The sequence below is a fragment of the Falco punctatus genome (assembly GCF_963210335.1).
Source record: "Falco punctatus genome assembly, chromosome: 3".
In the NCBI taxonomy this organism is placed as follows: Eukaryota; Metazoa; Chordata; class Aves; order Falconiformes; family Falconidae; genus Falco; species Falco punctatus.
Window position 1 is genome coordinate 118,198,117 of NC_137582.1, and position 1,123,073 is coordinate 119,321,189.

The window sequence follows — 1,123,073 nt, forward strand, 5'->3', positions numbered from 1 at the left end:
ACACTCCAGTAAACACAGGGGGGTTGCTTTTGTTGTATTCCAATATTATTGCAGCTGTTCCTAGTGAAGGGCTTCGCTGTGGCTACAGAAGAAAAGCAGCAATAAGGGGAGGGGAAAAAGAAAACCAAAAAAAAGATAAGTAAACATTTTGGAAAAACCCCACATACACACAACTGAGTGAAATCCTGCAAATTAATTCCAAGTGCCTCCAAAATTAAAAACACATTTTATTGTAAAGTTGCACTCCAATTAGAACCATAGTTCTTTATAAACATAATATACAGTAAAATATTTTACATGTAGCACACCAGGCTTACGCTTATGATGTTACAAAATTTACAGTTCAGGATCCTTCACTGACAGCAACTTACGTGACATCAAGTTCCCTGAAAGACGTTTAAGTCTTACAGAGCAGGCCACTGTGGTACCATTATCTGGCCTCTACTTTAACACATTCAGCATGTGATCAGAAATGTCAGAAGTGCTGTATATCCTGTCTCAAGCTGCTTTCACACTATTTAGAATAGTTGTGAATTATGGTTGCTTATTATCTAATTTCCTCGTTCTAGGGAAGCCCTGCGTTACTAGCTGTTCCGAGATGGACGATTTCCCTTGGATGAGCGTAACTTGCATGAAAACAACAGAACAAATGATTTAAGAATCTTCTGTTGGGCCAAACTAACCCAACTTGGGCTAACTCCCCCCTTCACAAGGCAAATAAACCACTCCAACACACCTCCTTTTCCTCTCCTGCTTCTGTTAATCCCATTCTTCCCCCTCCACACATACACACATTCATACACATGTCTAAGAATATAAACAACAATAAAAACTTGGAAAGAAATCATTATCGTACTGTCTCATAAGACGGGGATCTGTTTTAAAAGTATACGCTTCAAGCATAAATTAGAGTTTCTTGAAATGTCAAGCTAATAAAGGCTTAACGTTAGAGAAGATAAGACATTGGAGGTAGTCATGGCTACCTTTGTACTGCAAGTATAAGCAACATACGTCCTGCCATAGTCAACACTGCTTTCTTCTTACACAACTGCAGAAATACTTTCTTCACCTGTGCTTTAAGCTAACTGCAGCATTTCTGCATCATACCTGTCACACAAATGGCATTTTCAGATGGCACTGATACCACTGAAATACATGAGATTCTGTGACAACAGTATACAGTAGCCTAAGTTTCCTTAACGCTTGGGAAAGACGAAGTTAGCATTTCATTCCAAGCCAGGCATGGATTTTGTGCTCTCATCTGCCATGGAGCACTGAGAAAAAACAAAGGGGAATAAACAAGACCATACCCTGGAAATTACTGGAACTTGTGAATTAAGTGGCAGCACAGGAACGTACAGCGATTTGTTTACCTTCCTGGCAATTGCTAGCAGATTTGCAGAACAAACCACAACTGGCAAGGAGACAACATGCAAAGAGACAAGATACAACCTCTGGCCCTACACAGAAATATTCAGCTCTCCAAGTACTGGAATATGCTTCGGCTTTGACTTGTTTCCTCGGTGTTCTCTACCTTGGGCCGTTTGGCCAGAGACGTTATTACTGCAGTAGGACCCCTTTTCTTCACCTACAGGGGACAAAGATATATTGGAATATACAAAATCTCCAGAAAGTTTAAATTCAGAATTATGAGGGAAGTATTTGGTGTGAGAGCACATACTAGGAAATCACAGAGAATATTTATAACAGCAACGCTCTTAACTACTTGCCAGTGCTTAGCGCTTGTACATTCAAATAATCTGCACAACTGGCAGCACATTCCAAACAAACCTTTACCTGAAGTTTTGATTTCTCCTTTGCCTCTTCACTCTTGTCTGGGGAAAGCGTATGAAAGACAAAATTCCTTGAATTTCGAGGTGCGTTTGGATTAAGATCTGACATTGCTGCTAGTTTCTGAAGGACGGCTTTAGGTCTGTTCAAGAGAGACCCATTTTTTATCTGAAAAACAAAGAAATCCGTGTTAAACCATCGCATGAACAAAACACTGCCAAGTAGGTTACTCTAAACAGAAAAACTACTCCCTCCTAAAACATTACTCACTGCCACACAAACCAGAGATGGGCAGAATCTGCTGTGTTCTACAGGTGCAGTTTGGAAATACTATTTTTCACAACCATTACCCACCTGCATGTCACTGGCAGGTCTGAATGTTTCAAATGGGTTCCTGGGCAGTAGCACCGTGTCTTGTACCGCTGCTGCTGGGCTTGCTAGCAGAGACCAAGAGGAAAATGTCAGTTTCCAAACTTCACTTGAAATAAAATTATGTTATGTCAAACTGAAGAACTTAGAATTGACAACAGACAATAAATACTGGGGGGGAGGAACCTGCACCAGATTATACTATGAGCCATACAACTGATAGATGACTGGCAATTAGTTCTATCAGTCAGAAGGGAAAAATCTGGTTTTGAAGCAGCTTTGCCCACTTGAAGGCATGTTTTTGTCACAACCAAGGAAAACTTAAATTTATTTTCGCTACATTACATAGTTTTTCCTGAAGTTACAAACATCTGGAGAAAATGCTGAATGTCACTTACAGTCCACTTCTCTGTGACTCAAAGGCAAGCAAAGGAAGAATGAAAGACTAAACAAAGATGCAGAAGAATTTATTTCCACTCTACAACATTGTTTTCAAGAAGTAATATACTACTTTATTAAAAAATGCACCAACTATCATCAACCTTGCAGTTGCATACTTTCAACACTTTTAGAACTTTTTCAAGTTCTGGAAGACAAGAGCTCAGACTGGTGTAAGAAAATGAGACGTGAGTTTTCTGATCCATGGGCTGCTTCACTGAAGACCACAAGTGACAACTGGAAGTTAAACCTTGTTTGTCACTTCAATAATAAGTAAGCTTACCTTTCTTCTGTAGAGATTTAGCAGTTACTTTTTTTGCTAGTTTCATGAATTGGCTGTCTTCACCAATTTCTTCCTCCTCATCTTCATTTTTTTCCTTCTGTAGCACAGAGAAGACACTTCGAAAAAGTTCGTATTAAGAACGAACACTTAATTCGGTATTTTAAGTAGACCAAGTCTTTTCATTATGTAAGTTAATATATTCAGTTTTATTTACTTTCAACTGTAAGAGTTTATTGCAATTTTAGATACTTATAATCCTCATTCTATTGATGAGCAGCAAACCTGTAGCATCACATTCAGCTGACAGCTGACCTAATACTGAAACTTCTAAAACTCGTAGTTATGCTCCCAGCACAACAGACTTATTCCACCTTTGAAGCTGACTTGTTTCAGAACATAGTTGTTTTGCCTCTCCCTTTCTGAATTAGCTTCTCTCACTGTACAATACTTGTAGAAGAGAAAGAACAGAATTCGTGACGAAAAACAAAGATACATTTACGAACAGTATTTTTTCCAGATGAGGAACTAACACTCTCACACCTAGCAATGGTATAGAGTGAGCAAGATACCTTTCTTGAATCTAACTAATACCTGCTCACGAAGCCACTGTTCTCGTTCAAATCGCTCTTTCCTCCACTTCACTTCCGTCTCATCAAGCTGTTCATTTTCATCATCATTATCTGAATCTCTCTGAAACAAGTCAATCTGTGAAGCATAATCTGGACAAAGAAAAAAATTATTTAGCTGCGATTTTGAGAGGCATAAATATGTAGGCTAGTAAAAAAAAAAAATCACAAAAAAAACCCAACCAAAAAACACACACCCTAAACCAATTTATGTCTGAAAAGACTTTAATCCTGAAGGAGTACCGAGTGCTATTTCATGCACACACACTCTCTTTCCAACCTTTCATCCCTATTTACTAACTACAGATCAGAAAGGCACCTATGTTTTTCCATCTGAACCTCCTCATTCTGCCAGGGCCATCACTATGCAGGTCACCATCAATGAGGTATTTCTCCTGGTACAAGCGTAACTGGCGCTTGTCATCGTCAAGCATTGCCTTCCTATCAACACAGAAGAAAGGGAGCAGGTTAGTCCAGACGAGATCCAAGAGCCATGACTTCACATGCAAAAATATACCCTAATACTGTCACTGACAGGTGTAGTTTCTGTACTTGATTTCCTAATTCCACTTCATTAGGGAGTTCCTCGTCAATAATCTCTTCTTCATATTCATCCAGGTCTTCACCATCATATTCATCTTCACTGCCCACATCACTCCCTGATAGCTCTGCCTCATCTTCCATGAAATCCTGCAGTTTTCTACAAAAGAACATTAAAAGAGTTCGGTTTGGTAGACCAATAATCATCACACACATCTTCTGAAATCCAGGTTTATCTTTTGACATAAAATTAACACTATCATCATTTCTCATTTAGGATATGTCTTTTCAAAAATTAAAGATGTAAGGCTTTAGTTCTCACACGTTTACATACACAGCCTGCCAACATACATCAACTAAAATTATTGTCATCCAACAGATTCCTTGCCAGTTACCTACCAAATGTGATGGCAATGATAACTGCCAACTAGACATTTTACTTACTAGAACAAATATATATCTTAAGACATGAGGAATGACAGCAATACTCTTGCACCCTTTATTTTGGTGTTAAATAAAATTTGCATTCCTTTCATCATGGCCTTTTCATTTCTATGAAAAGAAAAGAAATTCATCTATAATGAAAATTATACTGGAAATCCTCTATAACCCATCAGCAACATAGTTAGACTCACACAACATGCCATCACCAAAGCAAAAAAAACCAGCCAGCGTCAACACCGAATAAACATTAGCTACTAATGCTGTATGGTGAATAATTGCAGACTAAAATTCTAGTGCTATTTATATTCTGACTGGCAATTAAGATACAAAAAAGATGTACTTACAGCTTTTTCTTCAAGCCCTGTCTATGTCTCAGCAATTCTTCTTCTTCGTCACTTATTTCTGCTTCTTCAGCATCACTATCTTCACTTTTTTTATCCTGTCAAAGAGAAAGTTTTCAGAAATTAAGGAATTTCTGAAAGTGGATTGCTTTGTAACAGCTTCTTCGGTTCTTCAATCAATAAACACAGACCAAAACACCAGAGATTTTCCAAAGCTTTTGCTATGCCAAGATGCATTATAAGATATCATAATATTAAGTTATCATAACACTAAGGAGATGAATGATTCAAACATTGCTTTTAAAAACGTTTCAGTAGTTTGTTATGGAAGTTGCGACACTTTGCCTTATAGTTGTATTAAAAAGAAAAAAAGCCCTATGTAGACAAATGGAATTCTTAGTCAGAATGCTGTAGCAGTTTCCTTGCTCCATCAGTTCATACCTCTTCACTATCAAAGGCATCATCATCTGTCAAAAGCTGAAAATCATCAAGTTCTTGCTCCTCCTCACCTTCCTCTTCCCTAGGGGAAAAGTAAATGAAAGAAATACACGTTTTCATTTCACCTCCAATGACGGCTTCACAGTAATTCAAGGCAAAATTTCAACCACCACATCATCTGGTCTCAGACAATTACAGTCTCCCAACAGCATTTAGCTTTACGTGCCCAAAATCCCCATTAGCACCGATTTTTAAGACTTCAGGTCTTCACTTGCAGAAACTGTGGGACAAGTACTAATGTCTGAGTTCATTTTCCTCTAAAATTCCTCTTGGATCTTCCTAACATTCCCATTTGAGAAGCCTCATTATCCTTTTGTCAGGCACCCATACAACTTTCCAGTTTAATCAGTGGAAAAAACACAAGTACCCAACTTACATCGAGCTACGGTTCCCGTAGTTTGGCAACGGCCCAGAAGAGAACCCCAAAGTCCTACATTCTAACAACCTTCTCTCAGTTTGATGAAAGCTCCTCAACACTTCTTTCACTATCAGCGACAAAGAAGGATTTCTCTTTACAGTAGCTGTGGGCAACAGTATATGCTGCCAATTTAGAGAATGACTGCTGAGCAATTTGCAATATTCCTCCCCTTCACCTCCCAAAAAAAAAACCAGGCCACATTTTTGCTTACAGCATTTTGATTTTGAACAAGAAAACACATCAAGAGTGAAATGAGACAACTACCACTGTATGCTTTTGTAAGTTTTAGGAAGAACAATGCTAACCTGTCTGTGGGAAAGGAGCCTGAACAAAGCGCTAGAGCTTCTGCCATTGGATCTTCTATGTCACTGTCTTTTTCTGCCTTGGAAGATACTGAAGATGCCCATGTTGGAGAAGCTGCTACGAAAAGTAATAAGACGGCAACTTATTAGACAGATACATTTCTACTCTTAAAATGTCAGAAAGCATCCTAGTTAGCACACTCCCAACAAAGGCAAGAAATTGTTAGAGTGCTCAGAAGTCTTGGAAGTTCCACATTCTGCATCAGTGCCCAGAACTACCCAGAAAAACGGGTACCTCAGCATAAAGCTTATAAATCCAGTAACCCACAAAGCCGAAAACTGAATTCAGGACATACTCTGAGACACAAATTTTCCTGAACAAAGATTGAGCAATTCTTCCATGTTCTGCTTTTTGTTGCTGCTGGTATTTGGCACGTGTTCAGATTGACTGCTAAACTGTCCCGAACACAAGTCCAGTAATTCATCCATATTGGCATCCATCGCATTCTCATCCATACTAGCCAGAGTCAGCTGATGCTTTGAGGACTGGTATTTGCTCCTATGTGGTCCAACATTCAAGAACCTAAAAGACAGACTGCAATTAGAAAAATCTTGCCGGTCTGTAGGTCCTATTTCTGTTAAAGGGCACAAAATGCCATCCTTTACATCTAGTACTTACCCATCTGCATCAAGCAGCTGGCTCTGAGTGTCATCTTCCAGAGAAAACTGAAACTCTCCAGTGCCTGGAAATAAACTCTTAGGCTCAGGAGAGGCATTATACAGGTCCTGGGAATCTTCTATGGGAAGAGAAGGCTCAGACATCTTTCCTGAGCTCTAGTCAAAGGCATACAAAAATATTCAAGTTACTTGTTTTGCAAGCCTAGAATTCAAAAGCAAGAATGGGATAAACCAGTTAAAGGATTAGCATCGTGCAGGAGTCAAGTATGTCCACACTGTTCTGATAAATCATAGGAGGTCATTCACATCAGCTGTTGTATGACCCACGTAAGTATGCTTAAAAATATTTGCAATGTACATATTTTACATATAAAAACCAGATTATGGCATCCTTTATTTGATGTTTTAGAATGGAAGTTTTTAGAATGTCGTTTTTAACCATTCCAATGTGGAGACATTTTAAACTCCCTGGACAGTTTGCTTTTCTGAAATCTTATTTGCATAAAAGCATTTGCCTAGATGCCGCCTTCTGGTATTATTTTTTTTTTAAACAGATCTGACAGTCAGGATAAAATACATTTATTCACTACTCACTGGGAATAGGACTGAGAACCTTACCTTAGAAGCAGAGCTGATAAAGCTTGTTTTGAAAAAGCCCGGAGAAGGTGACCTGAAACCTCCTGCTGCAGGTAAGAAGTTCCCACCACGTGATGTCTGTTTGTTACAGGGCTGATACGATGGAATCATGGAGCCAATAAACTCAAAGCTGCTGTTATGGCTGTTCTCTTTTGCTAGTGTTGGTAGAGAAAACGAGTCATCATCCTCTGAAAAAAATAAAATTAAATACAGCACTTAAAAGAAGTTAAGTGATCAGTAGAACCTCAAGATCCTGTTTTGCAACACTGACACCTTGCTAAAAATTCATTTTTTGGTGCTCATGTTGGATTTCTTTCTTCATAGAGGATGCACATTACACTATTTTACTGAATTTCATCTTATTGATTTCTGACCATTTCTGTATTTTTTTGCAGTATCATTTTGAACTTTATTTTTCTCTAGCTTTTTCAAGCTCTCTCATTTTTTTCATCAGTCTTATAAACTTTTATAATCATACTGTATACAGGTGATGAAATAAGAAAAATATTGAATACCAGTCTCAAATCGAAACTTCTACATAGGCCACGTGACAAAAATGCTAAGCTATAATAATTCTACTTTACCTAACTTGGTAGGTCCTTTGTCTGCAGATTCTTCCATTTCAAGTTTCTCATCAGGAAGAGAATATCTGCAATTCATTAAATAAAATTTATTTACCAATATATACAAGATGAATTGCTATTGTCTGTCAAACCTAACCTAATTGCAAAAAACAAGGTAGCACACAAAAATACATTTAATACACTTTGATTAGGAAACAGATTATTCCACTAAATAGTCATTAAGTTTTTTTTAAAGAAAGCGTTTATGAACGCACATATAACTACTGAAACAAGACGGAAAATATACTTTATAGAACTACTTTAAATCAAAACATCTATGTGTACTCATCAAATTTAAAATTGCTCAGGCACCATTTTTAAAGCTTGGCTTATTTTGGCTTATTTACCCCATTTTTGAGGAGCTGTCCTTAAAGAGCATCAATGTGGACTCTGTTGAAGGTGGTTTGGGGACAGAATCACAGTGCACAGATTTCTCTAGCTTTTCTCCATCGATCGATTCTTTGTCAGTTTCTTTATCACCATCTTCAACATGTTTCTCTTCTATATCTTCATTATCTTCCTCTGCTTCATGAAGCAGAAATTCCACATTCTAAAAAAACAGCCCCAAACATAGCACAGATACGGTGATTATTGTTTTGATCTGTCAAGTGACTCGCATACTTTTCAAGAAAATGTTTTAGCATATATAGGATGAAGCTGAGTGACATTCACAGTTCTTAAATGCACCTATTCCACTCTCAGACGCTTGAGAGGCACTTGAAACAGCCAAGATATTCTGATCCTTTTTTAAAAAGGAAAGGCCATGGCAAACCCTACCCCAGATTGGGCAGGTGACCTCAGTTTTTCCCCTGCTAGCAACGAGCCAGGATTTATAAAAAAAGAAAGTAGCACCAGAATCTTTTATACACTTATATTTGGTTTTAACACTGCTTAGGCAAATAAGGAAAATACTAGTATTTTTATGGCAGTTTTAGACAATCCAAATGCTGAACACGCTCACCATAGCAACTTTTTAGCTTCTAGAAAGAATTTTTGGCAGTTTCCCTCATATTAATAGTGTACTAACATCTCATTTCATTGGGGAGAGGTAGCAGACATGAGAAGCTGACTAGGTTATGTAAAAATGCTGCATACAGACCTCATGATTGCCTTCTTCCTCTTCCTCAGACTCATCTGTCATCTCTTCCTCCTCCTCCTCTTCTTCCTCTAACATGTCCTCGTTATCCAGTTTAAACAATGCTTGCCGCTTCTGGCGTTCCTCAGTCCTGCGCAGTTTCATGGCCTCCTGGAGTTTAGCCTTCAGCACTTGCAGCTTTTCACCTGGACAGAAACGAATACATTAGATGTATTAGATGCAGTGAAACTTCAACTTCACCGCCTTCAAGCATCCAATCTAATGTAACTACACACATAAAAAGGGAATTTAAAAATTACTTGGGTTTAAAATGCTTTTATGAATTGATCTGTAAGAGCTAGAGCAGTTAGTTTCAATGAGCTCAATTTAGAGAGACAACATGACCTCATGAATTATCAAGATTCCTCATTATCCATAAATGCTACCAGTGCAATGCTCTGAATGAGAATCAGGCCTGTCTCTCCACTGTGTCTTTCGGGAACAAGAGCGTCCAATTGCCATGGGCAGATGTGCTATATAGCCCATGAATTAATGAAGAGCAGCTAAAAATAATGCATGCCCATAGAACTCACCAAATAATCTATTTTCTTCAATAGATACTACAGGATAGTCACTTTCCACACGTATTTTTGCTTGCAAATACATACAGTTCTATTAGAAGCTGCAGTATAGAAATAAGTAAGCATGAGCGAGATCTAACAAATGGTAGTAGTTCACAAGGAGTCTAGGAAGTTACATTCAGAGGGGTGATGGGAAACAACATTGCGGATGTTTCTAAAATGTTCTGGTACAGATGGGGAGAAATCCAGAGAACCAGTCACAAAGATCTGACTGAGGCTGTTCTGCACTGGCCAGTGCTATTTCAGAGGTCTACTGATTTCACAGACGAAGATCCCTTCATCTGTATTTCATAGGGCAGTACTGGGAAAGGGGAAATGAGAGAGGGAAAAAAAAAAAAAAAAAAAAAAGGCACAGCATTTTCCAATTCAATCATCATCACTTCTCCCAAACCAACCTGGCTTTGTGTGGACCGTTTCATCCAGGCTCTCTGCAGCTAGCACTGCTGGTACCACATCTGCTTTCAATTCCTCTTTCCCTTCAGATGTAGTCTCCTTACAAATAATGTTTATGCTTATGGTCTGTTCAACTTTGGATTTTGACGTTTGAAGAGTGTGCTTCAAGAAACGTGCTTTCAAGGCTTCTAATTCTTAAAACACATATTAATTAAATTTCAAAATGCAAATGAAATTCATTTGATAGCATTTAAAAGCATTGAGTGTTGAAATTGTACCAAGAGTAGGTCTTCAGAATTTTTTTTCCAAAGGAAGTCAGTTAAAAACTCTAAATGTCCAATATTAAAACATTTGCAAAACCATTCTATGTGACTAATAAAACAATAAAATACTACAGAATATTTTTGTTGTAACTTGTACTTAATGGATATTAGCTATTATTAAATTACCTCACTATTGACTATGATTTATCCACAAGACTTCAATCCACTTCCAGTCTAGCCTTCCAGCCACCAGGCAAGTCTAAGTTTCTGTTAACACATATATCTAAAGCCAGACTGATGGCTGACAAAAAACACTGTTTCTTGGCAGGGGTCAGTTTCCTCCAGGCACAGAAGTAGCATCCAATCCAGACACTCTCTTAACACCTTCTAATCCATCATAGATTTAATGGAATTATAAAATTGCCTAGTCATTTGCAATCTTTCCCTGAAACATGGTCAATTATTTAATACTGACGAATAGATGTTCACATTCCAGTACCTAAAAGACATTCAAAACGTTCTTGCTACAAAAGTAAATTTTTCCTTGCTATCCAGCCTTGCCTTTTAACAAAATCTGTAGTAAACACTCTGGAATGCAGGCCAGTTTTGTTTCCAGATAATTACTGCATGTCTCATTTTTGAATCAATTTGAAAAAGTGCTCCCATGTGCTTTAAGTACCAACATAATCCACTACAGCAAAATGGAAATAAATCATTCATCATTAAATAGTTATTACTGAGCACTCCTTCAAGCTTTCAGATATCAAGGACTCGGAGCTTCCTTTTTAAACATTGGCTGAAAGAAAAGAGATACCAACATTAAGCAAAGAATCTGTACCAGTGAGTGAACACACCTGACTGTTCTGTCACCTAAACACTTCTCAGAGATTTTCCAGTTAAAGTCAGATCAACTCTGCTTACTTGCACAGATATGACAGGATTACAACAATAAAAGCAATACCTTTATTGGAATCAGGTTCCTCAAGGTTTATGAAGGATTCATTGCCAGAGCAGATTCTTGGCTTGATGGACAGGTCTATTCCCAGTTCACGAAGTTTATCCAACTTGGACCTCCTCGCTTTTTCAGGTTGTGCCACCAACCCAGGCCCCACTTGTTGATTACTTTTTTCACTTCCTAAGTCTGGTGCTGTTTTGTCTCTTTGCTCAAGGGCATCTCCTTCAACTGCTGGAGGAATTTCTTTCTCTTTTCGTTCACTACAATCAGCACTTAGGAAGTTAGAGCACTGTTGTTCTTCTGTATTATTATCAGTCCTTACAGTCCTAACGGTATGAGAATCATCACTGTCCTGTCTGGGCTCTTCAGCACAGTCTTCTGTTAAGTTCTTCCCTACATCAGCAAGAGGCTGGCTCACAGTAGCATCAACATCTCTGCTAAGGCTTGTTCCTGGTTCATTAGCTGTTGATTGATTGCCTGCTATTCCCCCATCTTTGCAATCCGTGCTCAAGTTCTTAGTGCCTGCAGATTCTTCATTTAGGGATAGCTGGTATTTAGCGGACCTAACGAAAGAAATGTATCACGCATGGCTATTGTGAAAGGGGAGAAGAGGCTGAGAACAAACTCAAAGAGAAAGAAATCACTTTCTAATTATTGTCATTAATGTGTAGGAAGAGACAAAGGACAGGAGTCTGAAAAACTTCATTTGGAGGAAATAAGGAATTGTAGAATAGTAAGCGGTTTGTACCAGTTGGTTATATTATCACAGTATAAAATTCTGAGAGATTTTGTGACCACGGTAGCTGAAGTATTTTGCTACACATTACTCGAAATAATTAATATACCAAGTAAAATGTTGGGGTCCAATGTAAACCACATTAAAGTAACTTTGCATGAGCATGTTACTTCACCTGGAGTTACTACTAGACCCTGATTGCTTCAATAGCACAACTGTGTCAGACATGCAGCACTGCCTTATGTTAACAGTGACATATTCCTGGTTTCCAGGTGTTCACAGAATTAAAGGAGCCTAAGGAAGTTTCTTAATAAAACTTTCCAGTCAAAGCAACAGCCACAATCACACCAGAAAAAAGCTGTAACTGTATACAGAACAGGTGCATGGGTCATACAACCCCTATAGCATGCAAAAGTCTGGTTATCCTCAAAAGCAAAGCTGGGATTTTCATCAAAATATATGAAAAAATATGACAAAGTACTTACTTCAGTAATGCCATGGCATTTCCTTGACATACTGGTCGAGGTCTACGCTTGAAGAAGTCATGAACGCTTTTGGTCTCAGGCACGTGATACGGGAGAGACACAGATGATTCTACCAGAGAAAGGAGGTGAAAAAATTTGAAACGTCACCAGAGGCATTTATTTGACATCTCTGAAATTCAGAGCTTGACACAAGTATTTTGCAGCAAAGACATCTGACTGGGCACAAACAGCACAATTCAAACTCGAATACAGCAAACATTGCTGTCTGGGAAAGAGCTCCAACAGCAACAGTCTTGGAGGCCAAATTTACAATATGTCTATGGATTAATTAGGAAATGAACTGTGATGTTAATATATCAGAATGGCAGGAATGGTTTCAATTTTATTACATGCCTATCAAACTCTTCAAACGTTGCACTAACTTTACACAACAAGTTTACAGGTGCAAGTGTTTGCACAATTTTTTTTCCCCATTAGTTACAAAGGTATCTTTTAACAGGTCCTTGAATAAGTCACGCTAGGTGAAAGAAGGTTCTAACCTTTCAGGTAAATTCTTTACATTTCTCTCCTGAATTTCTTAATAGTTTATACCCCTCTACATACAAAGAATTTAAGTTTTACCTCTTATAAGTCGTTGGGTCTCACTGTGTAGTTGTTTAATGGCTTCTTTACTTAACCTTGCTGCTTTCCGCTCCTTAAGGAAAGAAAAGAAAGTCTTCTCAAGTCAGGAAAAAAAAAATAGGACTATGTCTGTACTTTCTAAACAGCTTATTTTTCTATTTCAAACAGAAAAAACTCAGAATAAAGCAGCCAGTTAAAAAAATGGAAAGATTAAAAACAAGAAAGCAGCAAAAAACATTGGACAGCATGCATACAAAAAGCATTTAAGACACTACAACAAACAATTAAGAGCTTTAAAAAGATGAATATTTCACCTTCCTTTTCGGTTCTTTTAATACAGGTTCCTCGCTTTCATCATCAGATACATGCTTGTAGCCTTCACCCTCAGAAAATCGTTTTTTGTTCTACAGTGCATAAAGAGATTCATTTATTTGGCTAGAAACACGGGCACTACCAAGGGCAAACAAGTTAAAGTAAAAAACAATAGTACAGAATCGTCACTGGTCAGCAAACCCAAAAAGTATTCCCATAAACCAACAAAAATCCCACATAATACTTATGGTAGATTTCCGAAGCTCCTACTACAGCTTTGTAACTTGCCAGGACAGTGTCCCTCCATCTTTAAGAACAAAAGCAGAGGACTAGTCTCTCCTCTCACAGCAGAAGTTCACCATTGTTAAGAAGTTTTAATACGTGTTCAGGTACAACACATCCCACTAACGACCAATAATCTTGTATCACTATCAAATGTTACCTTGTATTTTTTTAGTTTGTTTTTCACTGCTGCTCGTATTGATTCTATCGACTCTTCATCCTCTGGAGGGTAATCCTTTTCCTCTTCTAAGCCATTATCAAAAAGTTCTTTGTCATCAAGAAGACACCCACTGTCATTAAAAGGATACCTCTCACCACCAACTACCTGTGAATAAAGTATTTATGTAATTCATTTCAGCAGGTCCCCTTCAGTTTGTTGACATTAATTTAAGTTTACTGTCAAAAGGTCTTGGTGAAAGAAGTTAGAAAAAGTACATGCCATCTTTAATCTAGCACCCTGTGTGTCCTGTAAGCCAGTCACATTCACTTTATAGCACTGCAAAGCTGACAAGGTAATTCATGGAGCAGTGCTCCCTACGTCTACAATTAGCAGGGAATTTCAATAATTACTGAAGACCAAAATGGCTCAGAGAGAATAAATTAACACTTAAAATACACACTTTATAAATAGCAACAATACGAAATCTCCCAAGCAGCCTTTTATTTAGACCAGAATTCCAATGTGAAAGTAGACCAAGGCTTCTTCCAGAAACTAGTACAGCAACGTAGAGAAAAGCTGAAATAACCATCAAAGCAGTTTCTGCAGGTAACAAACCCCCAACAAACCCAAAGAACGTACAGAATTTCTGCCTGGCTAACAAGCACTGACATTAAATCAGCAAGCGTTAGGGTTTTTGCTTTCTTTGCAGATGAAACCGAGAGACTTATATGGTGTTTCGTGGATTCCTGTGGATACCATGCCTGCTGTAGGAATGTGGACACTAGCAATGCTGAAGCACTGAAACATAACAACCAAACGCAGCAACAAAATTGGCTTAGTTGAGAAAACAGATGAGATTTTCTGCCAAAATATATACCTCTGTTCTAGGCTTCTTTTCTTTCTTCAGTTGTTTAATGGGCTCTGTTCTTCTCTTCTCCTTTCTTCTTGATTCTCCTACAGCTTTTTTTGCTGTCTCTTCTTCAAAATCATGTTTACATTTTCTGAACTTTTCCCCAGATTTTAGGGGTCTCTGCTCTTCCAATTCCTCCTCAAGCAAGCCAGACTTTCTGCTTATTTCAAGGTTTTCAGTCTGCAATTTGTCACCAGTGTCACTGTCATCACTGTCTTGCAGGCCTTGGTGAACCTGATGAGATTTCTTGTTCCTCTTGGCAGTAATACTCTCTTTTTCCTCTCCATTTTCCTTTTCTTCACCCAGAGTATCGTTCCACACAGAAAAGCCACCTTCCTCTCCATCTTCACTCTCACTGTCCTGAAGCACCTTCCTGTTTTTTGCTTTTTTACGCACTAAAACCTCTTCTTCTGAATCTGACAGAAGAAAGAGAAGAAACGATGCATGCTATGGAGAGGAAACCTCCACAAGTCAATTAACAAAAAATCAGTTAAACATGAAGTTATATATCTTAAATCTCACAGGTGTCAACAGCTATAGCGAATTAGTTTGAACTCAAGTTTTCAAAATCCACTTCTCCCTGTGGTGCAGTATATAGCTGACCCAAAAGATGTTACAGATTTTTAACCTTTTAAAAAAAAAAAAAAAAAGGCAAAACTGAAAAACCTTCACTGATAAGATTGTGACTTGCCTTGAAATAGCAGTAAAACCCATAGTAACTAAACACGTGCATAGATTAAGCAAATCATAAAAAGGAAGGAAATAATCAATTAAGACCCTCACATCCCATTTACTATTTCTCTTTCCACAACTCAAAAATTGCTTTTCAGAGATTTAAAGACATCTGCCCACATTCTGAGCAACAAAAATAAGGCAGTTTGGATTCCTACAAGCCAAGCAATGATAACTTCCTAAAAAGATATTTATAAACCGAAAAATGCACCGTTGAAGGCAACCACCACCAGGCACAATTCACAGAAATATTACAGACCTCTGTCATCAAGAGACGCTATCTCCTTGCTGAAGTGACCTGGAGAGGCTGTTTCACAGCTGCCCTGTCCGCTGTCAGAGTCACTATCAAGGGTTTTCTGTAAGTCTGAATTCAAATCTTCTAATGAAAACTACAAAGCAAAATGAAATTTTCCTTATTGTAAGTGTTGTCTATGTAGTAATGACTCTTGGTGTCTAACTTTGTTCCAAAAATGGGGCTAACCCCTTACACACAGTGATACTGGAGGAATTTTAACAGTGTGCTTAACTGTAAATGTTGCCACTGTGTATCCCAAGACGTGGCCCAGCTGTAAAGTGCTGTATAATGTAGTTTAGCTACTAGTAGAATGCGGCATTGTATAGTTTAGCTACCAAGTAGATAAGAACTGGTCCAAAACCAAGACATGAGCCAAGAGTGCTGAAACATGGCCAGAAGGTTATGAAAGGATGAGAAAAAGAAGAGGAAGATTATGAAGAAGAGGATGAAGATGTCCCAAACAACCACCAGAGGACCCATCAGGCCACACATGCATAGTAAGAATGTAGGTATAAGTAGTTGATGAACTGTAATGAATATGTTAATAGTTTCTCAGAAATGTCATTAATATGTATAGATCAGCCGTATAAAAATAAAAGAGTGAATAAAGTCAGGATGCATGTTGGGTGGCACTTATCCCCTGTGCATCCAGTGCCGGATATAAAGAATTTCTGCCTTTTAATGCTTGAAACCAGGTATTAAGGATGTTTTGTCTCCGATTTTTCAGTATCAATAGTAACATACACATATCCTTACATTTTGACAGTTTATTGGCATTTAGATGAAGGAAGATTACATCAACTTTTACTAAAAGGTGTGCTTGCACACAGAAAAAAAAAATCCACACACTGGCAGATCTCCATTATATTATTCAAAACCATTAGAATGAAAACTTTATTCTCCTACAGCTGCATTTCACCTAAATTAATTAAATAGAGACCAGAAGGCACTTCCGGCGGTTCTTTAGGAAGGCTCCCCCGTGAGGGTGCCCAAGGCCGGTGTGCGATGGAGGGCCCCCCCCGCGTCCCAGGATCCCCCTCCCATCTGAGGCCCGCGGGGCCGTCACAGGCCTGGCGCCACTGCCGCGCCGCAGGGGCGGCGGGCCAGCAACGCGGCCGGGGCGCTCACAGCCCTGCCCGGGGATGCAGGCGCGGCCCGTGGGCGATCGGCTCGGGCGGGGACGGGACGCGGATCCCCTCCCCGCTGGGCCCGGAGGTACGACCCCGGTAAGCGCATCCCGTCCAGCATGCACCGCGCCCGCCCGGGCCCCGCACCGCCTTCCCGGCATGCACCGCGCCCACGGCCAGTCCCCGCACCCCCAGCATGCACCGCGCCTATGGGGATAGGCCGAGCACAGTCTTCCCAGCACACACCGCGAGCGTCAAGGCGGAAGGGAGAGCCGCCCGGCATGCTGGGAACCGTAGTCTGTGGCGGGAGGAGCCAGCCCTGTGGCGGCACCGTACCGCCCAAAGAGGCGCCGCCGCCACTTCCCTCGCGACCCCTCCCAGCCCTCCGCCGCGCCACAGCCAAAGCAGCCCCGAGGCCGCAGGCAAGCCACAAGCTGCCCCCCCACTGGCGACAGCCAGCCGGTTGCGTGGGGCAAGGCGAAGCGGCAGGACTCACCTCAGCGGGGGCCGCCGCCATAGCCCCAGACCACCGCCGCCAACCGAACACTTGGCTGCCCAACCGCCTAGGACACGGCTTCAATTCTTCGCGCGCTGTTCTGGCCCCGCCCAGCCCAGCAGATAGCCAATAGATGTCCAGTGCTTCCCCAGGAGCCCCGCCCCTCGCCTCTTTATTGGGAAATGTATAATTGTGGTCCCGCCCTCTTCACCTGGCCCAATCATTGCTCGCGCCTCGAGGCCACAGCACGCCTTATAAGGTCGCCCCGCGGCAAAACCGTTTCCCACTCCCAGTTAGGGTAAGGCGACGGCGCGTACGGCCCCGTGGGCCCGGCTGGGGGTGGCCTGGGGCCCTAGGCCTGGGCCCGGGGGGTGTAAGCAGGCGTGCACAGCCCTCCCGGTGGGGGGTCTGCGGGCCCCTCGTAGCTCGGGCTGGGCCACAGCTATGGGGGTAGTCTGGCATGAGCTAGCAGTGGGTGCTGGTTTAGCTGTGGAGGTCACAGACCTGCTCCTGGGCATCTTGCAGGCAAAAGCCTTCCCCCTAGCCATCTGGAGCGGTGAGTACAGGAGAGTGAGTAGAGATGCATCTCACACCTCGACTCATTTCTCTAAGTAGGTCTGCTCCACACAGAGTGCTGTGGCCACGTAACACCACCAAGCCTGCAGTGCGCAGGGCCCCAGTGCTGCCAAAGGGGAACAGACGGCAGGTCAGACCTCAACCCGGATGCTCAAGTTTCTCCAGAACCATAAAAAGTCACAGGAAAGCACAGAACTCTTTGGGTTAAGTGGCTGTGGGGTGTGTCACCTCTTCACTCCCCAGAACTTGGAACTTCCAGGGGTGTTTGTGACCCACTGGCAGCTTGAGGGAAAGCAGTGAGCTGGGGTGAGCATTGGGGACCTTGGTCTGAACTAGTTACGGACGTTTGCCACTTTTTCATTGTTATGTTTGCTTTGTAGAACTTGAACTGCTACAGTAATGCTATTTCTTCCAAGTCAAACAGCAGTAATTTGCTGTTACTGAAGGCAAGCCCAGGAAAAAAAAAAAAAAGGCAACATATTCTGGAGTGTTTGGTACCAGTCGCGGTTCTGCGGGGGATGAGGAGCAGATGGACTAACCTACTACAATAGTTCCCATATAGCCAACAAGTCTGGAGTGGAGGAAGTGAGAAAAGCAAATGGCAGTGAAATCCACTGCAAGCATCACAATACAATTCTGGTTTCCTGTAGCTGCTACAGGAGCTATAGTAATCTAATAATTACTATTTAGTAATGAGGGGGGCAGATTTTGGCTCTACAAAACCACTATTAGGCCATATAATTAGGATACTGTCTCTAACCTATCAAACGGAGTCAGAGAAAAGAAGAGAAAAAGCAATCCTCAACCTTAGTAACAAACAAATGACATTGCCTGCTTTTAAAAAAGGTGCTCACTTTTGTGAACAAATAAAACCGTAGAGTTTTTAGAGTGTTGTGCAAATGTAAACAAGACATTCAGCTAATATTTAAGGCCATCTGTCCTTTTCCTGCAGACCACTGTTCTTTGCTGAAGAAGCAGTAACCGTGCAGACCTTTGCTTCCTGATGCTGTTCTCTCACTGGTAACCAACAGTGTAAAAAACGTGGTGTCATTACACTAGAAGTTCCTGGAATTTGGTGGTCTTTCTAGGTAGTCTGTCAGTAAAAAAAAAAAAAAAAACCAAACCAAAAACCCCAGACAAACCTAGCAGTTTATTATCTGTAACTATAATCTCATTGCTGTGTTAGGAATAGTTCTGAGAGTCAGCTGGCAAGAAAAAGGTGGCAAAACAATTAGCTACCTGCCATATTAGGGTATTTCTGACCTGAAGTTGTGTTACTCATACCAAGCATGCAAAGGCATATGCCTCATGGAATAGGTGACTCAGTATAAATTGCAATTAAGGAGATTCTAAACTAAATCAAAACTTATTTTTAGCACTGGATAAAGTACTATATTAAAACATTCATTCTTTTTAAAGCTAGTTTATGAATCCATTTTTCACTCAATACCATACTCCTACAACTTCTAGCAAGTGAGAAGTTTAGAAGCAAACCTTCAGAACTGAGCCCGTCATAAGCAAATTAGGTCTTACCACTGGGAAACACATAGCTGTCCTCAACATAAGGGTGGGTTTACACACAGAAATAAGGTTCTGACCGCTTTGGCAGTCAGGATGCCTCAATGTGTATGTAATATTTATCAAGCTAATTGCTGACTTTTTTGAATTTATAATGCATGAAGTATAGGCCTGAGTTGGCATACTCAGCATCTTAGAGGACCAAGCCTTTGTATTGCAGGTTTCTTGAGGCTGAGATTGCATCTGTGGTTTTTTTAAAGTACTGTCTGTGTAGCCCTACATATATGAGTTTTTATACCTAGATATGCTGAATGATTGCATGGAAATGTGGCCAGACGTCATGGGATTTTGTTACCAGTCTTGTAAAACCGGTGTTTCCCTCTAAGTAGTCATCCACCAGTGTCAGGCAATTACATGAGAATCTTGGATTGCATTTCATTTTAAAATAGGGTTTTGATGCTTCGACTTGGAAAATACCAACCCTGCAGGTTGAAAAAGGCAAATAAAATGGACTCGGCATTTATTATTCATAAAATGTTTTGACTTCTGACCTTCTTGTGAGTCAGCTGAGAATTGTTGGCTAAACAGAACCCGCAGGCTGCGTGAGGGAGCAGGTCGCCAAGATGGCGTAAGCCACTTAAAACAGCAAAAAATCAGTGACCCCCTTATTTAAGGGCACTTTTTCATTTTTTAAAAAGTCAACACTTTAGGCCAAGTTGTTGCCTGTGAGCCCAGCCCCTTGCCAGTGCTGGCCGACCCTGGGGCTCCTCTCTGACGAGGGGCGAGGGGTGGCCCAGGAGCCAAACACCCAACCGGTGGGTGCCAACCGGGGTCCTGCCACCGGGGCCTCGCAGGCAGCTCCCGGGTGACCTCCCCGGTGGCTACCAGCTGCTGGGCGGCCATCGGTCACCAGCCCCCTGGGCCCCACCTTGTGCCTGAGGGGCCTGGTGGCTCCCCTGACTCCTACAAACCCAGGTTTTTCAGGCGGTTTAAATCGTTGTTTGCGTTGCGCGGCTGCCGCGGGGAGCTACCGAGGGGGTAGTTCATGGCGGCGGGGGCGCGCTGCCGCTGTCGGGGGCCGGTGGGAGCGGAGCAGGCCGGGCCCGGGCTGGGGAGCACCCGCGGGGCCGCTGTCACGGAGCGTGCCCGGGTGCTCGGGACATTAGCAATTACCGGGCGGCCCCTCCGGCGGGTCCCCTCAGGCGCGGGGCGGGGCCGGGCGCGGGAAGCCGCCGCCGTCACCGTCACCTGTTGCCGCCGCGGGGCCGCGCCGGCGTCGAAAGGGTGCGGGCGGCGTGCGCGCCCCCGCCGGCCAGGGGGCGGCGCGCGTGCGCGAGCCGGCGGCGCCGGGCAGCGTGGAGGGGCTGCAGCCTCTTCCTTCCTCCTCCTCTTCCTCCTCCTCGCCCGGGCGGCGGGGGGCGCGCGCAGGGGGAGGCGGCGCGTGCTGGCGGCGGCGGGGGCGCGCGCGGGCTCGGGCTCGGGCTCGGCGGCGGCGGCGGCGGCGGCGGCGGCGCAGCGGGGGGATTGTTTGCGCCGCCGCTCGGGGAAGCGGAGCGCGGGGGCCGCTCCCCGCCGCGCCCCGCCGCCCTCCTCCCCGCGCCCCGCCGCCGCCGCCCCCGTTCCCCCGCCGAGCCCCCACCCCGGAGCCAATATTCCCGAGATCAAGCGCTACGCGGCGGCGGCGGCGGGGCCGGCGGCGGGGCCCGGGGCGGTCGTCGGGGCCGGCGGGGACCGCAGCGAGGCCGCCGCCGCCGCCATGGAGGCGCTGGGACCCGGTGAGAGGCGCGGAGGGGGCGGTGCGGGGGCTCGGTCGCGGCCTGGCGGGTGGTGGGCAGCGCCGGCCCTGTCAGGCGGCGGGGCCGTGCCGGCGCGGGGGGGGGAGGCCGCGGGCCCGGCCGGCGGCGGGTGCTGCCCCCGCCATCCTCGGGCGTTCGCGGCCGGGCCGGCCGGCAGTCGCCGCGGCCTGTGGCGGGCCGGGCCCGGCGCCGCGCTGACCCCACCGCAGGCCGCCGGCGGGCGGCACGGCGGGCGCTGCCCTGCCCGCAGGAGCTGTCGCGGGTCGCGCAACTTTCCGAGGGGGTTTGCGTGTGCCCGGGCTGCCGCCGCCGGTGGGAGCTCCCGCGGGGGGGCTACCGGGTGACACCCCCCGAGAGCCGGCGGGACGGCGCGGGGGCAGCGCTCAGGGGGCTCTGGGAGTCCGCAGCCACGTGCTCCCTGCCCCTCAGCCCTGTCAGCTCTGCCGTCCTAAGTTTTATTTTAGATGTTGAGCCATTGTTTTGCCTGATACCTTCTTGAAAATAGGGTGGGTTTTTTATTTTTTTAAACAAACTTTTTTTCTCTTTATCGGTGGTATTCTGCACGTAGCAGTTTCCTACTTGTGTCCGTGATTATCCATCTGTCAAGTGGCTGCAAGAGGTGTCTCTTGACTTAAATGGTCTGCGCATCTTATCCATCAAGTTCCCATTCGAACTACTAGTATAATTAAAATAGCGTTAATTTTGGCATGATAGGAAAATGTGCGTGGACAGAGAGGTTCGATTCCAGAAGAATCCAGATTTTAAGGCAGTGGAGGGCTGAACTGGAAAGTCTGATGCATGTATGTATGTATGATGTAGCGTGGTGTCCCCACGACTTACCGCTGTAGAGGCAGATCCTCTTTTAGTGTTGTAAAACTGCTGCCTGCCTGAAGCAGCTTGGTGGAGGCTGCTCAGTACGTAATCGACACTGAAGAAACTAGAAGACCTAATAGCATATATAACCCTAGTCAGGCTGGTCAGGCAAAAATCATGGTAAAAAAAGCATGACTGGCAGCCTGGCTTCAAATGGGAAAACAGTTTTTAACTTATTCTCTGGAATCCTTTGAGAAATAACTTTAGAAAGGAAAAGGTGTATGCTTTATCTCCTTTGATCAAAATTGACTGAGGTCAGCATTGCCATGCCTGTTTACAGAACTTGTCGATACCAAGGGAGGAAAATGGGTAAATATAGTTGTCATTTAATCTCTTGCAGGAGGTCACTGCCTGCACTTACTTCAGACTAATTAGCATGGGATTAATGGATCATCTCTCTAGTATCCAAATAAGCACAGCAAACTTTGATTGCCCTTGATGATTCACACTTGTCAAGACAGCTGTAGTTTTTTTAAAGTACTAACTGTACCTCGCAGCCGGTTTAACTACTGTGTTGTGGGTTCCTCCTGGACAGATCGCAATTAGTCAGGCCAGCGATGTGCTGTGTGGGATGTCAGTGGCCCCAGCAGCCACCCTGCTACTGCAGCATTGGGGAGCTGACGTATCAAGTGGGCTGCAGCTGCTTATGTGCTCTAAGTATTACTTCTGCTTAAAAATATTCTAGGGTTAGATCGGTAATTTTAACTGGTAGTGCACTAGCCATTGGATAGCTTACGAGCCCAGTGTAGAAGGCGCCTTGGATTTGGTCCTGGGTTTAGTTTATGTTTGTGTTTGTTGCTTCACCCTGAAGCGCACCCAAATATGAGTTTCATCCTCCGACAGCTTATCTGCCCCTCTTAGATCCTGGTGTAAACTGTGAGCCTTTGACTTAAATAGATACTGTCAGGTTGACACACTCCTGCAGTACTAAATTTGCTCGAAGTTTTATGATCAGTTTATTACTGCGTTCTTGTAATACTTCTCCCCCCCCACCCCCACCCCACCCCCACCCCCGCAGCAGAGGGAACAAACTTGGATCATACTAAGCACTGGTAGATATAGACAAAACCATGAAAATATCCCAATTAAATTTGCTTTATGTGCAGTGTCAACTGAGGCTGTGATAGATTTAATAAAAAAAAAAAGGTTGTTTAATCTGGTTAACATGGTATCGCAGATCTTAACACTTTGAGGAAGTTAAGACTTAACTAGTGACTAGCTTGCATGTGAGTACTTTTTCAAGCCTTTCATAATTTCCTCTTGGAACTGTTCCTGAAGCTCTTACTTTTGTCCAAATAAATTATTTTCTCCAGATCTGTTAGGAGTCTAGACCTGTCTTTATGCTTTCTCCCTCACTCTTCTTTTAGGAGAAAGCCTAAACCTTTCCTCACTCCTTACTTCGTGTTTTAAATTGGATGAAATTGCTCTAGGGGAGAAGAATTTTGCTATTAACAAAAGTGATATGTTCATGATGTAAAGGAAATGACGAAACCGTTTTAGCTTAGATCCAGGATAGAAATATGTTTTTAATTTAGTTGAGAATAAAAATATCTCTTACCCATTTCCAGATAATACAATTTTCAGATAAATATTGGGGGTGTATGTCCTAAGTATGCCAAGAGCGACAATCCTTAACATCCGAACTTTAAGCCTGTAGGGAAAATAATGAAAAAAGGTGGCTTGTGTGGCTATTGGCTGGTTTAGAAGTGGTGGTAGGAATATATTTATCTTTACATTACATAAAAATACATAATATGTAAATGGTTGTATTCCATCTCAGGATTCTGTGAAGTTCATAACCACAGTAATGAATAAATGTAACAAAAATTTTACGAATTAATTATGGCACTAGCCTATAGGTGCTGTAGGGAACGCGCTTTTTTTTTTTTTTTTTTTTTTTTAACCTGGAAGTTCCAAACAGCTGGAAGGTTGAGCCACTTGGAACACCTCCATTTGCGACCTCAGAAAGCTACTTAAGATTTCTTTCTACCCTGTCAGAAAGTCAGTTAAAGTACACCTGAAAGGATACTGCACTGAGTGATCAATTACATCTCAATACATATTTACTTGATTTCCCTAGGGCCCCCGGCAAGCCTTTTCCAGCCACCTCGTCGCCCAGGCCTGGGAACTGTTGGGAAACCCATCCGCCTCCTAGCCAATCATTTCCAGGTTCAGATCCCCAAGATTGACGTTTATCACTATGATGTAGATATCAAACCAGAAAAACGCCCCCGAAGAGTGAACAGGTATGAGTTGCTTAATAAAGAAAATGAAAAAGTGTATATGCTTCAATTTTAGGACGCTGTACATCCTATAAATTCTTCAGCTGCTCAAGGCCAGTTTATGTTTGTACTGTGGTTAGCAGTTGCTTTTCAGTGAACTATAATACAATATTCTCCCTATTTTTATTAAGATGTTTTGCAATTGGCCTGTTATCTGGAAAGCTCTAGGAAATGTATGAAGGGTTGAACTACAGCTGTTTTAATTTTACAGTCTACAAGTGAATGTCCCTGATAATTGTTCCACAGTCTGTTATACAAATGTGTGTTGGCAGCTGAGGGGAGGGAATTTGACTTGCAGATCGATGCCAACGTTTTAGGGTTCACAGGTGGGTGCTTTGTCAGTAGAATCAATCCACAGAGCACCCCCCTCACCTCAAGGCAGAGGTTTGTATTGGCTCCTGTGCTTGAACAGCTCTTCAAATTCCACTGCCTGTTCTGGCCGTATCTCTGCTGACAGTATGCATACCTGCCTTGTGTATAGACACCTGTATGGTGAAACTTGGGTGCCTTCATCTGGAGGTGACTTTTACAACTCCTGGTATTGACTTGTGCATGCTGCAGTGCATTGTTTCCATACCTTCCTCATTTAAGAAAATGTGAAAAAGGAATTAGAAACTGTTTAAGACCATTGCTGGATTTTCTGTTCTTCAACCTAACTCGATAAATCCTTCTGTAGGGAGGTGGTGGATACTATGGTGAGACATTTCAAGATGCAGATATTTGGGGATCGGCAGCCTGGATATGATGGGAAACGGAACATGTATACTGCACACCCATTACCTATTGGCCGGGATAGAGTAAGTGTTACTGTAAGCAGTTTAAAGTTTCGGTGGGAAAACTGTTGCAGTGTCATTTGGAAAGTGTTCTTTTATTGACATAAGTGCAAAATGCTGTCACACATGTTAGTACAGTCTTAGAAATGACAGGCAGTGCCAGTCAGGGATCTCTAGGGACTTACGGTGTTTTACTGAAGTTTGTTGTCTTCAGGTTTCTAGTTCCCAGCTCTTTAGTTGGAGAATTTGTCAGTGATAGTGTGAATAAATGTGTTGTGTTCTTTTGTCTGCAAGCAGATACTTTTTTTCTTTTTTCCACCCAGATAGAAACTTCCCTTTTCTCTGTTCTAACCCGTGTTCTGTTGCTAAATGATAAAGTAGTTGTAGATGACAAATAACGCTGGTTTGGTTTGGCTGCACTGTTGAGATACATCCTCCCGTTCTGTAACAACTACTAGATCAGCTGCTGGCCCTTCACGTCCTGGGCCGTGCTCGCCAGCACCCTGGCTCTAACAGTTTGCCATCTATAGTAACCAGTCCTGATGCACAACTTAACTCCCATCTACTCTTCTCCCCACAGATCTGGTTATTGCTGGTACAGTGCCATGAGGAGTACGTAGAATGAGTTGACATTTACCCTTTGGGCTGAGGGTGTGCGAGAATAATCTCAAGCGCTGTGCTAGAACTCTTGACATCTGTGTTTCCCAATGAGTTCTTTTTGACCAAAAGTTTTTCTTGCCTTCCCATTTGGTTAGCAAGACATCTTGCTATTAATTGGCTGGCTTAAAAAGAAAAAAAAGGTGACTCACAGTTTTCCAGAGCTTTGATATCACCATACGAATTACTGCTTCAAATTTACATTTAGAGATACCTCAGTGCAGTTTCTCAGATGAATAAATTATAAGCTTTCAAAATCCTAAGGAAAACAATTCTAACATTTAAAGAGAACTGCACAAACTAATGGTCAAAAATATAGATTCAAAGGATACCTAGGAGAAAAACATAACATTGGTTAGTGTTGCGATAGTCTGCAGTCCGTAACAAAAGCTTGTGCTTAATTCTGTTCTGACCGTGTCAGGTGGATATGGAGGTGACGCTTCCAGGAGAGGGGAAGGACCAGACTTTTAAAGTATCCATTCAGTGGGTGTCAGTCGTCAGCCTTCAGTTGCTGCTGGAAGCTCTGGCAGGGCACTTGAATGAAGTTCCTGAAGATTCTGTACAGGCACTTGATGTAATCACACGGCACCTTCCTTCCATGAGGTGGGTGCTTTGGTGCCTTTGTGACTGGCTTTGTCTTGTATCTGTCTTAATGTTTGTATTAGTTATTACTTGCTGCTATTCTACTGCTATTACACTTCGCTAATGTAGAAGGGATGAGGGATGCAGTTGTGTAATTCAACGCCCGCCTTACGAATTTGCACTAGAATAGGGAAATCTGATCCGAACTGAGGACTTGTATGTGCCGGTCATGTTTCTAATGGGAATTTGCTGTAGCCTTTCCAACTGCGCTGTCGGTGAAGGCTTTGTATGCTTGCCATAAGGGAGCTCTAACTGTTCTAACGTGCTGTAGAAATGTGTTTTAAACACCATAGCCGTGAATGTAAAAAAGGCGTATTGGAAAGGAATGATCGAAGTATTAATTTTCTTTTTTTTTTTCAGGTACACTCCTGTGGGTCGCTCCTTTTTCTCCCCGCCTGAAGGTTATTACCACCCCCTGGGAGGCGGCAGGGAGGTCTGGTTTGGATTCCACCAGTCTGTCAGGCCTGCCATGTGGAACATGATGCTCAACATCGATGGTATGTAGGAAATTGTGTCTTGCTAATGTAATAGAGTTCGTTCTGCTTCTAAATTGAACGTCCTCTTTTCTTTTTTTTTTTTATCTTAGTGTCAGCAACTGCTTTCTATCGTGCCCAGCCTATCATTGAGTTCATGTGTGAGGTCTTGGACATTCAGAACATCAATGAACAAACAAAGCCTCTGACAGACTCCCAGCGTGTCAAGTTTACCAAAGAAATCAGAGGTAAAGGCTTGCTCTGAAGCTGCTGCAACAGAATACTGGAAACGCGCTCATATTACGTTGTAATGAAAATTTGCAAGGCACTCAGGAAGCTGGCCTATTCCTTTTTGCCTTCATCTTTCCCAAAGGCGACTCCTGTGCCTGAATTTATTTAGATGACTTTTGTGTTGGGTTTTCAGGTCTAAAAGTAGAGGTTACCCATTGTGGTCAGATGAAGAGAAAATACCGGGTTTGCAATGTTACTCGGCGACCAGCCAGTCATCAGACGTATGTATACAAGCATTTTCAGACAGTTTAAAAAATCTTGAACCTATTAGGTATACTAATAGGTATCTTGTTTATGCAAGAACAGTTGATTCTGGCAGTGAAGCTTTACAGGAATGTCTGCTCTTAGTGGAGTAGAGGGATAGTGTGGGTTTAGACCACTGCTTTATTTCCTTTAACACAGGAAAGCTGAAGCTGTATCCTGGCTTTTAAATATAGTTACGAAAGGCTGTAATTTTTAAAATAGCTGTGAAAAATTCAGTATATAGTCTATAAAATCCTTTTCATAAAGGAGAGATCCAGTAGCTAAGGAAAATAAATGTTTCCAGCATTTCTAGTCTGCAATAGATTTTCCATGCAATTTTTTCCTTTGAATAAAAACAATCTTAAAGTCTAACCAGAACAAATGTCCTTTATAGGTTTCCTCTGCAGCTGGAAAATGGGCAAGCTATGGAGTGTACGGTAGCTCAGTATTTTAAGCAGAAGTACAGTCTGCAGTTAAAATATCCTCACCTTCCCTGTCTCCAAGTGGGACAGGAACAGAAACACACATACTTACCGCTTGAGGTAAGAATCTAACTTTGCCTTGCATTGTGGTATATCCTCTGTTAGGCGGTATTACACCATCTCTCACTGTTCCCATGTAGGTGTGTAACATAGTGGCAGGCCAGAGATGTATAAAGAAGCTAACGGACAATCAGACGTCGACTATGATAAAAGCAACTGCAAGATCTGCACCGGACCGACAGGAAGAAATCAGCAGACTAGTAAGTGTTTTGTCCAGCTAAACAACTTTTGTCACTTCTTGCTGTTCTTCCAGAAGCGCTGTAGTGCACGTAATGATAAACAGAATGACCAAGAACTGCAGAAGTTAAAAAACTGGACTTCTTTAAGACCAGTCCTTTTAAATAGAAAGCCTGTTCATGGCAAAGAGGGCAGAGCCACCTGAAGCATTAGGTGTAGTTACATAAATACTTTTCTTGTCACCAGGTGAAAAGTAACAGTATGGTTGGTGGACCTGATCCATACCTGAAGGAGTTTGGTATTGTTGTCCATAATGAAATGACAGAGCTGACAGGCCGAGTTCTGCCAGCACCAATGCTGCAGTATGGAGGCAGGGTGAGTTTTCCATGCCTTGTAAAATACCTTGTCCTGAGGTTATTTAAATTCATTAAGTGTTTTGTATATCTTCTCCTGAGGTGTCCTTTGTATGAGCGTTGTTCGACTATATTCAAAACAAAGCAGCATTTTATTTTTAGTTTGCCTTTGGTTTTTACCTAGAACAAGACTGTGGCCACACCAAACCAAGGTGTGTGGGACATGAGAGGGAAACAGTTCTATGCTGGCATTGAGATTAAAGTTTGGGCTGTTGCCTGTTTTGCTCCTCAAAAACAATGCAGGGAAGACTTACTAAAGTAAGTATTTTCTTCTTTATTCACGATACCTCTTTCAAGGTTTATTTTCCTCATAATTCTGAAAGGTGATATGCAGTATGAGTTGCTTTTCATGCATCTAATAGTAAAAAGAGGAAACGACTTCTGCGGTGTCTTAAATATTTACAGCTTGGGAGGAGACTACGACAGAGTTCATAAACTAATTGGCCAGCTAGGAAAAGCATTAATTCCCTTACAGCTGAGGCTGTGTTTCCTGCTCCGGAGGCTGCATTCCACTCGTGTTCTGTTGTTTTTACAAATAACTGATGATGGGTCTTTCATTCTAAAACCTGAACTAATTTTTTCTTAACTTTCACTGCCTCCCAGGCAACATACACCATGTTTTTTCCCTTGTCCTTCAAATTACGCTGCAGAATCCTAAAGATACAGGTTGGGTGAACTACTCAAATGTTTGGCAAGAGTCATGGTTGCAGTAATGCTCAGAGAAGTTTGGTGAATGAGTGAAAAATCTACCAGAGCATCAATATTAATTTGGGAATCTGCCTCAGAATGTTCTACTCGGATGTGTGTTTGTTTCTGCAAGACTTCTAAAATTACAGAAACAGAGGCTTATGAAACTTCCTCTGACAGAATTAGAGTTATATTAGTGAGTTCCTTATAGTGATAGACTTGCTAAAAAATAATTACTTTAGCGTTAGATTGGAAGTGCTGTGAAGTAGCTGGAATAGCTTAGATCTTATTGATAAAATGAATGGTGAAGTGAAACACAGTGAAAATCCAGGACAAATCAGTTTGTATTTCATCTACAGGAGTTTTACTGACCAGCTGCGCAAGATCTCCAAGGATGCGGGGATGCCGATCCAAGGCCAGCCCTGCTTCTGTAAATACGCCCAGGGTGCAGACAGTGTGGAGCCCATGTTTAAACACTTAAAACTGACTTACGTTGGTCTGCAGCTGATCGTGGTGATTCTGCCTGGAAAGACGCCTGTGTACGGTATGGAGAAGAGGCTGTAAAGTGTTAATTAGTTGTACAGCAAGCGGGGGCATCATATTATGTGCTTCAGCAGTAGGAAGGAGGCAGAGCAGGCTATACGTTCCGTTTAAAAGTGGGTTTTGGTGATGGTTTGTCAGGCCTGATTGGAGTACTTCTGTATTACCAAAGAGCAAACTGAACCTTTGTCAGTGAACTTCTAAGGATCTAAATTACAGTAACGTTTGGGGGGAGGGGGGAGAAAGCAGATGGAACTACTTACTGACTGTTCAGGTATTGGAACCACTAACTTCTTTTTCTGTCACAGCTGAAGTAAAGCGGGTTGGTGACACTCTTCTAGGAATGGCCACTCAGTGTGTTCAGGTAAAGAATGTGGTAAAAACCTCACCACAAACGCTGTCCAACCTGTGTCTGAAGATAAATGCAAAGCTTGGAGGAATCAACAATGTACTTGTACCTCATCAAAGGTGAGATGAAAGCTCTCCTTGTAGTCTGGATTGTCAGGCAAAACAGCCTTGTTTTGTTTTGTTCACTAAAATGATACCTTTCAAAATACTACGTGCTTTAGAAATGCCCACAGTCTGAGGTGAACAGAAGGAGGCTCCTGCATTCAGAGTCTGCCTAGGAAGCCCTGTGCTGAGGATCATCTCTAGTGTTAGAGCCATCCAGCAGTGTGTGTGGAAACAAGCTCTCAAAGGCTTTTTTTTCCCATGTCTCTTTTTCCTGCCTTTGTGTTCGTTTAGTCTTAACCTTTTCCTCTTGCTACCTCCTTAAGCATACTGTATTTCCTTCCAAATTGAAAGAAAAGGAGTGACTTATGATAAATGCTTGTGACTTTGCCTTTGGTCCTTTTCATTTTCTGTTCCCTCTGGACTGTGAGAGGCAGATAACTTTATCCTTAAAGATTCTGACAAGGTCTTGGTTCTGTTGAATGGTTTGGATATACCTTAGCTGTAATTATTTTTTTCTCTTGCTCACCCCCCTCCTTTGTATTATTATTGTTGTTATTTATTATTTAATAAACCTCAATCGTATTATACAGGCCATCGGTGTTCCAGCAGCCAGTGATCTTTTTGGGAGCAGATGTCACTCACCCTCCTGCTGGGGATGGAAAGAAGCCTTCCATCGCTGCTGTGGTAGGCAGCATGGATGGCCATCCTAGCCGTTACTGTGCCACGGTGCGCGTGCAGACCTCGCGCCAGGAGACCTCCCAGGAGCTGCTGTACAGTCAGGAGGTGATACAGGACCTGACTAATATGGTGCGAGAACTATTGATCCAGTTTTACAAATCCACTCGTTTCAAGCCCACAAGGATCATTTACTACAGAGGGGGAGTATCAGAAGGACAGATGAAGCAGGTATTGTCTAATGACATGTTGTTGCTTATAAAAAGGGTTTGGCCCTTGAAAATATATATATGTATACATGGACTGCATTTGTCAAGGGGATAATTAATGGTTTCATTGAGTTTTCTTGAGCAGGCACAGTGTATGGTTATCATGTCTATCGTGTTCCTTACAAAGTGGTATTTGTAAAGCATAGAAATGAAAATAATATTTTATCTATTCAATTCAGCACCTGATAGTTCAATCTTCTACTTCTAGGTAGCTTGGCCAGAACTGATAGCAATCCGGAAGGCCTGTATTAGTTTGGAAGAAGATTATAGACCTGGAATAACCTACATTGTTGTGCAGAAAAGGCATCACACCAGGCTATTCTGTGCTGACAAAACTGAAAGGGCAAGTAATGTTGACTACATAAGAAGGAGGTGATGGCAACAGGAAAGTAAGACTGTTTGGTTAAGTGGGGTGGTATCCATCTTGCCCACTAAAATTGAATTAATCTGTAGAAGCAGTAGCAGTTCTGTGCAGTAACACGCTTTCTCTACCAAAATAACCAGTTCCTCCCCCTTTTTTGTAATTGCTCTAGATCAAGCGGTCAAATGGAACAGCTTGTTCCCAGCCCGTTTTGGAGTAGGCGTACTCTATATCCCTGTATTTGTGTACTTGCAGCAGTAGCCTGGGTTTTTATAGTCTGGGATTCCTGACTATAAACTGAACTGGTTGTTCAGTTTGTTGCCTGTTCTGTCCCCAGATGCATCTGTAAGATTTGCCTACGGCACAAATCCACAAGTCAACTAAGGAACCTTCTTTAGGAAAGTTCTTGATCTCAGGTTTGCTTAAAAAGTACAGATCTCTCTGGTGGGAGTGCGAACAAGGGTATGACATAAATTTATTTCGGAAAACCTGCATTTTCAGATCCTGAATTACTTGTGTAGGCTTTATCCCACTCTGCAATTTTAATGGTACTGGCAAGTATTTTATTTTTCTCTGATGACACACCAGTTGGATGTGGTGAAGTTTCTAAAAATGAACTCACAGAGAACATTTTCATTCCTCCTATGTAAATGACCTTAATATTTTTCCACCTTTTTGAGCAGGAAGTTCTCAAACAGCTTGTAAGTAGAGCCTGCCTTAGGAGGCATTTTTGGGTCACTTCCAAAAAGACCATAGGCTAATAATAAACTTTCCTCAATAGGTGGGTAAGAGCGGCAACGTACCAGCAGGCACTACTGTGGACAGCACGATCACGCATCCTTCTGAATTTGACTTTTACCTCTGTAGCCATGCAGGAATTCAGGTAATGTTTCAACTCTGCTGCGCTCAGGCCATAGGACTAAATCCTTACACTTGTCCCGATGAGTAGTGTTGCTTCTATTTATAGCTTGGCAGACTTGACAGTCGCATCAGTTTAGTGCCCGTTTGGCACTTGCTCCTCAGCGCACTGGTAGAAGGTACAGCCTTTGGGTACCGCCTCTGGTTTTGGTGGTGCTCTCCAACCGACTGTTCGTCTGTTCTCCGCAGGGAACCAGCCGGCCCTCCCATTACCAGGTCTTGTGGGACGACAACTGTTTTACTGCAGATGAACTACAGCTGTTGACGTATCAGCTGTGTCACACGTATGTCCGGTGTACGCGATCAGTCTCTATTCCAGCTCCCGCGTACTATGCCAGGCTGGTAGCGTTTAGGGCGAGATACCATCTTGTGGACAAGGATCATGACAGGTAAGGAACTGTGTGCCTCGTCGTCTTGGTAGCCAGCTTCTGGGCCCGAGTTACGTACGGCTTGCCCCAACTGTTCATGGTTCTCTGTATGTGTCTGCGTTTTTACAGTGCCGAAGGCAGCCACGTGTCAGGACAGAGCAATGGCCGTGATCCTCAGGCTCTGGCAAAGGCAGTGCAGATCCACCACGATACTCAGCATACGATGTATTTTGCTTGAGAGCATCTGGGAAGATGAGGCAAAACCAACAACCCATGCAGTCCTGAAATGTTTTGAATGCCTACTGCTATAGTTAGGGCCCAGCTGATTTCAGGCTGCCCACTACCAGCAGCTCTGAACAGTCGCACTGAATCTGTACTTCACAGCAATGTCTGATGCACCAACACAATTGAGCCATTTGTTTCATTGTTTTATGTAATAGAAATTCATAGACTGTCTTTTCTGATGCATTGGACTGAATTTTTACCTCAAAGCGCAAAAGGCCGATCATCCTGAAATTTTTAAAGGACTTGGCACGAAAGGTTTCTATTGAATATTTTGCTAGCTATCGTTTTTAAGTTATCTTCCCATCCCATTAGCTTATCATGACGACTTGATTCCCTGTCTTCATGCACTGCTTAGTGAGTACGCGTATTATGGCAAAATGTTTTACTCCGGTTAAATGTAATCGTTCTATTGTGTGGGGCCATAGATTTTTTAATGGAGATTTTAGACTTCACTACTGTAAATGCCTTTTAACAAACATAACTTTCACAGGTATTGCAGTTTTTTGTCAGTTTTACTAACTATCTTTTTAATCTCTGCAGACTTCGGCTGCAAAGCAATTGCACTATACTGCGAGTTCAAATAGGTGGTTCTTGTTCTGTGAATGTGTAATATAACCAGATAGTGATGCCTGTCAGTAGATTTTAATTATAATGGTTACAAATAATACTGCCATGGTATCGTAACAAGTACTGAACCATCATTTCCCCCTCTAAAAATTATAAAAACAAAACAAAAAAAAATTAGCTTTTAGGTATTTTGCAAACTTTTACAAAAGTGCCCACTTTATGCTGCTGTGTGGTTTGATAAATCTAAGTGATTTTAAAACTTTTTTCTCATAGAGGGTTTAACTTTGGCAATAAATATTTGTTTTTTAAGCCCCCCCTAACAGTGTAATTTTCTAGCTGAGGATTGTGCATGAGTTTAACCGACATTCTCGTGTCGTTTTCTGAACACACAATTTGGCAGTTTCTGAAACTAATTAGAAAAGACGCACTTCCATGCTTTTTTTAAGAATTATTTTTAACTGTTTTATATTCACTGTTGGTGTCCTGTCTACATTTTTTATAAGCTTGGAAACTGGGTGTTACATGTAGGAAAGGCTTGCCAATCTGTACAGTCTAAATGTATTGTGTGACAGGCAACCTAAGGACTTGTACCAGCATTTTAAACTTTTTTTTTTTTTTCCTCCCCCCCCGGGAATCTAGGTTGCACACACAACTGCATTCAACAGCATGTTTAACAAATGTAAGTCTCATATACTGATTCTGTCCCAGCCTAGAAATTAGGGGTTTTTAATCTGCTTGGCTTTTTTCAGTGTAATAAAGAACAGGGGCTTGGTTTCAATGAATAGTCTTGGAATCTGTAGTACATTAAGACTAGATTCCTCTTAGTGTTAACTTGAGTTAGCACAGATTAAAAGCTTATTCCTAAACTGAGGAGAGCCAACACCACTACTTTGATAACAGAAGTTTGAGAAGTCCAACGATTGCACTGTGGTCTCTGATACTCGTGTGGGGTTTGCTGCTAAGTTGTCTGCTGTTCCAAAGCTTAGGAACCAGCCCCCTCAAAATTTCAGCAATATGAAATGCTGTTTCCTTCGGTCTTTAAGCTTGTAAATAAATTGAAGTTTACATTTCTAAATGCTGGGGTTTTTTCAGTTGTACCAGAGTACACTGAACTCAGTCTTCAAACAGTTTTATAATATTCTTTCAAGTAGTACGTCTCATTAAATTAAGTTTAAATTTTTTTCATTTTTGTTGAAAATGGGACTGAAGTGAACTCTGCTCCTGGCACATACCGTGGACAGGTTTAGATTGAGGGAAAAAAAAGATTATTTTTAGTTGGTTTTTTTTATTTTGATTTTTTTTAAAGAATACCTCACTTGTGTAATAAAATCAGGACATGTGGGTGGGAGACTGACCGCTGCTTCAGCTAGATGGCTGCTTTTCTCAGTACTCGTTCAGGGAGAATACAAAAAAACCCTTTTTAGAATGAACTCTGACTGACCCAACACACACGGAGAACTTCGGCACCTTGAAAAGAAACTGAGCACCCTTTTTAGGTTTATAGGATCAAAGATCGCTATTTTGAGTTTGTGCACTAGGCAAGAATGTGACTGGTTTAATCAAGGGTGCATAAGAAATATTTAATTTTATCACCAGTTGGTTGTCCAGTGCCAAGCACTCCTAGTTCAGATTGAGTGAAGTGAGAGCCTCTCCTTTGTTTGCCTGTGACTGGACTGAATATTTAACCTCAGACTAGGCGGATTGTTAGACCTCGGCTGGCCCTGGGACACAGGGCGAGGACGTGAACCCAATCTTGTGTTAAAACGCCGCTAAGGGCGCGGTGCTGTGGCTCTGGGAGAAGGGCGCTGAAGTTCAGGACTGTTGCGTGGTGGTAACAGTAAGATCAGAGTTTCGACAGTGCTGTCCTACATAGGTCTGAGTCCAAGTCTTGGAGGTTGGGCTTGACGATCTGGATTAACCCCTTGGGCCTGACTGAATCGTTATGCATGTGTCAATCAATGGGAAGATGTGCATTCTGTAGATGTAGTTCTTAGGGTGTTTTGGTTTTGGTTTGGGTTTTTTGTTTGTTTTTTTCTTTTTTGTTGTTTTTTTTTTTAAATAAATAAAGCCTGTTGGCCACTGTTTAGCTATGTGGTGTGAAAGATTTTAAATGTAGCAAAGTTTAAAGAGTTGGGGAAGGGGGTGGTTGACATTTAAAAAAAAATTTAAAAAAAGGGGGGGGGGGGCAGAAATCCCATTTTCAAACCAGTTCTGCTTGCTTTGTGAACAGCTGAATTCTGAACAAGCTCTGGCAATCACTAGTTAGCCTGTCTCAAACATTTGAACAGCCTGGCTTATTTATTCTTGTTGTAAGTATCACGGTTTAGTGTAGTGCCTGTAGCTGCGTCCAAAGGGCGTAAGAGGCGGCGATGTACAGGCAAACGTGCTTCATGCAGTATGTCTCTCGTCCCGGACACACGCGTCAGAGTTGTTTAATCTCTATCAACAGCTTTGCTCTTCGGATGGGAAAGGGCACCTTTGTTCAGATCCAGCGTTCAACAAAACCTACCCCCCCCTACCCCCCCCCCCCAAACTACCTTTGTGGATGTGCTGTAGGATTTTTTCTTGCTCAATAGCAAGGGAGTAACTCTGCTTTCATTTTAGGAAGGCAGGGTTTGGAGGGCATTGTATCAATACTGTTTCAACTACAAGGTTTTTTCCTTGTGCACTGGAGGAAAGATCTTGTAATATCACTTAGAGATTTTCTTATACCTTGCTATTGACATTTTCATATTTCTATGTCTAGAGGCTGAAACTTTAATGTAAAATGTTTGCATTTGTTCATTTTGACTTATGATGTAATTTTTGTTTCTATATTGTTAGACTTGTAATGTTAAAAATTGTATTTTATTAAATTTGGACTGGATGTATGTCTATAGCAATACGAGGTACTCTTTCTAAACTGTTATGGATGGGTTAGCAGCCCCATGTTGCGGTAAGATGCTGGTCGTGTACAACTTGCAATGTATTCTTTTCTTTTTTTTTTAGCCTGCAGGGATATTTTGTGTTCATGTGTCCAAAAATAATAATAATAATAAAAAAATGGCATTCTTGTGCCAAATGTTCTGTTTTTCCTTGTTGATGTCTAATAAATGCAATGTACAGAGTGAGCAACCGATACTGTTGCCTGTAAACAAATGTCTTAAATTATTTAACTTTTAATTAAAACTTGTACACAATGTGTAACCTGTGGAACTCATTGCCACAACCTATTTATTTCTGATGTGTGAGGATTTAGAAAGGGATAGAAATATGCATGGATAACATCTCTAGCGATCCTGAGAGGAGGGCTTAAATTATCTGTTTTCGGAGGCTGTGCTAACTGCAGGGGGAGATGTTCATAACGGGCGTATTTTTTTAATGTTCTCAGAAATTATATAGCGATGTCTAGAGAAAACAAGGTGTTCACAGACTCTGTATCTGCCTGGAGAAGTGATTCTATATTAGAGAGCCCCAAACTAATAAATGAAAGAGCTGTTTGCTTATTCATCTTTTCTATTTCAGGTGAGGGTTTGTTGTGTCCTCAGACAACCGTACTCCACTAAAAATACGAGGGTAAGGACAGAAAAAGGCTGAAACATGACAGCTATAAATGAACTTGGGACACATGATTGCTTAAAATAACCTGCCTTTTCAGCAAACCCCCTGCTTCCAGGTTTTAATTTTTTTTTGCAGCGGAGATCCTGTGGGTTTGGGAACGGAGACTGTGGCGCCTCAGGTGAGCCCAAGCAGCTTAAAGGTGGACGATGGCTTTATCCTCGAGTCTTCTGGAAGTGGTGTAAAGGTGGTTGGAGGGCCGTGGCTGTTACGGGTGCCCTGTGCACAGCCCCGGGCCCAGGCCAGTGCCTGCCCCTGACGGGGGTGTGGGATGGGTCCGGTTCCCACCGGTTTGTGCTGCTGCCTCATGCGTGGCTGCCCGGGGCACGGACCTGAGGGGACGTGGCCGGCCCGAGGGGATGCCCCAGGCCTTTGGTCTTTTTATGAGCACTGTCAGGCCGCAGCGTGGCTTTTTGTTCATGTTTTTGCTGTGGGCCTCGCCTGGGAGGGAAGGACTTCACAAAATGAGCTGAAAAGCCAGGGTTTCTGCCCAGTTTCGCCGGGTGCAGGTGGCGCGGCCCACAGCGCCTCAGGAGCCGCAGAGAAGCTGCCCCCGCCCGCCCATCGCTGCCCCCCGGCCTGGCAGCGAGAAGGACTCAAAAACAGGTGAAAACACCCCAAAACCGCCTGTGTGGCGGTGGAGTGCGGGGCAGGCCCGAGCGCGGGCAGCGGGCGCCGCGCCGCTCCCGACCCCCGGCCCCACCCGGTGGCGCCCCCCTCGCGCCGGTGCCCGGCTGCCGGTGCCCTGTTCCCGCTGCCCGCCGGTGCCCTCCAGGTGCGGCCCCGGCGCGGCCGCGCCGCCTCGCACGGGCCCAAGATGGCGGCGGGGCCGTCGGGCGCCGCCTTTGTTGGGCGCGGGGCCGGGCGGCGGCGGCGGCGCGTGCGCGCTGGGGCGCGGGCAGAGGCGGCTGCGGCGGGCGGCGGTGCAGCACCGGCCCCCGCCCCGCCCGGCCCCGGCCCCGGCCCCGGCCCCTGCGCGCGGCCCCCGGCTCGGAGCGGCGCCCGCGTGGATGGGATGGAAGCGGGACCCTCGGGAGCAGGTAGCGGCGGCGGGGGAGGGGCCGGGGCGCTGCGCACCGGGGGGGTGAGGAGCGTGTAACGGCGGAGCGTGCAGCGGAGGGTGAGGAGTGTGCAGCGGGAGGGGGGTGTGTGCGGGTGTGTGTGTGCAGCGCGGGGGGTCTGCGCTGAGGGGAGTTGCAGTGCCGGGGGGCTGCACAATGCGGGCCGGGGGGGCTGTAACGTGGGGGTGCGGGGGGCAGCGGCGGGATGCGTGGCGGGGGCTGCGGCGGGGGGAGCCCCGCTGCGGGGTGAGGGGGGCGCGGGGGGGGGGGGACACGCCTGTGCAATGGGGCGCTGCGGGGAACGCTGCTGCGGGGGCCTGGGGGCGCGGGGGGGCTGCAGGGCCGCCCCTGTCTGCCTGACTTGTGCCCCTGGGGGCCGGCAGCCGAGCGAGGGCAGGGAGCAGGAGAGGGGGCGATGGTGGGAGGGGACACAGCACCCGTGGGAGTGGGGTACGGGGCTGGGGGGGCAGGGGGTGCCCCCAGAGCGGTGCTGAGCCCTGCGCAAGGGGCCTGCTTCACACGGAGCAGCAGCTGCAGCAGCTCCCCGTACGTCCCCCCCAGCTCCTCATCCGTCCCCCCCAGCTCCTCATCCGTCCCCCCAGCTCTCTGTCCCCCCCCCCATGTCCCCATCCGTTTCCCCACAGGTCCCTGATCCCCCCCAGCTCCCTGTCAGTCCCCCCACATACCCCACAGGCCCCTGATCCCCCCAGCGCCCTGTCCCCTCCATGTCCCCATCCACCCCGCCCGGGGCCCTGTCCCCCGGTGTGGTGTTTCGGGGTGCGGGCTGGGAGCTGGCACAGAGCCGGTGATGCTGTGCGCCGTGACAGCACGAAGCGGCTCTTCTCCCTGCGCCGGGGCATGCGCGGAGCCGGGGCAGCGCACAGCCGGCTGCCGGCGAGGGGCCGCGGGGGCTGAGCCCCAGGGTCACCCCGTGCCCCCCCAGCCCTGCCTTCGCACCCCTGGCTGCAGGCAGAAGCAGCTGACGGAGCTTTCGGTCCTGGCCCCTTGGTGTCAGGCAGCTCTGCGGGGGTTTGGAGAGCCCTTCCGCGAAACTGGCCGGGCTGTCGCCTCGGCAGCCGCTCGCTGCCATGCCCGGCGTGAGCATCGCTAACCTGTGCTGCTCTAAGCCGCAGAAGGATTTTGGTGCCTAAAATAAGGCAGGAGGAGGGCAGGGGGTGGTGGGGACTGGGAACTGCTGCCTTTCTACGGCTCTCAGGCTGGCAAGTTTGCTGCCCACCGTAATGTAGCGGCGTGGTGAGATTTTAACGTGGAGCTGGTGCGTATTTACAATCAAACTTTGGTCCTTTCTTACAGTATTTAATTTTAAGTGTGGCAGGGAGATCTCTTGATGTCTGTGTTACCTTCTGGCTGCTGGCGTTTTGTGTTTGGGGCTGATTTATTGGCCTCTGGAAGCCGTGATTTGGCGCAGCTTGGGCTTTGCCGGCGCCTCGGGGCGATAGCAGTGCTGCCGCCTTGGGCGATGCAGATAACGCTGCCGGCGCTCCTACACCCTGCTGCCACCAGTCGTACCTGATTCTGTTCAGGTGCTTTATAAAACGATCTCTTGGATGGGATGGGGCCACACTTAGGTGTGCTGGGTTTGCGTTTCGGTCCCACTGATGGCACAGGGGTCCCTGGGGGGGGGCGGGGGGGGCTGTACTTTTGGGAGTTTCTCCTTTCCTCCTCAAATCTGGCTGGGGGGATGTATGCTCCCACCTGCGTCACCCTGCGTGCAGGGGAGATGTTTACCCTGTGTTGCAGAAACCACTGCGGATTCTGCCCTGCCTTGGCACCCCTTTGCCTGCTGACGGTCCCCAGGTATAGGGCTGAGCCTCACATATGAGCCTTGACGGTGCCAGGCTGCGACCCGTTGGGGTAATAAAGCAGAAACTTCATGTGTGCCTGGAAGTGCACAACATGAAGGTGCCTGGAAAGGCAGTGGGAGAACCCGGGACATCCTCTGACCTGCAGGCACTGCTTGGGGAGGCATGCTTGTGCAGTGGGTTTAAAAATTAAACTCGGTTTCCCCCCAACTTTTAGTTTTCTTTATCCCTCGCAAACTTCCTAAACGTTGTTGACCTTAACCGTTGTCTTCCTGTGCTAAACCCTGCAAAAACCCCAAAGCTGTTCCGTCTGTTGGATCTCTTTATCTTCAGGAAACATGAAATTGCATGTGCCTGTTTCTGGGACAGGATTATACCAAGAAACAAAGCCGGGAGAAGCACCTTGCCTGGAGACACGGCATGTATGATTTATCTCTAAATGCTTTCTGCAGCCTCTCTCTAAACCCTGAGAACAAAACAGAGACAAGTTATTAAGATGGCAGACATTAAAAGGAAGCCAAATCAGGCAGAAAAGCGCTGCTCTTTGGGCAGGGTGATCTATGGCAGAGCTGCGCGTGGGTTTTAATCTCCTCACTCGGAGCCCCTGGCTGGCAGCTCTACGGGGCTGACTGTGGTGAAACGGGGCTGACTGTGGTGGGACATGGAGAGGAGCCGGTGTCGCCTTTGTACTGTGCCCTCAGGCACTGGGGGCTGCCTTTGTCTGTGGCTCCCAGTTCTGTGCATCCCTGGCTGCTGCTTGGACAGTCTGCGGGAACAGTGTGAGACCCTGTGGGGCTGGCAGGAGCGGGAGCAGCCTTTACCCAGTCCAGGCACCGCTTGCGGGGACCCCAGGCTTGTGATGTGGTGTCACACAGAGTCTGGATGAGCCACCTGGTGCGTTTGGCAAAGTGGTGGCACTCATAATGCCAGGTGCTTCTCACTGAAAAGGGGGATGTGGAACCACTGGGCATCTGGGGCCAGCTCAGTAAGAGCCTTGCAGGTTGCCTCATGCCACCTCTGTGCCACTGGCATTGCCGCGCTGCTCTCCCTGGAGCCAAAGCAGCTGGTTGGCGACTCCTGTGAGTGGGTGTGGTGGAGGCGGCGATGCTCTTGCTGCTGTTTGTTCTGCTCTGTCGCCGCATCTGCAGGTTCACCTCTGGCCCAACGCGGACAGTGGGACTGTGTGTGCTGGGGTGTGGGGGCGCTGGCCTCGGTGGCAGCAGGGCAAATTTTTACCTTGACGCTTTAGAGTTCACTGCCCATGATTTCCAGGTGGAAAGCTGAGGTTTGACATGGCACAACGATGCCCTTTGCAGCACTTGGCACTCGGTCTCAAGGATACAAAGAACTGAACTGCTTTCAGAAGTAAATACCGTAGTAAACCAGATTAGAGCCTGTTTTGGCTCATTTCTTGGATGCAGCCGCCACAGCATGGGGCAGGAGCAGGGCTGGGGCAGCTCAGACATTCCCTCAGAAGACGGGCTCTGGTGCACAGGACGGGCTTAGTGCTGCGTATCGATGGCTGCGGCTGGAGCCCTCTGCCCCCTGTGGGCACGATACACTTAAACTCGGTTTAGTGTTGAACCAAAAAGCGCCTGCAGCTGTGTGAACCTGGTTGTGCTCATGGCAGCTTGGGAAGGAGCAGGCGGCGGGGGGGGATGTCTGGGCTGGCAGAAACGAGATGGTGCTTTTTGAAGTCTGGGCTCTGTGGGACAGCGTCGGTCGCTGCTCAGAGCTGGCGGTTTTGAAGATGTTGAGCCTGGAGACTGGGAAAGCCAATCGCTCGCCCTGCCAGCAGTTGCCTTTCCTGCTGGTGCTGCTGCTTCCTTTGCCTGCTGACGAGGGGTTTTCACTTCCCTGGGGGTTTCTGGGACCCAGGTGGATCAGGATGGACCATGCCGTGTGTCCAGCAGCATTTGGCATGCCACAGCCCCGCTTGCTCCTCTCCGATTGCCGGCTGTGTTTTGGCGGGGCTGGGTGTGCGGGGAGGGGGCCATCGCAGACCCGCCGCCGCCGCAATAAAACTCCCTTTTGTCTCGGCCTGGTTCCCGCGGCCCCTCGGCTGAATGTGGCGCTGGAGAGGATTTAAATGACATGGTAATTTCATGCCGTCCCACCGGCGGCTTTGCTGGGACACAGGCAGCTGTTGGACAGTGGGTCGTGTTCCCCAGCTGTTACAATAAATAACAGAAACAAAGCGTATTCCAGTGCTTCTTACCCCAAACGGACTTCTCCCTTGGCAGCGCTGCCCTCGCTGCCATCTCTGCCCACCGGTGCTCCGCGCGCACCTGGCGAAGGGATGGTGGTGATGGCGGCAATGCTCCCACCACCAGCGCGTCCCCAGGGCACGGCTTTTGTGTGCGAAAGTCTGTGATTTCTCCCGGGCCGCTGAATTTATAATGGCAGGCGGATTTCATCCTGCTCACTGGCCGCATTGTGCTGCAGGAACAACACTCGGCCTCCAGCCCCCGGCCCGGGCGCCTGCATTTACATGACAAAGTGGGAGCTTGTGCAGCTTCGCCATGGAGAGTTGAGGTATGCAGAAGCCCCCCTGTCTCTGGGTGGTTTGGGTCGCTTTTTAACGAGGCTTCTTCTACCGAAGGGGAACTGGCACGTTTCGCCACTGGCCCCTTCTCTGCTGCTCCGAGCTGCAGCTGGGGGCTGCAGGCACCAGGTGCTGGCAGATACCACGTCGCACTGCCCGAGTTCCTTGGCACGGTGTCCTCCAAGCCAGGCAGAGGGTGGCTTTCAGCAAGATTTGCACCTAGGCAAATTGGGGGGAGACCGTGAGCGCCCTGGGGTAGGGACATGGCATGGGAAGGGGTGAGCCCAGCCTGCATGTTCACCAAAGTGCTTTGGGGTCTCTCCCACCTGGGCCAAAGCAGCCAAGGCCAGGCAAGAGCCCGTTTCGCACGCCAGAGGTGCTGGATGCTGCAGCTTCCATCGGGCGCTGAGCATCACCCCTGGTCCCCCCTCCCTGCAATAGCTGTGTCTTGGGTAGGCACCACTGTGCCAGGCTGTGCACTTGCACTGGAAGATAATGGCTTTTTAAAAATCTTTGGATCTCAAGGTAGTTTAGAAAGGAAAAGTAATTATCACTCCTCACTTTGCTGGGCGAGCTCCGGGTGAGCAGCACGAGCTTGGGGCTGGGCTGCTGGGGTGGCTGCTCCGGCTCGTCGCATTCAAGGATGGTGTGTCTGCAGTTGCCAAAGTAAAACCCTCGGAGTCAGCCCAGGGCTGAACATCCCCGTGCTTGACGCTGGTCTTGTGTCCTGCTTGGTCTTTGTGGAGCATCTCCCTGCCATCACGGTGCTGCTCCCTCCAGCCAGGCTGCCCATTTATATTACCTTGCGTTTGCAATATCTCGTGGCTCACATGAAACTCCTGAGCCAACTTTAGTGTTGCTGGAGGCAGGCTCCTTCAGCTGAGATTTATGATCCTAATTGCGAGGCTTTTTGTTCATAAAGCATCTGGTGATCCTCTGGTGAGAGGGTTTGTACAGCAAAGTGTTATTTTCGGGCTGGCCTGGCCAGTGCAGTTGCACAACGGCTGTGGGACTGTTCGGTCACTCCTCCTGCCAGCCCCAAACTGGCTTCAGCTCCTCTCTGGCACTGAGCGCTGCCGGGCGACTGATGACCTGTGGCTGCTGCCCTGCATCCCTGGCATCCGTGGGGACACCATGGGCATGTGGAGATTCTGTCACGCTCACTGCTGCCAGGATTGTCTCGGGGTTGAGAAGGTCCAGAAGAGGAGAAACTGCAGGTGCTGGCCTTGATGTGGTTGCAGGAAGGGCAGCGGGGAGCTGCTGTCCTCCGGCAGGTCTTGTGAGTGGGCTGCGCAGTTTCTTGCTCGAAAGGCAGAGCAGGGACCGGAGGCTCCAGCAGCGCTGGCAAATGCCTCTTTGATTGCGAACCATGATTTAAAAATGCATCAGCTTGCAGCCAGGGAGCTGGCGATTGCCAAGATATGTTTGTCATGTGGAGACATGAATTACACCATGAGTAGCTCATCTGAAAATCAGTTTCTTAAAACAAGCTGCCCCTGGAGCACAACGCAGCCGTTTGTCACGGGGGTGCTCGCAGTCACCCTGTCCCAGAGCAGCTGTGAGTGCCTGCAGGGCTCCGAGCCCCATGTTGGCCTCAGAGATCCCAGTCTTGCTCGTCAGACTGCTCTGAGTCCTATGCTGCCTTGTCCACAGAGGTGCTGGGGCTGGCTTAGCCCCACGCTTGGGGCTCTCAGCAGGTTGTGGAGCTCCCGGGCTCCTGCCACAGGCCAGGAGCAAGAGCAGAGGTTGGCTTTGCGAAGTCAATGCTGCAGTTCAGCCCCTGGACACTCACAAGGGTCATTCCGTCCCCCCGGTGTCCTGTGGCTAGGTGGCCGTCCATCGGCAGGAAAAGTGTTGCATTGATGGGGTGCAAAAGTAAAAAGCAAATCTGAAGCTTAGTTTGCTGCGCTTCTCTCTTTTTGCTTCTGATATTTTTAGCTTGGAATTGAAATTTAGATTTAAAAAGAAAGTAGATGGGAGCAAAGGGTGCTAAGAGCACCATGTGTTCAGGAGCCTAAATTGGAGCCGGGTCGCTGTCTGGGGGCTGACTTGGACAGTTGGCTACCCAGATGGAACGCTCTGAATATCCACATGCTGCGCTCCCTGCACCCGGCCCAGCTGGCCGAGATCTTGTGGGGTTTGAGAAACAAATAGGAGATACAAACTGGGATAGGTGCCGGCAGGCAAAGTGGGAATGGGGCAGGAAAGGCAGATCTCACATCGGAGAGCAGCAAATATTTGCTGCAATATTTTAAGATAACTTTGTGTCCAAGGGTGCTGTCATTTTAGGAGCGCAGCTCAGTCCTGTGGCCCTGCGCTGGTTCCCATCCCTGCACCTCCGGAACTTCATTAGTAAGTCTGTATAATGGGCTTTGTGGAAAAACTCGTACTTCCCTCTTCACAGGTTTGGGGCCCGTGCTGCTTGAAGTGGGGTTTGGAATTGTTTTTTTTCGCTACCTCCCATAATTCATAGGAGGTTTCATCAAACTGTTTTTAATTTTCTCTGGGTTTTATCGGCAACTTCCCTGGAGTTAGCCTTCCTCTCCGACTTTTTTTTTTTTTTGGCTGAACAGCTGTTGAGAATTACGTTGGGGAGGGGTAAAAGGTAAGTTCAAATACCGGGACTTGAGTTATCTTGTGACCTGGAGTTTAAAACACAATCATTAATAAACAGTATAAAACCAAAGCGAGCTGTTATCCTGGGAAATCTAGCAGTTAAATAATCGTGTAGTGCAGATGCAATAACGTGTTTCCTGTTTCTTGTGGCCTCCCTCCGGCAGTGAGTCAAAATTTGCTGCAGGATGGAGGGGAAAATGCACGTGTCTGCAGGTCCTTGCTGATGGAGTATCCAGGGAATTGCATCCCCATGGAGAGGGACAGACCCGCAGCTCTGTGCCAGTGGAGCCGGTGCTGCTCTCCCGTTGGAGGTGGCAGATGCTGTCACCACGCGAGCTGGCAGGGAGGCGGGTGGGGGGGGCCACTGCTGGCTCCTTGGCCCCTCGCTTCGCCTCTGGCAGAAGTCCCGGGTGTCTCGGTGGGGCCATATTTCTCTCCTCAGAGCAGACGTGGTCCCTCGCCTCCTCCCACCAGGCAGATCCTCCCCATTGTGCTGGCGCTGGCTTGTAAATCAGTGGGGCAGGGCTGGTCGGTGGGACAAAGGCTGCCTGTGCTTCTGGGGTGTCCTGGCTGAGCTCCCTCTGGCAGGACCCCCCAGCCCTGGCACAGGGGTGGAGGGTGCTTGCAAACCCCTTCCCTGCTAAAACCCACCCTGGGGATCCACAAACTACAGTGTGACGTATTTGTAGGAAAAATACATGGAGGCAAGGGTACTGTGTCCACCAGCCACAACCAACAGATGGAACTGGGTGAGACCGCCCTGTTCATGGCAGAGCCCCCTGGCAGCGTTGGATGGGTGCTTTCTTCTTCAGGGTTTGCAACAGCATCCAGTTTCTCCTCACACTGCGACCCAGCAAGTCCAGTGCTGCCTCCTGCTCAGCGCTGTCAGACCCGGGCTATTTTTGGAGCTGCCCTTACAACAAAGTGCTCTGCGCGCTGGAGCACAGCGTGGGTCGGCTTTGATGTCGCCGTCACTGCCGTGCAGCAGGGCAGGCGATGCTTGGCCCTCTCTGTGCTTGCTGGTCGGCAAACACCATCCTGCAGGATGGGATGCTGGGGGTGCCCAGAGAGACACTGCCGGAGGGTTTTCTCCTGCAGGAGCTGGGGAAGGAATGGGCAATAAAACCACTCCACAGCCCTGGGAGGGCTGGCCTTGGTCTTAAGTGTATCTTCACTAATTCAGTGTGCTGACGTCTCCCACATGCTGTAGGTGAAGGTTGCTGCTGCAGACCCGTGGCGAGCTCTTGGCATGGATACGGGGCTCTACTTGCTTTTTAAAACCAGGGCTGGAAAGTTTCTTGCCGCTGTTCTCGTTGTTTGCTTATTGCGACATTGCTTGTGTGAAACAGAACTTGAAGTGCAGCTTTGCGCCGGTGTAGCAGGCACTTTCAAAACGCTTTTAATGTGGACATGAGGTACAACCTGTCCTTTGGTGTCAGGAGAACTGAATGTAGCCTTCTGTCCCTGCATCTGGTCAGGGAATTGAGTTACGGATATTGTGTATGCCAGGACACAGGTGCGCCCATGGCTGGGATGGGTAGTGGGAGTCCCTTGTTCTCCCAGATCCATACTGCTGCCACACATGGCTCGGGGTAAGTTCCTTTCCCTGAGGCAAAGCAGAGGTTATTTATCTGCTGGTGGATGGTTTGACATCTGCACAGCTGGTGGTGGCACAGCAGAGCAGAGGGCTTGGCACTGCCCTTTGACAGCATGGCTGGTGGCGGTGCTTGCCGGATGGTGGCCAGGGAAGCTGCTCTCAGCTGTGCTGGTCTGAATTCTGCCACCAACATCTACTGCCAGGAGCGTGAGTAGTGGGAGACCACCCAGTTTGGGATGCAGTGGTGGAGAGTGCTGCGTTGTCTGTCTGGGCGCAGGGTTTCTCCTGGCCCTCCTGACCCATTTTCTCTCCCCGCAGCTGCAGGCGCATACCTGCCACCCTTGCAGCAGGTATTTCAAGCGCCGCGTCGGCCCGGGATAGGAACCGTTGGGAAGCCCATCAAGCTCTTGGCCAACTACTTTGAAGTGGACATTCCCAAGATTGATGTGTATCATTATGAAGTGGATATCAAGCCTGACAAATGTCCACGCAGAGTCAACAGGTAAGGCAAGTATTAGAGGTTTTGGCGCTCGTTCCCCGCTTCCAGTTTCCTTGTGGAGGCTCCCTAAGTGCCTGGCTCTGTCTTCACCAGTGGAAGCAATCAGGGTGACGCGGTGGCAGGGGTCACAGCCTTGTCCAGGGCCTGTGGGTGGCTGGAGCCCACAGCTTGTGCAGCAGTGCTGGTTCCTGGCCCTGACAGCCTTGGAGGTCCTGAACCTCAGCACAGTCCCCTGCTTCTTCAAAGCAGCTGTGCTATTTTGGCAGCAATCCTGTATTTAAAAATAGCAAGCCCAGACCTTGGGCCATGGCGTACTTTTCTTTTCTTTGTTTTTCTTTTTGATGTCCTGCTCACTGCCTGTCCCCTCCTGCCTTGGCAGCCTGGGTAGCTCTGCCATCTGAAGGTCACCAAGCAGATGCTGCACATGCTTTTGGTGGCCGCAGGCAGTGGGTCGCTCCCTCTCACCCTCCCGGCATGCGCGGCGGGTTCGCAGCCAGCTCTGGCGGGTGTGCGTTCCTGCATGCCCTGTAAACGCATTCTGCCAAAGCCGATGTGCCGAGCTGTGGGGCAAGGCATGTGGCTGCTTGTCTGGGGGCACTCCTGCCCGCGGAGCGCTCTGCTCTGCTCACTCAGAAGTGCCCCAGATAGGGAGCCTGGGGACCAGGCAGGTCATAGGAGGTGTCAGGCTGTAAAGAAACTGGCAAAACGCACCTTACCCTTCTCTCCCCCTGCCTCTCTTTCTTGCCGCGCTCACCTGCATAGGGAAGTTGTGGAGTACATGGTGCAGCACTTCAAACCGCAGATCTTTGGCGAACGAAAGCCTGTCTATGATGGGAAGAAGAACATCTACACTGTCACGGCCTTACCCATTGGAAATGAGCGGGTAAGAGGGGGTGGCAAGCCCAGTGCAGGCAGCGTGACCTGCCTGCTGCCTGGGAAGGACCAGCTGAAAATTACCTCCTCCCCCTTGCGTCAGCAGGGATGCCATGATTGCTTCCCCTTCCCTTCTGCACCCAGGTTGACTTCGAGGTGACGATCCCAGGGGAAGGCAAGGACAGGATATTTAAGGTCTCTATCAAATGGATGGCCATTGTGAGCTGGCGCATGCTGCACGAGGCCTTGGTCAGCGGGCAGATCCCTGTTCCCCTGGAGTCTGTCCAGGCGCTGGATGTTGCCATGAGGCACCTGGCTTCCATGAGGTACCTGCACCGAGGGGTAGCCTGATGGGTGGGTGGCCCGATGGGTGGGTGGCAGGGGCTGTGCCATGAGCACTGAGTGTGCCAGGGAAGGAACCGGCTGCCCTTGGCAGGCAGATGTGACTGGGACTGGCCTTGGTGGTCTTTGGGAGGAGGCAGCCACGCCTGCCATGCCGCTCAGTGCCATTGCTGTGGATGCAAAATAAATGGGGAGATGCAGTGGTGGGGGCAAGTGATGGCTCAGAGGGGCTGGGGGTGCTTCTCGGTCACTGCTGGTGGGGCTGGTGTGTGCTGTTTGACGTGGTTTGCCCTGGTTCGCAGGTACACGCCTGTCGGTCGCTCCTTCTTCTCCCCTCCTGAAGGCTACTACCACCCCCTGGGAGGCGGCAGGGAGGTCTGGTTCGGTTTCCACCAGTCCGTCAGGCCTGCCATGTGGAAGATGATGCTCAACATTGATGGTGATGTATTTTTCGTGCTGGGGAAGTGCACCAGTAGGGCTGGGTGCCGTTTGGGGAGGCTGGATCCAGCTGGCTCTTGGCCAGGTCTGTCTGCTGGGAGAGAGCAGAGACACATTGTCATATCTGTCCCGCAGTGTCGGCTACTGCCTTCTACAAAGCCCAGCCTGTAATTGAGTTCATGTGTGAGGTGCTAGACATCCGGAACATCGACGAGCAGCCGAAGCCCCTGACAGACTCGCAGAGAGTGCGTTTCACCAAGGAGATCAAAGGTAGAGCTCCCGGCGAGTGCCGGGGACCCATCCCCAGCCGGGCACTGCCTCAGGCACTGGCTGTGGCTTCTCTCCCACCCAGCCCCTGCAGCAAGGTGGGGGTACAGAGCTTGCACACTTAAAATGTCTCCTGGGGCAGCGTTGTCTCCTTCGTGCACTTCGCAAGGCATTACCTGCTCTGCAAACAGTTAATTACTTAAGGGAAGGTGTTGGTGGTGTCCCGGGGAAGTTTTGCAAAGGGGAATTGCTCCCACCTTTACCAGTGACTCTGCTGTGTCTCCCTGTCTTGCATCAGGTCTGAAAGTCGAGGTTACCCACTGCGGGCAGATGAAGAGGAAATACCGTGTGTGTAACGTTACCAGGCGGCCAGCCAGCCACCAGACGTAAGGCGGGTGGGAAGATGCCCTTGGAAAAATCTGAGCTGTTCTCCTTTTTAACAGCTGCTGGTGTCGTTAGGGAGAGCTGGGTGGGAAACTCCAGCCTGTGATGGCAAAAAGAGATGTGTTTGGGGCTCTGCAGTGGTTTTGGGCACAGCAGTTCACGCAGCTCTGTGCCTTGCATGAAGGCAGCTCTGTGCCATGCATGAAGGCGAGTGGGATGCAGGGTTGGGTGGGAGTGCAGGGGATGCATTGTCTGGCAGGCGGTGCGCTGCAGCGGGCGGGAGCTAACATGCCAGGAATTGTCCTAGTTTTTACCTCTGAGCTTGGTTTTCTTCTTTCTTAAAATAGACACTGCCAAAGCAGAAGCTTTGTCAGGGGATAAAGCGATTCCCTGCCTTGAAATTATTCGCATGTGCCTGGGAGCAGGCTGGGCCTGGGCCCCTCTCTGTGTCGGGGTGCTGCCCTGCTCCCCACAGCCCCCCACAGACTGGGGCTGCAGCACCAGGAAGAGGGAGGGGACAGCAGAGGTAGCCTCAGCACCAAGCTGTCAGATGCCACAGCCCATGGGTGTTCCAGGGTTCATCAGCGGGGTTTGCTGCGGGAATTGCCCCCAAGGAGGCTTGGAAGCAAAACTTTGAGGCAGAGGGGGGAGAGCAAGCAAACCCCCCAGACCTCCCCATGTGTGTTGGGGCAGTGCTGGGGCAGGAGGGGCTGTGCTTGTATTCTCTGCTGGGTGCCCGCTGAGTGGAGCTGGAGGGGAGGCGGGGGGATGTTTTTCAGGCTGTTTGCCCCCCAAGTTACTGCAATGTTTCTAGAAATTTTGCCGACAGTTAAAAAAAAAAAGGAAAAGAAAAAAAATGAACACAACAAGAAGTTTTGGCTCATGCTGTACAAACCCAAATGCTGGCAGAAAAGCTCTCCTCCCTGTTCTTGCCCGGTAGCAAACCAGCAGTGCCTGCTCAGGCCGGTGTTGTCAGGCTTCAGAGCCCGCGCCAAAGTGGAGACACCTCCGTTGCCACAGCTGTTTCCTTGTTGTACAACCCCATCCCCGAGTGTATCTCTGTTTGTGTGCCTGTCACCTTGTGCACCCTGCTTCTCTGGTGCTCCAGCATCCTTGTGTCCCAGTCCTGGGGCTTGGCAGGTGCAGGAGGAATGTGACGCCTCACCAGGGTGCTCAGGCTGGCTCTCCTGTCTAATTTTGGCTCCATAAAGGATATCAGGTCAATGCTTTGTTTTCATGGAGTTCTTTATGGTGCCAGAAACAGCTGGTGCTGGGTGAGGCTGGGTATCGTGCGCTGTGGATGGCGTGGCACCCCTGAGCCTCACCACCGGGAAGTTTGATTTTCTTTTTCCCCCTGTGGTTTTGAAGGTAGACCCCTCCTGTCCCCCACGCCCGCTCTGCCTGTCCCAGAGCCACCACCCTGTACAAGGAGAGGCCACCTAACCTTTCCCTGGAGCTCAGCTCAGCTCCCAGGGAGGGCACCAAGCACAGAAGTCCTGAGTAGCAGTGTGCTGTATTTATGTACCTGATGGTGGCATGCGTGGCATGTCCTGCAATAAACATTTGCCCTGATTAGCTGGATTAGCGAGGGAGAGCTTTATTTAGGGACCTCAGTCCCACGCTGGGGTCAGAGTATTGCTGAGTCGATTTCTGAAAATACCACTGTTGTGCTTTTATTTTCTTTTATGGTAGCTGGGAGTGGGAGCCTGCCAGTTCCCTCTCTTCCCAGCCAGAGTAAGTAGTGCTTGAGGTCTGGAAGTGTCTGTTTTGAGTAGGTGCATCCTTCGTGTCCTGCCTCTGCCAGGTTTCCCCTGCAGCTGGAGAGTGGTCAGACAGTGGAATGCACAGTGGCTCAGTACTTTAAGCAGAAATACAACCTGCAGCTGAAATATCCTCACCTACCCTGTCTCCAGGTTGGCCAGGAGCAGAAGCACACGTACCTGCCCTTGGAGGTGAGTGTCGGCTCTGCACTGCTGGGCACTCCAGCTTTTGGGCACCTTGCAAAGCAAAGGCAAATGGTCTTTGCTGGCAGATGCATCACAATATTCTGCAGCTAATGTGTCATGGGCACTAGTTGCCTCAATGTTGACCTGGCAAGGGCCGCTTCTAGTAAGTGAGGGAGGAGACCATGCTGTAAAAATGCCATTTTCCTCCAGCTGCAGGCTAGGCATCTCTCGTCTGGGGCTAGCTGCAGGGCTTGAGTGCCATGCCTGTGGGGCAGCTCAGCTGTGATTCCTCATGTCTCACCTCTCCCTGACGCTTGGCTGCTGTCTCTCCCGTCCTGTGCAGGTGTGTAACATCGTGGCAGGCCAGCGGTGCATCAAGAAGCTCACAGACAATCAAACGTCAACCATGATAAAAGCAACAGCCAGGTCTGCGCCAGACAGGCAGGAGGAAATTAGTCGCCTGGTATGTGGCACGAGTCCCTGGGAGGGGCAGTGTCGGGGCTGCGGCTCTGATGGTGGGTTATGGCAGTGTGTCTGTGATGAACCTTGCTGGGGTCCCACTCCTCAGCTGCTCTACACTGGAGAGCTGTGACCTCCAAAGATGCTGATGAGGTTAACAGCTTGGTTTTATTCCCCGTCTTCTTACTGAGTCCCTGGTCAGAGTTGTCTGCATTTGTGTAACGGACATTTGCATAGAGCAGCCCAGCTCAAAGTGACTGAAAACTCGTGTGCAGCATCAGGTCCTCGTGCTGATGGAACCTGACCCAAAGGGAGCTGGAACTAAAAATAGGAAAACAAATTAGAGAATTGACTCCGGCTCTGGGTGTTCGTGAGGACTGTGTATCGTGGGGCTGTGGTGTAGGAACTCTGTCTACGGGTCAGCCTGGGTTGAGCCAGCGGAACAGCAAACCCAGCTCCACCAGTGGCTGGGCAGGAGCTGGTTAATGGTGCTCTTGTTACCCAAATGCATGTCTCGGGGCTTTTGTAGCCAGGGACATCTGATATTCCTTCTGAGACTTGATAACAGTCTCCTGCCAGTCTGAACCTTCCTGTTGAAGGCTTAAATCTCAGGAGCAGGTGCTGCTTTCGGTTGCTTTGGTCAGTGCGTTCAAAAATCAGGTCCCCCGTGGGTCACCTTGGAGGACAGGGTTTGGCCCTTTGTGTTAAACCACTTGCCCTTGCCTTATGGAGAGGGCTGCAGCTCTGTAGAGGACAAGACTTCATGTGCCTGTGTTTCCCGGTCACCTGAAGCTGTGTGAGATGCAACAGTTGGTCTCACTCCCTCCCATGGCCCTTCCTTCCTTCTGCAGATGAAAAATGCCAGCTACAACCTGGATCCATACATTCAGGAGTTTGGGATCAAGGTGAAAGATGACATGACGGAGGTGACGGGGAGGGTCCTGCCGGCACCTATCCTGCAGTACGGAGGCAGGGTAAGCAGGGCTGCACTGCGCAGGTGCGCAGCTACGTTGTGCAGAGAGATGCTTTCACACCCAAAAACACTGTTTCTGCACAGAACTTGTGCTGCCTTCATGTTTGTAGGTTAAAAGGTGGAAATTTTTCATCAGAGTGCCTTGGGTTTGGGTTTTTTGGTTTTTTTGGCAGTATAACTGTTCCAAAACTTGTAGCCAAGAGTCATTCAGTGACAAAAAAGTTTGCTGAAGGGGAGAGGGATGCTCAGGGTGAGGCAGCTCAGGTGAATTTTCCATCACTGTTGAGGAGCTGAGATTGCGAATTGTCCGTCGCTGAGTACCGCAGCAGACCCTGGCAGTGCAGAGAGTTGGCTCTGGCGAGGCTGTGCAGCTTTGTGATGGGGGGCACAACCACAGCCGTGTGGGTGCTCCCCAGGGGCTGCCAGCGTGGGGCCGGGCAGGATGCGGCAGCGCTCTGACCGTCTGTTTGCCTTGCAGAACCGGGCCATTGCAACTCCCAACCAAGGCGTGTGGGACATGCGAGGGAAGCAGTTCTACAACGGCATTGAGATCAAAGTCTGGGCGATTGCTTGCTTTGCCCCGCAGAAGCAGTGTCGAGAGGAGGTGCTGAAGTAAGGAAGGGGGCAGCCCGCGCGAGTGGGGTGAGCCAGGGGAGCTGTGGCTCGTGGTGCGGCCACCCTGCTGCTCCCAGCCTGGGGCTGCATGTCTTTCATGCTAACACTGGATCTGCACGCAGCTGAATTCCTCGTGGTACAAATTTGATCTGAGTTCAGACTGGGTGTTCAGTCTTGTTTCTGTTAGTTTACCCAGAATGCCTGACTGTTTATCCTGGCTGCAAACAGCCCCTGAGCCATCGCAAAGCCTGGCAGGTTGGAGTGAGCACATCAACACTCCAGCACATGTGAGCTGACAGTCAGACTCTCCTTCATCTGCTCTTTGCACCAGGTAGCTGCAGTATCACAGTCTGATACTCCAGCCCTAAAGCTATATTGAACTCTTCGGAGTTGAATCTCCTCGGAGAGATATTTAATTAAAATTTTCCCCAATACTCTCCCTGAAATAATGTAATTCATGTAGGAAGCAGCCTGACTCGCCACAGGTTTTTGTTACAGAGAAGTCTTAGGCTTTCTGAAAAGCTTTGGTAGCTTAGAGATTCTCTGCTTCAGTAGCAAAGTGACATAGAATGGGGACAGTTTTATTTGATTAAGGGAAATGGTCACCTTGGTTTTGGATTCTGCTGGGGACTTGGGTGTCTCGTGACTGAGAGTGGATGTAATGAGCCAAGCATTTTGTGTGCCTCTTCTGGTTGTTTGGCATGGTTAATGTTTGGGATGGTTTGGAGCGGCTCAGTGTCTCTACATCCACAGTAGCTGGGTGCAGGTGAGAGTGACACCGCACTCCTGTGACCCCTTTGGGGCAGAGCTGGGAGCCCCTTGCTCCCTCTGGTTGTCACTGCGTCAAATTTATCCTTGGTAATACAAAAATCCAGAGTGTGGCTGAGCACTTTGTCCGGTTTGGTAAGTGAAGGCTTACGTTAGCTTTGCAAATCACCTGGAAATCAACTGTCCCAGGCAGCTGGTCTGCTCCCTCCTTCTCCAGCTTTCTAATGGAGAACGGCTCACAGCTCCGTCACTTCAGGAAGAGTCAGTACTTGGGTAAGAGGGCGCAAATTGGGGACAGTTCAGCTCTAACACGTGTTGGCCTTGTGGTTCCTGTGCTGTGTGCTTGCTGGTTGCTGTAAAGCTGCAGGCGTGATGATGTGTTGTCCCCATCTCTGTCCTGTGGTGTAGCCCTCCAGCCGTGGGTCTTTTCTCGCTCGGTGGCCGGGGTGCGTGGCAGAGCTGCCGTGCAGAAGGGCTCAGGGCTCACTGCTTCTCCTCCCGGGCACAGGAACTTTACAGATCAGCTGCGCAAGATCTCCAAGGATGCAGGGATGCCGATCCAAGGCCAGCCCTGCTTCTGTAAATACGCCCAGGGTGCAGACAGTGTGGAGCCCATGTTTCGACACCTCAAGAACACCTATTCGGGGCTTCAGCTCATCATTGTCATCCTGCCAGGGAAAACACCGGTGTATGGTGCGTCTGGGGCAGGGGCAAGTGGGGAGAGGAGAAGGGCTTTGCTCTGGCTCAGCAGGGCTGGCTCTGCTCCTCTGTGGTGCTTTCTCTCCCTGTTCCCGAGGACGCTGCTGGAAGCAGCACGTTGCTGATTGTCTTTGTGTTCATCTGCTTCCTCTGCCCGCAGCTGAGGTGAAGCGTGTTGGGGACACCCTCCTGGGAATGGCCACGCAGTGTGTCCAGGTCAAGAACGTGGTGAAAACCTCCCCGCAGACCCTTTCCAACCTCTGCCTCAAGATCAACGTCAAGCTTGGCGGGATCAACAACATCCTTGTGCCTCACCAGCGGTTCGTACAGCCACTGCCTCTCACGTTTTTGGGGCCTGTTTCCCCGGTCCCTGGTGGTGCTGCCTGTTTAGCTTTACCTGGGGAAGAGGGGCCTTGCGTAGCTCTTAGAAATGGGGGGTTGCAGCCTGTCTTGCCTCATAATGAGCAGTTGATGAGCCCAGGCCAGAGCCTGGAGGTTGAGACATGTTGTGTGTGATCTGCTCATCTCTGTTGGGCTGTGCATCACCCTTAGGTGGCCCCAAGATGCTGACTGCTGCTTTCTCTTTTCTTTCCCACCAGCTCTGCCGTCTTTCAGCAGCCGGTGATCTTCCTCGGGGCCGATGTCACTCACCCCCCGGCAGGCGATGGGAAGAAACCTTCCATAACAGCTGTAAGTTCCCTGTTCAGGGCCAGGCTTGGTGGCCAAGAGCCCTGTAGGAGCTGGAACAGGACTCGTGTGTCCATAAAGGGCTTGTGTCACTACTGTCCCCATGGTGACACTTTCCAGGGTGGCCCCGTGCCCTGTTGGATATTTCGATGCCATTCTTGGGGAGGTGGCTCCCCAATTCCCTCCTGCTTCTCCGTAGAGGAGCTGCAGTTTTGGGGAGTCACTGGGAGAGCTGGTGGCTGTCAGCAGATGGGGCTCGTGATGTGCTGGACCCCGTGAGCACTGTCAGGGCATGTGGGGAGCTCCATGCGGCCACTGTGCTCCCTGGAGTCACCCCTGGGCATACCAGTCCTTCAGCACAGCCCTGGTTGGGGCCTTCCCCAGGCTAGAAAGCTGGGGTTTGGAGAAGGGGGGGAGCTGGGCTGACTGGGCTGCTTGTGAGCCTTTTGGGGAGGATTTGCCTTCACCTCAAGTGCATAATGAGCATCCATCAAGTGAACTGCCTCTTGTGTGCCAGTGAGGCTGGGTGGCAGCTCGCGCCCTTCATCAGGCTGTAAGATGTTGTCTTGTGCTCGTTGCAGCAAAGGAGAGTGTCAGGTTCTCTTAGCGTCTGTTTTAATTAAGCACGTCAGCATTTTCCTATTAAGTTCTTCACTTTCCAGGACTCATAGCTCAGGTTTTCCTTGGCATGCAAATGCATCTTTGGAGGAGTGGTTTTTTTTCTTAATTAGAAGGGGTTGGGAAATGCTTTTGGCTGTTTGCTGTAGGTGTGGGTGGGACAGAACAGTCTGTTTCCTGGCGGCAGCACTTCCCCTCTGAAAACATCTCTGGTTTTTTTGTGCAGGACCACTGTGGGCGTTTTTTCTTAATTTTTCTGAAAGCTTTTTTGAAGCTGTGGCAGAGGAGGAGGGTAGATGGCCTTGATCTTGTCCTTGATGTGTTGTTAATTAGACAATAGAAGGGGGCCCGTGAATGAAGCTAAAGGAAACATTTCTGTTGCACACATCAGCTCCGGTGATGCACCCCAGACCCTAGAGCTCCATTTGCAAAACAAAAGTGAAACCGATGCTGAGGGCTGGGGCAGCAGGCTTGATGCTGCTGAGGATGTAGGGTCTGCAGTGCTTGCCCTCTGCTCGGGGGTATGTGGACAGCACAGCAAAGTCCTTGCTAGCCGTGGTGCAGCGAAGCAGCCAGGCATTTGTCTCGCAGCGTGGGCCAGCACCCACTTTGGCAGCTGTGACTCATGCCGTACCCCTAGCCCTGCGTCACGGCTGAGCCCAGCTGCCCTCGGCCTCCTTGCCCTGATGTCTTTGAGGTCTCCCCTCCAGAGTGCTCGGCTGTGATGAGAACTCCCTGCTCGACGGCTGTCACACAGTGACTCGGCTTTGCCGGGTGCGCAGGAGGCGACCACACTGGTGGCACAGACCGCAGCCATCTGGGGCAGCTCCACTGCCTGCGGCTGAGCGAGGGCAGGCGCAGGGCGGGACGTGATGCTGGCAGATGCTCTGTGTGAACTTTGACCTGGTTCAGTCACCTTTTGGGCAGAGGGTCTCTGGGCAGCCCGGGGCAGGCAGGGCAGTCGTGCCGCAGTCGGAGGGGTAATGACTGGCTGATTGCAGGGCTCCCTGGGTGTTGGCTGTGATGTAGAGCTCAGTAGCAGCTGTTACAGCAGTGGCATTGCAACTGCAGGTGGGGTTTTGTACCCCGGGGGGCTGTCATTGCCATGGCAAAACCAGCAGAGCAGGGTTTGGGGTCCCACAGTCCTTTGCGGAAGCCAAAAAACTCTCGTTGAGGGATGGAGGGAGAAGGACTTAGGCAAGTGGAAAGGGCAGCCCCGCTCTCTGCTTGCCCCTCTACTGTTGGGCAGGATGAGCAAAGCAGAGACAGAGGAGCAGCTGCAGCCCCCACAGCCACATCACTCAGTGTCTCACTGGGAATTCCCATAGATGCTGCAAAGGTCATGGCAGTGTGAAACCAGGGTGTGACCACAACCAGGGATGTCCCTTTTGGGCGCTAGTTGCCTGTATGGTATTTGCTGTCCCATCTGACCTGTGAGCTCAGGTGCTCTGTTGGCTGCCAGCTGTGGGTGTTGGAAGCAGGCAGAGGCCAGGAATGTCCCACATCCTCTCAGTCCTTCCCGTTGTAACACATGGGTCTGGCCTGGCTCTGTCGCTGCAGGTTGTGGGCAGCATGGATGCCCACCCCAGCCGGTACTGTGCCACGGTGCGCGTGCAGCGTCCTCGCCAGGAAATCATTGAGGACTTGTCCTACATGGTGAGGGAGCTCCTCATCCAGTTCTACAAATCCACCCGCTTCAAACCCACCAGGATCATCTTCTACCGTGACGGCGTTCCTGAGGGGCAGCTCCCGCAGGTGAGGACCCGTCAGCCAGCGGAGCTGTGCTGGCTCCCATGGAGTTCCCTAAGGGTGCACGGGGGTGGCCAGAGTGCCAGTGTCCCCCCTCACTCTGTGTGCCCTTCTCTCTCCAGATCCTTCACTATGAGCTCCTAGCGATCCGAGACGCCTGCATCAAACTGGAAAAGGATTACCAGCCTGGCATCACCTACATTGTTGTCCAGAAAAGACATCACACCCGTCTCTTCTGTGCAGACAAGAATGAGAGGGTGAGCACCGCGGGGTGCCAGGGCTGGAGGTGGCTGATTCATCCCTCGTCCTTAGGAAGAGCCAGCCCTGACTCTGCTGAGGGGAAAGCTCATCACTAGCAAGCAGAAGGCTCTTTCTTGAATGAAACATGCTTCTTGGTTGACTCCCGCGTCCATGCAGATTAGGCTTCTAGAAACCCAGACAGCTGTTTGCTGTTATTTTGAGTTACCGGGTGCTGATGATCCTGGTGACTTTTGAAATAGCCTCTGTCAGCTTGAAAACATCTGTTGTTTTGGTGATAGCTGTAGCCGCTGACGTGACAGGATGAATAAGCCCTTGCTTGCTCACAGCTGTGTGCTGTGCAGTAACATTGATTGCTGTAGCTTTTCGTGGATTTGATCTAAATTCAGTGGTTAGATCTAGTCTAACTGGACTCTAGGTCTACCAGAGCATGAAGATTTAATCTTGGGAACTGAGGACAGTTTTTGGTCAGGGTGCAAAAGCCCCAGTCTGTCATGGCAGAGACTCTAGTTTACACTCTGCAGGGATCCCTGGAATTCTGCTCACAATCCTTATTTCTGCAGTAGGATGCGCCAGTGCCCAGCCCTTGCCCTGCCTACTTTCCTCTTGGTGCTGTTTGCTCTATCTCCATGTCATGCCTGGTGTGGGTGCTTGCAGAAAATGCCAGTGAGCCTGTTGGGGCAAGGAGCAGAGCAGAATGAGCTGCTTCTGTTCCCCGCTAACGGGCACTCGGGGAGTGGCTTTGCATGTTGCTCTCAAACCAAGATGCTGAGATGGGCATCCTGCGCCACAGCCCTGGTGCAGGGCCAGGTGTGTTACGGGCGGTGCTCTGGGCAGCTGGAACTAACCAAACTCTACAGTGCTTGGATCTCTTTTTCTATTCCCTGTAGATTGGGAAGAGCGGGAACATCCCAGCAGGAACAACAGTGGATACAAATATCACCCATCCCTTTGAGTTCGACTTCTACCTGTGCAGTCATGCAGGCATTCAGGTACCGTGCTGCAGAGCTGGCTGTTGTAATGCTGCTGGTTTTCTTTGGCTGTTGTTGCAGATTGTGCTCTTGTGCATCTGACCTGGCCCTGGCATAGTCCCCCTCCAGCACCGGAGACGTGGGCAGTTCGATCCAAGCTGCCGTTGCGGTGGTTTGGCAAGCAGGTGCCAGGACTGCACTGCTGCTGCATTATGTGGCACGTACTCGATTTCTCTGCTGGAGCCAAGGATCTCTCCTATGAGATTTTCCTCCTTCAGACTGGCCAATTCAGCAGCTTGTCAGCTGGTGTCTGAGTGGGCCGGGCTCGCTGGGGCGCCTGGTAGTCAGCAAAGACCTGTTGTCTGGCTGTGGGCGGGAGAGCTGGGGCCAGCCATCCCTGGAGCAGGCGGCTTGCTTTGCAGCTGGCTTTCTTCAGGCAGCCAGGATTAGTCAGAAACAGTACTGAAAAAATTGCACTCATGTAATCTACAGCTGCTTCCACAAGGGAGGCTTTTTGGCTTCCTCTCCCCCTGCGAGGACAGCAGGGAGCTGGCCCGGTTCGGTGGGGAGCCAGTGCGATACGTGATGCAGTGTTGGGAGCCGGGGTGGCAGCGCAGAAGCACCAGCAGCTCCTGGGCACAGGGCAGCAGCGTTAATGCTGGTTTGCACCTCGGTGCTAAGGGCTTTCCTGCCTTTCAGTGCCTGTGCACGTGTGGGGTTCTCAGATTAGGGAAGGATGGGCATCTCTCCTGCCCAGGCTGTCTTTTGGGTCGTTTTGATCAGGGCACAGGTGATGCAGATGCGAGGCACCACCTCTCACGCTGCCCCCTCTCCTTCCCAGGGTACGAGCCGGCCATCCCATTACTACGTGCTCTGGGATGACAACCGGTTCACCGCGGATGAGCTGCAGATCCTCACATACCAGCTGTGCCATACTTACGTGCGCTGCACCCGCTCGGTCTCCATCCCGGCCCCAGCGTACTATGCCCGACTGGTAGCATTCAGAGCGCGGTACCATCTTGTGGACAAGGAGCACGACAGGTGAGGGGGCTTTGCCCATGGCCCCAGGAGGGAAGACCCCAGGGATGGGCAGGAGCATGAGCACCCTGCCTTGATGTTTGAAAGTGCCCATGTCCCAGCAGTGCTTGGGGGGAGACAGGCACGTAGCTGCATCCTCTTAGGTCCCAGCCTAGGGAGAACTGCGGGTAAAGGAGGGTTACATCCCATCCTGAGCTTGTCCTGGGCCTGGAGGAGCACCCCGGGGGTGTCCGAGTGTTACCAGCCGCTTCAAGGTGCTGGAATCTCTGCAGTGCCAGGCACGTGCAGCATCCCCGTACGCTGTGGTGAGATGCCGGAGCTCGGTGGACTCTGATCTCCGAGGGGGTTTCTCAGTGTTCCTGTGGGGAGAAATACAAAATAATTATGCAGCAATTTCCTTGATTTTCAGCGGCGAGGGCAGCCATATATCTGGACAGAGCAACGGCAGAGACCCCCAGGCCTTGGCGAAGGCTGTGCAGGTTCATCAGGACACTTTACGTACCATGTACTTTGCTTGAAAGCCTAACTTTTGTTACCTCACTCAAGAAAGCTTTCAGATTTGTAGGAGCCATACAAAAAAGGAAGCATTGGGACACCTTGTTTTTTTTCCAATGAGAAATCACTGCAGGGCAGGCAGCGTCAATTCGAGGCAGGAGACCAGCACCACGGGACAGAAAGATCCAACACCTTTGTAGGATTGGAAGAGACTGATGATTATTTTTTTAATTTTTCTGGCTTTGCAAAATTTTGACCTGACCAAACACATGAAGGCATTCAAGGAAGGGATAAAACTCCCAGGAGGCGGAAGCAGGTTTTCATTTTAAGATGCAATACTATAGACTCCTGACTGTGAAATGGCCGATTTGGTCCTCCGTTGCCCACCAGGCGCTGGTAGGTATTTTTTGTGGGGGTTGGGGGGAGGGGATTTTTAGAGCCTTAAAACAGAAGACTAGATTTATAAAACTAATATTTTAGAGTATGAGATGCTTTAATGGGTTAAGGGGAAAAACAACTAGTTTATAGGAGAATTCTAACACTAACAGTTCCCCACCCCCGAATAATTCCCCCCATATAATGTAAGGCACCCTAGCACTTAGCTCAGAACTGAAAACTGTCTTCCTTGTGTTAAAAGCTAGTTAGCTGCTGCCATTTGAAGCAACAGTCACAGACTTTTCCATGGGTGAGTGCCTTACTATGATGCTGCAAAATTTCAATGTTTTTAATCTTGTAAGGAAAATAGTAATCTTGTCTTGATGGTGGTCCGTATTTCCATCGGAAGGAGTTAATTTCTATGGTCCTCAGTTGCAGTTTGTGTTAGATCACGACCTCATGGTGGTTAAACTCCATTGAAAGATGTGCACTTTCATATAGGACACGTTTAATGGCTGCTGACCCATTTTTGTTTCCAGTGTACTACTTGTTATTTAAAACTTTCTGACAAATGGGGGCATCTTCATCCCATGAGGACAGAAATCGCTATAGATTTCTTTCTTCTCTCCCCTTCCCCCCCCCCCCTCGAATTTTTATGATGGACACCGGGATTTTTTTACTAAACATTATTTTTATATGATACTGAGTCTGTTGCCAAAATACACAAGTCATTAACATTCTCAGAGTTTACATCACCACACTTCCTGAGGCTGTGGGCTCACGCCAGAAATTTCTAACGTTTCCTGTCCGATGAGTGTTACCAACTGCAGTCCATGCAGCGCTGGGTGCTCCTCAGCACCCGTCTCCCATGTGCATTCGGCACATATCTGCCCGGGTCAGCTGCTTTCCGAAGTACCGCGTACCCCAACTCCAGCACCTCCAAACTGCCACCCTCTCTGCTGCTAGGTTTTGCTGCTCTTCGTGTCATGGTATCACTGATCTCATGCACAGGGTTTTTTTTATTCTGAAAGCACACCAGATTTGTTCCTTAGTCAGAATGATGAAATCCTTTTATTGTCATGGGGGAAACTCCTGCTGATTTGGGTTTGTAACGGGAAAAAAAGCCTTTTTCCCAACAGTAACGTAACGACTGCTTTCACACTCATTTTGTTGCACAGAATGACCGTCATGCACAGTGGGGCAGTAGTAGCAACTCATTACCAGTATCATGTGGGCAGATTATCTGGGCTTTTTTTTATATGAAAGTGTGCACCGTACTTCCTTCAAGAGAAAAAACAACGCGCACACTCCTACCAAGCTCTTAAAGGGAAGAGCTCTGTTATCATTTTACTGCCAAACGTGAACACATTTCCAAGGCAGATGCACCACAAGCACTGCCCCTTGTCAGTACGCGTGGATAGAAGCACACCTTTTTTGTTTTGTACTTTCTGATGTTTAAACTTGCCTTGCCTTCATGAAAACCACATCGGTCACGTTGGAATTCGCACTACCCATTTTCTTTTGGGGCAATGTGTTTGTGAAAGATGAAGACATCAATATGCTATGCAAACTAAGCGCTGAGCCCACTGATGTCATGTTTTGTGAAGATCCTACATTTAGCACAGTCCTATTTTTCCTCAAGACTACAGTATTTGGTTCATATTCTCCTTTGCACCTTGTGTCAACCTCCACTGCTGTATATTTACAAGGTGACGGGGAGGAGACCAGGAACTATTCATGGTCAGTAGGGTAGTGAACTCTTAGGAAGGCTTTTAGAGCGTAGGGGATGCATCAACACTAAGTGTCAACATGAGAAGCCTACATTCCTATACACAAGTGCCTGCATAGTGACACAAATTCAGCACCTCTCCATCTCATCCTCAGAACTCTGGCTTGTGTTCATCGAAAGCAAAATGATCTCAGAGGGGCTGTACCCGCTCAACTTGTGTTAGAAAGCCCCTCGTTAGAAATAAAATTGGGGTTGAGGTCAAGGTTCTCTCTGCAAATCAGTTTGTTCACCAGCATTACAACAGAAAGCACCTGGCTGCTGTTCTGCAGCGAGGGGCAAAGGTATTTTAGTTTCTAGTTTTTAGTTTAGTGTTTTAGTTGGGTCTAGAATTCTGAAATGTCTTTTAGTAGCTATGGCATAGCACGTGCCATTTTTAACCATTTGAAAAGAGATAGTGTGGGCATTTACAGAAACAGCTTGTTGCTCTGTAACAGTTTTTTTTTAACCTTGAGACTTGAAATGTAAAATGGACCTTTTAAGATTTGCACTCATTTGTAAGGTGGCTGTTCATAGAAAACTATGAATGAAGACTTGCTGATGTAGCACCTACTTTTAACAGCAATTTTAACTACACAAAAGCTTCACAGCTTCTGAAACTCTCAGCTGTTGACTTGCAGATCATGTTCTGCCCTTATTTCACCCTCTGCGTTGGGTTTTCATGGTTTTGAATAAATGAAAAAGCCAAACTCAGTAGCTGCTGTGCCCTTTAAACCCTGTTTCCATTTTGAAGAAATTTAGAAGGGGTTTGAGTTACCCGCATGTTTTGTATAACGGACTATGCACTGTACCTTCTACGCGGCTCCAGCATTCAGCGTTTCTACCCTTTTCTTGTCCAAGATGCAAACGAATAACTGCATGTTGAGGTGCTGTGCATTTTGCTACCCATAGCGGATAGGTGTTAACCCAGATACATATTGGGATTTGTAGTTAGCCACAAACCCCCACAGGGACATCCCAAATGGCTCCCAAGTCTCTGCCTTCTCCATGCGCACGTGTTCCTTCTGCAACTGGAAACATCACCAGGTGCATGCAGTTTTGTGGGAAGAGGAGTAACTTTTCATTTACCTGTCAGTTGTTGAATGCTGTTTGTTTCCCTTTTTCTCATATCTTGAACATAACGGGGGTGAGAGGGCAGAGCAGCCCTCTCCCCAGAGCTTCCAGGGGCGGCTGGGGTGTTCTGGTATTAGCAAGCGTACGTACGACCAGATGGCTTAGCGTCAAGAAGCCCAAGCATTCAACGTTGCCTCGCGGAAGGTTTTCTTCTTGGAAAATTAGTGTGAAGTAAAAGAATGCGATTCTTTCAGGAAGGGAAGCCAGACAGCAGGACAGCAATAAACAAGTGAAATTCATATCTTGCCTGAGTGATTTGCACTTCAATAGTTGTGAAAAAAAATTTACAGGACTCCAGTGCTTTTGTGTTCAGTTTCTAGCCCCTTTCGTACCTCCTTTATACGAGCAAGTGTTGAACTGTACATAGGGTGTTTACAAGACGCTCTGTTTGGTTGTTATTTTTCTTGTGTTTTTGGGGTTTTTTTTTTGCTTTAGCTTGAACTCTGTATGGTCCATTTGTTAAATAGACGTGAACAGTTGATGTACAGTACTTACTAAACAAGCAGCAGCACAAAACTTATTTTATTAAGAAAATATGGCTTATATTTTAAAGGTTGAATATCAATTTTTTTTTTGTATGCGTGGAATTAAGACTGGGAAAGAGTAACAAAATCCTTGGATTAGGCCAAAAGGAAATACTGTAAGATCATAACCACCTCTTTATTAAAGAAAACAGTATGATTAAAGAGCTACAGAACATTGTATTTATATTTGATTTGATTGCTTTTGTGGAATTTTTTTTTCTTTTTTGCCTTGGTCCTGACTTTTGCTTGCAACTTTGACTTTGCAGTCCCAAGTGTCTGTTACCCTGTAACTGTTGGCAGAAGACCTAAATAAAAGCAATGTGAATATGCTGGGGTGACACTCCTGAGTCAGATTGCGTGGGGAAGGTACGTGCGCAGTCCTGGCCCTTCACTTGAGAAAGGCTTGGGGACAAACAGTGAAATGCTGACTGTAGCTGAATTGCATCAGATAACTGTGGAGGATCCAAAAGCTTCACCTTCCAGATTTCAATTTGATGAGAGAAACACTTAAGTGAACAAATATGTGCTTAAAACTTCTTGGAATGTGGTAGCCAATTCCACTTTTTATTCAAATTCCATCCATCTGAGAACTGATTTAATTTGAGCTCCTTGAGTTACCAGATACCAGAAGCATAACATTAAAATACGCTGCTTCTCCAGCCACTTTGGGTGTTTTGGGGGATGTAAAAGGCTGTTGGCTGCAAGGTGCTTTAAGGACAGATTTCAGATTCCTTTTGGGTTGGGGTTAAACTTGATCCAATGGGTTTCTGTAATGCATCATGTTTAACGTTCGTTCCCCAGCTTTGGAATTGCTTGCATACGTCCTAGTCCTCTCCAGTGCCAACAGCTTATGGTCCTGTCTTAGGGTTGCCATCCTGTGGATTCTTTGGATCTGCTTGTGCTTTACCTTGCAAACGTGTGTTGACATACCTTTAAACGATGAATTATTTAGCAGTTGAGCTGCAACTGGGTTTTTGAATAATGCTAAGCAATTTTAAGGAAGTGCTTGCTAATGGCATGCACGTACTCGCTACCTAATTTACTTAAACTGTAGCATGCAGAATGTATTGTACTGAATGAGCACCTGTATGGGTTCAGCACACCTCCTCCTGCTGCTCTTAAGATTGTATCACCTTTCTTAAAAGGAGTCCTACTATATAACAGAAATCTTCTTTTAGAGTTTCAAGGGGGCTGTTTTTGTGAGAGGTGTAAGAGAAAATTGTGCCTTGTGCAGCTGGGTCTGAACTCCTGGAAAACAAGTCGGACTCCTCGGTTTCAAATGTTAGATTGGCATTTGAGCCCTGGCCCTTGGTTCCCATTACAGTGGCCTAAGCTGCAGAACCAGAAGTGCTTGCATGCCTCTAAGGTATGTGCATTTTGCAGAGACATCTCCCTCCGCCATATCTGCTTGATCTATGGGATTGAATTTCCCCTTCCCTCTCAGGATTTCAGCTAAGGAAATACTCTAGTAGCTTTCTTTTCATTTGCATGGTTTTAAAATCATCCTTACTGCGTAGCTTACCTGTTAACTACATTTACACTTCTAAAGACTAATTTAGCTGGCACCCTCTTGGATGGTCATTTTAAATAATGTTTCTGAAATTTGGTTAAGGAATCTCAAAACACCTCTTCTGCTGGGCCAAAGTTTTGGTTCTTCCGTACCTCCCTGGCTGTTTATCTGGGGGAGTGCCCCTCTCACTACCAGGAAGGGAGACATCTTATCTTCATAAGGACTAGTAGGTTCAAACCTGCTTGGACAAGTCCTGGTATACCTTTCTTACCAAAAAATGACCACCTGGGGAGCAGAGGAAACAGAGATAAGGGTGCCGCTGCCTGACCCACCACTGAGCCTGGTACCTCTGAATCGCTTCCCCACGTGCACACAATTGCTTTGCTTATTTCACCCTCTGCTTGTTTGGTGACAGTTTGTGTACCAAATCTGTAACAACGGGGTACTAAATTTTGTTCAGAACACTGCCAAAAACTGAGAAAAGGCAGACATATGCTCTGAATTTATGCTGATGTAGTGAATCAGTGTTTATTCTTCTCATCAGCCCTAGTTACTTAAGAGTCTCATAGCTTCTCTGCAAATTGGAAAAATAAACAGAAGCCTGATGTCAATCCATTGGTTGTTATGGGAATGTTGAAGGATAATGTGCATTTTCAGGTTTTTTTAGTCAGTTGAGTGCATGCTTGTCAGATGTCTTTACATCTTAGTCCCCAAGAAGGCTGCTTTAAAGCCTTGTGGGAGGAAGGCTGCATAGTCACACGTGCACCCTCATTATCTGCAGCAGCGTTTAATGTTTTAGCCTTGCCTACAGTTGCCTGGCTTTGTGCTTCACCCTCCAAGCCCTCCCGTCAGCAGCTCTCTCCCCTGTGTTCTTGCAGTGCTGTTTCCCAGGCACTGCAGCCATACACCATACGTGCATTACCAGCTTTCTCAGCGCAGAGGAAAAAGCTGGCGTACCCAGTTGGCGCTCGTGGCAGCATGTGCGGAACGTGTCAGTGCCATCAGTACTCCCGCCCAGTGTGCTGCTGCATCCTGAGAACGGGAATGCTCGCAGGGTGCTATGTTCTTGCGTGTGACTAAGGCCGAGGCGTGGGTTTTCTTCTGGGAGATGTAGTGAGGATTAAAAACTCGGCAACGTAAATCATTTGGAGCTGGGCTAGAAGTCCTAGAAGCTGTCGTACGCCACAACCACCGCGGTGTGTGTTCGGCAGGCTGGAAGGGAAAGAAAGAAGGCCGCGGTTACGCTTTCTACTTGAAAATCTGCCTCTCTGAGGCGATGGGGGAGGAACCCAGCCCCGGGCTCCCAGGTATGGCTGCTGAGGCCCCCGCGGGGCCGGCCCGGCGTGCTGCTGCGGGGCTGGGGCACGGCCAGAGCCCGCCCTCCGCACACAGCTCCGCGGCACCGGCCGTGACCAAGGGACTCGCCCCGCGCCTCAGCCCCGGCCCCGGGGTTGTCCCGGCCCTGAGGTGGCTCCAGCCGCTCCCGCCGCCTTTCCCGCCCGCGCTCCGTCGCCCAGCAACCGCGCACCCGCGGCTACTTCCGGCCCCGCCTCCTTCCCGCGCGTCCCCGGCGCCCGGAAGCACCGCCCCCGGAAAGAGCGCGCGGCCCGGCGTGCGGAGGCGGGACTTCCGGCGGTTTAGGGAAGGGGGGGTGGCGCGCGCGCGCGCGCGGCGGGGCAGAGTGGCAGCGCTAGCCGGGGCTGCGGGCGGCCACGCAACTTCCGCCCGGGGGGCTCCGCTCGCCGCGCGCCGCCGCCGCCGCCTGAGGGGACGGGAGCTCCGGGCGGCCGAGGCGCCGCGCCGGGGCCTGCGGGGAGCGGGGCGGGCCGCCGCCCAGCCGCAGCCGAGGGGAGCCCCGAGCCGGCCACCGGGCCCGGCTCCGCGGCGGAGCCCGCAGCCCCCAGCGGCTGCGCCCAGCTCCATGAATGGAAATCGGCAGCGCAGGTGGGTGCGCGGCGGGGCGGGCTGGCGTGGCTCGGCTGCGGACCGGGCCGCAGGGGGGGGGCGGGGGACACCGGGCCGGGGGGGTGAGGCGGCCGGCCCTGCCCCGCGCTGCCGCCCGCCGACGCCTGGCCGAGCGGGGGCTCCCCACCGCCCCGGGCCGTGCGCCGCAGGGCAGCGCCGGGCCGGGCCGCAGCCGTGGGGCCGCGGGGGGTGGCGGGCGGGGAGCTCAGCCCCGCCGGCGAGGGGGGAGCCGCGGGATCTCTTCTGTTAGCGCTTCTGTAAAGGGGGGGCGCCCAGCACCGCGTCCCGCTCTGCCGCCCGGTGCCCGACGTAGCCGAGGAGGAATTTTTTTGGTTGCATTTCATAACTGGTGTTTCCCCGGCAGCGGCTGCAGGCCGGCTTGCATAATGCTGTAACGGCGGTGCTGCCTCCGAGGCACCGCCTGGCGAACGTGGCTGCACCCACCGGGCTCCCTGCGGCACCTTCTGCCAGGCCAGCGCGGGGGGGTTCCCCCTTGTGCCGCTGGACGCTGGAATTTAAGGCTCATCCCCCCGCCTTGGGGAGACCTGCGCCGCTACAGCCTCCCCCCGGAGCCTTACGGTTTTGCTTTCGGTCGTTTGATCCTTTTCTGTGCGAAGCACATGCTTAGTTGTGATGAACTTTGTGTTTAAAATGTTGTTGGGGAGTTGGAGAAATAAGTTCAGCTTCAAGGCTCGTGGAGAAGTGGTAGGAGAGTTCAGATTTGGGCAGCGCTTCATCAGCAGTTCGTGATGGAGCTGGATGTCAAAGAGAACGTCAAAAGCCACTTGGATTTCCATTTCTGTTGTTTCCAGAGGTGCCACAGCTAGTGGAAATCTGAGTGGGAGGCTGAAGGGTCAATGCAAAACATGCATTTTCATCTCTTCATGCATAGATACCTTTGTAACTTCTGTGGAGATTCAAGAGAATGATGGATTCGGCTGGAAAAACTTGCCACCTAAGCTATTGTCCTTGCTTAATGAGGTGTGTGATGGAGTTGGAAGTATTTTAGCGATCTGGTGGAATTCAGATGGTCGTAAACTGGATGTGTAAAATAAACTTTGCTTGCAACCTGGTACAAGTCTAGTTGTCTTATGATAAGAAATAGATTTGCGAGAGTAGCCTGTAAGCCTTTTGGTTTTTCTTTGGTGCGAGTTTACCTGTTGTGAGGCTACAATATGTTAGATTTGAGCAGAGCATGCTCTCAGACAGTGCCCCTGATGGGCTCAGCCCACTCAGCACAGTGTTCAGCGTGGCGGATGTTTCTTTCTGTCTGCTGTGTATTGAGGATAGCATGAAGCGCGTTGTTAACATCCCGTGTTTCAGGGAACCTTCTGGCCATCAGACATCAGTATTGGTACAGGAGGACACAAACCATCCTCGACTGAGCAAAGAAGGGTTAAAGTTCTGTCATAAAAGGGAGAAGGACATCAAGGTGTGCTTCCTTTTGTGTGTGTGAGGGGAAAATATGGATGAGATAGACTAAGAGAGAGGGGGGAACAAAGATAGTTGTGAGTATAGCTGGAGTAAAGAATGGAAGCACGTGCCAGCACATCTCAGTGAAGCAGTGCTGTAGGTATGTTCCCATTTGTGTGATAGGGTCAGCCTAGGGAATCTAGAAAGTATGCCTTTTCTAGCTCATCTAATTTGAACAGAGTTTAAAGTAGGATGTAGTTTAAAGGACGTGAAGCTGGCTATTCAGTGTCCAGGCTATGGGGAAATGAAGTAAACTGAGGAATAGAAAGAAAATGCTCACTGTGTAAAGGTGAAGCAAAATAAAAGCAGCTCTTGGGAACAGATGGAATTCAGTGTCATGCATCATGCTTCCCACCTGGAGAGTGGTAAGTAAACTTCCAAAAGGCAGGTGTATTAAACCAGTGCTACCGTGGAACCAGGGATCCTCTGTGGTATGATTGAGTCAAATCAGAGTGCTATGTATGTCTTCATTTGCATTTCATAAATTGTTCCTTCAAAGTTCAAAGCTTTTTGTTTTTAAAAAAAGTGTGAAATTGTTGTGGGTTTTTTCGCTCTAGTGTGGTATATTTTTAATGAAGCACTATGGACATCTTTAATCTTCTGTTTGCTTTTCTACACAAACTTTGGGCAGTTTAAATGCTGAGAATTCACTTTTTTTCTTTCTGTGTTAAGAGAAGTAATTTGGGAGGACCATTAAAAGCTACAGTTTTGTGGGTGGGTAGAGGAGGGAAGAGGAATGAATCATAGGTACCTTCAAAAGTTATTCTACTCCAGAGTGCGTGTAATGTGAGGTACAATGGAAGTTTTTTTATGGAGTTGCAGTGGAAGGTGTTTGACTCATAATATGAGCTTTACAAATTGTTTCATCCTGGTAGCTTTACTTCCTTAGTGTTGGGATATTCCTTGAGCTAATTTCCTGTAGGAATTAAAAGAAGTGACAGGAATATACAGCTTATCTGCCTTTCGACACATCTGGTATGTGTTTAAACAATACTCTAATTGAACCACAGTTTCCTACTGTATCTAACTCCAGCCGACTGCTACAGCAAAGAGCTGAAGCCAGCCTGCAATTGATGTTTTGCAATTTTACTGGATAATGTGAAAATTCAGCTGATGGTCCTCAGACTTGTGTTGAATTTAGAGCAAGAAGTAGCAGCAAGCAGGGTGACTTGCCAAGTAGTCAGAGATATCTTGATAACTCAAGGAATTTTTCTCTCTCATTAGGCTAGACTCTGTAACCAGACTGTCATGCAAAGCATTTACCTCTTAATTAAAGTTTATAGTTGGATACCAATCAGTTTTGTTCATGTTCTTCAGTCACAGTATTTAATTTTTTTGTGCTCTAATGCATTGTTCTGAAAACAGTGAGATCTGTTGTGAATTTATTGCTACTTTTTATTTTGCTTACATGCAAAACTTGTTAGGATGTAACGTAAATCTTAGTATTACGTTTAAAGTAACTGTTAAAATTGTCTTTTATCCTGCAAGGAACTTTCTGGTCATGTGGTTCTAAATTCAGTAATATGACTGTGTGTCTCAGATCTTGGTGTTCTGCTCTTAGATGTTTTCCAGGCAGTAAATTGGAAAAAAGGGAGCTGCTTGTGTCTTGAATTTGAAACCTAAAGAGCAGGTAGATGGGCAGTGTGTTTCATGCTCCATTGCAGCAGTTCAAAGTTAGTGAGTATGGAGAAGGAATTAACCTAATTTTCAAAATAGTAACTGTGAAAGCAGGGTAATAAAGATGTGTGTTAAAAATCATGTACTTTCTTGGAAAGTGTTTTTTTTTTTTTTTAGTGTAAGTGCAAGTACATGCTGGTAAAGGTTTCTTTTGGTGGCAAAACATGGTATATCTACACACAGCACTAAGTCAGTTTACCTTCCTAATTTTGGTCTGTGGAAATACCTTCGAGGGAAATGTCTTGCTGCGTGGGGGCTGTCAAGTTCTCTTCTCCTGGAGTTGTTATAGGTATTAACCTTACAACGTGCATATAAGCTGCTTTTTGGGGAGTGAAGTTCTTTATGATTAGGTATTGGGTTTAATGGTTTAGAGGCGTTTATTATCTTGTAAATGCTTCCAGAACACTTCACTGTCTTTTTTTGTAACTTTGTTAGGATAGAACAAGTTAGCGCACTAGTATTTACTTGCACAGTTGGCTATCGCTGAGTGTGGCATCAAAATGTTGGCTTTTGATGAGTTTTAACATGAGCTATTATCTGAAACCTTGGGGTGTGTGGGGGGGGGAAGCCTAAATTGTGAGCAGGAATGTTAAGAAAACGTGGATTGCATTACTCATAAATAATGTAATGCCACCCAGCGAGGCTGCAGCTACAGAAATAAGACAATCCATGATTTCTAGCATAAGAGCAGAGCTCAGTTATTGGAACCAACGTGTAATTATAATCTTCCCTATCTTTATTTTTTATATACGTAGAATTAACTTAATTTTTGATAGTGATAGGATTTTCTTTGAGTTCCACAGGCTGGGCCTCTGAGTCCAGGCAGAGGCCAGGGGCCCTCTGAAAGGGAATCTTCCCCCCATGGAAAGCACCATGGAGAGCTTTCTCCCAGGTGCAGACTCCAGCCTGAGGATAGGATCTGTTAGCCAAATCTGCCTTGTGTTACTGAGCCACGGTTTAAGTAATATTTTACCTGCTAAGTCCTCTATCATCTGTTTAAGGCTGTTCAGTCACCCATTTAATTAGAGATTTAGAACCATTTTCTAAACAAAACTATTAAGTAATCGTCTGTGATTTATTTTTTTTTTTGTTCTATAATGCTGAAGCAACAGTAGGAAAAAGGATATTTTTTTGCTGGAAGCATGGTACTATGTAAGGAAAGGATTGTGTAAGGAAATCTGTATTTTCAATTAGCATCTTGCTACAAATCAGTATTTTGCTTCATGCTGTAAAACACTTCTGCATGCCAAAAGCTTCAATGTTCTTTAAATGGTTTGCTGAAAGTATTTCAAGGTTTCTGTGCTTCTGCTCTTTCTGTTCAGGCATTATTCCGATTAGGGCTTCGTTTTGTTGCTAGGTAGATTCAAGCCTGTGTTTTGGATGCACGCCAGATGTGTTCTATACTGCTGGCTGTATTGCCATAGAAATTGCAGTCATTTTTTGTTGTGCTTAATCTTTATTATAACATCTATAATTCCATGGAAGAAAAGTTTCTGATTCAGAGCTCATTTAAACCGTTAGAGCGACTAACATATTGGTTTGGAATATGATCTGACTGAAATGGGAATTTTTGAATTGTGGATCTGAATAGTGACAACTGCAAATCTTCACTGCTTTCAAGTTCTGTTGGAGTAAATGGTTCTGTTGGCAGAGGTGCCATGGAATCACACTTGAAATTAATTTCCTTGTCCACGTATTTTTAATGATACTCCAAACATTAGCTCTTTGAACAAGCAGTATGGTTATGAGCTTTTTCTTCAGAGTGTATTTCATAAACAATACACTTACTCTATGTTAGCGATTTTTCAAAAACATTTGGAAATACTATTTTCTCCATTAAGCCCTCTAAAAGTGGCAGTTCTCTTTTCCATCTCTTTCTGGATTTTGTTGAGATACTAGAGTACATATGAACAAAGCTCTTCAAAATATCTTCCGTCTCATCAGCAATCTACATCATTATGGGACGGAGGTTATTGGGCACGTTACCCAGCACAGCGCGGCAGGCACAGGTCGCACAGTGATGTCCTGTATGTGCCCGTGGGAAACACCAGTGTAAATCCCCTGGGAAATGCAATGGGGATTCAAGATACTTCCTTCTAGACTGTTAGGGAGCCAGCCATGGTCTTTGTGTGCTGCTGTACAAAAATGTGGTAGATAGAACTTTCTGGGTGTAGTATTTGGCTGTTTTGCAGACAAGATTATAAGAGCTTTTGCTCCTACTTGTTTATTGAGCATTCACTCGTGAGAAAAACCTTCCAACGTTGCTGAAGGATGTTCATAAATGACTTCAGCAAATGCAACGAATGGTAATCTATAAATTGATATACCTTTGGGTCCTGAAGAGATTATTTTTTCCTACCTAGTGTTATTACTGATTTAAATACTTAATTAAATAGTTTCTCTGCTGGTTTTTCCTGTAGGTTTTCTAATGAGTACGTTGGAAGGTTCAAGTTATTTAGTGATGGATCTTGTATCTTCTTGAAACATACTCTCATGCTGCATAAAAGCCGTCCAACAACCTGTCTGAAGTGCCAGCTTTAGTTCTGTTTGTGTATTTGTTGTTCTGCGCCGTGGACCAGATGCCTGTCAGCGCTGGAGACTTTCCTTAACTAGTTTTATGACTTGGGTACTCTTCTGGCATGCTAAACAGACTTGGTTTGTTGGGGGGGGGGGGGGGGTTCTTGGATTTTTAAGAACTTTTTTTAAGGCATGTGTACATATCAGATGCTCTGATGGCAGAGTAATAATAAATTCTTAAAACCAAAAAAGTTTCTCCTTTAAAACTTGAGGGCAACTGTTCAGTGCAGAGCTGCTCTCCTGGGACACTGGGAGCTGGCACGTCCCCCCCTGCTGCGGTAGTGCTTCGGCAAAGGTTTTCTTTGAAACTTTAACACTTTGGTTTTGCAATGGTTAAATAACACAGAGGAATCAGCCTGCTGCCAACTATAGGCACTTTGTGCTGTTCAGAAGAATACTACTTTGAGTACTTTGGGTTTGTATGTTTATTTCCATTAGCTTGACACAGGACTTAGGCATGAGGTTGGGTGAGTCACTGATACGATACGGGAGCAGTAGCTGTCCTCAGAGAGCGTCGCTTGTTATTTATGTTTTATTGGGGTTTGAGTCACAGGTTTGAAGTCGGTGACACAGACTTTAACAACGTGCAATCTGGCTGTTTAGTGTATTTTGAAAGCAGGATACTCCGAGTGGGTGCTAGTGTATTTGGACAGTGGTAGCAGGATTGAGTTACGACATACTCATGTTTTCAGGTTAACTTGTCCAAGAGAGCATGTGTATCGCACAAAATGGTAACAAAATCAGCTGCATTTTTAAATATCATTCCTGAATAGTGTGTAGACCTGCACTTCTCATTCATTTATTGGTCGCTTAATTCCCATTTGCCAAAATCTGTGTTCTAACTGCTGCCAGAGCAAGCTGTTTCCTGCGGAGCCGTGTGTGGTACGGCTGAACGAGTGAGGCTAAAGAAAGCCTTTGTCTTAACAACTGGTATTTTCTTGTTTTGTTCAGCACTTTTCCAAGGAGCAGAGGTTGGAGGCCTGCTTGCATACTTGGCTTTGAGCAGAGCATTTATTTTACGCCCCAGGATTTTGAAGTGCACCCTGCCTCGTATTAGTAACCAAACATAATTTCTCAGTTTCAAGTTTTTGCCCCTGTGCGGTTCATCTCTAGGATTCCGCTAATCTAAGCGAAGGGGTAAACAACAGGATAGCATTCCTGCGAAGGGGTTTATTTCTTCTCCAGCAGCTGATTGCTTAGTTAAAAAGTTCAACTTGGTGGAGTTTTCTAGAGGAGATGGAGGCAAAGGTTTCAGCCATGCCGTATGTCCCTGTTCATGGACTTCAACTTCTTCATGTAAGGTTCATGAAGGTTGGCTTCACACTGACTGTTGCTTCTGTGCTGGCAGATTTTAGCAACCGTTTTCACATTTTACGTGATTTTTAACAAATGGGGTGGGGGGAGACAGGGCAGCCCAGACTATAGCAATCTTTTTAATGTTATCTTTATTTCAGCAGGGTTTTTTAGCATTTCCTACAGATATGAACTAAATACAAGCTATGGCATGTATGTCTTTGTAATATTAAAATAAGCTGTTGAGTCATTTGTGTCACTCAGATGTTTAGTAGTAATTTTTTGCATATGCTTATATTTGAAAATATATCTGGAGTAAATTGTAGAGTTGCTTTTACTCGTGTGACAGTATTAAAATGAAGAAAAAGTTGAAGAGAACAGATGCTTGGAACAAGTTTTGCATGAGCTGAGTCTGTGAGGGTGTTTTAAATGATGGTTCTTGGTTTATGTGTTTGTTTCATGGCTCTAAGCCAAGCCCACTCAGAATTTTTTGGTAGGTTTCTGTGTAGAGCCAGACAAATGTTACAGTGAAACTTAGCTTTGATGTTCACCTGTTCTTACTCGGTACAGGGTTTCCTTCAAGGTAATGTGATTTTTTCCAGGAATGGTAGAGATTAATCAAAAGGCAAATAAGACGTTTTTACCAGCACTTGACATTTTAACTCTTCTATGAAAATGAGTGGGCTGGAATTGCTATCTGCGTCACTGAGTAGGAGTGTGGGGGGGGACTTTTAACTTAATCAAATGCTCTGTAAATCATGACATTTGTACGATGAGTAATTTTTAAAAACTTGGTCTACAAAGCATTTTGGGTTTGTTTTTGTTTCTTGACGGGGAAGAGATGTTTAGTGGAAATGCCAGTAGAAATTCTTGAAAGTGGACTGTGTTTACTACTGTGTTTGGTTTTGTAAGGCATGAATAACCCAGATCTTGAGCTGAGGATTCTCATCTAAGTGATGCAAAATAAATAGAGAAGTGAAAATGTAACGTAGACGGAAAACAGCTGACTTTCAGAATACCCATCTCTTATTGTGGATTTTGATGGTTTCTTTGAGCAGCTATGCATATTCCTCTCTAATGTATAAGTAAATAAGAGTTTTACAATCTTGTGTCCTAACTTGAGTTTTTCCTCTTCTGGCCACTTGGCTTTACCGGTGCGGTTACACAGGAGGTAGTAGTTTTACTCTTCATCCATTTTCAGCCAGCAAAATTAAAGAGTAATCTGTCTTCTAGTAATGGCAATGAAATTAAGAGTTTGTCGCAAACAACATGCGTCAATCCAGAACTGCTTCGGTATTTTTGGTTTTGCAGCAACTTTGTTATTACTGGGGTGTTCAGAAAAGACTTGTGAAGCTTGTGCTTTAACAGCAGACAGACTTTGCACGATAGTGAATTCTTACAAGGAAGAGCACCCGTGCCGATCGCAGAAGCTGAAACTCATCTGTGAGAGAACAGTTCGGATGTGGGTGGAGGCTCAAGGAGGGAAAATGGGCAAGTGTTAGTTGGGAATTTAACAGGTTAGCGCGCTGTTTGATGTGTGCTGTTCGGTACAGCTAGCTTTCCCTTCCTCCAGCCTGCTGGCTCTGCTGCCTGCCTGCTCGTCCTCTAGTTGATTCAGGGAATAGCCTGAGTCTGAAAAAAAGGGGGTGCATTAGTAAGTCTCAATTGGAGGCAAGTACATGTACCTGCAAATGCAAGGAGCCTTATGTATTTTTAAACTGCTGAAATAGAAGCAAGTAGTGCCTTTGCAACACAGCTTGTCTGTTGTGCTTATCTTCTAATCTGTGACATTTTTTTCTTTCACAGGACCCGTCGGGGCACAGCCCCTACTCATGGTGCCCAGACGTCCTGGCTATGGCACCATGGGCAAACCCATTAAACTGCTGGCCAACTGCTTCCAAGTTGAAATCCCAAAGATTGATGTCTACCTCTATGAGGTGGATATCAAACCAGATAAGTGTCCTCGGAGGGTGAACAGGTAAGAAGGTGAAAGTTGTGTTGTAAATTATACTGATACTGAAATTTTTAAGGAAGTGGGACCTACTGAAGTAAATCTAGTCTCTATGTATCTTAAAAATCTGAGTTTTATGCTATGGATACCTGTGTGCAAATTCTCACAAACATCTGAGAGATGGATGCAGAGCCTTTTCCAGGTTCTCTTCAGTTTGGTTGTGACCAGATGCTGTGAAGTGGGGCAACCGTTGGTGGTCACAGTAGTTTGTGAGCTGTTTGGCATCAACCCCCATTCTTCAGGGCAACATAAATATGGTATAGCTATAGGCAGTTACTGGTTTTGGTTGCGGTGTGGAATCATGTGAGGTAGCAGGAATCTGCTCCCATGGGTGCTCTTACCCTGAGTTGATATTGAGGTACACTTCAGCATTGATTAATCTGAAGGTTCCCCAGTTTAATTCACTGGGGTACTGTGGTCAGAAGCTACTGACTAAAAGCCATTGCTGTAGGTGTAGGAGGAGACGGCCTTCAGCTGGGAAGCTTCCATTAGGGGTAGTGGTATGAAAGCACTGCACACAAACTGTTTTCCCCCTTGTTAATAGACATTTCATGCAATCAGCTTAGTATCTTTGAAATGGTTAGACTTCTCTTGAGCTCCACCTGTGTCCTTTCTCTATTGCTATATAGCACATTGTATCCCATCTTATTTTCATGTCTGCTATGTATTAGGGTCAGTTAAATCCCTTGCTAGACTACTTTTGCTAAATTTCTGGTTAAATGCAGGGAATATGTTCATGTTCTGTATCTCTGTTCATTTAGTGATCCAGCAAACGGTACATATTGAGAGCTGTCCTCTTCAGCCTTAACAGATTGCTAGTACAGCTTTTTAGATATGTATTTTGTCCGAAACCTCATACATTTTGGGAGCCAGAGGAGCCTCCAAAGAAAGAGCGGTTAACTGAAAACGTGATAGTAAAGCTGTAATTTTTGCTTTTTAAAGATTACAACATTTTGTATTTCCTGTATTTCTTCTCTGCGTTGAATAATTTTTTTGAGAGGAGTTACGTGTTAGTTTCTTGTGAAATTGTTTCATCAGTTAAAGTTCAGGGTAGCTGAAAAGCAATTATTTCCTCTTTCATCTGCAATTCTGTTTTTTTACATTTTAACAATAACATATTGCTAAGGCCTGATTCTGACTGATTTTTTTCCCTCCCTGCTAGTTGCATACTGCTGTTACAAAGGCTTTATAAATACCCCTGTTAAGTATTAATTAAAAGGAAATTAATAAATTGCTAAAATTGGGATATAACAGTTCTGTGTGAATATTTAATATAATCTTACTGTTATGAAAGGTTAATTTACTACCATATTGTTAAATGAGGAATGCTTGTGAAGCTGTGCTCATAGGCACATAAGGAGAAATAAGCTGCTCTAAACTGACTTGGTTTGTATGTCTGATTCTTTTCTAGTGTGATCTTGTAATGAAGATAAATGTAATTTCACTTCAAATGTGTTGACTAAAACCACTTTTTTGTTGCTGTTGTTGTATGGCAATGCTTGGTTAAAATAGACTAAGGGAGACAAAGCTGTAAGAACTCTGGTTTGTCCAGCAGTGACAGTCTGTGATTCTGTGTTGTGAGTTGTTTCCACAACGGTGGGAAAAACTACAGATGTTTGGAAATAGTGCATTTGAAATAAGCTGTTTTAAAAATAGCAACTAAATTTTGGCTAAAATTTACAAGAAAAAAAAAATAATCCCTTTTGTGGTCCTGTTGGTAGGGTAATTTCCAGCTTCCTTTGAAAACCAAAATTGGTGTGTCTCACAGCTTGTTTTAGTTGGTTATGCTCTAGATAAATGCTGTATCTTTGCAGTTTTCAGTTCACGTGGAGAGAGGCAAAAACATTTGGTTTGAGTTTATAAAGTTAACTTTGTGTGACATGGTCAATATTTTTGTTTACCTAAGTAATGATTTCCTGAAGAGCATGTTTGCAGCTGATACAACTTTTCATACACTTTGCAGGTCTCATATTATCTAACTGTTGCTTTTGACTTTTGTTAGTTTGTGTGAGTGTTGGTTGTTTCCCAGAAGTGCTTTTTATAGACTGGAGTTAATTTGAAGTGCTTTTGGAGGTTACTCATTCATAAATGTAGTTGTTGTAGTATAGGTGTAGTTCAGATGCATATGTAACTTCGTCCAGAAGCTCATCAGCTTTCTACTCTACCAGTAAAAACATTGTCTGGCTTTTCTTTATCGTGTTACCAACTGCTAGAAGCAGTTGTCTGGGTTTTGTCAAGGTAAGCTGAGAAGACCAGTTGAACGCAGGCAGCAAACCTAAACAAGTTGCTTTAGTAGTCAAATATTTTCAAATGAAAGACCAAAGTTTGTATTGATATTTGACAGCAAATTTGAAAAAATGTAAATTATGAATTCTAATATAAGCTGTAGTTTAAAATCTGAAAGCTGAGGGTAAGTCTAGCATGCTTACTATTTTTTTCAAAGTAGGAAACTGAAATTGGTTATTTAAAATTACTAACTACCAACTTTCATGTGTGTAAAAATGTGGCAGATGTTAGTTAAAAACTGCAAGAGCTTGTATAAATGAGCCCAATTAAAAGAAAATGACCTAGTATCTGCTGACTAAATTACTTTAGATAGTGTGCTCTGGATTATGCAGAGAAGAATGGCTTTCATAAGTCTAAATCAAAATTAGTATACTGAAATACCTGCTTTGAAGAATTTCCCTTAGAAATATATTTTTTCCCTCTCGCATGCTCTAAGTTATTTCTAAGTTGCCAGTGGATTTACATAGACTCAGCTCTGCTGAAATAGTTTCTGACTAACATCCTGTCTGCATGCTTTTATTTGGAATAAATAGGGGGTTTAGTTCCTGAATAGTTGCTGCTTTTTTAAAATTCACCTGCACCTTTGTTAGCTGGAGGGAGGCTTTAAAACCTAGAGTGTCTTCTGTTTCCTTTTCACTTTCCTTTATCACGATGTCCTTTACCCGTGTTTCCGCTGTGTTGTGAACTGGAAAGCAGAAGGTAAATGGTGCTTTGCTTTGAAGCAGAGCTACAGCTGAGAGCTCTAGTGTGGAAGTTCGGCGTTACACAGCCTCTTGCTTTCTCCCTCTTGCTCCTACTCTTCATCACTAACTTTTATCCCTCTGCCTTTGTCACAGGTTATGTGACAAGAAGCTGGCACTTACGGAAACAGGTTTTGTGCGCTGATCCCTGTGCGTAGTGTTGTGAGGGAGCAGCGCATCAGTGCAGAATGGGGCAGTCAGATAAAGTGGACTTGTGCAGGAGCGCAGTTGAGTACTAAGTAGATATTTTGAAGTTGCTTGAGTATATTAGTGTGCTTTTAGCCAGTGAGAGAACTTGGATTCTGAGAGTTTAGTGACACAGAGAACTGTGAAATGGAGAATTTCTTTTCCCTTTCCCCTAGTCCCAGCTGAGAAGTGAAAGTACTGCTGCTAATTTTACTTGAAGAGGTAGACATTATTTATTGTCTTCCAGCAAAAATGGCTTTAGGTTAATATTGCCTGGTTAGAAAACAGTATACTAGTAAGCTTTTGCTTTGAGAGGATGCTAGCTTGCATATGCTTAAGAAGAGTGTTTCGTTCCTGTAGAGTAAGGGAATTAATGATGTATCAAGTAAGGTACGGTTGTTGTGCCTCTGAAACACAAATAATCCCCAAAGAATTTAAATGCGAGGTATTGCAAAAGCTTCTTTGGATCTGATCTATCTACTACTTGTATCAAGAAGCCTTATTTATATAAGATGAAAATTTCATGGTGTTTTTTTAAAGTGTAATTTCAGCGCTTGTATGAGGTTACTATTTTCTTTGTTGCCATCAAGTTATAACAAAGGAGAATGTGTGCAAATTTCATCAGGCTGTTGGGAAAAACCCAGATTATTAAGGACTTAGAGAAGACTTTTTTTGTTAGGGTATATACTCTTCTATATACAGTGTAGGCAAAATTCAAAACTCTTGTTAATTGAAGAGCAGATGAACGTTACTTGGTACTGGCATAGCTTTCAGTTGGGCATTTGTACTCATTTTTCATAATACTAGCTTGTGGGTGTCTTCCAAGGTAAGTGTGTACTTGTTTTCTATGGAAAAGGTTATCCAAAGGTCTTGGTCATCTCTAGGGCTTTCTGAAATCATTATAGTAACAATATTTTCCAGTATTCAAGCATTTGTGTTGGTAGTGATTTTATTCTTCAGTATTTATCTATTATTTTAGTTGAATTATGTGGAGCACCTTTTTGGAATATCACTTGGGTGTTCTATAGTTCAGTAATATGTTTGTTGAAACTATTTCAGCAAAACACAGGGGGTATGGGAGCCAGTTCCAGTCTGATACTTCTTTGAAAACATCTTCAATGTAAATATCAACTTTTCTAGGGAGGTGGTGGACTCAATGGTGCAGCATTTTAAAGTGACAATATTTGGGGACCGTAGACCGGTTTATGATGGGAAAAGAAGCCTCTATACAGCCAATCCGCTTCCTGTGGCCACTACTGGGGTAAGATAACTGGGAAAAAATAAAAAAATTATAGTTGCAATGGCTTCATAGGGAAGAAAAAGAAACAAGCCCTACTTCTGATACTACTGAGTTGAGAAAAAGCATCCATATTGAAGTAGGGTCCCTCCAATGTATTTTCACAAGTTCCAGTGTATGTAAATGTGCATGTAATAGTTGCATTTGGAACCTCCCCTAGAATTTGGTAGCCTGTTTCTACAGCAGAATCTATTAAATACTCAATTCTACATATGGTAATACATCATCTTACAGTGAAGTACTATTAAAATATCAAACCAGAGTTTCTCTGGTTTGAAGAGTTTTCTGGTTCAAGATGGCAAAAAGTTACGTGATCCTCTTCTGCTTGGTGAGGACCCAGTTCTCTTTATTTTGTGCATTTGATAATGTACTTTTAGCAAATGTGTTGTGAGGCTCTGGCCCAGCTATGGGAAGGAGTGGGAATTCAAGGCTACCAGACTTGAGATTAAACAGCTGCTGTTTTGTTTTTTGTTTTGTTTTTTTCTCTCCTTCCTCCACCCAGGTGGATTTGGATGTGACATTGCCGGGAGAAGGTGGAAAAGATCGTCCCTTCAAAGTGTCAATAAAGTTTGTTTCTCGGGTGAGCTGGCACTTGCTGCATGAAGTTTTGACGGGAAGAACCTTGCCTGAGCCGCTGGAACTAGACAAACCTATCAGCACTAACCCTGTTCACGCTGTCGATGTGGTGCTACGACACCTACCCTCCATGAAGTAGGTTCACTGTCTTCCTGCAGTCTGTCTTTACCTGAAGTATCCCCACTGGGAGACCTTCATCCCTGTTTCTTCACAGGTGAAAAGAAAAAAATGATCATTCCCCTTAGGCAGCACAGCTGGTTAGCTGAACTGGGGAGACTGAAGCTAATTACGTACAAGTGTGTATTTCTGTAGCCATTTAAACTTCAGAGCAGGTGATGGATTTCTTTGAAAAGATCAAGAAACAGCAGACATGTATAATAGGCCTTAATTGAAATACTGAGAGATTGTAGTATGCTGTAGCACTGCTTTCATGGTTTCGGCTTAAGTTGAGCCAAGTCTCATGCACTTGGCAGCAGTGACAGTCTAAAAGCACGGGCCTTTTTCACTCATTGATGGGTGCTAGATACCTGTCCTAATAAAGTCTATTCTTTATCTCAGAACCCTGAAGCAGAAGAAACCAAATTATTTTTTCTTTATTTGGTCAATGAAAGTTGCTTTTAAAGTTTGAGTGCTGGCTTTAGACAGTAGAATGGTTTTGCACTACAGTTTTTCATTGGGTGTAACGGACTTAAAACCACAAGCTTTATTTTTTTTATGGAAGTCCGTGTTCCTCAGCTACCCTGGATCCTAAGGAAGCATGAAAGATGTTAACTACTGTACTAATGCCTGTCCATTACAAATGTGAGGAGGTGTGGATGTTCATGAGCAGTTGTTTTCTGCCTGAGAAATGTGAATTCCTCTAGTTCTTTGTTTCCACCATAGTTATTACTTCTCTCAGTGTACGTTGTGTTCAAACGTTCCCTAGTAAAACATGCAAAATGATATTTGAAGGTCAGTCCAGTATATACAATGCTGTTGTACCAAATCTGCTGTGATGGAGATTATACTTGCTTGATGTGGAAGATCAGAAAGGGTTCTTGATTTGTTGTAGAAACTGAAAGTGGTTGCTAAAATGTGAAATTTGTGTAAATGTTTTGTCTAAATTTGAAAACACTGCAATGGGGACAGAAGCATTCAGAGTGTACTGTTTAAACTTGGTTCTAGGCACAGATTCCAGGTGCACAACATTCCAAAAAATAATAACGCTCTGTTACTGTCTTTATTATAGAATTTTTTGTGTGGAAAGCAATAGCATAAATATGTGGTCATCTTTTCCACTAGGTATACCCCTGTGGGCCGCTCCTTTTTCTCAGCTCCAGAAGGGTATGATCACCCCTTGGGTGGGGGTAGGGAGGTCTGGTTTGGATTCCATCAGTCTGTTCGGCCTGCCATGTGGAAGATGATGCTCAATATCGATGGTAAGTTGGGATTCAGGGTTAACAATAAAGATAATACCAAACATTCCTCTAAGAATAAAAGTGACCTTGCCATTCGGTCATTTTGTTTGAGTTTGTGGTACCATGTTTCTGTGTGGTGATAACTTTTGGTGTCATCTGTACAGAGGGATTTAGTAACCAGAAGCAGTCTTTTGCACTGATTTCTTAATTCATATTGTAAATAATAAAGAGTCAAAGTAGCTTGAGGGTATTTTGCTGGCATTTATATCAGAATAAGACTACTTTCTTTTGGGTTTTTGTGTTTGTGTTGACTTTGTGTTGCATGCAAGGGGTTTTCAGCTGAAAAATACTTGTGTCTCATTTCTCAGTTTGAAGATTTAGTAGTTGTCTCTTGTAATATCCTTATGAAAAACAACATTAACTGTGAAGTCAACCTACTGCAAAAGTTGTGATGATAATAGGAGAGTGTGATTGTAATAACGAAGTGTATGTATGCATACATTGGCTTCCTGTTCAGCCAGTTCAGACCAGACCTATATGGCAAAGGTTACCTAGAAGTCCTAGGTTTTTCTGGATTTGTCATCATGTCAGTGTTTGGGCAGAAATTTACCTGCCATATTAAAAAAAAAATCCTATATAGGAAGGAAAATCCTAGCATAGCTTGTTACATCCATAGTGATAGAGGCAAATTGCTTAAGGTGTGTCTCCATGCAGCTGTCCACAGCGGATGTTATTCAGTACTTCCAAGAAAACTCTGTAAAAATATGTCACAAACACTTTTGTGAATAGGGCTAATTGAGATGGGCTTTCTTATGCAAAATCAGATCTGCTTTGTACCACTTTTTATTAAGTCCCAGATGAATGCAACTGAGATCAGCTGGTGCATGTGTTGGACTCCCTGGTTCTATAAGCACTCTGTTTTAGTTGTTAAACCCCTATTGAAAAATTGTCAGTGTTTGAGATGCAGGTGCTGCCTGAAGTTTTCTCTTAGTTCACATTCTGTTCTCACTGTTTGAAATGCTTTATAAAACCAAGGTGGTAAATAGTCTTGTCTTTTTTTGCACTAGGTTAAGCACTCTTAAGTCAGGTTGTGATTAGCATCTGTCTTGGAAATAATAAAATGTTGCAGACGATACTAAGCTTTCATGCTGAAAATTTGCAAGTCCATGTGTTCTTGTCTACCTAAATAGTGAATGATACTTATGTGACTTCAGACGAGTTTGTTCTTGTAAAATTGCCTTTCAGGCAGCAGTTATGGTGTAGCTGTTGTTTGAAAATGTAAATATCTTACCTGTCTGAGAGATAACCAGTACTAGTATCTATATGCTAGGTGCTGAGATAATACTCTTGTGCTACCTGAACTGTAGTTAATTTACATCAGTTTATGACTTACTGCACCATTGCTTTCTATGAAACAAGTTTTTCTAATCAGCATTAGAAAGCGTGCTAGTAACTCTGGCAGTAGAAATTTTTCAGTCCTTCCTGTGAATGTGAATCTTACTTTGTAAGCTGTGGTTTATGGAGCAATCGCTTTGTCATGGTTTGAGGCTGTGAAGATTATGTTCCAATCTTATTGCTTGATTTTTTGGTTTAGTTGTTGAACTTGTACCAGGTTCTCTGCAAAAATCTGTGGTTTTCTGTCGCTTGTGTTGCTGTGGGAGATAAACTGCATGCTGCCAGTCACTGGGGGTGTCAGCTATTTGTGTTCATTCAGTAATCGACATCCGGAGGCGTTGGCCGGACTGCATCATGTGAAGTTGGCAGCTTGCTGAAGTGACACATGTCTGAAGAATGTTTCGTTGTATTAGCACAGAGATGTGGTGGTTTTGGTACACAAGATCCGGAAAACTAATAAAATGCTCATCAATTATTACTTTTCTATTGCCATTTAAAGTTTTAAATGTATGGAGTAGTTTGCTTGCGTCTGAGCTATATCTACGGCACTTCACCTTTGTTACTAAAAGATATTGTTTCGGTTGCTTATAACTTCATCAAGCAGATTGTTTATGGCCATCCTTCTGTGGAGTGAGCCAACTGTCCTGGTTAATAAGAGTATATTGTCACTTAATGTAATTGTGTCATTAGTATGCTGGGAGGGTACGAGATTTTGGTAGATCAAGGGTTGTACTCGCCACTACACCAACAGAATTTGCGTAGAGTCAAAATAGCGCTCATGTTTCTACCAAATATCATTTCAGTAATTGAGCAGATCCCATGACTGACAAAACCATATTGCATATTGAATAATCCTAGGTTTTCATGTTAAAACGTCTGCAGTAGAGATTGATTAATACTGTCTCTGTAGCTCCATACAGAGTCTAAAGAGGATGTCTCCCTGGAACGTTACAGCTCTCTAGAAATAAACATTATCTGGGGAAACCCCCTTTCAAAACACCGAAATGCAAAGTAGTTGCAGGGTGCCTGTGCTGAGGGCTGATGTGTCACTGGGCCCTACGCTGGCTTTTGTATACTTAGTTATTGCAAGGCTTGCTAATCTGTTTTTTTAAAAAGTGTGCTGCACAGCATTTGCTTGAGGGTTACATGAAATTGTAAAATACATTCATTTATATACTGCTCCACAACATTTTTTATTGGGTTTTTTTACACTTAATGTTTTGCTCTTTTTAGTTTCTGCCACTGCCTTCTACAAAGCACAACCTGTAATTCAGTTTATGTGTGAAGTTCTTGACATTCATAATATTGATGAACAACCAAGACCTCTGACTGATTCTCATCGGGTAAAATTCACCAAAGAGATAAAGGGTGAGTAGAAATGTATCTGTTCTGTCCCAGGTAATGCAACCAAGCGAATTCTAAGGGACTGGTTTTTAACTGGAGTCCTCCTTGTTAGCATGCATCAGCAGGGCCCTGGAATTGCCAAGAGAATTGCAGTATGCCCTGTTTGTAGTTCTAGTCCTGAATGAAACAATGCAGCTCTACAGAAATGAAAGATAAAAAATGAAGTGTGTTCCCAGTGGCTTAAAGAGGGAAAGAGAAAGTATGTTGTTTATTGCCTGGACAGAGGTAAGATGCCTCGCTGGATGACTAACCTTTTGTAAGCAAGGGTCACTGAGGCCATCGTGGTGTCGTGCTGTAGGTCTCCCGCTGTTTTAACACTGAGGCAAAGTGAAAATTGATTTCAAAGCTAACATCATTGATTCTTTGAAAGTATGCTGTTGCAGTGACTTGTAATAACTGAGTGCCTTATGGAAAAACAAATACCACTTGCTAACTTGCAGCTGAAGGCCAAATTCCATTCCAAAGGAATTGCATAAGCTGCTGGTTTGAGTAGTTTCACTCCATATATGCTACATTGCTTTGTGTTTTCCCATATTCTTTCTTTCCAGTCTTAATTTGCAGAGAGAGAAGCCTTGAAAGAGCTCAGCTTTGCTCTTAAATGCTTGCATTAATTGATGCAAGATTAGACGTTCTTGAAATACAGGATAGCAAAAATAAATTTGAACTGTAGTCGTGGACAGATGTGTTCATAGAATAGTCATTAGGGGAAAAAAGCTTAAAGGAGTTATTTTGTAGTAGTCCTAACATGCCTTCTTTTCACATCTATCTATCAGTCTTCATTCTGGAAGACGGGTAACTGGAGAGTGGAAAGCTGTCTCTGCTTGATCTTGGATGCCTCAGACACTTTGTTACCATAGTCAGAAGATACTGAAAGGTTACCTTGGCTGTCAGTATTTGGGTTTACTACTGTAGTATCTGGGAACTCCAGCCAAGATATGATCACGTATAGTGAAACAAACCCTGCACTGAAGAATTGGCAGTCTGTGAGCAGCTCTGTGGGAGGGTAGTGCCTTCTGTAGTGTTGTTGCAGATTAATGACAAAGCGGTGAATGGGTTCCAGATATTTCTGTATTCACAACCCTTTTCTGCCTGGCCACAGTGATTCATAGTTATTTCTTTGTGTTTTCTCTTAATGGTCTATTTGGGCACTGGTAGTTTATTTTTTGATTATACCATCCTCTAAGTAATACTGATGTTAAGGTTGCAATTAGTGTTGTTGGGAATCAATGAAGTACAGTTGACACTTCTTTGGGATGTCTGTCCCTATTAAACTAAACACAGTATCTGCTGCCTGGTGCTTAGGGACCTGATCGGGTGTGGGGGATTCAGTCTGTGGTCTACCATCCACAGGATTCAACAGGACAAGTCATCCAACTCCTTTCTCAAAAGCCTTTGCTAGTAGGCTGTGGGTTGAATCTTTTTGGGTACCAAGGCTCTGTTTTCAACTGCCTTCTGTGGGGGTGGGGAAAGACAGAACAGCATGTCGATGCTACGCAGCACTTGTGTGATAAGCTCAGTACTTCCAGCAGATGTTGAGTTTGCTCTGTACATACAGTACTGCCAGTGCCTGCGCAGTTAAGAGCCACTGAAAGCCTCTTGAAGCTGCCATTGTTGCTATCGTTGTTGTGGATAGAGAGTCAGGTCTGGTGAGCCTCTGGTGTACAGGCTGGGTGCTTTTAGACAAGATCTTCAGCTGCTCGAAATCTAATGTTAAACTGGGTCAGGGAAATTAAAATTACAGGCTGAATGCGGGCACAAAGCTGGGGGGGGGAAATGAACAATGAGGTAGAGATCTGGGTTTACCCTTTTAAATTATATTGGAACTGCTGGTTTTCAGAGGTATACAGCATTGAGAATGAGAAAAAAAATATGGTGAAAACAGCCATCTGTGTCTGAGGTTAGTCACATGCCTGTTAAATGAAACTGCTACAAGAAATTAAGATCACATTGAACATTAAATATTACACATTATTACACATGAGGGTAATAACCTGATTAGTCAGAAATCAAGTTATAATGAAAGAAAATCTTCGGAGGAGAATAATTTCTTACGTGGTGCTGTTTGACACTGACGATCAAAGCTGTTCGATTCGAACATGTTCTGTTATAGGAAACCTTGTGTCTCCTGTGCAAATCTTTGTGTAGTTATGACATTGCGGGGTTTTGGTACTTTTATGCAGGTCTAAAGGTAGAAGTCACTCACTGTGGAACGATGAGAAGGAAATACCGTGTTTGTAATGTAACAAGAAGACCTGCAAGTCATCAAACGTAAGATGCTTTTTGTCCGAGCATAAACTGTGTGATAACTTAACACTGAATGTGTAACAGGACCTAATATTTTATTAATTTGGGGGGGGGGTATAGTTGCCAACGAAGATTTCTGTACATATTAATAAAATGTATGTCTTTTCAGCTTTCCTTTACAGTTAGAAAATGGCCAGACTGTGGAGAGAACAGTAGCACAGTATTTCAGAGAGAAATACAACCTCCAGCTGAAATACCCTCATCTTCCTTGCCTACAAGTGGGACAAGAACAGAAACACACCTACCTGCCTTTAGAAGTAAGGAACTTAATCTGATAAATCAGCTCGCTATTGGTAGGCTGTATCATTTTGCAAAAGGTTATGCAGTGGACTTTGCAGTACAGCCACGTTTACATATTTACATGTTCATTATCCTTTTATCTCACTATCTAGTGCTTTAAAGTTTAGAGCTCTGAGAAAGAATATCTGGTTACTTAAACACACCGGGGGTGTGTTTTATAGTGATAGCATAGTATTGTGTGTGCACGGTATGTTGGGATGTTTCTCATTACTCCTATGGTGTATTGACGCTTCTGATTTTCCTTTAAGGTATGTAATATTGTAGCTGGCCAGCGGTGTATCAAGAAGCTAACGGACAATCAGACATCAACTATGATAAAGGCCACAGCGAGATCTGCTCCAGATAGGCAGGAGGAAATAAGCAGATTGGTTAGTTCTTTAATTTCACTTGGGTGTGATACTGCTCACTAAATAACACTGGACTAGATTACATTAACACACAAACGTCTTGTGACCAATCTAATCTTTCAATTCTTTCTTTCTAGCCCTTTAACTTGATAGATTTTAATTCAAAAAAATACTTTTTTTAACAGTATTTATTTAAAATAGCTTGCAACAATAGCATGAGTCCAGCAGTATGGGCTCTTGTGTGTTACAATCTTTACAATTAATTCCAAGTAGGTATCAGAACTACTCTGGACTAATAGTTCACTGTTTTACTGTAGTGGACCCTCAGGGTTTTAAAAAAAAAATTTGAGAAATGGACTTGGATTTTAATACCCAAACTCATGAAAGTAAGATTTTGTTCTAGGTACTTTTCTGATTCCTATTGATGTTTGAAAGCCATACTTCTTTTTTATTGTTGTTATTGTTATAGGACATATTTGTAGTGGTACTGAATACTTTGAAAATCATGAGCTAGACTGAAGACTTGGGTCTTGAAAATTTCCCATTGTTTTTTGGTAATAGTTTGAAGATGGTAGCGTTGCTATTTTCAGTGCCTGTTTAAAATGAAGTAGAAACTGGAGCAACTTGCATCGAGAATCATACAAGGAATCTATAACAGGGTAGAAGAAGGAGTCTAGGTGCCCTGAACCTCCGTCTTCTACTTGAGACGTTTTGACTGCTTGCTTTAGTACACACAAAATGTTTTCATCTGATAATTCCAGTATCTTCTTGGCACTGAATCCAGACACTCTAAACATCAGTGTTTTTTCTGACTTGAAGTATTTTTAGTTGAATACTCTTACACAGATAACTCTTATTGAAACAGTCTGGGTTTTGAGCCGACAAGTTAGCCAAAATTTTGTGATTAAAATAAGGCTGTTTGGAAAATCCAGAAGACATGAATGTGCAGTAATAAAATGAACTGATTTGTTTAATCTTGGGTTTGCTTGTCTCTGAAGGACAATACTCACAGGATAGATCAAAAAGCAAATAAAATGTTATTGAATGAGCATACTACAAATAAGCACTTGAGTAACTAAGGGAACAAAAAATATCTAATATATCATGTGGTATTAATTGTTTTCACTGGGGATAGGTTGGTAGTGTTGAGCAGTTAAATCTGAACTTTTTTCAATTACAAGGGGAATTGTTGTAGAACACTTCTGCAACATTCCTGTTAGTCTTCTGTTATATGAATTATAACGAAATACTTCTGTAACATGGAAAAAAAAAACTTATTCTTATAGGTGAGAAGTGCAAATTATGATGCAGATCCATTTGTTCAAGAGTTCCAGTTCAAAGTCCGGGATGAGATGGCCCATGTGACGGGGCGTGTGCTTCCAGCTCCCATGTTGCAGTATGGAGGACGGGTCAGGTTTTTGCATTGTCTTTTGTTTCTGTTTTGAAGAGTGATTTTCCATGCACATTGACTATTTTAGTCAGTTCAGTTGCATTGTGCAATGCAGGGATCATGGAGTTTGAATGGTAAATTTCTTTTTGTTATCTTGAAACTGAAAATAGCATAGACTTTTTTTCAATCACTTGAACATCTGTTGCTTTTATTTCTGCAGAATCGAACAGTGGCAACCCCGAGCCATGGAGTATGGGACATGCGAGGGAAGCAGTTTCACACTGGTGTTGAGATCAAAATGTGGGCTATAGCTTGCTTTGCAACACAGAGACAATGCAGAGAAGAAATATTGAAGTAAGGCATGTTGTGGTTCAGGCTTCAGACTGTTCTCTTAATGAAGCCATCTTAGTGAAAACATGAAAGTAGGGCTTCTAATGAGTGTGTTACCTGGTTTTAATCATCTTAAGATGTTAGGGAGAGAATCCAAGCTGGTTTGCTTCCTTGCTGGAAGCTACAGTCAAGACACTGTGTCTGAGTACACTGTGGGTTTTGATCCTGTGACATTGCTGCTTTGTGAATAGTTCCTTCTAGCATCTTGAATGAACTACTAAAGGTGTCTAAATGTGAGATTTTTTCCCCCTGCTTGTTCTGTCATGTTCCAAAGTTGTACAGCCTCCATATAATGAACATTTTTAAAATGCTGCTTTGAAAAGCTATTTGGAATAGTTTGAGTAACACAGTTCTTCTATTCTGTCTTGGTGGTTGTGTGCTGTTGCTGCTGTGAAAATTCAAAAAACTTCTCATCTTTAGGGGTTTCACAGACCAGCTGCGCAAGATCTCCAAGGATGCGGGGATGCCGATCCAAGGCCAGCCCTGCTTCTGTAAATACGCCCAGGGTGCAGACAGTGTGGAGCCCATGTTTCGACACCTCAAGAACACCTATTCGGGGCTTCAGCTCATCATTGTCATCCTGCCAGGGAAAACACCCGTGTATGGTAAGGGAATACCTCTGTCTTTACCCATGTGGTCAAGTATCGTTCTGAGAAATTTGCCACCCAACATATGTTACTAAATTCTTTAGGCCTATCCTTTAGGCATTAGAAACCAATGTTTTGTGTCTGAAGCTAAAATGAATTGTAAATAGGGCTGAGCATGGAGATAATTTGGAAGTTATTTTGCAGGGTATGTACATACTTAGATTATCGTGACTTAAGCTAAGATCAAAATACAGCAAAATACTTTCAAATGGATTGAAGTTGTATCCTAATATTTGCTTCTTAGCGGAGGTGAAGCGTGTGGGAGATACGCTGTTGGGAATGGCCACACAGTGCGTTCAAGTCAAGAATGTCATTAAAACATCTCCGCAGACCCTATCAAATCTGTGCCTGAAGATTAATGTTAAACTAGGAGGAATCAACAACATCCTTGTACCTCATCAACGGTAAGATGCTTTGTGGAGACTGATTTGGGTTTTAGCAGATGCGGTTACATTTCCTACTTAGCATCCAAAATTTAATGGTGGCAAATTTTTAATTTGAAATATTCTTCTGGTAATAGTACGTGATGTTTGAGGTAGAATTAAATTTCTTCTAGCATGGACTCAGAGTGATTGTTGGCTTATGAGTCTTAAGCCAAGATTCTTTTCAAATGTTTGTTCAGTATTAAACATTTAAAGAGAAACTGCAGATCTAGAGGTGTTGAAATATGAATGTAATCAGCAGTTTTTGCAGGTTTAAGAGCATACAACACATCACAGAATGTAACTGTTGGGCATACCAATGTGCTGTTGTGAATAAGGGTAAAAGAATACTAGAGGCATCTTCTCTTGCTATAACAGGCTGAGTAATTCAGCTCATGCTTGTTCCTTGTGTGACTGTTCTCTGTGTTCTTATTTGAATGTGTGCTCCAACTGCTGTGGTGCCTTCAGTGGGAAGGTTTGAGAAGTCCAGCCCACGTGTGCTCCCTTCTTTCTGACATGGGTCATTGTAGAGAAGCACAAGTCTTTTGGTCCTGAAGACTAGAAATTAGCATTGACTCTGACCTTTACTAAAGCGTATCTATTTTTTGAGTGGAAATATGTATAATGCAAGGTAGAAGCCAGAAAAACTTTTGGAGTATAAGTCTTAAGAATTCTTTCCTGAGAGCTTGGAACCAAAGTTTAAATGCGAAACAGTACTGTGTGGAAGAACATTTTCAAGGCATTGGGTGACCATCCTGCTGCTTAAATTGTGTAAGCCAGAATGTGTGCGCTGCTGCACCCAGTCATTTGTTGCATGGCTGATGCAGTACCAAAGTCATGCTTAGCTGACCTCCGAGCGTTAGTGTAATCATCCTGTAGAATGATGGTTTCCGTAAGAAGCAGTCTGTACCATTCAGGTGTAGCTCTGTGGCTTTTCTCCACTAGAATCACACCACAGTTAAATGGCAGTGTATTTTGGAACAACTGCTGGGGTGGTTTCAAAATTCACATCTTGTGCACAAAGATTTCATTGTTTAGGCTTGGCTGAGTACCTGATAAGAAGGCATCTCTGTGCAGCTTAGCTGAAATTGAAACAAAACCTCATATTGAGCAATAACCTTGCGCCAACTGTTCATCTACAAGTGTGACTTAGCACTTTTTTCTTTTTGAAGACCTTCTGTGTTCCAGCAGCCAGTGATCTTTTTGGGAGCTGATGTCACTCACCCTCCTGCTGGAGATGGAAAGAAGCCTTCCATCGCTGCTGTAAGTTTTATGAAATTAGGATTGTTTTTTTATCTTTGGTAAATGTTAGAATAATAATGCAACTCATGGACTATGTCTGTGTCTCAAATATGTTTCAGGGCTTGTCCCAGTTCTTTGTACACATGTCCGGTATTATTAATGATAAATTTAAAAGAACTGAAGTAATCTAATCTGAAGTAGCAGGCAGTGGGTTTTTCTTAGCTTCTGAATGTTTAAATCAAAGTAAAATGGCAGTCCTGGTAAATAACATTTCTGAAAAAAAATACTGTAAAGGAAGTAACGCAGCTTTGTTGTGTTAGTTAATAACATATTTGTATTTTTAAAGGCAAAAAGTAGTTAAAGGCCTGGTTTGGCAGGAGTGTTTTTGATACTACTTGCCTCTTGTGTTGGTACAGTCCGGGAGATCAAGGTTGGATGCTTGATCAATCCCTTCCTATGTTGTCCCCTTAGTATTTTACTTAGCATTGATTGTAGTTACAGAAACTGTCCTTGTTTAAAGTAACTATATGCAAACTGAAGTGAAAGTGAGAAAGCTTCAAAGAAAAGTCTGTGTCTGGATTATAAGAATATGCATTAGCGTGCTGTCAACAGAGGGGAAGACTCCAATTCTGCAGATGCATTTCGGCGTGCTTGGAGGGCAAGTTCTGTACCCTTTTCAAAAGGTGTTAAACCTGTACCTACTAGAAGTTCCAGTTAAAAATGTTACTGTGATTGTTGGTTTAACATAAGCATCTTTTATTTGAAAATGGCTCCTCTTGCCTTTTTTGCTGTTTTATTTTTTTATTATTATTATTTGTTCTTGAAGCCTTTACTCATGTACTCTTCCGCTGAAGGTTGTAGGTAGTATGGATGCTCATCCAAGCCGATACTGTGCCACAGTGAGAGTTCAGCGACCCCGGCAGGAGATCATCCAAGATCTAGCCTCCATGGTGAGAGAACTTCTCATCCAGTTCTACAAGTCAACACGGTTCAAGCCCACACGTATCATCTTCTACAGGGACGGGGTCTCTGAAGGACAGTTTCGACAGGTTGGTTCACATGTGGGTTTTTTGAAGGACTGTGTAATTCCAGTTCTCATATGGGAGTAGCTGTACTGTTGGAGTTGCTTACATTTTACACCAAGATGCCACAAAATCATTGAGACATAAGGACAGAATTTCTTAAGCATGTTGGTTGGGTAAGAAAAGCTGTAACTTGTTTCCTGTCTGGGAAGGACAGGTCTTAGAATTGGGAAATAATATCTTTCTAAGTACTTCCAAAGACGACTAGTTGTGTAGCAAAGTTGCACTTGATTTTAACTACAAACCATTTATTATGTGTCGTGTGTAGGATACAGTGGAAGGAAAACCTAAACTATTCTGTTCTTGTGCTTGTAGGTTTTGTATTATGAACTGCTAGCTATTAGAGAAGCCTGCATCAGTTTGGAGAAGGATTACCAGCCTGGAATAACCTATATTGTGGTGCAGAAGCGACATCATACACGTTTGTTCTGTGCTGACAGAACAGAAAGGGTAATCGTTGCCCTCTCTTATAGAAGCCTTGTGTGGAAAGCTTGATGTCAAGCACTTGCGCTCCGTGAGAAAGTACTAGCATGGGCTTCTCTGTCATTAAGGGAAGATGTTGAATTGATAAGCACAAAATGTGGCCCCAAATTGGAAATCATTGACCTTAAGTATGTTTAGAAACAAAAATGGTCCCCATCAGGCTTTGTCTTGTTGCACATTGGTTCTAGTCTTTGTCAGTGAACTATAGCAAACATCCATGTAACTAACTAGGACCAAGTCTACAACTGTTGTAATGGAAGAAAACACAAAATTATGGAAGCTTTAACTTGTCTTTTCTGAGTCGATCCAAACTCAAGCTGAAAATTCTAAATACCAATGTATGTGCAGCTCTTCTGTCTTTCTGAGATTCAAAGTTCTTAAAAGTGCTGTAGGTGCACTGTGCCGTGTTGAGATGGTAGAGCGATACAGTATCCTTGTCAAAGATCCTAGGCTGCTGTATTGACACATTCCAAGCAGGACTGAGGCAGTTCATTCGGTGAAACCTTGCATGTGTTGAATTAGAATCTTGTATTTGTAATTACAGTTGAAATGTATAGACAGTTGTTAGCTGCACTTCTTAACAAAACCTTTTTTCTAGGTTGGACGAAGTGGCAATATTCCAGCTGGAACAACTGTAGATACAGACATTACACATCCATATGAGTTTGATTTTTACCTCTGTAGCCATGCTGGAATACAGGTACAATTTCTTTTTTGTAGGCAAGTGTGAATTTAGAGCACGGTTTTTCTCTCCGTTTTGTAACACTTGTGTTCAAATTACTTTATACGGAAATGTCATTTTGTCTGAGATCCCACGTTACTGTGGGACCAATAGTATTTTAGCTTAAGAGGTGGTCTCTGCTACATCTTTAAACTTGCATTGGTGGTAAGTGATGCTTTTTAAAGTTTATTGTAGAGGTCACTTTATTTTGTGCCTTTGTTATTTCTGAAGGTAAAACTTGCTACTTCTCTGATTTATAGCCACAATGAAACTTGCATTGAATCAAATCTTCAAATGTAAACAGTTTATAAGACTGAAGGCAATGTTTGATTTTTTTTTTTTGTTTGTTTGTTTTTTTTTTTGTTGTTGACTGTATGCAAACTAATAAGTTACAGGCTGTGGAAATTAAATCCAACAAGGTGGTGGTATTGCCAACAATACAGTGGAGAGTCAACTTAATGACAAAAAGTGTATCAGAATGTTTAAAAAATGGAGGGAAATGAACTCTTTACATTTTTATCATTTGAGTCTGACCATATTGTCACATGTTAGAGATTTAAGTGTGGAAAAGTAATTTTGAACACCTGAATAAAAAACACTGCGATGATTCAAAACTGGAAAAGAAAACATGCCCACCCAACCTAAACAAAATGTTACGACTGGTTTCCAGTTCTCTTAAGAGTTCCCAAGAACCATACTCAGTGGTCAGTACTTGTTCATGATCTGTAAAGGAAGCGTTAAAGTACTGGTGGTGAAAGTGTGTGTCTGGGGGGAATCTTGACACGAGTGACATGTAAAAATCTGATTCAGCATAATGCCAAAGAGCAGTGCAACCATTGAACCTGTAGGAAAGATGACATTGTGTGGGAGTAAGGAAGCTCTATAGGTAACCTCCGAAATACTGGAACTGTTTCTGGTGTTTGTACTTCAAGTTAGGGTGCCGAGGAATGCGAAAGAGTTAAAAGCAGCAGTTATTTCTCTGAGAAATGCTTCTCAGTGAGAAACAGTTTTAATTGAAGGTAGTTAAGAGGTAATATAATCATGGTTTAGTCATGTTGAGAGCAGATTTTGATTGTTGAGGGTTATCTAGAAGGCATGTGGGTTTTTTCCAAGCAGGAATAATTAAAGTAACATAATCATGTAAATTTTAGTAGTCTTATGTCAGCCCCAAGTGTGTTTAGAGATGAATAAGACTGAATTTTCTTTGGCTGCTGTTATGTAGGTGTTCAGACGAGATAGTCTGGCCCTTTCTGAACTGAAAAATCTGACTTGATTGTGGAAAAGCCAGATAAGTGAATTGATGTTCCCTTCTTCTTAGGGTACCAGCCGTCCCTCACACTATCATGTTTTGTGGGATGATAACTGTTTTACTGCAGATGAACTTCAGCTGCTGACTTACCAGCTCTGCCACACATATGTGCGCTGTACACGATCAGTTTCTATACCCGCACCAGCGTATTATGCTCACCTGGTAGCATTCAGAGCACGATACCATCTTGTGGACAAAGAACATGACAGGTAAATGAAAATTTGTGCTTAAATTTCGGTCCCCATTGGTCTTTGCTCCATTGGCAGGCATAAAGCCATCTGACTATAGATAATTACTGCTCGTTTTGCAGTTGATTTTTGCTAACTCTGGGACTAGTCTCAAGAGAATCATTCCTGACAGCTGCTGCTCAGTTTCAGACAAGAGTGAGTTGGTGGATTCTGCTGAGTAACACTCAAATTAAAAGAATTAGGTTTAATAAAGTATTCTGTTATAAATTTGACGTGGTCTGAGGGAATCGAGCCACACTTTTACTTTCTTGCTTTAGAATTAGTCATGAATGAAGCAAATGTTAAGTTCCTTCTGCTTACCTACCTCTGTTTTGTATGTCAGAAGTATTTCATAACCTTCAGGCCATCAGTATATTTGTAACAGGCTTATTTTTAGATGAACAAACTAAGCGAAGGTAAAGGGATTTGTCAAAAGCCTTGAGGTTGCTGGGTGAATAGACAAGTAGATTTTTCTCAGTATACAGTTCTATTACTATTGCCCTGTTGCTTTCCTAAACATTGAAGAGATGTGAAGGTGGCTTTTGTGATCCCAATTAATATGATTTAAAGCCCTGCTTGTCTTTTTCTCATTTTTCTTGCAGTGCTGAAGGAAGCCATGTTTCAGGACAAAGCAATGGGAGAGATCCACAGGCCCTCGCGAAGGCTGTACAGATTCACCAAGACACCTTACGCACGATGTACTTCGCTTAAGTCAATAAAATGGGAGCATACTCACTGAAAGGAAGAACTGAAAAATAAGCCACATACAATGTATGTTTCCAGTGGGGTTGGTTTATGGGGTGTGCCTCCGATCATGCTGAAGTTGACGCTGTGCAGGGGCGAGAGGCTAACCCTTAAATTGACACAAGGAAGATTGTTTACTTCATCGAGGAACACAGCACTATTATGCAATATGAAACCAGCCAACTGCTTTTTTGGCGCGGTCTCCTGTAGGAAGCACCGCCATCATTATTATTTTTTTTTTTATTTCTCGTAGTTTAACCCTCTTATGCCTTTACCTCAAGTTGCTCGGCAGCACAACTATCTTTGCAAAAAAAAAATTAATAATAAAAAAAATCAATGGTGTAATTAAAAAAATAGCAAACCACCTTTATACAAACAATCACAATGATTGTTTGGGGGAGGGAAGTGTGCAAAAAAAAAAAAAAAGTAATTGTTTTACCCCAGTGCGTTGAGGAATCTTTCTCAGTATTGCCATCAAGCATTCGAATGTGAACATATCCAAGTACATTTGAATGTATAGCACTAGCTAGAAAAAATTGGGGGGGGGGGGGAGATGTTTTGCACACTAATCCAATAATTTGAACATAATTTAGCCAACTGCTGTCTTTGTGTCTTTCTTCAAAGCTTTGGAGTTCTCTGCTCCAATAGTTCCCTTTTAAAAAGCAAACAAAGAAGCTAGTGGTATTATGTGCAGGCAGTAGTGATCCAAACTCTTCTTGCTCCCTGGTGAATTTACTAAAGCTGCTGTTTTACCTAGTCCAAAAGTTTCAATTATTTTCTATCTGGCAAGACAAATATGTTGAAGCTTCATATGAGATCAGATGTCCCAAGTTTTATGGGATTACATACAGTAAACACCAGAACTGAAACTTTAGAGCTAAGGTCTTTTTGGGAAAAAAGAAAAATGCTAGTTTACTTGCTGCCTCTCACACCTTAATGTGATTTCATATGTATGTGTTTTTGAAGTTTAGCTTCCTTTTTTTTTCTTTTATATTTATTAGAGTAATAATAATGCTTTAATTTAATTATTACAGAACATATGGTCAACATCAACTTTTATTTTTTAGAAATGTAACCATGTTTATTTTTAAAAAAACTGACAACTTGTTTTGCTATCTTTTAGTGCAATAAGCGTTCTAAAGGAAAACTGTGTCCATTGAGCTGTATTAAAGCAGTGTTTGTACCACTAACTGTGGAAGAATGGACACCTCCATGATTTTAAAAGGACAAAGTAAAAGCCTTAATTTTGAAAGGAAAGTTTTATAGTCAGAAGGAATCTTGAATTTTCCTTTTTTAAATCAAAAAATAGCAAAAATGCTTCTAGAATTCTGCAAGCTTTACTTGTCACTGCAGTGTTTTGATTTAACAAAGGAATTGGCCATATTTTTGGCTTTGAAATGTGGAGGATATTTGAATTAAATGGAAAGAGTTTTTTATTAAGATCTAAGTTTTTACATGCTTAGTTAAATCTATTTGACATCAGTAAAGTGTCTGGAATTAATAAAAGTTTTTAGGCTTTTTTCCTCTTTGATAATGACTTTCCTTTTAAAATTAAGTTATTGGTAACTTCATTTCACTCTGCAAATAAAGAGGGCTGGGATAGTTCTAATATGTTAAATCACTGAAATGTGAAAACAAATCAATGGGACTCTTTCATTCCACTTTAAAGGTAAAACAATATTTAAGATGTCAGAGACGAGCATTTATTCAACGAGAGGACTGAGGAGTTTTGCACTTTGTAAACTCGTGAACTGCATTTTTGACTGTTTTTATTTGCACTGGTTCATAGTATATATACTGCAGATCGTTTGTATGGGCATTGCTGTTATCCCAGCCCTTCTGAACTCCACCTGCTCTCCACATGAAAACCAGTGGGTCGGTATAAGTAGCTTATCTCCTGTCATTCTCATGAAATCCGCTGTTTGCCAATATACTGTATTTTGAGCCTAAAATCTGAGCCCGTATTGCTTCAACAGGCATGAATCTCCCCCATTTTTTCTGCCAGAAAACAAAGTACTGTATTTTGTGCATTTGTACATTGTATTGAAATGTATGTAGTGCTGTTCGCAACACTGTCTCCAAGAGCTTTACTAAACAGTGTATATACATATTTTATCTCCCAACGTCAAGGAAGATAATTTAAAAAGACTAACTTTGCAAAGTCAACATTGCACTGGAAATAGTCGTGACAGTGGGCAGTTGGCTGGTGGCTTGGGGGTCCTCAGAGAGGAGGTTTGGGGGGTGACCAAGGGGGACTCGGCAGAGTCTCGGGGGTCCTGGGAGCCGTGTGCCTTCGTCAGCTGCACCCGCGGACCCAGGGCGGCCCAGCCACGCTCTTTGACTTCTTAATGCACTTACCTTTCAGCGCCTTCAGATAAACCTGCTGCAGGGAGGTCGGTGTAACGAAATAATTTGAGCACGATGGTCTCGGAGTAAGTCTCTCAAATGTTTTTCTTAGTCGGTGACATGACGATTTTCTCCTAGAAGCGCTCTAGCTAGTAGTTCTGTTTATAAAAGGTTCAGGTTAGGCTTTTTACAGAAGAGTGTTTTAAAAGAGATTTTTTTGTTGTTGTTGTTAAGAAAACTATTTTACAAAGACTTCTTGGGGATTTATGGCGTTTAGATGAAAATTCCTTTTTAAAAAGTCTTTTAACACTCCTTTCAAAGACACTGTATGCTTCTCGTCCTGCCCACGCTCAGTGACTGATTTGAGAAGCTTTTTTGCTCGCTCCTTTCACCGAAACATAAATTAAAGAAACTTCATTGGGAAAATGACTTCGATTACTTGTCAAGCTAGCATTTTACCTGGTTTTCATGTGAAGAGTATTTGGAAGTTTTAATCTCTATTCTTGGTTTTGCAAATATCTACGTAAAGTGCCGATACTTATTTGTATTACGATATCAAGTTACTGACGTTGTGAGGGCCACACATTTATGATGCTGTAGCTGCTATATTTATTTAAATGGAGATGGACAATTACTGCACTAAGGAATGAGGAGATAAGCAAGGAATCAAGGTTAGTTAGGTATCTTGGTTTTTTTTTTTAAAAAGAGAATTAATGGTGTGAAATATCAAGTGTAACAAAGGGTGCTGTCATTTTAACTGAGATTAAATAGCCAGATGTTCTTCCTTTGTTTAAGAACATATATATTTTGATGTTTGCAGTTTGGGGGTGGGGGGTCGGGATAAATGGTACCTCATCTGTGGTGGCAGTTTCCAGTATATTTTCAGAGTATATGGATTTCTTTTATTTTTGTACCTGCTCTCCTTTAAAAAAAAAATAATAATCTCAAATTTTATGTGCTGTTTGGGGAAATCTTGAGTGGCGTACCAGATCCCCCTCTCTTGCTGGGAGCTGTCTGTGTATAGTCCAAAGAGGAATGTGGGCAAAGGCTGATAGTTCTACTTACTTCGCAGGCAGACTGGCCTTGTTTTTATGCCTATCGAGAAAAAAACGGTTCCTGTCTCCTAAGACACTGTACCAGTTGACTGCACCGAGACCTCACTTGTTAAGTACAAGTGCCACTAATTGCTTCTGTGATGGGAGCACGCACAAGGGCCCCAGCGCCGGGCTGGGGCAGGAGCAGCCGTAGGGCATCGGCCACACCAGCCTGCGGCCGCGGTGCTGGTACCTTGCTGAGAGCGGGAGCCACGGCCGGTGGCAACGCTTCTCCTAACCTGGCAGAAAGCCTTGCCAAAACCTGCCATCTGGCGACTAGTAGATCCGGATTTGGGGAGAAGTAGAGTGTTTTATAGTTTGAGACGTTAAAACTTGCAACATCTGCTAACGGAATGACTTAACTTCGCTGTAAGTAGGTTGGTTTCTTTTTCCTTTGTAGGGCACTTCAGCTGTGGCCATTTTACTCAGGATCGCTGTATTACTGTTCAATGTGTAATCCGGTTAAACGCATCCAAGAGTTATTTTTCTAGGGTTCATTTTGGCATCCTTTTGGAAGTTTGGCCACAAAAATGGTTTTCGGGAGTAAAATGGGTTTCTGGAAGTTGTCAGTCAAGTTATTTCAAGATGCTATTGGTCCTAAGCTATTTCCACTTCTTCATCTGTGAATTTTTGTCCTGTAAAATGCTCACACATAAGATACCAGACAGTCATCTTCATACAAATTCCAGATAAGAATACTGGTTTTCTACTAGTCTTGAAGTCTACTCTGGTGAAATTCCAAGCTCAGCCTACACTTAAAGCTTGAGGCCTTTTTTTTGTTGTTGTTGTTGTTTATACTTTCTTCATATCTTGTCCTCTTTTGATATTTTCCCCATTTTGTGAACTGAGGGTTTAGAACCTTACTCAAAGCACTTTTTTAACCAAGGAATCAAAAGCTCAGATTATGTATGTTGAAACTATAAATTCCGTTTTCAGAGATCGTTGTTTCTAAATGGCCATCTTCGTCTCCGGTGACGCCAAGCAGATACTCTGTCCCTTTCAGTGCTGTGGAGTTTTGTGGCTGCTACTGGCAGGTTGATTGGATCTAATGAAGAAAAATCCATAGGGATATCAAAAGGAAGGATTCTTTTCTTTTTTACCCAAAGATGGTACTTTAGATTGATACTAGGTGTTAGGATATCACTTTTGTTTGGGCACATGTTTAAATAAAACTTCATGTAGCCGATTCACTTACCATTGGTGGGTTTTTGTTTTTTGGTTTTTTTTTTGTAAACCTGAATAGAGTGGTTAGAGCTTGAGCTAATTGATGCTTTCCGCTAGTAGAAGATTTTGTACTTTCAGTAGTGGAGGTATGAACAAGATGGGTACAGGATCCTACGTTTTACCTCCCTAGCAGAGTCTCAAGAATCCTGATCTCTGTGACACTAAAACAAAACCAAATTGTTGTCCCTGAGTAGGCGAAGGTGCATATGGAGGGGAAGGAATCATAAGGGAGAGGCCTGCGAGGGAAAATACTGAAGCATCAGTTTTACAGAAATAAGGGTGTTGATGGAGACTCCATCCACTTTCCATCCTGTGTGCCCTGGCCTTTTCAGATCTTGTCAGAGGTACCCCCTCACCTGACACGGGTAGTTACACTAGGGTCCTTTTGAAACAAAGCAGTTCCGCTGTTTAAAGTTTGGAGTGATTTTTATTTTTTTTTTTAAGCAAGACAGTCCTCAGAAAGTGCCTTTTTAGAAGATGGTGCTGTAGATTTTTATTTTCCAGTTGTACGTGGCTGAAAATTTAAGATAAATTATTGAAAAATGCCAAGTGTTTGATGGTATCTTTCGGGTACTTTCAAGCATCAGCTTCTCTGAGTCAGGACCAAGAATAACCAGGAAGGTGTTTTCATTGGGAGGGAGAGGCATTGAGGAGCGATCACCAAATTCAGCTGGTAGGCTAGAATCGGTTTCGATTTAGTCAATGCAATTTACCTCTTCACATTGAGGGGGTGTGGGGGTGTGGGGGGTGGGTATAGGAGGAGCAACAACATGGGACTTGGGGGGGATGTGGTTAGTGCCGAAAGGGAATCCGTAGCTCCTGAAGGATGTTGTCTCTTAGATGTAGCAAGCTCCCAAAGATGAAGTAGACAAACCGAAAGCTGTCTGAAGACTTAGGGGAGATGGTTAGTGCTGCTGTGAGCAGACCTCGCGTGGCTTGTGTTGTTTGAAGGAGTGATGTGCGTGTATTGACGGGACTTCTGATTCCTAGCTCTGGGAGTTTTGGTACTCTGAGTGGGAGCGGCTTGGTGGGGTGGGTGATGCTGCCCTACTCGGGGGGGTGGGGGGGTGGAAGAGGGTGTGGGTCCATAGTGAGTTTGGTGAGCATTCCTCCGGTCAGGAAAAGCTGTAGACTAGACTATTAAAACACTGCACCTCAGTAACCTTGTAATGCTGCATAAAGTAATAATAATAGCAAAGTTCTGCTTTGATTACACTGTAACGTGCTTGCACATGCCTGCAAAAAATACACACTTTTCATTTTTGTAATGGTCTTAATAGCAGTTATCGGACTTTTCTTTTATGATGAACCTTGTCCTTTATTGTGGTGTTTCTGTATATTTATTGGTAAACTGTGTGCAGCTCATAGGTCTGTGTGTGGTCTGTATGTTGCTTTTAACACTTCTTTTTAGGTGGGAGAAGTTTCTGAATGATTTGTTTCTCTTCTCCAAAGTCAGCTTAACCAGTCATGTTTGAGAGGAGACTGAATAAAACAGCTTGATAGACAGACTACTTTTAATTGGTACCTTGTTTCTTTAAAACTAACATGATTTTGTGTTCATTTTATTACTGTTCATACAGTATTGGGCATTTAAGATGTAGAATAACTCAATGTCAGGACATTTTAGAATGTCAGGACATTTTTGAATATCAGGAGCTTAAGCGCAAAACTCCCACTTCAATTGCGAGTGGTATCTTTGCAGGAATATGTTCATGTCTGGACTTTTTCTAGGAGTAAAGCAGAGCTTTTTGACTTTTTGATTTGATTAATTTGGACGTGATCAGAATATTTAGGGTACGCAGTCCCAGAGCGGGGCAGTGACCCTCTTTGGAGTTGCCCACACCTCTTTGTTGAAAGGGACGCTGTCAGATTAACGCGCAATAGAGCACTCCTGCTTACGCTACCCACAGACTCTGAATCAAGTATCTTTTTGCTGTGTAGATTTCTTCTGATTCCAGTTAGAGAAAGGAACTGGTCTTTCTTGTAGTCTGTTACCGACTTTGTCTTACTACAGTGCCCAATGCCACTTTGTTGGTATTTAAGCTTGCAATGATGTTAACTTATTTTATATTCCCGGTTTCTTAATGTTACTAGGCTAGGATTTAGAAAGCGTTTTTTCACTCTAAATTCTGAGCCAAAACTGTGTCTTTCTCTCCCTTTTAGTAGTAGGCATTTTCATCTTAGACTAAAAAGGGCCAAAAATCTTGCGCCATCAGCTTGTTTGCAGCAATACTCTCCATCTCTTCCCTTGCCTGTCAACTGGTTTATTTTCTGTCTACATTTAGTTAATACTGAAGCTGTTGAGATTTAGAAGGAATTTGCTGTCTCTTCTTTTTGTCAAAAAAAATGAAATGGAGTTGCATCTGATGGTGCTGGTTTCTGCTGGGCACAGATTTCTTCCTAGAAGTCTTGCCTTGGTGATGATCAACTATAGCACACATGGGTTTAGTTGCAGTAGAGATGTTCTGTATGTTTCTGTTGCTTTCATTGGAGGGTGCATGATCTTTTAAAGTATCCAGTTCAAATACACAAGCTAATAAACCACTGAAAATGTAGACACTATTAAAATACTTTAAAAAAAAAATTAAAAAAAAACACAAAACAAAAAACCAAACAAAAAAAAAAAAAAAACAAAAACAAAACAAAACAAAGAAACCAACAAACCAAACCAAAAAAAACCCAACCCAACAGTCTAGTGCACATGGATAGTTTTAATTCATCCTTCTTCCTGGCAAAATTTGAGACTGAGGGTTTGCTGTAATTGATGCTACTCATAGTGAACCGTGCTGGGATTAATCCTAAAACTGAACTGACCTGGCTATATGTTTTATGAAGAGGAGAAGTGATAGTGGTGACTGTGCTATTAAACCAATAGTAGAAAGCTCTAAAAAATGCAAGGAGGAAACTTGTCCTCATATTGAAAAAGCTGAGTATACTGAAAAAAATCTCAAGCTGCTAGAGAAACCTGTATGTTTGCATCCACAGTTGACCCAAAAAGGCCCCATGTGACTACTTCAAAAACTACTACATGAGGGGAAAAGCATTTTCCTGTATTTTAAGAGTGCCTGTTCACCTCCTAAAAGGACCGTGCTGAGAAGCAGGTGGTAGTGCCTGTAACAGCTGTATAGTTAAATCAAACTGTGTGTTTTGTATCTAAACCTTGAAGCTACCTTACTTGGTTTGAAATAGATACAAGTTCCAGTAGATCGGTGCTATTTGAAACAACGGAGCCAAGGGGTTTTGTGAGCAATATCTGACCCCTCCATAAAACATAGATGCTCTGGTAGATGTCTGGTTGCAATTTTCACGCGGTTCGCACTGAAGTGTGCCTGGCTACCAAGGAAAACAGCAGCAGGCAGTTGTAGAGTTAATTTTGCTGTAGCACTACAGTTGCTCTGCTCTTCCTCAGCTCTTACCTACCTCCCTGTTTCCTCCACAGGATCGCTCACCCTCCGCTGCCTATATAGAATTAGCCATGTTGAGGACGCTGTAGCTGTGTGGAAGGTGAATCAGCTCTGGACGCGAAGGGCAGTGGTAGTGTGATGGTGGTGAAAGCAACTGCCTGTAGAAATAAAGGACTGGGTAGGAGTTGGGTGGATGGCAGGTAAGCTGTGGTCAGCTTGAGTCCTTCAGGGAAGTTGATGGGAATGTCAAACGTTAGCTTAGGTGTCTTGAACTGTTTGTGTCGGACTTGAACTCATTGAGAGCAAGCATGTGCCTTTTTCTGATCAAGAACAGAGCTGGAAAAACTTGTGTTTGCATTGGTAGTATGGATAGTATTTTTCTTGACCTGCTTTAAAGCTTGTAGTCCTTGGTCAGACTGGAGTTGGTTTTGTGTTGAACTACTTTAAAGTGAGCCCTGAATTACTTGTGAATGGGAACTACCCAGAGAGGAGAAGCTTTTAAAATAAGTCGTTTCTGGAGAGTGATGTCATCAAACATACTTCCTGGTAGACTTGCAATTTTTTAAATAAGATTTAACCTTGATATGTTTCTCTGTGTAAGGAGAATCATTAATTCTGCCCTTATTTGGATGTTGCCTGTCCAGTGATGTCTTCACTGTGCTCCTGCAGGTTTCCATACATTCCATTGCTTCTTCCCCCTACCCCGTTTGGTGGCTGTAAGGACACGAGGAACGTTGTTCAGGAGCAGTGCAGAGGTCTGATTAGGTAGGAATGTGGAGGTGAGGATTAAACATCACAGGATTCTTCAAGAACCAGTTCGCCAGCAGCTGAGGGTCGTGATGTCTGCCAACAAAAACGTATGGTCTCTTGGGTATGGAGAGTTAGCCAAGTGGTACAAGGGGAGAGAAGATCCCCCATCCTCTGATATCGAGGTACTAGTAGAGGGAAGGCTGTTGTAGACTGTGTGCTGCACAAAAGTTAGGCACCTGTGTCCTTAGATGCTAGTTTGTACTTAAAGCTGCTAAAAAAGTGGATTTTCAGTCTGAAACGGAAGAGCTTCTTCAAATAAATTATATTTGATGCAGTTTTGAGATATTGATGAGCTATCCAGCCAGAAACTGTGGTATCAACGCTGGCTCTGAAATGGATGCCCTCTCTGACCTTGGGTAAACGATTCTGCCTCATTTTTCACCCTGTCTAGAAAATGTTTATGATGATTCACATCGCCTTACAAGAGCTGGCTGTTAGGTGTTCTGAGGATGAACCACATTGTGGAAGTGCTAACTTCTTGATACAGACCTCTGTGCACCTTCTTGCAAATTTTCATCTTTGATTGACAGTTCTGTTTGGAGTCAGTCTCTGACATGAGCCCGTGCTCTTTACTTGCATCTCGTCGCAGCTCTGCCCGAGGAAGGCTGTTGGGATTGATCCCATGTTGTTTACCTGTTGCTTTCTTTTAAGATAATCTGTTTGTTGCAAAACAGACTGTCAGAGGGCAAGTTCATTTAAATGGAAGTTGTTTGGGTTTTTTTTATTGCTGAGAATGATACAGGTCTTTCAAACACATTTGGCAGTTGGAAACTTAATACTTACTGTAATACTATCTAGCAACACAGAAAAATATGACTGTATGTTTTGTTTAGGGCTGCACTAGCCTATAAATCACAGGTCCACAACCATTTAAGTACAGGTGTGCAAAACTTAGCTGTTAAAATACTTACTAATAAACTTTCATTATGCTTACACTTGCAAATCTCTTAAATATATTCAAAACCAGTTTCTTTGATAGAAAACCCATGCCTTGCCAGTTAGTGTTCACTCAGGCATAATAGCAAAGTAATACCTACTGGAGCAATGCTAGATTTAAAGAATCTCTTGGAAGTTTTTGAACCTGATGGTGTGCCAGCAAAGTGGAAACTTGACTAGGGCTCTTTCAGTGGTTCGGGAAATTGAATGCCAAAAAACCTCGGTGAGAGGAAGACTGCTGGAAATGACGTTTGTCTTCTGATTTCTGGCAACTTTGCAGTGAAGAATGGCTTCTTTTGGGTACTTGGGTTTTGTACATCGCTTTCCTCCAGTGGTTATAGTTTTTAGTTTTCTTTGGACTTGATTTCTGTTTTTCAGCGAGATGTTCTCATTTCTGCATCTTCAGTGTTGAATCTAGCCTTGAGACAGCTTAGCCTTGTTTTCCTGTAGAAAAACCTGCTTCTAGAAAGTTGCATTTTGTGTCTGTTTTTGCAGGCAGTTTTGAAAAGCTAGCCTCAGCACAGCAATAGAGTTGGCAGAACAAGGTTTTGGTCTGAAATACTGATTTTTTTTTTTTTTTTTACAGGCTTGTTGCCCAGCCCCTACTGCCGCCACCAGCAACACTGGTGTACAGATCCTGCGTTTCGCAGGTTGGGTGACACACTTTGGGCTCACAGGGTACAGATCCTCCTGTCTGTTATATTCTTGTTTCTTCCCTTGGTGTAAGCAGTTAAGCTTCCCCAGGTAGCCAGTTGGTGGATGAATAGTGTTGTTGCTTGTGGTGGGGAAAAACTAGGCTGTTTACGTGGCCTTGGAGGTGTCTGATCATAAATAAGACCATTGTTTATCAGCAGGTATTACTTTAAAGCTTTTATGGTAATTGGTAGCATTTGGTTGTGAGCCAATATGGGTATTAAAGTATCTTCAGGAGAAGGTGGCTCAGGTGGCATGGTGTGTGCCATAAACCTTGCTAGTGATCAAGCTGTATTTGTTTAAGAGACTGCTGGAAGCAATGTCGTGCATATAAATTTTGCATATTTAATACCATATGTTTAAAATTGATACAATAAAATATTGTGCTGTTTCAGGATTCCTTTTCAGAATAAAATTCTACTAAACCAGTCCAGTGGATTGAGATTCCCTTCGATGTGTATGTCTTGCTCTTTCTCAGACGCTGGTAACTGCTCCCCTCTTGTTTGGGTGTTACCCTTCCCATTGTGAAGGTAACTGGGGGGCGTGGGGGGGTGGTTAAAGCAAAAGGGATTTGTAGAGCAGTGACTTGAGACATTGCACAAATAGATTGTAGACAGATGGCAAATGAACTGGTAAAAAGCCTTTATTTTTACTTAACCATCTTGACCATGTGTGCCTATTTGTATTGCGGATGTGGGCTGCAACCATGCGGGGTGGGAGGGAAACCATGTGTCGGTGTGTTTTGAGATGTACTTGCTAAGCAGAAGCGATGTCCTCTGCCCCTTTTTCCCCTTTCCAGAAAAAAAATTGTTCTTGCCAAAATTTTCTACCTGTTGCAAGAGTTGCTTTCTTTCCAGCACAGTAAAATGTCAACTTCTCACTGTTCATTCCCTCTCGTAGGCATCTGTAACCTCTGTACGATGTATAGTACACACAGCAGTCACCAGATCTCTGCTGGCTTTAGATACCATCAAGTTGGGTGTATTGTAAACGAACCATATTCATTTGAAAAAATAAATCTTTTTTTTTTTTGAAATGCATACGTGATACTTTATTTTTTTTTATAGATATACGTCTGTGTATACACTTGCATCATCTTAATTTAGTCCCAAAGCCTTGCGGGCAGGAGTGGATGGAGATGGAGGTGCTGATTTGGCGGTGTCTGGAGGAGAGGCCACACTTTTGCTGTTTATTACTATTTTTAAGGACTTGGTGCTCACGGGGGTTTGAACCCTCCTGGCCTGGGAGCGTGGGTCTTGGCGGGTGCCGGTGCAGTGCTGCACGGGCTGACTCCCTGCCCGCTTGTGCGTGGCCTTCTCAGTTTTTTTTTTTTTTTAATAATTAATAATAGTAACTGGTTTTGTTCGCGGTGTGCCGGCGGCTGTAACGGCGACGGCCGGGCCGGGCCAGGGGAGGCCGCAGCCGCCACCGCTGCCTAGCAACGGGCCGCGTGCCGCGCAACGCCCCGCGGCGCCACCGGCCCTGAGGCGGTGAGGGGGGGACCGGGACCGGACCGGCCCCGAGGCGCGGTGAGGGGGGGACCGGGACCGGACCGGCCCCGAGGCGCGGTGAGGGGGGGACCGGGACCGGACCGGCCCCGAGGCGCGGTGAGGGGGGGACCGGGACCGGACCGGCCCCGAGGCGCGGTGAGGGGGGGACCGGGACCGGACCGGCCCCGAGGCGCGGTGAGGGGGGGACCGGGACCGGACCGGCCCCGAGGCGCGGTGAGGGGGGGACCGGGACCGGACCGGCCCCGAGGCGCGGTGAGGGGGGGACCGGGACCGGACCGGCCCCGAGGCGCGGTGAGGGGGGGACCGGGACCGGACCGGCCCCGAGGCGCGGTGAGGGGGGGACCGGGACCGGACCGGCCCCGAGGCGCGGTGAGGGGGGGACCGGGACCGGACCGGCCCCGAGGCGCGGTGAGGGGGGGACCGGGACCGGACCGGACCGGCCCCGAGGCGCGGTGAGGGGGGGACCGGGACCGGACCGGCCCCGAGGCGCGGTGAGGGGGGGACCGGGACCGGCCCGGCCCCGAGGCGCGGTGAGGGGGGGACCGGGACCGGACCGGCCCCGAGGCGCGGTGAGGGGGGGACCGGGACCGGACCGGCCCCGAGGCGCGGTGAGGGGGGGACCGGGACCGGCCCGGCCCCGAGGCGCGGTGAGGGGGGGACCGGGACCGGACCGGCCCCGAGGCGCGGTGAGGGGGGGACCGGGACCGGACCGGCCCCGAGGCGCGGTGAGGGGGGGACCGGGACCGGACCGGCCCTGAGGCGGTGAGGGGGGGACCGGGACCGGACCAGCCCTGAGGCGGTGAGGGGGACCGGGACCGGACCGGCCCTGAGGCGGTGAGGGGGACCGGGACCGGACCGGCCCCGAGGCGCGGTGAGGGGGACCGGGACCGGACCAGCCCTGAGGCGGTGAGGGGGGGACCGGGACCGGGGCCGGCCCGGCCCCGAGGCGCGGTGAGGGGAGGGAGCTGGGAGCAGGGTTGGCCCCAAGCAAGTGGGAAGCGGGGCTGGGAGCAGGGTTGGCCCCGAGGGAGCAGCAGGGCCCCGGCACAAAGGAGCTGAGGCATGCTGCTCAGGGCTGCCCGTGCCCGGCCAGGGTGAGGGCCCCTTCCCTGGTCCCCCCTTCTCCCTGTGTGTTGGGCCCCTGTGCCCTGCGGCCCTTTGTGCCTTCTGTCTGGCTCTGCAGCCCCGAGTCCTGCCTGCAGCGCTTCCTTTAGGTGTGCCCTGGCTTCTCTTCCCCCTTGGGCTTCAGTACAGATGGCTGTGCTCGAGGAGGAGGACTGGGAGACAGGCATGGGGTATACTGGAGCCAGGGAGTTTGTCTGCCCCAGAACTCCACCTGCCTGTGGGTGTTTGGGGACCTGCAGTCTCCTCAGGAGCTGCTCTGATCCTGTTGAGTCATCTCTGCAATTCCTGCCAGTTCTGCAGGGATGTGCTGGGTAGCAAGGAAGATGGCTGCAAACTGTACTGGTCCTGCAAAGCCTTCAAGTCCCCTGGGACTGCAACCCTGGGCTGAGCTTACATAGCTGTAACAAAAGCAGAATCAGTAACGTGATCAGCCGTTTTGTCTAAGTTCAATAAATACTATGTGGGAGATGGTGCTGTGAGCAGCTCCTTGTCTCTCTGCAAATAGCATTGTTCTCCAGCTAGAGACAGGTGGACAGGGCTTTCCTCCTGGCCTGGGGGCAGAGGGTGGCTCTGATCGCCTGCTCATGTGCTTCCCCTGTTGTGTGGACATGTCTGCGTTAGGTGAGATGCCAGGTTACAGCTTGCTGCTGCTTTTCTCTTGAAGAGCTTTCCGGTTTGTGGATGCATCTGCATTTTTGGTCTATTTCTATGAATAAACACAAAAATCTTCTGTTCCCTTTTAGTCACCTGTTAGCAAAATGGCCACGCTGAGTGTAAAGCCAGGACAGCGGTTCACTTTGCTAGACTGGCACACCAACTCCCATCTCATCTCAGCTGATGCTGAACGCCAGCGTTCTGCTTCCCACCAAGTCCGGCAGGAAGCCCGAGCTCTCCGCAATGAAATTAACAACCAGGTGGGTCTTCTGTGGTGGGTTGGCTGCTCCCAGGTTTGTATGGGAGAGTGTCTAGACTTCGGTGTATGGATGAGGGAATAGGAGAAGGCTTTACCCCTACAGAACCTGCTAAATATGTAAATTTACTTCTTGTAAACCCATGAGCAATGATGCATGGGTACTGTTGTGAAATCCCTGGGCGTAATTCTCACACCCGTTGCAACTTGTGGTGTTTTCTGTGCTCTCCATTGGTATAGATGACCATTAGACCAAATGGCAGTCCTGTGAGGGGTCAGTCAGTCCTGAAAATGGTGAAGAGCTTCAGCAAGATTCACAATGGCAATTTAAAAAAGAGTAATGGTGTTTTTCCTCTAATTCCAGGCTAAATGGGATGAGCATGACAACCAAACCCGCCTGGCTGAACGTATCAGCAGCGTGAACAGATGGAAAGAGACCCTGGACAAAAGCCTTGCAGATATAGATGCAGAAATCGATGCCTTAGCCAAAGTACGTTGGGAGGACAGATGGCTGGAAATCAACTTACACTCTCAACATAGGATGTTAAATAATTGAGGCTTGTCTTCTGCAATGGGCAAGCCCATATGGAATTCAAGGGGGGCTTATCACAGATATACTGAGATCTGTACCTGATGAAATGACTTCCTGGAAAACAAACCACTGTGTTCTCGCTGAGCCAAGCCATTTTATGGAGCTCTGCATTGCATGCTTATGTTTGGGTTTTAGGATGTTTTTTGTTGTTTCGGGGGGTGTGTGTGTGTTTTTTTGAAGCTCTGAAGGATAATGAGAAATATGTGAACACCATAATCCAAAATGGTTTGATTTTAAATAGAGAATAGCAGTGGGATCTCTGATTCTTTTAGTTCTAGATGCAAAGGCTGCTGCTCCTGGAGTCACTAGGCCCCAGCAAGGTGTGATTCCCAATGCAAATAGCAGATGTAGGGGACTAATGTGTTTAGCTCTCATAATTTTCATTCCAAACTTGCTAAAAGGTTTCAGAACTGCAAAGACAGCCATTGCGAAGCCCTCCTAATGAGGGTGTCGGTAGTTTCCCCTTCCTTTCTTCCTCTCATCCCTGAAAGAGACTCCCCACACACCCAGCTGGCTGCTTCTTCCAGGTGAAGGAAGCAGCAGAACGTGCCCTCCAGGCAAAGAACTTGCCTTTGGATGTTTCCATTGAGTGCCTGACACTCCGTGAGAGCCGTCGTGCCATCGATGTGGTGAGGGACCCTGTGGAGGAGGAGCTGCAAAAGGAGGTGAAGGTGATAGACAAAGCCAAGAGAGAACTGCAGCAGAGAGTGACTGAAGCCTTCCAGCAGCTCTGGTGAGGCAAATGACAAAGCTGTTGACTGGCCTCTGCCCTCCTTGCTTGGCCCCAGCAGTTTAATGTGCCTCTGATGCCACACTGAGATGGGCAAGGAGGCCAGGAACCAGTGACCCACTCAGAGGAGCCTTTGCTGATTATTGCCAAGGTCTGGGGGTTTGTAGGGGAGAGCATGTCAAGGGAGACTTCATAAGCATCCTCGGAAAATTTTGGCCCAGATAGGTATCTTGTGCCACATGCCTTGGTTCATGAATCGGTGACCTGGAGGTGTTAAAGCTTCTGGGCCCTCATCTTTTGTGGGTCACTACCCTGCTGCGGGAGGGTGGGCGGCTCAGTTCACCAGTGCAATGCCAGAGCAGAGCACAGGGGAGCCAGGCAGGCGGTAAAGCAGGCGTGCTCCTTTATGACGTTGGGCCTGGCTCACTGGGAGTGCAGGACCTCATAACTCATTTTGAAAAGATGACTGATGTGGTGTTGAAAGCTTTGGAAATTGTGAGCTGCCTCTCTCCTCTGCGTCCTTGCTGCTGACTCCAACCCTGCTTTCTGCAGCCTCTTACAGGAAGCTCGCCAGCAGCTGAGTTCTGACCACCGGCGCAAGATGGAAGCACTGGAAATAGATCGCATGTGCTTATCGCTTAGTGTAAACTCTCCCAACATCTCCTTCAAGGTCAACCCAACACGGGTCCCGGATGGGTAAGGAAAGAGCCTGCCTTTATGTGGCCAAATCCATGCTGGTGCTTGTAAGAGCCCTGGGATGCTTTTTTCCTTCCATGCTGTATGGGTGCAGCTTTGGAGAGAGCTCAGAACAGGAGCTGGCTTCTGGGATTTGTTGTGGCTCTTTGAATTATGAAGCCACAGACTTTTGGCAGTTATCTAAATTATCACCACAAAAATAGAGAAGCTAACTGCCCTGCCTCCCCTGTGCTTGGCTGTAGGTGACACTCAGTAAGTAGTGTGGTATCGGCCTTTGGCACAGCTTACGGGAGAGTTGCTGCGCATTTTCACATGCTTGGCATTTCATAGCACGGTTTGGATGTGTCCCCAGCTTGAGCAGATGTGGGCTTGGTGCAGGAGCCATGGGGTAGCAATCTCCAGCTGGTGCAGCAAGATCAGACAGGGTGTGACCTCCAGAATTCCTGAATTGTTTTGTACTGCACAAAGCCTTCTTGGCCTGCAGCAGGTGGTTCCTTTTGAACTGCCTTGCAAACACTTATTTTCATAACTGCTGATTTGTTCATAGATCAACTGCACTTGATGAGTGGGAACAGAATAGCCGATGCAACAAGGAGCGTGCTGAGGCAGAAATGAAAGCCTCGACTGAGCTCCGGGAAGCCACAGTGCTTGCCATTGCGCAGGTAAAGGAGTCCCTTGGCTGTGAATCACTGGCACAGAAATTCTGGATCCAGTGTGGGAGAATGGGCTGGCATGTGGTGTGTGCAGGGGAAGGGAGCCTTTGGAAAGACAGCATTGGCCCACGGGCCGCTCTGAGAGCAGCTGCCCTCCTGGTTTAAAAGAGGAGCCTGATCGTGCTGCAAGAGTCTGCAGCCATCTCAGCAACCAGGAAGACACATAACTGGCTACTGTTCCCTGCCTTTTGGCTACAGGGGGCTGCGTGACCTGCACACGCGTGGCAGCTGCCAGAACCCAGCTGGTTTTGTTCATAGGCTTGTCCCAACCTCAGAGGCAGCGGCTGGGAGGGAGATACCTTCTAGATGTATGTGACTGGAGCCTGTTCTCTCTTCAGACAAACAACGAGCTGGAGGCTCAGCGTGTAGCTACGGAGTTTGCCTTGCGCAAGAGGATTAGAGACCTGGAAAGCGCCTGTGATGAACTGAAATGGCAGGAGCAGAATGTAATGTTGCTTCTTTGGTTATTGATCACAACCTTGGGTGGGAATTGAATCCAAAAGGCTGTTTGCTGTCTGGAAAGCTACTTGGCCTGAGCCTGGTTTCCACATGAGAGCTGTGAAGTGGCACATGTATGATCCCTGCAACATCCTACCTCCTTCTGCTATCACAGTTGCTGCTCTGGCATTTCTCAGCAGCAGGACCAGGTTTTGGCCTTTTTTTTTCAGCCCTGGTCTCAACCGCTGTGGCCATAAAACACCAGCAGCACCAAACCTGATCTGTGTGAAAAGCCTGATCTGTGAGCAAAGGGGTTCAGTACTCGGAAGCCCACCAGCCCTTGTTTAAAATCCTTTCCCAGCACACTAAAACCCCAAGATGCATGGGGGGGGCTGTTTTCTAGTCTGTATCCCTGGATGTTCCTTGTAATATGTGTCTTTATCCTTAGACCTTGGAGGAAATTGCTGAGATGGAGGAGGACATCCGACATTTGGAGGAAGATCTTCGGAGGAAAATGCAAGATCTGAAAGTGGCACACACCCGCCTGGAGACCCGCACGTGTCGGCCCACTATGGAGCTCTGTTGGGATCAGGTACCCACCCCGCCTGGCACGCTTCCTGCTGGGAGGAACTGGGGAGAATTGACCAGTGGGTCTGAAAAACGTGGATCATTTTGGAGAAAACTACAGAGGGGCTGAGCAATGGATCCTACAGTCACCTAGCGAAGCAAGGAATTAATGTTGTAGCTGGGCTAGAAAGGTGCCCTGGTTTTGGCTGGGATAGAGTTAATTTTCTTCTCAGTAGCTGGTACAGTGCTGTGTGTTGGATTTAGTATGAAAATAATGTTGATAATACACTGATGTTTTAGTTGTTGCTAAGTCGTGCTTACTCTAAATCAAGGAGTTTTCAGTTCTCTGTGCTCTGCCAGCGAGCAGGTGCACAAGAAGCCAGGAGGGAGCCGAGCCAGAACAGCTGACCCAAATAGCCAAAGGGATATTCCATACCATAGAGCATCACACCCAGTATAGGAACTGGGTGAGGGGGTGTTGGCGGGGGGCTGCTGGTGGCTGTGTGGGAACTGGCTGGGCATCGGTTAGCAAGGGGTGACCAATTGTGCTCAAACATCGCTTGAATTTTTCCCTTGGGTTTTATTCCTCTCGCTTTGTTACAATTGTTGTTATTATTATATTCTATTTCAATTATTAAATTGTTCTTATCTCAACCCGTGAGTTTTACCTTTTTTCCAGTTCTCCTCCCCATCCTGCTGGGGCCAGGGGGGGAGTGAGCAAGCAGCTGCGTGGGACTTAGTTGCCAGCTGGGCTTAAACCATGACAAAGGGGACCCGTGGTGTTTGTGCACCGCCACTTCAGCCCTGTTAACTGCTGTTGCCTTCTCCCTCCCCACCTCGCAGGCACAGAACGGGCTGACAGCCGCAGTCCACCAGCTGGAGGGAACGATCCGTGCGCTCAGGCAGAAGCTAGCAGAGGCATGGTAAGTCTCCTGTGTTCTGGGGCAGAGCAGCAGCCCCACATTGCCCGTGTGAGGGACGTGGCGGTGTGCAGTCCTGGAGCTGGCACACTTCCAGAAGCTGCATTTTGGAGTTCGAGTCTGTTCAGATCAGGAGTGGAAACAAGTCTCTGGGCTTGGTGGGCAGCTGGACCAGGCAGCAGGGTCCAGCGAGGCACGAGAGGGCTGTGTGGTGGGAGGGTGAATGGGGTTCCCGCAGTCCCTTCTTGATTCCGACTTCAGCTGGGCACAGAGAGTTTTGAAAAAGGGGGGGTGGGGAAAGGGGTGAAAAGTAAAGGAAGAAATAAAGTGCTGCTCTGGGCTGGCGTGGGCGCACATCCCAAGGCACACATCTCTGCGCTGCACTCCAGGAGCAGCATGCGGGCTCGCTATTCACAGACCCAAACAATGCTGCTGCTGGGCACCAAGAAATACCCGATGCATTCGTTCTTTGTACAAAGGCAAATGCTGCACAGATATTTCTGCTGCCAGAAAGTGGGAAGTTGGGGGGTTCCTGTCCAACTTGGGAAGTGAATGCCGTGTTGAACCCAACTCCTCTCGCTTCTGCTTGTTCCCAGGGATGCCTTGGACGCTCTTTACAGACAACTTCACCGCATTCAGACAGATAGCGGCTACAAAGCCAGTTCCCTGGTGCTGGACAACAAGTGCATGGACAGCCGGAGAAAGCTCGTGGTCCCTGCTGAGAAATTAGTGCCAGAGGTCAACACATTTAACCGGACTGCAAACCACGCGCTCTCCCCGCCGAACACCGGGCAGCTGGACTTGGCTTAGCGCGCCGGGGAGTGTTGTGCAACCAGCCAGGCTGAAGAGAAAGCTGCCAGTGACTCAGATCTGTAGCAAGGAAAGCGGACATCTGTGTCCTGTTAGGCTAATGTAATTCTCCTCCCTCCTCCTCGTTTGTTATGTAACTGTCTGTCCCCTTGTATGATGTTTATAGCCTCTTTGCACTCCACAGAGCGTTATAAACAATAAAGAGTCTGTCCCCAAGAGCAGTTGTCATCTGACAACGTTGGAAGTGTTTTCCTGGTGATTGAAGCCATCTGGGTTCTTTTAGCGTTTTTAAAGTCTTTTTAAAGCGTAAGGCAGCGCTCTGAAAAGGGACTGTGTAACGGTGGCAGCGGGCCAGGTCTGCTCGGTGAGGGTACCGACTCCGATCCCCTCGCCTTAACGATTCCGGTTTGGCTTGGGATTTCCCCTGGCCTGCTAGCCCTGCGGAGCTAATGCCGCTACAAAAGCAAGGGCTGGAGTCCGTTCTCTGGCTCTTGGAGCCCTGGATTTATTCAAATCGAATTGCAGTGCTTGCATTCTGCCGGTTTTATTGTTTCTATTCCAGGCACGCTCCCAAAGCCCTGCGCGCTCTTCCCTGTGGCCATGCCAACCTGCCCTGTGCCGCCAGGACCTGCTCTTCATCCCTCAGGTGGGAGGTGATGCTCAGTAACTGCGCGCGGTGTAAAGCAGCCTGGATGTGCCTCTAGGCTCTCGGATTAAATTTCGATAATGAGGAATGTTAATTGGGAAATAAGGCGGCTGGCTCCCAATTGCATCTCCCGGGCAGCCGCCGCCGCTCTCCTCCGGGCCGCCAGGGGGCGCTGGCCGCGGATGCGGCCGCGGCCAGCGCCCCCTGGCGGCCCGGAGGAGAGCGGCGGCGGCTGCCCGGGAGAAGATGGCGGCGGCGGCGGCGGGTTCGGGCTCAGGCCCGGGGCGGCCGGTGGCGCGGCCTCGGCCAGGACCCTCCCGGTTCCGCGGTTGTTTAGCCGGGGCATTGTTGGGTGACTGCCTAGGCGCCGTCTTCGAAGGCAGAAGCGTCGTGAAGCTGGCCGACCTCCTCCGCTTCCTCCGAGGCCTGGAACCGGCGCCCGGGCCGCCCGAGGAACCGGCCGGCAGCGCCCGCAGAGGTGGGCGGGAAACCCCAGGAGCGGGACGGCGGGGGTCGGGCCTCCCGGAGCACATCCCCCTTCCCCGTACCCACCGCCCCGGGCCCGGCTCCCAGCACCCCACAGATTAGAGCCCAGCCCCCCCCTGACCCCCCCAGGATCAGGCTTTGCACTGCTACCCCTCACCTCAGCGCAGGGCACCCCCCTGGGACACCCCTAGCAGCCCCCAGCCCTGCTCTGAGCCCCCCACCCGGGTGAGGGTGACCTTGCTGAAGCGGTGTCCAGCTTCTGGCTCCCCCAGGGCCGTTCCTGGGGTGCTGTGCCAGTGGCTGCTGTGGAGGGACCTGTGGTTCGCTGTGCTCAGCCTGTGCCGCTCATGCTGGAGCGAAGCCAGGGTGTTGCAGTGCAGGGGTGTCGGCAAGGAGCAGCTGTACCAAAAAGGGATACGGAATAGAGGAAGAGAAGCCCAAGAATGATTATTTAACTCTTAGCAATTGATGATGGATTCGCTTTGGGGTTCCAAGCTGTGCAGCAAGCCCTGTAAACCCTTCCAGCAGAACCCTAAAGGCACACGATTCACTTGCAGTCGTGTCCAGAAACATGACTGCTTTCTCTTCTCTGCTCGTCAGCGTATGCTGTAAACTCCTTCAGAAAGAGATTTGTCTTGCTTGTCTGTATGTGCCTCTGGTTATCAAACTCTTTTGCTTGGCTCTTCTTAATCTTGAAATGCATTCTGCCTCATGCGTGCTGTGGATGCATCTCTCTTGCTCAATGTCTTACTCTGATGACTGTGGCTAGTGACAAGTGCTGGGGAACTTCGTTCATGTTTTAACTCCAGCTTTACAGATAATTAGGCCTTGGAGAGCGGGGAAGTGCTGACGGTGGAGAAGGACAGGAGGAGAGTTTGTTCATGAATGGTCACATTATGTTTTGACTTTCTGTTTTAGAAACACTTTCGTACACAGACGACACAGCCATGAGCAGGTCAGTGGTGCAGTCCCTGCTAGCCAAGCAAGAGTTTGATGAAGTTGATATGGCAAAGAGGTAAGGACAGCAGCCAGCTTCAGAGGCCAGAGTGTTGACCTTTACTAGTGAAAGCAAAACTTCCTTAAGATTAAGCAATCACTGTAATTTTCAGTGAAAAGGGGACACGGGCAAGGGAAAATCGTTGTTAATTTGTGGAGGCAAAAAATTAGAAAAGTGAGGGTCAATCCTGTAATTTATTGTGTGTTTTGCACTGTTCTGGAACATGCAGCAGTGCTAGTTTTAGCGTGAGTTCAGAGTTTGCTTAGAAATGAAGCAGGATGGGACATGCTGTATCACAGCCATGTAGGTATATTCACCTCTGTGGAAGAGGGTGCTTAGAAATTTTGGAAGCATTTCCTTTCATGTTTATTTGTTGCTATTTATGTTTGTACTTAATTTAGTTAGTGAATATTAGTGAAGTCAGCTTCAGTTTGTTTATGATCCGTTTCCCTTTTGAATCCACAGCCCTGGTAGCATTTGGTTCCACTTAAGGGAGGACATTTATTTGTTTATAAAACTCTTCCATTGAACTCGAACAAAAGACTTTCCTTGTGGTTATGACCCACGGAAATGTTTCCAGTTTGCTTCTATTTCAAGGCAAAGTTGAGAGGGAAACAAGTGGGTTGTGAAAGGTGATGTTTATACACCCTTTCCTCCTTTTGCACCAATTTTTGGGACTCGGATTTTTTTCCCTGCAGAACTGAATCACTTGAACCCTGACTGTCACTGAATTACCTGTATGTTATTAATTCATTTTATCAAGTGGCTTTATACAACCTTTTTACAAACTTGAGTAACAGACCAAATATCCCCTCTATTTTTTCTCACCTGTGTAACTGCTGCTCTCTTGTCCGTGCCAGGTTTGCTGAGGAGTACAAGAAGGAACCCAACAGGGGCTATGGGATGGCTGTTGTCAATGTCTTCAAGAAGCTCCTGAGCCCCAAGTGCAATGATGTGTTTGAACCAGCAAGAACCCAGTTTAACGGGAAAGGCTCCTATGGCAATGGTGGTGCCATGAGGGTGGCAGGCATCTCGCTCGTGTATTCTGATGTCCAGGATGTTAAGAAGGTACCGTTCTTGGCTCCTCTGGGGAGTCCCTGCCGTCAGGCCAGTCTCACTGTGATCTCTCAGGTAGGTTTGCTAATGGTGTGTTTTTCATTCGCAGTTTGCGAAGCTGAGTGCTGAGTTAACCCATTCCAACTCCCTGGGCTACAACGGGGCCATCCTGCAGGCCCTGGCCGTGCATCTCGCCCTGCAGGGAGAGCTCAGCAAGGAGACCTTCCTGGAGCAGCTCATTAGCCACATGGAAGATGTAGAGGCAGATGATAAGTCTCTTACTGACGCTCGAGCGTAAGTAGCCATGAGGAGCGCTACCTGCCTTGTACAGTTTAGTCTGGCTCTTCGCATTCTCTTTCCTTCATTGTGCTTTTTGTTTCCAGGCTGGGATTTGAGGATTTACCATTTTCAAGGCGTCTAAAGAAAATAAAGGAATTTTTGGAGCTCAGCAGTGTTCCTAAAGCAGATGTATTGTTTGAATTAGGTAGGTACCTTTCTTAGTACAAGTATTAGGAAAGAGCTGGACACGGGACTAGCTCAGCAAGTCTGGTTGATGTGTCCTCCTCCAGGCTGCCACTTTGGCTTCTGCTGCCTGTCAGGCACAGAATGTGCTGGAAAGGCTGCCTGTGCTCACCAGTCAGCAGTTCTCTGAGTCTTGACTCAGTTACTCCCTCTCTGTATTGGTGGGGAAAAAAATGTCTTGCTAAGAAAAACTTACCATGCATATTCTGAGATCTCTTAATGGCTCTCAGATCTTCATGTTGGATGGGAATGGGTAGATGTGTGTTGCCAGACTGTAGTGGTGTAGCTGGGTGTTGGTCTCTATGATGTGAGTAGTGCTGGGGGAACTGTGGGGAGACTTCTGAGATGCAAACCTTTGCACCTTGTCACGCTAAAATCAGCAATACCGGTATTGAGAGTATCTGGCAATAGGAAGTTGCAGTTAGAAGGGAGAAGGTACCTCTGCAGGAAGGAAGACGCAGGTGTTCTGCACTGAAGGTGATTGGTTTCGTTAACAGGCAATGGCATTGCTGCTTTGCGGTCTGTCCCTACTGCAATTTACTCTTTCTTGCGCTGTATGGAAGCCGACCCAGACATTCCTGATCACTACAGCAACCTGCAGAGAACCATCATCTACTGTATCTCTCTGGGTGGAGACACAGACACCATTGCTACCATGGCAGGAGCCATTGCAGGGGCTTATTATGGGGAGGAACAGATTCCCGCAAGCTGGGAGCAGAGCTGTGAAGCTTTTCAAGAGACACAGAAGCTGGCAAATAGCTTGTATGAACTCTACTGCCAGCGGCTCTGAGCTCCAAGGGGAGTGTCTTTTCTGAAGGCGAAGCAGGTGGACACCTCTGCTTTTCTGGTCAGAAATCTGGTGGTGGATCCGCGCCACTGCAGACACCGGTGAGCCTCCGCCTGGGTAGGACGCCTGCTGCTGTGAGTTGAGAGCTGGAAGTACAAGCTGGTTTGGAAGAGAGGGGACATACCCTTCAGTTACAGTTCACCTGGGAAGTGGCTGCATGTGGCACCTTGGACAGTGGGTGCATCTCCTCTGAAGTGTACAGGAGCATCTAGTTTTCCATAAGATTTCTGCTTTTTGCTTTGTCTGCCGTTACGCCATTCTGTCATTACAGTTACTAGGTGGGTGTGTTAATCCACTGACTTTCTTGCTGTTGTCCTCTACTACTGTGTGCCGCAGCTTTTGTTTTGGTTGTTAGTGCCTGTCCCGCAGTGGCTTTGTTAGGCTGCACACCCCTCGTAAACACCAGTTCACACTCGGCTGACCAGCTAAGGGATGTAAATGGGCATCATCAGAGAGGCACATCCCTGGAGAGCCTGCAGGATGTCCAGCATGGTGGTATGGGTCACCACCTGCGCGGTGGAGGGTGGACCTCCCAGCGGGGTTTGCTTCCTTACAGGCAGAACAGGAGGTGCCAGAGACGGGAGAAGGGGTTTCTTTGCATTGCTAGTAACTGCATTTTTTTTCAGTTTTTTTGCAATTGTGAGAAATACCTGTGGTGCACGCAGACAGAATTCCGGTTGGCTCACTGTAACTGCTGGAAGAAGGTGTGACTACTGCTCCTTTGGTGTGCCTTGCTCTGCCATCCACCTGGCACCGTCCTGATCTATTGCATCTTGTGTTCTCTTACACAGCTGGCTTTCACGCTGCTGCCACTACTCTAAGCTATTCCTTTGTTCCTAGTCTGTGCATCCTGCGTTTTTAATGCTGCCCTATGTATGCCCAGAGCGCTGAGCGAGACTGCTGTTTAAATCTGGGTGGACATAGCTGTGAAACCAAGGATTGAATTCCTGATTCTGCTGCAGTCAGTGACAAAAATGACTCCACCAGGAAGTAGGAGTTACGTTACTTCTCACAGTTTTAAAACTGTACTTGGTAAGAATCATCAGAAAATAAAGGGATAGGTAGGTTAATTGGGGGAGAATTTATCAAACTTTAAAAGAATTTGTGCATTTGAAGCTGGTACTTGTGGCCAAGGACATTCTAGCAAAGCTGTGTTGTTCCAGAGTTTCACATCTAAAACCTTTGCCCAGTGGAGCTGGTGAAAAAAAGCGTGTAATAGCTTGGGTATGGCATGCCTAAAAAGGATTGGAAGCTTGAAATAATTGAAACAAAAAGAAAAAGGCAAGCAGTCATCATATGGAAACGCTTATAAATTTGAATGTGACAATGTAATTCTCTATTATTTCTCCAGTATTTCTTGTGACACCGGGAAGTGACTGTTCTGCTGAAGTGGAGCTCACTCCCGGTTGGTATCAGCACATGGTTGTTGTGTGTGTCAGGCTGCGTGCATGTGTGGAAAATCTGGCTGCCATAGGTCCTTCCAGTTTTCCTGTAGTCTACTTCCTTCGAGTGCCGGTCTTCTGTGTGATGTTTTAATGGGTTTTCCTTGTATAAATGAATTCTGTCCTGAGAACATGTGGAATTTTGGTCTATTGTGTATTTATGTCTTGTGCTGCCGATCTGAGATGTAAAGTGTCAGGTTTTTCACATCATTCTGCCAGAGGTGTGAACATATTCATGGAACTATTTAAAAGGAAGATATTTTTCCTTTTAAAGCATCTTTATAATTTTAAATCTTTGAAACTTGTGAAGAGCAGAAGAGCTCCCGTTTGAAAAATACAGCTCATTTTAGGCCAGAATTTAAATGTGTACTAAAACATTTAGCTCTGACTTCCGTGGAAAGCAATAAAATGACTTAGTTATCTTTGTTAATTAGCTACTGCTCCTGTGTTTTCATTCAAGCCATGAAGTTGTGCTTCCATACTCAATGACAAGGGGAGCTGTACGAAAACCTCTGGGCTATTTCTCCCCACCCCAATGCTTCACGTCTAAGACTCAACCTGAAACTACTTTGTTACGGCTTCTTAAAATCATTCTGTAGGAAGCAGAACAAAAGTAGTTTGGTGCTGGTTGGAGACATCTTGCATGTGGCCGAGGCTCCTGCTTCATTTGGGGTGAGTTTTAGTACTGGACATCTGCTGTAAAAACTACTTTCAGATGGCTGCTCTTGCCCATGAGCCGTAAGGGGAGCTGAGTTCGTAACCCCCTGGGAGTGAGCGAGTGTGAACAGCAGGGCGAGTGGGAAGCGTCGACACTGTGCGTCGCAGGGAGGTTTGCTGGAGAGGCCCTTTTCCTCTGCAGGCTGTGTCCGCCGCAAGGAGCGGCGTGTGCAGGGAGTTCAGCTGCTGGAATCCGACGTGTGATGATCACGCAGAGACCAGGGAGCATGCTGGGTGCCCCCACAACTCGCAGCAGGAGGACTGCTTGTTCTTCATGGTCAGCTTTTGAAGCAATTTGTGCACGTGGCAGTCAGGCTTCTCTGGACGTATTTCACCTGTAACAAGTAATGTCTCCTCTTCCAGGTAAGATATCAGGTGTGAAAATGTATGTTCTTCTCTTTATTCTTTGTACTTTTAGCTTTGGAAAGCGATTTGCTTACAAGTCATTCATGATTTCTTCTGCGTGTTACTGCATTGACTACTTTTGCTGCCCGGGATGTGGAGGTTGGCTGTAGACAAGGTTGTGTAGGTAGCAAAAATCCTAAAACAGTGTCATGGAAAAACCAGAAGGGAAAGGGAATCCTCAACACTTTGACTGAACTTCCTCAAATTAATAATTGCCAGTCTGGAAGGGTCTGGATTTCATCCCTTTTTCAGAATGGACTTCTGGAGACGGGAATCTTTTCCTTAATCGCAACAAACATGCAGTGCCTTCTTACACATAAAAATATTAATTGGGAAACAAATCCGCTGGGAACAAGTCAGCTGGATTTGGGAAAGAAATACAGTGCAAGAGGTCTGTATGACTGGTCTCACCAGCAAGGCTGGGCAAGCCCGTTAATAACAGGACAAAGGCACAGCTGAGCCCACCTTTTATACAATAAGTTTTATTGATGTTTTGTCAATACAATCAAGTACTGTAGTTTTAGTTCTGAAGAGAAGGCCAGTTTCTGATCACAAAAAGAGTGCATTTTAAACCAACTTTTACTATGACAGACAGTGCATGTAATAAGTATTTACAAAACTAAAAACTTCTATATTCTAGGTTAGAAATGAAGATACTAGAGGCAAATTTAAAAAAAATAGTAAGAATTTGTATATAAAAATGCACATTGTAATGCAGTTTTCATAATTAAAAATAGACATACTTCATCCAACCCAACCTTTTTTACTATTGTGATTGAAACCAAAATCCCATGCGCTCACACACACGACAGAAAATAACCCTTTCTGCTGGCGAATATCACGTACTCAGTACTCCAGAAAAAAAATTCTTCCTGACAGTGTCCAGTTTAGTGAACAGCCTCCCTCATCCTGTGCATCGTTTTTCTAGCCTAGCTCTATGTGCGTGTAATATCTTTGCCTTTCAATTATTGTGTAAATGTAACAGGTTATATAGCTGCGGAAGGTTGATTATGGTTTATGCTCTGCACATGAAGGGAAAGTGAGATTGCGAAACAGTATCTACAGCACTGAACGAGTTAACGTCTCGGTGTGGTTATAGTGAGTATTTTTGTCATTGCTTTTTGCCAGCTAGAACAAGAAGTTTTGAGTAAAACAAAACAGAACAAAAAAAAAAAAAAAGATGGAATGTAGGTTAGAACACAGTATAAATAAGTTGCTTTGCTGAGTAACAGGAGGGAGCTTCCACCCCAGCGCGTGGCTGGGGGACGAGAAGCTCCTGGCCCTGCTGCAGGTAGTGTGCACGCCCGCGCGGTGGGAGCCAGACCCCGCTGCTGGCACCAGCTCGAGTTCCTTGCCGTTCTCCACAGGAAAGACGCTTCAATAAAGGAGACGCAGGCCCTATCCTAGCACCCTCCTCTCCCAAACCTGGGCTTGAAGAAAACATCTGAGCTTCCACTTTTAATTTTAGGGACTTTTTTCGTATGGCTCCTATTCCCGTTGGGAAGTAACCTGTTACAATCAAAACCCAGGTGGTCCTGACACCTCCCTGCCTTTAGGAGTTACAAACGTCCAGTGGGATCAGACGCTGGGGCAGCCTTTCAGCTTGAGAAGGTTTAATCTTTCTATGAAACTTCCAGCTTTCTGGGGAGAAAATCCCGGGGAGGGGGACATGCCAGCCCCAGCAGGGCAGCAGCTGAAGCGCTGGCCTTTCAACTGTAAGTTTCCTTTTTGTGTATCTTAATTTCAGGGATAGGTGTGTTTTTAAAAGGAAGCCCTGGATGGCAAGAGGCAGAAACACAGGACAGACTTAAGGAGAAAAACAGAGAAAAAGAAAAGTTGTTTTAAGTATCTTGTACAGTCCGTCTGGAGAACAATCCCAAGTCCCATTCTTGCTACATTTCTTTGGCCATTGAACAGGCTTTAGGAAAATTCAAGGGTAATAGTTGCTCAGCTGGTGACCAAATTGTTGCTGTTTTCTCAGGGATGTGCCTTTGCAGAGGGACACGCAGTGTAACGCATGCGGATTAACTTCAGCAGCGTGCTACTTGCCTGGGATGAGGAGAATCGTTTTACTGTAAGTGCAAGTGACAATGACTATTCTACCATGAGAAAATCTGCAAAGCAACAGGGTTCAGTTGCTCCCTTTACCAAAGGACAGAGCAGCCAAGTGGTCAGTATCCGTGCATCCCTTTCCCAGAACCTTGTAGCTCATATTCAGGTTGGTAACATTTCAAGCATTAGTGAGACAAAGTGGTAACAACAGACAAACATGATTGGTTGGCTTTTTTTTTTTTTTTTTAACCTAAGTCACAGATCGGCACCTGGAATGATGCACTGTTACAGGTACATATTGCACTAGACTTGTAAATTAACATTGTTAAGTAGATAATAGCACCGTTGTAAAATGACTGAATGGAATGTTAGAACAAACACTATTTTTTCTTAATTAAAAGATCCCCAGAGAAAGGGGGGATACCAATGCAAAAGTTTACACATCCCGAAATAGTGAGACAGTAAAAGCAAGTTGTCTATAAGTGGCACTTCAGAGAAAGCACCCCTAAACCTTCTGTCAAGCCAGGCTAGAAGCACCGTAAGCCAGGCTTGCAGTGCCATCCTTGGGTTGTCAACAAATAAGATGCTCACAAGGCCAAGCAAGTCTTTGGGCTGCAGGGAAATGGACAGGACAGAAGTAGCCCTTGGACTTGCTGGTAGCTGAATTCACTCGAGAGAGGATCGTTGTTCATCCCAGGGGTCCCAGCTTCCCGCAGCAGCTTTGGAACAGGTTGTCTGTCATCCTCCCAGATACTGATGGCTGGATGTTTTTATTCCTAAAGGTGCTGGGTGAGGGAGGGTTAAAAATAATATTTACTTCTTGTAAGAAGGTGCTTATGCAAAGTGTTCCACTTTGTAGGATTGTAAATCCAACCATACTGAATCCATAGTGAATCGGAGAGACTCCGCCTCAAAGTACAGTCTGAAAAAGTAGGCATCCGTGAGACTGGAACTTGGGCGTCTGATGGTTTGGGAAGGGAATTTCTCAATCCATCATGGATCCCCGCTGCTGTACAGGCTTGTGATAAGTGCCTGGGACCCCTGCGTTGGTTAGCAAATACACCATCCACTACAACAGCTGTATTTATTTAACTAGTACTCAAAACGGGAAACAAGGGCACTTGATTACAGACCAGAAGGGGTCTGGCCTTCCAGAGGGGACCCTCCCTGGATCACAGAGCGGTTTACTGCAGAGCCAGATCCTTGCCATCCCAACTGCGTTCCTGTGTTTGATGTAACAGTCAGTAGGGTAAAATTTATTCCAAATATGCTTTGCTGAGGAAGTCACTCCCCTCCCTCCCTTCTCCCTCCCCCAAAAAAGATTGATACGTGTCTCCTTTCCAATTACCCTCTTGACTCATGGATCAAACAGCTTGAAGCAAGGTCCCACGACAACGGCTTGCGCGTTCTTCCCAGTGATTTTTCTTTTTTGTATTAATTTTAAAAAACTTTTTTATCAAAAAAAAAAAAAAAAGACAGTTTATGGCTAAAGTGGGTGAAAAGGAAACATGCCCAGCAGCCGTTATGTGGGGCAAAGCAGGAACCCAGAGAAGGAGGAGTGGATGTATTCCGTGGAGTACAACCCGTTGGCCTGGTCCGAGGGCATTTGTACCCAGACTTGGTCATTCTCCTTGAGTTCAAGCACGGCACTGCCCGAGGCCTGGTCCAGGTAGCCCTTTTTGTACTCGTCGTAGGTGTAGGTGGCAGGCACGTTGTTCTTATAAAGCGCCACCCAAACGTTAGTCCCTTTGACGTGCACGTGGTAGGCAAAGTAGTAGATGCCGGATACGGGGCAGGTGAATATCCCGGTGACTGGGTTGTAGCCGTTGTGCCCATTATACAAAGTCCGGTCAAACTTGACCGGCATGCCCGAGGCTGGGAAGGGGGAGGTGAGGATGGCGGTGAAGGCTGGCGCGATCCGGGCAGAGAGCTCTCCTCGGCCGTACTGCGGCTTCCCTGCCTTGCCGTTCCCCAGCACGGCCCCCTCCACGCCTCCGTCCGGCAGGTGCAGCCCCGCGATGCCCGTCTCGTCGAACACCCCGGGCGCTCCCGGCGGACCGGGTGGCCCTGGCGGCCCTGGTGGCCCATTCATCCCCGGCGTTCCTGGCATTCCTGGTGGGCCGATGGGTCCGGCCATGCCAGGCTCGCCAGCCTTCCCCTCACCAGGAACCCCTGGGAGCCCAGGCTCTCCTTTCAGCCCTGGTAACCCCTGAGGCCCCATGGGACCCGCGGGTCCTTGCAAGCCCGGGATGCCCGAGGGGCCCCTCAGCCCCGGCTGCCCTGGGATCCCACCGTCCCCTTTCGGCCCAGGCCCCCCCGTTAACCCTGGCACCCCCGGGAGGCCAATGAACCCTGGTTCTCCTTTGGGGCCTGTTGGGCCGGGGGGTCCCAGTGACCCAGGCAGGCCCCTTTCTCCCGGCACCCCCGGCTTCCCTGCGAAGCCATTGGGGCCCTGGTCGCCACGCATCCCTGGCATCCCGGGGGGGCCACTCGGCCCCACGTCCCCTTTGGAGCCGGGCAGCCCGTGCTTGCCCGGCAGGCCCATGGACCCCGGCGGGCCTGGCGGCCCGATGATGCCAGCAGGGCCCGGCTCGCCCGGCTCACCATCAATGCCAGGCTCCCCCTTGTCGCCGATGGCTCCCGGCACTCCCGGCTGCCCGCGGTCCCCTTTAAGGCCAGGCAAGCCCGGCTTCCCGTAGCCCGTCGGGCCTGGCAGGCCAGGGAGGCCGCGGATCCCGGGCTCCCCTTTCGGTCCCATGGGGCCCTGTATCCCTGGCACCCCCGCAGCGCCTGGCACCCCGATCCCGTCGAGGCCGGGGGGCCCGCGGGGCCCCATGGGGCCAGGCTCCCCGTTGACACCAGGCCCACCCGGAGGGCCCATGTCACCCTTCTCCCCCGGCGCACCCGGCAGGCCATCGAGGCCGGGTTTTCCAACGCCGACGGGCCCTGGGGGCCCTGCGGGGCCGGGAGGGCCCCCGTTCCCTCGGGGCCCCGGTAACCCTGGCTTCCCCACGCCATTTTCACCCTTCATCCCTCGCTCCCCGCGGGGACCTGGCTCTCCCTTTGGGCCAGGCTCGCCACGAAAGCCGGGCAGGCCAGGACCACCCTGGGGGCCCGGCTTCCCGTTGACGGAGATGCCGGCTGGCCCCGGCAGCCCCGGGGGGCCAGGCAGTCCTCTCGGCCCTTGCTCTCCTCGCATGCCGGGCTCACCCTTGGCACCGGGCATCCCTTTCATACCCGCCTTGCCGGGGAGTCCTGGGATGCCGGGTTTCCCAATGCCAGAGAAGCCGGGGGGCCCAGCAGGCCCAGGCTGGCCGTGCATTCCTGGCTTCCCCGTGCCCGGCTTGCCCGGGTAGCCGGGGGGCCCTGGGGGTCCGCGTGGGCCAGGCTTCCCCGGTGGTCCTGGCTCCCCTTTGAGGTCCATCGGCAGTAGCGGCGGCATGTCTGTGGAGAGAGGAGACATGGAGCTTTACTGGGGCCGGTGGACGGAGGAGCGTGCCTGGTGTGTGATGCCCTCAGGGCGTTAAAGCCAGGGGCTTCGGCGCTGCTGGGGTCTCTGCTTGCAGGAGCGCCCTTCTCTAGACATGGTTTGATTTAAACATGGCCACGGTGGCTTTCTGGGCCACCGCATCAGCAGGAGTGTCTTGAGGCAAGACCTTGGCTGGAATCCAGGGTACTAATCCAAGCCTTACTCCATCCATCCCTCCAGAGAGGGTGTCAACAAGACGAGCAATTGCCATCGGCTCTGGCAGTGGTGTTTTGTGATGACCTGCTGTGAGGTTTTTTTAGGAGCTGGATTCAAACCTCCCACTGCCTTACTTCCCAGCGGCCTTGAAAGCACCGTGGGATTCAGTCGCTCCTGCCTGGTCTCAGCCGAGAGGATGGTGATGGAGCAAGCCAAGGCTGAGGATAATCCCTCCACCCCATCCTGCGAGTCCAGGGCCTCAGGAGACCTTTAATCCTTTTGGATTAAAAAGAAAACTCTTGGACATGTACTTGAGAGACTGAAGAGGTGATTCATGTATGGGTTAAGACATGCCCCCAGTGCTCGCTGGCTCAGCTCCCGTGTCCAGCAAGGCAGGGAAAAAACTCAGCAAAAAGAAAAAAAGCGCTGAGGATGGAGGAAAAGCCAATAGCTGCAAGGGAAACGCAACCTCGGTTATGTCCAAATGAGTCAGCCCAGCTGGGAATAGGCCGTAAACCACTTGACATTTAAAGAATTTATAGAGGTCTTTTGCAAACGGATATAAGAAAGAAACTAATGGGCTGAGAGACTACAAAGCCGAGGAGAGCCAGATTACATGCCCACCGCAGCTCAGTACTTAAAGCACAGGCGTGAGCATAAATAACTCCTTGAGGCCGGCCCAGGCAGGGTGTTGCTTCCCACGTGACACCGGGAACGGGCGAGAAAGAATAAATCTGACAAACTCTTTTTTGGGAAGCTTGAAATGAAGGAAACACTTGGCAGTCGCACGTACATGGGACTGTGATGAAAAATGCAAAAGGCAGAGCAAAGGGCCTTGACATCCTGGGCAAATTTTAACTAAATCTGCCTGAGGTAGATCCTTCCAATTGGGAACAGATCTGCACAGGCAAGTTCCCGGCATGGGAATGAGTCCCGTCTGGGATGGGGGCAGAACAGAGGGCTGCGTGCCCCAGCATGGCACTGAGGAGGAGGTGGGGGGTCCGACCCCGAGGTCTGCCAGAGTGGCCCCCAGCCGGGGCATTCAGCGAGCTGAGCCGGGCCTTGGGAGCACGGACACCCAGAGCACCAGGATCCGCCAACACGGAGATTTTCTCAGTCAACGGGAAAAGATTAGCGGAGATTTGAGACACGTGAAAAGAATAACTGTGGCGGCAGCAGGCACCGTTCCCGGTGCATCGGAGGTGGCTCTACCTTTCCTAAGCACAGCAATTAGCCCAGGCCATTTCCAAACCTGGTGCCTGCTTGTTTTTCTTTTGGTAATGGAAACATTTTCAGAGCTTATCTATATATCAAAGCCTGGCCCGCAGCCTAGGCTGTAATAGAGGTCACTTGGCTGTCTTGATTACGGAAATACTTGTCTGTCATGACACTGCCACTAGATTTCTGCAAATCTGCTCCTCACCCCAGAAAATGGTGTGGGAAAGAAGGCAAGGGAGATGTGAAGTGTTGCACTGAAGTGGATTTCTGGGGTTTGAATTCTGGAAAAAATTTTCTCCAGAAAATTATTTCAATGTGTTTTCTGTCATCCCACCCCCCCTTTTTTTTTTCTTCTTGCAATGGTTTGTAAAGAATTAGTTTTCTAGGTCATTTTGCATGGAATCAGAACAAGGATCTACAGCTGAGCCCAAGAAGGAAGGAAAAAGAAACACACTCTCACACAACGCAGTGAAGAGAAACGCCAGGCGAGAGCTGCCAACTTGCAGGCAGCCAAAAAAGCAGACGGGAAAACCAAACCGGGGACGTTAGCGGAGAGAAACTGGGACATGGCAGCCGCAGCGGTATCCGATTTCAAAAGCCCATGTCTTACCACAGACGCATGTCTCAGAGCTCTGCATTTCACAGCAGCAGCATGGGGTTATGTGTTCCCCTCGAAGCATGAACAAAAGCTGCCATGAATGCTAATGCAGAGAGCCAGCTGGGGCAGCGGGAAGGGGAAGGAGCAGGCACAGCCCCTGCGAGCTCCTGCTTGGGCACCACAGAGCTTTTCACCTCCTGAGAAGCATGGACGCGTCCAGACAGATCCTGCAGCCACTCCGGAGCTGCCTTCGTCCCGGTAAGAACCCCTGCACGCCTGGAGGAGGGACCTGGCAGCGTGGACTGGCCAGCAAAGGAATAATGCAGCAGGATGGGAAGTGGTTCCCAGCCACGAGCAGTCAGCAGCGGGTCTGGCCAGCGCGGCCGGATGACACCACAGGAAGGAGAGGTTGGCTGCTCCATGGCAGGGCCACGCCGAGCTCCTCCTTCAGTGCTGCTGCCAAGCCCTGTCTCGTGAGAGTGAGTTTCACAGGCTCATAGGGACATTGCCTGGGACCAGTGTTCCTGCATCTGTCATCTCATCCCTCTGTTACTGCAGCTCTTGTTGCAGCGGGTGCCCTGAGCTGTGTGGGGAGGCTCAGCACAGCACAGCACCAAACCCAGCCACAGCCCTGACAGGTGGAGCTGCCGTGCAAGGGGATGGCGGTGAGATGGGAGCAGACTGCAGAGAGGAGCATGGAAGTGGCAAGGTTTCCGCGTTGGCAGGAGCTAAGGGAAAGGACCTCTTGGCCACATGCATCAAGCAACAGCCCCACGGGGACTGCAGGATTGGGTCCCTTTAACAGCAGCAGGACCTGTGGGCCACTGGCTCTGGGGACACCGCGTAGCAGCAGCCCAGGCGCTGCCCAGCACCTGCCTGCTCCCACCTCCTGGGCAGCTCAGCCCTGAAGTCCTTGACTCTCCATGGAGCTTGCCATTGCCTGGGGAGGTGAAAAGCGCTCCTTTACCTTTGCAGCTGAGGCCACTGCCCCGAGGTGAACCCTCTGCGCGGTGGCTAGAGGGGGATATTCTGCTTGCCTGGCGTAAGCCCCTGCCCCGGGCATCACCTGTGCTGTATCGCTGCCCCAAGGTGGGGTACCACTGCCTTGGCTCCCCACGTGCATGGGGAAATGCCGAGCTCCCTGAGCCCTGGCCAGCACCCAGCAGCGGGTTTACCTGTCTGCGAGCTGCACAGACACGGTTTTAACCAAGCCAGAATAAAACCCAACTGTGCAAATACCTGCTGAAATGCTTTTAGTGTTTTAGCATTTCGCAGCATCTCCTGCCCAGAGCTGCCTCCGTGCTCCTGGGGAGTCTATTTTTGGGTCAGAAAAGGTGTCTGGTACCCTGAGGAAACCAGCCCTGCCTCTCACTGGATGGCACCCGCAAGCCTGCATTGCCCCCCGGGTCTGGCCTGGGCCCCCAGGTGGGGGTCACAGCTCAGGGGGGCCCACAGAGCTCCCCATCGGCTTGGGGGTAACCTGCTGGGGCACGGCACGGCCCTGCGCCATCGCGGCAAGTCAGCTGAGCTCCCTGAGCAGGGCAGAAGGCCAGCAGGGATTTTCCTTGCCAAATGAGAGGTTAAGCAGAGATGGGAGCTCGGTGGGATCCAGGAGGCACCAGCTTCCCCAGCAGCCTCCGTGCAGCCCCCTTGCCTGCATCTCCCTGCCCGTTTTCTCTTTCCCAGGGGTTTTAGGAGAGTAATGTCCAGGGGACTCCCGTGCTCTGTCCTGCCTCATTGTCCCCTCTAACCTGTGCCTGGTGTCACCTGCCAAAGCTCGCACCCAAATCACACCTTGCAAGCAGCCCGGGGTGCTCACTCCTCTCTCCGCTGCAGTTAGCAGGCAGCGCAAGCCGCTCCAGTGCATAGGAAGAAGAGGAAAAAAGAAGGAAAAGCAGCGGGGAGATATTTGAATCCAGTCCCACCAGCAGCTGAAACGTTCCTGCGCTACGCTAGAAGGTTTTGTCTCTGGCTGGGATTCAGGGAGCAGCTTTACAACAGCTGGGAAGGGGGCAGGGAGGTGAGGGGGCTCAGAGCATGCTTCAGCTCCAGGTTTTGCTGTGTGTTTTCTGACATATGTGCTGAGCTGAACTCCTGATAAGCCATTCAGCCCAGCAGTAAATCAGCCACCGGCAGCCAAGCCTTCTCCAGTTTCTCCTCGCAGAGCCAAGACTTCAGCTCCCCGGAGGGTCTGGGTCTGTGTGAACCCAAGGGGGGGGGCTCTGGCAGCTCTTCCCAAGGGCCAAGCACTGACCTGGTGGGTGCGGGCACCGGAGCCCCAGCACTGCCCCATCCCGCCGGCTGGCCCCGGAGAGCGCGTGGGGAACTGCTGTGTTTGGCATGCAGGAAAAGGCTCGGACCTTCCCCTCCATCTCGTCTTGAGCCGAAGGTACCGTGCTGCTGCCCGGGGTGCAGCAGGGGTTGTGGGCACCTCGGGCAGGTGCTGGGGGCTCGCTGTGCAGAGGGATGCCCCGATGAGCCGAGACGTGCCAGAGAAACTCAATCCCACTCAACCCGTGTGGTGTTTGCAAAGACCCCAAGTTCCTGAGCAGTTCCCCAGGGGGTGTGCAATTAACACATGCTAATGATCCTCCTGCTGTGGGGCACAGTGGACCCACCTGTGCCTTCTAACCTCTGGCACTTCTGGCCAGGGCTGGGTATAAAATGAGCCCTGGGCTGGCCCACGGGACTCCAGCGAGGGCAGGGGGCTCCGGGCTGGAAGATGCGCGGGAGGCTCGGCTGCGCGGCACGGTGACCTCGGTGCCTCTGCCCCTCTCTGCTGGCACACGTGCCTCGGTGGGGAGCGATTTAACACGTGTGGAGTTCCTGGTCGCTGCTGTCTGAGGAGGAAATGTCTCTGCCCTGCTCTTCCCTCGCTAGGCTGGCTCTCGGCTCCGGCCCTGGCTCTCTTTTCTTTCCCAGCTGGTGCAAAACACAGCCAGGGAAAACGGAATAGGTGGAGGAGTGGAAAAAGCCTTGCTGGGATGGCTCATGTTTAACAGCAGTGAGAGGGAGAGATGGCGAGTGCCAGGACTCCCGTCCCTGAGCTGTGCCCCAAAGCTACCGGCAAGGACGCGGGACGGGGGCAGAAGGCGTGTGGGTCCCCTCTGAGCGCCGGCTCCCAGACGGAGGGACCCCGGGGTGCTCACCCAGCCCGAGAGGCTCTGCTGAGCCTCTGTGCCCATCCTTGTCCTTCTGCACGGGGTTAAGGAGACCTGAATGGCCCCTCTGTGCTTGGCCAAAGATGCCTTGGACAGCAGCACCCTCAGCCATGCCATGCTGCTCCCTGGGAGCACCGGCCCCAGGGGTGAGGGGACGATGAGTGCCTGGTGGCTGCTGGATGCTACGGCCCCATCCTGCTGTGCCAGCAGGTGTCCCAGGCAGCTGTGGCCCCATGTCCTCCCCGCTGTCCCGCAGAGCGCATCCCTTACCCAGGTACTGCCCTTTGCCTTCACGGAAGGGGGGTCCCAGGGGTCCCTTCACCATGGGCTGCATGTACTTCACTTGGGCATAGCCCGCCACGCCGCCTCCCGCTGCCGAGCGAAGGCCGACCACCATCACCACGACCAGCAGCAGCGTCACAGCGTCCGACAGCATCCTGCTCCCCACTGCTCCTGCAGACAAAGCAACAGTGAGAGCGGGCACCTGCAAGCCCTGTTCGCACCCTCTGTCACCCAAGGATCAGCTGGGAACCTGGGAAGGATCCTGGCAGGAGCAGGACTGCCTTGAAATTGCCTTTTTCTGGACCACACGTGCCCTGAACGCGTTACCCTTCCCAACATGTGCCGGCTGGGAGATGCACAATAAACACACGGTTTATGAGCAATGACTAACGACGAGCACCCAGCAGAGCCTTGCAGAGCCTGCCCCGGTACCTGTTTGCCTGGGGTTATTTCCGTATCAGGCTTGTCTTACATCTTTTTAACGTATAGAAGAGGAGGGGAAAAAAAGGCAGGGTGAAACCCACAGCCCACGGAGCCCTGCATTGCTGTCACATCTCCCAAGCGAGCAGGGTCTCCTCTAACAAAAGCCACGTCTGCTGTGGCTGTGGCTCCCGTGGGCTGCCGCTGCCTGTCCCGGGAGCAGCTGGGTGGGTGCCGCATCTCCCAAACGGGTGCTGCGTCTCCCAGTGGGTGCTGGACCAAACCCACAGTGTTGCAGCCTGAGACTCGCTGCATTTGTGGCTCAACTGCAGCACTTCGGGGGCTCGCTTGGAGGGTGAGGGTTCGAGCCCTCAACTGGGAAAGCCCAGGGGAGGGCTGCAGCACTTGGGAGCAGCAGCTTCTGCCTCAAGTGCCTGTTTATTTAAAATAAACATTCTCTATAAATACACCTTTCCTCTAGCAACTTTTTTCTCTGCCAGCTCCATGCGCGGAGCTGCAAACAGATTGATTTGCAAAGAACATTTATTTTCGCAAGCTTAAACAACACGTGATGCCAAAGAGCTTTGCTGGTTTTCCTCCTTCTTGCAATAATTGACCCGTGGTGGTTATTAATGAGAATTAAGCTCTCTGCCTCTCCTGCCGGGGAGCAGGGGCAGGGCTGCTACGCGCTGGGATTTGATTGGAATTTCCTGAATCACTTTTGCTGAAGCAGCATTGAAAAAAAAAAAAAAAAAGCTGCAGCCTGGAGAAAAAAACACACCCCCAAACCCCCCTAAATTAAAACAAAATTAAAGCAAAGGGTGGGGGGAGCCCTGGCGGGGGATTGTTCCTGATGCTACAAGTGCTTGGCAGGTCTCCAGTGATGAGGCAGCCTTGACCGCTGCTCTCCTGCCCGGTAAAAGCCCATGGAACCGGGTCCCTTGTGCTCCCTGCGCAGTGCCGGGGGCTGGAGGGGACAGGGACAGCTCTGCCACTGCTGGCACAGTGGAGCCCGGCCCCTGCGGGGATGCAGGTGGCCATGGCAGATGCTGGGAGAGGAGCTCTGCTCTGCCCATCCTGCCGGAGCCAGCGGGACTGGTGCTGTGCCATACCCACCGCAGCACCCGCGGGGTGGGGGTCACGGCCAGGCTCCAGCCCTGCTGTGGCTTGGGTGGGCACAGCCAGGGACACGCGTGACAGCCACCACCAGCCTCCTTGGCGGCACGGAGAGGGCCTTGCCGGCGTTATTGTTTTTCTGTCTTCGGGGTCGAGAAGAGGAACGCTTATTTTTATGAAGCATTATTTTACAAGGATTTGTTTAAGGGAAAAAGAATCCCATTTTAAGGGATTGCAGCTGTAAAAATACAGTTTCTGCTAAATAAAAGAGGAGAACAAACCCCTGAATCAGCTATTTATTTGTTTTCCTTACCTGGTATGACCCCTGTGCCTCCACCTCTAACACCCTCCCCTCCCTGCTCTCTCTTCTCCCACCTGGGCTTTATTCACCCCTGCTCCTCCCCTCCACGGGGGTCCTCCCAGGATGCTGAAATGAGCCCCCGCTAGGGAAGCAGCACCCTGGGGTGGCCCAGCCCCTCGCTGCTGGGTGCCACGGCGCGCTCGCCGATGTCCCCCTGTCCTTCTGTGAGACCTCAGCCCTTGGAGACACACAGGACTGGGGGAAACCGGAGCCGGGGGGAAGGGAAAGGGAGGACAAGGTGATCCAGCTGCTTTGGCTCCGACCGTGGGTTTGCAGCGCGCCAGACGCGAAACCAAGTCCCGCTGCTCCGCGCCGAGGTGGCCGTCTGCAACCCGGCGTCTCCAGACACGGGCTTAGCTCCTGCACGTTCTCCCTTGGTCCAGACGGATCATTCCACCTGCCCCCGCTCTCCCAAGGGGCTGTGGGAGCAACGAGGGGGCGGCCTGGCCTGACACCTCCAGGCACGTGTCTCTGTCCCTCAAGGAAAAGGGGTCTCTGGTGCGTTGCCATCCCCCACGGCAGTGCCCGGCACCGGGGCAGGAGGCCTCCCATTACCCGGGCTCTCCAGGCGGTGATTTAATAAGAATAAAATGGAAACATCTGGAGTCTCACATGATGGATAAAGTGTGCACGACGTGTCTGTGAAGAGGCTCTTTCATGCCTGAAATCTCCTGCGTTATGAAATGATAATTAATCACCACGAGCAGCCGTGCAACATTCTCGTCTCCCAGGGCAGGTTGCAAACGTCGGCTGGTTCATGGTGCAGATGGGGTCACTGTGCCCCTGATGGCTTCGCCCAGGTTTCGGTGCCACTCCAGTACAGCCAGCAGAAATCCCAGGAGGAGCCACTTTTTTCCCTCCTGGAGCAGGGGAGATGCTTTGGGGGCTCTGGAGCGCAGCCCCTCGCAGCCCCAGCGCTGCAGGACAGGGCTCACCATGCTCTGCTGCCGGGGCACCATGGCCAACCACGCTGCCACCCTTTGGAGATGGCACCAGCCCCCTGGTACGGTCCAGTAGTTCAACCACAACTGCTCCTGGCGGAAAAGCCAAGCCCAGCAGGAGCAGCTAAGCCAGGAGAGTTCACGCAGGGGGAGCGCACCAGGGGTCCAGCAACGCAGTGCTGCTCCCCCAGGGATGCTGGAACAGGGATGGGGCTCGGCTGCTTGGCTCCAGGGGGAGTGGGGGCCCGACCCAGCTACAGCTGGTGCGGCGGCGCGGCACGGAGACCCCTGGCATGGCTTCAGAGCACGCCGCCGCCGTGCTAACTGTGCAAGTGTCTGCTCCCCTGGCAGTCGGTGAGTAGACGTGTTAAAAACGCCTGGCACGCAATGAAAGCTCCAGGAAAAGGAAAAAAAAATCTCACGCTTAAAGCATGAGAAAGGAGACAAGAAATGTCACCTTGTTCTCGCAGGAGCGCGGGGGCTCAGGCAGCTGGAGCTTGTGCCACCCCCAGCACTCCAGAAACACTCTGTGGCTTGTGCTACTCAGCCCGGCGCGCTCCCGGCACGCTGCCCCTGGCCCTTCCCAGTGGAAGGGGGCTGCTGCCGCCCCCCCGTCCCCCTCTCCCTGCAGCATCCATGTCAACGCTCCCAGACACCCACAGACCCAGGGGACTTTCCTGCGAGCAACACGGCCACGCGCTTCCCCGTGCACACAACCAGGGGCTTGTTCGCTGCAGTTGATTTATGGCTCCTGTTATTTAAATATTAATTATGGGCCTGGCAGGCAGGCACCGCGCCTGCGCCCTTCAAGGCTAATTATTTTTTAAGTCAATATATGTGATCCACAGGGGATCTGCGATTGCAATTGAAGGTCAGTAAAATGGAGAACTTGTTTAAACCTGGCAGTAAAAGCATGATCTGCGCGGGGCACGGCGCGCCGCTCGCTGGCCCTGGCCCTGCATCAAACCCAGCGCCACGCCAGCCCCCATGGAGGGTTGCTGGGGCACAGGGATGAGCCAGGATGGGACCTTTGGTGCGTTTCAACCATGCGCCCAGGCTCACTGGTGTGGCCCCGTCCCTGTCCTGATCCCCATGCCGAGCACAGGGGCACGGGCACCACTTCTGCAAATTGTGGCAGGAGCTCACCCTGGGCTGCTGGTGAGTGGTGGGGAGCACCTCACGCACTCCCCCGGCGTGGGTGGACACTGCAAAGAGAAAGCACCGAGAAAGCAGCCGGCGTGTGTGGGTGGGCTGGAGCAGCGCGGGTTTGGACGCCGCCATGTCCCATTGAGCCACTCCATCCTCCGGTCATTTACAATAAAAAATAAAGCAGGGAGGTTTTCCAAACCCAACACGGGGCTGGACTGACTCCAGCGGGAGGTGGATGATTTGGTTTGCACTACACATGCTTTAAAAATAATAATAAAATGAGTCAAAAACAAAAAGTGAGCTATTGAAACAGAGAGCGAGCACGTTGTTTCCATAGGCCGGGCTGCGAAAGCCAAAGGCATCAGGCAGCAGCTCGGCAGAGCAGCGCCGGGGCGCGGGGAGAGGCTTGGCACAAGCTGGTCCTTAAATGCATGAACCTGATCCAATCCAAAAGCTGCTGTACGCGCCGCACAGACCCGGAGCCTCGCCCACCCGTCAGCCCAGGGAACAAGAAAACATTTTCCTTGACGCAAAAAAAAAACACCCACCCCACCCCATCTGCAGCAGCCTCCTGCCACCCCTGCAGCACCCGCGCCTGGCCCCGGCGCAGAGCAGGCTGGGCATGGCACAGAATAGCACGGCATGGCATGGCACGGCACAGCATCCCATGGCATGGCACGGCACAGCATGGCACAGCACGGCACGGCACGGCATGGCACAGCACCACACAGCATGGCATGGCACAGCACGGCACAGAACGGCACAGCACTGCCCTGCAGCACAGCCCCGTGGTGCCTCCAGCACAGCTTGCAGTGGGTGGTGGCTGTGTCCATCCATACTGCTCTGGTCCAGGCAGGGGTTGCAGCCAAATTATCTCCAATGCGGGGGGGGGGGGGGGGGGGGGGGCTCCGTGCTAATTAACTCCTGCGGCGTTTGCAACTACTGCGGAGGTGGTCAGGGCGGAGGGCTGAAGGAGAGGCCACGGGCTGAGCTGCTCTGGGTAGCCACCAGCCCGCTGGCATGTGTCAAACTCGGGGCACCCGTGGCCGTGCCAGGGCGCAGGAGAGGAGCTGGCCCTGGGGGGCTGCAGCGGGGGAGCTGCTGCGGCAGGAGGAGCCCGGAGATGGGTGTAGGACACAAGGCAGACACGCGCAACCTGGCTGGCAGGCAGCTGCTGGAAGAGCTCGCTGCAAAACCCAGCGGGGTGTTTCTCCCTGTCCTGACTCACCTCCTGACACGCCTGAGCCATCTGCCATATGCAGGATGTGCACCCTGCCCCACCGCGCTGGCCGGGCGATGCCCCGCGCTGCTGGCACTTGGGCCATAGCAGGGGCCTGTGTGGTGCACGCTGCCCACGCTGCACACTGCCCATGGTGCACGCTGCCCGGTGCACGCTGCCCACAGTGCACGCTGCCCGGTGCACACTGCCGGGTGCATGCTGCCCATGGTGCACATTACCCGGAGCCAAGGAGCACGGGGTCCGGCGGTGGTGCTGACAACAGGGTCGGTGCTGCCACTTGATCCTGAAGCCGCTGGGTCAGGGATCAGCTAAGGCGGATTAATGACCCTCCACGTGTGTGTGCCGGGAGCACAGCAAGGCGTGAGCCTGCCGCAGGTCACAGCTCAGGGCTTAATCCCTCACCTCCAGCTGTCAAAACTCCTCCGCTGAGCGTGGGAGACCCGGCTGATCACTGCCGACGTGCCTGGCCACGGCTGGAGCCGAGAGTGCCTGTGGGGATGAAGCCATCCCTCGGGAATGGGGAATGGTGGGCACCATGGCATTTGGAGACCTAGACAGAGACCTCTGGGTCCGTGCTGGCTTGGACCTGGCTCCGGGTGGAAAATCCTGGCTCGAAGCCACAGAAATGCAGGGTTCTGCCTGGGGCATGAGGCTCGGCCCAGCTCACCGCATCCCTGGGGTCCCGTGGTCCCTTTGCCAAAATACAGCGGGGATATTCCCCCAGACACACATGGAGGCGAGTGAGACCCAAGGGACGTGTCCCCCCACTCGCCCCGGCCCTGACGGAGGGTTTCTGCGCCCCAAACTCCCCAGTGCTGTCCTCCCCCCCACCCCACCCCGCCAGCCCCAGCTCCACCGAAATACCAGACTGTGCACAGCATTAATAGCAGGGTTGCCTGCCAGGTGCATAGTTTGACCAGTCGGATCACACATGCCAAACCACAGGTATTTTATGAGACGTTTCCTGTTATGAAGACATTTTTGTGGGGATTCATTTTTTTCTTCCCTTCTTCTTCCCCTCTCCTCCTCCTCCCAGCGGGATGGTGGCCTGCCCAGGGGGCAGCAGTGATGCCATCCCTGATGGCCAAAAGACGAGCAGAGCAAGAGCCAAGTGCCGTAGCTGGGGCATGCAGCAAGGATGGTGGTGCCGGAGGGTCCCATCCCCTTTGCTGCCCCGGCTGCCGCTGGGCAGGGTCTGGAGCCCCTCTCCTGGGGCTGCGCAGGGTCTGTGCAGGCCAGCAGTGGGGGCCACACCGCGCGGGGTCCCAATGGCTGCGTGAGCCCCGGCTCATGCCGGTACCTGAGCACAGCTTCTTGTGCCTGGATCCTGGTGCGGGATGTGGACCATCTGCACAGATGCCCCGGGGAGGGACACGGGCTGTGAGCCCCAGCGAGCTGCAGCAGCTTGGGGGCATCGCTCCGAGGGACGCACACCGGCACAGCCAGCCAAAGCCCCCCTGCTCCGGGGACACATCGCTCTGGTGGGAAGCAGTCGGTGTCTACCCCGGGTCTGTGGGTCAGACGCCACTTTGCCCTCACCGCTCCTGCGCACGGGTTCTCGTGTTTTCTAATGCAACGGGTATTTTGCAAAGAAATCTGCTAAGCCTGGAGGGACCCGCAGAGAGCGATTCCCATTGCAGGGAATTTGCAGGCAAGTGGCCATCAACCGCAGACATTTAAACTTCCAGCCTCGTGCTGGGGTCATTGGCTTTATTATAACGAGCTGCAGTCCGGCCCTAAGCCTTTTGGGGCAGGGGTGCTCGGAGTGGCCAGGGCAGCTTGCTCGGGGGGCTGCTGCCCCCACCGTGGGCTGGGATGTGTGGGGGAGGGATGCCCCAGAGGCCTCCCGTGTCCCCATCCACACAGTCCCTGCCGAGAGCCGGGGTGGTGCTGCCGGAGCCCACTGCGCCTGCATGAGCGTTGCGAGGGATGCAGCTCCTGCGCCTGAGCGAATGCAGCAACGCTGCCGCTGCCCAGCCCCGCAGCACCTGCGTGGGGGGATGCGGGCGATGGAGGAGCAGCGGGAGCCCGTAACAGCACTAGGGGAGCCAGTGCCATGCGGAGCCGCTGGTGAGGGCAGGAGCCCTACGGTGCCTTCAGAGCTCACTTGGGAGGACCTTGCCCTAAGCTGGACATCTCTGCCTGGCTCTCCAAGGCCTCACCACAAGCACAGCAGCATTTTCAGCCACTTCCTCAGCACCTAATGATCCATCACTGGGATGAAATTTAGGGCAGGCGATGAAGGTGACAAGAAATGCCCAAGCTGCTGAGAGCAAAGAGGAGAGGCCAGGTCTGAACGGACCTTCATTCCTCAGTGGATTAGGTTTTAAGCAGCGAGCAGCTGCTCTGCTCGACCATGTCCAGGAGCTTCTCCTGCCCCAGACCCCATCGCCGCCATCCCAGCCCCTCCGTTCATCAGCCCCGACACCCGGCTCTCCTCTTGCCACCTTCAAGGATCCCCATGGTGGCTCCAGTTGCAACAAGGACCCTCAACGGCGGCAGCTGCCCTCCCGCAGGACAGACACGCTCCATCCATCGCGGCCTCGCACCACGCTGGAAACAGGCTCTGGAGCAGCGGGAGCACACAGGGACAGCAGCTCCCGAGCTGCTCTCAGGAGAACTGGTGCCACTGGTCGGCACCTCGCTCCCCGGCACAGCGTTACCACCATGGCGTCCCCCACGCTGGTGTTTTCCTGGGCTGAGCACCTCACCAGCACCGCCCTCCGCTGCTCTCCCAGCTGCCCAGACATGACGGCAAATTTGTGAGCTGCCGAGAGAACTTCTTCTGCGTGAAACACCAAGGAACATAACCCCAGCCTCTGCCCGCCGGCGAGCCCGGCTGCCCGCGATGGGAAGCTGCCTTGCAATGTTTATCCTAACAGTCATTTTATTTTAATGTCAGGGGTTGAAATCCTGTCTCTGGGTTTTGCTGAGGCCTTTGATCTCCGTTTCTTCTCCTCTTCCAGTTTTTTAGCAACACCCCCAGGTGAGCCTGCGTGCTCCTGGCTGATCCCGCGCTGCCTGCATCCCGCCTGGCTGGGCAGCCCCTGCTCCGGCAGCTGCGTGCGCTGCTGTGCACCATCGCCCTGCACGTCCTGCAAACCCCTCTGCTGTAACACGCCGGGGAAAACAGCTTCACCCCCAAAGCAGCATTTCCTTCGGTGTGAGCATTTAGGGGGTGACCCCAGAGCCTGGCTCTCAGCCCCCAACAGTGCAAGACCCCAATGGGGGCACCCCCAGCTGCACCAGCCTCCCCCATCCACTGCGAATTCTCCTGGCATGACCATTCCTCGGCTGTCACCACTCCCCGTCCCGGCGGGTTGGTCACAGCCCTTGGGACCACATTAGCCACGTGCCTCTGCCCAGTGGTGTTGGCTGCAGGTGATGGGGACCTGCCCCAGAGTGGTGCTGGGGGCCAGGCAGGTGCTGTGCTGCCGGTGGGGTCCGGGCACGGGGTCCCCCCACCGCCGTGTCACTGAGCCGGCCGCTGCACCGCTTCTGGGGTTAGCAGGGGGAAAATATTGTTTATGCTTCTCTAATATCTGCCTTCTGTTTTGCATTTGCCATTGCTTCAAAGATAGGGAGCCGCCTCTGCCAAGATTCCTGAGGAGATATCCTCAGCAATGCCGACCACGCTCCCCACCGCACTCAAAGAAAACAAATGTCAGGCCAAGGATTGATATGAAATAGTTTAAAAATGAGAAAAAGCTGCCTTAGAGCTAGGTTTACATTAAAATAAATTTCAGGAGCGGGAGCCTGGGCTGCGTCCCTCGCCGGCAGGCGGGCGGCGGGGGCGCGGGGGGATAGGGTTACCTGCCGGGGCTGTGCCGCAGCCCTGCCCGCACCACCGCTGCCCTCGCCTCGGTGGCACGTGGCCCAGCACCGGCTGCTCCCTGCCCGCGCCCTGGGGGCTGCCCGGGGTGAGAAGCTGCCCCCCAGGGACAGTGGGGCAGCAGGGGGTCCCAGGCCCCAGTTCTGCCCCCTGGTACCCCTCCGGGCAGCACGGGCACAGTGACCCTCCCTCCCCCATTTGCTCAGCAAACCCCCCCGGGGTGGTCACTCCCCTCCGAGCCACCCCCACCCCTGGCTGGGACGCACAGAGCATCCCGCCGGGGACCGGTACCTGCGGGGTGTTGGGGTGGGCAGCAGCAGAGCCCAGCGAGCTGCGGGGCGGCGGGGAGGAGGAGTGGGGGCTGCACCCCTCCAGCTGCGGGGCCCCTCGCCGTGCCCGGGGGGGTGACTGACAAGCCCAGCCTTGGGTCGGGGCAGTCAGGGGGTTAAAGCACGTGGCTTTGCTGTGCTCACAATTAGCTCAGTGAAGAAAATGAATGGCGGCTTCTCTCTGGATGGTGGGGGCTCCTGGCAGGACCCTCGTCCCCCACTGCCCCACAGCCAGAACCCTCCCATCCTGCTGCCCTGAGCACCCCATCCTTGTCCCCATCCCTGTTCCTGCCCTCACCCCCATTCCCTGCTGTCCCCGGGGCTGTGCACCGGAGCTTTTCTGGCACAGCAGCAGCACCAGAGCTGCTCACACATATTCACACCCCAGCGACGGGATGGAGCACACGCTTTTCAGGCAGCATTTTAGTTTATTTAATTTAATTTAATTTATGTGAGCTGATGCGAGATCCCAGCAAGCCTGAGGTGTTCACTGGAAACTCTGACAAGACGCTACCACAAACCACGCTCCTGCCGCCCGGCCGGCGCTGGCCCCGCTGCCGGCTTGGATTTCAGGTTTTCCTCCGCACGCTGTAATGCCCTGGATTTCAGGTTTTCCTCCTCACTCTGAACACCCGTTCCAGTTTGACCAGCACCACGGTGGGTGCCCAGCGAGGCTGCTCTCCCAGGGCTCCGCAGCACCGCGGGGCTCCGTGCACTGATCCCACTGTGGGCAGCCCCCGCGCTGCTCCCCAGCACGTGCCTTTCCGTTGGGACGGACGCGGGTTGTGTAAAACCAGGCTGATTTTTTCCCAGAATATTGTTTGGAAAAAATTTGTCTGACACTGTCACAAGATGTTTCAACATCACTGAATCAGCTGCTTTGATTTTTTCAATTTGTTTTGTTGTTTTTTTTTTTTTAAGTTTCCACATTTCCTTTGTCTTGGAGCCGAAAGCCTCACAGGGAATTCCAGCAGCCCTGCTTTCCTGAGGATTACACCAAAACTCCCATTCCCCCAAACCCTGTGGCAAAGCGAGTCCCACGGGGCAGCTCTGCTCCCCTCCTCTCCCGGAGTTCCCGGGTCTTGCCCAGCTGGGTGCTGCATCCCAGGGGACACGAGGAGCTGTTCACCATCCCCACGTGCACCATCTCGATTTGTCATAAACAAAGAGCTGTCAGCCTCAACTAACACCAGTGTGCCGCTACCTGAAGCCACAATCTTATTGCCAGGCGCCTAATTTCCAGTGCAATCGAGTATCTCATTTAATTTGCATTAACAGGTTCCAGATCCCCCTCACCTGCACCTGGCTGGACCCCTGCGCCCACAAACCAGGTTCATCTCCCACTGCTTCTGCTTCTCCTGACGCGGCACCATCCGGCACCACCGCCCTGCCCGAAGGCACACGGTGCCCTGCGGAGCAGCCGGACCCAGACCGCGCCAGGGCAGCCCAGAAGAAAATGGGATGGATTCCCTGTGCCCCAGACCATCCCAGGGGAAAACCAGCTTCTGGAGCCAGGTGGGTAGGACAGCTGGGACAGCGCTGGGAGCGAGGTGGCTGGGAAAGGCATGGAGGAGCCAGTGACCTTCCCGGGCTGGGGAGCACCATGGCCAGCCCTGCCTCGCCACCGGGTGCAGAGCATTTTGCCTTGGCATCGACCCTTAGCCGAGCAAAACTGGGGACCCGGAGGTCAAGCACCAGTGGAAATCAGTGCAAAATATACAGAATATTACCTTAGTGGAACAATTATTTCTCTTAAAGACACCAGCCCTCGGACAGGCAGGCAGCTGGCAGCGCTCAGGGCTGTCCCTGTGTCCCTGCAGTCTCCCAGGGACATGTTTTGCTGGAGGATGGGACGGAGCCTGACGTGGTGACGGTGCAGGACCATGCTCCATCCCAGGAACACCGGGGTGCAAAACTGGAGACCAGCCCGGGGGGGCTGGGGAGGGCTGTGCTGTGGCCAGCCGAGCCGGGTGCTGAGCCGAGGCCAGGGGATGCACTTATTACAAAACCTTTTGTTTAGGCTTCAAGCTGGAAAAACATTCAGCTCCTCTTTTCCAGGCAGAGTTTTCCTCCGGGCTGTGTCATGTGGGAACCTCCCTCCATCCCTGCTCAGGACCCGCTCCCCAAAGAGGGGCTCATCCTGCCCAAGACCATGCGGGCCAACAGCTGCATGGCACTGAGGCCACTGAGGACCCCCCACTTCTACACAGGGGTACCCCCTTGTCTGGGCACAGGTGCTGCAAGGCTGCTGTGGCACTCAGGAGGGGACTGGCACCCGTTCCTGCACCCAAGGGACCCCAATGCTGATCTTCATTTTCCCCCCATGCTGAGGAGCAGACCTGATATGGGGCACAGACCCAGACCTGGGGCGCAGACCAAGACCCAGACCCAGGAATCAGACCCAGACCCCAGGTGCAGACCCAGACCCAGGGAGCAGACCCAGACCCAGGGAGCAGACCCAGACCCCAGGTGCAGACCCCCACCCCAGGCGCAGACCCAGACCCAGGGAGCAGACCCAGACCCCAGGTGCAGACCCCCACCCCAGGCGCAGACCCAGACCCAGGGAGCAGACCCAGACCCCAGGTGCAGACCCCCGCCCCAGGCACAGATCCAGACGCCAGGTGCAGACCCAGACCTGGGGAGCAGACCCAGACCCCTGGTGCGGACCCCTTACCCCAAGCACAGACTCAGACTCAGAGAGCAGACCCAGACCCGGGGAGCAGACCCCAACCCCAGGCACAGACCCAGACCCGGGGAGCAGATCCAGACCCCAGGCGCAGATCCAGACCCAGGGCTGGTGCTGGCACGTTGCTGCCTTCTAGGAAATGGCAGGCGCGTAGCAGCCCCGGCTGAGGCGAGTGCTGGGCATCTGCTGCGGGCACTGCGCTGCCGTACTCGCCTGGAATTTATGAGCCTTCACATGTGGCAATGAAACATGGCGAAAAAATTAAATCGACCTATTCATCCCATTTTTCTAGAGGATAATTATTAAAAAAATTCATGAAACAAAACCAGAAAAGAAATGCAAGAAACCCTTCAGCCTTCAACCTGGGAGCTATTGTGTGGGAACGGAGCGGAAAAAGACTCTGTGGGCACCGGCCAGGCTGGGGCGGCACAGGGGGGGCAGCGGGCGATACCCCCCGATCCCTGCCCAGGGAGGGGTGACAGCCCCCTGGCAGGCTCACCGCAGGAAGGACAGCGTGTGCCCCAAAGCTCCCCAGCCTCACCGCTGCTATGGGAATAACAGGAATAAGCAGAGCCAGCCTGCAACGGCAGGGAAGTCCCGGAGAGACGGGGGGATCCGGAGGATCCCACCCCATCCCCAGCCGCCTGGCCAGGGCTCAGCCAGTCCCCGGCACGCCTACGGCGGCTGGGCTGCCAGGAGCCTTCCTGCACAAGCCCACGGACATTTTCCACCTCATTTACAGCAAGAGCATTAAAACGCTGTTTTCCGAAGGCACAGCACATTGAAATGCCAGGCCCTGGGTGGAATTTGGCGGGGGCCTGGTGGGAGGATGGCTCTGGCCACGGCTGGGTGCCGGGAACCCCGCTGTCTGCACTGGCCCTTGGCACGCAGCTGCTGGCCCCCAAGGGAGGCACCGGGGTCTGTGAGGCCACCGCTGCCTCCGTCCCTCCCAGCACGCTGCAGGCAGCGCTGAGCGGAGGCGGCCGGCGCGAGGAGCCCTGGATGGGGTCCTGCCCCTGCACTTGGCTCCCGGCACCGTCTCCTGCCCACTGCCGGGCTCCTTTTGTCGGGATGTTACAGCTGCCCCTTCCCACGGCCCCCACCGGGCTCTGCCAGGGTCAGACCATGGCCCCGGTGAGCCAGGCTTCCTCCGACGGCAAAAAGCAAATGCCACGCAAGGCCAACATCCCACAGCCTCTGCCCATCTCTGCCCGCAGCAGGCCAGCACTGCAGCAAAAACACAGCGAAGCCGTAAGGCCAGAGCTCTCTTCCCAGCTCTCCTCCATCAACCAGCGCTGGCCAAGGGGCCGCTTCACGGCACCCCCTCCGTGTGGTGCGCCACACACACCGTGCCCCAGGGATGCTCTGCTCCCCTTGCAAGAACGCAGCATCCTGAACCCAGCCTCTGCAGCAAACCCATCCCCAAGCATGGCTAGCACCTGCTGCCCACCCCTGGGGCATCCCTCCTCGCTGGGGGACAGCCAGCTCTGGGGGACACGTCCCACTGGAGGCTGGTGGGAGCTGGGACACATCCTGGCCAGCCGGGGCAGCCTGTCCCGGTGCTGCAGGGGTGGCTGTTGTGAGCCTGGCTGGGGAGGGAGATGCAGGGGCTGTGGCGTGAGGACAGCCAGGATGGGAGCTGGGGAGTGGGGGGAGCCCTGCTCCCACACCCAGCCCCGGGGCTGCCTCTGCCAACATCCCGGCCACGCGCGCCTTGGCGGGGCAGCAGGGCTATTTCAGGAGCTTTCAGCACCACCCAGAGAGGTGTCCGATGCCTTTATTTATAAACCCACTGGCTCCTGCCCAGCTCCAGCCGGCTTGCATGCAGGAAGAAGCCCAATGGAGCCAAGACAAACAGAGCCAGCAGCATCCCCGCACGGCAGGAGGTAACGCCAAGCAGGCCAAGGATGCTCCGACTGCACCGCCCAGCCCTGGGCTGCCCGGCAGGATGGACATCCCTTGGCACCGTGGAGCCAGGGCCAGGCTTCCACAGCACAAGGCTGCCATGCCATCTGCCCGGACCCGCGGCAGCCTGGGCACGCGCGGTGGGGGGCTGCCGGCGGGACCCTGTGTGCTGCCCCCAGCGCCAGGGCTGCCGCTCGGTGCCAGGGATGTGCGGCTGTGGCACAGAAGTGCCCATGTCCTGCTTGGGGTCTGCAGAGCCGCTGCGGGCACCTGCTGTTGCTGTGAGACCCTGATGCTGCGGCTGCCCCTCTGCTTCCCACCCTGCTCCCAACGCACTCACTGGGACGGTCGGCCCCGCTCATGGACAGTGTGCTCCCCAGGGGTGCTGCAGGGGAAAAACCTTAAATACCAGCTGGGGCTGGGGCCAGAGCCCTTGTGGCAAGGGCAGAGAGGGATGCAAACTCCCACAGCTCCTGCCGAGTGTGAGGGTCCAGCCCCATCCGAGGGGGCAAAAGGGCTGCCCCATGGATGGGCTCCAGCACTGGCTCTGGTTCCCGGCAGTGCGGCAACAATTGGGTTATTGTCAACATGCCACCAGGGACATGAGTGTGCCGAAGAATTCAACAAACCCGGTACTTTCCGCTTGTCCCACTCAACTTCCCAGCCCAGGCTAATCCCGTAAGATGCTCCGTCAGCACAGCTGCGGCTCCACAGCCTGCAGGGAGGGACGGCAGCTCCCGGCCCCCCATCTCCCCCAGGCACTGTCTGCGGGCAAAGGTGCTGCTGTAACGCAGCCCCATCAGCTCCCATCGGGACCGAGGTGGGTGCAGACAAAGGCACCATGAGCGCCGGCTCCAGCCACCTCGGGAACTCAGCTAATGGGGTCCATTTGCTGGGTAGTTCTTGGAATAACAAATTGTATCATCCAAAAAAGCAAAACCACAAAAGGGGATCGGCTTGCAGCCTGGCTCACAAAAGCCCCTTGTCTGGAGGCCCCCCGCGCCCCCCAATCTCCCGGAGAAAACTCAATTTAACCAAAATAAACAGCGCGCCCAGCCCTGCGCTCTCACGCTCTCCCCAGCAAACCGCGGAGCGACGTGGCTCAACCCGATACCGCGGCTGGCAAACTCCATCGCCCGGCTCGCCGCACCCGGGGCATCCCCGCCGGCCTTGGCTGTTTGGCTGTGCCATGCCACGCCGTGCCGGAACGCTGCTGACCTCTCATTCTCAAGAGCTTCATCTAGCCAGTAAAAACCAGCAAAAACACACTGCTCAAAGCTGGCCGGTGCCCGGAGGGCTCTGCGCACAGTGCAGACCCCTTGCTGCAGCCCGGGGGGCTGCCGGCTCACCCTGCACTATTGCAAACCCCATCTCCCGCTCCCTCCGGGACAGCAGCGAGCACGAAGGGAAAGGGCAGCCCCGGCTCCAGCGGGGCTTGCACGGGAGCGGGGAAGAGCGAGCCACGGACTTCCCTGCAAGCAGGATGAAAGATGAGGCTTGACACCTGCTAAACCTTCTAATCCTCCTCTCGTTCACCGCTATCAGCTCTCCAGCAGGCTCAGAGCCCACCCGCCAGGTGGGAGGCTGGGATTTATAGCAAGGGAGCCTCTCTGGAAGCACCGGTGAGCGCGGCAGGGAGCGATCCAGCCAGCAGCAGGGCCAGCCAGATGGACACATCGGCTGCCTCTGGGATGTAACTCCCGTGGGCAGGTCCCACGCCTGCACTCGCAGCCGGACCCCCGCGGGGACCCCCGAGGTCACCGGGGAAGCACACCCAAGGTTGCAAGTGCCCATCTGCACCCTGAGAGGGCACATTACATGAGACACCCACCCGGGTCCTGTCCGGGGAGGCTGCAGCAGGGGGAAATGGCTGAAGGGAGCAGTTACACCCCTCTCCAGTCAGGCTGCACTCCAGAATAATGGGATCTGGGGGCTGTTCCTCCAGCTGGGACTGGACTGCAGGGAGCAAACCCCACCCCGTGCCGAGGGCCTGCCAGCAGCCAGCCGCGCAGGGGTCTTGCCGTGGGGCAGGTGCCCTCTGCCATGCCTCCAGCAGCCCCGCAGTGAGATGGACAGAGGTTCGCTCCTCTCCCAGCCCCAGCCTTCACACCTTCATGTGCAGGGCAGGAGCCCCCATCCCGGAGCACCGCTGAAGCCCCTAGCACTGGTCAGGCACCCCCAGCCCCAAAACTCACTTGAATTATTTGCACTCTGTCACCTGAGCAAGTCTGCTTGTGTTTCAGGCCAGGTTTCATCCCTGGACCAGCCGCCACCAGCCAGGGGACTCAAACAGACGATTTGGGATGCCCCATCCCACCCATGCAGGATGCCACGGCCCCGCGACACGCAGGCACTGGGCTGGGAAACGGCCACGCTGGCATCCGCCTGACCTCCCACATCCCCTGGGAGTGCAGGACCGGGGGGAGCTGCCGGAGCCCCCAGCACCGCTGCCTCCAAGACAGTCACCCCGGCATCTCCCTGCTTCCCAGCTGGATGCCCAGGGTGAGCCGGACCACAGGCGACCCTGCCGTCACGGCTCATCTGCCGTGGGTAATTCGCTGCCTGCCCGGCAGCGCTCTCACTGCATTCCTGCTGTAAGTACCGTGGATTTGCTGTGCTTTATGAAAAACGAAAAGAATGTTCTAAATGAAATTAATTCTTACAAACCCAAGATTTCATAAAAGCGCTGCCTGGGCACGGTTTGGCACGGGTCTGCTCTTGTTCGCTCTATTGGCCTTGCCCTGGGGGGAGGAAAATATCGGGCTTGGTGTAAAATAATTACAAACTCATTGTATAGCTCTGCTTATAACTGCTCGGAAGGAGCTCTGGGGTCTCGTCCTAGCTCATAGTTTATGTTCAGCAATAACATCACACGTGGTCTTTAACAAACAGCTATGGGAGAACACGTAATGGAAAAAAGCATCGGTGGACGTGCCGAGCAGCATCAAATGCAGCCTGGCCGGAGGAGCGGTGCCGGACACCTGAGCATCTCACGCTGGGGCTGTGACACATGAGCTGGCACTTCCCAGCCGGCGCGGCGCGGCACGGTGCAGTGTTTGGCATGGACAAGGTCCACTTGTGGCATTGACTTTTCTGTGCTGGCGGTGGGAAGGAGCGAGAGGAGGTTTGGGAAGCGGGCACGGAGCCGCTGGTGCTCGGCGCAGCCCCACCAGCTTCCTCTGGAAGCAGACAGGGGAACTCATGCAACGCTGCCTGGCTCTCCCTTTCATCTTTACTTTAAAAAGCCACTAAATTAAAACCACAAAGCCACCCGAGCCCTGAAGCGACTCTGCTGTCCCGCTGGCCCCCGCGCCAGGGGATGCTCGGCGGGACACGGTGCTCGCTGCAGGCAGAGCAGCTCACAGCCGCACTGACCTTGTTCTTTACGTAACACAAAGCGCTATTTTCATCTGTTCAGACACTGCCCAAGAGCTAGCAGCTGAGACTCCCCCAGCGGGACCCTCAGAGGTCCACGGGCAAACAGCAGATAGCGGGCCCCCCGTGCCACCATGGCCAGGGGGATGCCCCAGCCCCAGCTGTGCCCAAGATGCCAGGCCGTGGCTGGTTTGGGGTCTGCTCTCCGTGCCTGCACTGCTCACCCTGGGGGACTGTGGTCTCTGCCCACCCAGCTGCAGTGGGCAGGTATCTGCCTGACCTCTTCGGGGCCCAAAGCATCTGAAATTAAAGGCAAAGAAAAGACAAAAGTATCGCCGCTGTAATCCAAACCCAGGACCTCTGGGAACTGCCCGTGGGTTGTGAGTGCCAGACTGGCAATATCAGGAAATATGAAGAAATAGCAATAAAAGTAGGCTTGTTTCTCTCCGCTGGCTGGCTGGCTTACAGGACACTGGAGCAGCTGAGAAATACCTTTCTGCAGTCACTGACAATACATGTTTGAGGCTGAAAATATGCTTCTCTGGCAAAAGCCCACATATTTAACCCTGGTGGGCACCAGCAGCTCGCCCTGCGGGTCCGGGAGCAGGGCTCTGAGGGGAGCAGCGGGTCCTGACCGCCTCGCTGGGCACGCAGGCGCGGTGGGGATGCTGCTCCCAGCTGCTGACACCGAGCTGCTAAACCGTGAGCAGGATGCGAGGGCGATAAGTGGCAAGTGTTGAAATTAAAGCTACACTGAAAGTAAAGGAACTGTTGCAGCTCCCCTCCGCGCCAAGCCTTCCGTCGCCTTATCGGTGCTTCCCTGAAAAAGATGGCTCTGTTGTCCTGACATTAAATATTCTCTTTGCAACGATCTAGATCTCCTCCATTTCACTGGCAGCACCAGAATGCTCCAGCCCTGATGCACACCCTGGATTCACACTCTCACCCCTCAGAGCCGAACCTGGAGCAAAGCCAAAATCTCCAAAGAAAAAATGCAGCCAGAGCTTCCAAGTTTCGTGGTAAAACCACATGATTTTGATGGGAAGCCATAAATCAGTCCCAGGCTCTCTCAGCCTCTGGTAACTTCTTAAAACAAACCTGGGCTGAATTTTAGGACTTGTAATGAAATCTGAAAGCAGGTGAATTGGCCGCAGGGTGTAAGCATCACTGCAAGCCTTGTGCACGGAGCGGACTCGGCTGCTCCGGACCGCCCCGATCCTTGGCTGAACAGGCTCAGCTTTCCCTTAAGAACAGGGCACATCCAAAGCAACTTTCACCTTCTGCACGCGTCAGGTTTGCACCTCTGCCCTTGGAGCCCCGAGTGCTGCTCCATCCCTGCAGCAGCGCGGAGACCTGCCTGGCCCGGGGCGGGGGGGCATGGAGAGAGCCCCGACAGCGGGTGCAGGGAGGGTTACAGCCTGGCAATGCAACGGGCAGGACCCATCTGCCCTGCCCTGTCCGCAGCTTGGGCACAGGGGACTGAGCAGGGAAAGGGGTAAATCCTCGTGTGGCTGCAGGGATGGCAGCTACACGAGGTGGTCTGGCCGCAGGGTCTTGGGTTTCGGTACAAAACAAAGAGAAGGCTCTTATTTGGTTAATGTGCCTCTGAAGAAAGGCTGTATCCTTGTTTGCTCCCACTGCTGCATTGTCAGTAGATAAAGACAGGGGATAGATCTCATCTGATACAGGCAATATCGTCTCATCCATCTGGACGGGGCTCTTTACAAGACCCTCCTTTAGAATTTAGATCCCTGGGAACTTGGAAGGCAGCAGTGAAACAAAACCCTCTGCAAGAACAATAAAGAGGCTCTCGGCGACAGCCAGAGAGATCTGTGGGGCAGGCACAGGCAGTGCTGTGAGGTCCCAGCAGTCCAGCCTTGCTGGGCTGTTCAGGTTTGCCGAAGTTTCCTGATTTGGGGGAATTCCTGGGGCCGCATCCTGCCAGGTGAAGGTAGAGCTTGTGTTGGGAGCACTGCACTTCAATGTATGAAATAGGGACTTAGGGGGTTTGGTGCAAAATACTGAAGCTGGGAAAGCCCTCGCCACAGCCTCTCTGCATCCACAGCAGGTGGACATCAAGGTCATTGTCTCCTTCCCTGGCTGCTCCTTGCCAAGCCCTGTCCTGGACAGAGGTGCCTGGAAGAGCCTCTGAGGACAAACATCTCCAGATGGGCCAGCGGGACGGGCTTGGCCCCAGGGAAGGTCGTGGAGACGAGACCCGGCTGCTCTGCAGATTTTGGCTGCAGTTTCTGCCTGTGATCTGCCGCTTTGCTCCGTGAACTCGGCTGACACCGGGGCCAGGGGCCATTCTGCAGCTAACGGGCTGAGGCTACGGCAGAAACACTCACGTAGCCACCTGCGGCTATTTTTTCTCCCACCTCATTTTTGTTAGCACCTATCTCCCACCTGCAGCACCCCAGCCAAGCTCAGGAGCTCTGCAAGGAGGCAGCAGCCAGCAGGAACCATGGGGTCCCTGGTGGGATGCTCCTGCAAGGAAGCGGGGCTACGGGGCAGAAGGTGGCTCTGGTGAAGGGTCTGGCTCCTGCAGCTCCTTGGGAGCAGTGGAGTGATGCCCGTGGGTGAGCCAGGCTCTGCAGAGCAGAGCGGAGCATCCCGCTGGCCACGGCAGCCCCTGTGCCCCCCTGCCCCCCGCACAGATGCTTCCCCGGTGCGCTGCCAGCCAGCCTGGAGAGCCCTGCGCGTTCGCAGCCCATGCCCAGGGTTCTGCAGCCAGAGCAGCCAGATATGTGACTCAGGGACGGCTCCGGTGACAAGGGGAAAAGAAAAAGCAGTTTATTATGTCTGTGCTGGTGTCCAAATCGCCATGCACAGGAAGCAACATGCAGCTGAGCCCTGACCAGGAGGGGAGAGCCCAGGAGAGCCAGCGGCGGCGTGGGGCATCGCTGCCAGCTTCACCCGCTCCCGTGGGATTGCTGCAGGACACAGCCTGGTCTCCAGCAGCACCCAGCCCCTCTCCCCACAACATCCAGCACAGGGAAGCCCCTGCGTGTGGAGGGAGTGGGCAGGAGTCCATGCGCCTCTCCACCTTTGTTAAGGCAGTTAACTAGCCTCTCTAATTAGCCAGTGACTGAGCGCATGGGAGAGCGGGGAGGCTCGGAACCCAGTGCGTGCCCAATGGAGCTGATGGGAAAGGGCTGAGAGGGAGAAACAGGGGGAAGACAAATGCAGTTCGGTGTCTTTTTATCCCTCCGCCTCCCTATTAGCTTTTATTGTCACAAACATTTTCTTCAGCGCAGGGCAATGGAAACTCTGCTCCTTCCCATGCTGCAGACAAGCCGAAATAGGAGAGAATGACAGAGGGAGTGTGTGAGGACGGGAAGGGACTGGCCCCGCACGCCCTCGCCACCGGGGTTAATGCCTTTTGCAGGTGCCATTACCCAAATCCCCTCGATCCACCATTCCCCCCGCTCACGAGGAGCCCGGCTGCTGCACGGGTGTGGGGCCCAGGGCCCACGGAGGCGGTTTTGACACTCACATCACAGATCCCAAGAGCAGATCCCAAGAGCCTCCCTGCAGAACATTAAAACCAGGCGTTTTTATCTCAGCCTTCACAGGGAAGGCTGCACCGCCCGCCAGCAGCCAAGCGCTCGGATGCACCACGCAGCGCCTGCATCCCGTGATGGATCAGCTCTGAAAACAACACCCTGCTAATCTTCCTCCCCAGCAGCCATAAAACTGTCTTCCCAGTTCCTTCGGAGAGGATTTACAGTGGCTCAAAGTACCCTGGAGTGGCTGGCGGAGGCGAGAGCCCCCACCAGTGCTGGCCCCACACCTGGGGCGCACCCTGGCAGCGGGGCAATGCCCCCGCACCTCTCGGTCCCCAACCACTCCGCTTGCTTTCCCTGCTCAAAATAACGCTCCCCAACGGGGACCTGGCCGCCCCCCCAGAGCAGGTCAGTGCCCCCAGGGCCATGCCTGACCCTGGAGCCTCTCACCACGGTCCCAGCCCAGCTGCCCCAGGGTAGCACCCCACGAAAGGCCAGGAGGGGAAGGGGTTTCTTGACACAAAAAGGGGTACAACAGTGGCGGAGCAGCCGCCTGAGTGGCACCCGCTCCCGCTGGGTGCCTGAAGCCTGCCTGCAGCTCCTGCAAGGCTGGAATGCTGGCACAGCCTGTCCCCTCGCTCGGCGGGCTCATGTACCCCATGACAGGGGGCAGATGGAGCAGGGCTCTGCCCCGAGCAGGACAGCCTGCCTGTAGCTTTGGTCACAGCCTTGGCGACCACCCCACGCGTGGTGAAACGCAAGGGGCAGCATCCCACCCAGCCACCGCTCAGCAGGACGCGGCTGCTTTCCAGCCCTGGGAGCTTGCTGGGGACATGATCCACCAGGGTCCAAACCCCTGTGGGGCTGAGTGCTGGGGGCTGCCCCGCGATCCCCGGCCAGGGCCTGTGCCAGGCCCCCCCGGGGGTGAGAGAGCACCGAGAAGGGCTTCCAGCCGGGGCAGTGGGAGCAAGAGGGCTGCCCCCGTGCTCCCCCCGCGCCGTATCCAAGTGGGAAACTGAAAACCCAACACAAGGAGAACTGTGCTGAGCCCCTGCCAAGAGCCACGGACAGAAATATCCTTGATTTCACCAAGGTGTGAATAACTTTTGACACTTCTAGGGCTTACTGCCTTAAAAAAATCCCCCAGCAGTCCCCATTCACACTCCGCAGGACTGTGTTTCATATGAATGGAATATATGAATCACTGTAAAGAATTTAAATGCTTCCCTGTACAAAGAAACGCTCCCTCCCCGCCTCTGCTGTTGCGGCTGGGCTCCGCACAGCCTAAAACAAAGGCATGGCAGGAGATGGGGGCAAACCCCATCAACGACGTGCTGCCTCGGCTGGGTGACTCAGTGGCCAAGGGCACACCGAGCTGCTCATTCGTGCCAGCACAGCTTGGGCAAGAGCTGGGCACCCTCCACCACTCGCTTCACCCCATAACCACCTCCGCTGGCTACAGCACCCCTGTTTTCCCAAATCCCGAGGAGCTCCTGACAGCTCCCTGGTTCACGTCTCCATGTGCCTCTCACATCCAGGCTCAGCTCCCACCCCAAACCCCATTTTTCATCTTGGAAGAAGCAAACACAGAAAAAGGCTGGATTTCCATTCCTCTGCCCAAACACACCAGGGCAGCCCCCTGCCCCGTTGCCAGGGGGGATTGGGTCAGCTGGGCTGATGGGAACCAGGCAATTCCTGCAAGGATCTGCCCCGGTTTTTAGCAGTTTGGGGGTTTGCTGCTTCTTTTCCCCTTGGGCAACAGGGCGAGGAGGAAAAATGTAACTGGAAGTGCAGGGCAGCCCTGCTGGGCTGCCGGCTGTGATGCCTCCCTGGGCATCGCCACCCCAGCTCCAGCGGGGCTCCCGGCTCCCGGTCAGTGCCTGGTGCCTCAGGTGGCAGAGGCAGAATCCCCGAGCCAGGCCCGGCACAGCCCCGGGAGCCCCCAACTCCCACTGCCCACTGCCCCTGCCCGGGGGGGCTCCCCTCGCCAGCCTCACCACCAGCTCAGTGCCCTAAATTCGTAGGATCCGGCTCTGAAAGGAGCAGCTTTGCTTCCCAGTGTCCCTCACAGACGGATCAAAACTGCATTTTTACAGAAGCAATAAAAATCCCAGGAATTCACTGGCCTTATGATTTATTAAACATGTTCCTTATAGCAAAGCTGCCCATAGATGAGAAAATATCTCCAGTAGGTTATTGCCTCGCCTGGGGCTACCGTACAGGGGAAATCGTTCCTGGCTGATTGGGGATGTGCAAAGCCAGGGAACCTGGTAGATCAGGAGCCAATTAACAGCAACGCTCTTAAAAAATCCCAAATAAAATAAGCACCTTGTACTTCCCAAGGTGTTTGTAGAAGGAGCCACCGTGACCTGCCCCGGTACCCGCTGGGTGCAGATGTTTGCAGCTGCGGGAAGGGACGGCATCCCGGTGGGGCAGCGGGATGCGCCAGCCGCGGCCATCCCAAAGGTCACGGGCGCTTCCCCCAGACCACTTCTGTTCTCCCAAACATTTCCTAACAGCGGGATGCACGGGCTGGACGGTAGGACACGGCTGGACACGGCAAAGCCTGGGGGGAGGGTTGGCTGGGAGAGGGACGCGATGGGGAAGGAGGGATGGCAGAAGGGAAAAGCGAGGAAGGGGAGCATGCAGGCTGGGACGAGGCGCTTGGAAGCGTCCTTGCGGTATTCCCCCCGCATGGGGAAAAGCAATTAGTCCCGGGGACTCGTGACCGAGAGATCCGAGAGTTCCCGCGGCCGAGCGGGGAGCCCAGGTGAGCACGGGGGTGCGGGGGGAGCCGGGGGAGAGCCGGAGCCGGAGCCGGAGCCGCAGCCTTACCTCGGCGGAGCGCGGCGCGGGCGGGCACGGGCTGGCGCCGGCGGCAGCGGCCGAGACGGGCCGGGCCGGGCCGGGCCGGGCCCCCCCGCGGGGGCGGAGCCGGCTCGGCGGGGCGGTGCGGGGCGGTGCGGAGCTCTGCGGGCCGGGCCGGTGCGGTGCGGAGCTCTGCGGGCCGGGGCGGGGCGGTGCGGAGCTCTGCGGGCCGGGGCGGAGCGGGGCTGCGCCGGGCGCCGCGGGGGGATGCGGCGCGGGGCTGGAGGTGCGGAGCGCAGCGCGGGGCCGGGCCGGGCTGGGCTGGCTGATGCGATTCCTTCCTTTTCCCTCTTTTTTTTTTTTTTGCCCCCCCTTTTTTCTCCCCCACCCCCGCCGGCGGTCCCAGCCCCGCAGCGCTTCCCCGCCGCTCCGTCGCAGGGGCAGGCTGCGCGCAAAATAACTGACTAAAAGCGCGGCCCCCCCGACCCGCCGGTGGGGTGGGGTCAGGGGGCCCTGGGCACCCTCCCCACAGGGGCACGGCACACCCCAGCACCCACCTGCCCTCGGTGGGTACCCAGTGCCCTGGGGATGCTGATGACAGTAATCCCAGCCACGGTGGTGGGAAAAGAGCCCCGCTTGGCTTGCAAAGTGCCCAGAGCCGGGTGCTGCCAGCCTCCACCACTGCTCTGCCACCCGGTGGGCTGGGGTTCAATCCTCTTCCCCCTTCTCAGCCCAGGGCTGGAGCAGCTCGCTCCCACGCTCCCCCAAACCCACCCCCCGTTCCCATTGTGAGCATGGGGCCCCGGAGCTGCTCCTGCTTTGCTATGGCGGGGAGGCTTCATCACCTCCAAAATCCTGCTGCCCTGAGTGGAAAAGTAGGGAAGTGTGGTGCCAGTGCAGCCAGCCCCTGTGCCCCTTGGTTCGGCACAGCTGCAAATCCTGCAGCGGGACAGAGCTGCACCGATCCCGTGGGAGCGGGGTGCCTGCAGCCCCCCATCCCGCCTTTCCCCACCACCATGTGCTGCCCGTGCCCGTGGCGAGGGGTCCTGGTGTCCCGCTGGCAGCCGCGTGCCAGGCACAGCCGGGACACTGCCAGCACTGCCCAAGATGCTGGGGTGCACGGGCCGGGGGGTGCAGGGCCCCGGGGTGCCCCAGGAGGCAGATTAGGGTTGCTCAGGCAACGAGCAAGGAGAAAGCCCGTCTGGATGGAGGCCGCTGGGGCGCACAAGGGTGTTTGTTTTCTGTATTAAGCGCCTGAGCAAGGGAGGGGGGGGGCGGGCATCAGACGGCTAATCCCCCCTCAATGCCTTCCCTCTGCGAGCGGCCGCCGTGGCGCTGGACCCTGCTCCCAGGAATGCTGATGTGCTCTGGCCCGTGTGGGTGGACAAGGCTGGGGTCCCCTCGAGAAGGCAGGGCAGGGCTGGGGTCCCCTCTGGGCCCCGAGCAGGCTGGGCTGGGGTCCCCTCTGTGCCCCAAGCAGTCAGGCCTGGGGTCCCCTCCGCGCCCCAAGCAGGCAGGGCTGGGGTTGGGGTCCCCTCCGTGCCCCAAGCAGGCAGGGCTGGGGGTGCCCCGCAGCTGGGCCCTGCCGCCCGCCATGGTGAGCAGCTCAGAGCAGCCTCAAGGCTGCTCCTGGCCACAGCTGAGCCCGGCTGACCCGTGCACCTCATCACCTGCTGTTCAGGGACCGCGGCCCCAGCAGGATGGCACGTGGCAGAAACTGCTCTGCTGCCACTTCAGCCCCATGGCTGCCATGCCCTGGCAGTGCCAGCTCTCCTGCCCTCGCCTTTGTCCCGCCAGTGCTGGAGCATGGACGGGGCTCCACCAGCACGGCACGGCACGGCACAGCACGGCACGGCACGCTCCTGCAGAAACGGACCAGCCTTGTTTCAGCGGAGCTCTCAGTGGCAAAGCATTTCCTCCGCACGCAGACTCATCAGCCAGCACAGACATTCCTCTGTCCCACAGAGCGAACCATCGGCTGCAGCCTCGCTCCGTGCTGGCCTCTCCCGCCTGTCATCACCCCCACGCCGCTCGCTCCTCCGAGGCCCCCGCGCCTGCCTCTTCGCCAGGATGGAGCCTGGGCTGCGGCCGTGCCGCCCTGGCTGTGCCAGCGCAGCTGCCCGGCTGTGCCCGGCCACGCACCCGCTCCTTCCCTCTGCCCAGCTGTGCCGGAGCACCGGGAGTGCTCGCTTCGTGCTCGGCGGTGTCCCCATGGTGCCATGCCAAACAATGCACGTGGAGCACCAGGGCCGAGCATGCCTGCGAAGGCACACGCGTCTGCAGCTGCTGCCCTGGCCACAGCTCGTCCCTGGGCACGGGTCACCGGGTCACCCCGGCACAGGGCTCAGCCCAGGCGCAGCAGCACGGGGCCGGGTGCTGGCTGTGCCGAGCTGCTGCTGAAGGCTCTCCTCCCAGCGGGAGAGGGAAGCCGGGCTTAGCGCGGGATTTAGCAGCTCTGCTGCCTCTAACCTCTGGCAGCTCCACGCTCGCCTGCTGTGCCAGGGCTCTGTGGTGGCCCCGGCCTCCCAGGGGGGTGAGAGACGATGCCTTGAAAACCAGCATGGAGCTGGCCCTGCCAGTGGCCGTGAGCGAGCCCACGAGTGCACTGAGGCCGGTGTGCATGGGCACTGCTGCACCCAGGGGCTGCCCATGGGGTCCCATGTTCACTGTCCCCCCAAAGCCCTGTCCCAGCCATCCTGTTGCTCCACACAGGAGGAACGAAAAAGAGGGGAAGAAATAATTCAATCTAGGGCTGAAAAATGCCTTAACTTAATTTCAGTGGGTCACGGACATAATCAAATCAGCCCCGTGCATTGGAATATCATTTCCATGTTTCCACAAGATGGATAATTGTGCTCTGAAAACCAGCCTTGGTGCTCAGCAGGAAAATTTGCCATGGGGGTGGGAGGGGGCCAGGGGCTGGGCTGGCAGCCGGGGGCCTGCAACGCTTCTGCTGAGCAGAGCCCTGGCGTGCCAGTGGCTGCGCACTGCTGTGTCCCCATGGCAGGAGAGCTTGAGCCCTGCCGGCTGCACGTGCCGGGTGTGCTGCCGTGCTGGCTCGGCTTGCTGGCACTGCTGCGCCAGGCTGCGCCGCGGGCAGGGCTGGGGGGCCAGGGTGCATCGCCTCGGCTTTGCAGGCAGTGGGTGACAAGCAGGTGAGAGGTGCCCCAAGCGGGAGGATGCTGGGCAGTGAGTAGCGGTGCCGATGCAGTGCAGGGTGAGTTGCGGCTCCGTGTGGAGCATGGTGCCAGATCCCAGCCTTCGGGAACATTCAGTGATGGATTAAATGCAATCTGACTACCACTGTGGGAGGTTGGAGAGAATTACTTCATACAAATGCACTTCGGAAAGTATTTAGAGTCAAATTTTCAAAAGCCCCTGAACGATTTAAGAGCCAAAATCCCATTTTCCAAAGTCACTTAAATGAGCAAGGAAAGATCAGTAAAGAAAACATGCTGGCCAGCCGGGGCCTGGGGGTAGCGGCTGCGGCGGCCGCGGGCACAGCACCCCGGAGCGGCTCTGTCGGCACATCACGAGGTGCCGGTTCAAGCAGCAGCTGCGATCGGCCAATGCAGCCTTTGCACTGGGGGACACCAGGACGCGTTGGCCTCTGAATGCATCCCCTGCATTTCTGCCCCGGCGGTTCAGCCTGGGCTGGGGACGTGTCCCAGCGGGTTGGCTTGCAGGGAACAGTCCCACGGGGTGTGGGGACAGCACTTGGCTCTGCATCCACAGCAGCCATGGGGACACCGTGGCCATCGCTGCCATCACCAGCTCCTAGCACGGACCCCGCTGTGGCGGGAAGGGTCCTCGGCTGTAACGGGAGAAGGCAGGGCTGCAGCTGGGAACCGCATGGCTCCTTCCCTTACCCCACAACCGCTGCAGCCTCCTAAAAGCATCTCTAGTTCCCTGTTCAGCATCCTAATGAACCGCAAGGGCAGCTGGGACCCTCTGAGGCAGCAACCATGGAGACTTGACCCCCCCAAAGAGTAAATCCCAAAGCAATTAGCTTTGCAAGCTTCGGCCGGGCTGGTGGAGGTTCCACATTCCTCGGTGGCTATAAAGCTCTTTACTGGGATTGTTTTTCTGCGTAAGCCCTGCCCGGGGTACACATGGCCATGGCTCCAGCTCCCAGCGCCTTTGGTACATGTCGTAAAAAAACCACTCTCAGCACTTTGACTTTGCTAGAGCTAAAAAGAAGTGGCTTTATACACTTCCCCGATAGAAAGCATAAAGGATCTGAGACAGAATTCTTGCTCCAGGATCCTTTACAATTCCTGGAGGACATTTTTGGAAAGGGAAGGGTTGTATTTACTTTGGCAGCTGACTCCGCTCCTATATACACATGCATGGAAAAACTGCACTCACCTAACATTTCCACGGCTCCCTTTTCTGCCGAGAACCAGCCCAGGTGGGAGCTGGTGGCCTTGAGACCTCTGTTTGGAAATGGCACATTGAGCTGAAAGTTGCGGAGGAGCTGAAGGTTAAACCTGTCCCTATGGCAGCCCTGGAGGCTGCTGGCCCTTCCCAGGCAAGTGCTTGCCCTGAGCCAGTGGGCAGAGGTAGCACAGCCTGGAGCGGAGCTCAGGGGAAACGCTGCTGCAGTTTAGGGGGGCAGGAGGAGGAAGAGTAGGAAGAGGAAGGCTACTGGCCACTGTTAGTGAGTGGAAGCAGGAGCTGGAGCAAGAGTAGGAGCAAGAGATGTCTAGCCCTGTGCTGCCATGGGGCTGGCAGGGAGAGGAGGGACGTGGCCCCAGTGCCGGCAGCGAGGTGTGCCTGAGGGCTCGGCCGTATCCCGACCCATACAGGCAACCGGCGCGGGGCAGTGCCTCCCTTGCCGAGGCGTCGGGATGGGAGCGAGGGGTGAAGTGACCCACGTCACCATTAAACACAGCAAATGCAAAACAGATGCCCAAACGCTGCCACGGGGTCTTGCTTGAAATAGCTCAGCATGGGCCCAGCGATGCAGTGTTCACACAGACAGCGGCAGCATCTGCTGCACGGGCTGGACCCGGTGCTCTTGTCCCTTGCCCACTGTGATGGCAACTGGTGGTGACAGGGAAACCTACCTGTGGCCCCTGCAGCAGTGCTGGGGGAGCAAGCCAGGGAGATTCCCGGTGAATGACCCCCTGGGCTGTGTTTTTCCTGAACACAATAATTCTCAGCTGCCTTCTGGGAGAGGCATCCCAGCACTGCACTCCTCGCCCGTGGCCACGGTCCCCAGGCAGCAACCGTGAGCTGCAGCGAGGACAGCCCTGCTGGTGGGTGCCCTGGCACATCAGGCTCCGTGTCCTTATCGGGGCAGGTGGGGAGGTGGCATAATGTGGCTCCCTGGGGAATGGCAGCGTTTGCAAGTGTGAAATCAGCTGGAAGATGTGCTCCTCTCCTGGCTTCCCCCAACCCAAACCAGTGCCCCGAGACAGCAGCTTGGCAAGAGTGCTGGAGGGCAGCCGTGGAACTCGCCACGGCTCAAGGCAATGGGGCTGGTAGGCACCGTTCCTGTGATGCCTCGTGCCCAATGTGCCCCCCTGCCACGGTCCTCTCCAGGCACCTCTCCCTGCCCTGCGCCTCAGCCTTCCGGTGGCTGCTGTGATTAAGTCACTGACAGTGGGGCAGGAATAAATCCACTCATTGGCACGTTGTAAATTCATCACGTGCTGGGGGAGCGCATTCCAGCCCACCATAAACACCCCTGGCTATGAGCTAGTAAATCTGCCTCCTGAGCCAGCAGGTGAACAGTGCCTGGGTCCCAGGGGTTGCTCCATCCCGGGGCCAGAGTGACCCTGCAGCACCCAGCTGTCCCTGGAAGAGGGTGGCTCGGAATGGAGCCATCAGCAGCAAAGGCCCAGCTGCCATCACCCTCCCAGTCTGGATCCCTCTTCCCCATGGCATTCCTGTACCAGTGACCAGGCTGCGTGCTGCCGTCTGCACGCTGCTACCATGGTGCTGGGGGCCCATCCCATGGGGTGAGGACAGGGTCCTGCAGCCTGACTGGGAGTTGCCCCGGGGGTCCGCTGACCTGCCTGGAGCATGCAGCAGCACAAGAGGTTTGCTGCTCCCAGTGCTCTGCTGTGCTGCTGAAACGTTTACGCAGTAAACTAGTTGTAAAAGAGAAAAAAAAAAAATGTTTTACTATCCACCAAACAGCTGCTGCTTCATTTTATGGGGGTCATTCTCCAAGGAGGTCCGGCTGGTGGAGCAGAAGCACAAAGCCCAGGTCCTGGTGGGCTCCAGGCTCCTGGCACCCCCTGGCTTCGCTCCCCCTGGTCCCCACCCTCCCGCAGCACCAGGTTGGGCACTCGGGAACACGGCCTGGGGAAGTGCACTTGTCGCTTTATGATTTTTATCAGCCGCCTTATTGTTGGGGCTGTCAGCAGGTTGCCCTGGGGAGGTGGCGCAGGGGCTCTGCTCAATGGGCACCAGCACGACGCTGTGTCCTGTGGCACCCGGAGAGCCGGCTGTGAGGCCAGACAGTGCGTGAGCAGCTCCGGAAGGCAGGGCAGGGGAGCGGGGGCCCACGCTGGTTCCCATCGCATTCCCTGGGAGAGGAAGCCGGGGCACAGCACAGCCACCCTTTCCCAAAGGAAACAGAGTGCTCGGGATGTGGCATCGCTGATGCCCAGAGCCACAGGGCAGGGCTGCAGGGTGCAGACGCCAGCCGGGTGTGCTGGGGCCAAGGCTGCCGCAGCCCCCAGCCCTGCACAGAGCCTGCCCCACACACCCCCACCGGAGGGTCACTGAGGGGCTGGGGGGTCCCAGGCATCACCACGGGTTGGGGTCCCCATGGCAGGGTGAGCGTCAACAAGGACAGGCAACCGTGGGGACGTGTCAGCCCTTGCCCTCGTGCTCTCCCTCCTCCATCACCAGTGCCCCCTTTGCCCATGCCAGTGGGAACCGTGTGCTCCACGTGGGCACCGCTCTGGTGTCCCGGGACCTCGGCTTGTGCCAGCGCTGGGGAAGGGGCGCAGGAGGCTGTGCCCCAGCACCGCACCGCGGCCAGCCCGAGCGCTCCCAGCAGCTCCAGCCCTCTATGAAATAATTTGTTATTTTAGTTGTAAAACAGTAAGTGGCCCCTTTCCAGGCGGCGCGAGGGAAAAGCCAAACGAGCCCCACTCCTGTTAATGACTGAACCATTCAGTCAGCGCGGGCAGGGACTGGCAGCGGAGCGGCAGACTGCCTCCCCCTTGTCCCCACCGCCACCCCAGCCATGGAGACCGAGTTAATGGCTAATTACTGGGGCTGCCACCTCTCTGAGCAGCTTTTGTGCAGGGTGAGCATGCCAGGGCCTTGAGGATGTGTGGAGGTCAGTGCCAGCATCTCCGGGTGCTGGGGCTGGCAGCTTTGGCGTGCCTGGCACCTTTGCCATGCCTGGTGTGCCGAGGAGTCCCATGTGGCTCAGCACACGCCAGCACGGCTGCTCCGGCTGCCCAGAGCATGTCTGGCTCGCCCAGCATGGGAGCAGCCAGACCCACAGCTCAGCGCCATGGCGCTGCGGTGCCCCAGTCCCCCAGTGCTGGACTGGCTGCTGCTGGGAGGTCAGACTGGGAATGTAACCCCAGGAGGTTTAAACCTTTCCATGCCCAGGGAGAACATCTCCCTCTCCTATGTCCAGTGCATGAAGACGGTGTCGGTGCGGGGCAGTGTGCCCGGTGAGGGGGGACCAGGGCAGGGTGCAGGCAGGGCCAGCCCCAGCCAGGTGACAGGATGATCACAGCTGGGGCTGAGAGCCCCCCCGGTGAGGGCTGTCTGCACATGTCATATATGAGGGGCCAAAAGCCCAGCCCAGAGTTGGGTTTTGTTTGTTCTCTCTGGGTAAGGAGAGAAATGTAGTTGCTGCTGGGGTGTCAGGGGTGTCTCCCTGGGGGGGGGGGGAAATCTCTTGGGGCTGCTGGGAGCTTCTTTGCTTCTTTCTGCGCAGGGTTTTCATGATGCTGCCTTCTAGCCCAGCTCAGTGCTGGTGGCCAGGGTGGGAGCAGCCCCCAGGCTTTACTGGGCAGGCAGGGCTGGGTGGCTACTGTGGCTGGCTCTGCCAGTGGCAAGGGTGCCAACCTGCTGGAAAACCATCGGGGGCCCATCTCCTTGCAGGGGTATGAGGCCACAACTTGTGCGTCAGCAGGAGCGGTCCTGTGGCTGCCTGCCCTGCTGCAGCCTTGGCTCTGTGTGCCTGGTGGCGTGTGGGGAGGTGGCCGGAGCGCAGCCTGCCAGCGCCGGGGTGGGGAGTGACGTGTGGGCTGGTAAGGCCCAGCTGCCTGGGGAGCAGCCCTGACGGAGCTGGGATGGGGGCTGTCCTGGGAAGCATTCAGGTGGAGACCACAGCTGGGTACCAGGCTGCTGACAAGGACTAACTGGGGTCCCAGGTGTGGGTGTCCAACTGGTTCGCCCACAGCACAGTGTGGCGCAGGAGCTGAGGACCCTCCCTTGCAGGGAGCTGTGCCCAAGGAGGGGTAAAGCCCAGTGCTGCCTGACCTCAGATGCCCCAGTTGTGGCCGTGTAGCACCCCCCGCCCAGTTCACGCACATGGGTGACCCTCCCAGCGCCAGCCTGGCGTGGGGCAGCTCGGCAGCCAGCACAGCTCAACTTTTATCCCAGCCCAAAATCAACACGGAGACTTTGGGGCAGACACTTAGGGCCAGGTGGGGGAAATTGTGGGGTGAAGAGTCTCCTTCCTTGATCCGCTCTTAAAATAACAAAGCCGAGAGCCTGCCGGCTTGTTTGGGCATAGGCTGCCCCAAGCAGTGTGCCCGTGCCAGCTGGGGCTCGGCTACCCGCTCAGGATGTGCCTGGCTCAATTAATGGAGTAGCTAATGACTTTCTGCTGATATGGGTGCAATGTCCTTTGGAAACCAGCACCCTGACTTGTGTCCTTCCTCTTCCCAGGGTGAATACAGGGATGTGGCAGCTGCAGCCCTCAGCCTTAGCGCTGGATGCACCCCATGGACACAGGCAGGTGCTGATGGTGGCTCCTGGGCATGTTCACCGTGACCTCCCTTTGCTGAGAGGGGCTGGGAGGGACTGGGGCAACTGGAAACTTTGGGCCGGGGTGAGTCAGACCCACCTGGGACACAGGGTGTGTGTGTGTGTGTGTGTGAACAAGTGGCTCGTGGGGCTGGGGCTGGGCACAGCCCGGGCAGGTTCCAGCTGTGCTGTGGGGCACCTGGAGACCTGGTGTCCAAACCTTGGCCCTCACCAGTGCAGAGGGAGGTGGCCTGTGGCCGGTAAATCAGCATCACTTCACCTCCATCTGGGATAACCTCCTCCCAGCCGGGCTGCGATGCGTTTCCCCCAGCTGAGCTTCAAAGGGGATGAGAAGCCCTGGGAGGGGAGGTGCGGCTGGACAGAAGCAGGGGCATGCCTGGGAGCAGGCGTGGGTGTTGATTGCTTCTTGGCATCTTCCCTGGCCCCAGGGATGGGGAGACCTGGAATGCCCCCTCCTGTTGCTGCGAGCGGGAGCCCCAGGGGTGCGGAGGGTCTCAGCCAGCAGAAGCAGGGCTGGCTCCGTGTGCTGGGTACAGACAAAGGGCCCAACAGAGCATTTCCTCAGGGTTGCTCCCCCCGACCCTGTGGGGTCTTGCAACAGTGCCAGGGGAGCCCAGCCATCACTCCTGGAGTCTGGCAGTACCATGCCAAGCACTTCTGGGCTGTGCAGGCAACACCCCTCCCCGCTGTCAGGTTTTAGACTTGAGTCCTCAAAAATGCAAAAAATGCAATGGGAATCAAGGTTGGCCTGAAGATTTTTGATCTTTTAGCAATTGCTGCAGTATTGCTGTAAGTACATCCAGATGGCTGCAGACCACACAGAGGCAGCGCGCCCTGCTGCTGCCGGCATGGCCACCTTCGGGCCACCCCAGCCCATGTCCCACCTTGCCTGAGATGCTGAAGGACCTTGGGGGCCTTTGGGGAATGCCAAGGGGATGTGGCAGGTAGAGCTGTGTGTCACTAGGGTTAACCCCAATGGGTGGCTGCAGGGTGACCGTGGTGGCCCTGAGGGATGCTGTGGCAGAGCCATCACCTTGCTTTGTACCAGGTGCAAGGATGTGACCTCCAGTAAAGCTTTGCTAAGCATAACAGGGAGCTGAGCATCATATAGCCAAAACTGTAGATCGGCTGCTGAGAAGTGATGCTAAACTGTCTTGGAAACCACTGGCTCCGTCCCCTCCACTCCCACCCAGCATGATCCTTGTCATGGCTGTGATGGGCTCCTCGGTATGGCAAGTTGCTGCCTGGCTCCATGAGCTAGTTTGCTGTTTATCTGGCCTGAGCATTGCTCTTGCTGAAACTTCAAATGGGAGGGAAAATTGTCGGTGTAATTTATTACCAGTTAGCTGCTGTGTCTGCAGAAAGCTGGGACAGGGCAGACCTGGGCTTGTTCTGGTGCTTTTACTGTGGCTCCGAGCTGAGGAGGGAGGGATGGACGGGGCGATGTCTGCCCCCAGCAGTGTGTGCCCAGGAGGCTGGCGGGTGGCCTGGCCTCGGGGTGCTCCCAAGGGATGCCCAGTCCCTGAACATGGCGCTTTGCTTCCCTCCCGGTGCAGCAGTTGGGTTTTGCGCATGTGTTCTGGCCCTACCGCGGGCGCTGCTGCCCATCCTCCCTTCCCTGCTCCCCGAGAATGCAGGGGCAAGTGATGCTAAATTAGCTGGGAGGCGTGTTTTAACCTGCTGCTCTGCGTGGTGCTCAGCGCCATGGTGGGGTGGGGCTGGTGGGAGGGTGCAGGCGCCTGGATCTGGCCAGGGGTGCTGGAGCAGGCAGAAGGGCAAGGGCAGAGCTGGGGCCTGGGGTCCCTCCCACATGTGTGGGCACCTCCAGAGCACCTGGGTGCTGCCAGCTCCACTCCTGGTCTCATTCCTCGTAGGAGTGGGAACATGTTTACCCAAAGCTTGCTCCTCGGGGAACAAACCCACAGTGGCTTTTGTCAGAAAGCAAGAGCATTTCTCGGGAGATCAGAATTTCCTTCTCTGAAAGCCAATTCCCATTAAGGAAAAGCATGTTTTGAGCAAACACTGATGCCCAGTTCTCTTCTCTGTGGTCTAATGTGCTGGTGGGGCAGGGTGGGTGTCTTGCCTGGCTCTGGTCCTCCACAGCAGCAGCCACGCCAATGGGGGTCCCTCAGTGCAGGGGGTGAGGGGCTGCCCCCACCCACCAGCCAGCATCACCCCAAAGCCAGCCTGGCTGCCAGCATCAGACTCATGTGGTACCTGGCCAGGATGCTCCCAGCGCCTGGCATGTTCCTCCTGCTCCTCTCCCATCACCCAGAGGAAGGTCCTGGTCCTGTCCCTGCTCACCTCTGGTCTCAACCGAGCACCCGTGGGCCAGTGGCCGTGCTCTCCCTCCCCTCCGCTGCCCACCAAACCAAGGAAGTTGCAACCGCAGAGCTCTTGAAAGCATTTTTTTGGTGGAGACCACCGGTACTGAGAGATTAAAATTGCTGTTGTTTCTTCCATTACTCAGCTTTCCTGAATTATGGGGTGTAATACTCAGGGAGTGGGAATAATTAGGGGAGAACAATGGCAGGCTTGAAGGCTTAAATACGCCTGTGTGGTACTCCCAGCCAGTCCAGCCTGCTGTCACATTTCTCTAGGCCTCCATTTTCCACAGCCTGTGCCAAACCCTTTCCACTACTGGTACCCGCTCCTCAGCTTCCTCATTCCTCGGGCTCCACTCCCTGGCCCGGCTGCCCTGGTTAACGCTCTGCTCCCCGGCTCCCGGCCAGCCAGCACCCACAGCAGGGCTCCCCGCGCCCACTCAGCTGGGATGCTGGAGCCTGGGGGATGCGGGAGGGCAGGGCGAGGGATTTGCTGGAGCCTCAGGGGATGCAGGAGCCAGGGCAGCCCCATCACCTCTTTGCTCCCGGCTCACTTCTCTGCACCTGGCAAGTAGAGGTCCCACCAGGTTGTTCTGGTGCTCCGTGCTCAAGGAAGCCGCTGGGTTTCTCCCCTCTGTGGGGGCTGCCCCTCCAGCTCCTTGCTGGCATCTTGCTCAAGCGCCTTCCCAGCAACGGCTCGCTGCCGTGGGACCTGGGGGAGTAATAACGGCCCCGGCTGGGGAGCTTGGGCAAGAGCCACGATGCCGACACTGGCCCCAGGGCAGGTGCTGGCTCCAGCCGGGGCATGTGGGGGGCTCCATGCCCGGCAGTGGGATGGGGCTGTGGAGCCGCAGCCTAGGGCAGGGTAGCCACAGCCAGCACAGGCCCCGTGCCCGGCAACTTCTCTCCAAGCTCTTGGATGTCACTGCTAGCACTAATTAAAATAATATCAATATTTTTTTGCTGGGAAAAGCCGTTGTTCTGGTGAGCACTTTCCTCAAGTGAGCTCTCAGTCTCGGCTGCCCGCGTGCGATGGGCACGGAGAAGCCAACGGGATCCCAGGGCTAAGATGAAAGTCTGGGGCTTTGCTTCGTTCAGGGAGTGGATTGGGTTTAAATTTTCAAATAATTTTGCTCCTTTCTCTGTTAACCACTGGAAGCCTTGCCTGCAGCCCATTCCCAGCCATCCAGGCATCTGGTTTGGTCCTGCTCCTGGTGGGATGGGATCAGGGACAGGCTGCCCTGGGGGGCTCCTGAGTGCCCCCCAGTTGGTACCATCTGTGCTGCTGCAGTACCGGTGGTGGCAGGGCTGGCACCAAGTGCTTTAAAAACAAACCCAGCGGGGCTGGGGACAGGTCACCCACAGGCAGCAGGACTCGAGGAGGGGCGATAAGCTGAGCATGTGCCTGTGTGATGCGCTGACCCGGCGCCAGCAGCTGAGCGGTCTCCAGCATCCCAAACCTTGCAAGGGGAGATGGCACCCATGCGGGGCAGCACCCATGCAGGGGGGCTGGGGAGGCAGGAGGGAGGCGGGTCCCCAGGGCTGCCCCTCACAGCCCATCCCTAGGAGCAGCCCAGGCGATACCCCGAGGGCTGCACCGTGCCACTGCCCATGCCCACCCCCAGCTGCTGCCCAGATGTGCAGGGCAAGGAGGTGGCTCCTGCAGCTGGCCGACACCCTGGCGAGGCTGGGGCTGGCTGGTCGCTGGATGAACAGACTCAAGACAAGCAGGAGAGGAGGAACCAGCAGCTGAGCCGCTCTCCCCGGGCAGTGCTGCAGGACGGGACGTTGCAGGTTTGAACGCTGCAGGAAAGACTTAATTTAGAAAGTAGCAGCTTTTGGGGGGCAGCTGAGCAGGGGCTGGGCTGCCTGGAGCTCCAGCATTGGGTCTGTAAGCCCAGGTCAGCCCAAGCGCAGTGGGGTGAGCTGGGTCCTGCCCCAGGACCACAGGCAGGTTAGATGCCCTTCAAAAACCCGGTTTGCTGAAGCTCAGGGAAGCGCGGAGTGTTTCAGCAGCTCCCTCCCTTGGAAGCCACAATTAAAACTATTTTAAAAGAAAACAAACATTTTTCAGCAGAATGCCTGTCCGTTCCTGGCCTGCAGCTTGTCACAGGCCAAAGCTGCTCAACACCAGCAGCTTCCCGAGCCGCCTCCGGGCACATCCACCCGAGCCGGACTCTCGGAGTTCTGGCTGCGTTTGGTAATCACCCCTTGGAAATTTTGCACCTTTTGTAGACAGAAAGGCCGGCGGGGTTCTGCCCCGCTCTCCCCAGTGCCTCCGTTTCTAGGATGGCAGCAAGCTTATGGCTCGGGCCATCCCCATCCCATGGGTGCTACTCCACCGTTTTGGCTGGAGCCCGGCACCGTGTCCCCGTGCCACCGGACAGCTTCCGGAGGGGAACGGTGCTGCTGCTGGCAGGACAATAGCGGTTGTGGTTTTAATTATTGGGGTTTAGTTGTGTGGAGCGGAACGGGAAACTGAGAGCAGTGAAACCGCAGGGAGAAAGGCAGAAAGGATGGTCTTTGGCTGGCTGCCTGGTGGGAGGTGTGGTGGGGCAGCCAGACCATCCCGCGGCCGGCAGAGCATTGGTGTCCTCGCTGGGTCACGGCACCGGGAGCGGTGGTGCGGTTCAGCTGGTGTCAATCTGTTTCTGTCGCGCCGTTGCTCAGCACGTCCCTTCCCATGGCAGCTTGGCATGAGCTGCTGCTGCCAAAACAGCCGCATGCGGAGACTCGGGTCGCACGGTGGCTCGGGCACATGGACCCGACCGGGTGCAGGGGGACACGGAGGCGAATCAGGATCCACACAAGGTCCCTACCCTGGATGCCCCTCGTCCCCGCATGTGCTGCCGGTGCCAGTCTGTGCCTGGGAGCAGGGATGTTTCTCACCACGGTTCCGTTCACCCAGCACTTTAACAGATGCCTTTGCTGCAGTGTTGACTTTCAAAGGGCTGGATCAGCTCCGCAGCCGGGCAGAGCGTGGGAGGAGGGTGCCTGTCCCGCTTAGGGAACGCAGAACAATAAAAAAGGAACAATGGAGCCTCTTTCCCTTCACCCAAAATACCAAACGCCACCAAAATGTGGCAGAGCTCCGAGCAGTGCTGCTGGGGCAGCTTTTGTGTCCTCTGGCCTGAGGAGGGGAACTCCAGATACGTCCTCCTCTTCCTCGGCCCTGGCGAGGGATGCTGCAGGAGGGTGTGTGCCAAGGAGCATCGCCGAAGTGCTGCTCTGCCCCAACACTGCTGCCAGCGGGCATTCCCAGATTTGGAAACCATGTTTGGGCCAGGGCAGGGGGTTTTGCAGCCTGGCTGTGCCTTGGGGAAGGATTTTGCAAGTTGCCTGGGCTTCCCAGGTCAGCTGGATGAGCTTCACAGCCAGCCTGGGGGCCCGGGAGGGTTTATAAAAGCATCCATGTACCCAGACTGCTATCAGGCAGAGAACACAATCATTTGGTACCCAAGCGGTGCCAAGCGCTGGGAGGTGCTTGGCCAGAGCTGGGAGCCCTGGGGCAGGGATGGATCCATGCCTGGCTGGAGCTGACACCCCGAGCATCCTCTCACCTGGCCCCTGTGCTGCCAGCAGCCAACAGTTTTTTAACACACCACCGCAGCGGGTGCTTGGGGCTGCAGGGTTGGAGCACCCTGAGGGGCTGGGACTCAGCATCCCACATGTGTGGGGCTCAAGGGAGCCATTTGTTGAGCTGTGAGCAGATGGTACCAGCCCATCCCTGCCAGCACTGCCTGCACCTTGGCTGCTCGGGGCCACCAGCACCATGCCAGCCTTGTCGAGGAGCTGCCATCCCTGGTGCACAAGCCCTCATGGGTGAAACATCCTTCACACGGCCCCAGCGAGCGCCCGGCACCCTGGCCAAGCACATCTGGCTGAAAGCTGTAGGAGATGCCCTGGCAATGAGGACACCAGTCCGGAAACACTTCCCTCCCGGAGAGATTCCCCAGTCCCATCCAGGCTCCTCTCCTGGCACCATCCCTGCCCCTTCGGCCGGCGCCAGGCTGTGGGCCTGCAAATGGATGGTGCCCAGGGCTGTTGCCCACCCTGGTTTATGTGGCAGGAGCGGGGCTGGGAGCTCCCCTTCCCACCGGCGAGGGGTGAAGGGACTGCCTGGCTCCAGGCTGGCGTGAGGGTGGGATGAGGATGCTGTTAGTACGATGCAGTGTGGAGTGTGGCTGGGGTTGTCACCAGCTCCACCACCCTGTACTGTGTGGTCAGAGCAGGGCAGCACCAAACAGCCCGCGCCGGCTGCCTGCAGCAAAGCAGGCAACAAATCCCAGGTGAGCTGGGGGTGGCAGCCAGGTTGTCCCCACGCTGCAGGGGTGAACTGGTCTAAATCCTCGAGTTAGACCCTAGTAAGTCATGCGCGGGACTTCAGCTCCCACCAAGTGCGCACCATCGGGACACCAACCAAACTCTTGCTTTGCCTGTGGATGGAAACTGTGCTGGAGGCGGGCAAGGGCTGGAAAAGCTCCTTCCACCCTTCCGTAGGCACTGTCACCACTAAAGCCCCTGCAAGTGGTGCTCTGGGAGCCTGGGATGTGGTGCTGGGACTGGGACCTGGGGGCTGGGCGACGCAGAGCCCACCTGCTGCCACCACAGGGTGGCCGGTCAGGCTGGCCGGGTCCCCAGCATGGGCTGGCAGGGGCCGGGCACGGCGGGGGACTTGCCCTGTGCACCAGCCTCATGCAGCAGCACCCTCCAGCAGCTCTCCTGCCCTGTGTCCTGCACCCCCCCGCCTTGACTTGTTGCTATTGTCATCTCTAATATCACACAGAGATGGGAAAGGCTGAAAGTTGCCTCTTTTCCTGCCAGGTTAAATCGTTCACCAGGAATGTCTATTATTCCCACAAGTCAACTTTCCCCTTCGTGGTATGTGTCCAGGGGTCAGGCCTGGCACTACATGAAAGCGAAGGGTATTCAATAACCTAGAGCCGTGGAAAGGCTTTAGTCCAACTCCAACCATGTTCAGGCTTTTATTGATGCAGCATGCCTTTCCCCATTTGTTTCCTATAAACAGCACATGGTAATATTTAGTAGGTTTCAAACAGCGCTTTTTGCATATTCTCCCTTGTCTACAATGAGCTACTTGGTAGTAGACAGTTTTAATTTACTTAATGCAATTTTTGCTTTTTGTTCTTCCAGAGGGTCTGGGCTGGTTTTGACCCAGTCGCCCCAGCAAATTACTGCACAACTCTAATTCCCGGGGGGCTGGCAGTGGGAGCTGGGGACCCCCTCCCCGCAAGGGTAAGCGCGTTCTCTTGCTTGCTGAAGGAGTGAAAAGGACCCAGCGTGAGCTTGCTGTTGCAAAATAACCCCCTTTTAGCTGCGATGTCAGCAAGGACACGGGGCTTCCCTCCCACCAGAGCCTCCGGGACACTGTCCCGGGGGGCAGCCGCTGCCTCTGGAGCTGGGTGCATGTCGGGGCTGTTTGGGGCCATCCTGGCTGGCCAGGCTTGGCTCCCGCTGCTGCCCAGGCAGGCGACACGTGATGTTCGCCAGCTCCAGCCAAAGAGAAAAAGCCACTTTACTGCAAAAGCTGCCACTTCCCCATCCCCGGGGCTGGCAGCAGCCAGGGCACAGCTCTGGGTGCTCACTGGCCGGGGCTGAGCAAGGCTGCAGGGTGCCCCCCCGGAGCAGGGGGTGCCTGCTGGCACGCTGCCGGGCAGCTCCCTCGCACCACAGGCTCCTGGGGAGCATTTGCACCATTTATACAAGCAAGGGAGCCATGAATTCCTGCTCCTGGAGAGCCAGCAGTTGCCACTCCTCGCCTGCACGCTACCAACGGCAGCCGTGGAGCAGCCCCCATGGGGAGGGGGCACGGATTCCTCCCAAGGTGATTTTTTTTGCCGCTATGAATGGCCACAAAAAACATGTATCAGCTCCCTCCGCAGCGGTAGCAAGTCACTGCTAATGTACACGCACGGGGTATTCACGGAGCAGAAAAAAAGCCAGTCCTCAAACAAACATTGACTGTCTGGTTTCCCAGCGCTGCCCATCAGCCCCCGAATCCCACCCCCAGCCATGGTCCCTCCGTGGGCTGAATATTGGGCAGGTTTCCTTCTGGCAGCAGCTTTCACGTGCCAGCAGCCAGACATTCTTGGTGTGGTGCTGCCGTCACCCTGCCAGCCCCGGGCAGGGCGGTGAGCTCATGCCGCTCAGCCGCTGTGCCGCACCAGCACCCAGGTCACCGAAAAATAAAGCCAGAGCAAACAGTCGACACTGGGATTCTTTTAATGCAATTGCTTTTAAAATGCAGCCTGAAAATGACTTCAAATGGTTGACAATGAGAAACAACGGATCTTTCTGATCTCTGCCATGTGACCGTGCGGCACCTCTGCCTCCAAAACCCACTGGCCACTGCTGTTCCGTGATGTCATTCTCCAACTGCTTTGACAGCGACTCGCTGCCACTTCACAGGACACACGTCACACGGGGCATCCAGTGCCTCCCACTAAAGTGGCTCATTTGGGCAAAAGAAGGGATGACGTGACTCACCCAGCATCCAGATGACCCAACATTCATCTGGAGAACCTGAACGGCCAGCAGCACAAGCAGCAGTGTTCTCTTCCTCACCTTACACTCAGGCATAAACCTGCAAAGGTATCTGAGCCACCAGCTCCTGTGGAAGTGAGTAAGGGCTACCAACTTTAAGCTCCTAATTACCTCTGTGGATCTGTGCCTTCATGCTATGTAAAGTGGTTTGAGAACTGCATGTCTGCCTGCCTTTTCTGGCTGAATGGGATGGCAGAGGAAGTTGATTTTCCAATTATCTGGCTTTTTGAGATATAATGCTACTTTGTGTATTTATTTTACAGAGCCTGCCAATTCAAGGAACAGGGGAAATTCTGTTGTAGCCTAAACATCTGTGAGAATATACCCCAGCACCACCTCCACGCTGTGCAGTGTTTATACGCCGTAACAGGAGAACAGACTCGACTTGCTGAAGTGCGTTTAATCCCTCCCAATCAGTCCGAGTTTTAGTTTTTGTTCTGTGGACCTGCCACGTGGCCCCTGCACTGTACACACTGTCAAACATCAATGGTACTGCAGGCACTCCTTCTTTTTCTCCATTTAACATGTCTACTGCTGCTCCATGGCAATTTAATGGCCCTCCCAAGAGGGGAGTCATGAAGCTGCTGAGGGGGAAGAGAAACTACAGAAGAGCCCAGGCCACAAGGACCTCGTGAATCTGCCAGTGCTGGGTGACGCCACCGCTCTCTGACAAGAGGAGCCTCCCCAACCTGGTGCCAGCACTCACACGGCTCTCCCAAATCACCTCCTTGTATCAAGCTTGCATTTTACTAGTAACTTCAGAATCAAACGCAGGAAGCCAGTTTGGTCTACAGAAATACTATGTGCTCATCTCTGAATGAATTTTAAACACCTCTTTTTAAGGACAGCATTCAACAGTAAATGAGTGGACTCTCACAGCTTGGTCTTCAATCCTGGTAATAAAACATAGATTCGGGTTTGAACAGACTGGAGCTCTTCTAGGGTTTGAGCAGTAGTTCTCACACAACAAAACATCACAATTAGAAACTGAGCATAGAAAGAGTCCCCAGGGGAATACGAAAAAGACGTCACCTTATGAAAAAGCTTCAGAATGAACCTGTGAAATAAACAGCAACCAGATAATCGTCTTCTACAGAAGATGAAGTAGCAGTAGAAGAATATAATAATATCTTAAACAGTCAGTGAGTCTGTCTGAATGTACAGGGGCACTAGATCCCTACAGATCTGTGATGAAAGCGCTATATCCCTACAGATCTGTGACGAAAGCTAATAGCCAAAACCAGCTGGTCCCCTCCAGTCCCAAAGGGAAACTGGTTTGCAATTCACTCTTCACCAGCTGGAAGATTGTCTTCAATCCGCCTGATGAACTTCATTCTTATTTCTGTGACGCTGTCACCCTTCAGTGTGTCCTGGATGAATTTTACATCTACGGCCATCTGAACCTAGGTGGTGGAAGAGGAAAAAGAGCTGTTATCTCCCTTACAGCAGCAGCTTCTCTAGGAACCGTCTGACCGTGAAGCACCAGCTTAAGGACTCTAAGGGCATGACATGCAATGCAGAGCTCTACGGAAGCACTCATTATTTTTCAAGATCACATCCTCCTTGTACACTGCAGCCTACACGGTGGACTGTGGGCACCTTACCTCGGCAAACATACCTCCTACAGCACAACTGGGACTCCCTGCAGAGATCAGAGCCTGATGAACCCCATCACTCAGGGCTACACAACCTGCTGCTCCATGTATGCTCCTCAAAAATTTCAGCTAAGCAAAATAATCAAGCCTCAATACAGACTCCTAAATTTGAGACATAGCTGTTTGCTTGTTCCAGCCAATTCCCAACTAGGGCTCAAAGCAGATACAAAGACAGGATTTTGAAGCTTCATGAAAATTCAAGGAGATACTAGTGCCCACACTTGGGTCATAAGATGAAGGGGCTTGGGCAGCACCTCTGGGACTCACAGCTGCCATAGGCAACGGCAGCCGAGCGCTCCTGTAGCTCTGCTCTTCTCCCGGGAATGAATTTCAGATTCAAAGCAATCAAAGAAGTCATGAACACAGATTAAACATTAAAGTATCTGCTGATACCTCGGATATATCGCTCTCTCTAGAACAGAGATGTTGGCTCACCATTTCCAGAGCTCCTCGCAGCACTCCACACAACAAGTTGGAATAGATGAGAGATGAGTGGTTGTCGGGGAGCTCAACAAAGTCCACCAAGGGATTATTTTCCAAGATCAGGGAGAACTCGTCACCTCCAGGACTCCAGTTGGTGATGCTTGGAGTGATGCCCAGGTACATTTTAAATGCTATCTGTTATGTCAAAGAGATTGTGAACAAGAACGTATCCCATGAAGCAACAGCACAGCTCTGATCTTTGTAAAATTACTAAAGGGTTTTGAAAACACTCCTTTCTCCCAGTTCCCACCAGTCAGCAGTACCCAGGGATCTAATTCTCTCTTTTTCCTCCCCAAAATCTCAGTCAAACTCTCAAAACAGTCCTGCAAGCTGCAAATACTCTATCCTCATAGGCAAAACCATGACAAAACCTGACAAAGCTGTGCTTTCACAATTACCTTTGCAATAACATCCGCGGTTTCACGGAAATCATGGCATCTTCCAACATTGGACCGGGCCAGAAAGTCCTCTATTAGCCGAACACCTATGTTGTAACCCCTGTGAATAGACCAAAGAGGAGCAGCTACAGAGTGGGAAGAGGATAGCTTTAGAAAGACAACCAACATTTATAAAAGGACCAGTGGAGGGAAAAAAAATATCTGAGAAATAACAGTAAAACAAAATACATAAAATATAAAATTCAGTCTGCCAGGCTTTTATTCACAAAGCAACACATAGAGGTGCCTCCTGTGAACCTGAACTCCTACAAGGCTCTGCTGCAGCAGATTCACTTACATTTTGTCAAGCTGCTTGTTGACATCCTCATCATTCTCATAGTCCTTGCACAGCTGGGTGACCAGAGCACCATACGTCAGTGTGAAGAGCTCCGAGTTCTAGACAGAGGCAAAAGGGATTTAAACACAAGTCAAAAAGAAAACTGACATAGCACTGCTGCATCTGTGTCCAGCGCTGCTTCCGTTGGCCCAGAGAGGGGGAAGAGAAACCTGCTGTCTCCAAAGAATTTGCTGCTTAATAAGGAGAGATCCCAGTTCATATTTTGGCAAGACAACTTCAGTCTCCTTGGAAAGAGAAATCCTCTTTGACTAAGAATGACTGAGCACTTTCTTTCTCTCCCTCTCTCCACACACACACAGAGCATTTCCCACTAAGGTGTCCTGAATCTGACCTGAAGAGGCAAGCCAGGAGGCTGATGACATTCTTAGTAAGTTTTGTCAGCTGCCACTTAGCATCCTTCTGCTTTAACAAGCACATCCCCGGATAACTGGAACGACACCTCCAGGTCGTCTGATGTGCTACCAACCACCTCCTGAGTGGCTAAAAGCACAGTTACCAGGGACCTTAATCTGTTTCAACCACTGACTTAGAGGTGAAAACTTATTTGTGTTTCATAAAGGCGCTGCAAACGGGCGACACTCGTTAGGCTCCATTTCTGGTCCTTTCAACAGGACAAAAAGTGCTCATCCATTCACAGACTTATATTCTGCTACCAAGAAAAAACAAGACTCATCTGGTCCCTGGAAAGTTATCCAGGCACATAATTCGCTTCATACATTAAAATCAGTTCCTCAGACCCAGAGGAGGAACAGCGAGGACGACTTCAGGTCAGCTCAGCAGATCTGTGTTCCGCACATCCGCTTGCTGTGCCTGGTTAGGATCAAAGTTACGTGGGCTTTCTTTGCACAGCTGTGGGATTTGCAGGAAACGCCAAGGGAAGAGATCTCGTCTCCCAGCCACCATCCTCAACCTGAAGCCACTATGGCAAAGCGCATTTTCTTGGCACCCATTAAGCCAGATCAGTGATTAACAAGGTCCTTAAAGGCTGCATAAGAAAAAGGTACAATAGGCTTTAGCTTTTCACAGAACCTGAAGGAAGTGTTTTCAGGAACAAATAAAGCATGATAATTAATTTCTGCTTTCAGTTTTAGCATTCAGAAACATTACAGTCTAATCTCAGATTAAAAGCCTATCACCTACCATGAGATGCATAGATGCAGAAGGTGAAATGAATGGCAAATACCAATACTACAGAATGAAAGCAGCAGGCAGGCAGAAAGGAAGGGAAAAGAGACAACATCAGAGTTAAGTGACAACACTGAACACACTTCATTCTGAACAAGTTTACAGAAAGACAAACACAAGAAGGAATCGATCCAATATTCAACAAAGAGAAACTGGGTTGGTTAGAAGACACAGGGAATTCCACCTTGTCATTGTAATTCACAGGTCAACAGCAATTAGCTACCAAAAGGCTTTAAAGCACCTGAAAAGAACCAGTCAGGCTCCTTGGTACTTTTGCTTCATTTTCGATCGAAAGAACTGACACATTTTTGGGGTTTTTTACTTACAATTCTGCTTTCATCCTGGAAAGCTAAAGGTTGCACAAGTTCACATCACTCAAGAGTGAACAACAAGGCGGAAGTCTCCTTTAGCTCAACTGGCAGTCAGACACTTGGCAGAGAATTTAACAAACATGCAGAAAAGGTTATGCTATTTTTAAGGATTTCAGTAATTTTAGTAAAGACAGGGCTTGGCAGCTGGAGAGAGTAGGGGGTGAATGGATGGAGGGAATCCAGCTGTTACCAGTCCAAGATGCTGTCATTTACTGTGTAAAGCCATGAAGTCATCACCTACTGTTATCAGCCCCAAAGTGAGCAAATCCAGTGTTGGCCATAGTCATTGCCTGCGACGCTGCTATTCAGGTAACTTTTAAACTGTTACAAAAAGGCAAACTTTCACATTTGTAAACAAACTTTTCATTTTCGGTCCATCTAATGGAATTAAGAGTGCCCAAGACTTTTTCCATTATTTATATTGTTTTGTATTGCAGACTAGCGTATAGTCTCAGCATTACAGAACCATTCTGCGGCTGCAAAAATCAGGCTTCTAATGACATAACACTAATTCCTTAAATAAAAAGCACTGTGTTTAAGGAGTTGAATCCCTAGAAAAGAATCCCTCGTGGTGCGGACAGGATGGGAGCAGAAAGGAGCAGGCAGCTGCCTGGCCTCCGCTGAGCCTAAACCAGCCTGTCAAGGTGGCCAAAGAGGGAAAAAAAACGTATTTTATTTTTTGTTACTTGCTTTCAAATACTGACATTGCACCAAAATGATTTCGTTTGGTCTAGTTTGACCCAGCATCAGACTTCAGCTCCGCAGCTTTGCTCTCCACCTCTCCCCTCTCAGCTCAGCTGGACTGGTGACACGGAAGGGAATGATAGGAGAAAAGAAACGGAGAAAAGGGTGTGCGTTTCGCCTGTAGCATTTCCACAAGGAGAAGTGTCCCGCTGCTGCCTGATCCCTGATCCCGACACCCGGCAGCCCGGCCCCGCCGCACCGGGCACTCGGCGCCCTGCGGAGCGGGTGACGGGAGCTCCCGTTGGGAACCGCTGCCGCTCCCGGACGCTTCGTGCAGAGCCCGCTTGGGGGCTGTGGCGGCTCCGAGCTCCCGCGGAGCGGCTGGCGCAGCCCCTCCGCCCCGCTCGGCACCGCGGGCGGCCGCCTGGGGGCTGGGGTCGGGCGGGAGGGGGCAGCCGGTGCCGCCCCGCCGGTACGGCCCGGGGAGGGGCGGGTCCCGCCGAGCACACCCCGGCAGCCCGGGCGCGCAGCGCGGCCCAGCGGCGGGCGGGAGGGCTGGGCCCTGCCGCGGGCCTCCCCCTGACAGCCAGGCCGGCTCCCCGCCTCCTCCGGCACCCCCCGCCCCGGGCCCACACCCCGCCGCCAGGCCTATCCCCGCGGGCGGGCGGCGCAGGGGCCCACCGGGGCCCGCCCGGCCCCTCAGGCACCGCCTCCCCGCCGTTACCATTTTCTTGCTCTCGGTGCTGCGGCCGGCCTGGCGCGACATCCTGCCCGGCCCGCTGCGTCCCCGGCCCGGCCCGGCCTGGCCCGGCCGCCTCCCGTCCCGCCCCGCGCCGTGTCGCGGGGCACGCCGGGACTCGCAGGCCCCGCCGCGCCCGCCCCCGCGAACTACGATCCCCAGAGTGCAACGCGGGCGAGCTACGCGCATGCGCCTGCCGTGGCGGCCGAGGCGGTCGGCCTTCCTGTCACGTGACGGGGCGCCTACAAATCCCGGCGGGCCCTGCGAGGGGGGTGGGGTTTTGCCGTGCCGCTGGGGGGCGCCTGCGCCCGGGTTTGGGCCTTGTCCGGGCCGGGAGCCCTGCCTGGCCGGTGAGGGCCGGGGGGGTGGTGTTGGCGGCGCTCCTGCTTCCTGTGACCAGTCCCAAGTGAAGGCAATACAGCAGCCTGGCCTCCAGCTGGGCCCACCGGTGCCTGGTGGCTTCTGTTTAGGCCCCTGCAGCTCTGGTGAACGTTTTTACTGGAGGAATAACTCTTCACAGAACGGTGCATTGCCAGGGCAAGGGCCTGTCCATGGGAGTGGTTCCCTTCCCTGGCACGCCTGGGCCGGCAGGTCCTGCTTTTGCTTTGGTCCCACATTGCTCCTGGCCCTGCCCAGCTGCTGGCCCCAATGTCTTGGCAGAAGCTGGTTCCTGCGGCAAGGGCAGCCAGCATGCCCCAGGGTGGACGCAGTGAGCCCTGGGCCAGCATGGAGCCTCAGGCTGCAGGTCCGTGTGGGAGTGCTCAGCACAGGGCTTCCGTGCCTAATGCGGCAAGAAATACACCCAACTGTGCAGAAATGTGGCAGGGGACAGGGGTGTTGCAGAAATCTGCCTGGCTTGGGGCTCTGAGCAATTGCAGTAAATAGTTACGGGAACAGCTGAGTTCCCCTGAGCCTCCTTGGCCAATGCGACTGCCCAAGCACTGGCCTCTGCTCCCAGACAGACACTGCCTGGTGGTTATTTGTTTATTTGGGTATGTGTCTATTCTAGCCACGTCCCTGAGCAAGTGCTGGTTGCTGACTCTTGCTTAAGGGTGGCTCCAGCTGGGGCAGTGCAATGGTGGCTGTGGGCTGGGTGGGAGGATGTCCTCTGGAAGTGGAGGAAGCTGGTAGCAGGACCCCCCCACCCCCCGCCCTGGCTGCTTAGGAATCCAGCAGCTGGGTGATTGCTTGCTGTCAGCGCCAAGCAGCAGTGCTGGGAGCGTGGGGGCTGGCCGGGCTCTCACCAGCTGCGGCCAACCTGCTGGCATTGCCTTACATGGCTACGTCCCTGCAACAGCGCAGCCTGTACTCACTCGGCTGCTGGCGGGCTGCAAGCCCCTAGGCCTGATACCAGCTCCTGGCATGGTCAATCCAAGCTGGCGAACTGCCAGCATCGCCTCCATCCCTGGCAGGAGCAGGACATGGTGCCGGCAAGATAATGAGGTGGCCTGCAAGCACCAGCTCCCCTCCTGCTCCCAGTCCCATCCCAGCACTGGCAGGCAAATGGCCATCTCCATGCACATGTTGCCCCCTGTGCATCTCCCAGCCCGAGAGCTATGGCCAGGGGAGGGCAAAGGTGGGGACAGTGGAGACGCCACAGCACACAGTGCACAACGCCACGTTTGCCACACTGGAGGTGGGTGTGAGCTCCCCGATCCCGGTGGCCACCAGGGTCATCCACGTGGAGGTGCAGGTCTCCGTTTGGGCTGCCTGGTGCTAAGCCCGTCCCTGGCTGTCACTGTGCCACTTGTCTCATGGGAGCGGCCGTGTGAGAAAGCCATGGAGCGCATGTTGTGGTGTGCCCAGGGGCTGCACGTGCTGCTTCAGGTCATGCCGTGCTGGCCTTTGCCGGCTGGGGAGTCACCTGGCCAGGCCTCAGGACACGCGCCAGGTCTGGTCCCAGCCTTGCCAGCATGCTCATGCCGCACCCACCACCCAGCCTCACATTGTGTCCCCAGGCTGCAAGCGTGGGACTTGGGCAGCACAGCCAGGAGGACCAGCAGCCTCGGCCGCCAGCACTGGGAGCGTGACCATGGCTTCCATGGCTGTCCCCGTGAGCTGGTGGCCACTGCAGGTACCGTGTCCCTGGCCACCAGGTGGGTCCCTGGCAGCGTCCCACGGTGCCAAGCTGGCCAGGCAGCAGGGAGCATGCATGGGACCCATGCTGGCGCCAGGCTCCGTGGCCCTTGTTAAAACACAAAACGAAGGCCTTCCTCTCGTCACCCCGGGCCCCAGCTCCAGGACAGGAGCAGTGACTGGGACCCCTCTACGCCCCAGCCCCAAGCAGAGGCTTGAGCCCCGCCGCAGGCAGCCCCACTGCAGCCGCGGCCACCGCGGGAGCTGGTTTGGCGGCACGGGGCAGCTCTGCCGGTTCCCTCGCAGCTGTTCCCGTGCCCAGAGGTGTCGGGGCTGGTGGGAACCGCCACACCGCGACCGGCCGCCGCTGCGGAGCCAGGGCCCGGCCAGGACCCGCCGCCCTCGATGCAGACCCCGGCGCACGGCCCCCCGCGCCGGCTCTGGCTGCTCGTTCTCCCGGTGCCTCCCGGGGCAGGGGGAAGCGCGGCCCCGGCCCGCCCCGCCCCGCCGCGCCCATCGCCCGTGGCCTCGGAGTGCCGGGCCGCGCTCGCCGAGGGAAGTGGGTCCCTGCCGTGCCGTGCCGTGCAGCTCGGGGCCGTGCCGTGCCGTGCCGTGCTGCTCGGTCCCGAGCCGTGCCGTGCCCTGCCGTGCCGCGCGGTGCCGTGCTGTGCCGTGCAGCTCGGTGCCGCGCCGTGCCGCGCCGTGCCATGCCGCGCCGACCCGCGCCCCCGGCCCGAGGAGCGGCCGTGCCGGGGCTCCGGGCCGCCGCCGTGCTGCTGTGCGCGGCGCTGAGCACCGGGCCGGGCCGGGCCGAGCCCTCCCCCTTCCTCTCCCCCACCCCGTTCCCCTTCCAGGACCCAGCGCTGCCCTGGCACCGCCGCCTCGACGACCTGCTGGGCCGGCTGAGCCCCGCCGAGCTGGTGCTGCAGGTGAGAACAAGGCGGGGCCAGCCCCGGAACCCCCCCGGACACCCCCTGGGACACCCTCGGGATCCCCCCAGGACCTCCTGACATCCCCCCGTGCTCAGCACCGCCTGCCTGCAGGTGGCAAGGGGGGGTGCGATGGGGAATGGCCCCGCGCCCCCCATCCCACGGCTGGGCATCGCACCCTACAACTGGAACACGGAGTGTCTGCGGGGCGACGCCGAGGCACCCGGCTGGGCCACAGCTTTCCCCCAGGCGCTGGGGCTCGCCGCCGCCTTCAGGTACCAGCACCAGGGTACCCAGCAATCCAGCCGGGATGGGGCGCCCGGGGATGTGGGACATGACCTGCCACCCCCCAACACCCCCGTGCTCTCCCCACAGCCCTGAGCTCATCTACCGCGTGGCCAACGCCACTGCCACCGAGGTGAGAGCCAAGCACAATGTCTTTGCTGCCACTGGCCGCTACGGTGACCACACAGGGCTCAGCTGCTTCAGCCCCGTCCTGAACATCATGAGGCACCCGCTGTGGGGCAGGAACCAGGTGCCAGCACGGAGGGGTGACCCCAGGCTGGGATCAGGCCACACAGGATTGTGGCTGACTGGTCCGCAGGGTCGCTGCGGGTCCCAGCAGTGACCCACTTGTCCCTTGGCCAGGAGACCTATGGGGAGGACCCATTCCTGAGCGGGGAGCTGGCCCGCAGCTTTGTGCAGGGTCTGCAGGGCCAGCACCCCCGCTACATCAAGGCCAGTGCCGGCTGCAAGCACTTCAGCGTGCACGGTGGCCCTGAGAACATCCCCGTCTCCAGGCTCAGCTTCGATGCCAAGGTGAGCGCAGTGGGGCCAGGGGCCAGCTGGCAGCCCCTCAGGCACTGACCCCTCTCTCCCATGGCGCTTGCAGGTGCTGGAGCGGGACTGGCGCACCACCTTCCTGCCCCAGTTCCAGGCGTGCGTGCGTGCTGGCTCCTACAGCTTCATGTGCAGCTACAACAGGTACCGAGCGCGGTGGGGGCTGCACGGCCTGGGCTGCCTGCAGGGTGGCCGGTGCCCAGCTGTCCAGGCTGCCCCATCCCCTCTCCGGCAGGATCAATGGCATTCCCGCCTGTGCCAACAAGAAGCTGCTGACAGATATCCTACGTGGCGAGTGGGGGTTCGAGGGCTACGTGGTGAGCGACGAGGGGGCCCTGGAGCTCATCATGCTGGGGCACCACTACACGCGCACCTTCCTGGAGACGGCAGTCGGTGAGCTTGTGGGAGGGGTGTGGGGTCCCTGGGCATCACGCAGCCATGATGGGCCACTCTCACCGGTATGGCAGCCTCAATGAACGCCGGCTGCAACCTGGAGCTCTCTTACGGCATGAGGAACAACGTCTTCATGCACATCCCCCAGGCTCTGGCCATGGGCAACATCACGCTGCAGGTCAGCCGGAGTGAGCGGGGCTGGGGGCGTGGGCAGGGAGCCGGGGCTGCCCCTGCCAAGCACAGCCAAGGTTTTGGTACTGGGGTCTTTGCAGATGCTGCGTGACCGGGTCCGGCCCCTCTTCTACACACGTATGCGGCTGGGGGAGTTCGACCCCCCAGCCATGAACCCCTACAGCACCCTGGACCTGAGCGTTGTGCAGAGCCCTGAGCATCGCAACCTCTCTCTGGAAGCTGCCGTCAAGAGCTTTGTGCTGCTGAAGAACGTGCGGGGGACGCTGCCCCTCCGGGCCCGGGATCTGCCCGGCAAGCGCCTCGCGGTGAGCACCGTGCACGGGGGTGAGCAGGGGGACATGGTGACCCAGAGGCTGCTGGCTCTGTACCCTGGGCACACAGGTGTCCCCTCCTTTGGAGATGCACAGGCTGCGTGGCACAGGGCTGCCGGAGCCCACCCTCACCCCTCTGCCCTCTGCAGGTGGTGGGTCCCTTCGCCGACAACACCCGGGTGCTGTTCGGGGACTACGCACCGGTGCCGGAGCCACGGTACATCTACACTCCCCGGTGAGACAGCGCGGTGCCGCCGTACATCCCCTGTCCTGGGCACTGCCTGGGGCTGCTGCTGGAGCTGCTCAGCCCTTTGCTTGGGGGCTGGGGCAAGGGGGGAATTCCCAAGGTGCCCCAACCCTGGGGCACAGCAGCCCCCCTGCCCTCTGCTCTTCCCTGGCGCAGGAGGGGGTTAGAGATGCTGCCGGCCAACGTCAGCTTTGCAGCGGGCTGCCGTGAGCCGCAGTGCCAGCAGTACTCGCAGGCAGAGGTGGTGGAGGTGGCAAGGGCAGCCGATGTGGTGGTGGTCTGCTTGGGGACAGGTAAGTGGGAGCGAGGAGGGTGCCGGGTGGGCACTGCCTGGGGAAGAGGAGTGCCCCAGTGCTGGGGTGGCACTGGGAGAGGATTGGGTCCCCATCGGCCCCCAGGGTGGTTGGTGCCCCATCCGCAGTGCCCCAGGCAGGGTCTTAGGGGCTGTCCCTTGGTGTCCCCATGCAGGGATAGATCTGGAGACAGAGGCAAAGGACCGGAGGGACCTGTCCCTGCCGGGCCACCAGCTGGAGCTGCTGCAGGACATCGTGCAGGCAGGTAGGGGCTCTGCAGGGCTTGGTTCCCACGGGGGCAGCATGCTGGTGCCTGGGGACTGACCCGTGTCCTGGGGGTCAGGGCCAGCCCATGGGAGCTGGGGTACAGGGAGGGGGTGCACAACCCCCCCAGGGTGTTCCACATCCACAGGGCACCCCAGAGCCATCCAAGCGGCACCAACGCAGGGCTCTTGGTGACGGCTGTCTCGTTGCAGCCGCCGGGCGCCCCGTCATCCTGCTGCTGTTCAACGCGGGGCCCCTGGACGTGAGCTGGGCGCAGGCGCATGAGGGCGTGGGGGCCATCCTGGCGTGCTTCTTCCCCGCCCAGGCCACCGGCCTAGCCATTGCCAGGGTCCTGCTGGGTGAGGCAGGGGCCACCCCGGCCGGCAGGCTGCCAGCCACGTGGCCCGCAGGCATGCACCAGGTAAGGCAAGGGCAGGCAGCAGCACCCATAGCCCTGCCCTGCCTCCATGGCTGGGGGAGCCGTGGGATGCAGGGCTGATGCTTGGCTGTGCTGCCCAGCCCTGCCCTGCATCCCACAGGTGCCACCCATGGAGAACTACACCATGGAGGGGCGGACGTACCGGTACTACGGGCAGGAGGCCCCACTCTACCCCTTCGGGTACGGGCTGTCCTACACCACCTTCCGCTACCAGGACCTGGTGCTGAGTCCCCCAGTGCTGCCCATCTGTGCCAATCTCACTGTGTCTGTGGTGCTGGGGAATGTGGGGCAGCAGGACGGCGAGGAGGTGAGCGCAGCTGCTCCATGGGTATGGATGTGGCTGGGGTCCCCCCTGCCAGGGGTGCAGCCGCAGGGTCTCGTTGGCACTGACTCCTGTCCCTCCTGGCAGGTGGTGCAGCTGTACCTGCGGTGGGAGCAGTCATCCGTGCCGGTGCCCCGCTGGCAGCTGGTGGCTTTCCGCCGTGTGCCTGTGCTGGCTGGCCGGGAGACCAAGCTGTCCTTCCAAGTGGCGGCCGAGCAGCGTGCCGTCTGGGCACAGGACTGGCGCCTCGAGCCTGGCACCTTCACCCTCTTTGCTGGTGGGCAGCAGCCGGGCCAGCAGACACGGGTGCCTTCGGAGGTGCTGAGCGCACAGTTCACTGTCACCGGCGCAGCCCGGCCCCTGCGCGGGTGCTAACGATGGGGGCGGTTGTGGAGCCATGGGGTGCTGGTGGAGGGGAGGGGCACGTGGCGTCCCACGTGCCGTGGGGAGCACAGTTGTCTGCCTTGCAATAAAGTGCTGGATGCTGCTTTGTGGTGGCTGCATGGGGCCCCCGTCCTGTCACCCCAGGCGCAGGGCTGGCTGCCTCCCCACAGCAGGACGGCAGTGCCCTCGCCCTGCCTTGTACTTTCACCCTCCTCCCCGTTCCTGTCCCACCCCGGGGTGCTGCTGCAGCCCCACACCCTGCCCATGCCCCACGCCGGCCGAGGGGCAGCAACCACCTGGGCCCTGGTGTGCCCCAGCCGGTGCATGCCTGTGCCTCCCGCTCTATTTATAGCCACCGGGGCTGCTCCAGCGCATTCCCTGTGCTGGGCGGGCAGGGAACCGGCAGCGCTGCCTTCATCCCCAGCCTGGGGGGCTCAGTGGGCCAGGGGCTGGCCCCTCTCCTGCCCAGGCAGGATCTGTCCCCAGGAGGGTGGCAGCCGTGTGGCCAGCTGGCAGGGCCAGCGCGGCGAGGAACAGGCAGGATGCCGGCAGCGGTATGGGCAGAGATGCAGCCAAGCCCCGCGCTGGCCAGGGGGATGGATCCAGCCCTGCAGCCGCTTGGGTGCTGCGGGGCCGGGGTGGGACGGGGGTCCAGCAACAATGCTGGTGGGGAGCGCAGGTAGCCAGAGCCAGGCAGGAGCTCCTCGGGACAGCGTTGGAGCGCTGGGATCTCCTTCAGCCCTGTGGCTGGAGGCCAAGGTGGGGCCGTCCGGGAGCACATGGGGCTGCCCAGATCTGACATCATGACATCAGGACACTAATTACAGATGCGGCCTGGGGTAATTACAGAGCGGGTAAGAGCTGCAGCAGGGCAGGGCAGGGCAGGGCTCAGCCCATCGCTGGCCCATTTATCACCTGCACCCACGGGGGATTGTCCTGCAGCAGTGGGGCTTTGTGGCTGGCTGTGATGCTGGCCCCATGGCAAGATGCTCAGGGCCGGCAGCTGCCGCAGCACACTGCCAGCAACAAGCTGGTGCCCCACGCCCCCACTCTGGGGACAGACCCTCGCCCCTATGTTCCCGCTGGGTCACTGCCCCATGCCTAGTGGGGGTCAGCAGGAGTATTTTGAGGGCAGGTGTTCAGATCAGCCCTTGTGGCCCCGAAACTGCCCTGTGCAGAGCAGCAGGGTGGGAGCAGCTTGGGGTGGGGACAATGTCCTGGGGCTGGAGGAGGGAGGTGTGGGGCAGAGGGGTGAGGAGCAGGTGGGATGGGGTGTCCCGTGCGGTACTTTGCCCGGAGATGCTGGCACGGTTTGTTTGCTGTCCTCATTCCTGTTTGCACCCAGTCTCCCGCAGCGTCAGCTCCCGCTGGCAGGGCAGTGGCCAAGCCATGGCTGTAAACGCCCTTTGATTTTGGGGTGCTTGGCACCCCAACAGCTCCCCGCAGGCAGCGTCAGGGCAAAGTGCTGGGCACACTGTAGGTGCTAGAGGCATGGCCAGGCCCTAGCCCACCGGGTGCAGCCCCCTCCCCAGGCCGGTCCCAGGCTGAGGAGCACAGGGAGCTCTGGGGCATGCAGCTGCTGGGCGGCATGCTTGTCATGAGCTCATTGAATTTTCCATCTGCACAGGGAGGGCGGCTGTTCCCGGCACTGCGGGAACAGGGTGGCTGGACCCAGGAGCCCCGCTGCGGCGGAGCAATCGATTGATGCTCTGCTTGTTGTATAAACCCATCGACTCAGGCTGGCATGGCAGCAAGGAGCCCTGTGCATCACTACCCGCACTGGGAGCACTGGCAGAGCACAGCTGCACGCCCTGTACACCTGCAGTTGCCCCTTCCTCACTGTGCCCCTGCTCCAGGCTGGCCCCACAGTTGGAAGTACCATGGACGTGCCTGGACCCGCTGCCAGGCTCTCCTGGAGCCCTGGGATGCTCATCTGCTCTGCACAATGGCCCTGTGAGGCAAAGGGGCTTTGGAAGCTGCCTGCCAGCACCCTCACAGCAGGTCACAGGGCAGCCCCGGCCCCGCACTGCTGGGTCCCTCGAAACAAGGGGCTGTGGGGCTGCCATAGCCCCATGGGACGCTTGGCCACGCCGGCTGTGAGTAGGGCTGTTCCCTTTCCTGGGGTGTCCCCTCTGTTTGTAGGTTCACTGGGACACGCTCCTGTGCCACGTGTGCTCCTGTCCCCCACCATACCCCAAGGGCCTCACAGCTCCCGGGGCTGTGGCTCGGCCACGCAGCATTCCCCGGCAGGGAGTCAGCCGGTTGTGGCTGCTGAGAGGTTTGGGGAAGCCTCTGCTCCGGCTGAGCCGGGCCAGCAGCCGGCGGGTGGCAGGGCTGGGGGCCACGGGGAGGTGATGGCTCAGCCACAGCTTGGAGCTCTGGGGCGTTTGGGCTGGTTTGGGGTGTATGGCCACCCCTGCAGCGCACTGAGTGGGGCCGCCCTGTCTGCTGAGGAGCCCTCCTGCCTGCTCCCTGTCCCCTGAGTCAGAGGAAAGAGCTTCCGGAGGAGAGGGCTGGGATTTTGGGAAACCTGTTTGCCTGGTAGGTGAGGGAGGATGGGTGGCAGGGGATCTCCTGGCCCTGCGGTGACATCATCTTCCAAAGAGGCATCTCTGATGGGCGCTGCCTGCAGAAAAACGAATCTGTTCATCAACACATCCCTGTGAACCCAGAGATGGGTGCTTTGCTGGATGCCTGGACCAGGCCAGCTGTGCGGTGAATGGGGACGTGTCCCTGACTCCTGCTGTCCCTGCAAAGCCCTAAGCAGCATTTCTCCCCCCACCGCCTCGGTTGCTGCTGCTGCTGCCCACATGCCCCCTGCCCCTGGAGGTGCTGCTGCAGCAGGCGGGCACCTGTGCCCGGGCTGCGTTTGCTGGGGATGCTGTGCGGGGCAGGGATGGGGGGCATGCTCCTGGCCCACCCCTGCTTCTTGCAAGGCCGAGAGGAGTGTCACCCGCGGGTGACTGAGCCGCGGCCTCCGCACCCGTCCGCAGTGCAGGGCAGGCCTCATTATCTGCCTGTTATCGAGGCAGGAGGGGCTGTGTGGGGGCGAAGCCCTCACCCCCAGGAGCAGGGGGGTGGCTGCTGGCAGTGACTAAGGCTCACGTGTGACGGGTGGGTGGGTGGGTGGGGGAAGCAGCTTTGAGGGTTCATCAGCAGCCGAGGTGGGGCTCCTGGATGGGAGATCCATGTTTCTTTGGGGTGCCTGGAAATCGGGCAGCTGCTCCGAGCAGCGCTGGCGGTGGCACCGGGCCCGGCGAGGGCAGGGCGGGCCGGGGGTGTCTGCTGCAGGGCCAGCGCTTCGCAGGTGACCAGAGCGTGGTGAAACGTGGGGAGTGGGTGGGTGCAAGCCCCAAAACGTGGGAGAGCAGGGGCTGAAGCAACGCTGGGGGGTGCTGGGCGCTGCGGGGGGGGGGGCAGGCCTGAGGCCGCGGTGAGGGGCGCGGGGTCCCAGCCGCGGCGGCGGGAGGGCAGTCGAGCCTCCCCGGGGATGGGAGCCCCGGGGCCGGGCCAGGGGCAGGGGAGAAGCGAGTCGGGCCAGAGCAGCCCCCGCCCGCCGGCTGCCCCCAGCCCGCGGGGCTGCGCGGCCGGGGCCGGGGCGGGGAGCGCCGTGCGTCCTCCCCCGCCGGGCCGGGGGGAGCGGGGCGGCGCGGCGCGGCTCGGCACGGCTCGGCCAGCCCTCTGCGCCTCCCCGCCACGCCATGGAGAGGAGCCGCGCCGGGCGGGAGCCGCAGCCCCAGCCCCAGCCGGCCCAGGGTAAGGCTCGGCGGCGGGGACCGGCTCCGGTAGCGGCGGGCGCCCGGGGCCCCCTCCCGCACTGCGGGGCCGCGCCGGGGACGGGGAGCGGGATGCGGCCGCGGGAGCCGGCGGGGGGGTGCGGGGCTCGGCGCGGGGGTGCGGGTCCGGCCGGTGATGCTGCGGAGAGCGGGGCGCTGCGCCGGGCCCGGGGGCTGCGGCGGGGCCGCTCGGGCGGCAGAGCGGGGCGGGGGCCCGGGGAGGCTGCGGAGGAGCCGGGGCGGGTTGGGGGTGGGGGGGGACCCGCGGCCAGAGCGTCTTCCCGGGAGGGACAAAGCCCGGGCACGGCCCCTCCATCTTGGGGTGGGACGGAGCGGCGCAGCCCCGGGCCCCGCCGCCGCCGGGGGTGCAGGGGGAACTGCCCCGGGGGCGCTCTCCCGGGGACGGCCCCGCCATGGCGGGGGGGGCCGGGGCGGCGGCCTCTGCCCTTGCCCGGGCTCTTCCCCTCCAGCCGGTGGGCGATGCCGGGCAGGGCCCCGCTGCCGCGTGCGGTCCCGGGGCTCGGTGGGGGGTGCCGGGCGGCCCTGCCGCGGGGGGGTCCGTGCCTTGGGAGCGCTGGGGTCACCGCCGCGGTCCGAGCGGAGGAGGCTGCCGGGGGGGCGCAGGCGCTGCCCCCCCGCGGGTAGCGGCAACGCGTCCCGGCCGGGCCCGGCCCCGGCGCTGCCCCGGGATGAACCGCTGGCTCCCGGCTCGGCCCGGCCCGGCCAGGCGGGGCGGGGGCTGCGGCTCGGGGCCGGGGCTTGTTTGGGCTCCTTCCCGCGGGGCTCCGGCCCGGCGCTGCCCGGGCCCGCCCGCCCCGGGCGCGGGGCTGTGACTAAGCACGGTCCGTGCCGGAGCCGCTTCCCACCGATGGAGGAAGAGGAGCCGCGGCTCCCCTCCCCCCACCCCCGGCCCCGGTGCCCGCAGCCGCGCCGGAATTCCCCGCCCGGGCCGCGGCAGGCGGGATGGACGGGTGGGTGGATGGATGGATGGATGGGTGGATGGATGGGTGGGTGGATGGGTGGATGGCTGCCGGCCCCCGGCCTTGCCACAATGCCCTTTACCGCCGGCTCTCCGACAAACCGGCGGCGGGTCCCCAGCGGCGCTGCCCGAACGGCTGCAGACATATTGTCTGTGTCCCGCTCAGCGCCCCCGCAGCCCGCCCGCCCGCCTCGGCCTTCCCCTTCCCTCCGCTTGGCTCCCTGGGCAGGGTGGCCAGCAGCCCCCAGCCTGTTGCCCCCCGGGTGGCTCTGTTCCCCCCTGCCCGGAGGTGCTGGCAGCTCCACCGCCAGCGAGGATGGTGCTGGGGCAGCGTGTCCTGCTCCGAGTCCGTCCCTGATCCCTCTCATCTGGGTGATCCACGCGGCAGGGCGGCCCAGGCTGCTCCCTGTCTCGCTACCCAGTGTGGGTCAGAGCCCCCTGGCCGCCCTGGTGCCCTGGTGTGCTGTGTCCTGGCCACCAGTGGGGATGCGATTTCACTCCAGGGATCAGGACCCACCGCGGTGTGGGGCAGCTGGTGGTGTTGGAGGGGGCAGGGGAGGGGTCGCAGAGGGCACATGGGACAGGGTGTGGAGGCGCCAGGTGGGATGCTGCCCCACGGGGGTGAGGACCAAGACAGGGAGCAGGCAGGGCTTGGTTCTTATCTGGGTTTTCCCTGGCTTCTCCGGCCCTTCTCCCTCCAGCACAGCGGAGAGGGAGGGTGCAGGGTGAGCTGGTTGCCAGCCAGCACCTGTGTTTGGGAGCAGGCGGCTCGGGAGCTCTCCCAGCGCGGGGACGCCAGCAGAGCCACTGCTGCGAAACCGTCAGAGCAACGTGATGCAACGTGCGGAGTGGTGATGTGACAGTCCCGTGGTGCCATGTCCAAAATAGTTAGCACAGCTTTTGCTTGTTGGAGGGCTCCGCGCAGGGACAGGCAGCAGCACAGGCAGCCTGCTGGGAGCAGAGCTGGATCCTGCACGGCCCCAGCCCTGGTAGGTGTCTACATCCACGTTGCGAGGCTCAGGACCAGTTTTTTGGAGGTGCTGAGCTCCTGGCTTCCAAGAGGCCGGATCCCAGTGAGCACAGAGCCCCATGTCGTGCCTTTGAGCCAGGTTCTGTTTTTCCCAGCGTGATGCTAGCAGACAGGTTTTTGGGAGCACGGCTGGGCTGGCTGCCCTCGGTGCTGGCGGCTCCGCACGGGTCGCCCCAAGGACGCGGGCACCTCCTGTCGCCACTGCTGGCGCTGCCCAGATGGATGTCAGGCAGGTGCTGTCTGCCCCTGCCCTTGCTCTGTTTGGGGCTGTGCTGTGACTGCAGCCAAATGGAAAGTTTGCCGTGGGGGTGCCAGGGCGCAGCAGCAGATCAGGCTCTTTCCTTCGCATGTATTTTAAATGCTGGAAACCCCCCCGGCTCTGGCGCTGATCTGGCCACAAGATCCCATCTTCCAAGTTCCTCTTGTTGCTCTTTGGCTTGGCACGCCACTGCTGACTCGGTGCTTGCTGCAGGAGCTTGGTGGACTCTGCCACAGCCCAGAGGCTGGCACAGTGCCCCCATGGCTGCCCCCACATGCCCCCGTCCCAGAGCCATGGCAGGGCACAGACCCTGGGAAGGGAGGCTGGATCCTCCATGCTGTTGGGGCTGGGCAGCAGGTGCAGCCCCCTGCCAAACCAGCGCTGCCAGGAGCAGTGGCAAAGGCAGTGTGGCCCCAGCCAGGTGGGCAATGCCCTGCTGTGCCCCTTACTCCTGCCTGGCACCCACCGTGGCCATCTGCTTGTGCCATCCTGGCTGCCCTGCTGCCTGTGCCCCTCCTGCCCGGCTCCTGCCTGGCCCTCGAGGCCTGTCCCCGAAGCGGGGCTGTGGGCAGCGCGTGGAACACCGTGGGACGATGCCTGACCTGCCCCAGCGCTGCCGGCTGTGCTTTGCTGGCTCTGAGCCGGTAGGGAGAGGAGCCAGCCTCAAGCTACAGCACCCATACTGCCTGGGGCCAGGGTGTGGGCAGCAATGCCATGGGACCCCCACCACCGGGGACAGGGTGCCATTGCTGTTGGTGGCTGCCAGGGTGGCACTGGCCAGCCCCATGGTGCGGGGCTGCTGGCGCTTGCTCTGTGCATTGCCCACAGCTCCCTGTCCCTGCATGTGAGCTGGGGCCGAGGGTGTGCGTCAGCACTGCGCGCGCGGCTGGGACATGCCAGGGACGTGCCAGGGATGTGCCGGGGACGCTTGCTCACTGTCCCTATCATCCAGGTGCCGGGGGTGTGGGGGGGAATTCCGGGGTCTGAGTGGGACAGGGCAGGGCTTGGCTCTGACGCATGTCTGAGATGTGGTGGGATCGGGGTCAGCGCTGGGGCTCCGAGCATCCCCTGGGCTTTGAGCACCCCTGTGCACCCCACAGCACTCTGGTGGCCTCAGGCAGCTGCTCTCCTTGCCCGACACGAGCACCCGCAGAGCAATCGCAGCCCCAGGGCCACAGCTGCCTCCCTGCTCAGCACCAAGACCTGTTGGCAATGAGGAGAGGCCCCGGGGGACTCATCCTTCCCTCCTCCTGCACGGCCGTGGGGCTGCCATCAAGGTCAGGGGAGGCAGCTGGAAAGCAGTGGCACCGGGAAGGGCCCGAGGGTGCGTGGGTGTCCCCACGGGCTGTGGGGAGCAGCCCTGCAGAGCCAGCGGTGGCTCTTGGCGCTGGGCTTTCCCTCGGGATCTTGTCCTTGGGCATCGCAGGGACTTGTGCAGTGGCCAGGGTGGTCGGGGTCTGCCAGCTGGGCGCTGACACCAGCCTCTCTGGGTGGCTTTGCAGTGGTCACCAACGGGCCCCCGCTGCACCCGCCAGCCCTGCTCTGGTCCCCTCCCAGGGCAGGGGTGGGCTGTGCCGGATGCCCCCCGGCTGGGGCAGGCACAGCACGCGGAGCAGCGCATGGTGGGCTGTGGCCGTGCCACAGAGCAGGAACATGAGGATACGGTGGATGGGGGGAGCTGAGGTTAAAGCAGGCGGGTGCTCCCCGCTGCGTCCTGGTGGGAAGCACCCTGCGGGGATGCGGACGGACAGTTAACGAGGGCTGCTCGCCTTCCGACCGGAGCACCCTGCGGGGCCTCGATGTGCTCTCGCTTCACGGCACCAGGAAATTTGCCTCTGCCTGGCTGAGCATCCCAGGCCATGTGCGGGCCACGGAGCAGCACCACACTGGGCAGTGCTGGGCTGTGGGTGCTTGGTGGCATGGGTGCTGGTGCCACATGGACCCGTGGGAGGAGCTGGGATGGGATGCGCGATGCGGCATCCAGAGCAGCACCTCACCCCAGGGCCATGGCCCATGGCTGGGCGCATCACCGTCCTGGTGCTGGCAGCGGGGCCAGTGCCGTGCAGGCTTGATTGGGCGGGGGGCTGTAGGGGAGCCGTGCCTGCATGTCTGGGGGGCTGGGGAGCTAATCCCTGCGGAATGCCCCAGCCAGGGGAGAGGGGACGCCCGCACTGCCTGGGCGCAGGCAGCGTTGGGTTTCAGGGCAGCTGCTGCGCTGGAGCAACGACAGGGACAGATGGCGGCAGGGCTGGCCCCAGCCGCGCATGGGGGTTTTGGCTGTGCCCGGCAGCCCTGCCCTGGCCATGGGTGCTGCTGTCCCTCTGGCTGGTGGGGCGGGATGGATCCTGCCCAGGGCTGCGCCTGCGGCTCGGTGCCCAGTGGCGCAGGGTGGCAGGAGGCACCTGCCATCCCCTGGCACTGCTCCCTGCGCATGGGGGGCTCCAGGAGGTATTTCTATCTGCTCGGAGGCATCAGCCTGGCTTTGAAACTTTCCCTTGGCTGGTGGCCTCGTGGGTAGCGCCCGGCTGTGCCACCGCAGTCCTCCCGGGGGTCACCTCTCCCAGCTGGGACACACGTGGTGCCACTGCGGGTATTGTCCTTAGAGCAGGTGCCTGTAGGTGCCGATCTGGGGCAGCCCTTGGGGGCACAGGGTGGGGGAGCCCCCAGCTGCGGCGCCGGCACCTTCCCAGCCATGCGTCAGCCTCACAGCCATCTTGCCAGGCGCAGCCATGGGAATGTGGGATGTGCAGGATCGGGGCCAGGGGATGGGCCGGCTTCCTGCGGCAGAAAATACCCGGAAGGCTGCCGGGGTCTGCGGGGGGGCCGGGGCTGGCTGTGTCCCCCGTGGAGCCTGGGGTGGGTGAGTCCTGCTGGCATGACCCCCAGCCTGGGTGGGGGGCTGCAGCAGGACCCCCAGCCTTTCCCTGGGCAGGCAGATGCTGCTATGGGTGCTGGGGGCCCATGGGACCTGGGGTGCCCCCGTGCCTGCAGCACAGCGGGCGCTGGCGGTGCCTGCCCTGGCAGCCTGGGCCTGCCCGGCTCGGCGGGCTGCAGCGTGGGATGGAGGAGCGGCGCCGGCCCGTGTTTGCAGAGCCCACACTTTGCCCCTCGCCGAAGATTGTGGAGAGCTCTGCAAACACGGCCGAGCCTGGTGCATGACATCACCCCGTGGCGAGAGCTGCTCGCCGGGTCCTGTGGGTGCCGGTCACTGGTGTGTCCCCCACCCCACGCTGCCGGACCTGGGGCCGTGCACTGCAGCGGTGCCCGTGGGGCTGGAGCTGGGTGCCCACAGCCCCACCATGGATTGGGCATCATTCCCGGGCAGGAGTGACGGCACTGCCTGCTGCCGGGGGTCGGGACGGTGTGTTTGCAAAGGGCTGGTTGGTGGGAGCTGGGGGGGATCACTGCTGCTGGGCACCGCCGGCGATCCCAGCACATCCATTGTTGCAGAGGACATGCGCTGCGGCTTCGCAGGGTGGCTGGTGCCCTGTCCCCAGCGCTGGCGCATACGGTGGTGGGTGTCCCTTGGGGTCCGCTGGGGGCTGGCTGGGATGGGGAGGGGATGCGCAGGCACCGTGCCCCTGCCTGCCCCACGGCGGGATGGTGAGCAGCCGGCCCCACACGAGGAGGGGGTTGTTTGCTGGTGTTGCCGCAGCCTCGTGTGCATTCCTGGGCCATGAGTTCATGGCTGCATGCGCGGCCGCGGCATGGCGCGCGCTGGGGGACATGGGCTGGGGCGGTGATGTCAGGGCCCGCGCCCATCCTGCCCCCGGCTGCGCCGCCAGCACCCGCGGAAGCGGCCCTGCATCCTCCGGGGAGAGCAGCGCGGAAGCTCGCAGGTCCCCGTCCCCATGTGGGGTCTCTGCCCCATGTCCCCCCCATGTCAGGGCCAGGGCGGCAGCTGCCGGGGAAGAAGGGTGGCTTTGTGGCGGCGGTGCCTGGCAGAGCCCCGGCCGGTCCCTCTGTGCATTGTGCACCCAGCGCCTGGCACCTGCCATAGGGTGGCCTGGGTGCCCCCCAGGATGGGGGCAGCAGCAGGGCTTGGGCGAGGGTCCCACTGCCTTCCCCAGGGGGACCCCGCGGCCATCCCCAGGGCCTGTCCCCGGCCCCTGCAGCCAGGGACAGCCTTGCTCCCGAGGGCTGCGTCTGGGGGACAGGGCTGCACCCCCCGAGCACTGTGTTTGGGGGGGACAGGACTTCACCCCCTAAGTGCTGTGTTTGTGGGGGATGGGGCTGCCCCAGACTCCCCCAGTGAGTGACCGTCTGTTCTGTTCTGCCTGTCTTTCAGGGAAGCCACCGTCCCTGATGGGAGACAGCGTGCCCCCCCCGACCTCGCCACCCCCCTCACCTGGGGATGCCCTGCAGGGAGAGCGCACCCCCCCGCAGTGTGATCAACCTGTCCCTCCAGCCGTCATCCCCTCTAGACAGCCTGTCTCGCCCATCCCTCCAGCCGTCACCCCCTCCGAAAAGACCGTCTCGCCCACCCCCGCAGCCGCCACCCCCTCCAGGCAGCCCACCTGCCCCCCAGCTGCGATGCCCCCCTCCGAGAGCAGCACCCCGCAGCCTGACCGACCCACCCCTCCAGCTGCGACACCGGCCGGACAGCCCGTCTCCCCCATCCCTGCGGCTGTGGCCCCCTCAGCAGAGAGCGTCCCCCCATGGCGTGACCGGTCACCCCCTGGGCCCCCCCAGCCCCCTGTGGTGGAGCACCTCAAAGAAGAGGCATCGCCCCACGCTGCCGGGCAGCCGGTCCCCGTCCACGCTGCTGCTGCCCCCTGCCCGGCAGAGACGCCGCCCTGCGGGAGTGAACCCCCGGCTGCTGGTGAAGGGGCACCCTCTGATGCCAAGAGACCCCCAGGCAGTACATCTGGGCCCTCAAAGGACGTGCCCCCCCGGAGCGACCGGCCCCCACCAACTGCAGCCTTGCCAGCTCCTGCTGCCAGCCCCAGGCCCAAGCAAGGTGGGTGCCCGGGGGGGCCAGGGGTGCTCCGGTGATGCTGGCACGCTGCGGGTGCTGCTCGATGCCTCTGCCCAGCTGGTGCCAGCGCAGCACTGGGGCTGGGGGGGCCGGGCGCTGCTCTGATGGTGTCTCCCCGCTGCAGATGCCCAGAAAGCCCAGGCAAGGCACAAGCAGGCGAAGGAGCGGCGTGAGGAGCGGGCCAAGTACCTGGGTACGGAGCTGGTGGAGTAGGGGGGGGCCATGGGGCCATGGAGCCCTCCGGCGTGCACTGGGAGGGAAAGTGGTTGGTGGAGGGGGGGGGTGGGGAGGCAGGAGCTAAGGAGCTTTGCAGGGTCATGGGCAATCCCATTAGTTGCCATGAGCTGAGCCCGGGCAGGATCTGCTGTGCTGGTGGCTCTGCTCCCCCAGCACGCTGCTGTCTCTCCCAACACACCAGCACCCTTGCTGCCGCACCTCCCCGGCTGCTCCCCGTGGTCTGGGTGCCCCCCGGGTGCATGGGTGCCCCCCGGTCTGTGCGGGTGCCACCAGCCCAGCGCCCAGCTCTCCGGGGTGCAGGCAGCAGCAGCAGCTGCGGGCGGCCCCGCAGCAGCTCGGGGCGGCGAGTGAGTGGAGCCCCTGTGCCGCGCATGGGGCCTCCTCGTCCCCGCGCTCTTTCCACCCTCATTCCCCCATTGTTCGCCAGCGCGGCTCGGCGGGCTCCTGGCCTCCCTTTTGTCCTTGCCCAAACCCCTCCCTCGTCGGCCGGCCGCGATGCCGCCTGCCCCAGGGAGCCCAGCCGTGTGCCCTGGCCGGAGCCAGCCCTCAACCGTGCACCACCGCTATGGGCACGCATCCTGACCGTGGGGCTTGCCGGGGCTGTGCCTCGGCTGTGACGCCGCTGCTCTGGCTCCCTCCTGCAGCCGCCAAGCGGGTGCTGTGGCTGGAGAAGGAGGAGAAGGCCAGGCTGCTGCGGGAGAAGCAGCTGGAGGAGCGCCGCAAGCGCCTGGAGGAGCAGCGGCTGAAGGCAGAGAAACGCCGCGCTGTCCTGGAGGAGCGGCAGAGGCAGAAGCTGGAGAAGAACAAGGTGGGCATGGGGGGTCATAGGTGCAGTGGGCAGGGGGCTGGGGCAACGCACAGGGGACATGCTTCCTGGGGAGACCTTGTGGCTCCAGCAGCCCTTCGGGAGCTGCCCACTGTGCCCATCCTCACGGTGCAGAGCATCTGCGGTGCCTAGCTCCTTGGGCACACATGCCCTGGCCAGGGTGGGCATCTCTGCCCCATCTCCCTCCAAGCATCCCCATCACTGTGATAGCCTCCTGCCAGGAGGCTCTGCCTGGTCCTGGCCCCGTTCCCCCAGCTGCTGGCCTCACCTTGTCCCTCTCCCTTGGGTAGGAGCGCTACGAGGCGGCGATCCAGCGGTCGGCCAAGAAGACATGGGCAGAGATCCGGCAGCAGCGGTGGTCCTGGGCAGGGGCCCTGCACCACGGTTCCCCTGCGCACAAGGACGGTGAGTGCCAGGTTGGGTGAGGGTGCCCAGGACCCCGCGGCTCTGCCGGCGGCGGGGGCGGCTGGGCATGGCTCTGCAGTGCTCAGTGCAAGTAGAGTGAGACCCTACAAAGGCAGTTCAGCCCCACTGCTGCGGGTCATGCTGCTGTCACCCTGGGCTGTGCTGGGCTGTGCCAGGACCTTATGGGGTCCTTGGCTTGTCCTTGCTCTCGTGGGGCTGGGTGTAAGCTGGAGGCTGTGCGTCACGGTCACTGTTCTGTGCAGGGACGTGCTTGGGGACAGCTCTGGCTGCCTGTGGGGATGCCGTGGCCATGCTGCCCGGGTCTAAGGTGGCCGGGAGGAGTCAGGCATGGGTTGTGGAGCTGTGCAAGGCCGTTGCCATCTCTTGTTGGGGTCTGTGCTGTGGCATGTCTCCTTGTCCCCCAGCTGGGTGGAGGCAGCGCTTGGCCCCTCCAGCTTTGGCGTAGGGGTGACCATGGCTGTGCATGTTCCTGGGTGCACGTGGCTGTGCTGTGTCGTGCCATGTCCTTGCAGTGGCTGCTGGAGGCTCAGCTGTGCCCACTGCCCCACCGCTGGGGTGCTGAGCCCAGCTGGCCCCTCTCCTTGGGGACACCCTGTGGGGTTTGGTGCTGGGGTTGGGCTTGTAGAGGTCTCCCCTGTCCCCTGACCGCCGAGGGGACAGGGCTGCGCCGGCGGGCACTGGCAGTGCCTGGTGTGTCTGATGATGGGCTGATGACACAGAGGGCAGTGCTGTGCCCTGGGGTCTGTCTGCCCCACTTGTGCCATGGGGCAGCTGCGGCAGCCACGGCTGTGCCTGGCCGGGCTGTGCGTACCGGTGTGGTGAGCCAGGTGGTGTGTGCCGGCGCCATGTGGCTGGCACCGTGTGTGTACAGACGTCGTGTGCCCGGTGGTGCCTGGCTGGGCTGTGTGTGCAGGAGCCATGTTCTGGTTATGCCTGCCTGGGCTGTGTGTCTGGGTGCCGTGCGTCCAGCTGTGGCTCGTGGCACGCTCCGGGACACTGCAGGACAGACCTGTCCATGGTGCAGCGCCTGGCAGGGTCTGGCATGGGGACACCTTCCCCTGCCACCTCCCGTGGGGATGTGCTACCAGAGCTGCCACCGGTGCTCTCAGTCGCCAATCTCCTGGCTGCCAACTCCCCTGGCAGCAGCTCCCCCGGCCGTTTTCTCCAGAGGAACCTGGCCGGGACGGAGGGATCCCCGCTCCCTGCGGGGGTGCTGCCAGCCACCGGCACCCTCCTGGCCACTGCCGTGGTGACCCGGCACCGGTGTGAGCGTTTTCCCCTGTCTGTCTGGACCTGCTGCCCTCAGTCTGCTCCCCCAGGCTGTCCGCTCGCCCGGTGCTGCCATGGTCCCTGGCCACCCAGTCCCCAGTTCCCAGGACTGCTTCTGGGGAGACTGGCGTGGCGGGGCGTGGGAGCCACCCTGGCTCCCCAAGGATGAGATCGCTGCATGATCCCAGCATGACCCCCTGGGGCTCGGGCACCGTGCTGTGCCAGGTGCCAGTGCCGTGTTGTGGCCCTGGACACCAGAACTCCTGACCCCACTCTCTGTGCCGCGTCCTCCCGCTCCTGCCCCAGCACCCCGGCACAGCTGTGCATGCTGCATGTGGGGGGCCCGGCCCTGGCCCCAGGACCTTAATGCCCTTGTGTCTTTTCCCTTCTCCAGGTGCGAGCCGGTGCTCAGTGTCCGCTGTAAACCTCCCCAAACACGTCGACTCTATAATCAACAAGCGGCTCTCCAAATCCTCCGCCACCCTCTGGAACTCTCCCAGTAGAAGTAAGAGCCCTTTGTGTTTGCCCCAGCGCAGGGGGCGCAGCCTGCCCCCCCCCCCCCCAGCGCTGGGGACCCCCGAGGCCAGGGTCCCCCATCCCCAGGCCCTGCCTTGCAGCACGGTGCCCGCGGAGAGAGGAGAAGCCGTTTGCTGTTTGCAGGAGGAGGCTGGAGCCGGGCATTGGCTACTTGAGGCTGTGTGCAGGCTGGGAGGAGGAGGAGGAGGAGGAGGAGGAGAAGCGGCTGGGTGGTGGCAGCCCTGTGGGGTGCCAAGATGGGGACAGGGAGCCCTGGCTCCCTACCCCGGGGCAGCTCAGGTGGGTGCAGATGCAGCCACAGAGTGGGGTTGCCACCAGACCTCCTTGGGACTGGGCACCGTGCCGGTGCCTGCCACCGTGCCGCCTGTCCCCACAGGCACTGGGAGCTGGGTGCCATGGAGTGCCGTGGGTGCGATGCTGTGTCGGGTGTTGCGAGGTCGTCGTGGCCCTGGGCGAGCTGCCCAAGGCTGCCGGCCGCGCCGGAGGGATGCGTCCAGCGCTGGGTCCGCTGTTGTGTTTCGGGGTTGCCTGGTGATGGGCGAGCGCCTTCCCGGCTGGGTATAAATAGCTGGAGCAGCTGACGCGGGCGGCTGCAGGCGGTGGTGACGCAGGCAGCTCTCGCTGGCCCCGTGCTGGGGGCTCAGCCCAGGGAGAGGCACCCAGGGGCTGTCAGCACTGCCTGGGCTGGAGCAGCATCTCCCTGGGCTGGTGCCAGACCCGGTGCCCTGTCCCCTGCTCTGCACCTGTGACTCTGTTTTCTCCCCTCCTGGCAGCAGGTGCTGCTTCCAACCTGATGGGGGACCCCGGTGGAGAGGGGCCGAAGGGCCCTGTCTCTGTGGGTGCTTCCTGCGTGTCTGTGGGGTGTCAGGTGCCAGCGCCATGCACAGTGGGGCAGCCAGTGGCAGCCCTGTGCCCAGCTGAGCTGACAGCGTGGCCGGGGGCCACCGTTCCTTGGGGGCCATGAGCCTGGCCTGGCTCCCATGGCAAGCTCAACGACTTTGGCACAGCTCCCTCGGGGGAGGGCACGCTGCAGTGTTGCTGCAGCAGCTGCCGTGTGCTGGGGACTCGCTTCTGGCAGCACAGGGGCACAGGGAGGCTGCGCGCCAGCGCTGGGCGCAAGGAGAGGGCCAGAGAGGAAGGGGCTGCTCTCAGCAGGGTTGCACCCTGGCACTGTGGGTGCTGCCCACTGTGGATGCACGACGGCTGAGGTGGCTGCAGGGTATGGGGACACTGTCGTCATCGTGCCGCAGCACCGTCCCGCGGGCACCCTGCCCACCTATGCCTGCGCCCGCACAGCCCCTCATCCTGCTCAGCCAGCCATGCAGGGCAGTGGGACCCCCCTCCCCAGCACGGCCGAGCTTTGGGCATTCCCAGGGCTGCGCACGTGCCCCGGCCTTGCTGCAACCGCATGGCTGCTCCCTCCCGGTGGGTGGCCGTGGGGCTGGGGGCTTGGGGGTGCGCTAATGGCCCCTCTCCCTCCCCAGACCGGAGCTTGCAGTTGAGTCCGTGGGAGAGCAGCATTGTGGACCGCCTGATGACGCCCACCCTGTCCTTCCTCGCACGCAGCCGGAGCGCCGTGACTCTGGCTGGGAACGGCAAGGAGCAGGGTGAGCACTCGGGGCAGGGGGACGGGGCCACACAGGTCCTGTCACAGGCAGGGGACTGGGATGAGGGAGCCTGGAGCCAGTGAAGAGCTGGTGCCGGTGCCGTGCTGGCTTTGTCCTGACAGTGTGGTTGCTCCCTCCGCCAGTGCCTGTGTGCCCCCGCTCGGCCTCCGCCAGCCCCCTCAGCCCCTGCCACAACCACCGCCTGCAGCACCGCTGCTGGGAGAGGCGGAAGGGGACAGCTGGCAGCCCTGACGTGACGCCACACCGCAGGACCGAGTCCTCACCCGTGAGTGCCACCTCCTGCAGGCACCCCTTGGTGCCAGGGTGGCCGTGGGGCACAGTGTGGCTCCCGGCTGAGCCGAGCACCTGGCACTGACGCTGTCTTTGTCTCTCCCTGGCCGGAGCAGAAGAAGAAGGAGAAGAAGGAGAAGGAGAGGGAGAATGCCAAGGAGCGCAGCGCCCTGTCTCGTGAGCGCAGCCTCAAGAAGCGGCAGTCGCTGCCAGCAGCACAGCCCCGGCTCCTGCCCACGGCGGACAGCAGGTAGGGACACGCCACCATGGAGGCCGCCTGGCCCCAGCCCCACCACCACGGGGGCTGCCCCAGCCCCACTAATGCCGCCTCTCTCCATTTGCAGCCCTGGCCCCAAGAACCGTCCCTCATCCCCTGCCACCCCCAAAGCCCGTCCGGCGTCCCCCAGCCCAGCCCTCAGCTCTCCCCACAAGCCACCCTTGCCCCGCAGCGCCCACTCCTCTCCCAAGGTGCGGGCCAGGGCTCGGGAGGAGCGGCGGGAGCAGGAGGGCCAGGCAAAGGCACGCGAAAGGAAGGAGGAGGAGCGGGGCCCGGCTCCCCCAGCCCTCCCCGAGCCCCCCAAGGTGCCTGCAGAGCCAACAGCAGGTGGGTATGGGGTGCCTGGGGGATGGCGGGGCTGGGGGGACCGGGAGCAGCACTGACGCTACATGAACCATGCAGCCCCCCCAGCCCCTGCAACCCCCAGCCCTGTGCCAGCCACCCCTCCAGGCAGACCCCCAGCCGGCACCACAGACCGGGAGGAGGCTGCCCGGCTGCTGGCAGAGAAGCGGCGCCAGGCCCGCGAGCAGCGGGAGCGTGAGGAGCGGGAACGCCGGGAGCAGGAGGAGCAGGAGAGGTGGGTGCTGCCCCCCTGGCCCCCGGCCCCAGCCCCCCACCTTGCTGAGGGCCCCCTCCCCACAGGCGGCTGCAGGAGGAGCGGGCGCAGCAAGCAGCAGAGGAGCAGAGCCGCAGGGAGGCCCTGGCACGCCAGCGGGAGGAGGAACGGCGGCTGCAGGAGGAGCGTGAGGCCCAGGAGAGAGCACGGGCAGAGCGGGAGGAGACAGAGCGGCTGCAGAGACAGGTCTGGGGTGGCGGGGTGCGGGGGCAAGGGGTTGCAGGGCAGGCAGGGTGGAGGATGGATCCTCCCCAGGATGGAGGGGGAAGGCAGGAACGCTCTCCTGTGCTTCCCACTCCAGCGGGATGTAGGTGCGAGGACCAGTCCTGCCCCTCGATGCCCAGGGTGGTGGGAGGAGATGTGGCGCAGGGCTGTGCTGAGCTGCCTGGGCAGCATGTCCCTACTGTCCCTGCTCTGTCCCATCCATCCCTGCCCTGTCTCACCCGTCCCTGCCACCCCACTGTGCTGCAGAGAGAAGAGGCTGAGGCAAGGGCACGGGAAGAGGCTGAGCGGCAGCGCCTGGAGCGGGAGAAACACTTCCAGCGTGAAGAGCAGGAGCGGCTGGAGAGGAAGAAGGTGAGGGCTGCGGGCACCCCATGGTGCGTGGCACAGCAGGGGCTTCCCTTGCGAGGGGTCCTGCCCAGCACCCAGGGCAGGTCCTGTTGGCGAGGTCTGTGCACGAGCCCCCTCTCTCTGCCCTGCAGCGCCTGGAGGAGATCATGAAGAGGACGCGCAAGTCGGACGTAGCAGACGCCAAGGTGGGTGCTTGTCCCCTGTCCTGAGGCTCCTGGGGACATGGGAGACTCCGCAGAGCCCTCCTGCCCATGCCTGGAGCTGCCACTGCCCCTCATGGCTCTCCTCTCCCTGCAGAAGAAAGAGGACAAGAAGGTGGTGAATGGGAAAGCAGCTGAGCAGGAGGACATCTCAGGTGCGTGGCCCCTTCCCATGGCCCGCTGCACCTTTGAGGTCCACGGAGCAACGACCGCGTCCTGCTCCCCCCACCCAGCCATGCTCTGGCCCAGGGCCATAGCTGAGCGGGGGCTCTGCCGATGTCCCCAGGCCACGAGAAGCATGCAGGGCCCGTGCCAAAGGAGGAAGAACTCCCTGAGACACAGACACTGAGCGTAGGGACCCTGGGGGGGCCAAAGGGCCTGGCAGGCGATGGGTTGCAGCCAAGGTGAGCATCGGCGCAGCTGGGGTGGCCCAGGGGTGGCATGGCCCTGGCTGACCTCAGCCCTCCCATCCCGCAGCTCCCTGGCCAAGGAAGTGGCGACCCCGGCATCCTTGGTGAACGGTGTGCAGCCCAGCAAGCATGAGAACGGCTTCTCAGGCACAGAGGGGTCGCAGGAGCTGGTGCTCTCCCACCATGGCAGCAGCCCCAGCAGCATCATCCCCTTCGGTGACAAGGAGCCTTTCCTCAAGCAGGCTGTGGTCAAGCCCCCCCAAGTGACAGGTGAGAGGTGGGAGCTGTGCAGGGAGGCCAGGAGCTGGGGCAGTGCTGTGGCCACCCTGGTCTCACCACTGCACCCTCCCTCTGCCCAGAGGTGCTGTGAGGGCCAGGCCCTGGCAGATGTCCCCGCGGGGCCACCGCACATGTCCCAACTCCGGACACCCGCGCAGAACTGTAGCTGTTGTCAGAAGAAAAACCTCGCTGCTCCCCCCTGCCCGCCGTGCGTGCCCAGCCCTGCCACGGGGGGCCCGGGTGGCGTGGGACCCCGGTGAGGCAGCCACCGGCCCCCTGCCTGTTGCAGGGATGCCTGGTTTCTCTCTTTGTTCTTGTTTTTATTTCATTGATTGTTTTTTTTTTTTTTTTTAAATATGCACCTTATCAGACTGACACCCCCACCCTAGCAGCCTGCCAGAGTCGCCCCAGACGTGTGGTGTAATAATGTAGTTATTTAACTTGCTGGGTACAATGTATGTGAATACTGTAAATAGAGCTCGGCCAGACGCTGGGGATGCTCACCCGGCCTGGCTGGCGTGGGGCAGGAGGGCTGGGGGCTGCCCAGGGCTCGCAGCCAGGAGGGCCACAGCCTGGCCAGGGGGAGGCCGCTCCCCATCCCCACATCCCCGCACACACCTGCGTGTGCACTGGGTGCCCCTGTGCCGCTGGAGCGCATGCCCGGGGCCTGGCTGGCGCCACGCTGCTCTCCGTGCCGTTGTGACAGTGTTACGCATCCGGACAACCTTTGTCAACAATAAAAATGGACAACTGCCCTCGCCTCGCCTCCTTGTGTCCCTGGGGGCAGGAACCCTGCTGTCTGTGGGCAGGTGGCCGTGCCACGGTGTGGGGCTGGGCTGGCAACACTCCTGATGCCCCGGCAGCAGCAGGGCAGGTTTACCCCACCTCGGGGCTTGCCCATCCCGCACTGGTTGTGCTGTCAGCTCCCTGCTCCCTCCCGGGGACGCGGCAGGCTGATCCTGGCTGCCTCCCCACACCTCGGCGGGCCGCTGCCCGAGAGCTGCGCCCTCCCTGGCCCGGCCTCTGAGCCGGGGGCCAAGCGCTCGGGGCCTTGCGGCTACTGCGGGCCGCGGCCTGCGCCGCCGCTCCCCGGCTGGGATGGGGCAGGAAGGGGCGGGCGGGCGCGCGCCCGCACGACCCCTCCAGCGACCGGCTGCTCTGCGTGGTCGCCCCCCTCCCGCGGCGGGGGAGGCACCGTGAGCTCAGACGGGGCGGGAGAAGGCTCAGCCTACAGGCGGCCGGCAGCCCACAACCCTGCCAGCGCTCGCCGCCATTTCCCTGCCACCACCCTGCCCCTCCCGCCGGAAGCCCCGCCCTCTCCGTGGCGCGAGGGGCGGGCAGGGGAGAGGGCAGAAGTGACGTAGCGCTCCGCGCAGAGGCCGCTGGGAGCTGTAGTCCGCCCTGCGCGGCCGGCCAATGAGCGCGGCTGGGGGCCGGACTGCGGCTCCCGGCAGCCCCCGCGGGCGGGGAGCGGGCGGGCGCGAAGCGGAAGTGCGTGAGGAGGAGGTGGAGGCGCCTGGCTGCTGAGGAGGCCGCGGGCGGAGCGGGGTTCGGTGAGTGCGGGTAGGCCCGGTGCGGTGGGGCTCGGCCCTGCTCTCCGTTACTGGCCGCTTCTCTTCTTCTTCCCTCCTCCTGCCTCGCACCGAGGGTCCTCCGCGGCCGCGCCGCCCGCCTTGGCTGGGTTTTGTCCCCCTCCATCCTGGGCCTGTGTGGTGCCCCCCCCCGCCCCCCGGCGGCCGCCACGTGCTGGGCGCGGCCCCCCTGCCCCCCTGGGTGAGGCTGGAGCGCGGCGCTGCCGGGCCTCGAGTGGGGCCTCGTGGCTGGGCCGGGCCGGGCCGTGCCAGGCCTCGCGTCGCCTCCTCGCGTCGTTGGGGCGGCCCGGGCCTGTCCCCGGAGGCTGCCCTTGTCCCGCTCCGGCCCGGCCTGGCCCCGCGGAGGCATCCCCCGTTTCTCGGCCTAGCCTATTCCCGGAGATTCCCGTCCTTCGCCTGGGCCTCTGGGCCCCGTGCCCAGAGGTTCCGCCCCTATTCGGGCCCTTGGCCTGTCCGCGGAGGTTTCCTCCCTTTGCCAGGGTCACGGGCGGTGTCCGGGGTACCGCATGCCCGCTGTGGCTCGGGAGAGCCGCCTCTGTTCCGGGGGAGGCGGTGGGGGCGCTGGGCCCCCGGGGCTGGGGGGAGCGGCAGCTTGCAGAGGTAGCGACACGTCCCGGCCGCAGCCGTGACCCCGTGAGCTGGGGTTGAACCCCCGGTAACGTTTAGCTGTCACAGGGCTCACGCACCGGCGCTTAGCACGGTGTGCTTTGCCGTCCTTCGCTTTCTTTGCTCGCATCTTATTGTGTAAGAGTGAAGTTTAGTAGAGCCTCAAATGATGCGGTGGAATGGGCTTTGCAGTGGCACGGAGGCGCGTCCGAGCTCTGCATCTTAGTTTTCACCAGGCTGATAGGGGTTTGTTGTTCTGGAGATATTGTGTTTGAGGTTTCTATAAATATATTTCAAAGTCTCCACTCCACGAGGTAATTGTCACCGTAGTTTCCTCTTGAATGTCTTTCTGATTGTGTTTATGTGCCAGAAGGTGACACGGTAAGTTTGGAATAAGCAGTACTGTGCGTAGAAGCCTTGGGAGGTGCAGGTTAACTTCTGTGTGCTCGTGTGTGTTGAGGACTCTATAGAGGTGGAGTGGGTGGTGGAGTGTGTGCAACAGTGTTTCCTGGGGGCTTGTCAGGTGGGGAACTCGTGTGGGTATGCTGTATAGGTGTGTCTATACAGTGATGCACTGATGCTGTGGCATAAGAACAAATTTGTTCATTGAAATAAACAATACATAAAAGTGCTTGGAAAACGTTATGGGTTGTCTTATAGCTGATAGGTGGAAGGAGAGGAGCCTTTATCTGCTGCTTCTGCAGCAGCATCAGCACAGAGCACATGTGTCAGAGGCTGCAGGGTCACATCAGCAAATGGACAATTTCAGGATGCTCTTTCCAAGGAGCACAGACAATTAAATCATCCAGTTATTCTCTGCAAAGGACTCTTGCAGTATGGCTTCCCACTCGTAGCAAAGGCAGGTAGTTACATCAGTGTTTACAGTAAGGCCAATGTGATGTTTTAGGTGTGTTTTTGATGTGCCTTTTGTGTGGACGCTGCCCTCAAGTGCTGTGGCTGAAGAGGATATCTGTTCTTTGGGTTTGTATTGCATAACCCAATTTCCATTAATTTCAAAATGTGTTTTGAAGTGTAGCCTCTCAGATTGCCTTTAAGGGAGCATATAGTGGAGGCAGAAAAAAGGAATATTTAGACATAACAGTGCCTTCTCCTGGAGCGTGTACTAGTTCTGTATACTTGTTCTGACACCTTGCAGATGTCCAGCACAGAGTAAGGAAATAGCTGACTTTATGAACTGCATTGGTAGTTGCACAATCTAACAGCAGGTAAGAGGATAAAATAAAGCAGTTATTGTAGAGAGCTATCTACAATGTATTTTTTTGTGACATAGGATCCTATGTAGAGTCTAGGGCCTTGTGATTACATCTGATTTTTCTCTGTATCCTGCTATATGTTTTTGTTTTGCATCCTCCCTACTGTGAAATACTTGTTCCTACTTCAGGAGGAACAAGGAGGGACATGTAGAAGTCAATGTTAAGAGTTCTCTCTTAAGTCCTTAAGAAGCTGACATTGCTGGTTATAAATGTTGCTCCCAAGTCGGTACTCCAGCAGATAGGCCTTGGTGTCCTGAGATGTCTTTTCAAAATCAGTGTTGACTACATGTGAGACGGTGTGGTCTGCAAATTGTACGATCTCAGCACGGGGAGCCTGTAGAGTTCTGGAGTCTGAACAGTTGGCTGCAGCGTTGCACTGTTCCCCTTCAGCTGGGGCTCCTGCCGGTGGGAGGGAGGAAGGCGCAGGGGCAGCATGCTGTCATCGGCAAGGGTACAGAAGGCCTTACTGCCTGCTGACTCAAATGCCCGCGTCTTTACATCCTTCTTTGTCCAGGGATCAAAAGGGGAAACCTTCTACCTGCCAGTTTACTGTAAAGGAACAACCTGCCCATGGTAAGGAGGCATCTGTAGCACAGTCCGTCCGGTATCTTTTTGAGGTGCCTTGCTAATTCCACATCTCTCTGTAAGCTCTGTATCTGAAAAGTATAGTTCTGTTCTTACTGTTTCAGTAGGTGCTGTCTGGAAAGAGGTTTCCCTGTCTGCTGTGATTTCAGAGCTGCAGTGTGCCCCCGGCCTTAACTTACAGTTTTGTTTTCATGAAAGCAAAGTTCTATTATGTATATTGTAAATTAAATGAGTATTCTGTTATTAGAGTTATAATATAATTTAGCTGTCTGCTGGTTTCTCCACCTTTTTAAGCCAGGAATTTTTTAAAGAAAATGTTGTGTTAAAGCCAGGCCTGGGTTCATAGCTGAAGCTTTTGAGATTAAATGCTACAGAAAAGCTGGTGAACACCTTCTGACATGGTTATTACTGTTAGAAAACAAAAACATTACATGTATAAAATAGGTGACAATCCATGCAAGTCAGCAGATGTAATAGGGTTTTTGTATTATTATTATTTGCTCCCACTTTCTCGTAGTTTTTTTTATTATTATTATTATTTGCTCCCACTTTCTCTTCTGTAAGACAAATATTGCTTTGGGAGACCTAGGAAGTGCTGTGCACATCCTGAGGATGCTTTTCATTGTAAAACTGTTCCCTTTGTGGTTGTATCACTAGCTCCCTAAAAGGATAGTACAGTTTTGCCAGAATCTTGACTTTCTCTTTGCAAAATGACAGTTTGCCATGTCGGAACTTCTTAATTGTTTAAGCAGCTATATAGCCCATGAACTTTTTTCCATATGTGGAAAAGTTCACAATATACTGAGCTGTGTTTGGTGGCTGCATGTGCCAGTACAGTAACGTGGTTTTTGGGTCATATGGTTTCCTCTGAATTACGCTAGTACAGAGAGTTCCTCTGCGTGGCAGGATTTTTGCTATTTAGCCATATAGTTTAGGCCACAGGCATTGAAAGAGAGAGGAACGGTGGTGTTAATTGCAAAAGCTCTTCTGGATCCCTGGGGGAGCTTGTGTAAGGTAATCCTGCAAGGCTGTGTCAACAGCTAATGGTAGGAGATGGGGTTGTGCTGGTTTGCCTTGTGTGTCCTGTGCCTTGTATTTGTGCTTTGAGCTGACCCCTGTTCCTGTACTGGTAGGCTCTTCAGCAGATGCTTGCTGCTGGGCAAGCCTGGGAGCATGGCTTAAAACTGCTTTGTGGGTTTCTGTAATCGGTCCCAAGATAAGGAGAAGTTGTTAGATGTAGCACAAGAGCTCATCTTGTCTTCTCTGTTCATGCTGGAGTCATGCCAAAGTGGTGTCTGGGAACAAGTAGGTGCCATTTTGTTTCTGGGTGGCAGGCTGGGTTTGTAGGTCTGGAGTCTTTCTTACCATAAAGGAAAATATCCTTCCCCTCTTCACAGTAAAACAGAGGCTAAATGATTGAGGTAGTCACTGCTATTAGGCTGGAGAAGAGTTTCTGCTTAATTTAGCATTGTCATGTCAGAGCTATGAATAGTAAAATCATGGGATTACATTTCGTGCCAGCTGAGAATTGTGTTTGCACTGTTTCACTCCATGGTAACCCGGAAGCTGTCGTGTCCATTAAAAAAAATAATAAATTAATGGCACACAGAGATGACACTCAGCCTCGTTGCAGGAGCACTGGATCCTTGCAGGGGGTGGGGGTGTTGTTTCCTATCCCAGGCAGAGTTTTCTGTCAGCGTTCTTTTTTCCTGTCACATATGAAAATACTTTATATGTTTCTCCCCTGTTGCATGAGAAGGAGGCCTCTGCAAAGTCCTGCTTGTGGCTACTGCTCCTTTGAAACAAGAGCGAATGGACTGCTCATAGTTTCATCTCCAAATTTGTCATCTGGCCATTTTTAGCCTGTCATGATTTACGGTGTAAGGTAGCTGTACAAGACCCAAAAAAGACCCTGCTGTAACGTGAGGGGTGCTGCAGCTTGCACAGCTAGCCTGTGTATGTCCTTCCCACTGCTGCCTGCAGTTCACTTTTACCTTTGGTTGAGTGAAAGGAAGAAAGGAAAGCTTGGCAAGTAACCCCATAGGTGCCTCTGAGAGCACAAAAGGTGATGGCTTGGAGGGTGTGGGGCATGATAAGCGGAAATTCTGTTCTCAAGGGAATTAGGCTCAGTATTAATGATGTTAACTTGTACTTTAACAGAGGGCTGTACACATGATACCTTGTGGGTATTGTGTACCTTATTATTTCAGGCCCTGTGTATCTGTGTAAATTATTACAGTTAATTGGTCCTGTAGGGCTGTGGATGCGATTGGTTTCTTGAGTTAAAGATCTGTGTATGCACTATCTGATTAGGTTAAGTAAATTTGTCAGCCTCTTTTTTTTTTTTTTTTTTTTTTACTGGGAAATGGTGCTGGGATGAATGGCTAAAATCAGAATCCTTTCCTATGCTTGTAAAATGTGAGGATTTGTCAGTATCGTGATTGGTTTAAATTTTGTTTTCCCTTTTTTACTTAGGTGAGACCTCAATCGCTTCTAACAAAGCAGTATTCAGAAACATAATTGATGGGAGACTTATACAAGGTATGTAAATACAGCGCTGAAAACTGAATAACCTTATTCCATACGTACAAAATTTCCGTGGACAGGCATTTACTTACCTCTGTTCCATAACCTAGCAGAGTGTAGGGGTAGCCTGTTCCTGATGGCTTGTGCTTACAATAGCTCCATGTTCGTTTATATTTTTTAAAGAACCTTTAATGTTACACCAAGTCATGGAAATCTTTTTCCTTGTTTTCCCCTGAGGTAACGAGATTCAGGTTAAAGGTAGAGATAAATTAGGTGCTGGCTTGAGAATAAATATGTGAATGGTTTGATTTTTGCAGATTACAAATTAAAGTTGCTGGAGCTTGTATTTTCATAGGTTAAATGTGTGAAGAGAGTAAGCCTTTAGGACAGACTCAATTTTGGCTGTAACTATATTGTGTATTTCAGAAGATATTCCAAAGAGCCCCAGATTCAGTTGTTTTTTACATGACTTGCTATTTCTTTGGAAGCGTAACTTTCACATTTTTATAAATGCATTGTGGTCACTAATGAAGGAAATGCTGGTGTGCAGAATCTGCTGGTTTCCAGACTGCAGTGACCCGAAAGGGTTGAAAACTTCACTGGAGGTCACAGTTTGTTCTTCCATTGCTGTGTGGGGAGTAGCACAATAACTTCAATTACGCACAAGTTTAAATTCTTTGGTTAACTGATTTTTGAATAGTTTTCTTACATAAATTGGATAATTTCTTGCTTCTCTTGGGGGTCCTGAAACTACAGGCACAAGGATCCAAGGGTTCACTTTCGAAAACTGCTCAAAATAGTAGGGTTGCACTGTGAGGAAGCCATTAGTTTTGAGAAATACCTGAAATTTCTGCGTTTCTGTTCCCAGGCTGTATAAGTTTGGAAGCAAAAAGCTGATGAAATAGGTTTTCCTCTTTTTTTCTTCTATATTATGGATGGTTCTATTCTGTGTTTAACAGAAGATCCAACTGCCTGACTTCTGTAACAAAAACATCCAGATTTCTAATCAGCTTTTTCTTGAATTTGTTTTCTTTGAGGGTCCCTGTTCACTAAACTGTCTGAGTGACAACATAAGACTTTTTCAGCTCAAAGATATATAGTGTATTTTTTGTCAAGTAACTAGTTTCATAATTGAAGTCAGTTATTGGTGTTTATAGCTGGTCAAATTATTTTGAAAGAGACTGTTCAGCACTGCAATCTGTAGAATCAATTATTTTTAGAAGAACCTGTAAATAGTCTGCCAACCATTCTGTAGAACCTGCTTCTAATTATTTATTTAGGGATTGGTTTAATTGTGTGAAAACACAAACACGCTTGAAAGAAAATCTTAATTTTGAAAGCATATAGACTAGAGAGAAATTGGAACTGTTGTTGAGAAACCAGTACTTCTCTTGCTATGACAGAATAATCTGAACTTTTTTTTCCCCTCAAACCGTGTTTGGCATGTAGTAAAATAGAACACAGTGTTTTGGTTTGGGTTTTTTCTTGTTTTTGTTTTTAGCAGTGCTGTCCAGGAAAAAAATTTGTTGAGGAGGTTGGTAGGTGTAGTTGTAGGCTTTGCTTTAATTTGTGTCATTAATCTCCTGAAAACATACGCGGGATACTTGATCTAGAAAGAGGAATTGTTCTGCATTTTGTTACGCTAATGAAACTGGAACTGCGTGATTAGAAAGAGAATTTTAATTTGCAGGCCACCAGGCTGGCAGTGGGACCTATGCAGGTGGCTCTTTTTTCTTCCTCTTAAGTGCCCTGTTGACATCAAGAGCATACTTAATTTTTGGTGCAAGACCAAACCTTAGCTTGAAAAGGAAGAATCAAGTAAAAGTGAGATTATTAGACTTTGATTTCTGAGCTAGCTAAGCCAGCGTCTGCTTTCTGTACTTTGTACGTTACTGCTGGCACTTCCAGTGTGCTCAGACATGTGGATAGCTGCAACTTTTTTTCCACTTGATAGCAAAATCCTGTGCAGCTGCAGTAAAAGGCTTGCTGGGTGTGGTGGTTTGACCCTGGCTGAATGCCAGGTGGCCCACCAAAGCCACTGTTACCACTCCCCTCCTCAACCGGACAGGGGAGAGAAAACACAAAAGCCTTGTGGGTCGAGGTAAGGACAGGGAGATCACTCAGCAGTTACCATCATGGGCAAAACAGACTTGACTGGGGGAAATTAATTTCGTTTATTACCATTAAAATCAGAAAAAAACACCTTCCCTCCACACCTCCCTTCTTCCCGGGTTTAATTTAATTCCTGATTTCTCTACCTCCCCACAAGTGGCACAGGGGAATGGGGGTTATGGTCAGTTTATCACATATTGTTTCTGCCACTCCTTCCTCCTCATGCTTTTCCCCAGCTCCAGTGTGGGGTCCCTCCCATGGGAAACAGTCCTCCATGAACTTCTCCAACATGAGTCCTTCCCATGGGCTGCAGTTCTTCACACACTGCTCCAAGTGTGGGTCCTCCTTGGGGTCACAAGTCCTGCCGGCAAACCAGCTTCAGCACGGGCTTCCCACAGGGTCACAGCCTCCTTCAGGCATCCCCCTGCGCTGGCATGGGGTGTTCCTTGGGCTGCAGGTTCCACCATGAACCTCCACGGGCTTAGGGACACAGCATGTCACCATGGGCTGCTGGGGAATCTCTGCTCCAGTGCCTGGAGCACCTCCTCCTGCCCTCCATCTGCACTGACCTTGGTGTCTGCAGTGTTGTTGCTCTCTCTGTCTCGTTCCTCTCTTCTGGCACAGATATTTTTTTTTTTTTCCCTTCTTAATACGCTATCACAAAGGCGCTGCCAGTGTTGCTGATGGGCTCAGCCTTGGCCAGTGGCTGGTCTGTCTTGGAGCTGGCTGGTATTGGCTCCATTGGGCATGGGGGAAGCTTCTGGCATCTTCTCACAGAAGCCACCCCTGTAGCCACCCCTGCTACCAAAATCTTGCCATGCAACCCCACCATACTGGGAAATAGATTTTACGTAGCTGTCGTGCACAGCAAGGTTAATTTGCCGTGCTTCTGGACTGCTCTTTTAGAAGAGGAGCTTTAGTTCTTTGGTATATTGATGGTTGTCAGACTTAACTGATTTAGGAATGTTATTTTCATGTTTTAATCTAATGTAGGGATTCATGATTGTCCAACTGCTATTGTCATTATTTTGATTTGCTCTTTGATAGAACTGATAGGTCTGGGAGCCGTAAGGAAAGAGCAGGTATCGTGTGTCTTTGTGCTAATTGCGGTTGGGTTGAAGGGAGGTGGGTTCCAGGGCGTTCTCTGGCTGTGTCCCTCTGCATGAGCTGCCAGCGTGCTGCCATCCCTGCAGCAGTCTCAGCAAGTGCAAGGTGCTGCTTGGACTGCACGTCCTTCCAGGGAATTAATGCGCAGTATGAAAAATAGCTTTTGGGGGCACTTGCTGCAGAAAATAATAAAAAAAATGAATAGCTCTTCTATTTTTTGCCAGGTATATGTCTAGTAAACAAAGATTGCTCTGATTTGACACTGGTGTCGGGCTGCTTTTCCTAAGTATATTGAGCCCGAGTGCAAGAGAAAATACTGAGGACCATACTTAGTATAATTTTATGTGTTTTTACATGAGTCCAGTAGTTCATGTTTGGCTTATTTAACCAACTTGTTCATATCAGTGTTACTCGATGTTCACCAAGTAATTTGGTGTTGGACATAGTGAAACTTATTCTGTAGGTAGATAGTTAAGTTAAAACAATATTGTTCTGAAATTAATTTAAAAGATGCTGAAGGTTGTTAGTTACTGTTGCATTTTATTTGACACTTTTTATTTCCTGTAGTTTGTCATTGTATCTTCACTAATATTTGGCAGTTCTTAACAGTGCTATTACCCAAGTCTTGGGACATATCTGCAGGTGCCACTTGCCTCCTCTGCTTCTCTGGGAGGCAGATGAATTAAAATGCACAGAAGTTGTGATTTTTACAGGGTTGTAAATTACAAGATCATGTATAGGACTGGATTTTTAATTGCTTGATCAGATTTTCTGCCTCTGCTAGGCCTGTTTATAACAGGTTATAAAGGTTAAGTTTATAAATAGCTAATTTCTTATTTTCAGCGCTTTCAAAAGGAACACAGTGCTGACACTTCTGTCAGCGCTTTCCAGTATCTTTGATATCTCCGTAGCATATGAATTGGGATTTAGGGTCAGTCAGCAACAAATAATTTTTATCTTCTGGGGTTTTAAGTTGTAAAGAAGCAGTTTGTTGGCTAGGACAAAGGTTGCCACAGTTTAAATCGATGTAAGCCTTTCAGGTATCTTATCCAGATGTTAAAAAGCTTGTTGTGTGGAAAATGAAACTGTTTTTCTACTATGTAGTTCTGTGACTTTCTTTTTAAAAATGTGTTTTTGTAGTGATTGCTGTTGCTTTATTATACAGAGTACACTGTAAGACATTTTGTAGTTCTGGGTTTTTTTTTTGTAGAATTAACTAATCTTGTTTGGGTTTTGGAGCTCAGGATTATAAATTACAGAGCTGGCTGAAGGAGAATTTTTTTTTTTTTTTGTTCCCTGATAATGAAGGCTGTTGTGAGCAAATAGCAGTTCAGCTGTTTCTCCCAAACTGAATGTTTGTGCTAGCGAACACTAAATGAATGACAAGATGCTCAGACAGAAATGTTTTCTCTAATGAGGTGCTATCTTGTTTGCTCTGGATCTTGGAGCAAAATAAGCTGGCCAGAAAGGAACAAGTAAATTTTTGTTTTCCTATGGCAGTTTATATAGTGTTTTCTACAAATGCTTTTACAAAATATGTAATATTTGCAAGTTAATGTTTTGTAAATGCTGTGTAATAAAATGAAACTAATGAGTTTTACAGCCCTGTGCACACTTGTAAGGTATGTACATAAACAATTTCACTTGTTTCCAAATGTTCTTAGTGTTTATGCTCAGTCTATTATAGACAGATATGAAGACAAAGAAACTGTTTCTTTTGGTAGGGACATACCTGCTGTGTTTTTCTCTCTAAGCTGGCAAATTGTGGTGCTATGTGCAGGGTACAGCAATCCTTGATGACATGCTTGAGATGGAGTGATACCAGCTTAACATTTTGTCAGGTGGCTTTTCTGTACAGGGCCGTGGTGGTTCTGTTCTGCTTTAACATCTGTGAAAGGTCTGAAATAATGATGAGTACTGCTTGAAAGACTTCAGAAAAAAAAGAGTGGAAGATGGAAAGAGACAGTCATAAAGTAATACGGGCCAGTTGGAAATAGGAGAAAAATTCCTGGAAAAAGGCATTGTGAAAACTAGAAATGTTCTTCGTTTGACCCGTGTCTTGGCATATAGAAATGTTCTTTACAGTGTTCTGGAATAAGAAACTCCTGGAATATGATTTCTGCTTCAGCAGAGAGCGTTGAGCACGTTTCCTACTTTCCTTTCCATATCTGGAAGAAAGGTTAGCTGTTACTGCTTGTTGTGTGTTGTCTTGGTTCATTTTTTTGTAGTAGTGCTCTAAATATGAGAACAGTGTCCTACAAATGAGAATTCAGCCAACTTTTGATCTGGATGACACCTGTGTGCAGCAGATCGTATCAAAATTTTGTGGTAATGTTGGGGGCATAGGTAAAAACCAAAACAAACCCCATTATCACAAAACAAGAAAAAAAATGGTTATGGCAATATTTTTTTTCTGGTAGCTACTCTGAAAGGTGGAATGTCAAAGGTCTTTGTAAGGTGAAAGTCAAGATTTCACTCTTTCATGGATGTTTAGGTGGATACGTGACAATAGTAAAAATAAAAAGTCTGTGGTGTTCTTAATTGTCTTTGTTTTCAAACATTGGTAAGCATGATTTAGAAAACAGTAAACCTTGCAATATCACCTTCCCTCTTGGGTGAGAATAGGACTTAATCGCTGTTTCAGAGAAAGTATAATCTTCGAGTAGCCTTGAAACCTTTTTTCAGTGAGGTAAACAGAAGAAATTAATAGCTTTAAACAAGTTTATTTTATGGTTGAACAGAAAGTAAATTACATTCTTGCTGTTAGATCAGAGATTTAATAACATGGAGTAATTTATGAGGTTATGTTTACTGTTGTTTTCTTTTTTAAAACTTATACCCCTCTAACAGTGCATGGAAGGATACTGAAATGTAATTGTAGACCTGTCAAAACAGCTCACAGTGGACTGGTGGCACCCTTTGAAGACGGCGATATGCTGATGGATGAATTTGTCAGGAAAACAATTGTTTCTCTTGGCTTGTGGATTCTCTTTAACAATATGGGAAAATCCTTAGTCCCGAATCCAGTAAGACCGTACAAATGAGCTGAGAGAACTTACTTCAGTACGGCTGTACAGATGTAATGACAGCAATTAGTATGTATATAACAGGAGATGGGATGGGAGGCATGGGAGGTGGAAGAAGAAAGGAAGGAATAAGCAGACTTAAAATTCTGAAAGCTTGAAAAAACGCTTTAAAAACTATGTTCTTCATAAAAGTACATGAAAGTATTCATGGTGAAGTGGGCAAAGAACTTTTGCAATGTATGTGCTCTGTTGAAATACTTAAGATACAAAGAACAGTGTGGGTACAGCACTGGATGATAGCTTAAGGAAGCTAGGCTTCTGTTGGTCGTTGCCGGCAGTAAGTACAGCAATGTACATACAAAGATGCTTCAATGCGTATTCTTCTCATTTCAGGTTTGCCTCCTGATTTCCTAATTGACAAAGCTGTGACAGTGAAACCTGACTGTTGAAGGGTGCAAGGTGTGAACCTGCTCAAGCAGGTAGGCACACAATAGAAAACCTTCAAAAGTGGTAAAACTGCCTGTTGTGGGGTTTGGAATATGCCTTCTAGCCTGGGCATACTGAAGTTAGGCTGTATCAGTTGAATTCTTTCTTCATTGTTAATACTGCTGTGCATAAGGGACTGTACAGGCTTTGAAGAAACAACTCAGCCTCATGTCTTGGAATGTTTTGGCTTGTCTTTCCAAATAGCTGGTAAATACAAGGGTAAAATAGAATAATTTTGTGAAATCTTGGATGTTCTGGAAGAAGTAGTACCTACATTTTTAATGCTATGTTGAGTGACTTTTGGATTTACACCCTGGTAACTTTTGAGAGAAAATGACTCCTTCCTCCTATATACCTTAATTGGCTGGGTTATTAAATGTTATACTGATCTAAAGTGTTAAACCCCCATATTCTGTCCGTGTTGTCCCCCATTCCCCCCTCCCCCAAACATTTGTTCTTTTGCTGTGATTTTTGCTGCTGTGTTGCAGCAATTTGAGTTAGTAGCCATAAAAGTTCTCGTTAACTCTTCTGAATAATTTAGTTTTGAAGCTGTGGTAGCTTGTGGAAGTGTACAGTGGTAAGAGACTCTTGACAGTGACTTTTTTTCACTGCTGTGGAGCGGAGTTGAACTGTTATTTTGAGTTCTGTCTGGAGACCTAAAACAGGTAAAATATTAACTTTCCTGCCACTGTTTCATGACAAAAGTTTGTCTTCTGAGCAAAGTCCGTTTGGTGGCATAATAAGAGCATTTGCTCTTCCATCGTTTTCACCTCTTTGAGTAGTCTAATGGATTGCTCTGAGGATTTAGGAATGGAGAAGGCAAACTTTCCTTCTGTAGCCTGCAAATTTTAGGAAAAAATTTAGGAATTCAGCAAATTTGAGAGTGAGAGGCTTCCAGGCTGTACTTCTCCATCTCAACCTCCCCCTTATTTGTCAGTAGGGCTCGTATGAATGGGGTCACTAATTGGTCTGGATTAAAAATGTTCTTGTAAAACAGAACATTTGTAATCTCTGTCATGGCATGGATTAAGTTTAGAGTGTAGATTAATAATTCATTGTATTGGCAGAATGGGAGCTTTCTGCATGGGCCTTGTTGCTAAGGCAGTAATTAGTCAAACTGCACATCAACAGAAATACTGAGACATCTATGTTAATTTTTGTTTTAGTTCTTTAAGAAGTAGAGGTGGATCTCTGAAGAAAACTGTCCACAAAGGTTTACTGTTAAACACTGAAGAGGGTTGACTCTCACTTTTGTCTTTGCTTGGTAGATGACTTGAGTTGCCTACAATTTGCAATATGGGTTCTATTTGGATAAGGTGCTTAGAAACCAGGCTTTTATCGCTTTTCCTCTGTAGATGTTAAAGATTCACAACATTTTTATAGAAGACAAAAGTCTTGTAGTTCTTGACCAGAATTCATTCTCTACTGCATTTTTGTAAGGGTCTTCCCTTTCTGAATGGCACCATTTGTAGTGTGGCAAAAAAAAAAAAAAGTTATCTTAAAGCAGCTCAAGAACTGCCAGAATGAAGAAGCTTCTATAAGTATTACTAAAACTACATGCAGAACTGATCAGCTTGTGTTGCTCACTTTCCTTCACAAGAAACAGGTTTAAGAGTTCCAGGTGTATGCCTTTGGGGTCAGGGTGGGAAATCCTTGATGCCAAGAAAGGAATGTAAGTAATGTGGCAGTGTTCTCCTGTGAATTAAATTCACTTAAGTTACTAATTGCTGTCAAAGACTCTTGCAGCTCAAGTAAACACTCTGACTTTCCATAAATTAGGAAGTAGGATTCAAAACAGTTTAGCCCCAGTAAGAGATGGTGTTTGCCAGTTTGAATCTTCCTGTTCAATGAAGCTTTGGCTGTACTTGTTTTCAGACAAGGCTGAACTTCACACCTTTGTGTTAGTCATACAGCATGTGGGAAGCTGCAGATTTTCATGATTTCTGCAGAAATGTCCACATTTCTTACAATAAGAATCTAAAAAATAATAAAAATAATGTTGAATAATTTGCACTGGTGATGTACTTTCAGCCAACTAAACAGCTAGCGGTTAGATTGACTATTTTCTTTGCTGACCAATTTCAGTGATGTCAGATCTGTCTTGCAGTAAATGTAATTAATTTTAAATCTGCGTGATACGAGTAAATTTAGCAAACTAATTTGGAATACAGATTGTTTCTTCAGACTTGGTGTGTGTTGAATTATGAGGTATGTTACACAGTGTAGTTTTATAGCAGATAAACAAGCTGTCAAATGTCTGTTTTCCAGTAGGGTAATATCTTACCAGAACTTTTAAACTCTGCACACTCGGGATCAGTGCTGGTATTTTTGGATGCAGGACTACGCTACTCGGGAAGAAGCTAGCTGTCCAGCAAGCTTATAACTGGGTCTTCACAAAAGACAAACCAAAGAACAATTTTGAAAATTTCTGGCTAAGTTTCCAGGAGCACATACCTTCCAGATGTGTGCAGTCACGCTTGTGTCTGCTGGGAGATGAGACCTGATGAGGCAGCAGGAGTCAACTGTGCCCCTTTCAAGGTAGAAGTGGAGCTGGTGTCATGGGAAGGCAGTTCTGTAGCTGTAACCAGGAAGGGAATGTGACGTCTGGCAGAGCAGATTGCTAATGACAAGTCTCCATAGCATTGTGTAAATGCTTCTACTGCAGGGCCCACTCAGGACCAGGCACGTTTTACCTTCCAGTGTTTCAAAAAGCAGCATCCCCCTGTGAGCTCTGAGGCTGTATGCCTGTGCACGCTTTGGGGCCACAGCATCCTGTGCAGTGGAAAAATCTGAGTGGTAAGGTAAGTGAGCAGCCACCACTGCTTTCACAGTTGGCCTTTGCTTCATTTACAGGCATCTCTTTCTTTAAAATCAGAGTAATGCTTAGGATGTTTTGTAAGAAAAGATTCTTTCAGAGCAGATCTTTTTTTGCTTACCAGCTGAACACGTTTTATCTGACTCAGCCTTTAATTCTTAGAACAACTAAATGCATATCACAGTAAGTTTGCAACTGCAGTGTTGACACAGGGGAGCCAAAAAGACTCCAATATTTAGCTTGTTTAACCTTTTGAGTGCTGATAGAGCAGAGCAACTCAGTTTCTATTCTAGTAGGCATTACCTCACTTGTTAGGAATGAATCAACTTTAAAAATATTGACAAAGATTAAAAAAACCGCCTAAGACAAGACCTTTTGGCACACATCGCACATACCAAACTAATGTTTGGCTAGTAAGTGCTGTGGATCAAAGTAAAATACAAAGTCTCTTAAACAACTCGAAGCAAGTGATACCTTTAAAATCTATTTTGGGGGCCCTCTTGGGACTTACTGGGAGTTACTGCCACTTTTACTGTACTTGGTCAGTTGGCTCTAACCACATGCTTTTTCTTGGAAAATTATTTATTTCAGAAGAGACACAACAGAAGAGCTGTGGTGAAAGCTGTTTTAATTGTATTAAGTCTATTAAAATATTTCAAGCAGTACAGAGTTCAGTGTAACTAAAAGTAACTAATAGATGATAATATGTTGAAGTGTAGTTGTTGAACTACAGGGTTGTCGTTTAGTAGAGAGCTATTCTGAAATTACACAGTTCATGGGATATATTTGTAATCTTCTTACAGAATGTAGGGTTTTTTTCTGGTTTTATCATGTCAGAGCCCCTCAGGATTCAGCTAGGAGCAGTGCTCTGATTTGGAGAGGCAATTTAGATAAGCTTCCTATATCTTCTAGTAGTTTCTATTACTATTTGTTTCTTCTGCTTCTCTGTCATGTTTTGGTTTACTGTGTTAAACCTTTGATTTTGTCCAACAGACTAGGAAATGTTGCTGTTTCAACAGATGTACTTAGTAAATTAGAAGGAGATACTTACAAATGGTCTTTTCACACATTCTTTCCCTGAAAAATAACCAAATAACCATGCATAAGAATGAACTTTGCTTCTTCAGTGGTAGTGCTTTTTGATATTCATCCCTGGTGTGATTTATTTTTTTTTTCCTAACAGAACAGGAAACATTCAATCGCGTCCTGTCCCTGTGTCGTCCCGTCCCCCGCCCCCCCCTTGCATACTTTCTAGTGTGGAATATATTAAAATACTTCAGTTGAATTGATATAGCATCTTTAGTATAACGAAAGGGAACATGTAACGTGATTTTTAAAATAAAAGCCAACTTCCCATTTCTAGAAAGTACCAGCTCTCATGATGAGGAGCAGCCCACTTTCCCAGCAGCTGCTCCGACGGGCGTTCTGCTCTTCCTGAAAGTGCCCTGGCAGTAGTTGGACTATTCGGTAACTATATATGTAATTTGGCTTTGGAGTGAAGTGAAGACATTTAAAGTCAGTCCACTGGAATTTGCTTAAAATGGATTAAGCAGCAGAAGTACTTGATCATTTGCATTCATATACCTAAATGTGTCTATTTGTCATCAGTAGTTGAAAAAAAGGATAAAGTTGTACTAATATAGTTCCTTTTTTCTTCCTGGCTCTTACTTGTGCAGAAAAGTTTGTTGATAACTTTTATGCAATATTCAGTTAATGCAAATTTTGTCTTTACAATCCTTTTCCTAATTCCCAGAACAATCATAGGTTTTTTCCTCTTCTATAATGTGGGTGATGAATATTGCAGAGTGTTTGTTGTCAAAATGCCTCTTTGTTCATTTCATGATTTGAGATGCTTTTTAGCCATTGAAATAAATAATTAACTTGCAGGATGTCATCTCTGGACCATCACAACAGTTATTAATGCTCAGTTTTCTTGGGGGCTCTGTGATCTCATGTACTTGCACAATGTTTATTTTATTCTCTCCCAGGGTATCAGAGGCCAAGGACTTGTGGTCGCTTAAAATAGAGCGGATTGTTAAGGGGTCTGTCTCAAAGGCACTGGCAGTTGTGGACTGCTGTATATGATAAAAACATTGATTAGATTTTTACTATATGATCCTTTATAACTCATGTATTTTGAGCTTCCTTAAGTAACATGAGAGAGGATATTTGATGATTTAAAGCTGAAGTGCTGATTGCATATTAGAAATAGACACTAATAAAAATCTGGCTCTTAGTTAAAACATGTTTGTGTTTATCCAGTAATAAGTTTTTATTAACAGCATTGCAGTTGAAGTGTCTGCTTGATTGGAAGCACCTAAACTTCTGCTTCTGGATTTATTACACTGCACAGACCTTAGACATATCCTGGAAATGCAAAGACAGATTTTAAATCTTTATAGGCATGCCACCTCTACCTGGAGCTGGGATAACTTAGTGATGGATGATTTTGGAACAGGTTTTGGGAAATACAAGTTGAGGCAAAATAGCAATAATTCATATTCTGGGAAGTCTTAGTGACCTGCCAATGATGTTTTTGAAAGGACAAGGATAGCTCAGCAATCCTAAATAAAAGGATAGAAGAGTATAAAAGCAAGTTGTCTTTTCAGTGCACTGATTAAAACTAAGGTCAGATTTCCTTGCAGTATCATGGTGGCATTAATTTTGTGAATGTGGGTGTTGCAACCTAAAGCTTCGAATGAGAGTGAGTTCTGTTTTCCTGACTTGGAGTGCAGATGGACAGATCTGCAGAGAAATCAATCAAATGTGATCAAATATACATGCAAATCTGTCCCAACTCCAAAACAAACTCTTGTTTGCTAACATGGGGGATATTTCCTGACAAAAAATACATTCAGTTGTAATCTGGAAACTGTGTGTCTGTACTTTTCTGTGCTCATAGTATCATTTTTCATGCATTCTCTATAAAATTCCAAAATATCAGTAACACTGTGTACAGATCCACTTTGAGTGGTAATTCAGTAAAGTAAGAAACTTTTCCATAACTATAATTTTGTTGTTGAACATGTACAGATAAAAGCAGTACTGTAAATCTACTGGTAGGCTGATTTTTTCCTTTTTTTGTTTTTGTTTTTGTTTTCTTTTCCCCTCTGCCCAAATTACTTATAGCTATGCAATATTTTACTGACTTTGAGAGGAAGAAAATGTAGATTTTTTGTAGAAATTCTTAAGGAATTCTGTTAAATGCTAACTAAATTCCTTCTGATATTGTGAATGAAACTTACGTATTGTTTAAAGGGTACAGATTTTCTTCTCAGCTTCATTAGCTACTTCTGGAATTGCAGAGTTCAAATTTTGATACCAACCGCTCATGTGGAATACTCAACAATCCTAACACTTAATTCAGACTAGCACTTAGTCCCTTTCCCAGCCCACTATGGAAACCTCCAGTTTCTAGGAATGAAAATAGAAAGGCGATTGAGAACTTGATCTGCTGAGTGAAGGAGTGGAGTTCCCTTCTTCCTCGCCAAGTCAGGGGCTAAAGCATTTTCCATTTAAGCCTAAGAACTATACTGGAACCAACAGGGATTCAAAAGCTGGAGCATTTTTTGCAGCATGATTGAATTTGAAATTGTAAGGAATTTTGTTTATGGCTGGATACAGTGATTAAGTAGGTCAGCTATTACTACAGTTGAGAAGCACTGCAGTGGCTGGACAGAAAAGGCATCAGAGCTCTCCCAGCCTGTCTCTGGTATGCTGGGTTTGCTTCCACAGCCGTTTGTGGGAGGGAGGTCACAAAAGGAGGTTGTTGGTAGCATGAAGTGGAAGGTTTGTGAAGGTCCCTGTCAGAAGCCGCAAATCTACATATTCGGTGTTTTGACTCTTTGGACACTGACAGGAAAATTGACCAGCTGAAAGAAATCTAGTGTCTTGAATTTTATCAAAGTTTGTACCAACCATCAAATGTGAACAACATGACGCTTCCCACTCTTGAGTTAATAGTCCTGAATATTTTTCTCGCCCTGGAAGCAAAGAGATAATGAAAACCCTCTAGAAAAATCCTGCTTATTGTTACAAGTTGATGTTTACAATAGAACAGATCAGGCAGGGTGTAACTGAAACAATTATGGGTTAAGTTGTATTCACTGAAACATCTTTTAAGGGACTCTTTAACCTTTACCTGGATACATGCCTGAAAATAGCCGAGGTAATTCATAATTATAGCTATTTTGAGTCATTTAATGCTGCAGCATAATCTCTTCTGTCTCTGAATAGTTGGAAGGACGTCTGAATTATTTTGGCTGCAACAGAACTCCTCACTGGATGATACGCACTTGTAACTGATCGTAACAACTGCATAAACTGAAGCAGACAGGACAAGTATGTCCAGGATTTAACCTAAGTGTTCATAGTGAGGCAGATCTGTGCAAATAGCGTCATATTCATGCATCTTAGATTATCATTTTTGTTTGTGGTTCCTTCTAAAGATTTAGAGAAGAGTTTACGGGGGGTGGGCTTTTTGGTTTTTTGATGGTAAGCCCTTTTTATTTCTTCATTGTTGTTTAAACCAGCTGCAGCTGGCTGTATTGATAGTGATGTGACTGAAATGAAATGGTTTGTGTCTCTTTAAAGGTATTCTAGCAGCACAGCCTCTGCCTGCTCCTGAGGTTTGCGTTAACTTGCGGCTTTCAACTGTAGCATTTATACTTGTAATTACTCTGGGTTGAAAGCCTTTTATTCTTTTTGCAGATTTCCTCCTTCAACCAAAATAAACCTTCTATTCTCAGCCCAATACCATTCATCTGTTATTAGGCAGCCACTTCAAACATTCATATTTCCAGTCTTATCAAGCTTCATGTCACTCTGTAGTTTGTCAGGCTGCCAGATGTTGCCTGTTCTTTCAAATTTCCTGTGTTACTTTGGGTTTTTCCAAATACTTCTATTTCCCTGTTTCTTTCAGGTACAACTGACAGGTGCTTGCAAAGATGTCTAAAACTAATAAATCAAAATCTGGATCCCGTTCTTCCCGTTCAAGGTCCGGATCACGTTCACGCTCACGTTCCTTCTCCAAATCTCGCTCCCGTTCTCGTTCTGTCTCACGGTCAAGAAAACGCAGACTTAGGTAAGTGCCTGCAGCTCTGAAGCCAAAGGGTGTAACTGTGTTTTTCCTCTCTGTCCTGTTCAGATGGTTTGTTACTTAAGTCTTTTCTAGGGAAAGACTTTGATTGTCAGATTCTAGGACAGATAGTGTCCTGCGTCTTAGGCTGTTTCCTGCCAGCCTGTACTGTTTTGAAGTGTTTTCAATGAGCTAAAATAATAAATCATGACGTGTTTATCAGCATTGTCAGGATACTTCTTTTGAGCCCTTAATCTGGTCTCTATAGCATGGTTTTGGTGAGCAGTAGTTTTACTTTTCTGTGCAGGTTTTTTCTCCCGAATATGAATGCTGACAGAGACTCTAATGTACAGTTAAATCGGTGGTTTTGTTACTGTAGCTCATCTTGTCAGGAATCCAGTCCACAGTGAGTTGCTACAGCCTTTTCCGACTGGGCCCTTAGAGAAGACTTCTGTACTTGGTTTTTCCTCAAAGGTATTAATAGAAGCCTGTGTCAAAATGCATGAGTTTGGGTTATTTCCCCCCTCCATGTTCTTCTGCAGTTATTGATTGCTGCTGTGTGTAAGGGTTAGGCCTGTTGTGCTTTTCCTAATGCATCATTTCTGAGATCCAGTTTCCTATATTAAAAGTACTCATGATTAATGATGATGATTGAAATCACCAAAGCAGGACAAAGGGGAAAATACAGATTTTTATCATCACCTGAGATTATTTTGAAATTTTGATTTTTATGAGACGTTTGCTTTATTGCTGGAAGTGAGCAAGTTTAAGTGTGTGTTCCATAGAGTGGGGAAGGTCCATAGCAAAACATGTTCCTTTTTGTTAAACATCTTTGGCTTTTTTTAAGCTTTTAATGTAATCCCAGACTTGAGAGGCCTTTGCGGACGTTGCATGCTTTTCCACTCTTTCTAAAAATGAATTCAGACAAGTTTTAATGTCAGTTTAAGATACTGCTGTGAAAGGTAGGGGCAATTTTTGTTGTTTCCCTGCCCCTCCTTCAACATACAGGAGTTGTTTAACAGAAATGATTGTTCTGGATGGATAAATTGGATCAAGATAATTTCACTGCAGTTAATTTTGAGAAATCATTAATGTGCATAATAGTTATTCTTACCTCCCTGAATTGCTTCTGATCAGGCCAGTTACAGGCTTACATCTTCCCTGAATATCAGGATATCTGTTTTTTGCTTTTCTTTTGGCTAAACATCTTTGTATCTGGCAAAGGCATTCCAGTTAGATTGGCTATAATGATGTTCAGCTGCTTTTTCACTAATCTTAAATTAATTATACATTCTGAAAATTATTAGACTGCAAGCATGTGCAACTGTTAACAATTAGAGCCCCTGCATTTAAAAAAACCAACTCTTTAATAAATGTACAGTTCGAGAGAGAGGGACATGACAAAACTAAATTAGAGGCGGAGACTTTAGTCAAGCCCAGTTCTTTGCAGAAGGAAGCTGGAATGCTGCAAGATACATGGCCATTTGGGAATATCTGCCTAGCTATGAAGGAACTTTGACAGTTGAAAACAAAGGCACCCTGTGCAAACATGATTGTTTCCTCTGTGCTGCTGCTGAAGCTACTTGTGCTTTGTAAATAACTCCTCTTTTTTAAAAAAGAGTCAAAATGGAGGGGGGTAGTACAGGCAAGTCGTCTTGTATGGCGTTAGGATATTCTCTCAGGTACGTCTTGTGGTATCTTGGCATAAAAAGTCCATTATTTTGTACTTCAGCATACACCACAAATTGTTTCAGTCTTTGGTAGGTTTACTGTTTGTTCTAAGTTGTATTGCCATGTTGGAATCTGCCTAATATTTCTTGCTTGCTTTGTTTTTCATTTTTACCTGTTGTGAAGTAGTTGGTGCTTCAGAACTGGAGGAGCATGTATTAGCTGGCTAGCTACAGGGACTGGCAGAGCTGGGAGAATTACTGCTCTTGGTGTTTCTTTTGCATGATATTTACTGTATTTTTCTAAAAAGATCTCTTGTAAATAGTCTCTGCAACTGTTGGAGTGAAATCTTGCTGCTGCAAGCCTCTAAAATGATGGAACAGATTATGAAAGTGGCGTATAACAGGTCCCTTGCTGGTAATTGATCACAAACACAGCAGTTGTCTGAAAATGGGAGTGTACGTGTTCTTAGTGATTTTGGGGCTCGTTATAATTGGTTCTTGCTGTTTTTGCTTTTCGTTCTCGTTGTTTGAATCAAATGTCTCAGGGAAGTTGCTTAGGTTTTTTTGGTTGGTTGAAGTAAAGGATGAAGCGTACGTTAAAATCATCGTTAAACTGTTGGCTAGCAATGACTGTAGTATGAATAAACAGTTTCCTGCTAAATACTGTCAAGTATTTGATAGGTGGAAGGAATAAAAACAGAAGTGAATTTTGTCTATGACTGCATGTATGTTAATCCTGTAGGAATTCTGAGGGCAGGCAGCATTGTATAGGGGGACTTGGGGCGTGAGCGGCGAGGGGCCAGCAGTGAGTTGTGTGTTACCAGTCTCTAAAAGTAGTCCATGTCTCTTGGACTATGGCCAATGATCGTTTTAGAGCCAGGTCTCTCTTAATGTAAGAAGGGACTGTGGTAGTTGTTTCGATGAATGTTATTTGCTAGAATTCTGTTATCAAAAACTCTCTTTTTCTGTTTAAACTAACCAGTTTGGACGTTTGCTCTGTTTTACTAATGCAAATTTGCTAAAATCTCAGACTTCCTGCAGAAGTTTGTTTTTCCAACAGCTGTGAAATACTTAGTGTAAAGCTGGCTTTTAATCCTGAGCTACAGTGGGGCTTTTAAATAGTTACACAACTGCAGCTCCAAAAATTTAATGGAAGAGGCTATTGGAACAGTTAGCCCTTAATGTTTTACCACTTAAATCTATATTCTTACAGGCTTTGTGATGGTCTGGGATTCAGTTCTGTTCTGCATGGCGTGGAGGCGAGCAGAGGGACTCAGAGCAGTGCCACCTTGTGTCATCAGGCTGGGGAGCCAGTGCAACCCCTCTGCTGTACAAATTGTTTGGAGCTCCAGCTTCTGAATTGTGGCAAGAGGGGCACCTTTTAAAACTTAGAACTATAGAGCAGCGTGCCATTTGCTCCAGTACTGCTTTTCTCATGTTGAGGTGTAGCAATTTATTTAACTTGCCTGGCAAAGAAGTGATGTTTCATCTTGGTATCAGAATTTCAAAAGCGTGTGAGAACTTTGGGCACAAGAGGAAGATTTTTGGATCTGTTCCAATCACGGTAGCAGAACAGGCATAAAGAAATACTTCTTTGTGGAGGAGATCTAAGATGACCTTGACTTTGAGCTGTAGAGAGCTGAAAGTTTGAGATGTCGCTTTTTCTGAAGCTGGATAGCAGCCATGTTCGTCCTAGAAAAATGAAGAGCCACGTGTACTTATCATGGTCTCTGCAGTGATCCTGAAGTCAAATATTTGTTTGGCAGTATCACAGACACAAGTTATTCTGACTGCAATTTATTGAGGGCAAAGTGTAATGCCTCAGTTTGATAAGGGCAAACCAAATAATTACTTTTAAAAGCTTAGAAATTAATTTCTCAAACACTGGGGTTTTTTATAAGGCTTCAAATAAAAAGTTGTGACAGAAAAAAAAGCTTTAAAACATTTGTGTAATCTTTTTTTTTCTTTTATTAGTTCTAGGTCCCGTTCAAGATCATATTCTCCATCTCATAACAGAGAAAGGAACCATCCAAGAGTCTATCAGAACCGGGATTTCAGAGGTCATAATAGAGGATACAGGAGACCATATTATTTTCGTGGCCGTAATAGAGGGTTTTATCCGTGGGGCCAGTATAACCGAGGAGGATACGGCAATTACAGGTCAAACTGGCAAAATTATCGCCAAGCGTATAGCCCTCGTAGAGGGAGGTCACGTTCTCGTTCACCCAAGAGAAGGTCTCCTTCACCAAGGTCTAGAAGTCATTCTAGAAATTCTGATAAGTCATCTTCTGATCGGTCAAGGAGGTCTTCCTCTTCCCGGTCTTCCTCAAATCATAGCCGAGTTGAGTCTTCCAAGCGTAAATCTGGAAAGGAGAAAAAGTCATCTTCCAAGGATGCCCGGGCATCTCAGTCTGCAGGAGATAACCAAGGTGATGAGTCGAAGGAGCAGCCATTTTCAGGAACAGTGGCTCAAGACGCCAAGGCATCTGAGGGTTCAAAACCGTGGCAAGATATGACCACCTATGGTACAAGTTCAGCATCAAGAGCTTCTGTGTCCGAACTTAGCCCAAGGGAACGCAGTCCTGCATTAAAAAGCCCTCTCCAATCAGTTGTGGTGAGGCGTCGTTCTCCTCGGCCAAGTCCATTGCAGAAGTCAAGCCCGCCACTGTCCAACCCGTCACAGATGAGCTCCGCTTTACAAAGCGGTGGCACCTCCTTTCAGGCAGGCTCTCATCAGAGCCCATTTGACCATGGCTCGTCAGGTTTGAGCCCAACAAGGAAGAGCCCTGTGTGCAAAAGTCCAACGCCAATCAGTTCCATTTACAGTACATCTCAGAAGGAGGAAAGCACAGCTCCTGGAGGAGGAGCCTTCTCAAAAAGGCAAGCGATGCGTTTCGGTGTGCTGTGGTATTTTTTGACGAGCCATTTTGCATGTGTAGGCGCTCTCTGAGCGCTGTGAGGGTCCTGGGTGTGTGTGCAGGCTCCAGCTGGAAGGAGGCCCTGGGGCGTGCAGGGTGCTATACGAGCAAACTGCCAGCTCTTTGGGCCTGGCATTGTCTGAATGACACAAAAAAATACAGAATTAGCCCTGTGTCGTAGGAAGTTGGAGTTAGTTTGTTGACTTGGGTAGTTCTAAAGATCACATAGGTTCCCTGCAAAATATTTGTAGCTTATGAACACTTGAGGTGAAGATTTTCTAGCAGCCTGACAGTGCACACTGGAAGCTTGCATTTACTTTTCAGCTAAAAGACTTTTTCTAGTTTATAGTACCTAATGCAATTCAAGAATGCAATACCAAAAAAAAAACCAAAAAAACTTTAATGACATCTTACTGCATGTCCTGCTGCAAGCAGCCTAAGGCAGATGTAGTTGCAGTGCTTGTGCCTGTGGATGTGGTTAGTATGAGAAACTAAAGCACCGAGCTAATCACTAAAATTAAGACATCCTTCCATACAGAAGGCATCAACTTACCACGTTTCTGTTTGCTTGGTTAGTCCACTGCAGATTTGTGCCTCAAGGTGACACTTCATTTTAAAAGATACAGTGGCATTCACAAGTGCTTTTAAGTTTTTTCTTTATTATTTTAAAAATTATTTAGAACTGATTCTATATCAAGCATATCTGAAATTAAAGAGGGGGGCGGGAAAAAGTTCTAATGCTTGTTTGTGCTTTCCAAAGCACTGAAGTGATGTCCTTGGGCTTTACTGTTGGTTTCCTTGAAGCTAGAGTTTTGCTTAATGAATGCTTTAAAACATAGTTCTGATGCTTTAAAGTAGCTAAATTGTTGTTCTTATTAAAAGTGTTTTGTCTTCTCCCAGCAGAATAAGTATTTTCCTCTGTTAACCTTTTTGCTTTTATTTGTATTTACAGTCTGTCATGAAATATTTAGCTTACCTATGAAACTTGCATCCAAAATTTGAAGTAGCTTTTGAGGCTTTTATTTCCAGTGTGTTGTTTAAAGCAGAACAGCCCAGTTTGAAAGTTTTGATGTGTTATTCTCCTGAACCAGGTTTGTAAGTAAATAAACCAATTGGGTAAGATGTTACTATTTTCCTTAAAGTGAATCTGTGGGTAAGCTGTGTTTTATTTGTTCTTAAGCCTCATTTCATCAGTTCTGCATATCCATTTTCTTCTACATTTGCTGAATTTATTGAGAACTAGAAGTCTAAATCCAGGCTGAGTAATCTGCTTTACATGTTAACTGTTTGAGGGCCTAGAGACAGCTTTCTGTACATGCATAGCTTGGTGTTCTCTAAAATTTGACTGCTTTGAACTGAAGTATTAACCTCTTCGATTTTTAATAAGAGAACTACTGTAATGTCTGTTTTATGAACAGATACCTGGAAGAGCAGAAGACTGAGAATGGGAAAGACAAAGAACAGAAAGTAGCAAATATTGAAAAAGAAAAAAATAAAGAAAAAGGGAATTTCTCTGAGTTGGGATCAACAGATGGAAAGGCAAAATCTGACTCCTATGCATCCAAAGCTGACTCTGAGAAGGGATACCGTGGCAGCCAGTCACCCAAGCGTTACAAGTTCCGGGATGAATTTGACAAGCTAAAGGTCCCAGAGTTCCACAAGGAAAGTCATTATGGCAAAGAGGAAACAGATGAGCAGGAAAAGAAAGACAAGGCAAAGGGCCGAAAAGATTCAGAATTTGATGATGAGCCCAAATTTATGTCTAAAGTTGTAGCAACTTCAAGTAAAAGTCAAGAAGAGGATAGGCCAGGAAAATGGGAAGGCGTGGTGTTCTTGCCACCTGGAAAAGAGAAGCAAAGGAAGCCTGATGAAATGGAGGAGGAAAGCTATTCTGAAAGATCTAAAAAAGAAGAGAGACCAGCATCCAAGAGAGCTGAACCAGGTCACAGGGGCTTTGTTCCTGAAAAGAATTTTAGAGTGACCACTTATAAATCAAGCCAGGAAAAAAGTTCATCCCCACCGCCAAGGAAGGCTTCCGAGGTGAAGGAGAAACCAGGCACCAAAGTAGAGGGGCTAACTCCTGGCAAATCCTCCTTTTCCATTACTCGTGAGGCCCAGGTCAATATTCGAATGGATTCCTTTGATGAAGATCTTGCACGGTAAGTATTTGCTATTTTTTGAGAAGTCTAAATAGTCATTTATTTTTTTCCCCCCATCTCAGAGATCCTCATTTGCTTGCCAAGTGTGCAGAAGGCTAAATAGTATTGCATCACAATTTGCATTTTTGTGAAATAGAGTTTATTTTTTTTTCTGGCATTATAATACTTGTGTGACTCTTTTTTTTTTTTTTTTTTTTTTTTGGTGGTGTGAGGTTAGAGGAGTTACCAGTTTGCAGATGGTGGAATTGTAGCATGAAGATTAAACAACTTTTCCCGATGATTTCTTTGACTAGATGTAAGATTAGTTCAGAATGTAAATGCTTCTGCGTCAGGTTCCACATTACACCGGGCTCTGGCAAAAGTTTGGTACTCGGTGGCTCCTTGCTGCTGGAAGCTTAGTGGTGTGGTAAAGTTACAGTGCTGCTTAAAGGACATTTGATTCTCTGGAGTGTGTTTAACTACTCTTATTCTCAACATAGCATTACTGAAACTCTAGGAAGCTCTGAGAGCTGCTTCAGCATTGCTTCAAGAACTCTTAAGCCAGTGAAAAGTGATTCCAGAAAATACATTTGTACAGCGGTAGCCAGTAAGTGTTAATATGCACTGTGGGATGTTAGAGGTTAATCTAGAATTCAGGACCAGTAGCAGATCAAAGCCAGCTAGTGGTGTAAGGATAGGCTTGTTTCGCAGGATGTCAGGGCCTAATACCTGCACAGCCCTCCAAATATAGAATAGCAAGTGACCTGAATTATAACAGTAACCTAGATCAGTGTGTATTAGCGATGCTTAAATAAGTATCCTGCTCATGTTATTGAATGTTCTTAGGTGACTTCGTAATACTACGTAAAAAATGCAGTCAGCTTCCAACTTCTGAAACATGAATCATCTGTAACAGCTTCCCTTCACCCTGTTCTCCTATTTCATGTGGCCTGTTCTTTTTCTAGTCCAAGTGGCATATTGGCTCAGGAGCGCAAGCTGTGTCGTGATCTTGTCCACAGCAACAAAAAAGAGCAAGAATTTCGTTCGATTTTCCATCATATTCAGTCTGCTCAGTCTCAGCGGAGTCCTTCTGAACTGTTTGCTCAACATATAGTGACTATAGTCCACCACGTAAGAGGTAGGTCACAAGTCCATGTACCCTCAGATGGAGATTCACCCCTCTCTTGCCCAAATAAGTGGGTTTCATGCACTCTAGTTAATGCTCAAAGAGTTGTTTTTCAGCAGATGTGGCACGGATGAGAAAAACAGCCTGATTATGAATCATCTTTGTTTACATAAATAACTCTTCTGGAAAGGCAGAAGGGGCGTTCTTGTTCTCACCTGAGCACTATTTAGAGAGACTGTGACTTAGAATTTGTGTATTCTAGTGAATTTGTGACTCACATGAATAAACTGTTAATGTCAAGATTGAAATTGAAATTGTTCAGCAGCATTAGTTAGAGCTCATCACCAACATGCTGCATGTGTCCTGCATCTGGATTTGACCAAGCTTTAGTACTGACGCGCTTTGTCTTTTTACAAAAATGGTATTAATATTTTGGCATTGTTTACTCAAACCCCAAACAGAGCATCACTTTGGGTCTTCAGGAATGACATTGAATGAACGCTTTACCAAATATCTAAAGAAAGGAATGGAACAAGATGCAGCTAAAAACAAAAAGAGCCCTGAAATCCACAGGTTGGTGCCATCAGACACTGTCTTAACATTTCAGGGGTAGTTTCTTAAACTCTGAAATGATTCCAGGATAATTCAAGTAAATAACTAGCTAAAGGAAAAATAGAGGGTGTTTTAAGTAAATTTGGAAATACTGGTCTGCTTCAAATGACATCTGATGTAAAAACTTCAGATTCTTCTTACGAGCAAGATCATAGGTGTGTGCTTTCTTTGCTTTTAGGAGGATAGATATATCTCCCAGTACTTTTAGAAAACATGGATTCTCTCAAGAGGAAACGAAAAGTTCCAGAGATCCTGGCTTCAAGGTGAACTGTTACTCTGATTAGTTTAATTCATCAAAATGAGTGCATTGGGCATGAACTTAACAGTGATGTTTTTGTTTAAATTACTCTCTACTTAAGTTTGTGTTTTTCTTTTAAGGATGGGCATAATTCTAAAAATGAACTACAAAGGGTTAATTTTTATTAAAAATGTATCAACAACCTTTGTGAAGTGGTTAGACTATGGTAAATGACCCCAAAGTCAATTGAGGTGAGCTTGAGAAAAAAGAGAGGATTTTTGGAACAAGTGCCCATGATGAGAGAAGAGACTTTTTGTGATATTTTTCTGCTTGTAAGTATTATTAAATCAATTGTATACATGCGATATTTCCAACCATGTTTTCAAAAAGACATGCATGTCAAAAAGAGGAAAGTAAAACTAAATACTTATCTAAACCAAATACACTATTAAGCAGATTATAGATTTTGTTCTAACAACTTACTGTACCATTTCTGTTGATTGCTGTTACTTTAACATTCAGCACTTGTTTTGGTAGATCCAGACCATTTGGAATTTAGTGTATTAGCTTTTCTGAGTAGATGAAAGTTAAGCCATTGCACTCACTGTAAACAATCATAAAAATGGCTTAACATAAAATGTTTGGGATTTTAACCTTTGTTTATTCACCTTCATACATATTTACGTTGAACGTTGAAGAGATTTTAAACAGTCCTGCTGAAACCTTACTTGTTTCATATTTGTTTTCGATTTTTTCCAAACACACTTGTGGCTTGACATGGACGATGGTGAGATGGATTTGATGGGCCTGAACTCTTGAGCATCAGCTTGGCAGAGTATATTATAAACGTGGTTTCCAAACAGCTCGCCAGCCTTCCGTGAAACAGACGTGCCCTCACAAACCCAAATAGGTGTTTGCTGTACCTCATAAGGGAGCTGCTGCTGATTTTGTCACTTATCTGTCATCCATCGTGTTGGGAGCAGTTTTATTCTCAGAGTAGAAATTAAAGCTCTTTGCCTGGGGAAAGTAGAAGAGCAAAATACCAAAACAAAACGCCTGCTCTTACTCCTGCGTTATTTGACATATTTATTTAAACAAAAAAGTATTTAGAAACTCATGTAAGTAAAAAATTTAATAGCTAGAGAATTACTAATCCTTTTGTATTTAATTCAAGACGATTAATTTGATGTATGTTGCATATCAAGTCATACAGTTCCCAAGATGAGTATTGTGTAAATAAAGTAGCAATTGCTGAGCACAGCCGTGGAGGCTGTATGTTATTGCTAGCAACTTCGCGCACAGGCTTCCCACAGACGTACTGCTACTCAGTTAAGTGTTTGTCACAACCACAGCCAGTCGATTTAGTGCTCCTGTACATGCAGTCAGCAAAATCTCATCCAGGTACCACTGGTCTTAAAGTGTGCACAGGTAACGCAACATCTCATTTTCCAAAGAAACTATCTTAAATCTGTTATTTAAGTAGTAATTTAAATAGAACTCAAAGTAAGCATTACCAGTGGGTTTTTTTAATTAGCAGTGTAAAAGAATAATAATAAAAGCTAGTTGTTGAGTGGTTTTCATACAGCTGGTGGAGTGTTGCTTTGTGAAACACCAGGATCGGCATTAGCAGAGTTGCTAGGATTGTGTGGAAAAACGCATACTTCCATCTGTGGTGACTCCTTGGCATCTTTCACGTGGTGCCTTCCGGTCAAGGGGGAAGAAGTGCTATAGGTGACGTCTGCCGCAGAGTAAATCTTCTTGGCAGACGTATTAAAGGCTACGTATCAGTGGGACGTTGGCATTCCTCCAGGCGCGCTTGGTTGCTGCATTTTAGTGGCCTCCACCTCTTACCGCTTTGATCAGTAATCACGATCTTAGGTATCTCCAAGCAGCAAGCAAGCAAAAGCTTCTCCTCAAGTACTGCTTCCAGACCTGGTGATTAAAATTCCTTCCACTCTGCTAGATGATACCTGTCAGCAGGAACAGCGAGCATGCTGCTGTTCAGTAACAAACGTCCCACGGGCTGTTAGGAGTTTTTGACACGCTGTAGTTCTGATACATAATCAGTTGGATTGAATTTCCAAGTTGTTCTCATCTCTCACTGGCTGTGGTGTACAATAAGTGTCAGCTTCCATGTTTCTCCCTCCCCTATTACCAGGCTATTTATGCTAATGCTGTTTAAAAGAGGAGGACAAAAAGTTAATAAGCAGTGATCTTAAAAAGCAGTAGGCAAATGGAATTCTGACAAATGACAACTTACTTTAATAGTGTGTTATTTTACATCTTAAACTGGATTATTGATTAGTATTCAGATAAACTCCTGTTGTCCAGAAGTCTGTGCAGTCAGTAGCAAAGTAATGGTGCTGAACTAGGGCGCTGTAAACCTTTGTGTTAAGCTCTCCCCTCTTCCCTGCATTTGTAGGCTGAAGGGAAATATAAGGACGACCCTGTTGACCTGCGCCTTGATATTGAACGCCGTAAAAAACATAAGGAAAGAGATCTTAAACGCGATAAATCCAGAGAATCGGTGGACTCGAGAGATTCAAGTCACTCAAGGGAAAGATCAACTGAGAAAACGGAGAAAAGTCACAAAGGCTCAAAGAAAAAGTATGTAGGAAACCTAATAGCCATTTCCTTCTACCTTTCATGTTTCTGCTGTTAAGGTTGGAGATGACATCGTGTACATACAGTTGTACACCTTTTGACATAACTGCTCCGGTGGCGTGAATTATTCCTCTACGTGTCTTCTTGATATCGTTATATCTGTCTGAAACGCTAAATAATTGTTAAAGGTAAATGAGAAGGCTCCATGTGTCAGAATGGGTGAGTCACTTTTCCTTCTTGTTCCTGTTGTGTTGTAGAAACAGCTGTGTTTAAATAACTTTGCTTTGATGTTAATTTAATCCTTTTCTATAAGCTTAATTTTCTGTTTGGCTAAAATTCTGTAGATGCATGCTTATCTCATAATAGATGGTGTAAATGCCTTAGAAAGAAGCAACAAGTTCTTTCTGGAGAAGGCTCGGGACCTGTGTTAGATCTGTGTCTTGGTCCCGAGCTCTCACTATGGCTTCTCCTTTTCATAGTAGGAAAAGAAGAGCATTGCACTCATTAGCGAGTGGTAGATGGTTCTGTAGCAAACAAGTCACAACTGAGTTATTAACCCTGTTAGTGTCCCCTCACCTCCATTTCCTATCACCGAAACAGGAAACACCGAAGGGTACGTGAGAGATCCAGATCCAGTTCATCGTCGTCGTGGTCTTCTCATTCAGTCAAAGCAGAGGAATATCCCGAGGAGACTGAGGAGAGGGAGGAGAGCACCACAGGCTTTGACAAGTCCCGACTTGGGACCAAAGAATTCCCTGGTCCAAATGAGAGAGGAAGAGCTAGAGGGACCTTTGTAAGTGTTCTCTACCCTCCTGCCCCAAGGATCAATTCCCAAAACGGTCAAAAAGTGGCTGTTGTGTATTGCTCTTTCACAGTTAAAGCATACCGTAAAGGAGAAACCCCAGAGTGTCTGGTTGTGGATGATGAGCCAGGATATGATTGCTCCGGGCCTGGAGCACAAACCAGGGTGCTGAGGATATAGTCTGGGCAGTTGAACTCAAGATGTATGGAGCAGAATGAAGCCCGGGAGCTTTTGTGCATTAGTAATTGCTGAGCAACCCCGATGTGCAGCATGACGTGCATCAGTCCGTTTGGGTTAGGCTACTGAAGTGACTCATCCAGTCATAACCACACTGGTTGCAATTCTTACGCCTCAGTTACACAGATGTCTTGTGTGCATGTTGTGTTGGTCAGAGTTTCTCTTGGGTGCTCTGGAAATGCCTCTACATGGCCTTAAACAGCTTCATAGAAACTGTGATGCACTGTGTGATCAGATGAGCTAGAAAGCCCTAAAAAGTACTGACCTCTTATTTTAACGATAGGTTAAAGGTGTCCTTGGATGGTTAGGGAAGTGATGTATCTCTTGATAGCCCTGGAAGCTGTCTGGGGGTGGGAGCGTACTGCCACTGCAACCATTTTACTTTTCTTCCATGCTTTGCCGTTGCAGCAGTTCAGAGCAAGAGGGAGAGGATGGGGCAGAGGCAACTTTTCAGGCAACAATAACAGCAACAGCGGTGGCAACAATGATTTCCAGAAGCGCAACAGAGATGAGGAGTGGGATCCAGAGTACACACCTAAGAGCAAGAAGTACTACCTGGTACGTGTCTTAAGTACCGAAACACATACGTACACTCCAGGTGTATCTGGTCTTAAGTGCTTTAGAGGCGAAAGCACCAGCTGTCATTAAACTATCTAATCCACCAGGTTATGGCTTCATGTGACACTTCTTCACATGAAGCTTCTGGCTCGTGGCTGAAGTGAGCTTGTTTCTGTTCATTGTAGAGTGGTTTGCCCTGAAATAAAATCCTAAAGGCCAGTTAAAGAGCATGTGTTCCACAGTATCGTGGAAAATGCAGCTTAAATCTGTTAGTCTGTGTCGCAGATGGCCTACGTTTCTTGGTGGTCTTAGCCCCAGAAAGTGTCCAGCTTCCTGGATGCATTACTGCTGTTCTTTTTTATTTCTGGTGATAGTGGTCTGCCATACTAACGGGCATTAATCTAGGAGAATCCTCTGTGACTGCTCTTTGAAAGAGGGCTAGTTTTAAACAGACTAATTTTTTCTTCTTCCTGATTTAGGGGACTTAAGATCCCTAATCTCATTGAATAATGCAGTACTTCAGTCTTGCACCTCAACTAAGGAAGCCTTTATTTTATTTTATTTTTGCTGCATTTTTTTTTAATGTTATTGAAGGCAGAATTGTAATGTTTGGAGTATCCAGTCTCTGTACTGCACTTAACGTACAGAAATAGATCCATCTGGGCCCAGTGACACAGTCTATGTCAGGCTCCTGAAAGCAGCGTGTGTTATTAAACTCCCCGAGTACACAGCAATAAGGACTGAAGCTGCTAAAGTGCTTGATTGGTGAGAAAATAAAGGGGAAACGTGTAGAATCTTTAAATCATGGAGTTGCTGAACCAGTAATGGTACTCCAGGCCTGGACACCTGTCCCCTGCCCACCCCGAATATTTTATAAAGCGCTTCGTGTCAGCAAGGACAGGTTGCCACGCACGAAGAGCCTGTGCAGCGACTGTGCATTCCTGCCTTCACCTGCTGCTTTTCTTCCCCAGAACAAGCCAGTGTTTCTCTTTAGATGGCAGTATTCACTGCGGCGTAAACGTGGCGGCCTGGTTCGTGCTGCTGGGTGCTGTATCACAAGCTAGTTTTCCTCCTCTTACACAGTGAGTAGTCATTCTGTTTCAACTCATGTCCTTGGCTTCCTCCTGTGCAGCATGATGACCGGGAGGGCGAAGGTGCGGACAAGTGGGTGAACAGAGGCCGTGGTCGGGGTGCTTTCCCCCGAGGAAGAGGTCGCTTCATGTTCCGAAAGTCAAGCACCAGCCCCAAGTGGGCTCATGACAAATTCAGCGGAGAAGAAGGAGAAATCGAAGATGATGAAAGCGGAACAGAAAACAGAGAGGAAAAGGACAACTTGCAGACGACAGCCGAGTAGCTGCGCTGTCTGCGTGTTTCCAAGAGCCCTGGCAGGAGGGAAGGAGTTCAGCACCATGCTAGTGCTGGGGATTGTCAGGGTGATCCTGAAGCACTGAGCAGAGCCCTGGAGAGGAGCTCAGAAACAACCCCGACGTTAACCGCAATTCCAGAGTTCAGCCTCCCTAAGTGTGGACTAGAACTGATAAATCATTTCTGCTTGGATCCACTCACGGAGTGTATCTTCCCAAAGACTTACCTTCTAGACTGAATAAGGTCAAGTACTGGGTGAGATCCTAGATTTTCTCTCGTCTGTGACCTTATTGAATGGTCGGTTATTTTTTTGGGTAACAGGCTTTGAAGACAATGTGGATTTTGGTTTGTGCCCATCTTAACCCAGTAGTCTTGACATTTTTGTTTCTCTTTTATAATTTGAAATAGTAAAGGTCAGGATTAACTCGCCAGTTCAAATTTTTCTCCCCTATTGTGTATTCAATTTTTTAAATTCATACTCTACTTATTTTAGGCCTTTACGTATGTAGTAACATCAATTAAATGATAATTTTGGAAACTATTTTTGGTTCTTATAAATAAGAAAACAATGAAGCATGTGAATAAACATCTAAATGTTAACTTGTCGGGACCAAACTGCTATTTTTTTTTTAAACTTTTTTTTATGTAACAGTTGAGTTTAGGGCCTTTAAAAAATGATTGTTTTCCTTTTATGTTGAAAGTTAACAAAATTAGCATGGTTTTAAAAAAAAAAAAAAAATGAATTACACCCTACTTCTCACCATTGTTTGTGTACACTGTTAGGCCTGGTGTGTGCTGGAGTCCCAAACTGCTTGTAGGCATTTTGTGTATCCTCTTTGCAGCTGGTTGTGAACTTGAGTGCTCTTTCCAAGGTAACATAGTTTTCTAAGAAACTTCAGAATTCTACTAGGTTAAAAATATAAAAGGAGATGAGAATTTTTCAATATTTTTTATTAATCTTTTTATAAAAAAACAAAAGTCAAATCCCTCTGTGCTGGTTAAGGACGGCCGTTACGATGTGTTTCTTTTTATCTTCTACTTAAAAGTATTCTGAAGAAGTTTGCAGATAGTTCTCTGGCTGAGTCAGTGAGCCTTCTCAGCAGGAGAGGCATGTCCACGCACCAACGCTGAGTGTGCATGTGCTGTAAAGACACCGCTCTCCCTCTCCTCTCCATCTCTGCCTTTCCTTCCCCAGGATTGCTGTGCTGTTTCCCCACACACACCAGCTAGAGTTTGGTTTGTTTTGACTTGAACAGTTCCTGTTTAGCAAAGCCCTGAAGTTTGTTTATGCAAATAAAATACAATAAAATAAATAGTAGGTGTAACTCTGCTTTGTTTTGTGTTCTGAGTCGGGGGCTCCTGTTGCCAGATGCCACCTGCCTTCTGATTTGGTGAGGCCAGAAGAACCAAACGCCGGTGGAGAAGCCCCGCTGTGGCAGGGTGGCTGGGAAGGGCAGCTGTAAACCACGGTGGTCCTGGAAGACCATGGTGGTGGTGAAAGGAAGCCCTGCGGAGCTGCCCCCACTGTTAAAAAGCAGCAGTTGCTAGCGGTTACTCCGGGCACAGCGCACAAGAGGATCGCATTTTCCACAAGAGGATCGCATTTTCCACAAGAGGATCGCATTTTCCACGGCGCTCCAGGTGGGGAACAGAACGCAGCACATGGAAGCGAGCAGAAACCCAGCCATCGCCGTGCACCAGCGATGCGCTTCCCCCGGAGCTGTGCGGGGGCAGGCGCTGCAGGGCTGGCCTCGAGCTAACCATGCTGCAGCTGCAGCGGCCGGGCAGCACGGCGCTCCTTGTTTTGCCTTTAGCCCGCTCTGCTCTCGAGTGCCACTAACCGCTGGGTTTGGAGCCGTTAACGTGCCTTTTAGCCCCGTTGTGCTGGCAGTAATTGCGTGGGGGACGACACAGCCGCCATCCGTGCTGCGAAGCTGCTCCTCGCCAAGGATCGCGGCGGCGGCGGCGCAGTTTTATGCCAGCACTAAACCCCAGTGCTGGTCACTGCAGCCGGGCGAGCTGGCCTTGCCTTTGCTGCTGCGGGGCGGTAAATGCTTTTCCATTGCCGCTGCCTCAGAGGAGGAGCGCTCCTCGCCGCAGGGGCTGCCAGGCGTGCAGCCTTCGTGGCGCGTCGAGGGGATGCGGGGTGGTGGCTCATCCGCCGCGTACGGACACTGTGTTCGGGGTTTCTTCTTTACAGGATGTTTTAACTGAAAGGTGCCGGAGCGGTGTTCCTGGCTGCTGTTGGTTAACGGTGTTGGCTAACAGCGGTTGAGACAGTAACGCGGGTTAACGGTTCACGTTTCCCTTCACACTTGAATTTGAGCCCTTGAGCCAACTTGAGACAAAGGGCGCCCAGTGTTCCCGGCTCCAGGTGCAGGGGAGAGCCCCCCCTCCAGCTCCACAGAGCCCCCCACCCTGAGTTCCACAGAGCCCCCGCCAGCAGCCGCCTCTGCCCGGTGCAGGTCCGCGGGCCCCCTCCCTGCTCCGCGGTTCAGGGTCGCCACATCAAACACGTTTGGTCTAAAGCCCATATTGGTGCCCTTGGCCTCGCCTGGCCCTGCCGGGGTCCCCTGGGGCTGGTCCCGACCCTCCTGGCTGCTGCGCTGTGCGGAGGGGCCGCAGCGCGCGGCTGCAGGAGCCCTGGGCGCTCGCGGTTTGTGGGTTTCGGCCCCTCTGCGGTTTAGGTTTCACTTCCCCCTCCACACCGAAGGTGACAGACATGCAGCGAGGCTGGGGCGGCTTTGAGCTGCCACCCAGGGCCGGGTGGCTCTGCTGCCTTCGTGCTTGGCTCCCTGCCCTGGCTGCCCACGCCGCCTGCCCCTCTTGGCTGCCGCCTGCGCCTGTAGCTCAGGTAGGGACACACCGCGCAAGCTGTGCCGAGAGCTTGGCGCTGGGCATGGCCCTGCTGCACCGTGGGCTGCCTCTGGGTGCTGGGCAGGGGGGCCTGCGGCTGCTGCCGGCCTTGGGGGGCTTGGCTGCCCTCTCCTCTCCCCTCGCCTTGCGGTGCGGCACCTCCCCGGTGGCTGAGCGCGGTGGGGGTGGCTGCAGAGCCGTGAATCCCCCCGCGCTCTGCCCTGGCAGCTGGAGTTGGCCGCTTCGGCCGGATCCACTGTGTAACCGTGACGGCCCAAGCCATGCACCAGCGTTTCTGAGCTGCCGAGAGCACACGCGGCTGCCGAGAGTTGGGACCAATTCCCTCCAGCTCCCGTCAGCAGCACCCAGGGAAGCGGTGAGTCGCCTGCAGTGCCAGGGCGAGCGCTGGGAGGGTGTGAGCCAGCGTTTGGGCAGGAGAGGGGCCACGACGGTGTCTGTGCATCGGCTGGTGTCACCCTCGAGGGGACCGAGCCCACACAAGGTGAGCGGTGCCCCTTTCTTCCCTGTGACGCTGCGGCTGGGGTCCCCGCAGGTGGCAGTGCCCGGTGGCAGCAGCCCCAGCAGCCTGGGCTGCCACATGTTGCCGCTGCCGCCCTCGGCACAAGTGCCCACCCGGGTGCTGGCTCTGCCAGGGGGCTTGTCCCACCATGTCCAAGCCCACCCTGCTGTGATCCCAGACAGCCCAGCCCAGGCAATTCCTGCAGGGATTTGGTTGTGCCAAAGCCGGCTGGTGGCCTCTGGCACGGGTGGGGGTGCCGGAGAGGAGGAGACCCCCTGTGGCATTGCCCCGGCTCCTCATCCCTTCCTCTCCCCAGCCCTTTCCTTCCATGCTGTGGTTTCGTGACTTCCTCTACTCTGGCCACCATGCAGCAGCCCCAGTCCCTGTCACCAAAGCCACCCCACTGCTGTGGGGGGTCCCCAGGCCACCGCCTGCCCTAGGGGGTGCCAGGTCTGGGCGCAGGCACCGGGCAGCCCGTGGGGCAGCTGGCCCGACCACGGTGGCATGGGGGTCCCCGCACGCTCCTGCCACAAGCAGGGCCACTGTGTGTGCCCCCACGGTGAAGCTGCGGGGCAGTGATGCTGCAGTGGGGCTGGGCTGTGCCCCACAGCTCCCAGGGGGCACCCACAGCCGAGCCCCTGCCGGCCTGGGGGGCTCAGCCGCAGCAGGGACCCCTGTCCCCACTCTCACAGGCACCTGCCCCGGCGGCGAGGCGGAGGCGCCGCGCTGAAGCAGATGCCCAAGCCCTTCCCAGTGCTGGAGGAGAAGGTGGGTGGGGGCTCCGCGCTGGGCGGCCTGGGGGGGCACAGGGCTCTGCAAGCCGGCGGGTGCCGCCTGGGCTGGTCCCCACCCCAGCAGGTCTCTCCCGCAGGCAGAGCCGTGGCCGGCGGCACAGCACCCAGCACCCATCCTGCCGCCAGAGCTGGGTGAGTCACCTGTTCCCCACACCCTGGGCTGGAGCTGTGCCCTGGGGGGGCTCCCCTGGACTGGGGGTACTGGGGGCTCCTGGGAAGCAGCCAGACCTTGTGAGCCAGGTCCTGCCCTCCCTGCACAGCCCAGGAGCAGCAGCTCTGCCGGGCCCTGTTTAACTACGTGCCGGAGCTGCCGGACGAGCTGCCGCTGCGGCGGGGAGATGTCATCCAGGTCCTCAGCACGGTGAGGGGGCGCGGGGACAGAGGCCACCCCGAGGCTGCCCCCCGGTGCTGACGCCTGCCCCGCCTGCAGACAGGGGCCGAGGGCTGGTGGGACGGGCAGTGCCAGCACCGCAGAGGGCTCTTCCCCAGCAACTTCGTGGAACTGCTGCCGGTGCCCACGGTAAGTGGGGGCTGCGCCAGAGCCACCCTGCCCACGCTGCCCCGGGGCTCGTGTGGCCGGACCCTGCACCCCGGTGGGCTCCACAGGGCCGAGCTGCGGTGTCTGCGGGGCTGCGCCGTGCCAGCGGTCCCTACCTGCGGTCCCAGCGCTGGCTGCGCTCGGGTGCCCCATCCTCACCCAGCCCCGGTCTCCCACAGTTGAAGCTGGCGACGTCACCCCAGGACACAGAGTCCGGTGAGTCTGGCCACGATGGCCATCCAGTCCGGGGTGCTTCGGTGTCCCGCCAGGATGGCCAGGCAGCCCCACGGCCAGGTGCGAGGTGGGTTGGGGCAGCTGGGGGGCCGGCCATGCCATGGGGCAGGAGGAGCCCTGTGGGGCACAGGGATGCAGCGTGGACCAGCACCGAGGTGCTCTCTGCTTTGACTTCCTTCCCAGCGCGGAGCCGATTTCCTCCGGCGTCACGTGCGCAGTGTGGGGCCGTGGCAGCCGGGCGAGCCTGGCACGGCACCGCACGGCACGGCCTGGTGGGCAGCCCCACGCCAGCAGGTAGGATGGAGTGGCCATGGCACCAGGGGTCCCATGCCCTGGGGCCATCCCGGCGGCAGCCCCTGCATGCGGCCGCGCTGCTCCTGCGCTGCGCTGGTGCCCTGGGGGCTGGGGGAGCCGCCAAGGAGGGGCAGGGGCTGGTGGGGTGCTGGGCAGCTCTGGGCACCATCTACTCTGTGACACCGGGAATGATGGAGCACAGGGCAGCTCCCCGTGCCCTTGGGGCCAGGTGCCTTCATCCCCATCCTCATCCCCCCATCCCTCATGGCTGCAGCCATCTCTTCGAGTAGACGAAACCCGCAGGCACGTTTGATGTCTGTGAGGCCGCCATGGCGAGGGCTGTGCTGGTGGCAGCAGGGACGAGGCGGCATCAGGGCTGCCAGCTCGCCGGGGGGACAGGGTGGTGCATGGGCACATGCCCGTAGCCTGACGCCCTGTATCCCACGCTGCTGGGGGGCCCGTCCTGGTGGGACCCCGGGGCTCGGTGGCAGAGGGATGCTGCTGCGCCATAGGCAGTGGCAGGACAGCATCCTGCCCGCGCCGCAGTGCTGGTGCTCCGGGGGAGGTTTGCAGCCACCTGCTTTGCCGCATGCAGAGGAAGCGCCGACTGCAGCGGGGCCGGGTGCGGGGATGGGTGCAGGGATGGGTGCAAGGCTGGCTGTGGGGCTGGCAGGAGGGGTGGCAGCCCCCAAACCAGCAGACAGGGCCCATGGCACATGGTGCTGGGGGGCAGTGTGGCAGAGCTGCCATGGGGCTGGTTGGTCCTGCTGAGCATCACCGCTGGCCCTGGCAGGTGTGTGAGACGGTGCTGGCAGGAGCCATGGGCCCAGGAGCGCTGTGGAACCCTGTGTCCCACCGGTCCTACCTATGGGCAGCTCCTCCCCAGCACCCCCAGTCCCTGGGGACCCCGGCAGGAGCAGGGTGCAGGGGTGTGGGGAGTTAGGGATGGAGTGGGCCCTGGAGACGGTGTCCTGGTGGTGGTGGTGGGGCTGTCCCCCCCCAGCCGAAGGGCCCCTGGGAGAGGGGCCATAGCGAGGGTCCTTCCCGCAGCGCCTGGCCAGCTCCTGTGCCCCCCAGCAGCCCGTAACCCGGCCAAGGAGGAGGCGGGCGAGGAGCGGGAGCAGCCAGGTGAGTCCTGGGCCTGGGGAAGAGGGAGGGACAGGGATGGGGGGCACCCGGGATGGGACCCCCATGCCTGGCGCAGGTCCCTGGTGCCACCGGGCCACAGCTGGGGCTCCCGGCAGAACGCGCTTCCTGGGTCCTGGGTGCCAGCCCCAGCCCGGTGCTGCCTCCCCTCCCCAGAGCTCCCGGCACTGGCGAGGATGGAGCCGGCCAAGCTGCCCCCCAGCAAGAGGATGGCTCCCGCCCCCCCTGTCCCTGCCAAGGCCAAGCTGGCCCCCGTGCCTGTGGGCAAGTAAGACGCACAGAGCTGTGCCGGGCGCCAGGGGCCACCGCGATGCCCTCAGTGCCCATGTCCACGCTTGGTGCCTGGAGCGGGGCTGGCGGCTGCCCCACCGGGGGGCTGGGCACGGTCCGGCTGTGCCGCTTCACCCCCTCTGCCGTCCCCAGGCCCAGCAGCCCCCAGCCCGGAGCCTCGGCTGATGCAGAGCGGGGCAGAGCCGGTGACACAGGTAGGGCTGGGTGCCAGCACCAGGCGCTGCTGCCAGTGCCGCGGCCTGTGCCAGCGCCAGGTGCCAGCGCTCTCTCTTTGGCAGATGCTGATGGCTTCAACGTGGTGCCGGTCACCACGGCCAAGCTGAGCCACCCCACCGCCACACGCCCCCGGGTACCCGGCCAGCGGCCACCCAGGCTCTCCCTGGGGAGCGGGGGGGGTCCCTGTGGGGGGGAGCAGCCCCGGGGGCCACCCCACACCCGGCTCTGGGCCCCTCTCCCCAAGGTGGGGCAGGTGCCCGGCCCACCATGGAATGTGGAGGTGCCGGCAGCACCGTGGCCGGAGGAGAGGCTGGCCCTGGAGGACCTGAAGGCTGAAGTCCGCTCCCTGCACATCCTCGTGGACCTGATGCGAGTCCAGCACCTGTGAGTGGGGCTGGGGGTGTGGGGGTGCTGGTGGGGGTCCCCAGCAGCTCCTGGCTGCTCACTGTCGGGTCTGGCCCCGGCTGAGCCACCTCACGCGTTGCAGGCGGGACCTGGAGGACATGCGGCTGGAGATGTGCCAGGAGCGGGCCAAGCGCCAGGCGCTGCAGGTGAGTCCCCTGCTGGGGGGTGCCCCGGTGCCGGGGTCCCCAGAGCCCCCCCCCGCCTCACAGCCTCTCCCCACAGGCAGAGATTGAGCGGGTGAGGAAGGTGCTGCCCTGCTAGCACGGCCGGGGGCTGCAGTGCCCACCCCCTGTGCTCCCGGGGACGCAGGGCACGCGGGGGTACATGGCGCTGCGGGCGCTGTGCCATGTGGCCCCCAGCCCCACTGCCCCCAGCCCCATTCTGCACTGATCAGGCACGAGAGCCCCCCCGCACCCAGACGCTGCTGTGCAACAGCCCCCGGGGGTACAGAGATGGTTTAAATAAACTGGTTTGGATACAGAGTGCTGCGGGGGTGCTGCAGAGGGCAGAGCCCTGGGGGTCTGCTGTGGGCTGCCACGGCCCTGGGGGTCCTGCCTGGGCGCAGGGGGTCCTACCATGGCACAGGGGTCCCACCATGGCACAGGGGGTCTTACCATGGCACAGGGGGGTCCTGCCCTGGCACTGGGGGTCCATCATAGCACAGGAGGTCCCACCACGGCACAGGGGATCCTGCCCAGACACAGGGGGTCCTGCCCCAGTACAGGGGGTCCTGCCATGTCACAAGGGTTCCTGCCTGAGCACAGGAGGTCCCACCACGGCACAGGGGGTCTCATCATGGCACAGAGGGTCCTTGGCACAGGGTGTCTCACTATGGCACAGGGGTTCCAGCCTGAGCACAGGGGGTCCCACCATGGCATAAGTGGTTCTGCCTGGGCACCAGGGGTCCCACCATGGCACAGGGGGTCCTGCCTGGGTACAGGGGGGCCCTACAAGGGCTGGCTCACCGCAGAGCGAAGGGCAGGAGCGGGCAGTGCCCGGCCCCCGGCGCTGGGTGTGGATGTGCCAGCAGTCACAGGGGCTGCAGACTCTGCCAGACAGTGCTGGGGGCTGAGTGCCGCCCCCCCCCCTTATCCCGGGCTGGGATGCAGAGCGAGATCCCGCAGCAGGGCTGGGGCAGCACCTCCTCCTCATCCTCCAGCCCCCGCACCATTTCCCAGCCCCAGCACATCCTGGCCTCCAGCCACCGGCGTGGGGCTGGGAGAACATCTGGAAAACATCTGGATCCTGCTGGCGCTGGAGGCACGGAGGACCGGCCTGGGAAGCAGCTATTTTTATAAAGCTGCAGTGGAGGGGGCTGGAGAGGGGGTGGTGGGGCCCTGCACCCCGCGGGGCTGGGACGGTGCCGGGAGCTGGGCAGGATGCGGCCCAGCCCTGTGGGGAGCAGCCCGCATCCCTGGGGAGCACCGGCCGCCTCCAGAACCCAGTGGGAAGCATCCGCCCCGGCCCCCCGGGAGGGCGCTGGGTCACGGCTGGGCGGTGCCGGAAAGGCCATGGATAATTTTAGTGGGATCATGGGGAGGGAACCGGCCTGGGGAGGCAGCCATGGCCGGACCCCCCAGCACCGTGTGTGCTGTGCAGGGCCCCCAGCACGCTGGGCTCCAGGTAGGGTGTAACAGCACCATGTTTCTGGGGCAGGACCCCACAGCTTACACAGATGTACAGCCCGGCCGCGACCCATGGGGATGGGCATCGCTCCGGTGCTGAGCCAGCGGGGCCAGCACCCGCAGCTGAGCCTGGCAAGGTCTGCCCTGTCCTTGTCCTCGTCCCTGCAGCGTCCCGGGGCTGCTGGGCTGGTGCCAACAATCGTACCAATGGCTCAAAGTGCATCGTGTCCCGCCGCGGCGGGGGCAAGTCTGGCCCTGGGGGTGCCCGTGGCACCGGGGTCTGGGTGGCTCCTCCAGCCCAGGGGCAGTGAGCAGCCCCCTCCCCCCCGTCCTCCCTGTCTCCTGGCCCCAGAGCGGGTCCTAGGCAGCTCCCGGGGGCGGCACGGCGCTGGGGGGGAGCCAGGCACAGCGCTGGGGCAGCTGCCCCACGCTGGGGCTCAGTAATAGTGGACACGGCCCAGGGTGCCGGTGCCCAGGATGTCGGGCTGCCCGTTGCGCCAGATCTCGCGGATGATGCGCTCACGCTCCTCCAGCCGCTGCGCCCGCTCCAGCTCCTCCGCCGAGGCGAAGACATTGACGGCCAGCGCCCCGTCCCCGGGGCCGTGACTCTCCAACGGGATCTCGGTCACCGGCAGCAGTGACTCGGATGCCGCTCGGTCGACGGTGTCCTCCTCTTCCTCATCCTCATCCTCGTCATCATCCTCCTCGTCCTCGCTGAGGTCCCTTGGGCGCGGCGGGGGGCGCGGGTAGGGCTGGCAGGAGAGACGCAGCACCAGCAGGCACAGGGTCAGCACCAGCCCGAAGCAGACGCCCAGCACGAAGTAGAGCCCGAAGCTCTCGGGGTGGGCTGTGGGGAGAGCAGAGGGGGTGAGGGACAGGCCCGTGCCTGCCACGGGGCCCACGGTGGCCCTGGGGTCCCCGCCGCATCCCTCACCTCGGATGTGCGCGTATGCGGCCATGCTGTTGCTCAGCAGCTCCATGTCCCGCCTGCGGCTCTCCATCCCGTGCCCGCTGCGCTCAGTGTCTCCGGGGGTGGCACGCGCTCGGCATCTGCAGGGGACGGGGGCTGAGCGAGGCGCTACTGGGGGCTGGAGCCCCCCCGGTGTCCACTAGCCCTTTTGGGGCCACGCCTGGTGGCCACCGTGGCCCAGAGGCTCCCCACCGAGCTCCGGCAGGGCTGGTGCTGGGGCTGCTGTGCCCAAGGCCGAGCCCTGCAGGTGCCCGGGCGGAGCCGCCGTGCTCCCGCCGCCCCTCCGTCCTTCCTGTGGGACCGGGGCGGATGCGGCTCCTCCAGGACAACGCGGTGTCAAGCGCATCTGCGGCAGCGGGCCAGGCCCTCCGTCCCCTGCCCCGGGCGTGGGCGCCGGGCACGGGCTGTGGGGCTGAGCTCAGTGCCAGGGTCCCAGCACAGCTCTGCGAGGCTGCCCGTGCCCGTGCACACACACACATGTGTGCCCCCAGCAGCCCCTCCACACACAGACAGACAGACACATGCACACACACGCACACAGAGACAGACGTGTGTGCACACACACACACACAGACACATGCACACACATGCACACAGACAGACACGTGCACACACACACAGACACACACACACACACGCACACACAGACAGACAGACACACACACGCACACACACGTGCCCCCCAGCAGCCCCTCCGTGGCAGTGCCCCCCACCCCCCACCCCCCCGTGCTGCTCCCAGCCCAGCTCCAGCCTCGGCTGTCTGTGGCGCGGGGGCAAGGACCAGGCACGGTGCAAGGGCCGGGGGGGGTGGGCAGCAGCAAACGCGGCCGAGCCGGGGTTGACCCTGCGCCCCCCCCAGCTCCTGCCACAGCCTGGAGCAGGACCGAGGGGCACTGCTGGCCCCCCTGTGTGCTGGAAAACCCTCTCGGCGGGGCTGGCCACGGCACAGCCAGACCCTGGGAGCTGGGGGGGGATGGGGGCGCCCTGGGCTGCCTCCTCCCTGACACCCTGTGGGGATGGGGGTACCTGGGCCCTACACTGGGGTGCAGGGGTGAGCACCCACCTCCCCCTACCCAAAGGCCCACCTGGCCCCCCACAGCTGAGCACCCATCCCTGCAGCCCCTCGCTACCCTCATGACGCTGGTGTGGGGTAAGGTCCCCCTCAGCCGCGGGGTGCTGTGGCCCCCCAAGGTGTGGGGCTGGGCAGCGGGCAGGGTGGGAGGCGACGCAGCACCTGGCCCTGGCAGGGCCCGAGCTCATTTCCCAGAAACAGCTCGGCGGAGGGAGGAATGAGGAAAGAAATGCAGAAAATGTGACACATCAGCAGAACCGTCCCCGGACAGTCCAGTGCTGTGGGGCCACTGCACGTCCCGCTGCTGGGCAGCCCCTCGCAGCGGGACACCCCAAAACATCAAAACACGGCCAGCTGTGTCCCCAGGAGGGTCCTGCTGTCCCCCCACGGGGCTGCCACACCGCCAGCCCCTGTCCCGGCGAGGGGGCCGGCTGGGAGCAGGACAGCCCCGCTGTGGGGCTGGAAGGGCAGAGCCCCACCATGGGGCTCCCGGGACCCCCAAGTCCCGCTGGTGGCAGAGCTGCTGGCGGGGGCACCGCAGGGCTGGCTCCAGGGCCACGGGGGTGCTCAGCACCCGCAGCTGGGCGCCCGCGGCCACGGGCCATGGCAGGCTGGGGGTCCGTGGCTGCAGCTGGGTGTGAGGGAGCCCGGGGACAGGCGGGTGCTGAGTGCTGGGTGGAAAAGTGCTGAGCCCCCACCGGCAGAGCGGGAGCTGGATCACGGCGGGCCAGGGCTGCGCTGCAGGAACAGCCCCGGAGCGCTCAGCCCTGCGTCCCCAAGGGCCAGGCCCTGCGTCCCTGAGCCCTGCAACCCCGAATCCCGCGTCCCCAAGGACTAAGCTTTGTGCCCCCACGCCCCCAGCCCCACATCCTCAACCGCTGCATCCCCAGGTCACTGCATCCCGAGCCCTGCGCCTTCCAGCCCCACGTCCCCACGTCCCGGTTCCCCGACACCATGCCGGGGCACCTCGAGCCAGGGCCGGGGCGCAGCCGCGATCCCACCGGGGCTGTCAGGGCTGAAGGGACGGGGGGTGCTGGGGTCCCTCGGGGTGCCCCGTCCACCCCACGGTCCCCTGCATCCCCCAGCCCCACGCCGTGCTGGGGGCCGGTACTCACCAGGATGCGGGGTGGGAAGGCAGGAGCCGCCGCACTTTGGCTGGAGGCAGGGAAGAGGGAAAGGTCTGTTCAGCATTAACGCTGCAGCAACAGGAAATAGTTCGGAGGCGGCCGGCGGTCAGCGCTCCCCGCCGGAGCCAATGGCAGCCCCGGCCCGACGCCGAGCGGGGCGCGAGGCCGCGGTTCCCCCGGGACCCCCGGCTCAGGCCCTGCTGCGGAGCCGCCCCGGAGCCGGGAGCTCGGGCTGCGGGCAGCCCCCAGCCCCATCCCGCCCGCGCCAGCGCCCACCCGGCAGGGCCAGGCCTGGGGCTGGCAGCGTGGGACCCCAGCCCCAGCCCCGGGGGACCACTCCAGGCTGTACCGGGATGCCCCGGCTCTGCCAGGGCAGCTGGGGCCCACAGGGCAACAGGGGGCTGCAGCCCCCTTTGCTGCATCCTCTTGTGTGCCCCCCCCTCCAAGCACAGCAGCCCCCGAAACCCTTTTCAGACCCACCCCCCCATCCCCGCAGGGTCGCTGCGCGCCGGGCTCTCGGTATGAAGTTTTATTGCCGACATGCAGGAGTAGTTTCGATGTAGTACAAAAATAATGTCTTTATACAAATTTTTTTCCTCTTTTTTTTTCTTTTTTTTTTTTTTCTCCTTACAATAGGCTCCTTCCCACAGCACGGCCCCTCTGTCCACACCCCCAGCCCCTTCTGCCCTCCCCATGCCACCCCCTCTTCCAGTTTAATACAAGTATGATTTACTGGCGATGACTGGTGCACAGGAATACTGGGTATGATATAGCCTTGCAGAGTCCCCAGACTATTGCTTCAACTTTGGGGGGGGAGGGTGTGTGTGTGTAAAAAAAAAATAATCAGGAGAACAAGACCGGAGAAAACCAGATGGAGAGAGCAGAGCCCAGGTGGAAGGTCCAAACCCCAGGGGTGCTCAGGGGCTGGGGGTCCCTACTCTGTTGCTGGTGGCACAGGGGGGTGATGGGGTGTACTGGGACAGACCCACCATCTTTAAAATAAATAAGGCTAAGACTTCAGGCTACTGGCTCAGCTGGCTGGGGTTGGTGCAACTGTTCTAGTCTGTATTAGTGTTCACAATTCCCTGCCTGCCCGCTGCCAAGCCGCACGGCTTCGGCGAGTTCGCAGGCAGGATGTAATGCCCGACGCTGCCAAGGAGTTTCAGGTCAATCCCTATGTCCCCACAAAGATGCCCGTAGGTTGGCCCAGGCTAGACTCAGTCTGCTTCCCCAGCCCAAGGCAAGAGAAGGCAACAACATGCTACAAATAGATCAGCTACTTGCTCCCTGCCCACAATCACTGCCGGGGGGGGGGTGGGTGGGGGTGTAGAGCTGGCCCCAAAAAGCAGGGCCAGCCCCCACAGCCGAAGCCACAGCAGCTTTTCCCATCCCTGCTCACACCTTTCCTTGTGTCCAGCCCAAGGCTGGCAGGAGAGGGTGATGCTGGAGCTGCCACGGGGCTGGGAGCAGCCAGGAGCAGGCAAAGGTGGCAGCCGGAGTGCTGGTGCCTGGAGCAAGAGCCCTGGCTGGGGTCCTGTGAGCCCTGGGACCTCTGTGTGAGAACAGTTCATCTGGCAAGACAGGCATCCAGTTCACAAAATGAGGCTCAGAAACAATCGTTCCTGTTCTCAGCACAGGCAAACACTCTTCCAGTGGCATTAGGTGACAAACCGGGACATCCTTCTCCCACCTCAGCACCACGCAGGGGTGGCAGAGGCAGCCCCAGGTTTGCATGGCGAGGCTGGGATGGCAAGATAAGCTAGGAACAAATACAGTAGAGACTTCAGCCAGCCCCTTCCTAAATCTAGGCAGATTATTTTGGGAAGCTTTTTCACATTATAACTCATATATTATATCTGTACCACAACTGAAGTGTGAAAATGCTAAATCAGAATTAATGCAATTTTAACTGCACCTTAGATAAGCTACTGAAAAAATAAGATTAAATCATATATCCTTATGAAACTAAAAGAATCAGTGAAAGGTGGGTAAGAGGTCAGAGGCCACACCGGGCCGAGTCCTGCAAAATCTTTGACAAGATCCAACCTTTGCAGCGATCGCCTGCAAGGACAACTCTTGCCTGAGGCAGTGGCCGGGCTCTCCAGGCAGCCCCCAGTCACACCAGGTAACTGGGCGGCTGTTTGTGCCGCTCACAAAGGCCTTGGCACACTGCAGCCCACACACGGCCACTGAGGGTTAGCCAACACAGCCAAACCAGGTGGCACGTTAAGGACAAAAAAAAAAAAAAAAAAAAAATTGATGCAGATGAAGGGAAGTGGGAGGTTTCAAGAAATTCTTCCTTTCGAGAAACCCTGATAAATCTAAGCTTATTCAAACCATATGGAGCGAATGCAATCAGCCGACTCTCCGTACTGCACAGCCGCAACTCTTGTGCCAGCAAAACCAGCTTCACCCTTGGTAGTCTTCTCCTTTCCCACAGGCTTTGCTCGATCCGGAGAACAGCATGGTTAAAAAGACAAGAGAGGTAGATTACAGTCATGATTAAAAGCAGATTAGTCATCTAGGCTTCAATTTAAAAAAAACAGATTCCAGAAGATGCCAAGAGGTTGCTGCTTCCAAAACTAGCTTTTTCAAAAGTCTCCCTCCAGAGCGAGTGTGAGTGCGTGTCCCCGAACAGAGCTCAGAAGAATTGCTACATTATTCTCCATCACGGGACACCGGTATTGCTGTTGAGCTGTAGTAGGCGACGTGAAAGGCAGACTGCAGGATGGTGCTTGTGCTCTCGGATGTGTGGGAAGCTACTTCCGAAGGTACCTCTGGGCCAGGATAGCTGCGTCCAAAGGGTTCATGGGCTGGGCGTCATGGCCCAGGCGTCGCACTGGGGGGATGTTCCCAAACTGCCGCTTCTGTAGGAAGCTCTTGGCCTCATGCAAAGTGTTCTTCTCCTCAGCCAAGAGCAGCTGCTGCCTCATGTAGTTCTCGAACTCGTACTGCGAGCACTCCTCCGTCACCTTCACCTGCCACAGAACCACCCCGTCAGAGCCACAGCAACACGCAACAGGCCCACAGCTCCTCTCCCGGTTCTCCGGAGCTACCACGGGATAACTGCAGTCTCGATGCAAGACTCCTGCTGCCAGACGTACAGGCAGGACCCCCCGCAAGCCATTAGCGCCACCAGGAACAGAGGTGGAAACCTCAGTGGCTCTGTCCTGCTGCAACTCATCCCAACCCTGCCAGACAGTCAGAGGCTGCAGCTGTCTGACCCCGGCTCTCACATCCCACCCCCCCCCACCCCCCCCCAAGCCCAGCGGAGGGATTTCTGATAGCAACACCAACTGTGGCATCGCAGGCAAAGTGCCTACAAGGCCATCCCTGGGCAGTGAGGTCACCAACCGGCCCTTCCAACGTGAAATACATTGGCAAGAAAACAGGATGTTTGCTCTCACTGCAGAGCTCACCGGAGAGCCCGAGCCAACGCTGCTGCCTCTTCCTGCCTCTCCCAGCACATGCAAACTCTCGGCTGCATGCGAGGGAGTGAGCGCTGCTCCGAGAGGAGCGAGCTAGGGGCGGCTCCAGGGCCGGCGAGCTCACTTCCAGGCAGCGTGGCCAGCTGGATGTGACTCCCAGTCCCAGCAGCGCGAGCCTTTCCTTCCGCTGCACACAAGACAGCGATGCACTCTGTCACCTTGCAGAGCAGCAGCCACAGCGGGGTCCTCACCGCCCTCCCCTCGCCAGCTCGGGGGCCACGAGGAGCTGCCACCTCCTTGCATTACCGACTTGGCACAGCAGCACGGGAAAGCGGTTCCATGGAAAGCAAAGTAGGAAAACCTACCTCTTGGGGGTTTTCAGGGTTAGCCACTTGGTCATCGATGTCTGGCACCACTTGCAAAGGGCCACTCAGCGAGGACATAGACTGCCTGGAGGGAGAGCAGAGTGCCAGGGATTCGGAGCGCAGCACTGGCTTGCCCACCCTCACCCCACACCCCGGGCACAGTAACCCTGCCTGGCTGGCCACCCGTGCGGCACAGCGCTGCCAGGATGCCACACCAGCCACTCCTCCTAAAGGACACTATGCAAAATTCAATTTCCCTGGTATGAAATCACATTATAATCCTCAGAGCCGCCTTTTTTTTTTTTTTTTTTTTAAACAGGATGTGGAACTCAACTCTTGCATAGGTAGGAGAGAAAACAGCCACAGCTCCAAAAATCACAGCCTTCACTGCTGACTCAACAGGCAACAACAACTTTGCCTGGGCATGCTGTGCAGCACAGACAGAAGGTCGCAGGGCTGACAAGAGGGCTGCACCAAACAAACACTGCCAGGATCAGTTTCTGCTCGAGTGTGCTACTGGAATCTCATCCCAGTTGGTTCATGCCAGTCCTGGAGTCAGATTTACCCTCAAAAGGCAACTCCCCACCTCGCCTGTGTGGTGTTCCCACCTGTGACGGCATCTCCTGCTCTTCTCCTCTAGAAGTCTCGTGACTGCTTTCACTTAAAGGACAATGCAGTGCTAGTTACAAGCTTGCAGGAAGTCTCTCTGCATTTGGCTGCATCTGTTTGCATGTGTAAGATATTCCTGACCATCAGACTTTATTTAAAAATCTAATCTGGGGAGCACAAGGGGGACACGGCAGAGGCCCTCCCGTACCCCAGTACTGTTTTGTAATGTTACTGCTCTACAGACTCCAGCCTTGGTCAGTGACATGCATTTGTACAAGCCGCTCTGGCTGTATCTATCAGCAGACACCAGTGGCTGAGACACAGGATTTAAAGCCTTTCTTGCAGTTCCCACAGATCCTCCCCTGGTGTCCTGTTTGGCAGCAGTCTGCTGGCCACAGCTGGAATAACACAGCCTGTGGCCGGAGACACCATGTTCCTGCCTCTCTGCTCTTGCACATACCACGATGCTATGATGGAGCTGAGAGAATCCAGCACTTCAGAAGCTGTCAGACGCTGCTGCGGATCCAAGACCAGCAGTTTTCGGATCAAGCACACAGTGTTTTCTGAGACCCGTCCATCCCTGGGAGAGAGAACACACAGTGACCCCGAGCGTCCGAGGTGGGCAGAGGCAGCAGCAGGATGGATGTGCTGGGGGCACAGGTCAGGAACCAGAGGAGCCACTGCTGCCCTGACAGAGACCCCAGAATTAACCAGGAGGCTGATTCCCTGTCCCTGCAGCATGGAGGCCTTCACACAAGACGTCCCAGCTTTGTTACTGCTTCCTTGATGTCTACTGCATACGGTCTTTGTTCTCGTTACTGCTGCAACCCTCAGGGGCTTTGAGGGAAGCCCCTCCAGCGCCAGCTGTCCCAGTAAGGCCCAGAGCACCACCCGCACAGGCACCAAGAGAAGGGCCTCCGCGGGACGGGCTGTACTCACTCAGGGATGGTGTACTCGGCAGCCTTGATTTTGCGGAAAAGCTCCTGAGGTATGCTGTCGTAGAAGGGGAACTGGCCATAGAGCATGGTGAAGAGCACCACACCCAACGCCCACATGTCACTGGGTTTTCCACGGTACGGCCGTCCTGCAGGGAGCAAGGAGACACAAAACCACCACGCTTTACAACACTGCTTGCCTCTGCTGCCCACCACCAGCAGCAAAGGTACTGAAGTAACCTCTGCACGTGATCCTATTTTCTAAGCATGGATCAAAATGCTCAAGACTTCCTATCACAAGACACTAAAACTCTTTCAAAGGTGCATCCTTCATGAATAAGCAAGTCGTTCACCTCCACACAGATGTCTTCCCTTCCCCTACAGAGCGGGGCCGTCCCTGCTGAACAGCCTTGATCGGAGCCAAGAGCATCCAGGAATCGGAACCCCTCTGTACTGTGCTGGAGTTCTCACTTCACTCCCCTTCCCCATCCCAGCAGACTGTCACCACTGGGAGCTCCTGAGCCTCACAGGCTCTGCAGATGCACCCTGCTGCAAGCCTGGGCCAAAGGAGAGGCCGAAGGAGAAGTGAATTTAAGAGCCAGCGAGCAAAAGGCAGGGGGAGGCAGGGAAGAAAGCCCAAGAAGGATAAGTGCTCTTCTGGTGGAGTAGCCAAAGATCAACACCAACCTCACCACCCCAGCTGCACATGAGATCTGCGTGGAAGCACAGACTAAGACTCTCCACACCCAGCTCAGACTGAGCTCATTGAGATGGGACTCTGCCTCTGGGACAGATCCAGCACACAGCCACCAGAGCCTGCTGTGAAACCACCGAGGGCGCGCGAAGGTGCCTCTCCTGCACGGAGGCATCCCCAAAAGCTGCTGCAGCCCTGGGATTCGCTCGATGGAAATGCTGCTTTGAAGCCCCTTCAATCACACCATAAATCAGCAAACAGCAGCACGCACGAGGGTCAAAAAATTAAACGCCAGTGCCGTACCACAGCACAGGACTGAGGGAATGACTTCCTCTGACTCACGCAGTGAGTCACTGCTGCAGCATTTGTTATTTGTACTAATTATTCTTTGCTTTATACGCTCAAAAAAAGGCACCTCTCCCTCCTCCTCCAGCTTTTCCTGCTGTGACATTTCACCAGCCATAAAATACGAGCCATCTCTTAGCAGAAGACAGCTCCTCTTGGAGACCTAAAACAATGATTAATTCTTCAGGCGTTTTAGCTTCCCCTTGCAAAGGAACATTAGCAATACAGACAGAGGGATGCTCAGTCTGAAGCTGGTGGTGAAGCCTGGATGTCCTCAAGTAACTTTTCCCTCAGTACTCGGAGGGGAACTGCAGACTGAGCCATTTTGCTCTGGAAAACGCTCTTCCAGAGGGTTGGGCTGCAGACACCCAGCAGGTAAGGGCTGCCGGCAGGGCGGTCAGAGCCCGAGCGCAGTGCGATCACACCCGGCATCAGGCCAGGCGGTGCTCCAGCGGGAAGCAGTCCTGCAAGGATGGCTGCGCCTTGCAGCGTCTCCAACGGCCTCAGCTGTCAGAGAAGTCAGCAAAACCAGCCTGTCCAGTGCCTTGTGCCGTGACCCACGGACAGGCCAGCCAAGCCACCACCAAGAGAGCCATTAGAGGAAACGTGGGTGCTTGCAGCTGAGCTGTGCTAGCAGGGAGGGTAACACGGCTGAAGTCCAGGACAGAACAGTACCCTGGACGAGCAGGAAGGAGCAGCTCCATGCAGCCTTTACTAGACACTTGAGCTGCAACCGCTCCAAGCTCCTGCAGAGCAGTTGGCTCGTATCATCCATCTGGTTAGAGGGGCCTCAGGATATCCTGCAGAACAGGAAAGGCCTGCAAAAAACACATGTTCCACCTCCCTGCCTGCCTCTGCGCCCTTCCTGGCTTCGTCCTGCCCAGGAGGGAAGCAGCCTCAAACCTGCCTGGCAGATCACAACGGAAGAGCTCAGCTACATTTATTGCTGCTGCCTGTAAACCTGACAACAAACTTACTAAAGCGAGTCCACTGGGTCTGGAGGTATCAGGACTAGCTCCCTCTGAGGGCATTACTGAAATACAATATAGCTCAGGATACCATCAACAACTCAATTCTTCAGCAGAGGTGTTTTCAGTATTCCAGGTGTTATCCTCACATAAACAAATGTGACAGACTGGCAAGGATTCTGGCTTTCACACCAGTGCACAGTGCTGCCCAACATACTGCTGACTTTTCCAAAAAACAGCTGGTGCTGATGACCTGCTGTCCAGTTTTAGGCAGCTTCCCATCATCCAAACGCTACCTCAGCCCTGTGGATGGATAACCCTTAGGCAGGTGGGATGTACCAGGGGTGATCTTGGACCACAGCGTGCAGTTCAGCTTCATCCAAAGGGAATTTTATCTGTGCTCACCAGTACTCCACAACATGAGCTAACGCACAATAACTGAAGTCTCCACAGAAAGATGTAGATATGCACAGTCCCAGCTGCAAATGTACCTTTCAACACTGTCCAGCTCATGTGGATGAAGTAAAAAAAAAAAAAGCAAAAAAGCCCCCAAACAATGCCTCTGTCACTACGCTGACAAACAGGACCACCACCACCTGTTCAGCAGAAAAGCTAGTACAGTAGCAGACCTTAAGAGCTCATGGAAGAGAAACCTCCTGAAGCAATTAAATAGACAGAAACCACATCTGTTCCTGAAAGTTCCATGCACTGGAAACAGTTAAAAGGCAGAAGGACATGAGGGAAAGCTGCTTGGTGCCAGACCTCTGCTTAAGGGCTCCGCTGGAGACACAGCATCGGCCAGACTGCTGGAGACAAGATACAGCCCAAACAGACAGCTGGTCTGGCCCGGTGTCATCATTCCTTTATTTTTAAGTAACTCCTCCCAGTGGGCCCATAAGCTGCCCCGAGGGTCAGTAGTTCCCTTCTGGAAGCAAGCAGCAGTTGCAGCAACTGCTCCTCTTAGTGTACGGCCTGGAACAAACAGACGTGATGGTGGGATTTGGGCTGACTGCCTCTTCGGCCTGGGGATTTACCTGCAGCTTAAGTGAAGCCTCAGGAACAGGATTCAGACATGGGAAAGAGAACATCTTGTGTGCAGCCAGCCTTATTTAGGAGCAGGCAGGAAGCTTTTAATTAGCTTTGAAGTTCAGACTAGCCTTAAGAAAAAAGTTACACACTCTCCTTCCATCCATACTTTCCCAGCTGGAAAGAAACAGACCAAGTCTCATAACTGGACCCTAATTAAGAGGCTCTCACAGAAGGCCGGTTACACATGGGAACAAAACTAAGTGGTTTTCATTTATTGCCAAGAGCCACAAACAAATAAAAGTAGTGTAGGGGCTGTGAATGCCCACCGAGGGCTGAAGGGGATTGCCTACCACTGAGCACATCTGGGCTGATGTAGGCAGGGCTCCCTCGCTGGTCCTTCAGCAGGTCATCTTCACTCACCAGGTGCTTTCCGAGACAGAAGTTTGTTATGGTTATTCGATGGGTTCTGGGGAGAATCAGAAGGCATCAGTGAGCAAGGACCGTGCTGCACGAGTCGAACAGCACAAGCAGAGATGTTAACACTAAAACAGAAGGGTGCATCCATGGGGCTTTCTGGGAAGCTTGACCTGCTGGGGAAAGACAAGTGGAGCTGTAAGATCAGCTCCAATCCAAAGGGAAGGGATTCCACACCTGTCGGCACAGCTTCCAAGACTCTTACGGGGGGGTAAGAAAATTTCTTTTACAGCTACGGACGTTGTCTACATCCAACCTGAGTGGCACACACAAGCGTGGCTGTAAGCACAGGGCGCTCAGGTAACTTGCCCACGTTGTGGCCACACAGCTGCCTTTTGGCCAGCCTGCCAGCAGCACAGCACCATGCAGGTATCAGCAGCACCAGGATCTGCACCTGTAGGCTTGCTGACCAAAGGCTGTTAAAGTGGAAGTTTATTTTAATTGCTGGTTCTACCATATGCTTCCCAAGCACCATCTCTAAAAGCAAACATTGCCTGGAAGCTGAGGGGAAAATAACCCGCAGAAGGCCTGGCCTCCACGCGCTGTTTGCTGACGTACCGCCAGCAGATGAGCTACAGAACCTTTGATCAGATTCAGTACAACCCCTTCTGCATTCCCCAGCAGTGGCACAGCACGAGCCTGGTGGCAGTTTTATCTGATCCGATCTGCAGGGCTGTCCTTCACAGGCAAGTACACAGAACAGCGAGAACTGCAGGTACATGCGATTTCTCTATTAAGATACCCCTAATTCCCTATGGTATTGCCAGCTCCAGTTAATGAATTTTTCCAGGGAAAGTGAGCTCATTACAAAACAATTATCACGTTACATCTTCCATGTCACTCAGATAATTTGGATTTTAACGTACAACTTAAAGGACTGAGTAGAAAAACACTGTCTACAAGTTTGCTATATTCTTGAAAAGTACTACACAACTAGAGCCCAACAGAATTAAGTCAGTCACAATAATCAAGAAATATTTCCAGCAAGTCTAACAGACAAGTTAAATAAAACTAAGTGTGTGTTGGCAACGGACAGTTGATTATTAAGAAAGACAGACTTGTGTTTAAGAAGTGTCAGCTTCAACTGTCAAGAGATTTCCCTGCAGGTTGTTATTCAGCCAGGATTTGTTAAGGATTTAAAAGACTAAGCGTTCTAAAGGACACAAAAATGTTCAGGGTTGCTTGGTTTTATTTAGTCACTGAAATTTGATCTAATCTGTAATCATCCAACCACTGTGCTGGCTAATTAGAAAACCTGCAAGGCTTTAACGTCCGCATCTCATGAGGGACAACGCTGGAGGGACCTTCGCTGGCCCAGGGTGTACCATGCCTGGTTAGGGCTTTGCAGTGATAGGGAGCTTCCTTCACTCCCCTGCTAACAGAAAGACCTGGCTTTTTTGTGAGCACGGCTGGAACAGAACAAACATTTCTGATCAGCCCAAACGGCTGGTCCTCTCCATGGTGATCTATTCTTATGCCTCACCCACCCTTTCACATGACTCACTGCTGTAGAGGCTACAGTTTCTCCTCACCAAAGCTGATGGTCTTGCTAGGAAAAAGCAAAAACATAGTACGTAATACAAAGAATGACTTTAGCAAGTGTGTTCACAAAGCTTCAAACACCTTCCCCCTTCCTGCTAGGGGGGGCCCTGTGTGCAGCTCTATGAGTGGGATGCTCCACTGCACGCTTTGCCCAGAAAAGCGGCTCTGAGTGGATCCTTTAAAGCAGCAACCTTTGTCTGCCTCTTCCTAGCAAGAAAAAGAATCAAAGCAGCAAGCAGATAAGAGATTTACCTTAAAGCACCTCTAGATAAACGACTTAAAACAATTCAGAGGTGGCCTTGAAAAGCACTAGCTGCTGTGTGTCGGAGGGGCAGAACCGAGAAGTTCGGCCTCAGTAGGTAAAATCTGTTTTGTTTCCAACAGTATTAGGGAGGAGAAAAAAGCTGTGACAGCAGTGAACCTGCATGCTTTGTACAGACTCTGGAAGCCTGCAGATCTACAGCCTTCCTTTTTTATTCATTCCACAGAAAACCAGACAGTGTGAAAAGACAATAAAATTCCACTCATTCTTAAAGTTAGTGCAAAATATTTAGCCAGTAATGTAATACTGAAGGACACAGCAGAGTATCTGAACTAGAACTAGCTTGCCAACTAAATAACTGCATAACCCAAGACAGCTAAAAAACTCCAAGAAGCCACCAAACAACGCACACGCTGCCACCAGCTGCCTCTCACTTGTGCGGAACTTTTGCCTCACGGATGCTGTTTGCTCTGCTCCGGGAGGGCTGGTCCCTCTTGTGTCTGCACAGCATCCAAGGCATGTTGGACATTGGTGCATTATAAACTGAGGCTTGCACCAAACCAGCTAATGGGAACAGGGAAGCTATTTCAAGCACAAATACAGACCAGACAGAAGAACTTTTGTTTAGTTAAGTAAATATTTTACTGCTAGGAAAAATACAGCAGTGCAACAGTCAAAGGCTTAACACTGCTGTGATTACATACAGACTGCAGTGTTGGGAATTCCTTTAGCACGACGGAATGTGAATTATTGTGAACAGAACCACTTATCACATTTTATATATATATATTAACAAAAAAAATATTAACGAGTATTTCCCTTGCAAATTTCTTTGCGCAGCTGGCTTCCGTCTCCCTCACCGTTCTCACATGACGGCACTCTCAAGTGCTGCCCTCAATTACGTTTCTAGTAGAAATCTGCTTCAGGGAAGAAATATAAGACAACTGCCACCACAGCAGCTCTCCAGCAGACTTACCTTTTGTTTAGCACCATGTTTCCTAGTTTCAAGTCTCTGTGCACAATATTTTTCTGTAAAATATAGAATAGTACAACGTGAGCAAAAGCATATTTGTTACAGAGGTATAAATTCGATACTAGGACAAAAGCACTAAGTATCTTCTGAAATCATGTCATCTTCATTCTCAGAAATAACCTAGATCAAGGTTTCAAGTCAGGCTGCATCCTGGGTACTTTGTGCACTTAATTTTCCATTCTGGTTAGAAGGACAGAAAAGTGAATTTGCTACTTTGAAAACAAAGATAGACTTGACTGAAATTATGAGACCTGAAACTTAACAGTCCAGGCTCAGTAAGACGAATATGATGAACATTCCCTTAAAAGATACAGGCTTCACCGCTTTGCCAAGGAAGGATGAGTGTCCCCTGTCACAGGGTAAGCAGTCAAACACTGGCAGAATCTATTTTTGTTACAGTGATTTCTAGTTCATTGATCTGAAACTTGTAGCTTGAGGTTCTGAGCTTAGAAATCAATTCTTACATTGTGATTTATTTTGCTTCAAATGGAAATAGCTTAAAGTGTTTCCTGCATTTGATTAGCCTCTGCTCTCCTCTTCAGCTGCCCCTTTCTGTGGTTAGTAACACTGTTGTTCACCTGAACCGCATTTAATCCAGCTGGCCCCTTTCCACAGTCAACAAATTCTACATTATCATAGAGAAACTTGAGGGGAGGGGAAGGGAAGGGAAGGGAATGCTCTTTTACAGCTTGGGGCATGAGGTCTTGCACAGAACACTGTTACAAGGAAACATCCATCCCTGTCATCTCGTCACTGCCTGCACAAGGAAGTTTTAAAACATCTATTATACTAACGTGGGAAAGCCAAGGCTTCCAGCACTGACAGGGGTAACAAAGATCTTACCTTATGTAATGCTTCCACCACTCGTACCACATCATAAAATATCACTACCGTCTCCCGCTCGCTGAGTCTCTTCTCTTTAATGACATAATGCTGCAGATTGATCAGATCTGCTGTTTTGTCACTGAAGTCATGAGCACAGAGACAGTCTAATACAAGACAAATACGCTTCTTCATTTTTCTGACCATTCTGTTGGCTTCTAGATCTTCTATAATTTCACAAGCTCGGTCCTACAGGGAGACAAACAAATGAGCAATAGTTCAGGGAATTTATCTGGGCCTATGTACCTGCATACAGAGCACTAGAGAATAAATAACTACGTGGTGATCTCAAAATAAGCAAATGCAGTCATAGTGCTTGATCTTTGCCCCAAGTTGGGATTAAAAAAAAAACAAACCACCAAACAAACGATACATGACCTCTACTTAAAGAAGCCAGAGAAAGTCTATGCTCTTTGGTTATATGTGTATGCCAGCACTGATACTGTTTTTACAGACACCTTTAGATAAAGCCTCTACAGTGGTACAGGCTCTCCAAATACTAGCAATCCAACACATTATTAATGAGAGGAACAGAAATCTTAAGACACAATTAGCAGTTCTTCCATAACATTAAACAGGACGCAGCAGAGTTGGACATTTGGCTTATTTAAAGTATAGTACAGATGGCCTCAAGTGAAAAGTCTGCTGACAAAATTTAACCAGCCAGCAAGGCAACACCAACATCCAAACCAGTAATTCCTATCAGCCCATTCCATCCATAAACAGCTCTGAAGGCTTTAACAGCAACACAAGTCACTCACACAAGACACTGGTCAGCACACCGACTAGTTTAACTTGCTGAAACAGTTCCCTGGCAATTTGTCCCCTCTTACAAGTCATCATAAAACAGCACAGAGTCCGGAAAGAACAAATTCAGTTATAAAAGGTGCTCTGTGGGCACAAATTAATTTGCCAGTGAAACAGCTATTCTTCTATTTGAAGAAGATGCTACTAAGCGCCTGTCCCGTGTCTGAATGTTGTCACATTTCCCAAATCCCGTTACGTGCCACTTAACTCTCAAGAGCCCCTGCCACAAAGCTGCTTGTTTGAAGCAGCAGCGGTTAATGTCAGCAGTGTGCTGCTAAGTCTTCACACAAAAGAATGGGGTCAGCACAACTGTAAATTATCCAAAAGCAGCTCAAGCCAATAGCAGTTACTGGCATTCCCCCAACCTGGACAGTGACCAGCTGTACCTGAAAGAGCCCATGATGATGAACCACTCCTTCCTGGTTGTGGAGCAGGGAAAGGAGAGAATATTCTGTGTGCAGCAGCATCTTGCCCTGTCGCTCCTCCTGGGTTTCTATTCCTTTATCACCCCTTTCTTCTAAGGTGAGAATCTTCAGGAAAAGGGAAAAGACCTCTACAGTTCCCAGAAAAAACAGAATGTCCCCAAACCTCTCTCATTTTAGGTATTCACATGTGTTTTAGCAGCTGATGTAATAGCTCTGATGTTTGCACACTTGCCACAAACCTGTCTGAACTAACATCTGCGCAGAATGCACAGCATAAGCTTGACTAACACACAAAAGCAGCTTAGGTGGCTTTCTGCAAATATTCCAGGTGATTTTTCCCCCACTGGAGCTGCTCCCATTTCAGGTGCAGCTGAGCAGATCAGAGGGCTCCAGGAGAGCAGCAGAGCAGCCACAGAGGCCTCATCTCAGGGCTAATCTCAACACCAGACCTATGCCTGGTAGAACTGCCCCACCGAAGGGAAGTTCCAGCAGCCGTTTCCGACAGTGTGCTGCTTCAGCCTACACCACACACGGCTGGGAGTGCTTCTGTCACAAGAGTGAATGAGCCCCAAAGTTCTGGAAGCCCTGCAGTTTGCTTACCTTTAGCTGATAGAAGTCATCTGTCCCATCCTTTCTTGCCAAACACTGAACAATACTTGGCACGGGAGAGTTACCTAAACGTGGACCTAGCAGCACAAAGCAAAAACAGACTTGTTTTCCTTTAAGCACCAATGACTAATTCAGGGTTACATCAGTATGCAAGTGTCACGCAGTTTACATTAGTTTAAACTAAGTTCCTTTTTTTTAGTAGGCTAAGTGCATTTCCACAAATTACACTCTAAAGAAAAAAAATGGTATTGAACTCTGAAACCTTTGTGGACAATGTTTCATTTGTTCACGGGAGAAACACTTAACAAAAGCCCACACATGGCACAGCTGTTTTCAGAAATTCAAATTTCTGCATGCCTGAACCATACGGCTTTTACATTTACTAGCAACACCCATGGCAACTGCTATTACCACACCTCTGAGCCCAACTGCCACCTCTGCAGACACGGCTCAGGTACACAGATCAGTCCAAATTTCAAGCTAACATACAGCTTCCACTGCAGTTTAAGTCAATCAGCTTCCAGTTGATTATCCATTGATTTCCACTGTGAAGTCCACTACGGTTTTGACAGTTTATATAACAAGTTCTGAACTAATAACTATTCCAGTAACTATCCAGAGCTAGCAGAGTGGTCTTGCCTTTGCACATACCACTCATAACAACCACTAGTGCATAAATAAGCTGCCTACACGCTGATTTGACAGCATATTCGAGGCAAGCAGGGTTGAGCATCTCCCTGGAGCTCTAACCAAAAAGGCTCCAGAATGAATTTGCTCTTTAACCAAATTTAAGCATGTAGTTAGAAAAAACCAAAGCACCAAAAAATAAAAAAGCAAGAGCAAGGGCTGATATTGATCTTAAAGGCCATGCCTGCCTTGCTAGATTAGTATTACGAAACTCCTTAGCTTGACCAGCTGCAGAAGTTCCAAGGGCTGTAGCAGAGCAGCATCAAGTGAATTGCACTGAGCTAAGACGCTGAATTACACATCTGCTTTGCCTCATTTTATAGTGTCTTTTATTTTCAGTTTTGCAATCAGTAGCTACCCTGAAAACTGAAGAAGAAACCCCTCCCTGCTTACCTAGTATAAAAGGGCCCGCTCTCTTGGCATTATTTCCAGAAATCCCTGTACAAAGAGCTTTTGCTTTAGTGGATGTTTCCCCAGCTCCTCTGTCTGATGCTCGCCGCTTCATCCTTGGCTCTTGAAAGAGAAAGAAGAGCACATTTGATGAGCAAGTGAGTTAGTTTCTTATAGTATCCCTTATTTTGTACTGGAAGGCTTTCACCTACTGATGCACTCGTGTCTCTGCCTACTTGTGTTTCTACAAAAAAAGCTATGGCTCATTACTGATAGACCAGTTGTGGGCTGGAGACTTAATGCATTTTTGAAGGTATAAATCAGCCTTATTATTCAAAGCAACATTTCCTAGAACACTTGTTTGAGACATACAGTGGGAACAAGTCAACATAATGAAAGCTTGCTTTACAGCAAAACCAAATTTGCAAATTAACATATTCCAAAACTAAGTTATTCTTCTGTATGGATGTTTACTTCTGATTCCGCCTGTGGACTTTTATGGGTTCCTCCACAGAGGAATTCCCACCAGGCATCGCAGCTAGCTCACCAAGTAACTCAGAAGGCTCAAGTCTGTTCCTCAAACTGCCAAGAACCTACAAACTAACGGACCATAAAAAATAAACAATATCTTTCACCTTTTCCAGCAAGGGCACAGAAGACTGAAACATGCTAGTTATCAAGAGGTTCAGTCAATTTAACAATGATATTTCAAAAATGTAGTTTCAGTCTTAAAAAAAAGTCCCCCCCTCTCTCTTTGTACCTCTTTAGGCTTTAACCTTTTTATTACATCTCCATCTATCTACATCCCATGCAGCTGAACTCTGGATTCCAATACATAAAGGTCTACCACTTCAGTCTCTACGTGCAGGAGTCGATGCTTTATTTTGAATGAACACACTATTACCTGCCTTTGATGGATATTCTAATGACAGGAAACACTGTGGTGCCAGTACGTGTGCTCTCTTGTACTACCCACTTCACGCAAAGGACAACTGAATCTATTAAAGGTGCATCTCATGCTTCTGCATCCAAGTATTTATTCAAGGTCCACACATCACAACAATTCAGCACAAATAACCGAAAGCTTGGCTAAATCCTACTTATTCAGGTACTGCAGAAAATCTGATTTCCAACATACATTTTCTGCTGCTCAGAAATCTAAAGAGAATTTGTAGCAGAACTTGCAGGAGAATTTGTATTGCAGAACCAACACCTAAAGGGCCAAATAAATTCTAGCCTTTGTGAATAAAACACTTCTTCCCCAAACAAAGGTCTTGTTTCAGTTTAGCAGGAAAAGAACGTCTCATGTTTGCTGCCAGCCCAGCCTTCACATGCTGCATGCTCACTACAAGAATAAATCAGCTCCAAAGCGATGTTTTGTTTCCAATGCACCTCCTCCTCTTCACCTTCATCTCTTGGAAAACAGTTTCAAAGACTTTCACAAATACCTAAATGCTAAATGCTCATTCTCTAACCTTTCAAAGATTTTTTTTTTTTTTGGGTGGTGGAGGGGTGGGGGAAGAGGAGGAACTAAGCAGAGATTCATTTTCTTACTCTGAGCAAGTCAAACACAAGCCCCGATAGTCTTCCCTAAGAGATTACTATAGCAGACTGGGAAAGTATTTTTGGCTTGTACTTATTTGTTTTAAAAAAAGTCCCAGTGTTTCACCACGTAAGAGATGGATAAATCACCATGCTTTGAATGAAGTTTACCCTCTGGCAGTCCCACCCTTTCTGTGGACACAAGCATGATCTCATTGCATTAATTCATCGAGCAGTACCTGTCACCAAGATCAGAGACAGCAAGAGAGATAAGGTGAGAACTGCAGCAGTCTTTGCATCCTGCACTACCGACTTTCACCAGCTGTTCAGTCTCCGACAGAAGCGTTACCAGGCCCAGCTAGCTGAAGAGAACAAAGTCTTGAGCCCCACATGCAACTTGTTCTGTTCATTCCGCATCCCTGACCTAATATTTGATTGTTCCTAATAAAATTCTCCACTCCTTGCAACATCATCATGCCCGCTGGAAACCTATGAGTAACATTTCCACTGGAGAAACCCCACTGCACAGAAACTCTGAGATAATGACCGTTGTGCAATCCAAGCTGGATAGCAATCGCTGGTGCAAATGGCGTTATCGTAAACAAAATAATCTGAGGACTCACGTAGTTCAGCATCAACTGTATCTTTACTCTTCTTCCAAACTAGGTTTTCCAACGTCTCAGGAGACAGGAGTCATCACCTTGGAGAAGGCTGGATGGTCGAAAGGTCGAGGACTCTGTAATGTGAAATGAGATACACTTGATGCTGTGGTTCTGGATTATTCTTGATTACGATAACATGGTATGCACCAAAACTTCTGCAGCTTGAAACATCTGTGTTTGTTTTGGCTTAGAAAAGGCCTGAAGCTCCTGATACCATGTGACAAGAAAAAAAAAAAAAGGCTCTTGAAGTTCAGTCCCCAAAGAGTCACAGGCATATGGCCCTGCACAGCAAGACAAATACAAGCGTCAACGATCTCGAAAGACATTCTGTGATGTGAGACAGACCTTCAGCGCAGAAAAAAATACATTCTTCATTTTAACCTACATCACACGGTACTAGTTTGCCTGTTCTTAACAGTATCTTAAATACACCCAAGTTAGCAACAGTGCCACAAGAGAACCTTCACCTCTAGAAGTAATTTTTAGTCACAGTAGAGTTAATGCTTAAAGTTTGGACTTGAATTGAACAATTTCTGCAACAAAGAATAATACATTGAATTTTATTCTTTTCAAATCCCCGCAAGTTAATTCCTCTTTACAATTTATATTTGGCCTCAAAAAAAGTAACCAAACTCAGCTTAAATTCAGTGCTGCTTAATAGTTCCTCTGGTCCCATTAAAAAGGAGAAATTTAGGATTTAAACCAGACAATCTAGAATTGAATCTATACCGCCTCTACCAAATGCTTAGTTTAATCCTCAGATATTGCACGTGTTAAATGTTTGTTAATCCAGGCTGGTTTAATTTACCAGTATCCACATAGATCAACTGAAAAATGCACAAGGAACACCTGGGACATGTGAACCAAACTCCCAGCACCTCCCAAACCACATCACAGTACCATCACCTGGTCCTGGGGGAGCTGCAAAGATTTTTTTGCTAAAGATCTTTCTGAATTAAAGCACCAAACCTATTTATATTTTGATGAACAAAGTTCAGAGCCACTGCTCTGGGTAGCGGGATGCCCTGGCCAGGCAGACCATGTCGAACCGCTCACCCACGTACCAGGTAGCCAGTGCTCTCAATATGAGTCGTCTCGGCACTGAGAGCGAGTGAAGGTGCCCCAGCCCTACCACTGCTTAAAGGACATACACCAACTTACATCTCACAGCTCTGTCACACAATATTTGTAAAAGCAAGGGAGAAAACCACCAATATAAATGAGTCCTGTGCTATTAAAGACAATCCTGTGCCACTCACAGCACTGTCTACCCAATCTCCCTGCTCCTTACCCTGTTCGAGCTGCATCAGGAGGCAGCAAGGACAGCACAGCCCCACAAAAATCTCGGGAGCCCTCAGCAGCACCCTGAGGGAGCTCACACCTCAGCTCAGCAGAGGGTGAGCACTTTAGGTTCCTCCAAGACCGGAACGAAGGACGATCGGATGGAAGGAAGGTCCCAGAGCAAGGGGAAGAAAGCCAGGGGCAGCTGTTGTGAAAAAGCAGGAAGATTTTCTGCACATTGTGTAAACCCAGTTAGAGCAAGGAAATTGGTCAAAAGGGCACAGGCTTCCTTGTGTTAAGCCTCCTGTGGAACGAGTGGCCATCCACTAGGCATAGGGTAAGAACAGTATTTTGAGCCTGTCTTTAAGGAAAATCTTAAACCAAGAACAGTAATGTGAGAGGTTCCTCTCCCTGCCGAGCCAGCGGGAGCTTTCTACCTGCAAATTCACTGAATCTTGGCTTGAGCTGGGCTGATACAAAGCTCTGATTTCAAGGCGTTCCACTGCTAGAAGTACTCTAACACGAAGCTGGTATTGCTCAGATACCCACAGCTGAAATATATCCTGGAAGAACAAGCTTTAAATAAGATTTAGACAAGAGCCATAATAAGCTGGATGGCTTAAAATGACTCTGCAGTGGAAACACAAGGCCGCAAGCGCCGAGTGGCAGAGTGGGATGGGGGTCCCACCCCCGGAGCAGCCATCTGCCATCCCACCTGCGGGCCACGGCACACCCCTGGCCCCACCGCGGGCACCACCAGCCCCTGGAGAGGCACTGGCTGCAGGACCCCTGCACAGCTCAGCTGGAAGGACACTGGCAGTGTCACTACTCCTCTGCCCAACGTGTTCAAACAGCAAAGGAGCTGCTGCTTCGTGTCCTGCAGCTAGTGTTGCCAGAGCAGCGGAGCCCTCCCCGGACAGGCTTGCTCAGAGCACACAAGAGGGGATTACTGCATGGCACAAGGATTTCCTCCTCACACACAATGAGCAGAGGACAAATAAGCACTAAGTGGAGTCCCATGCACAAACTGGTTACGCTGCAGCGCAGCTGAGAGTTAAAATAGCCTAAAATTGAGAATGTAGAACATTTCAATGAGAGGCAGCAAGCCTCGCAAGGTCGAAGAGCACCCCCCAGCCCCTGCAGCAACGTCTCTGTCTACAGGCAGCCCACAGACAGCCGGGACTTTCCAATTCTTAACACTAAAAAAAAAAATAAATATCATAATTCATTTTAACAGCAGCAGGGTAAGTCTCAAGAGAGAGAATCCAACATCTATGCAAAGAACCAGAACAAAACCACTTAATCCCTTAAAACGCTCCATCCTAGGGACAGGACAGATACTGATGTAGTGGGTTCACCGCCCCCTCCCAAAACCCAAACTGAACAGACTGAATCAAACCACCCCCGCTCCCTGTCCCACCATCTGTAACAAAAACGGTCTTCTCAGACAGACAATGAAATTACAAGTCTAGCACAAAAATTCGTTACTTAACCATTTTAATGTGATGCATGCAATGTATCAAACGTCTTACTGGAGAAGCTTCTAAAGCTTCTTACTGTGTTAGCTATGACTTTAATAGAATTATTAATCAAATAATTTGGAGACCTAGATGCAACATCTTTTAATTACGTAGCTTAAGGAAATTGTCTAATTCCTGAATTACTGCATGATGTTCCAGTGCCCAGCAAAACAACAAAGAAAAACAAGAGAGGAGGAAACTGACCTTTTCATCTGGGATTAAAGAACAAGCAAGTCCTACAGTCCAGCAGCCACAGCTAATAGCTGGAGCAGGAAAAAACCAGTACCTTTGGGGCGTTAACAGGATTACTCAGCAGCACAGAAACTAGTTAAACACTGGAGCAGCTGATACAGCCTCCACAACTCTTTCTGTTGTTTTATCTTGCAACAAGGGGACAAAACAAGTTAGCTGGTATTTATACTTCCCAGTGTGATGACTGGCAACCCCAAAGGTGTCCTACCCCACTGCTACAAGGGAGCAGAACTCTGCAAGTAAGGCAGCGGGATGAGCTGGCAGCTGGGAACCAGCAGCAGATGACAGAGCCCACCAGCATCTACTGGAAGTTCAGGGCTATCAAGGACAAGCTCCTTCAGCAAGAAGCTCATGCCATTATAAAAGAAACTCCCTGAGAGCCCAGGTGCTGCAGAAGCAGCTCCCACGCAGCCAAAGGAGCTGAGCTGCGTCTGCTCCCACTCACCCCACTGCCAGCACCCTGGCACCTGAAACCTGCCTGTCGCTCCTGACCTGGAAACGCTGCAGGTGGAAGCACGGCTGGGACTCGTGGGACTCGCAGGCAGGGCTGCCGACTCAGGCGCACGCACAGGACAAATGAATCACCTCTCTCCCCATGGGCTTCGTCACCAGGCTTGAAACCTCCACAGCGGAGAGGCAGCACCGCTGGGTGCTCAGCCATCCAGGGAAGCACGGCATTGCTCTGTACTTGTGAATTATCCATATCCCACCCCAGAGGGAGAAGATCTGCCACCCAACAGAGCAGCATTTCTACCCAGCTTTCTCTTCTGGCAGGCAGATAGTGCAGCATTTGGGATGAACCTGGAGACCCGGTCCAAAGGTTTTTGTCCCACTTGCCCTGTCAACTCTCCTCTCAGCCAGTGCCTCAGCTTTTGCAAAAATTAAGCTACAAAAATTGGGCAGTATTTATCAATGACAATTAACTGAAGTTCACATTTAAGCCTGGCTCATGGCAAATTCCAGCTCACAATAAGCCGCGTTGTACATGACCTAAAAACCTACACGAACGCTAACATTAAATGAGTAAAACCTCGAGAATGGCCTGACTTCCCTGCACAGGAACAAGCAGGTCGGTATCGCTGCGAGAAGCGGTAATCCCAGAGCATTGCCACACACCTTCCCTGGGCAAACCCGGCCAGGGACAGCTCAGAGCAGAGTCATCAGCGCTCCCAGGGACAGAGGCTCCATACCCATTGGAAAAGCTTCCCTGAGAACAGGCGGAGTTCGGATCAGCCAGGCCTGAGGAGGAGCCACTGGCTGGGGGATTACAGGGAATGTTTGCCAGGCAGATCCCAAGCAAAGCAGGCATGTGGGAAGGAGGAGCTGCTGCAGCCAGGCTCAACGCAGCTGGGGTGGGCTCCCCTCTTTCTACAAAGCACTGTAGTAGATTCACTACATAGGAACATTAACTTTATCAAAGGCTTTGGAAGTTGAACCACTCTGTAAGAGAAGTAATAATATTAAAAAAAAAAAAAAAAAAAAAAAAGCAGCCCATCAGATGACTCAGAGCCACTGGTGCAACCCATGTACCACTGTGTGAGCCCTTCCGGGAAGGGAAGCCTTCTCCAGAAACAGAAGAGCCCTGACTCAGAGATTTCTTGGAAACGTGCGGAGACTCATTCAGTCTTCTTCCCTAAGTGAGAATTTCCCTCAAAACCAGACACAGAGTTTCTCTGACCAAAGGAGAAGGAAGAATCCCGAGGCGCCAGCACAGCACGAGGGGCTGAGGTACCTGGTGAAGTATGAACTTGCCAAGCAAGCCACACTTTGGGAGACCTGAACACCTCTGGCAGCCCCTGCCGAACCAACCCACTAGAAAAACACCTTCCTCAGACCAACCTGCCGATTAGTTTAATCCCAGGTATGTGAGCAAGGCATGGCAAGCACTTGGGAGGCCACAGTGCAAAAAGGGACCCCAGTACACCTTGCCTACATCCCACATCTACTGTCGCCAATCTCCAACTTCTCAGGGACAAAAAAGGCTTCCACAGGCCAAGTCACACATCAGGGAAAGCAAATTCCTTCCTGGCCCCCCGCCCCCAGCAGCTGGGGAAACTCTGAAGCACAGAATTCCAGCAACGTAATTACAGTGCAAGCAACAAGCTGGGCTTTCTTTAAACCCTTCTGATGCATCAACACATGAGATAGCCAAAGACTCATCTCTGGGAGTTCCCTGTTTGGTTACATAAACACTAACTTCGGTTTAACCCTTTCACACTTAAGCACATGCCACATCCACCAGGAAAAATCCACGCTCCAGCCCAACATCATCATGGCAGGGGCACCTACAGCCCAGTACAGCAGAGAAGAGCCTGGAAATCCAACTGTAGCACCCTGACAGCACCCGAGACTCCATTGCTCTCCCAGCACACAAGTTCCTGACCTTGGGCTGCTCCTGTGAAGTCTGGCAGTTATTACCTTTCAAGTCACCATCAGGTGAGATGTGTATTGTATTACAAGGTTTTATTTTTTGTTTATAGCTTATGTTACTATGTACACTTAACATTCCGTAAATCCACTACAGCAGGACTTTCCTCACGCGCACAAAGATTATCACATGACTTGCACACATGCTGACACTTTCTTTACAGTGAGGTGTGGCTGCTCTTTTTAATGATAACCTACTTATCTAGCCTTAACTAGACAGAAAGAAATAAATTTTCTACATATACTGCCATGGTAACGTTACTATTGTGTGTGGCATGAAAGCACATTGACAGACACTGTAAGTTCACAACTATGTACCCAACTAACAAACAAACAAAAAAAAGGAAAAAAAAAAAAGAGCATTTCACATAGAAAATTACAATGGACATAGTCTCTCCTGTGGTCTAGCAAGAGCTCCCAGGCACGAGCAAGGCGCACACCGTACAAGTCCAGAACACAGATATCTGCAGACAGATAACACATCTCTTATTTAGGCTAAGCTCAGTGGGCAGTTCAGGCAAAATAAAATCAATAGGGTTGTCCTTAATCAAACAGCAGCTAAGTGCCTACAAGGCTTCCCTCTGTGCGGTTTCAAAAGGAGATCATTCTGTAATATCCTGAGGATAAAAAGCAGCTGAACATGAGTATGCTTTTAAGTAATGCGATTATGTGACCAAACCATCAGCACGGATGCCACAGAGAAACAATAAAAGGATGTAGCACAAACACTCCAGCAGCAGGGAAACACATCCTGCATCCCAACCACTGCCAGCCCGGGGCCGCTCACCAGCAGGTAAGCCTTACTGTGCTCTGCCCCTCAAGTTACACCTTACCCAGGCTGCAGGCACCCTGAGAACCCAACCACCCCCCACCTGCACCCAACTCGTGTCCCTTCTGCCTCAAAGGGAGCCTTGCTGTCCCGCAGCAGGCAGGTGGCCGAGGTGCAGTAGCTCAGCCTCGTCATGCTGGGCACTGGCCTCACTCCGACTTCTCTACCTCGCTCCAGACACAGGCTTGCAACCTGAGGAGACCAGAGCCCAAGATGCCTAGCACACCCATATGTAAAAGCATACATTAAGCCTACACATCAAGGCTCTAAACTAGTAAAGAACCGTATCATCATCACTGCAGCACATCTGCAGCCACAGCAGGAGGAGGGAGCAGCTGGCCAGGAAGAAGACAAGCCCCAAAGCCCTTTTATCAGGGAGAGGAGCAGCGGTGCAAAGACACCGTGCCACAGGCTGCCTCCAACAGCAGCATGCGGGACCTTTAACACTCTCACTTATCACAGTGGTGAAGCTCCCAAAGGCCACAGCCAAAGCCAACAGGTAACAGAGACAGGCTCTGAATGCAGGAAATCCCGAAGCATACCTCCTTACGTCCTCCCGACAAGCTCACGCAGGGAGCACAGGACAGGTTTCTGTAGTTAGCTCCAGCTGTAATACTTCACGGTCTTACTCATTCTCACTTAGAGGTATGACCTTCAACTACTCACTGCTGAGACACACGAGACTCCTCCTCAACACAGAGGTCTGAAACAACTAAATTAAGAAACTCCTGCCCAGACTGAAAGCGAAATCAGCACCAAACACAAGCTGTTTGCTCCCTCGGCAAGCCCTGAACCTGTCAGTGCATCGCAAAATACCTGTGCTGTCAACAAAGCCCAAACCCCCGCCAGCGCTGCCACAGGGCAGAGAGCGACAAGGGAGCTTTACTAAGCGGTATTTAAATCCAGCCGCGGCCGCGGAATCCCACCCTCGCTGGCGAGCGGCCCGCGGCCGGTGCACCGGCAGCACACAGGCCGGCCGGGCCGGGCCGCCCACCGGGGGAGGCTCCGCAGTGCCAGGAGCTCCCGCTGAAGAGCCCGGAGGCCTCACGGCGGCCCGAGGCCGGGAGAGCGACAGGCAGCGCCCGCAGGCCACGGCACACGCGTGGGGACGGGCTCGGCCTCCCCCGGGCCGCTCCCGAGCCGCCGGCAGCGGGGGGACTCCGCCGGCAACGGCCGCCCTGGCACAGGCCTCTGCCGGGCGGGTACCGCCTCGGGAGGCCCCGCGGACTGCCGGCACGGGACCGGGCGGCGAAGCCTCCGGAGCGGATAGGGTCCCCGCAGCGCCCGGCCCGGCCCCACACGGCCACGGCTGCCGGCGGCGCCTCCCAGCCGCGGTGCCTAGGCCGCCCACCCCCCCTCTCACAGCGGGCCCAGCCCCGGCACGAGGCTGCCCGCTCCCGCCCGCCGCCGCTCACCCATGGCCCCGGGGCCAGTGCGGCCGCCGGCGCCTCCCGCAGCCCCACGCCCGGCCGCGGCCTCCGCTCCGCTCCGCGGCGGCGGCCACCTGACAACGGAAGTGACGCACGCACCGCCGCCCCCCGCCGCCATCCCGCCTCCTGGCGGCCGCCGCAGAGATGGCGGCGAGGCCCCGGGGAAGGAGCGGCGCTGATTGGCCGGCTGAGCTATCTCCGGCTCTGATTGGATGAAAATCCAACTCCTGGGAGGGGATATTTGCGGCAGATTTTGATTGGTTGAGACGCGGCGGCGAGAAGCGAAGGCTCATTGGTCGGGGGGGGATGACTCCCTCCGCCGATTGGCTCCCGCTGGAAGCCAAGGGGGTTGGTGGGTAGGCGGGAGATTCGAACGCGCCGTGATTGGAGGAGAGGCGGGGGCTTTCCCGGCGAGGCCCGGCCCCACGGGCCGCTGGGCCCCGGCGCCGCCTCCAGCCCGGCCCCGCTCCCCCGGCCCAGCCGCGGGGCTCCGGGGGCAGCCCGGCGGGTCAGGGCCTGGGCTGGACACTGAGCTCTCAGCTACCCGCGCCAGGCTGCACCGAGCCTCAGCAGCCCCGCACCAGGCCGCACCAGCCCCAGGCTCATCTCCTGGAGCTGGACGTGAGCCCAAGGCATCTCTGCAGAGCCTCCCACCCCCACACCAACGGCCACACGAGCTGGGTCCCTCGTCACACGCAGTTTCTCACGTGAACTCTTCAAGATGACCCACCGCCACCTGAGCGACTATTTGGGGACAGGACGGCAGCACCTTTGCTCTCGGGGTGCTCGAGCTGCTGACCACTCCAGCGAGGTGCCCAGGCCCAGAGCCAGGCCAATGGCACACACCGGGGACAGACACCAAGCTCCATCTTGGAGGCCAGAGAGCACCATGTAATAAAGGGATCCCTGCAGAAGTAGGACTAAGTCACCTGCTGACTGCACAGCCCTTTCAGCAGGCACACAGCGGCCGAGGAAGCGCTGTGGAGCTGTGGGGAAGGGTGATGGAGGAGCAGGGAAGCAGAGGGGCCAGCCGCAGCAGCATTCCCCATGGCCTCGGCAAAGCACCTTCATGCTCTTCCAGGCAGACAGGGCTGCTCCCTCCCCTCTGAGCTCAGCCCTGCTCTGCTCTAGATGGGCATTCATCTCACCCTCGTCCCGTTAAACTCTTTCAGAACAGCGGTCTGGCAGGAAGCTGAGAAGACAGGCTGTGACCAGCCCCCTCCTCAGCTCAGGACCAGCAACTCTAGCTCCTGCGGGCAGTGATGCCAGCAGCACCACGGCCCTGGACTCTGTGAGCAGGGGAAGGCAAAGCTGTGGGCAGCAGGACAGCTGTGGCTGAGCAACCCCTGGCTGCAGCTTTGGCGAAAAGGGCTTTGCCTGGCCATCAAGAGGGACATGAGCAGGGAAGAGGAAATGAGCTGAGAGATCACAGACCCTTTCAGGCAGGGTTATTCATTAGAAAAAATAACCCTGCTCCCCTGCAGGCACTGGCCAGGGGAGCAGCGGAGCCCCGAGTCCCTGGGGGGGATGTCTGGGGCGAGGTGCGGAGGCGGCTGGCAGTCCAGTCAAAGGGGCAGGTCCATCCTGGCCTTGCGGCAGGCAGGGCTGCAGGCAGGCTGCAGGCAGCACCGGGGCTCACTTGTGCTTGGCGCGAGGGAACTCCTTCCTGCCCTTGTCACGGCCCCCGAAGTAGCGGACCCTGTGGATGGCCTGCAGCTGCCGCTCGATGGTGGCCCTGATGTCCACCTCGTCTGGGATGTGGACGTAGCGGACGTTCCTGCCAGTCACAAAGAGCTCATCCAGGTGGGACACCGTGCCCTGCCTGTCCGTGAAGGTCACCTCAGCCAGCCGCACATTCATGAAAGCGTCCACATTGGTGACGCGCCCCATGGCCGTGCTCTCATCACGCAGGTCCACGGTGGTGACGTGGCCGTGCAAGCCCTGCAGCAGGATGACCAGGCTGTTCTCGGCGATGGTGCGCTCCTTGACGGAGTGGCTCACCTCCATCGCCGCGGCTGCCGTGGGGAAGAGGGAGACGCCATGCTGCGCCCTGGCTGGGCGCCCACCGCTGGGGAAACCCACCCTCCTCCCCTTGCACGCTCCTGTGCACACATAGCACCCCTTGCACGCTCCTATGAGCACATACCACCCCTTGCACATTCATATGCACACACACCACCCCTTGCACGCTCCTATGCACACATACCGTCCCCTTGCACGCTCCTATGCACACACACCACCCCTTGCACTTGTATGCGCACACACCACCCCCTGCACGCTCCTATGTGTGCATACCACCCCTTGCACGCTTGTATGCACACATACCATACCTTGCACTCTCCTATGCACGCATACCACCCCTTGCACGCTCCTATGCACACATACCATCCCTTGCACGCTCCTATGCGCACATACCCCCCCTTGCACACTCCTATGCGCACACACCACCCCTTGCACGCTCCTACGTGCACATACCATCCCTTGCACGCTCACCTGCACGCTGCCCCCTCCCAACTCGCTCACGTTCTCCCCCCCGCCCCCCCCCCGCACACTGGGGCGCTCCCCGCCTGCTCCCAGCACCCCGCCCCTCTCCCCCCCGCCCCGCGTCACTCTCGCTCTCCACGCCCCCCCTTGCACGCCCCCGTCCCCCCCTCCCTTGCACGCTCACCAGCACGCCGCCTCCTCCCCTTGCACACTCGCGGGGCCGCCCCTCCCGCCCCGCCCCGCGGCCCCGGCGGCAGGAAGGGGCGGCCCCGCCTGCGCACTGCGCCCGCCCGGCCCGGGATCCCGCGGCGCCCGCAGCGCCTCGCCCTTGCCGGCGCTGCCCGGCCCGCGGTCCCTCAGAGCCCGTCCATCAGCGCCAGCAGCTCCTCGCCCTTCCCGGCGCTGCCCGGGCGCGGCTCCGCCACCTCCAGCTCCCCCATGATGCGGGAGAGCTCCGCCCGCCGGCCCGGCTCCTGCGGGGACAGACACCGCGCCTCAGCCCGCCGCACGCACCCACTGGGAGGCACTGGGACGTGCCCAGCTGCCTCGCAGCCCACGCAAAACGGCGGCAGGCTGGCCCCGCAAGCGGGCAGCGCTCCGCCGGGCGCTCGCCATTCCGTTTGCCAGGTTTCAAGTTACTAAATAGCCACCAAATCCACAGGCTCGGCAGAGAATACTGCCGGGGCTTATTTATGAGCTTCACGGAAATGGGAAAAAACACGTATTTTTTAAGTCACTACTCGGGGTGAAACTCTGTTCTTAGCAAGGCAGAATGATGAGGATCAAAATGGGAAACATGCTACGTACCTGTGTGGCTTCTATGTTGATAACCTTGTAAGATAACTCCTCTGGTCTAGTCAATGCAGCGTTTCTTGATCAAAGACATGAAAAGAGTGCTTAATCTCATGAAGACATGCAAATAAATTATAAAAAGCAGATTTCATGAGGCTCCTCTAGGCATGAAGTTTGGACAACGTCCCCATTCCTACCAGGCAAATTAGTGTATGGACCCCAAGTTTGGAGACTTTTCCCGTCTTAGAAATTTTTTATGCCAAGTGTTCCCTGTCCTAATTTTTTTTTATGCCAAGTGTGGAACAGCAGGAATATCTCTGTAGTTGAGATTAAAAGTAGGTAAAGACTTTCTGCAGAAATAATGTCTCACTCCCCTTGTGCTCCCTGCCAGGAGGGGCTAAGGTGTTCAAACCTGTCAGGCTCATCACCCCCATAAGTTCTATTCTTATCTCCAAAATACATAGATGTATTTGGGGGAGAAGCAGAAGGGCTGATGAGATGTCTCCGTTCCATGGGACAGAGCCTTCTGCTGACTGCCAGTGTCACATGGAGAGAACACAAGGCCATGCATCACAGGAGACACCAGTAAGGGCAATGGCTCTCCTTCCTGACAGCTTTAATAAAAAGGTCAAGCCAGGGAAACCGCTCCTCTCCTGCTCCTGTAGGGACCATCTGGACCCCAACAACAAAATGCTAAAAACCTGCTATCCTTTCCCCAAAGCTGTTAAGGGCCAGATTTAGTCTCCTGGGCTGTCCACATGGCACTGCACCACAAACCCCAAACCAAGAAGGACTTGAGCATACTCTTCCTCCTCGTCGGTTGTGAACAAATTCAGTCGAAATCCTGTCTCACTTCCACCAGGTTTCTGGATCTCCAGACCTCCCAGCAGCCTGGCCAAAAAGTTCAGCTCTTCTTTAGCAAGAGGGTTAGGGACTATATTCTCCTGCAGAAAACAGTGATGGGGTCATTGGTCAGGTTACCAGGGAGATGAGGACTGTAACAGCTTTTGTGTTTTCTGATATTACATAAATGTTCTTCAGAGTGATAAAAATACATTTCTGTATTGTTAGTGGTACAGATTGTGCAGATAACTAGCAATTATCAATTATACATTTAAAATGGTTGCTTGAATTTATAGACCCAGGACAAGATAATTTTCCAGCTAAATTGAACAGCTGAGAAATCTGTAAAACCAACTTTCTGTTTTCTGATGAGATTAAAATAGGAAGGGAGTACACCATTGCATAAGCCTGCATGTAAGATTCTTTAGGAAAATGTGCCCTTCCCCTAGCTCAAAGGGGACCATGGAGGACTGGATGAGGCTCTGCGAAGAACAGAACAGGTTCCCCCAAAGTTAACTTGTAACTGTAGACTACAAATATAATTAGTTTCCCTGAGACAGGAGATGAACAAAGGGGAAGACAGTGCAACTGTATAGTAAATGATTTGGAGATGACAGATGTGGGCGTTCCATTCAGTGACCCCATCTATTAAAAGACAAGGGAAGCAGAATGTAAAATCTGGTGGATGTGGTGCAGCTGCTCAAAGGGAACGCTCCCACCATGTGTGACTGGTGGCAAGACTCATTGGCACAGAGTAGTCAGCCAGTTAGCCAGTGACAGGAACAGAACAACACTGACCTTTGCATGGGATGCCAAGTTTTTGGATGATCCTGACATGTGTGTCTCTACAGGCCGACTAACGCTGTACCTAGAAGGACAGACACATGAGGAAGAGCAACCTGTTACTTGTATGAGATACAGGAACTGGAGGAAGCAGCACAGTATCAATGATTTTAGGATATTTTTCTGAAGACTGTAAATAACTGAAATAAGAAGTTACAGTTCAGTTTTATGGGGTATTGATGCATTAAAATGTGTGAGCGACAAAGCTGTGAGAAAGAACACTGCTCTATCTTATTCTTTCAATGGAAAAATTAAGACAAGCATGGAGAAAAGAAAGGATTTCTTCAATGCAGTTAAAATTAAATTATATCTCACATAATACGCAGCACAAGATGAGAACACTCTTTACTCAACTCTACTGTAGACATAAATCAAACTTTTGCTCTTCTCCACAGCTTTTTGTACACATCTGTCCACATGTGTTCTGTTTCAGGACATCACTTTGTAAAAAAGTCAAGCTGATAATGGCGAAAGAAGCAAAAATACAGAAGGCTGAAGACATGCTTCTAAACAAATCCATAACCATCAACTTTTACTTCATGTTTCTATGTAGAACAAAGCTTACTTACATATTTGTTCCAAGTTTGAGGACTCTGTCTCCATAAAGATCAAAAGATCCTTCCCTTTGTGGAAGAACATAATTTCCACCAGTAGTGAATTCAGTTCTTTTAACTTCATCTCCATTGTGATTAAACATCCTTAAAAACAAATAATTATCGAAACATACTGAGTAGTTTTATTATTGATGTTCAGTACTGACTTCCTCTGCTTACTGCACAAGAAAAAGGGAAATAAAACCCTATCCTGTATGTTGGTAAATGCCTATTTTATTGGATAAGTTACTAATAGCTAATTTACTGGAATAGAGAATGCCAGAAACAGCTTAGTATTTCGTTGCTGGGTGACTTAAGTCTCAAATCCTACCCTTTAAATAGTATTTACTGGAGGTTCAGCTATCCATGCAACATGAATGACAGTCTCAGCTCGATTCCTATTAGACCTCTAGGACTGACTGCTCCTCCGTGAGCAGCCGTACATGCGAGGCGCTGCAAACGGTGTAAGCAGCGGTCTGGAACTCACCTGATGAGCCCTGGAACTTCTGTACCCCAAGGAACAGGGCCCGATATCGGCAGCACAAAGCGACCATTAGAGTTTTGCACTTTATCCTTCAGAAAGATGGAGACCTGCAAAAGAATATTCCACCTCTGAGAAAATCACTTAAATATTTTCTGATCCAAATTCTTTTGAAGTCCAACCTTGCAGCCTTCCTGTCTGGATTGGGGTAGGTTTCCTAGGGATCTTGATGTATATAGACTATGGTACAGGTCAAAGCCAGTAATGTAGAACTGTGGTCCAGAGGATGGGCACATTGATACAACATTTAAAAAATATGTACTGCTTATGCACTTGAATATGATAAATTTATTTAGAGAATATTAAGCCCCATGACTTCAAGCTCAGGTTCTGAGTTTGATATCGGGTTTCTACTAAAAGGAAAAACATATTTATCAACTAGCAAATCTGTAGCAGTAGAGATTCCTTTTTTCGTTACGTTTTAGAATTACTGAGTATTATTATAGTAGATGTGCTCAATTTGTGAAATTCTGAAGACTGAAATTACAAGCACAAGACTGAAAACCGTAAGTAACAAAACCAAACCTACAGTGTAATTAAAAAAAGACACCTTTGCCCCCTAGCCACAAGCTCCCTTATATTCTTACTGACTAGCTGTATTGGGCTCTTACCCTTATGTGCATGTCCTGAAAAAAAATGAGGAGCGTTTGCCTGATGAGCTGAAATTCACCAGCAGAGAGACAGCTGTATGTCTGGAAAAGAAAAACCATAACATAACGCTTCGCACATGTACCATGTCCAACCCTGGTAAAGGTGGAAACAAGTGTATCAGAATAGTGCTGGCCAAAAATAGTATGTGTGGCAGGGGAAGCAGAAATTATATAAGGGGGGGCAACTAATCATTAATTATTATCCGTGACTAAGAGTCTGATTTAATTTCTGCTGAAGTCAGTGGAGACTTTGATCAGGCTGAATAAGCAATGTATTGATTTAAACAGGCCAGTAAGATAATAACACTTGACTTGTAGACATCTCCCTCTCCAGAAGCCCTTTAGAAACATTTCATGACTTCCCAGAACTTTTAACATTTTATGAAACAGTTCCCTTTCACAGGAACACTCATATTATTTGTCCAAAAAATTACAGCAGTTACACAAGCAAAAGTTGTTAACCAGGAGGCCAATTTGTTTCCCTCAGGTAAAAAAGAAGGGAAGGTTATTTGGACAGTTCTCTGAGGTTGAGAACATGCCACCCTCCACACTTGATGTGGCACTTGCTGATGTAGTATTTAGTCTCTAAGATTAGCTTGAAAGAGACAAAATAAATAAATAAATATCAAACCACAGTGTGTCCCACCATTTTTCCATTTTTCTAAGGATTCTTACTTCAGTCAGCTGTCGGAAAGTTTCATCCACCTGGTTCAGAATGCCAGGGGCATCACGTATGAAATCCTTGATGGCGTCCAGGTGGTTGAATGTGACCAGCAGAATGTCTTTGGGCCGAGGGCACAGCAGCACTTGGTATTTGAAAGCCATAGTCATAAGATCATACAGCTGCAAAATAACATGGGGAAGTTTTGGTTCCATCACAACAGAGTGTACACATCGCTTAGGTAACTTCACGTTGATGTAGAAAGGGATTTAGACACCTAGTCTAGCACCTGCCTACGGTAAGAACCATTTTAGCTTTGTTTACTAAGCAAATAAAACCTCTGCAATCATATTATCAGCCCTCTGCTGGTCTCTCCAACTGCTGCTAAAACTACGGCCCATGAAGCAACACCAACACCCAGGTAGAGGTCTCTTAAGTAATCCACTTCCTACAATTTTTTTCAAAATTGTCTGCTGGATATGCTGTTTGCAAGCAAAAATTCTAACACCTGCAACTGCAAAACAGTGAGTGTCAATACAGAAATACATACATTTATATACACCCACATATGTATGTTTTTAATATATATTTAAAAATCCAGTAAAGAATGCTTACTAAACCTCTTAAAAATCAAACATTTATTAAAGCAGAAATAATCAGTTCTGAAGTATCCGATCCTACCATGGATTTCCCCAAAGCTTCCTTGGCTGAGATCCATTTTTACAAAGAAAGCAAATGGAAAGAGGGCCCTTATAAAATGCTTCAAAATTACAGTGACGTAAAGCCATGTACTAATTATGGCAATCAGAAACTTGTGAAGGGTAGCACAGAAGACCAGCATGGTCAGGACTGGGCAGGTGGTCTTTTTTACCTTGTCCATGCTTGCCTGGTTCAGTCTCATGATTGAAGCATGAGCTAGCCGGTCATACACTGTTCGCAGAGCTTTCTTGGAATAAAGTTCCTGTGGTTTAAACAGCTCTTCCATAAATTTTTTATTGAACATGGTTGTGATGATGTCATTCATAACTGCAAAGACAAAGAGTCTCTGTTTTTGCTGCAGAAACAGCACATTCATCTGGATTCATTCCACACTGAGAACCTGGACACTGACAGCTGCGAGGATTGACATGAACGCTTACCTGTGAAAACCAGGTACAGAGCCTCAAAAGAAAAAAGGCGGAGGAACATCACTTCCTAATGTCAACGTTTTGCTCCATCCCACACTGGCCTGAGCAAGCAGCATGATTCCTGCTGACTGTCCCCAGGGGCAGAAATGCTACATGAGCTGCAGACAACAAACCTTGTTTTCCAGTGGGAATAGGACTGGTTTTGTCGCCTCGTTTTTACAGCTACAGCTAGCACTTCTCACTTTTTAAATAATTTGTTTATAGGCTACTCTGACATGTATTACCTATAAAAGCTGCAGTTCTTCCTAAAAAGCTGTTTTGCATCACTCTAGATTTTTGCAGGCTATAGCTAGCTGACTCTGCCTGTTCTCTCTTTAGCCTTTTACACTATTAGTCTATTTTTCCTTCTCAACACACTCCTGAATGATTCAAGGCTCCTTCTAGTATTTGTTTCAAACGGTTTAACACTGACAAGTATTTAAGGAAGCACTTACAACACTGGGATCTACGTCAGGCCACTCAGGGCTCTTACACAGCAACATCTGCAGATAGTAAAGCAGTTCAAAAGCACAGAACTCTAAACTTCCTGACATGTGCTTCATTTTTTTATGTGTAAATTTAGACATGGAATTGTTTTGCAACTTACTCAAGAGTATGCAGAGAATATGAGTGCTGAGTATAAGGGCTGTGCTCTGTTTATTGAGCTTTTAATGCAAAGAAGATAGAAAACATTTTGCAGTGATTCAAGCAGATGCAGTTATCTTAGCTTTTGTATGGGACCTGATACTTTTATTATTTACCTGATACATTCTATGGAGTTATCATAAATAAGCATTTATTTCTCCATAAAAAAATGTTAAATAAAATTTTTAATTCACACAGATTACTGTACAAGCATGAATTTTCCTAAGCAGATGACTCTTGCCGAAGCTCATAATGCCAGCTGATTCTTATGGCTTAGTAAAATCTGAGAGGAAGTAAGGAAAGAGAAAAAGGAAAAAAAAAAAAAGAAAAAGTGAACATATACAAAGTGGTAGTGATTAGCTATTTGAAATACTGCTATAATTATTCACTGGTGGGTTAGACACCTGGCTTTTCGTAACTGTGGTACTGAAGCTACACAAACAGCCAAAGAAAGTTAATGTCCCCGTCACTTCATCTTTTCTTAAGATGATTAACTGTCTGGGGAGCACTGCCAGATATGCTGTGGGTCCTGAGAACCTAGACACGGAGAGCTGTTTTCCTGTGCCTCCTGATGCGATTCTCTGTACATGCTTAAACCTGATGTTTACAGTTTTTTTCCTACACTGGTGTACGCTACTGGTAACACACACATTTCAGCAAACACACTGTATCAAACAGGGCTGGCTAGTTTTCCTGCTTTACGGACCCAAACAATACAGAGAGATCTCAGCTCAGCTTCTGAGCAGCATAGATGACAAATGAGGAAAAAAATCTCTCCTCTTCCTCCCTTCTTTTCAAACAGACTGTCCATAAAACAATCCCTATTTGCAGTCTGAGGCAAAAATTCTCACTTTTTTTAGTGGAGAAAACAAAATACATTAATATGTATTAGTACATATTTATTTTTGCAAGTAATTGGTTATGACAAAAATAAGAACTGTTGCCTTATACTGCTATCAAGAAAAATATTTTTTAAGTTGCTTGGATATGTTGCCCGCACAAAGGCTTCTCCTCCATCTTTGGAGAGTCACCAATAACCAAAACTGTCAGGAGACAGACAACGTCCCAGTAAGCTGTACGCTGGCTGTGGCTGGTAGATATTCACAATGAAATCGGAAGATCTGTGTTAACCACACACCCAGCCTTACATAAATTATCTTCTGAAATTAAGACCTCTTGTATTGGCTATAAAAAGAACCGAGAAAGACATAAAAAAAATCATGGTAAAGGGCAAATCTGACACAGTACGTTTGATAATGACACAGCAAAGAGATCTGAAAGCGCATGTAGTCCCTAGGGAGATATTTACACCGTTCTAACAATGGAAAATAATAAAGAAAGGAGTGTTAGCTCAGGGAAAATGGCACGCCAAGCAACACAGCATAAAAGCAATTTAGCAGAGAGGGGTTTCATCAACTGGGATGGGGAGAGGGAAACCAAGTATAGACAATGCAATGGACAGAAGAGAAGCTGAGGATTTATGGTGGTTTTCACCTACACGTGCCATGTGTCACTGGTGACACACGTTCCAACTTCTACCATGCTGTCATGTAACACGGCTCAGATGCATGACATGAGACGGGGGGTCTTTACACCTGGATTATGCTCGTGCTTCTTGGAGGACATTCAAGGCAGCAGCAGGGATGCTATGAGTTCAAAACAGTCACGCGTTCTACTTGCAGTGCCTTTTTAGTTCATAACAAGGTCAAAGGCAGGCAAAGCCGCCTTGTCATGGCTTCATCAGCAACAGCCTCGGCTGGTCACTCTGTGTGACTCTTCAGAGATCATCGCCCCAAGAGCAGTGTTCGTAGGCAAACTTGTTCTCTGACAAGACAAGCTGACTGTTCAACACAGGATCTGCATCTCTGCCACTACTACCTAAATATGACAAAGTGGGCTTTTATACAACTTGTCATTTTGGATGTGATAAAAGAAGATACGGAATCTTTTAGACCTCTGAGATATTAAATGCGGGGAAAAAAAGTGTTCTTGGAAACGGCATGTAATGGTAGCAAACAAAAGCTGGGGCAAACTCATAGGATATTGGTATTTGCCTTTAGTAAATATTCAAAACATAAAAACGATGCTTATTTTGTAAAACATGAATTGTAACCCTGATCTCTCTTAAAAAAGGGCTGCTCAAAAAGGCAGCGAAAGTTCTATGCATGTTCACCTCGCAAAAAACTTGAGATAGTTTAAGGGATTTATTTCCTCATTCAGCTCCTTACCACACCCCTTTGCTGGAGGCTACCGTTCCAAGGCAGAGTCCAGAAGGAAACCCATGCTCACAGCTCAGCGCTGCAAAATCCCGATGTCTCAGCCCAAACTCACCCTCAGGGATAATTTCAGTCAAGATGAGCTTGGCTGAAGGGTGAGCACCTGCTTCTTTGTGATCACTCTGCAAGGGTGATGACTACTAGCAGAGGTGGATAAGCAGTTAGGATGGAAATGCCTTAAACTTTCCTGGAATTCACCTGTCAAAACCCTAAGCAATGAATTAGAAAACAAATTTAGAAACATGCAGTATACATAATAATGCCTGCATTTAAGCAGAAAAAACAACCTTCACAATGCTCACATAATTATATGCTTGCATTAATACAAAGCCAGAAAAAATACAAGTATCTTTTTGGCTAGAAAGACCGCTACGATAAAAAGTTTTGATCTATTTCTAGTCTTGGTTAAATAAGCAACGTATTTTTGAAGCCATATGATTTTGAGATACTGTCTGTTTTTTCTAAGATCTATAGCTAAAGTGCATTTTAATGAACAGGTGCATATTATTATTCATCTTTGACGCTATGACTAGAAGGCTGCAGGAACAGCATACAGTGTGTTCACGTACAATGAGCCTCATGTGTGCATGTAGTGGTGTTCGTCTACTGCATGCAGCTAGCAGATTACAGTACCTCGTTTCCTGTCCACATCTGTCCATTCATCTACACGAAGCATATAAAACAAAAACATCAGTTCAAGAAGTAAGAACAATAGTTTCAAGGAGAATAAAAGAAAGAAACTAAAAAAAAAAAAAAAGAAATCTAACTAATGGACTTTGTTTTTTCTCATCAGCATTCAGCACTTAACAGGAAGGAACTCTTCAGGTACTTGACATCTTTCACCTTCGATGAGCGCACAGATGATGAAACCTTGCCCTCCCCTTGGAAAGGATCTCGTTGCTTCACCAGAGATAGAATTTTACCCTTGACTGAATCTCAGCACATTTTGCATTGAGCTTGGAAAGTTTTCAGCTGTTTTTTTTCACTTATGAGCCAACAACATTTGAGTGAACAGTTTTAAGCATTAACAAACACCTCAGCGGGGACGAAACCACATCTCAGTACAATGTGCACCCAGTTTTTTGGGAGGTAAAATACACGCGTGGATAAACTAGCACAGATCTAATTCTCCTGCTGAGATATGCCACCAAGTACGGCTGATTTAGTTGAGGCTCTAACGTTAGACCTCCACCCAGAGCAGCAAAGTTTTGCGGGATCGTTCTCTGAAGACACACGCGAATAATTAAGACCGCATTGCCGTTGCACCGTGGCGAGGAAGCTGCTTGCCCAGGCCTGCTCCTACCGGCAGAACCTGCGGTGCCCGGCACCCCCGCACCCCCGCACCCGGGGCGGGGTGCTCGCCTCACGTTACGAGGCCGTGCGGGGGAGCGGCCGGTCGCTGCGGGGGAGGGCGGGGAGAGCCCTGCCCGGCCACCGGCAGCTGCCCCTGCCCTCGGGGCACCGCGCTTCCCGCCACCGGGGGAGGTGGGGCGCCGCCACGGCCCCGCACCCGGCGCAGGCCGCAGGCCCCGCACGGCCCGGCCAGGCCGCGGGAGAGCCCCGAGGCCCGCGGGCAGCCCGCACCCGGCGCAGGCCCCCCCGGCCTCCCGCCGCTCACCTTTGCGGGCCTTGTCGCCGGGGATGCTCTGGGCGCGGAGGCGCTGGTCCAGGATGTACAGCATCTCCCCGCCCAGGTTGAGGAACAGCAGCGGCAGCGTCCGCGCCGACATGGCGACCGCCGGCCCCGCCGCCGTTGCCGGGCCACCGCGGGGCCAATCGGGAGGCGCCGCCTTGGCCGCCCGGGGTGTGCGTGCTAGCCCTGCCCAGCGCGCGTGTAAGCCCCGCCCACACGTGCGCGCGCCCCGGCGCGTGTACAAAGCTTGCCCCGTGTGGGTGCACACCGCGGCGCGTGTGCAAGGCCCTGTGCGTGTGCGTGTGTGCACCCCTGTGCATGTGCAAAGCTCTGTGATGTGCGCGCACCCCAGCGTATGTGCACAGCCCATGTGGGTGCACACCACAGCGCGTGTGCAAGGCCCTGTATGTGTGCATGCGTGCACCCCAGCATGTGCGCAAGGCCCCCAAGCGCCTGTGTAAGGCCCCAGCCACATGCACCCCAGTGTGTGTGCAAGGCCCTGTATACACACGCTCACCCCAGTACTTGTGCAAGGTGCCACCCACGTGTGTGCACACACCCCAGAGGATGTGCAAGGCCTGGTACATGTGTGTGATCACACTCTGGCACATGTGCAAGCCCTGCCCACGCATGCATGCACCCAACACGTGTGCAAGGCCCCACACGTATGTGCGCACCCCGGCACACATGCAAGGCCCTGCACACACATGCATGCACCCGTAGGCCCCAAGTAAATTTTAAAATACCAGTTTCATCAGTACTGGTGCATGAGAACAACTAAAAAGTTTATAAGGAAATGATTAAAATAATTTTAATACAACTAAGAAAAAAAAGGGGGGGCTGAGCGCTGCCTGGGGCGGGCCAGCCACACATGCCACTGCTCAGAGGAACATGGGGAACGTTGGTGAAAGCCAGCGGGCGCCACCATAACCGTGTCAGTAACTCCCTCGGTCACCACCACCAGCACCTTTGGTACGAGCAGCCCCATCACACTCGGGGACGGCAGAGGCACAGGGCAAATACAGACGTGTCAGTCCGCTGGGAAGTTACAGACTTGGGCACTAACGCCATTTCTACAGCTGCCGAGCTCCGAACCAACCCGCGTTTCCCTGCCAGAAGGAACAGCACTTGGAGCCACTGTCAGGGCTGCTTTGTTTCCGAACAAGCAGTGTTTCACCTCATTCTGTCTCCTCATTTGCCATCCCACAGCCCAAATCCCTGAAAAACGGCGCTGAGCGGCTGGGTCAGTACTACCTGACAGCGCAATCCCGCAGGCAGCAGCAGCCGCCACGCTCGGAGGGGTTCTCATGTAAAGATGCCCCTGCCACGGGGCGGTGAAGTCCCCCAGGCCCTCCTGACAGATCGAACTGCTCACACCAGCCCATCAGCCTTAAGTTAAACTTCTAAAACGCTTAAACCGCTCACCGCGCTTTCCCAGGTGCTCGTCGCGCCACAGACCCCGCAGCACGCACGTAAGCAAAGAGGCTTTAGGTCTTTAGGCAGTTATTTATTGTTAGGGAGACCGGCTGCGTCAGCCTCCACGTGCCGCTACACGGGCGTCCCCTCGCACTGCGCCTGCTTCTCCTCCTTTGCCGCTCTCGCTCTTGCTCGCTGCTCTCTCCTCTGCTTTAGTTTCTCAGGTGCTTTCAGCTTCTGCACCTCCTGAAAAACCTGCCGGAGGAGCACAAGGAGGTGAGAGGAAGAGAAAGACAGAGCTGCCTGCTGCTGAGCAGAGCTGCTCCACCACTGCTGCTACGGACCCCAGGTGCAGTAACTCCTTCCTGCGTGCTCCCTCTGGGCCGCCGGCCAGCCCTGCTTGCAGGGTACCATTCCGAGTATCCCGCGACAGCCACCCACACTTTGGGTTACAATTTCATTGGACTGAAATTTAGGATTTACAGACTGAAGGCACATCCAGCTTCTTGATCATACCCGGATACACTGCACACAGCTGCTACACCAGCGTATTTAGAGAAATGACAGCAGGCAGTGGGTGTAGCCACATTTAGCCCAAAGCTGCCATCCTGTTTGTCTCACATATTAGTTCCCACATCAGACTTTGAATAAAAGCTGGTTTGAATCATACATTTCTGAGCAAACCAGCAGCACAACCCGACGTTCTCAAGCACAGTAATGCTGCAGCACGTGCATCGTAGCCCACTATGTAACTGCCTTTTGTGGAGCTCTTTGCCTTTCAGGGTGAGGTTATGCATTTCTCTATAAACATCATCATCTCTTAAAATTCAAACCCTTAATTAAAAGCGCCCACCCATCAGTCTTTTCTCTCTTAACTGCACCCTTCTCTAAAAAGGTTTTTTTCTACTCCAGCTACGTGGTGCTCTCTCCAGACCGCTCCGTACCTTGAGACAGAAAGCCTTCTTCACAAGCCAGCGCTTGGTGATCCTTCTGCGGTAGGGAGCGGGCAGGGTGTACTTGATATTCAGCTGCTTGCAGGTGTTTTCAAAGGTATCATAGCGGACACGGCGAAGATACGTAAGTAGTTTCTTCCGGCGATCTATATCCATCAGCATGCGACGACGGTTACTTTTATCCTGCAAAGGACTTAACGTTCACTAGATTGCAGACAGATTATTCTTCCATTCCAATAAATTACTTAGAATAGACCAGATTATGGCTGGAAGGAAACAATCAGGTTAAGGACGGTATCTTAGAGCAATTTTTCTTGGCAGACACTGCAAGTGCATTAGGTCACTACAAGATCTGAGAAGGCTTAATTTGCTTTTCACTGAAATTGCTTTCTTGATTTTGTGCCTCCACCTTCACCTTCATCCCCCAACGCTGAAGGCTGCTTTCAACTTGTACACAGGTTCAGGCGGTGACAAAAGCTGCAGCGGCTTGGAGGCAAAGGCTGTAGGGAAGGCCTGCTGGCTAAAAACTTCACTTCCCCTGAAATGTATTGTTCCAGAAATAACACAGAAGCACCTACCTTTGTTTTTCCAGAAATTAAGTGTGAAAATAAAGTGTGACTTGGCTCTGTCTGACTGTTTGAGTCATATCTGCGATGCTTCAAATTTCAGCTCTGAATCCAGGCAGCTTTAGGTAGGAAAGCGGTCATTATGACATTAACACAGCCCTGTCTGCTAAACATTTTCATAGGCAGAACAAAGAATACAGCTGTGAAGTGATAACATTAATTATATTGAAAACTAAGCAGTGAAGCCACATCTGCAGCATGGATAAATTCAGCTAAACTCTGTTCAAAGGTATCTGCTCAGCCATTTCCACCAATCCAGTAACAAAAAAAGAACACGCTCCACATTTCAGCTAGTCAGAATGTAGCTGTGACTGAGCCAGCAGTTTCCCACACTGGCACAGGGAACCGTTATAACTATTTCATAAACCTTCTTAGGAAAGCCATAATCCCCAGAATTAAAATCCTTTTGCTCTAAACTGAGAAAACAACCTGAACAGCTGCTCTCTCAGACGTGTGGGCTCAGATTACTGATAGTTACCTTGGGATGCTGCTGAAGATGTTCCTCGTAGGTGCGTATCTTGGCAGTCAACATAGCAACTATAAAGAACAGGCGTAAGAAGCCAAGTGAGAGCAGCAGGTTTCCAGGGTGAGACAGTATCATTTGCACTCCCTTCAAATTGCCAGCTGAGGACTGCTGCTATAATGGGTACCCACTGCGCCACAGCGAGTATTACCACACAGCCCTCCGCGTAAGCGCAAAACAAACCACAAAACATAACCTACATAATGAGAGTCAGAACTATTACTATTATGAAGCTGCTTAATTAAGAGGCTAAAATTTTAACAACAGATCATATGAATTTATCTGTAAAATGCCTCTTGTGCTCACTTAATTGCTGGTGACTTTATATTCATTTCACTTCACTTGGTTTAAGCTTTGGAGGAACAAACACAGATTAAGAAGTTCTTTCTAAAAGCAGCAGCCAGCTCTTTGATTTCAGGCTTTGGAGAAAGGTGCTGGCGGCATCCCGAGAAACTGAAGCCCTTTATTAATGACAAAGGAGTGCATCGTGGTCAATGGCAGTGTGGCCTTCATCCCTGCACTGTCCCTACGCTGTGCTTCAGCCAGAGCGCTCTAATGCACAGGGAAATCTGAGTTCTACGGCTACATCTAGTAGTTCATGGTAATGAATGCAGTGCAGTGCTACATGTCATACAAGCGCTTCAAGCGGAATAATGCACACTCTGCCTTTGAGGAGTGGATATGGACTAGGAACTTGGAAAGCACCCTAGATGGCATCTGCCAGTAAGTGCATACACTGCCTCTGCAATGCTCCCAAACCTCAAACAGGTCCTCCAGGGCATGCTGCAGGCTACCTGCTTCTCAGGTGCGCTCCTGAAGGAGATTCTCCTAACTGATACAGAAAACTTGAAGTGCTGGGGTGGGAATAGCTGAATAAAAGCAGAGATGTATCATCTGCCAACAATATCCTTCTACTTTTTTAACTTGCCTTGCACCTCAAAGGAGCCATTGTCGTTGGGAGACCTCCTGACCTTCTCCACCAGCTGCTGTGTCTTTATTTTCATCTTCTCCTTCTGTGGATAACAGAAAAGAGCTTGTCACTTTCTCAGGAATGCCAGAGGTCTGAGACACCCCAGCTCTCTTCCCCAATGCCCAGATAAAGGCTTTCTAATTAATAGCTTTACTCGGTGCCCATCACAGAATACGTAAGAAGTGCTGCACAGAAGGACCTGCTGCTTGCAGGACAGTGCTCAGAGTACAGCAGTGAAGCAGCACAAAAAGATCTTGGCTGAACACAGAATCGCCACTGTTGAAAGCAAGAGTCAAGGCATACCCTTCATCCCAAGATTACAGAAAAAGGGTGTTGAAGAAGCCCCACTGCTCTCACGAATGGAGGAGAGAACTGAAGCTGATCTCACATGGCAGTAGCCTTTACTTTTTGCATGTTTTTAAGCTCACATGGTAAGCAGCAAGAAATGGTAAGATCTTTGTGCTACCTTATGATTTGCTTACTTTGTTTTCTGGGCATACAAAAAGTAAAAGTAATTTGAAGAACATCTGCCATCCAATGTACTGTTTTCTAGAACACAGGCCAACCATCAGCAGTAACATAACACAGCTCATCTCCCCTGTGATTGCCTAGTATTTTTCTTCTCTCATTTTAGTATGCAGTTATTACCATAAAGAAGACTGCATGATGAATTTTAAGACCATAACAGGACTTATCACTCATATATTTCATAGCTCCGGATTTGCAGTCACCAAGCAACACTTAAAAATAAAGTAAGTGAAGGGCATTTAACAATGTAGGCATGTCTTACACAAATGTGCTCACTAAATCTTCCAGGTTTTTTTATGCTAGTAGAATGAAACTAACCTGGCTTGCCATTTCCAGTGACAACAGTCTTCTCACTACATCATCAACACTGCAAGGAGATTGCAGATTAGTTTATAGGCTAGAAAAAAAGTATATTTAACAACAGAAATGAGGTTAGGTTTTCAGAGCGTACCAACTTTTCTCAGCTTTAATTTAGTCTGCAAATTTACAGCCACTATCCTCCCCTCCCAAACCTGTCAGCCATGAACTGCTCCTTGCATTCCTAAGAAAAATCATGGCTGAGATTACAGAAGCATCAAGTAGTTTTGCTGCTGTGGAAAGCACAGTTATTTCAAATGATGATGGAAGTCTTATCAATTCCAAAAACACTATGTGTAAACTGGGTGCTGAAGATTAACCCCCAAGTAAGTGCTCAAGGACAAAGTAATTAATTTAAACACCAGCTCCTTCAAAGATCCGTGAAAGTCTCAATTATGCCACTGGGGGCTCTCCATGCACCACACATGAGCTGCTCTGGAATCAAAGCATAAAAATGCTAAACTCCAGGTCCAAATTTCAGAAGCAGCCATGCATTTTGAGTTGTTTAACTACACACTCTCTACCACCTGAGTCCAAGAGAGGCATATATTATTTCTAAGAAGATTATTTCTAATATTTCAAGATTATTTCTTTTTTTCTAGGGACTACAAAGTTCATCGAAGACGCAGGCAATCAGCACTTAATCTTACATTAAGTAAACAAAACCCTTACATGACGCTAATCAGTGACCGCTTTTGCACATTTGACTTTCAAAATGACTTTGCAGTTTTTGTGCTAAACTGCACACCAGTGACCACAGAGCACTAATTAGTTACTGAGCAGGTGGCAGCTTCCACATATTGTGGTTGCGTGTGTGTGTAAGATGCAAATCTCTGAAGAGAACAGTCATTCCCTTTCCCTGTATCATACCTATCTATTATTGGGACATTGGCATAATCTTTCTTCAGCATGGTGGGAGGAAGATCATCCAAATGGCTGGGGATGTCTACAAAGAGAAGATTAACATTTGAGGAAGAGCAGTACAAAGTCAGCGCTCTGATCATGCTTGCAAACTAGACCAAAGGAAACGAGTTGCAAAGAAAATAAGATTGTATGCTCCAAACAAGAAGATAGAACTTGAGAGATCAAGCTGAGGTGGCAGGAATTGCGTGACTAATATTGGGTCCAGTCTCTTGCCTTTAGCACTCTGGATTTACAACATGGTGTATAGTCCACCAAGATCAGTAATCTCTTGCTAACAACAACTGCTACTTTCCCACACATTCACAACCTGCTGAACTTTCTGAGTAACTTTCGAGCTTGCAAGGAATTATTTCTAGAAGCACTGAAACACAAAAAGGTTAAAGGGACCTTGTGAAGTTTCTAGTCCAATCTTCCCTTTAAAGTGGACTGTCATCATTTCTTTGTCTAGCAAAGCCTTGAAAACCTCTGGGGATGGATATTCCACAGCTCCGCTGTGAAGCATGTTCCCATGCTGCACTGCCTTCCCAGTGAGAGTCCTTTTTCCTTTTGTGCCCAGCTGGAACATGTCCAAGCTGCTTTTTGGGACCATCCCTCATTATATTGTTTGGCACTACCAAGAAGCATCTGGTTCCCTCACCCTTGTAATTACCCATCAAGAAGCCGCAGGACTGCAGAATCCTGCAACAGGGATTGTATTTCCTCTCTTCTTATGATGAGCTCTGCTGCTTTAAAGTGAAACCCACCGATTTCTCCAAATACCCTCTCTTCCTGCAGCATTGGGGTACGACTCTGATAACGTCAACCGTAAAACATTTTGCCACATGGTCCCATTAATCCTGACATACCTTTCTTCCTTTTTCTCACAGGTCTGGCGTAACATCTGGCTGTCTGAATAAAGGGACTGCAAGCTTGACGGAAGAAAACAAAGATTTATCAGACTTGTGCACACTTTTTTTAGCTACATACAAATGAACCACTGCTCAGTCTGTACTAGAAAACTGGTCAGAGTACTTAACACTCCAAGGTGATCAGCAGCCAGCCAGGTCTCTTGTCCCAAAGAAGCGTGTAACAGTTCAGTATGGTTCTCACATGGGTGCTAAAACAAATGGCGAAGCTGTGCTGCTTCAGGGTGATCTGAACCCAAATGATGGGAAGGACAGAGCAGCAGGAAGAGATTACAGACGCTGAGCGGACAGTGCGAGGGCTCCCAGGCTGAACTGTGTTTGTTTAGAGGGTTTAACTTGATGAACTAATTCAAGTAATTTCATGGGCGAGTTAGTAGGGCTGCTTTGCACTACCCCAGCGGCTGAGCACAGAGGCAGCAGGACCTAGAGACAACCTTCAACCGGCACAGCTCGATACAGATGAGAATATTCATCGGTGGCCTGACTTGAACTGTTCTTTGACTTTTCAAGAGCAAGCCCTTCCAACCGCTCTTTCAAGGCCGCTGCTACTGGAACCAACACCTGCTTCAGATGCTTCACCCGCGCCTCAAACATGTTTTCAAGTACAGACGTTGCCAGTCACAGACCTGGCAGGGAGCTGTGTGCAGGGGTCCCCGCGCTGTCCCGGGCCGCGGGGTCCCCCCCTGCTGCCCCGAGCACATGGGCCGGTAACGGCCTGGCCAGCAGCCCGGCGCCCCCAGCCCGCACCCTGGCCCAGCTCACGCCAGCTTCGCTGACAGACCCCAGGCCCCGGAGCCACTCCCGGGCGTCCCCGCCGTGCGCGGGGCAGGGTCAGCGGGCAGCCCCCAGCCTCACCACCCTCCCCAGGGCTTCGAGGGACGCTCCGGGGCCCTGCCCGCGCCCTGCCCCGCGAGCAGCACCCCAGCCCCCCCTGTCCCCTCTCAGGGCCGCCTCAGGCTCCTTCCCCCCCACCCCAGGCCACCCCCGACCCCGGGACCTCCCCTTCCCCCCCTGGCCTCGGCTCCCGCCCGGCCCCGGCCCGCCGCCCTCCCTCCCTCCTCTTCCTCCGCCGGGCCCCGCTCCCCCATCCGCGCTTCCTCCCAGTGGCCTCTCCAGCGCGGCCGAGCTCCCCGCCCGCCTCACCGGCCCCGCCGCCGCCGCTGCCCAGGCCGGCGGCCACGCCGCGGGCCGGCCCCGCCAGGCAGCGGCCCAGCGCCGTCCGCAGCGCCAGCATGGCCGGTCCCTCACGGCCCCGCCGCCACGGGCGCCGCCATCTTGCCCTAGGCGCGACAGCCGAGCGCCGAGGCCGAGCGCAGGGGCCGAGCGCGGGGGCCGAGCACCGAGCACGTCGCTGGGCAGGTTGCGGGTGGGTGCTCCCCGAGCCCCTGGCGCGGCGGAGGGTCAGCGCCCCGCCGGCCACCCCGGGCCCGTCCCGCCGCACAGCCTCCGGGCCGTTCTCAGAGGGTCCCCGTTTATTGCGGGAGGGGAGAGGAGGGGCGGGAGGGGACGCACACAGCACCGGCCGGGGGAGCCGGGCTCCCGGCGGGTGGCCCCGGCCCCTCGCAGGCCCCGGAGTAGGCCCGGCCCCGGCCCTAGAACGCCCGGCAGTCGTGGAGCTCCTCGGCCCCGCCGATGCGGAGGCCCTGCAGCAGGGGGAAGGTGGCGGACAGCTCCTCGGGGCACCCCCGGTCCCCCGGGCAGCCCTGAGGCGCGGCCCCGTGGAACCACAGGTTCTCGTAGGGCTTGGGGCTGGGGCTGGGGTCGAGGAGCAGGGGCTGGGTGGAGCTGGAGCGCAGGTAGAGGCGGGGGGGTGGCTGCTGCTGGCCCTTGTACCCCTCGCCCACCACCCGCGCGTACTGCACGGTCTGCCTGCTCCCGGGCCCTGGCGTGCGGGGACCCTCCTGCTGCACGTAGGGCAGGGGCGGCGCGGGGAAGGTGCCGATGGGCTCGGTGGTGGGCTCCTTGCCCCAGGTGGTGGGCTCCTTGCCCCAGGTGGAGGGCTCCTTGCCCCAGGTGGTGGGCTGCTTCCCCCCTGCCCTTTCGAGCACCGTGACAGTGGAAATGGTGGCCAAGCCGGGCTCCCTCACGCCGGGGATGTGCAGAGGCTCCTGGGGAACGGTGTGTGGTCACAGCCGGTTTGCAGGGTGCAGCCCCTCCTGTGCCACCCCCTTGCTGGCACCACATGAGGGAAGCTCCCTGCGCCCCTGTTCCCCATCCCAGCTTGGCCTCGTGCCCTGGGTGCCATGCCTTCCACACCAAGCAGTGCCTAAGTGGTGAGCAGGGGGCCAGGGGGAGCTGCCAGCTGGGTCCTACCTGCTGGAGCTCTGCTGGCACCCACTTGCCCAGGCTGCTGTTGGCAGGGTCGGGGATGCTGGGCCAGAACTGCTGCTTCACCCTGGTGGCCACAGGACAAGGGGACTCAGCGAGGGGGCCTGAAACAGGCAGCCCTGGGGCTGGTCTTGCTCCTGCCGAGCTCACAGTGGGACACCATCACTCCCTGCATCCACCCTGTCCCCCCAGCAGCCAGGCTACAGCCAGGGCCACCGCAGCCACCGGGGATGGGGACTCCCAGGGTGCTCTCGGTACTCACCGCCCGTTCTTCTGGAAGCAGATGAGCAAAAGGATGAACAGGACAAAGATCAGCCCCAGGGTCAGGAAGAGGAACTGGATTTCAGTGTCATCTGGAAGGTGGGCAGGGGAGAGGTTCACAGGGGGAACTGTGGTGGGGCACCTCTGGCTGTGCTGCGCCATGAGGCCAGGGTCTGGCAGGTCCCCTCCTGTCCCTATACCCCACGGGTGGCTGCACCCCCTCACCTAGCACCATAGTCACCAGGGTCAGGCTGGTGCTGTTGGTGCTGCCAGCAACTGTGGATGCCATGATGTGCACTTTGTACAGGGTCGACGGCTTCAGCTCATGGATGATGAAGGAGCTGAGAGAGGGATTCACGGTGGCGCCTGGGGAAATGTGGGGGCTCTTGGCACAGCAGGGGCTGCTCAGTGGGTGCCCCTCACCTGCACGACCCCTTGGGTCTCTGCTGGTGAGGGGTCCTGTACGGGACCCACATACACCCCCTGACCCTCTCTGAGGAAGGCATGGAGTCTGCTGACATCCCCACCCAACACGTCGAGGCGTGGTGGCAGGCAGGGCCACGGTGACACAGACAGGACTCACTGGACACTTCTGCATCACTGTTGGCCCAGAAAATGGTGTAGCTGGTGATGAAACCATTCTGCATCTCAACCGGCACTGGGTCCCAGCACAGCTCGGCACTGGACTTGCTGATGCTTTTCAGGTGGAGCTTTGGGGCATAGGACGGTGCTGAAATGGAGCAGGACAAGCGACCAGGTGCTGTGCAGAACCGCTGCCTCAGGCTGCGGAACTGGCTGGGGGGATGCACCGAGTGGTGAGTCCCACTCCGGAGGTGTGGGCGTCAGGCCCTGCCGCACACTGTGCCCCTGTGGGCCTTGGTGCAGCTGAGAGCACCTTCAGAGGCGAGCCAAGGTCCAGCCCAGTAGGCTGAGCTCTGCCATGTAGCCCCTGATTTAGGGACATGGGGGGGAAAGGCTGCCTCTCCTTGTTGAAAGGCAAAGGCTGGGTGGTGGGGAGCGAGCCCCCGGGGCCCCGAGGGTGGCTGCTAGGAGCACACGTACCCTTCTGCTTGGAGTAGGCTGCGGTGTGGATGGACACCCCTATGGCATCCTTGTAGAGGGGGTACACCGAGATGTTGTACCGCTGGAAAGGCTCGATGCCATCTGCAACCCAGAGCCGGGGGGGGGGGGGGGCAGAGTCTGGGGGTCTGGCTGCCCAGACCTTCCCCATGGCACCAGCCTGCCTGCCCTGTGCCGTACCCCGGGAGTGGATCCAGAGGAAGGAGGGAGGGTGTGGGGTGGGCTCAGGGCAGTCGGGAGGGGTGCCAGCCCCCAGGTACAACCCCCCCACACTGATGACCAGGAGGGCAGGGACCCCCCCAGCAGGTCCTGGCTTACCCTGGATGAGGGCTGCAGTGGCAGCCCCGTCACGCTCCATCTGCCAGCAGGCGCTGCAGCGTCCGGGCTCCGAGGACACCCGCTGCCACTCCAGGACGTAGGCGTGTGGTGGGGCCGGCGGGGCCTCCCACTGCACCCAGAGGCTGTGCTCCCCCTTGGGCACAGCCCGGAGCCCGGCTAGGGGCTGACCTGCATGGGGGCATCCAGCCAGAATGATGGGAGAGGGGAGCATCCCTGCTGCATCGCCCCCGTGTGCCCCCCAACCCAGAGCCCACCCTGCTCCTCGCTGTGGCTGTGCACCCAGTGGGCAGCTCGGGAGCCCCTGGTCACACACCCAGGGAGGTGTCTCTCCTGCGGCGGGGTGAGGCAGCAGCACCCAGTTTGAGATCTTGTGGAGCTGCTGTGGGGTGCAGAGCCCCAGGGGGGCACGCAGAGGTTTTGAGGCACACGAGGTTTGCACTGCCCTCACCTTTCCTCTCCAGGAGGACGACCTCGGTTGCTGTCGACTCGCCGGCGGCGTTGTAGGCTGAGAGATAGACCCTCCTGGTCCCCATGGGTGCGGAGAAGTTGCACTGGGTGTGGGTGGTGTTGCAGATGGTGGGGGGGTCCCTGCCCCTCCTCCTGGGGCTCAGTGTGATGCGGTACCCTAGCACTTGCCCGTTTGCGTCCCGGCGCCGTGGGGCCTGGGTGCAGGCAGGGTGTGCGGGGATGCTCGGTCCCCAGGGCGATGCCCTGGCAGCCCCCACGCGCCCACCACCCACCCGTGCTCACCTTCCAGCGCAGCTGCACCTCCAGCCACCCACCTGCCCCGGCCGGCCGAGTGCTCCACCAGGCATCCAGCTTCCCTGTGGGGGCTGCAACAGGAGCAGGGTGGGCGGGGAGCTGAGAGGGGTGAGTGTGACCATGCTGCTGTGGCTGTGCCACCTCTCTGGGCAGAGGGGACCCCTGGGTGACTCGGCACCCACCTTTCTCATGGGTGGTGTAGTTCCTGCCTGGGCTCCACTCGCTCCAGTAGCCCCGTGCCGTGCTTCGCCGGCACCGCATCTGGAAGTGGTACTGCGTGCCGAAGAGGAAGCCGCAGCACTGCGTGGTGCCAGACTGGCCGACGATGCCGGTGACCTGGTGGCAGCCAGAGCGAGTGCCGTTGGGGCACAGCCAGCACAGGGGCCAGCCCAGGTGTGGGTGCTGCTCGGGGTGTGCAAGGGGACACCTTGCTGCCCCCCTCCCATGTGGGCAAGCCGCTGCTCCCATTGCAGAGCTCGGAGTGGAGGGGAGGGTCCTGGCTCCTGCTCGCTCCCGGTCCCTGGTCCCGCTGCCCCAGCAGCACTCACCAGAGCCCAGGCAGGCTCCTCGGCTGCCCTGTAGCGCAGCTCACACTGCAGGTCCATGTGTGCGTTGGTCCTCGCCACCTCCCAGGCCAGGGCCACACAGTCGGTCTGAAAGGGGATGGACTGGATGCTCTGCAGGGCCGGGGGGTCCAGCTTGGCTGGAGGAACAGCACGGGAGAGAGCTGGAAAGGTGCCATGGCAGGTGGTGTGTGGGGCAGTGGCCTCTTATGTGGCCATTGTTAATGCCATCAGCCACAGCTGGGGTGCTTGCCTGTCCGAGGCGAGGGGTGAGAGATGGGGGAAACCACCCCGAAACATTTAGAATGACTTGTTGCAGGGGATGTGAGCTGGTGTGTGCCCCTGCCCGGGACACAGGGCGATGCTCAGGAGCACAGCATGGGCGCTTCTCTGCTGACTGGGCTCCTCTTATGCAGGAAAAACAGATCCCACAGGACCCAGCGTCTGGTGCATGGCCAGGAAAGCTGTACATTTGGGACTTCCCAGGGGTGAGAGCCCAGCACAGCTGTGGTGAGCTCAGCTGGTTCATGGGGCAGCCCTTCCCCAGGTCCAGAGCAGGGAGGACGAGTCGCACCATCTGGGAAGGTTCCTTTTATAAATAGTCTCTAGGAACTGGATATATTATTAATAGACTTCCTGAATAAATGGGTAATCAATTGCTGGAGAGAGTTGTAGAGTGCAGCAGGTCAACTGATGGCTCATAACCCACCAGCACACGCCGCTCACTGTAATGCAGCTTTGGCACCTATTCATCCTGGCAAGCCATTTATCACAGGAACCTGCCCGTAAAAGATGACCTAGAAGTCTGACGTGCTTTAATGGCACTCTAATATGCCTCCCTTGCTGCTGCTGATCTTCCCTGGGCCCTGACCTCTGCACAAGGTGGGTGGCTCTGGCCGTCACTCACCGACATCCATGGGGTCAATGCAGAGATGCTCTGACTCGGCTGTGCCCAGGGCGTTGGTGGCGGACACCCAGATCTCCATTTGCCGGTAGAGCTGGAGCAGCTGGCGCGGCACCGTGCAGTGGCTGTGGCCACCTTGCGGGGTGCAGCCTGTCACCGCCTGGGTTCTGCTCCTGTGGCGGTGAGAAGAGTGGGCTTGCGAGTCCCTCCGGCGGAGGACAAGGCTTGCTGTGTGGTTTGGCGGGGGATGAGGGCCAGGAGAGGTGACCGGGGGCCAGACACCAGGGACCATGTCACCCCCTGAGGCTTACCCGGCACACTTCAGGGCGATGCTGGTGGGGAGGTGGCTGTTAGCTCCCTGCTCCCACTGGCACGTCAGCCCATAGTCACTGAGGTTCAGGACACAGCTGAGGTTGAAGGGCTTGGCAGGTGGGTCTGGGAGAGAGTGGCCGGGGAAGAGCCTGAGCAAAGTTGCTGCAGCCCCTTCCATGCCTGGCCGTGCAGAGCCCGGCTGCCACGCTACTGCTCCCCAAACCTCCCCTGCCTGCCGGGCAGCGGCGCTCCGGGACGAGCCCCAGAACAGCCTCCATCAGCTCTGGCTGCTGCTCCCACCCCAGCAGCTCTGCCCGGCTCGCCTGGGGCAGACACGTCCCAGGGAGAAGACGTGCAAACCCTGGTGCCAGGTTGCACCTCTGAAATGCATGCATGCATGCGTGAGCGACCCGTGATGGCAGCAGACTTACAGCCTGCCCTGATCTCGGCCATGCCGACACGCTGCTTGGTCCCATTCCACTCCACCCAGCACCACAGCTTGGCCTCCGTGTGGTTGAACTGGGGCAGGGTGAGATTGGACACCTCTGTGCCCCCCGGGGCCCGGTGCTGGGTCCCGGCCACAGGCTCGTTATCCAGCATCCAGGTGATCCGGACCTTCCCCGGCTCCAAGCCGCGGCAGAGCTCGCTCTGGATGGTGCAGGACGCCGTGACGGCCGAGCCCAGGGGCACAACAGGTGAGCCCGCGGCCACCGAGGCACAGCCCAGGGTCCCTGTGGGCAGGAAAAATGTGTCACATCCAAGGCATGGCTGTGACGAAGCCACCTCAGCTGCTCAGTGCCAGGCGGGACAGAGGGACGAGTGCCTCTTCCCTTAGACGGGCCCCCCAGCAGCCGGAGAGGAAGAGCCGGGCGTTGGGCAAGGCTGCTGGCCCCATCCTGCCAGCGCCCGCCATGGCGCCGGCGCTCCTGCCCACCCGCAGCCCCTGTGTGCCACAGCCCTGGCACTTCGGGTGCTGGCTGCGCGGGGCCGGCGTGGGGACGCAGCTGCAGGATGGGATGGGCCCCACTCACCGCCCGGGGAGAGGAGCAGGAGCAGGGAGAGCTGCAGCAGGAAGGGTGTCCCAGCACCGCGCCTGGCCATGGTCTCCTCTGTGGCTTTGGCATCACCTGGAACGGACACAGCGGCTTGTCCTGGCGGGCCGGGAAGGGGCTGGAGGAGCCGTGCTGCCACCGTCACCGATGCTTCCTGCAGCAAAACGTCCTTTTGCCGTCAGCGGCAGCCTCTCCCCTGCAGCCCTTCTGCAGCGCTGACACCTCCGCCCCCGGGCTCGGCATCCCGCAGGCACCGGTGGGGAAAAGCGCAGCGGTGGGGCGTTCGGCGGGGGCCCCTCCGGCACTGCCTGCCGCCGCCGCTCGGCCCCGTGCACCCCGATCCCGGGATCCCGGGGCACAACGCCCCATGCCTGGCCGCAGCCTCGTGCTGATTTTATCTCAGGTATCTTCAGCCGCTGCCGGGCAGAGATTTGCGGTTTCAGGGAGGGTTAGCGCTGGGGCTTGGGGTGGCAGAGGGCTGGTAAGCTGAAAGAGGGAAACGAATGAACGATGGCAGCACAGTGGGGCTGGCCAGAGCTGTGGGGGCCTGCCTGTGTCCCCTCCAGCTGCACCCCCTGCCTGTGTCCCCTCCGGCTGCACCCTCTGCCTGCTGCTGGCAATGGCCCTGGGTGCGGCGGCTGCCCCTGCTCGGCCACCGGCTCATCCTGTGCCCCGCACTGGTCCCGACTGTGCCCTTGGTGGTGCCAGGCACTTGCTCCAGGAGGGGCTGCCCATGCTGTGCCCAGCTCTGGGTGCCCACAGCTCCTCTCCCTCCTGAGCCGACATCCAGAGTGTGGGAAATGGGGTGAGCAGCCACCCCCACGCACCCAGCACATGCGGCTGTCGCAGGCAGGGGACAGGGCAGAGCAGCCCGCGGTGTCATAGACAAGGTGCTCAGCTGGACCCAAGCAACGTGCAACCCATCCCTGCCTCACCGCCATCCCTACCTTGCCTCCATCTCTACCTCTCCTCCGTGCTTGATGCGTCTGGTGGCTGCTCACCGCCCGCTCCGAGCACCGGCCTCCGGCTCCCGGCAGCTTGCGGCGCTCAGCCCGTTTGCTAACATGCTGCTTTCACCGTTAGTTCCTCAAAACAAGTGCCGTTAATTGCTGTGACTCTCTGAAGAAGGTGATTGCAAAACACTTCCCTGAAGGCTGCGACCGCTTTGCTCACCGCAGGAAGGAAAGCCCAGCGGCACGCACACATCCAGCAGTGGGGAGCAGCACCCGGCCTGCCACGCCGCCCCCTCCAGCAGCTGGGACATGGCACAGTCGGGATGTGGCACAGCTGGCTCCTTGCTGCGACTGCCCTGGGGCCACGTGGCTGGGCTGGGGGACAGGGCAGGGGGACGTGGGCTGGGGGATGTGGGACCCAGAGGGCAGGAGGCAAACCAGGCCATAGCTGCCAGCACAGCTCGCACCCCCCAGCCCGCTCCGGTGTCCTCACCAGGCTCTCACTGTGGGAGACTTGGCACATCCCTGCATCCTTGTCCCCCCGAGCTTCAGCCCTCTCCTGGGATGTGCCTGCAAGCCTCACCACCCTGGTCCCTGGGGACAGCACTGCTGCACCTTGCAGCCAAGCCTGGGCTGCCTCCTAAAGCTCCCTGCAGAGCCCTGTTTGACCCAAGCTGTCCTTGTTCACAGTCCATCATGCCCCAGAGTGAGGGGACCCATGAGATGCCCCAAGGGCACCCCAAGACTTGACTTTCCCACTCATACCTCCCTGTGCCAGCTGTTGACCTGGGGTTTTCCCGCAGCTCCTTGCCCAGGGCCCTGCCCAGCTGCTGGGGGGGGCTCACTGCTGGGATGGTGGGCAGCTCTGCCCACCCGTGCCAGGCTGGCATCGCAGCCCTGGCTGGGGAACCCCGCATCCACGCAGACCGGAGCATGGGAGTAAACAGGGGATTGCCCAACCCACGACACACTTGCAGCCTTCGCAACGAGGTGGCTGTTGTGCAAACAGCTGTTTACTACGGGATTTGTAGCACGCGTTTCACCTCCAGCGGCGCATCACTCAACGCTCATGCAACCCCACGCTGCAAACAACGGTGGGGCTAGTGCATCCCCACACACCACCGTACCCCGAGGCAGGGCGGCCAGGGCCATGGGAGACCAGCCTGGAGGGGACCCTCTCCCAGCATCACCTCCCGCAGAGCCTGGGGCTGCCACCAGCCACCTTGCAGCCCCGACAGTCCAAGCAAAGCGTTTTGTCCCCCAAATCTCCCCTGCGCCCTGCTCGTGGGGATGGCGTGGGGGCACGGCTCCCTAGGCTGGGGCACGGGGCTGATTCCCACAGCCGCTGTCCCAGGGCGGGCGAGCTGCCCTTGCAACATTTCCCTGGGGTGTAGCAACCCCCAGTATTTTGGGACGGAAGCGTGCAGCTTGCAGGCTGTTTACCAGCCGGAGCTGGAATATCTGCGGGTAGCCATGGCGACGTGGGCATCTCCGTGGGAACCGGAGGGCAGGCGGAGCTGCAAACGCCCAGCTGGACACTGCTGCCCTGCCCTCGCCTGCTGCCCATCAGCCCCTGCCATGGTGGGACCCCCTGTCCTGGTGTGTGGAGGGGACCGGGCAGCCCACCCCAGTGCACGCCTGCCCCTGGCATGCTTTGCCCATGCTCCACAGGGAAAGGGTTTGTCCCCAAGGAGGCTCTGAGCACGCCAATCTGTCAGGACATGGCTCTTGGTGTGGCTTCTGGTCCTGTGCCTGGGGCAGTGGCCCCTTCCCGAGATCGGGGATGGAGCAGACATGCCCCATGACAGTGCTCTCGGTTCCCCTTTGGCTCTGAGTCACTCTCACAAGCCCACAGATCCCGTCTGTGGGATGGGACAGGGGGACAAGAGACAGGGTGCCATCCATGCAGGAGACCCTCAGCCAGAGCCATGGGTCTCGGCCAGCCCGGCAGAGGGGCTGGGGCAGGAGGGTGTGCGGGGAGGAGGCTGCTGGGGTCCGAGAGCTGGCTGGGTGATGGAGGGTCTGGTGGGATGAGGCGGTGGCAGGGCAGAGGCAGGTGGTGACAGGGGGCCATGGTGTGGGACAGACCGGGGAGGGAGGATGGGTGCTCGCAGCCCAGACGAGGCACATTTCGGGGTGGGTGGCAGGGCAGTGGGCTCCCAGCCTGCAGTGCAAGAGCCCCCCCAACCCAGGGCCAGCTGGTGAGGGGGAAGGTGGAAAGGGGAAGCAGCTGTGGGGCTTTTCCCGGGTTGCAGCATGTGGGACAGGGACCAATGGCACTGGGAGGCAGCCCACCAGCATGGCCAGACCCCTTGGGCAGCTCTACTTGCAATCCACCGGTAGCACAGGAGGTGACAGGGATGGATCCGGACCCTTCCTGGCACCGCAGCATGGAGCATCCCGCACCCAGAGGCACCACTGGCTCTGCCACCACTCCCCTGGGGCAGAGCGGATCCCATCACAGGGCAGGAGTGAAGCTGTTCCATTCCCTGCCCTGGCTGCTGAAGCTCCCACCATGCTCCTAGTGTGATGTGGGTTGGGGGGGGACAGCAGGACCCCCACGTGCCCTGCTGCTGCCAGGCCATCTGCTGGTGCCATGGCATCCCGGGGCCAGGGCAGCAACACCAGCAGAGTCCCACCGACCAGCACCGCTCTCCCACCGCTCCCCACGTTAAGTGCCAGGGGGTTGTCAGCTGCCTCCATTTCTCAGGCGTGTTATCAGCGCCTCTGATTTAATCCCTGCTGGGCAGATCATTGCTATTAAGCAAAATAAAATACATTACCGACTTGTATCAGCTCAGCTGTCAGCAAGAACCAGCCTCCCTAAAGAGATTTTCCCTTTCTTCTTTTCATTCCCTAAAAAAATAAAATATTACTAGTCATGTAAGATACAAGATCTAAGTGCAAAATCTGCTGCAGCCTCTAATGGATGAGGAGAGCTGTTTAATTGCTGCCCAACATGATTAATTCAAACAAACCACCTTGTTCAGCCATCAGCAATGGGGAGGGAGCAGAGGGATCCCGGTCAAGCTGCCCTGCACGTAGGCAGAGGTGGTAGGGAGGAGACCCTTGGGACTGCAGCACAGGGGGACACGGGGAGCCCAGGCTGCCAGCACAGAGCCACCCCGGGGAGGGGAGCCTGGCCAGGACCCTCTGGTGCCTGCAGGCTCTGGAGAGCAGATCCCTGAGTACCGGGGATGCCCATGGTGCTCGTCCCCACCGCCTGCCGCCAGCACCCGGCTCTTCCTGGCGAGGCAGCTGCAAACTGGAGAGAATTGATTACAGGGGTCTGAAAGGCTGACCTTGAACAAGGCTCCTGACACATTACTGTAATTAATGAGCCAGAAGGATTAATTTTCTGTGTTGCAGGGATCTGGGGAGTCCCTGGTGGGCATGGGGAGTGGGAGGACAGGGCAAGCAGGGCAGAGAGCCTGTGCTGCTGGCGCTGCCTGCCATTATTCATCTCTAATCTGCAAGATGACAAAAGGATCAAGGGGCTGCAGCTCCAGCATGGGATAACGGTCGGTCCTTCAGGTGGATGGGCAAGAGGGAGAGAGATCTTCCGTGGGACCACATAAAACTTGCATGTCCTGAAATTCCTGGCTCTATGGCTGCAGCAGGGGAACCTCCCCGTGCCTGACATTTGAGCCCCATGCCAGCCTCTCATCCCCCAACACTCCTGGAAATTCCCATTCCTTTTTGCTGAGATGCTCCAAACATGCAGAGCATCTCCTCCCTCTGCCATTGCTGAAATTTCCCTTTGATGCCACCCCTCATCATACCAGCCAGGCAGGGGGATTTTCATGCCCCCCATCCCCACCCCTGCATCCTCACCCACCTGTGACCACCATGCCAAGCAACACCTTTGATCCCAGCTGCCAGCGCTGCACGGCCAGCTTCTGACACTTCCCGGCAATCAGGCTGCAAGCACAGCACTATTATTTTTCTGCTCTAATAAACACCCCTGACAATAATAGAAAAAAAATATCAGCTTTTATCGGGAGAAAAAAAATATATCTGGAAATTATTTACTCAGAGTCAATAGTTGCAAACGGAGGCTGTTAGCCCAGGCAGGCGCTGACAGCTGCTCGCTGCTGGAGGGGCTGGACCATTGCATGGAAACAGGGCAAAACCCTCCCAGCAACCCCCCCGTTTTACATACACAAGCGCAGCTGTGCCCTGCAGGAGGACCCTCAGCACCCCCCATCCATGTCCCCTGCGACAAGCTGCAAGGGCTGGGCCCCTGAAAGGTGCAGGGGGGCTTTGGGTGCTCGAGCAATGGGGGTGGGAGCAGCTGTGTGGCTGGAGCAGGGCTCAAAGCTGGCCACCTCCTGGCTGCCAAAGGCTCAGGTCTGCAAAAGCAAGAAATTCATGGCCAATTGAGTTGCAGCTAATCACAAAGGGCAATTAAATGACTGCTTCTTGAGGGCTATAAACATCACCGATTTAAATCCAGTGACACACGGAAATAGGAATCCAACTAAGCAGCCTCCAAAAGTGCTTTATTCCCCATTATTTTCATTAGCTGGCTTGTAATTTGATTTGTCCCTCTCCTGCTGCTGTTTTTTTCCATGGCCAAAAGGAGCGACAAATGAAAGACCCACAAACTTGCCAGCTCTGACGGTGTCCACGTGGGTCAGGAGTGACGCGGCTCCTCTGGCTGCGATGTGCCCTGCGAGGGGGGACTGAGGGGTCGGGGTGCCCGGACCATCCCTGCCGGCGAGCCCCTGGCACCGCGGCATCCCGTGCAGCCTGCCGGGAGGGCTCTGCAGGGCCGAGCCCCGCGCTGCCGGAGTCACCGTGGCCAAGCGCTCCGGGCACGGGGGCAGATCCCAAAGCTACGAACTAGGCAGGGGACACCCCATCCCGGCCACAGGGCAGGCCTTATCCCAGGAGCAGTGTGCTGGGGATGTCACCTGCGCTGCTGCCACCGCACACCCAGGCTGGCTTGTTTTCTGCAAATTCCAATTAATTTCACTAGGCTTTCCTGACAAGACAGATTAAGGTCTTTCCCTTTCCCCTTCAATCCGCTCTGCTGTGAGTCTGCAGCGGGGGGAGTTGGAGGTGATGCCGGGCTGGTCTCCCTACAGATCTGTTTTCTCTCCCCTTGCTTTGTTTTCCCAGTGGGACTCAGCTGAGGGTGTTGATCTCAAGAAGTCAGTGAGCCGGGGGCTCTGCTACCGATCCCCACTCCAGGCTGGTGGATGGAGCTGCCTCCCCGGGCTCAGGAAGGGCAGCTCTCTGGGGACGCCTCTGTGGTGCTGGGGGGATCCCATGGGTCATCGTGCTGCCCTGCGTAGCTGAGGCAGCTCCGGGGATGCTACAGGCACCTGCAATTCTCCTGCTGCAAACTGGAGCCTGCTCAGCCCTCCGCCCAGCCTGGGAAAAATCTCCAAGGCTCATGGTGTGCTTTCCAGCAGCCACCAGCGCTGTGCCCAAGGGCACGCTGCTACAGCTGGGATGGTGCTGCTGCTGCTGCTGCTGTGTTTCTTTGCTTCGCGGTGAGTGCCCCAGGGCCAGCACCACCATCAGCATCATCCGCCTCCAGGTGCCCCTGTGCACCCTGCACCACGCTCATGTCCTCCCCCCATTATCTGCAATTTCCTTGAAAGCTGTCAGGCTTCGCTGGGCCACCTTTGCAAATGAAGAGAAAAGAAAACAATCAGGTCTGCATTTATTTCACTAGAAATTAATCCCCCCTTCTTATTTAAAGGTATCAGTGAATGAGGCCAAGTTGTTAAGTGACAAAAGAAAAATGATTCTTGCCTTCCAGGGTTATTAAAATCATGTTCTACAATTTTAGCAGCCACAAGGAAGCCCAGATAATGACAGATGATGATAATACATCTCCAGCACAGCCTGGTCTATAATGATACTGCCCATATCTCTTGTATTACCACCAATTACTCAGTGTATAAGTATAATGAAAATGTACATCCATTCTGAGGAACTGCATTTGCTGCCTCTGAATCCAATTTCTCCCTCTCCCAGCCGGTCAAGAAGGCGGCTGCAGCTCGCTGCTGGCCAGAGCCACGACCGACCGTGCCTGGCTCTGCCCTGGGGCTGGGAATGGTGCCTAGGGTGGGTGCGAGGTGCCCCTTGCCCTGGCCACATGCTGCAGCGGGGACAGCAGCACTGGCACCACCGCCTGTCTGCTGGGGACACGCTCGGCACAGCTAGGACAGGCAGGAGATGCCTTGATATGCAAACTGCAGGAGGACCCAGAGAAGATACAAAGCAACGTGAATCCTCCCTCCTGCGCTGAGAAGGCGATTAACATCTAATCCAGCGGGGCTGGCCACAGGGCAGCCCTCGCTGAGCTTTCCCTGCTGCCAAAACCCTCTCTGAAAGTCCCCATCCAAGTGCTGAGACAGCATCATCCTGCTCAGCGCATCACCCCGCTCAGCTGGCAGCAGCCACGGGGCCCCAGCCTGGAGGCAGAGCTGCCATCAAACCTCCAGTGTCACATTGGGTGGGCTCACTACCCACCCACCCACTCACCCCCGTGGCCATGTGTTGGGGAAAATGCACCCTCGAGCCTCTACACTGTCATACCTGGGTGGGCAGGTGTGTTCGGGCTGTACACTGGGGGTGCATCCCATAGCAGCACCTAATCCTGTTAAAGCAGAGTGGAAATTGCTCAGATCAAGGTGGCCATCTGATTACACGCTGGATCCACTCCTGCTGCAGCACCTGGATGCTCGGAGAAGGCTCTGTGTAAGATTAGTACAGATATATATTTCATCTGGGTTCTATTATCTTTCACTTTATTCAGGTCAAAAAGCAAGAGACAACATCTTTTAAGGTGAAAACATAATCTTTTGGAAAATTGAAAATATAGATCATTGTTTGGCTAGAAGTACATGTATGTGCTCACCACCAGTGCCTCCAGCCCTGCACGCCACAGCTCCCGAGACCCTCAGCCCATGTGTGGGGGCAGCCGCATGTGGGTCCCTGGAGTAAAGGAGCATCCCCTGGTGACAGAGGAGCTGGTGCTGGGAAAGCTCCCGAAAAGCTTCGTGTGTGTGCACACCCCGTGTGTACTGGGCGGCCTTGGCAGAGACCATCCAGGGAGGATGTTTCCAGCTGGGGAGCCCTGCCTGCCCTTCCTGACACCCACCTTGGTGGGTGCTGAATACACCCACAAGAACAGATGCTCCACAATGGGGCCAGCTGCCCCCTGCACATGTTTTTCCTTGGAGCAGAGAAGTCAGTGCTTAAAAACAGGTCTCCCAGTAGCAGAACTTGCTCGTTATTTCTTAAATTAAATGCCTTTATTTTTTTCATAACTTTGTGTAATATATCTGTGTATGTTTAATACATAATTAACGGCCCCTCCATGCTCTAAGCTACTCCATTGTAGAATGCCTGTTACCTCCTCCAAACCAATTGCATTTCGTAGCACAATTTTAAATGAGTTATTAAAGAACATAGGTGCATCTATTAATTAGTTCATAAATATTAACAAGCCCTTAATGGTTGGAATCCTGGAATAACATGTTCCCAGGGAATTAATTTTTAAAAAGGTTGTTAACTACACTGACCGCTGGGCTGGTGGGAGCCGACACGACGGCATGCTGCGGCGGGGGGCTGATGGCAATTAGGAGCGATGCCGGTGCTTGCCAGGGAGCACGTGCCAGGTCAGGCCAGTGCTCGCTGCTGTGCTTGGATCCCTTGGCAAAATCCCTGCCTGCACGGAAACCCTGTGATGCCTGCCAGCTGCGCTGCGACGTGGATGGGGCAGGATGGGGCTGAGGGTGCCTGCAGCAGCTGCCGGTACCGCGCCATTACCGGGCGAGTTGCTCTCAAACGGAACAGCCGCCTCTTGGCATTGCCGCGGCGAGTCCTGCTGCCGGCCCCCGTGTTACGCTGAGGAGAGCTGGCTGTGGGGCACACGGAGCACGATCAATACCCACACCCGAGCTCGTGGGGAGCTTGGTGAAACTCCCCGCTGGGAGCTGCACGTGCCTGTGTCTGGAAATCTGTGCGCTACATCACGCACCTGTTAGCAGCCAAAATAAATCACCAGAGCAGGGCACTGACCTGGAGGGAGGCTGGCATGGAGGGAAGGATGCACAGGGAAAAACCTGAAATAAATGTTACTTTGTCCTCTTGCAAGTCAGACAGACCTAAACCGAGGATGGTGCTGGGATCACCTGGGACACGGGTGATGCTTCGGCTGAGTTGTGCCTCCCACGAGCACACAGCAAGGTCCAGGCTCCCTCGCCCAAGCAGGTCAGCACCTTTCAAACAGCCCAGCAGAAGGGCAGCCCCTTCACAGCTCCTTAAGTTGTCCCTGGCCCGTTCTCACTCGTTAACTAAGCTGGCTGCAGCAGCAAGCAGAGTTATGGAATAATTATCTCGCATTAGCAGCACTCCCAGCAGCTGGTAATGCCGGCAGTATATCTGCCGTCTCCCTGGGGCATATTTAGTCTGTGCTTTCCTTTCATGAAGATATACAGGGACGCTATTAAGTCCAGGAGAAGTTATGGCCTTGAACTGTGCACAGCTGAATATCGTGCAATGGGGGCAAGCAGCTGAGGCAGGGCTGGGGCTTGGCGAGGGACCTGGGGGCTGCACTTACGGGGTGGGGGGAGGTCCACAGTGGTGGGGGCAGAAGTGCAAAGCCCAGCCAGTGCTGCCTGTGAGCAGCAGCAAGGGCAGGTGGCACACAGGTGTCCTGCACCCAGGGGTGCAAAGCAGCGTCCCACTGCCGGGGTGCTGGGTGGGGGGCTCGGTGCTGGGTGCGACCCCTCGGGCAGCAAGGGCTGACCCCAGGCTGGGCTGCCACAGGGGCTGGCGTTCAGGGCGTGGAGAAGTGGTGATGTCTTTGGAAACCTGGGGTGACACTAATTCATTGGGGCAATTAAAGCTCTTTCTGGCCTTTCCTTAGCGACAGTTTGGCATTTGATTCTTTATGAGTTACAGCACCTTCTTCCCTGGGAGACATTTATAGCTATGAATTTTGCAAATCCCAGTAGAGCATTATTATCTTCTTACACAAAGCAGGAGAGCTGAATAGCAGCAGCTCCCACCTGCAGGGGAGGTGCGTTGTGTCTTCAGCTCCAGCGAGGGTGTTTCCAGCCGGGAGCACCGGTGAATTCCCGGAGCCTGTAGCTGTTGGAGGTGAGAAGCGCAGAGTCAAACCTATGGGGTTTGGTCCATTCTCATTCTACCCTGCAAGTTGTCTTTCTCTGTGAGAAGACCTCATGGACAGAGCAGGAATCCCCTGCGGAGCATCACCCTGGGATGCAGGTCTGGGAGCATCCCTGCCCTGCTGTGCACCCTGAGGCTGGAGCCAGGGATGCTCTTGCACCTTCTGGAGTCCAGCCGCTCCTGGATCTGCTCCGGTATCCACAGCCGAGGCTGTTTCATCTCCTACTAGAGTTTTATCACCGTGATCAGGCAGTAACAGCCTTGGCCTGGCAGCACACCCCAAGAGCAGCTCCGGCATGAATATTGATGGGGCAGCTGGATGCGGGGGAAGACACGCTAATTTAATCAGGGTGACAGGAGCGGGGCTCCCTGGAGGCACCGCACTGCCGTTTCCTGACATTAATGTTACTTTGTGTCACAAGGCATTTTTTAATGTAGCTTGCCAGTAAAATAATCGGCCTTCTCTGGGGGTAAAGAGGAATTTGTTTCTCATCTATTATGATACAGACGTCACTCCTCAGCTGTCATTAGTGCACAAGAGGAAGGCTGGGGCAACACGTCTGGTATTTTTAGAAGTATGACATGGATAAGAAACATATTCTTGCTTTTCAAAGGCAATAAACAACTTCTGTTGTGCAACATCCCTCAGGGGACGACACGCAGCACGACAGGACACGCAGTGACGGGTGTTGCGGAGCCTGCCCAGCCCCACAGGGAACGCCAGGCTCAGCCCCCAGCTCTTCCCTGGATGAGCTGGGGCTGATCCCTGGCCTGACAGCTCGGTGCTGGGAGAGGCGCAGCATTTGTGGGGGCTGGGGGGTCCTGGGGCCAGGGCTGAGGCAGGAGCATCGCTGCCCCAGGGATGCCCACGGCCCCAGAGATGTTGCTGAAAGCCCTGTGTGTCCCTGGCACTGCTGAGCTGAGGGATGCAGGGGAGCCCGAGCCTGGGCGAGAGGCAGCTTTAATTACGATGCCCCTCCTCAACAAGTGCAGTAATTAGAGTTAATGTGTTGGTTGGTGTTAATAAGACTAAGATACCTCAACAGCCTGGTGGGAGGCAGTTTGCAGCAGTGGAGTCAGGTCCTTGGCCAAGCCCAGGAGAAGGTGGCGGGTGGGCACAATGACACCTTGAGCCCCTCACCCTGAGGACTGCCACAGTCCTGCATGTGGTGTGGGGACAAGGGTCAGCGCTGGGGGTGGGGAGGGGCTGGCAGGCAGCGGAGCCTGCCGGTGGGATGAGGACAAGCAGCTCAGGAGCAGCGTGCTCTCCAGGCACCCAAGGAACGATGTGCTAAAGGACAAGATGCCACTTTTAGCCCTGTCCCCTGCCCTGAGTGCCAAGAGCGGGTTCCTGGGATCATCCCCTGGGAAAGGTGTGCTGCTGGTGTCGGGGCATGCCAGGGGTGTGACGGTGGGAAAAACAGCTCCTTGCTCAGCACCGCTGAGTGACACACCAGTAGATAAATGTGAAACACAGCCTGAGCTGCCGTGGCTGCTCCAGCAGCAGCCAGCGACACTGGGAAGTGCTCTGGGGACACCCAGCCATGCAGGGCTCACCCCCACCACCAGGACATGGGGACAGCCCTGGCAGGGATGTCTTGGACCAGAGCAGACCTGGCTCTCAGCAGCATCTCAAGCTACCAGGACCCCCCCACCAGCCGCAGGGGCTTAGAACTGCCAGAGGCGCTGAGCTGAGGCCAGGGGCAGTTCAAAGCACCCCCAGATTTAGTGAGGTTTGAAGCTGTCTGCCTGTTCTGCTCCTGACCGGAGATCTGAGACAGTTTATCAATTCATTTAGTGAGCTTCACAGCTCACCTTCAAAGCCTCTTGACTCCACAGTGAGCAGCCCTGCTCCATTCTGTTCATGCAACTTTAATCTCAAGTGAAAAATGTGGAGGGGTGTGTGTGTATGTTCGGTGTCAGAAACCAAAGAAACAAATTTAAACCTCCTCCTCAAGCAGACGCAGAGGGGCAGCTGCAGCTCTTTTCCCCCAAAAGCAGCTGAATCGCCCAGCGGGCTCACGGTGCTGTGCCCAGAGGGGCACGAGGGGCGAGCAAAGCTGGGGGAGCAGGAGCCAGCCTGTACCCTGTGCAGGGGCGATGATGATCTCCCCCATCACAGCCATTTGGGCATCAAGGTCCGAGAGGAGCCGGACAAGCACTCGAAGAGTATTAAATCCACTGACCAGTCAAAGTTCAACTTCACCTTCTGCCCTAACTCAGTCTGAAAGAGGAACCGGGGGCAGCAGGGAAAGCACCAGCGCTGCTTGGGTGGGAGCAGAAGGATGTGCTGTTTTGTTTTGGTTTTTATTTTATTATCATATTTTCTAAGGGGAAAAAATTGCTATGGCAACTTCTACAACAGCGGAGCTCCTGGGAGACTGGCTGCAAGTGAGACTTGCCACTCATCATCTGACAATGTTAATCTGCTGGATTTACATAGTAATTAATGTCAAGAGGCAATCTACAATTTGAGCAATCAGGGTTTCTGTGCATAAAGTCAGACGCCACAGACAGCAGTCTATGACTGTGTGTAAGAAAGGCGTTTAACCCCTTGCGGGTTTTCCCCAGGGAGCAAAGGGCCTGGCACCCAGCCCTCCCACACCCTGGCACCAACGTGGTGCACAGAAAAACCTCGAACCTACCCGAGCGCTGGCACTGCTGCTGCCCGGCACCAGCTTCGGCATCATTATCATCATCAACATCACTTCAGCAACACCAACAACAGCGGCACCAAGAGCGGTGGCAGCACCAACAGCAGCTCCCCCCACCCACACGGCGTTATGCTCCCTAATTCCTCCCAATTCCTCTTTGCTCCCGAACTTCATCAGCTTTTTCCTGAGCAGAAAACTCCTGCTCAGGTCTGGCCTTTGCTGCCTCAGAGACATTTTTTCCCCCAATGTCATCATTAACTCAGCAAATTGCAGTATCCATTTCTAACAAGGCTGCCATTAGCCCCCCGCTGCCGCGGTGGGATTCGCCCTGCCTCCCCCCCCAGAAGCACTGGGAACACCCCCCAGCTTCTGAGTGGAGAAGGAGCTGCTGCAGCCCCCGGGCAGCCCCTGCTGCTCCCCCCTTGCCCCCCACCACACTCCAGCCATTCCCATCCCCACTTCCAGGCTTGCTGGGAGGGCTGCGGTCAGAGCCAGGCAGCTCAGGGGAGGTAGCTTTGGGAAGGGGCAGCAGGAGAGCTGGAATCTGGCCCTGGACGAGAGAATGGGGCATCTTTCCACCCCACGACCAGCCCAGTGTCAAGGGGCTGCTCCCATCCTCCGCTGCACCCCGGGACAGTGTCTGCCTCCCAGGAAACACTGCAGATCCCTGCATTAAGAAGTTCCTGCAACCTCCTCTCTAAAGAGCAAAGCTCAGCTGAACCCCAGTGTCCTTTCTTCCTCCATCCTTTCAGCTGGAGCCAAAAACTTCAGAGAAGGGGGGAAAAAAAAATATCTAATTGATTTCTTCCGTATTAACAAGTCAATCACTAGGGTGGTTTTTTTTTAATGACTCATAAGCAAGCTTGACATGTCTGTTAATTAAATAGCCATCCTAGCTCTAATCTGCTGAAAGTTAATCATTTGGGGAATTAAAAGGTGTCAGTGCTGAATACCTCATTATTGTAAGTGCTTGCCTGCCCTTGCTAGCAGAGGAGCCGGGGCGCTGCTGGAGCTGGGCTCAGACGAGCAAGGGCCAAGGGGAGGAATGAGCTCTCAGCAGCCGTCAGCCCCCCGAGCCCCCCACCACTCGCACAGGCTTTCCTCCCCCTGAGCAAGCCCAGCTCTGCCCCACAGCCAGGTTGCTGCACCCCCCCCGGGGTGAACAGCACAACCCTACTGCTGGAGTGGGTGGAATGGGACAAATTCAGGAGTAACCAGCCAGTTGTTTCCTTTTTTTTTTTGAAAAGCAAGCTTGGTGCCTCTGCTCTGCTTTTGCACATCAAACTTAATATTGAAGAAGCCTCTACAATTTAATTTATTGGCTCAGCGCACACACCCCATGGCACAGAGCCGATGGCCGAGCAATGGTGACCACCTCAGCCGTGCTCCAGCGCTGCTGTGTGGAGAGCACTCATCCCATTTTATCACCCACACAACACAGTTAGTGCAGCATTAGCAGGGCACTAATGGTGTCAGGGCACACGTGTGCTTACCGAGCGGCTGCTGGCACATGGTGGGACCCACCCAGGTCCTGCAGTGCCACCAGCAAGGGACAGCAGCGCTCTGCCAAGCCGTGGGGGTGACAGGTCTCACCAGCGTCTGGGCTCAGCAGCCTCCCTGCTCCCTCTGATCCTCTTTTTGGGGATGGTGGGGACCTACCCCAGGAAGACGCCTTCTCCCCCGGGTCCGAGTGCTGCAGGGTGCCCCTGGGGGGGCTGGCTGCTCCCAGGGCCAGGCACAGGGCTGGCACAGCTGCTCCGCCACCGCCTGCAGCCTGGTGGCACGGGGTGCAGCCTGAGCCCCTGCAGCCAGGTCCTCCCCAGCTGCATTGACAAACCTATCGGAAAAAACTGTGGAAAGCAGATAAAGAAAAATCCCTCTGTCTTCTGGAAATTGTCTTGTCTTGGGTCAAGACCTTTAGGTTTAAAAAAAACACTTCTGCAGGATGTCAGCAGGCCACAGGCTGCGCTGGCCACGCAGAAAGGGGCTTAGAGGAACTTACACGCCAATTAGAGGCTCCCGTGTATTAAATCTCTATTATATATTCCCCATAGAAAATTCACTCCCAAAAGATCCTGGCCCAGCCCTGTTGCTCCCTTGCCTTCCCAGCTGCTCACCAGATACTGATCTTTTGCATTTCCTGCTTTTCTCTCCATTTTATTAAGCAAGAAGGCAGCAGATAGGATAATTCTAGTGGTGAATGAAGGATGCGGTTTTGTGTTGCCGTGTGCATTGTATTAATCATTTAGTAACATGCTGGCTACTGGCCTGATGTGAGATAATGGAGGTAATTAGTTATAAAAAATTAGGAGATGGGCAGATTGCCAATTGTTTACAGGCACCATGGCAATGGGAGCAGCCAGGAGAATTTCCTTGTCTGAGGGATCAAAGCTTGTTTTAAAACATCTGATTCAATTATGGACCAAAGGCCGAGCACTGAGCAGCAGTGTGAGACAGACGGAATGTCCCCAGGGTCCCTGCCCCAGCTGCAGCAGGAACACTGGTGCACAGACAGGACCTGTCCCCTTCAGGAGGTCTGTGGTCCAGCTTAGCCAGCCTAGACAGAGCATCTCCAGACACAACAGCGAGGGTCACCCCCACACAACATTCCCACTCCTAGCCAAGTTTCCAGTTGGACATTTCTGGCTGGGCTGCCCACGGCTCCTCCTCCAGCTCAGAGATGCTCTGGGACACCAGCTGCCAGGGGCTTCTCCTTCCAAACCCACTCCCACCTCTATAACACACCAATCAGGTCCCAGCTGCTGGATCTGGGGTGTGCAGGAAGGAAGGGGCTCAGGGCAAAGCAGGAGTCTCCTGCAGCACCACAGGCACAGCCTGCCCTCATCCTAGCCAAGGGCCACTAGCCTTGGGGCAACCCTGCTGCCTCTGCCCCTGTGGAGCACCGTCAGTCCCTGTGGGAAGCATTTCCCAGCGCACACACTCACCAGTGCTGCAGCCACCCCACATCCAGGGCAGGAGGAGGAGGAGGCAGCAAGAAGCAGCTTAGGGGAAACCTACTGATTAGTGGCAGAATTTAAAGGCTTTTCCTCCCACCCATTTGGGCTTCATGGGTGACAGCTGCAGCACCATGCACATGTGAAAAAAGTTGATGAGTGAGTGGCTACCAGAAGTGAGCATCCTGCTGTGAGGTGTGCCCTGCCCAGCTCCCCAGTAAAGTCTTGTTTCTTGTCACACTGATGTTTATGTGGCAGGCTGCGCTAGGCATCGGTTTGGAAACTGGTGAGCAAAGGGCAAGGAAAGCTCCAAACCACATGGAGCTTGGTTTTGCTCCTCCGAGGTGCAGTCGTGGGAGCGCAGGGGCCGCCTGGGCTGCAGGCAACAGAGCAAAGCCCGTTCCCCTGCGGCAGTGCGGGGTGGCCGCAATGCCCTGTGGTGATGCTGTGCGGCTGCAGCGGGAACACGGTGTTTTGGCTGAACCAGTAACCCATGTGCACGCAGGCGTGTGGCACGCGGGCATCCCCCACCGGCAGCACGGTCAGGAAAACCTCCCCTCCCCTTAACGCGCTCTGGAGCAGCAGCCGCAGGGAACACTCGCTATTTTTCCCTCGTAAATACAGCTGATGTGGGCAGAAAATATCAGCTGCCACTTGGAGAGGGGTGCAGAGGCCAACTCCATTAAAGCTGCTGGAATTGGTACATTTGACACAACACTGGCTATAACTTAAATCCAGAGTCTGAATAATAGAGCTCTGCACTCAGGCCCAGAAGTGAAATATATCTGATTGTTATATTGCCTTCCACACAGAAACACAATCCGAAATCCATCCCCCACGTGTCTGGCGAGGGGGCAGATGCCAGGCCAGGCTGCAGCCTTTGCTCCCCTCCTCTGCTCAAACAGCCTGGCCAGACAGCTCTTACCCGGGGCTAAACAGCCACCAGGTCCCATCACTGAGGCTCTGACCCTCTGATCGATCGCCATGTCCTAAGCCAATTTGCACATCATTAAAAATAATAGCTGTGCTGGGCCTGCGAGGCTGGAGGCAGAGCTGAGGTCTGCAGTAAGATGCTGTCCTGCTGTGGAGGGGATGGCCAGGGCTGCACAGCCCCAGGGGATAGAGATGCTGAAGGCAGCAGGACCATTTTGGGGTGCCCTGTGGGAGCCCCTGGGCACCGGCTGGGGTCGTGTCCCCTGGGACATCCTGCTGGGGACCAGGAGCTTTGCAGAGGGGTGACAGCTCAAAGCAGGAAGGGTTAGTTTGGGGATATTCCATGGATTTGGGTTTCTGAGAGCCTTCGTGTTTGCAGACCTCCTGCAGAAACACTGAGCAATGGTGCTGTGCCCATAGATGCTCCCAGGTGCCCCTGTGTCCCCCCACCCCAGGGCTCAGCAAGAGACTGGCAGGTGGGGGGTTGCTGGCTACCAGAGGCTCAGGCTTGGCCCATCCTGGGGCTGGAGCTCCGCAGGGGCCGGAGGAGCATCCTTGTACGGAAAGGAACATGAGCAAAGCCCCTCGGTGGGGAGGAGCGGGCAGGGGGATGCAGGAGGACACCAGAACTCATGCTGGCAGCACAGGATTTTTCAAGCTTAGCCACAATGCCTGGCGAGCGGAGGAGCTCCAGCTAATCCTCCCATTACCGCGGTGTTTAAGGAGGGATTACAGTGCTGGACAGGGTGGCAGCGGCCGGGGAGACACGCGCTCGTGGTGAGGGGTTCCCCGCACCGCCGGCCCCGTGTGCCGCCCTCCATCATTTTCCCTGCAGTGCCGGTTTTTACAGCAGGAGACAGGACTTATCCATCTTGTAAAACGTCTTTGTCAGAGGAGCGGGGGAATGTGTTAGGAGGTGTAAGGGGTGGAATCAGAAAGGACCAGGCAAAGGTGAAAAGCACACGACATCTATTAACTACAGCGAGAAGTTAAAGCTTGACACCCGTCCCCTCCACTTAGGCTGGGACTTGGGGGGTCCTGGGGGGAGCAGGCAGCAAAACACGGGGAGCAAAACGCTTCCATCGCCTCCCAGCCGGCTCCTGCTCGTGGCGCTCCTGAAGGCAGAGGAGTATGCACAGGTTGATCTGAAATTAATATTGCATGAAAAATGGATTTCAAACCACCCCCAAACACCAGGTTTTTCAGGTTGGCAGCTGAAATGCCAAAATCCATGGCACCTTGTGCAGCGCTTCCAGGGGCTGGGAGCCTGGGAGGGATTCCCGGCTTGGGCTGCCTCTTCCCTAGCAGGCAGCAGGGCTAGAAACATGCTTTAAACTGAAATTTACAGTGTATTCGATTGTTTAATTGTTTGTTTACATTGTTCCATTTGTTTGTTTACATTATCTAATTTCTTTGTTTACATTTAGCTGTTTATTTGATCTTATCTGTTTATTTATTTAGCTTGCTTTGCCTAAACCCCTTGTTACTGCCTGCTGCCCTCTAGTAGCCTGAGAAATCACATCCCAGTATGGCAGGATCTGTTGGCAAAGCTGCTCTGGCCGGCCAGGAGCCCCAGGGGTGGGTGGCTGGTGGTCCAGTGTCCCCCTCCCCACCCCCAGCAGCCCCCTGTCCCTGGGGACCCCAGGGCACCGCCTCACAGCAAAGCTTCGCCTCCCTCCTGGGCACGGCTTTGGCAAACACCATTCTCGGTCCCAGTCACCCTGTTTCCTGGCCTGGTTTGGGGAGGGGACAGGTTTGTGGGTCTGGCCCACGGGCACGGCATGGGCTGGTGAAGGTGCTGGTGCAGCCTGGCCCACTGGAGCAGCCGCAGCCTGATACTGGAAATAGAGGAGGCAACTTCAGGATCTCCAGCAGTGCCGTGGCGTTTGGTGCCATGGCAGCGTGTGACAGAGGGCTGGGGCAGCCAGATGGTGACAGCCAAGCCTCGAGCATCACCTCCAGACTAAGGGATCTGCACCTCTGCCCACACACTGCCTTCAGCTCCCGCTGCCCTGCGCTGCCCGGGTCCCAGACCCACCCAAGGTGTGTGGGACCCCTGTGACCGCCTCCGCTGTGATGCACAGCTCCCCCAGCCTTGGGTGATCAGACCTTGGCTCCTGCCCGAGGGTTCTGGGCACGAGCCTTCCCTCCAACCCTCCAGCCTGGGGATGCTCACTGGGAGCTCTCCCTCAGCTGCTCAGAGCTCCAGCTCCGGACCCGGCAGGCGGTGCTGCCCCTGGGTTGCTCCATTCTTTGCAAAGCCAAAATCAGGCTCCGGCATCAAACCCAGCCCCTTGCAGCCCACCCACCGGCTGCTGAGGGTCTGTACAAAACTTCCTGGTGGTCTCACAGCTGCAGGGCTCAGTGGTGCAGCCAGGGAGCATGATTGCTACGAGCTCTTGCTCATTAGAGCGTACAAGCTCTATTAGTGATGGAGCAAATGAGATCAGCCCAAAGCAGCTCATCCATATTTAAGTCAGCCACAGAGCCCACCCATCACAGGGGCTGCATGTGCTGGTCCTCCGTAGTGTCCCAAAAGGAGGGAGCCAGGGCCAGGGTGACATTAAACTGCATGAAGCACCTCACCTCCCAACGCGCCCCCGGCTCCTCTGCCCCTCCCCAGCCCCTTCCAGGGAAATTCTTCATGAGTAATTGCAAAATCCTTTGGTGCATCAAACTCAGGATGCAATGTTATTAACTTGCTAGCCAAGAGCTGGCAGCAAAGCAATTGTGGCTGTTTCCCCAAGACTGAGTCAGGGATAATTGAGTTGAATGGGAAGGAATTGCTGCTCTTTGTTGTCGGTTAGGAAATGATCTTCCAGTCCTTCCATACTGATCTCATTTTGGGTTATTCAAACAGACTTTTGAATTAAGAGATAAAGTTGTTTAAAAAGACTCCAAAGCTCTTAGAAAAACTTTGAAAATCTGTTTAAACATAATTCTTCTGGTGGCAGTGCTTAAGCTCTGCGATGAATGTATGAACGCCTCGAGCGGAGAGATGGCTGAAGAGTCAGATCTGAGCTCAGCCCAGACACCCCTGACACCCCAGCGGCTGCCCTCGCTGGAGCACGAGCCCTCTGGCCAGCTCCAGGGGGTGCGGAGGGCGCAGGGTGCCCAGCCGGAGCGGCATGGGGCAGGGGGTGCAGACCCGCTCTGCCCTCCTGTCCCCCCTCGGGCAAGGGCAGCCCTGTCCCGGCAAGGTGGGGGTCACCGAGGGACCGGTGAAGTTCACGTTGTACAGTGTGCTGACAGAAAATCAATGCTGAAATATAGCCAGCTTTACTCCCTCCTTTACCTCTTTTAAGACTGCTTTAAGGTGGAATTATTTAAGATCAGGGAGGTTAAGTACACAGCATCATACTGCTGAAAATTTCCCTCTGTTTGAGCTGTTGTGCCCCAATAATGGAACCTCCTCCCCGGCATTTGTCTCGATCTGTGAACTAGCTCATCCTAAACGCAGGAGAACCCGGGGTTCTCCTTCCACCCAAGCTCTGAGATGTGAAATAAACCACAAAAACTGCAACACTTGCAGTAAACCCACGAGAGATGGCAGTGCTGGCAGCAGGATTTTGGCCCATGCTTCACAGAAGCAAATACATCAGCCGGGTAGAAACAATAATCTTATCAAAACACAGGCTCTGCTTCATAAATACATCCAGGCTGGAGTGAAATACGCCGCTGCAGGAGGAGGGAGAGCAGTCAGCAGAATATTTCAATTGATTAAGATGCCAATCACAGCAGGGCTGCCGTCATCTCACAAAGCACAAACAGCAACAGGTCCCGGCTCCTGCCGGTGCAAATGAAAACCCTTCAGCAGCAATGTCTGTGGAAGCTGAACCTCTCCGACTGCTCGCGCCGTTTCCCCTTCGTTAGCTGCCAATGCCCCTCAAAACACCCACAGCCGTGTCAGACCGTGTCCCTCAGACTGGCCGGGGGCTCGGGGGCCCTGGGCATCACTGGTGACCATCGGGTCCCAGCACCAGGGCCACAGGCTGGGGACGCTGCTCTCAGAGAGCACAGGCCAGGGCACAGCCAGGCCCGGGATGCTCCTAACAGCAGGTGAACACATCTAGCTTGGAGAGAAAATGAAACACTGGAAAACACCTGGAACAACCAAGTTATCAGAAGAAAATTGATACCAAGCTCACACAGGGCACTAAAGTGATGAAATGCAGAAAGTGAAGCTGGTTCATTCACATAAACCAGCCATCAGCAATGAATCTCTGGCTGGCTACACTGACAGCAAATAGCTTATTTATTTTGAGTCTATTAATTTTATTTTTTTTTTATAAAGGGACTCTGCCAAGATAACAGGTTCTTCCACTAAAATAATCAAATGCATATTCAGAAAGTTTGGAATTCATTTCTGTGGATTCATACCTTAAGCTGCCAGCAGATTTTTTCACAAAAGTGGTTTTTAGTGGGAAAGCTGGCTGTGCCAGGTGCGTACAGGCTGCCGGCGCTCCCCGGGGCACTTTGTGCCAGCACACACTGGGGACCCCCACATGCCGCTCCTCTCCAGCCCACGGGGCAGGCATGAGGGCACTGCTCCTGAGAACTCTGGCTGTGCAAATGATGCGTTGCCCTGCTCTGGCCCATTTGAGCCAGTCTGATGGCCCCATGCGCTGCCCCCGCTGCAGCGCTGGGCTGGGGTCCCCAGTGCCATGGCTGCTGCAGCCCCTGGCTTGGCCCAGGTTTGGTGCTGGGCAAAGCCCCCTCGGTGCCTGCCCCATCCCACCCTGTGGCACCTCAGCCTGGCCGTTGGGATCACTGGGAGGCCATGCCATACTGGGAAGGTGCTGCTGCAGCTGGGCCAGAGGCGCTAGGAGATGAGGAAGAGCTGGGCACCACGCTGCCAGCACCCTCAATCCTGTCTGCTCCATTTTATTTCCACGTAAGGCAAACAGTTTGTTTAAAAACATTTTGCTTTGCTGACTGAGCTGTTGAGCCCTCAGCCAATCCTTCGCACAGACCTTTTTCCTTTTTCCCTGTTTGTTTCCGTGCCAGGAGTCGATGGCTGCTCTGCGAGGGAGGAGCTGTGGGCTTATCCCATCAGCTGCAGCAGGCAGTGCCTATCGTGCTAGTCATCCCCGAAAACAAGCTCGTTATCTGATCAGGCTGTCTCTCCCCACGCATATGTTCCCTTTATCTCTGTGGATCCTATACATGTGCGTGTGCAGCAGGACCTGCAGCTCCCCTACAGACTCCCCTGGGGAGGGAACTACTCTTCTTCCCAGGGGAAGAGGTTCTTCCTCTCCCTCGTTTGCAAAATTACATCCTTGGGTTTGTCACTTGCCTGTTTACGGGCCGAACTGGTGCTCTCCTCATCCTCATTTGCTGCAGGTTAATGTTTACACGTTTTTCATCTGGAATTAAAGATAACCAAAACTTTTGCAATTACACAAAAAATTAAAAATCTCATCAGAAACAAGGATCAGTCCTTGGAGACGTGAGATCCCAACAAACCACCTGCCCAGCCTGCTCCCCTGAAACCCCTTCTCCTTCCAGACACACAGCACCAGTTCTCCCACCCTGCAGCTCACGACGTTGACGTTGCTGGTGTTTACAGCCGCTCCTCCCAGTGCAGCGCTCACTCATGAGGCCGACACGTCCCCATCCTGTCCCCCATCCCTGTCCCCATCCCAGGGAACTGGGGGGCTCTGGGAGCAGCCGCGGTGATGCTGCGGGGCTGGGCTGCGGCGTGGGAGCCAGGCACCCTCCGGTTCCGCCTCGTGGGGGATTTACACTCTGCTGCTGAATGCGCTTCGTGCTGTAACAAAAGACAAGCACAATTTCTCTTCCTAATCTAGTCCACCTCCAGTTAGTCTGCGTGCCTGCCTGGATATCACACATGTATTTTCCTGCTTAATTTTCAATTAATGGCCTCAAAGTCTTTCTGCCTGAGCAGTGGTGGAAAATCTTTTGTGTATGTATCAGCATGAAAAATAGGACTGAATTAGCATCTGCTTAAGCCCTGGTATGTAATTAGACTGGGATCCACCACCCAGGGGCTCGGGGTGGGCAGGAAAATCCTTCATGTTGAAATAACCCAGCAGCAGAAGGAGATGGACCCTCCACGGGCACCGAGCCAGTGGGACACCCCCCCCCCCCGAGCCCCCATGGCCCCGCGCAGAGATGCTGCCCCACTCCCCTGGTTCCTCCACTCAGAGGATGAAGTTCTTTATCCCCAAACCTGCCTCATCCTGTGGCCCCTGCAGGACTCTCGGCTGGTCCGGGACCTCCGCAGTCTCCTTGCAAAGTCAACGACAACAAAGCCAGGGCCTTGGCTGAATTAATTTTGCTTCGAACCCAACTAAAACTTGGAAGAAAAAGAATTAATTATTCACTAAGCTCTAAAGATAATAAAGATAAAAATTAGGCTTGGATTTTGAGACAGAAAATAGTTCCTCTCCTGTTCAAATATAAATTAGGAGCACATATAAACGCTACACGACTCAAAACTCATTTTAATTTCTAAGCAGCCATACAATATTCATAGTCACATAAGTGATTTCATGTCTCGCCCCCAAGATGACTGTGTTGGCACAGGAGGTAAATAGCTCCAGCATAAGACACCTGGAAGAGGGAAGAGCAGCCGCTTCAGGAACGGCAGGCTTTGTCTAAAAGGATAAATCATCCCTTCAAAGCTCTTTTGGGTTCAAGGTTTATTCCCAAAGTCAGCCTGTTCAAGACAAGGTTAAGAAGGAAAAGCTGCGTGGGTTCAGCGCAGGGTGCTCGGGCCACCCTAGGGCTGCTGGAGGGTCCCTGCCCCCTTCCTGAGCCCCCCGAGCTGGGGGTCCAGCATGAGCCAGAGGGATGAGCTCCAGGGATGGGCTGGGTGAGCCCTGCCAGGTTGGCAGAGGATGGGGCACATGGGGTCCCCGGGGACCGGAGCCCCCCTCCAAATCAGTGCTCGGACCATCCCAGCACATAGACCAGCACACGCAGTACTGATAATGCTAATGATGTTAATAAAGCTGATGGGATGGTCTAGGGGAGAGTTCGCTGATTGCAGCAGTTAATTAAAAAGTACAGAGGAAAATCCATGAGGATGAATCAACCCTGGCGGCAACGATGGATCCCGCCTCCGGCCGCGCCGCCACTCCAGTCTGTCACAGCCACAGTCCACTCACAGCCCTGTCACTGCTGCTGGCACCCAGTGTTATGTCTTTGGAAAACCAGAAAGAATTATTACCATACTAGTGTTTTATATTACTTGACAGCTGTTGCCTCTGTTGGTATTTGCAGTGCTTGACCTCACGCTGTCCCTCTCTCTGACCAGGATCTTGTCCTGCCTGCAGAGACTCCTGCATCTGCCCCCCGGTACCGGGGGCTCCAGTCATGACGGCCCCAATGGGAGCAGTGCCTGCAAGTGGCAGCTGCCAGCCAGGGACTATTTAATCTTCCATCACACCAGCAAAATTTTATCTAGTTACCTCAGCAGTTGCCCTCTGAAATGCGACAGACTCGATTTTTGTCTCGCTTCCAGCCCAGGGGTTTTCCATTGCAGCCTGAGCAGAATGGGAGAGAAGCAGGGCTGGGCAGCACTGGGGACACACGGGGCTGGGGGCACTGGGCAGGCTGGGGGCACTGGGAGCACTTCCCTTCTTGCTCATCCTCCTGGGTCTTGGGTGCACCCGGTGCCCTCTGCCGTGGGTGCTGGCTGTGCCCTGGGAAGGCTGCACTGGGGCATTTGCAGGGACAGTTTTGGATCCAGCTGGTCTGGCTGTTGGTGGGAGCGATGCGAGGGCAGCGCCTTGGGATGCTCCTTTGTGGGAGGGTGCCACTGAGCGCTGAAGCAATTTGTCTCTGGAGCGGCATGAAAACAAGAGGGAAAAAATTATCTGCATTTTTGCCACGTATTTTTGTAAGTGTTGCGCAGGGAGAAAATAAATGTGTGTAGAACAAATTAGTTTGTCGTGAAGAAGCTTGCCGCTAAAATGTTAAGATGCAGATAATGCAGGGAAAGCTTTTGAAACCAAATGCCCAGCTGCACTGACAAGGCGATTTTCGTAAATGCTGTTCAGAACAATTTAAACAATTAATTTTAGCATTTAATGGGCACTTGCACTATCTGCTGAAGCAGAAATGAGTACGTGTCTTTCATTACCTGCCACACTTCCCCTATTCCTCATCTTCTCGCCACCATTCCCTGGGGCCAAAACAAGGCATATGTTAATTGAAATTGCAGCACAGCTGCAAAAAAAGGAAAAAAAAAAAAGGGTTTCAGTTTTTTGTCGACCCTGTTTTCCACAGAGGGAATGTGATACTCGACTATTTACAAGCAGAAAATTGTCAAGGGATACAAAGGCTATTCGAGAATGAAAACAAACAAACTGCAGCCGCATGTTAAGCAAACGGAGGTGGAAAGTGAACCTGGCTTATTTTTGCCTGTTAATCAGTGTAAATTGGTCCCTTGTCCGTGGAGAGAGGGGGAAGGTGGCTCAGAAAGCTCCAGCCCCTGAGAGCAGGAAAACCTTCACTGGGCATTTCTCCCATTTGCTGCCCCTTTGCAAGGGGTTGGGGTCGTGCCCCATCCCACCGTGCCCTTCACTGTGGTGCCGGGGTACCCCAGTGCCGCCAGACCCGGCCACCACTGGCCAAGCAACTGCTTGTCCAGCGCTGTGTTTCCCACCACCGCGGCCTCAGGTGTACCGACAGCAGAGCTCAAACATCGAAGCCACACGCGACTTCCCTGCTTGCAAGGGGCACCACAGCCATCATGTTACCAGCCATCGTCTCCTCATGCCAGCCACTGCAAGCCGCCGTTATGGCACTTGCTGGTACCTGAGATACCTGCCACCAGCTCCTCGAGGAGGAAGATGCTGTCGGGGAGCTGAGAGCTGCGGTGGCTGCAGTGCTGGTGTGTTCCATGCAGATGATGAAGCACCGTCCTGTGCTCAGTGTGCCACATCGCACCTGCAGCCTCAGGCGGGTGATGCCCAGAGGCTCCAGGATGCTCCAGCTGGGATTCGGGGCTGGAAGGTGTTAGCTTGGGGCTGCATCACCACTCCTGCTCAGCCCGTCCGCCGCTCCCAGCAACGGCGCACAATTAATTCTGTTGCTCATTCCTGCAGCACATTAACTCCCGCACAGATGGATGTTCCCTCCAGTCGTGCTGGTCCTCACTGTCCCTACCCAATTTCCCCTGTCCCTGCCCGGTCCTCACCATCCCTGCCCGGTGCCCAGTGTCCCTGCCGGGTCCCCACCATCCCTGCCCAGTCCCCACCGTCCCTGCCCGGTGCCCAGTGTCCCTGCCGGGTCCCCACCGTCCCTGCCCGTCCCCACCGTCCCTGCCCGGTCCCCACTGTCCCTGTCAGCCGCCAGACCGGCTCTCCGTAGGTGGCAGCAGCAGCCCGCAGTGTGCGCGGTGCGGTGCCTCAGCGCTGCTCGATGAAACTCTGAGCAAACGCTGCCCATTGCCCTGGGGATGCCAAACGTGGGCTTCAAAGTGGCTCCTGGCACTGGGCAAGGGGGCTGAGAGGGTCCCGGGGAGCAAGAGGGCGTCTGACGGAGGGAAAAAGCCGAATGTTAGTTTTGTGTTCAACTGCAATTGCCTTAATTTGCTTCTTTCGGTAATGAGGGGCAGGCTCAGGAGTCCTTTCGCTCCTGCCATTTGCTCACTATCAAGATAGCATGCCTCCTTGATCTGAAAATGATTATTTTTCTTGACAAATCCTCCTGCTTCTGCTTTTTCTATTAATCTCCCTCTGTCTCTTCAGAGAAAAGAGAATTATAGAGGCTGTTTGGAGGCCTACTTGCTCATCTGTCCTTGAACCTGGCTGGCAACCCGTTGTTAGCAGAATTGAGCAAATAGCAGAGAAAGGAATTTCTACAAATATTCTCTCCAATTTGAAAGCAAATTTTTATCTGGCAGTGCTTGTGGCTCTTTTGTGCTCCCATCCTGGGAATGCTGCAGCGTCTGCCCTGAGCAAGCAGAAATACAGGAAGCATAACTTACGCTTCTGTCGTCTCAAAAAGAAAGCATTATTCCTACTAAAAATATTTCATTTGAACAACGATTGACTGGTAATTAATTTCAGAGCTGGAGGAAGGGGGGTGGGGGTGGCTGAGTCCTCTGGAACCAAGGCTTTGTGCTTCCAGTGCCATCCCGGTGCTGGCCTCTGATGCTCGGAGCAGCGCGAGGTCCTTGGCACTGGGTCGGCTGGCAGGACAGACCTTGGGCATCCTTGTCACCACGCCGCTGGCTCCAGCACTCCGCAGGAGCCTGGAAAAATGGAGCTGTTTGGCAATTCAGACAAGACAAGCATCCAGAACTTGGGATACAGGTTTAAAACCCCTATTACTTTCTGCTGAACACTTAGGAGAGCCTAATCCAATTGTCCATATGGTCCTGGGCTCCCTCCAATCTAATTCACTCATCCCTTGGGCATATTGAAGGGAAAAGGGGGGGGGGGGGGATTGAAAAAATGTAAATCACATTTTAATAGACTCATAAAAATACACAAAGTGATGACCGAGAAAACTTATCAGATTTTATGGGCATGTGGGTTGCTCAACAGAATATGGAAATGCCACTCAAACAGCAAAGCTGCCCTCATAGAAAACTTCACAACATAATCCAATTTGTGCCGTTCGCTAGACAGAGCAGCCGGAGTAATTCAAGCCGTCTGCATCACTGTCACCTCTGCTTCCCTCGTGTGCCACTCAGGGCGAGCGTGAGCTGGCGTGGCTCGCTTGGCATGGCACAGCCCTTCCGTCACGCTGGGTGGCTGCGTGCTGGCCAGCAAACCCCAGGGCGGGGGGGCTGGCTGCCCCCCACATCCCAGCACCCCCGGGGTCAGCCCAGCCGCGGTGCCAGGCAGGAGGGGTGACGGGAATGGCTTCAGGGCAGTGGCTTCCCCAGCCACCGTGATGGCACCTTGGTTAGCACCGTCCAAAGGCTGTTCACGTGAGAGCCAAAAGGAGGGAAGGAAGGTGTTGGAATAAATGTGGAGAAAGTTATCTCAGGTCTGTAGGGCCACTGATCAGCGCAGGGCGATGGAGGGGAAAGAACAGTCACCGTTCCCATTGACACACACTAACACACCCGCAGCCATGGTCTTGCTGGCGAGGAGTGGGGCTGGGGTCTGCTCCTGGCAGATGACACCTAGCCCTGCTCCTTGGCCAGACACAGCCCCAGTCTGGATGCTCTCCCTGGTGGTGTACGGATGCTGCAGATCTGAACAGAGACACGAGTATGGCCTGGGTATCACCCTGGTCCTGCACCCAGGGACAGCCTGCGTGGGGAATGACTGCCCCGGAGAGCAAAGAGTGCAGGACTCAGCCAGAAATGAGTATGCAGGAGTATTTGGCAAATGCTTTGAGACACCATTCTCCAGATTGCTGCTGGCTCTCCAGCTGCAGTGTTCTCACCGTTGAGAATTTAGCCAGTGACTGTTGTTGGGAACAAAGGAAATGTTTGAAGCTTTGACAGGAATGATTGTAGAGGAGAAAATAGGTGTTGTGCAGGTGAGTTGTTGTGCAAGTTCACCCCCCTAATTGCTCTGTAATTGTTCTGCTTTGTGGTGGAGTTCTCTCTTGAGCCTGTTTTTGCTTGAACATGCTTGCAAAGAGCTATTTTGTTGGAAGAATTTAATTTTTGCCATTATGTTGTCCAGCACAGTCCAGCTCTGGGTACTTACCACCAATTATCCGTCTGCTATAAAGCTAATGTTGACACAGAGGTCCTCAATGCATCGACTCTGGGAATCTGCCAGGAAGGCTGGTTTCAAGCAGAATAATTAGTGGGCATGGATATATGTGTAAGATGCCCTTGAACTGATGGACTGTCTTTATTCACTGGGATGTGATCAATTCTGAGGTTTTTCTTTTAGACAAGCCCTTGAATTTAATTCCATTCTGTACAGTAAGGATTTTTTGTCTGAAATTCACTTTGCATCAAGAGAGCCCTGTCTGAGCTCCCCCATTAGCTATTCTTTCCCCTCATCCGAGAGTCTTAAAGCACTTTACATGGATTAACTAATTAGCTCTCTTCATAACCCAGGCTTTAAGTTAATTTCCCCATGTGCACTATAAGTACAATGTCAATGAACAAATCACGCTTCCCCCAGCATTTTTCACCTATTGCTGCTGCAGGTAACACTGAAGTGGTTGAGATCAGAGAGAAAGCAGCCCCAAATCTCATGGAAGGGTGCCATGAAAACCGAGCAGACGTAAACCCCACTGGCATACCCGTGCTTGCTGCGGTGCCTTTCCTACCCGCTGCATTTCCCCTGCCCGGAGCTGCAGCAGCACTCCACACCGGCCGGAGAACCGGCACAACTGCGGATTGGTGGTGGGCGAGCTGGGGAGGGGGAGAGAAGCCCCTTTAACAGTTCAGGGGGCAAACACGTTGTGCCGAGCATCTGGCAAAAGAGCAGTAGGAAAAAGCCACGAGCAGTATGAGAAATGAGGGGAGGGGAGGGAGGAAGATCCAGCGAAAGGGCTGCCCTGCTGCAAAGGAATCGATTTGGAAGTGAAGGTGATGCAGGCTGCGATGGAAGGGCTCGCTGGAGCAAGGGTTATTTAAACTGCAGCTGGAGCTGGGGCAAGCTGCCTGGGAGGAGTTTTAGAGGCTTTTATATCCTCCTTGGTCTTGCCGCAGCCTCGGGGCTTGCCCTGGGCACAGGGTAACACAGCTGCTGCCCTGGACACAGAGTAACACAGCTCCTGCATCCCTGCGCTGCTCCGTGCGGTTCCTCCCAGCACCTGGCATAACAGTGTGCGGAGGTTTCCAGCTGGGCTCTAAATGCAAAACTTACCCTGGAGCTGAGCTGTGGAGCTGGAGGCTGAGTGGAAAGAAACCTCCTTTTCCTACTGTCTTACGGAGCTGATGAGAGAACAGCAATTCTGAGAATTCAATTGAGTGATAAAAATAAACCCCCTTACAGAAGGGACGTCAGCCTCTCCTGAATCCTCCAGTCTTGAGATTACTACAGGCTTTTATATTTCTATTCAGGCCCACTGATTTCATCATTGTTCCTATGTCTGCAGGACTTTTCCAGAAGGATGTGAATGGAGTTGCTCAGTTAGAGTCAAGCTGTGCTGCTTGATTGGGGGTTTTTGCTCTGGACGGGGGCATTTGGGCAGGTCCGGTGCTCAGGACCCTGCCCCAGCCGGCACAGCCCTTGCCCTCTGCCCCCACCCTGCCCTGCTCCCCCCAAAGCTGTTGAATCCGCAGCCCCCTGAGCCTCCCTGTGACCCGGCGGGGAGGGCATGGTCCTGTCAGCAGCACTGAACTGGAAATGACAAAACCTGCTTCCTTCTGAATTACCTCGTTTAGAAATAACAGCTGCCGTCCCGCAAGAGCGCTGAGATCTATGGCTCAGGATCGCCTTGGGAAAGGAGCGTTATTTATTATTCACATGTTCTGGGAGCTGGACAGCAAGTACAGCACCAGCCCGCGGAGCGCCGTGGCTGGCGGGGTCACGGTTTCCCTGCCAAAACCTGGGCTGAGCTGCATGTCCGACCCGCCGTGCACTCGGTGCCTGACTCCTTCGGCCCTCTCCGGCATCTCCCAGCCCTGTCCCCCATCTCCTGTCGGGGTGCTGCACTCTGCTCCGATCCTGCTCTGCTCCCTCCGGGCTCTTTGCACTGTTCCCTGTGCTGCTCTGGCAGGATGGGTGGGTGGCCGGTGGTGTTGGATGCCAGCAGCCAGTCCCCCTCTGCCACCCTGTGCCACCGTTATCCTCAGCACATCCCTGCCCGCCTTGCTGGTGGCAGCCAAGGTGTTTTGCTTGCCCAGGGGACTGGCAGCGAGCAGCTCCCTTCAGTGCCGTGCAGCCCACTGCTGTGCAGCCCACCACCGCACAGCCCACCGCCGTGCTGACCACCACACAGCCCACTGCTGTACAGCCCACCACCACACAGCCCACCACCACACAGCCCACCACTGCACAGCCCACCACCTCGCAGCCCACCACCACACAGCCCACCACTGCGCATCCCACCACTGTGCAGGCGTTTGCTGTGAGTGGATTTTCAGGCTGGGCATGCCCTGTAGACAAGGGGCGCATTTCCTTGCCCTCCCACCACCGAGGGCTGAGGAGGGTGAGGTGGCTCTCTGAGGAACCCAGGCAGCCAGAGGCGATGGCTCCTCCTCCTCTTGCTGAATGGGAGAGCTGGAAGCAAAGGAGATGGGGGGAAATATGACCCCTTGGAGCGGGATAGAGAGTTGCCAGCCTGGTACAAAACCTGTCTGTCCTTCAGCGACAGGGGCATGGGCATGCAGGCTGGTGCGTGTGACATGAGTGGCGCTTCAGTTCAGGCTCACCAAAGGGACCTTGGAAGTTCAGCAGATCTGTCCTTTTCCCAAGAAATGAGCAAGGCCATGTCCTTCCTGCTGCCACCCACCTTGGTCATTTTTTGAGGTCTTTCAGTTTCCAAGAGGAATGCCATGAGGATGCTGGTGCTTGGTAGAGCCTGATCCAAACAGGCTGACACCAAAGGTTCACCGAACCCCACCTCGATGGCAAAGCTAGAAGCCAGATGGTGACTCACCCACGTCCAGAAACACACAGATCTGGGGCTGAAGCTTTCTGCAGCCACTGGGTTGGGGCACTGCGCTGACATCTGTGGTGTGCGGTTTCAAGAAGAAGGTTGAAGATGAAAGTTGAAAGTATAATCTGTCAAAGAGTAAAGCCATGCCATGGGGCGGTGGTGAGCCAGGCCAGGAGCTGCCAGCCTCCTGGTGAGGTTCCTCATGACCTGGGAGGTTCCTTAAAATCGGTGTCTCCGTTTGTGTGACCACACGGCTCTTGCAGAAGCCCTGCTGGGAGCGCGCAGGCTGCTTGCAGAGCCAGAGGCTCCCAAGGTGCGTGCAGGGATTTTTCTCCGGAGCTGCGGCGATCCGGCAGAGATCCTGGGCCAGAAGGACCGTTCTGCTGCAGAGCTGCTTCCAGCCGCAGAGAGCATCAGTCCCAGCTACCTCCTCTCCCCCATCCCTGGCTTCATGCACCTGGGAATTACTGTAACACAAAGGCTACATGCTAACAGCTGCCCACACGCAGAGATGAATATACGCATTTAATATCTGACTGTGCAGCTTCCGCGCTTTCTTTTGAAAACATGCCTTAAATATATGTCGGAATAAGGGCAAGGCAGCACGCTGTGATGGGCAATTTCCTTCTGCAGGCAGAAATAGGGGTGACCATGTCCACGCCTGTGCACCGTGAGTGCGGATATCCCAGCCTATGTTTTTCTGGGGGGAAGCTGCCGGAGGCAGCCGTGCTCCAGCAGTCTCATCACAGGGCTGCACTTTTATGTCCAAATTACTTTTGCTGCTGTTCACCTGGAGCAACTCCGTTTGGAGCAAGCAGAGGGAAAAAGCTTCGACGTCTGTACTTGTCTTGCTTGTCTCACTTCTTTCCTGCTATTCCCAAGGGCTGTGATTTTATGTTTGTTTAGAGATAATTTCACTGGCCCCTGAGTTTACAAGCCACTCCAGCTCCCTTGTACAGAAAGTTCGGTACACTATGTACATGGAAGGGTTGTTTACTACTGCTTATATACTCTGGAGGCAATAAGAATAAGCACTGCCATATATTAAATGCCACAGCATAAAATAGAAGGAGGAAATTCATCTTTTATTTCTTTCCTTTTATAAACTCCTACTCATGTTCAATTGCTGTTCTTGTAAGTTATGAAAAGGTTTATTTTTTGGTAAGTATGTTCCACTTTAGCATCCAAAAAAGAGCAGTGTGTAAAGGGAGGATACAATACCTCCTGGCAGATCGTGGAAAGGAGTGGGCACAAAGAGGGGAAGAGATGTATCTGAAGGAGGAAGGGAGTGAAATTAAGAGATGAGATTTACACTACACAGCAGGGAAACGTGCTAACAGGGAGAGGCATTAGGCACAGAGGAGTTTCTGAAGACAAGGACAGTTATGCTGGGGTCATAATATTCGGGAAAATTTGAGAAATTGTAGACTGTGGGAAGTTGGCAGGGATTCTGGACCCCGCATCACAGGTTTCACTTGCTAGCCGAGGGCTTGCTGTGCCAGGGCCACGTCCCCACGGGACAGGCTGGGGACAACCTGCAGCTCCAGAGGGACAGGCACAGATCCCCAACCCAGCACCCACGGGCCATCCTGCTGGGCGCTGTGTGACAGCACCCAGGGCGCCGAGGCAGCTGCGTACATCTGTGTTGAGAGGCCTTGCTCTGGTTGTGACCGGCAGCACCGGGGGAGGGAATTATCCCCATTCAGACGGTGCTTCTGTGCCTGCTCACAGTGGCAGGTGGGCTCGCTCCTCCCTGGGAGGTAAGCAGAACCCCGGCTCAACACCACTTGTCCTCTTGGCTGCAAACCTCTTTGGTTTTAGGGAGCCCGTGGAAGGTGTGAGCAGCGACACAACCCCCCTGAGTTTCTGAGGGTCTCCCACATGTTGTAGGGAAGTTAATCCTCCCCTCTGATGAAGCCTTTGGTGGTGGCTGCTCCTCCAGGGACAGAGGCTAAATGCAGGACTGGTGGCCAAGAGTCCAGCTGGGCTGCGAGCAGGTGGTTTGGTCACAGCCTTATCATTTCTGTTTCTAAAAAGTGACCTTTCCACACCTGGTCGGAAGGGACTGACTGACAGCACGGGGCTGATAGCAGCTGTAAATCTTGGTCCAAGAATGAGTTAGAGATGGAAATTTATTGCTACACCTCCAGCAGGTGGTAAAACCCATTGTAAATCTCTGAAAAGCTTGTCAGGATGCTAATGGATTGAGCTCCTGATACTTAAATTTCACAGCTTCCAGTTCTCCTGAAATGTCACTTGGAGGACTCTCTGCAGAAGGACACAGGGATAGAAACAAGCCCCCTCGGCCCTGGGTGAGCTCTGACAGCAGGGATGGTCCCGACCTCTAGCACCAGGGGGAAGAAACATGGTCTTGTAGCCAAACGCCAGCCTGGGGCTCTCACAAGGTGCTCAGTTCATGCTCCACCACCAGCCAGCCTGTGGTGCCAGGTGCTCCAGGTGATGCCTCGGGGCACAGGTCTCCATCTTCACAGTCTGGGGGATGTTGCTGCCTGGATGGACACATACCTGCTGGTACTGCTCTGCTGTTACCTCCCCTCCCGTGCTGCCTCTGGACACTCAAGACCAAGGTGTTCCCCCAGCTCCAGCCACATCTGGGGGTGCAGGTCAGACCCCACCGTGCCTCTCCCAGCATTCACCCCCCACTGGGTTCAGCAGCACAGACTGGGAAGGAGTGAAGAACGAAAATTCACACTGGTGAGGCTGCCTGCGGCACAGGGAAGGTGTCAGGTCTGAGCCTGGAGCCTGGGCAGCAGGAGACAAATGGGACGGGGAATGAGTGGCATTAATGTGCTTGCAACCAGCATTAATTTTACCTCTGCCTTCATCAGGTGAACAGCGCTGCGGCAGCACCCTCCCTTAGAGAAGAAATGATGATCCCTATTTATCTTGTCTGGCGTCTCAGCTCTGGAAGCATTTTTAATTCAGTTTTGCCATTTCCCCCCTCTTTTTGTCTTCTAGTTTTAAGTCCCATTAAAATCTGTCTTGTTGGCTGCTTCATAAGAACCCAGCAATGGCAGGCAGGGAAGAAGTATTTCAGGTATTTCTCTTCTGAAGGTCTGTCCTGACTCAAAGCAAGTTAACCTGTGGCTATTTCTAAACTACTTCCATTATATTTTCTTTCATTTCTTTGAGTAAACAGAAGGAAAAGGAAGATTGTTGTGCTTGCTATGGTTCTGAGGTTAGAGATTTGCAAAATTAAAGGACCGTTACTTTATTTAGCCTTCATGTCCCTTCTGTAAAATAAGATGTGGATTTCATGAAAAGATAAAAAGGGGTGTTGAGAATGCACGTGTGACTCGGGGATCCATCCTGCTCCTACCACGCTGTGCCCAGATGTCCCTGAAAGTCCTCCCTGCCACTGTTGGGGAGGCAAGTGATGCTCCCCACGCCCCCAGGACAGCCAGGGCTCGGAGAAAGACATACGAACGGTGGCAGGTCCCTATCTGGGGTGGCTGTGCTCGCTCTTCACATAAATGCACAGGTAGGTTCACCCCAAGGTAATCCATCACCCAGCTCAGCCAACCTCATTTGACACAACATTTCATAACTCATCTGTCACAAACAATTACTCATTACATGCATTAACATCCCCAAACTGTGTGTGTGTTCTGCAATCCAGGCAAAGCACAGCCTGTAAATATAAAGGAAACAGGTGAAAGAGTGCAGGGGGTGTCACAGCTCTTCCAGCCACTGCTCAGTGGAGTACAAACCCAAACAGACCTGGGAAACTTCTAACTTTTATCTCTGTAGGAGTAAATTATTTTCCAAAAGGAAATACCTGGTGTTCTTCCAGGAAAAAAAAGAAAACACTTTTGCAGCAATGCTACCTCCAGTGAAGCTGGAGGGGATCCGTCCATTGACACCTGAACTGTTTGAAACCACCAGAGCGGAGAGCCCGGACGCTGAAGAAAGCCCGGGTGGCCCCAGGCAGGCTTCCCGCAGCCTCTCAGCGCTGCTCCCCACTGCCCCACTGCCTCCCACCTCCTCCCCAGCCAGAGCCTGCCGGGCACCACACGCACAGCTGGGGACCACCGCAGAGCCCCTGGGCTGGGGAGCATGGGCCCACCGCACTGCCCTCTGCTCATGCCCGGCAAAACGCAGAACCCACCTAAAATGCAACTCCTCACCCCCTCGGCACGGTCTGTCTATCTTTAGGGTATCGATTATAGCTTTCCTGAGAGGGGGAACAAAGCAGTGAGGTTCCCCCATGCCCTGGCCACCTCCCTAACCAGATGTGATGCTCCCAACACCCCACAGCCTCTCTAAAGCTGCTGCCAGCACCAGCTGCTGTGGGGCTGGAGCTCCCACCTCTGGGATGGAGCTTTGCTCTGCTTCGTTAAGGGAACCCGCTGGTTTCGCAGTCCCTGCTAGCAGGAGACGGCAATGAACCCTGCAGCTCAGCCGAGCACAGGCACCCGTCAGCAAGGGCAGTGGGAGCACGCAGGGCGCAGGAATATCGGCTTGGGTGATTTCTCATCCAGTATTGTCTTTTTGGTTGAGCCTGTCTGAATTCATTTTCTCCAGAGCTCCTGCCACAACCTTTCAGAGCAAGCAAACCCCAGTGTGTCCCTGTCTGGGGATCGATACCGGCTTGCGGGAGGGGGGGTCTGCAGTGGGGGGCAGGCTGCCCAGCAGACGTGCCAGGGTCACAGGAGGGATGAGGGGCAGCAGCTCAGGTGGGGCAGCAGCAGCAGGACGTGGAGGAGCAAATAAAATGCAGCCATTTAAAAGAAGGAATTTTTTTTCCTAAATCTGGTTCTAATAAGCAGCCTGACTTTCTGCCTTTCTGCTCACCTCCCCGATGGCTTGTAATGCTGACAGACACTGACCTAATGATGCATTTTACAGTGTTAATGCTATTATCAAACTGCTGTCGGCTGGGAGCTTTTAATTCATTAACTTGCTTTTGCTCTGGTGGGACTGTCTGGATTTTCAGTGAGCAAACAATAAGGAACAAAATATTTAACAAAGTCTTCCAGAATTCCAATATCATGCCATTGATTTTCAGTCACTTGGGCTTCAATAGCTTAAACATTATTGGTTTCTGTCATTAAGGATTGGGGCAGTGGAGCTGTGAAAATCTGCAAGGCAGATGAATGAGTATTAGGGCTGTTTTTCTCTTTTTGTGTCTGGAACTGCCTTCCTTTCCAATAAGCTGTAACACCACAGGAGAGTCCAATCAATTAAAATAAAGTAAATTAAGAGTGGAAAAATATTAGGAAGAAAGGCTCAAACTGAAGAGATTTGCTAGTGCCAAGGATCACAGCAGGAATCTCCAGAGCAGCGCTGGTGCTCCTCTGTTTCCACAGATTTTGTTGCTAATGGATCAGCCACACCAGGCAGCTGATCCCCTGCAGCGTGGGTCAGGATGGACCCAGCTCCGTGCCGGGCATCCCCAGTGCAGGAGGCACTGCAGCATGAAACCAGGCCCAGGAGCGCACCCGCTCCCTGCCGCGGTGGCCCTGGCATGGGGCCACTGTGCCACATTCCCCCTCAAAAGTGTCCCTAACCCCCTGCAACCTTCCCCAAGCATGGAAGGGGCCACAGCGCTCAGCCGCTTTACCCAAGAAACCTGGGGGGCAGTGGGCGACCAGGGCCCCCGCTGGGTTTGTGAGTGACCATCTGCGCTGCTGCTGGTTATTACCTGGGCTGGGAAATGGTTTTCAGATGGAGGGAAAACAAGCTGTGGGGATGAATAGATGTTAGTGTGCAGATCATCTTCTGCACAAAAGGAATATCATAGCTCGCAAATGTCATTTGTATTGTGATCATTAGCTTGAGCTGTGGGAGGTGCCTTATATCAGTTAAATTCTTCCAGGGTCTCCCACAGAGAAGAAGAGAACTTCTTAAGTGCACAGTGGCATTTAAGAGATTGCTGCCTGCTCCGAGCAGATGTTCCAAGGATTAGATCGCTCAGTTTGCAAGACAGCTTCAAATTAAAATAAAAAAAGCTACAATATTTATGGCCTGCTCTGCATGTGCTGGAAATCTGAGAGGAACACATGATGTCTGGTAGCTAAAGTTACAATTAGAAACATACCTGCAAACACACAGTTTAACTTCAAAGGGGAAGCAGCTAGAGGCTGAGCTGGTGTGAGGGTGGTTGAATTAGCAGATGGGGAATATTCACAATTGTTTCATTTAGATCTGGATGTGGATAAGCAGCTCTGACTGCACGCGCATCAGTGCTGGGCTGGCCCTGCTGGGAGGCAGAGCATGGGGCTTCTCAGACACATCGGTGAAGGACAAAGAGGTTCACAGGGTCTCTCTGCCTGCTGTTCAGATTTTCAGACATTTGTTTCTGCCTTTCGCCTTGGCAGTATGGATTCCAGACAGAGAAGGCTGTGCTCCTGCCTCCGCCGCACTGCCAGCACATCCCCAGCCCGGCCATTTCCCAGCCCCGCTCCTGCCAAGCTGTGCCCAGACACAGCTCCTGCCAGCCCCGTGCTGTCACCTGGCCTGCTCACACAGCACCCAGCACCACAGGGGCTCAGCACCCCTGCACGGCACTCACCTCCAGCTGGCCCCGTCTCCGCTGGGGCTTGGCCCACGTTCCCAGCAGAGAAGGTCAGCGCCCTTGGAGACCCGATGGGTGCTGGTCCCTACCCTGCCTTGCCGTGTGAAGAAGCAGCAGCACAGACACCCCTCACCTCGCTTCCCCTCTGTCACTGAATTAACCCCCAGCTGCTGCTGGCCCTTTTCTGCCCCAGACACTCTCCTTGCCCCCACCTGCTCCTTCTCTTGCCTTGCTTTAAATCTGCTGTCCTCAGAGCTGTCCGCTTCTTTCTCAGGATGAATTTTCCTGTTCCACCCTCGAGCCTTTCTGCAGGGTCTGAGCTCGTGTCTCTAAGGGGTCTGGCGTGCCCCCGGGTGCTTGCAGGAGCTGGCACGGGGCAGGCTGGGCAAGGGTGAGCTCTGCATCCAGCGCTATGGGGGAGGCTGGGGAGGAGATGGAGCAAAGCCTCAGGGTCTCTCCTTCCCTGTGCTCCCTGGGAGATCCTCTCCAGGCTCTGCAATGTCTCTGCCCTTTGGTGGAACCACGTCGGCTTTGCCCCTGCGTGCGGGCGCTGCTGCGTGGCTGGTTTGTATTGCTGCGGAGCCCGCTATAGATGGCAGCATTGACGAGCCAGAGGCTCCAGCTCCTCGGCTGGGCTCATTGAGGTAATTACTACAACCCCCACAACAGAACACACGAGTAATGCCAAGCTCTTCCCTCGCAGTAGCTGTACCGCAAGCTGCCCTGCAAGGCTGGGCTCTCCATCGGGAGCGGCCGAGAGCCGTTGCACCAAGCCCGGCTCCCGGCACCGTCCATCTCCTCCACCCCGAGGTCTGGGGGACCATTTCCTTCCACGCAGGCTCTGCTCCTCGGGGAGGTTTTACCACCCAAACTCCTGCCAAGAGGCAGCACTGGACGAGGTGCTGCTCCCACAGGCGGGAGCGCTGTGCAGAGGGAGGGACGAGAGAGGGACGGAGCGCTCTCGACGACAGGTTTTCCCAAGCCCTCACATCTCCAGTATTTATAGTGACTCGTGGTAACTTAGACACGGTTTGTGATTCAACCTGATGAACCTGAAGCCCTAAATCACACAAGTCTGCCAAGTGAAGTACTTTAGCCTTCTGCCCTTGCTGCCATAAACAGAGTGTGTCTCCAGGCTCCTGGGAGCAGTTTAATGAACTGCCTGATGCTGCCAACAGACTTTCTAATGTTTTGTGTCCCTCCTGTGAAAGTCCCTTTCCCCATGCTTTCTGCAATGTTTTCTTGTAATTGCTGCCCTTCTGCTGGGGAAAACTAGAGAGAAGAGCAGCTGGACAGGCAACGGACTTGTTAAGTGCTACTTTTCTGCAGTCACAGTGTTGGCTGGGATGTGCCCCAGCGGTGGCTGTGCCAGAGCAGACCCTGCCCTGCTGCGGGGTCTCTGCTGCAGGCAGGCCAGGGGACAGGAGGCTCCCTGGCTCCATGTGCTTGATGGGAGGGAAAAGAGGGCAGAGGGGATACTCTTTGGGGACCAGGGTCTCTAATTCCTGCCCCACAGGGGAAAGTTCTTGAGCAGCAACAGGCAGGGGCAGCTTCCCATATTGAGTAAGGGAAGAAAATGCCCACTTAGGACACCAGCTAAGAATAAAGGTGCGTAAGATCCCATCCAAAGCCTCCATTATGTCAACAAGTTTCCTATTTATTTTCCAGAAACAATACACTGCGTAGCCTCTTGTTTTACTGAGAAGGGGGAAAAAAAGCCCTTTATTTATTTATTTATTTTAATTGAGAACCCTGGTGGAAAACAAGCTTTGCTTCCAGAAGCAATTACATTCCATCTCTTAACTGGATTAGGTAACTTGATAAAACTCCAGTGGAGAAATATTTGCTCATATTTAATCATTTGTTGACTTGGCACCTCGCAAAATAAAGCAAAATTAAATAAAAATGTGTAAAGGGCAACCCACTTGCTGATAAATCCTACCCACTCTGAGCAGTTTATTACAGGAGCAACGATCCATTAGCTCTATACATAAATTAGAATCATGCATTCAGTTTATGGAGTTGCAAATTGTCGGCTGCTGCCATTATGTCAAAAATACGCTGTGCCAAGAATGAGACATGATTATTGTCTGTATTGTCTGCCCTCAGCAGATGATGTCCAGACAGGTTAGGGTTAGGCAGTATGAAAAGCAAAAGGAATTCAAGCCCTTTCTCTATTTTTTTTCCCCTGCTTGTAAAAGCAAAGCAATCAGCATGCTTGCATGTTAACATAGTCTGAAGGCATGTAATGAATACTCTATTAGTGCCCTGAAAACTAACCCCGTAGCATCTATCGATCATAGCCTTTTTGTTATCTGTGTCCAAGTGTGGGAATACAGCCCTTGAAATGAGATCAAGCCATCAATATTCTCCCTGGGTGTACATGCTGCTGGAGCTCCTTATTGCAGGTTGGATCACCACCCTAGGAGCTTTCCATTATTTCTTAGTCAAAAAAGAGAGAGCGCTGCCGTTTCTGCCTGATGCTGCCACTGCTACATATATGCTTTTAACAGGGAAATAAAAGGCTGCAGTGTTACTTGTGGTTCACAGGTAATCATTATACAGCTGTAATGATAGAAAAACAATAGGTCTTGGGGGGATTACAGCAGGAATCAGTTCAGCTAAGTGTTGACATCATTAGCCCCGATAAGGCTTGCTTTCTTGCAGCCTGAGCTGAGGCTTTAGCCTGCATGGGATTTCCAGGTGCATGGAAATCGACAGCGGATCCCAGGCAGACCCCAGGTGGACCCCAGGCAGACCCAAGGCAGACGCAAGGCGGACCCCAGGCCAGTAAGATGAGCTGGGCCAGCCTACACCCTGCAGTGCGACTTTCTCCTCCTCCAACAAAAAACCTGTCCTGGGCATCTAATGCACAAAGCCCGGTGAAATCCTGGTGGGAACCCCCTCTCAGCTGTACTCTGTGCTGAGGGGTGCTGCCTAGGTTTGAGGGGCCCGCTGGGTTTGGTTGGGGGTGTGGGGTCCTGCCCAGCAGAGCGCAGGGCGAGGGTTGGGGTGGAGTGGAGCATGAGTGGAGCAATGTCTCATCAAACTGTCCAGGGAGATGGGGAGGCTGCCAGAGTGCACTGTTCGGAGGCTTTGACAGGGATCTGGAAGGTGTTACTGCGCTTTCATTTAGCAATTAATAAAGCCCAAAGAGCGAATCTAATCCTTGGGAGATGATTTCTGCTGGCTGGGAGGGAGAAGGCATCTGGAGACGTCCTGGGTTGGAGCTGGGTTTCCCCAGCACCCAGGCTGCGCATTGCTCTCTGCAGTGGGCATGAGGTGCTGCTCAGACACAGACTGATGAGTCCACAGGGTTGGATCCTACCCTTGGCCACCACCCTGGGCTCCCTCCGGACCCCAGGGCCCAGGAAGCTTTCCTGCTGAACAGCTGGGCACTGCCCTGGTGCGGGGACCCTGGTGCTGGCTGGCAAACAGCTTCATGCCGTGGCAGCTTGGGTACAGTGCAAGGGAGGGGTACGGCTGGAGCAGAAACAAGTCATTTCTGCTGTCACAGGGATGCAGGACTGTTGGGTGGAAGGTGTCTGGAGAGGGCACAGGGGGATGGCAGCAGGGCTCAGGATGGAGGCTGCAGGGATGCTGCAGGGATGCAGCTGGGAGCGCTGGGTCTGCCAGTGGGCAGCCTGTGGGGGGTGAGCGCTGCTGAGGGGTTTGCCCTCTGAGCAGTGGCATGGAGTCATCTTCATAGTCAAAAAGAATTATAAACACAAGTGTAATCCCATAAAAGTTATGTGCCCTAATAAAAAAAACCACACCCACCCACCCACTTTAGTACCTGCTAGGAAGCTGCACACTTTAGCTGGGATAAATCTGTTTACGCAGGAAAGGTCCCTGTCACAACAAGTATAGTACCTTGCTCATTAAAGGCTTCAATTCTAATTTAGTTCAGCCTGCACTGAATATACTTAGTCATGAAGGGGCCGAGTAACACAACAGGGCCATGTTTAGTATGTTAAATCATTCACTGAGAGGCAGCTTTGAGCAATTCATTTATTCTATGGAGGTTTATTTTCTGTTTGTATTATACATCTCACACGGTGCAGTTGCACCACGGGAGATGTGTGCCCAGGTGCCCGTGTGTGCACACACGCACACAGACCTGTGCAGGTTATTTGGCTACAGACTTTCAGATGCAGCTTCAGTAAAACAGCAGTTGCACGGGGTGTTTCCAATGTGCTTGTATGATACTTAGCCTGACAAGTATCACAAAGAAAACTGCAGTGTCTCAGGAAAAGGTCTGGAGTGGGCTTTGAATTTTTTGGTTTTAATTTAGTAAATTTTTGCAGTTGCCAAGGTGAGAAGGACTGTTTGACATCTACCTTTCTTGGGGTCTTAGCTCAGCTGATGCAAGTGGAGTCACTGCCTCGGATTCCCCAGAAAAGCTGGAAATTTCTTCTTTAAAGTGATGATCGTGAAGAGCAGCTTTTGGAAAACTACACATTTCATATTACCTGAAGATCTGCCGTGGGTTCTGAGGAGAAGTTTGCGCTGGATCCTCTGCACATTCGACGGTGTGTTGGGAACCCTTTGTGTCTGTGTGGTGGCCAGTGCAGTGCAGAAGAGAAATTCGGATTCAAACACTCGGTGCAATCTGGTGTGGGCTCACTTGGCTGATGCCAAGCTCAAGCCAGTGCTCTTCAAAGATATAAAGATCTGGAAAGGGCACTGCCAAAAGGCAGGATTATACAAATTATTTTCTCTTCTTTGGACCCACAGTGCAATGCACATTTTAAGCTCCCCTCCAAGGCCAAACACACTCGATTCTGGGGGCTTAGCTGTCCTGTTTGCTGGAGGCTGCAACAGCTCAGGGTGTGTGAAGAGACAGGGCTGGGCGACCCTCTCCTTCCAAATCTGCTAATTTAAGACGATGCTTAATAACCCCATCTCACCTGCATGGGCAGGAAGAATAAAATAAAACAGGTTCTGCTTTATTTATTCTCCTTAATGTGAAATTCATGCCCTGATTGCCTTTGCTCTCTCCAGCCAGGCTTCTGGGACGTAAGAGATTCAGTTCATGAATCTGAATTTGGGGAAGCTTCATCTTTTGAGCTTTCTGTTCAGGGAAAGTTAGTTGATAGCCAGGGAGCCAAGGGGAAAATACATTATTGAAAGAAAAGCTTCCTTTTTAATCTAAAATTCAGCAGGATCTTTGAGATGAAAAAGGTTATTTCCAAGAGTCTGTCCAGCATATCTTGAGGGCTTCTCCTTCCCAAACAATAGCGAGTGGGAGAGGGGGGAGGGAGGGAGGAAGGAGCCTCGGCCAGAAACAGAGGCTGCTGCTTCTCTCTCAATTACACCAGCATCCCATCTCCTGACAAGGGAATAGCAATTCCCCTCGCAAAGAAGTGCTTGGAGGCTGACTGTAGAAAGAGGAGAAAGTAATTACGGCTTAACTGTGCAAACAGTGACTCTTGAGAGCAGCCTGACAGAGTGCAGGGGGCTACTCATGAGTAACGTGTGAGTTAGCACACTTCCACCCAGGAAAGCACTTAAATAGGAGCCTTGGTCCCTTTGAACTCAATTTGTGAATGCTGTTTAAAAGTATCAAAGCCCAGAAAAGAGAATGCCAGGATTTCTGGGGACTGGTGGATGCTGGAATGTTTGCACTTGAGGGGATTGCAGCTGGCTGCCAAGGGATCCCTGAAGCCCTGCAAAGGGCACACATTTTCTGGGGTTTGGTTTCTTCTGTTGCCTCACCACCAGAGACCTTTGGGGCAGGAGCAGGACAAGATGCCTTTTTCTGGTGAGATGGTAAAAGAGGTAGTACCGCACTCGGTGCTGCTGGAGCCATACCCCATGCCTTGGTGTCAGCCGAGCCCGCATTTGTGCCCTACGCTGCTTTGTTCTGCTTTGCTCCTGCGGGAAGGAGCAATCCAGCTCCTGGGGGGTCTGGGACCGCTCGGGGCTGTCCCGCACTGTGGGAGCATCAAGCTGCCCCGCGCTGTGCTTCACCCTCTGCTAAATCAGGAGCTGAGCAGTCCCCAGATAACCAGGACTGTGTCAGACAACCACTGGCAAATTACCCACGTTCTGCAGGGCAGAAAACAACCCACAGTGGCTGGAGACAGTCTGTACCGGCATTTTGTACGGACAATTCCCCAGGCCTTTCAGAATTTCAGCCTTTCAGGCTTCCAGGTCATGCTGCGTTCCCAGGCTCCGCAGGCTGGTGATGGCCGGTGGGAGCTGCTTTAAATCTGCTGTGGGAGAACAGTGAGCACCAGCCACAGAGGGATGCATCCTCCCTGAGTCTGGGCTCTGCTTCACCGGGGGCATCGCTTTCCCCATGGGTGCCTGTGGGCTGGAAGGAGATGCCAAGCCTGTTCCCATCGCCTCGCCTGGCCGAGGACAGGGTGGTGGAGCTGGTCCCCTTGCAAGGCAGCAGGAGAAAATAATGCAAAAGAGTCAGATCCATGCTTGGGAGAAACCTGTTTTTTTCTCTCTGACCTGGAAACAATCCAGATTTGCTTCTGCTCCCAGTTTAAAAACATTCTCTTGCCACGGTCAATTATTTTAAATCATCTCCATGGACTGTGCTGTGCTCAAGGAGCTGGCAAGAGGAGGAGCCGCACGCCTGTATCTGCACAGGGAAACAGGGAGCGACAGGCGCCTGCTCCTCTCTGGGGGTGCCATTAGGTGCGATCTATGTGCAGGGATGGAAATGCAGTAATTCTGCTGCCGGCAGTTTGCTCCACAACCATTCACACAGCCGACACTCCCCTCCACTTTTGTAGACAAATTTTGGGGCTCACTGTATTAAAGGAGGCTTGTGTTCCTGCCACTTAGATGATAAACACTAAATGAGGCATTCTTGTTCCAAAAGCTGCATTTTTTTCTGTTTGCTTCTGTGTTTGCCATGGGCTGTCAGCTGCACAGCATCCCACGTGCCCTCCCGGCCCTCCTCTGCTGTCTGGATTATATCCGGGTACTGATGTGCCCCGTGCCCAGCGCTGCGCGGTGACATCCTGACTTGGGGGAGTTTTGATGCTTGTTGCAATGCAGATTCGATGCCTTCCATTTATTTTGAATCACTGAAATGTCATTAAGCTGAGAGGAAATGTAAAAGCCTCTGCTTGCATTCAGAGAAACAGAATTACACTAACATGGTATTCAAAGCAAATTATCTCTTCTACCTGGTTTGATGAGGAACAAAACCTCAAGCCCTGGGATTCAAGCTCCCCGGAAAACCCAATTATAAGATATTCATAAATCTAAAATATTAGTTATGCAAAGAAGTATTCTAAACAATATTAATGTTGTTCTTTCCTCATTGAGCAGAAAGTATTTAAATTCATTCCTTTTTAGCTTTTCAGGTATTTGAATGTTTGTGTAAATGGAAAGCGGCAGGCTGGCAGCCTGGAGAACAGGGAGGATTTGTGGATGGGTAGGTGGAAACGGAGAGCAGCAGTGGTGGAACTCCCCGCTGCCAGGCACCCTGCAGCCCCAGCGGTGAGGCATAGGGACACATAGCATTCCCATGGGCACGGAGAACCCCAGCACTGCTGTAGCAAAAGAGGGAAAGATAAATGATGATGAGTTTTGTTAAAGCACAGTGGTTTAGCCCTCTGCTTCCTTCTGCCACGGGAAAACAACAGAACTCCACTTCCAAGTGATCATTTTTCATTTGCTTTTAAAAAGGCAGAACAAGGGTAGATCTCAAGGAACACCTTTGCGCATCTTCCAGAACGTTTTCTTCCTCTTGCAGGTTTCAGCAGATAGTAGGAAAATCCGTTTCCCATTATCCAATGGAAATAAAAGGGCTCCATAAGGAGGATGAGGTGGGTCCAGGGCAGAGCTCACACGTACACTTTCTGCAGTTGGTTCAATTATTATTTCAGTAGTGTTTCCGACGTGTCTCACTGCACGGGAGCTAAGGGAGTTGCAGGTGGTTTCCCACACCATCCATCCTGCTTTCTGCACCTTCTCCTTGCTCTGCCGCGTGAAGCCATTGTGTGCAGAGCCATATGGTCTTGAGCAATCAAGGCTACTTTCTGCCTCATTTCTTTTGCAACCCGCATAGTGATTCCGGCATTAAGTTTAGAGCTGCCAATTATTATCCATTGCAATATGGCAAACAGCATATTATTTTGTAATAATTCAGAACAGTTCCTCCACGTTTATTCAGACAGCAGGCCATGCAACTCATGCAGCTGTAGTCACTGCAGAAATATGGATGTGCCTGGGAGTCGGTGCATTTCTCTGCTTTCCCCTCTGTCAGGATGCTGACACATGTTCTGTAGCGCTTCTCCCATGAAGTGTACAAGCTCATGCGTATGACCGAGTGCTTTGCATCAGTGTAGCTATTACTTCCAGAGCACGACCATACGCATTCGCTCTAATGAAGATCATCATCTTGTCTAGGCACCTGACACTTTGGACAAATAACCAAATCATAGTTCCTGCCTTCCTTTTCTTCAAATCAGTTTGCTAGCACGGCGCTGCCTGTGTGGGAAAGGCAGAGCAGGAGACCCTCAGCCACCAGGTTTGCCCAAAGTCCAGGGCTGAGAGATGGGACCCCTGCCTGCAGAGATCGTTTCCCCCACTTCCTCCGTGTCTCCTTATCCCAGTTCTTGCCCTGCCCCCTGCATTGTAATTTTCCGGTACACTTTTATTCAAAAAAAGGAATCACCTGCCAAAACCGCAAAAGCCTTTATCTGAGGAGAGGTATCAGTTAATATTGGTTAAAATGGATTTTTCTTAGCACAGAGTATTGCTTTTTTTTTACACCTAAACTGCAAAGTGATGCCTTGAAGATGAGATTAGTTCATTATTTATAAAAGTAAAATCCCTCAGAATGTATTAAATATGAAAACATTGTATCGGGGTGTAAGATTTGTGAGGATTAGGCTCTGAAGTCTAGACATTTATCTCTGAACGCATTACATTTGCATGCATTACATATCCTGCTGTACCTCTAAACATGAAAACTGATCTGCAGAACAGATGATCAAAGCACGGAAATGCAGATCAGAAAACATGCTGTGTTCACTTAGGGACGAAAAAGTGTTGTAAAAAAAAATAATTGTCTGATATCCCAGTACATGAATCTATAACGTAAACCCCCGCAGCAGTGATGGGGGAACCTGAGAAGCAGCTGACATTTGGTTTGGAGATGCTGCCAAAGGTTCTGATGTTTTCACAAAGCTACTCTGAGCCTTTCGGCAGAGGATGGGTGCACGGATGGCAAGGATGTCCCATGCTTCTCCAGCCAACAGTGCACAGCACCCTGGGTACGATCCTGCCTCTGCCACTGCCTGCACAGCCACCCCTGGGCACACCTCCCTGCGGGCACTCAGCCCCAGAAGCACCGTCTGCCCACACACCTGCCCGTGATGTTGTTCCATGGTTGGCGCCACAGATGACTGCGAGCAGAGGCTGCTCAGCCCACCCCTGGGTTCCACAAAGTCATGTCAATCCCTTCTTAATTTTTCAATATTCAAGGCCTTCCCGTTCTTTGCATTCGTTGGATGTTGCATTAACAGATGCACCGCTGCTCTGTCACCGCACCTTTCCTTTTCACAGCACTCCCCTTATTCCAAGCCTCTGCACTTCATCCAGTGTTTTAAAGATTTGCGGAAAAAAAAATCAATATTAACGATCTAGAGACCACTTTGTCCAGCTCTTCAGCAGCTCTTGGATGGTAAGCTCTCCAAATCTGTAGAATTTATCATTATTTTTAGCATTAATAATTGCTGTTTAACAATCCCCTGAGTTCCTGTTGGAATGGAGGTCTTTCAGCATCCTGATATGAAATGCTTGCACTGCTACATCTTCTAAACAGGAGCCTGAAATCTATATTGAGTATTTCTGCCTTTTCTACCTGAACGCCGTGTCACATTCAGAAGTGCCCCACAAGTTTGTAGGTAAAACCTTGAAAGCAGGTGAAATTTATCTAATTTTAAGGAACTTTTATTCTACGTTGGGGCTAATGCCAGGTCTGCTGGAAACATTCCCAAGTTTCATGAAGCATTCCAGTGAGTTTGGAATCACTTTAGGATGATTTATATGTTTGGAAAGAAACCAGGCTGCCAGGCTCCCTCTGGCTTTGACCTAGACAGAGCTACATCGGTTGATTTATACCATGATTTATACCATGCATTTTTGCATAACTTCAAATCAGAATAAAATTTCAGTCCACAAAACCAGGCAAAGTGAGAGGGACAGAATGGTCTGGAGAAATCCCTGCTGTATTATTAATCTGCCTTATCTCTTCAGTGTGCTCATTTCCTAGCCCAAACGCATCCAAATCCCAGATCAGAGGGTACTATTGTTTCCAGTCTCTAGTCTTACAAAGGAAAGCTAATTACATTGAAAGTCTCAGTAACTGTTTCGTATGACAACAGAACCGATGAAGCACTGTCAAAGCTTGCGCTAGCTGGTCCAAAACTCTTATGTTTCTAACATAAAACTCCCTTTCTTAATAGAAATTTTAAGTGACAAATCCACGGAATGAATCTGGTATTCATTATTTGCCAGGGAGAAGAGAGGGGATTTAAATGAAGCATATATTCTGTGAGGAGCCTCAGGAAATCATTTAACAGCTCAAGAGAGAGGAGAGCTGCGTTATCATTAGAATTTACATGATACATTAGCCAGGAGTAGAAATGTTAATCTTTCTATCCAAAATCTGTTTGCAAAATTAGTGGCATACTGTTGCTTTAATACCCTTTTCTTGTCATCAGAAGTATAAATCCTTTCACCTCTGTTGGGAACTGGAGAAATTAATTTTGTGAACTATTGTCTGTCTCCCAAAACATCACTGCAACAAGAGTAGGGAGAGACTTCAAGGTCAAAAAGGCTAAAAGTTGCAAAAAAAATGAGGCATTTTTAGCCTTAAAGAACTTAAAGAATCAGATAAACAACTGATTATTTTATCCTGCTGCCTACTCCATCTGGATCTGGTACCTGAGCGCAGAGAAACCTGAGGTTTGACTACCTCTGACTCTGCTTCTACGTGAAAAAAAAGTCAGATCCAGTAATGGGCAAACTCAGATTGTTTTGGTGCATTAGAGTACAACACCTCGTTAGCACCCACAGATCACCTTTTTCTGAAACCAAATTTCAAACTAAAATAGTAATGAGTGGAAATATTTCCTCCTGTCTCACACACTATATTGTTGCTTTTAACTCCCTTGGCCCAAAAGCGAACTGCCAGGATCCATGTGTAAACTTGAGCATGTGAGCGTCATTATGAAATTCAGCAGAGTTAAATATGTGGCTGTGTTTAGGACGCACTTAAATACCTTACTGGATTGCAGCCCGGTTGCTAAGATGTCTCATACTCAAAAATCTCACTGTAAATTTCCGCTTAATGGAAAAAATGGGAAATAACCCCCTGCTTCTCTTTGCTTGGACCGTTCCTCCTCAACAGCAAATCTCTGCTTAGCAAACCAGGACCAGGCAGTGTTGGTGTGAAAGGCTGGCTGTCCGTGCTAGCGCAGCCGAAAACAGATTTTTTCTCGAAAGAAGCTAGGAATTTCTCCTGTGTGACTCAGCCCAAAATGGTGTTGATCCTTAAACAACAAAATGTCCGGAGGTAAGACAACCAGGAGTCAGACCGCAGCGGGGGGAACACTGCAGCTCCCAGTGTGGCTGGGGGGTTGTGGGACACTGTCCCCAGCAGGTCTGTGTGACAGTAACATCAAGGGTAGCATAATGTGATTTGGAAGAGCTTTATGCTTAGATTAAAAAGGCTGAATTGAGTGCCCCGGTAGGGTAAGACATGGTTCCTGGTACTCTGGAAGAGAGGCAAATGTATGCAATGGGCGGTCAATGAAATATGCTCAAACCTGATTTTCCTCTGTAGCAGACCATTGCCCTGAAACCTCTTTATTTATTTTCACAAAGGCTGAAAGCTATTTTCTGGCACCAGATCCCCCAAATTTCCAGTTAATAAGCAGGCTTTGTGCTGTTGACCTTACACATGCTGGCACAGCCAGATTTTCCAGCAGAAATGAGAGGCCAGCAGCCAACTCGTATTACATTTTAAAGCACTGCATCTTGGAGAGGAAAGGGAAATTATACAGCAGCACCGCAGTCACAGCACGGTGACTGGCACCCTCGGCAGAGAGCTGTGGCACTGGTACACAGTGTTGAAATTACTTTTGGATGCTCTGTCAAGCACAGGATATAAATTGCACAATGTTTTTAAATGTTTTGGAGAGATTGCCTTTTGAGTGGCACCCTCCATTTCTGTATGTCCAGTAAGGTGTGGAGAATTCATTTGCATTTTTCATTTTTATCGGCATCTTTTAGCCAGGCTGGACCAGCAGAGTGAATCCAGCTGTGTGGATGATGCCAGGAACCACTCAGCCTCCATCTGCTCTAAGATACAGATTTGATTTCCCCTCATCTTTATTTTCACGTCAAAAATTTTCTCCTCTTTTTCAATATCCTTTTTTCTTCCTCTTTTATCCCTGGTGTAAATCGGATACTATCAAATGAAATGAAATGGAAGGGAATGGACTGCCTGAAGCTATTCACTGCATGGGAACTAAATACACCTCCTAATAAGACGTTCCCTATTTATTTTTAGCAGTGTACCGTTCATATCTTTCCTGTTACTGTTGAATACTCAAGTGATGCTGCTGCTAAACGTTATGACTTTCTTTGCTTAATTATGTGCCAATCAGTGTAGAGCAAAGCATGCTATCAGCTGGTTGCTGGATAAATATTGAGTACAATGAAATTGCAGACATTACTAAGTAAATGGGCATTTCCAAACTTCAAGTTATTTAACTCTTGGTGGAAGTGCATGCCAGCTGTGTTTCTGCAGAGCAATAGGAGCAGCTTATGGCCTCCCATGGCCAATTAGGACATTTCCAGCTTAGATAACCCCCCACAGGGCTTAGAAGAGAGAGGGATGGTTTTTGGGCATAATGAGAAAACCCACTTTTTGGTACCCAGTTGTCACGTTTTCAGCTTGTCCATGTGTTTTTACACTGTGCAGGCAGGAAGGTGAATGTACCCTGAATAACCTGAACTGCCCCTGGCTACTTGCTGTAAATAAATTGCAGGTTCTATGAGGCATCCAGTTTGTAAAGGTTGGCCTCCACCCCCCCCATGCAGCTCAGCTGCCAAGGGATCCATGGAGGGCCAACAAATCTTAGCCTTTTTCTTGCATGTGGATTATTATTTTTTTTTCTTCTGGTGTCTTTACTCTGCTCTTTGTTGTTGTTTTTACATAGCTGAAAATATACTGCCTGCTACTAATGAATAGCATGAAAAACATACGCTTCCAAGACTCTTGGGTCTTGCCGAGTAGTCTGTTGCTCCCCATATACTGCTGGGATAGATTTGCCAGCATTTCAATTAGATCATCAATAACCTAGTGCAGCTGCTGAGAGAAGAACTCAGATGTTCATAAATGTTATAGTCCATTAAGTTCAGATACTTCAAAGGCAGTTTGGAAAGAAAGTCATTTGTTAGGCTGAGTGTCAGTATAGCGGAATGCAAATCATACTGGATGCCAAAGCAAGGGATTAAAAAATGGAGTTTAAAGGTCAAATTAACTTAATTTGACCACTTCTGACACATAATGCGGCTTCCTGACTTTTAAAATATTGCAGTCATTTGCCAGGGTAAGGATTCCTCCAGAAGGCTGCAAGACCTGCTGCGCTGGATGCTCAGAGCACTGCCAGCATCCGTGCGGGGACATTTCGGCACTGGGCTGGGGGGTGGCTGTATACGTACTTTCCTCAGTCAAAATCCTTGTGATATTTTCTGTGCTCTAGAATTTGAAAAGCAACTTAGTGCTTTGAGTACAGCTAATATTTAAATAACCGATTAACATCATGAGAGGTTTTTCCCATTTAAAAATGATTTCCTTTTGAAGCAGGCAGAGACCTAGAACTCCTTTCCCAGGATGTTTTTTTGCAGCCGTTCCTCTCCCCTTGGGAGACCAATATTTGCATGAGGGGGAAGCAGCATGATTTGTGGTGCTTTGGAAGGAGATAGCAATGCAAACATCAGGGTGAATTAACAGCTGATGGAAAATGTGGCCAGCTCACCTTAGAGGAGGGATGGCATGACAGAGAGAGAGAGAAAAACACTAAATCAATGTGGAACTGCCAAACTACAGCTGAGATTCAACAGCAGAAGAAATCTGGGCATGGCATCTGCTTTCAGCAAGTGGAGCTGCATCCAAGGAGCTGAGCAGATTGGCACCGACCGGGAGTAGCAGCATGACAGATCCTGCCCCAGAAATAGAGACAGGACTTTCACCTTCTGCCCAACATGCTCGTGGATTGTAAAGACTTTTCTGAAAAGGTGGGAGCTTTAAGAGACATAACAAATGCTTTCCCCACCTGGCAAGGTCAGCACCATGTGGCTAACCGGGCAAACCTGTCCTTTTCTGCATGTCCTTCATGACTGGGCACATATGGCTGGGAACGGTCACCCCAGCCTGTCCCCTGCTGACTTCCATCCTGCTGTTCTTTCTCAGAGGCTCAGGGTTTGGGCTAGCTAGAACAGTTCTGTGACTACTTCACTGGAAAATTAGGTTTCCTGTTTAACAGAGAGTTTTTTCAGCAAATACTTGCTGCTATAAAGCAGATTTCAGAGCTCTGAATATTTATGGCTGGTGAACCAGTTATGGGAAATGCCTTGGCCACGTTTTGACCACAAAAGCGATGGTTTAAAAAATTCCCTTAAAGAACAGGGCAATGTTTCTCAGAACTCTGCCCCAGCTTTGCCCAAAGCTTGCTGAACCTCGGCATCCACAGCTGTAGGGACAGGGACCAGTGGGGCTGGCAGGCGGGTGATCTGGGTTCAGGATGTTTTTGGGCTCAGCTGGCAGTGTCAGGGCTGTCCCGAGTGGTAGGGAGGGGAGGAAGGGCAGGTTCATGGGCACTGTGGGGAGAAAACTTGCAGAGCTGATGATAAGTGTCTGCAACGGAACACAAAAGTTAACCTCACACCTGCAGAATATCTAAGGAAGGCGAATAAAAAGGAGGTGGGGAAAATTCAGGAGAGGAGGAATGCAACGATTCTTCTCTTGGGAACAATTTAAGTCTTCCCCTCAGATCAGCTTCTTCCAGCCAGCACGGAATGAAGGTCCAAGTCATGTTTTCACTGGGAGAGCCTTGCTCCTGCCTTCCTTCTTCCTTTGCCATGGTACAAGCCCCTGGACAACCCCACGGATGCCTCTAGTCAAGGTAGACGACAAGCAGCCTCTGGCTCACCCTGCTTTCAGGGGCCTCCTACGACAGCAGTGGAGAACCTGGATGTGCAGCTCACTCAGGGAATGAATGTTTCTCTCCCTGGGGAGGCTGGTAAGATCGGAGTCAAGGCAAAACACCATGTAGCTGTGCTCCCAGTCTGCCTGCAGAGCTGCCTGCTCAGAGCCTGCAGGAGCGTGTAGGTGGGGTTTGGAGCTGAGCTGCCAGGAGGGCTGTGAGGGTCTCCCCCTCACTCCTCCTCCCCTTATGCTCACTCATGTTTTGAAGTCAGGCAGGGTGGCAGGGAAAGTCCCTCCTGGAAAGTGATTATCTAAATATCTGGTTCATCATTGTCACTGGTGATACATCTGTGAGTAATTAGGAGAAGGGAGGAGGGAGGCAAGGTGGAAGCTTTGGAAGTGACTCATTAGCAGAATGTTAATGAAGCTCTCAGCCATGTTAAGCAGGGAGCAGAGGCAGGCCATGGCTGATTCCCCTTGTCACCACTGCACCCTGTCCTGAGGACCTGTGACAGTTCAGAGAAAGGCAGTGGGTTCAGCTTTGCATTGCCTGCAGATTGTGGGCATCTGGGAAAATCCCAGATGGAATAGGATAGGATCAGAGCAGGTACAGGAGGCAAATAAAGCAAAGGCAGAAACTTTCGAGCACTGAACCAGCTGAAGCATCCAAACTTTACATGGCTCTTGCAATGACTTGACTTTCTTTGAGGATGTCTGGCAGCTGGAGCTATTGCCCTTGCTTTCTAGATGCAGCTTATGGCTTGAGGGGAAACAGGGTGATGCACAGTTCAAATGAATCTCACTGCCTTCCTTCTCATCATCTCTCCTTTTGCAAAACTGGTGGGAGTGAAGCGTGAACTTTCTGGAGTGCCTTGTACCTTTCCCACCTTGTCATAGCTCAGTCACATGCTGGTTTTGTGATGTGCTTTATTTTTAATTTAAAGGTTTCATTAATTCATGTGGTTTTTTTTTTTTTTTTTTTTTTTTTTTTTTTTTAAGGTGGTTTCATTTTAGATGCTGGGAGAGATGCTGTGTTTGGGGTGGAAATCGAGCTGTGAATGGAATGTCAAAGCCGTGACTTTCAGCCTTCTGGAATGAAGGACTTCCCTGAGCAAGGAGGCATCAGCAGCATTTCTTGCAGAGGGATGGATTGTGAATGCACCTTTCATCCTCTGGAAGTTAAGCCATAGCAACGCTGTGGACCCGCAGTCAGGACATCTCCCCTTGCTTCAATGGGCTTCATGCTCTAGCTCCAAAATCTTCCTTCTCTCTGGTGCCAAGCTCCTTGTGTTCACAGCCTCCTCCTCCATTTTCATCACTGTTTTCCTGTTCCCATTTCGTCTACTCCTCTTGCTTTTCCTGTTCCTCTTAGCCCTGTGGCTTTCTCTGTCCCATGGTATAAGCCACCTCTGCTCTCCCTTCAAAGACAGACCATCCTGGACCCCCAGGGCTCTGCGACAGGAGAAGAAGCGGCAAAGCTGAGCTGTTCTCAGGTGGGAAGGGAGGGAGGGAGGCACGGAGAGCCTTAGAGGAACAGGAAAGCAGAGCTGTTCTCAGAACAGAAAGGAATTGCAGCTCAGCCCTGAGTGCTCTGCCAGGCAGGGTCAGAGGCAGCTGGGGAGCTGCTGGCATGGTGCGTACCTGCCCTCCCACACATCTCTCCTGCCTGGCATAGCCCTGCTCTGTCTCATGTTGATCTTCCATCAGTGAAGCTCTGGGAGAATTCTGATCAGGTTATCAATTTCATCAGAGTCGGGAGACAGGAGTGGAATCTGATAAGTGTGTGCAATGGCTGATTAAGATGGAGGGAAGAGGAGCCTCCAGTTTAACTCCCATCTGACCTTTTGGGAGGGAGGCAGCATATTGAAAAATGCCGTTTGGAGCTCTTAAAGGTTTTATGCCCCTGAACATCTCAGAGCTGTTTAAGGAGAATGATATTCAGCTTGCTCATGTCCTGCCAACTCTTGCTTTCACTCCCAACAGCAGCAGCCTCAGTGGGAGGCTGAGAAGGATTTATGAAAGGTCAATATTTGAATGTGCAAAACTTACTAAGTCTATCAGAGGATGGGGAGAGATTCTGCATCAGCTCGCTGAAGTCAGCCTAAATTTCCACTCAAGTAGGAAAGCAGCTGGAAAATCTCTACATGGCTCTGATGTTGGCCCTGGTCAGCTGCACATACACAGCTCCAGAAATACCCATCCTCAGCTGGCACGCAGAGGTTTCGTCAAGCTGCGTAAAGGAATGGGCTAAAGCAGAGTCCTGCCTCAATGTACCGAAGACTCCTGCAATCCCTCTTTCTTTTGTCAGGGTCTGTAGCTTAAAAGGGCAAGTTCCTATCAGGGGCTGATGTGAGCTGCTGCAGCCTCCTGAAGAGCCAGGACATCCCCAGTGGAAAGGGAGAAGCATTCCCACTCTGGCCAGGCTTGGAAGCCCTTTCCTAGTGCTGACCATTTGTATTGGCCAGGTGACATCTCAGAACTACCTCTACCGAACTTCAGACACCTAAAATAAAGACAGAAAGCAAACTTAGCTCTGAATTGAAATGCCAGGGAATGTTATTGCTTGTTTCCAGGATCACAGCATCTGCAGCTTTCATGGATTTTGTGGAAAGAGAAAGAAATTTCACTGGAGCAGAGGAATGAACCTGGAGCAGAGGAACTGGTGCAGCCATTGACATCTGCTGCAAAGCTAGTATGAATATTTCATATTATACAATATGAAAAGTTTGCACATGTCTCACAGACTTGGTAGCACAGTGATGTGTAACTGAGGGGTAGTAGTGTTTCAGCAGTAACATATGACATGAATTTGTTCCAGGATTTCAGAATTCTTAGCTGTAATTTTATTCTCATTCAGCAATTTGACAGGCAGCCAGTTAAATTTCAACATAAGCGATAAAGTGAGAAAAAGCTCCTATTTCTTGGAATCGGCCAGATGCCAAGATGCTTCCCATTTTGGTTGCACTTCTGGTCCTATGTCGGGACCATGAGCCAGGACAAGTAGGGTTATGAACCAGACAGGCTGGAGGGTTTACAAACAGGGTTGGGCGAGGGGCTTCTGACCCCGTCACAGGCAGCTGTTTGCTTGCTCCTGTCCTAGAGCCTCAGAGCTTTTGTAGTCACCAAAATAAAGAGCAAATGTTTTTGCATCTGTTTTCCAGCAGGGACTGAGTCCATGTGTGAGGCAATCAGGCATGTGCGTAGGAGCATGGTGAGGCTCGCGGGAGACCAGCAAGCCCACCTGCATGAATGCCGGGGCTTCCCCGCTACTTCCCAACACCTAGAAATATTAGCAAATTCCTCGGTATTTAAATTCCTTTCAAGAGCTGAAGTGTCATTAAGTTTCCCATTTTGCCACAATTTACAATTAGTTTACCTCATTAAGCATTGTAAAAGCTGCCAGTGAAGCACCTTGGAGGTTATCCATCACCGGTTATTGCTTCGTGCTGCTGGATTACTGCAGAGGCGAAGCAGGAGGCTGCCTGGGGACCAGGGGGCTCTGCACTGGTGCTGCGGAGCCCTGAACATGAGGGGTGACAGCACTGGGGTTCCCACTCGTGAGCAGAAAGGTCGCAAGGTGCGGAGCGGAGGGGTGGCAGTACCTGCCAGCTCGCTTTTCCCACCAGGACATGTGCTGGAGCCCGCGCAGCCCCTCTGCTTACACTGCTGTGCCTGCCCAGGCTGCTGAGAGCCACCAAACCTCCTGCGACCGGTGGGCAAACAGCCTCTGCAAAACCCCGCTGCGGTCCTGAAGCATCCAGCCCAAAGGCCAGAATGGTTATTTCTACTTGGCTATTTTTTTATTTAAAAGCATGACAGTTTGATAATTAAAGGCAGCAGAATGAAGCAATGCACTCTACGCAGCACAAATGAAAGCAGCTAACGTAAAAAAGTTGCTTTTTACCAAATCCTAATAATCAGCAAGAGACCATAGCTGCATTTTAAGGGAATTATCTTTGTTCTGTGCCTAAGAAGCTCTTAGCCCTTCAAGCAATCCTGGATCTGTTCTGGTACTCAGCCTCTTTGTCTTTCCCCGGTGCCCACAATTTATGGCGAGTAGTTGAGTTGGGCCAAGAGGGTGGCTCACATTTTGCAGCCCCTGTGCCTGAGGACAGTGTTTAAATCCAAATCCGGAGCCAGGCTCCTCGTGTAACCGCCTGGTGTAACTTAAACAACTGCAGTTCTCATTGAATCTGATGCGATCCTCAGCTCTGGAAACCAAGATGCTTTTATTCAGTCACTTAAATTGGCAGAAGGAAGTTTTATTTTAAATGACTGAACTAAAATAATTTGAATAGTACTAACCAAAGAAAAAATTTGTATGTTGCTTACGGCAACAAGAATGCTTAAACCAAACAGAACACCCATGTCTTTGTCCCTTAAAGATCACTGTATATTAGCATGTTTTTTGGGGTTGTTTTTTTTTAATTTCCAATAGTGATGCTAAATATTGGTCTATAAGTTATCTTATATTCCTATTTCAGTCTTCACCCACTGGGGAAGTAGGGGGAATGTTCAGAGAAAGCCACCAGAGCTGCCTGGTGACATTTTTGCCCCAATTCATGTAACAAATCTACATACCAACAGAGGGTATTTGGGCTTTTAATTGTTTTGATAAGCACAGGGCATTCTGCCAAAGAGTCAATTGAACAAAACTGTGGCAATTAGCTAAGAAGTTCTCTCTGCAGAATTGTGCTCCTTAAGCTCTGTTCAGATTTACAAATGAGATTGCTTAAGTGAGGATGTACATACTAATCCCTGTGTACATACACACACCTGCACACATGGCCCGGTGCTTTGCTAAGTACTCTGTACTCTGGAGCCTTCCTGCATTCCTCTCTGGAATAATGAAATACTGCTAGGGATGGGTGGCATAACGGCAAACTGGCGGCAGGTATGGAGCTCTGAGGAGCAGGGCATGGCCCTGAGCATTAATTACATCTGCTCCTGGAATCTGCAGCTAATGAAAGGCTTGACTTTGCCACCACATCAGGACACCAAGGACCTAACTCAAAGGCCACTGAAGTCCTCGGAGACCACCCCTTCCTTGTCCTCAGGCTGCTGTCTCAGTTAGCTTCCTGGGATCTGGAGTTGAGATAAAGGAGATCCTTTGAAGTAGAGGAGACCTCTGGCTTGACGGAGGGGATTTTCTCTTTCTGCACCTTCTTGTGGAGAGAAATCCTTGTGTGATATCTGTCACTCCTACCGGAGATGATGTGGGAACAGTCACGGTCACTGCTACCCACCACGCTGGCTGGCTGTGTGCATCCATGCCATGCAAAGCTCTGCACCTGAAATTGGGATTCAAGCCACACTGGAAGCTTTTACGTCAAGTTTAATCACTGTTTAATTACTCATATGCTCCTCATGCCACTTCCTGAGACACAGGTGCTTTGGAAACAGATACCTGCCCTCCTCCCTTGTGTTCTCCTCTCCCTCCCTCACAGTCTTGCTGTGAATTTGGGCATTTCTCTTTGTAAAGTGGAAGATAAATCCTCTCAACCTCAGAGGTCTGGGCCTCAGGCTCCAGCCTTCCCAAGCTTCTCGTTCAGCAGTTCTGCGGTAGAAGCATTTGGCTTCATGGGGATTTTCTGAGCATCGCAGTGGCTGACTCATGGGTACCAGTGCCCCGCGCCTCAGGCTGGCGGCAACACAAAGCCAGGGCTTCTTCACAGCACTCCTCAGGCTGGATATCTGCAGCTCTGCTCTGTAGTCTTTGGTTTTAGGTGTAGTCTCTTTGACCATTAAAGTTTATGACTTATGTGTCGATAAAGCACAAACGAGCAAACAATCTTGGAAGATAAAATGCAATCTGTAAAGTATGGGAGGCTGCTTATACCTAACACAAGGGGACAGTTAGTCAATGAACAGGGAGATATACTGAAGCAAGCTGCCAGAGGGGGAAAAAGAAATGAGCCTGCTCCATTTTTTGAAACCATTTTCTTGGCTGTAGTGACGTACTCTGGGATGTGACCCCATGCAGGGCACAAGACTGGGCTGAACACTGCCAGGGTGAGCCACAGCATCTGAACAAACTGGGACACCTTGGGGTATGGGGTCTGCTCTGACATCCCATCTGCACATTTTTGGTGATTCTTACACCTAGTCAAGTAAGGATTATATCTTGCAGAGAAGTTCCTATCGCATGTATATCTCAGATTGTCTCCAGTGTGGAATTTCAACCTCATCTTTTCATTATGAGAAATGTCTTCATAGAGTCGTCTCACCCCCTGACAGCCCACCTCTAGGTCATAGAAAAGGGCTCAGGTCACTTACCCAGAATCTACCTGTCCTGTACGTCTGCATGGGAAGCTTTTCTCACAATCAAAACATATCTATAGGAAAACTGAAATCAAGAAACTGATTGTTCTAGTTTATTGTCTCTGCACTTGGAAAGAAAGATGCTTTGTTTCTTCAAAGAGTAGCTGTGATTATTAAAGATCTATCTGTGTTAATTTTAATGGTCTTTTTACATGGGCTTTGGTGTGACCAGGTTATTGATGAACGGTCTGATAGCAAATCGATGTGAGGCTGCTGTGTCAGAGTGCTGAGATTAATGAATGGAAATCGCAGGCAGGGCCCCTCCACCTGTGTAATTACTGCAGATTCTCCATCGAATCATTTCACTAACATGAGACTAGAGAGCCATGCTGGCTTGCCCATGAGTCTGAATCTTGGTAAGATGCTAGAGAGTGAAAGTCTTTGTATGCAAGCACTTGCTGGTAGCCTACAAGTCAGCATGAGCCTTACTTACTGGTCATGCCATGACTCATGGTGCTGTCTGTAAAAATGCACGGGGACAGTCCCCTTTGCCAGGTAACTTCCCTGAACTGGTTTAAAACTGGCTTTGTGTGGCTGAGCTGGAGATGGGTAACATCTTGGACATGAATTTTTGCCGCAGGAATCTGGGTCAGTGTGGAGCACGGATGGATGAGGAGCTAGGAGAGAGAGCAACAAGGCTGCTCTAATTCATCTATGGTTTTAATATAAGTTCAGGATGCGACCAGAGCCCAGTATTTACTAATTCACTTGACTGGCAGGCATGTGTTAGCAGGAAAATCAGTTTCAATAACCTGTCTGCTTCTGTCTTGCAGAATCTTGAAATGGAAACAATTGTGCCTGTCACATCACCTGTGATAACCTCCAGCAGGAAGCGTGTCCCTTTTTGTTGGGCAGATAAAGCCATTGTTGACATGTAATATACTGGGTCAGACAAACCAGCTTGAGGATTGTCTCTTGCTTTGCTAATTAATTTTATCTTCTACTCAAACCTAGGCAATCCTAAGACTTGTAGAATTGATTTCAGGGCAAAGAAGGGTTATATGCTTCTTACAAGCCAACTCCAGTTACCAGTCTGAAGCACTTACTCTCTGCTTACTTGCATCAGTGTGTTCTAAAGTAGGACACACCACTTGGATGATTTCTATTTTGGTATCTTACAATGTATTTTTATAATATTTTTTTCCTCCCCCTCCCCTCTTTTTTTTCTTTTATTGGAGACAACAACAGCTGTGTTATTGGCACAGTGCTGAGAAAGGGAAGCTAGAGGTTAGCAATGGCATAAAGATAAGCAGTTCTGGTGTAAATCAGATCCTTCACAAAGCTGAGACTGGAAATTGTCGCTTTTCTACAAATAAATGATCATTTCTTGCTCTCTCCGTATGTGCAAGGCACTTTAATTTTTCATTGAAATGGTTTCTTAACACTTCACTTTGGAGTGGAAAAGGCAAGGATCAAGTCTCCATTCATACTGGGGAAGGACTGAAGCTGACTGCTCTCAGAGCATGCACACCGCATGGAAACCCCCGCTGTGACGTTAAGAAAGCAAAGAGCAGATCTAAGCAGCGGATCTGTCACCCTGGCTCTACATTGGTCACAGACAGGGTGGGTGCTGGGCCAAGCCTAGGCATGGGAAACCCAGCCGGACAGGGAGCCTAGTATCACTGCCATTAATTAAGTGCACTCCTACTTGCTGCAGAGAGCTCTGCACAGGCTGCCAGAGCCACCTGAAAGGCCAAGCAAAAATCTGGTCAAATAAACCAGGCTTAAGCCAGGCACAGCTCCAGCCCACGGGGCAGCTGGGACCAGGCTATGCTATTTCAGAGTTGCATCTTTGGTCCGTATGGCACTCCAGCCTTCTGCGAGAGGCTGGGCAGGACGTTCAATCTCTATGCCCAGAGGTTTTTGATGGAGAGAGTTCAGCACACAGTGATCACATGCTTGGCTTCTCGGAAAGCTGAAGTATGATCAATAGTTGATTAATCTAGTGAAGAAATGAATGTATTAAAAGCAGTGACTGATGTCAAATACATTCTCTCTTGCTCATCGATTTCCTTATTTTTAACCTGCATGTGCCAAAGTTATGAAGCCCAGTTCCAGTGTGCAGCTAGTACATTCATCTATTTAATTTCATATGGATATAATTTACTAAGCAATGTATTTGATTGAGTAAATGTGGTGCCATTGATTTTGTGGCTGAATTATCTGATTTGATTGGCACTGTGTCCCATTTAATAGAGAAAGCAACCAATCCAATAAGTAATGTTAGTAATTGGGTGGTTGTTTTCTAAAGAAAGATTACTTGAGTTTAAAGAACTAATGTTTCTCAGTTGCAGTGTAAGCTGGATAAATTTCTACAATAGATGAACATGATAACATTTATCTGATGTAATAACAAAATGCTGGGCTGCCTAATGTAGCATCAAGGGTTCTCAGGCAGCATTCACAGAGTAACTTATATGCAGTTTATACACTAATACAAAGCTCAGGCATCAGGTCCCTTAATTAATTAGCCCTCGAAAGACATAGAGAAATACCACATACACTGATGAATTCACCCAGGCGTAGCGAAGACAGCTGTCCTGCCAGCCCCACAAGCGATTGCCTTGCCCCACAGCCCTGCTGAGCTCTCCTGCTCTCTACACGGCCCTGGGCTCCAGCCCTGCTCCCAGGAGAGTGGCACCACAGCACACCGTTCTTCTCCTCTGTATGCCCAAAGTATTGATGCCAGCCCCTGTGAGGGACCAGAGAGTGTGCTAGGTGGCAGCTGACAGTCTGACTTGGTGCGGCCACCCCTGTCCTGGTGTGCTGTCCCCAGTCTGTGGCTGGAGGGCTGAGCGGATGATTGCCACAAGTGCTCTGGAGTCAGACTGGCGCTGATGAGTCTTCTGGGCATTTGGCTCCAGGATGGGAGATAAGTTTTCTCCATCTACGTGTGTTCTAACAAACATGACAGTTAATATTCTGGACTACATAGCAGTGAGACTAAGCCTGGGCTTGGAGCAGCCGTCTCTGGCTGCAAATCGATAGTGCTCAGGTAAGGGAGCAGGAGCAGCCTTCACACCAATGTGACTCTACACAATTAAGGATCTATTCCTTTCTGATAATACCTTCCCAAGCCTGAATCTGAGGCAAGGAATTTTATTCAAGGTGATGTTTAATACTGCTAAGAGGAAGGATATTTAATTAAATGCTATACTCGACAAATTTGATACCAACAATCATCTGTCAAGTTCATGTAAAACTGATAGTAATAAAAGCAGAACAACTCATATACTGATTTTTTTTTCTTGCCTATGCTACGTTATTTTGCAACAAGATAAACCAGCATACATCGTTTGATTTCCATGCTTATATATTACAAAATACAATCTAGTCATAATGCTGATGTGACAGCCAAAAGGAGCTCAGATATTAGCAGAAGAAAGTGATTTTTTTATTATACTATTTTATCACTGGATGGAAAAATTTACCATCACATCCACATCTGAACCTGAATATCTGGGAGGTCATTTACTCCACTGCACAATAAAAGGGAGTCAGACAAGGTAATGCATAATGGAAATCAAAGCAGAACTTCCATTTGCAACTATGCCATACATAAAACTATCAGCTGCACTATCTAAATTATGAGAAGATGCGACTCTCTGATGATGAATACAGAACATAATGAGCAGGGAAGGACAGATCCCAAGGGAGGGGGAATGTGCCACTTGTAGAGGTGTTTATCAAAAAACAGATATGCTTCTGTATCTTAAAATGTTATTTTTCTCAAAATTTATTGCAGATACTGATAAGCAAGATCTGTTTATTTACTTCATGGCAATTACAGGGTTGCTCAGAACTGTCTATTCAGACAGATTCTTCCCCACAGAAAAGGCTTGTCACTGAACATTTCAGGGTTTTACTTCTAAAAATTCAGAACTTCAAAAACATTTTAAAATGTAGAAATATTCAGCTTTTTCTGTTCCCGAGGCCTGCATCTTTCAAATTGCTAACTTCTTAAGAAAGGAAAGATGTTTCAGGCTCCAGAACAACAAAGAATATTGTGTTTTTCTCGGAGTGATGCAGGGAGGGCACCCTGGGGCGTCGCAGGGTGGCGGGGGACGGGGCGCTGGCCCCAAGCTTCCTGAGCAGGGCAGGACCCCACCACCCAGGAGTGCTGGGTGGGCGCCAGTCCCAGCTCCTCCTGCTGCCACCAGCACACGGCTGATGGTGCTTTGTTTGAGAGCTGTTGCCAGCCCTGATGTGTGGGCATCTTCATCTGACGTGCTGGATTTACCAAGGAAATACAGTTCTTGCCATATAAATTAGGGGGGGGGGGGGGGGGCGGGGAAAGAAGAAACAAAAGAGAATAGCTTTGTGTCAGGTCTTCTTAGCTTTTCAGAGGTAATATTCAGCATACACTCTCCTGCCTCTCCTAAGCCGGCTTTGTGTGAGAACTGGAATGGAAAATGGCAAAGATACCAGTTTTATCTACCCTTAATTAAATGCTGAAGTTCTCATCTGTAGCGGCGGAGATCGTGTTGTGGTGCACTGTGAAACACAAACCATACGAATGGTGGTAATTATAAGTCAAGGGATTTTGCTAATACCAGACTTTCAGTCATTTCTCCCTCAGTAATTAGAGCACAGCAAATAAATCAGTATGCAGTTGATTTAAATAAACTGCCACTAGAAGAATTATTTGGTGATGACTTTCCTTGCAAATCACATATCTACTGTTGCCACATATCAGAGAAATTATTTTTGTTTCTTCAAATTAAATGCGTTTCATACAGATGGCAGATTCCCATTCCTGCTTGCTTTTGGATAGGAACAGGAACATTGTTAGAGTGATGTGTAAGACATAAGTTGCTTGGAGTCCTGGTGCTCAAATCAAAGCATGCTGCTGAGAATAATAAACACACGTATGTGAGTGAAATTCAGATTGGAGGCATCTGTTTGAAAACAAGAAGGTGTCGTTGTCTAAGTGACTGGCAGAGATAGATGTCTCCGTACTAAAACCCCAGAAAGTGAAGTCTCTGTCTTGTTTCTGGCCAGGAGGACCAGATAATTTTCAGGTGCCTGTGGCTTGTCAAGCTTTCCCACTCCAGATTTTATGGAATCTACATAAGCCTATCCTCCCTATGAACCAAATAATCTAGATTGGTGGAATTTATGGAGCTAAGAAAGCTGGAGAGATCTTAAAACATATAATCTGGAAGCATAAATATCACTAACCAGGATACCTGCCATATGGTTGCAAGAGATACAGCACATCTAAGACATCCCGATGCCGTCTCCTGTCGAGTTTGACCTCTCTGAACGTCAGAGGGCCAAGTCACCCGAGCAGCCAGTGAAAAGGCAGTGTGTCTTTATTACTGTTAGGCATGCTTTGACCATTTTGTGGACAAATCTTCAGCTCCTTATTAAAGTGGCAGTTTTCCCAAGCACTGCGCGTATGTTGAGGCTATAAAAGCACCAGCAATGTGTATCAGAAGCAGAATCTTTGTTTACCAGATGTCAGCTAATAATAAGAGGTATTATACCAGCACTGAGACCCATTGTGAAAGCCATGTACAAGCTTACGAGCTAAGCTAGCTGATTTACTGACTGCTTCATACCCGTGTTGCATGAGTTGGTTTGAATGTAATCTACTAAAAACACCCCGATGGGACCCATAAACTTTATATAAGGAGCCTTAACTCAAACAGTAAGAGACTCCAAGGACCCATGGAGAATGGCTCAAATGCTGCAGCGAATGGATTTTTTTATGCATTTTGGTTTTTCTTTTGTAGTCATAAGGGCTGTTTTCTGTTTATTTTGCAAAACAAAAGCAGTCCCCCCAAAACTGTCCCCAAGTCTCCTCTGCCACAAGCACAGGCAAGGCAGGAACATTGTGCCAGCACATCGTAATCCATCCAGACTCGGACAGGCTGCACACTGCATGGGAAAACAGCTGGGCAACCTTTCCAGGTATTTGTCCTCAGTGCAGACTTGTAAAAAGAATGGTCAACATTATTTGATGGGATATTTGCCCTCTTGCTACAGTGGAAAAGTTTAGCAGGAATGTAAAAGTGTAATTCCACTGTGGAAAAAATTATTTGATGCTAAGATGAAAGCCTTTCCTTTAGGAAAGGAAAACAGAGCTGCTCTGCTTAGATTGCAGATAGGCTGGCCTGAAGATGTGTGTGGACTGATGATGAACTTGATGTGCACTGGTGCGGCTGAGATCAGAATTAGACCCTTATGACTTTAGAAGCGATAGGGATGGCTTCCTCAGCTGCTGCATGGTGCTGGTACTGCTGGAGGGACAGAATATGGACGCTGTGGTGCACAGAGGCTGAGTGACAGAGGGAGACAGAGGGGATGAGACTTGCCAAGGGCCACGCTGGCCGGTGCTGTGGCAGGGAGCAGACGCTCTCTCTAGGCTACGTTTCCAGCCAGCTTGTGCTTTTCATGTGGACGCTGTTTGCCGATGGCTGCCAGGCAGATGGCAACTTGTATTACAGGTTATCGAGCTAAGCAGTAGGAGTCAAAACAAAATTATTGCTTTACTCCTCCACACTAATGAGAAGTGCGTCACCCAGTTGTTTCGGCACAGGAGGAGTTTGGTTCCTGCTTGCTTTGGGTCTGGTCAGTACTGCAAGAAAAAGAAAATAAAAGTCAGAAAACTTGGGCCAGTGGTCTCTACTGGTTTGATAAATTCCTCCCACCCACATCTGCCACTCCTTGCCTATTCCTGTCTGTAGGGGAGGCTTGACCATAATTAGAAAATTATCAAGTTAATGTCAATGTCATGGACAAACTCCCCTCACCCCACTCCCCAGCCTCTTCCCATGGGTGCAGGAGGGACAGGGCTCGCAATGCGCCACCTCCTCCTCTCCATCACTTTGTTTGGAGGTCTGTGCACATCAGGTCTGCCTCCGTGCCCCCGGTATCAAAGAACAGTCCTACAGAAATAGGGTTTCTGGCCTCACCTTTTTTCCTGTTTTTTTTTTTTTTTTTTCTTGTGAAAACAGTAATAAGGTATTGATCTACTTTGTTGAGACAATGAAGTCTCTTTAATTAGCTCATTAGTCCTTAGCTCATCAACAATTGGATGAATGCTCCATTGAATCCTGGTTAATCACAGAAGAAGATGATTTCAAGAGACTTAGAGGATGTGCATGGAACTGAGGGCTGGAGGTGGAAGGGGTCCTGGGCCAGGGATATATACAGGGTTTAGTTGAAGATTATGATTTTTTTTCCATGGAGTAAAAATTCGTGCTTGATGAACCAGGCCTCAAAAGTTTGCATTAAGGAGAAGGAAACTGAACAGTGTAAATCTGAAGAGCTGAAAGGGTCTTTTGCTGACGAGTTAAACTCTGTGATGCAGCAATGTATTCGCAAGGCTGCTGGCAAGTTTAGTCCAGCAAGAAGGTTTTTCTGGTGTTAAATCAGTTTTTAAAAGTAAATATGAGAATGGGATGGCTATAAAATTACAATATAATTAAATTGTGTTGTTTTGGTTTTTTTTTTGGTTAAAGGGAAAGTGAGCACGTAAATTCCAGAGAACCAGTGGAAAATTGTCACTACAAAATATGTAAGACCTGCACTGAAACGTCAGTGCAAGTTCTGAGCAATAGCACAGGTCAAATCAGAGAAATGGCTGCAACAGCACATGGGCTACATAGCCCCCGTTCGGAAGGGTCCGGGCTATTTCTGCTGCCTGCCGGTAGCTCCTTTCCAGTTCCATCATGACACTGCCATTTGAACTCCATTCCTTTCAGTTTGATAGCTCGTGGCTGCGAGGCTTGTCCTACCACTGCTGTACCGTACTATAAAAATTATTTTCAAACCCCGTGATGTATTTTCTATTCACAGCTCCAGCTAATCACTGGGGAGCAGAAGCTAGTAAATTGCAGGTAGCATCACACTGGTTAAAGTTTAATGGTGACTTAGTGCTCTCCTGCCTTGACCTCGTTTAAATTAAAGCAATAATCCAGCAGGTGTATGCTAATCAAAGGGTGATGGGGAGAATTTTGATCAAGAATGCTCCTCCTTGAGTGTGAACCAAAAGCAGCATTTTCCCTTCTGTTTCAGCGCAGATCATTCAGCGGGGAGCCCAGCTGGGAGGGCGCAGCACGCATTGCTGCTGCATGGGGACCAGGGCTGCCGTCTATCTCCTCATCCCAATGCAGCAGACGTGCTGCATGGCCCAGGGCCCTCCCGGCTCTAACCGGGATGCACAAGTCAACAACACAACAGCACAAACCTACTGCCCTTCTGATCCCATCTTTACTCCCATTTCTCCTCAGAGGAAGAAATCACTATTTAAAAAGTGTCATTCGAACGTCCACAAACTGTGGAGAGAAACTGGAAATTCGTTATCTCCCTGAACCTGATACAAATAAGGATTTGGCTGCTTGGTGCCACTTTGAGATAGTTGTTGCAAAGGATCTGAATGTAGACAATACTTTAAAATAACTTTAGAATCAACAGCTATTTTAATTTGCAACTTGCAGCTCACTTTGACAAATACCCCCAAAAAGGAGAATAATACAGCTTCAATTATATTTCTGTACAATATTTATCTTATTTTGTGTGGTGTGCTGATGAGCTAATTCAATTTGCTGCTGCCAGCCCATGCTTGTTCCCCTTTCACTTGTAATATATAACTTTATGAAGAAGGACTAAATCTTTCTGCGTGAATGGCACTTTATCCCTGAATGCAAATGTTTCTGGAAAATAAAATAAAACAACAACAATACTCTTTGTAAAATCAAGAACAAAAGCCACGCAGCTGAGCTATTTTTCAGTAGGGACAAACGATACACAGTAGAGGGAAAGCAGGTGGCAGCTGGAAAGCATCCAAAACCCCCCAGAGGCTTCTGGCTTCACAGTTGGAAACCAGGACCTGATACCCTTGGCTTGAACACAGCACTCCTTTGAATACCCAAGCCAGAGGAGATGGTGGAAGATTGTCCCCTGTGACCTCCTGCTAACTCTCTGAAGGACATGGAGACCTGCTGGGTCATGCTGAACGATACGGTGTAGCACAGGCAGAAAAGGTGGTGGTCCCTGGCCCCTACAAGATAAAAACTTAAATTGATTTTGGAGCCTGTAGATGGAAATTTCAAATTATATTTACCGAAAGATGAAGATGGGACATTCCTCCAGTAGGCCCAATGAGGTTAGCTGAGCACTGAGTGCCCACTCACATCAGAAGCACTCGCCCTGTGCTGAGCCAAACAAGCAATGCCCTTGGGAGCTGGTGGTATGGCAGCTGCAGCAGCACTGGTGCCTGGCACAGCGCTCAGGTGGGGATTCCTCCCCTGACAGGCACTGCAACTCCCTCTGAAACACTGAAAAGGACACGTGCGGTGGTAATTCATGCAATAACCTCTGTGCTGGAGCAGGGCACAGCAAGCAGACGCACTCAAACTTTTACTCTAATGCTCACTTACTGACATTTCCGTAACTTTCGTATTCTGTAATTCACTCTCATGAGTTGCTGTTGGAGCTATTTCTGCTCCTATCCTAATGCCTTTTAATTTCTTTTTCTCCAAATTGCTTCCTCTGGAGGTAGAAAACAAGCCATGAGCACTTGTTTCATGTATCAAGGCAAAATGTCAGTCAGCTTCTGCCTGTGGGCACCTGTGCTGGTGCCAGTCATCTTAAAATATACCCACTGCAACCAGGAAGGCTGCTGGGAAAAAATAAAGAAATAGAAAGGAGGCCATTCAGCTAAAGGTTGGGAATTGTTTGCAGCAAACTGACAGATGTTCATGGATCATAAGTACATTCCCAAAAGGACAATGCTAGTAGCTTGAAAAACTGGAAGGGAGAAAAGATGGAAGAATTGCTTTAACATCTGTGTTTTTCTTGAAAACATTTTCTCTCAGGAATATCAGGGAAGCTGACATTTTCACAAGGCAGAAGTGGGATTCACGGCTAATTGTGGTCCTGACGGTGAAACAAAGCAGGGGATCCAAAGGAAAGCTTTGCAGGCTCCAGCATCTCCTTCATAGCTTCTCCACCGCCTGGAATACTTACAATGAGAAAAATATGGGCCACTGCAACTTTGGCCCCTTGGCTTGTTTCACATATTGCTTGAAAATTGGTGGCTTCACAGCCTGTCCTTTGTCTCAACCCCATACATGGCCTGGAGAGACCACTGCTTCAGAAACACCATGTCAGGAGAGAAATCCGCCATCAAATCCTGACTTTTCCCTCTGCCTCCCTCCTCTCTGGTCTGTTGGCAGCCAGCCCTGCTGGGTTGCAGGTTCTCCCATGCAAACGGATCAGGTTACAAGTGTTTGATTATTTTTTAATTTTCCACTAAACCAGCACTGCTGGGGTGCAAATGTCACATAACAGGCAATTGCAGGAGCTGCACAAGAGGAAAGCAAATCAGCAGTGAAGCAGCCTGCTTTCCATTCTCTCACACTTCAGAGTTACAAGATCCACATCACACTTGCCTTCATTTCAGCCTGCTTTGTGTTAATTTTAGCATCTAAACCTTCTATTTTAGAGTTGAAAACACAGCTGATAATATGGTTAACGGTTGCTGTGGGGTCCCTTGGCAGCGAGGCATTAACACCCTCACTAGCATATTGCATTCAGCCGCACTTCCAGGTTCCAGTCTCACAGCTCCTCCACCAAAATGTGGTTGGTGCCGCAGAAGCAGTGGTCACCACCATCCTGCTCTCAGTTCTGATCTGACTGGCTCATTAGATACAGGCTAGGGCATTTTTCCACCGGTATCAGCTCTTGGGTGATGAATGAGCCCACAAGTTATTCCCACGTCTCCATTATTCATCTCCACTGTATGCTGTCAAAGAGCACAAGGTGCTCAGTCCACTGTGCTGGCAGGTCACATTTTCAGGAACAGGGAGCCACAACATAAAGCATATACTGAGTACACACAAGATGCCTTGGCTCACTTAGCTGGTGCTCAGTGCCCCCTCCTCTCAAATTCTTCTTTATCCAACAGATCAGGCTCCCCTGAAGCCTCCCCTGAGCCTCTGGCCAGAGGTGATGCCCCTGCTTTGGTACTCAGTGAGGCCTTATGACTGCAACACCTTCTAAGGTAGGTAGGCTGCTGAAGTTTTGGTGGATTTCCAGCTCTGGGCCTGAATAAAACACCGTCAGCTACAAGGTCACAAGCGTGTCTTCTCAACCAGTCCACAGAGGTGTAAAGCTGCACAGCCCAAAACTGGGTTTCAGTGAAGAACAGAGTGCAAAAGAACAGCATACAGATGCCTGGTACACAGGAATGCCAGAAATTTCAGAGTAGCAGAGAGCAGAATCAGCTGAAGATGTGGAGTTTTTCTTTAATTTTATTTTCAAAGTAATAAACTCTGTAATTAACCATAGCTTAGTAAGTCATCAATCTTGTGCAAAAAAAGGATTAATGAACTAATTAACTAGGATGCATTCTCCCAGTGTAGACAATCAATGCCTTATCTTAATGTAGGGGTATCTCTGAAGGGGAAGGAGGGAGGTTGGAAACAATTAAAGAAACTAAATATTGAGAGAGATAATGCTGGCTTGTTTTTCCTAAAAAAAGGAAATGGATGAAGAGACAAACTCCAGTATCTGAAACCCAGTATGCTTATTTCCAATGCTTTAATTCTTAGAGAAAATACAGACTAGGAACTACCCTTAGTATTCTCTGAGTAACTGGTTTCTATTTAACTAAAGAGGACAAGAACCACAAAGCTAGCAAAACCCCTTTTAACCATCCTTCTTCCCCTCACTCCAAGTTTAAAGAAATGTAAATCTGCCATTACAGAGTCAGTGCCTTGAAACAGAATGTTTGCATTTGCATGAGATTTCAGAACCTGTCCTCCTAATCTTCCTGTTTCACACATATTTATTCCAACGATTCCTTTTGCTTCCTCTTGTCAGCCTAAAGTTAATTCAAGTAATTTTGTACTCTAAAAGCAAGCCTTTTCTTGTATGTTTAAAATACAGCTTGAGCCTCTCCCAGTTCAATAGTCATTTGGGTTGGAAGCAACTGCTCAAGCAATTGCTTCTTCTTCCCTCAAGAATATTACACTCTCTGTTGCTCACAACAGATATCAAGAGTGTTAATATTGTTGTCGTGGTGACTGACAGCTGCTGCAAATATGGCTGATATAAAGTTAAATTACTGCACTTTAGAAGCAGTGCAAAGCTTTGCATGTAGCTGGGGTGATCTGTTACATCCTCCCAGGGAAAAAGGACTTGAGAGGCATCCACCAATTTCATCACAAGAGCACTCAGGAAGCCTTTATACCCCTCATCTCCAGTGAGGCTATTAAAAGGGACTGGCTTTCTACCTCATCTTCTGGGCTAAGAAGCTCAAAGTCACAAGGCAGAGAAGGAAGAGCCTCCTCCATCCCTTCTGCGGGGACTGTGGCAGACAATGACCAGAGGAGGGGAAGATATCCCTCTCTTAGCAACATTTGGTCCACGAAGGAACAATAACAACAAAAAAGACTCCCACATTTTGCCCTGGTGTGCACAATACAGCTCCACCGTGAGCTTGCAGATGTGTTTAGTCAGGCTAGCACATCAGCCCCCTCCCAGAGAGTGAGCTGAGCTGCAGGATCTTCAGTGAGTGCATACCTCTGAGGGCACACCAGAAGCCAGGATGCCTCTGGAGAACAGCCCTGTGATTATTCCCTTTTAGTCCATGGTAACATTTTCTTCTTGCTTCTAATCTGCAGTTATGAGATGGGCTCAACACATGGTGTGACACAGCACACACATGACACTCACTATAATGGAAATCAGACCAGCTCTGCAGGATGAGTTTCCATGAGTATCATCACTTCTAGGAGCCTGGGCAGGTTGTTTAATCTATCACATTCAAGTGCTGTTCCTCTACCAAATCACCCAGTGAGGCTCACTGAATCATCTGGAGCAAGAAGGTCTGTGTAAATGCACATGCCAACAGGTGGGCATAATCTTGGCGGAGTGATGGTCTCTCACCATATCTCTAAAGGGCTCACAAGCTGTACCAAGGAGCGAAAACCATGGTGAAACTAGTGGAAGAATTAAATCAAACAGATGGAAGTGTGGAAGTGGAGTTTGGGTCAAGAAAGGCCAATTTCAAACCATATTTAATTAAATCGGGGAAGTTTTTTAACTGATAAAAACATCTTTAGTTGGATTTAATGGCATTTAGCTGCTTTAATTGGGATGTCTATATTTGGAGTTTGCAGACAGAAACAGATAATAAGGCGACAAAAACAGATCACAGGGGCTTAAAATCCTGGCATTTGCATAACCCAATTGTTCACATTATGAAATAGAAACCCTGTTATCAGCTTGCATAAAACAGCTTGTTTTGGTAGATTGCAAATACTGTGTTTAATTAACCAAGCTTCAGGGACAGTGAATCTTATTGTTACAAGATACAACTCTGTGGAAATAAAGGCATTTTCATTTAAATAAAACAAAAGGGGATGTTTATCAGGATGTTACTTAATTGTCAGCATTGCTAAAGAGTTTTGTTTCTGCTATAATTTATGAACTGGAATAGATCAGTGAAGCAGTGAACAGGCGCCTTTGTCCTGTACAATTAAAGCTCTGTCATCTTAAATCCAGGCATTAATGATGCCAGCAGCTAGGAGGAAAGGAGAAAAAAATCTGCAAGTGCATTGGAAATCCTGGGTTATGAATGAAATCCAGTTTTACCCAATTAGCTCTCTCAAAGCATCTCTGTCTTGGCAATATCTACCTCTGGCACTTCCAGGAAGTACACTACAATATCACTCAGGTCCTAGCGTGTTCCCCAGCAAAGAGCAGAGGTGGGTAAACCTAGGTAAGTATGAGGGTATATAACATTGATGAATTTTTTGTCACTCTTTCCCTCAGCATTCAAGCAGGAGATTTGTGTCTGAAAAGCCAGGAATCGTCCACAGAGTAAGATGGAAAATAACTGAACTGCTGGAAAGGAAATGATCAGGTTTTCCTTGCAGAAAACACCGCTGGGAATGGAAAACATTCTTGTTTTGAGTTTGAGACACAATAAAACCTAAACATTTCTGTATCTAAGTGTATTTTTGCTAACATTTCCAGTATGTCAGAAACCATTTTTCACTAGGGGGAAAAAAATAAATCACCAAGCGTCTCCAGAAATACTATTTGCCATTGTGCAGCCTCCCTGGGAGCCTGCCGCAGGAACAGTGCCAGAGGCCACACCTGGAAGCAGCTGTGCTGCACAGGCACGGCAGGAGCATCCTCTGTCCTGGGAGCATGCAGAGCTTTGAGAAATGCAAAAGGGGGGGAAAAAGGATGCTGTGCACACAGAGGACAGGCCCTGTCCACATTACCACTAATGCAAAATACAAGTCACAGGATGTCTCTGAAATAATTGTATTTGAAAGGATACAAAAATTGCAGTTGCTGAGCTGCTTTCAGGAACAAAATATATCCCATGGCCTGAAACAAAGTCTTATTTATACGCTGTGTTTTTCTATGATTGCTTAAATATGCTTATCACACTGCTGGCCTTGCAGTGCAGTACCACTGAACTCCTCCTGTTCAGAAATGACAGTGTGCAACGTAAGATGTCTGACTACGGTGAAACCCCTCACCAAAATACCTGGAGGCAGCAGGGCCAGGTCTGCACAGGAGTGTAGCAAGAGGCAGAAGCTGCTGGTGAACCCAGGAAGGCATATTATCAAAGAAATGTGCTGGAGTAATCGGAGAGGAGAGCAGATGCTGCTGGCAATAAAAGCCTATGTGAAATCCAGCTGAGAAGCCTACTGTGAGACCTAAAGGGGCAAATTTCCCTGTGGTAGGACAAAAGAGACCCAGCAAGTGAATAGCGGAAAAATCTATTGCAAGGTACCCATTATCAAGCAGCAGTGAAGCTGCAAAAAATGGAGAATTGAATTCGAGGAGGGAAGGGAAGCAGGCACCCTGTGGACACAGTTACAGAGACATTTCAGAAATTGCTGGGTGTGTAAATGCAGGAACAGCAGATGGGAGAGGTCTGAGGATGAAAGGGTAGAAGTGGTCTCCCCACATATGCCAAGGAAACACCCAGCTGCCTGCCTCTGCCCCTGCCTGCCAAGGCCACCTCCCTCGCACACACTGCCCGGTCCCATCGGTCTCCTGCATCCACCATGGCCCACATGCTGGAAGCTCTGTCCCCCCCGCACCCCGACTGCTGCCAAAGGCTGTTCCCTCCCCGCCAGCAGCACACAGAGGACCCAGTTTCCCACTGCCCTGGGTCCCACAGGTGCTGTTCCCCCTCTGCACAGCCTCTCCTTTGCCTATGCCCCTGGGCCACCTCTGGCTTCCAGTCCTGAAGGTGAAGCTGCTCCTTTGCTCCCACAGCCCTCACCCTGTGCCATAAATGCTGGGAGGTGAGGGATAGGACAAACTGTAACAAAGCCCAATGTCCCTTGCATGTCCTGGGTGTGACTTTTCAGAGAGGCTGATCTTCCACTGTAGGCACCAGGCTCTGTTCTCTCCGCCGCGTTAGCTCATGCCAGGCTAAGCCTTACACAGAAAGCTGGGCTTTCCCGCAGCTGCACACATGCAGCACCTTGTGCACTGTTCCTAGATCACCTGGGGCCCAGGATTGCAACCCACATGGCCCCCAGCTTCTCATTACAAGCAAGCTGCAGTCTGGGGCTGTGCCTGGAGTGATGGCAAGGCCCAGCAGCAGAGCATGCTGAGGGGTACCCCAGCAGGAGCCCACCATCCCCTCGGGAACTTGCTCCCAGTCCCAGCACTGCTCAGCCTTGTGCTACACAGCCCTGGAGCCTTGCAGGGAAACTTTCCAGCAGCCAGGCTGCTTTTGGAAAAGGTGAATGTGGTGCTTGAAAGGCACCAAATCCTTTAATCCCTCCAGCCACTTTAACCCTTGGCCTCCTGAGCCTCACTGAAGGATCTGAAAGCTTGCTGAAATCCCAGAGTATCACAAGGATCATTGTACATCCTTAAATAAACCTCCTTTCTTTAGCTCTCTCCCTTTGTGAGGATTTATGCTCTGTGAGAGGCACAGCTGCTCCTAAGGAAATGGCTTGAGGTTTGAAAACTGCTTCCTGGTTTTTACTTCTTGCCTCTCAAGGGTTAACAATCCTCTGGAGAGCGTACAGCAGCCTGTCTATCCACTTTGGTAATTGAAATCAATTTCTCTGCCTTATCTTTAGGAAACCTATATAGTCAAGGCACTAATCTGCTGGCTCTGCCATCTTTTAAATGAAAACCTATTTAAAAAAAAAAGAAAAAGGTCCTTTCCCTGCCTGCTGATGCTCAGCTTCCAAGGGGGGAGACAGACAAACTCCAGGCCCTAGATTTTTTCTGAAAGCAAGCCTATGCACCGCTGGTCATCCCCTGGGCCTCCTAGGCTGGGGGTATGGCTGAGATTCATTCCTCTCTCCCTGATCCAAGCACTTCTGACTTCCCCAGGCAAGGCAGGGGCTCTGCCTTGACAGGTCCTGCTATGCCCAGCACCATGATGGGAAGGGAAACCCACTGCCTGCTCACGTACCAGGGGAGCTCATGCGCTGGGTGAGGGGACGACCAGTGAGGAGGATGGATGCCAGAGATCCCAGATTGAGAATGGAGTCAGGAGAGGGTCTTTCAGCCACGTATCTCCTTGGTGCAGCTCCTTGGCAGTAGACACCATGCTACGGTAGAGGGGTCACAAAAGCAGGATGCCAGTCGTGCACACTGATAACAGGCACAGCTGTGGTCAGCGATGAAGGAGCTAACCCCCCACAAGCAGCCTGCTCTGAGGAGCAGATGAGTGCCTTTCTTTGCAAACCTTTCCTCTTGAATCTTCAGTTACCCAAAGTGAAACCTGCAGAGAAAAAGCAGACCCAAGCCATGTTCTCTCCTAAATCGAGTCATTAGGAGTCCAACCAAACCAATAGATTTCTAATTTGCGGTCAATCAAGCTTGAAATCCCTGTAGTTTTGATTGTAATTACATAGATCAAGTAATCAATAGGGAATCATATCACCCTGACCTGAAAAAAAAGAAGGAAATAAAACCCCACAAGTACCCCTCTGGTTCCTTGGGCGCCAGGCAGGAGGGCAGGGTGAGCGGGGCAGCACCAGCGCTCTGCAGCAGTGCATGCACCATGCAAGGCCGCCAGCTTGGGTTTCCTCGGAGCAGGATGTTACGTATTTTCAGTGGGTGTCTGTGGTGGTAAGGAGAAGCCACAGAACAGGGAATGAGAATGCAAGCACAAACTGATGGCCAGGAGAACTGAAGCTGGGACTCTTGACACAAAGCAGAGATTGAAAGGAGCTGAGTTGTCGCTTACCCAACAGTAATACGTGATCCTTCCCAGATGTCTATCCTATTGCTGTCTGCAGAAGGAACCATCACAGCTCGCTAGCAAGAAGCGTGTGCATTTACCAGAAGTTAACAATTTGTAGTTTCCTTCAAACTAAGTGCACTTCTTGAGCAAGACAATATAATTAAATGATGCACATTAATATCATGAGATAAGCATCACTGACCACGTTTATGACAACATAAAAGGAATTTGCCAAGGAAAAGAACTTATATCCTATAAATCAAAGCATTTTGGTGCATAAAACACAAACCTATGAATTGTAATAGAGCATGACCAAGTCTCATCTACAGAAGTAAATATTAAGCCCCCAATGACAAACAGATATCAAGCATCCTATCTGAATGTCTTTTCAAGACATCAGATTTAAAGCAGTTCCCTGATTCTTATTCTGTTAATCGAGGTAATTTGCTTTAAGTGTTCCTTGCAGCTGCAAAATTACAATTGCCCCTTTAATATTCTGATAATATAAACAGTATTTTTTTCTCATCCAATGCTAATTATTGTGTACTCCTCTGAGGAGGAATCCTCTTTGGGTAAACTGCTTGATAAGAGACTAACACACACAGCAGAAAATTAAATGTATGACAGTGATTTGACTGGGTAAGGGTAGAGGAGGGAACGGCCATTTCACTGGCCTGGCTTCCTCATCCAGTTATTCATTATGTTAAATTGCCATTATATTCCTTTCAGCTCCCCAAGAAGTCAATATAACATAATGAAGTTATCACAAGATGAAGCTTGCTGAGCTAATTTGGTGATGGTAATACAAAGCAGTTCTAGGTAAAGGTTGGAAGCTTTGTTTGCAGAAGTGAACATGAGGATAGTTGAAGTTATTCAAGAAACAGGTAGTAGTTTCTTTTACCATCCTTGCCCCTTCAGACAAGATTTTTTTATCCTTTGGTGGCTAAAAGTGTAAAAAAAATTTCAATACTCACTGTCACAGCAATAGGAATCTGAAAGTTTAATATAAATATAGGCTGCTCTTGCCTCTGACCACTCAATGCTGCTGAACAGAAAAGCTTGCTTCATTTCTCCAGTAGGACAGCACTTCAAAAAAATTTCTTACGAAAGCCTGATACACACGTGTTCTTTTTGTCAGCAAAAGGAAAAAGAATGCCGTGCTTATCATCAAATAAACCTTCTTGAGTACATCTCAGTTTGTTTTCCTCAAACACCGCTGACAAATGGTGCATAAGAAGGTACCAGGAAGGAAGCAGATACAGTGCCTGTCACGTAGCAATTGCTCAGTACTTACAGTCTACAATAATTTGGAAAGCCATCTGCACACATCTAACTAACTATTTGACATTGCAAACACCTCCCATTTTTGATGGCAAACTCCATTTTGAATACAGGACGTATTTTCTGGCTTCCTGATGAACTGCAATGGCAAGCATATTTTGGCTGCAGATCTCCTCCCTCCTGCTCACCAGGACACTGCTGCACTGGGGCCAGACAGCCTCCAAACAAAACAACATGGTTCCTCGCTCCGTGCAGCTGGGGCTACCACTTGAAAGCTACCATTTGTAGCCACACAGTTTTGGCAGCCATTTATCAACACACTATAGAAACAAGAGGTAGCTCGGAGCTGCATTAATTAATTTATTCTGCTCCTTGTAAGAGTATGTATCCTGTCAGCCAGTTCTTTGGTTTACAATTGTTCCTGCATTAATCTTAAGTGTATCAAACTGAGCACAGGCTCATTGTTAGTGGGAACAATGGGGAACACTGTGTACCGCATGCAGGAGGAATGCCCCCACAGCTATTAGTCACTTTGCATTTATGTGCACTGCATTAATTGCTCACTAAAAAGTGGCTACAAAACACAAAGGGAGTAACATTGCCTGCTGATGTTCGAGGCTGACAGAAAGTAAAATGGTATTAGAGGAAACTAAACATATTTCACTGCAGCTTGGGTAGTGAGTGGCTTCAGGGCTGCACCGTGATGGGATGTTTTTGCGTTACCCACTGTTGAGGAGCAGAGTACAAGGCTGCTCCAGCAGGCACAGTGGCGGGTCCCTGGGGGATGCCACTCATGCTCCCCAGGGGCTGGGAGTAATGGGGATACTACAGAGTCCAGGAAGAATAAGCAGTTGAACAAGTGAACTAGAACAAAAATTTCCAGGCTGGAAATTCAGACAAGTCCTTCCAGCTGAGGATCCCCACTCCATGCAACATGTAGTATGTAAGTTATTACTAAGATCTACACACCACTAGCACAATTTTGTCATCCCATTGCCCACTGTTTACCAACTCATTGAGGGTGGATGGTGGATTTTACTTTAGTTTTTGCTAGAAAAATTAACAGAACCAAGGTCAAGGAGCAAAGTGGGCTGATCTGTAAACATCTTGCATTTTTACTCCTGTCTCAGAGCATCACGATAAACCACTTCCAGTGCAAACCTGACTCGAAATGAATCACTGGGTACTTCACAGTACAGGTTATTGAAAGAGGACACTAAGGGATCTGGATACAAAGAAAACAGTTGATCTTTCAACATCTCTACCCCTTTTCCTTGCCCCTCAAATTTCAATAGGCCATGTCTAATTACTGACTGGCACATATTCCCCCTCACACCAGGTTATTAGACCATAGCGCGTGTGTCAGTCCACAGAATTAGCAGCTATAATGGGACCCTTTTAACAAGGTACACAACACATTTTAAATTAAATTGCATTCCATAAATCAGGTTAACCTTTTCAACATTGCTCTAAGAAAATTAATTACTCATATCGAAGCACATGACCTTTTCACAGTACTTGGGATTAGCTTCCACTCTTCTTTTATTCTCCTTTCTTTCTGCTCCTCCTTCCCCTCTCCCCCAGCCCAGCCTTCTTTCTTCATTTAAAAAGATCAGAGCCCAAACAGTGTCAAGGCTGAACACCTTGCTTCAGCTCTCACTGACAGCTTCAACCAAGTGCAACTTAATTGCTGCTCTCTTTTCCAATTCTCCTCAGAAAGCTGCCCCTCTTCTCTGGCAGGTGAAACCAGGGCTGCCCAGGTGCCAACAATCAACTTTATCATCTGACTCTTGACTTTGGTTTGATGTTTGCTTGAAACACCTGGGACCCTTGTGACTATGTGAGGGCCTCCATTTCCATCACCAGCAGCTGGCAATATTTCTACTTTATTAGCCTTAGAATCACAAATAAAGTGTGGCTGAGTGCCCTAAAAGTGCAGAAGGAAGAAAAAGGAAAAATGCCATGTGTTAAAATTTGCCAGAAGCTTCTACAACAGTTCTGCAGCGTTCACGGAACTAAACGTCAGCAGCAGAGTCCCAGTACTAGTTTAGGTACATCAGGAGAAAAGCACTATTGAAGCCAGCACCAAAGCAAGCAGGGCAGCCTGAAACAAAATCAGGTGGGAAAAACTCAAACAGATACAGTGTCATCTCTCCCCACTTGATCCTGCTTGTAACGTCCATGTAATTTGTGTTTTATGAGCTTCCTTATGCCTATGCCTTCTACAGTGAGTTCAAAAACTGGATTAGCAATATCTACAAATAATAAATCTCAGTTCTAATTGAGAAGTAGAACAGAAAAGGCTTTGTTGTGCCTTTCTAAGGGAGCAGAATAAGCTTGGGTGAAGTCGTTGGCTGCAGCAGTTTTCCATCACTGATAACATCACAAGCAGCTGCTTCTGCCCCATTAACCCACCTGTACTGGCCTCCTTTGTCATAGCTCCCAGGGACCACAGCAGAGCTGTGTCAGCTCCAGGACCTTTAGTAACAGAGAGCGAAACCAAATCATCGCTCTACAGCATAAGCAAGCATTACAAAGTCTTCCCAAAGTCCCTTCTGAAGCAGATTCTCAAATTTTTGTCACATTTCCTGGTGTTGTATGACTTTGTAATTTGCTATTAATTTCAGCTACTTTGCAGACATTTTCCAGCACCCTCTTCGGGGTGGGGGCCATTTGAGTTGGAAGCTGCTGATCTCCTACTACCACAATTACTTTACCCTAGTTTGTTTTCTTTTAGCAGTTGGCAGGTCCTGGTCAGAAGGCTCCTTATTTATATTCTTGTTGAGCTCATCTACATCCGTACTAACTGCTCCTTCTCCAAGTGCCCGGTGCTGAGCTCCTGCCCTTTGCTCTTTCTCAGGTGTTAATGTTTCTGTTATCTATGCAGTTTCTGTCTGCAGCAGAGTTTTAGGTTTTATCACTCTATCAAAGCGTAGCCTAGTTCCAGCAAGGCAACAGAAGGGGTCCTGCCCTACTCCCCCAGCCCTGAGGGGCTGCTGTCTGCACCCAGGAGAGCACCCTGCAGCCGGTAGCACTTCCCTGCACAGCTGGAGCCTATTTGGAAGCACTTATGAGCAGAGCACAACAGGTGGGCTGCCCTGGAGGTGCTGATGGTTGTAATTAGTCATTACCCAGACCTCTCTGCCTGTGGCTGGAGCTCAGCTCAGCTCGGCAGGACCCTGGGTCCAGCTCTGCCTTGACCGCCGCCATGTCAGCTGCCCTGGGGTTTTGACGGAGGCTGTTTGCCTTCTCTGGGATGGATCTGGCACTGGCTTGTGCTCTAGGTTTGAAATGGCTCAGGACTCGCTGATGCAGCCTTGCTCTGGGATGACCACGGAGCTGGCGCTGAGCCATGCTGCCGCACCTCAGAGTGATGTGGGACAGGCCCTGGCACTGAAGCACGAGCCTGCTGGCACTGCGGTCCCCTCAGCACCCTTCTGCGGGGGAGCCGCCATCCCTGCTGCACCCTGCTGGCGCAGCTGATGGCGGGGTGGGGCGGCCCTTCCCTGAAAGCTTGAGGCCTGGAGCCAAGCTCCCTGTGGCAGCCACTGCCGGACTGACCAGGCCTGGGCTGCCCGCCCTGGGGAGACGGCGCCCTGAGGAGCCCCTGCTGTCCAGTGGACCCCACTGCTGTGTGCTGGCCCCTGCCACCAGAGGAGCACACCAGGAGATGTCACCTGTCTCCAAAAGGTAGGACGTTACGTGGTGACGAGCCGAGGGTGTGAATTTAGCTAGTGATATGTGATGGTCTGGTGGCTTGGAGCCAAGGGTGGCAAAGCTTGTGCTCAAAGGTGCTGGTTTTTAACAGGGAGAGCTGCAGAGCCTCAGAGCAGCTTCGCTGCGGGTGTGTTAAACTTCTTGTGGGCTGGAGACTTTGAAATCTGGATTTGAATTAGGACTAGGAGCTAAACGCTGCACCCAAATGATGGAGTGCGTGGTTTGGTTTGTGTTGCGGAATGTGCTGGCAGGAGCAGAGAACCACAGTGCGTTGATGGCATGTCCCTGGCAGTAGCCAGAGACTTTATAAAAGAAGCTCGGCAAACTGCTGTTTGATGGAATGCTTATTGGTAGATATGGTTTGGCTTTTAGCATGGTCTCTGTGCGTATAAAATGCACAAAATAAGTGGTGTTTTTTACGAATGACCTGAGTGCCAAAACATGCAAGGAATAGGCTGTGATTTTTAGGTTGGCAAAGCTGGCCTAAGAACATACTGTCTTCTTGCTGAGTAGTACAAGGTCTGTCTCTGGTTTGAAGGAGAGCTGCATTAAGTCTAACAGTTCTTGCAGTCAGTTAGTGACAAAAATCCTACCATAACTGATGATATGTATGTGCGCTATATGTAAACAGGTCTGAATAACCTGTGCTTGACCTTTCTGAAGATAGGGATTTAAGTGGTGGTCCTGAGTTCTGCTGATTAAAAGATTAAGCTTTGATGGGGGGGAAGCAATGGTTGTTCAGCCTGGAAATTTGTGAGAAAAGTGGATAGGAAGTGACTAAGTTCATGGGAAGAGACATGGATTTATGGCTTGAGTTCATGTGGGTTTGGTACTTCCAATGCTATCAGGAGACTGACACGCAGATCCTAAGAACCTACAGTCCTCATAAGCATGTATTTCAAGTTATTTAGAACTGTGACAGGCTAAGGACATCCCTTTCTCAGCCCTGGATGCATGGGTGCACAAGCTGAGGGATCAGTAAGATGCTGAAGGGTGCAATTAAGTGGGTCAGAGAGACCCTTTGGGGTTCTGCTATTTACAGAAGCTGCAGCTTTTCAGTATGAGCTGTGCCTGTGTCAGGTGTGTTTGGTGCAGTGAGAGATGTTCCCTCTGGATGCATTCCCCCCAACACAGTGAAAATCTTCCCTTGTTCCCATGGGCGGCTGAGTCCCAACTGTCAGCGTTTCCTTACTGTGTGCTGAGTGCCCATGGCAGTGGGCATTGGTGGTGTCAGGCCCCATACAAACGTGTGGTTTATGGAAGTCTCTGTGGAAGTCAAGAACATCTGTTCTGCTGTTTCTTCCCTCAAATGGGATAATCTATGTAGTTTTACCATAGACTGTACTTCCCAGCTCTCTTAATTTCTTTAAATTGCTCTGTAAGTTGCTGAAGTCATCAGCAGAAATGCTGGAGTCAGCTAGATTTTAAACATTTAAAATGATATAAGACCATTTTCCTTCAGAAAGAACCTTTAAAAATTTAATTATTCTTTTTCTTTTTCCTATTTCTTTTTCTTTTTCTTTTAATGATGGGGTTGTTGAAACCTCCCATTAAAAGTCCCATAAAATAAAACAGATAAAGAAATAAAAAAGCTTAGAGCAGAATGTAACAAAGATTTTCTTGAAAAAATCAGGCATCTTGCTGCTGATCTATTGCCTTTTCTTACATTGGAGAAGAAATGAATGAGGAGGAATAGGTTGCTTGGGGGTGGCTCCTGTGTTTTATGCTCAAGTTAGTGCCTCATAACTCGCATTGCAGCGTGATATCTACTCCTTGGAAACCAGATTCCCAGTGTTTTTGTGGTGGAATATCAAAATATTAATAACCTAAGCACTATTAAAACAACTGTTCTAGGATGTGTCAGGCCTAAATACGGTAAGGGTGGTGAGTATTCTGAGCATGTATAGACCAGAGGGTAGTGATCTGGCCTCCTTAGACTTCCTAGGAGAGATGTCAGGACTTGTCTTCTATAATTTAGTCATTAACCAGCCTGTTTGAGATGAGTTGATTTGGGAGCACTGTGTTTGAGACATCAAAGGCAAAACTTAGTAGCTAAGACTTCCTTTTAAATGAGGAAACAATTGTAACCTTTTCCCCCCTTGTAATGTGTTTAAGCTGTGTGTTTGTGTATTTATTTCTGTGTACCCAGACACACATTAAAGAGATTGAACATAATAAGTTAATTGTTTACCTAATCCTTAATGAAGATTGCTATTTCCTCTTCAGAATTGCTGCTTAAAGTAAAATGCATTAAAGCTCCCTCTGAATTGTTGGTGTTAGGAGTAGGTGTTGTTCGGAGGTGTGGATCGTGTTACTGCTCTGTTCTTCAAAGGCAGCTTCCCCAAACCAAAATGCAAGTAAAATTAGTATGTAAATCACATTCAGCTGCAGTGTCCTGCATCAGTCATCTAAGAGGATCACCTGGATGCTTTGGCTAAGCACTGCAGGGCTCAAGGATGTTTTTCTTGGGTATCTCTTGTTTTTTCCTTGCCTTATATTTTGCTGTATTTGGTCTTGCCAGGAGACTACTGTGGCACGCTGTATGTGTAGTTGTATGGAAGAAATTTTCTGGGCAAATGCCTGTAAATGCCTGCTGGTTGGTTGTAACTGTTAGGAGCTGGTGTGCGTTTCTGGTGGCTCTTTTCTGTCTCTTCTTTCTATGAAAGCACTTAAGTTTTTACAGCTGTTCTGAAGGCCTTGTGCTGCTGTTGATAATCTTCTTGGCAAAGCTGCAGTGTAGGTTTGGCTACCCTGAGCTTCCTGTCATTTATAATTATCTCAGTTTTTGTTCAAGTGATTTTGCATCAGTCCATTCGTCCTTGCCCTCCAGTTGCAATTATAGTTTTTGATGCCATTGAATTGCAAAGATCTGGGGAAAATGCTTTGAACATCTTTAATAGCAAAATGCAATACATCGTTCAGTTCATTTGGGGCAGTGACTCCTCTGGCTTGCTCCAAGGATTTAATCAGATGTGAGTGATGGAACCATGACATTGTCTACTTTACTATAGAGTCTGGTTAATACATAAAATCAGAATCCCTTTCTGTCTATACATGACAAAGTGGTGCAGATGACTGAGCAAAGAGTGTTAACTCAAAAACCAAACTAGTATCAAAAGTAATAGTGCAGATTTGCTTCTAACAGACTTATTTTGCCCTAAAGTTTCATTGTCTCATATCACTTCTTTCAGATGTTGCTCTGGTAACTCATTCATTACAGCAAATCAAATAAACAAATGAAAAATTAAAGCCATTGTTATCCAGCTATTTCATCAGGGTGTCTTTGTAGTTCTTTGCATATTTATAATGTTTCCTTGGGCTGCATGTCCAATGAGAACAGATGGCTGATAGGTTACATTGACTTACCTACTCGAGCAAACTGGGCAAGTGTCCATATCTTCAGCAAACGAAATACTGCATAGCAGATTTTGGAAGAAAAATACATTGTAGTAATTGAAAGCTATTTTCAATTGCTTATCATAGTTTTTTTTTTTTTTCCCTCTTGTGGTCTTTTCTCCTGTGCTGTTCATTATCCCTTCTGGAATTTAAATGGCACATTTTATGTATGAGAGTTAACTCCATTTGCCAGATAGAATTGATGTGTTCCCATCCCCTATATGCATGAATATGGAGATGTAGACATAGATATGAATGCAAGTCACTCTTGAAATATTCTGAATGCTGGAAGATTTCTTTTCCTTCTTTATTTAATTTTGCTGTTTAGAGTGAAAGGAACACATTTAAATAATAAAATATGAGCCACAATGTACATTCTGCTCTATTCATGAAGTTTTTCTAATTTCAGTTCTTTCTGCAGAACTGCTATAAATACTTTTACATGAGAATGCCTGAGAAATAGGTCATAGCAAGAATTGTTAATATGTACATTTGATAGAAGCCCTTCCAAAGTTCTGATTTCTTTCAGATTGTTTCATAAAGCAAATAATGTGAAGATTAGACTGGAATTTTCAAGAATACCTGTTTAAGAGTCAGAACCAGATGAAAATCCCTCTGTTCCTTTTCACCCCCAGACATTTTCTGATCAGAGTCCAGATCTCTTAAGAGACAGTAAAAGATCCTGCAGGCTTGAGCCCTGTCAGAGCAGGAACATTAGTAAAATGATTATATTTTCTTAGGATAGTTTGGTTTCAGAAACTACCCTGATTTTGCAGATGCTGCTCTTCCAAGAAGAGCTGGTTACTTGGGCTTCTGTGGAGCACACTGAGGACAGCTGGAGTTTTTGCATGCAGCAGAGGCAGAGACCTTTTCAATTCTAGAAAATCCACTTGCTTCTTTACTTAATACTTTTTTTATGCATAAATCTGTTTAATCGTCAGTGTAAGAAACGGTGTGTGGGGGGGAGCTCTGTGTGCCATTGAGTTGGCAGCCTTAACCAGGAAAGGTAGGAGCAGTAATTTACTGTACTGTGCACACAGGCATTCAAGGAGCTTTTTTCAGATAGCAAACCTGGCAGTTGCATGGTGTGATATATTTGTTTCATCATATTGTGAGCTGGCCAGCATGCTTGGGCTGGACTATCTGGCTGCTGTAGGCAGCCTTATCTTTTGTTACAGAGGTCTTAAAATTTTACACATTTTATGAAGTTGTCCAAATTAGATTGTACGTATAACGTGCTCTGTAGCACATGGTACCTGACCGAAGGGCTTCTCATCAGCTGTCTGAAATACCCTGCAGGTCCTAACCACTTGAGAAGCTCTCTAAAGAAATGAGTGTTCTGGAAACAACAGATTTTTTGTAAGCAGGGGAGAAAAGCATTTAAGTTCTCTCTACTGAATATGTGACAAAATAAAATTCTAAACTGGCTTTGGCATCAAACTAAGAATTTTTGGCTGGGACTTTGTGTAGAGATTTTGGATTGCTGTGAACAGTCACGCTGAAACTCCAGAGGAGGGTAGTGTGCACTAATGTGGATTAAAGTACAATTTGTTGGCCAGATTTTGGCAAAAGAATTTGAATTTTGCAAAGCTCTAGGCTTTTAAGCTCTTCTCCCAGGGCCTGGGAGCTGGATCTCTTGAGAGACATGATGCATAGTCCAACAGTGATTTCTGCACACACACACCCAGCAGTTTACAGGAACTTCAGATAAATGTCAGACTGTGGATGCCTACTTAAACTGGACAGAACTCTAAGCTGTGATAAGTTGCTTACAAAGCTCTTTCAGGGAGTGGGGGGAAGAGTAATCTTAGAAGACAGAATAAAAATATGCACTTTCTTTTTTCAAAAGTTTTTGTGGACTTCTAAAGTATTTTTCATAAAGGAATGCATGTACATAATTGAACCTGAGCAGGAAATATGGGCTGTGAAAACTTAAGTGTTTCCAGATGATCCGTTTTACAAAGAGTCAAGTGAAGTATTAATTTCTAATTAAGATAATCTGTATTTTATTCACATTAATATATTTATTAACCATCTTAGATCAAAGCAGTTTATGTCTTGAGGTCTTCCAAAAGGATAATAAGGCTGGCACGTATTAGGGCACTTGTATTTAATAAAACTGGAAGCATTGGATAAGGGAGGAAAGGGAAAACATAATGCAAAGAGAATACTCTTAAAATTTTTTGTGACAGCATAAATAATCTGTTTGGGATGTGGGTGTTTTAAGCTGGTGCAAAAACCAGTAAAAGAAACCAGCAGGAAAACCTTGCAGTAATAGAAGAATAGAAAAATTAAAATAAAGTTTAATTCCAGCACTAGTAACAGTTATACAATAGTAAGCAATTTTTCTGTCTGTGAGGCTGATCCCCTGGGATGCTGGTGACCTTCCCATGGGGATCAGGGATGAAGTACCTGCTGCTGCAGAGTGTCAGAGCCTTCTGCAGGGTTCCCAGCTTGTCTGTCTGGCATCTTCCTGATACCTGTGCTCTGCCATGCCTTTAGCAGGAGGTCTTGTTGATTTGCACTAAGATTCCTCTTTGGTACATACTTCTGGTCAACTTAGTTGTACAGTGAAGTGCTCTGGCGACAGAGTAGGTAAAGACATTTGGTGTTTAATTACTGCTCTGCCTGCTGTTAATACTCATAGCAGTAAATGCAAGATGATCTATTCCTGCCAGGCTTCCAATGTTTATCGTTAATAAAGAACGAACTGACATAAAAGCTTAAGTATCTCTTTCTCCTCCTATAGTGAGTAAAAACTTGATTTCCTTAACTAATAGATTACTGTCACTGCAATAGGAATGAAGTTTCCAGTCTGTAGTTAAAGAAAAAAATAAATCACTTGTTCCATTTGCTCCATGTAGGAAAAAAACCTACCAACCCCCAAAACCCACAACCACCCAACAAAATACCCTGCCCTGAACAGCTAGTGCTTTGTGTGTAAAGAAATGCTGCATTTTGGAGGCAGAGGTGAAATTAGCATTCTAAAGGTAGCTGTTTAAGTGCAATCAATATATTGCAGGTGTTAAACAAATTCAGTGGATGGAGTGTTCCTTGTCTGAAGGTGAAATCGGCAGCCTTCTGCTCTTTGGAGGCTGCGTCTATTTGTCTGTTTGCTCATATTTTACACTGAGACCTGTGACCATTATGTTAATATTTAGAATAAAAGCCATTGAATACTTTAATCTTTAGAGTAAATTATACTGACTCAGACTAGAGAAATTCTGAATTTTCCTGATGAAATAGTGTCAACAGTATAAGTTCTTTCTGCTGCTTTCTAGATATCAAAGTCAGAGATCCAGCACTAGGTTGGAACTCAGGAGATAGTTGGTTGTGGATAAAGCACTGATAGCTTTTCTGTTGCATCTGTTTGGAGTTAATTTTTTTTTTTATATTGTGTTGGTACAGCATCAGCTGCAACAATGATCTTGGCTGGGCTTTCATGAGCTGCTCTTATACCAGTATGTAACTCACAAGCAACCAGAACCTTCTGAGATGCAAACTCTCGATCAGCTGGACAAAGCCAGGAAAATACTGCTCTTCTGCTGCTCAGTCAAACCTTCCAGGGCTGCATTTGCAAAGCAGTGAGAGTCCCAGCTGGAGTCTGCACAAGTGCAGTGACCAGTGCAATAATGTGCTGGAGTTGATGCAGCTGGATCGGTGGTTTACCATTGACTTTTGGTCATCTTTGTAATTTGAAGCTGGCTCACTTGGGCATTTGTGGCCTTTTTTTCAAGGATGTTAGCCCATTTATACCATTCTGTTAATGCAAGTGGGTTTCAAAGAGAAAATGAAAACCAGACTTTCTCTGTAGATTTTAAAGATGGTCATGCAGATTTTGGGGTCTGGTCCAGAGCATGGTGCAGTCAAGGGAATCAGCTGGATAGTGAGTAGAGCCACAGAAGAAAGTAATAGAAATTAGTACAGCAGCAGAGAAACGCCAAATATCTGGGTTCGCTGTGGGCACTTCATTGAGGACAAAGCTTCTGGCAAACTGGCAGAGCTGGTGGTGATAACTGGGCAGCTGCACCCTACAGAGAAAGGAGAACAGGCATTTTAGACCGTGAATGCGTTCTTCCCAACCTGATAGTCTCTGTGGACCTGGAGAACAGAGAGCAATTTCATTGTAAAATATTCATAGACAGCTGCTCTATAACATTTATCCCAGTGTTACTTAAATCTTGAGCTAGTCTATAATTAAAGCATTTATGTTTCAGATGCTTAACAGGGTGTTCTAAATGTTTAGGTCTTGTAAATGATGTTTATTTATGGTTAGCTAATTAAGCCAGCAGAGTTCAGCTTGGTCTCCAATCTAGTCCAAAAGATGAGCAATGACATTCCCTGTTACTTCGAAAGCAGCTGATGCAAAAATGATCCCCACTTGGCTGGGCAGCTCTGGGCTTGTAACTGCCATGTGTTGGCCACCCATGTGGGATGCCTGTGTTCCCAGCCCTCCTGCCTGGGAAATGGGCTGCATGGAAATCAAACAACAATTAAATGTAGCTGCCTGTCCTGCTGTTAAGTTACTGCCCTGGGCTCTTGGGAGTCTTTGGTGTAACCCAGTCCTCCAGCCCTCTTACTCATTTGGTGCTAAATGCTTACCCTGCCCTTTGCTTGTGGATGTGGCCGTTTTTGGTAGCAGCGTTGCTGTGTGGTCAGGGTCTTGGTTCTGCCTCGTTCCCGGGAGGGAAGAGGAAAAGCATCGGGTGAATGCTGGCTGCTCACCAGGCAGCAAGGTGAGATTTGTGACAGCCCCTGTGTGTGAGCCCTGGGATGGAAGGGGGGCAGCTTCCTGCTGCTGCTTGGATTGGACTTGGCTTGCGCTATGGGATCCAGCGAGGCTGCAAATGAAACTGAATTTGAGTTCTTGCTTTTAAGTCTCTACAGAATCAAAGCAAAAGCTTGCAACAACACTGCCAACAGCGGGTGTTTGCGGGTGCTCCTGCCTTCCACGGGGCTGCAAAAAACCAAACCTGTGCTCCCAGCTTCAGGAGGATAGGGGAAAACACACAGCCTCGCAGACTGGAGGGGAAGCCAACACCGAACCGGCAGTTAGTTGATTTGAACTCAGTCTCCAAACACAGCTAAAGTGTTTCTCCAGTAAAAAGTTAATTATCTTTCTTCTTATTGTAAGTGTGAACTCCAGGGCTTTCAAGGCAGGAATTACCTGTTTCTGCTATTTGTAAAATGTTAAGCACAATGACTTCTGTTGTGGTCTGTCAGTACGATTGTGATGCAAATACTAAGGAAGACCAAAGTAAGGAGCTGTTGGCTCCATCTAGCAAGTTTGGATGCATTTTGTTTTCACAAGGTAATCTTGCAAGGCTGTGATACAATTTCACTATTTCTTAATTTCTTTTTGTACTTCACTAAAAGTATTTGCATGAGGGGTTGGTCTTTAGCATCCTTAAGTTTCAGTTCTTGCTTTTAATATTTGACTTAACAACGTATTCATGTAATTATTCTCATCCTCTTTCTCCCCACTGTGAAGCAGTAGCATCTACTTTCAGAATAATTCTGCCTTAAAAGCAGCAACTAAATGAGGTCCCAGAAAGTGCATATAGGAAATTGTCTGTTGTCTGGAACTGTCTTTTATGTCTCTGTCCTCAAGTGCCATGTTAATTCTTTGCTTGTGACAGGCACAGGACCAGCAGGATGCTTGGGTTTCTGTGGGGAAGGCAGAGCAAAGGCAGTCACTGCTGGACCAGCCATGGCCACTCAGGGTGGGATGACTGAGCAGAGGTGGAATATGAAGGAGAGGATCTGGCAAGGGGGTTACTGAGCCAAATTTATCATTGCATCTTCCTCTGTCTGGAGAGAGGTTGGGGATGTCTTTGTCAGAGGTGAAAATTTCCTGATCACTCTTGATGTTGGCTGATGGTCTATTTTGGTTACCAGGAGCAAAGCTGAAGGAAGAGTAGGATCTTTTTACACTTGCAAATCTTTGTCACAGGTTGGTAGTTGCAGGGGTAAAATATATTTTGCACTGTATGATTGAGGGTTCAGGTTACTGCTAGGGGGAAGAATTTGGTCTCCAGTGTGAAGATTTCATGGCTGTATGGCACTAGTTCAGGAAAAACAGGGTGCTGGAGTTAGCAAGAGCTAAACGTGCTCAGTGGTACAAGTTCTTCAATCAATTTCAGTTCATTTTTCTCCTCCTGCTTTATTGCCTTTAATTAAAAATAACATATGTTCAGCAGAATTCTGCTTCCTGGAATGAGTCTGGGCAGCTCCTTACTGGGGCAAAGTCCCTGTTTTCTCAAATGCTGCCTTTCAGTGCATCCATTGCCTTGAACTTGCTGAAGAGTTGAGGCCTTTGGAAGCACTTTGACCTGTTGAATAGAAAGAACTAGATGTTGGGGATTGCATCATTGTTAGTGACCTGCTCTGAGATCTTGGGAGGCTTCTCTGATAAAGCTGCTAGCCTCTGCTTCTCTGTCTCGTCTACTTCAATGGGAAAGGACTGTCTCACTATGTTTGCTTTGGTAATGCAGCCTGGACATTGTAGCTGGATTCTGGCTTTATTCCCTGAAGGCAAAGTGTTAAAAGTTCATTGTGTAAGTGATGGTTCATCAGCCCCTTGGTTGTGTTCAAAAGGATATTAGAAATAGCATGTGTAACTTCCCATTGTTTTACTATCTATTTTTTTCTATGTTTTACTACCCTGTAAAAATGTAAAAGCCTCTAGTCAATGAGATTTGGTGACCGACTGGTCCTATAAAAAAATTACTGATAGTGATCAAAGTGTAGTTCAGTAAACATTTCCCCCTTGAGGCTGTGATGCCCTGTATACTTTACAGGGGCCAGATGGTTAGTACATTTGCCAAATGTCACATATAAATTCATGACATCTCTGTTGCTAACAGTACATTTTAGTTAGTGTAAATCAAAACGCAACCCCAAATTACTTTTAAAAAAAATTCTAACACTTTAATGTAACTGTTCCCAGTCCAGCTCAAGTATGGTTTGTTTTTGTTCATTTCAGGAACCATCTGTGCTTTTAAAGTATGGCTTCGGAGCAATAAAAATAACTCCAGAAAGGAGTATGAATGAACAAAATGGGTTAAATTAGCTTCACAGTGTGAAAATTGGTAGAATCCCTCTTTTCAGTTCTGCTTTGATGTGGAATATGTTGCTACCTTGAATAATGCTGGTCATCACCCAAACCCCGTGTTTCCTTCGATTAAGTGTACAGAGAGATAAGCCCAGGGAGCGTTATGATTACAGGGAAGGCAGCCTGGACCCCTTTGCAGGGCCCGTGGGCTGGGACGGGGAACCACATGGCACAGCCTCACCTCTGCAGTGTGCAGATGGAAGAATTGCACTAATGTAGGGCATGGTTACAGGAAAACACGTGTGCAGCTTAGCAGGACAGTGAAGTACCACCATCAGGGTTATTAACTGGGGATATATTCTGCAGTGCTTTACAGGAGAGGGAATTCTGGGAGAAATGCAATTCAGATTTGAGATATGATTCAGCTCCTGAAATTCATTGAAGCAGAATGTCTAAATCTGAACAACTTTACCTGGATCTGTGTAAATTTATGGCATAATATGACATGGAAATATATGTAAATGTTGTCAATTATTGTAAAGCAAAGGAGCACATAGATGGAATATTCCATAAAATGTTTTATACAGCATATTTTGAATTCCTGATAAAGAAAACCTGAGAAATATCAAATGAACTGGAATTGAGTTTGGATGCTCCAAGCCCATTATATTGGGACATTTTCTTTAAACTGCTTATTAATCTAACCCTGCCATACATATTTTCAAGAGCATATTTTTCTTCACTGTAACATTATACCTTTACAAATCAGGGAAATGTCAACTCTTGATTTACTGACAAAGCAGACAACTGACATAATTTATCTCACTTGAGATCAGTTCATCAAACTTAGGAACATCTTGGCTGCTGTAAAATCCAGGCTTTTGATACAATCGTGTCTGCTTAAAATGCAAAGGATAACCTACATTTTTAAAATGCTGTAAAAAGAACAAGAAGTGATGCCAGGATGAAAATTTATGAGGCATGGAGCTGGGATCTGAATTTAGCATTTGCTGCGTAGTGGAGTGTTGTTACTATCTTGTTTGCACAGTTGAAAACTAGTGTTAATGGAAAGATAGAGCAAGAGGGCTAAGCCATTAGCATTCAAGTCCAGTACCTGCTCTGACCTGATGCTATATGGGAATCTTTAATGTTCATCCTTGATTTAATATCACATTGCTTGATACCAGTGGTTCCTTGTTAGTGAACCTCTGATTAGAGCAGCACGTGATTTTGCAGTTTAAGTGTGAGTACTTGTTACATTCAAATGCAGAATTAAACCCATGAAAACACAGATGAAAGGGTAAGAATATTGTTTAATGTCAACTACTCTGATAATATTAGAATGGAATTAGCTTTTTCACCATCTATCAAAAGATGTTTTATTTAACATACTGGGATTGTAAGGTGTTTCGGGGGGTGGGGTGGGTTGGTGTAAGGTTTGTTTTGTGTGTTTGCATAGTGCTTGGCACAGTGTGTAGGATGTGGCTGAGTGCTCTCACAAACAATACCTTCTGCAGTTCTCATCACCAGTCTGTCAGTGACACAGATAAGAAATTTCCTGGAATATTAAAATACAAAGCTTTAGTTTAAAAACTTCTAGCCTTTTCCTGGTTTCTTTACCAATTTGTAGAAGTGTTGTACAGGCTGAGAGCAAAATAACTGCCATGTAAGATGAGTGTTCTTGGATCATAAAACAACTTTGGTGAACACTGCTCTTAAATATTCATGGCGAAGCTATCAACTGATGTGTCAGAAGTCATGTTGACACAAAACCTGATCCAAGGGTAAACCAAGCCTCAGTCTCAATGTGTAGCTCAAATCTTCCTCAGGATGTTGAACACTAAATGTGTTAGATGCTTCTGATCTTTCGCAGCCAGTGCTGAACCTGAAAAGAGCAGAGGATGGGAGTATCTTGAGGTTTTTTGCAGCTCTGTCTAGTGATGTGTGCAGTGGTGACATAAAGCACTTTTGAAAAAAGGCTCTGCAGGTTATGAGGAAAAGCATAACTTAGGTTAACATTTATCTTAACTGTCATCGTTGTTTGTAACACTAAATCTTTCTCATAAATAAGTGGAGAAATCTTTGCTTCAAAGTGAAAAATTCATGCTCCAGTTAAACCTCAATTATATTTCCAAACAATATTTATCAGATTTTCTAATGTGTGCTTAGTGCAGTTCAATTTTGTGCTATCAGTCAAAAGTGGCAGAGCTCAGGAAGTGGGGCTGAAAGGTGTTTTTCATGTGGGAAATGAAGTGTGCAGTACCGAGGCAGTGCTGCCATTGCCAGGGCAGTGTCAGAGGGGGACCATAGCTTGGGTCCATTTTTAATGAAATACAGTGCATTAAAGAAAATAATCACTGCATTGTTTCTCCCTGCAGAACGAGGGAAGCTGATATGAATTCTTAAAGGCTATATTCCAGGTGCCTGAAATGTGAAGCTATAGTTTCATTCTGTAATTCTGGATAGAAAAAAAAAAAAGAGTGCCTTTGTAATTTCATGAGTCTCTGAATTTATTTCACCTAATATTTTTTCTACAGCTATTTACCGCATTAATTTAGTAAAAAACCTGACAAGTGTGCATATGTGGAATTTAAGCGATGTCCTTAGGTACACATTAAGTAAAGATTTAAGGTTTGAAATATAAGATTAATTCAACTCTTGCTTACAGTTGCATTGCAAAACTGTTGGTTATCTAGAAATTAATGTTTCATGTTCATATAAATTTGATAATGTATAATACTATCTATGTATAATGCTAACACTTATGATTAGAAAAGTAAAATCCTGGAGGTGAATGAGAATTTAGTGTGTGTGTAAGGCTACAACAGGTAAGTATTGGCCAGATTCTTCACAAAGTTTTCAAAGGAAACTTGTAGACTGAGACCAGGTGTGACAGCCTGTGTAAGTGATTTGCTTGCTCTTGGCTGGTATTTTAAGCATAGTCCTTGGGTCTGGTGCCTCTCTGAGAAGTTGAGTGGTTCTGCTCCCATCCAACCAGCCATTTAGACCTAGAGTTACTGCTTTGAAGTAATTTGTGCTTCTTCCACTGATGCAATAAAATTGGCCTGTTCCTTTTGTTCTCTAAGGTGAGCATATTCTTCAGTCCTTTTATCAAGGAAGGAATTAAGTACACATTTCAGTCCTAGGCATAGGGAACTTAGTTTCAACAGGAATTCGCTCTGGGCCGGGTAAATCTTACTTTTGATGTCAGTTTTACTTTAGGTTTATGTGAACACAAATTACAGCTCACTGAAAGGATAAATGATAGGACATTTCTGGAAGTCTCCGAACATGCAAGGCACAGTATTGTTATCTCAGATGTGTTTCAGAAAGGTGCATTTTTATAGAAAAGGAGGGACTAAGACAAGCATTGGAAAAAAATAACTGTACCCAGAGAACAGATTCCAAGATTCCCATTTCAGATACATATAAAGAGGGAAGCTATAGCAGTATCATTCAAATGTGACAGCAGTCACTCCAACCTTTGCTATTACGGCACAAAATTACATGTTCTAGCCAGAGAAATAGGAAGGGCTGATAGGGAAGACAGCTGGGATTTGCTTTCTTATCTATATTTTACACACATGCTCTTTCGTTTCCCTCCCACTCTCCTGTTTCCAGGATCCAGGCTGGCTTTTCAGAGCTTCTGTTTAGTTTGCATACAATGGGGCAGCTTTGTACCATGTAGTTTCTAAGCTCCATAGATACAGGTTGAAAATGAAAGTATTTAATTCTTGTGCTTTGTAATTGGCAACATTAAGGATGAAGTTCTGCCTGCAGAGGACTGTTGGTTCTAGAAATGTCACCAGAGGTCCTTTCCTGAGCTGTAGATGGAGGATCCAGCTCAGGGGTAATCAATGTGTAATGATTTTGACTTTACTGCATGTAAATCTAAGTGCTCCGTTCTGTGTTTGAGGATTAGAAACTAACAGGTTTTAAGCATGGAGGTGGGGAAATCTATCGAACAGTTGTGGTATGGCCTTAAAGCCATGAAACCTCCATCTATCTCACCCTCCAGGAGGAGTTATGTACAGTTATGCATGCTCTCAAATGATCGATGAATAATTCATGTTATTAAAATAAGGTAGCAGAAGTGCTGTCTGTACCCTGCTCCATTTCAGCTTATTAGAAGGTAATTGGAAGCTGGGACAGTAAGGGTGAGAAGCAACTGAAATATTTTGCCTTGCAGTGTCTGGTTTAAGAAACATTTTTGGTGTTAAGCAGTGCCAAAGTGTAGATATTTCCATTCCCTTTGCATTGTGTTGGGAATGCAATCTCAGACTGCACTGCTTCATAAGATCTGGAGAAAAGTGCTGAGCTGAATATATTGAGTAGAACAGATTCTTGGAGTTTACGTGACCTTGCTGTTCTGGAGTTAATGGCAGCTATTACTTGCTACTTAATAGCCAATCAAAAGTGCTTTAAATTATACACCTGTTGAGTGCATATTATAGATTTTATAAGTTGTAAGATTTGTAGTACCCTGTTGTCTTTGCCTTTCTGCTTTTTGTTTTCTTGATTTCTGCAATACTTGCTACTAGGCTCACCCACCAATCCAGTTGCTTAGGGCAGTACATTTTATTTTTCTCTAGATTTTATAGAGGCTATCTGAGAGCTTTCCATTACAGATTGAGGAGGGACTTCTGCAATGGCAGACCTGCTTATCAGGGTTGTGCTAACTGAAGACTGGATGCTCAGGCTCTGGAGGAATGTAGAAAAGGTGATCTATCTAGTAGCAATCGGCTCCTTCATGGGCTGTAATTGCAGCGGTCACACTAGAAAAGAGTGGTTCTGGGCTGTACTGGATTTAAAACTAAAGCAATGTGTGGGACTGATTTGATGGTTTCATAGAAAAGTTAATTTGCCTTCCCAAAAATGATTAACAAAATACAGCTGCTAACATGTCAGAACCAGTCTGTGAAGGCAGTGTTTGGGGCTTTTTGTTTGGCTGTTTTTTTTATTCTGGTCATGGCTGCTTAGGAAGAAAGATACTTTTTTCAGTCTTTATGGTCTCCTCTGATGTAGCTTGGTGTAGGCTTTTTTACTGGTGACTCTGCAGCTCAGATTGTGGAAATTGGTGAACTCCAGTTTAGAGGATGGTCGTGCAAGTCAAATATGCCCATGGTTAAGGAAACTTGAACTGACAAGCATTGTGGGCTGGCTGTGCAAACGAAGGGAAGTTTTCTGTGCCAAGTCAGTTCCATTAATCTTGGGGCTGTGACATGTCTCTGCTCTTATTGATTTCCCAGCAGGCTATTCATCACCAGTCTCATCACGTTATGAGCCAATATGGAGAAGGCACAGGGGGGAAATGGGACTGGTGGTTTTTATCTCTAGGGCACAGGATGCTCATAATCAATGCAACTTGGAGAAGAAGCCAGATGGGTTGAGATAATTGATGAAAAGTGCCTCAAAGTAGAGAGGTTCTACATATCTTACAGGGAGAGAGGGGGAAATATTTGGGTTTTTTTAAGGTCAGAAGATACCTTAGCTGGTCCTGATGCTCTGAGTTGGTGCGGGGAGGCACAGACCACAGCTGCACAGCCCGATATGCCTGGCAGTGTACAGTGGGCTGGGTCAACACTGAATTTGGCTTGTCACAGGCTGTGTCTGTGCAGGAGCCAGCAGCCAGGTCTGTGCTGCTGAAAGGGGCAGATCTGCACATGTGCTTTGTGGTGGCTCTGCTAGACCTGCATGGACCTGAGGCTGGTTCTGCGGTGGCTTGCGACACTGGGCTGGACTGCCGGAGTTAGACCTATGTTCACCCTCAAGGTGATGTCTATAGACCAGGATGACAGGCTTGCTGCTTTCATCTGTTATTTAACCTTTGCAGGTTTTTTTTTGTACTGATGTCAAGCTCTCAATCACCCTGAAGAGGAAGATCTTGACTTCCTTAAAGTACTGACTCCTAGGGCAGGTGCTGTGCAATTCTCTTGCTGTGCTGAGATGCACAAACTCTCCCCAGAATCCCTTGTCTAGTCTCTGAAACTTTGCACAAAGTATTCACAAAATGTATTTTTCAACAACTTAATTATTTCTTGTCTTCTCAATCAATAATGAGCCATCACAGTAAAGCCCTACATATTGTTTTCTTGTTGTTCTTTAAGACAGCTGCTTAGAATTAAAATAGCTCTTAGGCAAAACTTATAAAAACAATTAAAAGCGTGGTGCTTGGGAGATTTTTGCAATTATAAACTGATCATGTTTTGGTCCTGTAAAGACTCATGCCTCTGGCATCAGTGGATGAGAGCTGTGTGTAGAGATAAGGACAGGAATATTTGCTTGATTGTGGTCCCAATTCAAACTTTGAGTTGCTGTTTGTTTACTATCACTTAATTTATCTCATTGTGTGCTTTGCACTTCATGGAGTAGCTTTTGGCCAGGGGAGTGAAGACTAGGACAAGTCAAATCCTGACAGAGCTACCTGTCTGGCCAACCACAATGTGGGAGAGAATAGGCTGTTGGTTAATCTCTCTTTTTCTCTGCAGAGATGTTCCAAATCTGAGAACTCTTTCCCTTAAGAGTTTAGGCAAGGCACAGTGTTGTGTTTGGGGCTGCTGCAAAAAAACCTTGGAAAAGCACATGGTAGAAGAGCCTGGGATCTGAGACCTTGAGCTGCTCTCTCCCATGCTGTAGGTGACAGTTTGCCTACATCTCCCATTGTGAACTTCTCTGTGTAAGCAGCAAAATTCCTGTAGGGAATTGGCTTCCCATGGCCTACAGGAGCATGCTGAGCGCAGGGAGATGTGTGCAGTCACTGTGCTGCCCTGCTCCCTTGGCTCTCAGCATCGTTCTGCCCTGTCTCCCACATGCACGCTTTCCTTAACGGATACCCTGCCCCTGTGAGTTCCTCTCTCCTGGGATTTTCTCCCTATATCTTGCGAGCACATAGTGCTAATCCCCTTCCCAAGTCTTCAGTGGGGATGTTAGCTCTTCTGTTGCCCAGGAGCCTGCACACTTGCACAGCCTGGCTCAGGCTGTTGAAGGAGAGCGAGCTGCTGGTTTCAGCTGCAGGGCACCTGCAGGCACACTGCCTTGCACTTTGCTGTGTGAGCAGCACCCCAGCCCACATGCTGCACTTCTGGTCTGTTTGCTACCCCAAAACCTTGAAGTAAAGGAGAGGAGAGCCAGGCTGTGAGTGTGCCGAGCTGTGTACTTTGAAATTTTGTCTCTTTCCAAGTACTGTTTAAAAGAAGCGAAGCCTAACCACCAACAAAAAAGCCATCCCCAAAAGTATGTGTGCATACACACATATATACATTTATATGTATACACAAATCCAGCATTTTAACTTGCATTGCTGATGAAAGCCAGAAATGTGAAATAGCAACCTAGGTTCCAATTTTTAATTAAATTGCTTGTCTGTTTTTATGGCAATTTATTGTTCCATGTTTCTGGATATCAAAGAGCTTTTTCTACCTACAAAGAGCAGAGGAAAAAAATCTAATTTATTTTCTGTAGCTCATAAAAGGAAGCCCTTTTTCCCCATGGCAGGACTTCTTAAGTCAGTTAATAAGCTGCTACAGCCAAACCTATTAGGAACACTTTTAAGCAGTTGCCAGCATGGCTTAATTTGCAGATTCCCTGTGTCTTATTCTAGCCTTTGACAAGTTCAGGTTGAAGCAATTGTTATGCCTTTAACTTGCAAATAATTACAATTAGTATCCCGAGTTGTGTCTGATCAGGGCCATGTTTATACATCAACAATCTCAAAACACACAGAGAAATACTTACACTGAGGCCAGGCATATGCTTTATGTGTAGGGTTGCCTTTGGTCGGCTGATTTCCAGCATCAAGGGACTTAAAGTGTTCTCAGATGGGACTGAAGCTGTGTGCCCATGAGGCAGAGAAACCTGGGCAGTCTGGGAGGTGGCAGGGAGTGTGGGCATGAGGCATGGGCAGACAAATAATGCCTCTCCATATTATGTAGCAGAGGGACTCTGTGACAGGGCTTTTCTGCAGGCAGGGGCTCAGCAAGATGCAGCAAGGAAAGGGGTAGGGAGCTGCTGACACCGCAGTGATCTGCAAGCAGAAGCTGTGAAGATCGTCAGCCTCTCCTGGTCTCAAACACAAGTTTGTTAGCGACTGTACAACATGAGCTATTGAAATACTGGCAGAGGGAGTGTTCCCAGCCCTTGCCTACTAAGGCTCAGACCTGCTTACTGGGAGCTGCTTGGGCTTAGCAGAGCTGCTTGAGGCAGCTGCCTGAAAGCAAGCGAAGTGCCCTGGGCTAGCAAGTGATGGGAGCCCAGAGTACAACCCAAGGGGGATGAGCCATATCCTCCTAGGGCTTGGTCACCAATGTGTTGCTGCTTTCTAAGCCTCACCAGGAGGTGGTCAATGGCCCCTTTCTGAGGCAGGATAACTAGAAGGGCAGACGGATGGTGCTTGACAGTGTGCAGGATATTGAACCAGATGGGCTGCTCTTCTGAATTAGTATCACAAATCCTGCAAGCCTGAAGGCAGTTCAATACTCTGACAACAAGTTGACCTTCTGCCCCTATTTTTCTGAGCCCAGCAGGTATCAGTTATTTGTGGCTTTAGTGGGCTGCCTCTATACAATTTGTTTTGCATGTTTTTGTATTGGAATATATGAAGTTGGGAAGTTCATGACTTGTTCTTGTCCTGTTGTATGGCAATGTTGTGCTTTGGAGTTTGAGGCGGTCTTCATTCCAGACCTATCACTTCCAAGGCATGCTTGTGTATGTCTAGGCATCTGCATGTGCACTCACACAGTTTGTTAGGAATTCAAAACCATTTTCTGCACATTGGAGAGAAATAACTCTGTAAAGTCTGTTATCCCCATCCAGTGTCAGAACTACAATAAACAGTGGTATAATTGATATTTATTTTCCAGATGTATTTCTTTCCTTTCACTTTTTATAACAGAATGTCATTCACAAGGTGGGCACAGCAAAAGTGAGCTTCTAATATGTCATTAGAAGGCTTTTGACCTTGTCCCTTACAGGGTATTATTACTGTTCAGTGTGATAGAACAGATGCTATTTTACTGAAAAAGCAAAACTGCATTAAATTGACAGCACTTTAATTTTTCTTGATAGTGGCAAGAATTCTTACTTCCTATTTTATTTGCATTTTTATTACTGAGAACATGGGAACTGAGTTACCTGGTGTTTTTATGTCACTGCTGCTCATCTATTCAGACTCTGATGGTCCAAATAGCAGCTGGACTATGAATATGTATCACTTTATTCATATGACAAACTTTTGGCATAGGATGCTGACTAAATGGAGGCTTCCTGCAGTTAGTGACCTGGATAGTAGCTTGTGAAATGAAGTGTCCTGAAGTGGAACGCTCCATCAACACACACACATTATCACCTAGAAGTCATTCTTCTATTGTCCAAATTTTTGCCTGGACCATAATATTTTCTGATTCAAAGCATACACTTTAGGCTAGGTTAGAAGAGTTTACAGACTTGTAGTGATATGGGTTATTCAAATCAAAGATGCTGTATCTTTGAGAAATAGTGAGATACAGCATTCTACAGCTAAGTGGACCTGGTGGGCTTCAGAAAACTCACGGATTTTATTTTTACTCTTTAGAGTTAGCTTACATTAAAAAAATTACTAAGATACCTGATGCCTTCTGTCCTAATTCTTAACTAGGGACATAATGCTGATTGTCATGTAAAGGAGGGTGGGGTGGGGGGAATCCTCTCAATCCCAGGTTTGAGCTGTTTGTTAGTGCCCCAGGAAAGCAGAGACCCTTGTGCCTGACCAGTTTGTCAGCGTCCCATTACAGGGACCCTTCACTGAATGGTCCCACTGGGATCAGAGGGCAGTTTGACTGCCTTGTTCAGGGAAACACACCCAACAGCATTAGAGGGACCCCTTGGTGGGTCTTCCTGCTTTGTTTAAATGTTACCTGCTGCTGGCAACTGCTAGCGCCCACAAAGGACTCACACTAACAGTTTATGGAATAACAGTCTATAATAAACTTGTGACAAGTTAAGATTCATGATTGCTGGTGATAGGGTCTGTTTGCAAAAACAAACTTGAAGTGATATACAACTGAACTACATACAACCAAAACTTTAATTACTAATGGCAGCTAGAATGAATTAGTTACTTAGCTTGCATAAGTCAAAGTTCTTACCCAGTAGGCTTCCCTATGGGGGAGAAGGCAGGTTCAGCCTGTCAACTGATCCCAGAAGTTACGATGGAGTCTTCCCCATCTTCTTCCCTCATTCATTCCCTTTTTACACCTTTTTTTACTCTCAAGTGGAGCTTGAGTGACTCCAGTCATACATTCTTTCATTATTGATTGATTCATGTAAACTTCTCTTGCTTTCATTTAAAGACAAATTTGATAAGAAAGAGAAAGCGCATGCTCGGTGAGGGGTGGTCATGTCTTGAGGTGGGTAACTTTGGGATGGAAGTGTATGTTAGTATTATAATGAGCAAGGTTCATCTAAGGAAAATAGTTTTGCCGTAGTTGTTGGCCCAGCAACAGACATCTTGTCATATTTTCCATTTGACAACCGCTGTGCAGCTTGTCAGCTGTATGGTACCATCAAGTTCCCAGTCCTGTGGGAGTACAGCAGAGTCTGGCCACGGGGTCTCCACTCCACCCTCCACTGCTCCTCTAGGATAGCAGGTTGTGTTCCCTAGGGAACCATGATGGAGTAGATTCCATACACACCAACCGTCTGAAAGTGGCAACTGTATTTTTCCCTATAAAGGTTGTTATAATACTACAACTTCTATTAGATCTATAATTTCCCCCCTCCAAGCAGTTTTTCCACACTGATCCATATGGAAAGGTCAAGGAAATTGGAATTGCTCAGTCTAGAAAAGACTGAGCAGAATGTTGTTCTTCAAATGTGTAAAAAAAAAAACAAAAAAACAAAACAAAACAAAACCCAAAAAGACCCACCACCAAACCCCAAACAAACCCAAACCAAGCCAGACCCCCCCGCCCCCCCCCCCCCCCGCAGAGGAAGAAATTATCTCTTGTCCATTCTAGACAGGTCTAGAAGAAATGGAGATAAAACCAGCAAAAAATGTAGGTTTAATTGAATATTATGGAAAAACTTCCCACTGATGAAACTAGTGAAGCATGGGACCCTCATGCCTGGGATGTCTGCTGCTGGAAGCTTTTTAAGAAGTTTAGACAAGGATCTGCTTGAGTGGGATGAACTGATCCAGCCTTGGGTGCCAGCTGCCTGCTTGCTCCTGGGGTCCCCTCTGGCGTTGGGCTGCCCTGTCTCTGGTCTGTTTTGCAAGGCTGTTTCAGCTAAATGGAATTCCTGACTGGGGGGCAGTGCCATCGAGTGCCCCCACACTGCAGTGTTTTAAGTGTGCAGTGACTGATCATACCCTCTGCACTGTCTGGACACCTTTTAAAGGTGTCTTCTCATTTATCTTGAATGCTTTCCTAAATGAATATATATAGCTGTGTAGTTATTTATAGTCATAACGTCTGTCCTACTGTGAAATTCTGACAGTAGTCAGTAAAAATAGAAATACTTGTGATGCTTCAGGGCTGTGTCAAGAAAAAAAATCTGAGCAGCAGCGAGGATGGTCCCTTGCTTGGATGAGCACCTTCTGGAAGGAGTGAATTCCACTTCTCCCAATAGCATTTGAATCCAGACAGGATGTTCTTCAGGAAGACCTGCTTCAGCTACACGCCAGCTATGTTGTAGTCAAATGCACTAGCTATTGGTTTCGGTAAAGGGGCAAGCGGGTGAAATGCAGCAGCCTGTGATGCAGAGGAGTTTAGACTAAATGATTGTACTGTCTCCTATGGCCTTAAACTCTGTGAACCTGTGAATGATTCAATTTACTGCTAATGGGAACAATAGTGTTCTGAAGATGATGTTCATCCTTGTGTCTGGAGGATGCCTAGACAGTTCCAGCCCCTTGGTCTCTTTGCTGCAATTATTTATAAAAAAAGTGCCTGCAGCATTTTGCCTAAAATGGTAATAACCCTCCTCAACAATGCAAAATACTTCCTTTTGATAAGATCATTTTAAAAGGTAACTGCTTATGATAATACAATTTATTCTTTATGGCTTGGGGGCAAGCTAAGATCTAAATGAAGCATGTCTTCCATTAGAACCCTAGAGAAACAAACTAATAGGCTGCAAAGAGAACCATTTGTAATGTTACTATAATTCACATGATTCATTAAACAGAAATGGAAAATGATAGCATTTTCCCCCTGAAAAAAAATCCTTATGGAATTACATGCTGAGATCACTTAGTTGAACTATTTTATTGACTAAGCATCTCGTTGTGCTGATGTGTAGATTACACAGGCCTGCAGCCATTTATTTTTTTTTTGTTTTCTAAAATTAGAATTCCTTTTTATTATGGGAATGCTTTCATGTATTTTCGCCTCCAGCTGTAGCTGCTAGCCATGGCAGGGGCTTTTTCTAGCAGTGGGCATTACTGGAGCACTTGGAAATGTATTGCCAGTGTTCACTCTCCCAGGTCTTTGTGGGGGAAAAGTGGAGAAGGATTGAAGGGCTATGAATCAGTAAAAGGCAAGTGATGGCTTCTAGCAGCTAAAAATAAATAGATAACTTGGTTTTCTGGTTGAGGAGGAGAGAAAAGGAAAAACAAAACCGATGTATTTTGTCCCTGTAGAGGCCAGAACTGAAAAAAACGTTGTAGAGGTAGAGTCTTGTCTACACAAGTCAAGGTACCTTTCAGCAACACAGGGTTAGAGGAAAAAAACAATGATGCTGTTTTCTGTGTTGCAAACTTACAGGTTCCTGCTTTGTGTTTGGACCTTGCTGTGTGGGTAATGAGTTCTGGTTCAAATGTGGGAAGAGGTGATGAGTGGGAGTGGGTGGAGGCTAGTGGAGCTTCACTGATTTTGAAGTCAGTAACTTCATCTTGTGTCCTGTTTTTTTCTTTTCTTTTTTTTTTATCAAAACCATAATTAAATTTGGTTTAAAAATGATCATGAAGCAGTTGGTAGTCATTGTGGTCCAAAAAGATGCTTATGCAATATTGGCTTCTCATGCACAGATTAATGGCAAAAAGTAAATAAATGCAGCATGTTACAAGGCAAATGGTAATCAGAACATAAATCATGTCTTTGCAGAAACCAGAACTTCAGGTGTGTCATTTTAAGGTTTTGGTTCTTTGTTCTACCCATCTGCTTGAGAGATTAATTACAGCAAAGAAAAAAACCCACCCACAACCCAAATGTGTTGACTGCCATAGGAGGGCAAGAGTGCAGGTACAGCATTCTCAGCAACCAATGCTTAATGTGGAGAGGGGGCATTTTTTATTTCAAGAGCATTTGAAATGCCAGCAGGATCAGAATCCCATCTGCTAGAGATTGCTTAACAACCCAGGGAGAGACAGCTGCTTGCAGAAGAGCTGCTGTTCCAGCTGCGCAGGACACCCTGCAGGAACAGGGACTCAGAAGTGGGGAGGCTTGTCCAGCTCCCCAGCAGAAGGGCAGCCAGGCTTTCTCCCCAGTACCCAGACTGATGAGCGCTGTCTCGCTGCGCTGCTCTCAGGCTAGATGCCGTGCAGTAATCGACTGGAAAAGAACCTTACCCGTCAGAGCAATGTGCCTGTGTTGCTTTCCAGGTGATATGTGTCTTTGGGATCTGGAGAAGTTTCTTTTGACATGCACACTCAGCCCTCCAAAGAATGTCACCCTTGATTAATGTCAGAATGCAGAATGTGCCATTTAAAGGATTTCAGGAAAATCAGGCATATGGAGCAAGCTTTAATGCTGATTTTCTGACAGCCTTCGTGTTTGGCCTGACATGCTGCAAGGTAGACTCTGTCTTCCACTGGCCATTTATCAGAGGTATCACAGGACAGAAAAAGACATTAAAAGCTATTTTAAATGAGTCCAGGATGACCTCAGACTGGATTAATGTATTTGGGAGGATTGAGCAATCTGGCAATCTCACGTTCATCAGTATGAAAGCAATCTGAAAGGTACAATAGGCTGCATCTACTTTAATGTTGATCGAGGATGCCAGAATTGACAGAATAACCTGGCACTTGCTATTTATTGCCTAGGGAAACAGAATATTTGTGTATATAAACATCTCTTTCCTCTTTTGCAACATGTTGTATGGCAAGAAAAAATAATGTCAGACTAGGATAACTGGGCATTTTTTGACAGTCTCATACATCTATTTAGTCATCTGGTAATTCCAATGAAGTGTGTATTTCCATGCCATGCAGCAGAGGAAAGCTAAAGCTATAGAAATACAATGTACCTCTTTTGCCAGTGTCATTTATATTTTGCTTTATTAGACAAAAGTCAAGTAATTAATCAGTTGATTGCTTAATTCAAGTTTCAGTCAATTGCAATTTAGGTTTTATCACTATGCTTTCCACATGATGAAATCTGTTTGATGAATTTGATTCTTTTTTGCTTGCCTGGCTATGAATAAATAAAGCAAGTTTGTGGTAAAGACAAGCCAGAAGCTTCACCTTTTGCATGTGAGTAGAAATGGAAACATTGGGCTGCAAGCAAATTTCCATGGGCAGATTTTTAGACAACCCAGTTGGATTTTAGAAAGTGCATCTAATGTTGCATTATCAGAAATACCATGCCTTTATTTTCCACTTACTTCAGCTGAGTTTGGGTGGATTTAACTTTGAAAGGTCAGATTCTGTATTTCCAAATAGGTAAACCTTCCCTGGCCTAGGTAACATTCACCATCTACGAAATACAAGAGAAACAACTTCAGTCCTGCAATAAGAGAGCAGTGCCCTCACCCAGCGCTATGAGAGCTCCTGCGTGGGAGTCTCACTGCTGCCTCAACACCCCTAAGTACAGGACTCCACATCTCATGTTCAGCACAGAAAACACTCTGCTCAAGCCTCATGCAGTGAAGAAGACTGAAAGCAAATGGGATGCCAGACACATGTGGTGAGTGAGGGAAGGTGCTGCAGAGTCCGTTGATGAGGGTGTGCTGGGTCCTTCACCCAGAGGGGTGTTTCTGGCCATACACAGCAGGTAACTCAAGCTGCAAGTGCACCTCTGAGCAGCCCTGAAGTAAGAGTGATGCAGGAGAGAATTAAACTCCTGCTTTAAGTGAATTGAAGTAGGAGTGCATACAAAGAGTAACCAAATATATGGCTTTAGAGGTGCTTGCTTCCCCATAAGGAATATTCATTTGGTGGGCTCCTACATGCAAAATAATAAATCTGTACTCCATCCTGGATTTCCCACTGTAAGCTATAAAAGAAGCTGTCATTTCCTATTGTCTAAACAATTTACAGCTGCCTTAAAGAGGGTGTCTCTCAGCAATCTTGACATCTCGACTTGATCATAAATTCACAGCTATTGTTCAAGGAAATGCTTTTCCTTTTAGATAAACACACGAATGAAAAGTTCCCCGCGTCAGAGTACCAAGGGAAGGTGGCTGTATTCTGCATGGGTGCCTGAATAGCAGAGCTCTGCAGTATTGGCAAGGCAGGGTCATGGTTGTCTTCACCTTGTGTTGCCCACTGCAGGGGCAGTTGAAAGAATGCTGCTTTTACCAGCAAGTATTTTATTATTAGCTTGTATTACTTTAAGAAACTCTCTGCAGTAGAATTGTAATCTGGTAAACCTGGAGCCCATGAAATGAGATTTTCAGTTCTGTGAGTTAGCAATAGGTATGATACATTAAAGCAGATTTACTCCCCACATGAGGGAGATTTTTATGAGAAATCTGATAAATTAACCACAAAGATTTCTGGTACAGAGCACAGCTTGCCTGCTGACCCACTATCCTCACTTCACTTTTTCATCCGCTTGCTGTGTTTGAGTGCTCCACAAATAAAATTATCCACAACATTATGTATACTTTTATGCAGTGGAAAGACCAGGGAATTTCTTCTTGAAGAAGACATGGGAGGTCGTAAGAAGGTTAAACTGCAAGGATTTGTTCATGGTACTCTTTCCAGAGACAGAGATTGGGTCTGTTCGTTACTCTGACACCAGGAACATCTGATGAGACTGGGATTCTTGGCACTGGTTGTGCAATTCATTCTGGGTCCTCAGTGCTTCTGCAAACCTGCACCCACCTTCCCAGGAATCCAGGCTGTGCAGAGAGGCAGTGAAGTGCCAGATGTGCCACCAAACTTAAGTTCTGGTGCAAGGAGCAAGTGCGCCCTTGCTCTGAAGCTGCAGCAAGTACCTTGGTGCAGTGTTGGCTGATGTGCTGTCAGGCATGGAGGTGTACACTCTGCTGCCAGACCCCGCTCCATGCTGCTTGGTGCCGCAGCTGCATCTGGAATTGCCCCTTCCCTGCTGTGACTGCTGGGCATCAGGACTGGCACACAATGGGCTAGCCACAAACCCAGATGAGATGAGTGCATACACTTTGGGCAGTATAAAGGGTTAGTGACATCAGTGAATTTCTGCTCATCTTTCTAAAAAACTTTGTGCTTTTCAGATTCTACCATTTTGGCTTTCCTCTTTCCCTCACCTTTATTACAAATTTTCTCCTTTGTAACAGAAACTTTTCTTTGTCTTCTGGGGGTCTTGTTCTCTTCCCCAGGTTCACCTCCCCTGGTGTGTTAACAGATGAGTTCTTTGGCAGCACTGCTGCGGAGAGCTGGTCTCAACCCTGGGGATGAGGAGGTTCATGGAAAGGGTCAGTGTCTGACAGTCCGGTGTCAGGCCAAGTCCATTACTGCTGTATCTGCTGCCTGTGCAGCATGCCCCTGATCTTTGGTGTGATATTATCAAGACATTGCTAGTGTTTACCTGTCAGACTGCTCAGCCCTGCAATCACCCTAAATAATAGGACAGGAAGAAAAAAGTGTCTGTTTTCTGTTATCTGTGCTGACACACGTGCCTGCAGGAAGGCTGCTATCCCCGCTGTGCTGACCGGAGCGATGGCAGGGCAGATCTTTGTGGAAATGCTCTGTGTGGGCATATAGCTTGTACAGAGGAAACCCATGGAGCATTTCTGGCTGCACTGGGCCTCACGCAGTTCAAACCCATGTTTCTTATATACTTATATATAGAAAATATACTTAGAAATTCTATTTTTAAGAGAATTTCTCACAGCCTTGTGGGTGAGATTCACAGGTAGCGCAACAACAAATGCAGAAGGAAAGAAAATGGTGTAATATCAGCCACGCTGACAAATGTCACTGGAGATAGCTGGCATGTGACAGTTGAAAAGTTATGGAGGCAACTAGGCAGCAGGTCATGGAGAATCCTTGCAACCACTTCTATGTGAGACCGGAGGGGAGGAACAAGCCTTGCGTGTTCGTGAGCTGGGTATGTAAGTACATGTAATTACTCCAGTTAGGTAGGTGTGTGTATGGCACTGACTAATAGCTAACTGGTGTAAGTCTTTGTATTTATATTCATCGGACATAACTGACTCCAGTTACATTTATTTATTCAAAGTTTTTAATGAGATATAATTGGAAAGGACATACAAAATCTGCATATTGATTTGACATTTAAGTATATGATTAAGTAAAAGCTGCTGAGGTCATCACTCGACTAAATTGGCTTAATGAATGTTGATTACACTGTACATGTTAATTTAATTTAGTGAGATCTTTGTCTTCTGAATTGGTTATCACCTTCTGTTCAATTATTGATTAGGATATGGGAAGATGCCAGTACTAGTTCTGTGTCTGAGTTGATAGGTCAGTGCATCCTGTATGCTGCATCACTAGCTTATCAGCATGCCTGTGAGCACTTAGCATGTGCTGTTTTCTGTGTCTGTCTTCCAGGACAGTCCTTTTGCTCTCTGCTGATGGCAAAACCCACTCCAGGACAAGGAGAGCCTAATGCAGTGTTCAGAACCCCAGATTCTCGCAGGAGCTATCCATGTGTGTGCTTGTATGCTGCGGTAAATGAGTGTATTACTGATGGGCATTTGTACAATTGTGAGACTAGTGTATAAGGAGATGCTTCTCTGATATTTTACTAAGTTTTCTGGCTTGCAGACTGGAAATCTGCCTATAGAAGTGAGTGAAGAGAATGAAGTTGCCTTCACCACTAAAACACTGTAGAAAACTTAAGTCATGAAGAGAATGGTTGGTCTCAGCGTGTCCTCAGCTAGGCTTTATGGGCTGCTCTGCTCAGTGTTTTGGGATGATGAGGCTAGAGCTCTGCTGCTACTGGCTGACATGTGGCTCTGGTGTTTTGGGCAAGGTGGGTAGGAGAGCTCTTTATCCTTCCACCCCTCTCCATTCCTGTCCTATTATATAGGACATTCTGTCCCATTATAGTCCCTACCCTGTCACTCCATCCTGGGATGGATGGCAGAGGACCCCAGAAAGCCCACAGCCTCTCAGCTGTCATGCTGAAGAGAAGCCCCTGCCCACAGCACGAGCTTAGTGGATGGGGAGATGTGCTGTTGCTTTTGGAGGGAGCTGGTCCTGAGGGAGCCAGGTTCCATATGGAATGTTTCAGTGGCATATGCCATTAATCCTGTATGTTGAATTATTCAGCAGTTCAGAATAATGAATCATTGAACAAAACCTGGCATTATGCAGCTCTCTAGTCCTTGGCTGCCTGGTGCAGCAAACACAGCCGATGTTCCCTGGGTAGGAGCACTGCAGCTTAGTGTGCGACTTTGCCAGGGCTGTGATCCTGGGGAACTGTCTTTCGGGCCATTTCTTGTGGTTGTATGAGCAGCACCTTCCATCTTGCTGCAAATAAGAACTTGGAGCTCAGTCAGCTGAGCTGCTCTGGCTCAATCTGCTCTTTTTCACAAAATATAAGCTGCAACATAGAATCATAGATTCATTTGGGTTGGAAAAGACCTTTAAGATCAAGTCCAACCATTAACCTAGCACTGCCAAGTCCACCAATAAACCATGTCTCTAAGCATTCCTTTAAATACCCCCAGGGATGGTGACTGAACCACTTCCCCGGGCAGGGAAGAGCAAAGCGCTGGTGTAAGAGCAGGACACAGCTCGCAGCCTGGCATCTGGGTGTTAGCACGTTCCTGCTGGAGCTCTCTCTGGACAACTGCATGGGTTGTGGTGGGTGCAGAGCTTAGAGAGGTTGTGGCTTTCTGCCAGGGGGATACCATTGCTCCCTGGTTGAGCTGGCAGGGCTTCGGTGCCCTTCCTGCATGCCCTGGCCTGTGAACTGCTGTGCCATGCCCTTGTTCCCTGTTGCTAGTGCTCCCTAAGGGCTGCTTTAATAGCTGGGGGGACTTGGCTGCCATTGCTCCTGGCCCTGCCCAGGACTCTTAAGTTGCTGTCACTCCAGAAGAGCAGCAAAAGGGATCATATCCCTGAAAAAGCCCTTTCTTTACTGCTAGGCTTGTAGCAGTAAGAAATACAAGCTGTTTTGTTACCTGGTGTAAGTCACTTTTGATAGGGCTGTTCTGATTTCAGTCTGTCATGGATCTGGCCCTCTATGCCCATTGTTGTTCTGTGGAGTGAAAACAATTGTGCCCATCCTCGAAAGTCTAAGAAGAAATCTGCAGAAGAAAAGGTGGCTTATGATGCTGGGTTTTAAGAGTGTATTCTATGCTAACAGGATCATATCTTAATTATAGTGATCATTTAAAATTTCTGTAGCTGTACTGTTCCTGAACTCAGAGAATTAGTGCCTGAACCCAAGCTCTGGTGTGACAGGCATGACCCTGTACAGAATATTACAGGAATCTTTATTGGAGGCGTAGAGGTAAATGACAAGATGGACAGGGAGGGAGGGAAGCCCTTGCTGCAGGGTCCCTGCAGCCCCTCCTGTGTCCCCAGGAATCAAACTGCCTCCCCAGGCTCCTTAACGGCTGTAAAGTATGAATGTCCTCCTGGGAGGAAGGCAGCAGGGATGCCTGAGGAGCAGTTGTTTGACAAATAAGAGGGAGACCAGAACTGTGTGCTGGGCTTTGTGTACCACAGCGATAGTTCAGTGTAAAAACCCAGATACATTAACATGCAAATAGAGGGTTTCTCTGGCAGCCCACTGACCAGGCTGTGTGCAGCTGGGTAATATCCTAGATGTGTAAAAACTGTAATCTGGATACCTCAGAGGAAAATTACCATCCACTTGTCCTCAAATCACAGTCTCAGTAGGTCTGCTGACAACTGTACCTTATGAAGTTAAACACTACTTGGCCCCTGTTGGTCTGTCCCTCTTTCTTTCTTGTTCCTGCTCCCAACACTCCTACAAGTGGTTAACCTTCATCTTAAGAACTCCCTTCCTCACTTCCAGCTAGCTGAGGGCTTGACCTGTGGCTCCAGGTTAGGCTGGTAGGCACTGGGATGACGTGTGAGGCCGTGGCTGGCTGGGCAGCCACAGGGTGCCAGTCCTGCACGTTCGCAGGGCTTACACACAGCCTGCACACAGGAGCTGTGCATGCCGGGGGCTTGTTGCTGTTTGTGTTTCATGCATGACCAAAAGAGACAAAGTGCAATGGTGGGGACAATGATTAAATTTAGGTTTTTACGCAAGTGAAAACTTTAAATCATCTCAGAAGACCATTATAGGGTCAAAAGCAGTAAACATCTCTGCTTATTCATAGGAGAATAGATGAAAATGAATCTTCTAAACTCTGTTTAGAGCTGAGCAATATATTTTGTTTTCAGTTAGTATTAGATGGGCTAACTTTCAAGGAAAAAACAAAATCAAGCTGGATTCGGCGAGAAGCTGACCTCAAACGTGTGGAATTTCTTAAATGTCAAACTATTCTGCTTTGTTTGAAATTACTGGTTAAACATTAATTTTTAACTTTAGCATTTTTTATAACAAGATTTTCTGTTTCAGAAATCGATATATTTTAATATTTCTGTATTTTTTCTTTTAATTTCAGTGGCATTTAAAAATTGTTTCAAATTCTGCTTAATGTCAGTCTAGGTGATTTCCAAATTCTTCAGCCCAACTCTCCAAAACATCCATCATTTACCTGTTACCAATTTCTCAACATCAGTTTTTGTCAGTGTGAGAAATGTTGGAGCTCTCTGAGGTGCTTGAATCAGAATGAGAATAACACCAACCCTTGAACTTCTTGGGATGGATACTTTGACGTAATGTTAACTAATAGTCTCAGCAGCCACCAAAATCCTTGACCTTGGAGTCAAGGAACATGTACAAAATGAAGAGGGGGGAAAAAAACCCAGCAAATGTAGGGCTACAATTCATAATAACTAACAAAATAAGTTTAAGTCCCAGTGCAACCCATTTAATGAGCAAGTGAGCTAAAATACATTGCAGCTGAATTGCTGACTTTGTCTGTTCCCACAGAACTCATTAAACCTTTTTACGTAACGTTGCTGCAGCCATGCTTTCCAAAAGCTTTCCTCATTGTGCATTTCAGTTGATGTTTTAATGTATTTTAATAATTATTTTTTTCCTTTCAATCTAAACAAGAAAAATTATGGTTCAGCAACGTAAATAGCTTAATAATGTGCAACTGAAATACCTCATTTCTTTTGAAGACTAGCTCTGGTTTTTCATGTTTTAGCAGCGCAATTTCATCCTGGAAAGAAAAAATACTGTTTGCCCCCAGCACTGAGAACCTGAGCAATAAGGAGCACTGTCAAAATGAAAACATTTAGCACAAAATTCCCTGGCAAGTCAATAAAAGCAGCCTCAGCCCGTATGAAAACTAATAGGTTTTTCTTTGGACCCGTGGGAAAACCATGCATGGGAAACTCGTGGCTGTAGCTCTTTAGGAAGGATTTTGAAAGTGGCAGTTATACCTACTTAGTATTATTGCCTGATGCCCCCCAAAAGCTGGAGTTGAGGCAGTGGGTGCAGTGACGGGTGCTGGGTCACTCTGCTGCTCTTGAACACCTCTGACAGCACTTCTGTGCTACTGGCGGTGGCTGGGACTAGTACACAGTTTCTTAATCACTTTCTGGCAAACACTGTTAAGCCTCATTAATGTAAATTAACAGATGATCTATTTTTCCAGAGTCTCAGTCCCATCACATGAACTTACATTATACAGCAACTTTAGAAAAATCAATTTTTAGTCCTTACTACAAATTGATTTATGGCTTTTGCTGCTTGGAGCTGACAAGGCCCGCTCAGCCCTGAAGAGCCGGGTTGCACATTCCTCCTCGCTGCCTTGTCCACTGCTGGGGTGGGAGGTGAAACTGACACTAGGAACATGTCTCTAAAAAATAAAATAAAATCAGTCTTGATGCTACTTTTTGAAAAGCTGTGCAAAGTCTTTAGTACAGAAGGAAGATAAATATTTGTAGTGACCATTTTTGAGTGCTTTGCACTCCCTTCTTTGAAGTGTTACAGTAAAACTGTACACATTGGTGAGTCGCTTGGTGATGTCCCAGCATCGCCTGTCGATTGCTGCCGAGGGGCTGCCCTGGTGGGTGTGGGGCACACGCCGAGCCGAGGGGCTCAGTTAAAGGTTTCTGCCCCTGGGGAGTGTTGGAGCTAAAGGATCCCAGGGGAGAGGGCAGGGACAGAGATCTGGCAGTCAAATACAGACCAGTGCCTCTATCTGAGTTGATAAGGAGAGGTGTCATGGGCATATAAGAAGAAACTTTCTGATTCGACCCTTCCCCCCGCATTGGGGCAGACACCGAGAGACCCCAGAGCCCTCAGCATCTGCTCAGTTCAGCCAACCTGCTGCTGACAACAGGCGTGTCTCCGCAGCTCTCTGAATGTGCAGGCAGATGAGGTGTATGTGAGCACTGATTGCAGGGCGGTATGAAAGCTGCTAGCTTGGGTGGGCTCCAGTTGGGCTGTAGCTTGGGTTGAGCTGGGTGTTAGCAAGGGTTTCTGCTCTTAAAATCTAAAGATTGTTGAATACCACAATGAGTTTTTGCTCAATTTGTCTCCCTTTGGAGGGGTAGCCACAGAATCATGCTGAAGCTGGTGATGTGAGAGCAGAAGGGATGAACTTCACATGGAAAGCCTCAGCAGAGTGATGGCTTCTGAATTCATCCCTTGATGCCTCATGGTTATCTCAGGGACAAGAACGTTAAAGGGTGGGGCTGGAAATTGTAATAATTTTACTTTAAAATGGCATAGTCTCCTGGGTCCTGACCAAGTAATTACGTTTCAAACTTGAAATGAAATGTCTTTCTTGAAATGAGAATTTAAATGAATTAGCTGCATCTATCAGCAGGTGCTGAAGGGGATATTTTAATTTAAAAGCTACGTATAATCCTGGCTTGGCACATAGAGCTTAATTACAGTCAGTTTTAACAATAAACAAAAACATAAGGGGAGAGCAGAGCCTGGCCTAGGCAGCTCTGGGATTTAAATTTTTTTACAAGTATTGAAATTGCTTTCTAATTAATTTACTCTGACTTAATGGTATGCCCGTTGAAGGAAGTTAGTTAGCCTGATCCCTTAGCAGAATTGTCATTTAACATTTAAATTTGAGACCTGCAGTTAAGAGCTCAGCCTGTGAGGATGCAGAGCTCGCTGCTCTTGAGGTGGCTGTCCCGGTGCTGTTTTGGGGGTGTGCTGCTTGGCTTTTCTGTGGTGAGGGGTGGCAGGCTGCCTGGGAAGAGGGTCCTCGGACTGGGTGCTGGGCAAGGATGGCTGGATGGGGTCTGGGTCTGAAGGTGCCCAGAGAAACTGGAAATGGCTCCTTCTGCGATGGTGCTGCCCTGCTGGGTGGAGTGGCAGGGCTGGTGGGAGTCTGCGTAAAAGTAAGTGTATTGGAATATTGTCAATGCTTTTAAATGTACTGTAGCTCTAAACAAAAGGGGTGAAGATTATACCTCCAGTGAAAAACTGGTAAGAACAATTTCATTTTTCTACAACTAATATGAAATCATTGGAGAAATACAATGGAACTTCCCAGAGAGAAAAAGAGCTCTCTTAGCTGATCATGAGGTTGTATGTTAAGCCTGCTAATTTTGCATCCAATATTTACTTAGCAGCCTAAAATGTTTTTGTCATGTTTTGAAAACAACATCATTAGCTGTGTTGTGTGTCTCATTAACATAGTTCATGCACTGGAGTTTACCAGTCATTGCAGAGTTAGCATGTAGCTTAGAGCATGGACTATGATGTGAAGACAGATGTGTATCTCGGGCCTGATTATAAGCTGTAGCTGGCAAGACAGGGTGTGATTTAATGAAGTTTTGATACAGCTCATCAGATACTGAAATGGGAAGATGCAATATTAATTTAGAAATGCATTATCATTTCAATTGTAGTAATTCTGAAGAGAATTAATAACAGGGGAGCTTGTGGCAGTTTGGAAAGATGATGTATTATTCTAAAGGCAAAAATATTCTTCAGAATTGTTTCATTTGACACCTAAACATCTAGTATATTCCTATTATCACTGTGTAATCAATTTTTTTGCTGTATCTTCCATGCTTACAAAACATCACTTGAGGCATTTCATGTGCTATACTGGAGGCTTCTGAAGTGGGTAGGCAGGACAAGCTTTAAAACAGTAGGTTGACAACTTTCATCTTTTAATCCTCAATTCTTCTGTGGATTTAAATGACTTGAAATTCTCTTTGACAGCAGGACCTCCTTTTGCTGTCAGAAGCAAAAGGTGCAAATGCAGTCTAAAACTTGTTCCATCTGTGTCAGATTATGACATTTAATACAGATAGTACTGACCACCATTACTCTGAAAACTTTGATCCTTTTTACGCTAAAGTTAGAGCACCTCTGGAAAAACGAATGGCATCCCATTCTCTTAGGCAGCAGTGTAATTCTTGTCTACATCAGGGTAGCATCTCTGAAAGAAGATGTAGAAAGCAGATACTGTGCTTTTTCTGACTCCGGGTGCAATTTAATAGAGAACCCTGCGCTGGGTTCATGAATTGAACAAACAAATTGTTATTTGGTGATGGTATGAAGCCACAGTCATTTTTACCATGACATTTGTTCAGGTTATAGCCCCACTGTAAGTGCAGAGCCTGAATTCTTCATGTTGTGCAAGTGGTAAGTTTAGCCTCTAAAGTCAGTACTAGCTGGCAGGAAGGGATGGATGTGCTTTTCCTTAAGAAGTGTATTTGGGGATGTCCTTGCTGCTGTGTCTGCCCTGTAGGATCTCCCTGTTTCTCAGCTTTCTGAGGTGAGATGAAAATGAATGTTCTGGAAAATAGACTTACATGCCCTGAACTTTGTATTGTATGGTTGAAGCGTGAAAACAAATGTTAAAATGGATTCCCAGTCTATCACAAGTAGAAATCCTGTAATCCTGCATTTGAATTATATCCCACTGCAATGTGGGTATGTGACCAAGTCTATTGGTGTCATCTGTTCCTTCTCCCTCTCCCACCCATCCCAGAGGAGCAGGTCCTGAGCCTGTGAAAGACCTGGGGGGTTTGCTGTATGCCTTGGGGCTTTAAGCAAGGCATATTTGCATCCTTTTAATGCTTTGCTAAAATAGGCAGGCTCCCTCTGAAACCACTGCTCATAACTTGAGCAAGCTCCAGCCTGAATAACCACTTAATTAACATAGTCTCCTGGCAATGGTGCGCAAGCAGATTTCCTATCTAAAAGCAGAATCAAGGCAATATTTTGTGTCTATTCTTAGTCGCATCCATTTAATCTGTAGATACTTGAAATCCTCAAACGAGTTGACTGCAGGGCAGCTCCTTTCTAATGCTTTACAGTGAATTCCAGCCTGCTGCATTCCCTTGCCATGTCACCAAGATGCGTGGCTGGATCCTGGACTGTTCCTGAGCTGACCTGGTGAGGGAAGGGATCAGGGAAATGGTCCTAGCAGCTGCAGTAGCTCTACCAGTCAGGTCCTGCATTCCTGAAGCAGATGGGATTCTCAAATGGCTACAGTGAGTATCAAACCCAGATGTCGTCTTCTATCTCCAGCCCAGTCCTTAAGATATCTTTCTGGCAGTGTCCCAGGAAGTTTTTGTAGGCTTTTGCCTAGTCTCTGGACTTCAGCTGTTCTGCATGACTTTAAACCTGTTACTACTACCTAGCTGGATGCTTGGCAGATCTGCTGGGCTCCAGCTGTTCAGACTGCAGTGCTTTCCATAACTTTCCTGACACAGGCAGCAAAACAACTTTGGCTAGTTTCTCCCAGCCTGTGGGGCCTGTCCTTTCCCCAGGAAGTTTTATAGAGCTGGCTGGATTTTTTGGTAAAATGCAGAGCTGGTGAGGACAGGCAGGTGATCGATGAACAGTGATCTTCAGATGTGCAAGCAGAAGTGAATCATCTCAGCAGCGAGTGGCCAGCTGTATGTGATGCAGGTCCGTTTGTTTAGCAGCATACTCAGTTTTAGAAGTGTGTTCTCTGATGCCTGCTGGAATAGAACTGAGCTTTTCTTGGGGAAGTGTGAGCCCGCTTTTGCAAACAAGATTAGTCCTTGCTGACAAGTGCAGTTTTTAGTGGCCTTATGGAAATACCATCTAGTGATTTGTTGGTACTTCTGAGCCACTGTTGCGGCTCAGCTTCACTACTTTCCCCAATGACTGGCATAGTGGGCACTGGTGATGACAGTTTTTTGGGCTCCAAAATACAGGCATTTAAAATATCTGTGAGTCTGTCCTCAGTTCAAAGTGATCGTGAAGGAATAAGTAACCTCTGGTGGTTGGAATGCTTCAGGTTTTAGGTAGGAAGCAAGTTGAAAAGTGAATATGGCTGGTAGATCTGACACTGCCTGTTCTAGTTCTAACTAAGAAACTTTTGATGGTTTTGTGCAAAAGTTCACAGAGGAAACAGCTAGTGATATATATCCTTGCCTCTACCATCTCATTGAATGAGAAGAGTACCAGTTGATTACAAGTGGCCAGATGCTCTGCCAGCAGACACCTCTTCCTTTCATCCTTCCTCAAGGATGAAAATACACCATAAGCAAGGATTTGTGTATATAAATGAAAAAAATAGCCAAGAATGAGTAAAGACAAATCTGCCACTTCAAATAAAAGAAAATAACAACTCTAATTTAAGGAAATATTTCTGTAATGGAGATATTTGGAAAAATAATTTCCTCAGTACTTCCCTTGCTTGGTCCCAAACTAGGGCACAAAAGTGTGCTCAAATCTCAGCTTTTACAGCAATTTTCTCTGCTGGGGAATGTGTTATAGCTGTCATCTGAGTTATGCTTTGACCCTTACTTGTATTTCAAATCTTTTGTATATTTGGCTGACCAGAGTAGAAATACTGGAGCTTGACTGTGCTATAATGGCCAATTACGCAGTGCTGTGCCCTAAGAGGCACTGTAGGACACGATGGCCTCAGGGACAGGCTGCATCTTAGCTTTTGGCATGTTCTTATTGAATAAAATCTATAAAAATAAATCCTTGCATTAGACTGCTAGTTTCACAAGAATTTAAATCAACAAAGGCCTTAGCTACCTCTCCAGTGCTCACTGCTCTTGCCATGTGATGGGGAAAGATAAATAATGAGGCAATATTTTACTCTTCAGGCTCTGCCATTGGCAAATGCTTCTAAATGTGTTCTGTGAATTTATGATGCTGGTGGCAGACTTCCATGGCAATCCTTGTAATTAATCACTCAGTTTAACAACGAGGAATGTTTCATTGGTCTGATTAGAACCAGGTGAAGTGATTAGCACAATTAATCAGGTGCAGGGAAGGTCTGGGGTGGAATTCAGGCAGAGAAACTTTTGTTTGAAGCCCAGCTGTTTCCTGTTCTTAGGTGTAAAAACACCCTCTGCATGATGTGCTTGGTACGTGCTGCCACAAGGCTGTTTGGCTGGACTGCTGGGGGCTGTCCTCTGGGCCAGCTGTTGAGGGGGAGTCCCAGTGATGGGGACCAGGTTACAACAAAGTGGACCTGTCAAAAAAAAGTTCCCAAATATGAAGCCAGGTCCATCAATTTTGGTATATGACATGGCTAAGCAACTCATGTGAGCTACTCACAAATATCTGTGTGCGTTTCCACATACCCATGGGGAAGCCACAGAAAGTTCCACAAGTCCCAAAATGCTTCCTAAAAGTGTATTCACTAAAGATACTTTTTCTATTTTGCTGTTCATATTGGCTTTCGACTGCCTACTGTTTGACTAGGAAGACTTAATGCTGCTAGTGAATATTTTCTGTGGATCAATTCCCAGTAGTAGTTCTGAACAACCGTAAAGAAGCTGGTTGTACCAGTCCCTTCAGTGCCAGCGGGGTGTGACAGTCCCTGTCATGCAGCTGTGCAGTCAGTACCTGAGCTTTCTGTTCTCTCCTCACCTTAGGAATTTATCCTGTAGCTACACAATGCATGTGTAGGTTTTTAAATTGCAGCTTAAGGCCTATTTCTGTATCACACATACACTCACGTTCAGGTTTTTAGTGGTTGTAGTCATTGTGTTATAATTGGATAGCCTTGGGGAAATCACTGTCAGAATTGATAGGCTCCTAGCAATTTTTTTTGTATCTATTGGTGAATTACCATGTACATTCTTTAGATGTTCGTGTATTTATACATTCCCATGGTGCTGCATTTCCTTTGGAGAAATGTACTGATAAATTAGCATCGCAAGCAATGGAAAAGGACAGATTTCCTTTAAACAAGGTGAAGTGTTCAGCCTTCAGAATTGCAGAAAAGTATGATAGAACAACTTGGAAACAACGAGAAATACCTTGAACCGTACTTATTCTCTTACCCTGTGTCATCACGCAGACTTTTTACATGTTCCCAAGTGTGTGTTGGTAGCAGTGGTGCTAGTTGGTGAACATCTGGAGACCTCTTCCCATCTTATGTGTTCAGTGTTTCCCAAAGGCAGCGGGCGAGCACGTGCCTGTGCGGAGTGTAATAGCACAAACATCAGTTTCTCAGGCTGCAGTTTCATTACTAATGCTTTCACTTCATACTAGCAGCTACTGGTTGTTACTGGTCACCCTTGGTTAAGAGAGAGGCTCTCCCGCAGAGTTGCAGTGGCTTTGTCACCAAATTACAAAGGAGACTTCAGACATGGATGGGGTGATTCATCCAGATTAAGGCAGGGAACATGCTTTCCTGGTACGCCAGATCACTTTCTGAATCCCAAGGCAGCATGTGTTCTCCAGCAAAGTTCAGTGTCTCCTTTGCTTAAATGGTCCAGTGTCAGCAGGGATGTAGGAGAGAGCTCCCTCTCCCTTTAAGTTGACTGCTCAGATTCCTTGTTTACTCAGTGTATTTGCCTTTTCCAAAGGTAAGGCCAACCATTAATTTAGTAATTTGTGGGCCCAGCAGACTCAGAAGCTTTCAAAGGTTATTGCTTACACAGCCTCGTCTCCCAATCCTCTGGGACGTGCTATGTGAAATGGTGGAAATGGTGCGTGATGAGGGAATGCCCTTTGGAAAAGGTTAAGCCTGCTGCCAGTTTATCACACGGCCCTGCAAGCAGTGAAGAGGGCCTGTGGGAAATCAGACGGAAGCAGGCGTGCTCTGCTGATCAGTGCGAGCCTTGCTGGCCTGCATTCGCCTGCGACGCGGGGAGATGTGCGTGCAGAATCAGGATGAGCCCTGTCTGCACTGGTGGGCTGGCTGTCCTGCTCTGCCAGAGCAGCCTGGGCAGCCACCGCAGCTGGGCCACTTTGGCTCCTTCTTAGTCTCTTGGCATGGTGATGCAGAATCCCCTCCTGCAATGTTGTTGTGGTAGAAACTTCTCTAGCTCTGCTAACACAAAATGCATTTGTACGTACTTTAGTTCTGGCCTATTAGTAAATAACAAGCTAAACATTTTTTTACGTTGCCAGGGCCTATGCTTAATTTCATGGGGTTTGTTTTCTGCAATAGGTATAATTCTGCATTTGGAAGGGAAAGCAGGGCACAACCATGGTCTGGATGACTGGAAGGAACGAGAACAGAAGCCAGTTTTTAACTATTAATGGTTTATACCATACCGTTTTAAACCCAAACTTCTGTGTGTGCTGTGCTGTGCTGGGAGGTGTTAACTGGGGTTTGTTAGCCCTTTTGTTTGTGCAAGCTCCTTTGGCTTTGGATGGGGAAGCAGCCTCATGGGATTGCTTGGTTCTTTGAGTCCATCTGTGAGTTGGCAAGATGTTGCAGACGGCTCCATGAGTTTTCTAGCTCATTCTTCATTACAGCACAAGGTGGTAAAATGTTTTTTGCTACTACCAGCCCAGTGCAGGGGAAGCCCCTAGTGAGTCAGCCCCGCCGGCAGGGCAGCGTGAAGCCCGTGGGCTCTCCTTCCTCCCCCCAGCACCGGGCTGCTCAGTGAGGAGGTTCGCTTTAAAGGGCAGAACTCACAAACTGCTACTTTATGGTTAGACAAAGGTTTACTTTGCAGATTGTTTATCATGTTCGGCCTTTTTAATATTTTCATTATTGCTAGCCCCAAGTGCCTCAATTATGCCAGAATTGTGATTCCGTTTTTATGAGGTATTCTGGATTACTTCTACTTGTTACTGTTTTTGTGCAGTGAAGTTGCAATTTGTTTTCCTTCTAACGAAGAGAACTGAGACACTCACAGTCAGCTGTCACAAGAAGCAGGAATCTAAGCCGGAGAGCCAAGAATTTGCAGCCTCGTAAATGGAAGATAAGCTGAGTTGTGTTGCTTGTATTCCTGCCCTTGGGTGAGCTGCTTCTGTAATAGGATATTCTGCAGGTTCCTTCTCTACAGCTTGCATTGGAAGGGAGCATTCATGCAGTTTTTTCAGCTCCATTAAATAGCACAGCTGCCCAAGCAGCTAAATGGATGAGGCTAATGAACATGTGCACAAGCTTGATGGTTCAGGAACTAAATTGCCTGGGAGCAAGCAAAACAGAATTAGGCAAGTAAAGAACCTGATTGTTTTTCAAGTGATAAGATTGGCATGAATTACAGGAGGCATTAGAAATTTGGAAGATATGTAGATTTAAATGGATACATTTGTTTCAATTAAATAAAGAGGAGGGAATAAAATGCCTGTTCAGAAGTATCATAGACTGAGGCTTCCATCTTACTTACTCTGATTCCTCAGCTAAAGAATTAACGTGTCTGCATTTGGGGATTAAGAATTTTCTTTTTGTTGTGGGGGACCTCACCCAAAACAGAGTGAGGGCAGAACAGCTCACTGGGAGCCAGAATAAGGCTGATCAGTCAGTATTTTGCAGATGTGGGCTTCAGAGTGCCAGCAGCAGAGCTAGCTCACTTCTTGGTGATGCATTTTAATGTAGATCTCTGGTTAGCTGCCTCTTCCAGATGAGCTGGTGCCAAGGTCCAGCTTTGAAGTGGCCTTTGGTTCAGCTCAGATGTAGAGTTTTTTTGGAGGACCTGAGTACCCAGCACCTCTGTGAGGTGAATGCAGGTGCTGCAGGGAATGGTCCTGTGGCTGCAGACCCCAGCGTGCTGGTTATAGCTGCCCTCCCGTCCTCGGTGTGTCCAGAAGGGAAGGGATGGCAAATGTGACACAGAAAACCTTACCCTTCCGATACAGTTGTTTTTCAGTAAATCTAAACCTTCTTTTCCTGTGAGGTCTGGCTTCTTCTCTGTGAAGTTTTGTTTGGTTTTTAAACCAAAATTTTAATTGGAAGTTTTATCAGGTTTGTTTCTAAAGCTGGTATTGCTTTTTTCAATTACAAGCGTTCTTCTTGCAGCCTTTGGAAAACACAATATTTCTGTGAAGATTTTGGAAAGTATCTCAAAGCAAATTTTTATTAAAGCTGTAAGAACTGAAACATGTGAAAAGTGTGCTGTTACAGGCAGTGTCCCAAAGTAATCTATTTTGATGAAAAATGTGAACGTGTTCATTTACACCCATTGCCCTCTGGGGCACAGACCACGCTTGGAGGGAAGGATGTTACCACTGGTTTTGACAGACAGACAAGAGACTCTAACCCCAAATTTCCCTTCCTTATATTCCATCTTAAAGCTCCTGACGTTTCCCGTCAGCCACCGTCCCGTGACGATTGCCTTGCAGAATGTAAATGCAGTGCTTTCACAGCCCCAGAGCCCTTTAGAAAAATCTACTGTCAGATTCATACAGCCGCTGCTTGGTAGCTTCCTTCCCATTCAGGTCTCAAGATTACTGTGGCATTGATTGAACAGGAGATTCATGGAGGGAAATTAAGCCTCCAGAAGATACAATAATTTAAATAATTGGCTATTTTTTTTTGTGTATGTGAGAACATGAGAAATACAGAGTGTTCATTCACCGTAAATTCCTCCAGGACTGCGTTACAGAAGCAGAGGAATTCTTATGAAACAAAGATTCTATTTTCATGCAAATATCCCTCAGTAATAAAATACCCAGGGAATAAAAATGACAGGAAAATGTATGATGTACAAGCAGAATTGTTTCCAAAGCAGTGTATTTGCCACGAAGCCTCAATAGCTTTTTATACTGTAGGCCATGTTAGCAACAATGCGTGGCGCAAGATTTGGCTTTGTGTGAGCAGCGGTGATGGAGAAAGTGACTGATTTTGCTGCTCACGCTGCTTTTTAACTGCAGTTTCTGTGCAAAGTGCTCTTCTCCAGCCATGTATTGAGACTAGGAGAAGTCTTCCCCTTGTGCAGGGCAGGAGGAGAGAATGGCTCTTGGGGAGCACCTGGAAGGAGGCCGAAAGCCCCAGTCCCAGTTTTGAGTGTTGTCCAAACCCAAAGTATTGGAGATTCACTCACAGTTGCCCTTTGGGGCCGTGGTACAAGTGCGAATGTAGGCTGTACTTCAAACAGCTTTACCCTGTTACTTGGGTCTGTGAAGAGGAAAATCGCTCCTGTGTGTTGCATGTGTTTAGCACTGACTTGGACTACCCTTTGTCAGCGGTAATTAGTCAGAAGGATTACTGACTCCGTCTCACCATCACAGCCCCAGATACGTGCCAGCACGATTTTGAGGCCAGGACATTACCCTCTCCCTTATTTTTTCTATTTTATACGTATTAATATATGCAGCTGCAAATAACAGGAATGCAATCCATGTTCAGCAATCTCCCTTGACTTTTATACTGTGTTTCAAGATGATCTGTTGAAGGCCATTCCCTTCTCTCTAGGCAGCTGATAAATGGCTGGAGTATGAAGCATTCCCTGCTGCCTAAGCTAATGATTGCTTTCCAAATGGCATATGTACCGGGGGGGGGGGGCGTGGGAGGCGGCACGCTGTGGGAGAAGGGGAATAATCACAGTAAACTCCCATCTTACCAAGTGCTGTGGGTATGTATCATTTTTATTGTAGATAAGATGAATAGATTCTGTGGTGGTTTTTGTTCTGTTTCAGTGGAAGAAGGTTGAAGTTGCGGGTGTATTTCAAACTGTTTGGGTAATCTGGGGCTAATAAACCTTGTTGGAGTTGAGGAAAGCTTCAAAAGGCCACTCCTCCAGCTAGCTGATGAGGCAGGGATTTCTGAAGCCCGAAGCATGGCTGCATTAGCCGGGACATGAACGGAACAAGGATTGCTGCTTCTTGGTTTCTTTCCTTTGTTCATTGCCGTGCAAGGAAAGCCTTTGATTAGAGTTCCTGTGCTATAACAGACGTGCAATAACTGTGCTCACCTCTTCGCTGCCTTCATCAGGAATGAGCCTACCCGAAACTGGGCCAGTTCACAGTCATCTCCGGCCTGTATGTGTGATGTTTTTGCTGCTATCTCGTGCTCAGTGTCAAGCACAATTCAATAGACTTTAAATCCTTTTCTAATAGGGATGCATTCCAAATGAATATTTCTTTTGTCCACATTTTTATTTCTAGGGGGGGAAAAAAAGTAGGTTTTTTGGTGTTGATTTTCCTGCTTTGCTTGCTTGAATAAACAGAACCACTTCATACAGAATATTATAAGAAACAGTTTGCCCTAACTTTTGCCAAGCGGAAAGTTTTTGATGGTTAAATTTGAAGTTTTCTTTCTATTGAAAATAATTTTAAATTATTATGTCAAAGCAAAAATCTTTTGTTCAGAAATACTTTCTGATTTTCAAAGCTGTTAATGAATTCCTGATTTCTTCATTCGTCGAGATCGAGGTGTAAGGACTTGGGAAGGCAGCCAGCTGGAGGAGTGCAGGGCAGGACCAGTCTGTCCTGCCTGTAGAGCTGTCAGACCCAGTGGTTTCCCAGCCACTCACTCCTGCACGCTGCAGGTGGAGTCTCTCCATCCGTTCCCTGTGGTTATTGCAGGTCTGTTGCCTGGCCTGCTGGGTATAATGCCAGGCTGTTGCAACATTAACCAGGGTTTTTTCAGCTGTATCTTGGGCCTTATGAGCATGGTTTTAAACATTAGATGAAACCAAATTAATCAATGTATAAATTAATTACCAAAAATGACTTAGCCTCAGAGGCTGAAGCAGAGATGTGTGAGAGAGAAACCTAAATGCCAAAATTAAAATCTCGATTAAATTTTACAAATAATGGATAATTACAGAGCTTTTTTCTTTTTTTATGTTCATATTAAATTGTAAGAAATTATTAGATATTTAACTGACATTTATCCAGATAGCCCACAGCAAGTTAGGTAGCAGTTACATGCTGTAATAAATGTCAGCATTTAAAAATTAATTGCTATGCTATCTAACTTGCTGTGGGCTGTCTCGTTAAATATTAATGGAATGTCTAAAAATATGTTATGAGCTGAAAGGATTATTTGGATATGGGATGGCGGAGTTATAAGGCCTAGAGGGGGAAAGCTGTGTTTGAGCTTCATCAGTTCATCGGGATCGCATCCTGGGGAGGCAGCTCCCAGTGCATGTGCAATCTCCAACAGGAATGGGTTTCTTGGAGAGATCGCATGTGTGCAGAGGGCTGAGCCTTGCTGCTCTCGGAAGCAGGGGGCCTGGCAGTGTCTGCTAGAAGTGCATCCTTCAGCTCCTTTGATAAGGCATTAAAAGAAACCACTCCTTGCAGAGATTGATCAGCTTTTCAGCAAGGAAGTGGATTCCCCCTCCATTCCTGAGGAGGAACAGGAGCTGTGGAGTGCCACAAGCTGTACAGACTGCAGAGCAGTTAGCACCGACAGCAGCCCTGCCCCCCTTTCTAAAGCTACAGTGGTTTTGGTGAATGCAAGCAATGGGATTCTGAGGAAGGAAATGCCCAAAAATTAGAAGTTAAGACCTGGTTCTGCCTGTTGTGTACCCACTTCAAGAACTTAAGAAGAAAACCAAATATTACACGTCTCCCCAAATGCCATTTCACATCCCTTGTGCATGCCTGTCTTCAGGGTGGGACCTGCCCTGGTGCTCAGGCTGGGGAGGGGGTTGGGGGAAGGTGGTCTGAGTGTGGCCCTTGCTGTTCCCTTCCATGTGGCGATAATACACGGTGAGGAAGGGTAGATGAGCTAGGGAAGTCCTGCCCAACAAGAGTACTTGTATTTATTATTCATTTTGAGCAACGTGTGCCAAGTGCTTTGCAGAGAATACACATCTAAGCATGGTAGGTGTTTAAAAAGCAGTGCAAGCGTTGGGAGGGAAAAGTATTTTGCAGCTCAGTGACAGAAACTGAAACCGAAAGGATATTTTTGTTCTAACTGAATCTCCCCCTATGAATAATGCATGCTAGTCTCCCAGAAACACAGGGCAATCAGAAATATACTGTGTCCATGACAAACACAGTGCACATTACTGTAATAGAGCTTAAAGACCATTCCCATTGACTCTTACTATTTAAAGCTAAGAAATGTACAGTGTGTTTTCCCAGTCAGTCACCACTTTAGCTCTAATGCTTTGCTATTCCCCGTACGCTAATAAACTGTTTAGAGTGAGCGAGAGCTTTTGCACATAGTGGAAAGGATGCATGCTCTGACTGTGGGATGGGTTATTCCTGTGGCTGAAATGTTTGGAGCAAGTACAGATGCCTTGTGGGGTTTCCCTGGTGAACTCCTCTGCAGCAGGGTTATTGAGGTAGCTAATTAACTCGGCAGCCAAAGAAAACCCTGTCCCCGAGTCCCACCCACTCAGCCAGGCCGACAATGTGAGGGTCTCTCCCCAGAAGAGGACCCCGTGTGTTCAGGTGTTGTTTGCTGCAGGGCAAGTGCCACAATCCAGGCAGGGGTGAGCCACGGGCTACATGGGTCTTCTCTGCCTCCAGTTTGCATCTCTTGTTTTTTTTCAGTCTCTGACACAAAATACACCATGATGTGGATTTTGTCAGCTAAAGTGTGTGAATCAGGTCTGCATGGATTTTTGAGAGGTGCCATCTCTGAAACAGAAATGGTGAGATTGCTGCAGGAATACTTGCATGGATCCTCTGCCTGCCTTGTGCTGGAGAAGACGGTGTGTATCCTCCTGCACAACTTCTGTCCTTCCCAGCCTCGATCTGTTCCCGGTATGCTCTGAAATACCCATATGAAGCAGAATATCCTCTGTAAATGCTGAATCTGGCATGATGCTTGTCCAGCAGGCTGACTTTTTGATTCAACGGAAGATGACAGAGAATTGAATTTAAGATGCTTTGGAGGGATTCCCACTTCCTTTCCCCTAAGCAGGCCAAGGAATGAGATTTCATTCATCATGTACTCAGTTCAAAGCACCATTTACTGCTGAAGGATTGAGCAAATATAATTTAAGGTTCTACTGTGCATGTGACAGATTTAATTAGTGTACATGGGAGCTCAAGGTTGTTCAAAAAGTATTTGTTTGCATAAAAATGGGCTATGTCTGCAATTTAAACTAGAATAAACTACTGCAGTTATGAAGAATTTAATGAGTTGTTGCGTAATGTTCTTCATAAACACCATCCTAGATGGGAAATTGTATTAGGAAATAAAAAGTAGGTTAGTAAATGCAACCAAATCCAGCCTTCCATATCCTCTTGCTTACAGTGGCTATAATTTGTTGTAAATGCCATTCAGTTAATCTGAATGGGAATCATGTGTCTGCAGTGGTTGTCAGAAGAGCTGGAGTGAAAATCCCTCATGCTTATTATCTCACTTCTGCATTAGCTGGAGCATCGCTCCTGTAGCCGGCTGTGATACGGCAGTGCGGGACTGGGATGGGTGGCCAAGGTACCAGCTCAGATGCCCACTGCAGGGTCATGGCTGGTTCCTTCAGCTCTGCATTCGTGTGGCTTTCAGAAAATCCTTGCAGACAACCTGTTGTGTCATGGGTCTAGAGAGAGCTTGTCCTAAAGCTCCACAACTTCTGTGTGGAATTGTCAGAAAATTATTGATCTGTCAGCTGAGATGCTGATGCAAAGATAGGAGCTAGAGTTTTGTGGTTGTCTTGTAGAAGTCTGTTTACTACAATCAAACATTGTATGTTAATTGGAAAAACTGCTGGCAGCCTGATTATTACATGACAGTGAAGCTGGTGAGGATTCAGATTGGAGTGAAATGTGATGACACAGCAGTTTTATCTGAGGAAAAAAGAAAATGGCTCGAAAAGCAGTGATCCGGCTGCTAACCACGTGGGGAGACCAGGGGATTTGGAAGCAAATCTAAGCACGGATGTTCATAGGAAGGTGTGTATGGAAAGAATGAGCAACACTCCACATCTCCTCAAGTACAGGGACCTTTGGGTGTTGATTAAAGCTGATATGATTTAGCAGGCAGATGACTTTCTTCCCTTTCTCTTTGGGTTTCTGCTCAGTTATATAGCCCATCAGAGCTCAGCCTGTGTGCAGTGTACTTTGGCAGCGAGCATTTCTGAGGGACACTGTTCTGCGTGAGGCTCCGCAGCATCCCTGAGCTGTGGCAGGTCACTTTATATTTAAAGGGCACCTAAGCAATCCAGTGCTGGAAGCCGAGCATCCATGCTCAGAGAAAGTCTTTCACAGTCTGAAGCAGGAAAACAAAGTTGAGGCAAAGGAAGGATTCTGTCCCTTTCCTATTTAGTGCTGTGCAGAGAGCACCCAGCCTGGCTCCCCTCAGCAGGGTGCTGCATGCTGGGCTGGTAACACAGAGCTCCCTAAAGACTCTGCATAGTGTCACTGTAAACTTGTGCCTGGTGCAACTTGAATCGTAAGAATTATGTTCCTTATTCAATTCCTTCACCAAACATACCAGTTACTTATTAGGAGGGAGACTAGAGCACTGCGTATTTGGCTTTTTTTCACCTGCTGTCCAGCAGCCTGGGATCATTAGGACGCTGTTTCAGAGCTGTTAGTGCTACTGGCAGGCATGGGAGGAAGCACCATTCAAACAAATAGCGTATGTAATTAGCTTTCTTATTTTTAGGCAGGCTGCATGGATGGGGATGTGGGTTTTATTCCAGTTCTTTTTTCAATGGAATTTCCATCTTAGTGGGTTTTATATGAGAAGCGTAACTTGTACAGCACTGAGCTGCAGTTACAGTCTTGGAGTGAACTCTTGTAATTTCCTACTTGGGAACTTCAGTTGTTACCTAGTACCTCTGGAGGTCACTATAACAAAGACAAAAATACAGATATGGGAAATTGTTACCAGGTTTTTGGTTGTTTGCTCTCCAAGTTATTTTCTGTATTACAGCACATGCATGTGTGAAATCTGATTATTTCGTGCAGACGTTATAATTAATTTCTGCATAGAAAGTTTTTGATCCTGCAAGATCTTGATCCTTTAGTTCATCCTTCTCATTAACTACAGCAGTCATCACCTACTGCGCCTGCCTAGTTTGAAGAATTCCCCACTGGTCAGAAATGGAAGATCTAACCTAGCATTTTGCATCCTGCCCTGAATGGTTTAATATATGTTAATCCATGTGAAACCCCTAAAAGCTCTGATCTTTCCCTGGGGAGTGAAGAGGCTTTGATATAATTGTATTTAGTGCTTTTTTACACTGATACCAGAACTGCAACAGTGGTTTCTTAAGAGACATAGTTTTAAATGGGAAAAGTCTTAAGGCACATTAACTTAAGATAGCACCTAATCGCATCTCCAATACGTAGTGTTAGCCACTGAAGTATCAATTAGTCCTTAATAAAGCAAAGAGGTGCTGACAAATTGCAGTGTAATTTAACAGCTGCTAATTGTCTTTTTTTTTTTTTTTTTGAAGGGGCCTGATTCTCACAGCATTTAGTCTCCTTAGGCCACTCTGCAGTATAAGGAAGCGTTAAAAGAACTTTAATAACAGAGGAGCAAGAGCCATCCACTGTGCATCAGCCAGATGTCAATGCTGTTACTCAAACCTTCATTTTATTGACAGTCTTCCTTGAGCCTTGACTTTGGCTTTGGCATAATTTTACTTTGAAAGCTCCTCTTTTACTCTCAGTGGGTTGCTGTATAAGAGAAGGAAATCCTAATTCATGACTGTAATGAAAATGTGTTGTTCCATGAACAGCTGAACGAACAAGGCCTGCATATTGATTCTTGTTTATAGGTGTACCTCTTGTATTTGGATTCTCTGTGTCTAATGAGGCATAAACTCTGACTTGCAGCCTGGAGCTTTCAAAGCATCCCTCCTTACTCTGTCCTTTGCCCCTAAAGCTTCTCTGGTGTTTGATAAAAGCTTGGAGCACAAGCTAAAGGCTTTCTTTCCGTGGTACTGCTGTTACATCTCTCCTTTACAGAAACATTTCTCATTAAGTCAGTTGCAACAAGTTTGATATCTCTGCTCTGTGCTGGATGTGGCTGAAACAGACTAGTGAAGTAAAGTCTTACTGAGGGAGAAGGGAATGAATCCAGACTCCCATAAAGCAGAGTCATATTGCTTTAATTCCCTAGCAGAAAAAAGTAGCACAGAAGACCCGAGTGTGCCCCTGGGTACAGGTGTAAGGAGCCACTGTTCCCATGCTGCCTGACAATCTTGCAAGTCTCTGCTGCTGACACTGCAAATGCACAAGGCTGGGATGTTTGCATTGTGCCTTTCCCATGTGATGGAGTAAATTCTTGGTGGGATTAGACACATGAAAGGCTCCTGTGTTTGTGAGGATGCTTGGTTTCGGGGCTGTGATGCTTTAGCATCCTCTAGAGAAGATGGCACATACAGGACATCTGTACTTATTAGTACTTACTATACACCACGCCTTCTGTGGTGCAAGTGCAGAGGATGGATCTGGTCTCGTATTTAAAATCATAATATGAATAATGATGTGTGACTGTTGTGGCATGAACTTGTGCGTGAATGTGTACAACATCACTGTGGTGCAGGAGATCCTGGGTGAAAGGAGCATCTGTGCAGTCATCTCGGACACATCTCCACCCCCTCTCCTTTCCATGGAATCTTTCCTCCATGCTGGCAGGAACTCAGGTTAGTCCAGGAGATGTTCTCAGAGTAGCATAATACTGCCACCCCCTTTGCATAATGAGACAGAGGACAACAATGACAAGACCAAGGGTATGATGAGGAGATTGTGGGAAAGCTCGGAGTGCTGAATTTGGAAGAGAAACAGGAATATCTCTACAAATAGCATTACCGTTAATGCTGCTATTTAAAACATCTTTTGTTTGAAAGAAAGATGCTGATGGAGTGATTTCCACGGGTCACTATTCAACAAGTTCTTAGTCCTTACCAGAAGAGGTGGGTACCCGAAAAAGCTCATCAGCCATTTCACACTGTAAGTTGTATCTTTTAATCCAGTGTAGACAATTGCTGCATCAGTCAAAAGGTATTATTCTAAGACTTTCTGTGAGAAATAAGAATTTTTCATGCTGGTGATATGCAACATGACCTTCAACTCTTAACCTGCTAAAATAAAGTTTGTTTGAACTTTCCAATTGACATAACCAGACTGCAGAATAAAGCATGAAGGTTTCTCCTGATCTGAAGCTTGTGCTCTCTAGCTATTTATCACCTGAAAAGTACAATGTCTATTCCCTGATATGTCAGGATATAGACACTATTTTTTTGTTTGATGGCTCAGCTTGACTTTTCAATGACTAAAATTTACATTATGGGTTTTCAATCATATAAGTTAGTTCTCAGCTAAACTTCAGATGCCTTTGATCTCTGCCCATGGGTTAACTGCTTTGAGGAGTCTCAAAATTGTTGGTATTGTTAAACAGACAACATATTTTTCTTTTGATTAGACATTGAGGCTAGCACAACTGTCTGCCTTTCAGAGTTATCTGTGCAGCTTTCTCAAGTGCTGGAAGTTTACCCTTGAATATGACAGGTATAAAACATGTTTTCTGTGTCTGTGTATCTTTCAGTCAAGTGATTGATCTGCTATATTAGTGCAAGCTTCAGCTTTGTCACCCTGGCACTTGCAGGCTGAGCTATATGCTCTGCAAGGGGAGATGACAGAGTATGAGATTACTAAGGAGACACTCCTAGGATGGAGTAATCAACAATAGAAACCTTTGCATCATTTGCAAATATATGAATTTTGTTGGTATGCTAACAAGCACAGAATGTCCATAACAGAAATTGTTTTCAAGGACAGCAACCAAGCACTGAGGAAATACTTGAACAGTTTGCAACCTGAGTCATGTTACTTGATATCTTCTCTTCCGTGTGTGTTAACTTTTGAGAGCTCGTTAAAAATCTCTGCTAATAATATTTCAACAGACCTGTAAGGAAATACATAAGGAATGTGGTATGAGCTGTGTTTTGTAGTTTTTCCTTAAATTAATTTTTGAAAAAGAATGCAAAAATGATGAAGATACCTTGAAGAAGTAGACGGAGCATGGCATGTTCATTCATTTTATTCAGGGTGATAATTTCTAAAGAAATCAGGCAGGAGAGCAAGACCCTATCAATTAGTCCTAATACAGCGTTAAGTATTGCTTCTCCCATGTTGCTGTTCCTTCTGGAATATATGTGGGTGGCTGACACCCTGATGCTGCTGCTTGCTTAGGTGCTTTCTGGAAGAGCCGCTGAAGGAGCTGCATGTTCTCAGTGCTCAGGGAAAGCGCTCTCTTCTGCAAAAGTAAAGTAGGGGTAACACCATTGCATAACCCCCTCCGTGTTTCCCCTCTTGGGCAGTGGCGAGGTGAGGGTGCTGAGCACAGGGCTTGCTGTGGCTGCCTGGGCTGTGTTCCTGGCTGGTGGCGGTGGCTGAACTGGGAGCACCGAGTCCACAGCTGTGTGAGACTGCATTTTTGCCTAAAGAGGGAATCAGCAAAATATGAAGTGGCTTTGCAAATCAAGCAATTGATGTGGAATTTCCCATGCCAGGGTTGTGCCATATGGCAGGTTCGGGGCAGCGAGCTTAGTGTCGTGCACTAGGCTGGGTACCAACCAAAGCAGATTCATCTGCAGGTTGTGTGGCTTTTTTTGGTTTGTTTTTTTTTTTTTTTTCTTTTCTTTAATGAATCAGTTCTGTCTCTCTCAAGCTTTATGTTATTGCTTATTTCCCCAAGTGCAGAAAGCAACTACTGTTAGCTCCAGTATCTGGTTAGTAATCTAATATACTGAATTTCAAGGCTTTAATCAGCCCTAAGTATAGAGTAACCTCCTTTAGCAAGAATAGTCACAGTACAGAGTAAACAGCATAATCTCCCCACGCTGAGTGTATCTCCCTTGTTTTGCCTTGCAGTCATTACATGCAAAAAGAAAGGGAAAAAACCTCAATAAATTAAACAATAGCCTTAACACCTGCAAAGTTAAGAAATGGTAAATAGCAATTATAACTTTAAAAGGATGATTTTTACTGTGGCATTTGAAAATGAACATTTAAAAGGAAACAAAACTTACTGTGTGGTAATGGAAACAGAATTTAGTAAGACAGCACTGCAGTACCTGTAACCTTGATGAACTAGGCAGAAGCAGACGCAGTGCATCCTTCCCTCACCATCTTGCTTAATGCAGTGCCTGGTGTCAGTGTGACTGTAAAATTAATTCAGAATTTGGGACCTTTTTTCTCCAAATCTATTGGTGCCACAGCAGCAGGTGGCATCGACCTACTGGGGACTCAGCAGAGTATGGAATAGCCAGACGAAGGTGGGGAGAAAAGATATCATAGAATTTTGAATGGCAGCTGTCAAATGTGCAACCGAGACCAATCTCTGTTTAATATGCCTCAAGAGATGAGAAATTCCTTGGTGACATTTAGTTATGTCTCCAAAGGTGGTAGAGGTTAGGTTTTTTGGAGACCACTTCTCTGAAGTGCCACAGCATAAGTATTCAAGTCTCTTTCCTCCCAAGAGACTCTGGGCATCTTGTTGAAATACCAAGGAAGGAAAAGTAGAAAGACATAAAAAGGTCGTTAGAAAAATTTGAGAAAGTGGCATTTAGCAACTGTAACGGACTTGCGTCAGATGCAGTGCTAGCCTTTACACTAATTGTTGCTCGTAAAGATCACCGGGAATGTTTATTAGAGGACATGTCAGTGAAATGTTGCAATTCTCATTTGTCAATAGACTTTACTAAGGGGCTATTCATTGAGTAAAACACAGGATGCAATACATCCCTCTTATGTTGCAAGATTGCTAGAGAAAATGAATTCCTTGAAATTGTAACAGGAATAGGTAGCATCTCTGACTTAATTGCCAGAAGTGCCCATGGGGAGAAACCTCTGAAGAAAGAAGAATTTTCTTCATTAGTGCTTGTGTGGTGTTTCTAGAAATGCGGGAGCTGAGGGATTTCCCTGACAAGCCTCTGCTGCTTGGTGCTGTTGCCGAGTGCCTTCTCACAGAACTGGTGAAATTTGCTGACTTGCAGATCTGTGCATTATGAAGGGGCATCTTAATTAGCAGCTCCTGGGGAACAGCAGCTCACCCCAGCTGATGCTGAAGGTGTGCTGAGAGCAGCTGTGGGCTGTGTGGAGTCAGGACTCCATCTCCAGGAGGGGGCACGGGTCCTCCCATTCTGCTCCTGACCTTCTGAAATGGCAAAAAGCCGCAAGCTGCCTATACTGGAGATTTCTTGTTCCTGGGTTTGGTTGGTTTGCTAGCAGAATAACCTTACTGTTGAACTTTGGGGATGGGTGTCTTTTTGGAAACAAAACAAACGGATATTAAAAGAAATTTAGGGCTTTTGAAAATTAGTGGTTTAGTGTAACCACCTCCCCGCCCCCCAACACACACAGAGTCAAGGCTGTGTATTGAGGGAGGAATATTCCCGTATGGGATTATTCCCTGGTGTTAATGTGCTGACTGGCTGCAAGGAAAGCTTGTTAAGAGGATTTTTCCCGAGTTCCTCCAGGTCTCCTCATTACCCTATTTGATGCGGGCAGATCTTGTATGAAGGCAAATGTACCTTCAGTGCTTAGGAAGTGCTGGTATCTGTTGAACTAATGAATTAAATTACTGCCATGAAGCTTGTTTCACCTTGTGATGTGCATGTTTAATTTTTTGACAGGTTTTGATAGGAAGTACAACATTTAAGTGTCTGTATATTCATAGCATATGGTTCAATGAACTGATCTTCATGTATTCATGCCTTATAAATGGCTTTGAATGCATATCTAACAAGGGACTGTATTAGGCATAATAGGATAGGTACAGCAAAAAGGAGAATGTTTCAATTGGCATCTAAAAGGCATCAGTTTCTGTGTGGGATGACAGTGTGAAAGTGCCTCTTAGAATAACCCATGGAAAATGCAAGAGATGAGTTAAATGTGAACCCAGGAGGAAGGTCTTGAAGATTGTGCTTGCAGCAAAAATCTTATCAATTGAGAACAGAAAGCGAAACAATGGTAAAGCCTACCAGCTAAGTAGGTCACCAGTTAACAAGACAGTGACTCACGCAGAGAGGGAGAATTTAATTTTTAAACACAAGTCCTGAATTTGCTTGAAATAAAATGTATATATAAATTTAGCAGCTGGTCAAATAAGATAAAAATATTTTTTTATATTTCGTTCTACTGTTTGCAATTTTTATTATATTTACTTATACAATGCTTTAATAACTTCTAAGATTTAAGTCTTGATTATATATAAATTCTTTGTGTTACTGCTGTTCTTACATACCCAGCTCAGGGCTCACATGAACCAGTAGCTACTGGAACAGAGGGAGCTGTTCCAGGTGGTGCGGTGATACACACACAGCCTTCCAATTTAAATCACTTAGTAAGTGAGCAAGTGTTTGGCCCTGAGAAGAGATGCATTGTTTTTCTGTTAGTATTGGTCTGTATCATTCTTTGGACTAAAATTTCTGGGAAAGTGGACTGGTCTGTGTCTGCACCACTGCCCTTACCAGGTGTCATGCAAGTGTGAAAAAGCAGGTCCAGCTGGCCTCTGCCCTGCAGCTTGGCGCTGCGCCCACCAGCTGGATGAATGCCAAAATGCTCACTTCTCTGTTTCGTATAGTTATGTGAAGTTGATACGTTCAAGCTCTTTGTGTCCTATCTTTTCATAGAAGTAATATAAAAATATATGTGTGTATGAAAAACATGATATATAAAACCATTGATGGATTGCCAGAAAATGTTGCTGCCGTATCAGTTTAATTGGTATATCCTTTACATAGCTTAAAGGATGCATAAAGTGTAACTAAGGTGACATAATTCAGATCAATGGTTTCCTAACATCTGTTATATATGAACAGTCCGTATTTTAATGCATTGCTTTTTCTCCAAGAACAGCTGTGTTCACTGGAACCCCAGTTAAAATCTTTCTGTGGTTATAATTAGTATTTTATCTTATTGATTAATGGAGAGGGATCTATAAGGCATATCTTAAAATCATTTAGCAATAAAACATTGGGTAATAATAGTGCCTTTGTAATATTTTTAATAATGACACAAAGAACTTACTCTTTCTTCTCAGATGTTAACACCAGATTTATGTGAGAGGGAAATTCATTGCGGATCTATCTAGCTGCAGCCCGCACTTGTGGTAGTCCCTTAGCTGAGCTCGTTGCAGCTAAGGCTTCAGTTCTGGGAGGCAGCGCTTCATAATGATGATAAACCATTAAGATATGGTATCTAACCCTACCATTTTCTTTCATCTCCTGCATGATTTTCTGTTAGTGGAAAAATACCATCCAATTTTCATGCCTGTAACTTTTTTCATAGAGCAGCTTTTTTTCTATAATATTATTTTTAACTGTTGGTTATATCTGCTAGTTAGCAGAGGGTCTGAAACAGTCCTTCAGTCTGAAGACATGGGCAACAAATGGGCTAGAAACAGGCAGAGAAGGGAAGTTGTTGCCCAGAGGACAGCACCCTGGTGCCCGTTTGTCAGGTGTACTGTTTTAAAATTAAGTGCACTAAATGGAGGATGCTCTTCTTTGGGTCTACAGAATTATGTATCTTGTTATTTTTTTGGTGCCAAGCTGAGCTGAATTAAGCCTACATCATCCCCTCTTAAACAGAATATAAAATGTCCACGTGAAACTGTGCATCGATTTAATTGGAACAGCTCTTCCGCGCTGTTGAATTCTAAATTGCAGCCAGTGACTAAAGGTGAAATTCTTGCTGTTGTACTTAGTCTGCTGCGCCATCCAGACCAACTCATTCTCACGAGGTTTTTAAAAGCATCCTTGAGAGATGAGCAGAGATTCTATACAGTGAAAGGAATTCAACTGGCAGTAAAATGTTTTATGTCTGGAAAATGTTTGAAAAGAGAGATTTGAACCCTCACCACACTTTGTTAGTGGTTGGCAAAAGAGATATCTGAAAAATTCCTTCAGCAGAGAAGAAATGGAACAGGAAGCAGGAGAATGTTTTAAACAAAAGCAGAGTAATTTTTGTAAAAATTCACACAATTTTGCATACAAGCAGCTTCTCATTTGCACCTTTCCAATCAAAACCATCTGTCCTGTATTAGCCAGTCCATGGGCAGATGCTCCATTTGTCTTCCTAGCACATGGCAATGCCAGGCTTTCTGAAATGACAGGCTTCTTTTAGTACTCATCTCTCGATTGCTTTTTCTCCATTGCACCTACGCTGTCTGATCGTGGTTAGTGCCTGCCACCACCATAGCGGTTTTTCAGTTTAGTCTGTCTTGCAGGGAGGGCCAGGCACTGTCTCTTCTCATGTACATGTGACAGGCAGTGGGGAGTGCCCTGTTCTAACCCGAGAATCCCTGCTCCATGGAGCCGCTCCTGCCTGTCTCCACTGTGAGAGATGATGCTTCTTCGGACCAGTGCAAAGCTTTAAGACAGGGACACGCGCGTGCACACGCACACGACTGACTGCATTCATACCTGGTAGATATTTTTGTAGTACATGCTTTTAGGCATTGGGCAAAAATAATGAAAATGCTTATGCTTTTTTAGAGATTATATGATTTTTGCATTAATTAAGAATGTAAGTTTCAGACAGGCTCCTTCTTTAGATGTGAGTGTTTATTAATATTTATAAAAATTATTACATATTAATACATTCATAATACATAGATATGGTGCACTATCAGTTGTAATACTTTTTTTTAGAACATCATTGTAACTGTGAGGTTGTTCTTCTCTGTCCTTCTTAGTTGAAAGAGTAATCATATGGATTTATTCTCCCAAAGTTTACACAAGATTTTTTTGAAAAGCCTCCTTTTTAATTACCTTGCTAGTCTATCAATAAAAGGCTGTAGGCAATATACAACTACTTGCAGCTGAAATTACGAACTGCAATCGGAACGCTCAAGGAGCGAAACGGCTGTTGGTAGGAATCTGACTGAATCTAATACACAACACTGGTGCTGAAAAATGTGAATGTGAGGTGTGGGCTGCTCTGGAGATGACCAGTGAAGGCTTGGAAGCCTCCTCAGAAGCACAGCAGTGTTCTGAGAGCAGTGCGGGTGCCTGAGCCACATGGCACACCGTGCCAGGAGAGCTCAGCTGTGCCCCCCCCCCCCCCCATCCTGCTGATGGACCTGCTCTGGTTCAGCTGTATCACTGGGCAGGGGCTACTACAGCATCAGGGCCAGGCGAGGGGGTGTCTAGCATGCATAGTAGAGCTCAGAGCAGAGCATGTGGTGCAGGAGAGGGGTGTCCAGCTTATAACTTTCCTGCATACCAGAAATTACTTTAAACTTGTTAGCTGGAAGTGAGTCACTTTTTCATGGAGGACAAAGAAACATATTTTTTCAGTTCCTCAGGAAAGCATCTGTTTTTAAAAATAAAGCAGCTAAGGTCTGGGCTTCATGTGTCACTGTTTCCATGCGTGTTTGTACTGGTGTTGGGCTAAATTTTGCCAAGCTCCTTCCTCTGCAGTAATTAGGATTCCATATTTTTTTTTTGAAATCTTTTTAACATTCCTCATTTCAAAGTTAATTTGCTTTCAGAACAATCCAATTAGAGGTGAATCACTCTATATATGTGCAATTCTGCACTAATTGCTTTATTTGATCATTTTATATTTATAAGGTAAATGTCTTATTTTCTTTAGAAGGGAGCTATCATTGCCTCCCACCTATTGCATCTCAAGGTCTTTTCCATTTTGTGGTTGGCTATTAGCAATAAAGAATAATGTTATTACATGGTTGTTCAGAGAATTATGTAATTTGCAAAAGAATCACACTAAGAAGCCATTATGTACTGTTTCAAGGGAGGCTGTGTGGAGGGCTTGGGAGACCAGTGTGGGGGAGCCATGCTTGTCCTGTTTGACATCAGGGGTGTGGGAGCTCAGATCCTGCTGCGGTACCTGCTGGATCAAAGCCCTGGTCCAGGAGATGAGAAAAATAATTCAGTCATTTGAGGCTGGTGTCTGTGGCACTGCTGAGAGATCTGATACCTCTTCCTGTCCCCAAGTACTCCGTGTTCCTGCTAAACTTTAAATGCATACATGATCCCATGTCCTAGACTGAATTATTTTTCTGGATTTAAATACGTATCTCCTAGTTTTGCAGAAAAGGTACATAAATTGTGAAGGGTAAGCCCCTTTTTTCTGTTACATGGGTTTAGGATTAATTCTGAATTGGTCCACAGTGGTCTTAATATTTTGAAGTTATTTTTATTTTTTGCTATTAGCATATGTTGGCAAGAATAAGCTTGCAACCAGGCCTGGTTTTCAGTCAGCCGCACAGTGTGACAGTTCCAGCTCTAAATGTTCACAGCATGTTCTTTAGGCTGTGTTAATATACATCAATTCTCACAGACAAATTAACACAGAACATTTGCAGTCAGAATGTTTATTAGCTGGGTCAGCTGCACTAATCTTACTGTAACTGTGATTTTATGTAAACCTTTCCTCTGACTCCTACTTTTTTGTTTGGAGGGGGTAATTCTGACCATAAGCCCACACCTTTCTCCCAAATCTATCATATCAGAAAAAGAGCAAGCATGCTTTAAGTCCAGACATAGGAATAGAGAAAATCTAGAGTTTTGAGCAGTGGGGATAAAAGTTGAGCAGAGAGTGCGTAAAATGCCACATTGACTAGTGAAAGCAGCAAATGAACCAGCCCTGGCAAGAGTCAGATGAATATGCCAAGCCACATTCATGTGGCATTAGAAATACCTATTCCTTAAAAGATAACACAACAGAAGAGGATACCATGTTTTGAAGCCCGCAGCAGATTTTCATGGGAGATAAAGTTCTGGCTTTGTAAAATTAAATGAATAAATAAATATTTAGGTAAATTTTCTGGTGGTATTTGCAACATTGACACTTGAACTTCTGGTTTATTTATAATTTCAAGGATACTGTAGCCAAATTAGTAATATAAAAATTGCCATCTTCTAACATTTCAAAGTTACAGACAGCACTATCCATCTCCAGCAGAATCCCATCTAACAAACCAGCAGCAAGAAAAGAAATTGGCACAAATTCAATTCATTCAGGCTGAAAATAAGATTGAGAAATACCATCACCTTAATTCATTATTATTTTCACTATGTGAATTGTAATCTTGTTATTATCCTTTATGCCATCCTTAAGATAATTCTATTCTCTGGGGAGTTTAAGATATCTCTTGCCAGGTAGCAATGCTAGAAATATGTTATATATCAGCACACTGAGCACTGTGCGATAATTACAGGGGACATACAATCTCATTAAAAAACCCAGAGAGCACCTGTATAACCAGGAAGGTGCTGTGCTCGTTATGCCACATGGCAACTACTAATGTTGTTGTTATACAGGTGTGTATTAGATTAAACTGTTTGCTCATTTCATTATGCATTTCCCTGGTAATCATAACTACAGGCACAGAAAGCTCCTGGGATACAACCAGGCTGTAAGAAAGTACTGAAAAGCACTTCCTTACCACCAGCTGCGTTTGAAATAAGATGCTTTTGTGAGTAATTTCCAAACGCACTGGACCAAACAGCCAAATGGTGAGACCCCTGAGCCCACAGAACAGGCAAAGCCTGAGAAATGTGTTGCAAACTTTTGTTCTTTTGTGCTTGCTCCAGCAAAGCAGCATATATCTAACTGGAGAGGCTGGTTCTGAGTCCCTGCTGCGGAGACTAAAAGCTGGGCCCATTCCCTTTGGTGTTCAGAGGTGGGGAATGGCAGGCCCTATGTAAGGAGCAGTTTCGGTTAAGCAGAGTGGGTTCCTGTGTTAGAGATGATGAAAAAAGGAGATGCTTTGTAAAATGACCTTCCTGGAGCTGAAAAACTCCTCGCAGGCAGGAGCAGGGGTGTGGGGACCAGGCGGGCAGGGAGACAGGCTAGGAAGAGCTGACCAAACCCCAGTCCTAGGTCCCAGCCTGCAAGTACAAATTAAACCTTCCTTCTTCACCGCCAGAACAATGTCAAAGGCAAAGTGCTTCTGTCAGCCTGGGGCGAACGTTTCAGCTGTGGGGTGGAAGGGTAGCTGCTGCCCAGCACGGGCTCTGTGCTCTGCTTGTGCCACGGCCCATTGCCAGGCCTGGTCCTCTCCCTCTGCCCTCCCTCACGGCCACCAAAAAGCAAAGTCTGGGGGAGCAGGAGCATGGGTGGGCAGAGCTGTTTGCTCCTCTGGAGTGGTGGAAGCCATGTGCCCGGCAGGAGCTGGGCTGGCAGCGGAGGTGCCTGCCTGCCTGCCTCTGCCTTCATCATAACCGACAGCTTTGTCCTGGCTTAGTAATCAGAGGTACTGGGGTGAGGCAAGGCTTGACAGTGTGATGAAGAACACATGCTGATGTGTAGGACAAATTGCTGTAGCAAAGCGGTGGTAATGGCTTGTAATGCAGAGGGAAAATAAAACAAACACCACCTAGAAGGTGCAGGCAGGGCGGGTGTTCCTGCAGCCACAGGCTGAGACCCTGTGGGTGCTGCTCCTGTGGCTGCCCTGGGTCCCCACCAACTGCCGGACCCCTGGCAACCAAGAAACTCCTACATCATCTAGAAGGCTATAAAAATACATGATGGGGAATATTTGTAAGAGCATCAATCTTCATGAGTGAGGAGAGGATGGAGTAGGGGAGCCACAAGTGAGTTATCCTGTCACTCCTGACAAATGAAGATAAATTGTGTGACACTGGCTATTTATTTATACACTTTGCTGGGTATGCATATCGGTATGAGCAGGAGAAACAGCATTATGTCACATACGTAATTCTGTGCTACCAAGGGCTTTTGTAAGGGTGAGTTTTGGGTGGCTATTACTGCATATGGTCAAGAGTCAATGATTTTGTCTCCACAGAAAGCTTCAGATAGCAAATTTCTCATTAGCAGGTGAGGGAGGGCAGTGGCTGGAAACAGGCTCTGTAGCTACAGTGGTGTTTTCCATCCCCTGGGGGAACCTTGTGCTGGTCAGGGGGGAAGCTCTGTGCCCTCCTGTGAGGCTGGAGCACAAAACTGTTAGGCAGAAGTTTAAAACTTTTCTACAAGAAAATCTAAAAACAGGGGGTGAGCCAGTATTCCCATCTTTGAAAAACAAGCAGTGGGTGAGAAAGGGGTTGGCATATTGTAGAGATACTGCTTTTTCTTTATTAACCGGCTTGCATGCACGTTTCTTTGTATTGGTTTGCACTTTACTGGGCCCTGGGCAGGGGAAGGATAGTATTTGCAAACACTGCACTGATGTATAGAATTCAACACCTTCCAGTTCAGATACTCTGCCTGGTGACAATACATCACTTGTACATGAAAATGAGTAGGTGGGAGAAGCTCTTTTTGAATCGATACTGTACTTGCTTGTGTAAGGAGGAGTTCTGAACACAGAACAAGCACGGGTTTCTGCTGGGGACAGGCTCAGGGCAGAGCAGTGTGACTCTGTTAGAGGAGCTGAGCAGCCCCAGAAATGCAGTAGAGAGCTGATGGCCGAGCTGTTTGGGTGTGCTTTGGCTGGGATTACATTTTCAGTCTCATGCTGTGCTGCGGTATGTGACACAGTTGAGGCTTTCTTCTGAGACTTACTGAGATGCTTTATAAAAATATTTCAAAGCAGGAGGAGTTGATTAGGGGAAAAATCCTCATAGTTGTACTGGAGCTGTGCTCTCATCAGAAATAAATTGAGAGTTAAACTCCTGTTGTCTTGCATCTGAGCAGATTGCTCTCTCAAAATTGTAGATGCAAGTAACACTTGTGTCTCAAATCCTGATTGTTTTCAGCAGCTGACTAGCTGAAGTATGAGCACCCCCGAAAATGGTCTGCATTAGATGCTGGCAGGTTTTGAAAACTGGGCCTATAGCATTATGAAATGTTTTAATCTGCTACAGTGGCCTAGAGCTTTGTCAGTCCTGTGGTGGTGTCAAGGGGACTGATGAACCCGATGTGCTTGTGTCCGCTCTGCAGCATCAGCTCTGCTAGGCTGGGGTTAGCCATGCTCCTCAGCTGCAGGGTCTCCTTGTTATCCATGAGCATGGCTGGACTCCGTGCTATTCCCACGTTGGAATGGTGCAGCCAGCTTTGGAGAGCAGCACCCGCAACAAACAAGCTGTGGCTGGGCCATGTCAGATGGGATGTGCCCTGCAGAGCTGATGCTCACAGGATGTGGTCCTTGTCTTGTCTGGAGCATCTGGCACTTGAACTGTATCCTCCCCTAATCAGCATTTTTGAAAGCCAGCCAGCCCCATGCATGCCGAGCTGTCTGCCCTGCCCAGGTTTCAGTTTCTGTCATGCCAGGTCATTCCTGGAGCTACCCTGCAGGTATCACGAGGGACTCCTGTCCTTGCAGATAGAAGGAGCCATCAGTCACTCCAGAGCGCTGGACCCTTCCATGGCTCTGACAGAGTCTATCGATCATGCCTGCCCTGTGCACAACTGTCCTGTGAGCGCTGAGGTGCTCCGGTGCTCGCTGGGTTCAGCCACCACCTCGAAGAGCTGGCAGCATGCGCTGCCTGTAGTGCGTGAAGCATTTTAACTATTGGTGGTCCTCTGTTTTCACTTGTAAGTCACTGCTCTTTCAGTGGCAGCTGCTGTTGATAACCTTCTCTGGCTGCCGTGAGACCATGTGTCACCTGCTGCCCGCTGAGCCTGTGGTACAGTGGCATCGCAGCTCTGCTGTCACCGCCAGCATATCTGGAGGAGCATGGTGCTCCTGGCTGAGCCCCCTTCTGCAAGCACTGCTTTGGGGATTGTTTTTAGCTGCTGTTTGAGGGAGTCCCAGACAAGTCCCACAGGCTGAGACCGGGTCTGGGTCTGGCATTTCAGGATAGGCAGCCTGAATGCATCAACATGGACTGTGAGCAGGAGAGCACTGAGAGTTTGGAGATGAACTTAAAAACTGGTGTAAAATGCCGGTGCTGCCACAGCCTGCCTGTGGGATGCTAGGTAGGTCTTTAATTATTCCAACAAAAAATCACCTATCCATCAAATGAAATGAGAGCAAACAATAATAATCCTGATTTTCTTGAATTTGCTATTTGAAAATTTTTCTTAAGTCATATTTGCTTGGATGGAAAACGTAGTATAATGCTTTCCCATTAAAATTTGTATTTTTTCTAAAATATAACATTTCCTCTCTGACTTTCCTTAGTCTTTGTTGCTCACGTGTATATATGGTCCCATGCAGTGTCTGAAAATTTTCAGCTTCCTTGGTCAAGCAAAATACGAAACTTAGAGCTAATATCATTGCTGTCAATGAAGAAATAGAAAAAAAAAAAAAAAAAAAGAAATAAAGCTGTTTGAACTCCCAGATAATATTAATGCAAATGGGTGTAAACAGGCCAAGAGTAATTCTACATGAAAAATGAGTAAGAAAAATCAGCCTGTCAGAGGACACAACCTGAAACATCCTTCCCAAAGATATACAAGGGAATTAAAAAAAAAAAAGCATCAGCAATTACCAAGTGTATCTTCACTTTCTATATTACATGCCAGGATTATATGGCAGGTCTGAAAGAGATCATAGGAGACTTTTTCTAGCTGATGCTTTCTGGGATGGATCTCTTTGTTGAGATTGCAAAGATAGAAATCTGTAATTTTGAGAGATCTGTATTATTGGAACAAAGCGCTGATAGTGTAATCCCTGATGTTTTTGTAGTGTTTGCAGCACATGTCTAATCAAGGGAGTCATGAAGATGCAAGATGTATGGGCCTTGGAGAACATCATGCACTTTGCATTATGCATCTTTATAGATGCAAATTTATTTTCAAATTAACCCTCAGCTCAGCAGAGTCCCACTAATCCTTTTACAAAGGCATGAACTACTAATCCAAGTGCTGCACTGGGCTTGCAGCTGTTTGAGCAGTTACCTAGATTAGATTTCATATTTAAAAATGAGATTTGTGTTATTTGTATCAAGAGCACAGTTTGAATAGGGGGTGACTTTTTTGCTATTCTGAAGAGGCTTCCTGGGAGAGAGCTAGTTTGAAATCTTACTTGCAAGTTCCTTCCTGAAATGGAAAGCTGTAGCAGGTGAGGTATTGTGTCCTTTGGTTTCCTGGGATGTGGATTACAGATGACTTCTTTTTATGGAACAGTGGAAAGGTGTTATGCTAATAAAGGATCCCGAGTTTCGTCTGTGACAGACTGTGAATGGGGATCAAATAAGGCAGAGAGACTGGCGTGGTATGGGCCTGAAACAGCTAACAAGTGACACACTGGAGGAGGCGTGCACATAGCCTGGGCTGTGTCTGATGGTTCCCCATTATCTTCCATCAGTGTGTTGATAAACTGTTATCACTAAATTATACTCGGTCTAATACAAGCTTCACATCAGTCGGGTATGAAATCCATTACTGTCTGTCATACTGCTTGGCTAATGGAAGGAAACCCTGTTTTCTCCATTAGATTTTGGTTGGATCCCTTTATCTGCCCATTACTTCTCCTGTAACTCTTCCTAATGGAATCAGACTAATACAAAATGACAAAGAATCAGGAAAAATGACACCGAAATTGGGGGAGCTGTAAAAGCTTGTATTGACCCTACTTAGCCTTGTTAAGGAATGTGAAGTCTGAATTAGTTTAAAGATTTGTTTATTCAGTGACTGATCCTATGAGCTCGTTTCTTTTGCTTAAAGAAAGTAATTTTTGTTTTGCAGTAAATTCAGTATGCAGAAAACTATTTACTGTGATTAATGCAATAGCTTTCCTGACCCCTTTGTCTTTATAAAAGCACATGGCATGGCTGCCTTATAATTTACTGTTGTTTTATTAATTTAATCTTGCTGTTCTTCCAGCAATCATTCCTATCAAAAATGTGATTTGTGATCCAAACCAGCCAGCCAAAAACTCAAACCAGTTTGCAAACAACCTAACAGCAACACTAATAAGCAAAACTGTAATGCACGTAAGCACAGTCTCAGGGTGTCTGCCCTCATACCAGCCCTGCAGTCGGGGGGTGCGGTGCTGTCAGGGGTCCTGCAGCCACCATATACACGCTGAGTCACCCTATAGCGAGAGCATCATCCGTGCGCGGAGCTGAGCTCAGCAGTGCAGAGGTGAAGCGAGCCGGACCTGGGGGCTGTTTGGGCAGCAGGACACTCAGCTATGCCTTGACCTTTTGCAGGCCAGCCGCCTGCCTGCGCAGGCAGCGTGGAGCGAAGCGGCTGCAGGCCACTGCCACTTGCTAACAGGTTTGAAATCCTGTCTTGCTGCAGGAGTTTCATGCGGAATGCCGTGCCAGGCAGTGCTGATTACAGATGTTCACAGGCGCTTAACGTTAGCTGCAGGAGCTGAGGCTGCTGCCTGAAGGAGGCTCTGATCTCTGAGCATTAAGGAAGGAGGCTCATCTTGGAGGGCTTGCTACGTGGCCCAGCCTTTGCTGACTGCTAGCTAATAGCACTGAAGAAGAAATGCACTGCAGGCAGTGTACGCCCTGCCGGCTTATATCTCAGCCACAGCAAAGCCTCTGATTTACTGTGAGTAATACATAAAGGGTCTCATGAAGAAACGGTTAGGGAATACTGCCTTCGGGGGAAGAGCAGGGGAAGGAACCCTGCTGCCTACTTAAAAAAAGTACTGCCTTTTCTGGCAATCCTTGCCTTTGAATTGTGTATTTTTGTAATGTTTCTGGCTGGAGATTTTAAAGATTTAGCACTCCTTTTAAAAATATTCTATGGACACACGAGATGAGATTAGGCTGTATAATTTTCTTCCCACTCCCTATGTGCAGTCACTGAATTTGTCTTAATTTCCTGCACCAGTGCCCATGGATTGGGAGCTAGTTTCTATCACCCGTGAAGTCAGTGGCACTGTTCACAAGCTCAGGTGATTAAAATGGTCAGACTCCAGCCAGGCACAGAAAAGTGCATTTTCTTACATATATTCTTCGTATAATGCAGCAGAAAGATGTAGGATTGTGAACTGATGCAGAGGGCCAGAGAATGCCTTCAGATGCCATCACCATTTTGGTCTGCAACCACATGGAAGCACGGCGAAGCAGAGCCCCGCAGAGCAGGTATCAGAAAATGGAACGGCCGGTTAATGCCTGTCCATGCTGGAGCTGGCTGCAGGGTGGTTCTGTGTGCCAGTAATGTGGTCCCCAAACTGCCCTGGGGTCTGCTCTGCTCAACCGTGTAAACGAAGACTTTTGAGTCCCACTTTTCTGCTGTTGTCACTGTTCTGTTGCAGCAGATGAATGCTTTGAAGCCCAAGAGTACTCGATTCCTTCCCAACCCAGGCCATTAGTTGAGGCTTCCTTGTACCCGTCCTCCCCTACTCCAGATCCAGCACTCCTTTCTTTCTCAAGTGCCCAACTGCTGTCCTTGGACACTCTTTGTCCTCCAGCAATTCTTGCAGGTGCAGGTTTCTTGACAATGGTAGTTTCATTCTGTCTCCAGTTTTTATTCTCCGTCTGTTTAGTGTTTGCAGAAAAAAAGAGACAAAAGGACTTGGCCAAATCCCAAGCAAAATCAGACGTGAGAAGAGGGCTTCATTTCCAAGCTGCACTGCTAGCTCTGAGAGTTGTTCTTGTGCTCTCACTGATACACACTTCTGACTTTAATCTCTAAGATTTGTCTATGTGCTGGCTCTGAACTGATTGCTTTTTCTCTTGTGACTCTCTAACAATCTCTTGCTTCCTTAGCAAAAATGTAATCCTGATCAGAGTTCCCTTCTTTCTCACTTGATTAGAATTTAAAAAAGCCCCCCCTGACATAATGACACCCACCACACCCACCCTACCCCCCAATATGTGTACTTAAGGTCTTCGTTTTATAAACCCTTTTCTCATACTCCAGTTGCATTTTTGTGGGGGCCTCCAGGGTGGTTTGCATAGGGAGTCAGAACAAGGCTCATGCAACACTTGCATACTGCTTAAATGGGTGTTTGGCATATTCATATTGTGGCTAACAGCAGGCCAGGGCTGGAGGGAGGTGGAATGTTTCCCATTGATGGAGGTTCTCCGCCATCCCTCTTCATCCTTGGGCTCCTCTTGCACTGAGCAGAGTCCCTTGGTCTGCCTGGGCCCTCGGAGACTGAGCCACTGTCTCCTGAGGAGCATTAGAATTTAATAGAAATAAATAAGGTAAATGAAGAGTGTTTCATGGGCAATTGAAATGTCAGCAAGGGTCACATCCTATCATTTGCTGTGCCTCAAACATCCTTTTCTGGCTGCTTCTTAATCCCCAGACAGACAAGCCACAAGTGCATCAGCTTTCTCTCCCTTTCTCCCCCCCCACTCCCAGCAGCACCCACAAGGCCCTGGATTGTCACTGCTGTAACCAGTTGTACACTTTCTCCTGCTGCAGATATTAATTTTTTGTTTATAGAAAAATCCATAAAGTTTGAGTTATCAAAAGCTCTGTGCACTAGTGGGAAAGACACAAAATCAATGCTGAAATATTGCCTTATTTAATGGCTGCTGTAAATAGCTCTGTTATGATTCTTTAGTAGAGGTAAATTATGAAAGCACAAGAGAGGTCAGTTGAACGTACTTGTTTGCAGCTCACACCCCAGCAAGCTGATCCAGCTTACGTTGCCCTGTTAGGCGTTAGCTGACAGAAGTTTGAGGTATCTTAGTTCATGGGTTTGCCATCACTCATGTGAGAAAACAAAGAGGAGTATGGGCTGATTCTGATGGGCTCTCACAGCGGTTCACTCTGTGTTTAGTGGTACTTCCTTGCTGCTGGAGGAGCTAAGTCTGTTCCCTCCTGCTAGGATGCTGCTAGTGCCAGCCGTGTCTTCTCTCTGGGCCCTGCAGGAGCAGAGGGCACGGCTGGCACAGCCCGCTCCTGCTCTGCGGGACCTGCTCCCAGCTGCGTCGCAGGGTTTTCTCTTTTCTGGGGGGGGAGCACAGCCCTGGGAAGGAATTACATCTCATGTTTCTTCTTTCTCCTTTTCTTAAGGCATGGTTTTAGAAACAGGCTTGTAAACGAGGTTTATAAATGAGGCTTTTAAAGGATTTTAAATACCTATAATTTTTAATGGTTTATTTCTATGCCATTGAATGTAATTATCTCCAGTAGAAGTTCTCTCTAGGATATATTTAGGCACTTTGGGAAACCCTGGCATATCCCCCAGATTCCTGGAAAGCCAAGTCCTGGATCGGGGTTACTGTGGTAACCCAGCTGCGTTTCCACCAGCAACAATAATCACTATGGATGAGAAAAAAATAGTATTCTAGGATGCCTTGTTTGAAAGTCACAAGGAATTAGGAAATCCTGCTTTGCATAGCTCCTTGAAGGTCAGACAGGCGCTCTCTGCGAGTGGCATTAGTCAGTCCAATCACATGTGCAAACTCTGGTGTCTGAAGGGCTCATGAAAGCTGATAAGAGTTTTCCCTGAAGTACTGCTGCAGCCAGTCGGATAGCGCCTGCATCACCTCCGTCAATATTTAACTCTAGGTCAATACAGCTTGATGTTTGGCTTAACAGAACTTAATATCTGCCTAATGTCAGCAAAGTTCTAGCAACTGTACGACTGCACTGCCTGATTTCTGTGGGGAAGGGGTTCCTTGGCTGAGAAACCAGAGTGGTGGAGCCTCCTTGCTTCTTAGATGGTGGGAATGAGCCACAGCTCTTGTTGCTCACAGTTGAGGGCTGTGCTAGTGACCCCATCTCTGATTCACCTCGACTCGGATGCAAAACCCAGATTAGCTTACTGGGGATGTGCTGGTAAGAGCAAGCTGAGTATTGGGGGATGTGCCTGTCACTGGCACATGGGACTGGTTCCCTCAGGAGGGCTGCGCCATGCATTAGCAGCAGCTTCTGGAGCCAGCCTCATCTGTTGCCTTTCTGTACAAGCTCCTGGGACTCCTGCAGCAGTAAGGGGCACTGAAGAAGTACAGAGTAGAGGCCTGCTGGTTCCCAGCATCTATGGAGGGGCAGTGCTGCTGGTTTTTCACCTCTGGTGTTTTGTTCTCATGAGGATTGTCCTTATCTCTGACCTACAGCGATGCACTGAGGCTGATGCAAGCTCCTGGCAGCTGCAGCAAGGGCATGCATTGCTGCTGCTGGCCCCATCCTCCCCTTGAGGTCAACGTCTTTCCTTCCTCCCTGCTGGCTGTTTCTTTGGGCAGTAGCTAGCCAGTGAAAGTGTTTTCTTTTTATTATCGTTTTAATATTCATGACACATGCAAATTAGGAAAAAAGGTAATTGTCCCAATTAACACTAAATAGGTTTTTCTCACACATCTTGAGTAATTTGATGCTTCTGCTTATCTCATAAAAAGTTTCCTAGTGGAACTGCCTCAGACTCAGGGTTCATACAAGTGCCTGCTGAGCTGCTGTAATTAAGTTGTGATTAGCCAGCTATAAATACATGGTTTCGAATACAACATTGCACTCTTAGGGCAACCAGAGATAATAAAGTGATCAGATCAGTGAACACTGAAGGTACCTCAGTAGTAGTAAGATAAAGCTTTTGTCATTAATGGCAGGTCAGTTGCAGTGGTTCAGCTCCTACGGACCCTCTCTAAGCCATGGCCGAGTGCTGGACCAAGGCCGTTACTGCTAGAAACCATTGGCATGCCTGCAGTCCTGGCACCCATGGCTCTCCAGGCAGTTGTCGAGGGAACCTGCCTCTGTGTGGTGTGTGGAATCACCTCTCTGCTCTGCTTTTCTGATGGAGTGGTTAACCTAAAAATGGCTTTCCAGTAGGATGACTGGTTCTTTTAGCAGCTGGGTGTCCCTGGCTGTGAGCTCTGGTGAGCTGTCAGGGGAAGCAGGGCTCAGATGGAGCTCTTGCAGAGGGGTGGCAGCAGCAGGCAGTGCAGGAACTCCTGGTCCCTGGCAGCTCTGTGGGTACACACCAGTGCTGGGAACCCAAGGGCTCAGTCTAGATGCTGACAGCTGGTTTCCATCGCCAGATGTCTGGGAAGATGGTTTCCACTGAGAGCTTGGCCCCCTGTCCCACCAGCATCCCTTTGTATTTGAGAGCAGTGGGAGAGTGGCGGTAAATTTGCTTTGAAGCGGGGGTGGCTCAGGGGGCTCCTCTGCTCCCCTTGCCCTTTGTAATTGGGGCTCTGGAGGTGTGTGATGAGGGGTCCAACAAGCCAGATCCTCCTTTCCACCCAGAACGGACCATGTCTCCTGGGCTTGAAACCGAGGGCCACAAGGCTGTGTTCATTCAGCCAGAGACTTGATGTATCTTGTGGCCTCTGGGCCCACCTGCAGCTGTTTGTAATGTCAAGGAACTGCTCTCAAATGAATTACAGCTGATATTTCATCATGCATGGTATTCAGCTAAAGAATAAACTGGAGGAAGCCAGGACAATTCAGTGAGGAAAGTATGCTGACAGTTCTTGAATAAATGATTCATTATTCACTCAGCTCTGGCTGTTTAGTGCACTTGCCCCGACTCCTGAACAGAAGTTAGCTCGTTTCAAACACTGCTGCATTTCTATTTCTCTGCTGTGACCTGACCTGACAGATGAAATGTTCATGAACATGCTTATCTTTCAAATTAGAAATTCTGTCAAATCTGATTCTGTGAACCACTTGCAGAAAATTCGTATCAGCTGCTAATTTTCATCCCCTTACATCTCAAATATTATTTGTGAGCTTTCTAACTCAATGTTATTTCAGATTTAAAAGCACTTCAGGAAAAACAACGTGGGATTATTTGGCAAGAGGCAGTTGTGTAAAGCACTGTCAGAACAAGCACTTTGTTTTAAGCAGCCTCTTTTCTCCTGCTTACAGCTCCTGCTGGGCTTGTTACTAACTTGGCCCCTTTGGGCCAGGCACTATTGAAACAACATGCATAAATTCCTGATATTCCCAAGCTAAATGGGACCTTGGCATTTGCCTTTTGGTGTAGCTAGGTGACTCTACTCAGGCCAGTTGAATGCAGATGCCCCTTAGTGTGTCAGATGTTGAAATCCATGGACAGAAGCAGGGACTGATTCCCATGTGCAAGCCCCAAAGGGGAGCTGCAGCTCAGTTAGGCTGCCGTGCTGGAACGTGTTTGCTTCATACTGGGAGAAAAGTCTTCCTGCCTTTCTATGGCACATATGTACCAAGCCAAGTCCCTGCTGTTGAGCTGAAAGCAGTTTTTAAAGGGTTGGGAAGTGTCGTGGAGTTTGTAGAGTTTGACATACTGTCGTGGAAGTGTTCTAGTAGGTGTGAATGGGGAAACAAATGGGGAGATTTGAAACTTCAGAAGATTGTGCAAAAGCAAAGAGTTGCGTGAGAAGTGCAGCACCAGAAAGCGAATGGCAGAGCCTGTGCCTAGGTGGATGGAGATGATTAGAGGTGCAAGAGAAAACAATGAAAATATCTATGTAAAGTCAGAACTGAACAAAATATTCAAGCGAAAATGATCCCAAACAAAATTCAGAGAAAGGAAAAGAAAGATTCAGAAAGGAGTCTGCAGTCTGGACTCTGTGTTGTGCAGGCAAATGTGGCATGTTCAATGCCAGGCCCTAAAAATTAGTGAAAATACCTGTGAACAATTAGATCTAAGCTGCCAGGAGGAAACTTCATGCAGAGGGTTGTGATGAATGCATCACCCATCATTACAACAACGCTCGCTTGCTGTTGTAGCCTCAGGCAGTGTTAGAATAACCACAGAGAGCACTGGGAAGTGTTAGCTTCGGTTTGGGTTGTTTTGCACAAAGAACTGTGTCCACGTACATGCTTACTGACACTGGGAGGAAACATACAGTATAGATGTAAAACTTCCCTTTCATTGCTAATTTCTCCATCTGTTTTCTCTCTTTACTTTGTTCGCTTGCAGTACTGCGTGGGTGCTTGTCGGAAGAAGGGCGTTCCAGATCTCTGTTGCACAGCTTTCCTTGGTAAACATGATTTGATAGTCACTTCAAGTGGGGCTTTTGCAGTAATTCTCACATTTCATTCCTTTATGCTCTGCCAATCCAGCTGAGTTGTGCTGCTCCTCTTTGTCCCTCTACTATTCCAGTCCAACCCTGCCCCCCACATGAATGTACAGAGCAGTATTTTTTCCAATTTAAAGCTGAGCAATTTTTATTTCTAGCTGTAAGTGGGTCCATTAGTGCCGGTCAGAAGAAAGCTGAAGAACATTTGGCAGATAATTGGGCCTGGGTCCATCAGAAGGTCTTGATGTGGAGCCTGCTGCACTATGTGCTGGTAAAACATCTGTGTAAATAGCTCTGCAGCTGAGGTTTCATTAGAACTGCCCGTCATGACAGTCCTCTTAAAGCTCTACATACACCAGGGACTCCTCTGTGTCTACCCAAAATAGCAAGCTCTCCACTTAGCAAGCCCTATACTAAAACTGGGGTTGTCTCATTTAAATGTTCCTGGCTGTAGGCATGACCTGAGATTCTTTGTTGTAACGTGCTGAGCTATCAAAGCCTCACTCTTCATAGCATCTCATTAGTCTTGGAAGAGGTGATGCTGAGCATGGCATCCTGCTGTGTTCCTGAGCTGAGTGTGTAATTTTCCAGCCACATCTGGAAAGGGGGAGGCATGTAATTGGATGCAAATGGTCATCTGTCACAGTGAAAAATGTCTTTTGCAGTAGGATTTTCTTTGAAAAAAGAGTGTACCTTTGGGTGAGAAGAGATGATTCTAGTGTTTGTGGAACTGAGTGACACAGGTATAATTTCAGATTCTTTCCCCAAGTCTGTTCAATCAACTACTGCTCATTTTTAGCCTAGCATACCCACGCAGTTTTTCTGGGGCACATCACTACTGTCTCATGCCTGACCCTGGTGTCCCCACATGTTTGCCAGCTGTGCCTGTGCCCAGCTCAGCTGCTCACCCGGCTACTCTGAGCCTGCTGCTGGCTTGGGATGCTTCTGCGTCTTGACACTTGTTCATGGCCTAGTGCTCACTGCAGCTCAGAACAGGCTTCTAGAAGCTATGTACTCTTTATTTGACTGTCAGAGGATCACAGCCTTTGAGCCAAGGAATGAATCTACCCATGTAATCTCTTAAAAACATTTAACATTGAGAGAAGATGCAAAACAGATCACAGCTGATTGAAACCCTTCTGCCTGATGCCTCTTTACATCTCTCACGCGAGGCACAGTGAAGCTCCTCCTGGGTCTCCATCACCAGTTTGTCACAGTCTGAGCATACCAGACTGCCCTTTGACCTATCAAAGGCATCAGATCTTTGACAGTCACCCATCAGTCTGGGTTTTTCTGCCCTTGTTATCATCTGTGCTCCTGCCTCTCCATAAAGCATAGGAGTGTGTGCTGTGCAGACAGGATCCCACTTCACTGTCCAGCACCAAATACTGTGTGTGATCGTGGTGTAATGCTGGGCCATAGAGAAGAGGTGTGGGGCTCCACCCCTGCTGGTTAACGAGTAGGGGACGTTATTTAAGATTATTGTTGCATCACTAAGATCAAACTTGCTGTTTGCTTGCTGAGATGTGGGTTGGTGCTGAACAGGATGAATACCAACAGAGCAGGGAGTTTTCAGACATGCAGACTTGTTTTGCGGATCATCATCTGTTCCTTCTGTGTGCCACTTAAACTGCCTGTTGTTATGCAAATCCCGTAATGTATTTATGAGTGCTCTCCAGAGATTTCAAATGGCATCTAATCTGGTTAGTAGATCCATTTTGCAAGAGACCTGTTTAATGTATTCAGCTAAAGATGAAATACTGGTATTTTATGCATTTGACTAGAGACAGAAGCTGTTTTATCCCATTCACCAAGCATTACAACGCTCTTACTGACCTGATACCCATGTAACTGCCAGAAAGAAGAATAAACACACAAATAAATGTGAATAAGCATGTACAACATTTTTACAGCTCCTGACAGTGTCTGCATCAGAGCCACCGCAAACTCTGAACTCGCCTGTTCTTGTGAATTAGGTAAGGAGGGATTGACTCTGTACTTGGATGAGAAATTCTGTAGCGCCTTTCCCATCCTCAAAAAATCATGTCTGGAAACCTCTGGAGCCTAGCACAACCCACTCACTTCTGACCCCGATACTAGTTTCCAAACTTTGGACTGGAGTTTCTCACCAGGGAGTCATATCCAGGCTGTGCTGAAGTGCTGTATGCTTCTGCTTAGCATCTTAAAGCTATTGCTCTCCATCTGCATAGCTGAATTTGTTCAGGTTTTCAGTGCCTGAAACTGCTTATCCACAATTACTGGTCAAGGCAATCTTGTCCTGCTATAGCCATTATTTTATGGCCCACTGGCCTTTCTTCAGCTCCCCATTTCCCCTTGCACAGAGTTCAGTGTATTGGCTTCACGTACCTGCTCTTGTCCCCTCTCCACCTGCAGCTTTTCCTTCACGGTTAGGTCAGCCCCCACTTCCATTTGGATTTAGTTGCTTGTTTGATTCGCAAACAGACAGAGTTTTCCTGGTACTGTACCTCACAATTGAAGAGAGCTCCATGTAAACAGCGATAAAGTAATTTCATTGCCTTCCTCTGCATTCTCTGTTCAGACCTGCCCTGGACAGAACGATGCCCGTGATGCCTGCAGGAGCGCTGGGGCCGCCAGTGTCGTGCCCACATGCCATGGCCAGGTTTCTGCCCAACATCTGTCTGTCTGTCTGCCGCTGCCTTAGGTTGCAGGACATTCATAGGAAATGGATGCATTTTTATTCTGTGTGATTAACATAATAATTTTCTTGCAAAGAAGTGTGTCTGCTTTACAGGCTGAACTTAAAAACTACATGTATCCTCTTGGAATGTTCTACTGCAAAAAATTATTTCTAGCCAAAATGAAAAATTATAACACAGACTTTTTGATCAAATGGCACATTTAGTTTCTGTTAGTTGATAAATACATTTCTGATTTTTTAATGCTGTGTTAGAATTAGATTGAGGGAAATTAACTCAAAAGTATCTTATTGAAATAAAAAATGTTAATTTAAAAAGTGTCTGTATTGACTCTAAAAATAAATTTAAAAGGCAAATGTCTTCTACAAAGCAGCACAAGTGTTTGAATAATTTTGATATACATGAAACACTTTATCAAATTAATCTTCCATTTGAAGACTCTAAACATTGTAAAATTCGTAATTGTAATTTCCCCCCAGTCATCATGTATTCTAGAAATGCAGAGTTCGATGTAGTTCTTGTCTCCTGCTTCCACCTGGCTCCGGGCTGGGCAGCACTCGGTCGTGCAGGCATGCTCTGGGAAGGCACGGAGGGGGCAGAAAGCCCCCCACGTTCCCACAGCGCCCTCGTTCCCTTCCCTGCAGGCCAATCCATGTCCCTCCTACCCCTGAATTGGCCCACTTGCCACTTTAATGTTCCTTGTCAGATGACAGATTTCAGGGGAGCGTTAGTAATTGGGAACTCCACTCTCATCAAGGAAAATAATCAGAGAGAATGCATGCAGTTCACAAAAGCAGTTCAATTAAAGAGAATAACAAGCTTTTTACAGCAACAAAGGAAGGACTAAGTAGACCTTAGTGAGTAAATAAAGCTGTAATCAGTGTGATTAATTTAAAATCTCAGGAAGGCATGAATTGGATTGATATTCCAAAAGTCTAATGTGCCTCATGGGATCTCAAAAGAAATCATTGCACATTTTAGGGAGAATATGAGGCCTCATTAATTGTGAACAACAAGAAAAAGCAAAAAACTGACAAATGTTATTTTGCTATAAATTTCTTCAGAAACACAGATTTTGACTAGTGTTTTCATAAGGCTCATACAAAAATCTGTGTATGTTGCCTAGCTAAAATTAAATTAAAGAAAGGTTTAAAAATAGATGAGCTGGCATTGTAACAAAGATCCTTAAAAACCTCCTTCATCTGAGGACAGCTGGGAAGCAACTTTAATGGGAGGGATTTGTGTCGCAGGTGAGGCTGAGCAATAGTGTGTTATGGCAGAAAAGGGGCTGTACAGGACGGTCAGGCATTGTATTGCCGCATGTAAGAACAGGCAGGAATTCGTGGGCAGAAAGGAGTTTGCAGCCGTGGGAACCGTCCTGGTTCCGAACTTTGTCCCGGCAGCACTGTGGGGACTTACTAGTGCTATTTTTGTTGCTCAGGAAATCAGTGCTACTGGTATTGCTGCCACCAGCAGCACTTCTCCTCCTCCTCTGTAGTTAATTTTGGGATACAACAAACCCTAAACAGCTGGACAGGAGCTTGGACTGTAAATTTGAACCAGCTTTAATTTAGTTCATTTCCCACAGGTGACTGATGGCTTTATGGTGCTTTACTACACTTCATAGATACTTAGTACATCTATAAAATCTCTTTTGCAGTGTACTGGGGAAGGAAAGCAGTATAAATATTCTTCTGGCTTTTGGTTGAGTTACAAACTGTTGACAGGTCAATCTAAAAAGTAAGTCGTTCTTGGGGGTAAAGGACAGGCTGCTGTGTTCTGGGTGCTGGGGTGTGTATGTGCTGCTTCTGGGCAGCACAGGGCAGCGGAGGGGATGCAACCCTTTGCATACCCGGGCTGAGTGTACTTCCTCTAGTCCTGATTGACATCTGTGTGTGGGATGTCCTGGTCTGCATCATACAGAGGCAGATTTCAATTTAACTGTGTGGTGTGTGTTAAAATGGCACCTTGAGATGTGCGTTAGGAGTTTATGCTGTGGGACTGCACTTTTGTGTTAAAATTGCCAAACGTGCATGCAGTGCTGACAAGTATAAAGCATCGTGGAGGGAGAACAGGCTGTTAGACAATGGTTGCTGTGTCCTGTTTCACACTGCCGGGCAAGCACAAGTCTTCCTCTTGGAGACCTTCCACAGAACTGGGTATTTCTGTAACGGTGGCTTTACATGACAGAGGCCCAACTGCCTGTAAAGATAAGGCCATAAGAAATTACTGCGCTTGAAACAGCCGTTCAGTTCTCAGGGATGCTTTTCTTTCTAAGTTAACCCTAACCCCCACTTCAGTCCTTATCACCTCATCTTTAAATTCTCTGCCTATTCCATTCCCTCTATTTCTTGCCATAAACCTGCCACATTTCCTTCTAAACCCAGGTGTATTTGCTGCTTTGGGATCTTGAGAGGGGCCTTGCCCTGCAGGCTTCTTGTGTTTTAGTGAAAAGAGAAAGAATGACCAAATCTGGCACCGTATCTGTACAGGAGCATTTCCAGATCTCCACATTCAAGGGGCTCCACTGTGCTCCTTGCTACTAAGCCCCTTTGCTTACAAGGAACCTTTCTTTTTGGGGAATTCTCAATTTTTTTTCAGATTAGATCCAGACAGGCTTAATGCTGAAATCTTGTCTTTGAAGCTAGAAAACATCTTGATAATGTTTCAGTCTAAAAATGTCATACCTATCTTAAGACAGACAATTCTTGGGTCTGCTTCAAGGATTTAATAATTTGCTTTAATTAGTATTTTTCATTCTTTCTCATTTTTCTAGTATTTCCAGTATGCTCATATTTTCTACTCAAGTGTTTTTCAGTGGAAAAAGAAAAATCATTTGAGTGTCTTAAAATTGATGACTTACATGACAGCTATCGCTGAATAAGCATCTCTGATTACTGGATCTTTCACTTCAGGCAAGGCAATGAATGCATCACAGAGAGGTTCTGAGCAGTTCAGTGTGCAAACACAACAACCCACTCCGCTCTCCTTATCTTGGAAAGCATTGAAACCTTGGCATGCATCTAGCAGGTTAACTAGGCGAAACCTCTTTCTTGGAAATACAAGTTGGTTTCCTCTCTTTCAGTTATGTTTCTTGAGGTTTCCTCTTGCTAAATGTGATAAAATTGTCTCAGCTGAAGAAAAGAAATACTCCAGAGCTGTATGCTGTGTATTAGTCTCCTGTGGCACCCCAGAGAGATGTGGTATTTAGAGCAGACATCTGAACAGGTAGAAGTAAAACATACCCTAATTAAAAATACGGCTGGATAAAGAGAATTCTGATGTGGTCCTGGCAGCCACCAGAGACATGGCAAACTGAAATCTGGTGGGTAGGCAGTGGCATGAGCAGAGTGTAGACAGATGCAGAAGTGATGGTATGTGACAGGGCTTATGTCAGTGCCAGCTGGAGAGACACTGCTACTCTGGTCAGACAAAGGTCAGTCTCCATTTAGGAAACCTGATAAAAAACTTGCAGGAAAAGCATAATTCTAAATTCTAATTCTAAAATGTTGTCACTTTGTTAGTGGATTACCTGGAGTGGACATGGCTCTTGAAAATAGCCTGCCCATGCAATCCCAGATCATCCTCTGTTGGATAAGAGTACATGGTGTTTATAACAAAAATGTGCTAGGCTTTATAGACATCCAGCAAGACTTGTTCTGAGGACACCTCCAATGGCCCTGAGCTCCTCAGGGAGCTGGTGTTAATGCAAACTGACCTGCGCTGCTGGTGCTCGCACTCATCCGGTGCTCCTGAGCACACACCAAACCCTCACAGCTCGCCACGGCTAGCAAAGGGCTGCTGCTGCTCTTCCACTGGTGGGATGGCCAGAGATTAACAGTTGTAACTGACTCCTATCAAATACTAATGCATCTTGAGAGGGAATTCCGGTTTGTACTACCTCAAAGTTTGGATTATTCACCACCCATAGTATTACGAATGATTTTTCAAATTTAAGCTTACTGTGTATGTGAACCTTGTCTGTGAACTCTGCAGTAGCTTGTATCATAATGTGAAGGGTAGCATGAAAATAACCGTTCCATAAATAAATGCTGAATGCCAGGGAGCACCTGCAGCATGAATGAAAAATCGGAGGTGATAGGCCTATTTCAGCAAGTTCAAATTCCAACCAACCTCTTTGCAGCAGAGGAAAATGCTATATCAATACCTTCCCATACTTTTCATTTGTACTGGAGAAAGATCAGCGTTTGCATTAAGTTCTCCAGAGTTTTGATAACCTTATTTCCCCTGAGGGAGTTTTCAGGCAGGATAATGTATAGCCCCTTGTTGTATGTTCCGAATTCCATTTGCGAGAGATCAGTATTTTATTGCCAGACCAGCAATTAAAAATTGCTCTCTATTTTCTTAGCTTGGTGGGAATTTATGGCCCCCAGAGTGGAAAGAAAAGGATTTCTTTATAAGATGTAGGCTTGATTTTTGTTTATTAGTTTTGATGGGAATCTGTACCCCATGGATTAATCTTGCTAGTTACAAAAAGTAGCTACTGAAAAGGCCTGACTCTCCTGCAGAGGTGATGTAGCTGAAGCTCGCGGCGTGTGGCCCGGTTGCCCAGGCACAGAAAGGCTTTTCTCGAGTTGCAGGCACATGTCTTCAGAAACGCCTGGTGATTTGAGTGCCCAGCCACCAGCATCGCAAGGCAGGCAGTTCCAAAGGCAAGTGCTCAGCTTTTCCTAAAAATAGGACCTCTTTGAGGTGTTTCAAGTTTCTTCCTTTATTCCTATCTCTGTGCCATCCTTTAGCAGTCACTGGGGCCAGCCGTGTATTATACTCTAATACCTCCCTATAGGCTGCCTTTTGATTGACGATACAGCGCCTTCAGATCCCTGCTGCACCTTTCTGCTCATTCATGCCATCCAGTCAGTCCCTGCAGAGCTGGCCGTTCACAGAGAAGCAGCTGGATCATGTGCCCCAGAAGCCGGAATTACCTCCTCCTCCTCCTCATGTCCCTGCCTGCTGCCTTTTCACTGGCCGTGCTCCTTGCCCCTGATGTGCTCTCGTGACTTAACTGCAAGATGCTGTCTGTAACCTGTGATTTCAAAAGGCTGGCAGTCCCCAGGAGTCTGCATCTGTGCCTTGGCGAGGTCAGGGAGCCCGAATGTGCAAGCAGACACGGTCCAGCTGGGCTGGTCTCGCACACGCTGGGTGCCTGCACTGGGGAGTCGTCTGCGCTCCCTGCCGCCACTGGCCAGGTTCCTGCTGGGCTTTTCCAGCTTGAGGAGGTGCATTAACTTGCCCGTTGAGTTTTCCACTTGTTCTTTATTTACCAAAGTATCTGTCAAAATGTCTCCTGTTTACTGGCCTCCTGAAGGATTGAGGCTTTGGTGCAGATCATAGAAATTATTCTTGGGGTAGCGGTTTGGGCTGTGTGCCACTCCAACACAGCTGTGGTCTGAGATCCTTTAAACGCATGGGTTCCTTTTCTGAAGCATTAACAGAGAAACTCACTAATTACTAATTGCTGCTAATTAATCCTGTGTATGGTTTATCATATTTATGACCAGATGAAGTGTAACTTTCTTCCTTTCCTCAACAACTTGACAACATTTAAGCCTTTTGTGTGGCTTGTTATATTGCCACCTATCAAACCCCTCAGTTACTGAAACACTTAGTAATTAGTTTATATGCCTGTGATACTTGACAACTAATTTTTTTTTTCTAGTCTTGTATTACTTTCTCTATTTTCATGTCATATGGAAAATTAAATCCATTTCAATTTCCAGATTTTTCTCTGAAAGTTTTCAGAGCCACGGTCCCCGTGTGGCTGGTCTCTGCCCACCTGGGGTGACGTTTCCTGGCCTGCACACACGTGCACACTTGTGCGTGCTCCCGAAGGGCTTCCTGGTGAGCACAAAGCTGCCACCATGACTTGCTCCACCATATGGCATGCAAGGAGGACCGGCAGGTGGTGGCCACTGCACCTCATTGCACTGCAGCAGTTCCCAGGCTTTTAAGGTCCCTGAGACTACCCTGGCTTTTTCCATGGTGAGAACCATGTCAGTGCCCTTGCGGACAGGCTGCAGCTGTATCACCTTAGCCAGCAGCTGTAGCCTGTACCATTAGTTACTCTTAACTGTATGTCTTTGCCTGGAGACATCAGGTGTCTGCTCATCTTTGTCACTAATTTGAAGCAGAATCTCTTTTACACTCTGGAAAGTTTGAATAAAATAAAGCTAACCAGAGTTTGGTACCTGCTTATGCGCATCTGTGCTGTGGCTGGGAAAGAGCTGCTGGTGCCGGCAATCCGGTGAGTAACAGGTCTCTTCTGAGCCCAGACGTCAGTGTCGGTGGTACAAGGTAGATTTTTGGAGCTACTGAAACAAAGCTGAATTCTGAGGTTGCCTTACTGTTGGTAAATAGAGGGTATACATATTATTTTTTTAGCATTTTAGGACCTTAACTTGCTGTCGTCTTGCAAGGAAAAAAGCCTTTTGAGAAGTCTTTTAGTCCAGCCCTTCTCCCCTGAAAGCTCCCTCTTCTAAACCAGCCATGGAGTAGCAGCACTGGCTCTGCAAAATCATCATACTTGTTGCTTCTTGATAGCAACACTAGATAAATGGATCTTCTCTTCCCTCTGGGGGTAATGACAGTTTAAAAATGCCCTGTCCTGCCTCCACTTCCTTCATTTGGCAGATTTTTGGTAGTTTATATAATTTGGCAGTGATCCTCTGTCTAAACCATGTCCAACATTTCATGCAATAAACTTAATGGACTTTTCCATCTTTGAACAGCTGAATTCTTTCTGAGCAGCTGCTCTGGGTTATTGATGGCCTAATTAGAGTGTTGCCTTAGGCCTGCCACCAGCCTAGGAAAGACTTTTCTATATATTCTGGTGTATAACAGAAACAGAGCATTTCCAAGTGATCTTGCTTAAAGGCAGGGAGCACCTATGGTCTGGGTTGCAGCAGCGGAGACGAGGAGTCTGGGGAGAACAACATGGGGAGTGCAGAGAAAGCCACGGCAACAGCTGAGAGGCGAGGTCCTGACTTTTGGAAGGGGAGCGTGCTGAGGCATGGGCTAGCCTAGCAGAAGTATTTCTGAACAGCTTCATGCAAAATTTTTGTCTTTTGGGGGAGGGGGACTGTGCGGAGAGGCCAAGCTGTCAGTCTGTGGGTCACTGCAGCTCTGTCAGCGAAAGTGGCATTTCTCTCACCATTACATATGGAAAAAATCTAAACAATTTTAGATTGTTTTAAAATTTTCTTTGGAGGCTTTGTAATGAAAATGATCCCCCCCCCCCAAAAAAAAAAAAAAAAAAAAAAAAAAATTAACATTGCCTTTCCACCCAGCTTTGTTGTTTGCTTCATCAATCATCCTTGCTTGGTAGCTCATTTCAAAGGGGTACCAAGACAGCTTTCTTGGTTGTGAAAATTGAAATTTCTGTTCTTGTGCTTGCATACAGAAGTCACCTGGCATGTGTCTACTGGCAAGTTAGTCCAGACTCCCCCATCAGACCTTGACTCTGGGAGAAATAAAAATTCCAGCTTTCTGGAATTCTACAGCGTCCACCTCGATCACACTGCACTAGAAGACATTCGTGATTGCAAATTTATTTACCAGACCTCTCCAGCTATCAGCACCTACTGGAAAAAAGCCTATGGAGATTAAGAACAAATTCAAAAAGTTTGCAAATCTCCTGTTTAACATTCATGGTCGTTTCAATAGTTCTTCAGGTCCAAGTTGGAGCGCTGGCACCTCACCGAACAGGCCTGCCTTTTGCAGATGAGGTTGAAAGAGACAAGAGGGAGAGAAAAAGCCTGACTCAGTCTGGAAGGGCCAGGTCCTCTGAAAAACCATTAGGAGTGCAGTCTTCAAGGTAATTGTGGGTTTGTGTTTGCATAAGCAGATGCCAGAGGGCTGTTCTTTAAAAACTGCATTTAAGCCCAACATGCCCATGTGCGCTGAACATCCTGTTAGAAATAAATAAATAAAACCACCAACGAGTGATTCAGCCCTCAGAATCTCAGACGGTTTTGTTTGTGTTACTTTCATTTGCCTGGGTAATCGAATTTGTTGGAATTAGGGGTTTGTCTGGATAATAACATTTTCTAACCCTCTGGAACAGAAGAGGGCTGTGGTGAATACCGATGTACAGAGTGCTGTATTGATTGGAGTAAACTGGCCCTAGATAGCATCAATTACCCACTTCTGATGGATGTTTGCTTGCTGGCTGCCAGGTTGGGATTGCACAGTATTAGCTGCCATTTCTGTCTGCTAGAAATGCTCTAAAGAAAATGTACCTCCGTCTTTGCTGGGGATCTCTGGCACGTGGAGGAGACCCGCAGCACTAGGTGGGGAACAGGGCACCCTGGCATCCCCGTGAAAGCAAGTGGTAAGCCTGTGCCTTGGCAGCCTGTCAAACTGTGTATTGACTGCAGCGAATGTCTGTGGCCAGTCTACTTAGCTAATTGCCTCTTTTCTAATGTTCTTTGGTGATTACTAAAGTCAGAAGCTGCCGGATGTTTGGTGACAGAAACAAGGGCATCTGTAATGGCTTGCAAAGCACCTTAAAGGCTCTTACCTCACCTGGCTCTTCAGGGTTGAGGCTGGGGAGACAGATGACAAGTAGTGGCCAAATCCTGCCCTGTTATTGATTAAGGACCTATTACATAGATAACTTGTGTTCTTTTTTAGCTTTATGTGGAGGAAAAAATGCAGCAGCTACATTAAATTTTTCCAGTTTCCTCAGGGCTGTTTAGCCCAGAAACAATTTGGGTGATGATCTCTCACGCTTGGGTGTCTGATGAGTCTGGGCCAGAGCTGTTTGGCCCCACCAGCCCACACATGCAGGTGACCCTGCTGATGCTCGTGCCAGATTTCCAGCCAGGAGAGAAGCAGAGCCTCTCAGGTGGCTATGTCCCCTCGCCCCAGCAGTCCAACCATGGGAGCTCCCCATGGCCTCGCTCCGTGGGCTTGGGAGCCTCTCCCCATCCAGAAGCAGCCACAGAGAGCTGATCCTGACAGGCTCAGAGCCTTCAGGGAGGTTTGGAGTTAAAGGCAAAGTGTGGTTTGTGCCATGAAAACACTAAGGCAGCAAGGTAAACTGGAGATCTAGACGTGTGTATGAACCAGCTGTAAAGCTAGAAATGTGAGCTGGGCTGTGGGGTGTGATTATGTTGCAGTGCATCAAGAGGACCAGAATTCATGCTAAAAGACAAACTATTCCAATTCTATTACCTATTGTAGCTGCATGATCATCTGCAGGGTAGATTGGGATTAGCATCGTAGAAACAATCTGCTGCTTAACACCCAGCTACTCAAGCCTCGCTAATGCTTCTGTGAACTAAAGGAGTCCTCCCCACCATGCTCTGTTCCCGGCTGAGGAGACAAGAGTGGAAAAGCCATTAGCTTGGAGCATATTCGTTAATGTGGTATAAGCAGCTAAAGAAGATGTATTTATGCTCCTTCATTTACAATTGATAATCTTAAGAGTGAGAGGCTGGTAATAAATTTTCTCACTGGGGCTTCTATCCCTCTGCAGCCCACACTGCAGAAGGGAATAGTCAGCTCATTTGCATAAGATAATGAAACTGCAGCGAAATAGTAAAATTGCAAAGCAACTTTGTTTTAATAATGACAGATGCTTCTTAACACTTTAATTATGTCTCTCAGAGCAGTTTTAGCTAGGCCACAAAACCAGGAGAGCAATATTGCTGAAATACTTGGAATAAAACTCATGCCTTTTCCACATCTTGAAGTCTCCTCTGAACCAAAACTTTTCTCCTTTGCTCAAATGCTTTTCTGACTCGGGGAATGCCTGTTTTGGTCCTGAGGGAAGACAGATGGGTACTCACAGGCAGATAACCCCCAGAGATGGGATGGTGTGGGTAGCAGGCAGTGAGAACCCAGGCACTGACCTGGCCATCACTGGGTGGGGGTCTGCATTTGTTCCAGCTCCGCACCAGAGCAGGAGGGACAGCAGCCTGGGCAGGTCTGCGTTTGCAGGCACTGGCGCACTGGGGGACTGCTGATTTCTTGTGCTGTCCCACTTGAATTTTTGGAGGCAGCTGGGAGCAGCAGGGTGCTCTGTGGGCTTGCAGCTTGCTGCAGTCCCAGAGGGGTGAGTGCCCTGATCTTGCTCCCCTGCCTGCACTCCCGCTGCAGGAGAGCAAACCATGATGATACCCCTGCGGGCTGCTTCCCCATGGCACCCAAAGCCCTTCTGCTCCTCAGCACTGAGGAGCGCAGGGGGCTGCCACCGACTCTGGGAAAAATGGTGCAAATCTCCACAGTTAATGATACTCGCAATAACAACAGTGTTAGCAGCAGCCTAAACTTCCCTGAGCAAAATTCACTGTCAAAGTGTTGCAGACACTTTGCTATAAAGAAGCAGTGAATGGTGTGTCCAACAAAGCATAGGGAGAAAGATAAACACATTAATGGAAAAAAAAAGCCATAATGAGTAAACAGCATGCATGTAGAAAACAGAAAGAAATTCTGGGCAGCAGGGGAGGAAGAAAATAAGCTAACTAGTGCTGAAGGGTAAAAAGCTCTAAAAGGCTGGGATGGTCTATGCCTGAAATATTTCTGCAGTACACTTCTGGTCTTTTCTGCAATGATTTATCTAACACTGTACTCTGCCATGTGCCCCCCTTTCCTCCTGTAATGATGCCCCTTTGCCTTCTGATGGAGATCGTGTTCTGGTTCCACCTGCTTCCCTTTAATGCCCCCAAAAAGAAGCCACTCCAGACCTGGTCCTCTTTTCAGCCAATGCAGAGTGTCTTTGGGGTTGTGAAGTATTAGCTGTATCACAGTCACTTTGCTAATCTACAAAAACCATTTCAAGGCACATTATAGACAGAGCCCATATGTTACTTCAGTGCTGCCAAAAGAGTTCTTGTTTACTAAGATCATGCTTTCAGTCGGTGTTCAGAGTATACTAAATAGCACCATTGATACTACTTAAAATAAAAGGTGTCAGCACCCTGTCTGCCCCAGCAAACTGCTCAGCACTTTCAGCTCTGAAAACGTCCCTGTGCACTAATGCCTCCGGCTGAGCTGCTCCTGCTCACTCAGTCTGGCAGCGGGGCCTGATTCTGCTCTAGTCCTGATTCCATCCTCGGTGCTCTCTCACATTGTAGAGACCGCCCTTGTGTGCTCCCCTATCTCCCTGTGGACATGCGTTCCTGGGCACCACAGTGGGCACGCCAGGCAAGAGCAGTGTTAGGAAAATTTTTCATAGGTTGGGGTAGGATGCTGCACTTTTAAATTTTTTAAAATATCTGGAAATGCAGGGGAAAGCCAAAGCCATATGTCTGTAGCTGTGACGCTACAAACATCCAGCAGAAGCACAGCTTTGGCTGGGGTGTGAAGAGCAGGCACTGGCTGGGAGTGCAGTGGCATCCCCTGGGCATCCGTGTGCTGTCCTGGTCTGCTGCCCTGGGGCTGACGTGACCCTCAGCCCACCCTTTTGCTGATGGAGCTGGATTCTTGCTCTTCTGCCCTTCCTTGCCCCTCTGGGTAGGGCATGTCTTTCATTTTTCTGCTGTTTTGTGTTTTGTTCCTTTTTCTCTGTTTACATGAGCTTCTGCGAGATGTACAGGTTTCCAGGCCACAATCCTAGATTTTTCTAGTTAAAAGCAGAACGTTAATGTACAACACTGGCTCTATGGCTGGTTTGATATTTCAATTCCTGGCTGAAATGCAGAAATTGCACAGAAATTGTTGAAGGAAAATATCACCAAATTCTTCCAAATGTCACAAGCAAGTTTGGATTCAGGCTGGGCATCCAACAAAGGCTCAGCATGGGTTTTGTTTTGTGCCAGCTGCTTTGCCACGAGCTGGTGAGCTCGCTTTTCTGCTGGGTTTCGCTTCTTGTTGATACTACCCTGTGGTTCTGCAGGGCCCAGCCTGCCCCGTTCCCACTTTGTTCCTCCTGGGAAGGGAGGGATAATGGAGGGCTTTCTGGAGGAGGCTCCACAACTCCCTGCTGCTGACTTCCCCTGGGGTGCAAATCGCTTCAGTTTCTCATCTGTGGAGCAAGAGGTGGTGGTGGCATGAGCCATGCTCACCCCTGGCATGCTCAGCGAGCGAGCTCGGGATGACAATAATGCCACTTCTGAGAATCTCATCAAGATCCTGAAAGGTTCTCGATGCCTGAAAGGCAACAGCTTTTTCAAGTGGAAATTTATTTTATTATATGTAGTTACAGCTCCCGGTTTCCATGGTTGTTATGGGCCTGTACGTTAACGATGCATACCCAATTCTTCTGCCATGTAATGACTGTCTCTGTCCGTTAAACCCCCCACATAGTGCACTAGAGGCAAAGCTGGATTTCCTGCTGCCCTCATTCTCTCTGTTCCATCCCAAAATGTTCATAAAGGAAATGGGGTGTATTTTGCTTATGAAAACCTTCAGGTCCAAACTTGCCTGAGTCCTTCCTGAGTGGCAAAGTTTTTGTTTGGTTTGATTAGAAGGAGGAGGAAAGAGTTCATAGCTGCCTGGTAGGGAGCAGGAGTGCAAGGGAGGAGTCATGGTGGTTCGTGTCAGCTGTCCTTCCCTGCGACCAGGCACAGGGATGCATCAGAGCTCTGACATCCAGGGTCAGGAAAACACCTGCTCACAGATGTACAATTACTGCTTTAAAATGGAATTTTGCTGAGAATTGCTCTCTCTGCTGAGCTGAAAATCTGAAATATCTAAAGGTGTCTGGATGCAACAGGGAGGTAGGAGAATGGGCAGAGATGTCTCTCTCACTGTTTCCCAGTTTTTTCCCTCTTTTGCCCAGAGGGACTAATTGGTGCTCAAAGGGAACTGATCTCCTTTTTTGTGAGTGAAATCTGTTGTCTGATTAATTATTCATTTGTAGCATGATTGGCAGCTTTGAGGTGGTGGGTTCACAGTCGGTAAAGGGTGATCTGTTGACTGACAAGGTTAATTGCTGCCTCACGTTATTGATGATAACGATTTATGTTGACAATTCCTCATATTTCCAACACAGCCGCAGGTTTGCTGGGCAGGGTCAGCCAGTGCTGCCCTGTCCTGCCCCGTGCTTTCCTTGGCAGACAGGAGCAGCCATTCCCTTACTGCAACCCTTGGCACATGGGAAGGGATTTCGTTCCCAGAAGCAGGTCTCACATGCTAAGCAATGTAGAAGAAGCTTTGCACAGGCATCAGCTGCTTTTACCTTTTTTCCCCTTCTTTTTGAACATGTTCTCTGCATATTGATCAGGATTCAGAATGTAAAAGTGAGACTCGGCTGTGCTCTGAAAGTCCCTCCTCGGCAAGAGTGTCAAAGCTGCAGTTTTTCAGGGGGCCCGAGTGAATAGAGATGAGAAAGATTTATGAGGGTGACCCTTAAAATTAATTAAAATGGGAAGGAATTGCCTTTTTAAATCTCGGTGCACAGGAAATGGCAACTTCTGGGCATTGTTTAATACAGACACAAGCACACAGTGCCTGCCAGTGCTGCCCCGCCACCCCAGGCACGTTTCCAGGGCAATGCCCCTCTGCAGCGGGGGGGCTCCGGAGTGCAGGGCTTGCTGTGCCGCAGGAGCCCGGAGCCGGGCGAGCTGTCCCCAGGGCTGTGCCTCTGCTTTTAGAGTTTGTTTTATTGTAGCCTTGCATGGCACAGCTCCGATCGCTCTCATCAGTCCTATCCTGGAAACCGCAGATATTTTCTCCCTGCCTCAATATAATAAAGCACAGTCATAAAGATTTCAGGCTAATAAACATTGGCCTTTAGGGTGCTTTCAGCTTTTATCAGGCTAATAAGATTTTTGACTTACATCGAAAGGGAAAGCAGGTAAACAGAGCTTTTATGAACCTTGAAGCCCACTGGGGACCTGCGGTCTTGTCGAGGGGTCTCGGGCTCAGGCACTTTTCCTTAACGAAATGCACACGCAGCCTCCAGGCAAACCATGCTGGGAGAGTGTTGCTGCAGATGGCTCTTTGTGGAGTGTTTGGACTTAATTGTTTGTCTGATACCAAACTTTCTGTAGGTATACAAGGACAGGGAGAGCTATGCTGTTCTCATTGTCTGTTTTACCTCCCCCTGACCGAAGGTGAAGCAAATGGGGATCTTCCTCTCCATGGGTTGTGGTCAAGCTCATCATCACAGCTTCTAAACATGCCCAGATCCCCTCTGGCGAGCAGCTCTCTTCTGAGATGTTTGGGTTAACTTGGGAATTGTTTTTTTTTAATCACTGCCTTTTTATGGCTGACTATCAGGAGAGACAGGGGATGTCATTTAACAGCTTGGTTTTAGGTATAAAACTTCAACAAGAAGGAAGGGAGTTGTTGAGTATAAACAGGCATAAACTTAATTATTTTCTAGAAATTATTTTTTATTTAAAATTTAAAACCATATTACTTCATACAGCAAACTGTGCACTTTGATATATCACAGTGTCTTAAAAAGGAAAATAATCAGAATTTTTTCTTTTTGTGGTTTTTTTTTTTTTTTTTGGAAAGTTTATTTACATCAGCCTAGAATGATCAGCAAGTAACACAGTTACTATGAAACAAAAATTGTTACAAAATGTTTACAAAAAACTATATTCATAGAAATTCTGCATGTCCACAAAGGAAAATCCCCTGAATGTCACGGAGACCTTTTTTTCCTTTTCCCCTACTCTTTTCTGTTTATTTTTTTTCTTTTTCTTTTTTTAATATTTTTTTTGAGAAACATGTCAAAGTAAGGTATGGACAGCAGAGGGCTTGCAACACGGATGCCAGGAATGCTCCTGCCAGGCCAGCACCGAGCACCCCCAGTGATGCCCACGCAGGGAAGTGCCATCGCACCCCACAGTCCACAGTCACTGGGTGGGGGGCTCAGGGTCTCCGCACAGTTTGGCTGTGTGGGGCTCACATTAGTGAGCACTGGGTGACAGCTGCCAGCATCTATGGGGTCCATTTGCAGCGACCCTCCCAGAGACCACCCGTGCTGGTGTCCAGCCAAATCCTGCTCCACAGAAGCACCCGCCAAGGGGGGTACAGTGGTTGCCCAGAGCCGGAGCTGGTTCCCCTTTGCATATTCTGTCTCTTTGTGGATCTGTCATCTTGACATTGTATACCCAACACACACTGTTGGTTAAGTCCAAACAGAAAAGCAACCCCAAACAAAGCTACCTGCTGTGCCCCTGCTCTGTCTCAAAGGAGAGCTGGAAGGAAAAAGCAAGTGATAAAAGACAGTGAACTGAGGTGACAACAGTTTAGATACAGTTTAATAGACCAAACCTGTTTTTAGTTTATTTCCTCCTCACTTTTTCAGTCTCTCTGCCCACCAAGTGAAGAAAGGAACTGATTTTAACAAAGTTGGAAGTCAGATGAATTCTAATACATGAGTCGTCGATAGTCACAAACAGGTCACAAAATAGCTTGTAGAAGGCTTGGAGACTTTGTCATCACGTCTGCCCCTTCTGAAGTCTTCCAGCACATCGCTGCTCGTTGCTCCCCCTCTGTGATTAAACACCGCATGGCTTATGGGCTCCCACGCTCCCCAGGATGAAGGAAAGGAGCACACAGGGTAAATGGCAGTAACAGGAGAAACACCAGTCTCTGCTTAGCAGTGTAACAACAGGCTGAATTAATGCTTATTCTGGTGGAGCTGCCCCTGCTTTGCAGCAGGAAGGCTGGGGTCTGAAACCCCCTTGGCTCACAGTGGGCAGGAGCTAGCGGGCAAGGGGCCGCCTGTGGTCCTGCCGGGCAGGGGTCCCAGGCAGCTCCCGCCGCTCCTTCCTTGTTTTGAGTGGTGCAGAACATTTTCTTGTTGTTAAATGTTAAACGTTTTAATGGTCAAGATTTAAACATAAAACCATAATGTAGATGCATGAAGCTAGCTGCTGTTTCCTGGCTGATTTATGGGCAGTGCAGAGAGGGAAGGGAAAAGGTCGATCTGTGGGGTTTGGTCTTGCTGGCAGATAACACCGGTAATTCCAGGTGCTCACCTGTCACTCTGGGATGCTTGTGAGTAAAATCAAATCAAACTGGTGTCAAAGATGAATAAATGGGGTTTATGGTATTAGTAATATTTATTTATTAAAAAAAAAAATCTCATGAAGCAAAATGAATGCTATTTTCTGTGGTATTTTGCTCTTTGGACATTTAAAGACAGTTTCAGGCTTTGTTTTTATCTCTGCCTTAATTATAAATATCTCTAAGAGCTTAGAAATCTGCAAAGAAAACAAAATCTACTACTCTGACAAGCCTAAGGATTTGTGAAGAATTGCATTAAGAACGTCATTAGCTTTGGGAAGTAGACCCATACTTCCCATCTGTCCTCTGCTGTAGGTATTTGGTCAGAAAACTATTAAGAATATGATGCCCATTGAGTTGGCAGTTTTCATCCCTAATTTTTCATGATTTCTATGAAAAGGTGAAAATTAACATAAATTCTTTGCATATCTTTACTTTAGTCAAAATATGACAAATTACCTTTTTTAAAAATTGTGGGTCACTGTTGCTTCTTTACATCACAGAAGAAACAAAATCAGGACAAATTATGTTCTGTGATGGGGTGGGAGGGAACAGCTATCTCCCCTTGAGCTAATTTGCTAATTCTAGTCAGCTCCAAAGGTAACCTTCCTAACTGAGCCTCAAACAGAAACAGGTGGGAAAAAAATTATCTGAAATCAGTTATAGACAGGTTTGTTCCTTTGGGCGAGGATAAACTTTCCAGAAAGGCCTTGCAGCCGGGGGAGGGCAAACTGGGTCAGTTCAGCTGCAGGTTCCTGCGGTGGCCGTGCCACCTCCTATGCCTGTGACACAGAAGGTGAAATTTTGGGATGCAGAGCTCAGGCGCTGCCTGCTCCATCGCTGTGCTGCCCTGCCTGCCCTCTAAACCAGGATTTAGGTGGTGGGTGCAGGAGGGGTCTCTAGCAGCAGTGCAGTCTGTGGCAGGTTACTGTCACCCTTTCATGTGCGAGGGAAGGAGGTTGCTCACTTCTTCAGCACCAGTGTTTAACTCGGAGCTTTTAAGCACATTTGCAATACTCCATGTGATGTTCTGGATTACAGTGGGCAGAGCGATTTCCATTTGTTTCATTTTGCAAATTAATCCATGGAGTGTCCCACCGGCCACCTATGTGGTTCCCTGTGGAGGGGTGGAGCCGAGTGACGTTACTCAAGCATTACTTTAGGTCAGCAGAGGGGTCTTTGGTAATTCTGACTAAATTCATCTGCAGGACCAGACTTCTGGGTTAAGCAACCTGAAAGTAAGAACACAGTTCATGGAAGATTTCTTAAAAACATTGTAGTGTGTGATGCTTAAATCACATGAAGATGCTGCCTGAGGGACTGCGGTTCATGGGGCAGAGTAGGAGGGGTGTCAGGTTTGGCTCACACAGTGCTGCTTGTCCCAGGCCAGTCCTGGTTTTACTTCGTCTTTCAAGTCTCTGATGCCATGGAGAGCATGTAGTCCTAAACCAGACATACAGTTCTCTCCTGGTCTGAGTGCGAGTGCAGCAGAGCTGCAGTTCAGTGCTGCTGAATTTAATGGAAACTGGTACCATTTGGCTCCCCAAAACAGCTCTGCTCCCACTGCTGCTGAAACCTGTGGACTCAGCCGCTTTCCGTGCTTCTTTGCAAAGAGACCGAGCTTTGCAGAAAGAGTGAAGGAGCTGAGGACCTGGAGATCACGGTGTCACCCTGGGCTGGGCTTTGGCACGGGGTGTGTGGGTGGTGTCACTCGGAGATGGCAATAGCTCCCATGCGCGCTGCACTGTCCCATCCCTGGCCAGGAGTTCAGCTCCATTCAGGCTTACTTGCCCCCTCGTAGTCAGCTGTCTTGGATCTACTTGGCCTTCTGCCACCACACCCCCACGTGGACTTCCAGCCGCGGATGGCCACAGCCAGCACAGCCGTGAGGTAAAGGGCCACTGTCAGCTGCTTTGAGAGAAGGCACAGCCTTGACCATCACGGGGCGTCACAGATACCTTTCCCAGACAATGTATCCTAAATGTACTGTGTATGTCAGTGTGGAATAGATGCTCACGCTGCACCTGACAAAGTGTTTCTTTTTATTGCCATGCTAAAGAAGCCTTGCTCAGGGGCTCCTCCTTACCCACCGAGGGTCAGTTTGGCTCAATTCTGTTTTGCCTCCTTGTGTTTTCAGTATGTAAACATCAGACTCCTGGATGGTAGTGTGTTTGGACTCCATGAGGCCTGTAGGATCTAAGTGTTAAAAAAAAGGAATGAAAAATAACAAAAACAAAACAGAAAAGCCCCAAGACCCATGTTACAGTCCGTGCTTTGAAGTTCTTGCTTCTATGCCGATGATTGATGACGCTGTGTTGTAAAGGCCTTGTTCTTGAAATGAACCAAACCAGGCTTTTTTTTTTTCCTCTTTTTTTTCTTGTTTTTTTAATCCTTTCCTCCTAGTTAAGAGTGCATTCAGCCTTGTCTGCTGCAATTCCTTCCCTCCCGCCCCCCCCATTCCCATTCCCTAGGGAAACACAGGTGTCAATCCAGTGTTGCAGGTCATGTTGTCCTTCCCTGGCAGCCGTCGGTCGTTGAATGTGTGCATGTTGATCACGGCGTCCGTCTTCACCATGACAGGTGGCTGCGGCTTGTGTTTCACCCGTCGCTGGCAGGTGAGCGACAACCGGATCTCATCAGCCATGGCGCTGCAGAAGGAGCGCTGGGGAAAGCAGGGACAAAAAGCACCATTACTTCTGGCAAAATGTTCTGCTAACCTCGCCGTGAACAGGAGGGTGCTGAAACTAGGCTCTGCAGAGGGCAAGCACGAGGTTTAGGCTGTGTTTAAGGCATCAGCTGTGCTTAGTGGGACTTCAGTGAAGCACAGGCATCTGGTTGACCCCTCTCTCCTTTGGCAAGAAGTGTACCTTTGACGCACTAAATCCTGCAAAAAAAGGCAGAGCTACAGGCGGCTGTTGGAGTGCTGGTACTTTGTGTGATCCCTGCTGGGGGGCTGGCAGATTTATGTGCTGGGAGTCAGAGGGCTATCGAATCCTGCTGGGCTTGCTAGTGGGCAGTTTTCCTTCATCTATCTAGTCCACCACGTGGGCAGCTTGCTTTGATTTCTGGTCATGCACACAAACGCACTTTCCACTTAGAGTACCAGGACACACAAGGAAGAGGGAAAAACATAAAAGCAGTCATCTCATTTCATGAGCACTAATCAGCCACTGCGGGTGGGATGGGCTGTTTATATAAGTGTTGTAAAAAGTTGATAAGGTAATATGAGGCTCCCTGGTGGACCCTGATCAGTTCCTTGAGGCTTTTTGAATGGGAGTGGGGAGAAGAGAAGGAGACTTCATGCATGTATGCATTGCGCCTAGTGTATGAGACACGATTGCGTATGATAGTGGCGAGTGGATATAACAGCTCAGAAAGGCCCCTCCCAGGGACCTCCATCCATATTTTCATTACTTATGTGCCTGCTTGCTCAAAATTACCCTACAGATGTTTACTAGTCTGGTTACTGCAGCAGCAGATGACCCTGACCAGAGCAGACATGATTTGCCCCCCTGACTTGAGGCTGTCAGAGGGGGACAGAGCAATGAGCCTTGGGGGATGGCATTTTGAGGGTGCTGCATTTCAGCCCTTGGGCTGCAGGCGCTTGGATCTCCAGGCAGCAGAGGCAGGGCTGAATCCCTCTGCCTGTCTCCCTGCCTGCCTCTGGGGTCAGTGTGCGAAATCCTCAACGGCTGGGCTAATGGTGGTGTAGGGAAACGGAGGAAATCAGTACCTGCTCACGCTCCGCTGTTTTGCGCAATTTGTAGATGAACTCCACCATGGCCACGAAGACGGACAGCACCAAGCCTGCTGCCAAAACGATGAAAATCCCACCAATGTTTTGGATGCCCAGAGCACTGGCCTCCTTGTTCTCATCCTCAGGACAGCCATTCCCTCGCCACCACTTCTCCTTCATTACGTGGAGCTTGTCCTCCTCCTGGAGCTGGAGGATGGCAATGGTGATCTTGTCCCTGTACGGTGACCCTGGGGAGGGGGAACACCATTACACACAGAGGGAAAGTAGGACAAAAATCACACAAAGTAGGGAACGTGTCTGCATTAAGCAGGGTTGTTGAGACCTCTTTTCAACAGGCAGGCAGTGTAAGCCTTGTTATCTGGAAATTTGCTGTTGGGAGCAGATTATCTTAATCACATCTGTTGTTTGTGGTAACTAGCCCCCCTCCGGGGTACCTACAGAAACCCCACCGCTGTTGCTTACCCATGGGAGTCCCAATCCCGTAGCCTTTGGAGTCGATAAGTCCCCCAATCTGAGTCAGGTTGCAGTTCCTCTGGGTGATGTATTCGATGGTGGTTGACTCCATCAGCAGAGCGTAATCAGCTGTGAGGGTTCGCTGGATTCCTTCCTCGTTGTTTTTAACAAGTGCTGTGGGTTTGCTGCTCATGAAGGCCCACATTTTTTCAAATGTGGAAATTTTGGATTTCTGGAAGAATGATACACACCACCCCCCCACCCCCCAAAAAATAAGAATTAATCTATTTGCTGAAACCTAGTATCTTTTCAGTAAATAATAATACCAGTTTGAGAACAGATCACACAATGGAACTATTACCAATTTGTCCTTGTCTTAAATATCTCTCTGTTTTCACTGTCCAACATTGTTTGCCTTCATGTTGCCATAAAAGAGACAAAGGTTCCAGCACACTTCACGTTGTGCAGATGCTCAGCAAAAAGAGGCACTGCTCCAGAGACCTTATCCTGTAGGTGGAATCAAACCATCCTTTTCCTTCCGTGAGGTCCAGCAAGACCCTGCCTTGATGCCCTGCAGAACTTGCTAGTGTGACAGGCTATTGGCATATCTGTTTAACTGTATTAGTTTCCTAACCAGAATTTTGGTTATCTTGTAATGTTTCTGCACAATGAGAGAAGACAGAGAACATTTCAGAGGGCATGTTTTTCTCTATTGCATACGCTCTATTATATTTTTGTCTTTCCTCAAGCATTGCAAGGAACATGTTTCCTCTGAGATATGTGCAACTGCCAAACAAATTTAACGTATCCACATAAACAGAGGCATAGAAATATTCAAGAAGATTGTCTTACGGCAAAAAATAAACATGGATATTCTTTCTCTATCAGCAGGCGTTCTGTCAAAAAAGGAAGAATATGTTTTCTAGCTTACTATTCATGTGAATGATTTTTCCTTCTAAAAAATGTGTTGGGTGAGAAGAAATATGGTTATTTTATGTCTTTCTGTAATATTTGAAATATAGCTTTTATCTACAACCACCTTCTGAATTGTCTCTGTGTAGGTTGTCACAAAAGACATAACTGGCTTTAGTCTAAAAGACTCCCCAGGAAAGGTACATCCACTTTCTCTTGAAGTGTCCCCTTCGCTGGACACTGTTCCCGTGGGTGAACATAGCTCTTGTCAAACCAGCTCTATACATCCACTCAAGCTCTGGAAAAGCACCTGGATATTGAGGCTTGCATTCGTGCTGCTGCCTGCTCCTTTATGTGCCATTCTTCTGCCTAATTTCTTGTTTTTCCTCGATGTCTTTTTGCCACTTTATTTTATAAGAGGCAGTTTAGTCAGCCAAAACCTCCCTCCTCCACAGCACTACTTAGCAAGAGCCTGAAGCTGGCTGATAAGTTGGAGGGGCTGATAAGTCTTTGTGCTTTGCCTTGAATAAGGCTGACTGCTCACCTGCAGCTGCATGAGGAGTTGCTGCAGCAGAAGGTCGCTTTCTGGTTTAGCTGTCGTTTATCTCAGTTTCAGGGCTCTGTCCTTCCGTAAGAAAGCAGGAGATGGAGCCCCATCCCATCCCAACTACTGCTATCTCATCTTCCCCTCATTTTTTCAGTATCACTCAAAATGCAGCAGCATAGGTTCTTCTGATAAAAAAACCACTATAAATAAGGGTAAATTAGCGAAGAAAAAAAAGTCCCCCATAACGCTTTATATTTCAAATGTTTTGCCTGTCCACCTCCTTTTTTTTCAGCATGTTTAACAAAGGTTAAGCAAAGCGTGGACACCCCAAAGTTGGTTAGTGTAGTGCAATGCCAAAGGCTGTTCCGCTGTCTTTGACCCCGTGGGCTCATTCTCCTGACTGAAAATTCCATGGACTCATTTCTTCTCAGTTAAAGCTCATGCTTGTTATAATCCACTTGATGAACGTTCGGTAGTGGATGTGCCAGAGCAAACTTCATTCAAGAGGCAGGATAATCTCCCTCACTTGAATATCTGGACCAGTGCCTGTAAGGTAGATTTGTGGCATCTATCAAACCTCAAAGAGCAGCAAGAATGTAGCCTCCAAAAGGATTATTAAATATCTGTGCATTACAATGGATAATTGAAATGAATAGCATACTTGGCTTGCTGATAAGGACTTGTTTAACATTTATATAGTTCACATCAGAGGCCTCTGGGTTCACTGGCTCTCCCTTTCTCTCCTCTTCCTGCATTTAATGCTCCTTGGGTGTTGACACAGAGCTCTTAAACAACATCAGTGTTCTCCCAGTTTAAAGCATAGAGCAAAATAAACTGGCAAAAAAATCAATAGACTGCATTTAGTGAAGCTAATAGGACTTGCATGAGGCATTGTAGCTCTTCAGGCAACTTAAATTACATGAGACAGGGCTCCCTGGAAGAGAAAAAACACTTTTCTCTTCTTAAATCACTGCTTCTGACCAGCTGAAAGGACTTGATTGTGTTTTGAAATGCCAGGAGGGGCCCAGCTTTCTCGGCTCTGGCTGCACTGCTCCCAGCCCCACTCCGGGCATCGCTGGCAGGGGCGGGGGGCACCCATGGCAGGGCGAGCACCCTCTCTGGCTGGAGCATGCCTGGGCGAGGGCTCACCGTGAGGCCAGAGCTCCCTGTCACTGCTTGCTTGTGCCTAATAAACAGCTGAACGAGAGACCCAGCAGCACAGGGCTCCTTCGGCAGAGCAGGGCTGTCTCCCCGCAGCCACACGCCGCTGTTGCAATGGCCTCCTCTCCCCCAAAGGGAAGGCTGGGGTAGCTCCTTCGGGGAGGGCAGCTCAGGCCCTCCGTGTGGACAGGGTGGCTCGACATGTGGCTCTGGTCAAGGCATTCTCAGGCTCTTCCCATAGTCCACAAACCTGCCACCTCCTCACTGGGAATTTATTTCCTATTAGTTTCTTTAACTTTGTTAACATGAGATAAGGATGCTCCTTTTCCAAGTGAAAATTCACCAACTGTAATTCTCAGCACAGCACTAGCGGTTCGATAGACCGGACTACTTGTTAGAAGTCCAATTTAGAAGCTATTGTCAGTCATTGTGAGAGCAGTCATCAATCAGAAATTGCAGGAGTAACCGTGGTGAGGAATGTACAGTGCTCCAGCGCACACCTAATTCAGCCACTATACATTTTTTCCTATTAGAGGAAAAGTCATTCCTTTCTCCGCTTGCTCCTCCCAGAACACTTCAGCTGTACTGCAAAGGTGGTTGCTTATTTATGGAAATTTGGATGATGTCACCTGAGAACACAGCATTCAAATAAGCGAAAACACATTAGTAGCAATTTATAGTCAGTAAAGAATGCACATAAATTGTGTTTGTTTTGCTGGACAGTTTTTTTGTGTGAGAGTGCACGTCCTGTTTATTTTGGAAGACCTCTGATTTTACAGCTTAAGTAATTTACCTTTAAAAATTCTTACTGGGGTTAGTTACTGGTTTGATCTGATATTTGTCGTGCTGTGGCTAGGTGCAAATTTCCTCTCTGTTTACTTTTATGGGCTGCATAAAAAAAAAAATCTGAGTTGGTGGCAGGCAGAGAGACCCTCCTTGCCCCTGCATCCTCTGTAGGGTCCCCAGCTCCCCCTCAATGATAACTTTGCTTTGCTGCCAAAGGTAGATGGAGAGGAACTTCTTGGTTGCTCTGAAGCATTAAGATGAATGGCCTGACACTGACTTCTTCCTGGCAGGGAAGTTCTAGAGTTGGGTTGGGAGCTCCAGAATGTTAGGAATGATGGAGATCATTACTAATAAACAAAGGCGATAGTTTAATGCTGCTGAACACCGCAGCTGTCTCTCCTGCTTACACCACCGACTCATGTGAGTGGAGCTTCTCATTTTGGTCGGGATAAAAGACATCAGAATCTCGTCCACTGTCCTTTGCATCTTAATAAACCCCTGCATTAGTGCTAAATGAGATGCATATATGAAAATCTGAGTACCAGCCCCTCTGAATGCAGCAATTGCAATGACACTGAAAATGCCTCTGAATTCATTCTTCAGAGTCACAGCTCAGAAGCTACCTTTAATAACCAATGCTTCAAGACCAGTCACCCAAATAAATTAATGGAATAGTTTAGAGAAGCCGCTACAAGGCATCTTGCCAAGACATATATGCTTTTTATCAGTGAAATTGGCAAGAAAGTAACTTTAAGGCTTAAGATTTTCAATTCCAGCCTGTACGAAAAAATAAATTGATTTTCACCAACTGAAGATACTTACTCTTTAGGATTTAACATTTCTGTACAAGTGAATATATATATGTACACACATACACACACTCTCACACCCATACGCCAAACTGCACGTTAAACCTGGCATTTGTTCAGAGAGACAACACCCTTTGCAAGACGTGAAGGATTTCTGGCGTGATTTATAATGTACACTAGATGCTGTTCCTAAATTAATTGATCTGTGTTTATTCCTGTAACTCGATCTGCATTACCAGGGAATAAATAGCTTCTTAAAAGTTCTTTTCATGAAGTCAAAATCTGGCAATACGGTTGGTAAAGCTCTCTTCTGCTTCCTGTTGCTGTACTGGTTAGCTCAGCGGCACAGGCAAAAACCTTTGTGGGAAAAAGGTCGCTGGCTGTGGGTCTGCCCCAGAGGTGCCTGTTGGCTTGGATCAGTTGGAAACTCGTGCAGCGTCTTCGTTGAGCTCTGCATAAAGCCTTGGTCAGCCTGACCACAGGCAGGAAACTGGTTAGTGCCTGGGGGCCATGCCAGGGAACAGCTGCGAGGCTCTTGCCTTCCTCTTCCTCCTGTTTCCCGTTGTTCCCTAAGATTAGTTCTTGGGATGGTGCTCTCCTCCTGCAGCCCTCTATTCCGCTTTGTCAGACCTCCCAGGTGCTGGGAGGGCCACAGACCCAGATGAGATCCAGCTAAGGACAGTGATGGCCACAGTGGATTTGAGGGGTTGGTGTGTGTGGTTTGAAGCTTCTTTAACATGGAGGAGTGAGTTCCTAACGTGAGGAGAACTACTCTGTGGGACACTCACACCAGAGCAAGGCAGCAATGTGGGTTAAGTCCTAGTGGATAACCCCCCAGGTGAGTGAGATCCTAGTTGGGATGCTGCTGTCAGTGTTTTGTTCCAGCAGTGCCGCTCTGTTCAGCCAACAGCAGGAGGACTTGACCTCCATATCTCCAGGAGCTTTCCAAGAGCCGTGGCCGTACAGCCTGCGTGGGGCTGTCTCTGCTGATAACCCTGCTTGAGCAGAGGAAGGTGATGTGAAGACTTGTGCACTTCGCCGTTCCTTCAGTCCCCCCCATGCAGAGGGAGTGCGGACCCTCAGCAGAGGCTGGAGGTGCCCATGGCTCTGTCCCCCAGGCCTTTGTGCTGTTTGACAGGCGTCCCCGTGAAGGTGGTGCTGGCGGAGCAGTCGTTCTGAAACCACTGTGGGGTTTGCCCAGATGTTTGGCAAAGACCTCGTTGAGGGCTGGGAAAAATTCTGGCTCTCCTGTACTTCTCTGTACACAAAGGACGAGTGAACATGGCACCCTGCATGAGTGCTCTCACTGCTCCAGTAATCAAAACATTTGTCAGAGGGGACATGCCTGAGAATTCATCTCCAAACAACAATAGTAACAAAGAAAAAGGAAAATACTTGGCATTAATACACCCTACTAAATGCCTGTTAGAAGCCTGCAGAATGATTCTGATGGGTAACAATACGAAACAACAAATGTACCGTGTCCTTGATTTTTTTTTTTAAAAAACAATTTTCTTTTATACCCATATAAAACTCTTATTGGAAAGAGTAGTTAAAATACAACAGAAAAAACCTGTCTTTTCCTGATCGCTTTTCTAGGTTTATATTACTTTCAGAACGTAACACAATGCATCTGACCATGCCAAAGACAAAACTGCATGCGTTGGCGCCACTGCAGAAAGCAAACTAACCAGCAGCAACCTCCTATTCTAGGCAACATTTTCATTTCCCAGAATTAATTAAAGATCAAACTAAATCCTTCATATTTCTTTACCAATCAGTGTTGCTGTCTGTCAAAGTAAGCATGGAGATTTGGAAAGTGTAGTGGCTCCATAACCAACTCATAGCCAAGAAAAGTTGCAGAAGAATGCTGCTGTTCCTTGTTGTTAAAATTCAGCACATTGGCTTCCTTTAATGAGTCTTGGCAATTAAACTGCTGACAGCCCAGTCTAGCTGCCTTTATACTCTGCCTATTCAAATTATTGCAGTATTCTAGGCACAGCCTGCTTTTTGAAGCATGAACTATGTCACACTTCGGCCCATATATTTCCTTCTGAATTCGGATGACCGGAGGGGGAAGGAACGTGTCCCAGCGCTGCTCTCAGTGGAGGTGCAGGGGGAAGGCAGCCCCATTCCTGCAGCCAAAGGCTCTGATCTGCCTGTGCTCCTGTGGCCTTGTGACAAAGCACCCAGGGAGAGCATCGGCATTGATCGGGTGCTGCGGCGCTGAGCTCTGGCCGATGCTCCCAGTGTGGCTGGGGCCCTGCACCACCTGCATAGTTAATACCAAAACTTTACTTGAAAGATGGTTTTCTGTTCATTGTTGCATTTAAATTCTTCTCCAACCAGGGTGATCATTCCTTAGATTAATCACCCCTAATTTCTATTAATTTATTCTCTCACTCTTTTTTTTTTTTTATTATTTAAAAAGTGTGTTTTTATAGGCCAGCTGTGGTTTTAAAGGTCTTTTTAGGCCTCTCAGTTTTTCTCCATTTTCGAGCAACAGTGAAATACGAATGCTCTTAGTACCCTCCTCTGCCGTGTTGGCTAACTTCTGAAATTAATTAAAGAGAATAAATTAATATCATTTAATTCTGATGCATTGGTGGTGTTACCTTGCACTGAGTTTCAGAGGTTAATAGAACTTGACTACATTAATATGAATACCTGAAGGACAAGAAAGGTATTTCAGCTGGAAAAAATACTGGTCAGAGAGGGCACTTTGTAACATCTGTCCAGCTTTATGTTTCATTTGTTCTCTTGCCTGTCCCTTGAAGGCTGGCTGGGTCAGCCTCGAGGGCTCTGTGAGCTGTCCTTGCAGAGACAAGGGAGGAGCTGCAATGGGTGAGATGTGGAATTAGGGAAGGTACTTTAAGGAATATAAGATTTTTCTGTAGAGCTTTAATATAAGGTACGCCTGTCCTGTTGTGTCTACCATGTGCTTCAATTTAGGGTGTCTGAGCCACCATTGGGTAGTCTCTGAAGCTGTAAAATCAACATGATTTTGTAATTGCCACTTCAGTTAGCGACAGGGCGTGGGGGATTTAGCCATGATGTGAATCTAGGTAAACCAAACCACCAAAGTCTTGACAAGGATGTCAGACAGAAACAACCTGCTTATAAGGAGTGGTGGCTTAAGAGGCTTTTTGTCTTTGGTTCTTTGTTCTTGCTCCCACTGGCCTGAGAGCGTTGTGTCTCTGCCAGGAAGGTAGAAAGCCTCTACCTGGTCTCACCTTGAAGAAGGTCATAGTAGCTCCATCCTTCACCGCTCCGTACTCTATTTTTGTCTGCTTTGCCAAATCATCTGCTGAGTCGATGGGGGATTCCATCCTCTCCACCGTCAGGAAGGCGGCAAGGTTGGCCGTGTAGGATGAGATGATAATTAGGGTGAAGAACCACCATATGCCACCAATGATCCGTGTAGACAGTGCTTTGGGCATCAGCTCAGAGCCTGGGGTAGGAGAGGGGGAAGGAGAAAGAGGTAAGAAGAAACAGAGAGGAAGGACCTATTTCGTATGCACGTATGTATGTACATTACGTACATACATAGATATATATAAAGGATTAGGTTTCACTGTCAAAACTGTAACAGCTATGTAATTAAAGCCAACGGGTTTTGAGGCAAATTATCCAGACATCTTGCATGCAAGGAAATCAGTGGGATTTTTGTAGCATTTGCAGAAAAACCCTCTCCCTTTATTGCTGACCTTGGGTACAGTGCACAATTTACAGGAAACATTCAAACTGAAGTAATTAACTAGGCTGCTTTTATGAGATTTAAATAGCAAGCTATTTATGAACTTTTATGAGTGTTTTGTTCTGCCATTTAAAAAGTGCTTTGCTTTTATATGGATTACTTTTCAAAGGACTCACTCTAGGGAGTGTGTTCAAATACACAAGGTTTTTTAAAAAATCAAACAACGGGAGAAAGGAACTATCAGGGTCCAGCACTTTGAATATCAGTTAGAAGTAGGGAAGCAGGAGATGTTACAGCATAAAAGGTGTAACAGGTCTGGAATGCCTTTTTTTGAGCAGACATGAAGGACTAAATGGGTTATGCTATTTTTGTAAATGCCCGAGACACCTTTTAAAGCCAGAAAGAGTTTTGGGTTTGAAACAACGGCGTTCAGAAGATATAGCCAACCTGGAATTTGCAATAAGGATTGGGCTTTGCAAAGCAATTTTAAGCTGAGTGGTATCAAAGCATAGCATGGAGCGTAGCTTTTCTCCTATCGGAGTGCAACGAGGAGGCACCGGGAAGCAGAGGAGCCTTGGATATTGATGGCTGCTTCAGTTCTTCTCAAGATGCCGCTTCTTTCCCATTCCATCTCTTGCCCTTTGATGCACAGGATGGTGTGACATCAGTCTGGCTTTGAAATATTTTTCTTCTTAGATGTAGAATAGAATTTAAAAGAATACAGCTTTTTTCATTTATCAGCATCTGATAAAAGGATGATTCATCCTGCTAAACCGTCTTGCTGGGAACTGTCACTGTCCATCAGGGCAGCTGAGATCTGGGAAGAATCTCTATTATACACTGCAGCAGTGGCAGCAGGAGGAGCACGGAGCAGTAGCACCATGCATGCCACCAAGGCGATGCTGTGGTTCTTTTGCTCTCTGGGTATAACTACTGATACATGGTAAATTAAAGTGTGACAAATGTTTGACATTTTCCACTTATTTCTATTCCTGGATTTTCTGCAATTAGATCACAGCTGAATTTTGTTCCTTATTCGGAGCTGCTCAGAAGCTCCCTCTCTGCTGTCTTCCTAACAGATTTACTCCATTCTATCTATATATATTCCATTTTCTCTATTTCATCCACATATATGAATGTAATTCCATCCATACCCCATATCTAAGGTCCCTGTCATTGTGGTATCTTACACCAGTAACGCTGAAAACGTTCAGTCTCGCATGCAGTGGTTGCCAGGCAGAGGTGCCTGGAGAGGAGCATCTCGCCATCCTCTTTGCCCTATGCCAGAGGGAGTTTCAGGCCATTTCACAATGTGCAGAATGACCAGATGAGGATAAAAATGGAGACACACCAGAGGGCAAGATGCCCTTTCTTCTGTAAAAGTTAATTTAAAAGAGTGAGCCAGGATAGACATCCTGAAATTAAACCAATTGTTTGAAGTAACAGAAGTAGGAATTTGCAGCATCTGTGGGATGCTGCTGAGTTTGGTGAATTAAACAGCTGAGGGAGATGAACGCAGCATCCCTCCTTGGGGCACGGTGGGTGGGTGCTCCTCTGCGCACACCAGCAGCAGCACACGTGCGAACACACCACCACTCCATCATCTAGCTGCATGCTTCCAGATGGCAGGCTCAGGAGCTGCTCCTTCTGACACCTGCCAGAGTGTGCATGCTTCATTAATAGTAATTATTGTTCTGCAGCCGCACGTGTGTGCTGGCAGCCAGCTCCAGCTCGTGGGGTGAGCGATGACTCTATCCCCACAGCTGTGGGGTGAGCTGGTGGGATGGGGGCTTTGACCCACAGAAGGCTGAAAGTACAAATAGAGGTAGGTGCCAAACCCCCTCCCCCCACCCCCAACAAACAAACCCAGAAAGAGTGAAAAGCTGTGGCCTGCTTTGACGCATAAGAAGTCAGAAGGCTTTCTTGGTGTAAGAACCCTGGACCTTTCTCTGGGGTGCCCAGAAAGGCCTCAGCCCTGGCACACGTCCCCCACCAGGTATCCATCCCTGCCAGGCAGGCACGGCTCAGAGGGCGTCCACATGGAGATGAAGTTCGAAGTGAGTGAAAAAACACAGTCACCAAGAGCTCACAGCTGGCTCCCCCGATGAGATCAGTATCTCATCAGCCCTTTGCTGGCCTGGGTCCCAGCCAGCTGCCATGCACGTGGCTCCCCAGGGAGCAGCTCCCTTGGGTGCTGTGCTGCCATACGCGTGTCTCCCTTGGGAGCGAGATGCGCCGGCAGTGAGTGCTTCCGCACAGCAGGTCCCGGGGGTGCCAGAGGAGAGCTGCCTCCCCTCTCCTGCACCTCACCGCCTTTCAGCGGCCAGCCAGGAGCCAGTGCTGATGTTTGGATGTTTTATCTTTTTCCTGTCACAAACAACATGAATTTTAGATCTAAAAAGCCATGACAAGAGGCCAGTGCTGGAGAACCGGCAGGAGGGTGTGAGGGTGGGGAGCTGCTGTACCTTGCTGCATCAGTGCTCCCATCCCAAACCAGAAGCTGTTCAATAAGGTGAAGTTATTCTCCACGATGTCTGATCCCGGGTTGCAGGGATGAGCGTCGTACCACTCATACGGGCTGAACCTACAGCGGCACATGGAAAGCGAGAGCTTGTTAGTCGGGATGTGGCATGACAAGACCCTAAAGGAACAGGAAAAAAAGAGCCTCAATACCTCTCGTGCTGCTGCGTGGGCCTGCTGACCCCTTCAGTTGTGTAGCTTATTAAAGAAAAAGACAAATTCAGCCAAGATTTTCCGAAGCAATCAGTGTGGCTGTAAGCCCCGTGTCCTGCATTGCAGAGAGCAAGGAAACCTGGGAAGCCGGGTCCTTCGGAGGTATCTCAGCTTGTGTCCCCAGTGCCTTCGGTCACTTTGCATCATCTATGCAATACTACATCACATGACAGCAACTGGAACACGTAACTATGGGATGGGAGGAGGTGCAGGCACACAAACTCTAGTATGTAACAGTTCAAAATGTGAGGAAAAATGGCATTTCTAGATCATCTGAGGAGAGACGCCACAGGGATTCTGCAGCAGTAGCTGGGACAAGCCACAGTATCTCAGGGGACTCTCCTGCTAGCACACATGGGAACTGGGGCAGGATTTAGCTAAGTGAGAAGCACTGTCCTAACAAGCAGGAATGCTGCATGGTCAGGGCACAAGCACAGCAGTGGAAATTGGTGTAGGTTCACTGTGGACTGCTGCAGTGCTTGGCCCTGTTGCAAGTGGTGGGAGAACACTTACGCCCATGGGTAAGTCGTTTATGGGCAAAACCGAGGGAATTTTCTGCAATCATCTCTGCAAATTCTGCCTGGGATTGGTAGGCAAGAGCCGCTATGAATGTAGCTCTTTTAGCCAGGATCTGGGGAGGATGCTTGACAGGAGAGACATTAATATTTTTAGAGCTTTTTATTTGCATTTTTCAAGAGTCCCAAATTTTGCAGAGATTAAATTAAAAACATAATTGGAATAATTGCTTTTGAACCAGGCATTAATTATCATCTTGGCTTCTTTCTGAAATCCCTGTAGCTTCACAACAGCCCTTTCTCAAAGCCCAGCCCACAGTTTGTATTAGGAGGTACTTCTCTCTGTAATTCTCTTGCCAGATGCGCTGCTACCCGAGGAGATGTCTTGTTGCCTAATTTTATGGGTGCCCTGAGTCAGACAGTTGGATATATTTGGAAAGAAGAGCCACGGCTCTCTCCCAGGTCCCCCTCCTGGCACAAAAACCTCCCCCAGGCAAACACCTACCCCAGCCTCTGCTCTGCACAGTCGCGCTGTGGGGCTCCCCTCGCAGCCTGACACTCGGGGACATTCCGTGAACACGGAGCTGTGGTCCCCGGGCATGTGATCTCAGTGGGGCAAAGCGCTGTGTCTGTGGGGCAGACCCCATCATGGGGGATGGACTGGGTGCAATGCACACGAATTCTTGTGGTTTTAGGAAAGCTCATCCTGGGTATATCCATCTCACTGTTTGTTTCTATTTTCCACATGCAAGATACAGTTTGACTTCTCTTTTCTTCTGCTTTTATCTTGCCTCTCTGCAGCAGGGACCATTGCCTGCTCAAGATTTTGCGGTGTGTAGAACCAGAGGCCTCACTCAGGCTGCACCCTGACAATCCGGCTCATTTGTCCGGGTAATGGCTGGGCTGTTCTTACTGCCCACCTCCCTCTCCTTTTTTTAAATAAGAGAAAACCAGAAAGGAAAAGAATCAGGCTGAATTCAGACCTGGCTTTACATGGTGCCTGTTCCTTGAAACTTGCTGTAAATTTATGCCAGAGGTGTATAAAGGATGGCACCTGAGCTCTTTCTGTTGAATAAAGCCAGAGTTCAAGAATTAGATGAAAACTTTCTTGGGCTGCCAATGAAAGAATATGAAACAGAAAGGGAATTGGTAAGATCAAATGAGCCTGACAAGATGACATGCTGAAGAACTTCAAGGTTTCTGAGTGAAAACCTACTAGTGCTGCTCAAATTACAGAGAAATATTCAGAAAACTGCAAAGCAGTGACAGAGTCTTCAGTGCTTGAAAAGCAAGTGGGACCATTAGTGGAAACAGAGGGGTAATGAAGGAAGGAGCGAGTGGAGCTCATTGACCCCATGCAGCTGAAGCTGTAACAAATGGGGGCTGCTCCAGCTTCATCATGGGCTTGGCTTCCCTCTTCCTCAGGTGCAGGGTCTGAGAAATATTTCTTCAAAATCTGTGATTATTTTCTTGTCTGTTCTTGGCCTTTTTGGCAGGGAAACGGAAGCATTTCAAAGAAGTTTTAAAGATCTAATGCAAAATACTTTTGGGTCTCAATTATGGATGACCCAGTCCTTGTTGCAATTAAGATGAATATTAAACCCACCTGCCCTGTTGTGCACCCAAAGGTGATTAGCTGTAATTTGAAGGCTGTGTGAGTCTGAGGAAGGGTGACAATTCAAATCAGGCAGCTGCACAGCCCACTTGCAACCTTGCACCAGAGTAACCAGACAAATTACCCTCATGAAGCCTTCTAAATTGCTGGTGTTTATGGCTCTTTGGGGGCTGGGGTGGGTCCAGGAGCAGCAGCTCCATCAATAACTGGGAAAGACTGATTAAAAGGGTAGATGGATCAAATACATCCTTTGCCTGCCTCTAAATAGTCCCGAAGTTGGTTTTAAGTGGCATTGACCTATGATTATAGCATCGGCAGAGGATGTCTAGTGTCTAGTTCAGGAGACTCATGTCTCTGAATTAAGGCTTTTCTATTTTGACTGTGGTTTTCTCCCAAGAATTGAGTTTTAGAGGCCTTGCTGGGGTCAAAAGCAGATATTGTTTCTGTTGCTTCTGAATGCAGTAAATATTTCCCCATAAAATCTCTTGTTTTCCATCTCAATGTGTTAAAAGGTCATTCCTGTAGAACTTTAATTAAACCAGATACTTGGTTTTCTTTGAAAGAATAGGAAGACTGAAGAAATGTCAGGAGAAAAACATGTGAAAAAGAAATTGTAGCTGCAACATTTTATAGGTTCAATTTCAGCCAAAAAATAGCCTGATAGGGAAAAACTGTTGTATTACATTGTAACTGCTGTGATGTAGAGAGATTATGAAGCTTGTTTCAGGTAATTTCAGAACAAAACCAGAGACTAAACTACAGTTCTTCAGGTTTTCATCCCTCAACGTCAGCCACAAAGCCTGGCCAGTGATCCTTGTGCTCATTGTGCCAGGGCAGTCAGCAGAGGGGTGTTGGAACAGACCCTGGGGTCCTGAGTGCAGATGCCACATGTCTGGGCACAGGCAGGGTTGGGGCTTGCCCAGCCCCCACCTCTCCGGGCAGAGAGTGCCCTCCAGCACTGGGCAGGGCAGGGGGTTAGCAGGTCCCTGGCTGGGGTGCCTGGGTGCCCGACTTGGTGGGTCAGGGCAAGCGCTGCCTGCACATCACTGCCGATGGCAGGACATGCCGGAGGCTGGGCAGCCCTGCTGCTCTCTGAACACAGCATCTGTATTTCCTGCTTGTACAAAGTGGCATCTAAGGTGTTCTCACATCGGGGCCCATCCTAGTATTTCCTTCAACCTTCCTCAGTGTTTACTGCAATGAATTTCATGTGCAAATATAATTTGCACGTTTAACATGCTTTGAAAGTGGGATCTGGACAATGTGGGTTGGATCTGGCCATCATATGAGTTAGGAAAAATAAGCTCATAAACACAAAATTGTATTTGAATTGTCATTCCAAGCCACACAAGCAGTCTAATACTTTATGGCATTAAAGCCAAAGACGTTATGGCAGCAGAGCTCATCTAGCTATGTTCTGCATGGCTAACAGAGACATAAAGTGAATGCCTATCACTCATCGCAATATTTTTCCTTTTCGTAATTACCATGGGTTCATTTTCCAAGATGGATATCTTTTCCTGCTGAGAGTGTCTGGTTCTTCTGTCTCTGACACAAAGCAAAACTGCAGAGGACCTCATCCTGACCCCTGGAGTCCCAGACAGACTTCCCAGCGCGTTCAGCTGGGGCAGGACAAAGCTGGCAGCAGGGTTTTGCCAAAATATGTTGCATTTTGCCTGGCCCAGGGTAGAGCTGGCAGGAAGGTCTAGCGATGCGCTAAAGGCAACACAACTCCCGTCCTCTTATAAAATAGTATACAGTAATAACAAGCGCTGCCATTTCCATGCGTTCTACCACCTTCTTGCTGAAAGGAACCGTTAGGTTGTTTCTGTGAGTCGCTGTTTGTACTGCAGTGCTACAAGAGCCCTGGCCTGTGCTCCCAGCAGGCGCTGTGCAAACACAGCGTGCAAAGCCACCCGCGCTCAGGCGGCTGCTGGGGGACCTCAGGAAAGTGCCTGGAAACCTGGTGCATGGCCGTTTGATAGAGATGCGTTGCAAAGACCAGGGAGGGGGACAACTGCAGTTAAAATCTTGAGCAGGGTGGGCCTTCTGTGTCTTTGAAGAGTGAAGTGCAACCTCTCCGGCTCTGCACCTCTGCAGAGGAGGGATCGGATGATGTAGCTGCTTTGCCATCCCAGATGGTTTGGAGTGCTAATGCTGTCTGCTAAGCCGAGTTTGCTTTGACAACTGCTGTTATGTGTAATTAGGATATTACACAGTAAACTCAGGAAATCATCTCTAAATGCCTCCACGGACCTGAGGGATGTTGGAAATTGCAGATTTGTTGTAACACGAGGGTTAATGGATTCTGGTTGCTACAGTTTGTATTTAATCTTTACTTTGACTATCTGGTGTCGGTGGATTAGATAGAGGCTGGTTTCTGAAGGATGCTCTGAGGAAAGTACCGCACAGCAGCCCTTGGGTTAGCGGGGTCTGCACAGAGCCCCAGTCCCAGGCGTGTGGTTAGCAGGGAGGTTTCTAAAGGCACCACTGGCATAACTTGAACTGGAAAAAATGAGAAATGAGTGTCTAATTGCAGACTGTGCTTAGGAAACTTCCCCGGGGAAGGCTTTTACCTTAAGTATTTAGACATCCAGCAGGGGCTGTGTGTGGCCAGGAAGAGCGACTGCCTGGCAGGAGGGAGGCAAGTGCTTTGTTTTGGTTTGAAAAGGTGGAATCATGTATTGAGAGCAGCCCTGGACTGTGTGCCTCATCAAAGACTCTGTGAAATTAATAACACATGCAATTATGCAAATGATGCTTTTAAATATAAAGGTTTTAAACATGCTAATTAGATGCATATTAATTTTGTTAACAGACACATTGTCTGATCCTTAGCGATGGGTTCTCCATTCTTTTGATACAGAGAAGGGTTTGTGGGAGCTTTGCTGGTGGAAGGTTCAGAAACAGGAGCTGAAAATGGTCTGGGACATGGGAGCTTTGTGTCCAGGACACAGCGGAGAGGCTGGGCTTCTTGCTGGAGAAAGTGGGTAAGAACTGACCTAACAGGAACTGGAATGGTGAATGATATAGAGCAGGAAAATTACCCTTCATTATACCAGGGAGGTGCTAATGAAATGGAAAGGCAACAACATTTCTAAAATCATAAAAGAAAGTGTGGTTTAAAATTCTTTTGTACTGGAAGTCTATAAAATGTGTGGAACTGCCTGCCTTGATACAACAAAAAGGCTTACATGTTTATGTTAATAAAGCAAACAAACACAAGCACATTTAGTATGGTAAAACAGTACAAAGGCTATAATGCAGGCTTTAGCTAGCAAAGAAGGAAACAGATTTCCCCTGTGAATAGCTTATCTTTGATTCTCACCACGGGGTTTGCATCACCTCTACGAACACTCTGAGATACAGGTCCGAAAGAGAGCACAGCACAGGAGTCTGGCAGTTAGGAGCAACCCGACACCAAGAGACCAGCCTGCCTTTGGTAATGGACCAAAAGTAATTTCATTAATGACGTGGGTTTAATGCTGCGGTTCCCACTGGGTGGCTGGATCCTTGAACACACCAGGCAGCAAAACAGATCTGGGCAGGGGGAGGGTGTCTTATCGCATGGCAGCAGATGTGGCGTGATAGCAGTTGGATGGGGTGGCACCAGTGTCCCCTTACCTGGCTATGACAAAGAGCACACAGCTGACTCCCAGGTAGGCAAGGAGGATGTACATCCAAATGTCAGGAGACAAGGGGTTGAGGAAGGAGAACACGCTGGGGTTGGTCCCGTTGGGCTTCCTGTACAAGATGCTGACCCCCAGCGTCATGAAGGGCTTGGAGAAGTCTATCGCTTTCTCCCGAACATGGGTGATGGTGAGAGGAGCAACGGCCAGATCAGCTTTCTGTGTGCAACGCAGAGGGAGGGAGACACAGAGGGAGAGAGAAAGAAGGCATTAGGAACCAAGACGTTTCCATCCCCGCAGCAGTCACGCTGCAGTAATGGGCTAAAGAGCCCCAAAGCGCAGCCCTGGGGTTCCCCCTTCCCATTGCACAGGGGGTACATCTGCTCTGTGCGTCTGCCAGAGCCAGGCTGCACCTCCTGCCCCCCGTCCTGGCTCAGGCAGAGCCCTCTGTGCCTGGCACCAACTGTTCCCCTTCGGACCTGCAATCTTGCTGTACCGGCAAGCACAAAGCTGTCACCAGAGCTGCGCTGCGTTGGTCACGGACGGTGTTTGGGCAGCTTTCTTGTGAGCTCCCCGCACAGCCCTCCAGGTGAGGGGCCAGGGACCGTTCTGTGTGCGTTAGGCACAAGAACACCTGAGACAGGACAGGTGGAACTTTGGACTGATATAATATGGTCCAGTTATTATAAATGCTTCTTATCAACTTAACAAAACCCCAACATAGACACAGGGTCTCCAAAACGCACTGGGTGGGATTCTGGAGGTGGTGGTGTAGATGTGTTAGCCATCTTTAAAAGAGTTGTTCCAGATTTAAACCAGTGGGCCGGGGAGCAAAACGTGGTCTTTTGTTTGCTAATTATACTCCGTGACTTTCATTTTACAGATTTTTGGCTGATGTTAGCTCGTGAAATACAGTGCAGACAACAGAGAGTTGTTACAGTCTCTGCAGCTTTTGCCCAGATGCGATGAGCTCATTCTGATAGGCTTTTCAAAGTGGTCAGAAGAATTACATTTTACAGTGGTTAAAACTTCTGTGATCCTCACTGCGCTTGCTTCTTGCCACAGAACTCTTTACAACCGAGAGTTTGCTGTGTGCAAATCCCACCGCTGGCAGAGATGATTTGTTTCTGTTGGCCTTCCTTTTGGTATTGCTGCAAGAGGAGAAAGTCGTGGAGGGAAGCCACTCCAGAATGAAGTTGCAGAAAGTAATGTTGTAGCAGCATGATGTAAAAGGTTCAATTTTTTTTTCCCTTAGTCAACTCCTTGATACAGCTTGAAAGACTCATTTTAAGGAAGCTGTGACGGAGGGTAGGAGTGCTGCTGTTTGGGAATGCTCGCAGCCTGCCTGGCTGGCGGGAGCGAGAAAACCTCACACGGTTCCCCTTACATCTTTCTTCCGTGCGTATGGTTGCAAGCCCCACCTAGGAAATGCTTTTGCTAATTAATGTGGACTTCACAGTTTGTCATGTTGGAACTATCTGAGCTGCACAGGGAATTTCAGCTGAGCATATTCTTTGTCCTGACTTCTTGTATGAATTGTTTCTTTCTCTTATTTCTGTTATTTAGTAATTTCTGTGCTAGATTCAGCGAGCAACCACACACAACCTTTCTGTTGGTTAAGAGCTGTGTTCATTCCTCTCACTAAACATTCATTCAGGTTCCTAGGAAAACCTTAAGTAAATACATCCAAGGCTACCTCAATGTCAGCTGCCTTGCTTGGGGCTTGCAAATCACTCTTTCGGTATCATTGACTTCAGAGGAAATGCAGGCACATAAATTACGTTTCTGAAGTTGAGAGGTACCTCCCCCCGTGCCAGGTGCCTAGTGTACCCGTGCAAGATTTATTTAACATCTGCTTCTGAAAATTAAAATTCTAAATTAACCATGGGTGATAATTACCTAGAGATATAGTGGATTTGTCATTACCTGCAAACTTTAAATCAGTATTAGCTGTCTTGCTAGAACATGCTTTACTCCAACAGAAACAGCTGAAGAAACTGGTGAAGATCTCTGGTGTGAGTTGTGGACGAAAGCCAGACTAATGGTCTCATTTGACCTTGCAAATCTATGATGAAAGTCAGTGGAATATTTTTAATTACTTTTTTCTATATGAAGAGTTTCTACATGAGCTTTTACCCGTTACATATGTCTGTGTGTGTATGAAAGGGATCTCCTCTCCAAGGACGTAGCTTATAGGTCCTGAATAGAAGTGTTTCGGGAGTTCTGTAACAAAAATAAAAATGATGTAATATTTTTTAAACACGGTTCTTCAGCTGAGCCCTGGTTGGTTCCCTTTCCTTCTTTTTCCAAATGGAAATAGATTTTTAAATCCACTTGGTATAGAAAGTGCCCATTTCAATCACTGGCATTTGTCAAAACTTAGAGAAAATAGAAACAGTATTTTCCCGGTGAGCCGTTTTGTGCCAGCTGTGGGTATGGCGACATTGATGCAAACTGAAGGACAGAGGTTTTTAGAAGCAGACAGGCCATGCTGGCTGTCCAGCTTGAGATGGCGAAGTTCTGCATCTTGGGAGTGGGACCTGCGTCCTTGGTACTGTCCTGGCAGAGGGTGCCTGGCAGGTTCACGGCTCAGCTGCTCTCCCCACGTTACAGCACACTTGAGAATTTTGGCTTATCAGTCTCTAAAGTCATGAGGCAGAAGAAGCAAAAGAAATGCAGCATTTTAGTTCCTCCGTCACTTCTGTGTGGGTGTCCTGACTCAACAGGGAAAACTGAAGGTGATACTGAAGGATTTGGCTACAGATTTTTCTGAAGGAGGAAACAAATGAACGGTTCTGTGGTCAGTGCTCGCTAGCAACTGCCTGTCTGAAAGATCTTGAGCCAAATTTGTCAAAATGATATACCCAGCTAAGTAACAGCTAGGAGTTTATGCTTTACCACAGAAAATGGAGAGAGAAATCTGCATGGATGCCCAAGGATCAAAACGCTTTTAGTGCAGAAATAAAATTTTACTGTGTCATTTCAGCAGCTCCTGTGATTTGATCACAGCCCCGTGTCCTTGGCAGTAAATGTCACACGCAGGCAGAACGGAGCATGTATTAGGGAGCCCAGTCTGGTGTGGTATCCTGCACTGTTAAAGGCAGTACAGGGCTGCGCTTCGATATCCTTTTTATCAATGCAGATTTTTTCTGAAGGTGGCCTCTAATTAAGGTCTTGCTGACAGAGAGGATCTAAATCAAAACCCACCAAGGGTGAAGCTTTCATTTGTCGTGCTTTGACATTACAAACTGGGAAGTCAATTATCAGGCCCTGACTGCTTCCTTCACTCAGCCCCAACTTTTATGCTGTTGCACAGTAAGATGGATTTTTTTTTTAAATGACAAATTATAGCAAGTGCCAGTGGCTTAAAGGCTGTTGTCCAGCAAAACCACTTAAGCACACGCTTCTGTTTTACTGGAGCTTGCACGCCTTCCAAGTCTTATGTATGTTCTTAAGTGTTCTGCTGAATTGAGGCCAAAAAGATGAATTTTGCCAAGGCAGCTACAAACCAAATGCAGACGCTTCTCTAACGCACCTTGGAGGGTTTGGATCTCCTTATTCACTCAGTGCTACAGCATTTTCACTTGGGTGGAACTGATGCGAGTTCACCGGGCGTTCAGTGGATGGAGGATCGTATTCTCTGCAGAGCCATTGGCTTTTATCAGAAAATGCTAATTCTTATCTTTGAGTTGTCAGTTATCAGGGGAGTGTGGCCTGTGGGTCAGAACAGCTCCTGCACAGCCACGGTGACTGTGGAAATCCTGCAGCACCCAACCTCTGCCAGAGGAAAGCTGCCTGTGACGGCCAGTCGCAGCAGAGCCCGCAAACAGCATAAGCACCAAGATAAATATTTATTCAAGAAAATAAGCTGCCTCTGTGCTTATTTTTTCCAATCTCAGTTAGGTATTTACATAAACTCATTATGTGTGTGTTGTCTGAGAGACAGATAAATAGTGCATATTTTACTAATTTAATTGTTATTCAGGTGTCTGTCTGGCAGCATCGACACTTTCATCCCTCGGTCTTTTTTGCCACCACCACTGCCAGTGCTGGGGCCGCGGTGCTTTTCTGCTCTTCTGCTCCCACCACCTCGCTTCAACTCCCCTCTCTGCCCTCCTCCCTGCTTTGATTACTCAGCTGCTGTGCCATGCTCCTGCACCTCATACCCCTCCCTGGGTCTGCTGCATGCTGGCCTCACTCCTGCATCTTTCTCTGTAGCAGAGCCAGCACCTGGGTGTCCTTGGGCACAGAGACCCCAGAGCGCTGGAGGATGACAAAGGACAGCCAGTTTCTCTTGCAGCCCATGGCTTGGAGACAGAGGGGCTGCTGCTTTACAAGGCACTGGAGAGCTCTGCCGAGAGCCCTGTGCCCGCAGCCCTCCTCTCTGGCTGGCCAGGGATAGGAAAACACTCAGCGTGAGAGGTGACGCTTGAGGAGAGTGAGGTTGTGCCCAGCAGCCTCCCAGATGCACCTTGGCCTGCCACCACACGCACCGTGCGGCTGGGGGTCAGCGTTAATTGTCTGACTCCAGCTCTTAATGGCTGCTCTTACCATTTCAGGCCTAATTTAGAGATAATTTTTGTCAATGCATTTATTTAATATCAGTTGGGAATTAAGAACAGATATCAGCAGGGAAAACCTAGCTGTAAGCCAAAGAGGAGAAATGAGGACTGTAAAGTCCTGTTGGGACTCTTGTAATCTTTTCTTTAAGGAAGTTCTTCAGAGAGGGAACTGCCATTAATTGTACCTGAGGGATGTCACAGGCTGTAGGATCCAAGTGAGAAGGGCCATGTTTTTAGAGACAAGCCCTATCCTATGAATTACTGGCAGGTGAGCAAGCCAGGGGAGGGAAAGGCAGGTCCAGAGACACCTGCAGAAAACGCAGGGCTCCCAACGTACACTTCAGTATGCTTCCATCACCTGGATCACTGAACGTGATAAAAATGAATCCACCCAATTAACGATGCTGGGCACAAAAGGAGAAAGTGCAGCCAGCTCTTTTGGCTTTTTTGCTTCTGCCCCCTAATTATGAGTTCCTGCAGTGTCTAAACATGAGATGGAGGACCTTCATTTAACGAAACTGTTTTTTCCCTATTCCTGGCCCAGTGGCTTCCAAATGAATCCCCAGTTCGTGGCACTTCAAATAAACATCCACCAGTGCAGGAACATGAAAGGGAATGTGGCAGTGTGGTGCAATATGTATTTCTGCCAGAATTTACTGTCAATAAATGCCCACTTATTGTGAAAGTGTTAAATCAACTGTCATAAATCATCCCTAAGGATAGATATTACATCTTTTCTATAGTTACCATTGGCAGGGATTTCCATTAGAAACCCTGTTATTTTCCATACCTTTTTTATTCCCACATGAAGTTTCAGATTGAAAGGAAATTTGATATGCACTGTCTCAGCAGAAGACAAGTTTTATTTGTGAACAAGTTTGTGCAAAATGTCCAGAACGACTCATTCTGCTGGTTTTATGTGATTCTGCCCACAAACTATAGGGAAGATTTGCAGGCAGTATTTTGACAGACAACTTAGAATTTATAAATCAGAATGGATGGCCCACAAATGCACAGTGTAGTTTTGCTTGTATCAATAATAATTTCTATGAATAAATATCAGTAACAGTTCACTACTGATGAAAGGAGGGGATCTGACAGTTGCCACATTCCCTGTTTATAATGAGTGCTGGGCACAGGAGCTTCTCCATGCCACCTGGGTGCCCCAGACCTCCCCAAATGCCAGTACTGTGAGCAAATTCAGCTCTCATGGCCTGTCTGATTGAGGACTCTGCAGGAGTGTCCAGGGAAAGTGACAATAAAAATCAAACTGCAGTGAGGAAAGAGTCTAGTTCTCCAGGGAACGGACTGAATTCTGTCAAAACAGGGATTTTTTTTTTGGTGATGAAAGATGAGCTGCAGATGAAAGGCAGCGGGGCAGGGCTTTTTGCATCTAACTGCATGAGGCTGTCTTCTCCAGACCTGCTACTGGGGACCTGGAAGACAGGGTCATGCTGTGAGCTGCTCCGACTGCTGTTGCTTTTCCTGTTTACGCTTAAGGCCAGACTAGAAACAAAGCAATTTTACAAAGGATTGTAGCCCAAGGCATTACTGCCTATGGCCAGGCATGTCTGGATCAGAGAGGAGAGGAGAAGAAGGATGATGTGTGATTCCAAAACAAGCCGTGAGAGCTCGCTTGTGTAAACAGCCTGGCCTCAGTCATGTGCACTGTGATTTGCACCTTTGTGTGGTAGGCACCAATCATCCCTGAGACACTACAGTCCCACATCTGCTTGGGCTACCCTGCCTGCCACCTACGCCCAGCTCCCAGCTGTACCCCCAGCCCAGCAGAAGGCCATCCTGAGTGACGGGCTGCCCCTTGCTTCGCCCTTCTCCTTTCCACCCAATTTCTGCCTCGGATTGGGCTATGCCTGGTACGTAGTGTCTGCTACTCCCAGGGCTCTCAGACCTTCCAAGGGATAGCAAGCATCATTTTAGCCCCTTGTTTCACCTCAGGAGCACTTTTTCTTATGCACAGGGTATTCAACCAAGCCTGCACGTCAGTTCAGCCCACCAGAGCTGGTGTACCGCAGCAGTCCCAGGATCTCAGTCTCAGATGCACAGGCGTTAAGTGGGTCTTCAGCAACGCGCAGACTTCCTGCATAGAGTTAATCCTGGCCTGGGTGTTGGGACCTCGCAAAATCCTGCCTGCTTTAACCTCCCACATGAACGATCCCAATTCTTTATGAGAAGGAGACACTGAATATGGAGGAAAGCCAGCCCAGATATCAAACTCAAAGTGTGGGCAGCCCTGTTTTCATCACTACAACTCTGAAAGCTGTCTCCAATGCTCTTCCTGCTAGGTGTGAAATAAATTTGAACTTTCCCTTTGCAAAGTGCCCGTCAGTTGTTCCTTTTCCCACAAGATTTGAAGATGCTTTGATGCTGAGGAAGGGCCCCATCTGCTCGCTGTTTCACTTTTTAATGCTTTATATAAACACTGCTATAAAAAGCAATGAAATGCAGATAAAGAAAATAATGGCTTCATGTGGGGTTTGGCCAATGGTTATCAATCACTCCAAGGTGTGCACCCAACCACACCTATTAGAAAGCAGAGTTCAAACTTGATGCTACAGTAAAACACGCAAGAAGAGGGAATTTGGTCTTTTCCTGTTGCTGCATGTTAATTTGCTTTTAAATAGTCAGCCAAGAAATACTTTAATGCAGGTTGACCATGAATTTTATGTTACTTGAAGAGGTTGTTCCCCATACCTTCTCGGTCTGTCTCTTTTAGCTGACCACAGCTTTGAGAATGGCTGAAAGCCTCCCGAGGGCCCCATAACATCTTGCAGGACATTGGAAGTGACACGGTTCAGACTAAATGATGGTCTGGCTTCTATTCCCTATATCGTATTTCCTGCTTTGGAGCAATTTACTTCTTCAGAGCCCTGCACTACAGTGAGAGCCCCAGACTCTGCTCCCAGCAGCGGCTGTGGGGCCACAGGAGCCATGTCCCAGAGCGCACTGCCAAGGATTGCAGCCTGTGCTCTGCGTCTGCTTGTATCTATGTCACACACATCATTCGGAGCAGCAAAACACCAGTCTCTTCCACTGGGATGCTGTCACTTGCCTAACTTAACCAGGCTGTTGCATAAGAGACTATAAAATCTGTATTTTGAGCTGTATAGAATTTTCTGGAAGCAAAACTACAAAGGCAGGTTTGCACAGCCTGTGGCATATTCCCCACACAGCATCACGCTCCCCCGAGGGCTGTCCTTGCATGCCCTTGCTGCGCTTCCCGCTTCTCCGGGGTGAGCCATCTAAGGACTACAGCACTCTTCTTAAACTGATTAAGCATCGCTTTGTCCCTATAAGGGACATAATCATTATCATCTGCCTTTTACAGATGGAGGAAGTATTGCACAGAAGGAACTTGTCCAATGTCATTTAGGGCAGACAGGCCAAACCCAGAAACACAACCTCGATCCCTGAGCCCCAGCTCCGCAGTCTCACCGCCAGACAGGGCTGTTATCTATTCACAGCGAAGCCCATTTACTGAAGTGACTCACCCAGCAAATATATTCTTCTCACATGAACTGTAGAGGCATCGCAGCTGCTATGTATGTAGGATTATTTTTGTCTCTTTTCTGCTTAGGCGATGTTTTCAAAACGTAACCAGGAACTTGAGAGGTGGTCTGAGGGCTGCACCACTTGACCAGGATATTCAGGAGAAGAGACCTGTGTTACAGCTCTAGGACTGCTTATATCGCTGCCCGTGGTGAGGCAATCATAGATTAGTTTTGTCCTGATCTTTTATTTTAGAGACCTTGTCTGGGAATCAGAGCTTGATAAAAATGCCAGCTTTCCTCACCTCCCTAACTGGGCTTCTGGGATCACAGGGTGTCCTGGAGGCAAAGTATCTAATTAGGAAACTGAGCAAGCTCTGCCTGTGTGTTGAAGTTTCAGACTAGGTGACTTCTTGGTGGCTGCGAGAGTAAAGCTGCCACAACAGTTTTGCTGGTGTTTAATGGGCTTTTAGAAGTGGCTGCAGAAGGGAAAGCACAGCTGCTCTGTTGCAGGGGGAGCTCCATGTCCCAGGAGATTTTAGAAAATAAGCTGTGTTTATTAAAAAAAAAAAAAAAGTATTAAACTGTCCCCTGCACACCTGCTCTTGCAGTCTGGATACATCATCTGGATTCAGCTGAGCTGTGTCTTGGACATGTCTGGGGTCCCAAAGCCAGCTCGGTGTTGTGCTCTGGACCGTGTTTGTCAGGGGCAGAGCAGCAGCATCCTCGGGGGGATGCGAGCAGGCACAAAGTGCCCAGGCGGCCACACTGCTGGCTCAGGAGAGCCAGTGTGCAACCTGACCTCGGAGAACGCTCTTCCCTTCCCTCTGCGTGCCCAGCCTGCAACCCACTGTGGGGCAGCAGCCTGGTGGCGAGGCTCTGCAGCTTCAGCCATTTCTGTACTGTGAGAATGTCCATTTTCAGAAACTCCAAATGAATGTTTAGAAGAGTCAGGCAAAGAGATACTCTTCTGACCAATGGTGCAACACAGAGCCCAGGCAGGGTTGGGCACTTGCTGTGGCTATCCTGAGCCAGCAAGCAGTGGCCACCTGTCCCACCCCAGGCAGAAAGCCTTGGGGACAGCCTGGCCACCCCTTGGCAGCCACCGGCTGCCCATGCCGCAGATGGGCCTCACTCACGTGGTCAATGAGCTCCTTGATCATGCCGTTCCACTGCCCCTTCTCGTCTTGTGCCCCGTATTTCCCGTCCTCCACCAGCCGGATCTCATAGGTGAAGCCCAGGATGATGGCCAGCTCCTTCAGGAGGTCAATGCAGTAACCCTCAAAGCGGTCGTTCCCGAACAGGGCCGTGTCAGACTTACGGAACATGACAAAGGGCTCTTCCTGCACATGGGAAGGCAAAAAGTCCCCGTTAAGGGTCAGCCGGGGTCCCAGCTCCCACTGGAGGCAGGGCTGCCACTGCGGGCCAGCCTGAGCCATGAGACCCAGGCTCTTCAGACAGGGTTGGCACTGTGACATGTTGGGAATAAATTAACTTTGCACAGCACATCAGCTAATTAGCAACCTTGTTTACCCCACAAAATTTAATTTTGTCTCTTCTGAGCAGCCAACTGTTTCCCATTTGGTAGGATTTCAGAGAGAAAAATAACCATTTCATGCTCTAAAAATGTAGAATGTTGAGAAACAACAAAAGGGGGGGAGGGCAAAATCAACCCCAAGTCCCCCACAGCAGAAATGCAGCCGACCCGCACTGCAGTACCTGTTATTCTCTACAGCAGTGGCGAGCAAGAGGCTGGTGGGTTAAGGGCGAGGGAGCTGTGCGTGGCTGGTGGCCAGCCCCAAATGTTCCCCAGTTCAGCTTGCCTTCCTCTTTGCTGGCACTGCCTGGTGGGATACCCTGTCCCCATGCAGCACTACTGCTGCCCGGAGAAAGTTTCTGCCATCTGCTCCAGTTATGGCTGCCGTGGAAAGGTTGGGGGGTGTCTTTAATCACCGTGGTGCCAAGCACCGGTGCAAGTGAAAAATAACTAATGAAGTGCTTTATAGCGGGCTTTGCCCTAAGGATCCCTGCCCCTTTAGTGGAGGCTGGCAGGTGAGGTCCGCAAACACAGCAAACTGCACAGCCCTTGGGTGTGTATCAGGCTTGGGCAGTCACCAAGGACGAGGGACACGGGGGAGCCCGAGGGAGAAAACGTGTAGAGGACAGATGGAAATGGCAAAAGATGGTAGGCAGCAGGCAAAAGCTAGAAGGCAAAGGGAGGCTGAGATATTAACAGCAGTTAACACGTGGCTCAAATTGAAGGTATCTGCAAGGCTACTGTCCTTGCCTGCGGGGTGGCCAGTGAGGGGAGGGCTCATGTTTTGCTCCGCCAAGGCAGCCACGTTGCTGGAGTCCCTGTGATATTGCACGGGGACAGGGGGACTTGAAGTTGCAGGAGGGAAGTTCTGAGTCCCAGTTAGAGTACTACCAAGACGCCTGGTCTGGTGGAACGCAGGTGCCCAGTCTCTGGTGGGTATGCCGAGGAGGGGGGTCAGGACCCAGAGCTGGGCTGTGCCAGCCTGGGGGTTGGTGGTTTTTGGCTTCCAGCGCAATCTGCCAGCCTGCACCTCTGCTGTGGGGGACCTCTGCCACCCACCGGGTGGGCAGGCAAGCAGGTAGGAGGTGCCTGCTCGGCCTCAAAGCAGGGTGGGGACGAGAGAGAGCACACGAAGCTCGATTTGCAGCATTATAAAGCAAAACCGATAACATCACGCCTATAGAGTTTAGCTTGGCAGCACAGCTTGGTTAAATCCTGCTCTCCCTCGCCGCCTCCTCAGCTTTTTTCTCTGGAATTAGTGCTTTGTTTGTGAATCAGCTGAATCTATGGATCTTGATATAAATACACCAGCTTCAGAGCAGCCATAAAGCACTATTAATTTTGGGAAGCGCTGTAGGGATTACATACATATTTAACAGCCGAAGCACTGAACATTAGGACGCCACTCGCTTCAGTAATATATCTTCAGGTCTCAAACATTTCCTAGGGGGTAATTCTGAACTCTGTGAACCACTTATTCACGGACTATTTCACAATTTATTACTGAAAATGGCCAGACATCCAATTCACAAGCTCTCTCGGTTTGCTAATCGATTTCTCAGTGAAGGTGCCCTCAATTTCATAACTTCACAGTTCCCATATTGCTTGGGGAGAGTGGCACTGGCTGCTGGGGTAATATTTCTCTTCCAACAAGTCACTGCAATATGAGCAAAAGGGGAAAAAATAACCTTTCATGCTTTCCCTTTTAAAGGTTCCTCCTATGGCTTTCCTACAATCATTTACAGCAGTGCAAGAGTACAAAGGGGTGTTGCAAATGCAAATAAAGTTTAGGGTTGTATTTTATTTTTTAGAGTCCAGTATATAAAACCACAATTATTGCACAACTCAGGTCTAAGCACATTTCCTCCTCCTGCAGGCAAGGGAATTGCAGGACAGCTGTGGTTTCAAGGTAGATACCCCATGGCACGTGTGCAGGCCCAAGGAGTGGCACAATTAATAGGAACTGATATCACCCTTGTACATTATGTAATTTGTACATGCTCGTAGAGTACAAGATGAAAATGCTGCCTGAAAAAAGCATGTCAAAGGCAGATGGCTAACAGGTCTCCTCCTGGCTCCATCGTTTTGCATTATGCCGTAGCCTTTGAGGTACAGTGATTATCGCACTCTAGACCCAGGCATTTCCACAGCTCTGGCCATGCATCTCACCCCTGACAAGATACATCTTTTCTGGTTTCCCTCAGTCCTGTCTGTACAGCTGTCACCGATAGCCCAGTCCTGAATTTATCTGCTGTCCCTCAGCTTCACCCTGCAGTCGGGTGCTCCTCCAGGTCTCAGTGCAGGCAGCTCTGCTGCCATCCCTCCAGCCTTCTCCCCAGGGCTACCAGGCTGTCCCACCCCAGGAATTTTCCCTGATGTGCTGCACACAGTTCTAATTACAGAGGGTTGGGGGAAGAGGAGTCATTATATAACTTCTAGTGAGTTTTCTCCAGCTGCATGGGTTGAACAATTCCCTTAGAGCCGACACTGAGCCTCCGAGTGACTTGGTGTGATGTGTTATTCATGTTGCCCTAAAAATTTGCATCTCCCATGTACAGGTACTGGCAGCACTTTAGGTTACCTTGCTACAATTAATTAAACCTGGCATGGCAGGTCTTTCCATTCAGCCTGTTAGAAAAACCGAACTTCTGCTTTCTGAACACACCAAGAATGCTTAAATGTATAAGAAAAAAACCCCACCCAAACCAAGTCAAAACTGTTTGTGTATCATGCCTGAGTGCAGTCACACTGCTGCAAGGGTCTCAACACAAGCAGTTTTACATTCTGATGCATGTTCAATTGTTAAAGTGCCTTTTGATCCATCATTCTGCTACTGCTTCTCCAGTAGCTCCTGATGTGATGATTCATTTCAGTAACTACGGCCAGTGGGGAACCTTTGCTGCTGCCGCCGGTTCTGCTACTGCACATGGCACAGGAACAGCGCCCCGTGCAGACTGCCCGGTATCCACGACCCACTGCACTCTCTCGGGACTGGTATGGTAGAAAACTTTTGGACTGGAAAGGAACTTTTCAAGTCTGCCCTGCATGTTGGGACATGAAAGTGGTGTGTTACGGAGCATAGCCAATGAGCTAAGCTTGTAGCTGACTCTTGGAGAGAGGGACCTTAAAGAAAACTTTTCCTTGGAACAAATATTATGTGGTGAATGGGAAATTTGTTAGAAGGAGTGGATAATTTGCAATGAAAGCTGCAGCAGCGTCTGTATTTGGCTCACATTCTGCCTGCTTCCATTCTGCTAACCTCTTGCTGATGGATACAAGCCCTTTGGTTTCAGCCTTTCTTCTGCCCTGGACCAAGTGGTTCTTTTTTCTGTTCTCCCCTGAGCATTTTCTTGGTCCTATTCCTTCTATGATACAGAACCCTACTCTTAGCCGGTCATGTCCTTTTCAGAAGGCAAGGGCATCATGAGGGATCACACTGCTCTGAACTGGGGAATGCATCCCCAGCTGGCTCTTTACCATCTGTAACTTTATGGTCCCTGAAAATACGGAACATAAAAGGGCCAGAAAATTTCTATAGGCAGAACCATAATCAGGCCCAATTTTGAACAGGCTGTCCAAGGGCTCACATTTTTTTTGCTTCCTGGTGACATGCCATGAGCCTGTGTTGTGTAATACAGCTATATAGAAACCAATGCCACTAGTCATCATCCATTAGATAGTAAATAAAAATTCATTCTGATCTCATGCCTGCTGTCAAATCCAATAGCGAATGTGATAACAAAATGCAGCACGACAGTTGGAAGCGGAGGAGACCTGTTAAGCAGCCATGGTTTGCTGGATAACGGCATTACTCTTAGCTAGTTTATCAAATACGTACTTAAGAGCGGGAAAGAAACACAATTGTCACAGCTAAGCCAGGGTCTCTGGTTGTTGTTAGTATTTTCTTCTGTAACAAGAACGCTCCTATCTGAGGTGGGCAGTGCTGGCCATCTGACAGTGCCCGCCGCCGCGCTGCTGCCTGCCCAGGCGCTGGTGATAAATGGGTGACTTGGAGCTTCCCTGTAGCTCAGCACGTGCAAACCTGCACTCTTCAGCATGCAGGGAGCGAGGGGGACCGGGGACCCAGCCAGGCAGCTGAAGCAGAGGAGCTCAGCCAGGATGAGTAGCAGCCTCCTGGGCATGGGGATCACCGGCGGTTCCAGCTGGCCTGTGCCAGCCTCACTGCCTGCCACGTGCTGGCTGGCAGCCTGCTCGGGAGTGGTGGCATCGGAGGATGCTGCGGGTCACCTTGGTGCAGGTGCGTGGGCATTGCGGTGCCCTGCTGAGCCCAGCCTGCACGCGGGGGCTCTCTGTGCCCTTGCTCGGCTTTCCAGAGGGACTAACTGATCTGTACTGGCATACTGTAAATTTTCAGCAATATCATATATCTCTGAGATTTGTGCATGGAGGAAAAAGACAGGCTTGCAATCTCCTACCAGGACCGTCGTGACAATTAGAGATCTGTTGCTCAGCGAGTCTGTGACATTAGGCCCTCGTCCTTTGGAAATTTCTGTGATGTTCAAACCATCAGAAGGGCTCCACGCTCCAACCTAAAATGAAGGAAGCAAACGAACGCATGAACACGTAGTTTACATTCCTTTCCTGCTCTCAGCATCCTACTGGCCTGGGAGATGGAGCTTGCTGCTTTTGTCTGCATTAAAGAGAAGCAGAGCTGAAATTATCATCTTGTATCACCTAAACGGAAGATTTGCATTAACTCTTCAGCTGCAGGTCACTGTGGCTGCACATGTATAATAAATAACCCGTACGCTGCCCTCTGACACAGGTGCATGAAAGGCGACCACGATGACTGGAATTTAGGGGCTGGATGAACAATTTGCAAAGGTGCTGTGTAGCATAAACAGTCAAACTGCACTGAAGAATCAAATGTGAGCAACTATAAAGCAGAAAAAAAAGAAAAAAAATGACCAATATGAGGTCATTTTTCTTCTCTTTTATTTCCCCACAAATTTGCCTTGCTGGGGAGAATTAAAAATGACTTGACCAGCTCTGCAAATCCCTGGTAGGGACCATTCCTATTCTCTGTGCTGTGGCAAACTAGACAGACATTTCTAACACATCCCCTTGGAAGGGCCCTGGGCATCCCTCCAGGGAAGTCCATTGCAATGGTGGTTGCAGTCCTGGCAGCAAACCTGGAGGAGGGAATGGCAGCAGACTTGCTCAGGCACGGACACAGGTATGCATGGCTACGTTCCTCATCAATTTGAGGTGCTGTTTTTCTCAAGCTGTCAATTTTAATAAATTATTAGGTGTTAAAGAAGTCTATTGATCCAGAAATAGCAAAACATATCTCTATTTAAGAGAAGTCATCTGGGCAACTCTAAGCCTGTTAACCTGATCTCTGCGGTGCAGGGGAGGCTTTAGAACAAACTTTGAAGGCAGGACTGGCTAAAGGACTGTGACAGTGAGATAAAACGCCAGGAAAACTGGAGGAACATGGAGTGCTGCCAGCAAACAGAGCAGGGTGGCCATATAGCCAGCCTGACAGTGAGAAAAAACTAAATTCCACATGGAAATGGGAACAGAATGATCCATCTGTAGGGTCAAACTGCGAGATGGGACTCAGAGAGAAACCAAAGGCAGACAGCTCAAACCCACTGGGGAGCCAGGAACTTTCAATGTTTTATTTATTGCTATTTTTAAGAAGCTTCAACCTCCTCAGCAGTCTAAGGGGAGAACTTGGTTTTACCGCATCCCCAAAAAGAGACTTTGTAATGAGCAAAGCTGCCTGGCAAAAAAATGTCATAAATTCTAGAAGAGTTTCCATGAACTTTGCGAAAGGCTCTAAATATTTCAGGTAAAACCTAAGCAATCCCCCATATCTTCCTTCGATCACACAACCGCTGCAATGTCAAAAGATTATTGTTGTGCATGGGAAAAGAGAAGCAAGTCTATAAAGCCCATGCTAGCAGCACTGCAGACTCAGTGAACTATGACTTGCTGAGTTTTCTTTAAGAAAATTAAATACATGGCACTTAAGACTGAATTAATCAGTTTAAAATATTAAAAAAGGAAAAAAAGTACATTAAGAGAACTGTGCAAGTCAGATAGTCAAACTACATGTAATTAGGTCTGGTTAATACTCCTGTAATCCCTGGAACATCCAGGAGGTATAAGGATCAGGAGTTCAATCCTAAAGCTCAACAAACATAAGCTATTATACATAATGCACAATCCCATACGGGATTTGTTTGTAGTTTGGCATTTTGTTATTTCAGATTAACTATTGACATAAACCTAGCTTCAACAGAGATTTGACATCGATACTTTAAAACCCCTCTGGAGCTGACAAGAAGCTTTCAAAAAAATAATAGTGGGAACTGTGAAATCTCTGAATTGTTGGAGACAAAAGTTGAACGGCTGTACAGCGTATGCATCAAGGTTTGGCGGCTTCCTATGGGCTTTATGTGACACACCACAGCAATAAATACAGCTGGTGCCAGCTATTCTCCAGTACACCTGAGGAGTATTAGTTTGACAGATAGATATTGCGGTTGTAGTTAAACATTTAGATTCATGTGGTATCCAAATACTCACACATTTTTCTATTATTCTACCAACACAGCTCTCTGGCAGTCCGTCAGTGCCACTGTATTCCAAAAAAGACGTTTTGGGTTTTTTATTTTAGACTCTGTAAACAAAATATTTTGTTAAAAAAGAAGTCAGGTCACAAAATTGTCTCCTGCTCAGTTCTTGTGAGAGGGCAGCATCTTCCCCTGGTCCTCTCCTGCCTCCTTCCTGCACAAGCTTGGTTGATCACAGCTGAGACTGAAGGTCATTTGGTTTATTTGAAATGTTTTCTTTATTCCATATTTGACACCAAAAAATACCCACTAGGAGAGTGCTGTGGTGACCTTGAGATTTTTTATGTGAAGCAAGGAACTACTGCTGTGGTGTGAAAGTGTGGCAACAGTTTATTTCAAAGAAAAGGAAAAACAAACTGTAAAAAAAGGGGGATGGGGAAGTCAAGCTGTTTGGTCCCAGGGAGCTTAACTGCACAGGATCCGTCCCCTCCGAACCACAGGGTTGATCAAACTGCTGCCTCCAGCCTCCGGGGACTGCCTACCTGCACGGTGTGATTAATTCCTGGAAAAGTCATCTGTGCATGTTGGGCTGCTTGCTGCATGGTTAATTGAAAACTCCCTCTCTCTGCTCCCGGCTGGATTTCCTGCAGTAGCATAACCTGTCCCCATGTCCAAAGGTTACAGGACTCAGCACTCAGCCCTGGCTGCCAGTCAGCACCTTGTGTGTGTTGGAAAGCAGACTCTGCTCCAGAAAGGGATTTGCTGCCCGGTAGCCAACTGTCTCCTGTAAATCTGCAAGACACCTTTAGCAGAAGGGGGACTCAGACGCGCTCACAAAAGGGGTCAGGCTCCGGCAGCCCTCGGTGGCCTCACATGTGTTATTTGGAGCCTGATGAGAGCACAGCCCCTGGGCACTGCTCACTGCTGGGCTCAGCTGGCCGCTGTGCTGGGCTTTCTTCACTTCGCTGCTCTCTTTTGTCTAAAATGATCTCACCTTGAAACCCGTGTTCTAGGAGCTTTAATGCTTTGCATGTTGCCTTTTTGCTTTTTTTTTTTTTTTTTTTAAAGTAATTGAAGAAAAGGAAATGAAATCCCCGCGAACACCTGAGAATCAGATTTGCACATCAGCATCATATTTCTGTGCCCAGAGGAGATTTGCACTAATTAAGAGGCTCTGAGGCTACAGCCTTTGTGCCCTGTTGCCTCTGGGTGGCCGGGCAAACACGGCCACCAAACAAGACCCCTCCAGCCAGCCAGGCAAAAACGTGATTCACTTTTTTTCATATTGTCCCTTCGATAACACAAAAATGCACACCACATCCCGCAAAATCTAGGCTGTAATAAGCAGGTGCCATTGCCAAGCCTTAGGCGGTTTCCATTGTGGGAAATCACACCCAAATGATGCTTCCAAGAGCTGTTGCCTCCTCAGGGAAAAATCAGGGTTTTGTAAGCAAGCCCAGCAAGATGGGTGGGGTGGGACAGGCTTTATTCCTTCCACCTTTGGCCTGGACAAGGAGGGGTTAATGGCTGCTCAGAAAGTTTCTTCTGCTTCCACTATCCCAGGAAAGTGCCACAAGCACTTCAGCTAGTAGCCATAATCCTACGCAAGTTGCTTCAGGGCTAGTGAGTCATGGTTGAAGCATGGAAAAGGATCTGAGAAATCCCACAAAATAAATATCCTTCTATATAAAAACCAGAAAACCTGGAAACAGTACAACCAGCAACCATTTTCTCTGTTGCCTGAGTATCAGAGTTAGACTATATGTGGATAAGACAAACCCTGCCTACCTTTTCGAGACCATCTTCTTTGAGGCTGATGATATCCAAATCAAAATCTGTCCGTAAACCACTGGTTTTATTAAAGACAATCCGTCCTGTTAATCCTTCCCATTGGGCCTGTGGAAGGGAGAAAAAGTAGCAGAGCTGTTACTTGGTATCATAAATAATCCTTTGCCCTCCACTGCATATTCTTTTTATTAGTCCTTATACTGGTTCTTTCTCCCCAAAGAGTATGATTAATTAATAATCACCTCTGTTGCTGTTCGGACTGCAGACAGAGCTGGAGTTTCTCTTAACTCTCTTGCAGTCCTTGCTACAGTTTTTGTTTGCACCTTTTGCGTTCACCAGCTGTTGCAGGATGTGATGACTCAGTAGAAATCTGCTTGCATTTATCATGGCATCCTTGTGTGCTGCGTTTATCCTTGTAGTACTGATAAATGCTGGGCTGCAGGGAGCTTGGGCTTGGGACAGCTCCAGTCAAGTTCATAAATAATCCCTTTTTGCACAAACCTGCTGATGCTTCCAAGGTGTGTGGAAGCTAAAATGTTCTGAACTCTTCTCTCTCTCCTTTCAGATGGAAAGTGGAGCAGAAGAGGCCAAGAGCCTGTCCATGCTAGCAGGCTCTGTTGTTTTGAAACGGGCCTGGGAATCTGGTGGGCCCACGCTGCGTCTGCAACCCTCGTCCCGTTTTTGGCAGTACAAGCATGGGGTAGGTGCCCACTGTGGGGAAGCCCCACTCCTGGGGATTTTCCGTGCTTGTCTGGATGAGGCCCAGCCTGGTCTGACTTGGGAGCTACGCCTGCTCCCAGCAGGGGCCTGGGGTAAAGATGTCTAGATTCAGGTCAACCAAAATTATTCTGTGATTGTGTTTCTTTTCCCCTGTGCACTTTGCAGCACCACCAGAACTAATCTCTCTGATTTAGGAGGCGAGAGCACCTCAAAGATCAGGCGTTAGCTGTGTTAGCAGAGCAGGAGCTAAGGGACAGCATGGTACACGGTGCCTGCTGTGCCTGGGGACAGTGCTAGGATGTGCTGTAAGTACCTGTCCCAAGGAGGATGCTCCCGTAGGAGTGCCAGGCTGCTGGCATGGTTTACTGCTTTGCAATCACAGCTCCGCAGCGCAGAGCTGAGGCTCGGGCTCCTTCCCCTGAGCGCTTCAGTGCGCGCTCCTCGCTGACAAATGTGTTTCCTTTATGGGTGGGGGAGCTTGAAATACCCCAGTGTGATGAAGGTGGCATAACGTATTCTCAGGGGGGAATGACTGGCGTGTTTCCCAGTAAATACACTCGTCTGGCTCTTCCTCATTAATTCCTGAGGAGTAATGACAGCCTTCTCCCAGCCTCAGCACCCTTGTGTTTTGGGGAAGGCTGTGCTCAGTTTGCTCACTTTGGCAGGCAGGTGGTTTGCCCGTGGGACGCACAGCCTGCGGAGCCCCCTGGGAGCCAGGGAAGACACGGAGCGTTTAACGTACCCAGCTGGAGCAAACACAGCTGTGTGCTGAGCCCTGCACCTCCTGCACCCACGGGCTGCACAGCTCCCGCGGCTGGGCTGGGGGGGCACGGCGGCGGCGTGGCCCCCATGAGCTCTGATCCCACTGGCATCAGCCCTGTCTCTGCAGGCAAATGCCAAGTGCCCATTGTCCTGGCCCCTGGGCAGGCGGTGGCTGCTGAGGAGCGTGTCCCCTCGCCTCCTGCCCTTGGCCCAGTCCCCCTGCTTCTTGGGGAGCCCTGACAGCACATGGGGTGAGGGTGGCCTCCCTGGGGCTGGCAGGGCCACTGTCCTGGCCCTTTTGCACCTCGGCTAGTGGGAACTAGCAGGGCTTCACCCCGGGAGTGGCACCTGTGGCAGTCCAGTACCGTGGGGGCCATGGCCTGTGCATGCACAAAGCGAGTGGTACTGGTGTCTGTGGGGAGCCCAGGGCCAGGGGAGCAGGTGCCTGCGGTGAGGCATCCCTCTGTGTGCTGCTTTGTCCTTACAGGAGTTTAGAGAGAGCAATTACTGTGTGTTCTGATTGCAACGGGGAGGAAGCTTATCCCTGCAACAAGCTGACACGGTGCCAGAAAGGGAAACAACAGGCAGGCACTGGAGTGTGAGGCTCAGGGTAATTTGCAAAAGGAGCCAACCAAACAAATTATTTACACTCTCTTTTGGCAGCCAGCTGGAGCGGCTTTCTGCAGAAGGGAACAAAACATGAGAAAGGAGAGAGAGGAGAGATACCATCTTCAGTGCCTATTAAGAAAAAAGTTCATTCTCTCTCTGCAGTGGGAATCGTTCTTGCTTTCTCCTGCCTTACGTCTGCGTGCTCCGTGCAGCTTGGCAGCACCTGGGGTGGGCACGCTCTCACTGCACTAGCCTGTGTTCGGGGGCTGTGGGGGTCTGCAGGCAATACTGCAGCACGAATCATAGTAACGACTAACAACACACTTCTAGTCTTCTGTTTAAAAACTTTAGGGGATTTTATACCCAACCTTTTAAATGTGGCCCAATCACGTACCCGATATTGCAGTCAGTTTCATAACTTGCCATGTGGAAAGCCACAGGCATAGAAGTTTTAAAAGGCTTTAGGGTAAATAAGGGGTTTTCATCACAAAGACACATTTGGTAGGGTTTGCAGTATCTCCCTGCAGCTTTGTCTTAATTGTTTTTTTTTTTTTTTAATGTGAGGGCTCCTTTTCACAGACAGAGCAAAACCTGGGGCGCGAGTAAGTGCAGGGGTGCGTGCTCGGGGGCTGTTTTGGGAGGGCTGCCCACCTCTCGCTGCACCTTCCCCGTGCTGCACTCCCTTGGTGAGCTCACTGCTCACAAACACCCGTGCTTTGACTGCTTCCCTACTTAAGCCAGATGCAAACAAACAATTACGTGGGCTGAACAGAGAGAAATCATAATGACTGAAAACAGAGAGGGAGCGAAGCTGCCTCCTCACTCCCCTGGCTCCCTACTTGCTAAATCCACCGCTCTGCCAAAACTGTTCATCAGCGCGCAGGCAGAGACGCACAGCGCTGCCAGCTTTGCCACTGGGATTTAGTGGCACTGAATGCCCTTTGTGCACCCCAAGCAAATGTTCCTGTAAAAGGCAAATGGCTATTGCTCTGCTAAGAAATGGCCTCAGAGCGTGGTCCAGCTGCTCTTGACGCAAGAAGAGGCCAGGGCAAGTCTCAGTGACAGCATGGGAGATTTCAGCTTGTTTTGGCATGGCTGCATGGATGTTATTTTGAAGGCAAAGACAAGATTTTTCCTTTCTGGGTGCATTCAGCAGCCTGGTGTATATCTGTGCTTCCATCCAGTTGTACCTGCCCAGGCGGGGGGATTTTTTATAACTTCATACCTGCCAAGCCTCTCTGCTACATGTGGACGTACTTGCATGTTGGGGAAGTTTCGTGTTAGTGGGAAGTGATTATGGTTGCAAATCATGCTTTTACCTCTTTTATAAAATTCATGAAGCGGCCACCGAACCTCCAGGCTTTGTGCCGGTGGCACTGCAGGGAGTTCACGGTCATCTGAGGGGCGCGCTGGTAGCAGACGGAGACCACGTGCACCGCATCGTACAACAGGGCAGCGTCTGTCTAAAGGGGAACAGCATTTGTGTCGATAGCGGTTCCAGAGCAAGGAAGCACTGGGACAGCAAAGCAGCGAGGGATCTGTAAAGTGTCACAGGAGAAGCTGCAAGAACCCCCTTTGAGTTCCCCCCTGCCCAACACCCGCTGGACCCAAGCGTTTCTCTGTCCTGGTCCACTGCCAACCATCCCACCTCCTGGGTGTCTAACCCTGCAAACAGCACTCCGAGGGCAGGGCTGGGTTCTCCAGAGAATCACTGCTTCTCAAGAGACTGCCCTAAACGTGTATGCTTCGATACAAGGCTCGTATAAACCTCTAAGCTGACCTCTCATGCAAAGAACATCCTCAAAACACGTAGCTCTGCACATGACAAAGCCTCACAGTTTTTCTGTTACGTGTCTCTTAAGACTAAAAGATCATAGTTCTGCCTTAAAATCAGAGATTGTGAAAATGCCATTTGTGTACATCTATTCTGGTTATTTCTAGATTATTTACTACTGTATTGTCAAACAAGGGGGCTAGTACCGATTTCTGGATGTAGAAGACAGTAACAGAATTTTCTTACTTAGTCTGTTTTCTCTGAGTGTAAAAAACCCTGTATGAGAACATATTATCCACACTATTTTATACATGGGAAAATAAGAAACAGAGAAGTTAAATGGCTTGTCTGTAGGCATGGAATTTTCCAAAATGACCTGAACTGTCACCAAAATCAGGACCTCAGAGATTTGTAGCATCTTCCTGCATTTCAGTGATTTGAACTTTTTTTTTTTTCCTTCCATGTAATGTGATGGTTTTAGATTCAATTTGAGATGCCCTATCTCACCTCCAAACACTGATCAAGAGAACTGGATTTATTTTTCACTCTGATATGGTAAGACCTCCTAGTGAAAATACATTATTTGCTGGCTTCACAAAGCTACAAAACAGATAGGAGTGTAGCAGCAGCGTAATGAAACACAGTAAAACAAAATAATACAGCAGATAACTGGGCAAATATCTAACAGGATGTGGCTATGGAAAAAATCCTCCGATGTTGGCAGCCATCCCTGTGACCTTCCCTTCCCTCAGCACACAAGCATGAAGAGCAGGCACCTGACTTGCATCCCACAGGCTCGTATTTACAGCAGCAGGGACAGGTTCTGTAAATTTGGGGCTGGGGGAGAAGGGGTGTAAGAATATGTCCAAGCAATTTCAAAGTGAGTTACTGTAATGCCCAGCTGAGATCAGGGCCCCACTGGGACAGGCAGCAGACAAACACAAATAAAAGGCAGGATCCCTTCTGAGGCAGCAAACAGGGAACGGGAGAGGGGCCAGCGGTGGTGGAGGGAACCCAGCACCCTTGCGGGCAATATGATGCTGCCCTTGTGGCCAATGCTGCAGAAAAGTAGAAGGCTGGAGGAGAATGGTGGGGCTCTCCTTTAAGGAAAAAAAAAAAAAAAAGAACAGGAGGGATACAAGAGACCATTTCAAGGTGAAAGTCTGGGAGGCTTTGCCACTTGTGGGGTTGGTTCTGGCAGATCTGAAGGGAGAGGGAAGGACGGAGCCAGTCAGCAATTACGGGGGTCGGAGACAGCCTCGCAGGGAAGACAGATGGGCGAGCAGGTGCTGTACCTTCCGAGCAGTAACTCAGCAGAGCAGAGCTGCCATCAGACCCTAAAAGGAGTCATCAAAGCTGCAGTGAAGCCCATCTCTGGGCATAGCTCTGGCTCTTTCTCCCTGCATCAATCTCAGCGAACTGCCTGGTGCGGTCCAGCTGTGTGCTGCACCCCCAGCCCCTGGCAGCTGGACGTTTGGCTGCTCTCGGGGTCTGTGTGGAGAGACGATGGCAGCAGAACCCTGCAAGCCCCTGTGGGACAGGACCTGGTGACCTGGCTGGTCCAGTGGGACAGGAGCGTTTCTGGTCCCCAGTGCTGCTCCCAGGGCTGGGCAGAGGCACTTGCAGGGCGATTGTCCTGCCCTGAGCTGAAACAGGACTTGTGGAGAGCTACTGAAGAGAGATGATGCCCTTTCCTGGGTGCTCTGGGGTTTGGGGCACACACAGCCCATCCCTTTCCAGGTTAGCGAGCGCTCGCTGTGTCTGCACATCAGGCGAGCGTGGAGAAATCCTGCTGTGTCTGAACAAGGGGTACAATACCCAGCTGATTGCAGCTCCCTCTCTTCTTGTTCCCAGCAGGGTGCTTCCCCACCGTGCTCAGCCCCTTCTGGAACTGAAATTTTGAATTTTGCTGGTCCTGGGGGCAGCTTTTTACTGGCAAGAAGGGAGGGGGAAGAGCACAGTGTCTGAAAATTAGCAAGTCCGTTGGCAGCTGGGCCTGCAAAAGGAGTGTTAGCACAGCAGTGGGCTGCACGGGATTCACCAGCCAAACTCACTGCATTTGAGGGACAGTTATTAAAGGATGGAAGTAAGTGCCCTGGGGAAGATACCTGGGGTGAGTTGTTACTAGTATAAGCACCAACAAGAATAACATAAAGGCCTTAATCGACATTCCTGCCTTCCCTGCCACTCTGGGCTGCTTCCCAGACTTCACCCGTGGTTTGTTTAAATTTCTCATACCATCATCACGCCATCGAGCAGTCCCAGCTCTGCCTTGGGCGCTGACTGCAGCCGCTCCATGGACCACTTGTCAATGATGGAGGACACATGCGGGTTCTCCACGTTGAGGATCCGGAAGCCGGTCAGGTTCACTCCAGAGTAGCGGTATGGTTCTAGGTCTAATGCATAAAGATCCTTAAAAGAGAGAAACCAGTTTAAACATTTTGTTTAGCTTTGTTTTGTTTGTCTTTTCTGTATCGGTTGGTGTCTGTGAAGTGAGAAGGCAGAGCCCACAGAAGGTGGGAGGTAGGACAATGCCCTCACAAATTCGGTGGGTTGTACTGTCTGTTGCCATCAGTCGCTGCTCGCAGGGCCTGGTAGGTGTGAGTGGAATTTGGGTGTCGTATGTGCAGGTTCACCCACACGCAGCAGAGGGAAACTCCTGCCAAAGAGCCCACGCTCTGCATACAAGAGGCAAGTGAATTATGGGGAGAAACCCAGAATCGCTATCTGTAACCACCCAAAAAGAGGCTTGTGAGCAAGGGGGAGGGGACGAGGCAGAGTTCCTCTACCCGAAGCTCCCTGGGGCCTTTCCATGGAGGATTTGCTGTAAGTGCTGAAGCCCACAGGGTGCTGCAGATGACAGAACAACTCTGAATGCAGAATGCCAATTTGCAGACGGCTATCAAAGAGGAACTAAGACGCATTTCTTGACATTACGACCAGCCTACACAGTCTGCAAATGAATGAGAGTGCCTTTTATAAGATTTGAAAAAACCACAGCCAGGCAGTCCTCAGCTCTGCTGGCAGCCAGCCCACAAGCATTGCCTGGCAGACAGTGAGAGAGGGGTATTTGGAGGCTTCTGCGAGTGCACTTCTTTAATGCATCTCTTGGCTCTGCTGCATGTCTAAATATTAACTTCAGTTCAGGGATTAACTTCAGTGCTCAGTAACCAGTCTGAGTAGTTTGGGGTTAGACAGCATGGCAAGAGCATACCACAGCTGATCTACTCTGCCAAAACCCAGGGCTGCTGACACGAGGGGGATCGTGGATGAATGTGGTGGAGAATGGCAGTCGGGAGGGTGCTTCATTAATGAGAATCATTTGTTGGATGGGACATATTTGATCAGAGTTTATCCTGAACAATTTCTGCAAGTGTTCAATGGTAATAAAAATGTGGGGAGGCAGAAAGGCAGCACCACTGTCTTCTTCGATAGGGTGTGTGTGTGTGTGTGAATATGGGAATGGTGTTAATTGCTCTCACAAGGGATTATAAAGACGAGTTTAAATACAGCATGAGATTATGTGTCCATTGCTTTTTTGTATAATGTGGCTACACCGGCAGGACCCAGCCACGCTGTGGGTTCACCCAGACACAGCGTCTGTCAGCAGTGAGCTATGTTCTGCCCACGGGGGAGCTGGAAAAGCACTGGTCCTAAACCACTGCCCTAAGCAAAGCATAACAAAATCAGCACTTGCCAGCAACTGAGACTTCATTCTCAGTGGGAGAGCAAGGAATTCTTATAGCTATTTTGCTTTAATAAGCTTTGGGGGTTTGATATTTTCCTTAAGCACTGGCCTCTGACTTTACACCCCCAAGGCATGTTGCTGATGGATGCCATGTTTTAATCTGCAGGTGCAGCCAGGGACGGAGTCATTAATCACACCCACAACAGAGTTCAGGGTCTTTGTTGTCTGGGGTTTTTTTCCCCTGAAAAATTGCAAGCACAAACCTCTACGTTTTACTAAAGGGCATTGTGGAAACCAGGCCATGATGCTGACTTTTAAATGACTTACAGTAAGTAAGGGCAAATACAGTTGTTTAACCTCAGACAGATGCTTCTATTATCTGGTTGTGAGGGTGTACAGTGGTCTGTGCCTGACCCACTGGAATAGATTTTTTTTTTTTTCAGAATTCATGACTTTTCGTCAGACACTTCAGATTGTATTCTGGAAATTGTTGTAGGGCAATAATTTTCTGTTGTAAATGCAGATCATTTTCCCCTTAGAATGTGACTCTATGTGACAAAACTGATCCACCAAGCTCCGGATCTCACGGTCCATCGCAGAGCTGCCAGCCCACCAGCCCCAGCCACCTTTCCAATCCTCTGGGTATTTTGGGTGCCCTCCCTGTCCTCCTGCTCTCCACTGACCCTTCATTTCACCAGGTTCCTATAGAAGCCAACCTCCCATCAGCTCCCTTCTTGGTTCCTGTTTAAATCTCAGCTGCACCTGATTTATCATCTCCTGGAATTAAGAGGATAATTAAGAATATAAGCCGAGTATCAGAACAGGGGGAGGTGTAGGGGGGATTGCCGTATCAGTTTATTCTGGATTTTCTGCTGCTGCCCAGCCACAAATTGAAACATCTGGTTCTATTTTCCACCTCATCTACACTCCCTTTCACTCATTATTTTCTGTACTTAAGATTAATTATCCCCTCCATCCTACTACCATTAACCAAATTTTGTTCTTGGTATTTCTGTGTGGCTCTTCCCCTTTCTCAGATATGCTCTCCCACCTCCCCAGTTGGAATTCCCAGCTTTGGTTCATCAGTCGTAGGTGACAATGCTGAGGTCTGATCCGCGCTGCATCCAGCATGCGCAGTAGGGAGCTGTAAAAGCAGGTGTCCGGGAAGGGCATCCTCCATCTGCTCTTGTGCAAAACAGCTCGTGGATAATGTGCCTTCCATGGATTGCTGAGGAACCCTGGCTGGGCACGGATTGCTTGGGCAGCTGTTGCTGGGAGGAGTGGCCGTGGCCCTAATGGGAGACGTGCATGTGCAGTGCCACCGGGCTAACAAACTGTCATGTGTTCAGTCGTGAGTGCACTTGTGTTGTGCCATGACCCTCAGGTAAACAAGTTAAACAAGTACCTGATTATCAACACCAGTGGAAAACGGCGGGTTTGGCCTAGCACCTCATCGAGAGCAGGCAGGCTGGGTGTCTAAGTTTTGTTTATGTCAACTCAAAGCCCAGGAAGAGATTCCTGCTTCTGCCCGTCTGTAACTTGCAGCAGCTGTGACAGTATGCAGCGGGGAAACTTTGGTATTTGCAAGGACTCATTGCTACAAGCTGCCCAGAAATTCCTAGAAGTGTTGAGTTTAAGGGGGTTGTCACTGCTTGGATGTCACACTTTGCAGGATGTAAAAGCTGTGCATGCATTAGACAGAGGCTCGCAAGTGTTCCTCCTCCTCTGGTAGGAAAGGCTGATGGGCCTCCTCATGCTGAAGTCAGTGAACTGTAGTCTTGCAGCCTAGCAAAATGTTGAAGCATTTCATGCCAAGTGTTGATACACTGTGCTCAGTATTGACTAGGGACCTTTTAGAAACATTCAGTATAACATAATAGACTAATTCATTAGCACCCCATGGGTCCTGTACTGTAGAAGCTGAAGCACATGCATTGCAAGCTAGGAAAACATTGCCTTAAGGAATGACAGATTAAAATATCTTTCCCATGATATAACTGTTATTTCAGGAAAGTGGCATTAATTGTGATTGCTTATCTATTAATTTATTATAATTCTTCTTTTCCCACCTCCAGGCTGTACCTACACATGAAATGTACTCTAGGCTCAGCTGGGGCTGATTAATAGGAGGTTATCTGGGAAATGCTTAAAGCTGCCTGGAATAGATAATGGCAGCAGGGGTAATTAAAATGTCTTTTGCATTTGAAAAATAAATTTTGCAGTTTTTAAGGGTTGGTTTAGTCTGTTTGTTTCCTAAAGGCAAAAAGATAAATTGGTTTTTCAAAATCACACAAAATTCAACAGTATACTAGACAGTAGTATCCTAAATGGAAACAGAAGTGGCATGCCAAGAAACCCAAACCAAAATGCCTCCTGGAGTCAAAGAACCGGCCTGTGTTTAACCAGAGCAGACTTAATTTCAAGCTGAGTTCTTCTCATGCAAAATAAACCTGTGGTGCTGAGCTCTCGACCACAGCAGGGCTGCTCCTGGCTCTAAGGGAGCCCTAGATGAACACAGAGGAGCACATCCCCGGTTCTTACTGATACTCAGCCCCATCACATCCTGTCTGTGGGACTACAGCCTCACCAGTTCACACATGGGCTCATCCTTCAGTGCGTGGGTAGCTGCACTGAAATCGAAATGACTGGGAAGGGAAATAAACCTAGAACCTACATCTGTGCAAAGCCGGAGCAGCTCCAAAGGAGCGAGCCAGTCCAAAAGCAGTGAAAGAAAAGACTGACATCTCAGAATGAGCACCGGGCAATACTGCAGTTGTGGAGATGTTACAGCCAAATCATTGTGGTCTGATTTTAACCTGAAGATAAATCTAGCCCTGCTCTCACCTCCTGTTAGGTTACCAGACCTCTCTTTCCCTGTCTTTTCCCACCCCACTGCTTTAGTGTCCCGCAGCTGTGCAATGCATGCCCTGGACAGGACACCAGCCCGCTTCCCTGCCTCCTGAACTGCCTCCTCACTCCCCACTGCAGCTCAGCAGTGAGTGTAAAAGGTGTTTGCACAGATTAGATACTTTACCAGAGTGGTGAAGATGAAGTGGTAGTATTCTGTCATCATTCCCATTGCCATGGCCTTGAGGAGAGTAGGGAAAGGAGGTTAGTAAGAGTGGATACAAGAATATAACAGTCAAGCAACATAAACCTCTACAGAGCTGATCTGGTAAATGCGGCAGGAGACAGGCCCAGGAACCCAGAAGCTGGGTCCTGATCAGTCCTGTGAAGCAGTTACACATGTGCTTAGCCAGCAAGGGGCCTGTGCTTAAGTGCTGAACTGAACTGTGGTCCTCGAACCTTTCTGAAACAGCAGCAAAGCCCCAGTGTCCAGCTCCTGCAGAGGCTGGTGGCATTTCTGGGTGTTGCTGTGCCACAGAAGGCTGGGACACTGTGGCACACCACTGTGCTCACAGATCACTCATGGTGCAAAATCTCCAGGGCTACAGGCTTGCTTCTGTCGGCATGGCTGGGAGAAAGGGGTTTGCCTTTCCTTCTCAGATACCAACAACGAGCAACCTTCCATAAACCCACGCTGAATGACCACAAGCAGCCTGTTCTTATGGTTACAAGTCCGTGTGCTGGCTCGGAAGCTAAGTAAAAGGCTTTTTATTTCTTACGTGTATTTCTGGTGCTCTGCATCCCTTCCCCTTCAGTGTCCATTCGTATAATGAATATGTACAGCTCTTGCCTGTGTGTCTCTACTTCCTGCATCCAATAACCAGATTCTAACGTAGTGCCTGGTTTACAAATGGGCCAGTGAAAGTATAGGCACAGGGGTGGGGAGTGGGAACATCTCCCGTCTCTCAGCCCTTGGAGATTGTGGTCCAGACCTGCAGGCTCTTGGCCAGCCCAAGCTCTGGTTGTGCCAGCTCCGACATGAAGGATGGTTTGTGCAGATTGCTGAGATTTGCATAACTGAGCACTAGAGAGAACATGTTGTTCTGTGAGGTTTGTTGGAGGATGACTGTGGGCTGAAGGGACCTCGGCTGGATGAGCTTGTTCAGGCCCTACACAACAGGAGGGGAACGTGTTTCTGTCTGTGAGAAAGATCACCTTGAAGTTGGTGGCTGGCAAAAGGAAAGAGATACCCATGGCTTTGACTGTGATGCTGACTCTCTGAGCATGTTTTCTAGAGAAAACACATGCAAGAGCACTTCAAAATCTCCACTGATGGGAAAGTGACTTCGAGTCCCCCCAGGAAAGATTTTTGCTAAAATTACTAGGGCAGAATTTAGCTCTGAGGAAGGAAGTGGCAGTTTGAAAAGAAGTGAGATGTCAAAAAACAAGGGAAAAGGAAAGGATCTAGATCACAAGCCTAGATATAAGTCTATTGTGTGATTTTTACCACCACGTTTCCTGGCCTGGAAATACCTTTTGGAAAGCCTGGCAGCACCTTCTGGAAAGCCTGGCAGCTGTCTCTGCAGCAGCGTGCTGTCCCGTCCCCCTCCTCCCTGCCTGGTCGGTGGGTCTGTGGGGCGGCCTCATAGCCCTATGCTGAGCTGCACCCTTGGGTGCAAAAAGCAGGAGCAGGGACTGACACCGCAGTATGTGAGGCATCACTTGGAGGATGGGAAACCAATTGAGAGTAAATCATGAGATTCCAGTTCAGATTCTACAGCTGGATCATTTCAGTGGTAGACGAAGAGTCCAGACCCGCTGTAAGAAGCAAGCTCCAGCTCCCCAGTACTGGCAGCCTGTGTGCGGGATACATCTGGGTTTGTGGGGAAATGAATAAATGATAAACCTGGTGGATAAGCTACAGGCGATCGCCAGGATGAGAAGGGGAGCTCCATTAAAGTTAAGACAGGCACATCTGTGCACTGCAGAGTGCAGCAACTGTTCAGAGACAGCTGCCAAGGAGAACAGAGAAGCTGGGAAGCCAGAGAACAGACGTAAAACATTAACAAGTGACCAAAAATGAGCAAGGCCAGAGAAGTTGAAGTAGGACAGGAAGGTCTTGTGAGCAGGCCTAGCTCTGTAATAGGTTTCTACAATGATTTCTTTGTCCAAAAGGGTAAAATAACAAATTGTTTGGTGCCTCAGTCACTCCAAGGAACCCAGACTGGAGCAGTATGTGGCAATGTCATCTGTATGTCTTTGTGTCAGCTCTTGTGTGGTTATTCACGGATTACTAATCCATGGGGGATTTTTTTACTACTCCAGTTTAAAAATACCGCCCAGACTATCAGTGAAGTCTGCTACTCGTGTGCTGTGGGAGCGTGTTACCTTAAATAACTTGGGAGCAAGATCTGGACTGGCAGGATGGTGTGTGCTTAGTCAGAGCTACCTTAGTGTATCTAGGCTGTAGTTTCTCAAACCTTCTGTTACCTAAAGACTCACAGTTAAAATCAGTAACAAGCAGTAGAAATTTTAGCACAAGTCTTGAGCGAACTTTTTTGCCACCCTGTGTGGTGCTGGGTGGGCAGCGCAGCCGAGGGGCTCCAAGGACCTTGCCTGAAGCAAACACCAGAGCCCAAACATCTGCAAAACTAACTGGGTTTTTTTTTTGTTTTGTTTTAAAGTGGTTACCAAAATGTTACAAAGGGTAAACACTAGCAATAATATATGAACATTATTGTTTCCAGGCCAGACAAGGCTGGGCCACTCTTCCCTGACTTTTTTTGCAGTCCAGTTTTGTTTCCGTGTGGTGTTCTAACACTGCAAAGCGAAAGCAGGCTGCCCTCTTCCAGGAGGTGCTTTTGGCTTTACCCAGTTGGTACCTGCAGTGCCTGTGTGACGCAGGGCGTGAGGCGGGCAGCGTGGAGTGCGGGTGGGAAGCCTGGTTTTCTATCCTGTCCTATAGAAAGGAAAAAGCTGTTTCACGAGCAAAGGTGGCACCACTGGATGTGCATTTCTTGATATGAGTAAAAAATTTAGGAACAGATGAGGTTTCTGAGCTTCCCAATTCTCCAGCAGGTGTGAGTGCCAACGGTGGGAGAGACACAAGGGTCACGGTGTGCACCGTTCAGAGCCTCCCTGGTGTTCAACCGGCACGTGCAACTGCTCAGAGGCCAGCCAGGATGTGGGCTGGGTTTATGCACCTTCCCAAACTCTGTAAATATTGAACAGTTTTTTTCCCCTGATAATACTGCTAAGCTGAAAACCATGGCTTTGGGTCCTGAGAAAAAGCAACACACGCACAAAACCAGGCAGAAGGACTTAGAAAGACTTCTTTCCCCCTAGTCCCTGCTCTCCTCCATCTTCCTCACTCTGCGCTCACAGTGATGAGCAGAGCAGATGGTACAATAAACTATAATAAACTGCATAATAAGTGAACAGCACCAAACACAGCCAGCATGTTAAAATAATAGGCAGGAGACAATGAGTCCCTTATATTGCTTTCTTTAATAATCCCTCCCAGGCTTTCTGATTTCTCTGAGCACTTCCCTTCATTTTGCATCAGGCAGGCTGCAAGGGAAGTCTCTTTCCATGTGCTTGCTGTCTCAGCCCTTCAGGGGATTTATTTAATCTATGTGGTAGTGTCTTGCTGGGCTGATACGAGCAACACTTCCAGTGGCTGGTTCTTAGCATTCTTGGTGAAAGCGTTTCCTCTGCTTGCAACCTAAAGGCACTTGGAAATGAGGAGGAGCCGGGGTGAGCAGCAAACCTTCTGGTCTGCAAAAGAAAAATGCCAGGGGAGGAACTCGGGGAAAAAGGAGAGAGACCAAATGAATGGAAAATCACTGACATCTGGCTTAGAGTCCAAGAATTGCACACAGTGCTCATGAAGGGACAGAGGATGCTGTCCCTCCCCGGCTGGCCCGGTCCTGGCTGCTTGCAGCAAGACGCAGGATGCGTGCACAGCTTGGGAAATAGCTAAGCAAAACGAAGTGGTTTGTACCCTGCCCCTCTGTATGGACACGTATTCACAAACCTGGGGGCATGAAGCAGCACAGACGGGAAAGAAGATATTTAAAATCGGCAAGCATGAAAAGCTCGTACAGGGCTAAATGAACAGTGACAGAAGTGGCCCAGAGCAGAGCCCTGCCTGATGCCCTGCCTGGAAGAGAAAAGCAAACGTGGCTCCAGACGGCGGCGGGTGGAGGGCAGGGGCTGGGGCTGCGCGGCCGCGGAGGGGAGCGGGACAGCAGCCTGGTCTCGGCGCTGCGTTCCACACAGCCGCTTGGCACCTTCTCCTCCCGCAACATTGGTTCCTTCTTACCGCTTTTTGATACTTCCAGGTTTTCCGTGAAAACTACATTTTCCGTAGGAATCCTATAGTATCCTTGAAGAGTGTGTATGTTGTAGCTCTCAGTGTGGCTGTGGGTTGTGGGCAGAGGGAAAGCTGCAGGTCTGCACCCCTGCCTGCGGGGCCCTCCCTGCGGGACGGCCGCCCTGTACTCGGGGGTCCCTCGGTGGGGCCAATTCTGCTTCGCCCCCATCACCCCCCGCTCACCTGCTTGAGGATCTGAGCTGCCATCAGGTGGCTGCAGTCGAAGATGATGCGGAATTCCCTGCCCCGCTTCATCTCCTTCAGCAGCGGCCGGGCATCGTCGGTGTCCAGCGGGAGCTGGCGGATTTTCAGTCGGATGTTGTACCTTGATGGGGCCATGATGAGCTCTTGCAGCCGTATAAGGCCTTCAAGCATCGCACAAAGACAAACCCACACTGTTACAGACAAATCTGCCTTTGCCCTGCAGGCTGGCTATCACAGCAAGTTATTTCCTCCTATATCGTTTTATGGAATGCAGTCAAGACTTTCCTCCCTCCCTCAAATGGCCATTGCTAAAGGTATCAAAACCAAGGCATCACGTATCAATTGTTAAAGACCCAAGAAGCTTCCAGAGCGGTTGTTGTAAGGCAGGATGGCTTTTCCTGGTGTTTCCCTGCTGCCCCTACGTCCAGCCATGGTAGAGCTGTAGTCCCTGCACTAGATCGGAAGAGGAGAACAGCAGATTGGTCCTAACCTTCGACATCTCTGGGATCATGACATATTTTCTTAAGCAAATGTGTCCTTGAGAAAGGACAGAATGTGATAATCAGCTACACAACAAATTAAAATCCATAGTATTTACCATGCAGAACAGCAAAGGGAAAAAAATGAGTATGCACTTAGATTTATGAACAGCATAGCTCCTAACAGTCACTTAATCACAACTTGTAACTTTCTTACTACCCTTAGAATTCATTTCTTTTTTATGCAGAAGATACAAAGCGGTGCTGGATGCAGCTGAGCAGGAATTATTGGTATCTAATGTTGCAAGAAGAAATTCAGCAGATGCCTATTGCAAGGAGTAAAAGAGAAGTACTTTCCTCTGCATAGTAGAAAAAATACATTAGAATATGCCGTGAAGGGAACATACTGTGACCCACATTTGCAAAACAGGAATGTCAAACTGTGTTCTCATCAGCCCTCCCCTAAAGAAACCATTTGGTTTAGTGGAATTAGGTTGGACAGGCTATCCAATGTGTCTTTTGTTTGGGTTTGTTTTTTTTTAATCTATAGTGCTGTGCAGTGCTTTGCTTTGTTTAACCATCAACAGCTTTCTTTATGTGAAAAACTTTGTCAGCTATGTTTTATAGAATTAGCCAGAAAACAAAAAACTTTCCAGAACTGCTTTTGCTTTTAGCTGGGAAACTGCACCCTCAATGGCAGCCACAGACCAAGGTCTTTGCTTGTGTAAATGGGCACTGCGGTGCCAGACACAGCCATGCTGAGCCAGATCACACCAGCGGACAATTAATCCTCCCCTTGACCCTTTGTCAGCTGGGGTGGTGCTGGGGGTTACCCACTTCCTAAGCGCTTTGTGAATGAAATGCTCCAGAAGGGATGCCAGGGCCTTCCGCAACACTCGCCTGAAGGCCTGGGAACCAGTGTGTCCCCGTGCACCGATCACTGCACGGGCCGTCATTTTGCTCCTAAAAGGCTTCATTAGAAAAATTCCTAAATGACACGCACAACAAACACGTCTCCTGGATTCCTCCGTTAAAACCCCTCCTTCACCTACCTGTACTGTCATCGTAAACCACAGTGGCTGACCTCCATTTCAGGTACTGCACGAGGTCCAGAATGGCATGGCTAAGGGAGGCGTAGTCGGGATACAGGTTGACATAGAAAGTGTCCTTGTTATCCAAAGGGTGATGCTTCCATCGAAGCTGTATGTGGGGGACTTCCAGGGCGTTGCAAATAGACTGGACAGCATTGGTACAGGAGCCTTGGGAAGGTCCGAATATTGCCACGACCCCCAGAGCGAGCTGGTCACAGGCTGGAAAAGGAAGGGAGCGATGCTGTCAGTGTCGTACAGGGCACCTCTGTGCGAGCGGGGAGCGCCCGGGCAGCCGGGGGGGCACAAACCATGGAGCAGTGGACAGACAGACAAGCTTCTGGGCACTAACAGCAGCTAATCACAACAGTGACGGGGCAGAAGAGAGAGGGGGAATTATGGCAGGTGGGGTCTGGAGCGGTGGGAGGCACAGACGTGTTTCCAGAGGAGGCAATGACGGTTATGGTGTGTTAAAAAATGGCTGAGCCTCCAGAGTTGTGAAAGAAATATCCTGAGATGATCAGAATTGCCCAGACAAAGGCATTTTTTCATCAATTTTAATATATTTCTTTTTCTGCAAAATAATGGTTCTCATAGATTTCTTCAGGTTTTCACTGGGAAATCAAAAGAGAACAATTGCATTTGGGGCTGCATTTTTAGGGGGGGGAGGGGAAGTAAAAGTTTTTTTGAGGAATAGAAACAGGTGATTTCTCACCTGCCTCTGCAGGTCCTTCCGAACTGAATGCTTAGCACTGTCAGCAGGAGCTTTGCGATGGCCACGTTTCATTAAAAGATTTTAGGAAGGCAACTGCTGCCAGCCCAAGAGAGGCACGAACGCAGAGAGCAGCTGAGGCACGCGGGTCCCCCCAGGATGCACGTGCCCCTGGTGCGGGTCCTGCGCGTTCTGCTCCTGTCCCAACACTTGGTGCAGCCAGCTTGGGTGCTGCCAGCCGCCCGGCACAGCAGTGCCAGGCAGAGCCCTGGGGAAACCTCCAAAACAAAACAATCTCCAAAAGGGACAGCGCAGCCAGTGAGCTCGCCTGCGAGAAGATACGCCCTCTCCGGTGACGCCCCTCTTTTAATTGTGAGCAGGCTGCAGGTTTCATCTCTCCCAAAAAAGAAGCAAACTCAGCAAGCCCTCAGGTCACCAGCCCCACAGCCTTTGCTGTGTAGTCCCATTTCTTCCCTCCCCTTCAGTAATTCAAGCGGGCGGCTGTTATCTGATAATAAAAAAATGACTGTTGGGAAGAGAACAGAATACCTGCGCTATGGATGTTGAAACTGCTGGGGAAACCGTAAAATAAACAAAGGCATGGCCTACGGACCTTCGCTCAGGATTAGAAGCAAACACTGAAAGGAGTTTCGTGAGGTTTGCAGAGGGAAAAAAGAATAGTTGTTCCCCTTATATTAAAATGCCTCTGGAAGGTCAGCTCCTGGAGGAGTTCTCATCTAGATCGCTGACTAGTCTCAAGTGAAACCGTGCCTTTTTTTTTTTTTTTCCCCATGAATAAATGGCCACAAAGCTGCTAAGAAGTGTGCTGTGCTTCTTACCTTTCTTAGTTGCTTCAAAGCTGTCGTGGAAGTGTATCCTCTGAATGTCGTAGGTTAGGGTCGTGTTAGGCAACAAAGTTCTGTTTCTGTTAATAATATTGGCAGAAAACCTGAAGGCTTGCTCCTCAGCGCTCATAACCTGGGTATTGGGGCCATCTGCGTACTCAAAGATTCCTCCTGCAAGACGAGACAAACCCAGCATTAAGCCACGTAAATTTGATTCACAATCTTACGTAGCAAGGACGAGATGACTGTTGGACAGAGCTGTGGCATTTGCAGGCTGAACAAGGCTTGCTCCAGGATATTTTCTGGACTGAAGTAAAGACATGCAAACTTTTTTTGGTTTTTTTTGTCATATACTGGTTCATGAAAATGTTCTGAATACCAGCTTTGCAGGGCAATAGGGGACAAATTTAAAGCCTTGGAATATTTTTATGAGACAGATGAGTGCCTTCCCATAAAACTTTAGGACCAGACCTTGGGAAGTGTGGACAGGCCCATTGCTCAGCTGCAGAGATGCTCCAGGTTTGCTATGAGGAGTTACTGTGGTCCAAAGCTGGCACTGCCCTTCCCTCTGGGCCACACTGGCCCCCTCCCCGCCTTGTCCACCCATCACCAAGCCCTCACGCAGGGGGCAGGCAATGCAGCACTGCTGCTTGCTATTTTTAGTGCCATGTTTAGTGCCCTTCTCATCTTCTGTTGTTCCTCATGTTTAGTTATCCAAGTTCTTAATTCAGACCAGCAGAGACTTCTGAATTTGTCTACCCTACAGCTTATCTGCTCAATAATGCACATCTTGAATGCATGCTTTCCCGTGTTCAAAAGTTGTTAATGCCATTACACCTCCCCAAGGGCGACAAGCTCATGTCACAGTATCGCTGGGTTTCTTGGCTCTGTATCTGTGAGTCTTGTCCTCAGTTCCCCACTGACAGCCACTCTAATTGAAGTGACTCAGTGCAGGTGTAAATTATGTAATTGTGTGTCCTTGTCTGAGTTGTAGGCACCGTCTTGTGCCCCTTACAGAACCATGGAAAGACACATAAACCTTGCTCTATCTTATTAAAAAATAAACCAAAATAATTAATGGATGAGCGAGATAAGCACATGCAATTGGTAACAGATGGTCTCCGGGTTCATTAGCAGAAGGAAAATCTTCCTCTTCAATTTAAGGTAGTCCTAAAATATTTTGTTATAGACAACAGATGTCTACCCAGCCCTCCTAGCTTTCAAGTAACTGCATGAATCCTCCTCCAGGAGCCAGAACACGTTACCTCTAGTTTTTGTGGCAATTTGGTGTTAGCCGAGATGCCAGTTTGGCAAGAGCCAAGTTGACATTTCTGTGGACAACCGTGCTCTGGGCATCCTCCCAGGAACCCGACCAAAGCGCCGTGGGCTGTGCAAACCACAGTAGCAATGCTTGGAGATGTTCACAGTGGGGGTGCAAAGGAAGTTTCATAAAGCCTCTGACTTTTCTGCTCCTCATGATTGTGGCAAGTCACTTCCCTCCTCTTCCCCTGCAGACTTTGTGCATCTATGTCCCCAGATATAAAGTGAGTGTGGTAATTAATTTACATTTATAAACATCCAGAAATGTTTGAGCTGTTCACTGCATGTATGTGGTAGAAAAAAATATTCCTGATCTCAGTACTAACCTTGGTGGTAGGGGGAAGAGTAAAGAAAAACAGGCTGAATGCTCGTTCTGGAGACCCATTTCAGTCCCATGCGAGCTTCAGCAAGTCATTTATGACCAACTTTTCGATCTAGAATGCCTAGCAGTTTAGGCAGGAGCCTAGCAAATTTTCCAAGTGCCTCATTCTCGCTGGATCATGCCAATACACGAGGTTATTGTCCAGTGCAAGGAAAATTATTCATCCATATCAAAGTTGGCACATGCTGGTAGCTCAGTCTAAGCTCCTTAGGGCAGAGGAAGTTCATACACATTATTACAGCAGAAACAATAAACAAAACTAAAGTGAGCGTGAGATTCATCCCTGTCTTTCTGCTCAAAGCTTTACTGTCCAGAACGTTTTAGCAAGGGATTTTTTGTTTTCTAGCATCATTCTGAAGTGATAACTGGGTTCATGTTACATTGATTATCAACTAGCTGACATGAGGCTTTCTCCTAGCCCAGAGCTTTCAGGGTTGCTTTGGAGCATGTCTTATTATGATAGAATATAGGACAGGGGATGTGGATTATTGGTGTTTGATCCCAAATAAATTCACGTTCCAGACATCCAACTGGATATAATAGGCTTTTTGACAGAAAAGAATTTTCTGTGCAGCCACCCAATACCTTGAATTTAGTGCCGAGCAATGAGAAAGCAGACAGGCAGAAGTAACGTATTTCTGGTGATATTGCAGGATGCTGAATATATCGGTACAATGCGAAATCTACTGCAGTTGTGAAGGTGTTGAAGAGTGGCCACCACATGCAACAGTCTGCCCTTTTTCTCAGAAACTCAGGGGGCAGAGAGTGCCTGACGGCAGATCTGCACAGCAGCAGCTCCCCGCGCCTGGGGATCGCACGCGGCCGTCCCACTTGGCTTGTGCGCCTCTCCTTCAGAGATGTTCATTCCGATCATTATTTAAAGAGCCTAATAACCAGCTTGAAACAGCTGATTAATGCGTAATCTTCGTCATGATTACATAGCATAACTGGCATTAATTTGAAAAGCCAGCTAATTATCAAAATAATTGTTGCAGCTTTTTCATTTGAGCAAAATGGAGAATATCAGCTTGTGCTATTGAGAGAATGAGGGGTGTGACATCAGCTGGCAGATCACCGGGTTGGAGGGACCCCATGCGTCCCCCGCCACCCTCAACAGGAAAGATGAAGCAATGCGAGGCTGGATAATCTGCTGCAAAGTGTTTGGGCAAACAAACTGGGTCAGCTCTCCCTGTGCTTCCTGGAGAGAATGATGGTATGTGGGTATTGCAACAGTAACCTCACTGTGGCTTTACACTTAGAAAAATATAGAAAGTCAACGGGCTATAAAAAGTCAGCAACAAAACAGTTTCTGCTTTTATATACTACATATAAACAAGTTTAATCTGAGAGAGTAAAAGTGAAGCTCCTTTGGTGTTGCTGTCTCTCTCTAAACCATTTTTGCCTCCGCCCTATTTTTGAAGTTATTTCAAATGTCCTGAAGGTTGATGGATGCTGCTCACTTGACCTGGTGCTAACGACCATTTCCCAGTGTTGCCTCTGTCTGTTCAGGTCCCCGCTTCCCCTTCCTTCTTTCTTTACCTCCCGTGGCTTTACAGACAGATAAAGACAGCTGTGCTGAGGTCTGTCACGCTTTGGAATGTCCTCCTGAGGTTCATGAGAGTATTTTCTGCCTAATTTGTCCTGGAAGGGACCATGCTGTTTCCTTGACCAGTCAATACAGCCCACAGACTACTGCAACGCCACGTGTCGTTTAACACACACTGAGGTTTATCAACTTCATGTGGAGTTTGTTTGCCTATGTGTTTTTCCCTGAAAACCTCCTTTTATGCCACATTTTTTACAGCCTTTAGTGCAGTGGGGTCCAGGTCTGGGAGTCAGCCTTGCAGGAGATACCTCAGCACAAACTGTCGATACCTTCTGAGGCAGGACAGGCTCAAACGCTCCCAACTGTTACCACTTCTACAGTTTTTTTGATGCAGTCATCCATGATTACGCCTGACTTCTTGGATTTTAAATATCAATCACCAGGCAGGTTAAATAATTATTCAGTTGTCTTTTACCTTTAAAGCAGGCTAATTGCTCTCCAGAGAATGTCAATTAGTGTACAGCAAAACACGCTAATTAGAATCAACTTTGCATCTTGTTATTTTACTTGATGACCACTGACATTGCTGCTGAGGTGGGAATTTTAAAAATTCAAAATGAGAATCCAAAACAAACACCTGGAACTCTCCCTTCGATGTAAACCAGAAGTGCAATAGCTGGACCGGGATGCAGGAATGAGGTTGGTGCTGCACGTGAAGGGAGGTTTAGCCCCGAAACACAGGGGATCTCTCTCTGAGTCGCAGAAAATTAGCCTCTCTGCTCAGGGTAAAATCCAGATCCCATGAAACACCTGAAATCCCACTGGTGCTAATTAGAACATGTCCAAGTCTGTCTGCATCAAGCAAAGCCACACTGCCCTACTTCCACCCCCATCCAGGGGGTGATGCTGGAAGACCTTTGGAAGGGCCCCAGGAGCAAGCCAGAAAGAAGCCTGGCCAATGGGATGGGAATCCTTTCCCAGCATTCCGGCTTATCCTGAGCTATGGCTGTGCAAGCTGAATGCAATTGGAGTTATTTTTAGCTTTGTTGAAAGCTAAGTCAAGAAAGTCAAAGTATTTTAGGTTTTCACTTTCTCCCCTCTTCCCCTTTTTAACAAAACAAACAGCTTCATTCTCGGAAAGAAAATTCCAACAGCCCTCAGCGTGTGGTGTGATCTCTTATCTTTTACTCCTTATAAAATCACTGAGTTACTTAGCTTTGAAGAACAACTATTTCTGATAACACTTTTCTCTCCCCCGCTGACAGTGTTGTTAACACATTTAGACAGCTTTCTGACAGTCTCTTTCCATGTGACATCCTGGAAGGAATACTTCTTTTGAAATGGCTCTTAGTGAGGATGGAGCCAGCCCGAGCTCCTCCAGGGACACCAGAGCTCCTGCCTGTATCGCAGACCTCTCGTGCCCAGAGATCTGTGTTTTATGTATTATTTTCGCTGAGGTTACACAATGTCTTTCCTGTTGAGCAGCAGGGCTGGCAGTGGCATGGCAACCTGTCCTCTTCTGATAGGCTGTGTTTTGGGGACAATGTTAGCAAACGGGCTGATCAGGACCGGTACATGCAATTTAGTGCCTGTTCCTGCAGGATGCCACTGGCAGGTGCCCGAGGCAGGAAGGTGGAGAGCCTTTCCTCACCAGATGTGCCTCCCCCAGGAAGGCTTCGAGAACTGATGCTTCTGTTTATCTGACCAGTCCAGTGGAGAGAATTTCACTGTCATGGTCCAAGTCCCTCCAGGGCTGGTGGTTATACCAATGGAGAGAAATGAGATAACGCTGGTGGGAAGTAAATGAAAGCTCTCAGGAGCATGAGGTTGTGCACTGGGAATGGAGCTAAAACTCCCAGACACTGCCCATCAGCGTAGGACTGTTAAAATCTCAGATGCAATAATATGAGTGCAGTGAAAGCAGCAAAATCCGGAAGGCAATAAACAAATAAGTAAATAAACAAATAAATATCTATCTATATATAAAAGCAGTGACAGATTTGTTCATGAGAAATATCTCCTTGCTCCCCAATGAGCTGCTACTATAAAATGTTCCACAAGTGACTGCAGCTAAAGCTGGAGTTGGTCCCTCATTCATCCAGGAGTTGAGTGGAGCCCCTATATCTGATGTTGATGCCAGCTGGTGTTCTCCAAACAGAAACAAAATCATCCTAGCACTGTCGAGGAACATTGGGGACTCCCTCCCTGCAGCCAAGAGCCCTTTTTTACTGCCTGGAAAGTGCTTGCACCCCCGGGAGGTGCAGCGCAGCCCTCTGCCCTGGCCCTCCGCGGGGTCCCATTGGGCTGTGCGTGTCAGACTGCAGCAGCCCGGGATGTGCTCCCTGAGGCAGGACCATGGACGGGCTCAATGCCAAGGCAGTAAACAGAACTTGCAAACTTACCACAACAAACCTTCTGGGAAAGAGCTGAAAATAATTTCTTAGGTCCGTCAATGGGTTACTGATTTTGACAGAACAACAGCGTGGCAGGAACTGAGTTCCTGTCCCCTTAAACTGCTGCTGCTGATGCATCAGCCCTGTCACTTCAGTGTGGCACCGCTTAATGTGATGCAGCACAGCCACGAATCCAAAGCAATTTCAGGCTTCATAAACATGCATCACGCAAGAGAGACTCTGTGCAGGAATCTGCTGCTGCTGCTCACAGGCCCAAGCTGTCCCCTGCCCATGGACATTGCTCTCTCTCTGGATGCTAATTGCTAGAAACCCAGGAGGAGGATCTGACTCGGAACACAGGAAAAGGATTAACCTCAGAGCCGGTGTGTCTGGATTGCTTACACTCACATGCTGCCTGTATTCATTACGCATCTCTTTTATACGAATTAAAAAGGAATCAGGCCTGTCCGCGAGCAGACGTTTCTCTCCCGGCAGTTTCTCTGGCTCTCAGGTCCAGGGTATTTCCAGCTGTATTTTCTGAGGGTCCCAGGTTCGCTCTGCCTCCACAGGCTGACAAAGCCCATGATGTACCTGCCCAGCTCAAAGCCTCCCCCGTGTCCACGATACCCTACAGCAAGGTGGAGCCAAGGGGAGGCTCAGCGCAGCCCCGCCGCGGGCTGTCTGCCTGCTGGAATGGCCTGGCTGGGGGGTCATGAGCACCCCGGATAATATTGCTGGATTTTTCCAAGGGCATGTAGTGACAGGGCAAGGGGGAATGGCTTTAAGCTGAAAGAGGATAGATTTAGATGAGATATTATGAAGAAACTCTTCACTATGAGGGCGGTGAGGCACTGGCACAGGTTCCCAGAGCAGCTGTGGGTGCCCCATCCCTGGCAGTGTCCGAGGCCAGGCTGGATGGGGCTTGGAGCAGCCTGGGCTAGTGGAAGGCGCCCCTGCCCGGGGCAGGGGGTTGGAACTAGATGATCTTTAAGGTCCCTTCCAACCCAAACCGCTCTATGATACTATGATTTGCTCCCTAATGCCCTTGAGAAAAGGCAAGACGGTGCAGCGAAGACAGGTCTCGCTCTGCTTGGAACCCCCCATGAGCTCAGAGGAGGGACAGACACAGCGGTACCCCTGGTCCCCGAGGTGGCTGGGAGCTCCCCATCCCCCCCCCCACCATCAAAAGCAACCATGAAAATTCAGATTTCTGACCCTAATGACAGCCCCAAGGCACTGGCAGCCTCCACTGGCACTGCCACACAGCCGCTGCTGGGAGACTTCAGCGCGGGGCTGAATTTTAGAGGGGGACAGTCCCACTCCCAGCTGCCTGCCCGCAGCCTGGCTCCCCCAGCACTGCTCGCCTTTCTGGGGGTGTCCTGGGGACCCCACAGCAGCTGATGGGAAGAGTCGATGGACCAAGCAACATTCCCAGGACCTCAGATTCCACCACTTTTGGCAGCATAATGAAATGCCAGGTACTTGCTGAGTAACGCCAAGAAAATGAATTCAGCCAGAAAATCAGATATGCAAAATGTGTGTGTCCCGTAAGGAGGGATTTTCCTGCCTGCCAGGACAGAAAGCCCGTCTCAGCAGGTCGATCCATTCCCAAGAGACGACGTCTCCCTCTTTTCTCGTTTTGTTATTGAATATGCAAAATCCTATTTCATTTGCACTGTATTAGGTACTTCATGTCACAGGGGGTGACATTCTTCTATGTGTAAGCTGTTTAACAGATGAGCAGTCAAGTGGCAAAGAAATACATTATTAATGCTTCTGGTTAAATTAACAGATTAAAACCACTGTAGCTAAAATGCATGTATCAGCAATTTACTCGCACTAAATGAGAAATTAATGGAATATGGTGGCTTGGTTTTTTTAATGACAAGTAGATAGGGATGGTCTGGAAAGGTATGCCACCTCTGATAGGAATTAGCCACTCGGTCCATGGGCCAGGCGGATTCGGCTTGCACAGCACAGCCACCCGCATCCCCAGCAGTGCTCAGCCCCTGGGGCTGGGGCACCCACCCGCATGGGCTGCAGCTTCTAGAAACAAACTTCTCGTTTGCAGCTCCTACTCACTTGGCCTAATTGGCAATGTTTCCTCTGCCATGCCTTTGAACAAGCTGTTCTGGCGTTGCATGTTTTACATCTGAGAAAGAGCATTTACCACAGCAGCAGTGTGTAACCCTGACCAAGGGAGCGGATCAAAGCACTAATCTGAGATCAAAGGCCTTCAGCAGTGGTACAGCAGAAATAAATTAAGTTAGCAACAGATTTTTTAATGATATTTAAGTTTTTAATTTGCATAATACATGATTAAAATGAAATGGACATTTTTATTTTTTAAGCAGGCTCAATTAATTAAAAAAAAAAAAAAGCAGCATCATAATCTCCTAAGAATAGAATCCTATAAAGATAAGGGCAATGAAAATGCCAAGAAACTTTTAATTTACCCAGTGTACAGCTCACAGCATAACACAGATCTCCACAAATGACCAGTGAGCTGCAGGCGGAAAATGCCGCAAGAGGCAGAGCCTCCAGGAGCCCAGTGATGCCCACAGCGGTGGCTGGGAAAGGCTCCCGCCGGCTCTACAGTTTTACTTTAAGCAGGCTTATTTCTCTGCAGTAGATCTTGCAGGCTTTGGGCTACTCCCCTTGTAATCGTCCTCACTATGAGATACCTCACCAAATACTCGGGCTCACTTTTGATTAATTAGCAATTCAGATGTTTTGTGTGTGGGTTGCCACAAGTATGGAATTGACCCACGGTATTTGTTCGTGCCTCCGCCTTATGACACCCCGCTGCTCGGACCGTGCCCACCCCTGCAGGCTCAGCCCGATGCCCGAGCTTTCGCCTGCTCTGAGCGACGGGCAGCTCCCGCCCCGAAACCTTCCTGAGGCTGTGTAGACTCAGCAAACATGTCCTGGAAATCACCAATGACCGAATAAATCAAGCATGCTCAGATGTCATGTTTATAGTTGTGCTTTGGGCTATAAGCGTGGTTTAAACTGTAATATATGGGAGGAAAAAAATGTTTAAAAGCTTAGAATTATTAAGGATCTATAATACAGGGTTTAGGCAACACAGCTGTAAGTATATTTTTCTATCGTGTTTTATTGGCCTGCGATATAATCTAGTGTTAGATGTGATGTCCATCTGGCGCACAGCTCGAGCGAAATATGAAGCAGAGAAGCAAGGCCACCACTGAAATAAATTCAGGCTCATGCCTGTTATTGACTGGGCTTGTAACAAAACCTGCAGGATGATAAAATAATTCAGATTTGTCTTTATTATGTGCCGTGGAGCTCAGCACTGGCACCGTGTCTCCCTGTACATGCTCTCTGGTTTCGGACTCCCCCAGCCCTGCCGCGCTGTGCCCGTGCAGGCGATTAATTACAGGTGCTGCTGTGCCCGTGCAGGCGATTAATTACGGGTGCTACAGCACAGCCTCTGCCCCAGCAGGCAAATGCTTTTCTCACTTACCCCAGTGCAAGCTGGGTCCAACTGGTCAATTTGTGAAAATTATCTGTAAACTGCATACAGGGTGTTGAAAACTAAAACCACTTATTTTTTTGGGGGAAAAAAATTGCCTTCTCAGTTGAACTGGTATTTGCAAATCTCTGGGCTCTGCTAAGGGAGCCCCAGCTCCGGAACTCGTCAGACATGCACAAAACCACTGAAACCAGGGGTGGTCCCTGCAGCAGGTACTGCCTCGGGGCCACCTTCACCCCCCCCCCGAACTGGTGACCAGCCAGCAGACCGTGCCCAGTCTGAAACGTCATGTGTAAGAATGAGTACAAGAATTCATTCATAAGAATAAAACTTGTATGTAGGAGTGAACCTTGCAGAGGAGGAGTGGCAACACTGCCTGGGCTCACTCTCTTCCCAACAAGTCCTCAACCTTGAGGCCACACGGTTTGCCTGGCTGTGTTTTTTAAAGTTCTCTGTCCGTTTTCCTTCCCTAGCAGTTATTAGCTCCTGTTTTATCTGGAAATAGAAATACACCTGGTATAAATGTGATATAAGTGTCCTGCGATGAAGCCTCACATAAAAATTCAACCCAAGTAAAATTACAATTATTGCATGTTAATTAAAATCTTTTAAAATATTCATTGCTAAGCCCCAGCTAATAAATGTTAATACCCACCTGGCATGTAACATATAATACTAGACTCAAGAAATCTAAATTAAATCCTATACTTCATTTACAGTATAACCAAACCAGTCAACTGGTTGTTTCTCATTCTTGTGTTGATGCATTCAAAAATCAGGGCTTTAAGATGATGCATTGAATAGCAAATGCAGTTCTGCAAATATTATGACATATTGTTTGTCATCTGCCCTAAATATTTAACAGTTCGTTTTCACAACATTTTTATGCCACATGCTGAGAATTTGCTCCTGATAGATGCTGAATTTGATTGATGAGATGGATTCCATTCAGAAGCTGCCAATCCCAAACCCTCGTCAGGGTCTTTGCTGTTAGCATCTTCTGGTTTCCCCCACCCCCTTCTTTTTCAAAGAAAGCAGAGAGGGAAAAAAACCGCAGTTATCTGGAAAAATTGTTTCTGCTTAATCCCATCTACTCTCCACAGAAAAACCTTTGCCTAGGAAGAGATCAAAGGTCTGTAATAGATTTCAACAGGTTTCCAAGAGGTGTGTGATGCAGAAGGGAGTGCAAGGCTCTGAGTGATTGAGCAGCCCTGTGCTGCTGCTGCTCAGAGGCAGCCAAAGATGTAATTGGGAGATTTAGACACCCATTTTAGCCTTTTTATCTTCCTATCTTAATGCCATTAAACAGGGAGAAAAGCCAGACTTTGCCAGGATGCAGCGCTTGTTGTGTGTGCTGGGAGCACGAGGTAGTGGGGGGCACGGGGGCTGCTTTGCTCACAATCTACCTCGACTAATGTCTTTTACAGTGGGAAAGATCTGCCTGGGGTAGGCACTTTGTAAATGTACAATGTTCAAATTTTTTTATGAATGGTTCTTTTTCCTTCCCTTCTACACCCCCCCCCCCCCCCCCCCCCCCTATTTCTTAATTGTCAATTCTGAATGCCCAGGGTAATTACAGCTGAAAGATTTGCTGACTTAAAAGCAGCACTTTATTCCAGGGAATGAAAGAAAAAAAAGGGAATGACAAAAGGATCTGCTCTGAAAAATGCTTTCATTATTTTCCTGTCATCTGTACTCTCAATTTACAAACAGCTACACGCAGAGCAGGGGATGCAAAGGGGTGCGCTGGAACTGCCCGGCAGTGTGACTGCAAAGGAATTTTACATTCCCTTTAAATGATCAAAATCAGCTATTAAAAATCTTCTCCATCTCATAAAAGAAAACGATGCACATGAAAGAGCAGCTTGTGCGGAGCTGTGGTCGGTGCCTATGGCTGAGCAGCTCAGTGAGCGCGGCTGCAGCGTGGGGTCCCCGGCACGGGTGGGCACCCTGCCTGCACCCAGCCAGGCTGCCCAGGGCACGGCTTAACATCGCTTCTGGCCCCTCTGCCCAAGGTCAGGGCTTGGTGTGGGGGGTGCGGAGCTGGGTGGTCACAGCAGGGCTGGGTCCTGATCCCACCCTGCTGAACTCGGCTCCTGTGGGAAAAGGGGTTTGGGTTCTGCGGTGAGAGGGGACCAGACCCACGCACTGTCCTGGGGCTCATGATGCTCCACGCCGAGCTCTGGGAAGGGCAGCACCCTGCTGCGGGCACCCCGCGGGGCTGCTCGTCTGTCCCCCCTCCTGCTCCTGCAGAGGTGACAAGCAGCAAGTGCCAGTTGCACCATGTCGCTGCTCAGGGCTGGGAGCGGCTGCTCTGCAGTGATCCAACTGTCACATTGACAGAGCTGAACGCATTTCAGCATGAATTGAGCCAAATATGTGCTAATGAAGCTGAATATTCATTATTATGACTAAACAAACTAAGTGAATCACAGATTAAAGTGGGTAAATTATTAGTTTGGGAGCTCAGGAAAGGGGAAATCTGAAGACCAGTCCAATTATAGAGGAGGTGGAATAAGAAAACTTTATTAATAGACTCAAATCCAATTAAAAATGCTTGTTAGTCATTGTATAGTGCTTCACACCTTTGTCATCAACAACAATGGATGTAACTGTACCACTTGTCTGCTCAGCAGTGACCTAACCGCTTAATTGTTCACACCCAACCCCAAAGCTTTGATGTTTTGTAATAATTCTAAGATTTATCATAGCAATCACTGTTTATTTAACGCTAAGGACACTGTTTCCTCAACCACAGCGTTATGAATTACCAAGGATTATGTGTTCAGTGGCTCCTATTGATTCATGCAGAGCTAATTAATGAGATATATCACCCAATCATAAACATGAGCAATAACACATGCCTCGTTAGCACCAACGAGCAAACTGTTACAGGGGGCATGGGGAGGTGGGAGCAGATCTCTGGAAGGGTTAATGGGGTGATACCTCCTGAGTGAAGTAAAACTTCTTTTATAAACTCTGAAGTAGAGAGTGAAAAGCAGCGCGTGCCCGTGGGCTGTGCTCTGCGGCCGGGTTCCTGCTTTCTCCTGGCTGCCCTGGCCTTGGCGTGGGTGGTTCTGCCTCCCTGGGGCTTCCCTCAGTGGAGTGGGAGAGCCTGAGGAGCTGGAAGAGGACTGGAGCATGAAGGAGACCTGTAGATCTAAGGTGTGTTTGTTGAACTTTCTTTAAATAAAAATTTCTTTTTTTGTTACCTGGAGCCTTTCCTGTAGGTGACGCAGGATGTGGCACCTTCTGCCAGCTCTGGGGCATGGTGTAGCTGAGAGATTCCTTCAAAGGAATCAGGTTTTGGCCAAGCACTTGGTAAAGACTGGGAAGGTAGATCAAGTCTGGAAGCTTCCTTTATGTCTGGGATAGAGCTTCGTCACAGTCAGAGCACAGCAGGGGCTGCTCAGACCGCAATCTCCGTGCCCTTCTCTTAGCTCTAGGTCTGTTGGGACAGCACACAGGGTAAGAAGTAGTAGATGAGGCTGTGAAAGGTCCACAGACTGGCTTCCCATGGGATGTTAAATAACTCCTTACTGTCTTGCCTTTTTTTTTTTTCCCTTCTTTTCCCCCTGGAATTGTTGGGGTTTTTTCCTGCCATTACTTTCATTTCAGGTAAGTCGGTATCTCCTGTGCAATGGTTGTATGGTATAAAGTAAACGGGGAGCTATAAACTGAGAGCAGCATGAATTCAATGGAAAAAATGATTTGATACAAGTTAAACAAGCTTGGCAGGAAGGGATGCTTGTGAGTGGGAGATGCAAAAGGAGCTCAAAATGTAGCTGAGCTGAATCTGACTTTAATTAAAAAGCATATTCAAGGAGATTTCTGACAGAATAGCTGAAGAGTGAAAGTTTCCCATTTCCTACCCTATTTATAAACCAGTGAACGTGAGCTGGCGTCCCCCCTCTCCACAGTGAGTCTACAGTAAGCAGATTGTCTGTGGGGAAACCACATGGACTTGGGCAAAACAAACCTCTCCCACTCGTGGGACGAAGAGCTGTGGAGCAGCCCCACGGTTGGTACTGCTGCCGTGCCTGGGCCAGAGATCTGAATCAGGGACCATCCCTGACTTATCCTCTAATTCACAGATGACTCAATATCTTGAGTGCAGAACTCAATATCTTCAGTTTCAAAGAGCTAAGTGAGAAAAAACAAAATTAATAAGTAGAACGGTCCATCTGAAAGCAAATTTGGAGGGGATGCTGCAGACACATCCCCTACTATAGTGCCAAGCATCTGGTTTATGTATTGTTTTCTTCGTGATGCATGTAATATATTTAAAGGCTATTTGGTAAAGATGTTTCTAGCACCTTCTAGCCCAGCAGCAAGCAGGACTCTGCTGCGTAGCAGCACATGAATCTGATGAACCAGTGTTGGGTCACTGCCACGCACCCTCTGCAAAATCCGGAATTAAGCTACTGCAAATATATCGCTCCCAGTAACGTCCCAAGGGTGGGTGGGGGAACCTGCAGGGTTAGAAATTATATGTTGCTCTAGAAATTATATATTGCTTGCAAATGTACCCTCTGCCCTGCGCAGCCTGATGTGGTTTTGTGTGTGCAGCTGCTGAGTGTGGCTGTGCTGAGCATGAGGGGATCTGTGCCGCTGCAGGGCTGGCGATGGCTTGTGAGCGTGCTGTCACCGCAGAGCTGCCGTCAGCACCAGTGCTGCCGTACCAGCCAAGCCGATGCCCAGCAAGCTGGCTGGGCTGGGGGGCGTGGGGGTTCAGTTTTGCACGCATCCTGCTCTGTGCTGTGCTCGTTTTAAAGTGGTATTGTAACTCAGCTGCTCTGCCAGGGTGAGCATCTACAGTCTGTGGGCTTCATGGGGTTCCCTTAATTAAAATCAATTAGTAACATCTTGGGGCTGTAATAATGAAAATACATGAGTTAGCATTGGAAATCAATAGCATTATTACTGGTCATGCTGTGGACCTTGCTGTGGAAATGTAGCAACAGTGCAGAGAAGATCTGAAATTAAAACATGGAGATACAAGGCTCCTTCATGCTGGTGTGCTCTGCCCTTCCTTTCCCCCATGACCGTGTGAGTGAAGGGGTGGGTGCAGTCCTCGTCCCCTCACTGGTGTCCAAGCAGAGCCTTCATCTTTCACGAGAGGGGCAGCTGCTAGGATGTCCCCAGGCATGGAGATGACCTTGCCTGGTCATCTCCGGATAAGTGGGGAGCAGAGTAGAGCTCCAGACTTTGCTCGAGTCCCTCTTGGGCAACTACTTGCAATAAACGCAGTGTGATTTATTTTACTTCTTAAATACTGTTTATGGAAATACTTCAAGGCCTGACCTAAGTCACATCTCACCAGACAACGAGTTGGAATAACCCTACTGCTTAGTGTCTCACTCAGCTTTGTAGTATAAAGAGAGTACTATAGCTTTATAGTGTAAAAAGAAAAAACCAGACACCAGCTAGAATTCAAGGGGAAAAAAGATGTGACTTTTAAAACTTGCAGGTGGTAGGATTAAGTCCCAGGAAGATGATTCTTTGTCTAAGATGAGCAGCGAGTTTGGCACCAAGTCCCGGGTACCCTACCTGCAGTGTGAACGCTCTCCCTCCCCCCATGCCAGCAGGCTTTGGTGACTTGCTGGCTGGGGCTCTGGGCCATGCAACACCTGCCTGTCCCCTCCTGCTAGACAAGAGCCGTTTCAGTGGCCACAACGTGGGGTGAGACACGTGCCGTAAGCACAGGGAGCAAACCTGCTGCCTCTAAGGGTGTGTGGCAGCTGCTTTGAGCTTTACCCCACAGCCCCTCCCAGCTCCTCCAGGACAGGACCAAGCCCAGCTAGGTGAGGGCTATGGAGACATGTGACAACTGTCCGTACGTGTTTAGAAGGCATCAGCTCTTATTTGCACAGGTCCTGGGAGGATCAGTGGAAATATTGAAGACCAGATGGAAATTTTAGGCTGGGCTTCAGAAAGAGCTTCCTTGCTGCAAAGCCAACAGCCTGAAGGAACAGTCTCTTTAGGGTGGAAATCTTCCTGGTGCCGCAAATAAACTCCCCCCGCTGTCCCCCCACTTCTGCTTTCTCCTGGCTTGTGTCCTCAGGAATGTCCTGCCAGTGACCTTGCAGGATAAATCAGGCTCCTGGGAGCCATCACAGCCAGGAAAAACCATTTTCAGTGACAGACAACCCTGAATCACAGTGGGTGTGCTGCAATACTTGCGACACAATCAGGAGCAATGCTTTAATTTAGGCACTCACTTCGGCAGAGCTGCGTAGGGAGGGTGACAGAACAAGGAACCTGCAGGGCAGCGGAGTCCTGCTTCTTCCCTGCAGATCAGGCAGCGTCCTGGGCTTCTGGGGAAATCATTTCACATGTACCAGGTGCTTCACAACTATTAAATAAACCGGCTTTCCCAGTTGCTGTTCTTTGAACGGACTGTGAGAGGATTAACCGAACAGCCAAGCTGGCCACGCTCACAACTCAGTCACAAAGTAAGGGGCTGACTGTGAGCTCTAAGAATTGCTTCCTCTTCCTCAGCATCCTGTCCTCCTGCAGAGATCCAGCTCAGATCTTTCCTTTTTCTCCCCCCATGCTTTTGAGCCACCTGTGGCAAGCGTCACCTTCCCATTTGATGGTCTGCACTTGCAGGCAGGAGGGGCAGCTCCTGCCAGTGCCAGCTACACAGCGTTTCCCCGACTCCTGCTCTGACACGCCATCAGCTCCGCTCGCGCTTCATCTCCTGTATCACCCCCGGCTGAAAACTCCCTGGCAATTACAGAGCCTGCAGACAGCTCCTGCCAGACGGATGGCACAGGCAGACCAGCACCTCGTCCTGCTGACCTGCATCCACAGCTTGTCTTTGGTGCCCCCCCAGCCCCGCCCCCAAAACTCACTCTCCTTCCTACCCCTGCAGCTTCTCAGCCCTTTGTGGGGCATCAGGACCAAGAAGGCTTTTTGGGGAGGGGTACCTATTTTTTTTTTTTTAAAAAATAATCTGTCACTTCACAATGAAAGAAACCCTCACTTTTACATTTTAAAGGAAGGGAAACTGCTGTTAAATGCCTTCCTGATATGTTGTAGAACAAATGGAAGAAAGTCTCTAGAAGCTGTGCTGTAATGACTTGTGATGCTTTGCCACACAGGAAAGCACTTGGAAAACCACTGGGAGGAAAAATCTTAGTTTACTCTGCAGGTATCCTGGGTTTTATGCCTCTTTTGAATTAGCTTGAGGAGCTTTAGGACACTGAAAGCTCCACTTGGCTGAAGAAAGGACAAACGTTCCCAGGGTGGAAATTTGCTCCATTTAACAATACTGGTAAATTTATAGCTCTCTTCCTTGCATTCTCTGTGACCTGCTAGCAGTGACTAAAAATTCAAGCTAATGTACATGTCCCTATCATCCGAGTCAGGTCCTGCGTGCTGGAGGTGGGCTCCCTGGAGGGGGTTTTGCTCTGCTTTGGCTGGAGACGAAGGACCTGCATTAGCAGGTTGCACCAGTGCAGCTGGGGGACAGAGGCAGCGAATGCTTTCCCCAGGATGACAGGCACAACGCAGCGATGTGGAGATTTTTCTGAGCTGTAATTGCTTTCCTCAGATGAAAGAGTGACGGGAACTGGGAATAAAATCGGTGCCATGTTAGCACATTTGCAGCTGGGGGAGAACCCTTCGTGCTCACGAAATGCAGCGGGAGGCACTGCAAGGGCTCTTCCCCGGCTGCGTGGGAGAAGCCTTCAGAGGGAAGGTCTCCCCATGGAGAGTGGTTGCCAAGGGAGGCTCTGCCTGGACTCATGTTCGCTTGCAAATGCTTTTATATTTAGACAAGAGCTTTTCCCAGTGTACTGGTGATCTGTGGGTGTTTGTCACCCTTGAGGAGAGGCAAATGTGGAAGGAGAAGTTGTGCTTGACATTATATGTCCCCACTTCAGGGGTATTTCCTGAGGAGAAATGACTAAAGGCTTTGAGCAAATGATATAAGGGGAAACTATCAACTGAACTAGCAAAACAGTGCTCTTGCTCAGTACTGCAAGGCTCTGATACCGAGCTGGTTTGCAGCTTTTCTCCTTCTCAAACAGTGCTTTCAGGTGCTGGTGTGATCCTTTCAGATGTGCATGCTTTGTGACATGATCTGGTAACAACAGAGGCTTTTGTATGTGCAGGCAGGTAACTGATGGCAGCACAACAAGCAGTTTTTGTAACTAAAAAGCATTAGAAAATGCATCAGAACTTCTGGAACTTAATCCAACCTGAAGTGCTGAAATCTGGGGGAAATGCGCAGACTAGTAGAAATCAGATTTTCTTGTCCTTTCTTGTCCACTTCTTAGCAGAGGTGACCTCTCTTTTGAAGACACAGACAACCAAGAGCGAGGGTTTGCAGTCTGATGCTGTGTATGCCCATCTCTGCTTAGCTCAGGTGAGCCTTGCCTAACCCGAGCCTGGCAGAGCAGGTGTCTGTCCCTGTCTGTCCCCAGGTGTCCTGGTCCAGAGGAGCAGCCTGCGGGTGCTGAGCCTCCGGCAGAGCTGCTGCCCCTGTGCCTCACCCGGGCTTCAGCACAAGAAGTAACTTGCAAATCCTCCTCTGCAAAACCCGTGGCATATCCCTGATGGCGCCCTACTGGGCTCACTTCAGAAACTTTAATTGCCATAATCCTTTTCCGTGTTGTAGTAATAAAGTGCTTGCTTCCCCAATAAACAGGAGTTAATTTCAGTGCATTCACGCTCTGTGTTCAGGTTTTTTTGGATTTGGGAGGCTCTTCCAGAAGTGTTCATGTTGAACTAACTGATTTTTATTAATGCTTTCAAATGGAGATGAACATGATGTGTTATCTCAGAGATGTCAGGCTTGATGAAACCAAAAATCCCACCGGTTCAACCTCTGCTCCTTCTGCTTTGTGTAGCTGAGCCTTAATGCAGTAATGATATTGCAATACCCTCTGAGATGAACACAGAAACCCTGACTGGATTAGCATGCTGAACTGTTTATTCCAGCAGGGCTTTTTTTGCTCGCAAAAGCTTGCCTGAACTTCATTCATTAATGTGCAGCTAAAACAAGTGAATGGGCTTGAAATGTAAGTTTGGTCTTTCTATTTTCCCTCACCTAAGCAATTGTACAAGTGTTTATTTCCTCCTGTAGAGTAATCCAAACACAAATCCTAGGAGCAGCCAGGTTAATCTCTTTGGCAATTGAAGCTGGTCAATAGAATCCAATGGAAGGGTGAACATATTGGATTGGGCAGCAGAGATAACCCAGTCCTTATTTTCTTTATCCCTTAATGAAGGGATGGCTCACCAGCACTCTCATTTTGAGGATCACCTTGCTAGCGCAGTCAGCAGGACAGTTCGGGGGAGCTTTGGCCGCTGGGGATGCAGCAGCTCCCATTTCATGCTGTGACTGGGCAGCCGTTCTGCTGGGGATGGTGAGGACATGTCCCCATCGGCTGGTGGCCTGGCTCTGCTGCTGAGTGGTGGGGCAGGTACAGTGATGGGGCGTGAGCTGAGAAAGTGCTACGGAGATGTGTGTGCTTAGGTCTTGCTTTTTCCTTCTATGCAGATTTTACTGTTAGTAATGCTATTTTTAGCTTCCCCTTCCAGAACTCATAAAAACGTGTATTTTTGATCTCTCTCAAATATATCTTGCTAGCAAATCTGAAACATGTTCTTACAGAGTATCTGCATGAAAACAAGAAACTTATTTTTTCCTTAAGAGTTCTTCAAATAATCTTTGCTTGTTAAGTGCTGAAACAAAGATACATAAAGGTCTGCTTCTGCGGGGGGGGACAAGTTAAAGGTCACAGGGAGAACATATGAGGGCTGTCTATGGAGCTAAAGGGATAAACGCAAATGCCTTTCTTAACTTTCCTCATCCTCGTGATGCCTACCCACCACCAGTGGAACTAAGGCAGCCTTTTCCACAGGAGAAAAGGGGGAAAAAGGGGGGAAAATTCTTAGCTGTGCTGAAGAGCTGCATGTGCTGAATCTCTTTCTGCGAATTTTCATTTTTTAAAGCAGTATCAGATACTAATAACTGAGCTTTTCCCTGGTTTAATAACAAGGAATCTTCCCAGTGTCAGAGGCAGCGTTGGAAACAATGGGGCTAATTAACTCCCAGAGTTTTCCTGTGACCTTTGAAGTCTGCATGGAGATACACTTTGTATAAATAGGCTAAAATAATATCAAAGGCTGATGGTTGTTTCTTTAGTTTAGAAGCAAAAAAGGCTTTCCTTAAATAAATATGGCAAGCGTGTGCAGAAAGGTCAGCAAACTGATTCCCATAGCCAATGCAGAGGCTGGTATTTAAAACCCAACCTGTTTCAAGCAGAACATCATCGTGATGGGCACAATCCCTCCTGTAGTGTCCCCAGGCGCATCCGCGTGGAGTTTGCCCACGTTTCTGTCTCTGCAAAGCACCTGGTTGTCTCTGGGTTATCGGGGAAGTTGGGTGGCAGGAGGGAAAGCAGCAGCTGTGGGCTTTGCAGCTTCTGTCAGGGTAAGTGCTTTGCTCCGGTGTTGCCTGTGGATCTCCAGCCTGGCCTCGGTGATGCTGGTTCCACCTCTGAATCCACCCACGTTGATTGGTTTGTTTGGCACCTTACAGACCAGCTGCCACACGTCCCCTGCTGCCCAGGTGCTCTGCCAGGCATGGCGCAGGGGGGTGAAGGCCACGGGAAGCCTGAAGACACCCTGTTCTTGCTCTGGCTGTTGCTGTCTGTCTGTGTGCTCCTCTGAAAGTCTCAGCCCTGCTCTCTGGGACCAGTCCTCCCAGAAGGATGAGAGATTTCTGCAGAGAGAAGGTCTGTGCTGAAATAGCACTGGGAGCTGTGCTGAATTCTGTGTGACCCTGGCTATCTCAACTGGAGCCCTTTTTCCTCAGCCACACAGAAAGGACACAGGTATTCACAGTCGGGGTCTCCATCCCTGGAAGTTACCCCACCGAACAGGGGCCAGCCCCGGTCTGTGTTTCAGCTGTGACCTGGCCGACACGCAGCATCTCCTGGGCTTTGCCCTTTGGGGAGAAGCTGCCGCAGGCTGTGTTTGCCCAGCTCTTTTGGACCACAGCAAAGCTCCACTCGCGGCACTTGGACCGTTCAGCTCACCAGATGTATGGAGAAATTACTCGAGGTCTCCACAAACATCTGCTGGATGCCCGCTCTGCAGCTTGGGGTGGGACTGACCAAGGCAGGACAGCCCTCCGCCACAGCACGGCTTTGTCCTGCCCGTGTCACCACTGCCCGTGCGCTGCCTGCACTGATTAATGAGGAGGACATTAGGGCAGAGCACTTGGGAGTTCCCAGGTTATGAGGTATTTGTGCTTAAATTAACTGTGGCTCTGTTTTCCTCCCATTACACAAACTTTGTTAAAGCACCTCTTAATAGCGCAGACTTCTGGCAGGTTCTCTAGTAAGTGGCTGTGGCTTTATCTACTGATTAATAACCACAAGCTGGATTGAAGGTCATGGTGTTATGTTCTCCATGGGTGTATAAAAATAAACACGTAAGATGTCCTTTCAGTATTTCTGTGCAGGCATTGTGCAGGGGGGCCAGGGCATAAACATGGCCATAAAATCATCGTAACATCACACAGCCCAATGACAATATATTGTCTAATTACGGAAGGCTCAAAGACATCCTTGGGAAGATATAAAGTGGAAATGTAGGTCTACGGATGGATCCAGGATGAATCCTGAGGAGACCGAGTAAAAGAAGTGGGTATTAATGAGTAGCACAGAAATAAGGATTTGAGGAAATTCAACTATAAAAAGACGGGGGAAAGGGGCTGTCTGTATAACTAGGAAACAGCTAAAACAACAGTCCAAAAGGGAAACATAAAGCTGGAAATTGGGTAATAAATCTCTGCACTCATCAAAGAAGAGACAGTTCTATTGGAAAATAAAAATAACATTCTAGAACACAACAGAGCGGAATTTATAGTCCAATTAAAAATGCACGACAAAGAAGCCCCCTCAAATACTTTTTTCCTACTTTAGGTAGAATACAGCGAGAGCACAGCATATCTGGGGGAAAGAAGACTATTGGAAACTGCAAGAAAATAATAGCTTGAACATATGGTTGATTAAAGGCACTTCTGCCTCTGAGATGGTCTGCAAAGTCACAGCCTGCTCCGGAGCTGCTGCTTCCCCTGCACTTTGGTTCGTGTGCTCTACACCGGTTGAACGCCTGGCTCTGGTGCTCCAACCCAAGGCTGAGAGACCAGGAAAAGTGGAGCCCATGGAAGAGATGGTCTCACCTGTACCATGCCATTACGCGGGGTTTACAGGGGTGGCTGTACTGTATGTGACAGGGCTACGAGGCGGCCTTGTAGACATGATTTAAACCTGACCCTTGTGAACTACTGAGAGATGCAGCTGGAGGCTGGGGACAGGATGGAGGCTTGTGCCTGTGGTGGCATCAGGGGGAGCTGTGACAGGAGTCAGGAGCAGCCCAGCTCTCATCCCCGGAGGGAATGCTATGTCATAGCACTAACTACAAACCTAATGAAACAGCCCCCAGCTCAGTGACAACAGATTGCCTAATTATAGCGGCCCCAAAGACATTTTTAAGCATCATATAAAACAGAAGTGCAGAACTGAGGATGTCTCTAACTCCCAAAGAGCACGGAAAAGGGGGAGAAACACTGATGTGCTTCCCCCTTAGCTGACAGCAGTGCTGGCACCAGGGAGGAGAGAGGGGCCCCTGGTACTGCTTCAGTGGGGAAAGGGAACGGCTGTGGAGGGAGGGAGAGGAAAAAGCAAACACTATTATTCTCACAAATGCTCCTGAAAACTCAAGGAAGCTTTCGCATGAGCAACAAAAGCCACGCTAGCCACACAAACCATCTGGAGCTCCCTGTGGGGATTCAATAAACTTCCTCAAATTGCTTTAGACATTTCCCACTCTCTCCACTCATTTTATGTGCAGAGTTCAGCAAGACACTGCTTCTTACTCAAACGCCACTTGTCACTTGTATTTGGGTCGTTTTTCTTCTCTTTGCCAGTACTTTTTTCTTCTGGCTCTCGAGTCTCTCGCGTCCTCCCTGATACCAGCTCTCTGCGCGCCTCGGCACAGGTTGCACAGCTCAGAGCTAGGCACAGCCAGCCCTGTCGCACCGTGCGGGCTCCCCACCGCCCTTGGAGTGTCACAGTGACGAGGTGATCGCTAGTGCATTTGCGCACCAGGGACATGACTCAGCTGCCTGCCCTTCCTTCCTTTCAAATAGAATTGCTGTCTTTTTTCTCTGCTCTCTTCAGCAGCTCCTGTCCTGCTCTGTCCTGCCTGAGCTCCAGCCCTGCTGCAATGCAGGCAGCGGTGCCAGCAGCACCAGCTGGTGACCACATTTCTGTCTGTCTGCTGCTTATCAGGAGTCAAGCCACAGACACTCACACTCCAGCAGTGAATTATGATATAAAAATAAGTGTAGGCCTGATTATTGGCTTTGTCTGCTTTTTGCAAACAGATGCTCTATTGTTTATCGAGCCTGTTCTCTAAATCCACTGACATGTACATGGTATTTTATATTTGCAGGCACTCTTATATCTTAATTTTTAAAGTGCACCCTTTAAAATGCCCAGAAGCTGTATTTTGCATGTTGTCTGTTAGCGTGACCTTCCCCCACAGGACAGTGTACTTGGCAGTGACTCAAGGCCAGAAGAGCTTTGCTTCCCAGCCCTACCAGAAAAGTAGATCCCACCACGACCTTGATCTAGAGAAAGCAAATCTGTACATCACAGGCTGCCCTCTCTGATGCACAATGGTTCATCTCAAGGAAGGAAAAACTGTTGTGATGGTGCTGACCCCTGGCTTGCAGTCTGATAGTTTTCTTCTAGACACAATGAAAATACACCAAAGTAATGGTCATTAATTGCTAATCATGCCATCTCACAAGGTATGGAAGGCTGAACTCCTAGGAGGTTGCCCAGTGCATGTTCTCTGCTCTATAGGATGAAAAAATAGGTACTTCTGGCACCTAGATAGACTTAATTTGCTCAAATAATGGTCTTCTGTGAATATATGAGCTCACATGATGAAAAAAATAGCTTGCGTCAAACATACTACCCCTCATCTATTTGCAGACACGGTGTATACATGGCCAACAGATTCATTAAAAAAATCAAGGGAACATCTTGAAATATTATGCTTACCACAGTTGTTATGCACATGTTGGATAGAAAAGAACCCTTGCCTGTTCATTGTGCTGTTCGTGACATTTTCAAATCTCAGTCCTGTCCTGTCTACCAGTTTTGCAAGAGTGTGTCCTGAATAAGGGGATTTGATGAAGCTCCGCAATACTCAGCAATTTCAGCTCCCAAAGATACATAGGAGCAATTTTCCTCGTGTTCCTTGTCATTTCAGGTTTCATTTCTGAAGGAACTTAAAGGAAAATTCAGCCCAAATTACTCAGCCTCCCATCAGAGCAAAATTATACGATATCTTTAACTTGATTTCTGCATGAAGCCCCGTGTCTCAGTCAAGTACTTTTTGTATGTAGCCCACTAAATAAGAAGGAAATGCAGGTGCTCGAAAGGGTAAAACCCATCCTCGAATCACTAACTTCCAGCAAGCTTGGCTTGCTTCAGCTCTCCAGCCCGAGGAGGTTCAGGAGGACATCTCCTTTCTGAAGTCCTTTCAGCTCCAGCTGGAGCTTATCCTGAACCAAGGCAGCTGTGCGGTGCCTCTCCCAAACACTCGGAGCCCCTCACCAGGCGGTGCTGGCTCTTCCTCCGATGGTGCACGCAGCCAGCAAGGCTGCAAATAGCCAAGACCTTTCTGAGCACCTGCACGTCCAGCAAGGTTTAATGGAGAGACAATAATAACTGTTGTCTAAAAGTTTTAATGCTGTGTAGTAATGACAAATGATTTTGCTGTAGTGCACAGGGCCAGGAGATGCATGTGCAGGAGAGCCTGTCTGAATGGAAAAAGCCCACGCAAGAAATACTGACCTAGCCAGATGCTCTCTGCTGCTGATGCCAAATCTAGGTTTGTTCTGTTTCTAAAGTAATAATAGAGCAAAATTTCTAAGCATCTTGGTGACAGACATCTCTTCCCCGAGTTCTTCAAAGGAAACAGCTCCTTTTTTCAGACCTCACTGAGGTTACTTAGGCTACAGCACAACACCACTACATGGCTTTCAACAGCATTTTCAATTAACACCAAAATCTGATGAGAGTACGTAATCACAGGTATTCAACTGCCATGGGACTGATAGGAGATGCAGACTTCAAACAGTGTCTTCAGAAACTCGGCTGAAAAAGGCTTTTTATGCGTGCCTGATACGTGCTTTTTCACTTGTGTGTTTAGCCAAGGGGCTGATATTTAGTTAATCCTGACAGAAGGAGAAACCGCTTTGTCCCATAAGGACTAGAACTGGTCCCAACAAGCAAAAGTCAAATGGGCAGCGTGGTGAGAAGCAGAAGGTACGGCTCAGCTCTGCCCAGCCTTGAGCGTAATGCACATTCAGATAAAGAACCAGCGCAGAAGCCGTTCTGCCATCAGGAACCCGATAAGCAGACAGCAAAAGAGGATGATGTCCCCTGGCAGCTGAGACTTTCTATTATTATTATTAATTTTTAATGTCTTGCTTTGTTCATGCATCATATATGCACAGCCTGAATCCAGCCTTCAATCAATAACCTGTCAATCATCCTCCCGTCTTTCATCTTGCAAATCTCTAAGCCTGTGTTACAGGCTGGTTTTATCGGTGCCGAGAGAAAGGCCGGTGACCACAGGGAAGCAGATCGCTCACATCTCGGGTCAGCCTGGCCCTTACTTCTCAGCTGGGTAGTGTATACTTGCTATTTTTTTCTGCATTAGTGCATCTTTATGATTGCATTTATATTCATCGTTTTAAAGTGTGCTTTAGTCGCTCAGCAGGGCACCTTGTTAGACAAGGTCATGCCCTGAGATGCTTTGAATCCATTATGCAGGTAGGATGCAGCGAGGAAGGGGGAGGGAAGGGCAAGTGAGGTGAGGGCTGCATTGATAAAATGCTGAGGTGCTTTGGAAACCTTGCTTGTGTCTCAATGTGTTCCAGGCATTCCCACTGCCTGTGCAGGGGACTTGCTCTCGGTATTGCAGTCAGAGCGCTTGTACTGGCGGCCGTGGCCACGCAAGCATGCCGTCGCGTACTTTGCAGAGCCTTCTCAAGCCATCAGTCGCTGTGCGATCATTCCTACATCCCAGCTGTGACCCTCATCCTTTGGGAGGTCTTGTAGCAATCATCCCCTTTGTTTCTTGCCCTTGGTCTGAAAAAGCTTGACTTGTATAAACCAAATTGAAGTACTTGAAGCACTGTGCAGATCTGCAGTTATCTCACAATTGGTGGCTTCTTAGTGTCTGGGAACATAGAGGGGGAAATCTTTGGCTCCTCCAAATAGCCACGAATCATCTGAGTCTGGGGCCACTTTTGTGCTTTTGATAGCCAGGAAAAAAGTCAGTGCAAATTTAATAGGGACCAGAGTTTGGAAGTCATATATTAGATTTGTGCCCTAGAAAAGCAAGTAAAGAAGAGGAGCCTTTATTTTTAAGTGTCCCTGTAGCACAGACTACCTAAGAGTGAATTTGCCTGGCTGATTTAATTGGAAATAATGTTTTCAAAACCAAGATGCATCTGTTTTCCCCTCACCTAATGAAATTATTTAGCACCCTGCTATTATACTGTTGCAAGAAATAAGGTTCACTGGATGATAAAAATGACACAAAAAAATTGACCCAGGCAGAGGAAGTATGTACGGAGCAACAGCAGGAACCTGAGCGGCTGTGCCACCCTTGTATACTTCATACTAAGTTCTGTTTCCAGCAGGAGCACCAACTGCCTTAGCAATGTGTTAGCTAAAGACAGTGTATTGTTTAGAGTTCTTGGTTCAGGAATGTGTAGGATGTGTAATTTTGCAGGGATGGGGAAGGATTGGGGTGGGAGTGGGGGCAAGAACGATTACATATTTTTCCTTTATGCTTTTTGTGTTTTGTTTCTGGCTTTTAATTTTATTGCTGGCTTCAGGTCAGCAATAAACCGGGGTGGGCTCCTAGCCAAAGCTATCTTCTCTGATTTGCCAAAGAAAATGCATCTCCATGTTCTGGTAAATTCTCCGAAGCTGCCTGGTAGCAGCATCCCCCTTGCACCGGTGCGAGGGTTGGTGAGGGCTTCCCAGGAGCTGCCGGCCGGGACTTTGGTGCCAGCGCTGTGTAAGCAAGTGCCCGGAACCAGAAAGTTACTTAGAAAGATTCAACGACTTGATGTGTCGCATCTCAAACCTCTCGGAGAGTCAGCTGTGACACAGCTATATTTTAAATTGACAGAATCCCGAGTGCTGCAGTGCAATGAAGGGGGTTTTGACTCCTTCTGGGCAAGACCTTTTCCTGCTGTGCCTCTCCTTAGCTTTAGAGCCCAAACACAGCTCAGAGGAGTAGAAAGATGCTCCTTGGTTGACACAAAGAAGTAGCTGCTTCTGTGTCTCTGAAGCACCTTATCCTGACACTTCTGAACAGGTTTTTCCTTTAGTCTGTTAGGAGTTGAGCCAAGCCAGCCAAGTCCACCCTCGCAGGTGTCTGACCAGCTTGTCTCCAAGTTCTTGCTGTGCCTGGCATGAAGTCTGCGGAGCGCGTTTGCCCTGTCCCCACGGAGCAGGCAGCTCTGCGGTGCGAGCTCTGCGGGTGGTGAGGAGGCGGCTGGCAGAGCTGCCGGCAGATCCTGACTTACAGTAACAAGGATGGTGCACGGAGCGTCGGCCGGCAACCACAGCACTCCCACCCCGGCATATGTCCTCTTGCCACTTAATGTAAGCTGCTTTTTGCTAATGGGAATTATCGGTGCTTTCATCTGCACTGCGTTTGAACTGCTGCATGATTCCCACTGCTCTGCCACCCAGGAGGGATGCGCACACGGTAAGGAGCTGCTGGCACAGCCCGCAGCAAGATGCTTCCCCATCCTGGCTCCAGTGGGCTCCTGTTTCCCAGGTCCCCTTCAGATCCAGATATGCGTTAGTGGAGGGCTGCAAAGCACCCTCAGAGATCCTGCAAAAGCATCTGTTGGGGTCCAATTTCTCCTCTTTCAAGCCTCCTCCAGGGTGCCTGCAGCGTTTCCTGCTGTTTAGTGGGAGCTGCAGAAAGCTTTTGAACAACCATGGTAAATTCAAAGTGTTGGGCTTTAAAACCAGTGGTCATGGGGGTCCTGGCTAGGAGAAGGGTCCATTTTCCTTGCTCTCTGCAAGCCCACTCCAGCAGTGCTGTTCTGAATAACACACCAGCTCCTAGAATCTCAGGCCCAGGCTGAGATTGCAGTATTTTTAAGACATAATGAAAAAGGTAATTTTCCCAGCCTCCCTGCAATCTTCATCATTGGGGAGGTATTTTGTGCAATTTTCAGTACTAGCTATAATCATGCTCCCAGAGATGATAGCGTGCTGCTGTATTGCCAGGGGTTCTTTGAACCCTGTGGTGCTTTGGGTCCCTCCCAGTAAAGGAAAGAAGAGAGTGCAGCCATATAGGTGCCATCTCTGCTGGAGCTGCTCGTGTATAAAGGTCCTGCACTGAGAGCACAGCATGTCGCCTAGGCAAAGGCTGGCCTAACACCCAGATTTTAATATCTGCTCATGAGATGAGAAGCTTGATAAACCGGAGATCAAAGGTGAATGAATCCCTTGAATGTGTTAGCACACAGAACATATGTCCTGTGAAGGGGACACTGACGTGTTCCTGGCAACATACTACAGTCTGTTCACTCTCCTGCCATGCTGTCGCTTCAGGGGAGGAACCCACAGCACTGAAATTACCACAATCGTCATAATAATTTTGGCAGGATTAGTTGCTATGCAATGAAAGGGACACAAGGTTCATATGATGTCCAGTGCATTAGCCTTTGAAAATATGATGGGGCTTGGAAAAGCTTCTAGATTTCCGCAGACTTTGTAGCCCTTGCTTTGTTTGTGATGGATTTGCTGAAACCAAGGGTGCAGGGGGAAGCGGAACAAACTTTATGGAGGAGATAAGGGCTGGAGTTAGGTGTGCAGCTCTGCAGGCAGCAAAGCTATGTGGGTGCTGTTTCTTCCCCTGCTTCTGTGGTTCCCTTTGGAGGGGGGTGTTGAACTGGGTCGGCGCAGGTCGGGGAGGCACGGGAGCAGCGCTGCGGCCGGCGGCTGCAGCCTGGATCTCCAGCTGAACCAGCTGCAGCAGCACGAAGCAGCCCTGCTCTCGGCCTGCCACCTTCCCTTACCCCGCAGAGAGGGTCTGGTGCATCGAGAGACTCGGGCTTGTGGAAGACGATGTTTCAGAGCTGTGAGACAAGAACTGAGAGGAGTTGTGAGGTGCACATTGCTAATGGTTGAATATGTGGATATATGGGGTATTAATAACAGGACAGTGCTCCCAACAGCAGCTCTTAGTTAGAGAGCTCCCAGAGTGGCGCTGGTTGGAATGAGCTCCACCTACTGACACAGCAGCACTGTCATACAGTCAAGGGCAATGCTGACTTGGAGGAGGCTGCGTTTTGCTCCCCAACTGTTTGTACCAGATAAGTGGGATGCTGAGCGGTGACGCTAAATAGCATAGGATCTGTAATGCACTTGCAGCAGCAGCTGATGGAAGGAAAGTGCAAAGTTGTGTTACTGGCAAAATGGAGCACAGGAGTCTGGGCAGCAGCCTCCGCGGTGCTCATGAAATAAAAACATGCCTCTTGCGCTACATGCCAGAAGCCATTACCCAGAGAGCAAATCATCTACAGAAAGGGCCGTGAGGAAGGCGCCACTCAGATACGGGGGGCTCTGCAGCAGCTAATCTGCAATCATTCACTTAATCAGGACGTCTCTGTCACAGCCTCTCTGCCTTGTGTTTCTAGTGTTAGGGCTTGTGATATATATTCACAGGCAATCGGACGCAAACAAGCTGTAATGCTCAATCAGATCACGTTAGGGATTTCAAAGAAAACAGAAATGAAAACGTCAAACCTGTTAAGCTTTGGAGTGCTTTCACCAGAACGTGGGCAGGAGGGACTCCAGGGGGTTGTTTAAAAATAGGAGCCAGAGGGAAATTGCTCTCACAACAGTGACATTCTGGTGTTGATGCCCTGCTGCAGCACTGTTCATTCTGCTTTTTATAGTTCAAAAAAGAAAAAAAAATAAAAATCATGTGATGCTGAATTTATGAACCCACTCAAAAAGCAGGGGCTCAAAACTCAGCTCAGTCATCTTAAGTTCAGCCTTGATAGTGTCTGTCGTAGCACTGAGTGCCTGAACAAAGAGGCAGAAGAGGGTAGGCAAAACACAGTCACTTCTCCAAGGCCTGGGGCCTCTTAATGTTGTTTTTACCTGCGCAAGGGCAGCACAGGACACTTACACCTCGGAACGGTGGTATTTTATACCTTTTTTGCATCTCTTCAGTACAGGTCTCTACTCCAGCGGGCAGCACAACAGCAGGTCAGCTGCCTGTGCTGCCTCTGTGTGCTGCTCAGCTCTGCTAGTGCTTCTCCTCTGCTAAAGCACAGCACAAGCTGGAAAGCTGCTGAAAGCTGAATTGCCTGGAAGTACAGAAGAAGTAATGAATACTAGGAGGTGCCTCAGGAACTTTAAATATTAAGGTAGCATAGTTGTTTCCCCTCTGAGGGCACTGTGCACTTAAGAAGTCAGGAAAAGGTTACTGATCAGGATTTTAGCCCACTTGTAGTAGTTAAAGGCCATTTCATGCTGCATGTAACTCAGGTTTTTGCTCAACTAAAACATCCATAAAGTGATAGTGTAAGTCTTCTCTTGTGTTTATTTACATGTAAGGCTTTGGTTTATATGACTTTGAATAGGAGACTACGTTACTAGAAAGTTTTTTGTTAGACTGAAACACTAGGAAAGGAAGTGTATGACGCACAGAGACTGATTTTCCTCCCTCTGTGGTCCCTCTGACAGCCCCCACCCCTGCATGGCTTCTCACCAGGAGAAGGGAGTGAAGGATCGGTCCCAGGGCATCTAGCGCCGGAGTCCTGTCCCTCCTTCCTCCCTCCCCTTCCCTGTGCAGGGATGTCTTCGCTTGCCACCACAATGTGATTACTCCCATGTGCCAGGGAGAAGTTTGGCAGGGCTGTGCCTGCTGGCTCTGCCAAGAGCTGTTTGGCAAACACGGTATTGATAGACTGGGAGAGCAGATATCAGATCTGCAATATGGCCCAGCTCAGATGGTAAGCAAACAAACTATGGTGCCGCCCCAGTTCTTGCTTGGCTTATTGAATGTCCCCTTCACCTCCTGTACCAGGAGTGCTGGTGCCTGGCAGTTGCTTTGGCAGTACACCCATGGCTGTGCAGGATGGCTGCGGGGTCTGCAGCTGCCCCAGCCAGCACGCCTGCTCTGGACAGCCTGCCATCAAACCCAGCATCTCCACTGAGGTTTCACAGGAGCTCGGGGAAAGTTTCTTTTTTGCAGCTCTTTAGAGCTGCCAGGATTCCCTAACGGTTACAACTGCTCTGTTAACATAAGTGATTTGTTCTAAACCTACAAATATAGAAACATTTTGCCTCTCCCATTTTTCTTCTTGTCTGAGAGGAGGCCAGGCTAATACATCACTGGGTCTGCAAAGCAACATCACAACCATCAACTGATGTACAAAACCGCTACAAATCCTTCTGTCCGTATCTCCCACCACAGGCTGGGGATGTCTGTCATCACTGCCCTGCCTGTCCCTGTAACCCACCATCCCAGGCTTATGCCATGCAGGACGGAGCAGAGGAACAAACCGATGCCTTCTCAGTCCCTGGGTCGGTAAGGAGCGGATCCGCCAGGATCCCCCTGTGCTGAACTGACAGCTGAAATACTGTGTTTCAGGAAGTCTGAAAGAAGGGGTAACTTTGTAATGTGCCATATGCTGTCCCGCTGTAACCATGCTCCAGCCGCTTTGCTCCATCTGCATCGCCAGGTTCCCACCCTCCCTTTCCTTCCCCTTCCTTTATCTTTCTCAGCTGTTTACAACATCAGTAGCTTTTCGCAGCTGTCACTGCCTTTTGCCCTGTGGTTGTGAAGCCCCGCTTGCGACAGGGCCCTTTTGATGGCGGAGCCTCCTCGCTGTCCCTGCTCCTGCGCTGGCAGGAGCACTGTGCTGCAAGTTGGGAGCGTCTGTGTTGCAGTGAGACGAGCTGAGCTCGGCTGTGCCACAGGTGGTCCCTGCTCTTTCATCCCGGCTGCTCTCCGAGCCGTCTCTCCCTCCGCTCCGTGCTCCTGGCTCAGGTGGCAGCGGGAGCGAGCTGCGCGCGTGGTGTAATCAAAACAGCAAACAGACAGGGAGACTGCAAATACACCGAGCAGTACAAAGGCCAGGCAAAAATAAAAGTCTGATCCAGACATTCAGGTATAAGATGACAAAAACATAAACAGCACGCTAGTGCCTGTAAATGAATCGCAATTCAGCAGCCAGGCGAGCAGAGCTGACAGGGGGAATGACAGCTCCTCTCATCATCTTTTCAATTACCTGCTGAACAGTGGACCTCACAGACAGCAGAGAAAGTCACTGGCCTCTTATAGAAAGTGGCTGACAGATCAGCAGCTGTCCCTTCCCTTGGAAGAGGTAGGGAATAAAGATCAGCTTTGAAGGTTTCTAAGCCCTCATTCAGTCCCCTGGCAGCGTCAACGGCTCTCCTGCTGCACGAGGGCAGGGGGGGATATGGTGCCCGTGGCCCCTCGCCCATCAGGTGCTCCTGCAGGGCTGTGTGCCCCTGTGCCGTGGGGCTGGGTCCATCCCCAAGCACCTAGAGCCCAGGATTTCCATCCTGCTAGTGGGGAAGGGGCTTTCCCAGTGGTGCAGGCAATGTCTGGTTTATGCCAAATTATTATTCAAATACATGCATGCAAAGGTTCCTTCCCTGCGTGCAGGAAGGGAGCCGCAGTCAACATCCGACTCGGGCTACCTAAGTAGCTGTGTGGCTTTGAGTCAGATAAAAAGCGTCTCCTTTATGCAGAAATCCCAGAGGAGCAGAACTCCTCAGCCCCTCTCGCCACACAGGAAAATGGAGCCGGTTGCAGGGCTGCTGCAGCTGCAAAACCACCGGGGACAGGGGGAGGGAGCGGAGGTGGACGCCGTGGGCTGGAAAAAGCGAAGCAGGGAAACAAAAACTTTGGTCACATAAAAAGTCGTAATGTTCACCTTATAAAACACACAAAGTCAGTGATTTAAAGGGGGGAAAACTACTATTTGTTTCCAAATTTACAGGCAATAACACTTGATTTAGATCCCTGTCTGCCTCCTGTATAGACTGCAGTATAATTTAAAGGACAATAAAGTCTGGGACCATAATACCATCACCACAATAAATCAGGCTAGCTACCACTACTCAGAACAGAAATTATTAATCTGTGTTCCAAATGATATGCCTGCATATTGCTTATTTTAGCTGTTTATGCAGCAAGCTGAGATAGCACTTTCCCCATTATTATTTTTTACTTTTGCAATGAAATACTGTCTGCTCCTACCAAAGGGGCATTTATTACCCAATATATATGGGGGCAGCCTAGTGTGTTGCGCAAAGCATCTAATATCAGGATACAACTTTACAGCGTACCACCACGCTGTTCATTTCTAGGATGTTCTCAATGCTGAGGGTACTAACTCATCCCCAGCCGGCAGTGGCAGGAGCGCGGTGGTGGTGTGCCCCGGGCAGGCTCGCCAGCGTTGCTGCACGGTGGGAATGGGATGGTGCCGACCAGAGACCCCGTGTGCAGCCGGGGACTGGGGAATGCCGTTAGTGCTGCTCCCAGCGCTGGCTGCTTCCCGTGGAAATACCTGGACCCGTTCTCCTCTCCCAGCCGCAGCACCTCCTGGGAGGGCTCAGGGCGCACAGGCAGCATTCGTGCCCTTTGCAATTACAGACCATCCCTGGTTTTGGCAAAGTATATTTACAACACTAAGATAGACTTCAATTTTTAAACTTTCAAATTTGGCGGGGATTTTTTAATAATACAAGGGAGGGAGAAAAGTCTGTTAAATTTTAAGTGGGGAAAGCACATGTTTTCATGAAAAGTACACTAGAGACCTGGTCAAACGTTGCCTGGTTTTGCAGTGGGTGTTCAGGGCCCGGGGTCGGTGAGCTGGGCTGGCTGTGCCGGCCGGTGCCCTGCGCTCTCCAGGGACAAAGGGACCCCTGTCAGGACGGGGGCGAAAAGTCGTTGGTGTCTGTCCCACGCACAGCTCTGCAGAGCTGCTGCCAGGCAGGTGCATCATTATTTTCTGATTACAATCTGACAGTTGACAATTTGAGCAAGGGAGTGATTCACCCAAAGCAACAAAAGCAAGAATGAGACTTTTCAATGTTCTTCCCTTGGGACAGAAACTAATTAAGTGCAGTGATCAGCGGTCCTGTCTAAAGCCAGGCACAGCTCGCACACCCCGCTGGCCTTGAAAAGGTGGCAGGACAAGCATCGCTGCACTCATCTCCCTTTCTTTTTTGTAAAATCATAGTTATCATTGGGAATCTCCTCATCACTCGACTCAGTTAAAGACAAAAATCAAAAACACTTGGGAAGCTGAGCTGCCTTTTCGTACCCTTTCCCAGTAACTCTGAAGCAATGGACTGAAAATCAGAACGTTTTATAAGTTTGGGGACCATTCCAGCATCTTTACCAAGATTTGATCGTGGTCTACCTTCCTCTCCAAAATTGCTAGAATTGTGTTTTCTGTTAAGGAATGATGAGATTAGCCCGTGAGTAGAGAACACCCCTACCTGGAGTCTTCATCTGAATGTAAAATATAATGAGCTTTGTGTTTAAAATTAGCTGAATTGCCGACTCTTCTGAAATCCCTGGGATTTCATGAGAGGAGAAAGTACTGCTGTCATGGGCAAACCCACTCGCAGCTATACTCAGGATTTTCTCTGCGTTATCAAGGGTTTAGCTCATTTTCATTTGCAGGAGTGTTCTGGTTTCATCTGCAGCAAAACATGAAGATGTTAACACGTGTTTTAACATACTCCTCAGGACTACTTAAAAACTTGTGTTTTTAATAAAGTACAATTTATTTGTTAAACAAATAGCATATTTTTTTAAATTAACTGCAGCCTCCCACATTGTCTGCAAACCACATTCTCTCTCATGCAAAGGGCTGAAAGTTACATTTGTACATAATGAAATATTCAGCACTGAAATTTTCCCCAGGAATGTCCCCATCTGCCGCTTGATTTCTCTTTCATGCTAATTATTAAATGTATCTGAACAGAAATAAATAATAGATTTCCTTTAAAGAAGTGGAAGTAAAATTTAATGAGTGTTTGGTGTTGGAGTGTGGTTTTCCCTTTGAAGTTGCAGTAACCTTAATGCGTCCTGAGCCACAGGCATCACCCTTCCCGTCAGCGATAGAGCAAACCCCTGCTCCCAGACCAGCTCCGCACCGCTCGCCCTGCCTCTGCCCAGCTTTGGCAGCCATGTGCTTTTGTCCCCTCTCATTAGCAGTCAAACTCTTCCCCAGACACCGTCCTCAGCTAACAAATACAATTTTTTACAGCTATTCTCAAGCAAACCACAAGACCTCCGGCTGCGCTGAGCCAGCCTGTCCCTTGAGAAAACGCCAGTCTCCCCCAGAGCCTCAGCAAAGCCAGACTGGAAGAGCTCCAGTTACCCTGTGCTTCCCTGTGAGCCGATTTCACGCCTTCACTGGAAGGTATATTCAGGAATAACAGCAGATTTTGGTTCACAAACCATCTCACAATATGATGCCCTTTCTTGGTGAGGACTACGCTCTGAAAATACAGTGTGTAGCATTAAGTATATTTTTTTATATTGCGTAGCCTTATGCACCAGCTAGAGCCGGTGCTGAGGCAGTAATGCAGAAAAGCTGTGTCGAGGTCCTGGCGCGGTTCCCACTGATGTTGTCTGAACAGCTCTGAACTCCTTGGAAATCTTCATTTAGCACAAGGAGCCTGAGGTTTCTCTGAAGCTGCTTTGGTAGAGCACAACGGAGTCAGGGCTTGTGAGCTGTGTGGTGAGACAGGACACGGGACAATCTCCAGAGGTGTGTGGGGGAAGGGGTTCCCTCTTCTGCCCTCTCGTTAAAAAACGTAACGAAATTACTAAGAAATACAAAGGAATGACGTTGTTATACCGCAGACACAGAAAATGGTCTGTGGAAGAAAGAACGAGAAAAACTGTATTTCCTTCTCAGTGTAATTATTGGTGCGTTTCTAGAAGCGTTACCCATTTTCCAAAATAAAGCTGTGCTGAGACCTTTGCCTGTGGGACCCGCCGTCACCCCTCCCATTACACACCATTTCTGGGTGCATCACGCCTGCTCCCTTGTTCAGCGGGGTTCTTGCCCTTTTTAGTGACTCCTAGCAACTACAAATAATACAAATAAAAAGTACCAGTAAGAACATTTCCCGCAAGAGGCCTCGCCTCACACCAGCTAATCAGCTTTCTGCTGGAAGCTCTTGTGTTGCAGCGCTGCTGCACCACAGCACGGTGACCCCGTTATTATACTCCATATTGGTACATTTTCTCTCTTCTTGCTGCAAGCAAATGTGTCCTTAATAGTGCAAATTGCTGCAGAAGCATTAATGAAACACGTTGCAACTGTAAGTAGGCAGGAATCTGTTACTATAAATTGCATTTCGATTTCCTTATTGCCAATTAGACTAAGAGAGTCAAATAGGTCATATTTGTATACAGCTCGTCGGGAACAAGCTTTCACACTTAAACCAACAAGAGCAAGAGCTGTTTAATTGTTTACTCTGCCTTTCTCGAGGGAAGGGGTCAGTGCTCAGGCACGGTGAGCGGGAAAGGTCTGGCCAGGGATGGAGATCGCCAGGGGGTCTGTCCGTCTGGCTGTGGGCTCCTCATCAGTGGATTTCTTTCCCCAAAGTCCTAAATGTCCTTGGTCTTAAACAGGGAACCTCTTCCAGCAATTAAATATTCTTACCTCTAGGAAGATTTTCTTAATCCATAATTTATATGCCATGTGTTTCATGTTATAGGATGGTTTGAAAAATCTACAGAAAAGTGTCTTGTTGATGTCAGATTTTGAAGTTAAGTACAAATCCTGTTTGCACTTACCCTCTTTATGCCATCGAAACTTTCTGAGAAGGAAAAGCGAGAGCCACAAATGTCAAGATTAAAAGATCCCTGTAAATGAAGTTTGATTCATCCTTCCATCATTCCTGGAAGGAATGCATTGAACTATACTGCAGAGTTTTCTGTGCGTGAGGCCTTCAGATGAAATCTTGAAACACTTAAAATCGGTACGTTTCTGGTAGAAACTGCAGGTCAAATGATTGTGCTGAAAGAAGGTATTTTTGGTTTGTCACCTGGGCAAAAAGCACCTTTGATTATTTCCTTTTTAAAAAACATATTCCTGATGTGGAGATGAACGGTAACCGTGCGATAAAATGGTTTGGGATCCCTCAGCAGGGAAAGTCTGTGCGTGTGTTTGCTCTCCTTCCATTTGGTGACAGTGGAGATGAAAGTTTTGTCTTCTCATATGCTGCAATACTTCATTCCTACTCACACCTGTTTTCCCCAATTTATTCCAAATGACAATGGAATTTACATATATAATAACAAGCAAAAATCGACTTAATGCTTTCCAAAAACTTTCTGTCCAAAAGATTCAGCTCTGTCCCTTTCAATTAGCTTTTCGGTTTTCTCTGAGTTAATGGCATAGTTGTCATTCTGACGGTCTGCTGTAAAAGGAGGGAAAGAAAAGACTGAGGCAGAAGCCAAAGGGTGTAAATTATTCAGAGATGTCATGCATTCCTCAAGGGAGCCCAGGTGATGTCTGCTCATGCCCAAGAACTCAGAAGACCCAGAGAAAACTTGGGAGTAAATCCAAGCCTTGCCAAGATATCCCAATCTGAGATGACATTTTGTCCATTAGCAGATTTCTGTACCCGTGCCCTAACTGGGGCAGCACAGACAGGCCTGGCACTTCGTGTATAATCAAAAGCTGCTTCCCTGCACCACTCGTCTTCCCCTGAGCCCAAACCCTCTCGGGTGCCATCCACCATCACCCTCCCGGCTCAGCCCTGCACCTTCCCCGCTGCAGGGCTCTGCGGCTGGCGGTGCCGAGCCGAGCGTCGGTGGCTGCGGGGACACGGGCCAGGGAGAGCTGCTGCCGGGCTGGGGAGGGAGCAAAGCTGCGGGAGCAGGAGGGAGCTCGCCCACCCCAGGGACCCCGAACTGGGGCTGTCCCTGGCTTACAGGAGGGGCTGGAGTTCCCCGAGGGTCACTCGTGAGGAAAACGCACGGCAGGAAACCGTGTCTGCACCCTGACGGATTTAAAATGGAAGTGGGGAGAGGAGAAGGGGCCGGAGAGGAGAGCTGCAGGGGCCGCACCAGGAGAGCCTGCGGGGCTGGGGGCCGCTGGCTGAGCCGTGTCCCCGCAGCCACCGACGCTCGGCTCGGCACCGCCAGCCGCGGAGCCCTGCAGCGGGGAAGGCGCAGGGCTGAGCCGGGAGGGTGATGGTGGATGGCACCCGAGAGGGTCTGGGCTCAGGGGAAGACGAGTGGTGCAGGGAAGCAGCTTTTGATTACACACGAATTATATTAACCGGTATGGACCAAAAGGATCCAAACTCGGTCGTCCAGCAAGGCAAAGCAGGCGGGAGGCGAGCTGGCCGGTGCCGGCAGGGGAGGGGAGGCGTGCGGGGCCGGAGGGAGCCGCGGCTGCAGCTCCAGACGAGCCTCCGCACGTTTCGGTAGCCAGGTACGGGAAGACTCCAACCCCCATCTTTTCTGGGTCACCTGGTGAAGCCAATGCAGGGCAGTGTTCCCTATTACGGCACAAACTAATGTATTATGTCTTTGTTATGCTAATGTCCCAGCACTGCACAATTTAAATAGCACTTCCAGAAAAATTAAGTATGTTCATTGACACAGTGAAATGTTTTCACCCTCCATGTAACCTTCACAGTTTCTGTACAAAATCTATCAGTCAGTAAACTATTCATCTGCGAATGCTTACCAATTATTATGCTAATGTATTACAATACATTACAGTGAATTCTTTTTAAATGCCAGGAAATGCAGCTGTCTGGCAACCTACCTCGCCTGTATTATGGAGCTATCAATAAGCAGCGCAGCATTTGCAACTGGATTTTGACTGCTTTGTCAGAACTATGCAAAAAATTTCTTATCATTATCATTATGAAGAAATTCGGGAATTAAAGTGGTGCAATGTATTCTCCATGCAGCGGACTCAAGAATGGCACATAAATACAAAGTAGATAGCTGTGGCATGGGTTTGCACTGAGCCAACTTGTGCATGGACATGACGGCGTGCAGCACAGAAAAAGTACTGGATGTCCATAGGAGCCAATACATATGTATGCAAGCTGTGATGTGTAACTGCTCAGTATGTCCTATCTCTTTTTTGGAACTGAGTGATACTAAAACTTAGACTAGCATATGTAGCCTGCAAATTGAGAGACTGGACTATATACGGAGTATAGCATATGAATAGTTCACGCTGAGACTATTCGTTCCACAGATCATAGGAACTGCTTCCAGGTACCAAAAGGAACTCTCTCTTTTGTTGCCTGATAGAGGAAATATTCCATATTTATATACATTTGGCTGTACTCTAAATCACTGAGGAATGGTATGATAAAAATCCTAATCTATTATAAAGAATTAGTACCTATTGTTGAAAAGATGCATTAATCTCTGTGGATTTCAAATTTCATTGCATGTTTAATGCACGGCCCGTCCCAAGAGGTGTGTGCAGCATAGCGATCGGTGCTGGAGTTTGCGTTCCCAGCAGGGCTTTGCATTCCCTTGCCCGAGAACTTGTGCAGATCCACGTAGCAGCAGCTCGCAGTGCTTCACTGTACGCTGTTATGCAGGCTTACGTAAATGTACATACTTGGTATTTTTAAACATTTGCAATTGCATAATACTTTAATGAATTCATTTATTCCTCTGTAGCATGGCACCGAATATTGGAGAGCAACTGTGCATACATTAGTGGTGCAAAAAACTTCTTGGCTCCAAGGAGGCCCCGATGCTCGGGCTGGTGAGCCCCGGCCCTTCGCTGCCCGTCCCTGGAGGACACTGGCTGTCCCGCAGGATGGGCCCAGCCTGGCTGCACAGGGACTCTGTCAGATAAGATAATCACATCCTCCGAGGCAGTGGAAATTGCTGTTTTCTTGGAGGAGGTAGCGCTCGGGGCCATGAGATGCTGCCAGAGCCTGACATCCCGTGGAGCTGAGCTGGCTGAGCTTGAATCTGGCCTCCAGCAGGACTGGCCAAACGTTTCTTAGCTGGCAGGGACACAGTGTACAGGGAGAGCAGAGCAGGAGCACGGTGTTAGCCACACAAGTAAACCCCCTCCATATGTACCAGCTCCACCATTACGGCCAGCCCTGCCTCCCAGCCCCAAGGCACCCAGGCCTGGGGGTATCGGGCTTCAGAGCATCCCCTCCCTGAAACCTCCCCAGCAGGACGGTGGAGGCAGCTTTTTGGTCCAGGCACAATCTTGGTGTAGCATGGTCTTCATCACTGACCAATTCCTAGATGCATGGCTTACTGCAGCTGTGAGTGGTTGTGGAGTGCTGCTGCAGCAGCCTGTTCTGCTATCCGCCCCGTGGCTCATAAGCCAGCCAAATTAAGGTGAGTTGTCTCAGTGTGGCACATGTTTGGGAATTTTTAATCGAAAATGCAAAGAAAAATAAATGCAGCTAGAGGCATCTATCAAAACTTCTCTGGTTCCCATATTTATCTTTTCTCAGAAGCTAATATCCATGAATTTGGTTATTAGAGTCATAATGTTATAATTATTTAATTTAATACTCTAATTATCCCTTGTGATTAATCCTGACCATAACAGAAATGTCTGTGAGTCTGGAAGGCATGTTCCAATAGATTTTGCATTAAGAATGTTAATTTGAGTGAACAAGTATGATAGCTAGAGGAAAAGAAACCAAAGAGCATGAGGACTTTTAGCTTCTGAGCAAGCGCAGTCTTTTCCTGCCCGTCTTAGTCAGCAGCTGGGCCAGCGAGCCCGAGTTTCTGCCGGGATGGATTCTGTGACTTCGGTGCAGCGTTGGAAAATCTGTGTCTGTATGTGGAGGCTGTGCAGCAGGCACGGTGGTGATGGGTGAGAGGTGGCACAGGCCTTGGACAGACCCATGTCCCAGCATCATATTAGCAAGTCCTGCACTGCTGATCACTTGTGCTTGTGCTGTAAATGTTCATGGGTATGGCAGGAGCTGCTGGTGGTGCAAATGTTCTCCTGCACTTCCCCGTTCCCATTGTCCAGCTTTAGATGGATGCAGCGTAGGGCTTACGTGTTGGCCAGGTGGTATTTTGATACGTATTTGAGAGCTGCCTGATCCCATCATAATGCCCCATTTCCCATTGTTGCCAGCTGCAAAGTCACATTCAAAGAAGGTATTAGTATCTTAGATTCTTAAGTATCTTCAAACTCATCAGCAGACCCAGTGTAGCCACAGTGCACTGCCATGAATAGAAGAGCAAAAAGCTTTTTTTGTAACAGCTGATCTTCGGGTCCAAGGACCTTGGTGAATGAGCTTTGCAACTGTCAGACATGTATTGGCTGTCATACACACGAATATCTATTTACACATCTTTACACTAAAGTCGTACTGAGCTGAAAAAATGCTGTCTAGGTCAACAACAAAACCAGCACGAAGCCTAGTGGGATTGTTACTTCTTGCTTCAGAGGCAGCAGCGAGTGCAGCGCTCAGAGCTCTGTGCACACTTGGGCTCTTTCTCAAACAAGTGTGCATTCACAGGCACACCCCGACACACGTGCCCTCGCAAAGTTTGCGTGCCTGCCTCCAGGGATTGGCCATCTGTGCCTTTATGTATGGAGAAAAGAAACGTATGGACAAAGGGAGCCTATGCTGCTGGCAGGGGCCTATGGGGACATGCTTCTGTGATCTTCAGAGAAAGGCTTTTCCTATAAGACAGATCTTTAAACAGCATCGTGTCAAAAAGAGCCAATGGTGTCTTCACAGGCTGAGGCAGCAGCTGTAAACAAATGTCAATTCAGAATGCAAAAATGAGGGAGTAGGGAAATTTCTGACCTTGTCGTCTGCGCACAGGAACCGGGCAGAGTAAGCTTGGCCCGTTTCACCGCGTTCTTTACCCAACGCCTACATTAATCACCAGGCCCTCTTGCTCCGCCTCCACATGGCCAAAACAAACACTATATAGATTTTTTCTTTATATACACAAACTATGAGGTTGCAGAAAATAGCCTTTCACATGGAGGAGCTATTGCTGGCTCCTGGCTTCTGCGTCTATCTGTCAAAATAACTGCTGACAAAGGGTGAAGTCTTTTGGCCTTGCAGGCACTGGAAGATGCCAAGCAAGTAAATACGTATGTGATGAGTACATTTCACTGCATAGAGGTACCTCTGTGGCCTTTACATTCCCATCACGAAAACAGTCTTTGAGAAATCAGGAATCCTAAAGATGATGCTTCTGCTGTCATTGTCTGAGGCAGCCTCAGAGCTCCAGCAGTTTGCTGTCCCCACCGAGGCTTTTCTGCTCCTACACCACGGTCAGTTCTGGAGGCTGGTGGGCATTGGGCACTGCAGGACCAGGATTTTCCCTTCATCTGGGGCTGAGCTGTACCTGGGATTCTCATTCTCTTATATGCTACTGCTTAGAAACCATCAGTGCTCAGAAAAAAAAAAAAAAAGAAAAAGAGTTGCTAGTGGTGACAGCCGTTTTGTCCGCAAGTGCTGCCCCTATTTTATCAGCTGCATTCTATTCTCTTGAATCCATTTGCTTCAGTTGTTCCCAAAAAAAGCTAAGCAGCTGGCTGCCTTGGCTTTTCCCGGGTGCTGTCAAAACTGTCCGGGAGCTGCAGGGTCTCCAGCAGAGAAGGCACCTGGCACGGTGGTGGCTGGAGGAGCAGAGAGGGGAGAGGGGAGAGGACCACCCTGACGCTGCATGTCATGCACAGAGCAGGCTGCCTCCTCCCACCCTGCATGGCAGTGCAGGTGACTGAGGAAGAAATAAAAGACGGGGATGTGAGTGGCTAGCTGGCCTGCCTCTGGGAGAGTTCTTGTTTGCCTGCTTGTTTACCTGCTGCTGCCAAGGGAGGAGCGGCTGGCCGAGATCCGTGTTGTTTTGCAATGCAAGTTACTGGTGATAGACACATTACCAAAATTAACTAAATAGTATAAAACACCTGCGTACACAAACTCACTTTTCCTTTAAACAAAGGAACATCTGGCAGGTCCAGCTTCCAGGGGTTTGCAAATGCTGTTCTTTAGGTATTTCTTTGGGTGCTCCCAAATGTTTGCAAGTTGGCCTCCCTAAAGCTAGCTACTCAAATTGTACAGGGTTGGAGCTAGCTGTCTAATTTTAGGTACTGAAATGTGAAAGATTGAGTCAAATGTGGGGAAGCCTCCTTTACAGCCTGGAGTGGAAAGCGAGGCGCAGGCAGATCATCGCAAGGCTTCCTTGTGTCACCTTGATGGCTGAGGGCAAACATGGAATCGCCTCGGGGCTGTATTATAGATAGGAAAATTAATGTTACCTGGTTTCTTCCTTACTAGTCCTTAGCCCACACATTTGTTCCCAATTTAGTTCACCTTGTAGTAAGTCCGCAGCTACTGGATTGGCCACCTCTGCCACGTCAGCTGCACTAAACCCAAGTTTCTGGCACGCTTGCTGCAACACGTCTGAATGCTGCGTGCTCCTGACCTTTCCCTGCCCACCTCCAGCAGTATTCAGGTTCTCTCAGATGGTTTCCAGGTCCACCCACCTCTCATCTCTGGTAGACAACCGTTTATCTGCAGGGCAGTGCTCTGAGCTAGAGCAGCTGTGCCCCTTCCCCGGCTCCCTGCCCAGGCCAGTGGGCAGCGCAGAAGGTGGTGCCTCCCCAGGTGGCCAGGCTGCGGTGTGGTCCTCGTTAGCATGGATAGAGCCTGGGAGCAAGCCAGAGAGTTCCAGATGTTGAGCAGCTGCAGAGGGCACGCACAGCCGCAGGGTGCGGAGGGCAGGCTGTGGGTAAGAGGGTTCCTCGTCCCTTCCTGTTCCCATTTTGCATGCTCCAAAGGTGGCTGCCAAGGACCGCAGCCACGCAGCCGAGCTGCGGCCTTCAGCTGTCAGAAAGATGATCTTGAGTCCGCTGAAAAGTTCACATCCGACAAAATACTTCTGCTGGGCTGTCTTGGGTATCCTTGGGCTGGGGAAATGCTGGAGGGGCAGGGAAGGGTGGGTGCAGCACTGGCTGTGCTCTACGGTGAGGTTAAGGACGTGCTGTGCAGCCCCACCAAGGGAGATGCTGTCAGAGGCTTTGCAGGTGGTGACACGTTATGTTTCCCAGAAGGAGCAAACCTCCTTTCTGCAGGCAGAGCCACCTCCAGCCTGCCCATTGAAAGCCGTTGGGGTGTTTTTCAGTAAGGAGCTACAGCGAGGAACGGAGGCAGGGGGCTACAAGGACACAAGTGCCATACCTGGGGTGACCCTCACCCCCACCTCAGTCTCCTGGAAACAACCTCCATAAAGCAAGGTGCTCAACCATCACCAGAGCCGCCTGAAGGAACCGCAGCCCGGAGCTGTCAGGAGGGAAATGCTCGCACGGCATCTGCTGCCCCAGCTTGATAGCAGGGCAGGACAGGCAGACGACGGTGGGCACACACCCAGCAGCAGCAGCAGGAGACAGAGGAGCCCCGGGACATGGCAGTGCCCAGCACCCCTGCAGGAGCCCGTCCCACAGGCTGCTCGCGCCCTAATTTGATTAATAAGCGCAGTCGACTTCGCTCCAGCGCAAGCCCCATTCACGAAGCAGCAAATATCAGCAAAGCCAAGTCCCCTATTTCTGTGTCTCTGGCAGCCAATTACTCATTTCCAGCGCGACAGTCTGTTCTTAATTTGGCAGTTAGGGGGTTGTTGAAGGAAATAATGCGGCAATGTCCTCTTAGTGGGAGTCTCAAAAACAATATTCTAAGAGACAGGAGAAAATTAATGCGAAAATGTGGTGTTTACAAGCCCCTGTCACTGCCCATGCTTGAAGGACTGACTATTAACACCTGGTCAATAACAAGATCTTTCTCTAAAGATTTTTTTAAAAGGCATCAAGGATGATACTGAAGAGCATGAAAATAATCTGATTGATATGATGTCTCCTTGAAACATTTCTGAAATGTGTGAAGTGTTACTTTTACTGCAGTGTACTTTTCCGTCGCAAAGTGAAAATCAAAGTGCAGAACAACACAAAATGCAGAGATCCTTACTACACGGAATAATGAGGCCATAAAACCAAACAATAAAGTTAAATAATTTACCATAAATATCTAAAGCTCTGAAATTATTCTCTACATTAACTGCCTATGTTTAAAATGATCTTTGCATTCACCATGTCACAGATGGCAACATCAGACAAGAGAGTCCTTGACAAAATCTCGCTGTAATTATTCTTTCCACAGCTGCAGTTATTTTAATGCCTTTTCAGTTAAGCTGAAAGAGACGCACACATTTTATAAATAAGGGCTTTTAACCAGTTTGACAATGAAGCATTTGAAACGTACAGTGAAAAAAAAACAAAAACAAAAAAAAAAAAAGAAAAAAAAAAACAACCCAAAAACTTTCACTGCATCTTGAAACCTGGGAGAGCAACTGTGCAGACTCAGAGCAGGAAGACAACTGTTTCTTCTACAGTAATATTTAGCAATTAAAACTAAATTTATATTGATCGTAATGGCCCGAGATAGCTGTTACTAGCAACTTCTGGAGTTGCTCAGACACAATATAACAATTAGTTTTATTTTGGCTAGCAGCTCAGAAGAGTCCTTTCTCCATCGAGAAACTTCCCCTCGAGGATGGAGAGGGAGCTCCGAGACCGACTTCCAGGAGAAAAACACAACTTGAACGAGGTCAAGGTTACACACTGCTCAAGACCCAAGTGTCAGCTGCACTCCAGGTTTGGTTGGCTTTCCTTGCCTGCTTTGGTTGCTTCCAAAGTGCTTTAAATCACTGTGACAAGTCCTTCTCCCTAAGGAGCACCATGAAACGTTAGCCTCTCCCACCCCTAGACAACGTTGGCACACTAGCTGGCCAGCAATGGCTCCGCCGCGTGCTGCACCCGCAAAGCCTCCTGCTGCACACATTGCCCTGCTCCAGTTGCCCAGAACCAAGGACGAGTTGCCCCGCCAGAGGCTGTGTCCCTGGGGGCACAGTCCGGCTCTCCTCAAACCCAGGTTCTCAGCCCTCCCTGCGCAGGGGCGATTCCGCTTGGGAAGCGGCTCTGGAAGCCTCGACATTCAATCACCTAACTAAAAGCAGGCTCATTCTTGAGCGATCCTGTGTCTTGCAATTTTCACCTGCTCAGAGGAGTCAAGGAGTTTGGGATATATTTAAAACACAGCCAGGGACTCCAGACAGCCATAAAACCTTGAGCTGAAGCACCAACATTTTGGTTCCTGCAGGAGTTTGTGAAAGCTCGCCAGCTAGCAGAGCTCTGCGTGACCTTCACTCATGCTTCTAAATCTCTTGCAAGCCCTCAAAACACCTCTCCCCTAAATCTATGTTTCAGGAGTCTGAATAAGTGGCCGTATTTTTTAAAGCTCTGAACACTCAACAGCTCTTGTAAAAAACAAAAGAAGCTGAATCCTCTTTAAGCGAAGTTCGCTCCGCTCCCAGCAAGTTGCAGCTGCTTTTCCCTGCCCCCCTTTAAGCTGTCTATTAGTTTAAAAGGGAAGTGTGAAGATGCAACTAAAGTGATGGTAGCTGTACGGGGAGGATATTTTCCCATTTAAAGCAAATAAAGAAAAATGAAAGAATGGCAGATCGGTGGGAGGCTTTTCAACGTGTAATCCTAGCAAGCTTTGACGTACAAAGAAGACATCGTGGCCTCCAGTGCTTGCAGGCTAGGGAAGCCTGATTAATGAAGGTTATTGTCGGGGAGGCCTGGCTTTTATGCTCAACACTGAAAGGCACCAACCCTCAAAGTATTCAGCATTATACAATAACAGATTATGTGCAGTTAGCCTTAGAAAACAAATGTGCTCTCTCTCATATAAGATTATAGAGTATCCATCACTGCCTGGCATTAAATACCACACAACACTAGTGTATGTAATTAGCAATACACGAAATCTAAACATGATTTTAAAGGAGTTGGAACAACAACAACAACAAAAAAGGAGGTTCACGTTTCCCTTTCACTTGGAAGCCTCTTTTCTCTCCTAACCGAGATCCTCAGAAAACACATTCCTGCAGCCCCGTGGAGGTGGGTTGCCCTGGGAGGGAAGGGCAGTGATCCTGCATTTCCCTCCTGCATCCCCCCAGCCTCGCCCCCGACCTGCCGGGACGCGGCTGCATCAGCTACCGCTCCCAGGACTGGGACGGTTCTCTGCCAAAACCTCCGCTGATCCTTTTGTTAGATTTAGACTGCAAATGAAATACAGCTGTAGAGCTGAAATGGCGAAAACGGGATTTTTTATGAGACACAGTGTGCACTGTTAATGGGCTGCTCATAAACCATGGCTTGCCTCAAAATCCTCTGCAAAATCCAAAGAGCTGCCACATCACAGATCTCTGTACTTATTTTATCTGTCTACAAAAGGAAACAAGGGCATCAGTTCTCTCTAGGAGAAATGACACCGCAGCTGTAAATCCATTTGGTTTGCTTTGTGGTTCGCTGGCCCTGAGCCGCTGCACCGAGTGGCGTCACAAGGGCCTGGACAGTGACCCGGAGAGCAGAGGTGTCCTGGTGCTACTGGCGGAGCTGCCTTAGGAACCCATTAGTCCCCACGTCCCCTCTCTTACTGCAGCATAACTTCGTCGCAGCAGTCAGCGGTGGTGCAGGACAGGGCGAGGACCCCCCTGACGCAGCACATGCTATATGAACCCACGAAGCTCCCCGCCTCTGGAAGCGTTTGGATTCAGGGGCAGAGGGAGAGGGTAGTTACACACCGAAGGGCAGCTCTTCACACAAAATTACAGATTAATTTTTTCTCAGTCTTTTTTCCTGTGCCGCTCGTTGCTCTCACAGCATTGCCCAGGTCTCCTTCAGGCACCGTGTGAGGGCAGGCACGGGCAGCCCTTGCCCTGGGGGCTGTAGAGAGGGGACAGGTGGAGGAAGAAACAGGGACCATCAGTGACCCAAGGTCCACCCAAGTCACAGTATGCTTTCCACCAAGTTCAGCGGCATTTATTCTCTCTCACATCCTGCCCACCATATGCAAAATGGGAACAGTATTTTCCTTAAGTCTTTTGCCTAAGGCTACCCAATGTCTCTGTCAGAGCTGGGATCTGACCTGAGGCTCCTGGATGACGATTTCATAGCCTGCTTTTTTTTTTTTTTTTTTGCAATGTACTGTTAGTATCAACCACACAATTGCGAGCTATATTTAAGCACTTGAATAAACAAATAAACTCCCTCCTTGAAACAGTCAAGCACACCTCGTGGGGTCCTCGTATCCCTCAGTTTTAAATCTCAGGCTGATAATTAAAAACAAAAAAATTCACTTATACAAATTAACATCACATCATGCTGTGGAGCTAGCACAAAGCTATTGTCACTTCCTATTTCAAACACGCTTGAATTAAAGGGGGATTGGATTTTTTTTTTTTTTTTTTTTAAAGGAGAGGCAGAGAGAAGTCACTTGGCTGGATGGCAAGCAGCTGTCTTCAGACGGATGTCCTGAGGGCTCTTTCTAATGCAGCCTGCCCGTGAAAGCCTGGCACAGGACAGGATAACGATACAGGCACGTCACTGTTTGCCAGTTCTATGATCCCCAACGGCAGAAGAGACCAGGGCCGAGTGCTGTGCAGGCACCCTGCAGGGAGGCAACACCACAGGATTTCCAAGGTCCCATAGACATCACGCAATATTTTGGCCTCAGGTGCCCCTTCCAAGGTTGCTCCTTCAGACCAGGACTTCTGGCCAAATGGGGCGGTGAAACTGGGGATGTCCCCTACAGGGAAACAGCCTGACACTGATTCCCAAGCCAGTGATAAAGCCAAAGCCACTGTTACCGGCTGCTGCCTCTGGAGAGCATCCTTGACCTGAGTGGTCCCCAGGGGGTATTCTGGAGACCTCTGGCATCCAGAAGCATAAAGTATCCATGGCCCGACCTCTCTCCTGCAGCACCTCGGCTCTGCCACACCCCAGGATCAAAGCCAGCCTGTATGGAGCAGGAGCTACTCCCAAGAGCAGTGCACGGCCACCGGCTTGCCAGGCTGCATCCCCGCATCCCTGCTCCTCCCGGCGCACGCCCAGCTGAAGCACAGCCTGGCGCGACAGGCACGTCTGCTCCGGCATGCGCCTGGCACCGACTAACGCGCAGAATCCTTGATCATATGGATCTGGCTGGGGAGCCAAATGATCGGGAGCTTATTATAGCCTCTTTTTTAATTAAGTGTCTCAAATAGGGATTTAATTGGGATGTAATAGCACACACTATTGTACATTAGTTAAATACCAAGGGATTATTAAGAGTATGTTTTAAAGGCTTTACAGTCCCATATTGAGTAAACAGTTGTTAAATTTCAATAAATAAGTTTTTAAATCTACATTAAATAAGCATTTAAGCGTATTTAGGAAATTCTTTTTTTTCTTTTTTTTTCCCCAGAATTACCCCAGTCATATAGTCCCAGGTTGTAATCTCAGTATTTCACTAGTTTAATAGTGTTGTGCCTGCTCATGTCTATTTGCTCTGCCTCAGAGGCACTGCCTTGGTGCAGCAATCTCAGCTATTTACATCCACGTGTCACAGTCTTTAAAACCCTCACGGCTACAACAGCCCAAAGATGCAGGGAGCGCGCTTAGCCCTATTTTACAAGTACAGAATTAAGGTACAGAAGAGCAAAGTCATTTGTTCAAAGCCACGCGGGGAGTCTGTAACAGAGCAGAACAGGAACTAACGGAAGATCAAAAAATACTTTTCTAAAAATAAGGCTTTGAAAATCTGTAAAGGAAATGTGGTTCTAACAAATTGCTGTATTACGATCAAAAATGCAATTAGTTGTGTGCTGGTTTTGTCACTGACATTGGTAGCGAACACACAAATGTCCCACAATTCCCAAACTACAGAACGTTTCCATCTGTTTGGTCCTTGTGTCCAGGGAATAGCAGGTCAGGGTAGGGGGCTCCAGGGAGGACCACAGTAGGTGGCCTGCCACCAAGCTTTGACCCCTGGCAGGCAGCTCCCACCTATGCTGCACCAGGAGGGTCTTTCCAAGATGGCACATCAGAAACAAGAGGTGTAATCACCCCGGTAACCATGGCACTGAATAATTTAGGACTCGCTTAACCTTCGTATTAAGGTTGATCTCGAGCTTCCTGCTGCTGTCTGCAGCCGTGGTGTTCTTACAATGAATGATCAGCATCTCCTGAGGAGTAATTGGGTAAAATGCTGCTGTTCTGTAAACCAGCACCTGCGGCACAGAGCGAGTGCCTGGGTGTTTGGAGGAGGGGACATAAAGAGGGGACACCTCTGTGCACAGCCTGGCTGCGGCGGGGGGGGGAGCGGGAGCAGGAGCAGCGATGGCTGCACCAGAGGCTCTGAGCACAGGGACCCTTTGGTAACCTCGGGTTGGAAAAGCCAGCAGGCGTTATGGGCAGGGGAGTGGTGGTACTCTCCGGGTCGCACCCAGGATGCAGTAGCACCAGCAGCCACAGCACAGGAGCAGGTGGGACATGCAGAGCTGACCACTCGATGCACGGGGCATGGAGCCCCTGCAGACCGGTGCTGGCTGGCCCCAGTGGGAGACTGAAAAGTCTCCAAAATCTTGACCCTGCTCCCACCTTCTCCAGGGAGCTGCCCAGAGCATCATACTCCTACTCCTGTCCTGTAAAGCAATCTGAATTCGAATGCTCCTTTCTGAAGTAAGTCACTTCCATTACTCTGCACTGTTGAACGGGTAACACCAAGGAAGAAGCCAAGAAATTGGGAATCTTCAACCAAGTGCACTAAAATTAATGAGAAGCTACTGAGGAACATAAATAATGTGTGTTCCCCATTAGAGGTAGTTAGCACCATTAAAGCAATCCAACCTGCCCAGGCACCACCAGCCCTTCTCCCTTTGAAATCCATCACTGTCACGTAGTTTTTGTCAGCTGAAACCAAAGGAGCGTTAACCCTTTAACATCCAAGCTATTTAGAAATAATTATTGTTGCTATAAATCAGAAGCGATGGCTGAAGTGGTAGCAAAAATGTATATATAAAAATACAAAATGAAGTAGTATGGCCACAGAGGAAAAAACATTAGCTCCCTAGTGGGTTTACAAGTAATTTGCTAGCAATAAAAATGCAAAAACACATTTTGGTGTGTAATGATCATAAATAATCCTTGGACAAGAATTCTTTCCAGGACGCACAAGTCCACTCCCTTAATGGCAAGTTTTATTACCCTGGTTTCTCCGTGTTTTCTTTCAAAATGTTGCTGTCATAACAATTTACGAATTACAGTCCTGTTGGCATAAACTTTCATAATTCATATGGAAATAGGTTCCCCACACACGCTCACAAAGCACAAAGAATCATGTAACCATAGAATGACCTTAATAATGCAGTCAAAAAACATAGATCAGACTCCCGAGCCAGTGCTAAATATAGATGGTCACCAGGTTGGGGGAAAAACTCGCACGTAAACTCCTCCGAGTGGAGTCGGACACGCGGAGGTGCAGGCAGCGTGGCGTACTCAGCGCTGTCACCCAGCCCGGTGGCACCTTGCAGGATCTTTAGGAAATAAGGAACATACAGCAGCGTGGCGTACTCAGCGCTGTCACCCAGCCCGGTGGCACCTTGCAGGATCTTTAGGAAATAAGGAACATACCGAGCGTCTTGTTTCCAAGCACTGGCAAGAAGCGAAAATCCTAACCAGCTGCTGAGGAAGCCTGTGAATGCAGTTTTTTTTCTTAAAATAGGAGAAAGTACAGCTTGTTCAAGATTTGAACTGTACTAATTTCTTCCCTCGACTTTTGAGGCCAGAGGGTGAGGACTGGAGTTCAGCATCCAAAATGAGGATAGCATGGGGGGAGCTGCAACGCGGGGGGGCTGAGGCTGTTATTTAGTCAAGACTCGGTGGCAGGTCGCAGCTGCCAAGGGTAAATCCCGAGGAAGGATCCATGGGGTTTTCCTGCGACTCATCTGTGTGGTTGAGTTGTTGTTTCACTCAAAGTGTGTGTGTGGGATCCTCGGAGTAAGAGAGCGAGGGAAAGAGTGAAAGTTAATTAGGTTAGAATTGCCTCCGAAAAGTGCTAAAGCTAAATGTGAATTCCTCGTGTCAAGATAAGGGTACGCAAACCAGGAGGGGTTGCAGATTTCGGTGTGCCATTGCTCTCCCTCTGCGTGGGGGAAATGGATGCAGCAACTGAAATTGCTGCACTTCACTATAAAGTTACACTGCAGACAAGAAAATATTTCATGTTTTTTTTCTCAAATAACCACCGCTGCGTTAATGTATAGGAAAATTAAGTAAACATGGCTATAACTGTCTTTTTATAAATAGACACATGCACCAGGTTAGTCTTGTCTTTTGAAACCCACCACTGGGACCGAAGGGAGCTGCTAGAAGAACTGAAGATTGTTTATTTTTGACACTTATTTATAACTTTAATCTTAAGTGAAGTTGATAATCGGTGCAAAGAAAAGCTCTACGCTTTAAAAAATGATATCAGCAACACGCTTTCTGGATAACCCTTTCCCTGTGATATAGATGAATATAAAAAGAAACTAAAGATCCTATTTCCATTCAAATATTATGAGCCAAGCCTAGATATCACCCTGAAGCTAAACGTCCAAGGACTCATTTTGAATTTCTTTACCTAGAGTAAAGATGACAAAACCTGATTTTGCAGAAATAAAAATTGGTAAGAAGAGAAGTGCATAAAATGAGGAAGAAAATGGTTTTCTTTCCCTATAAAGGAAGAACAGGTCTTTAAGATTTTATAGACCAGAAATTTAAACCAAGAACCTCCTTTTTACAGGTCCCTGTTTCAGCTTAAAATGGGAATAGCATTACTGCAAAAAAAAAAAAAAAAAAGGAGCTGTGATGGCAGTGGGAGGCGCGGGTCCCCGCAGCGAGCTCCAGGGCAGTTGCTGGTTCTGCAGAATGCGTGGCTGGAGGAGACAGACAGGGATTCAGTGGATTTTCCTGACCCTTTTCCTCTCCCCTCTGCTCATCCCAGGCACATTCTGCCACCAGAGCGGCCTGGCCCTAGGTTTGCAAACTGTGGTTTGGGCTGCCGAGTGCAGGTTTTATCAGTGCCTGGTGGGAGAAGGTGCCAGAGAGCTGAGGGCCACCCTGCTCCTGCACCCTGGGGACCCACGGGGCTCCGCTGCCTTTCAGCGTTTCCAGTCTCCCGTGAAGCATTCAGCTTCTGCTGAGATGGTTCAAATCAGGAAAGCCGTCTCCCTGCCAGACGGTTAAAACTGAAAGTAATTAAGGCAAAATCTTTTCCTGCAACAGAAAGTACTGAACATGTGGAGATAGCATAATAATCAGTGTTTCTGCCATCGTAAGCCCACAAAACAAATTGGTTTTTGAATGAAGCACATGGAACCGTGACCTATGTATAAAACTTATCTTGACCTCAGAAAGTAATGACATCTTTTCTCCGATTCTACTGCTAATTACAAATGCTGAATTCTGAATGTTCACGTTTGAGAAGGATTCATTGCCTTATTGTTTAAGAAATCTAACAACAGCAAGATGCCATGAAGTTCCTCTCTTTGTATGGCCAACGTTTGCCACAACTCCCAGGCTTGTTCTCGGAGGCATTTTTCTGCCCAGCTCAAAGCGAGGTAAACTCCAGCACCAAACACACGAACCATGGGGAGGCTGAACCCAGGCTCCTCTTCCTCATCCAAACTGCCATAAGCCTCAGGCTTGGTAGTTTTGATTACTCTTATTTCTTCCCATGGTTAATTCCCTAGACCAACAGGGACAGTCAAAGGATCTTCCATTTACTCAAGTCCTTGAACCGCACAAGGCCAACACACCACGCAAGCGATGGGGAATTGCAATCGTCCTTCACCAGGGGCGAGCCCACTCTGCAGGGCGCAGGACGCGGCACAGCACAGGCGGTGCACAGGGGCAGAGATCCCAAATTAGATTAAGAACAATTTAAGCAGCCTGTAATGCAAAGTGGAGCCAGAGACTAGGGCAAAAGTGACCTGAAGCATGATTTGCAGTGGATGTCTTTTCTTCTCATAAATAGGAGAGACACTGTGGGATGATTATCCACCCAGATTTATCTCTGCAGCTCCGTGTGTATCCTTCTGCACTTAAAAATGTCTCACTGCCCTTTGCATTATTGCATTGCCCTTTACATTCATACCGCATAAACCTCTCAAGTACCGTAAAACTTACAAGGTGTAATATAATGTCGTGGTTTTCTTCTACACACCATAAACAAAAGTCACTGAAAAAAGAGCACAAAAAGGGAGATGTTATTTTGCCTGACAACGATACAGAAGGAAAATATATATACAAGTACACATACATACACTCTTACACACTTAAAATCCCAAGCTGGATTGATTATCTGGCGTTGATGGATCACTTTACTGTATTACGTAGATAAGGAAATTGATTATTCAATAAATCACTGTCTGCACTAAGAATCCAGTGTTAAAAAAGAAAGAGAAAATATTATAAATCTGTCTTGCACAGGCAAAGACAAAGCTTATACTTTTAAGGTAATCCTGATGTACCTTTTGCTGCACATCCAATGAAAGAGCAACATCTCGGAGCTGAGTGCTAAATGACCACTTTTCCTTCCCCAAGCCTCTTGGCAGGAGCCTTCCTCGCATCCCCGCTCCGGCAGCGTGTGCCTGCGGGCAGGGTGACCCGTCAGAGCCCCATGGGCCAGTGGTTGCCCCAGGGCCATGATGCTGCCGCACGGTGCTGGTGGCAGCCAGGCAGGGGGCTGGGGAAGGGGCTGGAGCACAAGTCTGATGGGGGGCAGCTGGGGGAGCTGGGGTTTCTTAGCCTGGAGAAAAGGAGGCTCAGGGGGGACCTTCTCACTCTCTACAACTGCCTGACAGGGGGCTGTAGGTACGGGGGTCGGTCTCTTCTCCCAAGTAACAAGCGACAGGATGAGAGGAAATGGCCTCAAGTTGCACCAGGGGAGGGTTAGATTGGGTATTAGGGAAAACTTCACCAAAAGGGTTGTCAAGCGCTGGAACAGGCTGCCCAGGGAAGTGGTGGCGCCACCATCCCTGGAGGGATTTAAAAGCCATGCAGATGTGGTGCTCAGGGACAGGGCTTAGTGGTGGGCTTGGCAGTGCTGGGTTAACGGCTGGACTCGATGATCTTAAAGGTCCTTTCCAACCTAAACGATCCAATGATCGGTGTAAGGAGGGGAGGAACCTGCCTGTGCACCTGAGCTATGGCTGTGCTGTGAGAGCAGAGCAGGGGGAGCAGGAACACCACAAGAATCAGGGGAAAAAAGGAGAACAAAGGAAAACTGAAATGGAAAATGGAATATCTAGGACTCAGAGAAACCATCCACCTCAGTGTCCCTCTGGAGATCTGGCCAGCAGGGTTTCTGGCCCTGCTTTTGGCAGGTTTGTCTTGTGTTTCTTTCTTGGGAGCAAGTTACTTCTGCTTTTAAAGGAAAAGAGCAGGAACTAGGTGAAGTCAGAGGCTTTTAAAAAACTCAGGCAAAGAATGTCATTGAAATGCCTTATAGCAGTATTAATAAATAACAGCAAAAGCCAAGCTAACAGGCATGCTTTACAAAGGAAATACCTAATGGTGGATGCTTAATCTGGAGAAAAGTGCTTGAAATTGTCTGTGATAAACTTCCTGCAACAGGATTCTGGAGGAAAAAATACAAATATTCCTGCAAGTTATGACTACGATATTGCCAAGCTGAGTTATTTCTAAAAATCTCCAGGTCACATCCTGGTGCTTTAACGTTCCCGTGACTCTCAACACAGAAAGCAGAGCGACTGCTCCAAGTCATGCGTTGGCAGTGATTGAAAACTGCTGCAAGTTGCTATTTGCCAAGTGTCCTACGGGTGCGACACAGCCCCAGAAGGCTAATACATGAGTCCTCTGGAAACCATCTTCTCGCTCAAGAAACTCTGCTGCCTGCACTGTAAAGTAGAAGGCAAAGACAGCAATGAGAGAGTAGCCGACACTGTGCTCTTCAAGAATAGTTTGTCTTTCCTCCTTCAACATGGAGGATCCAGACCCTCTCGCTGCCCGTGCTGTGGTTGGTCACCCAAACAGCAGCAGTCCTGTGACACTGTCAGAAATATTTCCAGGTATATAACAATGCCAATGGAATTAGGAAACGGTCTTGATCTGGTCTAATTTTTACTACAAGATATACACCAGCCACCTTTGCTCAGAATATGAGAGATTAATAATTGCCCTTCAGCGAGGCATGAATCAGAGAAATTCAGGCTGAGCAGCACCTGTTTTAATTTAAAGAAAAACTTTATGCATATGGCAATGAGAACAGCCATCTTTTTTCCAAATTCCCAGGCACCACAGCAATACAGACACACACATTATTCTTCACTGACGACTTAAAGGCCAACTTTGCAGCAGAGCGGTTCATTTTTGGCAGACACCGTCCCAGTTTGCAGTGCAGCCCGAGGAGCCCGGTGCAGGCGCTGTGCCCGAGGAGCAGAGCTCTCGGTGCAGGTGTGGGGTGTGCAGCTCCCAGAGCAAAGGCCGGGTCTGTCCTTCTTGGGAAAATCCCTTCTCAGATCCTCTGCTAAGCATGTGCTGTAGCCGTTTGCTCCATTTGTAACAAAATCAGCCCTGTTTGTGACACAGAGCGTCTGCGGCAGCCAGGGCAGAACTCCCTCAGCCCATGCACCCAGTCTTGCAGGGGGTGGAATTTAAAATTCCTGCTGTGACTGCCTCCTGAGCGCTTTGCATGCACTGCAAAACTAACCAACGAGTCTAACACCTCAGTCCCAATAGACAGCCGTAACTCAGCTAAATTTGTGGGTTATACCAGACTTTATTTACTGTTTCATCCTGGGAGATAAGTAAGAGATGACAGCCATCTATTCATTAAAGTGGGGGAAAGCCGCCCACAGCTAACGCTGGTTCTCTCACCATACACTTCCACGTCTTTAATCGAATTTGGATTTTGCAGCACCAGCTCTGTTGTTTTAAGAAGGGCTTATGTTCCTATTCACCTGGGTACCGGTGAGTTCCAAGAGCTGGTCTGTTCACCTCTTAAGCCCCCAGTTTGAACAAAGGACATGCTGTAGCAATCGAATATCATTACCAGCTAATGAGTATCCAGTGGCCTGTGTAAGAGCAGTCAATGGCCTCTTCCCACTCCTTATTGGACATAGGAACCACCATTCTAACCCAAACTGCTGCAGTGGCACTAATGAGTGCTCCTGAAGCCACTGTTTGCAGATATCAGGGATGGAAGGCTGATTTAAATCAATCACTCTCAAAAGCCTTTGGAATGCACTTAGTGCCATGGCACCCAGGAACCTATACACCCCTTCTGGGGATCCCTGGGTGCCCCGTTCCCAGAGCGATGAGCGAAGTGCAAGGCCCAAATTCAAGATTTAATTTGAGCAGTTGGGTAATTTTCAGCCTTTGTTTTATTCCTTTGATATTAGCTGGTTTATTTGCTTGCTTAAAAACCTTCCTGAACAGGGATGTTTTTCTGACTCAGTAACTGCACAGACTAAACTCCTTATCCAAGGTGCAAATACTCTTTATTTTGGTGTACTCTTTAGACTTAGTGTGATGAGCAAAAGGCCAGGCTGTACTTCAAAGACAAAAATGCAACCAGGGGAGCTTTTTCTCCAGGTGGGTGAATCTGGTGCATCAGTTCCTGGCAGGGCTGGGCCAAGCACCAAGTGGTGTCTCTCCAGACCATCACGAGCAGTGCTGGTGTCTGGTACAAGGTGGAGGAGCACCTTGGCCTGGGCAGGCTGGCAGGGAGGCTGGCAGGATGGCTCCACTTGCCCCTGCTGTGCCATACTGAAATGAGCCATCTCATAGCAGAGTCATGCTTTTGCCCAGGCAGCTGACATAATGTCTTACAGCATCTTTCAGGCTGCTTGGGAGGGCCTTTGCCTACAAATCCAAGAGGCACAGACAGGAGCAAATGGCAGCTGAAAACCAGAGGCCCATCCCCAAAATCTCCTGCTCCCAGATCTTTAGTTTATCACCGTCATGCAGCACCCTGTGCCTCACCAAAGTGACTTCAAGGGCGTAGCTGCTGTGCAGTCTCTCCCCTCCTGATGCCAGGCTGCGTGGTCTCCCACTTTAGGGGAGTTCTAATCAAGAAACCAGAAATCTTGTATTTCCTTTTTCCTTCCCTTTTCCTTTTGTGCTATTAAGCATTGTGGTAGATTTATTCCACCACACTTACAGCATCCTCTTCATCTCATTATTTTAAATTCTGTGAACACCGAGGGAACTCTCTCTTCCACCTGAGGCTCCACAGCACGCTCCTCTGCCCTGCTCAGGCTGCCCAGCTTCCAGAGATCCCTCTGCCTTCCTCCTTTCCTGCATCCCCAGCAAGACACGTTCCGTGCTGGTGGAGTATTTACCGCAGTGCAAAGTGACAGAGAACAGCCTCATAAAGTGAAATAACTGATGGGTCCACTGCATCAGATGTGGTGGAGAAAAAACTTTCCTTGGTGAATTAGCACAGCCCAGCTTGCGATTTAAAACCTGAAAGTACCGAGGGGTTTGCAATCCCCCCAGACCGTGTGCTGCAGATAGTCTGTATTGTGGCAGCCGGCGAAGGGTGACCTGCAGTGACGCTGCACACCACAGCACCGCTCTCAGATGTCCTGCAGCGGTGGCAGGACCACTGACTGCGTTCTAGAGCCCCAGAGCTCGGGTGATGGAGAAGCACAAGCCTAGCCAACATCACCCGGGGGCCGTACCCACACAATCCATGCCTTTGGAAGCCCAGTCCTTCCTGCTGTTTTCCAGGTCACAATGCTTTCCTGAATGTCCCAGGCCCCAGGAGACAAACCCAAATATGCCAGTTGCTCCCCCAGTGCTTCACAATTCTGATTTTATTCTGTGAATTTGAGCCCGCACTGAGGGGTGCTGGCTGTTGGCTGGGGCACAGCAACAAAACCCAAAGTCTGACCAGGTCCCTGGGCTAAAATATTGAATAATACAGATACAGCAATGGCCAGTATTTGCTTCCCTCTTATTCACACTGCTGCATAGGTTGAGCAATTTGGTGTGTGCAGGGGGAAGTTCAGAGCAGCACTGGGGATTGCCTCTGACGCACGGGTACCGCACGGCTCTCCTCAGCGGTGGCTGCAACCGAATGGCATTTTCCTGATTATCTTCCCTCCCAGAAATAACAGAGCAGCTGTGTCCATATTTGTGTGTTTGTGCACAATGTCTTGCTACAGATTTAAAGCACCAGGGCTGGTGCTGCCAGGTAGCACTTGACATGGCGAGTGTCTCGTAGTGCAAACCTGAGAAACGAAGCTGTAATGTCAGAGGAAGGTTCCCTGCGGGACAGCACAGCAAAGGGGGGTCAGCAGGAGTCAGAAGCAAAAGGGGTTAAGAGAGGCAGTCGCAGAGAAAAGCTGGTGCTGGAGCAAAGAGAAGGCAGTGAACTGAGCCTTCCACCTGCTTTAAAAGCTCTTGCTTGTGGTAAGGACCTGCATCTATTTTAGGCTTTATTGTAAGTGATAAATACCAGCACATTATCTCTGTTTTTACTGTTAATGAACAACAGTAGTAAGGCAGGAAGCCCCAGCACAGCTGAATCCCCTCTACATCAGCCCAAGCGGAGTCGATCCCTGCCTGACAAAGCAAGCTGGAGGCTCTCAGGGGCACAGAAGCCACAGTATTCGCTGGTGGAGTGTCAGGATCCCCCATGCAGTCACGGCAAACAGCAACATCTGCAGTCGCAGCAACTTCTATTCTCATGGCTTTAAGACAACCAGCACTCCTCATTTCACATCTATTCCCTTTGGCAACATCACCATAGCGCAGTTTTTATCCTTGTGTTCAGCCCTCAGCTCCTCTCCAACATTTGCCTCTCTCCCCCCCTTGCCCATTGAGTTCTGGTGCTTTCAACTCGTTATCTGCCTTACCCAGAGACTTCCACCAGCCTGCCTTCTAAGTGTGCGAAGGAAAAAAAAAAAAGTCTAGACAGCATCACATTAAACCTCTAGCCAAAATGAGGGAAAGGAGATTGCACAGCACAACTGGTGGAGAAACGCAATACGTTGGATTACGAGGCTTAATGCTTGCTACAAACAGGCTGTGCAGTGTCGGGTTTTATTTGATATTGTGTCTCCGTGAGAGACTCCTGCATCATAGCTATTCTGGCAGAGCTGCTCCATGCAAATGCTTGGAAATTAGGGATGATAGCGAATACAAGAAAGCAGCGGTGAGGAGCGGGAAGGAGGAAGGTGGCCAGGAACACCCAGGCAGGGTGGGAGCTGGCGAGGCAGTGCCCTCTGCTGATGCTGGGCCCGCAGGCTGAGCTGCCAGCCCTGCAGGGACTTGGGGCATCACACTGACAAGAGATGAGAGAAGGAAAAGCTAGATTTCATTTAGGATTGCTAATTTAGTGAAACCACTGATCTGTACCAAAGGAGCACTTTATTTACCAGAACAAGAGAGACCCAGCTTTGCTGGAGATTGAATTACATTTAGTATTGTTCTGTGTCAAGAAGGCTATACAGAAATCTTTTCATAATATCAACCTCTGTTTAGTTTCATCAATAAAAACATGCAGAGATGGAGAAATGAAGGTTGAAGCGGTGGCGGTGGATTTGCACCTGCTGGTGATAAAAGCAGAAGGGGCAAGGCAGCAGGAGCAGGCAGCAGGAGCAGGCAGCGCTCGTGGCGAAGGCCGGTGTCCCCCGGCGCAGGGGCAGGTGCCAGGTACAGGGCAGAGCAGCCTCCGGCTGCGCACACAAGGTGCACGCAGGCTCCTTCCCCACTCGAGTCCTGCATGAATCTGCCCACGGGGGATGCCAGCGTGCTGGTGCAGCCGGGGGAATGTGCCCGCCCCGAGGAAGCAGCCCAGCACTAAGTAGGTCTGTTTATTTTGGCGGTACTCCTGCCCTATGATGAATGAAGGTCTATTTTTTCCTGGTTTGTGGTTTGATCTTAATTTCCTGTATGAAGTTCTCAAGAGGATGCCAAGATCAAATAATTAGACTATTCTGCGATAAAGAGGTAACATTGTTATTCAAATGTATTCAGAATTAATTTACCACCAAACAATTTACACTGCCACCGTTGTATCCTCCTGAAATTACTGGAATACGTTATCTGACATGCAAAGCATCTCATGACCTGAAATAACTTTATCAACCATTAAATGCTTGCGCAATAGGTGCGTGGTCACAGAAATACGCATTGAAATGCAGCAGAAGCCACAAAGGCAATAGCGTGGTTTAAAAACGGGTAGAACAAAACAAACAAAAGCACTTTATTTGCAACAGTAAACACACAGAGAGCAGAATCCCGGAGCAGCCCCCCAGCGTGCTGGGCCCTGGCAGGGCTGGGGGCCAGACCCTCACCGCAGGCACCCCTGCGAGATGCCGTCGGTGCCGCTGCAGATGCACACCCGCAGCGCGCAGGGCTGGGCTGAGCCTGCTCCTGGGTCTCGCCTACGTGCCCCTTGGCCAGGGGAAACCCAGCGGCTTTCTGCGGGCTCGTACGCCGAAGTGGGGGGCAGACGGCGGGGCTGGGGGCAGCCAGGCTGCCGCAGGGATGATTCCCCCGATTAATGATCTCTGAGCCTGCGGGCTGGTCTCAGGTGCTGTGAAGCTGCTTCTCTGAAGCTGTTTGCTTCGGGGAGGGGGAAGCGTATCGATCTTAGTGCAATTCCTGCCCGCTCCTACCCCGCCATGTTTCATCACCTCAGCAGCCAGGGCCGAAACCCCTCCTTGCTTCGCCCAGGCCGCGGGCGGGGGCTCGGGCACGGCCAAGGCAGCGCCTGCCGCGGGGCTCAGCCCGGGGGGCTCGGCCAGCCCGCAAACCCGCGGGGCAGGCGTCTTGGAGAGGGTGAAAAGGCCAGTCTCGGCCAGCATGTCCCCCGCTTGGGTGAGCAGCCCCCCCAGCCCGGCGTGCCCGGGCTCAGCCCCGCTCTCACCCGGTGCCGTCCAGCGCTGGCGCCCCGGCTGCGGCCGCTGGGCTCTCCGGCCACCCTGGCCCAGGGGACCCGGCCAGCCCGGCCAGCCAGCGTGAGCTGGGCAGAAAAACGGGCACGCTGCCTTTCTGAGGGCTCCCCCTCCAGCATCCACACACCCCACCGCCGTGCAGCTCCCAGCCCGGCGGACACTGCTTTTTTCAGCTTGGAAAAGCCTGCTTTTGCCTTTATTTTTAAAAAATGAAACTTCGCTTGCAGAGTGTGGGAAGGTGATTCCAAAATAAAATTCCAGACAGGCATAATAAGCCTCAGAAAAGCCAATCACACCGAGGAGGATCATTATCCACAGAATTTGTTTTCTACGTATTTATATAAAATAATCAATGATATTTTTTTCCACGCAGACTCCAGTTTGATTGTCTTTTCTGTGTTACTTGCAAATCATACAAACAATCGATGTCCTGACCCCTTCTCTATGCAAACACAGCTTAGAAAGAGACTACAAGAAATAAAATCCAATAAATTCCTCCATGCAGGACTGTTTGTTTAAAAGCTTAGCTGGAGCCCAATCCTGTTCACAACAACTTCAGTGGTACAAGAGTGGGACTGTCAAACATGCTTGAGGTGTTGTTATTCCCACAAATATCAGCGGGAATATAACATCAGTAAAAAAAACCCAGAACAAAAGGAATAACCCAGAGGTGAAGGTGATCTCTTTTAAAATGCAGAAAGCAAAATGAAGCCCCTCCCAGGTACAGTGCACTTCTCTTGCAGAGGAAGGGCAAGGTGAGCATGCAAGCCGGGGTTTGGGGTGACCCTAGTGTTGGGTAGGCTGGGGACCCTGCCTGTCACCACCCACCCACAGGGGGGGTGGCCAAGGGGGTGGCGGAGGGGGTGGCAGGCTCTCCTTGCAGGAGCAGGGGTGGCCAAAGGAAACAATGGCATGGGGGCTGCACAGTTTTGGTGCCACCTCCTCAGCAGCACTTGAATAGAAACTAACCCCTAATCAACAAATGCAATACTAAAATTGGATTGACAACTCCTGTGGTCTATTTTTGACTATTACTTATTAATTCCAAACTGCTGGCATCCATCTGATCTGCCACGTATATGTTGCTAACACATCATCCATCAAAATAATCACTCTGAGTAATTTCTGATGATGCTTCAGCAAAACATGGCAATTGAAATCGGTCTGCTATGAAACGCCACTTCAGGCTCCACGTGTGACACCGTTTCCAGTCATCCCGCGTTGCTTTGTTAGGGCCGGTGCCATCAGGCTCTACAAAATGGCATCAAGCTCTCATCTGTCACTTTGAAGGGGTGCTACTACTGCTTTTTAATCTAAGAGAAAGGTTAGATAAATAGGCTATCTACAGTAGCTTAATCATCTTGCACTCACTGCTTTTACTATATGAGGGGCATGATATTGCAAATACTCAGCTGCTCAGTGCAGCACTTAATAACAGGTATAATCTCACTGATCTCATCCGCAGTCAGGGCTGGCAGCATCACAGACTACCTCTCAGTCACAGTGGTGTAAACACGGAGCAACTCCACTCACACCGTCACGGTTATCTGTCTTATTCCGGTATAAACTTGGAGCTGAATCGAGCACTTTGAGTGTGCAGCAGATCTAGATGGTGTTTTCTGATACAGTATTTTCAAATATTTTACAGACTGCTTAATAAACAAACTGTTGTTGAATAATATTGTAATTAAAGCAAGGCCGTTCCTGTGGAAGGCACGGCAGTGCTGGCAGAGGCGGTGCACAGCAGTGCTCCCGTGGCGGGCAGCCCTGCCTGCCTGCCTGCCTGCACGCCACCTCACTGCGTTTGCACCAGCCCAACGTTTGCACCAGCCCAGCACAAGCATCCCCTCACCCTGCTCCTGGGGCATCCTCTGAGCCGAGCCAGGGAGCTCCAGGGAAAGGGGAGCAGAGCTCCAGCAAAATGCAGTGATTTCGGTGAAGGGCTGGCAGCACTTTCTGGGTTGAAAGCTCCTCTATCCTTTTGTGCAATTGCTTTGAGCCATCTAGAAAATCCATTTTCAGGACAACTGAAGCACCTGGACTTGAGACTAAACATCTCCACAGAACCACAGAGATACTCCTGGGCCTGAACAGCTCCCACGAGCGACACTGGTATTCCCAGGGGTCTCAGCACCCACCCACCCAAGCAACTTCAGCCCATTCTCCTGCCAGCACCAGCTCGCTCAGCAGCAGCCCCTTGCACGCCTCCTCCGGAGCGTCAGCCCGGCACCACGCTGGCTCTGCCCACCCAGCATCAGGCCGCTGCTGCCAAGCTGAAAGCAAGACGAGCCACAAGCCCAGCACCCCAGCTGTGACAGGACCCCCTGGGCACACAGCTTAGGGTCCTGACAGGTATCTGTACCCTGGGACCCCTTGGAAAGAGAGATGCTCCCGCGGTGCTGTGGTGCTCTCAGGGTGCAGGGGACAGGCTGGTGATAAACGAGGGGGCTCTGCCACAGCTCGGTGGGATGCCTCGCCCCTGCTCATGCTCCATCAGCAGCAACGGGAGCTTTCCTGGGAAGGGGTTTCTTGTGGCACAAAACATTTCCAGCTGTTCCGGGCTGTGGCTGAGCATACCAAGCACCTCAGCTCCAGTAAAAGTTCCGTGGCCACCGGGGCCCAGGGGCAGGTCCAGGAACCTTTTCCAGCAACATTTCTGGTACTACAAACATGCACAGGACCACATCTGCCTGCAGTGTCTTTTTCATAGAAGTCCAGGGGAAAGCAGATGTTGACCCTGCAGGAATCCAGCCCTTGCCTGCGAGACGATCTGGGACATACAGTTGCTCAAAACCGTGCTGGAGGTGACAGTGTCTCACTTCAGAGAGCAGCTGTCCCTCAGGAGTGGCATTTTTCTCTCCCTGGCTTTAACATTGCTGCTGTGCAGTTGCACTGGGATGAATAAGAACCATTTTCCCACTTCAAATATTCACAAATTATTCAGTTTTCACTAGTTTCTCTTGATTAGAATTTGATCACTGAAAAGACAGGTAAACCTGTCCTTATAATTTTTAGTGAGCAGACAGCAAATCCCTGGGAGTGTGTACCGATGGCAAAGTACATGGGGTGTAACAGAAAATCAGTGCTGTTCTTTACATGACATGCTTAAAACAAGTATCTCGTTTAATTAGAAAAAGAAAGATTGTAGACTCTTTCCCAAGCTTTTATCTGTGCAATTACTTTATGTAACATGATTAAAAATTAATTTTCCCTAGAACCTCAGCAATTTAATGAAACACGCCTGGCCCTCAGCAGCAGCTGCGGTGGAGCCAGCCCACTGGCATCCTCCCGGCAGCAGGGCTGGGTGATGTGGGGCCCCCCAGGCTCTGTCCCTTGAGCTGGGCGCTTCTGGCCCTGGGTCAAAGCACCCCTGCACAGCACCTCTATTGTAGCAGGCTCAACACCTCTCCTCACAGTGGCACAGCACCCCTCCTTGCACTGGCACAGCACCTCTCGTTGCACCGGGCACCGCAGCCCTCCTTGTAGCAGGCTCAACATTCCGCTTCTCTGGGCACTCAGCATCCCCCCTCTCTGGGGGCTCGACATCCCCCCCCTCCAAGCACTGAGCATCTCCCCTCTCCAGGGTCTCAGCATCTCCCCTCTCTGGGCACTCAGCATCTCCCCTCTCCAGAGGCTCAGCATCCCCCACTCTCTGGGGGCTCAGCATCCCCTTGTTCCAGGGGCTCAGCATCCTCTCTCTCTCTGAAGGCTCAGCATCCCCTTGCTCCAGGGGCTCAGCACCTCCCTTCTCCAGGCGCTCAGCGTCCCCTTGTTCCAGGGGCTCAGCATCCCACCTCTCTGAAGGCTCAGCATCTCCCCTCTCCGGGCGCTCAGCATCCCCCCTCTCCGGGGGCTGAGCACCCCCGCTCTCCTCTTTGCACGGTGCCCAGCACCCCTCCGCACCGTGCCCAGGCGGCTGTGGCACCGGGCGCTGCCCCCGCGGCAGCGGCACAGCCCCGCTCCGTGCCGGGACGCGGCCCCGGGCAGCGCGTCCCCCGCCCCGGCCCCGCTCCGCGAACTTGGCCGCGCCGCTGCCGGCCCGTCCCCGCGGGGAGAGGCGGCCTTACCGATCCGGATGACATGCGGCATCCCGTGCGAGCACTGCCCCCAGAAGCCGCCGACCAGGAGCGCTGCCCAGTATTCCCAGAGCACGCCGCGGAGCGCCGGCCAGAGATGGGGCATCGTTGGGGCGGGCGCGGGCCGGCGCGGCCCTACGGCCCCAGGGGCAGCGGGGGGGCGGGCGGCAGCTGCCCGGGGCTCAGGCGGAGCGGCCGGTGGGCGCCGAGGCCGGACCGCTCATGGCACATCTTAGTGCGGCCCCGCCGGCCCGTCCCGCGGCAGCCGCTCCGTGCAGAGCCGAGCCGAGCCGAGCCGAGCCGAGCCGAGCCGAGCCGAGCCGAGCCGAGCCGTGCGGTGCCGGTGCCGGTGCCGGTCGGGCGGCACCTGCGGAGCCGGGGCTGCCGGTGCGCCCGCAGGAGCGGCTCTGTCCCCTCCTACCACTGATGCGCGCGGCTCGCGCAAAGCCCCGGAGTGGAGCGTGAACACACACACACACACACACACACACTGACACACTCACACCGACACCCCCCACCCCCCCGACACGCACCGGCACCGACACGCTGCACCCGCCCGCTCCCCCGCGGCGAGGCCAGCGCCGTCGGGAGCGCGGAGCGGGGTCCACCGGGGGTCCCGGCAGTCCCTCTGCCCCCTCCGCCCCGACGCCCCCCCCTCGTTCCCGAGCCCCCGGGGGTGCCGCTGGCCCTTATGTCCCCGCTGGCCCCCGTGTCCCGGCCGCCGGGCGCGGCGGGGCAGCATCGCTCGGGCCGGGCCGGGCCGGGCCGGGCCGGGCGGGGGTCGGGCGGTGTGTCCCCCCGACGGGCGCCCAGCCCGGGCTCCGCAGCCGGGAGTTTAATGACCTCGGTGACAGAGACAAAGGGCTGCCCGTGAAGCCGAGAAGTAGGCTGCTTTGTCAACTTGCTGGGCTAGGCTAGGGCGAATTTATTTTTTCTCATTTAAATAATTTGATCTATTCCATCATTTCCAACCGCTCCCATTTGCCAGCTGTCTGCTAACTACATCGCCTGGAACATCTGAAGAGCAAATCTTTAATTTTCTTACAAACATGCTATTACTCTCTATCTGTTCATCTTTTTAATTTTCCTTGCCCTGCGCTTTCCCCAGCAGCGAGCCCGGAGCTGGCTGCTGTCCTGTGCCCAGCCCGTGCCAGCCTCCCTTTGCCTCAGCGTGTGAGCTGGAGGGGAGGTCGTGGGCAAATCATTATTGGTCTAAAACTCAAAAAAGTTCTGGGGTGTCACATCTGACAGCAGACAGCTTGCCCACTGCCCACTGCAGGGTGGGGGGACCCCCTTTGTGCCCATCGCAGTGGTGCCTGGTCTCCTGTACTGCAGGAGCATTGGGGTTTGGCCAGGGTCTCTGATACCATCAGCATCACGGAATGGTAAGGAAAAGCTGGAAGAGTCTCTGGGGGTCTGCACGCCCGTGGCAGGCCCAGCCCCTCCTGGAGATGCTGGCGTGACCCTTCCTATGGGCACCCGCTGCCGTGGCCTGATGCGTGCTGCCTTGGGGGTGGTGGGCAGGTGCCCCTGAGCGTCACCTGGATCCTCAGTGTTGCAGCACCACGCAGGAGGCTTTTTCTTACTCCCACCTAAGAGCCAGGCCAGAGCGGCAAAGGCGCTGCTCAGCATCTTCAAAGCGCCGAGCAGAAGTTCGGTCTCGGAGGAGATCTGCTGTTGCTGTTTGCTGTGGGCAGGGCTGAGGCTCCAGCTTCCACCAGGAAATCTTACCAGCTGTCAAAGGCAGGTACAGAAAAAGGAGTCTCATATTAAGGATATTTTTATCCCTCACGACACCAAAAAGGAAAAGATTTAGCAAAAGAGCATGGAAGAAATGTTCTTTACTTACTGCTCAAATGAAGGACAGCGGTTTCTGTGAACTTGTTACAAAATTAAATGTCACAACCTGGTGAATTTTTGCACCTGGAGATAAAAAAAGCCCCATAAACCTACTGGGAGGGAGAGGGCAGAGAGGGCTGTTTCATTTGTGGCTGCTCTTTACTTTTTGCAGACTCTAGTACATAGCAAAGAGATTTGATTTTCAGTAACTTGGGACAAGAGGTTCAGATTTTGCAGACTGTTAAAATTAAAATGTAGCTAGGGTGATATATTTTGTTAGTTTATTAGTGCTGAGATGCTGCTTCTTGCTTTTCTGCTGGCGCTGGGCACTAATAAGGCTCTAACCTTTGCTTCAGCCTCCGGATCCTAATGCAGTACCGGCACAAATAGTTTGTTTCTTATGATCTTATTTGAGTAGTGTCTGATGGGTGTATGGAGGTCATGAATAGTCCTCGTCATGTATGTAGGTCAGAGAAGGAAGTCTGTGCTGCTCAAAGGGCAGGCCAGGAGCAATCGTTTATTGGGAGTCAGGCAGCAAACGGAGCCATGCGTGCCTGGGCAGCAGGCAGAGGTGGGCTCTGCAGCTGCAGGTCTCTTTCTTAGGTGTTTCTGTGGCCTTTCTTTGCCAAAGATCCCAAGTGTGTGGGTTGTGTTTTCCTTCCTTACTATTCCTGAGTTCCTGTGCTGTCCCCCAGCCCTGTCCCTCGCATATGGCTTGGCCATGCTCCTGGCAGTGTCCTGCTGCCCTCCAAGGGGATCCCTGTCATGATTAAAAAGAGGGTAAACTACTCTTGGATGTTGCACCATACTTGCCTTGCATTTCCCTCCCCACCCCCACAAAGACTATTTGACCTTGTATATTCCCTGTGGATGTGCTGCACTGGGGTCCACACCTGCAAGCAACGGCCGTTACCCATTAGGCCAGGCTCTCCATCAGCTGTGGTGGAGCTAGGTCGTTAGCATATAATTATAGCAAAGACAAAATGGCTGAAAAAGAAGAGAACGTATCTTAAGACTAACAGAGCGTTTGGCGGGGCCAGAGCTCCATCCTGGGGCAACCACACAGGTAAGCACTGCCCAGTGCTGCTCGGGGTGGGATGCTGGGCTGGCCCACGTGGCCAGCGGGTCCTTGGGATGCTCGGCTGGGGGGAAGTTGGTCCTTACTTGAGAACCTGCAGCTGTTCCTTCCTGAAGGACAATCAAATGTAGCAGAAGGGTTTTGGTGGTGTTCCTTGATTTGTTACAGCGATGCTAAAAATGTATTTGCCCAGTTCACAACCCCTGTGAAAATAGCTTTAATGTGGCAATCCATCATTTTATAGTATATCAATTAGTGCTAATTCTCTGCTGTATTTATAACTCGTGGGCATGGTGTACCATTTAGAAGTTGTTTGGTTATTCCTGATTTGTTATGAAGCTGTTAGGAAGGGTTAGGGTTTCGTGCTGCCTTCTTCACAGTGAATGCATGTGGTATTTAGAGCTCCATTTATTACACAAGTAGGACTGATAATTGTGTACAGTTTATGGTTTTTTTTATATACATAAAGATCTCGGTTCTCTCATACAAATAAAGCTGTAGATTTATGGATTTTCTAAAGACTACGGAGGTAAGACTTTTTATTTTCAAGTATGAAAAGGAACTGCTTACAAAAGTGGAAAAAAATGTTGGAATTATTAATGTCTAGGGAAAAATGCTGATTGACGAAGGACCTTTTCAAATTAGATTCATGCTTCGGAGCAGCAGCAGAAGTATGAACCTTGCAGAAAGAGACGTAAGCATTTCTATAGCTATGGCGTTTTCCCATGCTAATGAAGAAAAAGAGGCTTCTCTTTATTTTTTTAATGGTATCTAAACTGGTTCATTTGAATTAGCTGCATCCACATGCATTTTGTTTAGATTTATATGCATCAGGTGTAATATAACCACAATCAATGTGAGTTATGAGGCCCAGTGCTCACATTAACGAGATTCATGTGCCAAAATACGGCAGAGTAAATGCACGGGCACTGGCAAATGCAGATTTCTGGGACTTGAGTGCCCTCTGCTGAAACAGTCCCAGCTAGCCCTTGGCTTTGACACCCAGCAGCTTGATTGATGGGTTGCTAAATTAAATTTAAGCCTGCGGTTCACAAGTTCACCCATGATGAAGAATCCCTCCTTTCTTCCCTCCCCTGTCTGATCATGCACTCATTTCTTCTCCCTGCTCTTCTTTTAACACTCTGGTTTTAATTCTGACTCCTCCTGCAGCTCTACATATGTCACGGTAGATTTTCTTTTTTTTTTTTTTTTTTTTTTTTTAATGGCAAGTTTAGATACAGTAAGGATTCCTTCTGAAATAATCATCTGGGGAGCTGCAATCGTGCCAAGGGCTGCCGGAGGCTGGGTACGGCAGCACCCACAGGGAGGAGCCCCCTTTGCCCCAAGGGTCTGGGGGCTGCTCAGGGCTTTGTTACTGCAAAGGACATTAACTCCCTGCAAGTGGACGGGATGAGGCAGTGATGCCACCCGCCTGCTAGGAGCTCTTTGCAAAGCAAACAGCAAGAAACCACATTTACCCCCCCAAGCTTATTGTAATTTTGTGGTAGGTTTTGCTTGTTGGGGAGGAGCGGAAAAATTTCCCCTTCCTACTCAGCGTTCCACCCACAATTGGAGAAGCATTGTGTTTTGCCCGCAGCCCGAGCAGGGGTTTCTCTTGCTGCAGCGATGCTCTGCTCTCAGCAAGGCTCGGGGTGACGACAGAGGCACCAGGCACCCCTGCATCCCCCACTGCAGGGTGAGAGATGAAGAAAACACCAGAAACTGTTTGTTTCTTGTACAACATGATGCTGGACATATGATTTGGAAGTCTGGAGACTTCCCACTTGTTAAATTTTTATCAGGTTTATTCCCTCTAAATCGTGACCAAATCACAGGCTGCTTGGGGTTGGAAGGGACCTCTGGAGACCATCTGGTCCAGCCCCGTGCTAGAGCAGGATCACCTCGAGCAGGTTTCACGGGGGGGTTTGAGTGTTTTGCGGCATGGGCTGCTCCGTATGGCTTCGGCCAGCGAGGCAGGTGGGGCAGGCGTCGGAGCAGGTAGGGAAATGTGGTTTTTTTTCTGCAATCTGTGTTAGAGTAATGCTCCTAGAAGAATTGTTGCTCCTCTACACTGCATATATTTGTGTTGGAACATACTGTGGTGTAATAGCTGGTTTGAAATGTATCCAGTTCTGCTGAATATATTATTGTGAAAGTCAGGCAAACGCACTGGGAGAATGTGAGCTCCTGTCAAACCAGAGAGCAGGAACGCTCTGCAGAAACTGTGAAAATGAGAAGGGAGTTGGTACCAACTGCTTAGCTCCTGCTCTCATACAGGGATGTTTACAGGGGGCTGTTGCTACAGGCAAACTCGGATCAGAACCATGTGTGGGGCCCGTGAGTCTGAACAGATCACAAGGCTTCTTCCCTCCTGGCCGGGAAGCAGTTGGCATCGCCCGCCCTTGTGCCTGCCCCGTCCTCGCAGCGAGCGCCTGGTGCGGGCACAGGAGCCCAGCACCGGGCTGGGTCCCAGTGGGTCCCGGCTGTTGGCTGGTTTCTGCCAGAGCTGGCGGCAGCAGGTAGGAGGTTTTGTCCCTGATGTCCCCAGGCTGGCAGGAGGTGGGAAGTGGCTTTTCCTTCACCCTAGTGGTATTTGCATCACCAGTTTCTTTCACTGTCCCCTTTCCATCTGGGGCAGAGCTGAGGGGCTAGACAAGAACCGCACAGCCCTTAATAAAGCAATGACGACTAGAGCAGTTTGCCAGGCTTTCCTGCCTGGAGCTGGGTTTAACTAGGGCTAATGGAGGCTCTTTGAATGAGAAAATAACAAGGAGGGGCAGCGGGGAGGGGGAACCTTGGGGTTTTGGTTTTTTTTTTTTACTTGGTTATGCTGCAATTTGCCCTATCTGAGGGTCCCATCCTGTCTCACAGCGGTGGCACGCATGCAGTGGGAGCCCAGCTGGGTCTTTGCACTGGCAGCAGCAGCAACTCTGCCATACGGGGGGTACATGCTCTTGGAGGTCTGGCTGCTTCCACCTGGGAGGCGACAGCAGAAATGTAGGACCCTTGGCTGGTGGGAGGCTGTGGGAGGGGGTTCAGCAACATGTCGATGCTGGGGCAGCCACGTCTGCGCGAGCTCTCACAGCGGGACCCTCGCTGGGCACCTCGCCGGCAGGGCCGCCTTTGATCAGCTGCTTCTTTTGATGTGGTCTTGATTTTGAACCTGGAGATGGGCTGGTACTCTCTCCGAGAGACCAGGCTGTGCGCTTCCCAGCATCCGCACCCACAGTCACCCGAGGCAGCAGAAACTTGGGAGAAGGCAAAGAGCTGCCCAGCCATTTTGGACGTGATGTAGTGGTGGTGAGCAGGGATGGAGCCGCCTCGGTGCCCAGAGGGGGAAAGCATCCCGCTGGGCATGCGAGCGGAGCCGCGCGTGCCCCCGGCTGCTTGTCAGCCTTCTACGGCAGCCGGCAGATTTGTACAATTGTAGCATGTTGTATAGGCTGAAAAGGGCAACAGGGAACAAATGAATAAGTAAGACCAGTTTAAATTATTATCTTTATCACGCCACATGTTCGTCTCCTGACAGCAGAAGCTGTTTTGGCCAGTCAGTTCCATCAAGTGCTCCTTTTTCTGTGCTGCAATATAATCTTTTGAACTAGGCTGAGTGGAAATACATATTTGTGGCAGGCAGTCTTTGCATGTATTTTTTCATCTTTCTGCAAAGGTAGAAAATGATCTTTCTTTCTTAAAAAAAGAAAAGCCCTCTATCTTTAGGATTGGTGGGAGAAGCCATTTGCAACTGATGGGTGTAAATTATGCCTGCTTATTCAGAAAAGAAAATTAGAGACTGCAGAATTAGACTCTGCTTGCAATTATCTTTATATGGAACCAGTTTACAAAAAAATTTGGTATGATCCTTGGCTTTCTGATAAATTCTCACATGATTTGTTTTCAACGTGTTGGCTTTGAAGTGTGGTCCGTTGTATGAATCCCAGGAAGGGTATCTCTGCTTTTCTCCTGTACAAGTATACCAACTGGCTGAGCAGAAGGTTGGTCACCTGCCAGCCTGTGAGTGCACAGGGCACTTTACTACCCACATGTCTAATTACCCATGCAAAGATTTGGAATGAGTTGTTAATACCTTTTTTTTTCTCTATGCATGCAAAGGGCAAGAAAAGAGCATGTTATTTCGAATGCCTGTTAAAATCGGACTTCAGTGGAATTATGCTGGGAATTAATTTGGCCAGCTGCAGTCAGGCTTGCTTCCCCCCCCCCCAATTCCCTTGCAAGTTCAGGCCTGTTTCCAATTCACAATTTCTTGGTTGTTCCAGCACATTCAGAGGAAGTTTAAATGTTGGGCGGGGAAGCTGTGGCTGGATCTGACCATACCTAGTCCGAAAAAACAAGGCACGACGAGGCACCTTCCTAGGGGCGTCTAGGGGATGAGGAGGTTCCTGCCTAGGGAAGGGCACGGGATGGCCGGGAGAAAACTGCTTCCCCACAGCAGCGGGCTTGGCCATGGGCAAGATGCTGGGAAAGACTGAGGTGTGTGAAACGTGTGGAGGCAAAAATTGGGGGTGGGGTGGGAATGTCCTGGCCCTGAGCTACTGTGTGAGCTCACCTTTGGGATGGGGGGTAGGAAAGAGGGAGGAGGGGGTGGGAGGGGGAGGAGGAGGTACCATGTTGTGCTCTGAGGAGACCTGGGGGGCTGTGATGTCCAGGTGCCAGGTAAATACCAGGATCATCTGAACTCTGCATTCACTTGGCGCCCCCCAAACATTGCCATACAATTTCAGCTTAAAACCCCAGGCTTCATAACATTTGCAAAACATGCTTTTCCCACCCTGCTGCCTGGATAACGTGTTGGCAATTCATGAGGCCACGCGTGGCCCTGACTGTATCCTGCCTGTTGCCACCACGGGCTGTGGTGAGCTCAGTGCCCACCCTCCACACAGGGCTGGGGGTGCTCGGCAGAGCTGGGGGTGGGCAGCAGCGCTGGGGCCGGTGCAGGGGGTGAGAAACTGCTCACAAATCTTCCTACTTGGTTTTTCAAAGCTGCTGCATGTGACTAAACTGTGTGCCAGTGAAAACGGTGCTGCCTGTCTCCAAACGCGTCTGCACGGATGCAGGCAGTCAGAGAGGGATGACCTCTCCATGGCTGCCGTCACCAGCATGTGCCTCCCGACTGGGTCAGGAGATGCGAGGAGACCTGCCCGCAGCCAGCCCCTGCGGCGTGGGCTTCCAGGGGCCGCCTTTTAAGCTGATGCAAGACTTCTTTTAAAACTGATGCTAAACTGGACCATTGCACTAGTTAAATACTCGTTATTCATGGCTGTCGGTGCCTGGGCACAAGGTTAATTTTGGCACTTTCCAGCTTAGCAAGCAATGAAAGCTCTGTGTTTTCCCCTGCTGAAGGGGTTTGTGCAGCACATCGTATTTGTGGATTGAAAGGGGAGTGTGGGAGGCTTCCCGCGTACGTTGCAGTCCTTTTTGCAGGAAGAGAGAAATGCTGCTTTTTATTATCTTTTTTTAAGTCTGATGTTTATTTGATATTTTAAAGGTGTTAAGAAAACAGAGAAAATGAATTTCAAAAGATAGAAAACAAACTGGTTTTTGAAATGTGCCTTGTAAGCTGTTTGCTGGCTTTCCCAGTTTGTCCAAGCTGCCCCAGTAACTCTGGTGATGGATGCACTGGCTGGACTGGCCGTGCTGGTGTCCGGCTGATGCCAATGGAGACTGGCACCAGCTGCCCCTGGAAGGTTTGTGCCAACGAGCAACTTCAGCAACTGCTGACTTCATAGAAGAGCTGAAAGTTGACATGCCTCAGGCCATGCTGAGTGTGGGTTTTTTTATTTTTTTACTTTTTTTTAATTGTAAACCATTTTCAGAAGCTTCCTTTGGCTGTGCAGCAGATGCAGGGCTCAAAATTCACCCAGGGTTTCCAGATTAACACGATGGTTCATGCTGTGAGAGCTGGAGGGATGAGAAAGATCCAACTGGAAACAAAAGCAGTGAGAGACCTGAAACTGGGTGGCCTTCGAGCTGGAAAGGGCTGCTCTGCCTTTAGCCCTTCAGCACGAACCAAGCACAAGGCATGTGGCTCTGAATTTGTTCATGTTTTATTTCCAAGTCTGGCTTGCACCTGGAAAGACTATCAAATTGATCTCCTTTATGAGCCGGTAATTGCTGGAAGCATCCTGTTCAGCGCAGCAGAGGGGGACCAGGCTGTGGCATCTTGAAGTGGTGGGGTCCCCATCCCCAGAGGTATTTAAAAGACATGCAGATGTGGCGCTCAGGGACAGGGTTTAGTGGTGGGCTTGGCAGTGACAGGTTAACATCGGACTCGATGATCTTAAAGGCCTTTTTCGGCCTAAACATTTCTATGGGTTTGTGGGTGAGCACTTGCTGGTTGGGTTTTTACCCCCAGTTCAGCCAATGGGGCCCCCAAATGCAGGTGGGGCAGGAGGAAGCTACAAACCCATCTGTGAATTTTCGGTCGACTTTACTCTGGGGACACCTTGTCCCTTGCTCCGACGCCCAGCAGCAGCTGAGGAGGTGCCTTGTACGGGACTTAGTTATTTTCTTGTCATGACTCTAAATCTGAATCTGGAATACCTTATTTAAATTTCATTGCTGCTATTTCTATGCATCTCTTCTGTTTGGTGATGAGACAGAAAAATAATATTTTAAAGCCCCATCAGCTCTGTTTTACTTGGTACTAAGACCTGCTTAATTTTAGACAGTGTACGCAAAAAATCTTCACTAGACTTTATCTGTGCTCTGCGTGGCCTTCCACTTCATGGTGGGAACATGACTTGCATATTGAAACCTGGTGTGAAAAAACCCTAGGAAAAATAACGAACCTCTTGTTATAGTTTATTTCCATAACTTTCTATGGGAGATGCCTGCTTTTTTCAAATGTAAAAGAAAACCCAGAACTGCGTCCAGTAAACATGCGATATTTAAAGGGCTTGTATATAGAGGAGTACTTTGTGTGGGCTTTTTTAAAATATAAAAGCAAAAAGTGAATAATTTTGCATAACTATTTTTGTTTTATAAGCACTCCCTGGGGGAAGAGAGAGCAAGGTCTTGCTAAAATTATGCATTCTGCACAATTTTTTTATTTGGTCAAAATCCTACTTTTTTTTTTTTTAATCCCTGAGGCACTTCAGTGCATGTAAGGCTCTGCTGGCTGTGGCGATGCCTGCTCTGTCCCGAGCCGGGTGCGGAGTGGGGGGGGCTGGCTGTATGCTGGACTGTGACTTTTTAATAAATGAAGGCCAAAGTCCCATGAAATCAATCAATCGGCACTTGTCTGCACGTCACACCTAAGGGAACGGGGAAGTCAGGTGCCTTTATGTTTCGATTGGAGGTGAATATATATCTTTCCCAGAAAGCAGTCACAATTCTCATATCCTACTCTCACATATTTCAGTGAGATACAGACTGAAAGTGGGCGGGAGAGAAATGTTCCAGCTCTGCCCTCCTGGCGCCCGCTGGGCTCCAATGCTGGCCGCGGGAGGATGTGGCCCCGGAGAGATGCAATTACACACCCTCATGTTAACAGTTTAAAGATCAAGTAAGGAGTAGTTTGACTAGAGATTAAATATAAAGATACCCATTTATGAATTGGGGAGAGAAAAAAAAAAAAAAGAAAAAAAGAACAACCCTCCAAGTAGATTAAAGTCTTGCAGAACTGACTAATAAATCAACTGCTGGTGAAGCGTGGCAGCCTTGTCTGCCACTCTGAAGTGGCTAAGGACAGGTTTAATAACGCTTTACAATTCAGAGGCTGAATGAAGAGCAAGCAAAGAGAGGGCAGCACAGCCACTGCCTCCCTGAAGGCAACAAAAAGGGACTCGGGAACGAGCACAAGCCTTGGCTGGGGGTGGACGAGGTGACCCCCGGGACCCCCTCCGCACCCGCTCCCCCTTGGTCCGTCCAGCTGGAGGCAGAGCAGTGAGGGGAGCACCCTGCCGAGTAGGTACCGAGTTTGGGCTGAGACCTTCTGGGTGAAGGTGAGAAATGCTGAAGGCATCTAGGATTAAGGGGAAAATCTTGGAGCTTTGCTTGTATGTGCTCGCTCGTTATTTGTGTTGCAGTAATGAGCAGCACCGCTACGGCACAGTCACAGACCGGTGCTCGAGCAGCCCGGGCACTGTCGGAAGAGCTTAGGGCCACGCACAAGGGAATAAGATGATGGATATGTAATTTTGCTTTATAATTTTAGCTTGTTAGCTAAGACTTAGGACTCTTCTATGGCACAGGCTGCCTCTTAGTGCTGGGCTTTCAAAACAGGGGTGAAGGGACTTCCCCTCTCTAGGCAAAAGCATGGTGCAATGTCAAATCGACTGTGGTCTGCAGTGGGGACCAGTTGGGAAGCAAACGTTCCCAGAGTTTGTTGAGAAAGGCTCACCCGTATTGCAACCAGTAAAGTATATATTTTAGGATTTTGGCTTTTTCCAGAAGAGCACAAATGCACCTTGTCCTATTTACTGCAATTTACTAGTTAGCTGAAAGTAACTAATAAGCTGTCAAAGCCTTTGGGAAGTATTCCTTGGAGAGAAAGCTGCTGCTGTGCTGCTGCTAAGACTGGAGGTTCTCATCTGCCTTCAGTGAAGTGTCTGTAGATGCTCCTTAACTTGCATCAAAGCATAACCCACCCCTTGTATCGCTTTCATAGTGAAAAGAAAATATCACAATATGATCCTCGCAGGGGCTTATGATCTGTCCATCATGCGCAGGATAACAGCAGGAGCACATTTACTTTTCTGAAAGAAAAGGCTTTGGTGAACCTGGCTTGTGTTCACGTGCTACAGCTGCACAGCTGGAAGGTGCTCAATAGAACAGGCTGGAATTTTGATCTGGTCCTTCCTGGGCGAGGAATTTATATATGGCAGGGAGTCCTTGCAAATACCCAGCAGAAGTGGGTTCTGTGATTACTGAAACATCAGATCCTTGGGTTGTTTCACCAGTTTGTTGCATTACTCTCCATTACACGGCTGGGAAAATGAACCTTATGGAAGCAGGTGCAGCTACTGCTAGATAAGAGATGTCATTCACCTCAGCAGCAGCCTATTGCTTTTATTGGGTGCATGCTTTTAGCAACCGAGTCTTAGGGGTGGGGAGGCAGTGGCATTAATTGCTGGCTCAGGGAGCAAACAGCTCTAGGTGAAGTCAAGGGTGATCAACCTCAGCTAGACAGCCATTTCCCAGGAGATGCTCTATGCCAAGGGTACCTCTTGCTATAAATTGCTTTGGATGTTTGAATATAGACCTCTTATAAACTCGAGCACTGCACAGGACACTTGTGTCCTCACACTGCCATCATGCCCTCAATCACTGAATTTTTCAAGGTCATAGCAAGAGCCTGTAGTAATCCAGAATTAAATGCAGTTTGTTCCACGACCATAATTTTACCTTGTCTTTGCACCCAGTTTTCGGAATGCTTTTTCTGTTCTGTCCTGCGGGGCACTCCCAGGTCCAGCACAGCACGGATGCATTGGAAGCATCCTGAGCAATATGCAGGCACAAACTGGTTGTTTCTGCAGTGTGCTCTCAGGACCTGCTAAAAGACAAAGAGCCTGGTGCTGAGAGCCCACTGGCAAGCAATGCACTCGGGCCCCCATTAAAAACAGCAGAACAAGTTTAATCTCTGGATGGCAGGGAAGCTTGCATTGTCAGCATTGTTTGATCCAAGTTTTAAAGGCAAAATTGAAATCATTCTTCACCAGGATCAACACATTGATCTCTAGAAAAGAACACTTGTAAATAACCTCCTTGAGAATGTGTCACCCTCTTTCTCCTCCAAACCCTACTCCTCTGTGAGAAGGGCAATCCCCAAGGATGCTCCAAAAGCAAGAAGGAGAATAAGCAGAAATGGCCTCGGGGAATTTCTCTCTCTCATTCCTCCTCCTCCAGTCCACCACTGAACGCACACATCACATGCTCCAGATCACAAACCATTAAAAAGGAAAATTACTAACGCTCTCCTTTCTCCTTTCCCAAGAAGGGCTGCCTCGCTTTCCTAACCGGTTCACCTCTGCCTTTGAAGGAGGTGCTGGGCAGGCCAGTGGCAGAGCCCGGGACGATGGGCCCGCAGGCTGTGTGCCCAGGCTGGCTCCTGAGCAAGGGCTGGCTGGGTTCAGGTGCCGGGGCTGTCCCCGGACCGCTGGCAGGACGCCTTGTAATGCAGCACCCCTGCTTTCCCTCTTCTCAGAGTCATGATTCAATGCTTCAGTGAGGCATCTTTCATGCTTCCTGTAACGTGAAGCAATCTCCTTGTTTATGCTGTGTTTCTTGTTGACTCTCTCGCAGTGCGAGGTGTGCCTGCAGCCAGCCTCGGGGGCTCGGGGCTTCATCCCTTAGCCACATCAAGAATTTTTATTTTTTCCACCTGGTAAAGCAAGAAGGGCAAGGCACAGCCTCTGCACTCTTTGCCAATTATTTGAAATTACAGACCACAGAGTTTCATTTCCCCTCAATCAGGCAGCAGTTCAAACCACCACCACCTCCTATTTTCCAAATCCTTGTGTCTCTCTGTGCTCTGAGGAAACCCAGCCTCGTGGGTGGCTCATCCCTCCTTGTGCTGTGGCACACGTGTCGTGGTTTAACCCTGGCTGGCACCCCAGCCCCACGCAGCCGCTCGCTCACTCCCCCCAGCCAGGGGCATGGGAAGGAGGATCGGAGAGGAATGTAAAACGCGAGGGTTGAGATAAGAACAATTTAATAGGTAAAGCAGAAGCCGTGCACACAAGCCAAGCCAAGCAAGGAATTCATTCTCCACTCCCCATGGGCAGGTGTTGGGCCATCCCCAGGGCAGCAGGGCTCCATCACGTGTGACAGTTACTCAGGAAAACAAACGCCATAATGCCAAATGTCCCCCCCTTCCTCCTCCTTCCCCCAGTTTATATACTCACCATGATGTCATATGGTACGGAACAGCCCTTTGGCTGGCTTGGGTCACCTGTCCTGGCTGTGTCCCCTCCCAATTTCCCGTGTCCCCCCCCAGCCTTCTGGCTGGCAGGGCCCAAGGAACCAAAAAGTCCTTGATTTAGCATAAACATCACCCAGCAACAAATAAAAACTCAGCACATTATCAACATTGTTCTCACATCAGAGCCAAAACACAGCGCTGTACGAACTGCTAAGAAGAAAATTAACTCTATCCCAGCTGAAACCAGGACAGCACATCAGCAGGAATAAGGGCACCATCACCCATGGCTTTTGGTGTGGTGCTGTGGAGACAACGCGGTGCTGGGGCACCAAGGTCTGGGTGCAGGTTTGCCTTCCCCTCGGTGCTGGGCGCACGCCGTGTGCTCCCCAATAACATTGGCAAGGTCGCAGCGCAGCCTTCGGGGGAGAACGAATGATCCTCTGCTGGGATCAATAGGATGTTTTTAGGAGTAGCTAATTGGAAGGAAAAGCAGCTGATGTTAGATGTGCTCTAAGCATAAGATTTCCCTGGCAGGGTTAGATATATCTAGGGCATCTAACTGTCGGGGAGTTATGATTTCATTTCTTCCTCACCAAATGAGACATAATAACCACTCTCAGCATTTGGAAATTGCACTGAAAATGGCAAAGTTTGTAACCTGGAGAATTAAAAATTGGTTTGGTTTTTTTTTTTTATTAGTAAAAACTAATGTTTTTTTTAAAAATCTCCATGGTAAACTTTGTTGGAATGGGTTGTGGGGGCGCGTGTCCCACCTGTGTGGCTTGTTGGCATAAGCTCTGTGAACATCTCTTGGAGCTTTGACCTTAAAGTCAAAATTTGACAATCCTTAAGGACAAATTTGACCTTGCAAGGTGCTGAGCCCTTCAGGTTTGATCTTCAAGTATCTTTTGACTCCAATTCATTAGCTTTAAGTTAAGAACATGTTTAAATGATTTGTGGAATTGAACCCAGCCCATGTGATTCACAAATGAGATATATTTCCATGGGGCATCTTTTCCCCTCAGGTTTGTTGGATTGTAAACAGGTCTGAGGGGATGCTGTGGCAGTTGCTACGACCTACTTCAGAGCAGGGACTGGGTGAGTCTCCAGCGGCTCTGCACTGATTAACAGTGCCTTTCTAAATATGTACACTTCCACTTGAATGTAATTTTCCTGTAAGGAGGGGGAAAAAAAAATCAGTGTTGTGTAATGGGGACAAATGTACAGGAAGAGCATCTTTAACAGTGATCTGCATCTAATTCATGCTCTCCTCTGAACAAGGAGGAGGAGGTTTCCTCTCTCGCCCTCCTCATCTGATACAAATCTGTCTGACCAGAACCAGGACTGAACTCACTGAGGATTCTCCCTGGCAACATGTAGCATTTGGTTACGTGTTGTTCCAAAATTAATGTATTCTAGCTTTCCTATTGATCTGGAAGGGTTGTCTGAGATGGATTGGGGGGATGGAGGATGTTGGTATTGGGGTGGGGGGGTGGGGGGGCGGGGAAACTAGTCTAATTTTATTTTTTTTTTAAGAAAGCTGTATCTATATTTGAAATGATCACGATGCATTTCCAGAATAAAATCTCAGTAGGAAGCGTGGAGCTGCTGGCAGGGACAACTGGCAGGGACAAGGGCAGAGCGGCTGCTGCGGTGGCTGGGCTGGCTGCAGGGCGGCCGGGCTCCCCGCAGAAGGGGCTTGCTGCCAGCCCTCTCTCCCCAGGCTGCCGCCCGGGGGCTGGGGGACATGGCCCAAAGCAGAGCCTGGCAAAGCCTGGCTTGCCTTCCCACAGCACGCTGTGCCGCTCGGCCAGCGCCAGCCTCACCGGGGCAAGCGAACCGCTTGCCTTTCTGGAAGCCTTGCAGAGAACAGCTGAGAGATCCCCATGTTTGTGTACCTGTGGATCCCAGCACCTACAGATTGGGGTGAATAGATATAGGAAAACACAAGCGGGAAATGAAGAAGAATGCACGATTTGGAAATAAAATGAAGTTCTCTTTAATATGAAGCACTTCAAAAATAGCTTTGTCACTTTTACTCACAAAGGAAGTTATTGTGGTGAAATTACGTTATCATCTCGTGCTGGTTTTAAAAACCACACTGTGCCTCCTGGGGAAAAGTGACTGCAAAAAGCTCTTTGTTTTTTCCTTGGAAAAATGATGCTGTGAGGATGTGTGTTTTCAGTCAATGGGGGCTCATAACTAATGGATCAGAAAAGTTTAGAAGCCAGCAACAAACTGGAGGCATTAATAACTGTTGCTTTCAAGTCAATGGAATTGATCAGCAAATTCAGTTTATTTCTGAATGATCATTGTAGAAAAGTGGAAAGCAAACCAATACTTAAAGATGTACCTGTGAGCAATAATACATGATTGCAGGCTTTGGCAAGCTGGGTAGCAGAAAAAGGGCTGGATGACATAACAGATCATTCATAATTGTCAACCAAATTGCATAGCTGGTATTGAGCTTCATAAAATGAACCTTAAGAGGCATTTCTTATTGATTCTTGTTTCGTTAGAAACAATATAAGGCTGCCTTAAAGAACTGAGAACAGGCTGCAATTGATTCTCTTTCCTTTTGAGCAAATTCCAGTAGAATTCGATACTTGATTTTAATTTAGGATTTATTAATGCATTTTCTTTCTCTTCCAATTCCCTGTTACTATAGGAGGTTGCTGGAAGCTGAAGTAAAACTTGGGAAAAGTTTACGCCAAAGGGCACAAGCTCCATTGAAACTGGCTATTCCACAGATTCTTTAGAGAGGGGGAAAAAATAGGATAAATTCAGAGTCCGATATGAATCTTACAGGTCAGAGGCTACTGATTTTTTGGCAGGTATGCAGGGTGTGCTACCACCACCTTCCCAATTCATTTCTGATCCTCTGCCCAAACACTGAGATTATTGCCAGTTTCTCCTCGCTGTCCTTCCTCTGTGGTGAAGTTATTACCGTTAAACCTTTTATTTGTGACATACCAGGCCCGTATTTGCAAGCAGAGTGCTGCCTAGCTCAGATGTCTCGTTCCTAGACAACTGTTAGGCTTTTATGGGAAAATACCCTTGTTTTAAGCAGAACGGTGTTTCTGTAGGTGTTGGCTTCAAGGGAGTTGGTTAGTCATCCCAGCCTAACCGGGACACCTTCCCTAGAGCCCGAGGGAAGGCTGCGGCGCGCAGCTCCCTGGCCCCATGCCCCCCGTGCCGGCACACTCCGTCTCTGCCAGCATCTCCGTGTTTTTGCTGGTTTCACACAAAGGGGAGAGTTATGAGGGGGCAGCTCCTTCCCCAGCCGCCTGACGAAATCCCCAGTAACCTGCCATTAGTTGCTGTTGGGGACCAGCAGTGCCTGCAGGGAGGCTGGGAAGAGGCTGGGAAGAGGAAGAGGCTGACTTGTGCTGCCGCGTTGCTGTGGCTCTGCGGGAGCAGAGCAGCACCTGGGGCTCCGCAGGGCTTGGACTGCAGCCCATCTGGATCCCAACACCCTTCCCAGAGCTGGGGGTGCTTGGGGTGCTAGGGCTGTCACTGGACAGCTTCAGGATCAGCTCCTTAGCAAGACAACAAGCTCTCAGGTTTGCTTTCAAGTCCTGGAAAAAGTGGGGATGCCCTGTCTCTACAAGGGGATGACAAGTTTGATGAGACGGGTGTTTAGGCTTGGCTTTACCAGCATCCTAAAGCTCTGCAGCCTGGCAGGGTAACGGATAGCGCCGTGTCTGAAAAGGCCGGCCTGTTTTACAGCAAACTCACAAGATGCCTGAACCGCTGGGACTGAAATGGAGGTGCCTGGAGCCGCGGGGCGCTGAGGGGTGCAATGTGCTGTCGGCAGGGCCTTGTTCCCAACGGCCCGTGTGGGTGAATAACGCTGTGAGGTGGCTTTTCTGTGTCGCTTCAGCACTGTCCCGGAACGTAAATGTGGTGGGGCTTTGTGACCTGTGGTCCTTGCTCTGCCCCCCTGCGGGGGGGGGCAGAGGGGGGATGCTCCTGCAAAGACTCAGACTTTACACAGGTTCATGAGAAGCGTTTGAGCCGGGGGGTTTCCCCTGTGCACTTGGCTTTCCCTCCCCAGTGCCAAATAATGATGTTACTGCTTCCACTTGTGTGATTCATTTTCCATGCTTGCTTCTAAACAGATCTATTTGCTCTTCCATTTCTCCATTGCTAGATAATAAATATACAGTCCCTCATCCATGAAGGTTACACATCTATTCTTCCTCCTCAAAACCAGAGGCGAAGCCTGTAAGACCTAATATTATTTAAAGTCCTCCTTACATGAAAGAGATGTAATCACCCTTCACAGGTGAGGTATTCTGAGGGATTCATTTCACATTATTCTACATTAAACTGGTTCACTGTAAATTTTTAGTGCCTGCTGTTAGGAGAAGGCAGGTGGGACGAGGCAAGGCTTGCTGCCCGCTGCGCTCTGCGGTGGGGCTGCTCCAGGTACCCACAGATGTGCTCGTCACGGGGTGCTGATTCCCCAGACCGTGGAAGTGATTCCTCACTTTTATCTGTACTGAAATTATTTCTTTGAGAAAATAAGAGAGAACTCTACAGAAATGAATAGTATTTTTCCCAAATTGATCTGGCCAGTCATTTGTATAATCTCTTTGCAAGAGAAATGGCTCAAGCGGAGGTTAGCAAGGGAGAGTAAAGACACGGGGCTTTGCAGAGACTCTTCAAAGCCGCCTTTGGTTCACGGGGAGGCTCTGCTGATTTAGTAGGTTTTAGCTGATGTTCCTTCTCCAAACGTGGTGAGGCTGTGGCAGCGTGAGCTGCGGGTCCCAGGGATGCCAGCCCTGCCTCTGCTCTGCCTGCACGTGCTGCTGCACCCGGGCTGGGGCTTGGCAGCGTCTGCTTAGCGCAGGACGTGAGTTCTTCCCTGCTCCTCCTTTTTTAGCCTCCTGCAAATGCTCAATAATGCTGCAGAGAAGTGCACAGCAACAGTTTGGGGTAAGCTAAACCAAACAAACCTCAGCTCCGAAAATGCGGAAGAAGAGGCAGCTATTTTAGGCTACCTTTGGAAGTGTTTATGTCTTTCCTTGTAAAATACTTATCTGCTGCCAATAGAAATACGATGTGAAACCAGATCTTTTTTATTTGTTGTTTCCTGGCATCACCTGCAGGGCAATGTGGCCCTACATAAGGGGTGCTAATTACACCTGCCATCGTGCTGGTTATCAAAGATTTTACATAGAGGCCAGGATGGCCGTCACCTGGAGCCATGTCCAGGGCTGGTCCTTGGGGAGGAGATCTGGCTGTGGGTATCAAGTACCAAGTAATACGGCAAATCTAGAATAATGTCTACATATTTCTGATTTCTCAAAATACCAGGTGTGCTGCAGCTGAGCGCTCAGAGGAGCAGGCTTCTCTTAAAGCTCTGGTTTGTAGGGGTTTGTTATTCAGATCCTTCTGTTAACAGTAAAGATTCAAAGCTGCAAAATAATCACGGGATTAAAGTTACTTACAAACAAGTCAAGGCCTGAAGCTGCTGCAAGTTGGTCAGATTTACATGTATCATATGGGTAAATAATTTGAGCTAAACAGATTAGCATGTTATGCCTCTGATGAAATGATCCTTGAATAAGCCACGGCCTTGTGCCAGGGCCATTATGAGCAGGGGAAAATCGTCATTTGCTGCCAGTGACATTCAAGTGACAATGAAAGTGGAAAAATACCTGGAGGTGTTGCTTTTGTAGATATTTCAAAAATAAAATAAAATTCAATGTGTTAGTCTTATCATAAGCCAAGGAAGGAAAAATAGAGAGAGGTTCTTGTGGGTTTGATTTAACTTCTGACCCAAGGAGCCCGCCGAGGACAACGGAGCAGCTCTTACTGCAGCTGCCCTTTGCCTGGTGTCAGCAGATGGCTGGGGTCTGCTGGCACAGGCTCTGCGCCTTTTGGGGAGGGAGGGATGTACGAGAGCCGTTACCAGACGAAGTTCACCTATCACGATCTCTGCAAACAAAACCAAATCAGCTTTTGGTCCCTATGTGCCAATATCAAATGTAAAGAGCTACTCATTTACAGGCTTTAAGGTCAAGCATGTACTTCTGTGCTTGACTAATACAAATGATGATGCATGTGATTTGGGCTTGAAGCCTGCTCATTTGCCCTTTAAAAATACATAAATAACATTTTTGTGGATTTTTCGTGAATGTCACTTCATTGGCGTTGCCCGTCACAGATGTTACAGTTAAATATTTCTATATGCATAGCTATTGGGTTCGGATGGATTTGATTTGGGTGAGATAGTGATTCAGGTAAAGGGATGATGCAGGCCTCCCAACACCAGCAAAGGTGCTGGAATTATTTTCTCCTCCCAGTAAGTGGAGGTGACTGGGAAACCAGGGCCACTGGAACAGAGAAGGAGAGGGCTAAATCTGCAGTAAAGCTGGGAGCAAAGTGACTTTGCTGGTCACCGTCCTCGATACGGACACTGAGTGCAGCTCTTTGATGCACTCTGCTCCTGGCAGCTTTTATGGCTGCCTGGAAGCTGGAGGAGATATGGTCGATAACAGAAAACTCGTTCTCCAGCATGTCCGCCACACTCTGAAGAGAGGCGGGTATGCCAGTGGGATTTACCCCAAAAGTAACGTTCATAGCACAGCATCTGTGGGTGATTGGAAGAAACTCTATTTCATCTTAAGGAATGACTCCGAGTGATTGTTGTCACCTGGATGGGACATACCCTGACCCACCGTGTGCTATTACCTGCCTGTGCAGGTGTCTGAATGCTACCGAGACTGAGAACAGGTACCTTGGCCTCAGATGGCCTTTCTTTTAGAGAAGACAAAATGCACAGATTTAAGTTGTGTCTTTTAATTGCATGGTCTGGCGTGGGGGTGCATTTTGCCCCCTGGGAGCGCCGACGCTGTGTGCGTGCAGCACGGTGGCTCGCTCTTTCAAATGGCTTTATTTTGCACAGAGGTTTTTGCTGAAACGTTCTCCTTTCAACACCATAACTCTAATACGTTTTATAGGGAGCTCTTTTATATGTCAATAAGAAAGAAGCAGTGCTGGTGTTACAGAGGGCAGTAAGCGTGATGGAGAGCACTCACGCGGCCCGAGAGCAGACTTGGCTCAGTGAGGAACGGTCCCTCGGCTGGCGTGGGGCATGGTCCTGCAGACCTGTCAGGATGAAAAATCTCCAGGTTTTCCAAGCACTTTATACGATGTTTTTTTGGCTCTGGGAAGAACATGGTGAACATGAGCCAGCACGTGTGGGTGAAGGATGGGTACGTGCTGCTGGTGTGTCATGGCCCCGCTCAGCCGTGATGCAGCACCAGTGCTCCGCTCGCCGGCGCAGGGGCTGACAGTAAATGTGCTGATATTCCTGTGGTTATCGTGGTACTGGCATCTAGACAGATACGGAGATACGCATACAGCATTAGCACAGAAATCTATTAGCATAAATTACTGATTAATTCACCTAAAAAAGCCGAGCCCCAGCTCTGCGATTAAAAATAGTGACAGAACTTCAAAGGGGCAATAGGCATGATTTATTTTTAAGATAATGTGGATAATTTCAAGTACCAAAGGATCTTGCTTATGCTGCTTTCCTTGGTTTTCTGCATAATCCACTGTGTCCAGCTAAGATTAGATAAAAGCAAAGGCAGGATCCTTTTTCCTTTCCAATGTTAACTATTTTGCTTCTCTTTATCCAGAGATGAGGTCATGGAGCTTAACATGCAGAATGCTCCTCTTGGCTCCAGACTTTGCTTCCAGATAAAACTTTGGATCTTTGGGGATTGTTTTTTTTCGCTGCATTGTGCTGCTGCGGGCATGGCCTTCTGGTGTGGCCCAGCTGTTGGCAGCTGGGAGGGGAGCAGCGGGGCAGAACCGTGTACGTGGCAAACGATGCCGGTGCTCAGTCCTGCTGCCTGTGCCAACCTGCCCCCGGGCCCCGAAGCAGAGCTGCTGACCAAGGGCAGTCCACCTTCATCATTCTTGCTTGGTTTTAGCTGAATTTTTTTATTTACTCACATTTAATACGAATGTGCCTTCCATGCAAACATTACCAAAGCTTATTTGCATATGCTGGGCATCTTTAAAAGCCCATTTGTTTCATCAGGCTTCTAATTGGTTTCAATTATTAATACTCAGCCTCAAAAAGGAGTATCCGCTTTCTGTAAAACTGATGTGATCTTGCTGTTTGGTTTTCCTATACTCCCATACTGAATTTATTTCTATTACTAATGTCATAGCAAACTTTCTTACTTCAGGAGCCCCTGGGAAGTGCTGGTGGTGCTGGTGAGTCTCATCCCACACCAGTAACCTTCTCCAGCTGTAAACTGCAGTAACTGCACATTTTCTGGCAGCATGTTAGGGGCGGTGGTAATTCATTGACAGGTTTCTGCAGGATGGTCTCAGTGACGATTTGCTGGCCTTTACTTGCACTCAGGTGTTATGCAATTTTTGTGGTTTAGTGTTGTTTTATTTTTACTCCCTTTTGTATGATAAAGTAGCCTGGCTGATGAGTCTGTACCTTCTGCACTCGCTGCTGATGACTCCGTGGGGCTTGACATGGCGGGCAGCTCCTGCAGCAGGGCTCGGCGAGGGGAGCTGCCTCCCGCTCGTGAGTGTGCAAGTGCAACGCTGGCACCTGGCAGAACCAGCGCGAGGTGCGGCTGTTGGTTTGGGTTTTTTCCCCTGCAAAGAAATGGCTGATCCCCTCAAAGTTCAAAACCTAAGCAAAACCAACTTTCAGGGATGATCAAACCACAGCTGAGAGCATCCTCTTGCCACCTCGCCCGTGCACATAAGCCAGGCTCTCCCAGCATGAGCCGGCTGCTCCGGGCAGCTTCACCCTCCCGGTTCGTTTTCTTCTGCGTCATTTTAGTGGCATCGGAGGGAGGATCAATGCTTTCAGTGTCACGGCAAGACAATGTCTGTGCGTTATTGCCATGATATTGACAGCTTGGCTGCTTTTCTTGTATAGTCTATACTTCATTTGTGAGAAGTACTGTAATTATCCCCTAGCAGTCATTTCGGGAATGGCGCACAACCTGAAAAGAAATCCAAATGGGTACACCTGATTGCAAAGAAAACACTTTAAATATTGAACAATTTCTCTAATGGTCTAAATTTTCTGTTTGCTTTAGCACCTAGCGTTTGTGCAGCCATTTCACACAAACCTTAACAATGGACATTTTACATTGAGGGCACTTACAGTAATAAAAATGAAGAAGGGTTCATCCCCCACACTCTTTCTTGCTGTTTTGCATCTCTCCTTCTTACTCCCAGGCAATTAACAGACCCTTAAATCTGTCTTTTTCTCTCCACAATCCATGCAGACTTTCCCAACCTAATTGTCAGTCTATCTTTCATTAAGTCACTGCAGACTTTTGATCTGCTTCTTTGGAAGAGCTTTTGTGTTCAGCATTTGAACACGCTAGTCCCCTGTTTACAAGATTTACATCAAAATAAGGTTTCTGGAAAAGAAAATGCAGCATAGCAAAATAAAAAGTTGCGCAAAGCCCCCAGAGAACTAATTCATATGCATTTCAGCAATAATAATAATAATAATAAAAAATAGCATGAGACAGGCTGGCTTAGCAGTGCAGAGATACAGTCAGAATGTGTTCTCCGCCTCTTGGGTGCCTGTTTACTTATGCACCTGGCTGGTAACAACCCCAAATCTGCAGCATCAGAGCGCTGCGCTTCTGTGCACCTTTCTCGGAGTAACTCCGTATGAAATCTTTTGGAAAATTTCTCAACCCGAAACCAGCTCCTTAGGCTTTGTATTCAAATAACTTGATAAGACCTGATGCTGAACACCGAGACGAGGATGGAGCTTGGCACAACAACCCCGTGGGCAGGTGATTCCCAGCACAGTTTTGTGATGAACACGAGACTATAGCGATGCTTTTGGCTCCGGGGCAAGGAAGTGCTACCTGTTTTCCCCAGCTGCCTTCTCATGTTATATCTGCAACATGTTGCGTAGAGGAAAAGTCAATTTAGGAGCTGACAAAAGCCGGAGAAAACGGCAGCGGTTAATTAATAGCCTTGTGTCTTGTGCAGTTGGCTCCAACAGCAGACTCCAATATCAGAGCTAATTGGGAGGTCAGTCCAGATTGCATCCTACACGACAAGTTCATGTTAATAAGTGATTTCTGTATCCAAGGGTAGCTTTTATTCAATTTCTAGTACTTTATTTTTGACTAGGGAGTCAAATATTCTTGAAGTATCAAAACAATCTTTGTAGCTGTGTAAGGGGAGCATAAGGATGTCATTAAAAACGAACCCAGCTCAGTCTGGATGCTGGCAAAACAACTTCAAAAGTATCCCGGTTATTCTGGGGGAAAGGAGCTGTGTTCTCTCAGGATGAAAGGATCGACTTGAGAATGGTTTAAAGGCAGGATTGGTCCCAGGCGAAGGGAAGGCTGCTTGGGGATCCTCCCTGAAATGAATCAGTAAATCTGACTGTAGATTTTGGAGAGCCTGTAAATAAGGGCTGGGTGTAACCCCTGAACTCACACAGACATGAGTGTCATCTCTGGGAAGGCGAGAGCAGGAGCAGCGATGTCCTGTGCAACGCTTCCCTGGCACCGGGAATTTGGATTTTGTAGTCCTCCCGCAAAGAGGCACCCACAGATGTTACTGGGCAGCTGGCGTAAAATGAAGGGAAATAGGGGTTTGCAGAGTGGAGATCTTTGCTGCTGGATGCTGTAGAGCTACAAGTATAAACAGGTATGGAAAGAGATGAAACGAAGGGGGAGAGCTCCATGGGTGGTGGATAACATTGACAACCCAGTCGACCAGGAAATTCCTCAATCTCTGGCAAAGCTGGAAGGGTAGAGAGTAGAGAGTGGGAAATGTCACTGTACATGAGCTCTTATTCTCTCTCCATACATCCATTTCAGCTGCTATTGCCCACAGGAGTGCTAGGATTCTGATTTAGCACCTCTTTTTTTTTTTTTTTTTTTTTTTTTTTAAGTAAGATTGTGGAAATGACACATGATTAGAGATAGGGAAATCCTGGTGGTACCTAGGGAGAGTCCACATCACTCAAATGTGGATGTCTCTTTGGGTTTGAAAGAGCAGTGAGTGGAACAAAAAATGTAACTTTTGTATTAGGTTATCGATACTGTGATTCTCTGCATTCCTTTGGTATTTTGGAGTTTGTGTTTGTTTAGTTTTCTTCCTGGCATGTCCCTTGGATTTAAGCAAGAGCAGGGCTGTTATTTAGCGGCTTTTCTTGCCCCAGCGCTACCTTAGTCAAAGAGAAGGGAATGTCAGGCAGGGTAATTCAACAGTCTTGTGGGATGAGACAACTTCCACCAGAAAACAGTTAAGGAATTTTCTTGTTTCTGAAATGCTTGTCTAGCAACATCCCTGTATCCTTACGAACCTGTGCAGGTACCCCTGGGATCCCCCTGCCCCACCAGCTGCAGACATACCTGGTTTTAGGGTTAAGGCAGTGAAAGCAGGTCAGGATGGAGTACGTTACAAGTTAACACTTCCTTCATTTAGAAGTAGCAGAGCAAAAACCCCAGGGGTCTGAGAAGTTGGTAAAGAACCTTCATTTCCTCCAATACTTTTCTTGCCCCTGTAAAACCTAGTTTGCATCAATCATAAACAGTTGTGCAGTTTTCCCAGAAGGTCACTGTGCAATGAACATGCAACACAAACTGTTTCTGCATATTTAAAAAAAAAAAAAAAAAAAAAAAAAAAAAAAAAAGGAGGAGAAGGAAAAGGAGATATTTCTTTGCATGCAGTTTTTAAGAAGCGGAGAGAAAAGAGCCATAAAGTTTCCTTTTATAGATTTAGAAGACAGCAGCAGAGTGTGCTAAAGTGAGCGAGGAAAACCCAAGGTGACATTTAATTTTAGCGATAATAAGCTATGGCAAAACTCCCCTTACTAAAGTCCTAAGGCAAAAATGTTTGGCTGGTATATTCTGGGGCAGAGACACTGCAAGGAGCAAAGGGAGATGGGGTAAGACACCTTGAGCAAGATTCAAAGAGCCTGGCATTAATTTTAGGGATGAAGAATTTGAGCGCCTGTGTTAAGCAAGAAATGAATAATGCCTGTTACAGCCAGGCAGAGCCGTTCTACTTCTCGGGTTCACACAACAAAAATTCTCTCCTGGGTAAGGCAAGGCTGCTGCTGGGCTTGGCTGCAGTTTGTGGGCTGGGGTAGGGCTGCAGCCCCTGGAAGAATGTTCTTCAGCTGACGTACCCTAGGCATCCCTGCCTCTTACAGCGTGCTGGAGCCATCAGAGGCGATTTCTACCTTCAGAAAGGCAGGGGGCTGCAGGCTGGGCAACTGCAGCAGGGAAGGACCCGAGTCCTGCCTGGATGCTGCTGCCCCAGGTCCAAGCCACAGATGAGTCTTGAGGAGCCAGTCTGGCCAAATTATCTTCCATGCTTCTGGATACAGAACCTGTTACTTCTCATCTGAAAATATCGCAGTCTCTGCATTAAGGGGAAAGCTGAGTCAGAATTTGAGCAGACAGGTAGAAAGCATCCAGGATGAAGTATTTTCCTTCAGCAGATGACTGGCCAGCAGGCCCTCAGCCTTGTTTTGCAGAGATGCTGGTTGAACCCCCAAATATAGAGGATGAAGAGATGGGATTTGTTTGCTTTTATGGGTTTAGGGGTGAAGCGCTGTGATTCTCACCTGGCACTCTGCTCCAGTGCACAGGGGTGCGATGGCTAGAGAAGGGGGTCTGCTGATGGAGAAGGCTTCATGCAGCACCCTCCCTACTCTAACTGTTGCAGAATGGCTGTGTGATCACGGCCATGACTCCCTTAAAGATCTTTGTGAAACAAAGTTAGCGTAAGTTAGCTGAAGCAGGCCTTGCAGCTGTGCTGAGGCATGCTGATAAGGAAGCTGAGAAAAACACTGACCTTGTGCCTAATGTTGTAAATAACTTTGAGGAATTCGCGTAGACAAGAGAGAAAAAAATATATGTAGCTAGCTATCCGCAGAAACCGCAAGTAGGAGGACGTATGAAAATGTAACCCTTTAGAGCTTAGCCAATTAGCAGATGACTTGTAGGCATAATTAACTGGAACTGTATATAAGACATAATCGCGCCGTAATAAATCGAAGCTTGCTTTATCACTCACATTGAGTCGGCTGCTTGCTTCCCCTCGCTCGTCGCATCTAACTAATACCAGTTTGTTCCCAGTGCGGAGCCCTGGTTCTGCCCCTATTGCTGTGGTCCCCTCATCTTAGTTTCCTTTCATTTGCTGTAAATTCTCATGACTGAACATTTTCAAAGGGAGGAGGGTGCTTTCAATAGGTCTCTTTGCAGATGTTTATTCCTGGTGGCAGTGATGTCTGCAGATAATTGCCCAACGCCTATTTTGGCAGCACTTTTTCTAGAAAAGAATTAATAAAATCTAATAAGGTGCTTAGAAAGTCATGCAGCTTCGCTAGCTGGCTGCGCACCTGCGTGGGTAATACAGCAGGCTATTGAGTTTCTGCTACTTAAAGGATTCCCAGCTCTCAGCAGCGGAGCACAGTGATGAGTCTGAGCTGCTCAGTCTTGTGATGGCACTTCTAGAACTGTGCTGTGAACAGGCGTGTTGCAGAGAAGGTCCACCGCAGTGGTTTGCTAGCAAGCTCCAGGTGTATTTGTTAATATAGATGCCTCCAATTACATGTAAAATAGATCTAAAAGGCCTGTTATGGCTGCAGCATGGAAAGAAATTTGCTGTTTCTGCCATCTCTCAGTGCATATTCTCCTGTCAAGTGATCCTGCGACAGTGCCAAAAGCTGTGCCAAGGCTTTAGGTTGTGATTTCAAATCTGGTTCCTTTCTGCTTTCTCTCTGTAGTATGTTAGTGCTGTAGTGTCTCTCTGCGCCCTTCAGTACAGGCGGGAAGACATTGCTGGCACCCATAATAAGCTACCTGTACAGTAATTGCATTCACTAATGGGTGAGACGGGTGCTTGAATACGGAACAGCTGCTCCCAGTCATTGCCTGCGGAGTGGTTTCCCCTCCGGAGGTCTGTGCCGCGGCTGTGAGGATGCTCGGGGAGCACGAGGAGTGGGGAGGGCTGTGTACAACACTCGGTCCCATCAGAGCAATCCTTATCTGGCTCCACGGCTGTAGAGAAACCAGTGACACACGTCGGTACTCGTAGCAGAAGTCTCCAGCTGTGTCAGGTGTAATTCTCATATTGGTCTTGGCTAATGTGCCTCGGCGCCTCGGAGCGTGTTCCTGACCCACTAACGCAGCCCAGCGAGGCTGCAGCTGCTGCTGGGGCCAGGAACAGGCTCCCTTCGCCTGGGGGCTGGCAGAAATGGATGGGTCAGCAGGGCACAACCTGGAGTCTCCCAGCAGCTTCCCTCTCCGGCTGGCAGGACCTGTCCGGCTGCCCTTGGAGCTGCTCTGCAGGAGGGGAACAGGAGAGCGAGATCAAGTGCTCCCGAATCCATTTCTAAATCTGTCTCATCCAGCTGGATCAAAGCAAGGGTGCCTAGCCCAGACTGTGCCTCTGGTTTTCTAAAATTAAGCTGCTTTTGTAGCAAGTCTGTGACTTTACAGCAGGCAGGGATGGGCAGCCTGCTGACCAGCAGCTTCTTAGTTCTTGGCTGCCTGTAGAACCAGAGCTTTCTCTGCCTGCATGGATGTGGATATAAATAGATGCACAGAGTCAAGGGGATGAGTAGGTTACACAATAAACCTCAGCACTCACAAGAGCCAAAAATACCTACAGAAATGATGGGCAGTTTGAATGACATTTGCAGAATGCTGTTAATGGCCAAAAATTGCTGCCACGTTTGAGAGTCCCTGTCACTGAATGAATCCTCCCGTCCTGCCAACGCAGAACCTTGCACCTGTGAGTTCAGCTAATGGTGGCCCCTCCATCGCACGGTGCATTTGCTGCGCTCTCCCCGGTGCTCCTCTGCCCCAGGACGGACGGGGACCAGCAGACAAAGGGGTTCCAGCATTTCATGGCACCCTTGGCCTTGTGGCTGAGGTTTCAGGTCAACATTATTTTCCTCTTCCATTTTGTAAAATGACAAGAGAACCGATCGTGCTCACCTTAGCGAGGAAGTGAATGCTTCCATTGTTGCAGTGTAATAAAGGACAATAATTCTTGGAGAGAGAGTGAGAGACGGAGTTTTTGTGAAATGCTCCCACTTTGTATATAAACCTATCTCAATTTTTCAGTCCTAAATGGCCCTTGTATTGAAAGCTCAGTGTATGAGCTGTCTCCATTCAGTGTGAAAGCTGCAAAGAAATAGAAACTGTCCAGAATTGCTGGGCCTCTTGGGAGAGAGGACGTTTTTCTTTACAGATGTTTTTAGCTATGACTCGCTGCAAAGCTGCAATGATTTTATGGTTATGAGATTGAGACTAAGGGTACTGAGCTTCGTACCAGGCTCGATCACAGACCCGGTGTGGCCTTGAACAATTTGTCTTGCAGTGTGTTGGGCCCCAACCTGTAACGTGTGTGGGGTCGGTGTCTGCTCGCGGGGTCCTGGTGCTGGAGGGACCTGCTGAGCACGGATCTGTGCACGCCTGGGTGGGTGGGCAAGGCGCAGCCGGGTCATGTTAGGCAGAAAACATGTTGTTCCTTCTCTCTCTTCCACTGGATCACAGATCCTCTTGGCCATTTCTTAGATAGGGGAGCAGACTGAAGCATCGCTTAAGGAATGAGTTGTTAAATCATCGCTGTCTTGAGGTGTGCACGTGGCATGTCCCCCTTGTTCTGGCTGCGACCACGGGGGGGGGGTCACGGTGGGTGATCTGGCAGGCGCTGCCGCAGGGCTGAGCTGAGGACGGGCACAGCTGGTACGCTGGTGGTGAAGGGCAGGATCAAAACCCCATGGAGACAAGCTGTTGCCCTCTGAGCAACGCTCTGAGCCTGATCCTGCCACGGTCCAGTGAGAGGCCTCAGTACATTAAAGATTGTGCTGGAGGCAGGGGTGAGGCAGGGCTGAGGAGGTGTGATGCTGCCCTTTGGGAACTGGCAGGGTGGTAGTCACAGCTGAAAACTCATCACTAGTGTTTGAATAATTCATTCCTCTAAAAAAACAAATGGAGAAGAAAAAACTCTGGATGCTTCCCCTGGGTCCGGCCCTGTGTGGGGATTGTTTGCAAACTGCTGCTCTCATTGCTCCCATTGCTGACCCCACGCAGGCGCTGCTGGTGAGCCCCGGCATGCTGGGCATGGTGGCATCTTGCAGGTGTCTCGTACAGGGTTTGCCTCAAGCCATATTTGCTAACAGTAAGTGGCAAACGTTTCTGCGAATCTCATATCCCAATGCCCTTAACTGTTCCAAATAAACCGTGTTACTAACATTGGCAGAGCAGGGTGAGTAAAGCAAGCCCTTATGGCACGTTTAGATGCTCTAGTTGTCCTTCCAGGGGCTGTTGGAGAGGTCCGCAGGTAGTTGGAGGCTGCAGACAGCTCCGTAACGTTGCACTGTGAATTATTCAGTAACTGATATTGCTTGGGATTAACCAGCAAGAATATATATCGATACTTGGTGCGGCCGACATACAGAACAGCTCTGGGCATGTACCGCAGCTTTCAGAAGGGTGTCCCTCCATCAGGCTGGTTTCCCCACACTGTCAATTCTGTCACTGAGAAGCTGTCAGGGTGCCAGGCAGCCCAGTTCTGATTCCTGACTGGGGCAAGGCTCACCCTATTTTCTGCTTTCTCAGACGCTGTTTTTCGTGGCAGATGCTCTGCTACAGGCAGCCCCATGCTTGGGCCCTGTCGTATTAAAATCAAACGGCAAAGACCACTGCTCCTTTCCAAAACAACCAAGCTCACATGCTGGCTCCAAGCACCCTGTAGACAGAGGTACCTGGATTGCTTGTGCTCACAGGCAGAGCCACGTGATAACCCTGAAGTGCTCAGCGCTAAAAGCTGGGAATCACCGGTGTGTTGGAGCAGAGCGAGCAGCAGCCGGGACTCAGGCGAGACATGCCGGGTTGCAGTTCTGGGTTGAATTCCCGTTGTTTGCAGTTTCTGGAGGGTGTGGGCTCTGCCACCGTGGGTTTGCTCAGGGTGAGGGGGAACAAATTACTTTGCACTCATCCCCTCAAGATGACATAAGTCTTCTGCAAGGGGATGCGTGGTCTGTTGGAAGGAGTGTGTGCTGCACAGGGAGAAGGATGAACAAGATTCTATCAGTTGGCATTGAGCTATAAGGAATCTCCAGACATACCTGCTGTTCGGTTGACTCTGTGGACTTTCTCCAAAAATCCTAAAGTAAAAGTGAGCATGGAAATTTCCACCCACCTTGCAAGGAGGGAGTGCCTGATAAGAGCTGCCTCCTTGAAACACAGCTCTGTAGAACTCAAATATCTTATTTTCCTCTAATTTGTAGTGCTGAAATGACAATGGGCTCCCTTGTTTGTGCCTGTACCTTTGCCTGAGCTCCTTTACAGTGCAAAAGCAGTGATGTGTCCCTGCCTGATTCCAACCCTAGGCTCTGCTAGACATATATTAGTAGTTGCATGACTCAATTTTATTAATTGTTGCATGAAATTATATGGTACTACTCAAAAAGAATGTTAATTTAGTTTTCCTACAGCTGTGTTCAACTTAATTTTTAATCAGATCTGACAGCAAAAATTTAAATCAAGTGCTGCGTCTTGGCTGTAAGAGGACCGAGTACATAATGAATGTACTAAAGCGATCAGGACAGTTTGCAACACTAATACATGTTAAACGTAGGCAGGCTGCTGAGCTGTAGACAGTAATTATTTCTTCTCTTCCACCAAGCTGAGCTTCGTGGAGGAAGAGCTGAAGCAAACTCTTGGGTCAGGGCGTGGAAGTTGGTACCGGGAACGCTGACACGCTGCAAGCCTGACCTGGACGGATACAAACAGCTTTAATGGGGCTGGTAACGAAGCCTCAGCAAACTGATGGTCCTGGTAGCAAACATAAAGCAAGAGTAGATTAGAAAGCAGGCTTCAATCTTTGTAATTTAGACAGTAATGCAGGATGGCTAGGGAGGGAACCAAAAGCAATTTGCAGCGGCAGAGTGAGCATGTAACTGCATCTTAAGTTGGGAGCGACAGTAAGTGTTTTCCAGGCAATTGCAACGTTACTGAACTTCACCAAATGAAAGAGCATCTTCCAAACTAGGCCAGGTAGCAGCATGGGTTCTACTCAGCATTTCCTAGAACTGATCTGCATTCAGGAGATGGGGTCCTGGAGATAAAGGACTACTAATTAGGAGAGCTTGGCTAATTAAAGAAAAAATAAAACGCTAAACCCCTAGCAAGCCGCTGGTCTGTTAATCACAGTAATATACTGGGGGGAGTTCAGGGAGCCGTGCAAGTTCTTAAAAATCCTGATAGAAACACTACACTTTTCCTCCTCTCTTGCTTTATTGAGAGCATGGCGTTTCGAGTGCATTAATCTGCTGAAAGTACCAATGGCCGCTCATTCCACCACGTGGGAAGGCGCCAATGTGGCGTGTTTTTCCTTTCCAACTTCTGCTCCTATGTTTCCTCGGCGCTCATGCCATCAGCAGGCAGGAAAAGGCTTTTTCCTCTTTTGAAAGCGGTGTGCATTGCTGCATGTCTTCTAATAGGGAAAGCAAGATCTGTATGAATTCATAATGGCTGCAGTAATCTTTCTTTCCTGTGAGAAGCTGGTATTAATAAGGAGTGTCACAAACTATGAATTTTATTGTGGTGATATTCATTATATGTGATAGAGAGAGAAAACGTGATGCAGCAGGTGCAACGAATTGTATTTGTTGCAAAGACTAGAGCTAAGTGGAAATAAATTAAGCGTGATGTGGTTTAGGAGGATCTATTTTCTGTAGCAGGTACAAAAAACTGTCCTAAAATGTTGATATAGAAAAGATTTCTGAGGTGCAAAGGGAGATACAAACAGAAAAAGAAAAACAAATTCATTTTGATGCACAGAAACACGTCCTTTGCTGTGCATTTAGAAGAGGGCTGCAGAAGGCAAATACTCCTTCTGTTCTGGAAATTTGCAGAACCAGGATAATTGCTACCTGTGGTTGCTGTGGGAACCAGAACTTTTCAATTCCAGATTTTAAGAGCATAAAGTCTCAGCCAAATGTGCCATATTAATGTGACTGCTGTCATATTACAGGAAATCAGCCAATTTGTGGCTGATATAAACACGTTAAGAAGGGAGAATTTTGTAAGAGTCGAGAATCGGTGGGTTTTTCCTCGAAGCAAGGCTGGGGTTTGGCACTTGGGCTGGAGCCGCGGGGTTTGTTCAAAGGCAGAGCTGCCTGAACCCAGCGTTGCCTTTTCATGCCCCAGGAGCAGGGGGTGGGCTTGGCTCTGGCTGTGGGTCCCCTCTCCCCCCCAGTGGCCACCCTGCCTGGCTGGCAGGGTGCTGGTGGGAACCACCTGTGCCTCTGGTGTCTGATGAGGCTCCCCAGTACTTCCACATGTCAAATATAACTAAACTTGGCTCTGTGACAACTTGCACGACTTCTCTTCAGGAAAATAAAACCACTCCGGCTCAGGGGAGCCATCCTGCCAGCAGCCTCCCAGGCAGGGTGCTCGTCTGTCAGGATTTGTCCTCCCCCAGGTAACACGGGGTGTCTCCACACCATAGACCTCCGGCCCTTCCATCCCAGTGCCTATCTCATCCCAGTGAGCTGCTCCCGCATCCCAGCCGAGGGCTGGCTCGGTGCCTCCCTTGGGCTGCAGCCCACAGCCAGGTGGCCACCGACACTGGTGCCGCTCCAGAACCATGGTAGGAACCGCAACCCTCCTGCTGGGTACCACTCTTCCTCTCACCTCTAGGGCAATTGCACGCCTGTTTCATTTTTCTCTCAATTAACAACAGGAAAAGCAGCAGGGAGGTGGATTAGGGGCTGGGCTGTTGCCAGCCTTACAAAAGGAGCAATGACTGGTAATGACTCCTCAGCAGGGAGGACGGGGAGGTTTTTGGGAGGGAGAGGAGCCAGTGGTGGTGTAGCAGAGGAGCAGATTGATGCTGCCAAGCTCCACGACCCCACTCTGGCATGTTCATGGAGACCCCTGGGGGTGGCTCGGACCTCTGGGTCCAAGGCAGAAGCAATGCTCCCAGGCTTCTAAAGTGCATGTGGGACCAAGGCCCAGAAACCATTTTATTTATTATTTGACTGGAAGAAAGTAATCAGGATAAAAGGGTTCCCTGGTTAATAATTCAGTCTTGGCGCCTGGTGTTTTTTTTCGTGTGTGCGTTGATTGTTCATGCTCGTTGGGGCTTGTCAGCCTCCTCACACCTGCAGCGAGCAGAGGGCTGCTCTGGGCTCCAGGTGCCCGGTGCCAAGCCAGGCAGCGTGATGCGGAGCCACGTGTGTTGCCAAATTTGCAGTTGTTCCTGACCCCTCTTAGGACACAGCCTGGAACCATCATAAATATATCTACATCTCTAGAGTCACTGTCCTGGTAGCATTTTATTTTTAAGGGACACTGAAAAGAGCCTGTGTTGGCACAGGCAAAAAAACCCAAAAAAAACCACCGAAGCAGAGCAAGAGCAGGAAGGATTACAGCAGCGGGATGCCGAGCACCAGCCATAAAGCCGCAGTGGCAGTGCACTGGCTAGAGCCAGTGGGAAATATCAGGAAATGTTACCTGAAATGCAAAGCAAAGGCAATGAAGGCTCCAGCTTAGGTACATCTGCAGTGATATTTTATTGATATGGTAGGACCCTTAAGGCAATTTCGTTAGAGCCTGTGAAGCAGGATTTTGTTTGTGTTCCCCTGGATGCCATTGTTTCCCGGCTGCCACGCTGCCTAGAAAAGTCCTTCTGATTTCTTTTGTGCAGTTCTACAAGCTGCTGGAATAATCACTTTAAAGTTTGGGTTTCTAGAAGAAGCTAGAAGGAACAGAGCAGTTTAGCTAAAAACAGTGTTCCTTGCATCAACGTTGCATTTATGATGCTTACAAGCAACGCTTCGGATTTGCTGTGCTGGCACATTTAAGCTGTGTTTTAGCAGCTCTTAACTGGCACTTCAGGAGACCCAAATATTCCTGTGTAAAAACTTACTGTGGCAAGTATAAATGATTTATGCTTCCTAATTCTCTAAGTGCGGTGGGAATAGGGATTATTGTGCGTAAACAGGACAGATTAGATGGAACACTTAACTACGCCTGAATCTCTGACAGAGAAAATAAGGGAAATAAGCCACATTTAAAATATAGAAGCAGAGAGGATCCCAACAGAATCTGCAGCGCTGAGGCTGCACTGGTGGGGAGGGCGAACAGCCCGGCAGGCTGCAGCGGCTGCAGCATCAGGGCTGGGGCTCTGCCCAAGGAGCCCTGCCGGAGTGGGAAGCTGTAGCAGCACGGAGGAGTTGTTGATGCTCAGGAGTAAATTTGGAAAGTACTATGTATTATTTTATGTTCTTTATACAAGCAGGGGTTAAGAAGTGCAGTGCATTTATTAAATTTTTTGTTGTTGCTTGCAGAGCTTTGCTAGGGGTATTTTATAGAGAGGATAAAACTAAAACTGATGGCCTATTTGATACTGTTTTCTATACTTTTCGAGTCTCTCAAGCGTACACACTGGCAAAAGTGCTCCGCTCGAGCCAGACATTTTGAAGTGAACTTGGTGTTGCTGGAACGTCTGCCCGTGGTGCGTCCATGCCTGCGGCGCTGAAGGCTGGGCTGTGTCTTGGGGGAAGCCCCCGTTGCTGTTTGAGCTATGCAGTAACATTTACTGTCCGTTGAAGACTCTTAATTAGTTCTCAGAGCTGTTGTTTAAGTGATTAAGAATCCAGTACACACTCATATGGCAATACTACTTACTAGACTGAATGGGAAAGATTTTAGGCTTGTGTTCATAAACAGACAATGAAAATTACCAGCATATCAGTAATACGTCAGTGCTTGCATATATAGCAGGAGTTATTCTAGTAAAAAACCAATATTCTTTCCTTAGCAACATGCTAGGCAAGGAGGATGCTTTTACCTACTTTGAATAAATGTTCTCATTTTAAAAGGAAACAAGTCTAAATTTTTGATCGCTTGCGAAAGACCTTATAGTACAATTAAAATATTGACTTTTACTTAACCTTCCTGAGAAACGATGGATAGTTTATTGAGAAAGGGAAATCACAATGAAGCTGGATGTTACTGTCATTTGGGTATTCTCATCATCTGGGGAAGGAGATCTGGTGATGTAGGGGCTGGGAACACCCTCGGACCTGATGATTGCCACTGGTGACGGTCGGGCTGCCGGTGCGGGGCCGTCAGTGGCACTGCTGGCACCGCTGGTGCCGAGGGGTACCCCGCAGGTGAGCCTGGTGTGGGCATTGACCCCTCACTGGAAACCTGCCACCTTCTACCAAAACCATCAGCAGAAAAGTTTCCCCAGGCTGTCTGCTGGACAGGAACCGTTCCTCAGAGCAGGAAGGGGGTTGTGCTTTGTCCTCGCAGCTGCCGGGCGAGGTGCGACAAACCTGCCCGTGCACTGACAATGGAAAATAAAAAGTAAAGATTTATCCCGAGATCACTTAGGCTGGAAGTTAGACGTGTTGAGTCAAATGGCTTTTTCCATTTCGAACATCTTTACTGCAGAATTTTAAGAAACTCAGACTTGATGTTTCCTTTAACACTTTCATTAAACACTTTTCTTAAAAACAGGTTTTGCGCCAAAGCAAATCTAACCAGCTTGGGTTTGGAAATCTGGTTTGGATTTTAAACCTGTGATAGTACAACTCTTTCCAAATTCCAATTAAATAAATTTTTTTCTTAGCTTTTTTTTTTCTACATAAGCCTCTATTCTCTATGCATTTTTAATAAGCTTTATCCTGAGAAAACATGGGAGAGCTAACTGCAAGTGAAAAGAATAAAGGCAGTTGCTGTGTAGCTCTAAAAATCTGTTAAGTACTGAAAAGCTCATAGTATAAAGCAAAGCAATGAAAAAAAAAAACCCCACAGCTTCTCTCTGTTCTTATTAGAAACTGAATGAAGATAAAACCTTTTCACAAACCTTGTCTGGCTGAAAAAAATGCAGAATAATAGCACTAGATAAACCTGTGACAGTGCTCATACGTGTTGCTGATAGTGGAATAAACAGCAGAAGACCTCTGTGTGCTTTTTCTCTTCCTAAATTGCAGAGCTTTGAGGTTCAGGACTGAGTGATCCCTCCTTCCCAGGGGAGGAGGGGAGAGTGCACTGGATGGGTGTGAAATGTTGAAAGCACAGAGGAAGCAAAAACCAGACATAAACCCAGATTGTTAAGGAGAAAGTAGTTATACAGATGATCTCTCCAGAATGTATAAATTTTTAATTTTTTTTTTTTTAAAGAGAACAGATGGGCCCAGGGTACCCAGCAGACAGTTTCTGTCTCCAGCCCATGTTACCCAGGCTGGTGGAAGCGTGGCACTGAGTCACTCAGAGCAGAGTTGGCTGCCCTGAGGGCTGAGCCCGTTGGTCCCAGTACATCCACAGCCCTCACCAGTACATCGACAGCCCTCACCACCAGTCTGGACATCCCTGGGGGCTGGCTGGGCAGGAGGCCAGGGGCCACAGTGAGGGGTGAGCCCCCACTGGAGATGCTTGCCAGGCCCTGGCACTCGCTGCCTTTGCTCGCCGGCTGCTGCCATGGGCAGGGGCCACTGTCCGGACCTGCCGCAGCCAGGGCCAGCTCTGCGGCACGCAGCGCTCCGGCTGCCCAGGCCACAGCTCAGCCCCCCGAGCCTTGTCCTGGCTTGAGCAGGATAGATGCCTCAGGGCTATAAAACAGGCCCCGTTCTTGTCCTTCATCCCCACCTGGCAGCCGTCCAGCAGGACCCTCCCCAGGGACCCGATCCTGCAGCTGCCACCACGGTGATGCCTGCCCTGGGGACCGTGCTGGGGGTGTCCCTGTGGATGGCAATGAAGAGCGGAACTTCCCATGAGGGCCACAGGGACACGTTGGGTCTAAGCTGGCAGGCACAGGCCGAGGCTGCCCAGCCGCCTGCTGCCGTGTTTTCCTTCCCACCTGTTTGTGTTTTGGAAATAACGAAGAAATAATATTTAGGTGTTTTATTTAAACATACTCCTGATTTGAGACCAAGCATTTGTAATACGTGGCTTGAGCCTCCAGAGCCGGCGTGCAGGGTGTTTGCTGTTTGCATGCATTAGCACTGGGTTCGTTTATTTGCAATTAGACAATTTCAGAAGTTTCCCTCAAGTAGTGTCTGCTGTTTGCTGCCGTTACCTTTCAGTGCCTGCTAATCTGAGGGCACCGCTGCCTCCACGCTGGGCCCTTCTTGCTAAATGTGGGGTGACAGACCTGGGCTCCCCAGGTTTCCCCAAGTCACCTGGGGGATGCAGGGGCAGCTGGGGCAGGAGGGTGCCCATGCTGCAGGGGTGCCCACAGACCGGGGCAGCCTTCGCCCATGCAGAGGGAGTGGGATGCTGCAGCAGGGAGCACTTGGGTCCCACTCAGCTCCTTTGCCACCCTGGCGAGTGGCCGATCCCACAGGCATCCCCAGCACCAGGCACGGGAGCAGCCTCACCAGGAAAAGCTGCTGACCAGCCCTTTCCGCGTCAGAACTAATCAGCATCAGACAAGCTAATGGGGAACACAAAACCTATTTAAAAGCTACATTTACCACTTGACTGATTCCATTACATCGTGTAATATCCAGGTGTCACATTTCCCCTCCAAATGCCGGTTTTAATGCTTTCCCAGTCTGATAGGCTTAGCTGTGTGACAGGGGGGTCCTGCTGCTGTCCATCCTCCGCCCTGCGGGACCCAGGTGCTGCCAGGAGGAGATTAGGGTGGCAATGGGTGCGGGGACCAGAGGGGGAAAGCGGGTGCTTGACCGGGTGTCCCAGAGACGGGGGTGGAAATGCGGTAGCTGAGCTGGGTGTGATACTGCCAGACCTGAGTCCCTGCAGTCCTGGGGACACCGAGCTGCTGGGGGATGTGCTGAAGTGCCTCAGGTTTCCAAGGTTTTCCCTGGATGGGGTCCATATGTGCCGGCCACAGCAAAGACTTTCCAGCTGACAGCTCCTGGCTGGGAAGCAGCCACTTGATTATTTCTGAGATTTAAAGGCTGACTTCATTGGGTTTTTAACGTCTCCATTATCACTGAATTATGCATGATGACTTTCATTGCAGGAATGGGTTTAAAACTATTTGCATTTGTTTTTTGTTTTATTTTTGGTTTTTTTAAGGGAGATTCCTATCCCTGCCTGCTCTGCGCTGTAAATAGACAACCTGTTGCTTTCTGCCACCCTTGTAACTCCGGCATGGACGGGGATGTGGCAGCCCAGGCTACACAAAGGGATGCATTTGGTTGACTTATGCCTCACCATGCAATGCTGCTCTTCACATCTGAAAAAGAGAGTGCTTTGCCTGGAGCCATACCACTCTCTTGTACCAATGCAATTTCCCCCCAAGCCAGCATCTCCTGGGCTGAGCTTCCCACCTGCTGTAGGCAAAGTCTCCTCCTTGGTACTGGCTGTTCCTGTTCCAGGGGCGCTGGGTGTTTGGGGTCATCTGGAACAATAAATTTCTATTTTGCAGTAATTCTTGTTTTAGAGCAGATGTTCTTGCAAGGATTTGGGTGCTCAGTGAAAAGTAAATATCATCTGTGCTGCTTGCCCAGTTTCCCACACTGGGGCTCTATCATGAGTGACTTCGCGTAAGCATAAAGAGCCAACACAGGGTATATATGCCATACAAGTTCTGTTGTGGGACCAGATTAGGCATCGTGGTGATAAAAGATTATTTTTTTTTAAGTCATAGCTAGTGCTTCCACTGTGCGGATTTCACCCAAAGTTAAAAAAAATATTTTCTCAGCAAAAGAAACACTATGCATTTAGCTCCTTGAGTTTCATCTCTTCCCTGTACCTATAAAGCTGAAATTCCTTTCTTAGCTTTTTCTTTTCTTCTGTTTTGCTTCCCCTTTGGGCCCTTGAAATCTCACAGATCTGCAGTCATATCAGTAAATGTATCTAGAATTAGAAGAAAACCTTATCTTTAGGTCTTGCTGATATTTTCTGTTCTTGGTACACAAGTGCCAGAAAAAAAGCCTGTGACTTTGCAACTTGCGTTCAAGCTGTCTTAGAGGGATCTGAAATTTTAGGGAGTTCTGAAGCTCCTTTCTACGTGTCTTAAGTCAGGCATCAAAGATCACACGTCATTTTTGCTCCTTTTGTTTTGTGTTTGTGCTATAGTATATGTTACCCATGGTGGTTTTATCTGTAGTTACAGTTTTATAGAACAAGATTAAGGATGTAATTGCTTTCTTTGATTCTTAACAAGATCAAACAGAATGACAGAAATACCAGTAAAAGGTTCTGTAAAATGCTCACTTGTTTGAACAGACGCATGTACCTACCTCTCACAGTTAAAAGGAGTGCTGGCTGCAGGGTGATGCTCTGTGAAGAGGCAATAGGCTGCATCCCCAGAAATTGATGCTGATAAACAAATTTGGCCAGTGTAGGGTTTTGTCCAAGTGCTTTTGCATGGGTTAGAGACTGCACGTGCACAAAAACATTGGGACAACTGATAGATGACCCCCCCGGGGGTTGCAGCAGCCTGGCCCAGCCCAGCCCAGCTCGGGGACCCTCAGCTGGGGCGAGGTGGCCGCCAGCACCAAGTGGGTCCCACAGCTCTGTGTGCCCGTGCTCTGCGTGGTGCCCCTGGCTGAGGGCAGCCGCTCCGGCCGGTGAGGTTCGTCTGGCAGAGGCAGAGCTGCACGCTCCTCTCCGTGCCTTTCCCCAGGTCGTGTTTTAGCTCGGCGAGCCAGTGTAAGATTAAACAGGTCAAGTAAATGAGCAGACACAAGTCTGCTCAGAGTAAATGCAAGGATAACAGAGTAATGATGTTTAAGCACGACACAACTCATCAGCAGCATAACAGGGGTGAGCATCTGATCTCAGACTGTACAATTACTCAAGTGCTGCATGCACAAGTAGGAAGCTATCATGCTGCTGTATAATTTAGCCTTGCGTTTTTTGTGATTCCCTGGCTCTAATGCTAAGTACATGAATGATTAAATACATGGAGCACTCTGTTAGTCTGTCAGGCAAGAAGAGCTTGCAGGGGAATTCAGCTGCTGTGCAGGCAGAGGAGCCTGGACCCAGAAGCAGAGCTGTGAAAGTGTATTTTGTGCCATAGCTATGTCAGAACATGAGGCTGCTGGACACAGATCCTGCTGGAGGGGGACATCAGGCAGGAGGATTTCAAGGTGCTATTAAGGACAAAGAATTAAGCTAAGCATCTGGGGGTTTCGGAAAACTCTGTTAGAATGCTTTTCAGATTGCTGTGTGGTACATTCCCCAGTTCTGTCAGAGGAATAAAGACGGCGTCCCCGTTGCACAGAGGAGGTTGTTATGGCAAGGTTCCCAGCACAGGGGTTTGGTGGCTGGGGGGGGGGGCTTGCCAGGAGGGAGCACCCTCAGGCTGGTCTTTGCTGAGCTGTTGTGGAGTGGGCGCAGGCAGTCAGACTCCTCCAGCCCCCTCCTGGAGCCACATCCCAGTAAAAATCCCCTTCATTAAAGCCGGAGTTTGTTAACTGGGGTCTGGTGGACTTGCCCCACACAGATGCTGCTACCATGGCCACCCAGGAGCTGCCAGGGCGGGACACGAAGTGCCCCAGAGGCAGCTGCTTGGGACGTGTCCTGCACTCACAGCCAAGGGCTGACTTCTGAAAAGGGTCCTGAAAAGGCTGCAGTGAGAAAGGGTGTAGGAGGACGAGCTGAAGTGCGCCTGGCGCTGCAGAGGGATCGCATGGCCTTGCCTTGGCTGTGCTGGAGAAAAGCCCTGGCAGAAGCAGTGCCCAGGTCCTGCTCGCCTTGGGCTCACACGCTTCCCATGTGCTATTTCTGATGTCCCCAGCTGAGGTGGGGTGACCCATGGCTGCCTCAAAGGTCCCAAAGGTCTGTTCTTGTTCCAAAAAGGGAGGAATGATGAGGCTTTGAAATTTTTCTGAAATTTCCTGAGGGGTAAATCCTCTTTCTCGAGTGATGCAGTGCTGCGTCCCCCACAGCGCGGGACGCAATGTGACGTTTTGTTAAGAAAGATGAAGTTCTCGAGCTCAGCTAGAACAGCTTCTGCAAGGCTGAACCACAGGGTCACTGAAACAGCAGTTCTTGTGAACCTAACATATATAAAGGTACTGAAAAATAGTGTTAAAATATTGGAGGAATACCACACAGGTATCTTATTCGGCACACGTTAAATGCAAATATCCAAAACCAGAAGAGGAGGAGCACGACAAACGGGTATAGCAGGAGGTAGTTCAGGGTGCAGGTGCAGAAATGAACAGGAGGAAAGGTGTGGGATTTTGTTTTCCTCTTCTCTGAATTATCCTCTGTTCCTCTGAGATATGGGAATCATAAGGCTCTGAGAAAGGAGAACATTCCTCTTAGTGACCTTATGGATTTAAGATCTATTTCTAAACCAAATTTTCATAAAAAACCTGCCACACACAATCTCCAGATTAAACCTCATTTTATTTTCAGACAGACGTGACCTTTCCTAGCTTTGGATATTAAATATCACAAAACCTGCTGCAATTTAAGCTGAGGATTTTCCATTTAAATAAATGTAACTGAAAAGCAAAACTAACTTCGTAGAACACAGGGGAACATGGGGCTGGGTGGGAGGAAGCAGTTCCCTTTCCTCCTGAGGATGCCCCTGCACAGTCCGTGCCCCTGTGAGCAGAGATGCTCGTGTTGGTCTGACCGGGCTGGCGTGCTGGAGGTGGCTGCTGGGGCACGGGCACCCTCCTTAGTTCTTAACTTGAAAGAAGCAGCTTTGCCTGTTAGCTCAGTGACTGACAGTAGATAAAACTATGTATGCTGTTGGAAAGGGGAGGGTGCATTCAGAGGAATTGTTCCCAGGGGACCATCGTTGCTGCTGGGATGGCCAGTGCCATCAAAGTCGCCGCAGGACAGGACCTGGATGGGCAGGCAGCCGCTAGTGATGATTTTTGCAAAGAGACAAGAGAAAATAGCAACACCTGGTGTGAGAATGCTGGGTTTTATATGCTTATGTTCACTGAAAGATGCATCGTTATAGGGGGGAGAAATGCACCGACATCAGCAGATTTCTTCTCTGGCTTTCTCTCGTTGGAAAGCGTACTTGGTTGTAAAACAAAGTTTCTCTAATTAGCAAGAGCTTTAAACTTCAGCAGGGTTTTTCCATCCTTCCCTTTTCAGCTGGAAATGCCTTTTGGTTAACAAATGCTTTGCGACAACAAATCAATGTTCTTCTGTGTAACAGAATTAACTTGACTTGCACAGCTACAGGTTTGCTCTTTGATTATTGTCAATAACAAATCTTTTCACGGGTGAAATGAAGGATCTTAGCTTATTAGCATGTGCTTTACTAAATGTCATTTATCAGCAAAAGGAAGTTAAAACCTACAGAAAGGGGTGATAAGGGCAATATAGACAAAGGTAAATGTTAAACAAAGAAAAGTAGTACTGGACAAGGCTGGGACAAAGTGCATAATCTTGGTTTGAACTGGGAGGGCAGTTTTGGATGTTTTCCCAAGGCTTTGCCCCGTTACCTCCTTTCTGTCTTGCACCTGAAATTTCATGAGAATTAAATGGCTCATCTGATTTCTAGTATCCCTGCTTCAATAGAATATCTCTCGAAAGAGGAGTTGTTGCACTCGTGCTGTAAGTATATAGCTACAGAATTGTCAGAAAAATGTGGTCAAGAGAAATCACTGCTGTGGTCAAAGTCAGGGACCGTGGGTTCAGCAGCAGGGACTTCACCTTGCTTGTGCGTGTGACGCCACGACTGTTTTCTGGTGTGAGCTAAGACAGCTCAAAAGTGAGGGTTGCTCATGGCCAAAGGTCAAGTGAAGCAACCGGTGAGAGGGGAGCAGTGGTGAAGGCGGGGGGCCGGGGGCTGCTGCAGCTGCGGGGGGCGGCAGAAGGGAGGGAGATGAAAACTTTAAAAGGGAATGTGGAGCATCAGTTGGGATATTGCCACCCAGACGGGTCCATGCAAGTGTGAATAGCAGCCAGCTATTGGGATGTGTTGGAAGGTGAAGGGGGTGGGGGTGGGGGGGTTGTCTGCTCTCCTGTGAGCCCTGCCACCTCAGGAGGCTGGACGGGTGCTGCAGCAGAGCCCAAAGGGACTCCGTGGCTCCTTCACCCTGCCCTGCCCTGTTTATCCAGCCCGGAATTGAAGTCTCCATCTCAGATGATGCCACTCAGTCCTGCCCCATCCTACCCACAACGCTGGTCTTCGTCCCCAAGACACGTCCTTGCTTCAGAGCCTGCAATTCTGATTCACTCAGGTAATTTCAGCAAAAATGAAGGTGTTTTGAAAGCAGCCGGCCCCACCACTGCTCCCTGAGGCCACACAGCCAGATCCCCTGCCCACTCCTGTGCTGCCACGGTCGTGGGTGTGAAGTCTGACAGGGCTGAAACAGCCCAGGAGTCCAGGCGAACCCCGAATTTCCCGACATGTCTATTCAGGCCACATAAGCAAGTTGCCATGGAGATGTGCTGGTGATGCTCAAGTGATGGAGTCTCACAGCCAGAGGCATCTGTTAATCTTATTTTTATCAATTTTTAGAGAGGGTATGATGGTGGTATCTCCCCCACCTTCCCCTCAGCTCTTGCAAAAGCTTGGCATTTGCACTTCAGCGAGAGCACGGGCTTTGGCGTCTTTGAAACTGAACCTTAACGAACACAAAGTGCTGGCTTGGAGAACATGTGCTATGAGGGATGGAATTTAGTAGCAGGGAGCTGCCACCTTTGACATATTGCTCTGGCTTTAATGAGGGTGAGACTGACAGCCCAAGACAGAGGTAAAAGGAAGATGTGCCTTTGCCTTAACCATGGGGGGTCACAGCTATGCTGGGGCCTGCAGCCAGGTCAGGAGGAGGAGACGGAGCTTTTATTTATGGAACTCTGACTCAGTGGCCATCTGCAAATGGATCTTTCAATTTGGATTTTCTTTCCCCTTGTTCTGGGTGTGTTGGCTCCAGCTGCCTGCCCGCGCTTCGGTAAGGCGTTCCCGGGGGAGCCGGCTGGGTGGGTCCCAGGTTATTAGCGGAGCATCTCGGGATGTGTCCATGCAAAAAGGGGGACACGAGCATCCACGCAGCTCCTCTCCTGCTCTGAAGCCATGGAGGCAAAGGGCAGGCTGGAGCCTGGCCGTGCTCCACACCGTGGTGCTGAGCCCTGCCGTGCCCCCAGGCAGGGTGGGACCCCCGCAGCGGGCAGCCGGGGCTGGCAGTGAGGAGCAGGAGTGGCGAGGGCTGGCTGTGGGTTGGGACCACTGCTGCAGTCACCGGTATTGCTGTGGATGCATAAGGGGATGGCCAGCCAGCAGCACGTCTGTCATTTAACGTGGGTAACGTACACCTGGGCAGAGAGGTGCTGGACGTGCTTCAGCACTCTGAAGTCCTTCCGCAATAGCTGCTGTAGGAGTGTGTAAGTACAGAGTGGTAGCAGTGTTCTGAGGAAGAAATAATTATTTAATACGAAGTGAATGTCTGTGTTTTCCTCATTTTTTACTTGATTTTATTTAGCTAAGTGCCATACAAGTCTCAACAATGGGAAATTTTCCACTCCAGCTCCAAGCAGACAAAAGCGAGCCTGTCTCTCTCACAAGTAAATCACGGCTAGCTCCACTGAGGCTATTATAAGTCACTATAAAAACAACACAAAGAACCACGTAGGGTGTAAGCCAAAAACAGCACGGGGGGAAAAATAAAGCAAAGTTATGGCCCTTATCACGCACAAAGTACACTTTCCACAGAGATTCCCAAGAAGAATAGCCCTGAACGCCTTGCTGTGAATCAGAGAGCGATGATATGGTGATGTTACTGCTCACATATTATCATGATTTTCAGCATCATGGTGGTGCTTGAAGACATTGATTGGGCTCTGGCCTCATTAAACTGTGCAGATGTGTAATGAAAAGCTGGCCTTCCTGAAGTCTCGTCCCTTGAGCTTCAAACATAGCAGGTGGCAGAAGGCTTTAGGAGTGAAGACAGCAATAAAGCAGATGTGTGTTGCAGGGAATCGGTTTCTGCCCAAGCAGGGCTTGGCTGGGCAGTGTCTTTATTTAATGGACATAACCATGATTGTGGCGAAGAATTATTCTTCACTTTAAAGAGTAAGGGTCTGCAGCACCCAGGACTACCCTGTGAAGGGGTGTCGAGACCAGTACCCAGGCAGGGAGAGATCATAACCAGCTGAAACCTGTGGCTGTGTTCAGCAGCTCTGCTGGGGAGGGATGCTGCCAAAGTGGCTGCTGGCTGCAGCCGACTGCTCCCAGCCCAGGACGTGCCCGGTGAGGCAGCAGCGGGCAGTGCTGGGACAGCCGAGCCTTGCCACTGATGCCGTAGGAGATGGAGACAATGTTACCAAACCATAAAGTAATGCTTCAGTAATTAGCATGTGCTGAGCCCTAGTGAGTGGTTTACAGGACTAAGGTAACCTGGGCTGAGAGCATGGGTCTGTGCTGGGGGGCTCTGCCACGGTGCCCAGACCCCGTCCTGTGCCTGCTCCTGCCCACCCGGGGCACCCCCCAGCCCCCCAGCCACCTGCAGGGACACACGTATTTCTGTGTCTTCAGTCCCAGCTGCATGCAAGAGTGTTTCTGGAACCCGACAGGATTCACTCTGGAACACATAATGCAGAATTATGAGAGTCGTTTGCCTGAGTATTATCTAATCATGGAGCGAAACTGAGCTGTGTGATGATACGGGTACCTTTTTCTACATGAGTAATCTGCAAAGAAGATGCTCTGCATAAATGTCACCTGATTTTGTTCTGATTTAATCCCCTTTATTTATTGCACTGTTGTACCTGTTTATTATTTTCAATTTCTCTTGCTGACATTTTACCTTGCTGCACCTGCCAGTTCTTATCCTGCATCAGGACCTCCAGGTGAGGACAACAAAGCACCTCCATGTCATTCTCTGCTTTGATATGAAAGTAAGAGAGGGTTTAGAGAGAAAATAGATGCCAAAAAACCAGCACATGTGTTCTAAATGCAGTGCTACAGCTCTTAGCAGCGCTGGCAGCAAAGCGGTCTGGAGGCAGTGGCCATGCCCTGGCTCAGAGCCTCCAGTAGATGTAGAGGAGTTGGTGGTCAGGTCGGTGCAAGCCTGGGGTCTTCTCTCCCCCACCTGCTTGTGCAGGTGGCCTGGGGGCTGCGGGGCAGGTGAGCTGCTCCCCAGGCCGGGACGGTGCCTGCAGCATCCCTCGCACGTCGCTGGCTGGGGGGGAAGGCGAGCTGCTCCCCAGGTTGCGCAGCTCCGGTCCAGCCCCAGTGTCACGGTGCAGTGAGGGGGCAAATTGCTTGGGTGGTGGGTGCGTGGCTTGCCAAGGCTGTCTGGGATGGGCCATCTGCTTGGACTCGATGCTCTTAAAGTTTTTTTCCAACCTGAACAATTCTATCGCTGCTCCTGCCTGGGAGATGGGGGCTGATCCTGCTGCAGCCACGGGGCCTGGCTGCCTCTTCACCCTGGGACGAGGATGTTCCCCGGGACTGCGGAGGCGGCTCCGCTCTGAGCAATGGATGCTGTTGGCAATTTATCAGACATAATTATGCCAATTAGCCCACGCATGCAGGCCTGGCTCCAGGAAGGCTTTACGACCTGACAATGTATCTTTGCTGGGCAGAGAAGCCCAAACCTTTTCCTCAGTTTATTGCAAATTAATCAGCCTGGGCGATAAGTTTACAATTTAGCACACAGCTCGGTAGTTTGGTTATAAATGCTTCATTTTGTTGCTGTTTTAGTTGCCCTGCTTTGCAGGACTGATATCAATCCTCATTCAAATCAAAGTCCTTTTCACACATGCTTCAGTGAAGTGGAATTTTCTGTGGAATAAGGTGTTATTAACCTAGCTCCGCTCTTCCCAGCAAGGAACAAGCCCTGCCAGTGAAACCATTCCTCACCAACGAACCCTGCTTAAACAGCGATTAGCAGACCTTCTAGCAGCAAGAATAATGCAAAACCTGTGACCTTTCGAGCTCTTAGCTGCAGTGACTTTTAAGATGTAAGAGTATTTTCTGTTTCTCTTCCCAGAATTTCAGCAAACAGTGATTTTTATAGCACTTCTCGTCAGCACATCACTTTTCGACTTCCCCGTTTCTGTTTACTTCTCTTCTCCCTCTTGCTCAAAGCTATTCTGGGAGCAGGCTGGAGACCAATCCAACAGCCCAAATTCCCACCCCATGGAGCTGGTGCCAGGCATTCTCCCCTGCAGCCCCCATCACCATCCTGTTGGCTGCGGATCAGCCAGCGCCAGTGCCACGTCTTGATATTTCAAAGGCAATAATATTTTTGCGTCAAACCTGAGTTTAAATGAGGACAGGGGAGGATGGACACTCAGCAGCCCAGAGACAATGTGTAATTTGGAGACGGTGGTGGTGGCTTGGCGGTGACAGGACCCGCCTGCAGACCAGCACCTCCGGACTTGTCGCCAGCCCTGGGAGAGACGCACCATCGCGTCCAGATGCGTGGAAGGGCAGGAGAAGCGTAGATGGGCAGCGCCGCAGCGCTTGGTGTCTCCTGCCAGGTTTACCCCAAAATAGCAGGAGTCACTGGGCGTTTGAACCGACTGACATTTTGGGGGTTGATCTGCACAAGCAGCCTGCTGCGGCTCCGTAGCACCAGCTGAAAAATAGAAACATTAGTGCATCGAAAAACATTTGTAATTTAAAAATTGTTCCCATTTCAGAAAGTTAAAAAAGAAACAGCATTTTTATTTTAAGATTTGTCAGGATTTTATTGATGATGGTTTCTCTCTCTTGCCACAGTCTAATGTAAAATGAATAAATGCCTTTTTTATCCTACTCAGTAACTTCTAAGTTTATAGAATTTCCTGTAAACAGGACAATGTGATGGGAACCCTCCTTTTTCTCTCTCTAACCTTATTCATTGTGGTGTATTCTTTTGGTAATAAACAGAGGGGAAAACCGGGGAGAGTAATAATCAAATTACAGATTAATTTAATTTTTTCCAAAAATCTAAAAGCAAAAGAAAACACTACTTTCTGTCAAAGCTCTCAGACTTTAATCCAAAGCAGTGTTCTTTTTGTGTAGAAGAGGCTGCTTTCAGCCAGGTTTTCTCAGGGAAAAATGTTAATTAGCTCTCTGGTTTAACCACCAAGGAGGTGGGGAAGGAATCATTCTGCATGGGTGACACTGAGGCTGGGGGAGCGCAGGAGCAGCAGATACTTCTCTGAGCTCTTCTGTGCAGCATCACCTCCACCTGGTCCTCTGCCCGCTCCTCCTCCAGCCGCCAGAGCTGGCTGCAGCAGCAACCCCCATCAGCCGTAGAGCCTAATGCCGTTGCTGATACGTGCAGGAATAACGCTTTGCAGGACTTATCGCAGAGGCAAACTCTGCTTTTGTTCGTGTGCGACCACTAAAGTGAAGGATGCAAAGCAGAACATGTGCTGCCTGCAGAGTCGGGCGCAGCATCTTTATCCGCTGGTGCATCCAAGAGCATCCTCCAGCGTCGTTCTGCCCCCTCGCTTCTGGCAGCGCAGCGCTGCCCTACGCGGTGCTGGGCACCCCGGCAGCCCTCAGGAGCCAGCAGGGATGCCCTGGGAGCTGCGGGATCCCGCTCCCCTGGGCCGAGCTGCTTTGTCTCCCTCATCTGCCAAAGGGAGGTGTTAATTACGGGCAGCATCGTGGTTTCTGCAGGGCATGGAGCTGTGGGGAGCGGGACAGGCAGGCAGATGTGCGACACCGAGCAGCACACAGAAGCCTTTTGGGGGCCGTTGAGTCTGTGATGGGAACAGCCAAACACATGTGTCTGTGCAGGCAGGTACTGGTACAGGCATATGGAAGAACACCCCCCAAAGCCCACCCGAGCCTCCCAGCACAGGCTGTTTCACAGGGTTTTGATAATTCTGAGCTGATCTGAGCTTGTGCTTTTCAGGTGGGTAAGTTACCAGCAGATCTGGCTGAGGAAAGCTATGTCAGCTCAGGTGTCTGAGCTGTTCTTGTGAAGAAGAGCTTACATCACAGCAAAGAACTAACAGCTGTAATTATTAGCTTTAAAAATTCTAAAACTTTGAAATGAAAAGCAAGTTTCAGCATAAACCAGAAATCTGTGTTGTAGGTATTGACACAGTCCTCACCCTCATGCATTGTCATAAACAAGAACATGATAATTAGATATTTTTTAATGGACAAAATTATTTTATTTGCTTCCCTGCCAGTTTTCATGAGACCATCAGTCATCCCCTGTACAGACAAGAATTCTTATGTTCACTGACAGGATAAATTATACGGTTCTCATCCAGCAAATCAGCATTACTGTGCAACATTATCTCTTGCAAAGTGATGTCTGAAGAAATCATAAATTCTGTCCAGGTTTATTAGACCTGTCTTGTATTCAGATATTTATTTTATCCTAAGCTGAGGTGCATTTTTTCCCTAATTATTAATCATATTAATAAAGAAGGGGGGGGGGGGGGGGGGGAATGTGTCTTTCTGTAAAAAAAAACCTGCTGCAGCGATGCTTGTTTGCTCGTGGATGTTTCATTAGAGGGTGCTGTGAAGTCTGACCGTGGCGATGCTGTGACTCTCAGTGCAGGAATACCAGGGGGACAGATAGAGTGTGAACGCTCATCACTGGAGATGATGAGGAGCCGTTCTGCCTTGCTGAGCAGGGTTTGGGTGGAGAGGCGATGTGACCTCAGCTGGCGTGGGGGGCTGGCCGATGGCCATGGGCTGCATGGGGCAGGGACTGTTACCCACCCTCCTCACCTGAGCAGCTGCTAAGCATCCTCGGCATCGCTGTGCCTTCGACGTGGCCTGGGAGCTTTTTGAGACCCTCTAGAATCAGAGCTTGCTGGTTTAGAATATCTCAATTATTAGATTGACTTATTAATTATTGGCTTCCATGTTTCCTTTGTGATCTCCTTGACAGGTCTCCAAAGATGAGCTTTGCAGGGGGGAAAGAGCGAAGTTTCTCCCCGCCATCCCCTATGGGCCCTTTGTTATCAGGGTGAAAGCTGGTGAATCCTAGAGCTGATTATCTGAGCCCACCAAAATAACCGTACGTGTAACAGAGACACGATGCTGCAGAGAGCTGTGAATGTCACTGCAAGCCAAGAGCCTGCTGTAAAGCGAAAGGCTTGAAAATGAGATTGAGCAGCAAAGCGGGAGCGACTTTGGCATTTAGCAGTGATGATTCTTGTCACCAGCCCGGCCGTGCCGAGGCTGTGCTCTTCTGACTCCCCCATGGAGCCGGTCTAAAGCCAGGTGACAGAGGCAGAAGTCACCATCTCACCAGGCTGAGGGCTCCTGGCGAGGAAAACGCTGCTTGGGCTGAGCCCAGGGGCCATGATGGCACCGAACGCAGCCGTCACCTGGATGCACAGAAATACGGCTGCGTGGTGCGTGGAGGGATGCTGCCCGCAGCCCCCTGGGCTGCTTCTCGTAACGGAGGAGCCGTTGCCTCCTATTAGACATCTGCTCCGACAAAAGGAACCCGCTTTGCCAGGTGTGAGCTGGCACTCGCGTAAAGTGGAAACCGCCGCTGAATTTATTGACTGACTGAGCAGCTGGGTGCATGGGGGTTTGCAGCGTTTTTCACATAACTTGCATATAAGACGGTTCGTGTAATTCAACATCCTTTTATTTTCCCAGACTCATCAAAAGCTCTGAGAAATGAGACTGGATATGTGGGCTGGGGTGAGCGAGGCTGAATTATTGTTGAAGTTATTGATTGAAGAGTGGGAGAAATAGCATTAGAGCCTGGAGCTCCTTTTATTCTGTTAGAGAGAGGAAACAACATTTTCTTAAACTATGAGTCGATAAATAATTGTTTGTGACTTTTTTTTTACCTTTTCTGGTGATGGTATTATGTAGCTCTGAGGCATGTTTGGAAGGAGTGCAGCTTCCTTGGCTTGTGGAGGGGTAAAAGCTTTCAGCTCATCAGCTTGGTTAATAAGAAAAGGAGGAGCCTGGATGCCTTTAAAGAAAAGAAAATCTTTTCAGTGGGACACAGAGGACAGAAGTGATGGGAGCCACTTGTCAAACAGGGGCACAGGTTAGATCCCACAGCCAAGAGAGCTGCTAATCCTGGTGTGCTCAACCAGCGTCTGCCAGGGCTCCACCTCAGGGTGCGCTTGCTGTCCTCAGAAATGCTGGAAGGGCTGCAGCACCCCCAGATGTCTGGCACCCAGGTACCGAGGGGCTCCAGCTCCCCGGGGTGACAGACCCCTCAGAAGGGGCAGCCTGCTGCCCAGAGGGCCAAGGCTTCGGCGTGTCCGTCCCCTCTGCTCTGGGATCCAGCTGCCCAGGGCTCCAGCAACCCTCTCCCAGTCCAGGCTTGAAAAAATATGTCCATCATGAAAAAATACAATTAATTCTAATTATACGGTGCTGTGATCTCTTCATAAGCTGGGAATGAAAAATAGTGTATTTCAAAGAAATGGCACAGGACTACAATATGTAAGGTGTAGTTTGTAGAGTAAATTAAAGATTTCCTCTACAGAGATTTCTATGAAGGAATGGATTATTTACTCCATTGTTCAGTCGTATTAAACTGATGAGTAAGTAGCAGGAACAGACTTCAGCTTTAGCGAATGCTCACAGATTCTCATTTTATTTGATGCTTACTGTTCTAGGCTTGGGTTCTGGCTCTGGCAGCCCAGGTACCATGAGGCTGTTTCTTTTCCACGGCTGGTCTCCTGACATTTTTAAAGAGGCCCTGCTTCTTCCAGTACCAGTGAGTTTAATTTTGTAATTAAATTAAAGTTTCACTTTGTGCCAAAAATCTGCTTTTCAAGAATGTAACACAGAAAAGAACTGAATTTTCTTATTTCATCAACTCCCACAAAGCGAACAGTGGAACCATTTACTGTGATTAAATTAATCACCGAGCAGAAATTCGCATGTAATAGTCTGCCACCAAAGCAGGCACTAATGATTTTAAGCATTTTACTCTAGGGGTCAGCAATTTCTCAACCCCTTTGGGCTGGAATGAAGGGGCTGTCAGGCTGCTTGTAGCAAAGTCTCTCTCATTAAATGAGAGAGGGGTATTTTAAGGATGCCAGGGTTAGAGCAGGTCAGAACATTTTAAGAGCAAAAAGCTGGGGGATGCTCAGGAGATCAATGACACTCCCAGCTTGGAGCGTGCCCTGCCTGGCACCGCAGCCTCGCCGGCTCCCCGCACCCCGGCGTGGACACAACACACCGGCTGGGGCTGGACCGTGTTTGGTCTGTCTGTGCCGGCGCTGCCGCCCTGCCAGCTGCCCATTGCTGCTCTTTTTGTTCTGCTCTGGGTTAGGGATCGGGGGCATGGAGGTGTGTGGCCAGGTGTGATGGAGAGGGGATGGGGTGTTGTCCAGCTGTGCCGCAGACAGCAGGCTGCTTCGCAGCTCCCTACCTGGGGACCGGGACAGATTCTCCCACGCAATTTATTACAACCTCATCTGTGGTTAGAGCAAGTGCTGTTAACATGAGCCACAGAAAGACCTGTCAACTCGTTTTCAAGGAATAATGTTCTTCTGCTTCTTCTAACTGGCATAGTTGGAGATAAAATTGTTTCTCAGAAACAAGCACGAGATCTGAACTGACATTCCCTGAGAAAATGAATTCTGCAGCTAATTTCCCAGTGTGCAGGTTGAGCTGAATAGTAAACGAATGGTACTAAGAGGAGCACCTGGGTTTTCATTAAGTTCCAGCTTCAGTTGCTTTATTCTTGTCGTGTGCCGACTGCAGAAAGCACCGGCCTCAGTGCCACAGCGCGGGGTGCCCGAGGGGCCGGAGCGGGTGTTCAGGAGCGCATCGGACTGCAGACTGGTTTGGGTTTGTCAGCACTTTGTATTGTCTGTTCATTTACCAGGGTAATGAACATTTTTAAAAGAAACCGCAAACGTTGCACATGGAGAAGAGGCAGCAGACCTGGGGCTCTGCTCTCGGCTCTCCTCGGAGATGCCCGGCTCCGGCACCTCGGCACAGCTGCACAGCGCAGAGGTGTTGGAGAAACGATCGCTTCACACGCAGCCTTTTGAGGTACAAAAATGCTGTCATTGCGTCTCTCATTATCCACTTCATCAATCTCAAACTGTCGCCTAATGACACTCACCCACTCTTCCTCCTCCCTGGCAAAGTTAAATAACAAACAGCTGCTGTCACCCCGAGGGTACCAGTTCTGCTAAGCTGCGTACCTTGGGGAGGTGCACGTGAGCAGGAGCAGTCTCTGGAGCAGGCACGACGTGATTCCCAGTCCCACAGAAGGTCCTGGCTTGACTTCTGGGGGTTTGGGCACTTTGAGGTGGGGGGCTCTGCTCCCAGAGCTGGGGAGGGGACGAGGCTGGTGCGGGGTGTGGGTGGATGGGCTGTGTCAGTGGCAGTAGGGGAAGGTGTGGAGCTGGTGCAGCCCCAGGCGCTAAGGCAGAAAATCGCATCTTCTCATTCTCATGCAAGGCCGACCTGGGAGTCAGGGTTTGAAGGTCAAAGTGGTGCCTGGCCTGGATCTGAGCCACCAGCATGAGTTTTAGCAGCACAAACCCAATGTGCAGTAGGCTTTTAGGCTCAGGAAAGACTCAGAACCAGGCAGTGACCCAGACAGGAGGAGGGACAGGATTTATGCTCTGACAGCATCTTCTGTCTGCCCCAAAGGCTCTGCGTGCTGATGGACCTGCTCGTCCGTCACAGGGAAAGCCACAGCAGCTTGCATCCATCTAGGCGACAGTTTTTCTTACTGGTACTTTGTCTGTCTTGTCCGTGGGGACCATGAGCTCTCCAGGGTGACAGTCCCTGGTGGGGGTTTATATAACACTTGGCATGAAGGGGTGTTGTCTCCATTGGTGTCTCCGAGTTGGAAAAGGTTTGCCCCACACCCTGGTGAATCATTCACAAACACGTGTACCCCAACTGTCGCTTGCACAGCTCAGTGTGGGATCAGGAACCGCTGGTGCTGGAAGAGACGGGCATTGCCCTGTAGTTGCTGCTTTCCTGTGCAGTATCTGGTACCCACAAGAGATTGAACTCAATGGACTGGTGGTGTGGTACAGACCAGAGCATCACACGCGCTCCTCCTGACAGCAGTCCTGCCTGCGGCTCCAGGACAGGCAGAGCGATGCCAAGCGGAGGTGGTGCTTTTGTGAGAAGCAGCAGGAATCACCCTCATATTCCACTGGGAGGAATGTGTAGGCAGGTGGGACATGACCATCCGTACCAGGCCTTGTTAGTGACTGTCGATGGGAAGGACCATTCCACTTGTAGCAGCCAGCAGTCATAGTATAAGCGTCTCTGTGTCTCAGCTGCACGCTCAGGTGTATGAGAGCATCGTATCTCAATGGGAAGGGAAAGCGAGGGATTAAAAGAACAGAAACCATCCCACAATACAATGCATTTACTCAGTTGAAGGAAATAAGTCATTCTCTAACTCAGGAGAGAGTCATGAAGGTCATTGCATTAAGCATAGAAATAAATTCTCACATATTTTATTATTTCCCATACCTTGTTTATATTATTATTACCTGTGTGGTATGTTTTATTAGTACCAAGTGCCTAATCTCTTGATGCTTCATTATTTCGCTAGATTTACATGACTGACAATAAAAATAATTATTTTAAAGTAAGTAGCCAATCATTAAATCTCTGGATACTAATAATGAAGAATTAACACAGCACTAAAGTGAATGCAATATGCCATTAGTGCGGGTAGAAGTACACCGTAAGTCACTAAATAAAGAACAGGGGATCGGTGTAGAGGCTATACATAGAGGAAACAGCTGGAAAATGGAAATACTTCAGAAGCAACTGAGAGATGTTCAGCGCAAAGGATAGCAGGTGTTTCCCAGAGCCCCCAAAGCCAACGTTCTGTGATTTCCGACACGGTCCTGTGTAGGTCCTCTTTGTCCTGGCTGAACCCAGGACCTGGCATGAAAGGGAACTGTCTGGAGGAGAAATTGCTTCTGTGAATTGCCTGGACCTGTGTATTTGCACCCTGGAAACCGCTTGTGGAGCGGGAGCAGCTCTCTGCCTGCTTTTTGCAGGCAAATAATCCTGTATTTTCATCATAATGAAATACTCACCTCTTGATTCTGTCCCTAATGTCATCCCCCATCATCACGTACTCATCATTGTACTGGAGCATAATCACAATTTCAAAGGGCTTGGATGAAGCTGATCGAAGATGGATGGGGAATGTTTTTCTCCCCTGACAATAGGCATTGTTAAGGCTTTTGTGTGCAGCTCCTTGGCTTCTGAGAAATGAGCATGTAATCTCCATCCTTACATGCAAAGGAAATAGAAAATCCATACAGGCCATTTTAAACCCTATAGATTTCAAAAGCTTTATTCCCCTAGGGGTGCTGAGTAAAATGCGAGTCTGCTATTGAAAGCCAGGCACGCTGCTCCCCCTGTATTTAGGGGCACGACGAGGGGTCCTGTGCAGCGCCCGCGGCGGGGGGGGAGGATGCTCGCTGATGGGGCTGTTCAGTGCTTGCAAGGGCAGAAGCGAGTGGGGAAGTTGTTTAAAGGGTCTGCTCTTCCTCAGCAGCAACCGGGGACCCCAGAGCTGGTCTTGGAGAATCTAATGGGATCTCCTGCCCTTAAGCATTTTTCAGGCTCCAGAGATATCAGGGAATAATCAAAAATCCTTTGAAATGGTCCTTTGATTTCAATGGCCTTTCTTGGGGCACAACATGAAGTCCTAAAGGGTGAATACTCTGAGCTGATAGCTGCTGCTGCTCGCAGGCTGTGGGTGGGATGGGAGCTTCTGTCCCAGAGTCTCCAACATGCATGTTCTTGGGAAGATTTAATTTTTAAAAGAAACTACTAAGTGGCATCATTTCACTGGCCCATTTAGGTAACGGGTAAATTGTTCTGGGCAAGAATAAAAGTCTCTACTTAAATAAAATACTTATAGCAAATTAATAACAACTGAGGAAGAGAAGGAAATTTTCTTCAACTTGGTTGTTAAGATAGAACTATCGAATAAAAATTAGAAAATGAAGTGCAAGGATCAATTCTTAAGACTTTCTCTAATGCTTTAGATAAGCAGCATAGAGTTTTCTTTCCTTTCTGTTTATATTTAGATCAACCTCGTGCAACAGAAGTACAATCGTTTGGCTTAATTTTAGAAGCCCCTTAATTTCTTCATTACTTTACTAGCATTCCTCACCAGCTCCATGGCCTTCAAGCCCAAGACAGTTGACTAAAGACAAATTAGAGCCCATGCCTCCTTTGTCTGCTTTAATGAGTGGCTGCCATTACCCTTGAGATGATTCCAGGACTGTGAGCTCTTAAATGCCTGTTTTCAATAAGGAAGATATAATTTTAGTTTTTAATGTTTAAAGATTAATTACATAGTAGCCCCTCTGCAGATCCTCAGCTTCCTTCCCCTTGTTTGCATTTTGATGCTTTAAATAGTTAAGACAGGGGGTGAGGCTGGCTCTTGTCCCCCACAAAACATCCCTGGGGTCCCTCCTTGCCGCCGCGGTCCAGCCTGTGTGACCTGTGAAAGGCACGGGAGAAGGTTTATGGCCAGGTTCATCTTTGTGCAGCGGGATCCCAGCCCGGCGGCTCTCAGGGCTGGATCTTGTGATCTCCAAATCGTGCGAATGTGCAAGATTTTCCCTCCCCACCTCTTCTCCGATCCCAGCTGCGTGACCAAACCCTGGCAGTTTGAGCTCCAGGCTCGTGCGGCTTTCACAAGGGAAATAAACCATGTTAAAACATGTCAACGAGGACCGTGTTAATAGAAGCAATTTTAATGCTAAAGATGGTGCATTTTTTAAGAGTTATTTTAAAAATAATAATGCTTTGCATTTGGTAACCTTCAGATCACTCGTGGATACACATATTTGCCGCTGGTTGATTGATTTCGGCAATTTCACTTATTATAGCAAACACATTCCTTGCATGTTTGTGGCATGAAAAAAGCAACTCCAATTTGAAAAATAATTTGAAGCGCTCCTTCACAACCAACCGGCTGCAAAGAAGTACTTTAAATCAAAATAATGAGGTTTCTACGAGTGGGTTCTCTTTCCTGTGCCTTCAGTGAGAAACAAGGGAGACCTTTTGGCCGGCCGTGCCGCTCTTCCCCGGCAGCACCCAGGGTCCCTCTCGCTGTATTTGCCACCTGACTTTTGGTTGAACATCATCCATGAAGCAAGTCACCGGCTGCTCCACCGTCAGTGGGGGCCTGGCTGGTGCAGGGAGGGGAGTGGGGTTTTCTGGAGCAAACCGAGGGTCCTCCCACCTATGGTAATGAGTTGTTAGAAGGAACAGATCCTGGAAACAGTGCTGTGACCTTCCTCCTCCAGCTGCCACAGCAATTAAATGTCTGTTAGAAGTAGCAGATCCTTCACAAGGACCATTTCGCTGGTCATAATAACAGTCATTGGGAAAGGAGAGAGAGAGAGAGAGAGAGAGAGGCACCACCGGGCGCCGGTGAGTCACACCAGATAATTGCTTTCAGTTCTGAACTAACTGAAGAGGACTCCGAATTTTCCACTGAGTTTCGAGAGATCAAACTCGTGAGCCCCAGGCTCAGGGAAGCTGTGGTTGCCACCACCCAAGGACCTCACTGACCTCCCCATTGCACGTGGGTGACACGTTGTCACTGGGCCAAAGCCTGGAGGATCCCTGGTCCCTCAGTGCTGCCAGGCTGCAGAGGATGAGGAGGGTGGGCAGCCCGCTCCTCCCCGGGCTGCTGACGGGGTTTTGTACCTGCAGCGGGCTGAGCAGGCAGGCGGTGATGTAGCACGGTGCGCTGATGGAAGCATCAGTGGGGCCGCAGCAGAGATGCTGTAGGATAGTGGTTGGATGCAGGCGCAGTCCCGGTGAGCTCTCAGGGAGCTACAGCTCACGGCTGAGCTCGGACTTGATGAAAACAGCATTCTCTTAATTTTGTTCAGGGGAAACATGTTACTGTTCCTTCTGGGGAAACACAGGCAACTGGAAGGAAGGATTGTGGGTTTCTGCAGAAAGACTAGTCAGTCTTCAGAGGTTTCACATGTTGCCTTCTGCCTTTTATTTCCCTACAGAAATAGCTCTTACCCAGCAAGTGGGAATGCCATCACAAAAAACAAGCTGTCTGCAACCGACATTAACTGGCCACTTTGCTGGCAGATTAATTTATTGTTGCAGTTGGAGCTCCCCGGCAGAGCTGTCCCAGTAAAGCTCTGCGTGCTGCTGGATGCCCCTGGTGTGACCACAGCCCTGGCTGCCCAGCCTGGCCCAGGGAGCAGTAGGTGTTGTGACAGCCTCATCCAAGGGAAAATACTACGTACGGTGTGAGAGGCTAAAAATAGGTAACATTTCTCCATCTGTTCTGCTCGCGTTAAGAGCACAGAAAGCAAACGAGGCAGAAACCACTCTGGCTGTGGGCAACGGGGCAGAAGGGGGGAAGGGTAAGGGTCCGTGTCTCCTCCCAGGACGGCTGGGGCTGCTCCTCGTGCCCGGGCTGAGGTGCTCAGCAGGATGCGCCCACCAGCCCAAGCCAGCCCATCCAAACCACGTCAGGGGCATCATTTCAACACATTGGCCCTGCGGTCTCATAAATGAAAGGGGCCAGTGGCCGAGCCCCTGGGCCAGCTGCACTGACAGCCCCTGTGGTGGCTGTGCCCTCTGGGCTTTTAAAGTTGGCTCTGGAAGGGGTGGACAGGGTTAGACATACAAATGCCAGGAGCTGTGGGAGAAGCAGGGTAATAGATGTGATTATTTTTATGAATGATAGGCAGGAGCCTTGATTTCCATGGGTGAAACTATATAATATGCCAATTCCTCGCAAACTCACCAAATAAATCTACATTCTGTATACAACTTAATTTCAATTTCATAGCTCAAATGTATGTGTTTATTCCTAGGAGTAAGCACTATTTGTAGTTTCCAGTACAATGCAGCTCATAATTTTTTCACACCTCTCAGAGCAGGTGACAGCTTGCTTGCAAAGTCTAATTCATTCTCACCCTGCACACAAAGCTGTGTTTTTAATGCCTGCCCAAATAACACATCAAAATAAGACTACGGACAGAAGGATCTGTCCCCATCCCAAAAAACACCCTCTTCTGTGTCCAGGAATAAGAAAGGACGCGGTGCAGCAGCAAGCCCTTCAGCCAGCCTGACGCTCGCAGGCGACAATGCCAGAAGACCTCACTCTATAATTTCCTCTTGCACGGAGCTCCTTTTTACTTAATTGCAGGAAGCATTGTTATGCTAATTGCTATTTTGCACTGAGTTAATTCTGCAGTGTTGGACGTCTAAATTAAGCTCGCTGTGCTGAGGGGCCGCTGCCTGTGCTGGGCGGCACTGCCGGATGCAGTGGGATGGTTCTTTGGCTGGTAGCGGCCCTGTCCACCCCCCTGCCCCCCCCAGTGCTGCCACTGAGCATCACCGAACGTCTGCTCACTGGTCCCGCTGCCCCGGTTCGCCACGGTGACAAAGCCGGTCTCTCCCTCCATCCAGGTGCAAGGAGCTGAGGCCTGGGATTCAGGATCCTCACTGAGAAGTCTTTGAAACCCCTTAAGCTGTAATATTCTTTGATGTGCTTTAATTGCATTTAGTCAAGTTTTAGGCGTATTTTAATGGTATTGATTGCTAATAACAAAGCTGTGGCTGCTTAATGCCGAATGATGATTCATTGTCAGTGGGAGCAGAAAGTCCGGGGGCAAAGTATTATTTTTGACATGCGGTAATTTCTTCTAGAGGGATTTTTTTTTTCTTTTTTTTTTTTTTTTACCAGCTCCGTGTTTTGGAGGCCGATGAGCGGGCGGGTTCCTGGGAGCTCGGGCTACTTGTGCCTGCAGCAGCAGGAGCAATGAGCCTGGACTCTGGGGCTGGAACAGGAAAACACAGAGCAAAACGTGGATGGACTGCCTTGGACCTGGGAGCCTGGGAGCCGTGGGATGGGGGGAAGGAGAGTGGGGCGCATTGCTCAGACCTGGGAAGAGCCTTTGCAATTGTAGTGGAAAACCTGGTGAAGTGGAGGGGGGGCAGCTGTAAAGGCAGGCTGTGACATCGGGCGCTGGGGAAGCTGCTGGGCAGCTCTGGTGCGAGCGTGGGACTGCACTGGTACCATTGATGTACCTTTCCAGGGCTGCAGTGAGGTGCAATGAGTGAGGCTCCGTGGGGGCTCGTCACATAAATAATGGTGATGAAAAACTGGTAGTTGCCTCGTTCTGCATTTCCCTGTATATGTTCCCTCTATTGGTTAATCCTCACGGTTAACAAAATAGATGTTTCTGATCAGGTTTTAGCTTGCAGATTACTTATGTGCAATACAAAGTGTATTAAAACGTAGTATACTTTTTAAAATCAGATATATTTTTTTTGTGATAAACCATTCAGCTGTAAATGCATTTCAGTCACACTGGGAAGATGAAAGAGACTGAGCCACTGTATTACTTTAAGTAATCAGGCTGGAGGCTAAAGGTAGCTTTCCTTTTAGCTGACAAATAGAAGGAATAAATAACCTGGACGCTAAAAGTTGCATTAGGCAAATAAACATTTCCACAAGAATTATGTGTGACATTCAAGGCAAGGCAAATAAACCTTGACTTATGGAAAGCTATCAAACCTCTTGGAGAATTAAATAACGGAAAATCATTATGTAGCATTTGCAGCAGCTATTAAAGACTGTCTGTTCTTTTAGGCACTACTGTAAATAAGGTGTTTGTAAGCCAGCATATACCGTGTTCACCCGATATCTGGTTCTGAGCATCATGAGCAATTTGGTTCCATTCAAAATGCCTTTTAATTATGAGAAAGGCAGTTTCCCATCCCTTCGCCTCCCCTGCTGACGCCTGTGCGCTGTGGGAGACCTGTCCCTGTGGGACTGTTCAACCAAGCCACCCTCCAGGCCAGGTGTTGGCTGGGTGCCCCCGCGCCGTGTTCCAGCATCTTTCAGTGCTGCCGCGGAGCATCGAGGCTCTACCACGACAGCCCTGCCAGCATCCCCGCAGGGCTGCTCGCCCATGCGCCCCTGCCACCACCCATGCCCAGTCCCTGGGAGACCCTCAAAACTGGGGTGTCAGGGGTAAAACCGAGAAGCTCACGTCAGCTGTCAGAGGGGAGGAGGCGATGGTATTAAGCTCCATGTGACAGCAGCAGCCCCTCTGGTTTCAGTTGAACTCTTGAAGGACAAGGTGCAGCACCAGCTCCATGCCATCGAGGTGGGGTCTGCGGCCACATGCTGGGGGTGCCGATATGCAGCTTTCACAGGAGAGGGGCTGGTATTTCATTTATAGCTCTGGGATACCTGGAGGTATTGGGTGCAATGGAGATTTCACTCCAGGACTTGGCATGCAGGCATGGCTGACGGTAATAATAACTGCCAATTGTGCAGCCCTGCTCTGGAGCAGAAATAACCACGCTCAGAGCCTGTCGCTCTCTGTGCGGCAGCAGATTGCATGGACAAAGCGAGGTACATGGAGAAAATGATTTCAGCTTGAAACTAAACCACAGTTTCCAAGATCAGCACATGTAGCTCTGCAAAAAATGCAACAGTCAACATGGCATAAATAGCATCCAGCGCTGTAGTCAGGCAGCTACTGTGCGACTCTGAAGACTAAAACCCTCTTTTCAACTCTGCTCAAACTTTTCTGCAAGTGATTTATGTGCTGGAAGAGACTTGGCAAAGGCAGCAGCCGCAGCGGTAGGTTTGCCATGCTGCGGGCTCATGGGTGTTTGGGGAAGGCACCTGCCAGAATTGTTCATACCTGCCCCCAGAGCCCGGGCAGAGGGCCATCAGTGCTTGTAGCCAGTCCCTTTCGGTGCTGTTTTGCAATACCTGAGTCCTTCCTAAGCAGAAAATCCCCAGCTCTTTGTGATTTTAATGCACTTGCTTTATCCTATTAGAAGAGCAGAGAGGAAATGTGGTTGAGGTGGGGGTGGGGTGGTGTTACACACCGGCTGCTGTGCTCCTCCAGCCCCGGCTTCTGCCAGGGGATCTCCCCAGGATCCAGCTGGAACACCTTGCCAGGATCTCCCAAGCAGCAAAGACTTTTCTGGGGGTCTGAGTTTGTTGCTTTCGTCTTTCCTGTGGCTTCATTTTTTTAGTAAAATGACTCCTTTCTTTTTTATAATCTAACTCCGATTATAAGAAGTTAATCAAAAAACTTAAAAATGGTAGCAACATCCAGCTAAGTGGGCATCCCCAGGGGAGCAGCTGTGGCAGAATGCCACGTTATTGTTCGTTTTGAGCAGCAAACATTACGGTTTTCAATTTAGCAGATGATACTTGTGGTTAGTTATGTATCATATGTGCTATACCATGCTCTCTGGGTGGTTTCTCTCATCAGCAGCAATAGGACTTTGCCAGTTATAAAAAAAGCGATTTTTTCTCTGAAAGCACTTTCTATTTACTGATCAGTGAAGCAGTGTTGGGATCAAGAACATGTTCTGAAAAGTAATTGATATAATCAGCTACACAGAGCTCTCTGTTCACAATAAAAGTTTTCACCAGCAAGCCTTGGGAGGCACAGCAAGGTGGCATTCAATTAACGGGAGTTTAGCCCGTTAGTAGAGGAGCATTGGGAGGAATTCCCTCTTTGCTGCCTTCTCCTGCCGGTGACGCTTCATCTGGCACCTCCAGGTAACATCAGTGCCCTCCTGCCTGTGCTCCTCCTGCTAGTCAGGGTGGTGAAAGACGTCATCCTCTCCCACAAAGGAGACAGCCCTTTGGGTTTCTGACATCGTCCCGCAGAGCCTGGGCTCCAGCCCATGATGGAACCAGGGCAGCAGCCCAACACGCAGCCCCTTTCCCCACCTCCCTGACCCGGCAGTAGCCCCAGCCCCACCGGTTTGGGCATGAAGCCCCCACGCCCCAGCGGGGCAGCAGCTCTTGTGTCAGCCCTGTGTGCACTGTGAATGCAGGGGAGCGCCGGGAGCCACGGGTAGAGGCATCCTGCAGAGCAACCGGTGGTGCTGCCTCAGGGTCACTCATCCCTCTCTGCGGGTATCCCGCTGTGGTAGGGTACCCGGGAAAACCAGCTGCCTGATGGGCCTCGCTCATCACACCACTGGCAAATGCTCAGATCAAGGCAGCGCTGAGTTCACTGATATGAAACCCAAGCAGAAAAATGAGAGCAACCGCTGGCCGCGTGGCAGAAATCCCTGCAGCATCCCTGCAGCGTGCAGCACCCCTGCGGTACCCAGGCCCCCAGGGAAATGGGTCTCCCAGGGAAGCTGCAGGCTGTCAAGCGTGCTAGCACCGGCTGTGACTTGGCAGTGGGGCAAGAACAAGGCACTCGGTGAAAATGTCACGAAGGGAGACACAAAGGAGCAAACACCACAGGAAAGTGCTGCAGGGAGTCAAGGCAGGCTAAAGCTGTCACCTTCTCCTTCTCTTTGCGACAGCCCGGGCTCAGCATCTGGCTTCGACACATCTGCAAGCACAGAGCCATTACTCTCCAAAACATGCTTGAGGAAGTGCAAGGGTCAGCAGCAAGGGCATTTCAAATGTGCTTTCTGCTTTGAAACGCTGCAGGAGAACGCCAGGGAATGGAGCAGAGCGGCAGAATGAAAGGAGGTGGGTGCTGCTCTAAATTGTCCCTGTGCGCCACCGGCTCAGGGCTCCTGAAAGCCTTTTCTTGGCTCGTGTTGAGCACCCTGGGCTCGTGCTCTGCTTTGCCAGGACTCGAGGAATGTGGTGGAGTTGCTGGCTGATAGCTTCTATTTTTTTCCCTGCGTGTGGGGTGAAAAGATTCTGTGCCGCAAAACTCAGCTCTAGAGGTTGCTTTAAGTTAATCAATTAGGAAAAATGAGCTGTGTGATGTAAAATGTCCTTGTGCCGTACAAGTCTTTTGAACTATTAGTTCTCTTGAGGAGATTAATTATGAGCGTACAGAGCTAATGCCCTTTTAATGGAATCAGTTATTCAGTTTTAAGGAGTCCTGGGTACTGAGCATGCTGGCATTAGATATTCATCGTGGAAGTTGCAGATCAAACAAGAGGGGATAAAGCTGATCAGGGAAGGGCCCTGTATTCTCGGAGAGCTGCGCTACACGTGCTGATCTGGTGCGAGTCACAGGCTGGGAGCTGCTTTAATTGTCTCCTCTGTATGTGATTCCAGAAACTGACTTTTAACCTGCAGTAAAAAGGGTTGTTTACAAATTGCATACATTTGCATCTCAACTAACTCTCCTTGGCTTAATGAAACTTGGAGATGAGCACTTGGCTTCTCCTGGCTGCTGGGTTGCAGAGAAATTCCTTCCCGGATCCTGCTCAGCTTTCTCTTTCCCTGCCTTCTTATTCTGACTCGGAGTCATCCATTTTTAGCGTTCCCATTTTTAGGTGCCCATTTTAAGGTAGCAAAGGTTTGAAATCACGCAGGTCCCACCAGCCTCATTAGCAATTGGGACAATTAAGGATGTGATGTGCAGATGCTCCAAAATTGAAGCACCAAAAGCAAATCCACTTATTCAGGCAGCAAATTGCAAATGGCAAGTTGAAAGAAACAGTCTCTGCAATAATTCTGATAGGGAAGAAGATCTTTCCAGAATATCTGAAGTCCGTCTAGGATGCTTTTGGAAAGGCATCCTTTGGACAAAAAGACTTTATTAGCTGGGATGGTGATGTGAGAGGGGAAGAAGGGCCATTAGCTTGGGAATCTGATTAAAGTACCACCTTTCTTGAATGAGTTTGACCCAGAAAGCTAGTTTGCAGTCTGGCCCAAAACACAGGCTTCCTCGCAAGTCAGTATTTTTTTGCAGGCCAGTCTACTCAGTTATCAATTACAGATCTAACTGGTAGCACAGCTTTCTCTATATGGCAGCCAGATCTATCTCCAATGTTATTCTTTTTCCATGGGAGAAACAAAACATTTGCTAAACTGAAGAACATTCATTAGCACACGATGGAAATGACCCAGTATTTTGGTTTCCCACTTGCCTAATTAGTTTTTGCAGATTAGCAAGTAGAACAGCTGAACAATCAATTGGACATATTAATCAGGCCTATTTTGGAAGCTTTAAATAGAGAATATGTTTCGTCTCTTCTTTCATTTAGGATATAATGGCTCATAAATGGACACACACAACATAAATTACATCCTTTAACAAGATGAGAGGAGAAAATGGTGAAGCCTATATAAGGAAAGCTGGAGCGTTTATTGGCAATCACTGGGCTCCAGCCTCCCAGGCTCATGAGCGAGGGATGCGGAGCCCCAGCCCCACTGCATGACTGGGCATGAGCATCACCCTGACTCCATCCTCTCTCTTTCCCCCTTGGACCCACCAGCGAGGGTTGTACAGACGGAGCCACCAGTGAGGGGCTGCACAGACAGACCCACCAGTGAGGGGCTGCACAGGCAGACTCACTAGTGAGGGATGTACTGGTGAACCCACCGGTAAGGGGCTGCACAGATGGACCCACCAGTGAGGGGCTGCACAGACAGACCCACTGGCGAGGGGCTGCACAGACAGACCCACCAGTGAGGGGCTGTACAGGCAGACTCACCAGTGAGGGGCTGCACAGACGGGCCACCCAAGAGCTTCATCTCTTGATAGGAAAAAAAAGACCCAGCAGGGAACAAGTGACACCCGGAGGGATGGGAGGGGAGGGGGTGGGAGGTTTGGATAACCATTCCGTGAACAGTTCCTGGCAGAAACATCCAGGTCTGTGCCTCTAGCATGAAATACCTCAAGCTCTGTACAGGAATAAATTTCCGTGGAGGGATCCCAGCTATATCTGCTCCCACCTCCTTCCAGGGAAGCTGGGGAATAGGCAGGCATGGCTTATATTTCTCTGACGCATTTCTTAGGAAAACCAATAGTATCCTGTCCAGGTCTGTTGACAGCTGCCAGCAGGGAGAAGGTTTGGGATGCTTGGTTCTGCGTGTGAACATGATAGCAGAGGAGTCATCTTTAAATGACAGAATGGATGGGCAGGGTGGCCTGATGTGCAACTCAAAGCTAAACTTAAGAGTGAGGGCCATGACTTAGGCGGGAGGGAGGAGAAGCAAACCGTGACTGTGTCCACAGCCACCGGGAGAGCTCTGGCAATCAAAGCGGCAAGGTCGGATGAGAGAGAGAGAACCTTTGTAGCTGAAAACCCCTTATATCTGATCCTGAATGCTGCAGCTTACTAATATCTGAGCAGTGATGTAGTATGTAGGTGTGCGGCAGACGTATAGGTACATTTGATACATTATTCCTATTTGCAAAGGTTCAATAAAAAATGTGTGGGTTGTTGCAAATTATTTCTACCATCCTTCTTGCAATGAAGTTAACAGCTGACTGCGTTCAAATGCATCAGTTGTATAAATTCATAGGGCATTTTCATGTTTCAATCTAGTTATGTATTTCTAGTTGACCAAACATGTTCAAATTACCATTAACTGCAATTCTATCACTTGGTTCACTGAGCAGAAAGGCAATATCTGCGTTTTAACCGTTGCAGAACCGAAGCTGGAGGCAGAGGGAGAGGCAGCGCAGGGGAGGTGGCGGGAGGGGGAGCAGGGAGGGGGAGCGCAGGTCTGAGCTCTCTCCCTGCACAGGGAACGTGCCGTCTTATGTTGAGACCCGGGCTCACCAGGGCCACACCGCCTTGTCTTGTGCCAGTGGTGACCTGCATCCCTGCGACACGGCCCACGGCTCGTCTCCTCTCCTGGCTCCACAAGGACTTTGCTCCCACCCCATCCAGCTTGCAGCAGGTTTTATCCCTCTGTCCCTGGTCAGGCAGGGGAGATGGTGGGCATCCAGTACCGCACGGGCTGCACCCCTTCCCCATCACCTGCCCATCCCAGTCCCGGCCATCCCACCCCTCTGCACCCACAGGAGCTGCTGCACCGAGCGGGGTGGCAGCAGCCTCTTGGATCCACCTGCTTTGTTGCAAAGACTGAGACTGCTCAGGTACCTTCTAGCCTTCCATGCTGGAAACAGCCACCTCCTTCCAGGAGCTGAAGCCCCAGGCTCTCGGGCCGCGCAGCAGCACCCAGCCCTGCTGCTCTCCCTCTCCCCTTGCTCAGCCAGAAATCTCCACTGGAGCCATCTGCAAGGACACACCACATTCTCCCCTGGCCGCTGTGATGCTCTTAGCAGATCTTGCTTTGCCAAGTGCTGCTTGGGTGTAAATGTACAAACGGGCTAGAAAACAGCTTTTTCTGAAGAGATTAACATAATCAGGAATAAGCCTCAAAATCCAATTAAGAAGAGATTGAGGGCCTGTAAACCAAGACCTATTAGATGGGAGGCAGCACAAAAGGTGTCCAAGGCAGCCACCCCATGACGTGGTTCCAGCGGTGGCAGGGGCAGGGGAGGTCCCAGGCAGGGCAGACCTCCAGCAGGTCCTGTGCCATGTCCAGCCCCAAGCGATGCGAGGACATGTCTCCCTGTATCCCATTCCTGGCTGTAGCTGCTGTGTTGATCCCTGCCTGGCTGGTGAAGGGCTGTAAATGCTTTTATGAACTGCCGCTTTTCCCAGTGTCCTTCCAAGGGGTCCCACCATGCTGCTGGGTGCTTGGTGAATTATTTAATGTGCCACTTAGGTTTTTAAAGCTGCTGCATCTAGTGCCAGCAGAGCTTAAACGAGCCTCTCCTGTGGATAAATGCTTCTGCAAAGCCAGGTTTGATGGTCAGATCTGCCTGTGCTGCCCAGAAAGTTGTTCCTTTTCTTTAAAATTGTTCCTTTTCTTTAAAGTTGTTCCTTTTCTTTACACTCGCTGGAGCTCGTTCAGCCCTCACCCTCTGCCATCCTGCCAGCCCCACGCTCCTCCTCAGGCCATTCTGATTCTGAGATTCTGATGAATTTCAGACTGACACAAATGCTTCATCTACTTGTACATACGTACCCTCACATCAGTAGTGCAAGTCAGGCTCCTCGCCTGGAATATCCTTCGCTGGGGTGACCCAGGAGCAACGCCACACACGCAGGGCCAACATCTGGGGGCAGATTGTGGTGGGACAGCAGCAGCACTAGCCCTGACCCATGTGCACAAGTCACAGGTTTGCTGCTGCTCTTGTGCAGAGGTGGAAATCAGGGTGTTTACGCAGGGGGAGCAGCCCCAGCAAAGCACAGCCCTTGCTGCAGCAAGCCCAGCCTGTAACATAGAAGAGACATTCCTGGTTCTTTCTAAACGCCACAAGGCAAAAGGAAGGAGAAATAGATGGAAATGAATGTTAAAAACCTCAGCGTGTGGCACATATGAGATATATCTGAATACTGTTTCAAGGAAAATAAGACGTGGTCTGAAGTCAATAAAAATAACATAGAAATTACCTGTAAAATTCACCTTATCTTAATGAACGTGCTGCAGGAGATACTTTTTTTGCCTGCGGTTTTGCATTTTTACTAGCTCTGCAGGAGCAGCTCACCTCTGCTGCTGGTAGTCCCTAGCGCATTCTTCATTCCAGAGAGCAATTTTTCGCCAATTTATTGTTCACAATTCTCTTTTTATTGATAACGCAACTTGGTGCTAACCAGAAGTGTTCCGCTCCAGCTCAGCTGAGACTCCCGCGGTGTAAAATAAAACCCCGTTCCTGCAGCATGAGCATGTAGGAGGTGTTTCCAACCGCTGGCAGTGTCTCGGGGCAGAGGAAGGCAGAGGCAGAGAAGCGCATCCCGGGACGCGGGTCTGGCACCTGCAGAAGAGGCAGCAAGGAGATGGCCAGGTTGCGGGGGGACTGCAGGGAGACGTGTGGATGTGGATGTTGATGACAGTGAAGACAATAGCGGAGGTGAGCCAAGGTGGATCAGGCTGACTTGTGTGTTTCTGATTCCCACATAAAAGCTTGTGGTGTAGAAAACATAAGCAGCCGGGAAACAGGCAGCAGTTACCAGCCCTGGTAACAGCCCTGACTATCGTGCATGTCAGCTAGGACTTTCGAAGAGCTGGAGTAATAAAAAATAAATAAAGACAACATTCCAGACTGCTGCAAACTCCCCAAATTGCACTTCTGACTTTTAACACCCCATCTGCCAGCTGGTGCTAAAAAATCAATTTAGTGCAGCTGATGACAAAACATGTATCTGGAGTGCAGCGTCAGCTGGATGCGCCCAGAAGCCCAGGGCTCAGCCCCGTCTGCAGCCCGACCCCAGCGGCAGTGGCGGTGCGGGGCAGGCAGGGCACTGCCAGCACCAGGAGGGCACGGCAGGGCTGTTCAGCCTTCCGAGCCAAGCCAGCCCCACGGCTTCTTCCACCTCATTTGGAAGAGCGGGAGCAAGCTGATGAGCTCTGCGAGAAAAGCCTGCTGTTTGCTGCAAGATTTAACTTCAGGTCAGCTGGAAGGCTTTCGAGCACCTGGCTGAGGCTTCGCAGCATAAAAGATGTTCATCCAAAAGTACTTCACCTTGATTCTATTCCCTTGTATCTTTTCTGACAACTGGCTAAGATGCACCATTATAGTTATTTCGGAAAGTTAGTTTAATACAGGCTTTTCTCTCATTTGGTATACTCCCCTCAAGAGGCTGCTGCCTCTCATTGCAGGCACCATAATCAGTTTCTTTATGTATTAGTAATTACCTAGGAAGAAGCTATAAATATAATGAACACGTTGATGCATCCTAAAGGTACGAGTAGTAGTTACTTTCTGAGAAATTAATTATCTGTGAAAATTGGATCAAATAAATAATGTTCTCTTGGAATATCTGATATCATTCATAATTTCAGAGAGTTTAAGACTAAGGAGGACCACTAGATCATCTACTCCCACTTCATTTATAACGTGGGCCATCAAACTTCACCCAGCTGCATGTCCGCGGAACTGCGTCTCTTGACTAAAGTGGAACTGGTGTTTGGGCTGGGCTCTTCCAGCCATGGAAAGCGCTCCCCTTCCCTGGGCAGAACATTCATCTGGCGTAAGGACATCCATCCACCTCTTTTCTGCCTTACCAACATTTCCTCTAATCCTCCTTCCATCCATCACCTGGTTTTGCAGACGCTTCCCAGGAGCGGAGCAGAACCGCCGGCTGCATCTGCAGGTGAGCCCAGAGAACCGACGGGAAAAGCCGCTCGGCGGTCAGTGTTCGCTGGGGTTCTTGCTCCTCAGTCTCCCCTTTCAAGAAAGGGGGAAAAGGACCTAGCTGCTTTCATTTTAATTAGTGTCTAGTCTCTGTTGCAACTTGACATCTTCATTTAATTTTGTTTGCAATATACACGTAGAGGAGAATGATAATGTAATATAGTAATGATCATTCCTGAGACAGTCATTTATTCAAAATATTACTCCTGTTTAATCAGTGCAGTTCAGTGATTTATTGACTTGCATAACCAATCTTGCCTGGCGTTTCACTGTAATTAAAACAACTACATTCCCAGAGTCCATCTGCATATAATAAATTGTAAAAAAAAATGTCAAGGCAACATTAATGCTGATGATTCGCATGTGTGACAGCCGAGTTCCTCCAAGCTGGGGCTCATCCTCTTCCCGCTGGTGAGGATGGACGGTCAGGTGGAAGCTGGAACTTGGGGACCAGGGAGTCCCAGGAAGCTGCAGGAACAAACCTGGACACTTTGGTCACGTGCAGCTGAACCAGAGAAGCTGCATTTAGGGCTTTTTCTGCAAGTGTGCTGGAGGATAAGGCTGCATTTTTATCAAATGGGGCTGACTGATGCCTTCTCGGTCTATGGAGGGAGGCCAGTGCAAGGAGGAACTCTGCGATGCTCAGTCTGGGCCAGAGGAGACCTCAAAACCAGGGCAGCAGCTGGGAAACCCGCGTCAGCTGCTCACTTCGATCCAGGCCTTGGCAGGAGTCAGTGAATTCTCAGCCTCAGAGGCAGAAGGTGACAGTGACAGAAGTGTTTGAAATCTGATGAGTAAATCTGATTCTCCTGGCTGAGCTGTAAGGAATGCGAAGGCGAAGATCACGCTCTGTCCACCAGTCCCCTTCCCCACTGGCGCCTGCCCAAGCTCTCCTGATGGCTCCCCGTGACCCATCGTGTGGGATCACCCTGGAGCCACTGATCATTTCACTTTTATTATCGGAGGGCTGGTGAAAATTGGTTTCTTTTTCTTGAGTCAAATTCCAACAACCAAACCTCAGAAGTATTCTAAAAAAAAATGTAGTAGAAGATGTCAGCTTGTCGTTGAGAAAAGAACAACTGTCAAAACCCAAAGATTTTCTGCCAAAACCCACTGAAAAATGTTGGCTGAGAACTGCAGAGAGAGAGAAGCCGGTCCAAAAGAGTCAGTTTGGGTGTTGTCAGCCTTTTTTTTTGTCAAAAATTCTAAATATTTTGAAGAAAGAGGACAGCTTCCAGGAATTTCTGTTTTCAGCAGCTCCGTTTTCTGTGAGTTCTGACCCAGAACTCCCCTCAGGGAGCTGTGCCGGTGCCCCTGACCTGCTGCAGCACCAGTGCCTGGACCCATGACAGCCATGAAGAAGTTCCTTCATGGTTTCAGTGAAGCTCAGCTGCTCACCATTGCTGGGGTGCTGCCCTAGGGCACTCCCCCAGGAAAGGGCAGGTTAGCTGGGTGATTAGAGAGGAGGATCTTCAGTTCTGCTTCTACTTCTGGGTTTTTTATTGGTATGACATTTTTTCTTCTAATTTACCCAGTGCTGATTTTCAAGCGTTGTGGATAAATGAAGACTTCAGTCTGGTTTTGGCCTGAGTCACTCTCAGCTTAGCACTGTCAGTGCCAAGCACTGTGCAAAGCCCGCGTGCATTGATTAGCATAAAATTAAACAGATGACCATGGCACGGTGTCAGCGCGAAGGCAGCAGTCCGGGCAGCTCACGGCTTGGGCTCAGCCCGCGGGTCGGCACTGCCACCTCCAGCTGCTGAGCCCTGCCAGGTGCTGCGGCTGCCCCAGAAGGATGCTCGGAGCTGCTACCCAGCCACGGCCACAGCCGGCACCTTGGTCCCGGCCAGGGGAGAGGGGTGCAGGGGAGGTAAATGGTTCCTGCTGTGGAAATGGAAAGCAAAAAGCAGCTGCCTGCAGTGAAACCAGTAGCCTGAGGCAGTCAGCTTGGAGAAGTCTGAGAGCAAGGCATGGCAAGGGCAAGAGGGGCTGCAGGGCAGAGAAAATCAGCTGGATAACACTCGACTCTCACACGAGGCTCTTATCCATGTATGCAAGTGTTGTGATGCTATTAAAATACTAGGTAAGGACTTAACACTCTCCCCTGCCTTTGCTGCTTCATGCTGAGCTTGTTGAGCTGTAGTGGTGCGAGACCAGCATGTTGCATGGTAAGATCTTCACATCCAGCATAAACCAATGCCATGCGATTGCACAGCCCTGATGGTGGGGTGTCCCATGGCCTGAACGGCGATGCTGCCCTTGGGGAGGCAACTCACTGACTAGCAGGTATCCCTGCAGCCTGCTTCCAGCTCTTTGCTCTTCACCAGTAAATGAAAAAGCTGCCCCAGAACACATATTTTTAGTGTCCAAACACTTTGGCAATTTCAGGCTGCTCCAGCCGAGATGCTCCTGGGGCTGCTGTCAGCCCTGTGCTCTGCTCTGCTGACAGCATTTGTCTCTCTTGCACGTGAGCACTGTGCTGCTGTTGCTCGTGAAGATTTTCCCTCGGCACTTGTTCAAGCCAGTGTTTTCCTTAGCAGCTTCCTCCAGCTCAGAGATAGAGGGGTTTAGGTGCTTGCTTTTCCCTTCAAGATTCAGCGTCAGTCGTTCTTCATGATAAGGGAAGGGGAATGAAGAAAGCAGGGGGGTTTGCCCACCCCCTCCAAATAATTTCTGAGGAAATTGTTTTATTTCTCACCATAGACATGGGAACCAGATCAGAACCAAATATTTGGCTGCTCACCCACAGGCTAACTCGACGGAGCTGATGGCAGAGCTGCCATCCCCGTGGGAAGGGGTGGCCCCGGCACGGCGGTGGGTATCCTGGCCAGGCGATCCGTAGCAGAGCCAGGTCTGGCTGGAGGTCAGCTGCCCACGCAGGCAGAGCTGTGTCCCGCTGCGGGGGGTCTGGCAGCCCTGGAAGCCACTGCGAGGCTATTTCATGCTTGGGGAGCTTGGCAAACAGGACTGCTCTGTAGCTCCTGGGTCTGACTTTCATCTCTGCTGAGGGCTGTGCATACCGCTCCAGCGGTGGGATAACCCAGTGTTAGCCACACTCAGAAACAACTGGGGTTTCCGCTTTTAAATTGAAGCCTTAGCTGACAAACTGTGCTGTGAGGAGCTTGAAGGGGATTAAATGTGGCCAAGCCCCCCGGCTGCCCTGCAGTGTCTGTCTGTGACAGCAGCAGCACACGTCTGGCTGTGCCAGAGTGGAGACGCAGCACAAACGCCACGTGTGCATGTGAGAGAAAGCACAAAGGTGTGAGAGCAGGAAGAAATCATAACCAGTTGTTTGCTGTAATTGCCTTGCTGTACCCCGGTGAGCCAGCCAAGCGTGCCACTGCCGGGCTGCTGGTAGGTGGGATCCATCCCGGGAAGGAGGTGTTGGGGGCACATGGAGCCGTCGCAGCCCCCCGGGCATGTGGGGCCAGAGGAAAGTGTCACTAAAAGCCTGTCACCAGCCTGCCTGCTCTTATGGTTGCTCTCATCGCTCCCGAAGCTGTCACACCAAGGGCACTGTGTTGAGACTGCATGTCACATTGCAGCTGCAGGTCACGGCCACAGGAGCACTTGCATGGGGAGCTGGCATGGGGTGGGCCCGGGCACATACCCCCGGGCTGGGGGGCAGAGCCGGTGCGGCTGCAGCTGTGCTGGACCCTGTGCCACACACTGCTCCGGCTCAGGCACTGCCCCACATGTCGTGCAGAGGCATCCTGGCCCTCCCAGCCCCTCTCCAGGCAGGGCACTGAGGTGTCAGTTGCTGGAAGGTGGCAGCAAGAGGTGGCTTCCAGCAGCACTCGGTAACATAACTGCTAAACAACCGGTCATGTCTTTTATTTTCTACCCCTTCCTCCCCAGCTTTCATGTTTTATGTGTGTTGAACATGCATGATCGCCTCAGCAGACCCCATCCAAGTGCCTCCAGCAGAGATGCCGTGGTCCAGCTGCAGGCTGCTCCAGGACAGTGACATCCCTGCTGGGGGCTGCTGGCCAGCTCCAGTGCCAGCTCCAGCCCCACACCTGGGAATGCCCCAGCTCTTGGCAGTTTTGTGTGCCTGGTGATCAGCTGCAGAGCAGGAGTCAACAGGCAAAGTTCAGCTCCTTCCAAGCGTGTGCCTGCCTTGCACACGTGGCTTTGGCACGCCGCCTGTGCGCAAGGATGGAGCAGGAGATACTCCAAGCCAGCTGCTCTGTGGCTAAAGCACCTCTTGCTTTTTGGAAGCACTGAATAAGGTTGTATGATTTAGCACTCAAGTGGGTGAATAATATTTATTTCTCTGCCATGCAGCACTGACTGCATTGGTGCTGTGAACATCAGCACAGGCTGCTGTGACCGCAGATGCACAGTGGTGCAGCAGCTCAGCCTGCACAAGTGCACTGACCCGGTTTGTACAGCAGTGCCTGAGCTGGGCAGGGGGCTCTTGCTCAGGACCTGGCCTGCAGCTGGAAAAGGGTTTGCAAGAGCTCAGCATCAGGAGGGGAAGTTATTCCTATCTAGAAAGTATTCCCTGCTGAGGAAATGGCATTGGCCCTTCGTTAGAGCGCAGCACGCATGTAACAGCCGGCCCGAGGAGAGCTGCTCTGCCAGCAAGCGGGTGGGCTCAGGGGGTTCCCCAGCGTGGAGCCCTTTCCCCAGCTCGCTGCCCTCGGGCAGAGCCGGCAGCTGGAGCACCGGGCTCCCTCCGGCTCGCAAGATGTGATTGCCACCTACAGTCCCCGCTCCCGCATTTCTGCTGGGCAGCGGAGGCTCCCGCACCTGGCCACGGGCACGGCCACCGGCACGGCCACCGGCACGGCCACCGGCACGGCTCGCTCGCAGCCACACCTGGGCTGGGCTGGGGTGAAGCCCAGCATTGCAGCAATTCTGGCAGTACCGCGTGTCCCCTTGGAGGAACGCTCTGCTGCTGCCCGGGGATGGGGTGAGCTGGTAAATCCAGCAAGAGCAAGCAAAGCCTGGTGAGTTTGTTCAGCCCAGCCTGGGCAGAGAGCCAGGGCCGGTGGGAGAGAGGAGCCAGGGGCACATGTCCCCACGCTGCGTCCCCATCTGCCTGCGGGACCCTGGGATCCCTCAGCATCCTACCCCTGCCCCTGCCCGGGGTGCGAGCCTCATCCAGCAGCCACAGACCTGCTGGGACCAGGGGGTGCCTCTGCTTCGTTATTAGTTATTATTTGCATTGACTTTGATTGCAACGTATCACTTCTCTGATGCTCGTGATTAAAGTGGGACTCATCTGACACGTCAGCTTGAGCACATTTTCTCTGGGTGCTGCAGATACAGACACTGAGCCCCTCACCATCTGATGTGGCCGAGCGGCCGCTCTGCTCTCGCTGCAGTGGTCCCAGTGGGCCACAAAGCCCCGGCTGGGACCCTGCACCGGACCCCATAGCTGCGGTGAGATAAACCAGCCACCAGCCTGGGACCGCTGGTGCCTGGACAGGCATAAACCGGGAGAGTTCAAGACCATTTGCTTAATCGGTCCTGACCCTGACCAATTCAAAAATATTCCAGAGTATTTGAGGCACAAATCAGCAGAAAAAAATCTGATTCAGGTCATAAAAAAAACAAATTAAGACTGAAGTGGAAATTACCTTCACATAGGGGAAGAGAAATTACGTGGATCTCTGCTGCTCCCACGTATTTACATTGCCCCAGCCCCGCAGCCAGGCCCTCAGCACACTGTAGTTTTGTTTAATTAGTAGTTAATCTTTTATTCTAGGTTGTAAAAGAAGCTAAGATTCACGTGCTGGGTTTTATTGTTGTAGCAACTGTCTGCTGTGGTGTGAGGGGGTAATTTGCTCCATCCCAGTATGTGTGTGGTGGGGGGACTGCTCAGGTCCCCGGGCAGCTCTGAGCCCTGGGGCGACCCCGGCCCCTTGCACAGTCTCTGTGGACATGGGTATTTTCCTTCTGGCACATTCCCCCACTCCTGCCTCCTGCCTGCAACGTCTGCAGTGCCTGGTGCTCCTCCTACAGCCTATTTACACTGCCTAGACAACACAACCCCATCCCCATCTGTGATTACAAATTAGCAGCCTAATCCTAAGTATCTTTTTTGCCTGAAGATGCTTGTCTAAATCAGATTTTTAATCTGTCTTTACCAGCTGCTCCTGCTGCTGCCCCTTGCAATTTACTTTGCATGTGACTTACAATTGAGTAAAAAAATATATCTGTCTAATTTTCTCCAGTGTCAAATATCCTTTTAGCTGGAGATGGTGTTTTATGTGTTCTACAATATGAGGGGAGCTCTGCCAGCATAGCGTTCTCTTCTTTTCCTGGGATTTATTGACTACAGTGAGGTCCTGCTCTAATCTTCTCCTCTCACACCCTGTTTCTTTCCCTAAGAGCCACTAAGCTCCTTGAGTCCCCTGTATCATCTCCGTTATGGGCAGAGCTCTTCACCGGCTTATACTCTGTTCAATCCTATTGAAGTACAGGGCAGTGCTGTGCATCTGAATCAGCACAGATTTTTTGCCTTGAATAGCCCGTTTTATGCATGCTCTGGGGAAGAAAACCAGCCTCACTAAAGACTAAAATCCTTCTAAAAGGAATTTTAAGTATTTCAGATAAATCTTACTAATGGTAAATCTAGCTATTCACTCCCAGCTCTTCGTACACAGGATTTGACACTTTATTATGTTAATGCCAGCCTTCAGTGGATGCTGTTCACCATCCCATTTGGCCTTTCCATTTCCCCGTCGTCTGCCACGAGCAAGCCCCAGCCCCTGAGCCCCCAGCCCCATCTGTGGTCCTGCCCATGGCCAGAGGCTCACCCTTATATCGGGGAGGGGCGGCTGGGGGGGCCTTGGCCTCCGGGAGCTCCTGGCCATGGTGAGTGCCTGGGGGGAGCCAGGTTGCGATGGCCAGGCAGTTCCAGGGCACCTGCTTGCTGGGGGGCAGGTTTTTGTTTGAAACCACCATGGGTCTGTTCTAGCTGAAGGGGAGAGGAGGGAGGAAGCAGCTCGATTGTTCAGGGCACTATAATGGTCACTGGTTTACTTATTCTGCAGTTTTCTCTTCCAGCTGCCGGTGGGTTTCTGGGCTCACCAGTTGCCCCCGGGCAGGTGACACTGTGCAGTTCCTTGGGGGGTTTCTGGGCTCACCAGTTGCCCCCGGGCAGGTGACACCGTGCAGTTCCTTGGTGGGTTTCTGGGCTCACTGGTTGCCCCCAGGCAGGTGACACAGTGTGGTTTCTCGTGCCCCTCCACAGCTGTTTGCACACCCACGGCTGTACCCGGGGCGTGTGTGCAGACAAAAGCCTCAGCCTCGACAGCAAAAGCAAATCGCTCTGGGTCCGCACGTTTCGGCTCTGCATTTCAAGTCAGTGCTGTTGTGCAGTGATATCCCTGGGATTCAAGCTAGGAGATGAGCAAAAAATTACATCATGGACTTACTAAAGAAAGAAAAACAAGAGTATAAGAAGCCTCAGAAAATGTTCTGGAGAAATTTATGTTTTGGCATTCCTACCTCCTGCCTGTCTGGGGCTTGTCAGCAGCTGACAAGCAGTAAATGAAATGGGCAGACGCTGTCAGCTGCTAGTGGGAGCGCCGGTCTAGTTCTTCCTCTGTCACTTAGCTCCACCAGCCTGAATGGAAGGTGCAAAGCAAAATATCTCCAAGCTGCTCCCTTCCCTCCCCACTACTGGGGTGGGAAGCCCAGGGGAGCACCCAGCCAGCAATTATCTCATCAGCAACCTCTGTGTCTTAGTTCCTCTGGAGGCAGCTATTAGCAGTGTGTGCTCTCGCCCTGGGGGATGGCCTGAGAGCCCTGCATCCTCACCTGGCTTTATCCTCCAGCTTAGCAAAGCCCACGGGGCTTTACATTGCTCACGGGTTTCTTGGGGGGACTGTGGGGTACCAAAACTTTGAGGTTTCTGAGGATGGTTCTGCCTCTCTCCGCAGGAAGCGCGTTCCCACTCGTGCTGGAGCTGTGCGTGGGTGCTGCCCTGGGAGCAGGGATGCGGGCACTGGTGGGAGCAGATCTGAACCCCAAATGAGCTCCTGCGAAACACAGCCGTGTGAGGCTCAGCAGTGAGCAGTGTTTGCAGGCAAGCCCTCAGAGCAGGGGTGAGACCTTGCAATCCCAGCCCCAGCCATCCACCTGGGCTGTTAGCAGCTCGCTCTGGAGCAGGGTTGCCTTCCCTGATTGCTAATTTAGATTTTCCTGCCATCCCACACAGTGGAATCAGGGGAAATAAAATTACAGACTTATTCACTCTTTTTGTACAACTGATGTGCTGATTACCTGTCAATCATGAAATTGCATTAACATCTGACAGTGTGTGCATAACAATTACCCCCATCAAATTAAGGAAACCTTTCACACTCAGAGACAGAGAGAGGGAGGAAATTCAATCAGCATAATTAGTTCAATCAGAAAAGAACTTCTTTTCATCAAGAAGGGCGAAATGTACAGCAAAAGTGGGGTGGGAGACAGGTATCTCTCAGGGCCGAGGTCAGCTCATGCACACACATGCATGGCCAAGGACTGGATTTCCACCGAGGGTGCTGAGGGCTCGCCAGGCTCTGTGCTTCCTCCCCATCCGCGTTCCTCCTCTCCTGGCTCCTGAAATCTTCTTCTGTTGTTTCTGGGTGAGCCCCTCGCCGGAGGCTCTGCTGCCCTGGCTGTCCCTGCCCACTGCCAGGGAGGCGAGGTGGGGGGTGGGGGGTTCCCCTCCAGCGGTTCCTCCCCTCCGCACCCCGAAACAGCAGCTGGGAAGGCGGGTGTGTGGGGATGTGGGGATGCGGAGGCTGACTTGGCTTTGTGGGACGCGAGCGGGGCCGAGCAGTATGGAGGTGGTACGCTCACGGGAGGATTTATTTCATATTCCCCATGGAAGGGAGGGGAATTATTAATGCTAATTACTGACAGCAAAAACAGAGGAAGAAAAGCTCACTTAGCAACAACGCAAACGAGGTTGGACTAGCGCGTCTGAGCGATGGCAAGCATGCTCCCAGCCTTTTGCTGCTGCACCAGCTGAGGTGGGGATGTACATGGTGCCAGGGCTGGGCAGGGCATCACCACCTTCCTCCTGGATGTTCAAAGCAAAACCCACCGGCATCATCGTGCTGTTCTGGGAAGGACAGGGCAGAGGGGCCGGGGAAGCCTGGGGTGCTGGATCTACTCCTTCTGCCATGTTCCGCCGTTAAACCTAGCGACTAAAGGCATCAGGTAGATGGTCGCTGAGGCTGGAGATGGCTGAACACAAGATCAGACCTGAGGTGGTTTTATTCAGCGATCTGAGAAACGTAACACAGCTGGAATGAGAAAGGGTGTGGAGCTGTGCGACTTCTCAGCATGGGTAGCAAAAGCCAGTGGAGCAACAAAAGGAAGCTCTTGCAGTAGACAGGCATATGCGTTAAATGACTCCTGAATTGTTGTTAATTGTTTTGTAATTAAATACAAGTTGGAAGGCAAAAGTGTTGCTGCCACTGAGACAGCAGCTCTGGGGGAATGAGCTGTAGCAAGGTCAGGTATTCATGGTGGTTTTGCTCCAGCTTCAGCTCTGTGTGCTGTGAAGATTTTTACCCCCAAAAAGGCCCTTCTTGTGGGCAGATCCCTCTGGCCATCAGCTGTGAGCCCTCTGGGACCCTGCTGCCCAGGGCTAATTGCTCTGAGACCACCTGGGTCACCCTGGGGTCGGTATGGGATTTGTCGTGCATCGGCTCTCCTGCTGTTTCAGGAATGTTCCGGTGTCGTGTCGGAGGTGAGCTTTAAAGCAGTTGGGGGTGGGACAGGGCTTCCCACATTGGGGACGTTTTTGAGGCACAGAGGAGTTACTGCAGAATGAGGTTGAAGGGTCTCGCAGGCAGGCACAAGCAGAGTGGGGCTCAAAGCCAGGAAAGAGCAGCATCCTAAAGTCCTTGCTGTGAATGCTTGTAACAAAAGAGATTTTCAACTTCAAGGACAGTCAGTGTCAGAACAGGTTGCTGCACAGAGTGTGGGATTCTTGATTTCTAAGAACAGGGTGAATAAGCATCTCTAGGGATGGCGTGGTGGAGCTGCTCCTGCCTGGGGTAAGCAAGCGGTCCCTTGCAGCCTGGTTTTCTGTAGTTCTGATGGGCTCGGTATTAGTTTTCACATCCCAGCTCCGCTCTAGGATCAGGCCCAGCTTTGCAGAACTGCAGAGGACTGGCCGGGCCCGATCCCTGTCCACCAGCCTTCATAACCAGCAGATAAATGCCCGAGAGCACGAGCCCACCACAGGAGGGGTGGGGAGAGGCGCAGGTAGCTGTGCCTGTGCTGGTTCTCTCTGAGTGCAGGTTCGTTTTCTTTTCCCAAAATATGGTCTATAAATGAATAAGCAAGTAAATAAACCAGTCCTCTCTCAGCAGTCTTCCTGCCATCTGCTTACCATTACCAGCTGGCATCCACCCATTAGTTTATATCTTCCTTTCGTTCTAGAGAATCCAAAGCATCCTGCAAACTTTGGGCAACATTTGGCTCTGGCTTGCACCTGCATGTGTCCAGAATAACTCAAAGTTGACTTTGTCCTTTAAAAAGCTGATGTTAAGGGTTATTTAGCTGCCCACTGAAATGCAGACATCCCTGTCGAACCGTGCAGCGGTGCCCGGTGGGCCAGGGTGGGTGGTGGGTGTCAGGCTGCCGTGGGGCCCCAATTGCACCCCACCCCACCCCACCGCCCGGGGCTGGGCTGCACAGATCCACCTTCCGAGAGAAATTACTTCTGCGCCTGGTGCAAGGTGTGTGCAGCAGAAGTTTTCTCCCACCAAGCTGCACGTGCCTGAGGTCTGGGCAAGAAGTTTGTCTTGGCTCTACGGCCAGAGTCAGACAGGGAGGAGCAGGGTGAGGAACTAGAAACAAACCGCGAACAGATGTCAGGCAGAATAACAAGGAATGTATGGAAGGCCCGCCAGGATAGATTGATGAAGTAAAAAAAGCTCTGGGCTTGCTCAAGCAACAGCTGCTGTCCTGGAGGGAAAGGCGCGGGGAGGAGGAACAAGCCTGCGCGGGATCGGTGCTGTCAATAGAGAAACTTCAGTTATGCAAGTGCTGCTCCGCCGGGACGCCCGCTCGCAGGCACGCCTGCTGCTCTGCTGTGGTTGCGCAGCAACATCGCATTAGGATGCATGATTTAAACATCTTGGCTCTGGTGCTTCCACTCACTTATTCTGAAAATTGGGGAGATGGAGACAGGTTTCCTTCTCCTTCCACTTCGTCTGTAGCTGCAGACGGAGAGGGAGGAGGACGAAGTCTCGGAACAGGACAGCTCATAAAAGGGGCAAAAATTATTTGTGTAGTGATAAAATCAGTAATTTGATTCTCCTGCTTTGGCATGCTTCCCTAACCTTGGCTGGAGTGAAAACTTTATTGCGTGAATAGATTGAGTGTTGGTTGTCGCCGTGTCAAAATTTAAACCCTTTTGCAGAGTAGAGCTGTGTCAGTCCCACCCTGCTGCCTCCCCTGCCAGGAAACGTGATGCATTAAACCAGCCACTTCTGCAGGGGGACGGTGCCTCCTGGCTCTGCCCGCCTGCCTGGGGGCTGCCCTGAAGCTTTACCCTCCCACGTTTTGTGGGATGAGGGGCTGCAGGAGGTGGGAGCTGTGCATCCCTGGCAGTGCCCTTGGCCTGGCGCAGCTGCTCGCTCGGCCTCCAGCACAGCCGCCAAGGAGAAGCAGCCAGGTCCCCTGCACGGATGGAGCCCCTGCGCCCTGGGCCCTCACCAGGGCATTGTGGCCTGGCTCACAGCGTGAGGCCCACAGAGAAAAAAACGCTTTAAATACCCCAAAGGGGAGTTTCTTTATTTACTCTTAAGAGTAAAGTATTTTTTGTCATTAGCACATTTTAAAATAGCTTCTACTGAGTGAATCAGAGAGGAAGTGCTGGGGGAGGGAGCTGAGCCTGTCATTCAGCACATGAAAGGCTGACAAACCTCTTTGTCTGTCTTTCAAATTAAAGTATAAAGATTGATGATTACTACGGCCGCAGATAACGATGGTGCAGATACAGACCTGGAGCAGTGGTGGGACATGCTCTTCACTGCTTCCCTCTGGGCTTGAAAGAATAAAGCTCATCCCCTTCCCAGGGCTTTTGCAGTGCACTGCAGGCAGAATGTGCCCCAGAAGGCAGGTCCCTTTTGTCAGGGTGGCTGGTGGAGCAGAAAACTGGTCCCTGTGCTGTAAGGGGGGATCTGCCCCCAGCAGCAGGTCAGTGCTTCCCCAGGGGCTTGTTCTGGAACCCCAGGGACACCAGCATGCCGCCACTCTTGCTGCTGGTGCTGGGCCGTGGGTGCCTGCTGCAGCCAGCGAAGGGGCCATCTCCTTCCCTCTCCCCTCCTGGCTGGGACCCTGGGGCCAGGTGGCCGGTGCGGGTGTCACAGTGGAGGGTGGAGGGCTGCCCTGGCTGCGGTGACCGACTCGTGCTTCTCACGGGACGTGTCTGCAAAAGTTGTTTGGCCAGAAGTGCCGCGGCCGCCTGGCAGAGCTGGAGCCCCAGAGCCGTCTGATTTCACTGAGATCAGTTGTTGCACATGCAGATTATGACATGTGGGAGTAGACAAGTATGTGTGAAGGCAGAGATGCACGCTCCATATTGCACATGCAGGTCAGGGGCTGGTTTTCAAAACTTGGCATTCACAGGAAAACAACTACTCTAAGAAAAGCCGTGCCAACAAGGCAAAATGATCCCCGCCTGAGCAATCCTCCAAGAGCTGTCACAGGAGGTAAGTATCACCCAACCTTGATCATTGTCCTCAGGCTTGAACTCGTTATTTTTCTGGCTTTTAAATGAACAAGTTGCTGATATTTTTGCCAGTGATATTAAAGCCTGTATAGCTCTGCAGCGTAACAGGTCATGACAATGGCTGGGGTTCCTTTGCTGGGGGAAAGGAGAGGGAAGACAAACTTTCCTGTCAGTGGTGGAAGCAAGCAGGGCAAGTGTGTGCATGAGCAGAGCTGGCTGGCGGTGCAAAACTGTCAGGAGAGAGACAGGATTGGGTTTGACTGACTGTTCGAGAGCCGGTTAAAAGGCTAATCTGCCTACAAAGAGCTGGTGTCTCTCCTGATTAAGAAAAACGCTCCTTCCCTTGTTCTGCTCTGATTTCTGCTCCACAGGCTGAGCTGTTGTAAGACTTTTCTCTAATTCCTCCTCCTGTCTTCCTCTTAAGTCGAACGCAGCCCTGGCGAAGAGCTGGCCAGCAGCTGTGGGCATGGATCCATCCCACAGGGACGTGAGCACCGAGGGGTCCTCCAGCCCCATGGGGCAGCTGCTGGGTGCCACCTGGGCACATGGGGACATCCCTGAGAGATGCTGTCTGGTTGCAGATTGCTTAACCGTAGCCACGTTCCTTAACATGTCACGCTGGTATTTGCTTGGCACAAAGAGGCAGTAAGATCCCAGAGGCGAAGTTTCTGGTGTCCTGGCATGGCACGGCCGGGGTCACTCAGCTCTGTCCCGATGCTGCCCTGGGGGCAGGGACCCTCCCGTGGTGGGTGAGGAGCAGGCTTTGTGCACATCGGGTTTGTCCTGTGGGCAGTGCGGTGTAATGGGAATCGGGCGGTCCCTCAGGCAGCTTTGGGGCAGCAAGCGGTGCTGCGCGAGCCCGGTGCTGTGCCCCAGGAGCGGCGCAGAGCAGTGTGGCACTGCTCAGTGCGTCACCACGGCCGAGCGCAGCATCCCGGAGTGAGAGCGGGGGGTGACGCATAAACTACCTGAGCTTGGGCCAGCCACCCCACCCTTGTCACCACCGCTTCCTTGAGAGCCTGCGTGCCACCGGCAGGAAGGGCACCGCTTCCCCAGAGCATTCCTCCCCGCGGCGGCAACACTGAGAGGAGATGTGGCTGCCAATTCCAGAGCAAACATCCCGTGCCACTCACGTAAGGGACACCAGTGGCCGAGGGCTCGGCAGGACAACGAGCCTGGGTGTAGCTCAGCAGACCACAGATCTCTGCATTCCTGCTGTTGCCGCTCAGCAAGCAAATGGGCCTGAAAATCTCCCTAGAAATTATTCTGCTTTATGTAAGAAAATCACCTCCGAGAGTCAGAATCAGGTCCCTGGTCAGAAAGGGGGGGGGGGGGGGGGGGCAGGTGCGGGCTTAGGGGCCTCAGCCCAGGGCAGGGTCCCCACGGCCACATCTGTGACCGGAGCGGGAGCCCTGGCCCCCGCCTGTCTGTCCTGTCCTGGTGTGCCAGCCCTGCTTTAAAAAAAAAAAAAAAAAATTTCTAGGAAATTCTTCTTGTAAGTGATAATGTTGATATTTAAGAGTGTTTCTTTTTAAAGGTATCTTTAAGCAAAATCAAGTTTTAGCTGTGATTCATTCCCACTTGACAATCAAGCAGACACATAGGCGCAGATATTTCTGCATATATCTATATATGCACACATAGACACATACATATCTGTTCAAAATTGGAAAGCAATCAATTCTGAGATTTATTTAATGCTGCATTGCACAAGTTTGATAGCCGGGTTCATTAATTGACGCACTAATAACACCCTTCGTCAAAGAGACTTGCAGGCAAAAATAAAAAAAGCTTAAAAAATTAAAATGGCAATAAATACAAAATCCTGCTGTACATCACCTAACATTTTTAAAAACCAGCATCTAACTAGCAGATTAGCTGACACTGAGAGGAACCATATTTCTAATTCTGTTCCCTATTCTAGCAGTTCTAAAAACTCAATTTTTTGTTGTTAAGAAACTTTCCCAGCGACAAACACCTCACGCACATGCTACTGTGCTCACATCCTCGGACCCTCAGCAGCTCGGGGGCCCTTTTTTAGTGGAAAATGGGACTTAATTTTCACTGCTGGGGGTCATGGGTGGGAAGGGATCAGGAAGAGAGCTGCCCAGGGACCTTGCCCCAGGTGGTGGCCAGACAGGGGACACTGGGGACCACAAGGCCTTGGAGATGCTGGGTAGGACCCCTCACTTTCAAGCCGATGACCATGGATCCCATGGGCAAGCGTTGTTCAGCTTAGTTAAAAATATTTGTGCTTGCTGAGAAGTGATGGGAAGCAGGGGGGACAGCTGCAGCAGTGCCGAGCTCAGCTCGAGTGGCACGAAGGGATGTGAGCGGCGAGGGCAGGTCTGAGCCAGCAGAAAGGGTTGCGGTCCCAGCATGGTTTACAGGTGGGGCTGCACGGTTTTGCAGCTGAGTGTTGGCAGCAGGTGAGAGGAGGGGGGGCCTCCTCTGCCCCCTCATTACCACTAAAGGGTTAATTAATGCATCCTCGCCAAGTGGAGCAGGAGGAGGCATCGCTCCCATCTGCCACCGGCAAGGTCATGGGCTGCAGACCTGGGACTGCAACTCAGGGCACTGCTGAGAGCACTGGCGAAACCTATAAGAATATAGGTAATTTGATTAGAAATGAGTTGGCCTACATCAGAGCCTTGAAAATCTAACAGATTTGCTGCTGATAAAATTAAAATTAGAAGCTGAATTGATTAGCCTGTGCCAGCAAAGGAACCAAAATGTCAGAGGCACCAGCTGCACATTTGCATTTGGTACTTAACAAAGTTCTTACCAAAGCGAGTGAGAGATGTTTGACATTTCCGTGATTTCTGCAATTCTAATGTATCTTTTATTGATATTAATTTAAAAATGCAGTGGAATAATGAAGTGAGAAATGACAGAAGGGTGTTTGGCCATTCCAACTTGGCAGCTAGCACAGAGCGTGGCGAGGGGTTCCTGCTCCACTGTCATTAGGAGCAATTAGCACTGGGCTGTTCCTCCGTTGTCTTCCTCTGGGATGGGGTCGGTGCGAGTGCTGGATGCTGCCCTGTTTGGTGGGAGAGGTGCTGTGCAGGCATCCTCCCTGCTTCAGCCACTGGCTGGGCTATGGATTGGGCAGGCTGTCCCACTTCCCGGAGAGCCCCTGTGCCAGGCAGGGAGCGATGCTGCGGGGCAGGGGGCACAGGGAGCGATGCTGCAGGGCAGGGGGCAGAGGGAGCGATGCTGCAGGACTGTGGGCAGAGGGAGCGATGCTGCGGGGCAGGGGGCAGCAGCCTGGGCAGGTTGTACCACGTCCTTCTTGACTCAGAGCTGTAATCGGGATCAGAGCATCCACCCTCGCCTTTCTCCTGGGCAGCCTGCCTGTGTTATGCCATGGCACAGGGAGGGGTGACAACCTTAAGGTGACATTCCCTGACCTCGCCATGTGGGTGCTGAGCGGGGTGGCCACTGGAAGCGGCTCTTGCCACCCTGGCTACCGTAGCCCTTTGTGTGCCCTGCAAGGGAGGCATGCCCGGCTGCTCCGTGTAAAGCAAGCTGGTGAAGGCTGGGCTTTGTGAGCGCTCAGAGAAGGAAAAACATTGCGTTATCCATCCTTAAATCCAGATGGCACAGAAAAGATGATTAAACATCACTCCTCCCGTTCTCTTCCTTCCCTGGTGCTTTCCCCACGCAGGACCCCCATGTTATCCTGCCTGGCTCCTGCCTCGGGGAGGACTTTGCAGATAGAGCCTCATCCTGTAACGGCAGCTGGTGTGCACGGTGTCCGCACGTCCCCTTGTGTGCCCAGCGGGTGTGTGTCGGTGTCACTGCACGCATGTCTCTGCGTGCCCTGTGCACCTATGTACATAGGAGCCCCCTTGGCCATAGGCGACTTTGGAAGAGCACGTATGTATGTGCGTTAGTGCGAGTCCTGTGGGCACGGGGCGCAGCAGCCCATGTCCCTAGTGCCTGTGTTTTAAATAGCCAGAATAAATAAATCACTTGATTTACTGGCTCATTTTCATTGGCTGGGCATGTGTCATTTTTATGCTTACCATGTTGAAAAGAAAAGAGTACTTGTGGAGTGTAAACCCTGGGTGAAGTTTTAATTGGGAACAGTTACTTTGAAAAATTTTCTTCTGTAATTTACTTTACCTTAGGGACTTATTACTGTGGGAAAATCCTATCAGGTTTATGCAAGGGTTTCTGCCACAGTCTATTGGGATATTTTAATTTTAGTTTCACAATGAGATATTCAGGAATCTTGTGAATAAATAATTGTAAAGATTCCACATAGAGCAATGAGAAATTATTAAAACTTTCACCAAAGGGTGAAAGTTTGGGATTTTTTTTTAATTTTTTTTTTAAACAAGAGCTCCAAAAGTTATCTTCCCATCCTCAATTCCAGGCGCATTTCCAGTGCCCACTGTGAAACCAAGCCCACGATCAGGTGCCGGTGGCATGTTGCACAGCAGAGCCGCAGTGAGTGCTGCCGTGCCCATCGCTGTCGGTGCCCATCGCTTTGCTGCCCATCGCTGCTGGTGTCTGTCGCTGTCAGTGCCCATTGCTGCTGGTGCCCATCACTGTTGGTGCCCATCATTTCGGTCCTCATCACTGTTGGTGCCCATCGTTTCGGTGCCTGTTGCTGCCAGTGCCCATCACTTCAGTGCCCATCACTGTCAGTGCCCATCACAGCCGGTGCCCATGGCCATTGGTGGCCATCACTTTAGTGCCTGTTGCTGTCAGTGCCCATTGCTTTGGTGCCCATCACTGTTGATGACTGTCATTTTGGTGCCCATTACTGTTGATGCCTGTCACTTTGGTGCCCATCACTGTTGATGCCCGTCACTTTGGTGCCCATCATTGTTGATGCCCATCACTGCCAGTGCCCATCACTGTTGATGCCCATTGCTTTGGTGCCCATCACTGTTGATGCTCGTCGCTTCAGTGCCCATCACTGTTGATGCCCGTCACTTTGGTGCCCATCACTGTTGATGCCCGTCACTTTGGTGACCATCGTTGTTGATGCCCATCACTGCCAGTGCCCATCACTGTTGATGCCCATTGCTTTGGTGCCCATCACTGTTGATGCCCGTCACTTTGGTGCCCATCATTGTTGATGCCCATCACTGCCAGTGCCCATCACTGCTGGTACAGCTCCCAGCCACATGGCCAGATCCTGGGGCGGCAGCACCTTGATTCAGGTGTTCCATGGCCTTCCAGGGAGGCTCTGCCTGCTCACGGGCGAGGTGCCCTCCAACCTGGGGCCAGGGCTGCAGCTTCTCCCCTCCCCAGCCCTCCACCATCACTAGCCAGGATTTGCTTCAGACTTACCCCTATAGGCTAAAATTATAAATACGTCAGATGAAGAGCTTAGTTCTCTTAGAGTGTAGGTGAAGGAGAGCCTATAAATTTTGCAGCCTGTGTCTGAAAATACGAAGGACAACTTAAAATTCCCTTTTAAAAAAATCCCTCGTGCTTTATAAATATTAATTGCAAGTGTGTGGTAACAAGAGAGATGAGGAGCCTGTGGTTCTTATCTGTGATTGACTAGTATTAGCAACAGTTTAAACACGACAGTTATTATTTGATATGACACTAAATTAGAAGGTTCACACTTCATATTAAAGTTTGGCTTATTGAGGGTAGGGGAAATTTGATTCTGCAGGTCAGAATTATTCTCAACAGATCTGTTGATTAAATTACACACTGCCACGCGGTTCATTAAGATGCTGCCTGGGTGATGTCCCTGGGCTGTCCCTGGGAACAGTGCGGGAAGAGCCTCTGCTCCCCAGTGAGGCTGCAGCCGGGGCACCCACCTGCTCCAGGAACTGAATCACCCCTAATTCATGAAACTAAGCGCTGAAAGTGTGAAAAAAATGGACTATTCCCCATACTAGGTTTGTTTCACCAGGGAGCAGGGGGCTGCATGGTGGAGCATCTGGCAGCATCGTGGGAGGGGGCGGATGCGCTGCAGCCCCCACACACCCCAGGGAAGGAGGGGGGCCCTGGTCCTGTGCTCCCCACCAAAAATCCCTGACCTGGAGAAGGGCTTCAGCAGCAGCAACAGCTGAAAAGCCAGGTCAGGTGTCTGCGTAGGTGCCCAGTCAGCAGCTTACGTGGGAGCCAACATGCGGCGCTGGGGGAGCCGGGAGCAGAGCTCAGAAATCAATAGGCGTTTTTATGATCCAGGCAGAGCTGGATTTCATCCCACAGTACATTAATTGGATATCACTTTTACACAGTTGTATTACAGGCTTTGGGAAATATGAGGCATTATTTCTTTCTAATGCTAATAAGTAAATCAGCTGCTGGTTGCAAGGCTTGTTTGGGTGACAAGCCAGCTGACGGCTTCCTGCAGGGTTACACTGACCACCACAAAAGGCACAGGTCCCGAAACGTGCCAGAGGCTGAGCAAAGTCCTGTGGAGCACTTGTGGGGCTCTAACCCTTGGGAACAGACTTACTGGGAATGAGCTAACGATAACGAGAAAAACCTCAGCCCGGCATCCTCCCCTGGACCCCGAGGACCTGCCTGCATCCACCTGCAATTAAAAGCCTGAGCCAGAACGACCCTGTGCAACACCGACCGTTTGAAGTCTGTGCTATAATGCTTCTAAAATTACCAAACCTCACTGTACTTAGGAAATAGCCATTATCAGAAGCTACTTTTATTACCATAGAAACAGAAAGATAACAGACAAAAGTCCAGTCGCATCTCTCTGCTGAAGGAGGCAAATATCTGTGATGTTTACGTATGAAGTGGGTACGATCACCACTGGCCCTGGGTAAGACTGAAAGGAGCCAGGAGGCTGAGGGGTTCATGTATACATACAATGTATGCACATGTATGTGTGCAAATACATGTATACAGATGTACATGGGAGCCTCAGAAAAAATACAATTTTATATAAAACAGCTAGAACTATTTGTCTGTGGCCAAACACCAAATTCCATTTTTCCAGACTTGTAGATGGTGTAAGACTGAATCATGTAAAAAAAAAAAAAAAAAAAAACAAAACAGGGCAGAAAAGCCAGCAGAGCACAAAGGAAAGCCAGGCTTTCCTAAGAGGAGAAAGGGATGCTTTCCTGAAGGAATGTGGGAAATCTGTGGGTCTGGCTCTGGCAAGGCCAGGGCTCTGTCCGGCACTGCTGCGGGGTGCAGGTGGCCTCAGGACGCGGAGGGGGGAGGGATGGGGGAGGTTTAATGCCCCCATAGCACTGAGGTCTGTGCTCGGCAGGGCAGCAGCCAGGGGGTCGCCCATCAGCTTTGGGCAGAGGGAAGCAACTGGCACCTGAGTATCAAATGTGACTCATTTTCTCCTGCGTGTTCCCTGTAAATCTTGTGCTCTGATGAATGTTTTTATTCCAGACGGTTGTTCCTTCTTGCTCGACATTAAATCTTCATCTCATCAGCACTTGACTGAATTTGTAGAAACAAAATAGAAGAGGGGAACTTGGGCATAAATTAGCAGTTTAGAGTCAGAAAAGAGTTCATATAAATGCCTGATCTGCCTATCCATCAAAATGTAATAATGCAAAGATACCGACAGGACCCGTTGCTCGCTGGCTGTGCCGGCCATCTGTCCCCGGGGCCGCTCCTGCAGGCACATCCCCCCTGGAGCTTTCCACCGCCCCTGGCCCACGGAGTGTGCTCGGGACATGAAGGACAAAGAAAATGATATTTTCATTCTGGCTTCAGAGCTGGGGATTCAGAGAATTAAATTGTGTCAGCGGTTCTCCCCTTTTTTCTTCTTTTTTTTATTTTTTCCCAAACAGCACAATTTATAGCCATGGCCATGAGAGAGCAATTGCCTCTTGTTCAGGCAGAGACTGAACATACATTTTTTCTGTCGTGATCCAGATCTGGGTCCCGGGTGGAGCAAGGCTTGGTGACCCTGAGCCGTGACGGGGTTGCAGGGTCTGCAGCCATGAAGGATGTTTCAGCCCTGCCACCACCCGCTCTCCCGCTGATGGAGGAGCACCTTTTGCAGCCCTCGCCACCAGGACAGCCAGGCAGTTTGTTGCGTTAACCACACAGAAGTACGCATTCCTTCTCCCTGATAGCAGTGGGAAAAGCTTTGTCAGAAATAGTTGCTTCCCAGTGAAGCCTTTGCAGGAGTCCCAGGCTCTGAAAACCCTTTATCCTGGTTTCAGCTGGGATAGAGGTAAGTTTCTTCTTAGCGGTTAGTACAGCGCTGTGTTTTGGCTCTGATGTGAGAACAATGTTGATAATGTGCTGAGTTTTTATTTGTTGCTGGGTGATGTTTATGCTAAATCAAGGACTTTTTGGTTCCTTGGGCCCTGCCAGCCAGAAGGCTGGGGGGGCACGGGAAATTGGGAGGGGACACAGCCAGGACAGGTGACCCAAGCCAGCCAAAGGGCTGTTCCGTACCATATGACATCATGGTGAGTATATAAACTGGGGGAAGGAGGAGGAAGGGGGGGACATTTGGCATTATGGCGTTTGTTTTCCTGAGTAACTGTCACACGTGATGGAGCCCTGCTGCCCTGGGGATGGCCCAACACCTGCCCATGGGGAGTGGGGAATGAATTCCTTGCTTGGCTTGGCTTGTGTGCACGGCTTTTGCTTTACCTGTTAAATTGTTCTTATCTCAACCTTTGAGTTTTACATTCCTTTCTGATTCTCCTCCCCATCCCTCTGGGTGAGGGGGGGTGAGCAGGCAGCTGTGTGGTACTTCGTTGCTGCCCAGGGTTAGACCATGACACCCCTGCAGCTCCCCAGCACATGCGTCAGAACGCAACTTCTGCATCTCAGGTTGGGGTTCAGGGAACCTGTCACCAAAGCAAAGGAGCATCAGTTCTTTCTGCTGTGCGTGCTGCCGCCCTTTCCCCGGGTGGGACGGAAAGCATCACATCCAGGGGCTTCCCCACCCTGTCAGGGACTGAACCCATGGCCGCAGCCACGCAGAGGGTCACTGCCCCATGCTCGGGCCATGCAGCACCTGGCACGGCAGGCTGAAAGGCTGCTCCAGCAGGTTTCAGTCAAAGGAGTCTGATTTATGAATTTCCTATGATGTCCATCAATATTTACATGTGATGTAAAAAAAACCAAACACAAGGGCAGCCATGCGTCAGCTTGCGTTTGTAGGTCTGAGCAGTACCAGCCTTAAAGTATCCATTAAGCTTTCACAATGTTGAAATAGGAGCAATAAATAATGACACAGCTTTTAAAAAGTAAGAAATATAGCAGAAGTAAAGAAATATGCCAATGATGGATTCGCACCCCTCAGAATAGGCAAGATTTTATCGTGCAGAATTATTTCCACACAGTTTGACGCACACTGGTAACAGTAAGTACTGTGCAGATGAGAGGCCCTTGTAGGTGTTACATATGAGGTCCTTTATGTGTGAATTCATGTCTGCAAGTACATTAACAATTTAATCAATGCAATTATTGCTGGTGAGGCACCCCTAACCCAGGTCTTTCTAGTGATCCCAGTAGACCGCTGCTGACATTTTCCTTCCTAGCACAACTGGAGCACCAGCAGCCGTGAGCTGTAGGTTAGGGGGTACCTGGGGGGTGCAGAGCTGACCCCAGAGATCCCCATCATCCCAGGGGAGCGGTGAGAGCTGTGCGTGTCCCCCCAGCACTGGTGCACTCCACTTTGGGGTGACGCTGTCATTGGGACTGGGGTGCGGGTGGGAAGCATGCTGCAGAGCTCGGGAAAGAACAAAGGGGGAGAACAAAGCTGTGTGAATGAATCCCTGCTATTTCCCTACAGCGGCGAACTAGAGAAATAATTAAAAAATAATTTAGAGTTAATGTGAAATGAAACCTTTTTACGCTCTTGGCATTCAAGGTTTCCTTTCTTCAGTAAATATAGGAAATAAAGTCCCTAATCATTTCATTTCAAAATGAAAAATTGCACAGCTCCCTTTAGAAAATGTTGATATCTTTACCACTTAACAAAATCACATTCTTTTTTGTCTGAATTTTTTTTCTAAATTCATCACCAAATTCTGAATAATCTCAATCAACCTAAAGCTGCCTTTTCTTGAGTGCTTCCTTCATCAGACAAATATCACTCAGCCCTGTGCAGGCATTTTGGCTTTTCTAGTAGCTATTAGAAAACCTCCTGTTATTGCAGGCAGCAACAAACTGCATCCCCTCCTGTCCCACCCCAGAGCCAATGCCAGGTTCTGAAATTCTTTCATTAAATTAACAGAGTGCCGTGGCAATCAAAAGAACTTTACAGGGTTTATAACGGACAAACGCGGACCGTGGATTTCAGGCCTGTTCCCTGCCGAAAGCAAACTCTTCATGTCAAAAAGGCGCCTACGTGGTCCAGAGCTGTTGGAACATCGCCAACACCATCCAAGAGGAAAGACCAGATCATCAAAATAATGGGAAAACTAAGTCACCCTGCAGCACTCTGAACGATAGTAGATGGGGATGGCCACATTGGTCTCCCTCCGTGCAAGGCCACCCTCGTGTGCCCCGTTTAATTAACTAAAAAGCTGTTGAAAGAGATTCTGACGTTTAGGCTCTGCTACATGAAAAGAGCTCCCACACCGTCGTTTTCCAGATCGAACAAAACTCCCCGTACTTCTGACAATGAAAGCGAAATAGAGATCTGTCTGGTCAGCAGAGCACCGGAGACCTGCAGCTCCTCACGAGCTGTGAAGAGCAGGCTGCTGGCGTATTCTAAATAATTTGTTCGTCTTGGAAGATGGGAAGGGTGATCAGGTTAAAGGTGCAGAAAGCACATCCGTATGCCAAAGGCACTGACTGTGGAGCAGCTGTGTTACGAAGCTCGATGATCTTAAGGGTCTTTTCCAACCTAAATCATTCTATGATTCTAAGCCATCCAGTCTTAAGTGTGCCATTTTTTTTTCCGCTGAGAAAGCAGGACGAGATGCTATGAGAGAAGCAAGGGTCTCCAGAGATGATCAGGCTAACTCATCCCCTGTGTTGCCGTTTGAAATGAATTACATTTTGCTGATGAAGTGAAATTAAAGCAAGAAGATTTCCAATGTGGTTAAAGCAACAAATCCCCTATAGGATGCTGAAACCACATTAGAATAAACCTTTATTCCAGGTTAATCCCTGCAGCCTGCCTCCAACACGTACTGCTGCAGGACATCTGCACCACTGTTGCCCCATTAGCCCCTGCCTGCACCCTGAGTTGCTCCTTGTCCCTCTGATTCAGGCTGCAAAATTCAAAGGCAAGGACATGGAGCAGAGCTTGGAGGGTATGTGAAGCCTGGGGATGCGGAGGCAGCTGCTCCTGAAAGGCTCTGGAGGCAGAGAGCTGTGCCATCCGGCAGAGCATCCTGCAGAGCCCTTCTTCTCTGCAAAAGAAAGAGGTAATGAAATTTTAATCATAACTTCCACAAAGTGTACAGAGCTGTAAATAAGGGCCTTGGCGTGCTGCTCCACCTACACCCTGATCCTCTTCTCATCTCACGCGCAATCATCTGCAGACCCATCTTGGAGCGTTTCATGGTCTGACTTTCCCCAGGATTTTGAGCCACCCAATTTACAGCCCTTTGAAGCAAGAAACCTGCTCACTCTCTAATTTATATATTTTAATCAGGGCACCAAAGTGTGAGAGAGCTCAAGGGAAACATGTCCCTTTTAAAAACAAAGTTATTGCTTTAATAAACATGGGAAGAAGGCAGTAATGGACTAGGGAGCTTCCCCTAGTTAAAAATTTAGTAATCAAGCCCGGCTCTTAATGAAACGGAAGATTAGTCCTACAGAACAAAACCTTGTTTCTTGGCAAGGCAATAATGGCTGGTGAGGTGAACATGGGGAAATGCAAAAGGCACGGCGAGGTCCCACGGGCGTGGAGGTTCCTCGCCCCTCGGCAGCCGCTTGGCTCCCTCCGTAAGGCAAGTCCCGGCTGCAGGAGCCCTGGTGGGAGCCGGGAGCCCAGGGAGCACCCGAACACTCCTGTCCCAGCTGGCTCACATCCTGGTGACTGATCTGCAGTGATGGAGCTTTGTCGTCATTAGCTAATTAATTAGCTGTTATGCAAAGTGGAACTGCAAGCTCCGTGATGAAGGCGGGCTCTCTAAGCTATGGTGCAGCGCGGGATCTCAGAGGCACTGCGTTCTTCCTGCCTTTGGGCATGGGCTAACACTGCTCTCCAGGCTTAGTGACAGTGGTATTTTGGTAAAAGTTTGCGAGAAGCTGGAGTGGCGCCCCTTGCTGAAAGGCAGTGGAAAAAAATGTCACTGAAGGGACTCGGCACACCAGCACCCTGCCACGTTCCAGCTACTGCTCCGGGGAATGGCTGATGGAGGGGGTTTGCCATCCAGAGCATGACCCAGCCAAGGAGATCTGCCCATTACCATGGCCCTGGGAATGCTCCTGGTGTCCTTCATGGACTCAAAGCTGCCTCACATCAATCTGGCCATCCCCACCCCAAAACTAGGGTGCTCTCTTACAGCAGCAGCTAGTAGTCTTCCCTCCTTCCTGCTTTCTCTCTTTCAAACAGAAGCCTGCTTATTAAAAATTAAGGAGTGAGCCAACCATAGTGAGCAGTAAGAGTACAAGCTAGCAGCTTTGCCTGAAAGGAAGACCAGGCTTTTGTGTTTAACTCGGGCATGCAGTAAAGCTTTCCTCACTGAGCGGTTTAACATATTGTCCCTTGATTGCTTTCATTATTTACGAAAGGTAAAATGTATCATCATCTTCTGCCTCCTGCTCCTGTCCCTGCTTGCTGGAGCTTGCTGTATCAGCTGGCCAGCGACCCATCTCAGGTCCTGGACAAACGCAAAAGCTCTGGGGTTCCCGTCAGACCCCGCTCCGCCAGCTCCCGGCCAGCAAAGCGATGCTCTGGTAGGAGAAACACGTCCAGGTTGGGTCAAGCAAAACCAGGACTAACTTTCTCCTCCAGCCCCATGAGTGCTCGCTCTGCAGGGCTGTGTCTGTGCTGGTAACTGGGCTGACCGACCCACCACATGGGCATGTGCAACCCCACGAGCGTTGCTGCATGGGTCAGGGGCTTACAGAGGGTCAGGAGCAGGTGAAGCAAAGCCCCGTCTTGAACTGTTTCCAATATTTAGGCTGAGCCTGAATGTGGCTCCCCTGCAGCTCCCCATCAAGAGGGAGAATTGCTCCCTGCACCGCTGGGTTTTGAGGTGGGACCGGCATTAAATTATTCATTATGTTCTCTCGCTGGGTTTCTAGCTTTGCGGCAATGTGATAATTTCATTTTGGCTTTGGGTGGATGGCTGGAGCGCTGGCTGTGCTGGGGGCAGGGGGCAAGCTGGAGACGTTTGGGTTATCAGAGGTTGGCAGGGACATATTTCAGACCCACCAAACACCCACGTGGGAAGGAGGACTGATGGAGAAAGCCCTGCCAGCCCTGCAGTCAGAGCCTTGTACAAAGGAAGGTTTGACAAAGCTCACCCATTTCCTTAAGAACAATGTAAATTTATAGCGCAAATCTGAGTCTGGAAAGTAATAGAGACATTTGCTTAATCCTGTTCCCTGCAATTTAATGTGAGAATAACTTTAAAGCTTCATTTACTCCATGTTTTCCTTTGGTCCTTGGTTGGAGCAAGGTCGCTCACATGGAGGCAGCTGCTGCTGTGACACGGATGTTGCTCTGGCTGGGATGCTCCGGCCCTTTTCCCATTGCGAGCGGCTCTGCCCGACCTGCCGGGGGGGGGGAGCCCAGCGGTACCCACAGGCTGCCCGGCTGCTTCTCCGCCACCCCGGCACAGCACACCCGGCGGGTGGGTGCTGCAGCGAGTGCCATGGCAGGGGACATGGTGCCTTTTGCAGGTGCTGCCTGGGCACCGGCCAGGATCCTGCCCAGGGCATAGCCCTTGTCTCCTCCAGCGTGGCTGCATCCTCACCAAGGAAGAATTCTCCTCCTTCTCAGCACAGTAATGATTGTAAGAGCTGTAGGAGTGGGATTAGCGTGGTGCATCCACAGCCGGTGCCACCAAGGTCACGGCCACCCCACCAGCCTGTGTCCCCTGGGCCAGGCTGCTCGCGGGAGAGGGCAGCAAGGCTCCTGCCTCCCTTGGAGCCGTGTTTCTGACCTGCCGGCTGTTTCACAAGGGCATTATGGTGATGGGGGCCGCATGGCTCCTGGCAATGCTGGAGGTCTTGCCCCCAGGCTGCCGGCAGCTGTGGTGCTGTTCGGGCCCCTGCCCACTGCAGCACCGTCTGTTGGCAGCCGGAGATGCCGGAGCAGCCGTGTCGGTGCGCGGTGGTGGGCAGCGGGTGACTGGCTGCGGGCCAGCTGGGCCTGGAGACGGGCAGGCTCACAGAGAGGACTTTAATTGCTGCCATTTGCCTTTTGGGCATGATTTATTGCTCCCTGTCTTTTCCCAGTTGGAACAGGAACCGGGACTTTGGAAACGGTTTTCAGCAGAGTCTTGAGCATAACCTTGAGTTGTGTTTTTATTTTCCTTTCTGTTGCTATTGGAATAAGTTCCAGAGACAAATATAAAACATGGTGGGAGGCTTTTCATAGCTTGGCTTTCTTGAATGATGCCCTGTAACTTGGAAAAACAATCAGGACTTGCAAAATGCAGCAATTTCAATCATGAATGTGAAGGGCGAGGTGCACCGAGATCTTGGTTTCTGGGGTTTAAATTGATTTACAGCATATTCATGGCAGCTGTCCTGCTCCTTCACTGCCCTTCTTTCTCCTTTGTGTTCACAGAAGTATGTGTTGGAGATCCCTGCTGTTATTTCTTGATTTTTAATTGTAGTGTAATTTGCTCCCAGAACATACGGACGTGCCTTTTCACACCCTGGCCACGCAGCACAGCTTCTCCCGTCTCTCCAAGCCACTTGTGTGTCCTGTGAAAGTCCTCGGGGCCAGGGCACGGGGCCAGGCTGGGGCAGGGGGAAAGAAGGGGCTCCTCAATTGCCCTCCCTTCCCCTCTTTTCCCTGCTATGGCCAGGACCATATGGGACCTGGACTTTGGTGGCTCTGGCCACGTGGCGATGCCAGGCTTGGTGCCAGGTCAAACATGATGTGGCCTTTCTGTTTGCACCTTTCCCTGCAGCCACGTGCCCTCACTCCTGCAGCCTTCGCTGGATCAGTTCAGCCACCCTGAACTTTTCAGAGCAGCTCCCCAGCCCCTGCACCTATCTCCGACCCTCGCTCTCCGAGCTGCACGTGAGTGCCCGGGGCTGGTCCCTCCACTGCCACCGTGTCCCCAGCCCCCAGCCTGGCTGCCACACAGGCAGGCCAGCCACAGTTAGTGGGGACCCAGCATCCCCAGCCAGCAGAGCCATGGTGGGTGCCAGGGTGGGTGCCACGCAGCACCACTCGCCCTCACCGGTGGGCACGGGGGCACGGGTGAGCTCTGCTCTTTGCTCTCAGCTCTTACAGCCAGTTTCTGAATATGCTTGTGTCCTGTCTAACTTTGATCTAGGTAATGACTCTGAACTCTTGTTAAATCTCATTTCATGTGGTGCCTTTCATGGTTCCTTGTCATCTTGTTTATTCTGCTGCACACTTTGAAGTACCTAAGCTGTGCGTGCTGCACATTGTGCCTCGCTGCATAATGGGCTGCATGTGCATTAGCGTCATTATTTTTTAAGAGCACATTTGCAGAACCACAGTAACTCTGTCCTAGAACAAAGGAGCCCTGAAACACCCTGAGAAGTGCAAGGGCAGCAGTGGGAGCTGGGGGGTGGCAGTGGGAGCCTTGGTGTTGGCCCCGTGCAGCCCCACTGCTCAGGGACACTCACAGCCTGCGATGCTTGATGCCACCCCTGTGACTCAGCTATGGGAAAGCCAGTGCCTGGCATTTGGCCTTTTAAAACCCCGTAATTATAGCTTTTTGGAAACAGAACCAGTGATACCAGCATCCTTCATTTCTCCTGTTTCACTTTGTGCTCTGGTTAGCTAATTAAGCCATCGGTTTGCTAGGATCAGCCTCGTTTCAAGCAACAGCAGTGTGACTGCCCCTTTATTCTGTTTTTCAGCTTCTCACTCCTCTGTTCACATTTAAAGGCATAATTCTCTGTCATATCTTGCTTGGCAGCATGTCAGGAGCCTGTGCCAGGCAAAGTGGGAAGTGAGACTAAAGGATTTCCTTTACACATTCACTTCTATTTAAAATATTCTCCATATTCACCAGATTGTTTTGCATTTGCCCTTGAAAATGCTCCTTGTGCAGAAATCTCTCCCCCACCTCTGCCCACCTGGCTTCAGTGTCCCTGGTCTGGCTGTTCTCTGAGCGGCTCCAGCTCTGTGTTCAAGTAACAGGTAAAAACCCGAGGGCAGCATCTCATGGAGTGCACATAACAATGAGAAAAATGAAGTAGGAATGGGGGGTTTGTGAGACAAGTTAGTATGAAAGGCGTTTATTCACTCTTTATAGTTCATTACAGGTGAAACAAGAATTTTCTTTCTGCTCAGAGCTTATATGCTTGGGATTCTTTCTAAAAATGCTGTGAGCTCTTCCATCTAATTTTGGAAAGGAGATATATTCATGTTGCTCCTGCTGTGCTTTGTTGTGTCCCAAAAGGCTGACAATCTGCTTTCAGAAATTACAGGCAAAGTGCTAGTAAGCCCAAATAAAACGGGAGCTACTGTAAGGCAGCAGCACTGGCCGTGGCCCCAAGCTGTTCCGCGGTACGGAATGATGCCGGCACACGCTGGGAGCCGGATCAGGCTCAGGGATGGAGGAGGTTGTGGGACTGAAGTAGCTGCACTGAGCTCTGCTCACCACCTGCTCACACTGCCTGTGGGGCTGGCCAGGGGCATCGCTGCCGGACTGGGGGCATCGCAGGGTGCGCAGAGCCTGTGCACGCTGCATCCCACTGCGCATCCCAGTCCCTGCAAGGCTGGCGCACCCTCTCCCACTGCAATTTCTCCTCCTTGTTCAAGGGTGTTTTCTGCCAGGTCCTGTCCCCTGAGTGCAGCACTGCCAGTTCGTGATACGACGCTGCCCTGCCAGGAAACTGGAGTTACCTGATGCCATCATTTGGGTCAGCTCTGCTGGGCAACTGCGTGCCCATTTGGCATCTGTGCTGTAAAACGTCTCACTGATATCTTGTGCTTACTGCTCTGGCGTTCTGCTTTAATGCCTCTGCACAATACATATATATATATATATTAGTCCTGCTTTAAGCAGTGTAATGAATCCGGGCCTTTAGGGAGAATTAACAGTGTATTAACATTGCATCTGAAAAATTAAAGGAATAGTCAAGCAAATTTCTTTTTATTGACTTTTAGTGAGCCATTTAATCCAAACATCTCGTTAACTGCAATATAACTATACTATATAATGGGTTTTGCAATAAGAACAATTAGCTTTGCAATTAGCGTAAGAGTGAGCGCTCTGCAACTGCCTGCAATTGGCAATGGGCCTATTAAAAACGTGTCCTGTGGAGAAAAAATAATGGTGTTTCAGATGGGTAGATTGAAGCCGTTTGACTTTAAGCACCAATAGTATTTCTTCTATTGATCCGACGTCCCAGATGATCTAGCGGTGGGGAGGGAAGGTTAGCTGCTCAGGGTGAACTTGTTTCTCCTCTGTCATTGGCATGGCATCGATCAACTTGATTTGCAGGGTAAACCATGGAGTCCTGCAGTAATTAGCCCATCGCGTTAACACCCAGCCTGTCTGGCCTCCCACGGTGGGTAGGAGGTGGACTTGCAGGGTGCCTGGGCTGGCAAGCAGCGGCAGCTCCACCACGGGGATGGAGCACTGTGCTCGCCCCGGGGGGATGCTCCTGGGGGGCTCCAGCCGGTGTAGCCCCCAGCTGGCGTGTGGCTGGGTGGGCTGCGCGTCTCAGGGCATGGCCTTTCTGCTATGGGGATTTTCTGTGTCAAAAGGGACAGTGTCCCTGTAGCTGCCCTCAGACCTGTTTTGGGGGGAATATTTGCGTAGGATTGTGCTGAAGCACAGGATGAAATGGCTATCCATCACCTGTGTAAGGTTCCCCTGCCTCTGCCTGGAGCTTCTCCTGCTTAGAAAACTGAAGACAACAAGTTTTGACACCTCAGGCTATTGAATAAATAATAACCATCAGAAATGTCAGCATTTAGGTTTTATTTAAATCTCCTAGCCAACAACACTAACTTAAACATTATGATGCACCATTACAGCCTCTGAGAGCATTCTGCCTGCCAAACAATATGTTCCATGAAAACTGATATAATCTGCTTGTTATCTGCAGCACCGCCTTGTAGTGGTGCTTTATTGATTTTCTGCACAATCACAGTAAAAAGTCTTTTTTTTTCCCCCTCTGGTATCTTTTTATGATTCTGGAGGATTTGTTTCCGCTCATCTGTCATTTTTCACCTACTCATATCTCAGCTGTTTTAAAATGGTAAAAAAAACCAGCCCACCAACCCATCATGTATTTGTTCAACCGTATTAACAAATGTAAAGCTGACGGTGATCACCACCAGGAGCTACGTGGACAGACAGACAGACAGACAGGGAGGGGGGGAGCCTCGCAGCGGGGTGTCCAGAGCAGGAGATGGGCACCGCAGCCCCTTGCTGCCAGCGGGAGGAAGCCCAAACAACTTCTCAGTTCCCACAAAAAGCAGAGTTTCCTGACTGTTCTTTGAAAGATACTGTCCAAGCAAACATTTCCTACAGGTTCATCCAAAAGCACTCTTTTCCTTCTGCTATCTGCCTCCATAGCCCATCCTAAAACAATTTACCGACACGTAAGGTCAGTGTTGAGAAGGTGTGTGTTAATTACTGTGTCCTCCGACTGCAGCGAGGACGTGCCTCGCCGAGGGGAACGGGCACAGCGAGGGGCGAGCTGCTGGCCCTGTCCGGACTGAGCGCCCGGGGGTCTCTGCAGTTGGAAGCTGAAGGACCATCCTGGTCCTGCCCGGAGGATGCAAAAGGGCCCACCCCAGGGACCGGAGCACTTCACTTGGGTGAGCAAAGGGACTTTTTTTTAATATATATCTGTGTGTGTGTATATTGGTTTATATGCTGAGAAGCAGGGCTGGGGCTGCAATGTGCCTCCTGAACAGCCGTTAATAGCTTCAATGGTGAAAATGGAAGAGCAGAAACCAGTTTGGACATTTTTACTGTCTGTGTAATTAAAAACTAAGTGTTCTAGTTGGCAATATCAATAATTCCTCCCTGGCAATCGATTTAAATTGCAGTAATGCAGTGGTGACTAAGGGCCAGAGCGGGGTTGGAGAGCAAGGGGGCACAGCTGGCCTGTCCACGCCGTGCTCCAGCCCAAATCAGCCGCCCAGACCAGGCAATGCCAGGGACCTGTTTGGCTCTGCAGAGCCCATCCTCACACCTGGGGAACAGCAACAGCCCCAGAAAAGACGTAGCTGAGTCAGAGCAGAGATCAAAGCAAAGTGGCAACGCTGATGCCCTCCAAGGAGCCCAGAACTTCCCCCGCTTCTCTTGCACGCTGGCAGCTTGGTGGTCCCTCGGTCCCTTTCCAGTGTCACCACAGCAATCCGTTGGTGCCTCTCCCAGGGACCAGGGAAGGGTTGCAGTTCTCCCAGGGAGAAAATGGGGGTGCGAGGGGAGCTGGTGAGCACTGCAGGGGTGTCACAGTGGTGTAACCGGGTGTCTTAGCCCATCCCTCCTGCGCGGGTGAGTGTCCTCCCTGCTCACACACTTGCTCTGCTTGGGCAGCCAGAGCCCAGGGCCCCCCACCTTATGACACACTCAATCTCTAGCAATAATCTAAAGTCAATTTGCTATAACAATTGAGAATATTCCCTTTTGATGAATGCCTGTTTGCCTTTAATTTGTTACAAGATGATGAGACTTAAAGGAAATGTTCTGCTGTCAGGAGAGCGCGCTCTTCAGACACTTAAATTTGTGAACTTTAGTATCATTTACTAATTCATTTTTCCAGAGGCTCTCTTCTAACTCCCAGCATTGTCAGTGCTGGATTTTCTGTCTCCCTCACATTTTCTAATGCAGCAGGCTGAATATTTTACATTTAGAAGGCCTACCTGTGCCTTGGTGAGATTTAGATGCTTTGAAATGTCACTTGCCATATGTTGCCATTATTATTATGAAATACATTCAAATGAAGAGCTTTTTCTCCCAGATCTGTAGTGCCAGACCTTTGTACTTCACTGGATGCCAAAAAAACCCAAACAAACACCCTCATTTAAATGCCAGTAATAATCTCATCTCTGCCCAGCCAGGCAGCTGCTTCGTTTTAAGCATCTGAGTTGGTCCCCTTTGCGATCAGGTCGTGGCCTCAGCCAGTGCTGGTAGCACATCTCCAGCAGCACCCACTGTGTCAGGGACCCAGTGTGGCCATTTGTCCCCAGCAGCATCAGGGGCTCCCAAGCTGGGGCAGGGGGCAGATAATGTCAGCAGTCATTAATTTCATCTTAAGACCCTCCTTGTATTCGGGCAAACCTGTCCGGTTCCCAGCATTCTCATTCGTAGCAGAGAGGCTCTCTCAGTGAGAATTCAGACTTCATAACCCAGAAAATGGGTATTTTTCTCTGCGATATCATGTGTTTGTAGATCGGATTTATTGTCTTGCCTGCCCTGTCCGCCGGGATCTGCACTGCGCCTGGCCAAGAAATGGCATCGGCTGATGAAACCTGGTGATGCCCGGCTGAAAGGGGGCTGGGCTGGGACTTGCCCCAGCTCAAGTCTCTTCCATCCACCTCTGGCTACCAGAAACTTTGAACCATCAGAGTAAAACAGCATCACGGGAGGAGGAGGAGGCTGAGAGAAGGCAGAGAAGCAGGTGAAGAAAATTGCCTGGGCGAAGGGAGGGGAGAGCTACAGGCACCCTGCCGGCACGGAGCTGAGTGGGGGTCCCCTCCCCTGGCTGAAGCCTCTACATTTTTGAGAAGAACATAAATTCAGACGGGATGTTCCTTCACAGGAGAGGACAGTAAAGATCACAGCCCTCCCACAGGCAGCAAGACCCTCAGCATGGTCATCACCTGGCGCAAGGGTGTCCCAGCACTGGGCAGCGAGGCAGGACCAACGTGCAGCTCAACAATTGCACGGCAGCATGGGAGCATCAGCAAGTGCAACACTGGCTGCCTTGGCAGGGGAAGCTGGAGCAGAATGCAAGGTCCCAAAACTGGGATGTTTTTTTTTTGTTCTTCCCCCACAACTTTGCTTCGGCTTTCCTTTAAGAAGGCAGGATACAGAGGGGAAAAAGATCTCTTTGCACTTCTGAGAGTTACAAAACCATGTGGTGTTTCCCTTCATCACTGCTAATCACAAGTTTTTACAAAGAATTAGTTTGCCCTAAACCTTTTGTAAACCTCTGAAGCCACAGATGAGAGATCGCAGAACTGGAGATTATGATTTTTAAGCTCAATTCATTACCTCAAATTAGCATGAAACTACAGAGCCTTGTAAGCAGAGCTCTCACACGCAAAACAGCCCCTGACCTGAGCCGTTAGCTGTTCAAAGCGAGCGGCTTGGGTTGGATTAGTCAGAGCAGGTTTGGACGAGAGCAAGGCTAGAGAGGAACAGTTTGGATTGGGTCACATTCACAATAGTGTCTTCTCTCCTGCTAGAACCTATCATTGCGTTATTAGGCAAAATAGATTTTAGCACTGATTTATCATCCCCTTTGGAAAGATGTTTTGCTGTGCTTTTCCATTTAAACTGAGCTTAACAGCCTGTGGATGGGAGCTGTGTCACTCCGGCACGGCCCCGCGTTGCGAGCTGGGTGGCGATGCAGGAAGGAAACCCGCTGTGAAAGCCACAGTGGTACATGTCCTTGTGCCCCTGATGGGAGCAGAAAAGGGGTGGGCAGGCTCTGGATAATGTTATTGTTACTTGCACCTATCAAGAAAAAAGTCAGTTCCAACCCAAAGACATCAGAGGAAGGAGCTGCTGACAGGGATGGTGGCTCCCACTCCCCTGCTCCTGGGGGAAAATGTAGGAATAAACTATTATGACTCCAAGAGCAGTGGAAAGTTCAGAAATAATTTCTGAAACTGACAACTGTGAAATGTCAATAATATCACCAAGGGGTGCTGGAAGGAATGTGGGCAGTGGGAAACCCAAGGCTGGGCCACCACGTTTCCTGCAGGAGGACTGCCAGGGGACACACTTGTGAGAGCTCGGGGGGAAGAGGGAGATCTAAGCCCTGGCATGAGTGAAGAAGCACGTGGCCCTGAACTGGTCCAGACAAAGCAGGGAAATGGAGCGTTCCAGGTACCCAGAGGGTCTGTGTCTGGTTTGGGAAAACTCAGGGCAGAATTTACATAAGGATCCCAAGGTCAGATTGTTTCCATGTTGCTTGTTCACTTGGCTCCGCGGTATTGAATCCTGGAGAAATTCTCTTTGCGATGCTCCCCAGTGGAAGAACACCCACAGTGGAAGAACATCCCCAGTGCAGCACCTTTACCCACTGCCATGGAGCAGCTGGAATAAGAGTGCTTTGGAGAGCTCAGAGCACCAGGGAGAGTGTCTCTAATTACCTTTACTCATTTGTTCATGAATCAGACATGAACTATCAGGCCTCTTTTCCAAAGCCCTTTCTTAACCTTCAGGAGCCCTGAAGCCGCCTCCGCACAGCCCACACCTGTCGGGGGCTGAGGCTTTGCAGGGGGGTCACTGTGCATCATCAGCCAGGGCAGCACTGGCGGTCCTCCGTGCCCGGTCCAACACAGCAGATTGCAAAATGGACCAGAGAGAGACCGAGGCTGGCACCCACAGGTGCAACACCAGGCACCACAGTCCTGCCAGGAGCACTGCGGTCCTGCCAGGAGCACCATGGTCCTGCTAGGGGCACCACGGTCCTGCCAGGAGCATCACGGTCCTGCCAAGAGCATCACGGTCCTGCCAGGGGCACCACGGTCCTGCCAGGGGCACCACGGTCCTGACAAGAGCATCACAGTCCTGACAAGAGCATCACGGTCCTGCCAGGGGCACCACGGTCCCTCCAACCCTTCTCAAGGGCTGAGGGAGGAGGATGCTGAGGACGCAGCCGACTCCCGCAGCACAGGGACACACTGCAGGGCGCACGCCGCTCCCCTCCCTGTGCCGAGAGCCCGTCTGCGGAGGCAGCTCATCGCTCAACACACAATCCAGATTTATTTATATGTGCACAACAGAGGGAAATGGCTTTGCTGCCAGGATCAATCCTTCACTCTAATGCCTCTCACTCCATTGTAGCTGTATTTCATGACCTTCTCAGGAATTTTCAGGTTTTTCACTTGAAGGAACAAGACCGGTGGAGAGAAGGACGTAAGAATAAAGGAGAGAGCTCTCTGGTTTCCGTTCAATGCAGAATGACCCAGGCAGGAAAGGAAAACTCATGAGTTATGATGATATGCAGTTTAGATCTTTGCTGCACCCACTGTGCAATGGCTTTGTGCTTTTTTAATGCAGAGTTCACCGACTTGAGCATCTGCTGCTGCTCAAGAAAAACTGCCACCGACGTTCCGCTGTCACTTCAGCCACTGCGCAATGGGAGCCAGGCACAGCCACAGCGCTTTAGCCACATTTTCAAGAGGATTTGCTAATGGCAAGGGAGACCATTGGGTGTGGGAGGGCTGGGTGAGGGGTCCCAGCTCCTCCAGACCACGTTCCCTGCAAGGCCTTGCCGACACAGCCTGCCCAGGCAGCTGCTGCAGGCAGGGAGGCTGCCACAGCTCCGCGCCGCTCGGCTCGGGTGTGCTCGCTCAGCCTGAACTGAAGGCCAAGACAGTTTGGGGATTGCCCAGCCCTTCCTCCATGCATTCAATCAAGTGACGCTCCAGTGAGCCAGAAACGGAACCACAAAAGCCATTAGATCTCAGCAATAACACGACCAGGCTCATTGTTCTCAGCCCACAGGCAGTGTTGCCTCCCTGGATAGATCCGCAGCTTCCTCTCCCAGTCTGGTTTTCATCCATGTTTCATCGCCCGGCAGTGCTGGGATGCAGCCCGGTCGCAGCCATCCCAGGAGCATGGCTAGGGCTGGGTTTTCCATCTCGGTTTTTGAGCAGACTGATGCGGGAAGGGTGCACATGGCCTCCTGCCCTGGGCACAAGCCTCTAAGAAGGGAGTATTTCCAAGCAGGGTCCTGGTCCGTGTGCTGGGCAGGGGTTCCCAGGGCCGGGCTAGACCCCGGGCTGGTCCCCAGGCATCACCTCCTCCCCCAGAGCTCTCACCCACTGCAGCAGGGCCAAGCCCAGGGGTGTCCAGCAGTGCTGACCCTGTGCCAAGCGGCCGGGAGGGCAGTGGGATGTTGGGAGCTGAATACCCCGCTCCCCCCTGCCTGCCTGCACCAGGGTACATGTCCCCACAGCAGCGGTACAGTAACAGTCCATTAATTATGCCATTTAATTAGATAACAAATATTCATATTTCAGTAATGACTCTGCTGCTCATTCTGCATTTAGCTCCTCGTGCTGCAGTGACGCAGCCTTTACCCGTTCGCTCACTCCTAATGAACAACCACTTAGAATTTTAAAAAGTGGAGGATATCTTTCTGAGTTAATTAGCTTGAAATTAGCTTAATCACAGCTCATTTAAACTTATCTAAACAACGGCACGAGGAACTCTAAGAAAACTTGGGCTCAGCCTTACTCAGCTTTCCACCCAGAGATCCCGGCTGGCCAGAGGGATGCCAAGGGCTGTGCCAGGGTCCAGCCCTGCTCCGGCTCCGCTGCTGCTGCCCTGACCCGGCCACGTGCAGCCCCATGCCTCGGTCATCCCATCTGGACATTGTGCTCCTGCTGGGAGGCAGCTCGGCATCGTAACAGCCAGGACTGGGGACTGCAGCATTTTCAGCAGCTCCTCTCATCACCCTTGCAACGTGGGGAAGGGGCGTCCCTGTGCTGGCACCACTCACCCCGGCCAACCCGCTGCTGTGGGCTGCAGAAACAGCAACACCCTGAGCGCTGCCAAGAGCTGCAGCTGCCCGGAGCCGGGACATGGAAACCATCAGTGCTGCCCCGGCGAGCCCGTCCTCAGCACTTAGCAAACGGCAAATGGAGCAGCCCTGTACCTCCACCTGCCCCTTCGCGTGAGCCAGGGAACGGGTACTTCGGAGGTCAGCCCTGTCTTCTGCCTGTCTCGGCACCTCACCAGTGCTCCCCAGTAATTAGAAAAGCCGCGTAACCAATAATAATACGTGATGTAATTTAGACTGTCACAGCTGCCATAATTGTGTGCTATTCCTCATCCTGCTATCTCCAGATGCGGGCATAAGGAGCCATAAACCCCCCTGCGCAGTCACTCCTGCAGACTGCTGCCCGTGTCCTGCAGAGCCACGGAGCTGCCCTGTGCTGCCAGCCGGGATATTTCAGCTCTCTAATCACCATAATCACTGGGATGGCACAAGGGGCAGTGCCTTGCACGATACAGGGCCACAAGCTAAGGAAAGCGCAGAGAAGGTCCCTGCTGCCAACAGCTGAAGTCAAATGAAGATACTTCCTTGGTCTTCAAAAGTGTCAGAGCAGCGACGAGCAGCTGCTTTCCCATGCCCACAGCACGTGTGAGCTGGGGAAAGGTCCCTCCATCTCCTGTATCCTCAGCAATACATCCTGCACTTGGGCACTGGGACTCTGGCATCATGACAGGGCTGCAACACCCAAATCCTGGCCCTGGGCAGGTTATTTGAAGACTTAAATAAAAGACAGGAAGGCTCCTGCCAGAGCACACACAGACCTGCTGCTGGTGTCGATGCCAGCGCAGAGCAGAAAAGGCAGGGGAAAGCTGGGGCTGCAGCAGGGTGGGAGGTTATTATACACAGAACTGAGCAGTGGGGGGAGCCTGGGGAAGGGCAGGGACCCCAGAGGGCACGGGGGAGGATGCAGGCTAGGAAGAGCCCCGGGGAAAGAGCTGCAGGGTCAGGAGCAGGCAGCTGCCTGCACTGGGTCGCCTGCATCAAGGGAGAGACACCGCTCGAACGTAAACCAGAGATGACTTTCATTAATATGTTGTTTTCTTTGTAACTTGGTTCCCAATTCTGTAACACTCGTGACCTGCCACAGATCATTTACTGCACCTGCTACAGCTGTGGACAAGTAATTTCACTGCCTGTCTGGCTGTGATGAGCCTGCAGGCAGGCGTCCCTGGCTGGGCTTTAAAAAAATGACTGTAACTTTTAACACCTAATTTTTTCCACTTTCCTTTGTCTTAGAATGCCTCCCTCATCATAAGGGTTAACCCTACTGGGACTCCATCCTCACCACTCTCCATCCAGGTAAGAGACAGCTTTTGCTGCTGTCAGTTAATGAGCATTTCAGGTGTTGATGATCAATTGTCTCTTCCAGAGCTAAAAACAAAGCTGGAATTCCTGCTTTTGAAACATAATCGGGGCTTATGCATAAGGATACTTCAAGCAAGCTCTGTCTGTCTCAGCTGGCAGAAGTGGTGGGGTCCAACAGAACATCTTGCTGGCTGTGAAGGGATGCACGTGAAGGGCAGCTGCAATTTTAGATGCCATCTCAGCTTCCCTGCTTCGGTCCTCAAGTCCTCCCGGTTTCTCCTGTGAGATGTTTCAATCCTTCTCACAGGCTGCACACAGTCCACAGATACGAGAAGCATATTGCGCCTTTCTGTGTCAGATTGATTTGAATATTAATTGTCTGTGACCTGTTGACTTCAGCTCATGCAGAATCCACCCAACAATTAGTTTACTTAACTGCTCTGTCTCCTGCAATAGCTGTCAAGAATAATGAATTAACCCGGAATTTGATCCTGAACAGAGAAACATCACACTGGAACAAGTTTATTATTTCATGTGCTTTTCAGAGTTCTTGAACTCGATGTTAAAATCTAATCAATTGAACATCTGGGTTTCCTGGAGGCTGAGGCAGGATCATACAATATTTACATCAATATTCTGAGATCAAAGACGGCTACGAGTCTCGGGGAAAAAAACTCCATGCAGAGGGATAAAACGGAGCAGAGGAGATCGGAGCTGAAATCCAAGCCCTGCCCTGTCCTGTCGAGGCAGAGCCTGGCCAGGGGAGGACACAAAGGGGTCCCTCCATGCTGCAGGGGAGGGCTGGGGTGGGCACAGGGGAGGCAGCAGTGCATTCTTACTTCAAAAAGAGCAGACAGCTCTGCCAGCACAGCTCCTAAAGAAAACAGCTTCTGTGGGTGCACGTGGCTGCTGTGGGCTGCTGTGTTGCTAAAAGCTTGCTTTACACAAGCCCAGGATGTCCCAGCCTGGACATGCTGGGGAGCGGCTGGGAGAGTGCAGGGCCAGGGCGGTGTGGGAAGGGATCCACTTGATGCTGGGATCCACTTGGCCCAGTGCAGAGAGCAACGATGCACTTTGGGAGTTTGTTCATTCCCATGCTCCCTCCCCAGACCCTCATGTTTCTAATCTGCTCTTAACTTCAACTTCAAAGTGGAAGAAAGACCCTTTAACGCCAAATTTCAGCTTGTGGAGCAAGTTCCACAGCAAAACCCCCTTGCGAGCGCCAAGAGCGGCGTGGTAGCAGGAGATGCTGATGGCAGTGCCAGCCCAGCTGCCGTTACAAATACAGAGGAGAGCGGAGGGAGGTAAAGGCAGAAACCCTCAGAGATCTCGTTAGTGGGAAGCATCCTCCAACTGATGCCTTATGGTTGCCAAACCCCCGGTCTGCTCAAGCATTCAACCTGAAGCTGGAGAAAGGTGATTCCTGCACACAAGGGGAGCGCCGGGCCGGGCTGGGGAGGTGCCGTTACCTCCCATGAGAGAGGTCCCGGCTGCAGCTCTGACCTGAGCACAGGCTGAGCTGTGTCAGCAGCTGCTGCCTGTCTCCTCACTGCAGAGATGGAAAACTACCTGTCCCTGCCCACCACAGAGCAGGGGCTGGGACCCTCCTGCCTTTCATCCCAAAAGCATTTCCCCCTCCTTCCTGCTGCCCTCCCTAACGGCACCCAAGGGGAACAGGGGTTCGGACGCAGCCATCTTGGCACATGGGTCACAGCCCTGCGTGCACACGGGTTTTTTGTGTTCACGGGTCAGAAAATAGCTCTCCCAGCCCCTCGCACGACCCTCTGGCGTGGTGCTGCTGCACGGTGCTGGGGGAGCAGGTGGCAGCTTGGGACCAGACCTGGTGGCGGGGGGTGCCCGCTCCTCGGATGGGGCATGCGCTCCCCCCGTGGCAGAGGCTGAACAGGGACCCCCAGCTCAATGGGGAGCTCCGGCTCCCAGGGAAGGGGCTGTGCCCAAAGACCGAGGCTGGACGTGTTTTATTCTGCCATGCACATTTGCTGCTGATGGAATCGGAGGTGGGGTCTGGGAGACCCCTGTTTGCAGCCTGGTTACACTGGGGCCACGGCATGTTCTGCTGGAGGATGACGGGCAGCTCACCCAGGTAGTATCTAATTGCGGGTTTGCTACATGAACGGATTATTTCCACCATGCCGGTACTTAACAGAAGCAGCTCCCTTTGGTGGCACTCTTATTTCCCACATCATGAAAGATGTAAGTGCTATTTAGAGCCTGTTTTACCACTCTCGTATTTGTGCCACTCTCATTAGCAACAGGAGCAAGCGTTGTGCTGCGCTTGGAGTGGAAGTGACTCCTATGTTTTTAAATCAGACACAATACAGAAATATTTCAGGGCTCTTTCAGAAGAGAAATAAACACAGCTCTAAGTACTGCAATGAGATACCTGGTCCCTCCAGCTTAGTCATTTAGTCTGCAGTTAGCAACAAGGTGAATTTTAATTCCAGACCCTTTTTTTTTTTTTTTCAGTCCTGCTGCTCTTTGCGTGTGTGCTGCTTTTCTAATAACAATGCAAGCCATATGGTGCCTCCAGCGCTGGGATGGAGCCATGGGGTAACAGATGCAAAATGGCCCAAGATAATAGATTTAAAAGTTTGCCTTCACAGTTTTGAGGAGTTAGAAGAGCTACCAAACACAACAACATGAAATATTCAGCAAATTAAACATGGCTGGAGTACATAAAAGGCCAGCCCTTCTGGAAATTATTTCTTCTGGGGACCCTTTCTAGGACACTTTGGAGGCACAGCTCCAGAAACCGTGTCTGCAGGATGCTAAATGATAGGGGCTGCCCAAGAGCAGCTAAAAAATCTCCTTTGTGGATCCTTTTAGGAACTGTTCTAAAAACATCTGTCACTGCTGGGGTGGACAGGGCCTGGAGCAGGGAAAGGGGTGAGACGGTGCCCTGGGTCCTTCCCTTCTCTGGTTTTGAAATTCCCTGACTCTTTCTTGCATTTTCCCACCCAGAAGCTGGCCTCGCCCATGACACACGGCTGGGCTCTACAGAGTCCAACGTTTTCCAGGCAGGCAAGTCCCATTTTCCAAGAATTTTTAAATCCTTTGGCTCAAAATAATAGAAGCAAAATGAAAATAAGGCTTTAAAGGATAGCTCTTCCAGCTCCTGCAAAGAGCAGAGCTGGTACAGAGCAAGTCAAAACGATTCCCAACCTGTGTCAACACTCAGCTGAGACCTCACTGGAGCTTGGCTTCGCCTCCTGCCCTGGCTGGCAGGCTGCTTCCCAACCCTCTTGGCTTGCTCCTGCCGAAGGGAAAGGAGGGAACTGGGAAAGTAAAAGTGGACGCACTCCCTGGGCTGCCACACCGAGGGGAGCTCTTGAGGATGGTCTGCTGGGGTTCACTGCTTTCAGTTCGCAGCCTGAGCTGTGTAGAGCTAATATTGCCCGTTAGAAAAAACATTAAAACATGAGTTACAAATGGCTGCGGAGCTGCACAAATGTCACTTCCATCAAACTTATTCATTTATTGATTTGTATTAAACAAGTAGATAAATACTTCATCTGAATAGCAACGGTGCTCTCATCAAAAAGTGAATTGGTGTCTAAAGTGTGCCTGGCTCATTAGCAGACTTACTGCACTTTGTCACTGTTTCCAGGACTGCCAGCCAAAGCTTTTAATTACAGCATCCCCAGCAAAGCCGGTCAGCTCAGCTCCCCCGGGCTGCGGAGCTGGGCAGAGCTGCAGCGGAGCCGCAACTCACTTGGCCCAGCACCTCTGGTGGGGGGTTCTGTGGGGAGCCCAAAGAGCTGGGGGGGCACACAGCCCCGCTGCCCCCCCACTGCCTCGGCCCCCTGAGCCTGCTCTGCGGGCAGCAGAGTGCTGCCAAGCCATGGCCCGTGGCTTTGGGCACTGGAGCTCTTGTGGCTGGGGGGCTTCGGGGGGCCAAGGGCAAGCTCTACCCCCTGCACTGGGGCTGCAGTCAGGCTGGTCGCTCGGGGAGGGCTGGTCACCCTCAGCCCCACGCAGGTTTTTCCCAGCCCTGCTGCCACAGGTGCTCTCCATCGGCAGCTGCTGGTGGCTTCCAACCTGCGCTCCCCGCAGGGTCGTGGCCGATTGCCGCTTACACCCAAACCTGTGCAGCCGCCATCACTCCCAATAACCAGAAAATGCGATTGGGAGCAGCCCGACTGGTCCCGGCAGCGATGGCGCTTCATGCCACTGGGAACAGTTGGACCTACAACTCTATTTAAACCACTCAAAAGGGGAAGGCGAGTTCCATGGATGAAGCTGAAACTCCCTTGTTCCCCGCAAACCCTCTTCTGTTGCTCGGCTTTCCTGCAGCAAAACAGCAAAAGCTCCTTGTCACCCACCACAAATTTGGGAAATTCTGGGTGGTGCCCATGACCCTTGTGGGTGTCTCTGCCCCCCCATTTTACATTTGGCATACTGCAAAATTACCAATGTTACAGTCAGCTCCTATTTAGCCAAAATTGCCACTTTATATATAAACAAACTTAGTTTTAAAAGCCCTGAGGCCAAGGCACATATTCTTGAAACATTTTTCTTTAAAGAGAGAAAATCTTTTCCCAGTGTTTTTCAAACGCCATGAAATTGATATCAATAACTTGAAAGTTAAATTTGCCCTCAAACTGATTATCAACAGAAATTAACCTGGCCAGACTGCTTCCACTGAAGGTGGGATCGGGGCACCTCATAGCTTGCCTTCAAAATATTGCCCAGACCCTTTGCCAGTAATTAGCTGTAACGACGTGTGAGAGGCCAATACAAGGCAAGGGCTGGGGAGCAGCCTTCTCGCTTTGTTTTGTTTTGCAGCTTCTTTCCAGAAGCTCCTGGATGGAGTTATGGCATTTATGGTCTCACCAAAGCAGCGCATCTCCACCCAGGACTGTACAGGGATGGGACACAAGGACAGTGGCACCAGCTTCCCCTGTGTCACCTCTCTGCTCATGCCCTCCCACCCCAACATTGTATAAAGGAATTATAGAGGAATGAAGGCAGGTTAATTAACATGGATAATGTACAGCTGTGGGCTGGCTTCAGGGGCGGTGGGTTGGTTGAGGATGAGGTGCAGCTGTGGCTGGTTCCTGCTAAGTAGTTAAATAGCTCTGAGGGGGGATAGAAAGGGAGCACTGGGTAGGGAGAGGGATGAGATGAAGAGAGACCTGGAAGAAGTGGAGGGAATAGAGAAAGCACCCTGAATGTAGGAGAGACAAGGAGAAGCAGAGAGAAGGGGGCCTGGGTGAGGAGAGGCCGGCTGGAAGAGGAGCCTGGAGAAGGAAGAATCAGGACGCAGCAGAGGCAAGAGGCAGGGTGGGCTGGCCTGGAGAGGGTGAAGAAACAGCACAGGCAGTAGATGAACTGTTGAAACCTCGTGGGGGATTGGTGGCCGTGCTGGGACAAGGTGTGGGAACTGCTGTTGGAGTTAACCTGGCGTGGGATGGTAAAAGCCTTGTTGCAGCTGGTGAGTTTTGCTGGTGCTGCAACAACCACAGTGTGTCCTGCACCCTGTGTCACGCTGGGGCCCGCCAGCACCCACCCTCCTATCTCCCAGGGCAAATGTGGGAGCAGGGCTGGGGCTGTGCCAGGGCCCTTCTGTGCTGGGCAGGGCTGCCGAGGGCTGGGAGAGCATCACCTCAGCAGCAGTCCATGTAGGAAGGAGGCCCCAGATCCTCCTTTCCGTGGCTCTTTGGAACTGCAGAAGAGGCTCCCTGGGGAGGTGAGAGCAAGGGGAGCTGCTGGGACAGGGCTCCTGGCTCTCCACCCGAGTGATCCTGCTCCTGTGGCATCGTGGGCACAGAGCCCCCCAGCTGGGGCTGGGCAGGGTGTCAGTCCCCCACAGGCACGAGGAGCCGCGGTGGGAGCCATCTCTCCTAGGAAGGCTGTGCTGGGATGTGGGTGCTATCCAGCTCCCCACCAGCAGCTCCACAGAGGGATACCCAAGCGCACTGAGCTGCTCCCGTGCTCCCTTCCACCCCCACGGATCAAATCCCTCTGGCACCGGGGGCTGGTGGAGGCACTGTGGGCATGGCTTAGGCCAGTAGAAAGGCCATGGGAAGGAGCCAGAAGAACTGTAAGTAGTTTAAAAAGGTAATTAAGACTTTAGACAACTTTCCTATTACAGATGGGAACTAATATTGATAATGTTCTTCCTGGGCTATTCTCACGTGAAAGGAATTGCTACAGAAAAACATATTAAAAAAAAAATCCATTCTCATCATCCCCTTTCATATCCCATCTTCCTTCCCAGGGCGCTCGTCTCCTCCCTTCACCTATCAACAAGCAAACAGCTTGGCTCTAATGACGTAGGACTAGCACTAAAGTCAGGAGCTGTGGGACCAGGGAGATGGATGGATGGGTGGGATGTTCCTCTGCAACTCGGCACAGTGTCCTGCTGCACAGGGTGGGGAACACTCCGGGCTGATTTACTTTAGATTTGAGCTGGGAGTAAATTGGAAGACATGAATCATCTTGACGCAGATGCTCCAGAGATGGATTACCTGGCTTGGCAGCTTGTTCCTCTCTTTCCACAGGCTTGCTTTCTTCTCTTCTTTCGGGGAGAAGTTTCATTTTCCAGACACAGGAGGGTTTCTGCTCTGTGCCCAGGCATGTTCTGGGAGCCCCATGCTGTTCCTGCAGCCAGGCTGGACTGGTGGCTACCAGAACCCTTGGGTGCCCAGCTGTGGGCAGCTCTGCAAGGGGCTTGCCCTGCCAGACTGGTGAGCAGGCTGGCTGGGAGCTGGTGTCCCCCTCAAATCCCAGGCCTGGGGCTCCCTCCTTCCATCTGGCACTGCCAGACTGTCAGTCATAAATAGCTTTGGGCTGAAATAGTGCTACATTAGCTCTGTCACACACATAAGTGGCTGTGAAGTGCTCCTGACCTCCTTCTGCCCAGGCTGCTGTGAGTTCACCAAACAGCTGCTCAGCACATCCCTTCCCAGCTTCTTCCTTCCAGGAATCTCCTCTTCTCTCCAGACAAGGAGCTGAGACCTGCTACGTGAAAGGAGCAAGCTCCTGCCTGGGGCTGGACTGCTGCTGTCCCTCCTTACAAGTGACTTTTGCCTCCCGCATCGGTTGCTCTGTGGGAACCAGCACTGGAAGCACAGTAAATAATGATGCTCTGTATTTTATTCACCAGGCTGAGGATCTCTGCTCCTCCAGCAAAGGGCAGTGCTGCACCTTGAATGCTGGGTTCAGTTTTGGGCCACTCACTGCAAGAAAGACACTGAGGTGCTGCAGCAGAGCCGGGCAGGGGGCTGGGGAGGGGGCTGGAGCACAAGTCTGATGGGGGGGAGCTGGGGTTTCTTAGCCTGGAGAAAGGGAAACGGAGGCTCGGGGGAGGAGGGGGAGGTGACATGCAACTTCATTGCTCTCTACAACTGCCTGACAGGGGGCTGTAGGTACGGGGGGTCGGTCTCTTCTCCCAAGTAACAAGCGACAGGATGAGAGGAAACGGCCTCAAGTTGCGCCAGGGGAGGGTTAGATTGGGTATTAGGGAAAAATTCTTCACCAAAAGGGTTGTCAAGCGCTGGAACAGGCTGCCCAGGGAAGTGGTGGCGTCGCCATCCCTGGAGGGATTTAAAAGACTTGCAGATGTGGTGCTCGAGGACAGGGCTTAGTGGTGGGCTTGGCAGTGCTGGGTTAACGGCTGGACTCGATGATCTTAAAGGTCTTTTGCAACCTGAATGATTGGCTGATTCTGTGACTCATCTACTTGCATGATCCTGCAAGGCAGGACTTGCAGCCCCTGCTCTGGCCAACAAGGCTAAATCACCGGTTAAATATGCCCCAACACTTTGCTGCCTTAAAGAATTTAGCACTTCACCCCACAAATTATGTGCAAAACGGGCAAATAAGCCCCGTCCCCATTTTTGGCATGATTGCAGCAATCATAGTCCAACCCAGGCTTGCTCCCGGGGACTGTAAATCTTGAACTCTGCAGGCACAGCCCCCAGGTTGATGAGTGATTAGCCTTAATTCCACCTCTTCCTCTCTTTTAAGATGGTTCATCTGGAGCCCCCCACGGTGTTACTAACTGCACCACTAATCACAGCCCGGCGCAGGAGCAGCGCAGTTGCCTGGGCAATGCAGGTGGCAGCATCCCTGCCCTCCTGCTCAGCCATCTTCTTCCTCTCCACCTTTGTTCCCTTTTTTTGTCTCCAGCTTAACTTCTGCTAGAACTGATTTTTATTTTTTTTCTTGGAGGGCGGGGATTTGAAAGCAGAGGGAAAGCTGGGGAAGGAAGCAGCACCCTGCTGAAGGGTCTCTGGAGGAGGCTGGCACCCTGTGTGAGCTGCCAGGCCGGGGCAGGTACATTTGGGGAGCCAACCTCTCTCACCGCTCACAGCATCCAAGCCCTGACTTAGGGCTTTCCCAGCTCTCCCCTAAATCTGCCATTCCCAGACATTCTTTGCCATTCTCCAGTGTTTCTACCTGGTCTGTGGGGCTCTGAAGCCTGTGAGGTAAGATACAGATTTGTTTGCATTTATTTGTTTTAAGAGGTGGCGAATTTTCAAGAGCAGCTTTGCTTCCTCTCCTCCTCACTGTCCCTTTCTCCAGCTCTCTTTGAACAAATCATTCCTTTTGCAGAGTCCCGTTGTTTAATTTTGCCGAGTGCTGAGTCTCAACCTCCTGTTAATTGGTTTTGCTCATCTTTGTGCATTCTGTTAAATGAGAAAATGCCACACATAAAATTTTAATTTTGAAAGCCGCCTTGTTTGTTTTATATTGAAATTACCCACGCCACTCCGGCCTGCAGAAACAGACGCTTTCTCATTTCATTAAAAACTCTTTGTGATGATAAAAAGCAGCAGAAATGAGATAAAAAGTGGTGTTTCCTTAAAGGCACATGAAAGTGAGAGAGATAAATCCCGTGTATTGTAGAGGATCAAATCCAAGGCAAGGCTGCAAAGCGGCGATACTGGTGAGGAGGCTGGGCTGGCGGCTGGCAGCGCTGCACTAGCTCCTCTCCCAGGACAGCGTGGGCTCTGCCTGGCCTTGCCCCCACCACCCACCCCCACTTCGCTCTGAGGACCCACTGCAAAGCACCCAGAAGGCCGCATGCGTCCCCGGTGCTGTGTGCCTCCAGCCGTGTCCCTGGCCGCACCATCCCCCTAGCAAGCAGGACTGCTGATGGGGGGGACACTGGTCCCTTTGTCCAGGTTTGAGGCAGTTGCTGAGCCCTGCTGATGGTCAGCACTATGGAGCCATGGCCTTGGGTCAGTCCGAAGCTGCCCTGGTGTTGCACATGTGAGGGCAGAGCCAGTGCCTAAAGCAAGCAGGGCAGAGGGGACGTTTGCTGCTTGGCAAGTGGATGTGGGGCAGGGGGACCAGCACCTTCCTCCAGCCCCTGGCTTTTCAGACCTGGTCTGTGAGCACACACGGATGGTTTAACCAGCTTCCCAGGAAGGGCTTTCAGAAGGACCTCAGCAGTCCCAGCCCAGCCTCTCTGACCGCTGCCGGCCCTGGCAGAGCTCCCTGTTAAGCAAACTCTGTGTCCTGGCCAGCACTGCCCTCCCAGGCTCTGGGACAGGGGGTTTGGCCATTGGGCACAAAGAAACCGGCACAGGGGGCTGAGGCCAGGTGAAGTTCCTGTGCACTGGGGCCTGCTCACTGATCTGCTGGGCTTATAGTGCCCCCCCTATTTATTCTGCCCAACAAGATCTGTAAATCGGTGCAAACAAAGACCAAACTTCCAGCTTCGCACTTGATTCCTCCACTTTTTTTTTTTTTCTCATCCCTTAACATCAAAGCGAGGGGCTTTTTCTTCTTGATTTTCAATATGCGTTAGCAGTTGTTGAATTGCTATTCGGCTTTACTGATTTTTTTTTTCCCCACCCACTGCCATTTTAAAGGTCATTTAATTATTATTACAAAGAATTACCAAAAGACAGAGAATTGTCTAAATGCCTTAAGCTGCAACAGGTTATTATTAACGTGAATTTTTTTTAATATTAATTTTAAATGGATTAGTATTTGCAGCTTTGCGCTAAGCGTAGCTCAGAAGTCTTTGCAGCGGGATGTCCCGCAGCAGCGCAGGACCAGCCCCGTGCGGTGCGCAGCAGGACAGGATGGCTCCTGCTCCCCCCAAAGCCCCTCGGAGGTATTTCTTTGGGGGTGTCAGGGTGGGCTGCACAGCTGCCGGACCCTCACCCCCCACCCCCGCGGCAGCATCTTTGCGGGCTGAGCCGCGGCCGGGGCTGCACCGCCGGGTCCGTCCTCTAGGTGGGAGCCTGGGAGCGCGAATGGGGCGCTGCAGCCCCCGGCCCCTCGGGGTGCGGGGGGGCACGGGCTGCGCGCCGGGCTTCTGCACCCCACCCACCCCCCCCCCCCCCCCGTGCTCCTCCGCTCCCCCAGGGGCAGTGCTGCCAGCCGGGGTTTGACGCTTTTTCGCTGAACGCCCCCCGTGCTCCCGTGCGCGCTGCCCGAGCCGGGGGGGCACACCCCAGCCCCCCCCTCCCGGGGCCACCCGCAGCCCCCCTGCCCCCGCCGCGGGGTCCTTCCCGCCGGGGGGCTGCCCCAGGGGCGCAATGACAGCAGCAGCCAGAAAGCGAGGGTGCCTCCCCGGGGGGCTGCAGTGGTACCCAAGCGAGGAGCTGGCGCAGACGACCGGGGCAATGCTGGTCGTATTTCTTCAGGAGCTGCTGCACGTACACATTTTTCCCCTCATTTCGACAGTGGATTAATGAGCACCGTCACTGCTAAAGCAAACCTAAACGGAAACCGAAAGCCAGCCTTCCGTTTTCATGAAAACATGTTTTCTACCGAACTGCAGCTATTGCTGTGAGCAGCCAGCTTCCCACCCCTCACAGGAACGCTGCGCGTAGATCAAGAAGGAGGAGAAGGATGTGCTGCTCTGCCGAGCCCGCACATAGGCAGGATATTGAGCAGGGACATGGGAGAGTCACACCAGATTTTTCTGCTCTAAGCAATCGGAAGGTGCTGGTATTTACTGCAAGAATTCGAGATCGTAAACCAAAGGAACTATTTCTGTTTCTGCACATAAGACGGGACAGACAAGCCCAGAAATGGAACACACGTCTATCAGCATGACTGGAAGGTGGCATCAAGCGGGCTCTAGCCTCTCGGTAACCTGCTGTCCACATTGTCCTTTTCATCCCAAATGCTCATTCCACAAAGCGGGGGACAATCAGAAAGTTTGGACTAAATTGTAACACCTTGTTCAGTCCTTTAGGTGGAAGGTTGAGAAAACAAATCTGATTATCAGAAAAGGGGTTGTTTGTCCCAAAGAGCAAAACTAAAAGTGCGATCACTTCTTTGCCCTCTTGACTTGATGTCAGACATGAATCAGGCATGTGGGCTGGGAGGGCCCGCTCCAAGGCTTGCAAGGTCTTAACTGAAATAGTCTGACAAACTCAGATCCCACAGGCTGTTCCTGTATCTTGTGTCTCTTGAGTCTTCTGCTCCAGATGCTGTTTTGCAATAAATGCATCACTCTTTTTGTACGCTGTTGTGTAAAAGTGGAAAGACAGGCTGGGGCCTGGCTGTGCTCTCCCACTGCGCTACCAGGACTAAACAGAGCAGGAGCAGGGCTGGGCAGTGCAGGAGGTGGCAGGGGCAGCATCCTGAGCACAGGTCTGTGCCAGGGGAGCTCCCCGTGCCCCCCGATGCCACAGAAATCCTCCGCTGCCCGGGAGCAGCCACAGCCCGGCACAGCCGGAGGCTGCTCCAGCTCCACACCAGCACCGCGCACCTCACACTGGGGAAATCCCCAGCCAAAGGCAGCGAAAGCACGGTCTTGCCTCACGGAGACAGGCTGCTCTGACAGCGTAACTGGAGGGAGAGGCCAGCCTTCTCTGCACTTCTGCATTGTGTGCATTGCACAACCGCTGTGCGGGGTGTGAAACGCGGAGCTTTCCTCCGATACCAGACGGCTCAATCCTTTCCCACGCTCATGGCCATCCGCCATGCGCTGGGAATAAGCTTTGCCATCGACCCGTAGGCCAGTTAACACCTTCTATGCGTTTAGCCCAGTCAGGTAGGAAACCACCTCCTGGACCCTGCCTGCTGGCTCCGCCAGCTGCCACGCTGCCATGGGCTGAGTCATACCAGATCCGCAAACGGAGCGGCTCCCGCTGCCACTGACATCATGGGAGTCGTGAGGGGGGAGCCCTGCAGGCTGTTTGTCTTTCTGCCCCCGTGACACACATCCATCTCATGGGAGGGCTTTGGGGCAGCCAGCGCTGTCCCACATTGCGCAGGGCCCCCGATGGCCATGCTTGGCCCCCTGCCTGGGGACCGCGCTGACCCCACCATCCTGGCTCGGAGAAAGAGGAAATGAGTTTCCTGACCAGGAACGTGTGCTCAGCCCAGCAGAGCCAGGACCTCCCATTCCAGCTTTAACAGGAGGGCTGGGGAGACCCAGCCTGTGTCCCAAGGGGCTCACCCTGAGCCCACTGAGCACAAGCTGTCCCTAAGCTGCTGTCAAGGACTTAACCCCTTGGGTTTGTAGACTTCGGCAGGGCTTGAGATGTCCTTCCTTGATCTCCTGGGTGCCTGGAGCAGACACTCCAGCCTGGGAACATCCAGAAGCTATTCTTGCATGGACAGCTTTCTTCCGTAACGTTCCCGTTGCACAGTGACACCACCAGCGTGTGCAGCAGCTCGGGACTGGCGGTGCTAGGGGAGCTGAGGGGCCAGGCTGGCATGGCTGACCCTCTGCTGCTCCCTCCCGCTGCGGGCACTGAGAGCTGCCAGGTGAGGGCACGTCCCTGTGTCTCAGGGAGATGTTCCTGCTCTCAAGGCTGGAAACGCAACAACAAACCTCAGCTGGGACAGCACAGGGCCATGTGTCCCTTTGCTCAGGAAGCGTTTGACACTTCTGGGTTTTGCTACATGTCTCCATTCATCCCAGAGATGTGCCTACAGGTGACTAACAGCTACAAGCCATGACACTGCGCCTCGCTGCGAAGCCGGCCTTGCTGACGCGGCTTGCTCGCAGCCTGTGCGCTGAGCTGGGGCTCGATGTCACCACACGCCCACGTGCCAGAGGCACAGGGTGGCCATGGGGCTGCAAGTAGGCACCGGGGCTCTCCCTCAGGACCTGCAGGGATCTCAACCCTGGGCAGTTTGGGAGGTTTTGTCCCCTGCCCCAACATGTGCAGGGCACAGGGAAAGAGCAAACACATCTCCCTGCTCCCTGCAGAGCGATGGGCAGCCCTAGCCAGCTCTTTGGGGGGCTGGGGCTCCAGAGGCATAGCTGTGCCATCTTCCCTCTGCACGCCCATAGCACAGGCGTGGTGAGCTCTGCATCTCCTGTCCCCAGCAAGGTCTGCTCTGTAGGATCCTCTGCCATCACTGGAGGGGAAGAGCAGGAGAGCTCCCGGCACTGCTGCCCACCACTCACTTGTCTCAGGCATGCTCTGCTTTCGGCTCCTTAGAACAAAAACTGCTTCCCAGATGTATGTGACTTCTCAAGAGGTATTTGTTCAGCTATAGGCATAAATCCTCTGCTCTTCACATTGCTCTGGGTGGGATAAAATATTCTGTGACTGTCTATTTAAACATCTTATGTTAATACCATGAAGTGTTTGTTCAGCTTCTATTATTCTTTTAGCTCTGAAGTCAAAAACACTCTCAGGCATGTCAGAGTACAGCAAATCCACAGCTACAGATGCTGCATCTGAACAAAACTCAGGCTGAGCAGGAAGGATGTGTCTGGAGAAGGGGACAGCTGACATTTTCCAGCAGAGGGGCCATGACTGGGAAGGGCTTAGCAAAACGGTAAATAGCTGCTGTCACAGACACTTGCGTAACCGCTTGGTTTTCCTCATCATTATTTATTAGTTGAGTCGGTTGCTTCTCCCTGCTTTTGAATCTGCTGTGGCAAACCCAAGGTTAGCCGGTAAGCCAGGAGCGCTGCTTCAGAAAGGAGAGGGTGCTGCCTGCATGCAGATGCTCTGGGAGCATTCTGTTAAACACATCTGCTGGAATGAGGTGATCACAGCAAGGAGGATTCACCTAGATATTGAGTCACTGATGCATCCTGGGCAGGGGCAGTGGGACCAGTCCTCCCTGGCTTTGGTGCAGGGATGTGGGCAAACCACTTTCCCAGGGCCAGCCAAGCACTTTCCCTGCTGCCAGGATGGTCAGCAACAGATTTCTTGGGAGCTGTCTGACACCAGCCATGGTTGGTCTGTGCCTTGCTGAGGTGCAGTTTTACCTTTCGTGGAAGACCTCAGGAGATGCACACTGAGCTGGACAGACGGGAGGATTCATTTCGCAGCCCCCTTGCAGGGTCATCATCCCTGGCTGGTCAGCCAAGACCTGATCTGCTCGTGCAGCACCACATGCTGCACCTGGGACAGCCCACGCAATGGCGAGGCTTCTGCTGTCTCTGCCACTTCAGCCCTCAACTATAACAGATTTATAGTCAAAAAGACCTGGGAAAAAAGGCTCTTTTCCTTGATGGAAGCGCAAGAGAAAAAAAGTAGTCAGGGTGTGGCCAATCCATCTGTCACTGAGGAAATAAGCCCGTCCTCTTATAACTTAATGCCATCATTCACTAAGACCAAAGGTAGAGATCAAGGCTGCTTACTCGGAGTAGTACCTAAGGCCGTGTCTAGTCAGGCACACAGGCAGTCGCAGTGACAGCCAAATATAAATTACTCTGGCGTGGTCCCTCGGGAGTGCGCGCTCTCCTCCAGAGCAAGCAATTGCCTCCCAAATATGTCTACTCTGCAGGGAGCCCTCGGGCTACACAGGGAGTAAGTTACTCTGCAGAGTACTTATAAGGATCTCCTTAAAAGCCAGGGAATAAGTTCAAGAGAGAATATTTCAGAGAAAAATCAGTCTATTTGTCTGCAGCTGCAAAGGAATCCCATACTCGTGGATGAAGGCGGCACTGGGAAGACAGCTAGCAATGCGACGAGTACTGTGGGCATACAGGCTCAAAATATGAGTCAGTAAGTTCTACAAATCCCGGTTTAGCTTCTACTGTAGTCCTCCCTTGCTGCATTTTCCTTTTATCTGAGAAGGCTTGAGCTACCTTTTGTCCTCTTGAACCACCATGGCATGTCACACCAGGGACGGGGTCCAGGAGCTCTTGCCCAACAGGAGCGGAGCTGCCCTGCAAGAGGGGAATGACCTTCCCACTGGTGCCTCCGCTGGGCACACTTCCAAACCAGAGCGATGTGTCAGCTGATGGGTTCTCACTCTGACAACCAGCTACGATGCTGCCATCAGAGACATCTTTATTGAGGCAAAAAAGAGAAGCAGATGGTCTCTCAGTCAGCATCTCCATAAATGTGAGTGGTTGCATCTATAAAAGCAAACTGCTATAAAGGGATGCTGCTAAGCTTTCCTTCCAGCATTATTGCTCGACTTTCCTCATGAGGCATGGTGACCCTCTTCCAAAGAAAGGGCATAAATCATCACTGGCTTTTTCCTTTAATTCCTGGATGTGCTGAGTCCTGTGTAATAAATTATACTGCTCACTGTAGAAGAAAATTCAGATGCAGCTCTGCCAGCCCCTTGAATCCCTAGGTCACAGGTTCAGTCAATCTACCCGGTCTTGTTCACATCAACCAGGAGCACATGTCAGTAAGTGAGGTGAGACGAGCCATTAGGTCACCCCGCAGGTGAGCAGGGGATTTAGGATGCCAAAGCTGTTGGGAACGTACATGTTCCGAGGCAGCCAGCCCCAGCCCCGTCCCCCCCCACCGAGGCTGAAGGCATGAGCTCCGGCTCTGAGCAGGCACAGGTGCCTGCCCCTCACCGCTCGGGGCTTGTCTACACAGGACTCTTAAAAAATTTAAATTGAAGTAACTAAATCTAAAATGGATTAAGGAGCATTAAAATTCTGCATAAAACTCTCATTCAGAATTAAAATGGCCTTAATTCAGTTTAATTTACTCCCAAATGCTACTAAATAAGGCCATTTAAATTGTCCTTAATTAACATAAGTGGTCCCATATAGGCATTTATAAATGAGGTTTAATTAGCCCATTTTTAAAAGTGAGTTAGCTGCCTTGAGCTTCCATAGGTAGGCGAGCCAGGCCCATGGCTGCTTTGCTGACAAGGCTCCTGATTGAGGCTGGTTAGCAATGGGTTTGTAGCGCTGGCGTCTCTTCCCAAGCACCTGGCACGAGGCCAGCTTCTTCCCCGCCAGCAGATAATAAGATCCTTGAATACCACCTATTTTGACTGCGTTAAATGCACGAGTGGGAGATGAAAGGCTTTGTCAGAGGACGAGTTCTTCCTTTAAGATCTGGGACACGGGAGTAGTAATCCCTAGAAAAAATCCGTAGAAAAATGTGATGTCAGGATTTTGTGAGACTTGCTCATGAGCACGGAATCAGACTGGAAGAAAGCTTGCCTTGAGTCGGCAGGGAAGTGGAAGGAGATGGAGGACTGGGAGGGACCGAGCCCATCCCTGGGACAGGCCTTCTGCTATCACAGGCTACCTCGCTGTCACCACTGCCCCCAGATGCTTTTGTTCCTTCTTTTGCTTACTAGAAGCCCCAGTTCAGAAAGATAACCCTTCAGCAGTGTGAGGGCTGCCCTCGATACCCAGAGCGGTGCAGTTGGGCACATCCTGTGGTCTCGTGGCTGGCCTTGCCTGCCCATGTCCTCCCCCTCGCTCTCACCAGTTCCTCCTCAGGAAAGGCCCCACGCATGCGCGCGATGCCGAGGGGATTTCCACCTCCTTCCCGTGGGCGCAGAGAGCTTGCAGCAGGATGGAGGCACGAGCACCGCTCGGCAGCCCAGCAGTGCCAGCAGACGGCCTGTCCCACAGCGAAAAGGGGACGATGCAGCTGCCTGATGGAGGGCACAGCACTGCCGGTGCTCAGCCCGCTGCTCCCCAGCCAGGCCTCCCCAACAAACCCCGCTGGGCGCCTCAGCCCGGGGACCTGGACCGTGTCCTCCCACACGCCATCCAACCCCTCAGCCCTGCAGAAGGAAAGGCAGATTGCTATGAGATGAGGGCATGACCTCTGGTGCACAACACAAAAAAATCACCTTTCCCAAAACAAAGTGGGGTTTGGTCGTGCCTGGAAGCAGAGTGTGCAAGGTGGAAAGCACTTCTGCAAAACACACCACCACGGAGGTGCTCAGTTCCCCTTATGAAATCCATGAAATGGTTATTGGCATGTCTCTGGCAGACTTGATGCTATTTAGGGTCCTCTGAATATGGCTCCCTTCCCTCCCCTTGGGCTGATTCTTTGTTCTGCAGCTCCTCTGGCATTCCCTACTCCAGGACAACTCGCTGCTCCAAACTCCATGTCAGTGGGCTGCTGCGATCATGGTTTTCTGCAGGGTACTGCTCCCCGGGTAGCGGCTTTACCGAGGTCTGGCTGCATGTGACACCCCCGGGTGCGCAGAGAGGGGCAGAGACCTTCGGGTGTGCTCGGAGGGAGCAGGATGGCAGATAGCTCCTGGAAACCACAGTGAAGGTGGCACAGCAGCCACACAGGTCCAGGGGACAGCGGAGCAGAGGCGTGACTGTCCCTGAAGACACTGCATGTTTGTTTCCACAAGGAATTCAACAGCAATACCTCCTCCTCTGCGCTGTGTCGTGGGAATGGGTCAATACACTTTCAAATCACACCAATTAAGTGAAAGCTGGTTTCTTGCTTTGGAACTGAGAAGCTTCCTTCTCACAGGCGGGCAGAGGTGTCAGGACTGTGGCACAGCTCTGCTCCTCCAGCGCCTCTCCCTGTGCAGGGGACCCTTCCTGTGCCTCGGGGACGAACGATGTCTCCTGCCTTGTGTGCGCAGTAGCGCAGGGCCTTGGTGCACCCTGGTCCTGGCAGAGGCTTTGTTCTGGAAATCTTCATACCCTCAGAAGCTGCAGCCTCCACAGGAGCCCTTGCGATGCCAAACAACTGAAGCGCTTTCTCTTCAAAGCAGTTTGTAAATGTGAAAATGGGGGGAAAAAAATCAAAAGTAACCACTGGGAGTTTTGGGGTGGGGCCAGCATATCGCCCCTTTTGACTTTTAGGGAGAAGCCAACAGACCCTCTCTGTGCTGGCTTCTCTTTTTACCAAATCAAAGCAGGCAGCGTGCAGTTGCTGTCACTGCTTTGCATAAATCAGAAGATCCAGCTTTGTGGCTCTTACATGGGGTATTTCCTATAAAAAGCACATCTGTGGCCACACTTTTTGGTGCAATAGGCTTTATCCTGGAAGCAAAAGCAGAAAAACAATGCTAAATTCATGCTGACTGGAGTAGATTCCAAGGGAAAGAAGAGTTGGGAAAGCACCTACTTAAGTACTGACTAAGGATGTTATCTCTCATCTGAATCTAGCCTCTGTGTGTGTGTTACTGTTGAGTACACAGTGCGGTTTCAGACATGGCCAGAGACAAGAAAAAATGATTGTTTCAGGGTAACCACAAGGAAGATGAATGCAAATATATTCCTGTAACTGGGAGAGTTCCCTTGCTCTTAAGTTGGGCTCTGGTACATGGCTTCAGGGAAGCAAATTTGCAACTACCTTCATTAAGTTGTTTGGGAATGATTAATCAGAAGTCAGAGACGTAAAATTTTTGCACATTGTGAAATGTTGGTTGAATTCCTGCAGTTACGTACTGTCTGCAAGGGCCGCTTCAGGGAATAGTCAGGGGACAGGTACTGGTGGCTGACAGATGCTTCCTGTCGGCTCTTATCTCCTCTGAAAGCCGGGGCTGATAAGCTCCTGTGGGCTGAATCACAGCCACCTGCATCACGTTGGGATCAAAGTGGTGCAAGAGACGTGTGGCAGAGGCTCCAGCCTCCCGTGCGGTGCACGCCCAGCGCGCAGCCTGTCCGGGCACCCTCCGTGCAGGGCACTGCCGGCACAGGGGGGGCCACTACAGCAGGAGACACTGCCGTCACCCCTGAGTGCGCTCTGCCACGTCCATCCATCAGGTGCCTTCCGTGTCACCGTATGCCGTGTCCAAGCAGTGGCTGATGGCAGTGCAGCACAGAGCACCTGTGCCAATGTGCACGAAGCCTGTGGCTGCGCGTTCACACCTTCCTTCTGCCTAAAGCTGCCTACACCTTCGGCTTGGCTTAAACAGCAGTGGCTTGTCCTTGCACCTGATACAACCCGCTGCCCCCGGCCCTCTGTCCCCTCTCCCTTCCTGGTTTCAGCTGCTTCCCAGCCATGTGCCGGGCACACTGGGGCTGCAGCCACCCCCTCCTGAGGGTCCTTAGGCCCCAGCCTGGCCTTTGGCGTGGCAGGGGCAGCGGGCACCATACACCCCGTGCGGGTCGGGGGGCACCCAGCAGGCGCCGTGGGGCTCTGGGACTCAGTCACCACTTGACACCCACCTCTGATGGGGGGTGGGGGGGTGGTAGTAAAAAAGGGTCAGGCCTGGAGTTTTGACGCATTGGTTTTAACCCAAGAGCAGCCAAGGACAAGCTGGGAAGACCTCTGAGGAACTGGCTATCGCCCACGCCGCCGCAGATGTGCCTGCCCGTGCCAAGGGGGGGCTTCGCCGCACCGCCCGCCGCTGGCACCCCGCACGGGGGGCCGGGGGCCGGGGGGCCGGGGCAGAGCAGGAAGCAGAAGGGCTCATTTCCCTAAGGAGCAGCTTGTCGGGGCAAATCTGCCCGCGTTGCAACACGATTTGCATAAACCCCAGGTGTTTGCAGCAGGGACCTGCCTCTGCATCTGCCGGGGTTATTCCACAGGCAGCGGCGGCGGGGCTGGACGGGGCCCAGAGGCGGCCGCCAAGCCCCGGCCCCGCGGCGCTCGCCCAGCGGGACGGGCCCGGCGGGCCCCGAGGCGAGGCCGCAGCCCGAGCAGCGCCGCCTCCCCGCCCCAGGGCCGCGGCCGGGCGGGGCGCGGGGCGGACCGGGAAGCGTCCGCCGCACCGCCCCCGCCCGCGCTGCCCTTCCGCGTTGGCGCGGCCGCGGCCCGGGCCCCGGTATAAAGCGGCGGCCGCCGCCCGGCCCGCACCGGCCCCATGGAGACGCAGCGGCGGCCCGTCGGCGGCGGGCCGGTGAGCGGGGGCGGCGGGCCGGGCGGGCTCGGGGCTGGGCGGCGCGGCCCCGCGGAGGCCGGGCCCGGGGGCGCGGGGGGGGCCGCGCGGAGGCGTGCCGGGGGCCGCCGCTAACGCCCGTCTTGGCCCGCAGGTCCGGGGCGCGACCGGAGGCCGGGAGTTCCCCCGCGGGGAGCCATGAGGGCGGGCAGCGGCGGCCCGGGCTGGCCTGAGGCGCTCCCGGCCGCCAGGCTGCCGGCGTCCCGGCTCGGCGGGAGGATGAGCGGCAGAGAGCCCGGCGAGGGCCGCGGGCTGGGCCAGGGCCTGCCCGGCGCGGAGCCGGCCGAGGAGGCGGGCAGCCCCGGGCGGGAGCCCTGCGACAGCGCCGAGATGCAGCTGAAGGTGGACTTCTTCCGCAAGCTGGGCTACTCCTCGGAGGAGATCCACGTCGTGCTGCAGAAGCTGGGCCTGGGCGCCGACACCAACACCGTGCTGGGGGAGCTGGTGAAGCACGGCCCGGCCGAGCGGGACAACGGCGAGGCCCCGCCGGAGGCCAAGGAGGCCCCGCTGGTCCCGCGGGGGGGGGCGGCCAACAAGGCCCCGGCGCCCGCCCCGGAGGAGACGGAGAGCGAGAACCTGAAGCCCATCGTCATCGATGGCAGCAACGTGGCCATGAGGTGGGTCTGGGGGCTCTGGGCGGGCACCGGGGGCTGCCCGTGCGGGGCCCGGTGTGGTGCGGCTTTTGCCTGAGCTGCAGTCCGGAGATTGGCGTCTGACACGCTCTGGGTTTGGCACCCAGAACAGCCACCGCTGGCAGCCCTGGTGATGCTTCCCGAGGCACCTCGCCGATACGTGCGGCGCTCGCCAGGGCGAGTGTCACCCTTGCAGGCGCCAGCCGTCTTGCTGGCCTGTCCCACCCGTGGACCCACAGGGCTCTGGCTGGAGTGGGCATGTTTGCTGGGAGTAAAGATGTTCCCTTCTGCTCTGGCTCATGGGTAGGATAACTGGAGATAGGTTGTCTTCTTACCTAATGGCTTTATGTAAGTTTCTGTAGCAGGAAGTTGCTCAATAAATAATTGTGGGGTTAATTAGAGAAGACACTGTAATATGGAGCTGTCTCCTGCATCGGAGACCGGTCTCCACATTGCGACTCTCCTATTTTGGGTGGATTTGGTACGGCGCAGAGGACGGGTGAGAAGTTGAAGGGACGCTGTAGCCTATCGAGTCACCAAGGCAGGGCTGCGACTCCTCCTCAGCATCTCTGCTGTTGCGGTGCTGATGGGGCAGGTCCTTGGGCACTGCAGCCAGAGCAGCCTACGAAGCCGCTTGGGTTGGAGCGGTAATTTGGGAATGCAGGAGCCCTAATATCGACGGAGCACCCAGAATCTCTGGGATGGGTATTTACTGGCTTGATGACCCTACTTTCACCTTGGCGTTTGTTTCCCGCGATGGTGAGCGTTGTCCCCAGCCCAGCCCCTAGTGCTGTGCTCCCCACCTCTGCACAGGGGGTCTGGGCTCTGTGAATTTAACGTACCAGGTTTCTAAACAGGGCTCTGTCGTTGCAGTTGAAAAACAAGCCTCCTTCACAGTGTTTTAGCTTAATAGGTTTTGTAGCGTATGTTTGTGTGCACAGAATTTTTATTAAAAAAAAAAGACAGACCAAAAAACCTGGGTGACCACAGAGCTGCCGTGTGTGTTACGGTAGATTTTTGTCTAAAGCAAAAGTGTTGAGTGGAGCTTTGTTTACATGTGTGGTTTTCTCTAAGCCATGGTTGACAGTTCTGAGAACAGGACTGAGAAAAGATGGGGTACAGCCTGCTGTGTGTCCAAGAAACAGAGCCTGCGAGTCCCAGGGCAACTGAGGAATTCCGATGGCAATCAAGCAGGGCTGGAGAGTAAAAGATATGACCTTGGTGTCTCCAGGAGAGCGCAGTCCTGTTCCTGCAGCTCTCCAGCAGCTGTGCAGTCACTTGAGGAAAATGGCCCACTAAGGGACCTGTGCTGACCGGTGTGGCTCTTGCAGCGGAGTTTACCTTTGATAAGTGTTCAGCCTTAAACAGAATTGGCTGCTGCTTTTGAAATGAGGAGCCTCTTACCTGTGAATGTTATCCCGAAAAGCACAGAGGGATCACTGCAAATGTGACTTAGGGCAGGCCGGGCGGTAACAATGCTGCCGATAGGAGTTTGACATGAGAAAAGCAGTCTGGCTTTTTTAAGCAATTTGCTAGAAGGGGAATTCCATTCTGAAACTTCCTGTATTGATGGTGTGATGTTCCCTGCTGATTCATTTGCAGTGTGTACCGGGGCCTTCCTGAACAGCTCTTGACAAACATATGCAAATCATAGTGGAAATTAGCTTTTACTTCCTTCTAAGGGAATTTTTTTCTTGGCTGTTGCCAAATCAGATCAGCCCAATTAGCTACCTTCTTCTGTAGGTTTGAGACCGGTAGCAAGGACTCAAAAAAAAAAAAAAGTTTTTAAAAAACTTCATAGTAACTTGTGTCTGGCTATCTATGGCAAAAACAGACTGACATCGGAAAAGTTTTCAGAGCATCTTTCTGCTGATTGTTAATATCAGCCTTTCTGTAATTTGGGATTCTTAATGAAGATGCGTTAGGTGTCTCTTCAGGTATTAGTTTTATTGCTAAACTTACAGTTCTTTTAGAATAAGTATTTTGGTACAACTTTTCAATTTTCTTAATAGGAGGAGGGTGAGGACAGGAGGAGAAGTAAAGCCTCTTTGTAGTGGTACTGTAGTAATTGTGCTGCTTAGCTGCGCCTCTGCTGGGATGGAAGCTCTTCAGTAACTTACGGAGGAGTTCACTGGCACGCTAAGTGATGGTGGGAGTTGAAATGTCATTCAAGTGTAGATGGGAAGAGTAAGACTTGTGGCAGGGTAGTCCCCAGATGGGGAAAATCTTACTGAATCATGAGACCAGTTATCTTTAGTGTAGTACTTATTACCGGAGTGTCATCATGAAATGCAGGCTATTAGATCTCGAATGACAGATCAGGCTGTAATACAAAAAAGTTGAAAGCTTGCCAGAACCATTATCAACAGAAGAGCTGATTACACTGTAAATACTGGCACTTGTAAAACAGGAGTGGTAGCTTCCTCTTAGAAGTTCTGGAAACTTACTGATATGACCTAATAATTAAGAAGCAGCTTTTTGCGTTGGTACGTAGCTTCTGATGCTGTTGTCAAACTTTGTTCTCAAACTGCCAAGTTGAGACATTCAGCACTGATCCTGTAACCAGGAGTTATTGCTATTTTATGCAAATAGTGCACTTATATATGCGTATATAAAAATATGTATATATTGGGGGGGGGGGGCAGGCATAATATAACGAAGAAGCATTTTTCCTCAGTGCTGATGTCCTTGAGGTAAGAGTGCATAAAACCTTGTTTTCCTTGAGTTATCAGAATAGCTTTACAAACAGAACACCTAGTGAGGGTACAGTTTACACTGGCAGAGGTTAGCCACTGGTATTAGCTGGCAGAATAGGACAAAGGGTGTTCAAGATCACATTGTACTCAGCACTAAAAATAAAGATCTAGAGTCCAGAGGGAAGCAAAAGCTCTGTTTCAGAGCAGCTGCAACAGTTACAGCTGCTTTCTCCCTCCCAGTGAGGATATGGGTATTTATTGGCATATTGAGGTGCTAAAGGAACAGTAATTCTGTGAAGAGCTTAGTGATGTCTCTTTACACAAGATGAGCAATGAATGCTGATTGTGCTACTCTAAACACTTCTTCACTAAAGATTGTCTGAACTGCTGGATCCATTTGCTTAGTATATTGCCTGACAAGTCTGTACATAACCTGAATATTGAAGTCCTTAATTTTCTTCTTCAATGCAGCCATGGAAATAAAGAAGTGTTCTCCTGCCGAGGTATCCTTCTGGCTGTCCAGTGGTTTTGGGACAGGGGACACAAGGATATTACAGTCTTCGTGCCATCTTGGAGGAAGGAGCAGCCACGGCCAGATGTGCTTATAACAGGTGTGGAAATGTGAAAACCAAAAGCAGCTTTTCAGGCTTACTGCTTTGTCACTTAATGAGCTTGCAAAGTTCTGGCTGGTTAATTACTAACTTATGAATGGAAGATCTGAGTGGTAGGAGATCCAGCAAGCTGAGCTGACCAGTGAGAATTAGTCATTAACTTCTCCCCTAAGCAAGTTCTTGCCTGAATCAGTGAAATAATTCCAGAACAAAGTATGTAGTGCTAGTCTGTTTCCTAACTTGTCTCTTACAGAGTTTTTTCTTCTTTCAGGGACACACCTTCATTCTATGTACTTGACCAACATATTTGACACTGTAGACTGTACAGAATTTCTACATGCTAAAAGTTAAAGCTCAATGGGAGCTTAGTCAGAATTATTCAAATTGAGGGGACTTTGCTCTGAACTTGCGAACAGCTGAGATTTCTAAGCAACTCTCCTCAGAAATCCATGCACTACATGGTACAGCACCATACAAGATACTGGCCTGCCAGCCTTAACTGCTGCATGCAAAGGGCGATGTGGCTGGGACTTGCTGTGTTACAGCAGCCTCGGTGGTGGGTTCTGAGGCTTCTTGGGTGCCATGCAGGCAGCGGGGCTAGGAATCCACCTCTGACAGCCTGATCGATGGTATAAAACAGATGAGAATGCAAGCTGAGCTGTGGAGAGAAGAAATTACTTTAATTTTGTCATTTATTTATAATGTTACTTTATCTGTGCGAAAGCCTTTGGGCTGTGTAAGTGTGTTCACATTTGTGTTTGTTCTAGACCAGTACATTCTCCGTGACCTTGAGAAGAAGAAAATTCTGGTCTTCACCCCTTCCAGGCGGGTTGGAGGCAAGCGTGTTGTCTGTTACGATGATCGATTCATTGTGAAACTGGCACATGAGTCTGATGGCATTGTGGTTTCTAATGATACTTATCGGGACCTGCAGAACGAGCGTCCTGAGTGGAAGAAATTTATTGAGGAGCGTCTGCTGATGTATTCCTTTGTTAATGACAAGTAGGTTCCCATTCTTTCTTTGCTTTAAAAAAAAAAAAATCTGTGTGAGCGTGCTGTGTTGTTTTAATGAAGCAATAGCAAGTGATGCATGAAAAGAGCAAAATGCTGGTACAGTGTGGAAAAAAAAACCTGTAGAGATACTGGGGATTATCTTAAATAGCTGTTCATGGTTTGGAACTAGGAGCTGTGCTGTAGTGGAGTTCCTAAGAGAGCTCCAAGGCTTGATTTCTTTACAGGACAATCATTTGCAGGCCTGGCAGCAGGTACTAATTTGGGTCAGCAACAGCACAAAATCTCTTCTCTGCCTGGAGTGAAGCACTTTGTGCTGGTCTTTACCAGGTGACAGGAGGGCTATCTCTGCAGTGAAATGGGAAAGTTTGGGGGTTTTTTTAGAGCTCAGATAGCTTTTAATCTTCAGCGAAATGGGAGACTTTAAGAAGAAATTAACCCTGTCCCAAGAAAGTGAACTGCTCCTGACTGAGATTTATTTTTCTTTAGGTTTATGCCTCCAGATGATCCCTTAGGGCGACACGGCCCCAGCCTGGATAACTTTCTGAGAAAGAAACCTGTGGTGCCAGAACACAAGAAACAGCAGTGTCCTTATGGTAAGACTTGCCTTCTAAATGTGATGACCGAGGTCTCTGTGCAAGTGTAACTCATACATGAGTAAAATTCAGCTGCTCATTCCATGTTCTGCCTTCCCTTGCAGGGAAGAAATGCACTTATGGAATTAAGTGTAAATTCTACCACCCTGAAAGGATCAATCAGCCCCAGCGCTCATTAGCTGATGAACTCCGAGCCAATGCAAGGTTGTCTCCTACCAGAAGTACTGCTGTCAAGGAGGAGAAAAAAGGCAAAAGAGGTTCCCAGGCAGAGGTCTTGTGCTCTGTGCCCACAGAGAGTGATAAAAGCTCTTTGCAGAAGGTGTCTGCAGAGAGGAAAAGCTTGACCCACAAAGCAAAACCCAGTGATGTTCCGCTTCAGGTCAAAGGCTGTGTCTCAGGCAGCGTCCCTCCCAACAGTGGGAACCACAGGTCCTCTGACAGGTACCAGCAGCCTCATATGGACTCTCTGTCTTACATCTCTCAGGAGCATCTTGACTCAGGCATTGGGTCTCTGGAGAACCAACTGTCTGACATGTGGCCTTACAGATCTAGCAGTCACTGTGATCATTCCCCCGCTGATCAGATGGCAGTCTGCAACTGCGGTAGGCAGAGGCCTGTCTACCCACATTCTCCCAGCTTAGAGCAAAATGGTCTGGTCTCTTACAAGCATGGTTCCCATAAATCTTCCTCTGGTGCTAGCTTCTTGCAGTATAGCCCTGAGAGATCTCACTCAGGACCCCCTCACTCTTTCTCAGGCTACGGAGTACCAGTACACCCAGCTAATGCTGGCCAATACAGTCTGCCCAATGAATACGCTGCTCCTCCACCCCATTCTCGCGAGTTCTGGTCTGAACCATACCAGATGCCACCGCCTCAAGTGAGATCTACCAGCGTGCGAGATCCTCGTTCGGTACAGAGAGCCCCAGGGCCGGCGTATGGGGACTCCTGCCAGTGGGCTGTCTCTGACCAGTTCGCGGAGGAGCGAGCCAATGTGCATGTCAAGCTGTGTGGCATATTCCATCCCCATTTAGTTGATGCTGTGATGAGCCGTTTCCCTCGACTTCTGGATCCCCAGAGGCTAGCTGCAGAGATACTAACGTACAAGTCTCAGAACCCCGGTCTATGAGGGATGCTGAGGGCAGCCAGGCACGTGGAGAGCTCGAGGGGCAGTGTTTGCGCTCTGTAGCTGCCATAGATGCCTTCTGAGGGCTCCTCCTTGTTTCTTGGAAGTACCGGGCTCCAGTTGGAGGCTGGATTCCAAATGTGGTATGCTCACAGCAAATTCCGGTCTAGGCATGACAGTGTGCCCCTGTTAGAGAGGTGAGAGCACCCTAGGGTCCCGTCTTGCCAGAGGCTGTTGAAGAGGCTCTGGGTGCCTAACAGGAGGAGGGGCCATAGCTTCAGAGCAGGATTTTTCCTTTGGGTTTGTGTGGCGAGTCAGGCACACCCCAAATTCCTGCAGTTGTTCAGGGCCAAATGTGACCTTATTCCTCCTGTTAGCTTCAGGTTTGAGATGGCTTGGTGTGTTATCAGGTGTATGGAGGGAGGATTCGGGGGAGGGGGGGGCTTGTGGAAGGTGAGGGGGTTACTACCTTTGCACTGGTGTGAGGCTTATTTGTGAAGACTGAAATGCATCGCCAAGGCTGTTCTTGGCTCTTAACTAGGCCTGTTTACCAAACCACGCAGATCTGTGGAAAATATTGGATTATAAATCTAGTACAAAGCTGGGTTTAGCTGACTTTAATTTGGTTTTATTGGTGCACTTCTTTAATGATGCTTTCCATACCCCTCCCACTTAAGCTTACCTTCCTGAGATGAGGCAATTCTCCGGTATGTACCACAAGTGCTTAGCAAGCTGCTTAGCTCCCAGAAATGAGAGGAGCTGGGAGCACAATCCCTTCTCGGGATGAGAGGCCTGACACTGCTCCAAAGCAACATGCGAGCTGTGCATTTGTCATCTGCTGGAAAACGCAGGTGTCGGAACATGAGGATGACCACGCTGTTGATGCTGCTCTAAAGCAGTGACCTTGCCTGGTAACCTGTCCCAGGCTATCTCTGTACAACGCTGACAAGGAGGATTTATGATGTTGTGCCTTTTGTCTTCAGACAGCAATAGTTTTGAGCATTCGGTAAAACAGCTGTAGTCATGTCTGGGCTGCTGCCAGTCCTGGTCACGAGGATTCCTTAATATTTTTCTCTGTAAAACTGTTGCTTCATCTTCCTTCTTACTAATGTTCTCCTGTCCCCTTCAGCTTTGTCAGACTAGCAGCATCCAAAAATGTAGAATAAGACTTATTTGGTAAGACTGCTCCCCTCTCGTTCCCTCTTACTCTGTAAGGTGTTTTGTTTGGTTTTTTTTTTAACTGTAGATACTGTAACAGATTTTAAATATGCAAAACCAATTGCTGTAGTAATTGGTTCTGGTCCTGGAATTTCATTGTGCTTGGAATGCAAAGATGTTTCTTGCACTTGCAGGCCAGAAGCAGTTGATTCGTTGATACACATTGTATCTGTCTTTTTGTTATGTTTTTAAAATACGTCTATCTTGTGGTTAAACAGAGGTTGTTGAGTGGCATATTATGAAGGGGAGAGTGGAATACGGCTGTTTTCTGAGAGCCCTTTCAGGAACAGTTTTGTCTGTTCTTCTTCTTCCCTCTGTCCAAGGAGTGACCTACCCAGACTGGCACCATGTGCCATAAAAACCACAGGGACACAGAAACCTGTATACCTGGTTAATTATGATACATTACAAATTAGTAATGTTTCATGTTAGTAAGCAAAATGCTTCTTAATTCTAAGTAACCTGATACTTTGCATATTTGTAAATTACAGGAAAAATGGTTTTTAATGTTATTGTCCAGCAACTTGCTGCTTGATGCTGTTTTTAATTAGTACTATTCTTGACTCGGCCATTGTGTTACTTGGCTTGGTGTGTGTTGTTTTTCTGGTGGAATGCTGATATATGCTGCTTCTCTTGCAATCAGAAGATTATCATTTTATACTTGCAAGCTGACATTTTACTGAATTTTCTGTATCGTTATGCAGTATATAGTTTATGTACTGAATGGAGGCAGCCACATGGAAGCTGTGGCAAAGTAAGAACTTGTGTTATATAAATAAAAACTGCTGAGTTGAATTACTTGGTCTCTGGTGGCTTTTTGGAAGACTGTTCAACATTTTGGTTGTTTTTCCAGGAAAGCTGGAGAAATTATCCCTCCTCCCTGGGGTTCCTCTGACAATCTTCAATCTCCATATGCAGTCGAATGGCAGCGACAGTGTGATGGCTGGATATTGACAGGCTTGTTAACTGATGCAGTGTGACAGGTCAAAAAAATCAAATTGCTCCAAATTGCTGTAGCAGAGAATAGTGATAAAAAGTTTATTTGGCATTACTGAAGTTAGCTCGCTGCCCCGGGGATGCACTGGCAGTCGAGGTGCAGTGCGAAGGCATGTGGCTCTAACTGCAGTATGGGAACAACCATGTTGGATGTCTCGTGTGCTAAAGAGGCACGTGCTCCTCATTATTTTGGGATAAACTGTGGGCTGTGCTTCAGTTCTAACGGGCAGTTCCAGAGTACAGTCTGGAAATAAATACCCATGTTGTCCAGTTACATAGCACATCTGTGTCAGATGTTGCACATGATCGTATGCTGACTGTAACATGTCAAGACTTTGCTCTAAAGCTCTGTTACCAGCTGGGAAGGAAATGCAGTAGGAATATCAAGGCTCGCATTTCTGTGTAAGAGTCTTCCCCTCCCACCTGCTGTACTGCAGTACAGCATGTTCTTATCTGACTTGTTAAATACCTTTATGGTCTTTATTCAAATTTGTGCTCTTAATTTAATACAGGGCAATGGCTATTTCTAGTTAATCAAAACCAAGGAAGGCAGTGCTTTGATAGTGCATTGTCTGAAAAAATAAATCCGAAACTTCACAGTCTGAAAGGTCACTGACGTGCTGTGGGAGAGGAACATGCCCGAGGACGTCATTTGAAGTGACGGTAAGCTTTCGTGGCTCCGTACAGGTATGGTGGCCAGGGTCTTGGTGGGGAGGGGATTAAGTGATGCGTCATAAATTGGATCAGACCTTTTAACCAGGTGAAGGCTTTTCAGTTTTGTAGTGGGGTTCTGTAGCTGAAAAATGCTGCAGGATTTTTAAGGCTGGTCTTCTATAAAATACCTTAACAGGGGGCTTTGGTTTTGCAGGATGGGTAGGTGTAAGGGGGAATGTTCATTTTTACTTCTATCAAAGCTGGGCTGCTGCAACTAAAAAAGCCTGTGCCGAAGCACAGATGTTCATTTACCATAACCAGGAAAAGAAGAGCTGGTGGCCACTTTCTTTGGTTATGATGTGAATGGCCCTTGTCTATTGCAGTGACAGTCCTAGTGGCACAGCAAGTTGAGGGGGTTAGTCCCCAACATGAATCTTGTCAAAATTATTCCCACAAACTTCTGCTGTGTGTGTTGCTGTGCCCCCTGCCCCCCCGAAAACCCAGCTGAAATCTAGCCACTGCTGCTCTGAATTCTCTTGATCTCTTACCCAAGGCTTCTGCATGAGAGACCCTGTGCCTCCTGCCCCTGGAGCAGCCCGTGTGTTCCAGTGCGAGTACTGCTTTCTCCTACGCCAGGCAGCCCAGTGGTGCCCAGGAGCTCGGGAAATGTGGGGAGTGCTGATTGGAGCTGTCACTGCTGCGTATTTCTCCCCCCTGCACAGTCGTCTGCACTGAGTCAGAGGAGCTGCCTACCTGCACGCTGCGGGCTGCTGCGCTTGGGCAGGTTCTCTCTGTGCTGTTATTGTGGAATTTTCAAGACTCATCCGGTGGCTTACCACTTCCTTGGGGCACGGCGGCGAGGGGGACCTGTCATGACTGCTGTGCGTTGGCTTTGTGTTTCTTATCCAACTAAAATAGGTTAGACCTTGTCGGGTTACTGCTCTGTTGGTTAAGGAGGTCACACACAGGCACCCCGTGGAAAGTTCCCTGTACCTCAGTGGGTTGCGCTGCCTTCGTCCTGTTGGCCTCGTGCGGCTGTAAAGCCTTGAGCTGAGCCCTCAGGAGGCCGGCTCCTCTCTGAGCACCTTCTCCTACCCTGACCAGGTGAGGAATCGCTGCTGTTCTCTTTGAAAGGGGGAGCTCCCAGCTGAGCTGGAGAAAAGGGGTGCAGAAGGCTCCTGAAAAGTGTCGAGGCACAACCACGGGAAAGAGAAGGATTGCAGAGAGGACCCAAGGCTGTTTCCATTGGGCAGTGGGGCCAAGGGGAGCTGGCGAACGGCTGCGAGCTCTGCAAAACAAGTCTGGTGAGCCCATCCAGTGCCGGCTCTCTCCTTCCAAATCAAGCGTGCCAGCCTCCAGCAGCGGGCAAGTCGGTCCCACCACGCGCATTGCCCTCAGCGTGAGGGGGCAGCCGTGGCTGCATCCTCCCCAAAAGCACAAGGCAGCATAAAGGGAACCAAGGAGCGTGGGCTGGGGTAGGAAGGACTGATGTGAAAGTGAGGAGGCAGTGAGGGCGCTTGTAAAGAGCGATGGGGGGTACGGCAGTGTTTTGGGGATAGAGAATGGTGTCCTCTTTGCCTTTGTGGTAGAAATAGATGGAAAAGGTAATTAAATATCATCAAAGGAAAGGCTTTGCTCCCACTGCACAAGGAAAGGATGAACAGGCAGGAGGAGGAGCCCTCCGTAAGTCAGTGCTGCAGGGTGTCTTGACTTTGGGCTTTTTTTTTTTTAAATCAATACTCAAAAGGGGGAAGGAAGAAGTGGGAAGCTGTGCTGTGGCAGAGGTCAGGGTTAGAAACTGCTGTGTTCTCATCTCCTTCCCCTGTGCTGGGCAGTGACCCCGGAGGGGCCCTGGGTGGCGGCTGCAGCCCCCAGCCCCGTGGGACCGGGCACCCAGTGCCTGCGAGGCCCCAGCCTTCGCTCGCCTCTCCCCTGCGCCCGCGGCCGTGTGCCCTTCTTGCTCGCTGAACTTTTGCTCGAACCCATCTGGTTCCCTCCCATCGGGGGATTTCCAGGATGTGGCTGGCCCAGCTCTAACATTTCAAGGCGTTTCCAGAGGCAGGAATCTGACCCAAGGCTCCTGCACAGGCTGTGGGAAAGGGGCGCCTATGTAATGGAGGCACATGTGTGCATGGCATCACGTGGGGGTGTGACAATGCCACCGGTCTGGGGCAGGCCACCTTACAAGGAAGCAGGTTCAGCATCAAACTGCTGATTTCACCCAGCTCTGAGGCTGCAGGGCTATTTCTCTCCCTGCAGAGAGGAAGAGGTGCCCCGACATCTGCACTGCATCTTTGAGGCACTTTGGGGTACAGGTTTGCTGCAAGAGAGAAATGCAGGAAGTGAGCAAGTCCGCGGAGTAAATGCGGCACCAAAGTGAACAGAAAGGTGCAAGGGTGGGAGAGGGTCTGGGTCCTGCTGGAGGGAAGGAAAGCTGACGGTGGCAGGGAGGCTGGAGAGTGCTGCTGGTGCTGATGCCCCTCAGCGCTTGCCCTCCAGCCCCGCATTTTTCAGTTCACCTGTCACCATGCTCCCTCGGTGCCCCGAATACCCCTGTGCTCCCTGAGGCCGAGGTTTGCTCCAGGAGCTGTGCCAGGCCAGCAGAAGTGCTTTCTTCTGTCTCAGTTTCTCCTTGAGCAACGCCAGACCCCAGCCCTCCTGGTGAAGCCGTGACCCACGAGCGAGAAGCAGCTCTCAGCTTCCCCGTGTGCCACCCCCCCTGCCCCCCCCAGGCCTGCATTGCACAAATACTTTGGACTAAATACAGCATCTGGTTGAGCAATAGGTCAGGAGGATTTGCATGGCGTGTTGGCCCGGGGGAAGGTTTCCCCAGCCTGTGAGGCAATAACCGCCTCACTCAGAGGTGTCACGGCGAGGGTGCTGCAGTGGGGGCTTGGCCACCCATGGGGGGCTGCTCCAGTGGGGAGGAAGAGCTGGTGAATGTAGTTAACGCTGCTTGATTCACCCTCCACCTCCTACACCCTGCTGCCTCGGGAGAGCTGAGCTGTGGGGCCGGGACCTTGTCACAGCGCTGCAAAGCTGCTGCCTGATGTCCCCAGCGCTCCTGAGGTCTCTTCATGGATGCTGCTGCCATTCCTGCAGGAGAGGGGATGGCCAGTTTGGGGCTGGGGTTTTGCGGCAGCAGGGACCCAGGAGTGGCTCATTTGCGTCACCTGTTTATTTTGATATTTCTTAGTGTGGGCCTGTCCCACCTCAAGCCTCGTGCGGGAGCCAGGTCAGTGCAGGATGAGTCAGGCTGCTGTTACCTGCATTGCGTCAGCTCCCCGATGGTGCAGGGTGCTGCACGGGCACGTCGGGAAGAACGATCCCTGCTCGCTGCAGGGGCCTGTCCCCAGCCCCTGCACCCAGCCAGCTCCCTGGGGCGGGCGCGGGGGCTGCAGCAGGGCTGTGGGGATGGTTTCCACGCGCTCTCTGGGGCGGGGGGGGGGGCAGCGGGCCCAGGGTCGCGGCAGCCATTCCGCAGCGTTGCAGGTTAATTCCCAACCAGCGTCAGACGAGCCTGCCTGGTGCCGCAACAAAACCAGAATGGAAGTGTTCCCATCAAAGCCTTTGTGCTGGAGGCCAGTTGCGAGGGCTGCGGGGCCGGCGGGAGCAGGGTCACTGGCAGACCCCCAGCCGTGTGCGCTGGCACTGTTGGCGAGTGCCCACAGTGTGGGCAGCTGGCGGTGGCAACCCGCGCGGTGCTGGGGCTGGCGGGACACGTGGTGAGCGATGGGCACAGCGTGCCCACCTCTTGGCGGGGGCGGCTGGTTTGCACCGGCTGCTCACAGGGCAGGATCAGTGCCCGGGTGGGAGGTGCTGCTGCCACGGGCTCCCCACCACCCGTGCTTGCCGCGAGCGCTTCCCGGGCCGAGTCCCGGCTCCGGGCCAGCTGCCGTGCGTAGGGACCGGGCCCCTCTCTGCTTTAGCAAGGGTTCGTCTTGGTACCCCCTCCCCAGATGGCTGCGGGATGGGGGTCTCTGCAGTGCGGTGGTGGAGCAGCCGCCCCAGCGCGTGCAGCGGAAAGACCAAGCAAACAGCCCCGTGGAAGGTGGCTGCCTGTATCTCACAGCGGTGGCTGGCAGCTGCGGGGGGGTGGGGGGCAGCAGCACGCAGCCCCTGAGGCTGGGTCAGGGCTTGGGCACAGGGTGGCTCCTTGCCCCTTGCGTGGGGGCCCAAGGCTGATCCCGCCACGTGTGGGGCCCTGTAGCCGTGCCAGATCTGCCCTCCTGCGGGGTGGGAGGCTCAGCACCCTCCTGCAACGCCCCCCGGCCCCTTCTTTTCCCTTTGCTGGGCCAGGGGCTGCCTGACCCAACCCAGCGCTTTGGAGTGGGCAGAGGCAGGTCTGCCCAAGCCTGTTCCACCCGTGGCACGGCCCCCCTGGCTGCGCCATCCTCCAGGAACGAGGGCCCCTCGGCCGCCCCCGAGAGCCACGTGCTGTTGCAAGGAGCCAGCTGGGAGTTGCAACTTGTGCGGGGCAGTTCCTGCAGGGGACTTATCCGGCCAACAAGGAAGTAAACGGGGCAGCTCGTGGGTTTTGCAATCCATCCGTCACCCCAGTGTCTCCAGCTCGTGCAAGGTGAACAGGAGCTGGCGGTGACCTTACTCCTTGCTCCAGGAAGCTCCCAACAAGTCGCAGCAGATCAGGAAGATGCTCGTAGCTGGGCTCCACCAGAGACAACCTGCCCAGGGCGCAGCCAGCCCGCGGGGTGGCCGTGGCAAGGGGTGGCTGTGACCCTGGGCAGTGCAGGAGGCTGAGCTGCCTCCTGCTCCCAGCGGACGGGCGGGGCTGGGCAGGGTCCGGCTGGCACTGGGGGGTGGAGGCACGTCCAGGGACACGGCAACACAACTGGGACCGCGCCGTCCTGGCCTGTGTCCTGTGGTGCCTGAGCAGGGAGGGACATGTGGCTCCTTCTCGTCTCGCTGATGCCCTACTTAAACCTTCACTTACGGTTTCTGCCTGTCACGGAGCTGCTGGCTCCGACAGGCGGCACGGGCATGGGGCCAGCGGCCAGCGTGGCTCCGTCCACCGGCGCCCTTTAACAGAGCAGAAGGGCGAGAGGGGAAGCGATGGCTGGAGCTCTGCCACGTGGGGGAATGCCCAGCCAGGCTCCCAGTGGCAACTGGTACAGAGGGCTGGGAGCCTTCCTCGGCCCCCTCACCTCCCAAGTACCTCCCAGGGCAGCCCATTGCTGCCCAGTGCCCACCAGTGCTTCCCAGTGCCCAAGTGGCAGCTGGTGAGTTCCCCATGTTGCCCACTGGCAGAGCTCAGCACGCTGCGCCCTCCCCAACTCTGGCTGCAGATGGCAGGTCCCCCCCCCCCCCCCCCCCAGTCACTGCCTCCCTGTCCCCCCATAACCCCCCAGACCCCAGCTGCTACCTGCCAGGCTCTCTCCGTCGCTCCCACTGGCACTTTGGTCCTCCAGCCCCTCCAGCAGCTCAGGGTTGTCGCCACTGTCCCACTGCCACGGGCGCTCCTGCAGCTGGGACAGGGCATGAGGGTCTGGGGGTATCAGGGGGCTGGGGGGACTGGGGGCCCCATGGAGGACTCACCCGCTGGTGCAGGCCTTGCTGCTCCCGCAGCAGCTCCAGGAACCGGCTGCTCCACAGCAGCTTCTCGGCGCCCAGCTCGGTGCAGAGGAAGCGGACATCAGCCTCCAGTGCCTCCAGCCTCGCCAGCACAGCCTCGCTGACACCACCGCGCTGCTGCCGCTCCGCCACTGCCCTGGCACCACAGCTCAGCTCCCGCCAGCGCCCCGCAACACCCACCCACCCGACCTCTGCACCAGGGTCACCCCTGCCTGCCCCCACCACCGTGCCAGGCACCCACCTGCCTGCCCAGGCTCCAGCGCCGGTGGGGAACCCCCGTCCTCCTCCTCACTCCCCTCGCTGCCACCTTCCAGCCTCAAGCGCAGCGCCACGCCGAGCTGAAAGCCGCCACACACCGCGGGGACTGACATGTCCACGGGCAGCTGAGCCCGGTGGCCCCGGCACCGACCCTGACCAGGGGACCCTGCCGTGCCGTGCCCTGGGGACCTACAGCCACGTTGGTGCCACGGGGCCACCCACAGACCGTGTCACTGGGCTCAGCCGTGTCCCGGGGGTCGGAGGTCTCTGCAGCCCCCACAGCCTGGGGCCACGCTGGGGAGTTACCTCCTCGGTGACCTGGAAGGCGCCGTCCCAACAGCTCTTGTAGCAGATCAGCAGGTACTGGGGAGAGGACGGCGGCCGCGTGGTGAGAGCAGCAGGCTCAAACCTGCCCCAGGGAGCAATGTCCCCACGTCCCCAGGGCTCTTGGTGGGCAGAACCGTACAGTGCCTTGAGCCAAGAGCCAAACCCCAAGGACGAGGGTCCCGATCGCCCAGCCACGCTGCCGGATGGCGCGGTGACGCCCACCCTGGCACCACCGCTACAGAAACAGAGCCCCAGCAGCACCCCCACCCCATGCCCCAGCCCCTGGCTCCGGGCACCACATCTGGAGCCAACACAAGTCCGTGAAGGCAATTGGGGAAGGGGCCACATGGTACCAACCCACGCCAGCCTCCAGAGCCACTGCAGCCCCCGCAGCGCCATCCCGGAGAGCGACAGGAGCCACCAGCACCCAGCACGCATGAGCTGCCTCCACCTCGGCACCAGCGGGCCGTGCTGCCTGCCCATGGGCACCCTGCAGGCCAGGAGACACAGGTGACATCCCTGCACCCCCAGGAGCCTCTGCCTCGTGCACCCGCCCTGCTCCACGCACCGGAGGGACGTGTGGCAGCTGTGGGGTGCACCAGCTGACACTGGTGTCCAGCCCAGCTCGCCCAGTGCCAGGCTAGCGAAAGGGAAGGTATTTTCAGGGCCAGATCGCAGCACAAGGCACCCGCTCGGTGGGGACGGCTGCTCCCCTTCCCCAGCTCTGCCCCCTTACCTGGCGATGCGCTGCACCACGCCTGGACCCCTCCTGGAGGCGGCGGGGCAGCTGCTGCCTCTCCTGCCTGGCGTCAGCTCTGGCTGCTGCTCGGCCCCTTGCTCGGCTCGATAAACTGCCTAATCCTCCTGGCGAGGGATTAGCGTTCCTCCTGCCCTGCCTTCCGTGGCCATAAGGACAGCTGCTGCTCTGCCAGCCCTCATTTGCTCTGCTCAGGATTCACGTTCTGCAAGCAAAGGGCTTGTGATTTATTTTCAACTACTACTCTTAGCTTTCAGGTAAAAGCCTGTGCAATTTGCTCCGACTCCTGCGTCCAAGGGCCAGGCACCGGCAGTCCTGGGGATCTTTGGTCACTCAGGCTGTTTAAGAAGAAAGTTAGCAGTCCTCAGGAATAAAAATCAAAGTTTTAGGCACAACAGCCAGACTCCAGCATCCACCTCACGCCACTCTTGTAGGTGATGGTGCTTCTGTTCCCAAAGGGATCAGAGACCCTGCGCGCTGTCCCCCAACCTGACAGTAACACCGCAGGGAAGCTGGGGCTGTGCCCACCACTGCTTGTCCTGGGACGAGCGACCGCTCCTTCCTGGGGCAGACCTAGACCTCCCGGGGCCCCTCAGCAGCCGAAGGGCTGCTGCCCACCAGTGGGACCTGGGGGCGAACAGCTCCACATCAGCTGAACAGGGTGCCTTTAACTGGGAACCAAGCGCTTGCCATTTAACTTTCTGCACCGATCAATGTGCTGCCCAGGGCTGCTGCCATCACACTGTCCTCGGCAGAACGGCTGTCCCCTTTCTTTAGTGACAAACGCTGCCAGCGGCAGCAAAGTTTGCATTTTCCCCTTGTCCCCGCAGCACCCCTAATGTGCATCACAGGGAAACTGGAGCCGATTGACACTTTGCCACAAAAAATGCCTGTACACACACAGGACTCCAAGGTACACCAGCCCTTTGCTGTGCCTCTGCAGGGAGGTGTTCTGGCCACAAAGGTTACCGCAGCTTTCCTCAAGGTCAGAGGTGCAGCAGAGACTTTTACCCTCTGAAGTTCAGCTGCTCCTGCTATCCTTGCTTTTGGAACAGCAGCAGTAGTGGGAGAAACCTGCTTTTTTATCAAGGCCAACTAGACAGAAACCATCAGCTAAGACTTCTTTGTTTTCCAGAGCTATGGAAAAGCAAGGCCTTGTAGGAGTTCATGCTATTTCCTAGATCTTCCACCCCCCTGTATTTAACCTCTGTGACTTAAAACACACAAAAGTAGGACAGCTTTGCAGCTTGCCCATTAAGCCGTTACATCCCCACACCCCCTGCAGATAAGCAGTTGCCAGCCGCACAACCACTTGCTCTACTGCAGGACAAGCCAGCTCCCACCGTGAGCAACTACGGAGCTGCCTTCATCCCTGAACCAGACAACAGAACAGGGGAGAACTTGGCTCATGTAATTTTGCCTTCACTCCTGGGTAATGCTCTGCACTGACTGGGTTGCCTGGAGGGAGCTGAAAAAGACCCAAGAGATGAGGAAAGCAGAGGTGCAGCAGAAGGGAACGAACACGCGGCTGTAACAAGCACACACGCACGTGCTGGGGGGCTGCAACAACTCTCCCCGCGGCACTCTCTATCGGCGATGTTTAGGCAGACACAAATGCATTACAGCACCAATAACAAAGGCAATTTACCCTCCTGAGACAAGCAAAGCTTATTTCAACATCAACGTTGATCATCTTGACCTGGCTACTGTGAAAAGCACCTAAGGCTCATCCCTCTGCGTACTCTTCCAGCGGCAATGCAGACTGCTCATCCCTTATCTGCGGGCATCCTGCCAGGATCAGCAAGAACCGACTGACATCCAACTTCTACCTTGAAGCGGAATTAGCTGAACGCAGCTGGAGATTAGAGCCTGGCAATCCTTTCGAGTACTCGATGTTGTGTCTACCAGAGGGAAGAAAGCACAAAGGAAACCTCCTAAGGGTCACGAGACAAGGAACAGCTACTACGCAAAAGTGGAAGGATTCCAGCAAAGCTCCTCATAAAGCAGATGGAGCATAAAAAGCACTAGGAGTCAAATTTTGGACTGAACAAAACATGAGAAGAGAGACAAACATGTAACTTTTATTGTTTATGTACAAATGACAGAAGTTGGTATTAAAAAGAGAATCCACCCAATCTCAAACATAGCAAAGAGCAAGATAGCTTTGAGCTCCGGCCCTCCCTGCCTCTAAAAGCACTGCGTAAATTTTAGGAGATGTTGCTTAAAATTAAAGCTAGAGAAAAGGGTTAACCACCTTCTTCTCTACTTGAGGAAGAATCAAAATGAGCTGTTCCACAAAATGAAGAACCTTCCACTCTACACGGATTAAAACAAAGAAACCAAAAGTCATTTTGTTAACTATACACTTTGGTTTAAAAAAAACCCAACAACACAATAAAACCAACAAAAAACACAAAACAAAAACAAAACTACAAAGCTAAGTATTGGCAACGGAAGTAATCTAAGTCTTAGAACATGGATGGGACATACTGAATCATACCCCAGTTCCAGTGGAAAAAGCAATACCTCTCCATAGGTTTGCAGATGACAGGGGTGGCAGCAGCAAGATCAGCCAATATTAGGAAGTTCCCAACTGAGGTGGAAGCACAGAATAGTCAGGAATTCAGGACTACTACTACTACTATTACTAATACTACTACTACACCTTAGTCTTCCTGCAACTCAGGTGATTTAAAAATGATGCAAAGTACATGGTCCAAGATTTTCTCCCCCCATCTAAGTTCTTTAGAGCGAGCCACTCCCATCTGCAGACACTTGGCCAGAGAGCTGCCATCATGCTCATTCAGTCGACTGGCACTTTTCTCAGTGGGGATTCATGTAGACCTAAATCCCGGAAGCATCAGCACTGATGAGTCTAGTAGTCCTGCAGAGAAAGGAGAGGACAGGCACACTGAGACGCTTCTACCTTCGATTCTGCTTGCAGAGCTGGGATTTTCAGTCTTCTCTCATTTCTACATACCATTAGTTGCAGGCAAAACAGAAAAGAGGCTTTTTTCTTGTAGCTAAACATTCAAAAGAAAGGACCCTTCAAAACTTTAATTCAAGAGCGCATCAACTCAAACCAGATGCTTTTAACGTTCCAGATCATGACAAGATAATAGGATGCAAAACAGCTTTTTTCATAAAAAGTGTGTAGGACTTAACTGTGACCTAGCTTCGTAACAAGCCTACCTGGGCTTATTTACTGTTAAATCCACAAGACAATGCTTCTTTCATACCATGAGATTCCTCAACCACGAAAATAAGATCTTAAATTACAGCAGAGGGAGGCTTTTTAAGCTTAGGAGTCAGTCAGCCACTCAAGTCTACAGATGAGCAATGAAAACAACGACAAAGCACTGATACTTACGGCTCTTGGCTTTTTGTTTAACTTGAGATCAATCCTGTGGTTGGAAAGATAAGAGAAATGTCCATTTCAATACATTAAGCCAACACTAGAGTTCAAAGAACCAGCTACTGCATATGGCACAGGCTACAACAAAGACTATTTGGTTAATTCAATCCACATTCTCAATTCGGCTGAGCCAAATCACTGTCCCAATATTACTGGACAAGAAAGCAGCAAAGAGACAGAGAGTGGATTCTTTATAATTTGTCAAAATGCATATTCCGTCCACTCACAAAAAGAGTTAATAAAGGTTCATAATAAAAATCACAGGGAAGTTATGCAGCATAAAGAAATAAGGTTAAATACGCATGCTCTATGTTAATTTGTTAGATGTGTAACTATGCCATAGGTAATTATTCAGACATAGTGGTAATGGTTATTTACTTGGAATAGAGATAGGAGTTTAAGATGACAGGGGTTATACGAGTCAAAGGTACTGAGTTTATTACATTTTTCCAGAAGGAAATATCCAAGTCTACACTAATCTCCTTCAGAAGCAAAGCCAGAAGAATCAGTTTTTAAACTAAGTTTTTAAGTTAAAAAGTTTATCTATTTAAAAATGAAATAGAAAGGTAAAGAAGAGTGAAGTTAATTTAATTTTGCTGAAGTTATTAAATAAAATGTTACCTCCATCACGCTTTTCTGTTTTTAAAAAAAACTTCCCAGCCTAACCTAATATACATACCTACAATTAAACAGATAAACTATGGGTTAGAAAGGTCTCAAAAGGCACATTGGTGTCTACACACTAACAACACAGCACAAGTACTAATTCAAGTCAAACTTACTCAAAGTCATAATCAAACATGCCAGACGGGCTGAGGGGCAGCATTTGAAAGGAAGAAAGCAATAGAAATTAATATACTAATGAATTAAATAAATTAGTTGATTAGCCACCCTAGCGAGATTACTAAAAAATAAAGTAAAAATAAAATAAATAATAAAGCCAGTGTTCAAATGCCATAAAGTGCTTAAGATATCTTAACCAGAATTGGGCACAAAAAGCACTCTAGACGTGGCAATCCAGAGTCCCCCTCCCCAATCGGATTTCTGGGAAAAAAAGAGGTGTTAGGACAGAGGCAGAGTGGTTTTATGGAGGGAATTTCAAAAGGAAGCTATCGGATACTTGAGAGTGCACACTAGCTCACAAGCAGAGAGAAAAACGGATTTGCTTGCAAAAGCAAACGAGCGGGTGGTCAGGAAGCAGTGGCTTTGTCTAATTATTACGGCAAAGCAAAGCTTGTTCAGGCAGAGGTGGAGACGACACGGAACTAAGTGGCCAACTCCGCATTCGAACGTTCTCATAATGCACGCGCATATGCACACACATCCTCTTGCACTCGCCTCCTTCAGAGAGCTAAAAAGAGAAGACGGTCACTTGGCCAAAGCTAATGACAGTTTGGTAACATTCCCACCCCTCGCCTCAGCATTCACACGGACACCACGGCGCTGCCCTAGAACCAGCTCTGCCCCAAAGCTAACGGTGTATTTGTTGGAAAGGACTTATCATCAAATCAGCTGTAACTTAGCAGCTTTTCAGCACTGAATTTCTAAGAGGAAACAATACTGTTTTCTCCTGAAATAGTTTCTAGCCATGAAAATTGCTGAGCACACAGAAAATAACGGTCTTGGCATTCCCATGGTCTCAGAGGGAACAGAGCATGAGTTCAGTAAAAACACTTTGATTTCCACCTGATGCCCTGGTTTTAAGGGTGGGGAGTTAAGCTGCCTATTCACAACAGTTCTGCCCAGCCCGAACCCCACCTTCCACACCGCTCTGGGTGGCGTACAAAGCAGAAAATCTAGCGGAGTCAGTGCACCTCCTGGGTGCCTGCTCCCATCACCTCCCCGTTCTTCAGGGACAGGTGAGCAGAACTCAGTCGTATGCTGGCAAATGGAAGAGTTTCTGAACAAAAAGACATGCCAGTATTTTTTTTTATTTTTCTCTTTTTCGTTCCATGACACTCAAGAAACAGACACACCAGTCTCATCTGAAAGAGCACTCTGGGCTGTAATGCATTTTAAAACACTTTGCTGCACTTTCAGTAGACTGGGACTGTTTTGTTGTTGTTTCTCTTTTTTAATCTAGAGGTACTTGACAATTGTTTGGTCTTTTCTGCCAAAAATTTAGGGGACAGTCAACAATGGCAATCACAATTTTAACAGAGTTTTTATTAGAAACTTATTTATCCTCTTTTAGTTATCTATCTGGCTATGCTAAGCATTACAAAATAGTCAATTACTAACTTACTAAGCCCTTCTGTAATGTAGATGCATCTGACGTATCTCTTGGGATGTTAAGAATGGCCATACCAGATCAGACCAGGGCTCCTCACGTCCAACACTGTCCCAGACAGTAGACAGCATCAGCTGCTTCAGTGGAAGGAATGTAGAAGAAACCCCAAAGCAACACAACCTGTCAGTAGGGCAGTTTCTTCCTAACTCCTGTCACTAAAGTTCGGGCTATGTAATGGAGCAAAACAATTTATATTATTTACAGCTTTTGTATTGCACCCCGCTGCATCTGCACTGGATTGGTTTGCTGTCCATTTAAGTGCTTAATTTTATAATTTGTTTGAAAAAGCAATTTTCTTAAGCGGTACTTCAGTTTTACAGACTGCTTCTCTGAATTTGTCTACAGATGTAGTTTCTTGTGTTATTACTGAACTTCTTTCCAATTGCCTACAGGCCAAAAAAAAAAAAAAGAAAGTTCTGAACTGCTTTGGATTCCCAGCTCATGAGGAACCAAAGGGACATCCAGTACTTTAGGATGTTTGCCCAACAAAAACTGCTGTAGGAAGAAAATTCTGACCTAAGAATTAAAGACACGCTAATGACTCACAACCTGATAAACAAATAAAATTAGTTAAACATTCTTCAAGTGCTATACCTACCTCCGTATCTACCAAACCAACCTTCCCCCAGCAATCTTTGTAAATTTTTACCACTTTTCTTGAAAACATTTCTCTCTTGTGATTGTATGGGAAGGTCCCTTAAAGAGGAAAGTAAAGCCCATCCATACATAAAGCCAACAAGCTCAAAGTTAGCAAGAACACTTTTAAAAAGCTCCTTCTAATAATCTTTAGGTACCATTTGCAGCAATCGTTTCCAGTGGTGCAGTTCTGCAGTAAATGTCTCCTCTCCCCAAGGCCATGGATTTCCATGGTTTTTTCCCCTTAGGCCCCAGCTCCACAGTGCACTGGCAGACGGTGTAGAAAGCCCTGGGCTAGCTCTGCTGGGGGGCACCGAGCCATGGCTAAGCAGCCCGTTATGTGGGCCCACGGAGGGCAGTGCTGTAAGGCAGGGAGCTTATTTCAGATTTCAAAACCATCAGCCCATCACGCTGCATCATGCCATAGGGGCATACCGTAAGGAGCAGAACCGGTCATCTAAATTCAGCCATAAAGAGTTCAGGAAATCTTTGTTTCACATGAATTTAGGTCAATTTAGTAACAAACACTTTGAGGTCAATGTGACAAAGCAACTCTTCTATGCCCTAATCAAGAGACCCAGTCTGGGATGTGCCAGCTGAAAGGGTTTGGAGTGGAAATCTTAGTGAAGATACCGGGAGTATCCACAACTCTCAAAACTATTCCAATTTGCTTTTACACTCTCCTTCTCCACAGAAAGTACTGACATTCCTATCTTACTTGGTTCTGCAGAAACCAAGAAGCAAGGACAGGAGGCCAGGACCGCACTCTTCCCCTACTGGAAGGAAGGCAGCTTTATGACTCTCCTGGACAGACAGAACTGAAAAAGCCTGGTCAAAAGCACAGCTGTACCGGAGCTGGGGTCAAGCGCCCTGCGCTGCTTGTTTAACTTCTTCCGTGTGCTTTCCCCTCCTTGAGACACTGGGGCAACGGGGTCCTGAGGAACACTACAGGATGCACACAACTGAAACCCAGAAAAATTACCAAAACGAGCCACCTGAGCTGCTCAGTATTCTAACACGTTACTAGCTCCTTTCACATCATACAGTAAACTCAATGACAGCTGACCATTCAGAAGATACGACAAGGCGGCTGCTGGTACCACTAACCTGTGTCGATTTTTGTTCTTCCGTTTTTTGTGGCTGCTGTGGTGGCTCCCAGAAGAAGTAGAGGAAGCAGCTTTCTGGGGTTTCACCCCCTGCACAGACCCATCCAGCTCTTCAGCATCCTCCTGGTTGGGCTCATTCTCCTGATTGTGAAAGTCTGGAGAAGTGTCACTTTCTGTGCCACTGCCTGGCTCCCCTAGAGCGTGACAAACACAGACGAGCACAACAGTTACCTCCCTGCAGCTCATATCCCAGGCTGCCCTGGCAAAGCCCTGCATGGAAGAAGCAACTGCCAGCAACAGTACACAGGGCAGCAGACACGCTGAGCCTTATGGCACCAGGAGGTACATAAGAGAACCTGAAAAATATTTCTGAAGGACAGCAAGTGGCCTCCTCGGTAACTGAAGCACGCTAGAATTGCAGCTGATTTAGTATTGACTACAAACCCATTTTTTAAAATCCTGAATGTGTGGCCCCTTCCCACATCACCTGCAACTGAATGACAGACACACAAACAGAAACCCATCCCTTCAGCTCTACTCGCCTCCTTCTTCAAAGAGCACAAAGTCCATTTAAATAAGTTTTATGCACAACAAACCCTTGCTGAACATGAGTTTTCTCGAGAAAGGAAGCTCAACTTCTGTTTCTCACAGTGCCACTTTGCCGACTTGCGTAGCCAGCGGCTGTGCTGGGAGGAGGCGGCAGCTAGCCTACGAGGAGCAGCCACAGGTCCCGGGACAGGGAGCAGTGAGCACAGCACGAATCCAGACAACTGGAGACAGAGCTGAACGGTGGGGAGCAGAGTAATTCTTTCCCAAGTCTGAGAGAAATGAAAAAGTGACTTACTCTTCTCAATGAGCTGGTCCTGAACTCCAGCTAATGCACTGACCGCCTAGAAAACCAAAAGGGGCGTTAATGAAAGCCGTAATCCACTTACCACTTTCCGAATGTTCAAAACCACAGAGATTGCCTCACAAAGAAAGACACATCAGGCTTTTGCTTGAAAGAACATATGACCTAGCACCAGCAGAAGGGGGTTAGGAGCAAAAAGGTAAGACACAGATGGCAGTGACAAGTGTGTGGCATGGGTGGTTCTTGACTGCAATTCCCTTTCGCCTCTCCGGGCACTAGGAAAAGGGTTTCTGAAAGAGGCTGCGATGTGGGATGAAGGTGCTTGGGTCAGGGGTGACAGAACAGAACAGTGGTCCTGCAGCAGCCTGAGAGACCGCCACAGGACCAGCTGCACTGAGGAGCACCAAGGGGTGGAGGGGACAACGATGGGGACGTGGATGGGGACGGGGATGGGGCAGGGGACGGGGCAGGGGATGCGGATGCGGCAGGGATGGGGATGGGGCCGCCGGCCAGGCCCCGCTGGGACCAGGCCTGGCACTCACCGCAGCCGAGGTGACCGAGGACTTGCTGAAGAGCCGCTCAGCCTCCTTGAACTTGCGGTTCCTTCGGTCGTTTTTGCTGTTGGAGTTCCTGAAAAAGAGAGAAAGGGCGTCGCGGGGGCCCGGGGGGCGGGCGGGACCGGGCCGGGCCGGGCCGGGACTCACTTCTGGTTGGTGAGGTAGCGGTCCCAGCCGCGGATGATGTTCCCGTACATCTGCGTGTCCTCCAGGTAGCTGCCCTCGAAGGCGTAGATCTGCCGCTCCAGGTTGGCCAGCGTCTCCTGCCGGGCACAGGCAGCGCATGGAGCGGGCCCGGCCCCGCGCCCGCCCGCGGCCCAGGCCCCGCCGTCCGCCCGCCCGCCCGCGGCCTGCAGGCCCCGCCGCCCCCGGCCCCGCCGCTCACCGCCAGCTCCTGCTTGCGCTTCACCAGCTCGGCCAGCTCCCGGCGGGTGTCGGGGATCTGCGGGGGGCCGCCGGCCTTGGCGTGCAGCGCGGCCATGGCGGCGGCGGCCTGCGCGGGCCGGGCGGGGCGGGGCGCGGCGGCGGCTGCGCTGCCGGGAGGGGCCGCCGGGGGCAGCGCCGAGCCCGCCCCGGCCCGGCCCCGCTCCGCCCCGCCCCGGCGGCCCCCGCCGGCCCATCGCCCGGGCGCGGAAGGGTGATCCGGGCCCGCCGCCAGCCGGCCCGGAGGCCTCGGGTCATGCCCTGCCGGGGGGCGGCCTCGGTCTCGGCCGCAGCGGGGAGCTGGCCCCGCGGGCCCGGCCCGGCGCAGCCGCGGCGGGGGGGGGGGGGGCGGCCGAGCCGGGCGGGGGGCGGCAGCCGAGCCGAGCAGGCCGAGCCGAGGGGCGTTCCGTGCCCCCGGTGCCCCCGGTGCCCGCAGCCTACTCAGCCGGGCGCGGGCTGCTGTGAGGCGACGCGCGCCCCGCGCACCCCCGCCCCACTCCCTCCCTCCCTCCCCCCCCCAGCCCCACGCACCCCCGCTCACCCCCCGCCCCATTCTCTCCCGCCCCACTCACACGCGCCCCCCACAACCCCGCTCCCCCCCCCCGCAAGGCCTGAGCACAGGGATGCGGTGCGAACCCCCTCACGCACACATCCCCCCCACCCCCCCAAATCACACAATTTTTTTTTAAAACTCACTTGGTGACCTGAATACCGAGATGAGCATGGGAAGTCCATCTATTTCAAGGAACACGGGAGAAAAAAAAGACAGTAGGGACTAGGAAACTACCAGTGATTAGGGCTAAATTTACAAATTCTTTATTTAAAAATCCCTGGTGTATATATAAAGGAGATCCTCCTAGCCAAAACTTGTTCTATCTACTGTTTGTAGCCCCATGTCAATGCCCCATATTTACACCATAAATGTTCTAGCCTGTGTATACAATATGCAACACTTGTATACACAAAGTATATACACAGCAGGTACAAATAGCTTGTGACCAAAGAACAAACATCCAGGCAAATTAGTAAATGGCGTGGAAAATACACATTTCTTATACCATAAAGCAATGGGGAGGAGACATCCAAAAATAGGCAAGACTTTCAGTGAGTGGGATTGTTTCTTCTCTTCCCAAAGCAGCGTTTTGTTTCACAGGGAAGAAGACTAATTTCAAACAGGTGACTTGTATAACTTTTCATAAAAAGAAAACTTAAATAGTGCAAACTGTGGTTAAAACATGTCACCACGTTAAAGGTCTTTACGCGTAATACAAATGAAACCAATGAGAAGTTATTCATGGGGCAGGGGTGGCATCAGAAATAAAGGCCCCAGTTTCAGACCCATACACTCACCATCCAGTAACAGCTTCAGCACCACACGCTGGAACCATGCCGGGCAGACGCTGACCTAGACCTCAGCCCCCAAATCACAGGATCCTCACCTAGAGTCCCAGGAAGTGTTTAATTTTGATTTCAAATTACCTTGTCGTTTTCAGGTAGTGTAATCCAGCGAAACATCCGTCCCTGAAAGTCATCACAAGGCAAAGGAACTGCCCAAAACATACAAAGACAAGAGGGGCTTTGCAACATTTCCACCTTCTGTCATGAGCCGGGTAAATCCTCCTGTCTAGAACTCCTAACAGGCAAAGGAATTTGGCAAACTACCAAACAAGACTTCTTACAAAATGCACCGGGTTACTTTCTAACTACTAAAGTAGCATTTTCAAATGGCTATAACAAAACAATTAACAAAAATAATTTAAAATATGCCAGCTGTGTTTTACACCGTTTTCTAGAAGAGGACAGTCTTTCAACATCTGTCGAGTACTTCCAGCATCAGAGCTTTCACTTCCAGGTGCTCTTTGCTTGTCGGAGGGGGGGAAAAAGCAGAAGAGAAGAAAAAACAAAACAAAACCAAAACAACCCACCTGTATTTCCTGATATGCAGAACTATCAAAAATGAATAATCAGTGAAGTCCCCCATAATAAACTACGAGAACAGACCAGCAACAGAAAAAGGACTTTAAGGCAATAAGAGGCATCGGTGCTGAGATGCTCCAATGTTTACATCCCAATGCACGTTCAACTGCAATGAATTCCTCTCCCCTGCCCGCCCCCCAATTTCCTCCTCATCTGTTAACTGTCAGACTCTTCCTCCTTCTCATCATCATCATCATCGTCCTTTGTGTTGGCCTCAGATTTATCTGAGGATTCATGGAGAAGAACATATTCCCTGCTACTGAACCCAAACTTCAGTACATCCTTTTCCTTGAGTTCGTAATAACGCTGAGGTTCAATCCGCTGGTTATTTAGAAAAGTGCCGTTCCCAGAGCCCAGGTCGATTATGTAGGGCCTCACTCTGCGGCCAACGGTACCATCCGCACGCGTGTACTCCACAAGCCTAGCAAAACAAAAACCACCGATTCAATCACAGCAGCAAGAGACAGAAAACATACTCCAACAGCAGACACGTCTTCCAACATGCAAGCCCCGGTGCTGTTAATGCGTATCTGTCCTTGCAAAGATCTGAACTAGTCTGATGAAAGCGACATGAAACCGCGTGAGACTGAGCAGATTCTGACAGACTGCATCACCTCCTAAAATTTCTGATGATATAATACAGTAATTCCGACAACAGAACAGATGGCCATTCCCTAAGATGGCATCTTTGTCTTCCGCAGCCAGCAACCCCTGCTGCTTCAGATCTGCAGACTTTGTTGTGAAAGACCAAATGAATAAAACCTCTCCTTGAAATACTTTTACTGCCAATTACACCTGCCAGTTTATTTCAAGTCAGATACACACACAGTTCTGTGATTAACCCTGCTGTGTTATTTGTCTTACTAAAAGGCTGCTTGTGGTTAAATGAGAGCAATCGCAGATATTTTTGATTACTGCTAGGATGATACGCCGCAGTGAAACATAAATTCCATCTCTCTCTAACATACTTACACCAAATTCGTACCTCTCAACTGTGCATATCCAGGGTTTTTTTTGTTTGCAGGTTTTTTCCTCCATAAATTCCTCAATAATCCTGTTTCACCAGCAGGCAGAGTAATACTTACCGGTACTGAAACACAGCATGCTGCTTTGAGCAGGAGGGGTGGTCAATAGGGATATCTGCGATTCTGCGGTGCCTGCCCAGAAGATAAGCACTCTGCCTGTGAATGTACATGACCGGGAGAAACTCATCGTTTTTGAAAGGATAGAGGCGCCACCGCTTCTTCGGAATCCGTGCTTCGGGGGGCTCACTGTACTTAATCACAACACCTCGGAAAGTGTTGGTATCCTCTAGAAGCGCACCAGAGAGTTCAAAGCTTGGCTTCTCTTTGTTTACAGAAGCTTTTGCTTTAGGTTTGTTATCAGATTGCCCGAGTTCTGGATTCTGGTCAACACCATTGCCTTCGTTATTTTGTCGATGCTCTCGTCTTCTCTCGTTATAAAACTCCCTCTCAGCCTGCTGCTCACGGATGTTCTGAACATCTCTCTCTCTCTCGTGGCCTCGAACTCCAGGCCTTTCATTTGCATTCTTCCTTCTGTCAGAGTGCTCTCTGTGTCTATCTCTGTCACCGCTTCTGTCTCTCCTATGTTCTTGTTCTGATGAGTATCTCTGCTTTCGCTCCTCGTTTCCTCTACGACAATGATCATCTCGCTCCTGTAACAAAGAATCACTTATAGTAATGTATTCAAAATCAGAATGAAAGAGCAGTAAGCCTGACGCGTTTTAAGAAATCACAGTCCTACACACGGACAACGCGTACTTAGATATGCTGTGTGCAGAACTAACACAAAGCGAGGGGAACTTAGTTCCTTGCCAAACTATCTGGATTCTTACAATCTGTGCCGAATAAAGCAGGATGAAGAAACAGCACGATGCTCCCGAAATGCAAAGCAACTCGTGTGGGCAGCCTGGGTAGGGGGCAAAGGCCGGGTTCAGGTGTGTGTGTGAACGCCCGGTGGGTTAAGGCAAAGCCTGGGGCGGGCAGCAGGAGCCATTAAGCGGCTACGACCCCCCGACCCTCCTCTTCCGAACAGGCCGTGCTACAACGACGGGAAGACAGTAGCTGCTAGCGCGCGGTGGCTGTCCGTACCTCGCACGGGCGGGTCCCGCTGCCGCTGGGGCCGGGCCCCGGGGCTACCGGCTGCGCGATTTACCTGCTTCACCTTCACGGCGGCGTGGTGCGGGCTGCGGCTCCGCCTGCCGCGCGGGGACCGGCTCCTCCGCCCCGACTTGCTCTTCCTCTTGGGCGATCTTGAAAACAAGAGGGGTGTGTGTGGGGGTGTGTGGGGGGGGGTGCGGGGGGTGGGGGGGTGTGCGCCGCGGAGCCGCGGCCGGGCCGGGCGCAGCGCGGGGCCCGCTTCCACCGGGCCGCCCTACCTGCTGCTCCTGCCGCGGCTGCCCTGGCGCGGCCCGGCCGGGCCCCGCCGCTCCTCGGCCGGCGGCGACTGGCTGCCCCGCGCCGAGCGGGAGGCGGAGCGCCGGGGGCTCCGCTTCTCGGCCTTCACCGTCACCTCCCGCCGCCGCCGCTGCCGCCGCCGCTCGGCCGCCGCCTCCATGGCACCGCCGGCCGCCACAAAGGGAAGCGCGCGCCGCTTCCGGCCCGCGCGCCGCCACCCGGAAGCGCTTCCGCCGGGGGCGCCCCCGGCCGCTTCTGCGCCTGCGCCGGGCCCGCGCGTGCGCGCTGCTCCCGCTCCCCGCGGCGGGCGCCGTCGCAACGGCAACAGCGGCCGCCATGATCCCGCCGCCGGACTCGCTGCTGCGATATGACCCGCCGGTGCTCGTCAGCCGCCGCACGGAGAAGCGCTGCCCCGGGGCCGGGCCAGGCCGCCCGCCGGCGGCCAGCGCCTCCCGCGCTCCGCAGCCCCCGCAGGCCGGGCCGCTGAGGGGGACGCCGGGGGCCGCGGCCGCCCAGCAGCCGCAGGAGCTCCTCAACGCCATCCTGCCGCCGCGGTGAGGGGCCGCGCCCGGCTGCGCCCGGCAGCGCCCGCGGCCGCCCTTAACGCCCGGTGCTTTTCCTGGCAGGGAGTGGGAGGAGGAGCAGCAGCGCTGGGTGCAGGAGGTGTCCAGCGCGCCCAGCACCCGCCTGGATGTCATCCATCTCCAGGAGCAGCTGGACCGGCGGCTGCGGCAGCGGCAGGCGCGGGAGACCGGCCTGTGCCCGGTGCGCAGGGAGCTCTACGGGCAGTGCTTCGGTCAGTGCCGCGCCCGCCACGGCAGCGAGCGGCGCCCCTCACCCTCTCCCACCGGGCTGCAGCTCCCGGAGCCACGTCCCCCTCAGCACCCCTCCGGGCTGACACGGCCAGGCTGACAGCGGGCCACAGGGCCGACACAGCCCATCGGGGTCACACCGGGCTGCAGGGCTGACCCCGGGCCATAGGGGTCACATGGAGCCGGCAGGGCTGACACTGGCCCATCAAGGTCACGCTGGGCCATGGGGCTAACGCAGCCTCAGTCCCCACCGGGCTGGGCTGACACCAGGCCATCGGGGTCACACCAGGCCACAGGGCCGATACCAGGTCACGGGGCTGACAGCAGGCCAGGAGGGCTGCCACTGGCCCATCAGGTCGACACTGGGCTAGCAGGGCTGACAGCGGCCCATCAGGCTGACACGGGGCCGCAGGGGGCAAGGGCTGCCCTTCCAGCAGCCGTGCTGCGCTTGCCTTCCCTTCGGCACTCTGCAGAGCAGACCGGTGCGACCGTTAACCCCAGCTGTCAGCTTTCATACAGAGCATTTTACCCTGTCTTGTTACTCACAGAGCTGACACTCAGAAGACAGGTAAAGGTGTGCCTGTGGTTTGAGCAGGATTCTTCTAGAGGCTCTGAACTCTACTGGAGGCATCCGAATAACTGCAACAAAATCATTACAAATGTTTAGGTTTTTGCCATTATAGCTTTAGTGGAGCGGTATCACTGTTGTTACCATAGGTTCTGTACCACCACTCCACTTTTATCTGCTAGTGCTGATGCTATAGCTGTAAAGTAAGAAAAAAAATAATTACAACCATCTGTAGCAAATCTGCGTTGCTTTGGTGGCACAGAGACTAGGTGAAAGACAAGAAACTCTGGAGCCTGTGTGTATCCAGCATTCCCGGGTAAGTGTACAGCAGCTACTTTAACTAGGCTGTTGTAACCTTTCTTTAAAGATGAATTGATCCGTGAAACTACAATTAACTGCGCAGAGCGAGGACTATTGCTGCTTCGAGTCAGGGATGAAATCCAAATGACAATTGCTGCTTATCAGACATTGTACGAGAGCAGCGTTGCATTCGGCATGCGGAAGGCACTACAAGCTGAACAAGGCAAATCTGACATGGAAAAAAGAGTAAGTTGGGCTGCTCAGTCCATAACGTAGTTTTCTGCACATGATACTGCGGAAGGATGTTACGTATAGCATTTTGTATGAAATTGGTTATTTCTATTTCCACTGGATGGCAGTAAAGATCATCAAAATACTTGTCTTATTGTTTTCCTAGGGCCTAATTGCACTTCCCAAGTTATGTGCTATTCTATCTGGAACACTTTGAGGACTGTGCATCATACAACTTTGTTCCATCTTAACTGAAAATTGATTAGTAAGAAACACAACTTGAGATATCTCTACTCTTTTCCAAGATTGCAGAGTTAGAAGAGGAAAAGCGAGAGCTGGAAAGACAAGTGAGTGAACAGAAGGCCACGTGTGAAGCTATTGAAAAACGTGAACGTGAAAGGCAACAGATAGATGAAAAGAAACACGCTGAAGAGGTTCAGTTCCTGAAACAAATGAATCAACGGCTGAAGGTTAGTAAAAAAATTCAATTCCAAATAGCAAGGGTAAAACTTCTCATTTTGTAATTAGAAAGATATAAAAGCACCCTTCTGCTTATAGTTCCAGAAGTGTTACACTTACAGTGCAATTGTATTAACATTCCACTTTCTTTAAATTCTTAATGACATGAGTTAATAGCACTTTTGCATTCTCTACTTCCATGGTCAGTCAGCAGCTGGTTTTTACCAGTAAACCTCATGATGCAAACATCAGGTCAGATTAGCTGAATTCTAGAGATACACACATTTGCCGGGGAGAGATCAGAATTTGTTCAGAAAATGATTGTTATAGTCAGCTGGAGAAGAAGATGACGTGCATGCAGCTGAACCCCAAATGGAGAGGCTTCAAACTTCGCTGATATCTCAGGAATCTATTTCTGCATAATTTGACTATAAGGTTATAATAGTTAGCACCCCTTCTCAACTACAATATAGAAAATCTAGTAAAGGCAAATTAAGATGGTTTATTTTTTTGCCTTTGGCCATTAAAGCTGACTCCCTGATGACAAAACACACCATTTAACATTAATTATTTCCTAGTAAGAATAATCGTGTACTTATGCAGGGGGGACTGCATAATCACAGCAGTATTTTTGTGCAAACTGCTTTGGTGAAAACAGAGTTGCTCCTCACTACTTAGCTTTTGAAAGGAAATAATCCCACACCTTTTGAGTAAAGAAAAAATGTACCTTAAGTATTTCTGGCTAGAGCTAAAAACGATTTCCTTTACACCAAGCTGCTTTCCGTATTTGCTGTTCCTACAGTTTCTCCCTTGTAAACCATTAACATCTTCAGGCCATCTTGAAGTATTTTAGGGCGTAAAATGGAATTGCTGTTAGATCAAGTATGTGTTGCCACTGAATCCGTATTTCTTCCTTGAAGTAACAGCTGTGTGTATACCACTGGTGTAGTTTATTTTGATGGCAGCTCTAGGAAGAGGACAATCTAAGAGTCCTGGAAGTTCCGTGCACGACACACTCCCTAAGCATGGGTAGCTCTCCAATCAATCTACTAATTGGGCGTCAAGTTGTCTCAGTAACTGAGAAACTTGCTGTTCCCAGCTACTTTTGTCCCAGAGTCAGAGTTTGTGTTCCAAATGTTAGAGCCAAATATTCAATTTAGCTAACATAGTCCAGCCTGAAATCAGAGAATTCAGACCACTGTTTCAACAGCTTTTATTTAATTTCCTCTTCAGTGCTTTACATTATAAAAATGAGTCTTTCATTGTATGGAACCAAAGCCAGCTCTTTTCTTCTCAGAATGCAACAAGTGTGTATGCCAAGAATGAAAAGCTAATTTATAAAACATGTAGCAAGTAACGGAATAGCTAGGAAAAAAAAAAACCCCACACAACAAAAACCTGGCCTGCTTCTCTTGAAGTATTGCAGCATCCCTGAGCTCCTCGCTTTTAATATCTACCAATTTATCACTTTACAGCAATTTGAGTGTATTTTTTAGGTTGAATCTAATTTGACTTACTGTCTCATTTGTTTTTCAGGCCCAACTTGAAAGCATCATTGCACGAAATAAGTAGATTTTTTTGTTATCCTCCAGGCAGTGCTCAGAATTGCTGTCAGAGCAAGAAGTTTGCAATTAGTGACAAAGACTTATCTTCATAAAACAATCTTGAATTTTTGCTTACCAGTAACTGAAGGCAGCATAGTTGTGTTTCTTTTTCTCTTGAAGATTTTAAATCCAAAACCTTAATTACTGTGCCCACTTTTCAGTGCCATCTCAGCATTTAACTCCTTAAGTAGCAAACCTGTCTGGTATTGCCTGCAGGCAATATGCTAGGTGACCTTCAAAGCAATAAACTAATAAAACATTTTTACGTGCAAACATCTTTGTAACATTATTACTTTGAAAATGTAGAAAATTCAGAAACCATATACAAAGTGTCTACAATAAATGTAAGTCACATTCACAAAGAATGAAACTGCAGGTAATTGTTGGATGGGTGTTTGGAGGGTATTTCCTTGAGTATGTGCAAGTCGTACCTCAAAATCCCGTCAGAGCCGTCAGCAGTAGCCTATGAGCAACACCAAAGCTCTCTACGTGGTTATTTCAGAGGAAACAAAGGGGATGATGCCATTCCACTTCTCATGGGAAGCAAATGAAATCTTTACTTGAGGTACCTGTGTAAGTAGCTGGTTATACACAGCAAGCAGACATGGGAAAGGTATCACTGTAGTCATATGAAGAACTCCATGAAGTTAGTTTCCAGAAAAAAAGACACCCAGCCCAAACCAAAAAAACCCCACCACCACTGAGTAACACTTCAGGATATGTTTTGCCAGCGCAGTTTTTACTGGCCTTAGATGGAGATGTGGAAATACCCTGATCTCCAACTGCATAAAGAACTTTCAGATGATGCAGAAACAAAGAGTGAGATGCTACTCCTGGGAACAAGACAGACAAGTCAAACTAGGCTTTGAATGGGAACTACAAGTTTTATATTAAAAAAAGCCACTGCATACTAGAGCTGTTTTATGTAAAATTTAATAGAATAAGAAGTTATTGCTTATGTTTGTATTTTTTCTGCTTTGATCTTTGTCCCTCCAAGCCAGTTTTTTTCTTGTTCTTATTCTTATTTTTCACATTGTGAGTTTCATAATACCGGACTCCAACTTTCTTGGAGCGCTGCTGCCTCTCAGCTCGTCGTCTCTGCAAATACACACAAAACACATTAGCAAGTCCACGGTACCCCACAGCCTGAATGTTTGCATTCTTTCAAATGTTGTTCACTTTGCATTCCTTAAATAAAATGATTTCAAACAAAATATTACACCTCTGCTTTTAAAATGTTAGAGGAAGATATGCTTTAATCTTTACAAAAGTAGTGATCAAGGTATAAGAAACAACGTGATGCGCACAGTCACATAAGAGGTCTTTAACTGAAGGTGTGACAGAACGTTCATAAGAAGATTCACTCTTCTGCTCCCCTCTGACAGTCCTAACAGTCCACAGCAAAATCCAAACAGCCCTCACTGTACAAGTTTGCTTACGAATCACTTTCAAAATCCTACAGACTATGTCACTTGGTATTTTAAGTTGTTCTAGAAGAATTGTTTAGATGTGACTAACATGAACAGAAAGCAGCAGCAGCTCCTCTGTCTGAAGACAGAATAGTGCTGCCCATGTAGTCCCAAGTTCTCCCATCTCCCAGCATTTAGACCCCTGCTCTCTTAACAGCATCAGTGGGGATGCGAACCCCGCAAGCAGAACAGTTACCTGCAACAGATTCACCCCTTCAACGCTGCCACGGTTACCCGCTGGGTAACCCCCATGGGTCCGCGCTCAGCTGGACGTGCTACTGCCCCATCTCACATCAGCAGCAGGTCACCCTGTCTTTGCACTCCCCCTATGTGAGCTACAGTCCCTGCGCTCCCTCCCCCCTACTAGTGCCCAGTCTAAAAGCTCTTAAGGAACAACGGGCAATTATCTATAAAAAAAGCCAGCTCTATTACCATGCTTATTGAACTACAAGAAATTACACTTACTTCTTTGGATGTAAGTTTCTTGCAAGGCTGTTTACCCAAATCATCATCACCATCATCTTCCTCTTCTGCTTTCCTTTTCCTTTTCTTCTCCGTGCTGCCTGCAAAGAGCAGAGATCACATACTCAGGCATCTTCCAGAACACCCACCTCTTCGCAGAACTTAACACAGAGGTCACCAGCCCACCTACTCCAGCAAAGCATTCCTTTGGTTGTATTTTAACAGCTTTTACCTAAGCAACATGCATGTTCCTCAGCAGAGAATCACTCCCTATTACTATGCAAACTGCTCCTGAGAAGCAGATTGCTTAAAGCCCCACGGAAATCCAGGATTTCATAGTCTTGTCAGAATAGGTTTCTCCCACATGATTTTGCCTTTAATCAAACCTACTGTCGAAACGGAAGCCACAGACTTCTGAAGTCACCACAGTAAATGCTACAGTCTTAAGTACCTCTGTGCTTTTATAATATAAATTTTCTAAACCCCCTTCACTCCCTTCTGTGTACTATCACCCCATCTAGAACAGCAATTGCTCGGACTGCACTCTGCCCACAGCATCATTCTTTTGGAAATGCAACATTTGTCTTCACTTTATTCTCCTTCGCTAGTAGAGGGACACGTTGTCTTATACGGACAGGTGTTCTAACGAAAGGCTACAGCAAGGTCATCATGCAGCCTGTAGGTTAGCCATGGCAAGATTTAAATAGCTTTAGGGGAAAAAGAACTTGCCATCAGGTGCTAATGGATGCTTCTCCCCCTAAACCCTCTCTTCTACTGCTGACAGGATTTCAAAATATAGATTAAGAACATCTACTAATGTCATTTTACCTCTGTCTTCAGTTTCTTTAGGTTCTTCAGGCTTCTGCATGGATTTTGCAAACACTTTTTCACTCAGCTGCTTAGGGATTCTACAAAAGATAAAATAAGCAACATAAGGATGTTGTAACACAAAATGACACCATCTCCAAGAAGTGATCAGTCTGCAATAGATCCAAGTAGTGTGTCAGCAGCAAAACCACAGCCTTTGCACCTAAAAAACATATTACAGTAATCTTGCCTCTGGAGTTACTGGGCTTGTGTGCTGCACAAAGGGACAAAATAAAACAAACTTGAAATCTCAGTCCTCACAAAGCTGGTGGATGGGCTTTGCTAAAAGCGGGCATGGTGCATGAGCTAGGATCCTCTTGTACATGCACGGAGAGCCAGCAGGCACATCCAGGTAGGACACTGGCCTTGGTATGGCTCAAGAAAGGGCCCAACATCAAGCAGAGATCCAACAATGTAATATCGCTACCCAGAATACCAACAGATTTCTAATCCATAGCTTAAGAGGCAGCTTTCCAAAAGTGAGGACTAGTTATGCTGGTAAATAGGACTTCTTGGAAGACTCTTCCAAAACCAAACTGCTGCTTAGCCAAATTCAAATATTTATGGCTAAATTAGATAAGCTGTGGCAACTGGTGTCTGGCAACACAGAGGAATCAGTCAAGCAAGTCACAAATGGAGTGAAACTATAGCAGAATCACTTTAACCCTTTCCCCCCTCCCCTGCGAAATATCCAAGTTGCTGAACAGATTCATATACCTTATTGCTGAGAATCTCTTGGCTTTGGCTTTGTCCAGAAATTTTTTGTATTTTGCAATCTTATCATCCAAAGCCTTAAGAACTGCCTTAGAGCTCTCCTTGGCACCTACTACAGCCAACTGCGATTCCTCCTCTACTGAATCCTGACATTGCTCATTTTCCTCTTTCTCCTTTTCCTGCTCCTCCTCTCCAGAAAAATCACTGTCTGTTTCATCAAAACCTGGCACATCTACAGGAACCAGGTCTTCTTCTGAGAATTGAGGTGCCACATTAATCCTCCCAAAGTTCTGCCGAACATGTGCCACGAGTTGCTTAATTTCAGTGTCCGTATTATTTTTCTCTTCTGCTGGCTCCACACTTGATACCAACTCAGAGATTTTCTCCTCGTTATTATCCTGGCTTGATGTCATAGCTACTTCCAGTGCAGGAGGCTACAAGAAAGAGTATGATGGATATATTATCCACAAAATCTGTTCCACCACCTTCGAGAGCAATTTTCATTTTATGTCTTTGGAAAAAGCCTAAGATGACAGGCCAATGACATGATAATTACTGATGTTTCTGGTAGTCAGATGATTGTCAAATGGGCCAGACATCTCTTTACAGAGTATTGCTACCTGGTCCTCACCAAATTCAATTGGGCATCATCTGAATCACCAGGCTTGGGCAGAGGACAAGATGCGCACTGCCCAAGTTACATGGCACTCTTGGAAAAGCAGCAGTGAATACCATGAGGAAAACTGAGTAATATGTGAGAAGAGGCACGAGCATCACATTCTCACCTGGGGACCTGTTTCTGCATTCGGTGGCTTCACAAAGAATGGAATTCTGCCCCTCTGCCAGTCATTGAGAACCATCTTGCTCACGGTTTGCACATCAGGCTCACCACCCTGAAAGGAACCAGTAACAATTTATGTCCACGTCTGCAGGGCATACTGCCTTCCCATTTCCTGTAAGCAACAGAAACGTTAATATTTCCCATGATCAGTAACAGGCCACATGCTCTACCGGCCTGCAAATAAAGTTGTCCCACCTTCAGCAGTTTTCCAGTCCTACAAGCAAGTTTCTCAAGGAAGTCTTCTGTATCCTTCCAGGAATCAATTTTGTACGTCTTTCTGATGTACTCTGCTTTGGCTCTTTCCAGCACAGCACTAATATGATCTTCAGGGTTCTTAATCTTTTCAACTTGAACCTGAAAATAAACGGTAGAATATCAACCCTTTGGAAAGCGTGCACTCATTTCTTTGAGCCCATCATACTAAAAACAGAAAAAAATCTCCAGTGTTTAGTGCAGATACATACCACTCCCTTCAGCACGATGTCTGTTTCTGTGTCTCCAGATGGATAAACTACACCCGGGCAGTCGATGAGAAAAATCCGCCGCATCAAGGTAATGTATTGCCACACCTGAAAGAGATCAGTAAATCCCCATGTTACCTCTTGCCACACAGCCCACTGTTCTGCTTTTTAAATGCACGGTGTTAATAGAGAGGAGTCATCTTAGGAACTTGGTATCAACACACAGAAACAGAATATAACCTGGTGTTCTTGTTTGGCAGCCAGGATGTATTCACCTTGCTCCTTCTGGATCAGCCAACACTATCCCTACAGATTTGCATCAAACTACGAACTCACAGCACCAAGGTGAAGAAACTACAGTTACAACAAACTCCAATATTCTGCGGTTTTCCTCTTCCATGACCCTTAACTTTAATGATATTTAGAGGTAAAAGGCACAGGCTAGCAAAGATTGCCATAACTTTGTCTTCTTCTTTATTGCCACATTCTTGAAGAACAAGAGTTCCTCAAGCACTAGCAGAGCCTGACAGCACAAATATACCCAATCACGTGACTCAAGAGAGCACAGACCCTGAGCCAGGGCGGCTGAGCATTCAGATCACAGCACTACAGCCCAGGGAGAGCAGCGACACAGGAACGCTTCCAGTAGCCGTGCTCCAGAGCAACGACTCCATCAGCCACGCCTCAGACTCAGGGTCACATAGCCTGTACAGTTCAAGTGCTAGACTTGAACATGTTACCCTAATTTTACATGAAATCTGCCTTTGACAATGCATTGACATAATTATTTTTTATCTTTAATGTAGGGATCTCTTCCTACCTTTGTTTCACCTGCAATAGGGGCCACATTGCAGACCTTCTTAGACCGTAATGTATTGATCACTGAGCTTTTGCCAACGTTCGGATAACCAATGAAACCCACGCTGATCTGTTTCTTGTCAGAGTGTAACTGTTAAGAAATAACGCATCTTTTTAACACCTCATAGAGAAAGACAGAATTACTACTACAGTTCTGAGCATGTGAGCAGTTACTGTTCTCACTATATTGGAAGGCAAAGGGGACTCCAAAGTATCAGATCAAAAAATGAGATCAGCTTTTTTCTATCAGGAGAAATGTGTAAGGGTACAACCAATTTGCCATCGAAAAACTCCAAGGATCAAAGAAAATATCTGCTACTTCAGAAGGAAGAAGTGAACCTCTTGCATTCCCAGTTGCTCTAAAATTACTTGTGAATGCCTTATTTGGAAACCATTTAGGTTAAAAACCCAAGCCAATACCAACAGTATGTAGCTGGGTAAAGAATACAGATGTGAAAATTAACCTAAAGACACCAGAAAGTGCCTTTCTTGGAAAGACAAAGACACTTAAAAGGAGAACACCTTAAGAGGATATGCGTACATGCAGGACATGAACTGGTGTGAGGTATGTTCCCTTCTTCTACACACTCGATCAGACCTAGGAGTGTCTGTGGGATACTCTGTCTACACAAAACCTAGGCCAGAGATTGCTGGTCAAACCCACTCCTGCTGGATCTCCTCAGCTTGACAAACACTTTGGACATATTTGAAGGAATATTTTCCATTTTTAACTCCAGAGAAGGGAGCTTTATTAACGGAGATGTTTGCTGACAGAATGGCCATAGGGAAGCACACTGAACCCCAAACACTAACAAAACAAAAGTTTCCACACTAAAAAAATAACTCCAGCCCCTGCACACAACAATACAAATCCCCCAAATTGTTCTGTACCTTTCCAAACTGCCTTAAAAGCTGTATGAAAGCACCTTTGCCAAAAGGGTTTGTGAGGCTGGCGTGAAAGGCGAGTGTTGGATACTCCTGGGAAAGGACAGCAACCCAGCGCTTCTGAAGAGGAAAACATTAACTCAGTTAGGGATCCTGTGCTGCAGAGGTGGTGAAACAATCTGCTTATGAGCAGAAGTACACAGCATCTTCACTTGGGTCACAAATGTGACTGTCTATGAAAATTGCTCTGTAAGAACCTTTGAAGCATTTCACCAACCCAATAGCTAAAAGCACTGAGTATTGTTTTTATAAAAGACAAGCAATTTCCCAAAAATGCCTTCATTGCTAGCTAAAACTAATTAGTTTAGCAATATAAAGCAAACCAGCTGTGGTGGATATGGATCTTAAGCGGACCAACATTTAGCATACTCTGGAGACATCAGCTGAACTGTTAAATCCAGACAGAGGAAGTAGAGAATTTGTGGCTGGTGAGTGTTGCTCAACTCAGCCAAACTTGGACAGATTTACATTGTAATTGTTACTTTTATAGCAGACAAGCAGCGAGTTCCCATTGACCCAGTTACATTATGCCCTTTGAGACCAGCAAGAGGACTGGCAACAGAATTAAACCAGAGGCTACAAAAGGAACAAAGAAGGTCCAAGGAATAACAGGCAGGACTGTGCTTACAGTAGCCCAGGTAGGAACAAGATCACATTTGTTCAGGACAAAAATGAGATGTTTCCAGTGCTTCTCCTTTTTAAGATAAGATTCCACATGAGGGGAGCGAGTACCCATGGGATCCCTGGCATCAAGAACTTGAACAACAACATCTGATGAGTCTATCACCTGAAAAAAAAAATCATGCAGAAGGAAAGGATTTTACAGAAAGCAAGACATCTATAACTCCAAAATGAAAAATAATTATTTTCTGAACTACATCATTAACTACATATAAATGAACTACATCTGTAACCCCCCTGTATCCTTCACAAACAACTGTTACTTCCCTACAGACTAGTGAAGCTCAGACTAGTATCATCCACTCTCCTCCTAAGCTGAATAGTTTTTACCTACTCTTATGCAGGAGGAAGACGCTTGTAGCACTTGGGAAAGAAAACACTGCACCCAAACAGGAAAATTAATTGCTTCAGTAGACAAAAACAATGTTCACCATCCATTCTGCAGCAACTCAGTTCTGCCATTTCATAAAGGATCAGGATATAAAGTATGTTTTCTGGATCAGTATGAAACACACAACCAAGTAGGAACCTGCTGTTAGTCCACTAAGCATCTACAGCAGGGAGCTGTCATTTTATGACTTGCTTCAAGCCAAGCAAATTTGTTTCAGTTATTTCCTGCATTTTTGGCAGCGTCTTACTGAAATCTGTTTTGCTCTATCATTCCCAGCACTTTTAGATCTAAATGAAAAGGTTTTAAGCTACATTCAGAAACTCAGAGCAAAAAGTCAAGCAATTTCACACCTAGCAGTCACTGAGAACACACAAACTGCTCTTACAACCTCAATTCATTCTTAGTCTCCATTTCTCTAGCAGCCACGGTGGCTCAAAGGGAACGGAGGGTCAGAGCCCTCCAAAGACAACCCTATCAACATGCCAGATGTTTTTAGCCTCAAGAAACTTAAGGGCATGTGACTGGTTTATTTGTGGTGAAGCCCCAGGAATTCAAGGGAAACGAATATCTTCACTCTGCCAGTCTGTCTCTACATGATATATTATGGATGTCTGTTCCAGGGGGACAAGAGCTCAAGAATCAAGCTCAGTCACGCAGAGATGTGAAAATGAATCTCTGCTCCCTTCTTCAGCTGGCTTTTTCTGTTTGTGTTTAGGTACTCCATCAGTACTGAAGAAAGGGTATATGGTTTCAAATCAGACAGTTCAACTAGGCTGACAGGAAAGCAGGCAAGAGAATGACAAACTCGGAACAAGTCTGCATGAAGAAAGTCACTTAAAGTTTCTAAGAAACTTTACAGCGAGATCAATTGTATCAAAGCTTCCCTAACCGAGCAGTAAATGGTTTTCAGAGCTATTCTGGTTGTCGCTGTACAGGATTTCCAACGCTGTGAAGCACCTCACTTTGTAAAGGCTGAAAGACAGATATGACTCTATAAACATTGCTTACCTTGTAGAGCTCACCCCAGATTCTTTTGGACTGTCCTTTCTTATATATTTCCTCTTGTGCTTCATCCCTGAAAGCGGATTACCAAAGACATCAGCAACCACAATAACAGGGTTACGGTGTTGTTTTCTCTAAAGCCATTTACAGACAAAAGAGGAGATGAGGCCCAAGTAACAGACAGCTGGATTCTGCCCCACTCCCCATCCTCCCCCTTCAATCTACCCATTTGCAGAAAGATCCTACAAACATGTGCCCTTTCAAAGATTGCCATCTGGCCACTAGTCAGTTTTTTACCTAACCCAAAATGTGAGTTTGGAGATATTCTGACAAGCCACAGAGAACAAATCACAAATAAATTAGAGTCTCATGTCAGTAACAGTTTGGTTAAACACACAGGGACAAAACAGAATTTAAAAAATCCCAAATTCAGCTCACCTCACTTTCCTTACTCCTCATGCAGTAACAGCATTGATAGATGTACTAGATACATCTTTAAAAATAAAGCTGGCTTTTCAGAAATGTAAACAATGAATAAATTCTCCCTTCATTTACCTTACACCAGTGTCCTCTGTCACGAGGTCTCGGTCCTTGCCCTGATCATAAGATCCTGATGAGGCTTCAGCATTCTCCACCAGAGACTGCACATCACTTGCAGAAAGATTTGGTCTTTTCCTCTGTGATTTGGGGCCAAATGTTGTTTCAAATGTTTCTGTGTCAAGAATGTGAACTCTGGAAGTCTGACGAAAAACAGGTTGGTAAGAAAAACAAGCGTTGTTTTTTCCATCTCTCATGACACGCAATGAACAAGACCTTAGATCAACACAACCCTGCGACCTGTGACAAGAGTTACAGGCACTTTCCTAACAATGTTTGAGTTTTCCAGCTTAATCTTTGAGAAACATAAGAGTGGATATTTAATAAGCAACAAAACACATTGCACTTGCCAAAGAACTATGCTTCAGTTCTTTCACCATAAATTATGTCAAATGTAATTAAAGCTACAATGATGAAAATTTAGCTGCTATCTTTGATCATTTCTTATTTTTCTAACAAGTGCACAAATCTCGCCAAATTCACAGATTTTTGTCAGGGATAATTACAATCAAAGTTGTAGATTTTAAAGCCTGTAATGAATGCCAAGTTTTTTTGGAACAACATATAATTCATTGCTGAAAGTAGTAATTTGTTTTTGTAACGCACATTTTACTTTCTTGTAACTTTTTCCTTTATTTAGGTAACAATTTTTATGACATAAACCTGGAAAGTTTCCACATGAAAAAATAGCATGAGTTCAACATAATAGTTCAGACATCATGAAAGAAACCTGGTAGTAACTAAAACTTGGTGTACTAGAAATGAAGGCTACATGCACAAGCATTTCTGATTCAAGATAAACACATATTTGAGTTCAAATTCATCACACAAGTGTCTGCTGTGTGAAGCATCCTCAGAAGAGGTCCCTCTGTCACACGAGCTATTAGAAGCATTAGAAGATAAGGTGGCAAGCTGCTACAGTCATCCTAAGGAGGTACGCTAACCTAGGAAGCATTAGAGTAAGTTTCCTAATGGAAAATGAGGATTTCTAGTAAATTATAGATCTTCTTACAAACTACAAGGAAATAACACACTGTTTCTTTGACTTCACATTCAACGTCCACAGCAACAGGCTCTCAAAACCATCCTTCCTCAAGTCATTCGCTCCAGCTGCCCCTCCCAGTGCTTCCAGAACACAATATTTCACCAGACTGGACAGAGACTGCACCATCGCCCAGGTAAGTAATAGTGACAACACCTCTGTGCACACAACCCAGCTTTCAGCCCGTACAGACGAGTGATACACACGTGAGGTTTAATCCGATCATAGAACAGGGACATCGGCAATTTTTTTTGCTTCATGACCACCCTGTAAGGATCTTTCATGACAGTTTCCATCTCTTCTTGAAACTTCTGTAGGGATGATTGCTTGATCACACGAGTATTTCCTGCATGTAAAGATAAATATTGCACCTGACCATTCCTCATTTTAACCACTTCAGAGACCCCAGGTACACCAATAAAATATTAATACTCCATCTGGAATCAAAAATACCAGTGACAAAAAATATGGGATTTTACTTGAGACAAATCCCAAATTAGGATAAATAAGCCAATCCCTTTCTTCCCCGCCACTTAAAAACAAATTTTAAAACTATCCCTAGGACACATAACATACGTAGGCTACAACACACACGGGCAAACCCCAGAAAATGACCAAAGGAGACAGAATAATCACACTTTAGAGGAGTGCGCAGAAAGCAGACACCTGAAGTGCAGGTACATGCACAGTGTGAGCCCGTACTCATGCCTACAGCAGGGGTCCTTCACCTTCATTTTCAGGAACCATCCCACACATCACCGAGAGCACAATTCCAAAATAAACACCCTCCAAAAATACAAAGTTCGACAGTCTTTAAGCTTGCCTAGTCTGAAAGTTGAAAAATACACTCACCAAACCATTTAATATTTGGTTCCACTCTTGCAACTGTGCCTGGTGCCACTGTTGACTGATACTGTAGAGGCTTAATCACTTTACCATACTTGTTTCTAAGCAAGAAATGAGAACACATGTAAATACACAGGGGCAGCACTGACTCCTCTAGCACTTTTGTTTGCTAGACCAGAAAATTCATCCACAAAATCCAGAAAAACCCTTCACTAGAACTGGTGCCCCTGAGAGTGACACTGGGGATGGTACCACCTGTAAAGGCTAATTCACTTAAACACTGGAACAGAAGCAGTAACGTCAGCCAGCGCACGCTCCTAAGCCTCACTCCAGCTTGATCAGACTCTTCTGTTTACATCAGACCAGGAATGGCTTAATGGGGTGCAAAAAGCACCAAAGGACAACTTCCCAGTAAACACGACCTTGCTCTCCCACGGGTTCATGTGGACCTTTTTAATTAGCTCTACCCATCAGCTGGTGCAGAACACTCATCACAAGATGATTTCCAAGTTGAGACCTGGCTTAAATTTAGTAATTTTTAAAAATACATATTCTCCAGTCTCAAAACAAAGTGCAATCTGGCAAAACAAAACAAAACTGCTAATCTGAACCAGGACTCTCAGAAACCCCTGCAGCATCTACGACATGGCAGAGACACATGTTTACAAGGTGGGGGCTACTCCGCAGCCAGCAATTCTCAAGCGGAGCAAAGGGGTGTCTCTCAGCAAAGGAGCCGTATGGAAGTCACGCTATTCAGGCATTCTAAGGCAACTTTTTAAGTTATGCTGTCGTGGGAAATTAAGGAATTCTGGGCGCTTCTGGGTTCATGACATTGCAATGAGATCATGTCAGCTGTTCTGCATCACGTTTCCCAACTGTATTCCCTGATACGCATCGCTGGCCTGGTGGAGCTTCCCAGCTCATGGTATTAGAGAAGACACGAAGGAGTGGCTCCGTGCCAGGAACTGACATTCTGTCAGCAAAGCCCGGCCAGCCGCCCCCAGTGCGGTCCTGCTCTGCCGCACGGGCTGCAGGCGCGGGCACCGGGGGCCGCACGGCTGCTCCCGATGGGCACGGCCCAGTTACCAGTGCCCGCTCCCTGCCGTGCCCGGCCAGACTCCGGCCCCGCGGGAAACCACCCCCCGCCTCGGGCCGGGCGGGCACACGGAGCCGCCTGCGTCCCGCCGCACCGGGAGGGCGGCTCGGCCAGGCCGCGCTCACCTCCGCTCCTTCTGCCGGTACATGTTGAGGCGCCGGATGGTGGCTCGGTCCCGCATGTTGTTCCCTCCCGCGCCCTCCACACGATCTGCAGAGACAAGACAGCGTCAGCCAGGCGCGGCCCGACACGGCACAGCCCGGCCCGGCACGGCCTGGCCCGGCGACCCCGCACGTACCGGGATTGGTGCTGGCGCGGGAGGGGTTGATGGTGCTACGGCCCTTGTAGCGTGGCTTCACCATGGTGCTGAGCGGAGCCCCCTGCGCAGGGCCGGGCAGCGCTCACAGCCGGACCGGGGGGAACCAAGAGGCCGCTCCGCCACACGCACAGCACCGGGCTGGAAGCGCCGGCACAAGCACTTCCGGTGCGGGGGGTCAGCGTCATGACGCACTTCCGCTAAGGCAGTCTTCCGCCTGCGCAGGCGCAGCAGCGTGCCCCGGTCACCACGTGTGCCCCCCGGTCGCCATGGCAACGCATGAGGCGGCCCCGGTCCCCCCCACATCCCCCCGGTGCCCCGCGGTCCCCCCGGGCTTCCCGGTCCCCCGCCCCGGCTCGGCGTCACGCCGCGGGGGCAGCGAGCGGGGCAGCCCGGGCGGCCTGTGCCCCGGGGCGCTGCGGGCCCGGCGGGCCGAGGGGGGCGGGGGGCTCCGGGCCGGCCGAGGGTCGGGGGGCTGCGGGGCGCCGTGCTTGGCGGGGGGCTCAGCCACCGGCTCTGCCCCGCCCGGGCCGCACCGCCTGGCCGGGGCTGCGGCCTGGCACGGCGGGGGCACCGCTGGCCGTTCCAAGGGAAGGGGAGGCTGTAATAGCGAGGGCACTGGCACAGCAGCGCTCATTGTTTGTGCAATGTTGTTGTTCACAGAAGCATAATCAGAATCACTTGGGCACTTAGCTTTAATGCTTCTTTCCATTCGCAGATGAATGCATGCGGTCAGCAAAGGGGCTCAGTGGTGCAGGGGTGCTGGCGGGAGCGCTGGCGTCGCGGAGCATGCTTGTGTGCGGCAGGGCGGCAGCGGTGGGATGTGTGTTGCCACACGGGGTTGTTTTTTTCTGGGTTACTGGCAAGGACCTTTTGAAATTAGAACGGTGGCGTTTTTATATATGTGTGAAGAATTCCATGGACAGTGCAGGAACTTGAATTAAATTTAGGCAAATTATATGTCTAAAGACTAAGCCTTATGTTCATGTTACTGCCAGATTTTTATAGAAATTGGAAAGATCATCACCTAGGGGGAATTAACAAAGCACCACCGAAACGGTGTTAATTTATACCAGAGACTGCATGGGGGCAAACTGCTCAGCGCATTGGGGAATCATTCTCCAAAACGAAGGTGTGGCCTATCGTTTCTAAATAGTTATTAGCAGCAGAGTGTTCATGGCTAGTTAAATTTCCTTCTTGTTTTGCTAATGCTTTTCTAAATCCAGAACAATAACAGAGCTGCTGAGATTTTGTTCTTTTAACAATTTTCAGCATTTTGCTTTTAGGTGGTGCATAGTCCCAGTTGTACAATGAAGTCTTAATGAGTCAAGACTTGCGAGATGTTTTGTAAGATGGCGGTTATGAATTCTGAGTCTGTTTTGATTAAGCCTATGATTTCTGTTTTTGCTCTTAATAGAATTATCTATGCCTTGGGCATTTAAAAAATACACATTGATGTGGGCATAAAAAATTAATTCCAAATTGTAGATAATTGTTTAAGCTATCAGACTTGAGGCTCATGTAGAAGAGTTTTCCCAGGACAAGTGTGTTTTCCATTAGAGTTGATAGGAATCTGTCAGAAGATCCTTTTGACTTTCGGATTTTTAGACTAAATAGTTGAGTAATACTTGCTCTGTTCTCCCCCACTCTTTCTTCCTTTTCCTTAAGAAAACACCCTTTTTATTGTAGCAAGATATCTTGGACGGTATCCAGAAAATTGCTGTCTTTTTCTGTGAAAGAATAGAAATAGCTGGCTTCAGACATGAGGTTGTGTCATGGAGAACTTTTATTGGTAATGCCTCAGAGTTAATTGTTGAATTCCCACGTCGAAAACTTTAACAGGGAGGTCTCAGCACCGCTTTCCCCAGCCTTGCTTACGGTGAGCCCTGTTGTCCCAACTGGAGTGGGCGACGAGCCTGTGGTTTCTGTCATGAGAAAATTTATACTGATAACATATGGGAATTGCGTTCAAATTGGCATAAATTCGTCCTTTCAGCTGTGCTCTCCTCTCCCTCATGTTTTTCCTGACCAAAATTATGTTACTGGGGCTAAGAGTTAGTATTTAACTTGCAGTATCTCTGTAGCTGTGGTTGTTTACTTGTGTATCTGATAACATATGAGTCAGATATTTTACTCTACTAAACTAATTTTTTGTTGCTCTATGACTCACATTTTTTCATTTGCTATTGATGCATCCTCCTGTTCCAATTTTTAACTTTTCTTCTTCTTCTTTTTAAATTGGCTACAGTGGGATGTTGTCCATGCTGCGTACCAGACCGGACAGGGGGGTTAGTGATGGATGCCAGGCCTGTCGGATCTGCCAAACGGCCTCAGCTTCTTTGACACGACTAGCCTGACCGTTGCTGAAATGAAATCATTCTAAATTTTCCATGGCCTCTTCCTTGTCAAAAACCCAGTGAATGCGGTTATGTGATGCCATCAGAATGACTCATTGCCATAATTACATATGTTCTAAGGGGTTATTCCCATTGTATTATTAAAAACTAGTGATGCTTGATTTTTGGCAGGGATTGTCTTCCTTGTATGATTTACAGATTTTGTCAATTGAATGAAGGAAAAGTAGATTTCCAAGACTTCAGAACAAGACTGGACTTGTACTAAGAGCACTTTTTCGGTGTGGTATTGAGCTACTTTGTTTTATTTAACAGGATAAAGGCAACATCAGCCATCTTACTCTCCTTGTTGCAGTGATTCCCTGCAGAGCACAAGGACAGAAGTGGGTTTCGTCGCTTGCCTTCAACATCGTCCCAGGCACAGCCAGAAGACACAGCAGGTGGTTTATTACCAGAGTAGTTTTCCCAACTCAGTTCTCAGGAATAGGTTTTCAAGGATGTAGCTTACAAGAGCAGGCGGCAGGGCTCCTTGGCAAGAGGCTCCAGGTTTGACAGGTCCTTAACAGAAAAAAAACAAAGTGATCCCAGGTATCATTGCCTTGGATCTGGAGTTCCCAAAGTGGTGACTGAAAGCAATAGGGGGAGGCCAGAGGGAGGAAAAAATTGAAAGTCAAGCAAAAAAAAAAAAAAAAAAAGCAAAAAGGTGAAAAAGCCGAGCCCAGCACTGTGCCCAGCAGAGTCGAACCCTCGGACCGAACATCTTCCGAGCCTTCTGCTTTACTCTTTGAATGTCTGCCAGCGCTATAGGTCTTTCACAGGAACTAAGTGTTTACTACCACTCTGGAAGCTAAAGCATTTGCATGTAAATGTTTTACTTTTGTAATTTGATTTTAATAGTCATGGAAAGTGACTTCTTTTCTAGAAAGCTGCACATGCCGCATCAGGCGTGTTAGCCTTGCGTGTCGGCAGGATCTGACAGGGCCTTTTTCAGGCCGTTTCAGCACTGAATGGCAGGTGAGGTTCTAACCAGGCATTTTAGCTTGTGGTGTAAATAACAATGTATTATCTACCTGCTAGCCTTTTTTTTTTTTCTTCCTCTTTTCCCCCACTAAGATTCTGCTGCTCTTCAAAAATCATGGAGATTCTGGCAAGCAGCTCCATCTAAACTACGGTTTGGCATTCAGTTGGGTATAATATATTATCATGTATATAAATGCCATCGGTGTGATTTATTTTTGGTGACTGGTTAAATACAGCTGGTATTTCTGTAGTTTTAATAGAGGGTTTTTTTGAAATGTTATGCCTAACAGCTCTCTCTCTGAAGACTATTGACTTAATAAAATCTGTAAATATATATAAAATACCTCTTTTCGTGTTCTCAGACAATGTAATCCAAATAACAGTATTAGGGATATATATATTCACTATCCTACTCTATTTCCTTTAATCAAAGCTAAGATTTCTTCTGAGTGAGAAATTGTTTTAACATAAACATGAACTAAAAAGTATTTACATTGCCTCCATCTCCATGGGGGTAGAAAGCTAGTAAATTATTGTTTGAGGAGTATGTGTGCACACATTGAACTTGACTGTAGCAGATGAAAAATACAGATCTATATTACACAGAGAGGGTAAGAACATAATGCAACCAACCTGTGTTTGGTGAAATTTGTCTGCTTTAGTCTCTAAATCTCGGCAAATGAGATAAAAATTAAACAGTTGCAAGACTGTAAGCTGTTAATATATTATTCCTTGTTTTTCGTTCCCCATTACATGGGATGAATTACCCCAAAGCTAAGTAAAAGCCTAGAAACTGTCCTGCAGATTTTGATTAGAATTCTGTCCAGTGAATAAACACCCGTTTGTTCAACAGTAAAAATGAAGATTTTTTTCCTGTGCAACAATGTTTCTGAGGAAGGATCTGGCTGGCTGTCTATATATCTAGCAACTGCTTCTCGAGCTCAGCAACTAGGTGGTCAAGGTACAGAACAGGAATATTTGCAGAAGTCAGAGCAGCAACGTTTCCATGCCGTGATCCGTGTAGGTATGTTCGGTTTCAGGATGGCAGACAGAAGTTACTTAGGAGAGGCTCTCTCTTTCCAGACATTCTTGGTTAGTTGGGATTTGAGTCCAGTTTTGGTGAATAAAGCAAACAAAGCTTGTTCAGCAAACCCAGTTATTTATTTATTTGTTTAAAGAAGCATATTTTACAGTCATGCCATGGAGAGAACACCACAACAGATTTTATTTGATGGGCTGAAAGAGAGCGTTCATGTGCATGTGAGTTGAGATGACATCAACCTGTCTAAGGAAATCTCCGGCTCGGACTGTTGAGCTGAGTGTGCAAATCATGTTGGTCAAAGGCAAAATGTTTCTAAATTCATAAATGAACCAGCTCTCTGGGAGTGGGAATTAGCATAATTCTGGAGCTGATTGAAAAAAGAAATTTGATTTATTTTTTAATACTTTCCTCCTAATTTTTCTAAGACAATTTAATTTTAAAATCACCCATACTGAAAAATCTTGGATTTTCTTAATATGCATTTTAAACTTTCCTTTGCCTTTCTCCCTTTTTCTTCCCATTTTGCTATGAAAGAGGACGAAAGAAGGGAAAAGGCCACAACAGAAAGAAGTTTGTCAGTTTTTCTAAAAAAACTGGAGAGTTCTATAAAATAGGTTGGTTGATTTGTTACATGCGGTGTAGTTTTGAAAAAGTTGTGCTAATATTGCCATGAGTTACTGTAGGGAATCCAGTCAGTTAACAGAGCCTCTGTGTATAAAACCTTACTAATGCACTCTCTTTAATCCTTGTTGAGAACTGGATCGAGATGCTGCAGCAGGAGGGAGGAAGGAGTCGTTTATGAATTAGCAAGCTGAGGTTCACGAAAGGGTTACTGATTATTGCTGCTAAAAAGCGGAAAGGAAAAATGGTTCTGCTTACATGCAATGCCATGGCACAAACAAAGTAACTTCTCTCACAGGCTAGCTGGGGCTAGAGAACAGTGAGATCCAATCTTTCAGCTGGGAGGCTTTCAGGAATCCTCTGAACATGATCCATAAACAACTCAAAGGATGACTTTTAAGAACCTCTTTCTCTCTCTGCTTGGTATGCTGGTCGTTTATCATTGTGCTGAAATGGAATCCCCTTTAAAAGATATAACGGCTCCTTGTTTACTTAAACGCAAAGTGGATGATGGGCTGAAAGGTTTTGCTGCCAGCAGAGCAGTCACAGAGAGCTTGGTACATACAGCTCAGGAGCTGAAACAACTGTGCAGCTCCCACGTTCTGCACTGAGCCAAAGCAGCCACAAAGCGGATGGGGTGAAGGGAGAGTTTAGGTGTCCTCAGGCTGGAGTCGAGTCCTCAGCGGGTGCCACGAGCCGCCAGCTCTTTGTGGGAGAGGACCAGGACTGCCGGGCATGGGCAGGCGACCCGTGAGAGTGAGCGGGGAACCCTCCCGCAGGCATCCCTGCCGGCTCGCTCTGCCCTCCAGAACCAGAGCAGAGAGGGTGGTGCAGAAGCACACGCAGTGGAGATGGTATTTGCCAGGTTTAGCTTTGGGTGAGCTTTTTGCTGCTCATCTCCTTACCAGGGGAGCCAGGAGCTTTAGCAGTGCATCACTGATCTGCCCCGGGCACATCTCTGGGAGCCACCACACCTCCCCTGGCTCTGTCCCTCAGGACCAGAGGGCTTTTGCTGAAATCTAGAGGAATTAAATGTCTGCACATATTTATATCCAGGAAGCACATTTTAAAATACAAAGGAAACTGAGCAGTATGCCACCTCGTGAGGCTGCTAGAGGTAAAGCTCTCCACGCAGAGAAGGCAGCGTTCACGTGCACCCTGCACGAGTCTCACCAGGTCTCTGTCCCGCACAGTCCTTGTCCTGGTTCCTCTGCCCAGGTGTTGGCTCTTGCAGAGCAGGAGTGCTTTTGCTGAATCCAGGGAATTCCAGTCGGTGGCACACAGACCAGTAGTTTCTACCAAACTTTAAAAGTTTGCTTCTCTTCCATAGAGCCCGAACTCTGCCTTCCCCCTCCCGCCTGCCTTCCCTCCTGCTACACGCCTGGGTGGTGTCCGGACGGATAGACGAGCGTGTCCCCAGCCTGGGATGGAGTCCCGCAGCTATGACTGTACAAGCGGAGACGCGATATTTCGGCAACCTGCGGTTTGTTGTAACCTCTCATTTTCTCAGTCTGCTGTATGTTAACTGGATCCTTCAGTGGGAAATTCCTCAGGGGCTCCGCGGAGCACAGCTGGGGTCCTGCAAATGCAGGATGGCTGATTTGCGGCTGCAGTGCAGCTGGCAGCATTTTCTGGGATTTTCTTAAAGCTTTGGTGAGTTTCCCTTCTACAAGTGAGTCTCTGTCCTGTGGGACACCAGCCTCCATAGGGGCCAAGGCATGAACCACACACTCAGGAAGCTGGTTGTCATTTTGTTTTTTGTTTTTGTTTTTTTAATTTGAAATAACTCTTTGAAGCAGATTCAGGGCAGATACCACTGACCTCTTACCACAAATGTTTAACATGTATTCGCAATGATAAAGTCATACAGCTTAAAACACAAAATAAAGGGTGGGGGGAAAAGAAAGAGGCCATGCCTTTGTGTGAGTCCGGGTCCCGGCTTGGGGAGAGCAGCTGTGTGGGGCCAGTCTCGTCCCTCTGGGTACAACTGTGCTGTGCTGGGGCCACGGGCCTGGTCTTGAGTTGAGGCCTTTGGTCATGAAGTCTCACATCTGGGTCCTTCGCTGGCTCATACTCCACCTTTCCTCCCTGCAGCATCCCCCGCGGAGCCCTGGGGAGGTGGGCTTCCCTCCACGTCCACTCCCACTCCTCGGCAGCTTCTTTCTGCAGTCCTGGGTGCTGTGTGTGTGTGCAGCCTCCCTAAGTATCATGTATGTGGTTTCTCTCGGGTCTGTGGGTCAGTCTGGGAGTATATGTCTGTCTTTTCTGGACATGTGTACGAGTTGTGTAGCAGTGCTCTGGTTCGATAAAGCTTTCATATACATAGCAGCAATGAAGTCTTGCCATCAGGTGACGTAAAGGGGCAGCTACTGGGCAGGGCTAGCGGACGTTGTGGGGACCGCAGCCCCTCTCTGTTTGCTCTTCCTCTTCTTGGTGCCAGACTTCGCGTCTTTGGTGTCTTTCCGATTTCTGTTCCCGTTTGCATTATCTTGCTTGCCTTGTTCTTCCTTTTTCTTCCTTTTCCCTGCAGTAAAGCAAAGGGGCACTGTGAGGCTCTCCGGCTGAGCGAGCTGGCCTGCGGCCCACCGCTCCCCACGTGCAGAGGTGCCCGAGAGCTGCCCTCGCTATGCTTTGCATTGCGAGCTGTTGCCTAAACATCAACGGGGAAGAAGGATCAAATCTGGATTTAGCTTTGTAATTGTCAGTCTCCAGCAGAAGCGCTAACACTTGCACTTCTCTGCGGCCGCACACCAAGCCCCTTAGCTAACGTGCGCTGCTGTGTGCATCAGAGGAACAGATCGGCTGTGCCTGCCTCCCCCTGCCCGCTGTGTAACCCCTGTGGTGATAGCCACCCCTCCAAACCCGTTTCCTTCCAAACACTCAACTCAGCTGCAATCCTTGTCCATCCCGTAAGAGGACAACCAAACGACCATTCATCCTGAAGACACTGTAATTCCTGGGGAAAACACAGACCTAAGCGTTCTGGTAGAGAGAACGACTGCCATCACCACAGCGCACAGGCATGCACTTCGGCTGCTCGGCTGCCTTGCTGCTGTCTGGCCACAGAAGAAGCTAAAATATCTGAAAGCCTGTGGGACATGTGGGAAGCCGTGCTGAGCATCACCCACCCAGGACTCTGTGCTGGTTCTACCCAGGGGTCTTTCTGGCTGCTGTCACGTTGTGTTCCCTGTACCGCAGAGGGGTAGTGAGATGTGCAGCACATTTATGATACTGGACCATTGGCTGAATACTTGTGCCTGACAAAGAAAGGGTGCCAGGGTGGGATGGTGAAATATTCCGTATCAGCTCACCTTCGGGGCACTGGTTCTTCTGCACGGTGCATCGCCGCACCTCCGTGGTGGCAGGACACAGGGAGACGTCTCCAGAGGGAGCCTGCAGAATCCGCCGCGTTCGGTCTTCATTGCCCTTCTTGAAGCCACAGAGCTTCCTCTTCTTGGAGCAGGGCCCCCAGGGCCCCCACTCACTCATTTCACATTGTGCTGCCGGATAACAAGAGAGGCCAGAAGTAACTCTCATTATTCTCATTTCTCCATCACTGCCTCAGGACCTCCCGGAGCCCTTGTGCACCATCGCACCTCTCCCCCACTTTAGGTTTGAAGGGCACATGTGTTCCCCAGCAGCTTCCTAAGTTTTCAGGGCACCCCCCTCCTGCCGTACCACACAAACCATGAGTCACGCTTCACAGACATGCAGCAGCGATGCTGGGGTGCTGCCCCCCATCTAGGCTGGATTCCAGAGGCCTCTGCCCTCTGAAGGGCTGGGTCTAGCCTGTACTGTCACCCACTCAACACGGGTATGATGAGCCGTCGCCTCTGAGGGGTTTGTTTCATCATATAAAGCAAACTGTAGCAATACATGCAACTGGACCAGACAAAAAGCTCAGTGAAAGGCCCTGAGCATCGCTTACCAGGACTGCTGCATTCCATGGTGCCGTTGGCAGCAGAGTAGCCTTCGGGGCATGTGACATAACATCTCCCTTTGTGCAAATACAAACCTTCCTTACATTTTGTGCAAAAGTTTCGACTGAAACAGGACTCACAGTTCTCAATTTTGCATTCTGGGGAAAAAAGACACAAAGCTGTCACGTAGTCTGATGTGAGGAAAGGACTCGGGAAGATCTTGACTGCTAACTGGAGTTCACTGCTGGCTCCAAGGGGTCTGCCAACAGCCAAGGCAAGTCTCTGAATGTCCTGCCAGGCCTGGTTGTGCTACTTAGGAGTCAGTTTTCTTTGCACTGTCCCCTGGTACAGGACAGAGCCACTGTGCTGCAGCTCTCTTAGCCAACAGCAGCTGCTGCCAGTTCGAAATCAAGCAGGGTGGAAAAGGCTTGGGCTGGTGTTCAGCTTGAGCATCAGTCAGCCAAAGTGGGACAGTGCAAAGAATAAAGTCTTGTGTCAATTGCTCCAGCTGCAGCTACAGTACAGGCTGCAAAGAAACGGAGTTAGACGGAAATCTGGCCATGATGGTGGTTTGCATGAAACTGCCAGGGAAGTGATCACACTTTTCCATGTCCGCTTCTCTCTGGTGCTCTGGCTGAAAGATGCAGCCCCAGGCCAAGGATCTCATTCAGAGAGCTGCTTGGCCATGGTGAACAGGCAGAGGCAAGAAGAAAAGGTACTTGTGCGAGCAGTACATTAAAACCCGAGAGGATCTCCCTCCTCCTCCTTTCTCCCAAAGCAAAAGGGTGCCAGTCTGGCAGCCCAGGTAACAGAGCTTCCCAAATGTCCTGCAAGAAGCCACCTCCACAGCGTATTATGCGGCGCTGGGCATGCTGCGACAGGGTAACACAGCCCTGAAGGCTTTACTGGTGGCCCTCTGCTCTAATGGACCATTGGTCCATCACTACCACCCGCCTGCAGCACGGAGAGACCCACGGAGGCTCTCAAAGACCAGGAAGGCCAAAACTCAAGTCAAAATCTGCATGGAAGGGCTGATGTGGGGGTGGGGGATGCCTACCTGCCTTCTAGGGGCACTATTCGGGCAGTATCTAGCGGCTGCGCAAAGGGAAGGAGCATAGCCTGGCTGCACGCTGACCCAGCTGCAGGGGGGAAGCATCTGGGCACTTGAGGCCCATTAGCCATCATCAGCATAAATTGCGGGGTTATTCCATGGGTAGATCGCTGCCCTGCTCAGCACAGCCTTCTCCCCTCTGATACAGCCCCAGCATCTCCTCTCACCTGACCAGAGGCAGCGTGATCCCCTGCAAAGCACTGCCACCCTCCCATGTCTCGCCCCTTCCCTCCCACCCCCATACTCACTGATGCACTTGTTCATGTCTGTATTGCGAAGGCCAAAGTATCCCAGTGGACAAGATGGTAGGCAAATCCCAATTTGCCGGATATCATTCCTCTCCAGAAGGATGAAGAGTTTGGGGGAACATCTCAGGCACCCATTGAACTCTGAGCACAGGTCGCAGCCTCTGGCACAGCCCTGACTCAGCTCAGTGCTAACTGGAAGAGCAAGAGAGAAGCAGCGGTTAGTGCGGCCCGCAGCGCTGGGCTCTGCACGCTCCGGCTTCAGCCCCCAAATCCAGCACCAGCGGCAGGCAGGGCAGGGAGCGGGGCAGACCGAGGGCTGGGCTCCTGCTGCACCCACGTCCTCACCGTGGCTCCCGGCACCGCTCTGGCCGGGTGTCACAGCCCCTTGCCCGATGCTCGCAGGTGCCAGTGCTGTGCCGAGCGCAGGCACGAGGGTCGTGACAGTGGCAGCAGTGATGAGCAGGACCCAGAAGCAGCTGCCAACTTATACAGAGTCCCAGTGCGGTCTCCCCACCGTTCCCCTGCCTCCCAGCTCTGTCCATCAGCCCTGCTGCCAACACTGGGCAGGCACCCATGAGGGACACGCGCCCGAGTGGGCCAGCACTTCCCCACCGAGTCCCCTCTCGGAGCTGGCAGTGCCACCCCGCAGAGCTTACAGGCACGCTGAAGATGAGCAGGAACCAGAGCCGTGCGGTGCTGGAGTGAAACCGTCTGACTAATTCTGCACTGCACTTGGAGCCAGGCTGCGTCCCAGGCTAGATCTCGCTCTGACCCTGCTTATGTTAACTATAACTGGCAGTGCAGGAGATTTCACTGCCCCCAAAATAGAGATGTGTTCTCAGCTCCTAGATTCAGTCCAAGAAAAATACTCAATCCCATGTCTTGAGAGTTTTCTGCTTTTAATTATCGTATAAAACGATGCTTGTTTTGAAACCAATAGCATTCTTTGCAGGCTAGAATGCAGGTTATTTTTATTAGTTTATTATGCAAGCAGTGTCCTTGTTTATAGAAAAGCTGTGTATTTTAAAAATGTATTCTTTTAAATGCTGTGTTTACTACACTTCAAAAGCAAGCATGAAGGACCACAACGTTCACATGCCAGACCAAGAGGTAAGAAAACTTCCCTCTTCCCTCGCAGTGACCCCAGACCCCAGCAGCTCCCCTGCTGCCGGTCCCAGCCTCATCGCTGGGTCTGCAGGTACGGAGGCTGCCGGAGTCTCAAGAAATGAAACAGAAGGCAGAGGGCATCCCCAGCCCTGAGGACCCTCAGTGCCCGGCTGCCAGGAGGGTTTGCTGGGTCTGGACTGGGACCTCCCCTCAGCATTTTGGGCCCTGAAACCCCAAGCGCAGGGACCCCCAGGTGATCCAGCCCCATCTCTCCCGCAGCGCCGAGCCGCGGTGCCAAGGCCTGCCTCTATGGCAAAGGTATAAACCGGCCCTCGCTGGAAATTGCACTTTATAGCATTAGCCATGACATCAAGTTTTCCTTGTTCTCATAGGGCTCAGCAGTCCCAGTTTTAATATAAAATCATTTTTATATAATTTAATTTAAAACAGTTTTAATGTAAAACAGTTCTAACACTAGCTTACATAAATGAAGGCAAACCCCTGTGGCTGCTCTTGCACCGATTCAGCCCAGCTGCCCTGCCTGAGCCCCGCGCTGGGACCGGCCAAGGACCATCCAGGCTGGAGGGAGAATTAAACCCCTGTGCACCTCAGGTCGCCCCATGGCCAGACATCCCTGCAGCAGCTGAGTGGGCACCCGTGCATGGCGCATGGCCGGGCAGAGCTGCTGGGGGCTCCGGGTGGGACAGGGCAGCCGGGGGGAAAGGCCGGTGTGGGGTGGGAGCCCGCCAGCACAGCAGGGCTGCGGACACGGATGGGGAGCGATGCGCAGCTCCTGCTCCCTTCCTTTCCTTCTGCTGCGCCTGTCTCCCAGGTGGGCACCTGACCATGGGGTGGTGGGGGACCCGGAGGCTGCCAGCCTTGGCAGGGTGCAGGGTGGGCTGCCCGCTGCTGCCTGCCTGCTCAGCACCTGCCACAGCAAAGGTGGGCTGTAGGAAGGGGGGAGGCTCACCCCATCCTGCTCCGCAGAGCAAATTCCTCCAGCCTTGAGTGCTCTGTGGGCACCAGCCTGCCTGAGGGCTGCAGCCCTGGGGAGCAGTGCTGGCAGTTCCCTGCCCCGAGCTGCAGGCTGTGGGGCTGCTCATCCCCGCCCCTGCCCGGCAATGCCTGCGGGGTTAGAGGGGGCTGCTGCCGGGGGCTCAGGGCTGCGGCAGGTCCAGTGGGATGGGGTAGCACATATCTCTGCATGGGACTGGGACCTGGGGAGCTCCCAGGGGCACCCCAGGCTCTGCCCAGCTCCCTGGGTTGGTAAACACATTCAACATCTGCATGAACCATACAGCATCACAAGAAGAAGTAGAGAAGAAAAGCGTTTCATACATACTTCGTCTTTGTCTCTTGCCCTTCACCACTTTGCTGCTGCCTGTTAGATCCATCGAGCTTAGAAAAACCACCACCACAAACAGTCCAAGCTGCATAGTAACACTCCAGCGCTGCAGCCCCTCCGTTGCAGGGTGATCGGAGGAGCCTGCTCCACAGCTGGGGATCTCTCTGCTGCTGCTAAAACGTCTCAGGCGGGATCAGAGCTGAGAGTCTGTGCACGAAGCCTGGTACAGGACCATATCCACAAACTACATCAGCAACAGTGAGCTTAGGTAGCAGGTAACATGGCTCTACCTTCATCCCCGTAAGGAGCGCAGGCGCTTGGCTCTAGTCCCATCTGGGGGCTCTGGCAGTGAGCATTAGCTGCTTGCAGTTTCCCAGTGCGCTTGCAGGAACTGCAAAGGAAGAGGAGGACAGATTAACTCAGCAGTCAGCATTGCTTCAAACGACGGCTGGGCTCGGCACTGAGGTGGGAGAGCGTGGAAGCCGTGGGGCAAACTGGGGGAGCGGTGCACAAGGGGTGCGGGCAGATGGTGGCACCCGGAGTGGTGTGGGGTAAATCACCCTCCAACCTCATCCACAAGTCAGTGTTGCTTAATAAGTTAGCACACAGAGAAACGCCTAACCCAGCTTTGCCATCTGCCGATGCTGCATACAGTTATAGCTGTAACTTGTTTAAAATAGTGCCAGTCCCCCTCGGCCGCCCCTCCTCGAGTAGCAGATGGCCTCTGCGGACTGCCAAGCGCACAAGATGTTTCCCATCAAGTGGGCACCTCTGGGGCTGGTAGTGGAGCCGAGCAGAAAGCGAGCCTGCAGTCCCAAGCCAGAGACAGGGCTGTCTGGGGACGGGGTGGGATCGTCCCACGAGCTGCCTGAAATGCCGCGTTTCTGCTTGGAGGGAATTTCCAAACCTCCCAGCTCCCATTCCCCCGGAGCGGCAGGGAAGGGTCAGCGCTGCCTGCGCAGGCAGAGGCAGGGCCGAGCACAGGAGCTGCTCTGCCCAGGGCTCACTGGCTCTCGCACGGCCGTGCCAGCGGAGGAAGCCCAGTGTTTGGCAGCGAGCACGGCTCTAAGTGCCGTGCACCCCTCGCCAAGCGGCAGCAATGAGTTGCCCGACATGCGTGGCAGGACGGGGTGATGAGACAGCAATGCCGGGAGGACAGGCTGGGCAACAAACCAATTGCTCTGCATGAACTTCTTGGAGAGCAAAGGGAAGCCCGGTGCAGCAGGAGATTGCCGGGTGGCAGCCAGGCGCAGCCAGGCCGGGAGCTGCTGTGTGTCCTGTCCTCACCCTGGAGCATCTGAGACCTTGCTCCTGCTGGCTGCCTGCCCGACTCTGGGGGACAGACAGCGCAGGCAGGGCTGCTGCAGAGCAGCGTGCTGCTCCTCCGGGAAATGACCTGGGAGGTGGTTTTCTGTGTGCCCTGTGGCTGGCGTGCAGGAAAGGCAACCTCTGAGCTGCACCAAGAGCTCTGGCACTGCCAGGCAGGGCCACGCTCCTCTCTGCAGCTGGCAGAGCAAAGCCCTGCCAACGGCTGCCATTGTGTGGGAATAAAGGCGACAACATTCACTCTGTGAAGTCAAATGAAACAGAAAATGGTTTTAATCCTTTTATAATAACTGCGCAATCGCCGATGCCCCAAATGGCCAGTGGTGATGGTGCTGGAATGAAGCCCGGCTGCACCCTGCACGCTGCCTGCAGGGTGGACATGGGCCCCAGGGTGCCAGCCCCCTCCCGTGCCCACCATGGGGTGGGGGACCTGCCGAGGGGCCACCAGCCGGTGCAGCTCCCCCACTCCAGCCCAGCTATAGTGTAGTTATGACTACAGCAGCAAAATACCTGAATGGAGAGGGCTGCCCACAGCAGCGGTAGCGGGCTGGCAGCATCTTCAGTCAGCTGCTGCCTGGAGATGTGACTCGGGCACCGCCAGGTCTTGTAGCAGCACATGACTCAACACCGAGAGGTGCCCCGGGAGCAGGCACCTCGTGGTGGCTTTGGCTCACATGTGCTGGCAAGGCATGGAGGCCATCGGGTGCTGCAGAGCACTACTGCCATCCTCCTGCCCCGATGGCTTTGGACTTCTCACCACGTCCCTGCTGCGACTCTGCGGAGCACTGCTGGGGCAGGAGCACAGCGCTGCCTCCCCATGTGCTTGTCGTTACAGCCCACAGCTCATCCACAGGATTTTCAAATAAATAATTAGTCACTTGTGTAAACACCAACTTGTTCTGCACTTCCAAGTCTGTTTGCTGCAAGCTGCTTTATAAACACTGTCAAGTGCTTAAGCTGGGCTGTTGGGAGTGTTTACCCGAGTGGAGAGCCCTACAGAGGGGGGATCCCACCCCAGCCCCACAGCCTCCCTCCGCACTGCACTCATGTGCAGGGACCTGGGCATGGTGCAGGGCTCCCATGTGCAGGGGTGAGGCAGCACGGGCAGCCGGGTGAGGAAGGACCCTCCGGCCAGATGGCATGGCACACTATGGCAATGCCTGGCACGGCACAGGCAGAGGACCCCGGGGATGCTAGCTGGTGTGAGCAGGGCAGCGTCAGAACAACAAGCCCAAACTCTCCCCAAATTAGTGCTGAGCGCCAGCTGCTCTGGAGGGAGCATGGTGTCGCCACCCCGATCCAGCTGCCCCTTGTTTTTAATTACGGCAGCTTTGCAGGTGAAGCGCATTTGCAGGAAGTACACACTGAACCCGCTCCGCGTCCTGCAGTGTTTACACAACACTCACAGTTTAGGCAAAGTCTCCTCAGTGTGGGGACAGCAGGGATATTCTCAGGGAGCAAGTACAGCCCCAGCGTGCCAAGAGCCAGCGTGAAGCTCATGCCGCCGCCGCATACCCCATCTCTCAGGGTTTGTTCAGTACAAGGGCAGGGAAGTGCCATGGGAAACCTTGAGGGCACAATGCAAACCGGACAAGCACACGCTTTTTCCTCTTTGTATCCTTGTTTTCTAGCCCAAAGGGAGCTTGGGCCTCTGGCCAGAGCTGCCCACTCAGCACAGAAAAGCTACTGGCATCCTGGATGCTGAAAAGCCAGTGCCAAGGTGGTCACTACCTTGGCATCACTACCACCATCTCCATGTTTCAAAAGCTCCCTGCGAGCCCACAGTGCCTGTGGTGTGCCCGCCGGCAGAGGCTGCAGCAGAAGGGCTGGGCTCCCAGCTCTTCCCACCCTCACCTCAGGACACAAATTATGATTCTTTCTGCTATTGCAGCCATCGGTCAAGCTCAGGTTGCTGCAAACAATTTCCAGCCTAAACTTTAGCAGGATTTATGCCATTATCCCATCGACAGGAAGAATTTGGGGTAACCTGAATTGTTCTGAATTCATTTGTGGAGAGACCTGGCCCCTGCATCTGAGATGACAGTAAGCCTTGTTTGCAATTCAATCAGGATAAATTGGTCCCTGGGAGCTCCGATACAAACCAGAAAATGTAAACCATCCAGATAACTTACCATTAGTCCTCCTACACACAAGGTGAGAAAGGCCAACATTATATCCCTGGGATATTTGAGACCTAATCCAGAATAACTAAATTGCTGATATATTGCCTCTTGCTGAATGTATCAGGCTATCTGTAATGTAAACGGGCTCTCCAAAGGTTTACTGAGCCTGGGAGAGAAGGACCAGATGCTTGTTTGAGGGCTGGAGGCAGGACAAAGTCCGACTACAGCAGCAGCAGTAATGTACCCCCAGGAACTGCCAGGTCAGCTGCCAACAGCCAGCTGGACATCAGCGATGGATGCAGGGGAACTTGGGTTTCCAGGTCCTGGAGCCAGCTAGAGAACTCAAATTTCACCTTGGCAGCCTGTTTAGGGGGTGCAAATACACAAGGAGAACAGTTTCAGAAGCATCTTTGCCTGCAGGAGGAGTCACAGTTTTGCAGGGTTTCACCCAGGTTCCTTTGGTCCCAACAGTCTCCCAGCCCTGCACTCGGCAGGCTCGGGCCTGGGCGATGGCCGGCACCCAGGGCAAATTGCCTCAAGCCCTTCGCAGCCCCGGGCAGGCAGAGTCTGGCTCCAGGGAGGTTGTTTGTGGCAGCAGCCAGCTCCACGCTGCCGGCAGATTCCCCAACCTGCCTTTACATAAACTTTCAACAAGCCCATCCAATAACGATAATGGCACCCAGATATCAGATGTACTGGGAGGAGAGCAGGAGGAGGAAGAGGAGGAGGAAATGAGGGCAGGCTGCTAAGGAGAGCAGGGCCACATGCGAGGATGGGGTCTGTGGGGCACGTGGCGATCCTTGCTACCAGCACGATGAGCTGCTGCCTGGCATCGGAGCCAGCCAGAGCAGGGCTGCAGGGAGACAAATGCCAGCGGGTACCAGAGGGGAGATAAAGGAGGCTACACAGGGGCAGGAGGTGCCTCTGCAGACCGGCACCAGGACCGGCCATCCCATCCAAGGGTGGCACAGCTCCGCAGTGCCCACCAAAACCCCTAGGCCGGCGTCAAGGAGCAGTAGGATGGAGCGATGGTGGTGCAGCACCCTGCACCCTGCGTCAGGAGACACTGCTGCCACCATGAGCTCCCCGCAGCCTCCCCCGTCCGGCCCGGCCCTGCCCTGGAGAGCGGCCGAGCTGCTTTTGCAGCACGGCTGAACCTCAGCAGGTGGGATATAGCCAGCGGGAGAGGAGGCGTCTTTCCAACGAGCAGAAGCCCACACACGCGTTTATCTCACTGCGTGCCTTGCCCTCCCCTGGCAAAAGTCTCCGGCAGGCAAAGCTTCCCCAAGACATCTAAAGCTCGCAGCCCCAGGTGTGGCGGTGCAGCTCCCCAGCCCGGCGAGGGAGCTGAGCCAGCAGGCTCCGCAGCACACACCTTCCCTTGCTCCCCGGCGCCTGCCAGGAGACGCGGGTGTCAGGAGCCAGCCCTGGGGAGGTGAGTGCCGGCTGCCTGGCACAGAGCCCCTTGGGGCAGGAGGCAGCAGCAGTGGGTGAAGGCTGCACAGGCGCTGCAAGCTGGCGAGCTGCAGGACCAGCGGCAGCAACACCCATCTGCCTGGGTGCCCCAGGCAGCTCCTTCAGCCCTGTGGCACCATTACTCCTATTTTACAGGCACACAGAGATGTGTCCACGGTGCCGGTGCTCCCCAAATCCCATGTCTCTGCTCTGCCTGCACCATCCTGCCTGCGTGGGGTGACCCTGCATGGCTGGAGCTCCCGGTCTGCTCTGGCAGCCCTGGAGCGGCAGGAAGGCAGTGGCTGCTGCAGGTAGCAGGCTTGGGGACCCTCATTCTCTTTGGGAAAGTCTCTCTCCCCCACTGCCTTTCCGAGGGGCGTTTCCCTGTCAGCAAAGCAGAGATGGTGCTGAGGCTACAGGAGCAGCACTGTGAAACCCTCCACGGAAGAAGGTCCCACACACACACGGCTCAGACATCGCGACTGCCACAGGGTGTCTCACACGCCTTCAGACGGCAAACATCTCTGCACATGCACATGCAGAGCCACTTTGTTCTGCTTAATCCTTGAAGCAATAAAAGAAGGCTGCATTAAGTCAAATTTCCGAACCAGAAGGTCTTCATTTGATATTATATCTGAGTGCCAAGTTCTGCAAAATCCCTAACCCATAAACTTCACTGAAAAAAATAAAATAATAAAACCAATCTGGCAGCAGAGTTCTCCACAGCATTGTTGAGGTCTGACTCCTTCCACCAGCTTCTGCACTGCATTCCCCAGATCTGCGGAGCCGTGCTGTGACCCACTAATGGGGAATACGTCGAGGAGAGGCTCCTGCCGGCGGCTGCCCCCCTGCCCCAGCCTGGCGGCGGGGAGTCGCTCCAGGGCTCTGCCGCAGCAGCCCCCCAGCCTCCCCACTGGCTCCAGCCCCCCGCTCAGCACCAGCTCCTCACCCGCCTTGTGCAGCACCCGGCACAGTAGCTGCTCCAAGTAATGCTGCGATTAATAGTGCCACAGGCCTCTCTCTGGGAGCGCTTGCGCTTCAGCATTGTAAAACATCAGGAAATTTTTTACTGGGGGATTTCCATTACCCTCTTGCTAGCACAAGAGAGGCAGCATACTGGTCTGGAGGAGAAGGAAGCAGCAAAGCCTCGAAGCAGGCTGCAGGCTCAGTGTGTGCTGGTTCACAAAAACAGAGCAACGTCTGAAAAAGCGCTGGAGTCGTCCTGGCAGGCACAGCTGTGTATTGCAGACGGGGAAGCTGCAGTCACTGAAAAAGCAAACCTATTTCTAGTAGGTACAACTTCAGGTAGGTTCAAGCCTCCTACAGTTCAATTAATCACCAGATGCCAACCAGGGACAAAATGCACTACGACAGCCGCAATCAAAACAAATTTCAGACCGGGAACTGCAAAACAGTCCATTTCAGAGCAATGCAGACCAGGGCACTGAAAATCTCGCTCTTCCATCAAAAGGGCTGTTCAACAACCCTAAAGGCCCTATCCCCGTGCAAGTACATGCTCAGCAGATTCCCCGGGAGGTGCGGAGTGGATACACACCATGTTAGCCCACAGCCCCAGCTCATGGAGACCCTGAGTGTGGGGGGAGCAGGGGAGTCTAATGCAAAACAGGAAGCATAGCCAGGGCTGCTGTGCACACATCCAGCTCAATACCCAATTCCCCTCTTATTTCACTGCTAATGTGTCTAAAAAAAGGGCTCACAGCAGCTTTCCACATCTTACTCTAAATGCAGGCTGTTTAAAAGCAAATTTCCAGGGCTTGCAGGAGCCCAGTGAGTCACAAGCTGCTGTGCTAATCAGACGAAGCCTGGGGCAAAGACCCTAAATGGCACCTGGGGCTTTCTGCTTGGCCATGTGCAAAGGAAGCATCTGCCAAGTGTGAGCTTCCTGCAGGGATTCCCAGTGCACTGGCTCTCCCACCGAAACGTCACTGCTTGGGAAACCTGAGCCCTGCAGAGCCAGGAGCAGCACCGATTTCAGCAGCAGAAGAAAACACAGTTGGGAAAAATAACAGGAACCTCAGCTGTGGGCACTGGGAGGACAGGGCATTCAGCTGGTGGGAGGGAGTGAGCAGAGCAGCCTCAGCTTTTTCCAGACCAGCCATTGCTGCAAGGCTGGCTCAAGCACGTGTGAGTTCTGCCCTTCAGAGGGGTGAAAGCAACCTGCACCACCAGGACAGGGGGAACGGGCATTGCTCGGGGTGGTTTGCAACAAAAGACATCCTGCAGTTGGCCCCCATCAGTTGGCACACAAGCGTGTGGGGAAGCTGAAATCCCAGAGGACCATCCTGGAGGCAGGTTGGTGGTGGGCACAGCTGGAAGGGTGTCTCCGTGTTTGCCAGGGTCTCAGGCAGAGACGGGCACTTCTGTCCTTGAGGACATGACTGGTTGCCCTCACGCAGCCCTGGGGAAGGTGTCTGCTGGCCGGTCCCCACCTCTCTTGGCTGCGTGGTCCCCACTGTCCCACTCTGGGGCCATCCACACAGGCCAGGGAAGGCTGACCTGGCCCCCAGCTCTGGCGCTCACTGCAGTGTCACGGCCCCGTAGTGCAGGCAGGGAGCTACTCTGCCAGCTCACATCTAGCTCAGGTGATGGAAAAGTGGGGTTTGTGCACCGTTCTGCTGCTGCTTGTGCACGCCAGTGTGGGCAACTTGTTTCAGCTGTGCTCAGTGGGTCACATCCGTGGCCCCGCAACCCTGGCTCACTCCATGCTGTGTCCCTCAGGGTGGTGCTGCTGCTCTCGCAGCGGCCATGCTGGGGCCAGGGAGCTGATCCAGCTGAAACGAGCCTTTTTTCCAGGGTGGTTTCCAGGCATGTTGCCGCACCGGCGTTCCCAGGCCTGTGGTGCTGCCACCATCCTCCCACCCAGCCTCCACAGCCCTGGCCCCGGAGCGCGGATGGGGTGATCGGCAGTCAGCAGCTCACCTGCTCCAGGGTCACGGATGGACTTTAGACAAAATCATTCAAACTGGAGAACACTCCAGGCAGGTGTTTCAGTGCAAGTGCTGGGTCCCTGTGGGATCTCAACATAAACCCAGCCATCACAAAAAGCACCATAAGCACTGACCCAACTTCACGGACCTTCAGGTACCAGGATTTTTTGCACCGATATGCACTGACCACTGTGCAGGAGAGTGAAGGCTCCACGCCTGCCATGCCATGCAACACTTGCTTCCGCCAGCATTACCTTATTCTTTTGCCTTTCAGCATAAGACACCGCTTCAAACCCAAACCGCATCACCTGAACCGCCCCTCATCCATCTCCAGGGCCATTCAAGGAAACGCACACGCCTGAGCCTACAAGAAACGCCAGAAGTCCAGGGATGATCACTCCCTAGTCACCCACACCCACGTCTCGCGGCGCCCGGGCTCAGTCGGTGCGGAAGACCAGGAGGAAGGAGGCTGAAACGTCACCTTGACCCGAGCCCTTGTTGGGGAGCCACGTCCCCGCCTGGCTGCAGGAGCATGCTGCAGTGAGCCCCAAGCCCTCGCTAGCCCACGGGCTCGGCAGCCCAGCACCGAGATCCAGCAGCGCTTCCCCTGCACATCAGCATGGGGTGTTAACATGGACGTCTAATTATTACCATGATCGCTGTTAACCATTTCCCCACTGATCCCCCATCCAAAAACCCAGGGAGTACGTACTTACCCCGCACTCTCCGGGTGCCTGCCGCGCCCCCATGGGTGCTGTCCTCTGCAGGAGGCTGAATTAGGTGCAGCCACAACAATACTGAGACAGCAACTGCTTAACTGCCTTGTCCCCTCATTGCTCAGCTCGGACACGCTCCTGTCTCTGGAAGTCAGTGGGAAAGCAGGCAGGGCACTGCAGCCTGCTGTGTAGCACTCAGCCTCTGCACTGCGGCCGGCGGGACCCTGGGCTGATCCAGTATCAGCAACGAACTCCAGCGAACTTATCAATATTGCGACCAGCTCTCCGTGTCCCCTTCCCCAGTCTGGGAAGGTAAGAGTGGCAGGGGACAGCGCACAGCAGCCCAGCTTCCCTGCAAAGCCCCACGCACCTTGGGGGTGGGGGAGACGGGGATCCCAACAGATCGTGCTGTGATTTCTCACAGCTTTCATTGTCTGAACTCATTATCCACATTGCACAAGGCAAACCCGCAAGTCGGATGCTGACAAGGCTTGCGTTCCTCATTAGCAGCCCACATTGCAAAAGCTTCATCTAAACAAACATGCATTCTGAAACCCTTACCTCTGACTTGTCACTCCCTCATCACTGCTGAAAAGACTCTACTGGTTTCTCAGTTTTAAAACACTACAAGACCAACTACAAAAATCCTCGGTTCCTCCAGAGAAAGTTACATGCACGTTTCTGTCAAAAAAAATGAAAAATATATTCATGGCGAATTCATGGAGAAGTCTGGTGCGTTTGGGTCTGGGTACTTTGTTCACTTGTTTTTTAGAGCAGGTTTCTAACAGCTTCCCAGGTTTTGCGCAGAGAAACAAACCCTTCTGTGATGTGCAGGATTTCAGCTCGTAAAGATCGCCCAGGCTAGTTCATACTCCATCAGCCCACGCTGCTCCCTGCGTATGCAAAGCAGAAAGTATGTGATCATATCAGAGCAATTTGCACATTAATAAATCCTGGTCTCAATGCCGTAGACTCCATCCCCATCCACCGGGTAGGGGCTTTTTATTATTATTATTATTACCAGAGTATCCAGCTTTGTAAAGGCATCTAGTGCAAACTCCTGCATGAGGGAATTCCACCCCACTAGTACCACCTCCTAAGACAATATCCAGCCAAAATATTGTGACTGTTGCAAAACCCGGACTGGAGCTCCACAAAGGACCTTCCCAGCGTTGCAATCCAGAGCCAACGGGGTCTCAGTAAATTACTGCAGAGTGACACACCATCTAGTTGTCTTTGTAGTCTTTTTTATTTATGACAGTTAATTCGGAGTTATTACTAACATTTCAGTGGTAACTGGCATATGAAGTCATCAGCTGTCACAACTGCATCTGTTAATAAACATGTCAAATATTAAAAGCAGCTTATTATCCTCTGGAGGGGGGAAGGCGCTAAGGCAAAGAGCTTGAAAGCCTGCTTGTTTTTCAATCTCTGGCTGTGCAGCAGGAGGAAACGCTCACGCTCAGGAAGGCAGCGTGACTGCAGTGAGGCTGTGCTGGATACGTGCCCTCCATCACACCTGAGCAGCCCAGGAGCTGTGCTCCCTGTGCCATCGCCAGCTCCCCTTCCCTTCCCTGCCTTAACTGGGGTGCCCAGGAGAGACACAGGACAGATCCCTGCTTCGTGCGGGTGCACTGGGGAACATCAAGGCTTGGGCACGCTCCCTGAGCTGCACTGCACCTGGCAAGCTGAGCAGGATCAGGCCTCGGCAGCATCCGGCAACTTGCCCTTGCAATGCCCTTGCGACTCCCCTATGGAGGAGGCAGAAGTGCCCCAGCCCCGGGGAGCCCGGGGGGAGGTGCAGGGAGCCCCTATCCCCGCGCATGCCCCTGGCAGCAGGAGCTCAGGTGCGGAGTCGGTGCTCCCGGGGCACACGGCCATGGAGCCATGCTGGGATCTGCATGGCACCTCTCCTTCCGAGCGGCCAGCAGCAGCGGGTGCCTGTGCTTGACTGACCCTCATCCCTGGCTCTCGTGGGGCTGATGCTCGGTGCCCCAGCCGGTGGTCCCAAGGGCATGGCTGTGTGGCAAACCCCTTGGCACACTGTGTCCTGCAGACCCTGGCAGTCTCCTGGGGAGGGTTGATGCTTCTCTTTGGTGTCTCTGAGAACTGGGGGAACGCGGACAGTCCTCATGTTCCTGCTTTGCAGGGTCACGGCCCACCCCCACTCCAGGGTGGGCTTAGGAGGACACAAGGGTGTGGTGGGAGGGATGGCAAGGTCTGCTCCATCCTCCCTTATCATTTAAGGCCATCACCCTCAGTACATTGAGGATGTAGTACGTCTTCTCCCTGCTTTGCTAAGCTACCCATGCTCTCGGCCTCTGCAGCTGGGGAGGGGGCTGCTGCTTCTTCACGTTCACCTTCCCTCTCTTGGGAATCTCACACAGAAAGCTTGCCCTTCTCTAACTCTTTCCTTGTCCAATTGCCTCTGGCTTTCTCTGGCTGAAGGTAATTTGCAGGCTGTGCTTTTTGAGGAGTGATGCAAAAACCAGTGCCAATATCTTCTAAACTCTCTACATGAAAGTTATTTGGTCATAACACAAGATACTTTCCTTAAAGCCCAAACCAGTGACCTTTACCTTCCCCCTGTTGTGGGTCCACTTCTTTAACCGTCTGGACATGTTTCAGCATTTATTTCAGGTGGAAGATCCACTCAAGGAGATACCATTCTGTAATGGGTAAAATTCTGTCCTAGCTTCTGAGAGTTCCTAGCGACATTGCAGGACAACGTGCTGGTGGGTGAGACACCTGTGCAAGCAGGGTGACTCACCCTGCAGTGCTTACAAAAGTCTTGAAGCAATGAGAAGCATTATCTTCACTTGATACTCCCCAAGCTTGCAGGGCTCCTAGCTGGAGGCTGGAGGGCACAGGCTCTTTCAAAGGCTGTGAGGGGCCCTACAGTGGCTCCTGAATCCCCTCAGGTCCTTTGCTGGGGGACAAAGCAGGTCCCTTTTGATACTCCGCTGCCCATGGACCCCTCCTGAAGATGTCTCTGAGCATCCCCAGCAGTCGCTGGCATGACCCCTGGAGCACGTTGTGGGGCTCGGTATGGAACTGGCAGCCCCGAGGAAAAGGAGGGATGGGGGATGGGACATGGCATAGAGCAGCCCCCCAGACACACTGGGGCTTGGAGAGTCTCATGGATCTGTGTTCTTCACACACTTGCAATCATCTCTGCTTTGCACAGCGCTTATGTGGGGGCAGGTATGAACACAAAGATGCAAAATAACCCAAAACAGGCAAGAAGGAAAATTCACCCCTTACACAGCTTTTCCTTTGCATTGCATTCGGGTTAATGCACGTGTGTATGGAAGTTTTATTCATCCTGAATTTTCTCTAGCACCTCATTAAATATCCCTAGTTTCCTACTTGTAAACAATATCTTCTGAGATCATTGCTATCTCACAGGAGCATTTGTGAATGTGTTTTGAATATTGGGCAGATGCTAAGCCGTCACTGTTGCAAGTCTCTATATTAAAGACCTTTTCTATTTATATTTGGAGCTTTTTTACTTTCTATTTTAGGAAATTCTGAAGTACCATCAAATGTTGCGCTGAGACAAAATCACCTAGCTGACTGTAAGAGTAAAAAATCCAATGAACCGAAGATCTTGTATTTTATGCTTGCATTGAATAGCCAAACTTTTTTCTTCCTAATCTCCCTCAGAGCACTGGAACTCCAGTTGACAGCTGTAGATCAAGTTTCAGTCTGGAGCAAATGTTTATAACTAAGCAATAAACCCTGAAGACAGAGCTCTGTAATGGACATGCTGACAAACCCAGCTGCAAGAACAGGGCTACCGGACACGTCAATAATTAGCAAACAGAGCAGTATATCTGACTGAAGGCAAAGGAGACATGCTTGCCAGCTTCCTGGTGTTAGAAGGTATCATTGCAGAGGACAGTAAATCACACTAAATCCTGCCTTAACACCCTCCACAATAAATCCAGCATCAAGTCCCACATTTCTTCCCCTTCTGACAGGCAGCTAATTTACCGTTTGGGTTTTCTTTAGCTAATGGCTGTTGAGGCTGATCCTAAATTAATCCTAAACAGGTTGTTTCTTTCTTGTACAAAAGGACATGAAATTCCACATTTTAGCTGGGTAAAAACGCTGAGCGGCTCCAGATTGAAAGCAGAGCTGCTGAGCTGGGAGGTTTTCCCTGCCACCCACAGAAGTCCTGGCCGAGCAGGTGCCCAGCAGCCAGGGCTCCTCCGGCCGGGCCATGCGGGTGCAGCACCACGGCAGGCGGTGGTGGCAGTCCCAGCTTCCAGTGCTGGAGAGCAGCACCCACAGCCTGCAGCATGCCCATGGGTATGCCCTGTGCGGGGAAAGGGGCAGACAAAGCAGGCAAATACCACCTGAATTCACCAGTTCCAGTTGCATTAGGTGGAAAAGCAAGAGACAGGTCTAATCCTGCGCTACAGGTATCACCCAGCTTGGGCGACCCTGCCCATTTGGTTCCAGCCTTTCCCTGGCCGGGCTCCATGACCTGCTGTGCACGAAGCCAAGGGGAGAGCCTCACTCCCCCATTTCAGCAGCGTGAGTGCTGACTCCCCCCACATCCCCCAGTCTGCTGTTCAAGCACGTGGTTCCCCTCCCCATTAAAAACCTGCCGTTTTCTTGTCTTAGCTCATCCCTCTCCGGTTCCTGCCCTGCGTCTCCCTCTGCTTCTCTCAGCCAGGGAAAAGCCTCTTCTCCATGGAAAGCCCACCCTGTCCAGGAACCGTGGGGACTTCCAGGCTGGGGCTGAGCTGAGTCCTATCAGGAGCCATGTCCCTCAGCCTCTGGGTGCTGCTGAAGGGCCCTGGGGTGCAGGCAGCGGGTCTGCACCCAGCAGATCCAGCACTGAGCACCACAGCTTCTGTCAGACCCAGGGCTCTGCGCCCTTGACATTAACCCTGTGTGCAGAGGCAGGTACCAGTGCCTACAAGTTCTCAGCTGGCACAGAGGGTGCATTACTCATCCTTGGTGCCTCATCAGCCTTTGATAATATCTCAGCATAAGCAAAAAGCAAAAAAGACGCTCGCCGAGAAAGCAGAAGGAAAGCAAGAACGTCCTGAAGTTGTCTGTGGTGCTCCTAGACTCAGCCTACGGTGTGCTGCTTCTCTGCACCCTGCTTCGACACAGAGGGCTGCTTCTCAGAAGGCTTATCTCCTGCAGAATGATTGATAGCCTGGGCAATTGTTTTTAATAATATCTGAACACCTGTGGTCCTCAGTCCCCGGTAATACAGTTATCCCAATTGCCTAACTTACTGCATAAACAACTGCTCTGGTTGCAAAGACGACTATCAGGTTCCTGACACAGGCTGCACAAGCCGCACTGGGGGGTCAGGCATGGGGGCACGCAGGATCATGCCTTCCACGGGGCGATGTGGGAGCGAGAGGAAAGGGAGCTGACTTTCTGATAGGATCACCCAGGCATGCCTCTTCTTCCCGGGCAGAGCAAGCAAGCCTGGGCTTTCAGCCGGGCAGCACTGCTCGCTGGCCTTGCTTGACGGAGGCGGTGCTGGCAGCCTGGCAGAGCCAGTGCCAAGAAGTGTGTCTGCACCCGGGAGTGTCCCCGGAGAGGTCACCCCAGTTTCGTGATGAGCAGCCATGAGCTGCAGAGCCATGACAATGACTTCTGCATAAAACTCTTTGTGGGCAAAGGAAGAGCAAGATCTGCATGCCCCATCCCACCCCAGGTGTGGTGTGGGCAGCGTGCCAGGTGCCTGCCTGCACCCCCCATGCCCCTGTGGACAGGTCAAGAGGCATCTGGCAGGACTGGCTCTCTTTGTGCTCACCAGGCACAGGGCAGGGAGGCAGAGTTCGCGTGTGCGCCCCGGCGAGCTACCCTGCTTTTCAGGATCTCTCTTTCATGCCTGCCAGGTTTTCTGACACTGTGCCCCATGCAGGCTGGACATTTTGCCTCTTTCCAAGGAGCGACGCTATGCGCATGTTGGGAAATGCTCCTTTCTCATTTGCTTCGAAGGCCCTTTTCCCCTGTTGTTTGAGGAATGCTGTTTGAATTAGCTCCATGGATTGCAAACAGACCCTGTTGTTTTCCTTTCCCAATGCAGGGAGGCTTCTGTTCTCTTTGGCCTGCTGGATTAACCAGGGGGCCTTACACACTGACCCCTCTGCAGCTCAGGGAAGCTAATTTAATCCCAATATTGTTACAGATCACAGCAGGACGGATCTCACAGATTCCTTGAGGCAAACCAGCACGGAGCTCTGGCAGGGACAGCAGCACACTGTGTTTGTAAAGGCAGGAGCTGCTACAATTTTTTCTATAAAAAAAGTTTCTACAAAACTTCTGTGGCTGGGGAGGAGGGCAGTGCTGGTGGTATGGTGGGGGCACCCTGGGCATGGGGTCCCACAAAGAAGTTGCTCCACCTGCATCCCCCAGCATCCTTCAGCATCCCCTAGCTTTCCCCCGCATCCCCTGGCATGCAGGAGGGTGGAGGGCCACTCTAGATCCTGGCAGAAGAGAAGGAGATACAGACTGTCATCCCCTGGCAATTTCTTTCTCATTATTTTTTTCCCTTGGTACCTGCTCCTGGGGTTGGATTTTTGAGATGTGTTGTCATCAGGCACATACAACAGCCACAATCAAACCCTGCCTGCTCCCACCAGCTAGCACCTGCTCCATCCCTGTGTCAGTCCCTGGACGTGTCACCTTACTTCACATCTGCAAGGTGGAGCCGTCCCCACTGTGCTGGATCACAAGTGCCTTGCTGCTCATCCCCAGCGTTGCTATCAGCGTGGAAATGGCAGGGTTATGGCAAAAGGTCCACAGCTCCATCCCCAGCCCTGGCCCGGCTGGGGCTGCCGTGCTTGTTGCACCAAGTGCTGGGCAGGCTGGGGGTCCCTCTGCACTGCCTGCACATGGCCCCACACATGGCCCCGTGCACTGCCCTGCTCGTTGCCCCACACATTGCCCCATGCATGCCCCTGGGCACTGCTCTCTGCTGTCTCTCTCTCTCAGTTCATCAGTCCCCTACTATGTAAGAGCCCAAACAAGCAGGTGGGTTTGGAAGCACCTTTCTTGGACAACTTGACTCTTCAGTAGCTCAGCTCCCCACCACCCTCCCTTCCCCACATGTAAGCCAGAGCCCTCTGAGGTCAATCATAGCCAAACCATTGCTGAAGGTGGACACTCATGCCTGCAGCCTTTTCTGCTCCTTAATGAGTCCCGTGGAAGCGGTCTGTGATGTGGTGCTGAGCTTGGAAAAAGGCATCCAGCACCTTTACAGTGGGGCAATCAATATAAACCTCACTTGTATTTTCATGGGGAAGATATGCCTTCTCATCCTGCATGCAATGCCTCAGCTCTTCCTCCCCTTGCTCTCCCAGCCCCACATGAGACACATCACTCCCCCCAGGGTGAAAGTCCGGCTGTTCAACAAACCCAGCCCAAGCCTTGCTCCATCACGCAGTGCCGATCCATCTCCAAAGCACATTACACCTTTCACTCGGGCCACAGCAGGGGCTGCTCTATGGGCCAGCATGGGAGAGGACAACCAGCCCAGTCTGCCAGCCACAGCCAAGGGGGACATCCAGCCCCAGCGAGCGGGGCAGGGCAGGGGGAGCAGGAGCCACTGGGATTCATGAGGGAAGCCCTGCCTCTCCCAGCATCTCTCCTGGGGGCTTTGATTTTCGGGAAAAGTAAATTGCTTTGGGACACTATTGAAGGACAAGTTTAAATGATGACACACCACAGGGCTGGGACTTCCAGCATTTCTTGTGAATCTGACCAGAGCTGGAAGTGGAAGAGGCTACTGGCACAGCCAGGAGGACACAGAACCAAGAACCTCTGCAGCAGAAGCAGCTCCATGAACACCTTGTTCCTCTCCAGGCTTCTGCCCCCTCCCTTCTGCCTCCACTGCTGTTGTGCCCAGCAGCAGCAGGCCAGGGGCTGGTGCTGCCATGGGCTGGGCTGGCCCCACTTTCCTGGGAGTGCAGGGCAGCAGCTGGGGAGACGGGACGGGGCACCAAAGGGAGCCACAGTCCAAAGGGCTGGTCCTAGGAGGCTGGGCACCGGGACGGGAGCTGGGCATGAGGGCCCGTGCCTGAGCCCATCCCCCCTTCGGCCATGAGCAGCTCTTGGGAACATTCCTGCTGCATGACATTTCCCAAGGCATTGAGAAAAGAAAAAAAAAGGCACTTTTTTCCCAATATAAATTCTTGCAACATTAAAAAAACCCACACAATAGCTGTAAGCCCTGAAACGGCTGGGGGTAAAAAAGCTACAGCTTGACATGGAAATAGCACTACCATCCCCACCAACCGGTCGAATCCCAGATGTGAGACATCATGTGTGACAAAACCCCAGAGGCAGGACACGCAGGAAGCTTGTAATTGTTGTGGGCTCCCATTGCTGCATGGGGACACAGGCTGGTGACCTCGGGAGTCCCGAGTCCCCCTGTCAGTAACCTGCAGCAGCGAGAGCAGAAAGCTATGGCCGCGCTGGCTCTGCGACCGACGTGGGGCCAGGGAGAGCCCCTGGCATGGCTCCCTGGAGGGACCCAGGCGGGTTCAGGTCCCTGGGGCAATATGGGGACCTGCAGACATGAGCTAGAGCTACCCGCTGACCCACAAAGGGCCGCAGCACCAGTGTTGCTGCTGGGGGTTGTAGGGAAGTGGCACCGAGTGTCCCCAGTGTCCCCAGTGATGGCGGGCATGCGTATGGCGGGAGGGAGCCTTGCAGGTTAGCCCAGGCCTGTGCCAGCAGACTGGAATACCACTGTACTGAAACCAGCCTAAATAAACCAGCTTAAAACATATGTTGAGGGGATCCTTGTGAGGCCAAAGCCATAGAAATGCACTTGCTCTGCTGTGTTCTCTGAGATATTTGCAGTACACCTATAATTATTTTAATTACAATTAAAGATTCACACCGAAGGAGCATGGCGAGGCCTGCGCGCACGGCCTGCCTTCTGCTGCCACAGCTTCCCAGGGATTTCCAGTGGAGCCAAAAGCTTTGCTGGTGTGGATGGGCTATGTCTGCGTATTGTGTTTTAAACTATATAATTAATTGAATGCAGCGCTCTGCGAGGAGCTAATTCTGCTGAGGGATTTTGGTAATTGTACAGACATTGAGAGGAGCAAGGCCCAGCCCCGCGCTCGGTGGGGAGCCACGGGGAGGAGGCCGGGTGGCGCGGGGGGCCAGGCCCTGCTTTTGGGGATGGCAGAGGCAGGGCAGCGAGCGGGGATGCACGTTCCTGTGGCTGGGCAAGGGGAAGGGGGAGGCTGAGACGAGAAGGACGAGGGGGAGATGAGGAAGCCAAGAACTGGACGGTCCGCCATGATGGGGCAAGCCTAGCTCTAGTCACCAGGCCCACGGCTCAGTGGGAGGGATGAGCAGAAGAGTGGTGGCAGCTCTTCCCTCTTCCTCCTTCTGCCTTTTTTCCCCCCTTTCTCTCAGTTCTTGAAGTGTTTGTCGGTGAGGCTGGCCCAGCCTGTGCCCCACATCACCCTGCATCGCCCTGTACTGTGGCACTTATTGCACACACCGTCCTCTTTAAATATCTGTGTCTGCACGGGAATCATTTGCATGTATTTTAAATATCTTCAAGATGACAGTGTGGAGAAGAGAATGGATTAAGCCTGGCTTTAAGAGATGACAGAGCACAAAACAATGATCCCGGACAAAGGCGAGAACGCCCCAGCCAGGCCTTCGCTGAGTGGGCTGGGCGGTGGAGCGGCGCTGCCGGAGCCGGCTGTGGGGCTCTGCAGTGCATGGAGCACACGGAACCACAGTACTCCTCCTTGCCTTGCACCTTTTCTTCCTGAGGAAAAGCTTAGGTCGTGCTGGACAAAACTGTCTGTGGCCAGCAGCTTCCAGTTCAAGCAAATGCATATTAGACACTATTTCTTGGAGATGCCTTTTCATTTACAAGGCGGGGGAGAATAATACCGTAATGTCAGCAAGAGAGCTACCACAGCCGTGACAGCCTCTCGTAGTGCTTCTGCCCTGGGAGCTTTGGGGTTTCTTTTCCAATCAAGTTTTTCATATGGTAACATTCAGAATTTTGATGGTAGATGAGGCTACTTTTGTTCTAAGAGAGAACATACTTTCACTGTTGCATGGCCCAGGAATGAGTTCTCCACTATTAAAATGTAATTTAATTTATCTCCATGGATTTTGTGATGACTAGGATTTGTTCTAAGGAGACCTTTAAAGGAGAACTTTTGCATTATTAAATGTATGTGCTAGGAAGTTGAGTTCTGGCATCCTCTGATAACCAAATTTCTTTTCTATCCTCCACTATATCCATCATGATAAAAGCCCCTGCCAAAGCCCTAACTCAAGCCATGCTTCTGGCATATTGTGAAACGAATCAGGAGGGAAAAAAAAAAAAAAAAAGAAACCCACAAGATGATCTAGTCCAGTATTTTTTTTAATCAAAGTTTCAAGGATATTGATGGTTTACCTCATAAGGTAAACATTTGTAGCCCAGTTGCTTTCCCAGGGTTAAACCAAAAACAAGTGGCTAGCTGAAACTGCAACTAATTTGCTCTGACAGACTCCAGTCAGACTCAAGATGAGTTTTCTTGAAAATCACAGGCCCTTTACACGCGGAGCAATGGCACTGGTACCTTTGACAGCGGGCCACAGGGTGATCCTGTTTTCCAGGGACAAGCCCGATGGATGCCCAGCTCCTGCAGTTCCCCAGGGGACCCTGCTGTGCTGCAGGACAGCTCTGTGTCCTTGGGGCAATGGGTGAGGGATCCTTGTCCCTTTGCCCCTGCCTCACCTTCCCATGGTGGGGAGACACTGCCTGTTCTTGTGAAGGGCAAACCCCAGCCATGCACTGGTCCCGGCCAGCAGCAGATTGCCCACCCTGGCGTGTGACCATGCCCCCACAGCACATACGCAGGAGCAGGGGGACAACTGGGGCAAGTCAGATCTCTGCTTGGCCGCTGGCATCTGGGATGACCTGGGGCAGGTCCCCTTGTGACACAGAGCTCATTCCTCAGCTACATGTGCCCCCAGGCCCCCACCATTCCCAGATACAGCCCAAGAGGCTATGGAGGGGGTAGCTCTTGTTCCAGATACACCTTGGGGTCATGGACACGGCCCCAGGACCTCAATCCCAAACGCAGGATGGGGGCACTCCAGTGATGGGCACGGCATACACGGCTCTGCCAGTAGGTTTCTCCTGCCAGCTTCCACACAGTACGCTGGAGGGGACAGCCCGAGATGGGCAGTGCAGCCCAGGGTGTCCCATCAGAGTGGGACTTAGGCAAAGAGACACTGAATATTTTTGGATGCCCCACAATTTCTCCAATGGCATCACTTGTGCCCTCCTCCCATGTTACCAGTGTCAGCTAACCCCAAACTGAGCCATAGCAGCACGGGCTGGGATTGGGAGCAAGTGGCACAGGCAAAGCGGGGTCAGGCTGGAGCGACCCAGCCCGGCTGTGGGGACACTGGTGTCTGTTTGGGCAGTCAGTGATTTAACAGCAGCATTCTGGTGTTCTGCCTCCTCAAAACTGCATGCAGCAGCCTGGGGCACAGCTCTCAGGGCTGTATTTATTCTTCACTGACAGCTGCTTGATGAGGAAGTCACTGTGAAGCCTTTCTCCTTGGAAGGCCCAGAATTAGTGCACACTGGTCCCAGCTCCATGTTCACTACCTGCTAACCCATGAGAAAGATCCGGGATTTGACGCCAACCAGCACTTATTTAAGCACCAACTCCTGGCCCCAGCAAAATCTCAGCACCCTGGAAATCCACATCCTCCCTGTTCTCCCAAAATCGCCTCAAGCAAGGCAGCGCATGTGTCTCCCCATTCCTAGTGGTCTACCCAGTGCTTGTCCAGCACGACCGCAGTCTGCTGCTCACCGAGCCAGCATGCTGGGGCTCAACAGAGGAGACAGCACAAATGATCTTTCCTTGGTTCAAGACTCATGGTGCTACTGTGCTCTCTGTTAAAGGCACGTGCAGTATATGGGGTTTCCTGCGTACAAAGAGGAAGGTACTTTTTTTCAGTGTTTAATTTTATTACTTCCCCGATGCATTAGCTCATGGATCGGAGCCACAGCAAACCATGCCATGAAAAGAGCTCCCTTCCCTAAGAGCGTCTCCAGGGCATAACAACGGCTCTTAAGCCAGGAGAGAGCCGAGATGATTTCACCACCAAAGCTGGCATCACCCCCAGGACTCAGCATGGCACGCAGCACCTTATTGGCACAGCTGGCACAGCTGGCATGCCCGCCCAGCAGGTCACCATGCTGGTGCAGGAGGACGACATGCCTGTGCAGTCCCGGCTGCCGACTGCAGAAAGCTGCTGCTCTGCTTTGCGTATAAGTCAAAACCTGTAAGCTACTGGTTACAGAGACACTCACTGTTTTAGCAGACTGAAGCGGGAGAAGGGAGAGAGCTGCCAGATCCCAGCTGGTCTCTGCTCCAGGAGCTGATGGAGGATTAGCCCAGTAGCATGTCTTTACAAATTGTCGGTTCACAGAGTACACAAAACAAAGCTCTGAGGACTGAGTGTCTCAGCACAGAGGCGAAGGCAAATGCTCTGGGAACCTGACAGCTCTTTCCACCCAGACACACAGATACGGGGACCCTGGCTTCCTGCAGTCTCCGCAGAGTGCTGCCTGTCCCACAGCCGCTCAGTCTCGGCTGGGGCTGGTGGCTCAGAGGAAATCCCTCCTGCCTGCAGCCTCACAGCCTCATGGCTCCTGGCTGAGCCTCTCCCTTCCTGGGCTGATGCCCCACAGACCAGAGAGGGTTTGCAAAATGTCTGCGGGTCCCTCCTGGCACATCCTGGCACGAGGAAGCCATCTGCCCTGGAGCGTGGGGAGGCTGCTGGAGTCGCTTCTCTGCCCCACACAGCCTCGACCTTCTCTGGAAGGCGTCAGCCCTGGGGGCTTGGGGTGGACTGACAGCACTGTGGAGAGCTAGCAGACAGGCCCAGAACTGCACCGACCAAGTACGGCACTGGGGGAAGCTGTCATGACCTAACATCTACAGCCCTCCCAGCCCGGCAACATGTCCTGCCCCAGATAGGGAGAGAGATGCAGGGCTGTGCCTGCTGCACGGGCTTATGGCAGAGCTGCCTGTCCCCATTGCCATCAGCTGATACTGCAGCACATCCTGCTCCCTGTCCCAGCTCCTTGCCTGGATGATGCTGGAAGGCTGTGGCATGTGCCGGGTCCGAGCCGATCCCTCTGCCTGCTGCTGCCCACGGGCACCGGGACATGCCAGGCGCTCTCCCCATGCCCTTCCATCAGCCATCCCTCCCATTAAATCCCTGCCCTAAACGCACGGCTGCAGTCCTGCTGCTGGAAAGCAAACGCATGCCGGACTGCGGCAAGGCATGGAGAGAGGCGTGCTGGCCACTGCATGCTGCCTGCTGCCCGCTGCCCATTCCCTGCCTGCTCCTGCTGCTGCCCTCCCGCGCGGGGCCCAGGCCTCCCCACCGGCCACCCTGTCACACGCGGTGGTGGAGCTGGAAGCTCTTGCTACTTGTTTCACGGGAACTTCCGACATTTCAAAAATTGTTTTCATTCTGGCTTGGAATGAAGACAAATATTTCAGAAATTTCCTGGATAACATAAAGTTTAAAATATCCTCCAAACTAAAATAGAAGTAGTAGGCTATCTTGCATTATGTCATATCATGCCAGCTCATGGTACACTGAGCAGAATTACAGATGACTTGTCATGAGATGTAAACAAAAATACAAATAATGTCAACAAGAGAGGAGAAATGAAATGCTGAAATGAGAAATTCTCTAAAACTATTCCCCCCCCACCTTGTGCAAATTGGTTCTCCATGGGATATTGCTTGGATTTTATAAAAGGGCACGATCTGGCCAAAGCAGCTCTTCTGTCCTCTGGAGAAGAAGGAACACCCTGCCGGTGCTCCCCACCAGCCCCTTCCAGCCCCGCAGCCCCGCAGCAGTGCTGCTGCAGCCGGGCTGGGTCCAGGATGTCCCCTCGCCCCCTGCCCCCTGCTCCCTGGCCACGCTCAGTCCTTTATCTTGTTTCTTGCAAGCCAAGGGCATGCGTGCTCCGCGGTCAGCCCAGCACACCCCGGGCCCCTGCTGTCTGCCAGCAGAGATAACGCCAAGATGGATAAAGCTGGGCGCTGGGGTTAACGGCGCGAAGCGACTGTAGGGGGAGAGGAGGAGGAGGAGGTTGTGTGGTCCCGCTCTGCCCGGTGCCGGCCGCAGCGGGGCCACGGCTGGGGACAGCGCTTACCTTGGCTCAGCTCTGCCCGGCTGGGGCTGGCTCCTGCCCTCCCTGCGCCCGGTGCATCGCCTGGGCGGCCGCTCAACACCGGCGCGGCTGCCCCACGCCGGGGCTCTGCGCCGGGCAGACCTCCGGGCGCCGGCTGGCACCCATCCCCCTGTCTGCCCCGTGCCTCTCCAGAAAGGCACTGCTGGGAAGGAGCGCCGAAGCTCATGTCTCAGGCGCTGTATCCACCCCTTCCCACCCTCTTGGGGTTCGGTCCTGCCAGTTCCACTTGTGGGCTGTCCTCACCACTTTGGGCCTTTCTACCGCTCCCCTTCTTGTGGCTCTGGATGTCACCACAGACACGCTTTTATGAGAGTGGGCTTGTGCAAGGCTTGTATAAAGTGTTCTCAGAAATACGAGGTCCTGTCATTTGTAAAACTAATAAAAATGTCCAATAATTTTTACAAGGGAAAAATGAGTCATTGGATGGCACATTTCTCATTACTGGCATTTTACAATTAAAATGAGCATCTATTGAATCAATCCAAAGCTCTTATTGTTAGCAGACACTAATAACTTCCTGAGCTATTGAAGATACTTTTTTTCTGAAGAAACATGACCCCTCACCACGGCATTTCTCGTCGAGAGTGGTATCCAGCTGAGACCAGCTCTGCTCAGCTCCTGCTGGAGTGGTTTCAAACACATCCTGATGAGACTGGTGGCTATAACTGGGTGGGAAATTGTTTTTAAGCCCTCAAAAATGTTCAAGATTTCAAAATTTTTCCCGCTCCACATGGGGATGAATCCAGAATTGTTCAACGTTTTTACCAAAAAGAAAAAAAAAAAAAAAAGTCTTCATGGAAACCAGCTCCGGAATAGCCAATAACCATCAGTCATGCTGAGCCGGGCAAAGCGGGGACTCCTGCCCGCCCCAGCCCGCTGGCGGCTGGGACCGCCGTGCTGGTGGCTGCGCTGGCATGAGCTGACTTCTTCTCCCAGGGTGGGACACCCATCCCAGACCTCATGACCTTCTCTGGTGAAAAATGAATCCAGTGAAACTTTCCCAATTTCACTGCAACAGTTGCGCGTGCATGGCCAAGCGCTGGTCTGTGCTGTGCTCTGCCCCATGCAGGAGCCAGACCAGCAAAACAGGGTCATCACCACCTATTGCCTTTGGAAGATGGAAATTTTTGCAGCTGCTTCTGTTTTCAAAACCCACTAGAAACTTCAGGACGATATAGGAATGCTTAATTTTCAATAGGCACTAAAACCATCTGCTGCTATCTCCTGAAAATCAGCCTCCCTCCAGATGTCTCAGGATGGATCCTGGCAACCACAATCACCACCTGCTTTTGAAAGTGGACACCCTGATAGAAAAGGAGGGATGGTCTGAGAAAGGTTCAATGAGAAAAAGTCCTGCAGTGGCACAGGGTGCAGCCAGTGCTCAGAGGCTCCCAGTGCCCCCAGCCAGTTCTCCTCTGCCTACGAGGGCTCAGTGCAGCCTCATGAGACTAGTCTGAGAAGAGCCAGCTTGGCTGTGGGACTCATTTCTCAAAGTGCCTTTAGATGAAGCAAAACACATTACAAGACAAAGCCCACATACCGCCTCCAGCAGAGGTGTCCAGGGAAAGCTCCTGCTGCAGAGTTTAGCTGGGGGAGCTCCTGGCTGCCGTACGGCCAACCACCAGCCAAACCCTCAGCATGTGCCCTGAGGTGCACCTGCCGGGAGATGGTGCTGAGGACAGTTGTCACTGGTGCAGCCCCGGGGGGCTCCCACGGCCACCCACACCGTTCGCCAGGACACTTACTCCCACCTGCTGGCAAAGCCCAATGAAAAGAAATTCACTTGGGCTTTGGGTGACCTTCTTCCTCTCTTTATGTTCATGCTGGCATCACGTTTGTTCTGAACCTTCTTGTAGAAGGCATGTTTTAGGAGTGCTGTTTTCCCATGCGCGGCCACCTGCACATCCCCAAGGCAGAGGGAGAAGCCTTTTCCTTGCCATGATGCCAGAAAAGAGAAGCCAAATTCTCCCCACGTGCACAGAGAATACAGTCAGTTTCTGGATGAGAACGGACATCTTTCCTCCAAAACCCCAATGGACCCTGGGCAGCCAGGCTGCTGTCACTTGTGGGGAGGTTCAGTCCCTATTTGTATGATCAAACACGTGCAAAGCTGATGAAAAACTACCATGAAATCCCACTGCACAGTAGTAACAATGAGCAAGTGCTGGCTTCCAAATACTGAGTGCCCTGCCAAAGAGCTGGCAAGTACAGATCCTGCTGGGCTGCGGGGGTCCAGATGCTGCTTTTGCCACTGCAGATCATCTTTGTGCAGGTCTGCAAGAGACAAGCCCCAACCCAGCCACCTCTCCAAGAGCCTGCTCGCCAGAAATGAATGGCCAAAACACTAACACTCATCCATAGTGGAGACTTCACTCTGTCCTTGCTAGAAGAGTCCTCATCTGTGCTGAGTAGAGGACTGGAGCAGGCACTTGGTGCTTGCTGGCTGAGCAGTCCAAACTGGGCACATCAGAAGGATGCTGGGCTCTGCTCCCTGTGCACCACGCTGTCTCTGGACTCTCCCGTCTCTCCATGCTCTCCATTTCTCTCTGGAGGGGACAGTTCTTTCTCTTGGGAAAGTGCAATGGCAGTGGGGATGCTGATGCAGGGCCCAGATGTTGGGGAGAAGCAGATGAGGTTGTTTTCCATTCTGTGTTATTGTGCAATGGATCCAGAGCTGGAGACACTTCCCACTTCTTTTCCTTTGCTACTGAAACACGGGGGTTGGGATGACAATATGTATTGTCGTTTATAAGCACTGTAAGACTCTCCTGGGACCTACGTGCATAAATCTTGTGTTTGCTTTAGCATTCTTTTTCTCTCTTACATCCTTGCAACAGAGCTTCTGCCTGTGCTGTATGTGTGTGAGACTGAGCTCTGCAGAAAATGAAGTCCTGTTCCCAAGAGCATCAGTCTGTGCTGCTGCCATACTCCTCTCGTCCTGCTCCAAAGGGAGGGCCGTGGGAACTAGCTGCTAATCCAGCCTGTCCCAGCCAAGGTCCCGCTGCGGCTGCCAGGTGCCTGAGCGCAGCGCACACAGCGGGCATTGCCGACAGCCGGCAAGAAATGCCAAGAGCTTCCCTTTATGGCTCCGTATTTCCTGTTAAATTTTTATGGGATTTCCTCAGTGTTCGGATTTATGAACATGTTTGCCTGGCTTTGGAGGCCCAGGATCCTGGTGTGGGCAGACACTGGCAGAGATGAATGGGGAAACCTGCTGCCAGGCGGGGGCAGGGCTGGGGGTCTGCCTGGCTCCCCGCTGCCCAAGGCAGCAGTTGCCGTGCTGGGAGGGCAGCCCCGAGTACAGGTGCCACGGGTGCCACCCGCCACAGGGCCAGCTCCCAGGTGCCATCGCAGGCATTTGGCCCCGGCTCCCGCAGGGCTGCCTTGTGCCTGGCCCTGCAGGGAATTTGGCGTCCCCGCCACAGGGACTTATCGGCTGATGTCGCAGGATTTCCTCACCCCGCCGGGAGCGCACAATAGCGAGGACAGGCTGCTCCTCAGACACCCTAATCCCTTGGCGATTGTGCTGCGTTTCAGGGGGTGACAACAGTTCAATGAAGGTTTGCAAGGTTAGCAGGAACGTTAATCCTTACAAAAGAAAAATGTGACAATTATTTAATGCCATGGCTGGAAGCTTTTGTGCTGCCCTTAGTACAATGTGTTTGTACTGGGCAATGTCCTATCTAAAGCATTGCTGAGGACAAATGCTACACAGGCTACCTGGGCACTGGCTGCACGGCTGCCAGGGCTGCAGGGTGCAGGGTACAGGAGGGGACGGGCATCTGTGCCAGGAGGCTGCAGCTGGTGCTGCCAGATGTCTGTGCAGCCTGGCTCTGCTTCTGCTCCGTCCCTTTGAATTTTCATATGAGCAAGGGAGTTTCTGCCATCATCCAATGAAAGCACAAACATGTACATGGCCAGAGCACACACGGACAGCTCTTGGGAGTAGCAGAGTTCTTTATTGTCTGAATTCAATTTCCAGAAAATTGGGTGTCTTTTACAATTCAGAGATGCTGCAGAAGAAATGCAGCTGATGAGCTCCTGCTCTCCAAGTTTACACTGTGGTGAACTGCCGGAGGAGAGCGTGGAGGGCACACGCCTGCTGAACTGCTCCAGGATGCACGGTGGGGAGTGTGCTCCAAAATGGGTCCAGAGACCTGCACAGGAGGGGGCAGGTGGCATGGGGACAGAGGGAGATAGAGGACCCTTGGTTACTGGACAGTGATTCCCAGGGCACATGATGAGACTATTGCAGCAGTTGCCCCTTCCCTACAGAGCAGACGTGCTCTGTGGTCCCAGCACCCCAGGGGCAGCTCAGCAGGGTGGGGAGCACCCTCCGTGAAAGCCTGCCACAGCTGCTGGGGGCTGGAGGAGATGTGTGAGCGCAACTCTATCTGTGTGAAGCCTTGGCCGCTTCCCGAAGGACAGCTCTTCTGGCATTAGTGAGTTGCTGGGAGGTGGAGGAATGAAACACCCTCGGCGCTGCCAGCCAGCTTGTGTGCGGAGAGCTGTGACAGCCATCCGGGGATTTCTCTGGCTGCAGGGACTGAGGGAAGGGAAGGAAGGGATAAAGCACTGAGATCACAGGCAGGATCCCGCCTGCTCGCCCAGAGGCAGGCTCAGCACCACAACACGCCCCTCCAACCTGCTCCCAGCAGCGCTGGTGAAAGTGCCGACGTGCTGTCCCTGCCTGACCCCACACACATCCCCGCAGCACACCGATAGCCAAAGGCAGCAGGAACAGCCAGGTCTGGCAGCGCTGCAATGACTCATGCACTGCCAGCAAGATGGGGGAACCCCGCAGTGGTGCTTGGTGCTCCAGCCAGGCTGGGGCAGCATCTCAGCCTGGCCAGAGGCAAAGGCCTCACCAGATGTCCCCTGTGTAAGACCAGCAGCCTTCATCCTGTCCCAGCTCCCTTTTCCTGCCTGCATGGCTGGGGCATCAAACAAACTTCTCTGGAGAGAGAGGAGCTGCCAGAGGGCAGCCCCCAAAGCACATGGCAGGCTCCCAAGAGGCTTGGGTCAGCCTCACCCTCACCTGCCGCTTCCCTCTCAGCATCTCCTGGCCACGACTGTCCCCTTGGGCATGCCAGGCAGGGCGAGAGGCCACTGACCGTGGGGCAGCAGGTGCTGGCTGTCACTTGGTGCTGGTGGCGGGCACTGTCCTCGGTGGATAAGCATGTTCACATGGCGGTGTGCATGTGTGTGTGCTCGTATGTGCGTGTCTAAGTCATTGCGGCTCCATGGATTTTAGGCACTGCAGGCAGAAAGTACAAATCTGCATCTGATTAAAACGGCCCTTTGTAATATAACCTATATGAGCCTGCACTTAACACCCATCATCCTGAGGAAAGCCCAGGCTCTCTTCCAGCCAGTTGGACTCCGTGCCTCCGGGGCAGATCTCCCAGGGACATGAGACTGCCGGGGCAGGAACTTGGATGCGTTTCTGTGTGGATTCTTCCCCCTTCTAGAGAGGCACAATGGGGCTTTGCATGAGTGATACAAACATGCCAGTTGTACTTAAGGTTGACAAATAATGTAAACCACACAATCTGGTTTGAGGGAAACGACTTCACCACAATTTATTTTAGTGCTTTAAACATCACGCCAAACTCTGTAGTGAATTGCTAAATTAATGCCGGGCTGCCATCTAAATAGACATCTTCAGATCACAAGCATGTTATAGGGGGAATGGTTTCCTTTGAAATGGTTCCCACAGCTTAAAGGCTGTGCAAAGAAAAAATGTGCCCAGGATTCAATTGCTGCCAACATGTGGTGGCCACATTTCTCTGCCGCTATTGGCCAAGTTGCACAGTAAAGCTGAGGAAGTATCATTTGAGGTGGATAGATAAACCAGCGATTGCAGAGAGACAGGGAATGTCATAAGCAGCTCACTCCGAGGAAAGGGATAAAGCAAAATAGCCTCAGTTCCAAGCTCTTAGCCTGCAAAAATGTCCCCTGCCCAGGAAGGCAGCTGGTCGTCCCCATCACACAGTTTCTCCATTGCTCCTGATGCAGCAGAGAAGCTCAGCGAAAGCACAGTTGGATGTTTCTTCCACTCTTGGTTTTCCATTGGCGTCTTGGCTGATGTAATCAGCATTGCTGCGCTCCTCTGCTCCCCTGGCTGCAGGCGGCCAATGGCAATTTCCACCCGCTCACAGCGGTGTCCCAGATCTCTAGAGAGAAAAGCCCATCAGATCCACTTGACGGGGGAAGCCAGGCTCCTGGGGCCAGAGCTCGCTCACTGGAGCCAGGAGACTGCACATGAGAATCACAGGGAATGAGAAGCTGGTTGAACACCTTCCTCATCTACAGGTCCACTTACGGTGCAGTTTGGAAAGCTGCAAAGTGCATGCAGATGTGTTTGAGCAGGGGCTGCAGAGGATGCCCTGCAGCAGTGTGGAGGGAAAGAAATCAGAAGAGACCCTGCCCCTCTCAAGGCAGCGCAGCTGGGCGAGGGCAGAGGAAAGAGCTGGGTGCGGGAGGAGGGCTGTGCCGGGGGAGGTGCAGGCAGCATGTCCCTGCCTGTGTCCTTGCTAGCTGTTCTTTCAGTGGCTCCATCTGCGGGATGCTGGGAGCTCATGGGACCAAACAGTCACCCCAAAGCACAACATGGTACTGCCCATGCTGTGTGCTGCTGAAGGTGGGGGGACAATGGGACCACGACAGCTGCCCCCTCCAGCATGGAGGAGCTGGGGAGGCTCATGGTGGACACTCACGCCACATGTGTGCTTTACATATAGACTTCAAACACTGGAGATACCCTGGCATCCAGCAGCCAGGCTGTAGCAAGCACCCTGTAGACAAAGGATGAGAAGACAAAGGAGATGGAAGGGAGCTGTCACTTGGCCACTGTTCCCACCCAGGCAAGTTGGGTTTTGTTTCCCCATCACCAGCCCGAAATCCATCTTCCATGCTTTCGTGGCTCAGTCGCTCTTTCCCCTTATGGTTTCCTTCAGCTGAGCTGGAGGAAGAATAAAGAAATGTCTCTCTGGGCCCCAGCCTCTTACAAGGCTCATAAATATGTCTCTGCTTAAAAACTCAAGGATTAATTAACTCATGAGTATCTCCTAACCAAAGTTCTGGGAAAGAGCACCCTCCTGCGTGGGATTCAGCACGTCTGCAGGAGATTTCTCTGGGGCCTCTTCCCTGCCCACAGATGCCTGACCAGGATAGACCTGGGGCTGGGCATCACCCAGCAAACAGGACCCTGGCCCCACAGCACCACTGCACGCCAGCTGTGCTGTGCTGGGACTCCGGTGCCATGGGGCACCTGGGTGGCCATCAGCATTGGGCTCCCAGGACATGTTGCCATGTTGCCTTTACAGTGTTTTCAATTAGGTGCTTGACAATGCCCAGGCTCGGTGGTCCGTTGTAAATTTTGAGGGCTGACAGTGCCATGGGAAAGTCTGGACCAAGGGGGCTGGTGCCTCGGGGTGCATCTTGGGGCCTGGCTTTCAGGATGCACAAGCTGCTGGCCCTCCCATGCAACCCATCCCCAACCCCACACCATTTTCAAGCCCCTCACCAGAGCGGCTGCCCCAGCATGGTGGGGATGCTCCATGCTGGGCACCTGGGCACCGCCAGCCCCCATGTGGACCCTGTCGGCGGCTCCCATCTCATCATGCGCCCCATCCTGCTTTGGGAGGTGCAGGCTGCTCCCAAGGTGGCTGCCCCTTCTCCCAAGAGGTGCAGGGCAGGAGGGCAGGCGCAGTCCCTGTGTTGCCCTGCCCTGGGCCCAGCCCGGAGGGGTGCCGAGCCCTGCAACAGGCACAGGACGAAGTGGACTGAGGGTGTTGCTGGAGTGTGTGCAGGATCACACCCTTTGCTCGCAAGGTCCCTCCACCTCCACCGCTCACTCGGGCTCCCTCTGCAGCCTGGGTCCTCTCTGCAGCCCCTATGCCTCTGCACGGCAGCGGGTCTGCAGCCCGGCCAGCCTTGAGACCCCCCATGGGCGCTGGCACCCTTGCCGAGGAGATGGCCCACTCTGCGGCTCGGCCGTGCCCAGCACAGCCCCTGGGGAGGGAGGGTGTCTCCAGCAGCCGTCTGGTCCTTGGCACAGCGTGTCGGCTCAGTAATCGCTGGTCTCCAAAGAGCAGGAGCTGCCAGGAGCCACTCCTTCCTCAGTGGGTCTAAGCAGAGCTGGTACGAAACAAACAACTTTTGCAACATGTTTTGTTTTCCATCATTACATTTAAAAAGTAAATAGATTAAATCCATTTTGCTGCCACTTCACTATGTCAAGTGTAACCTGAGCACTGCTCGCAGGGGAGGCAGTGCACTGCGCGAGGCCTCCCCCAGCTCGTGGCACAGCTGCCTGGCTCTGCTGGCACCTGGGAGCAGCGCAGGGATGGGCTCGGACAAGCCGTGTCGGTCCTGTGCCCATCACCCCCGCTGCCCTGCTCGCTCCCAGGAGGGGTGTCCCCATCCTGCACGTCAGGCACGCAGGGCTGGAAGGGCTGGTGCTGAAGCAGAGAGGTGTGCAGGAAGCTGAAATGCCAAAGCTGAGCAGGGACCATCCCTGGCACACAGCTGCCACTGAGGAGGACTGCAGTGTCCCCCAGGGCTGGCGCCGAGTCTCTCCTCCCTCCACTCCTGCATTACTTCCCACCTTCTTCCCAACGTCTGCTGCCCAGCTCAGCATGGGAAGGAGCAAGATGCACGCATCCACCCCAGGCTGCTGCGTGTCACATGGGGCTGCACGCACAGAGTGTCACCCAGCAAAGCACCAGCACCAGCAGGAGGTACCCCCAGGAGCTGTTTACTGTAATGACATGGTCTCTCTCAGTGAGGTTTTTGTCCTGTCCTCAGCCCGGGTGGATGAGAGGCCCTGGGGACAGCTCTCTGCCAGTCCCCATCCCCAGTCCTGGAGCTGAAAGCATCTCGCATGGCCATGCACCCAAGGGCAAAGGGGCTCTGCATATTCAGTTGCCCACAGCTCCCCCAGGCAGCCCCCACCACCTTCCCCAGCCCCTTGGAGATGCCACCCCTGGCCAGCACACAGAAGAGGCAGGGGAACAAACACCCTGTCCCGAACTGGCTGCTCCTCACCAGGGCATGCCGGCCGATTGGGCTGCAAAGGCAGCTCCGCTGCCCCAGCGAGCGGCTCGGGAGCGCCGTGTGTGTGCCAAGGGCAGAGCCTGTCTGAACTGCAGCGCAGGGTGATGCACTCCAAATCCCCTCACAAATGCAGAGCAGGGAGGGGACCGTTTGCGCTGGGAGCACCATTCAGAGGCCTGGATTTTCTCCTCTCCATGAAGGCAGCTGTCTGCACCCGGGACAGACCTTGATTACATTGGCACCACAGTCAAAGCACCCACTGATGTCATGTGAAGTGGAACTTGGCCCTTGGTGTGAGAGGACTCAACGCTGCTTCCAGCTGGCCTCCTCGCTGCTTCTCGCACTGTCTTTGGAACATAATTAATTTGCTCTGTTGGAGGGGTGGTTTCCAGCTAAGCAGGGATCCTCTGGGTTTACCAGTTGGTGAAAGTGGTTTCCAAAGCAGGGCCACCCTTTCTTCTCAAGAGCTGGTTTGGAGAGGCAGTGGCAGCCCCCGTGGGCTCCTGCCCATCACAATGCCATACTTCTTTTTTGGATAAGCCCAACAGTTTAGCTTTATCAGACACCTCTAGATACAACATGGTTTCTCTGAAGCGCTATGGCAGCTTCTTTGCTTCCTGTGAGGGCTGGCTAGCATCAGAGAAGGCCATGGACTGGCTGCTGCAGGGACCCAGCTGCCCCGGGATCTGATGTGATCTCCCCAGTGCCGCCCTTAGCCACAGCAGCCACTGCGAACACGGATGGGCTGAGCTTGGCCCTGCCCTGTGGGAGCAGCCGTGCCGGCCATGTGGCACCGTGATACCCAGGCGGGTGGCCCATCCCCGATGGCGCCCTGAGCAGTGGGAGCGGCTGTGGGCCGAGCCAGCTGCTTGGGCTTCTCCTTCTTCCACAGAATTTCTTCCCTCTGCCTCTGCACTGCCTGCAGCAAGGCTGCTCAGTGCTGGAAACCCAGATGTATTTCAGTGTCCCAGACGGGCCCTGCCCTTTGCAAGCTCCAGCCCCAGCTTTGGGATCTGGAAGGTCAGGAACCCTGGGGCCACCCAGCCTGGACAGCACCTTGATGCCTGGGACGCTTGGGTGGCCCCTGGCCCTCTCCCACCTCCACCCCAATTACTTGCAGAGGCATTTTCTGAGCTGACTGCACCTCCATCCATCCCATCTCGCCCCTTGCCTGTGTGTGCACAGTCAGGCCCTGTGTGTGCTCCCATCAGGCTCTGGTCTGAGCTGGAGGAGAAGAGGAAACATTTGAGCAAACTGTTTTACCAGAAAACATGCAAGTGACTTTTTTAATAATAACATCCAAATGAAAACAATGTGGGCTTCAAAGTCCGTCCTCAGGATGCTTTGTGGCTCACGGGCTTTCTGACAGCAACACTCCTTTCCATCCCAGGGAACGCACCCAGGAACACCAGCCCCTTCCCACGGTGCCTGTGCTGCCTCTCGCAGTTCGGCCACCCTGCATGGCTGAGGTCTGGGGAGAGGGTGCCAGCAGGGCTACGCTGGGATGCTGGGGATTCTGTCACTTTATCTGTCACAATTCTGTCAAATTGGCCCTTCAGTGGCTTCCTCTGTCCTGCCTTTTGCCAGGATTGCAGGCAAGAGCCCTGGAGATCAGCGTGGCCACGGCTGCGCCTGCTCTAGAGGCAGTTTCTTGTTACCCAAACATAAATGTTGATGTTTGAGGAGGAGAGATGCTGATGGAAATGGAGCTGGCCCTGTTTGTTTGTTAAAGCAGCTATTTTAAACAAGTTCTGTTCACACAGCTTGCAGTTCGGAAGGAAGTTTTCCCAGCCATAATATCCTAGCTCAGCGCTGGGCAGACAATGGTTCAGCAGTTGCCTGGGATTAGCATGGTGAAGTCACCCTGCACAGCCTGGGAAGGGCGTCTGGGAAAGGGCAGCGGTGGATTTTGTGCCGGGGAGGCCGGGGGGGCAGGAGCCCCCTGGGGAGCCGCGGTGCGGGCACGGGGGTGGCAGCTGGGCTCGGAGCAGGGCACTGTGCAGCTGCCCAGGCTGGCAGGGTCCTGGGCAAGCGCTTCAGGACAGCCCTCCGCGGGCACTCAGCATCTCTGTGCCCTGCTTTTTTTCTCAAGAAAAATGGTTCCATGCAAAATATGTTTTTGTTAAAATACTTCCCACAGCAGTAAGCCTGAAAATGAGGCACCTTGTCACCAGCCACGCCGGCAGCGGCTTTGCCATCCGGCAGTGCTGCGGCGGTGAGCAGAGCCAGGCTGTGCAGGGTGACGGGGAGAGGTGCCCCCAGCCCCACTCCCTGAGCCCAGGAGGGCATGAGATCCTCTCGGAGCTGTCCCTGCCCGTGCCCTGAGCACGGCCGTGCCATGAGCCCCGCGCCGCGGCCGCCCGGGCGCCGAGGGCCTGGCGTCACGGCTGCTGCTCCCTGGTGCGTTTACTTCGGGAAAGCAGACAGGGCTCTTGGAGGGTGGTGGAGGCGGCAATGCCAATTCCTTTATTCATTACAGCCTCATATACAAATAAAATCTTTACAAGCTTGCCTTGAGCTTTTAAAAATGCCGTTTAGGACGTGTCATTTGTATTGTCTGACTTCAGCTCCCTTGCACCATGACTGATCTCAGAGGCAGTAAAACATTGCTTCCACGTAAAACCCAAATGATTTTATTTTATTTGCTGGGGCAGGGCAAGGGAAGCACTTACCAAGCAGCTTCCTTGGCTCAGAAGTGACACCCTGCTGCCCTGGGCAGGTCACCCTTCCCGCTGGGACATCTCTCCTCGAGTCCCCGTGCGAAAGCCCTGGGGGTCTCATGGGCTGGGGGGCACGAGGCCCTGGCAGAGCCTCTGTGGATGCTGCTCCCACCAACATGGGCACCAGCCACACTCTGGCTCACTTCTCCCCACAGCAGGATTTCCCAGACATCTCTGGCTGATGCCTTGTCAGCACCCCATTTCTGGGGGCCCCAGCCCCCTGAGGTGTCCCTGCCACTTGCAGCCCCCTGCCCGGTGACTTGCAGGGTGTTTTTGCAGAGGGCCATGGGCAGAACCTCCTCCACCACGTTTCCACTTGGGATGTCCCAGAGAGTGGCTGTGGCAATGTCTGCACTGCTACAAACATCAGAAGAAGATGCAGAAGATTAAAACAAATAAATCTCTGCCATCCCTTTGGTTGCTCTACGAATGCCAAGGCGTGAAAGCTCTGACTCCGGAGGTGCACATGGAAACTCTCCACCAAGGGGAATTAATTGCAGGAGCACTGGCCCGTAGCATGAAGATTTTTTCATTAAGGGCTGAGATGAAGCTTTCTTTTTCTTCCTCCTCTTAGTGAATCTTATTGTGATTAAATTAAAGGAATTCTCGTTAAAATGTTAATATCCTTCTAAGACTGTTTGTTGTTTTTCTCAGCTGCCTCTGGTCTCTTTAGAGCCTCTGCTGCCTTTTCCTAACATTTTCCAGCTCTTCCTCCCTCTTTATGCTGCCCTCCCCCCTTTTTCCGAGGCAAACTGGAAAGTTATAGTTGTGGTTGACTCGTGGCTGCAGGCAGTGAGTCACGCCGAGGATCCCCACTCGCAGCTCGTAAACAGGAGGGATAAACACACACTCCTGCCTGGGGCCTGGGGCTGCACCCAGGGGCCTTGCAATGGGATGGGATGGGGACAGGGATAGGGACAGGGATGGGGCTGCCTCCTCACAGCCTCCCGGGCCTTTCCCCAGTACATGGGGCAAAACGAAGTCAAAGCCTGTTTCCTCGTGGCTGTCACCAAGCCGTGGGCCAGAGGAGAGCCCGGGAGAGTAGCTGGTGACCCTGCCTGCCCCAGTCCCTGCCTGCCCCTCCAGGAGGCACCATGCACACAGGGTCCAGCAGCACCCCCACCGTGCTTGTTGTTCCCACCACCAGGCACGTGGCCATCCCTGATGCATTCCCTGCTCCCATGTCCCCAGGCCAGCAGCCACCACGTGGGGTGAATGCATAGGCGGCTTCCAGTGACTCGGCAGCAGCGCCTAAAAACATACTAAAAAGTTACTGAAAAGTAGAGGAATGATAGGGGTTTTTTCCACAGCTAAGGAAAAAATGCTTATTTGTGGGCATTTTCCATTCAGGAGCATCCAATGCAAATACATTGTTCCTCTTTGAATTCCTAAGCATATGGTATTTTGGGCTGTTAGAGTTTAATATTCTTTTCATTACTGATATCTAATACAGACAAGTCTTGAGGGTTACACAAAACATATGTGAACCTAATTTGTTTTTACTGTGCCACATGTTTTTACTCCCTGCATCACTCAGTTAGCTTTTTTTTTTTAATCATGTGATCAGCAAAAACTTAATGCTATTTTTAAGCATGGTAAGAAAGTGAAAAACACATTTACTGTGACTGCAGAGTAAGAAGGGTGTAGATCTCCAGCTCTGCAAAAATAGCTGGTAGGGTGTGATAGCAAAATGTGATACTGCTGCTGTAAAAATGGCATTTCTTTAGCAGCGCAACTTGCCAAAATACTGCACTGCTTGTAAGGCAAATTCCTAAGAATTCTGAGTTTGGAGTAATTTATCCAATGATTGAAAGAGATGAGAATGTGCTTCACAAATACATAGATCTGTGGCCAGCAAGTCACCACCTTCCCACGTGCCACAGGGAGCTCACCTTCTGCCTGCCCTTCCTCCTGCTTGGGAGCCTTCTCCATCTTTTCTTTTTCTGACATCTCTCTGGAGAGAACATTAATTTATTGACTATATAATCTTTAATGCTCTTTTTTTTTTCTTTTTTTTTTTTTTCTTCATTAGATTAGCCAGGTGTTCACATGGGATCCATATTCATACAGGGGATACAGAAGGATAAGTAACTCAGAGCTGTGGTCACCATGCCAGCACTGATGAATTGGTGCTTCAGTCTGTGCTCTGCAGTTGCGTCCCCAGTCAGCTGCTCAAGTTGGGATTGAGTTTATTTGGGAATTCTGGAGCCTGGAAATGAGGAGAACAGGGAAACAGGAGAGTCTGGGTGGCTGCGTGCAGGGCAGCTCTCTGCAGCTGGAACAGAAAGCCCATGTAGATGTCAGCTGTGTAGGCAGGCTCGAGAGATGCTCGTTGCCCAAGCAAGGCAGGTTCCTGGGCACAGGTCTCTGTAATGCAAGTGACCAGTATTAAATCACAACCAGCCTTAGGTGTAGATGGATCTTTAATCAAATCTCAGCCTTCTGACCCTTGGTTGTTGGGATCAGCAGGAAAGAGGAGGACGTGTGCTGACTTGCTGGTGGGCTGGAGGGAGGGAAGCATTGCCCACCCACGTGAGTCCGTTTCGGATGCTTGTGGCTGTACAAGCCTCCTCCACGACAGAATTGGTGTTCATTGCTCAGCTCCTTGCAGGTGGCCAAGGAGAAGTGTGGCACTCGGGACGGCAGTGCTGTCCTGCTGCCGGCTGAGCACCATGTGCCAGGAGCCTGCCCCGGCAGGTCAGGCAAACGTGAACCCTGGCAGCCCGTCATGCCGGAGAGCTTCAGACAACCCCAGACGCAGGAAATCCTGGTGCTGCCACATGCTGGATTCTCCATTCACACACATGTGCCTTATTAGCAGTGTCAGAAGCCTCCAGCTTGTGTGTGACTGCTAACCACAACCACCAGCATTAACCTCCTGCTTGGGGGTCATTTGCAACAACCCACAGAAATGCCTCAGAACTGGGCCATGTTGAAAGAAACTGGTGGGTTCCTAAAGAAAAAAAAAAAAAAAAAAAAGCACTTTATTATTTATTTATTTGGGCCTTTGAGAATTCTAGAGTACAGTAATAAAAATGTTGTGGACATCTGGAGCCTTCCAGGCCGGGAATCCCAGGGTGGCCATGGTGTAGGACAGCTCCATTCATGGGCTGCGATCACGGTCGCCGGGCTCTGCCTGCTTTGTCGCAGCATCATAGAAGTATGTGGGGCCTCGCTCACCCTCTGACGACCAAGCGATCTGGTGTCAAAACCATCCAGCCACCCCGGGATGAGCCTGGCCACAAGTCATGGTAAACCCAGTCACTACAGAGCACGCTGAGCAGGTTGGTCGTTGGCCCAAGGCGTTCAGGGGAGTATTGACATTTGCAGTGGGATGGTGGAGCTGTGGGAGATGTCAGCTGCACAGACCAGAGAGGGACAGTGGCGAGGCCAGGACATAGCGCTTGGTGGGTCTGCAGAGCTTCTGGCTGCTAACGCAGAACTCCTGAAGGTGGAAACAACTGCTCCTTGGACAGTGCTGCTTCTGTGGGAAACCACAGTGCAGAGCTCAGTGAGGGACATGCTTGTTTCCCTGCGAGTCTGCAGCGATGCTCAGGGACGGCAGCACGGCCAGCAGTCCCAGGGGACAGAGAGCCGCAGACTCACCACGTCCTGGGTCGTGGGTTTGCATGCTGTTCTTGAGAACATTCGCCATGCTGCAATGCTTTGCCTGCCCATCCAGAGAGACCCCTGCCGTGTGTGGGAGCCGTGCTGCGAGAAATGCACAGAAGAGTGCTCCCCCCGCGATGCACTGGAGCAATATAGCAGGAGCAGCTTGCCTAAGCCAAGGAGAAATTAAATCTTACATTACATAACACTGCAGCACACGATGGAAGGGGAAAACAGGACACCCCAGCAGCTTTCCCAACACAAATGTATCTGTTCTCTCCAGCAGGAAAACTCTAGAAACTCCATTCAGGTGTCGCTGCGGGAGCCCCAGCTTGCACAGCAAAGCAGAGGCCAGGTTTGCTGCATGCCAAGCAAAGAGGTTGGATGCCATGTGAACCATGGGGTGATGCACCATACATCTGCATCAGATACTCCCAGCATAAATAATCCATTGTGCTCTGGAGCCTGAGTCAGCCATGCAGCTGGGTTCTCCCGCAGGTCATGACTCATTTGGCCAAGATGCTGGATTTGTGTCAAGGAGCACATTGAACCTGAGCCTCTTTGTTACAAACAGGCCCTGGTCTTCAAAGGGTTAAGGGTAATTTGAATGATTCCTTTTGTTTAGATTCATTTCAGGTTTCGTGATTTCTGTTATTACTGCATAAAATCACTTGCAGGCACTCGAGGTGGGGGCTGGAGGGAAGGATAGCTGTAACAGATGTGAGCTAATTGGAAGCACAGCAGCAGCAACAGCAAGTGCTGCACGGTTCTTTGGGGGCCGAGTGCCGCTCAAAGGCTTCGTCACACCCCGTTTGCGAACTGCGCTGGCCATGGGGAGAGACTGGGAACAGGAAGATGTGCCGGGGTGGGATGGAGGATGCTAAAGAGCAAGTCTCTCCACTTCAGTGAATGTTGAAGTTCTGCTAATCCCAGGCCACCACCAGCCAGGGCCAGAGCACCAGGTGGTGCCCAGCTCCCAGCACCTCGGCACAGCTTTGAAGTCAGTGCCTCCAAATACCTCCAGGGTGAGTGTCAGGAGAATGGGGCCAGGCGCTTCTTGGCGGTACCCAGCCAGAGGATGAGGGGCAATGGGCACAAACTGAAACACAGGAAGTTTCAACTGAACACGAGGAAGAACTTCTTTACTGTGGGGGTGACCGAGCACCAGAGCAGGCTGCACAGAGAGACCGTGGGGTCTCCTTCTCTGGAGACATTCAAAACCCACCTGGACACGGTTCTGTGCAACCTGCTCTAGGAGAGCCTGCTTTAGCAGGGGGTAGGACTGGATGATCTCCAGAGGTCCCTTCCCACCCTGACCATGCTGTGATTCTGTGAATCTGTGAAGTTGCATGATTCAGATTTCCATTTAGTTTACAAATAAAGTTGGCTGGGTAAAGGCAAATATGATAATTACTGCAAAAAGCGGGCTGCTCTGATTGCAGCAGCTGCCTGGGATGTGGATAAGAAATGGACCTGAAGGGCTCCTCACCAGTGCTTCAGTGGATGGGCTGTGTGCTGCTGGATAGGGATGGCCCCAGTGTGGCCAGGATGGGATGGGATGGGATGGGAAGGGACAGCAGGCATGCCCACCTGGGAACCTGCCTCCAGCATGAGTCATTGCTGCTAACATGGCAGACCACAAAAGGATTTTACAGAAAGAACCAGGGATAGGCACAAACCCTCTCTTCCCTCACTCCTGCAAAGCTGGCATCTGCAAGGGCAGCCCCTCTCCATCCCATCACCCTCCTCACAGTGTGCAGCTGCCTGGTCTGCAGCCCCTTTGGGCCATCGCACACCAGTTCACCAGCGTGTCCCTCCAGCTCCCCAGGATGTGACTGGTCCTGTGTGGCATGTTCAGCCTGTGAGGCAGCCGATTTGCTTTTCACTGAGAGACGACCCAGCCTCGCCCATCCCTTCCAAAGGCAGGTGTGAGATGCCTCGCTGCCTGTTGGCAGCTGTTCGCTGGCTGAGGGCAGGATTTGCTCCTTCTTGCCATCCACAGAGAGATGCTGGGTTAACAGATGTACCTCATCCATGCCAGGCACAAGCTCTCTAGAACCTGCCTTGTTTCCAAAAAGCAGAGCAGAAGCTGCTGTTTTGCTAATACCCACAGAAAGGGTCGCATCACGCTGAGAGACGTGCCGGTGCCGATCAGAGCTGGGATGCTTGTGACTTGCCACAAACCTGCGCCTCACACCGCGAGAGGGGTGAGAACCTAAGAAGGTCATACAATAAAAATTCAAAGCATCCCGATCCAATAACCAGATGGAGCTGCAGGTGCTAATGAGATTGTGCGTTGTCTGTTGTTCCCCAGCTTGCATCTGTCAAGAGCTTTCTATGCCCCACCATGGCAACATTTGCTTTAATTAAAGAATCTCTGCGCGGCACCAGAGGGCAGATTCACCCGGCCGGGATTTGCTGCATTCACCGAGTCGCTAGACAGTCTGTCTCTCACCGGGGATTAGGCTGCGGGAAGCTCTTGGGCTGCTTGGCATAGAAAAACAGGAGAGCTTCTGTGTGAATCTGAGGAACGTGGTTCAATTAACTTTTCTCACTCTCCCTTTGGGACAGACACAGAGTGTGTCTGGGGGTTCACACCCCAGGCAGGTGACAAGGCTCAGGATTAATTAAGTAGCTGACATTCCCGGGGCCCTGCTCTCCTGGGAAAGCAGCGTGGCGCTGGGAGCCAGTGGTTCACTGAGCTGCCAGCGCTGCCCAGGGGGTCCCCAGCCCCCCCGCCTGCCTCAAGAGGGGCGGCAGGCAGCACCTTGCTCCTCGCTCTTTGTGGCTGTATAGAAAAGTCACATCCATCACCAAATCCATAGATTTGGTGGTGTGACTGGAGAAACCAGACACGGTCCAGGTCAAACAGAGCCTGCTCGCCCCAGGCCTCCGTCGCCAGATGGATACGACTGCCCGCCGGGACCCTCGGGATGGGGGACAGGGGCACCCCACATAGGGATGCCCTGGCTCCCCCAAAACCTACGGCTTAGCCATTAGACAGGCATCCAAAGCTGTTGCCTGCTTGCAGCTGAGGGACTGCCCTACCAGGCACTGTCCTCTCTGTCCAGACCTGGCAGTCCCTGGGGACTGCGGGAACCTCATTAAATGTCAACAACCGCCAGGACCTCATTAAATGCTGAGGGGATGGGCTGTAGCCCAGGGGGAGCCTGGGTCTGGGGCCTCAGCCACCCTTGCTCTGGCCCAGCCTTCCCGTGCAAGCTGCGTCTGGTTGCAATTGACTGCAAGGCTGCGGGTGATGGACCCATCCTCAGGTACCTTCAGAGCATCTCGCCTTCTCTTTGGCCGGAGCATGAGAAGCTTTCTCCGCACCATCAGGACAAAATTCCTGCAGTTCATCATTTTCAGTTGTTCCTGCGCTAATTGGCCTTGTACCAATAAGACACAGCTTTTACTGTGTGTTGGAAACATGCCCTCAGCTCATCCATCATACCTCCTCGGCAGGTGTGCTCGGCGAGCGTGTCTGCGGCAAAAGGCATCTGCAGCAATGACTGCGCCCCGGTGCTGCCCGGCACAGCCATTCATCAGCACGGCAAAGGGCTCTTAACGATGCGCTCGGGGTAGCCCTGTGTGGGGCTGGGGGCTCTGCTCGCCCCCCGGCATGGTGATAGCGTGGGGGAGCCTGCAGTGGGTCTGGTCCTGTTGTGCACGGTGGAGCCTGGGGGGAGCAGAAAGGCCGGCAGATAACGGAGGGAAAAGAAGAGCCTCAACCACCCGGGAATTGCTGGGGTTTGTGGGGGGGTGTCCGTTTGTGTGTGCATCTCGCTTGGATTTGAGGGGTTTATTTTTCCAAAGCACAAACAGTGCCTGCCTTCAACTTGGCCTCATGACTCAACTCATGGGATGGGAGCTGTTGGGATTCATTACAGTCACAGCCTCTTAGCGGCCAGTATTAATGAGTGCTGGAAGAAAATTTTGGGCCAGCGGTAGGGGAGGGAGATGTGTCTGCCCGTGTCCTGTCAGAGCTTGTGGTTCTTCCGAAATCACAGCACTTCCTGCAACCTGGTCGACTTAACCAAAATATCTTTCAAAAGAAATCTGGAAATAGACTGCTGACACTATCAAAACATCCTGTTTTGACATTTTCTGAATGAATCATTTAGATTTTTTACTTGGAATGACCTCACTGCCTTTTTTGGTAGAGTGAAATAGATTACATTTATTGAAAAGCTGTAATCAAAACAAAGCGATTGATTTTTGCCTTGATGAAATATTTCAGTCCCCCTCCCTCAAAATTTGCTTTGAGGTTTTATATTTTCTGCAGTGAAGTATTTCTCTATATTATAGCTCTGTTCCGACTTAAAGCTAGATTTTGCAATCCCAGGATTGCAAAATTGGTCTGGCTGTGCAGCCCCACACACATCCCACCCGGACCAGCCCCTCGTAGGGTGGCACTGGGGGGTCTCTCCCCTGCAGCCCCGGTGGGTGCATGGCCCCAGGGGCAGCCCCATGCAGGGGGGATGTCACCAAGCTCCCAGAGCCGAGCAGCTGCCGCAGGCTCCTACCTGGCGGCCGGGGAGTGACAGGGGCCGCGGGTGACCTGGTTATTAGTGCTATTTGACAACTTGTTAGGATTAGAAAGCTCATCATAAAAATCTCCAAAATGAGCGCTTTTTGTGTGTGTGTGCAAGTTAAGCTTTTCTGCCCCAACCAGGAACAGATGTCTGAACTGGTTGATGAATTGGAAACATCTGAAACAACTTTCCAAGCTGAAGTACAATAAATATACCTTTCATCACGATCCCTGCAAGAGGGTTTTAGAGGCAAAAATCACTGAAGTGTTTAATATGGCCCACGGTGAAGAATCATTATAACAAATGAACCAAATTAAATGAGAATTTTTCCCCATTTTAGTGACTTTGCAGGGACTCCAGGTGTCACCTTTTGAGCATGCGGCTGGCGCTGCCCTGCCAGCCGTCCCCAATGGCTCTTCACTGGTTTAATACCAGCATCCCCAGTAGGCAAAGGGAGGATGGGGAAGCGGCGCCTCCCCCTGAGCACGGAGCCCCCAGGGCCTGCCCTGACTGCGTGGGCAGGAACCAGGCACTTCGCACCAGGGTGGGTGGCTGTCACCTCCTGGCACATCAGGAGCTACAGTCACGCAGCGCACAAAGGGAGGCAGGTCCCCCGGTGCCTCTGGAGCCCTTCACAATGCTTCAACATCTTCTGAAGCTGCTGGTGAAGCCTGAGCTCTTCCCCGCTGCCCACAACGCCTGCCTTAACCCCTGAGCTGCCAGTGCTGCCATAGTCTGCCACCTCCGCACTGGGACGGGATGCAGGGGTAAGGCTGTGGGGGTCTCTAGTATTGTGTGTGCCCCCCCCCCCGCTCAGCACCCAGCACCGGGCTCTTCACGAGGGCATTGCCTGCCAAAGCCAGACAGTGTTCCCAGGGCTGCACCTTCCCAGCGTGGCACACAGGCTGGCTCTGCGGCTGCCCAGGAGCCAGCCTTGTCTGGACCAGAAGCAATCCACAGAGCATCCTCGTGCTTTAGTGCCAGGAACATCTGTCAAAGCCACGGAGGGCTGCCTGCCAGAGTTCAAGTGGCTGCCATTCTTGCTGTTGATCCTATGACCTGGATAGATGAGAATCTTTCAGCAGGAGTTGTCAGAAAGAGTTTATTTTTCCATGTCTCCACTTGGCTTATTCCACTGAGCAAAGTCATGTTCTATTGATTTATTCTGAAATCACATTTATTTTCCTTTAAGAAATAAAACCCAATATTTCTTCCTTCAAAATTCATGTGCATTGCACAGGATTTGAGGGTCAAATTTTCAAGCGTGAGTACATCCATAAAAATCTCGTGCACTGGCAGGTAGCATCATTTACACTTGGAAAGCTGATACTAGAACACGTGCTGGCGCTCACCAAGCAAAGCGAGTTGCAGCAGTTCTACTGCTTCGGTGGAAATTCGCTCCCGCTCCCATTCTGCAGCAGCTTGGGGCTCCCCACTGGTGTCCTTGCCAAAGGACAAGCATCACAACCTAACACACAGGAAGGATTTTGGATTCTGCACTGGTGAGTGCTGTAAAACAGTGTGAATAGGTGAAAAGAGAACAGAGAGCGGCTCCACACTTTGGTGTCTTTGGCCCTGGCTGCATTCGGGTCCTGCAGTGACCCCCTTGTGTGTATGGAGCGGCTGTTGTCCCCCAGCCCTGCAGCCCTGGCTGCCACTGCCGTGCCACCGTCCTGCCGGGGAGAGGTGGAAATAGTCCTGTGGAACTTGCTGGGGACAGACAGAGGTGTGGGTACACACCGACCCCCTGACGGCACCTCGCCAGGGATCCTCCTGCCTTGGAGAGTGCGGCGGGCTGCGGCATCCCCCCGGTGACGCGTCCCCATCCCTGTGAGATCGGGGAAGCGTGCCGTGTTATATAACAGCTGGGTACTACTTTTATACAAAATACATTATGAAAATGGCCAAAACATCCCCAACACATGCTTTGACCAGAATGAGTCACTAGAACATGAGTCATAAATAAAGTGGACACCTTTGATGTCTCCATTTTCAAACACTCAGCGAGCCGGCCGTGGCAAGGGCTGGGGAGCGCTCGGGCTATCGCACAGATGTCTGTAATGGGATACTTATGCTCACACATCGCTTCCACGCCATAAAGTGATGGTGCCCCTCCTGAAAAGGAAGCATGTGCAGGATTCATTTCCTCCAACTTGCCTGGCTAAAACTTCCGCAGGGACTGTTCGCTAATCCCCACCCGAGCTAATGGAGCAGCTTTTGCTAATGGTGTGGATTAGAGAGCACGTCCCTGCTGGGGGACAGGGACGTGAGACCCACATGTGCACCCACGGGCTTGCAGGTGTTGCCTCTGGCTTCACCCCCCGCATCCCCTCTGCGCTACACGTGTCCCAGCAGCACTTTCTGAACAAATCCCTTGGGACAAGTGACCAGGAGCCCAGAGGGTCTGAGAGAGGGATGCTGCTGTTCTGGAGTCTGCTTGGAGCATCCAGTCATCCCTGGGAGTCACAAGCCCCGAGGAAGCCCCAGTGGGCACGGGAGCTGACCCCAGCCACGCTCCTTGTGGTTCGTGTGCTGTGAGATTCCCTGCGTGGGGCTCCTCTTCACAGCTGGCTGCACCGGGAAAGGCAATGGGAAAAACACTGCCCCAGCTGCGGCCAGATGCAAGCAGAGATCCCAGGGCATCGTGCAGACACAGGGAGAGAAGCTGCTTTGCTGTCTTTTTGATTTCAAGAGATAATAGCCAGAGGTGGAGTAGTGGCAGAAGAGCTTTTGCTGGGGTGTGCACTGGCCTGGCAGCCCCAGACCCCCCTTCACGCCCACCCCGGCAGCCCCCCACACCCCTCAGAACCCAAACGTCTATCCAGTGACCAAGCGCCAGCACTGCTGAGGACCTGACAGCTCCCAGCTGCCACCTTCTGTAGTTTTCACCTAACGAACCGCGCATCCCTCCCATCCAGCTGATGCAAACTGGCACCTTCTGTGCCAGGAGCTCTGTGCTGGGGATGGGACAGTGACAATACAGACTCCGTTGTGGTGCTGACTGAAAACTAGATTTATTTCTTTTTATTTTTTCTCCTATTCATATTCTTTTTTTTTTTAATTCTATTTCTACAAGCAGGAAATCCAAAACCCCTCCCTGGCCCTTACAGCAGAAAGCCTACTGCAGATAGGACACTGCTGAGGCTGCCTCGTATTATGAGCACCTACATGCAGTTGCTATTAAATATGCAAAACGCAAGTCAACTGGGTTGACATTTTCTCACTTGTGTGCCTTCGTTGGGATGCATTTTATTTCATTGCATTTTGTTTTGATTTCCAGGAAGTTTCACCTTAAATGGTCCAGTTGCATCTGAGAATGAAACCAAGGGAACAATCCTTACAATGTCTAAAAAAATATTCTGGCAAACCCCTTCTTTGAGAATCCCTCATATTTTCATGCCCTGAACCAGAGGACTGAAATGTGTCGGAGAGCAGCAGGCGTCACGTGAGGGATGCAGGTTTCGCTGTCCTTTTGAGAGAAAACAACCCACTCGTATCTGACCAGGCTGCTCAAATATGCTGAAAATACCCACTCGCACCCTCACCCAGGTGATGTGACCTGCTGCACCCCAAAGCTCTGCAAGCTCTGCCTCTGCCGCACAGGGCACTGAAAGCATCTCGCATCTCCTTTTGGGGGGCAGGGGCAGCCCCTGCCCCGCCAGCATCTGCAAAGTCCCCAAGCAGCAGAGGCTGGGCAGCGAGCCTGCACCCAGCACCCTGCACCCCGCACCCTGCACCCAGCCCCCAGCCCCCCCACACCCTGCACGCTGCACGCTGCACCCAGCCCCCTGCAACCCACACCCTGCACCCCACACCCAGCCCCCCACACCCTGCACGCTGCACCCAGCCCCCTGCAACCCACACCCTGCACCCAGCCCCCTGTACCCCACACCCTGCACCCAGCCCACAGCAACTCACACCCTGCACCCAGCACCCCGCATCTTGCACCCATCCCCCAGCACTCTGCACCCAACCAGCACCCTGTACCCTGCACCCCACACCCAGCCCCCAGCACTCCGTACCCAGCACCCTGCACCCCGATCCCCCATCCCACCCCAACCCCAGTGGGCTGCAGCAGCCGGGACGGCTGCAGCCCAGTGGAGGGAAGCGAGGCCTCTGCGGTGGCAATAATTAGATCAAGGTGCAGCCAGGGTTTGTTTTCCGGCGGCTGCCTGGGTTCAGGCACAGGGGCTCCGTCTTGTCCAAGCGCCCGCATAAGAACCGGCTCGATCTGAAGCAACTTTCTCATTTAAGAAAAAATATTTTGGAAGCCACCACCTCCCTCCCCTCGCCAGCAAGTTTAGGGTTTCATAAAGCCTGCCTGGTAATGGGTTACAAATGTACCTATCAGTTTTACATTTGTTTTCATTCAGGCTCAGTGAACTCTCCACCGAACCTGGTGGTGGGCAGGGAGAGGCCCCCCTGCCCCCCGCCCTGCGCCCGCTCCCCTCTCAGCACACCCACAAGTGAATTGTTCTTCCATAATCTAAACCAACACTCCTCTTTGGCAAATTGGATTTCGGTTAAACCCTGTGACTTATGTGCAAATCCTCACAGCAGATCGCCTTGCGCAAAGCTCCCCGCGGGGCGCGGAGCCACCATGGACACGCGGAGCTGGAGCCTCCACAGCTGGTGTCAATCGGCTCAGCCCAGCGGCAGCAGCTGGGCAGCAACATTGCACCCCCAGATCCTGGGCGTTGCACCCCTGGGTCCTGGGCATTGCACCCCCAGATCCTGGGCATTGCACCCCCAGATCCTGGGCATTACACCTCTAGATCCTGGGCATTGCACCCCTGGGTCCTGGGCACTGCACCCCCAGTCCCTGGGCATTGCACCCCTGGGTCCTGGGCACTGCACCTCCAATTAAGCAGCAGAAAAAACAATCCCAGCTATGAGAAAAGCAGCACAGTCTGAGTTCAAAGAGCCTCATTTTGATGTCAGAAATTCAGAATATAAAAGTTATCACGGTAAAATAGGCATGGCAGGCACTAGCTACATATCATAAAAGATATATTCTTTTCTGAACGTTATTGAACTTTTGAAGACGTAATAAAGTACAGTTCCCAGATGAGTCAACCAAACAGGTCTTGTCTGGATCATGTGAAACTGAAACTAAGCAAAGTCACCCATTTCTAATTTAGTTACATGGTGATTACATGGGTTCTCAGCTGAAAAGCAACAAGGATTTTTATTTTCTATGATGAATGAACATTTTTAGTGTCTGGAGTAGCAGCTGTCACACAGCTTGTATTTTTGCCAAGAAAGTAACTCAGAGGGGAAAGCTAAATTTTAGCTCAATGTTTTTCTGATTTTGATATTTAGGACCAAAACGTGACCGAAAAGCCTGCACATCCTTGGGAGCCAGCTGGGCTGGGTACAGAGCAGGCAGCAGGTGTTGCCACAACGGCAAGACTGCCCCAGGACTGGTGGCACGGGACAGGACCAAAGCTATTTCGCCTTCCAGCCTGCTCTGCACTGCCGCACAGTCAGGGCACCTCCCCAGCAGCTTCGGTTTGTTCACCCGTCCTGCATGTGGGAACAGCGGCTGGAGAATAATTAACCATCTTCGAGCAGCATCTTTGAGCAGTTCTGACGTGACCAAGGTAACACAGCCCCCACGCCTCCAGCCCCCCGAGGTGGGGTGGAGCTGTCCCAGCCCTTGCCCAGGAGCGTTTCAAAATGTGATACCCTTAGGGGAAGGTGACAGAGCACCACACGCGACACGCCGACGGACACACCGACATCAGAGCATCGGACACACCACAGCTCCATCAGACACAGCACAGCTCCGGGGCTTTTGTTTGCTTAAGCTCCCCCATGTCTGAGCAAAAGCTGCAGACATTAGTAAGATCCACTTCCCAGGCAATTATTCAGAGATATTACTGGGTTCTTCATGATCAACTCTGCTGCGAAGAATTCTCAGATGGAAAAAATCTATTTAATTTTGTGGTCTGTTAGCAATTTAAGTTGAAGAAGTGGTGTTCAGTTCTATTGTTTTCAGACCGTGATGGTCGTGTGAAAGATTTCTTTGATTCAGGATGCTGCAATATATGAAGGAACTGCAGACACTATACAATAATAGCACAGTTGTGGAAACATAGATAGTTGATCATGAGCTGATTGCTAGCAAGATACCGATGTTGTTGTTTATTTAAGGGGATGTCATCAACTTAAAATTCATGTTTAATTTATAAGTTAATTTATATGCTAATCTAGATCTTACACTGACTCCAAATTAATGAGATCAGGAATGGGTGTTTTTCTCTGTTTCACCCGTCTTCTTTACTTTGTGCTCTTTGCCTCACCTTGGCCGAACCCTGCCTTCCCTTAGTGCATGTATCCCGGTGAAAATACTTGCTGCAGTAAAACCAAACACATGTCGACATCCTTGCCAGCGCCAGCCAGGGGCCTGGGTGCACGGTCTGTGTTCACAGCTTCCCCAGCACCAGGTGCGTTGCCCTCACCGTGTGCTGCAGCCGGCACTGGGGGCAGGAATGCTCCGCGGGGGGAGGCCATGCTGTGTGGCTCTCCGGCTTCACAGGCAGTGCAGGGGGACGAGTGCTTTTCATCCTCCCCCTCCTCTTTCTGAATTTCATATCTGGTTTGCATTAATCAGCTTCATTGTTCTAATCAGAATATCCAGAAGACGAGCAGCAATGACCACATTTGCGTCTCTGGAACTGGTTCCTGGGTGTGGGAGAGTGGGTGACGAGCTGGTGCATGGCTGCAGTCCCCATCCCTTGTATCCAGCCATGCCCCTGCCCCGCTGCGCAGGAGCAGCAACCCGCATGCCTGTGCTGCAGCAGGGTGGCATAGGGCTGGTGGGACAGCACAACCAGCGTCATGCTCTTGGCAGAAATGTCGCAACTTGTCCATGAAGAAATATCCATGCTGGAGAGCTGGGGGCAAACGAGCCCCTGGGAGACAGGGGAAAGCAGGCAAGAAACCTGGGGTTCAGCACTGCCTGTGCTGCCCTCGCCTCAGTCCTGGGGAGCTGGGGAAAGGTTGGGTTTGTCGGCACCATCCCAGTGCGCTTGGGGACTGTCCCCAGCTGCTGTGAACCAGCCCTACTTTGTGACCGTGTGGGGAGGCACTGACTGCTCCACTCAGAGCCTGGCCCCCGTCACCCACCAAAGGGTCTTGATCTTTCATCAGTCAGGGCCTGACTGAGCCACATGTTTCAGCCTATAGGCTTTTCTTTAAGCTTTGTGGCACTTCTCACATCACACAGGCTCAGCAAGCGCAGTATGTTGGTGCGGACTGAAACGCCTGGTGCAGAGCAGCCCAGCGCCCTGATTGCCTATGGAGAAATAAGGAATTTATCCCCATCCTTGCAGCCCCCTGACTGGGGGGGGGTTGCTCGCAGGACCCGTGGATGCTCAGTCCATTCCCGCAGGCGCAGGTGCTGCTGGAGGCAGCAGGACGGTCCCTGCCGCAGCACCAGCTCTTGGGAGCTCTGCTGCATGGGGCCCCGTGCTCACGGGGTGGCACCATGGGTGCAGAAGAGCCCGTGGGAGGCCGGAGGGTGCCTGTCACAGCTCAGGGCACTGCAGCACTGCACAGCAGCTCTGAGCAGCCCCAGGCTGCCAGCGATGGGCTTCCCCCCTGAGCCCCACAGCTGCCCTGGGGCTGAAGCTGTGGCGAGGTCCTCCTGTCTAGTCCGGGTCACCGCCATGCAGTTGGACACCCATCACTGCCCAACCTGTCCCTCGGGGACCCATAGAACAGGTTGTTTCCATACTCTTTGTGATAATCTTTTGCGTATTTGAGGACTACAGTCACAACTCCATCGGTCCTCATGCACCCAGGCTAAACAAATCCAGCCCTGGCCACCCTTTCCCACGGACCATGGTTTCCAGACCTCGGGCTGTCCTCCCTCTCCTCCGGAGCTCCCCACCACAGTCCGTACCCTCCCTCAGCAGGATGCAGCTCTCCAGCCGAGGCCCCCCAGCAGCAGGGGGGAGATGTGCCCCAGGAGCCTGCAGCTGGAGCAGACAGAATGGGGTTGTGCAAGGCGATGGACGGCTGAGGCAGGCTGAGCACCGCCGCCAGCCAGGGCTGCAGGCGCAGCAGCGTGCAGTGCAACGCTCTCCTTTTTTGTGTGACTGCAGTTCGGCAGAGAAAGGTCTCACTTCATTCACCCCTGACTGAATTACTCGCAGCCAGCCTGGGGCTCTGCTTTCGTAAATGAAATACATGCTGTGATGACTGCTCCATTTGCCAAGAGACTGTTAATGGGTGACCCAGTGCAGTGCTCGTAATTAGTTTCTCTGATTCCACCAACCTCCTCCAGTAGTCTACTGATACCAACCAGTACCAAAGCAGCCCAGAGGAGGGGATTAGCCTTGTTGCTGGCACATGTTAAACACAAAGAGGCTTTTCTGTGTACAGGCAAGCTTTCGCATGCTGCACATTGCCCCGTTTAGTTGCTTACAGATCATCTTGTTGAAATGCAATGAAACGTGTACCCGCTTCTGAGATACAGATGCCATCTGCCAGGGAGCGATGGGCTCCTGCACCACTTGGGTTGGAGACCTCAGGGGAGAAGGATGCTCCTACAGCATCGTGTCCACCACACACAGCGGCTATCATTATTTATCATGCTTGAAGTATTAGCATAGACATTGATGTAGTGCTTAACAAGTCAAAGTGAACTTGGCCCGCTAATTCCACAGTGACATTAAGCAAATCTGCTTCTTATTATTATTTATTTTATCTGTTTAATGAAGCAGCAGGGACAGCTCCATAATTAAGGTCAAGCTGAGTGTTGCACTCAAAGTAAAATTGTCGTTGCAAACTCTCCCTGAAATGCCATCATTTTCAAAGGAATACTTCTTCTGAAATTTTACAAGAAAACCTCTTATTTAGGTTAGTACTTTCAATGGGAATTCCCCCAAAGGGGAAGATTTTATATCCCTGGATCAAACAAAATAAATCCTCTCAAGTTATGAAAAATAATGACTAAAAATGTCTATTAATCCTGAATAAAAATTGCTAGTTTTCTAACTAGCTGTCCTGCTAGTTCTGGGAAGGCAGAGCGGGGGCTGGGGGTTGGGGGGGGCAGAGATGAGGGGCATGTGTGCGTGAGGACACGTGGAAGCAGAAAGGAGCCGCTGGTGTGGGCAGAGCTGGGGTGCAGGGCTGCGGACCCGAGTGGGCTGGACGCTGGGAGGTGGCCCTGCAGGGGTGAGATGGGGCTCGGGACAGAGGGGCAAGAGGAGCACCAGGATCCTGCCCTGGCCACTGCCACCGGCGGGAGTGACCCCGCCTGGCCACCCACCTCCTCTGCCCTCTTGAGCACTGTGACAGTGCAGACTGCTCAGTGCCACAGGCTGCTTGGTGCCACGGGCTGCCCTGTGCCATGGGCTGCTACGGTGCCACAGGCTACTCTGTGCCATGGGTTGCCCAGTGCCATGGGCTGCCACGGTGACCCTGGACTGCCCTGTGCCACAGGCTGCCCGGTGCCACGGGCTGCCCTGTGCCACGGGGTGCTGTGGTACCATGAGCTTTGCCAGTGCCCAGCTCCACCCCAGCTCCTCGTGTCCCAGCCTGGCTGCGGGCTCCGCTCTGTCTCCCTCACCTCCACGAATGCTCCTTCTTGCAGCTTCGTCTGGAACCAGCTGCAGTAGGAAACAAAACCAAACTGGCCTCCTGCCAGGCTGGTGCTGGCTGGGCGCTGGTGGCACTGCCGGCCCGGGGGAGGGAAGGGACACCGCTCTTGGGCTGCAGCCTGGTGCCAGGAGGTGCCAGCGCTGTCCCGGGGAGCTGGGCTGACAGCACCCCTGCCTAAGGACGGGTGGGTGCAGACACCCTCCATCGGGGCTTCCCGGGGTGAGGGCTCTGCTGCGGTGTCCCGCCTGGGCAGGTCAGGGCTCATTTCACCTCAACACTTAGGAAAGGTCCGAAGGGGAGGGCTGCGGCACACCGGGCTGGGGTCTCCAGCAGGACGCCCATGGTCATGACGGGGCAGCAGTGGGGAGCAGCAGCACAAACGCGCATCTATACATCTTGAAGTGGTTCCTAGCCAGAGGCAGCAGCGCAGGCAGCGGCGTGGCAGCCACGTGACAGGGCTCCCTCTTGCCGAGCAGCACGAGTGTCCCACGCACCCGGGACTGTGGGGTTTCCCTGGATGGGAGTGACATGATTAATAGTCTCATTACTGCAGCTTTCACTGCGCTGCCTGACACACGCTCTCTTGCTTCTACACAACTGTTGAGTCCTTGCTCTCAGTGCCAGCTCTGATTCATATGTCAATAAACACAGTGAAAGAAAAGCGGATTTCCTTGCCAAACGAAACAAACAGTATCTTTTTGGTTAGGGCTACAGCATCCCTGTGAAATCGGCGCCAAGGGGCATCGTGCTGCCGTTATTCCCTGCTCTCTCGATGCTCCCTGTGCCCTGCTGATGGGCCAGCAACCCTCGGCAGGTACGAGGCACCCTGGAGCGAAATGTCCTGGCTCCCTAAGGAAGCAGCGTGCTCCTCTGCCCATCTGCTGCCAGGCACCTTACAGCAAAAATTGGAAAAGGATGGGGGAATGCAACGTTTAATGGCACTTTTATCAATAAAAAGGAGAGTTATATTGGCCTGTAGGCCTCCTGAAACTTTAATAAAAGTCAAATGATGGTTTTTCTTCTCTCCTTTTCCATTTATTTCTAATACAGACCTGCACTGGGACCAGATCAAGAATGCTTTTAACCTGTCAAAGAGGCCTGGTGGAGGCGTGCCCGGCGCAGGGCGTGCAGGAGGAGGCTCTCCGTCTCCGGACGGGTGCCTGGGCTCCCCTGGCCGCAGCAGCCGGCATGGGCTACGTGTGCAGACGCCTTGCCACGAGCTGCCTTTGCCACCCTCACACAGTGATGTCCCCGGGGCTGCCACAGGCAGCTGCTGGCCATGTGCTGGGCAGTGGTGTCCCACCAGCCCTGGGAGGTCCCCATTCTACCCCTTTCAGCATGCAGGGATGTGGTAATCATGACATCCCTGTGAAAACGTTTTTGGGTTTTTTTTCCTTCCTGGAATTTAGAATAGCTGTACTTGGTAAAGGTGACGAGATTTAACACAATGTAGTTTTGTAATTTTAATGAAGTATGAAGATCTACCGGAACTCTGGAAATAGATAGCAAGAAACGAGCTCAGTGACTTTCAACGAGCTTAAGGAGCAGGACGTACACCCCTGATGCTCACACAGCGCTGCCTGAGGTCTAGTGCTAATTCTCCTGGCTTTCATCAGACCCTTTTGCAACACCAAGATATTTTCCCTGCCTCGTTCCCCATGTGGAGCAAGCAGGCTCACTCCCTGCTAATGCGATGTCCCAGCCCGCGCAGCGCTGCCCTGCTCCCGAGCAGGCAGAGCACTGCCAGGAAACAATTGCATTGCAGCTTCAGCCGGGATTAATCGGGATCTGTTTGCGTTGGCCTGACACCGTCTGGAGGAGCTTCAGCCTGAAACCAAAGCAGGCAGGGGCTGCATGGCAGGGGACAGCCGCATGGCAGGGAGAGCTCAGCGGTCAGCGTGGCTTTGGGGGGACCTCACTCACCAGGATGCCGGCACGGGGAGAAGGCAGAAGGAAAGGCGTGCTTCAAGTTTGAAATGACCTGCAAATCTTTGTGACTTAGTTTCTTAAAATTCAAGCATGCAGCTGAACATTCAGCCGTCTCTCTTGGACCTTGGGAAATTCCTCACCCCTTTTTGCCTGTCTCGTAGTGCTCCTGCCTCTGGCTCGCTGGTATATCTGACAGGAGAAATTTTTGAGCTGTTGTGTTAAGATGAAGACTTACTATATCAATATAAACAAATATATTAAAAAAATTATAAATATATATACTAAAGACCAAATATTAAGATTTATTTGTTCCTCACATTGCTCAACCCTCTGCTGTTTTTCTCTCTTTGGGAGGATTTGTTTCTCCCCCTGCCTGCAGTGTGCTAAGTCTCCTCCTGTACTCGGGTCCACACTCTGCACAGCCACCGGCGCCAGAGCTGGAGCCGGCACAGTTATGTCCTACAATCTGGAATCGCCAAAACTTCTGCTTTCCACAGTGTGTGAACTAGGAGCGGGGGATAGCATTGCTGGGTGAGCTGGCATCACATTTAAATCCAGCTTTCAAAGCAGTATTATTTTCATATTAAAATGTAAATAATACAGGACAGTAATTATTCAGCAGCATATAAACACAGTCTAGTTTTGCTTTTTACATTCTTCTCATCCATCTTACAGTGAAATACTGAAATTGCCAAAATGAGGTGTGATTTGCAACCATAATTCCATTGCCAGTTTAAGCAGCCCTTCAGCTGGAGTTACAGGTGCTGCTCTCCTAAGGCTGAGAGCTAGACATTGACTCACATCAGCTGATAAAATGGCTCAAAATTTAGGTCCTTGCACCTTGCAAAAATCTGACAGCACTCATCAGGAGAGCGGAGGGATGGGCATCGGGGAAGCAAGGGGATGCTGGACCAGCCTGGGACTGGCGCACTTGGTGCTCCGTTCTTTTTAACACTTCATGCCCTCAAAGCCTGGCCATGCGGAGTATTCCAGATCAAATTGCACACTTCCTTGGTAGAAACAGCTGGATTTGCCAAAGGATAAAGGAAAATGTTTTCCATTAACACATCTAACACCCCCATTAGTGCATTGTCAGTTGTACGAGAGTGCTAATGAGATTTCACTCTGACACCATAGGAGGAGAGGCAATAATTGGGGCATGTTTCATTTTCATGGCTGGAGTGGCTGAATTAATTGACTGAGATTAACCCTTCCACAGGAGACGGCAGCTATCTTATGTGGAAGCAAGGAGGAAATTAGTTAATACTTGAGTGACTATTAGATGGCTGCTGACAGATGCCAAAGGAGGTGAAAATGAGCGGTTCTGTGGCAGCAGCACTGCTTTGGGTGTCCAAAATTGGACACAGGCACGGAGGTGGGCACAGGCACAGAGAATGAAGGTATGTCTGGGTGTGCTAAAGCAATCTTAGCTCATTCCTTAATTCCCTAAAGATTTTGCTGTGCTGTGCCCTTACCCAGGGGGTACCCAGCTGGCTGAAGGTAGCTCTGAGGAGATGTTCCCTTCCAGGGTAGGTCCCCGAGGGGGCTGATGCCACTTGCCCTTCGCGCTGCCGCTGTGGTGCAGGCGCTTTGTGCCTCAGATGTGGCAGCACAGGGCGCGTCCTGGCCTCAGCCAGCCCAGGTCACCCTGCTGGTGTCTCGGCACTAGTCATGGGTGCTCCTCATCCTGCTGCTGGGACCCCTGATGCCGGGTGAGGGAGATGGGCTCTGCAGCTGTAGCTCCCCCCAGCCGCCTTGCGCTCCCCTGCGAGAGCTGCCCAGGGATGTGCTGGGAAGCCTTCCTGGTGGAAGGCAGCGACGGAGGGAAATATTTCTCATCTTAGCTAATGAGAAAAGGGAAAAGTAAGGTGAGTGAATGTTTTATTTAATGGACGATTTAATTGCTGACATCTGTGATAAAAGCTGTTTTTTTCCAAACCGGAATTTGTGTCTGTCTCAGGATGAAGCAGGGATGTGGGGGCAAATTCTTTGGAGAGTCCTTTTGAGTCCCATCCAAGGAGGATAGGGAATGAAATGTGGCACATGTTAAACATGTAAATGAGGTACTGATTTACTGATTTATCTGTTTCTCGCATGAGATCTTCTTTGGCTGCATCAAAATTACTGTATTATTTATAAGCCTTAAACATTTAAAATTAGATGTGTGGTTTTAAAACAAAACATCAAAACCTTCATGCAAACCACATTGTTTCAATAAGAAATTAGATTTAAAAAAGTGAATTCAAAATGTTTCTGTGCTGGATCAAACCTGCACCTCATGTGGTTCACATCCACATTGGATCCATTCTGTAGGACTGGGTTCTCTTTGCAATGATTTGCAACAGCGAACTCAAAATAAACAGATCTGGTTTCATTCATGGAATATTTCCTTGTTATTGAAAAGCATCATTTTCTGCACTGTCCCTTGACATTTCTTGGGGAAATCCTGGAGACTCACAGCTCATCTGAGGCACCAGGACATCGTGCTGGAGCCAGCAGTGCACGACGCACAGAGGCAGCTGCTCTCCCCACCACGCTGCTGACGGCTCGGGAGCTGCCGCTTCGCTCTCTGCAGGCTGTGGCCATCTCCCGGGTGGCAAAGCACGTTCCCCAAGGTAGCTGGCCCTCGCCGAGCCATGCGATAAAGGATTGGAGGAATCTGTGGAGCAGGGCTCACTGCCGCTCCCATTTCATCCCAGGGAGATAGCGTTGACTAGCACGGCAGTGCTCTGCCACCCTCTCCAAAGACATTGCTCTGGGCTAACGGAGAGCCTGTCTCATCCTCCGTGTTGTGCAGTCACGGTGACACGCTATGGCTGAAGTCATTCATGAGAAATGCGGTAAATCTGCCCTGGAAGGATAAACCAGCAAATAGCATGCTGCAGCTCGAACACCGGCAACCTCTCGGCCCCTCTGCAAACCCCTGCATCTGGAGAAGACGTGCAGATGTTTGCAGTCCACAGACCCCAACATCACCTTCTCCCTTTCCAAAAGCAAGACAAAGTGTAAGAACAGCTGCAGGCAGCACCCTGCCGATGTGCTCGCTTGCAGGGCATTGGCCTGCCTTTCCAACTCCAGGCTAGAGCTGCAACCTGGTGATGCGAATTAAAGGTCTGGGGCTGCCGTGGTCGCTACTTTTGTGAAGCAGTGCGAATCATGCCTCGGAGCGTTATGGAATCCTGGATTTAGTTGTACCACAACTTCCAGCTTCTGGCTATTTGTGCAACTAGTGTGTTCTTCAAACAGGGGAAAAAATGCTGATGTCTCTCACTTACCCACAGGGGCTGTTGCCCCAGCATCATCACCCCATGAACATGTCAACAGCGAAATGCAAACCAAATTGCAGTAGAGAAGTGCAACCATAGTCAGAATCACATCAGCCAGTTTGCCACTTAATCTGTAATTACACTTGCAACAAGAAGTTGAGAGAGGATGAAGGACACCAAGGCTCTACATCATGGGACCAGGCTTGACACAGCGAGGAGGTGTGTTGTGAGCCGTGCTGCATCTGCTCTGAGTCACGCTGCGGCGGTTAACGTGCCCCAAACCAGTAACTTCCTCCCCATGAGGTTGGGAAGGACCAACACCCATCTGACGGAGTGGTCACGGGGCTTGCCCGGTGCCAGGCACGGGGCTGGCATCACCCACACTGGTTGGGCAGTCCCACAGCCTGGTGTGAGATGGAGACAAGAGGAGCAGCAACGGCACTGAGCCATCCCGCTGTGGTGGTGCAAACAGCAAGATGAAGTATCAACCCATAAAACATCGAGAGGAGCAAAGACGGAGCCGCCACTCTCCAAGCCACTGGACTGCCATCGCTGTACATCTTGTGTGCGGGTGGGTCACAGATGTCACTGCCTATTGTCATTGTGGGGGTCTCCTGTCATCCTCTTCCCACTGATCCTGATGTTTGGTTTTTTTTCACTCCCAGCTTTGTGGTGTCTATGAATCAGCGTTACCCTCTACAGCTCTTCCCCTCCATCCTTCTCAGCACCCACTCCACACTGGGAAAGCCAGGAACCTTACTGGAGGACAGGAAGCATTTGCTAACACTCTATTTAATGCACATTTTTCTAAAAGCAATGGAGGAGTTGAGGGGGAAAAGCAAGAATTGCAGGAATTGCTCATTTCATTTCCTGTGGTTTCATAATTCTGTTACTTACCAATTTTGAATTTCACAAAGCCTGTGGTTTCCCAACAGCCTTCGTCTGTGGGGAGGATACATTTCAGTAGCATACTGAACTGACATGAAATCCCAAACAAAAATAATATGACAGCAATTGGCGTTCTAAGCTATGTGAGAAAGAAATATAAATACCCCGCTGGCTGCGTTTGGCCCAGACAAGGAAGCAAAGCAAAACATCCCAGTGTCAGCAGGTAACCTCTGAGGGCCAGAACCAGAGATCACCTGAAACCCTGGGCCTCCATCCCTACACAAAATGAACCCAAGCGCAGGCCAGAGCCTCACAGCCCCACCGGCCCGTAACTGATCGCTGGCTTTTGGGAGCAGAAAACACCCAACTGCACGTTTGAAAACCACCGTGTGTTTCCACTGCCTTTGGGTCCTGGCGAGGAGTGTGCTGTGGCGGGTGGCAGGACGGGAGCAGTTGGGGGCTCTGGTGGGTTTTCATCCACAGGGTTTATCATCCAGGTTTGGCACTGGGACCCCCTTGCTGGGTTCCTCTGCCTCCTGATCCCCTCCAGCTGGCCCAGTCCAGCCTGGAGCATCACTCCACTCCCCCAGCAGCATGTGGCACGTCACTTCACCAGGGCACCCCCCTCACTGCCACCCATCCCCAGCAATCACAGGGATAAAGAGCAGGAGAGAAGGAGACTGGAAAAGAGGAAAATGTCTTCCTGAATAAACAGATGAGCAGGATGCCTCTGGCATCAGCCGCACGCAGATGATGTTTTACCGCCTGTGCTCACGTGGATGCAACGTCCAGACAAGGAGAAGGCTCCTGGCAGGGCAGGGTTCAAGTGTGTTCCCAAATCGCCCGAGGCACAAGTGGTTGCTCTCTGCAGGGGGTGCTCCACGCCTGGGGTGGGGGCAAGCAGCCCACCGCTGCCAAAGGTGGCCGCAGCAGAGTGACAGCATGGGAGGGGAAGGGAGCAGGGGGTGCGTCCCCCTTCCCTCTTCGAGCAGCCCTCCCTGGCGTGGGAGCTGGGGCCCGTGCTGGTGGTGCTGCTGGAGCTCGGGATGGGCGAAGGCTCCACTCACAGCCTGGGCTGGCCCATTCCCATGGACTCGGAGCTTGACCCTTGTCAGAGGAGTTAAGTGGGTGCACCAGAGAGAGATTTGTCCTGTTGCAGCTTAGCGGAAAGCTCAGGGATGTCAGCAGAGCCAGCCCTGCTGCTGCGGTGGCCTCGGATCAGGTCAGGGATGGATGAGCCCGTAGCGATGCTCCCCTGACCCCGGCAGCTGGAGGGGAAGCTTGTGCAACAGCGCAGTGCTGGGACGGCACGAAAACATGTCTCTAAGTGGCTCGCTGGAACGATCCACGGATCACGGTTGATTAGATACAGTAATAGCTGCTAACATCCTCCTCTGGAAACTATCGGAGGGTTAGCTTGTGTTTATTGAAAATAAACTTTCAGAGGTGAGGAGAAGCCTATTGGTGAAGAAAATATGTCTGTGCACTCAGAATTTATAGCCTGCCTCTATAAAGCTGTCCAGAATCCGCGGATCTTTCCTTCAGATACTCATGTTAAAATAATTTTCATTCTGTTAAATGAAAAGTGCTTTAAGTTTGGCAGGGCTGTGCTGCTCATGCTCTCACCACTTCATAAATAATACTTTATAATAACAGCTCAGAATAAAACAAAAAAAAAAAAGGGGGGGGGGGGGGGAGGGGGGCCAAGGTCCGCGCTGAGCTCTCCTTGTTGGCTGTAAATACCTCTCGCCATGATGTCAGCTGCTTTGACAGAGGATCTGCCCAAATCACTACCACATGTGTAGCCAGGGGATGGGCTTTACCTGGACTTTCCACTTACTGAGTAATGTGGCTCGCAGTCCTGGCAGCGCTCTCGCATGGCTCATGGTTGCAGACTCCTCTATATTTTCCTGTTAATCAGTTACTAATATTGGACAGCGCCGTTTCACCAAATCATCTTCTATTTCCCCCACGCTTTTTCATCCTCTAAATAAAAATTACTTCACACTTTCCTGAATGTCTCCAATATGACTTAATTCAAAACACGCAGTCACGGGAAGAGGATGAGTGCTCCTCGTTCGGACAGAAACCAGGACCCATGTAAGGATGGAGCGAGACGGTCCCACCTCTGGACAATGAAGTAAGTGTCAAGAAACAAACTCCTCACTGCAGAAGATGCATCCAACTGAGGCTTTACTGCAACATTGCAAAACCAGATCTGTGGCCTGAGATGCCCTGCTCGTGTCCTCTGCTCTGCCGGCAGGCACCCGGCGCCGTGTGCGAGGGCTGGGGACGCTGGCTCCTTCGGTCGGTGGCATGGGCAGCGTCCTCGTGTTCGCAGGTGTGGAGGAGCTGGTTGGCTCCTGCGGGATAAACCAAGGGGCAGCCGTGCCCTCCCACTGTCCCTGCCATGGCTGTCCCGCTCTGCCGCGGGCTGCGTGGGTCCTAACAGCAACACGGGGCTCTTAGGACCAATAATACTTCTAATGACCCTTGAAAATTGTTTACCAGCCCTTGAAGGAGCTGAATTAATGAAATCTGCCCAGACTTGGCCTGGATGTGACTGAGCCCAGGGAGGGATCTGCCCCTCACCCTGCAGAGCAGCCTGGGGGCTGAACGTGACCCCCCCACTCTCTGGATGGCTTAAAGAGAACTTTTTCTCCCCGCATGGCTTTGTACCCCTGATTTTAATTAGTCTGCTCTGTGAAGTGGTTTGGGGATGCAGCTCGTATGAAAGGCACAGTAAAAAAGAGCACAGCCGAGTACTCAATAGCAGAGGGACGTGTCCACATGTGGCAGATGTTAGTCACATTGCCGAGCCCTTTGTCTGGAAGGACTCAGCCACATACACCCGGCTCTGCCATGAGGAAAGCACAGGGAGCGGCTCAGGAGCTGAGCAGGCGCTAGAAAATGGTGTATTTTGGCCAAAACTTTGAGAAATGCGTGTGTAATAACCTTCACTAATGTCTGGCTGCGGCAAGCATTTCTAGCACATACCTGCCTTGAAGCAGGACCTTTAACCCGCACCTCCTCACCCTGGCAGAGCTGATGCTCCAGCTCCCGAGCTCCCTGAGGTTCCTGCTGCTGTTTGAAGCCAATGATACTCGGCTGGGTGTTTCCCGAGTCAGGGCACGAAGACCACGGGCTCGTGGAAGGGTGGCAGCTCGTCACCCAACTACAGGCTTCGTTATCCAGCCCTGGCCCCGGCTTTTGTGTTAGCGGGAGGGAGATCTCTGAGGATTTGGCTCAGTGCAGACAATGATGCCATGAGTGCAGAGTTCTTTTCAGTGCCAACAAGTCTAACCTAATAAAAGGGGGAAATTTCCACTGACCGCAGGGGAGCGGGATGGTTGAGACAGAAAAAAGAGGTGGAAAATTATTTATGACAGTGTAATTGCATTTGAGACAACTTTTATGCAGCCAAGATTCCACAAGAAATTCAGGAAAGAAGAACTGTAGGTCAGTCTGACTTTGTCCTGTGTGTGTAGGGGGGAAATTTCCCTTGTGAAAATTGGACTCTGCAACCATATAAGAACTCATAATCAAAATTAATGTGGAAAATAAATTGCTGGCTGGCATCCCTGTCAGCAAGGGATGCTCACTTTAACTCTGCCGTCCTGAGACAGCTGCACATCCCAGCCTCCCCAGCCCCACAGAGCTGGCATTTTCCTCTGGTTCCTTTAAAATCTGGTTTTATTGTCCCCGGGGCTGGAAGGAGGAACAAAGGATGCCCAAGCTGCGGGAAGGGTGGCAGAGGCTGCGTAACTCCAGCCGGGCGAGGAGGGGCCGACTTGCACCCCTGTCCGAGGGCAGGACCCTGCTCTGCTCCCTGCCCTTGCAGGGTGACAACTCGTCCTCGACTCGTCCTTGGTGCCTCCCTGGTGCCAGGTCCCGGCTCGGGCAGTTGCTGGCTGTGCTGGGCTCTGGGATCTGTCCACGATGCACCGGCTGTGCCATCTCCCCTGTGCCCCTCCCTGTGTCCCCCCGGTATTTTGGAGCATCTACAGTATTTTGGGGGGGGGGTGATTTGGGAAAGCAGTTTCATGCCCCAGAAGACACTGGCCCAGTCACTTCAGCTCTTTCCATGACTTCTCGAAGCTCTGGGGGCTCAGCTGCTGCTCCCTGGCCAGCGCAAGTGGCCTGAAAAATGATGAATATGTGCTTCTCTCCAATGCCAGCTGGGCTTTTAAGCATCACGTGTTCAAGCTTTGCTCTGCCACCAAAGAAGCTTGAAACCTTCATTTTTTCAAATAAAGGTGAGATGTTCATGAACTCCTGCCAGAGTCTCTCTCTGGGCTCATTTGCTGGAGTCCAGAAGCTGGAACTTCAAGAAAAAACACCAGTTACTGCAAAAAAAGTTACATCCTTGTCAGACCAAAGGCTGTTTGTGTTCTCTAACAGAAAAAAGGGGCTGCAGAAGGAGCCCCCGGCCGTGCCGATGGGGAGCAGCACATGGGCTCCGGAGGTGCCGTCTCCGCAGGGAGAGGTTACTAGATTTTAACGTGGCTCTGCCAGTGAATATGCTGCTAATTCCAGTGGTTAATTTTATTATGTGTCATTTCCCTCCATTATTTGGTTCAAAGATGAAGACTAAACGTACATTTTAAAATTGTCCAGCTTTCAGATATTGCCCTTGGGAAAGCTTCAATCTCATCTTTTGTTTTCATTTAGGTTTTTTGCAGGTCTGCAAATGTGTTTGTTTTAATAATGCAGCTGCAGGACAGATTAAAAAAAGCAAGTATTGCTGGCATTTAATATCTCTAATCCAGCAGTAAGACAAGCCTGCCGACTGTTTGCTTAATGTTCAACATCCTTTTCTGATTAAGCAAAAGGTTTGAAGTGATTATAGTTTATTTACAACAAAAGTGGACTTAAATGAGAGTTAATTCCTCCCCCTCCTCCCTCATTGGGCCGGTTGCCAGTTACCATGTGTCTGCTCCTCTCCCTCTTCGAGAGCATCCACAGAAGCCACGGGCAGATGTTCCCACCAGGGCTCTCCAAGAAGAGATTCTCCTCTGGGGGCGTCTGGGGTGGGGGGTGTCCCCGGGGGTCCTAGCTCACCCCACGGCATGGTGGCCATCCCACGGCAGCTCCGTCGGGGGCTCGGTCCTGGCACTGCTGCCCGCTGGCTCTCGGGTGGGTGCCCTCTTCCATTTCCCTGCAGAAGGTCCAGCATTTCTGCAGCTGACATGGTACGAGAAAGTTTTCATTTCAAGCACCAATATGCTTTATTTTTATTATCACTCATCAAACAGGCTTGAAGAAGCCAGAGGCCGCTCAGGCGAGCAGTGGCAGCAGAGCCTGCAGCTTGGGCACAGGGCTGGGAGCGTGGTTCATGTCCCCCCACTGCCCCATGATCCAGGGGGGCAGCAAGGAGAGAAGGGAAAAAAACAGAAAAAAAGAGGTGAGAGTGATAGAAAAAAGGAGGCAAAATGCATTCCCCAAGAGACCAAAAAGCTAAATGGATTTTATCAAAAAGCTAAGTAGATTTTTATTTGATTTCTAGTCAAAATTAAAATATTTGCACTAGTAGCTTGCAGATTGGGGTGTGTGGGTGGGTTTTTTCGGTAGACAGCAGCATTTGACAGCATATAAAGGAAGAAAAGCCAAGGGGCAGCATCCAGGGGCTCTTCCCAACAACACTGCTGGGACTCCCTAACGCCAGCTGGCCAGGTCTTCATTCCAGACCCCTCAGTGCTTGTCAGTGCACTGCAGGTGTGAGGCACAGCTACGGGGCTGCAACGAGATAATTATTTAGAGATGCAATTGCATCCATTAGGCACTGAGTACCTGGCTGATAACCAGGTTACTGCTAAGGCACTTTTCGGGTGAGCGGCACAGCCTCCAGCACAGGCGCTGCAGGGAGGCGATGCTCGCCGGGCACAGACTGCGGGGGCAGCCAGGGGATGGTGGCGGCGCCCAGGGACCCCCCCTGTCCCAAAGCCCCTTCCTCCTCACGGGCAGGTGCATTTTCTGGTTGGGAACCTGGCAGGTCTCAGGCCTCCCTGGGGTGACTGCAGAAAGCAAGGGGGGAGACAGGGGGACATGGGGCACCATCACTGCCTGGGACCAAAGGGCTCCGGCTTCTCCCTCAGCTGCACGAACGCGGCTGGAGACCTTTGCGGTCCTGGTTGGACAGCTCATCATCCCTGTGCACAGACAGCCTATTTGCGACTTCCATGGCATCATTTCTTTGTTCATTGGCAGTAATTTTCCTATAAAAATGTAAAATTGCTTCTACAAACAAAATGTCGAGCGCACGCCGCACGCCGACGTGGTGAAATGCTGTGAGCGCAGTTCGGCATCTGAGCCGGCGGAGGGGTCACCCCGCTGCCGGGCAGGGCTCTGGCTGGGAGAGACTTGGCATTTCCCAGCAGCGACGGCAGCTCAATAGACACAATAAGGCTGGCGGGACCCCGAGGGGCGGCACGCTGGCATTGCCCATATTACTACCTAGCAGATCAATGGAGGCCCCGGCTCTCACCGGCAGGGAGTGCAAGAAAGAAAGACACAAAAGCTGCAGAGAGTGAATAAACTCAATTAGATCGCTGTAATTGCAACAAGAATTAGTGTGGGGGTCGGGCACATGTGCCGTCTCGGAGCAGTAATTAAAAGTGCAGTGTTTGCTATGCTGGGGAGGTGGCCTGCTGGGTCCCAGCAGTGCCCTTTGAAAAGCTCCATGATGGAGCTTCTAGCCTGGATAAATACAAATGTCAGTGCCTCGCAGCCCGTGGGGGGACTCTCAATCCACAGCCCAGTGGGAGAATCCCCTGCTTTACATTCCCAACAGTTGGGCTAATTTCAGAGTCAGGCTTTGATGTGCTTTGGGGAGCCCTGTGTGCTACACACTTTCCCAGCGAGGCGCCCTCTCCCTTTCTCAAATGCTTTATTAATTTTCTCCTGTGGTTTTTTTTATCCTCCCTTTCTCTTGGGCCCGCCTGCAACTTCTCTTTTGTGCTCACACAGCGGGGTTCACAGCGGAGAATTTATATCATTCTGAAATATATATAAAGAAGGGATAAAAGAGGAGATGTAGGAACCTGCAGAGACTATAGCAACAATCAGTGCTGGGAGCCAGGGTCCTCTTCCTCCAGCCACCGGCGCCGTGTGCTCCCAGCGCTGATAACACCAGTTTCCCAGCTGCAGCCAGGGCTGCTCCTCCCCATCTCTGCCATCAGCACCGAGACAGGGACAACTGATGCCCCCAGGGACAGCGGAGGTGACAGTAGGCTGTTAATAACCATAACCAGGGCCATTAGTGCCCCACAGCAGCAGGACGGAGCAGCCAGGCTTCCCACCCCGGTTTCTGCAAAGGCCAGGCCAGGGGTCCCACGGGGACCAGCCTTTGTTGCCTGCCCGTGACCAGTAGCCACTGTGGAGGGCGGCGGTGCCAGCAGTGTGAGCACAGCATCTGCTGGCTGCGGGCAGGGCAGGCAGCTAGTGTGCAGGCAGCAGCACGGCTGTGACACAGGACACTCGTGGCTCTGCCGGGGTGCAGGATGCTCGCAGCGCCCAGTACACCTCCCAGTGCACAAAGGCAGCATCTGGGTGTGCCCACTACAGGGCCCTGCCCATGCTGCCGTGGTCCCCAGTGCTCCCCTCGCCCCCACACCACCCCCGGTGCTGGTCGAGAGCAGCCAGCACCCGCTGGGCGCTGCAGATGGGGGCCAGCCAGAGCATCGCTGCTGGTGTGTGCAGACTCAGGGTTCGATCTCGCTGGAGCTGAAGCCCCTCTGTGAAACTTCAACTTCCTCCACCCTGTCCCGGTCCCCTTGCCTCCCCCTGCATCCCACCCTGCTGCTGGGCGGTGGCAACATCCACACGCCGCAGTGAGCAGACCAGAGCTGCTCAGCTCCTAAGCTGGCATCGAGCTCCTTCCCTGTTTTTTATTATTAACTGAATTTGGCATGGAGGGGATTCTCTCCCCACATCCCGTTGGCACACAAAAGGCTCAAAAACCAGCAAAACCATTGTTTGTGCTTGAAGGGCGGGGACCAGGGTGAAAAGAACAGCATGTTTTAGAGCCCAGAGCTAGGAACCATTAGAGCATCTGGAACAGTTAGTGGGACAGGGGCGTTACAATTAAATAAAAATGGGCGATTACAGAACCATTCCCTGGCTCTGACATACACAAGGGCAGTTGCTGCACATGCCTGAGCATGCAGTTAAGGGGATTCCTCTCCTACAGGCCCAGAATAAATGGGTTTTTCATCGGGGAAGCCTGAGGTCGGTGCGGGCGCCTTGCGCAGGACAAAGAAACGTGGCTGCCCTTTGCCAGGACGTGGTGCAGAGGCATCTCCACCAGAGGTGACGAGCGGCTTCGGTGGAAGGAGGCACGTTCCTCAGGGCCAGAGAGGCACCGGGGCCACGGAGCAGCCGGAACGCGGCAGCAGTGGTTCACGCTCAGCCGCAGCCAAGCCCACGCCGCCCCAGCTGCTGCTGCAGCCGGCTCCCTGCACACGGTGGGGAGGCTCCCGCGCCTGCCAAGCTCCCCGAGCTCTGTGAGGGCGCGGGGTGTTCAGCCTTGGCTGTCAGTTTGCAGCTGGGATGAAGATTCTGAGCCAGCTTTCTCTTTTAATAGTCCCTTAGGAACGTTTGTGCACCATCCCTCCAGTTCCTGCTATTCAGAGGGTACTGGCAGGACTGGACAGCGCAGCTTTTGCCGAGATACAAAAGTCCTGCAGAAAAAGTCCTACTGTTCAAGGACCTTAGCCCTGTCCCCTGAAGTATGCTGTTTTCATTAAAGCAGTGAAATCAGATTTCAAAAAGACCAGGCTTTGGATAGCGGCCCTTGATTTGGGCCTGATGAACAAGATCCAGAAGCAAAACAAAGGCTGTTTCCACAATGGTTGGAGGGAAAGGGAACTGGTCCAATTGCAAAACTTGGATCCTGGCACCGAGGGAGTCTTTGTGTGCGAGACCTGTGGCAATGGATGGCAATGACTTCGGGAAATTCAATACTCGCCTAGCTCATAAACAGAAAACAAGGAAAATAAACTTGGGCAGATGGGAGGAAGCAGAGAGCCAAGCCGTGGATTTCTGCTCAGCTGGAAAAGAGCCTGTCTGTCCCAGGCTGCGGGTCCTGGGCTCAGCGGCTGCCCAGGCTGCGCTCGGGGTGCTCGGAGCTGTGGTACCGGGTGCTGGGCACCGGGCTGGGCAGCTGCGGGCGGCGGGAGGCAGCAGCCACCCCTCTGCCGCAGGCGCCGGCCTGGAGGAGAGGCCGTGGGGAGCCAAGGCAGGAGGGGCACGGTGGGGACGGCACAGCAGGAGACCCCGTGCCGCAAGACAGGAGCAGGGACAGCGGCAGTGTGCCCACTGTGGCTCACCCCGAGGCACGGTGGAGGCGCAGGCAGCAGATTACCTTGTGCCATTTCATGTGGAAGCTGGAAACACTTGGCTGCGGCGGTGACAGGGGTGGGATGACAATTTGAATAGAAAAGAAAAGAAGTTTCTCTGCCAGCCTGCTCCTGGCGTGCGCTGGTGCGTGTGCAGCCGGATCCCTCCTGTAAACCCTTGTGATTGTGCAACGTCTCTTGTCTCGGCACTGCCACCTCCCCCTGCCTGCTCGCAGCTGCTCGGCGGAGGAGAGCCAGGATCTGTGTGCATGGTGCCCAGGGGTGGGAAGTGGAGCCTGCTTAGGTTAAACCATTCACCGTACGTGCTGTGGGGCAGAAGAGGAGCCCACGGTGCTCATCAGACAAGGACGTGATGGCTGAGGATGTGACAAGAGCATGGAAGGGCTGCAACGGGACAAAGGCAGCAGTTAAAGGTTCAGTGAAAGAAATGATTTTTTAAAAAAGCTTTTGAGAACAGAGATGATGACTCCATAAAGCCTCAAGTCCGCTGCCAGATGATGCCGCCTTTTTCAAAAACACAAGAACTAACTGTTCTCTCTTGGCCACAGACAAGAGGAATCAGTATTTAGACCATTTATGGGCCACAGAGGGTCAGCAGATATATGAAATCTGTGGATTCATTGAATTCCCTCATTGCCACAACCCTACATTTGCAGTTCCAGATTCATGAAGCTCAGCATCCTGCCTGCCACCAAATGCTGCCTGTAAGCCCGCTGCATGCGCTGTCCCGGAGCCGAGCCAGCTGCCCTGGTACCATGCCAGGCACCAGCCTTGGGTGCACGCTGGGGTGACAACCTGACACAAGAGCTTCCCCAAAATCTGGTACCGGGACACTGGAGTGTCCCCAGTCAGCTGCTGCGGGAGCAGCGTGCATCTAGGGAAAGCCTACGGTATTTTTCTCTTCTGACAAATTGTCATTCCTTTGGCTCAGGAAGAGAAGCAGCATCCTCCCCTCACATCAGGCAATTATTGTTTATTTCAAGTTTTAAACTACTGGCTCATAAAAGAAAAGCAACCAAAAGTGGAGAAGCTCATCTGAGCTGCGCATGCTGGAACGCAGCGCCAGCGCCTGCACGGCACCAGCCCGGCACCACCAAACCCGCCGGCGGGATGGGGTCTCCCCGGAGCTGGGGAGCTGGGGGCCTGGCCGTGTGCCCCTGGCTGGACCACTGCCCAGGACCCCAGCCCACTCCTGTTCGTGTGGCTGCAGCCACGCAGGCACCAGCGCCCAGGTCAAGGGGCAGGACCTGGCCAGCCCTAGAGCTCCGACCGTCCCTGCCGTGGCGGAGCCTTTGCCTGTTCAAACCAGCAAAAACAGACTAAAGAAATCCAAGCCAGCCACCTACTGCTCCTCCTTGGAAATTCATAGAAGCATCGTTGGCCTGACCTTCCTTTCTGACAAAGAATGGCATGAGAAATAGGAGTGATAAAATACAGTGGATACTTTGTTGGAGAAAAAAAATCATAAATCAGTATGAGAAGCGCACTTGAAACAGTATTTTAGAAGAGTATGTCAGATACACTGGCCAGCCATTAAACTTCACAGGTTCAGTTTAAGAACTTCAGGAGATTGCTGGCATTGCCTGAAAGGGAGAGGAAAATTATAAACACATGCTAGGGGCTCCAAGTGAGATGCAGAAATCTGGAAGATAATCCTTATTGCTATTCAAGATATAACTAAATAGCCACAATAAAGAACCCCATTCACCTGCCTGGAGAATGACTGACTGTAACCTCTAATGCCAGCAAGATTAAAAACATTTCTTCAGAGCGAGTGGATCAGATATTTTATGACAACCGTGGGTTTGCTCAGACCTCATCTGGCCTTCTTCAGCCCACACCCCACCCGTGGCAGATCTCTCGTTGCACCACCACTAGTCTGCAATGTTGCATAGTTGATCCCGCAGCTGCAAAGGCAGAGCTGGCACCGGGACCCCCGGGTGGGAGGTGGGCGTCGAGGGCAGGGGCACCTCCGGCCACCGGCGCTTGCTCAGCTCCTCCTGCCCCGCATTGGCCGCTGCTGCCCTGGGCCTCCCTCCAGCTTCCCATGGGAGGCAGAGCAAGCCCGGCGCAAGTGTCTTCCTCAGCCTCGCCTAAGAAACAAGCCAGAGCATGGCATGCAGGCGGCACGTGCCCGGCGCAGAGGCCACTGACAGCCATCGCCACATGCTCGCCATCGCACGGGCACCGCGTCCTGCCAGGAGCAAGAGCTTGCGGCTGGCTGAGCTCGGCACTGGCAGCCGCTGGTTCCCGGCGGAAGGTGCAGTCTCCAGCCGGTGTTGCTCGCCACCTGCTTGGAGAAACAAGGCGTGCTGCAGTGCGGGTCCCTGGGCTGGGGCAGGGGGTCTGCTCCCCAGCTGCCTCAGAGGGTGCAGACGTGGGGTGCAGCAGTGCTCATCACCGTGCAGCCGGGTCCGGCTCATGGGGAGGGGGTGTGCGGGAAACAGAACATTGCTTCTGTGGGGCTGCTCTGGGAGGGCAGCGGAGAGGTGCTGGCTGACATGCGATGAAGAGGATGCAAGGAGACAGAGTCACAGAGATTTTAGACCTCTCTAGACATAAATCGGGTCTTTGGGAAGGCAGAGGGAGGTGAGAACCAGGGAGGATGGGGTCACACTGGCTCCTGGGGCACCCTGTCCTTCAGACATGGTCACAAAACCCTCCTGCCCAGCCTCCAGCACAAGTGATACTGAAGAGCCACAGAGCTGAGGAGCATGACAACATGGGATGCTAGACCAGAGAACCACCAGGACATGGGACGCTGACTCGGGGAACACCAGGACATCGGATGCTGGATCAAGGGAGCACCAGGACATGGGATGCTGTACTAGAGGGCCACCAGGATGTAGGATGCTGGACTGGGGAAGCACCAGGGCATAGGATGCTAGACCATGGAAGCACAAGGACGTGGGATGCTGGACCGGGGAAGCACCAGGATGCGGCCCTGGAAAAGTGCCTGGGAGCCCACTCCTGGGAATAAGGATCTTTGAGTGGTGATGTGCATAAGCAAAGCACTTGGAGCTCAGGGGCATCCATGTAGACACAGTGGGAAAGCCAAGGAGCACCGTCTGCAGGGGCTGCGGAGTTGGGAGCCTCTGGATCCAAGGAGATTGTTACTATACTTCAGATTATATAAATAACTCACTGAATAAAACCACATGTGACCACATTCTGTTCTCCATCCCTCAGTGCTCTGCCGACAGCACACAGGCTCTTGCAACACTTGTTTACTAGGGAGACTGTATATAAAGTGAAAATAATTTGCTAGGTCTTATGTTTCCACTTTAATTCTCAGTGTATAAAAAAAACCTGTGAATTTGTTAATGGGCTTTGAAAATGTATTTTTAAAGCTAGGGCAGCATAAGTCGGTGAGTTGTTACAAAGGATTACAGAAGAAACAAGGTTTGCTAGAAAAATTATTCCCTTGAGAAAATCTGTAACAGCTGAAAGGCCAGGGCCTGTTTCTTTCCAAGAAAATAAACGCATTCGCATTTCTGCATCCAAAATCAAGCTTCATTTCAGGTATGAAGGAAGCTTGTTTGTTCTCTGGTGTTTACGTACTTCCCATAGGCTTTGTTCAGTTTAACGTTTGAAGGCCAAACATACACTCACAAATTCCCTCCACAAAGCAAGATTCCTGTTGCATCTTTAAAGCACACTTTTGGACAGAGATAAATGGCTAAGAGCTTTGGGAACGTTAGAGCCATATGGTCAATTGAGATTTCTTTGTACATTTCTGAATTTCACTCCAGAGTTGATCTTGCATAAAAAATATTTTTTTAGCATTTGCTATGACTTGCAGACCTGGGGAAACCTCTGGAGCAGAAGGATTTGCAAATGGTCTGCTCTGAGGGGCCACAAACCTTCAGCTCATTCTTTCCTGATCATTAAAGTCTGCGTGCTTTGGGGTGTTTTGTATGGAGAGCCGATTCAGAGCTTTTCGTTTGCCGGAATTTTTTGTTAAACGATGCCCATGTCTAAGGGAGCAGCCCCTCCTGTGCCCTGGGAAAAGGGGAATCCATGGCGAGCATTGCACTTCTCCAGGTAGTTCATGTATTTCCTAGTCACAGCCTAAACCTCCCGCGAGTTGCTGAATGGACTCTGAAATTATCCTCCAACATTTGCAGTTCCCTGACAGCCAGGAATAGGGGGTGGGAAGGCAACAAGCGATGATCAAATTTATAACGTTACAATTTAATTTTACAAGGTCTGCTGGGGAAATACCATTTTCCCCACGCCGATGTGCTGGATCATTGCGAGGGGCTCCCCAGCAGCTCTGGCCCCCTCCTGTCCCTCCTGCATTCCTGTTACAGGCACTGTCCCTCTGTGGGAGCTGCGTCCTTCCCCAGCAAGGTGACACGGCACCTGCAGCTCCCTGCAGGGTCAGATTTTGGGTTGCAATGAACTAGTGCAGCTCCTGCCTTGGAGCACTTACACCATCTTCCCCCTTTCTGCAGCCACCTCAACGTGCCTCTTGTGAGTGCTTGATTTTCTGCATCGCTTTAATTAGAACCAGGCAGGACCGCTGCTCCACGCACCTTGGCCTGACGAGAGAGAAGGAGTTAACGGATCCTGCGGGATGAGGAGGGCTGTAATTGCCACTAGGCTTGTCTAAGATGAACTAGCTTTTAAGGACTGCCAACTTCTGAATGGAGGTAAGGAGGACCAACAACAGCATCCACTTTTAACAACCAGCGACCAGTGGCAGGAGCACATATGGAAGCAGCACGGATCAGCTTGAAATAAACCCTGGAGGTGTCAGGGCAGTGGATAAGGACTGTGCTGGCAGTGTGAAGGTGGAAAAGATGAAATTCTGGATGCTGGGGAAACAAACAACACTGCCAGCCTGGATGTGCGTGTAAGGCTTGCTTCCCTGTTCCAGCCTAAGGACCCATCGACGCTACACTCAGGTCAACTAACAGATGCTGGCTGGTTTTGGAAGGCCATCCTGCACTGTTGCAAAACAGCTGCCGGCTGCATGGCTCCCACCAGGGACACATCTCCAGCCGGGGACGCGGGCTCCTTTGAACCCTGGTGAGAAACAGCAGAGAAATCCAGAAAACCAGGCATGGGGCCTGATCTTGGGAGACTATGGAGAGGCTGCCCTACCCCAGGACCCCACAGGAGCAGAGACAGCTGCAGGGTCCACAGGCAGTGGCCGGGCTCCTGCGAGGACCCTCGGCGGGCAGTGCCGGCTGCGTCCCAGCCCGGAGGGAGCACAGCTCCCCGGGGAACACAGTTTATAAAATACTTCCCACAAGGCAGGATGATTTTCCGGCTGGGAACAGTACACAGGCTGTGCCTTCTCCCCTCTCCTGCCAGATGCGGTGGGCCAGCGAGGGGCACCGCGCTGCCCTGCCCTTCCACCAGGCCAGCATCGCTGCCTCCTCTCCACCAGGTCCTGTGGCACTGAGGAATACTGGGGACTCGCTGTGGCATTGGCCCTGACCCTGAGCAGCTTTTGGAGACCCAAGCAGCAGCGGACATGTTTAAAGCATTGTAAATAATCTTGCAAATATCTCCATGGAGCAGGGGCAGTGGTGCTCGTATGGAGAAGCAACAGCTAAGTTTAAACATCTGGTTCTGTGAATTCCTATATTGTAATAAAATAAGTCTTCCCACAGATTTCACGTCATCTTTGTCTGGGCATCACTGAACTGTGAAGGGAGAAACTTTTTTGTGGTTTTCAGAGGAACAAAGAGACAATACGCATCTGGTGAGGTGTCCTGGCAGCCTCCTGCGCTCTGAGCCTGCATCTCGCGTTGGCAGCGTGGCCCGGTGTCCTAGGATGACAACTGCCTGAGTCGCAGAACCCCAAACAGCAGAGCCTGGAGCGAGGTGGTGGTCTCCAAGGCCCGGGGAATGTGAGATAACCTCGCTGCAGCCCACAAAGACCAAGAACAGCAGCCCCTGAACAAAAAAGAGGCACTAGGAAAATGCCTTGCAATCTGGATCCCACCTTTTTGGCCCCCGTTCAAATGAAAGGGCAACAAAGAACATAAAGCAAACTGGTCAAAACCTCAGTCTTAATGAAGTCCAGAAAGAACCGTTCCCTGCAGCTCACCCAGTCCCCTGCAGCCGCCAGCCCCTGGCTGGCAGAGCCATGTGCCCTGCAGGCACGGAGCCCTGAGGCTGGCAGCGCAGGACTGAGCTTGTCCCCAGCACACAGAGCTCCCAGCACCTCCTCTGCAGGCACTTCTGCCTTAGCAGCATTACTGGTTTCTCATCAAAACGGTCTTCAGGAGCCGAGAGCTCACTCTGGTTCCAGGCGAGTCAGGAGCATATGGTGACTCGTAGTGGAGGGAGGGATGTGCTGATCTGGGGTGTGATGCTCAGCCTCCTGTCGCCAGTGCTTGCCTTCACGCACGGGGGGGGGCAACTGCTGGGTCTCCCCAGAGCTGCCAGACAGCAGCTGCCTGCGGGCTTTGTGCAGGTGCTGGTCTCTTTTTGAAAAGCTTTCCCTGCAAAATACGAATCTGCTGGAACAGGTGGTTCGGCAGAGGGAGCGAGCACAGAAACCTGCTGGGAAACGAGCAGTGCAAAGCTGAGGCAAGCTGGATTGGATCATGTTTTGCATTAAGCACAGGGCCGCCTTTATTCCCTGGGAGCAGACCCAGAGCCCTGCATTCCCAGACTCGGGCAGCAGCACACACATTGCCTGGGCTTCTCCCTCCACCGCTGCCTGCAATGGGATCACTCAGGTGCTATTTGCCTTTGATTATTGCCTCCAAACATCACGATGCGAGTGTGTTCCAGCTGCCTCGCAGGCTTGCTCACCTGCCTGGCATCCTTTGAGGACAAGTGACTCTCCAGCGCCAACAGAGTTGTAAAGTCTCCTTCTCAGCTGGCCCATTCGCCATAACGCTGCCTGTAACACATCACAGCCGCCCTGTTTATTCGGAGGCAGGCATGTTTAAGAGACCCTGGGCTTAGCTTAAGTCTACCACTTATGCAGAGAAGAAAGGCCCACAAGTCTGTTGCAAATGAGGGGGATGTCTGGCTCCAGCTGCCCCTTGGGGATGATAAATGGCGGGTGGGGGAATGCAACGGGAAATGTGATGACCTGGGCTGTAAATGCGTGCAAAGGGGGTGCGATGAAACCTGAGCATTTTGAAGAGGGGAATGTGACCCCCACTCCTGAGAGTTCCCTGCCCCTATTGCCTGGGACACACTTGTGTGCATCCCTGCTGATCAGAGCAGGAGATGGCAAGCATAAATCTGCGGGAGCCGTTTTTCAGTGGGACTAGATTTCATTTAGTCCACCGACTTGCCAGTCTGTTGGGGGAAAGGGATTTCATTCCTTTGCTGCTTCTTGTCAGGATGGATTTGCTGATCCCAAACATGTTCCTCACACTTTATTTAGGGCTTAATATGCATCATTTACATTACTGAGCTGTCACCAGCCTGTCTGAGCTATATAGGCAGGCAGGCAATGCATTTCCCTTGCCCCATTGCTCTCCCTGCCAGATGTGGAGCTGTGAGGATAAAGCAGTCAGAAGATCCCTTGATAGATGTAATTTGACTTTTTGGGGGTGGCTGCTTATTCCCCTCCGTGCAGGGGCCTGGCAGGCTCAGCACGGATGGACACCTTCCTCCAGCTACATTCCCAGCAACAAGTCACCTGTAACAGGCAGTTTTGCGGGAGAGGATCCCGTATTCTCATTAACAGATGCCAAGCGATGGCTCCTGAGCCCAGCAAAAGCCTACCTCTGTCTGTGTCTTTACAGAAGATTCCCCAGCGCTGATAGCATTCACTAGACAGCTCACATCTGCATGCAACTGAAATACTCTTTCCTGAATTAGTGAAGCTACAGAAATTCCAGGTCATTAGAGAGGGCGCTTACAAAAATGACGGTGGCATCTAATATACAATGAAGAAGAGCAGAGGATGGGGATGGGAGAGACATGAGGCTCTTGGGACCCTCGAGCCTCTTACAAGAGCTAAGAAGTGACCAAGGCAAATGACCTCTCTGCCTTGCTGGTGGCCCCTCCATCCTTACTCCCCAACAAGGGACCCTCTCTCCCGTCTTCTCCAGTGCCGGCTGACGGAGCCAGACAACACTCGGGGCTGCACTCCCAGACTCAAGTGTTTGACACCTGTTTCAGTCTATGAAAAACTCATCATTTTTCTAGGCTGGCCATAGTTGGATGTCCAATCTCAGCCACCCAGCTCCACAGCAAAGCTCCTCACCTTTGGGCACTGCCTCGCTCAGCTGATGGTGCCATCGCAGCCAGCTGGCACCTGGGTCCCAGTGTCATGGCTGTGCCCAAGACGGACACATAGGAAGCACCCTGCTGCTGGCACAGCTGCCTGCCCAGGGCTGGCAGGGATTAGACGTGTCTGGTCATTGTTTCCTACAAGTAAATCTTCCTCTGCTTCTCCAGGAGCTGTTTCTGTGACTGACATTGTCCCTGCTCAGGGCCGTCCCTGCCCCGGGTTGTCCCCACTCCAGGCTGTCCCCACTTTGGGCTGTCCCTGCCCCAGGCTGTCCTTGCTTTGGGCTGTCCCCACTGCGGGCTGTCCCAGCCCCAGGTTGTCCCCTCTCCGGGCTGTCCCCGCTCTGGGCTGTCCCAGCCCCAGGTTGCCCCCTCTCCGGGCTGTCCCCGCTCTGGGCTGTCCCCACTCTAGTCTGTCTCCACTTCAGGCTGTCCCCTCTCCGGGCTGTCCCCACTCTGCACTGTCCCCATTTGTGCACCTTTGCTGACAGCAGAAGCCTCACCTGCTCCAGCGGCTGGTCCCCCCTTCGCAGCCCCCCGCCGTGCGATCCAGCAGGGTCTGCCTCCCCACCCAGCACCCAACACCCAGCACCCAGCACCCAGCACCCAGCACCCAGCACCCAGCACGAGGAACGGGGCGAGAACCCAAACCCCTCCTGCTGCAGAGCTGCTTTCCACCCAAACGGAATCCAGGGTTTCTTCCAGGACTCCAAGAACTGAACTGCTGACCTCTGGGAGCTCTGAAAGCAAAAGGAACAGCAGCGTTAGCGTGATGGATCCCTGATGATAGCGCAGGAGGGGAAGCACAGGCAGGATTTACATTCTGTCCCTTACGAATCGTTTGGCTGATATACTAAAAGCTGGATGGAGCATAAAAATGGAATTTATTGAAATTAAATGGTTGCAAATGTCATACTATGTTGAGCCAGAAAGTTCTCCTACACGCAACAAATGGAATTTATGCTTCTAGAAAGCGTGCGGTTCTACCTGCTACTGCCTGTGAAGGACAGTCTTGTCCTAGACTTCTGATTTTGAAAATAAAGAACAAACAGCACCATCCTGACTGGGTGCCAGGATCTATCCAGAAAGATCTGAGAAAGGCAACATATACTTTTTCAATTAATTGAATGAACACTGTTTCTTTCCAGGTGAATAGCAAAATTACCTGCAGATGTGACTTTAACAGCAGTTGTTAACATTTAACATTTGCCCTGCAGCTCAAAACCGCGAACTCATGAAATGCGAGGAGAACCGGGCCGGTGACTAGTGGATGCTGGCGTGGGCATGCCTCAAGGCACAGACTGACATGGGGAGAATCTCCCCTCCGCAAGGCAGACCCCTCTGAGGCTTTCTGAGTGAGACCCCCAAATCAGAGACCCCGGCACCCCACAGCCCCGGGGGAAGGGGACAGGTCCCCGACTGCCCTCCGACCCTCTGTGCGCCCAGGCAGGAACCCTCCTACCCTGCTCTTCTTTGGACGACGTCCTGGAGCCGCAGAGGCCAGCGCTCATTTCTGGAGCAGAGAGTGGAGCTCAGCGCCCCGGGGCTGCGCAGCCCTGCTGGGGCTGGGGCTCCCATCCAATACCTGCTTATTTTAAGCATATGACTGGTCTGACTCAAGATAACTGGATTATCTTTCTGCCTGCTGTTAAATTTATATTAAAGTTAAGCATGTTTAGCCTGGGTCACGGCACTCAGCACCTTGCAGGTCTGCACTCACCGTGGGAGGCATGGGCTGGGGCTCTCAGTGGACACTTCGGCACCCGGCAGCTATCATCACACGTTCCTCTACATGCAGAGCCTGTTTAAAACAATGCCTTGTAAATGCAAAGCTCCATCTCCAGTTACGGCTCCTCCGCATCAGCCAGTCCCCTGCTCTACATGAGATATGTTTCAAATGATAGCATTTGTCTTTAATAAATGGTCACTCCATAAACTGCCTCCTATGGGAAACCTGGGGTTTATAACCAAAACCTCATGTTTCCATTTCGTTATAATGCATTCACTCGAAGATGAATACCAACTCATCCTCTGTTTAATATCAGCCTAAGGTGTGCAGCGGGTTTGTATTACTATTTATGAAATTCATATAGCTGGGCTTAATCTGTTTCAGATCCCACAGCTGCCTCTGTATCTGCATCAGCTTGACCTGAAACAAGGATGTTCTTTTGCCAGAGTCACCAGCATCACCAACATTCAGAGGAGATAAGGAGCAAAGCCTCCACGGCCACAGAAAGTCTGACTGTAGATTTGAGGTTCTTTAGCCAAATGCTTGCCCCAGAATTCCTTCTGGGATGCTTTAATTTTAAGGCCAAACCCATCCGTTCTTGTCCATACTCTAAAAAGGAATCTGAGATGCATAAACAGTTTTCAGACGACATGTCAAAGTAGCACTGCGTGCCGTGCTCATGCACACACTGTAAATCCGATTAACAGACCACCACATTCCAGGCTGCAACGCTCAGGGTCTCCGTGCTTTCTTACATGCCACTTGTATAGCTCTTGCCTTAAACATTCTGTGTGCGTGCAGCTGGGATCGCGACATACTTCAGCATAAAAACGCTTCCCAGATAAATGACAATTTCTCAACCGTTCAGTAGACATCTGTCTACAGCATCACTTTTAAATATTGTTTATCAAGTATAAAACTCACCCAGAGGATAATAGAGTGGCACAGGTAGTGAGCATATCTGTGTTTGGCTTAAATGTAAAACATGCACTGAGCGAGCCCTTGGATCCAAGCCTCATGTTTCACGCCATCAGTCATGTTCCGGTGCTGCATCACTGAGATGTTTCTAACAAAAGCGATGAGATAATCTCTGTCCCATGAGAACTGCTCTGCTGGTGTCTCCTGTGGCTTGAAAGGGGAAGCAGAGCACTGCCTCATCTCCTGCTGATCTTTACAGAGATCCCTTTTCTGACTCAGTCTCACTAGGGACTGAAGATCCCTCAAATAACCTCAAAAGGTTAGAAATCAGGTTCAGGGACGCACCATTGATTTGTGTCACTGGTGGAGAAAGAAGAAGATATTATCTGAGGTTCTATAGAGCCATAAACAAAAGGACAAGAAGAAATCCTATTTCAGCTGGACTGCTCTGCTCCCCGCTTTTCCTGGGCTACTAAACAAATACCACTGCAGCAGAGTAAATAAATGAAACCACAGAGCAACTAGTTGAACTCTCCAGCCTTGAAGATGTCCCGTTGGAAGGACAAGCTCCCCCTGAACCATGTCGTGGGGGCGCAGGGCACGTTGGCTGCTGGCGAGCACAGGCGCAGGAAGGTGCTGCTCAGCATCACCCCAGCCAGGGAAAGCTGCAGGGACCCCGGCAGCACCCTGACCCACCGGCCCCACTTTTGCACGAATCCCTGGTCAGAACCTGCAGTTTAGTTCATAGAAAATGCCCTTTGGGGATGGAAAAAAAAACCAAAAAAAGAGAGACTGACCCATTTGAGTTCCATCTGTTGGAGTTTATAACTGTTCTCCTTATAATTGCCAACAGACAATGCGAGTTGCAATTAGCTAATTGCTTGCTAACTTTCCGTTCTAATAATAGTCATGTTCCAGAGTTATACAAGCTTGGAGGCTGCTGCTGTTCCTTTGCAACTGGCAATAATAAATAATACCGTATTCCCTCAGCATTGCTCTTTCTTCCAAGTTTCATCTCCATGCAAATTGCTCCAGCATGTACTAATCCCTGACGGGATGGCAGAGGCATCGACAGCATTTATTTGTAGCTCATTGCACTGGGAGTGTTTAACACTTGCACGATGATGTGGCACAGGAAGCTGTGACCCCTCTGTGTCACCTGTCCCTTCTGCATGGCCAGTGCAGCAGGTCTGGGAGGTGCCTCTCAGTGGGGCTGGGCAGCAGAACCAAGCACTCAGCATCCCTGGAAATCCAGCCCTCCTGTCAATATCTGTTTGGCTTCCTCTTTCTGGAGTTTGGGAGTTTTGTTTGATTTTTTTGCTTTCCCTTTGCAGGATCAGATGTGGCTCTGGCCCCTGTAGTGACATGTTTTATTACCAGTAGCTTCAATAATGTCAGCACAGACCCAAACTGGAGATGCAGTGAACACACGCTCCCCAGCAACGGAACAAGCTGTGCAGTGTCACTGCTGCAGCGATAAGGGGGGGCCTGGACCCCGGCGGGGCTCCACGTGGGGACAGGGGTCAGGTTGGGTGCAGAGCCCCAGCATTCCCAGGACGGGGTCATGGGGAGCTCCCTTCCACACGGGTGAACTTTTCTGCACCCCTCTCTGGGCTTTCTAATCTCTGGCTTGTTACTGCTCTGCAGATGCAGCTAATTGAGAAGCAAAGCAACAGCCTGATCCAGCGAAGGCAACGCCAATGAAATGAGCAACAGCATTCCCTGGCGCGCAAGGAACTACCGAACACAGACCTGCCAGCAGGCTGACATCTCCGGAGCTTACAGGCTAATCTTATTAAACTCAACCAAAAAGTTTTTTAGAGTTGGGGGAGTCGTGTCCAGCAAAAGCTGGTCTGGATTATTCCCCTGGTGCCTCTGGGGTTTTTCCACACGGCTGGCTCCCCGTTGCCCCACGCCTCGGGCAGGGGGATGAGGGACCCACAGCTGCCAGGCGCGATGCCAGGGAAGGGGAACATCTGCCCAAACCCCGCTGCACCGGGCGGCTCAGCCCACCTGAAGCCCCGACTCCCACGGACACGACTAAGACAAATGGCAGCGGCGGCTCGTTTTCAGGTTCCTCATCAGCAGAACTGTTCCATCACTGCCTCAGATGCCCTCTCAGCCCCTGGCTCCAGGCAGATCAGCCGCAGGCTCCTCAGCTCCAGAACTGCTTCAGATTGCTTTTCCTTTGTGCACAATTATCTGGACTTTTCCATCCCTTATTTCTCCCCTCCCCTGCTCCTGACATCTGACTCATGGGTGGATTTATTAAGTTTAAAAGCATTTCTTGTGCAAGCCACACTCCACAGCCTCATTTTCCCCCTTGCACAACCTGCTCTCACCCTCTTCCCCCGGGTTTGTGCCGAGAGGTACCAAATCCGTGCCGGGGCTCAGAGTTCTCCTCAGCAAAGCCACGCCAGGTGAGCTCTCCCTCACGTTGCACAATGGGGGAGAGTTTTTGACGGAGGAAAGCTCTGTGTAGACAACTGGCCTGGACAACTCAGGACACCACTTTCAACATTTTCCCCTGTCTCAAGCCTGGCATCAGCAGATATTTCTAGCCATTTTCAGGTTCTTGCTGTCCCGTGCACCATATGCCCAGGTCCATCCTCCACACACCACACTGTCAGACACTTTTCTCAATGAAACTCGTGTATTCCTATCCTCTAGCCCTCTGGGAGCAGCTGCTAAGCAGAGGCTGGTTTGAAATGCCTGGGAATGAATGAAAATTTCGAGGCTCCTTGAGCATGACACAGCATAGAAGAGCCAACTACAACTCACTGCAAAAAAATCATCAGTTGGCAAATTAGGCCTGTTTTTTGAATGGCAGGGATAACCCATTCTTGCAACAGACTGGAGGAAACGTCAGATTCATTGATTTAACAACTACCTTTAAGTGCAGCCTCTGTAAATCAATGAGACCTTTACAATTCCTGATGGGCAAGCCCCTGATTTTCTATTTTGCTTTCAGGATCAGCTCTGTTTAAAGTTCTTAGTCATTTCAGTTCCTCCATGAGGAGAGGGAGGTGGTGTAACCCACTTTTGAGGGTAACATGTAAAGAAAGGAAATGAATGATGGTATTTCATTTCTCAGACACTCAAAGCAATAAAAACCATAGGATTTACTCCAGAATCACAATTCCTCTTGCATTACAGTGGAGCTACCCATTCATTTCCAAAACAGGGATGTGATGCTCTCTGCCAGTGAAAGCAAGAAATCAGACTCACTGCTGTCACTGCTGTCCTGCCCCCATGGCTCAGGTGCACAGGCAGGAGGAGCAGGCTCTTCTTGCTCAAACGTAGTAGCGGAACACAACGAGCTGGAAGAATTCAGCCAAAGGAACAGCTTTGCTTACTTCTGCTTTGGCTTCCTCTGCAAATGTTTTTTCTCAGCATTGGCTGATGTGTTTCAGACTGAGGGAACATTAGGAAACACAAGGGAGAGGGCTGTGACACATTGCACGTGGTGCCAAGGAAAGGCAGTGACGCATGGCAGCTGGCGGGGACCCTGGCGCGCACCTCACCGCCTGCAGCTCCTCTGCTCACATCGGCAGCTGGGGACGATCACCTGCTGCTCCACGCCTCCCGCAGAGGTCGGTGGGCCGGGGCCATGCCAGGAGGACAGGCAGCAGTGTCCTTAAGGGCAGCCGCACGTCACAGTCTGCTCGCGGGACCCACGGTGCGCGGCAGGGAACAGCACCGTTTGGACGGTCAGGCCAAGCTGCGCAGAGCCAGAGGGTGAGGTGTTCCCAGACCACACCGCCGCCAGAGGAGCATCCCTTCTCCCATGTGCGATGGGTTATTCCCAGCAGTCACTGCCAGGTGCTCTTGGAAATGAGGCCGTGAGGTTTGACCAGCTTGAATTCATCTCCTAACCCCGGGAGAGAAGAGGAAAGGTCCCAGCACGCTTAGCGCAGAGCTGAATCTGCTCTCTGGCTGACAAGTGGGTATGGACTATACACAAAAATGCTCTAAAGCTGACTGCACCAAATGTTTCTTCTCCACCTAACACAGTTGTTTGGGACTCAATGAGAAACAAAACTGCATCTTGTAATAAAGCTCTTGGCGAACAGTTCAAACATTGGGAGAGACGTGGGAGAGAGAGGTTGAATTTATGGGAGCAGGAGGAGACCATTTGCTTTCTTAGGAATTGGAAAAGATTAATAGTGTGCAAAGGCTCTTGGATTCATTCCTCACATAGCAGAACAGTTAGGAGACTTACCAGCGTGGTGCTCTTCATTCTGCCTTCCCCAGGTGGCCTGGAGACTGTCTGGGTTGTGGAGAAAAAGGAGCCATCCCATACCAGCCCCCAGTGAGGAAGGTGGCTGTGGTGCACTGGGGACAGAGGAGCACCCTATCTCACCGAGACGTGCTTTGCTGCAAAATTACATAGCAGCTTACTATTTCTGTACGTGCTGGTTGTGTGGGAAGCTGATGGTGACTGTGAGCTGGTGGAAGCACAGGGCAGCAAAGCAGGTTCATCCTACCAGCACATGCCCAACCCTGGGCCCCAGGCTGCTACTGGCACAAAACCGTTCCATAACGAGAATCGGAACTCAGGGCAAGTCTCCCTCCTACCGTGGGCATTTTGCAATCACCACGTAACATGCTAGATGAATCCCAAAGCAAGGAAGAATGGAAGGAAAAAGACAGGCACTTCCCAAATCCCACTGAACGTCCCAAAGCTTCTTTCCAATAGCCAAAACCCACAGCAAGCCTCACTGCACACGGAGTACAGTGAAAAATGAAAAGCCACTGGATGCACATGGGGAACCACGGGATGTGAGCTCGACGCAAGCCAGAGGCTGTACTGCCGAGGCAGCCTCCAGGATTGTAAACCGGCTCAGGCATTGCTTCCAGTCTTAGAAATCTCATCATCCCACTGGACTTCGGGACAACAGACAGCCCTTTTCCCCAGGGGCCCACGCTGAGCACAGCCTTTGCGCACAAACCGTGAGGCTGCAGGCAGCTTGACATACGCAACAACAAAGACAGGACGCACAGGTCACCCGGAGAGCATGAGCCAAAGAAGCCACTGACCGTATCCCCTGCCTGAAGTAACAGCCATCTCCCCAAAACCAAAGTTATGCTGGAAACTAGATGAGAGGATGGGCAGAGAAACTTGCTTTCCATTGTCACCGTCAGAGGAACGTCGGACAGATCTCCTAATTTCTCCATGCTGCTGGAGCTGGGAAATGGCAAGCCAACAGCCCTGCCACTTGGCTGCATACGAGCGCGTACTGCATGCTCTCAGGGCTTCACAGACAGCCACGGAGCACAGTCAGCTACGGAAAATAAATCTCCTGTGCTATTTATGAATATCTGTTGCGCTCCAGTTTGGGAGCAGTGGCGCTTGAAACGTTGAGTTTTGAGGCAGCAGCCACTTCTCAGTGATCATTTTCAAGTCATATTAGGAAATATAATGTTTGCTCCATCTGAGAACGAACAAGGAACTTGAGCAAAACCGCTAAACATAAAAGTTCCTGGACATCTGGAAAGGATTAGTCAGGAAGGTGCTTGGGACAAGGGGTTCAGGCGAGTTCAGGAGACACCTACTGTAGATCTGTTTCCACAGAAGGAGGGAGGAAGGTTGAGGGGAAGAGCAGGAAGGGAGGATTGAAATAAAACCTAGGCAGGACTAGCAGATAAGGCGAGCAATGAGAACAGCCTCCGTTCTGTGGAAGGGCGAAGTGCAGGACAGGCAGCCCTAGCCAGCGTGCTGGACTAGAAGGGGCTGGAGCGCAACACTAAGGGATAAGCCAAAGAGCTGCTCAAATAACCGCTCGAGCCCATCTTTGCAAGGGCAGACAGCAGACCCTGTGCTCAGCACATCCGCGCTGCAGGAAAGCACGTCCCTGCTTCTCAGCCAGATGCGTCCCCACTCCACGCACAGCTATGGGATTAGCAGATTTTGCCCCCCTTGGAGTTCACCAACAACTCAAGAGGGCAAACATCGTGCTGAAGTCAAGAGCACTAGAGAAACACTGAAGTGTAAACAGCCAGGCGCTAGGAACAGAGCTACACGTCCAGTTTATGTAGATGGGAGAACGTTTGGTTTATTTCTGAGAGGACAAGCACTCATACAGCCTCTTGGGCCCTGCAAAATCACAAAGGAGTTCTGCTTCAGGCCAAGATGAAAGTCTCAAAGAATAAGCAAGAAAACCACAGGGGCTTGTGAAACCCATGCTTGGTTTGTTAAAGGGTTCACAAAGCTTTTTATCATACTTCTGCCTCTAACTCACTTCGCACTTCAATTCAGGTGCCAAATCCTTTGTCATTTTCCTAACTATAGACCCTTGTAGTAAATTCAGTTTTGAAATCTGTTTGAAATCCATGAACTTATGCTGAAGCGAAGCTTTTGGGTTTCTTGTAAAAGTCTGGAGTTACTCACAGCAGGTCCTCATTTCTGAAGCAGAACTTGTGCAGACACCACTGCATCAGAAGCTAAATTTCACCCTACGTGAAAACACAAACTAACCAGATAGAAGTCAGATGCTTCCTATAAATGTTCATGGGTATTCAAATTTAGTAACTGATTTTAGTTTGTGCTTTTCCTATAAGTGAAGAATAACTATTTTCAAATCAAGTCAGCAGGAGGTAAAGCTGAAAAGTAAACCATGAGCTTTGTGTTTCCTGAAAATTTTACTTTAACAAGGTAGCTCCAGCTGCTAACTTTGTTTTATTGCATGTCTGAAAGACAGCTCTCCATGCAAGAATGCTTTAAGAGCTCTGCTCCAAAAACAAAGATGTTCAGATTTATTTTTATGGTTAGGTATGTTTTACCAGTTAGTCTCAGAGCCCTTGTTACTGCCCTTACCCACTGGCCTTGCTCGGATATCGCACAGGCTGGAGCCCCTCGTCCCCGCATTCGGCTTCCCCAGGCAGCTGGGGAGGACCAGGTGGATGCTGCTGCGTTTTCACTCGCCTCCCTCCTGTCCCTGGACTCAGATGCTGAAATCCTTCAGTGCTGACGGCAGACACAGCTGGCTATTGGTGGGCCATGCCACAGCTCAGTCTTGGAAAGCTCAACGCAGGCACAGAAACAAACCGGGAGCGAGCCAGCGACCTTCAGACGTGGGGAGGAAGGGCAGCACCCACCATGGTCTGCCCTGGCTCCTGGGAGCCGCAAGGTGGGACGGCAGCACCCAACATCCAACCAACCCAACACCCAACAAGCGCAGGTACCAGCTGAGCAGGAGGGGCCTCCCCACCTGAACGCTCTCAACTTAAACACTTAAAAACGGAATGCCCACTCTGGCCGTTTTCACGGTGGGAACCATCGAGCCCACAGAGATTCCCTGGTGAAAGTCAGCTGAAGGGAGCCTCACACAGAGGGAACCACATTCTTGTTAGCGACTGGGGACCTTGGCAGCCGTCCTGAGCTGTAACATCCAGATCTTGAAATGGAACAAACTCACAGTTGTATTCAATTAGAGCACTCTAATGGGGAGGTTCAGTTGTACCCTTCCGGAATGCTGCAGACAAATGCAACTGATGACATGGCCCATCAGCCAGAAACAGTACAGGGTAATTAATCACACCAAAACTTCAATGAGCACCTCCTTTACCCCATTTCAGTCAGTCAGGTCATGGCCACTTTTAATTCAGAAAGCTCTCTCAGCACTTTCAGCAGGGCTGTTGCTAGCCCATAGACAGACATCAGAGGGCCAGACATCTGGGAGAAGCAGAAGGGCCACCACCAAACTGTTCTGAAGACCTTCCAAAATTTAAATCCATTTGTTCTTGATGCAGCTGTACAAAGGACAGACTGACAGAGAACAGAGGTGTTGAAGGGCTGTATAGTGCATGCACATGTAAACACAGTTCTGCATCCATGAACACCATGATTTATGGTTTGATGATGATGATACATCAAGGCTTGAGCAAGAATGACACCCCAGAATTCACCCTACAGTCATCCATCTTTTCACATCCTTCAAGACATGTGTAACGAACACAAGGCCATACGGCTGCTCTCTGTTCCTTTGCCTGCTCTCCCTTGTCCCCCATCCCAAATCAGAACTGTGCAGGTCACTCGTTGCAGTGACAGCCACCAGCTGCACCTGACAGAGGTGTGTGCACGCTTGCCGTCAGTCACGTCGCTCAGCAGCACACTCCCAACACAGGCAATGCATCTGCACTTCAGCCACAGGTTCAAAACGGTATCAGGATGGCAGACGAATTAAAACCATGGCTATTACCTTCGCTCGTTGCTGTACCACAACACTCACCTGTTAGTCAGGTGGGTTTCAGACTGATGGCCTCTGCAGGCACCAGCACTCAGCTGTCTGATAGCTAGGAGGGTGTCTACATAAACCTACCACGATCTGTGTCATCCCACAGCATACACACGCTCTGTCCTTAAAATTAGGAGTCGGCAATGTCCCCAGGGAAGATGCACGGGTTGAACACCAGCAGCAGGCACTCGCTAATGAAGCTTACCTATGCTGCTTCACTGAAACCTCAACACAGGACGTGACTTCCAGTGTTGGGAGGAGCTGGCGTCTGAATCAAAGCTCTGGACAGGAAAATAAATGCCTTATACTGAACTGATGCTTGTGATGCAACCCACGGCATCAGCAGCGCAGGGACAAAATGAATCAGTGACAGGTCATGGTGAGACAGAGCTACTCAAGGACTGGAAGTGCTTCGCATGCAGAAGTATCTGCACCGAGACTGCTGTACAGCCATTTGTTAAATAAACTGCATTCTTGGCTGATCAGCCAAACCAGTATCTTCACTGCTTCATCTGCTTCATCTTAAGCTGAAGCAGCAGGAGGAGGACTCCACTTCTCACTTCCCTGGTGTCGTGGTTTAATCCCAGCCAGTAATTAAGTACCACACAGCCACTCACTCACCTCCCCTCACCCAGAGGGGCAGGGAGGAGAATCAGAAAGGAACGTAAAACTCAAAGGTTCAGATAAGAACAGTTTAATAATTCAGACAAAATAAAAACAAAAGAACAATAATAACCGTAACAGTTATGAAAAGGAGGGAAAAGGGGAGAGGAATGAAATCAAAAGGGAAGGGAGAAAAGAAAACTAGTAGTGATGCACAATACAGCTAGCTGCTCACCACCCACAGACTGATGCCCAGCCAGTCCCCAAGCAACCACCTGCAGGCCCCAGCCTGCCCCCCTGAGTTTATATACCGAGCGTGACGCCTCACGGTATGGAATACCTTTGGCTGGTTCAGGTCAGCTGACCCAATCATGTCCCCTCCCAACTTCCCGTGCCCCTCCGGCCCTCTCGCTGGCAGGTCACTCCAAGAATCTAAAATGTCCTTGACCAAGTACAACCACCACCCAGTGACAACCAAAACCATCAGTGTGCCATCAACAGTTTTTACACCAAATCCAACACACAGCACTGCACTAGCTACTAAGAAGAAAATTAACGCTACCCCAGCTGAAACCAGGACACCTGGGAAGGAGGTGGCCAAGTGAAAAGCTAGAACAGTCATCCTGTGACTCATGGTGCAGTTATGCTGCTGTCTGGCACAGGGTCTGTCAGGGATACACGGAGCAGAGAGCCATAAGGGCCCCTCACAGCTGGCCGGAGGACAGGATCAGCACCAGAGAGCACACCAGGGTCCTGAAGCAACACAGGGCACACAGGGACAAAGAAGAACTACCTTCAGCAGCAGAGTACCACCACCAAGCCAGCTGAGCCCCTTCCCAGCCCACAGACCCCCTGCCCTGTATGTGCTGTGAGCAGAACCTGCCTCACTTCCCTGGGCGTAACGCCCTTCCCTCAGCAAACGCCAGTTTCAACAGCCGTGACACTCAGAAGCTGTACCAGCGCCAAGAGGGTGACGTTATTTTTCTTTGCAATTTGAAGCACAACTACAGCACCATGCCATGAAGACCTGCCAGCTGATGGGGAGACCTGGCAGCCGCAGCCCGGCACAGCCAGCTGTCCCGCAGGGCTCCCAGCGCCGCTCTCGCTCCGCACGACGAGCAGTGCCCTCAGGCGGCCAGACAGACTGCCTGGTGCCAGACCGGCTTCCTCATAAAAACGGGGAGCACGCACACCTACCATGTGCCCGAGTACAATTCTTTATTTGGCCTTCTCTGAGAAGCTACAATTTCTTACCAAACGTGTTATTTAGTGATGGGCATCCCACCACTTTCCAGGAATGCTACAGAGAATTGGTGTCACGGCCAACAAAAGAAACCCCTGCAACTGTCAGCAGCTGCTGCTGCTGCCACCAAGCACGAAGTTTTAGGGCTGTGATTTAAACACACCCTAGCAGAGATACCAGAGGAGTATACTGTAACACACTTGAGAACTGCCTGTGTCAGAACTCAGGTGGCCATGCACCTCCAGAACTAAAATTCTTCAAGCCAAATTCGCTCCTTCCCATTCAACAGGAAGACATCCCTCCTACAGGCGGGATGAAAGCAAACACATTGCTTAGAGGCATGAGGTGCAAACTGTTCTTAAGCCCTGATTTGACAGCTTTTATTTATTTGTAAGGACAGTACCTAAACATCTTTCTTACATGGTATTGGCCTGCTGGGCTTTGTGTTGTGCTCACTTATTTGCAGCGCTCCTTGAGTTCATAAGTCTCAGTGTTTTCTCCTGTATATAAAATATCCATGGCAGGCAAAAGAGAGGACAGCTTCCGCAGCCAAAGACAAGTCCCTTCTGTCTTTCACGGCTTGTTCAGCTCAGCCCCTTCTTCAGACACCAAGTCTGTTTCCACTTGAATATGAAATAGTCCAAACATTTCCTCCTGAGACCAAATACCCAACTCTTTCAGCTTCCCAAAAGCACCAGTAAAGCCTCCTCAATTCATCATCCTCTTTGTGGTCATCTTGGAACATACCAGACTCTTGCAGAAGCTGGGCAACACCAGTCCCTCCTGTTCTCGGTCAAGAGCCTGGTGAGCCGCACAGCTCTCGCTGGTTGTCCACAAACAGAGAGATCTTAAGAAGAGTATCTGAGTTAGAAAGAAAAAACCAATCCCATTAGTTCAATGCATTTTATCTGTATTCTCTAGCCGCAAAAGTTTAACTTGTTTCAAAAAGCAATAAAGAAAAACATCAGTAAAGGTAACTTAGTAGACCGAGTGAAAGAGATCCCTGAGCCCCTCGTCACACTGCAAGGAAGGGTGCTGCTTCCAGCTGCGCCCAGGGCACGACAGTGAGCATTTACAACTGAAGCAGTTCAGCAGATCTCAGAGCATGTGGCAAAGATCAACTGCAAACCCAGTGAGGACACCCACTACTACCAAGACCGACACAGCAAGCAGCACCGGGCCTAGCGCTGTCTCCGGGGCTGAGGCACCAGCACGGAGCTCCAGGAAAGGCCCTTCAGGTCTGCTATAAACGGCAGTACCTTGAACGACATCTCCCTTGTAGCGCTCCAAAATCCTCTCCCAAGACTGAGGGAGAGCTTCCATGTCCTCCAGGCGGTCGCAGCTGATGCGGAGGAGGAGCAGCTTACTCTCCAGGTACCTTCATGCCCCATAAGGACAACAAAGAGACAAAGGCACCCGCCAGCGCTGCCCAGAGAGCCCCGCCACAGAAGGATACAGGTGCCGGTAGTAGCGCTCCACGTCCTGCAGCCCCTCCAGTACATCAGCCAGCGAGGGGCAGCGCGGCCCGCGCCGCAGAGCCGCCGCCAGGCCCAGCTCCGCCGCCCGCTCCTCGTACAGCCGCAGCACGGCGGCCACACCGGCCCCCACGGCGTCCCGCACGGCCCGCAGCGCCGTCCTGCACGGCACAGCGGGGGCGCTCAGCCGCGGCCCCGCGGCCCCCGCCCCGCCCCGCCCGGCCCCGCCGCCTCACCGCCGGCTGCCGAGCTGCTCCAGCACCGCCTCGGCCGCGCCGCGCTGCTTCCGCCACAGCCGCGCCCGCAGCTCGCCGAAGGCACCCACCGGCCAGCGGCCCCACGCCAGCCGCCGCGCCGCCCGCATCTGCGCCGCCAGCCCGGCCAGCGAGCCCAGCAGCGAGCCCCAGGCGGCCAGCGCCGCCCGCCACGCCGCGTCCTGCCCCGCCACCGCCGCCACCCACTCCCGCAGCGCCGCCGCCACCGCCGCCATGGCGACCCGCCGACCCGGAAGCGCTCCCTGGGGCTGCGTCATCGCGCCGCGCCGCGCTCTGATTGGCCGGGCGGCTGCGGCCGTTGGGTTTAAGCGCGCGGCGGGCGCGGGTGCTGCAGGGTTCGGTCCCTGTCCCGGCCGCCCCCCTCGGCCCCGCCATGGCTCCCTCGAGGAAGAAGGCCGGTGCGAGCACCCGCGCCAAGAAGCTGGCGGCCTTCCTGAAGGACTTTGACCGCGAGGGTGGGGGGAGCGGGCCTGGGGGGGGGAGCGGGCCGGGGGAAGGGGGGGGGGGGGAGCGGGCCGGGGGAAGGGAAGGGGGGGGAGCGGGCCGGGGGAAGGGGGGGGGGGGGAGCGGGCCGGGGGAAGGGAAGGGGGGGGGGGGGGGGGAGCGGGCCGGGGGAAGGGAAGGGAGGGGGGGGGAGCGGGCCGGGGGAAGGGAAGGGAGGGGGGGGGGGGGGGAGCGGGCCGGGGGAAGGGAAGGGAGGGGGGGGGGGGGGGAGCGGGCCGGGGGAAGGGAAGGGAGGGGAGGGGGGGGGGGGGGGAGCGGGCCGGGGGAAGGGAAGGGAGGGGAGGGGGGGGGGGGGGGGAGCGGGCCGGGGGAAGGGAGGGGAGGGGGGGGGGGGGGGAGCGGGCCGGGGGAAGGGAAGGGGGGGGGGGGGGAGCGGGCCGGGGGAAGGGAAGGGAAGGGGGGGGGAGGGGGGGGAGCGGGCCGGGGGAAGGGAAGGGAAGGGAGGGGAGGGGGGGGAGCGGGCCGGGGGAAGGGAAGGGAGGGGAGGGGAGGGGGGGGAGCGGGCCGGGGGAAGGGAAGGGAGGGGAGGGGAGGGGGGGGAGCGGGCCGGGGGAAGGGAGGGGAGGGGAGGGGAGGGGGGGGAGCGGGCCCCGGGGGGGGGGGCTGGGCCGGGCCCTGCCTGACGCCCTGTGCGCCCCCGCAGTGAAGGTGCGGCTGGACCGGCTGCGGGCGAACGGCGAGCGCCTCATCAGGGAGGTGGAGAACCTGTACGAAATGGAGATCCTGCGGCTGCCCCCGGCCCACCGCGACATGAACTGGCTGGAGTACTTCGGTACGGGCCGGGGGGGCGGGCTGGCGGGGGCACTTGTCCCTTAGGTTATAAAGGACAACGGTAATCAAGGGGCGGCCGGGATCTCTGCCTGGAATCCCGCAAGCAGGTGGCGGGAGGCCAGGAAGCCCTGCACTCTTGCACTGAGGCAGTTCCCTTGCTGCCCAGAAAACTGGTTTGTACTGGTTTTTTGCACCCTGGTGGTGGTGTGTTTAAGTATGCTGTGTAGGCCACCTTAGATGTGTATTGACTTTTTAAAATTATTTTTTCTTTTTAGCTAAAGGAGGAGGTGAAAAGGTGTTAGAAGAGGCAGTAACGGTAGGTTTCTAGCATAAATATTAAGCTTTTCTGATGAAGTTGCATACCACTGTAGGAAACAAAGGGTTTCTTGAGTCTGTAGGAGTGTTGCAAGAACAGAGGTTGCATAAATACTTTCATAAATGCTGCTTTAAGACTTGGCAGTAAGAGATGGCTGTTGTACCTGATACAGGATTTGCATGCTCATACTGTTCCTTGTCAGTCTTCCCTTGCCTGCTTGTTTTCACTCACGGATCCCTGAGAGCACACCTGCTTTTCAGTAAATTAAAGCTATAAATTGGTTGACCGGCAGGGTGTGGGTGTAGCATACCTGTAGCTGCTAAATCAGCTGTGTTAGTCCTGAATGGCATGCAGACCTCATGTGTTGTCACCTCCAGAATAACATGAAGGGTTCCAGTCTGAGCACAAGGGAAAACCTGAGAAAACAGGGAGGTGGTTTTGCCGTAAAATAATTGGCAATTTTTTCTACAACTTTGAATTATCAAAATGATATGCTGCCAATAATACTAATGGTGTTGTGACTGTTTTTCATTTTAGGCAGACTTGGAAATAACAGAAATAAACAAGTTAACAGCAGAAGCTCTCAGTACTCCTTTAAAAATCTTCAAGAAAGGTCAGTTTGTTTTAAGCATTGTGATGAGTTCAGTGAGATGAAAGCATGTCATGATTTACATACCATGAATAATAATTTGGTTCTTCCTTACATTCCTCAATATATTTTAAAAACGGGAAAATAATCCTGTTTCTATCCCTACTATCTGCAGTAGTTCTACATAATTTTATTGAAACATTCCAACTAATTCAGAATAGTACTCTGTCAAGCATCTGGATTACACTGGAATTTGGATTTCAGAAGAAAATTGTTGCCAAAAATGCTTGTACCTCTTTACAGTTTACCTCCGCTGCTAACTAATAATTTGAAGCTATTTTTCATTTTCAGCTTAGATAAGCATCCTTGGGGGTGTTTAAAATAAACTGCATAGATGCAGTGTTTAGTGATGGGCTTAGCAGTCCTGGGTTAACGGTTGGACTTGATCTTAAAGGTCTTTTCCAACCTAAATGAGTCTGTTTCTGTAACACTTTCTCTTTCTAGTGGAAAAATCTAAACAGGTTATTGAAGCTATTGAAGAAGAAGCAGACCCTCCTTTGCTTCCTCTAGCAAAGAAAGCAAGACATGATAGCCAGTGTCTTCCAGGACTAGAGGCTGAAAACATTAATCCAAGAGCTGGAAAGGTAAATAGCTGTTCTTTGTGATGACTTTATTCCCAAGATAGAAACTGCTTGCTGAGATGATGCCAATGATGAGATAGATATATAGCTGTCCAGGGTGCTTTGAGGGGGACTTCAAAACAGCTATCACTTCCTTGAAAATTCTAGCAATAGGAGGTCACAAAGCTTGTATGGTGTTTGTTTCTGGACTCTTGTGCCACAAAAAGAAGCCTGTCGAGACAAATGTTTTGTATGAAAGCATCGGTTCATTGCGGAATTGGCTGTCACACGAGTGTGGAGTTACTGATTTGGTGAATGGTGTGTGTTTCAGATGAAGGCATCCACTAAAAAAGTGCCAGGGTCCAGGAGCAGAAGACCTCCTTCAACCAGAGTGAAGCGCATGAGTAAAAGGTAATAGGGGATATCTCTTCCGCTGGATTTCAGAAATGGAGAACTAGTGTGTAGTGCTAATGTAACTCTTAAACGGATTGAAGTATGGTTTAGTAGGCTGCTTGGTGCCATTGTGCTATGCTATAGGAAAAACTTGATCTGATGATGAATACTCCTTCTCCTGTGTATTCTTCCTCTCCTGTGAGGACCAGCTATCCCTAGCTTTGGGGTTTGCCTTTGGTTAGTAAGATCCTCTGGTTTTCTGTGGTGATAACCTTTTTAAAGTCTTTAAGATAGTGTTTTTACATTTGTTCTAAGTATTCTCATGAGCAAATGTTTATATATTTCCCTTTAACAGATCAAGCAAAAACAACTTTATCACTCCAGTTAATGGTAGAATTGTTGATATCTCTGCTCGGGGAGGTACCTCCATGATCACACCCAGGTTTGATTCCAGGTCTGTATTCTGTTAAATTTCTCTGCTAATCACTCGTATCAGGGAGTGCCTTGCTGTTTCCCTTGCGTATGTCACCTATTTGCAGCATAATCCTTAGTGGCTCTTTGAATCTGAAATGAAAGACTTTTAGTCAAAGTACTTTGAGCAATTGCAGTGAAATTACCTAAACTTTTTGTTTCAGAGTTTTCAAGACACCAGGCTTGCGCACACCCGCAGTAAATGAACGTGTTTACACCATCTCTGCCAATGGCAGCCCCCTTGCCAACAGCAATGATATCTTCATTACAGTCCCTGTTGGAGGAGGGGAGGTAAACCGGAAACTTTAATCTGTAAAATCAACGCTGAAAGGATAGCTTGTAACTTCGTGGGGGCCCTTACCACTTTTGTTTCATCCCCTCTCATCTCTTTAGTTGTCCCACTGCTGTTCATGAGGAGATTGATCTAGCTTAAAAAGAACCTTAAAAGACTTTGTCAGGTGTGGAAGCTGTTCAAGCTGATCAAAACAGAATGTAGAATGATGCTTAGCTGTGCATCTAAGTAACACTTGAAGTAGCTTCTGCAGCAGTAATGTGTTACTGAGCGGCAAGGAAGGTATGAGATGAGTTTCTGGTCAAGCTGAATGTAGTTCTTTGCCCATACATGCCTGTGGCCTGCTAGTATTCTTGGATTTTATTTACTTTTGTTTTTTTATTTAATGGGGGTTTTGCTGCTTCTGACTATTACAGCTGACCAAACAGAAAACCTAAGATTTGGTGGGGTTTTGGTTTTCATTTTGGGGTGGTTTTTTTCCCCTACAGAGCATCTGTTTAACAGCAAGTGATTTGACAAAGAAGAATATTCTTCATCTGAATCCGGAGGCCCAAGGAATTATGAATAAGCTATCAGTAAGTCCTAGCATTTTTGTCAGTCATGACCTGAAGTTGTAAGGAGATGTTGTTAATCACTGGAGGGTGGAGCTGTAAAAGAAACTCCTTATTTCCCTGCCCACCCACACACCCCTAGCCCCCGGCTTGTCTTTTATTTTGGCTTATGTCAGTGGTCAAGAAGTACCATGAACTGAGAAGGGAAGGAGAGGGAGTAGCTTTACATCACGTGTAGCTTAATACAAACTGGATAAACCATGCGCTTCTTGAAAAAGAACTATTGTCAATGTTATGAAAAACTGGATCCAAACTGAAAGTGTCCTCTACTTCAGGCTAAAGCTGTAAGTGGTTGTGGGATATAGTATTCTCTTAGAGTACTGATTAATTTCTCTTTCTTTCTAGGTTCGCCTTGCACAAGCTTGCAGCGATGCCAAAAACCCCACAAATTTAATTCAATGAATAGTGACATCCCACTCTAAATACAGAATATTACATTTAGGACTGCTACCTTTAGTTCTGGTTCTGTGTCTTCCTTCTATTAACTTACAGAATGGAAGTTAAGAACTAATTTTTCTACCTATCATATGTAATGGGATTAGAATAGATCTTTTTATGAATTAAAAAAAGCAAACTTTATGTCCAGTTTCCTTTAAGGCTGAGACAAAAATACAGTTATCTTGGGCTTTCAGATGAGCAAGCTGGGCAGAAAAGCTATTCTGGTATCTTGTGGAAGATGTAAGCGGTGGACACAAGTGACAGGGGTTTGTATCTGTCTGGCAAAGAAAGCAACTGATCAGTTTGTTGTGTGCTTCCATGCATGTCCTTTCTCTGCAAGTGTGCTTAAGAGGTGACTCAGTGTGGAACCTGAGATACCTAGAGGCAAGTTACTGGTGCCTGGGACTAAATGGAAAGCTTCTTGTAGTTCATGGTGCTGCCATGAATGACAATCCTTTTGTTCTTACAGCAGCCATTGTATTTGTAACTGGCTTTCAGATTTCTTTTTATAGTGAGCTTGTGCATTTTATTGTTTTTTAAGAAATAAAAGATCACAGGTACTTTAACAGAATCAGCCAGCTAGACCGTTACTTAACCAGATTACTGAAAATAACCATAGAGCTACTGGAGTATCTCTAATGTGAGAGAACTTTGCTTTTCCTACACCCTCTTCAAAATCTTAGGAGAAACAGTACTCCTAGAGCTGAGTACCGACAGGAAAGAAGAAAGCTCAGACCAGTCAGAATATTTTGCCCTTTCATCTAAATTGAGTTGGTTCAGAGGATTTGACAGAGCCATATCCAATAAATGCTATTCAAACAGAACAAAATAACTTCCTCTGACATTAATGTTTTTCTCAAGGAGAAATCTTGCTCCGCATCAAATTCATGAAAATTGAACTTTAAATGTAGCCTCTTAGGAAAGAGCTACTGTGTATAAACTCACAAATATAAGCAGGAGCACTCCTCTGACATAATGCTTCCTTGCAAAATGAAGCAGTAAAGTAGCAGTGTGATGTGCAGACAAGGAGAGTTACGAAGCAGGTATGTTTATTGCAGCACCGGGTGCAAGGGGGATTGTTCCTCCTAACTTGCACACTTAACTTTACTCATAGTACATATTTATACACTGAAGTTCTGCCCAGATTCTACACCTACTAACTAATAATTGGTTAGTTGCTTTCTTGCCTCAATTTAAAGGTACAGTTCATACTAAATGTACTCCTCCCTGAGCGGGGGATCCACCCTCTTCAGGGTGGGATGGGCATTTGAGTAGGAGGTCACAACCTCCCACTACCACAATTATTTTACCCTAGTATCCTTGGGACTTAGCTCTTCAGCAGTTTGTTTTCTTTTAGCAGTTAGCACATCCTAGTCAGAAGGCTCCTTATTTACATTCTTGTGGACCTCATCTACATCTGTACTGACTGTCCCTTCTTGAAGTGCTGAGCGGGCTGAGCTCCTGACCTTTTCTCAGAGACAGCAAGGCTCTTGCTTACATGTTCATGTTTATCTATGCAGCAGAGTTTTAGGCTTTTTACTGTATTTTCTTGCATCGCTTGTGCTTTCCTGCAATGACCATCTTATTTTTCTGGAAAAGCAGAGCTCTCTATGAAGCACTAGCTTTTTGTGGGAAGATTGCGTAAAGTCTTAAAATATAAAAGATTCTGCTCACTCAAAACTCAGTGTTTCATTTTTATTGTCATTTGTAGCTGGTACAGGATGGGAGAGGACGCTTGCTTGTCTGTTGAACTAAGATGTAGAATCCCTCAAAAGTTAGCTTTGATTCCTAAAGTGTTATTCTGTATGGTTCATACAAAGTCAACTATGTAAAATAGCATTTGCAAGAGAGAACTTGATAATCCTCTTCCTGTTTTAGCAGGGCAGCTAACATGAGAACATTTTTTAATTGGCATGTTGAGAGCATTCAGAGTAAAGAACTGTGCTTATCTAACTTCTTGTCTAAGGTATTTCTTCCTAAAAATAAGACTGTTTCTTTGTTGGTAGGTGCACTGGCCCTTCCAATGATACCTTTTTGTCCTGATTCAAACCTCTTTGAAGGGGCTATAAACAGGGATTTTGAGACTTTTGGAATTTTTCAAGGTTTGGAAAAGTTCTGCTTTTAGCAGAAGCCAAGCTTACAGCATGATTAAGCAACTTTTCCCAGCCTTTCTTCTATCAGAGGAAATTTATGCTTTGATGTAAATCTTTGATGCAGCGTGTAGTATGGGAGAAAGCTTGTAGAATAGCATTCATACGTGAATTTTGTTTAAAAAGCAAACCTGTGACTGTAATCCTTGAGACTGTAATCCTCGAGGATGAGATCATGCATCTGGAAATCTGTTTTAAGAGGTTTTGGCAGCTTCAAAGTCCTATAACTGCAGGTGGCAGTATTGTAAACTACTAAGCTACAAGTGCACTTGTCTTGTTATCTTTGTTGAACTCTGTTAACATATTAAGAAAAAAACCTAATTAGTTAAGCTGTAAATAAAATTGTAACTTGCTTGGATAGAGATGTGTAAGTCTGGATTCTGCTTTAAAGACATCTTTACCAGGAAAACCTGAGCTGGAATGCTTAGCTAGCCTAGAGAATTCTGCTGTGGATACTGTCTGCTTTTAAAAGCACTGGTTATAATCTGCAAGGCCCTGTGCTGACATGCTTGTTGCACCATCAGCAGTTTCTGTCGTCTTAACACCGAGGTATGACGCTGTTAATTAATGAACCCAGGAATTAATGGTTTTGCTAGTACTAGATGGCATGCTATTCCCCCAGATTCGTGAGTCTTGAGGAGTAAGGGGATGCAGGTATGACTTCACTGCTTCCAGACTTCTCCAGTGCAGGCATGAAGCTGTGTGTCCCTGCAAGCCTGCCTCCCCAGCTCTCCCACAGCAGAGCCGTGCCCTTGTCTCTAACTCCGGATGTGTGCACGACAATCCAGATTCTTCTGGAGGATGAAAGGCTGTATTTGCGCTGTTATTGGGGTTAACATGTTATTTATGCCTACAGCACAAAATGGCTTGCAGAATAATGTTTAGCACCTGGAAGGCTGAAGAAGCAGAGTCTGTAGATCTTGGCGGGGGTTATGACTGCGTTTCAGTTTGTACCCATTTGGCTCATCTGTGCTGAATTTAAGTGTGGGGACAGCGTAGCTCAAGGTTCCTCTTTGCAGAGGTGGGTCTGCCAAAGCATGGTGTTCCCAGGCCAATGCAACCAACAATGCCGTTAATATTCAAGCTTCCTTTTCCAATTGTCAGAACGCATTAATTGTATCTGATGTGAATTAAAGCTCTCTGGCAGCTAATAGCTAAACAGATTCATCACCTAAATCTGCTTTGCATGCTGCCTGCACCATGTGCTACTCTAGAATGTGGGTAAGTAGTGTTTCATTTTTCTGCCAGTTTATTGCTGATGTAAGTTGTTGGCATCACTTCTGGCCCTTTTGCACACTATGTGGCAATTGCATTTTGTTTAACAAAGCTAGAACGTCCCTCTTCAGTTCAAGGATTATGTGGGCGGCACAGGGAGGTTGCCTGACTTTTTGGGGGTAGGTTTTGTTCGCATGTTATTTATGTGCTAGCCTGGCTGTAGTCTGAACTGCTCTTTAAATTGAGTGATAGGCAATAAAAAGCAAGGCAGGAAAAGAACTGTTCTGTCAGGTTGGAAGAAGCTGCATCCATCAGTGGGCAGAGCAGTTCAGCCTACAGAAAGGGACTGGTGTTAGCTTGTGTCCCCAAGCTGCCGCGGCAGGACTTGTGTGGCTGTCTGACCAGAGCCAGCCTGGAAGGACAAGAATGGAGGGTGCCGAGGGACCTCTCAGAACATCGCTTCTGCATATGTTCTTCCCAAGAACTGAATGGTGTGACCTCCAAGGCCCTGTGTTTTCATTAATAGGTGAGGCTCTGCAGAAGGAATTAAGGCCCCTGAGTTTTGCGCCTGGTTCCATGAGAAAAAGTGGATTTCCTGGTTGTCACGTCAGGCATGATGAATGCTGCCCAGGGCTGAGAGCTGGGGCTTGCTTCTAGGAAAGGTGGTTTGCAGAATAATGGCCGTGGTTTGCTAAAAGATTGCTGAGCACTGTCTTTTTAAGATCAAAACTCTTGACCTGAACCAGAGCTTTTCCAAAAGAAGTTTCCCTTGAGACAGACAAAGCTGCAGAAGGAGAGCTTTTAGCACTCCCAGCAAGTAACAGGGTATGTCTGTGTTTCACCAGGGTTTTTATAGTGCTTGCTAACTACAGTCTTGCAGGGGGAAAAAGCATCCAACCAGGAGTTCCTGCTGGCACCAAGTGGGTGCAGCAGTACGCTGTGTGCTGGGAGGATGCTTGGGAGTCTGGGTGTTTGTGCTACAGCTTTGCCCTGGGTGTGGCAACTCCAAAGTTCAACCCAAATTCATAATGGAAATGTGGAACTATTAATCCAAAGAAATAATGAACAGGATAGGTACCCAGTGAGGTACCCTCCCCAGGATGTGCTGACATTGAACTCCCACGAAGGGACTGTGTTAGATAATGATCCTAATAGGTGGCTCTTCCAGGCAAATTGATAGATGTGTACTATCAAGCATTGCCAGAAATAGCTCCGTATACAAAGCAAGTGTTTATCATCGTGGACACCTTGCAGGTGGTCACTGATTCAGTGACATTGTAAGAAATAAATAGATAACAATTCCCTGCTTGCTGATAGAAGGGATGATAGTTTAGAACAAATTAGAGCTGCCTCTAGGCAATTTTTTTCATGCAGGAGTTTTTGATTTGAAGGTGCAGGACAACATGTGCAACTCCTCCAGCTGACCTGTCTAATTCCACCTGAAATCCATGTTACCTAGGTCGGCTGAAGGCATAAGAAGGGGAAATATTCCTTAGCATCACTGAAAGAGGCACAGAGGACATAATGAGTCATCTCTAAGTGATCGGGAGAACTGCAAATTGAAAGGTGAAATGCATATCTGGAACCCCCTGACATTTCGGTGAGTTTTGTTGAACAGGCTGCAGCTCCAAATTCTGCGTTCAGTTGCAGTGTCGGCAGGTAGCAGTAAAGCTATTCGTTCAGCACACCAAAAATTCATCCATCTGTGGAACTTGTGAGTCATATTGAAAACACAGATAAGTCTCAGGGGTCAGGGAAATAACAGGAAGAAAGTATTTTCAAAAAAGATGTTATTTGCTTAATAGGACAAATTGTTCTAGTCGGTGTGCACAAACTGAACTTTCAATGCGAGTTCCCACATCTCAGTGAATCGGAGGGGGCTGTCTGGGGACTGGTGAGAAGTTCAAGCTCCTTGTGTCACATCTGTGATGCACGAAACTATTCCCTTCAGTAAGGACTTGGCTTTCGGTGGCCTTTCTCGGTGGGGACAGGTGATCTCCACTCCCATCCCAGCATGTGTTTCCATAACTGACTGCAGCAGGGGCATTACACTGGCTTTGCTCTAATTTGCATCTTCCTTCCAGCAGCTTAGAGCTGAGCAATGCGCGGTTTTTAATGAGGCTAAAGGATCTCCCTTGAGGAGATGAGTCCATGGATCCCAGGTCTGCTGCCAGCTCTGTTCTTGCCTGTCCCACAAATAGCAAGATGTGGCCAGCTGGTTCCTCACCTTGCTCTTCACCCTGCTTCTGCTGAAGGGGACCGTGCTGCTCCAGAGCCGCAGTCAGTGATGCTGATGGCAGATTGCAGCACAGCAATGAGGAGGCCTAGCCCGTGGTGGTCCTTGGTATGGTGTCAGGCTCACATCGCATGCAGGTGAGTGGTCTCAGTGCTGAAGAACTGCGAGCCCACCCCTGGGAAGAGAAATAATGGATGGAGCAGAGGTGAGCACAGGGATTCGGCTCTGCAGCTGCCTCCTGTGGCTCATCAAACCTCTCCCTCTGTGACTGCTGATGGAATGAATGCTCTACGAGCAGAGTTACAAGGCTTGAATTACCCGTCATCAGCGGGGGGCACAGCCTGCCAATGCTGCTTAAGCTTCTTTAACTTCACTTTTTCCCCCCCCCCCTCCTTTCTTTGGGCTTTTTTTTTTTTTTTGGTGGCTGGTTTTATGTTTGGTTGGGTTTTTTGCTAACTGACAAAGATTTAACAATTAACCTGACTGACATCATTTAGCAGTTGGGCACTCAATTAGGTATAATGTATTAATTGGAAGACGTGAGTGGCGGTGGGTTTTCCAGGCTGGTGTCTCGCCGCAGGGAAGCCGCGCTGCGCAGTGTTTAATGATGTCTTAACGATGTCCGTGCTGCTTCGGGCAGCCAGGCTCTGCCCATCACCATCTGCTGTAACGCAATGTTCCCTGTGGGACCTTTCAGCTGATCCCATACCACGTGCCGCTGGTGGGGATTCTAGGAAACAAATTTGCTGTGGATTTAGCTGCAGCTTGTGTTCCTCTAATTGATGGTGCTGCAGGACTCGGAGTGAATCCTGGAGGTGTGCGGTGGGAGAAGAGCCTTGCTGCGATGCTTGCTCAGCTTCCCACATGCGTGTATGCTCAGAGGCAGGATGGGTGCCCTCTGGGTGAGCAGGGAGGAGGATGCTTTGGCAAGATTCAGTCTTGGAGAAGGAGCTGGAGGGGCTGTAGCTTAGCTTCTGGGTAGGAAATTTGAGGATACAGGCAAGTTCCTGGGAAGTGGCACTGCGCAATGGTGAGGGCCCTGGGGGAAGGGGCAGCCCCACATGTGGTACCTGCTGTCCTGGTCCACCGCTGTTACTCGTACATGGCTGCGGGGCAGATGGTGTTGGGTCACAGCTCACCCCTCCGGGTCCTGCCAGCAGCCGGGTCAGCCTTTGCGGCCGGCATCTGAGGGTCTGGTGCCTCCAAGGACAGAGGGGAAGCCGATCACCCGAGTAGTCCTGGGAAGGGAAGGGTGAGTCCAGGTCCCCTCTGGCCACGGTGCCATCCCCACCAGTGCCCTGCGGGCTCACCCTTTCCTGGGGCATACATCTATTTCATTCCATGAGAGCTGCCCACGAGGCAGGCTGGGTTCTTGGCTTTCACAGTCTCACTACTGAAACTTTGAGCCTGTCAGGAGACCAAAATTAAGTATATCAGATTTATTCATAGATGGGAGCTTTCTTAAAGGCAGGATTTCTTTCACAGCTATGCTGCAAATCGGATCCATGTTGTCCAGTGAATCTCATTTACAGCAAGATGATACGAAAACTGATGTGGCTGGACCTCGCTGTGGGATTGCAGGGTGCCACTGCTGGGTTGTCACATCAGAGCTGGGGAAAGCATAAATGTCCTCTTAAAATACAGTGGTGGGAAACAGCTTCCAGGGTGTGGACTTCCAAGCAATTTCATCCTTCACTCTGATGAGAGTGGGGAATAAATTCTCTGTTTATCTCTGAAAATTAGTGCCTGTAAGCCACAGAGCTACACTCCTCTTGCCCAAAAGCATTATTATGCTGAAAAATAGGGGTTAGACAGAATCGCCAATTTTAACATCGCACACAGTGACCAAAATCCCAGGCACCCTCCCTGTCTCTTTAGGGAAAGATTTATTGCCTGCTACAATGTAATTACTCTAATTTCCCTTAATAAGGGTGAGATGGTTAATACAAAAGTCATGTCCTCAAATTTGGTTGCTGTCCCTAAGCCTGGCCGTGCTGAGGAGCGCTGCCAGGGCAGCGTCAGTGCCCCCAGCGCCAGGACCCCTCCGGGGGAGCTGCCTGTGCCTCTGAAGGAGCCAGCAAGTGCCTCTGGAGCCAGAAGTCACAGTGGGAGAGGGTGAAGGGATGGGAGCGATTCCTTTTGCCCGATGCCTGCTCCCAGGGGAGGATGCTGTTGGGCTCAGGCTTCTGTCTGGGGTCTCAGCAAGGGGCACAGCCCTGGACGTGCTCACTGAGTCACTGTGGGTGCAATTATGCTCCTGCACATGTGAAGAGGGTGCTCAGGGGAGGGGTGTTTAAGGGATGAAAGCCTGCAGGCTCTGCTCTCAGTACCTCCAGAGCAACGGCCACTGCTGCTGAATTGCTCCCTGAGAGAGCACCTCAATCTGCAGCCACGATTATTTTCATTAAGAGAAAATATGCTCTTGCAATCCGATGCTCTACCACTGCCTGTTGTCTGCTGTTCTGCTGGGGTCGTGCAGCCCTGCAGCAACGGGCTGAGCACAGCTTTCAAGGGAAAAATCAATAGCTGCTAGTTATGGGTCAATCTTCTTTATAAAGTACAAACCCTGCTGATTTTGCACAGTTCAGGGCTACGCTGAGCAGGGAAGACAACATGTTTCATAGACAATAAGAAATTAATTCATTTGCTGTGAGGCAGTAACTGGAAATGTTAATAAGGTCTCAGCTGCTGTTGTGACCCCTCCCTGGGTGTCAGCTCAGGAGCCCCAAGCAGTGCTGGGACCCCAGATTGAGGGGATGGGGGGCAAAGAAGCTGTCTATCCTTGGTGTCAAAGAACAAAGCCAGTGGAAAAGGACAATTTATCCTTGTCTTGCATCACTCATAAAAATAGCACTGGGGGGTTGAGCACTAATTGCAGCTTCTCCTGGCCGCTTTTGCAGATTACAGGCAGTGTGGCTCTGGGGCTGAGGCAGGCAGGGAGTGTCGGGGGGGGCTCAGCTGCAGGGACAGGCGCCTCGTGTAGGCACCAGCCCATCCCTGAGCACTGCTCCTCCCGGGAGGACAGGCAGGCAGAGGCTGGTGGAAGGGTGAGAGGCAGGAGCCAGGACCTGCCACTGGCTCAGCGGGTCCTGCAGGTGAGCAGGCAGCATGAGCTGGGTGTCTGTCATCTTGCTTGTATCGCTGCAGCCCAGTGTAGCTCTGGCACCCACCATCCTGCTGGTGCTTGCCCCAGCACCTAGCTTGCATGGTGCTTGGCCAGGGCTGGTCCCCACGGTGGGACTGGCTCCCAGCAGGCGGTGACAGCACAGCCTGTCTGTGCGTAAGCTGTTACGGAGATGAAATCCAACTTGGGAGGTTGTTTCTTTGGTTTCCTTCAGGAAACATATCTGCTGCACTGTCTTTCTAAACCTCCTCTGCAAAGGGCCTCAGTTCACCTTTGTGAAGAACGCTAATTGCGGAGTGATTTGGTGTGATGAGCATCTGCAAATGATACCTTCTGTGAGCAGTAAGTGGGTTTTTTCCATTGCTGCAGCATGCATTAGCGACGGAGGCATCGCTCAGTTCAGCCATCCTGAGCATGCAAACCAGGAGGGAAGAGCTGCCTTGGGTGACCCCGTTTGTGCCTCTCCCCGCTGTCGGGTGGCTTTGGCTTGTCCGCACAGGCAGCGAAGGCTGGATGTGTATCACTGGCTGTTCGTGTTTCCCAGGTGCCAGGGCTTGGAGCAGCCGCGATCTGCAGGAAGGGCTGTCATCAGGCAGGTGTGGAACAGGACAGACCCTGAGCTCCTGCTCCCAGTGGGGGGGGTGGGTCCAGCTCCTTGGTGCCCCAGAGGTGTGGGAGGAGCTGTGTACCCCCCTCCCCACAGCAATTCATGCAGCAGGGAACAGTCAGACTTTAAATCCCAGCTGAACAAGCCATGGGCTGAGTTCATACCTCGTAGCAGGGGCAGCAGCTCCGGCTGTTCCCCCCACGTAGCTGCAGTGGGGGAAAGCCCCCCATGGAGAGGCTGAGTCAGCATGCAGCCTCTGAGCAGAGCAGCCCCTTCCTCTAACCGCTTGTGGCTTTCCCAAAGGAAAAGCTTCTGCCAAATGCCAGGAGCCTGAGGGAAAGGCTCATGCTCCCCTCTCGGTGCCAGGCCAGCATCATCCCTTGAGCGCTTGCTGCGTATCTCCATGCCTTGCATGGGGCTGATAGCTTTTGCTGAGCCTGACAGGCACCCTGCTGCTTGTGGGGGGACACCGGGGATGTGTGTGCCTGCCTGGCACTGCTGGGGAGAGGGCCTGCCCCCCCCCCCCCCCCCCCCCCGCCCCCAACACACAGGGAGCGGTGCCTCCCATCAGCTGATGCAGCTGTGAGGAGTGGGGATCCAAACATGGTACCCTGGGGAAAGCTCTGGCGCTGTCAGATGTTCCAGTGTGTTGTCTCACTGTTTCATAAATAAATAATAATTAAAAAAAAAGTTGTGAATTTTCTTCCCACGTCTTCCTGAAATGGTCTGAGAGGCTGGAGGCAGGATGGAGGGGGCCGGCGAGTAACGGCAGTGTGCAGATGGGTCTCCCTCCCTGCCCGCCGGGGCTGCGGTGTGCGAGGAGCACGAGGAGGGCTCTGCTTCAGATGGAAAGCTGCTTTCCCACCGAGGGTGACCTTGTGGCCTGGGAGCCTGGGAAGCTGGATCCTGATGGCACTTGATTGATGGGATCTGAGGAGTTGTTCTCCCTCAATGTCAGTCAGCCCGCCTCTGCTGACTGCAAATGAAGGTACAAGAAATTGGACAGTAATCAGTGCCAGATGGAAACTGCAATTGAAAATGCCTTCTGTCTGGAGCGTGTGGCCCAGGAGGGAAGCTTGGCCAGGGCAGTGCTGAGCACTCGGCCCGTGCATGCTCACAAAGCTCCTGCTTGCTTTCTGTTGCTCCATTACCGCACACAAAGATGATGGGAGATGCAGCTCTGTAGGAACCTGCCGGACAAAGAAACCACTCGCCAAGAGCTGCCAGCTCCGCGTCCTGCCAGCTCCAAGCAGCCTTTGCAGATCCAAGCAGAGATGCTGTTACCCCGCCAGACAGAAAGGGGCAGGGACCTGGAAGGCAACAGCTTTGCACTTCACAGCAAACAGTGCGAAGCGAAGTCGCCCCTGCAGCGGTGCGAGCAGCGTGCAGGGAGCAGATCTGCTCAGAGACTGTGTCGGAGCTGCCAGGCATCAGAGGCATCGCAAGGGACCGGGGCGGCAGCAAGGCCTTTCTGTGCATTATATTTCAGCAGAGCCTTGACAGATGTAAACCTCCAGGATGACAGGAGCGCATCCCCTCCGGGGCCGGCATGGCTCAGCCCTCTGAGGCAGTGCAGGCAGCGGAGGGGAGGCTGGGTGGTGCTGAGCATAAATTACAGGGTCTGCAGCGCTCATGCATGAGCACTGGATTAATTTATGCATGAGTGCCCAATTAGTTCATTCATGAATATCCAGCTAGTTCAGACTAAGCACCCAAATAGTTCCCATGCCAGGGCCCGGTTAGCGGGTGCCGGAGCCCTGCGTGGTGTGCACGTCGGGGGGCTGCTGGGGGCCCCTCCGGCATTGCTCCACGCTGGACTGGCAGAGGAGCCGGTGGCACCCTGCTGCAGGCAGTTTTAAGAGCAGGTGGCCCGAAGGAGGAGGCAGGAGGAGACTCGTGGCTGGAGATGCTCTCACTGAGCACCAGGGAAAGATGCCGTGGGGAGGGTCAGAGCCGGGGGTCCCAGCCTGTGGCACCACCTCACTTCTGCAGAAGTGGGGAGCATCCCTTGGAAGGATTCATCCCAAGCCTGTGCCAGCACAAGACTAAACAGTGTCAAGGCTCCATCCACTATAATAAATTTAATAATAATAATTTTAATGTAATAATAACAATTTAAAATAATAATTTGCTCACTGTAAATAAAAGCCCTTGCAAGAGAGAACCAGTTTCCCTTGCCCTTTGGGACTTTGCTGACCAACAGTAATCCCATTATTTTTGGCAGATAACTCCTCTGGTGGTTTTCAGCTTGTTTGAGGAACCAGGCATCTCACTGCAAATTAATTGAAGGTTCATTTTCTCATCAAATATCCAGCTCACCTAGAAATGTGGAGGCCAAATGGCAAAAGGAGGAAACTTTGGAGACAAAGTTTGATGCTAATAGCCCAAGTTCATTTACCGATCGTTTGGAGCGGGATCATTGGAGCCTGTGGCTCACTCCGTGTCGTAACATCTCCCTCCTCAGACACCTTATCCATCTGGCGCTCGCCATCTGTTCCCCACAGTGCTCCCTGCCTTATCTAAGCTTTGCTGTAGGAAGTTTGTCCGTGCAGAGCGCCGGAGCCCGGGGAAGGGCGGCAGCAGGCAGCGTGGGCAGGAGTGCAGGGACGGCACAACATGAGTGTTTTCAGAGGGTGAGCACTCATGGTGGTCCCTTGCCCCCCAGCAAAGCACCTCTGCAGACACCCCCTTCACGTGTCACTCCCTCCCAATTAATTATGTTGAAACACCCTGGACACATCCCATCCTAATGAAGCTGTTAATGTCTCCACTGGAGACCCCTGCTCCTGCCCTGCTGCCCGCACCAGCTGTGAATGACCCAGCCAAGGGCAGCCACCCCCTCTGCAAGGGGGAAGGGGCTGGGATGCAGGATGGGGCACCCCAGGGAGCCCAAAGACTCTGCCAGAGCGTGTCTGCTTGGTCCGGAGGGGACACACCGGGAGGGGGGCTGTGGCTGTGCCAGCACCACTGGGTGACAGCAGCACTGGTGGGACCCGGCAGCTCCAAAAATGCACCCCACAGCCAAGGGATGCGCTCCCCCCCGTCTGGGGCTGTGCAGGCAGGGGCTCAGCAGCACTGTACAGGCATGACCAGGATGGGCTGAGGACTCATTAACTAATTGATCCAGGCAGGGGCTTGCAGATGGCAAGGAAGGTCTCTGCTAAGCTTTTCTTCTCTATCTATATCTGTTAATGACCCGGCATTACCTTCTCACTTCTTTTTCTAGCTAAACCCTGATACTGCAGTCAGACCACTTCTGCTCTTCGTATCTGTTACTGTCCTTAAAAGCAACAATTTGCTTTTGGTTAAAAGTAGAAATACTATTTTAAATACAGAGCCGCCGTGGTGCTTTTCCTGCTTCCCAAGATCTTCCTGCGCTGACAATATTCTTGTCCTGTTTGGAGGCTGAAATTATTCGCTACAGTCATAATTGCCTTTTGGCTCCAAAGATTTCTAATGAATCTTTCTCTGTGGGCATTCGATGGCAACACTCTTCTGGCCACGTGTACGGTATCAGCAGCATCGCAGGGTGTTTCCTCCCCGGGCAGAGCAGCTCTAATCGATTCTGGACTAATTCCTGCCTGGAAGACTGGCAGGAGGAGGAACGCTCCCAGTCCAGCTGCCCACAGTGGAAAGGGGGGTGTGGGGGACACTGCTCCCCACCTCCCCTGCTCCATGGGGGGGTCCGGCACCACTGAGCCCCAAGCAAGAGGGAACAGTCACCATCCCAGTGATACTTTTAATCAGCCAGTGCAGTCAAAGGGAATCAGTCACATTAAAAGGGAATCGTAAAGCTGCTTCGGAAACCAGAGGGCCATGCAGAATTGCTCAGCGGTGTTTGTTGAGAGCCCAGCCGTTTTACGGTGCCATAAACCTCCCGGCACATGGGCTGAGAAGCGTAAATACTGCCTTTACTCTTCTACGCACCGGCTAATGGCAAGGGCATGGTGCAGAATGAGACAAGCTGACATGGGGACCGAGGCGACGTGTCACCACGTCCTTGGTCTTGCACAGCTAGCCTGATGAGATTTATATTTTGCTGAGTAGACAACTCTGTGCTCCTGGGACACGATGGATGTTGCAGCTTCTCCATCCCTGTAACACTCATTGTAATGCGGCTTGCTGAGCTTCTCAGGCTTCAGCGATTTTCCTCTTTGTCACCAATCTCCAGATCATGTTGCTTCCTCTTCTCGCTCTTGGCTCTGGACCAAAGCGGGCATCATGTCTCCTCATCTGCCATGATATATAGGTCTCTGCTTACAGAGAGGTTTCTTGAAAACTGCGATTTTGCTGGAGTCATTCTTCTAGAGGAGCTGCTGCCGCAATAGGCTCTGCCAGCAGGTTCCTCCCCCCAGGACCTGACATCCCTGGGGGCACAGAGGCACCACCGGTCCCTGCGTGGTGCTGCCTCCACTGCTCCCGGCTTGGTCCCACCGCTGCTCGGGGACATGAGGACGTGCCTCACAGCCCAGCACATCACCTCGGCCTTGCTGTGCCCACAGGGGCTGTGCCCACCCCTATGCTCACAGCCCAGCGAGTGGAGAAGGGGCTCCTGGGCAGGAAAAGGGTTTTTTTAACTTCTGCTCTTCCACCTGCCACCTCCCCGAGGTTCCCGGCGTGAGCCCTGCTGGTGTGTGGGGCCAGGGCAGCACCCTCCGCCCGCCGCGCTCTGGATGGGGCCGTTCCGTCCCAGTGACCACAGCTCCACGGCATTGGGACTGGAGCTGCCCGCGGGGACCCAGGTGACAAATCACTGGCAAAGTTGCTGTGGGGAGCATGCACAGGCAGTAATGGAGTTGTAATGAATTAAGTGCTGTTAAAATTGATGCAGGGCTACTGTAATGAATGTGCATGTGTTGTGAGGATTAGGACACGGGTATGATGAATATTGTCTATCAGCTGTGATAAAAAGCCTATCATCCCAATACATATTTTCAAAAACGAATTTAAGGCTGAAAGAGATTATTAAAAATGAGGAGAGGAAATTGTCTGGGATATATTTAGAGTCCCTTGCTAGGTAAGATGAATTCCAGAAGTCAAAATACCGCCTGTGGGGTGAAAAGGATAGATGCGGTTATTGTGGTAGCTCGAGATAAGAAGACAGAGCTGAGGCGATCCTTCCTCTGGCAGGGAGCGTCCGGGGCAGCCCCTGCCTGTGCGCTGGGGACCTGCGTGCCAAGCCAGCCCCACAGCACGGGGACCCTCCTGGTCCCACACAGCGCGGGGACCCTCCCCACCATGGAGCGGAGCACAGTGCTGCTGCTGTTTCCACACGTCCCTGCCCCAGCCTGGGGTCCGGCTAGTCCCTTCCATCGCCAGGGTCTGTGACCGCTGTGGAGCTGTGCCATGAGGACACCAGCGGCCGGAAGCGCTGATAAAGGATCCGGGAGCTCCCCTGAGCAGAAAGAGATGCTGTAGGAGAAGGTCTAAGAAAGGCCTTTGCCTGCAGCTGCCAAGGAAAGGACCCACCAGTGCTGCTAGGGATGGGTGGCTCCGGTTCTGTCACTCCATATTTCATCCTCTTTCGTTAGGAGGGCACGTGCACACGTACGTGTACCCCGAGCTGCTGTGCCAGCTTGGCTCTGAGGAGACAGGGCACCGCGAGCCTGCAACCTGCCGTGCTCCGGACGTCTGGAAATCTGAGTTTTGATCTTGACTGTTCCCTCAGTCTTTCATTTAATCTCTCTGTGCTGTTCACAATGACAAGATCATTAGAAACCCGGTTCCTGTTGCAGAGCTCTTCCTCCTGAGCAGTGTATAACCATGCGGACGATGCCTGCAAGACAAGAGGTTTAATTGTGTTCTGCCAGCATCCAGGGGGATGTCAGCAAGTCAAATTTAAAGCCAGGCTGGATGGGGTTGGGAAATGCACCTCCATTACTCACCCAGCCTGAATGAGGTTTAGGTTTTATTATATCCCAAAATAGCCAGTGCCTGGGAGGTGCTGATTGAAGCCATTTGAAAACATGACAACATCCTCAGGACAATAGGTGTCTAATCTAATGAAGCCAGAATGCATTAGCTAAGAGCTGCGTAAAGTGAAGAAAATGCAATTAAAGCATTCCTGAGGACAGATGTCGACCTACGTAGGGGACACTGATATGAAGACATCGGCAGAAGTCTAATGAAAATAAATGATCTGTTTGAAACATCCCTCAAATCGATACCGGAGCCCAAGCCACCACCGTTCCCCCCAGCCCTTGGTGGCTGCCGCCTCGCTCCAATCCCACCCGCGTTTCAGCACGTCCCGGCAGAGCCTGCCCGGCTCTGGGACAGCTGGGGCTGCCGGGAGGACGGTGGCTCTGGGTGAGAGCCAGGGGGGCCACGGCTGGCGCATGCTCCATGCCCACCCACACGGGGAGCAGCTTTGCTGGAGGCCTGTGGCTTGGGTCAGAGGGCAGGAGTTGGTTCGGGGGGCTGGGGGCTGAGCTGCTCCAGCACCCGCTGGGGGTCAGGCTGGGTGGGTCCCACTGGCAAAGCTAAAGCCGGGCTGGGTGGCTTGGTGGGTCCCACCAGCCCTGGGCTGGTGCAAGCACTTGCCCATGGGTGGTCACAGGGCAGGGGCTGATCGCACGCCTGCCCACCCAGCACCGTGCTGATGGCAAGAGTTTTTTCTTTGCAGCAAAACAGCCCAGAAGAGTGTCACCCCCTCATCCCGCAGCGATGACAGGGTGGCCTGTGCGTAGGGAACCGCTGTGATTAGTGCCTGTGCTAGACAGGTCCAGGCTTTTCCCAGACAAATGCCCTTCCCGAGGCTGGGAGACCGAAATCTTTCTTGAAGCCTCTTGACAAGACAGGATCCCTTCCCTCCTTGCAGAATTTTGTAAGTTTTTGTCTCTAAATAACCACTTAAAATACCTTGGGCTGCTGAATTTTAAACAGCTTTTTTCTTCCTTAAAGACTAGATCAGAGGAACACACAGAATCTTTCAGTGCAGTTAGACATTGATGCATAGGAGCCAAATCTCAGAGATTTCACCATCAATAACCGTGGCCTCTTGCTGTGTCTTGGATTTTAGGTTCTCAGACACTCTGACAGATTTCCTTTTATTTCCAGCTCCTCGCTGACATGGGAAGTCTGACAAAATTTTGATCTCAGACCATACATCTTGCTATCTTTTTTCATCTCCTGATGCTGCGTTAAAAATCTCCACAGAGCCACTGCAGCCCTACATCAGGGTACACTTTTCCCTGCGCCCATTCCCTTGCCCGTGGAGCACCGTGTGGGAATGCCACCAGGGCACCAAGCCTCTCCACACTTACCCACAATCAAGGCTGCGTGAATGAAGGCGGTATTGGGGAAAATGCATGTTTCCATTGCAGTGTGACTAGTGTAAACAGCTGAATAATTCAAAGCTCTAGACCAATATATTTTGAAAATAAAAATTCCCATTTCAATTCACCCATAGGCAGGTTGCTGGCAGCAGGATCCCTTCCGGCAGCCTGGGGTTGCCCATGGGCCATCCCTGCCTGCATCTCTGCCTGCACGGACCCCCAGCCCATTTTGGGGGGATGGCTGGCTCCCGGGGCTGGTCGTCGGATGCTGCTGCCGGCAGGCACCTCTGGCTCCCCTTGGGCTGGATCCCAGCACAAGGCAGCGAGCAGGGATGGGAAGGGCCATCTGCTCCCACCTCCTGATCCTGCCATCCAGGAGAGTGCCCAGTGTCTCCCCAGCCTCAGCACCACTTGCTGTGGGTGGGTGTGCAGCCACGCTGCTGGTCCCCATTGTGGAGCCCATGGCCAGGGGACGATGCTCTGGCAGACCTGATCAGAGCCTCCCCACTGACAGCAGCTGCCGTCGGCCCCCGAGTGCTTGGGTAAGTGGGGATGGAGACAATCTGCCTTTTCTTTGATTGCTCAAAGCAGATTGTGTTTTGCTCGCTCACTCTCAAGCTCTGCTACGCTGGAGCCACATCCGGGATCTGGGATTTCTGTTGTACAGCCAGCGCGTATTTGGGTAGAGACACCTTCCTCTTTTCTTTAGGCTCTTACTCGTGTTATAAATAGTAATTAAAACCACCCACTTTCATAAATTGCTGGCAAAAGTAACTTGCATCAAATCATGATTCTTTGGCAAGAGTTTAAATTGACAGTGACAAGTTTATTTCTAGAAGAAAGTTTTATTTTGGGGAGCTTGATTCATTATGCCACATCACATTTTGATGCAGTGTGATGTGATACCTGACACATTGCATTTCCCCGCAAGTCAAAGCAGGGATTTATATATCACTCTGCTTTGTGCTGAGAGACAGCACACGGGCTGCCGAGAGCCACCCTGCTCTGATTAGGCAAGACAATACTCTGTTAACAATAATTTTAACAGACTCAGGGAAACTTTTATCCTTCTGTGGGCAAACGTTAAAGTCACAATAGAGCTTCCTTATAAAATAATTTAGGTGGAAACCAGAACCTGCCCCAGCTGCAGGCACTGTAAACCCTACTATGCACTTAATCATGATTAGGAAATCAAAGATGTTGCAGAGCTGACTGCAAACGTCTTTCTGCCTAGCTCAGCTCAGCACAGCCAGCTGCCCCACTAACACAGGCACTTTGATTGCCGGTGCAATGGGTGGAAAGAATTTGGGCACATCTGTGAGACAAGCAAGACGAGCGCCTCTGCCATGTCTCCTGCTAGTTCAGCTCCCATCTGGACACCCACCACACCGCAGCATGCAGGGGTTCCCCAAAACCATTAGCAGACTGCAACATGCTGCAAACTTGGACGGGGTGTCTGCTACACGGGTGTGATGGTTTTATGCTTCAGCCAGCAAGGATTTGGTGGCATCTTTACTACCACAAGAGGCCCTTTGTTTTTTTCAGGTGGGAACATGCAAATGCGCAAAGGAGAGCCTTGCAAAGGAAGGTGTGAGCCTGGCCCACAGCAGCTGGCTGGGCTGGAGGCTGGCTGTGCAGGAGCATCTGCCTCGCAGCAGCAGTGTGACAGCGTGCGACGCGCCCGACACGTGAGACCCCCTTGCCTTGGGTGATACACACACGTGTACAGACAGCACGAGGAGAAAATAGTTCCTTCAGGATTGCTGGTGATGAAATGGTGGAGACGGAATGACTCTGTTGCTGTTCCTCACATGAACTGCTGTAATGAATTCTGCTTCTCCTGCAAAGCCGCATTATATCTTCACTTAATTTAACTTTGCCCAGAAACAGCCATAGTGAAAGCAGTCTGGCTCCCTGAGCCTGTTTGTCCCCGGAGACGTACAGCATTACCAATTTACATACCACTTACCCTGGGAGCTTGTATTTACAGTCACAAACCGCTATTTATCCAGCCCACCAACTGCCGTCACCCCAGAGCACCTAAATCTCACAAAAAGCATTTTCATTGCCTTATTAATCTCTATGCCTCCTGGCGTTTAATAGAATTCACTTTAAAAATATTTAACAGCATAAAACCCCCGTGGCTGAGTGCCATTCCTACAGCTGCCTGAAGAGATTGCCCTGCGGCCTCTGTGCTTGGGACACTGCGAGCGCATTGCTCCACTGTGCTCTCATCCCTGGCCCTGCAGCCTTGGGGGCTTTATGAGAGAGCAGGGGCTGCCAGAGCTTCCCAGCCCCAGAGCTGGGGCCAGACAGACCCTGGGCGGCAGTGGCACCGGCACCAGCACTGGCACTGGCAGCGGCACCAGCAGGGATGCGCTGGGTACCAGCCTCCCTACAGGGTCCGTCTGTCCATCAGACGTGGCGATGGCACTGAAGCTGGGGGCTGGCACGAGGATCAGGCCAACAGTTTTCGCTCTCCAGGGTGCATCGAGATGGGAGCCTTGGGGTCAGACGGAACGCTGAACTTCTCATGCTTTGCCCAGAGAAGATGGCACCTGAGCAGGACAGAGGGAGGCACTGCCAGTGCTGTGGCACAGCCCAAAATGAGCCGTAGAAGGGATCGGCGGCAGATCACTGCCTGCGTGCTGCTGCCCGCTGTGTCACAGCACTGGTGGCAGAGTGGGACATGGCGACTTGCAGGGAACAAATTAAGCCGAGTTACGTAAACACTGCGGTCTGGTTTATTCGTTGCCAATAAACACAGTCTGCAGCAGGGCCCGTGCTGCTACACCCCAGCGGGTGAACATGCCTGTTTCTGGCCAGGCTGTGGTCCTCCGGGGTGTCCCTGCTGCCCCTGCCCACCCTGCGCAGCTGTGACAAGGCCAGCTGGCCTGCCGTAGGCATGAGGAGAGTGGTGCACAGTGCGGTGCACAGCCCACGAGCAGCTTGCCCTGTGCTGCTGCATTGGGCTGGGTTTACCATGTCCTTCTGGTGCTCACTTGGCCCTTGAGGCCCCGTCCAGACCTTTGCTTCTTTTGCCAGAAAATGCCAAAGCCCCACCATTGCCCCACTGCTGCCCACCATCTCTGAGCACTCTACTAAGCATCCAGCTAGCAGAGACGCAATATTCCCCTGGGAAAACATCAGCAGGAACAGGCTTCATTAAAGAGAAGGGACTTGCAAGAAAAACCTGAATTGCCCAGTTCCAAGCTCTTATCCAAATGTGAAGGTTCCCCAAAATGCCTCTCTGCCATACATGATCTAGGGCTCCAGCGGGGATAAGATGCTGCTGCTTTATTTTTAAATACTGTGCAAGTTAATGGAGATGTTTATGGCTGTACATAAAAAAGCGAGCTGTGCTCCCATCGCGCTGTGCAGAGAGCGAGACCACCCCTCCACACACTGCAGGTGCCTGGGGGGTTCCATCAGATGCCCAGCCTGCGACACCCCTGCCGGGGGTGCCCCTAACCCCTGCCCCTCCCTTAACAGCTCGCCCCTGCTCTCCAGAGCATGTGGCTTCATCTGCGCAGGGCAGGCAGAAGATGTCCCCAACCCCACTGCCACGAGAGCCAGGGCCGCCACCGCAGCGGAGATGGCACTCACAGCCAGGCAGCACCACGCTGCTCATCTGTGCTAAATGTTTGTGGGTAAATATTTCATCACCCATTTGTAAAGTGTGATTTAATGAATATCCACATTCGACAGCACCCCCGAGCCTGATGCGGCCGCATCTCTAATGAATGCGTTTGCTCAGCTGTTGCCAATTCCCAGCACTTCATGGAGTTTCTCTCATCTAATGCAAGTTTTATTAGGTGTGATACAGACCCACGCACGCAGCCTCTGCATCACTCCAGTCAGGCTGGCGGCTGTTGCAGCTCAGGATGCTCAGCTGGGCACAGGAGCCTCCGGGGCTGCTGCAGCGGCAGGGAGAGGAGGTGCTGGCCCTGGCAGTGGTCACAGTGCCCTGTGTGGTCTCAGGATGCCAGCTGGTTGTTCAGCCTGCTCCGCTGACCAAGGACATCTGCTTCTCCTGAGACGTGCCAAGGCCGCTCGCTGCCAAGGCCACTGCTCTAGCCGCCCACCGGCTGCTCACTTCAAAAGTGCCCATTTGCAGTGAGCTTTGGGAACAATTGTGCAGCGCTCCTGGCACAACTGATTCCTGGCAAGTCTGCTCTGCTAATAAACTGGGATGCATGAAGATGACCCTTTAATTACTTACATCCTCTAAGTCAGATGCCACCATAAAAAAAGGGGGCAAGGGGTGGGCGCCTGGGAAGAGCACCTTATGAACACATTTCATTGCAACAAACCCTCTAGACAGCCTCCCCTCCCTCTCCTTTCCCCCTTTGCCACCAGACACCTGCCACCGGCAAGCAGCTGGATAAGGACACCTGCCAGCCAGCAGCACCATCCCAGTCAGCAGCACCATCCTGGCCACTGGTGTGTGTTTTACTTCCAAACACTGTGCAGACAAAGCTCAAAAGGCAGGGGCAGAGGGGCACAGCCCCTGTCAGCCCATGGGCTCCTGCTGTCAGGGCTCCAGGCGTGCCAGTTGTTGGAACACAACAAAAGCAAGGCAGGAAAGGGGCCAGCTCAAACCCCCGAGCTGTGGCTGTGCGCAGAGCCTGTGCCGAGGCAGCGGCTCAGGGACTGGTCTGCACCCGCTGGCTCAGTGCAGTTCTTCTGCTTTTGTTTGTGCCCCTTCACATGTGGCTGCTGCCCAGGAAGGCAGGCGTTGCACTGAGTGATAATGGCTTCTCTTTGTCTGATGCTGAAGGTGCTTGTCAGCCTCGGCAAGATAAAAAGGCCAAAGACATTTATAATTGTGTAATTAAATGGCTCCTGTGCCTTCCAGGCATCTCTTGCTGCTGGGCAGATGGCTCTGTTGTCAGCAGGCAATGGAAAGTGCAAAGGCAGCTAAGGTTACCCATGGCGGCTGCACGGGTGCTGCTGGTGGACACCCAGCCCTGAGCCAAGGCCACCCAGCCCTGCGCCACTGCACCAAGGCCACCCAGCACTGTGCCAGGCTTGTCTGAACTGGATGTGCCACCAACCCCAGCACTTGCTTCAGCCTGGGCACCCCTCGGCCGGTCCCCGCTCTGCGGTGGGCTCAGCCAAGCCACACCTCTGTGACCACTCCTGCTGGACAAGCCCTGGGCTGGCACCTTGGTTCCTGCCGGTGTGACCAGTGGCAGAGATGGTCTGGTCCCAGCAAGGGATGGGGGCCAGCAGGAGCTGGTCCCTGCAGCCTTGTCTCTGCGCTGGGTGGCTGAAAGGGAGGCTGCAGCCTCTGCTTTAATTAGAAGTGATTTAAGCGGATGGTGCAGGCAAAGTCCTGAGTAGCTGAACACCCCCCAACAACTCCTGTCTCTGAAAACTCGCTTACCACGCCTTCGACCGCCGTGAGGTTAGCACGTTGCCTTCAGTGCGTTTTCAGCTTTTTCAATTAGCAAATAGAGCGCAAGAGTGGGCAGCCCTGCAGGACACGGCAGGCGCAGGGAGGGCTGGCCCCACTGCCTGCCGCCCAGCCGGGGGGCACAGACACGCTTCCCAAGGAAGCCGCAGCTGGGGGATGTGCTCCCCTCGCCGGCGCAGCCTGTTTTTCCCAACTGATGTGTTTGGCTGCTGCCATGCCCCAGCGCTCCCTGCGGAGCTGACAGCTGGCTACACTGCCCAGGATATCGCTCCATCACCCACCTGTCCATCGCCCACAGCGCCGCTTTACATGCTCATCCGTCATTTTCCTACAGGAAAGGCTGACGAGCCCCATGTGGGCTTTTAGCCTTTCCCAGAGCCCGGGCTTGTGCTGCTGGTTGGTGACAGAGCTGCTGAGCGCACCAGGGCACGGCTCTGAACGCACACCACGCAGGGTGGACACCTTGTCCCTCACTCTGCAGGGTGCCTCGGCTCTGCAGGGCACCTCCACCACTGCCCCATGGCCGTGTCTGGGGGATGGCTGTCCCTTCGTGCCACCACGGAGGCACCCACCCTGTCCCAGCCAGGGTGGGCAGTGCGCGGCACTGAGAGCGGCTGGGAGGGCACCCACCCTTTGTGGCAAAGTCCCGGCGGGGAGGTGGGTGCTGCAGAGTTTTGGCCATGCCCCAGCGTGTGCATCGCTCTTGTGCGCTGAGGTGGTGGGAGATTAATAAGAGGAGGAAAGATGCATCTGTCCCGGTGACACTTGAACTGACAGATCGCTGATTATGATGATAAATGGCACCGGCTCTTCCTGATAATTAGCAGTCGTTCATATTTAAACATTGCTCTTCCTCCAGAGCCAGGCTCTTTTTAACATTCCCTGGGCATCGCTTTCCTCCTGCCCATCTCCTTCCCACACCGGGAGGACGAGGGACACACGCCAGCGAGGCCAGGCTTGTCTGACCCCACCACGCCGCTGTCACGGGGGCAGTGGCTCATCCCGACCACATCAGCCATCACAGCAGCGATGGGGCCATGCAGCCTCACCGCAGTAAATGTCCAAAGGAGGAAGGGGAGAGGTGATGGATGTCATGCCTGAGGCCACTAAGTGGGAGCGAGGGGCAAGCTCCTGGGATACAGGTGGGGCTGGCTGGGCACTGCGGCCAGCTGCTCTCACCAGCACCATGCAATAAATATTTTATCTTAAAAATCCCTCCCTATGAAGCAGCACCTGCCAAGTGCTGAGTCCTTCCTTGACTGATCGCTGCTGCATCTCGCGTTCTGCTGCGCCTCAGCTGTAACAGCTTATTGATCCTTCCTCTGTCACCAGAGAGCAACGTCCTCCGTTGCAGCGTGCTCTCCACCAGCGCCGGGGGTGAGCCACGGGCGCAGGCACAGCCTGGGCGCACAGGGAGCAGGGAGCTGACACCGGCACTGCTCAGCCATGGGCCAGCTGCACACGGTGAGATAACCATGTTGTTTGCTGTGATTTTCCAGACATTTTCCAGAGCTAGTTTTCTTCCTGAAAGACACTGCATGTGTCAAAAGCTGGTAAGTCCATTGCTGGATATACAAGGCACATGCACAGTTGCAGACCAGGCTGTGATTTTCCCCTCAAACCTCCAGATCAGGGAAGTAGAATTAGAAGGAGAGAATTTTTTCTCTGGTCTGTTGTGCAGAAGATATTTGCAGTCTGGTCAGCTGCATCAGCAGAGGGTGGGGGAAGAAGGTGCAGCAGCTTCATTGTCAGCCCGTGCAATCCATCACTGCAACAAGGCAGCTGTAAAAATGCGAGCACTAAGTTTTAAAGACAAACTGTCCAACTCAGAGAGGGCAGGGAGATGCTGACACCGCTCAGCACAGCAGCTTGACCCAGTAAGGCAGCAAATCTGCTCCACGGTAGGCAACGTGGCGAACTGCGCCGGCGTGGACCTGCGGTGGGACAGCCGGGGTGGCAGTGGGGAAGGAGCCCCTTCAGTGCCATTAACACCCGCTAATTATACAGGTGCGTAACAACTCATTTCTGGGGAATTACCTTCCTTAGCTTTGTTTTTTTTCCACTCCCCACACAAGGCTTCGAGCGCGATGAGCCCAGACCTGCCAACGCAGACAGGAGAAGGGCTCCCGAGTCTGGAAGCCGGGGTGAAGGCTTAGCCCCGGGGGGGGCTCACAGCTGCCAGCCCCCACGCAGGCGGCTGTGGAGCCACGGCACGGAGCCCTGTGGTGCCCGCCCCGCTCTGACCGCCTTTCACGCTGACCTTTCCCGGTGCACAGGGAGGCAGCTGCTAATGATTTCTCGGCTATCTCCGCGAGCCGTTGCGCGCAGCCTACAGCAGACTTGTTTCCATCTGACGTGATCTCAATTATTAATGGCTCGATTTACACGGCACGCCACAGCCTTCGCCCGGCACATTCCCCAGGGGAGCCGCCCCTGCCCACGCTCCACGCGGCCCAACACGCTGTGCCTTCACCATCGCCCCCACCCACGCACCAGACCCCAAGGGAGGGCGATGCCTGCAGCAGGAGACCCCCACCACCCTCAGCATCACTCCTGTCCTCCACTGCACACCCCCGCCGCTGGCTGTGATGGGTGTAACCAGCCCCCAACAGCACAGGGGTCCTCAGCCCCGCCGTCACGCCCGGAGGGGAGGTGTCCCACGGCCCCCAGTTGAGCCTGTGCCACGAAGGTCACAGAAGAGAGGTAAAACCATCACCCACAGACCACAGGAAGCACGAGTGCCAATAACTCCAGGCAAAAAATACATCTGCTTGGCTGCCACTCGCAATCCACTATTCATAACCCTGCTTCAGAGCTCTAATTATTTCTTTATAGTGCCAATATAGCCCTGGCCAGGCTGCTAGTGAAGACTGGCTGAATTAATTGATCGACAGAAGGCAAATAGACTTCACCCATTTTAAGCACCCATTCAGTTCCCTTTTCCTAGCAGCTGTCACTGTTGTCAGCGTGCCGAAACGAGGCTTTTGTACATGTTCTTTGGCATTAAGCAGCCCAAGAAAAAGAGAAGAAATGCAGACTAGTGAGAGTTGCATTGGATTATTTCTAAATATTATTGTTTGTGCAGTGTTGGCATTTAACATGCTGGCCATACACTGCTTTCATTTACTCAATTAAACAATTAATTACATGCCTTGAGCACAGTGACTCTGCAGTGTTTTCCCTCTGCTCAGCAGCATCCCCACACTTAAACAGCAACACGTACATTAGACTGGCAATTGCACTTGTATTGACAGCTCCACACTGTGAGCACTTCCAAGGTTATCTGGTCCTCAGGGTGACAGGAAGGACTCCTGCCTGCCTGAACAGCATCTGGCCTGACAGGCCCCCTGACGGACCTTTCTGCCCACAAAACACACCCGCTACTAGTTCAGTCATGGGTTTTTCCCCCGTAACGAAGTGTCAGTAGCAAGAAACCACCACCCTGACTTCCACTGTTGCTGCCACCTCCGCAGCAGGAGCAAAGGCTCTCATCTAATCACACTTGCTATTTAATAAAACAATGCAGCCTTTCCTGCCTTGCTACTAGTAAAACTATTCCTTACCTGACACCTGCTACCCTTGCTAAAGTCTGTCCCTCACCACGACACCTGAAATGACCCACACAGACAAGCCAGGGCAGAATCAGTGGTTGTTTTTACTTCGGTATTTAGATATCTTATTATTGCAGTCTTCCAACATAGTTCAATAAATACAAAATTAACAAAAGTGTCAATAGATCTTTATTACCTTTTATTATTATTATTATTAATTATTCCAAACCAACTGTGATTCCCTGGAGATGTCTGACTATAGTTCAAACATGAAATGTACACAGTGTCCCTTATGATATTATATTACATTTGTTTCAAGCTTATAAAAATATATATTGACTTCTCAAGTATGTATTTACAGTATATAACACGTGGTTAATGAATATCAAAAAGCGTGTGGAGATGAACCAACTTGACTCCAGTTTTGGTTTCACGCGAGGGGGTTGTTGGAGGTGCCGGCACATCCTGCCCACACCGAGCAGCACCACATCGGGCTGCAGCCGGAGCTTCCCAAATCCTGGCTCCAGCACGTTGTTCCTAATGCTGCCGTCCCTGGGGATGGGAGACACGTCCCTTGCCCCCTCCCTCACCCCTATAGCCCCATGGGGCCTGATCCCGCAGGCGCTGCGCCTTGCTGTGCAGGATGCAGTGCAAGATTGGACATGTGGTTAGGGTCCATCCTTCCAACCTCATGGAAAACAAGACGTGACACAGGAGGGAGATTTGGGGACTGCAGCCGAGGGAGCTGAGGGGAAAGGGCCCCTCCTGCAAAGCAAAGCTGCAGGGAATCGCTTCCCAGTGGGAATTGCTCCCCAGTGGGAATCGCTCTCCAGCCGCCCCAGGAGAGGCTGTGCCTGTTTTCCCCAGCAGAAAGGAACACCCAGCGGAGACGTTCCCATGAGGAATACCAAGCAAAGCCCAGGAAAAGGAGCTTTCCTGCTACTGTACCAGGGCAGCAAAGTGTTGCCTCAGCAACGAACGCTGAGGATGCGAGGCTGGATGCCGGGGCCACATCGCTGCCCCCCAAAGCTGCACTGCTCTTCCTGAGGACACGCGATGCAAACAGTGTCCTCCTTTACCGTCACAAGGCACCGACAGCCGGCGGGACACTGAGGGGCAGGGGTTGTGTTCCAGGTGCTTCCCCTCTCTGCACAAACAGGCTCGTCTACACACGAGCTCAGACACCTGCACTTGCTCCGCTGCTCTAATTCCTACCTGGCCCCCACTCTGCCTGAACGCCTAAAATCTAGCCCTCTCGGAACAGCATTTATTAGCTCCAAAGCCCCCAGATTACCAAACACTCGTCGTTTTTTCTTCCCTGAACAAGCCCATTAATGCTAACGCTGCTGCAGAGACGGGGAGCGTGCTCGGCCGGTCCTGAGCCCCTGTTAGCACCAATATGACTGGGGCTTCCCCGCAGCCAAGGGAGGAGGAAGGAGCCTTGCACAGGGTCAGATGCTGGATGCACAAAGAGACTGAAATAATTTTTGAGGCATTTCCCTTGGTCGAGCAGATTCAAAACAGTGTTGCTAATTAATTTAATTATAAGGCATTGAATACTTCCCCGAAGAGAGGTGCCGAGAGGAGGCAAGTTAATTTTAAAATCATCACAACAATCCACAGCTTAATCTGCTCATTTTGTTATCTTCAGCATTGATGAGGAGTTCAATTAAAAGTGTTTACTGTTGCAACGAGCTAGGCTAGGAAGCGTATTTCCATTATGTGCTTTTTCTTTTCTTGCTTGAAGGAGAGGCCAGGAAAGCAAATGCCTCTTGTTTCGGCTGAGTTGTTAGAGCATGATCCCATCCACAGAACCACACTGTCTAAAAGAAACAGCTTTCTGAAACACCACGAGACCCTCACCAGGGTAGAGTCAGGAAAGTAATTAAACACTGAATTTCTTTTGGGAACAGCTAGAGACACGCAGACAGAGAAATTACACTTTCAGTTCGGTTTGTGCTAGAGGAGGTAGGGTGGGAGCCTAATTCAGTGGGGGGAATGCTAAAGAGATGATTGAAAGATGGTCTTGCTTTTACTTGGAGTGCTCCAGCACAGAGCGAGCACCAGGCGCTCACACAAGCAAACAGCACAGGAGCTGCGGGGCTGCCAGCCCCCTGCAGAGCTCAGTGGCTGCGGGAGGGCAGGGACCCCTGCCCACATGGCCACGGAGGCTTCCCAAGGGACCCACAGCTCCCAGCGAGCCACCGGTCACCGTGTCCTGGGAGAAAGTGCCACGACTCTGGCTAAGCTGTGCTGGGGTTTCGCTCTCTCCACTAGGCAGCGTCCAGAGGGAGTGGGGGGCAGACTGGGGCAGCCCTGCACACAGCCGGCCCCTCCTCGCACCCCGAACTGTGGGGACAGGGTCTGCTTTGGGGGTCCTGCTCACAGCCAGCTCTGTTTCCCAGACCCTGAAGCACTCTGTCACCGCGTCACCAAGCCCTGGATTTCCCCAGACCTCCCTGAAAGCAGCTGCACCCACCGGCTGCAGCTCCCGGCATCCCGACACAGGAGGCTGCTGCAGATCCCACCGACAGGACAAAAGCAGGGAGATGGGGGAGAGGATCCGGAATCAAGTTGGTTCAACTCCTTGCCTAAAGAACTATAATATACTTTCTCTATAGATAAAATGTAAACATAAAGAGCATACAAATTGCACTTGATCCTTGGGATCTGGCATTTCTACCAAATGAAGGTTTTGGTTCACCTTTATTACTCTTCTGGGTGAGAAACAGCAGGATGGCGAGTGACCGACCAGACCACACAAGGGCCAAACTTAAAGACAAAATTATTTCCGCTAATAACCAAGTGACACTGGGGAACATTGTTTAAAGTGCCGAGGTGGCAGGAAGGAGAGAGCTTCTTTACCCCGGTGAGCAGCAAACTCCCTGGAGCGTGCCCAGCACACATCTGCCCACAGCGTGCCAGCAGCTCCGGGTCCTGCAGGGCAAGTGTTCCCGTCTCGAGCTCTGCACACATGTCTCTGTGCTGCCTCACGCCCCCCTTGGTGTTCGCTACTGGGAGCTCAGGACCTGCATGGTGGAAGGTGCCCTTCTCCCTGCCAGCCAGTGCCACCGGGGCTGCGGGACCCCAGAGCAGCTGGGAGCACACGGTGCCCAGCGCAGCACTGCCCAGCAACGCCGGCACAAGGCAGAAAAAGCAATAATCCACCATTAGCTGGCACCTTCTTGACACCACCGATCAGCGAAGTTCAGGCAGAGAGTTCTGATCTCTGATGCAGTCAAGCTAAAATATCTGAAAAAAAGTGAAATCTTGCCACTTTGGAGCACTCCTGGGCATGCAGCCGAGCCAGAAGAGCCCGAGGGCTGGCGAAAAGAAAACGACCGTGCATGAGGCTTTGCTAAGCAGAAGCTGGATCCCTGCAGTGACGTGTTGTGCAAGGGCCAGCGGGGCCAGGATGGCCACCAGCACCTACGGCCATGCCGCCCTGCTTGACCGCATGACCGGGAGGGAAGGAAGACACCGTGGCAGGGCAGGTGCTGTGCCAGCCACGCGAGAGATGCCCGAGGGCCCTCCGCTCCATCATCGTTTAGATCCTCATCCTCTCAGAGCAGGTTAATAGAAGGATCTGACTCAGACAGATTTCCAGCCACATTGTGAACATCTCCCACAGCATTCACTCCCTTTATAAATCTTTGCCTTTCATCATTGCTAATTCATTTGCAACACTTACAGATGATAATAAAAGGCCTACAAAACTCCACACAAGGCTGCAAAGATGCATTTCATTAACTAACTTCAAGGAAACTTCTATTATTAAGCAGGTGTTATTTAGGTTTTTCATCAGGGATCAGGCCCACATCAGTGGGAACTGCCGGCGCGCAAGGCAGGCAGTACTGCGCTACTGTCCGCAATAAAATAAAGTGCTGATGTGCCCTGGTTTGCCTGGATTGCACGGCAGGATTTCAGGGGTCCCACAGATGCAATGGTCAGCGTGGGGCTGGGGTGCACAGTTCCCGGCACAGCCCCTACAGCCACCCCGAGCACCCACAGCTGAGGTGCACCTGCTGCAGAGGCTGTGGGTGGTGTGGGGTGCGCTGGCACTGCAGCCCTTGGGCACGGACCTCCATCCAGCCGTTGGCCTGTGGTGGAAAACTGATGCCCCGGCACAGCAGGGCGGGATGCTCCAGACAGGCTTCTGCCTCTCCCTTCCCCGCTCCCAACTGGGCATGGGGCCAGAGGAGGAGGAGAAGCAGGAGGCAGGGAAGAGCACTCCCCGCAGCTGAGGGGGCCCTTCCAGCGGCCAGGGATATGCTGCCAGAGTGGACATGGGAAGCAGCCCCCCAAATCACAGCCATGCCCGCTGTCCCTCTCACTCCGAACCAATTCCCAGGTTTTCATCCCATTTCTGGCTGAACTGGGAGGCTCCTTTCTAAGGAGCCTTAGAAACATTCAGCACCATTTGCTCCGCACTTTAGCAGAGAATATTTTTGTTCACCAACTGGGGTGTCAAGGCTCAGTGAAGTAACTCTCGGAGCAGAAGGGATGTGGCTGGGAAAGAGTTTCCTTTAGCATAGCAGATGGGGAAAGTCACCTTCCAGGAGTTGGGCGCTGGGTGTGAGCTGTGCTCCAGTGTCTAAAAATAAAAGCAATAAAAGCTCCTTGTGGGGTTGCTAGAACATGTCAGCTTGTATAAAAATACCCATGGATTTCACCAGAAGGATGCTAGATACGAAAATGCTGTCAACTCTGGATTAAGACAGTGCGCAAACATCCATCCACCCTGTTAACCTAATTACCATACGAAATGGCATTATTACAGTTTGATTCATTTTACAAAACAGTGCTGGGGAGAGCCACGTCCACCTAGGTACACCGCAGGCGTGTGACCCAGGAATCCTTGGCTTTCCCGGCATAGGGGACGGGAAGCCCTGCTCTCTTGCCACGTGGAATGACTTGTTCGGCAGCAGCCCAGTGATTCCTACATCCCACCTGAAACCGCGGTACGTCAGAGATTTGGTCCAGTTTGGGGCTGGCTGGCTGCTCCTCCCTGGGAGCACCAGGTCAGTGCTCCGCACCGCTGTGGGGGTCTGCTTCACACCTGCACGCCTCGGCCATGCATTTGGATCACCTGTGCCCGGAGAGTCTGGATCCCGCTCAGGATGGTCTTCTGGTGCTCCACCAGTGTGATGCCCAGGCTGAGGACGTCTCTGCAAAATGAGCCCTGCATCAGCCACGAAGAACAAGCCCTAAACTCTGAAGCACCCCGACACCAGCTGCTCCCAGGCAAGGGCAGCGCAGGTTTCAGACCTGCCAGAGCAAGAAATCCCCGACATGTGGTCCCAGCCGACGCAGGACGGGCCCCAAATAGGAACCCAGGGGTAGCACGAGCCCGCGGCATGCCAGGCGTGAGAGGTCCCAACCCTGCCCCCCACGCTGCCTGCGTAACAGGTTAGCGCCAAATCGCATTAGATTTGACTCCACTTTCTGGAAGGGACAGGTCACGCTCCTCTTGTCAGAAATGAGAGGTTAAAGTCGCAGACTCCAGGTTTAAACCCCTGCTTCAAAAACCAGCAACTGAGAGGCACAACACGTGCAGTCCAGCCCACGCCAGCTCTTACAGGCATGTTGTGGAAGATCTGTCCTCTCGTTTAGTGACGCCTGACTAACGACAAAGCCGAGCTCCCTCATGCTGCACCCAGCAACACCAGTTTATAGCCAGGAAATGAGTTCACTTACTGGGCTGTCATCCTGGCCACTGATTCCAGGTAGCAGTAGCCTGCAGCTGTGAAGTTGTCTTTGTACCTGCCCATTTCTATTGCTTCCAGCCACTCGCCTACGGAGCTGAAAGACGGGAAGGCCGAGAAGGTTCGCTCGGTGAGGGGTATAGACGTGCTGTGGGACCTGCCAACAAAGCAGGGCGGTGAGGAGGGAGCAGGCACGGCACGCCTGGGGTGGCGGCCGGCAGGCAAAGGGGAACAGCAGCCAGCAAAGCGAGAGGGTGGTCACCTGGTGCAGGTGGAGCTGGGGCACTTCGGGGGCTCTGGGCTCTGCACCAACTTGCTCAGGATGTTGTGGATGTGCGAGAACTTGGGTCTCTGGCTGCGGTCCTTCTGCCAGCAGTCGAGCATGAGCTGGTGGAGCGGCGGCTGGCAGTTCACAGGGGCGGGCAGGCGGAACCCGTCCTCCACAGCCTTCATCACCTGCAGTGGGCAAAGGAGGTGGGGGGACGGCGTCAGGTGCTGCCACGCAGATCATATGCAACCCCCTGGGGCAAACCTCCCTCCTCACACCCTGCCTGGGGAGCGGCAGCAGCTCCTCCGCGCACCACAGAGCCACCTGCACATCATTAGCAACGGCAACATCGTCATCTACCACGCGGCCGCTGGGGACTCACGTCCTGGTTGGACATGTCCCAGTAGGGTCTCTCGCCGTAGGACATGACTTCCCACATGACGATGCCAAAGCTCCACACATCGCTGGCCGGACTGAAGTGGTGGTACTGGATGGCTTCAGGGGCTGACCACAGCACCAGGCTCTTCCCGCGCTGGACGGGCAGAAGGGGAGAAATGATGCGCTTGCACCGCAGGATGTAGCTGATGCCCGTGGTTCCCAGGTGGCCGCTCACCGTGCCCTGCCTGGCATCGCAGGGCAGCCACCAAGCAACCCCGCGTGCTACGTGCGGGTTTAATACTAAGAGAAAACTTCTGCCTCTCTTTGAAAACCGCCATGCAACTGTATGCTACATGGGAGTGTGAGTCCTGAAACATTAATGGGAGAGGAGAATGTCTCTGGGAAGAGCTGATGGCATTTCATACATTAATATTTAATGAAAACCGTTTCAAAGCTGCACAAACACACAGTCCCTCCACCTTGGCTTGCTCTCCTGTAATTAGCAATCCCCGTCTCGGTGTCTGCAGAGCCCTCTGGATGCGCTAAGGAAAGCAGGTGACAGAGACCGCAGCTAATTGTAATTAACAGCAGGGAGACCTTCACCCCAAAGCCACAGCCCTGCTGCACTGCACTGGGAGAAGCCAGGGCTCCTGCTGTGCTCTCCATCCCCCTCACTGAGCGAGCTGCTCCGTACCCGGCGGCACGCCAGCACAACTCCGCTCCAGAGCTTTGCAGCACGGCTGAGCTGCAGCTCTGCAGGCAGAGCTGGCCACAGCGAGGGGCGTTGCACTTTGCCAGGGGCACTACGGGATAGTGGTGCTCTCCCTGCCCAGTGCACCCAGTGTGCCTCCACCCAGCTAGCGGTAACGGCTGAAAAAGTTGGCCAAGACTCTTTCTGCCACTGGTCTGCTCAGAGCTGGCAAATGACTGCAGCTCCTGGCAGAGCGCGGGGCAAACCCTGCAGCCAGGCTCTTCCCACTGGGACACCCATACCCTGCACTGGGACACAGGGACCAGGTCCCTGCAGGCAGCGCAAATCAGCTGCTGCCTCCCTGGCGCTGCCCAACGCTCGCTCTGCAAACAATAAGTGCTCATCTGATTGAGGAATCAATGCTCTTTAAAATATTAATGCCTGCTTAATGCGACGCGCTAACAGCCCCAGCTGATGCCGGGCGGCTGCAGGGTACCGATGAAATGTCTCACTGATCTGCAGTTCAACATGCATTGATGCACCCCAAACAAAGCGTGCCGAAGGGGGGTGTGGAAGCAGCGCTGCCCCCAGCTCCGTGCCCAGGGGCTCCCAGGCAGCTTCGCCAAGCAAACGCAGGCACTTGGGAGACAAGCTGGCTAACAGAGCTGATGAGGTCTAAGTGCGAATCAAGCAGGACTTAAATTCTTAATTGAAAACCATGAATTTCATTACAAGTGATAAAACAGACATAAGGAACCCTGAGGCTGCCAGGGCTGCCTCCAGCCGCCCGTCACCTCTCTGCCAGTTCTCACAGACGCATGGCAGGGCTGCGGCCAGAGGAAGAGCCGTGCTGGGCAGCTGCTCTGCAGTTCCCTGGCTGAACGTGTCTGATTTATAGCTGAGAAAGAAGCTGTTAAGATGCAGAGCCCCCATTCGTACATGAGGAAGGAAACATGAGCCCAGGAAAAACCGAGGTTCTGGAGCAGGATTGCTGTATGCCTTACTAACTCCACCTGTGGCAGCTGGCTGGCTTTGGGTTGGATCCTTATTCACATTCCGGGCAGGTTGCAAACCTCTCCAGTGGCGCCAGGCCCTGGTCCAAGTGCTCCTGGCCACAACCACACGTTGCAGCCAGGGAGACCCACCTCTGCGGCAGGTTTTGCAGCTACACTGTCAGCATTTTGCTTTTGGGGAACGCTGACAATAGAATTCGGAAATGCAGCTTACCATGGTGGAGAAGATGGTCTCCATCTTATCTTCTTGGGGCCGTCTGAAACCAGTTATTTTGCAAGCCAGGCTGCTGTTCACAAGGACTTTGTGGGCAGCAAGGCTTTTGTGTATGTAGCCCATCTCTGCCAGGTACTTCATGCCAGAGGCAATCCCCTGCAACATGCAAACGAGCTGGGTGGCTGTGAACTGTCCCTCGTGTTTCTGTTAAAAAAATAGAGGAGGAAAAGCCCAAAGTGAGGAGTGGCCAGCTCAAGGGGGCATGGCCAGCAGAGCCTGGGTGGGTGGCAGACGCCCGCAGTTACCACCAGCTCCCACAGCACTCACCCTGAGAAAAGAGTCCAGCACGCCGTTCCCCATGTACTCCATCACTATCATCATGGTACTCCCTGCACGGACAGACAAGGAGCACCGCGTGAGTCCTGCCCACGGCTCGGGCAGCAATAACTCTGCAGGTGTCAGAAATCCGGGTGCTACCCCCCGGCACCGTCAGCCCACGCTGCCTGGCTACTACGGGAGACGAGGACTTTATCCCAGTTTGCAAGGAGCAGTGGGTGCGAGGCCTTCCTGCCGTTCCCAGCTGGGATCCCACTAGATCCCAATACCAGATGCTCCTTTTATCAGGACTCTGAACCACACCACAGAGGAGGACTGCACTACCCAACGAAAGCAAAAACAACCAGCTCAGCCCAACAGCCAGGACAGAAATACTGCCTTCCCGAGCGAACAGGCTAGTTAAAACCAGCACACATGCTCACGTTTCTTCGGATTTACATGAATATCCATTTAAGTACAGCATCCGCAGACCAGTTCAGCGCGCACACTCCCAGGAGAGCTGGGAGCAATCAGAGTCATCTGTTTTACTGACAGAACCTCACTTCAATTTGCTTTTATTAAGAGCGCACAGTTTTGCTGCTAAGCCAGTCCTTGATTTATTAATCTAGCTGTAAGCATTTTATTAATCATCAGAACGCTAAGTAGCTAAACCACAAGGAAACACCCGATTTCCAACAGAGCGCCAACAGCATCGCACCTCCAGCACCAGGCCATCACTCCAAAGCCACAGCTCAGGCGCTCTGCCTGCAGCAGAGCCTTCCCCCACCACACGTGGCTCCAGCTGCCCCGTGTCCCTGTGTCGTGCAGCCCGGTGCCCCCCTTACCTCTGGTGATGACCCCCTCCAGGCGGATGATGTTGGAGTGATCAAACTGGCCCATGGTGCATGCCTCCGCCAGGAAGGAACGCTGCTGCTTCTCCGAGCACCCTGCCCGCAGGGTCTGGATGGCCACCGGCAGCTCTCGCTTGCTGGGCAGCTTCAGGCAGCCCCGGCAGATTTCTCCAAACTCCCCTGCACAGCAGAGAGACGAGTTAAAGGGCATCCAAGGCAGGAGTTCCTCGCAGCCGCGGCTCGGCACCGTGCCTTCCCAGAGGACCCCCTGCCACAGCGTCCACACCACTCCTTTGAGCACCGACACAGATCCCTCTGCCATCTCCAGACCGTGAAAGAACGAGCTACCTGCCAGCTGGCTTCACGGCTTCCTCACAGCTCTCAGCATTGTTGGGCAAGGGCGATGCTTTACTGAGTTGGTGCAAGGCACTATAAACACAGGTTATATATATAACTCTCTATACCTGCTACAAAGCAAAGGGCAGCAGTCCTCTTCTGGGAGGTCAGATTCCCTTTAGGGGATATTTTCCCTGCTTTGGGACTGTAAAGCGTGCTCCTGTAGCACCAGCAATGTGCCTGGCTGTGCAGACAAGACATTCCCATCACGAATCCGGGGATTTGCCAGCCCACACTCAGGAGCATGCGGAGCCCCCCATGGCTGCGAGTTTCCCCCCCAGAGCCTGTTTTCCCATCCTCCCCCTCCTCTGCTGAACACACAGCCCTGCACACGAGTCTAGCATCAGCACGTGATACCAAAAACCTGTGAAAATGCAATGCAATTTCTTCTTCCTCTTCCTACACATCTACGCCATCCTCTCCACGCTCTGCTCAAGTGCATGTTCTGTTTTTTGCCCGTGGGAGGAAGATGAACCCCCAGGTACAGACCCCCTCTGCTCGGCACACGCAGGGTCTGTTCCCCACGGAGCAGAGCGCGGCCGGGCAAGGGGCGTCCTGCAGGCTGAGGCAGAACAGCCCATTCCGCGCAGCCACACGCTTGAGCAGGAGCGACCGAATTCATAACATAAAAGGCCAATATTGGCTTAACAGCAAAAAATGTGTAGCTATGAAAAGCTTTATTGATTTGAAAGCCAAGGTACTTGTTAGGTCAGCAGTGAGACAAATGCACTCCTGGATTCCTTGTATTTAAATGACTAATTTCTTTCTTGATTTTTTTCAAACACTGATTTGTTTCTTAAAGGTATGTGGGATTAGCCTCAGCTGCTCCGCTCAGCAGCCACAAAGATAACCTTCTCTTCTCCTCAGCGTCTTCTCCCCTGCAACACGGTCCCTTCAGCTGGTGGGCAAGCCCTTCCCTCTTCCCTTCCTCCACCTCTTCCTTTTTGTGCAGCTGAATTTATCTTTAGGAACAGAAACGACAAAGAAAAATCGTGTTTCCCATGTTCTGGCACACATTAGCAATTGAGGCTCTAGGGCCCAGTGAGGGGATTTTAATTTGCTTTTAAGTTTTAGGCAGTGAAGTTGATGAAAATCAATAAATCATTAGGTTCACATATTTATAAATAGTTTTCACGCTGCTGTCAAAGTGCCCAGATGCAGATAATTGCTGATGCTTTCTGGTCTGCGCGTCACTGGGTTGGCTGTACTTTGCGCCTCAGAAAAACAAACGGGAATGCGAAATCAAGCTCCCGAACAAAACGCTCCAGCCCTGCTCCCATCTCCTCGCCGCGAGCACGCCCCCCCCAAAAGACAAAAGCAAGAGCAAAGCTCCACGGTGCTGGAGGGTGAGGAGCTGCTGCGGGAGCCCACGGCGCTGCGGCTTGGGCAGGCTCACAGCAGGCACGGCACGGCACAGCACGGCGTGCCGGGGCCGAGAGGGGAGCGCTATGGCTGGGCACCGGCACGGCCATCGCCACCACTGAGGAGGAACTTGCCTGTCCCAATGATCCTCTCGATTTTAATACTAGCGTTATCCAGCTCTTTGGCAAAGAGGTGCACAGCCTGCATGGGGTCTTCACAAGTGTCAGGGTCGATGTACGTCCTCCTGGTTGGTATTTTAACTGCAGGAGAGGCACAAAGGGCGCATGAGAAAGGCTCGGCAGAGCTCCTGCCTGCCTGTCCTAGGAAATGCTCTCCCAGGTTATCCCTCTCCAGGTCTGCCGACAGGGCTAACTTCCCACTCTTTTATAAGCAAAGCAAAAGACTCACTGTAAGGTTGCTATGAAATTTCTTGTGGGATTAAATTAAATCGCTCTGCTTCGCTGCCACAATCCCTGCTTTAAAGGAGAGCGGCTCCTTCCCTCCAGCGCAGCCCCCTCCCAGACCGAGCCTGTCTACCACCCATGCTAATCCTCAATATCCAAACCATCTCCGTTCCCAAGACCTCTAAGAGAGATAAATATCATCGTAATCATAAACAACAGCCATGTTTCAGGTCCCCTCGATTGGCAACATGGGCAGCAAAATACCTCCCACAGGCGCTACCATCTGCGGCGCGGTGAGCGACCCTGCCCGCAGCACATCCAGGGGAACTGTGCGGAACGAGGCTGACCCGGCTCACCGGAGCCCTGGCAAAGCTCCGGAGGGGAAACAGCCACCCGTTTTCTGAGGCTTCCTCAAACCCCTGCCTCACATTCCTGAAAACAGCCAAAACACGGGCCAAAGCGCATCAGCTCTGCCGCTGGCCAGGCGCTGCCGGGAGGCTGCTCGCCCTGGACAAGGCAAGGAAGGCGACGGATGGTTTGCATCAGCTGCTTGGCCCATCCAGGACCAGCGCATGGGCAAACGGCAGAGCCCTGCTGCCCCCAGGAAGGGGTCACACCACGCCAGGCTCCCCCCTTGCACCCCAGCTCCCTTCACCCCACACCAAAAACCTCCGGCAAACTCCCCAGGGCTCCTCAAAGCTGCTGCCTCAGAGAAGCACGCAGGCTTTGCTGCTTCTGCGATGCTTCGGGGAGCAGAAGACCATGTGTACGCTTCACGGGCATATGCCAGGAATCAAATAAACTCATCAATCCCGATGTCTGAATTTCCTTTGACAACTGTTGTCTGTAAAATTATTGCTGCTCAATAATCAAGAGTAGCCCCAGAAAACAAAGCCGTGTTCTGATGTAGCAGATTGCGAAAAGCTGACGGAATAATTCATACGCCCCGTGGAAAGCTGAAAGCATCCCTGTTCCCGTTGGCACGGCAGTGACCTGTGCGTGGGAAGGACGGACCCTGGCTTATGAAGCTGTCAAGCCCACCGTCCCCAGAGAGCCTTCGCTGCGCTGAGCCCCTGCTCCGGGATAATGTGGGATGACAACACTTCAAAAGCAAGGACTGGGGGCTGCTTTGTCGGGAGCTGGGTTATTATTAGCGATAATAGCGATCCCCACACAGTCATACCGGCCACGGTGGCCAGGCTTCACTTACAGTGGAAGTACAGCTCCTCGTCCCCGTCCTGGCTGGCTTTGCTGTACCCACACTGTCTGCAACGAGAATGGAGATGCAGAGTGGGGGCTGGGCAGCAGCCTCTCACTGGCCAGAAAAGCCTCGAGCTGCAGCACACAGGGCCCGAGCCCAGCCCCCGGCACGAGGAGCCAGCCCCCACCACCGCCCCGCGCCCCCGACAGCCCCTGCTGGGGGGGGCTTCGCTTTGGTCCCTCTGCCCTGCCCCAGCCCCAAACCTGCTCCGCTCACCTCCTCCACACCATCATGCCAATTACCATGGACACCAGCACCGTCAGCCCCGCGATGGCCACCACCGCGATGATGAGGACGGGGTTCTGCTCGCTGGAGGCCACCGTCACTGTGGAAGGGAAGCAGAGCCAGTCAGCAACGCACCCTGGGGCAGGTCCAAGGCGTGGGGCAGCCCCAGCTGCTCCTCCCAGTGCCAGCCTGCGTCCTCCAGCAGGGCTGTGGGACAATTCACCCGCAGCACCAGGCTGCTTTTCACCATCCTCGCAACAATTCACATTCTGGTTCAGTTATAAGAGCTCAAGCTGGTGCCATCAGACCAATGTGCCGGGCAGTGTCACAGGCACGGACGGAGGAACACCAGCGCTGCCACATTGGGGTCCTGGTTTTGTTAATCAGTGCTGAGGAAAGGTTCCTGCTTATCAGAGGGACATATTAAAATTTATGGCTTACAAATAGTTTTCCTTCATCACATTAATCGCTTCCCTTTCTGCTTTTGCAAACAGGGGTATTAGAAAGCTACATTCTATATAAAATTTTTATTGGCTTCAATTCATTCTGAAAATGTCTTCTGTGTGGCAAATGGATGCAATTTAAAGCCCTGTTAAACACAATCTGTGAGAGTCTTACTGAGCCAGCCATCTCAGGGCTTTCATTTCTAGCCAGGGTGGGTTATTAAGCTGAAGCCCTACCATCTCTCCAAGCCCTCTTTTAGTCAGTGAAATAAGATGCTTCTGGACTATAGTTATGAATGGAAACTGTGAAAAGGAAAAGCCCCAGCAAACAACACCGGTGCTGGCTGACCTTATTCAGCCAAGCAGCTAACAAGCCAAGTGCCTCACGAGCCCCAACGGCAGCGGGGGTAAGCAGCCATCTCCTGTCCGGGGCACGCATCCAAAGCCAGCCAGCTCTCCAGGCTGGTCTTGCCTCCTCTGCTGCAGCCTGTGTGGCTGACCAGCCCATCCCTGCAGCACCCGCGGCAGGCTGCACAGCTTCACAGACCCAGGCAGGATTGCACCCTCGGCTTACACCGACGCTCGCTCCCTTCCAGCACCCGTTTGGTGGCTCCATAAAAGGGACCCGGTGAGATCCGTTCCCACACCAACGTCACGCCAAGGCAAAACAATCCCCAGCCACGCCAGCTCTGCTAAGCACTTTCTCGGGCAATCTCAGTCGAAGAGTCGAGGCTCTGTCCCCAGCCTCTGCAGCGGAGAGGAGCCAGAGGCTGGCTGCCCTCACTGACGCTGTGCTGAGAAGAGCGAGGACAGACACCTCCAGGACCGGCCGGCCAGCAGGAGCAACCTTGTTAAAGTCAATTAAAAGCAAGTCCTGGGAAGTACCTGCTCTTAGACCCAGAGGAACGGATGCTGCTCCACAAATCCAAGAGCATCTGGGGCAGGAGCAGCAGCATCCCCAGGACCCAGCTCCAAGACCCTCATGTCCACAGGTGCGCACGTAAGAGACAACGAGCTCTGCCAACACTTACACTCTGCCAGCGTCTCCACTTCAATACTGGGGTTGTAATTTCCGTAGTCCGGCGAGGAAGATGTCCGGATTTGGAAAATATAGAGTGTGCCAGGCTTCAGGTTATTGACCGTCACGGCCGTTGATGTGGTTTTCACAGTTGAGTAACTTTGATCTCTCTGATCCTGTGAAATAATGAGATACCCGAGATCTAGCTGGACTGACAGCTGCACCACGGAGCCGGCACAGCACAGCTGTATCTTCGCCTCGCCTCTGGGTCCCATCAGGACAGTCTATCTAAACATAAAACCTTCAACAGAAAGAATACATTTACTAGGTGTCTCATTAATAGAAATTACATAGAAAGGTCACATGAAATGGCAGATGGAGCCAGATGACGCGCTGTGAAGACAGGCGGAGGACGGGGCAGTGGGGAGCAGCTGTGCCACCCCACACAGCTCCTGCCCCCCCGCCTGCCCCCGCGCTGGGGCTCGGCTGCAGGCACCACTGGCCCCTTCCCGCTCCCGTGCTACAGCCACTGAAGCCCCGCGGTAAACGCGTGTGTACAAGCACATACCGAGTAATCAGAGCTGGCAGGTGAGTTTGCCAACAGTCTTGGTCCCCGGGATTTTATTGACTTGCTCAGTGACCGACTGATCCCTCTGCTTCGAGTAAGGGACAGCACGCTGGGCAGCCCCGCTCCCGCCGCTGGGGCGGGCAGGCAGGGTGGGCTCTGCCTGGCTGGCGGTACCGCTGGGCTACCCACACTGCCTGCCCACGGCAGACCCCCCTGCCTCGGCTTCCCCGGGCTGGCAAAGCAAACAAGCCCCAGCCGCCCTGTCAGCTCCCACAAAGCTCCCCACGCCTCTCCGCAGCCGCCGGCAGAGGCTGTTTGCTCAGCCACGTCAGATGCTTCCGAACAAGTGCCCTGGTGAGAAGACGCAGCCCAGGCCAGGGTTATCTGAGGCTGCTTTCCACCCGCAGCAGGGCCAGGCTGTGTCCCACTGCCCCTCTCGGACCCACACAGGCGTGCTGCACCCTCGTCACACTGATGCCCCACGAGCATCCCAGCCCTGCGGTCTGGCTCGGGGGCAGGCAGCAGCCGCTCACTGCACCACTCCCAGCGCCGGGGACGTTGCTGTGAAGTGTATTTTCCGTTTGATACGCTTTTCCCTTTGAATCTCCGTTGTTAAAGTACAGCTTTAAAAGCAAAGACTAGGAACTAAGTTGATTTTCGTGTCAGCATCAAGAGCCTCATTTCAGTGAATAATTGCTAAACTACAGTTTCAATTCTCTACCCAAGCAGGATGTTTCCTCATTTCCCATACCCTGAGCATCTCGTTGCTGCAGCCCATTTGCAAGGAATTACCAACTCTGGCTTCAGCATTTGCCCTCACCCACAGATTCCTCCTTTCAAATCTATCAGATGCTGAAAATCACATTAATATGAATCAGCTTCACGGTAGCTTGTTTCTAAATACAGAACGCCAACATGTCACCTGCACAGTTTGCTTGACATGTAATCAGTTTCATAACGAGCCTGAGCACACGCAGATAAGGTAATTTGTGGAACTGTGTCATAAACTGCATTTATTTTGATTTAGAGCATTGTCCCTGTTCTCTGCCCACCGGTATTTCTTCTAAAACTCTCATCCCACCGCACCTGTCAAACAACAGCTATTTTTAAAATTAAGACACTGTCAAAAATGTCTGCTCGTGGCCCCTGCTGTGTGGAAGACCACTCACAGCTCACTGAAGTCACGGGTTCGGTGGCCCTCAGTCCTAAACCAGTAAAGACCACGAGGTCCAACACTTTCCCAGAGAGCAGGCTATGAATTCAGGTGTCATCTTGTCAAAGATTTAGAAACCCAGTACGGTTTAGCAGTCCCTGTCTAGCTGGCTAATGGCAAACACTCAAACCTCAGATTTCTAATGTCCTTGAAAAAAAGCCAACCAACGCATTAAAAAAAAAGAATGAATGAATGAAAATTATTAGCTTTACTCTTTCTCCCAGGGAGATGTCAACATTAGGACTGGATGAAATCTTGCTGCGCAGACGGGGAGGGAAAAAAACCCACTAATCAACGTAAATTCTACAAATAATCCGAATTTCCTAAAACTTGCAGGAGCAAAATGCATAACACTGTCGGAGAAGCAAAGACCTTTCTGGCCGCCATTTGAAGCGCTCCTCTTGCTTTCAGGTGCCAGCAAAATCTTCACAAGAGCACTGTCCACAGACAGGCTCTCCCTCCCCTTCCCACCACGGCACCTTCCCACGGGGTGGGGGGGGGGCAGCACACGCAGCACAGGCAGCACCCTGGCACCGCGCTCCCGAGGGGCAGACCTGGCTGGTGAGGGCAGCACCGGGAGTCGGCTGGGGAGCGACCCATAACTGGAGCCGGTCCCCAGAGCCTACCTTCTCATAGTACTTGACCTCGTACTCGGTGCCGTTGGTGGTGGGGAAGCCCGGCTCCTGCCACGACAAGGAGACGCTCTTCTGCTCGACTTTGTCCATGCGGATGTCGGTGATGGGAGTCGGCACTGAAAAAGCAGAGGGAAGCAGCAGGTGGCCACGGTGCTGCTGGGGGCAGAGCATCCCCCCTGCTCCAGCAGCACGGCCAGTAGCCCCCAGACCCCCCTGCACCAGCCTGGCGCAGCCTGCCAGGTTGGAAGCAGAGCCCCAGGGACACGGCCAGCGACTGCGTGCCACCACGCTTTGGATGCTTTGGTTCTGAACAGCCAAGGAAGTGCAACCAGGAGATGACAGGTTACAAGGAATTTTATCTCTATCCTCTTATTCAGCTGGGCTGCGAGTCCTGTGTCAGCCCAAACGCGTTCAGCTGTGATAACTTCATTTCTGCTTCTGCACTGTGATGCCACAGTAAAAACGTCAACAATTTAAACAGCTGAAGAGCGTGCTGCTTCCGCAGATACCAGTTCCCTTTCTCTGAATCAGGACCGGAATAGGACAAACTCCAAGCTAGTGATCATCCAACAGGAGAAGACGGTGACAAAATACAATGGCTTTGTAATCTGTGGACAGCTAGTAATGCTCCAACCAAAACCAAGCAAGAAATCCTAAAGGCACCCTCCGCCCACAGTGCTGCAGAGGGATCTGAGCCTGGGGAACATCCAGTGCTCTGAACCTGCTGCTAAGGATGTCTCTGAAATGCAAAACACAACCTTTGAGCAGGAGGGCTTGCAGGATGCTCCAAGGCTTCTCCAGCCACCCTGGCACAGGCTCTGCCCCACACCCCCCAACAGCTGGGGACACGGGAGAGCTGCTGCCCTACCCACTGCTGAGCACGCAGCCCCTGCCCCAGCAGCCGCCTGTTTCCAGCCAGCACGGGCTCCACGCGGGACCTTCCTCCCTGGCACGTGCACTCACATTTAGCTCGTCTCACTATGCAAGATGCACTTGCCAACTATTCTAACCAGGCCTGGCTCCAAAGGAGCAGACTTCTCCAGCACGCGGCGGGCAGCTCGCTGTCCCCAGCTACCCGCAGGCTCTCTGCCCGATGCTGACGCCCTCGCTGTTTGCGGCAGCAGAGAAGGGTCTGCCTGCCTTATGCTGCTGCACTCGGCCCCGCTCCCCCAGAGCCTCCTCCGTGCCGTCTCCTCTGACCACCTTCTCCTGCCTTCAAGGGGCTGAGCTGTGCTCAGCACCCATGCGGCTCCTGCAGCCGACGGGCAGTGGCCCTGCCTGCACCGGGCTCCCTGCCTGCAGGCAGCATCCCAGCAGCTCTTCCAAAAGCCTCTGCCTCCGGCACCAGCGGGAAGCCAGCTGGACCTGTCAGACTGTCTGCAGCATCTCAGGAGCCAGCCAAGGACACGGCATCCCCTGCCCACCCAGAGCAAGGCAGCAGCGGCTCGGACGCGACGATCTGCCCACGGCCGGGGCGTTCTCCCAGCAAAGCAGGGAGGAAGGGGCTGCCTGGCTCATGCTAGGACATCGGTGTCTTTGCTGCAAAGGTGCTGTTCAAGAAAGACACTAAATATCTCAGCAGGGAAAATAAAGCTTCTGTTGGAGCCCCTTGTTCTGCTTTAGGCTGATCAGAGAGAAAGTTAGGATTGATTAGAAAAACTGACCTCCCCAGTGGCTGAACACATCGAGTAAGGTCTTCACAGCTGTCCCGGGGCAGTGCCACAAGCTGCCCTGGTCAGGGGGCAGAACGTCTCCTCTTCAGCTGAGGAGAGGATGGGGAACAGCAGAAAAGCCTTCAGTAGCCGTGGCTCTGGGCCACCCAGCCTGGCCACGGCTGGAAGGCAGGGTCCTGCCTCGGGGAAGGGTGGCCCCTGGATCAGCCCAGTAAGACCAGGGGGCCAGAGCACACCGGGGCGAGGGGGCTGCACTGACCGATTCACCCAACTACACCAGTGGCCCTGCAGCAGGCACGGTGCGAGCCGCACGGGGAAATCGGCTGTTTCTAGCTTGTCCCACTGCTCCACCAAACTGGGAATTTTGCTGGACCCTGATTATCCCACAGAGTGTCCTGCAGAGAGGAATGAGTCCCTGGAAAGTAAACTTGAGTATCTGTGAAACTTGGTATTTAATAAATTACCTAGCTCATTAATCTTTGCTGAAGAAAAAAGTCCCTCTGATGTTTTATTCATGATGGTTTGCTCCTTGATTCCAAGTCCGAAGGGAACCGAAAGGAGCGAGAGCCCCGAAGGGCAGCTGGGAGCCCCCGTGGTCGCTCCCAGCCCCTGCGCACATCCCCCTACTGCGACCCTGCCGTGTCATTTGACATTTTTAAAAATAATTCTCCGAGTAGATAACACTGGTTCCAGAGCTGACCTTTAAGGGGATATTGAACGGTCCACTGGTAAAGAAGGAGGAGCGAGCTCCCCCCGGCAGCATGAAGCACAGCAGAAGGGTTGTTAACGCTCCCACTGGGCCATGCAGGGTGTGACCCGGGGGGGGGGGGGGCTGCACCACAAATCCGTGGCACAAACCCTTGCTGAGGTCTGCCTCCTTCTCAGGCATCAAGATAAAGGCAGGACTAGAGAGATCTCCACGGGCACCCACGGAGCGAGCCCTCCTGCCCACGCCAGGCTGCCAAACACTTCACCGCGTCCCGGCCTGTCGCGGGTTTGCCCGCACTTGTCGCACTCGGGAGGCTGGTGGCTCCTCCAGCGCGGTGACCCTGCGGCACGTGGTGCTGCCGCCTTCCCCACACCCGGCTGCACCCCCACAGTGGCAGCACCCAGTGCGGCAAAGGTTCCCTCCTCTGCCAGAGACCTTCTGCCCGGCCGACACCGTCTGGAAGCCCCGTGCCTCCTCGCGGCACTTCAAGCACCAAGAATGAGTACGACCGAATTCGCACCAGCTTGGCACCAGCTTGGCACGCTCCTGCTCCAAACCCTGCACATGGCTCCTTACCCCCACCAGAGCCAGGCCTAGGCTAGCACAGGCTGTAGCACGGCATTTGCTCTTGGGGAGGAGCGGTGAGAATGATTTTCACGTGTAAGAAGTGTTTCAACAAGAATAAAAAAAGAAGAAGAAAGAAAGATCCTCGGCTTCCTTCAGTCACATAAACGTGCACTGACCCACGTGCACAAACAGCAACACACACGGGCACGCTCACCGCTCCCATCGCTGGGACTGGGGGGAATCCCCCCCACGGAGCCTGTGGTCTCTGCTTCAGCGCACGTCCCTGCATGTTCCACGAAACGAGTGATATGGGCGGCTGAGGCCACCCTGACACTTAACTTTGGTTTTGCTCCTGTAAACTAAGTTAAGTGCTCCTTGCTGTTTTATATGATTCCCATTAATAAAATATCACACAGATGCCCTCCTGTATCTCTCAGCCGAGCAAACAGACTGAAGAAACCCGAACAAGCGGTCCTGACTGTTAACAAAGCCATCAGGAAAAATCACACTCACTTAGCGATGGGCTGTAGAGCAGAACTCATGGTACATGCCAGAAAAGCAGGCACTAGCCTCTAACGTGTTTAAAAGGCATTAAAAATCACACAGACTACAAAGCATTTCACACTGTGAAAAAAATGTGTTTCCCATCAATATTTTAAGCTCCTCTAACATTGCCTCTATTCTGAAAAAGCAAACATTAAATTATTCACCACTCTGCCTGATTTTATAAACTCCTTTCCATTGTATGTGGGTTTTCTCCCGTTAATTAACCAGCACACCAGCAGAAAAGGCATCAAACCGGGTGTGGGCACCGTGTCCCTCTGCTGAGCGACCCGCTGCATCCGCACGCCGAAGGGGGCCCTTTGAGAGGGACAACAGCACGCACTTGATGACGGAGCTGGACCAAGAGGTCACGCAGCAGGGAGAGCCCACTCGGCGCCCACCCCGGCTCCTGCACCCAGCCGTCTCAGGGATGCAGTCCCACAGCCCGAGCCGGGGCACGCAGGCACGAGCAGGGCACAGCCCGGCAGCGGCGCTGAGCCCAGGCGGGGTGAGCGGCAAGCAGATGGACAGACCTTGCCATGCCCCCAACGCTCACACTGCCGTAGGTTATGTTATGAGCACTGCTCGCAACACCACCAGTTATGAACGCCCCCACGCAGAAAACGCACTGGGCGCTGTCCCAGGCGACTCTGGCCACAGGGTCCTTCTTCCCAAACCAGGGAAGCAGCCTCCCCAGTTACCGTGCAGCTCCTCCAGGGCTGGTTCCCCCAGCAGGGAGGGAAAAGACCCCCGAGCGCACCCCCTCGCCTCGGGGTCGGCTCCTCGGGCGCTGCTGCACCGCCTGTGCAGGGAGGTCTGCTGCGGAGGGCCTAATTCAGCACAAGCCACTTCTTCACAGTCTCGGGCAGGAGAATGCATTTCGGCACTGGCTGCATTATTAATCTGCAACAGATTTAAAAGCCCTTTAAGATAGGAGCCGATCCCTGCCGGGAATATAAATGACATCGTCCCAGAGCGTACATTTACATAGCTAATGCAGCTCTACTCCTGCAGGTAAACAGCTCCGTTCCCTCCTCAAACACTTTTATTTAGTCCCATGCTGGGGCCAGATTACAAAAAACACAGTATTAATTTTGCCTCCTGCAGACTAAATAGCATCTCTTCTTTTCCCCTGCAAATACAACGAACAAATGCTAATTCACTCTTGTGACTGCTGAAGGGGAAGGGCAGTGCAAAAGCTGCACTCAGCACTATATTTAGAGAAGCGGGGATCTGACAGCTAAATAGGGTCTTGTTTCTTTGTTTAATTTTTCCTTTGAATCCGCATATCTGCAACCAGAGCTTCCCTGCTGCTGCAAATTACTTCTGAGACCACCGCATCGCAGCTGCCCAGGACGTCGTCGCTGCTTCAGGCATCCCTGTGCTCTCCCTTTCTCCTGACCTCCAGCCCCATCCAGCACCTCTGCCACAGGCTTTGATGACGAGGGGCATCAGGGCTCGGGACTCGCCGGGGATGACACGCTCGGCACAGCGGCTCTGCCTGTCACCCGTGGCCCCAGCCCTCCCATCCCGCTGCCCACCAGCACCCAGCGAGCTGCCTTCCCTACAGCCAGGGGCTCTTGCCTGAGAGGGGTGTTGCAGGCAAAGCAGGCTGAGAAGCCCCCTCCCCAGGGACACCCTTCTCCCCCTTTGCTGAGAGGAGCTGGGCCACCTGGGCACCCGCAGGCAGAGCGGCTCCTGCCCGACACTGCTCCCAGCAGGGGACATCTTCGGCAGCAAAAAAATTTCAGTATTTCAAGAAACTTGCTGAGCCTCAGCTGCTCAGCTAATTCTGAGCCACCATCTGCATCCGGAGACTTGACAGCTCGACAAGAGACATTGATTTTGAGCAGATTACAAGATTAATTATGCCGTATTCTTTATGCGTATTTCAGTTCCTTCAGGAGCGTGTAGAGTTGAGCAAGGGGTTGAGATTCCCACTCGCCCAGAAGAAAAGCTGCACCAAACAGCCAAAGGTGCAAGGCGTGGGCTGGCGTCGCGGACTCGTTGCTTCACTCCTAGAGGACACGGCACTTGCTGCCTTTACCCACCCCTCGTCCCCAGCTCAGACCTGAAGCTCCAGGCGAGGAGGCAGCCCCAGGGCACTGGTCCCGCTGCCTGACACCAGGCAGGAGCCTCTGGAGGAACAGCTCGTTGTAAGACCTCGTTAAGCTCACCCCTCCCTAGCTTGTACACTGGCTCAAGAATAGACTGAGCTCAGGAGACAGAAGATCTTCCCAGAGCTAAATCCATCCCTGAACAGCAAAGATCCTAATGAGGAGTGACACCTCCAGTGAAGAGCAGCCTGCAGCACAGCATCCACCCAACAGATTCACAGAAATTACTATATGGGGGAAGAGAAAGCAACAACACGTGCAAAAACATTTGATCAAGTGGTGGGAAAATTATCTATAACAAGATCAAAGTTTAATCTCTTCAGATGAAATTGTTGGCCAATTCCTGCCAAGAGGTACGTGAGGATCATCTGTCTCCATTAGCTGTGGCTTGGCAAAGGGGTTTCAAACAAATTAACAACATAACCGCAGAGGAACAGACAAGGACACAACAAGCCAGAGCTGATTTTCCTTAGGCACAGCTAACAAACGCACAGGCTGGGCGCTCACATCCCCTCTCCTCCAGGAACAGAAACGCAAAATGTGGAAGGAGACACTTACAGTAAGAAATGATGCCACAGATCAGCACAGGAGAGAGATGAAAGCACTTTTTTTCTTTCCAAAGGATAGCCAATATTTGAATTACTTATTTTAAGGAAGGGTTTTTGTGAATGGGCTGAAAATGTCGCTTCTTTGAAGGCACTTTTTGGTGATTTGTAAATTCAAACTGCAGCTGGATCACAAAGCAGACTCGTCCCTTTGGAGCCCAAGCTGTCGCCATCCACCTCACTGCCATGTGGGGCCACGGGCTCCTGCAGCCCAGCCAGCTCCTCACCTCCCCACAGTACCAACTGGGGCCCCCTGGGCGTGCTGCAGGTCGGTCTCCATCTCCCCCCTCCTGCCCACCGCTGCCAAGCACCACGTCTGCACCACTGGAGCAAGCCGACAGGAATCAGAGCACGGCCGCGGCACCAGGCGTGCAGCGCGCGAGGACGGTGCCCACACCACCTCCAGACCCCGCGTCCTCCCGGCAGCGAGGCCACAGACCCGGCCGCTGAGCGACCTGAGCACCCCAGAGGTGACACAGAAGTGACAGCGCAGGCAACTGTCCTTTCGGTGCAGTGGGGCCGAGGCACCGATCGCCCTCAGCGTTACACCGTACCTGCGAGGCCGGTGGAGATGTTGACCTCGGCGTACTGCTGCCCCCACAGCGGGCTGATGCCTGAGACGCCGTTGACAGCTGCCACACGGATGGTGTAGTTGACATGAGGCAGCAGGTTCACCAGGGTGACGGTCCGGTCCACGAGCCCCGTCTGCTGCGGCACGAAGCCCACGCTGCTGCCACACTGCTCGCAGTGGCCCCGCAGAGCTGCTGGGCAGCGGCCGCACCACAGGCTGTAGGTCAGGTCGCTTCGGCCACCCGCATCGGCAGGGGCACTCCACTCCAGCACCAGCGATGACTGCCGCAGGCTGTAGACCAGGTTCCTCGGGGCAGAGGGTGGACCTGGAAGCAGAAGAGTCTGCACACGGGTGCCCCGGGAGGAGGGCAAACCGATGGGTCCTCTGGGAGCAGCAGCACAGGCACCGGTGGCACGGCAAGAGAGCGCGGTCCCAGGCAGCCACAGCACGTGGCAGCACGAGGGGACACGGATGCATTGACACGTGTGGCATGGTGGGGACACCCAACGGAGGATCCCTGCCGGAGGGATGTGTATGTGCAGCGAGCCAGAGCTCACACAGCATGTGACAAGTGCCTGGCCAGACCTGGCACCTCCCGGGGTTCGGCTCAGGGGACCCCCAGCGCCGGCTGCCCGCTGCCCCCCATGCTCGCTCTCGGGTAAAGCGGGTTTCTCATCGCTGTGCAGGCAGTTGCACCGCATCCATCACTGGAGCGGTTGGAGTCCAATCCAATTAACTAGAGGCCATTTAATTAAAATCTGTGAACTATATTGACTAAATGACTGTGCCCTAGTTTTACCAGGGAGTCTACAAGCCCCACCGCTCATCTGTCTCACCAGACTGCTGCCTCAGCCTGCACGCTCCGCGGTATAGGGGCAGCCCCTCCAGCCCCTCCCCACCGTGGCAGTCCGCAGCGCAGACCCCCCCGGCACACACGTGCCCAAGCGCGGCTCCCGTGGGCTAGCGCCCGGTGCTGGCAGGGTGCCAGGCTGGGACAGCCTGCCGGGACCCCGCTCGGCTCTGCGCCGCAGGACGGACACGGCGCCGGGACCCCCGCTTCCTCGCTTTGCAAAGAGCTGCCGCTTCAGCGAGACGTACGTGTGCAGGAGGCAGATGGTGGGTCTGACGGAGACCTGGAGTAGTTCTTCTGGCACGAACAGAACGTGGAGGCTTCCTCATGTGTGAAGCTGTGCTCAGGGCAAGGAGAGCAGAGAGGGAGACGGAGGGAAGGCTTGTAAAATCCAGGAAGGCAGGCTGAAAAGACAGAGAGAGGAAATTATGGGAAGAACACCATGAAGCGAATGAGGGACACATTTGAAGACTGCACTGCCTCGTTTCCTGGGACATCCCTTGCCTGCCACCAGCCAGCAGATACCGCCCTCCAAGCTACCGTCCCTGAGCACCTCCACGATCCTGGCTCCAAGAGACGTGCCTTCGGTCTGACCCAGAAGGGCCATTGGGACACTGTAGCTCTGCACTGACTTCCAGGCTGGGAGGTTCTTTCATGGGGCTGGAGGAATGGTCAGACATCAGCTGGGGCAATGTGTGAAGGGAGCCGGAGGGACATATGGGAACAAAGCAGCTGCAAAAAGATGCAGCATGTGGCAAACCCATGGCTTAGGGTTCAGAAACAGGTGAGCAGAACAGAAATGACATGGGAGCCACAGCAAGACTCAGCAACAACCCCAAGAAGGGGAGGAATATTCAAAACGGAGATGCTGGAGACCTTATCAGTCACCAGAGCTTCATATACACACCCAAGTCACAAGGCCACGTCACTGGCAGCTACAGATTTATCGTTGTGGATTATAGAGCAGTCACTGTGGGCAGCGAGATGCGTGCTGAAGTCAAACAACAGTAGTACAAATTTGCTTTTATAGGTCATACTCAGGCTTACCTTGCCCTTTGAAAAGTACCTTTGATACTCAAACAAGCAATTCACACACTGGTCAAGGATTTGCTTGGTCTTTCCTACAAGCAGCATGCAGCCTACAAAGGACGCTCCTAGCAGGACACCCAGAAGCTAGTCCTGCGTGAGAGACTTAACACTTGCCAAGAACAACAAAAAAGGCTGCAAAACTCCACAAAGCACTTCGCAACCGCTTCACTTTGACCCTGAAACATCTGAAAGGGAAGCAGCCTGCACGCAGACACATGCCTGCCGTGGCCAGGTGTCCCCAGCCATGGGGGATGGGGCAGGCGTGGCAGCCCCTCGGTGCTGAGGGGTGACCCCCAGCGAGGCCAGCATGAGGGGCAGGGGGGGTTCTCACCTGGATTTCAAAGCCAAACAGAAGCACTCATGTTTTGCTTGGCTTCATCTTCTTGATGTGCTGCTGCTGTCTGCTACCCCTTCATCAGCTCCCTGAATATTTAAACTTAATCACTTGTAAAGTTCCTAGATGAACAGCTCCACTAACGCAGTCCCCTCTCTTATCATTTTTAAGGAGCTGGCTGCTGAGAGCGTTCCTTTTAATGCAGATTATTCCAGTGCACTCTGCTTCATTAATTTTTAGCATGATATAAAACTGGCAGCTACAGCTGTGATCTGAGGACAAAGCACTAGGCACAGCACAGGGCGGACAGGATCCTTCCCTGGGATGCTGGAAAGGGGTGAACCTTTCCGGGGAGGTTATTTCACCTACCACAAGGCCTTCAGAAATTCAGTGCCCTGCGGTCACACACGGGGAGGGACCGCAGCACCGGGGCTGAGGTTTGTGCTCCCAGTGCTCCCTCCATCCCTGGCTGCTGGCACACGACCGACACTGGCTTGGCAGAGCTGAGAGCAGCAACACACATGAGAGATTTTTGCTTTTCTTACATAACAGATACAGCCTTTCAAGAGCTGCCTAAAAGCCTCACTCCTTGCCAGACAAGATCTTGCGCTGTCATGTCACCCAATGCAAGCAAAGTCTGCAGAAAGCAGCAGATTTGGCCTCCTCAAGCCCGTTCCGCTCATGCCCAAGTAATGAAAAGAGACTTCCTTGTATCTGGAATGGAAATTGCAACTTTCCAACCGGTGTCAACTCAACATTACATTTCCATAGCAAAACTGAAGAGTTAAATTGTTAAAATGGAAAACAAAACAAAACAAACCACAATTTTTTAAAAAATGAGGGGACGAAAATTACCAAATGATTCCTGGGCTCCTCCCGGCTGTGGTTCCTAGCTAAACTGGACAAGACAACACGTTTCAGCACGTGTGCAGTCATCCAGACACAAAGGCCAGTGGGCTCTGGCCAGCTTGTGACCAAGCTGGACATCAGGACCCACAGTGGTCACCGGGGACACACAGGCATTCCTTGCCTGCCTGACCTGCCTGCAACGTGGGCACTGGGCAAGGTGATCCACGTGCCAGGAGTCCTCGTTGCCCTCACTGGCTGCAAGGGGAACCCAGATGCCTTCATCCACCATCAGTGCTGGCCAGACAGCTGGAGCATCCGCTCCCAAGAGGTGCTAGAGGAGGGATTTCTAGGAAAACATGCATTTCTAGGAAGAAGAATCGACATTTGCTCCTTGATCTTGCAACTCTCAGCAACAGCCGCTGCCAGTATGGAGCTGGTGAGCCCGTGGCTCTGCAGCCACCTCTCCTGGCTCACAGTCTGCACACCTCCAACACCACATAAAGCTAGCCCTTAAAAGCATGGGCTCGACAAACGCAACAGAGAAATAAGATTAAGACAGCAAGCCACAATGCATAGTAGATGCCATTCCCTACCTAGGGTGCTAGATAAACCAGGAAAAACCAGCAAATGTTTAAATTGCTCCCCAAACTTCAAACTTCCTCTTTCTATTTGAGAAACCAAACCAAAACCAGTGTTACGTTCACCTAACGGAGACATAGTTTGTTTTTTCTTTTATTTAGGCAGCACGGACCACAACACAGGGCAGAAACATCACCAGCGCCCTGCACACAGTGTGCAGGGCTCCAGAGAGCAGCAGCCCGAGAGCACATCCTACCGCACCGGAGAAGGCAGCCCCATTCCAGCAGGGAAACCCAGCACGCGCTGAGCCCTCGGAGGTCCCTGCTGGAAGGGCCACCAACAGCGAGCCAAACACCGCCCGTGCCGGGAATCGGCAGAGCCCTGACCCCACGCTGCCCACACAGGTCACGCTGCCAGAGCCAGGCCCTCTCCCGGCAGCTGGAGGGGATGGGGACACACACCCAAGGAGCAGAGCCAGGATGGGTGCTCGCAGGATTCAGTGCTGCGCATCAGCTGCAGTCCCCATCAGCTGTGGCTCCAGCTCGAGCTCATCCCTCCACACGGGGAAAAGCTGATCTCATTACGGCATCAACGCCTGAACACTGGTGCGAGATTCCTGCTCGCACCCTCTGTCAGGCAGGACAGAAAAATCAATCTTGTTTACAAACTTGATGGGACCTGAGCACTAAACCCAGCACACGCTTCCTTGGATTTAAAGGCGAGCCTGACAGTCACATAAATTTGACATCTTGTTGCAGGAAATTGAAAGTTTTCAATTAGAAGCATCTTTCAGGCTGTTCCTCCCCGTTTCCCAATGGCTAGAAGTGCCTTCACAAGAGTGTCTGTCGGAAGAGATGTCCGTTAATAACCGGCATTACAAACGCCTCGATTTGCATTTCCCAGTAACACAGGCACCACGACCCTGCGCGAGCGCGTCCCACGAGAAGCCTGGGCGCAGCTCTGCCGGTGGGCTTGCTTGTTAATTTTATCCCTTGGTTGTCTGAATCTTACACTTGAGAAGAACAAAAGTGCCCCAGGACATGTGACGCATCATGTGTGCATCTCTGTTTCTTTTCTCAGATAAACTCCCACCCTCTTCCACCTCATCCTACAAGTGTTTTTCTTGGTCCCCAGCTGGCTTAGGTGTCCCTGTTATTTCGCAGTGCTCATTTTTGCAGTGGGTATGTGACAGCTCTCAAGAGATCAGACCATCAATTTATAAAATGAAATTCTCTTTTTTGTACACTACTTTCTATCCTATTCCTTGTCTTCTGGTGCTACCGCAACATAATTATTAAATAATAAAATTCAATAATACATTCTCCTAGAGCCAAAGAGAAGCAGCTGGATGGGTCAGGCAGATTAATTGCCTCTCTCCAGCTCCATCATCGCTGCCCACACAGGCTACTCCTTGTTCACCAGGCATGCCTTATTCATTTCACTGACAGAGAGAGCGCATTCCCTCCTTGATATAACACTGTATGCACACACGATCAGAGTAGCAGCAGAACAAGCAACATTGATTTGTGCTGCAGCCTGGCAGATTACCCGGCATGACGCACCCACGGGAAAGGTTTCTCTCTCACTGACTCATCTGCCGCAGCTCCTCGGACAAGAGCGGATGGCTCTATCAAGAGGAGAAGGCAACGTCCTCTCTCATGCTTAGGCTGTGCCACAGGGAGAGCAGGGGCAATTGAGGATGCAGGGCTGAAAAACGCATGGTTTCCTACTCAACTGGCATGGGACAGCTTCAATTTCCTCCTCGCCCAGCAGTTCAGACATCTCCAGCTCACAGCACCATGAAGCCTGCCAACTACATTTTTCCATCAGCAGCAACTAGGCATAACCTTCCTCTCCAGCCAGAGACTCAGTCACAGCTCCGAAGATGCTGAAGCTTTTCCTTCACCAGTGAGGATCTCAACATTTGCTAAGCCACAGTTAGCTGCGTGTTCAAATCTTGGCTTAAAAAACGGCAGAAGAGATTAACCGGCAAAATGCACCCAAGTTTGAGCAGCTTTATCGTGTTAATCGATGAACGGTGGTTGGAAGCGATTCACTAAGAGCATGCAGCAGCACAACCTGAGTGCAGGGAGCAGGCTGTGTGAGCTCCAGGGTTGATCATAGGCGCTGTTCAAGCGAAGCATGGTCAAGATTTTGCATGCAGCAGTTATTAATCACCCTGGCAGTATTTACCAGCTGGTCAGCAACCTTTTTTGCTGTGCACTTATGACACCCACCGCTGCAACATTAAACATTAAATTAACCTTTGTTTTGGTTTTGAAGTATGGGAACGTTAACCACACTGACAAGTGGGAAGCTGGGACAGAACAACTGTATGATTTGCACGAAGCCAACAGGATGCTCAGGGCCAACAACAGGACCCAGGTCTCTGGAGGTCCAGCCCGCACACCAACTGCACAATGAAAGGCAGAAGCTGACCCATAAGGATCCACAGCTTTCCTCTGTAAGTGCTCTGCATGCTGGTTCCCACACAACTGGCTTTTAAGCAAATGAGAGCGAAGACTGAACGCTATTCCAGCAGCCACTTGGACAGGCGCTGCTCATGCCAGCGCTCTCCCACGGGGCAGCTGAGCTCTGTGCACAGCTGCCGGCCGGGGAGCATCCCTTCCCCGCAGACTCACGGCTTCCACGTGCAACCTTGCCACGAGCAGGGCTGAGCAGCACCTCCCTGACCAACTGCACAGGCAGGGCAGCAACTCGCCACTTAGGGAAAAGGCAATGTTCTTTAGAAGAGCAGACAGCCTGGGTGAGCGAGTGAAGGTGCAATCCTGTAACTCTGGCAAGTTTTAAGGCAATTCCCCCTCCACCACCTGTCCCAGGGACTGCACGCCTGGGGACCAGGTAGCTGTGCCCCTGGGGAGATGCGGCACGTCTCAGCAGCAGTGGGAGGAAGGCAGGACCCCCCCTGTGCCAGCTCAGCGGAGAAGTCTGTGATGGAAATGCTGCAGAAGCAAATTCCACTTCCACGGTGGAAGCCGGCGCAGAGGCTCTCCATCTCAGCTGCGCAACTCTCAGCTGCTCAGCTGAGTCCAACGCGACTTTCCCGCACCCGTACACAGCGTTGGTCCCGCTGCCAGCTGAGGCAGTGATGCCCCATCCGTGCCCGACCTTGTGCAAGTGTCCAGCTGCTCTGCACCAGGTAGCTGCATCAGCTGCGGCATCTTTTGTAAATTCTGCGTGGGTTTCAACAGGCAAACGTGAGCATTCACCAACGCTGCCCCAGACACAGCACTGGGTCCAGTAAAACGAAACATCCATTTCCTGCAACTTACACGAGTGTCTTTAATTAAAACGTGTTCATCACTTTGCAGAGAGGAACGGGTCGAGACCTAAGTAAATACTGAAGCTTAGAATAAAATACTAGAGAATGAGCACAGAGGGAAGATTAAACACTAAGCTGAAAATGCTTCATATGATGGATTTAGGAATAAAACTACTTAACCCAGACAAATACATGTTAATACAAAATCAGGCAAAACCCATCAAACACCCTCCCTGCCTGACGCTGTAGCTGGAAAAAATGCGTGTGCAACGCGTGTGTTCCCTTCTCTGCATCCCCAGTCGCACCGCGCTGTGCCACAGACGGAGGAGGACTGGCCTGGGGGTCCCACCTGGGGTGCAGCTCAGGAGGACCCTTTTAGAGACCATTTCAGGATGCTGCTCCGGGTCTGCGCTTCTCAGGCCACCCGCATCAAACCAGCGACAGACACCGGCACGGTGTCCGCTCGCCTTCGGCCACAGTCCCCCTTCCCCTCCTGGACCGGGATGTGGCTATGGACCACCACAACCCCCACACCCAGGCCACGCGCCATGCAACGGTGACGCTGCTTCTTAAGGAAAACATTATTAACAATCCTGTCCGTATCCGCATCGTTTCTGTTAAGAGCGACCACGCCAAGGCACAACGCACAGCCCGGCAGCGAGCCCACCGCCAGGCGCAGCGGGACGGCAGCTGCACACCGGCACCAGCCTCAGCACCTGGCAAAGACCACGGCCTTGGGTCGGCTCCTCCGGGCACCAGCAGGGCAAACCCCTTGCTGGCTGTGGAAGGCATTTGCTGTCTCAGCAGCAAGCTCCAGCACACCCCTCCTTGCTGCCTGGTATCATTTTCTTCCTATCAGTTTGTTGTTTACGCCCTCCTCAGCATTTAGTCTTAATGATTTTGATGGGTTCTGCTTTTTTTTTTTTTTCTTCCCCAAATTGTCTCAGGTCAGCTTGTTGACCCACAAACCTTGCACATATCTTCAAAGAAAGAAGAAAAAAAAAAAAAAAAAAACAAAAAAAACCCCCACGAAGGACACTGCCTGCGTTAGCACAATTGAACTTCTTCATGTTGCTGAACTCCTGCAGATAGCAGAATAGCCATGTGCGTGCCAGCATGAATCAATAACGCCTGCAGTTTCACTCAAAATGCCTATACAGTCATTTATAATTAACATTACAACTTGGTTGTCTTCCAAAATCAATTCCTTTCCATTTTTTGTCATGAAATTGTATTTGACAAAGTTCATCTGTTTTTAACGCGTGTTAATTTTCTCTGCTGAAGCAGGCATTCATAAAAATGCTATTTAGGAAAGACAGCAGCTAGGGGAAGCAAGTGGCCAGCTCCAAGGGGGTGCTACAGCAAGAACCATTACAGCACCCAGGGGCTCAGGCACCTGGCAGGGCGACAGTCCCTCCCGGCAAAGGACAGCCTCGGGGCACAGGGCCCCCCCGAGCTCTGAGACCTGCATCCAACCCCCGCCCCAGCAATGGTCAGACTGGCAACTGCAACCATCAAAATAGGATGGGGAAAAACTCTACACCATACTTATTAGGGTCTCAGCTGGGTTGGTGTCCAAACTGGAAAGCACTCCTCCTCGGGCAGGGTGGCCCCTCCGAGAGCCTCCTGCAGGCAGCTCAGCCCCGACCCTCTGCCCAGCGCAGGAGGACGCGGAGCATCCCCCTCCCCAGCCCCTCCATGCTCCTGCCCCGCCAGGCTTCTGCTGGCGTCTCTCTCCAGCCCCAGTGCTGCTCTTCCCGGGGTCATTCCTTCCAACACGGCAGTCCAATTTCACTTGAGAAGTGCTGATTGTACACAGCCCCCCGCAGAGCCCCCCGCCTGGTGCACAGCAGGCTGACCCCCGGGAGCACAGAGGACAACCCGAGGCACGCTAAAGGTCTGCACCAGCCTCTTTGGGCACCTCTGCTGCCCATGGCACGGGCCACCAGTAAATGGCACATGCCACGTACTGCATCAACATCCATCGCTCGTGTCTCTGCAAACTCACTGTTATCATCAGTCAAATAAAACATGGAGTTGTTCTCAAGGCCTCTCTCTCCGGAGCTATCGCTACCGCTGACCCCTCCCCAGCCCAGGCTGGCACATCCAGCCTCCATCTGTCTTAATCCCATCGTCAAGCCAAGCAAGTCACTGTTTATTATGTTCCAAACATGTCACCAGCACTTAAGAGGAGAGGTGCTTCACGCCAGCACGGCAGGCCCCCAGGAGGACCAGACAGATCAGCATCAGAGCGGGTACCCTGGAGGGACGGCTGTCAGTGAGCGCCCGCAGAGAAGGACAAGTTGCCCAAAACCAGACAGGGCACCTTGTGGAAAACACATCAAGAGAACAAAGTTTCAGCAGTGTATTGAGCCGGTCAAAGAACCTTGTCAACAAATATCCTCAGGTAATAGAGAGGCTCCTGTCTTCCCCTTGCACGCTAGGTTTGCAATCTTGCCTTGTCTTATTGCAAAAACTGTAATCAATACTTTGTCAGCAGAGAGCGATGCTGTCGCAGAGCCCCACTGTGAGGAAGGGAAAGAAATCATGTCCAATCTCCGCACCCATGCAAGAGGGGCAAAGTCAGCACAAGGGAGCGATCAATACGAGCGCTGGATCAGGTCTCCAGCTCCTCTCACCTTGGTACCGTGCTGTCAGGACAGGTACTTCAGGCTGCACCACTCGAGAGAATTCAAAAGCAGCTTGTCTTCCGCAAAAACTTTTTTTCTTTTTTTAATAACTGGTTTTCAAGAACACTTTTCAGCAGCCTCAAGTCCAACACGCTCCCAGCATCTCTGAAACCTTCTGGATAATGCTACTCTATAGTTTTTGCTCTTGTTAAATAATTTGAAGAGCACTGAAATGAAAATCTATGTCCAGAGGCTAGGTCTTCGTGCATCTCCAACAATGAGCTCTTAATAGCTGAAATTAAATCCAGTGATTTAGTCCAGAAGAAAATTAAATACCCAAGAATATTTAGTAAGACGGTCTTCAAATAATCTAAAAGAATGCATTTGCCTGAATTCAGTGCTAGGGCAGTACTGGAGAGCAGCTCATTGCTATTTATGCAGGAATGTTCCTCAAGGACACACTAAAGTAGGCACATCCACGGAGCCAACTGCAATTTACTGTTGTCTCTTTCAGTTCCCTAATGCATCCACCAACCGATTCCCCGCAAAGGACTGACCGACCTGCGCCTCCAACTCACCCTGCTCCTGCCAAGTGCTTTATCTCACACAAACTCCCTCAGCCATGGGGGCAAGAGATGTTTCTCCCTGTATTTCAGCAGAATAACCAGCATGTCCATCTAGCAGCCAGGTATCTATCACCTCAAGCCTGACAAGAATTCTGCAAACGAATTGTGATGCTGGCAATTTTCTGAGTAGTTTGCTCTAAAATTAAGTGTCATCGAGTAATTTGTGTCTGGCTCTGCCACAATTTCCATAGCCATAATTATTTCAGACACACTGTAGAATAGCAATATAATACGCAATCCTGAACAATAAATATCTCCAAACTTGATCATTACTCCAAAAAGAGACTGAAGAGGAAGCATATTTTACATGGGTGTTCCGTACGCGTGACTGATGGAAAGCAGCATCTACCATAAGGCATTACATCTACCACGGAGCTACCGCTAACGGGTAGAGGGAGGCAGATGCTCCAAATCCATTTGGCACAAAGCTCTCCACACCTTCAAACTTCACTTCTCCGAGGTCACAAAGGTGCTCCAGCCACGTCCTGCTGGAACACAAGACCCAAGAAGAGAAAGCCAACTGGTAATTCAGAAAGGATACTCAAGTATAAATTCCCTCAGTGATTATTCCTGCAGCAACAGGCACAGATTCACTCCCACAGCCCCCACCCGATGCGTAGCCCCCCTTTCCCATCCCATTACCACTCAGCACAGCCACCACGTGCCCGGCTCCAGCCCTGACAAGTGCTGCTAAACCTGCGCATCAGCACCGGCCCCTCAAGCGCAGCATCTGTCTGTGGGATGCCGGTGGCTGCATCAATGATGAAAGTAAAACCTGGTGCTTTGTGCAACTTACCGAATCCCAGGAGAAAAAATAAACTTATTATGCATAATACTCAAGCATCAGTCAGAAGATAAAATAAACTCCAGAAGCACATACAGGTTTGTAAGCTAATGTATAAAAGATGAAACAAATAAAAAGCCCCAAGCGCTGTACATTTGGATTCACCTTCTTTCTATTTAAAGAGAAAAGCAGACCTTAGGCTTCAGGATGTATCTTTGCACTAAATGACAAAATAATGTGATTTATTATTCTAAATTTCTCTAACTTCCAATTGAACAATTTATTTTCCAGCTAAGGACACTGTAGTGACACAATGCCTTGATGGGACACACGCGATGTCCAGGGGATTATCTTACCAATACCACTTCCCACCCCTGCCCCAAACTTTTGCTCAGCGAGAGCGAGCCCTGGCCCCGCTGAGCACACATGAACTTGATTTCCAAAAACATCTTCCAGGAGACAGCCTGCTCAGGGCATCTCCAGCTCATATGGTCCTCAGATGCTTTCCATCCTCCTCTGCTACGGAAGTGGCTGATTCCCAGTACAACAGGAGGGACTCAGGTTGGTGTAAGGTCTGGCACCTCCACCCTGGGGCTCCCCCCAGCCTGCAGGGAGCACAGCACCCCACGACTGCTCCCACCCATCCTGCCAAGCCAGCTGCAGCAGAAGCATCGCTGCCCGCCGGCCGCTCGCAGCGAACGTGGCTGATGCGCAAGGCAGCCACACAGCCCTTGAGGCTTGCAAGGACACAAGTCTCGCTCGCAGCTCGCTGTCATTAAGAGAAAGATGGTGCCACGAGCTCTCAGGGCCAGGCCACAGCTTTGGGATTCTTTTTTTCCTTTTTTTCAAGTCAACACCTGCAAACTCATGGCAGGACGGAAAGGCACCGTCACCTCCGGGAGGCACCAGCCCAGCCTGGCAGCGCAGCGCAGGCAGGAGGGTGCTGCCACGTGCTGCCCGTGGCCCCACGGGACCCCCACCCTGCACACTGCCGGCTCCCGAAGCACAAACTTCCCAGGATGCTCCACCCAAGCATCCTGCATCTCCTGCCTTCAGCGCAGCCCCCTCTCTGCCTGCATCCATGCTTGCCTCCCTACACAGACAGCATTTCCCTCTCCCAAGGAAGGGGAGAGACCAACGCCAACATCAGTAGCCAGGCAAAGGCATTCCTCCTGGCAGCCTCAATGGACGAGCGTCAAATGAGTGGGTCCAACACCAGAGCAACCCCTCTCCCCACGCTCCGCCGGGATGCTCAGCAGCAAAAAGGCATGCACTAAAAGGGAAGGTACAGCAGAACACAAATGGAAAGACTGGTGGGGTTTTTTTAAAAAAGCAAGTACTTTCTCTGTTGTAGCACTTCTCTTTGGAAAATAAAAATCAAGGACTTTATCCAAACTCTCTTTTTTACAGAAAAACTTCCCTTTAAATTTGCTCAAAGCATTGACCAAATTTATGCCCGAGTAATGGCTGGCAGCACTGAAGAAACTACTCTATTTCACAGTATTTGCAGCTGTGTTTTTCTCCACAAACCTACTACCCACAACAGACAGGATGATCTTCTCAAAGGCTTTGCTTATCCATTTGTTCCCCTACTATTCAAGAAGCCAAGCACAGGAAAGAAAAAGACTTCCCCGAGATATCTGTAGCAAGGCACGATCTGCTACGAGAGACGCGTTCTCGCTGCTTGCTGGTGCCGGGACAAGCAGCTCTAAGCTGAAGTGACTGCAAGGGCGATTTGTGTCAGACACAGGGAGAGCAAGGTGCCCGGACGGGCTGCCCGGGCAGGCAGCAAAGGCGTCACTGGAGAGCTCTGGGAGGAGGATAAACACCCGCAGAGCCGATGCCGGGGAGACCTGCAGCGCCCGAGAGCCCGGCCGCGGCAGGCGGAGCAGGGAGTAGCCCAGCTAGCAGCCACCGCACGGGCACGGATCTGTAGGGAATTACTGGGAAGGGGGCTGCAAACGGCTTAGGAAAACAGCAACAACAAAGGGCCACGTCGGAATCCAGGCTGTGCTGTCACAAATCTTGTCTCCTCATTACAAGTAACAATTATAAGCTGCCATAAACCGTAATTACACTACACACAGCGTTAGATTCATCAGGCAATTACAGCCATTAATAACGCACCCCAGCCTGATGAGCAGAGCGGACTTGCGGTCTGGTGTCCTTCATTTTTCAGCAGACCACTGATGAATCCCACAGTAGATCAGAGAAGCCATTTCTGGCCCACTGCAGCGTCAGGCGTGCATTACATTCTACATCACTAGCAGATACCATTAGCAAAGACTGCTTTCTTCTAATTAGTGTTGACTTGCGCCTTTCATCTTATCCCTATGGTTCAAGACCAGCAGCCAGGCCAGCTCACCTTGTAAAGCCCCCAAAGTCCTTCACGCAGCCATTACCAGGGATGATCCCAGCACAGAGCGAGGCCAGCCCACTGCAGCCGGAGGAAAACAGGCAGACACAGAGGTGCAGGCTTGCACCAACAGCCCCGCGTGCTGCAGCCTGCCCCAGAGTGTGCCTTCGCCCTGCCGGGAAAGGCTCCAAGGGAAGACTCACCTCCAGCCCTCAAAAAGTCCCATTTCCACGTAAGAAAATGGGCAGAGCAGCCGACAGGTTATCTGTGCGAGAGAAACATCCAGGATGGAATACAGAAATGACACAGTGGGATGAAGCATGCAAATCTGCCCTGCCGAGCCTGGTAACTTCTGCTGGTTTATCACAAACCTACAGGAAAGGGGTGGGAAAAGGAAAAATCCTGCAACAGCAACTCCTTTCCCCTCTCTATCCTTGAAGTATCATTTCAGGAGAGCCCAGAAGACCAACATGCTTTGTAAGCAAAGGTGCAAAAGAACAAAACCAAGGGCTATTATTTTCCTGAGATTTCTCCCTCAGTGAGATACAGTAATCTTCCTCGTGTCCTGTCCATGGAATGTTGCATCTGACATGCTGCTCAAAAATCCAAACTAATGCAGAACATGGGGGGGAACTTCTTTTATTCCCCTTTTCAAACAGCCACTGCGGCCATCAGCAGCTGCTCCATATGCCCACGGGCAAGACAGCAAGTCGCTGATGTGACTCCTTGTGCAAGGTCCCCTTCCCTGAAAATTCACTTTAAAATGCTGCTTAAAAATCCTGACAAAGCACTAGAAACTATTTTGTCCCTAAAACTGGTTTCAGTAGTGTCACTCCTGCGTAGGCAAGGGATACAGCCCGCTAATTAGACCATCATCTACCAGAACGACCGCGGTGCCAGGCCGTCCTGTCCTGGTGAAGGACAGCAGAGCATGGGACATTTCCCCAGCACAACGCAGCGCAGAGCCAGCTCCTGCCACTGCTGTCAAAAGTGGAAGAAAATAAATTGAGAAGGAAATTTAGCTAGAGCACAAATTTACGTATCTGTCAAAGAAGAGTGGCTGACAGCTATTTTTGGAAACTGGTCTCTATCATATTAATTCAACGTCTGGTTGAAGTTGTCTCATTTGCAGCAAATCTGGCTGGTAAATATTAACCTTGGGCTTTGTTGAAATTCTCCTTGCAGATATTACAAGGGATTGGATGGAAAAGATGAAGCAGAAAGAGACAACTTTACAGCAAACGTCAGGCAGACCCTCCATATCGCCGTTTCATTTACACAAAAGCTATTGCAATGCACCACAAAGTAAATGGCATGAAGGGGCTACGGTTCATGCCTGGTGAAATTAAAAGTAAAAAGACATGAGCGCTGAGAAGCCTACTGAAAACAAAATAAGGATGGACAGGTGATCATCCACAGTGCAACAGGACTCCTCACTCGCCTGCCATGCATCTGCTGGAAATAGGCTTTAAGATCTGTATAAGTGCAGACCAGCATCTGGCTACAGATATATATTAGGGAAGAAAGGCAGTCTAAATGTATTTACAGTGACAGAGCCTCTCCTCTTATTGGAGAGTAGATGTTAAACAGATGCTAAAGCTGCTCGGCTCCAGCCTAGAGATGGCTGCATTTCAAAGATCACTGAAATGATTCATCAGAAACGTGCAAGCCCACGGAAGCCTGTCAGGTATGCTGGGGCATCTTCAGAGAAGTGGTGCGACATAGAAAGCTGGACAGTCGGAAGGCTCAGCTTTCTTGCAGCAGTAATTAGCAGAGCCATAAATCCTATTAGTCTTTTTCCATCTCTCCTAATTTCAGTGCAAGGGTACAAGTGTTCTCTCAGCGGCAGGATGATTTCAGCACTTAAATCACGGTTGCAGGGACGCTGGCTTTGTGATTTAGTTCAAACAGCTTCACCAGTTCAGCGGAAAATAAAGCTCGCTCCCGCTGCAGGGAAGCTGGCACCTCCCACACCTCCCAGTAGCGCCGTGGCCACCACCGGCGCTGCCACCCATCCCAGCCCCACACCAGGGGTGCCAGCAGCGCAGCCAGCCGGGCTGGGGTCAGAGCAGCCCCCATCTGCCCAGTGAGCGGAGCACTGGCTGGTCCCCACGGAGGGACCACTGTGCACCCTGGCTTCAGAGCACCGACACCGGGCAGCGCCCAGCCACGGGATGGCCTAGGGAAACTTCGTGGCTTCTGCTGCCCCATTTCCTTGTGATTTCAACCCAAGAAGTTGCACCACGCACTTGGCCCTAAGCACCACCCTGGATCCATCCCGGACCCGGCTGGCAGCCAGGTCCCCTGGGATCACCGGGCACATGCCACCCCAGCAGTCCGTGGGGTGAACGGGCGACTGATCTCAGACACCAGCACGTTCCACGCTGCAGGCGCAGCCAGAAAGTCCTCAGAGATCAAAGGATGAGAGCGAGGGCCAGCAGCTGCAAAGCAGCACCTGAGACAGCCTGGAGAACCACCAGCTGCCCGCAGCACCGGCTGGGGGGGTCGGTCCCCAGGCTGCCCCCGCTCCCCACAGTGGCCAGTCCTCAAACAAACTCAGGGTCCAACCTCTCATGGCCACCAGAATGTGACAGACTGTGGCAAAGAAGTTTCATAGGCAAGGAGGATCCAGTGGACTTGCACCCACTGAGCCCCCCAAAGCCACCAATGTCACATCTGCTGTGCCATCACCTGGCTCTGTGAACATCCCCGAACTCCCACTGTATTTACCTGCCTCCAGCTCTAGGACTTTTCTCTTGTTGAATAATTTCTACAGCCTTGAACGCTTTCATCAAAAAGCTTTTAAAGTTACTCACTTAGCACTATGCTAATGCAGGGCTCTAAAACAAACCAAAAACTTCCAACCCTTAAAAACTGTTTTCTGATATTTGACCAGACATCAGACACTGCTCCGCAGAGAGTGACTAATGACCTGCTTTCTGTGAGGGGGGGGTGGAACTTAATTACGTCCATTAAATTACTTCAAATATTTTTCCTTAGAGAATATGAATTATTTAAACTCAACACAGAGAAACCTGAAACATTAGCGAAAGCCTTCTGGGACTCGCTATGTAAATTCCCACTCCAAACAGATGGGGAAAGCATGGCAAGCTGCCATGCAGCCACTGAAGCAATGAACAGCGCTAAGATTTCAATTCGATAGTCATAATAAGGTCTTCTTGAGGAGGGCACCGAGCAAATAGCTACTACCCGGAGCACCAGGAAAGGTTTCCTACCTCCTGGAGGAAGGCAGCACAGTGGGCACAACGTAAACCTGGCAAGCCTCAAGTAGGTCCTGAAGGGCAGACAGGATTCCTTGGGAAAAACTCGCTCTCCGACCGAACCATGCGCCTCGAACATGGGGGAGCTGCACCTGTTTGGGACGTATTTAGCTGTTTTGCTCTGCATCTGTTTTCTACCAGGTGAAAAAGTAGAGGTCCAAGGTATCAGCTGGACACCAGGCACAGGCAGCAAAGGGTCTTTCCAGGCGTATCTTACTGGAGAAAACATCTCCCCTCACACATCCCAGCTGGTGGTCAGATCCCTCCTCTGCCCCAGCTCTGCTAACAGGGCAGCCGCAGATGCTGCCAGTTAATAATCGATAGCAAATTACACCTTTGAGACAAACAAAGCCCCCGTGCTGAGGGACGGAGGAACCGCTGTTCTGGGGACAGGAGGTGCACACCAACACCCCATGCCACAGCCCCGCTCGCCCGGCACCACTGCCGCCCGTGCTGGCACCAGACCCGGTGCACAGGCAGTCAAGACCACGCTGAGCTGGGACGAGGTCCTGACCATGGCCTGAAGCAGGATGGTGCCCGGGAGGAGGTAGGAGCCCGGCGCCTCCCTCTTCAGAGGCTCCCACACTGTGGATCAGACCGTGGGGCTGATCCCACGCCTGGCTCTGAAAGCGAGAGCAAAGTGGTCACCGCTTTCCTTAGTGGGCACCAGGTTCATTAGAGGGATACCCATGAAGGTAGAGGTTATATCCATTTTTACTGCTGTCATTAGACGTAACCTTGCAAGCTGTAAAGTCATCAAATTATTAAGTTGTGTCTAAAGCATGACAATGGGGACATTAATGTTCTAGAGTAATTTTATAGTTACAGATAAAGCTGTGGAAAATGCCTGATGGTGCTCAGAGCTCTGACACATCTGCCCAGCCAACACCGTGCTGCTGAGCAGCTACTGGCAACGCACCCATTTACCCGGTTGCCACCCTTCAGATTAAAGTCTGGCTGCTAGCTGGGGAGCTGCAATCTACTTAAAGAATCATACTGCTGACAAAAGGCAATTCCACTCGCCTGAGCTGTGCTCAGGCACCATGCAGACCGGAGCAGTCTGGCAGCACGGACTGACATAGAGAAAAACTGCCGGAGGACACCGACGGCCACTTTTACCTCTGCATCCCCCGTCCTTCTCCTCAAAGCCGGGACCGCACGTGCATTTGCCTATGGGGACCAGCCACTCGCCCTCCGCACTGCAGTGCATCCGGGGGGGGTTATCCACATCCACTTCGGCGTGAGCAACACAAGTGCCCTTAACTTCCACCAAAGTCGCGAAGGCCGTCTCCGCCACCGTGTCTGGGAACACGGCCAGGTTCTGCACAGTGGCAAGGCACTTCTTGTAATAGACCCGCACGGAGACCAGCGCCACGCAGGCGCCCACATCCTGGAAGCCCAGGTGGAAGCCTCTCTTGCTCAGGTGCCCAATCTCCCTCAGCTCGGTGTTCAGCTTCATCTTACGCTCACCCAGGTCCCCCTGTGTGAAGCTCTCATCAGCAGCAATGGTGTCGATCTTGGTGTGCTTGCTCTCGCGGACGCTACGGCCCAGGTCAGAGTCTGACTCAACGTAATACAGATTGAAAGTCTCCTTGCAGGTGCCCGTCACGCCAGGGATGCTGTTGCAGTCCCGCAGGGTGAACTTCAGCTCAATGAAGATCCTCTGGCCATCCCGCCTGGCAATCCAGCCCGTCTGCAGCCAGTTGTTCTGGTTCGGCTCCATGACATTGCAGACCTGGTACGTGCGAATCGGCTTGTAATTCTCATCCACGCCACTGATTTCTTCCCACTGGGGAAAGAACACAAAGGGCTGTAACAGCTCAGGAGCTGCCATGAGCAAGAGCCAGCTGCCCCGGCAGAAACAAAGCGATCGGTATAAATACCAGCACCACAAGCCTCTCCCCCCACAGACCATTACACTGTAGGCACTCAAAGTCCTCAGCCCACCAAAACCACAACCTGTAGTAACCCAGCGGTGCTGCTGGACCACCTAATACCCGAGCTCTCTGCAAAGGTACAATCACAGAGAAACAACTAGAAACGGGGCACTGGCATCAGACCTTCTAGAACAGCCTAACATGAAACTGGACCCATCCTTGGCTGAGCACCCAGAGCCATTATCTCCCACAGGCTCCTCGGATTTTCTGTCCCTGGGAAGGTGCATCTGCACGGCATTGCCACACAGCCAGACGGGGCTGGGCTACCCAGAGAAGTCAAAGATGGCCAAGGAGGCGCGATGCCAGTCACACCATCACGCAAGGACAAATACCTTCATGAGCAGCACCAACTTCTCCGTCAGGAGAGGTTTTAGCTGGAACAGGACAAATCCTCTGCAAGCAAGACAGTGTTTCCCCAAACTTACCAGCAGAGATTCCGATTAGTGAAATGATGATTCAACCCTTACAGCCTTAAGGATGACCTGGGAACTTCCCAAAGCAATTATTTCTGGGGGTAAATTTACGCAAGATTGCCAAACGTACACAAAACTAAGTTTCTTCTGCAGACTAACAGCTGGCCAACACAGATGAGTCCAGGTTCTATCGCTATTCCCTCTGAACACTTTGCTTCCATTCTGGAAAATAAACCCAAAGCAGCAAGGAACAGAACTCTGAGCTTCCTGACACACTCTCCAGAAAGCAGCTATAGACCGACCCGATGTGATGCAGAGCTCCCAACAATCCCAGCCCAGCCACGGCCCCCTTCCAAGAGCTGAGCTGATCCCCAGACGCTCGTGCTGGCGTGCACATGACAATACAAATCCCGAACTGCTCGGTGTTTATTTCCTTGTTACAGGAGTGTAAAATTCATTTTGAGGCAGCATCGCATGCGGGCTGTACCCCTCACCCAACCAGCACTTTGCTCCTCACTGTGAGCCCAGGGGTGCCCAGCGCTGATCAACGTGACAGCTCTAGCCAAGCTGCCCCTCCACCCCCAGCTTGAGGAGACCCCGCACCTGCCAGCCCCCTCCACTGGCTCCACGCGAGCAGGGTGCTCATGCTGCAAGACTTTAAATACTGCTGAGCACCAGAAGGCAGCCCCCCTCCAGCCGCACAGAGGGACATCCCACCTCTGCACTTACCCCATTTGATGGGTGTGAGGTCCAGCCCAGCTCTGCTTGCGATTCCTTCGAGTCCAGCAGGACAACTGCAGGGAAGACAAGATGCTAGAGAGCAAAGACACCAACCCGGGACACAGCAGTAAATATCGACCTGGCCCAGCCGTCGGGAAGCTCAGCACAGCGCATCGCTCCCCACATGCCGGAGCAGTGGGTCCGGTCCCAGAGCGCAGGGAGCAGCTCCCACCCCAGCGCCACCGGCCATCGCGCCAGCACCGCACCCCGCACCCGGCAGGCCCGACGCTGCAGGGCCCTGGGCTGGGCACCCAGCGCCGAGCTACGCCAGGAGCACCCCGAGCTAACGGGTGCACCCAGGGTGGGCTGCAGCCCTTCCCCAGGGACCCCGCAGGGCAATCCCAACACCCCGGCCAGTGCTGCAACTGCCGTGCCCGCAGCGTGCGCACCCTGGAACTGACAGCTACTGGCGGCTGCTTTGAAACGGGAATTTCCTCGGAAGCCAGCGTCCCATTTCTACGGAAGGGCTCGTCCCGTTGGGCGGGAGGCGGCGTTTCACACGCTGGCGCTCGCACCCCGCGCAGCCAGCCGGCAGCGGGCAGCCCCGGGGCTGCCGCCGAGCTCCGGCCGCTCCACCCGGCGCCCAGCCCCGGCCCGGGGGTGCGGAGCAGCCCCCCACGCCACGGCCCCGCCGGCAGCCCGGTCCGGTACCGGCAGCGCTGCGCGGGCAGCGGGCACCGCTGGGGCTCGTTCCGGCCACCCCGCGGGGACCCGCCGCGCCGCGCCGCCCCCGCCCGTCCCGTCCACGCCGCGGAGCCACCGCGCCCGAGGCGACACCGGATCAGGACGGGGAACCGCGCCCGGACCCGACCCGCCGGCACCGGAGCAGGAGCCGCCGGCCCTGCCACCGAACCGCTCCGGTTCCTCCGGACGCCGCCGGGCACGGTACCGCGCAGCCCGGCCCGCTGCGGGCGACCGACGCCGGAGCCGGTGCCGCGGCACCAAGGCCGCCGGGCACGGGGCGAGTGCCGGAGCACCGGGGAACACGCCGAAGCCAGGAGCGCCGGCGCACCGGGCGCCGCGGCCACGCCGCTCCGCTCGCCCGGTCCGCGCCCCGGCTCACCCTGCTCGGCGGCGGCGCGGGGCAGCAGCAGCAGCAGCAGCAGCGGCAGCAGCAGCAGCGGCAGCGCCCGAGGGAAGCCGCCGCCGCCGCGCGCCGTCGCCATGGCGCCGCCGACTCCGCGCGCCCCGCGCCGCCGCCGCGCTCCGGCCGCCGCGCCCCGCCCCTGCCCCGCGCAGCCAATCGCCGCCGCCAGCCGCCGCTGGGGCGTGGCCTTGGCCCGCGCAGCCTATCGGCGGCGGCCTCTAGAAAGGGGCGGGGCGAGGGCGGGCGTGGGGGCGCCGTTCACTCTGAAGCCTACTGATGGCAGGCGCAGCCCAATCCCTGACCCGCCGTGCCTGTTGGCCCGGTCGGTGGGGCAGGCACCTGCCGGAACAGGCTGGGCCCGGCGGAGCAGAGCCTTGGGCTGCCCAGTACCGCTACCGAGGGCAGGCACTGCCCTCCCCATGGAAGCCAAAGGGCACAGACAGCCCTTGCTGATGCTGAGGAGCAGCAGCCTTGTGGTCACAGCCATAATTAACAATGCTGGGTCATGTCATGTCATGTGTCCGTGTCCCCCCTTCATGACATTGGCTCCCTGCTGCCATTAACAGGCAGTGGGTGGTGGTGAGGCAGAGCCTTGTTCCTGCACCGCAGGGTGCAGGAGAGCAGCGGGGCAGGTCTCATCACTGCCCATGACTGCAAGTGATGCACAGGAATTTTACGTCAAGCCCTCTGCTCTGCCTTTGTGGGCTGACATCTGCTTCCCAGCTTCTTCCTGAGGTCCCCCAAGCCCAGCGGCTGCCATAACATTCTAAGTGGTCAGAAAGAAGCCCTGGGAAAAGGCAGCCCCAGGCAGGGCCGGTCCTGCCAGAGCTGTGCAAAGGCAGCGCTGCAATGGCGAGCCCAGTGCGGGGAGGCTGCAGGGAGGCTGGCTGGGCTGGGGGAGGCAATTCCTGGCTCACTGCAGGCGAGGTGTGTGCCCCCAGGCCCACAGCCTCCTGCGTCGGGGGAGGAACTTGATGAGGTTTGATTATCACTAACTGTAGGTGTTGCAGGTCCCTGCAAAATTTAGTCAGGCTGAACACCCGCCAGTTTCCCACCTGATGGCTGAGACCATGATGCCAAAGCTGGCTTATGTAGCAACACTTGTTCCTGTGGGATGTTCCCTTTGCTGTGATTATGTGCTGTCAAATGTAAAACATTGCAAATCTGGAAGAAAAATATAGACTGTCCACTTAACGCAGCCTGGCTGGTCTCTGGCACCCAGTGCACAGCCCCTGTTTGTGGCAGTGGGTGCTTGGACCACGGGTCATGCCCTGCCACAGCCCTGCAGCCCTGCGGAGGGGTACCCCAGCCCCGGTCATCACTGCTGGATCCCCACTGCTGCCGCTGGCCACCCCTAGAGCAAGGGCAGCACGGGGCTTGGCTGCTGGCTTGGCAGACGGGAGGAGTGCCCGGGGCAGAGGGTTGTGTCTGGACATGGAGAGCTCAGGGCTGGGTCATGCTGGCAGCAGGACTTGCCCATCTGAACCAAAACCCACGCATGGGATGAGAGGTGCAGTAGATGTGAGGGGCGCAGTGCTGCAGGGGAAGAGCAGTGTCGCGTGTCCACACAAACAGGCTGCACTTAAAACTTCTTAAAGCCTTAGACACTGAAGCCTGAACTGTGTGGTGCCTCACAAATGCTCAGGTGTGCTGGAGCAGGTATCCGATTGAAGCCTGCTGCTAGTCAGGCTCAGATTTACACATTGCATAATTAAGATTAATTAGATATGGTGAGTGCAGTTCATTTGGCTCATGCCCCAGCTTCTAAGTACTTTCCTCCTGAAGTCAGCAGGACTACCCGTGTGGATGCACTTAACCCTATGTGAGAGGCCCTGCAGGATCAGGAATTCTGAGCAACCCAGGTACCAGCTCAAAACCCCAGGCACCATGGTTTTTTAACCTGTTGCGTAGGAATCTCACCTTCCCAAGCATTTTTTGGAACACCTAAGGCACGTTGGCTTTTGAGAGGTTTGGGAGGGGTTGTGTCCAAGCATAACTGTTGGAAACCTGGGGCTCCTGGCCAGCACAGAGGAAGATGCTGCTCTTGTGGCCGTTCTGCAGAAACGGAGGAAACAGTTTCCAAGCACGATGAGGATTCACAATTGCATTTGACAATATATACTTCTAATAGTTCTACCTGCTTTCCACGTCTTCCAGCACTCCCCTCCCACCCCAAAGGACCGACCCCCCGTATTCCAGCTCAGCCCCAAACATTAGCCGTAGCCTGTGTCATGGTTTAACCTCGGCCGGCAACCCAGCCCCACGCAGCCGCTTGCTCACTCCCCCCAGCCAGGGGGATGGGAAGGAGGATCGGAGAGGAATGTAAAACGCGAGGGTTGAGATAAGAACAATTTAACAGGTAAAGCAAAAGCCGTGCACACAAGCCAAGCCAAGCAAGGAATTCATTCCCCACTCCCCATGGGCAGGTGTTGGGCCATCCCCAGGGCAGCAGGGCTCCATCACGTGTGACAGTTACTCAGGAAAACAAACGCCATAATGCCAAATGTCCCCCCCTTCCTCCTCCTTCCCCCAGTTTATATACTCACCATGATGTCATATGGTACGGAACAGCCCTTTGGCTGGCTTGGGTCACCTGTCCTGGCTGTGTCCCCTCCCAATTTCCCGTGCCCCCCCAGCCTTCTGGCTGGCAGGGCCCAAGGAACCAAAAAGTCCTTGATTTAGCATAAACATCACCCAGCAACAACAAAAACCATCAGTGTGCCATCACCATTGGTCTCACATCAGAGCCAAAACACAGCGCTGTACGAACTGCTAAGAAGAAAATTAACTCTATCCCAGCTGAAACCAGGACGGTCTCCAGGCACAGGGGACAGACCGCGCAGTGGGACACAGCCAACCTAGCTGGGTGCCTGCAGCCGGACGGTATTCCCAGCTCTCCCTCCATTTCTCAGCCCCTCTGGAAACACGTCCGCTACCGTTTCTCTAGCTTAACATGACGAGGGAGCCAATTCCCATCCACCTGTCAGTGCTCTTTCCGTCCGGGAGAGCTCGGGGTGGCCGGTGCCTTGCTGCGGTGCCACCACGGTGCATGGGCACCTCGCACCTGGCCGATGCTCCCACCTCGCGCCTGCAGCCCCGTGCTCCCGGCAATCCCGGGGTACAGCCCGGGCGACTGGGGTCATGAGTTCATAAGATTAAAACTCTCCCCCCCCAAACCGCATTACAGGGCAGGGAAGCAAAAGACAGAGTTTATTTATAACCTTCCTCAAGTGGAAACCAGCAAAAGTGACCCATTATTACTGGAGATTTTTCAAGCCACCCAGGAAGAAAAGTGATATTTAGTTGTCGTTAAAGGCTCATAACTGTATAACAATTTCATGCTATGTTAACTTCTAGGGTTTCTTTCGCATATAAATTTTTAAGGAGTAAAACAGAAAAACCCAGGCACTTGACCTTTAATCACAGTTATTTGTGTGATCAGTCAAGTGTGGGAAAAAGCTAGTTTGTGTTTGAAAGATGCCCTTTAAAACTAGATTGCTCTAATATGACACACAACTCACATGGTGTAATATATAGGATTTTGTCTACCAGCCTCTGGGGCACAACAGCCTCCCATTTAGTATTCATGCGCAGGATCTTGCTGCTGGTACATTGGAAGGTATTAATGTCATGAAGCAAATCGATACAGACCCCTGGGATAGCTCCATTCACCACCAAGACCCACGGGAGGTGTATGCGTTCATGTCACTGAAGAACCAAACAGGGAACATTTTCAGTGTGTATGGAGGATTTGATGTTAGAGATACGTTTCACTAGAAGGGTATGTCATGCTAATAGCGTACAAAGCTTTTCCATTTATCTGAAATATTATTCTAAGCACTTAGAAAAGCTTAATATTAGAACAGCCAGAGGTGTTATAATTATGATTTTGAAGTATCATGTTGTTTTGTGGAAATGATCTCATGAATTTTTCTCTGGCAAGACTGGATGACTAAAAGCCGTGGCTGGAGTGAAGGAAATAGAGCAGCCTTTTAAATTGAGACTATTGGATTTAGTCATTATCAGGCACAGCTGATGAGCAGGGACAAGCCCCTGAGCACAAAGACGGGCTGTGGCACAGCCAAGCCAGCACCGGGGATGCGGTCCCGGAGCAGGACAGAGAGATGCTGTCCCTGGGATGGCACAGCAGGGCAGAAGGATGCTGGCCCTGGGAATGCTGGCCCTGGGATGGCACAGTAGGACAGAGGGATGCCGTCCCCGGGATGGGACAGCAGGACAGAGAGATGCTGTCCCCAGGACAGCACAGCAGGACAGAGGGATGCTGGCCCCGGGACAGCACAGCAGACCAGCTGTCTCCTCGAGCAACAAGGGGACGGTTTCTGTAGGTGAAGGAAGAGGAATACCTGGGTTGTCTGGTCACCTCTGTCACCCACATCCACTCGGACAGCTTCCCTTACCCCACTCCCGAGCACTACCACAGCCATGGGATAAGCCTCGAGAGACAAGAGCAGGAAAGAAAAGACACCTGGTTGTCTGGGCTCCAGATTGCCAGGGGAACCTCTGCAAAGAGCTAGGGCCAGCACAGCCCAGAAAATGTGCAATTCACCGAGCTGAGCTATTACCTGCTGTAAGTGGAGACAGAAAGATAGTTTTGAAACCACAGTGAAAATAACCCTCCTGGAAAAAAAAAAATCAATACAAACACCAAGGAAAGAGGATCAGAATCCAAGACCATCAATTCCTGAGATAAATAGTTGAAAGTCTCAGTGGGAGGACAGCCAGATCTGGACTGAAAAACAAAACTTTGTTTCTTTTGCTGACAAATGACTTTTTAAGCTAAAGGACAAAGGAGCCAGGAGGATGCAGGCCTTGGTATGTGGCTGCAAGAGCTGCCCTTGAAGAAAGAAGGCACAGGCAGAAACCTCACGGAAGCTTTTACACCTCTTCTTCCTTTTCCACACTTGAAAGGATTTCTTACAACAGAAAACAAGGGGTTTGTGCAATTTTGTGCTGTTTTGAGCATGTCACAAAAACATGCTCCAGGACGAGTTTTGCTGCTTTTGCTGTGACGAGGCCAGAGTCAGAGCAGAGCAGGCAACAGCAACAACCCCACAAACATATCTGGCATCCACATCCCACGCAGGAAAGCGGCAGAGTTAGCGCAGCTCACCCACCCGCACTGGGTGCCCTCGGCATCTCTCCGTCCTGCTGCCCTGGGCTGATCCCGGGCTCAGGCACCACTCACGGCCCAGGAGGACCATGCTCCGGCATGGCCCGCGCCTTCACAACCACTGCCGCCAGCGCCGGCTCATCCCTGCACCATCTCCTCGCTGCTAACTGGCAGAAATCACAGCAAAAATAAAAGTTAATGTAAAGCTTCTCCATAAATCTCATGATCAAAGCTGCACAGCCCTACATCGTGGGCTGCAAAAGAAAATACTCTGCCTATTAACTCCTTTTACTTTCTGTGTTGTTTGTCTGAAAATAAAAGCAGCCAGAGCTAGGCATTTGTTTTTAACGGCTTAATTCTTCTGTCAGATGTGTACTCTTTGCTTCAGGATCTCTGTACTATAAATGTTTTTTGCAGCAGCTCTTTAGCTTTTAAAGTAATCACATAAAAGATCCTTGACTACATAAAGGCAGCTAATCGGGGTAAATGCCTTTAAGCATCTTTACATTTCTTGCTAATGGATTTCTAGGCAGCCCATGGAGAATCCACATTCCAGAAAATAATGTAAAATATAGTTAGTGTCTAATTTTTTTAAATGCTTCACATTCGTCATATACTGAGAAAATCCAGAGCCCCAGGCAGCATAAGATCATTATACTTATATAAGTAATACTCTGTTCTGTCATCATCAGTACGAAACCCAGCCTTCCACTGGGGGCAAGGATCTACTCGGCGTTAAATTCCAACTCAACCAGAGACAAATTATCACACGCTATTAATTAAACCCAGACAGGAGGGATCCAGGCACTGCAATCTGGTGACAGAATCTGAAGGGCAAGCCAAGGCATTCACGGAGCTCAGGAGTTGTGTGTGGAAGACGCTGCCCCCTCCCCACGTCGCATGGCGCTCCAGGAGCAGCGGGAGGGCTCGTGGTGGGTGATGCCGAGCCATGCCTTCTGCTGCACGGAGCCAAGCAGCCGGCAAAGGCGAGAGGTGAGTGCAAGCCATCGTGCAGCAGCAGGTCTCCTCTGGTGCCCCGTGCCCTTCCTGCCCCTCTGCCTGCTCCCCCCGGAGCCGGGGCAGGACCCCCCATGCACAGCAGTGCAGTAGCACCGTGACCCCACACACCGCCGGGGTCTCCAGCTCCTGTCAGGGTCCAGGACTAACCGTGCATCGCCCACAGCCCACGGCAGAGCCGGGGGCACCCAACACCAGCAAGTTAACGCTCTCTCTCACCTCTTCTGGCATCAAGGGGTTGCCAGGGCAGCTGGCGTGGGCAATGCCGTGCCTGCCCAGCAGCACTCCCAGGACCCAGCCACCCCAGGGTGCCCCAGCCACGGCTGGGCGCGAGTCCTCATGCTGCCTGCAGCCCCAGGCACAAAGCCCCTGTGTAAAGGAACAAGCACCTATTTTAAGAGCTATCTGATGTAATTATCTCTGTGGAGGAGGAACCAATGGATGCACAAGTGCAGGCAGGCCACCTAATTCTGCAGATTTATTACATGCATTAATTAGACTCCCTGTGCCACTCCCAGGGGATGCAGACCCACCGCCGCCCAGCTCGCTGGCAGTGGCACGTGGGCACGGGGGTGTGCAGCAGGGCTGTAGCCAGTGATGAGAGCACGAGGCCAGTGAAGCTGGGGTAAGGCAAGCCCAGAACTCTTGGGCTTTCCTTTAGCAGCACCCAGGGCAGCCACAGCCCCTGCAGCTCCTGGGGGTCTGCCTGGGCTCCCCCAGCCCCTCCACAGCTGTAAGCAGGCTCCACACAGGGGGCCAGGCAAAACCCCACCCACAGCGGGGGGCTGGCCAGGCAAGGGCCCTGGACAAGTAACTGGTATCAGAAAGGAGGTGTCAAAGGATTACAAATAAACAAAGGAAATCAATTATCTGATAGGAGGTTTTCATCAGTCACACAATGGCGTATGAATTACTGAGGCCGGAGAGCCCAGGCTGTAACAAAGCCAGACAGATCCCATCCCATCCCATCCCATCCCATCCCATCCCATCCCATCCCATCCCGTCCCGTCCCGTCCTGTCCCATCCCATCCCATCCCATCCCGCAGCATCACTGAGAGCCTCGTGTGGGGCCAACACAGGGCTGAGACGTAGAGGAGAAAGAATTGCCTTTTAATTTTCCCGGGAGAAAACAATGGTTTGCATTTGCTCAGCCCTATCCCAGCATGGGGAGGGTTTGCCCCATTTTGCTCCTCATTGAGTAAACTGGTGCTTCTGGCTCCACTCTCAAAGGTCACCCCAGCCCGCAGAAAAGGCAGCGTGAGGGAGCAGAGCCCTGGCATTGCCTGCTAACAGTGGATACATGGGAAAACTGCACCAAACCTTTGGCAGCGGCCAGGCCACTCCGGCTTTTCGTATGGAGCCGTGGGGGCTGGCTGGTCGCGAGGAGAGGGGCAGGGGCGCTCCTCCCAGAGCTGGTCATGGTGCCCAGCATGGACACCAGCCTGCAACACCGGCCCCTGCCCTCCCCAAGCCACAGCGCTGCTCCTCCCTAGATGCCCCAAGCACAGGCAGCCGGGGGACCAGTACGTCCCCTGAGGGTCCCAGCAGCCACCACTGACCAGCCACTGGCCATGGCTCCAACCCTCACCTGGGCAGCATCAACCAAGGGGAAAGCACTTGGTGCCAATAGAAAAGCAATTTAGAGCTCCAGAGGAATCCAGCCGTACTTGAGTGCTGATTACTTAAAGTAAACATATTGACTTTGGGACTGTGTCCTGCCCCACCATTCAGTCACTTCTGAGCAGCAGGATCAGAAACCCCGACCTCCTGTGCTCCCCCAGCCCACAGCACCAGCGGTGGGGCCGATGCCATCCCACCCCCAGCAGCACCCTGGAGCCTCCCAGAGCCGCTCTGCCCCTTCACTGCTGGCAGCCAGCCAGACCTTGTGGTGGAGGCATGCACAGCACAGTCAGAACTGGGCAGTGGGGGGGTCCCGACCAGAAGGACACCCCAGCTCCCCTGGGGGAGGCAGGTCCTGCCCTGCAGAGATGCTTTGACAGTGGTGCCAAACACAGGGCAGGACGCCGGCACCTCGGGGTTTGCAGACGCGTTTCTTCACCTCGGACTGCTGCTGCTTCTCTTGCTCTGGTTGAAAGACAGAATTGCAGAGTGAGAGCTCAGGTGTCTGAGCCTCTGAGAGCCAAGGTCTGTGCTAGAAATTATGATATACCTCAAGTATAATGGTGCAAACAACCATTATCATAATTTTGATACCAATTACATGTAATTTGAACAAAGGAGTTGTCCTAGCTTTGATTTGCTCTCCTTGTATTCCTGGCTGGTTTCATTAAAATCACTTACAGAGATTTGCAGCAGTTCTGTTTGAAGTGCTTTCATTAGGATTTTCATTTTCAGTGGCGTCGGAAATAATTTCACAGCAGGCTGTTAATGTTTTACAAAGGCATCTGCAGCATGTGGCCGTCACTCGTGCTCAGATGCATTTCAGACAGACCGGTCCTGCTGGCCACATGGCCATGTGGGGCGAGTGTCCAGCCCCAGAGCCGGGGAAGGATGCTCCGGAGCGGCTATGGCAGAGGCTGGCGCCTGCCCCGGTGCTGAACTCTCACTGCAGCCCATGCTCTTCCCAGACCTCCCTCGACTGCTCCAAGCAGAGCGGTGCTGAATTTGCAACCCAAACCTTTATAAATTTGAAGACTAATTAAGTACCAGGCTGGTTCAAGCTGCTGTGAGGGGACCCCCAGCGCTGCCTGCATCCCCGCGCATCCCTCGGGGGGACCCTGAAGTGCCAGCACACCCTGGGTGTGGATTTCCCTGTTTCGCACCATTTCCCCTATTTGTTAAGAGCTTTTTAACGTTTAAGTCTTTGCGGTGATCACCATTTAAAATCAATTACCAAGATTTCTAACTTTATTGGCCTCTCAATAAAGTGGCAGTAAATGTCCCTTAACAACAAGGGCACTGAAGTTACAGCGCTGAGCTACAGTGGATTTCCTTGGGGTGAACGCTGCTCTGGCTCCTGCTCATTAGGCAATCAAAGATGCAAGTTGCATGACACACTGATGAAGAAAGACACTTCAGGACCTGCTCCGTAACTCAATCACCACAAGGCATTCGCCAATTATCCCTTAGTCACAGGGTGAGGGTGACAGAGAGGTCGAGCAGAGCAAGTCTTTTTCATTTGTCCATGATAAAAGAGGGTAATATACTTTGCACATGATAATTAGCAATTTACTCCAGCTGGGGCTAATTCCTAGATACATTTTGCACTCCAGGACTCAGCACTTGGGCAGACTCTAAATAAGGCACCTGCACAGTGTGTCCAGCTCCGTTAAAGCTCTCCAGTAATTACAGAGTGTGCGGTGCGCAGCGGCAAGCTGGACGGCTTCCCACGCCTGCGGGTGCCTCTGCTCCGCCTGCCACCCTGCCAGTGCTGGATGCAGCCCCCGGAGAGGGACCACCAGCCGTTGGCTACACTGTCCCCCTGGGTGCCTGCCATGGGGGTCCTGCTGGCTCCGTCCCCATGATGGGGAGAGGGACCCTCCCCAGCCAGCGCATCCCGGCCCCGCTCACAGCCCCTGGCTCAGCGTTGGCCTTCGGTGGAAGGGGCGTTGGGGGAAAGGGCTGCAGCTCAGGGAAGCAATAATTCAGTTTCGTTATAATGGTGCACCCGCATCCCAGGGCAAGATTGCCATGTAGGTTTTCAAAAATACTGCTTAAATAAACAGAAAGGGAGGAAATGCTGGAGAGAGTGTCCAATCTGCATTATAATTAGGGGAAAGAATAACAAATGGCAGAAACAACCTGTTCTCATCTGCAGCTGTGGTTTGTTCCTACTGTATCTGAAAGGCCATGCACCACCCCTACCAGGAGCTTTCTCTGGAAATATATGAGTGTTTCATTCAGCAAGAGTGGAAAAAGAGCATCTTTTTGCATGTATTGCAGATTCTGCTGTAATGAAGCATCAGAGAATTTTATCAGCAACACTTTGCTGCTGTCTCAAGTTTGATAGCAAAAGTGGGGAGCTGCACCCCTGAAAGGGTGTCCATGGGGAGAGCCAACGTGGGGACAGCAGTTAGGCTCCGGCATGGGGGGTCACCCTGTTGTGGGGCTGGGTCTCTGCCCCACACAGTGGTTTGGGGTCACCAGAGTCACATCTGGCCACCCAGAGTCGAAAAGCGCAGTACTCAGTGGATATATTTGAGACATTATTCATCCCCAGACTAATTTAACCATAAACCTTCCTAATGAGTCTGATAGTGCAGGAACGGAGCGAAAGCAGCATTATTATCTGTAAACAGCAGCGGCTGACAGCATGTTTAATCGCAGGCTGTGTGACAGTAACATTGGTGGAGGACAAGATTAGACACTTCCCCAATTAGTCATACACCAAAGGCAGGAACACAGAGCCTGAGGGTCACTTAACCCAGGAGCCAGAGGAGCAAAGATCAAAGCTGGAGGCTGCCCTGGCGAGAGGGAGGCACTTGGGGCCGGGGGCCGGCGGGGCTGCAGCTGCCCCCGACACCACGGCTGAGCCATCACTGGCACCCAGTGCCCCGCGTGCCTGCCAGCACCGCGAGCTGCCTGCTCCTAACAGGATTTTGCAATCTGCGGTGAACATGCTAATGGGATAGAGAGGTAAAGAGTTCATCCTACTCACTTTTCTCTGCTTCTTCCCGTTTTTCTCTGAGCATCTCTCTCCCCTGGTTTTCTCTGGCTCACCTCTCCCTGCCTGAGTGCTCCTGAGGGCTGGAGATTAAAAGCATTAATAAGAGCCAGAATGTATTATGTGAATCCTATTTATCACAAAGCAAATGGTATCTAGAAGGCTGTAGCCTTTGGAGCCACGGCCACCAGTTTACAAGAAATGCTGTCAAGGCTGTGGGGTTTCTCCATCCCCAGCCCCTGAGCCTGGGAGCACGGCGGAGAAGAGAAAGCAGCTGCAGGAGTCGCTGCCGGTGGACCACAGCAAGAGCAAGCGCGGTAATGGCACAAGAGGCAGGCTGGTGGAGGCTGGCAGGGTCTACACAAACTGCAGGAAGGCACTGGATGTGCCAAGCACCACGAGGCAGCAGGATACAGCCCCGACCCCAGGATAGCCGGGGCTGCGGCATTCCCACTGCCAAGGCTGCTTCCAGGGCCGTCAAAACTGTAGCATATGCCTGCTCTTCTTCTTAAACCCGACTTTTTGGGTTAAACCAGTAGCTCCTCAGTGGTGAAATGTAGGTGTTTTGATTTATCCGTGAGAATTCTTATTATCAGCCACAGCAACAGAGACTCTGACCTTTCATGTCAGGGCCCCTTTGAATTTACTTTCTGCCCCAAGGTACAAAAGAGGCCATGAGAAAGCGATTTTTTTTCCTCCAAGACCACTTAGTTTTCAAGAACTTTTAAAGGGCAGAGAAACCATAACTGGGACATCTTCTAACTTTACAAAGGTCCTTCATCTTGTTAGATTTTGATTAATCAGCCTCCTACTTTCCTGTCACTTCCACAGGGGAGAGCACCAGAGACCTCCCTGCAGCCCCTTTCGGGAGAGGGAGAAGAAGGATTCTGCAGCTGGGGGAGCTGTGGCCACCTGTGGGGAAGCTCCAGTATCGGTGCCAGTCTGCCCTCCTGGTCCTGGTCCCACTCCTGCTCCCATCAGCAGAGAGACACAGCACCATGCTGGGTGCAGGATGCCACAATGGGCACTGCTGGCTCCCACGCCCCTGTACCGCTCGCCATGGGACCACTGGCCGTGGCTGCCTCCAGGCTTTGAGACAGTTCCTGCGGCTGCAGACCCTGAGACTCTCTGGCCTGCTCCAGCCAGCGCAGGGTGAGCATCATGCTCGCAGATGAGCCTGACACCGTAGGGATGAGGCTGCTCACCCCAGCCCTGGTCCCAGCCCCAGCTGCAGTTGTGGGGGCCCAGAAGCCCCGCAGACTGACTGGCAGCAGGCAGTTTCCTCTGCCTGCCAGATGACATGCATAATTCAGGCGAAATATTCATTTAAGACTGTCTGAGCTGTGGTAATAAAGCAGACATTATGACAATACAGATCAATAAGTCCAGAGAGGATCCTTCGCTGAAACACGCTGCCATTGTTCAAACCAAGTCTTAATTGTGACAGGAATTGATTTCTTTTTTCTAATATCCCTGACTTTTAATTAAAAGGTAGTTAAGTAGACGATACATTTCCAGGATCATTTAGAGGCAGGACAACATCAAGGAGCATGCACTTAAAATGCAGAAATGGTGCCTTGTTAATATAATGAGACTGCAGCCTGGGGAGTTGCTCCACGCTGATTCAGAGATGCCCGTGGCTGGGCAGGGTACAGGGGTGCCAGGGACCCCACACCAGCTCCCACAGCCTGCAGCTCCCCTCTGCCCTGGCCTCAGCAGGGACACAGCCACATCCCTACTTGTTCTCCCCCTCCCCCTTGGGCCCGCCATCCCTCTGCATTTCACACCCTCTTGCACACACGAGTGCCTCGAACAGCTCTGATTACCCTGCAGACTCCAGTGCTTTGCTTTGCCCTTGGACGGTGGCTGGTGGCAGAGCCTGGCAGGACCAAGCAGGGCCACGGAGGCAGGCAGGGCAGACAGCGCAAGTCCCACGGCATGTCGCGGAAGGCAGCCACCAGCTGCCCCAGGAGCTCAGCAGGGTGGGTGCAGCCCCAGCACAGCCTTTCCCTCACTCCCATCCCGTGGTCACGCACACCTTGAGACTGTCCCGAGATGTGTCCACGGCAAGGAAGAGGACAGGCGGAGGGAGCGCTGGAGCCCCTGCGAAGGCAGGGGATGAGCTCCTCCAACCTTTTGTTTTTTTCAGTTTCCAGGAAGCTTCTCATGGGCAGGGGTGGCAGCGGCACAGCACAGCAAGACGTGCGTGCGAGGAAGCCAACTGTGAACCAGCCAGACACTTCTCAATCATCCGCTATTAGAGTAAAACAGGCCAAAGCACCCTAATCTGACTTGAGGGAGGCCATTAACATCAGAGACTCCATTAAAAGAAGAAATGGGCCTTTTATCTACTAATCAAGAATCGTAAAGGAGAAAACCTTGGAAGACACCCATAAATCCCCTAGCGCATCCCCAAGGAAATCCTGGCACTGCAGCCTGCAGCACAGCACAGTGGCGGTGGCTCCAGCGACGCGGCTCCAGCACTATCCCAGCCAGCCGACCCCACCAGCATGCCAAGGCGTCTGCCAGACCGTGTAACACGACAGAGCCGCAGCCATCCGTACTGGAGGCAGCAGCATTGCAGCAAGTGTCCGAGCCATCCCTACTGGTGTCCTGTCCCTGCCAAGTGGCCCCTCACCGGAGAGCAGAGCTCTTGGGCTGTGTGGGTGCTGGGCTGGGTGCTGGCTGCACATCCCCATGCCCCTGCATGGACCAGCTCACCCAGCCTGGCAGAGCCGAGCACCCAGCAGAAGCCACTCTCCTGCCTTGGGGACGAGGGGCTGCACCCAGAGGCAGAGCTTTGCCAGGTTCACACTCTCAGGCAGATGGACCCCCAGGGGCCATTACCTCCCATCACCTGAGCTTCGATAACAGAGCATTAACAGGACTAATCAAATCTTCCCTGCCTTACCACCCAGTCTGGTTGCTGCTTGGAAAACACGTGCGATGTAGTCAGGAAAGTGGCGTTTGGATCAGGTCCATAAGAAACTGAGCAGTAATTTAGCAGTAATTTAGGGCTCTTCCTGACACCTGGAAGCCAGAGCTGGACTAGTGAGTGCTGGCTGAGCAGCCTCTGTTTCCCGTCCCCATCCCTTGGCACAGCCGTCCCTCTGCCCTGCACCCAGCGGCTCCACCAGGCTCAGTTGCACAGCTCATCAGGAGGAAGGGGCTGCGAACGCCCCGCTGCAATCCATCTGACCGCTCCGCGCACCCAGGAGAGCCCCCTTCCCTCCAGCCCTCAGGGTGGCACCTGTGCAGCTGGCTCAGGCACGGCACCCGCAGCACGGGCAGAGGATGGGAGATGCGCGTCACCTCCTCGTGAGCTCCAACCACGGAAATGGGAAACACGGCTGGAGCAGACAGGCACCCGGACCGTGGCACTTCACCTGCGGGCTCCGAGGGATGGGACAAGGATGGCTGCATCCCGGGGGAACAGCCAGAGCTGACACAGAGCTCAGACCCATGGAACTGCAAAGCTGCATTCTCAAAAGTGACATTTTAAACCGCAGTGGCTGCAAGCATGTCTTGTCATTGGACTACGGTCACAAGTAGCTGGTTAGGCTCTTTGAAAAGCTTTACCCTTAGAAACACACACAAGCACCAGCACAGAGCTGTATGGTGAGCTGCTGTATCAGTCCTCATCACAGGGCTTTAGAGAGGACAGGAATTACTTTTTGATACTGGAGTTCCATCTGTATGCATCCTCCTCTGTATTGCTGAACCTGCCTGTCAGAGTCTTGCTCAAAGCTGGCAGTGGTGGAATTCGGAGCAGCAGCACAAAGCAGGGAGAGGTCCAGGTTCCGGAGACCCTGTCTCTGCATTAAAAGGTGCTGGGATAGCTTTTGGCCATTCTCACAAAATATATGTGGTATTTACTCTGCTGATGGGTACCTAAGTGGTCAGACACTGCAGCAAATCCTGTTTCCCTAGGACAGATTAGATTAGAGAGCAGAGGTGCTTGAGAGCTCACTGATATTGCCAGGAAAGAAGAGCAAAGACTGAAGAAGATTCTCAGAAACATCCACGCCCTGCTGTTCTTCCCCTAAGCTGCTTGCTAATGCCAGCTAGAAATGCAGAAGCATCACCTTTGCAAATACAGTCCATTTCTATTATTTGGCTCATCAAATATAAGCCAAAATACAGACAGTGACAAATGGTCTGGCTTCTTAAAAACCCCACGCACACAACAGCCCTCCCACCCTGCATCCCTGCCGAATATACCCAATACAAGGTGCAGCCCCTCCGTCGCGTTGCCCGTTCCCTGGCTGCAGCATGCCCGTGAGCAAGGCCCCCTCCCCAGCCCCCACCCGACGGGTCACGCCAGGGAGCCGGGGCTGGCAGGCAGCCGTCACCTGCAAGGAACGGGCAAGCAGCAGCCCCACCACACCTGCCTTCCCCTAACGCCGCCTTCCCAGAACGAGGAAATCCAGCAACTGAGCATGTGAACAACCCCCGAGGGAAGGATAACGCTGTCTGGCAGGGACACCAGGCTCAGGAAGGAGTGGGATAGCCCAGACAAGTTCCCGAAGAATTTGTGGTCTCTAACACCTCTTCATGCCGATAATCTTTTAATTCATCCAGCTTTGTTACCTTGGATATTTTGGTCTCCAAATCAATGCAGCCCCTAGAATGATAAAGACCTTCATTAATACCACTGGGCTATTGCCTAAACCAACAGCACACGAGCCGGTGCTTTTTCGTTTGATTTTGCTGTCGCTTGGGACAGGATTAGGGAGAAAAATATCTACTAATTCTTGCAATATCCTTCAGCAAACATCAGCTCAGACCAAAGAGGACATGGGATGCCAGTGCTAGTAACTGGAAAGAAACTCTTCCCTTGCAGATGGTCAGAGACCCTTGATGGCACCCCAGGCTTTGACATAATTATCGCAGGCACAAAGCAGCTGCCAAGCAGCACAACACTTGAGTGAAAAGGAAGAGAGCTGCTTAATCATACGGTCTCTCTTCCTAAAAGGGGGCTTTCATCCTTGTCCAAACCCTTTGCAGGGGTGCTGCATGCAGCACAAATCAAATATCATGGAAGGGACTTACATGCAATTAGCGGCTCTTCTTGCTCAGACAGCAATTAGCATTTTGCCTTTGAAGGGGTGGAGGCAGCGCCACCTCCTGCTGCAGAGGTGGGGGCAGATGCCAGCGGGACCCCTGCCCTGCGCTGCCAGGGCCCATGACACACTCTCCTGGCCGTGGCCATGCCCAGGGATGGGACCAAGCCCTCCGCCCCCAGCAAGTCCGAAGGCATCTGAGGGCAAACAGGCATCTGCGGCGCAAAGCACGATGCTCAAGCCCCTCTGCGCAGCCCTACAAGACCACCATGCATCTGCTGGAAGAACCTCCTTGTGAAGCAGCTCGGGCCATTTTCCACAGGCCAGGGGACGGTGATATTGAAGGGCAGAGGGAATCACCTTATGAAGCACTGATAAACTCAGGTCTTTCTCCAGGGCAGCTGTTTCTAGCTGATGAACTCAGCTCACAGCAGAAAGCGTTACCAGGCCTGAAATAGAGCACTGCACTTTGTACCAACAAATTTCATCCCAGTTATCCTGCTCCTGCATTTTTCTCTGAAATATTCCAGTGCCCCAAGCCATCAGTGCCCCGTGCCTGCAGTGCATCCCCCAGCCCCGAGGGATGCCCCCAGCCGGATCCCCAGTGCCCCACACCGCTGCCCCACAGCTGCTGTCTTTACCCAGTTCTTTCCCACCTTGCCATTCTTGCTCTAATCTCAGCTTGCTGCATCTCAGCCAACAGTTTGTCTCTCATTTGACTGCAATGTGTGCAGGTTAGATCTCCAGCACTCCCGTTCTCTGCCAGGTAACTGCTCGGACGCCTGCCTCGCCGTGGTGTGCGTTGCACAGCCTGCCCAGGTCGCTTGCCGAGGAACCCGTCGTACATCTTACCCCATTTTCCCATTTGCTGCTGTTTTTTCAGAGCTGCTCATAAGCCAGCTAGCACAAGGGTTGCGGCATCACAGTGGCTTTTCCTCAAACAAGCCAGAACTTTCCAGCCGGACACCTCTGGCCTTGTGTCAAGTTCCAGTTTCCCCAGCCAGCGAGTCCCATTGCCTGCCAGCCCTTAAGTTCACATCCAGTCATTAAGCTCACATCAGCTGTCAGCCCATCGCTGCAGCGCCAGGACGGCTGCGGTCAATGCTGACAGCTCTCTGGGGTTGTTTATGTGCCTGTGGAAAGGTTTAGCCTCACCAAACACCCCCACGGGGGAACGAGGTGGCTGGGTCTGAGATGAGTTCCCATCCATCCTGCCCTGCAGAAGGGCAGGAGAAGCGTCACCTCTGTGTCCACTGGCTCTACGCATCCTGGCACCACATGCCACCAGCGCCTGCAGCACCGAGTCCAGAGCCAAGGGAGCAGCCTGGCCCTCACACCCGGTGCAGGGCTGCAGTTTATGTTTTGTTTTCTCTTGTAACTCTTTGTTCCCAACCTTGTAACTGTTAACTCTCAAAACCTGACCTTAAGCCTCGCTAAATAAATTTTTCCTCTGTGTTACCGTAAGGGCTGCGCAATGCCGGGAATGATGCTCAATCAAGGCGAGACAGAGGAGCAAAGGGTCTCCACAGGGCACGCCAGGCGTGTACCCCACCGGGCTGCACAGAGACGGGAAGCTTTGCCAGCTGCCCACAGCTCACAACGAGTTTGCCACCCTGCAGAATGGAGCAATAGCAGGAACCTCAAGGAATGTTGCAGGGCTGGGAAGAAGCACCAAGCGGAGTCCATGGCCAGAGCCCAGAGCCATGCAGAGGTCCGCAGGGAAGGAGCCAGGCAGAGCTGGGCACGCGCCGTGGGATGGCTGGGCTGGTGAAGCAGGGGCAGGTACACCGCACCGCAGGCACGGACCAACAGCTGGTTGCAACCCACCATGGCACATCAGCCCTGCAAGACATATTCCCCCTGCCCTGGCGTCCTGCTCACCCACCAGCCACTGCAGAGCAGCCACAGGTAGATCACGGCAGTGACGATGTCTCGAGAGGGGGAGCATGAGCAGAGCAGTCAGATGCCACGTAGACTTCAGAGAGCGGTAAAGTAACTAAGTATTGACTGAGAATGTCCTAGGTGAGCCTCAGATGCGCATTACATTCTGCTTAACTCAATAATCACCACATATATTATCCCTTTCCGCACTCTATCTTTATTAAGCTAAAAGGTCTGCCATTAGCTACTTGGTTTAAGTGTAATATTTTAATTAATTCATATTATGAAATTTAATTGCTTATTAGAGATAACGTTGCACGTTCTATCACACCAGTATCTCTCTGTAATATTTTAACCAAATTACAATGCTTTGTTCACAGTGGGTGAGCAGAGGTTTTATCAGTCAGGCACCAGGATGCAAAACATCCTCCACAAAGCCAAAAAACCCAATAAATTGGTCAACAATTTGGTACAAACCCACTCTTCAGAACCATCCACCCTTCCAAAAGTGAGCCAGACACTTAAGACCACCGTGTCTGGCACGGCAGTTCCCCCCCACTTGGGGGGAAGCATCATCCCTGTCAGACCGGGGTCTGTAACGGCCCCACACGCGAGCGCCCGCACCACGGGGTGATGCTCCTGCCGAGAGCTGCGGCCACTGGCGTGGACCACGCAGGCACACGAGCAGCAGCCACACCTCTGCAAGCCGTCAGGTTTGCCTGGCGGGGGTTTCAGCCGCAGGCAGGGCTGGCAGCACTCCGGTCCCAGAAAACAGACAGTTCCACGGCATCACCCCCGTGGGACCCCGTCCCGGCAGCGGCCAAGGCAGAGCGGGGAGCTGGAGAGCAGTCAGGGGAGGGGACGCAGCCAGGGGCTGGAGGTTTCTCACCCCTCCTAGCTTTTCTGGCATCCAAAGAACGCAACTTGCAGGGAACCATGTTCTTTGCTGAATGAGCCTTGTTAGCAAACCTCACCTGAAGTCGTACCCGAACCCTCCCCTCCCCCTGGCCCTCGCCGGCAGCCGCAGGGGAGCCGGGCTCAGCCAAGGGCAGCTCCTGCTGCCGGACCCAGCCCCACCGCCCACCGCCAGCACGATGGCCTGGCATCTGCAGATGTATTTAGCTGATGATTTAAGCTTTGATTCCATTTAATTTAGATGTTAGAAGAGTTTTATTTTAGGACTTAATATGCTATTTATGAAGGCATGTCAACACAGCATATCAATTTAGCAGCTGTTGCTAGTTTACTATGAGACGCTGTTTAAGACAGGACAATCTGTCTCGCTATGTAACGTCAATTCTGTGGCACTTACACAAATGCAAAATCACTACAACATTAGAAACAAACAACAGCCGTGCTAGAGTTAGAGCAATACCTTGTAAACTGCACAATGAATTATTGACTTTATGGCATTCGGTGCTGAATTAAAATGATAAACTAAAGTTTTTATCTGCCGAAAGCCGTTTCCATGATGTTAAAGCAGCAGATGGTCTTTTCTGGAGATCAAGGACTTCAGAGCTTTGCCAGCGCAGAGAAGAACTGGAGATTTAACACACGTATTGCAAAATTTAAGAGGAGAGCACCTGGCGCTGCAGCCTGGCAGGGGCAGCCTGCTGAGCCACAGCCGCCCCCAGCAGGGCCAGCAGCCACTGCAACACCCAGTCCCGCCCAGGAGGCGTTCAAAAGGCTGCACCGACCCCGTCAGCTGCTTTCAGGGGTTCCCTGGTACTTATTTAGGGGGGAAACCCCGACAGCCACAGCCTTCCCACCATTCGCACTAACAGCCTGTTCTGGCCCTGCTTTATGAGTCATTAATTCCTAATAAGTAGAAAACTGCATGATGGGCTTTGGATATGAATAGTTTACTGTATCGGGGATAATCCATGATCTAAATTACCGGCTATAAATCAATTTTTGAATGTGGACATATCTTTAATAATGATAAATGAAGAATTTATGGATGCTGCAAAAGTTCACATCAAGATTTTGATTTATGAGCACACTGAGCTCAGGTGGAGCCATCAACCCCAGGTCCAGCACCTTGCCCCAAACTCAGACACCAGTGCATCCCTCACCTGCACTCCAGCGACTGCCAGCCCCTCATCTCCCTCCTGTGCTAGGGGGCCAGAGGTCCCCATGGACCATGGCCAGGCAACTGCAGGTGGGTCTGAGCTCCAGCCGCTCCTGCCTCCTTTACCAGCTCCTGCCTGCCTCACCCCCACGCTGCAGATGACCAGGGCAGCGAAAGGTTTCCTTTCTGTTCAGCGAAGGATGCTCCCCCTTGTCCAGCACACGTCCTCAGGTGGTGCCTGAGATTTCTCTTGACTTCACCTGCTGATGCCCACTCTCACTGCCCATGAGGGTCTGGCAGGGGGGACACACACGAGCAAGGGGTAAGCTGTGGACCACCTGAGCCTTCACAGAATTCAGGACACCAACCCAGCACAGGCTTGCTGCTGAGAGCCGCCGGGCTGGAGGGAGAAGGGCTGGAGCCAAAAGACACCGAGGCACTGGCTGCAGGAGGTCAACAGAGACCAAAAACCAGCCCGGCCACCTTCAAGACTGAAGACAGACTCATTTTGTAATAGCGCTATGGTAATGGTGGGAGCTCCACCACATACTTCACACAAATGAGCCACGTGAACAGCTACAGACACCGGCACAGCCCTCCTGTGCCTGGCTGGCTGCTGGCACTGCGGGTCTGTGTGTGCAACCTGGGGCTTCAGGACGCATCGCCCTGACCGGGGCTGTTGTTCTCCTGCACATGTGCCAGGAAGGGCTCCCGAGCTGGAAAGCTGCTTTTCATTTGATTTCAATTTACTGTTGGAATTAAGCTGGTGTAAAACAGTGTGCGAAGAGAAAAATTACCACGTCTGTTTAGAGAGCGTAAAATAGGTAGTTAACTGTTTGGCCACTGAGATGGTGGGGTCCAAATCAATTTTCACCCAACTCGCATCATGCCACAATTAATAAGCTGAAAATGATGCTTGTTAGAAGCAAACAGTAAACAATAAAAATCCTCAGTGCCTGTCACCCCCCTCCTTTGGGCTCGCACTCAGCCTTTCTCGTCCCTCCTGGCTGGCACCCGCAGAGTGGCCACGAGCAGCGTCAGCAGGAGCCGCAGCGCCGGGGGGCTGGGGGGTTGCTCACGGGGGTGCTCCCTTTGAGGATGGCAGCGCGCAGTGACCCACAGGCACCTGCAGCCCTCAGCCCCACCACGCCGGTGCAGGACAGGTGCCAGGAGCAGGTGCCCCAGCGGCACCTCCCAGCCCCTTCCCTCCTTGTTGAGGCCAACGGAGGGACCCTCGGGATGGAGCAGGAGGGGGCTGTGCTTGCCAGAGGCACTATGCATGTTTCAGAAAAGAAGCAAAATTACAAAGTGACCACAGGGATGTCCCTCTGCCAGACATGGTGGGACCTGCCACCACCCGAACCTGCCCGCACTCTGCCCATCAGCACCACGCTACCACCAGTCACCCCTCGGCCATGGCACAGCACCGCGCTCAGCACCGGCCTCTCCCATCCTGGCTGGAAGAGCTGACCTTGAGCTGTCTTTCTCCAGTAAATGCTACGTACACGTGCCGCAAAAAGGCAAGGCAAGACGCACGGATTAGGAATTAGCTTGTCCCCAATAACAAGGGTGAGAGCACGATGGCTGTTACCGGCATCCCCATACCGACACCCAGGGGTGCACGCTGGCGTGCCCAGGAGCCCCAGGACCACAGCAGCATCCACCAGCCCTGTGGTGGTGGACAGGCAACGCTGAGGCTGGTCCCCATCCCCACCCAGCCCTACACCTCGCAAGGGCTGGAAGCAACGAGCAGCATGAAGCCATTTGTCCCAAGCCAAGGCCATGACAGCTCCCCAGTCAGCCAGAGAAACATTAATTGTAAAGCAAGTAATTAGTGGCTACAAAATATGACCAATACAATTACACTGAGGGGTTTTTTTTTCCTCTATCTGTCCAAAGTCTTGGCACTGAACAGTCTTATAATTAGATGACAAAAATGACAGGCAGCTCCAGTGAAACAGCCCGTCCTCGCCTTTTGCAGAGGCTCCCCAAGTGTTCTGCACCAATAATTACTAATCAAGTTATTTCTTTCAGTATTAAAAAGGCGTTCCACAGGCAATTTGCCCATAATGGCACATGCCTAGCTCTGGCAAACAGCCCTGTACGTGCAGAGCCCAGCAGGTCTGGGATGGCTTCAGCTCTGGGCTCACAGCCGCTCCCCAAGGTGACACCCCCCACCCCCACCCCAGCTTGGGACCCCCCTGCGTCCCCACAGGCTCCAGGCTCTGCACGGCTGCTCCATCCCCCGAAACTGCCACACAAGGGCACTCAGCATGGTGCAGCCCCCCTGCCATCCAGCGCACATGGTCCTCCAGCACGGGCCCCACAGCGCGGCCGGGATGCGGATGCGGGCGAGGAATGGGGCAGATTGGAGAAGGAGACATGGTACCCACGGAGCCCCACTCCCTGCAGCCTGTCATCAGGCACAGGATAAATAACACGGGGGAGGATGAATGGGCATGGAGGCAGCGGCATGCCCAAGCTGCCCCTCTCGGAGGTCCAGCCTGCTCAGCCCAAGCCAGGCTTGCCCAGTGCTCACCTGCACGGGGACGTGCCCTCCTCAGCATCGCTTCATCCCAGATGTTCACAGCTGCTGCTGGCGTGTCCTGGCTCAGTGGCACCGTAATGATGTCATCCATCTGCATTTCCTAAGACTGGTTGGAAAAAAAGCCCACAAGTCTGTAATTTGTCATTATAATACAGACCTGGAGAACAGCTGAACAAACCACTAATATTGAACAAACAAACAAACAAACACCAATAATGGCTTCTATCGAGCAGAGACCCAAAGCTGATGGATGACCTGTAGCAGCACAGAATTATTTGTGAATTGTTATTGATTTCCAAAATAAAAATGGTAATTTTGCCTCACAATTGAAGTATCGAGGGCAGGTTTTGCTTTGAGAAAGTCTTTTCTCTCCTTGTGACTTTTGAGGGGGAAACATTCACTGCAGGCAAGCCCACGTTATTTTCGGGGACACAAAGCAGGCTGGTTAAACCCGGGCACCTGCACCTGGGGCTTGGCCAGGGTTTGAGCATCGCGGGCATCCTGAGTCCTCCCAGACACTGGAAGAGGGGCAGAGGGGCAGAGCATCCGAGCGCAGGCAGGGTGCCATTCAGGACGAGGGCCTGCAGGGCTGGTGCAGCACCAGGGCAACCGTGAGCCACCAGGTCCACACTGGCACCACCACCCAGCGTTGTGCCAGCATTGGCAGGAAGGACCCCACGCCCTTGCTGCACCTCAGCACAGAGCATCCCTGCCGCCAGAGGAATGGTGCAAGACCAACTGTCCCAAGCTGAAGCACCAAAACCTGTATTTTAGACCCAAATAGGTGCCTACTGAGGTTTTTGAGAGAGCAAGCACCCGTCGCTCCAGCATGGCCCCAGCACATGGCTCCAGCCCACAGCTTTACCCCAACCTCATGTCTGCGACCAACGAGCTCTGCAACTTCTGCCCCACCACCTCCAAACTTGTCTCCGTGTTTGGGCACAAGCTCGGCATGTTGCTGTGAAATCCAAACCCGTAGCACTTGCCCCAAGCTGTTCTGTATCATTAACAGAACATCTGCCACGCCGCAAACAATGGAGCGCTCGGCGCTTCTCCCATCACTTACCACTAACAGCATTAGTCTTACTGCTACGAACAGAGTGTGCAGCAGAAGGCCAGAGCCTACTAACACCTGGCAATCTGAAAATGCTAGAAACAACCTCTCTGTCCCAGCACAGAGAAGCCACTGCTTGCCTCTGAGTGATCCTGCCTGGCTCTGCAGACCCAGCAGCCCAGGAGGGCACTTCCCACACCAGAAAGTGCAGGTGGTGGCTGCCGCTGGTGCACGCACTGCTCTGCTTCCAGCAGCTCAGCATCCCCTGTTCCCCTGCATTCACAGCCTTTTATCATTATTTAACCCATGACAAACCCATTACGATGCTAAAGATTGGAATTACTGTGATCCCAGGCAGATGCCCAGGTACTGGCCCAGAGAAGCAGCAGTTTTGCACGAGGCAGTAATAAATTACTGAAGGTCACCTATGATTTATCACTGCTTTGGATTCCAGACAGTGACACTGCTTCACCCAGGGAAGCAGCCTCGTGGGTGCCAGAGCATCTGCTCTGGTTGAGCCTCTAACAGTGATGTTTTTGCTTCTTTTATTGGATTGGAAGCATCCCCAATAAGCATGCTGTCTCCTTGTTTGAGTGATGCCTTTGCCATACAACACTGTGAATTTACATCCCATCCACTGCGCACAACTGCTCTGACAACTGGAAAAGCACCATCTGGGGAGAGGACAAACTCCAGGAGCTGCAGGCAGCTCCCGTGCAGGGTGAGCTCTGCTTCGCCAGCCCCCCTGTGCACCCCCGTGCCCTGCCCAGCGGAGTGAGCAACCAGCTTCACTCCAGGGGAAAGCAGCAGCTTTTGGTGTGATCCTAGCAGCACAGAGACCTGCAAAGCTGGCCTGGCAAGGCGTACGGACACAGACCCTTCCTCCTTTGCCTCTCCATGTGCTTGGGCCAGCCCCCTCCCCAGGGCTCCACTTCCTGCCCGAGCATCCCCATCCCAACTCGAGGCTGGGTGCCCTGAGGTTTTGGGAACACTTTAGGGCTCCAGGACTCCTGCCAGGAGAGCCTCTTTCTTGCTGGCTGGTTGCCTGCCCAGCAGAAGGCAGCCCCCCGACTGCCCCAAGATGAGCAGCGAGCACAGCACCACTGGAGAGGCAGCCAGGGCAGCCCCCAGCCATGGGTCACAGCCGCTCTGACGGGTGCAACCCCACATAACCAACCAGCCACGGATGCTCCTACTGTTCAGGCAGCTGCAGTGGGTGTGAGACCCCAGCTTGCAGGTACTCCTGTGCCTGTGTCCCTTTGCCCCGGGGCTCTCCTCTCTCCTCTGGGCTCCAATTCTGCGTCTCCCGGGGCTGGGAGAGTCCAGCACAGCCAGGGAACAGTCAAGGGCATGGACAGGTGTTACTGGCAGCAAGACCCTGCCAGTCCACGTTGGTAGTTGCAGCCCCACTTTAGAAGCGGGAAATATAATCACCAGCAACTTTTGGAAGTAAATAAATAGTTGATGAGCTGAGCCACTTGAATTATTAATGGCCAGTTCAACTGTTCAGACACCTTGGTCATTACTAACAAGAATATCTGATGCCAAGAAAACTCTTTGCCTATCATGCAGCCAATATAAAAAAAATCCAGTGTCTATATGAAACCAGCTGCCCTCCAGTGCAGAGAAATTATCTGAAAAATAAGCCCAGAAGCTGGCAAATCCCCCCAGTACATCCCTGAGGCAGGTTGCATCACTACCACCAGGACAGAGCAACCATGCACACAAAGAGGGGAGCAGGGGCCAGGCTGGGGACGGCTGGGACATCCCAACAGCAGCGACAGACTCAGAGGACCTGGAGATAAAAGCTCACATGGTTTTTTGTTGCAAGCGCAAGGGCTAGATGACAGCAGCAGCTACCTGCCCAAGCCAGCGGCTGCTCTGTGCCTGAGCCCAGCAGAGCTCCAAGTCACGGACACATTGCTGGTTCCAGCCCTGCAGCTCCCAGACTTGGTCCCAGCAGGGACGAGTCTTTGCTGTGCTCATGAATGTGCCAGAAATGTCTGCAGGTGACAGGCACTGCCAGAGAGATAAGAGCACGCAGCACTGCACCAGGTTTTCATCTTCAAAGAGCTTTAAAACGCTAAAAAACTAACAGCAGCTTTCCTGGGTGCAGCTTTTGCCCCTGCATGAAGGTCTGAGACACCAGGCTGGCATGGCAGAGATGCGCTGCCAGAGCCCGGCTGCAGGCTGGAGCTGCTCTGATTAGGAACAATTAGACAAGGGAGCAGAGGAACCCCGAAGAGAGCAGCTGCCTCCGACACAGGCGCTCTGTAGGGCTGCGGCTGCAGCTGCCAGCGGCCAAGGCTGAAGTGGCACTTGTGCCAGTGATGCTGCAAGGAGACCCCACCTTGCTGCAGGGGGAGTGAGGACAGACACTCTTAGCCAGCCCTTCCTCCGCCGTCACCCACTGAGTGGGGCAGGGGACATCCGCAGGGGCAGCCCAGGGTTTGGCATACACAGGTTCTCCCTGCAAACAGCCCTCCTACCCTGCAGCCAGGAGCTGTGTCCATCCATCCATCCGTCCCACCCTGCCTGTGCCCCGAGGACAATGGGGACGGGCAGCTCGCCACCCATCCCCACGGCTGGCTGGTGGCAGTGGCTGCGTTTCTAGATATCCCTTTCATCTCATCAGAGGCTGCTAGATTTAATTCCCTGCACTTTGGTATAAAGTCAGGGTCCCATCCGGAAAGCAATTTGTGTCTCCCAGAGCAGGCAGTCATAACATTTCCCATTAAAATGTAAATTTGGCTAAGTTTTCTGGCACCTCTTTTCCTTCCTTAAGGTAAGAATATGAACTTGTATTATTTTTTCCATCAATGTTATCTTCCTCTCAGTTTTGTGCTAAGTAAAAAAGCTGCCTGATATACACCTTCTGCAAATTAAATTTGAATTGAGTCTGACAGCACAACAGGGATCCAGATTACAAAGAGATGTGCTCGCCTAATTGGAATCATTTCTAAGAGGTTATTCGCAGAAGCGTTAACCACGGAAGGCACAAGTGGAGCCACACGTAGTCTCTGCAACGAATGCTCATCTCGGCCGAGCTGCCGGCGTTGCCCTCATGGTGCAGGCAGGAGCAGGGTGGCTGCGGCGGGACCAGCTCCTGACAGCAGCAGCACCTTGCTGGTGGCATCACCTCTTGGGAACATGCTGGGTGCTGAGTTTAGTTTTACTGATGATCACAGCTTTCCAACCAAAACCAGCTTTCCTCAGCCAGGCACAGCAGACCCCCACCAACTGCTCCTCCTGCCAGCCCCTGGGGCCAGCCAGGCGCCGGTGGTCCCCACTCCACCAGCAGTCCCTGCTCCATCACTTGCCTCCCCAGCACCTGCAGCAACGCGCTGTGCCCCTGACCCCAGCAGCAGAGAGGGGAAGGGACATCTTGTTACAGGCACAGGATTTCTGCCAAACACGCTCAGAATAATTAAACCAATTGTCCTGCTCACACTGCAGTTTTTAGCAGATGATCTTTCATGATTAAAACCCCAAATCCCTGTAGACTCACCATCCTTTTGCCTTCAGACACCTGGAGGCAGGGAAGTGCTCTCTCCACGCCTCGGGAAGCTTGTCAGGGTCTGAAGGGTATTTAAAGGATACGACTATACACCAAGGAGAAAAAACTGAGAATTATCTTTTGATGGTCAGCTACGCAGAAAGCAACGGGGCCCCGGCTGCGCATCCCAGGGCTCCCTGCCCAGCGCGGCCGCTGGACGTGGCTTGTCAAAGTCATGCTGGAGCACAGCGGCTGCAGAATTAATACAGGAGCGCAGTGAATTAATTACTATCTCCAGCTGCATTTCCAGTGGGGATAATTTCAGGTGCAACAGTTTGAATGACATCGTTTCAAAGAAGAGTCTCCCATTCTCCTGACTAATTTGAGGTTAACTGAATTTGTTTCTTACCAGGAGACAGCTCATCAGCTCAGCCCACAGTAACAACAGCTCCGCAAGCTCCCGCACGTCCCTGGGAAGCAGGAGGTGCTTTGGGGTTTGTCCCCAAGAAGCAGCAGGGTCAAGTTGTGCCATACTCGTGCTCCTCTCACAGAGCCCCCATGGCACCCCCAGCCAGCAGTCCTGGCAGCACCCCATGGCCCCACGCAGGGCTGCTGGCCACCACAGCATCCCAAACACTCCTCGCCAGTTTGCCTCCCCTGAAGGGCTCCAAGAGCTGCCCGGGTCCTGGCCAAGGTGGGGAGAGGCTGGTCCCACACAGGGCAGCACGGTTGCATCTGACCACGCAGTCCGCCTGAGCCCTGGTGGCACACAGTGGGTGCACGGCCGCACCGCAATGGCTCACCTCGGGCAGCCAGCTCCCGCAGGCTCTGGAGTTCCCGCTTCCCCAGGAATCTCATCAAAACAAGCTGTGGCTAATGACAGTTTGCGTCACAGAGTAATGAAGTAATTGCACTTGACAGAGTTGCAGCTAGCCCACTTCCCAGCTACTTGTGAGCAGAGTTAATGGAGAGCATCATCACAGACCCAGGGGAGAGCAGGCTCATGAATAAAAATTAATAGCTTCAGTGCAAGGAGGGGTCTGATCCAGTGCTTTCCGTGTCGTGGAGACCCCCAGGCCCCCAGGACAAGAGGGCTCCCCTGGGAGCCCCCAGGTCATGGCACGGCTTCCCTGCAGCAGCTCCTGAAAACCGGCACGTGGCTCAGACCGCAACCGAAACCTCTGTCCCCTCAACGGCAGTAAGGGAATTAGCAGAATCAGCCAGCATTAATTATGCAGAGAATCATTTGCTGGTGAAATTAAAAAGAAAAAAAAAAAGGATCTAATTTAATAAAAATATAATTAAATGAATAGTTAATTTAACAATTCCACAGTGAAAACCCCGTGACCTCTGGAGCTATCCTCCCTGCAAGCACAGGCTGTTTATCGCTCCAGCGCTTGGGCACTGGCAGCAGTGGCACCCCACAGCACCCTGTCCCCCGGCACATCCCCCCAACAGCCTGCGCTGCCCAGAGCCCCCTCCCCGGGGACTCACCCTGCAGCCACCCCCAAGGTGTCAAAGACCAGAAAGGGTAAATCACAGCCTTTTTGACAAAGGGAGAAAAAAAAGAGAAGAAATGGGCATACACAGACCTCGTTACCTTTAAGCTCCTGAAAAATGCCAGTCCCGATAAACATTTCATTAAGGAACTGGAAAATAGGGAGAAGATGAGCAGCAGCCAGGTGGAATTTCCTCCAGGAAAAGGAGCTGAGCGCAAATGTGACAAATGTGTCTGGAGTGACTTGGGAGAGGGGAACGCTGTCTGGGGAAGCAAACTCTCCAGATGGCCCCAAGGTCCCTTCTGTCCCTATCGTCTACGCTTCTACAGACTAATTCCTTAAATCAGCATCCTGTGGAAATTTGCCAGGCATCCTGCCAACTCTGGAGCTGGAAGAAGGGCTGGAGGACGGTATAAATGGATGTGCATGCGCAGCGCATGAAAGGAAACTGGATTTCTGCAATAGGCCCCTCTAATCTCGGAACAGAAACTCGAAGGAACGTTTTACAGCAGCCGCCTCCTGCGACAGCAAAGCCCTGGCTTGGAGATGCAAGGTGTGCACAGGAACTGCCTGTCTCGTGGATGCCCCTTCCCACACGCTGTTTCACAGCCCTCTCCTGTTACAAAAACAAGAACTGCAGCTCAGCATCCCCCTCTATGTACAAAACCAGCCTAGATGGACAAGACCATCTCTCCTGGCTGTACCCACAGGAAGCGAAAAATTCTCACTCTGAGCTTCAAGCATCTGGTGAGGCGGACCGCGCTCCATCTGGAAGCATTTCCCCATGCACTTGACTATCTCCTAGTCAAGGCATTATAAGAAAATAAATCAGGAGGAGATTAACATAAATATTGTTTGAAAGATTTAATCAGCAACAAATTGCGATGTTATGTTTCCAGCTTAATTAGCCCAAGCCTGGTTTCTTTGCTCTGTATTGCAAAGTAGAGTGAGGGCACTTAGAAGCAGCACGGCAGATCTCAGTTGGCGGTGATGGAGGAAAACTTCTCCCCAGCTGGGGCCGGCAGACGCCTCGGCCAGCAGGATCTCTGGGGGAGGCAGCGTTTTGCAGAACGAATGGTGCACCAGGGGCTTCCTGCGCCACTGCGAGGAGGAAGGTGCTCCAGCGCTGCGTGCACGTTGCTGCTGCGCCCCCCGCAGCAGGATTTAGCTTTAGCTTTCAACGACCTCAGTGGCAGAGAGCCCCCAGGACACAGGGGTGGTGTTCGTGAGAGTCTCCCCAGGGAGAGCACCTTGCCCTGCATAGGCGTGCAACAGTTTTGCTGAGGACTCTCTCCCTGCCCCATCAAAGACGTGACTCGAGGCATACCTACACCCGGCAGCCGTGCACTGCAAAGCCATACATGTTCACTCAGTCCTGCAGAGCTCGAGGAAGGACCAGGAATAAATCTAATGCCAACCATAGTGTTAGCCAAAAACATGTAAAACATATTAAAGCAATTAAATACATTCTCTAAGGCACCTTCCTATAACAAGAGTTATTCCTGGGCTGCTCTGATTCATGTCCTGCTTCCTACAGTACTGCAAACAATATCCAAAAGGCCACAATGAAGGGTGCTCCAGCTCTACCAGCTGTCAAAAGTTCTCAGCCCGACCACCTCTGCCACGCAACAGCTGTACAAAATAAAACAGGGTATGAAAAGCCACAGGCTTTTAGCCACCAACTGCAGCAGCAAGAATGACATTGTGGACACGGGGAAGCACTCAAAAAACCTTAGCAGATAAGATCACAGTGAGAAGCAAGAGTTACCCAGCAACTGCCCAACATCAGACAGACCGAATTGCTTGTCCAGGGCGTCCAAACACAACCCCCTGGCAGCATTTTTCCCCAACGGCTTCAGCAGGAATGGAAAGGGTCAGACACCCAACGGCTTCACCTCTGCTACCAACACAGACTAAGCCTGCCTGGTCTGTTCTTACTCATTTGAATCATCACTGTATGAGTTTGAACTGACTCTCCTAATGAGGTTCTAAAGATGCATTTTTATTTGGAGAGCAAGTGCTAATTAAAATGCAAACCATGTCCTTCCTGCTCTGAGTGCTCATGCCAATGTGATTTCAACAAGGGTTGCAAACACAAGAGTCACCCTGATCTGTACTGCTCCTGTGAATTGGCTTATGAAAGTGTTTATAGTTCCACCTACAAGATCTAAAAAGGCATCTCTGCACTCCAGCAGAAGCTCTTTGTCTGATCAGCATGTCCCAGCCGGTGATGAGTATATTTTCCCAATGCACTTCAGCAGACAGCTTGCAGCGTCCATGACACTCGCTGCGGCTGTCGGTCCCAACACCGCGTCCCCCCACCCACTGCACACATGGGTCCTGGCACCCAGCCTTTGCACGAAGTCACTGAGCATAGCAGCACAGTCGCTGTTTTGGAAAGCACCAAAAGCACCTGAATAAGCAACAAAGCCAGGGTTTGCTCCATGCTGGTGTGTTCCAGAGGTGTCAACAGTGCCCAAATGCTGATACAAAGGCCGGTCACGTCAGCCGGTGCTGGGTACGTCACCCTGACAGCTACAGTGGCCTGCAGACACCTAGAAGCCAGAGGAAAGAAGTAATTTATAGTGCCAGTACTTACTGCAAGGCAACCAGGACACCAACCACCTTGCCCACGCCTGATGTGTGGTGAGGTGTGGCTCATCCTCTTGGTGCTGGTGGCACAAATAACGCTGTCACTTGCAAGGACACCAAACGCCAGCAGCACACAGTGAGCCAGATGCAGAGGCGCCAGCTGTGATGCCAATATGTTTCCCCAGTTTTCTGCCCACCAAGGCCACGCCAGGCTGCGGCAGAGGGGCAAGGTTCGGGCAGCCCAGGGCAGACCGCAAAGTCAGCGCCTTTCAAGGAGCCTGCTCTGCCTCAGGGCTTTGCCTCACCTCCTCAAGGACCACCGCCCCCCACCCAACTATAGGAAACCAGCCCTTCCCAGCCATGAGGGCATCGTCTCCACCTGCACGCTTCCAGGTCCCCCAGCGAGGCGCAGAGACCCCACAGTGGGGAAGCGGCTCCCAGGTGGCCCCAGCGGCTGCGCCCCTCGCCTGGTGTCCCTGCGGTTTGGCTGGCTCCATGGGGCAGAGCCACCTGCCTGTGCCGGCGCAGAGGTCCGGAGCGCAGCTGCACCCCGATTATTGATGGCACAAGATTAGCTTGTCTGAACAGGGAAATACATCACCGGAAAAATAGGAAACATTTGGAAAGTGGATGGCGGGTGTGAGAGTGATGAATGAGTGCTGGAGAAGCCTGGCAAAGATCAATGAATAGCTGATGAGCTGAGGAACAAGGTGGGGGGGAGCTCACCATGCAAATACAGAGGGAGCAGAATCAGTAGGGAAGCTGCTCAGTATGGCGAGACGTCACAACGAGCCCCCAAACTGCCTCCACCTCCGCAGCGCCGGCACGGGGGAAGCCGGGCATTGGGGCAGCTGATTCTGGCTCTGCTCTGTGCTGCAAACCAGGGGCTGTGGGGAGCAGACCCCTGTGCTCACTGCCTGCCAGCGCCCACGGAGCGACCCCCCATGCCCCACTCTGTCCCCTCCACAGAGTCATACCCCATGCTCAGAGCAGCCCCCGCCAGCACCGCAGGGACAGTCGCGGGCAGGAGAGGGTCCTGCACAGGCAGACAACAGGGAAGCGATCCCTCCTGCTCCCCTGCAGGATACCCGACTTGGAAAGCTGAGGTAAGAGCAAAGGCTCAGAGAAGGGGAAGCACCCAGAGACCCCTCACGCACACACGCTTTGCCAGTGACAGTAACTCACCCAGCTGGTGCCTCTGGGCTTTTACGGCAGGAGATGCACAGGCCATTTGTGTGAAGACATCATTTTGGGGTCAGCTCTGTGTATTACAGTCCATTAGCAGTGACTGAGACAGCTGCTCATGAGCAATAAAGATACATAACCACTCCACAGTACTTCGACACTGGGAAAAATCCTCCCGGCTTGGGCATCGCCAGGCCCAGCACCGGCAGGAGAGCAGCACCCATCCTGCTCTCCGGTGGGCAGCTCCGCAGAGCAGCCACCACCCGCACCGCAGCCAGCCCATGCGACGCCTGCAAGGAGCCATCCTCGCCCAACACGCGCAGGGCTCCCGCCCCAGGCTCCCTGTGGTGGCCTAGCACTATCTAGTGGTGGGAGACACGGAGGTGGGTGGGCTCAGGGATGGGACCCCAGTAAAAACTGAGCCTTGTGATACTGCTGGAATACGTATCACAGGAGCAGCGTGGAGACCCAGACGGAGCCACACCACCGTCGCACCCACTTAGACGCGGCTCTTGGACCCGATGATCCCGATGCGTGCGCTACATGCCCCTTGCTCATTGCTTCCAAATAATTTTTATTTAGATGGTTCTGCCCTGCCTTCAGCTCCTTCATCTGCCAGTTCACAAATTAATTATAGTTTCTAGAGGCATTGAACTCGCAGAGGGAGAATAGTGACAGCAAATTCATTGGTCTGCAGATTTCTGTCCAGCGTCCTTGTCCTTAGCACCAGATACAGGAAGAGAAAGCTCCTTCTGCCTCCCTGGAGCAGCCACCCTCTGCAGCCTGACAGTAGCTATTTGAAAGAAAACGCTAGCAACTACTTGTGGGATGACAAGCTGAATAGAGCAATTTAGAACTGTCCATCACAAAGCAGGGGTATTTAGCCCCATTGCCCCTTCCCTGCAGTGGGTTCCTGGTGGCTCCAGTGTGCTCAGGTGCAAGGGTCTGCCAGCCCAGAGGTCACAAACAGCAGCGTCCTTTGCATAAGCGAACAAAAGAAATGACTCAGAAAAAGACTACGAACACAACACTGCTGGCTTCCCGAGCCAGCTGGCTCAGCATGACGCTCACTGCACCCACAACTGGCAGCCATGAAATTAGATTAAAAAGTGCCCTCACCTCCAGCATATGACAGCAAGTGAAAGGCAAAGGGGAAACAAAGCTCACCGAGCCCTTGAAGAAGCCCAGGCAGATGTGAGCTGGTGAATAAACGCAGGAGCATCACCCCAAGCATGAACCAGGCCTCCAAAATTATCACACTGGTCTTAAAGAAATTTTAAAAATAAATGAGGGAAGCAGGAGAGGCTTTTGCTTGCCTTATACTGTCCAAGCCACTGATGTACATTCGTATTGTGGAGTCTGCTCTCTCCCTGCAATCGGGAGGACCAGCAGCTTCCCTAGGAAGGCAAACCTGTGTTGTGTTCTGACCAGGTTCAGAAACTGGAGAGGTAAGAGCTGGATGCCTCTCTGCGCTCCTTTGGGTACAACATTTGTACGGTTCTTACAGAGATGAAGTACTCCTAGAGCTAATCCCACGTGTGCAGAGCTGAGGCTCCAGCAGCACTAGTGCCCCACGCCCAAATGAGACAGAGGGCAAAGATGAGGTTCCCTGCTCTACAAAAAACAGCTCGTCTGAGCAGGGGGACATTCCTTGCTGCTCTTCCAAGCCTGGCTCTGCGCTGCCTGTAGCAGCCACACGCGGCGAAGCCTGAAATACAGCCAGGAGCAGGGCTCGAAGCGGCTGCTTCAGACAGGACACGGGCATCATCCCCAGAGCAGTGCTGGTGTACAAGCAACAGGGAGAAGTCTGCCAGATCCCTTTGGCAAACTCAGGTGGCATAGGTACAGGCATTTTAGAGGCCAAAATACACCCAAGGCAATACAGCGGCAGACGGGCTCCCACCAGGGCTGGCCAGGCACCCTCCTCACTGGCTGGCGTGAGGAACTCCAGCACCGGGACACCTCCCAGCGCCCCTTTCCACTGGTGTCCTACCAGCACCACAGCTGCCAGCCTGGCACCCAGCCCACAGTCAGCTCTTGCACACCTCCAGCCCAGCCAAAAGCCACACGGCTCTGGAAGGCAAACTTCCAGCTGCCCCCACAGCTGCCCGAGCCACCCCCCACTGCCCCCACGGACCCGGGCTCCATTCATCCAGCTCAGGGGCAGCTGTACCCCACACCACAGCACCGGAGCCACAGCGGCTGCACCCCTCAGCATCCCACACATCCCCCCAAGCACCTAGGGCACCCCCAGCCACCTCGGAGCGCTGGTTACACCCATATCCCCCCAAGCACCCGGGGACCCCCCTGCCACCTCGTAGCGTTGGTCACAACCATGGCTTAAACACCACAGCTCCTAAAGCATTTGTGTGACCACGAACATTTCCCACACTGCTGATGCACAGGCAAAGCTTAGGAACAAACCACATTTGACTGGGACCTGCTCCATTATGTGCCACTGCAGGGGGGCTGGTCCTGGCCTGGTGGACAACAGCAGGGAGCCTCACACCCTCCATACGGGACACCGTGCACCGACACACCGTAAAGGGAAGGCTCGTCTCTGCTGCTGGAGGCTGCTCAACTCTGGTACGGAGCCGATGCTGCACCTGGGCAGAGGTTCCGCTCCTGTGCTTCAGCCACTGTGTAAAAGCAAGTAAGTACTCGTATTTAAGATAACAGAAGCAATTTTTCAACAGCTAAATGCAAGGCTTCCCCTCTTCTTAGCAGGGTTTTCAGTTTACTTTTTACTAGCATTAGGGAAAAACAGTGCAAACCCCGACTCCACCAAGCAGCCTGCTATATTCACCTGTCACGAAGGGGTCCTCCCAGTCTGCCCCCAGTGGCCACCAGAAGGTCCCCTACAGCAGATCCAAAGTCTTCTAGGAGGTCAGGGTCAGAGAAGGCAGCACCAGTGTGATGGAAATACCATCTCTGTGGTCTGTTTTGAAGGTTGCCTTTGATGCCCGGCCATACAAAGGGCACGATGACCACAGTGTGCATGAGAACATCAAATACATTCTGGATAAGTAAGTTTTTCATGTAGACCAAGTCCAGCTGTGTAACATTGCTTCAAGCACAAACAGCGTGCAGAGCTTTGAGTTAAATGCATCAGAACAGCATCCAAAAAACAGCGTGCAGGGGCGGGAGCTGCCTAGAGCGAGCCAATGGGCAGCACTGGGCAGGGGTTCTAATCAAATCCTGCTTTTTCCAGCTCTTCCATACCTCGCCTTCAGAACACCAAACTGCTTTCTTCTGCTCAGCTTTCTAAGCTTATCACCCGGAGGCTGGCACCTCTGCCCTTTCTTTCAAAAAAAGGAAAGGAGCAGGCACAGGTACTCCCACAAAGATGGAGACAAAGGTTCTGGGAAAGGAGGCCCCTGTGGCAAACCCAGTCTCACATCACGCTGGTCTGACAGTGGAGATGCCTGCTGAGGGCTTGTCACCCCCACCTCTGAAAAAACTTTGTGCTGTCCTCTAGATACGGATCTCACGCAGCTTCTTCTAAGTACCAGACCAGCATCGGCAAGAGTGTCATGCTGTTTTGCATCTATGATTCCTACTTGACACCAGCTGAATCATGGGCCAACCTTCTCACACCATCAGGCTGCCACTCTCTCTGCAACAGCCTACGACACCATGTCCATAGCACTGCTGGTGGAGGAGGGACACAAGCACAACATCCTCTCTGCAGGGTACACCACCACATACACGTACTTTGCATCCAAAGGTTTCTCTTTCGGCTCAACACACCAGAACTGGAAAGCAGTCAAAACCTTCTGCGACTCCAACAACCTGATGTTCATCCCCACCGCTGGCCCAGGCTACATCAACTCCAGCATTCGCCCCTGGAGCAGCCACAACACTCAGAGTCAACGGGAAGTACTATGACACGGCTCTGCAGGCTGCACACAGTCAGGCCAGAGACTGTCTCGCATCACATCCTCCAAAAAATGGCACGAAGGCACACCGATCGAAAAAGCTGTGCACAAGACACCGATGTGCCTTTATCTGGACTGCCTTCCTCATCAGCCCAGCATGTACCTGGAGCTGACTCACAGGTGGGCAGAAGGTTTCAGCAAAGAAAAAAGCAGTGGCTGATGTGACTTCAGTACTTGCCTTACTCTAACCCACTGACAAAGCTGCAACACAAAGCAGTGCTTGAAGAGATGCAGCCACAGACCCTTCAGCCTAACCAGGCTGCTGAACACGAGCAGCCGTCTGTGAACATCCCAAAGTCTGCGTAACCCCAGTGACGGGCTCACAGAAGGAAGTTAAAGGGAGCAGGAAATCTGCAAGCAGCAGTCAGATCTAATTTTCTGCAGATTTAGCGCAGATGACCCTTTGAGAGCTCCTCTGGAATTCACAAGCGCTGCTGGCTTAGGGGCCAAAGACCTGGTTTTTCTTACCATGGCTCTGTGACGTTCGATGTGGTTAGCTGGGTTCCAGCATGTATTTCACTGTGCACCCTTGGCCAGCTGCCTGCAGCATTCACACATCCCTCACTCCACTAGCAACTACGTCAAAACATTTCTCCATCAGCTTATTGTAAAGAAAAATATTCTTTCAAGTTGCCCACTGCAGGTGAAAATTAAACCATGCCGTTACATACCCTCTTACTTTACCCAACCGCTTCTATACCAAGGAGTTCTACGCCAGGTGTTGTCACTGTGGTCCACTGTTTCCAAATAACTAAAGAAAATTAGAGCTGGAATGCTACAGACTGTTTACTACTACTGCTGGATGTGCTGGAAACCAAGGAAATGCAACGATCTATACTAAAAGCTCTTAACCAATTGTTTAGCATTCCATGTTTTGAAAATTTAGATCTGAAGTTGCTTTATCCCCTTTAGAACCAAGGAGAAAAAAAACACATTTGCAATAAAAATGCAACTGAAAACACCATTAATTTGCTTTGAAAGAGTTCAGCTCACAGTAGCTTTCCCCTTTTTGATTTTAGCCATGCTCAGACCCTTCCAAATTAGCAATAAAATTTATACTTGTCTATATCAATAAAATGAGAAGTGGCAGCTCTGAATGTGAAACAAGGTTCTATTTATGACAACTCCATACACAATCTCACTAAGCGCCTAAGTGCATCAAAAGCGAGGGACAACATGTCTAAAAATAAGCATTTAGAACAAAATCATGCAGGTTGCTTACCAGTTTTTAAATTAATAGCAGCTCCATAAACTTTACTTTCCAGTGAAGAATAAACACTAGGGGAAATTTTCATCCATTCCCTATTTACTTCAGCTTAGCACTGTTTTCAGAACAAAATCAAGAGGGAAGTCCACATTCAAAAAATGAAGATCAGCAAGCCAAGAGCTTCTTTTCGTTCTTTGTATTATGAGGAAGCCAGGTCTTTCTGAGCAGCTCCCATCTAGATAGGGACCATTTAAATACTATTAAATTTCAAAAGCACTGATAGTTTCAGTGGTAGGTTTTGATTACAGTTAGAACAGCAGCCAGAGAACACCATAGCTACAACACTGTGAAAGCTTCAAAAAAACCTCTTTTCCATCTTTGCTTTTCTTTCAGTGCAGATACAATAAACAAAGACATGGCATGAGCGTTATGGGCAGGGTGGATCAGACACTATATTCATCATCCCGTCCTAACATTAAAATTACTGTATTTCAAAGGCCTAATTACGCTAATAAAACAGACAAGTATTTTGGAATGGTACAGCAGCACAAAGAGGTCAGCATACATATCAGGCTGGTTTCTCAGACTATAGCAGATGTGGTACTAATTAACAGATACACATCAACTACTGTTCTGGGTTTGTTTGGGTTGTTTTTCTTTTTAATCTTTTGTTTATTAGCCTTGACCTAACCCATCGACCTTATTAAACAAGGCCACAAAAGCCCATTTCCTGAATGTGCAGACACATGGTGCCCAACTTCACCAGCTCTGCAGAGCCTCCTCAGAGTCCAAAGTGTTACGATGATTCTGGTATCAAGCCATACTTCTGCCTCAGGATTTCAACCGTAGGCATCATTGCACTGTGGGGTGAAACAGAACCATCAAGAAAAAAGGTTTTTAAGGATTAAACTGCATTTTCTGGGAGAGCAATCAGCTAGACAGAACAGTGCACTCTGAATCAAGGAGAACACAAACTCCACATAGAAGCTTCCAGAAAGGGGTCTCCTGGGCTCAGAATTTGAGCGCACGCTCTCAGGATTTCTGAGCATGCTGATAATTAAGCATTACATTAATAATGTTATTAATAAATAACATTAACGTGAAGGTTCAATTGCTGTGGGAAAAGAAGCAAAACCCACCCCAACTTGGAAGCTTCATTTCATTTAAAGAAAAAGCTAGTTACATCCAGCAGAGTGCTCACCAGCCAGGACGAATGATGGTGAACTTCCCCGACACAGATAAGTCAACCACAGTTGACCCCAGACGACACTCTGGGCTCTGTATATCTCCTATTGGGCCTCCATCGATGATTAAGGACAACTGAGGCCACAAGTCTTGGAATTCCTGGGGAAAGAAAAAAAAAAATAGAGAGATGTGGCTAACAGTCCTGAAGATAGTTCGTTCTAACACACATTACTGGACATTCTGGTGTCAAGGGAGTTGGTTTCTCCCCTTCCTCTGTCAGGTCTGCACTTTTTTCTGTCATGAAGACATCCTGGCTTGATTTCTGATAACACATTTATCTCGGGCATGCAGGAAAGTCACAAGAATTCTCTGGTTGAAGGCTTTTTAGCTGCACCACTGTTTATTAAGGAGTGCACAAAAAAAGCCAGAAGTCTATCAAGACATTTGGGGCCAAGAATAGGGCGTTGAGCCCAGGTATGTCATCACCAGGGTAACAAGCTTTGCAAAAAGACATGTCCTTGAGTTACAGGTTGTTACCAGGCCGTAAGGAGCTGTACAGCAGCAGCAGTCCCATTCCACAGCCATCCCTCCTACAGCAATTTTTGTCTTTCATATTTAGCACCTACATCAAAAGCTGCTTATAAGCCTTTAAATATTACTTTCTAGCTCTGCTCTCCTTCCTTTTTAAGGTGAAGATCACAGCAAGACCAGCTACCCCACACTACATATCCACAGGCTATTTTATCTAAAGATTATCATTAAAAAAAATAGTAACAGTGACAGAGAAATTCTTGTTTTATTGCTAAAGCTGGCAATTGTGAAAGCCTGGGGCTCTGACAAACTACAATAATGTCACTTAGGGGCAAAAAGGGCCTTACCGAAACCGTCAGCGTGCTCGCCTGAGAGCTGATGTTAGCACTTGTTAGAGCCAGTGGTCCAGCGCAAGCTCGTGCCAAGTCCCTAATAAAAGGGTGGTTTGGAATACGAACACCAACCAGCTACGAGGAAGAAGAGAGCATGGGTTTACACGCAGTAACCATTTTCAATCTTGCATTGCCTAAAACGCTCTTGACTTAAAGCTAATACCCTAGAGAATCACCACATCAACACTTGCTGAACCAGCAATAATACAAGTAAGCTAGCCCCCAACGCTGGGTTATGCAGTGCTCAAACAACTTGCAGGGCACACAACAGCACAGGGACCAGCTTCGGGAAGCACCAATTCTGCTAAGCATGCTGAACACAGGCGTAAGAATAAAAGCTACTACAACAGAAATACAAAAGTAGCACAACTGTCCCTCAAAACCAGGGGTTCACCCTGTCGCAAAGACCTACCGATGTGAAAGGATTCAAGTCTTTATTTAATTCTTCCGAGCGTTTTAAGACCAGGGTCACGGGTCCTGGAAGCAGGTCCCGCAACAACTCATCTGGCACATTCACGTGGCAGTACCTACACGGCAGCAAGAGGAAGCACGTTAAAGGCAGATGCACAGGTACGTTCTGTTTGAATATGAGGAAGAGCTCCTGTACTATGGGGGTGACCAGGCACCAGAGCAGGTTGCCCAGAAAGGCAGTGGAGTCTCCTTCTATGGAAACATTCAAAACCAGCTTGGACATGACTCTGTGCAACCTGCTCAAGGTGAACCTGCTGGGGGTTGAACTAGATGATCTCAAGAGATCCTTTCCCACCCTGACCATGCTGTGATTCTGTGACTGACCAGGACTGCTGTGCTGGGCGCGGTGAAGCAGCTCCACTGCAGCCTCACACCCCACAGCCACTCCTGCCCCGCGCAGGGCTGCGGGTATTGTACAAGGGCTCCGGAGCCCAGCAGAGACCCACGGGCCGTGGCTCAGCACCACTCGCACCCACCTGTACAGGCCGTCCACGTCCCCGAGGCAGATGGCCAGCGGCTTCCTCCCGTTCCGCCCCTTCAGACTGTAGATGCTCCGCACGGCACCAGAGTCCTGGGCCAGACACGCCACGCCGTACACCGTGTCCGTCGGTACCGCCACCAACCCGCCCGCCTGTAGGGCACCGACGGCGGCCGCCACCGCCTCCCTCCAGCCTGCGCGATACCGGCGGGTCAGCGCGGCGGCCCAGCACACCCGCTACCGGCCCAAGGCCTCCGTCCCCCACCCCAGCCCCGGGCCTCACGCCGGGCCAGGGCCACGGCCCGGGCCCACACCGCCGCCAGGCCCGGCCCCAGCTCCCCTCCCCGCCAGCTCCAGCCTTCCCCCTCCCCGCCCCGGTTACCCCGCCCGTACCTCGCGTGTCCGGCCGGGCCGCGCTGCCGGGCTGGGGCAGGGGCAGCGGCAGCAGCAGGCGGGCGCAGCCCACCCCCGGCCCCAGGCCCGGCGCTCCCTCCCCGGCCCGAGCCAGCGCCGCCAGCACCGCGCACCGCGCGCTCAGCATGCGAGAGCCACTTCCGGGCCGCCGCGGTGACGCACATCCGGGGCGGCTCGCGCCGTTCCCATGGCGACGCGGGCCGGGCCGGAGGCGGCGGGGGAGCCCCGCGGGCCCGCGGTGGGTGCCGGGGGGGGGCGGAGGGGGGCGCGGGGCCGCCCGCGGCGCCGCCCGTGACCGCTGTCTCCGCCGCAGGTGCAGGACGGCCGGCGGCGCCTGCGGAGCCTGCTGGAGGCCCGGCAGCGGCACCTGCGGGCTCGCATCGCCGCCTGCGAGGAGCTGCTGGCGGAGATGGCCGCCCTGCAGGCCGCCCTGCGGCCCTGCCCCAGCCCCGGGGAGGCGGCCCCGGCCCCCGCTCCGCGCTGTTCCCCGGCTGGGCGGGGGCCGGGCGCGGCCCAGGGCAGCCCAGAGCCCGGCGGCGGGGCCCAGCGCTGAGCCGGGGGACCGGGGTGGTGCTGGGCCGCGGGCTCCGAGGCGGCCTCACGCGTGTGTGCCGGGGACGAACCACCAGGGCCCAAGCCCTCGGCCGTGGCCCCGGGCTGTGCCTTCTCTTGTTGCACTGATGCATGATCTTACTAAATTTACACTTTAAAATAAAGCAGGTTGGTCTGAGTGTCTCTCACCCCGTCTGCCCGCCGATTGCTGGAGGAGGGGCAGCCTTCCATCTCACACACTGACTCTTCCCTTCCCTGTTTAAAGCAACAGGATTAGTTGGTGACCGACTTGATGTTAGAAGGGCTGGAGAAGCATGAAAGCTGTGCCTTACTTTGTGAGTAGCAGCTCAGTCCCTGATGAGAACTATGATTCCAAACTCACAGACACATAATCCGTGGGGCAGGAACAAGCTACAGCTGGGGGGTGGGAGATGCCCTCCAGCTGCTGGCATGGGGGGGGGTTTGCCACATGGAAATGCTTTGCATCACAGAAATCTCGATTTATTCAGAAGGGAGGTTCAGTCCATTTTCCTTATTGCCACTAGCTTTCCCCAAATTTCCTATTCTCTTCCCTGGAAGGTACCCCGTACCTGTAACTTCCAAAGCAGGGATGCTACAACTACCATCTTTACCAACAGGAAATTTTGTCTTTCTCACCTCTGCTGCATCGAGCACAGCTGGTGTTTGCATTAAAGGGACTGCAGAGCATTCCACATACAAAGAAAAAATCGTAAATTCATCATTTCCACTCTACCTCTTAGCCACACCGCAGAGAGTTCGAGGATATGAAGTTTACAAAGGTCATTGCTGGTGGGGAAGGGAATGGGGTTACCTTCATGCGCCTAAGATCAGGGGAAGGATGCTCACACTCATCTCTCAAATGTATTTATAAATACTCTTAGGAAAGACTATTTTAACACAACGTTTAAATAAGCATTTAATTAGGATTTCATTAGTATTAATATTGCTTTCAATTCCAAAAAAGTTAATTTCCACTTCTTTGCAGATATTTCAAAGTACAATATTAACTTCATACAAAATGAGCAATTAAGCAAACACCATTATTTCACATTTTACATTCTTCAAAAAATACAAATTCATATTTACTCTTTTTTTGGGTTTTGGAGATGCTCTTCCTTTGGAAGTACTGTACCTGTAACTAACATCTTCACATTGCTCAATGTAAGCACATTTGTTCCCATGTTTCATAGTTAAATAAATTCCTTTAATACCATTCACACATTCTTGAAAAAACTGGGGTTCTTTTATTTTGTCATCTCCAAGACCACTGCCCAGCTCCCCATATGCGTCAAACGGAACACAAGCAGTAAGCGGACAACCTGCGGTTCTCCTGGACTTCCCGGTTTGACAATTCTGCAGACATCAATGCTGAAGACTACTTCGGTAACTAACCAGGCTCGAGGTTTGCGCATCCCTGCCCACCACGCTGATGCTGGTCTGTGAAATAGAACTGCAACTACAACTCTCTCTCCAAAACAAGGGTCAGACAGATAGCTCCGGTTCAATAAGCAAGTGGAAGGACACAAAGCTACACAGCAAGAAATACCAGCTACTGTAACTACGGTACTGCAAAAACATACCCTTGATTTTGCTGAAAAAGATCATATGAAAAAAATTTCTTTTAAGAAAAAGTAGAAACTGCATTTATTTGAGAAAGTGTACACTGCATAATGAACCAAATTTTGGCCAGCTTGCACACCACCAAAAGCATGGTGTGGGATTTTTAAACTAGTTCCAAGAACACACACACTTAGACTATGTACACGACTACATAAATATCCAGTTTAATTTGCATTTCTCAGTGCAGACACAGAATCCAACTTCTAGAACATATGATATATATCAAGATGAGACGCAAAAAAGTTAAAAGTTCAGCCCTGTCCATGAGTATCGACTACCGGTAACATTTATAAAAACTTGACATTGTTTCCAAAATATGTTACGGAAAAAATAGTGTACAATTAAAAACTATGCAATCAGAAATTTGTAGGGTATATTAAAGACATGCTTTTTTTTTTTGCCTTACAGTCCAAATTGACTCTAATAGTTCTGCCCACTAGCTCCGACAACTAATGCCAAGGACTCTTCACCCACAGATCTCAAAGCATTTTACAAAGACAAGTTCCATTGTCCTCATTTCACAGGGAGGAAACCAAGGCAGGGAAAGGTTAAGTGACTTGCCCAAGGTCTCACAGCCAGCCAGCAGCACGACAAAGAAGGTAACACCAAGATCCCTTCTGCTCTGCACGGCAGAACTGGCTGCCTCTCCCTTCGGTCGCTAGCTGTGTTCCCCCCAGTCAGGAACAGCTTTTTTCCTCCAATCAACTCCAAGGTCAATTACACCTTAACTAATCTCCCCCAGCAGTTCCACAACCGACAGGCCAGTCGTTAATTCAATCTCCGAGCCTTGTTTGTAATTGGTGCAGGAAGAATAGTGTAAACAGTTTAACAATGTTGCTGCAGTTGCAAAAACAATATCTTGGATGACTGCAGAAGCGCCATCCTCCATGAAAGTAAGGCAGATAACATGACATCAAAAACTATCTCGAAGACAAATTTTAAAGGTGCAACATGCCTGTTTCAGAACAGCTTGTCACTTCTGTTCCTACTTGGGTGGCAGAACAGAGCGGAGGCCAAGGGAGAAAGAACATACAGTGAGGAACACAGCCGTGTCCAACAGAAGTGACAAGCAGCCCACCAGAAAGCATGAGAGAAAAGGCCTGCTAAAGCACAGTGCTCTCAGGGGAATATTTGCATAGATTGGACATTTGCTAATGATGCATAATTTCTCTTGGATACAGACAGGGAAGGGCAGTATGTCACTGAGCTAGTTACTATATATATTCAGTTAGACAGACACAGACAGACCGACCACATGGGACAATGATCTTTAGCTACAAGTATTGCACCAAGTTAAGTGCTCTTCTTTGCACACCCCTGTTAACTTTTACTCAGAGCAAAAATAAACTTTGTGAAAGTATATACAAAAGAAATTGCAGCAATTGGGTTAAAGATAAAATAACCTAAAGTGCATTTTAGATACCGGTATGAGGTTCTGTGAACTAGTCTTTCTGGACACAGTCAGCATTACAGAAGTGCCCAATTCGTGCTTTGTTCTATACAATTCAGTACCAGCATTTAAACAGTGCTGATTTTCCATCCCTCTACCATCTACAAGCATGAAAAGCAACTTCCACAGCCTTCAACTGCACGCCAAGCATCTGCTTGCTTGGGTCACTGCCTGGCGACTAGAGCTACTAATGCTGGTAATTTGACCCACTCCACACATTTAAGCTTCTGCACCCGTCTAGAAACTGTACGTAACCAAGCAAATCCCCACAAGCCACAAACATCAAAACCTTAAACACAGGATGACCCGGAGCAGCGCAGTTTTGCTCTCTGACTGACAATTAAAGGGGCTTGTGAGATGCAGATTTTGCAGAGGGAGGGCACACTGTTCTCAGAGGCTCCAACATATTAACAGAACATGCCCCTTTCTGGGAATCCAATGTCTTATCAGATCTACAACAGTAAAAATGCTCCCCTTTATTAAAAATGTTATTGTGAATATGCTAAATGCTGGGGCAACAAGAGGAGAAGGACAGAAAACTCTCTGGCATCAAGGAATCTCAGGGCTTTGCTGCAGCTGCCCTCTCTTGCCAGCTGCTGGCGGATCTCCTCCCATCCAAGCGTGTTAATGACCATCCCATTCGATCACACAGCACTGGGGATGGTACAAATGTCTGCTGTGAAATGTATAAGATACATGCGACATGGAACACTCTGGAAAGCAGACCGATGACACAACAAAAGCACACATCTGTACAATGCAACCAGGTGGGATGCACAGTCCATAGCGCAGCAGCCTGTGCGTTTACAGAATCACACTGCTCTTGCCTCATTACAAGCTCTTATTAGCTTCACCTAAATTGCAGCCACCCTGATGGACATACAAGAGAGTAATGGCAAACCCAATGTACCTAGAAGTCAGCATAAACTCAAAAGGCATTGCTTTTCCTAGAACACATCAACAGAGAACAGTAGCTGTGAAGAGAAAACGGAGAGGTCGCCCTCTGACACCCACTCAGAAAGGATGCGTGCAGCACCTCACTGCTGCCAATCACCACACTTCCAAATTAGCTGCAGATTTCAAAGCCTTTGGTAGATTCTTTACTCATTTCTGTCAGAGTTTCTGCAGATGCTATCTGGTCCAAACAGAAGCGTGGTTTAGGTGGACTAAGTCATGAGTAGCAAAAGTAGCATAGAAAAGCGCCTCCCTGAAAGAACGGAAAGGCTCAGAAGAGGTTGCAAAATCCCCCAGCTGTCACATTTCAGGCCACGTCTGGTACCCTTCTCCCCATCAGAAAAAAACCCACAGTTCCAGGGGAACACACATGCTCCTGCACTGGCAGAGTCTCTCACATGCACACACACATACATCCACTCGCCTTCAAACACCACTGTTGCACCACACCAAAGGAAAGGCACGAGGCCCCTCGCAGTAGCCTGTGCCCCCACGGGACCCCCGCGCAGCTCCTCTGCTCACGCTCCTCCGAAGCGGAGCTCTACGCAAGAGCTGGCAGGAGACTCATCCCTGTGAGCACAATCTCGGCCACGAAGGCCTGAGACTTTGTTTTGTGTTCAAAGCAGTTCTTGCTGCTGTGCAACCAAACTGCATCACAAAATGAAGCTGTAGGAGAAAAGCAAAGGGGGCCACCACCTCACGGCCCTCTGGAGATCACCACTACAAGAACAAAACACAAAACGCTTTGTTAATCGGCATTTTGTGGATGCAAACCTTATTGCTGCAGGACCCACATTCCCCACTGCAACAGCACTGCACAGCACAACATGCGCCAACACACACACAGAGGAAACAATTAGCATGTTTCCAGTTCAGCTGGTGCCCCCAAGCTCATCACCACAATTACCAAACAAGAGCATTCTGCCCTAGCAGAGCAACACGCCGCTCCCCAGGCACAAAGCATTCTTCACACAGCCTCTCTTCCCTCTCGTGCACCCTAACGGGACCCAGTTCTACCCTTCTGTGCTTAACTGGAAGCAAGTTACCAGAGAGGTGAAAAGCCAGTTCCCTGCAGCCCGTTTCCATCTGTGCCGTGGCAGCGCGTTCACGAGAGAATAGCACGTGAGATGGCTTCAGCCACTGTCTCAGCTAAGACTGTGACACAGCGTTGGTAAGGCTACACAGAGCATGTCACAAGAGGGTTAAAAAACCTGCTAGTCATCCAGCATCCTGGGAAGGTCTGGCTGCACTCATCATTCTCCCCCCAGCAGGTACAGAGAGCAGCTTTGATCAAATACAGAACGTGAACAATCTCTATCCACTACACGTTTGCATTCCTAAATTTAGTGCGCAGACACACTCCACATTAATTGGCTTATAGTCATTATCTTTGTATCTCACTAATGACAACACTGTAAACTGAATAAAGACTATTTAATATTCTCTCCTTTAACACAAAAAGACTAACAGCCAAAGCCAGAAAGATGGATAAAACACTATAAAATTACATCTTTTAAAATAATGCAGCATAAATAAACCATTTAGAATGAGACTGCATTTATTGCAACATTACAGGCTTTTTGGTGGAAGGGGGGTTTGTGTTTTATTTACCCTGAGTAGGTTAGAATATAGACTTTCAGTTTGATATGAAAAATTACTATGTTGTGTAACATCTTTTAGTCAAGAAATAGCCCCGTGCACAAAAAGCTGGCATTGCAGTAGGTTGGAGGCAGATTCAGGCAGACATTATATAGCTTAACAGAAAAAAAAAAAAAGCATTTATGGACAGCTGAAGGACAGACTTGCTGAATCCAAACTGAATTTATGTTGAATCATTCCAAAAATTTTCCTAGAGTTGCTCTTGACAAAAGATGAGAGTAACCAGCAAAGGCACCATGCTCCTGATTAAACAGTCGCGGGGGTTAAGAGGATGACTTGTTTCTGAACAGAGCCAAATAAATCAAAAGAGCAGCAGGCACCAATCTGACTACATCTGGGACTCACTGCATCCTTCAAAGAGAGGCAAAGAAAACAAGACTCTTAGAGCCTGAGTAAGCAGGGGCTCCGATTGTGTTTCCATGTTGTGAAACAGTGTCTGCCACCACACTTCTAAGTCCTAACGAAATTAAATGAACAGATCTATTGGGAGCACAAGGTACTTGTGCTCTACTGAAATAAACTCCCCAAAAGTTTCTGTAGGCTTTAGTAACAGCATTAGTACAAAGCAAACCCAGGCATCAGCTCCCAACTCAGTGATGTGACAATTGCATTCCAATAAAATTGCAGATAAATCATCTTCTACAACAATGCCATTTTCTACTACAGCAAAGCCCTTTCCTGGGCTCCCCTTATAGTGCATGGTTAGCATCAGACATAAGAGACAGAAGAAAATTATAGACCCAAGGAGTTGTAACAAAGACCCACTTGCTGCCAGTACCTTAATCCCAAACATAAGTGATGTGCAATTGGAGACAAACTACCCCCCTTTTTTCTTTTTAAAATCTTTCTGCAAACGAGTAACCTTAACTTCTGTGTTCACATATGACAAGCAAAAGTGACAGACAGTGCAGCCAAAACAGTTCATATATAACTTACTCTTTTTTTCTTTTTTTTTTACCTTTTCTTTTTTTAGATAGATTCTCAAAGATGGATGTACCTGGGACGTGACTAAGATGACATCTGTGAAGCAGAAATAAGCCACAAAACTTCCAAAGAGGAAGGAGAAAGAATCAATCCTTCAGTTTCTGCTTCTAAGGAGAAGGGGTTTACCCTCCAGGTGCAAAGGAAAATCTGGAACATCTTCACTTAGAGAAGCTGCTATTCAAACCAATTTCTTCTTCCCCCTGCAGTAGTGCTTCGATTGGAATTATATTAGATGGGCTTTCAGGGCTCTGGAGGGACAGGAAGTCCGATACATCCATGGCACTTAATGTTTCAGTCTGAGAGTCTGAAGGGTTAACTATCTGACTGCTCTGCCCGCATAAAGAAGAGGAAGAGGAAGGAAAGGTCTGAGGCTGCAGCTGGGGAGCTGGCTGCTCCAAAGCTTTTGAATCAGGTGAGGAACATTCCTTCTTAATGGTGGCTTTGTCCTTGGCAGAGTCTCGGCAGGCACACTGACACTGGCAGGCCTCCTCCTGCTTTATAATAATGACAGGAACACTGAGACCAATCTGCTGAACAGGGTTTCCTGAAGGTGAAACAAAGACAAAACACAACAGAACTACATAATTTCACAGCAGGGAAAGACAGATCATCTTTGTTAAATTAGATTGTAAGCACCTTGCAGCAGAGATTATGTCTGTCTTTGTTCAAGCACAATGAATACCCTGCAGCAGATGATCAATAAAGAAAAAAAGTGTCAGGTACTCTCTGCTGATGAGCAACTTGTTCAGGCTGAACCCAGGCATTAGAAATCTGATCTAAATTTTCACTCTCCTCCCCCTTCTCTAACAAACACTGTGACTTTTACAGCATAAAATCCAACAGAAGGGCATTCAAATGCCCCAGCCCCTACGCACTAATTTTTGAAGACAATGATACAACATTACACCAGCTATTCTACCCCTCGGCACCAACACAGGTATTTTCCTTGTTCATTTTCTCTAGTCCACTTTCCTCTCCCATCTTGCTTCTCACACTTCCTCCTCACTCTCCCCATGCTGCTCCGCTTGCTTGGCTTCTTTTCTTTTTTAAAATTTAAGTTTTAAACTCACCTCATCTCTCTTGACTCCGATTCATCTTTGCAATATAACAGCACTGTAGGAAGCAAGTTATGGGACACAACTTCTACAGTTCTGTGTCATTTTGATGAATCTCACAAATAATGCTTACCAAAATCAATTGTTAAAGAACTGATTAAGTTTACTAGTTCACTACCTGTTCCATGTCTTCATTTAAAAGAACAAAAACCAAATAATATCCTTTCATTTCTGTCTTTTATTTTTCTACATCATTAAAATACCATTATTATGAATACTGGATCTGATTTGTCAACCTGATTACCTTACAAGTTGTTAGAGAAACTACTACAGGACAGACCTCAACACAAACACCTATGAGTCTACAGCAGACTGCACTTAAAACCTCGGGAAGGTAAAAAAAAAAAAAAATGAAAGAAATTTCTTCAACATTTCTGCAAGCAATAAAAAAATTCACCACAAAAGCTGGTGAAGTGAACAGTACTACGAACAGAGAAAGAGAGAAAAGCAAGTTCAGTGTCAAACTTACCTGTGTTGCCAGCTACTGGTAACGCAGTGGTAAAAAAAACCTTTTCTACTACTTTTGGAACTTGTGGCTTTAAAGAAAAAAAAAGAAAAAAGTGTGAGCTGATTACAATCATATTTCTATTGTTCAAATACTAAACAGCTGCAAAAGACACAATTGTACATATATTCCAAAGGGGCCACACAGGAAAACAATTATGACATTTAAGTTTGGTTCTGGGCTATGTTCTGGCTATTCCAAAACTCAGTACTATGTCAATATTTGTAAAGATGGGGAGTAATCACCCTCCGCACTAATATATGTGCTTATTAACACAGCTTGTGGGGTTTTGACAACTGAATGACTGAACTCTGAAAAAACTGCTCTGCTTGCTCACGCTGTTTGTACCTGCAGCCATTCACTCCACCATTTCCAACAGAGAAAGCCTAAAGGTGGCAGTATTCTTAAAGATAAAACACAAAGTCTCAGCTATCCAGATTTACTGGAGAACCAGAAATACTGTTTTGCCAGAAAACTTTTAATTATCTTTATCAGGCTAAATTAGAAAGAGAGAGATTACAAAATGCCTAAACACAAACTTTCCATAGTCTTTTGTGCCTCTACTTGTCAAAATAATAGATTAAAACCCACATTTATTCTCGGGCCATGTGGTGCACTGTCCTGGATAAACCAAGCTGACACCAGCTGACACCACCTACTGAGAGAAGCCTGTCGCTGGGGAATAGATGAAAGCAAGTTCTCTCTGCACCCTGCATTTCTCTGTTTTCTGTTTATCTCTCTAGCTATTTTAGAGACTGCATCAGTGACACATTTATACATATCAATGTGATAAGCATTATACAATACTGCATCCTGGTTTGTATCTAACAATTACAGGTCTGACCACCTTCCTTTTAAAAGCAAGGAGTCCTGGAGGAAGAAAGATGGTCCAAGCCATGCCAAAGCCACGCTGGATACACTAACCATTTGTTCTTGGCTTTGTGGAGAACCAGTGGCACCATTTAAGATCCATTGTAGGTTTTGCTCTCCCATGACAATGCTGGACTGCAGAATAGCAGTGCTCTGAGAAGGAGTAATTGTTATAGTTGGGTTACTGGTCAGAACAGAGTTCGCACCAACAGGCACAGTCTGAACTACAGCTGGCAGGGGCTCAGTGGCACTTGATGCTGTTGGGGCAGATGCCCCAGCAACCACTGGAAGTCCCTGCACAATGGGCTGCGGTGGCGTCTGAGTGTGCTGCAGGAAGTCTTGGTGACTGGCTGCAAACTGTGTGCTGTGAGGAACAGGCACTTCTGGGGATTGTAAAACAGTTGCAGGATTTCCAAATGCAGCTTGCTGTGAGCTGGCTCCTATGGAGGAGGGAGCAGCAGGTGCTGCTGAGGCTTGCAGTGCTGAATGCGAAGGCTCAGAGATGCCAAGCTGCAGTACAAGTGGAAGAGACAACGATGCCGAGTCTCCTGCAGAAGGTGGAGCAGCAGCGACCGAGTCTGCATCGCCATTAAAACCTTCAATCAAGGCAGCTGCCAAAAGAAACAAAGAAAAATATAAATACCTCAGATCTCATAAGATCTGAATAAACAACTTTTTCAAACTTAGCTAGCTGATGGATTTTTGCTGAGCACCACCACTTTTACGTCTTCAGCCTAGTTCTCAAAAACATTTAACACTAGATAGTGAAATCTATTTAATGCTAGACAGTGAAATCTAAAGGTACATCCAAGTTCAAGAAGCTGGTATCACTGAATGCTACACACAAGCTGATCAGCCTCGTTAGCTCTCTCTAAGAAGCCTTTTTATGAGCTGGTTCATGCAGCTACATCAATAGAGGAAGCTTGAAAATCCTTGTGTGGAGAGTCGGAGAGCATCAATGTCAGCATTGTACAACAATACTTGGTCAGTTCCCTTGTTGCTGTCTGAGTGTCATGCCATCGGCAAACACAGCGCATTTCCAACACAGAAGAACTTCAGCACCGAGGCTCTGTTCGCTGCTTAAAAGTTATGTGGGGCAGTAATCTTCAGTCTGAAATGCTGACTTAAGTACGTGCCAACAGAGAGGGAGAACTGTCAAAAAGCGCTCTCTCAAAATAATGCAGATACAATCCGTACCTGTCTGCTGAGAGTCGTCTTGATTTGCAGTATGATCTGGGCTCTGAAACATAGACTCAAAGATGCTTGCTGGTGAGATTGTGCTAAGATCTTGTCCATGTGTCTGGTGAATAGAAAGTAAAGAGGAAAAGACATCAGATGATGTTGTACCTCAGGTCTCCTTTATACTTTGCACAAATCCCAGTCAAGGAGCGTATGAATGTCAGAAATACCTCTCCAATTAACCAGCCACCTTCGGGAAAGGCAACATATTTCACTTACCTAGTGTAAAATGACACTTAGGTTTTATTACCCATAATCAAATTTGCTAACATAATGAGCAAAACCCCTTACAGAAATAAGTCCTTCAAAAGCAAAATACATTCTTCTGCATCCACACTTTGTTTAACCCTTATTTTTTTAATACTCTGTTAGAAACAGAAACAGACATTAATTTGTCCTTGGTTGTTTGCGAAACCTTTTCAGGAGCAGAAACAAAATAGTTCTACTTAGATTACATCATGGACTGTGCACTGTTAGTCACCCACACTGCTCTAGGAACTGAATGCATTAAAAAGCTGCATACTGCTTCCACATTGAAGCACAAAAGAGTGACAGCCTCATCAGTACACAATTTTCATCTATGTAAAATTTAAGCTCAGTCAACAGTTACTAATAGGCAAGAACATTATTATGGTAAAACCACACACAGAGCCTTTAAAAACAGGTTGAATTAAGCACTGCAAATTTTGGAAAATGCCCCGCTTTCACTCAAGTTATTCTGCTTTTAGGCAGAAATACTTATTTTTTGTTCCAACACTCCAAAAAGGACAGCAATAATACATCAGATTTACAGGCTCAATAGGGTATGTAAGAAACGTGCATCTTTTTTGTCAAGAAAGAGCCTCCTGCAAACTGCCACAAGACAGACAAAAAAAGCAGTATTCAGTACATCTAAAACGATTCTATCCAAAGTCACTCTTTCTGTGAAGGAGTACATCTCTTCCACTAGTGAAATGAAAGCCTCAAGCAGAGCATGCTGGAGGCCTGAACAAGCGAAGCAGAACCCACAGTCATACATATCTGATCTGCCACGTTCTTGTTGACAGGACAAGCACATTGCCAGAAAAAAGCAAAACTCAAGTTACAGGTGAGGGAATTCCAGGGCAGTAACTCACTGGATTAGAGTTCTCCCGCAATTCTGAATCTGTTGATATGAGGCTTAAGTCACTCAGACAAAGTGAGTGGCTTGTATCCTGTAAAGGAGAAAACCAAATTGTGTTAATATATTTAAAAAATAGCATCAGAAATGTTTTAAATTACTTTTTAAGAGTCCATACAATTCTGCCTTCACAGAAATTTTTTTACCTATATGTGAGCCATGTCTCAGTTCTAAAATCAAAAGGAACAATATTATTATAGCAAAAGATACTTAGCACCTATCAAGGATTCTTAACATCTCTTTCACCTTACTTCCAAAAAAATCAAATGACCTAGAATTTTAAATTAGCACAGGAATGAATTAGCCTATAGAAAATAAAATTAAACCTTAACAGTCAGCATTTATTTTACGTCACACGCTTATTACACAGTATTGATTAAAACATAAGAATCTATAAGGAAAGCATGATCATATATATATAATTGCCTATAAACCTGGGTACATGGCATACTCATCAAAGCAGCAGTAGCCCAAACGTTAATTTTAAATGTGATTAAAATGAATAGACAGATTTAGATGAGCTTTTCTAAATAACATTTGGTAATCAAATACCACACTAGAAGTTTCAGAAATACTGGTCCCACTGTTTATTATCAGCACACTGTAAACACAGCATATGAGAACAAACCCTACACCGCCACCTTGAATGCCAGAAATTCCAGAATTTAAATTGAATTCTCAGTTCAAAAGAGAGGCACCCATGGGTTTCTTCTCAGGAGACGAGGCACCAAGTAGTTACAATTCCCTTTGAAAATCCCAGCCTTATAGGATACATCTTTAAAGACACAGACAAGTAACTTATTCCCAAAAATATGGTTTTATCACCATCAAACACAGCAGCGTTAGGAAGAAGTGCCACTAACCTCAGACACATTGTTATTGGGAAGTGCATTATAGGAATGTCCTTTCTCATGACCTTTCATGTGACTCTTGAGACTATACTGTGTACTAAAAGTCTTCTCACAGCCATTACTGGGACAGAAGAAGGGTTTCTCCCCTATAGGCAGCACAGAACACATATAAACTTACAAACATTGTATCAGACACATACTAAAGCACCTAGGAGAGTAATAATATTTTATACAAACAAGACTGTTTAATGCTATTTCACACATTCAGCATTCTTGGGAGTCCTGCAGATAAAAGCTGCCGTTTTACCACGTGCACCGATGCAAGAACACAACATTTAATTTTTATGCATCATTACCAATAGATTTGTGAAACATCCATTTATGCTTGACAGGTCTTGAATTTCATGAAAGTGCACAAATTGAATATTGGGGGTTGCCCTCACCAGGTGCTGGAGTTTGTGACTGGCCTTGTTAAACTTGAGGTTGACATCAGCACGCTCCTCCAGCCCCTCTGGATCGCATTCCTTCCCTCAAGCCTATCAACTGCACCACCCAGCTTGGTGTCACCCACTTATTATACGTAAGTATAAATACATATTAAGATTCAGAGAGTTAGTATAAACTGAATACGCTCAATTAAGAAAAAGCAAACCCTTGGGACTTACCAGTATGTGTTCTAACATGTGTTTTAAGGTGGTGGCTTGCAGCAAAAGCCTTTCCACAGCCGTCATGCTCACACCTGAATAAGGCATCACAGAAGAGTTAGCATCAGGCTTCTTTGATGCACTAATTACAACCTTAGATCAACAGTCCCAGGACTCTGAAAAGCAGGCCTAATGCTAATCTGTGCTAGTAATCAGCTGTCTCCCAACAGCTGCTCTGCATTCTACAGAGACTACAGCAGGGCTCTGAATGGGACTTTAAAATTCAAGCATTGGGGGCAGGGGGGGCTCCTTCATGGAATAAACATTGCACCACAGCAGAGATGCAGCAATATGTTTTAAAAACATGCTCATCGTGGCACACACATTTGTTAAAAAAAAACATAGCTTGACTATTCTTATCTTTGAAGACAGCCATTTCACCCACTTTTACAGGCAGCTGAGGGAGCTCTAGAACAAACATGTTCAAATGCTGGCCACCTTCACTTTTTTCATCACAAGAGCAGCTTTTCATTCAGAACAGTAAAAGCTGCCCTTTGGCACAGGTGGCCCATTACATAAGTCCCACAGAAGTAAAAAGTCCCATCCAGCTACTTACCGAAATGGCTTTTCTCCTGTGTGTGTTCGAATGTGCTTCCTCAGATCACTGTGCGTTGTAAAGTATTTACTGCAGCCTTCTGATTCACAGTTAAATGTTTTCCCTGTGTGAAGCCTCTGATGTGCTTTCAACCTAAAAAGCATGCCAAAAAAATCCCTCTCATGACTCGTAGGGCGAGAGAGCCCCTACCCGAGACAAGCAAGCCATTCATTCAAATGTGCAGGACAGGATCAAAGGCTTAACACATGCTGAATGGAAGGTAACCAGCTTATGAAAGTAACTGGTATCACTTCCAAAGCCCCCAAGCAAATCTGAGAATTCCTTGTGATTGTGCACCATCTTCAACACTCTTGCAATATAAATAAGCTAAGTATGTCACCACAGGTTCTCTCATCCTACTCTTGGTATAGCATTTCCACATTTTCAGGGGAGGGGGGTTATTTTCGCATCTGTACCTGGAAGAAGCGTAACAGTTGTATCCAGACACAAACAAAAAGTAGATGCAACCAGCAAAACTGCAACAGCCATGTCTATAAGAGAAACAGGCAGAGACCTCCTACCTGTACAGTGTATTGAATGCCTTTTCACAGCCCTGCACATCACATTCAAACGGCTTTTCCTTAGTGTGCACTCGAACGTGGATTTTGAGGCTGTAGGAGGTGAGAAAGGCCTTGCCACAGCCTTCTTGATTGCAGACAAAAGTGTATTCCCCACGATGTGTCTTTTGGTGAGTGCGCAGGTTTCCTGCAGTGCTATAGGTGCGCGGACAGCCCTCAAAGGTGCACTGGTACCTCTTAACCTAAGAGACAAAATGCTGCGTACTTAGTAATTCTTAAGCATTTCTGAAATCCAAACAGGGTAGAACTGCAGTTAAACATCAAAGACAATGGAATAGATTTTGACCCCAAAGGCAAACAAACAAAAATTATTGCATTTAATTATCAGGTAACAATATTTCTGCTGTGCTATGTGAGGAAGGAGTGGCACACACTGGAAAGCAGGCTGACCTTATAGAATAATCATCTAACAGGAGAAAAAAGGAAAAACAGTCTGAAACATTTCTAAAAATATGATAAAACAGCTGGGAAGGACACCAAGAGGCTACCAAACCTACCTGCTTTTCATGCACGTAGCACCTGTATTTCACTCAGGTACTTCTAGCAGAGCTACTTATTTGTGGAAGAGGAAGACAAGAGAAAACATACTTTCACAACCAGACCCTCAAAAGCACTGCCCTGTGTGCTGAATTCCCATTAACACCTTGAATGAGAACTATAGTTTTCACCATCTCCTATGGTCTAACCATCAATCCATTTATTACTTCATTTTACCGCAAAAGCACCCTTCCTTGTACTTTGTTGTTCTCTTCTGTGTTTACACTTCAGGCATTGACTGTAAGGAATGAAACAAGGTGTTTTACATCAAAAGGCAAGTGTTACAGTTTCTCAGCCAACTATCTACATCACCAGGAAGCAATTCCATATTGAACTAGATTTGGTAGCCTTCCCAGCTTCTGCAACAGGCAGAAAGAGACCATGTAGAAGCTTCCAGTGTGCAAGTCATAACACTTAATTAAATCTCATTCTCTCTCGTGAAGTAGAAGGAATAAGTCATCAGAGATGCTTGAATAAATTTATCTTCAACATTAATTATCAGACTGACAGCTTCCATTTGATTGTTGTAGTTGAGAAACCTTAACATCTAAAAGTGATCGCAGAGCCCAAGAGAGGACTTGAGGGTTGACAGGCAAGATGCAGAAGAGGATTCCAAAAGATGTTGATTTGGAAAGTTTAGAAAGGCAATGCAAACTCAGAACAAAGGAGCAGGAACTTGCAGATTTAGTACTCTTAACAACTGGTCAGGAAGGTTATACAGCAGGACATAAGGCAGCGATCTCCCTCTTTTCCAAGGCTCAAAGCACCTCAGTCACAGTACCTAGCATTACTGCTCAGAAAAGGCTGGAGCCTGTCTTCAAAAAAAAAACAATACTGAATTGGGGGTTGGTACCAGCAGAACTGGATGAACCTATACATAATGGATGTGCAACACTTACAGGTTTTTTCTTTATATACACCCATCAGAAAAGAGCATTTGACAAACACAGCTCTTTACCACCATGGCTTGGAAGCTGGGAAAAGAGTAACATGGAATGCCTTGATCGGGTAAGTATAAAATCACTTTATCTGAAGTCATGCTCCTCTCAGAATAATGGAAATTTAGGTAGATATGTTAAGTAGGAGCAATACCAAAACCACATTGTTCTTGGTGTGGCTAATTAAGAACCAAGTATTTTTTTAATCCTTCCATAAAATAACTAATTTGAATAATGCTTTGTGTAACATCTCATTTATGAAAGAGACAATGGGCCCTCAGTAAAACCACTACGAGATCTGTAAATGGATCTCAAACGCATTTGTGTTTGGCCCAAAAACGTCTCCCATTCACGTACTACAAAGGCACAAGAATAAGGATGGCTGAGGGCATCTGGAGCACGTTATTACTAGTATTATCACGCTAACAGCTGTTGGCACTGTTGGACCATACCAGTGCTATAAGGTACAAAGGAAGGTACATGCCTTCAGGTTCTGTTTCTCAAATAGTCGACATAGAGCCACGTGCACTTGGCATTTCCTCTTAAAAGCATGCCTCCTAGATCCTACACCAAGTCCCTGAGAACCGAAGCACTCAAAGGATAATCCATTGCATGCTTTCACTCCTCTCTCTATATATATAGTTTAAGGCCTTTGTAACTGTAACTACAGAACCGGGGTCTAAGCACCACAGCACACGTCTCAGGGTGTAACCACCAGGTTACTCAGTCCCAGGCTCTACCTGTCCTGATCACCTCTAGAACAAGGGCAGCTCTTCAGCAAGAGCAGGGATGTCGCTTAACTAAACACGTTGTCCTGACAGCTGCCCAGGAAGCACTGCAGTCACACAGCGCCCTAGCACAAACTTATACCAGGCATAATTTGGGTTCTAGATGGCTCTCCATAAGGAGAAACAAACAAACAAAAAAATAGCCTCTCAGTTTCTTCCAACCTGTTTTGTGGGGGACAGGGTTGCCAGTAGGACCCCTTTAAGAAAGCTTTATAAAGTCTGCGTATTCAGGAGCCGAGCAACCTCTTGTGTAGTCACAATCTGCAGTCTCTTGTTGATACCACAACAGGCGAGCATCTACCTTCACCTCCCTTCGATAAAACCTTAGTGTTTGGAGAATATTAGAGCAGGTTAGATATAAAAGAGATCTTTACACAGAGCATAGAAATATCGTAACTATAAAGCCAGAAAGCCATAAGACAACTATAAAATAAGTAGCAGTAGTTTTCATTTTAGCTAGTACTGAACTCAATTCCTGCGCCTTACATAATAGTTGATGTTAACAGCATATTGCTAAATGGAGATGAGTTTTCAAGCTATTTATTATCAACACTTATCACTCAATCCAGGGAGAAACTTTACCCTCAAATAGAGAATAGAACAGTGAATTACACATCCAGGAACCAGTTCTCGATGCTTCTCCTATTTCACATAACAGATGAGAAGCAACACTATCTCACAGAACTGTAACTACCAGGAAAAATATTGAGCTATTGCAAAATACAGAAGGGGAGGAAAGGATAGCAGAAAGAAATTAAGAGGATGGAGGAAAAACAAGTATAAAAAAGCATTTTTTTCTGTCAGTCTTACTAGGATATTACCCATACTAAGGGGCTTATTGAAAACTACAGTTCAGGAGCCTTACTGCCAAAACACAAAAAACCTCCTCTCTCAAAATATCTTGCCCTGTTGAAGGGCCACTTCTTCCAGTCCTCACCACATTCCCATCTAACGAGGGAGACTGGCAATTTGTTTGTGGTTCTATGTTTTAACAAAATGGACAGGGAAGAGGACTTACTCTACAATCCACTGTAGCAGCTTTAATTTTTTATTTTTTAAAAAAAGCAGCTAATTAGGAGATTAATTCAATTTCTTTTAATACGACATTCTATTTAAGATACACTGTTTTCTCTATTTTGATAGCCACTAGTTACCTAGGCTGTCCTAAGTACAGGGAATATGATGAATTCCTGTGATAACATGTAAGAACATGTCATGTTCGGACTCGTGACTTGACATTCTACTGTGAAATTCACAATACAGAGCAAATTCTTGCTGAATCTTTCTCCTCCTGTGATCCAAGGTTTACTACGAAGCATTTAACTTACTACAGATTTTCTAGTCAAGAAATATATGTGTGCTAAAGCAATGGAAGCAGTACACTACACCAAAAGCAGCTGTCGATGTTTGCATCCGATTCCCCCTTGATTTATTACAAGACAGTAAAAAGAGGAAAGATGAAAAGCATCAAGTGTTTAAATTGAACAAATGATCTAGATGGTATGACCAATAGTAACTGGAAGAGATTCTGGAGGTCTCCACATTTTTATCTAGTCACCTGGCATTATTAGAAGCATTGTACAAAGAAGGAAACAGTAATTTCACTGTAAAGCAACTTGGCTTAAATTTATAGTTCAAACCAAGTAAAAGTTATCAACAAATATCCAAGCATTATGATACAGACTGTACATAATTAAGAAGTTTGGTTGCGTTGAGTCAGCCAAAACACAAGAGCATAGACTGATAACGCACAGACACAAGGTCAGAAAGTACATTTTATTAGATGAAGGGGTACATTATCTTCACCAAGGATTATCAAATTGAATGTTCCCTATTAAGCGTTTTAAGAAAGCTGGAAATTAACATTTTACATACACTGCAATACACTCTCCACAGTACTTCCCATAATCCACAAGTGATTTGACACAAGCATAAACTACCTAAAATCAAGTGAGAAGTCTGTTAAGCTTTCTATGTGTTCACATTTAGTTCTAGAAAAGTGAAACAAAACAACCAAAAGAAAAAAAAGGGAGAATAATTATAAATTAAGGATTTGGTTCCTAGCTGCCAGTGCATGTACTTAAAGGAAGACAGCAGGAAACACTTCCAGTTTAATGGCCTCAACTATGACAATGGCCTTGCAGTGCTCCCCCTTCTATCAAAGGCCAAATCTTTCACAAATTATTCTAAGCATACTGCAGACAGAAGCAATACTACCACCACATTCTAAGCAAAATAAAACTTTCTGTAAAGCAGCAAGCATGTAATTATCTTCTCGCATTAGCCCATCAAATAAGCGCTGATCATACACATAAAACTATGTAGACACTGACCACGAAAGACCTGCAGTTACAGCAGCAAGTACTCAAGACTATCATCATATGCAAGCACAACAAAAAAGAAACATGGCAGCACAGGAAAAGACACAGATGGCGAGGATGCAAAGCATACACAAACAAGTTGCTTTGAAGACAAAGGCTGTAGCTGCATCACATACGCTTTTTGCAAAGGACAGTGTGCTATCTCTCCAAGGAGATGCACCAGAGGGAAGCTAGAAGAGCCTTAATTAAGCATTTACCTTAGAAGCAGGAACTAATCGACCAATAATCAACAAGACTGGTGAAAATGGAGCCTGACACACTGCCAAAGTCTGCTTAAACCACTCAGTTTGCCTTTACCTCATCTTGCGTTTAAGATATTTCCCCTTAAATTGCTAATTTTCCTACGTCACCAATAAAGACAAAAATTAATTAATTTGAAATACAAGACAATCACATTTACTCTTACAGACAGAAGTATAGTGAGAGAAGTATAATGTAACAAAAGGAAATTAAAGGTAATCAATGAGGTGTAAAACCCTATTTTGCTTCATAAATGTCTAAGACTGACCTGAAAATGTAAGACTTAATAACAGTTATCTTCACTGTTAGAACTGCTGCAGATGCTTTGAAAGTACCAAAGAACTGGACTACTGACTTTTAGAGAGGAGCCAAGTGTTCAGGGGTTTTAGAGCTTTCCCCTCCCCATCTGCAGACAACTTACCAAGCATTTGAAACAGCAGGACAAAACGGGCTTTTACAAGATGGAAGCATCACATACGCTTAGGGTTTGTTTCCACTGCACATGAATTATAGTGTAACTCCCCTCCCCCCACCACAGAAAATTAGTTTGAGGTGAAAAATAAATTCAGATAGAGGATTTCATCAGGAAATTCCAGGTCTTACAAGCCTTTTTTAAAAAGGAGAGGTGACTAAATAAAATCAATTTAATTGCATGTGCAGTCACCAACACCTGTTTTAGCTTGTACACCCTGTTCGCATACACCACGGATTGCAAGCTTATTACCCTACAAAAAGAAACTACTGATATGACTGACATACAAAAATCAGATGTTTTAGCAGCTAAGAATGTAGGGTAGAGCAGTAGCTAAAATGAGTAATAACTGAGCAAAAGGAGTTCCTTAGACATAAATGGGCTTATTGAACAAACCTGAGTCCAGAAGTTTCGTAATTGCAGAGCTGACCTCCTACAGCCCCATTTCCTTGCTGCCGAGAGCACAATAATGAAGGTTCCCTGCTAATCTGAATTATTCAGACCACTCAGAGCCAGCTTCCTCTCCCAGCAAGGGCTCATTTCTGCAATTCTCTCTTACACTGAGTATTAGTTACACAAGTAGTTGATACTACTACCACTGATACTAGCACAGACACGTGTATATATCCTGCTTTGTTTAACTCAGAAGGGCCAAAAAGGACCACAAAGTTGTCACCAAGTCGGTGTATCAGTTAACTTCACATTGCTTTTGCACCTAAAAAACAAGAATCCCAAGTCAGTCTGGACAAGCCCTCACCACTCTGCACCCAGGCAGAATTCATGAAGGAAACAGAATTAAAACTGATTGCTATTTTAAGTATGTAAACTGACTCAAGCTTTCAAAACACAACAGATGGTGGTTTAAAGCTTTCCTTATTTTCTTCTCACAGTTCCCCTGTGAATGACACAATAAAACTACAAGTAATTTTAAGTCTGGCATCTTAAGTTTTACTGTACCTAAAACTAGCGCCAACAGTCTGGAATTTAACCTGTAACTTGGATGTGTTTTTCTCAGTGTGGTTAACCCCAAAGTAACAGATCTCATGCTCTTCTTAGTTATCTCTGAATTCAGGAAATAATTGCCCAACCAGAAGAAAAATAAAAAACTACTACAGTTACATACGCTACTAATATAAACACACTTCCAGTAGCGCACTCCCCTGTTATCTAGTGTGCTACTGCTTGAAAAAAAGTGCTTCCTAGCTGCTTCACAAGCAAGCAGCCAAATATTTGAGTGAAAACTGATGACACTCACAGTTTTGCCACTGACCCACTAAGCAGCTGTGGAAACAGTCATACCCTACCAGCACAAAGCATTACTATCACTAGAAGTAACAGCAGATTTAACAGAGTGTAATTCGCTGTGTGGTAACCTTTAAGAACAAGAGAAACTTCTGTCTACCTCCCAGCAAACAGCTCTGAAAAACACATTTTCAAGGCATTTAAGGTCACCAGGTGAAAAGCGCTCACAATAAGCACAAAATTCAGAATTATATTTAGCTACTTACTTCTTTAAGCTTGGTTTCTGGGCATTCAGACTGCAAAGTGAGCGTTGCTCCTTCAATATTTCTTGGCATAGGAGTTGAACCAGGATTTATCGTTAGATGAATCTGATCTGGAGAAATAATGTGTTGCACATAACCCTGGGACATTCCTTCATGATCTGCTATTAAATGAAATCCTTCTTCATGACCCTCTGGTAAAAAAGGCAAGTGATCACCACACTGTCCTTCATCCTCATCATCTTCCAAGACATTGTGGTCCTGCTCTATGAGAACAGTTGTCCTGTCATAGACTGTCCCAGACGATGAAGAAACCAGCCCGTTTTTGTCAGCAAACCTCATCATATTGTCATCCTGGGTTAAATCGTCTTCCTCCACTTCATAGTAGATAACGTTGCCTTCAGGACTGTTCTCCCCCATGGCTCACCGCCTCTCAGTGCGATATCGTGAAGTTCGACCGTAACGACTCATCTGCAACAGAAGGACGGGCGGCGGGGGGGGGGGGTGGGTGTGTCAGGCGGCTCTGCCCCCCGGCCCGGCCCCCCACTCCGCTCCGCGGCACAGCGTCGCGCGGGCGCCCCACGACCCAGGCCACGGACCCGGTCGCGGGGCGGGCGGAGGTGGCGGCGGAGGCACCGAGCCGTGCGCCGCGGCCCCCGCCCCGCGGGCCGGGGAAGGCGTCCCCTCCCCGAGCGCGACGCTACCCCGCCCGGCCCGGCCCGGCCCCCGCTGCCACGCCGCCCCGCGGGGAGCCACTGCCAGGGCCGGCACGGGACCGCGCCGCCGCACAGCCCGGACGCCCGGGCGCAGCCCCGCCGCCCTCCAGCCAGCCCCGCCGCGCTCACCGGGCTCCCGGCAGCGACGGCACCTCCTTCCCCACCCCAGCGGCACCATGATTACCAGCACACTCACTTCCGCTTCCGGCCGCGCACGGCCCGACGGGAGCTCCACGCCTACCGCGGGGCCCCACGGGAAGGGGCGGGGGCGGGGCGGGGCGCGCCTACGCGCTTGGTGGCGCGCGCACACAGCCGGCCTTCACATAGGCGTAGAGCATCGAAATACAGTTACACGAGAAACCCGGCTGTTTCTTCCCCGGGCGGCAGCGTGCCGGCAGAGCGCGCGGGCTGAGACAGTTCTCGGCACTCCCGCTTCCTCTCGGCGCGGGCCCGCACAGGCCCCGAGGCCCGCAGCACGGGCCACAGCACCAACACCAAACCCGGGCCCCGCAGCACGGGCTGCAGCACCGGCCCTGCTATAGCACAGGCCGCAGCACCAACGCCAACCCCGGGCCCCACAGCACAGGCTGCTCGCTGCCCAGCAAACACCTGTGCCCCGGCCACTCAGGATGCTGTACGTCGCACAGCCCCTCAGGGACGAGGCCTCCCTTCCTTACAGCTGCACCCGTGTCTCCCCTGCACCCTGCCAGCGCCTGCGGCTCCAGCCACACCCCCCACACGCGCCAGCACCTCTTTAAAATAACCCACTTTCTTGCAGATGGGGTCCCTTAACTCCACTGGCTCATTCACATTGCTACGTGGTCTCAAAGAGTTAGGTGGAGAGTGGAAGACCAGGGAACAACTCATATCACGCTTCTGTATTGCTACATGAGGCGTAGTCTTAAACTGCACTGGGGGCTGCTCCAGGCCACCTACTGCCAACAAACCAAGACCCTCAACCAGTCAACATCAAAAAGAGGCAGACAGGCTGGAAAAACACACCGAGATCTTTTTATTTAAATAACAAGGACTTAAAAAAATTCTCAGTTTTAATACAAGTTAAATAAAATACAGCGTAAGTATCCGATTTTGTATTTTTGCCTGTCTACATATAGCTTGCTTATAAATTTTATATACTTTACAGCTTAAACAGTGACAACTCATTCCAACTGCCAGATCTGTGTCTTCAAAAGCAATAGATTGTATAAAATACTGTGATATAAACAAAAAAGCCAGTATGCTGTACAAAAAAAAATATTTTTACAGTAATTTGATATCTAAAAATCAGATTAGCTGCATCTGAAATTCATGGTAAATTGTCTTCTCTCAAGAGGAACTGATAGATAAATTGCTGAGCTTTCCTCTTTTCAGTAATATCAGGTGCAGGATGTCCAGGAGGAGGTCGAAGTAATAAGCCACCAAATATACTAGCTGCATTAAAAAAAAAAAAAAAAAAAAAAAGGGGGGGCACACAGACACAGGAAGAGCCTGTCAGCAGCAGCTTACCAAGGGTAATTCCACCAACCCCAACCAGTCACAGTCAGAGGGTAGGAAAAAGCTGATGACCCACACATCACTTCACAACTTTTTTTCACGCTACTGCAATGACTGGTTTTCTGTGGACTATTTGCTCGTTATTAAATGCTTCAAAACAAGAGGCCATGACTGCACTCACTTTGGAGAAACGTGTTTTGTTACACAAACCACAAAACCCCTCCAAACAGAATGGTTATTTTGCTCGCCTTACCAAGAATATTCACATCCAAGTGGTTTTTCCCTGAATTTTTCAGTAGTTCTCGTAGAAATGCCATTAGATACTCAAATACGTTTTTATGGCACACTGGCAGGCTAGAGATAATCTGAGGAGGAAAAAAAAACAACAAAAAAACCAACATTCATATCAAAGACAAGGCAATGGCTTAGCAACATCACCCTGTCTAGAAATACTAACAGCTCTTAATCACCAAGGAGCACCAGTTCTAGATCCTTTCTATTATCAGATGACTTAAGTTTCTGAGAGCAAAAACCTGTTACTGGTCTGGCATAAAACAGTTTCCCTCCCCTCACTCCAGAATTACAGAAACAGCCTCCCAGCAAAGCCAGCAATACCTGACTGCTCAGCAGGTAGTTGCTGGCATTCTCCAAACAGCTGCTGTATAACCTGTAGCAGATGACAGGCTCTGGCAGGCTTTCCAGGAAGAGCAGCAGGGCTTCTGCTACCGAGTGGTTGCTGCCAACTGATCCAAAGATGGTTAAGGAAGAGGCAAGCACAGTGTGATCTATTTTGGTCACGCTTCTGATGAAACATTAATCTTTGCTTAGGTCTCCAAGATCTCCTCCTATTGTTCACAGCTTTGAGTTCAATCACTTGATGCCAAACAGCAAGCTGCTTCTGCTGGCAGTCAGACACTTACATAATTCATCAACATCACAAGGACTTAGCAGAGGCTTCTGTACTGGTTACAAGGAGTAGCAAGGAACTGCAGATCTCATTTACCCCGAGATGGGAGACAGTAATTTAAAAACCATGGCGGGGCATAGGAGATTGATAAAATCTTTTTCAGCTTTGATCACTAAGGCAGAGTGAGCCTTACTGGACATCAATCTAAAAGGATACAAAGTGTATCATGCATTCCTTTGTCCAAACAATCTCGGATTTGCTCAAATTCAGATCTGAGGCCTGGCTGCTGAAACAGGTCCTCCTGCAAAGATGACCATTAGTCAGTCTCAAAGAAAATAAAAAGTTATTTGGGTAAACAGAGCAATGTTGTTGTAATCTGGCTGGAAAAATCTCTCCAATTTGGTTGTTATCAGCACAAGTCTCACCACGAGCAGCTCTGGGAAGGCTGCAGCACTGCAGTAGAGAGCAATGCAGAAGGACAGCTGCTGATGCATGCCACACACAGACAAGGTCACCATCACCAAACAGCAAAACCTGGGGCACCAGGGTCGCATCACAGATGTTCTTTCTCTCTCTTTACCATCGGCCAAACATCCAAAGTTAGCTATTGCCAGCATCTCGTTCAAAACTAAACCTAACGCAAACAAATTGTTCTGTGTTTCTAGTACAAACACTGCCTACCTGCTGGGAAGCATTGCGGTACAAGTGATCCACCATCATCCACAGCTCTTTTGGAATATCCATAGGCTTTTCAGTGTGAAGAGCATCACCACTCATTTCCAGCGGCATCAGGGTCTGAAAGAGGGGAGGCGTGGGGAGGGAGAAGAAAAAAAAAAAAAAAGAAAGGAAAAGGTAGCTAGCTGAGTTCTTATTCAACTCCACAAAAAATGCTTCACAAAGCTTACACCTGAGAATTAAGACTTGTTAAGAAACTGTGCAGCTTCACTCACCAGTCTTCATAAAGACTGGAACAGTAGGCACATTTGTATCGTAAGTTCAGACAAGAAACAATCTGCTCTCACAAACATACTTCACATATGCTCAGCTCTATGGAAAAGTTACGTCATGCCTCACAAACACACACCTCTCCATTCAATATGGAGAAAGCCAAAGGCTCCCGGGTAAAGGTCTACCTTTAGAAGTCGCACGCTTTTTAAATGTGCAAGTGGGATCTAATTTTCAGTGCTCTCTACATGAAATGGGTTGGTTCATCCATGTGAAGAACTAATGCAGGCTGTGAAGGTGGCGCACTGGGAAGCACAAGCTGTATCAGCATTCTCAGACTATGGACCAGGGAAGTGGAAGAAGGCTCTTTAGCAACAGACAGGACTTCAATCTAGCTTTAATGGTTCTCGTTGGTTCAGAAGGGAATCTTGTCTTTAACTCACAAGTTTCCGAATGGATTCTTCTGACATGTCCTGAATCGGTTCCTTCATGTAACACAGCGTATGAATGGGAGACCCGAAGCAACTTGGCAAGTAGTTGCCTGTTACAGACAGAAAGTAATCCTTCCCCCTGTTAAGATGCAAGACCAAGATATCTTCAAGTTTTTCCTCTCCAGAGTTTAAGTGTGTAGCTGTTGATTTATTAACAAACACCTCCAACTCAATTGTGATCTCAGCATCTGCCAGAAGATGATAAAACAAAGGTGTACTCAGTTAAAAAAAAAAAAGTATTAACCAAGAAACCTGCAAATAGGCATAGCATTCTCAAAACAGCAGAGAACTAAGCCAGAAGGTGACAATATTAGTTCATTAACATGAGATGAACAACGAGGAGCTCACCTGACAGCAGAAAGCCCTTACTGGGGTTAGCAATCAGCCACTCCTTGCAGTAGGTTTTCTCATCTGGTTTGCTGATAAACTCAAACTGGCAGGGCACTTGTCCGTTGCGGACTGTAAACTTCTCTACCTGCAGCTGCATGTATTTAACATCCACAAAATGGAACTAGAAACAAATGTCAGTCAATATCATCAGCCAGTTCCACCTTGCCAAGCACCAGCAGCAATTCCTGTCTTGTGGTTTAATCATTAGGCAGCAAGATACCCAGATTAACCCTCTTGCTCCTGCATCCCACCTCTTCCAGGATTGCACAGGATTACATTTGCTTACTGTTTGCTAAAGTCGTTTGCATCAGTGGGCCCTTTAAAACAAATGCTCCCCTCAAATAACCTCAATGAAACTTGAGAACAAGATAGCTGTAGCCTCAAATGTCTCATTTGCTTATCTTTTTTAGTCCCCAATACACAAAGTAAACGCCTTTGTGACCTTCTCCAAATCCTTCAGATTTTGCATTTTATGTTTCAAAGGGAAGGGAGCAAGGGCCACAAACTACCCATTTACTCTCTCTCTCTCCCCTCCCACCTCAGGGAGTAACACACTCTACATTTCAGCCTGGTACTGTGAATGGAATTTAGCAGCATCTAAACAGCAACCAGTATTTCTAGGGCTTGTAAACAGAGAACAGTTGCAAGTCAAAATATTCTACTACTTTGGAACTAGACCCCAAGGTCTAGAGTCCATCTCCTACTGCCAGCACACACTCCTGGGGTTTAGGGTTGCTCGGCTCCTCCAGTGAGTCCCAGCACATGAACACACCCTACCTCTCTCTGGGAGAGGGTCACCGAGGGAATGTTGGCATTCTCCAGCTTGTCCAGGGAGCGGACTATTTCTTCAAAGGCTTTTCGATAGAGCTCCTCATTCACAACCTTCACCTGAAAAGGACACACACTGCACCAACTGGCATTTACTGTGCCACTGCAGGAGAGCTGTAACACAGCTGGAAACACACAAAGCGATTTGATTTTAGCAGCACAGTAGCGTATACAACACATGTAATGAACAGAGCCAGGTGGAGCACTAATGCTCCAAGAGCTCCTCAGGAGCCAACAGTAAAGGGCCTTGCCATAATTAGCAAGACAGTCACCCACTCAGTACTCAACCAGCCGCTTTTTTTTTTTTCCCCACCAGAAAAAGTTTTACTAGTGTCATCAATGATGTAGCATTGCTGCACTGCAAGTTTCTGTGAAAATTAATAGGAAAATAAGAAAAAAGGCAAAAGAACACTTCTGAAAAAAACCAGATATTCATGCATTATTCTGCTGAAGTATCACTTAACACAGCCCTAGCTTACTGCGAACAACAATCCTATCTCAGTATCTTATCTACCCCACCTTTTAGCCATTGTTCTCTGTGGGTGCCTAAAAAGCAGGAGGAGAGGGAAATCAGGAGGAGAACCTCCCTCCTCCTTCCCCCTCTCCCCACATGGAGGAGGAGGTCAGGGGAGTTATTTCCTTCAGCACTGACGTACTTACCCCGATATCAAACACAGAGCTGACTGGCTTATGATCACTGATCTTCAAAGCCATGTGGCTGCGATAGCTCAGCTGAGCAATGTTCTGCCCTTTCCAGAGTATCCGATCACACCATGCTGGAATACGACACTTCTCACTGAAACAGGTAAAAATTACGGTTTCCAGGCACAATTCAGGTAGTAACAAGGCAGAATACTGCTCTCCCAGAGACTCTCCTGCCACGGCCTAGAGCTCTCTATCAAAGCTCTATTTTCCAGTTTCTTGGAGTAGTTATAAAACTTTGATTGTCTGCCATTAGGTATCTCTAGATCATGCTTTACTTTCTACTTCAAAGATGCAACTGTTTGTTTTGTTCTTTTGATACAATTCACACACAAACCAATACTCAAGAGATACTTTTGACTGGAAGAACCATGAAAAGTAAGAACTCAGGCTTCACATTTACAGTTTACAACTTAATTTTATTTTTTTCCCCACTGACTGCTGCACAGATTTCATTCCCACACTTGAAGCCAATGTTCCCAGTTGCCACCACCAGGTCAGCCACGCTCCATAGCACGTTACAGGAACGATGGCTCTCCCAGTCTTTTGGGGAATGCACTCAGCAACAGACAGCACAAAGGCACCATTTCGAACCCCAGCCAGTCTGTCCTGAGCAGGTATCACCAAATAAAAGACCCAAAAAAATTTGCTTTGGGAAAAAGAAGCCAAACCAAACAAAAAGAATGAAACTAACTAAAATGATTCCTTAATTTTGCACACCTCTGATTAAGAGGAAACCCAACGGATTACTCCTGGGAAAAAGATAAGGAAAATCTGACGAAAAGTAGTGGAAGAAAAGCAACATAAGTAGACATAAACTGGAGATGGATTTTGGAACCAAGGGAGAGGAACAGCAATAATGTCAGAACTGTTCTTATTTATAGCCATTAGATCTACAATTCTTTTTAGCTTTGTTTTTACTTCCTTCAATGATAACATTAGCCACTGGTAGCATCACATATGAGGCAATCACCATACCTTGTGTCCCAGTCGTCACAGCCAGCATCGTATTTATATGTTGGCTGGAAAGAAATCTCTCCCTCTGTAAAGCCTTCAAAGACTGCATTTGCATTCATCTGCCTCTTCAGCTACGAAAAAAAAAAAAAAAGAAAAAATTGATTTTAAATAAGCTCAAGCGCAATTCCCATATGAACTGAGAGGGAGGCGTTTGGCCAAGGAGAACGTGTGCAGTTTCTAACCAGCACCCTCAGCACCACCTGCAGGCAGGTGAGGCATCAGTACCTGGTCATACTGGCAAAGCTCTAGAAATGCTTTCTCATCTACAAGCTGCTTCACTTTTGCCACATCCAGTTCTTCCAGCCGGTAGTTGAGGTCACCCAACCATAAGATCACACTGAAAGAGAACGTACACCAGACGTCTGCACAGAGGCCTGAAGATGTCCGAGACGGGGAAGCACAGCCCGGCAGCAGTGCCCCCCACCACGGCAGCAGTGCCCCCCACCACGGCAGCAGTGCCCCCCACCACGGCAGCAGTGCCCCCCACCACGGCAGCAGTGCCCCCCACCACCTCGTGCAAGCACAAGCTCTTCTCATCCCAACAGATCAGCTGGGCGCTGTGTCTGCTTCTCCATCAGAGACAACAAGTAAGACTGCAAACTTCAAAGAGAAGCTACATTTTCTACCTTTGCTGGTTTTAATTCCCGTTCTGCATGTTTGTTACTACCTCTTAATAACTCTACTTTTAATATTCCACACTGATTAAATCCCACAGCCCACTGGGGAAATCAATGCATATTATTGCCCCATTCCCACTTTGTGCTTGAAAATAAAACGAGACCTGGAAGAGCATAAGGCAAGTGACTTGTCAGAACTGTACAGGCAACCACTCTCCAAACCAGGGTTACGGTAAAGCACTTCTGGCCCTTCCAGGCTGACAGGTAGATCACTGGGGCACCCCTTCCCACCGCCCTGCTGGCAGCACCTCCCGCGCACACCCCAAAACATTTGCAAGGCTCCTCCTGGCCACACACAAGCGATTCACACAGTCAGACAAGAAGCTTACTCATGTTTGCCAATAGTGAGAGGGGGCAAATTTGGATCTGACTGGCAGAATTGCATCCGAGAGCAGATGTCTTTGAAGTCCTGGTTCCTCCGCTCATAGTCCTCCATGTGTGCAGCAAGGTGAGAATTCACAATGCACACGCTAGTATTATGGAATTTAAACCTTATGGCAACACCACCTTTGTTACCCTGAAAGATAAAGACAGACATTGGTCAGAAGCATTTACACAACAGATGAATCCACTAATGAGTTACCAGCAGTTCACTAGCCAGAAGACGTTGAGGAAAAGCATTTCAGTCCAGAGGAAGGAAAAGGCTGAAAACGCCAATTAGTGATAACCACCTCATGAATTCAAGTCAGTAACTCACCGAGGGTTGCACACAGCAACAGAACATAGCAAGCAAGCACACAGAACTCCAGATTGCAATTCAGGAATTCGCTAATACAAAAGGAAATTAAAATCAGAGAGGCAGCTGGTCAGTTACCTCAGCAAGTCCCAAAATCTACTTAGCAACGAATTGGATCTTCCAGTGCAAATCGTAACAAATTTGTAAATGGAGGAGGAAGCATGTGGCTTAGCTGGTCAAAGATACCTTTGATAAATTCTAGCTGCAACGCTCACAGAATCTACATTCAAAGGGCACAGACTTTCCACCTTCCAACGGTGTGGAACGGCAAAAGGCCAGGAAGTACTCAGGAAAACTAATCTGGACAGACACGTTTCTTCTACTCATGTCCCTTTGTGTTATTTCCTTTGGGCAAAATCACAACGAGCATCAAAATCACATGAGAGCAAGGCCCCACACAGCCCAGCACATGCAATCAGGGAAAAAAAAAAAAAAGTCTTCAGAGAAGATTCTCCCTTACGATCTTTGAGCCTTTGCGAGCACACGGCAATTCCTTCTAGCAACACCCTGCGCTGGCACAGGGACAGGACTATGTGCCTCTCAAGACAGCTGCACCCCTCAGCTGGGGAAATAACCACTACACCTAAGGAGAGGGGCTCTCCAGGGCTCTTCTGAATCTCACCCCTTCTCACGCACAGTTGCGATTCTTACCATCCTCCCCATAATTCCAGTTCCCACAGTCTCGACTTCCACCTCGGAGATGTTCAAAGCAAGGTCTGCTTTCACATACAACAGAAGCATGATTCCCACCAGCCGCACCAGTTTCACCTGAAAAACAGATCCATTAAATACTAGAATGGGAGAGGTTTGATGAGAGAAAGCACATCACCCCCTAGTCCAGAACATGCGTCACCAAAACACAGATGAATTAGAACAGAGTTCCAAGCTCATCCGAGGGACCAGCTGAGCTCACAGCACACTGGCACTCCAGCAGCACAGCGCAGGAGGGAGCCAAGGACCAACACCCCAGTAAATGAAGTTGAAGCCCGAAGCAAAACCTACAGCACAGGCGTAGCCCATGAAAGGAGCCCCCCTTCAACAACAATGACAAGAGACAAAGCAGACCAAAGGAGCAGGAGTCAAAACATAAGCAGTATTCCTACCAAGTCTTCCTTCACACCTCATTCTACTGTGCGTCATGGAGACAGACATGGAAGAAGCTAGGATACTTCCTATTCTCTTCCACCAAGACAGCAGGAGCTTCCTACACGCGTGGATGCCCAGCTCTGGTCTCCTGTCCTGCCCGCTGCCTTGGTACCCTGCACAGCCACACTACCTACATCCCCTTCACAGTGCTCCTGACCGAGCAGAGCCTGCAGACAGCGTGCCTCTGGCAGACACAGCACGTGAGAACAAGAAAAAGCCAAGGGAAAAGAGGCCCAAGTGGAAAATTATTCCACACGCAAAGCTCCCCAAAAGCCACATTTACCTTTGCGTATTTGGCATCTGGGTGAAGACTATCAGTTACAGCTTTAAACCATTCTTCTTCCTTCGGAGTGTCATTGAAAAAGAAGGCTTCTTTACTCAGATCAAGCTCCTGGAAACTGTGTTAGAGGAAGGAACCCATGGATGCATGCACTTGTTTGTAACCCTCGAGCCCTTTCCTCTGGGAAAGAACTAAATCAATTTATACTCACTAAATTGGTAACTGAAAACCCACATTCAGTTATGCTGATTTTAGAGGTATGTTAAATGTATAAGCTATGTGACTATTAATATTAAATTGAATGGCATTAAAGACTTTGTAACATTGCAGAGTGTCCAACAGTAACTTGCCAGAGAGTCCAAACCCCACCAGGACAGCAGTCCCGTCAGGCCACGCAAACACACACGTGAAAGCTCTGCAATGCAGTCAGGCAATGCAAACGTTCCTGAGCTGCGGTGTCTTGGCTGGACACCAAGCCACAGATTCACAAGCAAGCAACCCACAGTCACGGTTTGGGAGGATGGGCCAGAAAGAGACACTCACCCCACGCAGTAGATGTCTGGAGGCTCAGCATCACACCTCAGCCAAGGCTGGAGGCTTTCTCTGGGTGACTGACCATTCACATTGTATGTCCCAACAAAAAATCTGCAAAGAAATTAACTAAATCCCAGAACTGCAAATTGTACAGCTGATGGAAGTAACACTATTATTAACCCACACACTTATTACTACACATAACTATTTAGAAATAACATATTTCCAGGGGGGCATTAGGAAAATGTGACAAACTTTAAATCCCTAAAATGATTCAATTACAGTAGTATGTTTACTTACATGTTTTACATAAGGATACACATTTTTACAAATACTATTAAAAAAAAAAGATGACTAGAGCTGTGCAGTAGCAATTTGAAATTATAAATTCACAGAATGACACACATAAAAGGATTTCAAGCACGGTAAAGTTTTCGTCCTAATTATGTATTTCACCCAAGCTCTTATGATCTTATTGGAACGACTATGTGGGTAAGTAATGAACAGGAGCAGTGAGGGAAAAGGCCAGAGGTGCACAGAATTGATGTATTTCCAGAGACTGTCTGAAATAAGCACAGGGAAAAGTCATTTCAAAAAGGCCATTTTCACAACAAGAACCATGAGACAAGCCATAGCAGAGACACGAATTAAATTCCACTCTGCTAATGCCTAAACGAGGAAAGAAAGCTGTTCTGGAAAGCACGGATCATACTTTTCTACAAAATTTCCTATTTGCAGGGATACTAGATGAAATAATGAACATGAGTTATCTCGACAGCTTATACTAACTCACTCCCCACAAAAATAAGTTCCTCTCAGGAATGATCATTACCTGAAGCTCTGGACATATGTGTAGGAATCCTCCATTTGTACAAGCTGAGATTTAACAATAGTATCTCTTAGTCCAAACTTTGGTTCTGATAATATCGAAGCCTTGTTTGAAGCCATTACGCTGGAGGACCGTACCATCTCAGTTGTCACTTCAGGTTTCAGTTTGTTTTGCCTGCAAATGAAAGCAAAACTGCATGCTGAAACCCATGATATACACACACACTCAACAGCTTATTTCTGCTGCTGAGGACTTGATTTGCATTTATCTGTCTTTTTCACTAGACAGTCGATGTTTAGGGTAAGCTAAGACTAAAGAGGAGCATTTCTTAAAATGGCTCAGTTCTCTAGATAAAACCAGTTTAATTAACTCACTAACCTAGTGCAGCCTGTTGATTCAGAGCAGGCATTACTCACACCTGGACGTTAATAAAAAAACTGTACTCCTTTCCTGCTTACTGGAGCAAGGAGATGCAAATCTCCTCTCCCGCTGCCTCTGCTGAGGTCAGAAGGGCTGAGCAGAAGAATGAAAAACCGCATTTGTTCTAAAAGCCTTCTGGTGAAAAACTCCCAACTCTGCCTAGAAAGGAAGCAGCACAGAGCAGATGGAGGTAGAGGTGGTTTTATTTAGTATCTCGTGGCTTTGCATACTCCTTTTGCAACAGTAATAATGCCACAGCTTGGGAGCTCCCACAAGCAAGCGGATGGTATGAATTTAGGGTCAACAACCTGCACATCAGTGCCAAGGACAGTGCACAGACAGACTTTGAAGGATATGCAGCAGGGTCCACAAAGTCCTGGGAACTGGAAAATGAAACTGTAGCGTTTTCAGAGCGTATCTATGAGGCACAGTGGCCCTCAGCCAAAGCTCTCTCAACTCAAAATAAACAATGCTCACGGGTCCCGTCCCACTGAACAGCAAAAATATGCCCAAATAGGGGACTAGCAGGACTGTTACTGAGAGACTGCGCTGAAATTCCCACTAAAATTTTGACAGTGTGCCGATGCTGAATTTTTTCTCTCCTGACTAGAATCTGCAGATCCTCTTCTCAAAAATTTGCCAGCTTCTGATCTAGACCCCAGCACCTCTGGGGACTGTAACCGACACGGTCGCCGGCAGATGGAACCAGATAATGCTGCCGCAACACTGCTCGAGCACTGGTGTGTGCACAGACCTCACACACCAGCATCAGATGCCAACTTCCCCATGCGGTTTCCAGTTGAAAACCAGGAAGCCCAGACAAGAAAGCTCCCTGCACTTTCTTTTTCTTCCTCTAGACATCAAAGCATCAACAATTTGCCCACCGCAGTTCATTCCATCCATACACAATCACCCAGAAGTACCCAGAACTTTGGTGCTACATGTATTTACTGTCACTATACAGAGATCCTCTGCAGAGGGGAGGCATAGCTAAACCGGCAAGGAAACATTGCCACCACTTTTACTCCTCACTAGACCTTCCACAAAGAGCTGACGTGTGCAACTCTGCCTTCAACTGCTTCACTAAACCTACACAAAAAGCAAGAGAGATACCATACCTGGGAGCACTTTTATCAGTGCTGTCATGGCTCCGGTTCTGACTAACTGCAACCTTTTTTCCATTCTGTTTGACACCTTCAGAGCCAAGCACTTCTGGAAAAAAAACAGTAAGTTTTACATTAAACACAAAGCGTTCTTTAATTTACCAATAGATGCAAACACTGGCAAAAATCTGCAAGCAGAATATAATTTAGGTTTGTGTGGAGTAACAAAGCGCCCTGCAGTTTCTCTTTCAGTTATCTGATATATTAAATTTGTTTTGACAGAACTGTTCTGTGGTGGCGCAGCTTCCCCTCCGGAGGAAGAATTGACACTGGCATGCCATGCAGCTGTGGGGAGCCACAGAACCGCTGCACGCTGCCTGCCTGCTGCTGGAGCAGGTTGCTGTTGGCTTTCCTTTACAGCTAAGCTGTAAAGGACTTAGCAGCACAAAATCCAGGGCTTTATCCTGGGAATCAAAAAAATGTATGTTAATAACAGATTTTTCCTTTCTGAAGCAAGACAGGAAGTACAAAGAAAGGAAGAAAAAGGGAAAAACAAACTCATAAAAAAAAAAACCACACTACCATTTAAAGGTTTCTACTTATCTGCAAATACACAACAATGCACAAGCGTCCCCCGTCCCATGTCCCATCCCCCCCCCCCGCCTCAAGCCGGTGCAGTACAGAGTCACCACATGGCTCCACTGTACCTCAGCAGAAACAAGTGCCTCGATGCACACTGCACATTCCTAAAAAAGTAACAGGGCTGCTACCATGCAAATATAACCAAACAGGGGGGTGACACTAAACGCATCCCACTACGTTTTTGCAAAAAGTGACCAGTCTTTCAGCATTTGGTTTCAGCTGCAACATCCTGCTCCAACAAGCGGCCAAGTAACAGCTGAAAAAGAGGATTCTGCCTGGGGCTCTCCACGTTTAAGACCTGCAAACAGCAATCTCAGATTATGCTACTTAGCACACAAATCTAATGATGATACAGAAATTGTTCTTAAGGTTGTAAGGTTCTAATCATCCGGCTGAGCTCCTCCTTCAGCGAGCACAACTTGGAAAAATTAAAATGTTATCTCCCAGGACAAGAGGGCAAACCAGAAGCAGAACTTGAAGTACTTTACCAAAGCACTCAGAATGTAAACGAGCTAACAAGTGGCCATACTCCCAGCTTGGAAAACCTCTCCTGCCCAAGAGCCCTCTAAGGATAAAGACTGTGTAAGAGGATTTGCAGAGAGGGTGGTTGCAGAGCAGGTGACTCAGACCTCGCACAGCCGAAGTCACGCAGCATCCAAGGGGGATGGCCACGGTTCAGAGGTGCTGCACGCGTTGCCAAGCACCAACGGCTGGGACAGACCCGCAGGCGTTCAGTGCTGAACCAGAACCGCCAGGGCCTCTGCCAGCTCTCCCGATAAACACCCCATAACTGCCTCCACTGCCAGGAACAGACCTGGACTTTCACTTTACGGGACAACTGCTACCCTTGGAACAGGGAGGCCACTCAGCCAAAGTTCATCTCTTTTTTTCTTTTTGAATACCCTACTGATAAAGAGGCGGCATGGAGCGCTGCCCTGCCGCGCCCCCGTGCCTTGCGAGGCGCCCAGCCGGGTGGGCGCTGCGGGGCTGTTCGGGCTCCGCACCCCGCACCGACGGCCGGGAACTGCTCCGGCTCCCGGGGCGCTGCCGCCGGCGGCCCGGCCGCGGGGAGCGCAGCGGGACCGTGGGACACCCGTGGGTACCCCCCGCAGCCCGGCCCGCAGCGGCGGGAGCCGGCGGGCAGAGCCCCGGGGCAGCGGCACCGGCCCCGCCGACTCCCGGGAGGCGGCCGGGGCGATGCCGGCGGCCGGGACCCGGGACCGCGCCGGCCACGGGGCGCTCTGCCCGCCGCCGCCGCAAGGCGCCGGGAGCCCCGGCCGGGCCGCCGCGCCCCCCCGACCCGCGGGAGCGGCCGGGCCTCGGCCGAGCCGGGCAGCGGCCCGCAACCAGCCGCGCAGCGCGGACTCCCGCCCGCCTCGTCCCACCCCGTCCCGCAGCGGGTCCCCCCGCTCACCTCGGCAGGGCCGCCCGCCCGCGGACATCGCCGCGCTCCGCACCACCGCCCCGCCCCCATGCCCTAGCCCCGCCCCCAGGCCCGCCCCGGCCCGCCCCCCGCCGTACGCGCGCCCCCGCCAGCCGCCGCGGCGGCTCCGAGCGCGTCCCCGCGGGGTCGGTCCGTGCGCACGCGGCTCCGCCCGGCGGGGAGGGCCGGGCCGGGCGGCGGGGCCGCAGCGGGGCCCGGAGCGGTGCGGGCACGGGGAGCGGAGCCGAGGCGCGGGGCCGCCGGGGGGGGCTGCCTGGGCCCCCACCGCCCCCCCAAGCCCCGTCAGGCTGCCCCTCGCTCGCCGCAGCGCCTGATCTGCCCACCCAAAGCACTGACCGCCCGCGGCTGGTGCACAGCCACCGCGCTTGCAAACCGGCACGGATCGGTGCGAGCTCCAGCAGCGGAGGCCCACGCTGCTCATCCTCACCGAGAAGAAACATGCGAAGGCGACGCCAGCCGGGCCTGCCAGCCCCTCCGCCACCAAAGCCACGGGTCACAGCCAGCGCCCCACCGAGCTCGTACCTGGGCGGCTGCACCTGCTGACCTCCTGAAGAAACGTGCGTGTGTGCGAGCCAAAAGGCAAGCGCACCATGAGCTGCTCATCTTCTGAACTTATCTGGATGGTCACATCCGAGCCTAAAGACATTGGGAGAAAAAAGAGCTCGTGCTTAGTGCTGACAAGCCTCCAGAAACCAAACATCTCTGCTCTACAGCGGCTAGCATGCGCACACATGCAGACTTCAGCAACAAGTCTCCCCGTGCTTTCTTATCATGTTTCCTTCCCATATTTTACATGAGAATGCTGTTTAAAAATATAAAAATCAACATTTATAATAATTTGTATTCTTCTTATTCGGTGACAATAATTAATCTTCCAGCATGAATTCAAAAGATTTTTGGGAAAAAAAAGATTGCTTTGGCTGAACTCGGCTAACAATACTTGTTAGCATGAACAAAATTGTGGCAAAGAGCACGGCGAGCCCCCCAGCAGCAGCAGGACAACATCCCCCCCATCACCAGCCTGGCCCACATGAGCCCCCGCTCCTGCTTCACTGCGCACAGCTGGTGCAGGGCCCAGGAACGCTTGTAACGCAGGCACTGAAGCAACAACAGAACTCACCGATGACGGGAAGCTCATCGTCAAGTACAACTGTAAAAGCAATACAGAGTTCAGTTACAACGTGCTAGGCAATAGGTTTGCAGAACACGCCGGTACCTTGGAGTTAGCGAGCTCTGCAAGTTCCTCCCAGCCCGAATAGTCTTTGGACAAACAGCGGCAGGCGGGACAGGGTGCTCTGGATTGCGGAGCAATTAACCTAGCAATTAATCTAGGCCCTTCCAGCTATGACACAGGAGCATCACCACAGCTTACAAACTGAAGAAAAAATGGGAAGGCTGAACGGAGCCTAGATTTCAGCATGTAGAAGAACAAAATATGGACTCCAGGCCCCTTCGTCCCCTTCTCTGGAGGTGCCCGAAGTGTCACTGAAGTGTGTTAGTACCTTCTTCCACTGCAAACCCTTCTCTGATGGGGATAACCTTCTCCAGCCAGACGTCCTCGGCTGCGATGGCCATCCGCCGGTGAGTGTACACGTGGATGCTGCAGGCAGGGAGCACACACAGAGGCAGCGACTTGACTCCGGCACCGCCGCCGCTGCAGGCAGCCGGACCCCGGCCCACCCAGCAGCACCCGCCAGCACAGCGGCCTCCCACCACCACCCAAGAAACTTCTCGACCGTGCGCCCACCCACCCACTTGCCCCACTGTGGGTACCGCACCGGCAAAAGGCACCGGGTGGATACCCCTAGTGCCCGGGCACCCCCTGCCAGCCCGCTCTGGGCTCCCCCAGGCCATGCAAGCGTCGGGGTGCCCAGGGCCCGCCGCCCCCCACCCCCCTCCCGCCGCTCTGCCCCCCCCAGGCCGTGCGGGGGTCAGGGGTGCCCAGGGCCCGCCGCCCCCCGGCCCCCACGTACGCGTGCTGCCCGCGGCGCTCCACCAGGCCCAGCAGGCGGCTGCCCGCGCCGCCCCCGGCCGCCAGCACGGCCTGCACCGCCTGCGGCTCAGCGTCAAGGAAGCGCAGGCACGGCGGGACAGGGACGGGGACGGGGACAGGGACGGGGACAGGGACAGGGACAGGGACGGGGGGCCCGCCCCCCCCGCGCGGCTCAAGGCCGCGGCAAGGATACGATCCGGCAGGTCGCCCCCTCCGCCAGGCCTTCCTGGATGGCGACCGACTGGTCCATCCCCCGCACCGGCTCCGCTACGGCTGTCGCGACGTGTCGTGCCCGGCCCCCCCCACCCCGCCGCGCTCCCCGGGCGGGGCCGCTCCCGCCGCCGGCACCGCCCCGCTCCCGGCCGGGCCCCCCCCCGCGGCGGCGGCTCCCGGACCCCCGCAGCCCCCCCGGCCGCTCCGCCAGCCCCTCGCTGCGGAACCGCCCGCGGGCACCGGGGCCCCCGCAAACAACGGCCCCGGGCAGCGGGTCCGCAATCGGCCGCCTCCCGCCGGGGCGAGGCCCGGAGCATCCCGGCCGCGCTCCGCCTCGCCGGGGCGGGGGCGGGGGGGTGTTTGCAGGGCCGCTCTCCCGGTCCCCCCCGCGGCCGCTTTTTTCTTTGCAGCGCCGGGAATTACTTTGTTGTTGCATTTCCAGACGAGCCAGCTGGCACAAGCCACCTTCCGAGCTGCCAGGCTATTATGCAAATTAATTAACGCAAAGCGCCTAAGCAGGTGCTGGAAAACTTCACCAGAGCCTGTTGCACTGCAGAGAGCCCGGCCCAGGGCAGCGCTTCCCACCGAGCAGCAGCAACAGCCAAGAGCTGGAGATCACGACAAACGCCCTGTGCCTCTGCCCTGCCACCCCCCCGGCACCCACGGGTGGCTGGGGGCTGCGGGGGGGAGCACGAGGAGAAGGGGCTGAAAGAGCTGCTGTAAATGCTAAACCTCTACTCTTGCAAGAAACATGGCACTATCGGGTATTTTTGAGACAGAAAACCCCCATGTTTCATCCTGTTTTCACTTGCTGCAGATACGCTGACACTGTGGCCTGGAAGGAATTACAAACGCGGCCCAAGGCCTGTCCTGCGGCTCCAGCGGGCTGGCTGCGGCCGCGCTGCAGCGGGGAAGGGGCTGGCTAGTGTTTGTGAGGTCCAGCTCCCCCAGCCCCACAGCTTCCCCACTGGGGCACCCCCAAGGGCTGGCGGGCAAAGCCTTTCTGCAGGGGACAGCACGAGGCTCCCCCGGGACCCCCACGGCCCTCCCGGGCCTCCCTCCCTCCCCACCAGTCACACCATGCCCAGCCACGCTCAGAACACCCCAAGGGACCGACACATGGGGGTTTATACTTTTGCAATCTTTTCTTTAAAGAGCCAACAGCAGCAGAGGACAGCAGCGCGTGTGTTTGCACCAGTAACAGCACATCGACACTGGTGAATTCTGCCCAACAAGTGCCGCGCCAGCTCCACGTAATGCAGCAAGAGGCTGGGGGGGAGCGCGGGGGGTGCTTCTGGTTATGGTTCACGCCTCTGCTTGGCTTTTAGCAGTAGAGAATCAATCATAGATGTGTAATAGAATCATCTGAAAGGTAAGACACTTTTAAATTAATCTCATTTTCCTGCCTAAGTCTTGGAGATGAAACGTTAGGTTACTAATCTTACCTAGTCATACAGAAGGTATTTCAACACCAGAGCAGTTTTAAACTAATGAGCGAGAGGGTGTCCTGAAAGGCTGTGCTGCAAGCAGATTATTAACTAGAGCAGACCCTGTGCCTTCAGTCAAGGCAGAATTTTCTGGTTTGTAAGCAGGCTTAACACCCTCTTGTTCCTACTCCTGAGGTCACTCATTCCAGCATCTGCAGTCCCAGCAGCACAGAGACAAAACTGTAATTAGCTTGCAAGTCTCCCAGGCCTACAGATTTTTGGCGGTGCAGGGAAGAATTCCCCTTCGTAGCTTCCTTAGCGTGTAGATTAAGTGCTTTTCCTCTGGATACACTGGGGGACTCTTGATTACCAGTGTTTAAAAAATCAGTGAAATGCAAGACACCAAACGGGAGCCAGGACTCACCAGCCTCGGGAAGGTGAGGGATTTAAAGTGGAGCTTAGGGATGGGAGGTAGGATTTGGGATCAGCGGCAGGGTCCTGTACGGGGCGGCTACAGAGCCAAGCGTAGCGGAGTGCCCCCGAGCAGACGCGGCAGGCCGGCTGGAGGAGCAGCAGTGGTGACCTCTGCTAGTTGTGCTAGAGAAGCAGCCACGTCTGCCATGCTACATGAGCAGCCCCCAGGGGAAAGCTGTTTTTCTGGCATGGGTTTCTGGACAAGCTCCAAGCAGCTCAACCAGCCCGTCAGTAACCTGTACCCTGCTGGTTGGGCCAGGAGGGCTCCAGCCCTGAGGGCGGCTGCATCAGCTGCTGGTGGAAAGACAAGGGGAAAAACTACTGCTGCTTAAGCGTGCTAATGAAAGGGCTTTCCTGCCTGCACAGCCACCCAGGACAGGGGCACGAGAGGGGACCTGGCTTTCACCCCATGCTTCAGCGTCCCTCGCACACGACATTGGCTTACGTACAAAGGGCTGCTCACCAAACCTGAGCGAGGCAGTAACGAGGCCCCAGGAATTCATCCTCTCCAACTGTAACCCAGAAGAGACTTGAACTGGGACTGGGAAGCAGGTGGAAAGGGTGCTCTAACAGTGGGAAGGGGACAGCATCCCATGGAGGAGGGCATCCTACAGGGCAGCAGCTCGGATCTCCCTGCTCCACAGGAGCTTGGGCAGGGGACCAGCATCATCTCCGTGACCAGCCAGAGGTATGAAGCAGAGCATCGGCTCACCACACCAAGAGGAAGCCCCATGTCCACCTGTGCCCACAGAGCAGCTCAAAAATGGGAGGAGGATTTCCCCCCAGCAGAGCACCTGAGCAGGCACCTGCAGCCTCTTCTGGAAGCAGAGCACGCAGGGCTGCTGCGCTGCAGGACAAGGTGAACAGAAACGGGAGCCCACCAGCAACCTGCACCCACCGCCCTCGCGGTTCACGCAGAGGCCTGGGGTCACCCTGGGGGTGGGAGGCACCTGCTCGGGGGGAGAAGCAGCCGTGGGCAACTGGGCCACCTTGTTCCTGGGACAGGGACGTAGCAGAGGGTGTTCGATAGCGGCCTTGGCTGAAGTCAGAGAGCAGCAGGGATCCTAAGGAGCGCTGCAGAGGGCAGGCTGCAGAGCATGTGGGCTGCTGCCTACCCCCGGAGGGAAGCAGAGACCCTGTAGTTCAGGAGAAGGACCACACCACAGGCCATGAGCTTCAGCAGCGGGGCCAGCGTCACCTGCCCAGCGCTACTGACGTGCACTTTGCCATCCAGTCGCAGGCAGCTAGCTTTCAGGGTAGCTGGGCAGCACTCCTGGTAACAGGCAGCCTTCACCCCACCAGCACAGACTGGTTTGGCAGCCTTGCAAGCTTTGCTGCATCCCGCCATGTAATTCAAGCCCATCTTCTTCATCTGGAAGGAGGAGAGAGACGTTAGCCCAAGGGTCCTGCCAAGCCTTTAGGACTGGCATGACAGGAACTATGCAGGCTCCTGGGCTGTCCCGCTCTTCACCCCAAGGCCATACCTCGCAGAAGTTGTGCCCGACAACACATCTAGCAACAGTCTTCTTGCCTTTGAAACATCCGTCCCCATGACAGGAGAACGCTGCACACACTTTCCCCTACAAGAGAGGGCCAGAGGAGACTCTGTATATTCATCAGTCCAGAGGGCAGGAGGACAAGAACCGAGCTTCAGACAGCCCTTCTTTCCAGAGGGGTCCTTTCCAACCTGCCCAGCCCCGCTGTCCTGTGGTGTTTGGCCACCGCTGCCTCAGGCATTTTAGACAGAGATAAAAGACCAACGTGCCCCATCTGAAACTGCAGGAGACTTCAGTGAAACACCAGCATAGCAAACAAGTTTCAAGCCTCCTTTTCCTTCCTCTTAACAAGGCTCTGCAGAGATAAGCACTTTCCCCTCCACGCAGCTGAGGGAAAAGGCTGCGGTGTCCGTGGGTGCCGGTGCCTGTGGGTGCCTGCGCCCTCCCCACGCTGCCAGCACCGCTCTCCCTGCAGCCCAGCCAAACTGCTCGCACCCAAGCGCGTGCTGGGCTGCAGCTCGGGCCCATCTGGCGGGGCTCATCATGCACTTTTCTTTCAAACCTCGCTAAGTGTTTTCTTGCCTTCCAGAGGCAGCTTTCGTCCCCGTAAAGCGGGTGCAGGGGGAACCTTCCCTCTCACCCCACTCAGGTGGGAGCTCAGCCGCCCCGGCAGCCGCAGCCCCCAGGAGAGCCCCTGGCTGCAGCAGCATCTGCCCGGCTGGTACCTACATTTCTGGGGGGAGCTCGGGGTGTGGTGGCCGTGGTGGTGGCGGGCAGCACAGTGGCAGCTGGCAGGTCACCTGCAGACAGACAAGGAGCCCTGTGAGGTGGCACCCAGCACCCAACATGCATGGAGCCCTCCACAGCCACACATGGGCAGAGGCACCAGCATGGCTCATGCTGCGGCCACAGCTGCTGGGCCACCCTGTCCCCTCACCAAGCTCCTAAGGGGAGAGCGAGCCCCAGGGTGGAGGAGACGCAGCAATGCAGCCACAGCCAGCTCTTTGCAATGGGCTCTGCCCACCCGTCCCCCTCCTGTGTAGCAGCATTAACCTCAGACCGCTGCCAGGGACCCTATGGGCAGTTACCGTAGGAGCTGGCGTTGAGCTGCAGGCAGAGGGAGGAGGCACAGCAATCCAGGGTGCACTGCTGTGTGCTCACACTGTTGTTGGTCCTGCACATCTCTGTGCTGCACGAGCTGCTGCACCTGGCTGTGTAGTTTGTGCTGGAGGAACGATAAAGCTGCAATAGCAAAGCCAAAGGAACAAAATGCTAGGAGTATGAAGAGATGCCATTAAAAAGGAGCAAAAATAACTGACAGACCACCACAAAGGGAAGGGAAACAGGATGGTGACACAGGCTTGAGAGGGTACTGTGGATTCCCAATATAAAGGAAGGGAAAAGAGACTTTCCCTATCACAGCCCCCCCTGTGCCTCCATCTCAGCGAGCTCCGTACCTCACAGTAAGTCTCATTATGGCAGGTCACAGTTTTGTTGGCGTGGGCTCCATCCTGGTAACACCTCTCCCCAGAGCACTGAAAGCTCTGGCAAGTGAGCTGGAGGGAGAACACACCAGGGTGTCACAGGCAGCAAAGTCTCCTCACATGGCACCGCGCTGCTGTCCCCAGCCATGGCCTCACTGTGTGGAGGGGCTGCCTATGCACACCCGCCTGCCCACCATGCCCCAGGTGTTCCCCTTCCGCCCCAGGAGATGCTCTCATGGGACTCACGGCCCTCACAGAGATAATCTGGGCTAAAGACCCCGTCCACAGGGCTGTAACGGCCTGGCCAATGGCCCTCTTTCCATCCCTTTCCTTACCAGTGTTTCATCTGTACTGTTCACCGAGGCGTTGGCGGCCACCGAGGCGTTGGCGGCCACCGAGGCGTTGGCGGCCACCGAGGCGTTGGCGGCCACCGAGGCGTTGGCGATTGTGGTGTTCTCTGCAAGACAAAAAATGCCCTCTTGGTGAAGGAAACCACCACCTTGCGCTCAGCGAGCCCTCCATCCCTTCCTGAGCCATGGCATGGTCCAAGGGATCTGTGGGAAGCATCAGTCACATTGCAGCTGGGATGTGGGTGGCTGTCAGTGACAGGATACCTCAAACAAGGTCCATTTGCAGCCAGCAGCCCGGCAGCCCAACAAGCAGGTTGGATACAACAGGCCACTGCAACAGCACTACGGGCAGATGCTATGACAGCTTCCCCCTCTCCCTTCCAGCCACGCCGCCTGTGAAGAACAGGCTTTTCTGGGGTCAAAACCTTGAGAAAAGGTTCCTCAGTACAGCTCCATCCTACAGAACACATCCTGGAGGGCACAGGGGCAAAGTTCTTGTTGCACCACACTGCCTTTGCCCTGTTCCCCACAGGACCACCAGGTTTACCTTGGGGTGCAGAGCTCACCTGCTGTGGCAAAAGGGTCCTGGGCGCAGAGGTGCAGAGCCAAGATGCAGAGCAGTAGGCCTGGAATGGAGTGGGGATGATTGAGACCACCATATCTGCCACCTGCTTTACCCACAGCTCAAGGAGCCTCCCCAGCAGCACAGGCAGCTCCCCCTCGAAACACCAATTCCAGCCCCCTCCGGTTCCCCTCGGGCAGGTGGTGGGGAGCCCCACAGACACACCTGAGGCCAGGCACCCCCCCACGCTGGCCCCAGGGAGCCAGCCCTGCTGCAGAAATACCCCCCCCCCCAGAGCCCCAGGTGAGGCCTTTCCCAGGGAGGCCACTGGCACAGCCGCCGACAGCCACCACAGGGACAGGTGCCCTGAGCACACCGGGCCGGACACCGCTCCCCGAGCTGCGGCAAAGTCCCCATTACCTTGAACAGGGGGGCCGAGCCACCGGTGACCTGCCATCTTCATCCACCAGCAGCTTCAGCCGGGACCTGGCAGGAAGGGGCACAGTCAGAGCTGGGCAGCAGGAGGGGACGGTCCAGCAGGTGCTGACACAGTCGCAGCAGCACGTGCTCCCAGTGACTGCCCAGCGCGTGGCTTGGGACAAGGTGGCAGAAACAGGATCAGGACAAGTTACATAGAAGAGACTTTCCCTGTTGAGGTTGTTTTTTTGAAGAAACCATCCTCCTAGAAATTCTACAGCCTTTATTCCAGACACCGTGGGACACCAGAAGGACGCAGGTTGTTCAGCCCTCCTTTTCTGGTCCCTGCAGTGGCAGGACATGCTTTTCAGGCAGGAATGAGTCCAGCAATAACACCACCCACCAACATCCAGGCTGTCACAACAGGCTTTCAGCCCAGAAATCATCGAACGTATAAATAGCCAAATAATTCAGCACACTCATCACAGCATACCACGCCGGTGCTTGCCTGGACTTCAGGGAGCGACAGCCAGGCCCTTGCAGCCGCAGCAGAAGGGAATAGAACAAGTGCAGAGGGGACGGGGGAGCTGCCTTCCCCGAGGTGAATCCCCCGAGCCGCCTGTGCGGTGCCGGCCAGCACGGCCACCCAGCACATCCCAGCAGCGCCAGGTGCCTGGTCCCGCGGGGCAACAGCCTCTGCCCTGCGGCTCAGCCCAGCACGGGCTCCAGCCCCAGCTCCTGTGCCAGCGGCAGCGCAGCCAGCACGGGGTACAGCCGCCCCGCCGGGCGGCAGCACGGCTTTCCCCGAGGGCACCCATGGACACTGGCTGCAAGCACCTCTGGGGGGAGAAGGCAGCTGCTGGGGGCTCGCCCGACTCCTGCCTGCATTGCTGCCGAGCTCTACGGTCGGCTACTGGAGGGTGCAGGGAGCTGCCCCCCAGAGGTGCAGGGCAGACCCCCAGTGCAGGTCTGTGTCCTACCTCCAGCGCAAGCCCCCGGGCCGCAGCACAGCGCTCAGCCGCGCAGGCTCGGCCCCAAGACGTCCACAGTCGCTCCCTCCCAAGAGACTCTCCAAAACCACCGAGGCTGCCACAGCCGCCTGCCACTGACAGGGCCCAGGGGCGCAGCCAGAGCCCCCCGGGGAGCCACGTGCTCCCGTTGGTGTGGTAACCCTCCGCCAGGGCTCACCGGCAACGGCAACGCACAGAGCGGCAGGCGGCTGCCAGGAGCACAGCGGGGTAGGTACGGGTGACGTTTGGCACCGCGCAGCAGCTCGCTGATGCCGTTACAGAAGATGTGACCCCCTGGCAGCAGCAGCACCCATCACAGGAGCACCCCCACCCCGCTCACCAGCCCCTAGAGCTCAGGGCAGCAAGAGACCCTCCATGGCAGTTCCTGCTGTGGGTGGACAAAGAAAGTTTGGTGTGAAAAATGCCGATTTCCAGACATATGCATGCAACAGGCCTCTGGGACCTGGCAAAGAGCAAAACACGGGCCTGTTAGCTCCGGCACACAGCAGCAACACCTCCAGCGAGAGGAGGAAATGCTCTGGATCGTAAAGAGCCATTTTACTGCCAACGCTCAAAGATTTCTGGTTAGCTCACAACAAACAGGCACATCCTTCCCACCTGTCCATCTCTGCGTGTGCCTCCCCTCCCTGCCAACCCACCCTGCAGCCCCCCAGCCCAGGACGGTGGCACACACGCCTTTCCCACAGGATTTCCCACCTGCCCTCGGGCTGTGAGCAGCTCGCTACCCAGAGCCAGCAGAAAAGCAGGCAGCACCTCTGGGAAAGCAATCCAGGCCGGCCAGGTGGGGCGGGAGGCAGGTCTGTCATCGGGGCAGCTGCCTCCTGAGGGGGGGCACGGGAGCCGCCACCACTTCACAGCAGGGAGAGCGGACCTCTCCCAACAGTGACTATGCTTCATGACAGAGCCAAATTCACTGGACAGAGGTTTTTGGCTGCACAGCTCCTGGCTACAACCTTGCCTGTGCCTCCAAACTGCTGCCGAGTCCTGAAGCCCCTGAGGCACTGCCCAGCCCCGCGCCCTGCACTCACCCCCATGCTTTAGGAAGTTCTACCTGCTTTGGTGCTCCCCGTGACACCCAGCTCTCCCTTGCAGGAATCTCTCTGCTTTCCTTCCAAGTCTGTATCACTGATGAAACAGTGGAGATGTGACTCCAAACAGGCTCCCCAGGCCAAGTTATCCAAGAACTGTTTACGAGTTAGGCCCAGTTACCATTCCCTGAGAGCTTGCACAGCGATCACCGAGGCTGTTCACTCAGAGCGAAAGAGAAAACAATGCAGGCTGGCGTCTCTCTCGCCTTCCAAACCAGGGCAGCCACCACCCGGACTGGGTTTGGACAACCTCACCGAGCAGGGTGCCACGCCAGCGCAGCCCAGCCCAGCTGCAGGGCAGGCTAGGAACGAGCACCTACCCAACACCACCTCATCCCAAGGAGAACAACCTTTCCCCAGGGGCAGGGAAAGGAGAGAGCCCACAGCACTGACTCACCCTGTCCGCCGGCTCCCTGAACCCCAGCGCAGCAGCAAAAGCCCGTAGCCACTGCTGGTGGTGGCGTGCCTGGAGCACCGGCAGCAGCTGCGGTACCGGGTACTGGCCCCGCAGGTGCGCAGCCGGTGTCAGCAACCAGCCCCACCCCTGCCAACCACCCCTGCGCAAACCATGGCCCAGGGGAAGCGCTGGTTACCTTCTGCTCCGCAGCATCTGCAGACACAAACGGCCCTGTGCAGCGACAACAGAGAAACTGTCTTTTTGAGGCTGTAGGCATCACACAAGCGACTCTGACCCCACCTGAGGGGCTGGAGGGGGCAGGACCGCCACCTATCATGCATGTGGCCTCCACACAATGCCTCTTTTCCCCTCACTGGACCTGCAATTCACGTGGCAGCATGAATATCATGGGGTATGTATGTACAGATATCTCTGAGCATGGCATCAAGGAGCACCCAGAACGCTCCTGAAGTCACAACAGTCACATCTAAACACATCACGCATTCCTGTCTCAATCCTCCCGCACCACAGCTCAAGAGAGTCACCAAAGAAAGGACCTGCACTACAGCCTACCAGGTCTTTCAAGTCAACAACAGTGCTGGAGAAATTACCACAAACTGCCCACGCAGCCCAACCTAAACCAAGCTCCATTATTAATTCCCTGAAAAAAGTCCCAGTGGTCCCAGCTCCACAGGGAGGAAAAAAAGCAGCAATGTTAAACCAAGCAAGTTTGTTTTGCACACAAGGCCAAAGAAAGCCATATGCTTACAGCAAAATACAGTATAGGACTGTTACTTGCTGTCAGCCCGCAATGTTCATGTGTGCTTTACAGAAAGTCAATCCTCATCATAAAAATTTCCATCAAAATGGGAATAAGAGAGAATCAATCATTTCTGACAATTGAAACTCTGTAAAAAGCATTTTAACGACTGTAATCAATCTCTTCCTTCCAGCATACAAAAGGAGACAAGTTTCTCAGCACTTCCTAAATTAAAACTGGTTTATTTTCCAGGTTTTTTTTAATATAAAATAACATCACAAGTCTGCTTTTCACAAGGGGCTTACTAGAAAGAGATTCTATAAAGTATCCTTGAAATCTATATTCATGCACATACAAAAATCCAGAAACTGAAGAAGAATCAGGGCTGCTGCCACATCTCCACTTGCTTTCCAGAGGGTGAAATCGTTCACTTGGGAAAAGCTACAGCAACCCTTGACGTTTCAGGTCTTCATAGGTCTTCTTATTCACGACGTTCCCACTGGAATCCTCGTATTCCTCCTGGAATGGAACTAACAGTTTAGAGACAGGCGGACACAGCCTGCCTCAGGCTGTACTACAGCATTTCAATCTTATCTCCAGCACCACCCGCTGAACACAACCACCCTGCCAAGAACCTCTCTACACGGAGGCACGCACCACATCTACCAGCGGGCTCCATGAGAAGAGCTCAGCCAGAGTCAGAATAATTACAAGCTACACTACAGGCTGTTATGTCCCACAGGTACCTGCGTACTGTTGAAAAATCGTTTTGAGACAGAAGTTTAAGAAAAGGCATTAGTACGAGTGACCACACTTCTCACAACAGTTTCTTTTTCTTCTCACACAACAAAGATGACATTGGTACTGCAAGCCAGGGTATTAAAAGATTCTTACACAGAGGGCTGAGTCCATCCCATCAGAATTACCCTCCAGCACGGCACAAGAAGCGCTTTTCATACATCACCACTAACAGGAGCTGTGCAACCAGCAGTGTAGGCTCCTGCTTATCTCTCCAGCATGCAGAGGACCCTCTTAGACATTCTCATGACAGAGCCAGACAGGTCACGCAAGGTAATTGGGGGGTTTCCCATGTACACAGGGCTAGAGACATCCAAATACCTCCAACATCTCACCTCTGTATCAGGCTGCCATCTCTCTGAAGCCTTCTGTTGTTTCAGTTTTGCCCACACTGTAGATACAAAGTCATACAGGATCTGAGGCCATTTCCAATGAGATACTATTTTTTAATCTAGTAAAATATACACATGATGGGGTTTTTTTCCCCCTTTTAAAATACCGTCACTTCAGCAACCCAGGAATATATCTAATATCCATTACAAATTTCTCATCCCTCTGTATGGTTTACTGAAAGGCACAGAACTAAAGCAAACAAGGCTTTAAAGTGATTATCCAGGATGGGACACAAGAGACAAAGGTCCAGAAACATTACTTCAGAGATGCAGCTCCAAAGGAACAACAGTTTTTGGGAAATCAAGGCTTTACTTGTTTGGTTTCTTCTAGGCAAGAATTTACTGCCAGGAAACCACAACCTTTATCTGCTAACCTGAGTGGGGCAGATTCAAGAAACAGCCTCTGCAAGAGGTAGCCTCTCAAAACATTGGCACAGTTTAGCCACTTTAAATTATAATCACTGTTAAGTCCCGAGTCCTGTTAAGGCTTTCAAAATCTGCTCTACCATTTCTGAAGGTTTTTTTCTGGCTTCCCCATGAACTTGTTAACAAACATCAAATGAGTAAGTTACATGGGATGATGTACCCACACTCTGCCTGAAGAAATGGTGGCCCACTGCACTTGGCTGAGATTTCATACCCAAAGCATCACAGACAAGTAACTGCCAACAAATGAACCCTTCGCTGGCAACCCCAGCAAGCATCTACTCCTGCAGGTATCCCACCAAGAAGACACTCTCCTTTTCAGAGCTGGGAGTGATGATCCAAGGAAGGATTATCCCACATGCACAGGGTTTCTTACCCTCTATCCTGAAACTAGTCTCTGGTCACAGAATAAGACAAATTTTTGGTCAGAGCCAATATGGGCGTTCTTATGCCACGTTCCTCATTGTGCCGTCACTACTTACAGGACACCGCATCCTCAATCTGTGTGACGTTGGCAAAATGCGCAGTGTTGGGAATGCCCAGGCATCTCATTCCGTGAGCGTGTCGCCACTCCTGGGAAGAAGAGGTAAGAGGTCAGTGCATGAGAGGGAATGCCACTTCATCCACAATGCCAAAAACTACACGGCATATTAAAATCTGGACATATTGAAACAATGTATGAATCAAAATACAAATGTACCAGTCCTAAGAACTTCCATACAAATATTTTTTCTGTATTTTACACAGTGTCAATACACTGGCAGTCAAGAGGCACTCTGCACCAATCAGACCTGGATACTGCAATTAGTGTTCAAACAAGAAAGGACTGCACAAAAATTGGCAGAAGAGATCTTAATATGCCCTACAAAATGTATAGTTCCAGTTGCATAGCCCTGCAGCATCATCCCAGACCATACGTTAGAAGCTGAAGAAGTGCCACACGGGTACTCCAGTGACTCAGCTACTTACTATAAAGATTATCTGAACACAGTACTGACGTTTTTGTAGCAAAATGTTACTTACTGCAAAGTGACGCTGGAAAGCTTTGGGCCCTCGGTAGGTGTAGTTACCACAAATCTCACAATTGTAGTTGATGTTTAAACCATGTAATTTATACAACCAGTATGGGATTGGCTGTCAAGCAAAGAAAAACCAAGATGAGGACATGTGGCAAGGCAGGTTCAAATGGAAGAGCAGTGTGGAGTCAGTGAGATCTCCCGCTTTTCCAGACCTGACAATCTCAGTTACCTTGCCATCCCAACCAAGAGGCAGGTTTTTAGGATTATAAATTATTTCATTTTCTTCATCTTCACTCTCACTCTCACTGATCTGCTCTTCTTCCTCCTCCTCCCGCTCTTCCCCTGTCCGCGCTTGCTTACGCTGCACGTTCTCGTGAGTAAGGTGTCTCTGTTCCTATAGCATGAAAAAAAACCAGAAGGAACTGTTCACACAACATGACAGCAACAAAGGGCGGGCAAAATCTTGCAGTGTGAAACACTTTTTCAATGTACAGAGGGAGGAGAATGGAAGACTGGTATGAAACAGAGAACTCTCATTTTACTCAGCCCAACAGCTTAAGTTTTTAGTATAACATTTCCTACTTAAAATGCATGAAAATCTTGTACTACCACTAGCACTTCCAAGATGACAAGCTAACGGCAACAGCCACCCTGCTGAAAGCTCTCACCCCAAAATGAAGCAAGGAATTAAGGCAAGCATCAAGACAGAACAAGTAAAGGTTTGCAATACCCTGAGAGTTAGCCATAAAATAGAAATTATCTACATTGATGTGCCACCTAGAAGAAGGGGAAAAAAAGAAAAAAAAAAAAGGAAAAAGACAGGCCTCCCCAAGGGAACATGTCACCTCTCTACCTTGGTCTGGGACTGACACAAGATACACCTGTTCACAAAAGCCTGCCAAGTAATTACCTAATGGAAATACAAATTTAATCCACCATATCCTACTTAATGACAGAAAAAGCTATCTGGTAACATGCACTTTAAAACATTGCAACTCTGGATGTGAAAATAACTTTTCTGGGCATGCTGTCCACAAAAGCGTTGGGTACAGATATGGGTAACCTTCCAGTCACTATTTGATGGTCCTGAAATAAAAAGCTGAAAGACAAAATAAAATCCTTACCCCAAGAACTTCTACATACTCATAAATCTGAGCTTCCAGGAATGCAAGATCTTTATTTCTTTCAGTGTCTCTGGAAATAGATAAAGAAACTTTATGAAGTCCATTCCAGAACTGCAAACATCACGTATACACTGAACTTCTAAAGAGAAATTTGACTTGTACATAGCAAGAAAACAGAAACAAGTACCAAACAGCTCTGCGCACAAACGCACAAATTCAGCTCTGATATCTTCCATTTGGTTCGGGACCATTTGGTCCAACATAAAAAGCTTCTAATACTCAAAGAATCTCTCTGTCACGACATCTACAGAATGCTTCTCATTCAAGTGAAGAGAAAACCACCAACCACAGAATGACCTTTAAGAATTCACCTTTTGCTTCCTTTTGTCTTTGGATTCTTAGCAAACAAGGAAGGATCAAGTGCTTCTAGGGATTTGCCTTTAGTGCTAAAAAGTCTCTGAGCACGCTCTTCCAGAGTACTGTGGAGAAACAGGGAGAAGATGAGTCCAAACCATAGTTTTACATTTCCCAAGAACTATTTGAATTTAGGCAACAAAATTCTAAATTTAGCTTTTAAGAGATCATGAGTTTTCCTATTATCTTTGTCTTCATTCCTTACGCCAAACTCTTCTATACAAAAGACTTCAGTACAGGACACTTCCCAAAACGGTAGATTCACAGTATCCCCTGACTGGTTCTCAATGTTTTGTCTTTCAAACACCATTAAGGTAATTCTTGTACAATAGAGACAACAAAACAAGTATCCCATAAAGTAATGCAAGACAGGAAGACCTCAAAAACTGAAAAGGAACCATAAAAAGACAGCATCTTACCCGCCACATTTTAGTCCCAGGGCCAGTAAAGCTGATTTTAACCTGTCCAGTCCCAGGGAGGCCAATTCCTGATCAATTAAAGTAAATGGCAATAAAAGGAGCTATTAAACAAATACAATATGAATGTATGTCCATTTAAATTCATTAAAAAAGAAAAAAACCCAAGGAATAGCATTCAAGAAAGGTCTGTCAAGGGTGCGTTGTTTCTTACTGAAAAATGAGGAATGTGACAAGCGTAACCAGATCTTTCAGGTTACATCCCCCTAATGGGAGAAATTAAGTCATCAGCATAATCAAAAGTTTTATCTAGAAAGCACAGAGCCAGAGACAAAAGCACAGCAAGTAAAATTATGAAAAGAAACAAAATGACTAAGCTTCCACCTGCTCAAAATTTAGCACTAAGCACAGAGGACTGAAAACATACCTCCCAAGAGGAAAATGCTGAGAGGTCCAGGTGGGCTCCAGCGTGAGTGAGAGCACTGCTGGTCTCTTTCTGCCAAGAAAAAACAAATGCAAGATCTTGGTGACATCCTACAACACTTCATGCAATGCAATATTCTACCCTCGAGAAAAGCAGTTCATTTGACAGAAAAATTCTCTCACTAAACTGACCAATGGAACAACAGAAAAGATACAAAATCAGCGACCCTTAAAAAAAGGTTTGTTTCAAAGGGGTTATGTTGGTTTTCAAATTCAAGTTAGCATTAAATTGCATCTTTGTGATACACAGCTACACACCTCGCTGTAAGACGTAACGTCAGTGATGACTTTACACAAATGATTCACAGAAAACCTATCACAAATACAGCAGCATTCACACGGCATTAACAACTGCTCACCGGCCAGCCAGGGAATGTTCCGTTTTCCCACTTCTTCTCAAACTCAGTTTGAATTTTCCCAAAAAGTTCATTCTGGTCCAGTAACGGTTTCACACGATCGGTGTAATCCTGCAGGTACTCAAGAAGCATTTCAAGGTACCTGGCACAGTAATCACAAGCACAGGTAGTTCAGTATCAGCCTCTAACATATTTCTCTAAGCACATCTTTGGAAAGTATTTTCCCTCTAGGACTCCAAAGGGAAGTCATCAAGATTACGAGTTTTCAACACAGAATTTCTAGGTGCAGCAGTTACAAGGATAACTTAAAAGGTCCTTCCAGAGTAGAATGCAACTTTCCACATTTTTGGTGTGCTGCGTGTTTTCTCAGGGCTCAGACACATGACTGAGTTACTATAGCTCAGTGACCAGGCTTGCATGGGTTTGACTGTTAATTATATTCTTAGCAGCTGCACATGTAAGAAGCAAATTCCTTCCCATCAAAGCTGTCATAAAAGCAGCAGGCAGGCAAAAAGGCTCACCTCTTATATTCAGCATTTTTTCTCTCCTTGGGAATATCGAAGAGTTGGTCAAATGTGGATAAGTAAGTGATATAATCCAATTTCTAGGGACAAAAAAAGTTTTGAGTCAAGCTTTATACACATGCAGCCAAATTAACATCTAGTTTCCCAATATCAGACCAGAAGAAGAGCACTAGCTCTTGCCATTATTCTGGACTGCAGAGGCCTGGGGTCCTCCGTACACTAACACGTTGCCTCAGACACCTATTAGTCCTCGGCAGCAGCAAACAGTGGCTTTTTACAAGGCCCTCATCACATTAATGACAGAGAGAGATCAACTCAAGAGATCAACGCAAGAGAGTTGAGACACAGCATTCAGAACTCAGATGCTGTCAAGCAGTATGTGCAACAAAGTGACTTCAACACCGCTACTTGGAAATAAATTTACCTATGTAAGGACCCCCACCCCCAAATAACCATGAACCAACCAAAGAACAACCTTGGCCTTAAGCACTGAAGCTGCCCAGACACATACAGCCATTTACCTCTGACGATTTTAGATTAATGTACTTGAGGTAACAGTCATGCAGATCTAAGTATCGTCCATATCCTTCTTCATCTGTGAACTCCACCAGATCTGTAGGAAAGATCACAAAGAGCTTTACTATGAGCTTAATCTCCTCTATTTGTTATACATATGCTTTAGAACTTGAAAAGGATTAACTGTGGACTAATCTATGCTTCAGGAACATGTTGACAATGCAAGTGAGATATTCAGTGACCAGGCAACTGAGTGCTTCTCTCCATAGGCACACTAGAATGTTCCTCAAAAGGAGCACCACTACTGTGGAATATTCCAGGGACTGCAGTTCAGAAGAATTTAAATGACAAAAGGAACAATTTTCAGAAGTCATTTAGTAAAAGGGAGGTGGAACTCTGAAATGTGCAAAACAGATCAAATAACTCATTAAATAATACCTCAAGCAAGCACCATGTTTTCACTTAAACTGACTAGCCTCAGAAAAAAACCTACAAACTTACTTTGAGCTTCTTCGCTCGGGTTATCTCTGGCCTTCAACAGTTCCTCAAACTCCACTGACATCGGAACACAGATCTTCAAGTACAGACAAAAGTTATAGAAAAAATGGTTACTTCAGCTAATGTCCTAGAATAATTAATATCAAATCACGATAGGTTGCATCAAGAAAACTGCTAACTGAAAGGTATCCAAAGCACTTCTTCACCATGCACCAACAAAAAAAGTCTGATTTTAGCCAGCATGAAATAGGCAAGACCAAAGGCCAGTGCAGCAGCAGAACACTGAGCTAACACACAACAAGCAGAGAGCATGGTCAGCATCTTGCATCTTCCCCTATTCACACGACTCTCACAGGAGCCTGTCTCTGAAGCACCACCTAACCTCCAACACCTTCTGTTCTCAAGTGACATTTTAGTGTACTTAATACTGGTATATTACGGCAATTAAACTGGGGGGGAAAAACCCCAGTCTATTATAGGGATGAGGCCAAACAGACCACAAACCACTTATTCTTACCAAGCAGATAACTACTCACCTCATTTGGGTGCTTCCGGTGAAATTCCTTAATTTGTTTCAATCTGTTGTAGAATTCTGCAAATTCATTTGGCCCTGAAATGGCACTGAGTTCTTCCTTCCGTAAGCTGTGCGTTCAAGAAAACGGACAGATTAGAAGTGGAAAGGAAAACACGTTGGCTGCGTTTTGGTCACACAAAGCTCCAGTAAGACTGGCTGCAAACCTCACAAGGTCACATCAGATCTCACAGTCTGCCTGGTTTACGGTTGGAGGCTGAGGGTCACATCTCCCACTGAACACACCGTAGCCTCCACTTAGAAACCTTCAAGGCAACTCAGGCCCTCCCCCCAGGACTTACAAAAAAAAAAAAGAACAAAAGGTGTATACATAGCATGTACGTGTCCAACATGCAACATGGCTCCTGCTCTAGCATGTTTAGTCTCCAAAACTTGATTTCTGGTGTTGCACGCCAGTGTTACTGCCCATATATTTACAGCTGACTTAAAAAAGCCCCCCAAGTCCTTTGTCCGCAGAAGGCGCCCAGCAGATGCTCCGCTGCACACGCCGGATGGGGTGTTTGTGTCAGCACTTACCCGTCCTTGTCGTCGTACAGGTCTCTCAGGTTGCCGCTCACCTCCATGTACCTCTGAAGAACAGAAAAGAGCCCCAGACGCCCAGGGACGTTACCGCGGTGAGACCCCCTGGCTCCAGCAGCACCGGGCAGAGGCTGGGCCCACCCCGCTCCCCCGGCCCCCTGCACTCACGTCCTGCATGGCCCGTGTCCGGTGGTCCGAGTTGATCTGGTCGCGGAGCTGTGGGGAGAGGAGGGGGGGAGGGAGGGAGAAGGGGAACGGGATTAGCGTGGAGCGGGATTAGCGCGGAGCGGGGCTGGCGCAGGCCCGGGGCTGGCGCAGGCCTGGCGCCCAGACGCACGCCCGCCCGCCCTCCCCGCGGCCCCGGACGCACCGTGGACTTCTTGGTGAGCATCTCCTTCACCATCACGTCCATGAGCCGCTCCCGCTCCTCGTGATAACGCCGCTGCTGCTCCAGGATCGTCTCCATCCTCCCGCCCGCCGCCGCTGCCGTTGCCCGCCGCCCGCTTCCGGTCCTGCCTGCGCCCCGCCGGAAGGCCCCTGCCCGGCTCGTGTCCCGCCAGAAGGTTCCGGCCCGGCCCGCGGCCCGGCGCGGAGGTTCCGGCCCGGCGGCGGCGCTCGGCTGCGGAGCGGAGTGACCAGGCCCGGTGCCCAGTGCCCGATGCCGGGACGGAGGGGCCAGGCCCGGTGCCCAGTGCCCGGAGCCCAGTGCCGTGCCCGGTGCCGGGGTGGAGGTGTCACGACCGGGGCTGGCAGCGGCTCGGCCGGAGCCGCCAAGGGGCCGCCGGCAGGAGGCGGCTGTGGCCTGGCCGTGCCCGTGCGGCCCGGAGCCGCCTCAGGCTCCTCTCGGTCCCGCCGGGCACCCTCAGGACGAGCCCCGGGCGTCAGGGCCCGGCACGGGCCTGGCTCGCTGCGCGGCGGGGCCGTGCTGCCGGCTCGGCCCCCAGGCCCCGCCAGCCCCGCGGCTCCGAGCGGAACCCTCCGGAGACTGGGGGCATCCACCTGGCTCTGACAAACCGGCCCGGTGCCACCGGGAGCTGCCCAGGCAGAGCCGCAGCGTGAGGTGACGGCTGGTGGCCCTGGCATGGCCCTGCTGCACTCAGCCATGGTGGTGGCATGTGCCACCTCTGCACAGATGCCACATGGCTGCAGAGGGGCCCGCGGAGATCTGAAAGCAGAGATGCAGATGGGGAGCTGGAGACAAGGGGGTTCTGCTGCCAGCATCTCCCCCCTCGCACAAATAACCTGCACTGCAGCTTTGGGCACAGCGTCACGGCTCAGGCTGCAGCCTGACGGTGCGCCCAAAGGAGCAGCTCGATTTTTACTGTCCCATCTGCCCGCTGAAGAAAACAGCAGTGGGACTGAGGCCAGCAGGAGAGGGATCTCAGTGCAAGAGCAGCTGCTGGAGGACATGACAGGCCTGAAGACCACAGTGGTAGCCACCCAGCACGCCGCAGCCATGGCGGCAGGGCCAGAGGAGGGTAGGCAGGCAGGGCTCGGGCCAAAGCCCACATCAGAGGAGGCCTGAGGAGCTGGAGGCCCCTGAAGCACGTCCCTGACATTTCTGTGGCCTCAGCTGCAAGTGGCTAGTCTTTCTGTTGCCAGGGAGAGACAGATCATTGTGTAAGTGCTGGAAAAGCAACAACAAAACCAAAGGTGCCGACAGCATGACCTGGACAGAATCTGGGCACTGGAGCCGCAGAGGGTCTTGCAAAGCTCCCCAGCACCCCCTTTCCCACCATTTCCACAAGCGCTGTTATTAACAGGCTCAGTGTCCTGCTGTGGCCCAGCTCTGGCAGCACACCCTGTGCCCCTTGCTGCTGAGGCCACAGGGCCATGCTGGCCGGGACCCTGGAGCCCCATCCAGGTGGGTGTGCATGGACCGTCCTGCGCTCTGCTGCTGGACTCCTCCGCCACAGAGCGTGGCTCCCGGGGGCGGTGGCCAGGGGAGAGGGTGTCTCACTGGGAGCCTCTGTGTGTCAGCCCGGGCGTAGGGGACTGGTAGCAGCAGTGCTCAGGACCCCCTTGCCTCACAGGTGCCCCTTGCTCTCCAACACAGGGCCAGGCCCTGGAGTCGTTTGTCCGCTCTGCAGGAGGGGACACGAGTCTGATGGTCAAGAGAGAAAAGGGGCTGGAGAGAGGACCCCAGCAAGGGGCAGGCAGACCCCTGTGGGCAGGAGCAGGGCTGGATCCCCGCGCACGGGGCTGGCTGCAGGCACAAGGCCCTCTGCAGACATCTTTCAGCAGAGAAAAGGGTTGCCACTGTGGCAACTGCTTACGCTTCCTAGTCTAAATCCGAGTGAAGGAGTGAGTCGTGTTGTATGAGGCCATTAGCTTAAATTATACTTGCATAGTTAGCAGTCACCAAGAAAATGCTGTTTAATGAAAGCAGCTGGGCTCCGTGCTGCCCAGGCCGGCAGAGAGCTGGGGTGGGTGAGCAGCACTTGCTGCCGGGAAAGGAGGGGAAGCCTCTTGCCCGGGAGAGCTGTGACACCGCACAGCCCAGCCTGCCTGCCAGCAGTCCTGCCTGTCCCCCTGTGGCAGCGGCTGGACTCTGGCACCACAGCAGCCCAGCCTGGCCCCGCCGGGCACAGCATCATGGTGGGGGGGGGTCTGCAGGCAGGAGCCCTGCTGGCGGCTGCCTTCCAAGCCCCTCCAGGCCTGCCCGCAGCTCTCCCCAGCACTGACTGTACTTGGTGGCACAGGCTGCCCCAAGATGCTCCGCTGGGTTTGGGATCAGGTCTGGCCCCAGCCTTGGAGGCACAACAACTGCCCAGAAGCAACAGCAAAGTGAAGGCAAAGTTGAAGGCAAGAGGCACTTTTGAAGCCATTCCCATCTCTGCAGACAGCAGCCTCGGGGCGATCGAGGAGTAGGAAGGGGCTGGGCTGGCGTCAGAAGGTGGGAGAGGGGGGAATGGAAGAGGAAAAAGTCAAATAGATATCCAAAAGTCCTGTTTTGAACACTGCTAGAGCGGCTGCTTTCCGTAGTATCGTGTGTGCACTCTGAAGCAGCCTCGGCATCTCCTGGAAACTCGGCAGAGCGTTCGGCCTGGCAGCACGAGTGCCTGAAGCCCACCTACCCATGGACCACTGCTCCGAAACTCACCCCTACGCTGCGTGCAAGCGTGGGGCATGCAGACAACACCCCCACCAACACCTCCACCCCGCACAGCACCCCTCAGCCATGCACCCACATGCTGCCCCCGCAGACCTGCGCCCTTCCCCTCTGCCACCGCATCGCTGCCCAGCGTACGCAGCAAGGGCAGGGAAAGCAGGAAGGTGCACTTAGAAGTCTGTGTCATGGCTTTAATTAGCCTTATCAAAATGGTTATGAGCTTGCTTAAGTAAACATTCACCCTGCACGTTCTAGGACCCGTCTGGAAGCAGAAGGCAGCCCTCATCAGGGCCCCAGCAGGCCGGCCTTTCGGGGAGCGCCGCTCTGCAGGGCTTGCCTGGGGACAGGGCGGGCAGCACGGGCATCCAGCCCATGCAGCGCCGGGCGCTGGGCGCCGAGGCAGAGGGTGCCGTGACTCTGAGCTACCTGCAGGCCTGCCGCCACCGTGGCTTCCTGAGAAACCTCCTGAGCCCCAGGGAGCCGGACGGACGGGGGCTCGCAGGCAGGCAGGCTCGCTTAGCCCTGACACAGTTGTTATCCACAGCATGTGGCTTGTAACATCACCCACAGCTGGGCCTGAGGGGAGGGCTGGATGCAGGGCAGGGAGGGACCGCCCAGGCTTGGCACCGCGGGGTGTCCCTGTCACCTGCGCCAATCACAGCCCCATGGCCAGCACCCTGCACCCACCCCGGTAGAAGCCCCTGTGCCCCGGCAGCCAGGGGACAAAGCCTTCCCCAGCCCATGCAGGTGGCATGCCAGCGGCTGGCGGAGTGACAGGCTCCAGCAGCTTCATCCCATCATGAATCAGAGTCCAAACTGGAACATGCCTGAAGGAAACAAGCCTGTAGGATTGGGCGCGCACCCTCGCTGCCTCTCCCGGCTCAGAGCTGTTGCCCTTGGTACCTGGGAAGTGCAGACGTTTGTGGCCTGACAGGCTTTCAACAACATGACTGTGCTTGAGTGACACGATCCTGGTGGAAGTCCTCCCACAGAAACTGTGGCTGCAACCTTCCACTTTCACTTGGATTTTAATTGCCTTCTTCAGATCCACCCTACATGCCAAGGAGGGATCATGCCAGTGCCTTGCCCCCACTTTGCCAAGTGCAAAGCTATAATTAAATTTTAACTTGCAAATAAATTATTCATATTTTTCTACCAAGCATGATAAATTATTTAAGCCAAAAGCAACAACAAAAAAATTGGGCCTAATTATGGCAGACAAACATGATCCTGCCCTGGGAAAAGCCAATTCACGGAAGAAAGAATGATACTGAAGGTAAGAATATTGTCTTTAATTACTCTCTTGCACTACAGGCTGCCCCAAAGTACGTCATTTCTTCCTCATGAATGCCTGTCTAAAAATAAAAACGGAGATAAGATTCTGAACTTAGTGTTCTTCCATTTCCCCTTGCATGAAACTTCATCCCTGGAAAGGGAAAGAGTTGAAACCTAGCAGTGTCCCATCCAGCCACATGGCCTCTTTATTTTGGGCCGCTGGCATTAGCAGGGTTGAGGTGGGTCAAGACCAGCCAGAGCGTGGCCTCCCTCCTCCTCACCCCAGGAATGGCAGCACACCCGGGAGAAGCTTGCTCCGGTGGGAGAAGGTTGCTCCGGGAGGCGATGTTCCGTGCCGGGGCAGCCCCTGCAGCCCCTCGGTGCCTCCTGCTGCAGCAGCAGCCTTTGTGCTGGTGGCTGTGGGATTTCTCGTGATTTTTCTGGAAGGAAAAGTGGGATTATGGGAGCAAAAATACTCGTGCTGAGCTACTGCACCTTCCCCTCCTCCCTGTGACCTTCACTAGGTGCTGCCCTGGCTGGGTGGGGACAAAGGGACAATGAAAAAAGGCCCGGGGGAGCATCCACGGGATGCCTGCAGGGTTCAGCCTGCCTATAACTGCATCCCTACCTCCTGATCCTGGGACAAGGGAGAGCTGCTCACCCTTCGGCACTGGCTCTCCCACTAGCCCTGGGACCTGCCTGAGCCTCCCCACTGGTCACCCAGGGGGACGCAGGAGCAGCCTGGGCAGGTCCCTGCCTGGTTTGGGGAGCTCGGACATCACCGGCACAGTAACCTGAGCGCTGCCTGAACCTGTGTGCAGCCACAGCTGGAAAAGGGGCCAGTGCCGGCAGCCAGCTGGGAGCTAAGTTAGCTCTTCCCTCCCGCCTGGCCGCAGGCAGCAGCAGGCAGAGCCAGGCAGCTCCCGTCAACTCTGGGCCACCGGCACACGGCTGTACCCGACGCACCAGTGGCACAGCTTTCCTCCAGGGGAACCTCTGGCTGGAAAGAGAACAAACCCCTGGGAGCCAAGCTGCTGCCTGCGGTGAGCCTGAGCCAGGGGCAGCCACGTCGGTCTCCAGCGGGGAAGCACCCGGCGCGGGCACCGCTGCACGGCCGGCAGCGAGCAGCCATCGCCACCGCTGAGCTAATGCTTCTGGTGGCCTGGGCTGGGACACAAGGCTGCTTCCAGGCACCAGGGAGCATCGGGTCCCTGTCCCCATCCCTGCACCAGCAAGCCCACGGCAGGGCCCCGCTCCCAGCCCAGCACTTCCCCTGGTGCAGGGCAAGCAGCCCCTTGGGGACACCTCGCCGGGGCCAGTGCAGGCTCTGCCCGTGGGGGCCGCAGATGCAGCCCCCGATCCCACCCTGGTGGAGCAGGCGAGCACGGCTCGGGCATGTGTGGTTATTGCTGGGGCCTGTTTCTACACCCCCAGCGCTGCCCTGGCCCCCTGGCCGGTTCCCCTGCTCCCACCTCACCCCAAGCAGCAGCCCAGCCCTGCCCCCCACCCCCAGTTTGCCTGTACTTAACAATATTTTCATGACTGCTTTAGATCCACTCTGGGAGTCTCGGGGGGATGGTTGTGCATGACATCACCCTCCCCCTCCTGTAAATCAGGCACTGGGCCATGCACAGCCATGACCCATTCATGACAGGGATAAAATCCAGATGTTCCAGCGCTACGTGCAGCTGGGTCGTTTCCTTTTTTGGCTAAAAACGTGAGGCTCTGGAGGCTGGCTGCAAGAGGAGCCCGGGGGCCCTTTGTACAGAATCCTTCTGTGGTTAATCCCTGGAAACAGCGCAGCAGGAACAAGGGTTTGTGGTGCTTCTGCTGAGGACGGGCTTGGCTGGAAACCTCCAGGGCCAGAGCGGCAGCAAAACCAGAGCCCAGGTCACAGGGCAGCAACAGCAACAAAAATCTCACTTGAAAAACCCCGTCAGCTGCCAGAGCAGGAGCCTGCGATGGAGCCAGGAACGTGCACACACAGAGCCGGTGCCATGGTGCCACGTGGGCTGTGCCGGTGGTGCCACCGCTGCAGCACCCACGGGAGCCGAGCTGCCATGTGGGTCACGAAGGGGTGCTGGGGGCCGGGGCAGGCGAGCCCAGGGGAAGTCGTGGCAGCTGTTAGTAAATGTAAAGGAATCTGTGGAAAATAGTTTCAGATGTTAGGGGAATAAATGGCTCCCCAGCTGATAAAAGTGAGTAACGAGCACGCACGGCTTTGGGGAAGGCTGCCAGCAGGAGAGTGCTGCTACCCCGACTCCAGACTACGGCAACTGCCCCACCAAACCTCCCCCCCCAGAGCCTACGTGCGCGGACCGGGCAGTGCGTATCGCAGGGGAAGGAAGCTCGTCTGCACAGTGGGATACGATTCAGTATCGCAGCGATCCAGACCAGCTCCCGCAGCAGCGCAGCATCCTGGCTACTGCTGAGCCCGGCGGCATCGCTCCCGTGTGACCCCTGCTCAGCCCCGTGCTGCAGGACAGCCCAGGCAGACAGCGGGCACGGACGGACAGGCAGCCCTGGCACCAGGCACCCGCTGCAGCCCCACAGCAAGAGGCAGCGGCTGCTCCCTGCCATCCTGCACGGGGCTGGTACAGCTGATGCTGGGCATGTGGCTTGGGGAGGGGGAGGCACGAGCGCAGTGGGGATCGGCCGCCCCCAGTGCAGGTTTAGGAGCCAGGACAAGTCTGATGAGTGGAGCAGCAACACCGATTGAGCCAGCACTCTGCCCTGTGCCTGCTGTTCGAGAAACACATGAGAGCAAGCATCACTAAAACGGTTTATTATATAAAGCCGTAGGAAATACACAGGAGGCTGAGGTTTAGGACACTTCCTTCTAGAGACTGCTCCAAGCTCCTCAGAATAGCAAACACACAAACTCTGATTTTCCTGCATCAAAGCTTTCAAACAACGGTTCAACAAGGATCTGAATACAGAGTTAAAAACACTTCAACATGCATAACATTTTCTGTTCCTAAGTAAAGCTGGGGGGGGGCGGGGGGGGGGGGCTAGCCCCTTCATCCTGCAGTTGGTTACAAAATGACAGATATCATGACAAAAGAGTACAAAAGGAAAAAAAAAAAACAAAACCACACAAGATGCTTTCAGAAAAGCACGTGGCCGTCTAAGCAGGAAAGCAGGGTCAGCAGAAGTGCCCCAGCAAGGTGAGCGAAAGGGATGTAGAGCCAGGGCAGGGGGGGCCCGGGCAGGGCCCAGGGCTGGCTCAGCCCCCGGGCAAGGACGGCTCCAGCCCTCGCGCGTGAGTCTGGGATGGCTCAAGACGTTCTATTTTGCCCACACAGGGACTTGGGAGATGCAAAGCCCCTCCTCAGGGCAGCCCAGGTGCCACCTCTGCTTTGCTGGGACACAGCGAGGCAGGAGCGTGGCTGGGGGGAGCCACCACCCCCTGCCCACCGCAGTGGCAGGGGACAGCCTTGGCAGGAGCAAGTTGTGGACACCCTGAACGCCCCCCTCAGCCGACCTCCTGTGCTCCCGCAGACCCTCCCTTCCTGTGGGCAGCACTCCCCTCCCCGAAATAATGGAGGCTCTTCCGACCGCCTCGGGAAGGCAGCTCCTGTCCCATGGCTCCCCGTGGGAGGGATGGAGCAGGAACGAAGCCCTCGGTGCTCTCAGCCTTCAGCACACCCTTCTCTGGGCCTCAGCCAGGCACATCACAGGGGGGACCACCAGTGGGCCGACAGCCACCAGGCTCCAGCTCAGACACGCAGGGGCAGCTGTGGGAGATCGGAGCACAGATGGACAAGAACGGGGCAGGGAGTTGGGGAGCATGGGGACAGAACGCCCCGTACCTGCGAGTGATTTGAGCTCCTCATCCACATCTGAGTGAGAGCACCTCTACGGAGATGTGCAGAGCAAAGGGTCTGGCCCACAAACGGTGACGTGGCTACAGAAATCCAGAGGTGGATCCCATCAGGCAGGACATATGCTCTTCTTGGCCACACTCCAGCCTGGTGTCCCCAAAAGGGGCAGAGAGCCCTTCATGCCCAGGTCGCCACAGACCAGCCGCACGTACGGAAAGGCTGTGCTGCAAAGCCAGCCGCTACACAGGCCAGCACGGCCAAGCTGCACGGACCAGGAGCTGCTGCTGCCTTGTATCACACAGAGCAAGGGAAGCACATGGGCAAAAGAGAAAAGTCAGCACTGTGCCAGGGGGAGCAAATACATGCTGCCAGCGTGCAGGTCCAGCAGCCCAATGCTGAAGCTGCTGCGACTGCCCTTTGCTTGGCTGGGGCCCTGGGCTTAGCTCGTGCCTGGTCAGACAGGAAGCAAAAGGAAAGAGTAAATTATGGGGGGTCTTGAAGCTCCTTTTTCAACTTTATTTAGCTTTGACTCTGCACAGAGCCATAGCATAGCGTACTCTAGCCTTCAGGGAGGGACACAGGAATCCCCTGCACACACCGTGGTTTGGGGTCAGCCCCCATCTCCTGTGCCTCGTGCCCTGCCCTGAGATGTTGTTGGGGTGTCTGGCACAAAGACCCTGAAGAATAGAGAAAGCCCCTGCCCCACGGTGTCCTTAGAGGCTCATAGGTCGCTGCTGCAGTCGCGGCACAGGATCTCATCGTTGTCAGGGATGAAGCCTTTCCCGACCAGCGAGGTGTTGCAGCGGGCACAGTTAAAGCAATTATGGTGCCAGTGACGGTCCTCAAAGGAGACGTATTTACCACCGCCAAAGCCTACAGGAGGGACAGAGTGCAGCATTAGAACCCCTGGGGAAACTGGGACGAGCCTCCCGCACAGACCGAGTCTTTGCCTGCTCATCTCCAAGTCAGGTCTTCACACGGAGCACTGCACCGTGGCACCCAGACCCCCCCCAGCATCAAATACATGTGAAATACCAATCTCCACTCTTGTGGGGAGAAGAGGACCAAAATGATTTCACACCAGATTTTGCAGGGTTGAGATTCTCGGACCAGAATCACCATTTTCCCCCCAGAGGGAAGCAGGGAGTGGAGCTGCATCATCACAGCGAATGAGGGGGCTGCCAGGAGCAGCTCTTCCAAAGGACAGTGCTAGTGAAATCCTGGGAAGAGCTGTCCTGCCACCAGCCCAGGCTCCTGCAGAGGCTCCACGGGCAGCTTCCTTCCTCTGCCGGCAGTGGCTGGACTTGTGGGCTGTGACCCGCTTCTCCCCGGGACTGCGCCAAACTGATAAGGAGCAGACGGGAAGCAGGGTGCCCATGAGCTGCCCTGTCCTCAGCCAGAGTCATCCTCTGAGTCACCAGCTGATTCACGGCTTTGCCTGCCTTCCCAGCAGCAAGACACGAGTTGCAAATGGAAAGGTCAAGTGGGGGAGGACAAGAAGGAGGGAAGACCCTCTCAAGGGTTTCTGCAGAAAAGGACCCCCTGCTTCCCCTGTCTTAGGCAGGTACGACAGGTCCAGACTCCCCTGCAGCAGCAGCTGCTTCCGCTGTGGCTGGAAGTCTCTGGCTTTCCCAGTCTGTGAGCAATCTTTCCGCGGGACCCGGCAACCAGCCCCACGGCAAGCTAGAGACATGAGATCATGCTGTGAGGGGTTGTTTTGGGAGCCTTTACCGCTAGGCAGAGGGAACTCCTCCCAAGGGGCGCAGTTCACCGCTTTGAAAGATGCAGGCGAAGGGACAGAAGTGGCCCTAGGACCACCGCAACAAAGAGATCCTCCCTCAGGGGGGTCCTTGGAAAGCAGCCGCAGTTGTTTCTGCAGGGGACATGCCTGAGGGCACCTTGCACTCCCCAGCGTTTGTCCCCGGGAGGCCTGAAGTGCCTGGAGACACTTGAGCAAGCCTGTATGGTGGGGATGTGTACGAGCATCGTATGGGCCTGGGTCACACGAGGGCAACCTCCCCTGGAGAAGTCACTGCATGTCTGGAAGCAGAGGGCGTAGGTCATGCCTCGCCCTGCAGAAGCGCCCCATAACCAGGGCCGTTCCGCTCACCTGTGATGGGCTTCGTGCAGGCGCTGCACTTCTTGGCATAGAGGTTCCCAAAGCACTTGATACAGTATGGGTTGTCATCCTGGGAGGTGAACTGCTGGCCAGCCAGGGGCGTCTTGCAGCCTGTGCAGACGAAACACTCCTTGTGCCATGGCTCATCCCGGTAAGTCACTCCTCCCTTGGTCAGGGTCTGCAGGAAGAGACCCCACACTGGTGACACACAGGCATGGGGAAAGGGGCTGCAGCGCATGACCAGCAGCTGGCTGGGGTGCTGCTGCCTGACCCCTTCTCTGGGGGGGCTCAGACGGGACTGAGGTCACAGAACTCAGGGGCTTCGGGCTGTCAGGCCAGACGTACCTTTTTGCAACGAGTGCAGCGAGGAGCGAACTTGCTCTCATAACAGGGGACACAGTAATAATCCTTCTTGTCTGGGATGAAGGATCGTGACCCGATGGGCTGCTGGCAGCTGCTGCATATGAAGCAATGCTCATGCCAGGTTTGTCCGTTGTACTCCAGCTTACGGGAGCCTGCAGAGAGAGCCCTTCACAGTGATGGGAGGGAGCAGCACATGCACACGCAGGGGACACAGGAGGCTGTGCAGGATAAACTGCAGCCCTGCACACTTGGCACTGTCCCTGCCCTCCCCGTGGCAGTGCAGGGCTGTCAGCAGCTGGAGAGGGGCCTCAGGCCCACCCCACAGCTGCCAGAGGAGGGCTGCAGGAACATGCTCCCAGCACTGGCACACAGGCCACGGCAGAGATGCCTGTTGTAACCTACATCTGAAGATGGTGCCAGAATGGCCAAGCAAAGACACGCCTTTGCCTCAGGCCATCTCCAGAGACGCTCACACACCTTCAGTCATTCCTTCCCTCCTTGTCAGCACACACCAGAAAATGCCCAGGAAACCCTTTGTTATCTCCTCCCCAGCTCACTTCCCCGTGAAAAAGGGGAACAGAAAGACAGGGCTGCTGTGGTGATTGCAGCTGGGGATCCTGCTGCCTCGCCAGCCAAGCACAGTGTCCAGTCCACTCTGTACAGCGACAGAGGGGCAGGAGGGCAGAAATTCAGTTCTCTTCCTTGCTGCCCTAGTGTTGGACCCTGCAGCCCTGGCTGACGGTGCTGGGACCCGGCACGAACTGCAGTGCTCAAGTCTGCCTGTTCCTACCTGGCATGACTGTCTTCTCACAGGCAATGCATTTGGAGGAGAACTCGCTGCAGTAGCAGTCATTGCACAGCAGCTCCTCGCCTTGGCAGGTGAACGGCTCGTCGGCCAGAGAACGGTCACAGCGGAAGCAACGAAAGCAGTGCTCGTGGTAATGGCGATCCTCGTAGTACAGCTCCTGGGGAGAACAGCCAAGATGAGGAGTGGACTGATCGCCCCAGGGAACCACCCTGCCCGGCCGCGGGGTCCCGTACTCACTCTGCAGTCGTGGCTGATCAGCTCTTTGCACTCATCACAGGTGTTGGCAAAGTGGGCATCGTAGCAGGGGATGCAGTACGGGCCATTGTCCATCTGGATGTACTTGCGCCCATACAAGGACTCCTTGCAGTTGTCGCAGTCAAAGCACTCTGTCATGGTGCCAGTCTGAGGGCCTCCTTCACCTGCTACGAGATCAGCGGAGATGCTGGGTCAGCATCAGCTTACGCTGCCTGCGATGTCCTCGCACAGCCCGGCCGCCTCCAGACGGCAGGGACCGCAAATCCCTGCGCTGAGCAACAAACAGCCGCTCTCAGGGAAGGACACAGACCTGAGCTGCGGCGCCTGCTCTGTGCCCGTACGCGCTGCCAGAACAGCCGCGCACGTTCAGGGCCTGGGACGAGTCTTCCTTCGGGTTTACACTCAGGTTCAACAGTTGGAGCACTCAGGCACCACTCTGAGAAACTAGGCACGTAAGCACGCAGTTGAGCTTCTCCCTGCCTGCCTCCCTGCCAGGAAGCAAAGCGTTTATGATGACCAAAAGCATTTTTTTGCATGAAAAGTTTTGATTTGGCACTGAAAGCAGGACCATACACACACTGTGGGCGCACATCCCCTGTCACATCAGAGTGCCAGCCACTTTGAGAGAGACCCGTCTACCAAGCAGCCCTTCAGAGACACACGCTCAGCCACCGGCATGGCCCTGGACCCACGGCAAGATCCCTCCTGATGGCCTCTGAGCTGATGCTCTGCCTGATAGGGCTCTCGGCGTTCCAGGTTCTGGAACCTCTCCAGAGCTTTAAAGCAGCTGCTCCACAGGGAAGCAGGAATCAGGCACCCCGTGCTGTGCCTGGCTGTGCAGCCACAGCCCAGCAAACCCTTCTGCACATGTTGCTCTAACTGCAAACACTCTGCAGGGAGAAAGCGCTGGTGAGGGTGGGGGTTTTACAAGGAACAGAGGGGTCAGGGATTTGCACGCAGGAGATCAGACATCTCTTGTTGCCCCTCGTCTCCCTCTCAGATGAGAGGTTTGTGGAACTATTTCCCTTTCTTTAGAGCACTAACTCCAGAACAAGAGTATCCTCCTCCTGTTTGGTTTAACCTGGTTATTCCTAAATATGGAGTTTTCCACTTGCGGAATCACACCCTTTTTTAATACGGGTCGCTATCAAGTGTAGACAAGCCCATGGAATTACATCTCAGCAGTCAGCTGTGGAGTGCGGCACGCTGCAGTTTTCTTAATGAACCCACCCACTCCAGAAAGCGCTCTTATGGCTCAACCGACAGTTTAGCACTTCGTGGGGCAGGGGCTCCCCCCTGTGCCCCCCTGCCCCGGCGCCTCCCGTATGCCGAAGGCAGCCTCCAGGGCAGGAGCGGATCCAGACAGCTCTGACTCAGGGCCCTGAGCTTCCCAGGGCTATTCTTGGTCAAGCCACACAGCTCCCAGCTGTTGTCAAGCCTGGTATGTGCCGATAGGGTTGCCGGTGAATAAATCCAGTGTTCCCACATGGCTACGTGACCCACAGAGGGGGAACAAAGTCCCTTTTCAGACACTCTCGTTACCCAGCTGCCGCCCCGGCCGTTGCCTGCTCTGCTGACCGCTCTGTGCCCTCCAGCACGGCAGGCTGGTGCGTGCGGCTGCGGCTCTGTGGCGTGTCCCTGCGAGCAGCACGGCCTTGGGGCCACCGCTCTGCTCAGCCTGGCCTCTGGAGCCCCAGCCAGCAGCCCCAGACCGGCTGCGGGCTGGGCCAGGCAATTTCCAGTCTGTTACTGGAGACGAGGCAGGCGCTCGGGGTGGCTGGCACAGGGGGGCTGGATGGGTGCCAGGGTGCCAAACTGAGCCCGCTGCCACTGCTCTGCCCCCAGCCTGGGCTGGCCCCCCAGCACCCCCTTCCTCTGGGGCACCTCACGAGGTGCTCACCCGACTGGACAGCGGCTCCCGTGCCCCCAGCACCCCGCACGGCTCCTGGCCGCTGCTCACCCACCACCTCCCCCTCTGCCACCCCACACGCCTTCGCTCCCTGAAGCCACCCGGGACCTTTCTCTCTGGCAAAGAATGACAAATCAAATTAATAACCCTCCTCCTCCCAGCCCTGTTGAAGGGAACTTTCCAAGGTGTGTCTGTAATAAAAGGGCCTCTAATTAGCACTCCTGCCCCGGGAGCACGATACCGCCAGAGCAGGGAGCTGCCATGTTTGCTCAATGGGCTGCACTTTATCTCTGGGGTCCTGTAACCCGGGTCAGAGGACAGCAGAAAACAGGAGGGAAGGAAAAACAACTGGAATGGAGAAGCTTTGGGTTTTACCGGTGACATGGACTCAGCCTCTCGAGCGCTGCTGCTGCCCCTGCCCCTCTGTGAGCCCCGGTCCCCAAACTCAAAACAAGGGGCAGCATTTTGCCGTGTGGTAGGGGCAGGAGGTGGGCAGGATCAACCCACCACAGACTGCTGGGGGCTCTCGCCCCCCTCAACCACAAGGCACCCCAACAGGGCAGGTGCTGCTGCCCAGAGTGTGCGCTGTCCCCCGGCCCCACGTGCCCCCTCAGGACCCAGTGCCAGCAAACCACACAGCTACGGGGTGCGAGCACCAGCGCCAGAGCGAGCGCTCGGGGCCAGAGCAAGCCCTGCTCCCCTGGGGCAGCTGAGCTATCACCATGACCGAAAGAGGGATTAAAAAAAAATAATAAAATAAAGCAACAGGAACATTTCAATCCCAGCTGGTGTTTGCCACCCAGGCCCCTGGCAGTGCCAGCCCTCCTCTCCCACTCCTGAGCCCACCGGGCTCGCCCCGGCTGGAGCTGCGGGCCGTGGGTGCTGCGCAGCGCTACTTGTGCTGCAGGTGCGCGTCACGCAGCAACCGCCGAAGGGGAAATGAAAACCATATAAACCCTCTGAAAATGATGGACCCAGGAAGACCCTAAAGCAGCGTGCCGTGCTTGCCTCCGCTTTCAGCAGGTTCTCCCCAAAGTCCTCCTGTGCCTGCTGGGCCAGCCAGGCTCCTGCTCTCTGCCAGCCAGAGCGGGCTAGCAGCCAGACGGGCGGCCAGCGGAGCAAGTCCCAGGAGCATCACGCAGCCCAGGCTGCTATGACAGCATACGGGATCAGACTGCGCTGCCTCTTCCACAGAAAAAAGAACGGGCCCAGGAAGTTTGCTCAGGATTATTTGCATTAGATAAGCTGTTTGCTGGCTTTGTTCTGGTCTCACAGGCAGTGCTGGGGAGGGGTGGCAGAGCCCTGTGCAACGCCAGAGTAAACTCTGCATCTTCGTCCCTGAGGGTATGGCACTGCTGGAGACCAAGTTCATGGAGAAAAGGAAGATGAGACAAAAGAAACAGAGTAAACTAAATCATACAAAAGCCCACAATTATTGCTGTCTTTGTAATGGGGAACCTGGAAATTGCCTCTGTTCTTGAAGAAAGGAGGTGAAGTTTTAAAATGCGTTAAAAAAAACCCTTTAATTGAGGCTCAGATTTAGAAGGCACAATATAGGCAGTCACTATGCGTGCTAATTAGCACGTGCTCATACTCTGCAGACTGCACCACCCTGTAAACATTAGGTGCGCGCTAGGCTGATGTAAGTAACACCTTCAAATCCTAAACAAGGTGTTGCCCTAAAATGATGGGATTCCAGTTGCAAAGGAGTGTTTGCTCGCCCATTACCAGGTGGCTGCGGTCCCTGTGGGACAAGGCTCACTGAGGCAGGTCCCTTGTCCGTGGGGATGGTGGAGCTGGATGTGGGGTGTTCTCTCAGCTGTCTCGCTGGCCTTCTGAGGGCAAAACCAAACAACAGATCTATGCCTGCCAGCTGCCGACCCTTTCCCTTCGACAGATAGTTGTGCTCAGGGAGGAAGGGAAGTTCAGTTCCTCTCCTGTACCCATGAACAGTTTTGGGAACAAGAGCTTCTCTTGCAAACAACATTTAAAGTGCTCCAGGATGCAAATCTGATCAGTCTGGAACTGAGCTCAGAATAGCTTCATGTATGAGAAAGGTCAGCAATTTGTCAAGGACACACATCAGAGTCCACTTTCTAATTAGAGAGTAACATGCACCTAACACCACCCCGGTGTCATTGTCCACAGCAACTGCAGCAGATGGCTTAGCAACAGCCCAGGAGATTACTACATTAATTCTAGTGTTGATAAACCGGGGACCTATTATGCAAAGGAGGCAGCACAGACTGTCCACAGCCCGGCTTTCTGCTGCACACAAGCACTTCAGAGCTTAACCAGCCTCTTGAGACGACTCCTGCTACAAGGAACTGCTTCAGCGAGAGGTCTCATGTATATGGTGAACCTATAACCCCATGTAACTTCACACCAGTTTGTTTTTCGTTGTCAGCTCACAACCAGCTGCTCCACGAAGTGATCCTAGAGCAACCCATATGGCTATTCCTAGGGAAACACTTCATCTTTCCAGGACACAGGAATAGACCTGCCTTTGATGGTCTGTCAGGTTCCTGCCTATTCTCACCTTCCCTGGGCTGCTCTGAGCACGCTTGTGGCAGTTGCAGTTCACACCTAAACAGAAATGTAGAAAAGCAAGCACAGCCTCGCCGGGAGAGGTGAGCTTTCCCCAGGTAAGGATGAAACCACCCAGGGACAAGGGGTTGGAAGACCATCCTCAACGTGCTTCCCAGTCAGAAGAGGAGAACAACGCTTTTTGTTCCTGTTGGCTTTCCAGAACCATTATGGGTCCCGGAATCTGCATGAAATTGTTTCTGCCTGCTACCAACCCTAAAAAGGGAAACCAGCTGCTTGCTCTGAGGAGCAGCTCCAGCTCCTCCGTTACTCTGGGAGCATTTTCAGTCCATGTTTCCTGACCAGCATCTGCGGATGCGCCTGGGGTCCCTGCATGGCACGGCCAGCCTGGGCTCTCCGGGGGCAGAGCAGCCAGCTCCCTGGGGACAATGTGGGCTTCTCTGCACCTCTTCACACCACTGCCCCTGCCTGCACCCTCTCGCTCTGCTCCCAAAGCCACGAGCGCGGCTGCAGACCTGGCACAGTGGGAACATCCTCCATCTGTTGTTAAAGGAGATCCTGCTTTGGGGCCAGAGGCTGGAGGCAGCTTTCCAGAAAGGGGCTGAGTGTTTCATCAGGGTAACCCAACCAGACCCAGCCTGCACCCAACACCCTCAGGAGCTGTGTTGCATCAAGCACCCGCCTGCTCCCAGCACCACTGAGTCACTTCCTGCCCATGGAGCTCACCTCCGAGCTGCCGTCCTGCCCCAGCCTCCCCACCGACAGCTCGGCAGCCTCCAGTATGAAGGTCCTCACAGGGACCATCGGCTCAGCCACAGAGCTCACCTGGCAGCTCCCCCCTCACCAGCACAACGGGAGGATGCTGCAGGTCATTCCTTGAACACGCAGGGGAAATCTGGTTCTTACAGTCAGCCTCGGAGGCAGGAGGCAAGTGAATCGGCTGGGTGTACAGCCACGCAGCCCCCACCTGCAGCACTGGGACATTGTGCTTACACCTGTGCACGTCCTGAGAAGCTGCACCGCAGTCATATCCCCAAGCACGGGCAGATCATCCTCCTGCCCGGAGCAGTCATGGGCTGCTCTGGGCTCTGCGACACATTTAGCAACATGGTTGGCACAGTTGTAAGGAAACACCCTGCATTTCAAGTGAAGTAAGTGCTGTCAGAATCACCCTTGCTCAGCAAAGTAGGCAGCTTCCTGCAAATGGCCACAACTTTTGAAAGGAAGAAGTAGCAGAAACTGTTAAAGCATCTGACAAATCACAAGGTAGACCTGGATCGTTGCACGACTTTAATAGTCTTAGAATGGCAATTTAAGGGTTTCCTAACGTTCAGAAGGGATCTCTGAGGTGCCCTCGATCCAAAGAACGAAACCACATTGCATGGACTCCTCCTGACAGCTCTGCATATAGATCAAGATAGTCCTAAAAGATCAAGTGTACCACAGATGTCCAATCTTACCCTTAAATTCAGAAAATCTCAGCTGATGCCAGCCCATAACCTGCCCAGAGGTGCCCTGCACTGTTTGTACATCTGTGACACAGACATCACACCTGGCCCAAGGTGAGCAATGGCAAATGGCTGCAGTGCAGGGCACGGCCACCACTGCTGGGCTGAGCTCACATGAGGTCCTGGCAGTGCAGGCAGAGTCGCAGGCATGCCAAAGGCGAGCAGTGCCTTCGCACACAGCACTGCCTGCATGGAGCAAAAGGGTTCCAGGAGGGTGCTGCTGAGGGCAGGTACAAGGAGCCCAGTCCTACCCAAAAGCAGCTTCCCACAGAGAGAAGAGGCTGAAGAGTGAGGTTACAAGCGCAATGAGAGCACTGGAGGACCTAACAGAGACAAAGCCCAACTCTGCAAGTGCCGTAAGAGGTGCCCTTGCCTCACACACAGGATGAGAGACAGGAAGCATCTTTATCACTTTAAACATTAGTGACATGGCACAATGTGTACGCTAATACTTATTTTCTATATCAGCACTATTCTACAGAGGAGGTGGTGATGGGATGCATCTCCAGGAGGCCAGGCTCACTTGCATGCTTTCTTGTAAACACCAGCAATGCTGATTTTGGGAGGAAAATGACCTCTGGTGCCTGGTCTTAAGTACCTGCTGAATTCGGCCAGACTAGATATATTCAAAAGATCTGGAAAGCAGCAATGATTTTTTTAAAGTTTAATTCAAATTTTCTGGATTACCATGAATCATTGGCCAGGTTTCTCAGGCAAGCCAACAAACCCTAGAGAGACAGTACACAGAGTCAGCTCTCCACACACGGAAATAGCTTCGTCCTGCAGACTCGCCAGTAGACATGGCTCGGTCTGCAAGAAACCTCAGCACCCCCTGGCCATGAGTGGTCCTGCCTGTGGACTGGGGATGTGGGGCTGTCGGGAAGTTCAGGGTCCTAAGGAGCTCCAAAATGCTGCTCTGGTTTCAGAACCCCACTGAGTTCATAGGCCTTCCTTCCTCTAGTACTAAATTCTTCATTCTTTCTCCTACATAAGGAAAGATAAAACTTTTCCAATGTGAAAGGAAAACGTGCTGCTACTAAGTCCAGCTCCCACAAGGCAGCATCCCCATACAAGGTAACAGGACACAGCTCTAAGCCAGTATTTGTGCACACTGGGACTTTTGTCCCTTCTCTACCCTTTAAAGAAAGAATCGCTTTTTAATGAGGCTGCAGTTGCAGGGGAATCTGATTTTCCATGTTACAGTGGAAAATGAGGCAGGTTTACCCATCTGAGATTTGAACTGTAATTTCTTGTGGCAAAGACCTTCCTTTGCATCTGGTTTTCAGCTACTTCTGTCCCTTTCCTCCCCATATCCTTCTTATCTGAACAGGCCTCCTGAATCCAGCTGTGAGCTGAACCATCCACATGGTGAGCGTGAAGATATGGGGTTTGGAGGAAGACAAACAGAAGATCTAGTCCAACACCACCAGTGAGAAATGCCAGGCTTCCCGTGGGTGCCCGTCTCCAATGTGCCTACCTACCTTCCAAAGCCCCAGCAGAGGGACAGCAGCGTGCAGGCTGACAAGGAGAAAGGCAACAGCCAGTTCAGCCCTTGCTCTAGGCTTACTTTCTTTAGGGACAGTTAATTGACAGAGAAAGAAGCTTAAGAGTCCCTACTGTGCAGCCATAACACGAAAAACTCTGCCCAGGAGGAAAGAAGAGAACTATTTCAGAGTTAAAAAATTATTACTGCACACCTGTAAGGGTTAATTAACTGTTTCAGGTTCTGAACAAAACCCTCCCTCTGCAGAGGGCAGCTTGGATGGAGGGCACAGATAACAGCAGTGGAACTGTTGCAACGCATTCAGAACAAGCAGCCTGTGTCATTCTGCTGACATTAAAACTGAATGTTTGCTCAAGAGATCAGCTGTTAATCTTTTGCATAAGATATACACAAAGTAAGCAAATTTTGCACACTCAACAGGAAGTCAGGAATTAAAACCACTTGGGCAGTTTGGACCTGTCACGGTTCAAACAGACCATTTAACTGAAGGAGGAAGTCCAAGAGCAGAGGAGTAAGATACAAACACACCAGAAACTTCTCCCCAGCCATATCAAGTCACTTTCACCAGATGGTTAAGAAACCTGTGGCTTACAAATGTGCCAGAGGAGATTCTGGCTGGTTTCTGAAGAGGTCTGGGAGAAGACAGAGACAGCCTGGCCCAAGCTCTAGGTCGCAGGTACCTTCCCCTGCCACGTGCGGGGCTGACCACGCAGGAGCCTGCTGGCAGCGGCTTGCACCACGCCAGCCTGCTACCAAAGCGTCGAACCGGCTGCAGGGCAGCAGCTGCTGGCATGGCCAAGGTGACCATAATAGGAAGAAAGATGCTGGAGCCAAGTTTCAGGGAGCATGACTGATCGCAGGAACTTCAGCGCGATCGGAGGAGCGGGAGTCACAGTCCAGGGAAACGGCTGCTCGTATCAATTCTTAAAAAGGAACAAGGAACAGGCGTGCAATCGCTTTCTGAACTCCTGCTCCTCTCAAGCACGTTAATGGGGTGACTAGAGAGAAGGACACATTCCCATTCAATTACGGGAACACTGATATCAAAAACACTGGCATGCACGCTGCCAGTACACACAACCTCCGGGCTTTCCTCGCTTGTGACAGGCAGTAGGTGTAACACCAGCCCGGGCAGCGCTGCCAGCGCCAGACTGCACCACCAGCTCACACGACATCCCCACCACGGCAACACAGACGATTCACACCTGCTTGTGGTGTCTCAGCCTCAACAGCCCTGGCGAAACTGCCATCAGCTAGTGGGTGCTTGACAAATCTCATCACGAGGGTCTGCCAACGTCAAATCCACGAATTCTCTTAGTTTTCCTCTTTCAACTAGAAAATTGGGCAAGAACAAGGAACTCGTTGCTCGCACAGGGCTGAATAGACCTTTCAGACATATTGAGCAGACTATACATTAACCATCGTCATACTGGCAACAAACAGTAATGCAAGAACACAATGCAAACCCTGAAGATAGTCATCAACCATAAAAAACAGCTTAATGGGCGCTGGCTGGCCTCCAAGGCCCCAGGTTTCACACCAGGTCTAGGCAGAGGTTAATTTGGGGGGTAAAACACTCGCTGCTTCTAAATGGTGTAATTTACCTGTGAACCTTCTTTGCCCGTGTCATTATGAAGTGATGAACAAGAAGAGGTGGTGGGAGGGGACCATAACTGGATGAAGTTTTGTCAAGAAAGTCACAAAGAGAGTATAAGTATATATACATGTACACGAAACTACAAATTAGTAGATAAGGTACTTCACGTTACCTGCCTGTCGTAGCACATGTTTTCTTGTTCTGTGTGCTACAGCCTCTTAACATCACACATCACTGCAACTACAACCTCACACGAGGTACAGAGCCCCCCACATGAAGTCAGTATTCTCCAGAAACAAACATATGAGCACAAAGATCAAACGCATCCATGCCCCAAACTCAAAAGACAGAAGTCTTGCACAGAGCCTTGGGTGGTCTAAATCTTCCAAATGCAGAATCCCAGAGAGAACTTTATAATGCCCTGACTATTACAGAAAGAAAAAGGGACTCCCGAAGAATAAGCATGTTGTGAGGCTTATAATCTAGTAAAGAAAGTTTAATTTTGGACTGAATTGATTTATGCCCGTGTAACCCAGCAAAGCTGGCCCATAGCCATACAAATGCCTTACTGCTTATCCAACCGCACAAACCCAGGGCTCCAGCAGTAGTGTTTCAAAATCTCTTTGCCCCACAAAATAAAGGTCATATCCAGTACACTAGAATTCAAACATTAAAGCATGACAGGAAATGACTAACTGCACACTGAGGCCAATTTACCTTCATCTTAGATCTGCTCAGCACACAAGAATCTTGCAATTCAAACAGACATCACAGCCTATATGTAGAAAAAAGAATCTGACCGCTCTGACTGCTAGTTCTTGGGTCTGTGTGTCTGAGTACAGATATCGCTGCAAAATAATGGAATTCCGCTCTATTTCCCTAAAGTTCTCTTGTAAGCCTAGCCCTATGCTGCCGTGTTCGCTTTTCTTTCCCTTAGGGTCAGCTGTTTCTTAAATTGAGGATGAAGCCATTCTTATTTCTGAGGTGACAGAATCACAGAGCCATTTAGGTTGGAAAAGGCCCTTAAGATCATTAAGTCCAACTGTATAATTTAAGTTAGTGTTTACAAAGCTTTTTGTAGTCCCCGATTAAGAGGTACTTAGGAGATTATACGCCCGTTTTGCACATGGAGGCAATCAAGAGGCTGCTTCAAGCTTCTGAACCAGCCCCCACCTGAGCTTGTGGACAGGCTGCAGGGGATGGGTGCAGTCACAGTGCTCAGATGCTGAAAAGCAAACCTGCCTGGTCTGAGCTCCATCCCTTAACTGCCTTCTCCGGAAAGCCTGGCAGCTCTTTTGCTGATTAAGCCTCTGCTCAGCTTCAGGGTTTTTTTTAACAAACAAAGCAACTTTGACTTACAGTAGCAGGGAAAGACATATAAACCAGACATGTTTTATTTTAATGTATGCCTATTACTTAAAGGGCAAAGTGAATTTTTTCACCAAATTAGGTCAAAATATTCCTGTTTCCGATTTGATTCTTTGTCTCCCAAACATGAGCATTTGTAGTTGGCTTCTTGCATATAAGCAGATATACTGAGAGGGGTAACCTGTGCTGTCACCCTGGCGGTTCTGTGCCTTTTGGGGCTCTCTGCACCCACATGCAATACCAGCAGAGCAAAGAGAAGGCCAGGAAGGTGATGGGGCTCATGTGCCATGCAAGCTCTTGCCCAGCAGCCGCTCTCCCACCCTGCCAGCCACTACCCGTGGGCCTCCCCACCTGCGCTGGCTGTTTGCACGAGAAATAAGGACACTCTCCATCTAAAGCACTTTTTACAGCTGCTGGTGTCCCTTGCAAGCGAAGGCAATTACAGCTCGGTAGCGCAGCATGTGAGCAGCTTCTAAATCTGGGGAAGGACCGAATCCTGGCAAAGACAAACTGTCTCGGGTTACCAGCCCGAGAGCTGCTTGCCTGTGGTCCGAAACAAAACTAAGAGCATTTGTTGCCTGGGAGATGCTATAGGTGCCAGCTGCAACCCTCCCGAAAAAAGGTAGGGAGTGCTCTGGAAGGACAGGGCCCCCAAGGCACAGGGAGGTACAGAACTGGGATGGACAGGGTCACTGCGAGAGGAAGATAACCTCTTCTTTCAGCCACTGCCTTGCCAACATAGAAGTGAAAGGAGTATCCTCCTGCGCCTGAAGATTTCTCTGCTAGGTGATCTGGTCCTCAGGTGTAATTTCCTTTTACTATACAGAGCTGGTTATCTTCAAATCGGTCTCCTCCTTAAAGCATTTGTCACATTTGGCACCTTTAAAAATTACTCAAGTACTGCACATTTTAAATAAGAGAAGCCATCAGTTGTAATTGTCACATATTTTACGTAAGATCTGAGAAATAACTCCTTGCGAGCACTAAAAAGAAATCTGCAGGATGCAACGTGCCTTCCAATTTCTGCCATGCTGTGCTGCCACGCTTTGAGATAGGGTCTGTGGTAGTACCCACGAAAGGGAAAAGTGGTGCCACATCCAAAAGGCTAAGTGGAAACAGCTGTTGTGAGGGGTGCAAATGCTCACAAAATTTATAAACGCCTTTCTATCACGCAGGCACGCATTGAGTTTCCAACATCTATGCCCCTGCCTGCTGGATGTGTTGGGTCCTGAACTAGTGCTGCTGCCCACCACACCGGCAGCACGGAACAACTGCTGCTGATGCGGGGCATGGTGAAGCACACGTGCTGACTGTAACTAAACACTCGTACAGAGAGGAAAACTGCTCCTTTACAGAAACAACGCACATGAACAGCAAAAAATCCCCAATATCTGAGAGCCGCTGATCTAGCCTGCAGCTCATTTACAGGACCTAATTCTCGCATTCAAATCTGAGATTTACAAGGAAACGTACATGCAACAGCTTTGTCCCAGATTAAAAAGGAACTGAAAGGTCAGAATTTTAACTAATGCAGGCTCCTCTCATGATGACTTTCAGGTAAAGACCAAGAAGAGTTGATGTTTCAGCCCGGGAAGCAGCAGATATGGAGCAACGCCCCATTTCTTTGCTGCAGAGAGGACACTCCAGACTCGTTCCCTGAAGGACGCAACAGCAGCCTGCTCTCCAACTAGGCTGAAAGATCCTTCCGAAGCTGTAGGCACAGTCAGGCACGTTGTGGCCTTCGCCGCAGGAATACACCACCAATGCCCTAATAACCCTCCCTCCCTCTCCTAACCCACCACAACAGGGATGGGCAATTTACAAGCTCTTTGTCCCAAATCAGCAAAGCTCTGGAAACAAAACCTCAGACCAGTTCTCCGTTACCTTGCATCGTGGAATGGGATGGAGCAGCGTAAAGCCCAGCAGCCTGGAGGACTCACACTGCAGGCAGCGAGAGCAGGTGCGACCGGCAAGAGGCTCTTGCTAGTAAATCATCGCTTCACTAGCAAAACACTGGAGTGCTTGCCCAGAAACAAAAGCAGTCACATCGTAAACTAGAGGGTGACATCAGCACAGGGATTGCGTTTCCTACAGAGGTTTAAATGTCATTACTTGTGACTGGAAATTAGACACTTACAATTCAAGTTACTCTAGATTTTCACAAGAGACCTAAGAATTCCAGTTCTGTGTAGATATATTTCACTTTCAAACCCTTTCTATTTCTCCATGTCACAATGATAGAAAAAGAAAAGAAGATTGTTCTCTCTAGCAAAACTATCAGGAAGCGCAAAGCTAATGAACATTGTTATTAACCTAACCAAGTCAGGTGCTAACGAGGTGAGCAGCGGAACTCATCGATTTCCACTGGAAAGGCTCCATGTGATTCAAACAGCATGCTCTACTTTTGGCTCAGTGATTCAAAAACCTCTGAATAAGAGTGGAAGAGGGCATTCCAAAGTTCTGCTTTGCATCTTCTTCTAAAATTAAATCTCAAAGCTATCAGGGATTTGAAAGCACTTATTTCATCATTCCTTAGCTGACTCATTGTTTCACAGAGCACGAAGCGTGATACAGTCTGTGCCCGTGGTCCAACACCTTCACCAACCTGAACTGTGCTTGCGACTTTCCACACGCAGCTCTTCAGGCTCTTCAAAAGCAACACATCCAAGGCTTCCATACAAGCACAACGGGCCAGATTTAATCTTCCTGTGAGTTAATATGATGTTTGCACAGGGTTGAGAAATACTAGAAATAAAACTGCTCTTGGCTGAGTTACATGCAACACACCGCGTACTTCTTGCTATTAATGACTCTTTAGTAAGTACCACTATGACTCTACATATTCCAGAAAGCTCTGCTAGGCATCACAGCAATTTTCTTGGTATGAAGTGTTCACTGAATTAAAGGTAGCCACTGAAACATCTTAAAATTTAAACACTGACTTTTCTATTTCAAAATTTCCACGTGCTGAGAAAGAGGCAGATGAGAATAACTAATCCACATTTAAGGCCACAAACTAAAGATAAGTTTCTTTACTTGGAAAGTAGTTTAGCTCCCAGGCGCCCTACTGGAAATAACATATGATGAACCAGTGCAAGACCATAAATGCAAGAGTGCTCAGTTTCCACGGATCTGACATCCCGTACCTCTCATGGGATTGTTGCTTCCTCAACTCCCTAACAGCTGTCGCAAGCAAAAACATTATTTACCCTTATAATACCTGCAGGGCAGGGAGTTATTTTATCTCCCTCCTGGGATTTGCACCTCACAGGCTTTTGGCACAAGGCAAGCCTGGTAGAACTAAAAATGGAACCAAGATCCAAGTCCTCGTCTATCTTTCTTCTCCTGAGATGCAGCACATATCCCCGTCAGCCTGGAAATCACGACACCCACTAATGCATTTATAGACCTGTGCCCAAACAGGTTCCACAAACTGAACTCTTTGTGAGAAGCAAGAGAAAATGGAAGGAAGAGAACAACACGATCTTTAAGGTCCCTTTCCCACCCAAACCATTCCATGACACACGGACACAGTACTGTGCAGTTGCAGAGTACAGTTAATCCAGACTCCAGATCTTTTGACCAAGTAACTCCGGGCCTTCACTACTCACTCCTACTATTTAAACTTTGGGCTTTGGAAGTGAGCACATGCAGCTGAAAGGCGGCACTGAAGTAGTGCAGCGCCAGGAGTCATGCACCAGTTCAAACTATGTTAGTTCTTAAGAACAGAAAAAGCCACGTTTCCCTTAAATGAGGGTAGCAGAATTCCAGGGTGAGGTCAAAAGCCCGGCTGGCCAAAGCCAACAGTTTAGGTTAGTACATGGGGTCACGATGCTGACAAAAGTAGTCCTTGCACTCAGAGACCGTTCAGGATCCACTTTTTTCCTTGCTGTTCTTTCTTCACCATCTTCACATACATCCTAAGCAATATCCAGGAATACTACCATCAGATGTGGACCTGAGAGAGGAACTTTCATCTTCAACCACGCTGAAGTTAGGCCTTCCAGATAGACGTTTTATATTATTAAATTTCTTTCGCTTCATTAGAAAAGCCTTAAAAAAAGACATTTTTTTCACCAGCAGTACCGAGTTGCTATACACACTGTTTTAGTGGGAAACTGCATGATCTGCAGCCACACAGATCTGAACTACAACAGAAATTACCTGATCTCTGACACACTCGCAGGAGGGAAATCCTGTGGGCTTGGATCATTCAAGAAATAAGGCTGCTGTACAGTTACAGGAACAACACATGTCCAGAATGGGCTCTAAACTGTTAAGATCCAGTCTGAAAATCAACTGTGAATTGTTTTTACAATTTGCATTTTATATTAAAAAACTCTCCCAAAGACCTCAGGAGGCAGAGCTCAGCCTGGAAAGGATTTTTAGAGTTATGCTGTAAAGCCACAGAAAGCAGGGATCTAGAACGGGAACAGTTCATTGCAGCTAAAACACTGATCCTGGGTTCTGCCTGAAACAGCTGGGATTATTTCTTCAGTTAAGCAAATTCCTGTTACCGAAACCCACTGTGATATTTAAAGGAATTTGGAGAAGATGCTGATTAGGCACTCTTCTTCCCAGATAACAAGATCTGAACCATATGAATTTATTAATTTCTAAGTGAACACTTGAAATGCGGGTAAACAAATTCAAAATATCAAGGTCATATTTATATTCCAGGGTAATAATTAAATATTTACTCTCTTCTGGTTCCAGTATTCTAGGTTTTTCTATGGACCAAAATATTTAGTCATGTAAAAACCATCTGGAAGACATTCACTTGGCCTGCTAAGATTCATTAGTTTAAAAATACACAAATAAAGTGTTCATTTTATTTCCCAAAAGCTAACACTGCTGCTTTCAGCTCTGTTAGGGTGCCTGATGAATAATGCTTATGCAACATTCTCAGCAGGAGATATCAGATGCCGCAGTTTCACAAATGCATACAAATATCTGTTAACTAAAACAAGTCTTGTATTTAGATTAATGCTTTTCTGTACTAACTCAAGTGATTATTCACAGCAGTATGAAAACCAGCTTGCAAATAGTTCAATCACTTGTTTTATTCTTTCTCCCATGCTCCCAAATCCCTAGTGCTGAAATCTATTTTTAAAAATCACCAATGCAAAGAAATTTCTCTTCAGAACTGGGATTCAGATACCTGTGTTAAAGAATTACAGAAGGTAAGCCTCCATGCAAGCCTTTTCTCTCCAAGAATTTCCTGCATAATCTTAATACAGCTTTTTAAAAACCAAGTAAACAAGAGGCACAGCTGAGATTTTTTTTTTTTTTTTTTTTTTACAAAGAGTTGAATTTGGCTTGGTATCCACAGGGATCACTTTTCTGGCCAAGGGTTTGCAAAGGGTTATTTATTGGCTAGCCATTTTTCTTTTGCTGGAAGATGCTGAGGTTTTAGCAAAGTTTCTGCAGAGTATGCAACAGTATTCAGCATTTGCTCAGCTAATGAGTTAAATCACTGCAGCTCTCCGATGGCTTGAAGATTATGGGTGTAGGAAAAGGGAACGCTCAGAGAGGGGAACTTTCAGCAGCCACCACCAAACTGCGGTTAAAACAGACACCAATGACTCTATTCAGCTCCCAAACCTCAGACAGTTTCCATTTTCTCAATAACAAAGCATTTTTGTGGAATGAGGTAACAGCCTCCATCTGCCAGGTCTAACTCTCCACTAAGATTTCTCAAGAGCATGGCTGAAGGCGGGCAGCCAGCTGAGCCAAGAGGCTGCGAAAGGCAGGAGGAAAGGCAGGAAAGGCAGGAGGAAAGGCAGGAGTTGTCCCTGATGCCTGGGAAACAAAGGAACAAAGCTGCAACAGGACAGGCGTGGAGAGGAGCCTCTTTGAGACCATTGCACAAATCCTCCTGGGAGTTTGTATCAAAAGTAGCCTCGAGCAAGCTCCAACCAGTGCACAGCTAGAAAGCGCAAAAGGCCGAGGGAAGAGGGAAACTTTTCACTAAGGACGAACTGGGATTGGCAGGAGGAAGCACAAGACAAATGGATGCCACAGGTTGAGCATTCAGCTGTCCATCATCAAAATGTCACCAGTACAGAGCAGTGGGATTTAAAAGTGAAGACAGGTCTGCGAGCACATGCTGCACGATGCAAACGGGAACACAGATGTCCTGCTCCCAGGACAGTACAGCCCGTGGGACTGGCCACTCAGGCTGGGATGTCCCTCTCCACACCTGAAATGTCATGTGTCTAAGCCAGAGCAGTCACAGCCTCCTGAACAGAGCCTGGGAGGGCTTTTGGTTTTGTTCTTGCCTTGTTTTTGGTTTTGGCAGCCTGTATTTTGGTGTCTCAATTCCAGGGATGCCGAGCACCTATCCATTCTGTTGATCCCAGGCAAAGCCAGCTCAGTTCCTCTGAAAAGCAGATTGCTCATTCAGATTCAGATGAAGATTCTACCTGCTGGCAGGACCCCCGCAGCTGACTCGCATTCCCCTCCGTAAGCAGCCAGTTATTAGTCAGCTCCCTCATAATTCTGAGGCTCAGCTCCAGGTTCAACACATTTCAGCTGCCTGCCCTACGACAGGATAAGCAAAAGGGAACACCACAACCCCAGGCTCACTCATGCAAATAAAGGTAAAAACCTTGGAATCGCATGGAGAGATGAGGCCAGCTGGGAAGAGCTTGGAGGAAAAGGTAGCTACACAGCACATAACATCAGGAAAGGATCTTCATGGTGTATGTGGGTCTTCTGGACTACTTTTTGTCACTGCATATATAAATCTTTAAAAAGCAATGCAGGAAATTCGCTGGGACATCGCAGCAACTGTGCAAATGGACGACCTGTGACTTGGGCAGGTCAGAACATAGAGGATCCACCTTAGTTACTACTTTGGTAAATAGTGCTGCCAAGAGCAGTTATTCACACCATTTGGAGGCCTCATTCTCCCTATGCAGCAAAAGACATTTGAATATAAATTTTAAGAATCACAATTCAGAGGGATTAAAAGACATTTCTAGAAAATCCATTCCAATTGTGTTATTTTAGTCTGGTCCATCAGGTTTTACATTTACAACGACAAAGATTGCCAAACAGAAACTGCCCCAAAGCCATTTTGCACAAATTTAATTGAAATTCGCAACCTCCAGACACTACTGCACTACAAAGGAAGAATGAATGAGGACAGAAATGTCAGTGTAGCTAGCCCCATTTAACATTCACCAGGGCACCAGCTTTACACACTTCTATTCTGCCACAAAACTTGGTAGCTAAAGACTCATCAAAAGCACGTACGTTTAACCCTGGTGCTATTTAGTCCTAGGGAGATGCTGAAATCTGTGCACTCACATACAGTCATATGCACTAAGCAGCAACAACTCAGAAAAATACATGGAGCAACTGGAATGCCACTCACCTGCAACTCAAACAGAGCAGCATGCTAATTAGGAGAGATGTTTCACTTCCAAATATGCCAGTTCTCTAACCATCAATCTTTATTTCTGCAGATCAGACACAGCCTCCCACACACTGCTGCAAACAGAGGAGGAGCTTTTTCACATCGGAAGATGCGGGGTGTGCTCCCACCACTACTGCCAATTTCCTGAATGGTCTCACACAATTTCCCACCTCTACATCTAGTTCTCTCATCTAAAGCAAAGGCAATTTTTCATCTGGTTTTCTGAAGGCCCTCGCATTCCTGCAGTACTTCCTCCTGAAGTTTTGAAAACTTCAATATTGACCTCCCCACTCTCTTAATACCACGTACCCAGCTGGATACCTGGAGAACACAACTGGCAAGGGGCATACCTTCTTCCCCAGCCAGGGCAAAACATTTCCCAAGCCAGTTTTCTTCCTGTGAAGAATGCTGCTGTCAAATCTCAGAAATCCACGCTGCTAATACTAGCCTCACCGCAAGGTCAGCCAAAGAGGACTTCCATCAGAGATGAGCTCTGCTAGAGAGGGCTCCCTGGAGATTATAAGAATAGTACAGTCAAGCCCAGATGGCAACAATGTGCAGAACACATTTCCAGCAAACAGAGTGACTGGGCAGAGGACTATGCAAGCTAAAGTCCACCCTGATCTCTGCCATCTGCTAGTTAAATGCTGAAGTCTAGGCCAAGGCCTTTGGGAAAGGTCAGGATAGTCTTACAGGGTCTCAAGATACTGCTTTTGTTCTCACTATTTGCTTCTCAGTTCCTTGTTAAAAGATACTAATCTCTCTGTAAGGCAGTTACTTGGAGCCAACAGTTTAGGTATTATTGCAAAACATAGGCTTAAAAGAGACTGGAAATTATATTGGCAGTGTTACAGAGGGGAGCAAAGCGCAGCTTTGGGTCAAAACAAAAAAAAAATAAATCTAAGCTAGTAAGCAATTCCCATGTGATAGTTTAGGAGAGCCAGCAAAAACTTCTAGAAAGAAAACAATACTGTGAGAACGAAGCTAACAAGAGCTGGCTCTTGGAAAAATAAAATGGCCAGTAACGAGCCAGAGTATTGCCAACAGCTCATATCCAAGAGAATCTTTCTGGGAAACCAACCCAAGTCATTACGCTGGAAAGCCCTCAGGGACTAGGGACCCTGAGGCTAAAAGCTGGCAAATTGTTTCATAAGTTAAAGCTGGTCCCAATGTTTTCTACTGCGTAAGAATAATTTGTTGTAGCCTACAGGTCTCTACAGAGCAAGGGGTAAATTAAGGCTGCTTCCTCTGGGAAGGGAAACAGAGTGCTTGGCAGAGCCCTGCCCAACGGGACCTTTTTAGGTTTCCCACCACCGCTGACATCCCTTCAGCCCAACACTCAGCCCAGCGCACTCAGGCTCTGGGCTCTGCTTCACCCCTTGCAGCCCTACCGCCCCTCGGTGCTGCTCCTCGCCCCTCGGTGCTGCTCCTCGGTGCTGCCCCGCGCACCCAGCACAGCGCACCGCTACCTGGTGGGAAAACCATCCCAGCTATTTCGGGCAGCGCTCCACCAAGCCAGCAGCTGCCACAAAAATGCGATGACTGTGCCTCCACAAAAGCATCTTTTGGAGACTCATTCACCCAAAATGGATGCAGTCAGAGCAATTATTCTGATGGATCTTGTTTTCCAGAGGGGTGAGGAGGAGACCTTGCTCTATCCCTCTGTTTCAGAGAGTAGTTAATACACCAGGAAACAGGTACACTGATGCAGAATGATAAAGGCAAGGCTTTTGTTTGCAGCCCTCTTTCATTTCCAGTCCAGCTACTCGTAGTTACAGGAGTGTACAGAGTGCACAGAAGGCAATAAATGTGCTTCTGTGCTGGCAGAGAAAAGTCCTGCATTGGCAGGGAATATCAAGATGCTGTCTAATGACTTTCCTCCTCTTCCAACTCCTTTTCTGATTCATGTTGCCATCTTCCTTGCAATTGACCTAAATAACATGTTCAGGCAGTGCTGGAAGTATTTCCGCCTCATACTTCAATAGCAGCAAGATCTCCACATCTGGAAAGGGTATTTCTCAGGAAAGTTACACCGCAGGTGTCTCAGGAGCGAGAAAGGAAGAAGTGCACCCTGTCTTGTCTCATTTCATCAGTAAGACTTTCTGGCTGAAGGAGAACAAAGGTTGCCCAGGAGCAGAGAAAACACATGCTACGTCTGTGCCCAAGCCCTGGCAAATCTGAACAATGTGGGCAGAGTATTCAGTTACCTCATTTCCAGGTGTGCTGTCAGCATGAGCCATGACTGGCTTGGGATGAAACAGAAAAAACTGTTCCTAGATCTGGACTTGTCTGCATCGTTTATGGTAATTATTGCCCAGCAGCCTTTAATCCTTTAATGTCCTATCACGCTCTCAGCCCTTAGTTTCTCTATAACCTTTTGATTGCTGCTTACCATTCTACATATGCTACAGAAGAGGCTGGAGGACAGAGTGCAAGACCGCATTATCCCACGGAGCCAAGGCTTGCCACCCCAGGCCGCAGGGAGAGGAAAGCAAAGAAAGCCACTGCAAAAGGACTACAGCAGGTCAGCCATCTTCAGACACACAGCAATTACATATGCTAGCAGCATACAAGCACTTAAACCAGTTGTCTATCCAAGCAGTTGCTGTACCTCTCCAGCTATTCACTTCAGCACCTTTTATAAGGGAACACAGGACTCAACAGCACTGCATCACAGGGACAGTCCATCCCCCAGCACTCCACAGTGGCTTCACACATGGAAACATTTTTGATTCCTTCCCACCCAGTCTCATTCTTTCCTTCACCCTAAGTTTAGGCACTCCTGGTAGCCATGTAGATCTCTCACCTCCTTACAAGCCCCATGCAGACTACTGATCTCAATGTTATCTTACAGCAGTGGCCTCCACAGGCTGCGTACTGAGCCAACGAAAAAGTCAATTGAAAATGCATTAATTGCCGACAAGGAAACAGAATGTGGGGAAATACAGGAAAGTGTTTTGAAGCTGCATGGGCTGCTGTGGCACTTGCAGCTCTCAAGTGAGGAAGTGCTAGGCTGGGGTTTGCGCACTGTACCTTGCAAGGCAGGCACGAGGTCCTCAGCAGCCTAACAGATGCCTTTCTTATTCAAAGGATACACATAAATACAGCTCCCCTATCCCAACAGAAAGGAAGTTATAGTTGACTGCTACCACCTCTTTTTCAGGTAACAGAGCTTCAAAACTAAAGCAGAGAAGATGCAAGCAGAAGTCACACATCTTTGTGCTACAGCATGTCTGTTTAGTCCACAACAGCTAGTCTGTATCTGTTATCTCTACATTTTTTTTATTAGCTCATGTTTACTTTGGCTGCACATCCAAGCAGTCATTTAAACAGGGCGAGAGAGGAAAATCTTGGACTCCCAACAATGGCCAAGCAGTTTAATCTGCCACTGGGGACAATGTCTTGACTCCTATTGGCGTTTAGTACTGGCAGGGTCAAGTGTAACATGTGCTGAAGGAAGCACTAGGGAAGCAGATCTGCGGCTGTTCCAACAACACCGAGCATTTCCTTGAGCTATTCAGAGGTCCCTTTCCCCCTTGTGTGTAGAGAAAACAGCTCCAGCTGTCCGGTCACCTGCACACTGGCTTCTCCGCTCACTGAATTTATGACATTTGAGGCTGCTAACAGCTCCAGGTTAGATACAGCACATTCCTCTGGCTTACAGCTCAGATGTTCAAAGCTAAATTAGGAAGCAGTTAGGATTACGTCCTTGGCACCAGCTGCCAGGTTGGTGCTGGAAGATAATTTATCCTCCTGAACTGGCACTGGGCAGGTTGGGCATAAGCATCAACAAACTTTCATCCAGCGATGACAACAGTCAAAAGGGTCTGGAGTTAATATTTATCCATGGTGCTGATTTTAAGGAAAAAAAAAAATTTCCTATTTGAAAAGTTCAAAATACTTTACATAAAAGAACTATGCAGCTTGCAAGCCTAGGACATTCTACAGTAATATATTCAGAGGCAAATAAAAAAATTATACAAGTTACTGTTGTCAGATGACCACAGACCAAATAAAGCCAAAGTGAGACTGAGAACAAAAACATAAATTTCAGCATTTTCATTCCATTGCTATTTGGATTCTGTGTTGAGACATTTCTAAATAACTCTTGATTAACTATTAACTTTGCTCTAACGGACCTGTCTTTCCGATTCCTCCCAGAGTAATATTATCCTCTCAGTGGGCTCCTGTTGAGTAAGGACAGAACCATTTGTTAAAACTGTTCTCCATTTAGCAAATATCAACAGACACAAAGTGAGTCACTCAGCAGAGGCAATTCTGCTAGGATGAAATACAGGAAGGTGGAAGCCATGTGGCATTCTTCCATTTCCCCTTTCCTTTCACAATCAGACCCTTGATATTTTCTTCAACAGGAAAACTGACACCCCTCCCCTCCCTGTAAACTGCTGACAATTGTATTTTACACCTGGCAAAACCAGTGCAAAACAGAAGGAAGAGAAGAAACAAAGAGCAAGGACTTTTCTCAGCAACTACATCTCCGCAGAACGAAGCATTTGTCTTTCCAACTGCAGCTAAAGACCCACCACTTCTTAATGGACAAATCCTTGGAACAACACAACCGCTTTCATGGGAAATGCCACCTCCTCGCTGCGCAATGACTGCAGAATGGAAAATGCTGCAGCAGCTTCGTAGGGAGCAATCAGAGCTGTTAGGGCCGGCTGTGGGACCCCAGTCCCATTGAAACCAACAAAGCATGTGCAGCTGAACCTCTCTGCTTGCAAACTCTGAGCCCTCATACTTGGATGTCCTATCCTTTAAAAGTGATCCTAAACTCTTGGTGGTAATCTGAAGATCAAATAACACTGGTTTCTCTGCCCCCTAACAACTGGTCTTTTCCTTTTCCTAGATGCAGGTGGTGTCTATTGTTATAGCTGTCTTTAAAAAAACAAAAGCAAACCCCCATCATTTACACTGGTTTTCATGACATCACCAGGCAAAACATTTTCAGGTTCTCTCCGAATTTTTCCACTCTGGCCACTGAAATTGCACCTATTTCACAGAAATAGTCAAAGCCCCCTAAGGAACGAGGTGTAGCAGCTTGTGCTCTGGAGACGAATGCTGAGCAAAACTGCAAACGTCATTCGCACCAACCTTCCTGCCGGACCAAGCTGGGCGCTCCACGGTGGGCACAAGCAACCCAAGAACAGCAGATGTTGACCAGGGATACTGAATACTGACCACCAGAGGAGAAACTTTTTCCTTACTTGAGCAGTTAAAAGAAATTACAAAGTTGTCTGACCAGTTAAGAAGCTTGGCTTTTATTCAGACCAACCAGCCCTCAGTTTTCCATAAACACCTTCTTTGTCTATGGAAACTTTCTCACACAAAAGGTGAGGCAGAAGCAGAAAGGTTTACACTCATGTCTCCATCCCCAGGCTACTGCTGCAATTAGGGCTCTTCAAGCATGACCTCATGCAAGTGAAGGACAGCAAAAACTCCACAGGCATGAATGAGGACCTCAGCAGGCTACCATGAAAATCTTGTGCATCAGTGCTGTGATTACCATAAAAGTCCTCTTCCAGGGAGAGGGGGTGGGAGTCACTTGAGCAGTACAAGTTACCAGTTTATTCTATTTTCCTGCTGGCACTTAAAAAAACAGCAGGCCATGTAACAGCATCATCTCAGCACAATTAAGAACCCTGAAGAAAGCGACTAACCTCACAGAGCAAGCGAGTCGTGGCTGTGAACAGAACCAAGTGCTTACAGAGTTGGTGGACTGGGAATTTCAGTAACCTGCCGGCAGAGCTTTTCCTGGCTCCATCAGTCAAGGGTTCATCTCTGTCTTAAAGCTGCTAGGTCCAAAACCTAGAAGAACATCGCTGAGCTTACACCCCTCAGGAATCTACTGACCAGCGAACACCACCAGCTATAGCCACACGAGGCTGGTGCTCCACAGAAAATAACCAGCGCGTGTCATGAGGGTGACCACAATAACACGGGCCAGGAAGGAGGCTCCTGCCTTTCTTCCCCACGATGATCTCGGGGAGCTGAGCCACCCGCGGCTGGTGGTGTCCTCAAAAAGCACAGCTGTTCCAAAGTCTGCTCTGAAACGAACTGCAGTGTAAACAGGAAGCAGAGCTGACAGCAGACATGCCGCAGATGGCTGCAAGTCCTGCAGAGGGAACGGCAGCGTCCTACCCGCCTCCCCACACCAAGGAACCAGCCTCAGCTTCAGCACAACAGTCACCGCTCACTGGATGCTGTTCTGCAGCCAGGGGAGATGGACAGATTTTCCCCCAACAGGGGCCTCAAAAACATCCAACATGGAGAGACAGTGGTGCTCCAGAAGTTGGGACCATGCAACTGTTCACAGGGCTTTCTGCTAGGGAATTCTGGATATTTCCAAACAACACCCTGCCTTCAGTGTGTTCCCACCACTCCCTATGTGCAGGTTTAAGTTCTTATTCCAAAACATACTTTTTGCTGTAGAGCATCCACTATAATTAGTGCCCGCAACTAACTATATTGCCTGTATTTTTGTCTCCTATGCCATGCAACCAATCTTTAAAGCATACAAAATTACAGACCTCGCTGGGTAAGAATTACACTAACACAACTATTGCCTCTAAGGAAGCAGCCAGAAAGAGACGCAAGAGAACCATACAGTCTCCATCCTAGGAAAAGGAAAGAACACAGCACAAAAATAAGACAGGAGAAATGACAGACTTCTTTCCTGCTGTCCTGCCGATGGCCTGTCTCTCAGGAAGTTAAACCACATTTTGACAAAGCTAATTAGGGAAACAAGACAGCTTCCACACCTTTGAACACCAGAAAAATATTACTTATGGCAGATACTTAAATACAAGAGACTCCTAAGGAAATACCCAAGAAAACGCTTCTCAAAATTAACAGTAAAGGAATATTTGACAATCACACATTCATAGCAGCCAAAAGAGCCACAGATTTCTAATGCTTGGTTGAGAAGTCAGAAAAGTAAAAGAAACGTGCCCACAGCCTTTCCCAGGCATTCACCAGCAGGACACTGCATCCATCAGACCCTTGGCTTGGTCCTGGCCAGCCTTCCCTGTGCTCCTGCCATAGGCTCTCCACTGTGGAAAGGTTTCTTTATGGTTTTCAAAACTGAGGAACAGCGAATGTATTAAATTAAAATCTAAGCATAGAGACCACAAAGCCTGCACCGTGAAAGTAAGTAACCACTGCCGTACACCATCCATTTCAGCTTTGAGTCAGTGGAAGGTAATTCCTACTAACGTCTTCACCCAAGCTAACTATAAAGTACATCCACATTTCCATGAATTCTCATGAAATAGTCAAAGCGATTAATGTAACCACAAGTACAAAATACTGACAAAACTGGAAACCAAAAAAGAAAACATTACCCGTAAGAAAATGTAAAAAACGGAAACAAACCCGTGTCTAGTAAAAAAACACTTTGAAAAGATGCTGAGCTGTTTTTTAATAGCAAAATTCGAACTGTGACTTGAGTCTTTGTTTAGCACACACACAAAAAAAAAGCAAGGCTGCGAGCAGTCTTCCCCCATAGCTACCCGGCGATTCTCTGGAAACATAGCAACCGTTTAGGATGTGTTGAAAAATTCCCTGTACTACGTTTGAGCATTTGGTTTAAGTTTAGTTCAGGGTTTATTGGCTGGATAAAGTTTCAGAGCTTTCTTAATAAAACACAGGTTAAACATTGCAACTTCGCGGTCTGGGAAAGAGACGAGGCCGAAAGGTTTTTGTTCGTTTTTGTTTAGGAAGCGAGTGAGCCGCGCTCGGCGGCACACACCAGAGCGGGGCTCTCCGGGAGAGCGACATCCCGGGTAACGACACAGCAAACCCGGCCGGGGTCCCCGGGGATGCCCCGTCCCCCACCAGTGCCGGGGACGGCCGCCACCGAGGCGCCTTCCCCCAGCCCCCCGCGGCCAAGGCGGGCGGCAGCTCCCACCACCGGCCCCGGCCCCCGCCGCCTCCCGCCGCCCGGCCCGGCCCGACCCACCTGGTCGGTGTCCCGGGGCGCGCCCCCACTCGCTGCTCGCCCGGCGCTGGCCAGGCTCGGCGCGGCTCCCCAGCCCCACGGCGAGGAGCCCGGCCCGGGGCGGAGCTCAGGCGCGGCGGGCTGGGCCGGGCCGCTCCGGGGGCGGCGGGCTCGGCCGCCCTGTACCCGCCCCGCACAAGCACCCGCCGCCGGAGCCAGGAGGGGGCCGCGCCGGCGGTGGGTGCGCGCAGACGCTGCAGCAGCGGGGCGGCGCGGCCCCGGTCCCCGCGGGATGCTCCCCGGTGCCGCCCTCCCGAGACAGCCGGCCCAGCACCGGTCCTTCGCCTCCCCGTCCGCTTCAGAGCGGCCCACCCCAGAGCCCGCCCCGCGCTTCCCCGCTACTCAGCTGGGCAGGCGTGGGGCTGTGGCGGGAGGGCTGCGGCGAGCTGCGGGAGAGCCGCCGGCCGCGGGCTCGGCAGGGGCAGCGGAGAGACACGCCGGCTGCCGCCCCACGGGGCAGTCCCAGCTCGGGCTGCGGGCGCTGGACACTAGGCGGCCCCGCGGAGCGCTCCCCACCGCCGGCCCTGCGGCTCCCCCTCCTGGAGCCGCCGCTCCCTCGCCGCGCCGCCCTGCGCTCGCAGCGCGCCCCGCAGCTCAAACACGCGTGGGGCTGGGGGTGCCCGGCCGCCTCCCCGCGCCGGTCACCGAGGCTGCCGCTCGGAGCCCGGCCTGCGCACCCCGGCAGGGCGCGGACAGGGGCCGCGCGGGGCGAGCCGGAGCCCGGGGGACCCAGCAGCGGCAGGGCTCCGCTCCGGGACTCAGGCCACGCGCAGCCGCCAGCCTCCCCTCCCACCGGGGCCGAGTCTCCCGAGCGGGCCCTGCCGCCGAGCGGCACCGGAAAGGGCGCGGGTGCCCGCGCTCCGGCCGGGCCCTCAGGGCCGCACACCGGCGGAGACGCCCCCGGCCCAGGGGCGGTCGGGGCGGGCCCAGGCTCCCACCCGCGCAGCAGCTGACGGGGCCGCGTTCGGCCTCCCGCCGCGGGGCCCGGCCGGGCAGGGGCAGCGCTGAGGCACCCGGCCCCGCCGTCGCCATGGAGATGGCGCCACTTCCCGGCAAGCATAGCGCGACCCTTCACCTACGAGGCCACGCCCCTTCCTGCCACCGCCCAGCGCCCGGTGTTCTACGGCGTGGCGGCGGCAGCAGGCTGCGCGGGACTAGGCCGCACCGGGGCACTGCGGCGGTGGGGAGGCTTGAGTGAGGCGAGCGGAGGCTGCTGCTCCCGCCGCCGCCATGTCGTCCGCCTTCAGGAAAGCCGCCAAGTCGGGGCAGCGCCCGCACCGCGAGCGGGCACAGGTCAGTGCGCTGGGCCGTGCCGCCTCCCCCGACTCAGCCGGGCTGCTCCGGGCCGGGCCGTTCTGGTGCGGGCCGCGGCGTCCGCCTATGCTGTCTATACCTTCCCTCCTAGCCCGCCGCCCGGAGGAAGCTGGGCCTGCTAGAAAAGAAGAAGGACTACAGGCTCCGCGCTGAGTGAGTCGGGCCGCTGCGAAGGGGGGGATGGCCCGGGCTGGGCGCGACGTGCGGCCTCAGCGCCGGGGGCGGGGGAGGGGGCTCGGCCCGGCGGCGCTCACGAGTGTCACTGGGCTCCAGCGCGTTGCCTGTGGCCGCAGCGGTGCCTGCGCCGAAGTGCCGCGCACTGCAGAGGCGGCGTGAGGCGCCAGCGCTCTCCAACGCACCGGAACCGCTGTGTCCGATCCCACCTGCCAGGCTGCTGTGCGGACCGTTCCGTATCCCTGTGCCCGAGGCGGGGGAGGGCGACGTGGAGGACCAAGGCCTCACAAAATCGTTGTTATTATGATCAATCCAGGACTTAGAAGCATTATCTTCCATCTTTAACGGCTGACTTTGTAGAAGATCTAGGAGTCCTGAGCAGCTGTCTAAGCTTTGCAGAATGGGTGAACATGTTTCCGTTACTCCTCTGACCCTTACTGTTGGACACTATTTGTTTCCAGCTTTGTTAAAGGATAAACTGTAAAGCTAAAGTAATTTGGGTGGCCAGCTCTATATGTGGAGTCTTGTGTGAGGTCTCAAGGCTCAGAGCATCACTTTTAAGGACTCAGCATCTTGTTGGGGAATGTGAATGTGGAGAAACTGCTGAACAACTTTGGTTTTATTCTTTTTTTTCACCCGCAGTGACTATCACAAGAAGCAGAATGCCCTCAGAGCACTTCACAAGAAAGCTCTGGACAAGAATCCTGATGAGTTCTATTTTAAAATGATAGGTACAGAGCTCCAGGTGAGAAAGTAAATTGCCTTCAAGCAGGGTTGCACTCTATTACTTGTAAGCAACATAATTTCTTTTTACCTTGTTTTAGTTTTAATTTATAAATCAGTAAATAAATTAGTAGGCTTGGTTTGGCGCCAGTGGAAGGCTTTGAGGAAAATGAGGGACAAAGGGCAAAAAGGTTCTTTTGTTTTTATTATTAGGACCCATAGTACACTATAGCTGGAATGGTATCTGTCTGCAAGTGCTATGTTCCATCTGGTTTTAGGATGGAGTTCATAAAATAAAGCAGCCAAAGGATGAAGTGACCCCTGAACAGGTGAAATTGATGAGGACGCAGGATATTAAATATGTGGAAATGAAAAGAGTGGCAGAAGCCAAGGTAATACTTCACTTTTTTAGTGTTTTCCGGTTTGCTCAGAATTGTGCTTTTTAGTGTGGGGTTTTGTTGTTGTTGGCTGTTGTGCTTTATGTTTAGTGAAATCTGATTTGTGTGATAGTGGAAGTGACAGACAGAAATGTCAGTGGAGCTGTGTATATAGAACCTAAAGGTATACTGAATAATAAAAACTACTCTGCATTATTATAAAACATGGCAATTTCTTATGTAAATTTCAGACATTATAAACACAGTGTTGCTTCTCATATTTATAAAGAATTGAGGAGTACTGCTACTGCAGTGGGTTGTTTGGATATGGCAGGCGGTCAGTCAACAGAAATGTGACCCATTTATGAAAATGGTTTCATGCTCTGATGTTGATTCACACACCATCACCACGAGATGAAAAATTATAAAGTCAGCCTTGAATTTTCCTTCATGCTTTTGCTTGTGATTTCATGGTAATCGTTCCTACTTTGTCTGCCATATTGATACTTACTGTTTTGAAAATTGATCTCTATGTATTTGGCTGGGAAATAGCAGAAATTACTGTTAACCTCTACTCAAAAAGGTTATGAAGACATGACATAAATATACACTAGATGTATTTTCAAAGATTAAAAAAGAAGGAAGAGTTCAGATGCTTGTACATTTGAGAAACAAACTGGAATTGACTTCATGGAGTTATTTACCTTGTTTGGCAAAACCGTAATTTTTTTTTCCCCGGCAGAAAATCGAGCGGCTGAAGTCAGAGCTCCATCTCCTGGATGCCGAGGGGAAGAACCCCAACCAGCATGTGTTCTTTTTTGATACCAAAAAAGAAGGTAAGATTTAAATAGGCTTTATCAGAAAACTTGTTCTGTGATGCTTTTTTGTATGCTGTTTAAAATAGCATCGTGCTTTCTTTATGCCATTGTCATAAAAAAAAAGGTACTTTTTCCCCCCGGAATACTAATTCAGGTGCTCTAGAAATCTCTTTTGGTTACTAGGTAAGACCTCAGTTCTGCAGGCGCTATGCTGCTGGGGCTTCCGTTGCTGGTTGTACTTAAGCTACATGTTTGGAAGGTTTGCTGAGCATTAGTCAAAGAAGTCCATGTGAGTTAATTACTAAATTTCTTTTTATTTATAGTTCAGGAGTTTGATATTGCAACTCATCTGGATACCGTTCCAGAGCTCGTAGATAGAGTGTACAACCGACCGACCATTGCAACATTGCAGAAAGAAACGCTGAAGGGAGCTACTGATCCTGCCCGCTTAAAGGTACTCCCGCTATTTGTCTTACAGTTTTCTTAATGGTTTACACATTTCATATAGTAAGCACTAGAAAGGATTTGTTGGACGGTTGTGGAGAAGAACAAAGTTCTTCTGTTGTCTTAAAACTTTTATTGGTGATATAAGGCTGTAGTGAATGTCACTTAATTATCAAGTGCCTGGAGCCTACAGTGAAATCTTCCCCTGGACTGACCGAGAGAGAATCCCAGTCCGCTGTGGTTTATAAATAGAGAGTTGTGACATATAGGCTGGAACAGAATGGTATAGATTTGAATAGGCAGTTTCCTTGGCAAAATTCATGTATTTCTCCTCTGTTACACAACATACACCTATGTGACTATCTTTTCATTAGATTTTATGTGTTTTCAGTGTGATTTTAAGTGTGATTTTTGCAGCATCCACTGTTAAGTCTCACTTCACAGCTCCCCAAAAACCCTTGCACCCCTGAATAGGGATGTGAAGAAACTTATTCCAAAATAGATGTATCTGTTCTTGGGTTTCTGATCTTGCAGTATTTTTCATTTAGGTTCTGAGCTTGATGTGGCTTGAAGTTCAGGATTTGTCTCCCCTCTTCTTAGAGACATTTCAGCTATAATCTTAATTCCTGGCTTTCCTATTTAAAGTATTCTGTGATTCTTCAGGATGAGTTGCTTACGCAATCAACTTTCATTCTGATGATTTAGTATCACAGTGCTTTTGTCCTAGAAATAGCTACACTTGGCTTTAACACTGTAATTAGTTTAGATATATTGGGCAGTCCTGTAAGTTTGAGTTGGTATGTGTAAGGTAAAATTAAAGTTGTCTAAAATGCCGATTGGTAAATTTGTAACTTGCTTTTTTTCCAAATCAGATGTCAGATAACAAACACCCTGTGGTCCTTTTCTTCTTGCCAGCTTTCTCAGTTTGGCTTGTCAGTAAAGCAGTTGGACAAGTCGTAGACCGACAATTTTATCCTCTAAACATCTGAGTCATACTTGAAACATGTTGGGATCTGTTCTTCTTAATTTAATTACCTAAATCACACCTGCAGTAATACCATTTTTGTGCTGGGAAAGCCATCCGTTCTTAGTAGGTAAACGTGACCAAACAAGTTGCATTATGAGAGGCCTCTGTGCAATTTCTAAGCACTTCAGGAATTGGTCTCTGGTCTTTTTTTTTTTTTTCTCCTCTGGATAAACTGGGTTTTTGTTAAGGAGTTAGATATTCTCTTGCACTCAGCATTGAAATTCAGAGGATTTAGAAAAATTAAATTCCAGCCACTTACTGAACAAGGTTGCACAGCATCTAAACCAAGTTGGAAGAGGTTTGGATTTTTGTGTTTGGATTTAGGAATTAAGTCCTAACTAGAAAACATCTTGGTTCTCATACTAGGGGTTAAAATGGTTCTGGAATCCAGCCACAGAATTTAAATAATATTATTTAATATGATTTTAAAATGTAAAAAATGTTTGTGTGGTCCTAGTGCCTCAGAACAGGTTGGTTACAGACCATAGCATCTTGTTGCTCTCTGTCGTAAAGCAGCTTCTTTTTCTTCTTCCAGAAATTAGCCCAGCAAAGGAAGAATCAGTATGACCTGCTGAAGCAGCGCATTGAAAGAGAAAAGGCCATGTTTGTTATTGCACAGAAAATCCAGACACGTAAAGATCTTTTGGTGAGAGATTTAGTTCTGGTTCTTTGAATCTGTTTTGTTAAGGTCATTAGATCTAGTTTTGTATGTATGTGTTTCTTCACTCTGATTTTATACTGACACTTCCAGGCAACTCCTAAAAATAACTCATCCTTTTAGTAGGGAAAAAGCGAGGAGATGAAGCATTTCAGTTGTACCATGGCTATATGTGCTAGTCCAAGTTTTACCATGTGAGCAAGGACAAAGACTCACCTTTGAAGTGGTGCTCACAAGTATTTTCTAAAATACTGTTGCCATCTCTCAAGTACTAAATCAATACTTTCAAGTAGCAGAGGGAAGGAACCATTTCTGTAGGTTATGAGATCTTAAAAATCCCAATGACCAAAACAATTGTCTCAGTGGGACTTACCACTCACTGGTGCTTGTGAACAAAATAGATTGTGCCCAACAACCTAAAGGTGGGAAGAGTGGATGGAAATACAATTCCCACCTAAACAATGAAAGGCAACCATTTTTCACTAATGTCTTGTCAGTCCCAGACAGGGACTTTCTTATTTATGAGGGTGGGTTGGCTTTTTTTGTTGTTTTTTTTCTTCCTTTTTGCATGCCAGCAAATATTTTTTTCTTGTTCTTTTTTCCAGGACAAAACTCATAAAGTAAAGGTGAAGAAAGAGACAACAAGTGGTCCAGCTATTTACAAATTCAAATTTCAGCGGAAACGTTAATAATTCTGTTAAATGATTGTTACTGGCTTTGCTTAGAAAGAAGGAGGATCCTCCTTATGGAGGAGGACTGATGCACTGTGTGTTTGTTTTCCGCTGCAGCCTAGCACTTTGTTAAAACGAATTACAGTGGGCCTGCCGTAGCCATAAATATATTGTATCTAATTAATTGATTAATGAATCAGAGAGTTTGTTCTCTTGGTATTTACAGTGGGAAGCCACAAGAGGTGCCTGCATGTCCTAGTAATATGCACCATAAACCACCCTTGAAAACTCAAGGTCAGAATTGAGAGATGGGTTGCAAGGAGCACGCAGACGGGAAAGGTTCTCCGGGACTGTAATGAGCAGTGATGTGGCCAGTGCCTGTGGCGCATCCAAAAGCAGAAGAGATTTCAAACCAGCTTTTTTAGCTGTCTTTTCAAGCAGGTTTAAATTGAATTGTCTTTCTAATCACTCCCCCTCCCAAGTCCCTCTAATTTTCCCATTCTGCTTGACTGGTACAAAATATTTTAACTTGAAAATGTAAAGAGGTGAAAGGCATTGCGAAAGGTGCGCCTCTCAACTCAGGTGCCATAGTAGGCAAAGACTCTTCTGGAATGGTGCTGGAAGTGAGGAATTGTTTCTTCCACTGTACAGAAGGGAAGAAAAACTCGACCTTTATGTATAATTTCCATAGCTGAGGAGCTGTTTGTGCTTGCTCTGTCTTCTGCCGTACGACAGAGTAGCACCCATGCGGTGTCGAATGCCCAGGGTTGCCTGCCAGGGTTGAGCAGAGGCGATGCTGCAATTCACGTCTGGGGAGAGGCGATACAGAAGCCAAGTGTGGGACAGGCTTGTCCTCTGCACTGTGCTGGTGCGCTGGTGGTTGGAAGGGGCTTTCAACTGGAAACAATGAAGATGCATCATTGAGTGTCCTGGAGCAGTTCAGGCAAGTTAAGAGAGCTCGGGCACAAACATGCCTTTTCTTATCTTTCTCACTTGTATGATGCCTGCCAATATTAAGCACATGCCCATGCAAGATGGTAAAAAAAAAAAAAAAAAAGATGCTCTTGTCAAGCCCTTCCTGCTGCGGGAGTTTTCCTGGCCTCTGGTAGATGAAATGTGACTTTCCTACGTGCTCAGCTGCAGCCACAGACGTTGTTTCTGCCATTGCAAACATTCCCGTGTTGGCAACAGCTGTGGGCTGGGTTTTTTTCTGGGGAGGGTTATGGGGGCCGCTGTGCTTTGCTCTCAGAAGCAAGTGAGGTGCTGGTGGGGGAGGGGGTCGGTGGCCTCGCTGCTGCCGCACGCTCTGAGCCACCCAGCCCGGGGCGAGACCCCCGGTGCGGGGAGCGCTTCTTCTTCGCCTTCCTCGCCGGCAAGCACGCGCGGCTCACGGTTCCGACGCTTTTTCCCGTGGCAGCCCCCTCCCCGCCGCCGGCAGAAACGGCGGGAGGCGGCGGCGAGACCCTCCCCCTCCCGCGGTCCTCCGGGAGGGCGTGGCCGGCAGGGGGCAGCAGCGCGCCGCGCGGGGCCGGTGCCGTCAGGCCGGGCTCGGCGAGACCCGGGCCGAGGGCAGCGGGAGCGGGGCTGAGGGCAGCGGGGCTGAGGGCCGGGGGCAGCGGCAGCGGGGCCGAGGGCAGCGGGGCCGGGGGCAGCGGGGCTGAGGGCCGGGGGCAGCGGCAGCGGGGCTGGGGGCAGCGGCAGCGGGGCCGAGGGCAGCGGGGCCGGGGGCAGCGGCAGCGGAGCTGAGGGGAGCGGGGCCGGGGGCAGCGGGGCCGAGGGCAGCGGCAGCGGGGCTGAGGGCAGCGGGGCCGAGGGGAGCGGGAGCGGGGCCGGGGGCAGCGGGGCCGAGGGCAGCGGCAGCGGGGCTGAGGGCAGCGGGGCCGAGGGGAGCGGGGCCAGGGGCAGCGGCAGCGGGGCCGGGGGCAGCGGGGCCGAGGGCAGCGGCAGCGGGGCCGAGGGGAGCGGGAGCGGGGCCGGGGGCAGCGGCAGCGGGGCCGGGGGCAGCGGGGCCGAGGGGAGCGGGAGCGGGGCCGGGGGCAGCGGGGCCGGGGGCAGCGGCAGCGGAGCTGAGGGCAGCGGGCCCTGCGCTGCAGCCAGCGCCGCTCGGCCGCCCGGGGTATGGCGGCGGGCCCGGTTCCCGCTGCTACCCGCGCTCTGGCCCCGGGCCGTGGAGCCCGGCCGGGAGGGCAGCTTTCGTTTCCTTCGCGGTGGTTTGTAACAGAAACTGAAGATTTTATATGCTTAATTCATTGACTTGGAAGGCTTAAGTTGGCAACATTCAGGGAAACAAAAAGCAAGAGGAAGGGAGCGCACGCTAGATGTTATGAAAATTGCCTAGCTCACCTCTGTTTCTGGGGGCTTTTTAAGCGTCTTTAAAACATACATCAAGGTCCCTCTGCGCTGGCTGGGTGTCTTTGAAGTGAAATCTCCTTTAGATTGAGATTTAAATGGATCAATATTTGATCCTTTTCCCTGATTAATTGTACCTGCATCGAGAGAGTTACTGGAAAGGATGGGAAAGAAAACTAGCAATTCCGCTGGAAGACCCTAAAGGAATTACTGTCTGGCAGGAGCTTAAACGTAACAACCTGAACAAGAGCAGCTAATTAGCCTGATGCTCGAAATGCCTGGTGTGCCGTCGATCCCATTGGTGGATCAAGTGTTGTAATGGGCGCAAATGACCTAATCCCTGGAAGACAGCCATCTCTTCCCAGTAAAGGAGCAAGGTATTATGGGATGCAGCAGGTAGCTGGAAGGCTTTGAGCGGTCAGTGGAAGATTACAGGTCAAGTGCCAGACCACTTATTCCCCCGCTGGTAGTTCTCATCTGTCTGCAGGCGTGCAGGAGCTGCAAGCTTTTAGGGGAGGCATGGCAGTTTCATGTTTGCTGGACAGGATTTGAGGAGAAAAAGTGCCTGTTCCAAGTTACTTTTCCCTGGGAAACCACAAAGGTCTTCACAAAGAGAAACCAGAGCACTGTTACATCCCTGGTGTCACGTTAAGCAGACTTCTTGCTTGACTCTGACCACAAAAGCCTAGGTACAGATGCAGTGGGCTGTGGGGTGGTTTATCATCTTGTGGCCACAATAGACTGAAAGGATGTGCCAGCTCTCGTGCGCAGACATGTTTCACCTACCCCTGCCTGCAATGTTCAAGGTTTTGGTGGGTGCTGATCATTGAACTTCCACCTTAGCAGACAGGGCTGACTCATACCTCCTGCCCTGCAGAGCTCCCAACAGCTCCCAGCAAAACTATTGCACCACCTCAAAGAGCAAAATCAAAGTTCTTTTATCTGACCAACATCCATTTTTGTGTTATTGCTATGGCTCTGTGTCCAGAGAAACATGCAGGCAGTTAGTGCTGAAAATGTCATCACAGATCACTCGCTATCTTTTGGTGCCAAGCCCCGACTCACTGCAGCACTGGTGAATGGGAAGTGGCCTGCCTGCTGGAAGGGAGAACCTGTTTTAATTTTCTTTGGCAGACAAGCCCGTGCATTTTTAAAAGGGGGAGGAGCAAAAATGGTGCTCAGATTCTGTTCGACCATTTCTCGGGAAGATCCCCAGTCCCATTTCATGTCTTGAAAGAAACTGTACAGGAGCTATCTGAGAACAGCTTTCCACATCCAACATTGCACTCCGAAACAAAGATCTGAGGCAATAAACAAGGACAAGGAGGGGTTTATGGAGAGCATTGGACTCTTCCCCTCAGCTTCACAATTAACCTTTTAATAGGAAAGTTGAGTGCTTATTCATATAGCAGCTATCTGTGTGCATGTGCACAAATCCTTGTTAGTGCTAATTCCACTTTAAAAAAAGAAAAGACAAAATTTGTGGGTGCAATCACAAAGTGACTTCAGGCTGCCAGAGTTAAAAAGCCAATATATCAGGGAGGCAATACTGGAAGTATCTTATAAGACAGTCATGAGACTTCATCTGGAACACCATACACAGGTCACCAAGATTCAAGAAAGTTTACCTCATGACAGGACAGATCAACGAGCTTCTGAGATGCAGAAGGGAATTGATAGTGTCTTACAAACAGGCGTAGGTCTTGGCTCCCTCAGCCTAGCAAGATATAGGTGGTACAAGTGCCTTAGAAAGTTTACAAACAGGCAGCATGGAAGTACTTATAGCAGAGAAAAGTGCTGGCACAGATGCAACTGTGTATGAACTGCCCAGGAACAAATTTGCGTTGGAAATCATGTTTTCCAGAAGGTTCTGGAAAAGCCTCGATCTCTAAGAGATTGTGTCCAGGGTTATAGGACACGGTTGCTATCGTATGGCAGTAGCCACCTCTGGTGCAGGGCAGCACCCCTGTGGGTCAGTCACTGGACACAACAGCTCCCCAGGGCACATCACGCAGGGCCAAGCCCTTCCCTTCGGTTCATCCACAGACCTTGCTCCTGGTTTGACTCCCAAAGCCCTCAGCTTAGTTTCCTCATCCTAAAGCACTGAAATGTTTCTGCAGCGGTCTGGGAAGAGTCAGCACCTTATAACTGAACAAAACACACAGCTCGCTCAACCGCAGTGCAAGATCTGAAGCAAGACATTGGTGGGATCTGCCATCCTCTAGCCGGGCCCTTGTGGGGAAGGACAGAGAGAAACAGCCCACAGCTATTTTCTGCTTGTGGTAATTATAGTATCAGAGGCTGAACCAACAGGTTCTTTATCAAGGAGATTCCCTGCAGCTTGCGAGATACAGATATCAAAATAACCCACAGATTCACAGCTCGGGTTTCAGGTGACTCAGAATAATATTGTGCCGTATAATAATTTCATGTAATTCCTTGTTCAAGCTGGAGAACTCAATTGATAATGACTGACTATAAAAGCTAATAGCAGGCTACATTAAAATACTTGCAGGATTATCTCTAGGCAACTGCAACAATATATTACTAGCAGGAGAACCATTGCCAGCCCTTAGGCTTCATGGGTGGTTTCCTGTAGGCCCCATTTTCTGAGCTTGAACCAGACTGGAGACCAGCACAGTGGGATCTCGCGCCCTGTCCCTGGGGCACAGCAACAGAAGCTGACATGCCAGGGAGCTCCGGAGCTCGCCATGAGCAGCTGCTGCTGGGCCTGCTGCGTGCTGCGGCAGCCGGAGGGACACTCGGAAACCCCAGAGCCCTCCTCACTGTTCCTTCAGCAGAGCGGAGCAGGGAGGCTTTGATCCCAGCCATCCCACCACCAGTGCCCATAGGTGCTGTACCGCACGTTACGAGTCCGCTCGCTGTGAGCCCTGCAGTCGGGCAGCCCGCAGTCCCAGCAGCTCCTGCTCACCATCCAGCTGCTGCTGTCCTGGGGTCGCCTGCAGAAGGGTGGTCTCCAGCTGGCAGGGCTGGCTGCCCTGGCTCTGCTGGTCACCAAGACCCTGCAGTCCTTATGGCAAGGTTCAGCTAAGGTGACTTGCCCAAGGGCATTAAGGAGAAAAGGGCGGTTGAGTTCCTTCTCTCAAGCCTGAGCAGCTTCACAGCAGGGAGTTGAAAGAGCAGGATGTAAATCAGGAATGACTAATTGCTGCTCAACATGGCTGCCCTAAACCTTTCTTTTCCACAGGCTCCTTGGCTGCCCAGACCTTCCACCACCTGGCTGGGAGCAGCGCAGGGGCTTCCAACAGCCACGGACAGCCTGGGCACAGGCTGTTGTCCCCATTCCCATTGCCACACACTCATGACACAGCCCCTCATTTCCCTCCAAACTGAACATTCCTGCCCAAATTCCGTTACAGAGGGTTTCAAAGAAATAAATAACCTGCTGCTGCCTCTGTTGGGAGAAGCCAGCCATCAGAGCAGACCAAGCTGTGCAAGGTGAAAGCAGCAAATACTTGCTTTCCCGTCTCCACGGTCACATACCCAAAGCTTTTAGTGCCTTGAGAGAAGCAAGGTGAGCAGCATTGCTTTGAGCAGGTTGGAGCCCATTATTTAGTGAGAACATATTCCCAGGATGTCCCTGGCTTGGCAGACCTAAAGACTGAAATAGTAAGTTAGTGCATATAGATCATCATTTACTGAAGCACGAGCCCTGATGCACCTTTCTAGGGAAGCTCTAATTTATTATGCATTGTCATTAGCTGCAGCAGGGCCTTCATTAGAGCTAGAGTTAAGGTCTGTTTTGGCTGCCTCATCAGCATCAGTGAACTGCGTCCCTGCGAGGTTTGATACAATTTAATTAACCTAATTAAAAGCTCTGATTGCAGAGATGATTGGGGTAGAGCCAGCAGCAACTGCATATTTATAACAAGCTGGAAGGTGTGGGACTGGAGCCAAATGATATGCATCTCTAATGAGCTGGTGCTATTGAAGTGTGGATTTGGAACACTAACATTTATTTTTGGCAACAATGGCCAGTTTATCTTCATGATAGAAACGATCACGGCTTGATTGTATGTAGCAGGGAGCTCAGCACTGTGCTCCCTGGGCTTCTCCAGCCCAGTGGCAGCCCCACACAAGCACCCCACAGCCTGGCTGCTCCCCACCAACCCACCCAATGCACCAACCCCTCCACAGGCGGGCAGACACCGCACACACCAACTCACCCCCCTGCATCCCTCATACACCCACCTGTAAGACACAGCAGACAGCACGCACGAGCCCTAACCATGCGCTGGCAGTCCCAGATAAGCCAGGTGGAAGATGCCAGCCGGCTTCCCTTCGCCAGCCACCACCTCCTCCAGCCCTCCCACTCCACCTCTGCCCTCTCCCAGCCCTCCTGCCCCACAGCCAGCCTGGGCTCCACTACCCTTCCAGGCATCAAGTACTCCATGCCCTAATCGCCTGCTGAGCGCTTAGGCACCAGTGCCCAGATAACAAAAAGCAGCCTGCAGTGGAGAGCTGCCCCCCAGCAGCCCTGACAGGGGCTTCGTGGCTTCTGCTGCCCTGGCCGATTGGGCTGGCCAGAGGCTGGGTGAGTACCAGCACCTGCCCCTGGTCGAGTACCAGCACCTGCCCCTGATCGTCCACCACAGTGACAATCTTTTCTTGTTCAAAAACAGAGAGGCCATCAGCCCCTTGCAGTTCTGTGCTCCGCGGGGGTGCTGTGTCAGAGCGTGGGGGTTCCTGGCAGCCCAGGTCAGGAAACCCTTGTTTCTGGGCTGCTGCAGCTCTGTGTGACAGAGATGTCAGAGGCCTTTCTCTTTTATGTTTAAAGGCTACAAAACCTGTTCAGACCCAAGGCATGATGTGCCACCAGCCCTCATCCCCCAAGACCCACAGGGATGTCCTGGCACAGGGCCGGAGCTGTGTCCACATCAGCTGCCGCTGCAGCCCGGTGCTGGGTCAGCTGGAGCTGTGGGCTTGCAGGGGCCGTGGAGCTCCAGAGAGGCACGGGCAGGCGGGGCAGAGCGTGCTGTGCACCCACCACAGCTGCCTGGCTTTGGGAATGGGATGCAGGGTGCGGGCAGCCTGGTTCCCTGCGGCCAGCACCAGCAGGGCTGCTGCAGCCTTCCCTGGGAGCTGTCGCTTCGCTGCCGGCACTGCAGGCCCCAGATGCTCGGCTGCACCAGGAGGGCAGAGACCACAAGCCATTAACTGCCCTGCCCTGCCTTATTGCCCCTCCGATGAGGGTGTGTGTCCTGGAGCAGTGAGCGAGGAAGCAGCGTGGGTTGGGGGGGATGCTCCCCCACACCCTGGTTGGGGGCCCCAGCCCTGGCTTTCCTCTCGGCGTGGGGTCAGGGTGGTGGGGGGAGTCAGGTTCCAGTGTGTCCGGCAGCAGGAGTGTGATGTCCCGCTGCCCTGGAGCAGTCAAGGTACAGCAGAAAGTCTGCCGAGCCACTTGGAAAATTTGATCCATGCTAATTATGCTGCAAAAAGCCCTTCTGATAACGAGTATGAAATGGAAGTGTAGATGATACTCATCTGTGAGTGCCATTAATCTTTAAAACTGGAACAATAAGTGAAAACACTGCAGGGCATGTGAAGCAAGGTGTGATTCACATCTGCTCCTCCGTGGCCGCCGCCTGATTTATTGGCACAAGGCAACTTTCCTGCACTGTTTCAACAGAGCTGCATTACATAACACCGTGGACTGTTTTGCTTGCCTTTATCAAAGTATCTCCTTGGTGTTTTTAATGATCTGCTGTCCTTCTTCCCTGGTACAGCTTGGGAGCACAGGAGATGTGTCCCCCAAACCCACGACTCTTCTCTCAGCTCAGTCTCTATGCAGACGCCTCTCATCCCAGCTGTGATTCTGGCCTGTGACGACAGGGACAAGCTTCCCCAGCCTGAGTGCACTGGTGGGGCAGGGCAGGAGGGTCTCCCAGGGCCCACGCTGCTCTGTGCCCCACGGACAGGGGATGGAGTCTCCTTTTTCATCCCTGCAGGGCAGGTGCTCACTGGGGCACCAGTTGGAAGCACCCAGGGTACCTGTCTTCCTGTCCTCTCCCTGCACTGCACAGACACTCACGCTCTTAAGCCAGAGCTCTCCAGGTCCTCTGCCACCCAGACTTACTGCGTCTGTCTTCACATTTGATGCCTTTCATTTTCAAATGGCTCTCTCTGGGATTCACTTTCTTTTATTTAAACTGTGGATTTGCTGAAGTGACCTTTTAGCTGACTCTGAGGAGAGGTGGGCAGATGCTTCCCATTGCAGTCCCAGAAAGACTGCTGACCTGTGGCTTTGAACAAGTTCAAAGCATTGCTTGCCTTTTGGCCATACCCATCAATAGCGCCTTTGGATGGATTTTTCTCCCACACTCCTGAAAAGACATCATCAGAGACATTTCTCCTCACAGGCTCTTTAATATTTACACTGACTTTGTGAACAGATAATATATTCCACCTTTTTTTTAGCCTTTTAAAAGCACATGCTCCTTCTCGTAGCGCAGTTGGAGGAAGCAGTGGCTGCTGCGTGCAGGCTGCCTTGGCAGGCTGGGAGGACAGACAGATCTTGGGGGGAATGCAGATTGCTCTGAACTGCACTGGCCTGCCTGCGGCTCACGGCACCAGCCGGCAGCATACTGCGACAGCCGCAGACCTGGGGTGGCCCTGCTGGGTCCCGTGTCTCCTGCTGCAAAAGAGAGACAGTCCTTAAAACCTTCCTCCCAGTACTGACTAAGCCCAAAGCTGATCATCTTGTTAGTTGGAAGACAATCCAAATGCAAAACAAAATGCTTCTAAAATCTGTCCCATAGATTGCCAAGCTTCTTATAAAGCCTGGCCATGGGCTTAACTATATCAAAATCATACAGAGGCTTTTGTCAAAATCGTTCTAAACCACGAAGGCAGCAAGCAGCTTACAACCCAGAAGTGTCATAGATGTACTTGCAAATGTTTGTCCATAATTTTGTTGATTCCAGACTGCAAGTCCAGGAGGGATTGTCAGATCCTGTGTTCTGATGGCTTGCATGCTGCCATCCACTGCATTTCACTCAGAGAGCCCAAACTGAGCCCAGCAGCTCCAGCTGGGTTTTGGCATTTCAGTCCTGAGGAGGCTGAGCCACAGCAGCCTCAAGCAGGAGATTCACCCCTGCCCAGGGCTTTGGTGATGGCAGAGAAGTGCTGAGGGGAAAGATGCCTGGGTGTTCCTGAGAGAAAAATCGGGACCCCTGAGGCAGAGGAAGGCAAGACCTCTACAGTCCTTGGCATTTTCACTTGGATGTAAACTTCTTCATCACCTCAAACCTGGTGAACATATAAACCACAGATACACGTGAGCAGAGCATAATGAGAAATGTCAACGGAGGCTTCAGGGTACCGTTCCATAGCGCATGTCCTGTGCCTCACTCCACATAGTGTGAAAGGCCCCTGGGTAAGGTGCAACCTCCTGCCCCAACAAAACCCATCAGGCCAACTGTTCATTAGGGCAAAAATCCTTCTTCACCTTCAGAGGTAACAGGACACAGCCTCAGAGCAGGAGATGTGATTACAAGCCTGTGTAAGCTGCAAGTGTTACCTGCCTGCTGAGAGCGACGCAGATCTCCCTGTTCCCTTCTAACATGGTGGTGGACAACCAGGGGTCCCTGGCCCGGTACGACCGCTTCGAGTCTGGTCAGCTCCCCCATTGCATCTCTCCCAGAAGCAGGTGTCAGAGGTGTTTCAGGAGGAGTCCAAGAAAGGACGAGCTCAGTCTCTGCTGAAGCTGCTCCAGTGGCCGGGGTCCCCCTAGTCCAGGGAGCTGCTCCTCGCTGATGGTCCCTCTGGCTCCCCACAGCACAGAGCACCAGCCGCTCAGCTGCCCGTGCCAGCGGGACTGCATGGCGCCTCGGGGCTCGCCATGGAGCTGAGCTAGAGCAGTCCTGTGACAGAGACAGGCTGGCGAAGAGGAGCCCCGGGATGGGAAGGCCAGGACGTGCATGGCCGGTGGCGAGGCTCCCTGGTGTGGGGCTTGTGCCAAGAGCTGGGGCAGCAGGGTGTCTGCAGGGTGAAGCCAGCCGGGGGGGGGGCTGGCCTGAGGTAGCCCCTTAGGTGGGCTGGCAATGACAAGAGCGGTGAGGCACACAGCTGCGCAGAGGGGCACATTTTTTCAGTCCGTGTTGCCCTAACAAACAAATGTCCCAGGATGCAGACAATAATGTTTTTATGAGACTCTAAATTCTAAACTCAAATGCTCTTTGTAGTGGACTAATAGCCAACACGTGGCCCTTCGTCTCATGCTGAACTTTTGTGGTCCTACAGGGGCAAAAAAGGCCCTGGTGAGCATTTACACTGAGCACTTTGTTCTCACAGATTTGTAGAGCAAAGAGAATAATGTATTGAGACTCTCAGCCCGTGCCAGTTTGGCTTCATTTGTCCTTCTGAACTTGCCCTGAGAGATAATGTTTCCTTCTAATCTGCTGCCGTCCACCTACAGCAGGGACCCAGTGAATAATTGTCCCAAACAAGCCTTTATTCTTAAGACTCTCTCTGGCCCTAGCCATTTCTCCCCCCTTACAGAGTAATTGTTGTGTTCATTACATGATAATAGCCCAAGCTGTATTCCAGCCCACACTTGCCATGGCCACACAAACGAGGTTCAGGCTGCACTGCTTTCAGGATAATGCCGCTCATTTGGCATTATTTGAAAGAATGTGCCAGGCATCTGAGCACCAGGCACGCTCAGCTCACTTCGCCAGCCTGCCTGCCTGCGTCAGATCACAAGTCAGATACAGTGGCTTTGCTCTCCTGCAAGAAACCAGCACATCCTCCTAAGAGTGAAGGCTTTTTTTTTTTTTTTTTCCAGGCATGATAATAAATGACTGTGACGCTTCTGTGGGAAGAACACACAAGGAAGGGGAAACAAAACTTACAAGTTTCTGGTTAATGTGACAATTTTTTTCTATTCTTTTCTGTTCAGGTACTTATGTCACCCTTTCACAATGATATTTTAATAAGCCTGTGTAAACTTCACAGATTGCGCTTTATATCTGTAGGAGATGGGAAGCTCCAGGGGATAAGCAATGTACACATTGGATGCATGAGAAACCCATTATCTTGTCCGCTCCTGGAAGTTGCTCTCCAGGGATATCTAAAATGGGCGCCCCTCTGAAAATACCCAAGGGAGCTCCCTCTGCTGTAGCGAGGTATTAGTAATAGCCACGCTGGCTGCATGGTGCCTTTCAATGGGATAAAGCTAAGCTGAGGTCAGATACCGTGGTCAGGCACTGACAGGGGGCTTTGTTCCTAACTCTGCTCCCGAGCTTAAGAAACAGCAAAGGGTCACCCTCTGATACCTCCCAGGAAGGCTGGAGAAATGAAAGCCTTCAGATTGTGCTGGCCTAAACCTTGGAGTTGGCTGACAAAGTGTTCCTTTGCTAAGGGGAGGCTGTCCAAGTCAAGTAATGACTGTTATTTACTGTTCAGTAATGGGTTAGCTCAGACTGACACTTGCATTGCATGCCAGTGCCACGCAGAATACGCCAGCCGCTCAGTCCGTGCGGTGTGCAGGGCGAACACCTGCGTGAGCACAGAAGGGTGCATGCAAGTGTGTTTAGGAGCACACATGCAGAGGGACGTATGCCGAGTGCAATCTGTGCAGGCTGCTCCCAAACTTGTCTATGCATGGCAGGGGGGTTTCTCTCTAGGAAATGTAAGAAAAAAACCCTCTCACATGCAGGTTCACACAGGAGCATGTATATGCAACAACACGCAAGTATTGCCATACGCGTTCACACTCAGTATGGGTACAAGACTGCCTACCTCTCAAAGCAGTGGTGAAAAAAAAAGAGGCACTGAGAGAGGCTTGGCTGCTGCAGCCTGTGCTCAGTGCTGCACACTGCAGCCCCTGCAAACTCCTGCCTGCCCCAAACACTTGCACATGCATGGCTATATCCCACCAGCCCCACGGCATAGGCTCTGCCCCATTCCCAGGGCTGCTCCGGAGCTCACAGAGCTATCCAGAAAGCGTGAAATATCCCGGCATAGGACAGCTTGTTCCAAGAGAGCAAGAGCCCAGAAAACCTGAGCAGGAACGACAGTGTCCTTTGTGTATCACGAGGCTGGACTGCTGCCAAATTCCTCTGCACCCACTGCCTCTATTAAATGCGTCAATCATTTCTTGGCAATCCAAGCCCCAGAGAAGAGTTGAGAGGCAACTTCAGACAGTTCAGTTGCTTTCATTAAAAGGTGAAAAATACACGCTGAGCAGGAGCTGAGAGCAGGGCTGAGCTCAGTCTGCATGGAGAGCAGGGCTGCTGAACCCTTCCTGCTGGGGAAAGAAAAGTGGCAACAAAAGACAGATCTTCATGTGGTCACGGACCCAGTCAACCTGTGAAATACGCCCCCAATGCCTACTGTTCAAGGCAGCCTGCAGACCCTCACATGTGGGTCTCAGTCTTGTCGGGTGACTGGAAAAGCTGAGGGGGAGTGTCAAGGTGAAGGGGATACAGGAGTGCCCGTGCGCAACCATCCTGGAACAGGTGGGCATGGGGACAGTCATGCTCTGCCTGGGACTGGACCGCACGGAGAGCATCTGCTAGCCTAGGAGGTGCTGCCAGCAGCGTGTCTGCCAGCTGTTGCCAGTCAGCAAACAGGGGTGGAAGGAAATCGCCCCCCATTTCTGCCACTGAGCCCAGGGGAGAAGGCTGGGTGTTTGGCTCCCCACCCTTGCCACCAGCCGCAGCGGCCGGGTGCTGGATGGGAAGGTGCCTTTGCTGTGGGTTGCACCTGGGCTGCAGTGGCAGGGCCAGCAGTGCTGGCACCCGGGGAGCAGCGGGGCTCTTGGGAACAGAACAGGAAAGTCCGGGTGACTCAAAGATTCCTGGCACGGGGCACAACCGGTGCCAGCCGAGCATAGCCTGAGAGAGGAGGACAAGCAGGCAAGGACCTGCTGGAGGAGCCTGGGCACAGACCACGGGGCTCGGGAGCGGGGATAAGGGACCTGGGAATGCCTGTCGAAAGTGGTCTGGGGGAATCACAGGGGAAGGCCAGGAGGGAGCCAGGCTGCCAAGCCATGGCGGGTTCAGGGGCAGTGAGAACAGGAGCTGCAGTTATTCCTGTTTCACAAGGCAAGAAGAAAAGGGCATTGCATGAGGACAGAGGGACTTCAACTGCTCAGCTGTGCCCACAGCCCCCCGCAGCCCAGCACAACCAGCGAGCCTGCGCCACAGCCCGCTGCAAATGGGCTCAGCAAGCAAACGGTTCCCGGGATGCCGTGCTCTGCCCCAGGGTCAGGGACTTTCCTGCTGGCAGATGCCCCCCACTGCCCTGGCAAACGCTGGTTCCTAGCTGGGCACCGATGGCCAGCTCCAGTCCTGATTCCTCATGGGCAACGGCCAGAGCTTCCTCCACCAGCAGGGATGCTGACACACGTGCAGTTACTGTACTCAGTCGAGCCCAGAAAACCACCTCCCTGTGCGGGGACACCAGTGTCCCGAGAGGCTCAGCCCCTGCCAGGGGCTGCCCTGTGCCCTGGGCAGTGGGGGAGCCCATCCCTGTTCAGCCCCACTCTGGGGGCTCCTGGGGAGCTGCTGCACGCCCGTGCTGCTCCCACCCAGGCAGCTCTTGTCTCCTTGCCTGCTGCTCTGTTTCTTCCCTTTGCCTTTGCCTCCTCACATAATTGCTTTGATCTTCACTCCAGGGGCTCACTGTTAAAAATTAATGTTTCATGGATGTTGCTGCCCATGGCTTGAAAAATGGCTTTTCTCCCCCAGGTAGTGGCTCACACCAATTCCTGAAGGACTATTCTGCTCTGAGTTAAACAGATGGGGACAAAACCTCTTGGGCTCCTCATGTTTTGGTTCAGGGCAGGATGGGACCTGCTCCTGCCCCACACGGCTGTGCTGAAGGCGGGGGTGCTGTGGCCATGCCACCGTGCACAGGCTGTCCTGGCAGGCTCTGCCAGTCCCTGGAGCAGCCCTGCCCTCTCTGCTCGGGCTGCAGCACTCGGTGGCCCCCGCCAGCCATGCCCGCAGCCCCGGGGCTCACCTCTGCTGCCTCCTCCACATCGGCAAGAAAGGGGCCCCAGATGGGTGCTGGGGCTCATTCCCCTGTAATTAGCAGAAGGGCCGGTGCAGGGTGGAGCACGCCATGCCCTCCGTGCCCTCTCGACGGGGCCGTCTCCCCAGGTTCCTCCGCACCCTGGTGCCAGCAGCCAGCGGCGAGCACTGGTTCTCTGAGCTGGTAACAGCCATGAGCAGCGGCGATGCCCCCGGCAGCCCCAGCACCCTTGTCTCCCCTCATGCGCTGCCTTGTCCAGGCTTTGCTCGTGGTGCCAGGGTCCCGTGCGGGTCCTGCCCCGTCCCTCGAGCTTCTTTCTGCCGGTGGAGGCTGCTGGGCACACAACCGTGGCCAGGAGCAGGGTGGAAGGCAGGCCTGCTGCCCGGGGCGAGCGCAGCCTGGGAACTGGGAACGGTCCTCTCCCTCTCGCCTGTCCTGCTGGGTGTTCTGGGAGGGAAGGGATGCAGCGCCTGGGGCAGCGGGGTGGGTGCAGCAGGAAGTCAGGCTTGCAGAGCTGGGTGTGTAGCATGTGGGGATGCTTGTCTAGGCTCCCAAAGCATTTTCCAAACACTTTAATTACAGTGATTTATATGGCAAAAGTGTGGGGGCGAGAGCTTGGGAAAGGCATTAGCAGGTTTGTTCTGAGGGCTCTAATCAGAGGGAGGTGGTGGGGTGGAGGGAGGGTACGGCACTGGAGCTGTACCTTGAACTGTGGCGTCAGGACAGGTTTGAAGGATGCAGAACCTCCCAGCCATGCCAGGGATGTGCTGATGGCATCCCTGAGGCCCCCGTGCATTATGTGCCCCTGCGGAACAGCCCTGGCAGCAGGACTACCACCAGTCATCCTGTGCCCATCCGCTGCGCCGCTCCTGAGCCAAGGCCGGTGGCATGGGGACGCCAGGAGACCCTTCCCCACCACCAGTGGGGCTTCACCCAGCTGGAGTCAATGGGGCTGTAGTCAGCCCCACACACAGCACCAGCACAGCCCATGTGTCCCCTGTGGTGGCAGAGGAGAAACATGAGGTCACATGGCACACGAGGGTCTTTCCTTGTAAAGAAACAATCAACAATTCAACAGCAACTCAGTATTCTCCTCTCATCAGTGTTATCTTGAAAATTAATAACCTCTTTACTCTTGTTTTGTACAACATTGCTCCCTTAAACCTCTACCACGTTGCACACACGCACACTCGCGTGTGTGCATCCACAAACAGTTTTCTGCAGTTCCCTGGTCCCTGTGCAGGAACAACAGCTCCCCAGGGCCGGCGAGCCCAGCAGCCAGGAGAGCGCTGCGGGGCAGCACAGCTCGCTCTGAAACCTCAGCCCCCTCCAAGGCTGACTGGCTCTGAGGAGACTGTCACTCCTACAGAGCCCTAATTACACTGGAGGAAGCGAGAGAAATATGGGATGCTGTCATGGCTGGTGGGAACAGCCTGGCCCCAGGCACAGCACGAGGGCTGCAGGGCCGAGCCACGGTTATCAGCTGGTATGGGAGGCGAGCAGAGGGCTCAGAGCCCTCTGAGCTGCCACAGGATGCGGCCCTGGCAGCGTGGCCGGAGCACATGTCACCCCTGCTGCAATCCTGCTTCTTGGCCTGTTTTCTGATAAATAACCTTTTCCTGTCCTTTTTGACACTGATGTTTATTGATGTCTGAAATCCCTTACAGCCAGGTCTGGCCTCACATAGCTGAGGTGCCCCACGCATCCCGGGGCCATGGAGCAGGCGTGGGGAGAGGGGCAGAGCCAGCTCCGCTTCACCAGGATGCCCACAGCCTGCCTAACACACACGCTCCCAGACGTGTCAGGGTGGATGCTGGCACCGTCTCCCAGTGGAAACGTGGCATTGAGGACAGAGTAAAAAACAGCAAGTGCTGGAAATGAATGTACCTTCTGCTTCCCGAGGCGAGTGCTGCTGTCTGTGCAGGCAGTGAGGAACATCCCCAGCCTCGGCTCTGTGCTGCTGGTCTTCTCTCCCAGGGAGCGTGGGGCAGCAACCCCCTTGGCAAAGGCACTGTCCTCGGAGGGCAGAGACAGCCGAGCCCCCGGTGGCACGATGCCCCCCGTTCCCACCTCCGGCTTGGTAGCCTGGACAGGAGGCACCGGCAGCAGGTCGGGGCTCCGGGAGGCTGAGCCAGGAGCTCTCACCCCCAGCTCCCATCCAGGGGACGCCTGCACTAAAACTGCGTGGACACTGGGTGGCAAACCACTCTGCCCCTACCTGGGGAGAATTTGCTGATTAAGGGATAAGCAATCACTTCTCCACCCACAGGCTCACGTTATCACTTAATTGAATCCAATTGATTGAGAAGCTAAAAGCAGCCCTGGCTTGGAGCATTGCAGATGGTGCCTGGGAGCAGGGCAACATGCTGAACCCTTAAAAGCATTGGCATCAAGGGCAGACACAGTCTTGCTCTCCTAAAATGTTTCACTCATCATCATCATTATTATGAACAGGAACCAGCAGCAGCAGGGCAGTTCCAGGGGAATATTATTTATAATACTTCAAGTCTGCACAAACAACCTCTTATTCTTGCCCCTTGTGCCCTTGGTGGGCAGACTATGCTCCCACAGAGATTTCAAGGGAAGGAAGTGTGCATCTGCAGGGCGATGTGGGGGCAGCCTGGCTCTTAAGTGGTCTAACCACTGGCCCACACTGCTGGGAACAGAGCCAGCCCAGAGGACTTGCTGCCCAAACACAAGTTTGTGTGTATGAGGAGCTGCATCCAGGGTCCCTTTTGAGCTTGTGTCCCCTAAGCAGTGCTGGAGAGGGGGAGATCTAGGAGCAGCCCTGCCACAACTGTCCCCTGTGAGCGAAGGGGGGCAGACACTGAGGTCCTGCCCCGCATGGGGAAAAGATGGGGAGGGAGGCAACGGGCACCTGCACATCCTCAGCAGCAGCCTTTGCTTTGCATGGTCATGGGGAGATGAGAGCCGGGCAGGGGAGGCAGCACTTTCTCAGCAGCCACTTGAAAAGCCCCTGAGTGCAGCTGCCACACAACACTGACCGGGGCTGTGGAGCTGGGGCATCTCCACACCAAGAGCACATGCCCTGTGAACTGCTTCTTTGCAGTGAGCCTGACTGTGGGACATCACAGGGGCTGCGGAACCTCTCCTGGCGCTCTGTTTACAGTGCCACTGCCCAGGCATGGTCAGCCTTTGCTCACCTTGCGCTCGTCTTTGATCTGGTTGCATTTTTCAGGCATTCAGCACTGACGTTCCTGCAAAAGGCAGCGCATACTTTATTAACACTGCTACTTTCTTCTTCACTAATTAAAATCAAATTATATCTGATGCACACTGCATACTTTGCAGCAAAGGCAACCTGCTTTCCCATTCTGCTCTCTGGAGCCTTTGTTGCTGAAGCAATTTATTTAGCCCGCTGAGCTGAAAAAAGTGCAGCCCTGCAGAGACCACAGGGTGCCCGGGGATTCAGCTGGCTGGAGCCTCTCCTGGGCTCAGCTCTTTGGGCTCAGGCCAGGCTGGGGCCAGGGTCCCCCAGGGCTGAGGGGAAGCACATTGGTGTGGCCTCACTTCAAGCTGGCAGGGAGGGGAGGCTGCCCAGCAGCTGGGGGAGGTGATGGCTGGTGTTAGTGGAGGCTGTGAAGGGCCGTGAGATCATCCATGAGATGCCCATGCAGAACTCCAGCTGTGCCTCCCACCTGTGGGGTGCCAATGCTGAACCTCCAGCTGCCCCACAGCCCCAGGAGGTGCCTTTCCCACAGGACCTGGGGGGCACAGCAGAGAGAGAAGGAGGGTGGGTACTCATGAGCCTCAGTGTGCTGTATCAGGGGCCTCCTTGCACACCCTCTGGCACTGAGCAGTTTTTTATACGCTTTGAATGGGACACGGCCTTGTGAGTGCAACGTGCTGCTTTCTAGGCATGGCGGTGCGTGTTGCTGCATGGAACAGACAGCTGCTGCTGGTGTCACAGCACCTCACAACTTTGCCATCAGCTCCCTCCTCCACCAGGTGACAAACCTGTGCCCTAGGAGGACCACAAATGGCATGCTGTCTGCAGCTCATATCACTTTTGCCTTGGGCCAGCGAATGGTAGCATCTGCCTGTGTCCTGTACCCAGGGAGAGACCTGGCCCAGCAAGGTGCAATTCACCCAGCGGCGTGTGCAAGGGAAGAAGGATCCCAAGGGAAATGAGCCCAGCTGACAGCAAGCAATGCGGCTTATGGGGTGAGCAGCAGCAGTCACCCATGCCCTGGGCTCCAAGTTTTGGGTCCATCTGTCTCCTCCCCTGCAGGCCTGGGCACCAGCACATGCCACCAGCATGTCTGGCCACCTGGGGACCAGGAGAGGACGAGCTTCTTCAGAGCGCGCCCAGCCCCAAGCAGATCTGGTCCCTGCTTGGGAGCGCAGTGTGACAGATGCAGGGAACACAGGGCATGGAGCAGCCCCTCACCGGAGGGTCTTGGCAGGCATTGTGGCCAGCAACACTCCACACAGCACCAGGGGAGGCACCCACTAATGCCTCAGCTCCTGTAGCTCAGCGCAGGGCCCCGGGCACATCTCATCCCTCTGCCTGGCAGCCACAGGCAGGTCCTTTTGCCCAGATGCACCAAAGTGCAGGTTCGGGGTCCCCAGGCAACACAGCAAGTGGCTCAGCATGGAGCGAGCCTCGCTGTAAGGGATCTCAGGAGAAAGGGAGAGGTGCCCCCAGCCAGCCACTGCCCCGTAGCCCGTTAACGAAGCATTGCACTTGGATTTTTTTCCTTAGGGAAGGGGTGGAGTTTCTGCAAAAAGACAAGACTTCCCCTGTGGCCCTTGTGCTGGTGCTGGCAGGAGCCATGTTCGGAGTAATACATCATCAATGGAAGGTATCTAATGATATATTGCCCTAATACATCACCATAGCAACAGTGCTCTAATAATGTATTATTCTAATGTGTTACCCAAGTGCACGTTCTTCCCGATGATGTATGGCTGGGATCGCTGTGCTCTGCCAAGCCCAGATGCAACAAAGCTCTCCTGATTGCCAAGCACCCTCCTTGGAGTGGTGCCTGCCACTGCATGGGATGCACCGGCTGCCTGCAGGTGGGCTCACCCCTCCTCCTGCCATGAAGGCCACCTCTTGTCACCCTGGGGACTTCTCATCACTGACAGTCATCTCAGGCAGTGAAAACTGTGCTTGGGAGTGCACAGTGTACTTGAAAATAATGATTGTGGTCAATGTGCTACTTTGGAAGGCGGCTGCTCAGATTGCGGGGAAACAGGCTCTGCCATGGCTGTTGTGAAGGTGTGTCTCAGCCCCCCAGAGCATCCTGCCAGCTCACGTTGTTCTCCCTCTTCTCCTTCCCCCCGGCCCTGGTCTCCTCACTGCCCCATACCTTAACTCCAGCAACAGTCAGCAGGAGAGGTGCAGGGAGGAGCGTGAGACTGGGCAAAGGGGGACGGTGCTGCAGTTTGCTTCCACCTTCGTGGGCATCATCAGTCAGGAGTGCCACCTGGGCACCCAAGGGTGGAGAAGCTCCCGGGCTCGGTGTGTGCTGAGGCTCATTGCACCGCACAGTGCTCAGGCAGTGCACACCTGGGCAGCCATAACCATGAGCACCGTCCCCCGGCCGAGGTAGGGTGTCTCACTTGCGGAGCTCTAAAAGACCGTTTGAAAAGCATTCCTGGCATTTGAAAAGTTCAGAAGGGGAAGTGACGGGCTGGTTTGTGCGTTTCTCCAGCCCCTTCGAAGGTAGCAGGGCCACACAGCGCCCTGGGTTTGCTCATTAACAATGAAAATACCAGCTGGAATTCTCCTGCCGCCCGTTACAGGGACAGCATTGTTTCCAGTTCACACTATCTTTTTGACCATTCAAATGCCATTAATTCAGTCACCCCAATGCGTAGGACAGTTATCTGAAATGTTTTCCCAAACAGCTTAGTGACTATAGAGCAACAATTCATGGAATTGCTTGGGGACATCTGTGCAAAGCAACGCGCAGCAAAGAGCTTGCGGCCGGCTGAATGCGCTCTGTGTGGACCCCAGATTCCACAGAGGAGCAGGGAAACCGGCAGACAGAAAGACTGAATGAATGGCAGGAGAAATCATTTCATCTATGCAAATCCATGCCAAGCTCCCCGCGCAGCTGTTGTCAGCGGGGAGCTCTGCCCCTCTGGACTGACATGTAAGAAGATTTTATTGTGCACTGAGACGTCCCTCTGCCAGACCAGCAGACACTGACCGCCCAGAGCCTGCAGCCGCCGGGGTGCCCCGTGGCCAGCATCTGCCACCCATGGGTGCCTGGGGCGCATCCTCCAGCAGCGCCGCGCCAGGAGCAAGACTCAGCGGGGGCTCTGCTGTCCCTCTGCTCCCAGATTCCCTAGAGAGTGAAAGCTAACTACCAGCTTAAAGCTAATGACACCTACGGCTTATGCTTTCACTGACCCTCCGAGGAGCAGCAGCATCGCCTGCGTCACTAGCTGTCTGTAGGGATCCCAGCGGCAGGACACGGGAACCCTCTGGGGACCCGGAGCAACACCCAGGGCGACCTTGCAGCACTCACCTGAACAGAGCCCTGGGCCCCAGGCCAGGAGCAAAGTGGGACAGTGACCCCTCCAAGCCAACCCTGCCAGCCTCAGACTGATGGAAACCAGACAGCAAAGTACTACCTGAGGAAAGGAGCCTCCGCGGTCTCACATCTATGAGAAGTGGCTGCTAAGGCGCGAGGGCAGCGCAGCGGGAGGCCCTCCCCGTCAAGGGACTCGCCTGCAGCTGTTCTGTGAGGGCACCACATGGACCCTCACCGTGTGGGAGTATGACAGGAGCAGCAGGGATGGGCCGGTGGTCCCAGGGCAGAACACGGCAGACACAGCAGAGCCGGACCCTGTTCTTTGCACTTGCAGCACATGGAGCTCACTGCTCCAGGGAAGCCCTAGGAGAAGCCTACTTGTCTTAGGAGAAGCAGGAAGACCTCAGAGGGCAGACCTTTCCCTTTCCTCCCTAACGTGCTGATGGCTGTACCAGCACTCCTGTGTGGCACAGCGGTCCTGCCAGCCCCTCCGAGCAGCACGCTGCGGGAGTTCTGTGCGCCGGGGCGGTGCTTGTCCCACCCGAAACGATGCAGCAGCCCCGTGGCTGGCAGTCAGCAGCTCACTGCAGGAAGCAGATCGGCTCTTCCACGCTGGCCAAAAGCCGGGCTGGGACAAGGGCGCAGCAGTGCCCTCCTCGACGCCAGCGGGACCTCTGCTAGCTCAGGCTTCTGCTACAACAGCCCCATCGCCAGGGTCAGCAGACGTACCCGGGTACCCGCACGCCATCCAGGTCCCCATGAAACACACAGAGCTGAGGGGATGAGGCACTTCAGAGACCCAGACCTGTGACACCCGAGAGCAGGGTCCCTCTGGCACAGGCCAACCAGAGCCCCAGACTGGCCGGTGTGGAGCAGGAGCAATGCAGAGGATGCTCATGCTCCCCAGGACCGCGTTAGCCTGTCCCTCAGCTGCAGGCAAGCATGCTGCAGCCCTGCTTGCGCATGTGGGTGGTGAGAGATGCAGGAGACCTCCCTGCCCTGCATTTGCAATGCTCCCATGCTGCACCTGCGCAGATTCCAATCTTTCAGCGTTTCAGGGGGACAGCAGTGACAAATTACAGCATCTGCAGCAGAGAAAAAGGGAAACAGAGGGACCAAAGGAGGAATGATTGTATTATCAATAATGTTTCCAATAGCTGATGGATGAGAACACCCAAATGATTTTTAAGGCTTCAGTAGAAGCCCTCCGAATGGCAGCACAAAGGCAAAGGATCTATTAATCGGGATCTCCTAAGGAAGTCCTCCAGGAATGTGCACAGCGATGCCAGGCACAGGCAGAGTGTGTGCTCAGCATCCTGCTGTGGACAACCCGTTTAATAGCAGACAAGAAGGGACCTTTTCCTTGAACCCGCAGAGACAGGAGTGATCCTGAGAGCTTCCTGAGAAGGACGAACACGCAGACACACTGCTCAGTGGGACTCTTCCAAACGGCTGAGAATTTTCCTTACCTTCCCTGCCCAGGGCTCACTGTGAAAGCTTACTGAACAGTTCTGGAAACAAACAGCTTTTTGAAAGCTGCTGAAAAAGGCTACTGCTTTCATCAAAACTAAGAGGAGGGAACATCAAGGAAAAGATCACCTCCCAGTTCTTTGGGGAAATGGATTTGCAGAATGGCCATCCTGTTTTAATGAAATGCAAACACTCCCTTCAAAAGGCAGGGTGCAGCCCCTCGCCCTGGTACATGGCAGGACGTACAGCTGACAGCGCTGTGATGCCGTATGTCGGGGACAACCTTGGAAATGCTACCATGCTGGAAACACAACAGACAACATTGTTTTGTGCTGAAAACTGGCAAATCTCCAGGCTGGGGTTTCAAGGGTTTCAAATTTGGGGTTTCAAATTTGTAGATTGAATGTTAATGAATATTGTTGTTGTTATCTGGAAAGGCTGTGCTGATTTCACTCTGCTGCCAATTGCACATCTCGATTATTTTTTTTTTAACCCCTATACAAAACAGAAAGGGCAATTCCAGCACAGTTGATGACTCAGGAAGCCAACTGAAGGCATACGGGAAAAGGTGATCCTGTCTGTGCCTAGCCTTGGTCGCCCCCTCCTCAACACTCCTGCTTTGAATACTGGCTTAGATACAGGGCCGTTGTTTCACATCAGTCCCGTCTCTCCCTCCTGCAAACTCACCAGTCTCCAGTAACCAACCCCCAGCCGTGGTACCTGGGGGGTCAGGAGCAGGCATCAATGGGGTCTTTAACAGCACAAATCTCTTGTTAGCGCTTTGGGGAAAGAGGCAGGCAGGGGAAACACTGTCATTTCTGCAGCCCTGCGCTGCATTCAGAGCTGTGACACGGCTTTGCTCTCGGGAGCCTTTCTGTGTGAAATATCGCTTCAGAGAGCAGCAGCTCGCAGAAAAAGCCGGCTGAGGGTGCTCCAGCAGCACGGCACAGGCCAGTGCCCCCCAGCTCAGGAGAGGACCCTCGCCCTCCCCGCCGGGCAGGCGGGCTGCTGGGCCACTCGGCAATGCGCTGCAACCCACCATGATTTATGTGGCACTT

The 1,123,073-nt window shown here is 50.5% G+C and overlaps 37 protein-coding genes and 2 long non-coding RNA genes across 96 annotated transcripts; 17 read left to right on the plus strand and 22 right to left on the minus strand.

Moving 5' to 3' along the window:
- Positions 1 to 207: 207 nt before the first annotated feature.
- Positions 208 to 20,367, minus strand: CLSPN (claspin). 2 transcript variants are annotated; one of them, XM_080381916.1, is made up of 25 exons: positions 17,471 to 20,367; positions 15,812 to 15,941; positions 14,788 to 15,236; positions 13,911 to 14,075; positions 13,471 to 13,560; positions 13,157 to 13,229; positions 12,536 to 12,644; positions 11,321 to 11,877; positions 10,099 to 10,290; positions 9,087 to 9,268; positions 8,335 to 8,537; positions 7,949 to 8,013; positions 7,347 to 7,552; positions 6,730 to 6,884; positions 6,407 to 6,633; positions 6,054 to 6,165; positions 5,274 to 5,352; positions 4,836 to 4,930; positions 4,043 to 4,207; positions 3,827 to 3,948; positions 3,473 to 3,600; positions 2,882 to 2,978; positions 2,146 to 2,228; positions 1,798 to 1,959; positions 208 to 1,588 (listed from the first exon to the last, which is right to left on the minus strand). In XM_080381916.1, exons 1-25 carry the CDS (start codon positions 17,489 to 17,491, stop codon positions 1,475 to 1,477), a joined length of 3,981 nt encoding a protein of 1,326 aa, XP_080238042.1. In that variant the 5' UTR covers positions 17,492 to 20,367; the 3' UTR covers positions 208 to 1,474. The 2 variants fall into 2 exon arrangements, with proteins under 2 accessions (XP_080238042.1, XP_080238041.1); XM_080381915.1 differs by having other exon boundaries at positions 6,054 to 6,168.
- Positions 20,368 to 20,494: 127 nt separating this feature from the next.
- Positions 20,495 to 36,967, plus strand: AGO4 (argonaute RISC component 4). Of its 2 annotated transcripts, XM_080381917.1 has the most exons (18): positions 20,843 to 21,339; positions 24,314 to 24,479; positions 25,192 to 25,312; positions 26,367 to 26,548; positions 26,948 to 27,084; positions 27,174 to 27,308; positions 27,485 to 27,572; positions 27,989 to 28,136; positions 28,217 to 28,336; positions 28,560 to 28,688; positions 28,851 to 28,984; positions 29,773 to 29,957; positions 30,262 to 30,421; positions 30,997 to 31,312; positions 31,559 to 31,693; positions 32,493 to 32,594; positions 32,819 to 33,018; positions 33,127 to 36,967. In XM_080381917.1, the coding sequence occupies exons 1-18, from the start codon at positions 21,321 to 21,323 to the stop codon at positions 33,233 to 33,235; spliced, it is 2,586 nt and encodes an 861-aa protein (XP_080238043.1). In that variant the 5' UTR covers positions 20,843 to 21,320; the 3' UTR covers positions 33,236 to 36,967. The 2 variants fall into 2 exon arrangements, 1 of the variants encoding a protein (XP_080238043.1); XR_013927314.1 differs by lacking the exon at positions 33,127 to 36,967 and having other exon boundaries at positions 20,495 to 21,339; positions 31,559 to 32,594; positions 32,819 to 32,866.
- Positions 36,968 to 37,739: 772 nt separating this feature from the next.
- On the plus strand, positions 37,740 to 65,295 carry LOC308061644 (protein argonaute-1). Of its 2 annotated transcripts, XM_080381924.1 has the most exons (19): positions 37,740 to 38,486; positions 47,407 to 47,590; positions 48,350 to 48,470; positions 48,605 to 48,786; positions 49,105 to 49,241; positions 49,376 to 49,510; positions 49,806 to 49,893; positions 51,696 to 51,843; positions 52,181 to 52,300; positions 53,148 to 53,270; positions 53,748 to 53,881; positions 55,161 to 55,345; positions 55,512 to 55,671; positions 55,951 to 56,041; positions 58,217 to 58,411; positions 58,528 to 58,662; positions 59,554 to 59,655; positions 60,476 to 60,675; positions 61,082 to 65,295. In XM_080381924.1, the coding sequence occupies exons 1-19, from the start codon at positions 38,264 to 38,266 to the stop codon at positions 61,188 to 61,190; spliced, it is 2,772 nt and encodes a 923-aa protein (XP_080238050.1). In that variant the 5' UTR covers positions 37,740 to 38,263; the 3' UTR covers positions 61,191 to 65,295. The 2 variants fall into 2 exon arrangements, with proteins under 2 accessions (XP_080238050.1, XP_080238051.1); XM_080381925.1 differs by lacking the exon at positions 37,740 to 38,486 and having other exon boundaries at positions 47,438 to 47,595.
- Positions 65,296 to 67,385: 2,090 nt separating this feature from the next.
- AGO3 (argonaute RISC catalytic component 3) lies at positions 67,386 to 109,296 on the plus strand. Of its 2 annotated transcripts, none has more exons than XM_080381928.1 (20): positions 67,386 to 68,419; positions 77,267 to 77,438; positions 81,824 to 81,944; positions 82,483 to 82,691; positions 83,838 to 83,974; positions 86,582 to 86,716; positions 88,933 to 89,020; positions 89,166 to 89,313; positions 89,605 to 89,724; positions 90,990 to 91,112; positions 91,314 to 91,447; positions 91,904 to 92,088; positions 92,375 to 92,534; positions 93,725 to 93,815; positions 94,649 to 94,843; positions 95,192 to 95,326; positions 95,958 to 96,059; positions 97,399 to 97,598; positions 98,219 to 103,697; positions 108,761 to 109,296. In XM_080381928.1, exons 1-19 carry the CDS (start codon positions 68,401 to 68,403, stop codon positions 98,325 to 98,327), a joined length of 2,583 nt encoding a protein of 860 aa, XP_080238054.1. In that variant the 5' UTR covers positions 67,386 to 68,400; the 3' UTR covers positions 98,328 to 103,697; positions 108,761 to 109,296. The 2 variants fall into 2 exon arrangements, with proteins under 2 accessions (XP_080238054.1, XP_080238055.1); XM_080381929.1 differs by having other exon boundaries at positions 98,219 to 100,792.
- Positions 98,271 to 118,746, plus strand: TEKT2 (tektin 2). 3 transcript variants are annotated; one of them, XM_080381942.1, is made up of 10 exons: positions 98,271 to 98,387; positions 112,247 to 112,417; positions 112,778 to 112,903; positions 113,533 to 113,738; positions 114,288 to 114,431; positions 114,979 to 115,093; positions 115,483 to 115,590; positions 116,031 to 116,174; positions 116,993 to 117,072; positions 117,666 to 118,746. In XM_080381942.1, exons 2-10 carry the CDS (start codon positions 112,262 to 112,264, stop codon positions 117,877 to 117,879), a joined length of 1,293 nt encoding a protein of 430 aa, XP_080238068.1. In that variant the 5' UTR covers positions 98,271 to 98,387; positions 112,247 to 112,261; the 3' UTR covers positions 117,880 to 118,746. The 3 variants fall into 3 exon arrangements, with proteins under 3 accessions (XP_080238068.1, XP_080238066.1, XP_080238067.1); XM_080381940.1 differs by lacking the exon at positions 98,271 to 98,387 and adding an exon at positions 110,002 to 110,011; XM_080381941.1 differs by lacking the exon at positions 98,271 to 98,387 and adding an exon at positions 110,034 to 110,357.
- Positions 118,731 to 124,308, plus strand: ADPRS (ADP-ribosylserine hydrolase). Its single transcript, XM_080381948.1, has 6 exons — positions 118,731 to 119,003; positions 119,930 to 120,026; positions 120,869 to 121,076; positions 121,174 to 121,358; positions 121,448 to 121,548; positions 122,084 to 124,308. The coding sequence occupies exons 1-6, from the start codon at positions 118,772 to 118,774 to the stop codon at positions 122,374 to 122,376; spliced, it is 1,116 nt and encodes a 371-aa protein (XP_080238074.1). The 5' UTR covers positions 118,731 to 118,771; the 3' UTR covers positions 122,377 to 124,308.
- A 4,160-nt stretch (positions 124,309 to 128,468) lies between these two features.
- On the minus strand, positions 128,469 to 177,050 carry COL8A2 (collagen type VIII alpha 2 chain). 4 transcript variants are annotated; one of them, XM_080381936.1, is made up of 4 exons: positions 147,789 to 147,905; positions 141,439 to 147,744; positions 135,982 to 136,164; positions 128,469 to 130,493 (listed from the first exon to the last, which is right to left on the minus strand). In XM_080381936.1, the coding sequence occupies exons 3-4, from the start codon at positions 136,145 to 136,147 to the stop codon at positions 128,572 to 128,574; spliced, it is 2,088 nt and encodes a 695-aa protein (XP_080238062.1). In that variant the 5' UTR covers positions 136,148 to 136,164; positions 141,439 to 147,744; positions 147,789 to 147,905; the 3' UTR covers positions 128,469 to 128,571. The 4 variants fall into 4 exon arrangements, with proteins under 4 accessions (XP_080238062.1, XP_080238063.1, XP_080238060.1 ...); XM_080381937.1 differs by having other exon boundaries at positions 147,865 to 147,903; XM_080381934.1 differs by lacking the exons at positions 141,439 to 147,744; positions 147,789 to 147,905 and adding an exon at positions 159,689 to 177,050.
- A 136-nt stretch (positions 177,051 to 177,186) lies between these two features.
- TRAPPC3 (trafficking protein particle complex subunit 3) lies at positions 177,187 to 183,568 on the minus strand. 2 transcript variants are annotated; one of them, XM_080381949.1, is made up of 6 exons: positions 183,423 to 183,516; positions 181,599 to 181,646; positions 180,399 to 180,496; positions 180,062 to 180,161; positions 179,616 to 179,798; positions 177,187 to 178,928 (listed from the first exon to the last, which is right to left on the minus strand). In XM_080381949.1, exons 1-6 carry the CDS (start codon positions 183,462 to 183,464, stop codon positions 178,809 to 178,811), a joined length of 591 nt encoding a protein of 196 aa, XP_080238075.1. In that variant the 5' UTR covers positions 183,465 to 183,516; the 3' UTR covers positions 177,187 to 178,808. The 2 variants fall into 2 exon arrangements, with proteins under 2 accessions (XP_080238075.1, XP_080238076.1); XM_080381950.1 differs by lacking the exon at positions 181,599 to 181,646 and having other exon boundaries at positions 183,423 to 183,568.
- A 158-nt stretch (positions 183,569 to 183,726) lies between these two features.
- On the plus strand, positions 183,727 to 190,303 carry LOC308061648 (uncharacterized protein). Its single transcript, XM_080381933.1, has 14 exons — positions 183,727 to 186,442; positions 186,557 to 186,717; positions 186,818 to 186,977; positions 187,091 to 187,261; positions 187,335 to 187,426; positions 187,518 to 187,675; positions 187,750 to 187,853; positions 187,948 to 188,172; positions 188,328 to 188,413; positions 188,582 to 188,718; positions 188,894 to 188,983; positions 189,195 to 189,403; positions 189,522 to 189,728; positions 189,831 to 190,303. The coding sequence occupies exons 1-14, from the start codon at positions 186,221 to 186,223 to the stop codon at positions 190,116 to 190,118; spliced, it is 2,310 nt and encodes a 769-aa protein (XP_080238059.1). The 5' UTR covers positions 183,727 to 186,220; the 3' UTR covers positions 190,119 to 190,303.
- A 3,369-nt stretch (positions 190,304 to 193,672) lies between these two features.
- MAP7D1 (MAP7 domain containing 1) lies at positions 193,673 to 209,452 on the plus strand. 2 transcript variants are annotated; one of them, XM_080381926.1, is made up of 18 exons: positions 193,673 to 193,883; positions 200,460 to 201,131; positions 201,274 to 201,342; positions 202,031 to 202,194; positions 202,503 to 202,617; positions 204,302 to 204,412; positions 205,929 to 206,051; positions 206,195 to 206,337; positions 206,459 to 206,592; positions 206,687 to 206,946; positions 207,022 to 207,196; positions 207,262 to 207,421; positions 207,707 to 207,811; positions 207,940 to 207,993; positions 208,106 to 208,163; positions 208,295 to 208,412; positions 208,486 to 208,688; positions 208,778 to 209,452. In XM_080381926.1, exons 1-18 carry the CDS (start codon positions 193,829 to 193,831, stop codon positions 208,786 to 208,788), a joined length of 2,730 nt encoding a protein of 909 aa, XP_080238052.1. In that variant the 5' UTR covers positions 193,673 to 193,828; the 3' UTR covers positions 208,789 to 209,452. The 2 variants fall into 2 exon arrangements, with proteins under 2 accessions (XP_080238052.1, XP_080238053.1); XM_080381927.1 differs by lacking the exon at positions 204,302 to 204,412.
- Positions 209,453 to 210,157: 705 nt separating this feature from the next.
- On the plus strand, positions 210,158 to 245,501 carry THRAP3 (thyroid hormone receptor associated protein 3). 6 transcript variants are annotated; one of them, XM_080381919.1, is made up of 14 exons: positions 210,160 to 210,250; positions 215,230 to 215,295; positions 221,919 to 222,004; positions 224,677 to 224,812; positions 229,748 to 229,909; positions 233,548 to 234,453; positions 235,910 to 236,650; positions 237,595 to 237,767; positions 238,217 to 238,328; positions 238,546 to 238,630; positions 241,028 to 241,212; positions 241,810 to 242,002; positions 242,657 to 242,806; positions 243,939 to 245,501. In XM_080381919.1, exons 5-14 carry the CDS (start codon positions 229,773 to 229,775, stop codon positions 244,158 to 244,160), a joined length of 2,904 nt encoding a protein of 967 aa, XP_080238045.1. In that variant the 5' UTR covers positions 210,160 to 210,250; positions 215,230 to 215,295; positions 221,919 to 222,004; positions 224,677 to 224,812; positions 229,748 to 229,772; the 3' UTR covers positions 244,161 to 245,501. The 6 variants fall into 6 exon arrangements, with proteins under 6 accessions (XP_080238049.1, XP_080238045.1, XP_080238047.1 ...); XM_080381921.1 differs by having other exon boundaries at positions 224,712 to 224,812; XM_080381920.1 differs by lacking the exon at positions 224,677 to 224,812 and adding an exon at positions 229,063 to 229,167.
- Positions 245,502 to 248,243: 2,742 nt separating this feature from the next.
- Positions 248,244 to 251,947, plus strand: SH3D21 (SH3 domain containing 21). Its single transcript, XM_080381947.1, has 12 exons — positions 248,244 to 248,315; positions 248,419 to 248,473; positions 248,602 to 248,702; positions 248,772 to 248,861; positions 249,059 to 249,173; positions 249,297 to 249,407; positions 250,458 to 250,535; positions 250,710 to 250,821; positions 250,977 to 251,038; positions 251,123 to 251,444; positions 251,548 to 251,611; positions 251,688 to 251,947. Exons 1-12 carry the CDS (start codon positions 248,283 to 248,285, stop codon positions 251,724 to 251,726), a joined length of 1,182 nt encoding a protein of 393 aa, XP_080238073.1. The 5' UTR covers positions 248,244 to 248,282; the 3' UTR covers positions 251,727 to 251,947.
- A 103-nt stretch (positions 251,948 to 252,050) lies between these two features.
- Positions 252,051 to 256,558, minus strand: EVA1B (eva-1 homolog B). The gene is made up of 3 exons (XM_080381951.1): positions 256,248 to 256,558; positions 254,025 to 254,140; positions 252,051 to 253,937 (listed from the first exon to the last, which is right to left on the minus strand). The coding sequence occupies exons 2-3, from the start codon at positions 254,089 to 254,091 to the stop codon at positions 253,528 to 253,530; spliced, it is 477 nt and encodes a 158-aa protein (XP_080238077.1). The 5' UTR covers positions 254,092 to 254,140; positions 256,248 to 256,558; the 3' UTR covers positions 252,051 to 253,527.
- Positions 256,559 to 256,773: 215 nt separating this feature from the next.
- Positions 256,774 to 282,141, minus strand: STK40 (serine/threonine kinase 40). Of its 4 annotated transcripts, none has more exons than XM_080381943.1 (12): positions 281,672 to 282,114; positions 273,909 to 274,021; positions 271,747 to 271,866; positions 270,658 to 270,743; positions 270,019 to 270,162; positions 268,787 to 269,014; positions 267,887 to 267,939; positions 264,983 to 265,098; positions 261,601 to 261,745; positions 261,122 to 261,241; positions 260,053 to 260,137; positions 256,774 to 259,237 (listed from the first exon to the last, which is right to left on the minus strand). In XM_080381943.1, the coding sequence occupies exons 3-12, from the start codon at positions 271,856 to 271,858 to the stop codon at positions 259,019 to 259,021; spliced, it is 1,308 nt and encodes a 435-aa protein (XP_080238069.1). In that variant the 5' UTR covers positions 271,859 to 271,866; positions 273,909 to 274,021; positions 281,672 to 282,114; the 3' UTR covers positions 256,774 to 259,018. The 4 variants fall into 4 exon arrangements, with proteins under 4 accessions (XP_080238069.1, XP_080238070.1, XP_080238071.1 ...); XM_080381944.1 differs by lacking the exon at positions 281,672 to 282,114 and adding an exon at positions 280,799 to 281,607; XM_080381945.1 differs by lacking the exon at positions 281,672 to 282,114 and adding an exon at positions 275,666 to 280,768.
- Positions 282,142 to 283,105: 964 nt separating this feature from the next.
- Positions 283,106 to 284,488, minus strand: LSM10 (LSM10, U7 small nuclear RNA associated). Its single transcript, XM_080381954.1, has 2 exons — positions 284,355 to 284,488; positions 283,106 to 283,701 (listed from the first exon to the last, which is right to left on the minus strand). The coding sequence occupies exon 2, from the start codon at positions 283,691 to 283,693 to the stop codon at positions 283,322 to 283,324; it is 372 nt and encodes a 123-aa protein (XP_080238080.1). The 5' UTR covers positions 283,694 to 283,701; positions 284,355 to 284,488; the 3' UTR covers positions 283,106 to 283,321.
- Positions 284,489 to 284,508: 20 nt separating this feature from the next.
- Positions 284,509 to 296,346, minus strand: OSCP1 (organic solute carrier partner 1). 2 transcript variants are annotated; one of them, XM_080381938.1, is made up of 11 exons: positions 294,799 to 296,346; positions 293,814 to 293,843; positions 289,965 to 290,119; positions 289,108 to 289,275; positions 288,394 to 288,474; positions 287,729 to 287,832; positions 287,218 to 287,346; positions 286,604 to 286,673; positions 285,767 to 285,906; positions 284,978 to 285,041; positions 284,509 to 284,643 (listed from the first exon to the last, which is right to left on the minus strand). In XM_080381938.1, the coding sequence occupies exons 1-11, from the start codon at positions 295,286 to 295,288 to the stop codon at positions 284,527 to 284,529; spliced, it is 1,548 nt and encodes a 515-aa protein (XP_080238064.1). In that variant the 5' UTR covers positions 295,289 to 296,346; the 3' UTR covers positions 284,509 to 284,526. The 2 variants fall into 2 exon arrangements, with proteins under 2 accessions (XP_080238064.1, XP_080238065.1); XM_080381939.1 differs by lacking the exon at positions 293,814 to 293,843 and having other exon boundaries at positions 294,799 to 296,342.
- Positions 296,347 to 301,955: 5,609 nt separating this feature from the next.
- On the minus strand, positions 301,956 to 310,712 carry CSF3R (colony stimulating factor 3 receptor). Of its 3 annotated transcripts, none has more exons than XM_080381930.1 (17): positions 310,564 to 310,712; positions 309,596 to 309,770; positions 308,996 to 309,295; positions 308,564 to 308,687; positions 308,256 to 308,425; positions 307,334 to 307,488; positions 306,968 to 307,121; positions 306,774 to 306,856; positions 306,472 to 306,685; positions 306,003 to 306,191; positions 305,667 to 305,768; positions 305,188 to 305,334; positions 304,830 to 304,970; positions 304,606 to 304,696; positions 304,329 to 304,410; positions 303,159 to 304,123; positions 301,956 to 302,018 (listed from the first exon to the last, which is right to left on the minus strand). In XM_080381930.1, exons 2-16 carry the CDS (start codon positions 309,663 to 309,665, stop codon positions 303,608 to 303,610), a joined length of 2,538 nt encoding a protein of 845 aa, XP_080238056.1. In that variant the 5' UTR covers positions 309,666 to 309,770; positions 310,564 to 310,712; the 3' UTR covers positions 301,956 to 302,018; positions 303,159 to 303,607. The 3 variants fall into 3 exon arrangements, with proteins under 3 accessions (XP_080238056.1, XP_080238057.1, XP_080238058.1); XM_080381931.1 differs by having other exon boundaries at positions 309,596 to 309,691; positions 310,564 to 310,711; XM_080381932.1 differs by having other exon boundaries at positions 309,596 to 309,691; positions 310,581 to 310,695.
- Positions 310,713 to 363,474: 52,762 nt separating this feature from the next.
- LOC308061682 lies at positions 363,475 to 893,046 on the plus strand. The gene is made up of 4 exons (XR_013927318.1): positions 363,475 to 363,995; positions 365,076 to 390,215; positions 889,624 to 891,983; positions 892,917 to 893,046. It is a non-coding gene; the product is annotated as an uncharacterized lncRNA (long non-coding RNA).
- GRIK3 (glutamate ionotropic receptor kainate type subunit 3) lies at positions 483,806 to 611,416 on the minus strand. The gene is made up of 16 exons (XM_080381962.1): positions 603,838 to 611,416; positions 538,683 to 538,859; positions 537,096 to 537,353; positions 535,544 to 535,725; positions 531,173 to 531,226; positions 526,689 to 526,862; positions 523,996 to 524,139; positions 520,586 to 520,693; positions 516,689 to 516,802; positions 511,855 to 512,058; positions 502,643 to 502,866; positions 496,621 to 496,739; positions 493,692 to 493,909; positions 486,253 to 486,475; positions 485,767 to 486,017; positions 483,806 to 484,695 (listed from the first exon to the last, which is right to left on the minus strand). The coding sequence occupies exons 1-16, from the start codon at positions 603,950 to 603,952 to the stop codon at positions 484,501 to 484,503; spliced, it is 2,760 nt and encodes a 919-aa protein (XP_080238088.1). The 5' UTR covers positions 603,953 to 611,416; the 3' UTR covers positions 483,806 to 484,500.
- On the plus strand, positions 732,351 to 741,818 carry ZC3H12A (zinc finger CCCH-type containing 12A). The gene is made up of 6 exons (XM_080381967.1): positions 732,351 to 733,097; positions 733,231 to 733,753; positions 736,936 to 737,075; positions 737,843 to 738,077; positions 738,576 to 738,682; positions 738,787 to 741,818. The coding sequence occupies exons 2-6, from the start codon at positions 733,275 to 733,277 to the stop codon at positions 739,806 to 739,808; spliced, it is 1,983 nt and encodes a 660-aa protein (XP_080238093.1). The 5' UTR covers positions 732,351 to 733,097; positions 733,231 to 733,274; the 3' UTR covers positions 739,809 to 741,818.
- LOC308061668 (uncharacterized protein) lies at positions 740,294 to 751,509 on the minus strand. 3 transcript variants are annotated; one of them, XM_080381974.1, is made up of 5 exons: positions 748,827 to 751,509; positions 748,504 to 748,600; positions 748,227 to 748,393; positions 748,054 to 748,150; positions 740,294 to 747,710 (listed from the first exon to the last, which is right to left on the minus strand). In XM_080381974.1, exons 1-5 carry the CDS (start codon positions 749,328 to 749,330, stop codon positions 747,637 to 747,639), a joined length of 939 nt encoding a protein of 312 aa, XP_080238100.1. In that variant the 5' UTR covers positions 749,331 to 751,509; the 3' UTR covers positions 740,294 to 747,636. The 3 variants fall into 3 exon arrangements, with proteins under 3 accessions (XP_080238100.1, XP_080238099.1, XP_080238098.1); XM_080381973.1 differs by having other exon boundaries at positions 748,054 to 748,156; XM_080381972.1 differs by having other exon boundaries at positions 748,227 to 748,398.
- Positions 751,660 to 759,002, minus strand: MEAF6 (MYST/Esa1 associated factor 6). Of its 6 annotated transcripts, none has more exons than XR_013927317.1 (8): positions 758,844 to 759,002; positions 758,606 to 758,721; positions 758,444 to 758,531; positions 757,896 to 757,941; positions 757,053 to 757,245; positions 753,641 to 753,698; positions 752,975 to 753,008; positions 751,660 to 752,488 (listed from the first exon to the last, which is right to left on the minus strand). XR_013927317.1 is itself a non-coding variant. In XM_080382003.1 (8 exons), exons 1-8 carry the CDS (start codon positions 758,937 to 758,939, stop codon positions 752,480 to 752,482), a joined length of 612 nt encoding a protein of 203 aa, XP_080238129.1. In that variant the 5' UTR covers positions 758,940 to 759,002; the 3' UTR covers positions 751,660 to 752,479. The 6 variants fall into 6 exon arrangements, 5 of the variants coding, with proteins under 5 accessions (XP_080238129.1, XP_080238130.1, XP_080238131.1 ...); XM_080382003.1 differs by lacking the exon at positions 753,641 to 753,698 and adding an exon at positions 753,802 to 753,831; XM_080382004.1 differs by lacking the exon at positions 753,641 to 753,698.
- On the minus strand, positions 759,666 to 763,497 carry SNIP1 (Smad nuclear interacting protein 1). Its single transcript, XM_080381969.1, has 4 exons — positions 763,257 to 763,497; positions 763,034 to 763,130; positions 761,944 to 762,533; positions 759,666 to 761,279 (listed from the first exon to the last, which is right to left on the minus strand). Exons 1-4 carry the CDS (start codon positions 763,433 to 763,435, stop codon positions 761,015 to 761,017), a joined length of 1,131 nt encoding a protein of 376 aa, XP_080238095.1. The 5' UTR covers positions 763,436 to 763,497; the 3' UTR covers positions 759,666 to 761,014.
- DNALI1 (dynein axonemal light intermediate chain 1) lies at positions 763,489 to 767,940 on the plus strand. The gene is made up of 5 exons (XM_080382000.1): positions 763,489 to 763,829; positions 763,902 to 764,071; positions 765,023 to 765,201; positions 765,492 to 765,656; positions 767,182 to 767,940. The coding sequence occupies exons 1-5, from the start codon at positions 763,612 to 763,614 to the stop codon at positions 767,215 to 767,217; spliced, it is 768 nt and encodes a 255-aa protein (XP_080238126.1). The 5' UTR covers positions 763,489 to 763,611; the 3' UTR covers positions 767,218 to 767,940.
- GNL2 (G protein nucleolar 2) lies at positions 768,167 to 779,986 on the minus strand. The gene is made up of 16 exons (XM_080381966.1): positions 779,820 to 779,986; positions 779,647 to 779,731; positions 778,432 to 778,526; positions 777,786 to 777,925; positions 776,496 to 776,680; positions 775,947 to 776,013; positions 774,495 to 774,653; positions 773,813 to 773,926; positions 772,884 to 773,012; positions 772,067 to 772,171; positions 771,798 to 771,956; positions 771,547 to 771,654; positions 770,765 to 771,195; positions 770,009 to 770,088; positions 769,184 to 769,281; positions 768,167 to 768,347 (listed from the first exon to the last, which is right to left on the minus strand). The coding sequence occupies exons 1-16, from the start codon at positions 779,881 to 779,883 to the stop codon at positions 768,198 to 768,200; spliced, it is 2,169 nt and encodes a 722-aa protein (XP_080238092.1). The 5' UTR covers positions 779,884 to 779,986; the 3' UTR covers positions 768,167 to 768,197.
- Positions 787,241 to 818,734, minus strand: RSPO1 (R-spondin 1; the record flags this gene model as incomplete). Of its 10 annotated transcripts, XM_080381995.1 has the most annotated exons (6): positions 802,195 to 809,804; positions 801,991 to 802,066; positions 792,603 to 801,854; positions 790,154 to 790,345; positions 788,803 to 788,952; positions 787,277 to 788,374 (listed from the first exon to the last, which is right to left on the minus strand). In XM_080381995.1, exons 3-6 carry the CDS (start codon positions 792,694 to 792,696, stop codon positions 788,022 to 788,024), a joined length of 789 nt encoding a protein of 262 aa, XP_080238121.1. In that variant the 5' UTR covers positions 792,697 to 801,854; positions 801,991 to 802,066; positions 802,195 to 809,804. The 10 variants fall into 10 exon arrangements, with proteins under 10 accessions (XP_080238116.1, XP_080238121.1, XP_080238124.1 ...); XM_080381990.1 differs by having other exon boundaries at positions 787,241 to 787,398; positions 788,186 to 788,374; positions 792,603 to 809,804; XM_080381998.1 differs by lacking the exons at positions 801,991 to 802,066; positions 802,195 to 809,804 and adding an exon at positions 815,377 to 818,734 and having other exon boundaries at positions 792,603 to 792,996.
- LOC308061683 lies at positions 839,199 to 853,045 on the plus strand. The gene is made up of 2 exons (XR_013927319.1): positions 839,199 to 850,717; positions 850,812 to 853,045. It is a non-coding gene; the product is annotated as an uncharacterized lncRNA (long non-coding RNA).
- On the minus strand, positions 881,682 to 883,359 carry AIRIM (AFG2 interacting ribosome maturation factor). Its single transcript, XM_080382007.1, has 4 exons — positions 883,049 to 883,359; positions 882,794 to 882,973; positions 882,597 to 882,715; positions 881,682 to 882,198 (listed from the first exon to the last, which is right to left on the minus strand). The coding sequence occupies exons 1-4, from the start codon at positions 883,342 to 883,344 to the stop codon at positions 882,131 to 882,133; spliced, it is 663 nt and encodes a 220-aa protein (XP_080238133.1). The 5' UTR covers positions 883,345 to 883,359; the 3' UTR covers positions 881,682 to 882,130.
- Positions 883,403 to 890,602, plus strand: CDCA8 (cell division cycle associated 8). Of its 2 annotated transcripts, none has more exons than XM_080381970.1 (10): positions 883,403 to 883,542; positions 884,235 to 884,363; positions 884,638 to 884,678; positions 885,216 to 885,291; positions 885,772 to 885,911; positions 886,219 to 886,298; positions 886,636 to 886,734; positions 886,916 to 887,042; positions 887,532 to 887,618; positions 888,000 to 890,602. In XM_080381970.1, the coding sequence occupies exons 1-10, from the start codon at positions 883,461 to 883,463 to the stop codon at positions 888,054 to 888,056; spliced, it is 918 nt and encodes a 305-aa protein (XP_080238096.1). In that variant the 5' UTR covers positions 883,403 to 883,460; the 3' UTR covers positions 888,057 to 890,602. The 2 variants fall into 2 exon arrangements, with proteins under 2 accessions (XP_080238096.1, XP_080238097.1); XM_080381971.1 differs by having other exon boundaries at positions 883,403 to 883,485.
- A 23,291-nt stretch (positions 893,047 to 916,337) lies between the features above and the next one.
- On the minus strand, positions 916,338 to 966,640 carry EPHA10 (EPH receptor A10). Of its 3 annotated transcripts, XR_013927315.1 has the most exons (18): positions 958,268 to 966,640; positions 957,154 to 957,218; positions 955,194 to 955,863; positions 938,512 to 938,667; positions 937,397 to 937,738; positions 930,620 to 930,744; positions 928,226 to 928,388; positions 926,743 to 926,851; positions 926,476 to 926,531; positions 924,996 to 925,121; positions 923,098 to 923,283; positions 922,265 to 922,326; positions 921,938 to 922,141; positions 920,024 to 920,173; positions 919,636 to 919,829; positions 919,366 to 919,530; positions 918,619 to 918,836; positions 916,338 to 918,262 (listed from the first exon to the last, which is right to left on the minus strand). XR_013927315.1 is itself a non-coding variant. In XM_080381961.1 (17 exons), the coding sequence occupies exons 1-17, from the start codon at positions 958,368 to 958,370 to the stop codon at positions 918,722 to 918,724; spliced, it is 2,640 nt and encodes an 879-aa protein (XP_080238087.1). In that variant the 5' UTR covers positions 958,371 to 966,640; the 3' UTR covers positions 916,338 to 918,721. The 3 variants fall into 3 exon arrangements, 2 of the variants coding, with proteins under 2 accessions (XP_080238087.1, XP_080238086.1); XM_080381961.1 differs by having other exon boundaries at positions 916,338 to 918,836; positions 955,545 to 955,863; XM_080381960.1 differs by having other exon boundaries at positions 916,338 to 918,836.
- A 19,110-nt stretch (positions 966,641 to 985,750) lies between these two features.
- On the plus strand, positions 985,751 to 994,555 carry MANEAL (mannosidase endo-alpha like; the record flags this gene model as incomplete). The annotated part of the gene is given in 7 exon segments (XM_080382009.1): positions 985,751 to 993,478; positions 993,931 to 994,077; positions 994,079 to 994,315; positions 994,317 to 994,358; positions 994,360 to 994,384; positions 994,386 to 994,536; positions 994,539 to 994,555. Coding segments are annotated over 7 exon segments (729 nt in total). The 5' UTR covers positions 985,751 to 993,368.
- A 928-nt stretch (positions 994,556 to 995,483) lies between these two features.
- YRDC (yrdC N6-threonylcarbamoyltransferase domain containing) lies at positions 995,484 to 999,222 on the minus strand. Its single transcript, XM_080381999.1, has 6 exons — positions 999,048 to 999,222; positions 998,653 to 998,848; positions 998,118 to 998,232; positions 997,661 to 997,780; positions 996,799 to 996,941; positions 995,484 to 996,457 (listed from the first exon to the last, which is right to left on the minus strand). Exons 1-6 carry the CDS (start codon positions 999,193 to 999,195, stop codon positions 996,394 to 996,396), a joined length of 786 nt encoding a protein of 261 aa, XP_080238125.1. The 5' UTR covers positions 999,196 to 999,222; the 3' UTR covers positions 995,484 to 996,393.
- Positions 999,223 to 999,231: 9 nt separating this feature from the next.
- LOC308061679 (uncharacterized protein C1orf122 homolog) lies at positions 999,232 to 999,808 on the plus strand. The gene is made up of 2 exons (XM_080382008.1): positions 999,232 to 999,306; positions 999,382 to 999,808. Exons 1-2 carry the CDS (start codon positions 999,256 to 999,258, stop codon positions 999,619 to 999,621), a joined length of 291 nt encoding a protein of 96 aa, XP_080238134.1. The 5' UTR covers positions 999,232 to 999,255; the 3' UTR covers positions 999,622 to 999,808.
- A 723-nt stretch (positions 999,809 to 1,000,531) lies between these two features.
- On the minus strand, positions 1,000,532 to 1,021,787 carry MTF1 (metal regulatory transcription factor 1). 3 transcript variants are annotated; one of them, XM_080381964.1, is made up of 11 exons: positions 1,021,695 to 1,021,787; positions 1,020,789 to 1,021,253; positions 1,013,868 to 1,014,106; positions 1,013,308 to 1,013,439; positions 1,012,713 to 1,012,786; positions 1,012,060 to 1,012,193; positions 1,011,153 to 1,011,230; positions 1,009,996 to 1,010,098; positions 1,008,853 to 1,009,409; positions 1,007,893 to 1,007,959; positions 1,000,532 to 1,006,885 (listed from the first exon to the last, which is right to left on the minus strand). In XM_080381964.1, the coding sequence occupies exons 2-11, from the start codon at positions 1,021,200 to 1,021,202 to the stop codon at positions 1,006,467 to 1,006,469; spliced, it is 2,217 nt and encodes a 738-aa protein (XP_080238090.1). In that variant the 5' UTR covers positions 1,021,203 to 1,021,253; positions 1,021,695 to 1,021,787; the 3' UTR covers positions 1,000,532 to 1,006,466. The 3 variants fall into 3 exon arrangements, with proteins under 3 accessions (XP_080238090.1, XP_080238091.1, XP_080238089.1); XM_080381965.1 differs by having other exon boundaries at positions 1,000,532 to 1,006,852; positions 1,021,628 to 1,021,701; XM_080381963.1 differs by having other exon boundaries at positions 1,021,628 to 1,021,701.
- A 700-nt stretch (positions 1,021,788 to 1,022,487) lies between these two features.
- INPP5B (inositol polyphosphate-5-phosphatase B) lies at positions 1,022,488 to 1,041,234 on the minus strand. Of its 5 annotated transcripts, none has more exons than XM_080381957.1 (22): positions 1,038,270 to 1,041,234; positions 1,038,057 to 1,038,136; positions 1,037,586 to 1,037,683; positions 1,037,204 to 1,037,233; positions 1,036,606 to 1,036,719; positions 1,034,013 to 1,034,106; positions 1,032,478 to 1,032,648; positions 1,031,655 to 1,031,756; positions 1,031,115 to 1,031,229; positions 1,030,337 to 1,030,453; positions 1,029,279 to 1,029,466; positions 1,028,498 to 1,028,609; positions 1,028,234 to 1,028,343; positions 1,027,214 to 1,027,349; positions 1,026,503 to 1,026,613; positions 1,025,684 to 1,025,816; positions 1,025,288 to 1,025,523; positions 1,024,581 to 1,024,694; positions 1,024,116 to 1,024,200; positions 1,023,608 to 1,023,735; positions 1,023,246 to 1,023,357; positions 1,022,488 to 1,022,929 (listed from the first exon to the last, which is right to left on the minus strand). In XM_080381957.1, exons 1-22 carry the CDS (start codon positions 1,038,723 to 1,038,725, stop codon positions 1,022,805 to 1,022,807), a joined length of 2,967 nt encoding a protein of 988 aa, XP_080238083.1. In that variant the 5' UTR covers positions 1,038,726 to 1,041,234; the 3' UTR covers positions 1,022,488 to 1,022,804. The 5 variants fall into 5 exon arrangements, with proteins under 5 accessions (XP_080238083.1, XP_080238082.1, XP_080238081.1 ...); XM_080381956.1 differs by having other exon boundaries at positions 1,025,684 to 1,025,846; positions 1,034,013 to 1,034,103; positions 1,038,270 to 1,041,232; XM_080381955.1 differs by having other exon boundaries at positions 1,025,684 to 1,025,846; positions 1,038,270 to 1,041,231.
- Positions 1,041,235 to 1,041,291: 57 nt separating this feature from the next.
- LOC308061670 (uncharacterized protein) lies at positions 1,041,292 to 1,047,870 on the minus strand. Of its 5 annotated transcripts, XR_013927316.1 has the most exons (8): positions 1,044,503 to 1,047,870; positions 1,044,087 to 1,044,146; positions 1,043,506 to 1,043,627; positions 1,043,144 to 1,043,242; positions 1,042,775 to 1,042,928; positions 1,042,416 to 1,042,486; positions 1,041,675 to 1,041,966; positions 1,041,532 to 1,041,562 (listed from the first exon to the last, which is right to left on the minus strand). XR_013927316.1 is itself a non-coding variant. In XM_080381976.1 (7 exons), the coding sequence occupies exons 1-7, from the start codon at positions 1,044,543 to 1,044,545 to the stop codon at positions 1,041,435 to 1,041,437; spliced, it is 885 nt and encodes a 294-aa protein (XP_080238102.1). In that variant the 5' UTR covers positions 1,044,546 to 1,047,870; the 3' UTR covers positions 1,041,292 to 1,041,434. The 5 variants fall into 5 exon arrangements, 4 of the variants coding, with proteins under 4 accessions (XP_080238102.1, XP_080238105.1, XP_080238104.1 ...); XM_080381976.1 differs by having other exon boundaries at positions 1,041,292 to 1,041,770; XM_080381979.1 differs by lacking the exon at positions 1,042,775 to 1,042,928 and having other exon boundaries at positions 1,041,426 to 1,041,562; positions 1,041,675 to 1,041,770.
- Positions 1,047,871 to 1,047,997: 127 nt separating this feature from the next.
- SF3A3 (splicing factor 3a subunit 3) lies at positions 1,047,998 to 1,056,382 on the minus strand. Its single transcript, XM_080381968.1, has 17 exons — positions 1,056,223 to 1,056,382; positions 1,056,021 to 1,056,068; positions 1,055,850 to 1,055,902; positions 1,055,278 to 1,055,383; positions 1,054,745 to 1,054,817; positions 1,054,249 to 1,054,340; positions 1,053,725 to 1,053,807; positions 1,053,207 to 1,053,345; positions 1,052,792 to 1,052,860; positions 1,052,368 to 1,052,435; positions 1,051,906 to 1,052,013; positions 1,051,535 to 1,051,604; positions 1,050,640 to 1,050,804; positions 1,050,415 to 1,050,525; positions 1,049,874 to 1,049,964; positions 1,048,909 to 1,048,964; positions 1,047,998 to 1,048,294 (listed from the first exon to the last, which is right to left on the minus strand). The coding sequence occupies exons 1-17, from the start codon at positions 1,056,316 to 1,056,318 to the stop codon at positions 1,048,217 to 1,048,219; spliced, it is 1,506 nt and encodes a 501-aa protein (XP_080238094.1). The 5' UTR covers positions 1,056,319 to 1,056,382; the 3' UTR covers positions 1,047,998 to 1,048,216.
- A 6,626-nt stretch (positions 1,056,383 to 1,063,008) lies between these two features.
- Positions 1,063,009 to 1,093,954, minus strand: FHL3 (four and a half LIM domains 3). 7 transcript variants are annotated; one of them, XM_080381985.1, is made up of 6 exons: positions 1,093,829 to 1,093,954; positions 1,067,591 to 1,067,772; positions 1,067,336 to 1,067,510; positions 1,066,528 to 1,066,697; positions 1,066,174 to 1,066,360; positions 1,063,009 to 1,064,936 (listed from the first exon to the last, which is right to left on the minus strand). In XM_080381985.1, the coding sequence occupies exons 2-6, from the start codon at positions 1,067,744 to 1,067,746 to the stop codon at positions 1,064,785 to 1,064,787; spliced, it is 840 nt and encodes a 279-aa protein (XP_080238111.1). In that variant the 5' UTR covers positions 1,067,747 to 1,067,772; positions 1,093,829 to 1,093,954; the 3' UTR covers positions 1,063,009 to 1,064,784. The 7 variants fall into 7 exon arrangements, with proteins under 7 accessions (XP_080238111.1, XP_080238107.1, XP_080238108.1 ...); XM_080381981.1 differs by lacking the exon at positions 1,093,829 to 1,093,954 and adding an exon at positions 1,093,443 to 1,093,582 and having other exon boundaries at positions 1,067,591 to 1,067,775; XM_080381982.1 differs by lacking the exon at positions 1,093,829 to 1,093,954 and adding an exon at positions 1,093,443 to 1,093,581.
- A 603-nt stretch (positions 1,093,955 to 1,094,557) lies between these two features.
- On the plus strand, positions 1,094,558 to 1,099,912 carry UTP11 (UTP11 small subunit processome component). The gene is made up of 8 exons (XM_080382001.1): positions 1,094,558 to 1,094,774; positions 1,094,887 to 1,094,948; positions 1,095,612 to 1,095,714; positions 1,095,971 to 1,096,084; positions 1,096,812 to 1,096,905; positions 1,097,211 to 1,097,341; positions 1,098,894 to 1,099,004; positions 1,099,622 to 1,099,912. Exons 1-8 carry the CDS (start codon positions 1,094,712 to 1,094,714, stop codon positions 1,099,703 to 1,099,705), a joined length of 762 nt encoding a protein of 253 aa, XP_080238127.1. The 5' UTR covers positions 1,094,558 to 1,094,711; the 3' UTR covers positions 1,099,706 to 1,099,912.
- Positions 1,099,913 to 1,123,073: the final 23,161 nt, after the last annotated feature.

Excerpts from the sequence above, each read along its gene's own strand:
- THRAP3 (XM_080381919.1), top strand. The coding sequence starts at position 229,773 with ATGTCTAAAACTAATAAATCAAAATCTGGATCCCGTTCTTCCCGTTCA. Across the intron at positions 234,454-235,909 it reads GGAGGAGCCTTCTCAAAAAG|ATACCTGGAAGAGCAGAAGA; the intron begins GCAAGCGATGCG and ends TTTTATGAACAG. Across the intron at positions 237,768-238,216 it reads TATAGTCCACCACGTAAGAG|AGCATCACTTTGGGTCTTCA; the intron begins GTAGGTCACAAG and ends AACCCCAAACAG.
- MAP7D1 (XM_080381926.1), top strand. The coding sequence starts at position 193,829 with ATGGAGAGGAGCCGCGCCGGGCGGGAGCCGCAGCCCCAGCCCCAGCCG. Across the intron at positions 207,197-207,261 it reads GAGCAGGAGGAGCAGGAGAG|GCGGCTGCAGGAGGAGCGGG; the intron begins GTGGGTGCTGCC and ends CCCTCCCCACAG. Across the intron at positions 207,812-207,939 it reads AGCGGCTGGAGAGGAAGAAG|CGCCTGGAGGAGATCATGAA; the intron begins GTGAGGGCTGCG and ends TCTGCCCTGCAG.
- ADPRS (XM_080381948.1), top strand. The coding sequence starts at position 118,772 with ATGGCGGCGGCGGCGGCGGGTTCGGGCTCAGGCCCGGGGCGGCCGGTG. Across the intron at positions 119,004-119,929 it reads GGCCGGCAGCGCCCGCAGAG|AAACACTTTCGTACACAGAC; the intron begins GTGGGCGGGAAA and ends TTTCTGTTTTAG. Across the intron at positions 121,359-121,447 it reads TCTCTTACTGACGCTCGAGC|GCTGGGATTTGAGGATTTAC; the intron begins GTAAGTAGCCAT and ends TTTTGTTTCCAG.
- LOC308061644 (XM_080381924.1), top strand. The coding sequence starts at position 38,264 with ATGGCGGCGGGGCCGTCGGGCGCCGCCTTTGTTGGGCGCGGGGCCGGG. Across the intron at positions 52,301-53,147 it reads AGGAGGAAATTAGTCGCCTG|ATGAAAAATGCCAGCTACAA; the intron begins GTATGTGGCACG and ends TTCCTTCTGCAG. Across the intron at positions 53,271-53,747 it reads TCCTGCAGTACGGAGGCAGG|AACCGGGCCATTGCAACTCC; the intron begins GTAAGCAGGGCT and ends TTTGCCTTGCAG.
- UTP11 (XM_080382001.1), top strand. The coding sequence starts at position 1,094,712 with ATGTCGTCCGCCTTCAGGAAAGCCGCCAAGTCGGGGCAGCGCCCGCAC. Across the intron at positions 1,094,775-1,094,886 it reads CGCACCGCGAGCGGGCACAG|CCCGCCGCCCGGAGGAAGCT; the intron begins GTCAGTGCGCTG and ends CTTCCCTCCTAG. Across the intron at positions 1,097,342-1,098,893 it reads CTGATCCTGCCCGCTTAAAG|AAATTAGCCCAGCAAAGGAA; the intron begins GTACTCCCGCTA and ends TTCTTCTTCCAG.
- FHL3 (XM_080381980.1), bottom strand. Across the intron at positions 1,066,361-1,066,527 it reads GCTGCACTCGTTGCAAAAAG|ACCCTGACCAAGGGAGGAGT; the intron begins GTACGTCTGGCC and ends CTCTTCCTGCAG. Across the intron at positions 1,064,937-1,066,173 it reads CTGCACGAAGCCCATCACAG|GCTTTGGCGGTGGTAAATAC; the intron begins GTGAGCGGAACG and ends TCCCTCCTGTAG.
- STK40 (XM_080381943.1), bottom strand. The coding sequence starts at position 271,858 with ATGAAGCGGCGAGCATCAGACAGAGGAGCTGGGGAAACATCCACTAAA. Across the intron at positions 265,099-267,886 it reads AACATGGTGCTAAACAAAAG|AACCCATCGAATAACCATAA; the intron begins GTAAGTCTGCTG and ends GATTCTCCCCAG. Across the intron at positions 261,242-261,600 it reads GCCGAGTACACCATCCCTGA|GGATGGACGGGTCTCAGAAA; the intron begins GTGAGTACAGCC and ends TCTCTCTCCCAG.
- INPP5B (XM_080381955.1), bottom strand. The coding sequence starts at position 1,038,725 with ATGCAACAACAAAGTAATTCCCGGCGCTGCAAAGAAAAAAGCGGCCGC. Across the intron at positions 1,031,757-1,032,477 it reads ACATATGTCCAGAGCTTCAG|ATTTTTTGTTGGGACATACA; the intron begins GTAATGATCATT and ends ATTTCTTTGCAG. Across the intron at positions 1,024,695-1,025,287 it reads AAGAATCCATTCGGAAACTT|ACCCTGATGCCGCTGGAAAT; the intron begins GTGAGTTAAAGA and ends CCCCTCTTTCAG.
- SF3A3 (XM_080381968.1), bottom strand. The coding sequence starts at position 1,056,318 with ATGGAGACGATCCTGGAGCAGCAGCGGCGTTATCACGAGGAGCGGGAG. Across the intron at positions 1,053,808-1,054,248 it reads TTAATCTAAAATCGTCAGAG|AAATTGGATTATATCACTTA; the intron begins GTAAATGGCTGT and ends TTTTGTCCCTAG. Across the intron at positions 1,053,346-1,053,724 it reads AAAAATGCTGAATATAAGAG|GTACCTTGAAATGCTTCTTG; the intron begins GTGAGCCTTTTT and ends TTACTGTGCCAG.
- LOC308061648 (XM_080381933.1), top strand. The coding sequence starts at position 186,221 with ATGCCGCGCCGACCCGCGCCCCCGGCCCGAGGAGCGGCCGTGCCGGGG. Across the intron at positions 188,173-188,327 it reads TGCCCGGCAAGCGCCTCGCG|GTGGTGGGTCCCTTCGCCGA; the intron begins GTGAGCACCGTG and ends TGCCCTCTGCAG. Across the intron at positions 188,414-188,581 it reads CGGTACATCTACACTCCCCG|GAGGGGGTTAGAGATGCTGC; the intron begins GTGAGACAGCGC and ends TCCCTGGCGCAG.
- LOC308061670 (XM_080381976.1), bottom strand. The coding sequence starts at position 1,044,545 with ATGAAGATGGCAGGTCACCGGTGGCTCGGCCCCCCTGTTCAAG. Across the intron at positions 1,044,147-1,044,502 it reads GCTCGGCCCCCCTGTTCAAG|GCCTACTGCTCTGCATCTTG; the intron begins GTAATGGGGACT and ends ACTCCATTCCAG. Across the intron at positions 1,042,487-1,042,774 it reads GCTCAACGCCAGCTCCTACG|GTGACCTGCCAGCTGCCACT; the intron begins GTAACTGCCCAT and ends GTCTGTCTGCAG.
- AGO4 (XM_080381917.1), top strand. Across the intron at positions 24,480-25,191 it reads CGCCCCCGAAGAGTGAACAG|GGAGGTGGTGGATACTATGG; the intron begins GTATGAGTTGCT and ends ATCCTTCTGTAG. Across the intron at positions 33,019-33,126 it reads GTGGACAAGGATCATGACAG|TGCCGAAGGCAGCCACGTGT; the intron begins GTAAGGAACTGT and ends GCGTTTTTACAG.
- AGO3 (XM_080381928.1), top strand. Across the intron at positions 82,692-83,837 it reads CGACACCTACCCTCCATGAA|GTATACCCCTGTGGGCCGCT; the intron begins GTAGGTTCACTG and ends CTTTTCCACTAG. Across the intron at positions 92,089-92,374 it reads AGGGAAAACACCCGTGTATG|CGGAGGTGAAGCGTGTGGGA; the intron begins GTAAGGGAATAC and ends TTTGCTTCTTAG.
- TRAPPC3 (XM_080381949.1), bottom strand. The coding sequence starts at position 183,464 with ATGTCGCGCCAGGCCGGCCGCAGCACCGAGAGCAAGAAAATG. Across the intron at positions 180,162-180,398 it reads AACAAGCAGCTTGACAAAAT|GGGTTACAACATAGGTGTTC; the intron begins GTAAGTGAATCT and ends GTCTATTCACAG. Across the intron at positions 179,799-180,061 it reads CCGCGGATGTTATTGCAAAG|ATAGCATTTAAAATGTACCT; the intron begins GTAATTGTGAAA and ends TTGACATAACAG.
- CDCA8 (XM_080381970.1), top strand. The coding sequence starts at position 883,461 with ATGGCTCCCTCGAGGAAGAAGGCCGGTGCGAGCACCCGCGCCAAGAAG. Across the intron at positions 885,292-885,771 it reads TTTAAAAATCTTCAAGAAAG|TGGAAAAATCTAAACAGGTT; the intron begins GTCAGTTTGTTT and ends TTCTCTTTCTAG. Across the intron at positions 886,735-886,915 it reads ACACCCAGGTTTGATTCCAG|AGTTTTCAAGACACCAGGCT; the intron begins GTCTGTATTCTG and ends TTTTTGTTTCAG.
- SNIP1 (XM_080381969.1), bottom strand. The coding sequence starts at position 763,435 with ATGGAGGCGGCGGCCGAGCGGCGGCGGCAGCGGCGGCGGCGGGAGGTG. Across the intron at positions 762,534-763,033 it reads CCGCCGTGAAGGTGAAGCAG|GAGCGAGATGATCATTGTCG; the intron begins GTAAATCGCGCA and ends TCTTTGTTACAG. Across the intron at positions 761,280-761,943 it reads CATGCTGTGTTTCAGTACCG|GCTTGTGGAGTACACGCGTG; the intron begins GTAAGTATTACT and ends TTGTTTTGCTAG.
- LSM10 (XM_080381954.1), bottom strand. The coding sequence starts at position 283,693 with ATGGAGGTGAGCCACTCCGTCAAGGAGCGCACCATCGCCGAGAACAGC.
- AIRIM (XM_080382007.1), bottom strand. The coding sequence starts at position 883,344 with ATGACGCAGCCCCAGGGAGCGCTTCCGGGTCGGCGGGTCGCCATGGCG. Across the intron at positions 882,974-883,048 it reads GAGCAGCTCGGCAGCCGGCG|GACGGCGCTGCGGGCCGTGC; the intron begins GTGAGGCGGCGG and ends TGTGCCGTGCAG. Across the intron at positions 882,716-882,793 it reads GAGCGCTACTACCGGCACCT|GTACCTGGAGAGTAAGCTGC; the intron begins GTATCCTTCTGT and ends TGGGGCATGAAG.
- ZC3H12A (XM_080381967.1), top strand. The coding sequence starts at position 733,275 with ATGAGGGCGGGCAGCGGCGGCCCGGGCTGGCCTGAGGCGCTCCCGGCC. Across the intron at positions 733,754-736,935 it reads GGCAGCAACGTGGCCATGAG|CCATGGAAATAAAGAAGTGT; the intron begins GTGGGTCTGGGG and ends TCTTCAATGCAG. Across the intron at positions 738,078-738,575 it reads TATTCCTTTGTTAATGACAA|GTTTATGCCTCCAGATGATC; the intron begins GTAGGTTCCCAT and ends ATTTTTCTTTAG.
- GNL2 (XM_080381966.1), bottom strand. The coding sequence starts at position 779,883 with ATGGTGAAGCCACGCTACAAGGGCCGTAGCACCATCAACCCCTCCCGC. Across the intron at positions 771,196-771,546 it reads ATGCAGAAACAGGTCCCCAG|CCTCCTGCACTGGAAGTAGC; the intron begins GTGAGAATGTGA and ends TCTTTCTTGTAG. Across the intron at positions 769,282-770,008 it reads TAAAGAAACTGAAGACAGAG|GCAGCACGGAGAAGAAAAGG; the intron begins GTAAAATGACAT and ends TGCTCTTTGCAG.
- MTF1 (XM_080381964.1), bottom strand. The coding sequence starts at position 1,021,202 with ATGGGGGAGAACAGTCCTGAAGGCAACGTTATCTACTATGAAGTGGAG. Across the intron at positions 1,013,440-1,013,867 it reads GCATTCAATACACTGTACAG|GTTGAAAGCACATCAGAGGC; the intron begins GTAGGAGGTCTC and ends CATGCTTTTTAG. Across the intron at positions 1,007,960-1,008,852 it reads CACAAAGCCAAGAACAAATG|CCACAAGTTCCAAAAGTAGT; the intron begins GTTAGTGTATCC and ends TTTTCTTTAAAG.
- EVA1B (XM_080381951.1), bottom strand. The coding sequence starts at position 254,091 with ATGGAGAGCCGCAGGCGGGACATGGAGCTGCTGAGCAACAGCATGGCC. Across the intron at positions 253,938-254,024 it reads CGCATACGCGCACATCCGAG|CCCACCCCGAGAGCTTCGGG; the intron begins GTGAGGGATGCG and ends CTCTCCCCACAG.
- OSCP1 (XM_080381938.1), bottom strand. The coding sequence starts at position 295,288 with ATGTGGCTGGGGCCTTACACAGGCGCTTGGGGGCCTTGCGCACATGCT. Across the intron at positions 286,674-287,217 it reads CTCAAACTTGGAACAAATAT|GTACAGCGTTAGTCGGCCTG; the intron begins GTAAGTAAGCTT and ends CTGTCCTTCTAG. Across the intron at positions 284,644-284,977 it reads TCAACATAGAAGCCACACAG|GAGCCGGGCCGGCGGGCGGA; the intron begins GTACGTAGCATG and ends CTGTCCCCGCAG.
- COL8A2 (XM_080381934.1), bottom strand. The coding sequence starts at position 136,147 with ATGCTGTCGGACGCTGTGACGCTGCTGCTGGTCGTGGTGATGGTGGTC. Across the intron at positions 130,494-135,981 it reads AGGCAAAGGGCAGTACCTGG|ACATGCCGCCGCTACTGCCG; the intron begins GTAAGGGATGCG and ends CTCTCTCCACAG.
- DNALI1 (XM_080382000.1), top strand. The coding sequence starts at position 763,612 with ATGATCCCGCCGCCGGACTCGCTGCTGCGATATGACCCGCCGGTGCTC. Across the intron at positions 764,072-765,022 it reads GCTCTACGGGCAGTGCTTCG|ATGAATTGATCCGTGAAACT; the intron begins GTCAGTGCCGCG and ends CTTTCTTTAAAG. Across the intron at positions 765,657-767,181 it reads AAATGAATCAACGGCTGAAG|GCCCAACTTGAAAGCATCAT; the intron begins GTTAGTAAAAAA and ends TTTGTTTTTCAG.
- CLSPN (XM_080381915.1), bottom strand. The coding sequence starts at position 17,491 with ATGGCGGCGGCCCCCGCTGAG. Across the intron at positions 15,942-17,470 it reads TGGCGGCGGCCCCCGCTGAG|TTTTCATTAGAAGATTTGAA; the intron begins GTGAGTCCTGCC and ends TTTGCTTTGTAG. Across the intron at positions 3,949-4,042 it reads CAAGTACAGAAACTACACCT|GAAGGCAATGCTTGACGATG; the intron begins GTCAGTGACAGT and ends CTGTGTTGATAG.
- LOC308061668 (XM_080381972.1), bottom strand. The coding sequence starts at position 749,330 with ATGGGCAGGCAGCACGGCCCGCTGGTGCCGAGGTGGAGGCAGCTCATG. Across the intron at positions 748,151-748,226 it reads AGCAAGGCCTGCACCAGCGG|GAGCGCCCGTGGCAGTGGGA; the intron begins GTGAGTCCTCCA and ends TCCCAGCTGCAG. Across the intron at positions 747,711-748,053 it reads CGACGGAGAGAGCCTGGCAG|GGCGCCGGTGGACGGAGCCA; the intron begins GTAGCAGCTGGG and ends GCTCTGTTAAAG.
- MEAF6 (XM_080382002.1), bottom strand. The coding sequence starts at position 758,939 with ATGGCCGCGCTGCACGCCAAGGCCGGCGGCCCCCCGCAGATCCCCGAC. Across the intron at positions 757,942-758,443 it reads CCTCGGTCACCTCGGCTGCG|GCGGTCAGTGCATTAGCTGG; the intron begins GTGAGTGCCAGG and ends TTGGTTTTCTAG. Across the intron at positions 753,009-753,801 it reads ATGTTTGATTATGACTTTGA|GATTGATCTCAAGTTAAACA; the intron begins GTAAGTTTGACT and ends TTCCAACCACAG.
- GRIK3 (XM_080381962.1), bottom strand. The coding sequence starts at position 603,952 with ATGCCCCATCTCTGGCCGGCGCTCCGCGGCGTGCTCTGGGAATACTGG. Across the intron at positions 512,059-516,688 it reads TAATTGTCACGACGGTCCTG|GAAGAGCCCTTTGTCATGTT; the intron begins GTAGGAGATTGC and ends TCCCATGTGCAG. Across the intron at positions 486,018-486,252 it reads CGGGATTGGGACTCCCATGG|GGTCACCGTACAGGGACAAG; the intron begins GTAAGCAACAGC and ends CCCCCTCCCCAG.
- SH3D21 (XM_080381947.1), top strand. The coding sequence starts at position 248,283 with ATGCCCAAGCCCTTCCCAGTGCTGGAGGAGAAG. Across the intron at positions 248,703-248,771 it reads TCATCCAGGTCCTCAGCACG|ACAGGGGCCGAGGGCTGGTG; the intron begins GTGAGGGGGCGC and ends CCCCGCCTGCAG. Across the intron at positions 250,822-250,976 it reads GCCCCCGTGCCTGTGGGCAA|GCCCAGCAGCCCCCAGCCCG; the intron begins GTAAGACGCACA and ends TGCCGTCCCCAG.
- LOC308061679 (XM_080382008.1), top strand. The coding sequence starts at position 999,256 with ATGGCGACGCGGGCCGGGCCGGAGGCGGCGGGGGAGCCCCGCGGGCCC. Across the intron at positions 999,307-999,381 it reads GGGAGCCCCGCGGGCCCGCG|GTGCAGGACGGCCGGCGGCG; the intron begins GTGGGTGCCGGG and ends TCTCCGCCGCAG.
- YRDC (XM_080381999.1), bottom strand. The coding sequence starts at position 999,195 with ATGCTGAGCGCGCGGTGCGCGGTGCTGGCGGCGCTGGCTCGGGCCGGG. Across the intron at positions 996,942-997,660 it reads CGAGCACGCTGACGGTTTCG|GAATTCCAAGACTTGTGGCC; the intron begins GTAAGGCCCTTT and ends TTCTTTCCCCAG. Across the intron at positions 996,458-996,798 it reads ACCATCATTCGTCCTGGCTG|TGCAATGATGCCTACGGTTG; the intron begins GTGAGCACTCTG and ends TTCACCCCACAG.
- TEKT2 (XM_080381940.1), top strand. Across the intron at positions 114,432-114,978 it reads CCAACACGGGTCCCGGATGG|ATCAACTGCACTTGATGAGT; the intron begins GTAAGGAAAGAG and ends ATTTGTTCATAG. Across the intron at positions 116,175-116,992 it reads TGGAGCTCTGTTGGGATCAG|GCACAGAACGGGCTGACAGC; the intron begins GTACCCACCCCG and ends CCCACCTCGCAG.
- CSF3R (XM_080381930.1), bottom strand. The coding sequence starts at position 309,665 with ATGGCCAGGCGCGGTGCTGGGACACCCTTCCTGCTGCAGCTCTCCCTG. Across the intron at positions 307,122-307,333 it reads AGGAGCCTGCCTGGGCTCTG|GTCACCGGCATCGTCGGCCA; the intron begins GTGAGTGCTGCT and ends GGCTGCCACCAG. Across the intron at positions 304,411-304,605 it reads TGCTTCCAGAAGAACGGGCG|GGTGAAGCAGCAGTTCTGGC; the intron begins GTGAGTACCGAG and ends TGTGGCCACCAG.
- EPHA10 (XM_080381960.1), bottom strand. The coding sequence starts at position 958,370 with ATGGCGACGGCGCGCGGCGGCGGCGGCTTCCCTCGGGCGCTGCCGCTG. Across the intron at positions 928,389-930,619 it reads AGGTCAAGTACTATGAGAAG|GATCAGAGAGATCAAAGTTA; the intron begins GTAGGCTCTGGG and ends ATTATTTCACAG. Across the intron at positions 922,327-923,097 it reads GGAGGGGGTCATCACCAGAG|GGAGTACCATGATGATAGTG; the intron begins GTAAGGGGGGCA and ends CTGTCCGTGCAG.